The following is a 1,153,433-nucleotide window of genomic DNA, read 5'->3' as shown; positions in this document are numbered from 1 at the left end:
GAAAGAACTTTAATAAACTGTTTTGGCAAAAGTATCTCAACTTGCTTTTAGGCAGGTGGTGTCACTAGCCTTAAGTACCTTAATCATTTCTCCTTACTGGTTGTTTATACCCTTCAGTTCCATTCACACCAAAAGGGGTTTGGAGGTAACCCTCCAAAATATTAGTTGAAAGCTTCCTCAGAAAGCAAATCTTTCCCACATCCTTCCCTGCAGTTCCTCTTTAAGAGGTGTCAGCATGGCTGAAAGAATGAAGTGGCTCCACATTGTTTGCCTGAACTATTATGTGCTTAACATTTCCATAACAAAAGTGCCACTCGACTTCTCCCCGATTAATGCAGCTCGAGGGCTCTTGTCCTCCTTTAATAAAACATTGTTGAAATCATTTATTTAGAGCCCCTGGTTACTACTTGGAGAATGACCATCTTTGTGCCAAAATATAGTGTATACAGTCCACTATTTTGTAGTAGATCATTCTGTTATTTAAGAAATTGATTAAATGGATGCCTTAGAAAGTATTTATGCTAATAGGGCATTACTTATGTCATTCAGACAGTCAATGTGAGCCTTTTCAACTGTCTACCACGGCCAATGCCTCAAGTCAAATACAGTAACTTTCGACTTTGCTGCTTACAAATCATATAGCTTTCTAGATGTTTATACCCTTGAAGAGACTTGAAATCTCACGTAGGAGCACTGATCTTCCCAGTTGGAGATGTTTTGTACCGCGAGTCTACCTACTTTACATGTGTACGGCAGCAGGGCATTTCGTGATATTAGTGTGGTGTGCATGGCCAAAATGATACAGAACGGAATCTCTTTTAGCAGCACTGAAGAGGCAGGTCCTACAAGTCAGTTGAGCATGTTTTCCATGATTCAAGCTGACACTATGGTTATATGTTCCAAGTTTGTTCCTCTAAATCTTGGCTTCTTTACAATTTCCCCTCCCCCACTCAACCCAGGGTACTAAAAACAATATAAGACAAATATTGCTTGAATACCGAACTATCTTGCATTGCACCGAGATAGGTTGTTTCCTGTTCTATGCATATAAAGTTTGCATATTCTTACCACCCACGTAGTACACATTTGTTAAACGTAGGTGTAGGCAATGGATGCTCCAAAGATCGGATAAGTGTTACATAAAGCGTAGGTAGGTACATTGTAACTATAACCCTGTATGCTTTCCAATGTGAGTGTAAAAATACTCTGGCCAAAATAGATTATTTCATTTTTTATTATAAATCTTAGTTTCATCATAATTATTTACCAAGGGAAATGTTGCCTGCCTGCATACATTGGTATATATTGTTTAAAATAAACAGAGACCTTATGTTATGGCTATTGTGGTGGTGTACAAAAGCTTCGCTGTGAGCTTGGGTGACCAGTGAAGCTTGAATCTCCCTCTATTTACTGTATGGTCACTGTCAGTTCAATGAACTGCCTCCTTGTTCTCCACCATTGTCCCACACTCCCTTAAACATTTGTCACTGGAGTGCCTCCAAAGACAAATAAACTGTCACCGAGAATTCAAACCTGGTAACTGGCAATAAAAAGGGAACTGAAGCCACTGGATTATTTTACATGACATGGAAAAGAGTTCCTTCTCTTCCCGGAAGAGATCGCTAGGAATGGGCCATGACGAGGAGCATTTTCAAAAAGCTAGAAAATCCGGGCTTCTTTTCCTGTGGAAAATTCCCTCTCCGTCAGGAAAACTGACGTCCTTTCTTCTTCTAGTGATGCCAACAGCCCTCCCCTTAGAAATTCGAAAACTTCCGACTTTCATTGTCTCTGAATTTAGAATATGACAGACGTCCACTCCTGTGTAATCACGTAGCATGGGGATACAGGCTAATACACTCAGTGTAGCTGATTTCACTCTGGCAGGAGCATTCGCTCTGATAACCCAACTTATTATGATTTTTTCATAAGGCGAAGACCACAGGATGCAGCGCGTATGGCTATGCTTCGTGTACCGCTATTTAAATTAAAAAGAGCCCCTGATCAATGTACACTTTCTACAGGGAAGGAAGCATAAAGACTCGTGTCCTCCCTCCCCAGTGGTGCTCAGTGTTGATTTATTCCAGGCAGATGCTTTTGACAGGGGCCTGTAAAATCAAGTCTTGAGTTTATTGTAGCAGTTAATTATCAGTCCTTTTCTAGTGCTAATGCCTTTACTCCTTACTGAGGAAAAACAGAGGCTTTTTCTGGGACTTAATTTTTTCACTTAAAACGAGTCAAAATAGCCTGCACGGACACGGAAAGTCGATTAACTGAAAATACGTTAAAGAATATCCCTTAAAGGACTGGGGAGAATATTTAAGATCATACCTACAGGATTGCAAACTCCGCATTTTTGTAAAGAAAGCTGATTCCATTTACAAGTTTCTCCCAACTCCTCTTTGTTCTCCTCCTAAAGAAACAACGTTTTCAGCTTTGTTTTAACAATAAGTTTACTCAACCGTTCAGGTGACTTTTAAAAAAAACCCGAATTTAGCTCATAGCCACACACCATACTCAGGCTTGCTCGACATCACAACTATTTTGGAGGGTGGGTTTATTTTTTTTGGTGGTTGTTTTTTAATGCTTGTGTGTAAATATCAGTTCACTGCTTAATGAAATTACGCAAAAAAAAAGGCATCTGAACTAAAGAAATGACAAAAAACAGTTATCTAAAATAACTGATCCTAGAAACGGAGATTTATAACTGTGTTATTTGACTTAATAGACAGATGTGGGTTTATCTTCTCCCCAGATCTGTTAAGATGAAAAAGACACTATTTTGCTAATCTGTCGCCCCCTCAGTCAAAGTTTATTTGTGGTGGCTTTTAAACTTCTGTCTTGCCTTCCAATCACCGCATTTAAAACTAAAAGCTTTAAATAAACAGCATGAATAGAAGATAAACAAACTTTTTTTTTTTTGCAAGTGCCTAGCTTGGCGCCGTTCAAACTCAAATCCCCAGAGGACCAAGCTCCCTCCTTTGTGTTAATGTTTAAAAGATTTTCCAATGCCGGAGTTTATTCCTACTGCAAACATTTCTATTTACAAGGTCAAGTGTATCAGCACTCGACACAGCTTAAGAGTGTAATTATTTATCTAAGGGCGTTTGAGTGTAGATCAGTAGCTCTGGCAGAAAACCAGACTTCAGCCCAATGCAAAACAACTCCAAAGAACAGTATTACAAGTTCTGGTAATTGTTGATCACCCCAGTTTGTTTACTTTTGCACTCTTCACTGTGGAGAAAGGCGAACTGGCCTGCAAACGTTCGTGAATTTTGTTGCAAATGCCAATGATCTACTGTATATGATCTAAATATTTCTGAAAGTTGCTTGAGACACTGTATGTGTGGCAAGATATTTTACATGTATATGAGAAGTCTAGCAGCATCAGTGGGAATACCATCCTCCATTTCATAAGGAAGGAGCTGCTGGCTTGATAATTCTATACACATGTAGGAGCGGTGTCCTTGGAAAACAAACTGAGAATTGTTTTACACCGCTCTGCACTGGTACGTTACCATGCCAAAACATACAAAAATCAACCACTTGCTTTGAAGATAGTATTTTCAGAGTCCTGTTTATTACTTATGTCCAATTATTCATTAAAGTAAGGGCAAAAGTAACTGACATCTATTTAAAGTACCATAGAGCGATACTGAGTTTTTATTTATTTATTTATCCTTCCTCCCCTGTTCCCCCAAACAGGACTGATAATTCACTCAATAGCAGTGTCTCTGGACATCATCATGCATCCATATTTAAAACTCTTCCTTTAGGAATTTACACATTTAAGAAATACACGAACCCGTAGATATTTAAAACAGGATCTTTTATGCCTTCTATAAAAATACGTTAAGGCAGCTCGGAAATGCATTTATACAATTCTACAGTGTTCATAAAGTCTCTTAAAATAAGAAAGTTAACTTCAAAACTATAAAATACACTGTACATTTGATGTTCTACAGAATAGTTCATTATTGTTGCTTGTATCCCTTTATACATAAAATGAAATCTGTATCTTTCCAGAAAAGAACAGCAAATGCAATTATCTGGCAAATAGGATGTAGACTTAAAACTTTATTTTTTTAAAAAATAAATTATTCCCCAAGCATACAATTTATAAAATTCTATATACAAAGTAGAGTGACTGGTAACAAATCCCAGTTTTAAATACATTTTATATAAGATTTACCAGAGGTCAGCACCCTGATATGACTAGAGACAATATAACTTTCCAGAATATTTGTACATACAAGTTCTTGAGTTTAAAAAGTGTCTTTCGAAGATGGCAGTGCAGAGCTCTTTTAAGACAAAAGTTGCATTGTTCAGTGCAGCCAACAATTCTGAAAAATCTGCATTTTTTTCTCGTTAGGTTGAAGAAAAAGAGATGTTTTCTGGCAAACATTTGTTACGGGGACAGTGAATGTGAAGGGAGGCTGAGATCCCATCAATTTGTTCCAAACTCTCCCCCACTTCCCACCCCGCCAGTTAATTAAAGGCAATTGAAACGTAATCCTCTTTCAGGCATCATTGTGAATATTTTGAATGGTGATACGGAGAACGGTACTTGAATTCGAGTTGTTGGTCTACTTATAACCAGTAAGGCAGTTGTTTTGGCAGCAAGTTCGGGTTTCCCACCTCTCTCTCACCCTCACGTCAACTGCTAAGAACTATTAGCACCTTCCTATTCGTGTTTTGTTTTGGCGGGATGGTAATGAACCTACAGTAGCTTTGCTAACAGTTCCTCTTCTTAACTCATCGGCTCGCTGCTAACACCAAGCCGGGGTGTGGAACAAATTGCATAGTGCACGCTAAAACCAAGCCAAATCACACCGCGGTCCTGGACGCCTCCCTCCGTCCATCCCTCTCCATCTCCTTAGTTCCCGTGCAGAACAGTGGCCAATAAACTGGTATCGTCACCATCGGAATGACTGTAACTCTGGGTGTGTGAGGACCGTGCCTAAGAGAAATGTCCAGGCAGGTGCTGGCGAGAGGGTGTGCAGAGAAGTATTGCGGGAGGGGCCCTGTCTGGATAAACGACCGCGGAGATGGACGAAGGGAGCGTCCCCCGAAATGATCCCGGGGGCACGTCTGGGACCGGGGATCCCCCCCACGTGTCCCGAGCGCCGCGCGCGCGCGCGAGCCCTGAAGCAAATGGGGACTCGGTGGCTACAGCAGCAGCAGCAAAATGGAGGCCAGCGCGGTCCAGGCTGCTGGGGCGGGCGCTCGGCCGGCGCGATCGGCCGGCGCTGGGAAGCCGGGCTGGGGGCCGGGCTCGTCCCGCCCGCCCTGGCTGGGCTCGTCCTCGTACTCGTCATCGTAGTAATCCTCCGGGCCCCCGTCCGAGCCGCCGCTGCTGCCGGCGCCGTTGCCGCCCGCCTCGGCGCCGAAGCAGAGGCGGGCCATGTTCTCCTTCATTGTCTCGCAGATGGGCCGCTCCAGCCCGTCGCAGACGCAGTCGTTGAGCGGCCCGGCCTTGGGCACGGCCAGCATGTCCTCGATCACGGCCCGGCACTCCTCGGTGCAGCGCAGCCCATTGAAGAGCTTCCCGCAGGACACCATGTAGCGGCCCAGCGCCGCGCTGCAGCGGCTGTCCCAGTCGCAGCGCCGCCGGGCCTCGGTGCAGCCCATCACCCCGCCGCCTCCGCCGCCCGCCGCGCCTCCGCCCCCGGCCCCGCCGCTGGTGCGGGGCAGGCAGGGCTCGATGGCGCGCTTGGTGGCCCAGCAGGTCTCATCCTGCGCGCAGTCGCAGTCCTCCAGCGCCGGGCCCCGCCGGGTGTGGTTGAGCTGGATCAGGGCCGCGATGCAGTGGCTCGGGCACCGCCGCCGGGAGGAGGCGGCCCCGGCGCCGCCGGCCGGGTGCTGCTGCAGGAGCACCGGGGCGCACGCCTCGGCGTACTGGCTGTACGCGTAGCTGCACTCGGGCTCGCCCTGACACTGCAGCACCGCCTGCCAGCAGATCAGCCTCCGGCCGTGCGCCCGCGGGGGGGACACCGCGCCCAGCACCACCGTCAGCCACAGCCAGGCGCCCGGCATCAGCCACCGGCGGCCGCCGCCGCCTCCTCCATGCAGAGCGGGCGAGCCTACCACCATTGCGGGCGGCGGCGGCTGCAAGAGGGTCGATGAGGGGAGGAGAAGGAGCAGCTGCCCGTGGAAAAGTTTGCAAAACTCCTGCCAGCTGTGTGCATGAGGCTTCCCCTCATCAATCCATCCACGCGGCCCGTCCGAGGCTGGAACAGCGGGCTGCAGTACAGCCCCCACCCCCGAGTCCCGGGCTGCGGTTGCCGCAATAGTTCCCTTAATCAGTGCAACTGGGGGCTGGAAGGAGAGCGGCTCCTGAGTGCACTCGGGGGCTTGTAGGCTGCGCCGGGGGAGCTCATGGTGCTGGCCTGCTTCTCATGCAGATCCCTTTCTTTCCTCTTTTTGCACAAAATAAATGCCCAGCTGCTGCTGCTGCTTCCTCGGCAGCTTTCAACTCTCCGCTCTCAGCATCTCCGCACATGCCAGCCGCACAAACCGCTCCGATCCCATTCACAGTCCCTCTCCGCTCCTTCGCTTATACTGTTGCACTTTCGGGAAGAAGGGGAAAGAAATCCCCCTTTTGGCAAGAAAATAGAGAAAGGGGTGAAAATAGATGGCTCAGGGTCTCCCTTTTCTTTCTGTCTCTGCGGTTGATGCTGCTTCTGTTGTCAACAAGCTCGCAAGCTGCTCTGCTCTGCGGTGTGAAGCTTTTTTTCTTTGCAAGGCTTTAAATACAAAAGTGGCCTCCGAGCAGCAGCAACGTGCTCTGATGAAGCCTCATTATGCATGCATGGAAAAGCAAACAAACAAAACAATTAGCAACGCTTCTTCCCCTTTTACACATGCCCCCAGCCTGCGCTCTCTCTCGCTAGTCGCTCTCTTTCTCCTTTTCTCCACTTTTCTCCCTTTGCTCGGCCCCCTTTCCCTGCTTTTCGACTTACTATTGGTCCAGCCTGTTGTTGAAACTTTTTTTTTCTTTACGATCTACGGGAGAAAGGGGGGCTGGTGGGCAGCTCACATTCAAAGCTTGAAAGGAAAGGCTTAACGAGATTGACAGCAGCCCCCAAGGAGCCCCTCCTACTGTTAAGGAGGCTCCCACAGTTACTACTACACAACAACACAGCTTTTCAAGAGGAAACTTTGCAGCTGTTTGCATCAGGCAAAGCTTTGCACCCATCTCTGTTTTCCAGCGGTCACAAAGCAGCGTTTGGTTTATAGAAGTTGCCTGAGATGTAACATCATGGCATACGTTTTTAAAAGATGCTGTACAATAAATTTCATTATAAATTTTACTGATAGAAGTCCAAACAATTATAAATTTATTATATATCAAATATGCCATTATATACCAATATGCAAACAGAAAGGGCTCTTGCATCATTTGCTGATCTCGTTCTCCCCCTCGCAAATTCTTCCTGCGGGGAATGTAAGCTCGGTCTCATACGGAATCAAACTTTTTGAGATTTGTGCAATGCTACTGACTTCAATGGGAGTGCATCTATATACTGAAAACAGAATTTGGTCTATTAATTGCAGTACTTAAGCATGACCACTTGTCATTTAACCGTTTTGCACTTCTTTTGCCTGTAAGCAAATTCAAATTATATATTTGCATGAAGATTTTCTCTGGGGAGTCAATGCACGGAACTACCAGGATTTAGAAAAAAAACAACCTATCCTCTTATATACATTATTTATAACAATAGATTTTGCAAATAGAACACTGAAATATGTTTCCCAATGTCTGAAATGGTTATTTGAATTCTTTATTGGGATCTACTAGCTATTAAAAGTTGCCTGAAATTTATTAACTGAGATAAAAGACTGGTCGTGGATGCATTAAAATTTTCATTACATTCTTAATTCTTCCTTGATTAAAAGAAAATATAAGATTAAAATAACAAATATAATATAAAATGTTCAGAACAGCATAAGCTGTACATTGCGGAGTTGGTGATAGTGCATTTGTAGGTGTTTCTTTTAATTTTAGTGCTACCTTAATTCCAGAGCAACATGGGCTTTGACCGCAAGAGGCATCAGTGTCTGCTGCCTGTCAAAAACTGGCGCTTTTTTCATCGGGAGACTATCAGCTCCATCTGTCACAAAAATTAGAACTAAATCTACTTTCCAGAACCAAAGGGAGCTTGGGTTTCTTTCCTACGTGGATTGCTGTCTTTCTGAAATTCTGTGCAAGGCGTAATAGAAGTGTCATACAATTAGAAATCATATTGATTGTGTTGCAAAATATTCATCAACATTTGTTCCATTGTGATCAGTTTTACGCTTGGTTTGTGTTTCTCCAGTGCAGCAGTGCTCATTCTATTGCTGCTATACAAGCAGAACTCATGGTTGCTTGCTTGCTTTTTAAAGTAATGAGAATATAAAGCTAAAAATTTGCTGTCAACCAAACTTAGTTATCAAATGAAATTGCTGTTCTTTGTATTTGTTTTAAACATCCCTTTAATGGTGGTGGTGTTCTGGTTAATTCCCTCTGGTGTTTGCCCCTCCGCAGCAGTGAACATACCATACACTGGGCAGGTCTAGTCTATGCATTTCTTCACTATTGAACTTCATCCACTCATAGAGAGCCTCTGCAAGGCCCGTTATGCCAAAAACCTAGAGGTATTCCTGAATAAAGGTGAGTGGGGCAGATCACATATTGAGCTGCCGAGCCAGGGGTTTCTTTACCACTTGTCTGCCAAGGAGGTACATTCACGTCTGCCCCAAATATACTATTGCAGAGGGAGGTATGGGAATGTGAGAGTTTCAGGCCCACGGCCATGAGCTGAGCCCTGAACTACACTACAGACTTATGTTGTTATAACTGCATCTCTCAGGGATGTGGATTTTCCACCCTCCTTTGCAACATAGTTTTACCAACCAAACTCCTAGTGTAGACAGCACTATGTCAATGGGAGGTCTTCTCCCACTGACATAGCTACCACCTCTTGGGGAGCTGGAATATGTCCACCAAAGGGAGAAGCTCTACTGTCGGTGCACGTTACCTTTGCTGGCTGTATAAGTTGAAAAATAAAGGCCAAATAGTTTAAAAAATTTGGAAGTCTGGTATGTTTTCTGTGTATTGCCCTTTTCTGGAACGACAGTTTATGCAATTCTTTACACCCGTTTTCTATACGGGCATCACTGCAAGATCATCTTGGCTGTGAGGAAGGCCAGTATATTATAGCTATGTATTGACAATAAACACTCATGTGCAGGTTTTTATTTTCTTTAGTCTTGCTGTCTTTTACTATCTATCCTTGTAGATCTCTTTTCTAACTCTTTTCTCATCCTTACATTTTCGTCACCTTTTCTCAGAGAGCTATTTTATACTTTGGGTGTGTTCAGATAATAAAAAAATCACACACACAAAGGAGACAACATTACAATTCAGCAGTTCACATTCACATGTAATCGAAAAATACATGTATATCTGGTTAATGCCTCTCAAGTAATTCCTAGGCAAATTTGGATTATATTAGTGGATTATATTGTCTTTTCTGCATTTCAGCAGATTTAAAACTGCCATTGTAAAATAGCTGGGATGAACACTGCAAATAAATTAGCTAAGTTTACTGTTCTGAAGCCCAATAATATTAATGAAATCTGTATTTGGCTGCACGTGATCATAGAATCACAGAAATGTACGGCTGGAAGGGACCTCAAGAGGTCATCTAGTCCAGTGTTTCTCAACAACCAATCAGTGGACTGGCGCCGGTCCCTGAGACCTGACACAGTTTAGGAAGGCAGCAAGCTGGTCCCTGGTATCAAAAAGGTTGAGAAACTCTGATCTAGTCCATTCCTCCTTCCCGATCATCCCTGACATGTTTGTCTAACCTCTTAAAAACTTCCAGTGATAGGGATTCCAAAACCTCCCCAGGTAACTTATTCCAGTGCTTAGCTGTCTCTCCATCCTGTGCTGAAAGGAGGCTCAAACATCTTGTGGCAGTGAATTCTGCCTTCCCCAACACCCAGTAAAAAAGATCTCTATGGATGTTGGTGCTGTGATGGCAGGGGTTGAATGGGGATGGGGGGGTGGGAGAGAAGTGGGAAGTTAGTGGTAGTTTTCAACACTCCAGCGAGAGACTGAGGCCCACCCACTTGAGATGCCTAAATCAGATGCCACTTACAGTAGCTTGGGCAGATGTTCATAAATATGGCAATGCATACTCAGCTGGCCTCATTGGATTTGGCTGCCCCTCAGTGTGGCATTGATAATCTCTGGATTCTTCATCTGAGTGGGATTCAGATAGTCTGCTGAGCTCCACAGACTTAGCTCAATGAGACTCTGATGCCTAGTTTGACCCTGCTGGGCCTCCAGTTACTGAGGATCAGATTATCTGGACTTCTCCGTCTTGGCTGTCCCTTAGTGGGTCTCAGGTGCTCTGCTAGGCTCCTGGGATTTTGCTTCTCTTCAGCGGGGCTCAGATACCTGTGCAAACTCTGCTTCTTGCCTTTGGCTTGTTGGCTTCCCAGGTTACATTGGAGGATTGGGGGCGGGGAAGAGGAGTTGAAATTCTCCCAAGTGCCACCTATTCATGGCAACAAAATGATCTGTTACTCTCAGTAGAATGTGCAGATCCTCATACTATAATCCTGTCTCTTCTTTCCTTTGGTCAGCAGAGAAATAGTTAAAAATGCTGACATTTAAACAATCATATTTGTGAATGAACACCCCACTGAGTGAAAGCTCATGCCTCTTAGAGCTATGGTTTTAGGCTCTGCAGACTCAGTCAGACATCACTGTATTAGTTACACTTGCTTCATATTTTTAAAAGTATCCTTGCAAAGAGAGGATTAGATTTGTGGGAGGCCACAGTTATTTGTTTGTGTGGGGTTGGGGGGTGGGTGCTCTGGGGCCCCAGCACCCACCCCTTGTTACTCGTCAGCAGTACTACCAGGTTTCCTCAGTTGCTCCTAGGGGAATCCTATACAAGGTAGAGGGCTTCTTCAGGATGCTTTGAGACTTGAGTTATGCTGGAGTACTGACCCGGTACACAGCTGTCTCAGAATCAAGGCAGCAAAAGGCCACCTTTCTTCCTGAGGTGTTTTGTGAATTCCTTGGCAGTACTTGAGGAGTTGAGACCATTCATTTTTTCATCCCTGTTATCATGACAAAGGGTGAGCAGGTAAAAATTTTTTGGTGCACAGATCGGTCCATTTTTATGACATTTTTGCAAGGCTTTTTAAATAAAGTTTAAAATATATTACATGCAAATAGTAAATAATGATTTTTTCTCTTATAAGTGGATCCATCAATTTTAAAAATTGATTAACAATTTCTAAGCTAAATAATGTTCCAGTATATGCATTCATCAGTCAATATATGTCAAACTGGTATACTAAGGCACAGCGAAGGGGTGTATATAATCATGTACAAACTGCAATGCGTTAACTCTTAGGAAACTGGCTGATTCCCAATGATATGATTTCTGGGAACTGTCTGTTTCTAAAAGATTTAAGGGTTGGGACTTTTGACTTTGCCGTGCCTTTCCCATCTCACAGAAAGTTCCCCTCCCCATCCTCCAAGTGGTGTTCCCAATGCACCCTAACTCCCCTGCTATTGATTTCCAACTCCCCTGGGAATCAGTAGTGAGGCCAATTGCATCAGCATCTCAAAGGGCTGGCAGGACACCATTCAGCAGGGGGGGAAGTAGGTGGGCTAGCAGAGCACCATGCAAAAATAGGGGAAAGTAGTGAATCAGCCATTAGGAGGTGATCACATTCTGTTGCTTGAAGTATTGGGGTGATCAAGAAGAGAAATTGAGCAGCTCTTATCTTGAGAGGGAGCAGAAAGGATCAGGAGCGTGGGGAGTGGTACTGTTTGGTTTGGAGGAGTTGGAAGCGGGAGGTGATTGTTACTAAGTTTCTCATTGGAGAACGTTAAGAATAAGATTCCTGAAAATGCGGTGATGTAAGGGTTAACTGTGTACAAAAAATGTCTTAAAAAGCTGCTTCATTTTAAGGCTCTCTTTTAGATTTTCCTTCTTAATTTACAATATTTACTTAGAAATTAATTGGCACCCTTATAAAATTGGAGATTGTTATTTATATATGAAATAGTAAGTATTTTTGAGGGTATTTGCCCAATGCATCCAGTACAGTAAACATGGAAATATTGCACAATGCTACTTGGACCTCTGCTTTATTGAACTCTCTTCCAATCTAAACCACAAACTAGACCACACATGTTGTTAAAAAAAGTTTAAAAAGAGAGTCTGAATTAAAGCCCTTTTTTGGTGTTGACAAGGGTGAAAATAACTGTTGAAGTACATTTCTGGTCACCTGTTCAGCCACTTAGAAAAAAGATGTTACAAAACTATATATTACAAAGATTAAGTTAAGCCATACCCATTGTCTATATGTAAAAACAATTTCAAACCTCACAGTATTAGGGGAGTTATTTGTTAGACATGTCAATATATACACACACAAAAACAGCTGGCTGGTTTTTAGGCTGTTCTGATTAGCAGATTATCTAAAAATTTACAGGAGCAAACTCCCTAAAACGGCCACTAAATTTTATGTTTAATTTTCTGTATGTGCCTATTTAAAGCCAGTATAACAGAAGTTGGAAGAAATGGGAAAGTCTTGAGTTTCTCAACCTGATGAGTCCTGGGAAGCAAGTATCTTTGTAGATAAAGCAAAGAATTCCCTTTTGCAGAACCACTGTCTCCAGGACAAAAATAGAAGTTGCAGTTTCATTTCTATCGCTTCAGCCAACACTAAGTCTACCACAATAACTGCTTCAATGTATTTATGGCCTCAACTGGGGAGGGTTCTTAACTAATGTGGTCTCCCATTGCTCTGTTCCCTGAAAAATCAACTCTTAGAATAGTAATTTAAGATAGCTATAATGAAAGGTACCACCCAGAAGCATATCCAAAGTCTATTGAGCTTGGTATCCTTGCTTCATCACATAACAGTAAACACAGAAAAGTTGTACTAGTTTAACTCAAATTGGCTTTTAAATTAATGTAAACCCAATCACAGGCCTTGTGTTCTCCTGAGGCACACGCCTTTCCATCTCCCCCAAAGGGGAAGAGAGTGTGTCAGGATATGCAAAACTAAGCTACTTGGATGCAACGGAGAACGTATGCTACACTACATGCTGGAACAAGGTGATTAGTAGCAGCTGCATTTCTGCATTTTCCAGAACTCCAAAAGATAGGTGCTTGCTACAGACACAATGCCATTGGGGTGGTGTAGCTCCATCCAGGGCTGTGCTTTAATGGCATAACCAAGAAATCAGAGCTGGAGAAGACCTATTTGGTCACCTCCTCCATTCCCAGTACAGGATTATTCCTTGCAATATGTTTTCTAGTGCTTTGTCCAGCCTATTTTTAATATCCTAAATGAAAAGAGATGGGATTTCATTCCACCACTTACCTGGGGAGACCATTCTATAGTCCAGTGGATCTCACTGTTAGGAAGCATTCCTGATAGCTCAAATTTTACCTATATTAATTTTGCCTCATTATCCCCAGATATATTTCATTGTTTCACCTTAAATGATTCCTTAGCAATGCCAATGCCTGTGCTATTCTGCTAGACACACACATATCCTTCAGTGTTAGATCGTACGACAGTGTTCAAGACCAAGCAGATTGTGATGGGGTCCCTGGGATACAACCTGGAACTGTGAAACTGTTGTGCCCTGCCACAGAGGGTAATCCTATTGGCTCCAGCTGTTAGGCTGCATGGCTCTTCCCAGAAGGGTAGCCCTAGCGACTTGGACTCTCATCAAAGGACTGCTGCAATGAGCCCAACTATTAGGCCTAGGAGCCAGGGCTGCTGTGGTTGCTGGGGAGACCAGGCCACTTGGGCTGCCCCAGTTCTACTTCAATTCCCCCACCACCTGGATGGAGTGGACCTACCCCACGACAGAATGGCAAAAAGGGTGTTCAGTTCTGTTTGAATAAGTGCCCTCATAGTCCCTTGAGTTGTGTGTGTGCAACTCCCTTTGAAGTCAATGAGGGTAGTGTGTGCACAGTTGATGGACTAGCTGGGACCGAGTAGTACTGCCTTCACACACTATAAAAGCAGCAACATTTTTACCACCTCTGTTTTATAATGTCTCTACCAATACCACAACTCTATAATATGGCTCTGTCTTGGTAGTTCTGCCAGTGCAGATGTGACTGGGCAGGGTTTCCTTAGCCACTGTTCTGGCAAATATAGTCGACGTTCCACCTATATTTCTAGACCTATGTATGGGGCTCCTTATGCATTTTTTGGCTACCATCATGTACTGCACATTGGTGTTCAGTCTAAGACAAGTTTCCTAGCCATTTATCTACAAGGCACAACATAGACAAGAAATGCAGCAGAGCTTAATATTATATGAGAAAATAAAATTTCTGAGTTATCTGATGCCCCTTTGCACAAGAATCCCCGATTTAGCTAGAAAAGGTAGACAATTCCCTAGTGGCTACACATCTAAGGAGGCTCAAGTCTGCCTTGCTTTTTAGAGCAAAGGTCTACTATAAGCTATGCTCAAGAAATTTTTTCATATGGAGAGGAAAACTTTATGGAATGTGAGATTTTGCAACACTCTCAAGCTGTTTCTTTTTGGGGTTGCAAACTAGTTCATTTTGAGAACGTTTTTTTCCCCATACAGACGTAACAAACTTTTTTGCAATAGCATTTCTGATTTTTTGGGAGCATTTTTTTTCTATATAAAGAGACAGAGGCTCAAAAAGTTAAACTAGCACAAACGAGTGGCCTGGAAACAGGCTGTGTGTATGTGTGTATACACACATGCTGTAGTCATTTTTCATTAATATTTCTTCTTTATTCCATCTCTGTTACCTTTACCCCAGTCTCTATATTTATCACTCTGTCTACTCTCTATTCCACTCCCCACCCCATTTATGTTCTCTGCCACCTTCTTGCTCTCTCTCCTTTTTTTTTTTTGGTAGTTTCTTCCAAAACTTGAGAGAGACTATTTTTTTTGCAGTATTTGTTTCCATGTCATAAATTAGCTTTGATTCTCTTGTGACCCCTTTTATTTGCTTTTCAAAGATGTTCATTGGATTGAAATTTTGTTCACAGAGATGTTTGCAGAAAGAAAAGTATTGCAAATCCCTGTGATGGGTTAGACCCCATGGGATGTCATCTGGTGGGCTGGGATGCCGCTGAGTCAGACTATTCTGCCAGCCTCGGCCCCCTTTTACCTGGTCTTGCTGGACTAAGCTCCCCAGCCTTTTCCAGCCAAGTACACAGGCAGGGCCACACCCAGCTTCACAGAGAGACAGAAATCCACTCTGGGAAGACTCAGCTTAAGGGACTTGCTCCAGCACTCAGATGTCCACCTCCCTCAGAGTGCAGACCCAAAGATATATTATGAAATTCGCCCCCTCCCTCAATGTGGAGAGAGGTGTGCACACTTCTCCCCTCCTACCTCCAATTAGAAATTACAGAAATTGTGTTTAATAATAAACAAAACAAATTTTATTAACTATAAAATGCAGATCTTAAGTGGTAAAAGGGGTAACAAACAGAACAAAGCAGATTACTAAGCAAATGAAATCAAACATGCAAACTAAGCTAGTTTCACTAAAGAAATTGGATACAAATAGTATTTCTCACCCTAGATATTGTTGCAGGCAGTTTGCAAAGCTTCTGTGGTTCAGAGTTCCAGTTATATTCCTTTTCAGACTAGACCCCTATCTCAGTCTGGACTTCCCCCTTGCCTTTCCTTTTGCAGACAGGCCATGGAAACAAGGAGTCCTGTTTGCCTTCCTCCCCACCCTTAAATGGGATTTACATAAGGCGGGAATCCTTTGTTTCCCAAACTTGATCCCTCACCCCCTTCCCCTTACAGTGGAAAGTTACAAGAAGTCCCAGGTAATGTTTTAGTATCAGGTGACAAGACCATCTGACTCTGTAGGATCACAGCATCCATGAGTCACTGGCAGTATAGAGCATCCACAGGAAGGCCAAGCTTTTCACAGTCTATTGTCCTCGCTGATGGGCCATCCGCCCTGTCTGGCTTTTCCATCGCTGTACCTGAAGTGTTAGCAGTAAATCATAATATCTTACATGAGCTATCTTGCATAAAGTATATCTCAGTCATGTTATATTTGTATCATATGCATATTTTCATAAAGAATATGGAATGACACATCACAATCCCCATACCAGTATGTGAATATTTGCATGAGTATTTGTACCAGCACTGTTCAAAGCAGCCATCTTGAAAGCTGTTTGTGAATTTGGGAGTCATCCAAACAGGGAGCAGAAACAGCACCATGTGAACAATTGCGACATAAATAGCAAATTACAATTAGTAAACGCTGAGAAACCCTGATGTAGGGAACATATGGCAAGATATTGGTCAGTAAAAGAAGCCAGGAGGAAGATGGGAAAGCAAAGAAAGAATAGTGTTGAGGATGCTGGGTGGAGTAATTGCTCTTTTATCTCGTCTCCTTCTATCTCGGTTGTTTAATAGTAAAACTAGTAGTAAAAGATAATTTAAACTATTTCATAGGTTTTTTTAACCATAAATAAACTTCTGTCTTTTGAATGTTCTGATTATGGAGATAAACAAAATAAGAAGATGTGTCTTGCAGAGATCAAAATAATTTTTTCTAATATTTATGTTAAATGCTGAAAACACTTATTGGTTTCGTACAAGCATGATTTTTGGATCCAGCATTGTCCAAGGAGTGTTCAAATCCACAGGATAGTTGTGAGAGTAAGAGAATGAATTTGGAGCTCTGTATTAACTCTAAAATATTTATATATTCAGGCAACTCCTAACTTGCTACACATCTGAATGGTCTCAAGAAGAGCACAAGTTATTCCTTCTGAAGCCAATAGTTATTTATGGTCACCAAGAGTGCAATTCACTCCTGTGCAGAGAGGCAGCCTGCGTGTGTTTAAATCAGTCTTTAGTAGTGCATAGGCCTTGTGGAATAGGTGTGCACCGCAGCTGGGAGGTTTGATTCCCAGCGTGGGTAGAAAGACTTGTGCTAGCTCTACTCAAACCAGTGGGCTAAAAATAGCAGCATGGATGTTGCAGAATGGGTGATGGCTCAGAGTAGCCACCCAAGTCTGAGCTCGCCCATCCCCCTAGATCTGAACTTGGGTGACTAGCCTGAGCATCTGCCCAAGCAACAGCCACACTGATACTTTAAGAGAACTGGCTGGAGCGGAGCTAGCACAAGTCTATCACCCATACTGGGAATCAAACCTCCCAGCTGTAGTGCCACAAGGCCTATGCACTACTGAAGTCCAATTTAATCACCCCAAATTGGGCTTCAGTGAACCTGACATGATTCATGGCCTTTGTGATGGGCCTATGCACTGGGGTGAATAGTCACTCAAGGGGCAGATCTTGGTCCCTGACCAAAGCTCTGTGCATGGAACCTACAGAGGGACATTGAGAAAGCAGATTCTTCCTCCTCAACTTGGGGCAGCAGAGTGAAAGCCTCAGTACAGCTGTTCTGTGGCTGCTGAAACCTATGTGTTATGTGAGTTATGGCCGGTGGACCCCCATAGTTGTAGAGCCATTGCTCATGCCCCTGCAACTTCCTTGGGCTGCTCTACCCAATACCCTCTTGTTCTGCCATTGTGTGTGCCAATCTGTGCCAAACTCCATATCAGTTTCCCCAGGGCCGGCTCTGGGATTTTCGCCGCCACAAGCAAAAAATATTTTGGCTGCCCCCCCTTTTTTCATGCCCCCCTGCCCCTGCCCCAACTCCACCCCTTCCAAACCCCTTCCCCAAATCCCCAGCCTCGTCTCCTCCCCTAGGCGTGCTGCATTCCCCCCCCCATTGCTTCCTAGGGGCCTCCCGTGACCTCCTGCCCTAGCTCACCTCTGCTCCGCCTGCTCCCCTGGGTGTGCCGCTGCTCTGCTTCTCCCCACTCCCTCTCAGGTGAGGGAGGGTGGGGAAGCAGAGCAGCGGCGTGTTCAGGGGAGCAGGCAGAGCGGAGGTGAGCTAGGGAGGTGGGGCGCAGAAAGTAACGGGGGTAGAGAAACCACTCTCCACTCCAGCTCACCTCCACTCCATCACCGCCTCCTCCCGCAAGTGCCCCACCGCTCGGCTTTTCCTCCCTCCCAGACTTGCTGCACCAAACAGCTGTTTCGCGTGCAGCAAGCCTGGGAGGGAAGGGGGAGAAGCGAAGCGGCGGTGGCACACTCAGGGGAGCAGGTGGAGGCGGAGCAGAGGCGAGCTGGGGCGGCGAGCTGAGGTGGCAGGGGCACTTTTTCCCCATGCCCTGGAGTCAGAACCTATGATGGCCGGCGCCGGAATGGTGCCTCTAGAAATGTGCCACCCTAAGCACCTGCTTGTTTTGCTGGTGCCTGGAGCCGGCCCTGAGTTTCCCTCAGAACTCCTAGTAAGTGGTCGAGTTAAGGAAGTATTGATTACTGAAGCTGATCTTTATTTTGCAATAAAGCACAAATCAATAAGGCTTTCTTTCTCCCAAGCAAACTGATCAGAACATTTAATTGTTTATGATTCAAAAGCTAATTTATGTAATAAATATTTTAGTGCACAAGATAATTATATAATTGGAAATAGGAATATGTACGGTATCTTGCTATGTCCTGTTTTGTAATGATAAAAATTGAAATATCTGAAAGGAATATATAGGTACATAATAGATGTGTGTTTTGTCTAATGAGCTGAGGAGACCTTGGAAGAAACAGTTCTTTCCCTCTCCCCTCCTTGCTACCATCTACTATTGGCCCTGACTAGTAATAGATTATTATGTCCACCATAATCTGGTCATATCTTAAAAACAAATTCTTGGCTTGGATAATATAGAATTAGTGCAAATATTTGGGGCCAGATTTTGATCTCATTCTGTTGCAATTCAGGCATAACTCTTCTGATTTTCACTGAGATTCTCCAGTCATCTTATTATGATTTTTAATATCACACAGTCTTTAATCCTTGTTTGAGGTTATAAAGACGTCTCCACATCAGGTTCTACTGCAGAACATTCAGGTATTTACACTGTTTCTTTCTCATTTTATGCTTTTTATAATGATAACAGAATAACACGCTTGGGGCACCTTTCATTTTTGTCATGCAAGACGCTAATAAACCATTACGGGTATTTTTTTACAACATGGTGAGTGTTATTTTGCAATGTTTCATTAGCCGCAAATCCACAAGTCACTTTCAAGAATTCCAGATGCCCGATTGAGGGTATTTTTGCAGCTGTTCTGTGGGAAATCATGAAAGCATTACTCCCTTCAAGGGAGAAAAAAAAAAAACTTTGGATATATCAGTCCTTTCTACAGTATTTTATAGCAGCAGCAAAGAAGAGTCATCTCAGATACAGCAGTATTCTGTATCTGTACATATGCCTGTAGATAATTCAAATATCATATCGCTTGTAAAATACTTTGGCTGCAGCATTGAAGGAAGTCAGCTCCTTTGAATAGGATATAATATGCTCCAAGGTAAAATACTTTGAACGGCTGTTCACTTAATAAAATCATGCCTAAAGCAATGCTATCTTCTGACGATTATACTGCATTTCTCGAGTTGACTTTTAAATTGAATTCACTGCCATCTTTATGTACCGGGGAACATCTTGAAAAAATCAAGCTACAAATAATGACTGTTTTCTAAAGGTCAAAGAAATTGAAGGGGAGGGGATGGAGTCTGTTTTGAAAAAAATACTCAGGAAGCCCTGAATATTTATATACTGATATCATCTATAGACCTCCAGGGTGTTTCAGAGCATAGACAGCTACAGCTTTTAATAAAAATCCAAACTGGATTTCATTTCTCATTTCTGATGGGAAAAAAAATCATAATCTGCAGTCTTCATTGCCTGACTCTTATTCCCTTGTTTGAATTTTAACAGTTAATATTTGGTCTTTTTCCAGAAGGACATTCTGTCCTTTGTGTTTTCAGTCCATTGTAAAAGCACTAGGATTTGGGAAGTAGAACTGCCAAGATCTGTTTGTCAGAAGCTCTCATACACTACATTGGTATACCATGTGCAACCCTAAGAGAGCTAAGAATGTTTAGCTTGGTACAGTGATAACCAAGTGGGGGCGGAGGAAGGGGACAAAATAATTGTCTGCAAATATTGGAAAGGTCAGATCCCCAGTTGATGCAAATCAGTGTAACTCCACTGACTTAATCCTCAGTTGGTATAAATCAGCATAACTATTTACTTCAATGGTTTAACACAGGGGTAGGCAACCTATGGCACGGGTGCTGAAGGCGGCACGTGAGCTGATTTTCAGCGGCACTCACACTGCCTGGGTCCTGGCCACCAGTCTGGGGGGCTCTGCATTTTAATTTAATTTTAAATGAAAACTTCTTAAACATTTTAAAAACCTTATTTACTTTACATACAAAAATAGTTTAGTTATATATTACAGACTTATAGAAAGAGACCTTCTAAAAACATTCAAATGTATTACTGGCACGCGAAACCTTAAATCAGAGTGAATAAACGAAGACTCGGCACACCACCGCTGAAAGGTTGCCGACCCCTGGTTTAACCCCAGCTGAGGATCTGGCCCAATGCTTATAAACACCAAGAAGGGAGAATAAATATTTAGGTTAGTACACAGGAGTATAATTAAGAGCAATGGGATGAAATTAAGAAAGGGAAAATTTCCTGAGACTGGGATATATCAGACAGTGAAAGGGAAGTGGTGAAAGCCCCATCACTTCTAGCTATTAACACCAGACTGGACAAAACACAAGAGAATACAGTGTAGAAAATAATCCTGCATTTGCAAAGATATGGGTTCTATGATTTTATAAACTGTTTCAATTTCTAACTACTGTGGGCCATATTATGGCTTTAAACCATGGCCAATGGAAGGGCTGTGCAGAGGCTCTCTTTTTTGGGATCCTTGGAGTAATCTTTGGCAAACTCAGCCAGAATTCATCCTGGAGTGCCACACATTAAAGTGACAGGTCCACCATGCTTTAAAAGGGCACATAACTCATACTCCTTTATGCAAATATTAGTTCTTTCTTCCACATATATTAGTGAACTCCACTGTGAGAGGTAAGGATCATTATAACCATACTACAGGTGATTAAATTGTAGCACAGAGCCCAAAGTCACACAGCAAGTCTATAAGGAGAACTCTTAACATAATCCATGAATCCTGTTCCCAGTGTCTGCTGTGACCACTGGACCACGTTTATTTAAGCCTGGGATGGTTCAGTCATCTTGTCAGACAGTCCTGTTGCAGTAGGAAGCAAGAGAGAGAGCAGCGCAGCTGTTGTGTTTGTGTTGTTTGTTTTAGCAATTCATAGAGATTTCTCTCTGTTGGCTACTGTGAGTGAGTTCCTTGCCACTGGACTGTTCCTCAACTTGGAGGTTTTTAAAAAATCAAAAGTCAAGCTCTTATCCACTGTGTCATATTTTTCTGAGCTTCTGTAGCTCAACTGAGAAGTTGGTTTGGGAAAAAAAATGGTAAAAGAAGGATTTAATTTATGGAAGCATCCCAAATGCTGTCTGCTAGACTCTGGGGGAAGAAAATTCCCTCTGGCCAACACCTGAAATAACTGGACTCTGTAGGGAGCTACACCCAGGATTCCCTGGCAATAGGAAGGTTCACTGCAACATGGTGTCCTTCACAAGGCAGTGAGGAAGCTGCAATGTGAAGAAACATGGAACTGCCCATCTCAAGCAAAGGGCCAATGTGAACTAACGAGTTCTGTTACTAGCTGAAAAACCTTGGATGTTGCCAGCTTTTACTCTGATCAAGTAGGGTTTGGCTGTAGCATTCCAACTCCTTGTACAGACTTGGCAGATAAAATCTCAGCATAATTTGTGACTCTTGAAAACAAATTAATGAAGGCAATAAAATTTTATATTCTCTGCCAGAGAGAGAGAGAGAGAGAGAGAGAGAGAGGTGTTGGGAAAAGCAGAAGTTTGGCTATAATTTAGTTTGCCAATCCACACTTCCCCAGCCCATTGTCTCTCATCTTCTCTTCCTCCTTCCTTTTCTCTGCCTTATAATCAACATAAGCCCCTACAATTTCCCTTCCCATCCACATCCAGCCCACACAACCTCTTTCCCTCCCACCAAAAACAAAAAAATCAGTTACTACAATGCACACGTTAACAAACAAGCAAAAAAACTTCAGGACACATGCCAAAGCCAACTCACGATCTTACATTTGTAATCCTGGCCCCTGTTTCCTACCCATCCTCTAGGTCTTTGTGTTCTCCTGTCATGTCTATTTGGTTTATAAGCTGCCAGGGCAGGGACTTTTTATTTTATTATTGCTTGGGTATGCTTTGTAGTAAAGTGTCTAGCACAGTTTTGGATGCTGTATAAATAAATAAAAAATAATAGATTGCAATAATGAACTCTTCTTTAAAGGCTGGATTAGGATCACACTTTGGCTAAAGTTTGAATCTGCTGTTCTATTTTAGACCCATTTCACATTCAACCTTATATAATACAGGCAGAGCTATGCCTCTAGGTATGGTTCCCACTATAAGCCCCTGCTTTTAGTTGCTTGTAATTTTGCCAAATTTTAACTGTTCAGCCTGAAATTTTCTATACTATGTTTCTACTTAAAGCTGAATTTTGGGGGAAAGTTTCAGCTAAAAGGATTCAGCTGCCTCTGAGAATGATATTAAGGAAAAAATAGATTGTTTTGCTCATGTTAAAACTAATTGTATTGCTACTTCACTGAGAAGTACTAGTGCACCCATACTTTGAAGCAAAGACTTGACATTTGTAAGGGGGGTTGCCCTGATGTCAGTGATGTGTCATTTGTGGTCCATGTGAAAGAATACCCACATCTGGCCAAGTTATAAGTCTTTGAAATATCTCGGTTCACACATTCTTAGTAAGGACTTGTTAGAGTTTAGGAGATAAAGTCCCCAAAGTTACCCTCTGCACAGGGAAGCAGGGACTGAGCAGTAGTTTCCCTACAATTGTTCCTCCTGCCTGCTGTGTGCCTCTATGAGGCTGAGCCCAGGAACTGAGGGAAGGAAGACTGGCTCTCCTGTACTCTTGACGCTTCCTCTGCTAAGCCCAGGCAGAGGCGAGGGAGGGAGAAGCAGCAGTGGAATGCAAAGGAGTGACGAATGGCTGCGGAGGGGAGTGTTGAAGGAGCCGCAGGGTTGGGAGGTGTAGAGGGAGCCGCAGTGGGGGAGGATATATGTGGAGATGAGCCAGGTGATGGTGGGTTGGATAGAAGCAAAGGGAGAGGAAGAGAGGAGCTGGCGTGTGTGTTGGGTGTAGTGAGATAGGAGTAGAAGTGGAGGAGGGAAAGAGCCAGTCCCTGTGTGATAGATTGGATAGGAGTGCAGGGTGTTGTAGTGAGATCTGGGTGGGGATTGGATAGCCCCGTCTCTGCTGATGCCACAACACCACACTCCTATTTTTCGTGCACTAGCTCAAGCCAAGCTAGAGCAAGTCTCTCTACCCAGGCTGAGAGGCGTGCTTCCAACTGCAGTGTAGCCGTACCGACTGCTACTGTGGTGAGAGCACCACAAAAACACCCAGGAGGAAATTAATAATTTTGTACTCAGTGCAGGTTTTGGATGATGTATGTTAAATAGGCCTGGGACCACACATTGAATGTGAAGAAAAAAAATAAACATTGACTAACTCTACTCACTGAATGAGGCAGGGATCCTGTGGGGAAAAATAGTGTGATCATGTAAATAAATGTCAATTAAAAAGTCTTGTCAACTGTTGAGAATTGCCTACAGTACTTCCAACTTAAATTGAACTGGCTGGTTAACACTGACCCCCCGCTTGGTAAGGCAACTCCCATCTTTTCATGTGCTGTGTATTTATATCTCCCTACTGTATGTTCCACTCCATACATCTGATGAAGTGGGCTGTAGCCCACGAAAGCTTATGCTCAGATAAATTTGTTAGTCTCTAAAGTGCCACAAGGACTCCTTGTTGTTTTTTCACGTAATTAAAGACTGTATCATAATGTATATTCACAAGGGGGCCAAATCAAGGTTGCACAAGACCCTTTAAGTCTGGTGTGTCCTAACTTTTGAGTGCTTGAGTTTGCAACTTTAACATTCTTTTAACACAGGGTTGTGCTGGGTTTTTTTTTTGGGGGGTTGTTTATATATGAAACACTGACCATGGTATGCAGGGGCGGCTCCAGGCCCCAGCAAGCCAAGCGCGTGCTTGGGGCGGCAAGCCATGGGGGGTGCTCTGCCGGCGCTGCGAGGGCGGCAGGCAGGCTGCCTCCAGCGGCTTGCATGCAGAGGGTCCACTGGTCTCGCAGCTTCGGTGGACCCTCCGCAGGCAAACCGCCGGAGGCAGCCTGCCTGCCGTGCTTGGGGCGGCAAAATCCCTAGAGCCGCCCCTGATGGTATGGCTTAATGGTTTTATGAGCGTGAATTTGGGATGGTTGTATTATGCCACATATGAGTTTACGTCATCATCCCAAACAAGTGTCATTAAAACTTTTGCACCAAAGCACATGTTCTGTGTTGTATATGCCACATATATTACATACAAACTCTTTAAGAATGTTTTAGAGCTTTTAAAAAAAAGCATCTTAGAAGGACTATTTCTTGTATCCCTTGGCCTGTAAAGCCAGGACCTTTAATTACCATGAGGGAAAGGAAAATTAAAAATAATAAATGTAAAACACCTCTAAAAATAACCGTAAAGTATTTTTTCCATATAAAAGAATGTCACAGTTCTAAAGTCCAATCTAAGGCCCTTTAAGTTTCAGGCCTGAAAAGTGAGTGCTGGCTGTCTGCTATTGGGAAGCTGCTAAGAATCTCCCACTTCCAATCGGATAGTGATCCTTTTTGAAGACCTGCAGCACCATGAGATATTGGATTTTAAAGATACGATATTTTTATGTCTGGAAAAACATTGACTCTTGTCTGTCATGGACCTCTGGCAGGTCTAAATTGTCAGGAAATTCCACTTTTTTTGGTGGGGGGAGGAGGAAATATTCTCTGGCAGGTGGATTTAAAAAATAAATGGTGCTGTCTGAAGTAGCTCAGGAGTTTGGAATGTTATAATGAGTCCTGGGAGACAGATTAATGGGCAGGTGATACAATCATAGGTTTTTGATAAATTGCTCAGATATTTATTTATCACATGCCTTTGCAATGTAATATATCACTTGGATATCACATCTACATATATGGTCCACACAAACACACACCTTTGGGCCAGGACTGATGTAAACTGGTTTAACTCCACTGCAGTTGACTGTAGTCAATGGAGCTATGCCATTTTACACCAGCTAAAGTTCTGGCTCTATGTCTTCTCTGTCTACACACCTCACTCTAAGCTTTAAATTACACTCATGATTATTCACATTATTAAGTGTAGCAGGTTCCTGGCTCTTTTTTGCTAATGAAAAAAACTTCCTAACATAAAACTGGGCTTTGATCCCAGTTTTCAGTCATAGTCTCCATTATGAGATGAAGGATGTGGCATACATCAACTGAAAATAATAAATCAAGTAGTAATAGTGCTATTGTTTTCCAGAAGAACTCAAATGCATTCCCATCTCCTCGTCCATCTAATCTGGTGTATTGAGTCAGTTGCATTAAGACTGAGAAATCCATAAAAAGGATACAACATACACAATAGTTACAGTCACTGATGTAATACTGGCGCCAGTAAGCTTTATTTTATTTAAGAAAATACCGCTTTCCATGTACTTCAAAATAGTATAGACATAAAACATTTTAAAAGAACCAGAAGCTCTGTGTGTGTAATTTGATGCAGAGCCTTAGCAAAACAGGCAAAGATTCAAATATTTTCCCCTGCTCAAATGATTTAAAATATATTTCCAAGGGTGATTTGGCTAGAGAGGCTGTCGCTTGGGAATTACAAGCTGAAAAGTTTTATTTTTTGTGAAGATCTGCATTTCTGTGAAAAAACACAACTGCTTTTGGGGCTGGCCACGAGCCAGAAATAAGGTATTCTTAAAAATATTCCTTCAAATGAAATCTCATTAATAAAGTCAAAAGGAGAAAAATCACAATTTAAAATTTCAAACAAGGTCTGTAAGATAAGTCAATTACAAGTACAATAACTTGGCCTTTGATTAATCTATGTGTAGCCCCAATCCTGTAAAGACTTACACACATGCTTAACTTTCTGCAGCATCCCACTTAAGGAGTAGTCCATGGGTAAGGCCTGGTCTACACTAGAAAATTAGGTCAGTTTAACTATGTAGTCAGGAGTGTGAAAAATCCACACCTCTGAGAGGAGTAGTTAAACTGATTTAAGTCCCCATGTAGACAGTACTAGGTCAATGGAAGAATCTCTCCTGTCTACACTGAGGCCTGGTCTACACTAAGCGTTTAAACCGGTTTTAGGAGCGTAAAACCGATTTAACGCCACACCCGTCCACACTGAGAGGCCCTTTATATCGATATAAAGGGCTCTTTAAATCGATTTCTGTACTCCTCCCTAACGAGAGGAGTAGCACTAGTATCAGAATTACCATATCGGATTAGGGTTAGTGTGGCCGCAGATCGACGGTATTGGCCTCTGGGTGGTATCCCACAGTGCACCACTGACCGCTCTGGACAGCAATCTGAACTCGGATGCAGTGGCCAAGTAGACAGGAAAAGCCCCGCGAACTTTTGAATATTTCCTGTTTGCCCAGCGTGGAGCTCCGATCAGCACAGGTGGCGATGCAGTTAAAAATCAAAATAAAGAAAGCGCTCCAGCATGGACCATGCGGATGTGATTGCTGTAAGGGCAGCCAAATCTGTTCTATCACGCTCCATTACAGAAGACGAAATTCAAAATCATTTTTAAAAAATCTCCAGACAGACGCCATAGCAGGGACTCAGCGCACTGCTGCGTGACAAGCGTAACGGAAAGCCAAGGAATCAAATGGACGCTCATGGACTGGAGGACTCAAGCTATCCCACAGTTCCTGCAGTCTCCGAAAAGCATTTGCATTCTTGACTGAGCTCCAAATGCTTCTAGGGTCAAACACAGTGTCCGCAGTGGGTCAGGGCATAGCTCGGCAATTTACGCACCCCCCCCCCCACCCCCAGAAGTGAAAGGGAAAAAAATCCTCTCTTGACTCTTTTACATGTCACCCTATCTTTACTGAATGCTGCAGATAGATGCGATGCTGCAGCACTCAACACCAACATCTTTGCTCCCCCCCCCCCGCCATGGGTGGCTGATGGTACAATATGGCTGATATCCATCATCATCATCAGCCTATTGGCACATGGGGCAGTGCAAAAGGACTGGTAACCATGCCGACTAGCATCAGTGAGGTCAATCAAGGGCGCCTGCTCCTAATTTTTCCTGGTAGATGGTGCAGTATGGCTGGTAACCATCTTCATCATAGCAACAGGGGGCTGAGCTCCATCAGCCCCCACCCTTCATGTGTAAAGAAAAGATTCAATTGCCCCTGGACTAGCAGCGGGATGCTGGGCTCCTCTCCTCCACACTGCTTAATGTCCTGTCTGGACTATCATAGCAGCTGGAGGCTGCCTTCCACTCATTTCTCACTAACAAGTCACTGTGTCTTATTCCTGCATTCTTTATTACTTCATCACACAAGTGGGGGGACAATGCTACGGTAGCCCAAGAAGGCTGGGGGAAGAACGGAATCAACAGGTGGGGTTGTTGCAGGAGCACCCCCTGTGAATAGCATACAGCTCATAATTTCTGCAGGATCTGACACAGAGCAGCTGTGCTCTCTGGTTCTATGATACAGTGGTTCTCTAGTACACTTGCCCATATTCTAGGCAGGACTGATTCTATTTTTGATACCAAAAAGGAGGGATTGACTCAGGGAGTCATTCCCAATTTTGTAAAAGCAGCAAAGAATCCTGTGGCACCTTATAGACTAACAGACGTTTTGCAGCATGAGCTTTCGTGGGTGAATGCCCACTTCATCGGATGCAAGACGACGAAGTGGGCATTCACCCACGAAAGCTCATGCTGCAAAACGTCTGTTAGTCTATAAGGTGCCACAGGATTCTTTGCTGCTTTTACAGAACCAGACTAACACAGCTACCTCTCTGATACTTGATTCCCAATTTTGGCTTTTGCGCCCCTGGCTGATCTCAGCCAGGGGCACTTATGACAGCAGCAAATGGTGCAGTGCAAAAGGACTGGTAACCATGATCATCTTATTACCAATTTATGGTATGGTAGATGGTACAGTATGGCTGGTAATCATCTCTGCTGTCATGCAAAAGCAAAAGCATGCTGCTGTGTAGCGCTGCTGAATCGCCTCTGTCAGCGGCATCTAGTACACATACGGTGACAGTCACAAAAGGCAAAACAGGCTCCATGATTGCCATGCTATGGCATCTGCCAGGGCAATCCAGGGAAAAAAGGCGCGAAATGCTTGTCTGCCGTTGCTTTCCCAGAGGAAGGAGTGCCCATCAGGCACTGGGATCTCAACCCGGAAATTCCAAGGGGCGGGGGAGGCTGCGGGAACTATGGGATAGCTACGGAATAGCTACCCACAGTGCAATGCTCCAGAAATCGACGCTAGCCTCGGACCGTGGACGCACACCACCGATTTAATGTGTTTAGTGTGGCCGCGCGCACTCGATTTTATACAATCTGTTTTGCTAAAGAGAGTTTGTAAAGAGAAAGTTTGGTTCATACCCTCTAAACCCCAATTCTAGACCTAGACCAAACTATTATCAGTAAAGATTTAGTCTTCAGTTAACAATGAGTTATTGCCTGGTAAAAATGGCAGGGATTATTACAGGCATTGGGCCTCAGGGGAATGCATATGCAACTATTGCTGTACTTTGATCATAAAGTCCTTAAGGGTCTTGGTATGTGCACCAACTTTTCTGATTATATTTTACAACTTTCTCTGCTCTTTCCTGTGTCTAGTTCCTCTATGAAGTGAATATAAATGTCTTTTAGCAGAGCAAGGAATGCTTAGCACCTCAGTGCAGAACTGAGAGTCTTTGCACAAGGTGACCTGCCTCTATTACAATTCCTGCTCTGCTGGAAAATCTGGGATTTATCTGCAGCTCAAACATGAAATATTTTTATGTGGAATCAGTGGGCCAAGCCCTGTTGATTCTCTGGGAACTCAAACCTTCAAGAACCACACCCCTGGGCATCCCAGCTCCCTCCTCCCATCGGTCCTTGAGACCCATGCAAACCTCACCTTCTTGTCTTGAGAAACAGTGACAGCAGGGGTTCTCAAACTGGGGGTCGGGACCCCTCAGGGGCTCACGAGGTTATTACGGGGGGGCGAGGGGGTGTGTTGCAAGCTATCAGCCTCCACTCCAAACCCCACTTTGCCTCCAGCATTTATAATGATGTTAAATATATTAAAAAGTGTTTTTAATTTGTAAGGGGGGTGTCACACTCAGAGGCTTGCTGTGTGAAAGGGGTCACCGGTACAAAAGTCTGAGAACCACTGAGTTACAGAGTCCTTCTGACTGGTGATGAAGTAAGAGCTGAGAGAGCACAGCCTGGCTTTCAGATCACATGTTACATTTGAGGAGCTAGCAGCTCCTGATATTTCCATCTCCCCAATATTTCAGCCATTTCTTTCAGTTATTTTCTTTGCATCCTCAAAATTTCACAAGTCAGCTCATAAAATTCACTTCTCATTTGAAATGGTGAGCTTTCAAATCCTCACCTGAATACAGTGTGGCAGCCATCTTTAGCAATTTTGCACTTATGATTCTATTTCTTTATTAGGTATTTTTAACTACATATATTATTCTTTCCAGTCAGCTATAAGGCCATCATAGGCAATGAGAATCCCGAGAAAACCTTGTTTTAAACATTCCACTTTCTTTTGTCGTGCACAGTGTAGGAGATGAAATATTTCAACAAGTCAGGTGCAATCATCATCAGAATTTGTTTTCCTTTTCATCAAGGCAAAGTACTGTAGGCCGCAGACAGTTCTCTAGGGGATGAAGGGTGAATCTGTATTTTGCCTGAATGTACAATAAAAATAAATGGTTTCAGTTGTGGAATCTGTAAGAAAACTGCTGCTGCCAGACTGCATTAGAAGGAAAAAATACTTTAAAACTTCAAAGTGCTGGGTTAAGTTCCATTTGCCTCCTTTCCTCCCCATTTTCTACCCCAGGAAATCTGGTAACTGGGTCTGTTTTATTCATTACTGATTGGGTAAGAAGCTTATCATGCCATGGGGTGTTTCAGGAGAGATGGGAACATTAGGGAGACCCACAAGTATGTCCATGCTAGAGCAGCTACAGGCAGGAGGAACTTTTAAAATGGAATAAGACTTATAAAGCCTAAAATAAGGAGAAAAAATATTAATAAACATTAAAGAAAAGACATATCTGTTTTACTAAATTTGCATTTTTTTATAGTTTATTTGCAGAACGTGGGCCCATTTTTTCTCCCCTTACATTTGGAAGGAGTCCCGTTGACTTCAGTGGCAGCACAGACAAATAAATGTCACCAAACTGAGCTCTATATCTTTGTGAACCATTTTGTGTGGCCTAAGAATATTTTTTTAAAAAAATAAAAAAATATATATGAATAATTGTATAAGTTTATTAAAAAAAACCTAGAATGCCCACTGCAGTCACAACAAGACACGTTATACCATGTGGGATTTCTAAATATGGTGGAATTTTCAAAAGTACCTAGGCCAGTTACACAATGGGGCCCTGCTGAACAATGGAATTCATAGCCCTGTGTTATGTCCCCAGCTCCCTGTACAACACATGGGGAGAGTTAGGAATCAAAGAGGGGACTCCTCAAAAACCAGCATGATGAGCAGGGAGCTGCCTAAGCTAGCCAGGAACAAAATACAGAGGAAAGTAGCAGGCCTGATAGGTGCCTCCCTTCACGTGCGATCCGTAGCCATGAACCCTTTTCTCGAGTTAGGCACCTAAGCTAGGCCAGCTCCTTAGATAGTCTATGCTCTAGCTGAAATCCATTTGGAAGAAACTAATCTTTTGACAATCTTGTTTGCAAGTTTTGTGGAAAAACTAGAGCAAGAGAGTGCCTCCAAAATACCCAGTAGCCTGGTGGTTAGGATGCTCCCCTAGTAGGAGGAAGACTTGGGTTTAAATCCCTGCTCTGCCTGTTTCAGATGAGACACTGGAACCCACAGTTCAGGTGAGTGTCCTAATCACTGACTATTGGATACACTGGGGTGGGTTTCTCAATCTCTCCTGTTGGAGCTGTTCCACTTGGAAATAAAAATTATTAATTGGATCAGGCACTTGGATCCATATTTCCCACATCCTAGATGTGTACCTTAACTAGCAGGGGACATACACAAATTTCTGCCCTGTTTGCACCAACTGTCTTTGTGAGAGGTCTTATGTGTTCTCAGACCACACATATGGGATTGGGCCCTGCTGGCATGATAGACATTCCCATTCCCCTGCCTAGTTTGACAATCCTGCTGCCACACCTTGCTTGAGCATGGAGGTCTAAGTAGCTTGTTAGCTGTGGGGGAGCACTAGCACTTAGGCAGCTTTGCAAATGCCAACCAGAAGAAATGTAGGTACATAGGGGACTAGCTAAGCAGCAGTTTTGAGAATGTCAGTGACCCTAAAGGGTGGACTGAAGTGCTTAAAGAGACAGGCAGGTGCCTAAATACTTTTGTGGATATTGTCTAGGTTATTTCGGAGCCTAAGTCCCATTTTTGAAAAGTGGCTTAGGTAGGGAGGACCAGATTTTCAAAGGTATTTAGGTACCTAGCAGGATTTTTCAAAGCACTTAAGTAGGTTAGACACCTAAGGCAACATTTTCAAAGGCACCTCCGTGACTTAGGAGTAGGAGTTTAAGTTTAACTTGAAACTAGTGGAAAGTAGGCTTCTAGGGCCAGATTTGTAAAGGTATTTAGGCACCTGAACTGCAGATAGGCACCTAATGTGATATTCAAAAGTATCTAAGCACCCAACTCCCACTGAAGTCATATGAAATTTCATATGAATTGTAATTCATATACAATTAAATGCACTTCATTGTACATTAAAAAGAAACCATCATACTGCAGGTAGTAAGAACCAAGTCTCAGATGTATTTGCAGAGGATCAGTTGGAATCTCTCAACAGATAACAAGATAGCGTGAGAGGCCCATGATAGCATAGATGCAGAAAACAGCAAATGCATGTTCTTCGGAATTTCCAGCCTAATTTCTTTTGCATTTTTAAGAGATTCAGACAGTTTGAAAAAGCTACAGTTACACCTCCACGCTTCTTGGTGCTTATTCAAACTCAGACCTCTTAAGGCTTGCTCATCACTGGTTAATTTAGATTACAAGCTAACGGAAAATCATACTTTTTTGTTTCTCATTCAAATTCTTGAATAAAATCTTAGTATAGGCAGGGCAGGCATGTTGATAAATGACAGTGCACTTTTATTAGATTAACAATGTGTTAGTTTTGACATCAGCTGTAATATGATCTGGTATTGCAAAATGCACTTTTGGATCCTGACACATTAATTGTTGTGTTTGGCTTTTTTGCTGGCATATCTTTTTACTTAGAGCTGAACGCAAATGGTTATGAGCTAGAATTTTTAGAAAAGTGATAGCATGCAAGCTTGCACTTGAAAGTGCTCTAGCACCAACAGAGGTAACAAAAATACTAGAAGGGGTAGAAGAAAGTCAGAATACAGAAGGGCTTGTGTCCTAAGATGTTGGTTGGGAATTTACCTTTACGTCAACCTCTTGGTCTACTCCGAAAACAATGTACTGAATGTCAGTCATGGATGGGCAAGCAAAGGGTATTGCTGGTCTCTTGACATTGCACTATTTGGATATGATGGATGTGAAGAAATCTAATCCTTCCAGAGGGAGTCAGGTGGCACTGTGAGGACAAAGAGTGCAAACAATTTTGTACTGGGAAAGAACTTTCCGTTTTGGTCCTCTTGTGCCAAAAATGTTACAGTATCCAGCTGTTCTATGTTAAACACTAAATCTACTAGAGAAAAAAAATCCCCCAAAAGAGGTTAAACTTCCAGTAAGAGTTTCTATTGGTTGGATCATGGTTAGCTCATACAAAACATGTTAAAAATCACTTCACAGGCATTGTAAAACCATCTGCTTTCTGGATTAGAAAGCTAGACATTCAAATCCAAGTTAGGAAAAAAGGATAGCCAAAAGCTGTTTTGTTTAGAGGCCCTTTGCTGCAAACAAGTGAATTGAGTGTTTGTGATATCTTTCTATTATCCCAGGAGTGAGTATGAGCGGAAAGTAATACAGCAGATGTCCCCTGGACTGTGACATTGCAAGCTGAATAATGCTTTCAGAAGCCTTACAAAAATGATGATTTAATTCTGTTTTTCCCTTTCTCCTCACTGCAGATAAGCATAGTGTTTTTTTCTTTGACCTATGGAATGAGGAAAGACCAATTTAAGTGGCAGGCTTCTTCTAAGTTTCTGTGAACTGAATTTTCAAAACCACTCACCATTTCCCCATGAATCCACGGAGTCATAGCAATATTTATATTTTCTGGATTGCATGACAGTTTTGCCACTGTTAGTTTATTGGATTTTTTTTACTGTAACATCTGATTCTGATCCAAGACATCAGGCTGCTTAAAACTAGAAAAGTTCTCAAGGTCTGTGAACCCCTGGTGAGCAACAGAGCATTTGCTGATGGCAGTGTTGCCACCTCTCCTGATTTTAGCCCAAGTTTTGTAATATTTAGTGTCTTTTCGTAAAGCCTCAGCTCCTGGAGTCATGTTATTACATGAAAATTTCAGCTTTCATTAAAAAGATTACGTATTTACTTCACATGGCTGCAAAGAAAATCTTGGAAATGTTAATAGAAAAAGCAAAAGATCATTTAAAAAATCTCAGGAGTTTTAAGTTTATCTCATGTGTTTTGGGGGACTGACTCATAATTTTTGAATGCATGGGATTGGCAATACTGCCAACTGCAGAAAGCTGAATGGTTACATAGGGCTGGCTCTCCTCCTTATCTTCAGCTGCTAACTTGCATTAAAGACAGATGAAAATACATTATGGCCCAAAATTTCAGAAGCGCTCACTGACTTGGAGTTGAACTTGTGACTAGAGCTGGTTGAAAATTTTCTATCTAAACCTTTTTTCAACAAAAATATTGGGTTTTGACTAAATGACAAATTTTGCCAAACATATCTCCTTTCCTTTAAAATTTTCAGTTTTTCATCAGAAAACCACAAACTTGAAAATCAAAAAGTTTTCAGGTTTTCGATTAAAAAGATTTCCAGACTGAGGCATATATTAGTCTGATCAACCAGGTAACCTTGAATTGAAGTCCTTCTATTTAAATGATTAGTAGGAATCCAAAGAATTATCTTCTAGTTTTCAGGAGCTTTATGATTAATTAAAAAAACTCTTTATATAATAATTTTATCTTCTCTAATCAAGCACTTTATAGGAAAATTAGGACATATTATAGGAAATATTGAACATAAGAACAGCCATGCTGGATCAGACCAAAGGTCCATCTAGCCCAGTATCCTGTCTTCTGACAGTGGCCAATGCCAAGTGCCCCAGAGGGTATGAACAGAACAGGTAATCATCAAGTGATCCATCCCGTCGCCAATTCCCAGCTTCTGGCAAACAGAGGCTAGAGACACCATCCCTGCTGTTGGGATTTTGTGGTTCCCAATGAGTCAGATGCTGGGCAGAATCAAGAGTCTTTGATTCAATTCAATTCAACAAGGCTTTAGTCAATGTGCACAAAGGGAGAGCCCCTGGTACAAAAATCAGCCAGAGTCCCTCCAGCAAGGAACCCCTCCCATTGTTATTTTATAGCACATGGCAGTTACATAACAAGTTACATAACACAAACCTCTAACCAATCATATTTAACCTTTCCATATATGGATTTGTTCATTACATGCTTATACTTCTCTGCTCCACATGTTGAGCTTACCCCCCTCCCCATGGCCTTTTCTAGAATGTTCCTAGGGTTGAGCCACAGCATGCTTCTTTATGCATAAGTACCTTGTAAATCACATTTTGTTTAAAATGAACACAAGCATACCCTTCACTGCCCATCCTTGCTAATAGCCATATCTAGTTCTTTTTTTATCTTGTTATAGTCTTGTCCTTCACAACATCCTCTGGCAAAGGTTGACTGTGCATTGTGTAAAGAAATACTTCCTTTTGTTTGTTTTAAACTTTCTGAAAGTTTGTTCTGTATGTTAGGTGCTTTATCTTCCATTTTGGAAAAATACATATTTTGAAACTGAAAAGGAATAGGAAATTATATTTGACAGTGTAACCCCAGACACTGTGAGTGAGCCTGTGAATATTGCCTGAAAGTTCCTACACCTTTTGTTATTATTATACTTTCCCAACCCACTGAATCTATCTAGATTAGGACAGAGAAACACTGGAAATATACAGAAATCCAGGTAGAGGGAGACTGAGGGCTTGTACACACTAGAGCTTACTTCAGTGTAACTTATGTTGCTCAGGGGGAGTGGCTTTTTCACACCCCTGAGCGATTTAAGTTACATTGACCTAAGCGCTGGAGTGGACAGTGCTATGTCAGCAGGAGAAGCTCTCCTACCAACACAGCTACTGCCGCTTGGGGAGGTGGAGTAATTATGCTGATGGGAGCACTCTCTCTCATCAGCACAGACCATCTACACTAGCAGCACTACAGTGGTGCAAGTACATCAGTACACCTGTGCCGCTGCAACAATTCTAACATAGACTAGCCCTGAAAAGTTGTTGGTTTTGTGTAAGGTCCTAGCTACATTGTGACTACCAGGTTGGGGTACCCAATTATATACAATACGACACTTCTCCAGCACAGTTAAAACATGGCTTGGTCTTGCATAGTAGAGGGGACCACTGAACCATGGTTTAGATGTGAACTGTACAGCCGTAGACTTTAGCAGGGCTGTGATACAGGCCATGAACATGCTTAAAACATAGTTCTGTCCCATCTACACTACATTCTGAAGCATGTTTTACTGGGAGACTGATGACCTGTTGTAACTGTGTCCTGCAACACAGTCATTTTTACAGTATAGAAGGGACCAAAATCTTTGGCCCTGTCCACACTAGTACTTGCAACGTTCTTAAAACCATTTTCAAACATTATTATGCCCAAACATGGCTGGAATTTTGTTTGCATAGGCACTCCTGGTTATAAGCTGCATTGTGATAACCACGTTCAGCACCCATGTTAGAATACGTGTAAGGGTCCAGTTATGGACATAATATGGTTAACATGATTGCTCGCATTGCAACACAGTTGTGTAAGGTCAGGATGGAGTCTCCAAATTCTATTAGCAAAACTGTGTTACTGTCCTCATTTCTCTTGAGTTCTAAACACTACTGTTCTGAACAGTGTTGAGTGTGGACTCTCACCATTCTCGCTAATAAGTTTGGCGCCCTATGTTCACAGGCCCTAAAACTTAAGCATTGTTTGCATGGAAAATTACCGTGCTCAGCAAAGCCTGGGTAAAGTTTATAGTATTTTGTGCCTTTGAGATACTGGAATCTGCAGTAATGCTTGATAACATCACAGAGTCTGGGGAAGTAACACACAAGATTTTCTAAAGTAAAAATAAGTTGATCATCACTCTATATGTAGGACAAAGGAGGCCATGCACAGTCTCTCATGAAGTTTTCTGGAGACAGGAGGTGTGTTTTAGCATCTAAAAAGGATCTTGGTAGATGCTTAATGAATTAAGATAGCTTATGATTTTCACAAAGCAAAGTATTAGAACTATAGTTGATAGCTTGTCCCATATTGCTGTTAACCCTCTTCTCTTGTTGCTGTTGACCCTTTTCTCTTGTTTTCCCTCATTATCTCTTTTCCCCTCCCTTTATTTTGCCCCCTATCACCTTCTATTCTCTTCCTCTTTTTACCTTTTTTTCTCCCTCTTCTGCAGCCCTATGAATAGCTCATTGGTGGTGAAGGGAGGGTTACCTCAGAAGTTAGTCAGCCTACCTTCATCATTGTCTTCTCCTCACCTTTCCCACCTTACCTTAGCTCTCCTACCATTCTGGCTAACTTCTATTGACTAAAATGCCTTTTTATCCTTTAATCTTATTTTGAGAAATAAAACCCAATCCTGAATCCAAACTTTTTTTTTATTTAAAAGCATTTCTATGATGCTCTTCACTGTAGTATTTTAGTTCCTCACAAACAAAAAATTAAACTTTAAAGCACTTGTATCTCCTTTTACAGATAGAGAAAATGAGACACAGAGAAGTTGAGTGACTTGCTCAAGGTCACACAGGAAATCTATGGCTGACAAAGGAATAAAACCTAGATTTCTTGACTCCCACACCTGTGTCTTAACCATCAAACCACCTTTTTATCCTGTTTAGTGGTATGTACATAAGCGGAATACTGAGTCAAATGACTTCACATTTGTCCACTTCAAAAGAAAGCTCTGGATGAAATTTGCAGCACATAGGAAGCATTAGCATCGAAAGAATACAAATTTTTTTAAGGAAAATTATTGGAAATAGAAGTGGTCAAATGATGCATTTTGAATATTATTAGCTGCAGATTTAATTTTTTTTGTGTGAATTATCCTTGAACTCATCTTCATATCTGTGAACGTATTTGATATGAATATGTATTCACTGAATAGTTTTACCAAGCTTTTTTTCAGCCTACGGTTGTTCTTAAACTGTTCAATTTGAATATTTGGTGTTTATTATTTGTGGTGTTTGATTGATACCTTGTCATGTGATGTTGTTTCTGTTCCGTGACTGGACAATTAAAACTTTTAAAACAAGACAATAGCAAATAATGAATGTGTTTTCTTGTTCATAAACAAATACCTTTGTTCAAATACAAATACAGTATGTGTATAAAATAGTTTTGGACTGCAAAGCCTCATGCTTCAAACCTTAAGCCAATATCTAACCATTAGGGGCTAGGAAGAAACTTTCCTGGGGGCAGATTATCCCACATTTGCCTAATGTGGGGTTTCTTGAACATCTGCTGAATCAGCTGGTGCTGCCCACTGTTGGAGACAGGACACTGAACAGCTGGCCCATGGAGTTGGTCCAATTTGGTAATTCCTGTATGATAGCCATTTCCCAAACTCTTCAGAGGAAAAACAACTCATCAGAATGTTTGTGAATAGTTATAGCAATAGGTCACGAACATGGTTGAATTTAATTCAAAAGACTGTTTGGAAATAGTATTTTGTAGTGTTCAGCTAACTGTAGTTAGAAATGTGTTATTGCTCAGGGGGACGAAACTGGAAGGCTGAATCCAAATTGGTGCTTTGTTGAGGAAGATTAAAATCCAGACCCAAATCTAGATCTTATATTTTGTAATTAGGATTTATAATAGGCTGAACTGGAATGTTAGATTTGGAGTCTCCCAAACTTCTGAGGTAGGTTCAAATCTAGATCTTAACCCAAAGCCAAATATATTTGAGGTGCCTTTCTTTTTACAACAAGATGTTTCTGAGCTATGGCCATTGACCACAACCAAGAACTGACATAACATGAAATGTAAATCTTCAGAATTGAAACCACCTGGTTTTCTGAATTCATCTTCAGGGCTGTTAGATGTTATTTGAAAAAAAAAAGATTAAAAGTTATAGACAGAGAGCTTTTTTCTAAGTCCAAGATGTTACTTGCTGAAAACATATATCAATTGGTTAAAAATTGTACAGGTGGCTTGAGTTAAAGAATAGATTTTAAAGACACATATATCCTAATATTTTTTATACTGTAACCTGTTCTAGATAATAACATTTAAATGCAAAGTATAAGATCAAAAGCATCATGCATACCATCTGATCATCTGTAAAATCTTCTGAGGTGTATTCCCCTTTTATACACGTGTCTAACTATTATTAGTGTTAATAGCAGTTGCATGCAAGCCCTGAGGGGACACTATCCCTCTTAGTTATTTTAGCACTGTTAAAAAGGGTAAACAGTTGAGTTTAAAGGTCAGAAATAACAGGTGAGAAAGTTGTATATTGAATTGACTGGTGTCTGATTGTATGTGTATAACTGTTACATCAACCAGACAATCACTACGCTCTTGAATTAACTCACATAGGGTGTTTCTGTCTTTTATCATTTTCCTGTCATGTATGGGTGAACACTTTTCACAAAGTGACAGGTTTCAGAGGGGTAGCCGTGTTAGTCTATATCAGTAAAACAACGAGGAGTCCTTGTGGCACCTTAGAGACTAACAAATTATTTGGGCATAAGGAAGTGGGTTATATCCCACTTAAATCTTAAAAGAGAGAGTGGTTCCGGAGCATGAGGCCGATGGCAACTGGGATAGATTACAGCATGGATTTACGAAAGGTAGATCGTGCCAAACCAACCTGATCTCCTTCTTTGAGAAAGTAACAGATTTTTTAGACAAGGAAAATGCGGAGGATCTAATATATCTGGATTTCAGTAAGGCGTTTGATACGGTACCGCATGAAGAATTACTGGTTAAATTGGAAAAGATGGGGATCGAAATGAAAATCCAGAGGTGGATAAGGAGCTGGTTAAAGGGGAGACTTCAGAGGGTAGTATTGAAGGGGGAACTGTCAGGTTGGAGGGGGGTTACCAGTGGAGTTCCTCAAGGTTCGGTTTTGGGTCCGATTTTATTTAATCTATTTATTGCTGACCTGGGAACCAAGAGTAGGAGTGGGCTGATAAAGTTTGCGGATGACACCAAGTTGGGAGGTATTGCCAATTTGGAAAAGGATCGGGATATCCTCCAGGGAGATTTGGATGACCTTGTAAACTGGAGTATTAGTAACAGGATGAAATTCAATAGTGAGAAGTGTAAGGTTATGCATTTAGGGATGACTAACAAGAATTTTAGTTATAAGCTGGGGACGCACCAGTTGGAAGTAACGGAGGAGGAGAAGGACCTAGAAGTCCTGGTTGATCGTAGGATGACTATGAGTAGGCAATGTGATGTGGCCGTTAAAAAAGCTAATGCGGTCTTGGGATGCATTAGGCGAGGTATTTCTAGTAGGGATAAGGAGGTGCTAGTCCCGTTATATAAGGCGTTGGTGAGACCTCATTTGGAGTATTGTGTGCAGTTTTGGTCTCCCATGTTTAAGAAGGATGAATTCAAACTGGAACGGGTACAAAGAAGGGCCACTAGAATGATCCGAGGAATGGAAGGCCTGTCGTATGAAAGGAGACTTGAGGAGCTCGGTTTGTTTTCCTTAACCAAAAGAAGGATAAGAGGAGATATGATTGCACTCTTTAAATATATCAGAGGATAAATACCAGGAAGGAGAGGAATTATTTCAGCTCAGTGCTAATGTGGACACGAGGACAAATGGATATAAATTGTCAGTCAGGAAATTCAGGCTTGAAATTAGACGAAGGTTTCTAACCATCAGGGGAGTGCAATACTGGAACAGCCTACCGAGGGAAACAGTGGGGGCTAAGGACCTCCATGACTTTAAGATTAAGCTAGATAAGTTTATGGAGGAGATGGTATGATAGGATAACGGGCTTAGTCAATAGGTCAATTAAGTGCCACACTGAAGTAAATAGTCCAATGGGTCAATGATATGATATAACCTTTTTCAAGAGGGTATGGCTGGAGAGTCTTGTCCGCATGCTCGGGGTTCAGCTGACCGCCATATTTGGGGTCGGGAAGGAATTTTCCTCCAGGGAAGATTGGCAGTGGCCCTGGAGGTTTTTTGCCTTCCTCCGAAGCATGGGGCAGGGGTCGCTTGCTAAAGGAGTGGGTGGATCGGCTTATGTGGCCTGCATCTAGCAGGAGGTCAGACTAGATGATCATAATGGTCCCTTCTGATCTTGAATTCTATGATTCTATGATGATATCCCACGAAAGCTTTTGCCCAAATAAATTTGTTAGTCTCTAAGGTGCCACAGGGACTCCTCATTGTTTTTACTTTTCACAAAGTGATCACTCTATGTCTGACATTTCAGTCCTCATCTTCAAAGGAAACCTGCACAACATTTTCAAAAGATGAGACTATCACCTTAAATTCATAAATCTGCTAAACATTAAAAATCATGGACTGAGCAGAGACACTGGATTTATGACTTATTACAACAATCTGTAACCCACTAACCCCCCTTTTTGTCCTATGACTGCAGAGGTGTTGAATGGTCTCATAGAATATGTGGTAACTACTTATGCTAAAACAATCTGTTCCACCTTGTATTTAGCTGTGCCTGTGATGCTCCGAGTACCCTTCCTAGACCTGAAGAAGAGCTCTGTGTTTCATGAAAGTCTGTCTGTCTCACCAACAGAAGGTCCAATAAAAAATATTACTTCACATACTTTGTCTGTCTGTTATAGCAATACATTCATTGTATATCCAAGATAATCTCATCTTTATTCTTCTCTAGATACTATTTTCTTTTTGTATTAAATTATTTGATGGACAATTTTAGTAATTATAATAATATAAACATTTCTGATCCATTAGTAGGTATCAATGAAAATACAAATATTTTTACAAAGTGATGATTATGATATATGAATCACCCTTGAAAAGGTACATTTGCAAATCCAGCAGCTCTCAGTAGTTGCCAGTCAGTATTGTCCTCCGCTCAGGATATGTTCAGCCAATGAGTGTTCTGTTGATATAATGCTACTCTTTTTTGAGTCATTGAAAGTTTAGTAACTCAGGGTAAATCTACACTACAGTACTACATTGTTGCAGCTGCATCGGTGCAGCTGTGCCTCTGTAGTGTGTCTCGTGAAGACACAATATTGTGACAGGAGAGTGCTCTCCCACTGGCATAATTACTCCATCTCGGTAAGAAGCAGAAACGATGTAGGTGGGAGAGCGTCTCTTGCAGACCGGTGTGGACAGCACGAAACTTGCATCGCTCAGGCGGGGAGCTTTTTCACACCTCTGAGTGACATAAGCTATATCGACTTAGGCTGTAGTGTAGATTTGCCCATAGTATCCATCTGGGAAGTTGTGTGGATGGAGTCCTGGAATAAACCAGAACTTTTCTTCATTTTGCTGTGTAGTTGGATTTAGCAATTAATTATCTTATTTTTATATTTCTTTATGTTCGCTTAGTTTTATATTTCTAAGCCACCTCCAGACTTAAGCATCTTGGGTGACTCAAATTTGGGCACCAACAGTAGTGGGCACTTTGAAAATTCTGTCGATCACCTTTTGAATTCAAGTAGCCTCTTGGACTTATTGAAATATACACATTGTTCCTGAGGAGCACTCCTTTTGTTGAACAGTTTCCCAATCACACTAAACACACCCTGAAAAGCCTCAGCAGAGGTGGTGGCATCAGCATGATAATGATGATTAATGAATCCTCCTAATGAGAGAATTAGGGCTAGTCTACACTGGCAACATTAAAGCGCTGCCATGGCAGCGCTTTAACATGGCTTGTGTAGTTGCGGTGCTCCCAGCGCTCTAAAACAACCACCTTCATGAGGAGCGTAGCTACCAGCGCTGGGAGCACGGCCCCCAGCACTGTTGCACTGTCTATACTGGCGCCTTACAGCGCTGAAACTTGCTATGCTCTGGGGGGTGTTTTTTCAGTAAGTAAGTAGGTAATGCTACTTCCATTGTACAGATAAGAAAAAAGTTTGCTCTCACTCCCAGTAAATTAATGGAAAAACTTCCACTCACTTCAAGGAATTGGATTGACTGTGAAATGAGACAATAGTAATATCAGTGTAAATGCAGGGGCAGCAGAAGAGTGAGAGGTAAAATAAGAGGAGCCTTTTCAGAACCATGCGCTAATAGTTGTGACTTTGTAATTTTTAGCTAGTGTATAATCAGAGGAGAAATAAAAAAAAAGTTCTGTGCTAAATAGTTACTCTAAAGTTTACTGACACCACTATTAAACCAAGTCAAAAAAACTCTGGGTCACAGTCTGAGCTTTGGTGAGCAACAGCTTGTACAGTATTGACTTCAACAGGAGCAGAATGCACATCTGAGGACAACTTTAACGCTGCAAATAATTGTAGTCCTTTGCATTAAAAAATGAGAACGTGTACACTGGTCATTATGAGGAGGATATGGCTTGCCTCTTCAACATCAGTTGCACAATCATGCCTCAGTTTTATCTCTTTCATGCCTCACTTTCCCACTGATGATGTTTAGTTTAGTGATTTGGACCTATGTCCAACTCAAAAGTCCAAATACAAAACAAGCAGGCCTTCCACAAACAAGCCCTTCAGCCCTCGACTACAGAGCCTCAATAGTCTTTAGCCTACCTGGGATAACAGTCTTTTACCCTCCAGCACAAGGGTCTCTACCACACTTCTCTAGGTGGCACCAGTGAGAGGCCCATGCCCACCATCCCCTACTATGGATCCCTAGACTTAACACTGTGAAGGGGTGCCTACTCTCAACCCAGACCCCCATGTTTTATTGTTTCCTGTGGTCTCTACCTATGTTGTCCCTCTCTTTTCTAGACTTTTCCTGGGGGGGTTCTTCACTAGCGTTTTCCAGCACAGCCCTCCCGGGCTCCTTCCTAGAGTCCCCCCTCTGCAGAGAACCAGAATCATCCAGAACTCAAACTGAGGGCGTTCCCCAACTCTCTCCCCCCATAAAATCCCCCTACCAGCCAACTACTACTCCTTTCCAGATTTATCTCTGACTGAGCAGAAGGCAGTTGATTTCATAGTACTGTTCCTTTTCCCACTAGACCTTGCCACAACATGTGCTCACATGTACTCTCATGTACAAACCACAGAATTCCCATGGCTTGAGAGGAAGCTAGGCACAGATCATAGCAGAGACTCAAACCTCTCTTAGAGGGCCAGATCACCATGTGACATCAGCATATCATATTACAGCATCCTTCATAAGTTTTCATGTGTTCTACTAATATTTACTGCAGCATATATTGTATAAAATGCACATGCATTCATAGACTATAAAGTTAAGGTGAATGTCCCTGGAACCAAAGAAATATTCCATTGTGTGGACAAATGTTGAAAGTTTTAAAAACTCATTCATACATGTAGAATTCAAGATTTTTCCCATGATGACAAGATTTTTTCCTAGTTGTTAGACTTGTATTACATATTTTAAATTGGGGGGAGGGATGGGCAATATCTAAGCCAGTAGCTTTATAGGCAGCAAACATAAGCTGGAGCTATTCCAATCCACTTTAACCCCTGGACATAGTGTTTACCCACTAGACGATGGAACACCAGCTGTTATAACACACATAGCTTTGCTCCAGCACACAACATAAGTAGGTATATTTATACAGGCCCGAGGGGTTACTTGCAGACAAATAACACACCTACAATGATGCCAATAGACATTTAAACTACGGGTAGCAAAACAAGTAAACCGATTCATATTCAAAAGAAGTCTAGCACTTCGAAAATAAAATCTGCAGACAAATTTCCAATCTGCTCTTGAACTGGGCTGATCACAGGATAACCATGAGCCCCCAATGTGATGCGGCTGTGAAAAAGGCAAATGCGATCCTCGGATGTATTGGGTGAAGCATTTCCAGTAGAGCTAGGGGAGTATTAATGCCATTGTACAAGGCAGTGATAAGACTTCATTTGGAATATTGTGTCCAATTCTGATCACCCAGGTTCAAGAAAAATGAATTTAACCTGGAACATCTGCAGATAATTGCTGCTAGGATGATCAGGCAAACGGCAGGCCTATCATATCAGAGGAGACTAAAAGAGCTTGGATTGTTCAGTCTAGCAAAACGAAGGCTGAGAGGGGAGATGATTGCTGTCTCAGTAAATACATTAGGAGTAAATAATACTTGACTGTTGTAGCTCTTCCTGGGGTCACTCTTTGTAACACCCCGGCCTGGGTTTCTTGCCCTCTTTCTTCTGGTCGACTTTTTCCAGGGCTTCATGAGCCCTCATTTCTTTTTCTACTTCTGGCATCACCTCCTTGCTCCTGGATCTCTGCTCTAGTCTCCTCTTGCTGCTTCAACCCTTACATCCCCCTCCTCACTGCTACTCCTGGAAAATGGGAGGGATCAGCAAAGAAACCTACCTTATTGAGGTCAGATGGTGTAGGGAAGCAGTGAGAAAGGCAAAGAGCCGGGTGGAGATGGACCTAGCAAAGGGGATTAAAACCAATAGCAAAAGGTTTTTTAGCCATATAAATAGGAAGAAAACCAAGAAGGAAGAAGTGGGACAGCTTAAAACTTTAAACGGAGTGGAGATTAGGGATAATCTTGGAATGGCACAATATCTGAACGAATATTTTGCCTCGGTCTTTAATGAGGCTAATGAAGGGCTAAGGAATAGTGATAGAGGGACTGATGGGAATGAAGATATGGGGGAGACATTACGGTATCTGAGGTAGAAGCCAAACTTGAACAGCTAAACGGAAGTAAATCGGGGGGCCCAGATAATCTACATCCTAGAATATTAAGGGAATTGGCGAGTGAAATTGCAAGCCCATTAGCGATGATTTTAATAAATCTCTAAACTCGGGGGTTTTACCGTTTGACTGGAGATTAGCTAATATAGTTCCTATATTCAAGAAGGGGAAAAAACGTGACCCGGGTAACTACAGGCCTGTTAGTTTAACATCTGTAGTATGCAAAGTCATGGAAAAATTTTTAAAGGAGAGAGTGGTTACGGAGCATGAGGCCGATGGCAACTGGGACAAATTACAGCATGGATTTATGAAAGGTAGATCGTGCCAAACCAACCTGATCTCCTTCTTTGAGAAAGTAACAGATTTTTTAGACAAGGGAAATGCGGTGGATCTAATATATCTTGATTTCAGTAAGGCGTTTGATACGGTACCGCATGAGGAATTACTGGTTAAATTGGAAAAGATGGGGATCGAAATGAAAATCCAGAGGTGGATAAGGAGCTGGTTAAAGGGGAGACTGCAGAGGGTCGTATTGAAGGGGGAACTGTCGGGTTGGAGGGGGGTTACCAGTGGAGTTCCTCAAGGTTCGGTTTTGGGTCCGATTTTATTCAATCTATTTATCGCTGACCTGGGAACCAAGAGTAGGAGTGGGCTGATAAAGTTTGTGGATGACACCAAGTTGGGAGGTATTGCAAATTCGGAAAAGGATCGGGATATCCTCCAGGGAGATTTGGATGACCTTGTAAACTGGAGTATTAGTAACAGGATGAAATTCAATAGTGAGAAGTGTAAGGTTATGCATTTAGGGATGACTAACAAGAACTTTAGTTATAAGCTGGGGACGCACCAGTTGGAAGTAACGGAGGAGGAGAAGGACCTAGAAGTCCTGGTTGATCGTAGGATGACTATGAGTAGGCAATGTGATGTGGCCGTTAAAAAAGCTAATGCAGTCTTGGGATGCATTAGGCGAGGTATTTCTAGTAGGGATAAGGAGGTGCTAGTCCCGTTATATAAGGCGTTGGTAAGACCTCAATTGGAGTATTGTGTGCAGTTTTGGTCTCCCATGTTTAAGAAGGATGAATTCAAACTGGAACGGGTACAAAGAAGGGCCACTAGAATGATCCGAGGAATGGAAAGCCTGTTGTATGAAAGTATCAGAGGGGTAGCCGTGTTAGTCTGGATCTGTAAAAGCAACAAAGAATCCTGTGGCACCTTATAGACTAACAGACGTCTGTTAGTCTATAAGGTGCCACAGGATTCTTTGTTGTTGTATGAAAGGAGACTTGAGGAGCTCGGTTTGTTTTCCTTAACCAAAAGAAGGATAAGAGGAGATATGATTGCACTCTTTAAATATATCAGAGGGATAAATACCAGGGAAGGAGAGGAATTATTTCAGCTCAGTGCTAATGTGGACACGAGGACAAACGGATATAAATTGTCAGTCAGGAAATTTAGGCTTGAAATTAGACGAAGGTTTCTAACCATCAGAGGAGTGCAATTCTGGAACAGCCTTCCGAAGGAAACAGTGGGGGCGAAGGACCTCCATGACTTTAAGATTAAGCTAGATAAGTTTATGGAGGAGATAGTATGATAGGATAACGGGCTTAGTCAATAGGTCAATTAAGTGCCACACTGGTAATTAGTACAATGGGTCAATGATAGGATATTGTTAGCCTTTTTCCAGAGGGTATGGCTGGAGAGTCTTGCCCGCATGCTCGGGGTTCAGCTGACCGCCATATTTGGGGTCGGGAAGGAATTTTCCTCCAGGGTAGATTGGCAGTGGCCCTGGAGGTTTTTTGCCTTCCTCCGAAGCATGGGGCAGAGGTCGCTTGCTTAAGGAGTGGGTGGATCGGCTTATGTGGCCTGCATCTTGCAGGAGGTCAGACTAGATGATCATAATGGTCCCTTCTGATCTTGAATTCTATGATTCTATGATTCTATGACTCCTAACCTCACTGCTCTCTCTGCATCCAGACGCTGCTTTTTGAGTTCCTTCCTAATGCCAATACTTAGCCACATAATCTTCCTGCTCCTTCACTGCTGGCATCCTTAGCAGGCTACAGTGATTTATGGTGGTAGGTAATGAGTTTAGATCAATAGACTTCACTAAACCCTTAAAGGAACCACATTCACAAAGCCCTTCAAAAGGTTTGGTTCTGTGATTAATCTCGGAACTATGTATTCTTTTTCTCCCAGACCTAATTTAGTTATTAAAGTTGCAGTTTATGACATTTTCCTATTAAATGTGTAGTTTTCCAAAGGACGGTTGAAATCTCTAAACACTTGGAAAGAAAGAAACATAAAACTTCTGGCAAACATATGGTATCCAGGTTATACTAGTAGAAAATATTCTGGATCATTTACATTGTGCCAGAGGAATGATTTCAGGCTGAAAAAGGATTTCCACGGTGGGGAAAATGTTAGAATACTACAAAGCATGTTTATACAGTCTTTGATTTCATTTTCACACCTTTCATAATTTTTTTTGGTGACATTTGCTGATTATCAAATATGTTTTCAGTGATTCTGTTTAGGGTCGAAGCAAAGGACTAGGAGATTGGCTCTTTTGGGTTCCAGTCCCAACTCTGGACTGACTCTGGGTCTGACAATTCTAGTCATACCTTAGTTTCTTCCTCTCTGAAATGGGGTTATAAACACACCTCGCCTACTTCACAGACACATTGTGAGGATCAATGTTTTTAAATATTTTTGAATCAGAAAAGTGCTAACCAAATATTACCTAAGAGTTAGTCTAACTAAATTTATGAAGTCAAACTTATTTCCATGGTCATTTTCTGTGATTTCATAAACATCATTACTTAATTACTGGATCAAGGCAAAGTGGAAGTAAGACTATGAAGGAGAAACCCCTTAATCAAACATGAATATTTTCAATAATAGCGGGGAGCGGGGGCAATAGAAATAGAGCAATACAAATAAAGTCAAATAGTTTTAGAAAAGTCCATTTATCCAAAGTCTGTCTTCATTTAAAAACAGAGAGTACATCTCATATACACCCCACTAACATCAATGGTATTACACAGGGCATAAATCAGGGCAGAATTGGGCCCTACCTCATTGGTGACCTTTGCTAGCCATAAGTCTGAAACCTCTCTGTTCCTTTCCAAGTGGAGGCTGCATAGTCTGTCCCCAAGCAACAGCAGCCAGACATTTTGTAAGAGTGACAATTCTTTGCGTTTCTCCGGAGAAGATTTTTATGCATCTGTCTCTGACGAAGGATAAAATTTGTGATGAAAAATAATGGCAAAAAGTTACCATTAATCTTAAATATTTCTTTACAAAAGCTACCCACTGCACCAGATCTACTCAGCAATGGAGGTGGAAGGAGAAAATTAGAGGGGTGTTTGTGGGAAGAGAAATAGAAAAGACATGGAAAGTATGATATGAGTGTGCATGCAAAAGTGAATATGCAGTGCACGAGAGAAGAAACTGGGGCGAGGGGGCGCTTTACAGGAAAAGAGAGGTTCAGAAGAGAGGAGGAAACTGGTGCATGTATCTGTGTGTGCAAGGAAAAGCGTTGAGTGTGTGTGCAGGGGAATACAGGTAGGTGCAAGAAGCAGGAGGGATCTGGAGAACAGGAGATAGGAGGAAACTGGTCTACCTGCCATCTGCTTTGTGCTGGTGATGCAAAGCAGCTGTAAATCTAGTTTAACTGGCCAGTAAACTCTGTATGGTTTGTTCTGCACAAAAGTGGAGTAAACCAGCCAGAGTGTACTGGTGAATCTGGCCATAAATGTTAACATAAAAAAAGGTTGATACTGTATCTCAAACCCAAGTATTATAAACCCAGGAAGTTCAGAGTTAAGGTTAAACTTTAAAGAAATCCAAACATATTAAGGTATAAAAATGCACAGTTAGGGCACCCAAACAATTGTAACTCTTGCCCTATAGAGAAATCATGAGAAAATACAAAGAAAAATCTAATGTGTGTTCAAAAATCAGTTTAATCTAATCCGATACCACAAACTCCAAAATGCCTTAATCGTGTGGTTATTGCCTGGTGTCTCTACAGGGGAGTATTGTATATTAGAGGGCTAGGGTAGTAAGGGCACAGGCATATTCCAGCCCTATGAGTTCTGGCAGGACTGGAAAGCGTGTGGAACCCTCCCCTCAGAAATAGTGCTTCTAAGGGAATAGAGTCACTGAGTTCTCATTCTAAAAAAACTAAAAGTAAAGGGGAGTTTTCTCACAGAATAGTGCTTTGGTGATGGTAAACACATAGCTTCCCTGCAACAGTGCTGCTACGGGGGAGGGGAGAAAAGGGAAGGGCTAAACATTCTTCCTCAAGAAGACATCTGCAAGTGGGAGAGACTGCCCACGCAACCATGGAGCATGCTGCTGCTGCCACCAGGGCAGAGAGAAGCCTCATCATAAAAATGGTTAGAGGGCCAGGGAAGGGTGGGGTCATGGGAAGGGGGCATTAAAAGATTTGTTCCTTTGGATGAAGAGACAAACTTTTGAATGCCTATCCAGACAGAATCTCCTGAGGCTCACCCAAAACTAAATTGACCTACTTACCTGATGAGTCAAACATTGAAATAAGTATTATAAGCCTTTTATACGGTGCTATAAATACATATCAAACATGTTATCTCTGTCAGCGTGAGAACATCACCAACAAGTTATTCTCATATTTTGCTGAAAGCCTCCTGATTGACTGAAACCAACAAAAACTCCGTAACTGTTCTCGGTGTTTCTCAATCTTGTTGACCCTTTATTCCAAGTCATTTAGCACAAACGTTTGCAGACTGTGGGGCATGCCTTCCTAGGGGACACACCCCACAGCTGGAAAATCATTGCCTCCTGCCAGGAGCCAGTGGATTGGATGCTGGTGAGAGTTGCCTGGCCCACTTGGGCCCCAGGCTCTGCACATTGTGGAAGTCAGGGTGCTGTCTGGCTACCTGGCAACCCTCCTACCCTACTCCCCAAGCCAGGCTGCCTTTGCACACAAGGGCCCTCCCCAGGCAGGGCAGGTGGCACCACTCTGCACTGCAGCCTTGATGCGTTCTTGCCTCTCCCCCGAAAGAGCCTGGCACCAGCTGGCGATGCCCCTCTGGAGCCAGCCCCTGCCTGCGGAGCCCAACTGCCATGAGATATTCCCCGAGGCACTCGCTGGCTCTCCTGGCTCTGCTGCTGCTCCTCCAGAGGCGATGCATGGGGTGTTCACGTGACCCCCCCCCCCGAATCTTTAAATTGTGCCCCCAATTATCAACATTGTCTCTGTTGCACATGTAAAATTACAGTGTATAATACAGCTTTAAACAAACAGGGTCTATTTGTCTCTTTAATGTAAGAACAGAAGTATTTCCTCTTACTGCAAGAACAGAAGCTAAGATGCTAGTAACAGGTAGAAAATCATATATTCTCTTTGCATGTCACATTATTGACTAACTCTTTTAAACAGCTTACCTGACACATTTACACATAGAAGTATCACAGATATTAACACATAAACTGGACTACACATAAACAGTAGATATGTGTTGCCAAGGATATTTCACTAAATAGACTTTAGATCAACCTGTAAGATAAACTTTGAGAAAGAGTGAAAAATAGTCCTTTTGAAGCGGAAAAGTATAGGTAACTATAGGTAAATCAATCTGGTGCCCATATGCTATGTTAATATTGGCAGCCAGCCAGGGAACAGATCTCAGTTAACCAGATTAAGCCAAAGAAAGCACCAATACAGAATTTAGGCAAATTACCAAAAATTGCTCTCATTCAAACATACCATTTATTTGATGTCGAGGTATGAATTATACAGAAATATCAAAATGACATTTGAAGATAGCAAGGCCTTCGCAAGCTTGCGTATTATTTGATACATGCTAAGATGCAGGCACAGTACTTAGTCACTTCACCGGAACACAGTCTCTATGTGTTTGAAATTCATCATGTCGAAACCAGCACTTGCTTTGCAGACCCCGTTAGAATAACCAAATGATACAATAGTTTCTTTCTAAACAAACAGGGCAAATAGGCTGCTAAGGCTCTTTCCAAATATTCAGGCTCAGATCTGATCAGCTGCCTCCAGGCCCAGACAGACTGCCTTCTGTGCTGGCTGGCGGGAAGGAGATGTTATCTGTCTTCTGCTTAGTCCCCCATAATTGCATCTCATTCCTGACTCCTGCAAAATAACGAATGTATCCTCCCATGGTTTGCAGAACACATGCAGAGGAAATAGCAGCACTGCAAGCTAACTGACACAAAAATTCTAACCAGCTGATGGAAAAAATCTTTTTGTCAAACTAAGAGCACTTTGAAAGATTTTATTCCTATAAGTACTGCACATAATCTAATAAACAGCCTCCCCTGGATTTGATTGACCCTATCTTGAAAGGGTATTACTTGTTATTTCAGTACCATCTTGCCAAGCTCTCTGCTTTAACATACACAAAAAAGATTTGAATTTTTTTTGGCAAGAGTATAAAGACTCTTTTTTTTAAAAAAAGAAAGAGCCATAAATGACACTATTGAAAAAATACCTCATAAAACAGCATTTTGGTCTCCACATTATTAAACAAAAAAAGTGATTAAAAATACTTCCATAAACCTAATATTTATTTTCTGGAGGTTTTCCTTGGAATGATGACATTTTCACCCTATGTCCCTGGAAAGTTTAGTTCAGATTCTTCAGAAGTGGCCTACATCACTCAATACTTTTAAAAGTTATTACTAGTCTTGCTTTTCAGGTAATGCATCAGCTAATCAATAACAACTAGAAGCAAGCCACAATACCAGCCTTTCCAGCTTCCAGACCCTCAGAAGCCTTGTTAACACACTCACTTTCAGTGATCAGAACTTATTTATCCACATTACTTCCACATATATTGCTGGCAAAACTGAGTACAATGATTTTCTCATATGCTAAGATGAAAACATGGGGCCAGATCTTCAGCTGGTGTAATCAGCTTAGCTTTATTGAAGACACACATTGCTTTATACCAGCTGAGGATCTGGCCCATGATTTAAAGCTCTAGAAAAATTTTCATAGCATGTTCAGTGTTGCCAACCCCAAACATTCAGAAAATCAGGAATCAGGTGCTACAAAATCATGAGACTGTTTTAAAAACCATATGATTTTCTATATATATATAGACATATGGTTCATTTTATTTGCCTCCTGGATTTTGAGCTTTTACCTTTTAGAATACCTTAGGATTACATTTTCAAGCTTTTATCCACAAACATGAGGACTACAGAGTTCCTTTTATTTAAAATGAAATTTGAGATTCTCACATAACTGCATGAATCTGGGCACTGGGGGCTTTAAGAAAAATATCAATTATCAGAAGGCTACCAATAAAACCATGATAGTTGGCAGCACATTTATATAATGTATTATCTTTTTCAAAATTTCTCTAATGACCACTCCTGATACCTGTACTTACCCAAGTAGTCTGTGAGCATGTCTACACTTCAATAAAATACCCGTGGTTGGCCAGGGTCACTTGACTCAGGCTTGGGCTGGAGGGCTATAAAACTGCAGTATAGATGCCCACCCTGGGCTGGAGCCTGGGATCTGGAACATCCTGAGAGGGAAGGGTCCAGCTGCAATGAGTTTTATTGCAGTGTAGACATACCTTGTATTGTTGCACTTGTGTGCAAAGGTTGCAGGATCAGATCCTAAAGTGATATGGAATTTGTCTAACTTTTTGGCAACCAAACTTAAAAGCAAGCAGCTTTAGATGTTTTAGGCCCAGGTGAAGGGTGTTACACTAGTCTTCCTCTGCAATATGTATATATACACACATATAAAAGATAGCTTTTTTAAAAAAACAGATCGTGTTTGACGTCATCTCTGGGTGAAATCAGTTGTAAGCACAAGTGTAATTAAGGTTTGTCACTAACTCTACCTGCAAACTGCTGTCAAACATGCCTGGCCTTCCCAGACTGCTGTCAAACACTACATTCATTCATCCCTCTATTCTGCAAAAATCATTGACATCCACGTCTTCTTCTACTTGTGTAACTGATATCCATATATTGGCAAAAGTTGGCATCTGGATTATACCACATTTTAAAAGTATACTTAGTGCAAAAACCTTCCTTTACTGTTTGGATTCACTTGAGAGGGAGAGAGGAGGCATCCTGTGATGCAGAGTGGGATGGTACTAAGAGATGAGAGCATAGGCCTATACGATAGGTGATATGGCAGGGCTACGTGATCATTAAAAAATGATCAGTGTAAGCCCCAAACTATCAACTATAGTCCATATGCTATATTAATGTTCTCAAGAAGTCACTACCTAGGAGCACGTCAAACACATTGCTTCTATGTACTCTGTGGCAAGGGTCATGTGACAGATGAAGTAACCCTTTGAAACCCTGAGCTGTATCAGGTGACTAGATCCCAGGAATAACAATCAGTCTTGATACTACTCCTGTGTGTCACATCTGTACTATCATTCCAACCCTCCAGAACCTGCTCAGCAGACCATGATGGATGGCAGGGGCAGTATCCAATTTCTCAACTAAACATTCTTTTGAGCACTAAGGTAAAATTCTGCCCCAGTTCTACACAGAGCTTCCTTGCACCCTGTTCTTTCATTTGCATATCTGGAAATCCCAAGGCAAAGTTTTCAATTCCATTTAAGCCCACTATAACCTTCCCTCTATGTAAAAATAAAATTTTATTATCCTCCAAATGACTACATCTAATAAATGATACATATTTCTTATTCTAATCTGAAAGGACGATATCTGTTCTGTGTTTCAAAGATGCTTCAGCAGTGATAACTTTGGGTCCATTTATATGAGCAAGAAGAGTGACCAGAACAAAACTGACTCAAGACACAGTTGTTTTAATGAGTAGAAATCCTTGTGAAGTATATGGTTTTAGAGGAGTAAATGACAAAGGCAGTAACATATGGCAAAGTGTTGGAAGTGATTCAGGCATTTATTTCATCCTCTGTATTGTGGTCAAATTTTTCAAAAGTGTCCATTAATTTTGGGTGCCTCAATTTTTTGGAGCTCAGTTTGAGCTTAATTGTCAGAGGTACTGAGCACCCACAACTTCAAATGAAGTCATTGGGAAAGTGAATGCTCAGAACCTGTGAAAACCAAGGCTACGTCTACACTACCCGCCGTATCGGCGGGTAGCGATCGATTTTTCAGGGATCGATATATCGCGTCTCATCTAGACGCGATATATCGATCCCCGAACGCGCTTCTATCGATTCCGGAACTCCACCGCCACGAACGGCGGTGGCGGCGTCGACATGGAGAGCCCCGGACATCGATCCCGCGCCGTGAGGACGGGTAAGTTATCGATATAAGATACTTCGACTTCAGCTACGTTATTCACGTAGCTGAAGTTGCGTATCTTATATCGATTTTTCCCCTTAGTGTAGACCAGCCCCAAGATATAAATACAGCGGGCTAAGAGCAATGGGTTAATCACACAACTATGTATTATCATACACCTTCACCTACTTATTCTCCACAGTGTAAGGCTTTGCAAAGCTCCACAGAAACAACGTGTATTGTCAGCCACGTGTGCAAGGAACGTTTTGTGTTAAGTGGATAGTCACATCAGCTGACATTTGATTTCCATCGTTTGGAATTTTGCCAAGGCCTGTTTTTCTAAGTTTGTTTTTCTTTGATTTTGAGTATAAAAACCTGTTTTGTTTCCATTATTCCAACACTTAACTGCCTGTTGCCAAGGAGGGAGGGGGCGGATTCCCACCTTTTTCCATTTTCTACTCTTCTGTCTTATAGATGATAATGTTCCTTTGTGCTTGGTGATTCACTATTAAAGCCTCTCCTTTTCTTGATGATTCTATTGAGTTAACTATCTATTCTTGAGAGAGCCTATAATTGTTGTGAGGATTTGGGGACTCTCAATATACAGTAACTGACTGGCAAAGTTTTTTTTGGGTCATTTACATCCCGGATTGTTTTTATTTTCTTGCTTCCTTTGCCCTTTTTCATTCTATATCACCTGGGGGGGGGTATTTATGTTGTTTTTGCTTTAGTCCATCAGAATGCTAGTAGTGGAGGAGTTACAGTTAAACCGGGGACCTTCCTTAAAAAATATCCACCTAGGCCCATAAATGTTTCTCATCCCCATAGTACCTGATTGCCTCACAATCATTTTTGCCTCACACACTCCTGTAAGGCAGGAGAATATTATCCCAATTTTCCAGATGAGAAACGAAGGCACAGGATAGATTAAATGACTTGTTCAGGGTCACACAGGAAGCCCATAGCATATCCAGGAATTGAACGCAGGTATCCAGAGTGCCAATGTGGTGACAACTATTACACTGTAACTTCCTCAGTGGATTATATATGTCTAAATCCTCATGACTGTCTTGGATAGTTCAGCCTACATGTTAAATATTATCCTTCTAATTTTTCAAGGTCATCTTAATGGACACTTGAGTGAAAGCATCGGTTTGGCAGACAAAGCCAAAGGGTGATACAGGTACTATAAAGGGGATTTTCATCTCTCATTTGAGGTACCAGAATCTCTCTAAAAATTCTAAGGCCAAGCCTGATTTTAATAGTATTTTTTGTTCCTTTGTTTAAGGCTTAACTTCATAATTTGAGAAGAATTTTCCTTGTTTTGGCATTTATCCATGACTTTTTAAATTAAAACTTTGGCACCATTTTCTGTTTTTATTCCAGCAACCAGGTGTCCAGCCTTCTTTATTATTCTTTATTTTTTGTTTGGATTATTTTTAACTCAGTGACTTTTGGCAGATGTTGACCTTAAACTGTACAGCTGTCTGAAATGATACTGCAGAGTTTGAAAGGTTGCCATATATTTATATTTTGAAGCTCTCCTTTCTGATATCAGATAATACATGAACTCCCTGTTCACTGTGTCTTATGGATTTCTTGAATAATATGCTGAGTGCTCTTTTTAGAAAAGCATTCCTTTACCACAGTATGTTTTTTCGAATATATTATTTTCCTGGAAATCTTTGTTGGGTTTGTTTAGAATATTCCTTCACTCCCCATTCATCTTCTGACTTTTCTGAATAAATACTGTAAAATGTTAACTCTCTGTTACCCTGTCTTTGTCTGCAGCTAAATCACCTGCTCTGGTCATCTCTTAAAAACTAAGTAGGGTCAGCACTTGGATGGGAGATCTCCAAGTAAAACGCAGATATTGTGCAACTTAGTGATGGTGACTCTGTAGCTATCTCTCTTTCCCTGTGAGTCACCACTTAACAAGTAGTCCAGTGGAGAGGTAGGGAGTGCTGTGATGCTAAAAGTGCTGTTTCTTGGCTAGGATATAATACTGAGGCCTTCATGCTTGTGGTCATTAAAGATAGTATGGTTTGTTTCATAAGACCAACCCTAGAACTCTGTCCAAATGTCCAGTTCCGCTGCTACATTTTCTCTGTCTAAATATTCCCTGTAGTTTTAGTTTGATCTGAATTATGCACTATTGAAAAGCTGCTGCCTTCCAACTCAGAGGTGGTTGCATTTCAGTTGCTGGTAAAGACCCTATATGTACAGATTGTAGCGTGCCTTGGGAACTTTAGAAGAAATGTGCTATGTAAATACTAGTTGGTATTATCATTAGTATCGTATACTTCATATTCTCTTCTGTGCACAAGCTTACACCCAGAGTTGGACTTCTTTAGGCTGTATAACATATCCCAGAACCCTTACAACTCAGTCTGCAGGTGCAAGAGCATATTCTATATAAGAACCAGTCTGCCCTCTTATTGGCTACCCATACCATATTTTGCAGGTGTACTTGACCCTTACATCATACACCACCTACGTTAATTTCTATTTGTTTATTCTGGATATTACTTAGTTTTTTACATAGATTTTACCTCTTGACACCTTAGGCCACCTGCCACAATACTCTCTGCTGGGGTGTTCGTGCATATGTCCGTTAGTGAGTGGTGTAAATAATTATGCCACCTGCTCTGTTGTGACTGAGTCAGGCCCCTAGAGTATTAGATTATGGTTCCCATCCCCCTATCAATGAAAGATTATGTTTACAATAGATTCTCTAGTCCTTCATGAAATCTAATTTTAAATAACTCAATAAAAAGTTTTTTCCCACACTTCTCTGAGGAGTCTATTTCATGGCGTTGGGAAATTTTTCCTCCAAGTGGCCCTAAATTTTCTTTTTCTTAATTTCATTCAGTTGCAGTTACAATAACTTTTCTCATTTTTTTTCTTTCCCTTTTTAAAAATCCTCTGGGTTCTTCATTACTGCAGCCCTGAACAGTGCAAGTATGAAGTGTGGGTGAGAAAGGTCTCAGAGCTTTCCTAACATCTATGGTCTTTATTCTTAAAGGCCTAATTGTGCTGTCAGTTACACTAGTGTAAATCCAGAGTAACACCACTGACTCTAGTGGAGTTACTCTAGATTGATATTGGGGCAATTGACAGCAAGATTCAGCTCTAAATACTTAGAGAATCTCTGAACCTGGATCCTTCATTGCCAAAACAAATACAATAGTCTATTTTTAACAAGCTACGTGCATTTCACACAGGTCTTCTGTTCAAATACTCCCTGTCCCTAGGAAATCTGTTATTGTCTGCGGCCAGTCAAGCAAGATACAGACAGATGTTGGTAATGTTGCAATAGCAATAAAAGTCCTGGAAGGTCAACCAACTTTTTAAATATTGTTTTTCATAAACAGTCTAACTGAGGCCTCAGAAGGGAAATGAAAAAATATTTTTGATAGTTTAACTTTCATTTGCATTTAGTATGGGGGTAAGGTTTATTATAAGGTTAATATTGGCTTTGGGGTTTGTTTTTTGTTTTGGCTATAAGGACAAGCTCCTTGAAGCTCATCCTGACATTCTTATTCACTCAGGCAAGCTGCCACTGAAGGAAATTATGTTCATTATTTGTGTTATGGTAGCACCTAAAGCATAACCAAGATCAGGGCCCCTTTATGCTAGAGACAGTCCCTACCCCAAAGAGGAGTGGCAATGTGTTGGCTTGAGTAAGGACTGAGTAAACATTGAGGGTTATAGTCTCGCTCTTTTGCTCATGTTGGGTATATAACTTACTCAATGATTAATATAGTATAGATTATAATGTAATATATAATACATTTGAATTGTCTTTTTCAAGGGTATGTTATACTGGTTTGCAATCAAAATAAGAAAACAGCAAAAATAAAATAAATAACTTTTTGGTTCTAGATGGGTGATACTACATCAGCCACAGAATATATACAAAAGAAAATATTACAATGTTCTAATAGAGACAAATCAGTGAAAGGAAAAATTCACTGCTATCAGTATTGGGTTAGATGTGTCCACTGATGGCATGGTGTCTCTGTGTTGAGTGACAGCGATAGGAGATGGATCGAGTTAAAGTCAGAAGATGTTTCTAGTCTTTATTTCTCTCTTCCTGCCTCTGAGATGAATTGTTACCCGATAATATGTCATGCTGGTTCCTAGTGTATTTATGTGTTCCAAAGGGCAAGCAATGTGCTTCTTTTCCAGCAAATAATATCCTCTCCTCTCCCCTCTCCTCCCTCCTCCTGACACACACAGCCTAAAGGATCCAGCCCTCAATGTTGAAACTAACTACAGTATGGTGTCATACAAGATTCAGCCATTCAGTAAAACTGAATCTGTTTAAAGTCTGCCGAATGCTAGGACATTCCTGTCTGACAGTGATATAGGTTTGACTGACATGGTCCTGTCCCTGCAAGTTCAGCTACTTGAAGCCACAATGGATAGAATTTTCAGAAATGCTCAGCAGCCACAATGGAGTCAGGTTTTCAGAAGAGCTCAGTCTATTGGGTACACATTAGGTGCTGAGCTCCAAGGAAATCTGGTGTCACTCAGGTGTCACACTCTCAGCAGCTAGATGCTGAGCATTTCAGAAAATGTGTCCAAAACCATATGAATCAGTAACACTGATACCATTAGACTCAGAAACACTGACTCACTCATTTATCATTTAAAGTTAAACCAAGAAAGCGGCTGACCAACAGCAGATACATTCACATCTGTTACAATGAGACATGAGAGTGACAACTTCCTGTATTCTCCTTTCTTGGGAAGCTTCCAGTCTACTCTACATTTCTGTAAATCTCACTACTGCATTCCTGTACTTGACCCAAAGTTCTTCAATTTATCTTCCACCTTTCTTTGCTAGAAGCAATTGAGGCATTTACATTGGTCTCTCCATTGGTTCTGTGCACCAGCCTTTCCATACCATCTATTCTTTCCATGACTGGCACAATTTATTGCCACTTTCAGGCTCTTTATTACTTTGGTTTGCAGTCAGTGTCTTCTCCTGTCCCTTCATGCATACATCTTTCCTCTGTGATATCTTATATTAAAGTATTTTTTAATGTCCTCTCCCATCGGCACTGCAGTTCTTTTCTCAACAGTGACGATCTCTAGGACATGTTTTGCTTGACTTATGGAGACTTGTTAAGGAGTTGAGCTGAGTGAACAATTGATTTTTCAGTTAGGAGGTTGAACTGAAAAACCTGAAAAAAAAATTAAGTTCAAGTTGATCTGAAGCAGAATTTTTTTTTCTTGACAAAATAGAAAAACAAACCAACTTTCAGGTTGAACAAAATGTTTCATAACCCTTTTCTTCCCCATTCTTTTGTTTCATTTCATTTTTTTTATTTTTGGGGTTTTTTTAAATTAAATCTAGCTAAATTTCCAAACAAATCTTCAAAAAAAAATTTTTCACCTTGAAAATGTTGAAATTAAATGTTTCATGACTTTTGATTTTTTTTTCATGTTTTACAACCCAAACTATTAGCTGAATTTGATCCATATTTGCAAATAGTTTTGGTCCTCCAAAACTAATTTTTTCAGCAAATAAACTGCAAAAACTTTTAAATGCTCTACCAGGAGACACCTGGTTTTAGCTGCTTTTTGGACTGTTCTTGCTTAGGAGCTTAAATCTCTTGATTTGAAGAGCTTAAATTGCACCGTTTGGTTTGGGCCACTTTAGGTAGGATTTCTATGCTAATCCTAACCATAGAGATGTTGCCTAGAGCCTAGTTTTCAGCCAGGGACCTATGAGCAGTAATCTGGGAGTAGCAGATGACCTAGAATCAGAGGCTTATAATAGAGCTGGTTGAAAAATGGGGAATTTTTCATGAAAATTTTCATGAAAAATATGTTCCCATTTTTTTCTTGAAAACTATTGAAATAATAATTATTGCTAGATTAACCTCCACAGCTAGTGAGCAGCCAGAATCTCTTCACCCCCCGCTCCTCCCGCAACCCTTCTCCTGGGAGCCAGGGGCAGTCAGATCTAAGCATACAGCTAGGGGAGCTATCAGAGTCACGCAAGAGCATAGCAATTCCTATGTTCTTAAACCTCATTCCATGCAGCAGCTTTGTCCATCTTAACTTCTAATGATTAGGACATATGTGGACATTTATGTAAATAAAGTGATACCAATTCATCAAATGAGGCCATTATGTTACTTGCATAAAACTTCGGGATTTCTGGATCTTCAGCCTAGAAAGAAAAAACTTGGTTCTATCTCCGCCCCCCCAATGCATGGGCCAGTGAAGATGAGCTGGTGTGAAGGAGGGAATGTGCTACAACTTGTCAGGAGCAAATTTCTCCCCCCAGAAGCAAGTTAGAAGCGGAGGGGAACTGAGTCACAATTTCTCCCGGAGCTTCTCTTATGGCTATGAAGCCACATGGAGTGTGCCAGCTATAGCAATTTTATCACAAGATTTGCTAGATTTGGAGTTTTTCTTAAAACCCCAGATGCTGGAGTCAAGTGATTACATGAGAACTCTGTTGGGAAAAAATGGTAAGTTTCTATCCCTTCATGGCTGCAGAAGAAACCTTGAAATGTGAAACAAGTGCACTTGAGAGGCTCAGAAACCAGAGTGCAAATAAAAGAACCCCCAGTTCATTTATTTTAAAAATCTCTCTAATTTTTGGCCTTAACCCTAATTATATCAGAATCCTGCCCCCTCACTCTATGTACTTTCTGAGTCTGATGCAATCTAAATGAATGAGTAAAATAAAATGATGGAAAAGACTGTCTAAACACAAACATACAGATTTCTATTGTTTTCATGGCCTGACTGGACTTGCTTTTGTACAATCATAGAAAAAGATATTTCCTGGAAATGTTCATAGCTGAGATCAGCCAGGTTGGAGCCAACCTGAATAGTACTAGCTGGCATTCCAACGCTTCAGAATAACCAGAGGAATCCAGTATCATGGGGATTTAAAAAGCTAAAAAGTGTTTGCCAACAGTCATTGGATTTGGCAGTCCTTAAATCCAATATGAAACAATTTGTTATCAATTATTTGATGTTCTTGTGTCACTTTCACTTGTTTAAATAGTAATGCCACTGTCATTAAAAGACCTGACATAACAGTTCAATTTTTCAAGTTAGACTCACTTCAAAAGACTTGCCAGGAGATGATGAAAGGATGAGGCAAATTACTAGGAGTCAGTCCCTGTATTACTTGTTCACATAAAACAGTAATTGCCTCTGCAGATCTGTGTGCATGGACTGTTTGTGCCCAAGCTCTATGAGTTCATACCGTCTAGAAAAGCAATGTCTCAGGGGGTCCCTTCATAGAGCTGAAGGTTCTGAAAGGGAGCAGCATCTGGTCTCAGTTCCTTTGCTGTGGCAAGATGCTGGTTTCTCTCTCTGATTTTTGATGATCATTGTTTTATTTCTTCATAGTTTTGATTGTGATAATTTCTGACAAATGGGTCAAATTATGTGAAGTTAAATCTTCAGCTGTAATTTCTATGGATTGGAGGCCATTTAAGGATCTAGGATCAGATGAATCTGGATCAACCGAAAAGATATTTGGTAATCCTGCATGGAATTGCTGTCTGAGAGCCAAGATCTTGTTGAATCTGAGACCTTCTGTATATGTGGTAGAATCAATGCAATATTGTGAAAATGGTAATAGCAATTCTGACTCATTTCTGACTCCTCCTAATAAAGCAAGTCCAGTTTCCTCTGGACTTTAGCTCCAATTTTTTCTTTCCTCAAGAAGAGAAAGAGGCACTCAAGTTTGAAAATTATGGACTATTTTGTTTGGGAGCAACTTCAGAGATCTATCCCTTTCCCCCTGAAACTTCAGGGTATCAAGGGGCATTTCTCGACTACAAAATTAAGTCAACCTAATTTACATCAGCATACAGCCAGTGCAATAATTACATTGCTTGTGCATGTCTTCACTTTCATCCTTGTGTCGGCAGTGCGTATCCTCACCAGAGACGCTTGCACCAATTGAACTGTCAGTGTGGGGCATTGTGTGATGGCTTGTGAAAGCCAGCAACAGTCGATGTAAGCAACACACTGCATCGACCTAACTACATCTACATTGATTCTATGCCTCAGTTATTAAGCTGGTGTAGCGGGTGAGTTATGTTGAGTCCAGGTCTAGACTCCATATGCTTATATCACCCTACACATTCACCTATGAATGAGACCTCTGCAACACTTGCTCAGCACAGCTGATGGAATTTCTGGCAGATTAATTTACTCATAAATGTGTTGGCGCTGTGATCAATACAATGGGCTCTCAAGTTTTTCTTCTATGAGAAGTTTTATAGTATAGGTGCTGACTGGCAATTCCACAGCCTCGGAGTCATTTAAGCAATAAACAAACAGCCACTATGTCTGGAAGTGATAGTTCTGGGGGAGTGGTGTATCATGTTAATTAGATTACCCTTCATCTGAAAGGGAAAGAAAATACATTTGCAGACAACCTCAGTCACAGACATCAGCATCAGTGTAAATAGTCTCTGAAGAATTTGTGCAGTTCCTTTTTAAAAGGAACTTGCATCCTTGCGTCTGTTTTTTACCCAAAGCAAACTCGAAGAGTGGGAAAAGATCACTGACCGCCTTCCTGTTGGCTTTTCCTCCACTTCCTCTTCTGCTTTTCACCAGGAAAATAAGGCAAGACAGAGTATTTATATAGTATTCCTCACAGCTTCTGCGTGAGCTCACTTTTTCTGGTGCTTCTCCTACTCAGACACTTGGGTAGAAATAAGGGTTGAGATTTTTCAAAGGCATCTGGAGGATTTCAGTGGAAGAAAAGTGTACAAATTTCCTGGAATACTTTAAAAATTTCAACCAAGAAGCTTAGGTGTTAGAAGCTGTTACAAATTACATCTTGCAGTCTCATGTTTTCTCCACTCCCTCTGACTAACAAATGGATAGGTTTACACTTCAGAGTTTAAGTCCTTGTATCACTGAACCAACACTTAGACACATTCAACTATAAAAACATTAAAATAGAGTTGATTGCATTATCCATCCTAAATTGGTCATTTATGCCAGGGGGAAGGCAATGACCATTGTTTCTTCATAAACACAACCAGTTCCACCAAAGGTAGTGAAGTGCTGAAGCATAAGTGCTTCAGCACTTGTTTGTTTAACAAATGTTTCCCAGCCATCTCTTCAGCTCTTCATCCCCCAGGCAGCACCACCAATCCTCAGTTAGTTCTCTCCTCTTAACACCACGTCAATCCCACTTCCCATTTCCAGCCTCCAGGACTTCCCTGCTTCCAAACCAGGCTGCCCAGTCTAGCTTCCCAACCTGCCTCCTTGGCTCCTCTGTAAGAGGCTCAGCCAACCCCTCACTTCAGCTACATCCTGATATACCTTAATCCATGCACCCTCTCCAGTTTCTCACAGATGTGCTCAGGCCCATTATACTGGGCTCCACTCCGGCAAACCTTAGGACGGCCGTCAGATATAGATGATTCCTCCCTTGCCTCCCCAAAGTAGAAATGAATAAAGAGCTCAGTTCCATTTCAACAGCCTGAGGCTGGGGGAGGGGATCATTAGAGCCTTCCCCCTGCTAAACGCACCCATTTGTCATGTAAAATGAGTCAGTTAAGTTGGGCTGGGTCTCAAAGAATCATCTTATTAAACCTATCCAAAATCCTTAGGCCAGACCTGTACGTAATGATGTGACAAAGGTGGAAAGAAATCAGTTATGCTTAAGAAGTTGGCCATGAAAATTTGCTTCCTAGGTCCTTTCAAAAATGTTAAGGTAGGCTTTGTCAGAACTTCTGCAAGAAGCTTTAATGACAATAAATTATACAGGGGAACCCTGGCAGAAATATTTTTTTCACAGCATATCTTCACAGTGTCCAGGAATGTAATTTGCACATTCTTCATTGAAACAATTCAGGACTTTTGTTCTATCTCTTTGTAGCTTGAGCTTCATCATGTGAAGAGTTCACTATTGGAAGGTTTTGTTGACAAAAGACTTCAATATTCAATACTGTAAGTCCTATATTCAGAGAGGTTTTGACTTCCATTGCATTGCTTTTCAAATTCTATGGTCTGTTTCAATAGATGAACAAAATTGCTGCGTTCCCCTTTGTTGTGTGATGAATTCACCATAAAATCATGAAATTCCATTCCAGAGAACAAAAAAGTAGCCTGTTTCCCACTGATCCAAATAGTTGTTTTAGCACCTGTAAATATGTTTTGCATTTAATGGAAACCTTTATTCTGTGCTGATAACAGGATCAGAAAATGGGCTTTGACAGCATGTTGTGATTTTACAGTATCCAGGGGTAAAACACGAGCTAATTACAAGCACATGGCTTTTAAGAGTCATACTTTTATATTTAACTCCATAAATCTTGCTAACTGCAGTCCAAACCTATGTCTACAGCATTTGCTAATCATTAGGATATTAATTGTTTTTGCTCCTTTACTCATGCACGATGGGGTGTTTTTTATTTTGTTTCTAAAGAAATAGGGGCAAAAACTAGAAAGTACCCTCTTTTCCCCCCTATAACTTAACAGGAGGTGTTTCTGCTGAACTTATGAAACTAAAAAACTTGTTGGAATCCTAAACAAAAGCCCCTGTGCTAGTGTTTTCTGCAATGCAAGTTAAATGGTGTCTAGTTTCAGCCCAGAATACTAAGGTCATAATTTTAGGCCATCGATGGCTCTCCCAGATGTCTTTGGTCAAGTTAATCACAGTTTGCCTGAAGGTTGCACTTACAGGTAATCCATCAAGGCATAATTGTAAATCAAGACCTCCTTCCAGCCCAATAAGTAGCATATTTTTAACTCATGTGAAGGTTGGCATTGGAAAATAACTTAAACTGAATATTAGGCAATATTACTGATTATTTTTATTAGTCAATAGGTTTACTTTTAATTACACTTTGAAAGCCCACGATCCTCTAAGGAAATTTTACAAAATCCTGTTTTGTAACTTAAATATAAACTGTTGTGCTCCCTTTTAAGCCTGACTTTGAAGAGTGTTTGTTTATACTGCAGTTTAGAACCACATGAAATTTCACTTGAGTTTGAACTTACAATTTAAAATACAAATTTTGCATCTTGATAATGATGGTCTTGCACTGAGTCCTTTATCCTGATGGATCCCAAAGCTCCCTACCCATTTTGATTTGCTAATTGAGTGTAGAAGCAATATGGGGCCAAATCCTGATGTAGGGTGGGATCATGTCTCACAGGGGGAGGTCTGCATGGATGTGGGGAGTCGGCTGCCTCCACAAACTGTCCCCACGTCTCTGTGTCCACGGGCCATGTAGGGGGAGAATGTTGAGACTGGGTGGGCTGAAGGCAGAAGTAGACAGGCTAGGGGTGGTGCAGGGGATGCATATTACTCCTCTTCTGGCTTCCACAGGTATTAGCTGAAAAAAATGATACAGTCTAGAGCTGTATTATCTTTTTGGCATAGCCCCTCCCATCTGCAGGATAGCCACAAACAGAGGGAAGACCAGGGGGCATTCCTGGTGTTGTGGTTCCCGTGGATATGCACTGCCAGGGACAGGGGGCTTGTTGGAGGCTAGAGATGCTGTGATGGAAGCACGGCACCTCCTTATGGATGTATCTGATCCCCACTAGGGGAGCCTGGTGGAAAAATGTTCCCTTTACTCCCTTTCTACGTTTTTTGCCCATGAGAAGGGTGGTCTTGTCCTCAGTTTTTATCTACATTTTGACTCTATCCTTACTTGGCCCTTCTGAGGACTGAGTAACGTCCCTAGGACTTGGCCTGTAAAGTAGAAATCACTTTGTCTGCACCTGAAATCAGTCACCACAGGAGTGAAATGCACCAACTGTGTAATAACGTGCAGCAACATCACAACAGTCGAGGACAGGAAGTGAAGAATACTGTGTCTAGCTGAAACTACAGGGAGACATTTAAGTAGACAGACCGTAATTACACAAGATGGCATTTGGCCAGGACACTGGGGCCCACAGTCTTGTGAAAAGTGCTATGGGTTCTTTAATGCCCACATGTGGTCAAGACCTTGGTTTTATGTGACATCCAAAAGAGAAACAGTATGTCCCATAACACTGACAACTGGCATTAGTATAATACTGTGTGAGAAAGAAGAGTCAGTCTTAATTGACTTTGTTAGTCTGTAGGTACATTCTTGGCCAGCTTTAGCAAATCAGTATAACAAACATAAAGAGAACTACAGCTTTAGGACTTCAAGTTCACGCTAAACTATATCCACAGTATGTACAGTCAACAATTTTCCTCCCAAAGCCATAAATGTCTCAGCATGGTAGACTAAATACACCTGGTAAAAAAAGTATCTGAATCTCCCTATTCTTCAGAAATATAGTGTGCCAGACTTTCATGTTGTGTAAATCAGTGTAGCGCCAATGGAATCTATGGAGCTACCTAATTTACACCAGGTGATGATCTGGCCCCAAGTAGAGAAAACATTCAAGGGTAGAAGAGAAAAGGGTACCCTGTTAAAACATTTTCTGAGATCTGTTGTGAATTAGAGATATCGTGTAGGGAAGGTAGCTTCCATCTGATGCCAAGACATTAACGCCTGAGATTAAAGTGACATTTTTTTTAAAACCTGGGAGATACAGAAATGCAAACTTTGGATAAATGAAATAACTCCCTTTTAGACTAATTAATGCCAACGTTTGTTTAATCATGAAATTCCATCACATGCTGTAGGAGTGCTGCTCTTTTATAGACTGGTGCAGAGCAAAACACATTCCATGTCCAAGAAAATCTTGCCAAAATTCCTGGCACAATATCTTTTTTTTTTTCCTAATCCTTGTTTTGCTCTTGGTGCTCATGGTAACAGTAACAGCTGTCGAACATGGCTTCAGGCTGTCTGACTCCCTTGGGAGAATTTATGTGTTTTTCTACTTCCTTTCCTTATTAGGAGTCAGGAATCTGCGACACCTATTAGAACAAGTATGCATAAAGGGTAATGACTATGCAATTTATTAGTGGTCTGTTCTTCTTCAAGCAAGCCATCAACCATAAGCACGCAGTGTGTGCCAGTGACTATGTCTGAATACAATCTCACAGTGCAGCAGGTGGGCAATAGTAAGACTCAAATGGAGGGGGAAGCATGGGGGTCAGACATAGATCCTCTAATTAAATAAACTCATTAATTGAATATATATGAAGAGAGGACAGGAGAGATGGGGAGTTGCCCTTGTTAAATATTTAACATTCAAGCCCCCCGGCAATGGAGGTTAATATCTGAGAGCCTGATTCTGCAACTGTTATGCTGAGTATCATTTGCTCACACCAGTAATCCCATTGATTTTCATGGAACTGCTCATATGAGTAAGAGCTACTCAATGGGAGTAAGTTTGTAGAATCTTGTCCAGAGTAAGAAAGTAAGTAACATAAATAAAAAGAGTGCCAGAATGTTCTGATCAGCAATATAGTCATTCCTAGGTAGCAGATATTTATTCAAAGATATTTTTAAAGTTTTGACTACCAGTATTTTCTTTTTCAAAAATAGGAGTCCAAAGATCCTTTGCCCATAGTTAACCACTTGAATAGGTGACCTGATTTTTAAAAGTATTGGATATTCAGGAACACCTTCTGAAGTCACCAACTTTAGCCATGCATTTTTGAAAATGTGAGCCTTTGTTTGTTTGTTCATTTGTTTGTTAAATAAAGATGGACCTGAGCTGCAAAGTTTGGGAGTGTTCAGATCTGGCATTTTGGCTTTGGCCCATCTCTAATGTTTACTTGCTACATCTGGCCATTGTTTAGTAGCAGATCACTTCCCGTTCAAGTAGAATGGTCAAATACTTTAGTCTTAAAAGAGTGAAAATTCTGGTTTTCATTTAAAAAAGATATAGTTTTGATATTTATAAAAGTACTTTATTCCTTTACACAAATGGGCCCTTTTTATTGGATATACCCCAAATAGTGAATGGGGTATATCCATTCCCCGCCCCCACGCACATATGTTATTTCACAGAACAATGGGAGCAGGAAGGAAAGAAGTAAGAGAGAGCTGAATTCTAAAGAACTGAAAGAGCAGCTTTAGGCTTGGTCTTCACTACCCACTTATGTGGGTATAACTACGTTGCTCAGGGGTGTGGAAAACCCACACTCCTAAGCCATGTAGTTATACTGACCTAACCCTCAATGTAGATAGTAGATAGATAGATGTAGACAGATTATTGGGAGGGCTTCTCCCATCGACATACTAATACCTCTCAGGGAGTGGAGTATCTATGCTGACAGGAGAAGCTCTCCTAATGGTGTAGGTAGCATTTTCTCCAGGGACTGAGCTACGCTAAAGCTGTAAGTCGAACTAAGTTACGCTACTTCAGTTACGTAAGTTATGTAACTGGAGTTGACATAGCTTAGGTCGACTTACTGAGGTGTCTACACTGCACTGTGTCGATGGGAGACACTCTTTTGCCAACTTACCTTCTGCCTCTCAGAGAGCTGGAGTACAGAAGTCGACGGGAGAGTGTTCTGCCATTGACTTACCAGGTCTTCACCAGATCACAGATCACAGCAGTGCCAATTTAACTGTAAGTAGAGACATACCCCAAGTGGTGTAGCTTCACCGCTCCAGCGCTGTACGTGTAGATAAGCCCTGAAAGTGCATGCAGTATGGAACAAATAGTGTCCAGCCCAGCAGCCCTCATCCATGGAAGTAGTCCCATGGTTCCAGATTGTCATTTTACACCACTGTACCACGGATAACAATAGAATTATCCTGGTTTGCATAGGTGTAAGTAAGAATTACTCCTGTTTGACATCAATGGGCATAGTCCCATGAGTAAAGCCTACAGAATTGGGCCCATGATTTATTGTGGTTACAATATTTTACTAGAAAATATTTATTAATTAAAACAATAATTAATCCCTGTAACCATTATTGCTTCACATGGTTTGCCTGTTTAATAATTCTGCTCATAACAGTTAACTGGGAAAACTGACAATCATGTGACAAACATTCTGCTTAACAGCAGGGGCAATCATGAAGTCCTTACATAGGCAAAACTCCCACTGGAGTCTGTGACACTTTCTTGTGGTGCCCAGGACTGTGAGGTCACCATGTTACCTCCCCTGCCTCAGCAAGAGAGAGACTTGCTGGTGTTAAACTGAGTGTCAGCTCCCTGACACTGCCAGTCTGTTGGTCTCCCAAACACTCTACTCAGGGCTCTGCCAATCCTTACTTTGCCTTTTAGGTTAACAACTGGTGTGGTGGTGTAGCCCAGTTTCTGAGTTCCTCTGAAGTGTCCCCCGCTCACTGGACACACACAGTAATTACCATGTGTGCTATGGAAGATGAGACTATATGTCATATTTTCTGTTCTTTTAACCAAGTGCATGTGATCTTATGAAGTGTGTGTTTTTTTCCTATTGTGCTTAGACTAGAATGGGACTAGAATGCAGGTCTGCAGCACCTGCATCACTACTAGGACGCTACTTAGCTCCCCATCCAAGGAGCACTATAGGGATTAGGCACTGCAGTACGTCCTGCCCAAGAAGTCTAGAGCGACGTACTGTGGCCTTCTGATTAGCCCATGCTCACTATTTAACCCTGGAGGGTGACCCAGGAAGTTCTCTGGGGAATCATGCAGATATCTGGCTTTCTGTGACTTAAGGCCTCAGCCTGCTTTCTGATCTCTGGCCCCTGACTCTTGCCTCCTGATTCCAGCCTGGTAACTGCCTCTGATCTCTGGTGCCTGACTCCAACTTTGGCTCTTGTCTATTGATCCCAGCTGTAGCAATTATTCTGATCCTTGCTTGCTCACTACCATTGCATGGCCATCCTTGATTTGTGGAAACCAGCCCAGCCATGACTGGTAGGCCAGACCAACAATGCCCCAGTCCCTGACACTAGCACGCTTCAGGGTGCAATATGGTTGCCTTTCATCTGTCATTCTGTATGATAAGAATGATGAGTGTGACAACTTAATCCACAAAGAACACCAAGAGAAGCATTATGAAGATAATGCATGTAGATAAGATCATATTTCCGTAATGAAGTTAATTTAGTGCTCATAAAAGACACCATAATGACAGCCCTCGAGACATAAGTCTCTGTTTATCCACAGAACAGGCTCAGCACTAATATAATGTGGTGTTTTACTTACAGGGGTCTATCTTATAGGCCGCAGCTACACTTAATGATTCTCCATGGAGAGATTCATGCATAACAGGCTTTATTGGTCATATGCATGGCATCTAAAAAGAACTATGCTGCAGAGGACATTCAGTATTTCTTCAAGATCTAACTTCTGTATATTCAGGTAAACAGAAATAGCAAAAGCACCTGCAGTAGAACCACAGGATAACTCCCAATAATGCTACAGCACAGGTACAGGCAGCACAGGATTACCTTATACTGTCCTATCTATGTGCCTCAACCGCACCTGGAGGGGCTAACCGTAGAAGTGATAAAGTAATTCAATCTCCATACCTTTAAGGCTTAGCCTCTCTGCTCAGACTGCTACTGCCCATGTAAAAATACATTGGTATCTGTCTTATAACAAATTATGTATACATACAAGATATACAAAAGTAAAACGTGTTTACATAAAATATTACATTTTACATTGATATTTATATTCTGGCAAGCACAATTTTAAATATAAAGAATACACGTGTACAGTATGTGTATAGTACATTGACAAGATTTATGTAAACATTATACTGCAGGATAAATGTACAGATGTTTCCAGTTGTATATAAAAAAGATTCTAGGATTAGCAGGCAAACAGTATCATCATCATTTGACTTAGATGATGAAAGGTATAAAAATTTGAGTTAATAACACTCCACAGTTATAGTATGTGACACAGTGGATCTAGAGTCAAAGAAAGGCCCTCATGAATGAATAAATCTACTTCCTTCTAAGTCTGTGAGAAATTCAAACATCAAAGTAGGGTCATGCCACATATCTGGTTTGAGTATCTTATTTAGGGCTGCATTTTGCCCTCAGGTGTGTGTGCATGGCTTCCATTAACTATTCAATGAGACCCCTCTATACATGTATCCAAGGAAAGAATGTGACCCCTTAGGGATAAATTTTCAAAGGCGTCTCAAAATGCATTCGAAATCTGGCCCACCATTTGCATGCACAAATAACTGCACACCAGTTCAAATGTGCCCATGCAAATGGCAATTGTGAATGCAAACTCAGTTGCTATAGGTCTAGCTATCCATTTTGTAAGCGCAGAGTAGAATGCACAAAACTCAGGCTCAAATTCAGATGCTATTCTGAAAAATTTGGCCCATAGTCTATATCAGGGATAGGCAACCTATGGCACGTGTGCCAAAGGCAGCACACAAGCTGATTTTTAGTGGCACTCACACTGCCCAGGTCCTGGCCACCGGTCTGGGGGATTTTGCATTTAAATTTAATTTTAAATGATGCTTCTTAAACATTTAAAAAACCTTATTTACTTTATATACAACAATAGTTTAGTTATATATTATAGACTTGTAGAAAGAGACCTTCTAAAAACGTTAAAATGTATTACTGGCACGCAAAACCTTAAATTAGAATGAATAAATGAAGGTTCGGCACACCACTTCTGAAAGGTTGCCGACCCCTGGTCTATATATTCTTTAAGCCCAGTGATCCTGTTCAGCTAATCTCCTGAACTAAGAACTGGATAAATTCATGGTCAATAGGTCCAACAATGGCTATTAGCCAGGATGAGCAGGGATGCAAAACCATGCTCTGAAGTGTCCCTAGCCTCTGTTTGCCAGAAGCTGGGAATGGGCTACCGGGGATGGATCACTTGATGATTGCCTGTTCTGTTCATTCCCTCTGGGGCACCTGGCATTGGCCACTGTCAGAAGACAGGATACTGGGCTAGATGGACCATTGGTTTGATCCAGTATGGCCGTTCTTATGTTCTTAAGTATTAGACCATGTTTTTATTTGAGCTCATATATGTTAGGTATATTTTGTTTTAATATTCACTTTAATGGATTTTATAAAACAAGGAGGTATTTGGATTAAGGGCTCTTTTATGCTTACATAAAGACTCTGGTGCCTACTTCTAACATGCCAACTATCTGGGGGCATGTAGCAGAAGATCCATGCAGCTGTGAATCCTCCATCCAACCACCTCCCCCAACCTGCCTCTGCCCCCCACCCCATGCACTGGTGCATAGGAGATTTCTTTGGAGCTGAGCCCCAAACTAAGAATCCTTCCCCCAGGTTATTTGCACAGTGGCAATCCCACTGGCAGGGGAGATTGCATGGCAACAGTGGAGGGGTCAGGAGTTGTGTCTGAATGAATGTCAGTGAAGATGCATTTTTATTTTGTGGAAATCCCTTGCTACTGAAAACCCTTGTGAACTCAGAGAAACCTGGAGAAGTAAGCCTGTGAGATGCGCGTTCCAGAAGACAGTTTTATTTTCCTTTTGTAACTAAATGCAATGACAACACATACATCCTCTTCCCCAGAACAATCACTTCTTCCTGTAACTAAAACCCTTCTCAGCTCATTTGGCAGCCCTCACATTAGCCAGAAAGATGCATAAATACTGTCTCAAGTATTAACAAGCCAATGCTGTAAGCCAAAGCTCTTTGTGATTTGAGAGGGTTCCCAATTTTCATGTTTGCTTGTTTCTTTTTATACACAGTGAAAATGCAAGTGCTAAAACGAGATTGATTTCCCTGCTATTATCCTCCTGCATGTCTCACTTAATGTCTACTTTGATAATTGTGCAGGTGTTCCTTAGGAAAGATAACTGCAGCAGTATTCCGTGCTCCACCCATTTCTCTTTCAGCAGCAGGGTATGTGGGATGGGAAAGATCCAGATTGTGGTAGAATTTCACTAAGGTAAAGATGAAGAAGGTTGTTGCAATGGCACCAAGCCACTTGCTGTAATATTTCCTTTTGCTGTGGGTGCTTTTAGAAAACAATTCTCATTCAAAAAAAGAACAGGAGTACTTGTGGCACCTTAGAGACTAACAAATTTATTTCAGCATGAGCTTTCGTGAGCTACAGCTCACTTCTTTGGATGCATAGAATGGAATATCATATAATGATATCTCCAGTAGCAAAGAAGATTATATGTGAGTAATTGGGATGGGATTTTCAATGTTGGCTTAACTCTGCTTTCACTAATGTCAATGAAAGCTTTACTAACGATTTCAGTAGCAGCAGAGTGAATCCAATGCTGAGCACTTTTGATAATCCCACTTTTAACTTCTTCAGCCCTGATCCTACAATTGAGCACATGCTGGTCTCCATATGGACACAGATGAAGGAATGGGGCATTGGTTTGTAGATGAAGATGCTTTCTGTAGATATATTTATTCTTACTAAAAATAACTTTGAATAACAAATAGCTTTATTGAATGCAAATAATCTTGTATTTTATAAATAGGAAAGGAGGACTATAGCTTGAAAAGGAGGGACCTACTATTTGTTATCATTTGATTATCTTGATTAGTTTTTAGTATTTGTGGCTGGTAATATCCACCAAGTGACAGATAATTTCCAAAGATAAAATAGGGCACGGTCCTTTCCCTGAGGAAGCAGAGTCTAAAATATAGACAAACAGACAATAGGTAGAAGAAAGATAACATATATAAAGAGTTCAATGTCGCAATTGGTCTCATGAGGCAATAGAATATTTTTATGAACACAATGGTTATATTTTGCCTTATTCTAATTTATGCTAAGGCCCCGTTACAGCACAGTAGCAGTGTGAAGAGGCCTTGAAGTGGGCACACATTTAATTTACACACACTTTGCCAGCGGGGTGCAAAGGGTTTTAGTATTAATGAGAATCAGATTATTCTCATTAATTATTTCCAAATACTCACCACCTAGCCATTATCAACCAGATGGTTTCTTGTAGGTATCATGGTAGAAGCGGTTCTTTAGGAGTGATTTGAATACAACTACATATAGCTATTTTAGAAAGCTTGACAAAGGCCCTGGAGGGGGAAAAATGTTGGATCTCTTTCTTTATTCTCTGTTAAGAAACAATACTGCAATGTGTATAATACATTGTAACTAAAAGTCAGTGCTGTGCTCTGGATAACTTTCCTTTTTCTTTAAATATATATATATATGGCTATGAGACTAGATAATTGTTATTTTTATTATCATCATTATTATTGCTTATTAATAAATTGCATGTAGTATTCATTAAAGTGACAAGCTGAAGGACCTCAGGAGGATAATCTCTTTTTCCTCCAGACAATAGGTATGTGGAGAGTGAGAATTCACACTTTTCCTCACCACCTTGTCACACTGCTGCATCCCTGGAGAGTGTACACCCAGGTGAGGGAAGAATTCAGTTGCCATAGTCCGTTCCATCCTTGCCTTCTCTGCTGAGAAGACCAATAAGGGGGTCCACTTGGAAATGGATCAAGCACACCAGTGTATTACACATAGTTTACACAGAGATTTCATCTTTAAAGCTTGTCTAGAAATGATTAATTTCCCCCTCCCCACTCCCCATGGAAAAGTTGCAATGCAAACAAACTTTCTTCAAAATTTTCCAGGTTTTATTGTTTATAAACCAAATGTTTTTGGTTTGCAGTTACTGAAAGCCAAAAAAAAAGGGGGGGCTATTAAAATGGAAATTTTTCCATGAAAATTTCTGTTGAATCAAAAAGTGTATTTTCTATCCAAGGCAGAGGTTCTCAAACTGTGGTCTGTGGACCACCAGTGGTCTGCGAGCTCCATTCAGATGGTCCGCAGATAGTTCCCTCTAAGGTGCGCGCCTGGATGGCTACACACGAGAGAATGAAGGTGTGCAGCCACGCAGGTGTGGCTCCACTAATTAGGGGCCTGGACCCTGGAGAAGATGCACATGTAAGGTGAGATGGTGGCCTTGGAGGAGGTGGAAGTGGGATGAGAAGAGGGGGTGGGGGAAATTTGGGACATGTAGGGCTGCAGTGGCCAGAGAAAGAGGCGACTTTCCCCATCTCCAGGGCTGCAACTGCTGAGGAGAGTCGGCCCTCCTTCCCAGCCTCAGCTCTGTGGCAGGGGAGAGACCCCCCTCCTTCCCAGCTCTACCTTGGGGGCTGCTACAGCTGGGGGAGAGAAGGCACATCCATCGCATTAGAAAGGTAAGACTACTGATATTAAAAAGGAGTTGTGTGTTTTTATTAGGGGGAGGGATAGTTCAGGGTTTGAGCATTGGCCTCCTAAACCCAGGATTGTGAGTTCAATCCTTGAGGGAGCCACTTAGGGATCTGGGAAAAAAAATCAGTACTTGGTCCTGCTAGTGAAGGCAGGGGGCTGGACTCAATGACCTTGCAGGGTCCCTTCCAATTCTATGAGATAGATATATCTTCATATATTTGTAGAACAAAATAATGTTAATTGTTATTAATTTATCCAAAGTGCTTTACAATAGTTAGCTAACAGTACAAACAACATTTGGAAAGATCATTAAGTGGTCTTCCAAGACCCTCAGCAATTTTCAAGTGGGCCACAAAAAAAAAAAGTTTGAGAACCACTGATCTAAGTCATTTTAATAGAAATTTTTTTACCAGCTCCATTGACATAGTGCATAGCTTTAAAATATTTACTGCATCAAGATGCTTTTCTGGAATCATGGATTTCAAAATGGACTTCACTTTAAAATATGAAACTTCTTAGATAATTAGTAATGCAGATGCTTTTAGAAAAATATTGTCAACTACTTATGGAAAGTCAGTTTTTGCAAACATTTCCTCCTAAATACTTTAAATACACATAGGACACAGCCTAATTACTTTCAGCATGTACTCATTAGAAGGAAATGACTCTGAAGGAGCTGTCTACTGCCTTGAGAAAAGTATAGCATTTTAAAAATACATAGGAATATATAAAGTATTTAATCCTTTAGTACTGTTGCCTAAATGCTATTTTCAAGGTTTAAAAGTTCTTCTAAAAAAAGAACCCAAAGAAAACACTGGGTTAGATTACAATCTCATTTACACTTAAATCAAGCATAACTCCATTTTAGGCAGTAGTTAGTAGAAACCTGGAGTAAGGGAGTTCAGAGGTCCAGATCATCTCCTCTAGACCCATGTACTAAAGGGACCTTCTGTGAACTGGTCTTCTCCATTCTGCATGGTAGGTAGCTCAGCTGCTCCACATCCCTGTATATTTTCCTACTGGAGGCATCTCTATGTTGTCCAGCCTCTGCACTGGGATAATGAAGTGGAGAGTGTATTGCACACTGGGAGAAGTGGGCAGGCTGGAGGCATAGCTGGGGAGAGTCGCTGTAAATGCAGTGCTTGCAGTAGCTGTGTAAGCAACATGGCTTCTGATCCTATCAGTCGTGCTGGAACAAAGTGTATAGTGGGGGTGCTGAGAGCCATTGAACCAAACTTTAAATTCTGTATATGAAGGAAACCACTTCAAGCCAGGTGGTGCGGCAACACCCCCCCTACGCCTACTTCCCGCACCTATGGATCCTATAGTTCTTTCTCAAGCTCAACTCAACTTGAGTCCAGTGGAAGTTGAACCTGAATAGGACTGCAAAATTGGGCCATAGAGGACGAGCATTAAAATCAGATGCACTTAGAAATATGAATCTCCTAAAATAATGCAATCAAAAATATTTCTGGGCAAATGTTATGGATTTCCCTTCAGAATCTGCAATGATTATTACAAAAAAAGAATTAGGGCTCTTTTGGTCTTGTGTTATCAGAGACGGACTGTAGTTAGCCATCAGGGGTGGCTCTATGTTTTTTCCGCCCCAGGCATGGCAGTCAGGCGGCCTTCGGCAGCACGCCTGTGGGTGGTCTGCTGGTCACATGAATTTGGTGGCGTTTCTGCGGGTGATCTGCCGGTCCCGCACCTTCAGCCGAATTGCTGCCAAAGCCGTGGGACTGGCGGACCTCCTGCAGGCATGCTGCCCTCACAGCGACTGGCACACCACCCCCCGTGGCTTGCCACCCCAGGCACACGCTTGCTGCACTGGTGCCTGGAGCCGCCCTTGGTAGCCATACAAATAGCTGAATCTTTGCATCTCTTTTCACTGAAAATTAGAATTAATATTTACAGGTTAAATAGAATCTATTGTGGAGTGATAAGGCTTGGAAATATCTTCCTGCTTCTTCTCCCAGAGATTGAAGAAATATATCAGTAGAGCTACTCCTACAGAGATAAGATAAGTTGGAATGCCAGAGATGATCTGGAGCACTTTATCTTAGATTAAATAGCTGGCTAGTATCAAACAGTAGTCCAGTAGCACATCAATCAATGTTTAGTTGCCAGAGATACACTAGGGAATGTTTACTATGAACACTTATTGAAACACTGACATGTATTTAAAGAAACCTACTATTCCTAATCATGTACTACATTATGTATTTTGTTATCCATAGATTATCCATAGATTATCATTTAGTGCTGCTATTCATTTACACTTCATAGTTTTTACAGCTCAAAAAGGCTCTGTCTTAAGGAAAACCTGCAGCTGTCCCTTGTCTATCTGCCTCATGATCATCATGGACAGATGTGCCAGCCTTGTTAGACGTTCAAAAAATCTCTGCCTCAGCCTTGATCATAAGGCACCTTTATCAAAGGCCTTCATCTCTTCTCTTATGTTGCTGAGAAGTTTTTTCTGATTATGGTTAGCAGAGATGGAAGAACTGGATAAAATGAAAGCAAGTCCCACCAGAAACTTTTTCAAAAGTTTCAAAACGTTGCTGCCTTTCCCCTCCCTAGCCCCAGCACTGGACCTGTAATGTGCCACAGTTCTTGCCCCTTGGTTTGGGCTGTAATGCTGCAAGGAAAGCTAGTTTCATGCTATTTCACCTTTGCTGAAGCCACAAAGGAATGGAACAGAGCCTGTTCTCATGAGATTCTCAGCTTGGTTTTCTACTTAGTTTGTTCTGCAAGCTTTCATTTTTGGAAAGGCAAGGAGAACAACATTTGTTCTGAGTGGTGCGGGCATCCTTTAGTATAGTGTTATAATAGCTTTGCATGGGTCTCATGCAGATTCAGCGTTATTTGATTTGAGACCCAGGTCCACACTTCAGAGTATTCAGCAGAATACAGCATCTTTGATTAAAACCAGGCTGCTTTGCTTACTTGCTGCTGCTGCTACTGCCTCCTGGATGAGTGTGTTCGCCTTGAGTCCTGCAGCTTTCATTCAAACCTGGTGGATACACGTAGGCTATGGCTACACTAGAGAGCTTACAGCAGCACAGCTGCATCGCTACAAGATCTCTAGTGAAGCCACTCTAAACTGACAGGAGAGAGCTCTCCCATCAACTTAATTAATCCACTCCCAATGAGAGGTGGTAGCTATGTTGGTGGGAGAAGCTCTCCTGCTAGCATAGTGATGTCCATATTGGTGGTTAGGTCGGTGTAACTTAAGTTTCTCAGGGTTGTGGCCCTGAGCGACATAAATTATACTGATACAAGTAAGTAATCTCTCTCCTCTCCTCTACTTGCAGGGAGACAATAGGCCCTAGCCATCTGTTTTGATCATGACGTCCTCACATTTGACATCTTCAGCATTGGTTACCACTGTGATTAAAGATAGCTTTGACACAGCTAGAGCCCACGCCTCCAGATTTATTTTCGAAAAGGAATTATTGCCCCTCAGGGAAAAGTCCTACAAAACTGAATGGGGAAAAACATCAGTAAGGTTCTACAAAAATTGCATAGTGTTCTGTAAACATGACTCTGCAAACCCTTAGAATGATATCCTTTCTATAGGACTTCTAAGCCTTTGTACAGAATTCTGCAGAAGGGATATATTTCTCAACTAGACTATGTAGAATTGGCCAAATAACCTGTGGAAAAGTTTTTATTTTCTATTAAAATTGATAGGATTTTTCTTTAATGGATGGGTTGGCTACAATACAGCATAGTACGGACCTGCTCCTGTTCCCCTTGAAGTTCATGGCAAACATCTGAATCCCTTCAATGGGAGCTAGATCATTGAACCCCTTACATAGCTACTTCTCTGAGCTGGTAGAAAGGGTCCTTTTTTATGTGCTGCTTCACAAAGAGTGCGGTCCCTGTAGAGAACAATATGAGCTGTTTATCCTTCATCTGGTGCTCCATCTAATGTTATCTAATGCAATAGCCAAGTAACTCACTTACCTTATAAGTGGCAAATTGTTCAGTGAAAAAAATATCTCCAGTTGCATGCAAGATTTGTTTTTCTGCAGAATGTAAAGATTTTCCCTGTCTAACTTTAGTTTTCTTTGTCAGATTCTACAGACCCAAGTTCCACAGAGCAGTTTTCCATATATAAAATACAACATGTAATAAGGGTTTAATTCAGCTTGATCTTTTTTTTATTAAGCAAAGAAAAAGAAAAGATAATGTCCCCATTGTCTGTATGGGGACTAGAAAGGTTTCACTTCCCCATAATAACACAGGATTGGAGTGATCCAAAGGTTCCATTGATATGCACAATGGAACTGTTCTTATAGTACTTTTCATGGCAGCTAAGTAAGTCAGCTATTAATCAGTGTGATGAAAGGGCCAAAGATGGGAAATGGAGAATCTGCAGTATCATGAATAAAACCCTTCACTGTTAGGAAACTAAGATCATGGAGTCATAATCAGTGAGGGACAGGCTGGACTGTCAGGAGCAGAAATATTTAAATCCTAATGACAGGCAAGATATAAGCTGTGTGAGTTCATGTTTCAAGCACCTGTCAAGGAAGAACGGTTTTGTTTTATGAAAGGAACGATTTGAGTGAGTGGGGGAGGCGAGGAGGCAGCATTTTAACTATTAATTATCAGGCATCTACACAAACTCCTTTGTTTAAAAAATGAAGCCTGTTTTGATATATGGCATCTGAGTGACTGTCTTCCTACAGCTTGCATCAGATTCATCTGTGGTCACATGTTCTTTTTCGGAGTAACCTCTGTCCTTTACACTCCCTACAACCCCACTGCCTGTGATTAGCTCTGACTAAAAACACAAATACAAGTTCTGCCACATTAGTTGACAGGTGTGTGTTAATCTGGGGGATTCAGTGTACTCAGATAGTCTCCAGCTGGAAAAGCAATACTAGTTAAAACTCCCTTAACACTTTTGTGTAAATCCAGACCAGCTCCACTGAAGTTAATGGAGTTACTCTGGATTTACACCAGTGTAACTGATATCAGCATTTGCCCCAAGGTTTCTATTCTTTACCTAGGACTGTACTACTGTTACTTTTGTTCTTGCTCTTCATCTTTCATTCATTGAACCAAATCCATGAGCTCTTTCCTTTTTGACAGTATCTTCAGACACTGTCAGTAGCGCTTTTCTGAACACAGAGGTTTCCGATGAGATAGACTCTGCCTCTTTGCCCTGTAAAATTTTTCATTGCCCTCTACTGAGAAGAATGGAAAAGGTAGCTGTGGAGGTGGGCAGTGGGTGTCATTGCTTTCCTCCTAGTGTCAAGCTTGCAGTAAGAAACTCTTGCCAGGTAATTATTTCAAGAACATCTAAGACAAATTCTTTGTGGGTCAAGTAACCCAGGAGAAATTAATCATTTTTTTAAATGCATAGGACCATGTTTTTCAAAAATGACCTCTTAATCTGCATCTGCAATTTTATCCCACGTAAAAACCTGAATTTGTGTACGCAAACTGAGCATATTAGTGCATATTTAGAGCCTGGGTGGAGGAGCTTTTGAAAACTTGGCCCATCCAGCCTTTGTTCATGATTTTTGGTGCAATTTGAGTATATCTTTATTTTCACCATGTGCTGTGCCAAACACACTGATGTTTAATAGTAATAAATAACCATGCAGTACTGGTGAGTAGACACAGGCAACAGGAAGTTCTTTATTTTGAGAGAGATTGTGCTCTGCAGTCCTGATCACTTTAGTTATGTAGCCAAGAATGGACAATCCAGAATGGAAGCAAAATAAAAGCCAGAGCAACATCTTTTAAAATGAATATCCTCAACAACACTTCCCTGATTATGAACAGGATCCTACAGTTGTAAATCCAAGAAAGAGATATGTTATGTACCTCTCCCAGTTACTTTTATGGCAGAAAAACTGTGTTCACCATGCAAACTATCATTATTTATCATGTTTATTATGGAATTTCCCAGGGGCCCACTGAGAACAGGGTCTCGTTGTACTAGGCACTGTAGAAACATAGAATGAAAGAAAGTCCCTGCCCCTAAGAGTGTACTGTCTAAATAGGCATGGCAGACAAGGGAAAGGGATATAACATACCAGAAGAGTGAACAGGGAGGGAGAATGCAATGGTTCTCAAACTTCATTGCACTGCGACCCCCTTCTGACAACAAAAATTACTACATGATCCCAAGAGGGAGGACCAAAGACTGAGCCTGCTCGGGCCCTGCTGCCCCAGGTGGGTGGAAGGGGGGACCCAAAGCCCGAGCCCCATTGCCCCGGACAGGGGGCCTATAACCTGAGCTCTGCTGCACAGGTCTGAAGCCAAAGCCTGAGCCCCGCCACCCAGGACTGAAGCCCTCAGACTTTGGCTTTGGCCCTGGGCGGTAGGACTTGGGCTTCGGCCCCAGGCCCCAGCAAGTCTAATGCCGGTAAAATATAAATAATGGTGTTCAGAAGATCCACAAGGCAGGTGGCTTGGGTTGGGGATCTTTATCTGTAATTCCACCTGAATAGAGCTGGAGTGAATCAATGTAACATTTGTTGGAGAAGGAGCTTGAGGAAGGATAATGAATGACGATGGAGAGCTATTAGATTCTGGGAGTTATTTAAAATAAAAATATAAATAACATTTATAAATGCATAAAAGTCTACTTTTGTCCGACTCCGTGCTTCAGGATAAAGACAAAGAGGATGGAATTCTTTCTGATGCCAGATGCTCCAAGAACATTCCTTAAGGAGACTAAATCTCCTTAGGGTGTGTGAAGATGGCAAACTGGGTCAGGTTTTAAAAGGGGTCTGAAAATGTCAAATGCTTAGAAGTATTCCTTTCTAACCCTCTAACAAGGGTTACTGCTGGAGTGGAGGCACAATCATTTTGAAGCTCAGTGACAGAATAGCTGTTTTGATTCTTTCTACTAACTAAATTTACCTTCAGCATAAGCAAGTGCAATGAAGTACCGGTAAATGGAGTTGTGCTCATTTACACTAGCAGTGAACGTGACCCCTGGATCTCAAGGACATATCAAAAGGCACCTTCTTTCAAGATTTGATTGACAGAAAGATCAAAGGAGATTGAACAATCACATACACACACAGAGTCCCTAGTTAGCAACACACACAAAACATATAGGGGGCAGGGGGAGAAGGAAGGGAGGCTATAAAGGGGGAAAAGTGATAGCATCCATTACAAGCAGTGACAAGCACTGGTACAATGGATATGTAGGTAAATAGGCAGGCCCCTGTGTATAATAAAAGGATAACTGTCCTTTTGGAATTTTCTATACAATTGTGCTCCAGAACTTAGGCTTTCATTTTAACAAAGGAAAGGCTAGACTCAGCCACTCTTACTCATGCTGAGTAGCATCTTATCCTGCAAGTTGTCCTATTGAAATCAATTAAACTAATGATGGAGTTAGGTGCTACTCTTTGTGGGCATAGAGGACAAATCTGAGTCTAGCTCTTTAGTCCTTATGGTAGTGAATTAAATCTTCAGACTGTACACCAAGAGTAAAACTGATTTCTCTGTGGATTTACAGACAGCTTGCAATAAAAGCTCTGAGAAGTGTGGATTGTCCCTTCCATCTCAGCATGGCATTAAATCTGAACCCGAATACTAAGTGCCAACATTGCTAACTATTTCACTGGTGATCACTGTAGCAGAAATACCAAGCTAATGTACTTCTTTGTGATTGTTGGATGCAGTGGCAAATATTAGAATGGGGGATAGTGTTGTGACGGACTCTGAGATATAATGAGACAGATACTTGATGTCAGTGTTTGCTGGGTGAGAATGAGGAATTCAATTCCTCTTCCCAGGGCTACTAAAATGGTGCAGTTTGTGTGCTCAGGGCTGAACCTAAAGCCTCCAGCCAAGAGAGAATAAGACTCTATAAAGTGAGACTCCCAGAGAGAAGAGTGTGTTAGAATAAGAAACAGCTGAGAGAGATGGGCTGATTGAAAATAGGATGGAGAGTCATAGAGAAGCAGAGTATGTGTATATGAGAGTTTTAATTAAGGTGTCAGAAGCCGTATGGCAGCAAATAACCTTGACATGTGTGTTTCATTTAAAGAAATCACACCTGCCATCAGGGAAAATAATACAGAACAGCTGCAGAATTAAATGTATGTTAACCATTTACATGTTGTTCTTTACTTAGGTCTTGTCTACACTAGAAAGTTGTACCACTTTAACTATACTGATTAGAGTGGTATCCCTAGTGTGGACACAGGTATGTCAGTATAGTTGTGTTTTAGACTGGTATACCTGTTCTGATATTGAAATGGAAATAACTTTACTAGTATAAATCATTTTATACCAGAACAATAGCTTTTACCAGCTATTTCAGTAAAAAAAAATCATCCCTCCAACCAATATAGTTATATCAGTACAACTTTCAAGTGTATACAGATCTGGGTTGCAAAAGAAACTTAACTAAGAACCCAGCTTCATCTTCAAATGTCACTCCTCCTTGTGCATATATTTTCCATATGCAATTCTGTCCTAAAACAGGGCCATGCAATCTGGTAACAAGCAGGGAACATACAAGGATGTGATAAGTCATAAATTCTTACTTCATTCAAACATGTATCCAAACACAAAAATATTTGCATTCAGCCCACACTAAGCAAAGAACGAACACACACACACAGACACAGAGATACATACATATAGAACTGACACATTGTCTTTTACTGGTACGACACTAATAGTGAACCAGATCTCTGTAGGAAGTTATTGCATTTGAAAGATAAAAACAATATAAACAAGAAGGGACAGGGACAATTGAGAATGAGGACAGTGACTGGAGATGGAGGAGCTGGCAGGCAATAGTGGCCACAGGCCACTGCACAGACCACTCTGTCCCTGTAGCCAGTCATCTGGCCATACCTTCTGGTCACTTACGGACTGCAAGTGCTTCTTCTTGCCTTTTGTCCCCAAGTTCCCTTAAGGAAGGCCAGCAGGTGCTTTTCCATGTCCCAAGGCCGAGATCACCCTTGGGGAACCATGGATGGTTCTCATCACCCCTTACTCTCTAATGTCTATACAACCCACAGAAGCAAGCTGCCCAGCCCAGGTCAGCAAACTTGGGCTAATGCTCTAAAAATAGCTGTGTAGACAGCACTTTGAAGTGTGGCTCATAGTGGACCTTAGGCTCTGAAGCCCAGCTCACTCCCTCGGTTTCAGAGCCCAAGTTCCATACTGAGCTGCAACTTCAAAGTGCTATCTATACAGGTATTCTTAGTGAGCTAGCACCAGCTCCACTAGCCCAAGTCTGTCCATGCAGCTGGGATTCTCGCTCCTGCGGGCTGTGTAGACATACCCTAAAAGCCATGGGGAGCTGTGTGTCCAGCTTCCTGATTTCTTTAGACAGGGGTTTCTTCCTGGCCCTCAGATGTTTCTAGGCTGGGCACAGATATTTTTTATCATTCCACCCCCTCTGGCTCTGGTCCTGGCTCTTCTGTTTGAAGCAACAGCACCCTGTTTTCAGTCTTCAGCAGCAGGTGCTGCCTCCCACTTGCTGGCGATGCAGTAAGCGTAACCGCAGAAGGACAAAACTAGATAGGAGGAGTGGGCAGGTAGTGGTGGCCCAAAACCAGCTAAAATTAACTGACTTCTCTTTACGCAACCAAGATTAGTCCATAACTCAGTGTAACCTTCACATCGTTGGAAAAGGAGGTGTTAGAATGAATTCTATCAACTACCTTTCTAAGGAGATTTCAAATCAATAAGGGCCCAATTCTTGCCACCCATATTTATTATTTTATTCATTTAAATCAATAGAGCTACTCATAGAGTAAGGCACTGCTCAACAAGAGTAATAGTGGCAGATTGGCCCTAACAAGATAGTTCATGAATAAAAGCATAATACCAAAGACAAGTGTATTTTACATTGACCAGATGTGAGTGAGCATATGGAACATTTTATTCTGCTCCATTAGTGTAGAAATCGGATGCTTAATTTTCATTTTTATCTAATCACCTCACATCTAACTGTTTCCTTCTACATGCCACTGTTTCCTTGTTTTTTAGACCTGCACAGAGGGTCTGATTTGCTCACGCCAGTAGGAAAGGTCTAGAAATCACAATGGTTGACATACTAGTGGCTGCTGGTGCCTTATCTACACTAGTGCTCCTTTCCTTGCTTTTTTGGTAGCAATACTGGAAATGTTTAGGCTGGGGGGAATGAATAGTGTAGACAACACCACAATATTGGCCTCACTCACACAATATTACTTATTCTCTGCAAAATCCTCTTCATCCATGTGCAAAACAGCCCTTCTGACTAGACTCTTTGTTAGCCAGAGATTTGGACTCTTCCTTTTTGTCCTGTCTATGAATCAGAGTGGGGAAGGGGAGTTAGAGAATGTCCAGAGCACAGAAAGATGATCTCTGTCAGCTGTGATGCTGCCTTTCCCTCAGGAAATACCTGCTTTGGGAAGACAGGATGCCGAGAGGGCTGGGAACAGAATAGGCATTGTTTGTGAAAGTAGTTCATTGGAACATTGTGACAGAAGGAGAAATGCTTACAAAGCAGATAGAGATCTCTCCTCCAGGTAATGCGGCTACATTCCAGAGCTTCAGCTAGCACTTACAGGGCTCAGAACAACACATACAGTAGAGGCAACCCCCTAATAGACAGGAAAAGGGTCAGAGGAAGCAATAGGTTTTGATGACACTAGAAAGCACATATGTAAAACGGACATGTAATGGTATGCTCTGAGTGTATTGCAGTGAGTGAAGATTATATTGTGAGACTAAGTGTCAGAAGGTGTTTGCACCCTGGCAATCTTTTTAATTATTATTATTATTATTATTATTGATTAAAATCCTACAAAACGGGGGGGGGGAGGGAGGGGAGAACCTTAAGGATTTTAGATACTTAGAACAAAATTCTGCTTTGACTGCTGCCCTGTGCAACCTTATTGATTGTAAGAGGGTTGCTTGAGGCAGAGGCCAGGTCAATTTGGCACTTAGACATTTAAACCATGCAAACAAAGGGTCAAGTTCTGCTCTTAGTTACACCATTGACCTCAGGGGTGTGCACAAGGGTGGGAAGAAGCAGAGGCACCCCCGCCCCCAATAATTGGCAGGGGCACAGAACTCCTCTGGCCTTGGGGAGGGGAGAGTGAACTCCTTTGGCCCCAGGGGGAGAGCAACCTCCTCCAGCTGCAGGGCCGTGGGGGTGGGGGTGACGGGTTCAGTCACAGAGACCCCTTTGGGACTGTCATCTGTTGTGCTGAAATTATCCCTGAGCCCGTTTTCCCTGCCAGCTTGAGACTTCCAGAACCCTGCCTTGTTTAGCCAGACACACTAGCCTGCTGCAACACAGACTCAGATTCTGTGCCATGCCCCCAAAGCTGCAGACTTTAACCAAAAACAGCTCAGCAGGTTACCTCCCCAGCACCCAGACACCCAGTTCCCAATGGGATCCAAACCCCAAATAGATCCGTTTTACTCTATATAAAGCTTATACAGGATAAATTCATAAATTGTCCACCCTCTATAACACCGATAGGGAGAGATGCACAGCTGTTTGCTCCCCCACTTACCCTGAGTTTATTAATAAACAAAAGTGATTTTGTTAAGTATAAAAAGTAGGATTTAAGTGGTTTCAAGTAATAACAGACAGAACAAAGTAAGTCACCAAGCAAAATAAAGCAAAAGCACGCAAGTCTAAGCCTAATACATTAAGAAACTGATTACAGATAATATCTTATCCTCAGAGATGTTCCAATAAGCTTCTTTCACAGACTAGACTCCTTCCTAGTCTGGGCCCAATCCTTTCCCCGATACAGTCCTGGTTAGTTCCAGCAGACATCTTAGGTGGTAAGCAGGGGTTTTCTCATGACTGGCAGACCCCTTTGTCCTGCTTCATTCCCTTTTATAGCTTTGGCACAGGCAGGAATCTTTTGTCTGTGCTTGGCCCTCACCGCTCCCTCTAAATGGAAAAGTACAAGATTTAAGATGGATTTCAGTATCAGGTGACATGGTCACATGTCCATGAGACCTCATTCTTCATTACACATGGGATGGCCCACACATACACAGGAAGGCTTTTTATAACCAAGTGTCCTAGTCAGGGGGTGCCATCAAGATTCTAAACCACCATTAATGGCCCACACTTTGCATAATTACAATAGGACCTCAGAGTAATACTTCATATTTTTAGCTTCAGATACAAGAATGATACATGCATACAAATAGGAGGAATACATTCAGTAGGTTATAACCTTTGTTATGATACCTTACAAGAGACCTTTTGCATAAAGCATATTCCAGTTACATCATATTCACACTCATAAGCATATTTCCATAAAACATATGGAATGCAACATCACAGGGGGGGCACAGAACATGCCCCTCCAAAAGCATCACATTTTTGTTCCTGTGCACACTCCTGATTGACTTTGACATTGCTGCACTGGTAATATGAGAAGAGAGTTTGTCCTGTTTATGGTAGAAAAATCTATTCCTGCAATAACCTTTGTTGATGTGTCTTCCTCACTCATGCACATAATCCTGTTGACTTCAGTTTTTATCAGGCATGTGTGCACACATCTAAATGAATAAAATGGACTATTCATATTGTTAAAGAGTGCTGGTTCGGTTCCTAAGGTTTGGTTCCCTGATTCAGCAAACCATCCCTGTTCAACACAGCAGTTCACACATGCTTCATATTAAGCACATTTAAGCCCCATTAAGCGTGTGCTTACACCCATTGACTTTAAAGTTAGATGCATGCATAATTGCTGTGCTGAACAGAGATGGACTTAAGCACATGCATAAGTGCTTTGCTGAATTGGGACCTAACCAATTATAACTTGCTTCAAAATAGCAGGAAATCCCACTTAAATAGATAGCAGGGACACTATACTGTTTATGAAAATGCCAACAATAAAAGCACTTTATTATATACACATGGGTAGCTGTCCCCAGTATCCTTCCCTGAACCTCAAACATTGAAAGTCCTTCCCCACCCTCCTTTGAGATAAGTTTAAAAATGAACAGATGCTGCTCAGTATCATGCCAGATGAGTCTGTCTCATAGCATTTCCTGCCATGCATAAAATTTAATTAAAGTGTATTTGTCTGTAGTTTCCTAGGGTGTAGATATTTGTACGCATGGTAGATACAGTCTATTAACATTTCTATTATATCATCCTATTTTGACTCATTTATATAAGATAAACAAATAAAATATTGCTAACTCTCTTTTTTATTTCTCCTCTCTTTCTTCCTTCACTCCATATTTTTTGATTTTCTTTTCCGTCTCCTTCTGTCTTTATTCCATGTTGGGTTTACCTTCATTTAAATCTCATTTTCTCCACTCTCTAAATAGTGTTGTTGTCTCCATATATCTCCATTCTCTCTTTATATACATTTCTTACTCCCTCTTCTCTCTTTACATACATTACCACTTTCTTTCTCTTTCCATCCATCATCCCTGGGTGATGCAATAGATCAGACTAGATGATCATAATGATCTCTCTGGCCTTAGAATCTATGTAGTCTATAAATCCCCCCTCACTCTTTGCTCCTTTCCCCCTCTTTTCTGCTTCCATCTCCCATATGGGTCTATGTGCCTGCTTATTTCTCCTTTGCTTTCCTATTTTCTCTCCCCTGCTCTTCCTTGCATATCTTTTGTGCCTCTCAGTCACTTTGTGTCACCTTGCTCTCCACTTGTCTCCTACTGAGACCAAGAATGGGATTTTCAGAAGTGCTTAGGGGTATTAGGAGCACAAGTCCCTTTGAAAGTCAATGGGACTAGTGAGCTTCTCTCCCTCAGGTACTTTTGAAATCCCACCCCAAGTCTTTACTCCCTTAGATCTAGTTATGTTTTGCTCATCCTCACCACAGTGCTGAGAGCATATGAAAACTCTTACTTTCCTGGTCAGGGCCTGAATAAAGGTTACATTTTGCTAACAATAAGTCCCAGCTCCGACTGCTTAGCTGGGTGGGACTTGACTTTCAGTCATGCTAGTCAGCTACCTATGCAGCAGGAATAAAGGCGTATGGAAGTGATGCCAAGCAGCTACAAAACATTGTCACTACTTAGGTCTTCACAAGGACTGTTGGATCAACCCACTCTTGATGAGTGCAGACTGATGGGCTAAGATCATAGACCTGAGTACACACTCGTTATATCCTAGCAGAATGCTAGACTATAAGAGCTGCCATTCAGCTGTAGAAGAAAAAAAAACCATCTGTCTTACAGTAGTGAACCCATAGTGCTGGAGGATGGGGGTGGGTTTGAGGTATAATTATAACTTTCCTGTGCCAAAGAGGGGTCATTATGTGGTGTAAGAACCTGAATATAATATGATTCTCTGAGGGAGATCTACCCAGCTGGAAGGCAGTCAGAGTTAGAATCATAGAATCTCAGGGTTGGAAGGGACCTCACTCAGGAGGTCATCTAGTCCAACCCCCTGCTCAAAGCAGGACCAATCCCCAACTAAATTCTAAGTTCTGCCAGCATAGTGCCACTTTCTGTTTAGGAGCCCCAGTGGCAGAAACTGCAGCAATGAGCTGTTTAATCAGTACACCCCAGGCTACCTGTGATGGGGTATCTACCCCCACACAAGGCCTGAACCGGTGAAATAGAAATTAATCTTATAGGCTGCACCTGGAGTAGAGCCGGGGCCTGATAAGGCCTAAAGCTGATTAAGCCCAGCTGGGGAAGGAGCAGGGATAGGCTTATAAAGAGCGGTAGGGGAACAGGAGAAAGGAGCCAAAGGTACAAGTGCTTCACTCACTCCTCAGGGAGAACGGGTATTAGTTAGATCTGAGGCGGTGTTCTAGAGGGGAAGTAGGTCCTGGGATCCTGACTTAGTCTACAGATGCTAGCAAGAAGCTGAGAGGGGAGAAGGTGTTATGGGGAGTGGAGGAAGCTCCAGAACATAGAGAAGAGAGGTAGGAAAGAGCCCAGGGAAACATCAACAAGGTCAGATCTTGAGCAGACTGTGGCTGATGGGCATAAGGTCTTTATGCTAGAACCCAGAGTCCTGGATGGGCCTGGATTCCCTTACAGGTCACCAGGAAAATGGCACAGACTTGGAAGTGGATCAGGAGACTTCAGATACAGTGTGTCCAGTGGGCCTTGGATATCCTAGAAAGGGAGGGCTGAGCCTAGAGAGATAATGGGGTGAGCAACCCAAGGAAAGGATGCCCAGAGAATGCTAATTCACAGATGTAGCCACAAGGAGGCATCCTAGTGGTGAGTAAACTGTTACAATACCCTAGGCTGGGTTGGGGGTCACCGTTCCTGGCCACTGCACTTGTATTCCCCCTCTGTAGTGCAGCAAGGTCACCCACTCTAGGTTTCCAGCTCCCCTGCCATTGCCTCGCTTGGGTGAAGATGTCCGTGTCTCCCTTCTGAGTAGAGTGGTTCCAGGCTGAACAGTTCCCTGCCTATACTGTAATCTTACCAGTGAATGACAGACTACCTAAGCAGGCTTGCTCCACTTCTCTCCTCTGAGCTGGTATATAGCATAATGATCACACAGCCCTTTCTAAACAACATGTTTATTCTGAAAGCATTACAGAGAAAATGTATTAAAACAATACAAGAACCTTCATGCACACTTAGCAGGAACACCCCTCCCCCCTACTCCAATGGCTCTAGTCAGTGATTAGTCCTTCAAACACCACATAGGGGGGGTTTCTGTTGTCATCAGTTCATAACTGCTTTCACTCAGAACTAGCTCCTAAGTCTCATGGGGCCACAGTGGGCCAAAGACCTTCCAACCCTTCCCTAAGAAAGGGGGGTGGGGTGGGGTGGGGGAGGCTTAGATCAGGAGTTCTGTACACTTCCTGGATCAGAAAGAAGGCCCTGAGTCAGTTTTAACTGAGGCTATTTAACCAAAAATCCTTTCTGACACACACTCTGGTCTTAGTTCCTGGAGGACTGTGGTCCCCTTCCCTCATTTAAATTCATACAATCCCTCAATAGTACATAGACACTTGCATTTTTAATACAATGGATTCTTAAAATACTTAATTCCGTAAGGTTTGTCAAGGTTATGGTCATATCTGTCACACTGGTCGCTTACAGACACCTTGGTATAGAAAGTATACAGTAACGCCCCATTTAACGTTGTAGTTATGTTCCTGAAAAATGCGACTTTAAGAAAAACGTTGTTAAGTGAATCCAATTTCCCCATAAGAATGAATGTAAATAACGGGGGGTTAGGTTCCAGGGAATTTTTTTTCACCAGACAAAAGACTACACACACACATACAGAGTATAAGTTTTAAACATACAATTTAATACTGGTACGTGATGATTGTGAAGCTTGGTTGAGGTGGAGGAGTCAAAGGGTGGGATATTTCCCTTACTGCTAAATGATGAACTAGCAATTGGCTGAGCCCTCAGTGGTTAACTCTCTCACTCTACAAGGCAGCAGGAATGGAGGGAGATATGTGCATTTCCCCTTTAAGTACACTGCCTTGTTAATTAGATTAGCTTGCTGAGACCGCAGCTGCTGCAAGCTCCCTCCGTCTTGAGCCCTGGTGTGTCCCCTTTGCTCTATGGAACATGGGGTAAGTGGGGTGCAGAAGCAGGGGGAAGGGGGACACCCTGACATTAGCCCCCTCTTCTTTCTCTCCCCACACAGCAAGCAGGAGTCTCGGGGAGCAGTTCCAAGGCAGAGGGCAGGAGTAGCACATAGCAGTGTGTGGGAGGGACAACTGCAATTGCTAGCCTGCTGGGCAGCTGCACAGGGAACTTAGGGGGGCTGCCGGTCTACCCTGGTTCCAAGCCCCCACCGGCTAGCTGAAAGGGGCTGCTCTTCCTGAAAGCAGTAGACAAAGCAGACGGCTGCCAAAGATGTTAGAAGGGAGCATTACACAACTTTAAACAAGGATGTTCCCTAATTGATCAGCAATGAAACAACATTAACTGGGACAACTTTAAGTGAGGAGTTACTGTATTGGTGCCCACTTTCTGCTGCTGCAATGTCCCTTTCTGATAGACTTTGTGCCACTGGGAGGAGAAGCCCAAGTAGGTGTGGAAATGAATCTGTGGACTCTGTAGGTTGTATGTCTTATTCTGTTGCAGCCCCGTGGCTGACATTCTGACCACCTCACAATGAAAGAATTCTGGCCTGAAATTTTTTATGCTTATGCAGTTCTCAAATGAAATATTTTGGAAAGTTTTCAGAAAACCTAGCAAGCTGATTTTTGAGGTCTGGGTGAAAAAGCTTACATTTAAAAATAAAATGGATCTCACCTTTATTGTCCACTCATAATTCAGAAGTCTCTGAAACAGAACCAGTGACTTTAGTTTTGCAAAACCAAAACCTGGCTTGTCCAGTGACACAACTTCCCTCCTGGGCATTGAAGAAGTATGTTTATGTAGTGTTTTGCCTGTTCTTTTAGGACCAAGTTGTGTTCCCTTGGGAATTTGTAGAAGTCCTGCCATTAATTTCAATGGGAACAGGGGGGCCTTACATTACAAACTCTGATTTAGGGATTGTATCTTCATCTTTATTTTTTTACAGTGCTGAGCATCGTGTCACTACTAAGTAGTAACAACAATTGTATCCAAATATGCACTAGACTGTTGGCTTGGGTACATGGACACTGGGTGCAAAGCACTCCTGATTTCAATATTTGCATGGAAATCTCCCTCCATCTTGTATGTCTTTGGTTCATGACAATGTACTGAATCATTCTTTGTAGTTTGCCTCATAGGTGGTGGGTGTTTTTCCTTGACAAGTGAACTTTCGATCCTGAAGAAATAATGTGATAATTCTAGTCTTTTCACTGAGAGGTGAAAGAGTTTCGTGCCTAGTGATTCATAGGGTATGTTTACAGATGTCCCAAGACTTCAACCTATAATCTTCTAAATATTTTGCAAGTGTGTGGGGGGAAATCAGAGGAAAAGAGGAACCAGTGCTTAACATGTTTGTTTTAAAAATGTTTCCTTAGATAGTGTTTGCCACTGGAATGTTAGTACTAGTTTATAAACAAATAATGTTACTTTCCTCTCCACCTTTAATCACAGGGCTCAAGATCCATTCAGATCCATCCAGGCTATTAAAACATTCATTGTGGGGGAGAAATGAATGGGACTGAAACCTCTGAGTAAATGTTAGGTTAGAGGGAATGCTGCATGACATTCTTGGCTGAGGCAAATGTATCCAGAAGACACCAGTACAGAGATTTCATTTTCCCCATCAAGACTTAATAGAGAGTTGTGAGGAGGGGAGGAATGCAAGTCCCTACATTATGAAAAAGTGCCACAAATCAGTCCTCTTTATTTTATTCATATTGATGAGGCCCCAGTGTAGTGATCTGGGCTTTCTACAAGGGGATTCTAAATGGTATAGTTCTGTAGCTCAAAAGACCACGCTTCCCTGCCCCCACACCTTGGCATAATAAATGAGATGTTCATATTTGATATCCCAATTCCCAGCAATATATATCCCATCGCAGCATCCGGAGTCATCAGCCCCTCAATCAAGACACCTGCTCATCCCTTTGTCATTCATCCCTCCCTCCAGGGAATGCCTGGGAAAAGAGGTGAGATTTTCTGCATGGCCTCCTAGTAAAACCAAAAGCTGAACCAGCCTTTCCAGAATTGTAGTGGCAAGTGTTAATGCTTTTTGGAGTTGGGTGACAATGGGTGGGATTCATATAATTCATTCATGATAGTTTGAGAGTGGGTCTATAAAGTCAATGAGGGCAGGGCTTGTGTGGGAAAGGAGTAATGTGAGTGGATTTAAAAGGAGGACTAGTCTTGTAGTTAAGGCACTATTAAGTTTTAGTTGAAAACTTTTCTACTGCAATTCATCCTTTAAGTCAACACTGCTACAATGCAATACTTGACGACAAACCACAAATTGAAAATGTTTGCTTCCCCTACTAAAATGTATCCCCTCAAAGAACAGTGGGCTTTCTACACACTGGACTATAGTATGTGTTACAACTAACCTCCTGGTAACACCATTGTTTCCCAAATTGTCTTTACATAGAACATCTCAGTGACCTATTTCCACTAAACCTCAAATCTTCCTTCCCCCAACCCCAAGTCGAAGCTCCCTAAAACTGATGTAAAATAGGGATAGTTCCTCTGAAGTCACCAGTAAAACCAAGGTACATGAAATCAGTATCAGGCCTCATTCCCTCTCTGCTCCAAGTTTTGGTCGTGTCTTTCCTATTCCTCCAGCATCTGATGTAGGGCCTCCATTGCCCCCTTTCAGTCTCCCATCTTTTTCCCAGATCTCACTGGATTTGCTCCTTGACTGTAGACGACCTACCACTACTAATGATGGCCAAACTTTCATAGGTTCCAAAGTCCCAATAACCTTAGCTATACTGCTTTGGGATCAGGAAACTGGGCTGACTTTTGTGAGAAAAGACTTTCTATCAAGTTTTCCAGTACCTACTAATGGGGTCTTGTGGTGGTGAGAAATACATAACCCTTCTTAGGACGTTTTGGTGCTTTTGATGAAAACTTACTTGATATCAAACTACAAAAAAGACTTGTTTGCACAGATTTGGAGAGAGAGTTTGCATTGACTCATAAATTATCCAAACTGGTTTTCCATGACAAGTCACTATTACCATCCTCACTTAACTTCATGAATTATGTTAACTTCAAAGCAGCTGCTTCATCATCAAACCACCATATGCACATAAAATATAGCTAGTTTTTTATTTATGTCTTCCTATTATTGCTACTCCCTTCCCCCTCCCTATTCCTTCTTAATGTTTGTTAAACTCCTTGGTTGAGTTGTGCTGTAAGTTAGACCCTATTCCAATAAGCTGACCATGTGGATGGATCCTTGTGTCCACAATGCATTCCATGGAAGTCAATTAAGCTATGTGTGGACACAAGGTACATCCTTGCACAGCCGCTTCCAGGATTGGGTCTGTGGTTTGGAAGTTCTTGAGTGGCAGGGTGTGCCTGTAACCTGTACTTTATCCCAAGGTGTGTCACTTGTTTTAGCCCCAAATTCACCAAATTCATTTTAGCTCCCCTGCAAGAATATTTTTGTGTCACCCTAACTTTGAGTTTGTCACGCATCTCATCCCACATTTGGGCGCTGGCAGGTTGAGAGCCATGTGCTGGGGACCATGTTTTTGTATAGCCCTGGCATTTATGCTCACTTTATTTTACTCCTCTAACTCCCTTTGTGACCTTGGGAAAGTCACTTCACTTAACTGCCTCAGAGTCCCAATCTGTAAAATGAGGATAATCTTACTTACCTCACAGAAGTGTTAGATGCTTCATGAGTTAAATTTTGTGGAACCTCTTTGAGGATGAAAACCACGAAGTGTGCTAAGTATCATTATTCCGCCTCCTCCTCCTCCTGGAATTACTTGGTCCCTAGGTAGGCTGGCCCTAGACCAAATGGTGCCCCAGACGAGGACCATCTTCGGTCGTCCCCCCGCTTTTGCTAAACTTTTGAATACCTTATTTTTTATTGCATTTGTAGCTCATTTCATGACTTTGATTCACGATTTTCATGCATGCTGTATCCCTGTCATATAAAACAATATGTTGCTCTAATGAAGTCTTTGTGCAACTGCAGCATATGTTTCCCCCACTTTTTGTTGGTAAAGTGATATTCACCACATCAGCAGAACAAGCAGTGCAGGAAATATTCCACCCTGTTAAGAAAATTTCTCAGTTATAATATGTCATTATCATATCTGAGCAAAGAATGAATAAAGCTACATTTAAACTAGTTCCAGTATTGTGGTTTTACAGGGTATATAAATCTCTTCTATTTTATAGTGCAATAGTATTTAAAAAAATTGTCGAAGTCACAGGCTGTAATCTAAATATTGTTTTTGTTGTTTTTGCAAATGGAACAATCTAGTTCTTAGTCTAAGTAACCAAATATCGACATTTCAGTTGACCCATATTAGCTAAAGGAAGATGTGGCAAGTTATTTTATTTGTATATGTTGATGAATGTTTTATGTGACTTTTAAAATTACATGTGAAATGAGAATACAAGGATTCAAGCTTTATCCTTGACAGAGATTGGTAATATAAAGCATTTGAATTGAAATGTGGCCTGTACAATCCTTAGCTGGTGTAAATCCACATAGTTCATTTAAGTCATAGAAGACCAATGGTGGGAGAACTCCTTGAAATTCCCATTGTAGATACAGCCCAGTAAACCGAATTGTTTTAAGTTTAATGCAAACCAGGAACCAGAGCCTATATTTGGTGACCTTCAGGTTAAGCTGCAAGCATTACTAGTTTTCTGAAACCCTTCCTAGCTGGATGGGAGTGCTGATTTGGGGACTGGATGGAAGTACATGGAATGGAGGCCATTTCAGGTTTGGGCAGGCTGTCTGGCAATTCTGCTTTTGTTTATTTTAATATTCAGATTGTATTTTTAGTGCCCCTAGAACTGAAGATCAGCACAAGTGTAAAGCAATTGAAATAAATAGTGGCCATGCCTGGGTACATTAAAGGTTCCCTCTCCTATTTAAAAAAGCCCATCTCTCTCCCCCATGCACACTAGTTCCTGATACAGTCTCTATTCACACCTCTGTGTATTCACTAGGGAAATAAGCCCAGTTCCCCAGAATGGAATGGCATAGAAAGCCACACAGTGAACTTTGAGTTTTGTAACAAGAGTACATCAAGGGCCTGATCCAAATCCCAAATGAAGTCAGTGGGATTCTTTCAACTGACTTCAATCAGTTTTGCATCAGTCCCTATCTGAATAACTTTGCTTTTTAAAAAGAGTTGGACAACAGTAGGACTAACTTTGCAGGGTCTCCATTTTGCTTGACTGCTAGTCTCTGTGTGTACGAGCTTGTCTACACCATGCAGCTTTTAGCGACAAGACTGTGTCAACACAGCCTTGTCTCTAAATGTCAGCATGTGTAAACGCTCTTTGTTGGCACTTTTGCTGACAAAATACTTCCAGCCCCGCGAGGGGCATTAGCTTTGTCGGCAGGAGAATGCTCCTGCCGACAAAGCCGCGTTCATATTGCCACTTGCGTCAGCAAAACTTTTGTCTTTCACGGGGAGGCTTTTTTAAGTACCCATGAAAGACAAAAGTTTTGTCTACAACTTCGCAGTGTAGACATACCCTAAGTGAAAGGACAAAGGGATGCTCACACTTTGCTAGACTTTCCTTCTACCACTAAATATGTAAGCAAACTTCCGAAGGCTCTCAAATTTTGAAAACAGCCCCCACTGCCATCATAAATATGTGAGCAAGTTAAGATCTTTGTGGTTTTGGCCAGTCTTAGCCATATTTAGTCATAAGTTATCCCAATCACTAGCTACCTTTTTAAAATAACATTCTGTGGTTTTAAAACATCTTTAGTTAATCCTTGCTTAGTTTGGAAAGGAATTATATTTGGAAGGATGCACATGTCTATGTGGCTTTGATGGATACTCCCCTTACTGCTCCCAACCACCATAAATTTTCTTGATGTATTGTATATAATTCTACAACTTCAGACCTGTCTGATATTGGACACTTGAACTGCATGGAGTTTTTCAGGAGGACCTAGATCATGCAGTAAACAAAAAAGAAATTCTTGAAAATAGGCCAAATGGATATATTTGGATCTTCTCCAGGATTGAGTTCAGAGGCGTCAGTGCTACTCTTATTTACAGCACAAGAAGCTAAGAAAGAACCAGCAAGACATTTTTAACATTTTGAAGGTTTTTCCACAGAATAAAGAAAAATCCCTAACAAATGCCTCTGGAAAAGCCCTGACATTTAGACATGTAGCTGTTTTTAAGAACCAGAAACTTGGCCTTAATTAATGCATGTAAGGAAACATTTGAGAGACAATGTTTTCAGTCCACTGGTAATTGAAAGAAAGCCTTTTATATGGTTCATTTCGGGACACTTTCTGCACTCTGTGTTCTCCAGTGCAAAATTACTTTTTATTTCTTTCCCCTCTCAAATTAGAGCAGTGTGGGGAAATGCCTTAAGTCTAGGAAAAATCTGGTGTTAATTCTCCTCTTATTTTGATTAAAGCAAACATTTTTCTTTCTGCTGCATCTTTTATGTTCCAGGCAGATATTCTTCACTGCGCTCATTATTCTAGAACATCAGATTCTTCAATATGGTCTTTATCTATGAAAGGAGAAAATAACCCTTGTGCAGATGACCAACACAAGGCCTATACATGACGGATGTTCCCCTTTAGACCTTAAAATAGACTTAAATAATACGTAGACACTGAACATGCTTTCTGGAAAGGGACACATTTCACCTACAAGGGAAAAAATAGGTTAACAAACATATCAGTTTAGTCCAGTAGAGAGTCATCTTATTCTCCCATATGTGAAATCAGTGTATACTATAGCTCTGGTTCTGGGCCTCTCTCTGTAGCGTACATTTCTCATAAAAGGCATTGTGGCCAGTATGCACTAAACGTTACGGACCCATTTTCAAAAACAAGTGTCCCAAAACTCTTAATTTTGTACCTACGAATTTTTCTTGGAAATGTTTTATATATATAGCTTTTGCCCCAAAACCGAGGCTTGTGCATTCAACCTGCATTTGTGAGAATCAGATTGTTTAGCAACTGCTCTCTGACTGTCAGTGCAAATGTAGCTTACATGTACACATCTGAATATTTGCATGTATTACAACTGAAGTGTTGAAAATGGGTATGCAAATGTGGGTATGCAAACTCAGGAGTGCAATTTTAGAAGCCTGATTAAAACCACTTTAGAAAAGGAAGTCTCATAGCATTTAGAGCCAAATTTTTGAAACCTGTTTTTAAAGACAAAAAATAGAGGGGCCTAGAGTTGCGCAAACAGGCATAAAATGCAAAGAATACAAAACAAATTCCTCACTGTGCTGTGCAAGTTTAAACAACTACATATTAAATTCCGGAACACATCCAATTACAGAAAACATGAAAACCTCTTAAAAAGTGGAGGATTGCTCTGATTAGTTCTGGTTTATGACTCAATTTCCATTTCTCTTTTGTATCCACGGACAACAAAGTCAAAGAGCAATAAAACTCTGTAAATTCCACACAAAGGAATGTTTAGAGTTTTCTTTGCTAATATACAACAACCTGAAACCCATCTCCCCTCTTCTCCCCCACAGTGATTTCAGTAACTTTCAAAAGCATTTGCAGTTTCTTGTATTCCTCCAGCCGGATAATTTAGTGGAATCATCCCTGAGAATGACTGTAATAAATGGAATGTAGTGATCATTGTACTGCAATAGAAATATGTAAGCAGTGTGACATTACATGCCTGGATTACATGATTCCACAAAACACCAATGTCACGTCCCACCTTGTATACCACCACCAGCTACTCCAGCAGCATTGAAACCAACCACTAGAGAGGTAGGAGAGCTAAAAAAGCTGTGCTGGAATAGTAGCTGAAGTGGGTTTTGGTAGAAGGAGGCGGTCCAGCAGCAATGGATGAAGGAGGAGATTTGGCACTAATGCATGTAAATGTGTGTCTACACAGGGATAAAAGATGCACAGCATGGCTGGCCCTGGTCAGCTGACTCTGGCGCATGGGACTAAATGTTGTTGTGTAGACATTCTGATTCTGGTTGCAGCCTGAATTCCGGGACTCTCCACCTTCATAGGGTCCCAGAGCTCAAGGTCCAGCCTGAGCCAAAATGTTTACACAGCAATTTTTTAGCCATGGAGCCTGAGCGTGGCAAGCACAAGTCTGCTGACCTGGGCCAACCGTGGGTTTTTTATCCCTGTGTAGACATATCCTTAGAGGCTTGCAAGACATGGATCATGGACTTGGGCTGATGTATCGTAGAATTGTAGGACTGGAAGGAACCTCAAGAAGTCATTCAATCCAGTCCCCTAGATATGTACTACAATATTTAACGTGAAAATCACAGATTTTAATTATTGTTTGGGCTTTGCTAGTGCTTTGTGACATACCAGAGTCCTTCAGTGGAATTATAGCTTCATAATTCCCATCTGTAAATATATCTTATTACTGTAGCACCTAGAAGTCCCAGTCATGGACCAGGATCTCAGGGCTAGGTGCTGTACAACCACAGAACAGAAAAACAGTCCCTGCCCCCAAGGAGCTTACAATGTGTGTTTCTTTTCTTTAATATACAATAATGCAATTACTCAATTAGAGCTGAATCACATAATCTTACCGAGGCACAGCACAAAATTTACAGCCCAGGCAAGAGCTATGGAAGCTTTAAACCACCTTTTCCAAGGCTGCTCCCAGGGCTAGAGAGGCCCTCGGTATAACTTAGGGTATGTCTACACAACAGCTGGGCAATGTAACTCCAAGCTCACTAGACGTAAATGTGCTGGTTCCACTTGAGCTAGCAGCTAAAAATACTGCAGTGTGGCCGTGGTGGCACAGGCTATCCACCTTAGTATATAGCCAGGAATCAGGAAGGATTGTACTCAGGTGGATAGCCTGAACCACCCATGCTACCATGGCCAAACTACTATTCTTAGGGGCTAGCTTGAGCAGAACTAGCGACTGTGTGTTCCCAAGCTGGCAACTGCTCCTCCCAGTTGTTGTGTAGACATACTCTTAGAGAGCCCTGGAGGCTTGCCTAAATTACGGCAGTATCCCCAACCTGCTCTATGGGGTGCAGCGCTGCCTGGAATCGCAGCAGCACCCTGCCCTAATACACCCCTCCTGCCCCTACTATGCCCCCTAAACCAGGGCTTGCAAGGGGGTCCTTGGAAGGCAGGCTTAGAGCTACCCGCCTCAGTGACTGTGCTGGGGGACTCATCCCCCAGCTAAATGAGGTGCTTTGGGGCCCTTTATACCACTCTGATATTCTTACCCAGTGTGAAGGGCCAGGGCAGGGTGAGGCTCTCACCTTTGGAGTATACTTCTGACATTTGCTTTAGTACCAGTCAATGGGGGTATTCAAGGAGTAGGGTGCTACTCAACGTGTGTAAGGGTAGCAGAATCTGGCCCAAAGTGAGCAAATATGTATGGTTCTTTTCAATCTTAAGGGTGTGCAGGAGATAGGTAGGATTTAGTTGAGGATTTTCATCCTTAAAACGTGCACTTCCCTGTGCTGTAAACGAAGCTGTCACAGTGAATCAGAGGGATACAGAGCTCTTTTATTTCCAAAAATTGGCAAATCATTTAATCTCATCCACCAGCCTTCTTAATGTCAGTATCTGACTATCTCTACAAGTCAAATGGTTTCTCACAGCAGGGCTCATGCCATAATTTTCTCCAAAGAATCTGCCAGTATTTTCTCTTGTTGAGAGCTATTGATCTTTACATTTATAATTCCCCAGACAGAAGACTGTGTTTAGAAAACATCTGCAGCCAGAACACTGTTATAGGGATAGAACCTGTATATTTTTCATATTTGTATTCTGTTTAACAAATGATTAAAGATACAAGGTAAACAGTGAGATTCACTGATCTTCTCTCTCTTAGGCAAATGGGATCTGAGAAAACAGTGATGCTTTTAACGTGATGTCCCTCCAGTTACGTGCGGAACTCCCATTTTTGTTAACAGGACTTGTGTACACAACTCGAAACAAACTGTGCCAAAACATGCCTCTGAATTTTGACATTGGAACACAATGTTTCCACTTAGCTAGTGACGTGCAGTGTTTTAGAAGGAAGAGACACCTTCAGTTCTAGGGCATGGTATAAAACTGAGGTGTATTGTTTTCTCTGTGAAAGAAAGAAAATCTTATCTGGCCCAGAAATATGCACTCTTCGTGCATTAACTAAAACACAGCAGCATCATGAATGTGTTAGAGAACGGATTATCTTGAGAAAACCACATTTCTGAGACATTGCAAAGCATGAGAAATTACCAGGTAGCCAGTTTAGGATTTTGATCATTTTATTTTTCCCCATTAGAATATTAACTTGGCCCACACAATGCATTCTCAGTTTTAGAAGGTGGGCCATAAAAGACTAGCAATCATTAAGACTGTAAATATATGTATTAAGTAGCTGTCATTATTTTACTTCAATGGAATGAAAGGCATTTCATTCAGCAGACAAATATTTCAGAGGGGAGGGTAGCTTCACTGAAAAGTTTTAAAAAACTTTTTTTTTTGGTTGGTTAGTTGTTTCAGATTTATGAATGAAATGAGAACTCCAAGCAGTTTACTAACAGGACTGAGAGGTCACACAGTCCCACTACAAGTGCATTAGTTCCTTTTGTTTAGCTGTGTATGGGTGAAATTCACACCTGTGCAACAGGCTAGCACTAGCACTGTGCATCACTTATAGGCCACATAAGCACTATTTTCTGTCTGGCCCTGACAGTAGTGTCAACATCAATTTTGGCTCCCTCTGGCATTCTCTTATATGTTTCATAAAGGTGCATCTCCAGATTCTTATTTTGTGCACATATGTTGAAAGAATGCCACAAAAAAGAGTATGATCTATAAAAAGTGTGTGGGATCACAAAAACTGTAAACTTTCAATGATGATAGTATATGGAGAGTTGGGCAGAAAAGTTTTTTTTGACAGAAAATGCAGACTTGTCAAAACTGAAACTTTTTGCAGAAATGTATTGTTTCAATGAAACTTTCATTGGGAAGGTTTCTCAGGCACAGGTTAGAACTTTTGGTCAGAATGAGGGAAACTCACTCCAGAATGGCCAGATCCAGGTTCCAGTTCCTGCTCTGAATCAGGCACAGTAGCCACTTGAAAGGGGGTCTCCCACATACCAACTGAGTGCCCTGACCACTGGGCTTTTGGCTGTTCTGGGGTGGAGTTCATTTTTGTTTCATTAGAAGTTTTGAACGGTCTGGGTTTCGTTATGCATTGGATTGGAAACAAATGTCAAAACCTCAAAACTTTTCATGGAAACCTCAAAACTTTTTCAGCCAGCCACATATATATAAATGCCAATCATAAAACATGTACAAAAGAAGTCCAAAATAAAATCTGTATGTACAATACTAAGCCATCAAATTACTGTCTGATAACTGTAGACTGAGAGGGAAAAAAGTTGAATGTAAGTTAATGCTAAGCCTAGTGGGAATAACTTGTGCTCTTCAGCTTCCACAGCTGTGCAGTCCCTAGATACTGCTGTGACTTGATGAATCTCTCAGCTGATTCAAAGATTCACATGCAAAACGTAGCTCTTTGGGATGTTATGTAGAATTGTGACACTCTCTGGTAGACTTTGGGTCCATATTAAACAAATGAATGGATCATTCCATTCGATTCCACACCCCAACTTTGCCTCTTCTTGGCCCGCAGACACAGAGCATCTCCTCTAGGGTTGCCCTTCCTAATCCACCTTAAACACCTGGAGAGGAGCCCACTAGCTCACTGGGCTAGGTCTTTGAAATCCCTTGGAGGGATTCATTTTCCTGTTCACTGCAAAAAGAGCAGTAGCAGTACAGTAGGGAGAGCAGGACCTGTCAGGGTTCACATGCTCATTCATGTCTCTACACATTGAGACGTCAGCTCCCCTGAGATCTCCATCCACCCAACCTCCCTCCAAATGTGTTGGTGAGGTCCCAGGACTTCTTCCAGAGGAGCTCAGCATGAGGGCAAGAGTAGAAGAAACTAAGGTGAGGAGTGAGCGCTGAGAGTGGAGATTATTGAGATGGACAGATTAGGGGAGTCAGGGAGGAAAGAGCTCAAAGGTTGAAGAGAGGGTACAGAGGAGTCTAATACGAAAGGGGGGAGTGGGACTAAGAGCAGCAGAGAAGTCAGAGAGATTGCTGAATTGAAAATCACAGAAGGAGTGAGTGACTAGGGAAGAAAGGAAGTCTCTACTTCTTTCTTCTTTGTTTCATTGTTAAGTGGCCCTACTATTCAGATCCATTTGTACCTTTTAAAATTGTAAAGTGAAACAATAGCCCTACCATTTATGAAATTCCCTGTAAAGAAATTAGAAGTTACATGCCGATAAGTGGGTGTGAGTCTGAGCCTAATGGAGTTTAAAGAAGTTTAACAGAGTCAAATTCATATAATTTATATATTGAGAGAAGCCAGAGGAAGGTGTAAATTACACCAGTTTAGGCTCCCTTAGACTGCTGTGTGAATTTGATTCTTTGTATCTAGTTCACTAACATACTCAATCCAAGAACTGTAAAAATAAGCTTGTGTGTTTGTGCTTAGTTAGCTTGTACGCTGTATAGTACTCGCTATGTACATGTTGTATACATATAAAATGTGTTCATGCTGAGTACAGTAAGGTGTATATATGTAGATCAATCCTAAACAGGGCCAGAAGGGGCAAGGAGCCTCTAGGGATTATACCTGTTTGTACGGGGATATAAATGTTTCTTTCCCAACTTACTTTACAGAGTCTGTCCACAGATTCCCATTGAGAATGTGTTCATGATTTTATATCCTAACCACAAAATTGTCGTTCTTTTAGCATGCTTTTGGAAAAGAATCAAAATGACACTGGGGGGAGTGGAGGGGAAGAGAGGGAAAAGGATACATCAAAACCATTCCAGCTTTCCTGCTGCACCACCACTTTCCAGCATACCCATATAACCTTTCTCCTACTTAGTACTTTTGTAAATGAAAACCAAAAATGTTACATTAGGAAGCTGTGTGCTTTTCAGTTTTGAATAGGTGTTTCTTTCTTGGCTGACGTTTGCTCACAAGAATGTTATATTAAGAAGAAAGATATTTGCTGAAGTCAATATCATAATACATACTGTACATTCTGAAAAGTAGATGTATTAAGATCCTGGGGTGATTATGAATATTGATGAGGTGAGCTTTTAAGAGAAAGATTTGAGAGTTGCCTCATAAAAGGCCTATAACGTCTGGGGGCCAGCCACCCTCCCTGCCCTCCGCTCACTCCCCAAACTTTAAAAGAACTGGCCACAGAGAATCCTTCACACATAGGTGTATTATATGACACATTCATGTATGAGACTCGTATGGTATGGACTATATGAAAGTCACCACTTTTCCATCAGTATATAGATTAGAACTTATTTATTCATATAAATCCAACAGGTAAAACATAAACATATGTTAGTCATGTATTACACATGTTTTATTCCACATGAACAGGTTTTACTCTAAGCTCATTGCCTTCTGGAACAAATTTCTGAGGTGAATTAGTTCTGTATGGATTCTCATGCTCTGCTTGATCCTGCCTCCCTTATTCACACTGAGTAGTGTCCTGTTCCACAAATACTCCCATTGATTTGGCAAATCAGGTGCACAGCACAGGCATAATCAGTAAACATCATAAATTATGCTCCTCACTACTGAGTCTCAATAATTTTCTTTAAACAGTCCCTCGGAACCCTATTCCTGCTTGCACAGAATTACCTCAATCAGATTATGAGTATATAATTATAGATCGGTGGCTGACAAGATTTGTAGCTCTACTGAATAGCCATGCAGGTAAATTTAGGTATATTATTGGTGTGAAATAACTATCCATGCTTTCCTTGCAATCAGTAACACCCTGTGCTTCCACAAGAAAATAATTTCAGATTAAAGAAGTGGCAAACATATGCGGTCTCCCCTCATCCCTATCATTATCCACAGCCACAGAGCCTGGCCAAAATATATAGTTTCAACAAGCTGCCAACCACAAAGGTGCTTGGGCCTAGAGTTTAGCCTTTTGTGATACCCCCATCTCCTGCCATGTATCAAAATCTGCCAGAAGACGGAGTCATATTGTTTACAAATATTGAAAATATGAAAAAAATACAAAACTTTCAGGTGGACCTTGTGTCCTCTAAGTGGCTTTTTTGACCATCTCAGGATCCTTGTCTATTAGTGATTCTGCTCCCTTTCTAGTGTAGCCAATTGTCCATATATTTCACATAACTTCTCACATCACAACTTTCATAATGCATACTGTACGTTCTGAAAAGTAGATATATTCAGATCCTTGGGTGAGTATGAATATTGATGAGCTGAGCTTTGTGAGAGATATTTAAGAGTTGTTTTGTTTCACAACTCTCTACAAGAGCATGATTTTATTTTTGTTACCTTAAAAATAGAAAGTTTTCCTAATGTAGTTTGCCACAAAAATACCCTTTTCATAGACTTATATCACAACTGACTTAATGGCCAAACACTGCTTGTCCCATTCAGACAAAATTCCTACTTATAACATTGATAGAAATTTTGCACAATTAAAGTTTGGCTCTATACAATTAATTCACTATGCACATACAGCACTGTACAGTTCATATCACATGGCAAGATATCAACTATCACAGGCTATAAAATCCTTTAAAAATCCATAAAACTATTTTAGGTGATGCCATAACTGGCAGTTTTTATATTTAATTGCCACATAGTTATGTAGGTATGAAAGTGTGATGGCTCGTGCTGATGCTCTGACAGCTCATTTACCATAATAAGATATCTAAGCACTTTACACTTGTTACACATTTTCTTAGATTTAGATACACTTCTTTGAATCCATCATGTTTCCCGATTAATTTTGTGGGTGTTCTATTTCTGCAATATATTTTGTCAGTGTTTTAAGCCACTATAATATTGTATACAACCAAGGATACATTTAGGGTGACCAGATAGCAAGTGTAAAAAATCAGGACTGTCCCTATAAAATCGGGACATCTGGTCACCCTAGATACACTCTAGCATGCTTACTTTTAGCAGTTTCTTACCGTATATAGTATGGATAATTCAGGATGAAAGTGTAACATCCTTTTTTTTTTTTGCTTGAGAACATTCTTCCACTGGGAGATATAAGTGCCCAGCACCTCTCAGGATTACACTTTATTAGGGGGACTTTATTAGGAATTTATTAAATTTATTAAAATTAAAATTCCTTTAATTTGGTGAAACACATTTTTGGATCTCTAAAGTTGTGAGTTTGATTAATTAGAGGGGAACAATCTGAAACAGGCCCTATAATTTGCCAACTTTACAGTTTAGCAAACATTATCCTTGGCTGACTTACACTGAAAAGAAGAAAAACAAGCCTGGACTGCATATCTCATTGTGTGACAGACATTTTTAAAAAGCAGTTCTTTTCAGGGAGATGGAGTTCTTTCCAAACATCCACCCATTTTAAATGTCTAATGTTACTGAGTGTTGAGTAATCCTCTGAGGATGGTTGGTATGCTGGCCTTTTGAACCGTTGTAAGTGTCACTGGATATCTGTCATGGAACAGAATGTCATTAATGTAAATCTAACCGTAGCTGAACCAGCAGATTCACGGCCTGATTCAAAACCCATTGAAATGAATGGAAAGACTCCTACTGATTTCAATGGACTTTAGATCAGGTCCTTAGAGCCCAGGCTGATTACAGCAAAATCCACCATCATACTATTCTAGAGATTGCTGCAGGTGAGTGGAAAGGAGTTTATATATTTGTGACGGTTCTCTTGGTACCTAGGACTGTGAGTCAACTTGTTACCCCCCTGCAACCAGCAAGAGGGAGACTTGCTTGTGCTTAATTGGGTGCCAGCTCCCGTCACCGCCAGCCAGCTAGCCACCCAAGCAATCTCTTCTGGACTATGCCAGCCCTTACTTTGCCTTGCAGGTTAGCAGTAGGTGCACTCCAGCCCCTGAGCCCCTTGGAAGTTTTTCACTGTACTGTCTAGCCTCATATCCACTGAACACTCTCAGAAATACCAGGTTTGCTATTCACAAGGGGACAGTGTACACAGCATCTTCCTTGATTCAACTTAGGATCAGCTACTTATATAACACCAGAGACTGAGATATATTTATAGTGAAAACAATTGTAAGTTTATTATCTAGGATCAAGATATAAGAGACAGTGTGTAAGAATAATAGAAACAAAAGAGTTACATATAAAACAAAATCATAACACAATTCCTAGAGACTAAACTTAAGAGGCTAACCTTCTGTCTAAATAAGTTTCTCACTCCAAATATCCTTTGCATCATTTCAGCCAAGCCGGGTTGAGATCCTGTTGTCATTAAGGTAATCACACTGCCTGAATATTTCTTATGTTCAGGATAAAGGGGTGCCTCCTACATATACCCCCTCCCCCCCAAAAGTTCATCTTTGCACAAGGCCAGGCTAACCCCCATGGCTTGTTTTTAACCTGTGCTCTCCTATTCCATTGACTCCATATGTAAATGGGGCTTCCATTGTGTTACAATGCTTAACTTACATTGCAATAGAGAGATACACATCTTATCTCCTGTCTGGAAGAAACCTGTCTTCTTCTTGGAGACAGACTTATAAACTTATTTTAACTATGTATACACAACTCCTTAAATGTCATCTCTGCATACATCTTGCAATGATTATGAGGATCAGTGTGACATAAGCGTTTTTTTAGAGACCTCACGTGATGCTCTTTGGTGAACTGTAATGTACATGCCAGACTTGAGATACCTGTATCCTCTATGCACCCTCTCGCATTAAGTGGTTCTCGGGTCACAGTATTATACACCAAACCCTTCTACCACTGCTATATTTTCTAATTGGACATAGTTTCAGCAGAAACCACGCACACACACACACTTTTTTCCTTTTTTATTAAACTAAGGAACACTGGATTTTTCTTCATTTTTAAAACTATAGATACAATCTTTGGTAATAAAAAAGGCATAAGTGGGCTTAGTTGGATATATTAGGTCAAATTAATCTCTGGTGTAACATGAATCATGTGTTTATTGTCATATGTAATGTGTTGTCTTTCCTGACTCTGGAACAGTCATGAAAATAAGGTATTGCCTTCTACTATTCCATGAGGATAAAGTGTGTGTGCCCCATCATTTTAGTTGTGACTCCTTTATAATGAAATATTTGTGACAAAGTAGGGTGACCAGATGTCCTGTTTTTAAAGGGATGGTCCTGTAATTAAGCCCTCCTGCAGGTGTCCCGACTTTTTCTTAAAAATGAGCAAATTGTCCCATATTTTCTGTCTCCCCCACATCAGAACTGGCGGGTCCTGCTGCTGGCCAGATCCCTGCTTGCCAGCCACCCGCTCACCAGTGGTGACGGGGGGTGCACTGGCCGATGATGGGAGTGGGTGAACAAGGCAGCGTGCAGGGTTGGCTGCTCCCCCTGCTGGTCCATCTCTCGGCCACCAGGGTCCTGTGTGCCGGCTCTCGGCCACCAGGTTCCCACCCCCCATCCTGTTTCTGGCCAGTGCTGGCTGCAAGCTGCGAGCTACAGAGGCTGGTGTGTTGCCTCTGCTGCCCACCCATCAGCCCTTTAAGTGCTCCCCTTCTTGCTGTCCTCTCCCTGCTTTGCTCCTTTGCCCCCTCATCCCCGCTGCTCCTCCATATCCCCCCCAGTGGGGCACGTCCAGCTCCCAGCGCTGTGCAAAGAACCAACCCCTGGTCAGAGTGCTCAGCTCACCAACAGCCTGGCTGGCTGGCTTGTTCCTTCGCCCACTGCCTCTGGCTGGGCCAGTGCCCCTGGAAACCCAACACCCTCCGGGCTGGGGTGCTGGCCAGGAGCCGAGCCCCACACAGCGCTGGCACGGGGCAGCCTCTCCGCCACTCAGCTAAGCTCTGGAGTAGTGGGGAGGGGAAAGTGATTTCCAGCCTGTTCACGCCCCAACACTGCAGGCTCCACAGCATCCCCCCTGGAAGGGGCTTAGCTCCCTCTTCACCCGTTCCCCCTGCCCTGGGTCCTGCCCCCAGGGAACGCGAGGCTGCTCCATCCTCTAGGCACCCTCCTCTGCTAAGCCACTCCTCTGGCTGGGTTCACTGAAGCCCCTGCAGTCAGGTTCCCTGGGTCCTGGTGCACAATGCATCCTTAGGGCTTAACCCCTTCCTGGCCACAATGTAGCTGGGGGACAAGCGGTGGCTGGGTTATGTCAGTGGCCAGCAGCAGCCTGGAGGTTTTAGCTGCCTTTCAACACTGTGCGGACATGAAGGGATCAGCTGCTTCCAGCCATAGGAGAGGGGGGAGAAGAGATGAGCTCTGCAAAGACATGGGCCAGGTCATTCCTCCTCCCCTGTGACTGGACTTCCCTTCCCTTCCCTCCCACACAGTGCTGAAAGGCTGCTGCTGGCCATGTTCTGGTGTGAACCCTGGCAGAAATCGGGAGGAGGGAGCATGTGACCCCATGTGCCTCACCCCCCACATTGCCTCGGGAAGACATGGCGCCAGGTACCAGGAGAGGTGAGTCCCTCCTTGGGGCCCAGCCAGGCATGGAAGGCAGAGAGCTCTGGGCAGGGAGGGTCGGGTTGGTCGGTGACCCCCTCCCCCCATGTGAGAGAGGGGTATGGGAGTGTGTACATGTAACCTCTCCCTGAGGGTGGGGGAGGGTAGAAGTGTGTGTCACCCCTCCCTGTGTGAACCCTAAAGCCTTAAAGATAAGAAAGTAAATAAAAAGAATCCAACTATGCAGTATTTCTTTTTAACAGGGGCTCAGTCAACTTGATGTTAATTTGAATATTTGTCCTGCATAGTTCTGATTGATTGCCATTGAACTTGTGTGAATATGAGCAATTTTACCAGGTGTCCCACTTCCGTATTCAGCATAGGGAAATATGGTCACCCTATGGCAAAGGAAAGGGTGTACAGCTCTTAACCCATGTGGCAATGGGCTTGAGCACACTCTGGCCCTTTATACACAGAAATAAATTCATAATGTTCATGTTCCACCTTCAACAACTTCTTAAAGTCTTCTGAATACACCAGATGTAATGTCAATATACCCTCTTAACATCTAGTTGACTGTATGTCCATGGTCTGCTTTTTACTATTTTGGGGGAAATACAGGTTCTGACCTTTCTGAGGTCTAAATTCACTCACAGGAGAAGGATTTTTTGGAAGGGGACCAAATAGTACTTTTCTCAGGCTCTGAGAAATGAAGGATCTATAAGGCCTGTTACAAGGTCAGGAAATGTGTATCATCTCCTGAAAGACTGGTCACCAGGCATCATACCAGGAGATTTGTGCTCACTTTGAAGAAAGATATCAGCCCAAAAAGAACAGATTGCAAGGCTGGAAGTGCTTTTTCCTGAGAGTAAAATTAAAAAATGCTGATGAACTGTCACAGTGGGATGGATACATCTATCAGGTCCACCAGAAATGGGACGAGTAAGAGGGGAAGAACCCATAGAAATGAAGACATCCTTAGGCAATAGCCCTGTAAATTGAATTGTTGAGATGATGCAAGTCTAGGATCAAGTTGGTGAAAACTAGTATGTTACCTTCAGCTTCAAGACACGTAATTGTCCACAGTTCTGAACCCCTCTGTACCAAATAATTGTAGACAATTATGGTATCAATAAAGAGCATTTTTAGGCAGGATTTTGAATGGCTTCCTTAGTTCATCAATACTGAAATTCTGCTCACTTACATGTAGTACAAGACGATCCTACAAGCAGATATCTCATTTCTCAAGCTGAAGATTCAGGCAACTATTTGGGGCTATCAGTGCTGCTGTGTTGCTAGTTTGTGATTTATCTTCTGTGAAATGACTGAGCAAATAAAAAAAAAGCACATAAAAGAGTAATGGGAGATTTTAACTACTAGTCATTGACTGGAGTATATTAAGTGGAGGAAATAAGGCTGGCGCTTGGTTGAGGGCTGGTTTTTAACTCAGTACAGAATATGAACGCAGTGTAAATCAGGGAACAATTCCTGCCCTAGTGACAAGGGAGAACAGAGACTGGGGAAAGCAATCTGACTGGGAATGTGAAGATAAGGGAGGTCTTTTTCAATCTCTGATTTCTAGAATTCCTGCTATACATACATACACACACACTATGAAGCAGCTGCCTAATGTAAAAACAAATGCAAAACAAAAGAGGCAGAGGATCTGGAATATCATTGCAACTCTGTGTTCTGGAAAAACCTTCTCCCTCCGTCCCCTGAAAAATAAGGGTGTGCTTTTCACCTTGGCCAGATTACAGTACCTATTGCTCTTCAGTTGTCTTTGCCTGTCTAGATCTGGTTGTTAGACACTATCAAGAGAAAGGCACAGAACAGAGAGAGATTTGCAGAAGACTCCATTAAAGCACTGATGTATTCATTGGAAGCCAGATTGCCTATATCATTACCCTGCTCCTAAGAGGATGACAGAACAACTAGAAATACTGATTCAGATAGAGTAACTGTATAAGTGTGGATGGATCAGTGGTGGGGACTGTGCTGCTGAGTCTCACAGATCAGCAAAGAGGAGGGATGCGATTCAGTCTTCTAAAAAAAGCAAGATTCAGCTTGAAAGCATTGATAAAGTGACAGTGTGTCATTCATGCAAATCACTGGAGGAACAATAATACCACATTTAAGAATGAGATATCGTAATATATATGTCAATAAGTAAAAGCATGCATAAATCCAACCATTTAACAACCACAGTACATCTACATAAAGAAGATTCAAGTATCCCAGAGTCATCTAGTAATTAGAGCTTGGTACTAGCAGTCAAAAAGTCATGGGTTCCATTCCAAACTTTTGTAACTATCTTACTTTGTAACTTGGGTAAAGTCACTTAACAGTTCTGTGCCTCATTTTACCTGTCTCTGAAAGGGGTCTATAATTCAACCTCACCTTGTGACTATATTTTTCACTGTCAAGTAAAATACTATTGGTGGAATGGTGTTTTTGTCTGTTTGCTCATTTGCTTGCTTCTTTTCTTCATCATTGTGTGCCTGGATTGATACATTGTGTGGCAAGTTTACAAGGCTTGTAAACAATTCTTATAATACCAGTTGTACAGTACTCAGATGTACAATGCTTCCCATAAACATGACGGCTGACACATACCTGCTGAAAGAATCCTGAATAAGATTTACACACTTTAAATAGAAATCTGGAGTAAGACTAATACTGATTTTTAAAAAAAAAATAATTGCAATAAAGTGTTTTCCTTGGGCTATAAAAATCACAGTACCTCCAACTTGGTAGCCTCAGTCACTTTTCTAGTAGATTTCTACCACATGTGATGTGGACACCAGTCATCATAACACATAAGTATGAAAGGAATGGGCATGAAGTCAAATTTTCTTATCAACCCTCATCAGCTCCTTCTTCAGAGCAGGACCGAAGTTCATTGCTGGGAGATGCCTCTTGCTAATACCAGTGTGTTTTAAAGCATACAATTAAAAATATATAAGAATGGCCATACTGGGTCAGACCAATGATCCATCTACCCAGTATCCTGTCTTCCACCAGTGGCTGATAACAGCTGCTTCAGAGGGAATGAAAAGAACAGAGGAATTATCAAGCAATCCATTCCCTCTCATCCAGTTCCAGGTTCTCGCAGTCAGAGGTTTAGGGACACCCAGAGCATGGGGTTGCATCCCTGACCATTTTGGCTAATAGCCATTAATGGACGTATCCTCCATGAACTTGCCTAATTCTTTTTTTAATCCAGTCATACTTTTGGCCTTCACAACATCCCCTGGCAACAAATTACACAGGTTAACTGAGTGTTGTATGAAGAACTACCTCCTTATGTTTGTTTTAAACCTGTGGCCTAATAATTCATTGAGTTATCCCTGGTTCTTGTGTTATGTGAAGGGCTAAAGAATACTTCCTTAGTCCTTTCTCCACACCATTCATGATTTTATAGACTTCTATCATATTCCCCCTCAGTTGTCTCTTTTCCAGGCTGAACAGTCCCAGTTTTCTTAATCTATCCTCATATGGAAGCTATTCCATCTCCCTAATCTTTTTTGCTACCTTTATCGGTACCTTTTCCAATTCTCATATATCTTTTTTGAGATGGGGTGACCAGAACTGCACACAGTATTCAAGGTGTGGGCATACCATGGATTTATATAGTGGAATTATATTTTCTGTCTTATTATCCATCACTTTTCTAATGGTTCCTAACATTCTGTTCGGTTTTTTTGACAGCCACTGCACATTGAGCGGATGTTTTCAGGGAACTAGCCACAATGGCTCCAAGATCTCTTTCTTGAGTGGTAATAGCTAATTTAGACCCCATCATTTTGTACATATAGTTGTGATTATTTTTCCTAGTGTGCATTACTTTGCATTTATCAACACTGAATTTCATCTACCATTTTCTTGCCCACTAGCCCCGTTTTGTGAGAGCCCTTTGTAACTCTTCACAGTCAGCTTTGGACTTAATTAATTTTGTATTGTCTGCAAATTTTGCCACCTCACTATTTACTCCCTTTTCCAGATTATTTATTAATATGTTGAGCAGCACTGGTTTTAGTACAGATCCTTGGGGAGACCCCCCCTATTTACCTCTTTCCACTGTGAAACCCGACCATTTATTCCTACGCTTTGTTTCATACTTTTAGCCATTTACTGATCTATGAAAGGACCTTCCCTCTTATCCCATGTCTGCTTACTTTGCTTAAGAGTCTTTGGGGAGGGACCTTGTCAAAGGCTTTTTGAAAGTCCAAGTACACTATAGCCACTGGATCCCCCTTGTCCACATGCTTGTCGACCCCCTCAAAGAATTCTAATGCTAGCCCTCATTTCCATAAGCCCTCCTAGGCTCCTGCCAACTGAAGGAGCTACCAGTCAGCTGGGCTGATGAAATTCTTCACTGACTGGCTGAGCGCACGCACTCCTCTAATGCTTCCTTACATCATTAGGCACATCACATCCTGACACCCCATCATTCTAATGAGTTCTTCTGCCCCACCCCTTCCTCTCAAGCCCTTGAGTCAGTCCTGTCCACACCTAGTGTCCAACACACAGGGAAGGGGAGGGAGGTGTAGATGCCTTTTTCTCTTCCACCCCACGCATCCACACCTCTTCAACCCCAATACACACTCAAACCCACCTCACATGCCCAGCAATCAGGAGCCACTCCCAACAGTCACTGTTAATGCCAGGGGCATTAAGGAAAGAAAGTAGTTCAGAGCATCTGGGGATAACAGGGTCCTTACAAATAAAACTGTCTTTGAGAAAACACATTTGCCCTTCTGAACCTCATCAGCAGAAGGGACAGATCTTGCCTTCAAATACAGGTGTGATGTTGATCACTTTAAGGCAGTGGTCCCCAACATGGTGCCCGCAGGCACCATGGCGCCTGCTGGGGCATTTATGTGCACCCACCTAGTGCCCAGCAGGAGAGAGAAGCCACGGCCCCGGACCTGACGGGGTCATAGAACTCAGGCTGCGAGCGCCGATGTTCTCTGTTCCCAGCAGGTGCGGGGCCCGCCTAGTGCCCAGCAGGGGAGACAAGCCGCTGCCCTGTGCCTGATGGGGACAGAGAACTCCGGGGCTGCAGGCTGTGGGCGCCGGTGTTCTCTGTCCTTGCAGCTTCTCTCCGGCTTCTCACTTCTCTCTGGATTAATATATTATGTTATATTAAATATGATGTTTTTCATATTATTTAATGTACAAATACAAAATAAGCCTTGAAAAATTGTTGGCGCCCGCCACACTCTTCTGAAAACGTGAATGTGCTACTGGCCACAAAAAGGTTGGGGACCACTGCTTTAAGGTTTGGAAGTAGTATGTCAGAGATATCCTTCACCCACCTTTGCATGGAAGGCAAAAGAAACATGATTTTGTATTTGTGCAATATCTTCAGAAACCCTACCTTGACCAAGAAGTAGTATATTCTATGAGTTGGATACTACAGTGATGAGTGCCAAGACAGACAGATGTCATTTGTGTATGTGTAGAAGCTTCCAATGCTGTAATCTCTGGCGTATACATTCAATCGTGAACTAGAGGGCTTCAGTCACCAGGGCTCTAGCATCTTTCACTAAGAGCAAATTTACAGAATATAAAATTAAAATAATATAGTTATCTCATTTGTGGAATTAAGCTTCTAGATGAGTAAAAATCACTATCTCAGCAACTTTTCTATCGACTGAGCCTGATGTTTTAGCTATCATCTCAAATCCAGGCACTATATGTCTGTATGTAAATAATAGAAATGAAGTGCCAAAGAAGTTGCTTTTTCACATATTGAACAGCAGAACTCTCTGGCATTCTGTCTAGTGTGTGACACACTGCACCTTACTGTACTTTCACCCCTGTGGGTGAGGCCTCCAAGGCACATAAAATTTGTGATTTGGCTGGAGAGCTTGTTTGAAACACTGATTTGAACAGCTTATACCTGGAGACCAAGTGACTCACTGGTGTTACTCTTTCTTTCTTTTTCGTGCTAGAGACTATCTCCAACTAAATCCCTGAATCAAAGGTGTCCCAAGTGGCTGTTGTAAAGAACTCTGTTTCTTTCTCTCACTCTCTCTTTTTTCAAACATGTTTTCTTCCATACTCTCTGTGTTTTTAAAAATAAGCATTTTTGAAACTGGGACCAATACTAGTTATTTTCATATTGGTAAACGATCCTTTGAGTCACTGTACTCAATAATGAATTGACCATATTTTCTTATGTTGGTCAAGTATGCAATTGCACTGTTAGCAGATATTAAACATCAGTGTTAATCATTTAAAATTTCATCCAGAAACTAAATCCAGCCCATGTGGGTGACATCTTGTACTGGACTGTATTTTATAGCTTTTCCCTGGAGAGCTTTCAGGTTAGGCCAAAAATGCTACTGCTTGATGTTTAATAGCCTGGTCATTATTATGGTGCCTTTAAAACCTCACTCCTGCTGTTATGTGGGTTCTTCACTAACTGTAAAATCAGCATGTTATGGCTACAGAATGTTTTCCTCAGTCAAGGGAGCTGTAATCTATAATGAGTGTAGAACAAATCTTAGGAAGGACATTTGTATACATATGTACAATAGTGTCATTTCAGCAATAAAATGTCTTTTATTGGGGTCTTTGGGGCTGACTACCTACAGTGCTGCATATAAATATAGGGAAAATCTGGGCTTCCAATAGGTGCACTCAATTTAACTGATTTAAAACAATTTGGTACTTTTATGATTCAGATCCAAATGATCATCAAATGAAACTCATTTCAGTGTCATCTTTGGGCCTGCAGTGTTTACACTACTGCTATATTCTGAAGGCCCAATTCTGCGCTCCCACTTATAAAGCCCTACTCAAATCAATGGGGTTGCGTGGGTTTGAAGGCAGAATAAGGCCCTGAAATTTGTAAAAAAGTTGCAACATGGTTGACTTCAAGCATAGCTCATGTCCATTCACAATGATTCACAAATGGATAGTAAGCATGGGAATGCTCCATGTTTCAGTCGTACTTGTGAGCAAGGCAGCATAGAGTTCTAATATGGTTCTTCTGCTGTATAAAAGAGCCTGCCTAGCTAATGTATGTCTATGTAACTGGGTTAGTCAGTCCTACCTCACAAATCTCTGTACAAGAGGACTTGCCAAAGTGCATTGCACCTTGTGAAAAATATCCAGAATCCTCTGTCCCTGGCACCAGCAGCTGAGGCACAATGGGACAGATGATCACATTGTCCCAGAATGCCCAGTTGCAGACACAGCTGGGTATTGTGGTAGGTGTGTACAAGGATGTGCCAGGAAATATACTGCTGTATGGATGTATTGCACTAAGTTAACTTTAACTGTGTCTGTAGAGCATGTCAGAGCCAAGTATACTCAACATAGTTCAGTCTGTACCATAGAAGGCGGCCTAAGACAGGAAACCAAGCAATCACTCTGTAATGTAAGCAAGCTGGATTTACAGACTACTCTGTCCACATCGTGGTGAAACCATGCTGGCAGCAACCATATTTAAATAATTGTACTGCAAACATGTTCTAGCAGTTCTTTAAATAGGGGAAACCTCTCTCTAAAGCCACTGTGTGTCTCTTTGCTTCACTGTAGAGCTTCAGTCTAGAAACAATCTCAGCCCCTATCCTGCCTTTTACAGGCCATCTTGGTCACTTCAGGACCTCAGTTTTACATCTCTCTGAAAACCAGTGTCTGCAGCTGCACATTGCCTTCTAGCATTGGATCAACCATGACTCAGGGGGACCTTCCCATCTACTTGGAACTGCTCTTATATTTGAGTACAGTGTGTCTTTGTGAGACACAAAGAGATCATTCACCGAATAGCTGTTAATTTATTAAACTAAACTACCTTTACTACTGTTGGGCCAAGCTTTATAGAAAACCCACACACAAGATGCTTCAATAACATACAGGATCCAGCAAAACACCACCATGGGTGTCCAGCAGTTCTCACCTTATGGCATCGTAAACGATCGCATTTACTCTAATTCTTAAAGGAGAGCAGCAGAGGTCTCAATGATCTAAATAAGTAGAAAATATTTGATTGTTCCAAATTTGCAGCCTATGAAATATACACTCAACTACATGGATTGTTAGTATGTAATGGTATGTCCAGCCACAGAGGACAAAGCACTAAGATGTCTCAGATAGCCATCAGCAATGGAAAGGGTTAGTAATATTGGCAAATAAGTAGTTAAAATTAGGGTTCAAAGTTAACCCGTTTTGAACTCTCAGCTATGCAGATTATTCCCCTGTCTCCTCACAGAGACCTGTCCCTTGATATCACACCAGCCAGCTGGAGGCGCTGAGCTAGCAACTCCAGATTTGCTGAGCTGATTTCAAGACACAGGCCTCGCTGATGAATTGCACTGCTGAGCTATTCACCCCAGAGACACTTGTGCCTTCACCTTATCCCAGCAAGGTAGAGGTGCTGAGCCAGGGTATTCAAAGAAGCCTGTGCCTTGATAGTATCATGGCAAGGTAGAGATATTCATCCAGTGTTCTCAAAGGGGATATCTACCCTGCAATTAAAATCTTGCGGCTGGCCCAAAGCAGCTGACTTGGGCTAAGGGGCTTGGGCTAACAGGCTGTTTTAATTGCAGTGTAGGCATTTGGGCTCAGGCTGGACCCCAAGCTCTAGGACCCTGCAAGATGGGAGGGTCCCAGAGCTCCCAAGCCAAATGTCTACAGCACAATTAAACAGACCCTTAGCCCAAGCCCAGCGAGCCTTAGTCAGCTGGCATGGGCCTGCCGTGGGTGTCTAATTGTAGTGTAGACATTCCCCAAGAGGCCTGTGGCTTTACATCAGCATAGCAATCTAGAGATGCTAAGCAAGTGAACTCACGGGTCTGTACTCAGCATCTGTCCAGCAAGCCAGAGATACTGCAATCAAGACAATGACTTGGCATCAGCTCTACAAGCTAGAATATGTTTTAAAGTAAATGTAGCCCCTCCTCTTCTGCTAAAATCAGATAGACAGTTCCCCCTCCCCTTTCTCACAAGCTTGGGGAAACGCAGGAGCTGGCTCTCCTGCCTCTTCCCTGGCTCGTGTAATAAGGACTCATCAGGTGAGAGAACCTAAAGTGGGGGCACCAAGGGGAGCTGGTGCCTGAGTTTGAGGCTTCATGCCTGTAAATGAAGAAGCACTGGCTGCTGATGGGGGAAGAATTGTTCAATGGGGAGTCCCCAATCTACCTCTTTGCTTTTACAGGAAGAGCTGTTCCCCCTCATCTCCAGGAGAAACGGACAGGAAAAGGGGGAAGAGCCTTTCACCTCAGCTTTTGGGTTCTCTATATCACTTCTGTTGAGCAGATTGTCTTAGCCCTAGACTGCAAATCTGGGGTAAGGGGGAGAGAGGTATCAAAGTACTAGGACTCAGCAGACATCATGGCAAAACCATCAATCCTGGTGTAAATAAAGCCTGATTTACAAACACAAACGTATTCTGTACCAGCCTGATGGGTACTAATAAAGCGATATGTGTCCATAGTCATAGTTAACTGTCTTCTTTTCAAGAATCATATTCAGCCTTTTTGCTAAATTCCTGCATGGCTGCAGATATAGTCAGCCTCATACAATACGTCATGTATGGATTAATACTAACTGCATGAAAAACAAATGTATACAAGAAAAGTAGCATTGTTAGCAACCCACTGTCATTGCTAGGTAGATCAGACAGATCAAATAGTGAGAATTGCTAAAATAAAATAGATAAAAAATAAAATCCAAACTTTCCAAGATTTGTGGAGTAGAATATAAACTTTCTTGTACTAGAGAATGTAAACATTCCTTTAAAACATAAGCAGCTAACCCTTAGGTTTGAGGATAACTTTCCAGATTTGAACCAGAAAAAAATCAGTGCTTTGATATCTGCCTTAGTCTACAGAAGTAATAGCTCCAAGAAAGATGAGAACTGCCTCTTTCATCACAATGAAATATTAACTCTGGAGCCTAATGATAAATGTACACATCAAGCAATGTTAATTATTTCCCTGTTGAGCAAAGCATACAAGAAAGGAGAGGGGGAATCATAACTTGAAGATCTGCACAATCTCCTGTGAGTGGTGTCACCTGATAGCATCTCAAGTGGTGCGGTTGCTGAGAGTACACTTTTTCTTTCCCCAATTCAACCCTCATTCTGGGGTATTTGGACCTAGTGTTTTGGTGTGATGCATTATCAAGACGATTGCAAGCTGTGAAAATCAGATCTCAGTCTGGATCTCAGAGCTGGAAGTTTCTCCAACTTTGGGGTTGTTTAGAGCCAGGGTTTAGGTTTGGGTTTATCTTTAACAATCATCTCTTCACTTGCATTATTTCTGTTTAGTACCTTCTATATAGGTACCTATATGCCCCTCATCACCATAGTGTCTGAGTTTATACATAATACACAGAAAATGGTCATTAAGGGTAAAATCCTATCCCCATTGAAGTCAATGGTAGCTTTCACCCTAGGTATTCAATTTTGTGTCAATATTACTCCAGTCTCATTTTGTCATTTGGTGGGATGACATGTTTGTTCCTAAGAAGCTAGAATCTGTTGAGGATACTGAACATTAAAACTAAAAAGCAAGAAAGCAGGTGAGGTGATTTGTGTTCACGATAAAAGCAATTTTCAAAAGTAATACAGCATGAGGTCAGCCATTACCACTTTATGCCTCCAGCCAGATTATTACAGTTATACCAGCCTGCATTACTGTTTCATAGTTATGAAGTCATGACAGCTGTGATTGCTGGCATGTAGAAAAAAAATCGGTGGAAAGAGGCTGGATGGCTTCACACTGCACACCAGCCAAAAATACGTTAGTTGGAATTAACACCGCAAAGGAAAAAGTTTGAGGGTGGAGGGGGGAAATAATGACATTTTAGGTTTAGCTGGGAGGGAAAACAGATTGACACACAATTACAGTGAGCCAAGTTCTGTCCTTGTTCACAGCCCTGCAACACTGCTGGAACTAATGGGGTTGCATGGATGTAATAGAATTTGGTCCCTCATGTCTGACTTCATGTAAATTGGAACTTTGCATTTCCTGTTCCCCCTGAGAGGCTCAAGTCATTTGAAATGAATTTACTCCCAGCTTAACAATAACTGCCCAAACACACCACCTCAGCCCTTGCACCTGAGGAAATATTTTAAATGATCTATAAACTTACAATGGCCCACTTGAAAATGGGAAGCAGGTGCTATTCAGTGTTGTGCTGCCAACATTTTAACTAGGGACTCACACAAAAATGTCTGCCCTTAGCTGTGACAATCTCCACTGTACCAGAGGTGCATATGTTTGCAGAGCAGAGGGGTGAGAAAATGGAGAATCAATTCCTTTTTTTTGTTTCTGTTTGCACCAAAACTCTTTCTTGTATTCATACCCAAGAAGAGAGGCAGCACTGCTTTGCACACAAACATAGATGTGATTGTCATTGGAAATGTTTACACTTTGTTCCCGGAAAACATTGTGTGTGTGTGTGTGTGTACACACCTTAGAGTACAGATTAGCAGTATTCTGCCCAAGGATTTCTTAAAAATACCTGATACTCGGTGCAATACTGTAAAGGCAAAATATGTGCTCTTCAGGGTTATTTTTAGGAGCTTCGGGGATACGTGATTTCTGGCTGAGATGGTATCCCAGTATACAGAGACAGGGTAACCTGTAAGAGGCAGGGAAATCACCTCAACCCTTCCTACCACAGAGTTTTCAAGAACCACTAAGATTTCCCTCCAGCACATCAGTGACATCAATAGATGGATACTTTGTAGTAGGAAATCAACAGAACTACTCACATACTTAAAGTTAAGCACATGCTTAAGATAAATGTTTTCTTAAAACTGGGCCTTATTTATCTAGACATTATTGTCATATTCAAAGAACCAAACTACTTGTGGCTGTTACTTATGGTACATCTACATTTACATGAAGTCAGACATGTTGGACCAAATTTTATTACACCTGTGCAACCCCATTAGTTCCAACAGTGTTGCAGGGCTGTGAACAATTCCCAGCTCACACAGATGTACCCAAGTTAAGGCTGCTCAATCTAGCCCCTAAAAATAGCAGCATGGCCATGACAGCATGGGTGGCAGCTTGAGCAAGCCACCCTGAGTACAACCCTGCCTGATCCTCTGGGTACATACTCAGGCAGCTAGCCCGAGCCATCACCTGTGCCACTACAGACCCACTGCTAATTTTAGGTGCTAGATCAAGTGAAGCTAATGTGGGTATGTTGATGCAATCACACCTCCCAGTTCCAATATAGATGTAACCTGAGGCCCATGGTAATTGCCAGTAATAGCTTCCTCTCCCTCAGCATCATCAGTTTTTAATTAAGTGCAATGGGAAACTGGATTATAAATTGATGGCGGGGGGGTGGGGGGAGGGATAGCTCAGTGGTTTGAGCATTGGCCTGCTAAACCCAGGGTTGTAAATTCATTCCTTGAGGGGCCATTTAGGGATCTGGGGCAAAATCTGTCTGGGGCTTGATCCTGCTTTGAGCAGGGGGTTGGACTAGATGACCTCCTGAGGTCCCTTCCAACCCTGATATTCTATGATTCTATATACACCTTGTGCCATGCACAAAGCACATGATGCATCAAATGGAGATACACAGAACACAACAGTTCAAAACAGAGAAGAGATCAAGCTGCAGTCATTCTCTTTCTGATACTGGGGCAGTAGCTAGTCTGACCTCCTCTGACAAGAGAGAAAATACCTGCCCCATTCATCCAAAGAAACATCAGAGACCATGCAATGAGATTCATTTAAAAAGCTACTGAGATATATTTGTTTCCCCCGAGTTTTACTAGCAAAAATGTGCGATGTATTTGAAAACGGTGTTAAAATGACAGGTTTCAGAGTAGCAGCCGTGTTAGTCTGTATCAGCAAAAAGAACAGGAGTACTTGTGGCACCTTAGAGACTAACAGATTTATTTGAGCATAAGCTTTTGTGGGTTACAGCCCACTTCATCAGATGCAAGCTACAGCCCACTTCATCAGATGCAAGCTGATGAAGTGGGCTGTAGCCCAGGAAAGCTTATGCTCAAATAAATTTGTTAGTCTCTCAGGTGCCACAAGGACTCCTGTTCTTTTTGTGTTAAAATGGTAAGTCATCGCCTGAAATTGCAGCAGTCAGTTTGTAAGGAGCCAGCCTGCAACAAGGTGGATTGAGTTATGCCTCTCTGCCTTAGGGAATAGGCATCTCCCTCTCTCTCTGTTTTTGGACTCTTGTGTGTTATCATTCTGAGGCAGTGTTTTGTTGCAACCTCCCAAAAAGAGTATTTTTGGTTTTTATCTGCTTTCTCTGTGTGTATGCCATGAACATAGCAGGGTATAACAGACAAGAATGGAGCAAGGGACTCACTTTGCATTGATCTATACATATAGAGACTGATCCAAAGCCCAATGAAGTCAAAGGCAAATCCAGCTGATTTCAGTGGGCCTATGCACACAATGTCCTTTTACAACACCCCTTATCCAAGTACAGGCATTAATTCAGTACAAAATCAATCCCCTTGCACAACAAAAATGTCAGATAACCCAATATACTAATAAAAGCTTCTAGTGCAAGAAAAAGAAACCAATCATAATAATGAAAAACCCAAATAAATAATATTTAATTAATATATTTCATCAATAACAATGTTTAATGGCTTCAAGGATGGATTTGGCCCTATATTTAGCTTCATATCCAATATTCACTGTTTTAGCTTACAGGCTGCATAGCTCTTATATATGAGTGTCTACTCTCCCCTTGATCTATGTACATAATGTGTGCGTTAGCTGTGATAGAACACTCTTGCTTAGTAGCTTTAGATAAGAGGTGAAATCTTGGCCCCATTGAAGTCAATGACAAAACTCCCATTGACTTCAGTTAGATGAGGATTTCACCCTGAGTTCATATAATTGATTTATTTCATATGAAGATGGTGGATTGCTGCTTAGCCATTTGCAGGAGTAGAATACTATCCTCTGGGAGAAGAGCAGTAATTACATTTTGTCATTCATCCATGGTAAACATGTTTGTCTTAAAGAGATTGGAGGAAAGGTCTATTTCCTATTCCTAGTTATGAAGATATGGGGAAAAGAGCTTTGGTAAATTCTCACAATACACATTATCTTCCTGCTGTTCATAAATGAGTGATGATGTGATGTCAGTGACCTACTGTCCTTCCATTGCTGAGAAGCTGTCCTTTGTCTCAGAGACACAGCTGGGTTGTGATGAAGTTCCCTAGTACACATCAGTGACAGCAACAGTAACCTTTCCCCCCCCTCCCCCCAACTCATGGTAAGAACTAGTTTTTACCTTATTTAGAAATAAACTTTTTATTATGAAACTGGCCAATATGTTAACACAAAGGGAGACAGAGGGAGACTCAGAATGTTTGACTTTCTAATCTTTGTTTATGATTTTAAAATAATTTAAAGCCAGAAACAAAATAAGATTAGAAAATCAAACACTGCGAAAGCCATATACAAAGGAAGATTAGAGACACAAACATTCTCGCTCTGTCTCTTTCAACTCAACAATCATCCTGTTTCATAAAAACCTTCTTCATGCAATGGCAGTGGCTATCAGAAAAGCAGAATACTTCTGAAAATCCTATTGAAAGATGATGAAACAGACAGCCCAATATAAAGCTCAAAGTACACCTTAAAAGCTTCTTTCTCCATAACTTTGAACAGTCAGGACTCCAGGAAAGACATCAAATACCTTCTTTGAAAATTGGGTTGTAAGTCATTGCTTTCCTTCTAGATAAAACCCTGGAAATCAAGACTAGACATATGAATGACCCAATATGTTCCTCTGCTATAGCTAGTTGACCCTCTTGATTAATAAGGCAGAATGAGTGTGATGACAGAATTTGACCTATTTCATCCACTAGGGATTATAAATTCTAGAGATGAAGGAAAACTTCCCTAAATTAAAAATTGGCAGAAAGTTCTAGTTCCACACCCATCATGTAAACAGCACATTAAATACTCATATTTTTACTTTCCCCCTCCCAGCCTCGTCCCCCTCTCTTTTTTTGTTTGGATTTGGTCTCTCCTCTTCAGGCTGAGACACAAGTTTACATGTGACCAGTGCAGTGGTGCCAAAGACTGCAGGCTTGACAAGGAGGTAGGATCTTTTCCAGCATAGAGCGGAACCATTTACTAGTACTAAGGACTTCTGTACACTACAGATTTGCCCTGATTCCGGTATTTGATGGTAAGCCACTGGTGTAACTGCACCACTGCAAACCCCAAGAATGGACAAGAGGAGCTGTGATTTCAACCAATGCAGTTTACCAGGTTTCAAGCCAGGGCAAGCTCCCCACTGCAAACTGTGGCTTTTCTTGTCTACTCCAGGGGGTTGCACTGGCACACTACACCAGTAGTGAAATCAGGGCAGATACCTAATGTATACAAGGCTATATTTACAGATAAGGACCTAAGCATAGAAGAGTGGGATAAGAAACTAGGGACAGCATTCAGTTTTGCTTGTTAGCAAATACATTGCCTTGGGTGTGTAGCAGCTAAGACTGAAAATGTTTGGTTTTGTAGTTAGTCTGATTCTCTGTAGACTAGACTAGAGCTAGTAGAAAGCTGGAATGTCACTTCCTTCGCTGCCAAGGCTACACCATCATCCTGTTAATCACAGAGGTTTGTCCTTGGAACATTTTTCATTAAAAGAGTAAATCAATATAATGAATGTTCTTTGATTTGCATTAGCCTTTTAATCCTCTGTTTTTATTCCTGCAGGATGAGGTTGTGTAGAAGAGACCAACTTATTTTTCCTTTAGGCAGAGGAAAGGGGGTGGAGGTGGAAAAGAAGACAAGAAAGGCTGATTCCTCAGTGCTTGCTAAGCCTGAAGTGTGGGACTTTGTTTTTTCCTGTCTCAGGTGTTTAGTTTTGTTCTGTATCATGACTGTTCACCACTTCTGGGACTGGGGTTTGTAGAAATTATTTCCCGCACACACAATAAATAGATGTCAGTGTGATCGCTTTCTATATTTAACAAGACCAGGTTGCAGTTGCTTAAATTAGAAGATGTCATAGTGCTTTTCCTCCCTTCTTGTTTTCCATTGATCTTACTTTTGTCAGGGCACATGTATTGTGTTTACTCTGCACTACACATCTGCCAGAGTTCTTAACTTGAGGCTGACACATATGGCCTAGCTGGTCAGTGTGTTTCTTCCCATGGTTTGATTCTGGTGAGGATTTGATTTAAGATAGGTGATTTTAACAGCCCGAACAACCAAAACCATCAGAATGATAAAAAAATATATATAACTAAACCCCGATGTCCTTTCCCTCCTTGTCATTTTCTCGCCATATGTAAAGAACATGAGGTTTTCTGGTTTGCTGCTGTATATATTTCCTTTAATGGAACTGAGATCTGTGGTGAATGTAAACGGTAATGTAGTAAGGATTGCCATTAAGCAGGATAGTACAAGCGAGACAAGAGTATATTGTCTCAAACATTCGAAGATGCATCCAAAGAAGTGAGCTGTAGCCCACGAAAGCTTATGCTGAAATAAATTTGTTAGTCTCTAAGGTGCCACAAGTACTCCTGTTCTTTTTGCGGATACAGACTAACACGGCTACCACTCTGAAACCTGTCTCAAACAGAAATTCTCATAGATTCCTATCAGGCTTCCAATGAAATCAGAATCCTGTGAAAACCCATTGAATTAAGGGCAAAAATTCTGTAATTTATTGTATTTGCTAACTGTGTCTCACATAAATAAATAAATAAGCAATTTCTACTCCCTATCCATTAAAATGCACCTCCAAAACAATTCTGGGCTCAATTTTGATGCTAATAAGGTGCTCATTCTTACTTGTTTTGGGAAATAGTAGGCAACTTCTGCCCTCACTTACAGCTATGCAGCCCCACTGGATTTTATGGGACGTTCTGAATCTGGCCCAGTTTGTTTTGACTGGTAAGTCATATGTCTTTTCCCTGAGGGAAAAAATGACAAATAAATAGAAAAACTGAATGCTGATGACACCTGCAAATCTCAGTAGTATGTTCTGTTTCTGTTAGCTAGTATGAGGTACACAGGTTCAGATAAAATTACACCTTATCCAAAGTTCAACCCCAAAATTATTGCAGGCCTGAAAATGTTCCAATAACAATAATAATAATTATTCAATATTGCCTACCTAGGCACTTCCCGATTAGACCCAACAGGAAGCAGAGAATACCAGAAATCTTCCAAGGGTATGCCTACACTACAGCCAGAGGTGTAATTTCCTGCATGGGGAGATGTGCTAGCACACTCAAAATAGCAGTGTGTCCACAGAGGTGTGAGCAGCAGCATGGACTAGCCACCCAAATGTGATCCCATCCGAGACCCTAGGTAAGTATTTGGGTTACGAGCCCACAGTGCCATCTGTGCTGCTGCAGCTATAATTCTCTTTTTAACGCATTAGCTCTTTCAAAGCTGGAGCATATACGTCTCCCCAAGCTGGAAATTACTCCTTCAGCTATAGTGTAGATGTATCATAAGAGTCTATTTTCACAAGATTTCAAGCCTAGTTTTGTAAACCCAAGTAGTTCTGATAAATATCAAAACTTTTGATATTTATCAAAAGTTTGATATCCAAATCAATCCACAGAATATTTTGTACTCTGCCCATCACTAGTTCCAAACTGGCATGGTTGTATCTTATCTGATACACACTTCCTTTAAGTGAAGTAATCTTCATTTCAATTCTTTGCAATGGGGCCTTGTTTTCTAGGGATAAAATCATGACCTCACCCCATGGCAAAACCCCCAGAGGACCAGGATTTCAGCTTGGATAGATAATGTGACCTTTTAAGTGAGCCCTTGATTTTTGTTCACCTTTACTTGTATTATTGAAGAAGAAGAAGAAGAAGAAGAAGAAGAAGGAACACCTTGAACTGTTTGAGGAAGGACAATACTCCTTGTGGGTTTTCATTTTCAGATCCTTAATTCATAAAGACTCAAATGTCCTGTATAGTAAGAATTCTTTACATTTTATACAGCAAATCATCTGGGGATATCAAAGCACTTTGCAATCAATATTAATGCCTCAAAACACTCATTGAAGTAGGTAAGTAATATCAGTGGGGGGAGGGATAGCCTGCTAAACCCAGGGTTGTGAGTTCAATCATGGAGTAGGGCCATTTAGGAATCTGGGGCAAAAATCTGTCTGGGGATTGGTCCTGCTTTGAGCAGGGGGTCAGACTACATGAGGTCCTTTCCAACCCTGATATTCTATTATTCATCCCTTGGCCTGACTGGTTAGTTAATACTGGGGCCTTACAAGATTGTTTCCATCCTATCAATCAGGTATTTCTTTTGGTGCAATCATGTTTCTTTACAAAGAATGTACATAAAGCCCCATTTCCCTGAACACAGTAGGAACAAACAGCAGGAGCCAGTTTCCTTTCTACCAAAGCCAAACCTGCTTTCCAGTCAGTTCTGTGCCCAAAATAAGCTCTGTCTCTTGCTTTCTTTCCAGGGTCACACGCACCAGTGATCTGTCTTTCTGGTCTTGTCTGCTGGCTTCCGTTTGGCTTTTTTGCTCTATCTCTGACACACACAGAGTTCCACCAGTCAGTGCTCCAGCCCCTATGTTTGCAATCAGTCTCAGGGAAACACCTCTTATCCTCCCTGAGTTAGAGTTTGGTCAGGACTTCCCATGCAGCCCAGCACCTTGGACAATGGCTTCTATTGTTTCAGCTATCACTAAACAAAGAGGCATTTAATTGCTCCCTGATTTAGCCAGTATGAGAGGTGGGTAGCATGCCCATCAACTTCAGCAAGGTCTGTGATTACCCATAGATCAAAGACATCCTCCAGCATAACAGTATTATTATCCAAATGAGGAAACAGAGGAACAGAGAATTCAGTTTATTAAGGTTGCAGTGTAGGAAGTAGCAGTGCCATTAACAAAACAGTAAATGCTTGACTCTCAGTTCAGTGCTCTGTCTACTAGGTGATCTCCCTTCCTAGATCATGCTTTCTCTGTGTACCACTAGTATACTGAATAGGGACTACACCCCTTCTCTCTAAAACTACCAGGCTTTCCCCTTCCCCATTCTGTTATCACCTCAGGATACTGACCTTGAAGCTTTATGATTGGCAGGAGGCTTCCTGAATATCATATTTTGAATGTTCTTTGCCTGTTTTCGTACATGTTGATTCATGTTACTAAATGGGAAAAATGACTTCTGTTTAATACAGAACAAAAGATTTACAGTCTTCTTATTTCAACAGGAATATAGTACTAAAAAGAGTGATTTTTTTGTCTTTGAGAAAAAAATAAGTTGTTTCTCTCTCTCATTATCTGGATTATTATTATTTTTCCACATATTTATAATTATGCAGTATTAATATCCCAATGACGCCTTCCCTGATCCCTGTGCAGATGGCTCCCTCCATGCATACATCATCCTCACCCCAGTAGACCTGTATAGATCAGGAAGGAAAAGTCAATAGATACAGAAGTTATATTAACTAGGAGCAGTGGAACCAGGTGAATGGGGTGTTTAGCACCCCTGCAATGGAAATGTTGTAATGGCTGATGTATATTTCCACCCTCCACAATGTTTTCCACCCCCACAATATCTTGCAGAGGCAAAAGCACAGCCCAGCTATGTTTCTGTCCCCGTGTGCATGCACTGGAGGGTAGAGGAGAGCCGTGATGCACAAGATTGGGCCGACTGCTGGGGAGTAGATAGGAACAGCTCTCCTCTCCCCACCTTCCAGCCAGGGCCAGCTCCAGACCCCAGCGTGCCAAGCGCGCGCTTGGGGCGGCATTTTGTCGGCAGGGCGGCAGGCGGCTCCGGCGGACCTCCCGCAGGCATGACTGCGGAGGGTTCGCTGGTCCCGCAGCTCGGGTGGACCTCCCGCAGGCATGCCTGTGGAAGCTCCACCGGAGCCACGGGACCAGCGGTCCCTCCGCAGGCACGTCTGCAAGAGGTCCCCTGGAGCCGCGGGACCAGCGACTGGCAGCGTGCCCCCTGCGGCATGCTGCCCTGCTTGGGGCGGCCAGATTCCTAGAGCTGCCCCTGCTTCCAGCCATAGTGGTCTCGGCAGAGACACCTGGCCAGGGTAAGGGCAGGGTCAGAGGCATGAGCACATGTACCAACTGCAGGAGTGGGGTGGGGACAGGGCGCACTGGCATGTAGGTGGAGTGTAGGGCATTGGCCCACAGGGTGCCAGTTGCTGAGGGTGAGGAGGAGCACACATCACCAGGCACCAAGGAACAGGAGTAAGAACTGCCAGGATGCCCTTCCTACTCTGGAACTGGCTGCCCCGCAAACCCAAGTCTCAGTATCTCACTCACTCCCCCTCCTATCCCTCTGCCCCCACCATTCACAGCGAGCTCCTCCCCTCCCCCCAGTATTTCTTTTCCTGCAGAGGTTCTTTGGCAGTGGGGAACCATATGCCCCATAATGGAATGCCACCTGGGGAACTTCATGGAGGTTTCTCCCCTCTTGGCCCCGTCTTTTTAATTTTCTCATTGTGGGGCCGGCCTCAATGAAATCAATGGTGAAACTTCCATGGACTTCAGAGGGTCAGGATTTCACCCACAGTGATTTACATCTTCATAGAATCATAGAATCATAGAATCTCAGGGTTGGAAGGGACCTCAGGAGGTCATCTAGTCCAACCCCCTGCTCAGAGCAGGACCAAACCCACATTCCGGGGTGCAATCCAGACCAGTGAGGGGTGCTTCACAATGCTTTGCTGCTGTAGCTCCCAACCTGGGCTCCTGACAAACAGCATACAGGTTACACCCTGAGGGTCTGTGTATCGTCACAGCCCTGGTCCAGCAACTCTGACCCCAGCAGCCTGGCAGCAAACACCAGCCACACTCTGACTTCCTGCAGCCTTGTTACTACCAGCGGGGTGACTCCAAAGCATCCTCAGTCCTGAATTTTTCTGAAAAACCCTGTGTTCTGCTCTGTCCAGCCCTCTCCTGAGCAGTCCAGATATATTAAGTCTGTTGTCCCTCTTAAGGGGATCAATATACAACATTTTGCTACCATAAATGGAGTTACCCACACAGTTCAAAGATAACACCGGATTAGTTTTAATTAAAGAATAAAACATGTTTATTTAGATAGGTTTTAAGTGAGTACAAGTATGAGACATTAAAGTCACAAATGTTTACAAGAGAAATAATGAGAAAATGCTTTCTAAACTTAACTAACTAGACTTCGTTCATGGTGAAATTCTTACCACAGGTTCCCAGTAACATTACTGATCAAACTCTCAGGCCAGGATTTGCTCTCACTCTCCAATGGTTGTTTCATTTGTCATCTTAGGTGAAAAGAGAGAGAGAGAGACAGGGAGCAATAACTTGGGGTGTTCTGCCCATCACTTTTATAGCTCAGTCACCCTTTGAAATGCATTCTCCTGGGGGTTACCCCTAGATAAAGTTCCTTCCAGCTGTGAGGATGGAGACAGGGGGTCTCATTGTGAAAGAGGTTTCATGCTATTGTTTGCTAAAATGCAAATTTGCCTTGTCTCCCTCTTGCAGTTTCAAGGATCTTGTTACTTTACTTATTTGTAAATTGAGGTAAACATATTTTTTTTACCTGTAGACCACTCCTGCCTAATCATGGCTATGAACATGTGCTACCAACATCATTCGGGGGAATTCATAACTTTACACATAATATTGCTACACACATTTCATCATATTATTGATCAGTGAATTATTAGGTTTCTGAGGCATATTTTGTACAAAGATTACAATGGTGTGTAGGGGGAGAATACAGGAGTGCATTCAATCACAATGGTGCTTTGCATAAAATAAGTACTTAAACCAGTGGTTCCCAAACTTGTTCCACCGCTTGTGCAGGGAAAGCCTCTGGTGGGCCGGGCCGGTTTGTTTATCTGCCTCGTCCGCAGGTTCGGCCGATTGCGGCTCTCAGTGGCCGCGGTTCGCTGCTCCAGGACAATGGGGGCTCTGGGAAGTGGTGGCCAGTACGTCCCTCGGCCCGCGCCACTTCCAGCAGCTCCCATTGGCCTGGAGCAGCGAACCATGGCCACTGGGAGCCGCGATTGGCCAAACCTGTGGACTCAGCAGGTACATAAACTGGGCCAGCCCACCAGGGGCTTTCTCTGCACAAGCGGTGGAACAAGTTTGGGAACCACTGACTTAAACCTTAATTAATACAGCTCCTCTGTGAGGCAGGTAAATATTATTATCTCTATTTTACAGTTGAGGATTAAGGCAAAGAGAGGGTTAAATGCCAAGGTAACACAACAAGCCAGTAGCAGAGGCAGAATTAACATGTAATCATTCTTGGCTCCCAGTCCTGTGCTCAGACCACTGGACAATACTGTCTCTTAAATGAAGTGTGTACTAGATAGCAGTGGGTGAACTGCTAAAGGTACATCGTTTCGGTTCTGTTCATGCTAGATGCCTAACCTAACCACTCTATTCTAAGCATCTGGTGGAAATCTCAAGAGAACAAGCTTTCAGATGAGGCCTTCAGGAATTTCTCATTTTACCTAGGTCAGAATCAGAAATAAATGGGCCCATCACTGAGGCTTCATCTATACTGCAATACAAAACCCACAGCATTGAGTCTCAGAGCCCGGGTCAATTGGCTCAGGCTGTGGGGGTAAAAGCTGCAGTATAGATGTTCAGATTCAGGCTGGATCATGGGTTCTACAACTCTCCCCCTCACAAGGTCTCAGAGCCTGGGCTCCAGTCTGAGCCCAAAGAGCTACAATACAATTTTAGCCCCAGCCTGAGCCTGAGTCAGCTGATCTGAGCCAGCCATGCATCTTTTATTGTAGGGTAGACATACCCTGAGACATCCTGAGCACCTACAACTCCCATTGACTTCAATGGGAGTTGCAAAGGTTCAATAGATGAAAAAGCTTTCAGGATTTGGCCTCCTCTGAGCAGCCTTTCTAATTCAGTATTTCCACTGCAAGTCTTGGCCAAACCCAAGAAACCAAAAGCATGTAAAAAATAAGTTATCCAGGTCCTACTCACCTCAAAATATAGTCTGGATTTGAACTGGAGATTTGGGCAAAGGTTTAGGGTGGAACTGACTTATCAATATTGGATTTACCTATCTCTGCTTTTAAACCAGTGAAATTCCCCACTGTGGAGAGAAAGGGCTGCTGAGTGGGACTTTAGTGGTGCACATGCTTTATGCTGGCCCTCTGCACAGGGGTGAATTTCACCTAGCAATGAATAAAATGTTTAACAACAAAGGGTCACTGTTTCTATTGTTTCTGGTATATGGTGGATGTGTGTGTGTGTTCCAGATTAATCTCACTGCATGCAACATTGCTCTATTGTAAGAAATTATTGTGCAGTACCATAAACAAATGGTGAGATATGTCACATACCTGCCACCATTTGAAAGCTATAAAGAGGTATGTTTGAGGAGGAAAATGGGGACATGTATGGAAATATATTGGAAATGGAGAACTTTCTGGAGAGAGCAACTGGAGAAATGCTAAATATATTGCTAAAAAAGCTAGGGACTGTTGCTGCTAAAAAGGAACAGCTGGCATATGCATATCATATGAAACCAGTAATTTTGTTATTATCTTAGTATTCCCAGAAATGATATTAAAATAAAATACCATTGAAGCTACAAATATATGCCAGGGCCTTCCTATGCTGAACAATAAGTCAGCTTTATTACAGTGATTATTGGTAATATGAGGGTTGTGCTGGTATTTAGTCATAACTACATAAAATTATTGTTTTTCTGCTGTAATCATTGGCTATGCAGTTACAAGGGACCAATAACAAGTTTGTCAGTAATTAGTGACAAAGATTTCTATTGTGCTTAAATGGAGTGAAAGCCTCGGGGTAATCTTACCAGCATGTTCATATGATATCACTTCCTGAAAATACATGAAAGTTTTTTAAAAGTATGCACACAAAAACGAGGCGTAGTAGTCATACTGAATAAATAGCCTCCAGAAATATGCTTTTTTTTTTTTTAACAAGGGGAAATTTGCCTAGGGGGTTGTTAAGTCCATGGTAATACTCTCTGAAATTCACTTTGGGTTCTTTTTCTAGTCTCATTTTACATGAATTTGCACCCATTGGGCTAAAATTCTGCTCTAAATTACATCAGTATAAACCTAGAGTGACTTTATAAACTTCATTCGCATTGCTTTGAATTTACTCCAGCTTAATTGAAAGCAGAATTTGGTCAAAGCTTTTCTTTGAACAAAATCAAAAACTAAGGGCTTGTTGTCTTTCTGTACAGTGCTACAGAGGTGAACCTGCACCAATGCAGCTGTAGCACATTAGTGAAGATGCTCCTGTGCCAACAGGAGAACTTCTCCCATCAGCGTAGTTAATCCCCTCCCCGAGAAGTGATAGCTCTCCCATCAACATAGCGCTGTTTATGCAAGTGGTTAGGTCGGTATAACTAAGTTGCTCAGGGTGTGGATTTTTCACACCCCAGGAGCCACGTAGTTATATCAATATAGATCTGTAGTGTAGACCTGGCATAAGAGTTTGTCTATTCTAGAAATATGTGTACCCATATTCCAGCAATGACCAACAACAGCACAGCTGCATTGATCCTAAGCCACTAGTATAAACAGGGACCAGATGTTTATTAACCACTCTCTTGAAAACCTGCTCTAAGCGGACTGTAAAAACACTTATACTCTTGCTACCACAGGTGCTGTTGTACCATTGTTACCAGTTTATGGAATACAGGTATTACGTTTTCTTATGGATATAAGGCCTATATATAAAACTCATCTGAATCCAGCCCAAGTTTCAGCCTGATTTCTGGTTGCAACTGGGGAAAATTGCTGAGTTTCCTATGATTTCCTCCTGAAACCATAACTTCCTCTGGTTCGCACAAAACTTACCCCATGTTTGCCTCAAATTCACCACAAGTTTACTGAAGGATTCATGACTCTCAGCTGAGTTTTGGGTTCATAAACTAACAGAAAACCCTGCAAGTTTAATGTAGTTTTGAATTTTCTAAAAAAAGCTTCCCATGTCTCTCTACAGTTTGCTTAGCATATTGGTTCAAAACTTCACTATACACCTTTTTTCGCAGTAAAGCTGATCCTGTTCTTGTGTCTTGCTGTGGAATTGCATCATACTGAATGGTAATTCTTGGTAGGACTGAGTGAGTTGATCCAGAAGAAAATAGGAACCAGAACAAATCCAACCCCAAGTCAAACTGACTCTTAAAAAAAAAATTGAGGTTGGACACAGTTCAATTAACTGATTTTTTTAAAATTTCCATTTTCTCTGAACTACAGTACTTGGGTTTGGACAGAAGCGGAAATATCTAAATACCACAAGGAACACCAAAGAAATTTGGATAACTTTATATGAACTTATTCTTAGCAGATCATCTGCACACAAAACCCATCCTTGATTCCTAGCAGAATTCTTGCATAGGCCTAAGATCTTCAAGTGGATGCTGCTGGATAATATAAATCAGAGACCAAAGGAATAGTGATTAGCACTCTTTAAATGTGACTTACCATTAGTTCCTGTGACCATGTGTTATGCCAACATGCATGTTATAAAAAGTTTTAAGACAAAAAATGCTCATATACATGGAGTCACAACATCAGCAAGGATAATAGCACCTGGCATTGATACTGTTTTTTCTGATGACTCAAATGTTAGCAAAAAGTGTAATGGGCCTGATTTTCATTTACAGTAAAGAGGCCTCTTTACGCTGCTAGTCATGTAAAGGGGCCTAAAAGTGTAAATTAGTCAGATCCTAATACATTGAAGGCCTAACTTTGAAGCTTTGACTTATATGGTAGCTTTATGTTGGCAAATTGTCTGGGGCCATGCAATGCAAATATCGGATCACTTTGGGATTTCTCAATATGAAGAGTCAATACAATAATACATCCAATCAATTCTTCTGGGAAAATAAAACTAACTGGGTCCATAGCCTTGGTTTTACTCATATCTGATGTCCATAAGTGACACCATGAGTGATAACAGAAATACAGACTATATTCTCGAGTAGACATAACTGCTTGTCTCAGAAGCACTCTATCCCAGGGTAGTTAGTCCCTGGGGATAGACTAAGACCAGTGCCCCTGGGCCAGAGCAGGTGAGCCCAATCCAGCCACTTAAAGAGGGCTGGGCTACACCTGGGCCTATAAAGGGCTGCTAATGGGCAGTTGGGCGAGGGAGTGAGATAGGTTGTGCCCTGGGAATGGAAAGTCTGTAATGGAGTAGAGCGAGTCCCTGTGGTAGAGCCCTGGAACAAGGGGTTTAGGGGTTCTGGGAAGCAGCTCTGAAGCTGTTGTCCCAAGAAGGGAGTAGAAGTTACTGAGACTGGAAAGCTGCTAGGAGCTGGACTCTAGAGAGCCCTGGGAGGGGTGGCTCTGAAGTCTGGGGCAAAGGACTGAGTTAAAAGACTGTTTTCTGTTATTAGCTAGCCTCTATTAATGAAATAAACCTCAATTCAAAAGATTGGGCATGACAGCACATGCTTTGGAGCTGGGGAGAAGCTTTGCTGGGTAACGCTCTCATAAGACACTTTGACCATTGGCTAATATAAACACAGATGTAAACAAGTGGTATAGGAGGCTATTATAGACTAAAAAAATACTTTTGTATATTTATCACAAAAGGGAAATTTTCCTGCTCTCTTGCAGATATTGATGATTGTAATGTGGTGTGGGACATGCAGATAGTTGAATGATCACAAACTCTATCATGTTTTTGACTGTTTCTATTTTTTCAGTCCACAGCAAGTCTGAATTTTAAAATAAAGGGAAATTAAATATTCACCTGTACCCCTTGCTTTCCCATATATTTAATTAGACTTTATACAATGGGAAAAACAAGGTCTCCTGTGAATTTGCAAATAAATGATAACTTTTTCATTAACATTCCAAAAGGCTGATAGATAGAACATGTGAGCACATCAGCCTCAACCAACTGGCTATGGTTCAGCTGGAAAGTACTTTCTTATGTTGAAAAACAGAATGTAAAAGGGCACTGCTTTAAAAACAAAGCATCACTCTCTGAGTATATCCTAGTTTGGAAAATGCCCATGATTTAAACTATGTGGTATCCCAGATTTCTTTAAAGCCTTGGTCTTTACACTTCAGTTGTAGAATTCTGTAGTAAGCATTTGTCTGTTTAATACACCATCTGAGCCACAACCTCTGACATCTTTAACTAGAATAGCAAAGACCTGGGAATGGGATCATGCTGGAGTATTAGCAGCCACAAGACAGCTGGGTTGGAATGCCTGCAAAGACCACAAATTGGTACACAGAACTTGTGTTTTTCATTATGGTCTCAGCAGGTCTCTAACATTCCAGTGGAGATTCAGACCTATATTAAATTAAACAGAAAAAACAACAACATTTAAATAACTTTAAGGGTCAGAGTGAAACCAACAAAAGCTGGGAAATATGAAGTTAAAGCTAATACACACTGTTCTTCACTCATACTATTGGAAAAGAACAGATACAAAATTAGGATGAAGTGAAAGTTAAAGATGGAGTGCTAGCCTCAGTTCTGAAGTCTGACACTGCTGCTTTATGTCAAACCCTTGACTTCATTACAGGGTAGTGTGCTTGTCTGTCCGTTGTTTTTATTGGATATTTTATTTATTTAAAAGAAGGAAAATGGGCATTAGGAGCCATACTCTTCTCTCAGATAACTATTGAGTATAATTTAAAAAGTTATTTTTACTGTAGCAGATCACAGTGACTCTATTAGAATGTTCCAACCTATCAGTGAAATATCTTCTTGGGGCAATGGCAGTTGCTTCATAGTTAGAATTTGCAATCGAGTTTCCATTTTAAGTTCATTTTTGCTACTACCTCTAAAATCAACAAAAAAAAAAGTCACATCAGCCTTGTAATTGGTGGATTAGATCAGAGACCACGTTAGAATTTTTCTGCCAATTTTGAAATGGCTCAGACAGGGGCTCCTGAAATATGATACCCTAAAACTAAAACTGTTGGACACAACTTTAAATTCTTGTAACTCTTTTTGATACTCTAGTAAGAAAAGTGAAAGGAGAGCGAGAAAACAAATGTTACTGGAGACCCCTAGCCTACCTAGTGCTGAAGACCAGCATTTAGTTGATTAATGTGAAATTACAGAAGGTAATTAATATTTACTGTTGCTAAGGAACATGAGCTTCAGAGAACTTAGTATCCCTGCTGAGTTAGTGCCTGAGATCTAGGCTTTCATTTAAATAAATAAATGAAGTCTAAACCCTTTTGCTTCCAGAGATAAAGTTCAAAGTGTAATGCCATAACTAGGAAGGCTTCTCCATGGAAAAGAACACCGTGCTTGTGCCAGAGTTAGTCTGCCTTCCCAGTTGAAGGGAATGAATCTAGGAGCATGTGATTAGAACCAGGCCTGCTGGGAGACCTGAGATCAGGTACAGACTCAAAAGGGTTTATGGGTTGTGGTTTATCCAGAGATATTCTTAGTGCCCAGACAGAAGGCCTGAGGGATGCAAGCCAGCAGGGCTAGCTAGGAAGGCAGGAGTGTAGGGACTAGGCCTGTTGGAGGAAAACCTCAACAGACCTGGAACTAAGAACTCTGCACCAAGGGTTCTGAGCTGGGTGGAAGTTTGTGTGGTTTTGAACTTTACATTAATGTACCAGGTCCCCAAAAGGGGAGAGTTAGTGAAAAATTACCTCGGTTATGAAGTTTTATTAACTAAGAAAGAAGGAAAAAATGAGGTAGTTGTTTGGAGCCTGATTGAATAATCTTGCTATATCCCCCCTAACTTCATCCCCCTGCATGGCTGGGTCTTACCCATTCTACTGCTCTTCCTGTAGACCTTCTAAGGTCTTCTCTGGCTCATAGTAGCAGAACTCCCCATTGAGAAATTCTATTTCAAGACAAAGTGTGAAATGAGTTATAGGAGAAATTCAGGAAGGCAGAATGTATAATAATCATCCATTTTGTAATTGTCAGTCAGGAAGTCAGTGCTGATGCTGCCAATGCAGCTGTATATAACCCTGCTAGTGACATTTTTCTAGTACTGGCACTTACCTGGTATATTAATATTTAGATGGGTAGAATGTAAACTGAATTTCAAAACAAAGAAGACACGACTGAAGTCACACTGCTAGAAAACTCAGCTGTCTTCTGACTCCAGAAACCATGGGATATTTGAAAGGGAAGAGTAAGAGTTGGAAACCTCATTTGATCCATGTCTCATTTCTATGATTTACACTAGACTTACTCCTGATACTGAAGGTTTCTGGAAAGATTATTTCCATGACCAGCATTCAGAACATCACAGCAAAATTATTATCTCCATATTTCATGTGCAGGCTAAGTATGAGTCAGGGAACTGAATGTCTTCTAAGCTCAGAGAGTGGAAAAGAAACTCAGAGTGGATGGACTGATATCACTGATGCTATTATAGACAAGCAATGCACCTTTACCATCTCTGAGTGCTGTAGAACATGCATTTATAATTTGGGCCTTGTCTCATCAGCCCACAATGTGGCAGGAATATTCAGTCAAAATCAATGCATGAGAGAATATTTAAATGATAAAAGGTCTACACAAATAGTGAGGAAAAAATTTGCAATGTAATTGGAACTAAAATGTTAGCTTAATGCAGCATCCACAGAAACTATAATTGCCTACTTAAGAAGCTATGTATCAATACACTGACAGAACACTTCTAGGCTGCTACTGGCATTAAGGATTAAAGGACCCGCTTAATGTAGTCATTACCAAGTGCCTTACATTTGTAAACAGAAATATTGAAAACGTCCCAGTTCATTTCTCTCTCTAATTTATATGTCAGAGGATGAGAGTGATGAAGGAGGCAGTGCAGAGGGATACATTCACTCAGAGCAAAGATGCTACTTTCACCCTTTTTGTGAAACATGTGTGCCATATATTCATTGCTGTATGTGAGCCACTGCAGAACATCACAAACACCTACAGCTTCACTTGGGGAGCTTCAGAATGGTGATCTAGCATAGGCTAAAACTTGTGTGAGCTGACTTGGACTTGTGGGGCTTAGGTTAAGGGACTGTTTACTTATGGTGCAGACATTCAGGCTTAGGCTGCAGCCCAAGCTCTGGGCCCCTCCCATGCTCCTAGAGCCCAGGCTGCAGCCTGAGCCTGAACATCTATATCGCAACTAAACAGCCCCTTAGCCAGAGGCCTGGAAGCTCAGGTCAGCTTGCATGGGCCAGACCCAGGTTTTCAATTGCAAGTGTAGATATAACCTCAGAGTCAAATACTGCGCCCATTGAAGTCAATGGGAGTTTTGCCATGAACTTCATTGTGACCAGGATTTGGCACTTTTTGAGTATTAATGGATATAATTGTACAGTTCAGCAGCCATTCATACACTTGACCTAAATCCTAATTTCTTCCTTTCCACAAAAGAACACCGCTTTTCACAATGGCAGAATGGTGAACTTTCACTACTTTAGCCCAAGTGAACATGTTTTGCAGTGACAATTTGCCATTTTGTGACTCCATCGTAGCTAACAGAAGGGGACTGATAATTATATGTGCCAGAAGTGTGGAACTCAAAGTGGACATTATATTGTTTGGTCATGTCCACCAATTCAATTAAATCATATACACCATATAGTAATAAATCATATACATAGTAAATTATATTAAAAAGTCAACCTTTGTTAAAATAAACTGCAAACACTGCCTTTTTTCACAAAATATTAACTACAAGAAGGTGGAACAGTCATTGAGTCCCAGCAATAGAAGACTTGGAAATAGAACTGCTTGAAATAAGTTCCTACGAAATCTTTGTTTATAAAGTTAATCAGAAAATGCAGGGTTACAATTCTCTATTTAATAATTGTACCTCTTTAAAAGTAAATGCAGATAAATACATGAGAAATGCAATATCAGAAAGGCAGGTAGTACAGAGCATTGGGGCTGTAGAATAGGTTTTTTGGGCAGGGAGGAAGAGTTTACATCTCACTACTGTCTTCTTCCTCCTCCTCCTCTATTTTGTGATTTGTGTCGGAACATACCTGGCATCCAGGCTTACTATGGTAGACTTTTGTCTTAGCTTCCTCCTTTTGAAACATTGGCCAGGCTGTAGTAAGACACTGAATTGTGTTTCATGAAGACTACCTCTGTTTTATTATTTTCATTTGTGGAGCATAATGTGGATGTGGGTATCTGTATAAGGAAGTACAGAGGGGAATTGATGCCCTTTTATCAGTGTGAGAATCCTAATGAGTGCTGGCGAGATAATACTTGGTCTAGATCTCAGTAGTAATTTTGGATAATTTCTTTGGGTATCAAAGAATCATCTAAAAATTATTCAGTTCATTAATTCACTTGAATGATAGTAAAGAACCTGAACTGCTCACTGAAAAAGACTTTGGCATTATGCTTTACAATGCCGAGCTTCTCCAGAAGTGCATAGGGGAAGCAACCCCTGCATTCATTTCTGATAGGACCTTCTGCTGGCTCTCTGCATGCTATTCCCACTCCTCTGTGTCAGGGTCTGTCACAATCTGGCCCACAATGCATAATGAAAAATAACACACACAGCAGTCACCAGTCCTAGATGTGTTACCAGATTGTGTTGCCTAGTGGATGGAGTGCTAGACTGAGACCTGGGTTCTGTTCCTGTTTTTTCCATTGGCCTGCTGGGTGACCTGGGCAAGTCACTGCCCCTTTCTGTGCCTCAGTTTCCCTATCTATAAAATGAGGATAATGATACTTCTCACTTGTAAAATGCTTAGATAGAGCGTGCTTTTCACCAGTAGATCTCTATCTATATTTTCATTACTACCAAGTGTAAGTCCCTTGATATCATGAGAATTTGGCATTTTGATTATTTTTTCCCAATTAGTATTGATTGTCTGATATAATAAACAATGTTGAGCAATGCGCTTATTAAGGCTAACATTACCGAACATACACGCCATAGTCCATGTGGAAAGTTATACGTCTGTGTTTTGGGTATATGTATATCATGTTTGTATGGTACATATATGATGACAAATACATGCCACAATATCTATAACAAAGATTAGATAACTAATGAAATATTTTTCACATCTAGACAACTAGTCCAAATTGTAATATACTGTATTTATTTTACATGTGGTCAGGTGTATATGTGAGACACAAATACATATTGTCACATTGTATAGTGTATTCTTAGGAATAGGAATTCTGAAGCAAAATTGACTTCTTAGCAGGTAGTTACACCAGTCTTCTGGCTCATACATATGGCCTAATAATGCTATGAGCTTTAAGAACAAACTGAAAAGTCTGGGGATACCTTTGGATACACTCAGTAATTTTCAAAAATAATCTGCTTGGTAGAGCTGGGAGGAAGGAGTATGTTTGCAGGAAATTCTGGTTAATTTGTCCAATTTATGGCATTTGGAGTCCAATTCCAAAACTGTGTGGTTTCTACTACTATGAATTTCATCCCAGGCTCAAACATTTAGAAATGTATTTATCACTGATCCTCACTGCTGCCATTAACTTATACGTGAATATATATTCTTCATTACTGACTTCACAAAAACCACAGCTCAGCTGATGACAGAATGCAGGAGCTGGGTTTTCTGCTCTCGGGGAATAAAACAAGCACTAAGAACAATGTAGATACTTTCAGACAGAAAATTCCAAGTGCCTACCTGAGCAAATACAGAAGGCAATCCACCCCAGTGGGCCTATGCAAATACCTGGATCTTATATTGTGCGTTTCATTAGTAGATGCAAATCATTTCATAAGGGAGGTCAGTATCATTTGAGGTTAAGGGATTTTAGGAGGAATAGAACTTAACATGGGTCTTCTGCACTGTGGCGCACCCACATATATACGTGGAAAGGCTGTGATTAATATCTATTTTCCACCTGATTCACTTTGTAATTGGTCTACTGGTAGTTTTCCATTTATATCTGGTGAGCCAACAGGACCTGGGGCTCATTCCTACAAGGGGATGAGCAACCTTGCCTTGATCTAGCAACTTGCAGACATTGTTCCGATGAAGCCTGGTGAGAATCAGATGCTTTTAAATTGAAAAAAAATTGACATCACATAAACTTGTGCACACGTGGCTTCTTTTTTAAGTGTTGCAGGCTCGGTGCTTTTTTTGTTTTAATTACGTGAATGTATGTAAAGAGTGGTCCAAAAATACAGGGCTTCTCCAAGGGATTCTGACCCAGTTGCTAAGACTGAGAGAGAGGATATAGCTTTTTATAGCTTAATCATCCACAGCCGGATCTAACTGGTGAAACTAGTAAAGGATCAGCCTTCACCAGTGACTCCCCTCTCCCCACAGATAGTAAAGGGAAATACCCCAGTTATTTGGAGGACCATCAAGAGGAAGGTGGAGGGGAAGTGCATACAGCATGTCTTCTCACAGTCACTTAGCCAGCTTCCAGAGCTTCCATCTTTTCCTCACTCTATCAGGTCTCTTGGGCTGCTATCCACTATGTGTCTGCCTGCCTCTTAACAAACTCAAGCTGTGGTTTTCAGGCTGATAAATAATTATGCTAATTAACAGGTTGGGGGAAAAATGTGATGTTATTTCTGTGGAATGTTCTGAGAAGCTGGAAACACTTAACTGCAAAAACTACATGTGGTGAAATAACCAATAATTTGCTTAAGAAACCCACATCTGGTTTGCCTGCTAGAAACAGGGGTTAATAGTCTGTCAGGGGCAGGCAGTGGCAGTGAGTAGCCCTAGGATAAACAAAAAAGCCTTAACGGCAGGAAATGGGCTTGTTCTCGTAGCGTAAGCATTTACATTGGCTGCTAACCAGAAAGAGACGTAAAAGGAGTTGTTTAGTTTACATTAAAAAAAAATGATGGAAACAAACAGCCTTTTGCATTATGTATATTTGTGTGTTGGGCAGGGGGAAACAAAACCCATCAAGTGTAACTAAAAATGGTAATAAAATCCATGCTCCATACTCTGGGAAGAATAAGCAGACACAACATGAGATTACAGTGATAAAAAGGAGAAAGGATTACTTAACTATATTCATGTATTATTGCAATAACTGTGAGACAATTATATGCATGACTTTTCCACTCATTGCCCATGCAGAAGACATGCAGGCACAGCCAAAGGCAGACAGTAGAGGAACCTTGAGTAATGGGTTATGATAGATATACAGTCTCTCAGCTCCGTATATAAAGCCAGATTCTGATCTCCACTACACGGGTGAAAATCAGAATGACTCCTCAGAAGTTGACAGAATTACCCCAAATTTAACCAAAAAGCAGAGGATGAGGGGGAGGGAGTTGGAAGGGTTTCACCCTAGTATATTATTACTGAAAAATCTACAGAAGAAAAAGGCACACACCAAATTTAAGATGGATATAATGTAAATTATGTATTCATTTGATGAGATTCAGATGAAGTGCTCTGTGTGTGGCAAGAAGAATTCTGTATTTATAGCAGTTAAAGAAACACCCAAGAAACCCTGGATACACTAAAGAACATGAATAATACATTGTTAGTTTCTAATTTTCATTTTAAATAAACGGAAGATGATCTACTGAAGGTGTTATTATGAACTAGAGTGATGCTAGCCTTACAAAGCTAGCTGCAAAATCTGGTTCATATTTTTCATATGAGGCAACGAGACACCTTAACAAATGCTGAGACCACTAGCTTTCTATTCCACACTAGAGTATTTGACATTGCACTTCTAAACAGACTACATTTTCTCTCATACTCACTGTCAGAAATGTGTATTATTTCCTGTCAAAATAAAGAGTTGCGGTCTTTCTCCAGCTCAGAAATACAGTAAGTGCATATTATCACCATAACATGTTAGCTATTGTCTCTGTCCTTCCAATATGTAAGTGCATATTATAGCCTTAGAAACTACACTTTCACAGCCTTGTGTTTTAGTGTCATGGCTCAGTTTATATAATGATTCGATATATTCAGTATATACTGAGCACAGCACCATTGTGATCTTGCTGCTTCCTGAGATTTTCCATGGTGCAGAGAGCACCGGGGGACTCCTTTGAGCAATGGAATTTCTTGGGGAGCAGATGCAGGAAGCAGCAGCAAAATGTGCCAGAGATTCACGTATCAGCAAATTGGAGGAGGTAGTATTTAAGGAAGAGGAGAACAGATAAAAGGTGCTCGAATATTATAGTGATGACTGACAAGATGCCTACACTACTGGACTTGTTCAGGTCCAGGCCACACTCCTACCTGCTGTGAACCCACAACACACTTGGACATGGTGAAGTTCTGTTAACATCCATTCTCCCTTGCCCTGTTAGGTACCAGCAAAAAGGGCGATTGCCTTCAGAACACATGAAATGCCAAGTGGATTCCATCTCTACCTTCTGTGGGCCAGTTATTCCACACCTTGTGAATATGACACACATGCTGGACTTTATTAATATATTCATGTTTCCTTTGGTACTAGATGGTTCTCGTGTGAGCAGGATGACACCAGGACTACAAGGTTCCAGTTAGGACCAGAAAGGTAAATCCTGAAATATAATGGGAAAGCCCATCTCTCTATGTTTAAATGTTGGTCTTCTCTATATTCTTGGTTCAGTTGTGTGGACAGAAGAGTTTACCCCGCTTCCAATTAATTAGAGTGGACAGGTTTTTTTCCATGAGATTTCAGGGGACAGATGCTCAGTTGGTATACATTTTTGTTCTGTATTTCCTATAGCCCCTACACAGTGGGTTTATGGTCCACAACTAGACTCCTAAGTGCTACAACAATACTAATTGTTAATAACAATAGCTCCAGTGAAGTCAATGGTGCTATGACAATCTACACCTGCTGAGGATCTGCCCCCAGAATTCATTTCCAGCCAATAACTGTAACCAGGAAAATAGAAGGCAGCAAAAATTAACCACAATTACATGAAAGTTAACTGAAGTCTTGGAACCTCAGTAATGATTGGTTTTGGTTTTAGTTTGACTTGTGGATGAAGGCTCAATTCAGACTTTTATCTGTACATGTATGCACATTTCTAGTCAAGGTATATTGTACCATTTCATTCTCTAAAAATAATTCCTTACTATAGACAGGGTAGAATAAAACAAAGTAACATAATCTTCAATATGACAGCACAGATCAGGATGAAAAGATATTTAAAAATTGTAGGGCTAGCTGAATATTGCTTATTGAACACATTATTCAAGGAATGCTGCTGAATAATTAATTCACCAAATAGCTGTATATTTATCTCCATCTATGGTACATCTGTTTTCATAATGCTTCCTTCAACATAGCAAATCACATTTCAGCCCCCCACAATGTTCATATAAGCATTCAAACTTTGGGTGATCTGAAGGAAATCTACAAACCTGTTGAGGATCTGCCACCATTGATCTTGACCCTATAAAATGGAAAACAGGATCAAATCCTGCATTTCTTACTTAGGCTAAACTCCCATTGAAGTCATTCGGGGTTATGCAAAATATACTACAGGTATGTTGAGGTTAATAAATATGCTGGTATTTGTTCAGCCAAAGGAAAGTTCTACAAGAATCTACCTGGACTATAACAAATATTTATATCTGATTCCAAACACAGTTTGCCTCCATCTATCTGGCTCACCCAGAATTTTGAAGACATTTAAAGATTCCCCAAATGAACGAAGAAGCTTACCCCCTGATGATTGCTAGACTTCTTAACTGTTTCATTCCCCTTGTTATTAAATAAACAGAAACAGTACTTTAGTTAAGCCTCCTATAGGTTACTCTAAGTAGGTTGCATCTTTTATGATCACCATTATACTAAAAGATTGTGCTTATAAAATATTCTTTACATTTCCCCATAGGCATTCTCTTTCCCTCAGCATGGGAACTTCCATTTAGACAGGAAAAACATCAGGAAAAACATCACAATGGGAACGGCCAGGGGCAGCTATTTTCATATAAGAACAGCTATGTCGTCTTTGGATACAATGTGGAAAACAAGGTCAAAATGTGATTGACTACATAGGGGTTCATGTGAAGTTTGTCTTCATAATCCCTGATTTTACAGTTGGATTCATGCACATCCCCACTGACGTCAGTGAAACTCTGTCTGGGCACAAGAGCTTGCCCTTGTGGAGCTGACTGCAGGATCAGGGCGTACAAGTTTGCTTCAAAGTCCAGTGAAGCCAGTGGGAGGCTTTCCTTTAATTTCAGTGAGGTTTGGATCAGGCCCTAGGAGAACAAGCAAAGACAAGAACATACATTTTTTTTAAAATACTCACTTTTCTAAGTTTTGGGGTGTCTTGAACTGAGTATATCAAGCTGTATACGGGCAGCAGGAACTGCTTAAAAGGTTTGCTTTTGTTTATATTTCCTTAAGTTTTCATCAATTGTTTCTATTAAATCAGATTCTTTTTAGACATGTATCCAGTTCCCTTAGAGCACCCATTCCTAGTAGTGGTGGGAATCTCTGAGGAACAATGAAGGATATTCCTTCTCTCCCTGCAAATGAACTATAGTCACAGAACACCTTTTACTGTTTGATTTTTTTTCCTATGCATTTTATAAATGGGTTCTTAGGAACATGACTGATAAGAAGGAAGAACAACTGGATACAAACAAAAAGAACAGGAGTACTTGTGGCACCTTAGAGACTAACAAATTTATTTGAGCATAAGCTTTCATGGGCTAAAAGCCACCTCATCAGATACATGCAGTGGAAAATACAGTAGGAAGATATATATACACAGAGAACATGAAAAAATGGGTGTTGCCATACCAACTGTAACAAGTGTAATCAATTAAGGTGGGCTATTATCAGTAGGAGAAAAAAAACTTTTGTAGTGATAATCAGAATGGCCCATTTCCAACAGTTGACAAAAAGGTGTGAGTAACAGTAGGGGAAAAAATTAGCAAGGGGAAATAGTTTTTAGTTTGTATAATGACCCATCCACTCCCAGTCTTTATTCAAGCCTAATTTAATGATGTCCAGTTTGCAAATTAATTCCAATTCTGCAGTTTCGTGTTGGAGTCTGTTTTTGAAGATTTTTTGTTGGAGTATTGCAACTTTGAGGTCTGTAATTGAGTGACCAAGGAGATTGAAGTGTTCTCCGACTGGTTTTTTAATGTTATAAATACTCCTCGATTGTTTTGCTGATACAGACTAACACAGCTACCACTCTGAAACCTGGATATAGACAATTTCAAAGAATAACTTAGGAACATAGGAATGGTCAGAGTGGATCAGATTCAGACCCAGGGTCCAGTAGCCTGTCTCTGACGGTGGCCAAATGCTTCAGAGGAAGTTTTAGAAGCCCTGCAGTAAGCAGATCTGAGATTATCTGACCCCACATAGCTCACCCTGTTCACTAATAGTTGGACATTGACTGAAGCCCTGAAACACAAGTTTTAATACCCCTTCCAATATTTTTATTATCATTAACCATTGAAAACTCTGGATACTATTATCCATATGAATGTCCAATCCTTTTTTTAATCTTGCTAAATTCTTGGCCTCAGCGTCTTCTTGTGGCACCTTTTAATATCATTGAATGTCCCTTTGTTCTTGTGCTTTAAACTGGTCATTTATACCAATAGCAGTCCATGTGTACATATGTGAGGGTATGAGTGGAAATGTGCATGAGGGAATGTGCATGGGGATGCATGAGAGGGGAGTGATTGGGTATATATACAGGTGAGTAAATGAATGCATCTACATGTGGCTCAGTGAGTGCTAGCGTGTGCAGATGAGCACTAAGTGTGCAGGAAAGTATTTGTGCATGAGTGCACCTGTGAAGATATGTGCAAAAGTGAAAATGAGGGCATGTAAGTGTGTGGAAGCAAGCACATGTGTGCATGCACGCATACTTCCATGAGTACTTAGAGTACCTGAGTTGGTTTATTTGTTAGTGAGTGCCTGTCTGAGCAAACGTGATTGTGTTTGTTTAACAAGAGACACCATTGTTACCTTAAGAATTATGCTGTGTATGCCTGTATTTTACATTTTGTAGACAGAACTTTATACTGGTATTTTAACTATTATGATTATATAATATTTGCATTTCAATAGATCTCAGAGTTCCCATTCAGGATCGGAGCCTGAATGTGCTATGCCCTATCCACATCAGACACTACATTTCTTCCAGTGCTGCTCAATTTCAATATTACTGAAGAAAGGCAGTTTAATCTGGTCCTTTCTTTTTTTCTCATTTTCAAGCCAACATTTAAAACATACATTATTAACATTAATGTGAGTTGCTCCCATGCATTGTTGGGTGTAAAGGACTCCGTTAACTGTATTTGCAGTTTAAACATTATGCAAAATGCACATTGTTCAATTGGATATTTAAATGGCTAATATTTTAAATACTTTGTTTTCAAAGGGCTAATTTCATTAAAATCAGGTCATGTAATACAACACTTTCCAAATTGGGTATTAATATGAATCTTTTCAGACATGCAAATTGTTGGAACAGTTCTAAAAACACTTTGTCGAGCACAGTGGTTCCCAAACTGGGGTTCATGAACCCCTAGGGGTTCACGAAATGTTACATGGGGTTCTCGGGAAAAAATTCCCTAATGGTGGACAGAGCTGTCCATAGGGACCCCATGCAGCATGCAGGGGCGGCTCTACAAAGTAGGCTGCCCCAAGCAGCGCGGAGCGCTGCGCCGCCCTTCCCCAGTCCCGCGGCGGGTCCCCTCTTCCCGCGGCTCCGGCATCCTGGGGAGGGCGGCATTTGGCTCCGGTGGAGCTCCCGCCGGCATGCCTGCGGCAGGTCCACCGGAGCCCGGGACGAGCGGACCTCCCGCAGTCATGCCTGCGGGAGCTCAACCGGAGCCGCGGGAAGACGGGACCCGCCGCAGTCATGCCTGCGGCAGGTCCGCTGGTCCCGGGCTCCGGTGGACCTGCCGCAGGCATGCCGGCGGGAGCTCCACCGGAGCCAAATGCCGCCCTCCCCAGGATGCCGCCCCAAGCGGGCGCTTGGCCCGCTGGTGCCTAGAGCCGCCCCTGGCAGCATGGGGCCAGCAGCCCAAAGCCTTGGGGACTTCCAAGAGCTAAGCAGATCAAAGCAAGCATATCTATCACACTGAGGAGATTTAAACTTTAAGACTCCTTATACAAAATAGAAAGGGAGGTGGATATCTTTTGCTGTTTTTAAAATTAAATAGGCTGCTAGTGTTGTTTTTAATTACTATGAATAACAAGTTTAAGCTTTGTTGTAACATGCGTTGTTTGCCTGGACTGCTCAAGACCTGAATGCTTGTGTAGGAGGAACTCTTTGAGTTGGCATCTTAAATATCTTCCTGCTGTTTCACATCTGATACTCCTTGATGAAACATAGGAGCCAGAGGTGCCAGTATGCTGAGGGGCGGGGGACACAAGGGTCACGTGCTGCCCCCGCGGGTCCCTCCCCTTTTTCCCGGCAGCTCTTGCGGGCCCCCCCACTTTTCCAGTGGTGCCCCCCCTGGCCCCAGGGCACGCAGGGGCTTTTCCCCCACAGCCCTTTTTTCTATTGGTGCCTCTGATAGGAGCTTTGTCTTATAACTGGCTTAATCAAAAGTGATACAAGCTACAAAAGTGAGATCTTGGAAGAGTGTTGCCATTTTCATAATGTAATAAAAATACTGTAATGATACATAATTAATAAATAGTGTGTAATAAGCATGTCATACATACAAATTTTATATTTCCAAGATCACTGCTTTTATAATTTATGCTGAGGTAAGGGAGAAAATCCTTGGAAATATTCATTTTTAGGATGGGGTTCACGAGACTTGACATTTTAGTGAAAGGGGTTCACAGGTTGTTAAAGTTTGGAAACCACTGGTCTAGCACATTTCTCTCAGTAAGTCTGTTTATAAAAGTTAAATGGGTGGCATGCTGTTATATTTTTGTGCATGTTTCAGTTAATGCAGTTCCGGTGAAAGGGACCAGACAGCTAATCTTGCAAAGTGAAGCTCTTTATTCACCAATCCAACAGATTCAGCACAGGCATAATAATCATAATAATAACTTGGCTTCATCATGCGATCCTGACAATGTGACTCAACACTGCTCAGAAGGGGCCACCTCTGTGGTAGAGTGAGGTTTAATCTTCTGCCCATTCAGTCCCTAGTCTTTTTGCACCGCAACTACCAACAACAATGCCAATTAGTAAAAGCATGGTGGGAACAATTCTGTTCTTGGAAGTGGACTGAGTCACAAACCTCTTTCACATAGATCACTAATGAGCCATCATATCATTGCTCAAGCTGGAAAATATATGCTGGCATGCTCTCTACTGCCTGTTTTCCACACAATTTCCTGGACCTCAGAAAGTTTCTCCCTTTCTGTACCTTATCTTTCCAATTTAGGTTCAGCCTTTTATGGGAGCATTACCTACTTTGCTCTGGTGGTGGCTGGCTCTTTAAATCTGGAACAGAAAACTGGCATGAGCCCAAAGAGGAACCTTGGCATTTGACTTCTGCGGGCTGTACCTCCCTCCTTGCTGGGTGGTAAATGATTTTAGCTCCAGTTATGTTTGCTCCTGTTTTTCTTCTCATTCCTGATAAGTGTGCACAACTTCACAATCTTCAAGTCTTACCTAGCAAACTTTGCCATTCCTTGAAAGATACTGGGTCTTGCATAACTTTCCTGTCTTCACTGCAGTAAGTCCTGTCAATGCCCAGTAAAGTTTTCAGCCAAACAGAGAGAGTGCTTTTCCCCCTGGAATTCCTAAATCCATAAAAAATGCTGAATTTTGGGGTGCAATTCTCAGACAGCCCTAATCTCTTTCTTAGCCCCTTGAAGCACAGAATCCGAGCAGCTGTTGAAAAGTGTTTTTTTCAGATGCAATTAAGTATTGTCAAATACCAACTCCTATCATCAAGATGTCAATTAAATGTAATTTCTTTCCGCTCTGCATGCATGCACAGAGGGAGCTTAAGCCCTCTCTCATTTGGTTTCTTCATCCTTAAAAGAAACAAAACAAAACAAAAAAACCACACTGTACAGTATTTTCTAATTTGATAATATCTTTATAGGATTTTAATATCCTCCATTTTGCCAGCTATAAGCCAGTCCAGGAGCAACTGAAGATAGAGTTATGAGCTGCTCAGGGCCTGTAAAGCTCAACTTACAGTAGGAAATGTTTTGAAATATTTCCCATCATTGCTATCACTGGTCAAGTTTCCCTGGCATGAGCAAAAGTGGGAAATTCAGTCCAAAAAGTATTTGTTGTTGTTTAAATGAGAGACTAGGCAGGCATAGGTAGCAGGGGAGTTCTTTTCGGGGCCTTTTTAGTGAACAAGTTTCAAGCCTGTTCCTGCCTCTGAAGTCAATGAGAATTTTGCCACTAATTTCAGTGGGATCAGGACTGAGCCTATAGAGCAGAACTTAAAGGATTCAGCCAAGTCTTTTTCTGTATCATTTGCAATGTATTTACTTACATTTCCTGACAGTATTGAACTCTGGACACTTTATATAGCATCAAAATAAGTTAACACAAACATACCCTCTCAGGTTGACCCTCCTGTTATGTCATTATCACAAGCCTGCTAAATCATTTAGTAACCCCTCTATTCCAGCTCATCCTTCCTGGAAAAAAAAAGTGAGTATTACAGCATCCTCAAAAGGTGAACAAATCTGTAGATGAAGAAAGGTGATACATGCAGAAAGACCTCTATAAAGACCTGGATTTAAAAATAATGCAATCGGTGTGAAGCTTGGAGTTATCTTGTGGATGGTTTTCCTCTTGACTATGGGTATTAAGCTTCCATAGAACACTGTCACCCTGTATTCATGTGAAGTCTATACCCAACTTACCCAGCTAGTTAGGAATGCTAGCGGAGGGGTAGCAGCTGTGGCTGGAACATATATGTAGATGTAAGGAGATGCACAGGTTTCCGCTGCTTACCTGGATAGATAAAAAGTTTAGCAACGTTTGAGGGTTATATATAACTATTTAGAGGATTTGGTTATACAGTGACCCTTTGTACTAGGATCAGGGTATCTGGCAGTTATTTATCCTGCCAACCTGTAGTTGCTATAGTGCTGCTGTATTTACAAGATACACCAAAATCAGTGGAAAGTGCCATTCTGAGCAACTCAGAGCACAGCATCACCAGGACAGCTCTCTGTTATGTTCATGGCATACAAAATGAGATGTTAGATAAAAACATAAATTACTTTCTGGAAGGTTGCAGCCTAACACTATTTTGTAAAATCCAGAACCTTAACACACAAGAACTAAAAACAGAGAGAGTGGAACAGGAAGAAGGCAAAGAGGCACCACATCACTTTAGGCTGGCTCTCTGTGGGCTGATTGCTGAAAGACCCACATTGCATGCTTCCCTGTAAAGCCCCCTAGGCTGCAAGCAGGACCAGGAAAACCTCTGCAGATGTAAAGTGATAGCTTAAAATTTTAACACAGTTTTCAATACACCACAATCTCCCTCCACTTCTTGATAATATCCAGTAATCCTGACTCCAAAATCTTTGTCTTATGATGGTTTTCTCATCAGGATGGAGTAAGTTAAAAGGATTCAGATAACTCGGGTAACAAAAGGCAATTTTCAATGTGAGAATGAAGATGCATCAGAATGCATAACGCTTCCTTAAATCTACAACATTTTCCTTAAAAGGTAATCTCTTACTGCCCAAAGGGAGTTCAGTGAAATTTGCTGCCTTCATACTAAAACTGAAATTTGTGAATTAATTTTAATTCCATAATAGAGCTCTGTGGTTGCTGTCAGACATGAAGGAGAGGATTATAGAAGCAAAAATATGTCATTCTGTAAACCAAACCTCTCCATCAGTACTATTAGACGTAATGTGTTTGTCAAACTAGCTTTTTCTGCCTAGAGGTTCAGAGTTAAACCTCATTTAATTCTCTTTTAAACTTATTTGGCTCAGTACCTTCATTCACAATAGCTTTACTAAATGCTTGGTTTCACACTACAAACTATTCCTTTTTTCTGTCTTTAAATATTCTTTCCTCAGCCACTGCTGTACACATTAGACAGAGCAAATCAGTATAGGAAAACAGGATGGAAGACAGCTGTATGAAAATGTATTGAGAAAGCTGCTGAATTTTAAGGGCCTCTCTGTATTAGGCAAAAAGGTGCTGGAGTAAATGCTTGGATAAGTACATGCTGAATTTGCAATGCTTGTACAATACACATCACAGCCATCCCACTTATTTTGCAAATATTAGTGTTATCAGTTGCTCAAAATGTGTACGGTGAACCTTCAGCTCAGATCCATTGAACTCATATAACCTACAACGATTTCTCCATGGTATGGATGGAAAGCAACAAGTATCTCAGCTGCACTGGTTGAGACAGTGCCCTGAATCAGGCAGACATATCTCCTATCCCTCCCTTTTTTGCACAACTCTACCATGTGCCTCGGAAACAGGCTGTCGTTCTACCTTCTCAGTGCCCTTCACCTCAGAATTTCAGCTTCTTGTCACGTGTCTACACCTTAGGGCCTCAAGCCACATATCACAAATCCAACCATTGCACAATGCTTTGGCATCTGTCCAAGGCTTTCAGCCTTCTGTCCCCCTCTGTGCTTAGCCTGCTGGCTCTTGTTGCATCATCACAGCTAGGCAGAGTGGTGATTATGTGCTTATACATAGAGTTCAATGTTTTTTCATCAAAAATCAACCTTTTTATGAAAAAATATTAACAGATCGATATTTTCTATTTTTGCTACATTTTCTGCAATTTTTAATACACTTTTATCAAAATTTGTCTGAAAACCATTTTTGAAAGTATTAGGGACATTTTTTTGCTTACCAAAAACCACTTTTTTTTTGGCAAACATAATTTATGGTCAACAATATTCTTCAACATGCCTGTAAAAAACCTCCCAGAAAATGTCATGAATGAATAGAAAATGGGTCCCATTTGGAGCCCTGTGAAATGAAAACAACTTAAATATTTCAATATTTTGTTTCCCCTTTTCCAGCCAGCTCTACTTAAACCCTTCGCTGAAGTCTTCCACATACTTCTAATTTTGTATCAGATTCACATGTGGAGAGACTTTTCCTTCATGACTGGACTCCTATTCTACCCCACTCGGGGCTTATCCAGTCAGCCCACACCACTACCACCAAAGCAGCATCAGTGAACACTGTGCTGAGAATGCCTAGGAGCTGCCTGAGCAGCTGTAGTGGGAACAAGTTATAGGGGGTTGAGGGCTAGGCTGGTCTCCCCCGGTGACCTCCCAGACAAACACATGGCCCCAGCAGCCCAACCCACCGTCTGGGCACACCACATGCAGCAGGAACTCCCTCCATCTACTGCAGAGGAAGACAGTATGGTTGCCAACCCTCCATGATTGGCCTGGAGTCTCCAGGAATTAAAGATTATCATATCATGCAAATATACCTCCAGGAATGAATCCAACCAAAATTGGCAACCCTAGAAGAGAGAGAGGTGGGTCAGGTTCTTGCCTGACTAACCCACCAGACCAAGGAACTGGCCCCACGAGCCTATTTTTCTCCCTTCTGAGCTAAAAGCCTTCTCCTGATGCCTGTTAATGTGTTGAGTCCTCCACTCAGGTAGTAGATATCTATGCTGCAGTGCTGAAGGTTCAGGATTTCACCTGAACTGCTGATGCTATGTGATGGAGCAATTGTTCATGACAGAATTTGTTTTTACCTTTTTCCTTAACCAAAAAAAAAACAAAAAACCTGTAGGCCAGTGGTTCTCAAAGCTGGTTTGCAGCTTGTTCAGGGAAACTGGTTCGTTTACAGTTTTCAGTGATGAGCTGCCAAAATATTAACAACAGGTTCCCTCCTCCTCAGCTCACCCCCCCTGGGGGGTGGTGCCCCATCCAACCCAACATGTTCCTTGACCCCCCCCCGGGGACCTCTGACCCCTTCCCTGTCCCCTGACTGCCCCCTGCTGCCCCATCCAACCCCTCCTCTCATTCTTGATGGCCCTCCGGGACCCCTGCCCCATCCAACCCCCTTCTCTCTGTCCCTTACTTGCCCCCACCACCTCATCCAACCCCTGCTCCTTCCTGACTGCCCCCTGGGACCCTTCCCCCTATTCAATTCCCCTGTTCCCTGCCCTCTGACCGCCCTGACTCCTATCCACCTCCCCACAAGTCACTGAACACCCCCTCCCTGCTCCCTTCCCCCTTACCACACTTCCTGGGGCCGGGACCGGGTCCGCTCGGCCGGCACTGGGACCGGCGCCGCGGGGCCCGACTCCCCGGGCCAGGCCAGGCCGGAGCTGCTCGACCGGCACCGGGACCAGCGCCGCGGGGCCCGACTTGCCGGGATGGGCCGAAGCCACTCAGCTGGCTCCGGCGCCATGGGGCCCAACTCCCCTGGCCGAGACCGGGCTGGGGCGCTCGGCCAGCACCAGCACTGGCGCCACGGGTGCTTGGCCGGGACCGGGCTGGGGCGCTCGGCCAGCACCGGCACCGGCGCCGTGGGTGCTTGGCCAGGACCGGGCTGTGGCGCTCCGCCGGGGCAAGGGGGAGCCGCTCAGGTGGAGCCGGACTGGGCCACACGCGCCATCCCCCCCCACCCGGCTTTCCTGCCTGCTGCTTGTTTCAGGCTTCCTGCGAACATTTGATTCGTGGGAAGCAGGGGAGGGGGAGGAGAAGGAGGGCAGAGAGTTCATGGGAGAGGGGGAGGTGAGCTGGGGCTGGGGCCGGGTGGACAGCTGCCTGAGCCTTTGTTAAATTTAAAAACTTTTTTAGAACTGGTTGTCCTGGAACAACCAGTTCTAAAAAGGCTTCTAAATTTAACAACCGGTTCCTGCGAACTGGTGCGAACCGGCTGGAGCTCACCACTGCATGTTTTCCACAGGACCATTGCCTTATTCAGTGCACTAGTTGGATGCACCGGGGTCACATGAACAACTGGACATTTCCTAACTTTCAAGAGCTTGACTTTGTAAACTAACTAATGTTCTTTTTAATGTACATTTAAAAAAAATCTATACAAGAGATCTCTTTAATAGTCAGTAGCTAGTTCTAGTACATTGGTGATCATTCCTTATACAGAGGTTGCACTACTGGTTTATTTAATGCTGGTCTAATACTATGAGTATGTCTACACTGAACTCAGTGTGACTGTAGCTCATGGAGCTGTACCTGAGCTAGCTTGATTCTAGTTAGCAGGAGTACCAACAGCAGCGACTGCATAGGTTTAGACACAGGCTGTACAACCCCACCTGGGACCTTCGGTACCTACTTGAATGACTAGCCCATGCTGAAGTCCATGCTGCCACATCTTCACTAGCTCAGTGGCAGGTGCGGCCCATCAGGGTAATCTGCTGGCGGGCTGCAAGACAGTTTGTTTACATTGCTCGTCCGCACGCACGGCTGCCCACAGCTCCCAGTGGGTGCAGTTTGCCGTTCCCAGCCAATGGGAGCTGAAGGTGGCCATGCTTGCGGATGGGAACTGCAGTGTAGACATATTCTTAGGGCTTGTCTACACAGAGGGGTAATGCACACTACAGGGGTATGATTTCTAAAGCTCATTAATGTGTTGTACATTAATTGGTTCATATAGACCCTGCTGGTGTGCACTAAAGGCTCCCTAGTGCACTTTAATGTAATGCTGTGTACTACCTTAAAACACACTAGGGAATCATTAGTGAGCACCAGCAGGATGAATTAATGTACAGCACAGTGCTCTTTAGAAATCATACCCCGGTAGTGCGCATTACCTCACTCTGTAGACAAGCCCTTAGATTAGAAACATGGTTCCTTATTAGTTTTTATTATGGCAATAGCAACCATCCATGCTCCATTTTCTTTTCGAGTTCCCCTTCCTTTCTCCCTGTTTGAGTCCTTCATGCTGATCACCTTGCTGATTCAAAATCATATGAAATCCCACAAAATCCGTCTGTTCTCATTGTCTTCCCAGTAAACACTCTCCACTTCATCTGTATAAGCCTGAAAGTAAGAGCATTTGAACTCAAAACAGTAGGGGAACTAAAGTCACTACATCCAAAGCACTAAATCGCAGTGATTGTTCAGATTTGGCTTATTTACAAACAAATCTTCCAGGATTCAAGATTCAAAGAGCTTGCTTCATCGTCCAATTGGAGTCCTTTGATTGAGTTTAATAGGAGTTGGAGTGGGCCCTAAATAAAAATGACCCTATATTTCAGTCTCTTGAATGGCTGTAATAACATTATAGCAAGATGTACTGTTTTGACCTATGCATGAAGAATTCTGTAGTATTAGGTACATTAGGCAGATAAGAATCATTTTCCCATCCCTATTGCCAATTAACAGAATTTATATGACATTTAAAGTATTTCTTTTAGTAATTATTATCTGTTATTAATCTTGCACACTCTGGAAAGTTATGCACATTTCATGCCAGGATGTTTTTTGGAGGAGACCGTTTTTCTATTATTTATGTATAATGTAAGTTGAGAAGAAATAGAACATAATGAAGCTGGACTATGGTCTTTTTAATGCCTGATAAAGCAGAGTTAGGAAATCTTTCGATCTAAGACCAGCAGTTACAGTTTTCCCTGGGTCAGAAGGAAAGTAACTGATGCTAAAACTCAAAGATAGAGAGATATTTACAGCAGATACATGGAGTACTCTCAGATTAGCCTTTTATGCACAAACAGACTCACACTTTTATATTTCTGATCACAGAGACAACCTCACATCACTAGTTATAATCTGCACTATTGCCTGCAAAAAACCAGGAAATTGATCATCAAAAGACATCAGCAAATTGCCACAAGTATTCAGAAATATTGTGTTTTCAAAAGCCAATGTAGCACAAACATTCTCTTTCAGAGAAACTGGGATATCAATTTTTAAATATAGAATCATAGAATCATAGACTTTAAGATCAGAAGGGACCATTATGATTGTCTAGTCTTATCACCTGCACAACACAGGCCACAAAATCTCACCCACCCACTCCTGTATCAAACCCCTAACCTATGTCTGAGCTTTTGAAGTCCTTAAATTGTGGTTTAAAGACTTCAAGGTGCAGAGAATCCTCCAGCAAGTGAACCGTGCCCCCACGCTGCAGAGGAAGGCAAAAAACCCTTCCAAAGAACCACTAAGGTTTAATGCCAAAATAAGAACAGTAAAGAAAACAAATTCTGCCTTCTATTCTCAATGACTTCAATGGCTGTACCCGAGGAAAGAATTTTGCCATTATGTCTATAGTTTGCTCGTTATGCAGTTATGCAGGTTATGAAGCAGAACTCCAGCTGTCACTGTGAAGGTGCCTCCAGTGTTCATTGTTTTAGTCAATGGGAGGGGCAAAGAGAGGGAAACCCAGATATTTGACTAAACTTTGACAGTGAGTTACGATGATGTGTGGATTTTAAATCAGTGCAATGATTCAAGCTGTTCAGAGCATTAACTCAGGGGATACTGCTCTTATTCAAAACTTAATTGGAAAAAATAATAATAAAAGCTTTAGCCTGGCCAGTGGTATTAGCCAACACATTTTATTCTTGTAAACGTGTTCTAGGTTAAAGTTGACTCCCTATCAGATAGTTATGATATGCACTAATGAAAACAGATAACGCTTTGCTGCTACAGAGCAGGGAGAAAAGGAGATCACAATTTCCTGCTGTTGAATCTAGAAAGGAAATTATCACATTCCAAGACCACTCAGAACACTCCCCGTCTTCTGTCACATCCCTGCTTCATCATCACGACATCTCGTCTTACTGTCTGCCAGAGCATACTGCATAAATTTGAAATCCACCACAAAAAAGGACATACCTGTGGTCGCATAAACACATAAACACTTTCACTCACAGTTGTGCTCTCATTATCTGGCCATCTGAGACAGCTAACAGTGAGACAGGAGAGACGTTATTGAATCCTGTCTGCCTATTATGTTGATGGTCCACTCTAGCAGGGAATGCATTCCAGATGTTGGAGTGCTGTAAATATGCCTCCAGCCTGTAGCCTGACCCTCTAGCAATTACACTGGACAATGCTGGCATGAAGTGGTGGGGAAATTACACTAATGCAGTCTTGTGATTTTCATTGATTTCAGCAGAAAAAGAACCTGGCTCTCCTGGGATGATTGATTTTGGAAATGTCCTATTTCTGTTAGAGAAAAAATATTTCATATAATAAAAATAAATAACCAGAAACCCTCACCAAAATCCCACATGGAGATTAAAATAGCATCCTTAAATCCATGACATGAAATCTACCGTAAATCAGTGGCATTTAGAATGAGTCTGTTGTTAGATTACCTGTGAAGGAAAATAAATGTGTTCGGGTCCCTTTTTGGTTGCTTGCTTCTATATGACTTAATGTTATAAAGAACATCTGGGAGGGGCAAAAGGCTGCAAAAGGTTTGGGTTTTTTTTGTTTAAAACAGGCATATTTCAGGTCAGTTTCAGGCCTGGTCTACAATAAAAAGTTATATCAACATAGCTATATCAGTTAAGAGTGAGAATAAACCACACCCCTGACCGACATAGCTATGCCAACATAACCCCCAGCGGAGACACAGTTATGTCAATGGAAGAGAGCTTCAATCAGTATAGCTAACTTCATGCAAGGATGTGGTGTTCCTACACTAACAGACGAATCCCTTCTTGGCGTAGGTTGCAGCTACACTATGGGGCTTTGTGGGTATAGTCTCTGTAGTGTAGACATACCCTAAGGGTATGTTTTCACTACCGGCCGGATCGGCGGGCAGCGATCAATCCAGCGGGGATCGATTTATCGTGTCTAGTCTAGATGCAATAAACTGACCCGAGTGCTCTCCCGTCAACTCCTGTACTCCAGCTTGGCGAGAGGTGCAGGCAGAATCAATGGGGCAGGAACAGCAGTTGACTCATTGTAGTGAAGACACCGCAGTAAGTAGATCTAAGTACGTCGACTTCAGCTATGTTATTCACGTAGCTGAAGTTGCATAACTTAGATCGATCTCCCCCTCTCTCCCCCAGTGTAGACCAGGCCTAAGTCCATTAGGAACAAGTTTAAACTAAACCAAAATAAAACACTGTTAAACTCAAATAAGAGTGTCCACAGTGCCTTCAAACCTATTTCAGTAAGCCAGTGCGGTTCTGTGTATCAATAACCCCCATTTAAAACTTTTTGGATTTTGTTTGTTTTTGCTAATACCTGTTTAGCACAAACTCCTAGCAAACAAGACTTGAGAGAAAAGTTTTCTTTGTGAAAGATTCCACCCTTTCAACTGAATGGTCAGACTTTCTTCACACACAAATGTTGTGGTCTCTTATTTCAGTTTAAGGGCTTGTCTTCACCTACAGCACAGCAGCGCAGCTGCACTCCGTAGCACTTCAGTGAAGATGTTCCTATGCTGATGGGAGAGCTTCTCCCATCAGCCCAGTTAAGCCACCTCCTCGAGAGGCAGAAGCTTCTCCCACCGACATAGCACTGTCTACATGGGGAATTAGGTCAGTTTAACTTCATCGCTGAGGGGTGTGGAATTTTCACATACCTAAGTGACATAGTCAGGGACGTAACCTGGACAAGGCAAGTGGGGCAGCCACTGAGGGCACAAAGCCACAGGGGCAGAAAAATGGGGTGGAAAAATAATGAAAAATATGGTAGGAGTGCAACTATAAATATGCTTGCTTGCCCCAAATGCTAAAATGCCTAGTTATATCTGTGGACATATAGTTATACTGATATAGGTCTGTAGTGTAGACCCGGCCTAAGAGTTGCCTTATATCAGTTTAACTGAAGGATTTCCATACATGAAGGTTGCATCTATTCAACTACATCAATTTCTATACTAATGTCATTAAATTTGTGCAATTTTCTCACATAGGCAAGGCCTCAGAAAGCTTCCACTCCTGTTACCTTGCTCTTCAAATTGTCCTCCAGTAAAAACAGGAAGACAAGACTTGTTTTTACTCATATTTTTAAATAAAAATCCTTTTCCCTAAAAAACTAAAACAAAAGACTAAAGACATCTTCCCAGCCTTAAGAAAAAAGAATATAACTTCCTTTCTCCCCATCCCCATTGAGAGGTTACTCTTAATTCATCCCCATTGTGTCTCCGTAACTGCAGAGCTACGAGTGTAGGCTATGATACATCACACATGCTGCAATACCCAGGTTATACAAAAGGGTATGTGTTAAGGACAGAGTGTAAGCCAGAGATGCCTAGACTCCAAATTTCCTGAGGTTTATGGGTTTATTCAGACCCTTAATATTACTTTAGCAGCTTTTGTATAATAGTTTAATTTCCTTTTTCTTTATTAAAAAACTTTTTAAAAAAAAGATATTTCCTGGATTTTTTAAATGAACAGAAACTTAGATTCTGAGATGTACCAGAATAGAAAATGAGATGTGAAAAGTGAGATGCCTCCAAGTATTTCTGTAAGGATGGAGAGAATTGTAGTCTGTAAAAGTATTGACTGTAGTGAATTTTGTTCAGTTGTCCAGATCCACACAATGGAGACTCAAGAAGATCTGACAACCATTGGGTGACAATGGAGCGCACTGCTCCCTTTCCAACAAAATATAAAATCAGATATAGAGTAACATTTTTAAAAGTACCTATGTGACTTAGATGCTTAAGTGCCATTGACCTTCTGCGGGACTTAAGCACCTGAGTCACTTGGATGCTTTTGAAAATGTTACCCTCATAATATCAATTTAAAATTGGATATATGCTCTCTCAGGGAACTCTACCCTGCCTTTGCAACAGATGGATTTGATGATCTAGTGGTTCTTTTTAATCTATTACTACTTTGGCTCTCTGGTCTTAATGGACTCCCTGTAACAAGATGGAGAAAAAATGGGATGAGGACTCAGCAGCCCTGCAATATTTTAACAAACATACTTAACATGGAATGCTTGCTGCAGTAACTAACTAATGGAGATTTTAGAGTAGTCATGGCGATTTTTAAACAGCTAGGAAACTTGTTTTGGTTTTGGTTTTACTTTTATTGATATACTAGTACAAAACCTTCAGTTTTAAAGGTAATAATTGGAGATATACCAATCTCCTAGAACTGGAAGGGACCTTGAAAGGTCATCAAGTCCAGCCCCCTGCCTTCACTAGTAGGACCAATTTTTGCCCTAAATGGCCTCCTCAAAGATTGAACTCATAACCTTGGGTTTAGCAGGCCAATGCTCAAACCACTGAGCTATCCTTCCTTGTTAACATTCAGAATGCAGCTTTTTAAAAAAAATTGCACGTCAATGCTGTGATTCAGCAAGGTGCTTGATCACACATCCACCTTCAATGCATCTCAGTGACACCACTCTCAGGCTTAAAATCAGACCCAGACTCCCTGAATTAGAGCCCAAATGAATGTGAAGGAAGATATGTGTGTGTGTGTGTGTGTGCGTGCATATATACTCTCAAAGGGGTCAAACTCTTCATTAGAAATTAGATTAATTAAGACACACATTTTAAAAAGTATTTAGATGTTTAAAGATACAGATAGGTGTCTAGTGAGATTTTCAAAAGTGTCTAAATACCTAACTCCCCACTAGATGGCCGACTGCATCTTTAAACACTGGAATACCTTTAAAAATCTGGCCTTTAGCTTCTCTTGTGGTTAGCAAGCCACTCACAAACCAGTCCTATTTTTCTCTGACTTTGTTACTTGTTAGTATGCACTAAATAATTAGAAGGAATCATTTTTATGCTGTGGGCTATTTGCAAAATGTTTGTTTCATCTGTTCACTGTTGTTCACAAGTGTGGTTAGTCACCTAAGTTACATAGCATTGTTTCTGCTTCCTGATTGGATGACTGACACCTTTTAAACAGGGGAATAGAATTTAAATAGAATCACAGAATCATAGAAGATTAGAGTTGGAAGAGACCTCAGGAGGTCATCTAGTCCAATCCCCTGCTCAAAGCAGGACCAATCCCCAACTAAATCATCCCAGCCAGGGCTTTGTCAAGCCGGGCCTTAAAAACCTCTATGGATGGAGATTCCAATATCTCCCTAGGTAACCCATTCCAGTGCTTCACCACCTGCCTAGTGAAATAGTGTTTCCTAGTATCCAACCTAGACCTACCCCACTGCAACTTGAGACCGTTGCTCATTGTTCTGTCATCTGCCACCATTGAGAATAGCCTAGCTCTATCCTCTTTGGAACCCCCCTTCAGGTAGTTGAAGGCGGCTATCAAATCCCCCCCACACACACTCTTCTCCTCTGCAGACTAAATAAGTCCAGTTCCCTCAGCCTCTCCTCATAAGTCATATGCCCCAGCCCCTAATAATTTTCATTGCCCTCCGCTGGACTTGCTCCAGTTTGTCCACATCCTTTCTGTAGTGGGGGGCACCAAAACTGGACACAGTATTCCAGATGTGGCCTCACCAGTGCCAAATAGAGGGGAATAATCACTTCCCTCGATCTGCTGGCAATGCTCCTACTAATGCAGCCCAATATGCCATTAGCCTTCTTGGCAACAAGGGCACACTGTTGACTCATATCCAGCTTATCATCCACGGTAATCCCCAGCTCCTTTTCTGAAGAACTGCTGCTTAGCCAGTCAATCCCCAGCCTGTAGCGGTGCATGGGATTCCTCCATCCTAAGTGTAGGATTCTGCATTTGTCCTTGTTGAACCTTATCAGATTTCCTTTGGCTCAATCCTCCAATTTGTCTAAGTCACTCTGGATCCTATCCCTACCCTCCAGCATATCTACCTCTCCCCCCATGGGGCACTCCGCTTGATATCTGCTGCTAAGTAGACATTGAGCCATTGAGCACTACCCATTGAGCCCAACGATCTAGCCAGTTTTCTATCCACTTTATAGTCCATTCATCCAATCCATACTTTTTTAACTTGCTGGCAAGAATACTGTGGGAGACCATATCAAAAGCTTTGCTAAAATCAAGGTATATCACATCCACCGCTTTCCCCATATCCACAGAGCCAGTTATCTCATCATAGAAGGCAATCAGGTTTGTCAGGCATGACTTGCTCTTGGTGAATCCATGTTGACTGTTTCTGATCACCTTCCTGTCCTCCAAGTGATTCAAAATGGATTCCTTGAGGACCTGCTTCATGATTTTTCCAGGGACTGAGGTGAGGCTGTAGTCCCCCGGATTCTCCTTCTTCCCTTTTTTTAAAGACGGGCACTATATTTGCCTTTTTCCAATCATCTAGGACCTCCCCCGATTGCCACGAGTTTGCAAAGATAATGGCCAATGGCTCTGCAATCACATCAGCCAATTTCCTCAGCATTGTCGGATGCATGTCCAGCTTTTCTAAATAGTCCTTAACCTGTTCTTTCACCACTGAGGTCTGCTTACCTCCTCCCCATACTGTGCTGCCCAGTGCAGCAGTCTGGGAGCTGACCTTGTCTGTGAAGACTGAGGCAAAAAAAACGATGAATTTTAGGACAAATAATTATTCCTGTTAAAGTTCATTAAACTTCTGGAATTCACAAACACTTTCACTATACCCAGCAGTTATCCAAATCAATTAATGCACACTAAGCCCCTACAAATTATAGTGAACCAATCTCATTTTATTTACAAAGGTACTTACAAGTTTTTGCTGTTGTTTTGTTATTTGTACATTTATACTAGAGCTTGTCAAAGAGTTCTGTTTGCTAACGTGGGTGCCTAAGACTAGGTGTCTTAACATGTATTTAGGAATCTAAAATGAGTATTTATATTTCTATGTGCCTATTTGGGGATCTAATTACGGATGTAAATGCTGATCCATAGTACAACTTTGAAAATGTGGCTCTGTGTGTGTGTGTACATGCAGAATCCAAATGCTAAAGACTTATTTATTCTTTATTACCTGGCTCACAATCTTTATGTCTGTTGACTTTCATAATAAAAAGTGACCAAGCTAATAAAACACAAACATCCTGGTAGAAACCATGCCTAAACCACTACTGATCCTTTGTGGCAAGAAAAGCAAACATTTGACCCACAAAACACCTGCCAGACAGTGACAATTATTGTACATATATGTGATTTCAGTGAAATCTGAGTAAGCCTATAAGTAACTCATTGAAATACAGAGCAACAGACTCTTTCTTCCCAAGAGGATGTCAAAAACAGCATTCAAACAAATTCCAAAGCAGTAAGGCTTGGCATACATGTGAGGTTTTCATCAATACAGTAGCATTTTATTTTACAGAATACAAATTGTACACAAGAGCTTAAAATACATTGTCTCAGTCTACCTAATCGGGAAGATTAGCATATATATATTTGGCTATTCTGTGGTTTTTAGAAGACTAGGTCTCTTTTTATAAAATGTTCCAGGCTTAATGCGCCATTAGGTTAATGCATGTGTCCAGATTCCCCTGCCTCCTGCAACATGATGTATCACTGCAAAACAACACAACTTCTCATTCCTTTGACAGCTCAAGTGGAATGCACCTGGAAAAAGAAGCAGTGGGATGTTCTTGTGACAGTAGGTCTCTTTAATCCCTGGAAAGGATTTCAATTCCTTCTGTTTTATTTACTCTTCCTGGCTACCCACAGTTCTTTCTTTATCTCCCAGTGGGATCTCTCCTGGGAAGGAATTCCTGTATTTGAGTGGATGGGTTTCACAAGATGAAGCAAACATAGATTATTCTTTAGACACGCCATTTACAATTGCCATGGGGAACATAACAGTTTCATTGTGACTGGACATAACAAAATCACCTACAGTGAAAGATGAGGACATCAGTGTGGAGATATAGGCAAATCCCCTAGAGGAACTGGAAGTTCAGGGGAATTTCACCTCTTCATGCCCTTGTTTCATGTTTAATATTTTTATCCTAAATTACTAGGTAAAGCGGCTCAGCAGATTGTCAGCTCAGGAACTCAGTGCAAACTGGATTCTTGCTGACCACAGTGAGGAAACCTCACCTCAATCCTAGCTCAACAGTTGAAGGTTTGGCAAGTTCTGTCTCAGCCCATTTGCCAAGGAACTGTGATCCTCATCAAATAAAGCACCACCACTTTGGCAGCACATGCACATCCCTGCTTAGTCAAAAGGTACAGATGAAGAGAACAGAGTCTAGGATGTATTTTTAAACCAACCAAGAATGGCCAGGCAAGAAGTAGAGAAGTGGAGGAGTATGGCTCTCCTTTCATTGCAGCTGCTCCTGCTGTGGCTTGTGGACTAAAAGCGGGCTTCAGGATCTCATTCTCTCCAGCTCTAATTTTACCACTAGATAAGTGTAGGAAACATTTTAATGGCGCTATAGTGCTTTTGCGGTTACAGCAGAAAGAAAAAAAATCAAAATCCTCCTAATATGTGTGTCAGCAAAACTTGGCATCTCTTTGTACTGTTAAAAGCTATCACTCTATTGGCTCTTCCACCCCATCATGACCCAACCACTTTTCGTCCCACCACAACTTGTCCCACCACAACTCAGCTCAGGGCAGGTGATTCAAGAGGTGCCAGGTCCAGGAAGGGAGTGGATGCCACGTGGAGGAGGGCCCTGCCTGCACACTGTGGCAAGAGCCAATGGCCTGGAGTAGAGAGCAATGCCAGCCCCATGGGATAGGAGCAGCTGTGGGGTGAGTGTAGGGCAGGGTTGCTATGCAACCCCTCCTGGGGGCAGGAGCAGCCCCCACCATAGGGCACTTTAAATGGCATGCTTCATGCCCTGCCTGGTAACATACAGCCACTCTGCACAGGTGTAAATAATATCACAAAAAGCAAGGCAGTGGAGAGTCAGGCCCACAGTGTATGTATACACTGGTATGGTTTGCTTTCCCAGACATTTCCTTTACCTGCTTCAGTTCCAGTGCTATGGTCTCTAAGTACAGCTTTGGCCGCTGAGTTCCTTCACAGAGCTATTTGTTCCAAAACAACAATTTATTTCCCTTAAATTTCATCTAAAGTGACGTGGGAGAAGGGAAGAGGAGTAAGAGGGGAGGGGGCTCTTCATAAAAGGTTCTTCACCTTCCAAATTCTCCAAGAGTTGTGGGGTGTATTAAAATATAGTGTTACTGAGGGAAGTGGGAGTTAGAAATCCACCTTCAATAAGAACGTCTTTCCCCCGGCCACCAACAATTGTCTCTTTCTTTTCCCTTTTCTTGGGCAGGTCTACACTACGGGGCTAAGTCGACCTAAGTTACACAACTCCAGCTACATGAATAACATAGCTGGAGTCAACGTACCTTCGGTCGACTTCTTGCGGTATCTACAGTGCACTGGGTTGATGGGGGAAACTCTCCCATCGATTTACATTACGTTTCTCATTCCGGTGAAGTACCAGAGTCGACAGGAGAGCAATTGGCAGTCGATTTAGCAGGTCTTCAGTAGAACCGCTAAATCGACCCCCAATGGATCGATCACCACCCCGGTAAGTGGAGACAAGCAAATGGGGATTCTGAAGGATCCTCAGGTGGGCAGTGGGTGGGGTGAAGAGAAGTCAGCAGTTTTTTCCCCAAAAGCAGGGCTGGGGGAGGGGTAGCTGGTTAGAGCAACCTAGAAGAGTGGTTTCAGAGGAAGCTTGGCATGAGGTAGTATGATTCTGTGAAATTACTCACAAATTAGACACAGCCTGGAATGGAGGAAAGCAAGCCAGCTAGCTTCTTTCAGACCTGAGCAATGGGAGCAGTGGGCTCCTAGGGGCTTTTCTTCCCCTGTCTCTAACCATTTGGGACAAGAGTTCTTGCAAATGGTCAATAAAATGCCTCAGCACCCCTTCCAAAGACAGATTCAATCAGGGGCAAGAGCAGGAGAGGCAGGTTGAGATCAAGCTCACTAGCGCCTGCCTGCCACCACCTTCCAGTGGTAGCCTATAGATTCAATCTGTTTATTTGAACAAAGAGAAGGTTCAGAGGTTACTTCATTACAGTTTAAAAGTGCCTACATGGGGAAGGGAAATTTGATAACAAATGCCTCTTTAAGCTGGCAGATAAAGGCATAACAAAACCTAATGGCTGAAAGTTGAAACTAGATAAATCCAGACTAGAAATAAGGTGCAGATTTTTAACAGTGAGGTTAATTAACCACTGGAACAATTTACCAAGGGTTGTGGTGGATTCTCCATCACTGGATACTTTTAAATCAAGATTGAATATTTTTCCAAAGGATATGCTGTAGCGGAAACAGGAATTAATTCAGAGAAGTTCTATGGCCCGTGTTATATGGAAGGTCAAATGATATATGATCACAATGATCTCTTCTGGCCTTATAACCAATGAATCTATATGAAATCCCAGCTCCTGTAGGAAGGAAGGGGCAAGTGAGCAAATATACACTTCTTCTCCCACTGCCATTTTTATACTACCAATAAGACAAGCCCAGAAGGGTAGCCCTAGAGGAAGACCTAGAAATCACTTGAGTATTTATAATGTCCTTGCACTATGGTCATCTGAACATCTTTTCTTTCTGTTTCACATACATTCATATTGTACCCATCTATGAGATACAATCTTTATTTGCACACTGCTTTATCTCCACGCTGTGGACAGAACACATGCAATGTCAATGTCTTCAAACCCATTTCCCAATATGCACAGGAAAAAATATCCCCCCAAAATGTTCTAAGTCACTTCCGTCAGTACAAACACTGATATTCATTATATTAAGCATCAGAGCTTCTAACTGATGACAGCCAGTAAACCATAAGCTGCTTTGAGGCTTGTCTTCCTATCAGTTCATGCAGCTGGATGGTGTTGGTTTGAAACTATTAGGTTGCTGTAGTTGTTTGGTTTCAGCTTACCATAATTGCTGCCATTTCCACGGATGATTTGGGCTATGTTTGAAACTGATGTATGACATGAAGTGTGCTGCACATGTTGCTTCTCTGTAAGTGTCAAGAAATTAGAGAAGGAGAGTGTGTGTATATCTGAGTGTGTATATATAAACATCTGCCATGAAACTGTCTTCTACTTACTCCGGCCTCTGAGCGTTTACTCTAACCAAAAGCAACTGATGTCTTAAATACTTCCTCAGTGATAATCATTCAGGTTGCTGCTACTGGGCAAATTAATTTTCGTCAAATAAGGGCAAGAACAAGGCAAGAAAAATGTAGACGAATGGCATAGAGAATATTTCATAGTTTCTGAAACAAAGAATCAAAAACAAATAGTTACAAGCTATTGGCCAGGAAGCGCTTGAAACAGGCAGCCACGTGGAAAATCAAGGCTGTTGGGGCTCATCATTTATAGACCCCAAGCTCTGATCCCTCTGAGGTATTATTATCTTATCCAAGGACAGTGGAATCAGGAGTGTCAGGGCAAGTGGGATGGGGGGCGGGGAAGTTCCCTTGCAATGGATATTCTGGTTTCTGCCTCCCTCTCCAATATTTTCCACCCCAACCACTCTCGTGGAGGTGAGACTGGGACCCAGCTATATTCCTCCTGCCCATATGCACGGGTGGGGGAAGAGAGGGACATAGGGCAGAGACAAGAGCAGGATCTGAAGGAGGGGCTAGAGCAACCCACCACGGTGCTTGACATCAGCTCAGCAGCCTTCCAGCCACCATGGGTCCTGATGGAGACACTCAGTCCAGGGGAGAGGCCAGAGCATGCGTGCTGGCCATCAGGGCAATGGGAGACAGAACAGAGCACCAGTACCTGGGGGCAGAGATGCGTTAGCACACAGGACACCAGCCGCCGGGGGTGAGAGAGAGGGCACTGGGCACCAGCTGCCCAGAAACTGCCATAGGAACAGCAGGAGATCTACCAGAACACACCTTCCCAGCCTAGAGCCAGCTGCCCCTCAAGTCCCAGTTCTCTTTGCTCGCTTTCCTATCCCTCCACTCCCCCATTCACAGGGAGAGTCATTCCCACTTCCTCCAGCCCCAACATCTTATCTCAGCTACAGCATCAGAAGTGCTGAGACCTACACTGATTTGACAGAAACCCTGAGACAGGAAAAGAAACAAGGGGTGATCATACAGTGAGAGGAAGGGTGCTCTTGTGGTGAAGGCACTGGCCTGGGACTCAGGACAGCTGAGTTAAATTCCTTTCTCTGCCACAGCCTTCTTGTGTAGCCTCAGGCAAGTCACTTAATCTCTCTGTGCCTCAGTTCTCCAACTGTAAAAGAGGGATAATGATGGTTCCTTTCTCCCCTTCGTGCCTGTCTTGCCGATTTATATTGTAAGCCCTTTAGGGCAGGGACTGTCTCATGCTATGTGTAAATACAGTACCTAGCATGATGGGGCCTTTGTCTTGGTTGGGGCTTTGGGATCAAGTGTAATATAAATAATAATAATGAGTACCATGTGTATGGGGTATGTTTTGATCCATAAAAGTATAGGATAAAGGAATGGAATAATAATAAATGATTGCAGATTCTTAAATTTTCCTTTAATAATATGTTTAGGGTGCCTTTCTCTGGGTCTGCATTCCTTATGTTGGCTTACGGGAGATGAGAATCGGGCCCTTCAAATCTCCAGGGATGTTACTGAGTTCAGGGAGGGGAGAGTTAGCATGTGGAAGGAGTGGTGGGAAATGGGAGTATGCCTCCTTTTCCTGTTTCCATATCCCATCCTGTTTCATATCCCATATTCCTGTTTGTGTATTCCAGCCAGCAGCTGTTACACTACTGGCAGGCACAGTGTCATATCATTCCAGCTGGGATAAATGTAAACACAAGAAGGTGATGAGGTGAGAGAAAAGGGCTTGAAATGTATATTAAATATGATGTCTAGGGACTGCTTTAGCCAGATGGGTACAGAGTAACATTGTTCCCCCCACACACCTGAAGTTTCTGTCAAGTATAGTAAAGGGATATAGATTACAGTTAATGTTCTGTTGTCCTGTTCCAAGTTATATTAGTATTTGTACTTCATTAAGGATCTGGATGATGGGATGGACTGCACCCTCAGCAAGTTTGAGGTTGACATTAAGCTGGGAGAAGAGGTAGATATGCTGAAGGGTAGGGATAGGGTAGGGATAGGGTCCAGAGTGACCTAGACAAATTGGATTGGGCTAAAAGAAATCTGATGAAGTTCAAGAAGGACAAGTGCAGAGTCCTACACTTAGGATGGAAGAATCCCATGCACCGCTACAGGCTGGGGATCGACTGGCTAAGTGGCAGTTCTGCAGAAAAGGAGTTGGGGATTACAGTGGACGAGAAGCTGGATACGAGTCAACAGTGTGCCCTTGTTGCCAAGAAGGCTAATGGCATAGTGGGCTGCATTAATAGGAGCATTGCCAACAGATCGAGGGAAATGATTACTCCCCTCTATTCAGCACTGGTGAGAACACATCTGGAGTATTGCATCCAGTTTTGGACCCCCCCGCTACAGAAAGAATGTGGACAAACTGGATCAAATCCAACAGAGGGCAACTGAAATGATTAGGGGGCTGGGGCATATGACTCACGAGGAGAGGCTGAGGGAACTGGGCTTATTTAGTCTGCAGAAGAGTGAGGGGTGATTTGATAGCAGCCTTCAACTATCTGAAGGGGGGTTCCAAAGAGGATGGAGCTCGGCTGTTCTCAGTGGTAGCAGATGATAGAACAAGGAGTAGTGGTATCAAGTTGCAGTGGGGGAGGTCTAGGTTACATATTAGGAAACACTATTTCACTAGGAGGGTGGTGAAGCACTGGAATGGGTTACCTAGCGAGGTGTTGGAATCTCCATCCGTAGAGGTTTTTAAGGCCCAGCTTGACAAAGCCCTGGCTGGAATGATTTATTTGGTGTTGGTCCTGCTTTGAGCAGGGGGTTGGACTAGTTGACCTTGTGAGGTCTCTTCCAACCCTAATCTTCTATGATTCTATGACCTAATGACAATGACTAAAGCTCTACTCCTCTCACGGAGGTGGAGATATTAAATCAGTGTAGTGGGCGAATTACATCGGTTGGAGCTGCATTTTAGTGTAGACACCTACAGAATTAGGTCAATGTAAGCTGCCTTATGTCGACCTAACTCTGATGTGTAGACGAGGACTGTGTGTTTGGGTCTTTGAGTGCTATGGCAAGAAAAATAATAAACAGTGGTGCATGTATAGTGGGGCAGTTGCCCCAATGTGGCAGAGGAGGGGTTAATAGCAGCCCTTGCAGCGTCTGCGCAGAACTCAGCTAATCAGAGAATGGCAGAAAGGCAGCCATTCAGGGCCAGGCTGGGCCCTATATAAAGGCTGCAAAGCAGAGGAGACAGGAGTCTCTCCCTGACAAGCAAGGGAGGAGGACTGGCTCCCAGGGATAGCACCTTAGATAGAGCAGCACTGAGCAGGCTCAGGAGAATAGAGGGAAAGCTCCAGCCTGTTACCTGCCAGGCTGAGGCCCCTGAAAGAAAGGGCTGAGAAGGTGCAAGGGCCAAAGGGGAAGTGGCCCAGGGAGCTTGAGCAGTAGAAGGGAGAGAAGAAGGGCAGGACATGGCTGCCGCCAGAGGGTCCCTGGGCTGGAACCCAGAGTAGTGGGTGGCCCTGGATCCCCCTGTCCCCCCTTACACTGCACCTGGCCATGGAGGAGCATGGCCAGATACAGACTGTGGCTTGCCCCTGAGGCTAAGGACTAGAATTTGAAGCTGCAGTTGGCCACAAAGGCAGGGGCAGATGGAAGACTGTGAATACCCCCCAGAAGGGAAGAGAACCAAGTGAGGCACAACCAGAGGGCTGTGTCTAGAAGAAGACGCTGCAAGCCAGGGAGCAACACAGGTCCCAAACAAACAACAGAGCAGACAACAGGTGGGACACCACTCACAGAGAGCGTTCCATGGCTAGGACAGAGCTAATTCCCGGAGCAACCAGCGGGAGGTGCCATGGTGGTGATTCGGCAACCTGTTACAGTATGTCATACCCTCTTTTGTTACCATTCAAAGAATTGATGGCTACAGCATCGAGTGATGCACCAGTGGAAACCCTTACTGTAGTTTAGTCTAGTTGATTCATGCAGTCTTTTTTATCCCTTATTAATAAAAGACATATTTGAAAGTGAAATATAGCATACACAGTGAAAGGAAGGGATTCAATGCCTTGCTGCTAGCAGCCTTTGTGGCACTGAATGAAATAGAAGGTTGCAACAGTCTTTTCTTTTTCAGACCAGTATTCAGACCCCGCATTTTTGACCCATTAGTCCTCCATCCATGCTAACACATTTTTGGAAACGCTACACAGATACTGCAAACAGTGTATTTGCTGACACCAACTGTAATCAGAAGCATTTCACAGGGATGATTGCTGGCAGCAGCAGTGCTGACTGTGGGGAAAAAAAACAGTGAATGAAAAGGAGTTAAAGTAACAAAAGCCAAACTAAAACAAAGTAAAATCTCTCACATTCACAATAGTTTTATAGTTTATATAAAGAGTTCTGCTATCTGCATCCCTCCTACTCCTGGTTATCTTGTTGGTCCTACTCCTGGTCCCTCATAGGTCCATGAAACCTCACTTCTTGGGGCCAGATTCTCAGCTGGTGTGTAGGCTCCACAATAATGGATGTGCAGACAAACAGAACCTGAACTGAAATTAAAGAAGATGGGGGAATGCTGCCATCTTAGGATTCAAAAAAACATTCTCCAAGCCATTGAGAAAGAGAGCCTGCCCCAGCTGGGAGGCTGTGGAGCTGTACTCTTGAGATTTCTAGTGGCTGTTATTCTAATAATACCTAGATTTTATAAAGCACTTTTTATTTTCAATGTGTCTGAAAGTGCAGCAAGTATCATTTATCCCCATTTTGAAGCTGGAAAACTGAGGCACAGAGATGAAGTGACTTACCCAAGGCCATCCAACAGGCCAGAGGCAATGCTTGGAAGACAATCCAGGTCTCTAAGTCCCTATCTGGTGCTCTATACTCTTAACCAAACTATATGGTGTCCGCCATCATCACCAAATAGAGTGAACAGCTTCTTACTCAATCTACAGCACAGCGGATGGTTTATGATAGCCATGACAGGAGCATGTAGCACGGCAGCTAGACTGTGAGGGGCAGAGTTCTCCTATTTTCTTGCAAACATTCAAAGCTTTTATTTTACTAAAGGAGTAGAAAGATCTCTCTCCCTTCACAGATAGTGATTGCAAAAAAATGAAGAAAAATACAGCTAAACCTGAGAGGACTGATTCCTTCAAACCACAAATGCTGGACCAATTCAGAAAGCACCAGCACCATTTTGTTATATGAGTACAGAGAACAAGGAAGGCAACTCCTGAAATGAAATTATTTCACCTTTATATGTCAAATTTGATGTTTTTTCAAAAATCCCTGTCATCTGTGGAAGAAAAAGTGAAATCAATATCAAGAAAATTGACCATTTCTGATTCTTAAATGACTAGGGCTAAACTTGTGGAGAATAAGATTCAAACCCTGAAAGACTGCAGGACAAACCTTTAACCTTGTACAATTCCTTGTCCAAAATACACCAACTTGAGCAACACAAAAAAAGATGTGTTTTTATAGCAAATGGAGACAAGGCGCAGATATTTGCCTGGGGATTACCTCAACCACCTACACTGAGGTAAAAATTACCTGTGATAAAAACTATACTGAGGTTAGAAACTAGCTGTGTCTTGTCTCCCCTAGCATTACAGTGAGTTAGCTAATTTGCATTAGGTATCTCACTGTAAAAACACACCTTTTGGGGCATAGCCTAAGACTCGCACATTGATAAAAGAGTGTATGTAGGCCATAAATAAAGGTAACGCCGTCAGAAGCTGCATCTTAGCAATTAGGAGGGAGCCTAGATTTACCTCAACATGTTAAAATTATAACTGTTTTGTCTCTGCTATGATTTTACTTTGCATTTGTTATTACGTGTTAGCTAGTGCATTGTAAAAACACCCTTTTTAGTGCATTGAAGACAAAGTTGGAGTTTAAGGAAGCCTAAATTAGTATCATGGTATCTAACTTACCCTGTTTTACACATCACCTACCAATTTGACCCAAAGGGTACATAGACACTGCAAAAGAAAAAGATCACAAAACACAAAAGCAATCTGCAAAAATTTCTAATGAATTCCCATAGAGCAGCATAAAAAGTAGTTCCTTACAAATGTTGTAGCAATAAGCACCAGAAACTATATGATTATATTCAACCAATGGTTAAAAATGAATACATTAAAATATAAGGTTGATCTAAGATTCCACTAACAGCTCCCCTTCCAATTCAAGTAAGGACAAATCACTTGCATTTACATCAGATTTCATGTTCTGTTTTGAATAAAGTCCACCAGTCAGACTGAATTGTAAAACAAATATGTATTTTTATTTTGAACAACCTAACATGAATATGGCTTAGGGAGTCTGAATTCTGCATAAATCCACTGAAGACTGAGAACTAATGATAAATCCTCCTTCTCCAATGTCAGGTGGATTGAGTAATGTCTGGAAAAACTAAAATTTTAAAAACATCTGGACATGTCAGGACAGCTTAAATTTCCAGTCTGTGGCAAAAATGAAATTAACAATGAGATTGATTTGAAATGTAGTTTCATACCGCAATGTAGATGTTAATTAAATCACCATGACCCTTTCCTTTTTTTAAAAATAAGTTCTCTCCACTGTTGCAAATGGAAAGATTTGTTTAATAAAACAATACTTTGTGGGAGGAAATAGAGAATGAATATGCACCAACTTACATTCCACCAGAAAAACAGGTGACTAACTTCTGATTTTAAGATCACAAAGTCAGAATGCCTTCCTTCTTGTTTTGCATTAGCCAACTGTGGGAGCAGTTAGCTGTGGGAGCAGCAGTACTTGATGTTGCGTGGCTTAGTAGATGTTGAACAGCTAATGTGATTTTTTTTTCAGTGAGAACCCTTCTTTGGAACACATCTAAGATACCTTTGATCAAAGCACAGAGTATATAGGATTAGAAACACTGGAAAAAAATATATACTGAGCTTCGTTGACACATAAGTAAAAATGGCAATGGGAAAAGCACCAATTACAGGCCTCTAGGAGCATAATCATTAAGTACCTTGGTTTCAGATTTCTTTGGCCATAATCTGATTCCAGCAGCTTTAAAGGATTAATATAGGCTCTTCCATCATAACAGCAAATCACAAGTATTGGCATATGTATGGTGGCCTAAGAGTCTACCAAAATATATAGATTTTGGAACAGAAGTACTGTTACACTGGCTCATTATAAGTAGAACAGGACTGCACCCTCAGCAAGTTTGCTGATGACACTAAACTGGGAGGAGTGGTAGATACACTGGAGGGTAGGGATAGGATACAGAGGGACCTAGACAAATTAGAGGATTGAGCCAAAAGAAATCTGATAAGGTTCAACAAGGACAAGTCCCTGCTCTTGGGACGGAAGAATCCCATGCACTGCTACAGACTAGGGACCAAGCGACTGGGCAGCAGTTCTGCAGAAAAGGACCTAGGGGTTACAGTGGACGAGAAGCTGGATATGAGTCAGCAGTGTGCCCTTGATACCAAGAAGGCTAACATCATTTTGGGCTGTATAAATAGGGGCATTGCCAGCAGATCGAAGGATTGTTATTCAACATTGGTGAGGCCTCATCTGGAATCAGGGGCGGCTCTAGGCACCAGCGGGCCAAGCGCCCGCTTGGGGCGGCTTCCTGGGGAGGGCGGCATTTGGCCCCGGTGGAGCTCCCGCCGGCATGCCTGCGGCAGGTCCACCGGAGCCCGGGATGAGCGGACCTGCCGCAGTCATGCCTGCGGCGGGTCCCGTCTTCCCGCGGCTCCGGTTGAGCTCCCGCAGGCATGACTGCGGCAGGTCCGCTCGTCCCGGCTCCGTGGACCTGCCGCAGGCATGCCGGGCGGAGTTCCACGGAGCCAAATGCCGCCTCCCAGGATGCCGGAGCCGCGGGAAGAGGGGACCCGCCGCGGGACTGGGGAAGGGCGGCGCAGCGCTCCGCGCTGCTTGGGGCAGCGTGATTTGTAGAGCCGCCCCTGTCTGGAATACTGTGTCCAGTTTCGGGCCCCACACTACAAAAAGGATGTGGAAAAATTGGAGAGTCCAGCGGAGGGAAACAAAAATGATTAGGGGGCTGGAGCACATGACTTATGAGGAGAGGCTGAGGGAACTGGGATTGTTTAGTCTGCAGAAGAGAAGAATGAGGGGGGATTTGACAGCTGCTTTCAACTACCTAAAAGGGGGTTCCAAAGAGGATGGATCTAGACAGTTCTCAGTGGTACCAGATGACAGAACAAGGAGCAATGGTCTCAAGTTGCAGTGGGGGAGGTCTAAGTTGGATATTAGGAAAAACTTTTTCACTAGGAGGGTGGTGAAGCACTGGAATGGGTTACCTAGGGAGGTGGTGGAATCTCCATCCTTAGAGGTTTTTAAGGCCCAGCTTGACAAAGCCCTGGCTGGGATGATTTAGTTGGGAATTGGTCCTGCTTTGAGCAGGGGTTTGGACTAGATGACCTCCTGAGGTCCCTTCCAACCCTGATATTCTATGATTCTATGAATTATTAATATAAATGACTAATAAGAATATTGATAGTTGTGAATAATATTTTGTTGCACACTTAACCTATTCAATTTGTGAATCCTGTGTTAACAGCCTGATTTTTATTGGTCTTTTTGCATAATTATTCAAATAACTGTTTATGTATATTATTTATAACTGTGGCTATTTATAACTATAAGCTGTTCATGCATAGCTCAAATTGACTATTTTAATCATATCCCTAACCAGGTTCGGTGTTTGATTGCACAAGGCACTGTACACAGTCTTAGGCAGTCCCCGTCCCAAAGAGCTTACAATGTAAAGAAACATGGCAGGCAAACAATAATGGACAAACAACTTAAAATCAAACTGTTAAATGGTAAAAAAAAACTTGGTAGTTACTCAGCAGCCAGGGGCAGCTCTAGGATTTGCACTGCCCCAAGCACGGCGGCACGCCGCTGGGGACGCTCTGGCGGTCGCCGGTCCCGCGGCTCCGGCGGACCCTCTGCAGGCATGCCTGCGGGAGGTCCACCCGGAGCCGCCTGCCGCCCTCCCGTGGGACGCCGCGCCAAGCGCGCGCTTGGCGCGCTGGGGTCTGGAGCCGGCTCTGTCAGCAGCTATGTGGTTGCTGAGTTACATTTAGTGATTTCCCCAAACCATTCCTCTATCCATCTGCTGCCAACCTGCCCCATTACTGCTGTCTAAAAGAGACCTCCTTTCAGTGTTAGAAGTTTTTAAAGTTTATTGTTTCTGCCCCCTGGTTGGATGAGTGAAAAATCTTTAAACAAGAGAATAGTGAATATTATTTAGACACGTGAATAGCTTTGCTCACCTGTGAGTATGGGCATTGACCGAAAACCAGCCATCTCCAAATATGAGAATGTTTATAAATATAGTATAAACAAAGAGCATAAATATGGTTGAAGTATGTAGCTGTTCAGAAATCAAACAAAGGTTTGTGTTTTGCAGTATTTGAACAGAATTAATTTTAAGTATGTTCGTAAGTTTCTGGTCCATTGTCTATTTTGGTCCCAACAAAGCTATTTTCTGGAAGGAATCAAACCCAAAGAAATCTTTTTTCAACCCAAGGGAGAAATAAGTATTAAAGTTTAACTATGTGTGACTGTGACTAGTTCACAAAGAGGCCAGTTTTCGACTTCTACGCCCTTCAGTTGTAATCTTACACAAGTGGTATCTTGACTACATCTGTTGGACCAAACCTGATAATGGAAATAAAAATGAGCAAAGCACTTCTTGCTCAGCTCTCTCATCTGCAGATTTTTTAAATATACTGCAGATTTTTAAAAGCACAGGAGGTGCAATGCTATCATTTCATTCATATATCGTACTCTTTTCAGTTATGTTTTAAATTAAGGTTCCCAAATAAGGAATAATTGTTAATCTATAAGTATTTAGTATTTATCAAGGTTTATTCACCATGATATTATGTTAAAATGCACAGAAAAAATACATTTATTTTACATACTAAATATTTTTTTCTAATAAAGGTTTTTAAACTATTTACAGTAACAGTCTTTTTAAATTCAACATTTTAGAGATTTCATAAGACAAATCTCTGTCCAATACTAATTGTTAAAAAATTAGAGACCTGTCTTCATCTGGTGTATCTTGACATGCTCTGTTAACTTCAGAGGAGTTATGCTGATTTACAGCAGCTGAGGATTATTGGAGATATAATAAATATTTAAGTCTTTAAGATAAGATTAGATATTTTATATAAAACTATAATTTTAGTATCAACGCACTTACATGTACTTTAATAACTGCTTTTAACAATCAAATATTTGAGTACCATACTGTAGCTGCCTTATTGAATTTAATTTAAATATACATTTGAGAACCTTAATCACAAGTATTCTCTTCTCTAGTGAAATACGATATGTGGCTGTTTCAAAAGGAAAAGTTTAGATATTTCCCTGTATAGCAATATTCGAAGGCCTCCAGATAAGGCAAAGGTATTAAACTACTTTAGTCATATGATGTCTTCCCCTGAAACCAGCCATGAAGCAATGTTACAAATTATTAAAATGCTGAATTAGCCAGTGCTGTGACCTTCTCAGAGTACTGCATTTGTGGATGCTACTTCCTGAAATACCATTCAAGTGAGATACCCATAACAAGTTGGCAGTTAATTTACCATTCCTTTATTCTGCTTAAGTTATCAGCTCCTTAGGGCATAGATTGTCTTTTTATTTAATGTATTTACAACACCTAAAACAATGGTGCCCTGACTGGGCCTTTAAGTGCTATCACAGCCTCAATTATTATTGATTACGATGATAGTATTTCCAAAACTATATTTCAATAACTTATTTACTAGTAATAATATGATAATAAAATTCAATGCTTATTTACTAATCTTTTTAAAACACTCACTTTTTCATTTCATTATTTTGAAATGTAAATGACACATGTATTTATGTATAAAAGAAATAAACACATTTCATGTGCTCAAAGTTCAATGAGATTCTTCAGCAGTCCTACAGATCAAGAGTGAAACATTCCTTAGAACAATTGCTAAAACCATCAATTACTTTAAATGGAAAATAAAGATGTTCCATATTGTCCCTCTGACATATAGTAAAGAGATGATTAACATTTTGTGGTCAAAGAGGCAAAAGGTGAGATGTGAGATGCCTGGGAGCCCAAGAGATCATACAGCAATGTTGGGAATCTAAAAAATGTCCTCCGAGATATGGTGTGGGCTGCATATGTACAAAAACAAACAGTTAAAAAGTAATGACAATGCTTAACAACCGTGTGCAACCAGCAAAAGCCGGAACACTATCTGAGCAGCTGTGGACATAGACTGTTATTTAATGAATGCTGTGAACTTATAGGGGAATGGGTGGCTTGGGGGATTAGTAAGGAAATATGGACCCTTTCACCTCTAGTTTACTGGCTCAGTTCCATCAATTCCAGGCAAGTTTGGTAGTGACTGAAAGCTGTTACCTGCTGTCAGCCAGTCAGTGCGCTATGTAAAAATAATCGATGGTCTCAATGGCTAGAGAAAAGACAGGTGTCCATCCCATAAAACCCTCCACCACCAGTGGCACTTATTAGCACATTTTTTAGCAGACTCTGTGAAGAAGCCAAAGACTGAAAGTGCCATGAAATATTTCTGTCACCTAGATGTGGCCACATCTGAGCTGGCACATTGGTAGGTCTGCCCAGGGAAGCTTGCTGCTGCCTAGGCTGTCTCTGTTCTATGGTTAAAGAAAGAGCTTCAAGCCTCAAGGACATCAATTTGGCACCTTTCATGAGCATTTCATTCGAGAAAGAAATATACAACTTTTAATAAATGTTTTACCTGTGTGACCAGTAACAGTTTTGATTATTTAAATACATGGGCTATTTTAAAGAGCCTTTACTTTTCATAATATATACTGTATCTTTTGGTTCTGTATTTCACACTCTTTAGACAATGCAACAGAACAATTTCACTTTTGTTTTTCATCAGTTTTGTTTTGTCATTTTCATGCAAAACTACAATATTGTCAATTGGCTTTTCCAGCACTGCAGGGGAGTATTTAAATTTAAAGAAACCGTGGCCAGCTAAAAGTGTTAATGAAAACATATGGTCGTTTTATCATATTTTTCTTTTCTTTTGCAGAGGTGTGCTTTAAAAAGAGTAACTTTGTACTGGGCAAAAACTAGCTGATGGTGTCCCTTTAAGACATCCTGCTTTGCAGGGTCACTATACTTGAGACAAAGAACATACATATCCTTTACACAAGAATCATTTATAGCCTAGTGTTTTTTCCTGCCTCCCGAAACATGGGCTACAGGGCACATATCTTGTTACTCAGTGTTACATGAGGGCAAACTGTGTATTTCCTCTCCAAGCACATGGAAGCTGGCCAGCCCAGCAGAGTTCCGCTGAAATCAACTGGGGAAATGCCAAACAAACCAATTAGGACAGGCAATAATAACGAGGAAGCCCATGTCCATCATTGTTAATTTTGTTTTCAGAAGAGGAAATGTTGTGAGTTGTACAAAGAGAAACGAGGCACCACAGACAGCTGGCAAGGCCCAATCCTCATCCCACGCCTGCAGAGAGGAGAGCAGCAGGACAGGACAGCAGAGGACATACAGTGTGGGGAAGTACTGCCTGCCTCTCACATAAAGTAGGTGTAGTGAGTCAATGTTAGTACTGTTGTTATTTCATATGTCTAGTATGATAGCACCCGTTGCAGTAGGTGTTGTACGGGCACAGAGATACCTGTCTCCAAGAACTTACAATCTAACATGACAAGCAACATACCATGAGGGAGAGAAAGAGGGGGAGACAGGGTTTGTATACATACATATTATGTGCTTTCTACATATTTTTGTAGCTTTGCAATTAAAGAAATAAATACAAGGCAGACATTGTACCTTGACAAAGTTACAGACAAAGTAAGGCACCCCTTTGCTCCTTGTATGAGCTGCCTGTGTCCCGGGTAGTAAAATGGGTAAGGAGCAGACGCCACAGGGCTGCCTCTTGCACAGGTGGTCAGCAAGTGAGTGGGGAGATGGAATCGGGCACTGCAAGGCTCCCTCTGCCCTCCCCCAGTGTACGGGGATGATCCAGCTCAGTCAGTGCAGAGGGAAAAAGAATCTGCACTAGGTAGCAGGCTCAGGCTGACACGTTTACCAGCAAGGGGGAAAATATGGACCATATGGTGACTACTTGAGTCACAGTCTGGCACCTCAGCTGCTTCTGGGACAGGGCAAGTATTCTCTGCCCCCTCATCAGGGCTTGCAGGGCTGCTCAGGGCAGGGCAGTTTTCCTCAGGTCCCCTGTTTGAGAGGGCCCCCAAACTCAGTGGCACTGCAACCCAGACCAAGCCTGAGTGGTACTACAAGCTTGTGGATCAGGTCTCCATGCCCAGAGAGGGGAGCCAGATCCAGGAGTTGTTGCTGTAGAGTGAGTGTGGGTCGAGCTGGCTCTCCAACATCTCCCCCCTCTCTGCAGGGCCTTCCCTCTGTGTTTTGCATCCTTAATTTTGGATGAGTAGGGGGAAACTCAGTTTCAGAGTTTGTCCCCCCAAATCCTCTGTGTGGCCCTGAGGGCTTGTGGTACTATTGTGCCCACAATAAGAATGATTTTTTTTCTGCTTTACTGTAACCGTGTTTCTAGGGGGAGGGGTGTCTTTCTTTTTTACTATAAGCAACATTTCCTGCTTTAAAAATTCATGAAATGATCTTGTTACCTTGGTAGCCACACTTTAAGGAAAGTACTTTAGTTCTCTCAAGCTGCCCTGTCATTACCTTGAAATGTCCAATAATCCCTGCTTAAAGATCTCCTTTCCTTTCTCCCCTGGGCCCTGACCTAAAGTGAAGTCAACACAAAATAAACTTTAGGGTACTTTTTAAAAAGGTGTTCATTACATATGCTGGGGATCAGCTTCAGGAGGCTTTTATACTCCCCTTACTTTTCTCTCTTCCTTTTCAAGAGAAGTTTTTAAAACAGTAAATGGAAGGATTCCAAGTATTATGTTACTGCCAAAAAATAATTTAATAAACAAAAAGAGAAAGTCTGTGAGTTGAAAAGAGTAGAAGTGGGAAGCGTATTGGGAAGCAGCTTTCCCTCCGCATTTGGGAGCTTAGACTTTTGGAAGAATAACTGGTTCCATTTACCTTGAAAATGGAGGCCTCAACAAGACCCAGGACTGCCCTGCTTCTGTGCTGCAACTCAGTACGTTTGTAAAAGGCCTGTAAGGCCTTGTAGACTGAACTCATTACCATTTGCTATGGGAGAAGAGACGGACATTTCACACAGTTCAACTTCAGATCACCAGTTTTAGGGAAGGTCTATAATATAGTATAAAAGCTGGTGCACACACTCCTTTTAGACTCAAAGTATCATTTTTTTTACCATACTAGGACTAAGGTTGAGAAAGAAGGTTACAAAGTGCCTGCTCACTTAAGAAGATCCTAGGAAGAAAGTGGATGTGTTTACAAGAGGGGGTGCTGTGCTGCTCTGTAGTGGAGTGGATGTTTTCAACAAAGATACTTCTTTGTTTATTTAGACTCACTCATGCATCCACTGAAAAAGGAGAACCTAGACCTTCCCCTAGGCACTCCCTCATCAATCTTATATTGACAGGAAATAGACTACTCCTGTAGCCTCACTTTCATTTCAACCAATAAAAACATAGCAGTAAAAATTAATAATAATTATTAGTAGTAAGATCTCCTTCTAGAGCCTTCCATTTCCTCACAGTTAGAGGAAACAAATGGGCCTTCCAGCATGCCCTGAATATCAATAAATTAGGGTTTTTGTAAGCCAAGGGTGGGAACAAGTTCCCAAGCTGAGGAGAGCCTTACAGAGAGTTCCTGTCCAGCTTCCCCCTCTCTCTTATCCAGGTCAGGCTCCAGTTCAGGAATAGCCTCTCATCTCTGCTCTGTCATCATGACACAGAGATGTGGTCTTTTTTCAGAGAAATAGGTCGCAGGTCTACTTTGGGGCTTTACAGGTCAAAACCAACCACTCAGGTTCTCCCCGGTAATTAATAAGTAGCCAGTGCAGATCCAAAAGCACTGACTTCATCAGTTCCTGGCAAGATGTGCCCTGTAAAAAAAGCAGGCTGCAACATTCTGCACCAGCATCAGTTTCCAGATAAATCCAAGATGTACCCTCACAAAGTCTAATCTACTGCAGTAGTCTAATCTGCTGCTGATAGTTGCAAGGTCTTCAACAGAAAAGATTAGTTGCAACCCCTTAGCCATAAGTAGATGGAAAACAGCTGGCCTGGCCATAAGTGCTACCTGATTTTCTGGTGCCTCTTTTGTCAACATACAGCAGGTAGACCCCCTCAATCAGAGTTTAATGACACTACTCACATAAATAAGGGATGCAGAATCAAGCCCTGAGGGTTTGAATTTATTAGTATTATTATTTACTGTTGGCATTATGGTAGCATGTATGGACTGGAGATCAGGGCCCCTCTGTGCTAAGTGATGTGCAAACAGAATAAGAGGCAGTCCCTGCCCTGAAGAATTTGGGTGTTTGTTTTTCCTTATTATGGAAATGAAGCAACCCTGCATGTCTGAAGTTAGTTTGTATAAGTTTTTTTTGTATTTCTTCTTGATTTGCCAGAAGTCTCTTCCCTGTGATAATATTTCACTTTCCAGTTTTCTTTCAAGATATTACAATTCAAAACCTTTTAGATGTGTTTTGATTTTTAGACAAAAGGTTTTCCTTTAGTGTTCTGATGTTCAAATTAAATCCACATTATTAATAAAAGCCCTTCACATCAATTATATTTCTTAAGGTCAAGGCATACGACACAACAATTTAACTCATCAGTAATACACTCAGATTCTCATTTATTTAAGCAATGCCGTAGTGTATTCACATTCAACTGTAATATGCAATAGCCCAACTTTCTAAGGACTATTTATTCAAATAGCAACAAGTCCAACATGTAAGTAGTTTGCTCCCTATATGGTGAAAGCCTGGCACCGCTGAAGACAAATAGATTCTTATAGCTGCATTTATCACCATAGTGTCTGACTGCCTTCCAAGGTTAATAACCCAAATTGCAATAGGCCAACGGTATAAGGTCAAGATTTTCAAAAATGTGTACTCCAGCTTAAGTTTTGAGTATATAACATCATTCAGGTGCGCTAGGTGCTCAGCACTTTTGAAAAACAGACCACTTATTTAGGTGCTTAAATACAAACTAGGAGCCTACATTTAGGTACTTTTTTTTTTAATCTTGGCATAATTGTCCAACTTTCTTCCCTACTTCTCTGAGGTAATCAGCACTTTAATTTTAAATTTTCTTCCTTCCACCTCTCTCTCTCCCTTTCTGCTTCTACCTCTTCCTCCTCCTCCTCCCTCCATCTTCACTGTTTTGAGTTGTGTCTGTGAGTATACTAGGTTGAAGTTGTGAGTTTCAAGCCTTGTTCCAAAGGCTGCGAGTGGTGTGACCGTTCTACTGTGCTCTGAAAGGAGTCCCAGAATTCTGACCCTGTTGTCAAGAAAGCCCTGTCTCTCACTCTTCCTGTATGAGCTTCACCTCTGAGGTTGACAACTTCATCATGCCTGAGGAAAGCAGCCGTCACTGGGAGGTCACTGTCACAATAAGAGACACACTCTGTGGTATCGGACCAAGTCTACTGAGGGCGTTGAAGATAAACATTGAGACCTTGATTTTGACTTAGTATTTCATTGGGCGCTAGTGTATGAGTTGCACTCCAGATTGATGTGCTTTTGGCAAGTGGTGTTTCTGAGGAGAAGAGCAGTAGCATCCTTGACTAACCGAAGCATTTTTCATGCCGTACTGTTCATTTCTAGGGATAATGCATTGCACTAGGTCAGCCTGCAGGTGGTGGCCAGGTCTGTGCTGGGTAAGATAGGGCATAGTCTTTTGATAAGTCATAAATGGAGGAAAGTTTGGAGAGAGAGAGAGAGAGAGGTGTTTTCCCCTGCTTGCTGTTATCTGTGAGTCCAGCAGCAGTGAGGAGGCTGCAGATCATTCTGACAATCTGGGGGCAAAAGGAGGGCTAGGTGCTAGTTGTTGTTAGGTCTTCAAGATGGTTCCCTCTTTCCACCAATTTCTTGACCAGGTTTAGCCATCTGCCTTTCACCTAGGTGCTGCTGATTTCGGCTGGGATAGTTGGGAAATGGTGCATTTGCTATGAACCTGATCAGCAGGACTTGTCAAGACATTTTCTATATGTAATTTGAATAGAGAACACTATTATTTTAGCTGTTCCTCTGAATCTTAAGGCATAGTCTGGGCTCCATTCTCCCCTATGGGTCAAATCCTGGTTACCATAGAAGCCATTTCTGACAGACATTTATTGTACACAGCTCTAATTTCACAAAGCAATGACTACTGGAAAGGATTTTTCCCTTGTGAATTCTTTGCGATTCCTCCCTCCAAGAAGCAACAGGCCTGATTCTTCATAGTCACGCTGGTGAAACAGGGGGGGAAATCAAGCTCAATGTGGAGTAAATGCAGTTTTCTCCTTAACATTTCTGTCTGTGGTGTCCACTCTACATAAACATAACATGGAACACTGCAAAGTATAAAGGAGAGGCACTCACAGGACCCAAAACTAGATCTCATAAATCTGTATGATTCTCCATTGAAACAGAGGTCTTCTGTAATCTGCTGTCTTCCCACAAATCTCCCTGCTACTGATCAACCAGTGGCCCTTCATAAATTCACAAAGTAGGGAGGACAGGTAGATATGTACACAAAGAAGCAAGGTAGGTCTTATACAATTACTAATACCACCCATGGCCACATCTAAGGAATAGCAAAATGGCTGGAAATAACTCCAAAGAGAAAATCCAATCCAATTTTGTTTTCCAAACTGTAGTGGAATGTACAGTATCCTCAGGAGTAAGTAAGGGGGAAACTAAAACAGGAGTTAAGGGCACTGACTACCAGCTGGAGGAGAGAAACATACATTAGTCAGTTCAAAATAGCCACACCAGGGCTGTTCTGCCTGGGGGAATAGTTCCTGTAAGAGGGCAGAGAGAGTTAGTAATGGAGCAGGCAGTCACAGGCACCTACCTGGGGAAGGGACAACTGCCATGTGTTTCATATTGGACTTCTTTTCCCACTGTATGCCAAAAAGCTTTACAGATTATGGGCTGGATTCACCACAGGGATGAATTTTCACTTAAAACGGAGGAGGGCTGAGGAGATGGGACAAGCCACCTTCCTGCTGCCCCAAACCTAAAATGACAGGGGGCTGAATCTACCCCCAGTATAAGTTAGAGCAGCATAGGGGCTGCAGTGGCTCTGTTGGCCCAGAATCAGCAGCATGTTGTGTATTCCATGCTACCCCTAACACACCCCATTTTCAGATGAGAGGTATAAGAGGAGAGCTAGTGACAAAGGCTGTTCCAGATGGCAGGATCTGTAGGGGATAAGGTTTCCTTGCACCAACAGTGGGCAGACTGAGGAGGGACAGAGGGGTAGGCAGTGATAGATAAGCTGGGATTGGAGTAGAGAGAGAAAAGTACAAGGTTTGATTCCCGTACTGTGCTCTGCTACACATTCCAGACTTCTCTGCAAAGGTTACTATTAGCACAATGTCTTTTAATTCAATCAGCAACTAGTTTATTCTGACAACTGTTTGCTCTCACTTCAAATAAAAAATTATATGAATGCTAAACTCAGGATTTCCTCCTGTTAGTTTTCTGACTGATGCAGCCAGCATCTCCTGCTTGTCTTTAATATAAGTGGGTAGGAATAGCACTGAAGTACAATATAGCTGTTAAAAAGCTTTCTGGTTACATGGTGGTTTATTTTCCTCTAGTACTGTCAAGCAAGTGTCAAAAAGGGTGGATAAAAAACTATGTTCTCAGAATAAATGGCACATTCCTCCCTGCTTTATTACAAATACTGTTGAAGGGAATGATAAAGCTCAGCTGACCTGCCCTGCCATCTTTCTTCAGCAAAGGCAGACTTGAAAACAAAACCTGGAGTAATTTCAGCACTTTCACTGAGTGCAAGTGTAACCTAAACAAGGGCAGGAAGCAAAACACAAAGACATCCCTATTTGGTGTTTGTGGGAAAGAGCCTTTGCATATCTATTCCAACCTCCTCCTAAGACCTGTACATAGTTACCAAGCATTGCATTCCACAGCATGTTAGAAGTCAGACTGCCTAGGTAGTCACTGTATCATGCACTCATATTGCTATGTCTGTGGAAAAGTTACTTTCTTCTCAGTTGCTATAGCTGGGCAACAGGTTTGAAAGATGGGCTGGATCCTCAGCTGGTGTAAATCAATGTAGCTTCATTGAGGTCAATGGCACGATGGGGCTTTACACCAGCAGAGGATCTAGACTACAACAACAACATGCGTGGGATGTCAATACTCACACTCTGTCTCACCCACCCACACACACACACACAGAGCAGGGTCAGGTCACTGGGTACATGTGACACCCCCATAGTGTTGTGCTGTGGAATAAAAGCAGAAACACAACCCAGCCTGTGGCAGTGTTATCTTTTTGCTGGACCTGTCTGCCATATGGATCTCTCTTTAAGAAGACCTCCGATGCATCTGCTGGCAGTGGGAGCCCTGGCACTGTACCTCCATTACACCCACACTACCACAAATTGGGGGGGGGGGAGTTACCATTGAAACAGAGCTGGTGTGGAGACCTGTGCCGTCATGCAGATGATCATGGCCTCCCACTGATACCTTGTAATTCACAGGGGTGGTGAGTCAGCCTTGCAGCCTGTTCCATTCATTTCTCCACCCCTGATGGAACAACTAGGCAGAAATCTCCAGGAAGGAAAACCTCCCCTGTGGCACCCACCCAGAGGTTTTCCCATTACAAGAGGAACTTAGGTCCTGAATAAGGACCACGGGATTTAGCTCTATGTTAATATGTTTGGCTCTGTGGAAGGTACTATACCTTGAAAGCCAAGCCATGCTGAGAATATAATAGAGTAAGGTTTGTTTCTTATATGTAATGCTATTTTTAAATCAAACAGAGTGCAATTTTGACAATTTCACAGAGCAGAAACTACTGGGGATTGTAAGAGATCTCTTTTTAAAGGGCCCAAAAAATGGATTCTTGTGTATGTGCAGGTGCCCCCACTTATTTCACAATATCTCTATTTGCCCACACACATCAGCGGATTGCATACATAAATACTGGGTACACAAATGACCATCTATGCATGTGGATTTTGCACTTGCAAATGGCTACTCATGCAAAAGTAGCTTTTGAAATTCTACCCCGCACCCATCCAGTGTCTAGTGTTACGAGACTGTCGCCCTCCTCTCAAAAAACAAACAAAAATCAGGCCAGGTCATCTCTATCTGCATAAAACCACTTAAAAGGTTGCTGTAGTTCATTATAAAGGTAACAGAGTAGTCCCTTTTGGGAGCCCAGGGGTTGGGAAGGTTGGTTAAAGAGAAATGACCTTCCTTAAGCAATATATTTGTCTCAGGTTTGTTAGGTTTTCTTTTGTATACTTGTATGCACTAAGTATATGTCCTCACTCCAGGTTATATTAATCATTCCAGTTGAATATGCCAAAGATGAATGCTCATCTTTATCAAGCGGTTCTTATGATTAAAGTCTTCATGCATGTTAACTCTTCCCTTCAAAGCTGGTCAGTCGTCATGAGTACAATAAAAATAATACCTAGGTTCTGGACCTAGCAATGTGCTGCTGTAGGCAAAGTGTACTCCAGTGTAATATTGCTTTTACCATTTCAGATCTGTAGGCTTATTAGCAAAAATATTTGATGAATTCAATAGATTACCACACAAAGCAAGAGATTCTGTGCCTTAGATCCCTGTTCAGCAAAGTGCTTAAGCAGATACTTCACGTGCCTAATCGCTTTGCTGAATAGAGATGGACTTATGCATATGCCCCATTGCTAGTTTGTTAAATATAATGCAGGAAGCCAGACAGCAGGTGTACTGGGGGAGGTTCTATACAGAAACTGTACAGCCTCTACAGTGAGACAGAGAAAGAGAGAAGCTTGAGGGACAATTGGAGTTATGTACAATACCAGGCCACACTATGTACAAGCCAGCCATACTTGCAGACTCATCATGACTGAGTTCTTTTTTACTGTTGAGTTCTCAATATACCTATTACAGCTGACATTACCATTCTGAATTTTGTAACAAAATTAAAAAACAAAGTTGTTTCCTTTTTGCAGAGTTTAAAATGGACCCATTTTCATCAATCTTCAGCAACTTTTTTATTGAAAATATTATCAAACTGTTATTGAAGTGGTTCTCGAACTTGTCATTTACCAAATAGGGTTTTAATAACTGGAATATTTCTATAATCATTTCCCTAACGTTTATGATTTAAAATGTTATGTTATGAGAAAACAAAAAAAAATGAGGCAATAGTTTTTCAAGAATTGTTTGTTGTTCAAAAAAAGACTTTTTTTTAAAAAACGAAAATGTTATGTCCAGGGCTCTGGGCAGATTTCCAAACCCCATACATTTGGATGGCAAAGAGAAGGTTTCTCAGATGGCTCCGGTTGGGGCAACTGCAACTGTAAGTAGACACTATAAAGATATTCCACTGGCAACTGTGGCTAAACTATTGAATGGCATCTATTCTGTTTAACCTATATATATAAACCAGCACACAAACACACAGAAACCAAATGAAAATGTTAAGTGGTGCATTTCAAAGATTTCCTACTCCAGTTCCCTGCATAGTCAAGTGTAACCAGACACTGCCTACTGCATTTGTAAAACAAAATGGACCACAAGTGATAAATGGGGAGAGATCTATAATTTTATTGAATTGCACTCAACAGTACTCAGAGTACATAACAGTAATTCTATACCTTTTAATTCTGACATCCATGTTTTCTTCATTAGCGGCACTGAGCACAGACTCAAATGGAAGGCTCTGTTATGTCAAATTATTCCTGACTTTGGGCAATATAATGAACTGTAACTATTACACTAAAATTATAGCCACTTGCATGTGAATTCTGCTGCTTCATCTTTTAATTCCAGGGGTGAGGGGGAGCTTAGACCAGTGGACACATTCTTGTAAACTGCACACCCAAAACAAATTACACAGTAAAGATTGCAGAGGGGCATAATTTGTTTCACAAATAAACAAACAAACAACATTTGGTTCTTTCTGTGGCTACTGCAGTTATAATGAAAGTCTAAAAACAACAGTAATGCTTTTGACTATAAAATTAGAAGGGAAGAAAATGGATTTAGATAACTGCAAGAGCCTTAATTGCCTGTTTGTAAACTTACAGACAAGACTTTTATTCAAATATAGCTTTGACTCAAATACCATGGCACATGCAAAGCCCACATTCCCTCCCCCTCCCATCTCCTTCCATTTGTCCCATCAGACAGTCCATACTTGCCAAGAGGGATTAAACAAATGGTGATTTTTTGCAAAGTCATCATTTCACAGTGGATGTGAAAAAGAACGAATACTATATTAAGGATGTACCTCAATTAAAGTATGGGGATTTCATTCCAAATTTATTCTCATTACCATATCCAGATTCCAACTAACAAGTCATTTGGGAGCTTTCCTCAAGGTGTGCTCCTTACCAGACAATGCTGGGTATGTTTTAGACCAAAAATAACTGATGCTGGAGAAATAAAGGATTTGATCCATGAGTCTAATAAGATTGTGTTTAAATTTAACTGGTTTAACAAAGCTGATCAAAGTATTTAGAAATAGTTTGCTACATTTCAAACTGTGGCAAGAGCAACCACCATAGCAGAGCCCTGTAATTTAACTGAAGCAGAAGAAAACTCTCTATATTGATCTTATCTGCTAGGGAATGTGTTGTCAGTGTCTAAGTGCTTTTAAAGGTATCCCTGATCTCTGTCTGAGCCGGCAGACAAACATCCTGTCAATTCTATCGGTGTATTTTTCAAATGGTCTGTAATGTCCTGATTTGAAACACAGGGGTAATTTTTGTTTTACACCTCATGTTCTGGGGGAATTAGGTTGCTGTTAGAGGGGCTTTTTTCCTGGCACAGCCTATATTGGATTGATGTGCCTCCACCTGTGTCCACCCACTAGTTTAAAAACAGACCTCTCTGACAGAAATGAGTTTGTTCCAAAGCGGTGCGAACAGATCTAATGATAGAAAACTGTGTCGACTGACAGATGCTATAGGTCTAAACAACCTTCAGTATTTTCTGTTTCCTGCAGATGAGCTGAAGAGAGCCTTAATTTCCTCCCATAATTCAAAGAAAAAATTGGGCCAAACCCTGCTGTCAGTGAAATCAATGGTAATACTCCCATAAATTTCAGTGGAACCTGGAGTTGGCTTTAATGTTTGTAGAGCACTTGAAGACATTTGTCTAGGTGGCACTTGGTTCATTTACTTACAAGTACTTACATCTTGGTGCCTAGACAGTAGTAAAGTGATGAGAATTTTTTACTCCTAAAGATTTGTATTTATATTTTCATAGTCAGGCAACAAATTAACAGAAAAAGCAGCATGGATACAGTCTAAAGAAGTTTCATTCAATATGAGCAAACAATTGGTAGAAAACTTTAACAGACAACATTTCAAGGTTTAGATTGGTTCAAGATGTTTGTCATTATTTAGACAAAAATAGAAAGTATTGAAACAGAAATAAGAGAAAGTGGGGGCAACCAGCAGGTTAACAATATTCAGTGAGCACCTTATCCATCTATGGAAGGAAAACTGAGGAGAAGAAAGAAGATAATGGGTCACAGAAAGGAAAGAGGGGGAGACAGAGCTGAGGAAGGAATACCACAAGAGAACCTATGCGCTTGTGCAGAGCACTTATAATAATATGTGACCATAAAGAGACTTGTGTGACGTTGCACCCCATAATGTTTTATGGAAATATGCTTATGACTAAATATGACATAAGTGGAATATGTTTTATGCTACATATGCCATGTAACATCTCTCTGTAAAGGTTATGTTCTACTGAACATATTCATCCTATTTGTATGCATGTATCATTTTTGTATTCGAAGTTATGAACATTGGCTATGTACTTGTTTAATTTTAAGTAGCCTCAGTGAAGCAGTTGGTCAGCTTCCTGAGAAAAGACTATTCTCAGTAAGTGCCCAGTCAAGAAACACTTAAGCTAACAATGAACATAGAGATACCAATCCACACCTGAGCTTTCCCAGGAATGTGGCCTGACTGCAGCAGCGGCTCCAGGCACCAGCACTCCCCAAGCGTATGCCTGGGGCAGCAAGCCAAGGGGGGTGCCCTGCTGGTCCCTGCGAGAGCGGCAGTCAGGCTGCCTTCGGCGGCTTGCCTGCAGGAGGTCTGCCAGTCCTGCAGATTCGGTGGCAATTCGGCTGTGGGTATGCCACTCGCTTCTCAACTGTCAGGGCAGGTCTCATCTTGGTATTCCTGCACTTCAAGGTGAGGGAAAGTAACTCAAAGTTCCATTAAAGTGCCTTACGCATGCAAAAGTTTTGCAGCCACTGGGAACCATCCCATACCTGCAACTCTATGTGGGCCCACCAGTCTGTGCTTGTTTGCCGGGCCCAGAATCAGCGTTCCACTGTATCAACCTGCCCCTCTGCCACCATGATGTCCCAATTGCCACATAACGGGCTTTCAGGAACGTCTGTGTCCATGTCCTCCTCATGCTGGCAGCGCCTATGCAGGCTCTGCACATACTGCAGGATAATGTGCGAGGTGTTTACAACAGCAGCACTGAGCTGAGCGGGCTCCATGCTTGCCATGCTATGGCGTCTGCACAGGTAACCCAGGAAAAAAAGAGCAAAATGATTGTTTGCCATTGCTTTCATCAGGCATTGGGAGCTTAACCCAGAATTCCAATGGGCAGCAGGGACTGTGGGATAGCTACCCACAGTGCACTACTCTGTGAGTCGATGCTAACCATGGTACTGAGGACGCACTCCACCGACCTACTGCACTTAGTGGGGACATACACGATCAACTGTATAAAATCGCTTTCCAAAGATTGACTTCTATAAAATCGACCTAATTTCATAGTGTAGACATACCCTATGTAAAACTCTTGCATATAAGGTGAGAGTTGGTATGGTAGGACAGACATCAAAGCTAAGCTGGCAGAGGGGGGTAAGTTTAGTGCTTCTGACATGTGATTGCAAATGATTGCTCATATAGAAGCACTCATGCTCCAGAACCATAGGATCTGTAATAGTGAGGCATGTGAAAGGCTGCATCTCCAGCAGTTAGCAGATTCTGTGAAGTTTGCAACCTGTAATCTGGGTCACAGTCAGTAGAATCTGTTCAATGTTTTGGCTTTGAGTTACGTTTGTATGAAGGCTAAATGCATTTTTACATTGCATCAGATTCATTTCCAAGTTTCATCCCCCAGAAAGACTATGAGTTATTCACTCATTTTGTCCTGGATTAGGGGGAAGGATAAACATCACCAGTTCATACACATTTGGCCACCTGTAATATGGACCAGCAGAGTGTGGAAGTCCACAACACCCTTATGGCAATTGAAAAAGGCTCAATTTGATGACTGCTCAAGGTTTTTACCTTTCTAATAACTGCTAATAATAATAAAAATAATGGTCAAACGTCCAAAGATCAGAAATTTGGTTAGATCAGCTAAGCACACAAATCTCTGCATGTTTATTCAGAATATATGAACTAATTGAACCTGTAGGGTCTGGAATGGAAATCTCATGAGGTTCCCGCAAAAACTGTTCATTTTGGGTCTGCTTTGAGTTTTTGGCAAAGTCTGGGTCACACATCCCTAATTCTAAAGCACTAAGGGCTATCCCGCTATTCAAAGGACTCATCTGACTGAACATTGTTCCTAAGAGAGATGACTCTGAGCTACAAAATCCTGATCCAGAGCCAGCTTCAAAATTCCCCAAGGTTTGGAAGTGTTCGGATAAAGTGCTTTGGTTCAGTCTTTTAGGCAGAAAGGGGCAGCTATGAAATATAAATCTGGATCCAAGCTTCTTTTCTCACTTGCACAGACACCTCTGTCATTTGTAGTCACCCGCCCCCCCCCCACCTACACACATGTGCATGTATACATGTGTAAGGGAGATCACTGTGGCACAGTTGTGCAAAGCATCCCTGCAGCACACTCAGAGTCTAATTCCAGCATTTTCAATACAATCTAAAACTTCTGAACTGACCACTGAAGTTTTGGATCCTTATTTCCCCCAAAGAGGGAGCCACTTTAACTGGGAGGATGAGGCATGAAAATAGGTCGCCACAAGGACAGGGTTTTGCTCTTTAAAAAACAATTAGACCTCCCTGAATGTGTGTTTTGTTGCCCAATCAGTGACAACCTCTGGCGTAGTGATGGAAGGGTGATGGATTTGTGAGACTGAACCATGAGAGAGAAGCTGAGGGTATCTGCCTAAACACTACAGTCAGCAGCCATTACAGGCAAGGTCCCCTCAGAGGGATGTACAAATTATTTCAAATAAAGAAAAATAAACACCAGAAGAATCAGCTGCACTGAGCAGCTCATGTAAAATATGAATGTGGGCAAGATTTGAGTCCAGGGGGAATCCAGCTTTGTGAGCTTACCACACAAAAATGCAAGCCCCAGCTCAGAGCGCCAATGAAAGTGCTGAAACTAAAGAGCAAAGGCCTTTCTGAACATACCAAGAGAACTGTATAAATGATTGCAGCTCACAGCTTGTCAGGCAACCCTCCCATACCAAGGCAATTTATTAATGGTTACCTAGGTTGTGATGCCCTCTTTATGTGTCTGGCACAGGCAGAAGAGAAGACAGGATAACTAAAATATGTTCCTTATCAAATGCTGTGGTGAGACTGGTACGAGGAAAATAAATCTCTCCTGATGTTTTGTTTGGCAGAGATTATTTCAGCAGACTGTTACAGTCTCATACATTTGCAAAGCTCAGACTCCAGCTCCATATATTATTAAAACTTAATGGCTAATCACTTTCCACATTGCAGTTTTCCACACTGCAGCATTGCTAGTGCTGGGAGAACATAGGCAAAACCAAAAAAAAAAAAAAGAGTCCAGAATATTTCTCTGAATACACCAGGCTTATTGGCCTGGAGTGAATTGAGCTAACATCGATGGGAAGAAAACAAGGCTCTTCTGGATGATATTATGGGGCTTTAAATGTTTGAGTTTAAATGCTATGAGAACAAGAAATTGAGCACCCAAAACAAGAACATTGCCTCTTCTACATGGTTTCTACTCAGCTTCCCTGCAGTGCTTCCCCTCAGCTGCAGACTCCACCCAAGAGCTTCCAACTGCCATGGCAGGGCCTGATTTGGGATCCACAATGAAGATAATTTTTAAGTGCTATGAAATTTGGTCATATTATATCCTTGCACAGCAAAACCGATGGGAAAAGAGGACAGTCTGAGCCTTTAACCTCACTGACTTGTCTCCTAATTCTCCCCTGAGAGGAAGTAGCTTTGTGCGGAATGCAGGAAGCCTGGACCTATAAAATCCTTGTATCCATGAGGAATGCTGCTTCCAACTCTGTGGATTCTGGAGCCTTCACAGGGAGGCTTACTCCTTCATGGTGAGCTACAAGCCTTCCTCCAACCAGCAGCACGATCCTGGAAGAACTGTTGAAAAGTGTCACCATGGCCAGGGTTAACGGGGTTACCCAGCGTATGTGGGAATGGAGTCATGCTCCACCCTTTCCACTTCCACTTCCCCCCTCCCCCTTTACCCGTATGCTCAGTTTGTTGTAATGCAGTTGAATAAAGCATCAAGTTCCTCAGCGTGCAGTCTTATGAGGAAAATGTTTTTGTTGCACTAAGCAATCCCTTACAAAAATGTTGCTTCTCCTCATTGCCAGGAAAGGGGCTCTGTGAGATTCAGTGCTGTTTGGAGTAGCACTAACTCTCTGTAACAGGATGGCAGGGTTGTTTTGTTGACCCACCCTGTTCACAAATGGCAGAATCTTGATGAGAAATGCTGCTGGATTCCTATTGACTCACTGCAGCAGGTGGGGCTCCTTAACTTTAGCCTAGACATAATGGAAGGCAGAATGGCTGTTTGAGTACGGAGGAGTCTAGGTAAAAAATGTGTGTTCATACTCACACGTGGATAGCCCTGGGCTTTGGAGGGCACATGCTAGAGTGAGTGACTGCTCTTCAGCTCCTTCCCTTCCTCCCTAAAATCAAAATTTCCTGACCCACAGATTGCAGACAAACTGTGAGGTGGGGCAGATAGGCCTCCATGGAATCAAAGGCAGGGGAAAGTATGTAGCAGAACTACTGCTTCCCACTTCCATTCCTGCATAGATCTACCTGATCTTCAGCAAAATGAGTAGAGGAGAACTAGATCATCACCACCATTATGTATTGCACTTTAAATAAACCCTTGAGAGATCAAGTATCCCACAGAAAGGATCTGCTCTTACATGGCAAGTGACATGACCTTTCATTTCTGGCGTCTTGCGTCCCAATTTTGTCCAGGTAAGAAATAAGAATAAGTTTAGTGATCTCAGTCTAGTTCCACCTTGTAGTTATCTTTCCATGTCAAAAAAGCAGTGACAGTCTTGCCCAACTCAGTACGATTTGAAGCAAATGACAAAGAAGCCAAATACATAGATAATAGGTGTGTTAATGCAGGCCAGAGGTGTAAGTTTTGGAGGTAGGGTATGCACCCTAGATAATGCCATTGTTTCTCTCATGCACCTTAATTTTAAAAAAGAAGTAAAAGCCAAGAGTGACCAATCACCTCTATGAAAATATTATATGAAAAGTTATTAGACCTCATGAAAATACCTGCCCTATATTTCTTCTATATTTTAGTGCAATAACAGAGTTTCCACATAAATCCAGCAATAAAATGGTTTCTAATTATCCATATCCAAAAAAGTAGAAACACTTTTCCTAAAGAGTACAGCAATATTAAATATAAAACCAGACAGCTTTTTAGCAGGTGCATAGGAATTTGTTTATACTCGTACAGCTCTCCTGAATTTAAACAATAATACACAAATATTTATAAAGCGCTATGAATCATTTTCATTTTCTAATGGGTCTCCTCAGCTCCTCTTATCTCAGAAAAAATAGTTCTCGCTGGAAAGACAAAAGGTGATCTCTTCTTTCTCATCTACTTCTTTATTCGAAAATTTCATATAAATTATCTTGCAATTACGTTTGCACCAACTCACACTGTTTCAGTTGAGCATTACATGAATATTTGCAAAGGGTTATAAGCCATGCAGATGTGCTCTGGACTCTGGTATGGCATACGGGGTTTTTACAAATTTAAAATAAAAACAGTTTCATGGTTTTAAAATTACAAGAGAGCAAAAGAAAGTAAAGGTGAAGCGTTTCATCTCATATTTATTTTTTTAATAAGTATTTTAAACAGATCTCATATTTTACAGTGAAATTGTTCAGGACAAAATATGGCTGAACATGTTGGGTTATTTTCATAATATAATTGAATAACCAGGTTGGAGGAATGTGAAGTTCTCTATCTTAAAATGAAACCAGGTCAAGTCCAAGTTTTTGTGTGGTGTTTTTGGTTGGTTTGTTTGTTTGTTTTTCGGGGTGGAGGTGTTGCACAGAAGAAGCAAACTGAAAAAGCTTGGCCACTAATCTGTCTTTTTGGGTAGTTGTTGATTGTTATAAGTACCTAAGTTTCAGAACTGCAAATGAAGGAAACAATTTACATGAGTTTAATAACAAGCCCTGTGGTTATATGGGACTTTAATAATGGGATAGCCTATGCCACTGTGAATTAGAAGTGTGAATAAAATCACAAGGGCAAAATGTTTCCCTCTGAGCCACACAGCTCATTTTGATTAATATTTTGCTCTTTTTAGAGTCCCACTGATGTGTGCCTATGTCTGCTGTGCAAGTCTGAAAGCAGAATTGTGCCCTAAATGTTTACATTTGTTCCAGGAGTTACCACTGGGGTGGTCTAAGGAAGGGTCATCCCATCAGTGTTTCCAAGTGGGGCCCAAAAATTCCTAGCCAGGACTCTGATAAACTATCCTATTAAAAGTGGCTAGATACCAGGGTGGGCCAGAAGATAGGGCATAAGACTGGGAATGAGAAGGCATGGATTCTTCCATCCCAGCTCTCTCACTGACCTATTGTGACTTTGGGTAGGTTATTTCACGTCTTTGTGCCTCAATTTCCTCCCTCTTTTTGAAGAGTAAGGATAATGGGCCTGATCCTCAAAGATACGTTGGTACCTAACTCATTAATTTCAGCGCAAGTTAAGAGCCCAAATACCTCTGAGGATCTGGGCTAATGACTTTTATCTTTCTTTGTAAAACACTGATAAATCACACTATATTGGATCTTAGTGTGCCTATGGAATTTGAGGTAATATTACACTCAGACTGTATGAATGAAATCTTGGCCCCACTGAAGCCAATGGCAAAACTCCCATTAATTTCAATGGGGCCAGGATTTCACCATTCATCTATGTATTTATATGTAGAGCTGGGCAAAATCGGAAGGGAGTTGAATAGCAAATTCACTGAAAAGTGAAGTTTTGGGATGGTTGAAACTATTCGTGAATACAGGTTGAATTTCACAAACAGTTTTTTGGTTTGGTTAAGATTTTGGTTTCAAAAATCTTAACTTCATTGGAACCAATTCAAAATGAAATGTTTTGACTGTCCATTTTGAACTGTTTAGCTATATTTAGTTTTTAAAAAAATCAAAAAAGGTAGAAAACACCCAAGAATAAAGTAACTCCCCCCTCCCCAAAAAATGTTTCTTTCTCCCCACCTCTCCCCCATTTTGGATGGGTTTTGGTCTGAAACAAATCTTTTCTTTCATTATTTTTCATTTTGGCAAGAAAAAACAAAAAATTCAGTTTCGGTTGAAACAAACAGAATTTTTTGTGGTTCATCTCTACTTCAATGGCTCTCAAAAAGTATTTGAGTGCATAAACTTCTATGTACACAGTGATTTTCATGTGACAGTATCTGGCTAATTGAGTGAAATCTGTGCTGTCTGTGGAAAGGGGCCATGCCCCTGAAACATCCATCTTTTCATATCAGCTCCCTCATTTTAGTCCCAAACTTCCTGAATTTCCATAAAAAAATTGTTTCCCTTCACTTTTACTGTTGAAAATAACTAACATCACAAGTAAAGAATCATGAAACTGAGATTATAGAAAGTGTAATTACCCTGAAGGGAGGAATCCCACTGCATCTTAACTCCCTTGTGGGAATAATATTTTGTGTCCCTTATTTTGAGAATCTTTGTCACAAATTGCAACCTACATTTGGGCATTGACAGTCTGCACTGCATAGCCAGAGGTTGTCCTCTTTTTTTAAGTGGAAGAATTTTTATTGCTATTGTGTGGTCAGCTCTATGACTGCTTTAATTTAACACATTTCTGTCCTCCATTGAACAGCAGCTCTGTCATTTACAATCTCCAATCAAAGGAAATAATACTTTGTAGAAAACAAATAGGTCACACTTTATATTAAAGTTCCAGTTATGAATGGTTTATCATCAATGGTTTAATAAATGATTAATAGCTGTTATAATCATGTTACAGATATGAATAATGTGTTGCTTAGAGTTATAAAACACATCAGTAGAAAGTATTATATATGCTTTTAACCATGGCTTTTAAGTCACTTATTGACCTGTTGAACTCACTCTATGACAAACGTAAAACAATCAACTGTTTATTGAACTACCTATCAATCTATTGACCCTTTACCAACTATTTATAAATATTGTAGTACCTTCACCTAAAGTATGACCTCAAAAGAGCTAGGTTGCCTCACTCAGAAAAGCAGTTATTGTTCACTCACAAAAACTGCTTCTATTCAAAATCCACAGAGCTGCTTTCCATGCAAGGATGAGCTGATTCCAGGTTAATGAAGTATGCACTAGCAACTTGTAGTGTCAGCTATCCCCCCACCCCACCCCATCTGTCTATGCAGCAAGGCATCAAGGTGCACCACTGAAATAACCATACACAGTTGCAGCTGCAGTGTTAGATACATCAACTAACATAGCAGCTCCTCTCAGTGAATGTATTCTCGCCATCCCAACTGGTGTCTCATACTATTAGGATGTGCACACAGGCACCTTGAGATTTGCTATCACACTGTGGAGAAACATGCGTTTAACCTTGTTTGCAGAAATCCATAGACTGCACTTGTTCTGGAACACAACAACCTTAGTGCCCTGCACTTGCTGGACCAAGCCCTGCATGCTCTACTAATAGCCAGGCCCAGCATGAGATAAGGCTGAAATCAGCAAAATTCCTAATTCTGAATTTCACTGCTTGTGTCAGTCTAAGTTAAGCCTTAATATTACTTAAATGTATTTTTCCATTGTAAGCTAATTGTTTAAAACCAAAGACCTCTGCAACTGGGGGGAAAAAACTGCCTTCTTATCTGTCATTAGTAACAAGAACAGACTTCCTTTCAAAACAGATTTCTTCACCCTATAAAGCTCTGTGCATGTCACCTGATTAATCATATCAGAAATCAGCATGTGAAGTCTCCCAAAGTATAATCCCTACTGCACAACTGGAGCTCCCTGCTGGTTCTGTCTCCTTATTGATAGTCATGCTGACCAGAACTTTTTCATTTGGAGGAAATAATGAACCTCAAGAGAAAAGAAAAGGAGCTGATCCTACTTAGTGGTCTGGTTGCCATCTGAGGTCTAAAATATGTCTGGAAGGGGAAGAAAACTTAAAAAATAAAAAGGTAAAGGATGAAGATGCAGAGAAAGAGTCTAAAAAGTTTATTCTATTTTATTACACCTTGTAAGAATCTTTCCTAGAGGATGATTTCCATGAAATTCACAGGGAAAGGGGAACCCTATTAAGAAGAGCAAGAAAATTCAACCAAACAACTATATCCAGATATATTTCTTGTGTCTTCTGTGCAAAGTAAAATATAAAATTCTACTAGTTATATATATAGCAAGTATATATATAGCTTCCATATATAACAAATGGAAGAAAGAAGAAGTTGATCACAATTAATATAAATTAGAAGGGAGGAACTGTAAAAAATTGATAAGGGAAACAAAAGGATGCAAGGAGCACTCTATGGCCAACAGAGTTAAGAACAAGAAGAAGAAGGGGTTTTCAACTATATTCGGAACAAAAGAAATCCTAACAATGGGGTTGGTCCACTACTAGATGGAAATAAATTATTATAATAAATAACTAAATAAATATTTCTAGTCTGTATTTGGGGGGAAAGACAGATAAGGTATTCATATCAAATGATGATAATGAAATACTTCCCTTTCCAACAGGGATTCAGGAGCATACTCAGCCACTAAAGCTAAACATTAAGTCAGGAGGTCCAGATAACTTGCATCAGAAAGTTTTAAAAGAGCTGGCAGAGAAGCTCCCTAGACAGTTAATGTTGATTTTTAATAAGTCTTGAAACACAGGGGAAGTTTCAGAAGACTGGAAGAAAGCTAATGTTGTGACAATATTTAAAAAAGGGTAAATGGCATGACCTGGGTAATTATAGTCTTGTCAGACTGACATCAATCCTGGGCAAAATATTGGAACAGGCTAATATGGGACTCAATTAATAAAAAATTTAAGGAGGGTAAAATATAATTAATGCCAATTGCCATGGGTTTATGAAAAAATAGATCTTGTCAAACTAACTTGCTTTTTTTTTTTATAAGATTACAAGTTTGGTTGATAAAGGTAATATGGTTAATTAAATAGACTTTTGGAAGGCATTTGACTTTGCACAGGACAACATTTTAATTAAGAAATTATAATGATACAAAATCAATATGGAACACATTAAATGGATTAAAAACTGGCTACTGGATAGGTCTTAAAATGTAAATGGGGAATAGTCATTGAGATCTCACGTTTCTAGTGGGGTCCTGAAGGAATCAGGTCTTGGCCCTATGCTCTTTAACGTTTGTATCAATGACCCAGGACAAAGCATTAAATAATTACTAATCAAGTTTGCTGATGACACAAAGTCTGGGGGAGTGGTCAATAATGAAAAGGGAAGTCAGTGATACAGAGCCATCTGACTTGCTTGGTAAACTGGAGGCAAGCAAACAATATGTGCTTCAAAATGACCAAATGTAAAGTTATACATCTAAGAACAAAGACGGTAGGTCATACTTACAGGAGGGAAGCAGTGGCTCTGAAAAAGATCTGGGAGTTGTGGTGGATAATCAGCTTAACATGAGTTTTCAGTGTGACACTGAGGCAAGAGGACTATTTAGTACTATCCTTTAGATGCATAAACAGAGGAATATCAAGCAGGAGTATAGCGGTTATACTACCTCAGTATTTGGGACTGGTGCAACCAATATTGCAATACTATGTCCAGTACTGGTGTCCACAGTTTAAGAAGGCTGAGATTAGAGAAGGTTCAGAGAAAAGCCACAAGACTGTTTAAAGCATTAGAAGACATACCTTACAGTGAAAGACTCAAAGAGCTCAAGCTATTTAGCTTATCAAAGAAGGTTAAGATCACAGTCTATAATACCTACATATGGAACAGAAAGCTGATAATAGAGGGCTATCAGTCTAGCAGACAAAAATATAACAAGATCCAGTTGCTGTAAGTTGAAGCTATACAACTTCAGAACCGAAATAAGACTCAAATTTTTAACAGTGAGGTAATTAACCATTGGAACCATTTACCAAGGAGGGAGTCTCCATCACTAGAAATTGTTAAATCAAGACTGGATGGTTTTCTAAAAGATATGCTGTAGATAGGCATTCATTCAGGGAAATCCTGTGGCCTATGTTATGCGGGAGGTCAGACTAGATCATTACCATGGTCCCTTCTGGCCTAATAATTTATGAATCTGCAATGTCCATATGCAGTGCCCAGTCCTCCTTTCTCTGCACACTCTAAAGTCCCATTGAATTCAATGGGAGTTTTGGGTACATAAGGAATGTAGGCTCATGTTCCTATTTTTTAAGACTATTCAAAACATATATCCACATTTGCAGCTTCTGTTCATCATAGTTCCATCAGTGCAGTTGTTTTTTGTACCATTTTGCATCAGATGAAGTTCTGGTCTCTGTTTTCCAGTGCAGCAGTCTTTCCATATGCCAGAATGTTATTCACTAATTGGTGGGAGCTCAGAAAAGACCAAAACGAAAGGTCAGGATGAAAGGGTTGACTTAGAATGGAAGTTTAAAAGAATTAAATATGAATTGCTTGCCTACGAGATGACAGAGACATAGCAATCTATAAATATTTGATGAGTGTAAACACCAGTAATGCAGAGGAATTAGTTTGTGTGATGGATGGCAGAGTAATGAGATGAAACTTACAAAAGTGAAAAATTAGGCTAAATATGAGAAAAAACTTCCAGACAGTGAAATGCGTTAGACTGAGGTATACTCTATCAAGTGGAAGTACTTCAGATTTCAACCAATAGAAAATATATCGTAGGGAACAATACAACACTGGAAACGAGATAAACAGGATACTCAAATAGATCTTTCCTATCTCTAACTTATATGAGCCTATAAATAATTTGCCTGAACGTAAATGGGAATTGTATGTACAGAGGGAATAGAATAGGAACACAAAGATAGGACCATCTTCTTTACAGGAAACATATGTTTATTATAATTACAAACATGTACTTTCCTGGGGAGAATGGGATTCTGCACAGAATATAACCTAGGACTGAGCAAGACAACATGAACTGGAAAAGCCTCCTCCTATACTAAGCAAACTTTAGAAATTAAGCTGCAGTTATCAGCTAAAGAGAACATGAGGAGCCAGTAGAGAGGTCAAATACATAATGTGTGCCATTCCCATCCAAGATAAGGAAGTAAAATAATAAGTGAGGAGATAAGAAGAGTATGTAAACATCACATGATAATCAGTTTTGCTGACTCCAGTCTTCTAGATAGACATTATGCAACCTGCAGGTCAGGATACAGTAGAAACAGAAGAGATAGATTTAATTAATGATTACAGATCTCAGAGAATGGAGATAATCTGCTATGGGGAGCACCAGACCCTCCACCTGCCCTGGGCAGGAGGCCAGGGGGCCTGAGAGTAGCCCCTGGCCTGTGTCCCTGCCCCCTGGGGCACACCATCTAGGGCAAGTGGAAGGTCTGGGACTCACCACAGCAGCCTGTGCCCCCTGGGAGGCTCTGACCAATGCCTGGCTCTGGCTCTGGCTCTGGCTCTGGCTTCTGGCCTGGCTAAGAGGCAGGACCTCAGAGGGAAAGAGGAGGAGCAGGGGGTGGGGCCCAGTGGCAAGCAAGGCTAAGGCCCACATAACCTCCCCCCCCCAGCCCCGAGGAAGAGGCTGGTGCCATGAGCAGGGCCTGGCCCCCCTAATATTCCACCCTGGGTTCCAGCACCCCAGGCCCCCAGAATGTGGGTGACCCAAATGTTCTTTGTGCCCAGAGCCCCAATAAATCTGAATCTGCCTCTGACCAAAGGTTAGGTCATCTTAACTACAGTGTTCATGGTGTGAATTTTTCTGATAGCTAAATTTTAAGTGTAGACCACCGCCCAAAATCTCCATAGCTCTGCATGCTTAGCCCTGCCCCCACACACCTTTTCCATATCTCACACACTCCATACTCACGGGCTTGTGAGGAGGACCTTGGGAAGCAGCCTTGCAGTGCCAACACCAAAAGAATTCTCCTCTGGCTGGATACAGGGTTCTTTTCATAGAATATCAGGGTTGGAAGGGTCCACAGGAGGTCATCTAGTTTAACCCCCTGCTCAAAGCAGGACTAATCCTCAGACAGTTTTTTTGCCCCAGATCCCTAAATGGTCCCCTCAAGGATTGAACTCAGAGTTTAGCAGGCTAATGATCAAATCACTGATCTATCCCTCCCCTCTCAGTAAAGGGGCAAGAGCAGGGGTGATGATCTCACCCATAAAGGCAAGGTTGGGGTAGTCTCCATAAAGGAGAGAAGGGCTGGAGTTCTCATCGCTCTGTGAAGGTGTATAGCCTATGCAAAAATCTAGTCCTAAAAATATGTTAATTCACCCATAGCGTCAGGTTTCCTAGGCCCATTGAAGTTTATGGGACTTTTACCATTTCAGTAGAGCCAGGTTTTCATTCTGCAGTTTTAAAATTCTCTGCTCTAATTTTCACTAGTAGAAAATGACTAGCAAAAAATAACCAGCTCCCTGCCAAAGATACTTAAAGGGTAAAAGGAAGCAAAACTCAAGCAGTACAGAGCTGCCTGAATTATGAGAATATTGACCAAATTCTCTGCTCATGTAACTAGTTGAAACCCCATTGCAATTAATGTAGCTGCATACAATTATGGCAGCAGAGAATCGGGGTCAATGTCTTCTGAATAGGTTTGGCAGCATACATATAAACTAGCACTGTCCAATCATGCAAATACTTGCAAAAATCATTTTAAGGGTGGGGGTTTCAAAAGCAGATCTAACTTTGCTCCCATTGAAGTCAATAGACATTCTTCTAATTCTACAGACCTCGAAGATCCACTTCCTTATATTTTTTTTTAAAATGTATCTATTTATAAATTAGTAGGTAATGTAAAGAAAGAGAATATATTCTGCACAAAGAATGGTGTTGGCACCCATGGGGGCGCAATCACTGCTGACAAATGCTGTGAGCAGGTCAAATCAGGTCCAAATATCCTCCCACAAAACTCACAGTGGTCCTATTTCTCCACTTCAGACTGTGTAGCCATCTACATCTGTGCAAAATGGGTGTAAAATTGTACCATTCATAGCAGTTAAGGCCAGAAGTTACCATTATGATCATCTGACCTGATCTGCATAATACAGGAAAAAGACCCTCACCCAATAATTCCTGCATCTATCATTCTGATTTTGACAAAAGGCAGGAAGAATCAGTGCCCAGCAGATCAGGCTGATTCCAGATACCCACCCAGGACAGGAAACACCTAGTTATTAATGGTAAATATGCAAGGATAATATAAAATGGATAATAAATATGCAAGGATAATGTGATCATAATATAAATGTTTCTGGCATGACCTCGAAACTGAGCTACTTAATGTCAAACAAAAATGTACAAGTTCATGAAGGCTCCCTGAAAGTAACTGATGACTGACTATATATAGCTAGCATATTCTGTAACAATGAGAGATGCCCTACTTACAGGAAAATCCAAGATGTTTAAAAAATGATGCTGAATGTGCAGAATATTATTCCAAAATAATATCCAGAGTAATGTGGCGCCACCACAGAATGGTCAGAATTGGCTAACAAATTAATGGTTTTGTATAAAGTTTGCAAAGAAACAGAAAGCAATACACACTGGGACTAAAACAGAATGACAAACAAGGACTTTGTGGAAGCTGAAGGGTAGAAAAAATGTCCATGATTATCAGAACCAAAAATCAAAGAAGGAAATTAGAATACTGGGATGGAATGAAGTGAAATGTCAGAGAAAACAGACCATCCAAAGCATTGTATAGAGAATACCTCAAGATATTTACAAGGCAAAATAGCATTAGTCCTCATCATAAAAGGTATTATGTCCAGAATCCCAGATAAATTCAAGATCAAGCTGCAGGAGTAGACCACCTTATAAGAATACTCTTACCACAATGCAGAATATTATGGAGTAGATCAACTAATGTGAATTTTCATAGCTTCAAATGGGGTTATGACAATTTACCAAGCTGAGGGTCTGACCCTATGCATTTAGTGAAAGATTGCTCCCCACTCCAAAAAATAATTTTGCACAGATTTAATGTTATTCAGCAAAGCAGAAGCATCACTCATAAATGTTAAACAGCTGTTTACTGTAGATTTTTAATAGAGAGCAAGTCAGAAACTGGCAGAGCAAAACAAATACCAGTGTAGAACTTACTACATTAATTGTGGACAGTTGAAGAGTTATACATACCACAGTTCTCCCTATCTCTTTAGACTAGCATTTACAGAAGGACAAAAGCAAGAGACATGTCAGCTGTTCAACATCAGGTGAAAAACTTGTATTTACAAAGTAACAAATGTTACCCAAAGGGATAGTTAAAAGCACAAGGGAGGAGTTTGCCTTCCAATGGTCCTCCAAAGCAAAATATACTGGAAATCTTTATTGCCTTGTCACACACACAAATGATTCTTTTAGCTGATTTGTTCCTGGAGCACACATTAATTTAAAAGGGCCTCATTGTTTTACTTGGTTTTGGAACACAGAAAATGTATCTCTTAAACAGATCTGTTCCTCTTTTATTCAACCCTTGATGGAATTTTGGCACTGAAAAAGTAGTGATCGGTCTGTTATGGAGAGACATTAGCCTCTCCATAGTTAAGGCAGTGATTCTAATTATTCTTTATAAGCTCCATTTTTGACAAATGTAATTCTCGTCTCAGCCAATAAGTCTGAAATTTCTTGTGTGTGCTCACTGTGCCAGAGAAGAACCCTTTGTGTGTGTGTGTATAGAAAGTTTAGGGGAAATTGGATTCTATGGGAAAGGCACACCTCCGTTATTTCACTGTGCTGCTCTGTGTTCTTTAACTTTGTGAGCTGCTGTGGAAAGGCAGGAGAGGATCAAGTCATAGCTATAGAGTCAGCCTCACTGGTCACCACCATAATCTTTGTTAAAATTCTGAGGAAGTGATCACAAGTGAGGATATGAAAAGCCCTGTATTTCTCACTCCCATTGACAAGAGGGTGAGTGACAGTAGTTTGGGGTTGCGGAGACTGAAGAGCAGAGAAAATACAATAATCCCAGTCATCTCCACCGAAAAGACACTCAGTCACCATTTGGGAGAACCAGAGTCCTAATATTAAACTGAAGTTTATTGCCTCCATCACTTATTCTTAGGTTGCCCCTTGAGACTTTTATAAACTTTTAATTACTTTTTTTAATCAACATGTCAGGCATACCCAAAAAGACTCCATCACGGAGATTTTTCTTTCTGTCTCAGGCCAGCACTTGAATATATTCTCCTAAATTAATGGAACATATCCTTGCAAGTAATCTAGCAGCCTTTTATTAATCAGCTCTTTGCCATAAGCAATCCAATCAAACTTTCTCTAGGTTGTAATCTCATGTAAATTCCAAACAACAAGAGTACAGGAAAAGAGACAGGGCTGGCCCAGAGTTCAGTGAGGCACCTTTAGAAAGTAGAGTTCTTCTTTCAGCTTTGATTCCTGACTCTAGCTTGCCCATGGCTCTGGTAATTGGCACTTGACTCTGGTGCTGATCGTTGGCTTCATTCCCCAACCTGGATGTATGCTCTGCCCACTAGACCTGACTCCTGCGTGTGAATTAGTACAGCCAAGGCTAAGGTAGAGTAATACTGATTCTCCTGCAGACAGCATGAAGGCTAGTTATGTTCACTCACATCTCTGATGGGGTGAATCCTAACCCTGAAACCCAGGGATACACAACTAGAGTTTCTTCTCCCTAAAGCTCCAGCCTAGGGCCTAATTAATCTTCCTGATGGGTTTGAGAATGGAAATGTGGTAATATAGTCAAGCCTAGGAGACTATTCATATTGATTTTCAAGAAAATCTGTTTTGATGATCATCTGTGGCATAGGACCATGCTGAAAATATTATCCACATCAGACTACAAAGTAGTCATTAAAACTAGAAATAGCATATTCAAAGCAGTCCAATTTGCTGATGATACAGAATTGTGTTGTGTGCAGTAGGGAAGCTAACACGGGCAGCAGCAATTTAAAAAAAAAAGGATTTAGGTTTGTTTTTGTAAATGGGGCTTGACATATAGCAAATCATAGTCCCATGCTGACAAATGGGAAACCGTTTGCATTGAGCTCACAGATAGGGCTGACCTGTCTACCTCCTACCAACACCTTCCTCAAGACTCTCTATCCAGCCAAGATTACTCATCTCTATTCATGAGCCCAGCTGAATATAAGTAACTCTGCAATGCTCTTTGACAAGGTTGGCAATGGTACACATACAGCAGTACACATCTGGCACATATGTGAGTTGTTGTTTTTTTGGCAACTGTCTACAGAAAGATTTGGGGAAGGGATAGAGTCCCATAAAGTTCCCTAGCACTACCTATCCTCCACAAAAGAACGAGTTGGAGGCACTGCTCAAGCCCCCATGCCTTCAATTCTGAGCATTTAGCAAGTTTGTTACCCTTTTCCCCCAAGAAGATGCCAGATTCTTTTGGCTAGAAATGGATGAGCAATATACACTAAATAGACATGTGCAAAATGTTTTGTGCCAGATCTTCTGATCCCTAAATATTGTCATAAACAGAAAAACAACTTTAACAATAGCACTTTCTTGTGCTTGAACTCTATGTGTATCCTTGTCATATCTGTTGTTCTGTTCATACGTACATACATTTTTACTCCGTCACTGTTGCAACCCCATTACAACAATGGGAGAGTAAGTTGGAGTCAATTCTGCAGCAGCAGAATTCTCCTCTAATTTCCAATTCCTGAATTTTTATGACTGGCAATGATGCTAGAGGCAGAAAGAATACAGCATGATTTCTGGCCCTGGAGTGGAGTTTGCAGGACTGCCAGTTACATAAAAATATCTTTTGACTCAAACATTGAGCCGATTCAGTACCAAATCATTGCTAGAGAATTATAATATTGACCCCCAACATAATTCTTAGGGTAAATCTAGACACCTGTGGCTGGCCCATGCCAGCCAACTCAGGCTCATGGGGGTTGGGCTGTGGGGCTGTTTGATTGCTTTGTAGACTTCCAGGGTGGGCCTGGAGCCCAGACCCTAGAACTTTGCAAGGTGGAAAAGTCCCAGATCTCAGGCTCCAGCCTGAGCTCAGAAGTCTACACAGCAATGAATCTGTCCTGCAGCTGGAGCCCCGTGAGCCTAAGTTGGCTAGCACAGTCCAGCCACAGGTGTCTAGTTGCTGTGTAGACATCCAGTTTCAAAAATGCTCTGATTGTTGTTGTAGTCAATCTTCTCTATATCACCAATACAGAAATAAACCTGAGCTTCAAAGCTCTGATTCAGGTTCACTGGGCATGTTCATATCCAGGGCTCTGGGGTTGAGCCCATCAGTACTTGAATACAGTGGTGTCTGATTCACAGGCAGAAAGACAAACTAAAATAGCTGCCAAGATGTCAAGGAGAAACAAAGTAGCAATAAGTCTGTCAGGAGAAAAACTCATCTACTTAGTTCCCCATTGTGATAAATCTTGTCCCTGGCTCAGTTACGCACACAGTAGCCCACAAGATTTAGCATGGGATGATTAAAAAACAGTTTTCCATATTTCATATAAAAACTTCTAAACGCCTCCTTTGCAGCAGATGAAAACATTTGCTTGATTAATCTCAATGTTAAGGTGTATATTTTCCAGAGGGCCTGACCCAAGCCCTCTTTGTGTGTTCACAAAATTGCATGTATACATTCATGCATCCACTCTTGGTAGGTGTAAATTTATGTGCACACTCCAAACATTCTAAAACCTGCATGCACCTTATCAACAGGATGCACACAAGTGACTGCCAGGCATCAGGCAATTGCAAGTGCATGCATAGGTCTTAGCACATGCATGGAGGCAGCCTTTGTGAGCTTATCCTACATGTAACCTTACAAAAAAGAAAACTGGTTTCACACTTGATGAAAGAAGGGTTTTCTTTTTAAAAAATTCATAAAAGCCTGGGACAGATTCTGAGATCAGACTCACAAGGCTTAGGGATCAGTCCTTAGTCCTAAGTGCATTTGTGATGTGGAGCCCATGGGAGATGTGCAGCCCAGCCAAATTCTACAGCCACAAAAGTCTAACCATAGCCCACTTATAAACCCTCCATCAGTATGGATAATGTAATATATACATATATCGCCTGATCCTTCCCTGGGGTGTAGTACTTGACTCCAGCTCACCTGGATATTGGGGGATAATGTTGATGAGTCATTCATTGTGCATCTATCACCCAGAAATCTGGGTTTCCTTGCACCAAAGATCCCTCTCCACCATGACAACTAGGAAAAAGACACAACCCTCTAGTGATCTTCCTCCTATCCCACCATACACACACACTAGGGTGACCAGATGTCCCAAATTTATAGGGACAATCACTATTTTTGGGTCTTATTCTTATATAGGCTCCTATTACCCCCCATCCCCTGTCCCAATTTTTCACACTTGCTGTCTGGTCATCCTAACACATACACACACACACAACCACTAAACTATGCTTTTTTTCTAACCTCACAGATTGCCTTGCATTTAACCCCAGTTACTCTCTGACTCCTTTCCTTACCAGACTGAGTCTTCCTTAGGTTTGGTGGGACAGCTTACGAGTCAGTTTATGCAGCATTAAGTGAGGATATGAGCTGTGATGTAATCTGATTAAAATGGGACCATATAGATCATTGTTGCAACCACTGTTACATATTTGCAGCAAATATTGTACAAAGATTGTTAAGTAAGGTGTCTATGAAAAGGTTATGATTTGCTGGTTATGATTATGCTATCTGTATGCATGTATCATTTTTGTATGTGAAGTTATGAGTATTGGCTCTATACTTGGATTTCAAATGTTTGCTCCTGGGGTACCTCCCACAAAGTAATTAGCCAGCACATCTTGGAGGGACTATTCAAATTGAATGGCCCATTGAAAGAACATTTAACTGACAATGGACCATGGGAGACGTCCATCTACACTTAATGGAATGACCTGCTGTGACTAGGTGAAATACATAGACATGGGACTTGCCCATGTGACTCCAAACTCCATCTTGTTGCTCTAATTTTCCACAGTAAGAACAATGGGATGCCCTCCACATGGCAAAAGCTATAAAAGGCCCTGGAAACACCTCCATTTTGTCTTCAGTCCTTGTAGCAGGGTGGACCCCTGCTCCAGCCCTGAAGGGGTTAAAAACTCCGCTGGGAAGGGCCAAAGGCTCGAGAAAGCAGCTTAAAAGCTGGGCTGATTGGGGAAGTGGCCGCAGCTGGGCCACACCCAATCAGGCCCAGCTGGCCCCTATAAAAAGAGGCTGTAAGCCAGAAGCCAGACAGTCTTCCTCTGCCTGAAGAGGAAGAAGGGCCTGGCTGCAGGGACTGAGACAAGGTACTTAGGGTGAAGCAGGGCTGGGGAAAGGCTGAGGAGCTGGGGAGCTCCAGCCTAGAAAGCCCCAGGCTGCGGCCTAGCGAAGGGCCAACAGGTACTGGGGGTTGCAGAGGGCAGCCCAGGGGTAGGCCAAGGCAGCAGGTCCAAACCCCTTTGCCTCTGATGAGTAGGCTGATACTGCAGTCTGCCCCAGAGTGTGGGGCTAGACAATGACTGGCAGTAGCCAATACTGAGGCAAGGTGGGGATAGAGGGTGAGGGTTCCCTGAGGAGGGGAGACCCAGAGAGAAAGGGGTTACTGCTAGGGGGCAGCACCCATGTAAAAGGGCACCGGGTCCAGGGACGGACACGGGGGCCTGAGGACAGGTGGATCACCAGCCTGCAGAGGGCGCTCCGAACACTGGACTGAGCTAATTCCCAGAAGCTCCAGCAGGAGGCGCCGCAGGGGTGAGTCCAACCCGTCTACAGTCCTGCTTCTTACCTCTGGAGGAACTTTGCTACAAACTGAAGCTCTCAACAATGGACTGAATGACCCATCCAAGCTATGGATGTACTCCAGAGACTTGACTTAGGTCAGCACTTTATTCCATCACTGCTACAAGCCTAAACCAAGAACTTTGCCACTACTGTATGTAATTGATTCCTTTAAACATTTTTAACTCACCTTTCTTTTTATGAATAAACCTTTAGATTTTAGATACTAAAGGATTGGCACCAGCATGATTTTTGGGTAAGATCTAAGTTATATATTGATCTGGGTGTGTGGCTGATCCTTTGGGATCAGAAGAACCTATTATTTGATGAGATTGGTTGTAAAGAACCACTCATCTCCGAATCCAGTGTTTTTGGTGGTGATATAAGAACTGGAATGCCTGAGGAAACTGCCTTTATATTTTCTTGTTAGCCAATGTGGTGAAACAGGAGTTTAATTTTGTGGCTGGTTTGATATATCTTATAAAAGAATAACCATCAGTTTTGGGTTGTGTTTGCCCTATTTCTCAGCAGTTCATCCTGAATTTGGCATTCTCAGTTATGACCCACTAAGGCATGGTTACAGGTTTGGTGGGACAATTTAAGAGTCAGTTTATTCAGCATGAAGTGAGGATATGAACCCCTTATGCCTGAGTAAATAGGACCCAGAATGCGTCCCTTAAACAGTCTGGGTTGTTCAACTAACAAGTGGCTCACATTCTGAAGGTGCGCACACACACATACACACACACATGCAAACACGCACATACGCACAGTTAAGAGCCTTGGTGTAGGCATACAGTATATTCAAGACTCCAGGTTGGTTTAGTCCAGTAAGATTTCAATTTTGGATTTTGCCTGTGTGGGATAAAGAGATAAATGCTTCACCAGACATCATTTCTGTCATCAATCCACTGTTAGTCAGAGGCTGAATCCCAAACATCATCTGAACTGAAAGCATGTGATTGCATGTCCACTTGGTTACACTTTCTTGACTTTTGCTATCCAGCATATAGCAACTGAAGTAATAACGGATTGTGAAGTGCAACTGCTGTATGAATTCCAAGAGATATTCTTTTAGCTCATCTTTTAGGCCTTTGACTGTTGGACTAGAAATTCCCAAACATGAATGTCGGTGACTCTTCTATCCACAATGACAAATTTATCATAATATTTGTCACCAATACAGTGCTTTTTTAGTCTCACCAAAAATAATTTACATAGTACCATAAATTTACATGGTGATTCACAAACACAGAATAAGACATGTTACCTGCCCTTGAAATCTTAGAGTTGAAGTTGCACAAGACAAAACACAAAACAAGACGCTGGCCATTAATGGCTGCATTTTCAAAGTGCTCCACAAATATAAACTAAATAATCCTTTTAACACCTCGCTAAAATATCTGCCCAAGGCCACAGAGGGAATTCATTTCTGAAGGCGGATTAGAAATCAAGAGTTCTTGTATGCCGGGCTTGTGTTCAGACCCATAGGCCACACCTTTCCCTATGGCTGAATGTTGCTGTATTTTAGGCCAGGAATATTAATTGTTGTTTTTCAAAGTGGGTCTGAGATGGACAAAAAAAACTTCAATAACATTAATTAAGAATAACATTTGGGTCTTTATTCTATATGCATATTTGAAACAGACAACCTTACTCAACATGGCAGCTAGAAGCACTGTTCTGTGTATTAGCTTAGTTGCCATTTTAGTACATCAGTCAATAGCCACCTATGCTTCAATAACTATGGCCTTGATTATTCATTTTCCCTTTATCATAAAATAAACTCTGTCTCACTTGAGGACATTCTCTCCTATGCACTGGACCTACCAGATTCATCCTTAAACTTTCCTTCAGATTTTGTTTAAGATGCAATTTGTCTTACACTCTACCTGCTAGTATTACAAAATAAACTTTAAGCCAAAGGACAAATATTCAGGTTTTCAGTGGTATTAATGCTTTACTGGTAACCTTGAGGATTTAAGATCTGACTGATTTTGATTTAGAACATATATTCTGCAGGGCTATGAAATGCTAGCCAAATCTAAGCAATACGAATGGTATTTAATTGGCAGAGAATTCATTACTGACAAACGCACAACACACTGGGTATATTGTAATTGTACCAGCTGGGAGACCAAATGGCGCAAGGAAATAAGCACAAACAGGTGTTAATGTTAGTCCCTTAAGGGTCATTAATGAAGTATAGCAACTGACAAACACTGAAAGAGCCCACACACAAATCCTGGCAATGAGGTGGTGAGAGTCCAGTGACCAGAAGAACTTATTTACACTACACAAAACTCTACACAACCCTGTTGCTAATTGTGTCTTCGCTCTGCATTCATTCTTGTCCCTTCACTATACCAAGTCCTTCACCCTAACGGTTTTTCAGAGCACTTCTCCTGCTCTTGTCTGTGTCTCTTTTCCTATGCCACTCGTCATGCATTGAACTCCCTTACCTACCAGAATGCCAGGCATACATCCTCAAAACCCAATTCTTCCACAAAGCCTATCAGTTTTAACCAAGAAGTGTTTCCCCATATAGTCCTCTAAAAATAAATCCTGCATCTATGTGGGATGAGTCCATAGTCAGGTTACCCAATGCATTATGGGTCAGAATGATATCTGATATCTGTAAGTTCCTTGGGGCAGGATCCAATTCTTCCTATGCCAAGAGTAAATGACACTGACCTGGACAGGAGTATGATTAGAAGATCTCTTAAATCAGTGTATCCCTTAATCTCCACTAACAGGTTCCTATGGCGCTCCCTTTGAAACTCAAACCTGCTTTCCTGTCCCAGAAGGAAACTTTGCGGAAGGGCTGGTGATAGCAGTACCACCTGCCTTTCCATGTGGTTAACTCCCCAACCCCCACGCCCAGAGCACAGAGGGTCCAGGGAGACACAGGGAAGTGCAGTATACATTGCCCTGCAGTATCAAAGCTGATTCTAGCCTGACACATAACAAGTCCAATTCTCTTTATCTGATCAGTGCTGACCATAACCTAGATTGCTTGTTTCCTGACAGAAGGTCACTGAACATGTCGACTCAGTTACAAAACAAATGTGTTGATATTTAACCAGCTAATGTACTCCGAGAGAAAATAACAAATTGTGATAAATTGTTAAACTATTTACTTGACTGATTTTTGCTCCCGTCCTTCCCAGGAAGGTTTGTCTTGGTGGGCACAGTCTAAAACTCCCTGGGATCCTGTTTCCGAAAGAAATGTACCTATTGCACTCATATGCCACAGTGACAGGGGCCTCAGAGAAACCTGAGAGAGCGAGACCCTGGGGTCCTTTTCCCCCAGAAAGGGGATGCTGAGTTCTAAGTCATGCACCCCAGGGATGCAGACTCTCTCTAACTTAGGCCATTGTATGAATAACAGTAATGGCACAAATATAAATGTAGCGGTTCACTAATCCCAAAACCTAATTGCTGAATGGATTCAAAGATACTCTGAGAATTAGGGATTGGGAGGTAAGAGCACTTCTAAAAGGCAAGAATTAGGTCTTTTCCCAGTGCTGTGTGCCTTAGTTAAAATCCTGCTCATAATGTAATCCATGACATTTGGCCTAGGGGTGACCCTAATAATAACAATAATAATCAGAATAAATAATTACCATTTCCATAGAACTCTCCATCCTGTTGACCACTTTTTACCTTGCACATTTACACACAGCGCTCCTCACCTCCACAGTGCAGGGCTAACCCCAGTATGTTTCAGAGCTTCAGAGCAATACCAAATTCCATTTGTAAAAGGCAAGCAGGAAAAGAAAAAAAGTTGGATATATTTGGCCATTTGACTTATTGTCTGACTTATTCTCTGAAGTTAACAGAGTGGTGCCAGCAGAGAAGTTGGTCCCATGTGTCTGTATCTTGTTCAGTGCCGAGCTCCCTCTTGGCACTTAAACAACAGCCATATACTTCTTTGCACTTGGAATCCTATAAGTAATTAACTTACAGCAAAACCTTTGCAGTTCACTTTTAAGTACCTCAAGTAAACCAGAACTGAAAGAAAAATATACAAGCAATCAAAGAAAAATCACAGGCAGGAACTGTATTTTAACCCCTGAGCAGGAAGCTCTGAGGCCTGCTTGATTTATGCCACTGGGTACATGTGATTTTTCTCCTATTTGTGTTTTTTCTTCATATGAGACCTATGACCTATTCCAGCCAAACACCTATGTTAAAAGGACATTAAGATTGCAAAGTCCAGCACTCAAAGGCAAGGAAATGCAAGAATTAAGGCTTCCTGTGCATGTTCAGTTCAGCCCATTTGTGCAAAGGCATTATGACACCATCTTTCATTACATGATCACAGACTATTTTTTGCCACAAACTGAGAAAACAGAAATTCAGTCATGTGGAGCCATATTGAGCCCCCAACTTGGCTCATCAGCAGGGTTCAGATTTTCAGATCCACAGCACAGACCTCTGCCACTTGAACTATATGAATAAGTGGTAGCAGTACTAGATTGTGAACTTCTATGTGAGAGACATACTTTGCCAAAAAGATTCACAGCTATTTCCTGACAGCTGAGGAATATAGAGACTCAAGACTTCTAAGTTCAACTCCAGGTTCTAGAGATGAGTGTACTATAATGGTTATAGATCATTCTGCCCCTGTGCCCACAGCCTGTCTTTGTCCCCACTCTGTTCTATCTACACACCACTCCCTTTGCTCATATCTACCTTCAACCTCCAAGCTCTGAATTCTTCCCCTCTGCTCCTACCCTACCTAGTCCCCTCCTTTTGCCCTCTGCTTCTGTCCCCCTCCTCCTTTGCTCTTCTGTGCTCTCTGGCTCCTGCAATACACTCTCCCACCCCCTCCATGACTCATGCCTTTGCTCCTCCTCTCTGGTCTTCATCCCCTTCACCTTTCTGCATTCAGACTGCTCCTCCTCCTCCAGGCTGCCTGGCCTCTAGCAGAAGGAGCACGGAGAGACAATCTCCCAGCTCTCAGTTCTGATGCTTTGCACTACAGTGGCCCAAGAACCAACAGGAGCAATTGCAAAGAAAATTCTGCTTAGCCTCTGCCATTCATGGATGGAGCATTCTCAGTTGCTGTGGGGGCTTGGTGCATGTGTAGTCCAGTCAACACATAAAAGCTGTTAGATATAGACAATGCTAGGTACAGACAGACTCTTCAAAGAATTTAGCTGCCAAATGCTAACAAGTCAATATTCAAATTGAGATGTCTCAGAGTCTTATAACTTAGCTAAATTTGGGCAAATTTTCATGGGGTTAGGAAAACCACATCCCTGACATGAAGGCAATTGTCTTGCCAGATTATAAACCCTTGAGCCCAAGCATACAGATACTATCTTCTCAACAAAATGGTAGCAAGAATGTTTTTAACATGGTTAAAAAAAACCTTATTTTTCCCTAAATTCATTCTCAGAAATGGCTAGACTATTAGCTTAAACTTGAAATGGAAAAAAAAATCAACCTGAGGCAGATGCTCAACATGGAAAATTTCAGCCCAAAGAGTTAAACTTTGGCAAAGTTATAAGAAACTGAAAACAGGGTCTTATAATGAAAAGTGTCAGGCAAGCCTAACTACAGGCAGCACAATCAGCTTCACCTACAATGAAACTAATGTTGTGCACTTATAATTCAGCTAATGTTGTGTGAATATTTATAAAGGGAAAACGGGATGACCCAGGTAATTATAGGCTTGTCAGCCTGACATCAATCGTTGCCAAGACAGTGGAGCTGCTGATATGAGACTCCATTAATAAACAATTAAAGGTAATATATTTAGTGCTAATCAACATGTGTTTCTGGAAAATAAATCCCATCAAACTAACTTGATATCTTTTTTTATGAGATTACAAGTTTGGTTCATGACGGAAATAATGTTGATGTAATATATTTAGACTTCTGTAAGGCATTTGACTTGGTATCATGTACCATTTTGATTAAAAACTAGAATGATACAAAATTAACATCACATCTTAAATAGATTTAAATCTGGCTAACTGGTAGGTCTCAAAATGTGATTGTAAAGGGAGAATCATCATCAAGAGGTCTGTTTCTAGTGGGATCCAACAGGAATCAGTTCTTGGCCCAACACTATTTAACATTTTTTATAAATGACCTGGAAGAAAACATAAAATCATCACAGATAAAGGTCACAGATAACACAAAAACTGGGGGAATGGTAAATAATTAAGAGGACAGGTCACTTATCCAGAGCGATCAGAATCGCTTGTCAAACTCGGTGAAAGCAAACAATAAATGTAAGAGTCCATGTAGGAACAAAGACTATAGGCATTACTTATAAGATGGGAGACTCCATCCTAGGAAGCAGTGACTCTGAAAAAGATTTGAGGGTCATGGTGAGTAATCAGCTCAACATGAGCTCCCAGTGTAACATTGTGGCTAAAAGGGTTGATGTGAGCTTTGGATGCATAAATCAGTAAATCTCACATAGATGCAGATTTTGCCCCTCTTTTTGGCACAAATGCTACTGAAATATTGTGTCCAGTTCTGGTGTTCACAATTCAAGAAATATGTTGATAAAGTGGAGAGGGTTTAGAAAAGAGAATGATTAAAGGATTAGAAAACATGCCTTATGGGGTAAACTCAAGGAACTCAATCTATTTAGCTTAACAAAGCGAAGGTTAAGGGCTGACTTAATTATAGTCTATAAGCACCTACATGGGGAATAACTATTTGATCACGGTCTCTTCAGTCTAGCAGACAAAAGTATAACAGAATCTAGTGGCTGGAAGCTGATGCTAGACAAATTCAGATTCCAAATAAGGCACAAATCTTTAATAGTGAGGATAGTTAATCAGTGGAACAACTTACCAAAGGCTGTAGAGGAGTCGCCATCACTGGACATTTTAAAATCAAGATATTTTTCTAACAGATATGCTCTAGTTCAAATAGGAATTGGGGAAGTTCTATGGCCATGTTGTGTCGGAGGTCAAACTAGAGGATCACAACGGTCTCTTCTGGCCTTGGAATCTATTAATCTATGAAACAGACAAAAACTGCTGTTCAAAATACCAACTCTGAAATGTCTTGTTTTTTTAATTTATACATATTACATTTTACAATTGGTGTAATTTTTGATATGTATAATTTAGTGAAACCTACTTTTCAAAACATATAAAATAGCCATGAATTGGAGAAAAGAGTGAATATTAAATACAAGTTAAAATAGAGAAAGAGAAAATGACAAAGCTAGAGTATTTAGAGAGGTACATGCTAGATGTGCCAAACACGGAGTCAGAAATCACAAGATCCATCTTATACATTAACAAGAAATTCCACTGGCAGTGTTCTTTATTCTCTTCATCAGATTTTTAGTTGTGCCTTGGACATTTTTAACCTATAACTTGTTCTCGTGCAGAGGTAACTGAAGGTGTTTCTACATCATCTGTACAGCAGGGAACGCTATCTCTGAAGTATTTATTCTTGATTTCTATAATGGGCACAATCTATTCTCTTTCGGAACATGTATACTGATTTCTTTTTGCACTGTGTGTAGACGCATTAGAGGACAGTAAAGTAATTAGAATTACAAACCTATCATCCAAGTACATTCATTATCACAGGCAATATTCGTACATGAAATACATTTCCACATTGCACAGTCACTTCATTTTATATTTTATAGGTTTTTTTTATTTCAGTTTGTTAACCATTATAAACCTAGGGGTGTTAGAAGAGCAATGGTTGGAATACTAGGAAAGAATGATTCAGGAGTCTCATGAAATTACATATAGGATTGATCATACCAGCTGAAACCTCTAGTCCATCCTGTCTGGAATCCTGCCTTACATGTTCATGATTGAGACTTGATCACCCTATTTTAGAATGCTCCAGTAACTCATGTTTGGGGGAATAAAAGTTATTTTCCTCATCCTGGCATGTCACTCAAAGAGCCAGAGTTGACTAATCAGAGAGCGTGCAGAGAAGAGCAACTGGAGCCAGAAGGAACTGACTTATTAGGAAAGTTTAAAAGAGCTTGACTTTTCCAACCTATAGCTGGCTAAGTAATGCTCAAGGGTATGATAACAGTCAACAAATCTATGAATGAAGAGGAACTATTTAGGCTCTATAAAGAGTCCTTAAAGTGGAAGTAAATGTAACTTGTAAAATGGCTCAGTGTAAATGAGAATCCATCCCTTTAAAACTGGACTACGCTTTAAAACTGGGCAAAATTGAGAAGCTATTTTTCAGAGGGTAATTATGAAAGGGAGATTTTTTCCTTCTCTGATCCACACCACAAACATCACCATTGCATTTGGCAATCCCTTTTGGGCAGTATCAGCAGGAAGGTCAAGGATTTCTGGGCACAGAAACTAACTACATTTTTGTCCCTAAAGGGTTAGGCTTAAAGTACTGTATATGACAAGACAGCGTGGGGCTGAGGAAGCTTGACCTGCTGTTGCCCATGCTGTTTCTGCTCAGTGGCCAAAGAGAGGCCATCAATCTCCAGAAGATCTCTGTCCCAATTTAGGAACACTAAAATGAATGTAAAAACAGCAACACCAAAACAACCAGTTCAGTTGACAAACCTATCTTGATACACAGAAAACCAAGCACAGATACATAAACACACAACCACAAATGAGCCCTTATTGTTCAGAGGCACTGAGTGGGTAGAAAAGAAGCTTGTGTTAAATGGTTTTGGTTTTTGGGTTTTTTAAAGGGCAGTCCTTAGTCACAATGCCACCTGGACAATAGTTTAGCTAAGTTAGACTGAAGAAACATCTGCATCCTACTGGGATACATCCAGAATGTGCTAGTAGCACCACTCTGTGGATCAATGGAGCACGACTGCTTTGCAATATTAGCCCACTCTGCAGGACAGAGAACTCAGGAAAGGGCTGCTTGCCCAAGTCTAGATCAATGGTGCTGAAGTTACAGGAAAAATGTGAATAAGCAGCCATACTTCACATTGTTAAATTAGAGTAAATGGGTTGCATCCAATTCTCAGTTTTGCTAGTGTAAATCCAGAGACACTTGAAGTTAATGGAGTACTCCAGATTTACACTAGTATTATAAATGAGACTACAATTTGGGTCACTCAGTTCACATGTGTAGGCTATTCTCCACTCAGTTCACATACGTAATTCACATGAAGGTCTGAAGAAAAACAGAATTTCAAATGCTTGTTTCAACCCTTTACTGAACTTCTTGTGTCTGCAAAACAAGACTAGAAAGAACAGGCTTTCTACTGAGACTTCCTGTGTCTGGTCAGGCCAGAAATCAGGGCTTAAAGTTGGATATGAAACTGCGGGAAGTGAGCAGCTTTAAATTTTTCCCTGCTGATTGACTGTCCCCTAGGTAGGACACTTCTGCCTGGCAGCCAGCGGGCTGGACTGAGTTTTGACTGGGGGCTTCAGTACTTATCCTGTGGGAACTCTAGGGGATGTGAACAGCAAGTTCTGCTTCCCATTCTCTTACTACCGTAAGTCCAACCAGCAATTCCACATGAAAGGAGTGTGGTGTTGTGTACTGACATACTGTATTGATACCTATAAAAAGACTAGGCCACCTTGACTTGTATCTTATGTGGCAAATTGCCAGCACTATTATGAAGGGGCCTGTGCTTTCTCCTCTTGTGGGGGTTCAGGGCACTGTTTCTCACCCCTGAACTGGAGTATCAACTGTCCCACTAGTGTCCCAGAAAAGGGGAGTGAAGAGGGTCATGCTGTATCACACTTAACAATAAGGAATGGCAGTAGTATAAGGTGTATCCCTGCAGAAAAAAAATGAATAAAATGTGTGTTATGCAAACCTGCAGCTGAGTGTCATTTATTTATACAAAAGGCTAGTTTCAAATCTGGGGTTCAGTTGTGCCTCTTAGGCCCACAGCTACACATGGGGCAGGGTAAAGCAAAACATCTTTAGTGAGGAACACTGGGAGATATCTTGCCTCAGGAGGTCCCAGACACACAGGAGCAGCATGCCTGCTGCTGCACCTCTGTGTGGTGTTGTTATGTCCCTGCTACAAGGCCAGTCAACATTGGGGAGTGTTGGCACAATGGCCCCATACACTCTCCCTTTTAGAGGTACTGTGCATCCCTTGTTGGAGCTGACAGAGAGCAGTCTGTGCAATCCCCTGAATAGCCTGCTCTTCCTGGTCCTTATGTGTGTTGTGAAAGGGTAGGGAAGGTGCCCTATGCTATTCCCTCTCAGTCCTCACTGGAAGGCGAGGACTAGGTAGAATCTAGCCCTTAATCAGGGGGAGTTACCATGTAGAGTGTGACACTCTCTTCTTCCTTCCAAGAAGGAGATGACTTCACTTTCTTCCCACCACCTCATCCTGCAGGAAAAGAGAGAATCATTCTGCTGCTGGTTATCAGAGGGCAGAGAGCAGCTTGGACCAACATCCTCCCCAGTGTTGTCACAGAAAGGCCATCCTGACACCTGCATTGGAGAAGACACCAATAGGGAATAGAGGACCGGTAATACTCACAACGTGAGAGAAGAGGAACATTGGAAAGAGGAAATAGGGAATGTACAAAGAAAGCAACAATGATGTTGGGGGGCACTTGACATAGCCAGATGTCCCTAAAAACCAGAAACATTTCCATTTTCAAAACTTCCCCAGCATCCAGTCTTTTAGACAAAGATCATTGTTCTGGTTTTTAGTAATATGCAGCAGGCTCTTTTGTAAACCCACACTGGCCAGCTGCGCAGGTAAAACTGACAGCAGGCCGGCTGAGCACAAAGACCACAACTCATTGGACAAAGAAAGGGAGGTAAGAGGGAGACGGCACTTGAGCATGGGGGAAAGAAAGGAGAGGGAACAAAATGGGGAGGTAGAGCTGAGAACAGACAAAAGGAGCTGAGACAAATAAATCCAGAGGATAGATTAGGGGAGAGAGATATAGAGAAAAGAAAAATAGAAACAAATAGCAATTTAGTTTGAGAAACAGACTTATTGAGATGACAGATGGTCTTAAGGTTAAGGCACAGTGTGGGAATCAAGAAACCTATGTTCAATTCCCATATTTTCCACAGACTTCCTGTATGACCTTGGGCAAGTCACTTTATCTCTCTGTGCCTCGGTGGGGATAGTTCCTTTCCATCCTGTGTATGTCTTGCCTATTTTGATTGCAAGTTCTTTGGGGCAGGGTTTGTCTCTTACTATGTATACATACAGTGCCTAGCACACTGGGCCTTTAGGTTCTAGTACGAGACAACTAATAATAATAGAACCTCTCCCTAACAATTGTTGAAGCCCCTTAATTGGAAACATCATCTGAGAGGAAATTTATACACATCCACTGAGACAAAAATGGAGCTAAAGCCATGGAAATACCATGAGAGCATTCAATAATATTTTGTCTCTTTAGCTTTCACTTCCAAGAAGATCAGAGGTGTGAGAAAATGGCAGGGGAAGTGAGGAGGTAACCAAAAAAAATGTGGTTCTCGATTCATTCAAATTCTGGATGAAGGTTCAGGTCGTTTCCTATTTTATCCCAACTAGTTCAACATCCCTTGATAGCATAACAAAATTTACATGACTCTTCCTGTCCTATAAGCCCATCTGAGCAAAGCAATATGCAAGGTTTGCAAGCCAAAAAAATCCCTGCTTTGGACGTGAATCAGCTTCTTCCTTGTGGAAGAACTATATATAGCTTGGACAGCTTTCACCAAGGTTCCTATTTGATCTAATTCTCACACAAATAATATATTCAGGGTGAGTGGGCAAATTTTGCCAACTTTCTTTCTGCACACAACCAAAAAGAAAAACAAAAGCAATGGAAAATAAACCTATTTGGAAAGGAACGAAATACAATATAATTACAAAAGAACTCAAAAATACCACCTTTTTTCCATCAGGAAGGTTGGGGTGTTTAATGAATGTATTCATCAATTTAAGTTCTAATAATGTACCTGAAATTATTAATAAAACAAACTGGTTACAAATGTTGTTTAAGTTTCACAATTCCTAGCTGCCCAGGGCCGGATCCAAAGCATAGTGAAACCAACAGATGTCACTGACTTGAGTGAGCTCTGGACCAGGTCCATATTTATGACTAGCACTTGCCCCACTGCCTATTTATTTAGTTCTGCATTCAGCTAAATTGTAATGCTTATCCTGATGCTGTTGGGTTGTGGAACCAAAGGAAAAGCCCAGAGTGTCATGTCCTAACTAGATTATATTGGACCTCTGATGGCTTGGACAGGATGCATTACTGATCAGAGGAACTTTATATCCTTGACTGAGATGCGTGTGAAACAAGAATCTATAATTTTGTTGTGGCTGAGGGGAAGAGGAAGTTAGAACATAATAGAACAAAGATCGCCGTGCAGTCAGTTATCACAGTGATGGGGCTAGGTCAATTAAATACATATTAGTGACACCTGGTATAATTTGATTTACATTTCAGCAAGACAATAGCCTTTCAATCACATCTACTTTAGTAATAAAAATGCCTATCGCATCTCTTTGAAGCTCTAAAAGTGTTTCTGGCATTGTGTGGAACCCATGATTGCTACAACAGGAGGTTCTATGGGCTAATGGTTTAGAGCAAAGGATTTCTGGGCTCAAATCCCAGCTGTGTCACTGGTTCAATGTGTTACCTTGTGTAAATCAGAATGTCCTTGTGCCGCCACTAGCCAAAGTTTTAGACTTTATGTTGCCCTGGCAGGAGTTGTCTTTATCTATTTGTCTTATTCAATGCTGAACGTCTTGGTGCAAAATATTAATTAAATAAGCAATAACAAATGTGAAACTGAATATAAAGCAGGATCTTTCTAAAAATCAGGTGCTGCATTTGAGTTGGTTAAATAATAATAAAATAATAATAATTAATAAACATTTTGCATTTGTGATTATATATAACTCCTTTCATGCCAAAGGATCCCAAAGTGTTTTCAAACTATGAGCCTAATTCTGCAACACTTACTCCTTTGTGTGGTCCTTATCCATGTAAGTGGTTTCAAGGACTCCAATGGGGCTAGTTTTATGGTAGCTCAAGATCTACCCGGTAAGTGAAGGCTATAGATTTTGTCCCCCCATACCCACTGCTTTACCACTGAACCACACCTGCCTCTGGGGTGAAAGGCAATAGTTAAATGGACTACTGGTACAAAGCACACTGACAGGCAAGGGGGGGCGAAAATGTGGCAATAGACATTGGAACGACCATTTCCAAAAAATGTCATACAATCATTAGTGTCCATATTAAGCAGACAGGACCTCATATATTAAGGTTTTAGCCAATAAAAGCCCACACATTAAACTATGGAGTACTCAAAATATCTATTTAAATTATATGGATGAAGGCTTATACTTGGCTTGCATCCGAAGAAGTGGGTATTCACCCACGAAAGCTCATGCTGCAAAACGTCTGTTAGTCTATAAGGTGCCACAGGATTCTTTGCTGCTTCTACAGAACCAGACTAACACGGCTACCCCTCTGATGGCTTATACTGACTCTCCCAGGGTTTAAATCTGCAGTTCTAGGGAGTCTATATATTGCAAAAATCAGATGTTTAGACACCTAAGTGATGCCCTCTGAAACACTGTAAGATACAGAAAAGCTTCAGAAAGTGCTAGAGTGCACTAGTTGTTCGTAGGATCATACATACTATGCAACTAGGTTTGCAGTGTTACTGCCAGCAACTAGATTACAGTCAATCGGCGTGATAGAGAAGTATTATACTGCCATCTGGAGGTCCTTAGATGAGTGACATTAAGTATTCCATGCTGTATTGTAGCCATGGGGTCCCAGGATATTAGAGGGAGAAGGCGAGTGAGGTAATGTTAGGTATTCAGTCCAGATTCTACAGCCTTATCCTGATTGTATTATCATAATGTTTGCATCCAGTACAGGTATAGTAAAATAAGGAGCTACGGTATAATTCTTCTTATTGAAATGGAATACTGACGAATATGTATATGATTGAGTTTATGATTTATTGTATAGAATCATAGGTCTTTTCTATACATACCTTGTATTAGGCCATCTAGTCTCCCTCTGCTAATGCAGGATTGTGCCCTACTGTACATAGTTTTAGTATTTTGTCCAGGTTGGTTTTAAATGTCACAAGTGATGAGGCTTTTACACTGCTCTTGGAATGCTATTTCACAGCCTGATAGACCTCGCCATCAGAAATGTTTTTCTGACAATCAGCTAAAATATTCCCTTGTTTAATTACACCCTCTTAGTGCTAGTTAAAACTCTTAGTATGACCCAAAATAATTGCCACATAAGTACAGCCATACTGGATCAAACTATGGTCCTTCTTGCGTAGTATCCTGTCTTGGACAGTGGCCCATACCAGAACTTCTGGGAGAGTGTTCAGAACAGGGCAATCAAGGAGTGATCCACCCCTGTCTTTCACTCCCCACGAATGGGGCTGCACTCCTGACCATCTTGGTGTGTAGTCATTGATGGACCTATCTTTCATGAACTTATCCAGTTCTTTTTTGAACCCAGTTCCAACTTTTGGTCATCACAGCATCCCATGGCAGCAAGCTCCACAGATTAGTTGTGAATTGTGTGAAAAAGTACTACCTCTTGTTTGTATTAAACCTTCTATCTATTCATTTCATTGGCTGACCCCTGGTTTTTGTATTGTGTGAAAGGGTAAATAACACTTCTCTCTTCACTTTCTCCACGCCATTCGTGATTTTATAGACCTCAACCATATTCCCCCTTTAGTCATCTCTTTTCCAATCGGAACAGTCCCAGTCTTTTTAATCTCTCCTCATATGGAAACTGTTCCATACCTCTATTCATTTTTGTTGCCCTTCTCTGTGCCTTTTCCATTTCTAATCTATCTTTTTCGAGATGGGACAACCAGAACTGAACGCAGTATTCAAGGTGTGGGCGTACCATGGCTTTATGTAGTGGCATTATGATATTTACTGTCTTATTATCTATCACTTTCCTAATGGTCCCTAACATTCTATTAGCTTTTTTGACTGCTGCTGCACATTGAGCAGATGTTTTCAGAGAACTACCCACAATGACTCCAAGATCTTTTCTTGAGTGGTAACAGCTACTTTAGAACCCATCATTTTGTATGTATAATTGAGAGTATGTTTTCCAATGTTCATAACTTTGCATTTATCAACATTGAATTTCATCTGCCATTTTCTTGCCCAGTCATCAAGGTTAGTGAGAATCCTTTTGTAACTCTACGCAGTCTGCTTTGCACTTAAGTATCTTGAGTAGTTTTGTATCATCTGCAAACTTTGCCACCTCGCTGTTTACTCCCTTTTCCAGATCATTTATGAATGCAAAAGCCACTTGGTGATAATTACACCTCATGTACAAGCATAATCATATACACCTATATTCTATACACAACAGCAACACAGTTATAAGAACTGGCCAAAATACTCACAACAGAGTCAGGTCTGGGAGGTACCTTCCCATCACAGTGTGACTCCAGAGGGTTAAGGAAAAGCTCTAACAAAGTACACTGAGGAAACTTTGTTTTTTTATACATTATAACAAGCAAGTGATGCCACTGCTGGTTATTGAAAACTCATGGCGATTGGGGAAGTTCCCAGATGACTGGAAAAAGGCTAATGTAGTGCCCATCTTTAAAAAAGGGAAGAAGGAGGACCCAGGGAACTACAGGCCAGTCAGCCTCACCTCAGTCCCTGGAAAAATCATGGAGCAGGTCCTCAAGGAATCAATTCTGAAGCATTTAGAGGAGAGGAAAGTGATCAGGAACAGTCAGCATGGATTCACCAAGGACAAGTCACGCCTGACTAACCTAATTGCCTTCTATGATGAGATAACTGGGTCTGTGGATGAGGGGAAAGCAGTGGACATGTTATTCCTTGACTTTAGCAAAGCTTTTGATACGGTCTCCCACAATATTCTTGCCAGCAAGTTAAAGAAGTATGGCCCAAATGAATGGACTGTAAAGTGGAAAGAAAGCTGGCTAGATCATTGGGCTCAAAGGGTAGTGATCAATGGCTCCATGTCTACTTGGCAGCCAGTATCAAGTGGAGTGCCCCAAGGGTCAGTCCTGGGGCTGGTTTCGTTCAATATCTTTATTAATGATCTGGAGGATGGCATGGACTGCACTCTCAGCAAGTTTGCAGATGACACTAAACTGGGAGGAGTGGTAGATACGCTGGAGGATAGGAATAGGATACAGAGGGATCTGGACAAATTGGAGGATTGGGCCAAAAGAAATCTGATGAGGTTCAATAAGGACAAGTGCAGAGTCCTGCACTTAGGACAGAAGAATTCCATGCACTGCTGCAGACTAGGGACCGAGTGGCTAGGCAGCAGTTCTGCAGAAAAGGACCTAGGGGTTACAGTGGACAAGAAGCTGGATATGAGTCAACACTGTGCCCTCATTGCCAAGAAGGATAATGGCATTTTGGGCTGTATAAGTAGGGGCATTTCCAGCAGATTGAGGGACGTGATCATTCCCCTCTATTTGGCATTGGTGAGGCCTCATCTGGAGTACTGTGTCCAGTTTTGGGCCCCACACTACAAGAAGGATGTGGAAATATTGGAAAGAGTCCAGCAGAGGGCAACAAAAATGATTAGGGGGCTGGAGCACATGACTTACGAGGAGAGGCTGAGGGAACTGGGATTGTTTAGTCTGCAGAAGAGAAGAATGAGGGGGGATTTGATAGCTGCTTTCAACTACCTGAAAGGAGGTTCCAAAGAGGATGGATCTAGACTGTTCTCAGTGGTAGCAGATGACAGAACAAGAAGTAATGGTCTCAAGTTGCAGTGGGGGAGATTTAGGTTGGATATTAGGAAAAACTTTTTCACTAGGAGGGTGGTGAAGCACTGGAATGGGTTAGCTAGGGAGGTGGTGGAATCGCCTTCCTTAGAGGTTTTTATGGTCAGACTTAAAGCCCTGGCTGGGATGATTTAGTTGGGGATTGGTCCTGCTTTGAGCAGGGGGTTGGACTAGATGACCTCCTGAGGTCCCTTCCAATCCTGATATTCTATGATAGAATCTAAAGCTGAATGAGGAATTTTAGGGCTGAATCCTGACCCTGGCTCAGTTAAGACAAGATTCATGGCTGGGCCCCTTCCTTCTCATGGTTTCCTTCTTATCTCATTTTGCTGTATTTCTTTCTAATGACTGAACTATGCATTTCTTTATAATAAACTAAACAAACCAATTATCTACTGCACCTGTTGCCCAATTAACGATGTTTTCTTTATTTCTATTACCTCCACCCAAACCTTAAATGAGAAAACACTGATATTTCCAGGGTCACTACAAGTTTGACACAAACAATTCCTCTTTCTCATGACCTCATTCTTTTTAGTCACATGCTTTGGACCTTTCACTCATGTTACAATCCAAATTCAATTTAAAACCATAGTTCATCCAGGTCTAATTGTATACACCTACAATGTATACCTGCAATGCCCCTGGGTGGTCATGAAAACAAGATTGTCATCTCGTGAGATTACCCTGGAGATGCCATAGCTTCTCTGCTGAGCACATATCCTGACCATTTCTCAGGCCTTGTCTACACTACAAGACTATTTCGAATCAACTTAGTTCGAATTTGTGGATTCGACCTTATGAAGTCGAATTTGTGTATCCATACTAAATACACTAATTCGAATTTCTGAGTCCACATTCATGGGGCCAGCGTCGACTTTGGAAGCGGTGCACTGTGGGAAGCTATCCCACAGTTCCCGCAGTCCCCGCTGCCCATTGGAATGCTGGGTAGAGCCCCCAATGCCTGCTGGGGGGAGAAATGTGTCGAGGGTGGTTTTGGGTAAGTGTCGTCATTGAACCGTCAATCACAACCTCCCTCCCTCCCTCCTTGAAAGCGCCTGCGGGCAATCTGTTCGTGCACTTTTCTGGTCAGTGACAGCGCAGACGCCACAGCACTGCAAGCATGGAGCCCGCTGCGATCATCGCCGTTTTCTCCTCCTCGCACTTTATCGTCCACCTCTTCCACAGTCAGCTGCTGAGAAATTGGGCTACTTTTCAATGGTGCTGCAAGCACTGGGGGACCATAGGGGACGTTTTACAAACATCAACGTCGGGTGGCCGGGCAAGGTTCATGATGCGTGTGTTTTCAGGAACTGTGGGCTGCTCAGACGCCTGCAGGAAGGTAGTTTCTTCCCGGACCACGAAATAACTGTTGTGGATGTGCATTTGCCTATAGTCATCCTCGGGGACCCAGCCTGCCCGCTAATGCACTTGCTCATGAAGCCCTATACAGGCACCTGGGACAGCGACAAGGAACTCTTCAAATACCAGCGAGCAGCGTGACCTGTGACTGTTCAGTTTCTTTACAGAGAAGCTGAACCTGCCCCTGTTTCTTTACCCAGTTACTGTTGACTCTCCTCTTCGGTTACATACCCCGTTCACCCCGTTACCCCCACTTCCAGCACACATGTAAAAATAAAATACATGTCCCATTATTACTTAACAAAGGTTTCTTTATTCATGACTTTTCGTGAAAGGGTTGAAACTGGGACGCAGGCTGTGCTGGGTAGAGTGTGCAGTGATGTAAAGACCACCTCTAAACTCAAGGAATGACAGGCTCCTGCTCCTAGAGCGGTCCGCAGTGCCGGAATGCTTCTTTCAACGGAGCTTGCCATCCCTCTTTATGGAATTCTGTGTGCGGACGGATATGTGACCTTGTGGTGGAGGAGGACGGATACAGATTCCTCAGCTGCGTGACTCAGCGGTCCAGGACAAGGACCGCTGTATAAGATCTGTAACCGCCCTCCCCCGCTGCAAAGTCACATCTCCCCCGCCCACACAGATCCTGGAAACCACCTCCAAAAACCGACCAGGGTGCCTACTGACTGCACCGTGTGTGTGACCCGCTGCTGATCCTGCCCCCGTGTCTGTACCCTGGGAAAGGTGACTGTCCTATGCAATTAACCACCCCCTTCCCCACGCCCCCCATTCAAACACAGTCTTCTTTGAAAAAACATAACGGAAACAGTAATTAACAGCAAAGCATTTTTATTAATTAAGTAGACATGTAGGGGATGGGACTGGGATTGGGACTACTGTGAGTCTGGAAGTGAAGGACTTCGGCAAATGTAGGGTATGAGAGCTTTTGGGTACTTGAGCACTGTGCTGTGGTGCAGTGACAGTATTCACGTCCCCGGCCGCCCCTCCTCCTGATTATTTTCAGTGAGGGGGGTATGGGACTTTGTGGCAGGGGAGTGCGGTTGCAGATACACTGCAGGGTGTCTCTGTCCTCCTGCGGTCCTGCAGAACATCCACAAGGCGCCTGAGCGTGTCCGTTTGCTCCCTCACTAGTCCAAGCAGCGTTTCAGTCGCCTGCTTGTCTTCCTCACGCCACCTCTCCTCCCGTTCGCTGTGTGAGCGCTGGCACAGAGAGACGGTCTCCCTCCACTGGCTCTGCTGGTCCGCCTCTGCTAGGTAGCAGCCCATACGTTCCTCGAACATCTTGTCCCTTGTCGTTTTCTTTCGCCGCATCTTTCTTTCTCTTTCTTTCGTCCCATCGTCAGAGTCCACGGTCACTGGTGGGGCAGTGGTGGCAGGCTCCGTAGCGTCCGTTTGCCGCTTTGATTTTTTGGTAGCCTTGTCTGGGGTCCTTGATTTTCACGCAGCGCTGTGTTGCATCCCACCTGTATCCTCTGTCTCTCATGGCTTTGGAGACCTTCTCGTAGGTCTTTGCATTCCCTGTTTTGGAGCGCAGCTCCGAAAGCACAGACTCCTCGCCCCACACACCAATCAGATCGAAGAGTTCCCAGTCAGTCTATGCTGGGTCCCTCTTTCTATTCACAGATAACATGAACTCCTCTGCTGGAGAGCTCTGCATCGTTGCAGGTGCTGCGGAGCTCGCCCCGATGTCCAGCCAGGACGTCAGATTCAAAGTGCCCAGACAGGAAAATGAATTCAAATTTTCCCAGGTCGTTTCCTCTGTGGCTGGTCAGAGAATCCAAGCTCGGACTGCTGTCCAGAGCGTCAACAGAGTGGTGCACTGTGGGATAGCTCCCGGAGCTACTAAGTTCGATTTGCATCCACACCTAGCCTAATTTGAGCTAGCCATGTCGAATTTAGCGTTACTCCACCTGCCGGGGTGGAGTACCAAATTCGAACTAAAGAGCCCTCTAGTTCGAATTAAATGGCTTCCTGGTGTGGACGGTTGAGCGGTTAGTTCGAATTAACGCTGCTAAATTCGAATTAAAGTCCTAGTGTAGACCAGGCCTCAGAATTTTCCTGTACCTGAATTTACATTATCCTGCATAGGCCTTGCTCCATTGTTCACATCAGCTTAGTTCCTAATATGGGATTCCTCTGCTTATAACAATCATACAGGACTGCACCACTCATTGTTCACAAAGGCAATCAGAACAGTATTATCTTTCAGTAAATCTCCAGGTTTACATGGCTTTTTCAAAATTTGTACTGGCTGTCAAACAGCATCATTTTAGGCTTACTGTAATTGCATTTTATAATTATTTTACTCTCCTTAGCTGTAGTTGTAGGTCTGCAACTCAGACAGAAGTGGATACGTTTAATTATTTGTTGATTTTTTGTGCCAAATTCTGCTGCCTGTTACAGCCCTGTGAATCCTCCTTTGATTTCAATGGTTATTCTCGAGATATACTGGAGTAACAGAGCACAAACTGACCCAGACATTTTATCATTGTTTTCATCTGCATATAAATGATCATACAAAGAAGAAACCTCATTTATATGCAGTGTAAATGAATATGGATTTCTATGGGCTCCCTTTAGGAACTGCAATGGACAACTTATTTTACTTTCAAACACAAGCTAATCCTTGTTTTACACATCAGAGAGAGATTTTTACACAAGCAACTGCTGGTGAAATAAGCTGAGTGCAAGAAAGTGCGCTATACAGGGATTTCATAGACCAGATGAATCAGAAAGATTGTCAGTGGGATAAATGGAGACTAGTTCACTTTTTGAACATACATAAAAATATCATTTATTTCTTACTCTACCTTTAAATAGATATGAGCCCAGAATGCTGACCTGGATCCTAACTTCTCCAAAGCTCTCACATGCTCAGATCTGAGTTTTGTTTTGAGCCCATCTGCATTTTTAAAGTTTTAATTTAAAATTTTTTAAGGATATTGATGAAGTTAACTGTTTTAATTTGCAGAAAACTTCACAAATACCAAATTGGCTAATAGCTGATTTACATACATGCACTAAATAGTGAATTTCTATCATTTTCACTGGAGCTATTGGATAAAATTCAAAAGGGGATGAAAAAACAAACAAGAAACTAATGACTCTCAACAATAGATCTGTGTGAATAATGCAAAATAATTAATCATTCACATTTTCATGTTAATTTGCATTGACTTTGCTTTCCTGCATTCGCTTTCCTCAAATCTAGTGAAAGAAACTGCAGACAGAAATGATCATGGAGACAGTGAATTTTAGGTGAACATTGGAGAATATTTTAGAGAAGAATTTTAAATCCAGAAACATAAGTATTCACACCTGACTTTGTCCACAATTCTATACCATTCAAGTCAATAGAGATTTTGTCATTGGATTCAATGGGAGCAAGAGCAGGCCCTTAAAGAATCAAAGAATCATGCTCATCTAATCAAGAAACAAAAACATGTCCTGTGTGTCCAATCAAAAGTAACCAACACACCCAGTATTCCACATATTGAATAGTCACAACACACTGATTATGAACAATGTGATTCTCAGAAATGATCCTGAAAATAAATTTCCACAAGAAATAAATGAGAGAAGATCATGAGCCGTTGACAGACAATTTGACACTAGAGACCGTCTTCAGCTATCTCTGCTTGTTGCACTCTCAACATGCCACCCAGCTTGACCATATCCCTGCAATTGTAGTGTTGGCTGGGAAAGGGAATGGTTGTGAGAACATGGCGACTGGGGGAAGTCCTGGTGACAAGTGAGAACCAGATGGGACCCTGAACATCTTACTTCACACAGAGCTTTGTAAAACCTCAAGCAAGATACAGTTGGCTTGCTTGCTCACGGTACCAGTTCAGCAAAGAATTTAAGCACATCCCAAACTTAAAGCACATGAGTTGTCCCATTGACTTCAAAGGGATACTCATGTGCTCAGAGTTATGCATATTCTAACGTACCTTGCTGAATTGGAGCCTATTACTTTGAGGAATCCAGTACCAAGAAATCAAAGACCTTGGAAAGTCCTGCACATGAGGAAAAATCCTGCACCCTGCTTTGCAGATGCAAGAGCCCCTGCAGTGGAGGAGTTCATAAAGTTTCCCTCTATGCCCAGTATACATAGGGGAGGGGGGTCACAGCATAGGTAGACCAGGGTCAGATAATAGATACAACTCCTGCCATGTTTTTCCAATACAAAAATGGCATCTGACGGCCAAGTGGCACCGTTAAGTAGTTTTGCCGCCATTCCATGGCCTGTGGGTGAGGATTCCTTCCTCTCTGGGCCCCCATGAAGCTATCAAGCACTTGACTCAGCCTAATATTGAAGATGCATGTTGCTAGAAAGGTTGTTGCTTACAGTGAACCTGTTATGTGCAGTAGGAGAGATATCATTGTATACACTAATTAAGATAGTGTTAGAGCACTGTGTGCTGAACAAAAGCCTGCTTATAAGGCCTCCAGTAACACCAGGTGGATGTAAGCATGCTGTAGGTTGGTTTTGTGTCAAAGGACCTAAATCTTTTGATAAGGACAGAAATAGCAGCCATGAGGCAGGCCTAATGATCTTCCAAGGCATGTCACACTTTCGCAGAGCGATTTCTTGAACTATTCTCCTGTTTCCAAGCAACCTAGCTAGGGAGGAAGATAAATTAAACATTGTGTTAACAGATTGACATATCACTTCAACCCCTATTTTTAACAAATGTAAATCTAAATTACTGCACCCAACAGCTTCATTCAAATGCAGTGGTCTTGGGCAGCATAATACCTCTAATGAATGTCTTCTCACTTTTCTATCAAATATTGCAGTCCCACCCAAAGCCATTCAATACTATTATTATTTACACAGTGCTGTGGGCATACATGGTACTTTACAGACAGATAAAAGTGACAGTTCCTTCCACAAAGAGCTGACAATTTGAAGTGTAAATATAAAAATTACTGTCTATGTGCAGAGGGTACAGGGAAACAATGCATCCCAGCTTGAAGGGCATAGAAGTGCAGAGATCCAGCTCCATGGCATTGTTCCTCCCTTCCTCCACAAATTCTACAGATAGGCTCCACAAAGTTCAGATTCTGTGCATGGCAAAGTGGCAGGCCTGGGCAGAGCCTGGGGTACAGGTGCTGGCTTTCTCTGGGCCCCAAGGGGTAACCTTGCAGTGACTAGTGCATTTATATCAGTCTAGGACAATTTCAGTCTAGACAATTTCTTAAACCTATCAGTGTCTTTAAAAGCCCACTGAGCATACATCAATTTTTTTACTGAATTCACATCAGTTTTCTTTCAGTGACTTGATGGGATTTCAAAACTTATCTACAAGTGCACTTAACCACCTAAATGTTCCACATCGGTGAGTCTTGCTTCCTGCTTCTGTAAAGCTTCCCTATAATCTTTTTCTGCTCTTTTTCAGTTAAGTAAGAAGACACTGGATTAGATGCTGCACTTCCCTGCACCTTGTGCAGTCATTTACATCACTGCAAAATGAATTCAGAGTACTCATTGTGCAGCTGTGGTAAAAAGAAAATCAAATAAAATGTTGGAATACATAAAGAATGTGATGAAGAATAACAGGGAGGATATTATACTGCCTTTATCAATGGTGTGGCCTCATCGGGCACACTGTTTGAAATGTTAGTCACCCCATCACAAAAAAGATACTGCAGAGTTAGAGAGGGTTCAGAGAAGAGCAACAGGAATAATGAAGGGCTGGAAAAACTCATGCAAAGAGAGATTGAAAAGGTTGGGATTGTGAACCTTCAAAAAGAGACAAAGAGGAGACATAATAAAAGTCTATACAATAATGAAAGGTCTAGAGAAGAAGGTATGCTCCAGGTCTTAAGCCAGGTTCCATTAGAGACAAAGATGAGATCTAATGTGCAGGGAAGATGATTCCATATCTGCCTACTGTAGGGTTCTTACACCTTTCTCTGAAGTCTCTGGTACCGGCCACTGTCAGAGACGAGATAGTAGACTAGATAGATCTCAGGTCTGATCCAGTCTGGCAGGTCTTATGTTCCTACGGGTGTAAAATGCTACTAAATCAGCCTGGTAACAATTCACACTCACTTTGCACTGGTGTAAATGATTACACAAGCTGCAAGGCAATGGAGAATTAGAACAACAGCTTTTTCTTACTTGTTGTTCTCTGACCTGAGAGGATCATCTTCATGAAGCAGTGGGAGGTCAGGCCTGATCCTGTAACATTAAAGCAATAGGATTTCACTGGGCATAGGATCAATCCCTGAATGCAGAAGGAAGTCTGTTTTTTGTTGTTGTGGTGGTTTGGTTTGGTGTTTTGTTGTTGTTCTTTTGTATGTATTTATTGTTGCTCCCAACTCCAGGTGCAGAACTTCTTGCACCTGAGGAATATCAGCTCCTTTCAATAATTAAAAATTAAATAGTGTGGAAAATCACTTAATGCACAGTAATGTTACAGGGGTTCCTGAAGGAGCAGAGAAGCATGGACCCTCTTGTACTGTTAGAAAATGTCACCCAGCTGGACGTTTGCAGAGATGATTTTGTTGAATAGTTGATCAAAAAAGGTCAGCGAATAAATTATTTTGCACACCAGTGCGGTGTGTTTTCTCTCCGCAGCCATTTACATGCAGACCACTGGTACGAGGTGCCTGATCCTGCTCCCTCAGAAAGCAGTGGAAAAACTCCCATGGACTTCAATAGAAGCAAGAATAGGCCCTAGGTGAGTTAATTAGCATCTGATGAAATTCAGTCTCTGCTCCAGTCTGATTTACATAACTTCCAACTGCAGCTAAAGAAGGGGAAAATAATTACTGAATGCAAATGAGTTTATAAGGATGCTGTCTGGGAGAAGATACTAATGAAGCTAAACCCATAAGTCTATACTTTTCAGTTTATAACAAGGTCACAGTTGGGTATTGTTTTATTTGTTTGTTCCAGGAAAATCCCTGGAGATACTAAGGATTTGAGCTCCCAGATATTTACCAAAATTGAACACAGCAGGTGATATATTACAGTTGTCATCCATAAAAGCTTACCAATTTTTCCATATACTCTATGGCATTATTTGGCAGGCATTATATGCAGTATTCCCGATACATACCCTGTAGTAGACAATCCTACAAATACCAAGTTAACCACATTTCCCTAAGGCAGTAGTTCTCAAACTTTTGTACTGGTGACCCCTTTCACACTGCAAGCCTCTGAGTGTGATCCCCTCGTATAAATTTAAAAAATGTTTTTATATATTTAACACCATTGTAAATGCTGGATGCAAAGCGGAGCTTGGGTGGAGGCTGACAGCTCGTGACTCCCCATGTAATAGCCTCAGGAACCCCTGAGGGGTCCCGAGCCCCAGTTTGAGAACCTCTGCCCTAAGGGCTGGGTTGTGACCTGCCCTTATACATAGGCTGTACACCATCTGACAATCCTGTGCATATCTTCCTCCCCCTTGTGTGGCCTATAGAATCATAGAATCACAGAACTGGAAGGGACCTCGAGAGGTCATCTAGTCCAGTCCCCTGCACTCATGGCAGGACTCAGTATTACCTAGACAGGGGGTGGTCAGACTGCAGCTTGTGAGCCACATGCAGCTCACAATCGCAGACCCTACTCTCTAGAGCTGGTGTCCCAAATGCTTTCCTCAGGGAACAACTCTATATACATAAAAGCAGCTTCCACAAAGTAGAAGGCAACAGATGAAAAGGCCAGATCCTGAGCTCGTGTAAATCAGCATAGCTCCATTGGCTCCATTTGTGTTCATTATGTTCATAATGTTCATTACCTGAGGACCTGCCCCAAAAGTTTTTATAGGTCCTATTCTTGTAACCTTACAAATAGCCCCTTCATAGTGGTAGATTCTGTGACAGGATTTTGACCTTTTTTATATTTCCTCTTACCTTGTGGAGATTGCTTGAATGTGAACACTTCTAAGTAATATAATGAATGGGATGGAGTCTAATATGACCCTCTTCAAAAGAAATATGCTATTCATTATTCAAAGAGAGAACCACAAAGACAACCATTAGCCCTGGAGGATTTAAACCACTTAAAATAAGGGTCAATTGGGTGACTATGGAAACTGTAATTATTTTACCCTCTGATAAAAAAAGGTGCACCAAACTGCACAGTGCAGCCAACTGAGTGGATACAAACCACAGGTCATCACAGTCTTCTAATGAAATCAGAAGTGTACTGAATAAATTTGTGGATAGATACTTTGTGGTAGTCTTTTAAAAGTGCAGCTTGCCCAGTAAGGGTGCTCTTCTTACAAGATTCACGGTAATAATAAAATAATAATGGCAATATTATTTGGCACTATTTTATAGTAGCCTTCATCTAAGGATCAGAAAGTCTTTACACAGGGGTTTTTCAGAAATTAGAGAGATTGTTCGCTCAAGTGGTAGAGATCTATGCTGTAGGGTAAAAGTTCAAATCCTGCTGCTGGTATACAATGGACTTTTTTAGAGTTACACATAATAGAATTTGTTTTCAAGGGTAGATGCTCTGAAAGATATGTTTTAATTTAAATATAGGAAAGAGGAGATGGAGGTCAGGCTATATAATCACAATATTTCCTTCTGGCCTGAAGATTTGTAGATCTATGGATTCCTTTCAATTCTCTTTTCTCCTGAAAAGGATTTTTAAAGGAAGAAGAAGAAGTATATGTACTTTCCAAACAGTTGTTAGAGCACAGGGCAAGGCAAACCCCAATTTCTTCTCATGATGGCCCTAACTACTGTATTTTCTTGCAATTTTCCCTAAAATCATCCCAAAATCTCATATTAATCCTGCAGAAAGATTAGGTACCTATCGCTGAAAAAAATGTCCAAAGGTTAGACACTTAAATCTGTAGTTAGGCACCTAAATAAGTGGCCTGATTTTCAGAGGCGCTGAGCGTCCATAACTCCCTTTAATATCAATGCCAAGCACAGATGCTCAGCCCTCTAAGAGATCAAGCCACTCATTTAGATGTCTAAACATGACCTCTGAAAATGTTGGCTCGTATGTCTGACTAAGATGAAGAAAGGGTGACAGATGCTGTTGTAGTCATTGTAACCAAGGATGCTAGTGTCCAGTGCTACATGATCACTGTATTACTTCCAACTGTTCCTCAAGTAAAATTTAGCTTTCCTCAAAGGTGTAGCTTAGGCAACCACCACCAGTCTGAGTGCTCCTCCTGGAATCTTGCATTTTATCTAAGACATGGATATCCTAAAATTATATAAATCTTGGCTTTTATCATCAGTCTCTTGTCACTGTTTTACAGTATGCTACTGCTAGGCATCACCTAGCAACATACTGTAGTCTTGTGCTCTGCTGCTTTCCCTTTGCACTTCACATTTGCAGTTTTCAGACAGTTTTGTTCATGACCCTTCAAACAGTATCTGAAGTGCTATGGTGCTTGGTGCCATTTTTGAATTTTTACAGGCAGAGGAAGTTCATGCTACTGGTTGTTCCAGATCATGCAAACGGTGTCAGCTGTGGAATTCTGCAGTAAATCGAATATGAGGCCCATACAACATAAGAACATAAGAACAGCCATACCGGGTCAGACCAAAGGTCCATCTAGCCCAGTATCTGTCTACTGACAGTGGCCAATGCCAGGTGCCCCAAAGGGAGTGAACCTAACAGGCAATGATCAAGTGATCTCTCTCCTGCCATCCATCTCCATCCTCTGACAAACAGAGGCTAGGGACACCATTCTTACCCATCCTGGCTAATAGCCGTTTATGGACTTAGCCGCCATGAATTTATCCATTTATTTTATATACAAAATATAAGCATGGTGCTACTGGCACAGTTTTTCTTTCAAAAGACAAAGAGTCAACTGCACAGGGAAAGAAAGGACTCTTTATTGGTACTGTACCCACAATATTCTTATCTGAGCAACCTAGAGATCATACAGTTATTAATACTTAGGACCAGTGATAAGATTATAAATACTTTAGACCTTATTGTCAGCTGAGCATATGCAACTTTAGCATTTCCATCTCATTCCTTTCCTCTTTTTAATCTACACTGGGGTGGGAAAACTATGGCCCGTGGGCCATTTTAAGCCAGCCCACGAGCTCCCCCAACCAGAGCCCTCACACTCTCCCGCACCCCAACCCTAATTTTGTGAGCATTCATGGCCCGCCATGCAATTTCTATTCCCCAATGTGGCCCTCAGACCAAAAAGTTTGCCCACCCCTTATCTACACACTGTATGCTAAAACCATGTTTAATTTGATAGAAAGATACCTCTATTGCATCTTTTTCCATATAACCGCTTTTATTTACATAGAAAGACAATAGCATTCCCAAATGATGCAATTTATAGAAAGTGTATATAAACTAACCAGAGATGACAATGTAGAATGCCAGAGTACACAGTCAAAGGGAATACCTGAGAACTGGAGTAAATAGTCACACCCTGGAGAAGTGTACAAGATATGGAGGTCATTGCAGATGTAAACAAAAATTACAAGCAGGTTTTCCTCAGGGAAGAAGTAATCCCAAATTCACATCTGCAGTTTAAGTAAGGCCTTATTCAATACAGTTGTAATACCATGGAAACTTATGAAGATCTGAACAGCTCCCATATCCAGCACACTATCTTCTCGTTGCACTATCATGCACCTGCCCTCATGTGGTTCTTTACCCTTTAACTATTGAAAAGAACCTAGGAAACTGATGCCAATAAGCATTAATAGCTAAATCCAGTTATCTGTACTGATGCAAGTAATCCCACTGATTTGAATGAGGCTACTTCTATGAGTCATGTAGGATTTTTGACCCTTCCTGTACACAAGAATGTTTACTGGAAAGTGTTTTCCTCCTTCAACATTACTTCCTGATGCATTTATGTGGTGTGGGAAAGCCTCTACATTTTATTAAATAACAGACAAAATAGTCTGATAGAATCATACTCAGGAAGGTTTAACTGGAGATTGTTCTTTGAATGCACATAACAGCCTGAAGCACTGTACAGAGTAATAGGTTTGAGATACTTGTGCTGGTGGAAATGCACCCAGCAATACTACAAATAAATATAAGGCACCTAAACTGGGAAGCAAGTCCTGTTAGGAAGGAAAGGAGGTGATTTAGGAATGAAGGGTGCTAGGATACCATGAGACTTATTCCCCCACTTCCTTGTTGCTAAAACCCAACTTTCTTCCCTGCCAGAGCACCATGACTGATCATATCCATATGGAAATTTGCCAGATCACATGTGATGGTCTGCTTAGATGTAAATAAATACTAATTGCAATACTTAGGTCCAGGACACTGATTATCCCCTACTCCTTTCCAAAAGTGTCTTGGGATCATTAACTTCTACGTGGAAAGCTACCAGAAATGGCAAAAGGGACTCTGTTTAATGTTTCATGAAAAAAATGACACCTTTACCCTTGCAGTGATTCCTATAGCATATGGAATATAGTAATGCCTATGGAAAGCATTCCCAAACAACACTGCCCAGGTGCAAGCAGAAGCTGGTACAGAAATTCCATTTGTCAAGATAAATCAGCCGCTGGCTTTTAAACCTGCCTTGCTAAGCAATTTCTATAACCCTCATATAAATGGCTTTTATGCAAGGTTTGTATTTCAAGGTTACCAGAAGTTTTTCAGGCGAGACATTTCTTTCCCTATTGTAATTGCTAGACCACATTGGCTAGACAGTAAGCAATGCAGAGAGAAATCCACTTACGACGGTATCATCAGAGGGTAAAATATTCACATGTTCTTAGAAAGCATCTGAGCTTTGGACATATCTGTGCTATGCATTTAGATCAGGCTATAGTGGGGATTTCCAATCTCCTTGATCTGCTTCTCAAAAATTCATCTTGAGATTTAGATTTTTTTTCCTGAAAAGAAGCAGGCTCTCTCCAAGAAGCAAATGAACATCATGTTTCAGAAAGAAGCCAGTAAAAAAAAATTTTTTTAAGTATTATAGCCTAGAAATAAGAGACCATAAACAATTTTTTCAAAAGAAGTTAACATGTCTGAGAGTATACTCTGGACCATATGAACTTGTCAGATGCCAAGATCTAGAAAAGGAAATGACTCAGCTCAGTGATCATTCCTACAATGGTGAATCCATGGGCCATCCTGAGCAATTAATTATCAATTAAATGTTAAAGGAATAGTTTAAAAAACGCTCTTTGATTCCTTTGCCTCAGTAGCGTTCTCTCTCTGTCACTCTGAATGACAAATCAAATGCAGTAAGCCATAGCTGACTTGCTAAAGAAGCCCAAGGGAAGCAGGGTGGTAGATCAACAGCTGATTTTGTCTGTTTGTTTGTTTTTATAACAGCTGGGAACCCCAAGATCCTGCTGCACAGTAGAAAAGGGACAGCAGTTATCAAATGAGCTGAATATCATCAGCTGAGAATGTCTAGACAGTATTAGGTCCTGCCATGAGGGCAGGGGACTGGACTCGATGACCTCTCGAGGTCCCTTCCAGTCCTAGAATCTATGAATCTATGGGGAATTGTACCTTTAAGAGGCTCTGGCTGAAGCAATGCTGATCAGTTAGAAGTTAGAACTTAGACACGTGAATGAACCAGACCTCTGTCAGACTTCTTGGCTTGGAGTGATCACTGAACACCACATGGTACCAGCTTTGGTGTTCAGTGTCACTCAATGCTTACAGTGCTTTCCAGTGGAAGAGCTCTGCTTTATTCTGTGTCTGGTTCCAACTGGCTGTTCACAACATCAAGAGCTGCACAGCACCTCGCCCAGACTCTGTCTTGGAAGCTCAGCCCTTAAAGGCACATCACTTAGTACCACACCAAGGGTAAAAAGGAACTAAGAAATACCTTGAGTGTAAGAATGGCAGGGCTGCCCAGAGGGGGGGGCAAGTGGGGCAATTTGCCCCAGGCCCCGCAGAGGCCCCCACGAGAGTTTTTCAGGGCCCCTGGAGCGGGGTCCTTCACTCACTCCGGGAACCCCGGAAAACTCTCGTGGGGCCCGGGCCCCCGGAGCTTCTTCCGCTCCAGGTCTTTGGCGGTGGGGGGTCCTTCCACCCCGGGACCCGCCACCAAAGTGCTCCGAAGACCCGCAGCAGGGGGTCCTTCCACCCCGGGACCTGCCACCGAAGTGCCGGGTCTTCGGTGGTAATTCGGCTGCAGAAGGTCCTTCCACTCCGGGACCCGCCGCCGAAGTGCCCCGAAGACCCGCAGCGGGGGATTCTTCTGCCCCAGGACCCGCCGCTGAAGTGCCGGGTCTTCTGCGGCAATTCGGTGGCGGGGGCCCCCACTGCCGAAGACCCCCAGGCCCCCTGAATCCTCTTGGCGGCCCTGAAGAATGGAGCAGATATTCAAAATGACTGATTTACTGAGGAGAGCAGGCCTGCCAAGAAATATCTACCCATAAGATCTGGTCCCCTCCAATACTCTAATGGGTTAAAAAATTACTAACATAACATTAACAAAGATTACAAATAACCATAACAATATGTTCCCTTGACATATCAGGTGTCCATTATCATTATGGTTCTGCCTTTTGGATGCACAATGGGGATTCAGTATAATATGGAACCAAAAGATAACACCACTTGCACATGCATAGCATTTCACATCTTCTGAGTGCTGTACAAATATTCGTTAATTAACCCTTACATCACTCTTTTGAGGTAAGTAATTGAGTTGTATTATTTCCATTTAAAGAACGAGTTGCCTAGGATTAAAACTCTCTGCTAAGAGGCAGAGTGATTAGGGTCTGATTTTCAGAATGGCACATATGTGTTTGTACACCTAGTTTGCTCAGGCAATTACTATGATTGCATGTAGAAACACAATAACTGCATACCCTAATTGGCTGTTGTGCTGAAAACTGCAGCACTCTGTGACTTGCTGTAGGTCACAGTGATTCAGTGGCGGAGTCAGGATTAGAACTCAGAAATTCCTGACTCCCAGCGCTATGTATGTTCCTCTACATTCCTTTGTGCATTCCACTACCTTTCTAATATATTATATATTTTGACCTATATTTTGTGAACTGAAGAAAACCCCTGTATTTTTGTGGCAGAATGTGCCCTACACAGTATTCACACCCTACACAGTATTGTAATAATCTTTTTACAACATATGCCTTGTAAGCTATCATTTGAAAACTAGTAACTTGCTGATCAGTAATATTATGGGGAAATGTTTGTAACAAAATTATATGTAAAGTTATGAAAATAAGCTGAAATCATGATTGATGTGTGTTTATCAGACAATTCTGTGGATGGGTTCTCAAAAAAAAAAAAAAAGGACAAGTTGATGCCTCTACTTAGGTGTCATCAAAGCTGATGGGTCATGACGTATCAAGTGGCCATTCTTTGACAAGGAAAGGGGACAGGAACAAACAGATCTTCATCTTAGCAAACAACAGCATGAAATCTTTCTCCTATCAGACTCCATGTCTCCTTGCTCTCAGTTGGAAAGAACTCCATCTAGGGATACTCTCAGGAAAATGAATTTCAAAGGATGACTGAACTATAACTATGACTGAAGAGGGCCTCATCCTCCCTGATTGAACTAACCTCGTTATCTCTAGCCTGCTTCTTGCTTGCTTATATATACCTGCCCCTGGAAATTTCCACTACATGCATCCGACAAAGTGGGTATTCACCCACGAAAGCTCATGCTCCAATACGTCTGTTAGTCTATAAGGTGCCACAAGACTCTTTGCTGCTTGAACTATAAAAGTGAGGGGCAAAAACACCCCAAGTTCTCTCCTCCTATCCATCTCTCTCTTTTCCACCTAAAAAGACAAAAGAAATGGTCATTGGACTTTGGGAACAGATCCTGATCTGAAATTTAGTCAGCAACGTTACTGAAAACCTTGGTGAGAACTTTACCTTATACCAAGTCCAGTTTGTTACGTTTAGAAAGTGTTTTATCTTTATTTTTCTTGTGACCATTTCTGATTTTAATGCCTCATTTCTTGTACTCAGTTAAAATCTCTTTAATTAAAACTAATCCAGTGTTGTAAATTGTTTGGGTAATTCAATTTAAGGGAGCAGACTTTTGTATGTTGATCCCTGTGGAGGGGCAACAGACCTAACATATCTGGACTGCCCAGGAGAGGGCTGGACAATGCAGAACACATGTTGGGGGAGGGGGAAATCTGGGATTGGGATTGGGATTGTGAGGGGGTCACCTTGCAAGTAGAAACCAGGCTGCTGGAAGACAAGCATGTGGATGATGTTTGCTGACAGGCTGCTGGAGTTAGAGCTGCTGGAACAGATCTATAGCTATACAGGGCCAGTGCAACCATTTAGGCGACCTAGGCAGTCACCTAGGGCGCTGGGATTTGGGGGGCACCATTTTCTTCGGCAGCGACCGCAGCAGCTGGATCTTCGGCCGCCCCGGTCGCCGCTGGCATTTAGGCAGAGGGAGCTAGGGCAGGGGAGAGCAGGGAGGGCCGCCTGCAGCAAGTAAGGTGGGGGCGGCACACAGGGGAACTCCCTTCCCCAGCTCACCCCTGCCCCGCCTCCTCCCCGAGCACGCCATGGCTGCCTCACTTCTCCTGCCTCTAGGCTTGCGGCGCCTAAGCTGATTGGCACCTCAAGCCTGGGAGGCGGGAGAAGTGAAGCAGCAACGGCAAGCTCAGAGTGCTCGTGCGCGGAGCAGGGGTGAGCTGGGGCGGGAGGCGTGCCTCAGGGCGGAGGGTGGGGGGCTGGGAGCTGCCACAAGGGGGGGCGCCTCAGGGCAGGGAGGGTAGCTACCACGGGGAGGGGTGGCGCCTCAGGGCGGGGGTGCAAGGTGGAAGTTTTGCCTAGGGCGCGAAACATCCTTGCACTGGCCCTGTAGCTATACACAGACAGGGTGTGACTGGCATGCTGTTTGTCAGTGGCCCAGGTGGGAGCGACAGCAGTAAAGCATTGTGAGGCAGCCCCTCATTGGTCTGGATGGCACCCTGGAATATCATAATTTTCTAATACAGAAAATGCCACAGATGAATAGTTTAACATATCTGTAAGGGAAAAAAAATTCTGATGCAAATAGTTAAAAATACCCTTTACTTTCAGATGTATTCCTGACTTTCCATTTCTAGCAGCAGTAAACAAGCATGCTTTGAACCTTCTCTGTGCTCTAGTCTGACAAGACAACATAATTTGAATAGAGGTCTTCACCCTCTCGGAGAGGCTTTACCCATTGAGCTATGGGGTATTCTGAGGGGGCGGGAGGCTCCCTCAATCTTTGCACTATATATAAATAATGAGTGATTGGAGCAGGGGGGCTAGAGACAGGGTCCCCTCCCCCCCACCATGAGTGCCCTAGCCGCTGGACTGCACAGTCTCTCTATTGCACCCAGTGACTGTTGCGTTGTGGACTATCCTACTAGAAGGTGGTAGATCCAAGTCCAATCCCCCTACTCCAATATTTCATTATTTATCCACAGTGGAACAGCTTCAACAGGAGAGATTGAGGGAGCCCTACATGAGAATATCCCATAGCTCAGGGGTAACACACTCTCCTTTCTTCCCTTTAGCAGAGACCGCGGAATTAAACTTGGGTTTGCCATATCCCAGGCAAATGCTCTAACAAGTGACCTAAAAGGGACAAGGTGGGTGTGACCAAATGAACCCATCTTCACACCCCACACACCATTGTAATATTTGTACAAAATATGCCTTGTGAAGTATCATTTGACAACTAATAACTTGCTGGTCCATTATAGCATGGTGAAGTGTGCATAGCAATATGGTGTAAAGTAATGAAATCTCCCTGTGTGATATTGGTACATATTCAAAAATCATAGAGCCTTGCCTGGGGAAAAGTTAAGCACGTTTGTCCTAAATAAAGGAATGTATTTACCTCAATTTACATGTATGTTGTAAAGAGGGTCCTCAGACGGGGGAAGACAGGAGACAAGAAAAATGTGCATTTCAGCAAACAGAGGTGAGAAGATACAATATGCAGTCTTCTTCACCAGACATCAAGTTGCCTTCTTTACTGTTGGAATGAACTTTAACTAGGGGTAAACCTCAGGAAAATGCGTTTCAAAGAGTGACTGAACTATAGAGTGAGGGGGTAAAACCATCCTAACCTATCTCTCTCTCTATCTCTCACCCAGCTCAAGGTAAAACAAAACCTGTGTGTTAGACCTCTCCTCAGACAGAGGAAAGCTCTCTCCCTCCAGAGTTGCAGGAACTTTCTGCTCAGTTTGCCTCTTTATAGCCACTCCTAATGACTAGGTCCAGCTGTCCCTGCTTCTATCCCCAGGACCACCTGAAGGAACTACTCATGTCCTAGCATCCCACTCATTTGGCAGGCAATGGCCACTTACATAAAGGAATAGAGATGTGGGGGAACTCTGACCCTTACGGGACCTGTCACAGGGTGCTTCCTCAGCTACCTAGCACGCCCCACTGTCTCACCTGTTTTTGTCATTTCATGGTCATAAACACTCCCACACTGTTTTCCTTCCACCACACATACCTTGTATTCCTTCACTCTTTTACACATGGAACATAATGCTGGCCTCTTGCAGCAAGTGCTTTCCATACAACCTCTCAGAACAGCTCATGTTTAGAGCTTCCCCCTTTGCTTCCTATTCCTTCTACTTATATCCTCCCAGTTACTTCATTAGCCAAGTAATTACCACCCATGATGTACTCATAATCCCCCAACAGAACGTATTTAATGGCTCAGAGCTGAGTTTGCAGCCTTCTTTATGCTGTAGTACAGTCAGTGATCAGGGGGCTGCTGCTATCATTCTATCACACTCCTCTTTTGGGCTTCAAAGCATTTGCATCACCCATCACAGTCCCCGTCTCCTTAAGTGGATGCATAGCAGAGGAAAATCATGCAAAGTTTTCCTGGTATTTTGGCCCCCATTCATTGATCTCTTTGCAGGTGGAAGTTATCTGGCCCCATGTAATTTAGTTTGGCTGTTACCATAATGTACTAGATGTGCCATTACACTTCCATACACAACCCTTCAATTCTGAATTGTGGGAGCATCAATTTCTATCTGAGAAATGGTGTTTGTGATATTCATTCCCTCATAGCCCCATAATTTGGAGCATCAATATCAAATGAACTGTATAAAAGCTGTTTTTTGAGATTGGGACTCTCAGAATTTATTCCCATTTAGATAATTGATTTTCCCTCTTCGGAGTTAATTATTCATCCTTTTAAAGAGGAACATTTGAATAAGAATGAATGCTACAGCCAGGAACTTCCCCCATGTTGTTTCTACACTCATGTATTATGGGCTGTACACTCGCTGCCAATATTCCATTAAAATGAATTGACTGCTTTGATTTAGGCATTTTGATTATGTCAATAGTAACAGAGTATAATCTGAACTACTATTCAAGCATACTTGAACCTATGTGTAATCCATAAGGAGATTATAGACCCCTAAATTCTCAACTGAGTGCCGCAAAGGTTATAGCTTTTCAAAAACAAATGGTAGGGGATATTTTAAATAGGTTAGAAATACCGTTATCTGATATTTGGCTATACTGTTTGATAGTACAATGTTAGGTGTTTGAGACACATCATTATACTAAAGTAACTGAAGATGTGAGACTGTTTTATCAATATAGAATATATGGAGATATACCTATCTCCTAGAACTGGAAGGGACCCTGAAAGGTCATCGAGTCCAGCCCTTTGCCTTCACTAGTCATGAAGCTAATTTACCTTCATTTTTAGTCTCCTGCTCTTGTCTGACACCCCCAAGGCATTGCTTTTTATGCTGAACATACCTTTTCACACTTTTAACATCCAAGTAACACTCATTTTTCATATCCAATGAATCTCAGATTGGTGTATTTTGCAACTTGCATCTTTAGCTCTCTATGTTTTGCATTTTGTAGACATCTTTCTCAGTGTAATCTCTTCAGGGCAGGGCCGTGGCTTCATGTCACTTTATACAATGGGGCTCTCATCCTGACTGAGGCCACTGGGAGAGAAATCCTCTCCAGGGCCATCTTACCAGATCCTTCTTTGCTTGGAGCACCAAGAAAGACTCTACAGACTGCTGGTGGGTATGGACCTCAAGTAGAGAGTGACTGACTTTAACCAAAACACATACATTTCTTGGAGGGCTTACATCCCTTTTGTAGTTTATATCACTGTCTACAATTATATCACCACTCAATTTGATCCATGAGGTCTCTTCACTTCATTGTGGCCGTGATCTGCATAGAATAAACCTTGTTTTGGTACTTTGGAGCAAACCTGAAAATAAATTAAATTTTATTAAGCTTTGACCCAGTTGCTGATGGTCTGTTCACCTGCTATGGATTATGGTGGCTCTTTTAAAAGTACTGGTATGTATTAGATACACGGTGAAGCCACTGCAGACCATTTTGTCTCCTGCACCTCATATGTTAGGCAGCAGCGATATGGTAAAAATTGTCATTCATGCATAGCCAGTGTAGGCATTTATATTTCTCAGCCTTTTTAGCTCTGTAGTCTCCTACCCTCTTCTAGTGAATTTGTTTTGCAAGTAGACAGTAGAACAGCTGTTTTATTTCAAAAATGCAAATGTGAGAGAAGCTGCCAGGGAGAACCATACCTGTACTACCAATCATTTGTGCCAGCTAAACATTAAAGCTTTGTTCAAACCATTTTTTGCAGCTTGCAAAAGGCACTGAAGCTGTTTTTCATGTTACTATGATATATATATTTAAAATATTTAATATATACACACACACAAAATATTCCAGTCTGGCTTGCCAACAGCCTTCAGGCACCTTACAGCAAATTTCTTGAAACATAATATAAAAGGATCTTTTGTTTATTTAAAATTATGTAGCACAGGGTTGAATCTGGGTCTCCCACAACCCCGCTGAATACTCTAACCACGGGCTTAAAAGTTATAAGGTGGGCACTTCTTCTTCAAGATGGGTTATGAATGGGCCCCAGTCTGGTAAGCATGCTCAGAGGCTGCCTACTTTATTGGCCCCTGCATGCAAGACAGGTGGGCAAATACCTACCCTCCCCCAGATCATTCATCCCTCTGGGACTTGCATGGGAGATAAGTGTCTAGATGCCTGGGGGGGGGGCACCAGTGTGCCTGCCTGAAAAGTCACTGAGTGAGTTTAGGCTCCTACAGGGTTCGGTGGAAATCTTGTGGAGCCAAATCTGGATCTTAGGTGCCTAAGTACCTTTTGTGGATCCCACCCTGAGTGACCTAACCAAGATTATGTAGAAATAACCTCAGATTTCCTTGGTGCTAAGCCAGCACCCTAACCATTGAACTGTCTTCCCCTTCATGTTATCTGCTAGATTGCTCCTCTATAGTGCTCCATAGCAGCTATGGAAAGGGATCTAGAGCAGTTAGCACAGGGGTTCTCAAACTGGGGGTCAGGACCTCTCAGGAGGTCATGAGGTCATTATATGGGGGGGTCGCAAGCTGTCAACCTCCACCCCAAGCCTGGCTTGCCTCCAGCATTTATAATGGTGTTAAATATATTAAACAGTGTGTTTAACTTATTAGGGGGGTTGCACTCAGAGGCTTGTGATGTGAAAGGGGTCTCCAGTAAAAAAAAAGTTTGAGACCCACTGAGTTAGCATAACTCTGAACTGTAACTCTCTTCTTAATGGGAACATGAGAGCTGAACTGGTTTAAGTGCCACAGAAAGTAGCTGGTACCTGGGTTGGGTATTGGAAGAATAGACCCTACACTGCCACTCTCCAACCCCAGAAAAGACCTTCTGAGGCACTAGGAGAGGGGTATCCAAAGCATTGGAATTGGGGAATAGACAATACTCCAGGTATGGCCCTTCCTGTTCCTGTGCCAGCAAGGGGAATATCTGAGGCTGGAAGATCTTCTCCATGTACATAGTCTTTAAGTCAAGGTTTTCTACCAGTGAAAGAATGGTCCAAGTTCAGCTGTCATCTACATTATAGATATAGTAAAGGAGTGGAAACATTGCATTAACCGACTGAGTTTGAGTAACACTTTGTGGTATTATGAGGAAAGAGATTTCATCAGTTTTAGGATACTGATGGTAACAGATGCAGTTTGCAACACTTCCTGCTCTAGCTAAAATCTTTGCTGCAAAGGTAAAAAATGGATTCATGATGTTTTTCTCTGTTTACCACAAAAATATGGCATCTTGTCTTAATATTGGTTAATTGTTCTATATCATGTTAAGAAAAATCACTGGGTTTTCAGTACAAAATACTCAAGAATCTTGTATCTAGGGCTATTTGAACTCATAGGAAGGCACACAGATAATTGGATGCTAGTTTGGGGGAGGGGTTTACTGTCTGCCCAGTCCATTACTTAAAGGCAATGGAAAAATTGACTCTCCTTCCACACTGGAATGAGTTCAAGAGGCTTGGAACCTTGCAACGTTCTACAAATCTACAGAGTTATAGTCACATAATATGGCTTTGTCTGAATGTGTGCCTTTTCTTTTATGGATTACTTGGGGGAGGGGGAGACAAAATCATATCAACTTGTGTCTTTGCTATAGAGAGATCCAATGGTGACATTTGTTCTACTTTTGCACTTATTTTTCTTTTAGTTCCCCCTCCATCTTTCCACCACCCCCACCCATTTCCTTCTTGTCTAAATATTTTGTAACATTGAGTGGATTTAAAGTATTGATGTTCTGTCTGTTTTAAAAACAAATGCTGTATTACATATCACATTTGTTTATGAAAACAAACCCTTTCACTGTGTATGTTGCACTTTACCATTGTGAGTCAGAGTACCCATCCACAGCAATAAAAGTACAATAAAGAGAAGGAGTCAAATATTCATTAGTTACAGAAGGTCCCAGATAAAACCCCTCTCCCAGCTTGTCAATAAGATCAGCCCCATTAGATTCAGCTGAGGTGAGACCCTCCCTTCATGTGGTGGATTTAGCCAGCTGCATTAAATCAATACCCCTCTCCAGACCTCAGAGATTAGATGGGTCCTGGTCCTCTGCAGGAGACTGAACAGACCAGGCTACATCATCTGCTCCTCCCGCTGCCTTCCAGGCAGGGGCGGCTCTAGGCACCAGCAAAACAAGCTGGTGCCTAGGGCGGCAAAATCTAGGGGGCGTCCCCTGCCGCCGGGGGGGGCGGGAGGCTGGGCCGGCGGACCTGCCGCAGTCATGCCTGCGGGAGGTCCACCGGAGTCCCGGGACGACCGGACCTGCCGCAGGCATGACTGCGGAGGGGGGCTCGTCCCGCGGCTCGGCTGGACCTCCCGCGAGCCGAGCCACGCGGGACCAGCGGTCCCTCTGCAGTCATGCCCGCGGGAGGTCCGCTGCTCCCGCGGCTCCGGGGCGCCTCCCGCGCATGACTGCTTGGGGCGGCCAAAAACGTAGAGCCGCCCCTGCTTCCAGGGGCAGCCTTAACCACAGGTAGGCTCTAGTAACATTGCTCCAATAGAAATGCCCACTAACAGCCAAACTGCTGCAGAAACACAGGGCCTCTGTATGGATGGCCTATGCCTCCCTTGTGTAGCTAGGTATCAACCATATTTTGTTTGATTCCTGCCTCCTGTTCTTCTGGGGCAAGCCCCACCCCACTATGTACTGATCAGGCAAAAGTTCTGCCCGGGCTCTCCTCTGAGACTTCATCTCCCTCTACCAGGGATTGCCATAGAACGTGATCCACCCCCAATAAACTAACAAACCAAAGATGAAATCCTGAAGTCCCTCTTCAAACACAACTCCCAGTGACTTCAATGAGAGCTTTAGTGAAGTGAAGACTGGATCTGGACCACAGAGTTTAATCTGAGAAACTAAATGGGATTTGGATAAAGTTTTCAAATGTTGTAAGAGGTCTAGTAAAGACAAAACTCCTTTTATCAAAACATGGCAACTGTATGGCAAAAATCCAACTCTTAGTAAAGAACAAACTTGTGTAGATAAGGCTATGAATGTCCAAATATGAATGTCTTCATTGCCTCTCTAAAACAAATGAGTACTGTATTTCTTCCATATCTAATTTAGTATGGCCCCAATTCAGTAAAGAAATCCAGCATGTGCTTAACAATCTTAGATCCCTTTGACTTCAAGTTAGGCATGAGTTTAAGTGCTTTTCTGAATCAGTGCCTCAGTGCTGAGTACTGAAGTATTTGTTAGTCTAAAGGAGAACTAAACAATGTATAGCAGTCTAATATTAATATGCATATACAGAGCACCTATCATCCACAGATCTCAAAGTGCTTCATCTATAAATCCTTCCCCTGTCACCTCTGGACCGAAGTGTTGTACCCATTTTAATTCAAAAGCCCTGATTTTAAGTAACTTCTGGAGTTTATTTTCAACCCAAATTTCTATCTGATTCCCCTAAACTTGCTTTGGATTGTTCAGATATTCACTTTGAAATGATAACAAACAGGAAATAGACAAAACAAATCCATTATCTTGATAAAGAGTGTAATGGTTAAAATGAAGCTTCTCAGTCAAAGCTTCTCAGTCAAAGTTAACTAACTTCTCAGTCAAAGTTAACTAACAAAGATACTGTGTATTACAGTGGTTCTCAAACTTTTGTATGGGTGACCCCTTTCACATAGCAAGCCTCTTGAGTGCGCCCCCGCCCCCGCCCTTATAAATTAAAAACACTTTTTAAAATATATTTAATACCATTATAAATGCTGAAGGCAAAGCAGGGTTTGGAGTGGAGGCTGACAGCTCGTGAACCCCCATGTAATAACCTTGCAACCCCCCCGAGGGGTCCTGACCCCCAGTTTGAGAACCCCTCATGTACTAGAACACTGTAGCCATGAATAAGAAAATACACAAATTCTACTGTCAGGGAGATTTTTTTTTTTTTAATTTAACCTTTGATTTGCAGTGGCTCTCTAGTGCTAGCAGGCCAATACAAACTCCACTCTCTCTCAAACATACACAGTCAGCTGGGGAAGTTTAAATTTCTAAACTTCCAAATACATCATAATTCAAGATCATGTAGCACCTGTGTTGGGCTATGTGTAAGTGTGGTTTTTTTGTTCAAATTGCTTCGAATTGTATCTGCCAAACATTGAATGGGTGCCCTTATTTCATTACCTAACATTTGGCTGATCGTTTTCCTAACTTACAACAGTATTTTCTGAACATTTTTACATTTTCTTTAAAGACATAACAATCTGGAAAATTATTCTACAATCCTGGACAATACGTCCCAGTCTATCCCCTCCTGCAAAAAACGCATCATATCATGATTTTCCCAAGACTACTCTGACTCCTTTTTGACCTAACTACTACTTTGGGGCTGGGCTTCATCTGAAATATGGGAATGCATGTTGGAAGTACAGTGGAAACACAAAGAGCAAACTTAATACAGTAGACCTCATTAACTCACTTTTTACTTAACAGTGTAGATCTACTAGCAGAGTTCTGCCTTAAGTGATCAGCTGTATAGGAATTTGCAAAAAGAACAAATAGTCTACTTTCATCTAGGCACCAAGCTGCCAGAAAAAGAACCCATGCAGAGAGAATTTTTCTGAACAATTTTTTTCATAGAAGTGCTGTTGTATGTCAGAGGATCTTAGAAAATAAGTGAGCAGTTTCTTACAAGTAGACAGGTAGCAATAAACACATTTAGCATGGCATTTACATTTTTTCAGACTTCTACAATTACAGTAGTGTTTTCTTATCAAAGGAAGTACAGATTTACTATCAGGTTTTATGGTATGGGCTCCTGATCACCGAACAAAATTATGGAAATTCATCCCTGAAATGTGCTGCAAATTGTAATGTAAAAAATTTCTAGGGAACAAAATGTGTTTTTAATACTTGAGCCTTCTCCTACTGGAAACCAGAGTTCAAATCTTGCCTTTTACGTCACAAGTGAAAATGAGTTTGGTCAGATCATAGTCCTCATTTGAATATATCAAACTCCCATACACAATATCATGAATTGCAGTCTATGGGCTTCCGTCTCTCAGAGAGGTGGAGTACAGATGTCAACAGGACAGCGCTCCTCCATTGACTGAGCGTATCTGCACCAGACCCGCTAAATCAACACTGCTGTATCAATCATAGCAGTGCCAATTTAGCCAGTAGTGTAGATATGGCTTATGTTTAGAAGTGACCTGAGCTTGGAATAGAAAGGGTGTTTTTAAAGGGGAAGAAGGAGGTACAGTGGCGATGGAAGGAGGAGGGGAATGGATGGGAACTTACAAAATAATAGTTCACTTGCTGCCTACTTCTAACACATGTCCATTACCCTCATGAAGATCAATATTCATAGCACTTTTCTTTTTAATCCTTCAATCAACACATAAGTCTGAACAATCTGTTCAAATGGAAAATACTGCAAAGTGTTTCAGATTACAGACATTACAGTGAATTTCCTTTCTAATTCTGCCTGGTAACACTTAGCTACTGAAAACATGTCGTGATCTTTCTGCATCTGGACCTCTAAAACAGTCTTGTCAGGGATTTTCCTGAGAGCATCAGTTTTTGCCTTCAGTCATGGAATATCCTAGAATTAGGATACATGTTCTGGCAATGCAGAAGCCTCTCTGTGCAGCAAACTAATCAGCTCACCACCTCACACTTTCACTGTATAAATATTCACAGCCATGGAAAAGAGAACATAAGAAATACATCTGCTAGTGCCTAGGATTCCCTCTCCACCCCCTTTCTTTATTCCTTGTTTTCCTTAATGTGATGTCAGTCATCTGGATTTAAAACACACTTTTGCTCTTAATGTATGGAAAACATAGAACCAGGAAGCCCCGTAAGGCTATGGAGCTGGACTCTGGGAGGAAGTAATCAGGAAAGTGGCATTTGATGGGAAGATCTTGGGGAAGAAAAACATACCATTTGGACTATAAAATAATGATACAATTTCTAAATTATTAGCAGATGGCATTCCCACCCTGTTTCTATCAACAAGACAGCTTCTTATACTCGTGTTGAATAGCACCTCACATTCAAGTAACTCCATTGACTTCAATTACACATTTTGCAACTTAAGGTGCAACTCGATGTAAATATGTGAATTAGACTTTTGAGCAAGTTCTATCAACATAAGGTTCATCTTGCCCACCTCCCTGGAGTTTCCTTTATTGCTAAATAAATAACAGGAAAACTTAAATCTCAGCTACAGCTTTCTCTGCATCATAGGAATTACTAAGTGTGATGGGGTGTATACCCACATGGGTAATGAAAGAGTTAACGGGAGCTGGAGAGCTCCATTAAGGTAGCGGAAGGTGGGACAAGCCACAGTAAAGATTAGTCCCAGCTGGGGAAGGAGCTGGGTGGTTAGTATAAAAGAGAAAGCCCAGCGTAGAAGGGGGGCTGCTGCAGGGACAGGGAAAATATTGCAATCTCTGTTGGTATTAGGGAGTGGAAAGAGCAGCGGGGGCAAGGAGGAAGCCCAGCTCTAAAGCTGATCTTGAGATTGTCTCCTGAAAATCTGGGAAGTGGCCTGGAGAGACATGGAGCAGCCACTGGGGTGGAGCAGGCTCTGAGTGTGAGCCCTGATAACTGCAGGCTCTGAACTTCTCGGGGTGTTCAGTGCAGGAACAGGGCAGGGAAAACTGAATAGGGATGAAAGTTCCTGCCTCAGGAAGGCAGAAGTTTACCTTTGTGCTTTTGGTTGGAGATTTATTGGCGGATTCTATGGAAGAGCCCTGTGACTCCTTGCCCCAGAACAAGGGTGAACTTAAAGAGTCTGTAGGGAGAAGGCCTGAAAAGGCGCCTGTAGGAAAAAGTCCAGGAAGTTGGCAGCAAGAAGCCTGAGAACACTGGCCTTGTCTGCTGGTTAGAGCCCCTGAACTGGAACCCAGGGTAGTGGGAGGGCCTGGGTTCCTCTACCAGTTATTAGGGAAGGTGGTATGAGGCCCCTGAGAAGGAAATAAGGATGACTGAAAGCTCTGAATGAAGAGGCATAGGGATGGTGGGGCCAGAGCAGGGGCTGGGGACCAGATATAAAGACATTGGACTACTGTTTGTTGGACTTTCTTATGCCAGAAGGGGGTGAAACTAAAATGTGACCTGGCTGAAGTGACAACTCACAGAAGAAAGTCACTCAGGCACTGTGTTGCTCTATTGGCATGGGGTGCTACAGAAGGATAGCCTGCTATGCCTGCCCAGGGAGTCAGCAGTGAGTCCACTTGGCCACATAAGGTTTTTCTCTGAAAGCCTTCTGTCTTTGTCTCTCATATGCCTCTGGTTGTTTTACACACCAATGTAAAGCATAAATACCTTTAATAGAAATGCAGGAATTCATGCTTGACATCAAGATGAGGAGTCATACATTTTATGCAAGGTCCTAGAAACAATAACTTGTCAACAGTACCCCTTTCTTTAAAGAGGAAAAAACCTACCACACATCTAATGACCCCTCCCCATGGGCCAACTGCAAAGTGTATACCGGACAGACTGATCACATGGTGTCAACAAGAGTTGATGGAAAGCTCAAGAATTTATAGGAAGCTTTTTTTTCATCAGTTTCCAGAACCCACGTTAGCAGAATTTCAACAGCAAGACAACATGGTGGCATAGAAAATAACACCCACGTGTGAAAAATCCTTCTGCTTTTGCAATGAACAAAGCCTCTTGGCTATTTATAATCCTTGCTATGTAAGAACTTTGGGACACCCAAAGTATGACAGTCTATAAACTCAAAGATTATTTTGCTCTCATCATTTCCTGTTTTTAGCAAAAACATCTTTATATATAAAGAGAAAAAGAACATGCAAGAATTTTAGCAGTAGGGAGGAGTTTTTCTGTATTGAGGGAGGATGTTTGTTTGGTTAGGTCCAGATTCTGCCCAGCCCACCCCCTCCTACTGAGTAATACCTTACTTTACCAACAGTCCCATTTTCTTCTGTTCGAAAATGCCACTAATATAAATTTGGCAGAGATGAACAACAAAGCAGTCATTTCAGCTCCCACAGCTGTCACAATATAAGAACTTAAATTCTACATCACGACAGGCAATATTCAGCAAGTTGTCCATCACCAGTGCTCTAGCTCAAAGGTTCTCAAACTGATCTGTGAACAACTGGCTGGTTGTATGTTGCTGGCTTTTCTCCTTGTTTCCAACCAGTAAGTTGCATTAATAGATGGAATTAAATATATTTTTAGCTTTTCTATTTAAATTTCCAGGTAAATAATCAGTGTTGTTTTCACAGAGATGTGATGCAATTATGAAGACCAGGGATCAGGAAGTATATGATCTCTAGTAAGATATTGTCTACAACATGAAATAGTTTGAGAGCTCCTGCTCTACTTTCCTCCCCTGCTACTTCACCCGCTGTCAGTCATCTGTATACCTAATTGACCTGCAAGGACAATATAGACAGAAGGCACATCTTGTGTTGATGGCCAGTGGTGAAGACTGAAAATGATCATGGTGTCCAGCAGCTCAACAGAATTTTCCTTCAAAGAGTTCTGACACTGAGTGGGATCCACCAGTCTGAAGATGTGCCAATGCAATAGGTTCCTATTTCTACAGGAGATAGGGTCAGCGTTGACTGTAGTCCAAAGAATGACCATGATATAAGTGAAATTGCCACACCTTTTATATTCAGTGATCCCATGACAAAGACAGAGTATGCTCTAGTGAAGATCTAGTCAACAGCTGCTTGGGATAGCTTTGTGGTTGTAATGGATACCAAGCCAATAATCAGTAATTGTCAGCATGGAATTTCATATCACATGGTACATTTTCAGTTTGAATCTCTTCTTCAGTTGATAACAAATACTTAACAATTTATTGAGTTACTGAACTTATATAATACCTTAGTCAGATACAGAGAAGCGGCGTCCAGTGATACTCTGATATAAATAGGGGACTGAATAAACCTCTCAGATAAAGCAGACATTTTCCATTACCACCTAGTTCCTCATAAGGTTATTTTTATTTTATGAGCCCCCTCCATTGCACGCAATTATCTGTTACACACCCAGCTGATACATAGCTGCTAGCGGGCTCCCCATCCCATGCTAACTACACGTATAGGGGGCAGCATACTAATTAGAAGGGATTCAGAAACAGACACTCTGTGACACACACACACACTCACATCAGAAAATAGCTTATAATATGCTACATAGTCTTGAATGTTAATATCAGCATTCCCTTAAGATGATTGTCTCTTTGGATTTCCCTTATGTAGAGCTATGCTGCAGCTCTGTTGCAAAAGAGGTCTTCTAACATCCTTGTTCTTGGTACCTGTTTATAGATATGTGGGTCTAATATAGGGCACACTGCAGTGTTTTTGATTATGGAGGGATGTTGGACCCACATCCAGTTTGTCAACATACTTTACAACTATAATGAAGACAGCAGATTCTTTTCAAGAGACAGGCATTGTCAGAAATCCATGCCCTACACAGGAGATTTGCCTCCTTTGGTAATTTTTTTTTTCTTACCATCTTTCCTGATGTCACATACTTTTTCCATATTGAAATATTTCACAGCTTTCCAATGCTGTCCACTTAGCAAATGATGAACATGAATGGAGAACTTGATATCCTCAACATCATCATCTTCATGTTGTTGGTTTATATAACAGTCAACATGGATTCACCAAGGGCAAGTTATGCCTGACCAACCTAATTGCCTTCTATGATGAGATAACCGTGTCTGTGAATATGGGGAAAGCAGTGGATGTAATATACCTTGACTTTAGCAAAGCTTTTTATATGGTCTCCCAGAGTATTCTTGCCAGCAAATTAAAGTAGTATGGATTGGATGAATGGACTATAAGATGGATAGAAAGTTAGCTAGATCATCAGGCCCAAGGAGTCGTGATCAACAGCTTGATGTCTAGTTGGTAGCTGGTATCAAGTGGAGTGCCCCAGAGATTGGTCTTGGGGCCAGTTTTGTTCAACATCTTCATTAATGATCTGGATGATGGAATGGATTGCACCCTCAGCAAGTTCACAGATGACACTAAGATGGGGGGAAGGTAGATACACTGGGGGGTAGGAATAGGGTCCAGAGTGACCTAGACAAATTGGAGGATTGGGACAAAAGAAATCTGATGAGGTTCAACAAAGACAAGTGCAGAGTCCTGCACTTAGGATGGAAGAATCCCATGCACTGCTACAGGCTGGGGACTGACTGGCTAAGCAGCAGTTCTGCAGAAAAAGACCTGGGTATTACAGTGGACAAGAAGCTGGATATGAGTCAGCAGTGTGCCCTTGTTGCCAAGAAGGCTAACGGCATATTGGGCTGCATTAGTAGGAACATTGCCAGCAAATCGCCGGAAGTGATTATTCCCCTCTATTCATCACTGGTGAGGCCACATGTGGAGTATTGGGTCCACTTTTGGGGGACCCCCACTACAGAAAGGATGTGGACAAACTGGAGAGAGTCCAGCAGAGGGCAATGAAAATGATTAGGGGGCTAGGGCACATGACTTATGAGGAGAGGCTGAGGGAACTGGGCTTATTTAGTCTGCAGAAGAGAAGAGTGTGGGGCGGGATTTGATAGCAGCCTTCAACTACCTGAAGGGGAGTTCCAAAGAGGAAGGAGCTAAGCAATTCTCGGTGGTGGCAGATGACAGAACAAGAAGCAATGGTCTCAAGTTGCAGTGTGGGAGGTTTAGGTTGGATGTTAGGAAATACTATTTCACTAGGAGGGTGGTAAAGCACTGGAATGGGTTACCTAGGGACATGGTGGAATCTCCATCCTTAGAGGTTTTTAAAGCCCTGGCTGGGATGATTTAGTTGTTATTGGTCATTCTTTGAGCGGGGTATTGGACTAGATGACCTCCTGAGGCCTCTTTCAACCCTAATCTTCTATGATTCTATGACTTTCAGTTATCCGTTGACAATGGTGTTCTTGTGTCTGTAATAGGGACATCTCTGGTTCAAAATGGAACAGCTGTTACAATGTGTCCTCAAGGACACAGGCCTCACAAAAGGTAAATAGGTTTGCCAGAACTGTAAACTGATTACATCTTCAGAATAACTGTTAAATGACTAGCGAAAAGGGACGGTCAGGTGGTTGCTTCTGCCAAGGAAAATAAGATCACTCTAATGAGCACTGTGAGCTGAGGAAACAGAAGATCAGGAATTCATCATGCTTTCTGGAAATAATGACTGGAATAGGAGAAGAGAAATAGCAAAGTGCACTTAACGCTCTCTCATGCAGAGGAATCAGACTGAGCAGCAGAGCATTCTCTCTGTCTCAGACTGTGACTCCGATGTCTGCTGAAAAAATTATTAGCCCTCTGTCAATTTGACCAGTCAGAATCCCAAGCCATTGCAGCCATTATGGGCTAGATTCTGATACCCTTAATCATGCTGGTTTCGGTAGAGTTATGCTAATTGATACAAACTGAGGATCTGGCCCAGTGGAGGCAAACACTGGCATTGTATCCAGATGCAGTGCTGCCTTCTCCACTGCAGATGGCACTACAGCTAACCTAGCCCTGTAAGCTTGGAAGGCACCTGCATGGGTTGAACTAGCAGAGGGGAAAGAGACTGGAGCGCCATACTTTTGTGCCAGTGCTCTTTGTTCTGCAGGAGGATCCTCCTTTTACTGTCCCGCCACTCCTGCATTTTTTGATTTTCATTACTTGAATGCTGCATTACTTCATGCAACGTCTTCCTTGCTTCTACGTGGCCTCTTTCTGATTCTTTGGAGTCTTTCGGCAGGTGATAACACGGATGGCTGAGATCTCAAAGTTGCATCTGTAAAGGCAAAATGCAACACTTAACAGAGGCGGCATTGTTTGCACTAGCCAGAGCAATGATTCCTCCGTACTTAAGGGCAAGTACAGTCTACACAATAGCATAATTTGCCCGTCCCAAAGAGTGCACATAAACCCATGGGAGCCCCAAAATGGTGAGTAAGCACAGGGTCAAGTGTGACTGATTGTTTCACGGCTGTACTGTCCTCTGGGTTTCTGTGCCATGAGGAGAGCCAACAGCAGAAGGGGTCCCCTATACTGAACAGTGTCCCCACATTTTCCACAGGAGTTCATCCGGAAGATATCTCACTGTTGAGGGTGACCTGGGAAGCAAGGGAGGGTCTTCTACTGCAATGCGGCTTCCACCCTGGCCCATATACAGCTTGCCTGTGTGCAGCAATGGTCCCCCCGCCCCGCACACCATGGTACAGTGGCATGGACAAGTTAGCCTTACTGGGACAAGGATCACAAGGCTCTCCTGAGAAACCTGCGCAAGCGCATTGTCCAAGTTCTGGATGAGACCTTTGAAGAGATCACTGAGGCCGATTACCACTATGTGAGAGAGCACATCAATGCCCCATCTACGCATGCATGCAGCCCCAATCCTTCTTGCCCCAAGAGCCCCCACCAAATAACTTCCTTCCCAAAATAAAAGCCGCTTACTGGGAACCTCCTCTGGTGTTTGTCCTTCCCCAAGCACTGGCCGCCGTGACTCGCTACCTTCCTCCTGACTTGAACAGCTCCTGGCTGCAGGCATCTAGGGATTCTGGGGTGCCTTCCCTCCACCCAGGGCCGGCTTTAGGGCAATTCCACCAATTCCTGGAAATCGGGCCCTGCACCTAAGAGGGGCCCCGCAGTGTCCAGAAGAGGGGCCCTGCACCCTCCGCTGAAGTGCCACCAGAAACAGTGGCAACCGATTGAGCTGTCACCGACTTGCCGTCACTATCTTCTGCGGCAGCTCAATCGCTGCCGCTCTGTTCGGCGGCATTTCGGCGGTGGCTCTTTCGAATCTGTGCCCCGCACGTCCTAAAACCGGCCCTGCCTCCACCTCAGCACACTCGGTCCCGCTTTGTTGTTGCTGCTCCTACTCCTCCTCCTCCTCCTCCTGCCTTGTTGAACTGGGGTCTGAAGTGTCCATGGTGGTACTCAGAGTGGAGGTGGGGTTGTCCCCAAGTATCGCATCCAGCTCTTTGTAGAAACAGCAGGTCGCAGGGGCAGCACCGGAGTAGTTGTTTGCCTCGTGGGCTTTCCGGTAGGCATTCCACAGCTCTTTCACTTTAACCCTGCACTGCAGAGCATCCCGGTCATGGCCCCTTTCCATCATGTCCCTTGATATCTGCCAGAAGGTACCATAATTCCTACAGCTGAAGCGCAGCTGGGGCTGGACAGCTTCCTTCCCCCCAAACACTGAGGTCCAGCACCTCGCCATTGCTCCATACTGAGGATTGCCTGGTGCATGGAGGCATGGTCATCTGGAAAGATTCGCTGAGAGCACTCCACGGCTGGCTGAGCAAACAGGAAGGGGATTTTCAAAATTCCCAGAGAATGTAAAGGGCGGGTCTCATGACTTGGTCACTTGAGGGCAGGGCAGTAGAGTTCAAAGTGGTGACCAGAGTGGCTAGAACAAGCATTGTGGGGCACTTCTGTAGGCTGATCCGAGCGCATTAACAGGACAGGTTGTCCACACTGGTGCCGTGGCGCTCCAGCGGGGGCACAGCAAATGTTATTCCACTCATCAAGGTGGAGTACCAGCAGCGCTGTAGCCATGGAGTCAGAGCGCTCTATGTGCCTTGCCAGTGTGGACAGGGAGTGAGCTAGGGCATATCACTGTAACTTGCAAGTGTAGCCAAGCCCAAAGCCAATTAAATATCAAATTGGGAAGATAGATGATGCCATAGTTGCCATTATGGAGGATAATGCTATGACAGGAACTTTTCACGGCAGAACAGGGGCAGAGGGAAATGGAATCACCAGAAACATATGTAACTTCAAATTTCTGTGTGGCTTAGTGTTGTGGCATGACATACTGTTTGAAATAAATGTTGTAAGCAAGAGACTCCGAAGTGTTGACCTTGATATATCTAGAGCAATGGAACAACTGGACAAAGCAATGTCATACCTACAGTCTTACCGGTCAGATGAGGGATTTCAAAACATTCTGAAGAATGCACAGAAGTTGACAGAGGAATTTCACACTGAAGCTATTTTCCCACCTATTCAAGAATACAAGAGTCACTGAGGAAGAAGACATTTTGATTACAAGGCCATAATCCCATAAGAGACCCCAAACAACAATTCAAAGTTGAATTCTTTAACCAGGTGCTAGATTGCGCAATACAGTCAGTTGAATGTTTTCATGCAGCTCAGGGAACACAGCAGTATATTTGGGATGTTGTATGATATTCCAAAACTCCTCACTATATCTGAAGAAGACCTACACCAGCAATGCAAGGCACTAGAGACAGTGACACATGATGACATGCGCGATATTGATTCAAGTGATTTAGGTGATGAGCTGAAAGCCCTTTCAAGATACATTTCAGCAGGATCAACTCCAAACGCTGTTCTGGAATATATGTGCATAAATAAGATGACCACACTTTCCAAATGCTTTTGTTGCTCTGCGCATACTTCTAACACTTCCTGTAACAGTTGCCAGTGGAGAACGCAGCTTCTCCAAGCTGAAGTTAATAAAAACACATCTACGCTCCACAATGACACAGGAGAAGCTGGTCAGTCTTGCAACCATCTCAATAAAGCATGAGCTGGCCCAGACTATGGGCCTTCAGCAGGAAGCAGTTCAAATCTTTGCAACCAAGGCACGGAAAGCACCACTTTGATTATTCAAACAGATAAAAATGCCAGTGTTTACTATGCAGACAAAGAAAAGTTAAGTGTTACTTAAAATGCTTTGTTCAAAAAATTTAAGTTGTTAGTTTTCCTTTGTTGGGTAGGTAGCTGAGAAGTACCATGAGAGGAGTAGAACAGGAAGAAGGCAGAATTGAGACCTTTCAAAGTTTTGGCCCAAGCCAGAGGGCATGGGGGTGTCATTTGAGCTCCCATACCCCCTAAGTGCCAACATGTTGTGGTCCGGCCCTGGGGAACAGGAGGGGATCGAAGACAGTACACATTGAATGGGGAGGGAGAGGAGAAAGAGAAGAATGTAGAAGGGAGAGGGAATAAAGAGAGAAAAAGAATAAAGCAGAGTTGGAAGTTCCACTCCTAAGACAGAGGAAATAGTTTGATCTGTGTGCCATTCAATCCTTTGCCTCTCTGACACTACTACACAGGAATGTGTCAACTTTGAGGGTGGTTTTTATTCTAAATCAGGTGCAGTACTTATGTTTACCTGCTCAATGGGGACTAAGCTGCCTTAAAGCCCTGTAAGGCTACTACACCCTCACACACACATTGAGTGTATATACGCCATGCTACCAGAATATAGAGGGGATTCATTCTCACAGCTCCAGCGGGATCTATTTACATTTCTTTTCAGAATGTTGTACGTTTTATCTGTTTTTTTTCCCCTAAAACCTTCGTTTGTCTGATCTTAATCTCTATATTCAGTTCTGACTACTCATGCTTTAGGTCTATATTATGCCTTACCAAATTTAAATGATTGTCAAGAAGCTACATCATGTATCAAGAGTGCAAATGTTCAAGTTACCAGTTATCCCAAAATACGCCTCTATGGGGGTTGGCTGTAAATAGCTGAGGATATTTGTCAGCTAGCCACAGTACCTCTTGTCCAGTCAGATTATAAACTGTGAAGTTAGCACCAACTTTGTATCTTTTCTGAATAGCAAGAGTATCTGCATTGTCATATATTAGATTCAATAACTTAAGTAAAAAATGCTCCATTGGCTTATAAAATTATATTAGATGCTAAATATAAAATTCAGGACAGTCATTCATCCACATTATTTTATAAAAACAAAAAGTGTTTGACAGTCATTCATAGGACCTTCACAAGCTTCATGGATGCTCTTTCCTTGCAGGCTGGTAGTGTAATCTAGCTACAGTGACTTTCAAACTAGTTATTTCCTTTTTTGTTTTGTTTCAGACACATAGAAAAACATAAACTCTTGAGCAATAGTCAACATGGTTTCTGTAAAGGGAAATCGTGTCTTACTAATCTGTTAGAGTTCTTTGAAGGGGTCAACAAACATGTGGACAAGGGGGATCCGGTGGACATAGTGTACTTAGATTTCCAGAAAGCCTTTGACAAGGTCCCTCACCAAAGGCTCTTATGTAAATTAAGCTGTCATGGGATAAAAAGGAGGGTCCTTTCATGGATTGAGAACTGGTTAAAGGACAGGGAACAAAGGGTAGGAATTAATGGTAAATTCTCAGAATGGAGAGGGGTAACTAGTGGTGTTCCCCAAGGGTCAGTCCTCGGACCAATCCTATTCAATTTATTCATAAATGATCTGGAGAAAGGGGTAAACAGTGAGGTGGCAAAGTTTGCAGATGATACTAAACTACTCAAGATAGTTAAGACCAAAGCAGATTGTGAAGAACTTCAAAAAGATCTCACAAAACTAAGTGATTGGGCAACAAAATGGCAAATGAAATTTAATGTGGATAAATGTAAAGTAATGCACGTTGGAAAAAATAACCCCAACTATACATACAACATGATGGGGGCTAATTTAGCGACAATGAGTAAGGAAAAAGATCTTGGAGTCATCGTGGATAGTTCTCTGAAGATGTCCACGCAGTGTGCAGAGGCGGTCAAAAAAGCAAACAGGATGTTAGGAATCATTAAAAAGGGGATAGAAAATAAGACTGAGAATATATTATTGCCCTTATATAAATCCATGGTATGCCCACATCTCGAATACTGTGTACAGATGTGGTCTCCTCACCTCAAAAAAGATATTCTAGCACTAGAAAAGGTTCAGAAAAGGGCAACTAAAATGATTAGGGGTTTGGAGAGGGTCCCATACGAGGAAAGATTAAAGAGGCTAGGACTCTTCAGCTTGGAAAAGAGAAGACTAAGGGGGAATATGATAGAGGTATATAAAATCATGAGTGATGTTGAGAAAATGGATAAGGAAAAGTTATTTACTTATTCCCATAATACAAGAACTAGGGGTCACCAAATGAAATTAATAGGCAGCAGGTTTAAAACAAATAAAAGGAAGTTCTTCTTCACGCAGCGCACAGTCAACTTGTGGAACTCCTTACCTGAGGAGGTTGTGAAGGCTAGGACTATAACAATGTTTAAAAGGGGACTGGATAAATTCATGGTGGCTAAGTCCATAAATGGCTACTAGCCAGGATGGGTAAGAATGGTGTCCCTAGCCTCTGTTCGTCAGAGGATGGAGATGGATGGCAGGAGAGAGATCACTTGATCATTGCCTGTTAGGTTCACTCCCTCCGGGGCACCTGGCATTGGCCACTGTCGGTAGACAGATACTGGGCTAGATGGACCTTTGGTCTGACCTGGTACGGCCTTTCTTATGTTCTTATGTTATGTTCTTAAATGGGGGAGTCCATGCCAATGACAAGAGAGAAAATGAGATTAGCAGAAATTTGACTAGCTAATCTTGTTCAGTTTGGTCACAGTGATGACTCCTGTTGAGCACCCAGCAGTGTACTGGATTATCTTTCTTTTAGGAAGACCATTATTGAGAACAGTTTCCCTGATACAGAAGTTCCAGAGGCCAAACAGGTGCAATAACTCTAAACTACAAATATAACGACTTAATTTCTTGGACATTGTTGTTGACTTTTTTTTTTTTTTTTAGTTTTTATTTAGGGCCAAATTCTGTCATCCTCACTCACAATGGGCTGCACTGTGTTTCTTTCTTCATCTGAGTAGGGTTGTAATAACCCCTTCACAATCACTTTGTTCAGCTATCTGGATCTTGGGTCTGGTATGGAGTCCAGATTCTGACCTCCAGATACTTCGGTTGCAAACAGTGGAGTGGGCAGGAAGCAGAGATGGGCAGGGAGTGGATGGAGCCTTGGTTTCATCACTCTACTTACTGGCTAAAGTAGCTGGCCCTATACAAAGGCAACAGTAAAGTGCACCCAGTCAAGGACTCTAGTAAGTTACTTTCTCCTGAGCCACCCCTTTCTCATAGCTTAGCCCAAGCACTCACTTTTGTCCTCTGAGTGCAATCAATGGGGCTAGTCACATAGTAGGATACTGTTTACTGGAAGTAATGGTGGCAGAATCTAGCCATTAGTGTATTGTTTTACTTTTAAAAACTAAAAAAAAATTGGGAAGATGTTCATTTGTCTTTAATTTTTTAACTCAAAACCCTCTAATTTTCTTTGCTAGTTTAAAAAAAATGTTTTCATTTAAAATATACAAAATATATTATCAGGACCCAATTTTGTGAGACCCAGTACAAAAGAGGGACAGTCCCTGCTCTGAAACGCTTACGTTATAATGTCCCAGTTCTACCACCATTATTCACACTGAAGTCAGTGGGGTTACTTCAGTAGTAAGGTTCTGCTCACTCTAAGGGTGAAAGAATCGGGACCCTAAATTAACAATATTGTTTTTTAAAGTAAACCAGGTATTTCTATGCTACATGATAATAGTAAAACCATTGTCCTTGACAGGAACTCCAGACATGAATGTATGATAAGATTCCATACTGCAGACAGAAATAATTCAATAATTATCTAATATGTAGCAAGCACAAATTCCAATCTACAATAAATTAATCTGTCAGCTTCTTAACTGTACATAATATTGCAGCAATGTTATACCATACACTATGATGCCATTGTTAATTAGTTTGCAGAATGTTTCTTCCAGTTGAGTAAAGAGGATTTTTTTACAGAAAATATTAAGAATGCAGGGCCATATTCTCTTCTCATTTTTACCTGTGTAAAACTGGAGTACCTCCATTAAATTAACTGGCATTATTCTATTTACACTGGTATAGCTGAGAGCAGATTTTGGCCTGAACAGTGTGCCTCAAAGGAATGACAGGTATGTAAGGAAGATAAAGTTTAATAGATCAACAAATGGATTGTAAATACCTAAAAGGCCTTTGAGCCTGCTTCTTCAAGTGCAAGTACAGTAGTTTAAAAGCAACCCTTATGGTAAATTCCTATAGAATTTAATACAGAATGATTATCTTTCCCTGGAATGTTTAAAACAACCTACAGAATGTTATAGCGGGGATATAATTTTCTATACAACCTACCGGTTTTTTAAATTATTGTTATGGTTTCCTCACTATTAAATTCTAAAAGGATTTTTCAGAAGAGAAAACTGTGAAGGTGATGGGTTGCATTGCCCCCTGTACAGGATACAGTACAAGGAAAGATTTGCACTGTATGAGAGGATATAAAATTACTATTTCACCTTTCCTTTCTGCTATGTACAACAGAATTGTAGGTCACCGTTTTGTTCCTTAAATAGCCTTTGATATGATTTGTTAATACTCTGTCATACAGCAAAAATCCAGTCACAGTAAACATAGCATATTTTACATAAAGTATCCTTTCCTGTGTGTATATATATTTGCATTGAAGTAAAGAAAATGCAACTGGGCTAGCAGCGAACCTGGGGACTACTCCACAATATTCTCACAGACACAGAGAATGGGTATTTTCAGTAAATACCCATCTTTAAGAACAGGATTTTATAGACCATCAAGCACTACATTAATCACCAGTATAACATCATTGCTTTCAGTAGAGTTACACCAAGGAGGAATGTGGCCCCTAGTGACTGCTTCCAAAAAATACTAGGAAAAAATAATCACTGTGAAATTATTGGCCAAGCAAACAGAAAGCCATGTTCCTTTCAAGCTCCATTAGCAATACAAGGAGGGTGAAGGGAAAACAGAGTGACATCCTGGCCCCACTAAATACAATGGCAAAGCTCTAACTTCAGCATGGCCAGGATTTCATTCTGAGTGTCTGCCCTACAGAAATTAGAAAACTTTTCTTGAGGGGGATTAGACATAAAAAAGTATCTAAGACACTTGAGGTTGCCTTAATAGAGAATTGTATTGCTCCTACGAAACCCATTAGATATATGCTCTTTAGATAATTTCTGCAAAACCCTATGAAATTCCTATGGAATCCTATTGGTTTCATACTTATTAAATCCTGTAGGACTTTTCCATAAGGGAAGAGTTCGACAAGAGCTTTATTTTAATGACATTTTGACAACCAAAAAAATAAGAGACATATACTAAAGAGTGCAAAAGAATGAGGGCAAAAAAGCATTTGCAACTGTACACCTACCTTTGCATGTGCATTCATGACAGCTGTCCACACAAATCGCTAATCAGGTGCCATTTATATGGGCAATAACCCAATTTGCACACAGTCCCAGTAATTGTACATAGATTTTTAGCCTTCATTTTGAAAAAATTTGGCCCTTCTGTAAATTTACAATCTAAGGACTTTGTCAAGAAGACCACTATCTGCAACAGCCCCTTAGGGACCATTCTGCCAACCTGCGGCTGCCATAGCTCAAAGTATTCCAGGTATGGCCCTCTCTGACACAGTCCTTTACATCCCCAGAACACCCACGACATGCAAAGTTAGGCCTCAAGTTTGTTTGTCAGCCAGGATATGGAGTGGGTGGCATAGAGCTGTCTGCACCAGCCTTATGCCGCCCAGAGATTTCCTCTGGGCAAGGGAATGCCTTAGCTAGCTGTTGAAACCAGCATGGCAGTTTTTCATCCCTTTTACACCCACAGAATAACATAAAGAGAACAGAGTGGCGCTGAGAATCTGGCACTCCAATTCCACATGCATGCAAATTAATCGCAGCTCAGTGGGGAAAAAATGTAATTATCAACTCTTCATCAGCCATAGGATGATTCATTAGGCTTCCAAGATGCCCTCTTTCCAGAGTGGAGTCTTTGACCCCTTACAGTTGTGTGGCTATGGCTGAAGTAGAAATGCTTTTGGAATTCCCTCTTCCTGGATAGTCATCCCTACCATTCCTTTAAGCAAGACTACAGGTCTCTTCTGGCTTTCACTGTTTTTGTTATTTTAATTTTGAGTTTGGTTTGTTTGTTTGTTTTTTATTGCCATGTGAATTGTAGATATGAGGGCAGGAAGGGTGTTTTGTTTAATTCTCTGGTCCTTGCTCTGGGCATTTTGGCTTTCTCTTCTAAATGTATAAGTTGCTCATCAATTATATTGAAGTTCCCAGAGGCTTTGGGCATGGAGCACAAAAGTTCACACCAGCGAGAACAATGATTTTCTCTAGCACAATCTGTGTCTGGATCATGACAATATGCAACCACCCATTTCTGAAAAATGATAACCCAAGCAAAACAAAACAACAAAATTAGTCCCAAGAAATCTTGAAGCCAGGGGCAGCTCTAGGAATTTTGCCGCCCCAAGCAGGGCAGGCAGGCTGCCTTCCGCGGCTTGCCTGCGGACGGTCCGCTGGTCCCGCAGCTTCGGCAGACCTCCTGCAGGCAAGCTGCGGAGGGCAGCCTGCCTGCTGCCCTCGCGGCGCCAGCAGAGCGCCCCCCGTGGCTTGCTGCCCCAAGCACGCGCTTGGCGTGCTGGGGCCTGGAGCTGCCCCTGCTTGAAGTATAGTTAAGTAGGGAAAAATGCCCAATTCATTGTGCCTTTGTGGAGTTGAAATAATATTAATGCTAGTGCAAATATGTGATTGTAAAATACAATAGTATTTCTCCTCTATCTTTCTGCCTATAGTAGGTTCTCATGTGGTGCCCACTACCGTGGTATCTAAGAACATCCCAACATTATAAAGTTTATCCATATCTTTCTCTTTACCTCTTTCCTGCAGTAATCAGGGACTGACATTTATTTTGTGTGTGTTACTGTACTGATGGTGTGGGAAGGTTGGTCAAAGCGATGAGGTTTGCCTTTTGCTCTGAAAGTACTGAAGTTTCAGCTGTTGTTATGGGAGTTAGTTCCAAATTTGTGGGCTAGTTGCTGATAAAGTTTTGCTTCCTGCATGCATGAAGTTTAATTAGACAGGAATCAACTCCACTCACTTTACTTATTTTTTATTTATTTATTTATTTTTAAAGACCTAGGCTAAAATCCTGACTCTATTAAAGTCATAGCAAAACTCTCAGACTCCAATGGGACCATGATTGCACCCCAAATGTTTTAAAAGCATGATCCTTATGGCACATGTTGATGGCTAGTTAGCTGCCTAAACAATCATTTGCACAAAATCAAAAGATGCTACCTCCAATCCTTCCATCAGCCACATGGCAAAAATCCATGCCAGCCACTATAAACCATCTCTCCCCTTACAAACCTAGGCCCCAGTACTGCAGTTAAGAGCACTCAGGTGGAACAGTACCCACACATGGAGCACTGCTGATGTCCTCATGGGCCTTCATGAAGGCAGATTACAGAATCAGGACCTTCTGTACCTGGTCTGGATAATTGTATTGAACATAGAATATCAGGGTTGGAAGGGACCTCAGGAGGTCATCTAAGCCAACCTGCTGCTCAAAGCAGGACCAACCCCCAGACAGATTTTTACCCCACTTCCCTAAATGGTTCCCTCAAGGATTGAACTTACAACTCTAGGTTGAGCAGGCCAATGCTCAAACCACTGAGCTATCCCTCCATAAAGTATGGTATGTTAATTAAGACTATTTCACCTTTCCTATCAACTGCCAGTCTTACTCATTTATGTCTTTAAGCACATAAAAATGTTTTGGATTATTTTTATATTTTTAAAAACTTCTACACTTTCCCCTAGCTATGTTTTATAATCCCTTATCCACCTCAATGACCATATTTTAATTTTAAATTGCTCTCTCCAAGCCTCTTCTCTCCTCCCACTAAATGGAATTTGTCATTTAATTACCCTGATGTGACCCTAAAGAAATTAGAACTTGAAGAATTTCTTCGGCTAAATGAGCTTGGGCGTATGTGAGTATGTTAGTGCTATTGGGAATAAATATGATGCACATTCTAGCTTTGTGTTCATTACCCACACGGGGGGAAGGTTAAACAGCAAAATAATTAGTTATTAGGAAGGTGGAAGAAATAACACTAGAACATATGGCCTAAAACAATTGACTAACAAGTGTGTATCACATAAACAGTATTTATGTACTTTCAAGTATTCTCCCTTTGTTTCTGGCTCCTGGAATAAAGGGATTTTCTTCTCCTACTGGCTCTTGGGGCTACCTCTTCCCCTCTGTGGTTCTCTGGAACAGGTCCTCACTGAAGATCTGCCCTTGTGTGTTTCTTCTCTCTTGTTTTATACCATTTTCCATTTGAGGGACCTCAAGATGTACGGAATATGGGCATTGTTTCAGTATTTGCCACTCTATTATGTTTTGTTTAAATCTCACCACCTTCTGGCTGCTTTCTACTCCCAGAGGCGACCATTGATTTTTCTGATTTTTTGCCACATGTTAAATCCTGAAATCTTTACCATCCCCCATCACACAAATCAGCACGACATGGTAACTTCATGATTTGAGCAATGAAAATATTACCACACTGAAAGCTTTTATAAAGAAGAGTCTTGGGATAAGAGGGGAAGTATACAAAGGGTGATATTTTGAAAAAATCAAAGAACTGACTAATCTGGTCTGTAATCCATTCAACTGGTAACTCAGTGAGGGGACAGCTCACAACTTTGGGTTATAGAGGATTTTTTATGTAATAAGCCTTCATTCCTTCTGTAGCTAAAATACCATTGAAACCAGTGATGAGCAAGGTGCACAAGAAAGGCAAGATCTGGTCCTAAATTGTATGTATAGATGGCCGCTGATAGAATCAGACTCATGATGCAGAAGGCTAGTTGTTTAGAATAGGTCACACATTTATTTGGCGTCTGGATTTCTATTTGACCTTCTGTCAAAAGGCCACATTTTCCTGTGGGAGGGGTTGATTATTGTTGTTTGATTTTATTGCAGATCTTAAATCCTTCCTCCTTCTTGTGCAGAAAATGTAGGTGACTGCTCCCTCTCCATCACCCCTACACCCTCCCCATTATCCCCACAGCTCTACCCACTATAGCAGGGGTGGCGAACCTGACCCTGAGAAGAAGCCAGAATTTACCAGTGTACATTGCCAAAGAGCCACAGTAATATGTCAGCAGCCCCCCATCAGCTCCCCACCACCACTCCCAGAGCCTCCCACCCACTGGCAGCCCAGCCAATCAGTGCCCCTCCCCAGACTTCCCGATCACCTGTTTTGTGGTGTGCAGGAGGCTATGGGGAGGAGGGGGAGGAGTGAAGACACTGCAGGCTCAGGGGAGGGGGCGGGAAGGGGTGGAGTGGGAGCAGGGCCTGTGGCAGAGCCAGGGGTTGAGCAGTGAGCACCCCCCGGCACATTGGAAAGTTGGCACCTGTAGCTCCAACCCCGGAGTTGGTGCCTCTCCAAGAAGCCACATATTAACTTCTGAAGAGTCACATGTGGCTCTGGAGCCACAGGTTGGCCACCCCTGAACTATAGTAATAACAATGAAATGTTGCAAGCACAACATCTCTCTTAATGGTATTTACATACTGCTTTGTTCTCTTTAAAGAACAGAAGTGTTAGGCATTTGTTCATTATTTCTTATTAAATGGCACAATAGATAGCTATTGGCCAAATTCTGCTCTCCATTACATCAGTGTAAATCTGGAGTAACTCTCTAGTAATTTAACTCCAAGTAGACTGTGTTGTCTTATAGTATATAAATTGAGGCTATCAGAAGCATTTTCTTGCTGTTTCATCACATCAGATATAAAAAAAGAGCTTTTATTTTTTTAAAGATATGTACTTTGGCACCAATTTCTTATTTTTGATAATGTGGGTCAATAAACATTTCAAGTAAATATTTAAATAAAATATAAGCTAAATGAGGAGAGGTTGTTTTTTATATAAGCATCTTTCTGCTTTTATGATACTTTTATATTGAACCTTATTTTTCAAAAAATCTGTTTTGTTGCCATAGCAATAGATTCCCAGGGTGAAATTATATCATACTGGCTTTCTTTCAGGTTTCTGCAATGTGCAATCACCACCCACTCCTCCTTCATACTGTCAATAACCCACAACCCCCTTCCCCCTAGCCTCTTATACCTTAGCATCCTTAAATTGTTTTGGGAGAGGTAAGATGTAGAATGCTGATTAGCAGGGGGAAGGAAAAAGTGATTTCTTGAATTGTTTAGAGAGAGAGACTGGTACATGGTGCAAAACATCTCTCATCCAATTGGCCTCAAATAATATCCATGAACGTACTTCCATCCAGAGTCCTATAACTGTCTCTCTTCTGAGTACATACTAACTGCCAGTGTCAGTTGTGCCAGAATGTGTAGTGATTTGGCGATGGGGGAGGGAGCAAACATCTATATTAGATTGACACTGCCAAAGCAATTTCAGATTTAAAGTTGAACCTCAGTCTCCTGAGGTGAAATGCTATTACATTAACACAGTGTGCCACCTCACCCTTGCATCACAGCAATTTGATATATGTTGTAATTTTGAACTCTACAGGCTGAGCAGAACTTCTCCCACACATGGCATATTAGAACAGAATATAGTTTAATTCAAAATAATTGCATTAGCAAAAAATTACATGTCTCTATTTTATTTTTAAATGTTGTATAAAGCTGCCATTTCAGCATGAATTATGAGCCTCTATAGCTAGCTGTAGTGATATTTCTGTAGGACTCGGTTCTGACAGCTTTTCTCACATAGAGTAGTACCTTACTCTGTGCTTGATCCCATTGATTCTAAGGCAACTACTCTTGGAGTAAGGTGCTACTCACTGTGAACTAGGGGGAGCAGAATGGGGCCTTGAGTGATCGTATGAATTCTGGTGAGAGTCACAGCAAACTGAGCACATTTCTCTCCTCTGAGAATCCAGCCAAGTGCTTAAGTTAAACTGTTGACTTATATATCTAATAAAAGCAAAACATAAAGGGTCAGATCCTCAGTCACTTCAATGGGGGTACACTGATTTACATGAGCTGAAGATCTGGTTCAAAATATTTTTCTAATGTGTATTATTGAAAGTTTGTTTCTTTATATTTTCATTAATTGGCTGAAGCATTATGTACTATTTAATTAATAATAAGTTGTTTATATAATATATAATCTTTGGTAGATCATTATTGTTGCTTTTTAACATGCCCTGACCAACTTTGAATAGATCTTGTACTGCATCTAAACCTTTTATTTATATTATGCTTTTGTTTTGTGTAACAGAAATGGTAACACATTGCTGATCTAATGAAAAATAAATGTCTGTACTTGAATAAACTATAATATTTCATTGCATGCTTGTCCTGGCAATACAGTATTATATATTAGCTCTTTTTGCAACCACACAAAATCCTAAAGTCAAGAGATATAAGAACCATAGCACAGACCTGCTTTCCATTGCTTGTCAGTTTAAATTAGCTATTAAACAGAGTTCCAGGTACAAGACAATCAATGTTAATGTATGTCTTTCTTAATTTAGCAATATTTAAAGCTAACAAGCTGTTTTGATCTTTCCAATGTCCATTTAGATTCCATTACAACCATAAAAAGTTACTATCTAAACAATATTCATGTAAATAATGTATCATGGATGTAATTATCAGAAAATGTCTATACATTTATGCTGAGAATAACAAAAAGGCACTCCTTTTCTATTTTAATACTCTAAAGGGAAACAAAAAATATTGAGAAATAGTGTATCCAGAACCTCCCAGCCTATCCTTTCAGCTAGAATACAATTATGTTCTAAGAAAAAGATCAACTTGCATCATGCTACTCTCAATGCAACTAGTCAGCCCTGGTGTCAATAGGTGGTCATAACTCTGCCTACTCCCCAGGAACTGAAGTCTGTAAGAGTTACTGGGTGCTCAGCAGTTTTGAAAATCATCCCACTTATTTAAGAATCTCAGTAAGAATTTAGGGGCTGAATCCTGCAAGGTGCTGAGCACTCTGGTCCCACTCCAGCAAAGCACATAAGCACATGCTTTAATTATGAGGCAAGTGCTTTACTGAGATGGGTTCAGAGGGCTCAGTCCATTGCAGGATCAAGCCCTAGAAGCCCAACTTTAGGAATCTGTCAGGGCTGGGTCATAGGTGACCTGTGGGCATGGGGTGAGCTGCTCAGTATCAGGGCTGAAGAGTCAAAGATCACTTTCAAGGCCAGGCCAAGTCAAAACCATAAGTCAGAGTCCTCTGCCAAATTGAGAATGTGAGGTGACAATCAGGATTAGGTCAGGCCAGGGTCTTGAACTAGGATCAGCAACAGTCCAAAGACACAAACCAAGATAAAGATGAGAGCCAGGTGAGTCACAGTGAGGGCAGCAAGGCAGGGTCTAGGGCAAAAGCACACCAACAATCCATGTTGCTCAGGCAATGCCCAGAGATGGCCTCCTGGTTTATATGGAGAAGGTCAGCCAATCAAGGACTCTGGGTTGTCACTTATGTCCCTCAGGTCAGGACTTCCTGCAAGGCTTAGCCTCTCCATACTTCTTGGTGGCAACCCTGCTTGGGGCACCACTGGCAATGAGGAAGTGGTGCTTACCTCAGACCCACACTCTTAGAGGGATCTATTTTTGAAAATCTTGGCCAAAGTTTTGTGTAGGCATTTTCCATTCCAGTGAGCAACTTTAGACAACCATTGACTAAGAACTTGTTTTTCTTGTGACAATAAATGACAGAAGAATGCCACTTGTCTCACATGTTATATCTGCAGCTGACAAGCTTTTTCTAGGGTGTCTAGAGAAAGAAAGCCTTTAAAAGGCTCGGGATGTAAAATCCTACACAGTCAGCTGGGTGCATATGTACACAGCAGCTATTATGTTGCACAGCACATAGGTACACAACAGCTATTCTGTTTCAGAAATTTCACAGGAACAAAACAACTCTTTAACTCTCTGAAATACAGATGATGATCCATTATTATTAGTCCTTTTAGATGAATCTATAAGGTAAAGTACCTGCTCAGCCTCACATATGACCCCACCCAATGATAAATCAAGTGAAGATGTGTTTGGAAATGGATATATTGGTTCAAATTCTCTGCTGCACCATTTCCTTTTGGCAGAGCAGGGAGGAGCCATCAGGGAACCTCTTGTGGCTCCCTGATTCTGATGGCAATCTGAGTCCACTCTAGGGTTAGCTGGGGCAGACTCTGGGCCACTGTAACCTAAGCCATCTGGCAATGATGCCAAAAGGACTGTATGCCTGATGGGGATAACCAGAGCTCAACACACAACTGCCATGCCCCCAATACAGCCCACCCAAACTTCTAATTTGAGTGGGCCTGATATGCCAGCTTTGTACCAGCTGACAGCTCTCTCACACCAGGGCAATTCTCAGCTGGCCAGACCTGACTACTTTCTTCCACCAGAGCACTGCAAAGGATCCAGAGTGCAGTGGAGAATGAAGCCATCATATCTATGATATTGAGCAGCATGCAGTATCCCATAATCATCCAACAGAAGCTCTCTTACAAACACACATGAAAAAATGTCTGTGCGCTTGCTAAGTGCAAATGGTTAGCAGGGCACCTATCTCTCTGCATGTATAAATACACTGTCTGGTTTGGGTGTGCTATTGCAGTGACTGGGTAAAGAATTTACATGCAAACAAAAGTGAGGGCAAACATCATGTCTCCCTTTTATTTTATCTGCTCTGTCCATGCAGGCAAGAGGAGTATATGTGAATGAAACATACCAAACATGACTACAGTATCTCCTGAACATCTAGATGACATCTTTATACAGACACATTGACTGTGCATTTATATTTAGGGGTGTTTACTTTATTAGTGCCCAAAAGTACAGTGAGCAAATACTGCAAAACACAGTCACTATCACCATATTTTATAAATGTTATTTCCATGTAAGAAGCATTTAACTAACATCTGCACAGTGCACATCTTTGAACATTTCCTGAATTGCTGAATAGGATGCTTGGTTGCTGAATACTTGGTCACTTACCATGATTTTCAAAGTGCTATCCTTAGCTCCTCAGTACTTTGAAACTAGGGCAATATTTTAGATGCCTACAGCAGCATTCCTCTATCACACTCTAATAGGGCAAAATCACCACTCACTATTTTTCTCTTCAACTGTAGCTTGCTGTATCTCTTTTCTATTTAACACTCATCAAATCATGTTTTATGGGTGAGCTAATCTGTCACAAAAACTGAGATATGCACATTCAAGCACCACCATGGAGACACAGTTACTAAGTACAGTACCACAGTTTATGGATTTCAGGCTTCCCTTGGTAAATGTTCTGTTAGGATAGGCTATGTGATCTTGGCAAGACACATATATAAAATATTACTAATCCCAATTTAATGTAAAATCAAAATCAGAAACAGTTATCAATCCCACCAGGATTACGGCGATACTAAAGATTTGGGACAACTGTTAGAAATATAAATGATCTTAATGCCAAATTTTTGTGCAGGAAAGCTCTAGGGGCACATGGTCATCAGCCAGGCACTCTGACTCACAGAACTGATGGAGGTAGTTTCATCTAGTGGGTAGAGCAAGGAATTTAGAGTCAACTTCTTTCTTGCCCTAGCCACTGACTTGCAGTGTGACCTTCCCCAAGTCAAACTAATCCTGCAAACACTTCTCCATGTGAGTCATTTTAGTCATATGAATAGTTCCATTGAGCTTAATGAAATTACTCATGGGAGGAAAGCTCCTTATGTGCATCTTTTCAGAATAAGGCCCTTATCCTGTCTGCAATTTATTTTCTACCTCTGTAAAATGGATGCGTTAAATAATAGCCAGCATCTGTTTTCAAAGATGGTATGGTGACCACTGTGCTACTATCACATTATCCAAATGGGATTTGAACCCACCCATAAGTTGTCAGCAATCCAAAGACAGCTTCCACCAAGTTTGGTGGGGGTGTTCTTACTCCACAATGGTTCCTTCCTGGAATGACAGGAAGGCTCATGCAAGTAGGGGAGATGAAGTGAGAGTGTGGGCTAACTTTGGCCCCAACTTGAACACATGGAACCCTGCTAACTTCAATGGGACTCTGTGCAGATATAAGGGTCTGCATGAATGGATCCCTTTGCATGGTCAGGGCTTATGTTATAGCCAAACACAGTGAGTGAGTGTTGCTATCGCACATCATCTGCAAAAATAATTGCCTCCAAAATAAATCTTACATACTACCTCACAGAGATATGGGGAAGCATAATTAAATTAACTGATGTTTGCAAAATACTTTGGGATTCTTCAATGATAGGCACAATATAAATGGGAATCACTCTTATTAACTTAACTGCAAAATGGTGATAGCTGCATTTTTTTCATTAAGCTGTAGAGTTTCTCTTTGTCCCAGGCCCCTTTCTTAGAAGTGTAAAAAGAAGAGGCATAGAGATAGCATAGCGCAAGTTCATGCTGACATGTATTACCCATGGAAGCATCCTGATCTGAGTAAACTTTTTTCCATGGTATGGTATGTTACTGATAATATTGAGCTGCCTGCCTTTCTGAGTAGTGCATTAGTGGAGTTGAGCTAGAGTTCTAGGGCATGTTATATGAACAATTTGTGCAACACGTATTGTATGATGGTAAATAGTTGTTAATAATTATTATTAATAAATATTTATACCATAATGACTAGGTGACAACTAGGTTGGGGGGCGTCCTAGTCTACTAGGTGTTGTACAAACAGTTGGTATTAGGCATTCCTAACCCAAATAGGACCTTCCATTTTCCCCTAGAGCCTGTGTGTTTGTCAATAATCAGGCAGGAATAAAAAAACAAAATTTTGATCTTTATAGAAAACCATAAAAACTACCAGGGTTTCCTCTTTGTTTTGCAGGTTTAAAGTATATTTTGTTTGGTCTTACTCAGGAAATCTTGCCCAGTGTTTTCTTGTAGTGAATCAAACTGTTTGAGTCCAGATTCCCACTAGCAATCAGAGGACTTTTTGGTATTTTATAGTACATTTTTTTGTCTCGACTTGCTTCTAACATATTACAGCAGATCCTCAGTTGCGTAAATCAGCATATTCCATTATTCTTTAAGAGCATGATTAATCGTGCACTGACTGCAGTGCTTCCGAAACTAGTCTGACTTACGCCAGCTGAAGATCTGGTTCTAAATGGTGTTTCTCAAAATACATTAAAAATAAACATTCTGCTGGTGTCCAAACATCACAGTGGTTCAGGAATCCAACTGTGTATCTTCAATTAATAAGTCAGCTCACAAGAAATCAGCAGAGCTACACACATTTGCATCAACTGAGAATCTGTCTCAGTCTTTAATTATTGCCTGTCAATTGTGCTAGGTTTTATAAGGTCATACATCCCCAAGGTATCTGAGCACCATTAGAAGTTAACACACAAATATTTCTCTCTTCCAGCCATGCTTTTTGGGTTTGGGGGGATTGTGTTTGGGATTTTGTTAGTTGGTTCCACTGGAAATTCTGACATTTTAAAGCTTGTTTCCATTCCTCATCAGAATGAAAAGTCTAATGTGAAATTTACTGTAGAATGAAAATTCCAAAAAATTTCAATTTTGAAATATTGAAACATTTAATTTTGACAATGTAGAATCACTTGTTGACAATATCACATTTCATTTCAATAAGGTAAATGTTTCATTTTGATAATGTTGAAACATTAAACATAGTATGAAATATATATATAAATACAATATAAAATATTTTAATATAATATAAAAATCTAAATGAAACATGCTTACCTTATCAAAGTAAAAAAAAATTGACATTGAAAATTTCATCACAATATCTTGATTCTGATTAAACTGCATTTTTTGACAGAAAAATGTACTTTCAAAAAATTTTGACCCACTCTACTTAGGGTTATTTTTCTTAATAAATATATAAAGTGCTGATGTGTTTGAGAGGTGTATTACCCAAAGAGATGCATTTTGGATTGAGTTCTGAATGTAATTATTGCTGTAGTTGGTCTCATTTCACCTGACAGTGAGTTTCATCGTCTTTGTCCAGCTCCAGTGAAAGATCTGACTCCTGAAGATACAAATCTTCCCCTGTGTTTGTTTAGAGCTTCATTTTTCCAGTGGAGCAAAGCTGTCTTGGGAGGTCATCATCATATGAGACAAGATCCCTTGAGTAGCTAGGGCCAATGCCATGCAGGCTTTTGAAAATCAGTACAGCAACCTGGAATTGGACTCTGTGTCCAAGTCCTGATTCAGCAATGTACTTAAGCACATGCCTAATTTTAAACACATGAGTAGTCCCTCTGACTTCAGTAAGACTATTCACATGCTTAGAGTTAGGTACATGCTTAATTACCCTGCTGAATATGGGCCTCAATGGGGAGCCACTGTCAGACCTGCAAATCAGAGTGATGTATACCCAGTAACCTGTATTGGTAAGTAGATGAGTGGCTACATTCTGAACTAGCTGTGGCTTCTTCAGGGCACTGAGCCACATTCCTATGTATGAGGAATTGACATCATCTTGAGAGGTCACATCTTGCTACTGACTTTAATAATTATGACATGGCTGACAGGTGGTAGGTGAGATAAATAAAAAGATAGATGTTTATAAACTTTGCATAAATCTTTAAAGTTAGCCATTTTCTATTGCCTTGCCTTATTTATAGCCATCTCAGTATAACGACCAAATGCTTTTTTTTAAAACCAGCATTTTAGGTTGATTATTGAATAAAATACTGGGATCTGGATTCTCCAGTCTGCCACTTTCATTCTGCATCACTTACATGAGTCCAACTCCAGTGAAAAGACTTAGCACAGATACAATAAAAGTAAGGCATCAAGCAATTAATAATGGAATACCATTTATTTAAATATTTTTGGATGTTTTCTACATTTTCAAATACATTTATTTCAATTACATCACAGAATACAAAGTGTCCAGTGCTCACTTTATATTATTTTTATTACAAATATTTTCACAGTAAAAAACAAAAGAAATAGTATTTTTCAGTTCATCTAAACAAGTACTGTAGTGCAATCTCTTTATCATGAAAGCTGAACTTACAAATGTAGAATTATGTATAAAAATATAACTCTATTCAAATATAAAACAATGTAAAACTTTAGAGCCTACCAGTCTACTCAATCCTACTTCAGCCAATTGCTTAGACAAACAAGTTTGGTTACAATTTGCAGGAGATAATGCTGCCCGCTTCTTGTTTACAATGTCATCTGAAAGTGAGAACAGGCATTTGCATGGCACGGTTGTAGCCAGCATCACAAGATATTTACATGCCAGATGCACTAAAGATTCATATGTCCCTTCATGCTTCAACCACCATTCCAGAGGACATGCATCCATGCTGATGATGGGTTTTGCTCAATAACGATCCAAAGCAAAGTGGACTGACATATGTTTATTTTCACCATCTGAGTCAGATGCCACCAGCAGGCTTTTTTTTTTTTCCAGTGGTTTGGGTTCTGTAATTTCCGCATCTGAAGGTTGCTCCTTTAAGACTTCTGAAAGCAAGCTCCACACCCTGTCCCGATCAGATTTTGGAAGACACTTCAGATTCTTAAACTTTGGGTTGAGTGCTGTAGCTATTTTTAGAAATCTCATTTTGGTACCTTCTTTGCGTTTTGTAAAATCTGCTGTGAAAGTGTTCTTAAAATGAACAACATGTGTTGGGTCATCATCCGAGACTGCTATAACATGAAATATATGGTAGAATGTAGGTAAAACAGATACACAATTTTCCCCCAAGGAGTTCAGTCACAAATGTAATTAACACACTATTTTTTTAAAGACCATCATCAGCATAGAAGCATATCCTCTGGAATGGTAGCTGAAGCATGAAGGGGCATACAGATGTTTAGCATATCTGGCACGTAAACACCTTGCAATGCCAGCTACAAAAGTGTCACGTGAATGTCTGTTCTCACTTTCAGGTGACATTAAGCAAGCAGCAGTATCTCCCGTAAATGTAAACAAACTTGTCTTAGCGATTGGCTGAACAAGAAGTAGGACTGAGTGGACTTGTAGGCTCTAAAGTTTTATATTGTTTTATTTTTGAGTGCAGATATGTAACAAAAAAAATCCACATTTGTAAGTTACACTTTCACAATAGATTGCACTACAGTACATATATGAGGTGAATTGAAAAATACTATTTCTTTTGTTTATCATTTTTACAGTGCAAATATTTTTAATAAAAAATAATATAGTGAGCACTGTACACTTTGTATTCTGTGGTTGTAATAGAAATCAATATATTTGAAAATGTAGAAAGACATCCAAATATATTTAATACATTTCAATTGGTATTCTATTGTTTAACAGTGTGATTAATCACGATTAATTTTTTTGAGTTAAACGCGTAAGTTAACTGCAACTAATCGACAGCCCTAAATAAAAGATCTGTCTTCTGAAGATACAGATCTTCTCCTCTTTGTCAGCAGCTTCATTTTCCCCTTCTCTGGCCTGTGTGATGTACTCAGTATAGTTCCTGATAGAGAGGTGTCCTGATCACAAAAGCCATCAGCACAACTGGATTCCTTGTGTCTCAGCAGAAATGCTATGGTTTGAATGGATATGGATGATAAATGAGTTTCTGGATGTTAGAAGCAGGCCCTTCAGGTCAGAGTTGCCAATGCTGTACATGTTGCATGGACAGATAGATAACTTCATTCTAGCATCTTTGAGAAGCACTACGTTCGTTTCTTAAATAATAAACAGTCATGAAAAGTCTCTGAATCAGCAAGAAGAGCCTGATTAAACTCCCATTAAAGTTAATGATTTCTGATTACTTCAATTAGAGCAAGATCAGGCGGTGAGAAAATAAAAGTGGACTGTACATAATGGGGAAATATTTTTAAGATTATGTTAACCATAAACGCCAATCTATAAAAAATGTTGAATAATGTTTTATATAGTAAAATGCACTCATGAGAAAAAATTAGTCTAACTAATAATCTTTCCATTAATTAACAAGAAATGAATATTGTTTACAATCATAATTAAGGAAGGAAGACATTCTAACTGGATGACAGACAGTCAGAAGGGTAAGCTTGAAGAGATTTATTCAGTAACAGTAAAATGTATGTGCCTATTTTATGCGGAACTGTGTGTGTAAATTGTGCATAAATGTTACTGAAGATGGCTATAAATCACTTGAGAGGTTGAGATAATGGAACTTTTATGTCACCAAACAATGCCAGAAGATATAGAGACTTTAACTGAGATTGAATTCTCTGTAATATTTAAGCAAAAGAATACTAACCCCTCCTTCTAGCAAATAAATTTCTGAACCACCTGACATGGTGAACAGATACAAATCAGTATAAAATATTTTGTTACAGACATTGGGCCAGCATCTCCTCTCACTTACACCAGTGTAAAACTGGTGTAATTCCATTGATTTCACTATAATTACTTCAGATTTAACCCGTGTAAGTGAGAGGATAATCAGGCCCACATGTGTTACTACACCAGGTGTAATGGAATAAACAAAAAATATACATTGAGGTGAAATTCTGGCCCCATGGAAGTTTTTGCTATTGCCTTTGCTGGTACCAGAATTTCACCCTATGTGATATTAAATCAATTGGGAAGCAAAAACCAACCAGTATAGTAATTATTGACTCGATTAACCTTGCATAATTTAAATGTGTATTTCTGACAAATTATATGTGCAGTCCAATCCTAGTCTCACTGAAATCAATGGGCGCTTCTGTAGTATGGTGATAGGGTCACATGATTATCTAGGAAGACTATCTCTCTGTAGCAGTTTGTCAATGGAAGCACGATTTACCCCTCAAATGCAACTATTATTTGTTATGAAATGGGGAAAGTTTTTGATATTTCACTCTTCTGTTTCTCATATGGTTCCAGATATTGACCTGAAGAAATGCTGTAGCTCCCAGTGCATCTCTGCTCTTATTCAAGTCAATTGCAAACTTATATTGGTTATGTTTCAGCAGTGACATTGCTTTGAATCTGCACCTCTATCAGAGGCAGATCTATGGTTGTATATTTATTCAGGGACTTATTTGCCATTCTGAGTACAAAGATCCCACCAGAATAGATCCTGTCAGCTGAGTCTCTTCCACACACACTACTTAGATATGTTTACAGTAAAAACAAGAATTTTATTTAACAAAAAGAGATTTGAGAAGAAGTAAGTAGAGTTAATGAAAACAAACAGTTACAGTTAAAATAAAATCGGAATACACTTCTGGAGCCTAAATGAGACAAGACAGTCCCCTGTCTCATAATGGTTAGATCACCCAAGGTTTATCTTCCAGCATCAAAGTGCCAGAACAGCTGTGATTCTCCATTCATAAGACAAGTCAGTGGGCAGCTTGTCCCCTCGGTGAAGAGTGCAAGGTGAGTCCCTGTACCTATGTTCAAAAATCCATTGTCTTCACTTGCAAACAGGGTCCCTCCTGCTGGTTTATTTCTTCTTGTAAATGTCCTCTCTTGAAGATTCCATAATCTCTCATTAGCATTCGGCTCAGACTGTCCATTGTGAATCATACAATACTGAATTAGCATATAGCTAGACAGGTAGATAAGCAAGTTTCTTGCAGACCGGAGACACTAATCACCTTCTAGTTACCAATCCTAAATCACACACCTTAATATAGTTTTAGGATATACACATAATTCCTTACATCTTATCTGTACATACATTTTGCAATGATTATGAGGACCAGGGTGACACAGGCTTTCAGTAGAGACTTTACATGACATTCATTGGCGAACAATATGTAGATACCAGACTAAGGAGATCCCTGTCCCCTTATGCACTCGTGCCCTCTACCAGTTGGCAGCAAGAGGTCCCTGTAACATATACAAAGAACAGGATTTCCATAAAAACATATGTATCACAGGAATTATTGTTTACCTTAATGCACAGGTACTTCAAGCAAGCAGCCTTCCTCTCTCACCCTAATGCCAATGTCTTGACTCTTCCCACTTATGTTGGTGTAAGTCAGGAATAATTCAATTGAAATCAAGAGTCACAAGCCCTGATTCTCATTCCCTACATCTTGCGGAGTCATTCATTTACAACAAAGCAAACTGGTCTTAAATCGCTACTAGACAAGAATGTTAGCATTTCACACCCCCTTTTTACAGGTGTAAATATCTACACCAGGAACACAGCAATGGACAGTCAGACCATAGTGCTGTTTAACTGGTATAAGTTACAAAAGAAATGGGCCTTATACATTTAGAGTAGTGCTTCTATCTGCATGCTGTTAAGAAGTTGCATGCTTCACCCCAGAAGTAATTACATTTCAGTGGTGGTTTCAGTCATCCTTTCAGCTAGTTTATATTTGTGAAATGTGTTGGGATCCTTTGGGATGAAGGGCACCATTATAAAGGTATTATTGTTTGTATCAATTTATTTATTGTTCTATGCTGTTCTTTTCTAGGCCTGTGTAGCAGCAGAAATTAAACTTTTGTTGCCATATTACCATACAAGACTGGGCCAATAGCAGAGTTCTTTGGTTAAATCAGTGTTGCTGGCTGGACCAACTGGTTTTTTTAAGCAATTCTGAAGCTTTCACCTGTAAACAAAGATGATCCCTCCAATTACCATAATAATTCCTCATCTGGCAATCCATTAAAAATACTTAGCAGAACTCAATCAACTTAAAAAACACAATTCTCTCTCCAAATCTTTTACCTAGCATTGTTACAATAAACACCTAAGGTTACCATAACTGAGAGATTATGGTGGGGAGGGGAGGGTGTTTTCTTTTTTTCAGTTTGTTTGTTTTGAGTATTTGATAACATTTTGCATAGTCAATGTCACTGATCCTAAGGCCCTGATTCAGCAAAGTACTTAAGCACACTGAGCATCAAAGGAATTACTCATGTTTTGCTGAATCAGGGCCTTATTCCATTTCTGTTTTTGGTGTACGCCTTTCACATAGCAAAAAAGGAGAAAAAAATCAAGAAAATGAGATTGTAAACCACATTGACAGGAGTATTATATGACAAGTGTAGTACCCATAACTACTTTTAAATGTTTGTCATTTAACTGACTAAATTTCAAGTTGATGTTGTCCCTTTTTACCAAATACATCCCAAACAAGTACAAATGGGGTTTTATAACAGAAAAAAAAAAGGTTCAGGATTAATACTTGCAATAATTCATACAAAATACCGTTTTTACTTTTTGTATGTATCTTTCTATTAGCTCAGGACCACATTTGTCTGCTGTGGAAAAAAATGCAGAAGAAGCAGAAACATATGTTTAATTATTTTTTCATAAGTGTTGTGGGTTGGGTGTGCTTTAAAAGTACATTCCAGTTCTAGAGATATTGCTGGTTCTAATGATATTCCCCATTTTAAGCATCAAGAATATCTCTAAAACAGTAATGAACTTTTTAAAAGTTTGACTGTATGTACTAAACCATAGGATCCACGGGGGGAGGGGAGGTGCAGCAAAACAGAGAAGTCAAGAGTTTGAATAATCATTACAGAGAGATGAAAGCCATCAATGATGTGCTGGAGATTAAGTGCAGTACTGTGCTCCTTCACAGTTGGTTACAAATACATTAGGAATCCTCAGCATACATTTCTGAGCTCTTTTCTGTCTGAAAAGTCCACACCCTTCCACTCTTTGGCAAGGGGCCCTGTATGATTTGAAACTGAGGGATCCATTCAATTATATTATCTCCATTTGGACAGTGAGGTCAGTTGTGGCACAGAAAGTTTAAATACTTGCCCAAAGTCACACAGTAACTCACTGGTAAAGTCGAAATCCAGGTTTCCTACTCTCAACACCCATTTATAGTATAAGTAGGCCAGGTTGCCTCAGGTGCTAAATTAAGTATGTGTACAGGCACATGACTGTACTGAACTTTTCTTCACCTTTGATGAGCACTTCTTTTTCTGAGAGTTCTGATAGTTCAGAGGGAAGTTACAAGCTGTTACTCAGGGTCATATGTTCCCTAGGGGTTGTACACCAGGGGTTGTGCAGGAAATGGTAGCAATTTGTACTGAAGAATTTGACTCAAAAGTTTCAGCCGTAGGTAAACTTCTTGCCTGGCATGATGCCATGCCAATTTACTACTGAAAAATAGACACCAACATTTCCAAAAAAGAAAACTTGGCAATTGTGTGTGTAAATATGGGGACAGTTGAGAAAAATCAAATATAGTATGTGAGGCCCTGCAAACCCACTTAAATATATTACAGGAAAAAAATGCTAGTTACGACTGCATGATGGTCACATACTTTCAGCAGACATCCACACCACTGAGCCAAAATAATACTTACCCATCTTTCAAATTGGTGGATGCAGTAAAGGCATCGGAAGATGGACACTGTGTGTTCCACTTGGTGCCAATGCTGTACAATTTTTACTACTGATGCATTGGCTCTGAGCATTTTGGACACAGCCCTGCAGAAAGGGTGCTGTAGAGGCACACCACTACTGCAGGTACAATTTACAAAGAGAGATTGTGCCTCAGGAACACCGTTAGTTGGGTGTACCAGCCCCATTCTGTGGGGTGGTGCAGGGGAGAGTCCTGCATGGCTCTGCCTCATCACCATCTCCTTTGGGGTGATAACTTTTACAGGGACAGCACATGGTGAGCAATCCTTGTAGACAGGCTGCTGTTTTGACTAGCCATTGTGTGGACCATGCAAAGGGGTGGGGGGTGGGGATAGGAGGAGAAGACTCCTTAGGTCCCCGCTCCCTCGTTGTGCCCATGCAAAGGCTGCTCATAACCTGGATCTTAGGAGGGTCAACAACTTGCCCTGCCATCCTGGTCACTCCACAGTGGGCAGTCCCATACACCTTGTGGCTTAGGCCATAGGGTGAACTGCTTTGAGGACTAAGGGGGGAAGGGGGTTTCTGGGGCTGGGAGGAAGGCAGGTGGATCTGCCAGAGGTTTTCTCTCCCAGTGGGCCAGAGAAGGCAGGAGACAGGGAGACCTTCTCTATGGGGTTTCTGCACCTGCCCCATAGAAGCTGATCCCGAAGGGCAGCCCCGCCACTGAGTTAGAGAGGAGGGTTAACAGCCACCCCCGAGCACGGGGAGCCGACTCTCGCTTCAATCGCCCCGAGACTCCACGGTGCCCTCGGGGGCTCCCTTCTGCTCCACAGTCCCACCCGTAGCTCATCCCAGCGGGCTCCGCCGCAAGGAACCTGCTCGGCCGCGCTATCGCCTCCGGGAGCCGGCGCCTCCCGCACCTTGGCCGTGCACCTGTGAGCGAGCAGCAGTCCCGCCCCACAGCCGGGGCAGGCCGCGGCCAGAAGGGGAGGAGAAGGCGGCGGAAGGGGGGTGGCGGGCGGCTTCTCATTGGCCGCGCGGCGGAGCCCCGCTCCCCAGCCCTGCGCTGCTGCCTTGCGCGCTGCTCCAACGAGCGCCGGGCAGCGGGGAGGTTGGCGCCGCGTCCCAGTTCCTGCCAGCGAGCCCCCGGCGGCGGCAGTGAGTGGCGCTGGGGGGGCGCGGGCGGGCGGGTTCTCCCGGCGCTGCGGGCTCTGCGGCCGCGTCCCCTCCCCCTGCCGCACCACGAGTGGGGTGGGAGGGGGGCTCCCCCTCGGGCAGCGCTGCCGGCTGGGCGCTGTGCAAAGGCCGAGGCTCCTGCCGCTAGACGCAAGCGGCGGCGGCGTCCCCCGCCCGGGAATCAGGTGCGTTGGAGGCTCGCGGGGATGCCCGGAGTCCCCGCCGCCTGGGCGGGTTCGCCCCTCGCCTTTGCTAGCCTGGCGCGTACGGAGGCGCGGGAGCCCCGGCGGCTCCGCCTGGCAGCACGTCCTCGTTGGCCGGGTAACGGAGGGGGAGTCACTGAGGAATGTGGCGGCGGTGCGGCGGGGAAGTGCTGGCCCGGGAGCAGCTGGGTGCCGCGGCTCAGGGGAGGAAGGAGCGGGGAGAAGCAGCGGGCAGAGCCGAGGAGCTGCCGGCGGCTTTTCTCCTCCTGGCTCCTGCCCATGTGTCTGCCGCACAGCCGGGGCTTGGGAGGCGCGGTTCGTAGGTTTCCTTCCTCAGCTCCGCCCGGGGGGAGTGCGGGAGAGGACGCGGGGCTTGGCCCCTTCTGGTTTGCGCGGAGCAGAGCGAGGGATTCAGGGCTACAGGCGCTTTGCGATTAATCCCTTAAATCCCCGTGGGGATTTCTGTGTAAGCTTAGCTGGGAGATTTGCTACTGTCAGTCTGCGTGTGTGATATGCACCACCCCACACAGCCCTCTTACAAACCCAGGCGCTCACCTACCTCTCCTCTCTCCAGGGCGCACAGTAGTGTACGAAGTGTCATTGGCTACTACAGAGATGCGGTGATGAGCTGGAAGGAAAAGGTGCTGAAGTCGGCTGGGTTTTTCTGAAGGGTGACAGCTATCATGACTGTCTTCAGGCAGGAGAACCTGGATGATTATTATGAGACTGGAGAAGAACTTGGCAGGTACAGTAGGCGCTGAAAGAATGTACAGTGTGTTTGTGAATGACTATCAAGCTGGCCAATAACAATCAGAAATTGTGAAAGGAATCTCCCAATTGATAGCCCTATTAATAGTATTATAATATTGGGGGGGGGGGACTTGTGTATGAGGCTTGGTCCAAGCTTTTTAGTTACATCACTCAGGCTGTGAAAACATTTGCACCTTGTGCAATGTACCGGTAGTTAGGTCAGCCTACCCCCCTATATAGACTTGACTAGATCAACGGAAGAATTTTTCCATTTACCTAGCTTGTGCTTTCAGAGAGATAGTTTACCCACAATGACAGAAAAACCCCTTCCATCAATGTGGGAAGTGTCTACACTATGGCGCTACAGTGGCACAGCTGCAGAGCCATAGGTGTGCCAGTGTAGTGGCTGTAGGGTAGACATACCCTGAGTGTGAATACAGTAAAATGAGGTGATCATACAACACAGGTTAAGGGACTCCAAATGGTACTGGTAGTACTTCCATGTCATATAGAAATTCATTATTATGGACTAAAGCAAAATGTATTGACCTAGGTCTAGAGAATGCATGCAGATTTAATTTCTTGTTCCTATACATAGTCATGTTGTCCCATCTTATTTCCTTTTAAGATACAGTGTGTTCTAGTAGGTATAATTCAAATAAGGAATGTGACTTTAAACAATCATATGTTGCTGTCTTAAATAATTCAAACGAATAGGAATTTAGAACTTGATAATTGCTAATTTAATAACTTCTAACTTCATATTTATATATCTAACAGTCTGTATGTATATGTGTGAGATTTTAAATAGGGATCTCAAATAATTTTGTGTTGTGCTTTGACTTATGTTAGTCAAACAGGTAACTTCAATTGCAATATATTGTTTGTATATAGAGAGAAATACACTTAGCATTTTAGAAGCTCTGTATATCTTTAATTATTTTACTAAAATCAAAATGGCACTCTGCATATAAAGATATGAGAGAATCCATCTAATTTTTTTAACAGTTCTCTGTTTAATGAAAGTGGGGAAAAAAGTCAGATCAGGAGACTTATAGTAGTTAAGAGCTGTAGGTTTAACACTATCCATATAAAGCCTATTTGTTGAAAGCTACTAAATGCACGACTTCTGCCACAGCTTTTCGATAGCAAACCCAAACCATTGGCTAGTGTTTGTAGTGTTCTTTGGCTTTTAAGAGCCTTCAGCTTAATGTTAAATGAAGTCAGTTATGTGTGGGTTCTTTTTGTGTTTTTGTCTTTTGTGAACTGCAGGATTTATTTTTTTAAACTGTTTGTTGTTAATGGCCCAGTGAATCTGGAGTAAATATTGTCTAATTTTAGTGTAAAAATATTAACAACTTAAATGTTAAATTTTGCAAGGGACATAACTTAACCTGGTTATGTCAATGTGAATACACATGTACTCTGTATGCACAAACAAAAATGTTCAGTTAGGTAGTGCTAACAATTTTTGAAAAGTATATTGAACCTCATGCTGCAGGATTTAAACCAATCTCTAACTATTAGGGACCAGGATGAAACCTAATCTGGGACAGAAATGATCCCACAGCTGCTTACTGGGGGGATACACCTTCCTCAGAAGCATCTAATGCTGGCCACTAGATTGGTAACTGAACTAGATTAGACCTTGGGTCTGATCCAGGCTGGCAATTCTCGGGTTCTTAACATCAGCCTTTTTCTTATGGCACTGCGGTAGAAAATACAGTGAACTCCTTTTAAGTTAACTTTTAGCTAGATCATCTTATCTAGTTTAAAACCTTGCTGAATTGTTACAGACAGCAGAGACACATTAATTCAATTTTTGCATAAAATTCTTTGTAGCAAGTTTTTTTTCGTGTGTATATATATAAAATAAGCAAATTTTTAAAAAGAACAAATCTGTTTAATTCATTCTATTGTATGCACGAGAGCTTGGCCATATTATGTTAATAGAAATACCTTTTATGTTAAAAGGCATAAAAATGTTCTCTTATGTGAGGCTAAACCATGCACTTTTGATAAGTTAAGTGTGTGTGGTCTAGATATTATGTGTGGCCTGAATTAAGTCACTTGACTTGATTCCTGTGGTTTTTGGCAAGAACATGTGAACTATTCTGGCATTGAGCTGTAACCATCAGGGCTAGTAAAAATAAGACATTAATTCAATGGGTGTAGCATGGACTAGTTTAATTTATAAACTTCACATACTGGAATTTACATAGTCACAGTAAATATTAAACACCACAATAAAACCTCTTAGAACTCTTAGATTTCTATCAGGTTTTTGTTGAAAAGGTTTTTCAGGGACAAAGCAAGGTCTAACTGCCAATCAAGGGAAGTTTTATGGTCCAGGTAAATATGCAGTTCTCCTTGCATTTACTTTAAAGGGAGACTCTGAGCATAAAATCTGGTCCCAAATACAGATTATTTTGTACAAAATTTAAGACCAAGATAATATTTCTAGGACTTTTTTTAATTCCCAGGGAAATTATTATACACCTCTACCTCGATATAACGCTGTCCTTGAGTGCCAAAAAATCTTACTGGGTCATAGGTGAAACCGTGTTGTATTGAACTTGCTTTGATTCATCGAGGTGCGCAGCCTTGCCCTGCCAGAGCACTGCTTTACCATGTTATATCCAAATTCTTGTTATATCGGGTGGCGTTATATCGAGGTAGCGGTGTATTTTAAAATAAACTTTCCTTACAGTACTTGGAAACCAAACATTGCAGCTTGAGTATCCAGAAGTGAAACTAATTTTCTTTCTTTTTTGTTCAAGCAGAGAGAAATGCAAAATGTTAATAGCATAAATAGTTTTTAAAAAAGCAGTTATTAAGATGCTACTAATTAGGTACTTTAATTTGTTTACAAAATAAATTGGACATTGTCCATTTTTATTTACTTTTCAGCTATGTATTGCATACTGCCACCAGCTTTTCTGTATGTAAATGATTAGCATTCAGTCTACCTGCATTCATACTTTAAGAATTAGAGGTTTACATTTTTAAAAATTAATTTGAGAGTAACATAAACTAAATGCAATAAAACAGGATTGGTTGAAGGAACATCATCAGATGTTAGGACTTCTGTGCAAAAACTTCAACTATATTTGTTTACATTAAAACATACTTATGGTCAAACTAGACTAGAAGGTTTTGTGGTAGAGGATATAAAAGCACTGCAGCACTTTTGTTTAATAAGAAAATACATTTATTATTTAGATGGGCCAAAACAAGAATTGATTGTCTAATACTTTGTCATCACCATCACCTCCTAGATACCCAGACCTATACTACTTTCAGTGTTGCCAACTCTTCTATCTTTTTAATCATGAGTCTCTAGATTGTTGGTATTTCTGCTTATAACGCTGGTTTCTGGAGTTATGTGAGAAGCTCAGCTTTTTTTTTTTTTTTTTTTTTTTTTTTTAAATAAGATTTCTGCCCTCATGGTTGCAAATAAAAACTTGCAAATGTGAATTCTAAAGGCTCAAAAAACAGAAGGCAAATACAAACGATCCCATTTTTATTATTTTTAAACCAATATGACTGGGGCCTGACTCATAGTTTAACACTGGGGGTTGGCAGTGCTGGAGGCTGTAGTCTTGCAAAGCCACCCCGTTTCTCCACTTATTTAGAGGTAGTGTGTGTGGCAGTCACAAATAAGGTAGGTGAATGAATGCACTAATTTTAATAGTTCAAGTGGAATATGGTGTGCTTATTTGTATGGATCATAAACTACCTCTAACACCTTTTGAGAAGGCACTGTACAGACGCCCTCGGGTTCATTGAATGAGTTTCAAATTAAGGACTCTTTCAGTGTTCTATTTTTACTTGTAAAATACTTTGATTCTTCCTTTTTATCATATAGTTATTGTCAGAAGTATTACAAAATAAAAATTGTGTTACTATTTTAATGAAGAAGATCCATTAAAAATGTATTGCTAAATGCATTGCATAGGTTAAACCTCCTTTATTAGTTTCAATTTAAAACCATCTTGGCTTGTCATAAAATCCATAGATGTTTTAAGCTAATGTAAGGAATAGCAATATGCCCTGGTGGAAGAAACACTTCTTAGTTTGTTTATTACTGACCACAGTGCCTTTACCCAAGAATAGTAAACTTGCTTCATCATCCTACTGGTGTATTTTTATCTGGGGGGGGGGGGAAATCAAATAAAGGACCCCAGAAGTATTGATACTTATGGGATCCCCTGTAATTGTCTCAGTTGTATATGTTTTATTCCTGTGCGTGTTGGCTAATCTGGTATTATCCTAAGCGTGTGTACATGTGTACAACAATCTTGGGAGACGTCCAGATCAAATATTATTTTTATCAGAAACTTCTGTTAAAAAAACTCTGCTCTCAGTTGTTGCAAATATTGCATTACTTATACAAAAGTTTTTTCTCTAATACAAATTTAAGAAGCTTGCTTATGACATCTGTATAAGGGATAAGCAACATAGTAATCAATCATCTAACCATGACATTTCATAAGGCTGATGCAGATTCAGTTCTGGCCAGGATGCAGATTATTGTGAAAGAGCAACAAATTTACTGAAGCTTTTCTGTTTGTTTAAATTCTGCCTGCAGTTGCAAGCTGTGTGACCATGCATTTTAAATACTCTTCTATAGTGTCTTTACTTTTATCCAGTTCCAATGCTTTTGTTGGTGTATGAGTTGGCCACATTATTGCGTGCTTACTATGAGATTATTTTTTTTAGTACTGCTGATCAAACTTTAATAATGGACTTATCAAAATGTGTTTGCCTCCATAAAAATAGGCTTGTCTTTGCTGATGGAAGTTGTTTCAATACCAGAGGTATTGCTTAATTAATTATAGTGACAATTTACCAAAACAAGAGTACAGCTATAGCTACATCCCTATTTACCTAAATTGGGTGTGATTTGGTGCATTGTCCTATAATGACTTTTTCTGCAGCTTGTTTTTATTATTTTTGTGAAATCCCCAAAAAAGCTACACTATGTCTGCACTACAGCTTATGTTGGCATAATTTATGTCACTCAGGTGTGACCACCCTCCACCGAGCAACATAAGTTACATCGATATAAGTGCCAGTGTGGACAGCGCTGTGTCAGCGGGAGAGCTTCTCCCGCTGACATATTTACTGCCTCTCTCAGAGGTGGTTTTATTATGCCAGTGGGAGAGCTCTCTCCTGTCATTATAGAGCATCTTCACCACATGCACTCTGCAGTGCTGTATGTGTAGACAAGCCCTTAGATTGTTACAATGTCACTTCTTTTTCTAGATTAGAGAGAAACTGCATTGGTATTGCGATATGTTAAAAAAAAACTGACTAAGATTTATTTCATAAGACTTCATAGTTGTCAACACGAATTTGTGAATACTACTTGTGCATGAAGGTTTTTTTATCCCAATCATTTTTAAAATAAAACAAAATTTTTAAAAAGTAATAGGATTAAAGTTATAAAGTGACAGGTGCTTAATAAGCATCTACAAGGAAATGCCCCTCCTCCCCGGTAAGGTAAATAAAATATACTTTTAAATAAAGTAACTGCCTATTACATTTAGGGAGAAAAAGACTGGAGAAAAACAGTGTATCATTCTAATAATTAATGTACAAACCAAGAATTCTTGGCTGGTCAGAAAAAAGAAATAGTTTAGATTTAAAGCTCCCAAGAAGGTATGGGTGTGATTCAGATATGTGCTGAGTGTCTGCCCGTCTCATTGACGTCAGTTAGAGTTGTCTGTCCGTGATGTGTCTGAAAATCAGGCTATATGTGCTCATTGGCTCGTGAAATGAGGAGGAATTGCCACTGACAGTTGCTAGTTTTAATTTATCCAAGATGTCTGATAAACTTCACTATAGTCACTGATGAATTATCTATATCCTTATCTTCAGTCTGCTACATGATGAAAGAGAGAACAAGTAATTGTCTATTTATCGTGGTGTTTTGTTTGCACATCTGGACCTTGTCTACACTAGAACTTACTTCAGTATAACCACATCCCTATGTGAATAATCCACACCCCTGAGTGATATAAATTATACCGAGCTAAGCAGTGGTGTAGACAGCACTCTCCCATCGACATAGCTACTGCCTCTCGTGGAGTAATTAAACCAACAGCTTAGAGCATCGTAGCTAGACGCGCTACAGTGGTGCAGCTGCATCAGTGCAGAGTGCCACTGTAGCACTATTAGTGTAGAGGTAGCCTAAGAAGACACTATTTTATCTCTTTGTATTCAGTAATGTGAGCAAATAGTCTTTCTGGAGACAGTGTGAAAACAAATTTTTGCTGTGATGTTAGTTTGCTTGTTACAAGTAGGCAAATATCTCCTTTAGTGATACATATTTTGTGCAAATCTTCAAAAATATTCCTCTCTAAAAATGCAAAGAATGTCCATCTCCTGAGTATCAGTTTATTGTAACTACACCGCTACCCCCAATATAACACGGTCGTGGGGAGCCAAAAATCCCTATCGTGTTGTAAGTGCAATGCCGTTATATCGGGGTAGTGGCAACAGGGCTCCAGCGGTGATTTAAAGGGCCCTGGCTCCCCGCAGCAGCCGGAGCCCTGGACCCTTTAAAACGCCGCCGGAGCCCCACAGCTACCGTGCTATATGCAAACCCATGTTATATCGGGTCGTGTTATAGCGGGTTAGCGGTGTATATTGCATTCTCTTATTCGGAATATGGTCAATGGATATTTGAACAGATTAAGCTTTGCTAGTAAATAGAGTTTGACCTTCAGTGATGGTTTTGAGAACTGGAAACTTACATTCTTCTTAACAGGTTGATGTACTGAAACTGTGCAGGCAATGTCATTTATTTTCCCTCTAGAAATTTGTAACATCTGATATTCCTTTGAGAAATTTGCTTCTTCCCTTCAAAGCTGTCAGGCTTATCTTAATTGCATAGTAATAGTACTAGCTCAAAATTTTTGTGCCAAAGGGATTTTTTTTTAATATTTAGTTATAATGTAACTGTGATCTAGATTAAAAGAGAGTTTGAAAAAACACTAAGTTAATTTAGACATAAAAAGGAGAAATGTGAGAGATGATGTAGGAAGGCTACAAAATAACATTATATATAAAGTCTTAAATTTTTAGCTATGAGTAATTACCCTTCTGAGTTCTCCTGCAGTGTAATCTTTTTGTAGCCTCTCTGGTTACGTATTAAGTGATACATAAGTATGTACCAACCTTAAAAATATCTATGTGGCCAAAATGGTTAAATCCAGAAGTCACAGAATATGTCTATATGTGCAAGTAATAGTAAGCATCTTAGTAGTACTTGCATAACTTAAACATCAGTAGAATGCTCTATTTCTGTGGGATAATTCTTGTAGTAATACAACTGTTGTCTGCTAGTATTGTTGTATTACCATAAATTGAATGATATCTGGGAATTCTAAGAAAGAAGTCTATAAATACTTCAGCAATGAAATAGGTGTTAATTATAGTAAGAGGTTTTAGCTTTTCTTTAATGCGTTTTAAGGTTCTAAACTCAAGTTACAGCATAGAACCTTTCAGATGCTTTTGTATACAAATATTGTTCACATAATCAACCTTCTGAGAAGGTGTCATCACTCAGAAGAAATGGCTGAGCAAGGGAAAGACCCGCTCCTCCTGCTATCGATTGGGCCCTGTAGTTGTGGGAGTGGGGGGGGAAATCTCTGTATAATCTTGAGATCATGGTGGCAAGGGAAAAGGGAATGGAAGAGTCCTTTGTGTGTTACCGTCCCCATCCCTCTGAGCTGTGTCTTGAAATGCATTCTTCTTTAAAAGTGAATAATAAACTGTGTAGTAGATGTGAGCTGTTGATATCTGAATTAGACTGTCAACATACAGTACTACTGGTTGATGATCTGTTGCCTTATAAAATGTGTTGAAGTATAGCTATGGGGGAGGGATAGCTCAGTGGTTTGAGCATTGGCCTGCTAAACCCAGCATTGTGAGTTCAGTCCTTGAGGGGGCCATTTAGGGGATTGGTCCTGCTTTGAGCAGGGGGTTGGACTAGATGATCTCTTGAGGTCCCTTCCAACCCTAATAATCTATGATTCTATGAAAGGCACAAGAGGTGCAGAGCATTTTCAGAAATAATTGCTTGGTGGTGCTGTTTAGTTTATTTCTCACAGAAAAAAAAACTGCTTTATTGGTCTGTTATTACGCAGTGTAATTAAAACCACAGCATACTGCTTATTCTACCACTTCATTTTAAATATGTGAACCTTTGCAAATATAAACTTTTCAGGGAGCGGATAACAATGTCTTTGAATTATTTTTCTTGGTTTGGCTCCATGAAGTACAATCAGTGCAGGAACTGGTGTGTTAGTAACGCACTGGCACTTTCATTAATTTGTATTTTTAAGGATCCATATCTCTCCTTGCAGATGCTCAAGGATGTAATTTCTTTTGCTTATGCAGCACATACTGAACAGATTTTTTTCTGGCTTGGTTAGGCATCCAAGCAAACTTGCAAAAACTGTGTATGCTACCAGTGAGGGATGTGAACTCAGGCAGTTCTTCTCTTACGAGGGAAGGGGAAACTGGAAACAGTTACATGGAAACTCTCTCAAATTGCAATCAGAATTAGATTATGGGTTTGCCATATGGTGCAATATGTTAGCTTTTACTTAACACCTGTTTATAAGTGGGGGAGGGCTAAGAAGAGGGTGGCAGAAGAAATATAAATATTACAGTCTTAAGGCCAGTTGTGTTCTTTTGCTTATCTTCATTGTGCATGTAGATCCATTGATTTCCCTGGGGCTGTTTATGTGAATAAGGCGAGCAGAATTTAGTCTTTGCAGTGCAGGTTTTATTGCACGCTAGAATCTGCAGCCTGGCCCTGCACCCCACCATCAATAGGGACTCCATGGAAGGGAGGAGGATGCTGTTCTTCAACAGACAGAGCCTCCAATCCCATAGCAGCCAAATGGACTGGCTTTGTTTTTTGTTTTGTTGGCTGGCTGAATTAACTTGTTACCTGTGTGTGGTTTTTTGTTTTTCCCCCTCCCTCCCCCTCTTGTTGGTCAACGTTATGTAGTTGGGAGCCTAATTAATTGTTAAGGTGCCTAGAGCTCTTGTGTGCATGTTTATTGTTTAAATCTAAATACATATTTTCTAAAGTGTGCTAAACATGGTTCAAACATGTAGGAAGGGGAAGTCTTTACCCTGAAGAGCTTACAGTCTAAAGGCTAGGACCTGAAATGCTTAGGCCTGTGGGTAATGTGACTTGTGTAGAGGCACTGAACTCAAAGAACAACTGTTTGCAGGAGAAAGGCCTTAGAAGGAAAATGTTTGCTTCAGGCAATAATATTCAATTGTGAGAGCAACAAGAATTGCTAATTTAGCCTTTAACTAAAAAATATACTGTAAAATGACAGGATAAAACCCAGTTCTTAAATTTAAGACTGTCCTGGGTTTCATTTAATCAGTGCATAAGGTCTGTTTGTACACCTCCCTTGCTTAGTCAAATAGGGTTTGTGACACAGGGATAGTTTCTTTTAAGGAACTTAATTTTGCTATTACCTCAATAGGATAATATCCCATTCTGTTTTGACGTCAGTTGCAGCCATTTTATTTCACCCAATTTAGTGAAGTTGTTGTGTCTGACTTCATTCTGACTTCATACTGACTTCATCACTGGAGATGAGTTCTTGTTTTTTGTTTTTTTTTCCTAATTGCTATGGTGATGGAGTCTAATACCAAATCCTAAGTGTGAAACCATTTTTTTTAAAATAGCTATTTTAATGCTTGTCAAAAGCACTTAATTTGAGCGTTGTGACACCTGCTGGAGGCCCAGGGATGTGTGGCTGCCAAATCGCCACTGCACCATATCCCCTCCTCACTTTTTTACACAAGCACACACACAGTGGACATGTTGGAATGGCGGTTAATACTGCTTCTTGGAGCCTTAACTCCCATAGTATGGCAGTATATCCCTGGACATGTCTTGCATTTCATCCCTCCCTGGGAGTTAGGCCATCCGTACAGATTTTTATGGGGATGGAATGGGGCTTCCTGCAGGCTCCCAGGAACAAGAGAGCATACCAAGGGAAGGCAACTCTCTGTTGCTGCTTTCTGGGCTTTTCTCTGCTGTTCTTCTGTGTTTCTCTCCATGCATCACAGCAGATGGAGGTATAGGGAGCTGGATCATTATACTATTTCTTTATGCATGTAGTCAGTGCACTAGTTGTTGTGTTAACAAAGTAGCTAAACCATTCCAAAACAGCATGTATAAAGATGTTTTTCTTCCTCCTCGTTCCTGTCCCTTTAGAAGTGTAGTATTCACGTCGCTTTCCGTGCCAATGATGAGTAAGTTGGTGTTAACTCCTGGCCAAAGCTACCATGTCTGCCTGCTGTCCTAAGTAAATTGTGTGAATGTTTTGGTGGTTGTGGCCAATTAGAGACCGTATAAAAGAAGTGTTCTGAAATGACAGTGTGGGGTTAGCTCTGGATACTCAGAGCCATGACTGAACAGTCTGAGTATGTTTTCCAGGTCAGAGCAGCTGGAGGATAGCTAGACAAGGATTCCTTCATATGGGGATTGGGGAGTAATTAAGGATAAACAAAAAAAATCCCAAACTGGTCATATTCATCTGTCAATGAGCATTCTGTAAATAAAGACCTAATGAGTGGAAGAGCCAGACAATTAGTTGGCTGTAATTAACGGCTCATAAATACATAACTTATGCAGGAAAGTTGCTAATATAGTAGGCATTCTGTGTGGGATTTGTGACAAATTAACTATGCCTTGTTTACAATTTTTTTTATATTCCATATAGGTGATTTCTTTAAACCAAGAACAAAATATCTCTGACAGCAAAAATTTTCTGTTTCTTACAGTAGATTTTTTATGGGCCATTGTATTGTAAATTGTGTTGGTTGGTCAATTTGTTCTTGCATTTAGCATCATTACTAAGTGTTTGGAAAAAATACATTTACCGACTGATTACTTAGCAAGAGAGAAGTTTTCCATGGAGGAAAAAATGGGCCTAAGCCATCATTTTCTGCTCAGTATAAAAAAACGTACTGTGGATCATAGTTTTCAGTGCTGCCCACAGGGTTGTGAATAGCAGATACGTCTTGTTCATTCTGCAAGTAGTGCAAAACTATCATCAGTTTCACTCTGTTACTGTTTGGGAAAGCTATGAGCGGTAGGCACACAAACCCCTGCACACCCATCTTTCACATCTACCTCTGGCTGGCGGGTCTAGTCCTCTGGCTAGTAAGTGACTGGTAAATTATTCAAGCTCTGTCATAAGTATTCATTCATTTTCCAGAGTTATTGAAGATTGACATAAAAATTTCTTAGAGAGTAATCTTAAGAAGACTCATCTTTAACCAAATTATTGTAACTTTTAATGGAGTCTCCTGACAGTATTAATGTGCAACAGAAATAAAATTCAAACCTGGTATAAACTGCACTTGTATTCTTGGTGTCTGTCCCCATGAAATGTGGAAACCCCAAAAGTGCTGTATAATCATTACAAGTATATTTATTACCATCCAACCAACCAGTAGATCCCAGGCTATCTCTCTATCTTTTTTTTTTTTATAAAGGTTGGAGGGGGTGTGATTTGGAGGGGGTGGAATAAGAGAAAAGCTGCTCATTGTCCTGAAGTAGTGGGCAGTGCGAAAGTTATATAATAAGTGACCTGGTGCCCTAAATAGAATCCTCCTCCCCAGGTCATGGATCAAACAGCCATTCCAGAACTGATCCACTTCTGGACCCATTGTTATAAAAGTGACTTCTTGAGGGAGATTCTTACTGTGCCATTGCTTCCCTTTTCCAAAAACAAAACATCTTAAAAAGGGTGTAACAAATCTTCACCACAAGTTCCTGGTTGTGCCACTGTCTTCTGTTTTGAGTCAGATATGCTTCATGTGCACCACCACCCCCACACACACTTTTTTGTTAACATGACACTTAGAAATATTTCCCTTTTTGAATTTTTATGGGATGTGAAGGGCTTATTTCTTTAATTCTGAATAATACAGAATACACACTTAGTAGATTGATGTGAACAAAGCACTCGTTGAATAACAGTGTAAAGATTAAGGTTCAAAAATACCACCTTATCTTTCTCTTTGCATGGTGCATTGCTTTCTTTATGTGATGACGTACTATAGCCCTGATCCTGCAAACACTTACACACATGCTTCATTTTACTACTCTGAGTAGTAGTAATAATAGTGCCTAGCTGTTACATAGTGCTTTTAATTTTGGGACTGCACATGGTAGTAAAGTGGAGCATGTGTGTAAGCGTTTGCAGATTTGGGGCCCATTTCCCTAATATACATTTTTTCCTACACCCATAATGTTGTAAGAATGACATATTACATACTTACATTAAATTCATTATCAGAATGGTATCTAGAAGACAGAACTTCTCATACAAGGTTATAATACAGCATGTACTGCTTTTTTAATTTTTTCATCATGTATTTACTAAGGGCCAGATCCAAAGCTCTTTGAAATTGATGGAACAGCTAAGCAGGATGTTTTCTCTTTTTTACACCAAGATGGTACATCTCTTAAAGACAACTTATGGTATTTCAATATGTTAGAAACGTTTCTTGAGGAAATAACTATAGAATGTTAACAGTGTAGGTAGTCTGATATTTCACGTTATTTTTTGTTGTATATGTGTAAATCTTATTTCTGTTTCATGTGAGCTATCCCGAAACTGTATTAATAAAGTTTTAACATTACTCGTGCCAATTATTGGATGTATTTACTTTACAGTATTTTTAACTTCCCAAGTTAAGCCTCTTAAATTGCTTTTTTCAATATACTGACATACAAATGTAGCTTTTGGTCAGTTTTAATTGTATTGCATTATAATAACCTTATTGTAAAATAGTAGGAGTGGAATTGGACCTGATGATAGTTATGTAAACTGCTGAAACAGTTCACTTATGCAAGACTATATCCTTACTTGGCTCATGAAAGCCACAAATGAAGAAAGGGTTGAAAACCACTGGGCTAAGCTCTTTTCCCTCATTGTTATAAAAGTGACTTCTTGAGGGAGATTCTTACTGTGCCATGCTCAAGCAAGGAAGTTCTTTAGCTGGTGAAGAGCATAAACTATAGATCCTTGCTAGAACGTTGTATCCATGTTAACCTATCTTGTTTACTTTAGAGGGGGAAAAGGCGCTACCATGTTTTGTGTTGGCTGAATAGACTATAGTTGCATTATTACACCCATGATACTAAAATCCTCATAGATTGTTTCATAGATCTTAACAAGGACTAAACATCAAGCTAAGTTTGAAAAAAATCAATATAGTAGTTATAAAGTTATCAGGAGTAATAAAATGGCATGTTTATACTGAAGGTGTGATTGCTAACTGAAACAAGAAGAAATTTTTCTACTGGGCAGGGTCACTGGCAAATATTTAAAGTCTTTTTTTAAGATTTCAAAAAAAGTCAAATAGCCTTCACAACTCACTAGTGACTGGCTAATTTTGATTGGAAGTTTAACCATTTTTAAATGATCTTCCCTCTTGGAGTGGGATGGGAAGCATGACCCTCGCATTATTAGTATTTATATTACTGTAGTGCCATGAGGCCCTAGGCACAGACCAGGACCCCATTATGCTAGGCAGTGTACAAAAGCAGAACAAAAAATGCTATTTGCCTCAAGGAGCTCACAATATAAGTATAAAACAAGAGACAACAGACAGATGGAGAAGTACAAGTAAACAATATTGACCGGCATGTAAGGCAATGGTATCAGCACACCAGTGGCTAGCGGCTACTTGGGTTTTGCTCAAACGTTTTAAAAACAAAACAAAAATCTTATTAGGCGCAGAGCTCAAGAATGAAAAACTTGAGTTTGAAAAATGAGGTTAAAGTGTACCATCTCCTATGTGGGGGTTGACACACCTATTTGGAGTTGTATATGACTGGCTTGATTGGGCACATGAGTTTGTGAACATTTGGACCTCAGTGTTTTCAGAAAGAGGAGTGACCTGACTATGTTTATAATAGAAATATAGTTGAATGGTTATTTATTTATAAGGGGTCATATATGCCTTTTAATTGCTTATGCAGCTAATAGAAGTAGTCGGTCTGGTTCAGTTTGTTTACTGTGGCCCAGAAGTGTGTGTGTGTTGTGTGTGTAGACTTGTTCCACTGATGTATCATGTCTCCTCTTTCTTCTCCCTGACTTCCACATACTATGTATTTGATAAATTCACTTACACAATAGGGTTCTGATATATTCCTCTTCCTTTCTCTTCCTCTTCCCCCGCTATTAAAATTTCAGAAGGCTTTGTTTTGCATTAGTTGGATGCTTATTAAGTTCTGTGGCACAGTGACTTTTGACACATGTATGAAGCAATAATAGCAGTTAGTAATTCAGGTTTGTTTTTAACACTATTTCACTAAGAGAATGGTGAAGCACTGGAATGGGTTATCTAGGGAGGTGGTGGAATCTCCACCATCTCTCCAAATCCTCTTAGAGGTTTTTAAGGCCCGGCTTGACAAAGCCCTGGCTGGGTTGATTTAGTTGGTGTTGGTCCTGCTTTGAGCAGGAGGTTGGACTAAATGACCTCCTGAGGTCTCTTCCAACCCTAATCTTCTATGGTTCTATGAAAGGACAAGGAGTAGGAAACCAGTGGCCCTTCATTTGTGATTCATTAACTGCAGTTTTTCCTGGGATAGATTTGCTGGTCAATAATTGATAAAATATTTAATCACACATTGCCTCTGTCTTAGATGAAGCTAGAAGAATGATTGCACAACTAAATAAATCCCTTTTTTAGTAGCAATAAGGAAATTGAACAAAATTGGTTAATCCTTCCGGCAACAATATGTTGTAAGTTCTTATATTTTGACTTTCCTCTTTTCTAAAATGTCATATTTATGTGCTTTTAAAGAGACATGGCCCAACTTGAAAGATCATGTATCTAGAGAGTGGAGAGATGAGAAGGAGAGAAAACTGCCTCTATTTCCTCTGTGCATTTGACAGCCCTTGTGTGTATCTAGTTCCACTATGATGTTGATGATCACTTGCACTTCCCATCTCATGTTCTGGTATGGTGACAGTACTCATGCCTAGAGTTCCTCAACCTCTGCAAGAGAGCCTTATACTCATAGTTGCAGTAGCAGATCTAAAACTGCAGGCAAGGCAGGTGTGTGGGGAGGAAGGAAAGCGTGGGCACCAGCATGTTTGGTGTTTCTCTTGGGGCCCACCGACTCTACCCTGATGGAAAGACATTTATAAGCCTCAGAAGGGGAGCAGAAACCCATTTTTAAAAAATAGGTACACAAAGCATGCTCTATCTTATCAGACTATTTAATTTAATTAGTTTCATAAAATCAAGTTGTCCGTATCCCTTTGGTTTTGTTTTTCTGCTCTAAGCAGGGAAAAAAGCAAGTAGAAAATCTTACATCAGAACTATCCCCTCGGCGGGTCTCCATTAAAAGGAGCTCTCATTTGCATTAAGTATATATATATATTTTTTTTTGGTTAACAGAACATACTGTATATTTATCAGAACTATTTATTATCTCCAGTGCACTAAGCAATGCAATATACAGTAAAATGAAAACAGTGGCAGTGAATGTGAGAGCTCCACTTTTTCTATAAAAGTGTCTTATGCTTCAGTAAAATATTTGTTCAATTCATACACAGTTCATACTTTAATGTTAATTTTACATGAATGCCAGTTTCCTTGTGACACAAACATTTCTTTTTATCCAGAATGGTCTAGCAACAGTATAATTTTTCCTGATGGCAAAGGATTTTGTGTCTGAGAGTGAAAATAAATCCCTCTGTTACCCTTTCCCTCTATCCTGGTGCACACATCTTATTTCTTGGCCTTCATCTGTCTTTAGCTAATTTTAAAGAGCATGATTTGTCCTAATTGTTTAGTAGAATCTGATCACGAAAAGATCTTGTATATATTTTTAGCTAAGCCTCTGGTCATCATTTCTTTAACAAGTCATGTGGTCTATTTGAAGAAAAAAAAACTATTGTCTATTGAAAGACTACATTTGATAGGAGATCTGTGTGCAGCTACTGTCTATTAAGGGTCCAGTAGCTGTTAGACCCCTCTCATTCTCTTGCACTTGCTGGGAATATCATTGTCAACACTTACCTCTCTGGACAGCATGTCTTTACACCACAGGACACTTTTTAAAAACCTTGGATCAGCAACTCAGTAAATGATTAGCATCTACTTCATTTTCCTTTGTGGTCACAATAAAAATTCCTGGAGGAGTTTCAATACAATATCCCTTAAAATACTTTAGTATAAGGAGAGGAAAGATGGTGTCTGCTGTGAAATGCTCCACTGGACTTAAAAAATAAAAACAATCAAGCAAGGACTTAGTACAAGGCTCAAGTAATAGTAAATGGTTTCAAAAGGAAGGAAGTAAATGAAAAGCAGCATCTCTTGGTACTATGGACCCCTGCATCTTGTCTGACTATTCGATCTTGTCTGTAGTACTGATAGACACCCTGTACATATTAATAACCTGGAAGATCAAGGCGTACAGATTTTTCAGCTCACATGTTAATTCTTCTAGTTTTATTTCAGCTCAGATAAACCTAGGACAATCAACAAGGAGAAAGAGGAAAGTGAGCCCAGAGTGAGGGGAAGATGATGGCAAGCATCGCTGAAAAGTATTGGCCATGTTGTTTAGAAAACCCTTCAGTATGTGGGGGAGGGAAGAATTAATGGGCAATAATAAATATATAAGCAGGGTATCCTTCTGTGTGTGTGTGTGTGTGTGTGCGCGCGTGCGCGCATACACACGTTTGTAAATGGAGAAGCTGGAAAATGCGTTGCTCCCTTCAAAGGCTTGGGTACGCTGGCTGGTGTAGGATCAGCAGTGATCCTACTTTCCATTTATTGATAAGGAGTTTTTTCATACTTATCTTTAAAAATATATGAAGTCAAAGACTTATTTGGAGCAGATTCCACATACATTACACCTTGTGTTCTTTGTTGCAATGAATGAGGGGCAAAGCTATGGAAATTGCTGAGGGTCTAATTACATTTTGAGCTGTATATTAGTAGCATCCGTGTAAGTCAAATCAAGAATTCTCTTTTCTGCTGTGGGAGGCAGATTGAAATAATTTGCTGTGTAAAGTTGTGTGTTTGGATACCTGTGCCAGGCACAAGCCTCAGTGAGTGAGGGTTGGTTTTTCAGTTGGTTTACAAAAGAGATTGGCACTATGCAAATCCATTCATTACTAGAAGTGGCATTCTTCAAGTGTGACACATTTAAGAGTTATTAACATTGTGGAGAATAAATTGTAGCAAGAAAGATCATTAACTGTTGCTAGCTTGTGGCAGGCTTATTACATAAATAAATAAATGGGGAGCCAATGATTTTTCCTAGAGTATTGATTGAATATCCACAGTGACAGACTATTTTTACCACCAAGCAGCCCCTGCTGAGTTTAAAGCTGTATTGTGGTGGCACCTGTTAGTACTGCTGTAGCTGTGGGGGTTAGGCCTTGTTTGTCCTCCCCATTTTGGGGGGGGAAGGAGGGAGAGGGAAGGTATGTTCTGTCATTTCAAATCTTGACCCAGAGAAAATTAGAATGCAAGCTGCCAAACTAAATTATTAATTTCATATTAATGAACTATTTATATTCCTTTTTATGTTGGGTGGCAATTATTTAATAGTTAGCTATAACTTCTTTTAAATGGATTTGATACTGCCAGTTTGGGGTGGAGAGTTTGTTATCAATATTTCTGCATTTAAACAAAATACATGCTATGCCTGTGCAGCAGGTAAATTTTTCTTTGTGTGTTCTCCCCTCTTCCCCCCCCCCCCCCCAAATGTACCTACATTTCATAGTGTGAATTAACAGGCACAACAGAAGAAAGATAAGGCTAACTCTACACATCCTGATCTTGGAATGTCCTTGCTTAAGTTACATGTATATTGTAAAGCTCACCTCCCTTCTGACTTTTTTTTAAATGAATTCAATGGACTCTGTGAGCACTCCGGCCATTAATGCCAGATTTACATAGTGTGTTTCTTGTTTAATTTTTGGGAAAAGGTTGAGACTTCCATCCCTGTCAGATTAAGTAATGCAGAGTCCTCCTTTTTATTGTCTGATTTCCTTTTGGGGGCAACTCCTCAGCAGATCATTGAAATAAGTGGTCGGTTATTCAGGCAGTTCAACTCCATAAACTCTTCTTTACTGAATTTGTAATTAATTTTTTAAGAGCTGTAGCAAAAAGAATGGGTATGAAGGGAGAATCTGATAGGATTAAAGGCGTTGGCTGCTGTACAGCTCAGCCACCAAGGTCTTTCTTTTTCTTCTTCTTCTTTTTACATCAAGGAAGAATAAAGGTAATTGGAGGCAGGGTTGGGGGTTAAACCAGTGTTAGTCTCTCCTTTCTCTTTTCAGCGCACACACACACTCTCTCTCTCTCTCTCTCCCTCCCCCCCCACCCCCTCTGGCAGAGCCCAAATGTAGTGTTCAACAAAGGTTGCACTACTACCACCTCTTGCTTAATCTTAAACCCAAATACCCCAAGAGCAGAGTACAAGGGATGCTGTCTATGTGAAATGTAGTTAAGCCTGTCTGTAAGGCCATTACCTTTTCATCCTTCATACTCCTCCTTGAGACCCACTGTACTGAGATGCTTACAAGTAACTTAGCCAGCCATTAATGTCCAAGTAAAGGTGCAGCTGGGTATTGAGTGTATATATGCATGCATACTCATTTATATAATTGCTGCAAAAAATGCAGCTAACAAGATGGGGCGGGGGGGTGGTAATGAGAAGGGGAGAGAACTGAAGTGGACCATATAAGATTCATGTTAATTGTCTGGATTACTCTGCTTGTTTATATCCTTCTCCCCCACCTGTAGTTGGTTAATGTTTTATATAGCATTTTGGATTCTGCTGTAATGTCAGTTTCATAGGATGAGTTAAATGTAGCTTCTGCCTCTGGGCCAACTACCAATTTTTATATAGTTAACAAGGATTAACTATAACCATATAGCACACTTTCAAACACATCTGCCCTCTGTCTCTACTAGGTGGTACATTTACATTTCAGTGTTTGTTTCAACTTTCTCTAACACAAGGCATTGTTAGTGTTGCACCGAATCCCACCTCAAATGTAGCATTTCTTATAACAGAAATGTGGCATCTTTGTCTCAAGCAGCAAGGACTAAATCTTGCTCTTTTTTTTTTTTAGGAGATTTGATCATAATCGTAATTCGGAGTTGCTGAGATTTTCTGAATTTTCATACTTTTTAAAATAAGAACTTAATTCAACCATTTACTGGGGGAGGAAGAATGCCATTTTCTAATCATCATGATGGAAGCAAATGGAATGGAGCTGTGAGTGACTGGTGCTGCCTGAAGTGCTGCTACTTGCCTTATCTGTAAGGACTGCAGCTCCTCTGTGTTCCATGCTTGCACAAGGAGCACTTGGTAGTCATTGTAAATGCCAAACCCAGTTTCTAAGCAAATTCGACATCTTTTGCTGATACACTTTAGTGTATTAGATCTCCTGTTATCCTCCCCTGACATTGACTGACCCTGATTTGTTTCCTGTGGAAAAGGCATGACATAACAGGGTGAGTATAAGAAGCTGTCATAGTACATCCCAAAAACTGAACCAGGGACCAAATGATGTATGGCCTGGAGACTCCTAATATGGGTGGACAGAGGACTCTTGTCATTTTCCATTTTGAGACAACTATGGTGACCTCTCAGGCTTCCTTGGTATACATAGCACTCCTCTCTAATCCAGCCAAAGTGATCTTTCTTGACAGTTTCAGACCACATTACTCCACTGATTTCCCCTTGCCCAATGTATCAAGTTTAAACTGCTTGTATGTGCCTTCAAAAGTCCTGCACAATTCCTACGTCTTTCTTTTCTCTTCGCATTTGTCCCTCCTTTTGTACTTTACCAGCTATATCTATATCTATCTACACATACCATTCTTTTCCTACTCTCCGTTACTTTCTTCTTTCCTCATCCATGTAGCCTCTTGTGTGAAAGTGCACCACCCTCCTCAATCACAACTTTCCTAATGCCCCATTTGGTCTACGAGACTCACAAACTATAAAAGGTGAAGATGGGGGGGGGGGGAAAGTGTCTCAAATATTTGTAACCTAAAGTGACTCCTTCCTCTTGGTCTCGTGATATGTCTCGTCTTTGTCAGCACCTGGATTATAAGATCTCTTTGGGCAGGAACTGTCATGAAATGTGCATTTTGTGGAGTGCCAAGCTCATTTTGGTGTTTAACACATAGTTAGTAATAGACTGTTCAATATTTTTAGTTTTATGAAGCTGATGATGCAGAGCTGTTTTCTCTGAGAGCTGGTGGACTGCTGTTATCTCGCTACACAAGGTGATCATACTGTGACTATAAACTTTGGACCATTAGGGTAAAAGGACACATTACAGTGAATGACTGTATCAATATTTAAATTACTGTTTCCAGCAATGTTAATTGTCTTAGATATGTAAATGAAACAATGATAGGCAAATTCACTTATTACATAATGGTTAGTCATTTGATTTTTTTTTTATTATTATTATTTTTTTTACTGTTATGAAGGAGCATTGTTGCATTTAACAGGCAAAATGAGATGCTGTTAAGAAAATTACAGTAGATCTTTAGTGGAGAAAAGCATAATAAGTATAAGTAATGCATATCTTTTTACTTCTGGGATGCCTCTAAAGATCAGTTCACTATTCTCTTAGAGGTTTCACAGTAATTGCATTGTTAAGAGGTTTTCTCTTAGGACTACAGGGCAGAAAAGATCTTTGCATATTTTGGGCGGGGAGGGTATTGAAAGGGGATTTCTGAGCTGGGGGTGGAGGGGGGTCTAACTTCACAGAGATGAGAATGCAGCCGGGCATCTAGTATCTGGATTTAATAAAGCGGCAATTTTAATATCTTTTTTACACGATTCAGAAGGCTGGTCTCTAATGCAACCCCAGCAATAATATAAACCTTCCTGGCAGAAATACTTGTGTCATAAAGTAGCACACCCAGTCCACGCACTACCCTTTTTTAAGAGCAGGGGAAGGAAAGACTAAATATAACAATTACAGGTAGTTATGTAATTAACGACTGTATAAAAATGCACAGAGCTGAATTAGGGTTACATGGGCAACCTTAATATTTGGTATTTCCTATCTTTTGAGTGCTTGCCTCTACATTCTTTTCAGTTTTTCTTCTTACACAGAATGCAGGAAGGAAGTAATCCTGATATGGATGAGACAGGAGAAAAAGTCTCTGAACTATTTTGCTTTCTATGACTCCATTAACTCAACCACAGAAGGATTATTTTTCATTTTAGATAATCCATTTACTGCCATGGTCTCAAGTATCAAAATCAAATTCTAAGGCTCCCTGTACAGTTCCCAAAATGATGAAGTGCATCCACTAGAGCTAATTCAGTTTAAATTAATGTAACTTTTGTATCTTAAAACACAAAAAATAATCTGATTTTTTTCCATACTTAGAAGTGCCTGGGCGTGGCACAAATATAATAGAATTTTTTTGACAAGAGATCTTGTGTTTATGGTGAAAGACCTCTTCTTGGATACACCACAAATGTTATCTTCCTCTTTCATGTCCAGCTGGAGTGGCTTATACTCAGAAAATTATTACACTGAATAATTGTACTAGCTGTTGACAAGCAAAAACTAGTGATTTTCCTTAAAGTAGCTTCCTGTTTGTTTTCCCCAAATAGTTCTTTAGTGATTAGCATGTGCTTGATTGGTCCTCAGAAAAATGAGATTTTTTTTTTCTAGCATTGATTGAATGCTAGAAAACGTGAGCAGCATTTTGAGTCCTATTTTTTTCTTGTTGTCAAGTAGCTTATACTCAAAAATACAACCATCTGTTTATTCATGCTCTGTATATCTGTAGGAAAGTATTGCTAACTTTTAAATGGATGAATACATACTGAAACTTTGACAAGTAGTGAAAGCATATCTGCATTGAGGTCTTCCTGCTTATTATTGCTATCTTCACAATTCCATCTACCTTATACAGCTGTAGATGGCTATGCTGACCACATCCAGTTTGAGTATTGTGCATTTTGCCTGTTCTTTGTTGTCTGTAATTGCATATTTACACTGGCTAATTGAGGCCTGGAGGTGCTCAAAAGTGTATAGTATATCAGGATCCCTGTCAGAGCATAGACGATATTAGGAATGATGGGTAGCATTTCTTACTTTACTATACAGACTTACTGCTGTAACACAATTCTTCAGTAATTGCAGGCCTAAATTATACATCTTTAGGCAAACTTCCATATTAATGTTAACTTGAGGCATATGAAAGAAATAGTACTTGAGAAGGACTGTACAATGAGAAGCCACACATTGAAAACACATTGTATATAGAATTATGTTCCATTCTTTTTGCTACCACTATGTTTAATCGTCTTCCTGTGTATGCTTTCTCTTGATTCTGTTTTGCCCTTACTTAATATTCATATACAGTCTATGTGGGCTCCCCAGGTGCTGGGTTCTACCTGTAGGTTTTGAGCCCTTACCACTCTTCTCGGATCAGGGGGATTCTGATTTTGAGTTCAAGTTTGGGACACTTAGCATGGCTAAACTACTGAAATTTGGTACTTTATTTCCATATGGAGAGAAAAAAGGAGCTTAGATTCTATGGTGGTAAACTCGATAGGTAGATCTGAAAAGGAAATACACTTAGAGAAAAGAGACATGTTGTTTGGGTTTTTAAGAGTCTTCTAGTATCTGCATGGTTGCTTAAGATCTGTTGTTATTTTTTATAACTGCCTTTAGAGAAGCCTGTGTCTTTTTATTATGTTAATTATAACCCTGTTATCTATTTTACTAAGAGCTTATCTACATTTGAAATGCTATAGCATTCTTCCATGACTTAGCGGTGTCTACACCGGGGCTAGGCTGGCTTAACCTATGGGATTTTTTCATCCTCTTGAGCAATGTATCTGGGTCTCCCTGACTTTTTAGTGTAGACAAGGCCTTAGTTGAACAAAACAGAGTTAATCTTTAAGCATAATACACCATGAAGCAGTCTTCTATAAGTTCAACTGACTCAACCCTGTTGGATCTCTATACTGTACTGCACTGCAGAGGTCTTACATAGTTGTCATTTCACGTCACAATGAATCCATTTCATCTCAGCTGTAGGTGTCCTTATCTATAAGCACCTATCCTTTCTCTTTAGCACCACTATGAAGTGTTGAAATAAACAAGATGATTGAGTTGTGCAGTGTGTTTTTTTTTTTTTAAACTTAAAACTGAACTGTATCAACAAACTACTACTTCCCCTTTCTCACTTCTCCCTTTTGTGGTATTCTAGATATGGTTCTGTGGTGAGTTAGTAAGAAAAGTCCTGAACTGATACAGGTGAAAAGTCATAGCATAAGACAGACTCTGAGCTATAAGCTAAATTATCAACTTCCAAGTTAAAATTTGCTGTCACTCAGGCTCACTTTGCAATTCTGTTGTATGTGCTGTGGAGGGATATTAAAAGTTTCAAAAAGTGGCTGCTTTAGAACAACAAATCCTGAATTGTGACAAAAGATTATAAAAGTATCTGTGATGGAGGGGTAACTGAAAACTCCAGAGCTGCTCTTGTAACAACCTAATATCCATAGTTGCTATCTACAGGGGCGGTTCTAGACCCCAGCGCGCCAAGCAGGCGCTTGGGGCGGCCGTTTCCCGGGGGGGCGGCATTTGGCTCCGGTTGAGCTCCCGCCGGCATGCCTGCGGCAGGTCCACCGGAGCCCGGGACGAACGGACCTGCCGCAGGCATGACTGCGGCGGGTCCCGTCTTCCCGCGGCTCCGGTTGAGCTCCCGCAGGCATGTCTGCGGCAGGTCCGCTCGTTCCGGGCTCCGGTGGACCTGCCGCAGGCATGCCGGCAGGAGCTCAACCGGAGCCGCGGGAAGAGGGGACCCGCCGCGGGACCGGGGAAGGGCGGCGCAGCGCTCCGCGCTGCTTGGGGCAGCATCATTTCTAGAGCCGCCCCTGGCTATCTAGTAGAGTTGTGAAGCTGTACTTCGATCAGTATTTCTGCACAGAGCCCATTGAAGTCAATGCAAAGTAATAGCAAAATTGGGGCTTTAGACTCTAAATGATTTGGGACAGGGATTGTCATTAATGTCTTACAGATTCCAGTGCAGTGGGGTCCCCAATCCTGATCTGGGCCTTCTGGTACCATTGCCATACAAGTAATAATAGTGACTGTTAAGTCTACTTTGGAGACAGTCAGTTGTCTGTCTTTGGGATATACATAGCACCTAATTCTCTAAGCAGCCTTTAAGATAGTCTGTACATGGGCTCTCTGCTTGGAGTTCTGCTCAGCACCCAGTCTAGCTGCTAATAAAATGGGAACATTCTAATTGGGTTACTGGACTGGTAGTTGTGGTCTTTTGCTCAGCAGTACATGTTCTTCAGGGATTTTATCTTCTCCTGGCATCAAACACCAAAGCAGGCCATTTATATCTTCTGAAGGTAATTTCTGGTCTGGAATGGGTAGACAGACACAAAAAAGGCCACGGAAATTTTGGGAAGACATTGAGTGACCTGTGAGCTTTCAAATGGCCTGTAGTTGCATCCACACAGCAATACTCATGTATCAGCAGCACTTGATCTTCACTCTATATCCCCTGACGGGTCAGCTAGCTTGAGGTTCAAGCACCACTACACTCAAGCTAGAGATGTTTGTGTGTGAATGGGAGTCAAGTTAGGAGAAACATTTTAGTTATGACTGTGCAGTGAAGACCTGCCCTAAAGCAATGTCTACTAGAGGAAGGAGCAAAGGGTTGAAAGTAGGGAGGTGTGGAGTTCTTATCCTGACTCTGCTGCTGATTCCCTGTGTTGTCTCAGGCAAGTTGTTTTGTCTCAGTTTCCCCATCTGTAAAATGGGGATAAGAACTCTCTTCTCACAGTGGAATTAATCTCATTAATGTTTGATGTTATGGTGATGAGCACCCTACATAAGACATAAGGAAATGAATAATTTCATGGTCAGTGGAGAGTTTTGATGATGTACACTAATGGCAGAGGCACACTCAGGTGAGAATAAAAAGAAATATTGAACAGCTGCTGTAGTTTCCTATACCATCTGTCTTCTCTTAGGTAGTTAGAGCCCCCATTATTGTAGTATCTGAACACTTCAAAATCTTAAATATATGTTGCCTTTCAATACCCCTGTGAGAGGTAGGGAAGTACCATTACCCCCATTTTTTCAGATAAAACCCACTTCATCAGATGCATGGAGTGGAAAATATAGGAGCAGGTATAAATACATGAAAAGATGGGAGTTGCCTTTAAATACATCTTTTCATGTATTTATACCTCATGCATCTGATGATGATGAAGTGCGTTCTAGCCCACGAAAGCTTATGCTCAAATACATTTGTTAGTCGCTAAGGTGCCATAAGGACTCCTTATCCCCTCTGATAAGGACTCCTTGTTGTTTTTGCTGATACAGACTAACACGGCTACTACTCTGAAATTTTTCAGATGGTCTCTCTCTGCTTCAGTTCCTTGAATGACTTGCCTAGCATCACACAGGAAGTTTGTGATGGAGCAGGGAATTGAACCTGTGTCTCCCAAGCTACCACCTTAAACACTACATTTTGAGGATTTCCTGAGGACCATGTGTGATCAATACAATTAACGAATATCAAAATGCATACCTACAAGGGGGATGAATTAAGGTTGCATAGACAACCTAAATTCTGGCAGGATTTTGCAGCTTTGACTGCACTTCTGACAACTGAATATGCATTGTTGGCTTTTTAGGGGTGAAAGGGACCCCGTGATGTAAGTGTCCACAAGCAGAAAATATGTTAGATAGGCAAGAGGAAATGAATATTGTTTTATGAGTTCTCTGCAAAGGAAAACAGATATAGGAAAGCTCAGTTGAAAGGTTCAGGATCCAGAAAGCCTCAACAACCAATTGGAAGGGAGATTGGGGTTCTTAACGACACAATTCAGGGATAAAAAAATCAAGCTCTGCAAAAAGAAGCTAATGTATTTCTTGTCTTCAGCAATTAATCTGACTTTTTTCAGGATTCACTAATGTTTTTTTCGCTATTTTTGGATTCAGCTAATGAGCTCCAAAAACCAGACCAATTTTTCCTTCACTAATCCCAAGATAACCTTTCTTGGCAGTATGTCCAGTCACATCATTCTTGTTCTGTGCAGGCCACTCCTTCGTAATAATTCACTTTAGCCCTGACCCACATGGTTATTCATCCCAGCCATACTCCCAGTATGACATCTCTGTAAATTCTGTGAAAGCAGCAGTACCACACTTTTTAAAATACTGACAAAGGAATAAATATTATTTCTTTAATCAGGAAAAATAGCTTGCTCTGGCAGTGTAGGTTGGAATATATGCCTTTTGCAGATACTAGTGTTTATTACTGATAAAGTATTACGTACTAAACCCCGGGGTAAACCGGATATTACTGTTGCCATAACTGACTTGCCTGATAATAAGGAGCAGTGAGCTTTCTGCTTCCTTATTCATTGCTTTCAATGAGAATCTTTGCCTGAGTAAAGACAACCGCATCAGATGACTGAGTTCTGGTTGTAGAACTGTAGCTCTCTTCTAACAGCACTTTGGTGTCTATGGCTGATAGGCAGGTTTCATTGCCTTTAGTGAAGGGGAGAGAAGCTATTTCAAAGCATAAAATTGCAGATTGTCTTAGTAGGACTCAAAGCTTGAACTAGTGCTATTGTGGGCTTCTGTGAAAATAGTTGGGTAGAATAAGGGGCTTATGTGTATGAAAGAGGGAACAGGTCCAGTCAGTTTGTAAAGAATGCCAGAAATCCATATCATTTTTTCCTTTCTCAGACAGTCAAACCTGCTCTGTTGGTTTTGGTGTGGCAGGAAAGACGTATATAACCTGTGTCTCTCTTCACATACGCACTTCCAAAATGATATAGATGTAAACTAGTGTTGAGTTTCACTGATCCATATAAGGTTGAAAACCTCTGTTTCAGGATAGGTTATGCCCCAGGTCTTACCGGCATTCTTAAAATAATAAAATCCAAAATTGTGTTAACATTTTTCTGGAGAACTTAAATGGAATTTAATTAGAGAAACCTGGAGATCCATATGTAGTCTCTTAAACACAGAATTCCTGGAAACTCCTTGGCAAATATATGAACTTTGACAGTTGTACTTTGTCACTATTTTAAATGGAGGCAATTTCTTATTGCACTTAAAGGGGGCTGAACTTGGCACAGAGGCAGATGAATAACGTAAAAGTCACAGAAACGCCTGCCAAAATCCTGCTGCACAAAGAACATAAAGCAGGAGGAGGATGTGAAAAAGAGAACAGAGAGAGTTTCTATCAATGCTAGCTATGCAGCAACCCCAGCTGATTTAATCCTTTTGCCAGTGCCACAGATTGCTGGTGTATCATGTGGTCACCCATCTGCCACTCAGCAGTTAGGTTAAATTTAATTTTGTTTGTTTGTTTTTAAAAATACATTTCAAGTCCTCTTCAGCTATCTATATACAGGGCACACAACAGCATCTATAACAGTTGAATTGTGTATATTTCACTCTTTGAGTAAGTATAGTTTTTGTCATTTTTAATGGTAAAAACTAGATATTAATTTAGACTTTAACTACCCTGTTCCAGAACAAATGCTTTGTTTCAGTTTGTGCTTTTAACCTTTACGTGCTATGAACCAACTTGCTCATAACACCCATAGTCACAAGGGTAATTTTTCTGTTTAATTGTGCTAGTCCCCTAACTTCTTTCTACGCGTTTGGGGCTTTCTTGTTTAATACAATATACTGTGTAGGTATACATGCCAATGCGCTGATTATTTAGGATCAAAATGTATATGTCACTCTGTAACTAGTGATACTTTGACCATGCTGTTCCTTTAAGTGAATTTGGTGCATGTTAAGGGAAGGCATCAGGAAGTTGAAATGTTGCTTAATTCCAGAATTGATACATCAATGCCAAAGTTTTTTCCTCACACAGCACCTTGATGATGTGCCTGACCCTTTCCCTGAAGGGACAGTCTTGGCAAGTGAAAGAATAATTTAGTTCCAGTCCAGACGTTAATATCTACAGCACTGCACATAATGGGAAGAGAAGATTTGGAGATAGGCGTCAAAGGTTCAGAAGAAATCCAGTTGAGAATGTAGGTTCATGATTCAGATCCAGTATTAGTAATGTACTTAAGAACATGCCTAACTTGAAGACTTTAATGGGATAATTTAATTGCTTAAAATTGAGCATGTGTTCATCTGTCAGGAAGGACTAAAAAAGGAACAGAACAGAGCTGATAGAGGGTAGAATGAATTTGCAGTGGTGTGGACTCTGGAATTTCTCTAGGAGATACTGTGGCCTAGATGCAAGGTTCAAAGAAGCAGATGTGAGGGCTAAGCCAAAGGATTCTTGATAAAAGGGTGAAGTTGAAAACCACAGAGCTCTCAGAGAGGATGGTGCTTCATGAGAGAAGTGGCCAAGAGGGAAAAGTCATTGATTTCAGTATATCGGAAATGACTAAAAGAATTCAATACAAGGCCTTTTCCATTTATTGAAGACTGAAGAAAGAAGAGGGCAGCAGATGGAGAGAGTGAGCATGATACAACAGAACTTCAGAGTTACGAACACCTCGGGAATGGAGGTTGTTCGTAACTCTGAAATGTTCGTAACTGAACAAAACGTTACAGTGGTTCTTAAAAGTTAACAACTGAACATTGACTTAGTACAGCTTCAAAACTTTACTATACAGAAGAAAAATGTTTTTAACCAACTTAATTTAAAAGAAACAAGCACAGACACAGTTTCCTTACTTTGTTCAATCTTTTTTTTAAACTTCCATTTATTTTTTTAGTTATTTACGTTTAACATAGTACTATATAGTATTTGCTATTTTTTTTCTTTGCTGCTGCCTGATTGCATATGGTACTTCCGGTTCCAGATGAGTTGTGTGGTTGACTGGTTAGTTCAAAACTCTGGTGTTCATAACTCTGAGGTTCTGTGTGTGTACAGTTTTTATAGTCCCGGGATCTCTGTCACAAAAGTTTTAAAAACCAGCTCTTGAAGAAAGATGAAAAAGCAACAATCTGCTCAGAATACTAGTTTTCTGTTGCTCCAATTCACCTGTTACACTGTTGTTTTTTAAAAAAACAATATGCTAGGTGCCTTAGATTACAAATATAAAAGACAAGCTCCCTGGCCTAAAGAGCCTACTGTTGTACTCTTGACCTTGCTTGTAGTCTCTCTGTGGGCAACCTTTCAAGTGATAGGCCCACACTGGAAGTCTAAAGTGGAAATCTGCCATTCACCAACTTTTAACTGGATCACCGAGTTAGAGCGCTATTTGTTTCCCAGCTGTATTGCCTCCAGCAGGTCAAAATGGGTTTGGCCCCTGCTTCAGGATCCTCTCTGGGGGCTGTGACCAGCTGGTAAATGGAGTGACAGAGAACAGCTTGTTGAAAACAGAATGATCTGTTTATCCATAGGAATGCCACAGGCAGAGAGAAAAGGGTTATAAGTAACAAAAACCTAAACCCGTGTATCTCACCAAACCATTATCCGTTCCTTTTCTGTTTTAGGTGTGATCCATTTGAACAGTAACCCCTTCTGAGTTTGAGGTTCAGCCTGCATCTCTGCAGACAGTGCTTTTGTCTGTCTGAGATTATGAGCAAAGTTCCTTTGTCTGATCTGGGACCCTGAACCTGGTCTTCCAGCAATGGATTCCTGTTGTCTATTTGTGCACCAGGCAGCTAAGGATGTGTACAGTCATCAACTTGGTTCTTCAAACCCAAAGATAACTAAGACTGACTTAACCATTAATAAGGACAAAATCCATCAAATCCACAGAGAGATCTCCTAATATGTATTATATATAAATTTATAAAATTAATACAGAAATTTCCCATATTCTTCACACTTATCTAAATAAACATGCATTCAAGACAACAGCTATTAATATGACACTTTTAGGGGGCTGAAGACTCTTGTCTTGACTTAAAATCAGTCCAAAATCTGCCTCATTCCAGTTGGCTTTTTTAGTTTCTCCTTTTTCTTTTCTTAGTTCATTGGTATTATAGTAGCACCAACAGGCCCTAAGCAAGACTGGGGTCCCAGTTACCTGCACAGGAAGAGATGGTACCTGCCCAGAACAGCTTGCGCTCTAAATAGACCAACCAGGCAATTGGTGGGAGGGGAAACAGAGACAGAGATGTGAAGTGACTCACCTGAGGTCACACAGCAAATTAGTGTCAGAGCTGAATGGTCTCACTTTCCTATCTTTTACTTATCTGGTTCCTGATAGGTTTTTTTTCCCCCAGCTGTGGAAAAGTATCTCCCATGCCTCATTTGCAGAGTGGGGGATAGAAAAAGGTGGAGGAAGTGTAAGAGTTTGAGGCATAATTAGGGTGACCAGATGTCCCATTTTTGGGGACTTTTTCTTATATAGGCAGCTATTACCCCCATCCCCTGTCCCGTTTTTTCACAGTTGCTATCTAGTCACCCTAGGCATAATGCCTTAAAATTTCTGTTGGTCTTGTTGGCCTTTGCCATCCCCGTGAGCAAGGAGGTGGGATAACCCATCAGTCTGATGCAGCTGAATTATTTGTTTTTTGAATCAGTTCTATAGCAATAAATCATTTTACACAATGTAGTACTGTTGTTAATACGACCACTTGTACTGCTGTGTTTTGCCACAGGTGACAGGTGTCTATAATTCCCAGCATACTTCAAATGTGCCATAGAGCAATCACATTAAATCAGTGTCTAAAAAAGAAAAATATTCCCCAGAGAATTAGCTGAAGGAGTTTAGTCTGAATGCCTTCATCTTCTAAAGTAATTAGATCAGTATTACATACTATAAGTGTATATAACGTATTATATAAGCTTCTAGAGTTTTGTGCCACTTTCTGAATGTGAGGTAATCCATTTATTTATTTTATTTTATTTTATTTTACTGTGCAGCTGTGTTTTTGTTGGGTTTTTTTTAGTTAAAGTTTGTCTGAAATACATAGGTGCCTTAAACAAATTTAGTTTGGCAGATCACAGGAGAGGTTGATGTTTAGGTAATGTGTCACTTAAATTAAACATAAGCATATAAAGTGGTTGTCTCACTTATAGAAGAAAAAATTGGATAAAATGTAGATAAAACTAACTGTAGAACTAGATAACAAAATATAAAAACACACAGGTTCCAATTTTAGGCTTGAGGAAAACTTATTCACAAAAGGTGAGCAAAGCTACTCAAGTTTTGGGTAGAACAGTTCAGCAAGAATACATCACACACATACTCTACCAGCTGTCTGGTTTACAAATCTGATTCCAGAACTGTATGTTTCTAGGTCCTTAGCATTAAATTGGGACCTACAATCTCAGTAACTGTCTCTGCACCCTACCACATCAGTACCTTTCAGGGATACACTGTCTTGTGTAGTCCAGTTTTGAAACGTGGACAAGACACACTCTCCGAGGGGCCTAGGTTTCAGGATTTACTGCTGTTTGGAGATTGGGTTGAGCCTGAACCAAGCAATCTAGGGAGCTGAATTTAATTTCTTTTTGTGCAAATCTTTGCCTCACAACTGAGGCATGGTGCTTCCTTGGTCTCGTTATTGTAGAAGGCCTACATTGGCTTTGATCCCTCGGAACTAAACCTCTCTAGTAGAGAATAGGGCGGAGTGGACAGGTTTATTTTATTACAAAACTCTTTTTTTTCCTTTAGTTATGTGAGGGGTACCTAGATACCATGCTGATGAGCTCATGAGAAATGCTTGCCTATTTGCACTTGTGCTCAGTAGTCCGCACGGGGTTTCAAGTTTCAAAATGCAATTCAAGGTGTTAGTCGGTAAAAACTGATTTGTATGTTTTGGGTCTTGTCTACTGTAGAAATTACCATTCTGTCCTCATTTCTTATCCTGAAAGTTGAGATCAGCTGTAGTGCTTGAGCTAACAAAGTGTCTAGATTCAAATGTCTGAGTGCTGGCTATAAGGTGTTCTCGGATGAGGGGCTTTGGGCTCTGGAACTTGCTTCCATTGTTGATCCAAAAGACTGAGTGCATTGACTTCATGCAATCCTGCAAGGCGCTTAAAGAAAACAAAGCGAAAACACCTTTGCCAAAGGAGGTGGTTTTGGGAGGGGGGTAGGGTTGAGTTGGAATCTTTCAGCTGGTATTGTGTTATTTTGTACTAGTTTTGATTTGTGTAGGTGCATCCATTTAAAATCATCAAGGTGCATTTCATTATCTAAAGTTGTTAATTTAATAGTGAAATGATGGAAAGCCTTGTAAGCCTTATATGTGGCTCACTGAGATACTATCTGAAATGGTTCACGTTAAACAACGAAATCCTTGCTGAACTAAGAACTTTTGTGTCTACTATACTTTCTGTGTGCAAATTGCCATACTGGGTTATAATTCAGTATTTTTTTTCTGCGTTATGCTCAGACTAAACCCTGGCGCACCAAATATTTGAATAAAATAAACTTGTGTTTAGTGCTGTCTATTCAGTCAATTTACTTTTTCATTAAATTGTTTACATTAAGCCATAAGCATGAAAAGCATATTAAATATTTGCTTGTATTTTCCAGAGTAAAGGAAAAAATAAGTGATTATACAATTTTTCTTGATTACTTTTTCTTATATAGAAAATAAATGTTGTTAAACAATTGTTTCAAATATCTAAAATGCACAAAAATGACATCCACTCAAAGTTATGAAGTACATTTTTAGTAGGGTTGCCAGGTGTCTGGTTTTCGACTGGAATGCCCGTTCAAAAACAGGCCCTGGCAGTGCTGACCGGGCTGTTTAAAAGTCCGGTGAGTGTCACAACAGGTCTAAGATGTGCTCCCTGCCTGCTGTGCCTCCACGTGGCTCCCAGAAGCAGCGGCATGTCCCCCTTCTGGCTCCTACTTGTAGGGGCATCCAAGGGGCTCTGCATGCTGTCCCCGCCGCAAGAGCTGGTTCTGCAGCTCGCATTGGCCAGGAACCGTGGCCGATGGGAACTGCGGGGGTGGTGCCTGCGGATGGGGCAGTGAAAAGCTGTTTTGGCCACACCGCCGCATAGAAGCTGGAAGGGAGACATGCTGCTGTTTCCAGGAGTTGCCTGAAGTAAGCGCCACCTGGAGCCTGCACCCTGATCCCCTCCCACACACCAACCCCCTGCCCAGCCCTGATCCCCCTTCCACCCTCTGAACCCCTTGGTCCCAGCCCAGAGCACCCTCCTGCATCCCAAACCCCTCATCCCCAGCCCCACCCCAGAGCCCACACCCCTGCACCCCAACCCCCTGCCCCAGCCTGGAGCTCCCTCCTGCACCCTGAACCTCTCATTTCTGGCCCCACCCTGGAACCCGCAGCCCAGAACCCATACCCCCTCCCACACCGCAACCCCCTGCCTCATCCTGGAGCCCCCTTCTGCACCCCAAGCCCCTGGGCTCCACCCCTCAGCCTGGAGTACTGTCCTATACCCCAAACCCCTCATCCCTGGCCTCACCCCAGAACCGCACACCCTGACGGAGCCCTCACCCCCACTTGTACTTCCTGAGCCAGTCCGGTGAAAATGAGCAAATGAGTGAGTGTGGGGAGAGTGAGCGACAGAGGGAGGGGAGATGGAGTGAGCGGGGGCAGGGTCTCAGAAGGGTTGTGGCAGGGTCGGGGCCTCGGAGGAGGGGCAGGGACAGGGTGTTAGGTTTTGTGCGAGTAGAAAGTTGGCAACTCTAATTTTTAGTCACATTTAGCAGAAAAGCAAATAGGTGGATAACATAAGGAAGTTATAAATAGTCTCCATCTTAAACAAAATCGTGCTAAGGACTTTTTTACACAACTTTTTCCTCTTTCAGATTTGTTTTTATGACAATTTTCTTGTTTTGTACAGTGAAGCTTCTGTAGATCAGCTTAAAGCACCATACACTGAGGCCAAATAACTTTTCAGCATTAAATAGACATACTTTACAGGAGAGATCTCGTCTTATCCATGCTGAACACATTTTGTACGCTGAACTCTGCAGTGGTCAGTGTTGAGCTATGATCTGGAACAAAGCTTTCCTCAAAGGGAAACATTACAGGCTTCCGCCTTACATAAAACAAAGAGGGCTGCACTCTTAATTTTCTTACATAGCAGCCGTGGTTGGCAAGTGCTGCGTGTTAACCTTCAGGCAAAGAAGGCCAGGGAGGTGCAACTGCTGCAGGTTTTTCCACTTCTTGAGTTTTTATTTATGTGCTGCATTCTTCGTGAGAAATAACCTTTTGAAAGAAAAGATAATCTGGTTCTTGTTCATAAAAACTAGAATATACCATATATATGTATACATATAGCATATCTATGTAGATTTCTATATGTGTGTAGCTTGTGGGTGTGAGCATGTGTAGAGTATACATATTTTGCCTATAAATAGAAGTAAGAAAGGGGTTTGCTCAGATCTATTAATTTCTTAAACTCATTCTCACATTCTGTAAAATAAGGCATGTTCACCTAAAACTTCAGTTTCTTAGGAATTTAATGTTTTTGAATATGAACATTTCTTTAGTCATCGCACATATGCAATTGTAATCTGCAGTCGCATTATTGGTGCCAAGAATCAGTTCTTTTCCTTTTGCATAATGGGCAGCACTAGTTAATGAATGTTGTTCAGACTGGCAAAAGTATGTGTAGGTGTGTGCGTGCATGCATTCTTCCAACAACATTTAACTTGTATTGTAGGAGCTGTACTGTGGAATCTTCATGTGTAGTCCTGTGGGTAGAATAAGTAAACCCATATGAAAGTGATCAGGCACTATTCTTTGCATTGTAAAGACGAAATAATTCTGGTTTTCTTTTAATATGTGGCCACAGTATACTAAAACATAAAGTGCAGGTTTAGCTTTATTTCTGGATCCCATTACTAATCCCCTGAGCCGGCCAGTCCCCTGAACTGAATCTACTCGTGCGTATTATTCCATGTGGCTGAGTTCAATGTTCTTTTGTTGTTCAAGGAAATATGATCTTGATTTGAATCTATACATGCATAACACTTTGATACATTGGAATTTGGCAGCACCAGTCACCTCCTTGGTACCAATTCTAAACGTTAACATGCCAGGAAAGTTTGGCTTGGCTTTGTTATGCAGCCAGCATACTTGATCAAATACATTTGTGATACTCTCCTCAAGGAACCCAGAAACATAAGCCACTGTTACTCCACTGTCTCAGCAAGGGAGAACTTTGCTGGGGCTTAAAGTGTGTGTCAGTGTCTTGCCACATCAGTTTATCTGCCTCCCCTGCAAACTCCTTGAGACTCTGACAGTCTGAACCTAGCCTTGCAGGTAACAGTGAACCCCAGTTTGCAAGTTCCGCAGAAGTATTACTCTGCAGTATCCAGTCCCTCTCACTGTACACACTCAGAAATTGTTTGATGCCTCCAAAGAGACAACACGCACCAGACTGTTAAGTCAGTTGAGGACTCCCATTTTAATTCAGAGTAACAGCACTGAGATGGCTTATAGTAAAACTAAGAATAAGTTTGTTAACAAAGAACAGAGAGATAAATGGTTACAAACAAAATAAAAACATACTTTCTAGTGCCTAAAACTTAATTCTAACAAGTTATGTCTTTGTCTAAACAGCTTTCTCAGTTAGAGTATCTCCAGCCCTTCCTGATAGGAGGATCCAGCGTTCACAGAATCAGAGGATGCTGTGCCCTTGGTTCGCAAAGTGATGGATAACTAAAATATCTTTTTACTCCCCTATATTTCCCATTATCTTTGTCTCAAGCCAGGAAGTCTTCCTGGGGGTGCAAACTCTGTCCCCTTAAGCTGCTGCTTGTTAGCTTGATTGCTTTATTTACCTTGAGGGTAAATGTACTTTCATTGTCTTCTGCCTGTAATCAAGTCTACCTGTAATACAGGGAAACCCACATTTCTTTATCTAGTGCTGACTCAATTTATACACCGCCTCCAAAACACGTTAATAACATATTTCCAGCACACATGCATACCTTTATACACAGCTCGTACATACATCATGCAATAATGTTCATGACTAGCATGTCACCAGTTTTTATACTATACTATAGAAGTGTGTCATGTAAAGTACAATAATATTGTATACAGTCAGTTGATTCAGTTGCTTATTCTTTGGGATTCGGACCCTGATTGTCACATTACAAACAAAAAGCATTACTTATTGATTTTCATATAAGAATGGAAAGAATAGAAAATATTCGGTAGGCAGAGTGACTGGAAAACATCTATTCCATTTCTGTTTCTCTTTCCTTCAGAATCTCATGTGTCTGTTCCTCTTGAAATATTTTCATATGCAGCAATACCCAATTTAAAGACTTTTTTTTGGAAAGCTACATATACACCACCTCTATCTTAATGATAAGCCCCTGAAAATTGTTATATATTCTCTCCCTGTCTCTCTCTAACAAAGAGTTTTATATGCTATAAGTCCTAACCTAGGCTTCTCTGGGTTTCTGGGAAAATATGAAAATAAGAGATTGAAAAAATCACTTTTTGAGCAAGCTCAATAAACATCTACTGAGATTCTGTAGCGGCCTAATTAAATCACAGAAAGTAGAACACAGGCCTTCTTCCCAGCTTGATATGCACAAGGAGTACTGCTCTAAGGTTGGTCCTGGGAAAGTTTGCATGAGGGATTATAAATATTTAATTGAAACACACAATATAATGCTTTTATAACTATTTAAACAAAGAAACCCTGACCTCACTAGGTGTAGGAGAAAATCACAGTCTAAGAAAAAGCTCAGCCCCACAATTTGGAGTTTCACCAGTTTTTGTTGCATTCTGCAATCTTGACTTCAAATGGAATTGCATCTGCTTATGCCAGCAGGCAGTTTTGCCTATAGATGCTCTTACAGTGTTCTCAGTCACTCTGCCTGTTGTCTTCTATTGTTTTCTTTCTTATATGTAAGTCTATATTAGGAATGTATTTTGTTCTTAATGTATTCTATCAAATATACTGGCCGTGTAACAAAATCAAGTTCACTGGGTGTGAACTTCGCTGGAACATTAGCATTTGGAATTGAGTGCCTTGGAAACTAGGATTGATTTTGTTTTCATATTAAAACATTCAAGTACTTCAAGTAGGAGCAAGATGGAGAATTCTAGATAACTTCTGTTTAAAATGGAAAGGAAGTGGAGGATGAACATATCTCTTAAAGAGAATCTGGGAAATAGAACAAAACCAAAAATGCTTGTTATTTGGTAAAACCTTTTAGTTTGAGAGTCATAAATTTTCTGTCTGTACTTTAGCTATTTTTAAGATATTAGCTGGTCATTTAAAATGAAATATTGGGTAAATTTCTATAACAAAATAACAAATATTTTAAATAGTCTGATGCATTGGAGTTTGTTCAAATCAGTCCTGAAAACAAAAAGTACTAGGGGTGGGGGAGGATTCTATTTTGCCTCGTACTGTAGAAAGAAGGTGAAAGTTATTGGGTCAGGGCTTTCTTCTTTCAGTAACTAATCGTGCACATACACAAAATAAAGTACCTGAAAAGTTTATATCCCAGTGTAAAATGCCCTTAAATTGTTGCCTCTGCATGCAACCCAAAATTGCATCTTTGTGTTTTGATTTGTATTGCTACCATCTTGCACTGCAAGCTATCTAATTTTCCTTTCCATCTGCCCTTAGGTTTTTTGTGGCCTTGCTCCTTTTCCAAGAAACTATTTCCTGCTGATATCTGCTTTTCTGACTATTCCTCCTCCTCCCCCCCCCCCAAAAAATGTATTAGATTGCATTTTTCAGATTAAATCTAATTGTATTTCCTGTATATATTTCTAAAATCTCAAGATAATTTCTCTGGCTTTACTGATGCTTGCCACTCCTTCTAATTTAGTATGGTGTTCAGATTTAATTAAATCTCTATTTACTTGCTCTTTTAGATTATTAATGAAGAGATTGACTAAATCCAGTCCTAACCGTGTCTGTGGCACCTTCCCTACCACCTGCCCCACATCCCCATTCAGAATGATACATTAACATTTATTGCTTTTTTTTGTGAATACCCTTCACACAGCTTTCAATACTTATGAAATATCAAAGTAAATTTCTATTTCTCTCTCTAGGTTTCGTGATGCCACTCTTCACTATAGTATTGGAGTATTAATTTAAAAAAATGGTCAAGAAATAATTGCTATCACGAAACATCATATCCTAAAAAAATACAGTATCATGTGTAACCCTAATAGTTTTTTTTTTTGTACTCCTCTGCCCGGCCTCTCTCTCACTTATTTCTGTCATGCTATGGAGGTAGGCTTTGTTAGCCATCTATGTATACGTGCAACCCTAATTTTTTTTCTCCCTGTATTCAGATGCTTGCAGCTCCTTTCCTACTCTTGCGTTTCCTAGTGAATAGGCACTGTTGCTGTAGTTCAGAGAGTAGCCAAGTCAATGTTTTGCAACCATTCTGATCACTCTGCTTGGAGTGGCTGCAGATTGTTAAAATATACTCCTAACCATGTATACAGAATTTCCATTATATGCTCCATCTATTTCAGCACTTGAAGTGTGAACCCAGTTCTTGCACTGACGACTGTTTTTGTTTTGGCTGAAACATCAGTGATTACAAATTTTAAAAAATTGGTCCTTACTACCCAAGATACAATCCAATATCTTTCAGATCCTGGTGCCCAAAAACATTCCTTTTCAGTTTCTTTACCCTCTCCTTTCAAAATTCTCTGATACACTGAGAACTTGAAATTTAAAAAGGCCTATTGACATTCTCTTGATGGCTGTGCCATTGAATCAAACAGTAGAGAGAGAGCATGCAAGCTCAAAAATGTTAAGGACTGTTACCGGCACTTCTTGCAATTGCCTCATAGAGACTGAACAAATAGAATATGAGATTATCATTCTTGTGTTGTGTTAATTCTGTGTCCAGTCGTATATTTTAGTTGGTTACAGAGTTTAAAACAGGCTGGGTTTTCATTTACTACTGTCTGTTTTTTCCCCTGAAATGTCCTCTGGAAAAGGATTTATTTGCATATGCAAGCATAGATAAAGTGGTCTTCTGACAACACAGCAAGTCCTGATACCTTTCTACTTGTTTCCCCTTCTATCAGGGTTTGCGTAGGTTTTGTTTTTTTCCTTCACAGGCAAATGCTAGCAGTATTAAAGCTGCTTCTCAGTTAAAAGGGATTAACTATTAAATAAATTAATAAATTTAAACAATTCTGGGGCAGAGGTGTGATTTTTTTTTTTTTTTTTTTTTAGTCTTTTGAATATGGTACTGAGTATCTGATACTCCATTGCCACCAGTTAATGCTCAAATAGCATGGCAAGATAGTACCCTATTCATTATAGTTTACCAGCCCTAACCATATTGATAGCGGCTCATCCTGTTTCCAACAAAATGGGGTGAGGGTGGGAATTCGTATAAATAATAGCACAACTACATTAATGCAAGTGACACATGTCACACTTCAGGGCAACTCCACCTGTATTTCCCCTTAGCAGTCCAGCAAGAGCACCCACTCTTGGCTCCCAGCTCCTCAGCCATCACTTTTTGGCTTGAGACTCGCGTCTTTCTCCCTCCCAGATGGGTTTTTTTCCAGGCTGCACAATTCCCTTCCTGCACTGTGAGTTCCCAAGCAAGTCAGACTGCTTAAACTTTGCTTTCTCCTCAGCGGCTAATAAACAGTGTAATTGCCCAGTTAGAAGTTACCACATAGCCCTTTCTAAGCAAGCACATTTATTAAGGTGAAAGCATTACAGAAAAAAAAATTAAAACAATAAAAGAACCTACACACATGCTAATGAGCTTACCAAAGATCATCCCCAACTCCAGTTAGGCTTCTGGCAGGTGATCAGTCTTTCAAGCCCCATCAAGGGGCTTATCTGCGGTTACAAATTTATAATAGTTGTAAACTCGGAACAAGCACACCCGTGAATCTTTGAGTTCCTCCTTTATATAGTTTGGACCTTTGATCTAGGGACCCTAAGAACCAGTAATCAGGAAACAATCATCTTCTCCTCAGGGTATAGCTTCAAAAGGGCTGGGTTTTTGCCTAACCAGAGGCAAGAGGTGCACAGATTTGCATTCACCTCCCCCCAGATATTTCCCAGAAATATTGTATTGTCCCAAAAGTTCATTCTTGTCTGCCACATTGTTCAATATAGTCCTTTGATTATCCAGGCCCACAATAATACACAACTTTTGCATTTAGTACGATGGACTCCAAAGATATTGCAGGAAATTGCTATGTCTGTCACAACATATGCACAAGATACTCACATAGTATACTGTATATTTTGCAAGACCTGTGAATGCATGTGATAGCCCAACAGTGTGTGCAAAGCACAACCCTAAAAAGAACAGTGCACGAGCCTTACGGTAAAGCAGGAGAAAGACATTATTGTTATATCCACGTTGGCACTATTGCTGGCACTGTAAATGAAGGATGGGGAGGGGAGGGATGAATGCATGCTGAGCCCACAATCCTTTACAGTTTCTGCAGAAACCTTGTCTGTCTTTTGGAAAGACTCATGTTTTCCCGAATTCTGACTGTATGCTGACCCCAAACCAGAACGTTATGGTTCTAAATGTCTAAAGAAACTCTGACATCTTTCATGCCAAGAAGCCAGAATGGATGGTGATAGTGGTAATTGATGGAGCTAACTGACAGTGAGATTTTTATAAGAGCTAGAGGTGGCTTTGATTCCTTTACCTTTCATAGAAAGATAGTACTAACTATTTTATCCCAGGACTTTTTTGTTCCATCCTCTTGCTCTTTCACCTCCCCCATATATCTCCTTTCCTACAGGAGACTAGGAAATTTTCAAGTTGATAGAGCAGACACAATTACAAATGTCAGCTATATTTGAAAAAATTTGTCTTGGAGCTTGTGCTCAAGAGAGTGACAGGATGTTTAAATTCAGAGGAAGAGACTTGGGTTTCTGTATGTTTTAGATCAGTGGTTCCCAAACTGTAGTACACATACCGTTGAGGGTATTAATGAGATATTTCTGAGGGGGTACACGGGAGAAATTATGTAATGGTGGATTTTATTTATTTATTTTATTTATTGCATTTTCATAATAGGCTACTCAGACAAAGCTTTAAACGTCTGTGGGGAATTTGTTATATAAAATACAGTAGTTAATTTACTTCAAGATGCACCAATGAACACAGATACACAGAGACGCTGATGTACAGAGCCCTTGCTTCCAATCACTGTACAGTTTGGGTTCAGTTGGCTAGCAACTGTCCAGTCTAACTGAGCTCAGGACTTTGGGTGTTTTTGAAGGTGTTGTATATGTCACGCTATAACTACACCTCTACCTCGATATAACGCTGTCCTCGGGAGCCAAAAAATCTTACCACGTGGTATCCAATTTGATTTGATCCACCAGAGCACGCAGCCCCGCCCCCCCGGACTGCTGCTTTACCATGTTATATCCGAATTCGTGTTATATCGGGTGGCGTTATAACGGAGTAGAGGTGTATATCTGTATATAACAATCAAATATGGACAGATGGCTAAAGACTGGTAGTATTGAGAAGAATACACAAAGTATCAGTGATGAGAAGGGTAGGGGTTACGCAGGCAGCTGATTGATCTGGAAGTGGGTACACAATAAGTAATGTTTTTGAGAACCTTTGTTTTAGACCAAACAGATTCATTCAGAGATGGAAGTATGAAATAAAGAGGTCTATTTTAGCAGCAAACATGTTTGTTCTGCTGGATGATTGGCAGATAACTGCTTTAATTTAATTACATTATGAAGCAATAAACCATTTTTTGCATAGATCTGCTATCTGATGTTTTTAAAACCCACATCCTCTCAGTATGGAAACTTTCTGCATAGGGAACAGTATGCTCCAAAAGTATTCATAAGTGTGTGGTGCTAATTGCACAGCACATAACTTCTCAGGCTTGAGGGATGTATGTGCTTGCATTTCATAAGGGATCTCAGATTATACATAGCCAATTGAAAACCCAGGGAAACTTCTGTGATGTTACTATAGATTATAAAGGCATAATTAAATACAGATTCTGGCCCCAAGTAGTGGTGTTGAGACACTGAAGTTAAAATAATCTGTAGTTTGAGGGCATCCTCTTACAAAATCAGTCTCTCAAGAAGTAAATCCAATATGAATTATTTGGTATTGTTTGAATTTTTTTTAAAGAAAAGGAATCATTAGAAGATGAGCAGACAGACACTTACAGAAAACAAATAATGGAAAATCACCTCACCTCAGCCCTTTTCCTGAATTTAATTTTCCCTAGCAAAAGAAATGCAAGACAAAATAGTAAAAGTTCTTGACAGTAAAATAAGAACATAATGGCCATCCTAGGTCTGACCAATGGTCTGTCTAGCCCAGTATCCTTGTCAGTGCTAGATGCTTCAGAGGGAATGAACAGAACAGGCAATTATCAAGTGATCCATCTCTGTCATCCAGGCCCAGCTGCTGCCAGTCAAAGGCTAGGGACACCCAGAGCAGTTACATTCCTGGCCATCTTGGCTAACAGCCATTGATGGACCTATTCTCTATGAACTTATCTAATTCTTCTTTAAACCCAGTTCTACTCTTGGTCTTCATAACATCCATCAGGAACAAGTTCCACAGGTTGACCGTCTATTGTGTGAAGAAGTACTTCCTTATGTTTGTTTTAAACCTGTTGCCTATTCATTTCATTGGGTTATCCCTGGTTCTTGTGTTATGTGAAGGAGTAAATAACATTTCCTTATTCACTTTCTCCACACCATTCATGATTGTGTAGACCAGGGATTGGCATTCCTTGGCACGCGGCCCACCAGGGTAAGCCCCCTAGCAGGCTGGACCGATTTGTTTACCTGCCGCATCTGCAGGTTCGGCTGATCGCGGCTCCCACTGGCCGCGATTCACCACACCAGGCCCATGGGGACTGCGGGAAGCGGCGGCCAACACATCCCTTGGCCCGCGCTGCTTCCCGCAGCCCCTATTGGCTTGGTGTGGCGAACCACAGCCAGTGGGAGCCACGATTGGCCAAACCTGTGGATGCAGCAGGTAAACACACCAGCCCAGCCCGCCATGGGGCTTACCCTGGCAGGCCGCGGGCCAAAGGCTGCCGATCCCTGGTGTAGACCTCTGTCATATCCTCCCTTTAGTTGTCTCTTTTCCAAGTTGAAAAAATCTGTTCCATACCTCTAATAATTTTTGTTGCCCTTCTCTGTACCTTTTCTAATTCTAATATATCTTTTTTGATTTGGGATGAGCAGAACTGCATGCAGTATTCAAGGTGTAGATGTACGTTATTAAACCTTATTGGATCGCATCTTTCAAGTAAAATAGTGACGCCCTACAACTTGAGACATCTTAAGACTAGTCTGGACAAAGCATTTGAAAATATATTGTAGAGAATAATCCTGCCCTGGCTGGGGGGGATTGGATTAGAATAGCTAATAAGTCTCTCCCATCTTTAATCACTGTGATTCTGATAGTCCTTTTAAAAAAGCAGCAAAGAGTCCTGTGGCACCTTATAGACTAGCAGACATTTTGGAGCATGAGCTTTCATGGGTGAATACTCGCTTCGTCGGATGCATGTCACCCATGAAAGCTCATGCTCCAAAACGTCTGTTAGTCTATAAGATGCCACAGAACTCTTTGCTGTTTTTACAGATCCAGACTAACACGGCTATCCCTCTGATACTTTTGAAAAAGGACCAACTTCAGCTGTGGTACCTTCTTGTAAGGAAATTGGATTTTGTGGTTATGGTTCTAAAATGTCTGTGACTGCTGTTGCAACTGTCCATATTTCTGCTAATTAATAGTTGTGTTGTGAGCATGCTAAAGAAGAATTGAAGCCAAAAAAAGAGCACTGGGATTTAGAGTGCTTTAGTGTCAATTGTCACTTGATCATATCATTTTTGCACACTGGATTATAAGAGGCAGCATATGACTTTTTAAGGGATGAAAATTCTGAAACAAAAAAAATTGGTTTTCAGTTAATAGGATAACTGGTCAAAAACAGGCTGCTGTGTTTTTTGTATGTTGTTTTTTTTTTAAATCATTGTACTGTAGATAGAAGCATTGGAAGCATGATGCCAAGTGCCCTGAAAGGAGCGGATTTAGAGTAGTAATTAACTACTGGTTCAATAGGAATTACAAGATCACAAAACAAATTACTGTTATTAAGGAAAGTATTTGTTCTCACATCAACCAGTCTTCGTATTTCACTGTCTAACTTGATCTAGCCCTGTGTTGTTGTTTTTTTTAAATAAATTTTAAAAAAGCTGCTATAAGCTAGTTATATTTTCAATAGAATATTGTATGTGCATGTTTCTGTGACTTACCTCTTATTTCAGTTTAGCTGTCTCTAAAATGACACTAATTCATGTGATCCTTGCTGTAAACAACAAAAACTACATAACATCTGAGTGGCTTGCTACTTTATAGAAGGTAGCAAACGTATGTTGCAGTAAGAACAAAGGTGAGCAATGAGAGAAAATCATTGGAAGGAACTGAGCCAGTTATCGTATAGCTGACTTTAGTTTGCATGCAGCAGTCCTAATAGTTATTATTTAGTAAAATGGCATCAGTTTGTTTGTTTTTCCTACACTTTAAAAAGGGAAGGGGGATGGGGGGGAGACACAAAATGGCTTGGCTTTGAAATCACAGCCATGAAATAGCCCTTTGAATACGTTGTAAAGATGATCTGCAGATACAGTACTTAACCCAACAGTTAATTGTTTGTTATTATGTACTGAATACCACAAATAGGAAGGCTAAGAAGGCTATTCAACATGTAAGTAGAATTTTTTTTTTACCGTCTTCATTTCAGACACTCCAGACTCTAAGAACTACACTTCTACCTCGATATAACGCTGTCTTCAGGAGCCAAAAAATCTTACTGTGTTATAGGTGAAACCGCGTTATATCGAACTTGATTTGATCCGCCGGAGCGCGCAACCCCGCCCCCACCCCCCGGAGCACTGCTTTACCACGTTATCTTCGAGTTTGTGTTATAACGGGGTAGAGGTGTATGTTAGAGAATTGTGCAATCATAGAACTCCACTAGAGCATGGTTGCAACCAATCCATATCAAGTGAATGGCATTTGTTTTTAAATGATGTGGGGTAGTTTTGGAACACCTTTCAGTAGATTTAGGTAATATAACCTTTAGGGTATAGAGAAATAAAATCTTTGCAAAAACAGTGCCATATGTTTAAGAAAACTACTTTTCTTACCTGGACTCCCATCCTGTGTCGCCAGTAGGTCAGCTTCATGCTCTAACAGGTTGGCTGGGAAATCACTCTAGAGGGTAGCCAAAGTGTGGAGTAGGTGTGGGAAAAGGCATGTTTTTTAATACTACTTAGGCCATGTCTACACAACAAACTTTGGATGATGCAAATTACCTCAGCGTAAAGCTGCCGATTAGTATATTGCTCATGAGCGTGCATACTTGTCTCCTTGCATCAGTGCTGCACATACTCACCAGGAGTGCTTGTGTGACTGCACAGTGCGGTGCACCATAGGTAGGTATCCCAGTGTGCAACTAACCACCGTCTGGTGCACTGTTTTGTGGTAATGCATGGTGGGGTAGAAATGAGTTGTGTAGGGGTGACTGGGAGCCAGGTTCCCATCATGCAACTTTCTCCATCCCATAGTGCCATCCTTATCCTATAATTTTCACACTTCTTTTTAAAATCCCACAAGCCCATACGGCACTTCACGCTGTCCATTTCTGACAGAAGCATGGAGTTCACACAGCAGCTCATGAGCTATAGTCATGAGCATTGCAAACAAAGGACAAACAATCCTCTGGTATTTGTAGAGTGGCAGGAAGAACTGCAGCAGAAGGGGACATGAGAGTTTCATGCAAGTCAGATTGCTGTGGGAAAACCAATTAAAGGTTGTCAATGGTGTTCGCGGAGCAAACGGCAGGCGGTGGCGCACCACTTCTGGGCCGTAGAAATGAGCACTGACTGGTAAGGTCACATCTTAATGCAGTTTGGGGAAAACAAGAAGTAGCTGCAGAACTTTCAGATGCGCACAAGGCCACGTTCCTGGATCTGTATGCCAAGTTTGCCCAGCCATCTAGTGCAGAATGAGAGCTGCGCAGACAGTTGAAAAGTGAGTGGTGCTCGTTCTGTGGAATTTGCAACTCTGGATTGCTACTGGTCAGTGGGAAATGATTGTGAGCTGGAAAATCCACCCTAGAGGCCATTGTCATGCAAAATATGCGGCGCCATTAATGGTCTTCTGCTATGCAGGACTGTGACTTTCGGTAATGTGCAGGATATAGTGGATGGATTTGCAGCAATGGGGTTCCCAAACTGAGGTGGGGTGATAGCACGCATATTCCTATTTTGGCACCAGCCCACTTTCCCACAGAGCACTTCAACAGAAAAGGCTACTTTTCTGTGATTATGAAAGTGTTGCTGGATCTCTGGTGACACTTCATCCACATCTTTGAGAACACAGGACTGTTCAGGAAGCTACAAGAGGGGACATTCTTTCCTGAACAGTGGATTACCATTGGCAATGTTTTAAATGCCAATCGTGATCTTGGGGAATCCAGTCTACTCCTGTCTCATGAAGCTGAACACCAGCCACCTCGACAGCATCAAGGAAAGATTGAAGTACTGGCTCAGGAGGTTCCCAATGACAGTTGAATGTGCTTCTGGTCATGTGCAGAGATGCTGGTAATGGCATTGTTTACTCAAAGACTGGATCTCAGTGAGAAAAATATCCCAATGGCTATAGCAGCTTGATGTGCCCTGCATAATATCTGTGGGGCAAAGAGAGAGAAGTTGCTGCCGTGGTGGAGAGCAGTGGAGGAGGAGCGGCTGCCTGCTGAGTTTGAACATCCAAACACAAGTGGAATTAGAAGAGCTCAGTGCAGAGCTATGCTGCTGAGAGAAGTCTTAAAAGAGCAATTTAACAGTCAACCTCAGTAATGTGTTGTGTTGGATTGTGCTGTACCTGGCCCTGAAGTTTTGGGGGCTGTAAGGGATTGTACGGTGCTTGGTATACTTTTATGAATATAACACTGTCTGTTAATGCACCTATTAATTTTGTGGTGCTTGCTGTGCATTTATAATTATTACACTGTCACTGATCCTATGAGTTCTGTTGCCCTGTACTGTAACAGGTGGTGGGTGCTTTCAGTAGTGCATATTCTGCAGCATGTGTTGCAAGGTAATAAAGATTAATTATTTAGCAAAAAAAAAAGTGCTGTAAAAATGACAATAAAAACTTCTGAAATCCTTTAACAAAATAGCACTTAAAGGAAAAGAACATTCATGTCCATTTCAGTTCATTTTGGCTACATATACAGGAGCCATGGTGCTCCTAGGTCAGTGTAAGTGAATCTGTGGTTCTCCTTATGTCACCCAGTGTGAAGTGTAAGGCTATGGATATGGGCTCTGATGCCATGCGGAATATTGGGGGTATAGGGAGCTGCTGAAATGTAGTTCTCCATCAGCTGCAAATGGAGGCGAGCCCGTGATTGTTGAACTTATAGGTCAGTAAGAGTCTGCAGCATTCGTTTGCTGACAGAGAAGCCCCATTGTGTCCTGGTGCATCTCCCTCTCTGAATCCTGCACCTTTCTCCTGTTTGTTCTTTCCCTCTCCATATTGTCTGCAGTATTCAACCGCCCAGCCTTCTCTTCATGATCTGATACTACAAGCCAATGCTGCATCTCACTGAAAATATTGCCTCATGTCCTCTTCTTTCTCCTCCTTATCTGAATCGGGTGTTCCATGGCTGTGGGGGGGACCCTCAAAGGTGCAATGGCAGCCGCTATAGTAAAACAGCATCATTGTCAATGTAGTGAGACAGGGTTGGGACAGATGGCTACAGGAGAGTGATAGAAGGCAGATACATTCCCCTTAGATTAAACAGATTCCTTTTCCCTGGGTAAGGTAACGGGTAGTTCCAGAACAATCAGGAACTTGCTGGAACCAATTAAGGCAGGCAGGCTAATTAGGAGCCAATTAACCTGGAGCCAGTTAAGAAGCTGCTAGAATTCATTAAGGCAGGCAGGCTAATCAGGGCACCTGCTTTTTAAAAAGGACCTCACTTCAGTCAGTGAGGGGGCACGCAAGGAGCTGAGAGTGAGAGGGGGTGCTGCTGGAGGACTGAGGAGTACAAACGCTATCTGGCATCAGGAGGAAGGTCCTGTGGTGAGGATAAAGAAGGTGTTGGGAGGAGACCATGGGGGAAGTAGCCCAGGGAGTTGTAGCTGTCACACAGGTGTTACATGAAACACTGTAGACAGCTGTGATCCACAGGGCCCTGGGCTGGAACCCAGAGCAGAGGGCAGGCCCGGGTTCCCCTCATCATTCCCCCCTCCCAACTCCTTATTGGATACAGGAGAAATTGACCTGGACTGTAGGTCCCACCAGAGGGGAAGGTGCCTGGCCTATCCCCCGACCCACTAGGTGGATCAGCAGAGACTGCGGGGATTGTTCTCCTCCCTTTCCCCATGCTGGCCAGTGATGAGGTTAGCTGAGTGAATGGCAGGTTTGAGCCACTAGCAAAAGTGGCCAAGCTGAGGGCTGCCATGAATCTCGACGCCGAGCAAATCCGCCAATAAGCGCAGGACCCGCCAAGGCAGAGGAGGAACTTTGTCACAGTAGTTACAATGGAAAGCAAAAGTTAATTTTCAGATCTCCCTTCCTGTACTCCCCTGAAATTTTAAACAAATAACGTGCTTATTGACACTTGTGCCTGTGCGCACAGCACCACTCTCCAGCCCCAGCCATGGCAAGTGTGGCACAGTAGGGACGAGTGGCGGGGAGAGTGCGGAGGGAATTGTTTGGTAGCATGAAATAATAAAATTTCAGCCCCCAATTCCATGGACATGAGTTTTGCACATGCAGTGGTAATTGTAGCTGATACCTTGCTCCTGAGGGTAACAAAGCTGCGGCTGGCGTCCCAGGGCTGTATGTCGCTAGCCTGTTTACTGCAATGGTGCCTGCCAAAGTCGTTGCAGGCAGGCGTGGGCAAGTGTCCTGCTGCAGAGGAAGAAATAAGGCTGCCATCCCTAGAAACTTTTGAGAGAGGATCGTAGAGCATCTCCATGAAAGTTTCATTGAGGCCTCTTGAGAGGAGTCAGTGGACATCTCTGTGTATATAAACTGCTCTGCATGGTCTCTTCCAGCTAGTTCTACAGGGGAATGAAAAGCGAATAACACTACCTCTTCGTTGTACCGCTACCTCTTCTAGTATGAGTAAATTAATGAAAAGTCTGTACCTGTGTCATCCTATGTTGGGGTTGGACATTATCTGTACACTTAAACGTGGTAATGGGAAATGCAATCACACATTTACACGAGGTTCTTTCCCCTGCATTGAGCTCGCCCGTGCTCGGTTGGTGGAACTGACTGGACTGTGGTGGAGTATCAAACAGGTCCTGGCTCACGGTATAGCTGGACCTCCTGCTCGCATGTCCCCTCTCCTCCTCCTCCTCCCTCCTGGCCCTTGCTCTTCATGACAGAGGCATGTGACTTGGGCTCCTCAGCGGTATCCACAGTGGTGTGTGGTGTAGTGGCAGGATCTTCACCAAGTATGGCATGCAGCTCTTTGTAGATGGGGGGGCAGGTCTGCAGCTTGGCACCAGATCAACTATTGGCCTCCCTGGCCTCCTGGTATGCCTGCCACAGTTCCTTTGTTTTCACATGGCACTGCTTCTGATCCCTGTCGTATCCCTTCTCCTGCTTTCCTCATGCAATCTGATTGTATATGTCCATGTTTCTACAGATAGTCTACAGCAGCACAGTACACTGTCTTCTCCCGACAGGCCCAGGAGATCCAATAACTTCTGTTTACTCCAGGTGGAAGTATGTCTGGAGCATGCAGCTGGCATGGTTGGTTGGGCAGGTGCACACAACAAGAGAGAGCTGCAAAGTGTACTTGCTAAGCTAGGCAATCGGGAAAACGCTCTTCAAAAATAAGCTGGATTTTTAAAGGGGATGAGGAGAAAGGCTTCTGGTCTCCATGAACCCTGGGCAGTGAACTTCACAATTGTGAGCAGAGCTGTCAGGCATTATGGGACAGCTGCTGGGGGACTGTTAGGGTCATCATAGGTTACGTGGAGTCTACAGTCGCACTGCATCGCCCACAGTATATCAACTATGGTTCAGCATTGTTTTGGAGGAGGTGTTACTGTGTCGCTGTAACAGGGTGCTTTTATTGGCGTGAGACAAATTTCAGTGCAGAGATATGCACAATTAAATTGACACAAGGCAACTTACATCGATCTAACTGTGTAGCGTAGACCAGGCCTTAAGTTGTAAAGTGCCAAGGGGTGGCAGGAATGCGACTGCATCCCCTGGCTTGAAATGGTTTCAGTCATGTACAGGGTTACAGTTTTGTTCAATGGCTTTCAGCATCCTTACTGTAAAAATTGTTCCCATGTTACTGTGGGTGCCTCCTTTCTTCAGCATAGAACTCTACAATTAATGCAAGGACTAAAGATCATAAATCAAGAGCAAGGCTCTTCAGAAGATTAACTGCATATGTTGAACTGACAAAACAGTCATTAGTAAAGCTACTGGATTTTGTACTCAAATCCCTGATTTGATTGGATTTCGGAATACATTGTATATCCACATACTAAAATGATGTTGGTTTTTCAAGACTAGCCTCTATTAAATTCCCAGGTTCATATTGGATCTGTTTTTGCTATCTAAATCAAACAGTGGCTGAAGCGTGTGTGTGTGTGTGGTTAGCCCTTAGTAGATTTTTGGTGGAAAATTGTGACCTATGCGTTTAGTTCTTTATACTGTGTAATAGTTGCTTAATTGTTCTTTGCTGTAAGGGTGGCTTTCACATCCCCACAGAAGCATGTACAGTTGGAGATAACAGGGTAGCTTTTTACATGTACACAGTGGATTGTGAGCTCTTGGGTGCTGTAAAGCACTAGAGGTGCTGTAAATAAGTCTTTCAGCTGTTTTACATTAAGAATGCATCTATAACTGCAAATTTGTGCAGAAAGTACAGTATGTGATGACTTAAAAGGTTGGTAATAGACAGAACAGAGGCAATTATGTCCATGTGATATTTGCCTTTTTTGTTCATTTCACTTTAAATAAAGGAAAAGGTCTGCATAAGGTTAAATTTTAGTCCTCATTGTGCAGGGAAACATTTCTATAGTTCCAGTCTCTCCTCTTTATTGCTATGTCTTAGATCCGGGCTTCTCCTTTGGAAGGAGTCTGTGAAGAGGTCAGTGGTTTCCATTCCCCTCCTTCCCTCACTCTCAGCCTTGCTCTTCTAGTTTAGCCTCAAGTCTCTTGTTCTCCCTCCATAGGGTGTTTTTCTCACCAGCCTTTTTAAGTGCTGGGAAATTACATAGTGGTAAAATCTGTGGTAGAATGTTGTTAAATCCTCCATGTGTTTAACATTGCATCAGCTGCTTGTGGTTAAACCAACAGTTTTTGTCCATTCTGATGGAAATCTTGTTTTATGCTGTGTGATCACATGTTCTAATATGCTCTGTTTACCATTGCACACAGTGCCATAGGGTGCTGCGTATGATTCAGAACCCAGCCTCAGTGCTGTTACAGACCTAACCATATAAAGGCAAATTGTTACCATTTAACAGGTAACTTGCTTTCAACAGTGTAGACTTCCACCCTGCAAGACTTCACAAGATACTGTCTCACCACTTTAGTTGGGAAAATACAGTAGGGTTTCAGACTTGAAGGAATCAAGTTGGAGAAGCAGGAGGGAACCCTAGAGGAAAAAGGTTGTAATCTTGCCTGTCAGAGAAACATAGAAGTCTGTGCATTCTCAGTCAAGTCATAGAATGCAAATCAGCTAAGAAAGTGTGAAGACATCTTGCCACTTGATGATTTCAACTCATTCAGGAGTTCCCCTACTAAGCTGACATACCTGTTTTCTGACTGATGTTTCTGAGCTATGCTGATCATAGAACCATAGAATATCAGGGTTGGAAGGGACCTCAGGAGGTCATCTAGTCCAACCTCCTGCTCAAAGCAGGACCAATTACCAACTAAATCATCCCAGCCAGGGCTTTGTCAAGCCTGACCTTAAAAACCTCTAAGGAAGGAGGACAGCTGGCTCTGTCATTTGGTGGTGACATTTTCCAAAGTAGCAGACTGCTTTTTCAAGTACAGCTGAACCTTGGTTTTCTGTTTTTCATGGTCTTGTGCAGATGTGTGGACAACCCCACAGCTTCTCCAGTCCCTTCCAACAGAAGGAGAAAAATGCCAGGAAATGAATTTGTGCTCTGGTGTATGAGTGCAGAGCACTGTCATGCCAATCCAAGGCCCTACTCCAGTCACTTATCACTAGGGCTGTGAGTCTGTCACGGAAGTCATGGATTCCATGAGTTTCTGTGACTTCTGCAGCCACTGGCGCTGGCTCAGGAGCTGCCCAAGCTGGCCAGCAGCAGCAGTTTGGGTGTATGGGAGGGAGTAGGGGGCTGGGAGGGGGGTGCTTACCTACGGGTGGGGGGCTACCCAGCTCCCACGGCCCTGCAGCTCCTAGGTGGCGAAGGGGCTGGGGGGGAAGCGCCGTGCCGCACACTGCTTGTGTCCGCAGGCCCTGCCCCCTCAGCTCCCATTGGCTATGGTTCCCAGCCAATGGGAGTTGCGGCAGAGCTGGTGCTTGTGGTGGGAGCAGCCTGCCAAGCCCCACCAACCTTCCCTCCAGCACCAACAGGGGTCCCAGGCCACACACCGTGGCCTGGCTCGCCCCCAGCACCAGCGGGGGCGCCCCCAGACTGCCTCCCCCCCCCAGCACTCGCAGACCCCCACCCAAGTTTTAGTCATGGGTATTTTTAGTGGAAGTCATGGACAGGTCACGGGCCGTGAATTTTTGTTTACTGCCTGTGACCTGTCCCTGACTTTTACTAAAAATACCTCTGACTAAAACGTAGCCTTAGTTATCACTTCTTCATCAGTGCAAAGTGGATCCTAAAGCTAGACAATCTGACCCTAGAGAATTTCCCCCCATGTAAGGAGATGAGTTACAGTGGCTCTATGCTACCCCTCTCCCTGTGTAATTGAAGTGACTTAGAAAAGAGGATGTGGCTAGGACACAGCCCCTTTGGATCTATGTCAGCTAGCACAGCTTAAAGCAGTCTTCAAACTGCTCTAGTTTTTACTGATAATCGGCCTGCTAGTGCAGAGTGCCCCCTATGTTGGAAAGCAAAAAGGGAATCTTTGTCCTTGTGTTCTGTAGATGTCCTGAATGCTGAGGATCTGCTCCGTTGCCTACTGAGAATACAGAACTATCAAGTGTTTCCCTTTTTAAAAATAAACTCTAAAGATTACATTGTCATCTGTATTTTAAAATGGCTATTTAAGGCCAGACACTTTTTTACATTTTTTTAATACACCATGATACGATATTCTCAGAAGCCAATATGTTAAATAAATATGTTGCATATGGGATAAATATGTTGCATAACATTATTAAACTTGGTGGGACTTATAATCTGTGATTTATGCAGATTATAAAGGAGACAAATATATAAATCCTTTTCTAAACCTTTTTTATTTTTTTTAAACTACTTGTCAATAAACACTTTTGGTATGGATCACATGTTAATTTTTTTCTGAAAGAACCTGCTCAGTTATAGCTGTGGAATCTTCAGCAACTCAGTTGTTAAAGTTTTTATCGGACATGATTCTTATTTTCACGCAGAAGCAGTATATACATTTGAACTTTGTTTTTCAGATATCATTATGTCCAGAAGATGGGTTGCTTAGTTTAAATTTGAAAAGTACATATTTTTTAATTGAGGCAAAATGCCATAAGTGTTTTAAAAGCTTTATACAGCTATCTACGGTATGCCTTGATTTTAATTTAGTTTTACTAGAAAATATAGAAGAACAAACCTGCTCTGGCCAAAGGGAGGAACTATCTGTCTTCAAAGGATTTTCCTGGTTCCAATTTCTGTCATTGTAATTCTGTAAATGCTCAATATAGTAACATGGACAGTCGTCCTAGAGAATTCTCATCTAGATAGTATGCGGTTTTAAAACCATATAATCAGAAAATCCCAAAATGTTACAAATGCTATTCATTTAGAGCAGCAAATAAATTCTCGAGGTATTTTGCTCTGAATCACTGTTTTAAGGTCCAACAAAAGCCTTGTAACCCAACAACAAGACAGTGGGGTCAACAAATGTATTTGATTCACACACCCTATAAATCAGTGTTCGTTTTTCATTTTTAAGGGTGTTATGGTCTTGTCTTCCTGAATACCAAGTTATTTTTTTTCCTCTTGAAAACTTTTCTAGTGGACGAGTTGATACAATATCAAGAAGTATGCTTACGTTTCTCTGTGTTCAAAAAAGAAATAAAGCCAAACCATCCTTCATTTAAAACAAAATATGCAGGGCAGGGATAAGTGAGTATGGATGGTATTGGATTCCACTTCGAAGACATTAAAAGTTATTTGTCTGAGGGTAAATAATTAATAAACATACTTATTTTAGAGAACGGAGAGGCCTGGAAAGCAGAAAAAAAAAATTTTCAATGACAACTGCATAATTCTGGGATAATCGGTCACAGCTCTAATTTTTTGCCACTGTGGACAATGAATCTATTGCCTGTAGAGAAATGTACACCAAACTGAAGTGGGGTGGGTGGGTGGGTAAGGTTCTGTGCAGAAGGCCAGACTAGATCAGTGGTCTCCAACCATTTCATGCATAAGATCACTCTTTTTTTTAATTTAAGTGCAACCCAGGATCTACCCCGCCCCTTCCCGAGGCCCCACCCAGTCCTCCCCCCCGTCACTCGCTCTCCCCCACCCTCACTCAGGCCTGGTCTAAACTACGCGTTTAAACCGAATTTAGCAGCGTTAAACCGATTTAACCCTGCACCCATCCACACAATGAGGCCCTTTATATCGATATAAAGGGCTCTTTAAACCGATTTCTATACTCCTCCTCAACGAGAGGAGAGCGCTGAAATCGGTATTGCAAGGTTGGATTAGGGTTAGTGTGGCCGCAAATCGACGGTATTGGCCTCCGGGCGGTATCCCACAGTGCTTCATTGTGACCACTCTGGAAAGCAATCTGAACTCGGATGCACTGGCCAGGTAGACAGGAAAAGCCCCGCGAACCTTTGAATTTCATTTCCTGTTTGCCCAGCGTGGAGCTCTGATCAGCACGGGTGACAATGCAGTCCCAAATCCAAAAAGAGCTCCAGCATGGATCGTACGGGAAATACTGGATCTGATCGCTGTATGGGGAGACAAATCTGTTGTATCAGAGCTCCATTACAGAAGACGAAATGACAAAGCATTTGAAAAAATCTCCAGGCTATATAGCCACAGCAGGGACTCAGCACAGTGCTACATGAGAAGCGTAACGGAAAGCCAAAGAATCAAATGGACGCTCATGGAGGGAGGGAGGGGGTACTGAGGACCCCAACTATCCCACAGTCCCCGAAAAGCATTTGCATTCTTGGCTGAGCTCCAAATGCCTGAAGGGTCAAAAACATTTTCCCGGGTGTTTCAGGGTGTATGTCGTCAATTTACACCCTTCCCCCCCCCCCCGAAAGAAAAGGGAAAAAAATCATTTCTCGCCTTTTTTCAATGTCACCCTATGTCTACTGCATGCTGCTGGTAGACGGGGTGCTGCAGTGCTGAACACCAGCATCCCCTTCCCAGTGCTCCTGGCTGGCCTCAGTGAGGTTGGCCGGGGGGCGCCTGGGTAAAAATGAGTCTGACTCCCGGTCATTCCCGGCAGACGGTACAGAAGGCTTGGTAACCGTGCTCATCATAGCAACTGGGGGCTGAGCTCCATCAGCCCCCCCTCCCCCCTTTCATGTCTAAAAAGATTCTGTACTGCCTGGACTATCATAGCAGCGGGAGGCTGCCTCCCCCTCATTTTATCTCACTAAAAGTCAGTGTTTCTTATTCCTGCATTCTTTATTACTTCATCACACAAATGGGGGGACACTGCCATGGTAGCCCAGGAGGATTGGGGGAGGAGGGAAGCAACCGGTGGGATTGTTGCAGGGGCACCCCCTAGAATGGCATGCAGCTCATCATTTCTGCGGGATCTCTGGGGCTCTGACACGGAGCAGCTGTGCTCTCTGGTTCTCTAGTACACTTGCCCCATATTCTAGGCAGGACTGACTCTATTTTTAGACAAAACATAAAGAAGGGAATGACCCAGGGAGTCATTCCCATTTTTGTCCATGCGCCCCCGGCCAACCTCAGCGAGGCCAGCCAGGAGCACCCATGACAGCAGCAGACGGTACAAAAGGATTGATAACCGTCATCGCCAATTTCCAAATGCAAACGGTGCAAAATGACTGATAACCATCATCCCATCACCAATTTACAATGGCAGATGGTGCAATAGGGATGGTAATCGTCTCTGCTACCTTGCAAAGGCAAATGAATGCTCCTGTGTAGCACTGCAGTACCGCCTCTGTCAGCAGCATCCAGTACACATACGGTGACAGTGACAAAAGGCAAAACAGGCTCCATGGTTGCCATGCTATGGCGTCTGCCAGGGCAATCCAGGTGAAAAAGGGCACAAAATGATTGTCTGCCGTTGCTTTCACGGAGGAAGGATTGAGTGACGACATTTACCCAGAATCACCCACGACACTGTTTTTGCCCCATCATGCATTGGGATCTCAACCGAGAATTCCAATGGGTGGGGGAGACTGCGGGAACTATGGGATAGCTACGGGATAGCTACCCACAGTGCAACGCTCCGGAAATCGACGCTAGCCTCGGTACATGGATGCACACCGCCAAATTAATGTGCTTAGTGTGGCCACATGCACTCAACTTTATACAATCTGTTTTAAAAACCCGGTTTCTGTAAAATCGGAATAATCCCGTAGTGTAGACATACCCACTGTTTCACCTGACTTAAAGAAGGAGGTTGGGGTTCGGGAGGGGGTGCGGGCTCTGGGCTGGGGCTGAGGGGTTTGGAGTGGGAGGAGCAGCCCCGGGCTTAGCCTGAGGCAGGGGGTTGGGGTGCAGGAGAGGGTGAGAGGTGCGGACTCTGGGAGGGAGTTTGGGTGCAGGAGGGGACTCTGGGCTGGGGCAGAGTTTTGGGGTGCAGGAAGGGTTTTGGGGTGCAGGAGGAGGTATGGGGTGCTGGCTCTGGGATGGGGTTCAGGGCTGGGGGTTGGGATGTGGGAGGGGTTTCGGGGTGAATGAGGGGGTATGGGAGTGCTGGCTCTGGGAGGGGGCACAGGGCTTTGGGGTGCAGGAAGGGGCATGGGGTGCTGGCTCCGGGAGGGGGCTCAGGGCTAGGGAGCCTGCCTTAGCCCCACTGCGCCCCTGGACTTTTAGCAGCCAGAGTTTACAATCGACTGTCAGAGGCTCCAGAATCAACCAGTTGATTGTGATCTTACCATTTGGTGACCCGTGGACTAGATGATCATTATGTTCCCTTCTGACCTTAGTCTATGAGTCTGTATGTGAGATGTCAGAAATATTTTAACACCTCCTTCCTGTAGCTTTGTTTATGTGTTGTGCTAGATTGTGAAAAAAGCAATGATGCATTTTTGCTGACTTATTAGTTCAGAGCAACAATAATTTCCTCCAGCAGTAGTAAATATAAACTGTCCCTAATTTTACAATTCCTAGAATCAGATTTTTCCCCCTTCTCTTCCTGCTTCTTTTAGTGGGCAGTTTGCTGTAGTGAAAAAATGTCGTGAGAAGAGCACTGGTCTACAGTATGCTGCAAAATTCATCAAGAAACGGAGAACAAAATCCAGCCGACGGGGAGTGAGTAGAGAAGACATTGAGCGAGAAGTTAACATACTGAAAGAGATTCAGCACCCTAATGTGATCACACTGCATGATGTTTATGAGAACAAAACAGATGTTATTCTTATTCTGGAACTGTAAGTAGCTCTTGAGGGGCTTGGGGCATGGTGGAGATTGTCTTTATATTTGGGAAGGAGGGGCTTTCCGTGAGAGTGGTAATGACTTAATGAACTTCCTGTATAAATGCAGGCGAGTCTTGGTGTTTTGAGAGCTCTTTATTTCAGGTTAGACTTGCAACTCATAGTAGTTCATTCCTGGTGAAATAGACCGCCCAGAATCCAGAGGTAGAGTCATAGTTCAATAGATCCAGTGTAGGTCTTTCCACTTGGTACTTTAGTCACTGTGATTATGGTGGTATCCAAAGGTAACATTCAGACCGCATATCTCCAGTTAAAACTGCTCTGAGTGTACAATGGGGAATTAGGTGAGGGACATAGATATATAGATTTTAAGAACCAAATTAGATGGAGATTTGATTCATAATTATTATAGTGAGCCAGTCTTTGTTCTGCATTATATTGGTGTAAATTCAGAGTAACACTATTGGACACCTTTTTACATCTGTATAACTAAACAGAATTTACCCAATGTATGTTGCTATTCTGCAGTGTTGAAACTCAAACTGAGTTTTTATATTCCTGCATTTGTCTTTGCTATGCTTCTTACCTTGTATGCAAGGCTAGTATTAATAGTATTACATTTGTAAGAAATGGTTTTGGATAGTTCCTTTCAGTTCTTAAAATTCCTTCAGAAACTTCAGGTTTTAGAGGATAAACACAGAGATCGCTTTTAAGGGAAGGTTCCAAAAGTGCTTTTTGGCAGCGGCAAGCACATTCTTTGTAAGCTTTTGATGTCCTATGCTGCTGCAGGATTGGTCAGACTCAGTTTAGAATCACCATTTACTCAGAACAAGAAGCCAGAACTAGTTGGGACAAATGAAGCTCTAGGTCACACCCATGAAGCACAGCATAGAACTTGTGTGTGTGTGTGTGTGCGTGCACATCTTGCTTTACTGAAGCATTGGAGAATGGGGGGGGTTCTAGCCAAAATTCAATTTCATGCTAAATATTATTATTAAAAACAAGGTTATGGCATTATTTAAAGTTGATCAATATGACAGGTTTAATTGCGGGCCTGTACACCAATCTTCCACTTATGTTTCAAAGGCTTAAAGGCTGAAATTTGGGTTGTCCCTGGAGAAATAGTAGTGGAAACTCCAGCAACCACTCTCAATTTGAAACTGACACCAGAATCTTGGCCAGGGTTCTGTTTTGTCACTCTGTTGGTTTTTCTTTTCCTTTTGTGCTGATTGTTTTTTCTCTGCTTACTAGTTTGTACACTTAAAACTGTCCCTTTCCCTTCTTTCATATTTTTATACTTTAGGATATTGTGTGTGTACAGTGCTTTTTTCCCCCCATTAGCCTACACAGAAGTTAACAACAGGAATTTAGGAAGGAAGCAAAGTTAGAGAAGATCAGAATTCCCATGGATATTTCTCATGATTTATACATACTATAAATCCTAGTAAACTTTTTGAAACCTATCTACAGCTGTCCTACATGTGATTGTTTACCATGCCTCTACTTATCTGTCTGGTATTTATTATCTTAGCTGCTTTAATTTGTGCTGCCTGTCTACGCTGCATTGATAATTAAGGAGGAAAAGAGTGAAAAAATTTAAGATCTTCGTTTCTACAAATATTTTGCATGATAAAACTTCTTGAAAATTTATAATTAGCATTGGAAGATCTACCAATCCATCCCTTCTTCCAGAACCCCTTAAATGCTGCATCAGTGCAGAGTGAATGTACTGTGACTTATTTTTCCTGACTCGTTATTTCCAGGACTGTCATTTATCACTTCCTCTAGCTATTTTAACACCTGGGTTGTGACACAAAATTCAATCCCAAGGATGTTTCAAAGGGTGGCTCCTGCAGCTCTGGTCCCATGGGGCTGGCTGTGTTTGGCTCCCTGCTATGGGTATTGTGACCCGTCTGGTGCATGGGGTCACAGCACTTGGGGTCAGATTTGGCCCAGCCACCCGTCCATGATAGTGCGGAGCCAGCCGGGCCAAATTTGAATGAGTGATGCTGCAACCCCATGCATCAGGTGCAACGCTGTTCTCACAAATTTGGCCCCCAACCCCCCATCAGAGGGCCAAGGCCAAAACTGAGCAGCACTGCAACGCCATACACCATGTTGCAACACCCGAGCCAAGTCAGCCTCGTGGAACAGGAGCCACCACTACAGGGTAAGTGTGGGGTGGACTTTGTTATCTCCCCTCCAGGGTCTTCCCCTCTCTGGGTCCTCTCAACCCCCTCCATAGCCTATTTCTTGAGCCATGACAGGCCACCAATATGTACAAAAGGTTGGAAACTAGTGGTTTGTGCAGTTAAATAGGCCAAGGATGAAAGACCTACTGGAGTATAAATGTGTCCAGTATTCCATTGAGCAGTGTTAATTGATGCTAAAGTCCTCTTCTCACATGTCTGAGCAACATGCTGAACAAAAGGACTTTAGCATTAACTAAGGCCACTCACTTCCATATCATTATACTTTATACCCTTTGGAATTTATGACAACTTTGATTCCTCTCCCTAGTTATTGTTAAGCTCTACTCAATATAAATAGTTTGACAGATTCATTTGTTAACACTTGGAGTTTAAATGTCCAATCTGCTAGTGCAAGACCTAAGGCTCCCAAGTGTGTGTGCAAAATCTAGTTGGTTTTACTTCTCCCAATTCCTAAGATATTTTCAACGTGGAGTCATTTGGTTTTTATATATAGTACCTAGCCATTACAAATCCTTCTTTTATTAATAGGATTATAACAGACTGTATAAGGCTCAAAATCCAGTATTGCTTTTGTTTATAGTTTCTTAAATTTTTATATTAATACACTTAAGTAATATTTCAGGAAACTCGTGTAATTACATAAAAAGTTAACATTAGATCTAGAAGGATAATTTTTCTATCGATATAATATATATGTAATATAACCTTAATTATCCTTAAAATTACCTTCTTCCATATTTTGATCTCGTTCAGTCTTGTAGTCTAAGCAGGGTGAGGTCAGATTAGTACTTGGATTGCAGGCCTCTGAGCAATACCTGGGTGATGGAGGAGATAATGGGGGTGGTGAGCTTGCAGGAAGCACTCTTACTACTTAGTCAGGAAAAAAAACTATAACGCTGTCCTTGGGAGCCAAAAAATCTTACCACGTTAGTAGGTGAAACTGTGTTATATTGAACTTGCTTTGATCCACCGCAGCGCACAGCCCTGCCTCCCCAGAGCACTGTTTTACCATGTTATATCTGAATTCGTGTTATATCAGGTCCTGTTATATTGGGGTAGAGGTGTACTGACCACTCAGAAGAATATGTCATAAGATTGATAGTGTTGAACTCAGGGAACTAGCCAGCCCTCAACTAAGTTACCAGTAGTTAGTTAATATTTTGCTTACCTAGAAAACCCCTTATTGTTTCATTCAGGGACGTTTTTTCACTTCCCTCGTTAGAAATTACTATTTCGCCTTGATGGTTCAGAAAGCTGTCTGACATTGAATTCATTGTGATATCACAAAGTTCATATAATTATTTAATTACAGGAATAAAATTGAGAAGATGAAGTGATAGCAATCCCTTTAATAATTGAATAGAGTAATTGCTGTGAGAGCAAGATTTAGTAATTAGCCATATCACTACCATATTATGAAAAGCAATTGATAAAGTAAATAGATGGAAGTTTTTAATGTCATTCTGGGAAGACTTTTAAATACCGCATAATTCCAGTTAGTCGAAAATCCTAGTTATCCAAATCCATATTGTTTACCTGTGATGGGATGAACCCCCATCACCTGCAGAAGAAGCGGAGGAAAAACCCCAATTAGAGAGATGCTCTACCTGTGGGGTGATTGACTGATTCCTTTCTGGCCAGAAGGGGTGGAGGTAAATGATGAGCCATATCTCCTGAGGGAACTCCATTGTGGGGAGAGACTGCAGAGAAGGCAGGATTCTCCTGCAAAGAGAAAAACCACAGCGAGCAAGACAGCCTTTTGTGAGGGAAGTCCTGGAGAAGGAGATAAGCTCTTGTGGAAGAAGTCCTGTGGGAGAACTGAGGGCAGAGTTGGTGATTTCATTGGATACTTGGTACCCTGGAAAGGGACAAGACTGGACAAGTGTCTTGACCAGAGGACTAAGTCACAGAACACAAAGACAAAGGATAAGTCAATGCAGCATAATGGAAGCAGCAAAAGGGAGCACTGGGGGTGCAGATCAGTGCAGTGCCAACTCTAAAAGCAGGATGCGCTCTGACTCTGAGTAAAGGCAGTTATAGTCCCACATGTAGCCCTATATTAATAGCATGTCTGTTTATCTGAACACCCAGTTGTCTGAAAGATTTGGATAAATGGGAGTATACTCTTATATGTAAATACATCTTTAATGTTCTGATATTCCTATTCTTAGGGACAGACTCCTTTAACATTGTTTATGCTTAAACTAGTCCAGTAACAAAACTGAAATGGCTGTTATCAAAGAACTTGCCTTCTGTCCTATCTCTGTCCATCCTAAGGTAACTTCTACCCGTTAGTAGGCAGTTTGACTATGTTTTCTCTCTGCATCTAATCCACCTTCCAGAAACCATTCTTTTCCTTTTACACAGATATTCAGCTATTGCTATGGGATGAGCCAGAATACTGTATATCTGGTGTAATCTCACAAAAACTATTTAATGTCTGTATTGACACCGTAAAGTTACATTTGTTGCCAACGTTTTTAAAGTGATCTTCTGTTTTTACTTTTAACGCAGATAATTTCTTAATCAAAAAAGAAGCCACAAAACACTGCCCATATCTTCTGCAGAATTTTTTGTTTAGTTGCGATCTCTTAATAGCTGGAACATTAATTCAAATTAGTAAGCAAATATTGTATCATCACTGCACTTCAACAAATCAGTATTTCTGATTTGTATTCTTTATGTAACTTGGGTATACACTGGAGGCATGTCAGTACAGACATCTTTTTAGTTGCTGTCAATAACTGTTAATATGCATTCTCAAGGAGGCCTTTCTGATGCCTATTAACTTTGATTTTCACCTCATGGTTCAGCTAATGGATTGCAATATTGCATGCAAGCTCCTTTATAAATAAGATGTACCCTTTTAAAATAATTCTTGTGCACTGTACATCAGCTATTTCTTTAACATAGGCAATAGACTGTAGAGGGGCTAATTCCAGCATTCCATCCCCTCATTACAGTTGTATGTCAGCTAAAGGATTAAATAAAATACTTATGTTCATGATAGTGCTGTATTTTCTAGAGAGAAATTTATGGGCATTGTCCTCCCAAAACATTGTTTTGAACATACATTTCTGTCAGCCTTGGGTAGACTATTCTTAATTTTCATATCATGAAGCTGACCTGGATAAAAATTCCAAGATAGTATTGCAGAAACCTTCTGAAGCAAATGATTTTCAGTATAAGATTCGGTTCTTATTCACTGACAGGGTGCTGGAACAATTTGTATAGTGGGGTTGCTGAGAGACATTGAACCAAACTGTAAATCCTGAATATAATGGAAACCACTTCAAGCCAGGGGGTGCTGCAGCACCCCCTGCACTCCTAGTTCCAGCACCTATGTTCACCACCATCAGAAATCTGTTTGAGGATCTTCCAATCTGCAATGTTTCGTTTCATTCTGTCATCCTGTTTAATTTTTTTAAAACTTTTGGATCAATTTTCATGATTGACTGCAAATGTTTTCTCAAGTGGGAACTAAAATTTCTGGTCTCTAGCCCCCATCATCCGTTAATCTTGCAAGAAATACCTGTGTTTGACGTATGAACTGAAACTGTCCTCCTCCTCCTCTAATCTAATGTTAACTGTCTGCTCTTCTTTCCCTGTCACTCAGGAAGCTAAGCCAGTTTCTGTTCAGAGTTTTGTGTCCAGTTCTCTTCCTCCCCAGCTGCTACACCTCAATTGCCAGGGCACTGGATACCTGGACACCTCTCCACTGACCTTGGATGCATCACTTTGTTTCTCGGTGCCTCTGTTTTCCTTCCCACGCTCTGATTTCTCTATTTAGATTGGAAGCTCTTTGGGGGCAAGGACTCTTTCACTGCAAAGTTAGGGATAAAATAATGCATTCCTGCCTCTTTTCCTGCAGAAATGTTTTGCCCTCTGATGTTGGAGAGAGCATATCTTAGATGGTTTCCAAGTTAAAAATATTAAGTTAGCCCCAAGATGTTTTTATAGCAAATTTCAAACTTGAATAGGATGAAATGAAAAATCTGAAGTATGAACATTTATTTTACAGACAAGAGAAATAATTTCTTATGGTGGTCTTCTGTGGGACATCTGAATTTGGATAACTGAAATTTGAAAAGTTGGGGAATCAGATGACTTTAGTGACGTAGCTACTTTTTTCATATACATGCACTTCTGATTTCATATAAAACTCTTCCTCTTGAACTGAGAGAAAGTTGTCACCTCCTTACCATTATTTCGGTTACTTATCCTAAAAAGTGCAGAATCAAAAATGCAATGTTCAGGATTGCTGATGATTTCACTAACTGCTTACTTGAGGAGTTAGCAGTCTCAACTAGTAGTGGACCCATTATATTCCTGTTTCACTAATCATGAGAGGTAAGGAATTAACTTACAGCCAGCAGCCTGAAGTTCACCTAGCTCATCCAGTTCATCAGACAGACAACCTCCTGGTACTGGTCTTGTCTTGGCCTTAGATGAAGCTTTAAAAAAAGTCATGAGGTTTTTATTAAGGCAGAGTGCACTTTTGAGTGGCTTTGTATCTAACTTTGAAAGAATTAAAACGGTAGTGATGAACTCCTCTCCCCTGAGAACTCTTGCATCCCTATTGTGAGTTAATGTTTGTAGGTTGTGGGAAGCATCTGGAATTGTTGACTTGCATTTATGTTAGTACACCTGATCTTAGGGAGTGTGACATCTGCGATTGGTAACACAAGTGTGCAGTTCAGGAGTGTTTTTTGGAACCTGGGCTGTTTGGTTGTGTATGTAGTTGCTGTTAAGTAGCAACTTTATTAGCTGGAGTGTGTGTATGTGTGTAAATAAATATTTGTAGGACACAACTAGTTGAGCACACTTAATCGCTGTTGTGAGCTGAACACAAGAACAGTAGGGACCAGTGCTACTTTATAATGGAATTGCTGTGTTACTTAACAAAAACAATGAATTCCTATTTTGTTTCTTCAAAATGCTGTTTAAACTGTAACCTTTTTACTTTCTGATCCATCACTAATCTCTGTCTCATCAAAGGAAGGGGCTTTTTGTCTTGACAGCAGCACAACACAAGAAAGTTGCTCTGAAATAGTCAATGTAGGAATCTAGAAGGTACAATAAAGCAGAGGTAGAGATATTTTGTCATAGTGTTGGGATGAAGATTTCTATTCTAAAATGAAGCAAGGAGTTACCTGAGACTTCTCCAACTATAGACAGCATAGAGGAAACATTCATGCCGTCAGACAGGCTGACAGAACAAACTAAAGGAAATCTGTTGGGTCAGAACTCCTTTTCTAACACTGACGTATTTCCAGATTGATACGATTCCAGAAAAATTATCAAATTGAGTCTCCTGAACAAATGCCCCAACCAACTTAAGAATTTTTTCTAACTTTCGTGATTCACTCCCCATCTCCAATTCAAGCAGCTTTGATTGTTTTTAAAGCTCTAGGCTTAAAATTAAAGTTTCTTCAAATACATTTATTTTTCATCATACCAAAAATCCTCAGATGATCCTTTTAATTATGTAATTCATTTTTGAGTATGAGCAGCATGGCACATGGCTTAGACATTAGGAGTTGATACCACTAGTTTTGAAAGTTAATTGGTTCTAAGCTCCATAATGATATCCTGTGAGAGCTGGTGATTAGTCCCATGTCATAGTTAAGGAGGCCTGATAACTTGTAAAAACATTTTCCATAGTTATTGGTTCTCCAGAGATGTAATACAATTCCTTTCCCACAGGGAGAACATGCCTGATGTAAACACATCTGTATAGTTCACTTTTAATATTCTGTTGGAAGGTCAGGCGGTGCTTGCACTAATAAATGTTTATAGAAATATCTTTTATAATAGCCCAGTTACTGTTAACTAATCTTATTCACACAAATCATGGGAAAACAAAAAAGGAAGAAGCAGATGTTGACTTTGCTATGAACATGTGAAAATGGTTGCACAAAACATTCTAGAATGCAGGGTTAATATAAAAATGGTATGGTGCTTGGATATAATATAATACCAAACCACGAAACACTGCATTACAGGAATGCATAGAAATACATAACTGCACCTAATGTGTTCTGCTTTCATAATATGCTCTGCGTATTCTTGTATTATGTGTAAACTGAAAGGTTTTACGTAGGAATGAGGAAAGGTATAGTGCTTCAAGGAAAGTCATTGTGTTAGGGCAACTATAAAGGTGAGAAGATTTTGTAGTTTATTTTAACAGTAATGTAATTTAGATATGCCTTGAATTTAATTTAGTTACCCTGTTAATCTGAATGGTCATTGTGTAGAGTCTGCTGGATAGTGGTCACTCTCATACTGCTAATCAGAGTTGTTAGCTCACAAATGATCAACACTGAATTTATCCAGTAACTTCAATCAGCAGCTAGAAAAAAAGAGAAAATGAGCAGAGAATATATTCAGGCATGTGTAAATACCGTGTACAGAAGCTCTGAGAGTCTGTATAAAAAAGACAGAATACAGTGCCTGATAACCAGATTATCTGTACTACCTTCAGGAAGCAATTTTTATCCAGTCATTGGTTATTGTCATACTGCTGAGCTCTAGTTTCATGAACTCCTGTGAATACTTACAGCAATTCTTCTTACTTAAAGGTGCACTAAAAATAAAATCTCAAATTTCCATCTGCTTGAGCAAAATGTGCTAAATGGTCCAGTTTAGTGAGCTAATAGGGACATTAATCATATGGCAACTTCAAAGCAAACCCTTTTTATTTACCTTTCAGTTCTTCTAAATCACGTCAACTGGCTTCAGCTCAACATGGTGCATGGTAGGGCATCCTAATGAAGCTAAAACCAACCAGCTTGATTTGTAAAGAATCTGGAAGAGGAAGTGGGGAGGTCAGTTTTAGGTGATGGTGTGCTGTGTTGCCCTCCACCTCCTGACTTCATTGTGACTACTCACATGCTTGAAGTTAAGCATATATTTAAGTGCTTTACTGGGTTGGGGCCATGTGCTGAAGAATTGCAATGGGAATTTTGACACTGTTTAGTTTCACCTTTAAAGTTGAGCATAGGCTAGAATGTACTTGATTTATTTAGCATACCACTACAGTTCCTATACAGATGTATCTGATGAGCTATTATTGTGTGGTTCAAGCACAGTACTAGCAGTCAGAATTTTACTAATAGGATGAATGAGACACAGATTCTGACTAATGCGGGAGACATTGTGGTCTAGTGCAGTAGTGCCCAACCTTATTACACAGGAGAGCCACATAAACGTAAACACAACCTCATGTGGACCAAACAGATTCTACATATTTTCATAAGATTTCAAGTCACCTGTATTGATTTGTATTATAAGTTCAGCTTGTTTCATATGTATTTAGACAGGTTGTCTCTATTTACAGTGTAGTCTATTTACACACTTGTATAAACTAAAATGAGGTAAACATGATGACAAAACGCTAATGAAATGGCCATTTGTATATTGTGTTGAAGCAGGCTGCAGGCCTTATGAAATACTCTGGTGGGCTGTGTATGGTAGGCTGGGCACCCCGGTCTAGTGAATTAGGTATGGAACTGGGAGTGGAGCTGTGAAGGACGTGGGGTTGATTTGTAATTTGAGTATGTGTGTGAGACCTGGTTGGGAATAGTTACTGTATAGTTATATTGGGTTATTGGCATGCACTCTAGGCTTTTTTGTGCTTTAGTATAATAATAAGGCTGTTAGGAAGCTAGCAGAAAGGCAACACAGTGACCCTAGATGAGTACGTTCCTGGTAAACATTTCAAGGGGGCTAAGAACCAATGCTGAGCTATTCAGCTGTGAAGATGCTACTTTCCAGCTAGAGTCAAAGTTACACAGCTGTTTTGCAAAGGTTGAGTGTCTAAAAGATCAGAAAGATGTTAACAGTTAAAAAGTCACTCTTAAGAGTGTTAGAGACTGTTTGGGAGGACCAGGCTGACCGAGGTCCTGCAGAAGGGGGTATGAAGCAGTTGGGCCTTACTAAGCTTTCATGGGGAGGTCTTAAGTTAGGTAGATGAGCATATAGATGGTTTTGTTTTACTGTATTAACTGGTAGGTGCAGCTCCTGTTGGGAAGTCTGGCAGGTGCAAAGTCCAGTTGGATCTGCTGAGAAATCATGGTTGATACCTAGGGGTCTGTAGACCAAGAACAAGTCTAGGAGAGGGAGAATTGAAGGTTTACACCCCAGGACAGATGTAGGCAAAAGGCCTAACAACTGAGAGTGCACTCAGAGAGACCAGAAAGAGGTCAGAGGTATAGCTAGCCCTGTTACCATGATTCAGGCAGCCTGAGATTTAATCCTCATTCTGACACCGCTTTGTAGTGGGGCTGGCTAAATCCTTTAGGGCCAGTTTTGTAAAGGTGATTAGGCACGTAGAGAAGCAGATCGGCACCTAGTGGGATTTTTGAAAGCACTTAAGTGCTTGGCTCACCTATTTCAGTGTGGGTCAGGAACCTATGCAATTTAGGAATTCCCATTAGGCACCTATCTGCATCTCTAGGCACCTAAATACCTTTAAAAATCTGGCCTTTAACCTCTGTAGACCTCAGTTTCCAGAGTGGTATAAAAATAGGGGAAAATTGTATTTAACTCAAGTTGGTGTTGAGAGGTTTACTGAAATAATTAATTATATAAAAAATATTGCTGAAGCTAGTCATTGGCAGATAGGTGAGACTAGCACTCAGCAGTTCCTGGTTTCCAGTCCTCTTCTCAATCAACTAAACCATGCTACCTCTCCAGGATAGGCCCGCCACCCTGTGGCTACCTCCTGCAATTAACAGTTCACAATAATATTTCTGGTAAGTATGGCTTTTTTCACATGCTGCAGTCCCCTAAAGACAACCCAGTCTCCTGAAATTTCAGAGTCTAAAGTTTGGGGATGTGAAATTGCACAATGGCAAAACATTTGGCCATGAAATTTTGTAGTTTTTTCAGTTTCACTCAGCTCTAGTTATAAAGCCCATACATATCTGGAATCTTGAACAGAAGTACACTTTTGGATGGCATCTTATGTTACCTGTTGCCCCGAATGAAACTGTGAAATTGATAAGTTTCACAGTCGTCTATAGGAATAGCAGTAAGTTATGCAGCTATAGGTATCATTAAAATACCAGTAGAAATAAGTAGGAAGTATGTGATTGCAAAGGAGGGTTGTTTTTCTTGTGTTGTCAGTGGGAGTAAGATGAGACTGTAGAGTAGACCAAGTGGTACTCCAATGCAAGCAAACATTGGTGGAAGCTGTTAGAGTGTTCCTGAATATTTCCCTCATATTTATGACAGAAGACTATGGGTACATCTCCACTACAGCTGGGAGGGCACTTCTTAGCGTGAGTAGACAGACATTACTAGCTGTGCTTAAGCTAGCACACTAAAAATAGCAGTATGGCTGCAGTACCACACGCAGCGGCTCAGGCTAGCCACCTGACTCTACCCAGGGGGTTGGAGTAGGATTGTACTCAAGTAGCTAGTGAGCCGTGTTTAATTCGTAGGTATTTCATTTTTATACTACTGTACTAACAAAAGGAGTTAAACTTTTCCCTCATAGTCTCTAATTTTTGTATTTAATTATTATAGTTACCTTTATTATTATAATTGTTATTGGGAAGAAAATATCACTTAAAAAACGTTTTTTCCACCCATCTTGATGTAAGCAGTAAGAATTCATTAAAATACACTTTATATGAAATTTACATTACAATGCTGAAAGTTGTCTCATAAAAATAGACCTAATAGAACAAGTCAAATGTATTTTCAAAAACTTACACTGATTATAAAGCTGCTGTTGTATATTAATCCTATTTTTAATTATCAAAACTTCAAATCATGATCAAATTTTAAGCTAGCGCTAGTGGACAGAATTAATAGCTGTAATTTTGAATTTCAGACTGTTGAAAATCACTATATGAAGGAGTGAAAAATAAAGGAACTGTTGAGGGTTCCAGTATACTTCTAGTTAATGACATGATTTTTAAGATTCAGGAGGTGACCAAATAAACCAGTGTTCTCAGTTTTAATCCCCAAAGTGAGAGAAATTTGGAAACTTTTAAAATGGTGTTCAGATACGTTAGTAGGTAAAAAACAGAATTCAAGTCCCTATCTTGCCTCCCCCTTCTCAGTCACTGAGCACATCACCATTGATCCATGTTGATCAGGCTCTTACCTCAAATGACTAAGGAGTTGAAGATAATCCCTTTCTTTCCCTCTTCCCTCAATTCCAAGCTGTGTCCAGATCTTGCTCCTGTTTCCTACACATCCTTTCTGACCTTTTGTCTTCTTTCTGCCCACATACCTAAACACTCACTTCAGATGGTATGCCCTTGAGGACAGGAACTGTCTCTTCCTCTGTAGAAAGCACTTGGCATGTTTTGAGTGCAGTTTTAATATGAATGATTAAGGCACTAGATTAAATCAAGGATTGGAATGTGTTTTGAAATGCTCTGAGCACAAATAAAGCATGCTGGGGCTGCTGCTAACTGCAGATTGAATAAATCCTGATCTTGATACCTTCTAATCCTAAAAATCATCTTATTCTCCCTAGCATTTTGCTGCTAGTGTATGCTAAAACATACTTTAGTTTTCTATCTATTCCAGCAGTTATCTGTGTTCAAGTACACCTCTACCCCAATATAACGCTGTCCTCGGGAGCCAAAAAATCTTACCGCGTTATAGGTGAAACTGCGTTATATCGAACTTGCTTTGATCCGCTGGCGCACACAGCATGGCTCCCCTGGAGCACTGCTTTACTGCGTTGTATCCGAATTCGTGTTTATATTGGGTCGCGTTATATGGGATAGAGGAGTATATTTTCGTCACTTAACATTGAATTTTAACTTCTGTGAAAATGCGTACACATGTATGGGGTATTTTAATTTAAGCTATATAAACCAGCACAGTTCATGTTAAAATCTATCCACTGTATTCTCAGGAGGAGGGAAAAAAGTCTTACTGATTTTATAGGTATTAAATTATGCAAATTGTCATGTTCTGTTTTGATATGAATGTCATTAAGAGCTGTCAGATGCTTTATAAGAAGGCTGTGGGAACAGTTAAGCTACAAAAATCAATAAGTTAAAATGTTCTTGCCAATAACCCCCTAACCTCTTCTCTCAGTGTTGCAGGTGGGGAGCTCTTTGATTTTTTAGCTGAAAAGGAATCTCTGACTGAGGAGGAGGCCACAGAATTTCTCAAACAAATCCTTAATGGTGTTTACTATCTTCACACTCTGCAAATTGCCCATTTTGATCTCAAGGTATGTTGGACAGATAAAAATTTGGGGTACTGTAAGCAACCCCTTTAAAGTCCCGATTATGCTAGTAAAAACAATCTCCAGTTGTAACACAGATCACATCTTGAAAATGTGATTGCCAGCCTGTATAGATAAGGGAGAATGCAGCTGGAAAGTAATTGTTTCCAATCGTCTTTTATTTAAAAAGCAAAAAATGCTTTCCCCCTGTTTACATAGACTGGCAGTTACCAACAAAACTATGGTCCTGGAAACAGTTTTCAAGAATGATCTTGAAACCTATGTCAGGTTAGGAATTGTATGTAGTGTTGTGGCCTTGATTTTAGAGCTGTGCAAATAATCAATTTTTCAATTCCCTGGCAATTCTGAAAAATCAGAACAATAAATCATTTGAGGTCAAAAAAAAATCTCATTTAAATTTCAAGCAATTTTTTTTACTATTTTAAAATAAAATGTAAGGAAATTTCAAAATAAAAGGTCATTTCAAATAAATAAAAAAAAAGTTGACACAATGTTTTGACTTTTTTTTCCCCAAAAATTGTTTTTTTATACATGAACAATTGGGCAAAACTGACACGCATTTGCAAAACATTTTTATGTCAAATTTGCATTTTTGCTAATAATAATAATAATAATAATAATAAAAAAAAGTTTCCGACAGATTTTTCCCTACTCTAATTTTGATGCAACATTCTGAACTGGAAAATTCTTCTGGCTGTGTTTCCATTCCATGCATCTAATACTTTCACTCAAAAGATCTGCATTTCTTTAAACCGAAACAAGACAACAAAATTGTTTACTGTCAAGGATGGTTGTGAAGCAGGTAGCAATTTCCAAAAAGTGAAAAGATAGTTTCAGATCAATCTGTCAGTGAAAAGAGAAAAGTAATATTATGTGAGAAATGTATATGTATTTTTGCATATGTGAACTCCATTAATATTTTGAATTCTTTTTTAATATCATTTTACTATTTTTCTCTTTTCATAGCCATCAATGTTTTCATGTGTTGAGCATTTCGATATTTCTTCTTGATTTTTGGGTTGTGGAGGCTCCAAATCAGGAAGGCATCTCAATTCAAGGAAGGTATTTAAAGAAGTGCTGAAGTCCTCCTGAAGATAATGGCCATGTCTACACTATGGAAACAAAGATGAATTTTTAACATGTGCTAGCTAACACATGTTAAAATCCTAGTATATCAAAGGAAGTTGTAACATGTTAGCCGTCCCAGGTAGAGGAGAGCCCAGGGTTTACCTCAACTAGCTAACACTCGTTGAACCTACAACTGCAGTGTCTGCACTAAAGGTAAAATCCTGTCACCACAGAAATCAATGAGCTTTGTGCCATTGACTTCAATGGAGCCAGGATTTCACTTTAGAATTTTAACATAGATTAGCATGTTTTAGCTAATGTGGCTTCTCTAGGGAACATGTGTATTTTTAAGACAAGGCCAAGAGACTAAAACACATGCTTAAGTGCCTTTTCCTTGTAGCCTGTGCAAATTATGAAATCTTTTTTGTTTGTTGGTTTTTGTTTTGAAAGCCTGAAAACATAATGCTGCTGGATAGAAATGTACCAAAGCCCCGCATTAAGATTATTGACTTTGGCTTAGCACACAAAATTGACTTTGGAAATGAGTTTAAAAATATCTTTGGAACACCAGAGTTTGTTGGTGAGTACAGGTTATGCCTTATATATCGTTTTCTTTTCCTTAAATCTATGAAACCGTGCATATGGCATGTCTCAACTTAGCTATGATTTACTGCATACAAATTCTGTAAATGACATTTTGAGATTTTTGTAAAGTACACCAAGTTCCTCTTCAGTAACTTGGTTGTATCATTGTAAACAATTTTCTGTTATAATGCATTGCAGGTTATAAATCAGTTTTTTAAGGTGTCAGAATTAAATAAAACTGCTCTTTGCTTCTTTGTTTGCTTATGTACTTCACATACTATTCATTCTCTCTTAGCTCCTGAAATAGTAAACTATGAACCCCTTGGTCTTGAGGCAGATATGTGGTAAGTTAATGAACCATTCTGAGGTGGTAGCTGTCATTATTATATATTATATTACTGTTCTGAATCTTTCCCTCTTTCTCTCTCTCTCTCTCCAGGAGCATCGGTGTAATAACTTACATTCTGTAAGTATCAAAATCCATAAATAGTTCTTTGGGAACATTTTTTTTAACATTATATTCTGATTCTGTCCTTTTGGCTTTCAGTTGTGTGGTGTATTTTTTTTATGTCAATAAGACGTACGCATAGCATATGACCACTTAACTAAAGTGCATTGATTATACATGATTTTCACCAAATTGGAGTTGAATAATCAAAGCTATAGCATAATTGTTAAAATAATAGCTAAGAGTCAATGCTGAGATAGTGGAATGGAAGCCTTGCTTAGATGATTAGGCAGTGTTCCAAAGTGGTGATAATCTTAATTCTCTGAAGTTAAATCACAGCTTTCGTCTTTGTAAGATCAGGTCATCTTTAAGATATGTCTGAACTCTAAAAGCAGAAAGCCTCTTTTTTTTGCACTTCCTTGTCAGATCTTGCAGGGATGAAATGGCATGTAGCATATAATATGTACTGTGTCCAATCTTACTTTTAACAGCCTAAGTGGTGCATCACCATTTCTTGGAGAAACAAAACAAGAAACATTAGCAAATGTATCTGCTGTGAATTATGACTTTGAGGAAGAATTCTTCAGTAATACCAGTGCCCTAGCTAAAGATTTTATAAGAAGACTTCTAGTTAAGGATCCAAAGTGAGTTACTTCTCTTCCTGTGTTTGTGCTGTGGCATCCTGAATTACATATCATGGTTCAATTTGAATTCTGTGTTTGTGCTAGTCTGCTAGAGTCAACAAAGTAAAAGGAGTATTTTTTTTCTCCCATTTAAAGGAAGAGAATGACAATTCTAGATAGCTTGCAGCATCCCTGGATCAAGGTTAGTGTATAAGGAATTCACTTTATATTCGCTTTTGTTTATCAATCTGTGGTATGTATACTTGTGCTTATTCAACTACTTCATGAAAACTAGAAGGCATAAAGTGGTGTTCCCACTTAATAAATATTGCAAAGCTAATTTGAAGGCTGCTGCATACTGGCTATAGACTTAATTAAGTTATGTTCTGTACATGGTAGTGATGGGCAAGTACTGTAGCCCATTATTCAGACGACACTTATGCTTGGTCAGAGAGAGACAAATGTTCAGGAAAGAGTGTACCAACAAAGATACATTTTCTGAATCAAATCCAGTTTCCCCCTCTTCCTAACCTTCTTTTCAAATCCCTATTTGAGTGTGGCTAAATGATGACTGAGCTAAGGTGGGCCATGTCTCTTCCTTGCCCCCTAATTGGGCTGAGAAGGGAACTGCTGGGACTGATCCACTTCTTTCCCAATTAATATTTGGCTTGAGTAGGGTTTTCTAAGATATGGTGTCATCTTTTCCACAGGGGAGAGGGATAGCTAGGTCATAAGTGGGAGAATAGGGCCTCTGGCCTTTTTTGATAATACAGGTCACTTGGTGCAATATGGCCCATTTCTAAGAGTGTGGTTTTGAAAAATTAAAATAAAATTGTTCCTTCCTTGTCATCTCTGGAAGACTTGATTTAGCACAATCCAGAAAGGACCTAACTCCATCAATCATCCCCCAACATTCACTTCCATTTAATGGTAACATAATTTCAACAAGGAGCTCTTGGGAGCCTCATCCAGCACACTGCTGTATAATAATCTGTTAGGTCTTATTAAAATGCAGTTGTGCTCTGAAGGATGAGTAAAAATTGCACTTTGTTCACTAGATCTGTTCCCTGCATAAGTTCCGTCCTGTCTGCTTCCTTTTGTGAACTAAATAAAGAGGGACAAAATATGTGCATACTGCTCTAAGCCCTGCAGAGCCAGCACTCCTAATTGGAAGTGAGCTGAATTCTGTTCCTCCTTATGCACAATATATAGAATAATGCTTTAAGTTCCAGTCAGTTTATACCTATGCAAAGTCAGTAAAAGCAGTGGAGTGATGGAAATGTCACTAAGAACATATTCTGGCTTGCAGAACTTTTATTATGGGTCATGATGATGTACAAGACGCAGCTTGGCTGTCAAGTTACTTGGTTGAGTTTGCAAGGCTGGTAGTTAGGGGAGGGGGAAAAAATCTCTGCTTGTTCACTATATGCATTTCATCTGGAAATCATTGAACCAGAATCATGGAACTTCTCTGAGATGTTCTTACAAAGTCTCTTCAGAGTATAACTACACTTCAACAGTTGGTTTAGTACCGATTTTTTGCACTAGAGTTAGAGCTGTGCAAATAACCATTTTTTTCACGTCTCTGGCAATTTCAAAACAAAATAGTTTGGGATTGAACAAAACGTTTTGTTCAACCTGAAACTAAACATTTTGTTTCCATTTTGGGCATTTGACCCCTTTAATTTAATAAAGAAAAGGAATTTTGGCAATTAAGGGCTAGATTCACAAAGGGGCATTCACAAACGCAAGGTAGTGGTGTTGCCTCCTTTATACGTAGGATGTGGAAGATGCAGGTTTGAATCCCCACTCTGGTGCAGGGACTTGAATTCCGGTCTCACCCATCCCAGGTGAGTGCCCTAATCACTAAAGTATTAACTGTTGGGGGGAAGGGTGTGTCTCAGTGTCTCCTATTAAGATATTCTACTTTGTATAAATTAAGTATTCATTGGAGCAGGGACTGGAATGTGGGTGTCTCCCAGCTGAGTGTCCTAACTACCAGACTGAGACATTCTCTCCCCATGCCCCAAAGAAATATGTAATTATTTATTTAATGTGAAACAGCTTCAACAGGAGAGATTGTGTGACAGACACCCCAGAATACCCTATAGTTCAGGGAGTCCTGAGTTCAAATCCCTGCTTCAGAGTGGGGATTCAAACCTGAATCTCCCAAAAAGCCGGTGAGTGCTCCAACCACTGGGATGTTGGGTATAATACCACCACAGTTCTGTGAGTGGCAGTTAAGTCTCTTTGTGACTATAACCCAAAAAACGGAAACATTTCATTTTGAGATCTCTGAAAAAGTTTTGACTAAAACAGCCAAAATCAATATGAATTTGCAAAATGGCTTTGTCAACCCAAATCTGCATTTTTTTGGTGAAAAACTGCTGAAAATTTTCACCCTGTTTTAGGTAGAGTAACTAAATCAGTTTAGTTACACTAGTATGAACTCTAAAAATACACACACTTAAACTGGTTTAAATTGTACTTAAGCAGTTTTATATTAATGTAGTTACTCTGGTTCAAGTTTTCCAGCTCCAGGCACAAGAGTAGTAGTTAGTCTGATAGCCTGAACACCCTGATTTTCTAGATATCTCATTTTCCTGCCACCATTTGCCCCCTGTTTAAAAAAATAACAATTTAGCACCCCAGTTCCATATGTTAATCTAGATCGTACACTGGCATTTGGGGCCTTCCTAATCACAGAGCGTGCCAGGTTACTTAACACACGCATGTACTCATCTGAGGGTTGGTGCTCAGTGTTAGTTCTGAGAGCTTATCTATATGGAGTGCATAACTCAAGTGTAAATCTGGCCAGTGGACCCTGCTGCCACACACTAAAAGTTCTATAGTACAGGTTTACCTAAAGCACACTCTGAAACTTCTAGTTCATGGCAGCAGGGTCTACGCTGCCACTTCATGCGCTGCCAGCAAGAGGGCTGTAGATTCACACACCAGCTTGATGCACATTAAATCATCATATAGGTAAGCCTTGAGAAGTGGCATGCAGCACTGGAGCCCATCACAATTGTAGCTGGGACTTGATTTGTAAACTAGTGAAATGACCTGGGAGATGTTGGATACCAAATTGATTATACTGAAAGCAGAACAAAACCTGGGCTGCATTTATAATCAACCAGGAAATCCTTACAGAAAACAGATCTTTGCTGGTACACCAGGATGCGGGAGGGGTCTCTGCCTGACAGAGAGAAGTCCTAGGTTAAGGATTTAAAAAAAAAAAATCAAAAGGTTTACAAAACATTTAACTTTCTTTTGAAACTTGGTACCTTATTACTCTGGAAAGATCTTTCAAATTAATAGAGCAGTCAACTACTCTGACTAAGCTCATTAGCTGGATGTTTCTGCTAAGGCAGTCAGCAGCAAAATAGTTAACTATACTGATACTTGTAATTAATGTTTAGAGGTGACAATTTAATGCCTCTCTGATATGAATAAGGTGGTACAATTTTTTGTCTATGCCTCTAGTCAGCACTATATTCATAAACTGTCTTTAGGACACAATGAGATGGAACTTAGGGTTTGGGGTTTTGTATTTTAAACTACAACTTAAGGAAAAAAGAGGGATGATATATGTGCTTAGAGACCCTAACTCTTTGGAACACATGACATTTCCACAGGTGTGGCTTCCTGGAGTGCCTGCTGCTTTCTTCAAGGATAGTGACTGCACACTCTGCTAGGTCTTGCATATTAGAATGGTGCCTTTTTGTATGCTTTACTGCAATGCTGCGGACTTCACTGTCTTTGCAACCACAGATCATTGTTTAGTAGGTGTTAAGATTGTACAGCAGGAAAATGATTTTGTGAAAGCAGTGGCATAATTGGGGGATATTTAAAAATATCCTTTTGTGCCTCTTTTCCTCATAGCCTAAGGATACCCAACAAGCACTTAGCAGAAAAGCATCTGCAGTAAATATGGAGAAATTCAAAAAGTTTGCAGCACGAAGAAAATGGAAAGTAAGTTATTTAGCAAGTCTTCATAAAACTGGTGATGAATGTAATGGCATTCTCTTCTCGGGATAAACACAAGTGAAATATTGTTAATTTTATTGCTTTTTTGCTCAAATGAAGCTTACTATTTGAAGCTTCATTAAAAATAGAAAATACATTTTAGTAACAAATCAAAGTCTTCGCAGTAGGGGGGAAGAGGAAGGAAAAACCTCTTCTTGTGTTGACTTGGTGTACATTTGTAGGTGCTCAGATACTGTGGTTGTGGGGTTGTAGCATAAAAAGCTAAAGAGAAATTCTGTTCATTACTGAACTGAGTATGAATACATAAATTATTGTTGGGCACTGAGCTGTATTCAATTTATATAAACTGTTTTTATATAGTATCAAGACAGTCAAAGAACAAGAGTGCATATTTACAATTTGAAAAGCATTTATATTTTATTATATTTATTTTTTATGCCTCTAATGTCATGTCAAATGTTATAGATGTTCATGGCAGTGTAAATATGCAAGGAAGCTAGTCTAAAAACAATGAAAAGGAAACAACTGGAGTTGGTCAAAAGTGGGGGGGGGGATTTGGTTCCTGCCCCACAGAGATTACAGTCTACGGCTCTGCGCCTTGAAAGACTCAGAAACTAGGCTCACATAAACTGAAACTGGGCATGGAATTGACAGAGTATAGGTAGATGTAAGGAGTAGAATCAGCAAAGGAGAGAACTTCACTACTTCACCACACATACTGCAAGACCTGCACTGAAGCAAGGGAAGGAAGGGATGTGGCATAAGAAATCTATGTACAATGATACCAGAGTTAAGCAAGAGCCAGCAATGGGATGCATAAATTATAAAAGAGAAGTTCCTTCTTTGGAATAGAGGTAAAGAAATAGGATTTTTCTCTCTGGCTTAAGCACTAGAAAAAAAAATACTACATGTCTGCCCTCAGAAATCTGTTTGCCAAGATTCAGTGTCTGGTTTAGGTGGTATCAACTGTGCTTGTAAAGCTTAAGTTGCATGAGAAATGTCAGTCTTCTCTGGTGTCCAAGAAGAAGCAGTGTGTAGACATCTTCATCCTTTTGTATAATGTAACATTTAAAGGAACACTATCAGATAATTTAGGTCCAAATTAAACTGTGTATGTGTGCACATTTTAAAATGAGAAACCCTGTTCATAGAAGTATTTTCATTAAATATATGGCCTGAGCAAGGGGAATTTAGCACAAGTAATTTTTTTTGTTTACATAGAAAAATGTTTAAATCCAATGCTTGCTACCCATTGTTGTTCTACTGAAACAGACAAGTCTGTTTTTATTCCCAGTACAGATGAAACCCAATGAGTAAACAGCATAAACAGTGAAAAACCTGATTTATCAAAAATTCTTTCCACTTGAATGTGTTTAAAACCACAAATTTCCTTTTCTGTGGTGATAAAGTTTGTTTTAAAAGAACTATCTTCCTATCACAAATGTTGTATTTGGTATTTTAAGTAAAAATAGCTTTTCTTTTCTTATTTTTAAAAAGCAATCAGTACGCTTAATTTCATTGTGCCAAAGATTATCAAGATCCTTCTTATCCAGAAGTAACATGAGTGTTGCTAGGAGCGATGATACTCTGGTAAGCATATGTTTTTATTGGTTTAATGCTTTAAATACTTTCTGACATATACCAACATGAATACTGAAATATTTTAAAATGGATATTATTTCCAATGTGGCAAGAATAGATTCAGGAAGTTTTAGGCCAGAAGGGTCCATTATAATCATTTATTCTGACCTCCTGCATAACAGACTATAGAATTATATTCACTAACTTCTGCATTGAGTCCAATAACTTGTGGTTCAAATTTATTTATCATGTTATTGTAGGTTGATTCATGAGAAACTTTCACACCATAGTAATGATAAAATAACCTGCAAATGATCAATACATCTCAGTTGATCAGAGTACTGTATGATATAAACCATTATTTTTTAGCAAAAAAGCTTAGAATATTTAAAATGAATAAAAATGTAGGTGCTGCTACAATGTAAATGTTTCAGGAAAACATGTGAGGGAAAGGAAATAATTATGAGCAAGCAGTAGCCAAATTTGAATAAGTAAAGCAGTCAGATGTAAAAGTGGAGGCAAGCTGACTTGAGATGGGTGTTAAGGAGTCGCGCACCCGAGGGCTCACCACAGTAAAGGCACAATTGCTTAGCATGCTTTAGATTTAGGAGATCTGTATGTCTCAGTCAGGAAACCATAGAAGTCTGTAGAGTTCCTTAGTTTTCAAGGTGTAAGAAGGAATTGTCCCTTGTACTGACACAGTTATGGAATGCCCTTTGTGTTATGGCAGATAGAATGGAAAATGTATGACACACACATTCTAGAGCAGGGCTGGGCAAACTTTTTGGTCCAAGGGCACATCTGGGTATGGAAATTGTATGGCGGGCCATGAATGCTCATGAAATTGGGGTTGGAGTGCAGGAGGGGGTGAGGGCTCCAGCTGGAGGTGTGGGCTCTGGGGTGGGACCAAGTGGTTCAGAGGGCAGGGGGGGGATCAGGGGGTTGGGGCATGGAGTGGGGGTGAGGGCTCAGGGTGGGGGTGCGGGGTCTGGGATGGGGCAAGAAATGAGGAGTTCAGTGCAGGAGGGGGCTCCGGGCTGGGGCGGGGGGTTGGGGGTTGGGGGTGGGAGGGCGAGGGCTCTGGCTGGTGGTGCAGGCTCTGGGGTGGGGCTGGGGATGAGGGGTTGGGGATGCAGGAGGGTGCTCTGGGCTGGGACTGGGGGGTGCAGGAGGGGGCTCCGGGCTGGGACAAGGGATTGGAGCATGGGAGGGGCTCGGGGGTACAGGATCCGGGTGGCAGTTACCTCAAGCAGCTCCTGGAAGCAGCCGCATGGCTCCTCTCTGGCCCCTATGTGGAGGCGTGGCCAGGTGGCTCTGCGCATTGCCCCGTCTGCAGGCGCCGCCCCTGCAGCTCCCATTGGCCGTGGTTCCCAGCCAATGGGAGCTGCAGGGGCAGTGTGCAGACCCCTCCTGACTGCCCCTAAACAGAGCGCAGAGCGGCCCCCAACCCCACTCCCAGCTGGAGTGCAGGAACAGGGCAAGCCCCAGACCCTGCTCCTGAGCAGGAGCTCAAGGGCCGGATTAAATCGGCTGGAGAGCCGGATGTGGCCTGTGGGCTGTAGTTTGCCCACCCCTGCTCTAGAGCTTCAAATCGTACCACAGCTGTTCATTGGCAGGGTTAGGAAAAAAAAATTCTGTGCACCTGTTTGTGTATTATTAATTAGATAGGGCCAAGAGGCTCCAATTAGAGTTAGCATAATGGGGCTATGCAGGGTGTAACTTCACAGTAAGATAGCAAAAGCAACCAGTAGAAATATGCCCCTTCATTCATCCAAGGTAGATGTGTTGAGTTCTACTCTGTCAATACCTTTTTTTGAATCACAACTTGTTTGCTGTGTGTCATGTCTATCTTCTGGCTTTGACTGAAGCCACTGGAGGGCAATTCTGAGTATTCTGGAATGGCATAGAGGAGAGGAGAGGCTTGCCCTAGAGTCCTTTCACAAAATTACCCTTTCTACTTACTGTCGTGTTTAGTTGTGCTACCTGATTCCTGCATTCCAACTTCAGATGTAGCTAGCAGCTGCATATCAGCGGTGTGTCTGTATAACTTGTGGAGAGAGTTCAAGATGACAGACGCTATTGAAATGCAAAAAACGTGCTTATGATTCTCTAATGAGGTGTTTGCAACATCCTGATTTATTACCATAGCAACTGTTCCTCCCTTTCTCCCCTGGACTGGTCTACTTGACCTTCTGAATTAGTCAAGAAGAACAGGATGATTCAGAAAGGGCAAACTTTTAGTTGCACCCAAGTTCTATGGTTGACAGCAATGTCAATAAGTGAAATGCAGACAGAAGGGCATTTTTAATTAATTTTTTTATACTCTTTCTGAATGTAAGAGGGATTTTTAAAGACCTAAAGGTCAATCTGCAAGTGTAAGTCTGGATATGTCTACATTGAAATCAGGAGTTGTGATTGCAGCACATGTAGACATACTTGATCTAGCTAGCCCAGGCCACCACCCCTGTTGCTGCAGTTATAGTGCTGTTGGTTCTTGAACTAGCTAGCTAGATCAAAGCTAGCTCTGGTATCTCTGCACAAGCTGCAATCACACCTTCCAGTTTCAATGTTTACGTACCTTGAGAGATGTTGAGCACCCTCCTCTCCCACTGACCTTGCAGGATGGGCCCAGAGAGTATATTAGACCCTATGCCAAACAAACTTCCTTTCAGTTTATGCAGATGTATGCCTTTTCAGTTTAAGCCCTTGGGAGTATAGTTAGAAACTTGTAAATCCGGAAGCTTTCTCTTTTTAGCTTGCTCTTCAGGTTTTAATGCAGTCTTTAGGAAATATCCTGTGATCAGCAAAGCTTAAACATTAATGCATTAGAATGAAGTAAACATACTTTTTTCTGAGCATTAATAGTCTTAAAAATCAAAAATTCTGCAGAGACTTCATTACCCATTTTATCCTCCCATTATCCCTCCTGTGCAAGTCATGTTCTCACTTCCACTTTCCTTTTCTTATCGTGATATTTGTTCTATCACCCATACTACTCTTGTTCCTATTGCTATACTTTTTAACACTGAATCACCATTGAAGATATGTCACACCAACTCTTTAGCAGGCAAGTGCTAGTGTTTAAAACATTAATAAACTCAGGATAAGGAAGATTAGAGTGATTCAAAAATCAGGCTACATGATTTTCTTTTCTGTGAATTTTTTGCTGACTTACCCATGGAGAACACAGATCACCCCTGGGAAGTACAAGGTTTGTACCTGCATCTTATCTTGTTGTTTTAGATACATTTTTTTAAACAAGTTCCTATCATAACTTGCATCTTCAGCTTTACTTTATACAACTCTCCATTTAGATGATACATGGAAAATTCCAGTAAGGAAACAATGTGGGAGAAAGACTTCTCTGGAATCTCATGCAGTAAATAATGTGTACAGATGTGGAAAAAAATGCACATCTTATTAGGGTAAATTTTCCAAGTAGTGTTCCTACATTTTAGCCACGTGACTCCTGTGAATACGTTTTCCAGTCTTGCAGCTAAATGGCTGTACAGTGCTTTGAAAATGTAATTTTCTTTCCTTATCCTGACAGGTGCTGGGGGATTTTTTTTTTTTTACTATTATTATTTTGAAAGCTAATGATGATTTTTTTTCTATTTCCTTGTTAACTTTGAGGATGAGGAGGATTCATTTGTGATGAAAGCCATCATTCATGCCATCAATGATGACAATGTTCCTGGACTACAGCATCTCCTGGGATCGCTGACTAATTACGATGTCAATCAAGCCAACAAGGTATGGTGGTAGGTCTGTGCTGTGACAAGTGTGTGTGTGAGGGGGGCAGATATCTGTTTGTTCTTATATAGAGTGATGTGGCTATAAAATAGAAATGTAATATTTGAAATAAGACTAACAGTCAAATGGCTTTAAGCTGTCCTAGGAAAAGTTATGTTAGGAGTTCGTTGTTCATTCCTCTCAAACTGTCTGGATATGGAAGCCATAATATTTTTTTTCTAGGCCTCTGAAATGTAAAGGAGTACTGTTGCTTGAAAAGAAGCACAAAATTTAAGTTTTGGTAATAAAAAGAAAAATCCCTAAGACTTGCAATTAAATATAACCACAGATATTTTAAATCATGATGGAAATTGGTAGGGTGGGGGTGGATTCAGGGAAAGGAGTGTTGTTTACTTCATTTTCCAGTCAAAACCTTCCCCCTTTCCATACCAACATCACAGGAGAACATGCAGGTGTGCATGAACCTGTGTGCAGGACATTGGCAGGAGCCTGCCCTTTGTGAGTGCAATGGGCTACAGGGTGGGAGAAAAACTCCTGCTGTACTTTTTTCAATGGATATGTGTGTGTTTGCAGCACTTGCTGTAGCTATGCATGCTATGCTATCTCACACTGGCTTAACCAGGAGATCATCAATGATCTGAAACTGAAAAAAAGTGTCCTACAAAAAGTGAGAACTAGATCAAGTTACAAGGGATGAATATAAAAAAAACCACGTGCATGTAGGGACAAAATTAGAAAAGCCAAGCCAAAAAATTAGATTAAACTAGCTAGGGACATAAAGGGTAACAAGAAAGCATTTTACAAATACATGAGAAGCAAGACAAAGACCAAGGACAGGCTGATTACTCAATGAGGAGGGAAAGACAGTAACAGAAAACATAGCAAAGGCCAAAGTGTTAAATGCTTTTTTTATGTTTTCACCAAAAAAGTTAACAATGATCGGATGACTAACATAGCAAACATCAGTGTAAATAGGATAAGATCTGAAGCTAAAATAGGAAAAGAACAAGTTCAGAATTACTTAGACAAGTTAGATATCTTAAAGTCAGCAGGGCCTGATGAAATACATCCTAGAATACTTAAGGAACTAGCTGAAGAGCAATCTGAGCCATTAATGATTATCTTTAAGAATTTGTAGAGGACAGGAGAGATACCAGAGGAATGAAAAAAGGTACTGTATTTGCCCATCTATGAAAAGAGGAATAAGGACAACCACCCAGGGAATTACTGACCAGTCAGCTTAACTTCAATATCCAGAAAGATAATGAAGCAAGTAATCAGTTTGTAAACACCTAGAAGATAATAAGCTGATAAGTAATGGCAGGGATTTGTCAGGAACAAGCCATGACAAACCAACCTAATATCCTTCTTTTACAGGGTAGAAAGCCTTGTGCATATGGGGGAAACAGTAAATATATTCATAAATGGTTTGGATAATGGTATGGAGAGTACACTTACAAAGTTTGCAAACTGGAAGGAGTTGCAAGTGCTTTGGAGGATATGATTAGAATTCAAAATGATCTTGACAAACTGGTGAAATGGTCTGAATTAAATAAGATGAAATTCTATGAAGACAAATGTAAACTACTATACTTAGGAAAGAATACAAATACTTTCCTATTTGTATAGGAAATAGTATATAAGAAGAATATAAGAAGCAGTGCTGCAGAAAAGGAACTGGAGGCTATAGTGGATCACATTAAATATGAGTCAACAATGTAATACAATTGCAAAAAAGTGAACATCGTTCTGGGATGTATTATAGGAGTGTTGCCAGAAAGACACAAGAAGTAATTATCCTACTCTCCTGAGCACTGATAAGGCTTCAGCGGGGTGTACTGTGTCCAGTTTTGGGCACCACGCTTCAGGAAAGATGTGAACAAATTGGAAAAAGTCCAAAGAAGAGCAACAAAAAAGATTAAATATCTAGAAAACATGACCTATGAGAAATTGCAGAAGGGAGGTTTAGGTTGGACATTAGGAAAAACTTTGTAACTGTCAGGGTAGTTAAGCACTGGAACCAATTACCTAGGGAGAGGTTCTGGAGTATCCATCATTGGAGGTTTTTAAGAACAGGTTAGACAAACGTCTGTCAGGGATGTCAGGCACTACATAGTCTTGCCTCAATGCTAGGGGCAGGGCCAGCTCCAGGCACCAGCCCAGCAAGCAGGTGCTTGGGGCAGCCACAACAGAGAGGGGCGGCATGTCTGGGTCTTTGGCGGCGGGTCCCTCGCTCCCTCTTGGAGCGAAGGACCTGCCATGAAATTGCCGCCGAGGAATGAAGTGGCAGCGGTAGGGCTGCCGCTGAACTGCCACAGATCCAGGGGCGGCTCTAGGCACCAGCGGGCCAAGCGCCCGCTTGGGGCGGCATCCTGGGGAGGGTGGGCATGGGCTCCGTGGAGCGCCGGCGCCGGCGGCGGCAGGTCCCACCCCCTGGGGGGCGGGGACGCGCCTGCGTGCCGCGCGGCGGGCGGTCCCGGGCTTCCCGCTGCCCGGCGCTGCTCCTGCGAGCGGCGCAGCCGCAGGTCCGTCCGTCGGCCGGCGTCGGACCCGCCGCCGCATGCCCGGAGCCACGAGCCTCCCCGCCCTCCCCCCCCCCCCCGCGCCGGAGCCGGCGAGAAGAGGTGACTCCGGGGGAAGGGCGGCGCGGCGCTCGCAGGGCTGGGGCAGCAGCCTACTGCAGAGCCGCCCCTGCACAGATCACAATAATTTTTTTGGCTGCTGCTTGGGGCGGCAAAAACCCTGGAGCCGGCCCTAGCCAGGGGACTGGACTAGATCACCTATAGAAGTCCCTTCCAGTCCTACATTTCAGTGATTTGATAGAGAAGGTGGGGTGGGGTGGGACATGTATCCTTGGTGTAGTGTGAGCAGGAAAGGAGACAGCCTGGATACCAGTGGCTTTAATGTATGTGTTGGTGTGAAGGGAATGTGTTTGAAGGGAAAGGGGAGTGAATATTAGTTAGGAGCATGCAAGCGAATTTGTGAGGTGGTTGAAATCCAACTGTCAAACTGGTAACTTTCTTTCTTTCTTTCTTTAAGACTACGGTAAAGGATTGCAGGATTGGGAGCAAGATTAAAGATGGTTTAGTGCATATCCAAATAAATACACAAGAAAACTTTTGTAACTGTATTTTTAACAGCCATATAATGATGATGTAATATATTTACTCACATTCATGTTTCCAATGCACAGCTTGGAGCAGTTGCTCTCCTAAAACGTGTTATTCTTGGAATCAACCTTTGCTTTTGCTAGGAACTGTTTCTTAATGCAGGTGAACATACCTGCATTTAAAATGTTCCCTTTGAATCCCAGATTCAGGGCATCAGAGGTGGCTCTTTGAACAGCCTTTTTAAAATTGAGTATATTTGGATAATTCACTTGCCAAAATTGGATTTGTAAGACTATTTTTTTTAAAAAAGGTAATAGCCCAGGCTACAGAAATAAGAAACAGAAAATATGATATAGGTAGTAGGGTTGTCGAGCGATTAAAATTAATTGTGATTAATTGCAATGTTAAGCAGTAATAGAATACCATTTATTTAAATATTTTGGTTATTTTCTACATTTTTGAATGTATTGATTTCAGTTATAATGCAGAATACAAAGTGTACAATGCTCACTTTATATTTTTTATTACAAATATTTGCATTGTAAAAAACAAAAGAAATAGTATTTTTCAGTTCCCCTAATACAAGTACTGTACTGCAATGAATTTATCATGAAGGTGAACTTACAAATATAGAATTATGTACTAAAAATACATTCAAAAATAAAACAATGTAAAACTTTAGAGCCTACAAGTCCACTTTTGGCAAGATATTTACATGCCAGATGCACTAAAGATTCATATGTCCCATCATGCTTCAACCACCATTCCAAAGGACATGCGTCCATGCTGATGACGGGTTCTGCTCAATAACAATCCAAAGTAGTGAGTCCACACCTCATCCCTCTCAGATTTTGGAAGGCACTTCAGATTCTTAAACCTTGGGTCAAGTTCTGTAGCTATCTTTAGACATCTCACATTGGTACCACCTTTGCATTTTGTCAGATCTGCAGCAAAATTGTTCTTAAAATGAACATGTGCTGAGTCATCATCTGAGACTACTATAACATGAAATATATGGCAGAATGCGGGTGAAACAGGGCCGGAGACATACAATTCTACCCTGAGGAGTTCAGTCACAAATTTAATTAATGCATTATTTTTTAACGAGCGTCGTCAGCATGGAAGCATGTCCTCTGGAATGGTGGCTAAAGCTTGAAGGGGTATACAAATGTTTAACACATCTGGCATGTAAATACCTTGCAGTGCCATGTGAACGCCTGGTCTCGCTTTCTGGTGACATTGTAATTAAGAAGTGGGCAGCACTGTCTCCTATAAATGTAAACAAACTTGTTTGTCTTGGCAATTGGCTGAACAAGAAGGAGGACTGAATAGACTTGTAGGCTCTAAAGTTTTGCATTGTTTTGGTTTTGAGTGCAGTTATGTAACCAAAAAAAAATAATCTACATTTGTAAATTGCACTTTCCTGATAGAGATTGCACTACAGTACTTGTTTGAGGTGAATTGAAAAATACTATTTTTTTTTGTTTATGGTTTTTACAGTGCAAATATTTGTAATAAAAATAATATAAAGTGAGCAGTGTACACTTTGTATTCTGTGTTGTAATTTTAAATCAATATATTTGAAAATGTAGAAAAACATCCAAAAATATTTAATAAATTTCAATTGGTATTCTACTGTTTAATAATGCGATTAAAACTGAGATTAATTTTAATTTTTATTTTTTTTTTTAGTTAATGGTATGAGCTAACTGCAATTAACCGACAGCCCTAATAGGTAGTGTTAGATGACGTGTATTGTTCAGCTGTTTTCTGAGATGGGATGATTTTTACATGATGTCATTAGCAAAAAAATCTTGAAGATCTCTGTGGTCTGTTTTCGTGGTGCAGTCACATGAAATTGCCAGATAAGGCAGGAAGAAAGATGGCACGAATCTCTAAAATAATGTACCCACTGCTTATATTCAGACTTCTAAAACCTTATTTAGGAGCTTAACTAGAGGAGAACTTCAGGTGCCCAACTCATTTGAAAATGAGGTTGTGTTTATTTAGGTCATAAATATAGATGTAGAACCTAATTGTAGACACCCTAATTTGAAAACGCTGGCCCATGTTTGTAGATTGTTCCCTGTAGACCATTTATTTAAATGTGACTTTCTCTCAATAACATGGAAAATCAGTAGTTCCTTTGTAAATTTGTAAGTCCAAATTGCTATTTCAGCACTCTTCCCCTCCACATCCAAATCTCTCAAAAGACATAATTGTTCCATTTTTTATTCTTTGTTTTCAGCATGGAACACCTCCACTGCTAATTGCTGCTGGCTGTGGAAACATTCAGATGCTTCAGTTACTCATAAAGCGAGGATCCCGTATTGATATTCAGGATAAGGTCAGGATTCTATTTTGTCGTAATTAATTATTTAAGTGCTCTTTAGTTCCAGTACATTTTAGCAGGAGACAAGCAGGTCATGACAAATCTTTTACGGAAATAAAGAAAGAAGAAACTATTAGCAAATACAGTTATCCAGTTTCTGCTATAGCAAAAAGACAAAAATAAATTTTCTCCTTTTGTTAACAACTTTAGTTGCTACTAGCGAGTTTTCTGTCATATTAGTGGGTTTTATTTCAGCTAATGTAGTAAATTATTTCAAGTTATTAATCTTAAAAGGTTGTTTCTACTTTAGAAACTGTCTTCATTGGATTAGTTTCATATTTCTCTTACACCAAATTAGCCAGAGTGCTTTTAAGAAACCGCTACAGAATGATAAATGTACTGTTTAATTACTTGAACTGTCATTCCTATTAAAACGCAAAGGCTATAATGGAGATTCTTTGTGAAAAACATTTATGCTTTTTAAAAAAAATGTTATGTGGTGGCTTTGGCTGAAATAATGTAAGTTGCCTGAGCCACTAACTTGTTAAATCACTATATATTGACTTAAAATATTTGAGAGAGTATTTTTTTCCCATGAAATATTGTTTGGTGGTTCTTCCTTCCACCCCCAGCAGCTTGGCAAACTATCTTTTAAGAGAATACAGGGATGTTAAGATAATTTGATATTAACTCTTGTTCAACAGACATGAAATACCAAAACGTCAAGGTTCGATGAAATCTCTAATGCTGCCTGTTCTGGAAAACTTGTGGAAATTTTCTTGGTTTTGTTGTTTCATTGGCTTATTTTGCCTGTGGATGAGCCTACTGTTGTTCAGCACACACGTCGGTGTGTGTGTGTGTGTGCACGCACAAAGTTATAGCCTAGTGAATATCCTGAAATGTAATGTTTTTGTTCATTACCTTTATAATCAAATATTTTGAACAGGCTGGATCTAATGCAGTCTACTGGGCTTCTCGACATGGTCATGTACAAACTCTGAAATTTCTCTGTGAGAGTAAATGCCCTTTGGATGTTAAGGATAAGGTAAGGAAAAAGCTCTTTTCATTGTCAACTTAAATGCTGAGAGTATATTTTTATAAATAATTAACTGTATTTTAGGGTATTACCGGCAGCTTACTGTTATTTTTAGCCATGCTAGCCAGATTACCTCCTACAACCCTAATCCTAGCTGTGGAAGACCTAACTCATAGAAACTTCCCTTAGTCCGGGGAAGCCTACCTCCCGCAACCCTTGCCTGGGGAGGCACGCCCTCTGCACCCTTAGCCCTAACCTGGAAAATAAACCTATCTTGATGAGCACTTAGTGCTAGATCCCTAACCCTCGCCTGGGGCAGCCTGCCTCTTAGAACCCTAACCCTTGCCTGGGGCAGGTTTACCTCCTGCAACCCTAATCCTGGGAGGCCTTAGTACTCGAACCCTAAGTCAAATGAGGCCTACCCCCTGGAACTATAATCCTAACCCGGGGAGAAATACCTCCTGGAAACCTAACCCTTACCTGGGGAGTCCCACTGCCTCAAACCCTATCCCTAGCCTGGCGATGTCTACTTCTTCGAAACCTAAACATACCCTGCAGAGTGCTTAGTGCTAGAAACCTAACCCTAGCCCGGGCCGGCCGACCTCCTGCAGCCCTAACCCTAGCCCGGGCCGGCGGACCTCATGCAACCCTAGCCCAGGCCCAGGGAAACCTTTTTCTTTCTATCATAACCCTAGACCAGGAAGGCCTAGGTCCTAGAAACCTAACCTTTGTCTGTGAAAGAACCACATCTTACAGTGCTACACCTACAACAGGGAGTCCTACCGTCTAGAGCCCCTAATGTTAACTCATGGAGGCCTACCTTCTACAACCCTACCCTTAGCTGAGAGAGGCTTACCTTTCAGAACCCTAACCCTATCCTGGGGAAGCCTACCTCCTAGAACCTAAACCCTGACTTGTGGACACCTACCTCCTAGAAGCTTGACCTTAGCCTCGGGAGACCTAGCTCCTAGAACATTAACCCTGTGGCAAGGAAACTAACCTACTTCAACCCTAACCCTAGCCCAGGCAGGCCTACTTCCTAGCCCTGGATATCTGAGCTGCAATCACACCTTTGATTGCAGTATAGATAAATTCTTCATCAGTGAGACAGATCTAGTTGTTGAGGAAGAAGTCCTCAGCTATGCCATGTATCAAAGGCTGTCTTTGTAAGTCAAGTTACAATAATAATATAGCTAGTTTGGTAGTCTTGTAGTGATGGTCCTTTTTACTGGGAAAATAAACCCATGCATATGAGTGTGATAAGTATATACGTGCATTTCCCACGCTCTTTAATGAAAATGCTTCCGTTTCTCATAAAGAGGATCCCCCACTGATGTCCAGGATAATATCAGGATTCTGTTTTCATTTATCCTGAATGAAAATAATTTTGTCTTGAAATTGAATGTAGCAAAGTTCAGTGCAATTCAGAGGTAATGAAAAATTACCTTATCTCCACTAATGTTACTAAGGATAGGTCAACACTAGAAAATTTTGCCATTGTAATAAGGTCAGTTAGAGATTTGATTAACATTTTTATGCCGACAAGAGTCCTCATATAGACACAGTTGTACCAGCATAAAAGTGCTTTTGCCAGTTTAGCTTATTTTGCTCAGAGTACTGGTACAAGCTGTACTGGCAAAAACATTACTTTGGCTGGATAAGCTGTATCAGGTTTGTATTGGGCAGCCTGTTTCTAGTGTAGGCCTGGCCTAAATAAACATTTATTTTGCTTTATGGAAGATGTTAATACCTGAATAAAAATTCTATTCTATGCTCTAGGAGCCGTTACAACATTTAAAAACTGTATATTATCTTTTTAGTGTCGTATGACAACATAATAAGCTTCTCATCAAGCTTCAGATAATTACAGCACCTTCGCCTCCAGTAGCCCAGGCAAAAATTCTATCCCCTTAGACATACATCCCTCCCCAAGTACCAGGGAGAAAAGATGGATCATAGAGTATGTCGACGGATCAGATCTCTGACAAACAGTGGGGAAATAAATTCCAGAAAAGAAAGGCCTTCACAGATAACTGCCAGTTGCTCCCCCCATTTATAACAAGGGAGCTGTAGCTTGAATGTCTACACTGACTGCATTTGTGGCAGTATGGCATGGGAAGAGGTGGTCTCTCAGGTAATTGGGCCAAAAACCATCTAGAGCATTAAATGTTAAAACCTACACTTCATATTCCACCCAGAAACTCCCAGGCAGTGAGTGGAACTCACAGAGCACTGATGTTCCATTCATGGGAGTGTGACATATGAAATAACACTTGAATGTGCTTGCTCTATAATTGCAGTCTGGAGAGACAGCGCTCCATGTGGCAGCTCGGTATGGTCATGTAGATGTGGTTCAATATCTCTGCAGCATTGGGTCCAATCCCAATTTCCAAGACAAGGTGGGTACTATCAGTTCTTCCTCCTACAGAAACATGAGTTCATTCAGCATAAGTAACCATAACTTCTGGTCTTGCCTTATAGTCCCCTACCATGTTTCAAATAAAAACTACTTTGGTGTTTTACCTCGTAATAAATGGAGACTGTTCATAAACTGTGTACATGAGATATCTTGGTGTTCTATAAGGATAAAAGTAGCTATGTTGAAATGAATTACAGAAGCTTAAGGATGGAGAGAACTGCACCTCTGTTTACACAGCAGAAGTGCAAGTTGTGTGCAACCCTCATGGATTCAGCTAGCACCTGGACTGGCCATTGACTCAGCTATTGAGCAGATCCTTCCAAAATTCTCTGAGACTGATAAAAATGATGAGCCAAAGTGATAAACTCCTTATTTTTATATATATATAAAATATAAAATAAGGAGTTTATCAATTATATAGATATAATTTTGATAACTTATTAAACTCAGAGAAGAAACATGCATTTCTTTAAAGAAGACATGTTTAACATATTTCAGCTATTAATTGGAGCCCATTTAGGGGAGGTGAAAAGGGAAATGTATCGTCCAAAAAACCCAATTTCCAAGCTTGAGTGTCTCTCAGTCCTTGGGAGTTCCTTGTCCCTACAGACAGGCTCAAGTCTTTCAAAATACTGTCTGCAATGGGAGAATCTGGAACAGACTCGGGCAGTCACAGAAACAGGGCATCAGGTGAAAATTGCAAAACCAACCCTTTCTCAGTCTGTCAGCTGAGGGCATCCCCATATACGCATGTCTAAAGGCTTCACATGACTGACTATTATTCCTCCAGTTACCATGGAAAGCTTGAGTCCTCTCTACTGAGTAAGATCACCTGTAGTATGAGCTTTGAGTATCTGCCAGGTCCCTTACCTTATAGCTCAATGGAGGGGTGAGGTGGTTACATCTACAGTCCCGTTGCCCTTGTATTTTGGCAGAAGGACCCTTCTTCCCTTTTAATCTTAACTGCTTTGTTGTTGTTATAACCCGTTGCACTTACAACTGCATCTTTTGTAGAACATTTGGATGTCTCTGATAAACCTTAAGTTAGAGCTTAAAGATAAATATTTTAACACATCTTAGGTTCCTTAGTCACTTTTGAAAATGGGGCTTATGCTTTTAAGTCACTTAGGTATGCTTTAAAATCTTTAACCTTAAATAACTTGTGGAAGGCAAATCACACTCAGATCTGGAAATTGAATACTGGAGTTCTCACTCCAAATTTTTTGTTTCAACAACTTGCCTAATCCCTACATAAGTGAAATAGTTCCATATGAATGAGGACATGTTTTCAAATGAGAGAACCTAGGTAAATAATTAGCTTCAGTTGCATGGAAACAGCAAGACGGTGCCAGTATTGAGTTATCACAATCATTTTGTGTGTCAGGGTGAAGTACACCCACATTGAGAAAGTTATCTTAATAAATTATAATGATGCTAAATAATTTTATAGGATTTAACTTTAATAGACAGATTTCTTTTCTTTCCCCTTCTTCTGGTTTTACAGTGCAAGCTGAGGAATGGGCACTGCTAACACATCATTTCAGCTGTTTTTTATTTTGATTTGTCAATATTGATAGGAAGAAGAAACTCCTTTGCACTGTGCTGCTTGGCATGGCTACTACTCTGTTGCCAAAGCACTTTGTGAGGCAGGTTGTAATGTGAACATTAAAAACAAAGAAGGGGAAACTCCACTCCTGACAGCATCAGCTAGAGGTTACCATGATATTGTGGAATGCTTGGCAGAACACGGAGCTGACCTTGATGCAACAGACAAGGTTAGTTACGGGTGAATGAGTCACATTTAGTCAGGAATTATATGCAGAGGATGTGAGTGATACAGGACTATTTATACCTCTAAATTACTTTCTTTAAAATACTTTATTTGACTGCTTCAAGCCATCATTCTTTTTTAAAATATAAGATCTCTAATGGATTATAAAGAGAAAATTGGCTGCTTCTAAAAGTTGATGACTGATTTGTTCAATCATATTGGAAATAACCATTCCATTATTATGTCTGTATTCATGTAATACCACCTTACTAAATCTGTTTATCTGTCCATCACACTTTATGGCTGACACACATTCTTTATACAGAAAATAACTGAAATATTGACTCTTGTAACTGGCAATAAGCTATTCATTTTTAAAGGACAAAAGGCAACGGATTTATCACTTGCCTTCAATACCTGTGTGTCAGATAAAGAGAATAAATCATTTGTTTTCCAACGGTCTAAACTACAGCTTTTTAACAATTGCACTAATTCAGAATTATTTTTACCTCTCATGACTGGTATTGAAGAAACCTTGAGTTTCATTGTTTACATTAACATACTGGTCATGGTAGTTATTACTGTTATTTCTGGAGTTTCTATTGCATTTAAACAGTGTTGATCTCAAAGGTCTGCTGCATGCCACTGATAAAACATTTTGCTTATAAGAGAATTAAATGGAATCACTTTTGAGTCCTGCTACCCTCCCACTCCAAAGTTGTTTCAGATACAGAAGGAGCTGCACCACTCAGAAGCTACCATTCTCTAAGCAGATTGCGTGACTTTTGCATTGGCCACCTTCTGGCAACAAACACTTCCACTAGTATGTCTTAGCCACCGTACCACTTTCAGAAAAAACTGTTGATTTGTTCTGAAATAGACTTGTTGTTCTGGGAAAATATAATTGTTATGGCTTGTGATCCAAAAGGCAGGACGATACACACTACCACCATTACATTACCACACATCTGTGGAAAAATACTTGAATTTGTATAAATCACTTCATAATGGTGGGATTTTTTTTTAATGTGACTGAACAGTTGTCTTGTGATTTCAGGATGGACACATAGCCCTGCATCTTGCAGTGAGAAGATGTCAAATGGAAGTAGTTAAAACTCTCATCGGTCAGGGATGTTTTGTAGATTTCCAAGACAGACATGGTAACACACCTATGCATGTGGCCTGCAAAGATGGGAATGTCCCTATTGTGATAGCACTCTGTGAAGCAAGTTGTAATTTGGACGTTACAAATAAGGTAAACAAAAAACAGTGCTGGTACAGAACTTCTCTGTTAAATATCTTACCTTTTTGGGTGGCTGAGCTTCTCTTAATTTATAACAATTATTGTATAAAAATCCTTTTATTTTTCAAAGTGCAAATAGAAAACATTTTCAAGAACTTAAAAAGGTAGAGCTGTGGTTAACTTTAGAGCAGTTGAGATAATTGAAAATCCATGCAGAAAGAGACAAACCAATTTAGTTGCATCAACAAACTTTTCTGTTCTGTCCTAATGTTAATATATGTGCCAACATGTTTGGTAGTATGGCTTTATTTCTTGCAGAAGATGATTAGGCAACAGGGAGTGGATGGAATGCTGTATACTTCATTTTCTGTTGGTAGTCTAAAGGAGTATTAAATTAAATAATAAAGATGATTATTAATAATTATGATTTACTTATAGAACTGATAACAAGTACTTCTATATATTAAAAAACCCTCCTTTTGAATTATGAGGAAAGATTCTCATATACAGCTATTAAGTGATTTAAATCAACTTCAGATTCCACCACCAATTAAAGACAAGTTTTGTGTTAGTGCAGGGGTAGGCAACCTTCAGCACGTGGCCCATCAGGGTAATCCGCTGGTGGGCTGCGAGATATTTTGGTTACGTTGACTGTCCGCAGGCATGGCCCCCTGCGGCTCCCAGTGGCCGCAGTTCACTGTTCCTGGCCAATGAGAGCTGCGGGAAGCGGCAGACTGCAGGAACATGCTGGACACCACTTCCTGCAGCTCTGATTGGCTGGGAATGGCAAACCGTGGCCATTGGGAGCTGTGGGGCGCCATGCCTGCAGACAGTCAACATAAACAAAATGTCTCGCAGCCCACCAGTGGATTACCCTGCCAGGCCGCGTGCCTAAGATTGCTGAACCCTGTGTTAATGGATTCATGTGACGTTCATGTTTTAAGCCAATTTTTATGAAGTTAAACATCAGTGATACTTTAAATCAGTTAATAAAAATGTTGTTGACCATATTAGCGTTTTCCAGAGTTGAGGACACTAGACCAAGTACTGTACCCTTTCACCAACTTTTTTGTTTCACGTAAGAACTACACTTAATCACAGAACTGGTTAGTAAATTATACCCCTCTAAAACAACATTTATTCCACTGTTTATTACAGGATTATTGTTAATCGAAGGTGAAAAATTTTCATAAAGTTGTAGAAAACCCTTTCTGGTGTGACATTTAGTAGCCTGTGTCTCAGATAGTCAAGTTACTAGTGCTTTGTTGGCCCCTCTCGTTCTGATAGAGCTGAACGGGGTGTATGAAAAGCAAATACAATACTTAACAGGTTTAATATTTTAGCTTTCTGCCTAGAATCATTCAATAAGGGTAACCCGCTTCTGGAATTTTTCCTGTTGCTAGTTTGTAAAGCTTTAATGTCAGCCATTAGACTTTGCTGACATACTGTGTGGCTAGTGCTTGGTATTTTGCTTTGAATGTCTAATTATGTCTAAAGATGGGAGAATACTGCAATATCATGCAGTTTTTATATCCCACTAAGTTTAAAACAATTAATTGTAGAGGTCTTTGTGCTGTTCTTTGTGACTCATTTATTTTAAAAGGTGTGTTAGTTCTTAGAAAAACATAAAAGTATTCTTGTAATGCAATATTACTAATTGTTTCCATTCATTACAAAAGCTCTGTGATCTTCTGTGCTACACAAAGCTATGGAAGGTGGTGGATTTTTGGCTTAAAAGTCTGGCCCAGTGCAATCAATATTTTTTTTAAATCTAAAGATCAGCAGCTGCCAAGTGGAAAGCATATTATAATGAGCTCTCCACCCCCTAGTGTTAGCTTAAGCGTGACTGATCAGGCAATTAAATGCAGATCCATGGTTGAGAACACACTTTTGGGAAGGTGGGTTAATACAGCCAAAGGCTGGATTAGCACCTCTTTTCATGACTGAGAATCTTTGGCTGGCCTCAAAGAAGTAGGGTGGAAAAAAATAAACACCTAAAATTAAATGGACCAGGAAGCCTTCCACATATGGTTAAGGATTTTTGTCTTGTTACTCTTTAAGGCTGTAGTAGACTGTGTGAGTGGAATGGACTTTGGATTCCAGGTCTTTAGAAGAGAAGAGCTCTCTTCATATAGCATACGGAGATAGTGCCATTATCTTGGAAAAACAAGCCCTACTGTGTGAACCAGTTAACTTAATGAAGCATTTATCTTGTGTTCACAAATGACATCTACCAGTATAAATGCAAGATGCTGACTTGACATGTGCCCTAGAGCTTAATATTGATATATTTGTGGGGGGAAGGAGATCTTTCCAGTTAATATTTTTTACTATGTAGAGACTTTAAAAGTAATAATCCTGGAATCCTATTACTACAATAAGAGAAAAATTGTTTATTTCTGAGAAGGAAGCATTTAGGGTCACAGCAGAGAAATTATAGAAGAGAGAAAGAAGATGAGACACAAGTTGATGCAGAGAGGAGATACAAACAGAAAATGTTCCAAAGACAGGTCTATTGATATGAACAGAAGAGAGGTAGGAAGTGGATGATACGAGGACCATTGCATTAGTGAGAGAATCAGGAACAACTAAGATATGGGAGTGTGAGACTCTTACAAAATAATAATTTAATACTGTAGAAGGTAAAGATGAGAGAAGACAAGCTAGCAGACTGCTGTGGTCAGGAGGACAATGATTTCTGAATGACAACAGGCTGGTACCACTTTTATTGGTAAATCCCATATTTCTATATTCTTAAAGATCGTCCCTGTATATTCTAGATCCCAAATTACTATCTAGACTCTCTTGATTCCATGTCCTTACCTCGTCCATTCATTTTCTAATTTTCAAACTCTCTGCTGTCTTCCACTTCCACCACCCATCTGCTTTAGTCTTTTTTAGTGTTTTCAGAAAAGTTTTGGTTCACGGTGCTCCTCAGCGTACTCTGCTCTCTTGCAGGTTTACAAATACTGTTACCCTATTCCTTGATATTCTTGCCTGTAGACATTTCTGTCACTGGCATTCTCAGGAAGCGGTGACCTTTTGGGCTTGCAGAGCAGGCATCTCCTTAACTCCCCTCCTCTTTTGTTCACTTTGATCAATATGTGACTGTGGAGGAGAATCCACAGCTGCCAAGCTTATGAAGCCAATGTTGCAGGAACAGGCATATTTACCTATTCAAACTTCTGTTTAATGTTTCTGGAAGTCAGAGAGAAATCCTCACTCACCAGTGAAAATTTTAGGGCATTTCACATAAATGTTATAGATCTGACTTATTTAATTAAGTGTCCCATATTCAAATCTTATTTTTGATTAAATCAGACTTTAAATTAGTTGTGCTCAAATTTTAAACTTCGAGTATAAAATTAATCAAATGAACCTTATTTTTTTCCAGTCCTTAATTGTGTAGGTACATGTATACAGTAGCCAGGTGGTATGTCTCTAGCATAGAATAAACATATCTGAAAGTCAGGCTCTCTGCACATCATCAACAGAAAGTTAACCTATTTTTTCTCCCTCTCTTAGTATGGACGAACACCTTTACATCTGGCAGCAAATAATGGAATCCTTGATGTTGTCAGGTACCTCTGTCTCACTGGTGCCAACGTAGAAGCTTTAACCTCTGTAAGTATAACAAATGTTATGTTGCTTACTTGGTTTGCTTACAGTAATAGACCATCACTTTTGTTTTAAATTGTTTCCTATTACAATTGTATTTTGGAACAGTAAAAATTTTATTAGACTACAGTACATCACTCTGGCTTGACAAATATTCTAAGTTGCCCATGGACAGATGCAGCCTACCCTGATAAATAATAAATTTAAAACAAATTAAGATACAGAATCCTATACACTTATCCACAGGCCCTTAGCTGAGAGTTATTTGTGCTGCTCTATTTTCATTGAAGCACAATTTTAGCCATTTTCCCTGCAAGTCATATACCTGTATAAACACATTTTTAAATCTTTTTAAGAGATTTTTTTTCAAAAGGTTTTCATCTTACTGCAGTGAAAAGAATATTTCATGGCATATATGCGTGGGTGAGTGAATGGGTGAGCTAGCATTCAGATATACTTGTAAAACAATTACTGTCTGTCATGTTGATCTGCACCACTGCTTCCATCAGCACCACCTAAGGTATTTTTCATTCTCAGAAGGGTTGAGAAGTGTTCCCTTGATTAGCATATCCAGGGGAGTGATGAAGAACAACAAGCTATCACATAACATTGCCCATATATTTAACAAACAAATACCATTTGTCTGCAAAAGAAATACAGCTGGATCATCCTAAAATACCATGTGACCTATTCAGCATATCTTATTCAGGCTAAACTCCTGCTGAAGTCCATATTGGTGAAAGTCAAGTCATAATTTGTGTAGCCAGGAGCCCAATATTTTTCAAAGCTCCCCTCTTATAGAAATTACACCGGAGATTGTGATAAATGAGATTAAAGAAAAAAATGTATCTACTTGTTTATTTTGACAGCACTTGGCATAGTAGTCCAGTTTCAACTGTTTCCCTCTATATTCAGCTGGCTTGTTGATATCTCCAGTTTGTAGTGACACAGGAGAGAGAAACATTTAAAAGAGAGAGGGTGAATGCAGTTGTGCCTATTTTTATAGTTTTACAGGGCCTCAGACATATTTAATACCTGAAAATACATTTTTTTATATTAACTATATTTTAAGTTTCCAGTTTCCTTTATTTTTTCCTGGATTCGTTATTTCTAATTACCAAAATAAGTGCATAAACTGAAGCTGTTTCGTTTCAGTTTATCCTCATTCTCCTATTTTATGGAGTACTTGATTCAGTATTTGTAACATCAGCATTAAACACCGTGGAAGTGATTGTGATGTAACAAATGTTTATCTACCTGTAGAAAATTACCAGTGGAACTATACCATTATAGTTATATTGGTATAACTACACCTCTACCCCGCTATAACGCAACCCAATATAATACGGTTCGCATATAGCGCGGTAGCAGCAGGGCTCTGGCAGCGCTTTAAAGGGCCCGGGGCTCCGGCTGCTGCGGGGGGGCCCGGGGCTCCGGCTGCTGCGGGTGGGCCCGGGGCTCCGGCTGCTGCGGGGCGGGGGCCGGGCCCGGCTGCTGCGGGGGGGCCCGGGGCTCCGGCTGCTGCGGGGGGGCCCGGGGCCCTTTAAAGCACCGCTGGAGCCCTGCCGCCCTTTAAAGCACCGCTGGAGCCCTGCCGCCCCTACCCCGGGGCTGTGGCAGCAGGGCTCCACTGGCGATTTAAAGGGCCTAGGGCTCCCCGCAGCGGCTGGAGCCCAGAGCTCTTTAAATCACGGCTGGAGCCCTGCCACCCCTACCCCGATATAACGGGGTTTCAGCTATAACAGGGCAGGGATTTTTGGCTCCCCACGACCGCGTTATAGCGGGGTAGAGGTGTATCTGTGTGGACTGGACGTGCTCCTTCCAGAAGAGGTGTTCCTTTTTCCAGTTAGCTTAGATCTCTTTGAAAGTGATGACAAAGTGAATTGTGATGACACTAAGGTATGTCTATGCTTAAAACACTACAGCAGTGCTGTTGTTACACTTCTGTGTAGAGCCTGTCTACACTGATGGTAGGAAATGCATCTCCCCAAGAGGTAGTAGCTAAGTCAACAGAAGAATTCTTCCATCGACCTTGTGCCATGTACACTGGGGGTTAGTTCAGTCTAGCTAATCTCTCGGGTGTGGATGTAAAATCCTAATGTAGACCTGGCCTAAGACTGGCAGGAGAAGCTGACTGATTAAACAGGAGAAACTGCTGTTTGTGCACAATTGTTGCATGTTGGTGGAAAGAGGGAAGTGGAGAGAGTATGTGATGATTTAGTGATGTTTCTATTTATTTATTTTTTTAATTTACTGGAGTCTGATATTAAATTTATGTGCAAGTTCCTAATGGTGGTTCTCTGTGAAGCTTTTAGTTAAATTCTTTTCTGAGCACCATTTTTCAGGATTCCTTAATGCCTAAAACATTAACTTAGGGCTGGAGCTTGGTAATTTTTGCAAATTTTTATTTAATTTTGAAATTTGAGTGTATAAATGTTTTTAGTAGTTTTGAGAAAATCACTCTCAACCAGGGCTGACTCCAGGGTTTTTACCACCCCAAGCAGCAAAAAGGGAAGGGGGGGGGGGGAAAAGCCGCGATCATGATCTGCAGCTCTACCGCCGCCGCTTCAATCTTCAGCGGCAATTCGGTGGCCGGTCCTTCGCGCTCCAAGAAGGAGTGAGGGACGCGCTGCTGAAGACCCAGACATGCCGCCCCTCACCGTTGGCCGCCCCAAGCAGCTGCTTGCTGGGCTGGTGCCTGTTCATGCTCCTGGAAAATGCAATCTGTTCAGATGTTTAAAAACAATAATAATAATAAAAAAGTGTGCTGCATGCACACATGGAGTTTGGCATCTCATTGTTCCTCACATTATCTGGTATCTTCTGGAATTTTAAATGCCCAAAGTGTTTAATTTGAATAATGTGTGTGCAAACATGTAACTAGCTGTTTGCATGTACAATTACCAAGTTTGCATCAAAGTTTTCAGTAATCGTGCCTAAGGGTATGTCTATACTGGCAAGTTTCTGCTCCACAAGTTATACCGCTTTTACTGAAACTCTGGAATTAAACCACTGTTGTGTGTCCACACTGTGCTCCTTTTGATGTTGGTAGCTATCCTACTGTGCAACTAACCACAGGGTACTTTGGGAAGAGTTTGCAATGCCTCATGGGGCTGGCACAGCATCAGATGATGCAGGTTTTCCAATCCCATTGTTCCATGGGCATCCTACTACATTGCCAGTGCTTTTCACGAGTGTGTGACAGGGTGTGTGTATGTGTGTCTGAAGTAGGGGAGAGAGTGAGTATGTTTGGGGGGGAACAGAGAGTGTGTCAGCATGCTGTCTTGTAAGTTCAGAGAGACAGGAAGAAACCAGTCCTGAGACACGGGGAGGGGGAAACCCCAACATCAGGCCCCACCTCCCGTCCTGGGCGCTCTGCATAGCGTGCATACATACGCTCACGCACACCTGTCTCTGTTCAACAGCAGGAGCATTCCACGTTAATGGTTTGCTTTGTGTCCTGGACCAGATCAGCATGCAAGGGCTGTCAGAAACAGTGTTTTGAAAGAGGAGGGGGTGCATGTCTCCAGGGAACAAAACAATGAGCAGAGCAGTCACTTGAGGCATTACGGGACAGTTCCGGAGGCCAATTACAGCACAGAAAGCAATCAAGTGTCTACACTGGCAATAGAACACTGGAGCCTCTGCGCAAATAGCCTTACGACTCTCATCGAGGTGGGTTTTTTGCAGCGCTGCAACTGAGGAGTTTCTGCACACAAATTGGCCTGGCAGTGTGTACACTTCAGCACAGGGCCGGCTTTAGGACATGCGGGGCCCGATTCGAAAGAGCTGCTGCCGAAATGCTGCTGAAGACGGCAGCAGTGATTGAGCTGCCGCTGAAGATAGTGGTGGCAATTCAGCAGCAGCTCAATCGGTTGCCGCTGTTTCTAGCGGCACTTCGGCGGAGGGTCCTTCCTTGGCAGCAATTGTCTTCCGGGGCCTTACCTTGTGGGGTCCCTCCTCCGGACACTGTGGGGCCCTCTTAGGCACGGAGCCCGATTCACAGGAATTGGGGGAATCGGTCTAAAGCTGACCCTGTATCTGCAGTTTTGAGTGCAGAAAGCTGCTTTACTGCACAGAAACTTGCCAGTGTAGAAGAGCCCTATTCTGCATGCACATATTAAATACTTGTTCACACTTGGGAAAATTAGGCCCTTTTTTCAATGCCAATTTGCTTAGCCACTGCTCTTCCAGTATCTAGCTCCCTACTTTGTAAAGCATTTGTAAAGTTAGCTTGAGTAGGACAGCCATTTATCAAAAAACATTCTATTTCTGCTGCATGTGTGTATTTTCAAATACATGTAGTATACAAATACATGCTGTACTTCACAGCCAGAAAATGATTGACGTAAGGGAAGGGTAATGTTGTTCCTTATATTTCCCCTCCATTGGATTAGATGCCTCCTTCAGCCAGTAATGCCTAACCCACAAATGGCATATTCTCTGCTAATTAAACCTCAATTGCTCATAATAATCCTTCCTATGACAATGCAGATTTGGCATGAAAAATTGGATGTGATGGGAATAAGGAGTGAAACCCCAAAAGATTTAATTTACCAACAATTTTTTATAAACTTGGCAAAGTTATTGACTTGTGGGGGTTTTTTTAAAGACAAGTTAAATCGAATCATAAATAAAAAATTGTTTTGCCATCAAACACAGCACAAAAGCAGTACCACTAATATAGTCTTAAGAGAGTAAAGAAAGTAAGCAATTTTTCTTACAACTCAGTTCATATTAAACTGCTGACCTATGAAACATGGGTAATTAAATGTCTTCAGCATTCTGCTCTTGACAGCTTTGCTTCTCCTTTAAAACTTGCTGAAGCTGTTTAAATCACAAGCCTCATACACTGTTTGTTTTTTGAAAACCTAGATCCAGTAGCTAATTCACCACTGTCAATGCTTACGTGTTAATAAACATAATTTACCTGCTTTACATAGTAAAAAAATGCTGATGCATGTCCTTCTGGTGGCCTTTGAAAATTGTATGTGGTATGTAATATGTATATAGATATTTCTGCTATCCACTAACATCATGTATATTTAAATGGGAGAATGAAGAATGATCATTCAGAGGGGAGTACAGGCACTGCTCTAAGCCTCTGAATCCAAAGCATCCTGTTACTGTAATGTCAAGATACCACTTTGCAAAAGAAAGGCGGTTGTTTGGGATTTTCTTATCTTTTATTGGATGATTAAACAAACTAGGGGAATTACAGTTTAGGGGTTAATCCTGGCTGTTTTTTCTAATCCATTTGCTTCTGACAGCGATTTTATTCTGCTACTGCCATGAGCAGAACTGAGCTACACTGCACATGTTTTTCTGTTGCAAACAAAAGGAAGTGATTGCACTTAATAACTTGTCTTTAACAGGATGGGAAAACAGCAGAAGACCTTGCTAGAACAGAGCAGCATGAACATGTAGCCAGTCTTCTTGCAAGGCTCAAAAAGGTGAGAATGCATGGATATCTATTTGGATGCATGGGGGTTTGGGGTTTTTTTTGTGGGCGGGGGGGAAGGTTGACTGATGATCTTGGTATTTTAAAGTTTGGGATAGCATTTTGAATACAAATGATGAGAAAATAAAACCTCCATCAAAAGCATTAGTCAGAAAGCTTTACAAAACCGCTCAGTGAAATAATTAGGTAAAAAATATCAATTTGGCTGACGCGCAATATAGCTATGACGTTATATAGAGAGAGTATGTAAGGGGTTTTTGTTTTTGTTTTTCTCATAGATTGCACACAAAAATAAAGGGATCATATCTCATGATTGTCCGAGGGTCGTATCTCCCAGAGATTTCCCATGGGTGGGTGCTCAGAATCTCATGAGATAGGACTCTAAATCTGCAGTCTAGCAATCATATTTAATGAATAGCTGCCAGACTAAGAGGAACAAAATTAGATGTAATACTTCTGTTGAGGTTCTCATCTGAGACACTGCTTCTAGTATTAATTTTCTTTTTCTTAAAGATACAGACATCTTTTTAATTGCTCAGCCTACATAGTCACTGAAGCATGGGTGTAACTGTGAGGATGTGTCTCCCTGACTTCCAGTGGGAGTAGGAGAGGGAGGAAAACAGTTCCTTTCTCACTCCACCTTTCTGCATTTCTCTCTCTACTCCCCTAAATGGCCTTGTTTGGATGGGGAAGGCTCAGCTGCTCCCTGTTGACTCTCCTGTGCTCAGCTGTTAAGTGGGAGCAGTGCAAGGGTAAGAGCTGCACTCAGACTGTAGGAAAAGCTGCATAGCAGCTTTGTCTGAGTTGCCCCTTGCTGCCAGCTGGGAAGAAGAGGACAAATTAGTTGGCCCCAGCTCCTGTAGCTAGCAGGAGGAAGAAGGAAAAGGGTTATGGTGGTTCTCCCTCCTCCCCCACCAGCATGGCTCTTTAACAGCCTAGGAATGGAGATATATCGGGTAATGGGTAAGTTAGTCCCTGTAACGCAGACATGGCCTACAGCAGCATAGCCCCCTAGTAGAGATGCTGTGTACAGTGATGGAAGGTAGCTAGATCTATGGAAGCTGTTGGGTGTGTGAGTGGGAGGAGACAGAGAGCACTGTAGGTGGTGATTGTTGAGAGTAAGAGTTCCCAATTGGGGAGGAGGAACTGGATGCACGGTGGTCAGAGCTTGCCCAGGGAGGAAGACGACCCCCATGTCTTCCAGGGAGGAGAAGCAGATATTGAAATATGTGCAGGGGTGAGAGGAGAGAGGGAGCCAAGAATGAAGGCTTTCTAGGGAGGGAGGGGAAGAAAAGAATGAGCATAAATGGGATTTGAGATGTTTTGAAAGTGGGGGGAGGAAGGAAAACGGGAAAGAAATGAGGGTACTGAAAGAAAAAAGGGAAAAGAGGAATGCAAAATGAGAGAGAAAAGAACTGTCTTGGGGAAATAATACTTATACACACAATTGTATTGTATTGCAAATATATATACTTAAAGGGTCTCTGCAGGTCACAATACTATTACCAAGCCTTGTGGGTGAAGAATCAAGGACACTGTCTCTATGCTGCAAAAAAGAAAAATAATAATAAAAAACCTGTGGCATCAAGTCTTAACCCTGTTCTGCAGACTCAGGCTTGTGCTACAGCACTAAAAATAGCAGTGTAGATGTTCCCTCTAAGGCCCATTCCCCTCTCCAGGTTTCAGAGTCTGAGCTCCAGCCTAACTGGGAACATCTACACTACTAGTTTTAGTGCCCTAGTGTGAGCCCAGATCTGTAGATCCAGGCTCTGAATCTCACTGTTGTGGGAGGTTTTTTGCTGTGTAGATGTACCCACTGAGGCTTGATCTACATATAAAATTCAGGTCAACGTAGCTCTGGCATCACGGATGTGAAAAATCCACACTCTTGAGTGCCACAGCTCTGCCAGCCTAAGCCCCCATGTAGAGGGAGCTAGGTCAACGGAAGAATGCTCCATCGCTTGGGGAGGCGGTGTGCTTACAGCAATGGCTATAGGCTGTCTGCACCACAGGATTATGCCAGCATAGCTACAGCACGGTAGCTGTGCCGCTATCGTCCCCGTAGTGTAGACGTGGACTGTGGTTCTTAGTTTCCCCTCTACCCTTCCTCTCAATATTTGGGGCAAAATGATTCCACTGCAGTGATGTTGCACCAAAAACTATAGATATAATTAGGGCTTATTGGAATCTATTCTCTTCTGAACAGTTCTAGGGCTCATTTTTTTAGTTTCGTCTCTTCATGTAATAGCTAAGCCACATTTTACTGCCGGTTCCTGGGATTTATTTTGATACAGCAGGAACAAAGTGCAGTGTTTCACCTCCCTGCCTTTCTTTGCCTCCTACTGCCCCCTAACTTTATAACAAAATAACAGAGTATCTTTTTTTATAACTCCCTTTGCAAAAAAAAAAAGTGGGTAATGAAGTTTCAAGAGAATGAGGTTCTTTAAAACTTGCTTCTGTCCCCAGAAAGTAGCACAGTACTTTACACTGCTGTTCCATATTAACAATGCTATCTGAATTATGTGACTTAAATAAAAACTTTCAAGTGCCTTTCACCCAGTTTTATTTGAATTAAATTGCTGCAAGTTTGTATTTTTCAGTAATGCTCAAAAATAATTCTGCTTGTTCTAGAACAGCTGAAGTTAGTGCTGATCAAGCATGTTGGGTCTCTTCTATTCATGTCATAGAATCATAGATTATTAGGGTTGGAAGGGACCTCAAGAGATCATCTAGTCCAACCCCCTGCTCGAAGCAGGACCAATCCCCAATACCCTAAATGGCCCCCCCAAGGATAGAACTCACAACCCTGGGTTTAGTAGGCCAATGCTCAAACCACTGAGCTATCCCTCCCCCCGTTTTAAGGATAGCAAATAAATTGATTCAGAACATAAAGAGGAACATTGCTAAATCCCTCCAATACACTTTGTTCAGGACAATGTATCCCAGAGTATTTTCAAACTGTGCTTAAACTGAAAATACAGCTTTTAGGCTTCTTACTGGGATATTTTTCTGCATGGTAGTAGATCTAATTTCTGCATTTTGTTTGATTTAGGATACACATAGAGGACTTTTTATCCAACAGCTTAGACCTACTCAAAACCCACAGCCAAGAATAAAACTTAAGCTGTTTGGACACTCAGGATCTGGAAAAACTACTCTAGTGGAATCTCTCAAGTGTGGTCTAATAAGGAGCTTTTTTAGAAGACGAAGACCAAGGCTTTCCTCCACAAACTCAACTAGATTCCCACCTTCACCCTTGTCTACCAAACCATCAGGTATCACTTTAAGGCTTCTGGTTTTATAGCATTTAAAGTAAGCAAATAATTATTTCTATCTTAGTGTTTATAACATATGTGAAGCACTGTTGGCTTGATCTCTAAAAGTAAAGATTAGGAGACTGGGTCTTAGGAAACCAAAGCAGAGAAATGGTTTTTAATGTTGGTGCCTGCGCAGAAGGGTGTGAAAGATACAAGATTAGCCAGAGAAACTTTTATTGCATCAGTAGAGGACCTGACCACTTGTCACAACTATTTTGCAAAAAAATTCCCGATGTAAAGGTGTTTAAATCTGTGTCGTGACCAAATTTTATATTTTGGCAACATGTAATTGGTCATCTCTGGCCAACAAACAGTATCATATTTCACTGAAAATATCTACTTCCAGTCCTAAACTGTTTGTGTGATATTCAACAACTGCTGCATTCTACCCTAGAAGTGGCTGTACTAAAGTAATAAGTGAATTAATCCCTGTTTCTCTCTCATCTAACAAAGAGGTATTGCGTGTGGGAGGTTGTTGGGGGTTAAAAGCTTTTTGAGGTTCTTGGATGAAAGGATGCTGTAGAAGTGTTATTTTATCTATTAGATAAGCTTTGTTTTTAAGTTGGTTCATAATTAATTGCATAATCATAAATAATTATGTGTTTATCACTTATTATAATTTTTAGGTAATACCTGAACATATTAGGTAAAAGTACCGGTATATAGTAACAGCTTTCATCTTTGCTCAACCTTCAGTCAATTTATTCCAAGGATAGGAACTCTGGTGAAAGAACAGACCAAAAGGTTTCTGGCACAAAGATATAATATATGGATGGTCAATGAATCACTGAAAGAGGCTTTCACATATTACACAGGAATTACTTAATGAGAGTGGAACGGAAATAGATAAGAAATTCTCTGTTCCATTCATCTCAATTTATAGGCCCTTGCACAAGGAGATTAAACTATGTATCAAGAAATACAGGCGTGTATCTACTGGAGCTAGCACAGGAAGAAGGGGGTTGGGTTTTTGTTTTTCCTTTTTTTTTAAATGTTAGAAACCAGTGGGAATAAGTTTTCAAGATCAGACACGGTCATATGAACAAGAGAAATACGGGCCTAGGATTTTTTGAACATATCACCACAGGCTACTGCATACAAAAACTCAGTCCCATGTAACCATATGAAGTAAGGAAAAATCTTTTTAATTTTTTTTTTTAACTACCCCAGTTCTGGAAGAAATTGCTTCATTTTATATACCGTACTATGTACTCAGTATTGCCTTAAGTAAAAACCTAAGAATGACCTTACTGGGTCAAACCTAGCCTAGTATCTAGCCTAGTATTCTATCTTCTGACAGTGGACAGTGCCAGGTGCCTCAGAGGGAAAGAACAGAATAGGGCTATCATCGAGTGATCCATCCCCTCTCATCCAGTCCCAGCTTCTGGCAGTCAGAGGCAGACAGCGTGTGGGGTTCCATCCACAACCATTTTAGCTAATAGCCATTGCTGGTCCTATCTTACGTGAACTTATCGAATTCTTTTTTGAACCCAGTTCTACTTTTGGCCTTCACAGCATCCCCTGACAACAAGTCCCACAGGTGGACTGTGTGTTACATGAAGAAGCACTTCCTTATGTTTGTTTTAAACCAGCATATTGACCCCTAGTTCTCTTGTTATGTGAAGGGGTGAGTAACACTTCCCCCACACCATTCATGATTTTATAGACCCTTAGTCATCTCTTTTTTGAGCTAAACAGTCCCAGTCTTTTTAATCTCGCCTCATATGGAAACTGTTCCATACCCCAATCATTTTTGTTGCCCTTCTCTGTACTTTTTCCAATTCTAATCTATCTTTTTGAAATGGGGCAATCTGAACTGCATGCAGTACTTAAGGGGTGGGCATACCATGGATTATGTAGTGGCATTATGATGTTTTTGGGTTTATTATCTATCCCTTCCCTAATGTTCCTAATGGTCTGTTAGCAATGTGAGGTTTTTGGGGGTTTTTTTGATTGCCACTGCACCTTGAGTGGATGTTTTCAGAGAATGATACACAGTAAGTCCAAAATCTTTCTTGAGTGATAACAATTCATTTAGATCCCATCATTTCTGTATGTATAGTTGGGATTATGTTTTCCAATGTACATTACTTTTCACTTATCAACACTGAATTTCATTTACTATTTTGTTGCCCACTCACTCAGTTTTGTGAGATTCCTTTGTAACTCTTTACAGTCAGCTTTGGACTTAACTATCTTCAAACTTTGCCACCTCACTGTTCACCACCTTTTCCAGATCATTTATGAATATGTTGAACAGCACAGGTCACAGTACCGATTTGGGGGGAGGGCACTATTTATCTTCCTCCACTGTGAAAACTGACCATTTATTCCACTTGTTTCCTATCTTTTTAAGCAGTTACTGATCCATGAGATACCTTCCCTCTTATGCCATGACTGCTTACTTTTCAGCCTTGGTGTGGGACTTTGTCAAAGGGTCTCTGAAAGTCCAAGTACATTGTATCAAATGGATCACCCTTGTCCACATGCTTGTTGACCCCCTCAAAGAATTCTAGTAGATTTCCCCTTACAAAAGCTATGTTGATACTTCCCAAACATATAGTGTTCATCCATGTGTCTGATAATTCTATAGTTTCAACAAGTTTGCCTGGTACTAAAATTAGGCTTACTGGTATGTAATTGCCAGGATTGCCTCTGGAGCTGTTTTTTTTTTTTAAATAAGGTGTTATGTTAGTTACCCTTTAGTCATATGGTACTGAGGCTGCTTTAAGTGATAGGTTACATACCACAGTTAGTAGTTCTGTAATTTCAAGTGTGTGTTCCTCAGAACTCTTGAGTGAATACCATCTGGTCCTGGTGACTTATTACTATTTAATTTATCAATTTATTCCAAAACCTCCTCTATTGATATCTCCATCTGGGACAGTTCCTCAGATTTGTCACCTAAAAAGAATGGCTCAGGTTTGGGAATCTCCCTCACCACCTCTGCAGTGAAGACCAATGCAAAGAATTAATTTAGCTTTTCTGCAATGGCCTTATCATCCTTGTGTGCTCCTTTAGCACCTCAGTCATCTAGTGGCCTCACTGATTGTTTGGCAGGCTTTCTGCTTCTGATGTATTTTAAAACATGTTTGCTTTAGTTTTTTGTAGTGTCTTTTGCTAGTTGCTCTTCAAATTCTTTTTTGGTTTACGTAATTATACTAGATTTGCCAGCGTTTGTGCTCCTTTCAATTTTCCTCAGTAGGATTTGACTTCCAGATTTTGAAGGATGTCTTTGTGCTTCTAATCACCTCTTTTACTTTGCTATATAGCCGTGGTGGCTCTTTTTTTTTTTCTTCTTTTTTCATTTGGAGGTATACATTTAGTTTGTCTGTATTATGGTGTTTTTAAATAGTTTCCATGCAGCTTGCAGGCATTTCACTATTGTGACTGTTCCTTTTAATTTCCATGTAATTAGCTTCCTTATTTTTATGTAGTTCTACTTTTTGAAGTTAAATGCTACTGTGGCAGGTTTCTTTGGTATTTTCCCTTCTACAAGAATGTTCAATTTAATTACATTATGGTCACTTTTAGCATTAATTACATTAAGTGCTGCTCATTAGATGCCTAATACATTTTGTGTGTGTATAATATATACACATGCACATGCTGTATGAGGCATCAGATGAGCACCACTTAAAGCAATACATAATACTGTATGCAAAAAGAAGTAAGCTTATAATTACTGTAAAAAAAAAATGAATTTCCTGACTTTATACACAAAAAATATACAACCGTAATGTTGGGCTAACATTGTTTCATTTTAATCTGTGCTCAGTCTTCTAAGCACTTTTAGAGTCCTGGGGTTTTTTGGTTTGGTTTGGGTTTTTTTGGTTGAAAAGTATTAAATAAATGTACATTGTTGTTACCACTAATATTTGAGGTAGGAAAAAAGCCTCATGAACTGATGGATGCTTAAAGTAGTTTAACACTATAATGTGCATCTGATTATGTGTTTTGTTATATAACTCATTAAAAGCTTGTGTTTATCAAGTATTTACATGAACACTCTGAAAATCTATATATAAGTGGCAAATGTATAGTGATTCTTATACGGCTGAGTTGTCACACACACACACACACAACTTGTTTCCATATTAAAATCTGTATATCATAATGGTAACTTCAGTATCTGGTGAAGGGATGAAGAATTTTTGATATGTCTAATAGAGGGGGATGGCTGATGATAAAGACTACTCTGTGATTGCTTTTCTCTTTCTGGGCTGATCTTTCAGAATCTAACTTGCTTTACACAGAGATTTTGTACCCCTATAACTAGGGGAGGAGGGTGATTTTTTTAAAAATCAAAATAATTAAGCCATACAACCCCCACTGTAGATGCCGTTATATCAGTATAAACGTATACAGGTATAGCTTATAGCTGTACAGGAATAGCTATACCAATATAAAGCACCTTTTATACAGCTATAAATATGGCCACATGAGGGAGTTGTAGTGCTTTAATAATGCCAAATTAAAGCAATACAACTTTTGTGTATAGACAAGCTCTAACAGATGAACCCTCATTTTCACAAACTGTTCTGTCACTTCCATTATTTTGACCCCACCTGTGTGTCTTTTAGGGGCTAACAGTGCTATAAGGGGAACCTAGAATTTGCCCTTTCACACCATTAAACCTTACCTCTAGCACATCATTACTTTTATCATTGGGTAATATAGAAACTAAAATACTTGCCCAACCTGTCGGTATTCTTAAGACCAAGCACATTAGAAATTGTCTAATAGTTATTGAAAACCTGAACATATCTCTAACTTGGGGAAAAATCTCAGCACAGAGAGAAACTGGGGAAGGTCTCTTGAACGATGTGAATCAGACACATTATACTTTACCGCTGTTCTCTTGTTTTTTGTCTTCCTTATTCCCACCTCTTTGTGTGCTTGCTTTCTTACACTTCCATGGTTCTCAATATCTTCCTCTTCCTTTTCTCTCCTCTCTCTCATCCCCTTCTTTTAAAGCCTATTATGCATAATTCAATCTCTCAGAAAGAGCCATTTTGCCAAGACACGGTATTCTAAGGTACCGAATCAGCTCGAATGAGAGATATTTTCTGGTTCTGAATCTTGGGCACAAACATTTTTCACAGCTACCTGGGTACCTCAGATATCCTGGGTGAAGAACAGATCTTTTTAAATCAAATTTTATGCCCAGCATGTTATTTTGAAATAATCTGTTTATAAACTCTTCATGGTTTGTAATATTCTTTTTCATGACTCAGTTTCAGTGAGCATTACAAATCTTTACCCTGGCTGTGAAAATGTTAGCGTGAGAAGTCGAAGCATGATGTTTGAGCCAGGCCTTACCAAAGGGGTGCTAGAAGTATTCGTATCACCATCTCACCATTCTCACTGCTCTGCAGATGACCAGTCTACGAAGGCCATCGACATTCAAAATGCCTACTTGAATGGTAATGAATTAATTGAATTAATGTGTGTTGATTCTATGTGACTGACATTGGCTTTACTTGTTTTAAATATTTGAATTTGAAATCTACTTTAAGCATTACCCTGAACACATCCACTAGTTCAATGTGCATATCTTTTTAAAACAGAGATTAAACCTACATAAAGCCCTGTGAATTTAAATACATTATAAAGGCACCACATACATTGACGAGGTTGTGTATCATTTATAGGTACTTTTTTTTTTAACCACTGATCACAAAGGGTCTTGGACCAGGAGTGACCCTTTATTACTTGTATGTGCATGGTGCTTTGTGGGTGCATAGTCATTAGACCTGGTCCTTGCCACAAAGACCTTGCATGTGCAACTCTGTTTTTATTCGTCATCTTGTCCTATTGTAGATGACCTGATCTTCCCTCAAGTGAAACTCAAAACAGGGCTAATGTTTTGCCTACCATATCAATTGTTCCAGGGTCAAATGGGGCTTAAGCTTTTAATCTTGGGTCGGGGAATATATTTATAAATGCAACTTGACACATAATCAACACTTGTTATTAGTGCAGTTATTTTCTTTCAGCACAATCATGTAACAGATTTAGAGCTGTACTGCAGACTGTCAGTAGAAACTATTCCATTGTAAAGATTCACAGCATAGTTGATGCTTCCAATTTTTTATTTTTTCTAGAGTATTTATAAAATCATTTTATTACTTTATAAAATAATTACTAAGTAAAGATGGTACAAGTGAATATGCTTTCAGACAGATTAAGAGAAACACTGTGAGAAGCTAACACATCTTTCATCGACAACAAAAATAGATGACAGAAAACAGCACACCATGGCTAGTGTTCTTAAGTGGTAATTAGGATTAAGAGGTGATTCTTAAAGCCCACTCTGATTTGGCAGTAGTTTTTCAGTTTTACAAACCAAATTGGACTGTTTTCTGAATAACCTTTTATCTTAAGTTTTTGATACCAGATACTATACGTCACAAAGAAGTAACTGGAGAAATGTTTAGTTGCGTTTTCCGGGGCAAGAGAAGGAATGGCAGCTGTTATTTCTGTAATGTTGTCTAGTGCTCTGTTTTGTTTTCTGAAGGATTTAATATCCATCATTTCTGTAGAAAGCCAGGGCTCATTTAATCTGTAATGCACAGTGTCTATGACTCCTGGACACTTACATTTGGTTTCCAGATGTCAGCCCTGGAAAAACTTTGCCTCCAATATTAAAATAACAGAGCTCTTTAAAGAAGTTTGACCTGTTTATCACTCTGTCCCCTTTTACAGGAATTGGTGATTTCAGCGTGTGGGAATTCTCTGGGAATCCTGTATATTTCTGCTGTTACGATTATTTTGCTGCAAATGATCCCACCACAATTCATATCGTGCTTTTCAGTCTTGAAGAACCTTATGAAATCCAGTTAAACCAAGTGACCTTTTGGCTTAATTTCCTGAAATCACTGGTCCCAGTTGAGGAACCCATAGGTATGCCATGCTGTGTGTCTATATGCCTTCTGTGGAGGAAAGAAAAAACTTTGTGTTTCCCTGTAACTTTGTTGAGTCCTGTTGTGTGTTCATCTTATTGAAATCAGCTTTAAACAAAGTTCAGTACAGAGGTTCACAGCAGAGGGTCTAAACAGGGCCATAAGTACTTAACCCTACTAAAATTGTTTAGGTTGTGCTTAAATAGCGTTGAGAGCCTTTCGTGGTTCCTGAATTTCTCCCTAACCCCTTAAACTGAAGTTTTCATATCAAAGAACTACTTTGACATTCTTGTGTACTGTCTGTCTACATACAGGCTCCAAGTACACTGGGTCTTTAAAGCAAGTTTGGAAACATTGCTTAAATTCTGTTTAAACCCAACCCCAGCTAAATTGGTTTCCAGCACTAGCTGGGTTGGCCAGTGTGGATGGGTCTAAATCATGTTAGAATTGTGTTTTAAAACTCTGCTGACTTTCTGCATGTGCTGCTCAGACTTGTTTAGCTGGAACTATATTTAGACTTTAAATGAGTTTAACTCCTTTTAAGTGTTGGTGTGGATGGAGTCCAATATTTGTAGTGAATTTTGCTTGACGTCTGCTAAGGCTTTGTTCGGTTTTTAAATGAGATCTCTGGTTTTAATACTCTAGCTGGTTATGCTGTTTGGAATTGCTTGCAAGTCAAACCAATTGATTTAATCACTATATTTTTTTAAAAGATTAAGGTCACCTATTCTTGGTTTATACCAATTTATTTAGCTTTTATTGCAGTGGAGCATTCATTCACGCACCCTGACAGTTTGATGGAAGAACCAAGTCCATGGATCTGTCTTGGCTTCATCAACCAAAACTCTGGTCAAGCCAGTGGATACGATTAGACATGTATGGAAAAAGAAAACCCGTGAAGTGATTAAATCACTGTGTAATCGCCTGGCAGGCATATCAAAATATTTATTTAGAGCTGAATGTTTCCTGCATCCTACTGATATTTTGGCTAATATTAAATGCATTATATCAGAGCCCAGGTGATATTCTATATTCCTTATTTATGAACTCAGTACAGGTCTATGTTAGTTTGACTTCCTCCAGTTCAGACACACACATGCCTTTCAGTTTAATTTTGAGTTTTAAAAAAAAAAAAAAAGTTAAAAATAAGCATGTCCAGATCCAGCTGGTATGCAAGTAGTTGTGTAATAGAGAAAATAATGACTCAGGAGCTTGCCAAAAATTAATACTGAAGCTTTGTTATTTTATTTAATATTTCTGCAGTTGCTAGAATCCAAATTTGATTCAGCCAAATATAGAACTGAACTTTGTCAGTTCTTCTTGCAAAATGATTAGCAATATTTAAATAGTTATGTCAGTTCAACTATAGTAAAGTAACTAATAAAGTTGTTCAACTTGACCTTACTGCTAATAGTTTATAAGAAATCCTTACACTTTGTTAGGATAGTTGATTAGTATACTATCCTAACAAAGTATGTTAACAGACATCTTAAAGCTTTGGAATAGTTTCCTAGCCAATTCCACTAGGTCCTTCATAAAAAGCCAGAAAACAGAGTGCTGGCTGCATAGTAGTACACTGCTTCGCAGGCCACAGAACACTAATTTTGAATCACTAGACATATAAAAGGGTATTTTTTGTGTGGCTTAAACATAATGGATCAAATTCTGGAGACTTTATTCAGTCTTCACTCAGGCAAAACTGTTGAAGTTAGTTGAGGCTTTGAAGTAAAGACCACAGAATATGACACATTTTGTAAAACTTGACCAACAGTCTATTCTTTTCTGGATAGTATATTAGAGAGCAGGCTGTATAAATGTGTGTTACGTACTATCACCTCATTCATATGCCGTTTGTATCTTTCTCTTTTTCTCATTCTTTTCATGGTATCTCCCAGGCTTTCCTACTTAACTCTCTCACCTAAATGAGAGTTCATTGTGTGTGTAAGTACTGTACAATTGCATTCATACCACAGTATGAATGTTGTAGATCATTTGTGTTCTGCTTACAGTCATCTAACTCGCATCCTGTAGTACTAAAGACCATCCAAAGAATTACCAAGAATCTTTGCAAGTAGTTGCTATTACTGACTTAAATGTCATTCCCAAAATGGTTTCATAGTTTGTAGCTGATTTGTTAGTGTTGTTAGTGATAGTTATCACGTTAAAAGAAAAGAAATAAAGCCATATAGTATTAGTATTTTTAACATTATTTGAAAGGGCAAGCCATCCATATTTATGGGCTATAAACAAAATCACATCAACAAAACAGTCCTTAAATTACACACACAAGTGTGTAGATTATTTTTTTAAGATGGCAAGTGTACTCACACAAGCGACCAGAATGTCAGGAACATAAAATTCATCTTTGCCTTATGGTACAGTAAAAGCACTTTTCCTGAAATTGTTGTACTCTGGGTGTGTATTTTTCTTTCTCATGAAGCATTTGGTGGAAGGCTGAAAAATCCATTGCATGTTGTCCTGGTGGCCACCCATGCTGACATTGTGAACCTTCCTCGCCCTGTTGGAGGAGAATTTGGATATGACAAAGACATGTCATTGCTGAAAGAAATCAGAAACAGGTGAGAAGAGGAGCAATGCATTTTTCTAAAATTTATATACAGTATTAAAACGTGGAAATGCCAAAGCTGGTGGTTGATTTGAGGTGTTCAATATTATTTACAAAATAACATTCATTGATCTCTGTGGGAGCAAAGAAAATCCAGTACTTTGCTTTGGTTGCTGCTTTATATTGAAAATGGTCTTGCAATATAGTTTTTGTGCAAAAATGGTAAACACTTGATGGTTTTAAAATGAGTAGGTTGCCTCACACCTTTATGTTTAAGTATTGTAGGTGACTTTATTTATCAATGCTCCAATACCGACACAATGGAGTTTCATCCTTTAAATTATTATTAAGATATCTAGTATACAAAAATCACACAGATGTATTGTATATACAGTTTTCTAAAGAGCTGCATGGCAATATGAACGAAAAAGAAAATGAACCAACAAGTGTCTCTAGATGTTGGAAAGTCCTAATGCCAACCACTATGAATTGCAGAGAGAATAGCACTGGTTTTCAGAATTAGCTATTTTCACAGACTAGTCTTCCAAGACCAACTATACACAATTCACAGCAATACCATGGTATGGGGAACCATTCAGGTCTTCTGAGTAGAGGATGCAAGGAAAGAGTCTAGGGCTATATTCCCCAGATTTCTAGTATTACTGTGTTAGGGCAATATCCTGATGTACTGAAATTGAACAATAAATACCTGTGTATAATCCTTGGAGTTTCAGTCAATAAACACATCTCATTGCTATGCTTGTAAAAGCAAATATAAATGTGGAAGTATTTCAGATAAGAACCACCAAGTGAGCTGAACTCATTAAAAACAAAGAATTCCTGTAACTTTTATAGCAGTACATATAGCCAGTATGTCTACTTGACTTTGCTGTAATTCCCTTTATATAATGTGTGTGGAGGCCTTTTTTCCAGTGCTTACATGAAAGAGTAACTTTTACTTTCAACAATTCTGTTTATCTTGAATAAAATATTAGTTACTAATATACTATGTTTTGCTTTTAGTATTGTGCATCATATTCAGTATTTAACTTTTTACTATTCTTGTTCACTCCATTTGTCATGATTCCCTTAAAGCGAAAGAAAAAATTGTTACACAATTTAAAACAAATTTACAGTTGGGTAAATTAAAATAAAATTTGGTGTGGGCCTAGAAATTAATAAATAAGTACTGTCTGTTTCTCTCCTAGGTTTGGAAATGATCTCCAAATTTTGGACAAGTTATTTGTTTTGGATGCCGGAGCATCTGGCTCTAAAGATATGAAGCTTCTTCGAAATCACCTACAGGAATTAAGAAGCCAGATCATTTCTGTGAGTAGTTCACTGAAGGCCTAGGCTGGGCTAACTCTATGTGAAATTCTGGTTTTGCAGGAAACTTGCATGGGGATGTTATTACAAGCCTCTTGCTTCTTAGGCGTCAGAGGCTGGGCACATACATCATGGAGTTCAGGAAGAATAGGTGCAGTTTCTTTATTTGAACACTCTCTGGTGGCTTAATTCAGAGGCACTTTCAGTTGATAATGAGCCTAGAAACACTCGGGTTTGAAGGAAATAGGAAGAAAGCATTTTTTCTTGTCTTCAAAGGGACACTGTTAGGTCAAACTCGGCTGAAAATTAAGTTTGTAAAAATCAGTTTTTATAAAAACTATGTCCATGATTTTTTTTTAACTCCAATGGAAAAGCTTTTGCTTTTTTTTAAAACATGCCCCTGTTGTATTGCAACCCAAACATTGCAGTGTCATATCAGTGCATGTGAATCAGACAGTCTAATTGGCTAGAAATTATTGATTCTATTCTTATTGTCCAGTATGAGAGAAATGCAGAAATTCACCAAGCAATATAAATAGCAGAGAGTAAATTATATCTTTGTTTTTTATGATCAGAGGTGGGGTTTGTAAGTTGGAAGGATATTTTGTTTTTTAAATATTTTAATTTGTGTGGCTTTAAAAGGTACTTTGGACTCAATCCTGCATTGAGTAGCACAGGGGCTTATTATAATTATTAAAGTTCTTTAACCCTCTGAGTTTTTTTAATGGTTACATTTCTTTATTAACCACAGGTTTCTGATAAGCTTCACAGTCTTTACATTACCTCAGTCCTAACAGCTCAGTGCCATGTTTTCTTATTTGATAATGTCTTTAAAGCTTGCAATTCAATTACAGAACAGTTTTGCAGCCCCTTGTCCCTGAAATAAGTTGGTCTTTGTCTACACAGAGGATTTTGCTAAAGAATTCCCATTATTGCTAACACCAATTCAGTTGAATTAGTGTTAGCTTTAGTAGATGCTCTAGAGTAGGCAAGTCTCTGGAGGCTGGACCTATTTTACCAGTGTGTCAGATTTGCGTTGTACAGCAGGTTTAACAGACATGGTGATGAAAAAAGGTCCAGTTACCAGATTCCCAGTAGTGTTCGCACCAGTTCAGTTTAACCAAAGGGAAAATAATCTTAAATATCCCCAGTATAGATATGGAGAGATATAGATATGGATTCTCAGCTCCTGCTGTTACTAATGTGTGTTCCATGGGCTCCAAGAGACCCTGACCCACCAATTCCAAGTAGTGAACCATGAAGCAGTAAGCTGTACATTTTCTCAGATAATGACTGATGATTTTTAGTTACTTTGATACATTATTGTGTGTGTGATATCACAGCTGGGACAGCTGCACAAATTTGAATGATAATGGGCCAACAATTCCTTATGAAAAGCTTGTGTCCTGAATAAAGACCCTAGAGAGGTGTCATAGGAGACAGAGGATGATCTACCATAAACCACCTCCCACATTTAAAATGGTCAATCAGTGATTCCGAGTCTGTATTGATGCTTTTTTTGGTGGAGGGGAGGGGGAATAAAATGGAAGAAAATATTTGAGACTTTCAGTTTAAAGCTGTGATTTCAGTTGATAATTGACCAGCTTTATGACTTCAGTGACTCCATTTCTCTTAAAATAAATTACAGAATAATGTTATGGACACTTCCAATATTTTGCTATGCAAGTAGATTGTGTGTTACTTAAAGAACGCCAGGGCAGAACTGTTATCTGAACCAATGGAAATGTAACTTCAGAAATATGTTAATCAGATATATATTGATAATTTTCCTAGAGTCATACTCTGAAAAATATATTCACAGTTTCTAGCTAGGTAAAGGGGCAGTAGCCAAGGGATCACGTACCCAGTGGTAAACTGACCTAAATTCTACAGCAGTGTTCCCTTAGGCCTGATCTGCGCTTAAAATTTAGGCCCACATAACTACAGCACTCAGGGATATGAAAACTCCACAACCCTGAGCTGTGCCAACCTAGCTCTTGGGGTAGATACAGCTAGGTTGACAAAATAATGCTGGGGGACATGGTGTTGCTCCAGCGATGGAAAACCTCTTCTGTTGGTGAAGGCTGCATCTACACTCCAGGGTTAAACTGGCATAGCTATGGCACCGTATCTGTGCTGTTGATAATCTCTGTAGTGTAGACATGGTCTTAGTTTTGGTGGCATTCTGTTACAACAGGCTTGTAATTCCTCAACCACTTAATTTGCATTTAAAAAATTAGTTTTATTATTAATTAAATATGAACCTGTAAAATACAGTCGGCATTGTAGCATGGGTGTTATTTATTTTGATATTAAATTCAGTCTGTTTGATGCTTGCCCTAATCTCTTAGTTTTCAATTAACTACCGTTTTTTGTACTTACAACACACAACTGCATTGTAGAAGCTGGGGGGGGATGAGGCGCTATTAGTACTTCTAACACATGGGAGGTGGTTTGGGATTTCATGATAAACTCCTTAGTGGTATGTTTCTGCTAAAAGGATCAGCAGTGAAATAATTAACTGTTGATATTTTAAACGATTTTTTGGTTTCACAGTTAATCCCCAGATGAGTGGGGCAGTTGATACCACTCAAAACCATTGTTTCAGGTTGTGTGCAGATTAGGCAAGAAAGCATTTAATTGGTTCACATTAAGATTGTCTTTGTAATCATGGTGGCTAGAAATTGGTATTTAAATGAACATTTAGATTCTGGAGTACAATTTTTCATCCAGGATAGATTCTGTGGCAAATTCTGCAGCTGTCTTTGGTGGTAGCTCTTTTTAAACAATTTAACCCAGTTTTTATCAGCATAGTAGAGGTAGAACAACAAATTGACGTCCATTGTACTTTTGTTAGATTTGTCCACCTATGACTCACCTTTGTGAGAAAATGATCTCCACCCTCCCTTCTTGGAGAAAAATCAATGGACCCAACCAGCTGATGTCATTGCAGCAGTTTGTATATGATGTACAGGATCAGCTTAATCCATTAGCAAGTGAAGATGATCTACGGCATATAGCCCAGCAGCTGCACAGCATAGGAGAAGTAAGTAATTTTTATTCAAACTGCATAACTATGTAGTGACTTTACTTACATTCTGTCTTTAACATAAACAAACTCAGATTGTTGATTCTACACAGTATCCAACTGAGTTTCACCTATCTGGAGCAAAGTGTATTCTCTGCACCTTTTTAATTACTTTTTTTCTCTAATTCAGTGAAAAAATGAAGAAAATCCTAATTAGCTAGAGTGCATGAACTGTGAGTAGTTTCCAGTATAGGGATGCTGAATGGAAAATGCATCAAGCTTCTTGGAGGAATTGGTGGGTGGAGCGTGAAAGGAAATCTTGTGGAGGAGAGGAAAAAAATTTTAACCAGCACACCCAGTCTAGAAAGCCAAAGTGATTCAGCAAAATCAGAAAAAGGCACTCTTTTATTATGAAATAAAAGTGTCTGCAAAGGGAGCTATTGCAGAATAGCTATTGCAGTTTGAATTCACACCATATCTAATTCTGGAATAACTTCCTTATGTGGACAAGTCCTTAGTTGTTCATCCAGAGTGCAACTTCAATCTGAAATGTGAGTTAAAATGGCTGAATAAATTGTTTTCAGATTTGGTTAAAGAAAAGCCTTCTCTGAAGCCATCTATGCCAAATGTGTACAGACAGATACTCCTCGGATAAAAGGAGGTTGTAATAAGTGTTGGACCAGCTTTCACAGCAGCGTAGAGAAGCAATGACTGCACCATCCTGGTATCAGATTTTGTTTTTAAAATTAGAAATCTGAATCAGCAGGTTATTTCTAGCTCACATTGTTGTTTATTTAAATGAATTAAGCAGCAGAAAAAATGTCGCACAAAAATATGAAACCTGAGATTTCCAGGTAGTTCAGAATGTTCTGTTTTGACAGAATCTTGCTGTGTTCTCAGCAAAATTCCTTAATTATTCTTTCCTCAACTTCCCATTCCAAGACAACATACTCAATGCAAATCAATCCATACAGACTTCGGTTATCTTTTGTCTTATGGCTCCTGTGCTTTTCTTTAAAAGAGGAAGAGTTCTATGTTAGACTATACTCATGATAAAAGCAAATAAAATAAATATTCAGGAAAGGGATTAAATAAAATGCTGACCTTCAAATGAGATAATATCTAAAACAATTACTCATAGGCTTACTTTGCTGTAGCTACATTATTATATGTAGTGATATGGCAAAGCATTCAGTTGCTCATACTTGCATACCTGTTAGAGGCTTGTGATGCTTTCCTTGCTTGTAATGTCATTTCCTATTAATTTCAGCTATACCTCCTAACTTACATTTCTATTCTCTGTGGCTAGATTTTTGTTTTCTACCAACATTAAATTCTGTGTAATCAAATGAGTAATGCAGATAGATGCAGGTATGAACTTTGAATGTGACATCCTGGCTCTTACATATCTGGTGGCTTAAGAGTTGAATGTGAGAAACTCTGAAACCATGCCAAAAATGCTGTTCCTTTTTCAGCTGCTATCAGGGCAAATGAGGAAAAACTGCATTTTAGGCCAGAATATTTTCTATATCCATTGAAAATTGTTGGAAGTGCAGAAGATTTCTGCTAAAATAGTTTGGAAAAAATCTCAGTGAGCCATGTGTTCTGATGGCTTTATCAATAAAACAAGTCAAGAGCTGGATCCTGATTTTGTTTTAGTGCATTTCCTTCCTCTCATATTCCTATTATCTTGCTATAGTCATGAATCAATGGTGTGACTGGTGAGTCAGTAAGCCATAAGAGCAGCTCTACTGTCAACTTGTACTTCACAAAATATAATTTGTAATTTTCCTCTTTCTGAGCAGATAAACATCATGCAGAGTGAAACTGTCCAAGATGTTGTGCTCCTGGATCCTCGTTGGCTCTGTTCTAATGTCCTGGGGAAAATCCTGTCAGTGGAGAATCCCAAAGCCCTACATCATTACAGAGGTCGGTATACCATAGAGGACATCCAGCGCTTGGTATCAGACAGTGATGTGGAAGAACTGATACAGATTTTGGATGCCATGGATATCTGTGCTAGAGACCTTAGCAGTGGAGCAATGGTGGATATTCCAGCGCTGATCAAGACTGACAATCTTCACAGGTCTTGGACAGATGAGGAGGATGAGGTTCTGATTTATGGTGGTGTTAGAATTGTTCCTGTGGAACACCTTACCCCATTCCCTTGTGGAATTTTCCATAAAGTTCAAGTGAATCTGTGTCGGTGGATTCACCAACAGAATGCAGAGGGAGATGCAGATATACGTCTCTGGGTAAATGGATCAAAGATTGTGAATCGTGGGGCTGAGCTTTTAGTGTTGCTGGTCAACCATGGTCAGGGTATTGAGGTTCAAGTTAGAGGACTGGAAACAGAGAAGATCAAGTGCTGCTTGCTTCTGGATTCTGTTTGTAGTACCATTGATAACTTAATGGCCACAACATTACCAGGCCTGCTGACTGTGAAACATTATCTTAGTCCTCAGCAGCTGAGGGAACATCATGAACCAGTAATGGTCTACCAGCCTAGAGACTTCTTCCGGGCACAAAGCCAAAAGGAGACATCATTGACTAATACTATGGGTGGTTATAAAGAAAGCTTCAGCAGTATATTGTGCTTTGGATGTCTGGACATCTACTCACAGGGAGGTCTAGGAATGGATATTCATGCTTCGGATCTGAATCTTCTTACAAGGAGGAAACTTAGTCGACTTTTGGATCCACCTGATCCTATGGGAAAGGACTGGTGCCTTCTGGCTATGAACCTGGGCCTTCCTGATCTTGTTGCAAAATATAATACAAACAATGGAACTCAAAATGATTTTCTCCCAAGCCCAGTCCATGCCCTTTTGCAGGAATGGAGCAATGGCCCTGAGAGCACTGTAGGTATCCTAATGTCTAAACTGAGGGAATTAGGCCGCAGAGATGCAGCAGACTTTTTATTGAAGGCATCATCTGTATTCAAAATGAATTTAGATGCTAATGGCCAAGAGGCCTATGCTTCAAGTTGTAACAGTGGGACATCTTATAATTCAATTAGCTCAGTAGTGTCACGGTAAGAACAGAAGTTTTGCATGGACAGTATCTTTTCAAACCGCAGAAAGTATAAAAGGTACAATATGAGGTTCTAGACATACTAATTTATAAGCTTCTATATTGAAGGGTCTTTATCCTTCCCTATCACCACCTTTTATGTGAATAATCTTTCTACTTTTAACTGTGAACTGTTGCTTTTTATTTTAGCTATTAAAAGGCTGGTGTAATTCTGGTGTTTTACAATTCTATTCTGATATACAATGTGCTGCTTAATTGCCATTTTAACTGGGAAGTCTGACTTTTGGGTGATGTACTATAATGTGTTTTTTTCTTTTTTTAAAGAAATTCAGTTTTCCTAAAAGGAAAAAAAGTTGTACATTCATCCAAAATGTGTTTCTTATGCCCTGTTTCGTCTTTTCGTCGTATTTTTTGCTTAACTTTTTTACATTTGTAGGGGGAAAACAACATTTATGGTCAATTTGCTGGAAATTAACACCATATTATTTATAAATGAAAAAAGTGAGTGCCTTTTGCAGAAGAGAGTGTGGTTGAATTGAGTGATTCTGCTGAAGTTATAGGAAAATGCTACCTCTGTTTCACTGTCTGCATGCTGATCATTGCAGGTGGTGCTTGCCTTTTTTGTTTCACCTGCAGCTTTAAGACATTTGGAAAATGAGAAATTCATTATTTTACAAAGAGGTCTCGTGTTGATACTATGTGTACAAATGCATAATACTCAATCAGCTTTGATTTCAATTGAACCATAATGTGAAAAAATCTGTTAAGCCTACCGTCACGCTTCATTATGTCCACACATCTCAGGTAAAACTTCAGAGTTGTAGAATTCGCCAAGACACGCATAAAATGTTCAGTACTGCAGAATAATAATTGTAATAGCTGTCAGTTGTCATTTGTGCATAACAAATAGTTTTCCACTTTTAGATCCTGGTTTGCTTATTTCTTGTACTTGAAGATTTAAAAAAAGGAAGCATGATTTATTGCAATCAGAAATTTAAAATTGATGTGAGGGAACATGACCCATTCTGTTCTGAAAAGCATGTAATTTTAATAGTACAATATATGTGTATATACATATATACTGTGTGTATATATATTTATAGTATTATTTTTTCCTTAATCTTTAAGACGTAGTAAAATTTTAAAGGATTTTTTTTTTTTTTACAAATAAACTGTTGCCTATTGCATCCTTTTCATTTTTTATTTCCTGGGTGCATGCATATTTTTTAACCCACAAGTTGTCAAAAAAAATTATTATTTAAGGGCTTAATCCTACAGGAGCTGTGCCCCTCCTGTGAGATTCTGGGCACCTTCAACTTGATTTCAATGGGAGCTGGGGGCTTTCAGCATCTTCCAAGATCATGTCTTAAAATGCCAGAACTCTGGGAGGGGGAAAAAAAAATGTCATGCCACTTCTGTGCAATAGATTAGGTCCACTTTTCTTTTGAAAAACAACAAACAAAGCAATTTTTCCTTTTGTCTCCTTCTGTTTGCACAATGGAGACTAAAATGGGAAGTACAAGTTGTCATAAAGAAGAATCCCAGTCTTATTTATTATCGTCCGTTTGGCATGTAGGGGGGAACAACCACTGGTTAACTTTCCTTGCTATTAACAAGAGCAGTTCTTTCTAAATCCAGTTTGCATCATTGGGTGAATTAGAGAGCTCCAGGACTTTAAAAATACGTAAATGTTTGTATTTTGTCTCTGTCTTTGCAATATAGAATTATTTAATGAAGTTCTGCATTATCCACGATGACAGAGTTTGGAAGCTGAATGTTGTGTATAAAGGTGTTTAACACAGGTGTTTAATTTACTACCCGGGTATAGAACACTCCTGGGGCTAGGTGATACAGTAGGGTAGTGCACTAGTCTTCTCTCTGGAGACATGAGTGCAGCTCTCGAATTGTCACAGGTAAATTATTGTTGAACTCATCTTCAGCCTTGTCGCTGTCACTGAAAAGGGTTTGCAAGTATAGATATATCAGCAGAGTTATACCAGCAATCTCTACCATCCGTATCCCTGGAGAGACAGCTTATACTGGCAAAAGGACTTTTTTTTTCCCCCAGTATAATTGCATCTACACTAGGGTTTTGCTGGCATAGCCAGTTAAGGGTGTGATATTTTTCCACACTTCTGACTGACATATACCGCAAAAGTTTTAAATGTAAACCAAGCCTTAGTAGAGGCTTTTCCATATCTCAAAACCACTGTTAACCTCAGCACAGCCATAAGCAATATTGCAAGTAAGGAGAGAGGTGCATTCATGTAGGAGAGCTGCCTGCATTATTATGCCTGATCATTTGCCTGTGATATTAGTCCTTCATACTAATGATCTCTTGGTGTTTCCCTTGCAAACCCCTTATTTTAGAAGTTTAATATTCAACCATACCAGTTTGTTGTATGCTGAAAATGAACTTGGATGGTGCCAGATTCAGAGGTGATGTAAGAGAGTCTACCCTGGGGTAACTTACACATAAGCAGCCCAGCCTGAGCATATATAGAGAAAGGTCCTCTAACTTACAGCTTTGTACAATTTCCTATTAGTTGCTTTTCCTGATGTATTGCTATTTCTTAGAGTCCTTCAACATATTTAAGTTATATACATGTTTAAACTTCCTTGCAGCAGTGTAAATATGTGTAACTTACACAGTCTTTACACACCACCTATAAGTATGGCTCAACATTTCAGGCTTTTTAGAATTTATTTGGAGAATCTGAAGAAAAACATTTAGCTCCTTTTAGAGTTGAAGTACAAAATCAAAACTAAAATTATTTCCCCTAAAATAATAGAGTTCTTGGGACTCAAAATCATATTTGCTTGTTGCAAATTTCATTATTGCCATTAATATCTGTTGTGTACTAGCTACTTTGCCTCCTTAGGAAAAATAAACTGAGTTAATTCATTAAGCAATGTACATGCACCCGTGACCACGTTAGCAATACTATTTCCGTTCATCTGCAGAAGAAGAGAAAATTTGTACATGGAAGAAACTACACCACCTCTCTCCACTAAAAAAAATTATGGTTAAGATCTTAAAAAAACAGTCCCCAGAGTTAGGCTCCTTATTCCATAAGTCTACACTTTAATGTCACCTTCCTAATTATCCTCCTTTGTCAAGCTTCATGTTGTCCCTTGTCTCCTTCACGCCGCCAGTGCTCCCGTTCTCATCCATCCATTTATCAGAGTCTCATACAATTGCTTCCATTCCCTCCTCCATGCAATCCCTCTGCATGGCACAACCTCCCTGGCCTCGTTTGCAAGGCCTGTCCTGCCTGCATCGGACCCACTTCTGCTGTGTTAGGAATCAAGTTGACTTGTATATAAATTGCCTGTTGTTGTTGTTCCCCTGGCCTCACGCTCTACTTGTTTGTCCATAAATTGTTTGCTCCTTGGGAAGGAATCCTTTTTCTCAAATGTTTTGAAAGTGTCTAGCATATAGGCACTACTAATAATAAATAATAATATTTAGACTCCGAAAAGTTCTGATTTTTCAGAAGTACTGAACACACAAGGACTTCAGTATTTGCTGCTGGCTGTTCAATACTGACAGTTATTGAAGTGCCTAAAAATAGATTTAGAAACCTAACTTGGGGCACAACATTTTTTAAAAATGTAACCTATATTTCTATTAGCACCATCATTCCTTGTCGTGTGTGTGTGTGTGTGTATAGTCACACATGGGAATTATGGCAGATTGAAGTAGCATATGGGGAAATGTCCTCCTCACTCTATTATTAGAGTTGATTATTTACATATTGTTATGCTGTGTTAATTTCATCCTCTAGTTTTCCTAGTATGACTTCTTTATCTCTATCGTTCAAGCCCTGATCCTGGGACTCCAGGAAGTCAATAGGCGTCCACATGGGAGCAGAGGTTTGCCTACTAACTCAGTTGCAGGATTGGGGCCTGAGGCTGTTTTTACCCAATGGAAAATATACTGGCATAGCTATGTTGGCATAACCCTGTAGTGTAGGCAAAGCCTGTGACACAGATGGGCTTTTTCTGTCAATGTAGGAACACCACCTCCCCGAATGGGGTTAACTACATTAATGGAAAAGCATTCTTCAGTAGACATAGCTGAGCCTACACAATCCTGATCAACGTACATATGCCAGCCTAATTTTTAAGTGTAGACTCTATGAAGGGGCAAGGAGTTGTCTGACTTGTTGTCATGGGTAGTGCCAAGCTGATGTGGTGAACAGTTAATCATAGTATTAGGCCTAACCCTACAAGGTACTGAGCACCATCATCTCCCAATTCTTTGTTGCGAGATGGGGATGCGCATTCTGCATCTTGTAGAATCAGGGCTTTAGCGGGCTGCTGGTAATATGAGGGAGATTTTTTGTGTATCTATTGGCTAGTGTTGGGTAGAGTTTGAAGGAAAGCTAATCTTGCATAAAAGGATGGCTCTTTCCATCACTAGATTTCAGATCCAAAAAACAAATGTTTTTATGGGCTTATACTTTATCTTGCTGAACCAGCCAGCTTTGTGCAGACAGGATATTTTTCTTTATTTCAGCAAGCCCTTAGGTTCTGGCAATGATGTGTTTCCATTTCCTGTGAACATAGCTCTGGGAGCATGCATCCATGGCCATTGAATCTCTGGAGTTTGCTTATTGCATCATCCCTAGTGCAAAAGTTGGTAGTTAGAAGTGAATCACGGTCATCAGATAGCATTGGTCTGAGTTACTTTCTGTAAATCATGTGCCGTATTAGTAATGTTCAAAAAAGGTATTGCTTCATAGTACATTGTCCTGGAACTGCATTTTTTGACAGATTTGCTTAGTAAAGCAGTGCCAATGGATTGTATCTTCTCCACTTCTTCACTTACTATTTTATTTCATTGCCATTGATTTTTCTTTTTCAAGTCATCTCTGATTTTATAATACTAAAAATAATCTTTAAATTTGCAGCTCATAACCATTAATACGTGTTGGATTTAATTTAAACATTAAACCATTACTTTGTTCTAAGTCATGTTGCCATAGTTACTATAACTTGCAACCATCTTCTTTGTAAATGTTTGATCAACTTGTTCCTTACAATTTTTTTTTTAATACCTGAGTTCCTCATTTTATATATTTATTAGGGAAAACGATTCCCCAAAGCAAAATCCATTTCTGTACAAGTCTGGCAAGTGTTCCTGCTCTGTAAATGACACATAATTTCAACTAATTTTATTAACCAGATTCATATTTCGAATCATTGAAATCTAAAGCCTGATATTTACACATAGAGGAGAAGCTGGATGGTCTTGCTCAGTTTTAAGACATGAGAATAAAGAAGTGAAGATGTGTAGACACAATCTCATGAGTACACGTCTACACACAAAAATATGGTGTAGTTTACAGTCTCTAACTGTTCTATGAGTATTTTTAATCAAAAGAAAAAATGCTTCTATTAATAGAAACACTGCTTCATTCATACGAAGAAAGCAGAGCTGTCCTGTCTTCCACTTTTTTTTTGGTTTTACCAAGTTACCACAATGGGTATTTTAAGTTTACAAATCGCTCCAAGATTTGCTTTTATTGGATTCAGAGAGTGCCTTGCTCACATTTTGGATAGTGAGAGGTGGTTTCCAAAGCTTATAGCCCCATGTTAGAACTCCTGAAGAAAGATTTAAATTCCAGTAGAAGTAGCTTCAGAATAGTTTATAATCTTTCATGAGGAAAGTGCTTTGAAGGATTTTCTGAACTGCACTGAAGTGGGCTGTATGCTGTATGGATGTGCAGTCAGTCGGAGAAGGATCAGAATTCTTCTCTTTCACTACACCACTATAAATTCAGAGTACTCCATTGAACTCAGTGATTTTGCAACAGAGGGCAGAACTTTTAGCTCATAATTTTTACAATGGAAAAATTGCACCAACTCTGAATCACTCATTTAGAATATTTAAAAGTGCAGCTTTAGTTTTAAGATATGTATTGTATGATTCACAGTAAATAACCCAACTCTATATAGTTGAATCCTGCTAATGAAATACCTGAAGATGGATATTGAAGGACCGCAAAAGAGTACTTTATACCTCATAATCCGTTGTAATCAAGGAACAGATATGTTGTGTTTGTAAAGCACAACATTAATGTAAGGCTGGCAAAGATCTTTATTCATCCCACTAGCCCAATTTTCATTTTACTTTCAAAATAAATAATCCAAGCAACAAATCGAATTTACAAGACAGTTATTCCAGGCCAAGACATGTTCCAGACATTCTTGCTGTTATAAATGTTCCTGTTTAATGAGTGCATGAGACTTTAGATACTGAAGTATCTCACTGAGCATGTAGATATGCAAGAAAGCAAGCATTTCAGGCATAATCATTTTCTCTATGTAATCAACTTTTTGGAGACATTGCTTTTGGGCCATACAGCACTGCTTTGCACAGGGAGCTACACAAGAAGCTCTGGTTAGTACTTCTGGTCACTTGCTAACCAAGCCAACCCACTGCCTTAAGTGTACAGAGTCTCCACTCTTATTGTTCCTGATCTTACTCCCTATGGGAGTTTTGCTTAGTTTTGAAAGAAGTCCTATTAATCCTCTTCAGTACCTGCAAAATATGCCCTCAAGTAATTGTGAGGACTGGAGAAAAATCAGGAGCATCCAGAAGGTTACCAAAAGCAGGTCACTTTGGATGGAGGTAAGAAAAGACTTTTCTACTTGAGCTAGGGCAGTTTTAAATAATCAGCTGATACAACCCCACAAACTGAAAGCAGCCACATGTTTTAGACTCCTTGTAACTCTGATGATTTAAAGAGAATTGTGAAATACTTTTTTAAAAGTGTATTTTGCACATTTAAAATACATCAGATTAGCAGCAAAGGTACCAAAACAGTTTACCCTAAGGTCCAGCCTAGTATGGGCAGTGACAGCATTTGCTTCCACACAGGAACATACCTCAAAGCCAACCGGGAGTTGGAAATGTCTTCCCTACATTGGTATAGAGCAGTCTGGAAGTGTGTGGTGGTGTAGGTAGGCATGGCAATGAGTTCCAACTGCCTCATGTTAAGGGAAATTCATGCAGATATTTAGGCCTTCCACATCATTTGTCATGTTGCATTTCGAGCATCTCAGTAAATACAGATTTTAAGAATAAGTTGCATTTACTGTTTAAAACAGCAAAGAGTCTTGTGGCACCTTATAGACTAACAGACGTTTGAAACGTTAACGTTAAAACAGTTAACACACTTATCTCTGAGCCCTGTGTGAGGCTGCAAAGGTGAAACTCATGAAGGGGAAGTCGCCCTGCATTTTTGTGCATGACAAAAGGAGTCTCTTTTCTGGCTCCAAATAGGCCCAATTGAGGGTCTTGTTGAGAGGAACAGACATGAAAGTGCAGCAGTCCCTATTGCAGGCACAGAAAAACTGAGTTCCACGGGCTGGGAGTGTGAATTCTATGGCTCCTACTCATTGGTTCCCCTCACACAGTTCAAGCAGAAAGAGGTGAATTACTCACCTGCTGCCATTAGTTCAGGGAGTCAGGTTAGTTAGTTTCTCTAAAGATAACATTTTCTGTTGTAAATAGTAAAATGAACTTGTTCTTAAAATCTGTTATCTACTGAGATACTCAAAATGCAACATGTCTGCACTATCAAAGTAAAACTGCATGTATTTCTAATGATACTGTGATTACAAAGAACATGACACTTCCATGGTTACACTTGGTAATTACTTATGACAATAGCTTTTAAATATTTTTCTATGTAAAAGTACACACTGGATGCTTAAAATGACTCTACATTCAATAAATGTCTTTGACAAATACACCAAAAGAACCCACCGTGTTCTGATCCTGTATATCAGACACACAGGGCAAAACATACTTTGATACAAATGGCCATTCTGTCTCTGATTGAGCCACGCAGCAGAAGCTGTTTAGGGCCACCACTGTAACACATCAGTGCATTTATAATAAACAGGATTAAACACCAGAATGTTTTATGTGCTGCTACTTTCCAATTTGCTGCTGAGCAAAGTGTAATGATAGTTTTTTAAAAGGATCCATTGAACAGTTCATTACAACTTAGCTTTGGATAGGAAGCATTAAATATAAGCACATATGAGAGGTGAGTGACATTTCACAATGTATGAAACACACTGTATAGACCAGCCTTGTGTGTTCTTTGTGGATAATTGTGAGATTGCCTGCTGAACCATACTTATACATGAGAAGTGGGAACCAGAAGATCTATCTGGGGAGAAGACTCCTTCCTCTGTCACAGGCTGGTAATGTGACTTTTGGAAAGTCAGATTTTTAGAAGAGACCCTGCCCAGCTGCCTCTTCTTATGGGAGCAGTTAGTAAAATCTTCCCACTTGGATGGCTATGTATCCAATATGCAGGAGCTGTCATGTACTTAGCCACCCAAGTGTAGTATCTTTTTATGGGTTCACATTGTATCTGCAAAAAAGAGGCTGCCTTTTGAAAATCTTGAGTGACATCCTCACCTCACATTAGTCAATTAGAGTTTTGCCACTGGACAAGATTTTACTCTTGGGTCTTAATCCTTCTGGGTCTCAATCCCTCTGGGTCTCATTACTCCTTAACTGGAAAATCCAGTTAACAATAATTCAGAGGTTTAAAAAGTCTTAATTCCTGGCTGTTTGTAAAGCCCTCAGAGATCCTGTATTGTAGAATTGCAAAGTATCTTTTCCAAGTCCCTACCTCTCTAAGAGGTTGTGTAGTGCTCTAGTACCACATTTTAACCCAGAGGTGGCGATACTTCCATAGTGGATGAAGTTATTATTGTTTGTAAAGTTCTTTGGGACCTTTCACAAGGAAAGGTGCTATATCATTAGTTAACTCATCTCTAATCAGTTCACTGTTGTTGATTTGTCAGAACTACGCTTATGAGTTGGACAAGAGTTGGGAGGATACGGAAGGATATTTAATAGGCACAGATGTGAAAAGTGGTGTTTTTAAGGGGTCTGAATTTCCTTTGATAACTAGGGGCAAATTTTCAAAGGGACCTCAGTCCAGCCTCTAATTTTGCACCTGCAAGCATTGGGGCAACCAAAAGTCAGATTTGCATGTGCATTAATTGATTTGCACCTACAAATGCCTCCTGCACTGGAAAGCAGTGTTGGGCTGTGCCCTAAATCTTAAACCTGCACATTCTTCAAAATCTGACACCACAATTAAGCCAGTTAGCGTATGCCTTAGAGCCACAGCCATACACTGGGGGGGCAGAGCTATGCCACCCGAGTAAGAGCCCTGGGGAGCACTACCACTGTTCCACTCTGTGCAAAGTATTTCTCTCCAAACACAACCAGTAGAGTTGGCAGGGCCCATGTTACTGTCTCTTCCTTAAATCTCTTAATGTCCTTTTGGGGTAGCTTGAGGCCCTAGCCAGGAGTAATCTTTGACCTGTGCTCCCCGACACACACACACACTGTAAAAGGGAATTAGGAGGCGAGCAGCCTGGTGAACGTGTTCCCTACCCACCCATGCACCACACAACACCCAGTGCAATCTGATCCAAATAGCAGTTTAGACCATATGTGTAGTGAGAATATTTTCCTATATTTTTTCTGCACATCAGTGATCTAGGTGGGTCAAGTTACTCTGCTAAAGTTACCTTCACAGGATTTGCAGTAGAGTAAATGATTAGAGTAAACGATGGCCTGCCACGAGACAGAGGCACATGACTGAAGTGAATGAGTTTAAATGTTTGCTTTGCAAAGCTGTTCTCCGAGAAATGTGAATATCTCCAGTAATTGTGCTGATGCTGTTAAAGCGACATGTATGTGATGTCCTCTGAGTCACTGTGTGTTGTCACTTTTGACTGCTTGTTACTAAGCATAGCATTGCAAAACAGCCTCTGTACTCTGATCACAGCAATGAATATTTCCATCATTATTATTTCTGTTGCAGTAGCTCCTGAGGACCCCAGAAATGGATCAGGACCCCATTGTGCTAAGCACTGGACAAACAAATAACCCCAGATTGCTCACAAGCTAAAACTTAGAAAATGGGGTGTGAAGAGAAGAGAAGGTAACAAGACAGGTGCATTTCTTGAAATTATTAGTCCATAGTGATGTATAATCAGGGAACTGGCAATTTTCACAGTCGAGAAACAAATTCACAGCTTCCTGGAGTATAAGGCCAGAAGGGTGTATTAGGTCATCTAGTCTGACCTCCTGTATATCACAAGCCATTACATTTCATCCAGTTATCTCTGTATTGAGCCCAATAATTTGTTTGGCTAAAGCCTATCTTCCAGAAAGGCATCCAGGCTTGATCTGAAATCATCAAAAGGTAGCAATCCCACCACTTCCCTCAGTAGTTTGTTCCCATGGTTAATCACCTTCACTATTAAAAACGTGTCCTTAATTTCTAATTTGAATTTGTCTGATTTCAGCTTCTAGCCCTTAGTTCTTGTTCGCCTTTCTCCACTGGATTAAAGAGCCCTTTAGTGCCTGCAGTCATGTCACCTCAATCTTCTTTTTGATACACTAAATAGATTGAGCTCTTTAAGACTCTCAGGCCTTGGCTACACTGGCGCTTTACACCGCTGCAAGTTTCTTGCTCAGGGGTGTGAAACCCTTGCAGAGCTAGTCATAGAGAAAAAGCTATGGGTTTTCTATGAAAAAAACACCCCCCTGAGCGCTGCAAGTTACAGCGCTGTAAAGCGCCAGTGTAAACAGTGCCGCAGCGCTGGGAGCACGGCTCCCAGCGCTGCAAGCTAATCCCCACGGAGAGGTGGAGTACCTGGAGCACTGGGAGAGCTCTCCCAGCGCTGGTGCTGCGACCACACTCACACTTCAAAGCGCTGCCGCGGCAGCGCTCCGAAGTTTCGAGTGTAGCCAAGCCCTGACTGCAAGACATTTTCTTAAGATGTGGATACAAGAACTGTACACAGTATTCCAGCATTGGTCTACATATAGAGGTAAAATCACCTTCCTAGTCACTATTCCCTTCCACACTTCCAAGGACAGCGTTAGCCTTTTTTGCCACAGCTTTACACTGGGAGCTCCTGTTGAACTGCTTGTCCACTATGAGCCCTAAATCCTTTTCAGAGCAATTGATTTTCAGAATACAATACCTCATTCTTTAGGTGTGCCCGGCATTCCTTATTCCTAGGTAAATAACTTTGCATTGACGATAAAAACACATTTTGTTTGAATGTTTCAGCTTACCAAGTGCTCCAGATCACTCTATAGGACTTGCCCTGTCCTCCTCGTTATTTACCTCTCCACCAATCATTGTGTCAAATGCAAATATGTATCAGCCGTGATTTTTATATATGCTTCCAGATCATTGATGAAAGTGCTGAATAACATTGGGCCTAGTATCAATCCCTAAAGAATGTCATAGAAACACTCCCATTCAGTGATGAGTCCCTATTGACAACTGCTTTTTGAGGTTATTTGGTTAGCCAGTTCTTAATTTACCAAGTGCACTACTGATATCTGTATAGTGCTCATTTTTTAATCAGAATATCTTGCAGTACTTAGTCAAAGTCCCACCATCTGAGCCGCAAATAGACTGGAGACAGTGCATATGGAACTGATCATTTCCTAATGTGGTGGTGATATTTTGTCCACGTCTACAACCATATAGAAGTGTTGTAAGCATGACTGTCTGATAGACATTTTGCTTAGTGCTTATTTGACGCCCCTATCATTCCATAGGCAGTGTAACAGCATTCCAAGTGCAGAGCTGGTGTTGACTGTGTGATAGGTAACCTCATCATCAGTTGTGGCATTCTGTGACAGCATACTCCTAGGTAGCAAAACTTCTCTATGGACTTAAAAATACATAGTTGATCTTCATGAGTAGACATGTGAATCCCTGGCACAGGTTGAGACAGTATTTCAGTTTTCTTTAGGCTGGTTGTAAAATCAGAATGATTAACTACACAAGTGAAATGATCAGTTATAAATTGAATGTCCTCAATCAGTGCATGGTCATCTGCAAATAAAAGCTACTTCATGAGTAAATCTGCCACTTTTGTGTCATCATGGAAGCATTGCAGATTGAACAACTTCCCATCAGTGCAGAACTGGATGAATACTCCTCTGTCATTGTCATGAATAGCCATAAGAATACCAAAAAAAGGATGGAAAAGAGTGTGTGAGCCAGCACATAACCATCATTTGTGCCACTGGTGACCAGAAAAAGGTCCTCTATCTCACCATTTTCCACCACTCTGGCCATCGTCCTATCAGAGAAGGACTGAATGACAGAAATAAACCTTGCAGGTCATCCAAAGGTGAACAAAAGTTTGCAGAGTCCCTGACAATTTACAGAGTCAAAAGCTTTAGTAAGTCAACAAATACCACATAAAGACCACGGTTTTTGCTTGCAGCACTTTTCCCGAAGCTGATAGACTGTGAAGCTCATGTCTATAGTACCCTGTCCTGACCAAAATCCACACTGAGACTTGGAGTATGAATTCCACAAGACAGGTGTTGAATCTATTCTATTTTCCCAGCAACAGACAGTCGGGAAATGCCACAGTGATTATCATAGTTTGTTCTCTCACCCTTATATTTACAGAGTGTACAACATTGGCATCCTTGAAATCCTGTGGCACCAACTCTAGAACCCAGATAATGCAGAAGAGCCATGTGAGGTGCCTTGCAGTGTAATAGCCGTGTGCTTTTCTCTGCTGGAATGCCATCCGGACCTGGTGCTTTCCCTCCCTTGTGACACCTACTTGATTGCTGGGCGTGACACTAGGTTAACAGCAGACTGTCCTGGCCTCCTAGACTTCTGTTGACTCATGTTTAATTGTGAGGATGTCCTTCCTCTTGTGAATGTTTGTTTGAATCAATATTGAATCAAATTGACCTGCATGAGTAGTTGGTGAGGTTTGTTTTCAAAATCATGTTACTGTTAAAATGGTCCATGTAGTTGTACTCTACCTAGTGGCAGTCCATGTTCAATTTCTCATCATGTTCTCACTCTATTGGCAGTAATGGCTAGTAACAACGCTGACCTTGCTCTCTGGCTGATAAAGGAGTGGTGGTGGCTATCTGGATCCCAGGGACTATTCTGTCCTGCTGAAGCAGGAGGGATAGTGGCCACAACACAGCATCTTGGAGGTGGGTATGTAAAATAGTTTAAGGGACACCAGGAAAACTCCCTAAAAAAACTGAATACAAAGTATCAAAAAATAGAAAAGGGGGTGAAAACAGAAAAGAAAAAGGAGAAAAAACAGTAAATGTGTTTCTCTGTTTTGCAGAACAGTTTATACAACTATTACTGCTAGCTAAAGAAGCACTATACCGATACTGAGGAGGAATCAAAGGTTAAACAGGGTGCTGGTTTGAGGTCTTGCTAGAAAACTGATTCCATGAACTGTCTGGTATCTGATTGTCTCTACTCCAGAGCTGAAAATAGCCCTTCCTTCCAGTTTCTTAATCCAATCTGGAACCAAACCTGTAGGAGCAGATACAGATCAGGGGAGTCAAATCTAAACCTCTCCATCTCTATCCCCTGACATTCAAATGAGTTTGGGACCCATCACTAGCCCATTTCACTCTGATGGTATCAAAGTGCTGTTGGGAGGGGTGGAGGAGAGGATGGTCGGGTAGTGAAATACCCAAATTAGCTCCAGAGAAGTGAGAACCCCAATGTTGTGCAATTCAAAATGCCCATATCCAGGTAGAATGTCTATTTCTTTATCCTCGTTACAACACCCTTTTTTAGGAGACAAATATTTGAAATGTTCATCAAGTTAACTACTGTTTAGCAGGGAATCTAATATAGCTGAGAAATAAGATTAATCAGATTTATACCCCCAGATGATGTTCTAACAGGGAACCCTGTTCCACGATGCACTGAGTGACCTCCATTTCCATTGACCATAATGGAAGATGAGGATGGCTCAGCACCTCCAATTGTGAGAGAGACTGCTTGGGGAGAAACAACCAACACAGATAACTTGGCAAGAGGAGTTGCTGCAATATTATTGCCATTTCTTTCCAACAAGTGTAAGCATGGTGTCGGGCTTGACATAAATTCTGTGCACAGTAGGGATTACTGGCAAAAAGGTGGGCTAAGCAAGATTACACAAAAGCAAGATGAATTCATTTGACAGCCACCATAACTGGGGCAGTCATGGGCAGAGAGAAGGGAACAGGTTGCTGCCACCTGGTAGGATTTCAGCTACCTTAGCCCATGTTTTTCAGTCTGGAGATGGTTGGCAGTTGAACATCAGATTTGACCTATTCAGACATTTCTTTCTTGCAGAGAGGTGTATTTGTAGAACTCAATTCAGCAGTGCTGATTGGATGATGACAAATCTGTTTCATGGCAACTTCTGAGGTTTCAGAATTTGTTTTTGTTCCACATTAAAATGAAAACAGAACCTTAGGAATGTTTTTGGTAGATTAGAATTGCGTGGGTGTTTGTTTTCTACAGCCAGGTCCTTAGGGCATTGGCTTGGGACATGGGAGACCGAAGTTCAAGTCCCTGTTCTGCACCAGAGTAGAGTTTTTCCTCCCATGCCAGAGCCCTAAGCACCAGGCTCTAAAGAGTGTGAGTAGATCAGCTTCCTCTTCTGTACAGTGAGATAGGGAAGTGTTATCTCTAAGGGATGTTGTGAGACTGAATGTAATTAATGGTTGTAAAGCTTATTGAGCTCTTAGAATGGCAGGTGTCGCATTAGTGCCATTATCATTTACTATCATAATTCTGCTTCTTCCTCTGCGTTGAATCCGAAGTGCTGTACGGGATGTACAGCTTCACCTAGAGTCCTACAGCATTGTGGAAAAGATGCGCAGAAACTGTACAGTGTGTGACACTAAGGGCCTGGCCTCTAGGAGCTACTGCAATAAGAGTAACAATGAGAGAGGGGCCACCATGAGATTTGGATGGGGCAATTTACAGAGCGACAAGAGAATGAAAAGAAGAGAATTGCTGCTATTTGCCTTATTAAATGTTTCTAGGAATGACTTGCATATAGGACTTAGACAGTTGTATCTCTTTAAAACTACTCTGATCTGAGACATTCTTCCAACCAGATGTTTCTAGGCTAACACCATTTGGATTTGTTGCTTTGTTTCCAGCTAGTGAAGAAAAGAGTCTAATTTTGCTGATTATCCAGCAGCTGTGCAGGTGCTGCTTTTTAATCACTGTAAAGAGCAAACCATAAAAATCCAACCCCCTTTACAAACCAAGGACCCAATCCTGCATTTCTTGCACACCAAACATGCCAATTGGCTTCATGACTATTCTCTGGAATGCTTACATAAATTTATTTTCTGAAAATCACTGAATTAAAAATTATATTAATGCTGATCATTCTGTAACTGAACTGGAAAATGCTTTATCCAGTACAACAACTAAGCTTCTTAATTGAAAGGACATTCTCTGGTCCCAATCCTCACCCTCAGAGCCCTAGGCCAACAGAATTTAATTGAGGTTAAATTTGTGTCTTTATGCCAGAAGCAACAAACACAGGGAGTGCCATGCCAGAACAGGTCCGTGCAGAGATCTATCTTCTAAGCAGGATGAGATGAGGAAGAAAGTGTGTTACACCAGTGCTTTGAGACCTACACTGGTTCCCCAGTTCAAGTTTCTGGTGCTGATCTGCCGCTATCTCAGACACAGCCTTTCCCTCTGTAATTCACCACAAGAAGCTACTGCCGTCATGTACTTTTACATCTAACAGCCCTCTGGCAGAGGGATGAGCTTTTCACTAGCAGCCCCAAGTCTCTGGAACACCCTCCCAAAGGAGATCAGAAAGAGTCCAACCCACCCCATTTTCGGGTTATGCTACAAGACCTCAGTAAAGCATCCACAAAGAACCAGAGCAAAAGAGGACTTGGCAGTGTGCCCACTAATCAGTAGCTAAAACAAAGGCTGGGGATCAGGCTGTTCAGATACCAATGTTTTGCTCTTGTACAGCAATTAAATACCAGGTACAGGCACATCAGGTATCATCTGAGCTGGAGAGACAGACTGAGCTCTGTTTATGGTGAACTTTTTTTGACATGACACACTTGATTATTGGAAGAAACTACAGCACCTCGCCTTTTCTTCCAGCAATAGGAAATGAGTGGGTGAATTTTTGTGTAATGATAATTATACACCCATGATGTAGCCTCCTCGTGGCTTTAGTTACTAATATGACTATTGTTATTGCACTGTCTGTTGCCAGGCTTCTGAAATAAGGGTGTGTGTGTGTGTGTGTCTTGCTCACTTGTTCAACACATGAAGTCATCTCAACTTTAAATGTTCATAATATAGCAAATATAATAATACAAAAAGAGGGAAAGTGATTTAATGTTTACTTCTAGGTACTTGGACTCTACCATGCATGGTAAAATCAACAACAGAGGGCTTTTCTGCTATTTTATACCCCCTAGATGTCATTAGAGGTAGAGAGAACCAACCAGAATTTGAAGTCAGAGCACCCAGGAAGTGAAGCTTTTTAATCCTATACAAATACTGTCTCTTAACCAGATTGCTCCTTTTGAGAAGGATTCTGCTTATTTAGTTTATACTACTTTGTACAGGGTCTAGAAAGTATAACATCCTGGACAGTTTTGGATTAGATGATCATAGGGTGACCAGACAGCAAAAATCGGGACGGGGGTGAGGGTTATAGGTGCCTATATAAGAAAAAGCCCCAAAGATTGGGACTGTCCCTATACAATCGGGACATATGGTCACCCCAGATCATCACCACAAGTCTGCACTTCAGTTCTACCTTTTTAAAGCATCTCTGGGCATGCTAGAACGCCTGTCTAGTCAGATACAACAGAAAAGCACTACCCATGTAGAGATGGGGATTGGTGGGGCTGTGTTGTGGGGAAAGGCAGCTATGTGGTATGTTCTCCACCTACCATAAACCTGTTCAGCCCCTCCATTAATTCTATACAGCACCTGGGTTCTATGGAGCTGGAGAGAGGTTGTGTGGCCTGTCACAAAGTGGGAATGTTCTTAATGTTTTCTCTGAATAGTGTGTGGGTGCCTCAGTTTCCCCTATGCATTTCTCAAGTGTCTAGGGGTGTGTGATTGTTGTAGAGACCTAGGGGGCCAGTGTGATCCTGTCTGCACAAAGAATGGCTGACACCTGTCTTCTGGCAACTGATGGCCTGAGCCGCTCCCCTGCAAAGTTGCCAACTAAAGGTGTTGAAGAACAAAGAGATCAGGTGACCTCCTGGCCCGGGAAAGAGACAAAGGGAGAGGAGGGGCTGGAGAGTTTTCCATTTGGAGCTGGCTGGGAAAATGGAGGGGAGGCCAGGCCTGGCCTCCCCTGGGCCCCCCAAGATGGACCTGACTAAGGGGGTCCTGTGGTCTGTACCTGCAAGACCTGTCTTGGACTATGTTCCTGTTGTCTAAATAAACCTTCTGTTTTACTGGCTGGCTGAGAGTCATGGTGAATCACAGGAAGCCGGGGGTGCAGGGCCTTATCTCCCCCAACTCCGTGTCATGGCCTAAGGACAATGCTGTATTGGTGTGTAGCCTCTCTGTACAGCATGTTCCCAAGGAAAAGCATCAGAACTACTGGTGCAACTTCCACCGGTGAACTGAGCAGTAACTCCTTCTCCAGGCTGGCCACGCTCCCAGAATGGAGTATTGGTGAGTGCCAGGCAGGGTCCCTCCATTGGCTGCTCTAGATCTATGCAGATGATGATGTCAGTGCTGAGGGGAAGCCAAGAACAGCACAAAGGCAACTGGGAACCCCAAGTACAATGTGAAATTGGGAGGGTTTTTTCTATGCATCTTAGGCTAAATCTCCCACCCCTACTCACACATCCACTGGCCCATCCCTCCCCAGGGAATGCTGTGATGTACAGGTGACTCTACAACAACCCTTCAGGGTCTCTATGGCATTACACATGGAAGGGATTATATGGCTCTGTTATAGGATTAATTCACTCATAAGCTTCCCACTGCAGTAGGGAGAAGGGGAAACAAGCCCTCTAACCCTCTCTAATTCCCTCTACCTACTATCAATGAACTACACAGGCCTGCTGCATCTTTTGAATTTCACTGTTTATGTATTGACTACATTTCTTGAGTACCTCAAATTCTCATTATCCTCAGGGATCACATGCTTAGTGAAAGTCTGGCACATTTCTGGTTAATGTGGTTTCCAGAAAGAGCCTACAGTTACCATGAATTGCAAGCTCCAGCTAAGGCGAATGACAAAATATTTAGTTACCCCTGCAATTACAGCCAACTGCCAAAAAAAGATGGTAAATTTTAAATGACCAAGATACAGGGATCAAGTGATCTGTCTCCACCCATTCTTTGTAAAGCAAAGGTCAGAGAAGGACACACCCACCCTCCCCGAACTGAAATTCATTCACAACTTGAAGCACCTGTGATGTTGTTTAAGAAAAACTGCTAGGGACTCAGCAAGACAATGGAACCTACCCGTATTTGAAAGAAAGTGAAGAACTCAACAATCTGAATACAGAGAGTTCTTAAATTCTCATGCTCTCAAATGGGAGATGACAGCTACCTTATAGAAATAAATGTTTTTTATTTCTGCAATGGGAAAGGAGAAATTTCTGTCTATAAAGGGAGATGTATTTCTTGCATTATTTGTAAATTAAAAAAAATACTTTTGCACAGGGCTTGGAGTGCATATTTCCAATGGGTTTGCCAATACTTGCATTTTTTCATGTTACTTAGGGGGAATAAAATAGTTTTTAATGGGTGATGGGTGTATAATATAGTATGGTTTTTAAAAATCCATTATTTTTAATTGTAAGCTATTTTTTTTTACAGCCCATATTTTCAAATAGGCATGTACTCAAGTTTACTTTAGGCATACAGAGCCCCCAATACATGCACACATGGTGAGTTTGCATGTACCCACATTAGAGTACATGCACAGGTATGTGGTTGCCTAGACTCCAACTGGCATCCACTTATTGAGGTGTTTGTGCACCTATGTCAGGTGTCTCTCACCTTTGCTTTGCAAAGACTGTTTGCAGACTGTTGGGGTAGGTGCTGTTCAAATACATAAGAAGACATACGCTCTACCCTGAGGGGGTGGGGGAAAGAAGAGATAAAGGTATCACTACAGCTTAGGAAAAAATTAAAGATAAACTAGAGGAGTAGAATAGAATATCAGCATGGAGCTTTTAAATAAGAAATATTGTATATTCTCCCAGGCTTCTGGAAAGGTATCTCTGCATCTGAGTAGCTCTCTCTCTTAAAAATCCATAGTGAAGACCAATATTTGTTCACCCTACTTAAAGCTAGTTCAGTGGCTGGATACAGTACAAACCCAACAGCAGAACATGTGTATTAGTTAAGTGAATGAGTCATCCAACAAGGCTGTGTAAAGATTTCTTACACTGCACTTATAAAACTGTCCCAGCTATTTTAGAACACTTGTATGAGAAAAATGATTTAAGGCAGTAGATCAGAGACTGAAATGAGAAGCCCATACATTAAGGACTGCACTGGGAAGCAAAGATCTGCTCGGAGCAGTCTATCACGCTACATTTTTTCTTTCTTTTTGAACTGGCCAAGAAAGAAAGCAGCATATACTTTTTCATTAATTAAATGTTTAAAGGAGACAGCAGCATAGTTCATAGTCTGAGCACAGGGCTGGGAGCATGGATCACCTGAGTGCCACTAATGCTGACTTACTGCGGGTGGGCAAGTCTGCATCAGTTTGTCCATCTGTAAAATTGAGAAAACAACATACCCACCACTCAACATTCTTGTAAGGATTATTTCTTGAGCCCCAATTCTGTGCTTGTAGCCATACTGGACATGTAAGAAGACAGTCCCTGTCCCAAGGAAGTTACGCTGCAGAATAGACATAGATAAGACAGCTCCGACTTGTCTGTCAGGTTCCAAAAGGAGTTTGAGGTGGAGTATGAGACTTTCAGAGGTCATCTTTGTGGCTTTAGTGTTTGCACTGTGGTATGAAGCGCTGCATGAGTTTATTGTAATTCTGATTGCTACATTAAAGAGAAAAGAGAGCAAGTCAATACTGTGGTGTATACAGCTATGTAAACTCATATTTGCTACAATTCAGTTTTATGTGTACTACAGCTTTAAGTGGAAGGAATTTCCCAGCCAACCTGCTGGGAAGCAGTGCTGCAAGCCAGTTCAGTATGGCTGCTACAGCGTACACCCTGTCTCAGGGGTGTGCGTTCTCTCACTCATAGGGAGGTTATGTTTGTTGTTTTCTTTACTCTGAAATAAAAGCCACCCATATTAAAAGGGCAGGTGTTGCAATTTGCTATGGGAGGTATAAATATCAGAGCCATAGCTAGTTGTTGCAACCAGGTTTATTTCAACATGACCACTGCACCACTTCTCATTGACTTAGACATCGCTATTTTACACTCCTGTCAACACACCTGCATTTGGATGGTGAGAGAGACAGCTCAATTTTGTCCCCTACTACCCATCTGTGACTCTAATAACTAGTATGTACGCTCTCATCTGACTTGCTTACAAGACACATGGTTGTGGTGTATTCACCCAGATGCTTTTTCATAACACAACCATCTGTCAATTATGTTTGTGCATCCACACCTACCATATGGTCTCTGTTTGTATTCTGGGAAAATTGGGGTGGTTGTCCCTTAGGGTATGTCTACACTACAGCCAGGACCATGCTTCCCAATATGGGTAGACAGACACTTGCTAGCTGTGCTTTCAAATGCAGACCTGCCCCAACACAGGCTGCCCCAGCTGGAACCTCTACTTCTGTTACCCCTATAAGTCATTGCAGGGGTGCAAAGCCACCAGGACACAGATCTCTTCTAGTCATGCCCCTTTCTCCCACCACTCCATCTCCTCTGCCACAGCTAGACACTATCCCTGTACCCTAGGGCTGGTGCGGAAGTGGTGCAGACCTGGTGGAGCTGGCACTGTTGTGCTGGGGCTATTCTCCATGAAAGGATTTAGATCTGTCCTAATGTCCCTTTGCACCAGCCTAGTCCTGGGACAGCAATCAGTCAGGCCCAGAATCCCTGGAAGACAGGAGCACACAACAAAATAAAAAGTTAGGATCTAGTTACAGGAAGATGACCTGTGTCAGCCTAAAACCATTGGCAAAACGTGGTCAGTTGCCGTAGTTGCTAGCCAAAGATAAAATATGTCATGTGTAGACACAAACCATGTTTAGCATCAACTCCCATTGATTTTGCTAAATACCTTTGAGGATCTTGGCCTGTGTCTCCTGTTCAGCAAAGTACTAAAGCACCTGCAAAAGTGCTTTGCTGAATAGGAATGGACTTAGCTGTTTCCAGCTACAACAAGTGGAATCTCAAAATAGTCCCGGCTTTCAAAGGAGAGGGATGAGATGCCTTCCTTTGTCCAGCCCTCTAGGTGCCACAGAGCACCCTTCCCTCCCACCTCCCCTTCAGTTATAGAGGAATTTGGCAGTAGATCATCATTTTATGCTTTGTAATGTTATTTTAATCATTCCATGCTATTTACAGAGTTCAGTTTCAGAGCTTCTATATAGGGGAAACAACCCGAAAAAAACAGGAGAGGTAGAAATGGTGGTGTTATTTAATGGTGGTGTAATAGAACCAAGATACTTATGCCAGATTGACAAACCAGATCAATTTTCAGCTGGTAATCCAAAGATCTGCAGACACTGAGGGGCAGAGACTGTATGAAGCAGGGCCCAAAAACAAATGAATCAACAGTTAGTAAGCTCCGAAACCTGCACAGTAAAGGAGTACTGGAAAGACAAACTGCTCTATTTCCTGGCCCCAGTCATCTGACATGGGCGTGTGTGTAACTTTGTATAGGCAGCATGAATGGCTCCTCTTCTCTGCTGTGAAGAAGGGTGTATAGCACTCATAGGAGCTGTGGGTGGACTAGCCCAACCCCTTATTATTTTGCCCACCAATTAGGCCTAATGCCCAACCTACTGATTTTGGCTCATTAAGTTCCTGCTCGTCATCTCTCATTTTTAACAAGCCAAATTTCAACACTATCCTTGAATCTTATCAATTTGGCCTTTCTATTTAGACTAACTGTTCTATCTTTATCTTTTCCCACCAGCATTTGTTATTCTAGGTTATTTGTAACATCTTATAAACTTTTATATACTTTTTACAGTTGAACTCACACTTTGGGTAAATGTATAGGTCCAATTGTCATAACAGAGCTGAGCCGTAGAATGTAAACTCATTATGGCAGGAATCTGTCTGCCTACATGTCTGTAAAATGCCTGGCATAATCGTGAGCACAAAGTAAGAAATAATCCTATATAATAAATGTATGGACTAATAGAAAAATAAAAATACAGTAAGTGATGTCTTATCTGATTAGCATGAGCCCTGCAAGAGTGGATCCTCAAGTAACTTTTCTTCTCCTCTCTGTGGTTTGAATCTGCGGTACTTACTTAGGCAAAACTCTCTTTAAGCCAATTAAAGCTTTTCCTGGGTACAGACAGAAAGATCAGGCCTTGTGTGTGCTTAATCCAAATTTCCTTCAGTTCTAGATCTTGTTTAATTTTCTCTTGTGTCAGTAACATAGCAAAAAGGGAGAAATTATCTGCTGTGATGAGTTCCTGCGTGGGGAAAAAAGCACTAGTACTCTGTTTACGGGAAATTACTGCTTTGTGGTCTTTTCTGCTGTAAAGCAATTTACCAAGAAGAAAAGCAGCATGTCCTGTAAGACACTCACGTAAGCAATTTCAAAAAAGCTGTGACTGAGTGAGGTAATGCATAGTTGTAATGGAGCTGCTCTCCTAATGAGTGGGAGGGACGCAACTGAAATGCAGAGGAAAGTCAGACAAATCACCAGTATATAACAGGTGAAGGAAAATACTGGCGTAGGACAACACCTTGCGCTTATCAAAAGTGCCACGAGACCTTTAATAGCCATGCTGAAAAGACTGCAGACTCATTTTCCAAAGTCTAAGCAGAAAAACTCCCACACAATCTATCTAGATTTTTATACGTTCATCCTCTACCACAGTATCCGAGTGCCCATAAACAGCATGCCACTACATTTATCCATCTCAGAAAGCTAAAACAGAGGCAGCCCTGTCAAGATATTAGCCTACAGCTCCAGGGAGGGCAGACATTTAAAACTGTTTCTTAGCCATCAAAGCAAGGTAATGGACTATCACTGATCCAGTAGTGAAGAGGGAAACAACGTTCAGTTCTATGTAGCTTAATAACATACTGCTCTAATAAGGCCTTTCTGAAGAAAACACTCATCTTCTATGCACCAGGATCAAGTCATGCTATTTGCACTGTCCTTATCCTCTTTTAAATCCCTCCTTAAAACTCTCTCTGCCACAATACCTAAAAATTATAGCTGTTTGGCACCAGGGTGACTGGAAACCACCTGGAACTGCTGAGATAGTTCTGCTAATGTGCACAGTCACATCTGTCTCTGCAACTTTGTCCTCTCAGTCAGTAGTGAATTAATGATGTAGTGTGATGCTAGAGCAGTGGTTTTCAAACTTTTAGTATTGGTGACTCCTTTCACACAGCAAGCCTGAGTGTGACCTCCCTTATACATTAAAAACAGGGGGATTTAATTTAATGAGGTCTGAGAGCTGTCAGTCCCATGGAGCTGATAGCTCGCAACCACCTTGCAACTTCCTGAGAGCTCATGACCCTCAGTTCGAGAACCCCTGTGCTAGAAGGCATTGCATCACTGGTGATGGTGGTGCCACCTTCAAATGAACTGCAAAGCAGCTGTCTTGTGGTCATTAAAGTATTTTACATAAAACAAAGGGGACTGAGCTTCCTGAACGTGGTATCTCACTGACTCCAACAGGGCTTTGCAGATGGTGGCTTTGCCTATGTGGAATTTTTTTCAGGATTGATGCCTCAGTCCCTATCTTCCCTCATTCACACAGATGTGGGTCCTAATTAATAAAGCACTGTGAGAGCCTTGCAAAAAAGGTGCTCTATCAGGGTAACAGATTCTTGTATTATAATAATTATATAATTACAGCAAGGAGGTGTTATATTAGCTCTATTTCCCGCCAGCAAGAAAGTTTTAAATCAGGATTTAACTGAAAACGTGATGTTTCTTAGTACAGCCTCTAGCTCACCTGTCCTACTCTACTTCTTTCATAGGTTAACACTCAGACTGGGCTACAGTCCTTTGAAGAATTTCGGGGTGGGGAGTAGTAAGATCTTTACAGGGATGGGGGACAAAAATAATTTTTTTCTTGTATTCTTTTTAGAAGGGATTTAGAGAATTTAACAGGTTTCTTAAGAGACGGGGAGGAAGACGAGAACACAATCCAATGGGTTAGCAAAGAAGGAAAACCGTGCTTTGGTGTCCAGAATGAAATGGTAAGAAGTTCTAGTTGCACAAGTGTGGCTGGTTACTAGTTGCTTCTGGCAACTGTTAAGTGTTCTTTTTATTATTACTTTATTTTCACGCTGATGATGGGTTTACAGCCCCCAAGCTCGGTCCCAGATCAGTTCATACGAAAATTATGCAAAGGCTGTAAACTTCAGCCTTTGTGAGGGTCAAGAAAATGAGCACTGGGGAAGGAAGACAGAGGCTCAGAAAATGGACTTTCAGCTGGTTAAGTCTGTAGCAATGTGAGTAAACAAATATCCCAATATGCGGTGACACTGAGTTCATTTAGACAGTGCAGAAAACTTCAGAAGAGCCCCAGTGAAAAGGGGCAAAATGCAACCAGAACTACTATCTATCAACCTTCCTACGTTAGCCAGTCTGCTGTGTTTCTTAAACACATTTAAACAAGATTCTTGTTTTAAAAACTGGTACTGTGTATGCCCTCAGCTGGGCCCAAGCTGTAGCAACTATTTTTTAAACCTGATGAACTTTGGCTTGAACTTTATTTTTAAGAATAGCTTTAACGCTGCTTAGCCCCATTCAGACTGGCCAGTCAAACAGTTTTTATATACCAGTTTAGCAAGATGAATGTTTAAATATGATTCTTAAATGTAGCCCAATGGCTAGTATAGAAAGGTGTGTACCTAGTCTGGGCTGTATTTTGCCTTTTGCATTTGGGCTGTTTTACTAACCAAGTTTACCCCAGGGGAAAAAATCCTATCTGCATTGTAAACATTCCAAATAAAATTTAAGCACCAGAAGAGAGAATGCAGAGAAGTAGCAGAACAGTGACATGTCTAAGATTCCATATTTAGATTGGGAAATAATGTGCCTAAATAAAGTTTGGACTTGTCCTAGTCACCCTCCTGAACTAATGATGATGTAATTTGATTCTAGTATTTCTTGGCAAACAATTTCCTGCAGGTCTGAGTTCATTGGCTTGTGGGGAAAACTATCATTACAATACAAAGGGTTAGGAACATTTTTAACAGAAGGTTAAATTCTCTACCAAACATCACAAAAATAAATAAATGTGCAGAAGATGCCTAATTAAAGATTTTTTTTAACTTTTCCTTGGCCTATTTATTCTTTCTAAATTATTATGTATAAATATTAACAGAGTACTAAGCAGAGTAAATATATGTATTTTCATTCTATTACTGCTGCTATGAAACCACCAATCTTGTGATATCTGAGCTGTGGTGAGAATTGTTTCAAGGGGGTAAATATCTCCCATGCAAAAATGGTTAAAGCACTCCTGTCTGAAATTTAAATTGGAAAAGCATGCACGCCAAGGGATACACATTTCATAAGGTAGGACTCTGTGCTTAGAACACAAAACCTATTTTCTGTTCAAGTCCCATCCTTCCCCCACACACACTTCCCATACACTTAATTGTTTTAAGGATGAAGTTTTAAAGACATCTAGCCCTGGATTTAAATTTTAGGACTGAGAGACTATTTTAAGATACATGGGGGGTCTTTAGGACTAGATTTGTGTGACTGAAAACTTAAACTGCCTAAAGTTGTTGCAGCAAATGAACTCGGGACCAGAAATTCAACCACCCATTGATAATTAGCTTCAGAATCTCATTCTTGTTTATACAGGGAGATTACGAACTAAAGCAGGAGGGGATCATAAAGACAACAAGTAAAGTCACATGCTTTCATTGTATTGCATCAGAAAAAGTTGAAAACAGCCAAGAGATGCAATGAAGCAGCTCAGTTAAAGTAAATACAACTCAGGTTTTGGATAATTAATTATATTTAATCAGTTTGAATCAGACACACATTTCTCCAAGAGCAGGGGAAAAGTTAAGTGCAGGGGGGTAATTGGAGGTGCTGTTTTAAGTTGTCTGTGTTCCATGTTGCTGTTTGTTTTTCCTTAGCACCTGGGACCACAATCATGGACCAGCATCCCACTGTGCTGGGTGTTCTGGAAACACAGAACCAAAAGACAGTTGAGTGCAATAGCCAAGTGTGCGGTTCTAGTGTGTGATTATGTTGTAACCTTCGTGCCTGTATTCTCTGACTCTGCTCTACTGCCAGCCTACTGGTAATGTGCAACCCCATATATGAATGAAAGGAACGAGAGATACAGAATTTATTTGAGGAGACAGCATCAATCAGTGGATAGAGCAGGAGTCTAGAAGTCAGGAGACCAGTGCGCTACTTTCAATTCTGCCACTATTTTCCTGTGGTCTTTTCTATACAAGAAACATTAGTGTAGTATTTTCACTGACTGTTCCACACTAGCTATGCTGAATCATTAACATCTGCAGTTTCACCCTGCATCCATCAGTGCTTTGCGGCACCATTTGACCCACAGTGACATCTGAGACCATATCCAAGGGTTCCTGCTCCATTTGCATTGCATCTTGAAAATTTTCAATAGGAGACTTCCATGGTGCCAGGGGACTTTGGGAATGAGGGTCAAAATTAAGCTCTGTACTGGTGGGTGGCTTTCAGCTAAGTTGGTTCCTGGGGCATGGAGAGCAGAAGCCTGGACAATTACTGAACCCACTTCATGTACATGTGGTGTATTTGCTTCCCCCTCATGTGATGCAATAATTTGCCACGGTAAGTCTTTCCAGTGAAGAGGCTTATGTGACCTTAGAAAAGTCCCTTCACCCTTTTGTGGCACAGTTTCCCCATTTGGCAGATGGGGATAGTAACAGGATTTGGATAAGAGCTCTACTGTGACACCATACAGTGGCTCTCCAAAGTCAATGCCTCCCATTTTTTTTCTCTACTTGACTTTCATGAAAACTAACAAAAAAAAAACAACCCACCACCTTGATGCCATTTTACCTGGGTTACTTCTCTGTCAGGCAGCTTCTTTTGTTTACCCTCCCTCATGTGCTCTGTTACTTAAGTTAGTGGTTTGGCTTTTATTAACTTAAAAACAATACCTTTCCACCACCACCCATAATTACTAGCCTCATTCTCAGAATTGCTTTCCAGCATGTCAGAGTGCCCTTAATTACTGCTGCTGCCCCAAGAATAACAGGACACAGACAAACAGGATTTTTTCTCCCACTGCAGCTGCCTACAACTGCTTGCTTAAGCTAAGAGCAAGACTCATGAGTGTTTTGTGTATTTGAGATTGTTTGTTTTTCTGCCCTCCTGTTTTAATTTTCATAAGCAAACTGTTGGGGTTGGTTTTCCTTGTTTAAATCCAAACAAGGATACCAATATTGTTTGTTATACCATACTGTTCTGAGAGATTTGTCAGAACACTGTAAAATGCTTTAACAATAATCTATAGTTAATTCCACACGTGGTCTTGATCTGAGAAGGTTTATGGATAACTCAGATCTGTGACCATAAAAATAAATGTTAATGCAACGAAGTGAAGGGATGCTAAGGTTACTGGAAGAAAACCATTCTCTTTAGCATAAGGAAACCTGCACTTAATATTTTTAATTTTGAAAATTTCAGCATTGTGTTCATTTTCTTATTCCAAATCCATGAATTTCTGGGGCAGCGCAGCTGTTTACCATGATGTTTTCACCAACAGAGTTTCTCCACTTTCCTAATGTTACCACAATGTGTATTATGCTAATAATTATATGGTCATAAATATTGCAGTATTTGAAAGTGATTAGATATCAGAGGTAAATCAAAAGGGCAGGATGCACATATGTGTAACTCCAAGTATGTGAGTAGTCCCAGGATCAGTGCCTAAAAAAGACACTGGTTGAGAGTGACTCAGAAATTTAGCCTTTTATGTAAAAAAACCCCAGTTTTATTTAAAACAAAATAAAATCCCTATCCCCTTCACCCTGGGAAAAAAAGTATCATCACTTCCACCAAAACAATAGTACCCCATTAACACAGGTCTCTCCTAGGAAACACTAAAACAGTAGTTCTCAATCTTTCCTGACTACTGTCCCCCTTTCAGAAGTCTGCAGACCAAGCCCTGACACCTGGGGCTGAAGCATGCACCTTGGCCCTGCTTGCCACACCCCTAACAATGGCCCTGCATGTGGGATCTTCTCTACAGCCCTCCTGTGACACACGCCTCTCCCCCAGGTGGGTTGCAATTGCCAGGTTGAGAAACACTGATTTTAGATGAGTTGTACTCTTTGGAATACCTCTGCATACCCCCAGGAGTACATGTACCCCTGATTAAGAATCACTGCCCTAAAACACCACACCACACCAGAATGCTAGGTTTCCTATGTGTGCCTGCAATGCAAGCATTCCATTACATCATTCCTCAGCTGGTCTCAAATCTCATGAAAAGAAAAGGTATTGAGATGTAAAAGCAGCACACTCTGGCCTATTCGAGAAATTGGAATGTGGTCCCTTTTCTCTCTCACTTAGGGGAGGGGAAAGATGAATGATGGGTCTTCAGAGATCACAAGGCTATTCTAACAAGTCAGTAATATTATCCACTTCTCACTGTTATCAGCTATGATGATGTCTCTTTAGCCAATGCTTAAAACCATATCTGATTTTTTTTTTTAAATTCAGATGCTGCTTTAATTCTCCAACCCAATGAGGATGCAGCTAATTTAATTATTGGTGCCCCATCTGAAAATCAATTCCAGAAGCTAATTAGTTATGTTACCAGGAAGGTAATCAAATAAAGAAACTTACTAGTGGGTGCTGATAGTGTCCCTTTAACTTTTGCAATTGCTATCAACTTTAAAAAAAAAAATTCAATTTACTATTAATGAGACAGTTTTCCTGGTTTATGGGGGTCTTTCATATGGAAATAAGGGAGAGGAAAATCAACTATTGTTGTTGTTTAAAAATTAAGAACATGTTCTCTGAAACTACTTCTAACTCTTCTGAAATTAGCAACAAAAAGTCCTGTGGCACCTTATAGACTAACAGATGTATTGGAGCATGAGCTTTCGTGGTGAATACCCACTTTGTCAGACGCATGTAATGGAAATTTCCAGAGGCAGGTATAAATATGCAGGCCAGAATCAGTCTGGAGATAACAAGGTTAGTTCAATCAGGGAGGATGAGGCCCTCTTCTAAGCAGTTGAGGTGTGAACACCAAGGGAGGAGAAACTGCTTAATGTATTTTCCCCATGCTTATTCCCCCCCACACACACACAGACACACACAGTTCCTCACATCTTCTTGTCAGTAGCTGGAAATGGGCCATTTTCATTACCACTACAAACAATTCTTTTTCTCTCCTGCTGATAATAGCTCACCTTAACTAATCACTCTCCTTATGAAAAAAATGAGTGTTACCATACACACTATATGCTCTCTCTGTGTGTATATATATATCTTCCTACTTGTACTTTCACGTGCATCAGATGAAGTGGGCTGTAGCCCACGAAAGTTTATGCTCAAATAAATTTGTTAGTTTCTAAGGTGCCAGAAGTACTAAAAGTTCTTTTTGTAGTTGGCTAGCCATTCACAGGGCTTGGCTACACTTACAAATTTGCAGCGCTGCAGCAGGGTGTGAAAACACACCCTCTGCAGCGCTGCAAATTGCGGCGCTACAAAGCGCCAGTGTAGTCAAAGCCCCAACGCTGGGAGCCGCGCTCCCAGCGCTGTCCGTTATTCCCCACAGGGAGGTGGAGTACGGACAGCGCTGGGAGAGTTTTCTCCCAGCGCTGGCGCTTTGACTACACTTAGCGCTTCAAAGCGCTGCCGCGGCAGCGCTTTGAAGTTTAAGTGTAGCCATAGCCAGAGTCTTTGTTTAATCCTGAGCTGATGGTGTCAAATTTGCAAATGAAGCTGAAGCTCAACAGTTTCTCTTTGAAGTCTGGTCCTGAAGTGTGTTTTGCTGTAGGATGGCCACCTTAAAATCTGCTGTTGTGTGGCCAGGAAGGTTGAAGTGTTCTCCTACAGGTTTTTGTATATTGCCATTCCTAATATCTGATTTGTGTCCATTTATCCTTTTACGTAGGGACTGTCCAGTTTGGTCAATGTACATAGCAGAGGGGCATTGCTGGCATATATAACATTGGTGGACATGCAGGTGAATGAACCGGTGATGTTGTAGCTGATCTGGTTAGGTCCTGTGATGGTGTTGCTGGTGTAGATATGTGGGCAGAGTTGGCATTGAGGTTTGTTGCATGGATTGGTTCCTAAATTAGAGTTACTATGGTGCGGTGTGGTTGCTGGTGAGAATATGCTTAAGGTTGGTGGGTTGTCTGGGCAAGGACTGGCCTGCCTCCCAAGGCCTGTGAAAGCGAGGGATCATTGTCCAGGATGGGTTGCAGATCACTGATGTGCTGGAGAGGCTTAAGCTGAGGACAGTAGGTGATGGACAGTGAAGTTCTGTTGGTTTCTTTCTTGGGCTTGTCTTACAGCAGGAGGCTTCTGGGTACATGTCTGGCTCTGTTGATCTGTTTCCTTATTTCCTTGTGTGGGGATCGTAGTTTTGAGAATGCTTGGTGAAGCTTCTGAAATTGGCTTTTTAAAATTTCAAGTTGAGGTGCAAATGTTTCCATTCTGTTAACCCCTCCCTTCTCATATGCTTGTAACTTTCTCAAACATTCATCTTTTGGGGCTGAAATTTTCCATGCTAGCTTTCTCTCTAAAGGAAAATTAAGCAAAATCCTTTCGAACGCTTTTGTGTTGTGTGCCAAAAAATTACTTTACCCACTTAAAATCAAAATAAAACATTACCACTTTTTTCCTACACAAAAACCTTAAACAAATTTGTTAGACATTTTAAACTTAATGTGTAAGGTGCCCTTTAAAAAGGAGTGTATGCTTTGCTTAGTTCAAACAAAAATTGGATGAATAGTAGTTTCCAGTGATTGGAAAAACCACTTCTCAGCTTTTTCAGTAGCATCAAATGAGGTCTAGACTACAAATAAACTTGCATTGAATTAATGAAACCAATTAGTCATTTTATTCATGTTTGTGTGTAGACACTCTTGTATCAGAATAAAATTTGCTAAGATTGATTTAGGAGAGTTTGTACGTCATAAGTAAAAATGATATAAGCCAAGTTTAAAAAACAGAAGTGTCCAACAGAGGTTTGCACCTGCCTAACTAACTTGGTTTAAAAACACACCTTTAAACAGTGCAGCTTTGTTTGTAATCCAGACCTAAGGTTCTGAATTTAGCCACTTTCTATTGTGAAATAAATGTTCACCTACCAACTTGCACTGAAATAAGTAAATTGGTTTTAGAGTAGCAGCCGTGTTAGTCTGTATCCGCAAAAAGAACAGGAGTACTTGTGGCACCTTAGAGAATTTGTTATGGTGCCACAAGTACTCCTGTTCTTTTAAAATTGGTTTTAATACACTCCTTTTGTGAATTCAGTGCAAGTTTCTGAGTAGACTAGTTCACACTTGTCATCTAATAGAAATATTTAGCATTGTTTGCACAAATATTTTGGGGAAGTCTTGTGGTAGAGCAATGACAGGAGATTTCCCTCCCAAAAAATGCTGGTGTAGATGCTACTTCCAACATCTCAATGTGCTTTCTGTTGGCTCAAGGCCCAACTGCTCTAGAGACTGCGGCTGGGATAATTGGTATAAAGAGGATTGTGAATGTGTTAATGAAACAAATAGTTAAAATCCTCCCTTAAGTACTGCCTCATCAGGGAAAAGGGAGGATCACATATGATCTCTGCAATTTTTGCTGCATTGTGCAACATCATATCAATCCTAGGCTTTCATTTAAAAAAAAAATCCATTCTCAAGATCAATGGCTTTGCCTGTACTGATGTTTATATGGAAAAAAATTGCACCTTTTCTTACTGCTCTTTTAATGCTAAAGGAGATCCTCCCACCCCAAGGTTGCATGTGCACAAGTACTTTTGGAAATCCAGAATCTCCCTCAGTTTCTGTAGTGCAGGTGGAGCAGCTTCTCCATCAGTGTTAGTACTAATGGCAACTCTATTAGGCTGGAATTTTTACCACCACATGCAGGATTAGAGCACAATATGGTAAAAATGTGTCCATCTACAGTAGAATCATAGATTATTAGGGTACCACTATTGCTATCATTAGGGGAGGAGCTGCACTATAGAGGGACAAAAACTTCAGTGTTGATGCAGCCAAAAAGTCTAAAACAGTAATGTCAGCCTATGACTAGTTAGGGTTAGTAGATCTAGTGAGGGGAACTTCCAGTCATATAATGGGACAAACAAAAGTGTGCCCTCCCCACCCTATTTGTCTTGTGTAGTGTGAACTGCTAAACATAATAGGAACTGTTGCATTCAATGGGACTACTCACCAGCTGGGTTGATCTGATCAGGGATAATTAATGGGTCTGTTTTCTCATTTTAAAAGACTGTCAGTGCCACCCAGATCAATTAATGGAAACTTTCTATAGTTTATAAAAAATCATAAACCAAACTCATACATAAGAGTCTGCAGGATTGAGAGTACTAAACTTACACTCTTTTATTCTTAATTACAAGGGTTTTAACTATTGGGACATCTAGCATCCAATAATTGCTAAATATTTGTATTTTTCTAAACAGTTCTATGTTTCACAGTAGAAAACCTATTTATTTTATTTTAGAGAGACAATGTAGGTGAGATAGTATCTTGTATTGGACCAGCTTTCATTGGTGAAAGAGACGAGCTTTTGAGCTCTTCTTATTTTAGGAAATGTGTATACACCTATGTGACACTTCATTTTGGTACCTACTCAATCTTGTATGATTCAGAGTTTCTTGGGGTCCTAATAACCTAAACAAGTCAATGTCATAACATTTTTATGTGTACTGTCCAATTGTTGCTCTATAATTCATTATTAAAAGTGAGTCAGTCTTGTTTGCTTAATGTATGCTTTTGTTTTTATGGTTTCAAAGCATTTTTTTAAATGCTATATTTTAAGAACCTTCTAGACATTGTTTTCATTGTGTGAATGTACTTCATTGTTGTATCATTCCCCTGCAATATTTATAGGACGAAGTCTGGTTGGTTTATTTATGTAGTGTGAATGGCACATGGTACCAGAATAATGCTCTGGGAGTTCAATACTGATGCTGTAGAAGGAGCTGTCAATGAGAACCCCAGTGATGCATAAATGGCTTCCAATAACCCTGCCCCCCACCCCAATGCACCCAATACTATAGCATGGCAGATCAGATTCTAATTACTGTAACAATCAGTTTATCTACTAAAGCGTGAGGACCTAACGTTATCCTAGTTACTGTAAGAACAAGTGCTATTCTTCATGTACTTTTTCACAAATTTAAAACATTTTATGAAAGCTGTTAAAAAATTATATATTACACAGGTTAAGGAAAGTGTCTGTACAGCTGGATGTAGTGTTTAGATTATCCACAATTAATGTTTGCTTTAAAAGTCATCAGATACATAATCAGCAATAACCCAAAGTTAGGTGAATAAATTTAACGATACAGCTTAGATATTAACATCCAAGTATTCGGGATGAAAAATTGTACAGAGTTATGGAAAGCCTCTGTACCAATGAGTGAATATTGTCCCTCAGTAAGTGAGCATTGAGGAGGGGTTGTCCTATAGTAGCTATAATCCTATTCCTAAGCAATTTTTTCTGGCAGTTGGGGGGAGAATCTAAAGCAATTCCCCCCCCCACCCCCTTACAACTTGCTGTTTAATTTCTTTTGATACTCCCCTAAGCATAAAGCAGAAGGTATAGGGGAAGGTCCCTATTTGCTTCAGCATTGGAAGTGAGGAGTTGTCCTTCTGCATGTAGTGCAGGGGTCCCCAATGCGGTGCCCGTGGGCGCCATGGTGCCTGCTGGGGCATCTAAGTGTGGCAGTGTACTGGCTGGCGGACGAGCATCTGCTGAAATGCCGCCAACAAGCAGCATCATCCAGAGGCATCACAGCTGAAATGCCACCGATTTTTGCATTTCGGCAGCAGCGCCTCTGGATGACCCTGTTTGTCAGCCCCATTTCTGCAGCGACACCTATTGATGTTGCCGCTTCTCGGCGACATTTCGGTGGATGCTCATCTGCCGCCACAGTCCTCCATGGCCCGTCGTCACGTCCACCAGATGAAAAAGGTTGGGGACGTGTGTGTATTTGAAAAGCTTGCCCTAATTTATAACGTAGATGAGTGTAGAGTTATGGTCTTTCCAGCAAGTACTAGCTGCCACTTTATTTTTTTATTTCATTAGTCTCTATTTCTGCTAACGGGGCTTCCTCTTTGTACTCCTCACAGTCCACTCCAGAGTCCAGGTCTAATAAATTATACGTGCGTCCTAAGCAAACTTTGCCTCTTTCAGTGGAGTCATACGACTGTGGGGTCAATAATGATCACGAAGGCCCTTGCAGTGAGCTCTTGTGTTTGACAGCCTGAAACAATCGAAGCAAAACTCCTGGCAGGTGTGCACCGCCCAGCGCGTGGCTACGAAGTTTCTGCCAGGAGCCGCGCTTGTGAGGGTCCAGGCGGTCACTCAGTGTCACGGGATGCCGGGTGCGCGGCCCGCTCCCCCTCCCCCCCGAATCCACGTTGCAAAGCCGCTCAGTCAGCAGCAGGAAAGCTGGGTTGGGTCCTTGCCCAGATCCCCCCCGCCCTCAATCCGCAACACTTGCGCGGTCCCGCCGCCTCGCTCTGCAAGCGGAGGGCCGCACTGGGCACGCGTGACACAGCGCCCCACGGGACCGGGAGTCCTCAACCTTGCAGGGGCCTCCCCAGCCGTAGCCCGGCCCAACCCTGTCGCAACCAATGGGAGCGCCGGGGCGGGCGCAGCTGGGCTGACTATAGCCGGGGCCCGGGCGCAGGGGCCAGTGCTGCTGATGCTAATGCCCAGGCGGGGAGAACTTGGCAGGGTCCCGCTCAGGTGAGAGCCGCCAGCCCCGGGTATGCGGGAGTCCCGCAGGGGGCCGCTTTGCAGCCGGCTGGGAGGCTCGAACGCCCCGCTAGTCCTGCCGGGGTGCATGGCCCTGGGCTGTCCGGGGCGGGGGGCTGCGGGTGAGTCCGAAGCACCATCCCAGCCTCCTGCGGGCGGGGGCGGCAGAGGCTCTGGGTTGTTTGCGCGCTGCGGCGGGGTCCCTGGCGCTGCCCGCGCCTGGCGGGGCGGGGGATCGCTTGGGCCAGTTGTGAGGGGAGAGGAGCTGCCTGCCCCTGACTGATGGGCCAGGGAGAGCGAGCGGGACTTGCCTGCCACATCCCGCCTGGGGCTAGGGAGCGAGCTGATCAGGAGATCCCCGGGCTGGGGGTGTCGGGGGGCCGGGGATCTAGGGGTGTCTGGGCCCCCCGGGCTGGGGAGGGGGCCGGGGATCTAGGGGTGTCTGGGCCCCCTAGGCTGGGGAGGGGGCCGGGGATCTAGGGGTGTCTGGGCCCCCTAGGCGGTGTCGGGGAGGGGACGGGGATCTAGGGGTGGCTGGGCCCCCTAGGCGGTGTCGGGGAGGGGGCCGGATCTAGGGGTGTCTGGGCCCCTTCGTGCCGACTGGGACGGCGGGCACTGGAGGTGCCTGGGCACTGGCTAGCTGCAGTGTTCGGCTCATGCCCATCGCAAGGCCCCTGTCTTGGCTCGGTAACGCCCCGCGGTGACTGTAATTGGGACCCGCTCTTCCCGGCACTGCCTGGCTTATTCATCCTCCAGCACCGCAGGCCGCCTAGGAGCCGGGCGCTGTGATTTCTGCTCCCCGCGCTGTCCCTGGAAGCCGCTGTGGGCTCTGGCAGAGCTTGTTTGGCTGAGCCCGGAGCACGATGCAGCTCTGCAGCTGCGGGCCTGGGGCTCCCTATTGCCCTCTCCCCGACAGGCCCCAGCGGCGCCGCCCCGGACATGTTTACACAGAAGTGGCCTTCCCGAGCAGAATCCTTCCCTCCCCTGCGTTGGGTTTGGGACCGGTCTCCCGGGTCAGCGCTCATGTGAGTGGTCTCACGTGATGGATCAGTGGGGCCGCCCTTCCCAGCTGCTAGGGCGGCTGCCTCCTGAAAATCGCCCCCCGCCCCGAGAACGAGAGAGTCTGGCCCCTGCGGAGCCTCTAGGCGAGTAAGAGGCATGGGGTGGGGGAGATGGGCGCACGGGGGTGGCCCTTAGGAAGGGACCCTCACCCTGGCCTCAGCTCACATTCCACAGTCTTATGATTTCGTAACTAGTTTCTGTGAGGAGAGCGGAAATGATTCCAGGAAAAGACTCTGAGTCAACTGTGCAGACCGGCTTCCCAGAGGCAGAAGCTTTCTATTTACTTTCCGAAAATGTTCTTCTCTTCCCACTATCCTGCAGTACCATACAAAGCTCCCTATAAAGAGTGCAGTCACTGTTACATGTACTTAAAAGAACTGGTGTGGAAAACATAATGGGGAAACCAAATTACAATGTGGTGTGAATCCTTTTCTCTTGCAGATAAAGGATGGGCATCCTATTGAAATGCAGTGTTTGTCAGTTAACACCCTATTGATTGGATTTGGGGGAGAAAGACAAAGAGGGAAGGGCAGAACTAATTGAAAGTGCTGTGAAGTGGACCTGCAATTTAATAGAATTTTTATGTGTGAAAATGTCCTGCAGCATTTAGGATTGGTGGACCAAGTCTAGGCACCTCTCCATGAGTTCATACATCTCTAGTGCCCCATTATAAGAAGAGAAGTCAGTTCTTTTTCACATGCCATGGGTTAAGGAAGAAGTGGTTCTCTCTTCTTACATAACTGATAATGGCTTCAGCTTTGTGATATACCCTCCAAATAGGTCGTTTTGAGTGATGTCCCCTCCTCCCCCCATTTGTCTCTGTATGTTACTAAGCAAACTTTCTACATAGAAACTTCTGATAAACAGAATCTTACATGTGAGAAATGGCTTAACTGGTCTTGTTAACTTTTGGTAGACTTTCCATCATGAATATATATCTGGGCATATTTTCCCTGTGCTTGGGAATATCATTTGCTGCTCCAAGAATAGATCCTGTTTTGGATAACCACTGGAACCTGTGGAAGTCATGGCACACTAAGACCTACCATGAGGTGAGTATTTTGCAGAGGCAGACCCCACAGTATAGACATTTGCTTAGTACAGCAAATAGTAGGGACACTAAAATGTAACCTAAAAGTTAGCATTTGGAACTGAGTAACTATTCCCAGCTCTGCCATTAGCTCTCTAACCGTGGGAAAGTTACTCTGTTTTCCCTGTCTGTAAAATGGAGGTGTTTACTTATCTGAGGGTGGTACTTCTACACTACAATAAAAGACCCACGACAGCCCAGGCCAGCTAATTCAGGCTTGTGGTGCTAAAGATTGCAGTGTAGACATTCAGGCTGGGGCTGAAATCTTGCAAGGAGAGTGGAAAGTGCTTAATTTGTAATGAAAGAGAGGTGCTGGGGATCAAGCCATTTTTTTTACGTTCATAACTGATGCACCAAGTCCAGAGGTGCTGGGGCTCAGCCTTGGCAAGCCGTGGCACAAATTAAGCACTGAGAGTGGGTCTCAGTATCTGGGTTCCAGCCCAAGCGTGAATGTCTACACTGCAATTTTTAGCTCTGCAGGCCAAGTCAATTGACCCAGCCTCTGAGACTCATTGCTACGGGTTTTTTATTTCAATGTGGACATAGCCTAACAGGTGTTAATGTTAAGAACTTTGCCATCCTTGTATGAAAGACAGCATAATAAGTAAAAGAAGAACACGTAAACTATGTCTGCACTAGCACTTTTGTCAGTATAACTTATATCGCTCAGGGGTGTGAAAAAAAACAGCCCTCTGAGCTACCTAAGTTACACTGACAGAAAGGCCAGTGTGGCCAGCACTATGTCGGTGGGAGACTCTCTCCCGCTGACATAGCTACCGCCACTCATTGGAGGTAGTATAATTATGTCAACGGGAGAGCTCTCCTGTTGGCATAGAGCAGCTAGCTATACAAGTGATCTTACAGCGGCACAGCTGCATTGGTACAGCTGTGCTGCTGTAAGCTCGCTTGTGTAGACATAGCTTCAGTTATTCAGACTGTTGCGAGCAATCTGCACCTTCCAGATTACTTTGGACAAGAAAAAGCTTAAAAATTGGTATATTACTGTTTTCATTTGTTCTTTTACTCACGGAGAGAGGCCAAATTCCATTATCCATATCACTTGTTCTCTGTCCTTTAGAGGGAAGAAGGCTGGAGGAGAATGGTATGGGAGAAAAACTTGAAAATGATTGAACTACATAATCTGGATCACACAATGGGAAAACATAGCTACAGAATGGGAATGAATCAATTCGGTGACATGGTATGTATAAGGAAAGCCACAAAACTTGTTTTGTTTGTAGTGATATATAACAGAAGACAAGCACACTTATTTTTCTTCCTTCAGACTAATGAAGAGTTTAAGCAGCTGATGAATGGGTTCCAATATAAAAAATCAGAAAGGAAGTACAGAGGATCGCAGTTCCTTGAACCCAACTTCCTGGAGGCACCAAAATCTGTAGACTGGAGGGAAAAGGGATATGTAACTCCAGTTAAAGACCAGGTATGTTTTCTTGTGTGTATCAACAAATAGAATGTGCATGTCTGTATGTTATGAGCACTGGAAGAATTTTGGTATTGTCACAAAGACTGAAGTCTGTAATGAGCATGAATGAAGTGTGACTTGGATAATGGTATACTCATAACATTTAGACTGCTGTGGTAACATGGACTAGTACATTGCCTGTGCTAATGAGCAATTTTTCCTTTTCAACTTCAGGGTCAGTGTGGATCTTGTTGGGCATTTAGCACAACTGGTGCTCTTGAAGGGCAGCACTTCAGAAAAACTGGCAAGCTTGTCTCACTAAGTGAACAAAACCTTGTAGACTGCTCTCGTCCTGAAGGAAATCAAGGATGCAATGGCGGTCTCATGGATCAAGCTTTCCAGTATGTACAGGACAATGGAGGAATTGATTCAGAGGAATCCTACCCGTACATTGCAAAGGTAAATGTAACTAGCTCCAGGCTAATCTGTTGTTTTATCTGTACAGTGTGTCTTAAGTATAGAAACACAAGTTAAATGTACAGGATGAAATTTGGGGAAGAAAATATATTGACAGCCTTTAGAACAGATCTGTTCTTCCCTTCATAGTTATCCCCCAAGCAAACTAGATACCTGCCCACCAGTCCCAAAATCAGTCAGAAGTATAAGAAAAGTGACCTCAAAGATTTAGGCAAAAACCAAAGGCTCAGCAGAACAGTTTTAAGAAGTGACTAGCAAAGCAAAGGGCCTTCCACTGATGATGCTCTGCTATCACTTATATCACCAGAAATGTTAACTCCAGTTAATCTCAGATGCCACAACGATATGCATGACAGAAGCAGTCTGTCACATAACCAGGACCCAAACAAGGTAGCTTTTATATCAGAGCTGACTCTTCTGGGTCCATTTCATTTGCAGAAGATCTGATGCAGTACATTTCCTTGCAGTTAATACTGGTAAAGGGGCAATATCTGCATTCCAAGTGGTCTGCAACAGTATCCCCATGTAGAGAGCACTATAGTAATCCAGTCTAGAAGTCAAAGGCATTCAGAGATGTCTGGCAAACTTCAGAAATAGCTTTAAATTGCCTAGCCAATTGTAGATGTTAGGTGCATAGCTTGTGAGCACTACATAAAAAGAAAAATGGGAGCAAGGAGACTTCTTGCTGCCAGCCACAACCTGGGATTCTGGAATATTGGATCATATGTAGAATGCATATTGGGTTTTTAATTTAGGAAGAAGATTTTATGCTTACAGTTTCACTTGAATCATAAACTCCTTTGCTTGTTAAACATGTCTCCAATTTTTGGTCTCATCTACACAAAGTAGAGAATGAATGAACTACATGACCCTTTTTCAATTAGATTAAAACTTTTTTTCCACATCTCCTCCTCAATTCCTAATTTGTCAAATGTGTCTCTTAAAACACTTGTTCCTTCAAAAGCGTTATCGCTAATGGGTCTTGTGAAGTTTCTCACACACCTGCTTTATTCTTTACAAAATAAGAAAACTTTACCCCCCCAAAAAGGTTCAGGGGCCTGCGTTCCTTACTGTGCATTTGGTGATCGTGATGTTGCAAACCAAATGTTAACTTGAGTCTTGCCATGTAAGTAATGCAGGAGCCCTCTTCAGCTGTTCACTATAGCTCAGTGGTTTGAGCATTGGCTTGCTAAACTCAGGGTTGTGAGTTCAATCCTTGAGGGGGACATGTAGGGATCTGGGGCAAAAATCTGGGGATTGGTCCTGCATTGAGCAGGGGGTTGTGGACTAGATGACCTCCTGAGGTCCCTTCCAACCCTGACATTCTATGATTCTATGACCTGACTTTCATACTGGCCATTCATTTCATAAGGTAAAGTTTTGTGCCCACAATTCATCATGCTTATCCTGGCGGTTCATGCTTTATTCTGACAGTTATTGTAGGCACAAAAATTGATACCTTGTTGAAGAGTAGGTGCAAAATGTGTAAGTCTACAAGTATTATATGTTAACTGCTTGAGGAAAATAAGAGACATCTAATGCTCATATTTTCAAATCAATTTTGACAGCCAACACTCTGTAGTTAATTCTGGCTACTTATAAATTAGCTGAGTGGGTTTTTCATGGTGTTTCTCTGAATGAATCTTGGTCAAAAGATCTGCATGAGACAACTGGGTCTCTTTCAGTCTCTTATTCTTACCTACTTAAGACTTGCATTGCTTAGTTGTTTTTTGTTAAAGAAATGTACCGGGATTGGTTGGCAGACAGTTTCAACATACCCAGCTAGATAAACTAAGCACAGAGTAGCTGGCAATACCTGTATCTCTCTGCTAATGTAAACTAGAGAAATATGTAGTAACTCAAATTTCCTTTTTTTGTCAAGGATGATGAAGACTGTATGTATAAGTCAGAGTACAATGCTGCTAATGATACTGGCTTTGTGGACATCCCAAAAGGACGTGAAAAAGCACTCATGAAAGCAGTGGCGTCTGTGGGTCCAGTCTCTGTGGCTATTGATGCAGGCCATTCATCATTTCAGTTTTATGAATCAGGTAGTGATTTGCTCTCAGTTTTTGAGATGACTTCATGTACTGTATCTAATGTTGCCGTCTGTACTTAATTACTGATGCAAAAAAGTTTGATCTGGAATTCAGGTGCTCTGGGGTCAGTCTCCATCTCTTATGCAGATTTCCTTTGTGATCTTGGGCAAGTAATGTAACCTGTCCTTTGGTCCCCTCTTCTGTGAAATGGGGAATAACACTGAAATACCTTGCAGAAGAGATGTTTGGCTGATTGTAAAACACACCATTAAGATCTAAAGACAGAAAGTGGTCTAGAAATGCGTTTTTTTTGTGTGTGTGTGTGGTTTTTTTGTTTGTTTGTTTTTTTAAGTCTTGAGTCCTTATTTGAACTTGTATTTTCTAGGTATCTATTATGAGCCAGAGTGTAGCAGTGAGGACCTGGATCATGGCGTTCTGGTTGTAGGCTATGGCTTTGAGGGAGCAGACGAAGATGGGAAGAAGTACTGGATTGTTAAGAACAGGTGCAAAACTTCTGGGTTTTTTTCTTTTTATACAACACTCTTCAACCTCAGTCCATGGTTTATAAAGTTGGGGTTACAAATGGTTTGATTACATATTCAAGTGAATCAGTGTGAAAGGTGCTATGATGCAGGGTGGGGGAAGTCCTGCAAATTTGGCAAAACTCCATAACCCCCTTTATAAAACAGTGTCTCAGTTCTTACATAGGGGAAAGAAGTTATACCTTTTGGATTCTTAAACTTGGCTTTAAGCAGCAAGTTCATTCTAATGCATTTTGGACTGTTTAGATCATGATCTAAACTGGGACTGAAAACTAGCATAAAGTTGGGATGCCCTTAAGTGTGGAGGAGACACACTCAGAAGGTTTCATATTTCGTGCAGATGTAAAAGGACTGAGGACTGGCCTCTTGTCCTAGGACAGGAGGCAAAAATCTGACAGGTGAAAGACAGCGAGATCGCAAAATCTTGGTGGCTGGTCTTCTGCGTCCTCCGTCAGAGTACCCTCCCCATAGTTGTCTGCAGTCTTTTGGTGTATTACTTTCTGGGAGGTCAGTTGGTGAAGTCAGTTACACACTCCACCACAGAATCAGAAGTGTTGCCTTGCTAGTTCTGTCCTGGGGCAGTGCTGCCCACCCATATCCACTCCAGCCACATTGCTACTGGAAAGAGAGTCAAAGGGTTGCATTACAAGGTTCTAGTCTGCACTCTGGATATCCTTAGCATATCATGCATCTTACCAATGGAGACAGTTTGTTACTTGGGCTTTTTCACAAAGGTGGAAATTGCCATTCTAATCCGTGGGACAAATGTAGATCTCAGTGTTAAACTCTCTTGCCTTACTGTTAAGGCTAACCATAGTTTTTTGTTTTGTTTTCCAGCTGGGGTGAGAAGTGGGGTGACAAAGGATATATCTACATGGCTAAAGACAGGAAGAACCACTGTGGAATAGCTACAGCAGCTAGCTATCCGCTAGTATAACTTACTGAGGGGGGACTAAGTGTTTCATTGCAAGAGTGGTTTTAAACTGATTGACAAACCCATGTTAATACATGTGGTAAGAGTTGTATCTTCCAAGATCCGACTTGCGAGTTTTACATGCTGGTGACAAGCCACTTGTTTAAATTAATGTAAATGTTAGTATGTAAACAAGCTTGTAATATTGCTGGCTTGCAGACTGCTTGATTGATTGGATTCTTTTTTGAATTTCCTTTTTTAACTGTAATGTGCACAAAGGTTTACTTTTTAAATAAACACACCAATTCCAATGTGTAAAGGTGACTTTTTGTTTCATTTATGTATATAAATTGATGACAATCTTAACCAAACCATGTACCCATCACTTTCATCATCCACTAAAATGTAGCAATTATTCAAATGGAGTACAGTATGGTACACAGGACAGGAATATAATTAAAAAAATACTGTATCTGTTTGAAGTACACCTGATGTAGTGGGAGTGACCAAAACTTGGTATTTCGTGTGGGACTCTGAATTTCTGTTTGAGAGTCATGCAGGAGTTTTCATTACACTCAGACATATTGAACAATTAATATGGCATATCAGTCATATGATCCAAGAGGAACAAATAATTAGGCTTATTGTACCTATCACTAAATGTTTTTGATATTGTAGTGCCAAAATAGTTTTGGATTCACTTATGTATGCAAGCAGCATCCTGTTCTGCTGCTGTAATTTAAGTGACCCATGAAGGAGCTCTTAAAAATCTGGACTTATGCCTTTCCCCTTGTCCCCGCCCTTTGTTTTTTGTGTGTTATGCTTCTTGTGGTATGTTAAAGTCCCTGAAAGGCTTTAAAAACGAACTTCAATTTCTTTACTCACATCGAGATTGTCGAATCTGATCTTCCCTGAGTTTGCTGAAAACCCCTTGGTGCTCTTGCACCTTAACTGAAAGGACACAGCTGTTGAAATAATAAACCATCCTTCTCCAAAATGTTTTTCTTTGGAGTTTTTAGGCTTTTCAGTGGCACTTACTGTAGCACTTCCCAACCACGCAGGGCTTTATCCTTGCTGCCCATATAAAGTAAGGAAGTATCTTACATTTTATAGATGAGAACTTGAGCACAGAGAGTGACTTGCCAAGCTTACACAAGAAATATAGCAGGAGTGCGAGTAGAATGTAGATTTCCTCAATACTTGCGATAACCACAAGATCATCCTTTCTGGTGACTGAATTCTCATTATGGGTCATACTAATTTGCATTTAAATCCTGGTATAGGTTTGTGCTGGGGTGAAATATCAACAAGATTTCTGCTGTCCTAAAATCCATTTTTCAGAGAATGCAATAGTTAGGAATCTCTGATACATGTTTACATTCTAACACGTGGAGGATGTATGTGAGTTTGCTGCTTCCTTGTGGCAAAATTCCGATCTACTCTGCACTGACTAAGCCTCAACTAGAGTAGTGCGTTCCGTTCTGGGTGCCACATTTCAGGAAAAATGTGGACAAATTTGCAGAAAGTCCAGAGAAGAGCAACAAAAATGATTAAGAGTCTAGAAAACGTGACCTATGAGAGAAGATTGAAAAAACTGAGTTAGTTTAGTCTGGAGAAGAGGACTGACGGGGGATATGATAACCGTTTTCAAGCACGTAAAAGGTTTCAAGGAGGAGGGAGAAAAATTGTTCTTAACCTCTGAGGATAGGACAAGAAGCAATGGGCTTAAATTGCAGCAAGAGCAGTTTAGGTTAGACATTAGGAAAAACTTCCTACTGTCAGAGTGGTTAAGCACTGGAATAAATTGCCTAGGGATTTTGTGGAATCTCCATCATTGGGGATTTTTAAGAACAGGTTGGACAAACACCTGCCAGGGATGGTCTAGATAATACTTAGTCCTGCCTTGAGTGCAGTGGACTGGACTAGATGACCTCTCAAGGTCCCTTCCAATTCTATGAAACAGGGAAATGGCTTACTATGTAGTATATAATAAAAATATACCTTTTAACTTTTAAACTTAATTTTGAGTTCTAGGACTCAAATATATTAAAAAATTATTCAATAAAAGATACCATTTTGACAAAACTTTAGATACATTTCCATATCCAAGCTTCAAAATTTACAACATGAAAATATAAGCTGGTTGAGAGCTGGATGTGCATTGAGGTTCTCAGTGGCTGAGAGATAAAGATCAGTATGCTTTCTAGTAATAGGAAAAACCAAGAACCTTTTGGTTCTTAATGGAATAATTGTATTGGAAACAAAATGTGAAATCTTAATGCTTCTCCGATTAGGGCTTCCCCTTTCTCTTCAAGTTAGTTCTGTATTGCTGACATAAGTGATGTCACTAGTATGTATTGTGGTTTGCAGTGTTGGTGACACATTTCAGGTGTGTTGCCTGGATCTCGTATAATTAAAAGTAAAATCTAGACTGCTGCAAAGCAGCTGAGGTTAATAATTGTAAAATGTATATAATGGAAAATTTAGTTCTTTTTCTTGTCTACAGGGGCTCTCTGTCTACTGGTTCAAACCTTTAGTGCAGTTGCATTTTGCACTAGGCAGGGTAAGCTCCCGCAAGCCCTCTCCCCCCAGTTTTTTTAAGGAAAAGTCTGAGACAGGTCACAGCTCCTGTGAATTTTTGTTTAGTTCCTGTGACCTGTCCGTAACACTTACTAAACATAACTGTGACAATCTTAACCTTACTAATAGCTAAATATGCTTGCTGAGAAGACTAAGCTTTAGATAAAGTCCATAAACAAGTACAAATTCCTTTGTTTACCAACTAATATGTCACAGTGCTCAGATCTCTAATGAAAGAAGCCCACACATAATGGAGCAGAGATAAAGTTGCTGTTGGGAACCCTCAACTCTGAATTTCTTGACTCTCTAGACAAAATCAGTCTTAACATATTAACAGTTCATTTTTATTTCCTGGGGGGATTGGGAGTGGGGGTCTTAAATTGCAGGAATTGCAGTTCTATCAGAATCGATGTTGGAAAAAGGATGAGCAAGGAAAAATCACAGACGTTTGTTCATATTTCAAAAATCTTCATGGGTGGAGAGCAGAGGACCAAAAAAAAGAGGTCAAGTCTGGGAAAACTTGTATGTGTGGTACATATAAGAAAGAAGTATGTACTATTTGATAGTACATACTTCTTTCTCTAGTATTGCTAGACACCTCTTTGACTGTCCCACACTTAAACAGGTGAATTGCTTCAATTCAGATTTACTAAAATAATTTTCTAGGAGAAAAGCCAGGAACAATATCAGTCCAAAGGCCTTTTTTTAAATAAACTATTGAAACAGATTAAAAAGAAGATCTTGGTCATATTTAATAAATCAGCTGCTTTGTAAGAAATAATTCTTTTTTGGGGAGAGGGGGAGAAGAAACATCAGAAACAAATTATGATACAAGTAAAGATCTCAAACAAAAGCCTTTATTTGAGGAAAATTCCATTCTATTAGGAGATGGTGGTGGTCTCTGTTTTCAAACTCAGGAGGGAGAAAGATTTCAAAATTAAAGTGAAGATCAAGATACTACCTACGAAGCTGAAGAGGAGGTTGGAGCTTCTGCCAGCTAGGATTACCACACATACGAGTTTTCCCAGACTTGACCTCTTTTTTTTGGTCCTCTGCTCTCCACCCATGAAGATTTTTGAAATATGAACAAACGTCTGTGATTTTTCCTTGCTCATCCTTTTTCCAACATCGATTCTGATAGAACTGCAATTCCTGGCATGCCCCAATAGCAGCAGGCATATTTACTGGTTTGCCCCCCTTCTTTGCTGCTGCTGGCAATGGCACTGCCTTCAGAGCTGGGCAGCCGGAGAGTGGTGGTTGCGGGCCGGGCACCCAGCTCTGAAGGCAGCGCCGCCACCACCAGCAGCTCAGAAGTAAGGGTGGTAGTAGAAAGAAACTGTACCACCCCTCTCCCCAGCAGTGTCTTCTATTTGGGAACTTGAAATATGGGTAACCCTACTGCCAACACCTCCAGTAGGCCATGCTGGCCCAGAGCTGGGAATGGACCGAGTCTCACAGAGTCATTGCACAGGACCTTTGTACAGATGTCCCTAATCTCCAGTGGATTTCTCAAAATCAGCTGGTTCTGGAGACTGAACATCCTGTTTATGCCAGTCAGAAAGGACCCTCCCCACCTCAGTCTGGTGAAATTACTGAGCTCCCTTCCAGGTGATTTCCCTTTGGAGATGGCAGTTTGTCGCTTTGTGAGAAAAGGGAGGCCAACCTATTTGCGTAAGCCTCTTTAACAGTGGTGCCAGCTCTTGTGATTTTTTTTTTATCACATCTCATGATATTTGTTGGTTAAGTGCTAGCACCAGGAGTCATATGATTATGTGAGAATCTCAGCTTTCATTTAAAAAAACCTGAATGGCTGGCCCTTTCAGTTGTAGAAAATGTGAGCCCTACAGGCTCAAAACCCAGAAGACAAAAAGGCCCCCTAACTTTTTGAAAATTCCAAAAGTTTTAACACAGTCTTAATAGTTTTTTGGGGAATGGGGGCTGACATAATTTCTGTACAGTTGAAGCTGGCAATGCTGTGAGTTTAATTATGTCTAGAGTCTTCCCAGTCTGAGAGTGTACCAGATCATGCAACACAGAAGTTGGGAGACAATCTGGATTTACAACTGAAGGGAGAGGATATGCCTTGATTCAGTGCACTGGGAGCCCACCACAAAGGCAACTGGGACTTGAATTGCTGTAAAATGTTGTGGGAGAGGAAGAGGTTTGTTGAGCAGAAACACCAGGATTAATATAAACAGACAAGTTTCAAAACCAAGATTTCACTCTGGTCAGAAGGAAGGAAACCATTTCTTCAGAAGAGAGAGTGAGTGTGGGGAGGAGGAGGGGAGAGGAGGAAGAAAAGGTGCTCAGAATTGATAATCCAGGTTTTTATACATTTAAAATTGCACTCTCTAATCCAGTGAGACATCCTTATATATGGATGGAATACCACCGTGTCAGGAATATGGCCAGCCAAGTGCATAATTCTAACCATTGAAATAAACATGTCCAATAACGACTTCAGCAGTGTGTCTTAATTTTAGCATTTAAACTATATCACGTATGTGTAATTTGTATTTAAACATGCTGATAGAGATTTAATAACAGTTATACAGCTGCTAAACATCAGTAAGATCTGGTCTATATTATAGACCTATATCAGTGTAACTACATCGCTCAGGGGGCGAGAAAAATCCATACCCCTGAGCAATGTAGTTATACCAACCTAACCCCCCACATGTACACAACACTATGTCGGCGGGACAGCTTCTCCCACTGACATAGCTACCACCTCTCATGGAGGTGGATTAACTAATCTGCCGGCAGAGGTCTCACCTGTAGGCTTAGACCAGGGGTAGGCAACCTATGGCATGCGTGCTGCAGGCGGCACGCAAGCTGATTTTCAGTAGCACTCACACTGCCCAGGTCCTGGCCACCGGTCCAGGGGGGGCTCTGCATTTTAATTTAGTTTTAAATGAAGCTTCTTAAACATTTTAAAAACCTTATTTACTTTACATACAACAATAGTTTAGTTATATATTATAGAATAGAAAGAGACCTTATAAAAACGTTAACATGTATTACTGGCACGCAAAACCTTAAAAATTAGCGTGAATAAATGAAGACTCAGCACATCACTTCTGAAAGGTTGACGACCCCTGGCTTCAACCTTAGACCATCTTCATTACAGTGCTACACCACTGCGCTGATGCAGCGTTTTAAGGACTTGTGTACGTTACCACTTCTGTTGGCGTAACTTATGTCGCTCAGGGGTGTGAAAAAACATCCCCTGAGCGACAAACGTTACATCGACAGAAGCGCTGGTGTGGACAGCGCTATGTTAGCAGGAGAGCTTCTCGCGCCAACATAGCTACCGCTGCTTGAGTATGTGGTTTTATTATGTTGACAGGAGAGCTCTCTCTTGTCAGCATACAGTGGCTACATGAGCAATTTTACTGCAGCGCAGCTGCATCAGTATAGCTGTGCTACTGTAAGCTCACTAGTGTAGACATGGCCTAAGTGTAGGTGTGCCCTAAGTGTGTTAAATCCCATAATATGATTCCCTTACAATCCCTATAATTTATAAAGCCAATGAAAAGACTCTTCGTAAGCACTCGTTTAAAGTGTTAACTATGATCTCTTGTGTGGGAACTGTTCAGTCTCATCACTTGTCCCCTGCTGGATTGAGCAAACAAGTATTTTATGCAAAAAAAACCCTCCTGATGCGTTTCTTGTTTATGTGTAACTAAAAGCTTTAGTCACAAGACACATTTTGAAATATTTCAGTGTTAGTCAACATTTTTTTGTAGCTCCATATTGCTAATGAGAGTTGATTTGTTGTATTTGTTATGTGTTGTATTATTTTTAAGTAATGGTAAAGTTTCTTCAACTAGAGAGTCCTGTAGTCCACAAGCAAAATATCTTGTCCAGGTCCTGTCTCCACAGTTGCAACCAGAGTGCTAGAGACACAATTATACCACTTAAATATATGGTTTGGCCATAAAATGTAGACAGGCCTGAATCATGCCACAGCCTTGCAGAAGGGCAATGTGCAATGTTTCAGGAATGCATTCTTGGCTCAGTTCCATCTATGTTGCCAGAATGAACTGTTTTAATTTTAATTGGAGGATAATTTATATTGCACCTGGCTTCTCAGAATTCTGGTAGTTACTGTGTAGGTAGGACCTTTATTCTAAAGATCTCCCAAGAATACCACTTTCTGTGATCTACTCTGTGAATGACTATTTTTTTTTTTTTTTTTTGGTGGCTAGTGATCACATGACCTATTGTATATGTTCTGTGGATAGGCAAGATCATAAAAACAATTTAGTGCTTCCATTCTCATGCATGAAGCAGCCTTTCAAAACTCCAATAACCAATGTATCTAAAAATCCTAACTATTCCCTCTCTCTTTAAAAATAAATGCAGTCCATGTTTGCTCATCCTTTCTGTGCATGCTAAATACAGTGTGACCAATTCTTACTTTTATGAACTGAGTTTAGTGCTCTTTCTTTGCTAATGCTGACCAGTTCATCACTTGACATTGACAAACTGATAAACAAGCTTATTTTCCCCCTCCTGGATGAAATTAGGTGGTCACTGAACTTTGTCTTTCAAAAAGAACAGGAGTACTTGTGGCACTTTAAAGACTAACAAATTTATTTTAGCATGAGCTTTCGTGAGCTGCAGCTCACTTCTTCGGATGCATAGAATGGAACACACAGACAGGAGATATTTATACATACAGAGAACATGAAAAGGTGGAAGTAGCCATACCAACTGTAAGAGGCCAATCAATTGAGATGAGCTATCATCAGCAGGAGGAAAAAAAACTTTTTGAAGTGATAATAAAGATGGCCCATAGAGGGTGTCATCTTTATTATCACTTCAAAAAGTTTTTTTTCCTCCTGCTGATGATAGCTCATCTCAATTGATTAGACTCTTCCTGTTGGTATGCATACTTCCACCTTTTCATGTTCTCTGTATGTATAAATATCTCCTGTCTGTGTGTTCCATTCTATGCATCCGAAGAAGTGAGCTGCAGCTCACGAAAGCTCATGCTAAAATAAATTTGTTAGTCTTTAAGGTGCCACAAGTACTCCTGTTCTTTTTGCAGATATAGACTAACACGGCTGCTACTCTGAAATTTGTCTTTCAAAGCATTCCAAGGAAACCCAAGTGCTATCATGACAAAATACTTGCTATCCAGTTTTGTCATGAACCTTAACCTCTAAACCCTGATTTGGGACAAGTTGTCTTACAAAAGCCCTTTTTGATGTTGCACAGTTTTCTAGTGAGTAATTAACCAGTGGTTCGCATAAGTAAAATGTTTCCTTATTAATTATTTTCTAGTGAATAAATGGATTGAGGGAGTCTCAAGCAAACATGGCCTGAGACAGAGACACACAGCAAATCAGAAGATGGTAGTTGTGTAATCGCATTAGAAAAGGACGGTGGCAATACTCCTGCTTGAGGATATAAGTAACATTGTTTGCTGTTTCCAATAATTTAGTAACTGTCCCCATAATAAATTCATAGTTATTCATCCTTATTATGCATATTTATATTAAGTATAACACTGATGATCATATTTGTAAATATTAATACTTATGGTGATTTCTGGATATTAACAGATCAAACCAGCTGTAGTAATCATGTCACTATGCTTACATTTTACTTCCTGGTTACCACTGCACTTTACTGATGCCTTGAACAGCCTGAAAGCTCACTATGGACCTTTTCATCCCTGAATAAAAATTGAACTTAATGTCCCTCACTCATTCTCTCCCTTTCTGGGGAATAGCAATGCATGCTACAAGCTGTTTTAAGGCATTGGCACTTACTGCTTTTGCAAGAAGCAACTTGGGGTACCTAAAATACCTCGATGAAAGGACAGCATTACACACAATTAAAGCAAGCAGTTATAGGTGAGACCTGCACCACATATTTCTTAGTTGGTTGCAATTAATGAATGAATGGTAATATGAATGAATGTGAGTGGAAAGATTTGCTTAAAGGCCTGAATATGAAGTTTGCAAAAGTCCTCTCCAAACAGGGGGCTAATGTAATGCTGCAGGTGGAGAGACTGATCTGAATAGATTTTGGAAACTAGGGCCTAGCTTTCTTTTACACAGCCAATTTTGTTTTTCAGTGAATACATTAATCGCTCATGTAGGGACATGCCCTTATTTTTTTGTTCTGTCCTCCTGCCTCCTTGGAAGAGAACAAGCTCCAGGTGTATCTAGTAGGGTTCATGAGATGTGTGCCATGCACCAATTCTGGACCAGGGCATAGCCTAGGAAATTCGCTTCGGGCACTAGTGATAAGGAGTCCTTATCTGCAGCCTGGCAGTAGCGAGCTGCTCTGTGCAAACTCAGGGCTGTAGTAAACCCTGCAGTGTATGAATAACTGCTTTGTGGTGGTGAATAGCCAGTAGATGAGCAAAATAGTGGATCTACTATTCCTGCCCATTCTTCTCAACCCCACTGCCAAAGTCCCTGTAAGCCCAGCTCATGGCTCAGCAGAACTACACTGGTTTCCCTGCTGTGAGAGTCTTCCATGGCCTAAAGTAAGATTTGCTCTCATACTTATAAAAGGAGACTATCAAATGTGTATGAAGTGCACCAGAGAGCCACACTGTTCCAGTTTTTCCTTCAATTACACTAAGCTTCAGTAAAGTCTGAATGTGGCCCCTTAGCCTGTGTGGGGAAATCTTTGGTCACTCAAAAATAAATGTTTTATCCTCTCCTCTTCAGCAGGGATTTATTTAGGAAATAGCTAACAAGGGAAGTAGATTAGCTACACAATGTTCTCAAAACTGCAGACTGAGGCTTGTGGTGTGTGATAAGCCGAGTTTAGGCAAAATAGCTTCCTAAACCAGAAGATGCTTGATACTTGCCTTTTCTTTAGATTGAGCAGTGTCCATGAACCAGTTTTCATGCACATTTATTTCTGTCAAATGTGACCAAAAATGTTACTGTGTGATGGTAAATATTTTCAATCTTTTCCTGGAGTATTAAAATTTCACTTTCAGTCTGGGATTGGTCAAATGATGGAAATCACACGGTATTTCCTCTGGCTCACTGATTGGTGTACCACATCACATGAGTTCAGAAATGCCAGTAGAAGCCATTTGAAACTTTTTTTCATAGTAATAGTGACTATCTTTTATTTGTTCTTTCTGTATCAAATAGGGTGAAAAAAGATCTCTAACTTTTCTAAGGGTCATAAACCTTTGTTTCCTTGGTAACTATGTAGAGTGTGTGGGGAATGAGTGCTTTAACAGTATTGCCAGCCCTCAAAAGTCACGCCCTAAAAAATCATGAGCCTGGCTTAAAAGTAGATTATAAAAAATAACAAACACTGGGTTCTTCTCATTTGCTTTGCTGGTTTTGAGCGTTTGGGATTCATATTTTCAAGCTTTTCCTGGCAGCTATGAAGTCTAGAAACCTGCTTTAAAAAAAAAATGAAAACAGATTCTTAATTAATTAAATGGCTGCAGGAGCTGGGCCTTTAAGAACACCACCGAGTATTGTGAGGATTAGCTACACAGGACTTACAGCTGCCCTCTGCTCCACACACCATTCTGAACTGGGAAGTAGTGGTCACAAATGTTGGTGAGTGTTAATCTATTGGCCATGAGAGATGAAGAGGGAGAGCTCCCTCTCCTCCCCCCTTCTTAGAAGATATCTCTAGGTAAGACTGATTGGGGGAATGGGTGTTGGAAGGAAGGTCTATCTCTGGGCCTATTTGTGGGAGGAGAGTTATGTGGGAGGGGTGGGTCCCCAGCTCTGTTGGTGGGTAGTTCTTTTTCCTTATGGCTAATTCAGATAAGCTTCTAGGCTTCCAGAAGCTTATCTGAAATGAACTGTATGTCTTGGGGATCTCCATCACTAGATTTCTATGCTATTTCCAGTGAGGAGGCTGGTTCACTGTGTTCTCTTACACAAAGTCCCGCTGTGGTAAGAGTGGTTCCACACAGTGAGCTTTGGAGCCATTATGATTGTTGTTGTTGTTTTATGTATCATGGTGGCTGGAGTGACTGTCTAAGGAGCAGTAGAGAAAGTCTTTTGTGTATGTTGTGGTTTTAACATTCATACTGTGTGTTTTCAAATGGAGGGGTAGTGGAACAAATAAAACATTTTTGAATAAACACAGTGGCTCTGAACACTGATAATTACCACAGCCTGAGGCCTTCTCTGGGTAATTAATGCTGAAATGGGGCATTAGCTCTTCTCCTTGCAGCTGGTCATTAATCCTAGAACTTCCCTGGGCTGTGTTTGTTGTTTAAAGTCCATAAGCTAAATGTAATGCAGGTGGCCTCAGAATGACAGGTCAGGTGCTGCTGAGTCATGAATGATTGTTAAATTACACAAGGCAGATTTCTAAATGCAGCTGCTTCACTCCCTGGTGTGAATTCATATTCTGTCAGTTTTAGTCACAAGATTGAAAGCAAATTGACACAGCTAGATGATGAACTCTTTAAATCTTTGCCTTAGTGATAAGGCATTTCTGAAATGGGGGGGAAAAAAGCCTTTCAATGGGGATAGCTTTTAGAATGATACTGCATTGGAATAACTCCTGGGACGCACAGGTAAATAGTTCTACCAAAATTTATTACAGAAATGCAGTTGTTATAACTACGGGTCCTGTTTGAGTTCCCTTTATGCATTCCTGCTGTTCCTATGTTGAATTGTTTCAGACTGTGCTAAAGTAACATCACAAACTGCTCTACTAACTCAAGTGCACAATGTTGGTTGAGAGGTGCTCTCGGAACAGGTGGTAAGTCTTCCAAGCTATGGATATGATAGTGCTACTAATTTTGCAGGAGATAATCTATTGATAATTTGCTCTCTATTGTTCTTTGCATCTTGAAAACAATTTGTATACGTTAATTAGAGCTCATAACAACAGGCAACATAGCTAAAAAGGGCAAACTGAATCAGAGAAGTCAAGTGATTTCCCCTTGATCCTACAGAAAATCAGGGCTTGTCTACACTTAAAATGGTACAGTGGCACAGTTGTGTGGCTGCAGTGCTTCAGTGGAGGTGCTACCTGTGCTGTTGGGAGGAATTCTCCTATTGGCATAGGTGATCCACCTTCCCAAGAGCAGTAGCTAAGTAGACTGACTGAAGAATACTTCTGTCCACCTAGTGCTGTCTACACAGGGATTTAGGTAGGCTTAACTACACTGCTTAGGGGGTGCAGATTTTTCACACCCCTCACCAACATAGTCAAGCTGATCTAATTTTCTAGAGTAGCCAATGCCTGAGGGAACCTTTGGTTCCTGCCTCTTGAGTTGTGTTTATAGACCACACTTCCCATGAGCTGTAGCACTGTATTTCAAAAGAAGCCCTGATTGTTCCCTGAGGTGCAGACAGACAACTCTTAAGCATTTTAGTGGGAGTTATAATTTAGCATTTGTCTCAGCTGAGGTCAGGTCCCCATTATGCTAGGCACTGTACAAACGGAAGAGAGTAACTGCATTGGAGTCTGCTATCAAAACAGACAAGCCAGACAATGGGAGGAGGAGGAACAGGCACACAGATGTAAAGCTATTCCCTGAAGGTCACACAGCAGGGTCCTAGGTTCTTTTAAAAGTATCACGTTAATGGCATTTTTTTAGGTAAAATCTAACTTCCTCTCTTCTGCTAGTTTAAATTTTATGTAAAGTCTAGTTTGTAAAGTGGCCTATTTCCTTTCATTTAACATTTCTGCTGTATTTTCGTTTTAGCAACTCTCTCTCTTATGTTGAGATGGCAGGTTAGAAGGCAAAGGAAACAGTCAAGGCAGGAACAAAACAGGAAACCAAAGAATCAAAAGGGCAAAATGTTGATAGAATGACTCTAAACTAGGTGCGCAAGGCGAATGGAGCATGTTTGTGTTCATCCTGGAGTTAGGTTTTTTTAAAAACGTGACACAGAGCAACCAGGATCTCTGTTTTAGTATGAGGTAAACTGACTTCTCTTTTTCCAGGGCATGAGCTGACAGTTCATTTCAGTTTAACTCTGAATCAGTGAGACACAAACAATCCTGCCCTGGGCTAGGATTAGGCCTGCTCAGTGCATTCTTCCCCACACCAGCACATAGCTGAATGAGTAATTGAGTGGGTATTTTATCTCCACCAAGGAGCCTTCTGTTCAAGTGATAAACTGTTCCAGTGGTGAGCTGCAAAGGAGCTGACAAGAACATTTAGGTTTAGCTTCACTTAATATTGCATAGACTTGACTTTTCATGAACTCCATCTAGTTTGAGCCTGTTCTCTCACTCATTATGTTTATTAATCATTTTGACAAATGGTACTGAATGGGCAGAGCTAGCAGCAAGAGTTTCAGGAAACACTCTTGCCTCAAAAGAAATGTGAAACAAAACTTTGCTAAATTTGGCCCAGATCATCCCCTTCTCTGGGAGAAGTCCTATAGCAGGGGGTCTTGGAGGGAGGAAACCGCCCTGGGCCTCTCTACAGGACTATAACATACATATGGTTTAAGGTAGCCTGATCTCTTTTTACTGAAACCAGGCTTTCTTAAAACAGGTAACCATTATGGGTTTAATTGGTTTAGCTGAACAAGTTTTGAAACCAGTTAGAAAATTTTCCCAAAGTAGATGTGCCTTGTGCAGATCCCGTTCATTATCTGGTAAGGGGGCAGGAGTTGTCCCCATCCTGTGGAAAATGCTATGGATCTTGCCCTGAAATCTGGCAAATTCTTGGGGCTCTGTGGGAGGCCAGAATTATATGCATGGAGATCCTGTGGTTCTGTTTTAGCTATGGCCTCTGGCATGTCTACACTGTACACTAAACAAGGTTCTGACTCAGGTTTGAGCCCAAGCCCCACTTCCAACCACACACACATCAGGGCTTGTCTACACTGGCAATTTACAGCAGTTTCTGAGCGCAGCAAGTTTCAGTGATTTAAAGCGCCAATGTAAACAGTGCACCAGCGCTGGGAGCTATGCCTCTCATGGAGGTGGGTTTTTTGTTTGTTTGGTTTGTTTGTTTGTTTTAAGTGACCACACAAGCCACGTTAAAGCACTGCCGTGGCAGCGCTTTAACATAGCCAGTGTAGACTAGCCCTTAGTCTGACTCGGATCAGCAAGCACACTAGACCTGGACCTTAGGATAGTGCAGTATGGATGTGTTAGCGCAGCTTTGAAACCCCAGTAATCATATACCCTGTATTGTAAACCTGGGTCTATGTTTACAAGTGCAGGCTTGTAAGCACTGAGTCCACAAGCCTAGGTCCCACAGACATGTCTAGATTGCATTATAAACCCACACCGGGGAGTCCATTGCTGGCTCTCTGGCCATGGCTATCCTCAGGGAAATCAATGGAAAATATAACACAGCCCAGGGCTTCAGTGGGATTGCACCAAGGCATATTTCTAAACCCAATGTTCTGAAATGTGCCTCCACTTCAATTTTTTTCTTCAAATCCTAACACTATTACATTTGACTAATAGTGTCAGCATTTAAATGCTTCCAACTAGGCGTTGGCTTTAACGGCTCACTGAAATGAATGGGTTGATAGACAACAGCAGTAGCATAGAACAAACAATACTAACTGAAGACAGTTTTCTGCAGAGCTGGGATAAACAGGGCAGCAGTGTGTGAATAGACTGTGAAGGTTTCTGGCAACAAAAATGTCTGAGAATCTCATGTTTCTCAAAGAGAACCCACATCTTCTGATTCCTAGTCCTGTGATTTAGCCACAAGACAATCCTCCCCTTGCTGGAGATGTATTATCCACTCAGAGAAACTTGCTCTCTTTTGCTTAACCAGGGGTATTTTCAGATATTGAAGGGTTCCAGTAGTTTCCTTGTTTTACTCCTGAAATAGGTTCTAACATGTATTGAAATTCTCTTAGAATTAAGTTTGACAACAGTAAAAAAGCAGCTTTAAAAAAAAATCATCAGATCCCAGCTACAATATAACCAATCTAGATTTCTGCATGTTGTTCCCAAAACCATAGCAAATATTTGTAGCAGCTGGACTCTGTTTTCTAAATATGTTAAATTTAAAAGGACAAAGAAATATAGCAATAGGGATAAATGTACAAGTGCATCTTCAAGTATATGTCTTAACTGTAGACATTTGCAGAGTTTGTTACCTGTAGCTGATAATTGCAAGTGTCAAAGCTTTACCTATTGTGTCATGTTGATAGTTGGCTGAGCTGGAATACAATGCTTCTGTTTGATGAAAAAGCTTGATCTCATGACAGTGCCAAATGGACAGAGCTAACAAATATGATCAGCAAAAAAAGTGTTTACTGTATATAACACATGCCCCCAGGGTTCCCAGCTTCTCCTGGCAGCCTTGAATAATGCTGCATGTCCCTATTTGATTGGGTTTCAGTTGCTAAATGTAGTCTCTCTGACGCTTTATTTATAAAGACCATGTCTGATTTTCTTCAGCTGTCTGCCTGCACTCTCACATCCTGGCAACCAGCCATGGATAAGAGGTTGTGGCCCAGTGATATCAGGATTCTTGTGGAGTTAAATGCAACACAGACTACCTGCGTTCTCAGACCTGATCTACACTTAAGATTTAAACTGATGTACCTAAATTGCTCAGGGATGTGAGAAATTCACCCCCTGTGTGATGTAGTTAAGCTGACCTAACCTCTGGTGTAGACACTGCGAGGTCAACAAAAGAGTTCTTCTGACCTAGATACCACCACTTGGAGACTTGTATTTACTACATTAATGGAAAAACACTTATCAATGTAGAAAGCGTCTACAATATGGCTCTACAGCAGCACAACTGCAGCACTGTAGACATAGCCTCAGCCAGAGTGCATGGTTTGTGTTCTCTCAGAATAACTCTGAGGATGAGGTCTGAATTTGTATTTTGTTAGAAAGGATATTTTCAATTCAAAATCAAATTTGACATGTTGTTGTTGATTTACATATCCAGTGGTTTAAGAAGGATCTTGTCTCCCAGCCCATGGGTTAGAGGAGATTCCTGTGAGAGTAAAGAATGGATCCATGTGGCCACTCCTCCTTCCATCCTGTCCCCTGCAGCAGTGAGGACACGGTATGGCCATTCCCCTTGGCTTATCCCTAGGTGCCCCTATTCAGTCACTGATAACTTTATTGAAGAGAAGAAATGGACATGCCTCCTCTTTCTCTGTGCCACTGCTTCAAAAATAGCCTGTTATTTACAAGTCCTTTAGTTTACTATCTCTGGGATCTAGGCATGTGGCCTAACCTAATCGGCCAGTATTTTTTACTTTTTGAATCTACCTCAGAACAATTTCACCAGTTGAAGCTTTGTCTGCACTGGGATTCTGCCCTGATTCCAGTAACTGATGGCCAGTCACCAATGTAGAGGAAGGAGAGTTCAGTAATAAGGGTGCTAACAACTAGCCTCCAAGACTTAGTTTCTAACTTTTTTAATCTAAGGGCATGGCTACACTTGCAGATGTAGAGAGCTGTGAGTTAAACCCGCCTTCCGAGAGTGCAGTAGGGAAAGCGCTGCAGTCTGTCCACACTGACAGCTGCTTGCGCATTGGCGTGGCCACATTTGCGGCACTTGCAGCGGCATTGGGAGCGGTGCATTATGGGCAGGTATCCCAGCATGCAAGTGATTGCAACATGCTTTTAAAGTGGGGGTGGGGTGGAGTGTGATGGAGTGTGTTGTGTGTATGTGGGAGGGGAGAGAGTGAGGTTTTGGGGGGCTGAGAGCATGTCAGCATGCTGTCTTGTAAGTTCAGACAGCAGCAGACCTCCCGTCCCCCTGCCTCTTTCTCTCTCACACACAGCATTCCACACTAATGGCTTGCATGCCTGCTGTCAGAAATGGAGTTTTGAAAGGGCATTTCCGCATTCCTAGAGAAGTTCAAAACAATGCCAAGAGTGGCCACTTGACTTAAGGGGATTATGGGAAGTTTCTGGAGGCCGATCAGAGCGCAGTAACCCAACACCTCATTCACACTGACACCCGTGCATTGTAGCCAAGGCACAGCAAATGTTATTCCTCTCACCGAGGTGGAGTACCTACAGTGCTGTACTGATAGCGGAGACAGAGCGCTCCACGTGCCTTGCCAGTGTGGACGGGGAGTGAGCTAGAGCCCACGGGGCTCCTTTATTGTGGTGTAACTCACAAGTGTAGCCAAGCCCTAAGTTCCCCATCTGTACAATAGGGATCATAACACTTCCCTATCTATCGGGATGTTGTGATGATAGACCTATTAAAGACTGTGAAGTGCTAAGGTACTAGAGTAACAAGGGCCATATAAAAATGTGAGAGAGAGAGTAGCTGCACCAGTTCAAATCCCAAATGTAGACAAGGAAAGCCAGAATTTACACCAGTGAAGATCAGAGGGTTTTTTATCTACACATGGGATTTGCATTAGTGCAGCTACCCAGTTGCTGAATTGGGGCAAATCCCAAATACAGACAAGGTCTTAATCTTGGTCAGTTACCAATTAAACAATCCACAAATTGTGGACTTTATTGCCTAATAATTGCTACAAGACTGGAAGTTAAGAGCTTATAAGGTACATTGTCCAGCACTGGGTCCTCCAGTGGAAGAGGCTGGTAGCATGAATATGGAATGTGGCAAAGAATTTAGAGAAGTTAAGATGTGATCTACACAGTTTTTGTAAAAAAAATTAACTATATTGGTAAATCAGTGCAACCCCAAGTATGAATTCAGTTATACTGGTATGAAGGTGCTTATATCAGTAGAGTTTATTTGGGTATATCAATACAAGCACCTGTATACTGGTATAATTGAATCTGCACTAGCAGGCTGTACTGTGATATTATATTGGTTTCTAAGCCAATATTGTTAAATTGGTACAAAAACTGCGTGTAAATTAGCCCTTTGTTTTTGTTTGTCTTTTGTTTAATTTTATTTTTTAAAACTGCAAGAGAATAATTCAGCTGGCGAAGAAGACAGTTAGATGTTCCAATGCAATGACTGAATAGAGCTTTTTACATAAATCAGTGCCTACTGGAAATGGAAGCTAATTTGTCTGGTGAGATTTCAGAGTATTCCAGTGAATAACAATGTTTTAAATTAGTGTATAATTACATTATAAATCTAATATGCTTCACTTTAAGGCCATCTTGGTTATAACCTTAATGCCGTCATGGTGATTTCTCAGTTCTCTCTGGCTACTTGCCCCTCTTGTATCTCATAGAATTAAACACTGCTTCGGTTGCTCCAGGGTTGGTGGTGAGGAGGGGGAAGGCAGATAAGGAAGGGAAGCTGGAGCAACCAAGTACATGATATAGATGTTGAGCGAAGGCTGTTTCCACTGCAATACTAGAAGACTCAATGGCATTTAAAAAAAAAGGGGGGGGGGAGGGGCGGGGCAGAGTGGAGTGCTTTGTTTTAAAATGCAGCCTTCAGCTGCGGCAGTAACAAGGTAACAGTCCTGAAATGTGGTAAGACTAGCAATGTGCATGTCTGTTTGCTACAGACCCTTTCTCTCCTCTACTTTTGATGTGTAGAGTACAGGTCTGGCTCATCTTACGCTGGGGTTCCGTTCCGTGGTCAGCGCGTAAAGAGAAAACCGCGTATAGTCAAAATTACATTGAGTGTAATGGTGGGCGGAATCACCTGCACTACAGGAACAGTATTTAAATTGTTTTTTCTCTTTTTTTGTTTTTGTTTTTGCAGACCACGTAAAGCTGAATTTGCGCATGTTAAATGCGCGTAAGATGTGACAGACCTGTATAGCTCTCAAGGTTACACTTCTAAAGAGGATCAATTGCACTTCTAGTTGAAGTGACAGTGGCTTATGTAATTAAAGTGGTTTAAACATTTCAATTCTAAATCTCATTTTTCAAGTCCTAGACCAGGGGTAGGCAACCTATGGCATGCGTGCCAAAGGCAGCACGCGAGCTGATTTTTTTTTTTTCAGTGGCACTCACACTGCTGGGTCCTGGCCACCGGTGGTGGTGGGGGCTCTGCATTTTAATTTTAAATGAAGCTTCTTAAACATTCTAAAAACTTTATTTACTTTACATACAACAATAATTTAGTTATAGATTATAGACTTATAGAAAGAGACCGTCTAAAAACGTTAAAATGTATTCCTGGCGCACACAACCTTAAATTAGAGTGAATAAATGAAGACTCGGCACACCACTTCTGAAAGGTTGCCGACCCCTGCCCTAGACTCTAGCCAAAGGGAAATTGTTCATAGTTCCAGGATAAATGATTAAGCCACCTCTGAGAGAAAAAAAGGCCAGAGCCAAAATAATACTTTTCCCATTAGAAAACATTTTTGTAACTTTTTTCGAACAGGTCCAGTGCTGAAGTGTGTGGCAATAGAAAATTCAAATTTGGCATTGAAATGGTCCATAAGATGGAGAGAGACCTTTCAATGTCCTGATGAAAATCCCTTTTGATTTGGCTGAGATCTGAGGATCTGAAAATTGCAGTTCATAGCGGCATAATAGCTCCATCAAACAATCACAGGCAGTTTTAATAACCGTCTCCCTTCATTTTGAATAGAAGATCTCCACTGCACATATAGCTTGTTTAGGACTGAGGCAAAATGGATGAATCCTGCCTCAGTAACTGTTCTCATCTGGAATGCAGGGGGGAGGCATCTATAGCTGCTCTCCTCTGGATTTTTGTGTTGTAGGGTGATCCTGCACCTTAAAGTAATTGAGCAGTAGATGAGGTAGGGCTGATAGCTGTTTATTAGTTGAGTCTGTGAACCAAACATACGCATGAGAAGTAGGGGTGTGGGGAGTGCTGTAGCACCCCCAGGTTTCACACCCGGGGTCCCAGTCACTGGCCCCGCGATCCTGCTGCTCGGGGTCCCAGCTGCCAGCCCCACTACTGTCTGGGGGCTCCGCTGATGGCCCTGAGTCCTGCTTGGCCGTCGGCCCTGCTCAGCCGCTGGCACTGTGCCCAGGGGCTCGCTGCCAGTCCAGGGTCTGACTCAGCTGCAGAGTCCTGGCAACCAGCCCTGTGTGGGGGGTTCTGGCCACCGGGGGCTTGGAGGCCTCCGCTGACAGCCCCAGGGTCCCACCCAGCCGTTGGCCCCGCATGCGGGATCTCAGCCGCCACGTCTCCCACCCCGCTCCCGGAGTGAGGGGCATGGACAGGGGTAAGGGGGTGCAGCTCAGCACCCCAATCCAAAAAGTGTTGCCGCACCACTGGAACTAAATCCATGTTCGGTCCACAAAGTAGCTCCATCCGCTATGAAAAACGTTACTGTATGTAAGTAGAGCTCTGCAAATCTGCGGCTATCTGCTTTATATCCACAGATTGTTTTTGTGGATCACAGATCAGATATAGATACCAATCTTGTATCCATGCAGGTCTCCATATACAAGAGTAATGTGGTGGTTTGAATAGCCCATGCCATTTTACAAATGGATGTATTACAAGTGCATGAGTACAGTAAATGTAAGTGAATTCACTTGTTGAGTATAACTCTCAACTTGTAATGGTCTAAATGTGGACAAAAAATCAAAATGAGGAAGGAGAAGAAAAAAGTAGATGAAGTGTAATACTGTTAGTGTCATGATGATGTGTTTGCAAGGCAATAACTTACGTTAATACACGAGACAGGCACCTGGATATCAAGGTGATGGATGTACTAGAATTAGCTGGGATAGATAAAGAGGAGAGTAAGGGAGGCTATGATAGAGGTGTATATAAAATCATGAGTGGTGTGGAGAAATTGTATAAGGAAAAGTTATTTACTTGTTCCCATAATATAAGAACTAGGGGCCACCAAATGAAATTAATGGGCAGCAGGTTTAAAACAAATAAAAGGAAGCTCTTCTTCACACAGCGCACAGTCAACTTGTGGAACTCCTTGCCAGAGGAGGTTGTGAAGGCTAGGACTATAACAGGGTTTAAAAGAGAACTAGATAAATTCATGGAGGTCAAGTCCATTAACAGCTATTAGCCAGGATGGGTAAGGAATGGTATCCCTATCCTCTGTTTGTCAGAGGGTGGAGAGAGATGGCAGGAGAGAGATCACTTGGTCATTGTCTGTTAGGTTCACTACCTCTGGGGCACCTGGCATTGGCCACTGTTGGTAGACCGGATGCTAGGCTGGATGGAGCTTTGGTCTGACCCAGTATGGCTGTTCTTATGTTCTTAGGTAAAGACCACACCAGGTATGGCTGGAGGGGTATAAGTAAATATAAATCTGACATGAGAAATCCTTCATTAAGAAGGAGAGTTGAGATGTGGCAGTTGCTGTGTGGTAATAGCTTGTGTGAAATTACATGGGACTCTGGACAGAAGGGAAGTGGGAATGATTTCAAGCACCGTATCAAGTATTTTTCCATTCCCATGGAAAGGTAATTCAATTTTAATATTTATTACCCAAGGCAAATAGTATTTGGAACATACTCCAATCACAAGACTAGTGGTAGTAGGAGGGCTGACAAAATAATTGCCCACAACAAAACCTCCAACAGAAAATACAGAGTCTCTAAATGAAGTCTTGAATGTTGACATAAAAATGCTTTGTCTCAAAGAATGTGAGCTACTGTATTATCAGACACCTAGCTTCAGATCAAATAGAGTGTAACCCAAACAATTCACTTCCTTTTTTAGTATTAAGCAAGTAGATACTGTTAGTATTAAAATTAGGACTTTGCTTTTACTCTTGTATTGCAGAAACTGAGACTAAAGAATTTTTGCACTTGTATTCAAGGGGAATTAAAACCTTTAGGAACAGTCTTCACTATTTCTGTTGTCAGTGAAAGGGGGAACCAGTCTTCTGATTGCTGCTCTTTCTGGAAAGTGATGTAGCAGGTGTGGAAGGAACATCTGGTGTGTGAATGCCACTAGCTGCTTTTCTGGTGTTTCTGCACACAAGCGAGGTATTCCTGCACGTCATCGGGGGAACCAAGAATCAATGGGACTCTCTGGTGAATAGAGTCAGGCTTCACATCCAGCACTGGCTCAGTCCCTGTAGTAGCCATCCCACCAGCCTGCTCAATGATGAAAGCCATTGGGTTGCACTCATAAAGGAGACGGAGCTGTAAGAAAAGGCAAAACACAGGACTGTTTGGGGGGGAAATAACAACAAAGCACTTCTCAGAACTTAAGTGTTGACCTTTCCTTTATGACCTTGGCAAGCTTCTGCAAATCTCCACTAGAGAAGCGACCACAGTTCCACTGGTGTTAGCAATGATGGGAGCTCTGGTATAGACCATCTGCCAGTGTTTTAACCACTGTGTTCTTTAACTCTGTCTCTTTTACAGCCTCTCTTTATTCAACCTTCTTTCAGGGTTTCTTTAACAATAACATCCCCACCATAAGCATCCTATTGTGTCATGTTCCCATCTCCCATTGTGAGATTTTTAAAACGTTCTCTTCTGGCTTCCACTGCAGCTTCTGTAGAAGAAAGCAGTGACATTGCAGAGAAGTATCAATATTCCAGTGGAATTTTAGCATTCCAGAGCTGATGTACACAGTAGGTGGGACAGCACTGGCAATAGGTTTAGCCTGACTAACCAGGTTCTTGAGATTGCATGCAGCAGTGAAGTGGTTAAACTAGCAAAGGTGACACCTTCCCACAGGCCTTATTTGTTATCTTGAAGCTTGGACAGTTGTGTTTGCTCAGGATATTTTGGAGTCTGAAACTTGATGCTGACATTCTCAAGTGTCAGGAGTTGATTGCAGCACTGCACAACTGTGGCTAAACCTGTTACAGTGAGCTAAGTTCATGCAGATAGTAACTTTTAAGTAACTATGGTTATTTTAGAAATGTATTTTCAGTTTAGTGTGAAGGAAATTAGGCACCCCAATACCTATTAACGTTAACAGAAATTTCAGACATCGTCATAAAAATGTTCCAGTTTGAAAGCAAGTACATTTGGGTCATATGTCAAAAAACTCCAGGGTCCTGGAACTAGGGGTCTAGGAATGTGGCAGTACCCCTTGGCTTGAAGTGATTTCCATCATATACAGGGTTTACAGTTTGGTTCAATGGCACTCAGCACCCCCACTATAAAAATTGTTCCAATGCCACTAGGGTGACCAGATGAGAGGAAGAAAATATTTGGGGGCGGGACAGGGATCACCAGCAGAGCAAAAAAAAAAAAAGAGTACCGTGAAATATTGGGACAAATTGTGTCCCGACCAAAGATCGGTCAGGATGCGGGACAAATACCTAAATATCGGGATGGTCCTGATTTTATAGGGACGTCTGGTCACCCTAAATGCCACTGAAAATACTACAGTATGTAAAGGGGAATGAAAGGCTGGTGGTTTAAGAAGGTTCGTTAATGGACTTGGTTTTGGGAGGTATTGAGATACAATGTGTGGCACAGAAAAGCCTATACAAATGTAAAGCACCTACCCAAAAACAGAATGTGCTTTGGGGAAATGAAACTATGTAATGGAGTGCAACCAACCCTGTAATAATTTCAGTGATCACACTATTTGCAATAAAACCAGGGATTTCATATGCTTAAGCAATGTACATAGCATTAACTTTATTTCTTACTTATCTTTAAAGTTTGTTTCAATGCCACTCTAAGTAAGGACACAATGTCCAGGTAACATGGGGCAATGGACTTCGTATTGTCTTTATGGCATGGTAAATTCGAAAAAGAAAACCTGCCACAAAACAGCAGTGGTGTCACTGCAGAATCATCTGGGGTTTGTCACTGCTTTGGTGTGACTGTAAACCTTAAGAATACCATTCATCTACCTCAGGGGTTGGCAACCTTTCAGAAGTGGTGTGCCGAGTCTTCATTTATTCACGCTAATTTAAGGTTTTGTGTGCCAGTAATGCATGTTAACATGTTTTTGAAGGTCTCTTTCTATAAGTCTATAATATATAACTAAACTATTGTATGTAAAGTAAATAAGGTTTTTAAAATGTTTATGAAGCTTCCTTTAAAATTAAATTAAAATGCAGAGCCCCCCGGACCGGTGGCCAGGACCCAAGCAGTGAGAGTGCCACTGAAAATCAGCTCGCGTGCCGCAGGTTGCCTACCCCGATGTACTTCAACAGCTGGAAAGCTAGATGGGACCAGCAATGATTGTGATAGAACCAGTAGAAAGGGGAAGTAGAACAGGCACTAGCTGGGGGGATGCAGGGGTGCCCCTCCCCCTTCCAGAGTCTCTATTCATTAGCCAACCAGAGGAGGAAGGGAACTGACTGTTCCTTTGCTCTCCCCTTTCATTAATTTTAAATCCCAGGCCAGGCCAGGCCAGGCCTTGAGGAGCCTCTCTTTGCTGTATTTCAGCAATCCCTGTCACCCCCACCCCCTGGAACCATAGTTTAGGAGCTGTGTCTTACAGATGCTGCAGGTCTGACCCATTGCCCGTTTTGGGGTAAAAAATAATCTTTTTTTTTTTTTTTTCCCCTTCCAATTGTGGCCAGATTGGCATAGTCCTGTTTTGGGGGTTTTGTTTATGTTTTGCCTTCCTCACAGCATCCTGGAGGCACAGTTAGGCTAAATAGGAATAGGATTTAATAATTTGTGGTAGTATTTGGTAGGGATGTTAGTTTATTGCAACTTGTGGCTGGTTTCCAGTCTAATTAAAAGGAATGGCTCTGGGAATTTGCTGATGGGCCTTGTGCTCATGGGATAGACCAGGACCTTGTGTCCTACATAGGCTGAAGTCCTCCCATTTTGGTAGCCTCTGTCACCCTTACAAGGGGATGGGGGTGGTGGGTGGTAGGATTCAGAAGAGGAAGCTGAGTGTTGGGTTATATGGTAGAGGCCTTTAACCCCACCCTGGAACTACATAGAGGCAGTTAAGTAAGCGTCTGGATGACAGGGCAGGTAGTGCCCCTCTGCTGTGATGGGTTTAATAAAGTTGTGGGCCTGCTGCTTAAAATCCCTCCCCGCATCTGTCCTCATTCACCACCATGTCCAGGTCAAAAGCATACTTCTTGACTTTGTTCAAAAAGCTGACCGCATCCAAGCCTCCCTCCTTTAAATGTATTAACATTTTGTAATTCATTAGAGCATTCTGAACATCAGATCCACAAAAATGATTTGGTTAACATTTCCAGTTTAAAAACAGCATCTGCAAATAGGCTGATACTGTTTGTTTCAATATGAGACACAAAGATTAACTCTCATTGTATATATTGAGCACTTGAGACTCTTGTTTTTATCTTGACCTGTAGGGAGTGGCCTTTATGCTATACTAGCTTGTTCATTTAGTATGCTCATCATGCGCTTCAGCTCCAAAATCCATGGGCAAATCCATCCCAGCTATAACTCCATATATTTGCTCTCTCAGCACTCTGCCTATGTACTGGGGATGTTCACAGGGTAAAGGAGGATGACTGGTAACAGTCGCCATGGTACTGTCTTTCAAACCGGAACAGCCGTGACTTTGGATGAATTGGTCTTTATGGACAAACCTACTACATGCGGCAGACAACACAGGTCTAGAAAAAGTGGTGGTGATACTTTACCACAAGCCCTTTTCACTCTTAACTGAAAGTGACAGCCCCTTATTTTGTTTGTAGAATAGCCATTAAAAGCAACCTCCCCTGTACCCAATATTAAAAACCAAATTCTTGAAAAAACAGTGCCTCCAAAATTCTCCTTCCAGCACCTAAATATATCACCTTCACAGTACACCCAGGCTTCCTCCAATGAAAGTCTTGAGCTAACTGTCACCCTCCCTCTCCTCCATGGCAACACAATCCAAGTCTGCCATTAGCTACTAGAGGCTAATTTACATGTGTAAACCCTTTTATTCCGTATTTGTTCCTTGCTTTCGCTAAAGCTGTGAAATGAAATCACCTTGAAACGGCTATTGCCTTCAAAAAAGGAGCACAAAGTAAAGTTTTAGCGTATTTTTGTATAGTATCTGGCACAGCTGTTCACGTAAAACGAAGATCCCATGTACACATACCCTTTGCCAAGAGGTTTAGAGCACAGTATGTATTTCACAATGTATGGTATATGCCTGCCAGTACCTTCAGGATTTCCCTTTTTTCCTGTCTCTTATCTCATTCACTTCACGGCTGCTTTATATAATTTCCAAATATAAAGACTACCTGAAAAAGAAAATCTGTAAAGCTGGTTCTCTCTCACACAACCACCCCACAAATTCTGTAATAAAGGCCTTCTGGAAGGGACTGGCCATTTAACACTCAAACATTCTGAGCAAATATGCCCCAGAAGCCATTCCTGGTAACATGGTTCAAAAACCAATCTTGAAAATCATTGCATAATGAGGGGATTCCTGCAGTGGCAACATGGTGTGAATCCAGCTATTTCCCTACTTTCATCAATTTCTCTCTTTCAACAAGGACTTATTGATTGGCCTCTTCAGATGAGTTTTTAGTCCCCTGTCCCAAGGTGGTTTGTGTAGTTGGACAGATTGGCTAGTTCTGTGGGACAAAATATCTTTGTCCACACTGGTCAAGGAAACAGTGCTTGCTAGCTCAGCTGTATTTAAACATGATTTCTTGTAGCAGAGTGTCCTTCAGTGAGGACTAGGCCACAGTCAGTACAGCAGACCCAATCTGTGTACCGCGAGACTCGGGCCTTGTCTATAGGGTGGTGTAATGTGCTTTATGAGGGTGATATATCTAAAACGCACTAATGTGTTACACATTAACTGGTCTGTGTAGACATTGGTGCACACTAAAGATTCCCTAGTGCTTTTTAATGTAGTACTGTTTCAAATAGCACTACATGAAAGTGAATCAGCAGAATCTATATGGACCAATTAATGTACAAGAGGTTAGTGTTCTTTAAAAATCATACCCCTGCCATTACTCTACCTCATAGACAAGTCCTACACTATTTTGAATATTTTCCCAGAGGAGCCATTGTGATATTTCACTCTAGTAGTTGGCTCCAGTTACTATAACTGCTTGATCCTCAGAACCAAGTAAAAACAAACAAACAATTTTTAGGTCAAATGGTAGAGGCCTGCGTGTTCTGTGCTGGAGATTCCAGGTTCAATCCCCACTGGAGACTGTGAATCAAAAGATGGCTCCACTGAAGGATGCGTGCATAGCCTGTAATACAATGATTGGTTTAAAAACACAAAAATAAATGGGATGACGCTGAAAGGTCAGAAGTATGTTAGATGGGACCACTGTTGAGTTGGGCCAAATCTAATTTGTAAAAACTTTGACCTTAGTGTCCTTTAATATACTCCCCAAACCAGCTCAAGAAAAGCTATATTTAAGCCATTATGCATAAATTATAACCATTCTATCACACACTGGAAAAGCAGTGGTATTGGGTACAGTAAGTTCAGAAGACAAACAGTTTACCTTTCCCTTAGGACTCTTCTGGTTAGCTGGGTACATGAATATCCCACCATACATCAGGGTGCGATGAACATCCGCCACCATCGAGCCCACATATCTAGAGCCATAGGGAGCACTGCCATCCTGTAAAACAGATGGAGACCTTGAAGCTGAAGCTGTTATATCTGTGGATACCAGTCAGCTCTGTGTTCTTGGGGAACCAGGGTGCAGTATCTAGCCCAGGGGTAGGCAACCTATGGCACGCGTTGTGATTTTCAGTAGCACTTACACTGCCTGGGTTCTGGCCACCGGTCCTGGGTGCTCTGCATTTTAATTTAATTTTAAGTGAAGCTTCTTAAACATTTTAAAAACCTTATTTACTTTACTTATAACAATAGTTTAGTTATATATTATAGATTTATAGAGACCTTGTTAAAATGTATTACTGGCACGCAAAACCTTAAATTAGAGTGAATAAATGAAGACTCGGCACACCACTTCTGAAAGGTTGCTGACCCCTGATCTAGCCTGTCTGACTCATGAAAGACACTTCCGCGCCCCCCCCCCACCAGACGCTGCTTGAACCAAAACCAATCAGAGAAAAGGCTTGCAGAGAGCTGTGAAGGGTATTGGGAGACACACCAAGACCCCTCCTGACAAGGGTGACGATTAAAACATCTTTATTTGCATACAGAATGGAGAGCAGACAAAACTCCCCTAGCCTCATATGCATGGAAGATGGGACAGGGATTAGCATGCAGAATGAAGAACAGAGAACGCCACTGAACTCTGGGACCAGAAAAGCAGGGAAGCACTGCATCATGGGAATCTCTGCTCCAGATGTCAATGAACCTGTGCCTGCCCACACCCAGCTCAGCAGTTATCAGACCAATTCTAGTAATGAATACTTGATTGATATCCAAAATACAGAAGCAGTCTAGTGGCATTGTGAGCTCCCTGGAAGAAAACACCACCCATAACCAAGAGAAGTTCAGCTCCTATTATCTAGCCCAAAGAAAACCCTTGTCCTCAGTTTACCAATAAACAAAACTAGTGTTCTCCCTTGAACCATTGTTGTTTCTCTACAAAAAACCCTACCTAAGTTCAAGTGTTCTGATTCTTAGATCCAAACTATGCATCAGTTCCACTGTGACTCCATCTTCTCCTGACTGATCGTGCTGGGGGCTCTGCCTGTCTCCAGTACTCAGGACCCTGAGCTACCATCATCACCAGTTCAAGCCTCATGGAGTGGGTGAAATCCCCCCCCCCTGAGGTATTAACCTTTAATGTAGGTTATGTTGGTTTAGCCTCCTTGTGTCGTTATCACTATTATTCAATACATAACTTTTATGGTTAAGTTGGTTGCTTCTCTCTCTCTTGCTGAACTTTACTCTTTTGTGTTTGTTTGTTTTTAGCTTCCCCCCATTTACTCTACAGCATAGTTCTTTTACCTAAGCTTAAGATCCCTGTGGTGCCCAAAATACTGTGGGGTTTGCTCATCACGTAGGTTACTACCAGTACAATTGTGATGTGCAAGTGGGGATAGGGACATGGACACATAAGGGTGGCAGCTTGAAAGTGCTGCTTGACCCGGTCCACTCAGACTTGCTCTGTTAATGTATGTGTGGGTATGTTCATCCAGTTCTGGGGCTGGAGGAACCCAGCCCTAGGAAACCTAGGTCCTGCAGGATAGCTCCATTGGGAGGGGACTTGCGTAAGGGAGAAGTAGAGCTCCATATGAAAACACACACGACACAAGCAGTAAATTGATAGAATTACAGAACCTCCCCTCCCCCCAGAAGAGTAACCTGAATAAACGAGCATACCCCAAAGTAAGGGGCAAATCTGGTAATGCTGCCAGGCTGGGTAGCTGGCAAAACTGTAATGTATCATTGCACTCTTCATTTTGTTACAAGTCAGAAATCAAAGCTTGCTTAAATTCCTGACCATTTATGGGACACTCTAAATGTTGGCAGACCTATAGTTCAACACACCCTTTCTCAAAAGGATAGTGTCTCTTATAAAATGTAGTAATGTCCATGCAACCCCAAAGTAGTGGCAGCAGTTTTTAAACTCTCCCTGGGCAGTATGAGCCACTCATTGTAACTTTGGCATCAGGTGTGCAATTTGAGTACATGAGAACCTGATACCATCTTTCCACTTTCCCTGCTTGCTCGATCTTGAAAGCCAACATGGACCGAGACTGCTGATAACCTTGCTTCCTAATGTGATCAGAAAAATGGGTGTAGACAGGTGCTTCCAGGGATGGAGATGCAGGAAGAGCAGAGCAAGGGGGATCTATCCTTGTGCTACTCTCTGAGGATTCTTGTTGTTTTGCTCCCAAATGGGTGTTGTGATTTTAGGATTGTTGAAGACTTATTTTGGAGATTAGTTGAGGGACTGAAGATTATTTGAGAGTATGGGTTTGTTTGCTTTGAGCTTTTTGGAAGGCAGTTTAGTACAGAAAATGTCATTTTTTTGGGAGAGCAGTAAGAAAATGTATGTCTATCAAACTTGACAGTGTCCATTTAAAATCTGGGGGACATGTGCTCCCTGCATGCATCACCTCTGATCCTCTGCCTCTATCTGTATACACCTTCCAACTTCTGCAACAAAAGAGGCAGGGGTTTTACAGACAAATCGCCTTCATTGCACAATCCTTATTCATCCCCAGAGCCAGGTCCAACCTGTGCACTGAATGGGGTAAGGGGTCCTGTTGTTAAAAATAGTATGTGATCAAGTAATTTAAAGACTATATCACAATCCATAAGCACAAGGGAGCCAAATTCTGCACAGGCAGCCTTAAAAGAATAGGAAATGCCAGGATTCTGTTCTAACTTTTGAGTGCTTGACTTTGCGACCTTAATAATGTCCTTTTAAGAAAAAAAAAGGTGTGTATTTTGACATAGAGGACCACATTCCACTAGTGTGTTTTGAGTTGTCTGCATCATGTGATGATCATAAGTACAGTATATGGGAATGGGAAGGACAGCTGGTAATCCTGCTTCCTCTATCAGGATTTCATTGTTTCTTAGCATAATAGAAACATAACTGATACAGACACAGCTGAATGCATGATCATGCTACAAATAATAGAAAATAGAAACTGCTTCATTTTAGTGCAGTTGTCACCTGCACCACAAGGACCTGGCAAACAGACAAAAGCAAACCTTTTACTTCCCTTTAGGAACAAGACACTAGCAGGTGTACATTCAGTATTCCCTTTAGTTTTCAAGTTTTACTTCTTGTTTGATCCCTTATGATACAGTCTGGCATTCTCACAGCTGCAACTGAATATCTCATATGTTTCTCTTTCAGATGAGAAAGCTAATGTATGCTGCATGATGGCTGGAACAATGCCCAGATTTCCCCCTCAGACAAAGATAACAGACATGAATGCCAGTGAAATAATTTTTTCCCTCTGATTAGACTCTCGGAAATGCCTAATTTGTATGTGCATCTGGAGAGCATTTTGATATTGGCTCAGTGGGTCCAAATGAGAGAGATTTCCAAGATCCCTGCAGCATATGTGTGGCCACTGAGTACCATCACCCCCAGAACCGCTGCGATATTTTCAACCGTGGGGTGGTGGAAGCAGGCATCCGTGCATGCCAGTATCATGCTCCATGCAACTCAATGTGTGTTCCAAGGGGCAGGTGTGCGGGCTACTGTGCCTCACATAAAACTGGATGCCAAGTCTCTCTTCTCTCTCCCCCTCCCCCAATCACTCTCACAGATGCCCACTTCTGCCTCCCCGCTGTTGGAAAAATTGTGGTATTAGCTAATTTTGCTATTTCCAAGCAGTCTGTGAAATCACAATTTTTCACAGGGTCCTATTTACAAGTCTCTTATGCTTAAACCAAATGGATTTAAATGGTTCAAAACATGAAAGTCGTGTAATGTTTTCCCAGAGTATTACATCAGCTTTCTCCTCAACCCATGCACATCTACTCATCTGTGTGGCACCTGTTTTCTTTTACAGAGTTAGTGTTAGATGCATGGCTAGAAAGAAGATCTCCTGTGAAGGGGAACGTAGCTCTGGCTTAAAGTAAAATTTGATTTCCCTAGCTATCTTATTTACAGAACTCGTTTCCTCGATAACCCTGCCCATAGTGGAGTGCATGTTGGAATCAGCATACTCCTTTACATACACTACAGGAAGCTCTTCAGGTGGCAGCTGCTATTCAAGCTTGAGCAGCTGACCAGAGGTTTTGTGATGGTTAACAAAAGATTTAGGTTTACTCTGGACTCTTTCCCCTCCCACCATCCCTGTGCCATTGCCATGGTGAGTAGTCACATTCCAGAAGAGAGGGATTGGTCTAGGGCCTTTGCATTTGACTTTGAAGCAAGAAGCATGCCCTTCTAAACGAAGGTGAGATGCTGTGGTGGAACTGATAAGAGGAAAAGGGGTAATAGAGATCAATGAATATAAGGGACAGGAAAATGAAAGGTAATTGAAATAATTAGTTAACTAACTTAGTTACTAATATGGCCTAGCAAAGAATAAGAACATGCACAGAGGCAAATATAAAGTGCTTTTTAAAGCAAGGTTCTATGTTTCATTTAGGAATCTTTGAGGAAAAAGTGGGGAATTTTCCTTCAGCCTCCTCCCCTGCCTCCAAACTTGGAATTGCCCAGGAAGTTCATTTTTTATCTTGGTCTTTGATTTTGTATCTGCAAATAACCATGGGTGCATTTTTTGGCATCTAGCTGTCTAATAACCTGATTTGCAGGCTCGTTCAAGTAGCAAGATGTCTAAAAGCCTTTGACTTTATGCCTGAGAAATTGCACCTACAATTATTTGCTGGTGCAAAATTGCAGGCTGCTTTTTCTGAATTAGGCCCTACATCTTGTTTGCTTCAACTTCAAACTAATGCAGCCCAAAAAGATTGTACGGGCAGAAGCTGCTTGTTTTTTCCCTTGTGGTATTGGGTTTTTTTTGTTTGGTTGGTTGGTTTTTTTTGGAGGCTCTCTGGAGCCCAAACCACCATGCAGCAGGGATGAAGAAAGCCCTTTCTTTGAGTGGAAGTGATGGCACCATAATGGCTTGTCCTTTCCTGAGGAACTGTTGGTCATGCTGAACTGCCCCTAGATTTTCTGATGTGGACTAAATATTCAATAATGACTGGGCTGAAATCTTTTATAGGACCTTCCCCAGAAGATGTGAGTAGTGACTGCATTAACACAGTATTACCTTTTTAAAGTTTAAAAGAAAACCCTGCTACTAACTAGCTGTTTTAGTTCCGAGATACTTCCAACAGCCAGTTTACAACAATAGCACAGAGCAAGGTCTAAACAATATGTTTTTGTCAATGAGGTTTGAACTCCCGCAGGATTTATTGAGTCGTTTTGATAGAACAGTGTGACAAGTTACAGATACTCCACAAAAGTATTGACAGAGTTCTGGTAAAATGTCATTGGATTGCACTGTTTGATGTTTTTCTCTCACCCTTTGAAATTTAAATGTATGAAACATAATGATACATGGCATTTCCTGTTTTTCCTCTTGGCTAACTCTGCTACTTGAACAAACAGTTTACACTTTTTTCAACAGTCAGGTGGCTTTATAAAAAGTAGATTACGTTCTGATATGGGGGACTAAAGGATTCATATAAATAGAAGCAGTTTCAGGAAGCAAGAAGGCTGTAAACTGCGTTCCAGTTCCCTCAAAACTAGACTAAACTCCTCACTTCTCGGTTTCAAATAAAACCTCATAAGCAGATGCACAGCTTTCTAGTACTACATATCTCATAGTAACAACTTAGAGCAATAAAGCAGAGTTCTTGGGCAGCCGCAGAGCAAAACTGTACCCATTTTGTTCAGTGTAGCAAGATGTAAGTTTACAGCCTACCAAGAAGCCTTCACAGAAATATGACCTGCAACCTTATCTAAAGATGTGATCCCATCAGACTTGACAAACTAAGCAGCATCAGTTTGCGCCAGTACTTGGACAGGCACTCTCCAAGCAAAACACATGGTGGTACAAGAAGTAACTAGCAAGTAGACTCTTGTGCTACTGTGCCATTACTGAACCAGTGCCTCATTATAGTGCTCTGGGGAAGTTTGCTACTGGATGCACTGTCTTTTAGGTGAAACATAGATATGTGTGGGGTTTTTTTTATTTTTTTATTATTTATGTATTTATTTTGTTGCAGGAGTAGGGTTAATTCTCTCATCCTAATGAAATTCAAACTTGAGTAATTATAGTCTACCACATTTTGAAGTGACTTGTTGGGCATACACAGTCACATTTTCAAAGAACTTTTCAAAACTGCACAGGCAAAATGTGTCCAGGTACCTGTTCATACTCACAAAGGGCTCAGTCATGCCTTATTAGGCACTGATCCATGCTGAAGGCATTGTAGATGCGGCGTTCCAGGCGGCAGCAGAATGTAGAGGGTAGTGTGTCCTCAGCTATACCTGTTCAGGTGGTACAATGTACGCCCCCTATGGGGGAAGGGTGCATGGGCATGAATCCAGCTCTTTGCCTTTGGGGTTGTATTGTGCCCCATGAGATGTTAAGAGGGAGCAGTCATTGCACTTTGGGAAGCATGGGATTTGCAGCTGTACCCTGCTGCTGCACAAGGGTGCAACTGGGGGGGAGGATTTTTACGTCCCGCCCTTCAATGCAACCTACTGAGCAGTAGTGAGAAGTCTAGCCCAAAATGAATAATTGTGCATGTTGTTAATTGAGGTACATATTCAAATATATTTGAAAGTAGGTGCATGTCCAAATTTTGCATACATAATTTCAGCAGTTCTTTAAAACTCTGGCTCTTATTATCTAGCACATCTTCCTCCAAACTATTACAGAATGCCAATGAGTTTGGCTACCATAAAAGTTGAAGTTATAAAGGATTTTCAGAGTAGTGGAAGCCAAGCTACTTTAGCCATGTAGCCAGAATGTACCAGGTTGTAGATAACATTGACAAGGAGTTTAATTCAGCAAAACAATCAAACCTATCCTCCTCTTTGAGCTGTACTTTGCTCAAAGCAGCATGAGCCCTTGCTGCATTAGCTGATTACAAAGCTGCTATTTTCTCACCTCAGGAAATTTCTTCCTTTGTAAATATTCTGTCATCACAGGATCAAAGTACTTGGCATAACCCTCATTGATACTGTAGATCTTCCCTTTCTTCTTGATTTTCACATCTTTATCTACCAGAACAAATTCACCAAGGGCCTACAGAAGAATGAGGTGCACCAATTACTAGCAGGCAGCGGAATACCATGCTAAAGGAAAGTTTGAAAGACTTTAGCACAACATGGTCCTTTAATCAACATTCATTTATACGACTTGTCATTGTTTCACACAGATCACAAGCTGGAAAGCTGCTTTAGGTACAGGAAGATTTGCCATATCTTCAATGTGAACAAAAATAATCTCAGAAATAATGGTAATAAAATGAATACCAGTCCAGTATTGTGAACCCCAAATGTTAAAAAATGAGTCAGACCTGAAAACGTCATGAGACTGGCATCAAAATCATGAGATTTTTTTTAATTGATTTTTGGGGTTGTCTTTTGATTTTTTTTTTTTTGAACTGCCCCTGCGCACGCCCTGTGTGTGCGTGTGTGTCAACTAGAGTGTTGCTAACATCCCAAATATATTGAGTAAGTGGATCTTGGCCACTGCTGCATGAGATCTCCCTGGCTGCCTGATGATTTGGGGCTTCCAGCTTCTCCCCAAACCTGAAAATTCTAATTAATTTAGTGTCCTCTCTCAGCCCTCACATCAATTCTGTCCCCAGTCTGTCTGCTTGGTGTAATCTCTTCAGTAAATTACTTTTAGAGCTTAGGTATATTGGCCTTCACTGAAGTCAATTCACTAAGATCATGGAGACAAGATTTTCACCCACTGATTAAATAAAACCTTTATATTGTTACCTATCTTGTGCTGACTTTCCAAATGAGCCATCTCCTTTCTCCTTCTCAAGCTCCCTGGACAATGCTGTCTGGGCTTCTGGTGTCTGATTTTGAGAAGCAGTCTGCGGTTTTATGGGCACATCTTTTTATTTGCAATATTTGAGTATGCAAGTCAAAGCACTTAAAGTAAAGCTACCTAACCTGCAGATGCAGTCAGGCAGTTAGGGGTATAAGTGTGTGTGAATTATGCCCATAATTAATATTTGCATTTGCTGAATTAAAAGCTAAACTAAGGACTTTAAAAAAAAAAAAAAAGTGGGCCCCTTAATTGGGGGCAAAGGCACTGATGAGTTTTCTTAAACATTTCCCAGTATAGGGCTGTGATGTAGTCTTAAGATGAATGCACAAGGGCAAGGTCTCAATTTCTTCCCTTCCATGAATGGGATTGTGGTACTGCAGCTAACATGGTTTTGTATTACCAAGTACCAGTAGGACAAGGATGGATTAAAACAGGACCTGGTCAAAAGGGAGAATGCCACAAATAATATTCTCTAGACCAGATTGGAATGAGAAAATAAGTAAAGCCTAGCCTATGAAATACTAAAAAGCAAAAAGAATGTATATAGTAATTAACATCTTGTATATACCGGATCTAGCATGAAGCAGTCCACTCCTTGCCCGGTAGAAAGAGCCACCAGTGTGGCACTGCCATACAAGGCATAGCCTGCTGCAACAATATTTCGTCCTGGCTGCAAGGCATCCTTTTCAGAGGGCTCATCTTCTGTTGTCTGAGGAAAGAATTATCACAATATTGAAGGTTGAGATCTTAATGGAAAACAATAAAAGCAGAACTCAAATTTTAATGAAAAATTGTTAAAATAATGTCCTCTAGGGTTGCCAGGCGTCCAGTTTTCGACCAGAACACCCAGTTGAAAAGGGACCCTGGCCGCTCCGGTCAGCACCACTGATTGGGCCGTTAAAAGTCAGGTCTGTGACACAGCAGGGACCTGGGGCTAAGGCAGGCTCCCTAGTTCTTCCAGGAGCTGCGTGGCAGTTGCCAATTTCCCTAGTACGCACCTCTCCACAACAGCAAGCTTTGTTGTTTATCATTGGTTTGGCTTGCTGTGGTTTTTAAATCCATTTCCATTCCTCTAAGACTTATTTATAAACCACCATACACATTTACGGCATTATGTAAATAACAGTGTGAGTGTTCCTATTCAAGCCATATAAAATGCTTTACTGTTTTTACAAACATTAATATTAAGCACCCTATTTACTCTTCTTTAGAGTAACATCTTTAGAGATCTGTAAGCAACATGTGAGTTAAATTCATAGATGATAATCTGGCAGGAACTGCAAATGTCCCATGAGGACAGAGACCTAATTCAAAAGGACCTAAAAAGAGAGCAGAAAAAAATGCAAGATATATCAAGCTGGGCAATGACTATTCAAATGTTCTTATTCAATGAAAAGGAGAAACTTGAGAAGCCATAATCTTGAAAAAGACCTAAGGGTGATAGGGAACAACAAATTAGCATGAATTCATTATGCCATGTGACAGCAAGATAGACCAGTAAAATTCTGGGCTGTATTTGCAGAAATGTCATCATGTGGAGAAGAGAGGGGGTGTTGACATAGTCCTTTTCCGTAAGACTGTATGTAAAATTGCATTTATCTCTAGGTACCACATTGACTGAAATATATTTACAGGCTAGAGGGAGTTCAGAGAAAAGCAACAAAAGTTATCAGGGGCTGGAGGGCCTGACTTAAGAGAAAAGACTGAAAGAGAGAAATATTTACAGCTTGGCTAGGAAATGACAGAGGTAGGGACATAAGTCTCTGAATGTTCTGAAGGGTGTTCAAATGGATACAAAAGCAGTAATTGTATTAAATTATTAAAGGGAAAATTTGCACTAAACGCTAGAAAAACGTCTTGATAGACTTTGGATTAGTCTTCCTAGGGAAGTGATGGAGGCCCCATTGCTTGGGAGATTTAAAAGTACACTGGACAAAACTTTACAAGCTATACTTTAGTAGGACACACCAGTATTCTGGCAGGGAGGCAGAGTAGCTGATATAATAATTTTTCCCCAGTCTCTGACATCTACCTTTTCAGACTCTGTGATAAATTCTGAGAATTGTTATTCTCTATGCTCATTCAGGGTGAAATAGTGCCGTTGACTTCACTGGGGCCAGGGTTTCACCCTTGATTTTTTGGCCTGTTTGCCAAAAAAGTTTGTCAATTGTGGTGGCTTTTTTTGGTGATGACACCTGTTTAGTAGGAACTTGAATGAGACTTTTAGTCACAGTCCTGAGGTCCCTGTTTAGTTTTTACTCGTTTGACTCAGGCAAACAAACTCCCATGGATTGGAATGGGATTTCATTAGTTTGAGTAGAAGCTGAATAACAACTTGAGGATTTCGCCCTTGCTAGGGTTGGTCAAAAATTTACTATTAAAATAGTTTTTCAATGGAAAATAGGGTTTTTGACTGTAACAGGGCCACCTGTCCCTTTTAAGGACTGGGAAGCCTTGGGCCAGTTAGCCCAGCCCTATCTGTGCAGGGTGTCAGACTTAAAAGGAGGAAGAGGAAGTAGGGAGTGAGTTCCCTGAGGAAGGCTGCCAGAAGTCCATGGAGAGGGGGAAGCAGGATGGATGGATGGCTAGACGAGCTGAGGACAAGTGTGGGTGGTAGTGGGGTGTCTCCTGTGGCTAGCCAGACAGGCTGCTTCAGTGTGGGGGGGAAAGGAGCTGAGCTTAAGCTAGGAAGAGCCACAAGAATGATTAAAGGATTAGTAAGCATGCCTTGCAGTGATGGACTTGAGCTCAGTCTATTTATTTTAACAAAGAGAAGGGTAAGGGGTGACTTTTTCTCTGTGTAGATACTTATAGACTGATCAAATATTTGTTAATGGGCTCTTCAGTCTCGCAGAGAAAGGAATTGCATGCTCCAATGGCTGGAAGTTGAAGTTTAGACAAACTCAGATTGGAAATAAGGTGCAAATTTTTAATGGTGAGAGTAATTAAGCACTTGGACAATTTACTGAGGGTCATGGTGGATTCTCCATCACTGACAATTTTAAAATCAAGATTGGATGTTTTTCTAAAAGATCTGCTGTACAACTCATTTTAGGGAAGTTCTATGGCCTATGCTATGCCAGAGGTCAGACTAGATGATCAGAGTGGTCCCTTCTGGCTTAGGGCTACAGTCTGCCAGAGGGCCTTGGTAGGAGGATAGATCTCACCTGGACAACTGGGTTGACTGGGGCCCAAGAGCAGGCAGTTGTCACTGGGGAGCCTACCAGTAAGGAAAGAGGGTGAAGGCCCAGAGGAGCTGGAGACTCTTTTGTTTTGATGATATTTTTGGAGTTAGGGACTCTGTTACCCTGGAAGAAATCAAATACTGTATAGTGGGTTGGCTGGAAGGCCGACCTGCTTCTACAGTAGGAGTAGACGGCAGATCATTTTTGGGAAACTGAGGCAGAAGTGCCTCAACATCAGGTCTTACCGAAGGGGCATTCCGGGATAGTGAGTCTGCTTTCTATGGAAATTTTGGACTTTGTTGAAAAACCAAGCACCCCAAACCTGAAAAGCTTGTGCCCTATGATGCACTGTGGTGGCTGAACAAGAGGGGAGACCACTGTGCATCAGAGGCAATGTAGTTTATCCAGGGAGCCCAACCAATAGCAAAGAAAGGAGGCATGAAGCACTCAAACGACAACTCTCACGAGAACCAGGACAGTATTTTCCAATCAGAATTTTTGGTTTTCAGCTAAAAGATTTTGACCAAAAACTTTTGGATTTTGGCTGAAAGTCTTCAGGGTTTTTTTGTCTTTGCCATTCCCTGCACTGCCCCATTTTCTAACCAGTTCTACACTGGTGAATTATATAGCAACTGTTTAACAATATGTAGCAAGATGACAACTATTTATAGAAAGAAATTAAATCCCCTTAATTGTATGTGTTTGTGTGGTTTTTTTGGGGGGAGGTGAATTGTTCTTAAATAAGAACAGACAGAATTAGCTATGTGGCATATTATTCTCAATACCAAGACACAGCCCCTTAATGGCTCCTGAGGACCTAAGACATTGTGTATGTTGTAATCTCCTATGACTGCATTCACATGTAGTCACATATTATGGATCCATGATAAAGAATTCATTTATCCCATTTGGTATGGTATAACTAATTATGATTCAGTGCAGAGCAGCTCATTCAGAAAGGTTACAGTGTACATAATGAATGCAAATTAATAAGAGTGCAAATTTTTAGATCCTTAATACTGACTATATGCTGCTAACTCTCTCCTAAAGAATCTTTTTCAAAAGCAGCTAGCTTGCCATGAACAGCATGTATTTTTATGCTTTCATACATTAAAACCTTCTGTTCTAAAATTGTATGCCTATGGTGTGCACACATCTCAACATCAAAGCAATAATTGTCCACTATAGACTACTTACTTGCAAAATTAAATCTTAAAAAAATACACATGTGCAGATTGCAAACAATATTGTGAATGCCTAGCTTTTCTGTACTCTCCCCCTGCCCCTCCCTAAAAATGGCCAGGTGTGTGTGTGTTTGACCCCAAAAAAAGGCTTCTCATTCAGACCTTATTAGACCCTGGTGTTTATGTAACACAAATGTAAATAGATCTTGTATAGAAGGCTGTTTTCAAATACAGTATATTTATCTGAGATGACTGTTGCAGACTCATCACTAATGAATGCTTCCTCTCCCCCACACCCCCTAATATTCCTGGATGAGAAACTGAACAATGATGGGCTATTCTGAGAAAGCAAAGGAACTTCTCCCTAAGGAAATGGACGCTGGCCAGAATTCAGCTTGTTTTTCAATTATTGTTCATGTCTGTGCTCTGAACAACCAAAGGGGAAAAGAAAGTTCAGCGTCAAACAAACTTCCACAAAGAAATGCAGATCTGTTCAAAGGTAAAAATAAAACACTGGAAATGATTAGGTTATTTTATTGGCTTTTTAAGTCTGGGTACGTCTTCACTACCCGCCGTATCGGTGGGTAGCAATCAATTTCTCGGGGATCGATATATCGCGTCTCATCTAGACGCGATATATCTATCCCCGAATGTGCTCATGTCGATTCCGTAACTCCACCAACGCGAACGGCGGTAGCGGAGTCGACATGGGGAGCCGCGGACGTCGATCTCGTGCCGCGAGGACGGTAAGTCATTCGATATCAGATACTTCGACTTCAGCTACGTTATTCATGTAGCTGAAGCTGTGTATCTTATATCGATTTTCCCCCATAGTGTAGACCTGCCCTCTGTGGAATAGTTCTGCCCTAGTGAAGTATAATAAAAAGTGAACCAGTGAATTAAAACAGACAGCAGAAGCCTGATAACAACCTTTTGAGTATTTTCCTTCAACAATATTTTGGCTATGGTATAGGGGATGTCTTAGCATAGGCTTCACAATATCTGACTTCATAGAATCAAAGGTTTCAACTTTGCAAAAATCAGTTCAGCACTTCATTGTTGCAAGGTAGATGAAATCAGTTCAAACTGAGTTTGAAATTTTTGTCGTAAGTGACTTGCCCAAAGCCCTCGAGAGGGGGGTTATTATAAGAGCTGGTATTGGATCTTGAAGAATCCTGGTTCCCAATCTTGCATTCAGACCACTAAACTATGCCTCCCTTAGTAAAGATCAATAATTAGCATCTGTTGCCCTTCCCCCTCCTCTCCTTACTTCTCATGTACTGGGGGGAAATGACATGCACTGTTAAACTGATGGATAGTGAGAGAACTTGTCTGGAGATCTTGACAATATTACAAAAGAGGCAGTGGAATGTCACAGGACAGCTGTGGGGTGTAGACTCATGCAGGCTCAGTGTGCGTGGGGAGGGGGAGGGGAAAGAAGAGCTTAATTAGGCTGCTATGTTTTCCCCAAAATAATAACTGAAAATTATGTTAAAAAGTGGGTTAAGCCACCACACTCCCAGGAGTTCACGTATTACAATAGCATCAGTTATTATCTCTTAACAAACACACTGCTTAACCAACACAACATCTCAACAGGATCTGACAGTTAAGGCCCTGGAAGTCAGTTTTAATGGCACCTGATCTTTTGACTTAAGCCAGATGGTTCATCCACCTATCCGTGCTTTGCTTCCTTAAAGCTTTTTTGTTTTTGTTTCTTTTGGTGGAGTTTTAGAAACAATCCTGTTGGTGAAAGGAGATTCAAGGGGAAGCAAGAGGATAGCAACATTATCCATTCATGAAGAGAAAAGAATGCAAGCAAAACCAAGAAGAAAAATAGAGTAAACAAATAGAAGCAGCAAAGAATCCTGTGGCACCTTATAGACTAACAGAAGTTAGTCTATAAGGTGCCACAGGATTCTTTGCTGCTTCTACAGAACCAGACTAACACGGCTACCCCTCTGATAGTAAACAAATAACGTTTCTTCGAGAGACTGCAGTACTGCATTTCTGCCACCGAGTGGGGCTGTGTAAGACTATAAATTAGGAGCGGTGTGCTGTCCTAGACTTATTTACAAGACTCAAGGTGGTATCTTCCAGCACTAAGTAGGCAGGCACTGTTAGTTTCCTCTGTTTCCTTGGATTCAAAAGAGATCCACAGTGAGCAATGGGGGTCCCTTTTTGACCAGGTGTTCCGGTCAAAAACCGGACACCTGGCAACCCTAAATGGTAGTGGTCATTCTGTCTTTATCTTCAAGAAAGAAGTACTTCTTTAAAGAGAGTGCTCAAGATTCTAATGACTAGTGTTGGTAGGAGAATCTGACTCAGCCTGAGAAGAAACAAATGGTAATCTCTTCCTTGCATCACTATATCAGATTTTAGGGACAGGAAATGAAAAAATCAGTGTATCGATCTGGCTCAAACCATTCAGAAGGCCCCGTACATACCTTAAGGCCTTCTCTTAGCAGTGAATTGTTATATCAAATGGAGTTGCCTCCAGCTCTTGAAATATACGGAGGAACCTTTTAAAAGACTACTTTTTAAATATAGCCCTGCATCCAGAAATATCAAATACCAAATCAACACTGCAGTTATTTTTACATAACCTGAACAACTATAGTTAAACTCCAATGATATCTGAATTCTGGAGATTAAGTCCCTCTTGTCAATGTGTAGGGAGCATGTTCATCCTTGTTGTGTGCTTGTACAGAACACTATTCGTAAGGGGGAAAGATGTGGTCCAAGACTGGACTAGAAGCCTGGAGCTCTAATTCCAGCTCTGACACTCGCTTTCTTTGTGGCCTTGGCACATTACTTAGCCTATTTGATGGTTCATTGGTCGAAAGATGCTGTCTCAGTCTATTAAAGTTCTAACTAGCTTTATAGCTTCTTTCCTAAAAGGAAGTCACTTCACAGAAACGTTTGAACACTGGAGTGCCTTTGGGATCCAGGTTCAGGCAGTGACATGATGAGAAAATCATTCATATGCACTATCATATAATCAGAAGGGACCCCATAAGTGTGGTAGCAGTTATGAATGGTCTTTTTAAGCTGACCTGATTTACTTCAAAGTCCTTTCCATGGGGAAGATTTAAAGTTGTTTAAACTATTTTCTTTCCTAGATAGATTTTCAGTCACTTGGGAGAGCATTTCATCTTTTTTTCTTTCATAAATGTCTGTTGCTGTAGAATTGCAAACATGTTTTATTACTTGGTTATTTTGATTTAGCTAATGGCTTTGAAGAAGGGCATGTTGGTAAAAAAAAAAAAAAAACCATTTAAAATCCTCCCATCTGCATATTTAGCTAATTTATCCTGCTAAACTAGCACCTTAGTGGAAAGGAAGATGCTAAATAAAAAACGCTGTCTGTGCATAAATGGCCTGTCTAGTACCTGTGTGTACAGCATAGTTTTTTTTACTTTCAAGTGGGATTTGTTAAATTGTTCATGTAACTAAAATAAGTGCACTTGATCCTGTAGCTGGAATCTTTATCCTTTCGTTACATCTAATCTTTTGAGGGACTGAAGTAATTTTGTATTGCACATTGTAGGTTGGTCTTCATTAAGTATTAATGTTTGCCCCTACATAGACTTTAATTCTAAAATGAGATGTCAGAAGGCACTCAGGTTTGCTTTTGTTGGTTTGTTTGTTTGAGAAAGCGAGGAAAAAATTGTAGAAAACGAATTGAAAACCTTATTGGTAAGTGGTTTTGAAAGGCCTTGCCATTACTGGTTTGGGGGGGGAGGGGGGGGAAGGTGTGTTCTTAACTCCAGTTAGCCATCTTGAGGTAAAATCCTAAGGAAGACAAGGCAGTTTGTAGTTTTCACACAAATTAGCAGCTGGAGTTATATATAAGAGGGAGCTTATTCTTGAACTCAACTTGTTAATTTGTGAAGACTACAGGCTTCCTTGTCTTCATTAGGATTTTACCTCAAGATGGCTAAGCCTTTAGGATTCATATTTTTAAGCATTTCTTTGCAAACATGAGAGCTGTAATCTTAAAAAAGAAAACTGAGTGTCTCGTGTTATCATATGATTGTGAGCTAGGGCTTTCATAAAAGCCACAAATATTGCGAGACTTGCAGTAAAATTGTGAGAACTGACATCATTCTAACTGTTGGCAAATGCTGGTGGTTAAATGACTACCACTCTGTTGATACTCAGACCTTCTTTTCAACTGTTGGGAATGGGTGACATCCACGCTGATTGAATTGGCCTTGTTAGCACTGACCTCCCATCTTTTCATGTGCTATAATATATATATATACACCTCTACCTCGATATAACACAAATTTGGATACAACGCAGTAAAGCAGCGCTCCGGGGGGGGGGGGGGGCAGGGCTGCGCGCTCTGGCGGATCAAATCAAGTTTGATATAACATGGTAAGTTTTTTATTTTTTTTTATTTTTTTGGCTCCTGAGGACAGTGTTGTATCGAGGTAGAGGTGTACCTGCCTACTGTATTTTTCACTCCATGCATCCGATGAAGTGGGTTTTAGCCAACGAAAGCTTATATCCAAATAAATTTGTTAGTCTCCTTAAGGTGCCACAAGGATTCCTGGTTGTTTTTGCTGATACAGACTAACACTGCTACCACTCTGAAACCTGGCACTCTATGTAGCTCCCTAGTGGGCAAACAAACATTGTAAGTTGTAGAGATGGACAGGAACTAATATTCCAGACCTGAACATTCCTCAACTTTAAGTAAGTTTGGTTCTGCACCTTGACACTGGAGCTCTGGCCCATCTCTACGTCCTGTCCCCACCCCACCTCACCCTACCCCCAGCACTCACTGAAGTGAGTAAATAGGATGGATGTAGCTAACCAATTGCCTTATAATTAGAAGCCACTTTTGTTTTAATTACTCTGTGCGATGCAGAAGGAAGTCCTGTAGCCCAAGAATTTCATGTGGACAAATAAGTGTGCTTCTTCCTAAAAATTGAGCCCATTATTTGATATAAATATATATTCATTGTATATCTATATCACTGTCTCTTTAAAGCTCTTTTTATTTAAAAGACAGTGGAAAAGAAAATGAAGTGAGCTGAGATAGAGAGAGAGATTAGAGATAGGAAATGTTTTGTTCTTACTGAGTGAATCATATTGTGTGTGTTGTTCATCAACGTACCTTCTTGTAGATAGCAAATATCGTTCCTATTGATGCTAAGCAATCTATATTGGAAGAACCATCTAGTGGATCAAAGCACACCACATATTTACCCTAAAAGAGGAGAGAAGAGGAGTATTAAATATGTTGACCTGCTGTATCTTTTTCCTTTGTTTGGTAAACACCATCTTTTTCTTACAACATTTAGATAACCAAATGCCCTTGACAAATCCAGACCAAATGTACGGTTGTATTCTGTATAGCACATCACCAAAATGCAGAGGGAGAGAGGGGGCTTGCCCAAACAGCTGACAATGTAACTACACAAAAGATCCGGGGTGAGGAAAGGGCATAGTGTGAAAGCAAAGGAACTGAGTGGTTTTGTTCCAGTGTGTCTTGGTTTATTGAACAAATTTTGTTTAAATTGTATTGTGAGCTGAATGAATGGATTTCTGAAGCGAGGCTTGAGGGTAGAGAGGCAGGGATGGCTGGCTTTTGGTGGAGTGCTAATCGAAAACACTAATTCACAGTTCAGGCTTTCTTGGGACTTCATGTTAAATTGATGGAGGGGGTATCATAATAGAAGATCATTTCCATACATCTGGAAATCCCAGAAGTAGCCATTTGTTCTCTTAGGGCAGTTAATTTAGAGCCCAGTTCTGCCAGCCTTGCTCAATCTGAGTAGCACTTTAATCCTTATAGTCCTGGCTAAATATTCATGCAAACAAAAACAGGTCACACCAATGTTCAAAAAAGGATCCAAACATGGTAGGATTCAGTTAGGATCCCAGTTTCAATTGGGATCCAGCTCACAAATAATTATTCCCCCAGTTTTAATTATGAATCCTTTGCAAGGACTTCCTTACTTACTGAAAACTGCTCACCCACTGTAACTAATCATTTAAGCAGTAGAATAATATGCAGAGTCTCTGCTATTGCTTAGGAACTTTGTCTTTTTGCTTTCTTACAGGTAACATAGTCCCTAATCTCTTTTTCAATACTCAGAATAACAGCACCATCTGCTGCTAAATGAGAGAACAGACATCTATACAGACCCTCTTATCTTGTGGCGTGATAATGGCATCTTTATTCTCCTCTGAGACTAGGACACAGGTGCCATAGGAAGACTGTAGCATGTTAATAACCAGAGAATTGGATAGCACATCCAGCTTCTTCACTTCATCACCAGTCACATTCACAGTTCCTGCTATTCCATACCTAAAGAAAAGATGATGTGTACATGGCAGCGAAAACACTAAGAAACCTCAAAGCAACAAGACAGGCCTGAATTTTGACAGGAACATAATGTTCATGAACATTAAGACTTCAGAAAAGTGATGACCGTGGCTTTTCCCTGCCAATCTCTCACCCTCCGCACCTCCCACATACACCCAAGTCTTTAAAATACCTCTGTAGTTATCCATTCCTGGTGGTAAATGAAAATCTGCCCAAGGGAGGGAAAGATTGTGGCTTCATTTCTGGGCTGTGCTGTGATCTCTTCATGGCAGTTCAGCTGCTATAAAGTCACCTTAACTGACCTCTGAGGAATACCCCAGGCACCAGAATGGCCCTCCTCTATCCTCCATTTCCCCACCCCCCCATGAGGCTCCTGCTGTGAGTGAGTGCTGGGGGAGGTGGCCAAAGGATGGAGGCTTGTTTGAGGAAGGGGAGTGTGTGGCCAGAGCCTGTTCTCTGCCTCAGAGCAGCCCATAGGGAGCCATTCAGCATCTCCATAAATTAAACCAGCCTGTAAGGAGTCTTTAACTTGCATGTGGGGCCAGACAGATCACTGTCCAGGCCCCAAATTCAGAGCCTTACAGACCTCGTTGAGCTACCTCTCTCTCTCTCGCCTCTCTGAACTGCACCTCAGAATGAAGCTCTATGTATTAGACAGTGATGGCATTTCCATGATAAACCCCTATTTTCAGAGGTTTAGTTTAAAAAAAATAATTCTAAGGCAAAACTCTCAGAAAATAAAATTGTGATTTACTTTATCTTATTCAGTCACTGTTGAGACTGAGGGAAGCAAATAAGAGATGCTGTGACAAAATTTTTATTACTCTCCTATAAAGCAAATACTTTTTAAATTTTTATTTTATAAAGGAGCAGGTGGTGAGTTCTCAAATGGACTATTGGGGGTTTTGTTTTGTTTTTTGGTTTGATTTTTTTTTTTTAAGAAAAGAGAAGTTTTAAAACTCTGGGTTTTTTTTTTGTTTTTTGTTCCCCCGCCCCCCCGTTGGAGCCCTCGTTGGGGGAACTGTGCTCCCCCTCCCTCTCCAACTCCCTCAGGACAGCATGATGAGTGCTGTTTTTTAAATACAGACCAAGATTTTCAAAATTAAGTAGTGTTCTTGGGGTTCTTCAGTTTTTGGGTGCCCAGCTTGCCACCTGAAGGTGCCTCAAGTAGGGCCCCCCCCCCAAAAAAGATGCCTAAAATCACTAGTTGCTCTCAAAAATTCTGGCCACTTAGCTTAAAAATATGTCTGTCTGGGAGCCTCACTATTGACCATGGCCCTTAAACATAAGCAAGACTGCAGGGCACACTGTTATAGCTTCCCAAGGGAAGATAAATGGTTATATTCCTTGTGCATGCAAAGCTGATGAAAGTAACTAGGATGTGGAAAGAATACAGCATCAAGCCCAGAATATTTATTAAGAATTCTTCACTTGCTGTCCAAGTGATTTGATCTTGCTCTCATCGCTGAAGTCAGTAGGGTTTGACCAAATGTGCTGCATACTTTGCTTTTTAAAATCAGAATGAGTGCATGTTGCAGTTGGTTTAGATTTCCTTTATAGAAAACAGAAATAGGCTTAATGTCAAATTTTATATCAGACCCTAGCCATAATTTTAAAGACATCCCAAATGGCACACAAATTAATCCATTTGGTAATATGCCTTACTAATGTTTTCCACATGCAAGTGCTTCTACTTCATGTAATGACCCATACATACCACCAGATGGCTCAATTTTGCAGTGACTGCACTTCAGAAAGAGTTGTTGATTCCTCATGGAAAACTTATAGTTTGACGATTTTCAAAATTTATTTCCCCTTGTTGTTAGGGAAATTTTGCTTGAAAGCAGGAGTTTTGTTTGTTAAATATCCTTCTGTTCCTGCTGCTTATTTTGCTACCACAATAATGTTTGTGATGGCTTCAGTGGTTGCTGTGGAAATTACATCTGGGGCTGGGAGGGGGATAAGGGCAGGGGGGACACGGATTATTTCACTCATCACAGAAATGCATCAACCCCGAGATGGAATGGAGCAGCTGTTTTAATGCATAGAGTATTGGGATGGGAAGTGATTCCATCAACTCTGTCCTTCCTTGGGTCTCCTTTGCCTCTTTTTCTTTTTTCCCAAGAATATGAGGGCCTGCTGCTGTCACCTTCACTGCCCCAAAGTCCATCACTTTCTCCCTGATGGGTTCTTTTCCTTGCACTGATGCCCTCAAGGAGTGTACTAGAGCCGCACTGGGGCATCTACCATTGCACAGCAGCCACACCTGGCAATGGAACTGCAGCTATAACAATAAAAGTATAACAGGATAGGGAATGAGCAGACCCCCTGAGCTCACAGCATAGGATTGGAAGCTATGATATCACAATGCATTGTTAGTGCCACGCTGAAGATTTCTGTGGAATTAGTTCAGCTCTCGGTTGGAGGGAAGATTGCCACCAACAGAATCCACAGTGGGACTTCCTGCTGCACCTGGAAATAGTCAGATTTTACAAAGGACTGACATTAGTCAGGGAACAAGGGGTTGGAGCAGATAAATTCTTGTGAAACAAAGGTCATGTTTTCATGTGTTGGCCAACAGATGGCCAGACGCTAAAGCTAATAAGCAGAGTACCCTATCTGATTGCTTCACTCTTTGCTTACGTACATGTTACCACAGCTGTCGCTCTAAAGCACTTTGTCACTCTCAGCAGCTCTGTCTGTTGAGGGGGGAAATGTTGGAGACTCCCCAGCTGAGGGAAGGGAAATGACCCATGAAATATAAGTACAATGATTTCTAAATAGGATATTTTTAAGTCTTTCACAGTGACATTTCACTGTTAAGATTGTTGGGGCATGCTACAATGTGCTGCTATTCACAGTATGTGGTTTTATTAAATGATTATATATGACATACAGATTCAACTTATTTAGTTGATATAAAGAGTGCAGCTCAGTAGGCTCACAATTAGTTGCAGAGCCCAACAAATGACTTCAGCTATGTATCCGCTCCAAGATAATCTGCTCATATTACATATGTAATGTATAAGTATTTTATTTTCAAAGAAACAAATGGCATTTGCCTCCTAACTGCCCTCTGTGTCTTTCAAAATCTTCTCCTTTGTTGGTGAATAGAAAACTTTCAAAAAGTCAGTGTTAACTTTTTAAATATTAAAGAAGCCACGCCATACCCTCTTATTTGGGAGAATTAGAAATGGCAAGCCTATTTAACTTTATCTGTCATTTAAAAAAAATAAAAAATTCTAGCCCTTTTTCATGTGAAGATAGCATTGAAAATATAAACTGATGTCAATCCTAGTGATTTACAATTGGTCATTGAAATTTCCTGAAGATCATGGTTGGTTGTATGACATGACTGATGATATCAGTGGGATGTATGATTGCTGGATTATTTCCTGAAACTTTTGTTGTTCAAAGAGAGGCCTTTCTTCCTCAATATAATGGATGCTTCTGTTCTGAGGGAGCAATTGTAATGTTGAAACATTAGTCATGTCTTTTTAGGTTAAGAATAAATTCTGTTTCTTATCTATATAATATTCACTATGTATTTTAGGGTTTTAAAAATTGGAATGCTTTTGTCATGTCAGTGAAAACAGTTTGGCTTCAGTTAATATCAACAAAAGAAAGAGAGAGGGGGAAATGGTCTAGTGGTTATAGCACTGGAGAGGTTCAACAAGGACAAGTGGAGAGTCCTGCACTTAGGATGGAAAAATCCCATGCACTGCTACAGACTAGGGACCGAATGGCTAGGCAGCAGTTCTGCAGAGAAGGATCTAGGGGTTACACTGAACGAGAAGCTGGATATGAGTCAACAGTGTGCCCTTGTTGCTAAGAAGGCTAACAGCATTTTGGGCTGTATAAGTAGGGGCATTGCCAGCAGATCGAGGGACGTGATCATTCCCCTCTATTCTACATTGGTGAGGCCTCATCTGGAGTGTCCAGTTTTGGGCCCCACACTCACAAGAAGAATGTGGAAATATTGGAAAGAGTCCAGCGGAAGGCAACAAAAATGATTAGGGGGCTGGAGCACATGTCTTATGAGGAGAGGCTGAGGGAACTGGGATTGTTTAGTCTGCAGAAGAGAAGAATGAGGGGGGATTTGATAGCTGCTTTCAACTACCTGAAAGGAGGTCCAGAGAGGATGGATCTAGTCTGTTCTCAGTGGTAGCAGATGACAGAACAAGGAGTAATGGTCTCAAGTTGCAGTGGGGGAGGTTTAGGTTGGATATTAGGAAAAATGTTTGCACTAGGAGGGTGGTGAAGCACTATCTGGAATGGGTTACCTAGGGAGGTGGTGGAATCGCCTTCCTTAGAGATTTTGAAGGTCAGGCTTGACAAAGCCCTGACTGGGATGATTTAGTTGGGGATTGGTCCTGCTTTGAGCAGGAGGTTGAACTAGATGACCTCCTGAGGTCCCTTCCAACTCTGATACTCTGAGAGTCAAGATCTATTTCTGGGTCTGCCACTGACTCACTGTGAGACCGTGGGCAAATCACCTAACTGCTCTATGAATTATATTTCCCATCTGTAAAATGAGGATAATGATACCTTGCTCACATGGTGCTGTGATGTTAATTCAGTTTGTAAAGGATGAGGACGTATGAGGATGCTGTAGAAATGCAAAGTACTAAGTATTAGAGATTCCTCTGCCATAGAGTATAGAGGAATAAACTGCTTAATGGAGTATTCTGCCATCATTATACACATATAGCCACATCACTAATCCTTGGAATTAAGCATACAAACCTTGCACATATACAAGAATATATTTAAATTATACAGTTTTATCAGATTTCTCTTCCTGCCCCCAGCCTCTATTGAGACATTGCTTCTGAAGGACCAGCATCAGTGTCTATTTTGAGCCAATGCATGAAAAACAGGTCAGTTCATTTCAGACGGTTTCAAGGCAATCCTCAGTTCCCATCTTCTAATAGACCAGAAGCCAGACAAGCTGGTTGTGCTTGCCCTTCACATAGGGCCAGACACCACTTTTGGGTGACCTTGACACCCAGGGGAGTGGGATACACACAAGGAAGACAGTATATGGCCTTCTCTTAGCGCTGCTGAATCATAATATTGTTAGTACTGTAGTCATGGATATGGACATCAGCATTCCCAAGGTAAATCCTGATTTTCCACCGTTCAGACACTAGCTGTGACAATCTGTTTGGACGTTAGCAGAAGGTATCTAAGTGTGATAGTCTGCAAATTTTCTAAGACTTAAAAATACACCAGTTTCACCATTTAAAAAAGATAAGATGAATAGGACAGGAAATAATGGCACTAGGTTTTTGTTTTGCTTTCATTTGACTGTTTTTAAATGAAAGTTTGCAGAACCACAGCTAGTCTCAGGGAACATTTCAGGAACAATTTAAAAATGCTCCATAAACACACACTCACCCTTCTGGCATATGCATCATTTCCAACCCCTGCTAGATTTGGGGCTCAGAATTCACACCTTCAGTTATGTGCTTTAAAAGAGGCATATTGAATTTAAAGTGGGTGAATTTTTGAAAAAATTCACAAAACTCTTGCCCTTTCCTCAGTCTTCATGTGGAGGCAAATCCCTCTCCCTCTCCTCCTCCTCCTCCCCCTTTCCCCCATATGTCTAAATAGGACTCACATGTGGGCAAGGCCTGCCTTTCTGACTGCAGAGGAAATGGCCTTCACCGCAGTCAGCATTGAGTTGAGCAGCTGTGTCAGCTCCCCTGTAGCGCCTTTAACGCGTCGTCCCTTTTCCATAACGTATCGGGTAAGAGTTAACATATCTGTTTCGAAGGGACTTCTGTCTGACATCTTTTCTGGCAAATAAAGTTATCTTTTTAGTTAAAACCAGTTGCTTTCCTGCAACGTTGCTTCTCCTCAGTAGCTGTTGTATTTTAAGGAGACGCTGTTGGCTCGTGTGCTAGACACAGTTTATTAAAATGTTCTTGAGCCCATGTGATTTAAATGCTTGAAATAGCTGTGCAGTCTGCCTGTTCTGTAGCTCTCCCAGGATGCATAAAAGCAGCTTGGGAAAGAGACAACTATTGAAAAACTATCCTCCTCCCCATTCTCCTCCACATATTTAATCTAGTGATTTGCAGACCTAATACTAATCCTGTTGCGTGGAGAGCAGTGAAAGGTTATTAGTATAGATGTCTTGCTAGCAAGTCAACTAAGTGCCATTCAGCAGATAGGTAGGGGAACTCTCTGTAACAAAGACAAACTAGAATTAAATTTTGCTCTAGCTGACAGTCTGAAAGATAAATCAGTTCACTTATTTGACACCCCTTGACAAATTACAAATGGAGAAAATATGCAACAGCGTTGTTGATACGCTGCTAGTTCCTTATGCAATCGATTCTGCTGCACATCACACTGAGCACTCTGAGTTCGGTACACCAGTAATCTCTCTTTCAGTACAACATAGACTAGGCAATTTAGCTGTGGGGTGGATAGCCAAGTTTATCAGTTTTTGAACTGGACATTTTGCCCACAATGTTGAGGGGCTGGGCAGCAAAGATTAGTGCCATGAGGCACCTGGTATTTGCCGGCTGTTCCACTTTGGTCTGCTTCTTCAGCTCCCTGGTCAACAGAGGGCCTAGCTTTCAAAGGCATTTAGAGTCATAGTGCTAAAGGCCAGAAGAGGCCACCAAACCATGTAGTCTGACATGTATATCACACGCCGCCACTACCATTCAGCACTTGCACAATTCCCAGTGAAGTCAGTGGAAGTTGCATGGCCTCTCCCTGGCCGCAGGAGGGCTGCAGAGTGCTACACCTCTGGAAAAAAATCACATCTTAAACGTGTCACTGTTAAAAAGGGGTTAGTACCTAAAGTACCTACCTCATGGGTAGTGTGTAGCTTAGTTCGTTGTCTCATGGAAACTGTTCTGGCATGTTAAATTATATAACTAGACACTAGCATGCTTAGCATCTACACGTCGATTTGCTACAAATTTTCTCTAAAGGTGTCTTATTCCTTGTTAGCCTGCTGGGATCATGTTCAACTATCATTCTTTCTTAGTCCATGCTAACTTGTAATATTACAGTGCTGGTGTAGGTGAAAAGCACTGGAGAATTAAGGCCTGATATATGCCTAATTAGTTATTCAATAACTTACAAGAGCAAGTTAAACTTTAAGCATTTCTATACACCACAAGTTTGCAGCAATGTCGCTAGATTGATTTTTAAATCAATGTTATTACACTCGTGCAACTTTTCTAATATAACTTGCAACTGCATTACACTCTCAGCATGCTTGGACAGCCTTATGATTGTGAAGCGCTTTAAGATCTGATGAAAAAACACGATAAGAGCCAAGCAGTATTATTATTTGTTAGAATACTGCTATGTGTGGACAGAAAAATGCAAGTGAAATAGGACTGATAGCACAAATGCTCTGTAACCTGACAATTACACACGAGCTGATATTAACATTTTAATTACACATGGTACAGTATAGTTTCTCAGTACAGATAAGACAGTAAGGACACTGAGTGTAGATGCAAAAAGGACATGGTATGAAAATGTTAGCCCCAATTGTGAACTTTAGTTACATTTCCTTACTTTTGTTAAGAAGAGCTACAATACTAGATAATGACTTGCAACTGTAATCCCTTTCATTTTTTTTCCAATCTGTAGCATTTTAAGTTCCTGTTCACTTGATCAACTATCAGTACATAAATTAGGGATCTTTAAGCAGCTTTAAATTGTTCAATATCATCCTTTAAAAATCAAAAGCTGACAATGCTACGTGACACCAAGGGGCAACGGATAGGTGCATGCTGTATGTGGTAGACTTCAGCTCTTGGGATCTTTGTCATATCTCTAAGGAAGGCGCATATGGAGTGGCAAATGGAGTTACTCAGATGGATCTCCACAAGGTTTGAGTGCTAGCTATCAACTCTGTTACCGCTGTCCTACAAGATGCTGATAATTTCCAGAATATTTTCTTCTATCTTTCATCTAACACTATCATGATTTACTTCAAAGCACATGAATCAAAGTATGAGTAACTGTGATATTTTGAGAGGTTTCAGAGTGGTAGCTGTGTTAGTCTGTATCAGCAAAAATGAGGAGTCCTTGTGGCATCTTAGAGACTAGCAAATTTATTTGGCCATAAGCTTTCGTGGGCTAGAATCCACTTCATCAGATGCATGGAGTGGAAAATACAGTAGCAGGTGTGTGTGAATATATACACACATAGTACATGAAAAGATGGGAGTTGCCTTACCCAGTGAGGGGTCAGTCTAACAAGACAATTCAATTAACAGTAGAATACCAAGGGAGGAAAAATCACTTTTGTAGTGGTAATGAGGGTGGCCCATTTCAAACAGTTGACAAGAAGGTGTGAGTAACAGTAGGGGAAAATTAGGTTTTCTAATGACCCATCCACTCTGTCTTTATTCAGGCCTAGTTTGATGGTGTCCAGTTTGCAAATTAATTCCAGTTCTGCAGTTTCACGTTGGAGTTTTTTGTTGTTGAAGAATTGCCACTTGTCAATCTCCCTGGTCATTCAACAACAGATTTAAGTGTTCTCCTACTGATTTTTGAATGTTCTAATTCCTGATGTCAGACTTGTGTCCATTTATTCTTTTGCGTAGAGACTGTCCGGTTTGGCCAATGTACGTGGCAGAGGGCCATTGCTGGCACATGGTGGCATATATCACATTGGTAGATGTGTAGGTGAACGAGCCCCTGATGGTGTGGTTGATGTGGTTAGGTCCTATGATGATGTCCCTTGACTAGATATGTGGACAGAGTTGGCACCGGGGTTTGTTGCAGGGTTTGGTTCCTGGGTTAGTGTTTTTGTTGTGTAGTTGCTGGTGAGTATTTGTTTCAGGCTGGGGGCCTGTCTCCCAAGGTCTGAGAGAGTGAGGGATCGTCCTTCAGGATAGGTTGTAGATCCTTGATGGTGCGCTGGAGAGGTTTCTGTTGGGGGCTGTAGGTGACGGCTAGTGGCATTCTGTAATTTTCTTTGTTGGGCCTGTCTTGTAGTAGGTGACTTCTGGGTACCCTTCTGGCTCTGTCAGTCTGTTTCTTCACTTCACCAGGTGGGTATTGTAGTTTTAAGAACGCTTGATAAAGATCCTGTAGCGGTGTGTGTCTGTCTGAGGGATTAGAGCAAATGCAGCTGTATCTTAGAGCTTGGCTGCACACAATGGATTGTGTGATCTGGTCTGGATGAAAGCTGGAGGCATGTAAGTATGTATAGTGGTCAGTAGATTTTCGGTATAGGGTGGTGTTTGTGACCATCGCTTATTAGCACTGTAGTGTCTAGGAAGTGGATCTCATGTGGACTGGTCCAGGCTGAGGTTGATGGTGGGGTGGAAATTGTTGAAATCCTAGTGGAATTCCTCAAGGGCTTCTTTTCTGTGGGTCCAGATGATGATGATGTCATCAATATAGTGTAAGTAGAGTAGGGGCGTTAGGGGATGAGAGCTGAGGAAGTGGTGTTCTAAGTCAGCCATAAAAATGTTGGCATACTATGGGGCCATGCAGGTACCCATAGCGGTGCTGCTGACTGTGATATTTTGGAGCATCTTTTGCCAGGTTATACGACTTTCTTTCTTTTGAAGAGGCTCTATATGAAGAGAAAAACCTAAAGTATTTTGTTTACTCAGGAAGAGCATGATTAAACTACTATACTGCATACTCACAAGGGGACAGAGTTAAAGTTGTACATGCAGCCTTAAGCAGTGATTCTCAACCATTTCCATATTGGAACCCTTCTAACCCTAAACCTCTCCTGTCTAGCCAGAATCTTGCTGGGCCTATCCAACCGCAGCCCATTTAGCAACACAGGAATGGCAGGATGGTTATGATCCACTTCACCTATTCCACTTATCCCAGGTTCAGAATCCATGTATGTATCTGTCCACTGGATGGGGATAAAGTTTGGTAAACAATTCTAATAATAATTTTGTTTTAGTTGGTTCAAAGGGTATTGTTGAAGCTAATAGAACCATTATTTGATCTTTGCACCTCAATGAAAAGTCTTAAATCAGGTAATAAATGTCAGTATGCTTTGCATTTATTTATAATATGAAAGGCAATAAACCAGCACTCCTACAACACTGCGTTAATTTCCACGATTCTACTTGCAAACTTTGAGATTTATTGTAGACAAGTGGTGGGTTCAGAGTGGAAACAAAGAGGAAGGATCAACTGGTGTTTAAGACACAAGACCGGGGATCAGGAAATCTGAGTCCGATTCCTGGTTCTGCCAAAGATTCACAAAGGTCACATAGAACAAGGTATTCAAGCTGTTTTGGTGGACAAAATGTGTTTATTGATCATTCACAGTATTACTGTTTAGTGTGAGGGAGGGGAATAAAACCTCAGGTGTGCAATTTATGTTCCTAAAAATGCTTGAGTGGCCCTTAAGATAGGTGCTATAGAAATGTAAAGTAATTTTAAAATATACATAAAGCCTTGTCAAGATCCAGTTTGATAAGATTCTTCTCTTGACTTGCTTGACAATCACTACAAAAGTGGTAATGATTCACATTTCTATTAGGATGCGGGGCTAGAGCTGCTTCTTAAACATGACACCCCTGGACCTTCTCCTCCCCCCCCTCCAAATTTTAAATGTTAGTAGTTTGAGTTACATATATAGGCTGTAATCAGAGCTGATGACCTTTCACCAAATGCCAAAGTTCTTCAGCGTCTTAGCAGAAGAATGCCAAAATGGCAACTGCATCCAAAGATTTACACTCTGGTGAGAGTAATCTTTTCACTTCCATTCAGTATGAATGGCTAATTCTGCCAATGGATTTATAAGCATCTCTTGCAGATTTTTATGTAAATGGTTGCAACAAATTTAAAAAGCAGTCAAGGTCATGTGAGCTTTCATACTAGCCCTGTATACCTTACAGCTACCCCTTAACGTTCAACACTAACTTGTTCAAATGACAGTCTTTCCCCCTCAAACAAAACCCTACTACCTAATCTAAAAACTGAACTATTATTAGGCAGTACTGTCCTTCATTCTATAACCTTTGCCTTCTGCCAGGGTGTAGTCTTCAAAAATAGATATGCCCAGCTAGGAATTCCTGATGTAGTTCAGCATAAGACATAGCTAAGGAAATACTAACAGGTACAGTACCCTGTCTACCTGTTTCATGTGCATGGATTGGCTAGCCACTCTAATGCAAATTTTAAATATAAAAACCCAGGAGACACTTCTAAGTTGTAGGTACTCTCGGGAGTGTGCTGGTAGGAGCTATGTCCTCAGCCTCTTTAGATTTAAAAACAAAAATATGCTTACCCAAGGCTTTAGAGCCCCAACATTAATAATGCAGTGAAGTCTCAGCAGCATTAAGGGGTTATTTCAACAGGAACTCAGCGAGACACATACAGAAATTCTTTTTGCACATCCACTTTTATCATGCTGGGAAGCATACTCTTAGTCTTTTCCAAAAACCGTATCAAACATCTTGCCATGTACTTGGAGGCCACCAAATTCAGACTATTTCAGACCAAGGGGGTAGAGAGAGCAAGTTTCAATGAGTCTGAGTCCTCAGAATGCCCTGCCAATTGCTTCCTCTTATTGGGGGTGGGGAGGGAGGGCCCCTCTTGTGTCCCTGTGCCACTGCTGTGGTCAGCAGGAAGAGGCGCTTCCCTCAGGTAGGCTGGTCCCAGGCCGTTTAGGGCTTTATTGGTCATAACACACACTTTACATTCTATCCAGAGACTGATGGACAGACAGTGGGGATTTTGAAGCACTCATAGGAGTTCGCCAATTAGCAGGTTAGCATGTGGTTCGGGAAGGTCTTAGTGGACATATGGCTGCTTGGGGGGGGGCACAAAAGTGCCTTTCTGTGGCTTCACTAACAAACCATGCATTGCTGTACACCTGTTATGACCCATGCTTTCATGGACCTCTAGGAACAATAACTGGGGCTGAACATGCAGCAGCCTGCTTTTGATCAAAGAGCTAAGCACAGCAGAGCTATACCCTCTGAACATACTCTCCAAATCCAGATTATCTTCAAAAGCCTCATCTAGACTAGAGTTGATTGCCAGTCAGCTAACCATCGTAAATGCTAATCTAGATGCACCACAAATATTTGTTGCTGATCAGAATGACCATAGGTTGACCATAATCAGGAACAAACATCTGTGTCTTGGAACAAGTGTTTGTGGAATATCTAGATTAGCATTTACAAATGTTGCAACAGGACTGAAGATTCTAGTATTTACAAGGCCCAATAAGTCGGTCTATAAGGAAACTGCAGCCAGCCATCTGCAGGGAGAAATCTTTCAGAAAAGTCTGGTGTTCCCTGTAGAAGGCCCTCTGCTGTGGCATTCCTTAGCATTGGAGGGAAATGCGATGTGTGGGGGGGTGGGGTCTGTAAATGGCCACTTTACCTACAACGCAAAACTTTTTTTAATCAAATATGGTGGATTTTGTGTAGTTATGAGGTAAGAGAGGAGGCACATTATTCCCTTAAAGTTTTGCTTTTAATGCCACAGTGGAAAAAATGCATTTGTGTTGCACATATTAACAGTTTACTTTTTGGTAAACAATGAAAATATGGTTCTCTTGCTTTCCTACAATAGCTTAAGTCAGTAGTACTTCACAGTATCTTTGGTCCAATTGTAAGGCACTTCTTTGTACTGCAGCAAGACTACTTCACTTGGCTGAATGCTTCTTGACCATGTCAATGTATTCCTGCACATCATCAGGCGATCCCAGAGCAATAGGTGCTCTCTGGTGGATATCTTCAGGCACTATATCCAGCACTGCTTCATTCCCTGTAGTAGCAATTCCCCCAGCCTTCTCAATTACAAAGGCCATTGGGTTACATTCATAGAGAAGCCTCAGCTGGAAGAGAGAAGCCAAAATTATAGTGATCAGTAGAGTACATTATCGCAGGATATTTTGTATAAAAATGTATAAAAGTTTAGTATTAATCATACTAAGAAATCAGCAGTAAATATTTCAAATTTAAATGACCTCTTGACGCAAAGATCAAGCTTATATGGTGTCTTTTTTTCCTAGTATAGACAGTGAGGTTTTGGCTGTATTTGTACCCATCTGCCACACGGTGAACATTGTGTTGCCACGTGCTCTCTATGGAGATTGTTCACTTTCCTGTTGACTGCAGGCATAGTGCAGCACTTGAGTGAATGCTGAGTACTGTGGAGAAGTGGTTCTTGACTGGGGGGCGTGGGTACCCTTGGAGTATGCAGAGATCTTTCAGGGGGTACAATAACTCATCTAAATATTTGCTAGTGCTTTTTATGTAGCCTGTTAAATTATGCAAAGTCAGTACAAACTAGACTTCATACAGACCAAAATGAGAAAGTAAGCAATTTTTCAGTAATAGTGTGCTATGACACTTGTATTTATGTCTGATTTTGTAAGCAATAGTTAAAGTGAGGTGAAACTTAGGGGTATGCAAGACACAGCCTCCTGAAAGGGGTACAGTAGTCTGGAAAGGTGGTGAATCACTGCTGTAAAGTGAGTGATGGTGTGCACAACACTTATTAATGAATAGTTAAGTTTAAAAACAAACTACAGGTCACTGAAGTTTGCATTGAGAAACTGATTGTGTCATTGTTTGTGTAATGAATAACTGGCTTATCTAGAAGCTGAAGCAATAATTCACCCAGAAGTTTTCAAAACAGATTAAAGTTTTGCTGAATAAACAGTTGCCCTCCCCTATTCTTGGGAGGAGAAAAGGGGAAAGCAGATTGAGCCCTACCAATTCTGTAAGGATGGGAGGGTGGAGTACGAATGCAAGTGCCTAGAATCACACCACTTTCTCACAGACCACCACTCTCTGGTGGTCGAGAGTAGAGGAACAAGAAGTAGAGTGATCTGCAAGCAATAGCTCCCTTAAAGGCAGTGGTTGTCAACATCTCCAGACTATTGTTCCCCTTTCAGGAGTTGTTTTGTGTACCCTCAAGTTTCACCTCACTTAAACTACTTGCTTACAAAATCAGACATAAAAATTCAAGTGTCACAACACACTATTACTGAAAACTTGCTTACTTATTTTGACCATTTAATTATAAAAATCAATTGGAATACAAATATTGTACTTACATTTCGGTGTATAGTATACAGGGCAGTATAAACCATTGTCTATGAAACTTTTGAATGTAGTGACTTCGCTAGTGCTTTTTATGTAGCCTACTGTAAAACTAGGCAAATATCTAGATGAGTTGATGTACCCCCTGGAGGGTACACAGACCTTCCAGTGGGTACGTGTACCCCTGGTTGAGAACCACTGCTTTAAGGCATCTCCAGGAGATCTTTATTTTAACAGCTGGAAGTTGAAGCTAGCCAATTTCAAACTGGAAATAGTGTACATTTAACAGTGAGTAATTTAATTTAACCAATTGAACAAGTTTACCAATTGCTGGCAATCTTTAAATCAAGATTGGATGTTTTCTAAAAGATCTGCTTTAGAAATTAGTTTGGGGAAATTCTGTGGCCTGTGTTATTATACAGGAGGTGAGATGAGATGATCACAATAGTCCCTTCTGACCTTGAAAAGTATGAATCTATGAAAATGGCCAGGGGATTGGGAGAGATTAGGGGGGTGGGAACCCCTGGGCCTCTGGCACAACCAGGAGAGCAGCAGAGAAATCCTACCATGATATGGTGAGAGGGCAGAACTGACTGGCTTATTGGGAGAGCACCCAGTTCTTAATGTGTTTGCAGGGTTTTTAAAGTAGCATTTAGTGTCAAGCCATGGCAGTAGATATATTCTTGCAATTTGTGCACCATAAAACATTTCAAAACTGGCTGTTCATTTGTAAAAATCTTAGAATAGTTTAGACAACACTGACTCCATCAGACTACATACTTTCTAAAATTAGGTTAATTCATTTTTACCTTTCCTTTGGGGCTTTTGGAGTTGGCTGGATATAAAAAGATTCCTCCATACACTAGGGTACGATGTACATCAGCTACCATAGAACCTATATACCTCGCACCATATGGAGAGCTGCCATCCTGTATAAAGACATTTGATAAACAACCTTTGATTGAATCTTGTTAGCTTGTTAGCTTTTTGGCTCTTGCATAGTGTGTTTTATCCACAGAACTCAAAGTAATTTACAAAGCTTAATTATCATCCTCATTTTACAGATGGGAAAACAGAGGGACTGGGCAAGTCATTTTGCATCCAAGTCATACAAAAGATCAGTGGCAGAGACAAATGTCACAGGACTCCAGATTCCCATTCCAGAGCCTTAAGCATGCTACCTTCTTAGTACACCTCTACCCCGATACAACGATGTCCTCAGGAGCAAAAAAAAAAAAAACTTACCACGTTCTAGGTGAAACCGCGTTATATTGAACTTGCTTTGATCTGCCGGAGCACTGCTTTACCGCATTGTATCTGAATTCGTGTTATATCGGGTCATGTTATATTGAGGTAGAGGTGTACTGACAAGACAACGTTAGAAACTAGAGTTGCCATCTTCCATTGGGTGGGGGGACCCAGGGCTGTCTCTAGCTCCTCTCCATCAAGTTGTGTCCACCAGATCACACCACTTCAGAGTTATAAGTTAAATCAGATCTATAGCAGAACCCCTTTTCATGAATTAATGGGGGGGGGGGGAATCAAATTCATAACTTGCAACATCTCAAAACTGCAGTAGGTACCAGTGCATAAGCTGCAGTATGGTGCATTGCATCATCACTTTCTTCTTGTCCTTCAAACACTGCAAAGCAATTTCCAATGCACTGGAAGCTGAAGGGCTGTTGACATTTGAGGTCACTATTAATAATTATTCTTAGTAGTATTGGTACTTCCATCCCCCCCCCCCCACTCCCTCTGGTCAGGAAAAAGGCTCATAACTGATTGTTCAGAAGGCTAGTGTTTTGTCAATAGAGGTTTTATTGTATTTTGCTCTATGGCAGTGGTCTCCAACCTCTTTAAATTCAAAAAGTGATGTTGAGTGTAAAGGGCAACCCAAGATCTACCCCACCCCTTCCCCGAGACCCTGCCCACTCCACCCCCACCCCTCCAGCCTCACTCACTTTCACCAGGCTGGGGCAGGAGACTGGGAGGGGGTGCAGGCTCTGGGCTGGGGCTGAGGGGTTTGCAGTGTGGGAGGAGGTTCTGGGCTATGCCTGGGACAGGGAGTTGGAGGGCATGGGTGGGGGGTGCGCGCGCAAGCTCTGGGAGGGATTTTGGGTGCAGGAGGGGGCTCTGGGCTGGGACAGAGTGAGGTGCACGAGGGGATGTGGGCTCTGGGAGGGGGTAAGGGTTGGGGCAGGGGGTTGGGGTGCAGTAGAGGGTGTGGGGCTCTGGGAGGGGGCACTTACCTTGGGTGGTTCCCAGTTGGTGGCCCAGTGGGGCTTGGCTCCACTCAAGCACATCAGCACCTCCTCCCTATCCTGAGCTAGGCCGGGCCACTCCACCCCCAAAATCTGCCAGACAGTAGTGCACCACATGGCTATGCTGCTCCCAGAAGGGAGCAACGTGCCTCTGCTGCCCCTGGGAGAGGCATGTGGCGCTGCAGGCTGCCTCTCTCTGCAAGGATATCCACATGCTGTGCCTGCAAACACCCCCCCGCTTCTTCCCTGGACGCTTGCTGGCCACTTCAGGGAATGGTGTGGGGCTGCAGCAGGCAGGGAGCCTGCCTTAGTGGCAGGCAACCCCACTGCGCTGCCGCGGCCAGAGATTGATCGACTGGGAGAGTCTCCAGGATTGACCAGTTGATCGCAATCGACAGGTTGGTGACCATTGCTCTATGGGTTCTGCAGAGGGCGGCAGGTGGGGCCGGGGGCCAGGACACCTAGCCCCAAATATTGGTGGAGCTGGGCTCTGAATATTGCTGGTGCCCAGGCACCATGTGGGAATACAACTTGCTGCACAGTCCCAGCTGCAGTGTAGATGTATCTTCAGAGATGGTTTTCTGGCTCAGACAGTGGGCAGTATGGGGAAGCTTGAATTTCAGATATCCTACTCTAATGTGTATGTCTCCAAAGCTTTCAAGTGAGAACTACATTTATTTTACAACCCTATAAAAATCCACTCGAAAATATGCCTGTCTTTGAGATGGCATGTTGTATTGTAAATTATGCCCTATTATAGTTGTGCTGATAGCAAAGGAAGATCATTGCATAGAACACTGCTACAGATAAGACATCTTTCATGTCTGCAATAGCTGACTTTACCTCAGTCTGATTTTTTGAAGTCAGCTCAGATCTAACTCCAAAGAGCTCCTTAAACTGACTCTGAGAATCTTGATTAAAATGATCAAATCAAGGTCCTGCTAGCTCTGACACAAGTTAACAAAAAACCCCTAAGGTTTTATTTAAACTTAAGGCAGGGGTGGCCAACCCGTGGCTCTTCAGAAAATATGCAGCTCCTTGCACAGGCGCCAACTCTGGAGCTGGACCTAGAGGCACCAACCTTCCAACGTGCTGGGTGTATGTGTGTGCGCTCACTGCTTAACTCCTGGCTCTGCCCTCTCCACCACTTCTCCCAAGGCCCATGCTCCTTCTTACCCCCTCCCTTGCTACACCCTGGCTGCTCCCTAGAGCCTCCTGCACATAGTGAAACAGCTGATTGCAGTTGGGATGGGAGGAGGTCCAGGGAGGTTCTGATCCATGGGGCTGCTGGCAGGCAGGATGCGCTGGGGGTGGGAGGAGGCAGAGCTGATGGGGGCTGCTGCTGGCATATTACTGTGGCTCTTTGGCAATGTACATTTAGTAAATTCTGGCTCCTCCTCAGGCTCACATTAGCCACCCCTGACTTAAGGTATTCATCAGGTATTACTCAGCCAGTGCAATTAGCACTGGACATAGATAAGCTGTAAAGCCACCTGTTGTCACTAGGGTTCCCATGTGGGTTTTCTAACAGTGGGTGGTAGCCCTGGGAACCTGGACAGACTCTCTGTAATTAAAAAGGGAGGAAGTTAAACAGCCAGCACCTATCAAATTCTGGGCTCTTCATTCATGACAGGTATTCAGAAAAAAACAGAAACAGACATTTGAGTCCTTAATCCTTGAGGATAGTTAGTCATCATATCAGTCCAGCAGCCAGCAGCACAAAGCACTTGTTTTACACCCCACCAGTACTCCAGATTCACCATCAGATGGACCTGTGTTGTAGGTAGGGTGGGTGGGGCTGGTGCGCGCCCTAAGCAGGCGGCGCGGCGGGAGGAGGGAGGATTTTCTTTTTTCTTTTTTTCGGCGGTGACTGCGGCGGGCGGTCGGGCGTCACCACATCGCCAGAGGCTGGGGCATGGGCAGGGGGGGAGGGGGGGGGGAGGCAGGGGGCAGGGGGCATGAGCATGGGGGAACCCCTCCCCCTGCCTCCTCCTGCTGTCCTCCTCCCTGCTTCTCTTCTCCTCACCTCTGCGCTTGCCTGGGCGCCGATTCAAGCCTGGTAGGTGGGAGAAGTGAAGCAGCGACGACGTGCTCGGGGGTGAGCTGGGGGGGGGGGGCGCCTCAGGGCGGCGCAAAACATCCTTGCACCAGCCCTGGTTGTGGGAGAGAAGGAGCAGATCCCTCACTTCCTCCTAAGTGCTGCTCCTACAGCACTGGATGAGAGTTCCTCTCCACTCAGCCACCATAGAGCATGGCCTCAAACCCCCAACTCCTTTCTAGACCCAGCACTGGCTACAGCAGCAAGGGAAACAGAATGAAAAAAATACAAGTGCTTTATCGAAAAAGGGGGAGGGGGTTATATGGTTATCACCATTAACTGGACTAGCTGCTGAAACTTTTGAATCAGCCACTCTGAGTGTGGTATGGTGCTCCTTACCCCACCAAAATGAAGTTAACACAAAATGCTGGCGGACTTGAAGTATATGAGAGAGGAAAAACAAGCTCTGTAACTTTGTATAAACAAATAGTCAGCTATGGGTGCTTACTGATCCATAAAATGACTTCAGAGATTACCAATTTAAACAGCCTAAGGAATAGTTGGTACACTTGTACACTATTAGGGTTCAGTCTTGCCTAACTTTGGCGTTTGACACCCTACACGTATGCATGACAGCCGAGTTTAAAGTTTGAGGCACTGAACATTTGCTTATCTTAGAAAAATTTCTCTAGAAAGTGAACATTTACCTGAGGGAATTTCTTCTTTTGAAGATACTCAGTGACTGCAGGATCAAAATATGCAGCATAGCCCTCATTGAGACTGTAGATATTTCCTCTCTTTTTGATTTTCACATTCTTATCAACCAAAATGAATTCCCCAATTGCCTGACAATAATGAGAAAGCAGGTCAGTAACTGTACATGTGTGTTCTTTGCAAGACTAAAAGCAAGTTAGTGCTACATACAATTTAGTGAAAACCTACTGCAGTTTCCATTTTCTTTTTACAATTCAGTACGGGGGGAGTACAGCTCTGTAGTCTTGGACCAAAAGTCTTGCTTACCCATATAAGATACCCCAAAAGCCCTGAATCATGCAAATTTCTTCACATGATCACTCCCCATCTCCAAAATAATTATCCTGTGTCAAGAGTAGTTTGATGCAAGTCCACTCAGTTCTTTTTCTTTTTACAACTGATGGCCCAGGTGCAGTTGTGGGCAGTTCCAGGGATTGCGAACACCTATTCATTAGGAGCTGGACTGAGATTTCTAACTCAATTTGACTAGCCATGAGATGGTAACAAGGTTGACACTCTTAGTCTGATCAGAATGAAAACGGTAATGTAGTGATAAAAGTATATAGTTACCAAATGTTTAAGGTATCTAGTCTCTACTGCAGTAAGTTCACATTTGTAGGAGAGAGGAAAAGAAATTGTAAAGTGTCCTAGTTTCTAAACTAACTAAAAAGTTGGTAATACATGCAGACATTTAAACCATTACTATATAGAAAACAAAATTCTACTTCCTTGAAACTACTGCCATGGCACATTCCAAACACGACTTACTATTGGTAAAAGTAAGTGGCAAAACCTGATTTACAATATAATGGCTTTAAATTAAACTGAATCACTGCAGACAACAGCACTGGGTGATTTGAAATAAAGTATGTTTAACAAGTCAGATGGCCAATAGCTTCTAGGATGTCAAACACATGCACACGCCATACTTACTCTTTTAAACAATCAGGATGTGATCTGTAAGCGTAAGAGAATATTAAATGTATTTCTGCATCTCTAGCCTACTAAAAAATGAAAGGTACTAGAGTTAAGGAATATACTAAACTACAAGAGACAGTCAAGGGAAATTCTGCAAATGCAAAAAATACTTAAATATTCATCACATCAGGTGGCACATGATGTATACTTTATTCTGACTAAACTATCAATTTTGAGTGAGATTGACCACTGTCTCCAGCAGAGGGGAAGAATGCCAGAAGCCTTTGGGGGTTTATCTATTCTATTTTTATAGGCATATCAACTCCCACTGGTTCTCTTAAGAGTACTGCATCTTCAGATGTTAAGATTTAGTTTGGAAGCAGCTCTGTATATTGATCCACTTAGGAAACATTTGTTCTGGAATTTTATCTCTACAAGAGCAAGCTATTCATACCAGATGTATGCTTCCTTACCGGGTCAAGCATAAAACAGTTGACACCAGATTCGATGGCTAACACCAGCATTGTGGCACTCCCATAGAGGGCATAACCAGCTGCCACAAGATTACGTCCAGGCTGTAAAGCATCTTTCTCAGAAGGTTCCTCAGGAGAAGACTGAAATAGGAAGGAAGGGTGTCAAGATTTTTTTTTTAAATTAAATTCCCATGAGTCATCTATTTTATAAGCTTCATTTATTTACAGTAATGGACCCACAACAGCATATGCTGCTATAACAAGCTACTAGTGCATGCCTTTGGAAAACCAGGCCTAAGTCAGCATGCCTTCAACTGCTGAAAAGCAGCAATAACTTAAGATACCTGTTTTAGCTTATTGCTAGAGTATGGTCACCTATTAAAGAAAAAAAAATCAGAAGTCTCTCCTTAAGACTCTGCTGTTCTGTAATGCTGACAAAAACTTCACAGCTATTAGGCTGCTAGTGTGGTGATTACAATATTGGTCAATGTGATAGACATTGATCTCATTGTTTCCTTGTTAATTTCCATCCCCCCCTCCCCCCAAGTCATCTTTTCTCTGGTCATATACTAGACTAAGCTCTTTAAGGTAGTGACCATTTTTGTTCTGTTTGCACAGTGCCTACTATATTGGGGTCCTGGTCCATGACTAGGCTCCTAGACACTATGGTTATACAAATAATTCATGATGAAAGCACTAGAAACAAGCCCTGATCTGGCAAAGCTCTTCTATATATGATTAACTTTAAAGTCAACTGGGCTGCTCACATGTTTACATTTAAAGTACATTCGTAAGAGCTTTGCTGGATCAGGGCCAAAGTGAGAAGTCAAATGCTAGGGTGGAATGCAGGAAGTAGAAGATGGGGTAGAGAGATGTAGTGTCTTGAAAGTGATAATAAGTAAGGCTGAGAGTTTGTCACAGATTTCATGACTTTCTGTGAACTCAGTGACTTCTGCAGTGTCCACTGCACCTGGCTCTGGGGCAGCTCGGGCAGCCCCTGCACCAGCTGGAGTCTCAGGCCACCGCAACCCTCCTGCCCCCCAGCAGAATTTGGGTGTGGAAGGGAGCAGGGGTTTGGGGCACAGGACAGGGTGAGGCAGGCTCTGGCTGGTGCTTACCAGGGAGCCCCTCCCAGGAAGTGGCACCACCCCCCTTGCTCAAATGTTGGCAGAGACATGGCCAGGCAGCTCTGCGGGGTGCCTCTGCCCAGAGTGCTGGCTTTGCATCTCCCATTGGCCAGGAACCGCGGTGCCTGCTGCTGACGGGGGTGAGGTGTGCAGCCAGGTGTGGAGCCAGGTAGGGAGCCTGCTGGCCCCACCAACCCTCCTTTTCCCTGCACCAGCAGGGGTCCCAGGCTGTGTGCTCCCCGCCCCCCCCCCCCAAAAAAAACAGCCAGGCCACCCTCTCCCAGGCAGTCCTGCCCACCCCCATGTTTTATTCACTGGTATTTTTAGTAAAATGTCTGACTTACTAAAAACTAACTAAAACATCACCTTAATAATGAGTACCTTCAATTTGATGCAGAAATCTGAGGCAGAATTTAAAAAACAAAGTGGAACTTTAGTCGTAATGTTTACAATTGATTAGTGCCAAGAACTTGTTTTCCTTTGCTCCTGGGGGAAGTGAGCCCAAAGAAGTTACTTTCAGGTGCATCAAAACCTGGGTCAGGGTAGTTAAAGATGGACAGTGTGTCTTGTCTGAAATCACAGTAGTTTCCATGCCTGAGACATGTTAATCCTGTATTTCATATGCCTGCAAATGAGACTTCCATCTTTCAGAATGAATTAGGCATGTTAAATTTACAAGCAGTGTTTAAAACTGAATCTCCTCTTGGAAGCCTGTCCTCAGGCTGATAGGACTATCTGTACAAGATGGGAGAACCAGTTTAATTGAAGAATGCACATAACTCAGGTAGATTAGATTAGTATTTTGTTTGGTCTCAAGTTGTATGAGTAATTATGAAGCATTTAACTCCTATTATCCTTTTCATTGTTAGAGGAATCTAACTGGCTAATTGATATTCAATCAGGATTGCATGTATGTAGGTCTATTAACCAAGTGTTGTGTATCACTCAAAGGTATTGTGTAACTAAGCATTTGTAGATTTAGTTGGATTTCATTAAATCTTCGGATCCAACTTTATTCCATCATGAGCTGCTTAAGTGTGAAGAACTACTGCTTCCCTCTCTCCACCCCCGCACAACAGCATCCCACTTTACCTTTCTGTAGATGGCAAAGATAGTTCCAATTGAAACAAGGCAGTCAATGTTAGAAGAGCCATCAAGAGGATCCATGCAGACTATATATTTACCCTGGAAAATAAAAACAGAGGAACTGGATTTAGTTATTTGCCTATCTACTCCAAATAAATGTTTTGCCACCTAATCTACTCAGGCTAATTTCTAGCCAAGAACAGTTTAAGGTTATGTCTACACTAGAAACCTCAAAGCAGTGCTTTGAAGTGTGAGCGTGGTCACGTGCGAGCGCTGGGACTGCTTGGTAATCCACTTCCATAAGGGGACTAGTGCCGAGTGCTGCACTTTAAAGCGCTCAAACTTGCTGAGCTCAGGGGGTGACTTTTCACCGCCCTGAGCCAGCAAGTTAGAGCGCTATAAAATGTAAATGTAGACAAGCCCTAAGGGAATGTTTATGTAGCTATATTCTCAAGAAGTGGAATACTATTTTGATGACTTATTTTTGGCTAAGTTTTCACCACTGTCTAATTGCTTGAGCGTCTGTATGAACAGAATTTGGGAAATGTTTAGCTGAAAGCAGATGATGCCACTGTTCTTGTAATGGCACATGCAGTGCAGTAAAGTCTTGCTACAGCCACAAAGAAAAATACTGAAGCTAAAAAGGTCATCCTTAGCTCATCAACGTATGCTTAGTTATTACTTCACTTACAGTAAGCAGCAACTGATAGGGAGGCCCTGCAACACCTAGCACCCTAGCTGTTTTTTACCTTTTCATCTTTTATAAAAATAAATTGTGCCTTTAATTTACACAGTAGTATGATATAAATTGAGATCAGTTTTTGTTTAGGCTCATAATTTGAGCCATTTAAAAAAACCCAAGAACAACCTACCTGGTCAAGAGTAACACCTAACTCCTGAATAATGTACAGTGTACTTCAAAGAAACACCAAGCTGAGATTTGTTACACCTGCTCTCACATCCCACTGCCAATTTGTGGCTTTACCATGCTGTTTTCCTAATTTACAAAAAAAAGTTCCTCCTGCTGCTGCATGAAAGACTCAGACAAGGGATACCAACAAAGGGAAATTTCTCTAATCCTTTACTTAAGTTACTTGTAGTTCATAAGAGTAAAAAAAAAAAAAGTGTTTAAGTGAATTGGTATCCCTTTAATCATCATGATCCCTGTAGCTGATTTAAGTTCAGCAATCCTTAGTAGCATTGCTGGCTCTTTAACAGGGGCAGTACTTCTGCTTTAGCTAAAGCATGTTAGCTCAGATTCAGCAGCAAAATGCTTTAACACGGAGTCTCAAAGTTTAAAAAAAAAATAAGTTAAGGTGCTCCAGCATTGAGTCTTGTTAGCCTTTTCAACTGGAGGTTGTGTTTAATTGGGACAAAAGGCACCAAAGTGTTCCAACAAAACATTCTATTATACTTTGATATTTCTTTAGGAAAAAATTAGAAAACCACCACCACGATTGTGGCATGGTCACATCAAAATGAGTCAGGAGCAATTCACTAATACTTCTCACAAGTGTATACCTTCCTGCAAATACATATAAATAATGCAGCTGCGTAGGCCATGTAGTAAATTCATAAACTTGTTTTTATTGGTTATTTAATTTTTGAAGAGGCAGGAGAATACTAGTAGAAATTTAATATTTCTAGGAGACTACAAAACAGTGTAAAAAAACCAAAACCCCACACTTATACTACAATTCAATGACACTGTCAATTCTTTAAGTCAGTCCTGAAGTCCTTACTCAGATTTTGCTGAGTCATACTCCTATTGACTTCAGTGGGAAGTTTGCCTGAGGAAGGACCTTTATGGATTGAGCCATAAAAATTTATTTGGTGATTTACTAAAAATGCTATAGGAAGAGCCTGCCTGAGAACCATGGGGGAGGGAGGAAGAACACACAGGAAGTACAAACAATACAGAATTTAGGACCAAAGGGGGAAGAAAAGCTCAAAAGATGTGGGAGCAGAACTGGAGGAAAGAAACCAAGTAGGAGTGAATGGAAAATGTAACTGACAATTTTCCTGTATCCAGAAAAACACGTCTCTTGGCTAAGTGCCTTTGAAATCTTTAACTCCAGTTCAATTTTTACATATTTGAAGAAAAGGATTTGTAAAAGTTAACTTGAATCCAAGTATTGACAAGTTTTGTAAGTTACTAACCCTTTTTTCAGCATCTACTATTATAGCATTTTTGTTTTCTTCGGACACAATAACACACGTAGTGAACGATGACTTGAGCATGTTAATCACCAGGTCATTGGAAAGGACATCCAACTTCTTTACTTGGTCTCCTGTCACATTGGTGGAACCAGCTATTCCATAGCTAAAGCAATGGAAAGAGATTCTCATGAGGAACAAAAAATACAGTAGAACCTCAGTTACGAACACCCTGGGAATGGAGGTTGTTTGTAATTCTGAACAAAACGTTATGGTTCTTTCAAGTTTACAACTGAACATTGACTTAATACAGCTTTGAAACTTTACTATGCAGAAGTAAAATGCTGCTTTCCCTGTATTTTTTAGCAGTTTGTTTAACACTATATTTGCTTTTTTAGTCTGATTATGTACTTCCAATCCAAACAAGGCGTTTGGTTGACTGGTCTGTTCGTAACTCTGGTGTTCATAACTCTGAGGCTCTATTGTATGACATTTTGTAAGATTAGGAGCACTGTTTCTGGCCCTTCCAATGTCGGAGAGTTTACTTTATGCCATCATAGACCTCCATCTTCTATTATAACTTTTTTGGATGAGACTGCAATTCCATTCAATTGTTTTGATCTAGTGGCCAGTGAACTGCCCGATTTCCTCTTCCTCCCCCTATCCTGAAGATAGAGGATCCTTCATTCTGAGATTTCCAAACAGCCACTATTGTCTCAAGTCTATTGTATCAAGTCTACAAGATACTCACAATTTAAGAAAAATACAAAAAGTAGCATTTAAACATAATTAGTCAAGCTCTGCTGGAATAGGTTAAGACCTACCATATATACTTGTTCATTAGCCCGTTCGTTTATAAGCCGGTCCCCCAAGATGGTTAGGTAAAAATAGCAAAAACTATATGACCCTTTCATAAGCTGACCCTATATTTCAGGGGTTGGCAAACTTTGGCTCCTGGCCCGTCAGGGTAAGCTGCTGGCGGATCAGGCGCGCCACTTCCCGCAGCTCCCATTGGCTGGGAACGGTCAACCGCGGCCACTGGGAGCTGAAAGGCTCCATCCCTGCAGACGCTCCAGGTAAACAAAACAATGTATTAGATATTCAATTCAATGATTCCATAGAGTTTAAAATCAATTTTGGTATAGAGCCATTTATAAGCTGACCCCCGCTCTTTGATGCGTCACTTTATTACCAAAAATATTTGGCTTATGAACGAGTATATACAGTAATTAAAAGGACTAAAAATTGGTAGCCATGAATCCAGGACCTTCAAGATAATAGCTATGACTTGAGATTGTGTGACTGCTTGTTATTTCCTCCTGCAGCATCTCTAAAAATCCTTGCTCTTAGCTTCAGCCAGCCTCATTCATGAGGCTTGTCTTTTGTGACCTCATTAGAAAGCTCATGCATTAGAGGTTAGTCAACTTATTGATGTTCAGGGCTTTTGAACTACATCCACATCACCACTGCATCCTGTGGAATGTCCACAGCTGCCTCCCAGCAGCTCCATCACAGGAGGGCAGCTTTATTTTTAGCTTAGGATGCATCAATTCTGCTAGTGGAAGCTTGCAGGAAACTTCCACTGAAGCTGCTCATCTTCCCCCCCTCAGCTGTCTCCACCCATCTTCTGGTCTGCACAGAGCAGCTCCAAGACCACAATGACACACACACACACGGCAGGCACCATGCACCACTGAAACAAGCACTTGTGCTCTTCTATGCCAAACTTTCTCCAATGAGATGGCAGGTGTTTTATTCCCATCAGCAAGAGCTGGGAATGGACACACTAGTACTGGCTATTTCTTAAATCTTGAAGGCAAATTACCATAGTTTTGTCCAGTCTGCACATTATTTAAAGTCAGTATGGCTTGAAGTTCAATTCTGCAATTTCCTTCTAACGAGCATGGTTTAACGGAGCATTTCACAATATTTCCTTCCATCCCCCACTGCTTCAAAAGTAAAAGGCATGTGATATTATTTCTTACCCATCTATACATGACTTGAACACAAACCTCAGTGGAAGATAATTTCCTGCCCAGACCAAGGCCAAGAGGAAAAGGAAAGTGCTGCTGCCTCAGTCTCGAAACAAATTACATAGATACTGTATTGAGTAAAACTTGTGGAGCAGTTTTTAAATGGTCAGATAAAGCCATCTGTGTCAGACAAGAACCATCCATAATTCAAATGGGTACAGTTCACATCTGTACATAAACGTTTATTACAAAAACAAGAACATGGGAAAGTTTGATACACAGAAATTCTTCGTGCTGGCTCACACACAGTTTTCAGCTGGCATGGAAGTGCTGCAGTTGATCCCTGAGAGGCAGCAAGTAGGCTGAGGGGAAGAATTCTTCTGTCAATCCAGCATTTTCTACAGTTGTTACACTGACAGAGCTACATCTCTCAGAATGTGGATTTTTATCCAAGAGATGTAGCTATGCCTGTGTAAGGTTCCAGTGTTGATCAGCCCTATATTTTAAGTCAAGATAGCTAGTCCAGTCATTTGTAAGTCCATTGAGAAGTTTTACTTCCATTTTACAGCAACTTTTTCACAACACAAGAAGTTGTGTCAATTCTCTAGTGCTAACATTCATTTCTAAATTATAAAAAGGCTACTCTGTGTTGCTGGAGGCCTTTTGGGTGACATGTTTTGTCACTTGCTGTAAGCGGTCAAATTAGTAGAGTTTCCATTAAGTTTCTCACTAATAGAACAGGTCATTATTGTAGGTATTTCTAGAGACCTGCTAAGTACAGATCTGGTGAGTGATAAATATGCAAAATAATTAGAAGTAGGTTACAGTGCATTAACTTCAGTTTATATTCATCGGTACAAGAAAATAAGCACTAGCTTTTTTTCAATGCTACTATTAAGCACTTCACTGTAGTACTAGCTCTGATTGCCTAGATACTGACAAATCCCAGCTCCCCACAAGGACTGACTCAGTCTTATTCTTTCACAACTTCATGTAAAACTCATTTCCTCCCCCACACTGCATTGTAAAAAAAGGTTTTAATCAAACTGATTAGAGTAAAGTGGTTCTAGCATAAATCAGACTGCAGTTGATAATTCAGCCATAAGTCATCAAGATGTCTTCCCATTCAAAAACTGGAAGTTGCTGAAAAAAGTTTAATTGCACAAAGATTTTATCATCAACTGCAGGTTCCTTTGAAGGCCACTTCATATCTTAGTTTCTACCATATCAGTTATAGCAGAGCACCAGCTCTGCTGTGGTTAAGGTTAAAACCAGCTCTCTTTAAAGCCCAACTCTGACTGCTCTAAAATCCACAGTTACTCTGCCTGTATTGAAATTGTCGTGTTCTTGTCTTAAGAGTCAACACTATTGCATCTACCTTCAGTAAATACTCACTAGAGAGGAGGAACAATAGAGAGGGTTTTACAAAATTAGAAAAAAGCAGAGAGCTTGTCTACATGGGGTGTGTGTGCGCGCTCACCAGCTGGAGTGTAAATTCTAGTGCACACCAGCATGCAGATACTTGCTGTCTGTGTGGACCCTGCTGGTGTGCACTAAAAGCTCCTTAGTGCATATTGACTTAAGCATTAAGAAACTTAAGTGCATACCAGCCCGGGGGTGGGCGGTGGGAAGGGGGTGTACATGTAGACAGCAAGTGTGTGACATGCTAGTGTGTATTAGAATTTACTCCCCACCTCGGATGCACTAATACCCCATGTAGACATGTCTTTAGATGGAGTTTTGGAACTTCTAATCATTTGGTTTACCTGCCAAGCTAATATAAAATTTGAAAAGGTCATTTTTTAGTTTTTTTACCATTTAGGAGTCTAAATCTGAGGTTTTTTTTAAAGTAAGGTAACAAGTGATACTGATAGAGCACTGAGTACAAAAAAGTTTTTCCACTCCTTTAAGGTAGCTTTTTTGTGCTACATGACAAAATGCACTAATTATTTCCACGGAAGCATGAGCTGAACTGAGAGCCCAAGACAGAGAGTTTAACATCCCTTTAGCATGTGAAAGAATGTACTAATCCAAACAATATTTGCATTTATAAAACTTCTGATTGGCGGTTAGTCAGAACCCATAAAGGTAGTAACAAGAAGAGTGAGTGCAATTGCAGATCATCTCTTGTCCTTGATCTGTGTGCAGCTCTGCTAATGCCAAGAGTTGCTTACTGTTTAACAGAACTCTTAAATGCACCAATATCCACAGTCAATGGGAATTTCACCTAAAGAAAGGAGGTCAGGATATCTATAGTTATAAATAGGCATGGGAGAATTTGATTAATGTAATTGGACTAGTATCAAATTAAAAATGCTTATCTATAAATTCACAGTTGTGCTAAGCTTTTATGTTTACAGATTTAAATTTTCATAACTGCAGGAAATTGGGATGGAGGGGGCGCCCAGACAGTTATTTGCTAGCAAATGCTGAGATTCAAAAAGTTACAGCTTTAAGCATTGGCAAGTTGTCGTCATGTCAAAATATACAAAGTAAACATCTTAAATCAAACTCTAAAATTCTTAGGCAAAGTAAGAAATGCTGTTCATCTGTAAATCTGAATCATCAGTGGAAGTTTTGTTGGTTTGTGTGTACAATGAAATCAAGGTTTATCAACACTTATCAATTTAAAAATCTAATCTTTCCAAGTCTGGTTAAGTGTCTCCTATATAAGCCTACTTTTTCCACTATGCACACGATTGTCTCTTGCATCAGGACTTCTAAGATCACACCACTTTTTTTAGCTGACTTATTTAAAAACTACCGGCAAAGATGTTTGACAGATTTAAAAAAAAAATCCCAAAAATGCTAGAACCTGCTTGGACACAAATAAAAGGCTATTGAAAATTGTAGCCACACTAAAGTGAGCAACAGATAAAATGGCTTAAAGTTTAGAATTGCAGCATTAATAGTTGGCTAGTATTTCAGCTTTAAAGGGCAATAGGACTATTTTTCATTCACTATCCAATCCCTTTGGAAGCTACACATTGAAACATGCCCTTTCTTCTGAGTGCACTAGTTTGGATTAGATTGCTTAAATCATTTAAAAACCAGAATTGAAGCTTCTGTTCATTAAGCTATAAAGGTTATATGGGCTTTGTAGACAAGGACAGTAGGCAAACAGGGAAATGTGAAAAGTCTCTTTTAAAGTCATGATAAAGACTGAAGTTAGCAAGAAAATTCATAGGTGAGATTGAGCCAAGCACTCTTTATGCAATAAGATTTCCCTGAACTATAAATACCCACCATTTGAAGCAACTGCCACAACAGTAGGCTAGAGAACAAAGGTTCAAACTTAATTCTGAATTTAAACATTTACTTTTTTTTTTTAAACATGACACTAGTATTTAAGTACTAATGCAGTGCAGTTGTGTTGTCTCAAACATATAAATATTGAGCAATATATAGGCAGGTAATAAGCTTAAGAGTATTAGCCAGAAAGAGAGGGCAAGAATACTCAGCTAGGCAAGGTGTTGCCTAATTAACAGATAACTAAGATTAAGCATTATATGTAAGTGTTACAATGTATCCATGGGGGGAGGGATCATTCAGTGGTTTGAACAGTGGCCTGCTAAAGCCAAGGTTGTGAGCTTAATCCTTAAAGGGGGGCATTTAAAGATCTGGAGCAAAAAAAATCTGTCTGGGGATGGGTCCTGCTTTGAGCAGGGGGTTGGACTAGATGACCTCCTGAGGTCCCTTCCAACCCTGACAGTATATGATGCTGCAGCCTGTCAACACTGGGTTTGCCATACCTGGCTGGCTATTAAGTAGTACACATCTTCCTTCCTATGTTGTTTACACAGAGTCAAACAATGTCATCTTAACGGCCAATGTAAGCTTCCTCCACCTTGTCCAGTCCTTACAAGGCAACTTTAGTCTGATAAGCAGAAACTGAGATTTGTCTTCCAAGGGCACCTTTGGGCCACGCTTCAGAGGACGGGAGTCTTGGTTTTTAGCGGGGTAGAAATCTTATTCCCAATAACCTCTGTTAGCCTGGGATTGCAATTAATGTGTGCAGGGCTTCAGAACGCCGCATCGTGCTTTAGTTACCTAAACTACCGTCCCTGCGCTGAGGGGCTACGGGGGAGGCCCCACTTCTGCAAAGCCCCACCGAGCGGAGCTCTGCGCCAGGGCCCCCGGAACCGGGGGCCCAGGGCCCCATCAGGTTACTGGCCATAGCGGCGGGGACGTACCGAGCAGGGGGCGGGGTTTGGGGGGAAGAGGCGGTGCAGGGGCGGGGTCTCGGTTGCGGCGCCGGTGCGCCCCCCCCGCACTTTTAGGGAGCTTCCGCCGCTCCTGGCTGTGCGGGGCCCAGCCCGGGTAAGGGCAGTTTCGCTCCCAGACCCCCCCGGAAGCCCTTCCCCTGCCGAGGTGGCGGATTCCCGCCTCTGAGGTGCAACCCTGGCTGGGCTGGGGCGAGGGGCCCGGCAGGGCGGCTCTGCCCCACGCTGGGGCCCGGCTGGGGCGAGGGGCTGGCGACTCACAGGTGGGCGATGCCCGCCTTGCGCACGGCGGTGGAGATGGCCTTGACGGCGGTGCAGACCGCGTTGAGCAGCTGGGTGAGCTCCCCGGTGCCCTGGGCCCGCCTCCCCTCCTCCATCACGAAGCGGGTCAGGGTGACGACGTTGGTGTCGAAGGGGGACTGGTCCGTCATGGTGGCGGCAGCTGCGGGGGTCGGGCTGGGAGACTGGCCGCAGCGAGACCCACACGCCGGCCCCTCCGCTGCTGCCCGGGAACTTCACCAGCCGCGGGGAGAGGGAGTGTCCCGGCCCGGACCTATCGGCAGGCGGGGCGGGGAGCAGCCGGCCCCCGGGATCCGCCCCCAAACCCGGGCTGCTTCCCCGTCACCCCTTCCCCACATCCTTCTCTCGGCCCCGCCCCCTCCACCCCCAAACCCGGGCTGCTTCCTCGTCGCCCTCTGCCCCAGGGCCCTCCCTCTTCTCAGCCCCGCCCATCTCGCTTCCCTTCTTCCCTCTTTATCCCCGACACGTGCCCCAGCTCCCCCCTGTGCTGGGCCCGTGTCACCTCCCGCGTCATCCACTCCCCCCACAACATCTCCACCTCCTTCCTGTCCCCGGGCCTTTGCTCTGCTCTGCGCTCCTCAAAGCTCCGAGTCCCTGCTCAGGGCCCAGGAGCCCCGAGAGAGAGTGGGTTAAATATATTGGAGATAAACTAAAACCCACTCACCTTCCCCAGCACACAGACATATGCATGGCTGGATCTGTGGGAAAACAATTGGTTAGTATATTCAAGCTGAAACCCTTTTATAGGGGCGACGGGGTATGTGATAGGTTGTTACTTCATCTTCCCCCTACAGAAAACCACCAGTAAAGTAGGAAAGGCAGTTCAAATGCACTTGGTAGCATAGTTTGAAGCACCGTTTTTGGGAGGGGGGAGGGACTCTTCTGCATCCTTCCATTACTTGGCCCTGAGCTGCCAATTATATCATTATAGAGAACTAACTGCACCCCCCCAAAAATACAAAAAAAAAACAAAAAAAACCCAGAACCAGAGCATGTGTCACAAGACCCCCAATTCAGCATCTGGTTCCAACCAAATTTTTGCCCCACCCCCCCTAAATTCTGTTGCGTAAGATCAGAAAGCCAGTTTTGGCACTTGAATCCAGCCACATTCATAATTGTTTTTGGCTATCACCTTTAACTTTAATGGCATTAATAGAGAACAAGTGGAGATGCTTCTACTACACCAAAAAAATCTAGATACTGCACATGACCACTGCAAAATCCCAAGTCTGGCACATGGATCCTGCTGGATCTTGGCAGTTTTTAGCCCCAAACTGAAAATTGTGCAATCTAAACAGAAAACAAATGTAGCCACTCTTACTTCACTAGAAAAGTACACTACATTAAATAAAATTTATCTGAAACATGCTGATTTCTTTCTCTAGACCTGAAGAAGAGTGAAAGCTCGAAAGCTTGTAACTTGCACCAGCAGAAGTTGGTTCAATAAAAGGTATTACCTCCTCTACCTTGTCTTTCTTAAAATTAAGAACATATTTAAGTGCTTTGCTGAATATGGATCTAATTAAGCATATGTTTAAATGCTGAATGGGAGCCATCGTCTGTGCTGCACACACCTTTCATCTTCAAGATGTGGGAGCTGACATTCATTCACTAGGACAGGCAGGGAAATTCAGAATCATATAGTATGGAAAAAAGGAATGATATTCACTGATGGGTTGGGTTTAGGGTGTTTTTTCCTAATGGCAGTGGAAGCAATGAAAGGGATTAAGTGGGGGAGCAAAGACTGATTAGGCAGGTGTCAGGTTTGGCTTCCTTTCCTACATAGATGGCAGCTAAGATGAACTACACTGCTACCTTGATATAACGTCACCCGATATAACATGAATTTGGATATAACGCGGTAAAGCAGTGCTGGGGGGGGCTGCGCACTGCGGTGGATCAAAGCAAGTTCAATATAACACGGTTTCACCTATAACGCGGTAAGATTTTTTGGCTCCCAAGGACAGCGTTATATCAAGGTAGAGGTGTACTTTGACCTGAATAGAAAACACGCTGTTTTTTCCTCCTGGCTGGTCTTTAAGGTAAACTGGGAAACCATGCAGGTCACTAGCATTTTGGACTAGCAACATTTTCTGAGAGATCAACCTTTGCCATCAGCTGGACAGCTGGTTCACTCAGTTACTTTTATCCCCATTGCTCCATTCCAAGGACGACTTGAACTTTCATGTTTAAGGGCTATCTGAAATGATTTCAGTATAGCTTGAGAGCTAAAAGCCTCAACAGTTGTAGAGCTGAGTAAAGACAGCTGTATGGAAATGAAATCATAAAGAAATATGAAGAGTAGATGGGGAGTGGAAGAGACAGGAAGAATGTATGACAAAAATCATGAGGGTGAAGAAAGAGGCTTGTAGATAGCCACTTTTGGGGTGCCAGTATAGTTCAATGAATTATTTTTTGATTTACTTCTTTGGAAACAACAAAGCAGGTCTCCCATATGTTTGTTGGCCTGGAATCTCTTTCCATTCCTCTTTCCTTTGTCCTAGTTTCCTTCTTCTCCCCCTGAATGGAGTGAAATCTGTCTTCTGGCCAGCCACTGTTCCCTGGAACCTGTGCTTTGGGGATGGGACCTAGAGAATGGGTTCTTCATGCCAGATGGCTTCTTTGAGTAGTATAACACCTTTCAGAGTTGCAGAACTCCATGAAATGTAATGCCTGAGTTGGCTACCCGTCTAACTTACTTTTAATACCATCTCTGGTTTGTTTGAGCTGCAAGGCCTGATATTTGATTGCTGAATATGGTTCTTGATCATAGCCAGAATAAGTTGATCTGGTGAATGCTTAATGATTGGCCACAGTTCTGAAAAGAGGGGTCTTAAAAATATTGCCTTGTTGACGGTATAACTTAAGAGAACCACCACATGCACTAGAGCTGCATCTGCAACTCTTATAGATGTAGCTCAGAGAATAATACTTCCGGCCCGATTAAGAGACTAGTTGGTTCAGTACCTGAAACAAGCTTCATTCCCCAAATAAACTGCAAAACTAACCTACCGAAATACCATTATTGAAGGTACTCCTGTGCCATCAGATGTCAAATTACTACACAAATTGCTGATACCCAGTAAAAAGGAAAAGGTAAGAAATTAAACAGTTTAAGGCTATGTCTGCACTAGCACTTTTGTCAGTCAGGAGTGTGAACCCCTCCTCCCCCTGACTGACAAAAGTTTCATCGACAAAAGTGCTGGTGTGAACAGCACTGTATCATGGGAGTGTGTCTTTCACTGCCATAGAGCAGCTACACAGGAGACCTTACAGCGGCACAGCTGCAGCAGTACAGGTCCCTTAAATAATGGGTGATATGTGTATATAGACACCTATCAGCCCTATCAAAGGAGAAATTTTGTATATAGTCATGGTTGACACTATTAACAGTTTTTTTTAAAATATCAATAATGCCACCTTAAGATGAATCTGGCACTTTATTATTTATATTGACGGTCTAGAAAGTACTGAAGTGATATGATTCCACTAGTTCAAGACCATGAGTAAAAATATGCTACTGCATTCCAAACAAACTGCAAATTATAGAGGAGCTCTGTTGAAAGCCATACTCCAAGGGGAATGGAATGATAATAAGCTAAACTCATCATCAGGAGGGCAAGTGTTGCTGTGGTAAGGTTGTCATCGGATAAACAAGGGCTGAACCTACTCAAGTTGCATAACTAGAAAAAAAAATTTTTTGAACCACATCCAACATGCTTTTTGTGCCATTGAAAAGGCGTAGTGAGAAGTAATACCAACATTTGTAACCTGACTCATTACCTCCAAACAAATCCCTGCAGTAATCAACAACATGATGCAAAAGAGAGCCTCTTCATAACAAGTCTCTACACAGCAGCAAGATTTCTGGGTTCTATAAGGTTCACAGTGACTCAGCAAGTTGGTACTTTTCATGGGGACTGCATATTGTGTATCCGACTAAACTTTTGTTGAGCAAAAATAAGTCTCTAGGCCTTATGATTGCAGAGAAAACCCCCCAAATTTAAACCAAGATAGTAATATCTATCTGAGTATGCAGCCAGGCTGAAACATTAATTGCAAGAGAGGTGTGAACTGTCCTACCAAGTAGCAAGACCTATCATTCAAAGGAGTTAATTATGAACCCCGGTGATGACATTTTAAATGTCAACATGAGCTATTTCACTGCTAATCAAAGTGCTCAAGAAACATGCTCATATAATACAGAACTGCACAATCTTATTTTTGCATCTCAGGTGGGTGTTGTTTGGGATACTACTTTTCCCCCTCAAGTCTGATCCCTGTTCATATATATATTTAATTAACAAAGTGAGAGAGGGAGAGAGAAATCTCTGAGAAATGCTGCAGTTGGTCACTTCATAGTGATGACAATTGTTCATTAACACCAACTAACTGGTATCTAAGGTTTAATGTGAACCACACTGAAGGGCAATTCCAGACACATCAGCAACATCCTTTTGTCACCAGACCAGCAATCTATGGTCAGTTGTATGAAAAGCTGCTGTGAGAACCAGCATGACCTAAATTACCTATTGATCTTGATATAAAACCCTCACGGAATATCATTCACCACATGGCCAAGCACAGGCTCAAGTCCAAATGCGCAAATATCAGACTGGATTCTCTGCAGGATGCCATTGGTGTCAAGTGCATGTAGAATTGAGGGTAAAAATCTTCAAAAGTGGGCGCACGTTTGTGCGTGCAAAGGCTTCATGTACAAACTTCCACTGGTAAGTGCATGTGGGAGTCTTTGAATGCCTAATTTGGGCATAGTCAGAGTGCACATACACTTGCAAAGTTTGGTCTTTTTATAGCCATTGTCTTGATCTCCAGAATGGGATATTTGAAACACTGGTAATCAGTCAGCATTCTAGTATCAAAAGAAGATTCCTGAAAATAAGGGTGGATCTCAATGTGTTTATAAGTGATTGGTAGTCTCCATTTGCTAAGGGGTTGATTAAAGCCTTGTATAATGTATGGCAGTCACACTACTTGCTTTAAACAACAAAGAAGGTTAGACTTATAATTATGAATATCAAGGATCCCAGACAAGCATGAATATCCTCCTCAAAATTGATTAGAACCAACTCAGGAGGAACATTCTGGGAAACAGTGAGTCTCAGTAAAAAGGTTCAGAGAATCTCCCCCCCATGCCAATGCAAATGCACCTTATGTGAACCATAGAATATCAGGGTTGGAAGGGACCTCAGGAGGTCATCTAGTCTAACCCCCTGCTCAAAGCAGGGCCAATCCCCAGACAGATTTTTGCCCCAGATCCCTAAATGGCCCCCTCAAGGATTAAACTCACAACCCTGGGTTTAGCAGGCTAGTGCACAAACCCCTGAGCTGTCCTTCTCCCCCCACCCCTTCATGAATATAACATGCTTCAATAAGCAGCTGAAGGCACTATCACCAGTGTGATGCAGTCTGGATTAATCAGACTGTGCATTATCCAGAAAAGTTCAGACACCAGTACTATGGCTTAGGATAAGTACTGGTAACTTCTTTTGACCTCATTGATAGCACTCTGTGTATCCTCCTAAACTCTGAGTGAAATTGCGGCCCCATTGAAGTCAATGGCAAAACTCCCATTACTTCAGTGGAGCCCAGATTTCATCACCTGTACATAAGGACATACTGCAGGTAGCTCTCCATGTGTCTAACGTCCAACAGTTTTAACTCCCACAGCTTATTAGGACAACATAGAAAGAGGGAAGGAAGAGGGGCAGGAAAATTAGCAGTAATACTAAATAAAATGCTTGTCTGTTCTCTTCCAAACTGTCGACATGATGGGTGTGCATCCATCTGGCTTTTCATGTTTCACTTAGATTGTTATTGAACAATATCTTACATATGCATATACTAAAGTAAAAGAACTCCCAAGTTTATAAGTGTTATGGGATTAAGTGGTTCCTCCGACAGTATCTATACATATCCTGATCAAGAGAATGAGAAACAGATAGGTCAGTGGTCATCAACTGGTCGATAGCGATTGACTGTTCGATCCTGGAGACTCTCCTGGTCAATCGTGATCTCTGGTTGTGGCAGGGCTGTCGCTAGGGCAGGCTTTCTGCCTGCCCCGGCCCCATGCCACTCCCGGAAGCACCCAGCATGCCCCTGCCACCCTGGGGAAGGGGAGGGACAGGGGTCTCCGCACACTGCTCCTGCCTGCAAGCACAGCCCCAGCAGTTCCCATTGACTAGGAATGGGGAACTGCAGCCAGTGGGAGCTGCAGGGGCGGTGCCTGCAGAGAGGAGCAGCGCACGGAGCCACATGCCCCTCCCCCCAGGGCACATTGGCCCCTTCCAGGAGCGGCGTGGGGCTGGAGCAGGAAGGGAGTGTGCCTTAGCCCTGCTGCACCGCCAACTGGGAGCTGCTCATGGTAAGTGCTGCTCGGCAGGAGCCCGCACCCCAGCCCTGAGCCCCCTCCTGGAGCCAGCACCCCAACCCCCCTCCTCCACCCCAAACCTGCTCAGCACCCCAACCCCCCTCCTGAACCTCCTCCAGCACCCCAAACCTCCTCCTGCATCCCAACACTCTGCCACAACCTGGAGCTCCCTCCTGCATCCAAACTCCATCCCAGAGCTTGCACCCCCTCCTGCACCCCAACACTGCCCCAGGCTCAGCCTGGAGCTCCCTCCCACACTGCAAACCCCTTGGTCCCAGACCGGTGAAAGTGAGTGAGGGTAGAGGAGAAAGAGAGACGGAGAGAGGGGGGATGGAGTGAGCAGGGCGGGGCCTCGAGGAAGGGGTAGGGTAGATCCTGGGTTGCACTTAAATCAAAAAGTGATCTTGTGTGTAAAAAGGTTGGAGACCACTGAGATAGGTGAAGTGGAATAACAAAGGAAACATTTGGAGTCTACTGCAGAGGTGTATGCACTGACCAAAGTGTCACAAGATTTTCAAAATACAAGACAAGCTTTTTATTCTAATCTTTATAAATCAGGCATATAACTATATTGAAGACATGGAGTTACACCACTATAAAACCAGTGTAAATGAGATCACAACTGGGCTTTGTGTGTTATGAAGAATTCTCTTCAGAAATCAGTAAGTTAAACATTTATTGAAAACAAGCTGTGTTGTTGGGCGAGAGAGGTCAGTTCTGATTGATTAAACATTACTGAATGAGTGCACTTCTATATTAAAAAACCCTCACAATGTCATTTGGGAACAGATGGTGGTTCAGCCAACTGTGGTCATTAGGAAGAGTTATACCTTTACTATCATATACATTTTGACAGGTTTTAATGCCTTCTCTTTTCTTTATGTCCTGCCCCAACGTCTCATTTTTGGACATGTGCATTTTTGGCGCCATTTGGGGGGGGGGAATTATTTCGTACATTAGACTTAAATGAATCAATATAGTTTTCATGCTTTTCCTGATTTTTAGAGGCAAATGTGCTTTTTACACATCTAGTGTTATTCTAAGTAAAGTCTAGTAAACAGGTGTACAAAGTCTGAATGACAGAAGAATAAAGTGTTACATGCATTTTTAGAGAGGAACATTTTTATGGAGTTAATACTTTGCTAAATAAAGGCATTAAATAATTTACGAAATCTTAGTAACAGCAGAATAAAGAAGTGGCAATACATATGTTAATATGAATTTTTAGAGGAAAATATTTTATTTGCAGTTAGTACTTTTTTTCCCTTAATAAAGCTGATTAAACAGTTGCACAAAGGTCAGGAAGTATTAGTGACAGAGAGAGAAACTATAACTATAGAGTTAGTTTCATATGGCAAGGGACAGTCACCTTTTAAAACCGCAAGAACGGGGGAAAAAAGGCAGGGAGAAGAGTAAAGCTCTCACTTCACAGACTGATACTGGCCAAATGACATAATCTCCTGTTCTGGGAGCTTGCAACAAACTGTGCCCTCTTAGTTGAACCAAACAGAAGGTATTAACCACAGGATCTCTTGGGGAATCGCACATCATAGAATATTAAAAGGCATCACATTTTCCTGTGTCATTCTGAATGGTTTTATCCATTGATATTTAATTTCCCATATTTTCCCGAGTCACTGAACACAGCACACTTTCCCCGAGTCGCAGAGAACACTGCACTTTTTTCATTGCAGCATATTAAAATGTAAATTAGAGCTAAAATATCAAACAAAAAGAGCATGCATTTCTTTATTAGGCTTTTGATAAACCCTATGTAAATTTAGCAGACAGCTAAATTCTGTACTAGGAATCAAACTCCTCTTTTTACATAACTTTAGCATTTGTCTTTTAAAAAAAATGGTAGGCAGACCCTTATGAAAGGCATGCCTAACCTTTATACCAATTTTCCTTATTCCATTTACTTAAAGTTATGTATTTCTTCATAACTTTTTATATTTCTTGGAAATTTAGCACCTATTGACTTCAGCTGCAAGGAGGCCTCTTAATTCAAACCCTGTACTACCAGTTTACAGGATATGATTTGAAAAGTAATTTTTTGGGATCAGTATATTATCACCATCATTTGGCTTTACAATGAGAAAATAAAAGTTTAAAAAGACTTTTTATAACTGTGTGAAGGAGAGAGATAAAGACTGTCCCCACAAACACTGTTATCTGAAGAAACATGTCTTCTGCAAAATTCCCCTCCCCCCCTTTTTTTTTTGCAGTGGGTTCAGCAAAATAATTTTTTAATCACAGGATAAAAAATAAATTAAAATGAAAATGGAAATAAAATGTTTTACATTGGAGCTATACATTACACCTTTGAAAGAGAAGAACAGGAAATTGGTAAATTTACATAAGTTGCCTACTTATCATTCTGCAATAGAGAGACAGGTCTTTGTTACACCTCAAATTTAGCAAAGATTTGCCTAAACGAAGTGCATAGCATGCAAAATCCCCTCTAAAAATAGTTTTCACAGATATAGTTTGTAATTTGTTTTTGATCCGAATCGGAACACAATGTTTCAATTTTTTCAGCAAAATGGAATTTACAACATTTTTTTGATTGAGCAGGACATTCTATTTTGATAAATATTGGAATGTTTCATTCCTACTTTGACTTTTAAAATGTTTTTAAAATTTGAAATAGTCAGTTTGAAATGAAAATTCAAAATGTTCTGTTCCAATACTGTAAAAATGGAATGCTTCATTTTGTTTTTTTCCTAAATAAAATTTCATTACGATCAACATGGTTCTCTTTAGACTTCCAAAAAACCCAGCATTTTCAAACAGAAAAATCATAGAATCATAAAAAGTATGTGTGGAAGAGATCAGTCCATCCGCTGTGCTGAATCAAGACCAAATATACCTATAACATCCCTGACAAGTGTTTGTCCCAGTGGTTTGAGCATTGGCCTGCTAAACCCAGGGTTGTGAATTCAATTCTTGAGGGGGCCACTTAGGGATCTGGGGTAAAAATCAGTACTTGGTCCTGCTAGTGAAGGCAAAAGGCTGGACTATGATGACCTTTCAAGGTCCTTTCCAGTTCTAGGAGATAGGTATATCTCCTATTATTATTCTTAAAAATCTCCAATGATGGGGATTCCACAGCCTTCCTTGGAAGCCTATTCCAGAATTTAGAAAGTTTTTCCTAGTAGCCAACAAATCTCCCTTGCTACAGATTAAGCTGATTACATCTTGTCCTATCGTTGGTGAACACAGAGAACAATTGATCACTGTCCTCTTCGTAACAACCCTTAAAATAGTTGAAGTTTTATCAGGTCCTCGCCCCTCAATCTTTTTTTCTCAAGACTAAACAAGCACAGTTATTTTAACCTTTCATCATAGATCAGGTTTTCTAAACCTTTCATAATTGTTGTTTTCCTCCTGTAGATTTTCTCAAATTTGTCATAAGAACACAAGAATGGCAATACTGGGTCAGACCAAAGGTCCATCTAGCCCAGTATCCTGTCTTCCAACAATGGCTAATTCCAGGTGCCCCAGAGGGAATGAACAAGTGATCCATTTCCTGTCGCCTGTTCCCAGCTTCTGGCAAACAGAGGCTAGGGACACCATCCCTGCCCATCCTGGCTAATAGCTATTGATGGACCTATCCTCCATGAACTTATCTAGTTCTTTTTTGAACCCTGTTATAGTCTTGGCCTTCACAACATCCTCTGGCAAAGCATTCCACAGATTGACTATGTGTTGTGTGAATAAATATTTCCTTTTGTTTGTTTTTAACCTGCTGCCTATTAATTTCATTTGGTGACCACTAGTTCTTGTGTTATGAGAAGGAGTAAATAACACTTCCTTATTTACTTTCTCCGCACCAGTCATGATTTTATAGATCTCAATCATATCCCCTCTTAGCTGTCTCTCTTCCAAGCTGAAAAGTCCCCGTCCCAGTCTTAATCTCTCCTGGTAAAGATTTGGACACAGGACTCTACCTGAGGCCTCACCAGTGCCGAGTGAAGCAGGAGAGTTACCTCCCTTTGTGTTATGTACAACAATCCTGTTAATACAGCTCACAATGATACTAGCCTTTTTGGCAACTGCATCACATTGTTGGCTTCTATTCAATTAATGATTCATTATAACCCCCAGATCCTTTTCAGCAGTACTACTGCCTAGTTGATTATTGTCAGTGACTGGGACATGGGTCATGCGCAGTGGTCAGAACAGGAGTCAGAGGCCAAAGCCCAGGGTTTGAGGCAGAGCCGGAGTTTTGAGCCAGGAGTCAGAGCCCAGGGTCAGAACCAGAGTCAAATGCCAGAGCCAAAGGTCGGAGCAGGGTTACCTGGAGTGGGACAAGGCAGGAGCGGGGCTTGGAACAAAGCAGGAGCTATTGCAATCATGGGCAAATGCTTTTGAGTAGCCATTGAACTGCTGCTAGTGGGGTTAAGAGCTGGTCTGCAGGCTCATCCAGCCAGTCAGGCAGTGTTACAAATTAGGCAGCCCTCTTTCAAGTCAGCCCAATGCATTAGGTTGCCCGGAGACCAGCTCTACTCCTGGCTCTTCTTTCTGACAATTATTCCTGTTTTGTATTTGTGCGTTGGATTTTTCCTTCCTAAGTGTAGTACTTTGCACTTGTCATTATTGAACTTCATTTTGTTGATTTCAGACCAATTCTCCAATTTATCAAGGACATTTTTAATTCTAATCCTGTCCTCCACAGTGTTTGCAACCCCTCACAGCTTTGTGTCATCTGCCACTTTTATAAATATACTCTCTGCTTTGTTATCCAAGTCTAAGGAAAATATTGAATAGTACTAGACCCAGGACAGACCCCTATATGACCCCAGTAGATAAATCTGCCCAGATTGACAGCAAATCATTGAAAAAACATACTCAAAGAGTAATTATCAATCAGTAGTTTACCCATCAATAATTTCATCCATACCACATTTTGGTAGTTTGCTTGTGAGAATGTCATATGGGACAGTGTCAAAAGCCTTACTAAAATCAAGATACATCAAGGCTGCTGCTTCCCCACTCGCTATCCATTAGGCCAGTAATCTTGTCAAAGAAGGAAATTAGGTTGACTGGCATGTAGCTATGCTGGCTATTATTTATCACCCTGTTATCCTCTAGGTGTTTACAATCGGTTGTTTAATAATTAATGTTCTGTTGGAAAATTTTGACTAGTTCTAATATCTCATTGCAAAATCAGAATCACAATTGGCACTAACTGGCACCCTGTCAAGCAATTTTTGTAGAGAAGCTATGTTCGACTGGGTATTGTCTACACTAAATCATATAGGATTGGCATTTTGGAGAATTGTTGACAAACTGTGGTAACTTCAAGGTTCTGATTTGATGAGAGCTGCATTGTGTATGACTCCTTAGGCTGAGGTAGCCAACCAGTTTTGAAGAGACAGACCTATTTATATGCAAATAACTATTTTAATAGTTATTTGAAAGCCAAAAGGATATGAGCACCATCATTGCCAGGAGGCATTGGAGATGGATTGGCGATGTGCTTTGGATGGAAACTGATTCCATCACCAGAGTGGCAATAAGATGGACACCTGAAGGCAAATGAAAATGAGGCCGCCTGAAAACAACATAGCAAAGAGCTGTGGAAGCCGAGCTGAAAAACATGGGGCACAGCTAGGGAACCATTGAAAGACTTGCTAGAAACAGAGAAGAGTGGAGGAGCTTTGTCGCTATCCTAAATGCCAGAGGCATAATGGAAACATGATGATGATGATCACCCATCTTAACTCAAAGGGGCCTTTGAAGTGATATATGTTAACTGACAGGAGATTAAAAACAGTATATTCAGGGAAGCTAATTTCCATTCAGTATTGAATAAAACTGAATGTACAGTGGCAGAGGGGATGTCTATCTCAAGATTCATTGTAAAATTTCTCTTTGATTAGAATCAGTAGGTAATAAAGGTTGTTAACATCTAAACACCAGAGGGAGATATAGAGGAGCTGGGTTCTTCTCACTGTAGGAAAGAAATAGAAATGCTTAGACAAAAGCCTGAGAGTTTGACAGATTTCTGAACTCATAAAGGTAAGGATGTGATTCAGTGATGTAAGGCATTATGTTGTAACTACAGTGTCTAACCTATTTCGCTAGGCTGTTATCTAGATAAGGTTACCGGTTTTGGTTAGACATATTCCTGGAGGTTTCATCCCATGACATAATCTTTAATTAAAGATTCATCTTTAATTTCTGGAGACTCCAGGACAATTCTGGAGGGTTGGCAATCCTAATCCAGACTCAAGGCTTGACATAGATTAATAGTTTTATCTGCTTTGCTTTCTCTCTTATTTTTAAAAAGTAAGCATTGCTTTCTTTAAGACACTTCGACACTGCAGTTCATTCTTGAGGAAAATTAATTTTTGAATGTTGGTGAGACGGAGAAGGTGACTGACACAGGATATTCAAACAAATATGTGGGCCAGAATGGTACAAATACCATAAGATGCTGCCAGACAATGGCCGCTGTCAGGGGCAATGGAACCACGAGGATTGATGGAAATAAATAGCCTGGATAATAAACTACCCTCATAACCATTCGGAGAGAATCCCTCCTATATAGAGTTAAAGCAATTTCGTGGGGAATCTTGCACTGCCATTGTGTTCTGTGAGTGAACAGAGGTTTTCACTCCTATCTGTCTGTCTGTCAACTTTCATTATTAATAAATTAGCATGATTTTTTTTTTAAATTTAGGAAAAACTGAAAATCCTATGTGGAGCATTGGTTAGTCTGTTCACCCCTAGGGAAATCAGGGCTTGGGTATAAAACAGCTGCTGAACTGCTGACAGTGACTTACAAAAGAGAATTTAAACTGCTTTTCATTATTGTAGTAAACTAACTTTAGAAATAGTCTAGTCCATTTGGATCTGTGAGTGGCTCATCTCCCCACATATGCTATTCTTTAATGAGCAAAATCCAAGAGTTGTTTAAACTTGATTCTGCCTTAAACAGTGGAAATTAGCTGTTTCCCTATACTAAAGTATGAATTTGGTGGTAGATTATATCTTTATCTTTGTTATGCTGTTCAGTGGCTGTTCATCTCACTTGTCCACAGTATATATTGTACCCAAGGTTGGATCAAAGTACTCTGGGGCCCTGGACACATCTCACACTGTTGCTTCTCCCCTCTTTGTTGTGACAGGGGACGTCCATACAAGAGTTGTATCTGAGTGGACTGCTACTGCTTTTCTATGGGCATGTTGGGAATACTATCATTTCCTGTTTTCATGCAGGCTGCGTGGTCTGTCTTGGAGGAGGGGGGGCTTATTCCCCACAACCAGCAGAGAACTCTGGTGGGGGTCAGCAGACCTGTGATGGAGTGGTGCTGGTGGAAATACGGCCACATAGCTGAGACCCAACATCACCTCAAACATTTTATTACTAAGATATATTGTAATCAGAAGTGCTCCTCCAGAAAAGTTAACTTCAGAGAAATTTTTTGTTATGTTAAAGAAAATTGATTCCCCATTGTTTCTTACTCCGTCCTCTATCATTGCTTACCAGGCCCCAAGCAATAGATCTTTGCTGCACACTGTCCCTGACAACTGGAAACAGGAAGGGTTAGAACTATGAAGTATAGGAAAGTCTTAGTCTGAAAACACTTTTGTACCTAATAATTAGGTATATTCTTGACAGCAAGTCCTGGTTCAAGCTTCTTTCTCCAGAGTACCACTAACTGGTATTTGGCTTATCTGTTCTACTCATAAGTAGCTTGGAAACTGAGCACCTACAAGCCCACTTCTTCTGAAGAGCAGGAAACCTTCTGTTGATTCTTGGCATATTTAATATATACCCCATACAAAGTATATGACTAAAGATATTTAGATTCTTAGGCTGATTCTGATACATTTTTGATTAAGCAAAAATGTATACTAGTCTCAATAAATAGATTTATAATTTCATTAACCTTAATGGCAAGGTTTTTTTTATGTAGTGACTGATATCTTTATAAAATTGCTGGAAAAACTGGTTGTAAATCCAGCTTGTTGACTGCCTGTTCAGCAGCCATCTTCATATGCTATCCTCTGTATGACCTTTGGCCTGTTCAGAAGGTCCAGTATATGATCTGCTGCTACTGATGTAGTACCATGTTAATGACAGAAGAAATTATTTGGAAGAGCACAACACACTAAACTGGAGACGCATTTTTTTTGATATATGGAAATATATTGCCACACCATTAAAAACTCTATTCTGCCAACATGTGGCACAGTCTCTTCCCCCATCCCCTCCTTTCTTTCTTTAACATAATTTGTTACATGGCTCCTTTCGATAAATCACAGAAAGATTGTATTCTGCTCTCCTAAAGAGAGAGGCATCATTGACAGCTTATCGGGTGAGGGGCACATCTCACAAGTGAAAAGAGAAACATGCATAATGAGGAACAATTCACCACACCGAGTAATATAGTGACCACAATCTAGTGCTCTCACACTTCAGTGAAGGTACTCAGATACTGCAATGAGGAGCATGGGCATAGATACACAGGTAAGGCACAAGATTTGGAGTCAAGAGATGTGGGTACTATTCTCACTTCTGTCACACACTTGCTGCCAGATCATGAAAAATTACTTAGAACAGGAAGCCAGGGTTTCAATTTCTCCATCTGTAGTGTAAAAAAAAAAAAAAAAAAAAAAAGTAAATTAATGAAATATTTCATCTAATGGCTATCACAACGGCTGGACACATTGAATAAGCCAACATCAGATATCCAGCACATATAGTGGTTGTTATATGTAGATCTTAAAGCTATTCTCTCACTTATAAAGTTATCATTATGAAGACTGTTGGCCAAATTCTGACCTTAGTTACACCCTGTGCTGCTCTGTGGAATAGGATTGCATGGGGTGTGCTTCAGGGCAAACTTTGCTCTGAAGTATCTGTAAAACTCAGCATGTTTCCCTGATGATACACACACCTCTTTAAAAAAGAGGAGTCTGCTGATCATGTAGATTTTCTCCTGCTCCTCCAGCTCCACTCAGGGCTAGTATGAAGTTCTTCCCATCAAAGAACAGGACACAGTTTCACAAAGGATTGTGATAAAATCATTTTAAAACTATAATGTATGAAAATTAAATTTGGTATTTAGTTATAGGCATTTCCATTTAAACAAAATCTCTTCAATTTAAAGTCCTGATTTTCCATTCAATTATAGAATCGCTTGGTTGCACAAGTTTACCACTAGGTGGCAATGCTCATTTGTTCCAAGTATCCCATAACAGTATACCAGGCAGACCAGTATGCCAGGCAGACCAGATGTTCCAAGCAGCCACATTTTTCTTTTTCCTCTGTGCACTGGAGACCTCTTTAATACATGATGGTTCAAGTAAGTGGAAGAGTGAACATTATTATTATTATTATTATTATTTATTTGTATTACTGTAATTCCTAGAATCCCTATTTGTGGATCTTGTAGCCCTGTAAAATGTTCGTTCCCTTATGAACATTTAATTTAGAGACAGGAGTAACAATTCAAGCATATCAGTGACATAAATTGATACATGGCAGATTCCTTCCTTTAGTAGATGTACTAATCTGAAAACATGTGAATGACATGTGCCTGTTCAGTACAGAGAAATGTTTTTTAAACTGTTATTGTTGAAATGGAACCATTTGTACTTCCAAATAAGAACATTCTATTCATTGTACTCACTCTTCTGTTCCCTCTTCTTCCTTTATCGGATTCTTATTATGCTCCCACAGTTTGCAAAAGATGGTAATGTAGTGGCATTAATCTTTCCACTTTAGCTTTCTCTGAAACAGCCTAAAACAATGGCTCTTAGGCTCTTAGTGTGTTTAAAACTTGTGTTAGTCAACATGTGTTTGCAGAAAATGGTGATGAAGTGTCATTAATCCTTCCACTTCGGCACACATTGTGAGTAAGTGGGTTTTACTCAGGGATTTTCTTTGGCTTTCAGGCCAGGGTCTCCAAAGCAGTGGTAACCCAGCACATCTGCACCTTTACTGCAGTTATGGGCAATAGCTTCAATAGTCACTGTGCCCCGCCTATACAGGGAGTTAGAGATGTATGGATCCATGTAGTATTGCATCCAGTTTTGGTCCCCCCACTACAGAAGGGATGTGGACAAATTGGAAAGAGTCCAGCGGAGGGCAACAAAAATGATTAGAAGGCTGGGGCACATGACTTACGAGGAGAGGCTGAGGGAACTGGGGTTATTTAGTCTTCAGAAGAGAAGAGTGAGGGGGGATTTGATAGCAGCCTTCAACTACCTGAAGGGGGTTCCAGAGAGGATGGAGCGAGGCTGTTCTCAGTGGTGGCAGATGACAGAACAAGAAACAATGGTCTCAAGTTGCAGTGGGGGAGTTCTAGGTTGGATATTAGGAAACACTATTTCACCAGGAGGGTGATGAAGAACTGGAATGGGTTACCTAGGGAGGTGGTGGAATCTCCATCCTTAGAGGTTTTTAAGGCCCATCTTGACAAAGTCTTGGCTGGGATGATTTAGTTGGTGTTGGTCCTGCATTGAGCAGGGGATTAGATTAGATGACCTCCCAACCCTAATCTCTTCCTAGGAGAGACACCGGGATATAACTACAGAGGGATACCTCCCCCTCCTCTTTCCCTGAGAATCCACCCAAAGAAAGATCAACCAAGTCCTTAATAGAAAATAATTTATTAAAGAATAAAAAGAAAAGTCACTGTCTCTGTAACCAAGGTGGAACAATATACAGGGTCTAAACTTATCAATCTCTGGAGGGAATCCCCCCTCCCCCTTTCTTTCTCAGTAAAAGCAAAGTAACAGCAAACAGGAATAAAGAATTTCCTTCAGCCAACACACAATTGCAAATGTAGAAATCAAATTATAAGACTAGTTCGCCTTTCTAATTAATACTCACTATTGAATAGTAGAAACTACTCCAGGAGAACTTGGAGACATGACTGGCCTCTTTTAGATCCAAAAAAGAGAACTCAGAGCCAACAAGGAACACAGACAAAGGCTTCCCTCCACAGAGATTTTAAATTATCCTGTCCCTTGATTGATCCTCTGGTCAGGTGTTTCTCAGGTTACTGAGCTGGTTAACCTTTTCCAGGGAAAAGAGACCTTAACCCTGATCTGTTTATTTATGACAAATGCAAATTGGAAAACATAATCCCAACTATATATATAAAATGATGGGGTCTAAATTAGCTGTTACCACTCAAGAAAGAGATTTAGGAATCATTACGGATATTTCTCTGAAAATATCCATTCAATGTGCAGCATCAGTCAAAAAAAGCAAACAATGTTGGGAATCATTAAGAAAGAGACAGATAAGACAGAAAATACCATATTGCATCTATATAAATCCATGGTACACCCACATGTTGAATACTGCGTGCAGATTTGGTCACCCCATCTCAAAAAAGATGTATTGAAATCGAAATGGTTCAGAAAATGATTAGGGGTATGGAACAGCTTCCATATGAGGAGCTATTAATAAGAGTGAGACTTTTCAGCTTGGAAAAGAGACAACTAGGGGGATATAATAGAGGTCTATAAAATAATGACTGGTGTGGAGAAAGTAAATAAGGAAGTGTTATTTATTCCTTTTCATAACTCAAGAACCAGAGGTCACCCAATGAAATTAATAGGCAGCAAATTTAAAACAAACAAAACTATTTTTTTCACACAACACACAGTCAACCTGTTGAACTCCTTGCCAGAGGATGTTGTGAAGGCCAAGACTATAACAGGGTTCAAAAAAGAGCTAGGTAAGTTCATGGAGGATAGGTCCATTAATGGCTATTAGCCAGCATGGGCAGGGATGGTGTCTCTAGCCGCTGTTTGCCAGAAGCTGGGAATGGGTGACAGAAGATGGATGACTTGATGATTACCTGTTCTGTTCATTCCCTCTGGGGTGCCTGACATTGGCTACTGTCAGAAGACACGATACTGGGCTAGATGGACCTTTGGTCTGACCCAAGATGGCCATTCTTTTGTTCTAGTATAGACAGGGCCTAATTCATATTTGAGGCTAGAAAGGAATAAAAAGAATAAGTGGCTGATAAGGGGAATGGTAGGAAATCAAGAAGTTTAAGGACAAAAACTGCAAACAAGCCACCGGCTGCAGAAGGGATGGAAAGCTCCTCTGAGTGCTTCTTTGGATACTTGCCATTCTGTGAATACTTAATTATACAGGTATATTTAAAGCAAAACAAAAATTTTTGTCTCATATTTTTCTCATTTTTCCCCCCCACGAATATGGTCTTTTCTTGTCTACAATCTAAAGCCAGTTGTTTTGGCATCAGGAAAGGTCTCTGCTGCTTCATGTTCTTATTTCACCAGTAATCTCTTCATTTTCTACTAATGGCATGCATTTAAATCCCTTTAAATATTAACAGTGGTGCCAGAGAATACAAGTTCAGCACATAAAGGCCTGTCTGAATTAGTACAGAATTTCTGAATAGGTGTGGGCTGTGGTTATTTTACTTTAAGTAAATGAACTTTGCTGCAGTAATATCCCATTACTACAGATTATATGTACTGCTGGAAAATAAATCCGCTCGTCAGCAAATCTGGGTGTCCTGACTTTACATACATTATACAAATATTTAACATGTGTGCCATTGCTCTCCACTGTACTACTCTTGCTTGAATGGATTTTATACTAATCTAGCTATCTAAAGTACTGCAAAGTGGCATGAGGAAAAGGGTGACACTTTAAGCCTTTTCATTCAGAGCGAGAGAGTCTGAGGATAGGACTGGGAGCCAGGCAGTCTCCAATATTAATGCTGTCTGTGACACTGATTCCATGGAAGGCCCGTTTTATGGGTTGGTTTGGTGGTCACTCGATGGTGCCATGGCAGGAGCAGGGAGGGTTTCTGGTGCTTGGAGGATTGGCCAGCTCAGGACTCTTGTCTAGAGCAAATCCTAACCTAGCTCCAATTCTCTTCCCTCCAGGAATACTACTACTCCTTTCCCACCCTGTACTCCCACTATGAACCGTGTCTTTCCATTGCAGGTCCCAGCTTCTCTTTCATGCTGTGAACCAAGCAGTAGAGAGAGTCGACCACAGAACCTAAACAACCAGGTACTTGAATTCAGGAACTGTGTCTGTAGATAGGCGGAGTGGCCTCCCTCTGACGCTGACAGGAACCACTACCTGCCCTCTGGTGGACGGAGCCAAGCCAGGCTCAACCTTTGCGCCAGAAGCAGAGGCATGGAACAGGAAGTATAAGATGTGGGGCCTCCAGCTCAGTTGAGGGAGAGCCAGGGAAGGAGTTGGATTCCTCTGCCTTACTGCTGACCCTTGAGCCAGAGACTTAGCTGTACCAACCCCTGCCCCTGAGGAGCTGCCGAATACCCTGAGGAGCCTGAGGGCCCGTGAGCGACGAAGCCCTTCGAACAGGTAGGAATAGGAAGTAGCCGAGAGAAACCAGACATTAGTCTGATTGTGTTGCTGAATCCAGAGTCAGTGTGTTTCGGGAGGATCACTGCTGACCCAGTACCAGGATTACTCACCATTGTTAGGGCTTTGGACTGGGACTTGGTGGAGTAGGTTGGGCCTGGGTCCTCCTACCCCCTGCTGCCAGCCCCATTCCTGAGGTGGCAGCCTACCCACTTTAGGCCAGATGGCCTCCATTTGTTTGCTTTTTGCCCCACCAGGGAGCTGGGTCATAGACTGCAGTTGCTCTGCCCTGCCCAGGGAGCTTGAGCCTGACTCCGTCTGCCCCAAAGACACAGCTGGGTTGAAGACTGATCATCTATCTGATCTGCCCCATTGGCACATACCATGCTAATTCCTTGTCAATTGGCCGATAGGTGGCATAGAGAGGTGGAGTGGCCTCCCTCCAAGGCTGACAGGGAGGAATCACTCCACGCTACTACAGTGTTCAAGAAGGGACAAGGTCTTTGGTTGTCTGATATTAGGGTAATATGAGATGGGAAGGAATAGGAAGGCCCCACAGACATGGTACAAGGAAGGCACTCTCTCAAGGCAGAGAAGAGTGTATTTTGCATATTATTAGTATGCAAATAGATAACCTCTCTAAAATTATTAGAATATTGGAACTTCCACAGCAGACTTCAGGCTCCATTTTCAGTAGTGGCCCCGTGTGTAAATCCCTGCATATGGATTTAGGTTCTTAACTGTAGGCATTCAAGTTTGAAAACTTAAGTCTTTGTTTTGTGGATCTGAGTTTTGGTAACTATCAAAACTATAATGGTAATAGTAGGACAGTACTCACTCAATGTGTTACTAGTCAAATCGTAGGACTGGAAGGGACCTTGAGAGGTCATCTAGTCCAGTTCATGGTACTCATGGCAGGACTATGTAATAACTAGACCATCCCTGACCGGTGTTGTCTAACCTGCTCTTAAAAATCTCCAGTGATTAAGATTCCACAACCTACCTAGGCAATTTATTCCAGCGCTTAACCACCCTGACAGGTAGGAAGTTTTTCCTAATGTCCAGCCTAAACTGCCCTTGCTGCAATTTAAGCCTGCTGCTTCTTATCCTATCCTCAGATGTTCATGAAAACACATTTTCTCCCTCCTGCTTGCAACAACCTTTTATGTACTTGAAAACTGTTATCGCGTCCTCTCTCGGACTTTTTTTCTCCAGACTAACCAAATCCAGTTTTTTCAATCTTCCCTCATAGGTCATGTTTTTAGACCTTCAGTCATTTTTGTTGCTTCTTCTCTGGACTTTCTCCAATTTGTCCACATCTTTCCTGAAATGTCACACCCAGAACTGGACACAATACTCTAGTTGAGGTCTAATCAGCACAGAGTAGAGTGCAGGAATTACTTCTCGTGTCTTGCTTACAACACGCTTGCTAATACATCCCAGAATGATGTTCCTTTTTTTTTGTTGTCCCCCCCCCACCAAATTAAGCTTGTGATCCACTATGACCCCAGATCCCTTTCTGCAGAACTCCTTCATATATGTGTAACTGATTGTTCCTTGCTAAGTGGAATACTTTGCATTTGTCCTTATTGAATTTCATCCTGTTTACTTCAGACCATTTCTCGAGTTTGTTCAGATCATTTTGAATTTTAATCCTAACCTCCATAACACCTGGAACCCCTCCGAGCTTGGTATCATTTGCAAACTTTATATGTACACTCTCTATGCCATTATCTAATCATCAATGAAGATATTGAACAGAACCACGGGACCACATTCAATATGCCTTTCTAGCTTGACAGTGAACCACTGATAACTACTCTCTGGGAACAGTTTTCCAACCAGTTATGGACACACTTTATAGTAGCTCCATCTATGTTGTATTTCCCTAGTTTGTTTATGAGGCGGTTATGTAAGACAGTGTTAAAAGCCTTACTAAAGTCAAGATATATCACATGTACCACTTCCCCACCCCACCCATCCACAAGGCTTGTTACCCTGTCAAAGAAAGCTATTAGGTTGGTTTGATAAGATTTGTTCTTGACAAATCTATGATGACTGTTATTTATCACCTTATTATTTTCTAGGTGTTTGCAAATTGCTGAATTATTTTCTCCGTTATCTTCCCAGGTACTGAAGGTAAGCTGACTGGTCTGTAATTCCCTGGGTTTTCCTTATTTCCCTTTTTACAGATGAGCACTATAATTGCCCTCTTCCAGTCCCCTGGAATCTCTCCTGTCTTCCATGACTCTTCAGAGATAATCGCTAATGGCTCATATCTCCTCAGTCAGCACCTTGAATATTCTAGGATGTATTTCATCAGGTTCTCGTGACTTGAAGATGTCTAACGTGTCTAAGTAATTTTCAATTTGTCCTTTCCCTATTTTAGCCTCTGATCCTACCTAATTTTCACTGGCATTCACTATGTTAGACATCCAATCACCACCAAACTCCTTGGTGGAAACCGAAACAAAAAAATCATTTAGCACTTCTGCCATTTCCTCATTTTCTGTTATTTTTTTCCTGCCTCATTGAGTAATGGGCATACCCTATCCTTGGTCTTTCTCTTGCTGCTAATGTATTTGTAGAATGTTTTCTTGTTACTCTTTATATCTCTAGATAGTTTAATCTCATTTTGTGCCTTGGCCTTTCTAATTTTATCCCTATATACTTGTGTTACTTGTTTATATTCATCCTTTGTAATTTGACCTAGTTTCCACTTTTTTGTAGGACTCTTTTTTTGAGTTTCAGATCATTGAAGATCTCCTGGTTAAGCCAGAGTGGTCTCGTGCCATACTTCCTGTCTTTCCTACACAGTGGGATTGTTGGCTCTTGTGCCCTTAATAACGTCTCTTTGAAAAACTGCCAACTCTCTTGAACTATTTTTCCCCTTAGACTTGTTTCCCATGGGATCTTACTTACCAGCTCCCCAAGTTTGCTAGGGTCTGCCTTCTTGAAATCCATTGACTTTATTGTTCTGCATTCCCTCCTACCATTCCTTAGGATCATAAACTCTACCATTTCATGATCACTTTCACCTCAGCTGCCTTCCACTTTCAAATTCTCAACCAGTTCCTCCCTGTTTGTCAAAATCAAATCTAAAACAGCCTTTCCCCTAGTAGTTTTCACCACCTTCTGAAATAAAAAAAAATGTCAAAAATACATTCCAAGAACTTGTTGGATAATATGTGCTCTGATGTATTATTTCCCCAGCAGATGTCTGGGTAGTTGAAGTCCCCCATCACCACTAAGTCCTGTGCTTTGGATGATTTTGTTGCTTAAAAAAAGCCTCACCCACCTCTTCTTCCTGGTTAGGGGGTCTGTAGTAGACCCCTACTATGACATCACCCTTGTTTTTACCCCATTTATTCTTACTCAGAGACTTTCAACAAGTCGGTCTCCTGTTTTCATCTCAGCCTCAATCCAAGTGTATACAATTTTAATATATAAGGCACACCAACACCTCCTCCCTTTTTTCCCTGCCTCTCCATCCTGAGTAAGCTGTACCAGTCTATACTAATATTCCAGTCATTCATATTATCCCTCCAAGTCATAGTTGTGTTTATTAACTAGCATTTCAAGTTTGTTCTGCTTATTCTCCATACTTCTTGCATTAGTATACAGACATCTAAGATACTGATTTGATTTCCCCTCTATGTTCTCTCTTGTCTCTCCCTTATCCCTGCTATAATGGCCCATGCTCCCCCCAGATTCCGACCCTTCTCCCAGGTCTCCATGTTTTTGACTTTCCTGTGGGATTTTGTCCTCCTCACAAGGTTAGCCAGTCTGTATCCAAATATGCTCTTCCCCTTCCTTGATAGGTGGGCCCCATCTCTGCTTAGCAGTCCTTCCTGGAACAGTATCCCATGGTCAAGGAGGCCAAAGCCCTCCTGGCGACACCATCCTTGCATCTTGGAGATGAATGCCTGGCTGTATCTGTCTGTCTGTCTGGGCCCCTACCTGTGACTGGAAGGATCGAAGAGAACACCACTTGCACCACAAACTCCTTCACCCTTGCTCTGAGAGCCCTGTAGTCACTTCTAATCTGCTCAAAGTCATACCTTGCAGTATCATTAGTGTCCCATGGATGAATAGCATAGGGTAGCAGTCAGAGGGCTGGATGATCCTTGACAATCTCTCCATAACATCTTGGATATGGGCACTGGCAGGCAGCATACCTCGCGAGATGCCATGTCAGGCTGACAGATGGGTGCCTCTGTCCCCCTCAGAAGCGAGTCACTAATGACCACTACCCTATGTTTCTTCCTGGGAGTAGTGGTTGTGATCATCCCAGCCTTGGGGGTATGTAGCTTCACCTCCTCCACCTTGGGAGGCGATTCCTCATCGCTTGTTGCCAGGATAGTACAACGGTTGTTCATCACTATGGTGGGTGGGTCGGCAGTAGGGGTGGAGCACTGCCTGCTGCCAGAAGTAACCAGCAGCCATTGTCCTCCCTGTGACAGAGCCATATCCTCCTCCCTCGGTGGCATGACAGCAGTCCTCTCTAGATGGATAGTTTCCTCAGCCTTGGACGTCTCTATATAAATACTGTCAATAAATTCCTGATGGGCACAGATGCTCCTCAGCCTAGCCACCTCCTCCTGTAGCTCTGCTGCCTGCTTCCTCAGAGATTCCACCAGCAGACACCTTTCACAATGGATAGTCCCCTCAGTCTGGCTTTCTGAATGGGAAATGCAGGCCACAGTCTCTGCAAATCTACCACGGGATCTGGGTAGGGTATCCATGGTCAAGTTCATGGTCTGGATGCAGGTGGAGGAGACAGGAGCAGTGTGGGTACTGGCAATGTAGCCCTTTATAACCATAGCAATTATATTACTACTGTCTCTTACAAACTCCCCTGTTTGCGGTCCCCTGTTCGCACAGTCCCCTTGGTGGCTTAGCCTCTGGCTTTTAAGGCCTTTTCTCCTAGGTCGGTCCTATCCTCTCGTTCAGTCACACAGAGGGAGGGTGATCACAAGGCTGATTGAGGCTGATCAAGGATGATCCAGGGAACAAAGGCTCAAGCAGTCGCAAACACACAATCCCAACTGACCCTGTAACTTTAAATAACCTCAAAGAGAAAGAAAAACAAAAACAGCCAAACAAACTCACTCACCCCAAGATTATTACTTGCATCTTGTTTGTTCAGCAGGGGGGATCTCATTCTCCCCATCGCAAACTTCCCTGTTTGCAGTCCCCTGTTCACTAGCTTGCATGTGCATGCACCTTAGCATGCACAAGTAGGCCCTTTTTAATATGCAAATGAGAAATTAAGTGCATAAATGTCAGTTTGCACATGTTGTCTATTCTTATGTGTAAATGCAGGTTCTTGCAGAAGCAGAGGCTATACACATTTTTGCAAGCATAATGTTCCCTCCTTGGAAAAATTTGCCCTTAACTGCTACTTATGAGCTAGCTTATGCTTTAACAGTCTGCCTTCTGTAATGAGTGGTGCATAGCTTCACTGCTCCAGGAGCAGAAGAGGAAGATTCCTCAGAGAGAGACAATGTCGGGAATAAGTAACCTGATGTGTGCCATCTCAGCAGTGCAGGCTGGCATGGTGAGGGGTGGAGTCTTCGTCCCAACCACTCCTTGCCCACTTGCTTGGATGGGAAGTAGTGAGCACGCAGCACCTGCTTACTCCTTTCAGGGAGGCTGCACAGTAATGTTAGGTGGGAGAATTACTTTATAGGCTGGGTCACAATATGGTTCTGTGTCTCCAGTTTCCCTGCAGACTGGAATGAAAGAATTGTGCCTGAGAGGAGGTCTTCAAGGAGTAGGAAAATAAAGCACAGAGACAAAAGGAAAATGCATAAATAGTAGGAACGCTTTCTATTCAGCCAACCTACATGGCTGGTGCTCTCTTGTGACTCAGAGAACTGCAGAGCACTTTTAGACAAAGTTGGAGAGGCAAGTGGTTTGTGGAAAAAATACCTAATTTATGCCCTTTAATGATATCCAACTTCTCCATGCTATTTGGGTGGCCTACCCGCCTTCTATCTACCCCCCAAATATCCATTAGTGGAATTGTTTATTAATTGCAGCCTTGCTACTGACATGCCATGACTTTGATTGATGATTAAAGAGCTGTTCTGTTAAATGTACCAGGCAACATAAGCCTGAAATTACAGCTGTACTCTGAAAAGTAACACAGCATTTAAAAAAAAAGCATTCTGGGTTTCCAGTTTTCTCTTGATTCTGTTTCAAAAATATTGATTCTGTTTCAAAAAATATTTTTAAACTATCTGCCCTGGAATCTAAAGGTCCGGCTGGGTTCTTTTTAATTCTGGATCATCACCAATGATCAAGATTCCACAACTGGAACTTAGTTAACAATTCTGTGAATTGTACATGCCAAAAAAGATGCCAGCTCATTTGCCCAGAGCAGAATTGTGTGCAGTGCTAAGAATAAAAAGCAGTGAAAACTCATTTTACTTAGAAAAGTAAGCAAATAGACTGTGCATAGAAACAGGGAGTAGAACTCTGGAGGATTAAGAGATGTTATTTTAACATCTTCATTTTTCTTGAACTTTTAATTGTCCATTGATTTAAACGAAACAAAATGAAGTGAAATGTTAGTTGGTTTTCCCTGCACCTGTGCTGAAGAACCAACTAGGAAAGGGTTAACATCTGATGTTTCTATGCTTGTTAATTACATAAAAAGGACAAAGACTACATGGAGATAGCAGCTAGCATTATCTGTGACAGATTAATGTGTAGTTTACAAATCCAGAATATTATGTTTGAAGATCTTCTATAGACGCTGCAATTTTTTTCTTATGTGCAAATGTTAACACTTCTCCTCCCCCCCCCCCCCAAATCAGGAGCATATAACACTGAAGGTTTCAAAATCACTTACTTTTGAAATTTCTGTATTAGAGTGCAGTGGTTTATGGGTACCACAGTTATGGGATTGGTATAAGAACCCAAATACCAGAGTAGAATGATTAGTAACGGAACAGTTATAGACTTTAAAAAAAAATTGGTGGGGGGAGGCTTAGATTTTGTTTGTTTAACTTTACATTCCTACATGAAAGTCAGGACAGTAAATTAGTGGCAAAAAGCTCTATCCACATTCTCTAGTAACAGAAAATCTATAGTTCATAGCATGATTGACCATATCCCTGAGCAGCCAGTTTCACATTTAATCTTTCAGTGAAATTAAAAAGGAAGAATAATGGAGGCAACAATTATTGCACATGTTATTGTGCAAATGCCAGTTTTCTTTATTCTTCTACAATTATGAAAGTCAAAAGGTCAGGATATGAAATGCTAAGAACATCCCCATAGCTGATCAGTTAATCCTGGGAATGCATAACAAGGACTGCATAGTCAGTCATAAAATTTTAAAGAGCTACGGTAAATCTCTGTGCAAATATTGCCTTCATTTTTACAGTAAAGCAGTTAAGTGATATTCAGAATGATCACTTATCTCTGTTCTGTAACCTATTTAACCCCTAGTAGTGCACCTTGTTTTATACTCGTATTCCCTCCGCAATGGTCTTTATGTAAGAGTGAAGTAGAAGGGTTAACAATTAAGATCATATCCATTAAACTCAAGTTTACTTCACATCAGCATTGCTCACCACAGGATGAGTAATTGAATCATTCTCTAGTGAAAACATTTATTTGCAGCCCTCTTGTGCAGCTGCTTAACATGCCAGTTTGACATTGTTCAGAGCTCTGTCTCCAAGACCCCATTCCGTTCTTGCTGCAGTTGATCAGAAATAATAAGCATGTGCCAAGCAAGAAGTGCACTTCCTATAAGCAGTGAAACAAGAAAATGAAAGCTAAGAGAGACCAATTCATCATTACTTCTTTGAATTATAATTGGCATTCAGACATTCCTTATTCAAACTGTGTCTGCCAATTACATCTCCAGGAATGGGCAAAAGACTAAATTTTTTTCAGAAATCCTTTTCAAAATCCATTGCAACTCTCTCAGGTAAGCTTTCCGGACAGTTTTATTAACCAAATCTCCCAAAGTGTGTACTTTTTCTATATTCCTTTCCCTGTCATTAGCAATTAAAAGAACAAAAACAAAATAAATAAATGATAGAGCCAGATGAAAAATAGACTACAGGGTCAATAAGAGAAAGGAAGTTCAAAGGCACAAAAATAAGGTCATATGATTAAATGTGTAAAAACAAAATCAGTGGCATATAAATAACTGCGATATAAGCCACAATGCTTCCTTCACATCGGTGGAAGATAGCTATAATATATAAAAAAGAGAGCTGAATGGGGGCAAAACAAAGGGAGTGGCAGCTTTGCAAGATGCACCTCTCTATTGACCAGGCTGTGAACCCTTTATTCCCAATAGTGAGCAGCTACTTGCAGGAATAATCCCATTGACATCAATACAAACAACTCACTAGTGGGAATAAGGGGTTCACAATATGGCATCACATGCGTATGTTAGGGGGTTCAGTGAGTAAATGCAGGTATCCAGGGGCGGCTCCAGGCCCCAGCACGCCAAGCGCGTGCTTGGGGCAGCATGCCACAAGGGGCGCTCTGCCGGTCGCTGGGAGGGCGGGAGGCAGGGTGCCTTCAGCGGCATGCCTACGGAGGGTCTGCTGGTCCCGCGGCTCCACCAAAGCCACGGGACCAGCGGGCCCTCTGCAGGCCCGCCTGTGGGAGGTCTACCGGAGCCACGGGACCAGCGGACCCTCCACAGGCACGCCTGCAGGAGGTCCACCGGAGCCGCGGGACCGGCGAGCAGCAGAGCGCCCCCCCGCGGCATGATGCTGTGCTTGGGGCGGCGAAATGTCTAGAGCCGCCCCTGCCTCAGGTATCTAGTGTACAAGCAGCCAGTCTATACCGCATGCTCCCTGCGAAGGTATCTAAAGTCCACTATGACATAATGATCTGCATTAATTAACTGGAGAAGTTAATGTGGTGCAGACTAGCATTAATTCTCCATGCAAAGGATAGTATTGGGGGGCACAGTAGCTAACTATGCCACCAGATGTGTTGGGGGGAGCATCTGGAAAGAAAACTGCTTTGTAGGTCTGGTTGAAGAACCATAACATGACACAGGTCTGTGCTTCCTGGCTGTCCTCAACTGATGCAGCCTCACCATTTCCCCTGCCAGGAAATCTCCATCCCTGTGAAACTGATGGGAAAATGTGACCAAAAAAAAAAAAAAAAAAAAGTGCCGCAGCTTTTTTCAGTAACTTTTCCTCTCTCATGAGTGTCATTCCATATGAGGAAAAGATGGGGCATGCAAAGCCTAGATTTTGATGCTCCCCAAATCAGATATGATGAGCAATTAGAGAGGAGACAGATATCTTCTGTTTACACAGAAACACCTTGCAACTCATCAATAATGACAGGAAAGGAAATACAGAAGAAAGTATGTGACAGGTTAATGGAGTTATAGGGGGGTAACAGTTTTTAACCCTGTGCTTCTTTATCCTCCAGAGGCTCTGCTTACATTCACATCAGCAATGTCATAGATTAATGAAGGAGTTGTTTCATTCCATCTACAGTGCTTATTTTGGAGAAGTTTAATTTACATGAAAAAGGAAAATAATGAACTTATCACAATTTCATTGCTCATAGGAAAAAACAGATGAATAAGAGAGTACACATTACAGCAGGTGGACACCATCAACCCTTCGGCTTAGTATTATGACATTTATTTTTTGTATATCATAAAAGTTAATACACGTGGTATTGGGAGCTTTGAATGACTATGCGTCAAACTGGTTCTTAGGATCGTACAGGGGTATTTTCAGCTGAAAACTCAATACTATGACGGCTACAAGACCAGATTCAGACTGGGTGTAAGCAGATATTTGGAGCTTTCAACTGACGTCAGTGGGAGTTGCATCTGATTACACGAGGACTGAATTTGATCCATATTATTGATTTAAGCATGTGATGATAACCTGTTTTACCAGAATTCAAACCTGAACCCTAGCCTAACCTTATTCTGAGATGTCCTGCTCCTCTGACAGTTCTTCCACTACTGAGCTAGGAGGCTGGTCTTTTATAATCCCACTTCCTGTCCCACCACTCTGCTTCCGGCTGGGTGGCCACACATGGCCTGGTTCTGCCCACCAGGGGGTGATTTTGGGTCTCTCCCCTTCTGACAGGGTGGGAGGCCATGCCTCCTCACTACACATATATACAAGTGATATGATTGTGTGTCTCTCTCCCCCAGATGATGTTGTATATCACTTGTCTTTATGGCAAGATCTTTGGATCAAAGACTTTGTCTTTGTATTGTTTGTAGAGCACCTAGCAAAATGGGGCTCAGATCCTTTATGTGCTATTGCAGTATCAATATGTAGAAATTAATGCAATGCTATGACAGCTATTGCCCTTTTCCAGCAGCTCAAGTGATACTAAAAGGGGTCTGTGATTACTACATGTGTACCCTGTTGTGATGAGGTATACAAACCCCACAGCAAGCAGTTGAACTGCTTTGGGCTCAGCTAGCTTGGCCCCACCACACTTTCAAAAGATGCACAGACTGGAAGAGGAGTTGAAAAGAAGCAGAAGAGCATCCTTATGAACAGACCAGGGAAGAGAAAAGACTTCTAGCTTGCAGCTCCTGTGTTTTGTTTATGGACTATCCTGGAAGGGGAGAGACTTGGGACTGACCTGGCCAGAGGGCCAAGACACAAGAGGAGGCACCTGCCTCCCCGAGAGAGAGAGAGCTACTGTACCTTGCCTGGCTGCGAAGAGATGCTAAGCGGTGAACTGACCCCCTTCACAGCCTCCTTGGGTAGACTATGAACTTTGGACAACAGCTGAGTGGTAGGAAGTGGCCCAGGAAAGGCAGCCTTAATGTGCTCCTGGGTGTCAGACCCTTGTGTCACCTTCATGGGGCCCAATGCAATGAGAGGCCCCAAAAAACCCCTCTGCAGGTTGAAGGGCCTAAGCCCTGACTGCTAGGCAATGCTTCCCATGAGCAAAGACTATCACACTTGTACACCATATTTGCCATGCATTTATCTAGACTAGGAATAAAAGTATGATGTTAGTACTTGACTAGTTTAGTACATGTTAAAGGTAGGGTGCCTTGTCTAGACTAGACTTTTAAAACATGTTAGTTAGCAAGTGGCAGCTAATGTGTGGTAACATGACAACTTAAAGTCTAATTTAGGAAAGGACCACACCATGCAAAGCACTGGAATTAAAGTAGCAGGATTCAGTTACAATCCAACATAGAGTGGAAAAATACTGACAAATCTAATACTTCTGAAGAATTTTCATATTCAAATATAGTAAATTAGACTCCTACTGCACTACGTCTAATAATTTGAAGTCATGTTAGATAGTAATTTGGGGCTTTGAATCTTTTAGATATGTAGTTCTGTAGATTTCATTTATTTGACTGTTTACATTTGCCTGAACTAAATATTTAAAATAGCCTTAAAGTGTGTGTATGTTTGCTGAGGTGAGGCGAATGTTAGTTTGGTATATAAAAGTTAGAAGGAGAACTAAACTTTGAAATAGGAAAGATGAGAACCTTATTTACCAAAAGTTACAGTATAATAGTGAAAGAGAGTGAAGGCCAGAAAACTTACAACTGGTAAATGGGAATGGAACAGTAAGCAACTTGTACAGTCATCCTCAATGAATGAAATAAACAGTTTTCACCACTCTGCGCTATAGCCTGTTTTATTTGTATTACATAAAATCTTTCCTTTTTCCTTTTTTATTGATTTCTTTCTGATACTGGAACAGCTCAGTATCATAAATTGCAAAGCTGTTTGATGACTATGCTAGGTTCAACTCAAAATGTTAGTCCTTACTTTTATTTGTGAGTGGAATTGTGTCATGTTAGCATTTGTTATGGTTGACTGCACTACAGAGGGGAAAAGTGTTGTAAATTTTGATGCAGTGCAGCTGTACAAACCGTTATGTAAGTGTCAGTTTTTAATTGGCTGGCTGTGTGCTTTTTTTCTCTAGATCTATCTGAATGTTAGTAAATCATGTTGTGGTGGCATATGGTACAGTGAGGATAAATTGTGAGTGTATATATAAACACCCATATGGTAAATTTATATCTATCAATATTGTTCTTAGTTACAGTATATATCTTTATATTGTAAATAAGATAGTACAATGGGTCAACAGGTTTTATCACATGCATACTTAGTGTATAATATATACCAAATCACCTCAAGACATGTCACTTTTTGGTGTCTAGATGTCACAATGGATTATTTACTGGTCTTTCATCTCTGTAGATCTAGGACCAAGTACAGCTCTGAACTGGTTAAATTGGAAAAGATGGGGATCGAAATGAAAATCCAGAGGATAAAGAAGAGCTTAAGGGAAGACTTTCAGAGGAGTATTGAAGGGGGGGGGGTCACTGGGGAGGTTAGGTTACCAGTTCCTTCAGTTCGGTTTTTTTTCGGTTTTTTTTTATTCAATTTATTGCTGACCTGGGGGAACCAAGAGAGAGTAGAGTGGATAAAAGTTGTGGATGACACCAAGTTGGGAGGTATTGCCAATTCGAAAAGGGAGATATCCTCCCAGGGATTGGATGAGTATTGGTAAGGAGGATAAGTATTAGTAATGAGAAATTCAATAGTGTGAAGTGTGTAAGGTGCATTTAGGGATTATAAGAAATTTTTAGTATTTTAGTTATAAGCTTGGAAGTTGGAGAGGGAGGAGGGAGAGGGGAGACCTGGTTGACCTGGGGGATGACTAGATGACTATGAGAGATGTGATGTGAAAGCAAAAAAAAAAAGCTGGGGCATGGGATGCATATATTTCTAGTAGGTAGGAGGAGGGGCTAGTAGGGATATATATAAGCTATTAGAGGTATAGAGTTTTGTTTTGTTTTGGTGTTTTTGGTGCAGGTTTTTAAGAAGTGAAGGATGTATTCAAACTGGAAGAAGAGAAAAAGAAGGAGGGCCACTAAAATGAAGGAAGGAAGGGAAGGCCTGTGAGATGGGAGGAGACTTGAGGAGTGTTTTTAGAAGGATAAAGAGAGATAAGAGATAATAGGATAGAATATATAAATATATATAAGAGAGATATAGGGGGAAGAGAGGAGGAGGAGAGAGGAAAGCTGACAAACAATGTGACGACAAGATATAATAAATAATTGAGTCAAAAATCAGTCATCAGGCAGGCAGATTAGGCATCAGGGGAACACCATCAGGAACAGCAGACCGAAGAAAGCAGGGAGGAGGAAACAGGAGAAAGAGAATCCATGACATTAAGTTAAGATAAGGATGAGATGATGAGATAGGAGAATGATTAGTCAATAGGTCAATATAGTTCAATTAAGCCACACATGTAATGATGAAATAGTGTGATATATGATATTTTATATGAGTTAGAGTAGAGGAGGAGGTGGGAGCTGCCGCCGCCAGCTGCCCGGTTTGGGTGGGGAAGGAATTTTGGGAAGGGGGGCAGGGGAAGATTGGTTTTCGAGGCAGGCAGTTCTCCTGAGAGGGGGGGGCAGGGGGGGGGGGGGGTGGTGGATCGGTGGATGTGGGCCTGGATCTGCAGGTGGGAGACTAGATGATCATAATGGTCCTTCTGATGATGAATTCCTTCTTTCTGATTCTGAATTTCTATGAACTGGGTAGAAATCCAATGAAAGATTGTGTTTAGTGCAGGATTGAATTTGTCCCATAATCTCAAATTTTGTTTTTGTTAGCTCATAAGTGAAGATTAGCTTGATGGTCTCCTCACTGTCTCCGGTGGGTCTTTGTCTGCATCATACATGAGGCAAGAAAGCAATGTGGCCATAGTTTCTCATTTGATCTCAAATGCAAGAAGAGTCCCAGCTTGAAAATTAAGTCATCTGAATGTACAGTCCTAATATGTGAATCCAGGGATGAAATAAACACAATAATATCCTTGATGTACGAATAATCTGGTGAGAAATCCAATGAAGGCCAGTGAGATTTCTGGAAGAAATAACAGAGCTCCTATTTAACATCATAATGGACTTCTCAAGAGTCATTGTCCTGAGAGATCTGAACATCCACATAGACAATATATCTAACAACATAGTTAGCTATTTCCTACTTACCATAGATTTTTCTCAAGTTGTCTTCAGCATCACTCACAAAACTGAACACACACTAGAGCTCATCTTTGGCATTGGGTCAGGTAGAGTGGACAACAATCTGTCCTCTTGCAGAGACCATCACCTTCTCATGATAAAGATTAAATGAATCAATCATTTCCACTTCAGTGAATGAAGCTTCTAGAAAATGTCCGGAAGGAGTTGACAAACTAGCAGAACACTACAACCAACTACTGACTGAAGCCATTGATTGCTCCCCAAAGCCCCTTCCCTCATACCATCTCTGTAAATTACTGTGATTTTTCTGATGAACTCTACCTAGTGAAGCAAAAAACCAGTTGAGTGAAGTGCATATGGGGCAAGACCCACTTGGCAACCCATGAAATTCTCCAGATGCAACTTCATATTGTGGCAACATAACTCTTTCATCATAGCAAAACTTAGCATTTCTCCCCTCTGGTGTTGGGACCTGGAGAAAATCAGTCCTATAAGGAGGTTTAATTTTTGATGTTGCCTTATTTACAGAGCAGGCCCTAGGGTTGGACTCGAGGTTTATTTAAACAAACAGACAAATTTCCTAAGTCCCATTGGAGTACTTCCTCTTATGCTGCTACCAATCACCAGCAACACTGTCTAACCCACACTGTGTTGGGAACTCAGGTCTCCTCTCCAAACAGAAATAAATACAAGGTTTCCCTTGTAGAAAAAAACAACTCTTTACGTGGGAGGAGCCCTTTCCCCTTGTTGCACACAGCTCTTTTGCAGCTTGCTTCTCATCCCTCCTCTCCCCTCTCTCTCCTAACTGGGATCAGTTTTTTAGAGATCACGTGTTCGACTCTGGTGACCATAATTAACCTGAGGTAACTTCTTTCCGTTTATAGGAAAAGGGCTTTAAGACTGATATACCTGCCTTCAACCACCCTTTTAGATTTGTCAGGTCTGACTTTGTCACAATATATACTCAGCAGCCATAAAGAAAGCTAAAAGGACATATGACACAACTGAATCCTTTGTGTCCCTCTCAAATACAACTGCACCAGCTTGCTAAAGGTGAGCAGAAGTGTTTCATGCATCTCTAAAACTGACCCCCCTGTCCTTCATGAGAAGTGAAGTCCAGTGAGAAACACCTAGTCCCCCCTTGATAACTGAGATAACCCGTGCCTCCCTCAAAAAGGCAAACTATCAGTTATCCTAATGAATGCAGTACTCAGACTTTGGAGAAGCCAACCCTTAAAACAGCCTCACTGAATGCCACCCACTCTCCAATCTCAATTTCTTTGGTAAAGTTATTGAGACCCCAAGCTCCAGCAATATCTGTCAAAATCCTAGATATATATCACAGTCATGTTTCAGACCTGGCAGTGATACCAAAATGGCCCTGAGGAACACTGCCTGTTGTTCATGGCACTAAGGGACTACCTTCTTCTGCTCTTAAGCAACAAATCAGATTCTTTGTTGATATTGCTAGATCTCTCTGCATCCTTCAAAACCATGGATCATATATGGTACTGATGACAAACAAACAAGATCTTATCTGAGAATGGCTTAGCACTGTGTAGGCTGTACTTGTTCCTTTTATATAAGTTCCAGAGAGTCATGATGGGCACCTGTTCCTTGTCAAAATTCTTAAATAGACAAATTAGTACCATCATGCACTTCTGCATAACTGACAGTCCCTTCTGAGAAGCCCAGGACTGGAACAGATGAGATGATGTGAATTACAAATGAGCCACATTGCCAAAGCTGCTGTTGGCTCGAACAGACTGTGTAGTATCTGCTGGCACTGTACCCAACTCATGCCATGTTCTAAATCACTCTCATTAACTAAAACTCACCCACACAAACTTTAGCAAGAATACACATGATTTGTAAAATACATACAGATGACTATTCATGCTAATAGATTTATTGTTGACATAAATTTCTTCCTTTGACACCTTTTTAAATTGTTACAGTCACACAGTATATAATTTAGGATAAATCTTTAAAGCCCATATACAATAATCCATCAGTGCTATGGCCTTTTAAAATGTGTAACGAATAAAAAATGTTAAAATTATTTATGAATGGAGCGACTGGTAAAGATTTGGGAAGGTTACTTCATAAATAATCTGATAAATCATGGAAACAATGAATTACATTTGTACCAAGTCAGAAGTGAACTACCTAGGTTAGACTTAATATAATAATGTTGTTTCTTTTCTTTCAGATGGATATAATTAAATATACAGATAGAAGTATGGGAATGGACGACAGCATTACTTTATACTGTCGGTGGAACCCTTTGACTGAAGAAAAGAAATATTCAGTATAAATAGATAAAGGTTAGAAATCAAACAGTTACACTTAATTGATGTAATTCTTGTAAATTTAATGTAATTCTAGGAAAGCTTCACAAGAAGCACATTTGTACACTTGTTTGCATGTATATTACCTCTGTGGAGATAATTAACACATTGTAAGAGTTTAAGGTATTAGGACAAAACCTAGACCTTGTTGTAAATTCAAGAACAATTATCTTTAAGCATTTTCAGCATCTAATAATTTAGGGATTACAGTCTGTTAATTCATTCAGAATCCCCAGATTTTATGTATATTATATAATATGCCTTTTTTGTTGTTCCTGTCAACACCTTTGAAAAAAATTATATTTTTGGTAGTGTGACTTTTATCAGTAAATAGTGAATAATTTGAATCCCCATTGAGAAGTCTTTTCTGAGATGTTAAGGTTCCACATGATGGAATTTCTATTTTTGATATTCCATGTGTTATGAAGGAGATCAGACTAGATTATCATAATAATCCTTTCTGGGCTTAAAAATCTATGATTCCACAAGATACACGTCTACCTCGATATAACACTGTCCTCGGGAGCCAAAAAATCTTACTGCACTGTAGGTGAAACTGTGTTATATTGAACTTGCTTTGATCTGCTGGAGCACGCCCCCCCCCTCCCCCCCCCGAGCACTGCTTTACCGTGTTATATCCGAATTTGTGTTATATCAGATCATGTTATATCGGGATAGAGGTGTATATGCTAAATCAGGGCATTACACACTATTAAACCTAGTGAAAGAAATGTTACATTTTGGAGGCTTTTTTTTTTTTAACTAACTTTAGATGTTCTTATTCTTTTAAATCTCTTTACCCACCCCTTTTGTTGTTCGTTTATCACCCTCCTGATTACTCTAGGCAGCCTGTCGCCAAGGAGAATGGTTCCCATTCTACTGTGGTGGAGGGAGGCCATCCATACTATACAGCCCCCTCTCTCCATAGAATGTTCCACCAAATCGAAATCCTCCACCCTACACCACTTATCCAGCTAGGGGTTCACTTGCAGCACCTTCTGACTTCTATCTTCCTTTGCTCATGGGATAGGAAGGATCTCAGGGAATCTGGAAGTGTGCTGAAGTCATCTATTATCTGTGAGATATCCAGTGATGCAGTGTCATTATTGTCATTATGAACCATCTCCAATGGATTCTTGCCTGTCAACTTTAGGATGCTTATCTGATCTTAGAGTGAAGACTCATGTCTTGGCTCTGGGAAGGCAGCACACCATCCTGTTGACAGCCTGTTCCTTGCAGAAGGGTTTAGGACACATCCCTGTCCTTGGCATCTCTCATTGACGAGCTTACGTGGCTCACCACCTAGCACATGTGGTTTTGTGGATTGCATCATAAGGAGTGTCTAACTCGGGCTTTGTGGATTGCAGTGTTGTTCCTGTGATTTTTCTGGGTGCCTAAAATTAGGCATCACAACGTTCAGCATCACAATACCTAAGTTCCTTTGTGGAGCTGGGTTGACAGAACTAATGAAAATCAACAACTTGCCAATTAGAAGCATCCCTAGGCAGCTGAGAGTGAAGTGATAACTCCGGAAACGAACGAAAGTGCATTGCAATGAAGAGATGGGATATGTATGCCAGCAGATAATGAGTGATTGTTTGCTCCAAGGGTTTTCATTGGTTGTCAAAGTGAGTGAGTGAATGAAACATTCAATTAATGATTTGGAGAGGTTTTTATTTTTTCTATCCTACCCTTGTTTCAGTGAGTTTTGGCTATCTCACATAGCAACATTAGGGCCCTGTCTTGATGGGCAAAAAGGAAGGTGTGTTTCTCCATCCTGTTATCTTAACGTGATTGAAAAGGCTCATCAGAACAGAGCCTGGTAGTGATAGATTAATTATTCTCAAACTCCAGATGACCATGAGTTGTTCCTGTTCATTTTGTTTGTCTGCAGACTCCCATTGGAGGGGATTTAATTAGCCATTTACAATCAGTCCTCTGATGCCCGATGTGCCCCATCACCCAATGTGATAGGTCCTGCAGCATTTCCTTTGGAACTCTGTGGGAATCCATGTCACCTGCTGAAGTGCTATGGGTTTGAAGGAAAGGATTCTGGAGACCATCTGGGAAAAATTAATTCCAAATGACTGAACTTGAGGTCATTTAGTTAGAACAGCATCCTCTCAGGGTGAAATGTAAACACTGTAGGAAGGACTAGTGTGCAGAACTGTTAAGTGTACATTGTTGACCATATTTTCACCTGGTGTGAATTGGCACAGCTCCACTGAAGTTGACAGAGCTTCACCAGTTTCCATCAGTAGAAAATTTGGCCTTAGGACTTTCTGTGAATGCCAACGAGGCAGCACAGACTTCAAAAAAGATTTCAGCATGATGTGAAGGCCACCTTAATTTTTTTCAGTAGCTGAGCTATAAAGAGCAGTAAGCTGCATGAAGTGCAGCTGTGGGAAGCCCTACTGAAGTACACACACTGTAGATGCACACAGTGCAGTAGCTGTCATTTAACTGGAATGGTTCCTGAGAATGTAAAGCAGTGATATTTTTGAGAGATCTCATGATAGCTGCTTGGATTTTTCAGTACATGCATTTTTGTTTTCTAACCATTTTCAGAACAAAACCTTTGGTATGTAAGGTATGGAGTGTTGTTTGCAGTTAGGACTCCTAACTCTAAGGCCAATGTTCTGATGCTGGTTTTGAGCATCAATTTTTGGGCAGATCACTAAACTTTTCTTTGCCTCATTTTCCCCATTTAATAATTTTACATAACAAAACACTTCTATGAGGTTAGTAATAAGGCTAAATAAATTAATGATTGTAGATGACAGGTTAGACTGTAGATTGACTGAAGTTAAAAGCTGAAGGAGAATTGGTATGGGGCCGAGATGGGGCTTAGTAGATGATTAATGGAGAGATAAGAGAGGTCCCTGATTCTTATTTATTTATGGCCACACATTAAATGTAGTCATAATTATATTAACTGGTTTTGTACTCTGACTCAACAGACGTAAATCTCATTGTTCCTTTTTCGTTTTACAGTTTAGCCTCTTTTCAAATCCCACCCTCTGCTTATAAACAACTATAGACAGTAAGAAGAAAAACAAAATGTCAGAAATGTGATAAATCATTCCACTAGCTGCTAATCTGATTGCTAAGAAGCGCACATAAAAAAAAGTTGTTTACCTATATTCTCACTCCTTTCCCCACTTGCTATTTCTCCAGGTCTTTGCTGGCTAATCAGTGCTAGCGGTGGGAAAAAAAATTGTGATTTGCATTTGTTCTCTAAAGAATGCAATTCCCTTAATTTCTAATGAATCACATGTAGGATATAAAATGGAATGATATTTTAACTTATTAAAAAAATCCTTAGTGACAACCACAGTTACATTTCAGGGAAATAAAGGTAATCTGGATTTCAAACTACTAACAATGATGCTAGGAAAGTAGAGGACAAAGATTGTTTAGAAGGGAAAGCACCATGTTGTTTTTTCCTGGTCCAATACCATTAACACCTATCAGGGATTTGCCTAACTGTCCGTGCTCCAGCCCCACAGTAGTGTCCATATTATCACTTGCCATGGAAGTTGAGTTGGTTGCATCCTTAAAATGTGTCCTAAATACGTCCATTGTCTTACTATATTTGATGCTTTAGATTGTTTGCTCTACTTAGAATTTCTGATGTTGCAAGAAACACTTTCCAATGGAGTCTTAAGATCTTCTAAAGGCATTTATTTTGGAATGAGTGGCTCTTCTTATCAATTTCTGTTGTAAATTTCTGACTCTGCTCCATAAATGGGGATAGACATGATGCCACTGTTAAAATTTTGTATTTTTGTCAGTGCTAATCATATTACGGTACTTTTTCAAATTTTTTCCAGTTTATGAAACTTGTTTGGTTCTTTGACATCTAGCATGGTGTTGCCTTCATGGCACATCTCACTGCCTAGATAGATAAAATAGCTTACTTCGTCTAGTGCTTTTCATCCACTCTAATGTCCACTTCTGGGGACATTGATAGCCATGTATTTTTGTCTTCCCTTGCTGTAGCTGTATTTGCCAGAAGCTGGGTCTTTTCTTCCATTAAGCCGTGTGTTGAACTAAGCAGGACAGTGTCATCAGCAAAATCAAGATAATCCTTATTGTGCTTTATCTTTTGACCGTAACAGTCCTTCTGCAGTTACTTTCCTCATGACATAGTCTTTGACCAGTGCAACAATAGTGGGGACATAATACACCCTTGCCTTACTCCAATTGCCACTAGAAACCACTGGCTGATGTTATCACTGTCTCTGAATGCACATTTGGCATTATATAGATCCTTGATTATTTTAATAATTTTTGCTGGTATTCCATAGTATACCATAATTTTCCAAAGACCATTTCTGTGTATGCTGTCAAAAGTCTTCTAGAAAGCTATAAAATATATCACAAGAGATGCTTTCCATTCCACACTTTGTTCTCACAGATATGGAACAACAGTATGGTCTGCACATGATCTCTGTTTAAAACTTGCTTGATTCTCTCTAAGCTGAAGGTCTGTTTGCTTTTTGATACAGTCCAGCATAAGTGCCGAAACTAGGGGTGCTGGGGATGCTGCTGCACCCTCTGGCTTGAAGTGGTTTCCATCATATACAAGATTTACAGCTTGGTTCAATGGCTCTCAGTACCCCCCACTATAAAATTTGTTACAGCACCCCTACCTTCCAGGATGATGATGCACATGAGTAATATGATTCCTCCCCAGTTATTGCAGTTGGTGAGGTCACCCTTCTTTGGCAATTTTACTATATGCTCTGTCTTCCATTGAGTTGGATTCTATTCTTCATTCCAATTTGTATCCCAAAACACAAGGAAAGTCTGCAGGACTGTTTCATCACTTGCTTTAAGCATCTCTCCAGTAACGTTATCCTCTCCAGCGGCATTCCCATATTTCAGTTTACTGATTTTTTTTGACTTCTACAATTGTAATATCTTCTAAATCAATATCAAGGTTTAGTAGTAGGTCTTTGTCACATATTTCTAATAGTTCACATGTGCTTGGTCAGTTTAAAACAGCCTGAAAATGTTCTGCCCATCTTTTCTGTTATTCTTCTGTTCTAAGTCTTTCCATCTGCATCTGTAGCAGGGCCTCCAGTACTATTAACTGTTTGTCTTATACAAGGTTGTAATATCACCTTTTTAGCTAGCATCTTCAGCATCTTGACATTTTCTATATGCCCTTTTATCTCTTCTAGTACTTCTTTTTCCTCTCTAACTAGATCTCTATTTTTGCCATTTGCTTTTCGTTATGTGTCTTAGCATTCATGAATTTTTGCTTTACACTTTTTTTTCTGCAGATGCCTAAGTAACATTGCTAATCCATTCTTCCTTTTTTTGATTTTGTTGTTGTTAGAAAGCAGTTTTCCCACCCATCTTTTGTTTTCTTCAGTTACGTACATTAGAACACTGAACCTGTTCTTCAGTTTAAACTGAAAAGGGCTTTTTATATTTGGGTCATTTAATTGTGCCTGTTGATGCATGGTCTTTGTTTTAACCTTCTTGATCTTCAGTTTAGTGATACAAAGGTTCTGATTGCTGCTGACCTCTGCTCCCCTGTATAAATACACATCTGCCAGTGAGCTGGGAAACTTTCTTGAAATGCAGAAGTGATCTGTCTGGTTCTCTGTAGTACCATGGGAAAGGGGAGAGTTCCATGTTGCTTTATGAATTTCTTTGAGGAAATAATTCCACCCATCAGTAGATTGTTTCCTGCACATTTCTACTAATCATTCACTATTTTGGTTCATGTCCAAACCATTCTGCATTTGTCTATAACTTTATCCAATCTATCATTGTTACTTGCACCTTTGTGTTAAAATCACCCCTGATCACTGTATCATTTTTGGGGATCTTGATTAACACATCTTGTAACAAATAATAAAAATCCCGCAAGAGACTCGTGCATATTAGGGTTTCTGCAGCTTTCTTCTACCAGGGTGTATTTTTTGGAGGGGACAGGGTTTGCAGAATTCTTTTTTCGAATGGAACAGTAGAAGTACCACTTGTTTCTATTTTAATGCACATTTTCTGGATTTGAGGTAGGATTACAAGAACCAAATACTAGACCTAAGATTTTCAGTACTCTTGCACTGGAATATATTGGTTTCTGGATTTTCAAGATGTAGTAGATGAGGCAAAACAATTTCTTTTTAAATAGTGGAATTCGGGTGCTAGGGATTAAAACTTGGCTGATTCCAGCAAGACGCAAGTGCTAAAGCTGGAGTCTTTTTGTGGCATTGTCATGCCAGCACGTAATGGGATCCAGACATTTTTGGTGCGATTGGAGCTGTTTCACTTGTTCTTGATTTAGGTAATGCAATGTGTGAGGTGGATCCTGCTCTAGGGAGGTCCTGGGTCAGAGATTCTGTGTCATTGTACATACACTTGTTCTCTTTTAGGCATCAGAACTTGGGGGAGCAGGAGCCAAATATTGGCTGAGTGGGGGCTGTACCCTGTTAGAGTGTTATTGGTGCAGTAAGAGCAGTGGTGAGCTGGAGCCGGTTCCCACAGGTTCCCTAGAACCGGCTAAAATTAGACCTCTGTGGAGAACCGGTTGTTAAAGGGCCAGGGAGTGGGCAAAGAACTCCGGTCTGCGGGCCGGACCATCCTGTTGCTCCCAGGATTCCTAGCTGGGGAGGCTGAGGCTCCCCCGGCCCTTCCCCCGCTTCCCCCCAGCTGCAGCATGGCCAGCCGCCGGCATCAGCTGGGCAGCTCAGCTGAGCTCCGTAGTCATCCTGCTGCTTTGAGCTGCCGGCAAGGTGAGGGGGCTGCAAGCTCTAGGGCTGCCGGGGGGGGGGCAAGTGGGGCAATTTTCCCCAGGCCCTGCAGGGGCCCCTGGCCCCACGAGTATGTCTCCCCCGGCCCCTCCCCCGCTCCTCCCCTTAAATCAGAACTTTTTATAGGGAACTGGTTGTTAAGATTTTGGCAGCTCATCACTGAGTAAAAGTAGCTCCACATGTCTTCCATTTACACAGAGGAAGCTGAAGAACTGAGGCAAGAAAGTTGCAGGGTCTGGAGGAACCCTCAGCCTGTCCCTGCCATGGCTGCCCTCTTGGCAGTGGGATAAGATGTGCCACATTGCAACAATCATGCTCTACTGCAGTGGTTTTCAAACTGAGGATCGGAACCCCAAAGTGGCTCATGACCCCATTTTAATGGGGTCACCAGGGCTGGCTTAGACTTGCTGGGATCCAGGACCAAAGCCCGAACCCATCTGCCCACGGCTGAAGCCCAAGCCTCAGGGTTTTAGTGCTGGGCAGTGGGGCTCAGGTTATAGGCCCCCTATCTGCAGCAGAAGCCCTTGGTCATTGACTTTGGCATCCCCAGGGAGGCAGAGCTCGCGTGGGCTCAAGCTTCAGTCCCCGCTTCTGGAGTCACGTAGCAATTTTTGTTGTCAGAAGGGGGTCACGGTGCAGTGAAGTTTGAGAACCCCTGCGTGAGCTACAAACATCCAGCTCCCTGCATCTGGTCTGAGGTCCCTCCCCACCCAGCAGGGATACTAGCAAAACAAACTCCACCCACCACTCACAGCACAGGCCCAGACAGCTGTGGGGATGGGGCTAAACCTGAATAGGACAGAATTTGGGGGAGGGATGTGATCATGCCTGTGGGTGGGGCTCTGTGGAGCACTCTTTGGCGGGTTGATGAGGTCATCAAGAGGCGCCCACATGGCTGGCTTGAGCAGGTAGGAAGCAGCTGCTAGCATCAGGTAAACAAGCACAGCGGCTCTGCTTTTGGGGCTTCCGATGAGTGTGTCCCAGTCCTGCCTGCAGCGAGAGGCCCCAGGGTGGAAAGCAGGAGGTATGGGCAAAGACACCGCTGCCCTCTGCCCCCAGCCAGCACCTGCTGCTCGCTCCTCTGTGTGCCCCAGCCTGGCTCACTTCCCCTTCCCTGTGTGGTCTCTCCCCCGCCCAGCTCACCCCCAGCCTGTCTCCCTTCTCTGTGCACCCTCCAGCCTGGCTTGTTTCTCCCTGCCCCTTCCTGGTGCCCTCCTCCAGTCCTACCCCAGTGCACACTTCCTTGCCCCATCTGGTCCCTGTGCCCCCAGTCCCACTGCCCTGCCCCACCCCTCTCCTGTGCCCCATCCTGAGCAGCTCCTCCGCCCGTTTTCTCTGTCCCCTGCCCAGTCCAGGCTCCCCCCAGCACCTCCGCCTTGCCCTTGCCGTTCCAGCCCGGCTCCATGTTGGGCTCCTGTGCCCCCCAGTCCTGCTTCTCCTGGCCATCCCCACCTACGACTTGTGCTCCTGCCTGCTCCACCCCCTAGTTCAGTGGTCCCCAAACTTTTCACAGTTGTGCTCCCCCTTACTCCTGTCTGTGCCCCCCCCCCGGGAGTTAGGGCCAGGAGCGGGGCCTTGGCTCCTGGGGGGAAAGAGGGTCACGGACAGGGGTAAGGAACCTAAGGTAGGGGCCGAGTCTGGGGCCAGGAGCCATCACCAGGGGCTGCAGCTAGGGGTGAGGGTTATGCTGGGTGTGGGGGCAAGGCTGGGGCCAGAGCCAGGAGCAGAGCTGTGGCCAGTAGCTGAGACTGGGTGTGAGACTGGGGCTGCAGCTGGGGGTGGGGCTGGAACAGAGCTGGGGCCATAGTGGGGCTTGGTGGTGCTCTCTCCCTGCCCCTTGTGGGGGCTGGCCTGGGACCCCCAGTGCCCTCTCAAATGTTTCTCCATGTCCTCTACAGCTTGAAGATCACCGCTCTAGTGCATAAAATGGTCAACTTGCTCCTAATATGGTGGCTTTTATACATGTAATATTTATGAGGCAGAAATGAGATTTATTTATTTTTTTTCCTAAATTGTCATGTACAACATTTTGGATCAAATGAAATGTGCAGTTGCTTCGGTGCTACTTTTAGGCACCTAAAGTCAAAGTATTTTTAATTAAGTTGCTTTAAATTCTTTAAAAAGGTGTTACTGGTTTGTGTATTGTAAATGCCATATGCTTTCCAAAGCAAGATCACTTGGGAGGATTACATTTTTTATTAAAATAGCAGTACATTGGAAACGTCTGTGCTTTTGAATCCTATTAATTCTTGCTTTATTACTTTCTATTTTGTACTTGGAAAACACATCCTTTATATTGCTCTGAAAGGATATATTGATACCATCAATAATTATGCTCTGATGAGAGTCTATGGAGAAATAAGAAATATGCTTTGGTTTGGAAGGATTTTGTATAATCTTTGTCTTGCCTTCTATATCGGTTGAGATAGTTTGTTTAAACAACAGTGACAAGTGTCTCTTCTTGCTTGTACATGTGACTTTAGCTGGTATAATCCAAAGTGGATTTGGTTTTCCTATGGCATTTGCCCACACAAAGAAGAACATATTAGTTCCCCAAAAATGTGATCCATCTGAGGGAAACTATTGCTGGCACAGGATATATATCAGTATCTGCACCAGAAAACAATAATAAAAGATTGCCAGGCATGAGGGATTCTTATAATGTACAATACTGACAAATATTTTAGGAGAGATTCACAAAAGCTGTTGAATAATAAAGGTTTAAATATGTATACATATCCATGTAGTTAAAATTTACATACATTTTAACTCAGATCCTTTTGTTCTGGTTGTATATAAAAATAATTGTGAATTTCTAGGAAATTGTCTTTCTTATCTAGATTAGTGAATAAAAGACCACATCCTTTTAAAAAGTATAAGTTGTCACTTCTTTCTTTTAACGCCTTGCTAAAGAAAATGCTTACTAAAATAAATTCAGGCAGGTTTTTGGATTTCTGGTTTCTGAAGTGTAAATTTTTATGGGATAAGAAGCTTCAAAAAACTTGGTATCTCAATTTAAGGCAATATTCTCCCTTTCTAGTCCACATTGTAGACCTTTACTGTGAATTCTATGTATAAAATGAGTACAGAACTCCCACTGTATTACTGGAATTTTGTGTAATATGAGTTTGGGAAATTCAGCAGAGATCCCTAGTGTGATTTGGGGAGATTTTGCACTTGGATTGGTTGTTGGTATCTAGTAAACATAACAGGTGGTTTCTTCATCTGTAGTTCAAAGACCTATTTCTAAGTTATCCTGTGTGTTCCTTTGGCTTCACTAGTCCTCATTTTAGAGCTTTTTACAATAATTAGAATGGATAAGCCAACCACAGGGTTAGCCACACAAACTCCATTAACGTCAGAGGGAGTTGTGTGTCTAAATTCCTGATAGGCTTTGAAAATCTCAACCATGTAGTTCACGAAACATGTTTATGAATTAACTTAGAATCATAAAAACATCCATACAGACAATATTTTCCTCTAATCATACAGATAGCAAATAAACATCTAGAGATCTTCTTAGATATGAACTGTTATAATTTTCAATTGGTCAAGGTAGCTGCCAGGTAGAAAATGTCATTAAAGGCTGCTTTATTCACTAAAACTCCCACAATATTTTTATTATTGTCACTTTTTTGGGGAGGGCGGGATATTACTATTTAATATCATAGCTAGGAAATATACATTGAAACTAAAGACTGTATAAAAATTAACAACTTCAAACTAAATCTGAATACTTCAAGCATCTTGCTGATCTAGGTACTTATGTTGCCATTATCACTATGGAATCTGAGTTAATTTCTGTAACTCAAATGTAGTGGCCTAAAGGTAGAAAGTATTTGTATGTATTATACAAAACCAGTGGTTTTCAAACTTTTTTTCTGGGGACCCAGTTGAAGAAAATTGTTGATGCCTGCCAGCCAACAGAGCTGGGGATGAGGGGCTCAGGGCTGGGGCAGGGGTTTGGGGTGCGGGAGGGGATCAGGGCTCTGGACTGGGGGTGCAGGCTCTGGGATGGAGCCAGGGGTGAGGGGTTTGGGGTTCAGGAAGGGGTTCTGGCTTTCGGGGGGAGTGGGTTCGGGGCTGGGGCAGGGGATTGGGGTGCGGACTTATCTCCAGTGGCTCCCGGTCAGCAGACCAGCTGGGTTGCAGAGGGAGGTTTCCTGCCTGTCCTGGCATCACAGACTGCGCTGCGCACCAGAAGTGGCCAGCAGCAGGTCCGGCTCCTAGGTGGAGGCGTGCAAGTGGCTTCACGCGACTCTCGCCTGCAGGCACCGCATTTCACCTCCCCCAGTTTCGATTGGCTGGATCCCGGCCAATGGGAGTGTGGAGCCAGTGCTCGGGAGGGGGCAGCGCATGGAGTACTGTGGCCCCCCTGCGTAGAAGCCAGACCTGCTGCTGGCCACTTCCCGGGTGCAGCACAGTGTTGGAAAAGGTAGGCACTAGCCTGCCTTAGCTGAGCAGCACTGCCAACGGGACTTTTAACGTTCCGGTTGGTGGTGCTGACCAGAGCAAGGTGACCCAGTGCCTTACATGCAGCGACCCAGTAGTGGGTCGCAACTCACGGTTTGAAAAACACTGTTATACACTATAATGCAGTGGTCCCCAACGCGGTGCCCGCGGGTGCCGCGGTGCCCGCGGAGGCATCTTAATGCACCCGCTGAAATGCCACCGAATTTCAGTGGCATTTCAGTGGGGACGCCTCTCGATGACGACGCTTGTCGGCGACAAGTGATGTCATCAAGAGGCGTCGCCCCCAAATTTCGGCGGGGACGCCTCTCGATGACGACGCTTGCCATCGACAAGTGACGTCATCGAGAGGCGTCGCTTCCGAATTTAGGCGGGGACGCCGCTCGATGATGTTGCTTGTTGACGGCAAGCGGCGTCATCGAGAGGCGTCACCGCCGAAATTCGGCAGCATTTCGGCGGGTGCTCCACCGCCGCAGTGGTCCTTCGGCTGGCGCCCGCTAGCCAAAAAGGTTGGGGACCACTACTATAATGGATCAAATCTTAATTGCTTTAGTAAGTCTATGCATTTGAAATGTGGCATTACTCTTGCAATTAATGACCAAAATTGAGTTTAAAGACTAAGATTCTGTGATCTTGGTAAAACAATTGGGTAGATTCCTTCCCCGCCCCCCAAACAAGGTCGCCTTGTCTGTAATTATGTACACAAGTGATTTTTTTCAACATTTTTAGAAACAAAAATATCAAAGGACGTAAAGGTGAAGGAAGTGTTTCTTGTGTTTGCCTTCCCTGACCGTCCCCCCAACCATAGCACTTGAAGCAGCAGTACACTCTTGCCTCTGTTGCTCCTGCACTGTATGAAGATGATCTCAACATGCACCCTTGTAACTTCATGTATATATCTTTTCACTAGAGCCATAAAAGACAGCAGCTAATGATTTTTTTGCCCCTTTCATGAGGCTTTGAGGTGATGGTGTGGGCCAGCTGGTCCAGCAACAAAAGTCTTTCAGTAGCATTTTTTTCTCCCCAAAGGTTTTATTGTTGAAATCAAGAGTGAACCACTTGTAACAAAGGAAACAAAAAGGTTTTATTAGCCCAGGCTACAACCCAGGCCTTTGTATGGCAGAGGAGCTCTGCCTCCTCAGAAACCTCTTGTCTAACAGGGAGCTATTTTTTGGTGAGGGAGGGTGAGAGAGAGTGGTTATAGCAACTGCTATTATGAAGGCTACATGTGTTTCTCTTCTTAACCCCATGCTTTCAGTTGCTTAATATGTTCTAAAACTACATTTGTGGCTTGGTTCATTTTCCCCAAGTGAATTACTCTTTATAAATTTCAGAGTGGTAGCCATGTTAGTCTGTATCAGCAAAAACAATGAGGAGTCCTTGTGGCATCTTAGAGACTAACCAATTTATTTGGGCATAAACTTTTATGGGCTAAAACCCACTTCATCAGGTGCATGGAGTGAAAAATACAGTAAGCAGTATAAATATTACAGCACATGAAAAGATGGGAGTTGCCATACTAAGTGGGGAGTCAGTGCTAACAAGGCCAATTCAGTTAAGGTGGAAGTGGCCTATTCTCAACAGTTGACAAGAGGGGGTGAATATCAAGAGAGGGAAAAGTACAAAAAGTAAAAAACTTCAAAAACAGACTTCAACAAGAAACTGCAGAACTGGAATTAATTTGCAAACTGGATACCATCAAATTAGGCCTGAATAAAGACTGGGAGTGGATGATTCACTACAAAAAGTAATTTTCCATCTTTTGATATTCACCCCTTCTTGTCAACTGTTGAGAATAGGCCACTTCCACCTTAATTGAATTGGCCTCATTTGCACTGACCCCCCACTTGGTAAGGCAACTCCCATCTTTCCTATGCTGTAATATTTATACTGCTTACTGTATCTTTCACTCCAGGCATCTGATGAAGTGGCTTTTAGCCCATGGAAGCTTATGCCCAAATAAATTGGTTAGTCTCTAAGGTGCCACAAGGACACCTCATCGTTTTTTCTTTATAAACTGGAACAATAAATGGATAAGTCACTTATCTTTAAAGAGGGCAGATGGGATGGAATTGAGTTTTCCCCTATATATAATATAGTATGTGTGTATGTATCCCCCCTCCAAATAAAAAAAAACTGAAAAAAACCTGTAAACCAACAACAAAGCCCCCAAAGTTCATGTAATCCTGTGGAAAGGGATTTGGGGCTTATTGGATCACAGGCTAAATATGAGTCAACAGTGTAACACTGTTGCGGAAAAAAAAAGGCAAACATCATTCTGGGATGTATTAGCAGAAATGTTGTAAGCAAGACACAAGAAGTAATTCTTCCACTCTACTCTGCACTGATAAGGCTGCAACTGGAGTACGGTGTCCTGTTCTGGGTGCCACATTTCAGGAAAGATGTGGACAACTTGGAGAAAGTCCAGAGGAGAGCAACAAAAATGATTAAAGGTCTAGAAAACATGACCTACGAGGAAAAATTGAAAAAATTGGGTTTGTTTAGTCTGGAGAGGAGAAGAAAAGACTGGTGGGGTGGGGGGGACCATAACAGTTTTCAAGTCCTTAAAGTTCGTTACAAGGCAGAGGGAGAAAAATTGTTCTCATTAACCTCTGAGGACAGGACAAGAAGCAATGGGCTTAAATCGCAGCAAGGACGATTTAGGTTGGACATTTAGAAAAACTTCTTAACTGGCAGCGTAGTTAAGCACTCACCCCCAGTCATGGCTCTCCTCCTGGCTCTGGCTCCAGCTCCACACATGGCCATGGCTCTGCTCCTGAACCCACCCCCAGCCTTGGCTCCCGGCCCTAGATGTACCCCCCAGCCTTGACCCCTTTTCCTCTGTCTGTGCCTCCCCCTGGGAGCCACAACTCCCGGCCCTGGCTCCAGTTGGGGGAGGAGGGCAACTGTGGGGATCACTGCGTTATAGGAACACTTAACAAAACTACTGCTGTTATGGGGCTTCGTATTCCAGGACTCTAGTGTTTGTCCAAGAGGAGCAGCTAATGAAGGCTGAGGCATGTTTCTACAAGCACCTACATAGTTTGTTGTTTTCCTTTTATTGGACGAATGTCCTGCCAAGATGACGACTAAAAAAAATATCCCTATCAAAAGAATATCTAGTGAAAATGGAGAACTATTTGAAACAACAAATACATACTGCATACATAGACCATCCATATACAGTTTAAATACTTACAACACCATCTTCATTTTATGTTTAAATGTTGTTAAAATGCACTATGGCACAAAGAGCGACCATTGCTTAGGGGTTAGAGAGTTATTGGTTCTGCTGTTGACTTTCTGTATGATCTTCAGCAAGTTGCTTCATCTCTCTGTGCCTCACTTTTTCAGTGGTCTAATACTTTTCAGCAGTGGTTCTCAAACATGGTACTAAGAGTACTTCCAAGTGGTCCACAGGCTGCTTCTGTGAGAACTTCAGGGTGTGATGTTTCTGGGAGCTGTATCTGAGCACTAGATTCCGTGGATTTCCAAAAGGCTTTTGACCAACAAAACTTAAATGCAAACGTAAAACAATCACCACATTTCCGCACCCGCAAGAAGACTGCTTTAAAATTGCAGAATGACAGAGCGATAAGGGGAAATTTGGCAATGATAAATGTAAAGTTCCTACATCCAGGGAAAGGAAATGACCAACCAAAATGAGTGGGAAGGGGTATAACAAAGCAGTCATAGCCATCACACTAAAGCCAGTTTAATTTTCATTTTGTCTCCCTAATACTGTCCATTTTCATGAAGTGAATGCTATAGTGGTCAGAGGGAAAGGTATTGAATTGGACTTTAGTGAGGAAGTGGTGGACCACAAGAGCTTGTCTTTTTTTTTTTAAGAGTGGTCTACAATAAAAAAAATATTTCAGATCTATTGCTTTAGAGTACCTACCTCATAGCCATCTGTGTGGCTTAATTAGGAATTCTAGAGCTTCTATTTTTACAAATTTTCAGTGTTTACTTTTGGCTATCTTTGAATTGTACTTGTGCAGATATAAGCAAAAAAAAGTTGTTTAGAAATTAAATAAACCAAAAGATAAAAACATGCTTATTTTTTTACAAAAAAATTTCACATGCTGCGTACCCAAACAAAACCACTTACAACTTGCTTTGTGCATGCCCAAGAAGTGAACCACAGAGAACGTGAAATGAAAGTGATTATAGACTAATTTGTAGCAAATAGTGAGAATTGGATCTGGGTTCTGTTGAAAGTCTGGCTTGTTTGTTTTTTTGTGGTGGTGTAGCATCTAGGAACTTACAATCTAAGTAGGGTTTTTAAATAAATTTTACTACTTTGTGGTTGCTTGCTTGTTTTCCCTCTTCCCAGTGTTTGCCTGTTAAATTCAAATCTTGGAAAATTACATTGTGTTGATCATGGGTTTTCTGTTTAGCTAGAAACCAGGCATGAAATTCTGGCCCACTTGAAATTAATGCCAAAACTCCCACTGAATTTATAGGGCCAGAATTTCACTTCAGATTTCTGATAATTGATGACTGGCAAGTGCTGGAGCAGCCCTTATGAAGATTGGTATAGAAACATAATGCATTATAAATTATTTGTCCTCTGTTATACAATGCATCAGTGCCTTCTCTGTAATTAATACATCTAAATTCTCAGGCTTTTGCTCTTATTACCAGGCCACAGAATGTCTTTATACAGCATGCTATAATCTCATCTTGACATATGTATTCTCTGTATATACATATTGTTTACACAAGTGTAGTTTATTGTATGTCACTGTGTAAAATTTGGGCTGTTACAGGAAATAACAAAGCTGAGGCAAAACATTAGTTCCATTTCTCCTTGACTGTTTATGATGAACCAAACCATAAGTGACAATGTTTTGCTTTTTATACCACTCAGATTTGTTGTAACCACAGGTATTATGTAGCTCTCTTGTATTGATCCTGCTCATAAACATTTTATATAGTTTCCACATCAATTTTAACTTTATTACATAATTCTCTGTGGGTGTCCAATGGACAAAACTTTACGGAAGTTATTGTAGCGGTGCCTGTTTCCGTAAGCAGAAAATTTGGCCCTGTACCTGAAATATTATTTACACATATCTAAGACCTATGAACTAAGTACTATAGAACAAAATCATCTGTGTTCAGACAGTCTCTCAGGATACCAGGAACTGTAAAATCCATATAGGTACAATAACACAATACATTTCTTGCCTGAGTCTTTCCATTCTTGTATCTGGAAATTCTAGAGGCACTGTAAGAAAATCTAGCCTCTGCCTGTTAGTGATCCAGGTCCCCCTTAACATGTGAAAAAGTATCCAGAGCAACAGGGATCTTCTAGGAACTAAGGTCATCAGAACCTCGTAGGTGAGGAGGAAAATCTACCATGAATGTGTGCCATATTGTGGCCAATACCTGAGAAACCATTCCCCCACGTGGCTAATATCTCCAAATACTGACTGGTCTCAAACTTCCCATTTCTGAGCAATTTAACTGAGAAGCTTGCTGAAGCTTGACTCTAACTCCACCTATATACAGTTAATGTTCTGGACTCCTCCCATTTAAGCTCCAGGCCAGTACATTGGTGCTGTTGGTATTGGATGATCCTTTCATGAATGGACAAGAAGCAGATACTCCTATTTATATTGCTGGACCTCTCTGCTGTATTTGATATTATCAAACATGGAATTCTGTGGTCAGTTTTCAGAGTTGTCCAGTGGTTAGCAGAACTATGCTGATGTGGCTTCATTCATTCTTCTCAGTCTTCACCTAGAGAGTTATGATGGACACCTTGTCCTCCACCTCCAGAAGTGTTACCTGTGGAATCCTACTAGGATAAATTCCCTTCCCTGTCTTTCTTGTGTGCATGCCCTCTCTCCTGCTTTTTCTTTCTCTCTCTGAAGCACCCAAGGCATGTTGAGACAATATGGACTGAAATGCCAGCAATATGCTGATGGCATACAGCTTTGTATCACTTTCATATCAGATACAGAGAGTATCACCCTGCACCTGTCTGATGGCTGATAGCAGCAGGTGGTTGAAATGAGCTGCTGTTCCATCCTCTCAGCTCTTTGTAATTACTTGGATCCTCTGAGGGAAAAGGCCTTGTGTGTTAACTTTGGGTTCCATGGCATGATAAAAGGTCTGTGTTAAAGGGGATCATGAGACATGCAATCAGGGCTTCCACTTGCTCTAACTGTCCCCCAAACGCCCCTTGGCCATGGGAGAAGGCCCAATGCTATGATACCTTGTTTTCTGGGTAATCTTCCTGGTGGTAGTGTGGGGCGCAATGTAGTCCCTTCTTGGCCTTCCCCTTCCCCTTGGGATACCAATCTAACAGAGAGAGTACTCCATGGGCTCCCACAAAAGAGGGAAGGAGTAATAGAGGAATCTGATCCTGACCGCTATTTTGCACAGACTGTGGGAGATCCACATACAAATCTCTTTGAGATGTTTTAGTGAGATATATACGGCTGTGAAACAATATCCCAAGGGATGCCTCAAGACTTCAGATATATAAAATAAACTAGACAGATGTTATTGAGAACATTCCTACATTGGTAGAGAATGGGCTAGTTGTCCTAATGATTCTCCACCTTCTCTAATTTCTAATTCCCAAAATATTTTATTTATTTAATTCAATTTTTTAAAAGACTGAGTAATAGAGATGTAAAGTAGTAATCTTTGATATGAAAACAAAGCTAACCACCAAATAAATTTTGACAAATAAGACTAGAATGCTCACAAATGCAAAGCTCATTCTGAGCAAGCCTACCCTAGAGAAGCTGCACTAAGAGTTTGAGCTGAGGTTTTCAATTTCTTGTCTCTAAGGTTTATTACTATATATTCAATAAATGGACAGAAATAGAACATGCTAGAAAATATTCAGTTACAACAAAGAAAACATCAGTGAGCTAAATGATTTTGTAGAATTTGAATGTTGTCTCAATCACTATATTGTAAAAACAAAGTATGTATTGGTTCAAAACTTGCATGAAGAACTTCTGTCTTTTGTTGCTACAGATGTTGATGCATTTTATGTTTTTCTTCCTTGTATTGGTATTTGCATATTTTCCAGTGAGAAGACCTTTTGTTTGCCATAAGAAGGCTATTATCCAGAATGTTAATGGATTTCCAGCTATTAAGATGTAATGATATACCTTGAGTATCTAACTATACATTTGAAAAATCTCCATGAGCAATCTCAAAGGAATACTTAGAATGCACTCCTGGTAAATTGGCTCATTTTCTTGTAATTTACTAGAAGTGCTGATATGCAAGCGGTTGTAATATAAAAAGTACATTAATCCCTGGAGTTACATTGTATATATTAAATTATTACTCTCAAAGTATAAAACATACGAGGCCATTTAGCCTTCTTTCATACTTGTTACTTAAAATCACAGTAGAAAAACAATCGCCGTCATTTGAGGCAAGAAATTATAAATGATATGTTTAGCATCTTAAAAACAAGATATGCTGTAATAAAGTAAGTTTTATCTTGCATAAAAACTTATATTTTTCAAAGGGTTGCCAGTGAAAAGAAAGTGCTGTTAAGGAAGCTGTATCATTAAAGCTCATTTATTTTAGTTAACAAACTAATATTTTGAGAAATCTGTTCACTTGGACATCTTCTGTGATTGTCATATAGATTAGACTGCCTGCTGTTCTAGCTGCCAGATCTTGAAATCTTTTCTTAAGGAATATGCTCACTACCTCGGTATAAACAAAGGAATTCATTATTTGACCATAGAAATTCTAATAACTACAGCACAGTTATTTGTACTAACTTCTAGATACATCCATTTCAGAACACTTGTTTAAAATGTTCTTTGATTGTTTTCCCTTCTACAGAGTAAGAGAGAAATGGTGGAACTGTAACTCACTACACTAACTTTTATGTGAACCAACTGTTATTTATGCCACTGGGAGGCTGAAAGTCCTGGAAACATGTTGTGTAAGAAATGACAGAAAATTTGCAAAGCTGTTGCCTAGCAAATTGGAACATGGAGATGAAGCTAGATCCTGCTAAGGATGACCTACCCCTAATGGCCAACACACGCCACATGCTCGTAAAGCATTATGTATTGGACTTAGATGTGGATTTTAAAAGCCAAGTTATTGAAGGCACCGTAGTTCTCTTTTTTGAGCCTGGGAGCAGATGCAAAAAAGGAGGCAGTGCTGGGGAAGGAGCCTGCCTTTCACAGTCATATGAAACATGCAAAATTAGGGCATCTGAACCTTGTCACAGTCCTGTGAGAAATGTAAGTGCCCGCTCATCTAAAACAGGATATAATGATTTTGCAGTCTGTGCTAAAGGTGAAAAAGATACTTCTGATAAAAATGGTAACCATAGCAACGGGGAACAGGCTTCTGGGATTTCTAGTTCAAAGAACTGCTGTGACATAGAGAATCATGGGAGTGAAGATTTTTTGCTGGTATTGGACTGCTGTGATTTATCTGTGTTAAAGGTCGAGGAGGTAGATGTTGCTGCTGTGTCAGGTATTGAAAAATTTACAAGGTCTGCCAAGCTAACTGATGCTGAAGAGCTGAGAAATCGTAGGAATCAGATTGTACATGAACTTGTGACTTTACCTGCGGATCATTGGAGGGAACAGCTATACTATTACACCCGCTGCAGCCAGGCGCCTGGTTGTGGAGAGCTTCTGTTTTCCACTGGCCCTTGGAGCTTGATGATAAGGAAAGCAGAGGTTCAAGCACCAAGAGACTTCCCTCATGCAATAAGGATATGGTACAAAACAAAGCCAGAGGGAAGATCAGTTACATGGACCACAGACCAGAGTAGCAGGTATGTAACTATTGGCTCTACAGCTGTACACATGTTCATTTTATACGCGGAGAGAGAAGAATTCAGAGTGATGCATTAAATGGGAGTAACTATGCAAAGAAGATAAACATTCATTTTCACTGCTTTCTTTTCATCCTTAGTCTGAATTTTACTGGATTACAGTAAAGCAGGTAAACTGAAGGACAGACAAAATCCGAACAAGATTACATTCCTTAATCCTAGATCAAATGATTGCCTTTATTTAGTTTGCATGTTCAGGGCTGGATTGGGTTGCATGTCGGGTAAGGTGTATGTGTCGGGGGGGGGGGGAGGGGTAGAAGGTGGGATGAGGTAGTTGTGGGGGAAGAGAATGTATAAATGAAAGATACTTTCGCTTTAGTATTCTGGTTGTTTTTCCTTCCTAGCATAAGAAACTGATCATATAATATAACAATTGGTATTTGTAATAATGACTAGAATACCTCACAAACTAGCCTTTTGTCATTTACTAATTCTGTACTGAGTTTATAGTTAGAATCTTTTCCTGTTTAGTCTCTCTTAACCAACTTTTAAAATCTCCTTTGTGCATAAAATAAAATCCATTGCTGATGGCAAGTAAATTGTGAGTTGCAATTTGAGTGGAGGTTTGATTATTATATAGCATTGTAAATATATATGATGCTGTACAGAGCACTTAAAGTTAGGTTTACAATCACATGAACTGTAACTGCATTGGGCCATGATATTTAAATTGGATTTCAATAGCTTATTGGATTCCTCAGTGGAGATAGTTGAGAAATAACAACAAATCTACTGTGCCATCACATTTGACAGTGGTAGGGAACCAGGTTCCCGTAAACTCTTGTCACTCTTCCACAAAACAGAAACTGAGCTGTCATTCAGTCTCAGCCACACTAGTGGAAATTGAGTCACTTCACTGAAGTCAGAATTTGGCCCTCTAATTGTGCATAAAGCACTTGGACAATTTTAATACTGAACCTCTACTCAAGCTTTAAGCAGAGAGTGTTGTTTGCTCATGTTCATTACTAATCAGTAGATATTTCTGGTCCTGAAGGAATATTCATTTGACGTGGGATTTTTTTATTCAGTGAGGGCATGCATTTTTTACCATTGCATTGAGTGAAGCACAAGGAGGTTGAGTTGCCTGTAATCATATGAGTATGTCAGTGGCTCTCTATCCTTCATTTTAGTTTTTATAACTTTCTGGACACCAGCTGACATCAGACTTTTTACAAGGTGTTTTTTGGTGGTTATTCCAGGTTAATGTTTTGAACATTTGGGAAATTTTTATAGATTAAATCACTAAGTGCTCTTAGTTTTAAATCTTTTTTCCCCATTTGATTCCTAGGGATAGTACTGATGTTTTTGCTGCTTATATTAGAAGCAGCCCATGGGAGTTGCACAGAAGTGTGCAGGCTTTTATGCTTCTGTAGAGTGGAAAAGACAAAACTATGTGGTGATCATTATATCAGAAAGTTTGATGGAAACAGTCTGTTGTAGCTTTGTTATCTGTCTCTTGTAAGTTGATTTTTTAATTGCTGTATTCCAGAAACTATTTCCTATCACAAGTTTTCAGATCACAGACAGGTACTAGAATCCTTATTTTCAGAGGTTGTGAAATGAGATTTACAGAGTATACATCTATAAACATAGGGATTAACTCCTTTCCACACCATACAGAAATTTTGTCATTATTTTTTAAATTAAAACAGAAAGAAAAAAATAAATAAAATCAATTAATAGTATATGGGGGTTGGGGGAGTGATGTTATAGTGTTTTATTGCTTCTACAATGCCACATATGTGCATGATGCTGTATAGGCAGACACAATGTCAATCTTTTCTCCAAAGTGTTTACAGTCTTGGGTTCCAATCTTCCAAAAAATTGCTCAAATGAATATGAAGGAACAGACATTCTGTAGTCATTTCAAATGCATTATCTTCTAGTTTGTTTGTACAATGCTTTGAAGATGTAGTATTCAATAAATATTATATCACATTTTTATTTTATTTTTGTAGATACTTCTGTTTCTGTCATGATTCACAAAAATCTATTTAAGCAGTGTGATTACGATTAGTGGGCTGGATTCAGATGAGTATATGCGTAAGGAAATTAAATACGGGCATAATGGGTTGCATTCCTTTTTTCCAAAGCAAGGCCTGAACACATGGAATTTCAGTGATTCACTGTTTAACCCTTTGATACTAGAAAATGCATTAATGCTCACAGTAGGCGCTTCCATCCAGCCCCAGGACATTGGGTTTATATGTTAAAAACAGATGCCTTTTCGAGGCTTCCTACAAGAGCAATAAATTATGGGGCAAAAAAGAGAAGCAGGCTTGCCTTTTTTTGTTCTGCCTTTTCCCAGAAGTCTGCAACAGTATCCTTATTAAGATAAAAGTATGTATAGAACAAAAAATCACTTGAAGTGTGGGAAAGTGACAAGGGTCCCAATTCATTGAGGTCTCCCAAACTTTGAGGATGAGTAGCCCCGCTGAAGTCAGTGAGACTACTCACGCACTTAACGTTATGCCCAAGTATTTTGTAGATTTAGGACCTATCAAAATGTCATTTTAGGATTCCAGGCTTATTATTTAAGTAAATTATTCCATATTAAATATACTCAGTTTATGATTTTCACAACTGCCAGCTTTGCAAATTAAACTTGGAGTGTGAAAGTCCACACAGGTTCCTTCTGCCTTTACTCATCATCCACTCTAATAAAGAAATTGCAGCTGGAATTTATTTTACAATTTGGTTGACATATACCTACAACAGAATTCACCTTACTTTCTCAGAGCTGTTCTAGCAATAACAGAACCTTACTTTTCATAATAAAGGAGCAAACAGGACTCTGAATACATACAAGTAACATATTTGCTGAGTCAAATGATAGCATTTTAGTCAGTTTTCTGACTATAATGACCTTTTAAAATAAAACAAGGATATTCAGCATAATCTCTAGAACAGGGGTTCTCAAACTGTGGGTCGCAACCCCATTTTAATGGGGTCGCCAGCACTGGCTTAGACTTGCTGGGGCCTGGGGCTAACACCAAAGCCCGAGCCCCACTGCCTGGGACGGAAGCCCAAGCCCTGAGCGGCAGGCTCAGGTTACAGGCCCCCTGCCTGGGGCTGAAGCCCTTGGGCTTTGCCTTTGCTCTGTCATCCCGCCAGGGGCAGTGGGATTCGGGCTTTGGGCCCCCCTGCCCAGGGCGGTGGGGCTTGGGTGGGATCAGGCTTCGTTCCCATCTCCTGGGGCTGTAATAATTTTTGTTGTCAGAAGGGGGGGTCACGGTGCAATGAAGTTTGAGAACCCCTGCTCTAGAACCAAGGAGTTCAAAAAGTTCAAAGTATCTGGATTTATTTGAACCAAATTTCTGGATCTTTTGAGATCACTTACAGCTAATTTTTATGAAAAGTATTTGACAAAATGTTTTAAAAGCATTCTACCCCTTTTTGTCTTTGTGCAAGCTGCAAAGCTTGCCACTTTCAGCATAAATCTCTTATTTTAATAATAATTATTAATAAATAATTCAGCTGAGGCTCTTGAGTGCATTATAAATATGAATTGATTCACACAGTTCCTGCTTTGATGTATATAAATTAGTGTTTTCCCTAATTTACAGGTAAGTAAACTGATGTAGAGGGAGATTAAGCGAGTACCTTGAGGTCACAGAAGACGTCAGTGGCAGAGCTGGGGATACCTAAGAGTCCTGTTTCCCAGTTCTCTGCTCACATTGTTAGACCGCAGTGCCTCTACTGTAATAAGAGCCAAAGAATTAGTAGAAAAGTGCTTCAGAACCTTTTCAGAACTGAGCATCTTGCCAGGAGCCTGAGGGCTGCATCTAATTTACAAATGGATGTGCATGTTACTTTAAGCAGAGATAAATGCATACCGTTTATGTTTACAGAGCACAGTAAATGTACATAGTACTCTACAAAATGTGTAGAGAGGAAAAATGTGTTTAAGTTACGAAGGAATGTTAAAAGGGAAGAGTAGAACTGCTTCTTTGCAACAGAAGGCTTTAAAGATACAAAGATTATGCGATGCAGGTAGATTGTAAGGTTGGTTGTTGCAGTTGTTCAGATTCATAACGGAAAAGAACTGCTGGCTGGTATTTCCAAAGAGAATGTTTCCAAATAGCAGCCCTCTTATGTAACTGTGATATCTGTTGTTTGTCAAGCATACTGGCACATAAAGAAATTCAGTAAGCTTCTCTCAAGAAATATGCATTGGAACATTGTGAGTCCATCAATTCTAGATAAATCTTGTCCATCTCGTCTTTTGGGTTCAGCTTGTGATGTGTTTGCAAACATATTTCTGTCCCTTTGAAAGTGTCTAAAGTTCATTTGATGAAAGGTTCAAAGTCTGTCTGGATTTTTCAGCATAGGGATAACTAAAGCACTTGGGTTTCTTGAACATTTATTAGGAAATCTAAAAACAGAAAAGACCTTCTGTTTCTTTTCATGACTGCAGCCAAGACCTCTGGCCCATGACTAGCTTCTGCTCTCCTGGCATTTGCAGCCAAAGGTCTCTGCTCCACTCCTAATTTTAATATTTTAGATACTTGTAAGTAACATATTCCAGCAATTATTATTTTTATTCTTAAATAGTCAAGAAGTAGTTTCTGACTGATTAGACATGTGACATTATCATCAGGGTTCCAAGTTAAAACATTATTGAAATATATGCATACCTCCTAACATTTAAAGTTAATACAGTTGGGGGAAAAGGGGGGCCCCAGAGTTTTGGTTTCAAAGTGAGCCTGCCCTGCACTTACCCCACAGAGGCAGCGTTGTGGCTCCTGTCCCACGGGGCTGACGGGGCTTGGCCCCTGGTGCGGCGGTCGTAATGCCACTCAGGTTTGGCCCAGTCCCCCTGATGTGGGGGAGAGGTGGGTTGCCAAGCCAGATTTGAGTGAGTAGAGCTGCAACTGTATGTGTCAGGGCCCAGGTTTCAAGTCCTGTGTTGGGGAGCTGAGCCCAGTCAGGCCTGCAGGACAGGAGTGGCTTCAACTGGGTCAGGGTATTTTGTAGGTCAAAGCGAGTCGGTCCCACAGAACCCAGGACTGTTGAGAGGTCTTTATATGGAGGCAGTATGCACTCAGAACTATAAGCTGTGTTTTGGGGCAGTCTGTCTGTAGAATCAAGCAGACAATATTTTATTGGTTTACCTTTACAGCCAGAAAAGAGGATAGAAATTTAATCATTATTAAAAAAGAAAACTCAAATTCTGAAGAAACTGAGAGGCTACCATATGGCTGCAGGAATCACTTTGTGGGTTGTGCACCAAATAAAAAAATAGCTATTTTCCATCATTCAGTTAGACATTGTCATGGTTATAGGCCAGGTGTGGAACAACACTCTGAGTAGAGTTAAAAAATCCAAGAAAGGATATACTGATTTAGATAAAATGAGAGCCAACCCAAACCATGAACCAAAACATTTTGAAAGTTTGGATTGGTTCTGTAAGATATTCCTCCCTACTGGGTCCAAAGTCTGGTTTGTGTCTAATGTGCCCCGGGCTTTTGATGATAGCCCTCAAAATCCAATATGAGGTGCAGCACATCTGGCAGTCACTTATTGGGTAGGTTGCTGTCTTAAAATCTGTCTAATCTAGCCAAGTGTTCATTGTCTGGATCTGCCCATTATGGATTTTCTGAAAAGAGAGAAGCGTTCAGCCACTCAGCTGTTTGTTCCCAAAGAAAGAAGGGGAGGGGAAGGGGAAGAGGAAGAGATAAGATAGTGTTGGGGAGAGGAAGAAGGAACAAATTAGATTAGAAAGTTCTCTAATATAATTTTACTTGCTCTGATGCTATCCTGAGGGTTTTAGGAATTCACAGTATTTTTGATAATGTTTTCTATGCAAATATTGGGGACATAAAAATATTTTGAAACGGACCCATTTTTCATTTTTTAAACACTTTGAAACTAAAACAACGTCAGATGGTTATTTAACATAGACACCATGTGACATATCCTGTGTAGACAGAAGTTCCCTGATGCTGTAAGGGACGTGCAGAACCATCATTTCAGGTCAAAATTCTGTATTTCTGGTCCACTCATCTGCTGGAATTGAGCAGCCCTGACCTAAAGTGAGGAATACTGCCAACTACAAGATACTCTGTAATTGTGTAGCACCATCACACTGCTGACATTTTAACATATCTCTAATGTATATTAAGTATGGAAAAATAAATAGCAAAGAAAGTAAAATGTGATTCAGAGGAATAGAAGGAACCCAGTAATGTTTGTTTTTGTTTTTCAAAAAATGTGGACAAAACAGGTTAAAAATTTCATTGAAAGAAGAAAAAATATTTTTGAGTAAATCATGGTAGAGTTTTCCTTTTTGCAGATCTTCTAAACTCTTCCCTCTCTGACAGAATGAGACAGTTCAGTGTTCGTTGACACCTCAGCCAGTGCCAACCTGTCAATCAGCTAATCTCCAGGCAATCGTGCCATGAATATATGAATATCTAACTAGAAGCTGATGTAACTGTTGTTCTGACGTTCCCACTCAAACTTTAATAGGGTTCTGTATGATCTGTTGCTATTTTCATGGCAAACTTTGACATATTTGAAGAAATTTGGTTTAGGAATGCTAAGTTAATCAGTATATCCTGGGCCATCCATAGAGTGGTGTGGGGCCCGGGACAAATCAGCCTCCCCGCTAGTCTCCTCGCCATCCGTCCAGCGTGCGCCCCCTGTCTGCCCGACCACTGCTCTCCTCCTCGCCATTCACCCGCCTGCCTGCCTCCTCACCCCACTCCTACCCACCTGCCTACCTCTTGCCTCCCCATTCGCCTCCTCACCCCACTCGCCTCCCACCTCACCTCGCCACCCACCTCCTCACCTGAATATTGGGACAAATCACGTCCCGATCATACATCAGCCGGGACGCGGGACAAAGGGCTAAATATCGGGATAGTCCCAATTTTATCAAAGTGCAGGGCATCCCAAAGTGCAGGGCCTGAGGTGGTAGCCCCAAGTCGCCCTACCCAAGGGACAGCTCTGAGTATATCTGAACAAAAATAGCATAAAAACAGCTATTGAAAAAATGGAAACCCTGGATTTACCAAATATTATAACCATTCTCCAACTTTTTGACTTTCCTTTGGATGTGGGATTTAATTGTATGTAATTATCACTATATTTATGTGCCAATTTAATATATAAAATACTTTAAAAATGAAAGTAAAGGTATTTGAAAATTAGAAACTGCACATGCACAATATGCTATTTTGTATTTATTTTCCATATTAGTAGCACAGGACTGGAAGCCTGGAGATTAGGTTCTATTCCCAGTTCCCACTGACTTTCTGTTTGACTTGTACAAGCCACTTTATTTCTCTGTACCTCTATTTTTTTCTCCCATCCTTTGTTTGTTTTGTGTATTTAGATTATAAGCTCTTTGGGGCAGAGACTGACTCTTACTATGTGTTTTTACCATGCCTAGCACAATGGGACCCCAAATTTGGTTGGGATCTCTGAGCACCAACCTAGTTAGTTAGTTGTTAATAATAATAATAATTAATAATAATGTATATGTACCAAATTACAGAGCTCCGTATATTAACGAGTAGAGAATAGGCTGATATTCAGATGATACTGGAATTCAGATGTCCTAATATCTGTGTGACATTTGGAATATGAGTAAAGGGCCAGATCCTGGGGTCTGAGCTTTGTGTTCTCAGTACAGCCTATGTGTATGTGTGGGTGTGGCACAAAAGTGGGGTTTAGATCCCAGGCTTTAAGCTGCTGGGTACCAGTCTGGTACCCCAGCATAAAGGATAGTAGCTTTCAACTGCTGTATGTTATGCCAACTGCCTGTGGGCCCAAGGGGTTTTTCAGCAGATGGGGTTCACCAGCATATAGGAACACATATGTTATGCTGACTACCTGTGGGTCTAAGCGGCTGTTTTGACAGCTGGGATTTGCCAGCAGGTAGACACCCCCTGACCTTTTTGCCAGAGGGTGAGAGTGTGGGTTTGCAGGGAAGCCACTACAGTGGTGCTATACCACTCAAGGAGTTCCTCATGCTGGGAAATCCTCCAAGGGCCTCTTAGGCCAGGTTTGAGGCTGGTTTAGACCATTGGAGCAGAGCAAAACAATCTTAGCAGGGCCAAGGCTCTGGCTAAAAATCTGAATATCAGCATCACCTTTCTCATAGGAATTCTTTCCTGGAGTACCTGGGCTCTCCTCCTGCAATCCTGTGGTTTTTGTGTGGTTTCCATGTACCTGGAACCATCCTCTACTCCTTCTCTTTCCCCTTTGCCCACAGATGCTATAGCTCAGGGGTAGGCAACCTATGGCACGTGTGCCGAAGGCGGCACGCGAGCTGATTTTCAGTGGCACTCACACTGCCTGGGTCCTGGCCACCGGTCCGGGAGACTCTGCATTTTAATTTTAAATTAAGCTTCATAAACATTTTAAAAACCTTATTTACTTTACATACAACAATAGTTTAGTTATATATTATAGACTTATAGAAAGAGACCTTCTAAAAATGTTAACATGTATTACTGGCACGTGAAACCTTAAATTAGCGTGAATAAATGAAGACTCGGCATACCACTTCTGAAAGGTTGCCAACCCCCCGCTATAGCTAGTCTTCTGTTTCCTTCCTAGATTTTTGGGGGTGCAAAGGGTATCTTCTAGGGAGTAAGTGACCTGCCTACTTTCCCCCCGCACCTCTCTTTCTCATCTAAAACATTTTTGCTCCCATTGTTGTGCACTGTTCCTTTTTCTGTGGCAGAGACCCATTGTTTTCCTATGCATGCCTGATTACCAAGGGATGTAACCTTCAGCGATTCACCCCAGAGTGATGTGAATTTATGAGGAAGTTTGTAAAGCCTACTTGCCTTTCACCCTCATGTGCTCCTGATGTTTCTGGAGGGTGATTGTGGATTAGGGGATTAGGGCTAGTGACTGTGCCCCCTAGAAATGCAGGACAAAGAGTGGGCCTGCTGCTGCCCCAAACGTTAGAAGAAAATGAGAGTAAAAGGCCAGTAGGCTGTAAAAACTTCCTGAATAATTCACTTTGGGGTTTGTTCCCTAAGGTTAGATTCCTTAGTAACTCAGGATCTAGTAGGCTTTATGTCCTTCAAAACTAAACATGACATATTTGACAAAAAGACTAGTGGTATCCTCAGAAAATCTTTCATCTATACTACCACACAGCTGACAGCTTCTGTTCACTCCCTCTGTGCAGTAAGGGCTTGGCTTTTGGGAAGGAATTCAATTAATGAAATTCAGTGTATTGAGGTACTACAGTGGCCGCTGCAAAAGATGCTGCCTCCTTGCAAACTAACAACCACCTTCCTACAGGATTTGGTCACTTTTCAAATTATGACATAAATAGCTGACTCCGATATTGCCAGTCTCAAGCATTCAAAAATTATGTGTTAAGACTCCAGAGCTTTGAGATTTGCTTAAAAATCATGAGATTTAAAAACATGATTTTTTATTTCTATTTAGTTAAGGGCACACTTCGATCACATTTTCAAGCTTTTCTCTGCAATTATGAGGTTTGTAAATGTACTTTTTTTTTTTGGTAGTTGAAAACTGAGATTGTCACATAGTTACTTGATTCTAGTAGTTGGTGCTTAAAGAAAAACACCAGGGATTGTGAGACTCATGATGATATAGCGAGAGTTGGCAACAGTGTATTCATTCTAAAATACCGATATTGGTCACTTGGGTTCACAATTCCTGGTGGCTGGAAAATTATTGCCTGAGGTCCAAAGGTCATGGCATGAACAAGGGAGCAGAAAGGATGGGAATATCTATGCCATTTTTTTCTCTGCTGTCTCTTACTTATCCATCCTAACAGATTAATTTATAACAGCAAAACATCAAGGTTTGGTATCTTGGTTGGTTCATATAATGTTAGGTTGAAACCAGCGCTTTGGAGCAGAGCACGGAGCTGGAGCACGGAGCAGCTCCGGAGCAGTAGAGCTGCAGGTTTTTGCCTGGAGCTGGAGTGGAGCCGGAGCACAGCTCCAAAGCCCTGGTTGAAACCCATAATGAGATGTTGTAACCAGTAAGTAAGTTTGAATTTCTTTTTATAATGGTAAGTTCTACTCAACCTTCACTATTTCATGTTTTAGAGTAACAATGATATCACTCTTGTTTTTATCTTTTTCCCCTCCCTATAGGCCATGTGTTTATACAATGGGGTCTCCAATAAACAACAGGGCCCTTTTTCCATGTCAGGAGCCACCGGTTGCCATGTCAACATGGCAAACCACAGTCCGAACAGCTTCTTGCTTTGTTGTCTTAATGAGTGGTGAAAATTCAGCAGAACCAGTACAACTTCAAGAAGGTGCAGTATATATATTCTTAATCATGTGTTGTACAAAATGATGCTAGCAAAGTGCCAGAAAGTAGTTTACAAAGATGGGTGCACATTATTATCTCCATTTTACAGAGAGGGAAATTAAGGTACAGGGAGGCCAAGTGACCTGCCATGCAGCTGGTGTGAGTACTTAGGTTTTCTAACTTCTCATCTGGTACCTCATCCACTGGAATATACTGGCATCTGGTTTTTTCAGGTATAAACTTCACACAGCTCACTAACTGGCTTAGTTTCAATCAATCTACAGCTAAATATTTGGCAGATCAGCCCACAGACTGCTGAAGGCATTGATAACAGAATATAGACTTTTGGTTTGAGGTTGCCAGTTCAATTTAGGAAGGCTGGTAGTGACTGAGGATTGTTACCCATATCATAGCTGCTTGGTGAACAATGTGAAATGAGCTGATGATCTCAGTTTGGTGCCAACTGTCCATGAAAGATCTTTATTTCCACTTCGTCTGGGACCAGTGCAGTGGCTCCCAGTGCTCACTACTGCCTGCCTGCTTAGTCGTGCAAGAGTATGGTCTGAGTGCTATCTTCCCTTCGTTTTTTGCTGCACTTCTTCATCACAGCCTCTGTGCACGGCATGAAGGGAAAAGCAAATGTATGGTGGTGCCATGCATAACTGCACCAAGCTCATTTCCCAGGGTTAGTTCTGAGCTCTCTTTGCAGATGCCAACAGTCAGCATTTTCAAATTAATCGCGATTAATCGTGTGATTAAAAAAGTAATCACAATTAATTGTGCTGTTAATAATAGAATACCATTTATTTAAATATTTTTGTATTTTTCTACATTTCTAAATTTATTGATTTCAGTTACAACAGAGTACAAAGTGTACAGTGCTTACTTTATATTTATTTTTATTAAAATATTTGCGCTGTAAAAAACAAAAGAAATAGTATTTTTCAATTCACCTAATACAAGTACCATAGTGCAATCTCTTTATCATGAAAGTTGAACTTACAAATGTAGAATTATGTACAAAAAATAACTGCATTCAAAAATAAAAATGTAAAACTGTAGAACCTACAAGTCCACTCAGTTCTACTTCAGCCGATCAATCTACTTCACCGGACAAACAAGTTTGGTTACAATTTGCAGGAGATAATACTGCTCGCCTCTTGTTTACAATGTCACCTGAAATTGAGAACAGGAGATTGCATGGCATGTTGTAGCCGGCATCGCAAGATATTTACATGCCAGATGCGCTAAAGTTTCATATGTCCCTTCATGCTTCAACCACCATTCCAGAGGACGTGTGTCCATGCTGTTGATGGGTTCTGCTTCTGCTTCTGTTCTTTTTCATCATCTGTGTCAGATGCCACAAACAGAAGGTTGATTTTTCTTTTTTGGTGGTTCGGATTCTGTAGTTTCCGTTTCTGTAGTGTTGCTCTTTTAAGACTTCTGAAAGCATGTTCCACGCCTTGTCCCGCTCAGATTTTGGACAGCACTTCAGATTCTTAAACTTTGGGTCAAGTGCTGTAGCTATTTTTAGAAATCTCACATTGGTACCTTCTTTGCGTTTTGTCAATTCAACTGTGAAAGTATTCTTAAAACAAACATGCACTGTATCATTATCCGAGCCTGCTATAACATGAAAAATATGGCAAGTCAAACAGAACTGGAGACATACAATTCTCCCCCAAGGAGTTCAGTCACAGATTTAATTAACACATTATTTTTTTAACGATCATCATCAGCATGGAAGCATGTCGTCTGGAATGGTGGCTGAAGTTTGAAGGGGCATACAAATGGTTAGCATATCTGTCACGTAAATACCTTTCAATGCCGGCTACAGAAGTCCCATGCGAATGCCTTTCTCACTTTCAGGTGACGTTGTAAGTAAGAAGCAGGCAGCAGTATCTGTTGTAAATGTAAACAAACTTGTTTGTCTTAGTGACTGGCTGAACAAGAAGTAGGACTGAGAGGACTTGTAGGCTCTAAAGTTTTGCATTGTTCTATTTTTGAGTGCAGTTATGTAACAAAAAAATTACATTCATAAGTTACCCTTTCACGATAAAGAGATTGCACTAAAGTACAAGTGTGTGAGGTGAATTGAAAAATACTATTTCTTTTGTTTATCATTTTTACAGTGCAAATCTTTGTAACAGAAATAATAATATAAAGTGAGCTGTGTACACTTTGTATTTTGTGTTTAATTGAAATCAATATATTTGAAAATGTAGAAAAACATCCAGAAATAGTTAATAAATTTCAACTGGCATTCTGTTTTGTTTTTTTTAAATATATGGAGATATACCTATCTCATAGAACTGGAAGGGACCCTGAAAGGTCATCAAGTCAAGCCTCCTGCCTTCACTAGCAGGACCAAGTACTGATTTTGCCCCAGATCCAATGCTCAAATCACTGAGCTATCCCATTGCCTGCATGCCTGCCGGCCTGCCTTGGACTGCCCTTTAACAGTGCGATTCATCGCAGTTAACTCATGCGATTAACTGAAAAAAATTCATCAACAGCCCTAGTAAATACCACTTATAGGACTGAAGAAGCATTGTCTATATGCAAATCAAAATCTAAAATTTTTAATAGCCATTGAATTTAGCTGGATATACTTTCTTTTTAAAAAAATGGTTAAGTTTAAATGAATAACAGACAACAAGAAAAGCAACTGACATAATATAGCCACATTTTTTAAAGGAAGACCTGTGCTCTCAGGTGCATGTGCAATGTTCATGGTTACATACAGAGGCTAGCTGATTGTGTATGTAAATAGATAGTTTCCTGAGTAGCAGTTTTGGAAACTGCTTATGCAAAAGCGTGCACACAGCTGAACACACATTTTTTGCAGGCCTCCTTTTTGAAAAATATGGCCCATAGTATTATCATTTAGAAATACAGATGGGACAGTTCAGTTTATCAAACAACAATAATCATAAATCTCCCAATATGTTGCACATTCAGGCACACATACATATTGAGGTATTTGAATAAGGTGTGAAAGTGTTTTTGAAAATGGTAATACACCTCTACCCCGATAGAACGCGACCCAATATAACTTAAATCCATACAGAAAAAATTTAATTCAACATTAGTGTTACTACTGAGAACAAATATGACCATGGAGAAACACCTACTTTCCCCTTCATAGCCTGCAACCACAGCAGCTTGTTCTGCATTCAAGTCAGATTTCACAAGCTAAGTAGGGTTAGGTCAGTTCAGTATTTGAGTTGGAGATCTCCAACATGCATCTGATACAAGTGCTGCAGCCAGTGCTGTTGCTGATTCATCAGTGTAACTGAGTATTGACCTAATACTCCAGCACTCTGATGCTTGGGGGTACTCTGCTACACTGTCTTCCAAATGAGATGTGAAATCAAGGTGCTGGCCACTAGAAGTCACTAAAGATGTCTTAGAACTTTTCTGATGGGCAAGGCTCTTAATCCTAATTTCCCAGACAAATAATAGTTTGGATAATTACATTTTGTTTTGCTGTAGCTTTGCATCTATGCTATTTTTCACTTTCTTTCTGAAAGTGTTGTGTAATGGTTTTATGCATTACTAAACATAATAGTGTTTCCCATCAGAGGTGGCTGAATTTCAGCGGTGGATGAAGTAATCGTGTGTGTGTGTGTGTGTGTGTGTGTAAAACATGTATCTCAGTTTGTATTTAAAACACTAACGAATTATTTGAGGTGAAAAGTACTATATAAATATAAGAAAATAAAACTTCTTATTAGGTCAGACGATAAGATATACTGATGTGTTTATTTTAGTTATAATGTACGCATTGGTACTCAGAATTGTTTTTATAACCATTTCAAAGACAATTAATATGCATGAAGAAACTTAGTCATTATCTCATCGTTGTTGTTTGAAATACAAAAAATAAATTGCTTTTAAAAATTTTATTTTCCCACACTTACAAATAGATTGCACTTTTCCAGCCGTTTTTAACTGAGTCCTAAATAGATAACACGTGAATTAGAAAATATCCAGTTTTATTTAATAGGTGCTGTTCCTCCATTTTCTGCAAGAAACACCAGCTATTTCCCTTGTCCTGCCAATGAGCCCTCACATAGCACAGAAATGTTTCAGTGATGTGGAGTGTTACTTGCACTATAAGGAGGAGCCCTATGCTGAGTTCATATGCATTACTTTCCCTTTCCCTATAGGTGGTGCTGTTTCCAAGAGAGTCACATGAAGGCACTGGAGTTAGAGAGAGGAGAGCAACAAAAGGAATCAGGAGAAGGGGAAACACTGAGGATAAGGGAGGCGAGGAAAGATAAGGGATAAGAAGAAAGCAAGTGAAGGGAAAAGAGGGGAGACAGAGGACAGAGGAATTGGGAGGGACAAAAAGAAAAACAAATTAGAACAGGTGCAAGACATTCAAAAAGAGGAAGAAAATGGGAAAGTGTGGGTGGGTGAGGGAGACAGAGAAAACATGAGAAACAAATGATCTCTCCTACCAGTAACAGCTGCTCATGTTGGTTACTGAAAGGAAGCACTACCTGCATAAAGGCCAGTTCAGTCATCAGGAAACGTCAGGAACCACAATGGTGAAACCTCATTCACCTCACAGTATGCTCTGAGACTTCTTGTCAATTCAGTGTATTCTGGGCTGCAAGGACATGAGACCCGTGACAGCCTTGTGAACAGTGGACTGGGGTTCAGCAGCATCTATAAGCACAATAGGAGCCTCAGGGTGTAGTGATGGGGATGTCCAGTGCATGCATGGTCTCTACAAAACCTGCACAAAGAAAGGGCATGTGGGATAAGGGAGAAGAAGGTGTTGAATTTTGTAAATATGAATCTATAGGTATTTGAAAGCTCATGTGAAGAGAGAAACAAGTTTATTTCTGCCCTTCAGTCCCATTTTGGTGATTGTTTTGAAGGCCCCTGCCCTCTTTCAGGACTTGCTGATAATCTTCTAGCTCTGTGAAGTTTGTTGGCCCTCAGATTGTGTGACCTGCTGTGCGATCCCCTCTTGATGTGGAGGGTGGTAGAATAAAACTACAAAAGTTAAAGCTTTTGAGACTCCAGCATATGCAGAATACTGCTACCCATCTCCTCTCACGTAAGAAGCAACATAAACATATCACCACCACATTAGATTGCTAAGCTCTCTCCCCTTTCATTTCAGTATTCTGTTTAAATTGCCTTCTTCTTTTAAAAACACTTCACAGTCTTGCTTACTCCAGTCCACCTCACTGAATTTCTCTCTCACTATGCTCCTCTGCCTCCCTCTGTTTTGTCTAGCACTGGCCTTCTCTCTTTCCTGTTAGGAAATCTCACTGTTGTGAGAGCCTTCTCCTTTATAGGAGAAGGAGCCTTCACCTCCTGCCATCTGGAACAGTTTTCTGTCTCCCCGCCTCATTGACTCTCAGTCTTGTTTCAAAACTCAGCTGAAAACACATCACTTTCTCCCATTCCTGTCCTTCGTAGTTTTTCTTCCTTTGCTGTTGTTTGACCCGGAAGTTGCACTCATGTTCATGTGAACATTTTGGAATATTGTTTATGTGACAGATGCTACTCACAATGAAGTATTGTTATGCTGCGTCTGGGTCTGCTCTTGTTCCCGTTGAAGTCCATGACAAAAGTTCCCATTGGTTTCATTGTGGGCAGGCTGGACCTTCGGTATAGTTTACATTACTGGAGCTCTCAACATCAGCCTTTTGAAATAATAAAATAAATGGTACTTCCCTGGATGGCCTCTTCCTTTACATGGGCTTGTGCCTGCCATGGCTGGTTTTCAGCTTCCACAGGCTGGGATTTCAAAACATTTTTCTTTTGGCAATAATAATTTATTTCCTCTTTGTTTCTAATTATGTTATAGTGAACATGGCAGTCTCTGTTCACATGTAATCTGTGAGGTCAGCAAAGCTCTGTGAATGTTATATGTTTAACCTGTGATTCAGAGCCAACAAGAGCGGCTCATGGCTTTTTCTGTGGTGGGGACCCCCAATCTGGCATTTTGAGTGTGCATGCATTTAGGGTCAAATCATGTCTTTTCCTCTGTGGAGGCTCCATTTGCAGTGGGACTGGTGGTGTTCTACTGCACAAGCAGGTGGGGGCAAACTTCCCAGTGGTCATGCAGGGAAGTGCTCATCTGCCTTGTGACATGAAGCCCAGTGGTGGCCTTGCACCACCATACAAGGCCCAGAGATACACTATAGCACACTATTTCATCCCTCACCTCCTCTGTACAGACATGGGGTTGAGATACTATTATTCATATTTATTACGGCAGTGTCCCTGGGCCAAGTGAGAATGGGACCCCATTGTGCTAGGCACTGTACAGACACAGAGTAGTAAACGGTTCCTGTCCTGAAGTGCTTTCAATCTAAATAGACAAGACAGACAGACAGGGTGAAGGAAGGGGTAGGATGCACAAACAGAATGAAAATGTGATGGTGGCAAATGTCATATTAGTTCCACATTATTTATTTATTTAGGGTGGGTTTACTTAGAAAGGGGATGGAAAGAAAAGGAAAGGTTGGGGAGAAAAGGCTAAGAGGGGTAGGTGTGGAGTGAAGCTGAGGTGAAGAGACTGAGGGAGGGGGAGGGCTAGAACAAACAGCCAGTCAGCATAGGCCAGAGAAAGTCGAGACAAAAGTAGAAAGTTCTCTGAAAATTCAGTGGTCCCTGCTTTGGCTGCTTCTGATCTTATAAATGGAGTCTCTGCAATTACCCTCTCCCACTTCCCCAGGCCACAAGGGAGAGGGCATCACTCCTAGTGCTCCCAGCGTGTGTGTATGGGTTTCCAAGCACAGTTCTGGGTCCAGGAGGGTGCTGTGGAGAGGGGTGGCCCTGGCCGTCCCTACTCCCCACTTCTCGTTGCCCATTCCTTCCCCCCCCCCCCCCCCGATTTGGCTGCTAGTGCTTCTGCTTCTATTGGCTGGAGTCTCTATGCCTTGAGGAGGAGAATTGCCTCTTGTATTTGCTAGTACCTGGCCTGGCTACTAGGACTAGGCAATGGCAGATTATTTCCCCTTAGTTAGGGTTTTTTACTTTTCTTTAAAAAAATAGTAGGATTCCATACTTGTAACTCAAACAGCGGCGGCTCCCAGGCACCAGCGCTCCAAGCGCATGCCTGGGGCGGCAAGCCACGAGGGACGCCCTGCCGGTCTCTGTGAGGGTGGCAGTCAGGTAGCCTTCGGTGGCAACCTGCGGGAGGTGCGCCGGTCCCGCAGATTCGGCGGCAATTCGGCGGTGGGTATGCCGAAGCCATGGGACCGGCAGACCTCCCGCAGGCAAGCCTGCCGTGCTTGGGGCAGCAAAAAAGCTAGCGCCACCCCTGAATCCAAAGACTAATTTAAAAAAACAAAAAGGCTCGAGGTAGGCATGCAACTGCATGCCAACCATGTTTGCATTCAAAATTACCATGACTGCTCTACTCACAAATCAGATACACATACAGGTATCTAATTAGACTGCTGCATATGCAATCGCCCAATTTGTGTATGCAGCTGTGGTAACTGTATTTGTAAATGTAGGTGAGTTCTTGCATGTGTGCCTAAGGTGCCTTTAACAGCAACAGAAAAATAGCTGGGCAAAAGGAAAAAAAAAGACCCTGTATGTAGGTTTGATCAATAAAAACTTCATGGCTCCCCAAAACAACTTTCTCCCACTTCTCTAAATGGACTCTGCTTAATTGTCCCCCTATACTAAGCAGATCTTCCTCTGGTAGACTCACTTATCTTTTCCATCCCCTCAGCTCCCAGATGGTCCCATAGGGCCAAATTCAGCACTCACGCCAAAACTGAATCTGATTCTTGACTTCTCATTGACGTGCTGATGCATTGTGCCATTTCAGATTGCCAGACAGAGATCATAAGTGTTGTTGTTTTTTTTATTAGACTTCAACAGTTTGTTCAGTGCTGTGCAGAACATACTGAAACATGGTCCTTCCCCTAAGGAGTTTGCAATTTGAAATAAACAAACCATACTGTTAAGACAAAAACAGCATTATTAAGGCTATTGTTAAAGGACTGAAATCGATTTTTTTTTAAGTTAAAAAATGTCCTTTCTTAGAGGACTTAAGGATCCTGTTTGACTCCACCCATGATGGTAAGATTCAGTATTTTGGACCATTGATGTAGAATGTTTTCATGAGGTTTGCAGTCATAATGTTACAATGCTGGATTTAATGTTTTGTAGATGCCTAGAATCTGAGGATAGCAGTGTGAATGTAAGTTTTTAGGTCTAAACTATTTGCTAATGTCCCTTTCAATCTCCAAGGTAAGTAAGATATAACTATCATATAGTAAACAATGTGACTGAATAAAAACAAGTTGTTTCCTTCTTGAACAACAATAACAACAACAAAAAACAGTGTGGAGGTGGGAGGAGAGGTTTGGCTCAAAAGCTCAAGTGCATTGAAATTCAAAGTGCTGATTCTGGGAAATTGTTCTCTAACCTAGAAGGTAATTTGCTGAATGGTGCTTTTTTTTTTTACTCATAGGTCTTTTAAGTTGGTACTATTATGTGACCATGCCCATGCCAGCATCCACCTTTACTATTGCTATTGGGTGTTGGACAGAAGTTAAACAGGAATCCCACACAGCTGACGTCCGGACAAATAACGAGTTTTCCTCTCTATTTTCAAGGGCCGATCTCAGGTTGGTGATTAGGATATTACAAAAAAAAACAACATTTGCATGAACATTCCATTTATTCTGTGAACCATGAAAGTGAATCGTCTTAGCAGAGGGACCACAGCAGAACATGTCTAATCAGAGCAGAAAGAAATCTTAGAGAAGTCAGTCCAGGGGCAAAGGATTGGCAAGGGTGTGTTGCTTATGTAGAAAAAATTAGGTTAATGGAACATGACAATTAGTTTCTACCTGTGTTCAGCCTAGTTAACAGAATTTTTAAACTCTGCACTTTATCTTCTCATCTATAACCATCTGCTTTGCAAAATCCTTAAATCCTTTCTGTTTTTATTCAATTAGGAACTGAATAAAAAGTTTCTTGCCTGTTAGATTGCTTTGTAGGTCACTTAAGCTGTTTTGGTTCCAATTACTTCTGTTTCCATATGGATTGTGAATATGTCACTGCTTAAATACAGTTAATCAGACTCTGCATGTTGAGGATAAAAGAGTGCTCTTAGGTTAAGCATTCCTGCTGAGTCAGTGCTCTGGTAATTCTAATAGCACTTCCTAGTGAAACTTTAGAGATGGAACCTTTCTCTTTTTTTTGGAAAAGTGAGATATGAAAGATACAGTTTGAAACTTTGAAATTTTATGCATTTAGATAAGTTTTAGGAATCATTGGATGTTTACCTATTTGTAATATGATATGTTGTATATTGCCTCTACAGAAATGCATATGCTGTAATTATATTACATTGTATATTCTGTTTTAATATATAATGCTTTAGGGTCTGTAACTGTTGCTGATTTGTGGCAATAAATACCTTATTAGTTGTTGTGACAAAGAAAAACATTTAGTTATTCAGGTACCTTTAAATATTATGATTTTTTTGTTTGTTTGTTTTTCCTTTTTGATCCAGGGATTTCATAGCATTAGAGACAGCCCAGTGTGATAGGTAAACATTACTATCACCATTTTACAGATGGGTAGTCTGAGGCACAGAGAATTTAAGTTATGTGCCCAAGGTCACATAGTTAGTGGTAAGGGAAGGAATAGATCAGAGGACTCTGGATGCTTTAAGGACTCCATGAAGATTTTCTTCTCAGTAAAGAGTTTTGTGTGCAATAATCTGCAAGAGCAAGTTTTTTCCATTTGTAGTTTGATTTTTTTTTTAACTCTTCCCCCATGGGAGTTCAGTGTTTGTTCTGTCAGTTGGAGGCTGAATCACAGCAATTTAGAAACAAGCAAATTGTATATGAGTGCTAGAGAAGTTTCTTCACTAATAAAAAATCTTCTGGGGCCTATGTTTTATTTTCTTTATAAAAGTAAGCTTCTCTGAGAATGTTCAGTTCTGGGCGCCACATTTCAGGAAGGATGTGGACAAATTGGAGAGAGTCCAGAGAAGAGCGACAAAACTGATTATAGGTCTAGAAAACATGACCTATGAGGAAGACTGAAAAAATTGGATTTGTTTAGTCTGGAAAAGAGAAGACTGAGAGGGGACATGATAATAGTTTTCAAGTATGTAAAAGTTTGTTACTGGGAGGAGGAGGAAGATTTGTTTTTCTTAACCTCTGAGGATCGGAGAAGAAGCAATGGGCATAAATTTGCAGCAAGAGAGATTTAGGTTGGACATTAGTAAAAACTTCCTAACTGTCAGAGTGGTTAAGCACTGGAATAAAGTGCCTAAGGAGGTTAGGGAATTTCCATCATTGGAGATTTTTAAGAGCAGGTTAGACAAACACTTGTCAGGAATGGTCTAGATCAGGGGTTGGCAGTCTTTCAGAAGTGGTGTGCTGAGTCTTCATTTATTCGCTCAAATTTGAGGTTTCGCGTGCCAGAAATACATTTTAATGTTTTTAGAAGGTCTCTTTCTATAAGTCTATAATATATAACCAGTTTAACAACGGGTTCCTCCTCCTCAAAAAAATTTTTAACAACGGTTTCCCGTTGGATGGGCCCCATCCCCTCCTGTCCCCTGACTAACCCTTGCCCCCCACCCCCCTCCTGTTCTCTGCCCTCTGATCCCCCCCACCCCCAAACTCCCCTCTCTCCTCTCACCCCCCCCCCCGCTGCCTGACAGGAGCCGCGCGCCGGGCCCGGAGGATGCGGAGGGAGCCCGCGCTGGAGCCGGGCAGCGGGGCCGCCCCGCCCCAGACCAGCTGCGGGCGGGCCCCCCCATGGCAAACAGAGGTGGGGGCCGTGTCAGAGCGGGCATCCTGGTAGGTGGGGCACGGGCAGACTGGGGGTGCGGCGGAGCTGGCGGGCGGGGGGGTGGGGGGGGGGTGGGGGGGGGGGGGGGCCCGGGCCGGGCGCGCCGAGTCGCCGGGGGGCGGCGGGGGGGGGGGGGTGGGGGGGGGGGGGGCGGGGACGGGGGGGGGTGGGCGGGCGGGGGGGGGGGGGGGGGGGGGGGGGGGGGGGGCGGGGGGGGGGGGGGGGGCGGGGGGTGGGGGGGGGGGGGGGGGGGGGGGGTGAGGCCGTGGGGGGGGGGGGGGGGGGGGGGGGGGGGGGCGGGGCCGGGGGCCCAGGGGGGGGGGGGGGGGGGGGGCGTGGGGGGTGGGTGGTGGGGGGGGGGGGGGGGGGGTGGGGGGGGGGGCGGGGGCGGGGGGGGTGGTGGCGGCGGGGGGGCGGGGGGGGGGGGGGGGGGGGGGGGGGGGGGGGGGGGGGGGGGGGCGGGGGGGGGGCGGGGGGGCGGGGGGGGGGGGGGGGGGGGGGGGGCGGGGGGGCGGGGGGGGGGGGGGGGGGGGGGGGGGCCGGGGGGGGGGCGGGGGGGAGGGGCGGGGGGGCGCGCGGGGGGGGGGGGGGGGGGGGCCCGGGGGGGGGGGCGGGGGGGGGGGGGGGGGGGGGGGGGGGCGCGGGGGGGGGTCGGGGGGTGGGGGGGTGGGGGGGGGCGGCAGGGGTCGGCCCCCTGGTGCCCCCCCTCTGCCTGCCTTTCTTGGGGTCTCTTCCCCCCCCTCTGCCTCCTCTGCCAGGCTCGTGGGGGAGGGAGAGAACAGAGAGCCTGGGGGGAGGCCAGAGAGGAGATTATATAACTAAACTATTGTTGTATGTAAAGTAAATAAGATTTTTAAAATGTTTAAGGAGCTTCAATTAAAATTAAATCAAAATGCAGGTCCCTCCAGACTGGTGGCCAGGACCTGGGCAGTGTGAGTGCCACTGAAAATCAGCTCACGTGCCGCCTTTGGCACATGTGCCATAGGTTGCCTACCGCTGGTCTAGATAATACTTAGTCCTTCCACAAGTGCAGGGGACTGGACTAGATGACCCCTCAAGGTCCCTTCCAGTTCTGTGATTCTATGAATGTTCTGTGTACCTCCAAACAGTGTCTCATTCCTCTCATGGTACATTTGACATTGCTGAGAATAATATTAGATGTGTTTATCCTATGTCTCCACTGCTCCACCAGTGCCCCCCCCACCCCACCCCCCTTGATATGCTGTCTGCTTCTCTCACAGCTATCTTCTTGCCACTCTGTCCTCCTTGAACTAGCCCACAGTGTAACTATCCCTCTTTGCACTCGGTTTCCTCCTAGAATCCCCACTTTTACTGTGAAACAAGAAACTAACTGGCTAGTTATGGGGCATTTAGGGGTAGTCTATATATCTTATTAATATAAATCCAGTTACATTATTAAAACGTATATTATCAGGATGTAGCCAACCACCTCCTGACTTGCATGTTGTATACCTTTTCCCTACCATCTGTATCACCTTGTCTTTTTTGTGTTTGTACAGCACCTAGCACAAAGCGGGAGCTATCAGACACAAATAATAATTATGATAATGCTGTCCCTATATGTGATGGAACATCAGCTGGCTATTTAGTCGATTACACTGGCTCTCAATAAAAAAGGGGAAAAGAGACATAAATATGGCTCCTGTTATTTACAAGCAACTTTATAATCTACTTCCTTCTCATCCAAGTCATTAGCCCCCTCTGGAGGAATTAATTTGCTGCTTCTTAATGTGAAAACTAAAACTGTTCATAACTTTTCTTTCCACTTATTGCTTCACCATTTCAAAAATCTTTATAAAGTTTGATAGAAAAAATATTAAAGTGATGTTATTTTAAGGTATTTTGTTTGTAGGTGGCATAAAGTGAGTATCTAAAAAATAACTGGATACAAATGTAAGTTCCAGTTCAGATACCTGCACTTGAAGGAGTTGTATGTATGTATTTATTATTTGCTTTGCAAATGATAGAAAGACACAAGGGGAGGGATAGCTCAGTGGTTTGAGCATTGGTCTGCTAAACCCAGTTCCCCCCTTGAAGGGGCCAGTTAGGGATCTGGGGCAAAATCAGTACTTGGTCCTACTAGTGAAGGCAGAGGGCTGGACTTAATGAGCTTTCAGGGTCCCTTCCAGTTCTATGAGATAGGTCTATCTCCATATTTAAGTAGATTTAAAAGAATGTCATTCTGTATTCCCCTTTGAAAAATGTTATATAACTTTGCTTGCACTGATTAATATGTATTGCATTCTGCGCTAGAGATGTTTCTATTTCAGTGGTGGGTGAGGTTTCTTTGTGTAGATAATCTTTGAAATAGTTTAAGGTCCATTTCTTTCAGGTAAAAGGCCTTATGTAAAGGTAAGGTGGTGTTATTTCATTGTTATTAACTCAGCTAGCTACGTGCCATCAATTCAGCAAAAGTAATCATAGCCTACAGAAAAGTACTAGTTTGGAGCCTGATCCTGCAAATACTACTGGTTCTAGAGCTTACAATAAATCAGCCCCCAAAGTTGCAACTTGAAACCAAAGAGAGGGGTTGTGTTGTACAGAATAGGAATTATCAGATAAAAAAAAAATGAAGTTGATTTCTCTTTGATGTGAATTCCTCTTAAAAATGTGTGACTCAATGTTTAGGAAATGTAGTTTTTCTCCCTAACCCCACCTTTCAGGGAAAGCACCCTTCAGAGGTAATGCAGGTCTACATGATATGTAGTCATGATATGATTCCTTCAAATGTTTGCAGTGCTATGACTGAATTGAAATCTGCTATTTTGTGTAATAGGAACAATTTTTTACAGTTTGTCCTGAAGAATTTTTAATTTAAAAAATTTAACTTTGATTTTAATATAAATCATATCTCTGTTTTCTTTGACAAAAGTAAATCCTGTCTTTGTAACTTGGTTAAATATTTAAGTGTTTCACAAATATTTAACTTAGGAACTCTCTGAATCTTTCCTTTAGTTTGAGCTGTATTGTTTTTTCTTGTCCATTTAGTTTTTTCTGTATTTATTTTTTCTAAAATGCAAACAGACACAAACATACACATAGTTTTGTCTTGAATAATGACTGCATTTTGAACGCGTGGTCTTTTGATGTCTGCCTGTCAGTAAAACAAGATGTTACCACTTTCATTTATTTTAGATTGGAGTGGTCAAATCAGTTCTATCCAAGCATATCGATAATAATTTAGCCTTCGGGTTTTCACTGCTGCATTGACATGAACAGTGTGAGAATACAAAGGAGCCAGCTTTGCATGTGACCCCTTGGTAGCTTTATCTCCTTGATATCTGCAGAAGTTCCTCACCTCCTGCACACATATTTAACTACATGTATTTGTAATGTCAAACTAAACCATTGTATTTTGTGGTGGTCGCAGGTTGATCGAAGAGAGCTGTGGTCATGTGGCGTATCCTTGCCGTTTCCAAAATCCTGCTGCTAGTTCTCAGCTAGTCATTCCTCATCGAGTCTTTGCTCCATGGTGCCTTAAGGATCGCTGTGCAGAGATCCTTCTTGAGCTGATTCCTCAGTGCCTCTCGGCTGCTCATGCTACACTTGGAACCCACCCCTTTTCCAGGCTTGATGTGTTGATAGTCCCTTCCAACTTTTCCAGTCTGGGAATGGCCAGGTATAGAAACTTCTCTAATATAATTATTTTGTTTTTTCTGTGTATAACTTTCTTATTTTGCTGCATCATTTCACTTTGTATACTGCACCTTGGTCTCTCTACCAATCAGACAGGGCAAGTTGGGGTATATCCGTGCAGCCCTTGGAACAGTCAGTACTTTGAGGTTCCCTGGCCTTCACAGCCCAGGCTCCAGCCCAAGCCACAACTTCAAAGCACTGTCTAGACAGCTATTTTTAAAGCTCTAGAGTCTGTCAGCCCAGGCTAGGGGGATTCGCTTCTGTGGGCTGTGTAGATATACCCTTCATGGCCACATGTGCATTGTCATCTGTGCTGTTCCTCAGATGGCATGGGCAAAGAACTCACCCTTAGTCATGAACCAGCTGCTCCCCTTTTAGACACTGAAGGATACTCCTCTGGTGTGGTCAGTCTGTAATGGTTTGAAAATTGAAAGCTTCCTTGTATATTTTGTAGGGTATTGATAACAAGCCTTTATTTGTTCTTGCTTGCGCTGGGGGAGTTAGTGTAAATAGCAGCAGCTGGACTCCTTTTATCTAGTAGCTAACAATGCGAGCCTCCCATCAGTACTAGCTTGCTGCACTATTCTCACTGAACTGATGTTATAGATATAATTTTGCTTCATGTGGTGACAGTTTATTTGCATCTCTTGTTATGATCTTCCGCTTTAATAAGGCATGGGAAGGGAAATATAAGGTCATTGAGCATTTGCCTCTGAGTTTTTCCCCATTATCCAAATTAAAGTTCATTTCTATCCTTTGATGCTTTTGTCATTTTAGGTGTTTTCTTCTGGTAATGTCTTTCCCATTATTTCTCAGCAAAACAAGGGCATATTAGAAAACTGACTCATAAGCTTTATGTGATTTGTGTTTATCTGGCCAAAACTACGAATCCTGAAAACAGAATAAGGGCAAACGGTGAAAACAGATATAAGCTAGTATTTATGGAGTTCATGGATATTTAAAAATTAATTATTTTGATTATATCTACAATATAATTTCAAATGATGTAACTATATGAAGTGTTTAGCTGTAGAACAAACAAGGGAATACCCAGCAATTCAAGTACGTCTTTTACCTTTACGTTTTCTAAAGTCTGCTTAAATCAGTAAAGAGGCAATATTTGCAAACAGCAGAAGAGCAAATGGTGCTACTATTTTTATAGTGATGACTGTATCTTAGATGCTTTTAGACCAATATAAAGACAAAGCACATAAGGATAGATATAAAGGGGCGTGGCCTGGAGCAGCAGGTATCCAGGTTACTGTAGTGCTCCAGCAATCCCCACCAACCAGTGAGACCCATAGGGGCTATTGTTGGCGAGGTGTCAGGTGTCAGTTAGAACAGCTCTCAACCAGTCTCCGGACAGCCTCAGAAGATTCTGCTCCTGAAGTTCATCTCCCTACCCCATATAGGTTTTTAATTTTTATTTCATTTTTTAATTTACCGTAGGAAAGCTTAGTTAAGTAGTGAATCTTGCATTTTGTTCTGTATTTTGCTGAATGAATATCTTATTTATATTTACAGTTCATGTGTGAAAAAGGAAGACAATGTTTGTTTAATTTTGACCTCACTGTCTGGGGGAAGAGAGGAGAGAGAAATTTAGCTTGCATATAATATTATATAGCTCATGGTATAGATTTGCTCTCTGTTTTATAAACATATTTTTAAAAAATGGAAAGTAAAGTTTAAGAATTAAATTATTTCTATTTGTTCTGTCAAATGTTATCTCTTTGGAGGCGTGGTTTTATTGAACTTGTTACTGTTTATTTACTTTGATAGCCCTGGTGTGTCCTGTTGCCCGTTGTGGGGTGCCTGCTAGAAAATAATTCTTGACATCTGGTGGATAGCGCCATATATTTGACGCAGATTCAGGAGTGATGATATTACATTTACTACTTAGACCAGGATGGGCAACTTTAAGATAGTAGAGGGCTGCAAAGTCCACTGAAACTTCTTTGGCAGTCCAGGGGTGTGACACTCAGGGGATGAGGCCTTGAGAGATTTGGAGAGTGAGCCTGTTCTGCATGTACCCCACAGCGGCGTATCTTGTCTCGTGGGACTGGGCCCAGCTCCCCTCTTCAGCCCATTGGCTCTCACTACAGTATCAAATAAAATGATCTGGGGGGCCAGATGTGGCCTCGGGGCTGCCAGTTGCCCATCCCTGCCTTAGACCATATAAATCTAAAAGAGTCGGTAGGTGTTGCTCTTGGTTTCCAAAAGGTGGTATTTGCAGCTTGCAATAGGGTGATGTTGGATCATCACTATATCCATAGATGAGACTACCGTCCTGCTTAGCTGTATGACAAGAACAATGATCATTGGTACTATAGGGCAGTAGTTTTCAACCTGTGGATCCACCCCTTGGGTCCACAGACTATGTCGAAGGGATCTGCAAAAGGTGACTATGAAAATTAAGTTTCAGATCCCAGAAAAGGCATTCCGTTTTTCTGATCAATCAAAAGTATGTGAATACCCCCACCTACAGGTCAAAACCCAGAAGTGTTGTTGTTACCATAGAAGCCTACAGTTAGCACTCTTTCTCATGCTGTGTCAAATGCCGTGCCAAATGTGTGGAACATTTATAGTTGAATACTGTTCAGTCAGTTTTCAGACTTGTATGGTAGGGATCTGCGGACCACAAGTTGAATTTCCTAAGGGGTCCACACCTCCATTCAACATTTTTTAGGGGTCCGCAAATGAAAAAAGTCTGAAAACCACTGCTGGAGGGGAAAGGATGCACTATATAAAATGAAGGAAGGAAAGGAGAGAGAGGGGTAGCCCAAAAGGAAGGAACGCTATAGATGAAAGCTATATGATGCTCTTGTGGACCTGATAATATCCTTGGGGAAGTCAGAGACTCCAATGCCATATATCCCTTCCGTAGGGAAAAGATGCCCTTGGGCTAGTCTGTTGCAAAACCGTCTGTGCTTATTTGGGTTATGTTTGGTGTATTCAAAATATAGCTGTAATCGTTCCCTCTTTGTGAGGGAGATGAGAAAATTTGTGCTAATAAGTCCTTATGCTTATTCTATTTAATGGTTGTCAACGCCAAGTGATCCATAACCCTGATACAAGTAAATGATGAAAGAAAGGCCATGTGCATTTCCTGACACTTTTCATTCAAGGGTTTGTCAAGCAAAGGACATTAATATTTTTTTAAAGAAATAGTTTTCAGTTATTTAAATTTCAGGCTATATTTGCACAGCAAAAGAAATGATAAAGGGGCCCATAATAGATTGCTTGTTCTTGTTCTGTGTGATTGTGAAAACCGAGGCCTCTGTACAGTGCAAGTTGCTTTAATGGTTAATTCCTGCCCATTGCAATCATAATTACCTAAATAACTTCAGTTTAGGAGTAAAAGAAGTGCAAACCCATACGCAGAACCTCATAACAAGTTTGACCATTATCTTGAGTTAGAAAGGGTGCTGTACTATTAATTTTTTATCTTCTAGCATATCTGTAGTAGTATAAACATGACATAGCTTGCCAGCACAAAGAAACTGTTGTTTTGAGAATTCTAATTGTACTCCTGTCTGCCAGGGAAGGAAACAGTCATAAATTTCAGTCATTATCTTAAGTATCTGGGTTTTACAGCATTTGGCATTTTTCTTTGTCTGTTCCTCATTGGCTTATAGTTACTGGGGTTTTCTACCCAAAGTACTTTATTTAACTTGAGGGGGATGTTACCCTACATTCCAGAATGGTATGAAATTATAACAATTCTTGCACAGAATGGCTTAATTTGGAGCCTTACGTTGTTCTCTTTCGGCAGCCATGGTGCAAATTCAGAAGTATTTTCCATAAAGACCTGCTGATGTCTTATGGGAAAAATTCCAGCTGAAAGACCATTTATTTTGCTCATATTTTCTGTTCATGTCTTACCATATTTTTAATTTACTATGGAGTTTTGTGTGGAAACAGGGTTTTGATTGCTTAGAATAATATTCACAATAAGTGATTCAGTGGCATTTCTCCTGATTTTTATACCAGTATGAGAGGTGAATCTGGCCCAGATTCCCTCATTAGTAACATCATGTTAATCCCTGTGGAAAAAATTATGACAAACAAAGATTTACTGGCCAGATCTTTATAGGTATTTATAGGTATTTAAAAGCTTAAAAATGATTTCAGTGGGAGCTATGCGCTTTTAAAAATCCCACTAGGTGTCCATCTGCATCTTTAGCAGCCATGTCTGCAGATTCAGCTGCATTTTTCTGAAAGAATTGCTGATACCTGATAGGAAGTTGAAGTACCATTCATTCTGCTTAAAGACTATTCTGTCTAAGGGTATGTCTACACTACCCGCCGGATCAGCGGGTTGCGATCGGTTTATCGGGGATCGATATATCGCGTCTCATCTAGATGCGATATATCGATCCCCGAACGCACTCCCGTCGACTCCGGAACTCCACCAGAGCGAGCGGATTAAATACGAGAGGGATTAAATATGACCCTTCATTTGAGTAATGACTCTTCTATTAAGTATTTTGGAGGTTTCTGTAAGTCCTGCACACTCCTTTGCAATATAGCAGAGCCAGCTCCAAATAATATGTCTAAAAGACCTAGATTTGGTGAGAGGGCTCTCTGGACTTGCTTGATGGTCGGAGGCAGAAAGATGATCACTAGATCTGGGGCATTTGAGGGAGTTTGGTATCTATTTAAAGCATTCATTTTTTCCCTAGAGGAATTGGTCAGTCTGGAGTTCATGACACTCAGAGCTGCCCATTATCTACGCAGGGAGCTTTTAATTCTATAGGGTTGTCTCCCAGCCACAAGAAACTTAGGTCATGATCTTTTCCTTCTCTCACCTTTTCTATCTGAACCCATTTCTGAATGTGTCGTCATTCTAGGAATTTGGATCCAGTTTTCAGTGTATATGATTTAGTGCTCTTTTAAATGAAGCTAATATTTGGCTATTTATGGGGTTAAAGCATATTATAAACACCCTTATGCATTAATTCACCTTTGCTCTCCAGCTCCATGGTCTCTTCACTCTTGGGTATGCCAAGATAACAAAATGATCCAACAACTGTCTACAATGAAGCCACAGCAATGATGATAATAATTCAAAGTGTATGTCTACATGCCGGCTTCCTCCGGGCTACTAGGGTGCTCAACCTCCCTGCTCTGTCTCAGGCCCCGCCCCCACCTGACCCCTTTCACCAAACCTCCACCCCTGCTCCGCCTCGTCTCACCCCCACTCCACCTTTGCCCCGCCCTTTCTCCCATGTCCCCATCCCTGGTCCACCTTGCCCTGCCTCTTCCCACCCAGCCTGGCACTCTCCCCTAGTGTGCCCCATCCCTGCTCCTCTCTATATCCCCCAGCGCCTCCTGCATGCCGCAGAACAGCTGATCGTGGTGAGCAGGAGGTACTGGGAGGGAGGGAGGGGGGAGGAGATGATCGGTGGGGCCGCCGGTGGATGAGAGGCATTGCGGGGAGGGAGAGCAGCTTGGGCTGCTGGTGGGTGCTAAGCACCGGCTAATTCTTTTCTGTGGGTGCTCCAGCCCTGGAGCACCCACGGAGTCGATGTCCATATCTGCATCCCATATGTGTATAAACTCAGTGGTACTTAGGCACTGAGACTGTTGACCTGGAATGGTGTGTTACCCAAACTTTTATCAAGCTACTTGCAACCATATTGTGTGCATTCAGCCACCATGAATTAATAAAATAGAACACCACCTAAAGACGGTTAATTTGAACAAGCAGGGCTTCTGGAGGCAAGGTCAAATGCTAGCTGCAAGCTTGCAGCCTCTGCTAATCTAAATGAAAAAAAAATTGGCAAATTAAGACTATAAATAAATAAAGACCTTGAGTTTTGGCCCCTTTAATATAAAAGCTTTTTATAATTAAAATTGTTTAAAATGTTTTGTTAATAAGTAGTTTATTACTTTTTTTTAAAGTAATGACCCAGTAGGGGTCACTATGAGCTGTTTGTTTTGTAAAAGTTAGTTATAAAAAGAGTGAATAATAAAGTTTACTTTCAAGCCATTCTCTGAAGCTATCTTGAAAGACTTTGTTCTGACACCACCTGAAGTAAAACTGTTAAGTTACCACTGCTTTTGGTTCTGAAAACCCTGGGTAACAAGAACACTTTCTGTCTCTAAGCTGGCGCTTGGAGTGAAATTTGCTACCACGCAATCACTGTTCTCCTCCCACTTGTCAGTTTGGGATCAAAACAGGATTTGGTGTACATCAGGCACAAGATATATCCTTACTAATATGCTGAGCTCGTTTGTTAGTCCATAAAGGTTTAACAGATGTCTCTTGAGCACAACCCCGAAATAGGTTGGAGGATGCAACAATCACCTTTTGGTGCAACTAAAACATTGTTTGCTTGTTGATAGTATGGGAGTGAAATTGTGATATTTGAATTTGATGGTAGGGGAGTATAGTGTTTGTTTTAAACTGAAGAAAAGAAAGATTAAAATATTCCAAACAGCATTTCAGGATTTTTAAAAAAGAATGATATACATATTACTTACCTCTTTTTAGCTCTTGTATAATTTCTTTTTAGGCTCTTGAAAATACAACTGATTTCCGTATGGTAAACATTTTTTTTCACTCAGCAAAAATGTTTTCCTGTGTTTTGAATGGCACTGAAATTAAAATAGCTATTTCTGTTTAAGAAACATTTCAAATTTTATATAAAATACTTTCCTAAATCAAATTTTAATTTTTGTTTTTGTTCCACCATCTTCAGTGACATTAATTATGGTATTTTTACTAGTGCAGAAAAGACAGGAGAGGCGGCACTTGGAAACTCCAATGACTTGAGCCAGCAATCTGGTCATTATTAATTGTAATTAGGTTCTCCTGGATAAGGCCTAATTGGACACAGATATATTGATTACCAGGCCAGACTGGGGCTAGTGAGTCAATGAGCCAATAAACCCATTAACAAGGAAGCTGTATAGAAGGGTACTGGAAGGAGTGCTTAGGAGGGAAGAGAAGGAGAGAAAAAGAAAGACAGAAGGGTAGGAGAGCATGACAAATAGAGTTTTCTGAGTAGAGACATGTCCCTCTCCACCTCCCTTTTGGAGAAGGGGTTAGAAAGTTCAGATACAGTGTGTAAAGGTGTAGAGACACTGCTGTGTATTGGTGGAGGGATTAAACAACTGTAAATAAAATACACTGGGGTGTTTATAAGCAAGAAGGTCTCAGAGCAGTGTGTGTTTGTGGATGAGATGAGTGTGGCACATCGCCCTCTCACAGGGCCATATAAGTTGACAGTCACAAAATTAGCCTGAATTTTCAGATGGAACTAGTGATTTTTGGGTGCTTAAGTTCATGTGTTCCCTATGTGAGACATCTTAAGGTCTGAATTTCTTGAATGTGCTGGGCACCTCTCTCTGAAATTCAGGCTACTTTAAGCTATCTCACCCAAAAATCACTAGTCACTTCTGAAAATGTAGGCTGCTATATTTTTCCTTTAGACTGGGACAGACCCAGGCAATTTTTTATTAACTATATTTTATCTATATATAAGATGAGTTTACAAATGTTTGACTGTTTTCCCCATACATCCTTCTTACCATAAATGCAATTAATATAACTGTGGTATACTTTGTTCCTAACGAAGGATTGATTCTGCAAAGATTTAACCTTGTAACTTTACTCATGTCAGATGTCCCTTTTACTTCCCAAAGACCGAGCATATCTTCACAGTACTTGGAAAGAAGATCTCTAGGTAATTATATCTAGTCCAGTGCAATCAGCAATCTATTATCTTGCATGGGTCCAAAACAGATAGCCACCATGACTTCAGCTTCATCCTGAATAATGCAAGATCTGTGGCCAATTAATCCATCATCCATGATTTTACTGCTGTTGAGTTGCCTGACCTGGGTTGCATCACACAGACACATGATCGGGGTTAAGTCTGCAGTCCCAAACTGGATCACCTTGTTCCCCTGGATATTCCATTTGCCACAGATCCACATCCAGGAAGGACTTATCTGGATGTGGAATAACCATTCTGTTCTCTTCCAGACTCAAATGCAGGAAGAATTCACGCCAAACAAAATATTTTGAGTGCATCCACTTTCCCTCTGATCCAGAGACAAGACTAATTTGGGCACCTTGCTAATCTATTAGCTGTCAGAAAACAAAGGATTATCACAAGAGTTGGCAGAAGCAGTCTGACATGCTGATAAAGGTCAAGACTCATTGTCTTGGAGACTTCATATTGAAGCTGATGATATTTCTGATGAAGTACCCCAAACTTCCTATCTTAATTCTTCTCCTCAGATTTCCCACAGACAATCTCTGGACCCGCACACAATAGCTGAACCCTTGCACTGGAGATAGGAATAAGAAATGGAACCAATACTGTACCCTGGTAAGATCTGTTCCTTTTCTAGGCAGTAATAAGAACACTCTCCCTCGCAAGGGAAAAAGAACCATCCCCATGTTCTGTCCTGATAACTCTTGAACTCTGCTAAATTCCAAAACTTGTTTTCAGAGTAGAAGAATTGGTGAAACACTTCAACCAATCCATGACTACTCTTCTAGACATGCTAGTACCAAAGTGCTGGCTCCCATCCCAACATCCACACACATGACCTGCAGCAGAGAAAGTGGGAAGAAAATTTGAGCATTGTTATCAGAAAACGTATTCTGATGAAGACAGACTCAGACACAAAGAATTTCTGCAAATGTATGCCTCTGCCTGAAGGAGGCAAAGAGAGCTTACTTCTCCTGTGACATAGACTGAGAAAAGTCGCACCCCACTAAGTTGACTGTTTTGTCACCTTATTATCTTCTAGGTATTTGCAAATTGATTTCTTAATTATTTGATCCAGTATCTTTCCGGGTACTAAAGTTAAGATGACTGTTCTGTAATTCCTCAGGTTGTCCTTATTTCCCTTTTTATAGATTGGCACTATATTTGCCCTTTTCCAGTCCTCTGGAATCTCTCCCATCTTCCATGACTTTTCAGAGATAATTGCTAATGTCTCAGATATCTCCTCCATCAGCTCCTTGAGTATTCTAAGATGTATTTCATCAGGTCCTGGTGACTTGAAGACATCTATCTTGTCAACTTTCCCCCTATTTAGCCCCTGATTCTACCTCATTTTCACCGGCATTCACTATGTTAGACATCTCACCGCTGATAATCTTTTTGGGGAAAACTATCTTAGATATGATGAGTTTCACAATGAAGCTTGGACAAGTGACAAATGCTTAGATCACTGTGACCAGACTTATGTCCAATAGGATGGAATGTGATATTCTGACCAGGAAGATTTAAGAGGAGATATATATATATATATATATATTTAACAATGTGTGACTATTTTGACATCCAAGATCAGTAAGGATTCTAACAGGATCCCATGGCTGCAAAACAATTTAACAATCTGGCAGCCGAGGTTCTTCATTATGGGAGGAAGGGGGCAGGGTGGTACAGAGATATAGTTCTTCAACATGCTACCTTCTTTCGCCCATCACTACTTGTTTTTCCTTGGATCAGCTTTGGCCAGCTGCTCTTCATCCAGGTGTTGATTTTGGTTACACTTTAAAAATACTGGAATGTTTGATGTCAAGGATATGTAGGGTTGGGTTTTGTGTACATTTTGCTGGTACTTCAGCCTGTTGCAAATAGCTTGCCAAATATGAGAGAAGACTAATATTTATAGGATTTTGAAGGTGGAAGTGCAGTTGCCCATAATTATTCTGCTCTATTCGGATCTGGTGAGTCCTCAGCTGGAGTTCTGTGTCCAGTTGTGGGTGCCACACGTTAAGAAAGATGTGGACAAATTAGAGAGAGTCCAGAGGGAGGGCAACAAAAATGGTAATAGGTGTAACCTCTGAAGAAAGGTTAAAATACTGGACAATGTTTTGTCTTGAGAAAAGAAGACTCCGGGGGACCTGATAACAGTCTTCAAATATCGTAAGGGCTTTTATAAAGAGGACAATGATCAATTGTTCTTCATGTCCCTGAAGGCAGAACAAGAAGTAATTGGCTTAATCTGCAGCAAGGGAGATTTAGGGAAATCTTGCTAACTGTAAGGATAGTTAAGTACTGGAATAGGTTACCAAGGGAGGGTTTGGAATCCCAATCACTGGAGATTTTTAAGAAAAAAGTTAGACAAACTCCTGTCAGGGATGGTCTTGGTATACTTGGTCCTTTCTCAGCACAGGGGAATGGACTAGATAACTTCTCAAGGTCCCTTTCTCCCTACATATCTATAATTTGATAGTGACCTACAGCAGGGGTAGGCAACCTATGGCACGCGTGCTGAAGGTGGCATGTGAGCTGATTTTCAGTGGCACTCACACTGCCTGGGGCCTGGCTACCAGTCCGGGGGGCTCTGCATTTTAATTTAATTTTAAATGAAGCTTCTTAAACATTTTAAAAACCTTATTTACTTTACATACAACAATAGTTTAGTTATATATTATAGACTTATAGAAAGAGACTTTCTAAAAACGTTAAAATGTATGACTGGCACATGAAACCTTAAATCAGAGTGAATAAATGAAGACTCAGCACACCACTTCTGAAAGGTTGCTGACCCCTGACCTACAGGATTCAGTCTGAGCGGAATGACCTCAACCATGTCAGGGCATTTCCATTCTTCCTTGTAGCTTCTTGGAGGCAGGAAAGGAGTATTTGGTGATCAGTTGGTATCAAATACCACAGAAGGGTCTTGCACAATAAATATGGATATACTTCCCTTGTATATGGATAGCTGGAGGTCATCCACCAGAGCAATAGGCGCTGTCTCTCATGTACCAGGCCTAAGGTCCGCAGCCTGACTGAGAGGGATCCGGGATACTTATAGCCAAGAGGTGGCCCTGAAGAGGCTTTAGCTAGCTGCTTCATGATAACTTGATTGAAAAAGTAAATTTATACAGAGGTTGTAATTGTAAAGTCTCAACTGTTCAGAGATGGCTTCTTAAGTACTGGTCAGATGATCATAGAGTGACCAGATAGGAAGTGTAAAAAATTGGGACGGGGGTGGGGGGCAATAGGTGCCTATATAAGAAAAATCCCCCAAAATCAGGACTGTCGCTATCAAATCAGGACATCTGGTCACCCTAGATGATCATATATCTTAGGGCAAATAGGATTTTCCCTTCAAAGGAGATGCAGATAGTCTCTTTTAGTAGGGGTCTCAGGTGTTCTCTGCTCTCTTTTACCATCCTAGAAGGGCAAGGTTCAGAGTCAGAGGTGGATTGCCATTACTTCTATGGGTATGGCTACACTTACAAATCTGCAGCGCTGGTAGTTGCAGCGCTGGTCGTCCTGCTGTGCAGGGCCAGCGCTGGTGTGTGGCCACATTTGCAGCATTTGCAGCACTGTTGGGAGTGATGCATTATGGGCAGCTATCCCAGCGTTCAAGTGGCAGCAACGTGCTTTTCAAAAGAGGGGGGTGGGGTGGGGCGTAGTGTGACAGGGAGCGGGTGAGAGAGAGAGAGTGGATTTTTGGAGCCAACACTGTGTGTTACCTTCCTGCCTTGAAAAATCAGAACATGTTCCCGATCCCTTACCCTTAACTCTTAACTGCAAACAGCCTGCAGCCAACGGACTCCCTCTCTCCCCTCTGCCCCGTTTCTGTCAAGCAAACACTCACTCCCTGCCTGCCTCATTATCTCATTTGATTGTTCACAGATTGATCACAGCAAACAGGAGCTGTGTTTGTAGATAAGCAGCTCCGGGATCAACGGATCAACGGAGCTATGGAGTTCACAACAAAACAAAGAGAGGCTGCATAACAAAACAAAGAGAGTAATTTATAAAAGCATTCTGGGATATCTGCTTGTACCCTGGAGGCCAATAACAGCGCTGGTGTGTGGCCACACTTGATGACCAGCGCTGCAATCTTTATTCCCCATGCTGAGCCAGGTGTACGGCCAGCGCTGCAGCCAGGGAGTTGCAGCGCTGGATGTGCCCTGCAGGTGTGGACACTTACTGATTGCAGCGCTGGAAAGCCTCCACCAGCGCTGCAACTCGCAAGTGTAGCCATACCCTATGATTACTACTTGTGAATATGGCATTCAGAGAGCAACTTGCCACAGTGGACTGTCGGTATTGGGCTAGAGAAACAAGTACTGACTAGTGAGATCGCATTATGATGCATGTATGGGATGATGAGCAGTGGCTGCAGAACTTTCGGATGCACAAGACAAATCCACCTTCATGGAACTGTGTGCGGAGCTCGCCCCAGCATTGTGGTGCAAGGACACCAGAATGAGAGCTGCCCTCACTGTGCAAAAGCAAGTGGCAATTGCTGTATGGAAGCTGGTAACTGCTACTGGGCAGTCACAAATCAGTTTGGGATTGGAAAGTCCACCATGGGGATTGTAGTGATGCAAATTTGCGGGGCCATTAATTGCCTCCTGCTACTAAGGACTGTGACTCTTGGTAATGTGCAAGAAATAATTGATGGCTTTGAGGCAATGGATTCACTAACTGCAGCAGGGTGATAGATGGAATGCGTATCCCAATTTTGGCCCCTGATCATCTTGCGACAGAGTACCTCAATCAAAAGGTCTACTTCTCCATGGTCTGGCAGGGTCTGGTGGGGCCATTTCACTGACATCAGTGCAGGGTGGTCAGAGGAGGGACATGATGCACACATCTTTCGGAACACTGGACCGTATAGAAAGCTTCATGCTGGGACATTATTTCCAGACCAGAAGATTCCAATGGGGGATGTGCAAATGCCCATGAACCGAGACAGTATGATGAGTGCACTCACAGCCGTGAATCACAAAAGATACACAAACCTCTTTCTCACTGTGCCTGGGCTACCACACAGGTTGGGGTGAGTTCCATATATAGTGAGTTGGGGGGGGGTTGGGGAGCATGGCAAGGAGGAAAGGGCAAGAGAAGACAAAGGTGGTTTGTGAAGAGGGTTACTACAAGTGGCTAGGGAGACTATTCTGAATATTGGTACCCTTTTCCACAGACTAGGGTAATCTAACCTAATATCTCACTCTTAAGGGTAACCCAGGGTGCAAGGGTGCTTCTCCTGCATGCGTGTGCCTTCTGACCAGCTCGATGTGCGGCTCGCCTGTGTGCTACTCTCAAATAAGATCACATAACCAAGCGCAGTGTCTACACTGATGCTGCGTCACTCTAAGTATGCTGCAGAAAGTTCTATGCTGCTCATCGAGGTGGTTTTATTATGTTGGCATAGCAAAGGAGTTTCATCGGTGGGAAGAGCATTTCAATGCGTACACCACTGTTTTGTTGACAAAAGCTGATTTTGGTCAACAAAACTTTGGAGGCTTTAGTAAGGCTTTTGATACTGTCTTGCATGGCCATCTCATAAACTAGGGAAATACAACCTAGATGGAGCTATGATAAGGTGGGTACATAACTGGTTAGAAAACTGTTCCCAGAGAGTAATTATCAGTGATTCACAGTCAAGCTGGAAGGGCATATCAAGTGGGGTCTCTCAGGGATCAGTTCTGTGTCTGGTTCTGTTCAATATCTTCATCACTGGTTTAGATAATGGCACAGAGAGTACACTTATAATGTTTGCAGATGGTACCACGCTGGATGGCTTGCAACTGCTTTGGAGGATAGGATTAAAATTCAAAATGATCTGGACAAACTGGAGAAATGGTCTGAAGTAAATAAGATGAAATTCAATAAGGACAAATGCAAAGTACTCCACTTAGCAAGAAACAATCAGTTGCACACTTACAAAATGGGAAATGACTGCCTAGGAAGGAGTACTGCAGAAAGGGGTCTGGGGGTCACAATGGATCACAAGCTACATATGATTCAACAGTCTAACACTGTGGCAAAAAAAAAGTGAACATCGTTCTGGGATGTATTAGTAGGAGAGTTGTAAGCAAGACATGAGAAGTAAGTATTCCGCTTTACTCCATGTTGATTATGCCTCAACTGGAGTATTGTGTCCAGTTCTGGGTGCCACATTTCAGGAAAAATGTTGAGAAATTGGAGAAAGTCTGTAGAAGAGCCACAAAAATGCTTAAAGGTCTAGAAAACATGACCTATGAGGGAAGATTGAAAAAATTTGGTTTGTTTAGTCCAGAGAAGAGAAGACTGTGAGGGGATATAACAGTTTTAAAGTACATAAAAGTTTGCTGCAAGGAGGAGGGAGAAAAATTGTTCTCCTTAATCTCTGAGGACAGTAAAAGAAGTAATGGGATTAAATTGCAGCAAGGGCAGTTTAAGTTGGACATTAGGAAAAACGTCCTACCTGTCAGGATGGTTAAGCAGTCAAATAAATTGCCTAGGGACGTTGTGGAATCTCAATCATTGGAGATTTTTAAGAGCAGGTTAGACAAACACCTGTTAGGGATGGTCTAGTTATTACATAGTCCTGCCATGAGTGCCATGGACTGGACTAGATGACCTCTTGAGCCCCCTTCCAGTCCTACGAGTTTATGATTCTATGATGGAATCCACATGCCCTTGAAAAGCTCCACCTGGGGCTCAAATGATATAATAAATGGGGTCCATATAAGTACCTAGTAGAATTTTATTTGTGTTCCAGATATCTGTGTTTAATAGCATTTTTGAGTGTTTTTTCACTGTTTTTTTTTAATGCTTCTGGAAGTCATTTATGGGGTCAAAATGATGCAAGATTTGATCACCTAGTGGTAGTTTCTTTCCTGAATGATAGAATAAGATCATGAGAACACCAAAATTCACAGTGTTTCAGACACATAAATGTGAGTGGTGGGGGAGCCCATTAAAAACATTTGAATTTATTGGTGCTGCCATAGACCCTAAATACACAAGCTTTGTAATTTTATGAGATGAATAAGGAATCATTCACCCCTTTTAATGTAGGACACCTGTATTGTTGAAAGGAATCTTGGCTGGAGGTATTAGTTTCTGATATTTCTAAAGAGGTAAGACCCTACATTGCAATTAGAACCACACTCAAGAAAATACACATCTTTATTTATTAAACAAACATTCTTTAATTGGCTCTTGTACAGAAATTCACTTATTTTAAATGAGTGAAATAAACAGTGCATTGTATGGAATGGACCTCCAAATATGTCCTGCTAGTTTAAAGTAAAGTTTTAAGTTGGAACATGAAGTGTTCTTTTTTCCCTTGGCTTGAGTTATAGAAAATGTTATTTCTTCATTTAGTAATTGGATAGTTAATAGGGTTCTTTGTGATACTACTGTTAAATAGTGGCTGCATTTTATTAAATTCTGAGACTGGAATTATGGCGGCGCCCGCTAGTGCCATTATAGTTAAGGGTGGCTCAGCATTTCCAATATAAACTCGTATTTCAGTGGTTTATAACTTGGCAATAAAAAATTTGTTTCCAGCTTAAACTTGGCATAAACCATTATAGCTGCAGAGAAAATTATATATAACATATATAGATACAAAAATAATTGAAATTGATAATTTAAAAAAATCTTTGGCTTTGTATGTGTCACGGAAGGATTAAAAAGCAAAAACAATATCTTTAAAGAATAAATAAAAATAACGAAACCAGCAATTGCCAGCAGTGAGGATTAGCTAACATTTTGTATTGTCTGGAGAAAGAAGGATCAAGGTTGACATGGTGAGACTGAAACTAATTTGAAGAGTGAATTTTCATGCAATATAGATATGTAATATGATAAAAATGCTTTGTTATGGTTCAGTGGTGAAACTATCCCATGCTATTGTTAATATGTATTCCCAGCATACAGTTTAACTCACTCTCTGAATCACAATACGAGACTCTTTTTACTAAAATGAGTTGTTATAGCATATGCCATAAATGGATAATAAGAATAATATATGAAACATTAAAATGATTGGACATAATAAAAATTTCGTTTGAGAGGGAAAAAAGAAATGCTCAAAGAAGCCTTATGCAGTTCCTGTCTTGCAGTTGTGTCCTATGATATCCTTCCACTTGGTAGTCCCACCCTGGAAGCATCTTAACTAAATAGCAGACTACTGCCTTTACTCACTTAGGCCTGGTCTACACTACGCGTTTAAACCGGTTTAAGGAGCGTAAAACCGATTTAACGCCACACCCGTCCACACTAAGAGGCCCTTTATATCGATATATATTAGTGTGGCCGCAGATCGACGGTATTGGCTTCCGGGTGCTATCCCACAGTGCACCACTGACCGCTCTGGACAGCAATCTGAACTCGGATGCAGTGGCCAGGTAGACAGGAAAAGCCCCGCGAACTTTTGAATATTTCCTGTTTGCCCAGCGTGGAGCTCCGATCAGCACGGGTGGCGATGCAGTCCGAAATCAAAATAAAAAAAGAGCTCCAGCATGGACCATGCGGATGTGATCGCAGTAAGGGCAGGCAAATCTGTTCTATCAGTGCTCCGTTACAGAAGACGAAATTCAAAATCATTTTTAAAAAATCTCCACACAGACGCCATAGCAGGGACTCTGCGCACTGCTGCGTGACAAGCATAACGGAAAGCCAAAGAATCAAATGGACGCTCATGGAGGGGGGGACTGGAGCGGGGACAGGAGGACTCAAGCTATCCCACAGTGCCTGCAGTCTCCGAAAAGCATTTGCATTCTTGGCTGAGCTCCAAATGCTTCTAGGGTCAAACACAGTGTCCGCGGTGGTTCAGGGCATAGCTTGGCAATTTACGCACCCCCCCCACAGAAGTGAAAGGGAAAACAATCCTCTCTTGACTCTTTTACATGTCACCCTATCTTTACTGAATGCTGCAGATAGACGCGATGCTGCAGCAGTCAACACCAACATCCTCACCCCCATCCCCCGCCCGCCCGCCATGGGTGGCTGATGGTACAATATGGCTGATATCCATCGTCCTCATCAGCCTATTGGCACATGGGGCAGTGCAAAAGGACTGATAACCATGCCGACTAGCATTCAGTGAGGTCAATCATGGGTGCCTGTATAAAAAGCTCCTGATTTTTCCTGGTAGATGGTGCAGTATGGCTGGTAACCGTCTTCATCATAGCAACAGGGGGCTGAGCTCCATCAGCCCCCACCCTTCATGTGTAAAGAAAAGATTCAATTGTCCCTAGACTAGCAGCGGGATGCTGGGCTCCTCTCCTCCACACTGCTTAATGTCCTGTCTGGACTTATCATAGCAGCTGGAGGCTGCCTTCCACTCATTTCTCACTAACAAGTCACTGTGTCTTATTCCTGCATTCTTTATTACTTCATCACACAAGTGGGGGGACACGGCTACGGTAGCCCAGGAAGGCTGGGGGAGAACAGAATCAACAGGTGGGGTTGTTGCAGGAGCACCCCCTGTGAATAGCATACAGCTCATAATTTCTGCAGGATCTGACACAGAGCAGCTGTGCTCTCTGGTTCTATGATACAGTGGTTCTCTAGTACACTTGCCCATATTCTAGGCAGGAGTGATTCTATTTTTAGATACCAAAAAGGAGGGATTGACTCAGGGAGTCATTCCCAATTTTGGCTTTTGCATCCCTGGCTGATCTCAGGCAGGGGCACTTATGACAGCAGCAAATGGTGCAGTGCAAAAGGACTGGTAACCATGATCATCTTATTACCAAGTTATGGTATGGTAGATGGTACAGTATGGCTGGTAACCATCTCTGCTGTCATGCAAAAACAAAAGCATGCTGCTGTGTAGCGCTGCTGAATCGCCTCTGTCAGCGGCATCTAGTACACATAAGGTGACAGTCACAAAAGGCAAAACAGGCTCCATGATTGCCATGCTATGGCATCTGCCAGGGCAATCCAGGGAAAAAAGGCGCGAAATGCGTGTCTGCCATTGCTTTCCCAGAGGAAGGAGTGACTGACGACATTTACCCAGAACCACCCGCGACAGGCACTGGGATCTCAACCCGGAAATTCCAAGGGGCAGGGGAGGCTGCGGGAACTATGGGATAGCTACGGAATAGCTACCCACAGTGCAACGCTCCAGAAGTCGACGCTAGCCTCGGACAGTGGACGCACACCACCGATTTAATGTGTTTAGTGTAGCCGCGCACACTCGATTTTATACAATCTGTTTTGCTAAACCGGTTTATGTAAAATCGGAATAATCCCGTAGTGTAGACGTACCCTTAGTGAAGTCTGCATGATAAATGGTGCTTGCAGAAACAGCATGCCACATAGAGTAACATTATGCACCTGCATAGTGCTTTACCGTGGTGTTAGCTGTCATCTAATCACAATCTCTTTCACTTTGCAGCCATCCTCTCAGGTTAAAAAACTGTGCATGTGCACAGTGCTACTCTCTAATTATTGTTAGTTTTGCTTTGCTATCCATTTTCCTAAAATAAAAGGAAAAGGTCATAATATGAGAACAAAAGAAGTAGAACAGAAGAGAGACAGATTCAGAGAAAAGGAAGATAGTGTAGAATCAAAATTGTGGTCCCAGTACAGATGTTCCATATAATTTATCCACTGATTGAAGTTATATAGGGATCGTGATCCTGAAACCCCTAGCCTTCCTTTGCTTGTGTAGATGGGACGTGAGTGCTTGCTGAAGACATAGGTAGAGCTAGGAGAACTGCAATCAAGTGTACAGCTCCCATTCACACAGGCAAAATAATCAGATCACTAAGCAGCAGCTCCCAGAACTCCTTTCTCCAGTCTCCATAGAGAGGTGTGTGCCTCTGAACAATGGATTATTGTGTATGCTGTTTGTGTGTGTTTGGTTTGTCTTAAATTAAGGTGCAATTGAAAAAAAAAGGGGGAGGGGCTGTGAAACTCCACGAAGCTAAAAAATATTTTGAACTTTTGTTTGGGGAGATGCTAATATCCACTGTCCACTCTCCACTCACATTAGACACTATAACCTTCTTATTTTCTTTCTGAATATTTGGTAGCTATGACATACGAGTCATGTGGAACCACAGGACCTATTTACTGTATGTAGATCACACTGTCCAACCAACTTGTGCTCCTCTGAAGATATGGGGACTGTTATTCAGAGATCTGTTTTAAGTTGTTCAAAGTGGGTGAAAAATAATCAAAGTTTAGCTTGACCTGTTACAGACAGGGCCGGCTCCAGGCACCAGCTTAGCAAGCAGGTGCTTGGGGCGGCCACTCCGGAGAGGGGCAGCAGGTCCAGCTATTCAGCAGCAATTCGGCGGAGGGTCCCTCGCTCCTGGTCGGAGCGAAGGACCTCCCGCTGAATTGTTGCAGTTTTTTTTTTTTGGCTGCTTGGGGCGGCAAAATCCCTGGAGCTGGCCCTTGTTATATAAAACTATAAAATAAGCAAAGGTTGAGAGCAGAAAGACTGGTAGAAATAGGGTGTGTTTAAGTTAAAAGCACTGATTGGGGTCCCCAAGAAAACACAACTGTATCAGGTCAAGATGATGCTAGAAATGGAAGGAATGATGCTAGAAATGCCATAATTACTGTAACCGAATAAGTATTCTGACTGGATAATTTTCATGGGAAGAGGTTGCCACCCCTTTCTGGACATGGCTTTTTTGAGGTTACTTGACAACTTGTTTTGGAGCTTGCAGACTAAATAGCTTGAAGGAGATGGAGAGAGGTAGACCATCATAACCTCCACTACCATCAGTGTTGTGTATTTGGTTGTCGTGGTAATAGAATCTTGTGTTGCTATGGCAACTGAGTTAGATTATTAGGGGATAGCCCAGCCAGTTTTGGCTGGCTGTTGGTTAGTTCTGTGAGTGGCAATAAAATGGCTGCTTCAGGGTTTATAGCTCTCTGTCTCTCCAGTGATTTCTTCCCAAAACTCTTGCCCCCAAGGATATAACAACGTGGCAACGAGGATGGGATCTCTGTGCTGCCCCAGCAACAGAAGGAAGTAGAAGTTAAGGTACCACCCCCCCCCACCTTTTTTGCTGCTGGAAGGGGCTGAGAACTGGCTTATTTGCACTGACTGTGCAAACTGAAACTAAAATCATGGCTATATTTACAGGGCCACTGGAACCTTTTGAGGAGACTATAGTGCAATGGCATGTATATACTGAGCGTTTTGAGCTTTTTGTTATTGCATTACAGAAGAGAAGAAGGTGCCAATATTCTTAAGTGTTGTAGGGGCTAAGACCTACTCCCTGCTACGCAGCTTACTACACCCTGTTAAGCCAGAGACTAAATCTTACAGTGACATTGTAGAAATCCTGGGGTCCCATTTTTCTCCAAAACTACTAGTAATTGCTGAAAGAGATAGGTTCCACAAAAGAGACCAGAAAGTAGACAAAACAGTTGTACAATTTGTAGCAACTTTGAGAAAGCTTGCAGAACACTGTGAATTTAAGGAGATGTTAAATGATGCCCTACGTGACAGGTTAGTGTGGCCTGCACAGTGAAGCTATACGGAAGCGCCTATTGACAGAGGCTCAGCTTACCTTACAGCCATTGATATTGCTGTCTCCATGGAACTGGTTACAAAGGAGGCACAATCCATCGGTGCATCCCCTAGGGTGCATAAGGTGTCACAAGAACCTACCCACAAAACTGTGGGGAGTCAGGAATGTTACCGCTGTGGTAATCCGGGTCACCATGCATCAGAATGCTGGTGTAAGGACCTGGTATGTCGACACTGTGGCAAAAAGGGACACATTGCGTGTGCCTGTAAACAAAAGAAAAAGAGGCCTGTGGTCTAGCCGGCCAAAAAGGGAAATCTGCATACCCTAGAGCAGACCCAGGAAGACTAAGGAGATACCTCTTCACAAGAAGAAGAGCCAGTCCACATTTTGTCTTTGGCAGTGGGCTCACATGAATACTGGGTAGCCCCGTTGTTGGACGGCAAACCTATACGCATTGAACTGGACACCAGTGCAGCTGTTTCGCTGGTCTCAGAGACTGTGTATAAAGAAAAGCATCTTCCACTTAAAGCAGCAAAAACAGTGCTGAAGACATATACGGGAGAAACTGTGCCTATGTTGGGCACTACTGATGTTAAGGTGGAGCTCAATGGACAGGCTGCTAAATTGCCACTGTTTGTGGTGAGAGGTAATTATCCAGCCTTAATGGGTAGGTCTTGACTTAAGAATATTCAGCTGAATTGGGCGGAAGTGCACCGAGAAACCAGTCTGACCACTATACTAAGGAAACATGCTGTTGTTTTTGGAAAGGATCTGGGAAGTATGAAGGGAATCACTGTGACATTGAACATTAAACCTGACAGTCAACCAAAATATCTGAAAGCCAGAACTGTGCCATATGCCATCAGGCCGAAGGTTGAAGCAGACCTGGAGCGCCTGGTCACAAATGGAGTCCTAATCAGGGCCGCCCAGAGGATTCCGGGGGCCCGGGGTCTTCGGCGGCGGGGGGCCCCCTTCCGTTCCGGGACCCGCCGCCAAAGTGCCCCGAAGACCCGCGGCGGGAGCCCCCCGCCGCCGAATTACCGCCGAAGCGGGACCCGCCGCCGAAGCGCAGCCCGGTCTTCGGCGGTAATTCGGTGGCGGGGGGGGTCCCCGCCGCGGGCCTTCGGGGCACTTCGGCGGCGGGTCCCGGAACAGAAGGGGCCCCCCGCCGCCGAAGACCGGGCTGCGCTTCGGCGGCGGGTCCCGCTTCCCCCGCCCCGGCCCCAGCCTCAGCCTCAGCCTCTTACCTGAGCGCGTCTCCGGCGGGGCCTGGGCTCCGTCCCGCTCAGAGCCGCGTGGCGAGGGGGCGGGGCTGTGAGCTCCGGGCCGAGCGGAGGCAGCTGCCCCGCCCCCTCCCCACGCCGCTCTGAGCGGGGCGGGGCTCAGGCCCCGTTGGAGCTCCCAGCCCCGCCCCCTCACCACGCGGCTCTGAGCGGGGCGGGGCTCAGGGGCTCGGCCGGAGACTCGGCGCTTGATGTGCTAAGGCTCCAGGAGAGGGACGGAGGCGGGAGCCTCCGCTCTTCTCTTGGGGGCCCCTGCGGAGCCCGGGGCCCGGGGCAAATTGCCCCCTTTGCCCCCCCCTCTGGGCGGCCCTGGTCCTAATACCAGTTACCCATAGCCCATGGGCCACTCCTGTCATTCCAATAGTGAAGAAGGATGGCTCCCTCTGGATTTGCGGTGATTTTAAAGTCACTGTCAACCCAGTGTTGTGTGCAGAGCAATACCCGCTTCCCTACATCGATAACTTCTTTGCAGGAAAGTCATTTTTTTTTTGCTACTTAGGGGGGTACACTATAACTATATACATTTACTTAAGCAATTATAAAACTTAAAACTATAAAACTCCGGCCTGGCTGGGGGACAAAAGTTCAGTAAGATTGATCTGAGTCAAGCGTATTTACAGATGCATGTTGATGAAAAGTCCCAAGAGCTGTTGACTATTATGCTGACGCATAAGGGGCTTTATCGATACTGTCGCCTACCCTTCGGAATAACATATGTTCCCGCCCTGTTCCAGAGGGCTATGGACCAGATCTTGTGTGGCTTGCCAGGAGTCCAGTGCTATCTGGATGACATCCTGGTCACCAGAAAGAATGAGGATCACCTAAAGAATTTAGAGGCTACCCTACAAAGACTGGAAGAGTATGGACTGCGAGTCCACAAAGACAAGTGTGAATTCTTCCAGCCCTCTGTTGAATATTTGGGACACATCATTGATGCTACAGGTCTTTGTAAGGCCCCTGCCAAAGTTAAGCCTATTGTGGAGGCTTCCCATCCTTGAAATGTTAGCCAGCTTTGCTCATTTCTAGGACTATCGAACTATTATGGAAAGTTCATCTCACAGTTAGCCACACTGCTAAAACCACTTCACAATCTCCTTGGGCAGAACAAGGCCTGGAAGTGGACTGAAGCCTGTGATGTTGCATTTAACAAAGCTAAGGATGCATTGCTAAATTCTGAAGTTCTGACACACTTTGATCCATCCTTACCCCCTACAGTTGGCCTGTGATGCATCCCCTTATGGAGTGGGAGCAGTCGTGTCACACATTATGCCTTCGGGAGAAGAGAGACCTATTGCTTTGACTTCACGCACTCTAAGCAAAGCAGAAACTAACTATGCCCAAATTGAACGTGAGGCATTGGGAATCATTTTCAGAATTCAGAAGTTTTCATCAGTACCTGTTTGGACGGAAGTTTACTCTTTTCACAGACCATCGGCTCCTGACTTCAATTTTTGGATCCACACAGGCATTCCTCCGTTAACCGCTAGTCATATGTAACGGTGGGCATTGTTGCTTTCCGCGCACTCATATGAAATCAAATATTGGAAATCCACTCTGCATGGCAATGCGGATGGTCTCTCAAGGCTGCCTTTGCCAGTCAACTGTTGAGATATTGCCCAGAAGGAAATCTTTTACTTTGAACAGGTAGAGAATACACCCATCACCACTACTCAGGTAAAGAAGGCAACTCAAGTTGACCCAGTATTGTCCCAAGTTATGGACCTGGTGATGCATGGAACATCTTGACGAACCTCTCTGGTCTCACCCGACCTTGTTACCTACATGTCCAGGAGGACGGAGTTATCAATCCAATCTGGTTGTTTGTTGTGGGGGAGATGTGTCATCCCCCCCACCACTGAGATCACAGATGTTAGAACAGCTCCATTCCGGTCACTGTGGAATAGTGCACATGAAGGAAATTGCACAAAGCTATTTTTGGTGGCCTGGATTGGACAGTGCTATTGAAGAGAAGGCAAGAGCTTGTATATCATGTCAGGGTGTGAGGAATGCACCTCAGTGGGCACCCCATACATCCATGAGACTGTCCTGAAAACCTGTGGCAACATATTCACGTTGACTTTGCTGGCCCCCTTGAAGGAAGCATGTTCTTGGTGGTGGTAGATGGCCTAAATGGCCAGAAGTCTCTATAATGCAGTCCACTACTGCAGAGAGTACTATCCAAAAACTATGAGGACTCTTTAGTCATTTCGGTCTGCCAGAACAACTTGTGAGTGACAACGGACCGCAGTTCATCTCTCAGGAGTTTCAAAAGTTTATGAAGGCAAATGGGATACACCACATCACTTCAGCACCATATCATCCATCCACCAATGGATTAGCTGAAAGTTTTGTGCAGACAATGAAACAAGCTTTGAAATCAGCAAGGGGACAATTATCCATTCAAAAGCGTCCAGACACCTTCTTACTATCCTACAGAAACACACCTCATGCTATGACCAAGGCATCCCCGGCCTTTCTAGTGATGGGACGACAGCTGCGCACTTGCTTTGATCTGCTGAAACCTTCTGAACCCCGATAAATTGTGCAACGTCAGCAGCAAGATCAAGTCATCAGGCATGCACCCAGAGCAAAAGACCGAACCTTTAGCCCGGGACAGCCGGGCTCGGAATTATACTTCTGGAGCTAAATGGGTCCCTGCCACTGTCATCACTCAAAAGAGACCTGTTTCCTACACAGTCGGGACTGCAGAGGATCTCACCTGGCGGCGACATGTAGATCAGCTGTTGCCAGGCCATACCAGTCCTCAGGACACATCTTCAGTTGAGTTGCCTGACTTCACCACCTTCGGTGAGACACCGAATCAAGAGTCACCTGTTCCTGACTTTTCCCCTCCATTACTGCCAGCGGCAGAGATACCTCTCTGCCCGGCACGAGCTGATACCTTATCCTCACCCATTCGCCGTATAAACCCTGAGCCCATTGTCAGGCCCGCGCCCAAGAGACTTTCGGGTGCAACAACACCAGAAGTCTGCCGTAATCCACCTAGAGACAGAAAGCCTCCTTATCGGCTGGATCTTTAGCTAGGGCGAACCCATGGTTACGGGGCAAAATAATCCCCGGGGTTTAGCCGGGAATGGAGGCAGTCTACCCTCCTTCTCTAGTTTAGTGTTCGTTTTATTTAGGGAACATTCTTATTAAGGGGGGAGGAATATGTTGTGTATTTGGTTGTCGTGATAATAGAATCTTGTGTTGCTATGGCAACTGAGTTAGATTATTAGGGGATAGCCCAGCCAATTTTTGGCTGGCTGTTGGTTAGTTCTGTGTGTGGCAATAAATGGCTGCTTCAAGGTTTACAACTCTCTGTGTCTCTAGTGATTTCTTCCTAAAACTGTTGCCCCCAAGGATATAACAATCAGGAACTACTATCTGACTATTGGGCATTCGTTTTTCTTGATCCCGAAAGTTGCCCTCACCAGGCAAGGCCAGAGACAGAGAACAGATGACATTACCACTTCCATAAGGTTTGGCTGAATTCTGAACACCACCTATGATGTGAACTAGAGATCCTGCTAACGTCCTCTCCCTATTGTGTCATTTTCCTTCCCCACTTTATTTATTCTCTTTCATATCATCCTTGTTTTGTCTCCTGTCTAATAAGAGTCATGTTTAGCGGGCCAAGGCAAATCTAACTTTTGAAGAACTGCTTTAATGAAAAAGGCAAGGTAAACACATTGTCTTAACATACTGGTAATAGTTTGCCAGGTTTTGGAGAGGGTGATAAAATCATGTGCTGTTCCTGTGATTTTTTTCCCCCCAGAAGCTGGGTTGCAAATGAAAAAGACACAGACGGATTCTATTTTTTCCATCTCTTCTCTGTGTCTGTCTGTCTTGTTTTGTCTTAAAAAGAAACACGATTGATTTCAATAGCCACTAATAGCTAAAGACCATCTACCTAACCTTCTATTTTCTCCTACAAGAATATTTAATACTATCTAAGGGTTTCCCTGCATGGTGACACTCAGGAAAATTAATCTGAATTAACAAAAATTGTGAATTTAAAGTGGATCAGTTAAACTGCATCAAACTCTTGTGTGGACACTCTCATTCAGAATTAAAGTGGCCTTAATTCAGTTTAGAGTAATTCACATTAAGGCCACTTTAATTTTGAATGAGTGTCTCCACATAGATGTTTAATTCAGTTTAACAAATCAGCTTTAAATTCACATCTTTACTTAACTCAGATTAATTTTCCTGAGTGTCCCCATGTAGACAAGCCCTAAGGATTTCCCTCCATAAAACTTCATACGACTAAAGGAGCATGGAATAAAGACAATTATTAAAGTGAAGTTTTACTAAGTTTTAAGTTTCAAATACTTTAATTGGTTTCCCCTTGTTCTGTGTATTTAATGCATAATGCAGTAAGGGGTGCCTTTTACTCCATGTGCAATTTACCTAAAGAGGCTATGTCTCAAACAGACTGACTCAAATTGTACGTGTTACAGATTTCCTGTGAATGAGACAGGGATCCTGCTTCCTTCAAAATGCGATCAAATGGTTTGTCATACGGTTCAGCAAATATTTTAACAGGACATAAAATTGCACATACATGCATACTCACTATATTCCCTTTTGCTTTAGAATGTTAAAATTAGCTTGTTGTTAAAAAGATCCAAAACATTCATAAAATGATTTCTTAACTCAGATGACTTGCCCAAATTAAAACTGATTTTCACCAGGACATCTTATTTGTATAGGTACTCACAAATTCACAGATTCATAGATTATAAAACCAGATTCATAGATTATAAAACCAGAAGGACCCATTACGATCATCTAATCTGACTTCTTGTATGACACAGGCCACAAAACAGGGGCAATCAATTATTTCTTGGTCAAGGTATAGTGAAGGTCCAGACTCAAAAATAACAACAATAATGATAATAAGTAAATTAAAAGATTTCACAGAACATTCAAAAGCATCTGGTGGTCTGGATTTGGCCTATGGTCTGCCCATTGACTACCCCTGCCATAGGACTTGCTTGAATGAATTCCTGTTTAAACTAGAGCATATCTTTTTGAAAAACATCCAATCTTGATTTAAAAACATCCAGTGATGGAGATATACCACAACCCTTTGTAAGTTGTTCCAAGGATTAATTACCTTCACCCTTAAAAATTTATACCTTATTTCAAGCCTGAATTTGTCCAGGTTCAACTTCCAGCCATTAGTTCTTGTTATACCAAGTCAACCCTTATCCTTCTATTTGTTAAGATAAACAGATTGAGCTCCTTGAATCTTTCACTATACAGTATGTTATCCAATCCTTTAATCATTTTTGAAACTCTTCTCTGAATGCTCTCAATTTATCAACATCCTTCTTGAATTGTGGACACCAGAACTGGACACATTATTCTAATAGTGGTCACACTACTGCCAAATACAACGGTAATATAACCTTCCTACTCACTGTTCCACTGTTTATACATTTAAGGATTGAATTAGCTCATTAGTATCTGACTGGGAATTTGTTAAACTGATTATCCATCATGACTTCCAAGTCTTTTTCAGAGTCCTGGCTTCCCAGGATAAAACTCTGCATCTGGGGGCTTATGGCCTTTATTCTTTGTTCCTAGATGTATGGCCTTACATTTGGCCATATTACAATGCATATTGTTTGTTTTCTCACCACCTATCAAGTGATCCAGATCTCTTGGTACCAGTGCCCTTTTCTCTTCATTATTTACCATTTCCCCAGTCTTTGTGTCATATGCAAACTTTATCTTTAGCAGCCAAACTTACGATTTCATCAAAATAAAATATCAAATCTATTTTTCATAGATCTATAAATCCATTTTGATTGACATTAATTATATTATTTTTCTTCAATTCTTTATTAATCGAGTCCCATATCAGCCATTCCATTATTTTTCCTGAGATTGATGTCAGGTTGACAGGCTTATAATTGCTTGGATTGTCCCATTTACTCTCTTCCAATATTGTGAGAATGTTTACTTTCTTCCAGTACTCTGGAACTTCCACAGCATTCCACAGCTTCTTAAAAAACAACATTAATGTTCCAGAGAGCTCCCCAACAAGCTCTTGTAAAACTCTTGGATGTCTGTTATCTGGACCTCCTGATATAAAAATGTCTACCTTTAGTAGCTACTGTTTAATGTCTTTCTGAGTTACTGTTGGAATAGAATGGAAGGTATTTCCATCATAATCTTATGATATGAACACATTCTTTTGCTTTTTCCCAAGCACTTATTATGGACAGTTCTATCATTTCCATCTAGTAATGGACCAGTACCATTGTTAGGATTCCTTTTGTTCCTAATATACTTAAAAAAACATTCTTATTGTCCTTAATTCTGCTGGCCATAGAGTTGTCCTTGTGTCCTTTTGCTTCCTTTATCAATTGACTATAATTCATAGCTTCTGATTTATATTCATTATTATCAACTTCCTCTTTCTTATGCTTTTTTTTTATTTTTTAGAGCAGCTTTCACTTCCCCTCTAAGCCCCTTTTTTTAAAAATAGTGTGGCCTTCTTCCTTGATTATGGGATTGTGGCTTTTTTGATATCTAGTAAAAAGTTCACAAACAGTTCCCAATTATTCACATCTTTCTGTTTAGATTCATTCTCCCATAATTGTTTTAAGCTTTGTGAAACTGGTCTTTTTAAAGCACCAAGTATAAATTACCTATTTGGACTTTATTCTGTTTGCACATAACAAACATTATCAAGTCACGATCACTTGTACCTGAACTATGCTAACTTTTAGTTCTGTGATCAATTCCTCATTATCTGTCAAGCTGAGATCTAATACAGAATTTCCCAGTACCTACAAGCCTCATCACCATGGCACCTGTGCACCTTACAATCATTAATAGATTTTATTCTCACAACACTCTTGTTAAGTAGGGCTCTATGTTATTACTATTTTACAGATGCGAAAGTGGGGGTCAGGATGGATTAAGATCAGTATATTCAAAGACACAAAGGAGAGATACTAACTCTCCCAAGTTACTTGTCCAAGGTCACACACACAGTCTGTGGCTGAGCCAGGAATTGAATGCAGGTCTTCAGTGCCTTATCTATTGGACAGACATTTCTGCTCTCTCCTTATCTTTGATCTAAGGGGCTATTGCCCTGCCAAGCTTTGAATTTGTACTCACAATTTCTGGCCTGCTACTAGTGTGTTCTCTCTCTCAAAAATACATATTTTTTACTCTCCTTATTCTCAAAAACATCAGAACTGTTTTCACTCAAGTTTTTTAAAAAATCACCTCTAGTCTTGGAAGATTTCTTTCCCACAGCTGGAAGTTTGGGGAAATTATAAACAACAGAAAAATGTTTTCAGAATGAAAATGCTTGGGCAACCTTAGTCTATAGAGGGCATAACAGGTATACCCGGAAAATGCATGTAATTGCCCGTGTTATCACATTTCTGTGGCATTTTCTGCAGTAAGAAATTCTTCTGCCTCTTTTTGGGAACTTGTTTAAAAATGTGGTTAGGTTTATGGAAAAATGTCTGATTTTATCCCATTCAGCCCGTATTGTAACATAAATAGTTTTAGTTCAGTCCAAGAAGACATTGTTAATTACCACCCAACTTCAATAGAATATTTTTTCTGGCTGGAGCCAATGGTGCCAGAAGCACTTTCTTATTTAGCAGTGTTAAGTCATGTATCTGGCTGTCTGGTTTGGTTCAATGAAAGCAGCTGAGGTGGGTTCCTTAGTTTGTTTTTCACTTCCCCGCTCAGCTAGGAACTCATTTAGTCCACTGAGATTAAAGTGACGGACACTTTAGTATTGTGTGCTTGTAACTGTATCTGTCATGACCACTTTTCTAAGTATTTGTTTTTAAAGTTAAGGTTGGAATATAAACTGAGATCATACTGACAGCAGCAGTGCTAGCATTTGGCAAGAAAGAATTTGACACGCTCCAAAAAATAATTGCTTGGAGATAAATATTAATCTACAGCTCTTGTAGAGCTCTTGGGTTTTGACCACCTTGGTTCATGGCCAGCTCTGCATCCTATTGTGTTTAGCTATTGCAGGCTGTTCTACAAGCATCTGATTTTCAGTTCACAAGAGTAGCTCTAGTGGTTTATGTAGGTTCAGAACGGTGCCCATCACTAAGGTACATAAATGCTTCCCCCAAATGAAGTGGACATATATATATATTTCTCTCTCCCCTGCAATCTGTGGGATTAGACTTGTTTTTCACAAAAAGAACAGGAGTACTTGTGGCACCTTAGAGACTAACAAATTTATTTCAGCATAAGCTTTCGTGGGCTACAGCTCACTTCTTCGGATGCATAGACTGGAACACACAGACAGAAGATATTTATACATACAGAGAACATGAAAAGGTGGAAGTACCCATACCAACTCTAAGAGGCAAGCTCTCTAACCACTCAGTGACAGACTTGAAGGTGGCAATTTTACAACAAAAAAACTTCAAAAACAGACTCCAAAGAGAGACTGCAGAACTTGAATTAATATGCAAATTAGATACAATTAACTTAGGTTTGAACAGAGACTGGGAATGGTTATACTAATTGACTCTATTTCCCCATGTTAAGTATCCTCACACCTTCTATGGGTCATCTCGATTATCACTTCAAAAGTTTTTTTTCTCCTGCTGATTGGCCTCTTACAGTTGCTAGGGCTACTTCCACCTTTTCATGTTCTCTGTATGTATAAATATCTTCTGTCTGTGTGTTCCAGTCTATGCATCCGAAGAAGTGAGCTGTAGCCCATGAAAGCTTATGCTGAAATAAATTTGTTAGTCTCTAAGGTGCCACAAGTACTCCTGTTCTTTTTGTGGATACAGATTAACACGGCTGCTACTCTGAAACTTGTTTTTCAAGCATTCAAATTAAAGCTGAGGTAGAACATTTGCCTTTCTCTGAATTTCTTTTCTTTGCTTTGCTTAGCTTTACATCAGACTCTTTATAAAAAGAAACACATGTGCTGCACTTCTAAGTAGGGCTGTCAAGCAATAAAAAAAATTAATCGTGATTAATCGTGTGATTTAAAAAAATTAATTGCAGTGTTAATAGAATACCATTTATTCAAATATTTTTGGATGTTTTCTACATTTTAAAATATATTGATTTCAATTACAACACAGAATACAAAGTGTACAATGCTCATTTTATATTTACTTTTTATGACAAATATTTGCACGGTAAAAAAACAAAAGAAATAGTATTTTTCAATTCACCTAATGCAAGTACTGTAGTGCAATCTTTTTATCATGAAAGTTGAACTTACAAATGTAGAATTCTGTGGGAAAAAAAACCTGCATTCAAAAATAAAACAATGTAAAGCTTTAGAGCCTGCAAGTCAAACAGAATCCAAAGAGAGACTGCAGAACTTGAATTAATATGCAAATTAGATACAATTAACTTAGGTTTGAACAGAGACTGGGAATGGTTATACTAATTGACTCTATTTCCCCATGTTAAGTATCCTCACACCTTCTATGGGTCATCTCGATTATCACTTCAAAAGTTTTTTTTCTCCTGCTGATTGGCCTCTTACAGTTGCTAGGGCTACTTCCACCTTTTCATGTTCTCTGTATGTATAAATATCTTCTGTCTGTGTGTTCCAGTCTATGCATCCGAAGAAGTGAGCTGTAGCCCATGAAAGCTTATGCTGAAATAAATTTGTTAGTCTCTAAGGTGCCACAAGTACTCCTGTTCTTTTTGTGGATACAGATTAACACGGCTGCTACTCTGAAACTTGTTTTTCAAGCATTCAAATTAAAGCTGAGGTAGAACATTTGCCTTTCTCTGAATTTCTTTGCATTTGTAGCTTTACATCAGACTCTTTATAAAAAGAAACACATGTGCTGTACTTCTAAGTAGGGCTGTCAAGCAATAAAAAAAATTAATCGTGATTAATTGTGTGATTTAAAAAAATTAATTGCAGTGTTAATAGAATACCATTTATTCAAATATTTTTGGATGTTTTCTACATTTTAAAATATATTGATTTCAATTACAACACAGAATACAAAGTGTACAGTGCTCATTTTATATTTACTTTTTATGACAAATATTTGCACGGTAAAAAAACAAAAGAAATAGTATTTTTCAATTCACCTAATGCAAGTACTGTAGTGCAATCTTTTTATCATGAAAGTTGAACTTACAAATGTAGAATTCTGTGGGAAAAAAAACCTGCATTCAAAAATAAAACAATGTAAAGCTTTAGAGCCTGCAAGTCCACTCAGTCCTACTGCTTGTTCAGCCAATCGCTCAAACAAGTTTGTTTACATTTGCAGGAGATCATTCTGCCCCCTTTTTGTTTACAATGTCACCTGAAAGTGAGAACAGGCATTCTCATGGCACTGTTGTAGCTGGCATCGCAACCAGGGCCGTCTCTAGCTATTTTTGTGCCCTACGCAGCCCCCCCCGGGGGGGTCTGTGTGAGGCCCCAGGCCTCCGTGGGGGGGGGCTATCCCCAAGCCTCCGCAGTGGGGCTGTGTGGGGCTCGCCCCAGGCTTCCATGGGAGGGGAGGGCTGGCCCCAGGCCTCTGTGGAGGATGGGGAGGAGGGGGGCTTGCCACTTTCTGTGGGAAGTGGTGTGACTCAGCCCCAGCCTGCTCTGCTCCCCTGGTTCCCAGGCTTGGGGGGAGGGGGGAACCGCCCCCCATCACTCGCTGTTCTCACTTTCTGGTGACATTGTAAATAAGAAGAGGGCAGCATTATCTCTTGTAAATGTAAACAAACTTGTTTGTCTTAACGATTGGCTTAACAAGAAGTAGGACTCAGTGGACTTGTAGGTTCTAAAGTTTTACATTGTTTTGTTTTTGAGTGCAGTTATGTAACAAAAAAAAATCTACATTTTTAAGTTGCACTTTTACGATGAAGAGATCACACTACAGTTCTTGTATAAGGTGAATTGAAAAATACAATTTCTTTTATCATTTTTAGAGTGCAAATATTTGTAATAAAAATAATATGAAGTGAGCACTGTACACTTTGTATTCTGTGTTTAGTAACTGAAATCAATATATTTGAAAATGTATAAAAAATCCAAAATATTTAATACATTTTAATTGGTATGCTATTCTTTAACATTGCAATTAAAACTGTGATTAATCACAATTAATTTTTTTAACCGTGATAAAAGTTTTTAAGTTAATTGTGTGAGTTAACTGCAATTAATCGGCAGCCCTAATCAGAACCCCATTGTGGGAGATGCTACAGAACTCCATAGGAATATGTGGCCTTTCCCTACAGATTATCATATTGCAGTATTTTGGAGTCTGGACTTGCAAGATGAAGGCAGCTGAACTACTGTATTTCTAACATTTATAAATTTTAGGATTACATTCTGTCATGGGATATGCGTGCAGTTTCTGTTGACTTGCAGGTGAACTGGCTACACGTAGATCAAAAGCATTTCTTGGACTTTACTAGTAACTGTTTGCACATTGCAGTCTTGGGTGGTTTTGAGAGCTTCCCACTGAAGTGAACGGGATGTGAGGAAGCTTAGCACCTTGCAAGCCTATTGTCATAATCCTGATGCTGCGTTGAGGGCAAAATGTTGATTGCAGCCAATTTCCTGCTGTTTCTTTATACTTTAAGATTATTTGAATAGCGTACAGAAGGCCTGTGGATCTTTAAAAGAAGTCTGCATGAAAATACTGAAATGTCTTTCAACTTAAAAAACAAACCCTAATACCATAAACATTTTACTTCAACCTGTGAGGTAAACTTGAAATCCTCATGAGAATACGCATCATGCCATCACTTCATTTGTAGTTCTTTTCATTTTTCCTTGCATCTGGCTTGTTTGAATGGATTCATAGGACTATTGCTTGGTTTCAAAAGCACCTGTATATTTCTAATATTGGTCCCTTTCCAACCCCATCCTTTCACTCCCTTGTAACAAAGTAACATTCAAAACAAAAAACTGATGTGAGCAAATTCAGGTCTATGATGCAGAAGATTGTCAAGTGGATGCAAGGAGCGTGAAATGTTTACAAGCAAAAGAAAGAGCTCAGATAAGGTTTATACCTCTCCTGTCTGGATTTGGTTGAGCTCTTTCGGCTGATTGTGTTCCTTCTCCTCCCACCCCCTGACCCCCCACCCCAATTAAGTGCAGTTGCCAGGGGTAACTTAAGTGTATAACAGACATGGCCTTTACATCTAGCAAAATATAGAGATGAATCATTGACCACGGCGCAAGGATTTGAAACACTTGCCCCCGCCCAAAAGTACATGAACAGAGCCAAATAGAAAAGGAAAGAAAATGGAAATTAATGTAGGCTGGCTATTATGCAAGTAGAGCATTTAGAACACAGACTGAGAAGTGATGAACAATAGTTCATTCACTGCAATGAATTGTTTTTGTTATAGCTATCCATTTTTGCTATATATATATCTATAGGCCAGTTTATAATAACAGCATTCATACTGACACATTCTTTGGCAGAAGAAAGACCATGGTATCACAGCCATCTTCCATGTACAACGGAACCATTTTTCTGTTGGTCATTAGAATAACCCCTCCCCCATCACCATTACTACCACCACCACAACTTCCTATGCCACCATCATGTCTTGATAACATTTTTATATAGAGTGGTTAGTAGTTCGGCATATGTTATTTGGTACTTTCCTCATTAAACTCCCATGCAATGATAATTTGGATCTCATAGAATTTTACACTTTAGAACCAGCTTATATTTCAAAGAATATGAAAATCCTGCAGCAAATTCTTAGTCAGTTCTGCTGAAGAAGTGTTTGTTTGATGCAAACAAAATCTGCTGTTAGGGCCTTGGCTTTTCACAACTCAGTAGGTATAAGGACCTCTAGTCATAGAATTTCACCCTTTTGGAACGTTTAGACTGACTTTCCTTAGGTGCTTAATGATTTGCTCATTGCCTCTGATCATGGATCCTTCATCCTGCTTGACCTTAGTGTAGCTTTTGATCTTGTTGATCACTGTATCCTCTTTGAAAACCTTTAGCAAGAGGCCTGTATTTCTAGCACTTTTCTGTCCCCTTTCAAATTCTGCCTCTGCTTAATTTTTTACATCATCCCTTTCCTCTTATCCCTTGACTGTGGTCTCTCTTCTCCACATACTCTATAATCCATTGTTGGGTTTGATCTCTGAGAATCAGTTTTTCTCTCAGCACACAGTCCCTCTGTTTTCTATCTATTTTCCACTCTTGACTTTGTCATTTTTTTTGGTATCATAACTTTCTGCTAGGCACTGGTGATTTGATTTCTTGAAGTCCTAATGACAGATATTTCACAGAGTTCAGAAATTCCTGCAGGATTTTAACACAATAGTGCTGGGGCTCTCCACAGTTGAAGGACCCCATAATAGGAGGCCTCCAAGATAGAGGAAATGGGAGTTGTTGGAAAGTTTGTGGGAGAGGTGAGAGCATTGGCTGTGTTGGGAGTCAGTGGTGGAGACGTGAACAATCCTGAGAAAAGCGTTTGGGGATGGATAGAACTTTGGGCATAGGAGGGGATTTGTATTTTTAGTTTAGTTTTAATTTTTCTTTGATAGGTGTTGTATTGAGAGCTTTGGAGAACGAAGTCTCATTTTTATAGAAGTGTTAGGATATGGAGAGTGCAAGCTTTCATACATTGTCTTGCCAGTATGCCTCAAACTGTGACCTGGAGGATCTACTCTGAGGGTAAAGAAGGTATTAATTACGGTCAGTTGTGATAACTTTTATCATTTGGAAACTTCACGGAGACCACCAAACTTATTTCACAAAAGTCACTAAATAGTTGTCAGATGGTAACTATTGACCTAGGCTGGATTTAAAGCAGAGACCTAGAAATAAAATTATTCTCAGCATCCTACTACCACTCCCATGAGTCATCCAGTCCTCTTCTTCCCACTGACCATAAACTTTGTACTAGTTCTTATTTTTTTTTCCAAACTGATTTCACATATCACAAAATGTAATAATTTGAACACTGCCTAATAACCTTATACATGGAGCAAAATGTGTCCTGTGCTACTGCAACTGGAAGCATTACAACATTCACCAGGGGGTAAAGGGAAGCAACAGAGGGATTAGCATTCCTGAACATGGTTGCTGCATGCAAGTACTCACTGAATTTGATCAACACACAATGACTAATCATGCTACCTCCATTGGGCCAGTTCAGTGCCTACTAAACTCCATTGGCTCATAAGAACATAAGAACGGCCATATGGGGTCAAACCAAAGGTCTCTCTAGCCCAGTATCCTGTCTTCCAACAGTGGCCAATGCCAAGTGCTTCAGAAGGAATGAACAGAACAGGTAATTATCAAGTGATCCATCCCCTGTCGCCCATTCCCAGCTTCTGGCAAACAGCTGCTAGGGACATCATCCCTGCCCATCCTGGCTAATAGCCATTGATGGATCTTTCCTCCATGAATTTGCCTAGTTGTTTTTTGAACCCTGTTATTATCTTGGCTTTCACAACATTCTCTGGCAAGGAGTTCCACAGGTTGACTGTGCGTTGTGTGGAAAAAATACTTTCTTTTGTTTGCTTTGAACCTGCTGCCTATTAATTTAATTTGATGACCCCTGGTTCTTGTGTTATGAGAAGGAGTAGATAACACTTCCTTATTTACTTTCTCCACTCCAGTCATGAAGTTATACTAGGGATTAATCTGGCTGAGTTTCTCTGTGCAGGAGATTTAAAATATAAACACACTAGGAATAATTGAAGTAAAAATAAATGCTGCTCTAATTACTTCTAAAATTGGTCTGTATATAAGTGGGTTATGGTTATGAGGAAAAGAAAACTTCTTTGAGTGGTTACAGAGGTATACTCCACTCAGATGTGTGTGCGCCCCGCACTCTGAAGCTGGAAAACTTTGCTTAGCAATACCCATGAGGGCAGTGCTAGTGCACTCTGTCTCCCATAGCCCTTCCTGTTGCTATTAAGGGTGGCGCCACCTTGACTCCCCTCAGTTCCTTCTCAACACCTACGGCTTGAGTCAGAGCATTTGCGTGGTATTTGCAGAATGCTTTTGTTATCTCAGATAGTTTTCTATTTTATTTGTTTATAGTTAGTTATAGTTAGTATCCTTAATATTAGATTGGTTAGTAGTTTAATAGTTTGTTTTTTTCTGGTGCAACGTCTTTACTGGATTGAAGAACACTCTTGTGCGGGGTAGCCCTTCACAATAGAGATCCACATACTCAGTGCTTATTGTGCCTGGGAGAGGAGCATATTAAGAAGAAGTGCTCCATGCAGAAGTCCTTCAAAAAGAAGACACAGGTGGTTAGGGACTTACCTTGAAGCAGTACCTTATGAAGCAAGCCATGGACCCTGCTTTGGTGCTAGGGTTATATCGTCCAGCCCCTCAGAGGGCTTTGGTGCAGCTGCAAGATTCTGACTGTTATCCGAAGAGATGTCCTTTTTCTCTCCTCCCCCAATAAAGAAGATTCATAAAGCTGACTGTAGTCATGCTAAGGCTAGGGGAGATTCTTTATCTTCTTAGAAGAGGAGTACGAGTCAGCACTGGGGTTCCTCAGGATAGAGCAGGGCTGTCTACCTGCTCTTCGGTACCAAGGCACATAGTTCCGGCAGTGAACTGTCAACTCCAATTCTGTCAGTGGGGCGGCTGTTGAGTTCGGTACTGACAACACTGGTCTAGGCACCAATCATATCGATCTGACAAGCAGGGCCGGCTCCAGACCCCAGCGTGCCAAGCGCGCGCTTGGGGCGGCATTTTGCCGGCAGGGCGGCAGGCGGCTCCGGGGGATCTCCCACAGGCATGACTGCGGAGGGTCCGCTGGTCCCGTGGCTCCAGGGGACCTCCCGCAGGCATGACTGCGGAGGGTTCGCTGGTCCCGCGGCTCGGGTGGACCTCCCGCAGGCATGCCAGCAGATGCTCCACCAGAGCCGCGGGACCAGCGCACCCTCCGCAGGCACGTCTGCAAGAGGTCCCGCGGGACCAGCAACCGGCAGCGCGCCCCCTGCGGCATGCCGCCGTGCTTGGGGCGGCCAAATTCCTAGAGCCGCCCCTGCCGACAAGCTTATTAAGCAGCCACAGATTTATTGTGCCTCTCTGTGTCAGAGTTGCCTGTGATACTAGAGTCCTCACCTGTGGTGGTGTTTTCTGCAATCCCTGGACAATCTGGGTTGATTGCCTCAGAATACAGGTGTTTCAGGAGTTGTCACCAGCACCGCTTAAAAAACAGGCTGCAGAGACAAGATCACTCTCCCTATCAGCACCAAGGGATCTGCTGTCCGTGCCAATTCCATCTTCGTCCCCGGAGACAAGATCAACTTCTGCAGGTCTGGTATGGGCTGGAGCTATGGATGTATACTGGCCTCTACCAATATCTTTTCCTGTAGCAAGGGCTGCATCAATGATATTGCTAGTACTCAAGGCACTGACTGCTCTGCCTTCTTCGGTACCGCTGCTGCGTACTGAGTTTCTGGTGAGTGGCTCCACCAGAGGTGGTTCCTCTGTTCCCTTCAAACAGTTTGGACAGTTCCTTATGTTCAAGTTCAGAGTCATCTTCTGCTTCTCCTTTTTCATTCAGATAGCGAGCTTGAAAGTCTTTGAGACCTCTGAGGGCTCACTATTAGTTCCAGGATTGGTACCATTCTTGCAGTAGAGAGAGGGGATCTTGGTCTGATTCCTACTGGTCAACAATGCCATGTCCCTTTCCTCAGTGGCATTCATGGAACTATTGGGACATCATTTGATCTTTGGGGTTTCATTCCATAGCTCATTCCAGGGCAAGGTCTATGAATTCTCCTGCTGTCTCGAGTCCTGACCCAACTAGGCTCGAGATGTGTACTGAGGTTGTTCCTTCTGAGCTGGTTCAGTCTGAGCCTTTTTTTTTTGCAGGAGCAAGTAGGGTCTCAGCAGATCCCTTTGGCCCTGTTTCCCTCTTCATCTTCTTCACATATGTTGCCGGGGAAGATGTATATTCATGACCCACCCTCCATCCCCTCTATAGTCTTAGATTGCATGCAAAGGAACTGAGAGGGGTTGGGTTGGAGCTTCCCTTAAACAGCCATGGGAAGGGCTTCTAGTACCTTGATGGGTACTGCTAAGCAAAGTTTTTTCCCGCTTCTGTGCACTGGGCGCATGCATACCTGAACGGAATACATGTTGCACCCACATCTTGAATAACAACAGTTACAGTACAAGTAGATAACCGTTTTTTTTCTTGACCCACCCCTTCATTTGTTAGAGAGATTGCATTGAAGTATGGGTAAAACTTGAAGGTTATATCTGAGAATCCATTGTCCTTTCAACTTCCTGTTAGCTCACAACTACCAATGCCTGAATGAAAGAGATAATGTGAGGCAACCTGGTTGACTGGTCAGTCCGTAACTTTGGTGTTCATATCTTTGAGGTTCTACTGTATATTAACATAAAAAACTCAAAAAGATAGATTACCTAACTATCTGAGCTTTCTTCTGCCTCATAATCAGCTGGTCTCTATGAGACTGTGCTTCTTTCTTCTCTGCATCTTTATGTTCTTCTTTACTTTTCTTCTCCTTAACATTAATTTCCCCCTCCTTGATTTGAACTATGGATTTTTCTCCTCTTTGACTTTTATTTGTTTGACTCCCCCTCCCCACCCCTTGATTTCCACATTCACTAGTTTCTCAGATGGGCTGGCTCAGAGTTTCTTGATCAGAGTGATCAGCCAAACCATCTCTTCAGTGTCATTATTAGCAGGGGTGGCTCTAGGAATCCCGCCGCCCCAAGCAGGGTGGCGTGCCGCGGGGCGCGCTCTGGCGGTCGCCGGTCCCGCAGCTCCGGGGGACCTCTTGCAGACATGCCTGCGGAGGTTCCGCTGGTCCCATGGCTCCGGTGGAGCATCCGCTGGCACGCCTGCGGGAGGTCCACCCGAGCCGCGGGACCAGCGGACCCTCCGCAGTCATGCCTGGGAGGTCCACTGGTCCCGCGGCTCCGGTGGACCTCCTGCAGGCATGACTGTGGAAGGTCCGCCGGAGCCAGCTGCTGCCCTGCTGGCAAAATGCCGCCCCAAGCGCACGCTTGGCGCGCTGGGGTCTGGAGCCGGCCCTGATTATTAGTTCTCCAAGTGCAGCTCTGAAGCTCTCATTACTGCTGTGGTGACATGCCATGTTGAGAACTGGCTCTATGGAAAGAAAGTTCAATCTCTTGACCTCAGCAGCAACGGTTTGTAAACTCTCTAAAGAGCTGGCCTCTTTAGAACTCAGACTAGGACTAAAATCTTTGGGAGACTCCAATTTGTGTCCAAAGGTAATGAGCTAACACTGCTTTCATTTGCCACAAGTTCTTTGCTCTTTGAGGCTTTCAGAATAATTGCTTCAGGCTGCTTGCCTGTAAGCTGTAACCATCAGTAAACTGCCACTGCTCATTAGCGGAGGATGCAGAATTCATTTCTCAGCACTGCTGTCATTGGACATTGGCAGCTCTGTACCCATTTTGCCCAGGCACGTCATTTCCCCCCCTCCCATTCTTTTACACAATTTACCACTTCCAACTACTTTGAAAATCTACATAATACTATATAATGTTCCTTTCTTTACTGTTATATAGCCTTCATCTTCTTGGGTTGGGCAGGAGTGTTGAGGTGTCTTCGCACCTTCCACAGGTAGTTTTCCATTCTTTGTTAGTTGTTCCCAGAGGTTTCTGTTAGAGTTGCTCAGGAGTGGTTTTTTGTGTGTGTTTCTTTTTGAGTTGTATTGAGTCTCACTGCATTGAAATTTGCTTCATCATATTGCCCTGTTATTCTCTGGATTTTTTTTCAAGTTTCTTAGTGAAATGAGCATAAAAAAATGTGTGTTTTTATACATGTTTCTGGTCTGGACATCAAGAAGGCCTAATGTATTATTACATCATCTTTCTTATCTCCCAGGGCATAGCTGAGAAAATCTAGTAGATATCCACTTGTCACTCTTATTGACAAGCTCTGATAGATACAAAACTGCCAGGTCACACTGGCTCATCAGTATAATAAAAACATTTTGGAAAGAATATAGGAAGCTACTTGATTCAGTGTCCTTGAATATAGAACTTCTGATCCTTTAGAGATTGTATAATTAAAAAAAAAACTGGGCTTCTGCTTTGCCTGTAAGGACGTGGTCCCTTCCTTTGCTGCTGTTGTTGGATAGGTACAGATTTTCTGTTGTGGTTTGGGTTTCAGCCCAGTAAGTTACAGGCGTTGAAGAAGTCATGTCATGGATGTCTGTGTTAGTGAGTTCACAGGAATTTGTCCCCGACACCAGCTAAGCTAGATAAAGGTGTTGAGCAAGTTACATCCCTGAGGCTTGTACACTGACATCGCATGTGCAAACTAAATGTATTAAGCCAGGGACTCATAAAGACGTGCCAAGCTAGTGATGTCCCAGAGACTTGCCTCTTGATCTGAGACCAGCATGCTAGAGTTGCTGAGCCAGTAACTTCACAAAGGCTGGTGGGCTCACAGATAGTTCTTAGTTTTCTTGCAAAAGGCATACAGAGAAAAAGAGAGACAATCCAGTGAAAATTTGCCCCAAACTCTTGTAAGAACTCTTATTACTTTCTGTGCATCAATTCATTTTTCATGAAACCACCATGAAAAATTCAAACAGTGCTCAAAGTTTATATTTTGTGCTTTAGTTTTTGCCATTTGAATGAGATTTGTAGAAAAAAGATTTAGAGGTCCTGTTAAACTGAAAACTTTGGACTCAACCTTAACTATGGAGTTATGACCAGCGCCCTCCATAGTAAGGTAAAGGTGCTGAGCCAATACCATGTCAAGTCCTGTGCTTTCATATCACTCCAGAAAGCTAGAGATACTGAGTTAGACTCACAGAACCTCTGCCTTGAAATCAGCTCATCTGAGGTCTGACTGTTCATGTAAATCAGTGGAGCTCCACCAATTTACGGAGTTGAAGATTTTAGCCTTCTATGTATAGACAAAACCCTAATCTGAAAAAAGGGTATGTTTAGTTTTATTTTTGTTCCTCTGCTAAAGAACTCAAATTACTGGGGTCAAATTCCACTGCTAGTTACAGTAGTATAAATATATATTAACTCTACTTAACTCAATCAGATTTATACAGGTATAACAGAATAAAATTTGTCCCATAAAATTACTTTGCAGACTTGTTCACACAGCTGTTTTATTTAGATTGGAAGGTTTTAAGATTACTTTCCAAAAGCTTTGTTTTTATATATTTATATTAATTAAAGCAGCTGATTTCAATCATGGGTTTTTGTTTATACATTGTTAATGTATATTATCAGAAGCAATTAATTTAAACATGTAAAGGCCATTAAGGGAAAGTTTTCAGGGATGATGAGTATAACAGTATGTCTTCATTAAAGAAACATAATTTATAAAACAGAGAATGTTAATGTTTTATAACTTTTTTTTTAACCTAGGAATTTTTATTTCTCCAATCTGTTTTTAATTCTTACTGTTCAAATTATGTGAATACATTTTTGTTCTACTAACTACCGTATTTTCCGGCATATAAGGCGACTGGGCGTATAAGACGACCCCCTAATTTTATAGTTAAAACATAGGTTTTGGCCTATACTCGCCGTATAAGATGACCCCCCCCTTCCGAGGGGGGGGAGCCCAGAGCCTTTTAAATCCCAGCAGCGGCGGGGAGTCAGAGGGCTCTGGGCTGCCCGCTGTGGCGGGGAGCCCAGAGCCTTTTAAATCCCAGCCGCAGCCGGGAATCAGAGGGCTCTGGGCTGCCCGCTGCGGCGGGGAGCCCAGAGCCTTTTAAATCCCAGCCGCGGCGGGGAATCAGAGGGCTCTGGGCTGCCCGCTGCGGCGGGGAGCACAGAGCCTTTTAAATCCCAGCCGCGGCGGGAAGTCAGAGGGCTCTGGGCTGCCCGCTGTTTATACCCGGCGTATAAGATGACCCCTGATTTTTGGGGGTTGTTTTTTAGTATAGAAAGTCGTCTTATATGCCGGAAAATACGGTATTTGCATTATTCTACTAACTGTTTTTTTACAGTTATTGTGTGTTTGATTAGCTTTTCTTTCATGATCAATTGATGCTTATTATGCTGAAAGTGTTATGTTTTCAATGCTTCATTAACCTTCATTTGAGTAATGCTGCAGTGTCTGTTCTGACAGTTCGATACAGGGCTTATCATCTCTTGTATAACAGGGCATAAAATAACCACAAGTGATTTCACATTTTATAAAAAATCCATTAATGTAACAGAACCAAATAGAAAATTTTAAAAAGGGACTTTTTTGGAGAATCTTGTTATTTTGTCATAGTTAATTGCATAATGTAAACTCAAAATGCAAAAGTTAGTCAAGAAGCAGTGCATCGGTGCAATGGTTGTGGTTTTTGTTACGCATTTATGTATCAGGAAATTTGTATTAGTAATTGGCAACTGGTAAAAATGAACATTTGCAGTAATATTAATAAAGCACAACCTATTATAGTTATCTTTCTGTGCACCTTAAAATGATTTTGTTTTAAAAATATTTGTTGAACGTAACTGAAATGGGGGAAGCTAAGTGGCAACATTTCAAAGAATGTGGGTTAATAAATGTACCAAACAATTTTTCAGTGTCTACAGTGTAACTTCTTGTTAAACAAACCTAGACTGATTTTTTTTAATCCTTTCCATATGTTTGACGTTAAGGGTGGGTTGTAATTTTTATGCAGCATTCAGCTAAGTACTTTAGACTTCTAAAGATCTGGCATCTCATAACAGAGGAACTTTTTAATTAAGGTACTCTGTGTAACTGAACTGAAACATTGTATTTAATCTCTTCTTTTTGTATTATAAATTGCTAATGAATATGGTGCTTAAACAGTTTCAAAGCAAAAACTTAATTATTTTTCTGCATTTTAAAGATAAGAGCTGCATTTTATTGCCATTTCTTCTCTTCATATTTAAGACACAAAATATAGGACTGATCTCCTCTTATCAGAGTGATGGAAGGGTTTGTTCTCTTTTAATTTGTGGCAGCTGCATTTGTTTATAGGCTCCTATTTGTAGGCTTTTGCAGTAATTTGACCTAAAATGGACAGATGTGGTAACTCCTATATAAAAACTCATTCCAAACAGTCTAGCCTACTGCCAGACAGGAATGCCAAACATGTCAAAGCGCAATTTTTTCTCAACAATAACCACCTTGAAAGCAGGGGAAGAAACAGGCCTCCCAGTACTATGAGATGATCCAGAAAAAGTTATCAAGTTTTTGGCATTTTTATTTCAGGTTTCCTGTACTTGAAATTAAGTTATTGTATGAATCAAATTATCATGACATTTATGCATTAAAAACTATGCAAACCATGAAAATATATATTTAATATTCTCTGATTTTTTATTTCTTGTGAATTCGAGCATAGTTTTCTTGTGAGTGAAGCAGAGATTACTTAAAATACAGATGGCATGAAAACCTGGGGGGAAAAAAAACTTTGTTAATGATGAAAACTACTGGTATCCTTTTAGCTCAGTGTATTGATATTGCGTACTCTCTTTTCCTCTCTGCTTTTCTAATCCACATGCAGAGTTATGGATAATAATATATCTGTCTCATAAAGGACAAAAAGTTTTTATTCTTGATGTAACATGATTGATATTTGATTATTGTTGTTGATAAATTCCATGGAAGTTGATGTGTCTGAAAGCAGGATTTAGAAATCAGTTTTTAAAAATATTGTTACCTAATTGTTTCTGCCAAGGCTTGATCTTATTGTTTTGCTTAATAGTCTAAGCTTCCATTAGCTTTAGCAGGAGTCAAATGTGCTCAGAATTTTGCAGGAGGTGCTCAGCACTCCTCAAATACCTATCTTGAGTTTGTGGCAAACTAGGAAATTTGATGAACCATGACCAGCTTGGGAAGCTTTGATTATTGAGGTGCCTGTTCTGCTCTCTTGCACTCTATTGACATTAATCGGCATCACATATTCACAGAGAAGAAAAAGTATTCAGTTGTCCGTGATTTAGACCAGTGGTTCTCAATCAGGAGTACTCCTGGGGGTACGCAGAGATCTTCTGGGGGTACATCATCTCATCTAGATATTTGCCTATATAAAAAACAGGCGCATAAAAAGCACTAGCAAAGTCAGTACAAACTAAAATTTCATAGACAATGATTTGTTTATACTGCTCTGTATACTATACACTGAAATGTAAGTATAATATTTATATTCCAGTTGATTTATTTTATAATTATATGGCAAAATGAGAAAGTAAGCAATTTTTCAATAATAATGTGCTGTGACACTTTTGTATTTTTATGTCTGATTTTGTATGTTTTTAAGTGAGGTGAACTCTTGAAAGGGGTCCAGTAGTGTGGAAAGGTTGAGAGCCATTAATTTAGACAAGCCCAGTGATATTATTTTTAAAACCTTTAGGGTTGTATTCTGGCTTCAGATTTTCTTCAGAGGTTCCCATTGACATCAGTGAGAGGTACACTTTCATTCCTGTAAAACCACAGACCTTCGTTTTTACCTATATTACATATGGAATAATGCTTAGATTACCAAGGTTATAGGAGCCACAAAAATACTTAAAAAAGAGACAGATGAATTTCCTAAAAATATAAGGGGCTTTATGTAACAGTAATTTTTACCACCATGTGACTCAAATTGCAAGGAATTTTGAGGATGCTGATTTTGTTTCTTAATAAGGTGACAGACGTAGTTAGTTGCTGATTAAGTTTGTAAATTCAGTTTTATTTGGATTAAAAAAACCAAAAACTTTAAATTTAAAAGTCTCAACAGATGGATGACTGTGCTAGAAAGCTTGCCTTGTGCTCTATACCTTTTGCATACCCAGACATAATCAAGCACAAATTATCCAGATCTGAATGTAATACTGTTGTGCTATAATCTTGTTGTGAAGGTAATGACATAATATCGCATTAGAAAAATGGCTGTATTACATTAGGGTTTTTTCAGTCTGCTGGTTGGTTTCTTTTCATTCTGATTAGATTTTGCTTCTACCATTCAAAGTTGATAAAAGAATAAGTCCTTCCTGTTTTTAAAGTCTTGCCATACAGATTTTTTTCCTAGCTATATATTTGAATTGGTTAAAAATGTCAGATGTTTTAAAAATTGTATTCAAGAATATTCTCAATCCATATTAACCTTTTATTTGTCTCTTGTTTTTTTCACATATTTGCAGTACAGTGCCTTGTAATTTAGAACAGTCAACTTTATGCAGTTTTATGCTTGGTCTGGAATGAGCTTAAATTTCGGGCTACATAACTGGTGTGTGTTTGGGGTTTTTTTGGAAGGGAACATCAGTGTTATATCTGCCAAACTGTATATAGTGTATGTTGCATGTACAATAAAAGCTACAAATAATATGTAATGACTAAGTTGACCACTTTGTCAATTGTCTGAGAGCGTAGAGCAGTTTTGCCAGTGGCTAGTGATTTGCAGGGGGATAGACTTTGGGGACTTGGGCCTTTCTATCCATGTTGTGATAGGCATTGTAGAAAAATTCTAAGCATCAGCCTAGGTATTTAAATGCCTCTATGCTATCGGGGTCATGCCAAGAAGGGACAGAAACTCTCTGGATGAATTTGTAAAGTCTTGCCTATTGGGATTCTGGAAGTCCTTGAAGAGCAGCCACCTACAAACTGTGAGATGGACCCATGTCCTGTGAAAGCCAATGCAAATGGTGCTGGACCCAGTACTGACAAGATTATCATAGTAATTCACATTGTTAGTGTTAACCAGGTCCTAGACTGTGTAGGGCTTTATAGATTATTTTACAGACCGCTTCTCCCTCTGTGTACCCATTTACAACACTTCAGAAACACTCAGATTAACAATCCTTATATTACATCTACTAGCCTAGTGGCCTTGTCTCTGGAACTCTCTCCATTGGTTGTCTGCCAGAGTCCAAATGCACAGAGCACAGTGCAAAGTCCATTTGTTTGCCCAGGCCTTTGCCCAAGAGAGTTTTTGGACAAGAGTTTCTTCTTTGAGTGCTTCATGCATCCATTACGTTGTAGGTGGGTGCGTGCCTTGTGTACCAATGGCTGAGATACCAGTTTTCCTTAATGATAGCCATAGGGGCAGCCCCGCACATCCCTCATCTCCTCTTGCTGGAAAGCAGAGTGTAAAGGGCGGAATTGCCCCAACCCTCCCTCCATTTCTTCTCACCACCCAGGATCAGAGCATTAGTATTCCTTGTGAACTATTTACCTAGTGGTACTCTTTCATCCATGGACATCAAAAACGTATTTTTGTTTTCTCGTTTTATTATTTTCATTGTGTTTAATTGTCTCTTATTTTATTTTAGTTCTGCTTTGAGTTTTGCTTAGCCTGGCATCCAGGCCCCCCACCCCTATTACCAGGAGGGCCTAGACCAAGACTGAAGCCATGCATGGGCTGCAGAAGGCCTGTGCCCATTAGTGACCCTCGTTTGTGATATCTCAGGTGCTTGGGTGAGGGTCAAGTTAGGGATAGATACTCCATTCATTGTGGTTTCAAGACCAGGACAAAGAAACTAAGGAAGGAGCACCTCTGTTACATCCTCATGTGGGCTGCCATGAGACTGGCATCGGAACCACCTTGATCATTGAAGGGAAGTTCCTCAGAGATGCCTTCTCAAAGTGCTCCCCCAGCCTTATCAGCAAAGCCGAGCTAGAGGAGTTCCCCATCACTGGGTCTGTCATCTTTGAAGTGTAGGCCTTCGAAACAGTCCCAGCCTCAGAAACATAAGAAAAAATTGGTACCCGATTCCTTGAAGTCCAGAGTTTGGGACTCCTCCACAAAAGGTAAGTCTGGTACTGATGGTAGAGTGTGTCCTTCAGATCACTGCTTCCTGATACTGGTTTATACAGACAGGCCCAACTCGTCAACTCTGGTGCCCTCACAGGAACCACTGAGACTGGTGTCGGCTGCAACAGAGCAGTTGACCTTGGGTTTATGTCCAGACCTGTTTGTGACTCATCAGAACAGCGAGTGTTCCTATTTTTGCTCCAGGACTGGTCACAGCCCGGGATCAGTATCAGATGCTTTCCTGTTTTCATGGAACAAAGAGCTCCTGTATGCATACCTGGCAGTAGCCCTGATTCCCGGGGTCATCCTCAAGCTCAAGCAAGATTATGGCAGGATCATCCTTATAGCTCCAGCCTGGCCAAGACAGGTTGGTATTCGTATCTCCATAAACTGTGCACTCGAGACCTACTGTTGTTACCAGTAACCAGAGACCTAATGTCACAGAACCATGGCTGTGTGCTGCACCCAAACCCACAAGAGCTGCACCTCACAGCATGGTTCATCCATAGCTGAATGCAGAGGACACACACTGCTCAGCTGCAATCCAGAATGTGCTCCTTAATATCAGGAAACCTTCCATGAGAGCTATTTACCTGAGTAAGTGGAAACATTTTTCCCCCTGGTCAGCCTCCCATGATGTGTGTCTGACTTGGACAAAAATTCAAATGACTCTGGACTGTCTTCTGAAACTCAAGGAGTTAGGTTTCGCTGTTAGCTCCATTAGGATGCATCTAGTGGCCATCTCAGCATGATTTTTGCTTACCCCATCATGACCAGATTCCAGAGACACAAAACTTCTGGGGCTGTAAACTTGGTGTTGTCTGCCTTTATGGACCCTCCCTGTGAGCTGTTGGCATCAAGCTTGTTTTTACGCCAGTCAATGAAGATAGCCTTTTTGGTGGTCATCGCCTCTACCAGGTGAACTGAATGCACTGGTCACTGATTCATTGGATATGGTTTTCTACAAGGACACCAGGCAGCTGAGACTACACCCCAAGTGCCTCTTGAAAGTGGTTTCTGACTTCCTCCTGACTCTCTTTATCTACCTGTCAGCATTCTTCCTGAAACCTCATTTGCACAGGGATGAGTGAAGGCTCCACACCCTAGACATTCATCGAGCATTAGCATTTTACCTAGATAGGACTAAGCCCTTTTGAGTTTCATCCCAGCTCTCTGTCTCATATGCAGAATGTGTGAGGAGTCACATCACTAAGATTCTCAAAATGGATCATGAGTTGCATTACAATGTGTTACTCTGCCAAAGGGATAATACCTCTTGACAGACTCACATTGCACTTGACCAGAGCTCAGTTGACCTCAGCAGCATTCATGTCCCAATTATGGACATCTGCAGATCAGCAATGTGGTCCTTGATCCACTTTCACCTGACATTACACACTCTTTGCACAATCAAGAGAGGATCGAAATGTAGACATGGTAGTCTTGCAGTCCCTCTTCCGGTACGACTCTGAGCCCCACTGCCTGGGGTAACAGCTTGGGAGTCACTTACTGTGTAATGAACGTATGCAAGCTCTCAAAGAATTAAAAACAGTTACTTACCTTTTCTATAACTGTTGTTCCTCAAGATGTGTTGCATATGTCTATTATACAACCCAGCTTCCTTGCCCGATGCATTAGACTCTACCATTGGATTCTGATGTGAAGAAACTGAAGGAGGGGTGTGGCAACTCTGCCCTTTATATCCTTTCTTCGCAGCATGAGCAGTTCCGGGATGGGTGGGGCTGCCTCATGGATTCTGCTGGGAAATCTCTCTGGCACCAATACACAAGGTATCCACACACATATGGTATATGGACATATGCAACATATCTGAAAGAACAACAGCTACAGAAAGGCAAGTAACCATTTTTAACTTGTGTCTAAATAGCTAGTTGGGGATGGTGGTAATTCATGGTCTAAGACCTGATCTAGCTCTCTTTAAGTCTAAGTCAATGGAAAGATTCCCATTCATGTCAGTTGGAGTTAGATAAACCCTTATTCAGGGGATTATATGCGAAGTGCCGTTCATTACCTGTCAGTGCCCCTCTGCCATACACATTGGCCAAACCGGACAGTCTCTATGCAAAAGAATAAATGGACACAAATCTGACATCAGGAATCATAACATTCAAAAACCAGTGGGAGAACACTTCAGCCTCTCTGACGACTCAGTGACAGACTTGAAGGTGGCAATTTTACAACAAAAAAACTTCCTAAAACAGACTCCAAAGAGAGAGACTGCTGAACTTGAATTAATATGCAAATTAGATACAATTAACTTAGGTTTGAACAGAGACTGGGAATGGTTGGGCCATTACACTAATTGAATCTATTTCCCCATGTTAAGTATCCTCACACCTTCTATGGGTCATCTCGATTATCACTTCAAAAGTTTTTTTTTCTCTTGATGATGATAGCTCATCTCAATTGATTGGCCTCTTACTTCCACCTTTTCATATTCTCTGTATGTATAAATATTTTCTTGCTGTATGTTCCAGTCTATGCATCCAATGAAGTGGGCTGTAACCCACGAAAGCTTATGCTCAAATAAATTTGTTAGTCTCTAAGGTGCCACAAGTACTCCTGTTCTTTTTGCGGATACAGACTAACACGGCTGCTACTCTGAAACCTGTCATTACCTGTCAGTTACTCTAGAATCTTTTTTTAATTGTAAATTTGCCCAGAAGTTTATGTGATAATTGTTTTATGCATGCATATATTATAATAAAAAAAATTCTGGTCTCTTATGCATGCACATGTCCCATTGAAACAAGAAGAGCCACATGCATGCATCTGAGGGCAGAATTTGCCTCTAAGCAATTTTTCAAGCTAATATACTGTATGAATTTAATTTTCTATTGTTTTCCAGCACGGGTTTTGACAAACTACACCTTGTATTCTGGGAATATAGATGTTTCCCAGTAAGTTTTCCAGCTCTCTTTCCTCCTCCTTATTCACGTTCCACCTTTGCAGCCAAACCAGCAAAATGCATCACTGTCATGAGACGATAGTTAATCAAGCATAGTGGTATGATCAACACCTTATGGCTTACAAACAAAATCATCACACCTGTGATACATCTAGTCTCCATAGCTCTAATGAGCAGGAATCAATTGGCATCTTAACCTATGTCTCCTGCATAACCGCACGTTTGCCTTTTTGCTGCTTTGCTAACAGAGCCAGCTTGAAATTCATTCTAACTATGTCAAATTACTGAATACCACTACAGCATCACATTTAAAGTAAGAGAAGTTGGACAGTAACATGTTTATAATTTAAACCCTTCCTGTTTTTCAGTCTTAGAGCTGCTGGCATATTTTCATTTTGCCAGTCAAATGAATGCGTTCAAGGTATGCTGCTGATGTGCGCACCAACCAAAGGATTATTTTTTTTATTTGGTGTTTGTTAGGGAAAAGCCAGCTAAACAAATAAACAAGTCTCGTCAGTTTTGGGGGACAGATGGTGGAGAGTTCAAGTTCTGGCTTTGCTGCTGATTTGGTGTTTGTCCTTGAACAGCAGCTTCATTTAACCTCTTTTCACATCAGTTTACTCAGCTGTAGATTGGATAGAGGATATGTGTGTTTGCATGTGCTTGGCAATCCTCAGATTAAAAAAATACTACTTCATGGATCAGCAAATTAATAAAAATAATCACCTCCACTGGAAAAAGCAATGCTGCATGACATTCTGAATAAATAGTTTTGCAGAATTGATTAGGACTTCACCTTTTTATTGACATCTTAAGCCCAAATCCTGTCTTCAAATGCACACATGGCTTTCATTGATTTCAGTAGGAGATGTATCTGAGAGAAGATTATGACCCGTGGGGTACGTCTACACTACAAGACTATTTCGAATCTACTTAACTCGAATTTGTGGAATCGACCTTATGAAGTCGAATTTGTGTATCCACACTAAGGACACTAATTCGACTTTGTGAGTCCACACTAACGGGGCCAGCATCGACTTTGGAAGCATTGCACTGTGGGAAGCTATCCCACAGTTCCCGCAGTCCCCGCTGCCCATTGGAATGCTGGGTAGAGCCCCCAATGCCTGCTGGGGAAAAAAATGTGTCGAGGGTGGTTTTGGGTAACTGTCATCATTGAACCGTCAATCACATCCTCCCTCCCTGAAAGCGCCGGCGGGAAATCTGTTCGCGCCCTTCTCTGGTCGGTTACAGTGCGGACGCCACAGCACTGCGAGCATGGAGCCCGCTGCGATCATCGCTGCACTTATGGCCGTTGTCAACTCCTCGCACCTTATCGTCCACCTCTTCCACAGTCAGCTGCTGAGAAATCGGGCGAGGAGGCTCCGTCAGCGCGGTGAGGAGAGTGGCGCAGACCTCTCACAAAGCAGGGTACGCCGCGCAGTGGAGATCATGGTGGCAATGGGTCAAGTTCATGGTGTGGAACGGCGATTCTGGGCCCGGGAAACAAGCACGGACTGGTGGGACCGCATAGTGCTGCAGGTCTGGGATGAATCACAGTGGCTGCGAAACTTCAGGATGCGTAAGGGCACTTTCCTTGAACTCTGTGACTTGCTGGCCCCTGCCCTGAAGCACCAGGACACCCGGATGCGAGCAGCCCTGACTGTGCAGAAGCGAGTGGCCATAGCCCTCTGGAAACTTGCAACTCCAGACAGCTACCGGTCAGTAGCGAACCACTTTGGCGTGGGCAAATCTACCATAGGGCTTGCTGTGATTCAAGTAGCCCACGCAATCGTTGAGCAACTGCTCTCAAAGGTAGTGACTCTAGGAAACGTCGAGGTCGTCAGAGATGGCTTCGCCGCGATGGGATTCCCAAACTGCGGTGGGGCTATAGATGGGACTCACATCCCTATCCTGGGACCAGCCCACCAGGCCAGCCAGTACATTAATCGAAAGGGCTACTTTTCTATGGTGCTGCAAGCACTGGTGGACCATAGGGGACGTTTTACCAACATCTATGTCGGGTGGCCGGGCAAGGTTCATGACGCGCGTGTGTTCAGGAACTCTGGTCTGTTTAGACGCCTCCAGGCAGGTAGTTTCTTCCCGGACCACAAAATAACGGTTGGGGATGTGCAGATGCCTACAGTGATCCTCGGGGACCCAGCCTACCCGCTAATGCCCTGGCTCATGAAGCCCTATACAGGCGCCTTGGACAGTGAGAAGGAACTCTTCAACTACCGGCTGAGCAAGTGCAGAATGGTGGTGGAGTGTGCTTTCGGACGTCTCAAGGGGAGATGGCGGAGTTTACTCACTCGCTCGGACCTCAGCGAAAAAAATATCCCCGTTGTTATTGCAGCTTGCTGTGTGCTCCACAATCTCTGTGAGAGCAAGGGGGAGACCTTTATGGCGGGATGGGAGGTTGAGGCAAATCTCCTGGCTGCTGATTACGCTCAGCCAGACAGCCGTGCCGATAGAAGATCCCAGCGGGAAGCGCTGTGCATCCGGGAGGCTTTGAAAGCTAGGTTCCTCAGAGAGCAGGGTAACCTATGACTGTCCAGTCTCTTTACAGAGAAGCTGAACCTGAGCCTGTTTCAGTGACTGTTGACTTCGATCTGCGGTTACATACCCCGTTCTCCAGGTTTCCCCCCTTCCAACACACGTTTTAAAATAAAGTTAATGGAACACTGATTATTAACAAAGTTTTCTTTAATTATGAATTCCTGTTCTAGGGTTGAAACATGGACGCAGACTGTGGTGGGTACGGTGTGCACTGATGTACAGACCGCTTCTACACTAGAGGAATGACAGGCTCCTGCTCCTACAGCGGTCTCTGGGGGGAGGACGGTTGCGGGTGGGTGTGCAGGAAGGGGTGGGTTTGCAGGAAGGGGTGAGGGGTGCCGTCTTTGGGACGGAGTTTGGATGCAGGCTCTGGGCTGGGGGTTGGGGCATAGGAAGGGGTGAGGGGTGTGTGGGAAGGGTGAGTATGTGTCCGTGGATGAGGGCTCTTGCTGGGGCTCAGGGCATCGGAGAGGCTCGTGGCTAGGGTGGAAGGGCATGGTAAGGGCAGCCTGCCTTGCCATTTGTGGATGGCAGGCGCTAGGACCCTGGGGCAGCATACACCTCACAGACTGACCCGGGGCAGCATACACCTCACAGACTGACCCTGGTGCCTAGTGACTGCAGTCTGTGTGTGTCCTGCTGTTGATCCTGCCCCCAAGTCTGTACCCTGGTAATGGAGGCTGTCCTATGCAATTAAAAAACCCCTCCCCCCCTTCACACAAAGTCTTCTGAGAAGAAAAACGGGACGGAAACAGTGAATAACAACAAACTACTTTTAATACTCAACTACACAGTGGGGGGATGAAACTTGGATTTGGGACTGGGTGATCCAGGAAGGGAAGCACTTCTCAAAATTTATGGCATCAGAGCTGTGTGGTACATGAGCGCTCTGCTGGGGTGCAGTGACAGTTTTCACGGCCCCTAGCGCCCCTCCTTCTTGTTATTTTGGGTGAGGGGGGGACAGGACTTTGTGGCGGGGGATTGCGGTTGCAGATACAGTGCAGGGGGGCTCTCTCCTCCTGCCTGCGGTCCTGCAGAACATCTACAAGGCGCCGGAGCGTGTCCGTTTGCTCCCTCATTAGCCCAAGCAGCGTTTGAGTCGCCTGCTGGTCTTCCTGCCGCCACCTGTCCTCCCGTTCGATGTGTGAGCGCTGGTGCTGACATAGGGTCTCCCTCCACTGTCTCTGCTCGGCCGCCTCGGCTCTGGAGCAGGCCATCAGTTCCGAGAACATGTCGTCCCTAGTCTTTTTCTTTCGCCACCTAATCTGCGCCAGCCTCTGTGAGGGGGATGGCGGGGCAGTTCGTGAAAGAGCCGCAGCTGTGTGATGGGAAAAAGGAAGTGATTTCCTTGAAAAGCTACATGTTTGCGAACACTGAACACAGTCTACTCAGTTTCTGTGAACAAGACCATACAGGGAACCTAGTCTCACGAGCTCTCAGGACAAGTTCGAGATTTCGGAATACGCTTTCAGTGGCTGCGGTCTTGCACCGGAGATCGGACAAGCGGGGCGGTACAGCTGAATCCGTTTATCAGCCAGGCCTGGTAAGCCCTACACTATAGGCTGCTTAACAGTTAATGGGTAGCTGTGCCCTCCCGCAGAAGGCAATCTGGAAAGCATAAAGTCTGACCCTGTTCCAGCCCCTCGCGGCTGTGCCTGGGAAAGATCACTGTATGCTTTTCCTCTGCAGCCTCCAACACGTGCCTGTTGAACGAAGGTCTTTGCTATGCAAAGTAAAAGTCAAGCATTCACAATAGTAACAGTACACTAATTGCCCTACTTAGATGCAGCAGTCGCCGAACGACATTACCCTGAGGCGGGTCACTCGGAGAGAGAGAGAGAGGATGCTGCAGGAATCCCTGCACAGACCAGGACCGTATGCAGCCATGCTGGTGGAGGCAATGATTCCGCTTTACGTGAGGATGGCCTGGCGCGGAAGAGTGTGCTTCCATGGAGCACCAAATAAGGCACCTCTCCCCAGGAACCTCCTGCGGAGGCTTTTCGAGTACCTCTACGAGAGCTTCGTGGAAGTGTCCCAAGAGGATTTCTCTTCCATCCCTATATGTGTGGACCTTCTTTTTATATAGTTTTATATGGACAACTTTTTAGCTAGTTTTTATATAGTATATATTCCTGTTTTTTAAGAAATAAATGTTTCCATGTTTATAACACTTACCGACTGATCCTTCCCCTGATTCTGAGTCCGTGTTAACGGCCGGGGAGGGTTGGTAGGGGATCTCTGTGAGGGTGATGAAGAGATCCTGGCTGTCGGGGAAAGCGGTATTGTAAGCGCTGTCGCCTGCGTCGTCCTCCACAAACCCTTCCTCATCTTCCCCATCGGCGAACATCGCCGAGGAACTGCCCCTCGACACTATCCCATCCTCAGAGTCCACGGTCACTGGTGGGGCAGTGGTGGCAGACCCACCTAGAATGGCATGCAGTGCCTCGTAGAAGCGGCATGTCTGGGGCTGGGCTCCGGAGCGTCCGTTTGCCGCTCTGACTTTTTGGTAGCCTTGTCTCAGGTCCTTGATTTTCACGCGGCACTGCGTTGTATCCCGGCTGTATCCTCTGAGTGCCATGGCTTTGGAGACCTTCTCGTAGGTCTTTGCATTCCGTTTGTTGGAGCGCAGCTCCGAAAGCACAGACTCATCGCCCCACACAGCGATCAGATCCAGGACTTCACGGTCTGTCCATGCTGGGGACCTCTTTCTATTCTGGGATTGCATGGACTCCTCTGCTGGAGAGCTCTGCATCGTTGCAGGTGCTGCTGAGCTCGCCCCGATGTCCAACCAGGACATCAGATTCAAAGTGCCCAGACAGGAAAAGGAATTCAAATTTTCCCGGGTCGTTTCCTGTGTGGCTGGTCAGAGAATCCAAGCTTGGACTGCTGTCCAGAGCGTCAACAGAGTGGTGCACTGTGGGATAGCTCCCAGAGCTACTAAGTTCGATTTGCATCCACACCTAGCCTAATTCGAGATAGCCATGTCGAATTTAGCGCTAATCCCCTCGTCGGGGTGGAGTACCGAATTCGAACTAAAGAGCCCTCTAGGTCGAATTAAACGGCTTCCTGGTGTGGACGGTTGAGCGGTTAATTCGAATTAACGCTGCTAAATTCGATTTAAAGTCCTAGTGTAGACCAGGCCTTAGTAAAGTTTAATATTGATAGTTCTTGACCTCACTCTTTGTGTGCGTCCCTGTGCATCTATACTTAAACATGGTGCTGTATATAGTTTGTTTTGTTTTACAGTAGATTAGCACCTGACATTTCCCAGAGTGTTTTGCTTGATAATCTTCCTTGTGAGTATCAGAACTACATGAAAAAGGAAACTGTTAACATCTTTTTTTATGGCTTGATTATAGGAGCATCACACTGGTGACCCGATCTACACCAGCGTGTGCACTGGAAGTCCCAAGGCAATTCTCAGATCTTGACCTTTAACATAACAAATGTATGAAAATAGTAATAAATGCAAACACAGAAACTCGTATTGCACTCTGCTCATATACAGCCAACTAGCACCTGTTCTTAGATACAGGATCAAGCTGTACAAAAGAAGAGAGTTGAAGGAGGCAATTGGTAGTTCAGAATCATGTTGCAGATGAAGAGCCAGTTCCTTTGTGTAACTGCTGTTTTTGCATTGGCTCCCATTTAGCGCTAAGATAAGTGAAAGATGGAAGAAGCACAGAACTGAAGGTCAGTAAGGCTATGTCTGTGCTACCCTGCAGTTTGAACTATGGGAGTGTGAATAGCAGTGCACACCAAAATGCTGCACTGTAACTCCCTTGTGTAGACATGAGCGTGAACAAAAAGGTTCCTGGTTTGTATTAAAATTATCCTGTTTGAAGAGGATTACATTGACGTGAACTGGGAAGCTTTTAGTTCACTCCTGAAGCACTCACACAGTGGAGTTATAGCAGAGCGCTTTGGTACGTACTGCTATTCACTCCCATAGCCTGAATTGCAGGGCATTGTAGACAAGCCCAAAGTCTTTTCCAAATCTGGGTGCTCTTAGGCAGGGGACTGGGCAACAGTCCACTGAAATATTAACTATTGTTCAGTGTCAGATCTTACATGTTTCTCCCACTTGGCATCAAGTGTACTTACTCTGCTGTCTAATTTGAAGCTGTTCAACAACTCTGGGTTGAGGTTCTAACCCTGAAACATTGTTTGGTATCAAAATCCTGTGCTAGGCCTCTTTGACAGCACTTTGTGGTAACTGTTAGGAACTGGCAGATTTGATTTTTCTTTTACTTGCAGTAGTTATCGTTGCTTTAAAATAATGCAGTATTATTCCTGCTGCACAGGAATATGTTGATAACATCCTGAAAATCTCACTGTAAAAAAGAGTTCCTTCTCTACCTCGCCACCCTACTCAGGGAAATAAATGACTGTGCTCCGTATTTACCCATTAAACTTGAAAGCACTTTGAGAACATAAAGACACCTGTGCTGACACCATAATTCTAGCTATATGTCAGTGAGCTGGCTCACTTCTGCTAATATGGTAGTTTCATACGACCTTGGTTCATCTTGCTATCTTTAGCTTTGCTATCTTAAGCTGTGGGCAAAGATGTCATACTGCTATTGTAATAAATTTGAGCCTGATCCTACTCCCATTGAACTCAATAGGGATGATGGCATTGACTTCAATGAGAGCAGAATCAGTTTCTTAATATGTAATTCTTTTGACGTTTTTCAGTCTTTGTTTTAAACCTGTCCTTTTATTTATCATCCACCTAGAAACCATTTTTTCTTGATAACATAATTTTCAAACTTCTTAACATAAGAAACATAAGAATGGCCATACTGGTTCAGATGAAAGGTCCATCTAGCCCAGCATCCTGTCTTTTGACAGTGACCAATGGCCAGGTGCCCCAGAGGGAATGAACAGAACAGGTAATCACCAAGTGATCTATCCCCTGTCGCTCATTTCCAGCTTCTGGCAAACAGAGGCTAGGGACACCATCCCTGCCCATCCTGGCTAACAGCCATTGGGTATCCTCCATTAACTTATCTAGTTCTTTTTTGAACCCTGTTTTAGTTTTGGCCTTTATAACATCCTCTGGCAAGGAGTTCCACAGGTTGACTGCATTGTGTGGAAAAAATACTTCCTTTGTTTTAAACCTGCTGCCTATTAATTTCATTTGGTGACCCCTAGTTCTTGTGTTATGAGAAGAAGTAAATAACACTTCCTTATTTACTTTCTCCACAGCAGTCATGATTTTATAGACCTCTATCATATCCCTCCTTAGTTGTCTCTTTTCTAAGCTGAAAAGTCCCAGTCTTATTAATCTCTCCTCATATGGCAGCCGTTCCATATCCCTAATCATTTTTGTTGCCCTTTTCTGAACCTTTTCAAATTCCAATATATCTTTTTTGAGATGGGCCGACCACATCTGCATGCACTATTCAAGATGTGGGTGTACTATGGATTTATATCAAGATTCTTGATATCTGAATGTGATGCATACACATAGTTCTTAGTGGTGAGGGATTTTAATCTTCACAGTGACAATAAATCTGACACATACCTCAGGCAGTGACATCCACTTCTTGATATTTTGATCCCTTCTTATTCATTGCAGAGATTGCTTGATTTAAGAATGTAGAGCTGGTGTCTTTTGTTATCACTAATGCTCAAATGTCAAGCCAGAATTCTGATAAACTTTGCCATTCCCTTTCAGCTAATCTTCATAGTCTGCTTATTCAGGCTTTAACCAGTTTTTGGCCTCCTTGGCAATAGATCATCTCTCTTCCATGTTACACTGAAAACTATTCAGATTTTCATTATTTTTCCCTTTGATGAATAAGTATAAAGAGAGAAGACTATTTGGAGTTGACTGACTTGCAATGCACTAACATGTCCGTGATGTGACCAACATTTAGCTGCTTGTTAGCATACATGAAGAATATTCATTATACATTTGACTAAAGAATGTGTTAGAGAGGGAAAAAAAAACTTTAAAAGGTTCAAGGGTAAGCTTTGTTGGCTAGTAGCTACACTACTGTCATGGTGAAGCTTTTGGTTTGATTCCCTCGTTTGGACTCACTTTTGCTGTAGAGGCAGTAATAAAGCGGATAAAATGGGAGGGATTCATAGGTTTTTACCAGGCCTTAGAGAAACTTCTTTCCTATTTAAAAAAAAAAATAGCATGTGGCTATTTTCTTTTCCACTGCTAATTTTTGTTGAGGTTTTTATTCTACAGAGTACGATCCTCTGGTGAACCAGGTACTTCCAGATCATCTTCTATCCTTTTATGTCTATTCATCAGGGATGGGGATGGTGGAGGGAAATAATTAAATACTGAATCCTGTGGCTTTAGAGAGATCACTTAACCTTAAAATAAAGGTGGTAATACTTCCCTCCCAAACCAGATTAATTCATATTTGTAGAGCAATTTGGAGATAAAAGGGGCTATTTGCAATAATGATTGTTTTTTGGTTTTTGTTTGTTTGTTTAGCAAAGAAAGTTTTTTAATGTCTGAAAGAAATAAACAGTTATTTATAACTTTCTTCATGTATATTCATAGTACGGTAACATTTATTTAGAAGAGCGGATATATTGCACATTTGTAAAACACCCTTCATGATGTCTTAACTTCCAATAAAATTAAAAATACCTCAGTTACCCTCTAAAAAGAACCCTCCTTCACCTGAACTCCCATTGTGTTTGAATTCTTCTACTTTAGTGTGATTTTGCTGTATTTTTATACTTATTATTTTCCTATATTATTCTATTGCAATTAGGGCTGTCCATTAATTGCAGTTAACTCATGCGATTAACTAAAAAAAATGAATCGTGATTAAAAATTAATCACAATTAATTGCACTGTTAAACAATAGAATACCAATTGAAATTTATTAAATATTTTTAATGTTTTTCTACATTTTGAAATGTATCAATTTCAGTTACAACACAGACTACAAAATGTACAGTGCTCACTTAATATTATTTTTTATTACAAATATTTGCACTATAAAAATGGCAAACAAAAGTATTTTTCTATTCACCTCATACAAGTACTGTAGTGCAATCTCTTTATCCTGAAAGTGCAACTTACAAATGTAGTTTTTTTGTTACATAACTGCACTAAAAAACAAAACAATGTACAACTATAGAGTCTACAAGTCCACTCAGTCCTACTTCTTGTTCAGCCAATCACTAAGAGAAACAAGTTTGTTTACATTTACAGGAGATAATGCTGCCCACTTCTTAATTACAGTGTCACCTGAAAGTGAGAACAGGGGTTCGCATGGCACTGTTGTAGCTGGCATCACAAGATATTTACATGCCAGATGTGCTAAAGATTCATATGCTTCTTCATGCTTCGGCCATCTTTCCAGAGGACATGTTTCCATGCTGATGACACTTGTTAAAAAAATCAATGCGTTAATTAAATTTGTGACTGAACTCCTTGGGGGAGCATAGTCTGTCTCCTGCTCTGTTTTACCTGTATTCTGCCATACATTTCATATTATAGAAGTCCTGGATGATGACCCAGCACATATTGTTTGTTTTAAGAACATTCACTGCAAATTTGACAAAATGCAAAGAAGATACCAATGTGAAATTTCTAAAGATAGCTATAGCACTTGACCCAAGATTTAAAAATCTGAAGTGCCTTCTAAAATCTGAGAGGGATGAGGTGTGGAGCATGCTTTCAGAAGTCTTAAAAGGGCAACACTCTGACTACATCTACCCTACAGCCGGGATCAAGGCTCTCAGATCGATCTACCGGCTGTTGATTTAGTGGGTCTAGTGAAGACCCGCCAAATTGACAGCAGATCACTCTCTAGTCAATCCCTGTACTTTATCTCCGATGAGAAGAGTGAGGTAAGTCGATGGGAGAGTTTATCCTGTCAACCCCCCTGTGGTGTAGACCCTGCTGTTACTTGACCTAAGGTCCGTCGACTCCAGCTACGTTATTCGCGTAGCATAGGTTGACTTACCGTGTTAGTGTAGACATAGCCTCTGATGCGGGAACTACAGAACCCAAACCACCAAAAAAGAAAATCGACCTTCTGCTGGTGGCATCTAACTCAGATAGTGAAAATGAACAAGGGACATATGAATCTTTAGCGCATCTGGCATGTAAATATCTTGCGACACCCACTACAACAGTGCCATGAAAACTCTTCTTCTCACTTTCAGGTGATATTATAAACAAGAAGCAGGCAGCATTATCTTCTGCAAACGTAAACAAACTTGTTTGTCTGAGCAATTGGCTGAACAAGAAGTAGGACTGCTTGGACTTGTAGGCTCTAAAGTTCTACATTGTTTTATTTGTGAATGCAGGTTTTTTTGTATATAATTCTACATTTGTAAATTCAACTTTCATGATAAAGAGGTTGCACTACAGTACTTGTATTAGGTGAATTGAAAAATGCTATTTGTTCTTTTACAGTGCAAATATTTGTAATAAAAAATATAGTGAGCATTGTATAGTTTGTATTCTGTGTTGTAATTGAAATCAATGTATTTGAAAATGTAGAAAACATTCAAAAATATTTAAATACGGTATAAAACATTGTTCATTTTTGCAAATATTGGTGCAAGATACATTGCTGTCTGAGTTTACTCATGGATGTTCTCTTTCTCTCCATTTATGGTGGTGGTTGTTTTTAATAGAATATGCTCATTGGGCATAATTTGGATCTGATCTACACCCTTTAGATCAGGAGTTTTACTCTAATGAAATCATCGGCATTATACCTGTGTAAAAGTGGCAGATCCTTTAAAAGCCCAGAAGCAGCCGAGATAATGTTTCGGAGAACAGTTTCTGCTGTTTCAGAATAGTCTAAAAATGTTAAGTGCCTTATCGGGAGTCTTTCCACTAATTTCAGTGGATTGAGCTCAAAGAAGATGTAGAAGATGAACCTGAAATTGAATTCTTGCCCAAGAAGTCTTTGAACAGTTCTTACTTGAAACCTTTTAGCTCTGACTGTATGTTACATTCATTTGTTAGCTGTTAGGTATTTTCTTTTTCCAGATTTCAGTTCCTTCACTTGGTAAAAAACACTGCTAGTTTTATAGGTTCGTTTCCTAGTCCACATTATGAAACTGTTTCAAGTGTCTTTGGTCTTGCATGGATGTAATTAGCAGTTTCGGCTCAGAATAGTCCCAAGGCTATATTCAGAGAAATGTTGAAACTTTGGCAGAGAAATTTAGGGAACTCGCTACAATTTCCTTTCTTACTTGCAGCGTGCATAACTTTTTGGGGGAGGGGGATGGTTAATTAGTTTAATACATACTACAGTATCAGGAGTATGTCTTTGGTATGAGTATCAACTTGGGAGTAGTGGGTACGATGCATTGACATTATATCTGTGACATAATTCTGAATAGTTCTGCTGTTTCTAGTATAGATAAGATGATGTCTTGATCCATGAAATATATCTAATCTCTGAATTATATAGTAAGGTATTACAAATCATTTAACTATCTACTTAATGTATTTAAGCTATATCTTCACTGCATTTACCCTATCTATTATTAACCTGCCCTCATTTTACCTACTGTGCTTTTATATGGTTTTGTAGGGAAAACATATAGTGGAACTATTCAGCCATCAGGAAAACTAACCTCCTTAGTTATCAGGTCTCCCTAATTCTCAAAGGTTAGCACAAAATTGTACTTAGCAAAATAAGAGAATTTCAGGTGAATGACTCATTCATGAAAAAAGACATTTTCTGTGAAAGCATAAAGAATTTCCCCAAATTCTTCTTTCTGGGATTAGAAAGTTCTATCATGAGTTTTTTGAGTGGAACAGAGTAACATGCACTGGAGGTGAGTGGTTCTTAGAAGTGCTCAAGCAGCTCACAAGATCGCTTTATTAATCCTGAAAGAGAAAATGGTTGGCTGCCCCACTTTGTATGAGAACTGTGATTCACTTTTTCTGCCTCTACTACATGTAGCAGGAGGGCTTACAATCTGTTATAGAAAATTAAAAGCCCCTTATTTGTCCTTCTAGGTATAGAGGAGTAAAATCAAGAATGGTGAGAGATTGTGAGCTATGATGGAAAAGCTTGATTGCTGTAAAATGGAGATGGAGGGGGGAAAGTGTCAGGAAAATGCAGCGGGGGAAAAGTGTCAGGAAAATGCAGCAGCTTGACGAGAACAGAAGATAGACCAGAGGGGGACTACAGAGCATTCAGAGCAACCTTAATGCCTGATCCTGCAAATGTTTATTCCAGGTGTAGTGTGTAGTACTGTGATTAGAAGCTCATTGTAGTAAGCACCACATCTTGTAGAATTGACAGTTGGGCCCCTAATTTATATAACTTGTGTTAACATCTTTCTTAAAAAGAACTGGTTTTATTGCCATTTAATATGGACATAACAATTTGTAAACAGGAAAGATTGGTCATCAGATAAAGTTTTGATTTATATTTTCATTTTGTTGTTATGTAGCCACTTGAGCAACTCAAGTGCTCTATAAAAGTCTATTGTTCTGGCCTTATTTTTTTAGAATTTATCATTATTATTGTTTTTAAAATATTAGCATGTAGCATACATCAAAATTATGTAATATTTTATGCTGTATATTTTACTGTTATTAGCTATTTTAACTTTTCATAATCTCAGTGGATGGTCAAAACACAAATAAATCCAGTAGCTATAAACATTTGAGGTAAAAGTAATTGACATTGATGCAAAAGGTGTTAGTTATGGTCTGAATTTGGCTGTGACTCAGCAGTAGGTAGAAGATGATGGAAGAAAAATGGGCACCCAAAGATCAGACTGAAAAAATAGCTGCCTTACATTTGATCAAAACTTTAAATCCAGGTTGAAGTCTCTTGATAACGTTTTGTGGAGACTAAATACAGTGATAGCAGCATCTTTGCTGCTTATTAGAAATATGAAAAGTTATTTGTAAAAGTACAATTTGGGAAGAGGAAATAAGTGATCATATGGGCAAAATCTTCCATAAGCCATAAGGATAAATAGAACAGTTATATTTCTCGCATACATACTTACTGTAGGAGAAATGTAAATAGTGGAAAGTGCCTGGCAGAAATATGCATACTCTTGCATGTAGCTATTTCTACTAGTTGTGTATACTCTGCTTTAAAATATTCAGGGCTGTTAATTTGCCTGTGGCTGGACAATGACATTTTTCACACATGCTAGGAGTGGATGTAAAGAGCTGAAAAAGGAAGCCAGGTGCAATGCGCCAGAAGTTTTCTTTTGGTCATCAATGGATTGATCACCCCAGGATAATTAGTAAGAACTTGTCTGAAGCTGCCAGCCCACGTGGCTTCCAGCAACCTATGTGTCTCATGTCCCAGACTTCACCTGTGTTGCAAGCAAAGGTGGTTAAAGTCTGTGTATCAGCCAAGCAAACATCATCTGGACATGCTAGTATACATTCTACCATAGGTCCTGTCATCATTAAAGCAGTGGATGACCTAATGAAAATCTGCTAGGGGGTTCCATTCTCCCCTCCATTTCCATCAAAGACTCTGGTGACAAATACCTTCATGTTAAGATGAGGAGCCCTGAACTCCTCAAGAGGCATAAAAATGTCCTCTTACTAAGATCTATTTGGTGATGGTGCATAGTTTTCCTTCTTGTCCTCAAAGGCTTAACAATACTAGTCATGGTGGACAACACTATAGCTATGTTTTATATGAATAAACAAGGAGACGCACAACTAACTTGGTTATGTAAAAAGGTCTTTGGAACTTCTGCATTTGTCACAAAATCATGCTGAGGGCAGTTCAGCTGCTAGGAATATAGTACATGTTGGTGGATTGCCTCAGCAGGCAATTTGTAGATGACCCCATGTAGTCCATCAATGAAAAGATGTGAATCAAATGATATTTTTCAAGTGAGGTCTTCCTGTTTTCTTTATTGGCAAAAAGGTTTATGGGAGGAAGTGTCATCATTTTTGTTCCAAAAAGGCTCAGGATCCATTCTGTATTCAGTCCTGATTCCATGGTTCTCTGGCCTTCTCCATACATACCGTCTGATTCCATTACTGCTCAGAATTCTTAGGAATCTCAAGCAGGATTCTACCAAGGCAATCATGGTAGCCCTAGCCTGGGTGAGGCAACTTTGGTGCCCAGAACCCAAAAATCTCTCTATCCAGTCTCTGTTACACTTACATCTGTGACCAGACCTGACATCTCAGAATTGTGGCCAAGTCCTTCATCTCATGGTGTGGATGTTAGTTGGCGGGCCTACTCAGAGATAACATGTTTGTCAGAGGTTCAAAACATCCCTTTCTATAATAGGAAAGACTTAACCGTACACACTTATTCTGCTAAGTGGAAGAACAGTCTGGGCTCAACAGTGCCAATTTTCACCTTCTCAAACACAGATTCCAGACATTTTAGATTATCCTCTGAAACAAAAGAACTGTGGACCATCAGTGAACTGAGAGTTCATCTAGAAGCTATGTTGGTGGTTCATTCTCCAGTTCACAGATATTCAACATGCTCTCACCCCACAGTGGCTAGATTATTAGAGGAATTTTGAGGGTTTACCCTTCAGTTACAAACCCTATTCATCCCTCTGATCTAAATATTGTTTGAGCAGGGATGATAGGACCACTATATGAATCTTTGGTCACATGCTCCCAGTTTCACCTTTCCATTAAAATAGCCTTCTTGGTAGCAATACTGTGAGCCAGAAGTTTGGGGGAGTTAAAAGCTTTGATTGTAGGTCCCTGGTATACAATTTTTCATAAGGACAGAGTGTCCATTGAGACACCACCCAAAAAGTCAATGGAAGATAGTCTGTGATATCCATTTAAATCAGATTATTTACCTTTCAATATTCTTTCCAAAAGCACATTTGAACAAAGATGTATATAGAAAACTATACAGAATTCAGAGCATTCTCCAGACTATTCATAGCCAATGGAGACAGGCCGGGACAAAACAGAGACTCTCTAACTGGATGTTGGCCAATATTAAATATTGCTTCAAGTTGGCTAATATAATCCCACCATAAAAGGTCACAACTCACTCCACTAGAGCGCAAGTAACCTCTGTTGCTTCTCTGAGAAATGTACCAATCATAGATACTTGTAGGGCAGCTGCATGGTCTTCAGTACACGCGCACCTAGCACTATCCTACTGTAGAGTCATCCAGATCAGTCGTAAACTTAGGCATAGCTGACCTACAGTCATTATTCAGGTACACTACTAGTACCCACTCCCTGCAAGTAAATCATTGCTTGGGAGTTACCAACAATGGAGTATACATATGGGCAAGCACTCAAAAGTTATGTCTACTCTACAAGCTAGGGGTATATTTCCCAACTTGTGCAGACATACTGTACTCATGCTAGCTCTCATCTGAGCTAGCATGCTGAAAATAGTAGAGTAGCCATGGTAGTTTGGGCGACAGCAGCAGCAGCGGCCTACACTAGCAGTACTGAATAGAAACTCACCTGAATCTCATGGGTATGTACTTGAGGGTGCTAACATAAGCTTCCGCTGCCCATACTACCATGGCTACACTACTATTTTTATCATACGGGGTCAGATGAAAGTTAGCATGAGTATGTGTACACAAGCTGAGAATTGCACTCCTACTTCATAGTGTAGATGCAGCCACAGAAGAAGAAATGGTTACTTATCCTATAGTAGCTGTGGCTCTTTGAGATGTGTTTTGTCTATGTTCTACAACCTGCTTCTCATCCCTTCTACTATTGAGTCATCAAGATTCAGTAGTGAAGGACCTGAGGGGCAGTTGGGGTGGCTGTGCCTGTTATGTGCTTAGTTGGGGGCATGAGGTCACATGGAGGGCATAGATATGACACTGCTGACCAAATAATCCATATTGAGTATAGTGGGTGTATGCACACTATTAGTGGAATATCTGCCAACCTGTTCTTAGAGGGACAGCTACTATTAACCAAAATACAAATACTGAAAATACAACAGAAAAACATATTAAAATATCAGCAATCTCCATTATAGTGAGTTGGATTTTTATGTTAATCATTTTTTGTCATACCTATAGACTTGAGTTTTGCCAAGCTGACTATGTGCTCATGTGGTTTTAAAAGTGAGCTGCCAGGATTTTGTGTATTTTTTAAAAAAGTTTCGGATCATGAATCATTCAAGAGAAAAATCCTTCCCTTGTCTCTGTGTTATTTAGGATCCTCAGCCAGTAGAACTGTGTTGTTACTCTTCCAAAGGTAGGCACAGTATTCTGTGCATCTGCAGATAAGTTACGCACCTCGCAATGCAGATTGGATCTCAGCTAAACTCTACAGAGAGCCTAGCATGACAGAGGAAAAAAAAGGCAGGGCACGTGAGTGCAGCACCTCCATGTGGATGGAACATGTTGAGTCCAAAGAGGCTACTGTAGCAACCCTGTGGCCTGGCCTAGGAAAGATTAATGCTCTCCACTGCCTTGTAGAACCAGTAATGCATAGTACTCTTGACTGGTGTTGCTGTTCATGTATTTGATTTAACAGAATTTATGTGTAATCTTAAAAATAGCACATACATTTTACATTTATAACAAAATATTTACAGAGAAGCAGTTCCTCTATTCAGCAGCCAAGAGCTGAGTTCAGAATTCGGTGTTTCCATTGTAACTCATGAAGACATTATAGTTACCCTAAAATAGTGCAGGAAGGGCTGCTTAATTTAGTTACAATGTCAACACTGTACTGTAAGTCTGTTGTGTTACATATTGCATTATTTTCCGATGAGGGGGGCCATAGGCATTGAAGACAGGATTCTCAACAAAATTATGTTTATGCACTGAGCAGTTATTCCATTGGAGAAAAAAAAAGCATACTAGATGCGGAACAATTGTTAATTCAAGTGTTTTAAATCATAGACCAAACAACAGAATCAATTGTTACTACTTATATTTGCTGTTGACTGTTTCCTTACAGTGTTCTAAGAATGGGTTTTAAATTTGGTACAAGTCCTGTAGTTGTCTGTCTTCATAATAACAAAATATTTCCAGTGGTGCCAGATTGCAGATATTTGTTACTTTGAAAGGCAAATAAGTCTCAACCTGAGGCATGTAGTATATCTCTCTGGTGCTAATAAAGCCAAGAGCATTAGATTTACACCAGTGTAACTGAGGGATGAATATGACTCCACAATACATATGTATTCTGTCAATGATTTGAAAACATAAACGCTTACTTAAAAAAAAAAAACACTCACCAATGAAATCACCACAAAAATACATCTTCTATCTTCAAGGCCACTCATCCAAATGTGATATAAATGTGTATGCAGTCACTGAGAGTTTAAATAGCTTCATATTATAAATGTTCAAAATATGAGTAGTGGAGAAACAAAATGTCAGGGTTTAATCAAAATGAGATCCAATGTAATGATTTATTTTCTGGATGGAAAATATGCAACAGATTTTACCAGTTAGCCAGTATTTACCTCCCCCTATTAGCAGTTGACGATGCTTCTGGAAAATATTGAATATGTTTTTCTAATGAACTCTTACAAGTGGTTCTTAATCCTACATAGCTATAAGGGATTTAGGAATGGCGAGAGAGAGAGAGAAGATCTAGGGTGTGGACTGAGCAGTCCTCAGAAAGGAACGTTGGGAGAGGTCAAATGTGGGGAGATGGCTTGGGTTGATTTTTTTTTTATTGTTTTATTTTGAATTCTTTGAATAAAACCAAACTACAGAAAGTGGTAACAATTCCTCTCCTGAAATTAGTAGAATATGTGTTAATACAATCTTTATTCTAATCTCTCATTTGCCAGATATAGAATATGACATTTAAAAAAACTACTTATCAACTTCAAAATTCTTCTCTACTGTCATAGTTTTATTATATAGATTCACAGAACACTAGATAACAGAATGCTGTTTGAAAACCAACAAAAGATTTGACAGAGGCAACAGACAGTATTTTAGTACAGTGGGATTTACTTCTATTTGAAACAGCTGAAAAATGCAGGTAAATGTAGTCTGCATTAATATACTATAAAGCAGGTAAAGGAATTGATCAGTCACTAAGTGATTGATACAGGTTTGAAGATGCTTGCAAAACTAAATTAGATTAAAAAATGAAACAAAATAAACTAATAGCAATTGGCACTCACTATTACTAGAAAGACAGGTTAACAGTTTCGTTAGACATCTACTGCCTTAGACATCTGCAGTTTAACTGCTCTTAGTGGTATAATCAGAGAATGGTGGCTAGACCTCTTGTACGATACATACAGTAATTCACATGCACACAGCCACTTTGCTTTCACTGGTTATAACTCATAATGTCGTTTAATCTTATTTTTCCACCAACATAATAAATAAAACTCTGTTCCAAATAGAATCTTCATTTCTATTTATTTTCTTTTTTTATTTTGAAAGAAATCTTCCTAAAAAGAGGAAAAATGACTACATTGCAAGGAATTTAATGTTCCAAAACACTTTGTTTACAATTTTGTTGAACTATTAAGCATTTCTGCTATGGAGAGTATATTGTTCTAGCTTTAGTCTTTATAATACTGTTCTGTTTAATATTGTATGATCTGTGGGCTGCCATAAAGTTGTTACAAATTGGAAGGCTGATATAACATGAAATGAGGCACCTCTTCTGAATGTTGCTTTTGTTCTGTATTTAACAAATTAGTATGTTGACATTTATCACTGATGGATTTCATTATTTGCTGAAAGGGTTTTAGGAGGTTTGACACCATGAATGGTTTCTCCTACAGACTTTTGAGAATTGATAAAGACATCTTTGTTCTTTGTGCAAAAAGCACAACAGATATCTTATTGACTGATATACACAAAAAAGGAAGGCTTGTATGGCTGCTGCACAAAATAAACTAAGAAAATAATTTTGGGGCCATTACTTATTCTTCTATGTTGTTCTCTCTCTTTTTTGTTGTACCTCATTAATCAAAATAATAAGTAGCAGTGGATGCTTATTTAGTAAATTGAAAGCATCCATTTCACACCATATGCAGTTCACATATTGTTTATAGAAGTTGATAAAAATAAGAAAAACAAATAGTGCATGTTACTAGGATTGCTTTGTTACAAAAATAGGCTTTGGCAATAGAGATCTAAGATAAGAAATATAGTGTGTTGTGAAATCTGTAACTACATGCAAAGGGTAAAAGTCTAACAGAATTAGTGTATAATGAATGGTGTATTGAATGTCAAAATGGATTTAGACAGCATTGAAGTCAGGCCCTTTGTGATTTCCTTTATGTGGAAGAAGAGGACTAAAAAGCAGATTCCTGATTGAGTCTTGAAAGCCTGAAGTTGTGGGTGCTATTACATATGAACAAAAATGTATACATTATATGTGATAGTTAGACAGTTTCATCCCACCATTTGGGTCCACAATTATTTGTGTTTGTTTTATTTAAAAATATTAGGAATGTAAAGCCATGTTTTTCCTTTTATTGTTGGATGGCTTCTTGGATGATGCAAAGTATTTTTGGAGCTTTTTCAGTCCTCAGTTGAGATGACGATGATACGACAATGAGAGTTTTTCTACCAAACTTTTAATTAAATAAGTATTAACACAAACAAATAATTTGAAACGGTTGGAATAAAAATTACTTCCTCCTTCAACCAAGTTTCACTTCTTTGCCTCTTATGATGTAATAATTCTAGAAGTTCTCCAGGCAACCATGCGATCTTTAAGGGTAAAAAACAAGCAGAATCCTTCCTCTTGGCTCTTTTTGTGTTGGTGTATTGGTGGGGAATGGAGGGGGAGAAGCTTTCAGACTTTTTCTTCTATGTCATAAAGAAGCAAAGAATGGCACAAGTTCCATTTTTTTCCCCTTGTGCAGGTCATCTTTGAGATCCCTTTCAAAATCAGGCCTCCTTGAATAAATTTTCACTGAAAATGGAGAAGCAGATACATTTTGCCCCTGTTGTCTGGCTATTTATCTTACTAACTTATTCACACTTTGGCTCCCAACTCAGTTAATATTTGTCAGAAGCTCCACAATGTAACCAGGAAATCCAGGGATTCCAGTAACAGCCATGCTGGAAAGCTACAAATAATGAAATCCATCCACGATCAAATAACATCCATCAATGACAAACATCAGCATTCAGACTGGAAATGAGAAACATCACTAGAGACTGTTCATCATATTTATCATTTTAGCAAGAGTACAAAGAATAGTTTGAAGACTCTGTGAAGGGGACAAGTGCAATGTGCGCGTTTCAAATATAAGGTTTCTAGTTTGTGCAGAGCTAGTGCATGTCTGTCCATCCAGTCTGGGAAGTACGTTTGCAGCTGAAGTGTAGACATACTCTTAAGAAGTGATCTTTGTCTTTACTTTGATACGACTAAATTTACAAGTTACGTAAATGAATGAGAAGGAATATTAATGGATAATATTAACTGAGAATTTCCAAACTGTTAATTTTGCAGCTTGAATGTTCTTTACCAGCTATGTGTGGAATAATGTAGCAATCTACACCCTTTTTTGGTTTGGAAATAATGTTAACTTAATGTCAGCAATATGTATGGCAATCATTCCACATAAAATCTGGGAGAAAGCTCTATCCTCAAGAGTCTGGACCTAATTTTGCCCTTAGATGTGTGCATACAACTCACACTGAAGTAAGTGGGAACATTATACATCCATCTCAGGGAAGAATTTGCCCCTGCTCCTCAGGTGGGACACTTCTGCCTCTGAAGACCCTTAATGCTACTTCTTGTGTCAGCCAGAGCAGAGGTGTTTCAAATTCAGTCATACTTTGCATCAGTTACCTTCCCTGTAAACAAAGAAAATAGGACAACAAAATATTACATAGATGCAGTGGATCTGAGATAATATTGGCAGACAAATCTTAACTTTGGGAATATTCTGACATTTTAGTGCTTATTTCTCAGCCTTATCATTGCAGTAAGCAGTAGATTTTGCATTCAATTTCCCTGTTTGTTTCTTTAAGAAAGAACATTGGGCACTTGTAAGTTCCTTGCTTGGAAGTACTTGGCTTGTGGTGAAATTTAGTGGTATTTCCTACTGTGAATACTCAGTACAGGAACATTAGTGACATTGATTCAAAACCAATTATTTTCAGATTTAGCAAAATGGGTAGTCCTCGCTGAGGGCTAGTCGCATGCTGATTGTGAAGCTTAAAAGTTGTACCTTTTTTTAGTCATTTGTATGAGCAAAATGTAGAAAGATTATTTTACAGTGAGACAGGTGTATTTATTTAAGAAGTCATTCCAAAAAGACTCAAGGGATTTCCCTTACACTTCCCAAAAATAATTTCAGTAACATGACCCTGTCCTTCCACACATTCTGCCAGACCAAGCATAGAAAGCTTTAGCCTTTAAAATATTTTTCTTTAGAAAGTTGGTACATATGTTTTTACTGTAAACCATTTTACAGGACTGTGCTGCACTCAGTTACTATTTCATTTGCCTCTCTCCACTCACAGGGCCATCCATTTGCTGCCCTCAATAGATCCTGTGAGCACAGAGTGCCTTTAAATGCTGTGGTACTACTATACTTACACTGAAGGGGGAATATTAAGCAAGAAAAGTCCTTTGTGCTACGTAGCTTTCCTCTGTGATGCATATTTGTAAAAACATGGAGAGGGGCTGGCATCACTATATGGTTCCACATGCTTAAACCCACAGAGAGGCCTCATCTGTCCATACAGCCTTTCTGTGACAAGTGTTAGGGTTTGAAGGATGATTTCTATTTCTGGACCCCATTCGTAGTCAGGCTTTACTGTTGGCTAGGTGGAAAGGAAGTGGCATTTGGCGCCTATATCTCATATTGAAATGGTCACAAGATGAGGTGGTTTGTTCACAACCAACACCTGAATCACAGGGACCATGCTGAACCAGAAACCTAAAATATGGTGTCATTTCATCCTGCTCTTAACTTGACTCATGTTTTGAATAAGAGCATTTCCAAAGATATAGTTTACCACCATGTTGGATATTATTGAATGGTCTTTGACAGCATAACATCAATAAGTAAGTTATAATGTACTATGATTATAATAAAACTTACAGAAAGCTTTTTTTCTGGTACCATCAATATGTGGGAGGAAGAGCTTTTGAAAGAAATGAGTAGCCCTATTATGGGTCCAATTGTTCTAGGATGATGATCTTGTCTAAGGCACACAAGGTCAGGGGCCTAAGAGTGGCCTGAAAAAAACTTCTGTGTGAAAGAATTTTGAGAGTTCCTGCCTTGCTATTGTACGTTGTCCAGACAGTAGGAGAAGCCAGAACTGATCCTTGAAAGGAGGGTGGAGCATCAGAACTGAATACATATTTAAGAAGAAGAAGGGAAAAATGTTTCATTTCTGGTAAGACTGGTGCATGACTTAAATGCCCTAGGATTTTGCTACGTGTAGTTTATGTGTAGTTTACTTGGCTATTTAAAGACAGCTCCTGTTTTAGTTACTATAACAGTACTTTTTACACTTGCAGTCTTGAGATAAAGGACCCTATTTTCAAATATGGACTCCTTACCTAGACAATTCAGTCCTGTATATGAGATTGAATGTCCTATTAAGGTGCACGTCTCTGTTAATAGAGACCATCATCCATGATACAGCAGGATTTCCTGATACAGTGTAAGAAGGAAAAATACATTTCTCAAGTTTTTTGTTGTTGTTTGGTTGTTTGGTTTGTTTTTTTTTGGTGTGTGTAACTAGGCTAGAAGTCTAATTTTTAAAAGCTTAGGGCTAAATTTTCAAAGTGTTGGGTAGGCTTTTAACCGTGTTGATTTCCTTTATCTTTAAAGTGAATCATGTGTCTGAAATAACGGCCAGAATTTTGCACGTATATCCTTTATGAAGTGCACTTTGTTAGTCTTTCATTCGTGTTTGGAAAAAAAGGAGTGTTAAATGAAGCAAGGGATGTTAAATTCAGGGGGACTAGCTTGATGGTATGGGATATTTCAGTTCTCTTTTGTGCATCTATTTTATTGCTCTTCTGGGAATGCATCAAAATTTATCAAATGAGGCTTTGTGTCCATTTCAGCTAAAGCTAATCTGATTAATCCTTCTATGGGCATTAGAAGAGCTATCCTGGCATATGAAAATTATAGTTTGTCAGCTCTCATAAATGTTTCCAATATGGCTTAGTTTATTACTGTTAATCAAGGGGTTCCTGAGTTACCCCCATTCCTGAAGAAGATTTCTCTGTATAAACAATGTTTGTAAGAATCAAACCCATGGCTGATTTGTAAAACCAAAGACGTTTTAAACTCAGACTAAAAGCTATTCAAGTTATATATACAGCAACTGCTTGCTGTATGAATATAGAGTCACACAAACAGTGACTTCTCCTTTTGAGCAAGGATTTACCTTTAGTCTGTTCATTGAGTATCCAAGGAAAATGGATAATCTGGATGTTAGCGAAAGGGAATAACCAGAGACCTCCTGCAAACACTGCTGATTTTCATGTCTTACTCTCTGAATTTAGGTTCACATCTCTTTTTCCTCTCCATTTGTTCATCTTCTACAAAGCTTCAAGCCAAATAGATAATTTATACCGTATTTAGCAATAAGAAAGGCAGCCTGTTTTGAGTAAGATTACCCATACCTGTATAAAAGCTCAAATAATCTGATTTTGTGCAGGGAACTAAGTGGGGATGGAATTCACACTTGACAGTCTTTGGGCAGGCTGCCCCTCTCTGGTTTGGGGTTTGAATGTTGGATCCATTTAGTCATGGAGCCTGTGGCCATACTGCCAGCCTATAATGAACTGAAGCAGAGCACACACTCTTGGCATGCAAGGGTCGCAGAGACCGTTCTTTCGTCTAGTATTGCCTTGCTCTGCCCTTGCACAGCACTACAATGTGGTTTATGTGGTGCATAGAGATGTGTCAGCTGGCTGCACCAGGGTGACTGTCACCCATAAAATGAGTGACTTGTTGGTTCGATGGTTTGAATTTCTGGAAAGAAACCTGTTTCTGTGTAGACAGCTTTTATTTATATTCTCAGTCTGATGTTTCTAATGCTCTAAAAGCCACCGCCTGCCTCCACAACATCTCATTTGACATCACTATATATCCTTACGTTTTGGGCAAACGGGTGGAGTACAGTGTAAATGCCTGCAGCTCAAGATGTGGAGAATTGTTCTCATCAGTAGTTGTTTAACACACAGAGTAAAATGTACAGACAACACAGGACATTATAGGTACTAGTAAGGTACCATGTTACTCTATGATACTAGAAAGGTGGATCACAACAGCAAACTGACAGTCAAAGACAGACTTGAATAAAAATAATACTGGAAGAAGATTGTTCCCTGCTTCACTTACCTGGGAAATTGTAGGTTAGATACAGTGATATTCAAAAACTAATGAGAAGTTGGATTTTCTTACAGATTACATTTAAAGAGATGCTGTCACTTTGAATTTCTAATTGACTAATTTTTACAAATTCCAGTTTCTGGTAGAGCAATTTAAAAAAGCACATTCTGATGATTTTTTTAAAACATTCCTTTAAAAATATTTTAACAGGATTAATTTTATTCCTCTGCTGATTTTTAATAAGGGTTTTCCATAAAAGGATAAACTAACTAGTTCGTTAAATAGGAGAGAGTAAAACTGACTGTACCGGAGGTACTGAACAAAATTTTTATTCTTTAACTTCTTTCAGTTATAGTGATCGTGAATGTTTATTTTAACTATAGAAAGTGCAAAATTTTCAAGTAGAAATGTTATTTTCCAGTTGATGGGATTGGAGGGTCTCCTTTAAGGATCTCTTCTGTTATCTTGATAAATAAGTGAGGAGTTATATCTATAACTCTGTATATTACATGAGAATGTTTCTCTTAATCCCATCTATTCAAGCTTCAAAAGAGGTCGGACAAGTTTGTTAGAAATGTGCTTTGCACACTGTCAGATCACTAACTAAAGAGCTACTAATTAAGTGTACACATGTGCAGTAAGCTAGAGTCTATATGTCTGCTCTTTTCCTGTTGACTAAAAATTACATGAGAATAGTCAGCGATGGCACATTTCTGCAGCTATGTTCTAATGGGCACCTGTATATAATTAGTCTGGAGACAAAGTTGTACAGAATTGCTGCCAGAGAGATGGCTTCTCAGCTAGTTAGACTACTGTTCTGATCTCTGCCCCTCTTGGAAACCTTTTATTTATTCGTTACGGAAATCCAAGTGGGCGAATTTTGATTGTCCTTGTTGTGTACTGAAGTAATCAAGTCTAATGAAAAAAGTGTATCTCTGCTGCTCAGACCAAATGAAAAATAATTCTTCCCCTTTGGGGCCCAATTCTCCATTCCTATGTGTTATACTCGTCTCTTCATACCATATTTTTGTGTTCATATTTCACATACTGTAGCTTAGTTGGGAGAGGCACTTTAGACCTCATTCAATCAAATTATGTGGCAATCAAACTTCTGAGGGTTATGATTTTGGTCAGAATAAAGCCCTTTTTGTTTGAAAACTGTACCCAAGTATGTACTTGTTGAAAGCATTTTTCTGTAATGGGCATTAGGAACCACTCCAACTTTCTGGGAAGATTGCTGTATTTTTTGTTTGCTGGGCGTGGCTTTCAGTGCTCCTTACCACACCCTTGCAACCTGTTCTGGCCTGCTGGCAGAAGTTATTTGCAAATTGGGCCAGCAAGTTTTCAAGTGAAACTTGAAAAGACAGCACCTTCAGGCTCTGTATAGGTTGCACAGAGTGGGTCAGGCCTTAATGTAATTGCAGAAGTAAATTAACTGTTCACATCCCAAACTCAGATCAAGTTCTACTTTTCCACATAAGGGAAGAGAAGGTTAAATTCCTGTAACTTTGGATGGCGAGGAATGGCCATGACTTTTTCTTCTCTGTTAAATACATATTTTAGATTGACATATGACAGTACAACGATGTATGTTGCAGACTCCAGCTCAGGAGCCAGTTAGAAAACCCATTCTTAGACCAGGGCTTGTGTCTGATGGTATCAGGATTCTGGCCCCTAAAGACCAGAGACAGTAATAGTTTGAGAGGATTCATTATCCTACTCCAGGTGTCTGGGGAAAGTGGAAGAAATAACCAAAACAGATAGTGGATAAGAGGAAGATGGGCCTAGGCAATAGTTAGTGTCTAGGAGGGGGAGGAGTAGAAAAGGCCTGGCCTATATTCCTTTAGGGGCCCAAGACCAAGAGCCTTGTACAGTGGGTGGGGCTCCCCTCTCTCCCAGCCAGGCCAGACTGGTGTTTGGGGTAGTTAGACTCATGTGGGAAATTTCAAGAAGAGAATGATCAGATGACTGGGTGACTCAAAGAGGAGACTTCAAGCCCAATGAGAGAGAGAGTTCACAGGCCAGGAAGGCCAAGACTTAAAGGGAGACAGCCCCAGAAGGAAGGCTGTGGAAATTTAACCTTGGACTAAAGGGGAGAGGCTAGGGAGGGCAGGACTGGAACCTCACAGTCCCATGAAGGAGGGCTTTGGACCTTCAACTTAGGGATGGACAAAAAGGTGACTGAAAAGCAGGGCACAAAAGGAAATGCATAGGCTCCGGGTGGTTCTCTGCCCAATGCTAATTGTAGGAGGCACAGGTGCTGACTTTCCAAAGTGCCAGGGGGTGCTCGAACCCCGGCTCTGCCCCAGGCCCACTCCACCCCTTCCCCCCAGACCACACCCCCGCCCAGCCTCTTCCTGCCCAGTTCCACCCCCTCCCCCAAGCACGCCACATCCCTGTTCCTTCCCCTTCTCTCCTCAGCCTCCTGCCCACCGCAAAAACAGCTTGTTGAGGTGGGCAGGAGGGAGAGGGAGGCACTGACATGTGGGGCCTGCCAGCGGGTAGGAGGCATTGGTTGGGTAGAGGAGAGCTGATAGGAGGGCTGCCGGTGAGTGCTCAGGACCCACCGTTTTTTCCCTGTGGGTATTCCAGTCCTGGAGCACCCATGGAGTTGGAACCTGTGGTAGGAGTGGGGCAGTTTCTAAGCATGCCCCCTTGCTGCGTGGAGTGCCACTGCTGTTCCCCCTCTTTTGGAGTCTAATTTATTAAACATAATCCAGCTCCCAAAAGAGAATCTTTTTGCCAACCCCTAGGCTGAGGACCCCAAAGCCCTCTTTCCTGGGACTGTGTGGTTTCAGGCCTGACCACTCTGACCTGTGTACTCTCTCTGACTGGGGTTGGTGCCTTCTTCCTAAGTCACCCACCCTGTCATCTGTCTCCCTTGATGTTCCCAGTGGCTCTAATTACCCCAAACTCTAGTCTGGGCTGGCTGGAAGAAAGGGAAGCCTTGTCCCACTCACTCAGAAAGGATCCTGGTCCCAGGCCCTAAAGGAACAGCAACCTGGGCTTTCATACTCTCACCTCACCCCACCCCCCCAGACACTAACTATTGCCCGGGACTATCTTCCTCTCACTTAGTGTCCATTTTAATTTTACTTTAATTTTAATTACTGCGTTGGGCCTTCTCTGGACACCTGGAACAGGATAGCTTTCCTCTTAAGCAGCCTCCTCTGGTCTTAAATGGCTAGCACCCCATTACATTGACATGTCTTGTAGTCTGGTTATAAATAAGAAGCTTTATTTTCATTCTTACTGACAACACAAGAATATGTATGTAGTGTAGATCTAGCTGTGTCGATCTCATAATATTAGAGAGACAAAGAGGGTGAGGAGCTCTGTGTGGCTCAAAGGCTTGTCTCTCTCACCAACAAAAGTCAGTCCAATAAAAGATATTACCTCACCCCCCTTGTCTCTCTAACATGAAACCATGTCCTCCATCCTTTGAGAGAAAAGGAGAAAAGCTGACAGCACAGGGATCAGAAGGCTGAGAAAGTGCAGCCACCTATTTGAATGATTTTGGGACTCTGGTTTGGAGAAAAAAAAATCTTACATGTGTTAGCTGTTCCACTGTGTTAAACCAATGTAACATCTTTAAAATATGACAACAGCTGAAGGCAGCCAACTACATATTGACAAATTTTGTAAGTGTTTATATACAATTGCTAAAAGTATAATAAGGGTGAACTTGAGTGCTTGGTATTAAATGGGGATATTGATATCATAGGCATCCCAAAAACATGGTGGAATGACGATAATCAAGGGGACATGGTAATACGAGGGTACAAAATATATAGAAACAACAGAGTATGTAGAGCTGGTAAGGGAGTGGCACTATATGTGAAAGAAAGCATAGTCAAATATAGGAAAAATCTAAATTAAATAAATCCAACTGTGCCATAGAATCTCTGCAGATAAAAATTCTATGCTTGAATAATGAGAGTATAGCAGTAGAATATACTACCGACCAACCTGACCAGGATGGTGACAGTGATTGTGAAATGCTCAGGGAGATTGTAGAGAGGCTACAAAACCAGAAAACCCAATGATAATGGGGGAATTCAACTATCCTCACATTGACTGGGTACATGTTACCTTAGGGCAGGATGCAGAGATAAAATTTCTAGACACCATTGATGATGGCTTCTTGGAGCAACTAGTCCTGGAACCCACATAGGGAGAGGCAATTCTTGATTTAGTCCTAAACTGAGCACAAGATCTGGTCCAAGACATGAATATAACTGAACCGCACGGTAGTAGTGACCATAATGTAATAACATTTAACCTCCTTGTACAGGGGAAAATACCAAAGAAACCCACCACAGTAGCATTTAACTTCACAAAGGGGAATTATGCAAAAAATGAGGAAGCTAGTTAAACAGAACCAAACAGGAACAGTCACAATAGTAAAATGTCTGCAAGCTGCATGGAAATTTTTTTAAAACACCATAATAGAGTCTCAAACTAAATGTATGTCCCAAAAGACAAAATAAAACAGAGGATCAAAAAATGCCACCACGGATAAACAACAGAGTAAAAGAGATAGTTAGAGGCAAAAAGACACCCTTTTAAAAATTGGAAGTCAAATTCTACTGAGGAAAATAGAAAGGAGCAAAAACTCTGGCAAGTCATGTGTAAAAGTATAATTAGGCAGACCGAAAAAGATTTTGAAGAGCAAGTAGCAAAAGACACAAAAACTAAGAGCAAAAAAAATTGTAAATACATCAGAAGCAGGAAGCCTGCCAATTAGTCATGAGGGGCCACTGGATGATCAAGATGGTAAAGGAACTTTCGAGGTAGAAAAGGCCATTGCGGAGAAGCTAAATGTACTTCTTTGCATAGATCTTCACTGCAGAGGATGTGAGGGAGATTTCCATACCTGAGCCATTCTTTTCAGGTGACAAATCTGAGGAACTGTCCCTGATTGAGTTGTCAATAGAGGAGGTTCTGGAACAAATCAATACATTAAACAGTAATTAGTCACCAGGACTAGATGGTATTCACCCAAGAGATCTGAAGGAGCTCAGATATGAAATTGTAGAACTACTATCTGTAGTATGTAATGTATCACTTAAATCAGCCTCTGTACCAGATAACTGGAGAATAGCTAATGTAACGCTTTTATTTTATTTTTAAATGCTCCAGAGGTGATCCGGACAATGACAGGTCAGTAAGCCTAACTTCAGGCCCAGAGAAACTGGTTGAAATGAAAAGAACAGAATTAGCAGATACATAGATGAACACAGTATGTTGGGGAAGAGTCAAGACAGCTTTGTAAAGGCAAATCATGTCTTACCAATTGATTAGAATTCTTTGAGGGTGTCCACAAGCATGTAGACAAGGGTGATCCAGTTGATAGTGTATTTGGACTTTCAGAGAGCCTTTGACAAGGTCCCACTCCAAAGACTCCTATGCCAAGTAAGCAGTCATGGGATAAGAGGGAAGGTCCTCTCAGGGATCACTAACTGCTTAAAAGATAGGAAACAAAGGGTAGGAATAAATGGTCAGTTTTAACAGTGGAGAGAGGTTAATAGCAGGATTCCCCAAGGATCTATACTGTGACCAGTAAATGACCTGGAAAAGGGGGTGAACAGTGAGATGGCAAAGTTTTCAGATGACACAAAGTTACTCAAGATAGTTTAGTCCAAAGCAGACTGTGAAGAGTTACAAAGAGATTTCCCTGAACTTGATGACTGGGCAACAAAATGGCAGATGAAATTCAATGTTGATAAATGCAAAGTAGTGCACTTGGAAAACATAATGCCAACTATACATACAAAATGATGAGGTCTAAGTTACCTGTTACCACTCAAGAAAGAGATCTTGGAGTCATCGTAGATAATTCTTTGAAAACATCTGCTCAATGTACAGCAGAATGTTAGGAATCATTGGGACAGGGTAAATAAAAAACAGAAAATATCATAATTTCACTGTATTAATCCCTGGTACGCCCACACCTAGAATACTACATGCAGTTTTGGTTGCCCCATCTCAAAAAAGACATACTGGAATTGGAAAAGGTACCAAGAAAGGCAACCAAAATGATTAGGAATATGGAACAGCTTCCATACAAGGAGGGATTAGAAAGACTGGGACTGTTCAGCTGAGAAAAGAAATGACTAAGGGGGAATGTGATAGAGATCTATAAACTCATGAATGATGTGGAGAAAGTGAATAGGGAAATGTTATTTACTCCTTCATATAACACAAGAACCAGGGATCACTCAATGAAATTAATAGGCAGAAGGTTTAAAGGAAACATAAAGAAGTACTTCTTCTTCATACAACGCACAGTCAATCTTTGGAACTCATTGCCAAGGGATGTTGTGAAGGCCAAGAATATAACTGTGTTAAAAAAATTGGATAAATTCATGGAGGATAGGACCATCAATGGGTATTATTGTAAATGGTCAGGAACATAACCCCATGCTCTGGGTGTCCCTAAACGTCTGACTGCCAGGAGCTGGGACTTGATGAGAGGGCATGGATCACTTGAAAATTGCCCTGTTCTGTTCATTCCCTCTGGCACGGGTCACTGCTGGAAGCCAGGATCCTGGACTAGATGGACCACTGGTCTCACCCAGTATGGCTATTCTAAGACATTTTTTTTAAATATTTATTTTCTCTTTATCTTACTGGTTATTCTATTTCATGTTTTAGCTGTATGCACCAAACCCTATGGTAGTCCCTATTGTGTTAGTTTAGAGCTTTGCCTGAATGCCTGAAAAGAAACTGCAGAATTTGGGCCAATCAGAGTTTAAATATTTTCATTTTGAAAATATCATTGATAGAGAAAGTCCATTGTTCTAAGTAACAGCACAGGTCAGGAATAATATATATCTCCTTTATTCAACACATTTCCTGAAAGAAAAACAACTGAGTTGGAGATAGTTAATTGTCTGAAGGCTGACTGCCCTTACTTACAGCATGATAGTAGTTAAGATGACACGATGTTGGTGCTGGAATATGTCAGGTGATGTAGTCCAGCATATTAGTACAAACCTTAGGAATTGGTGTCAAATGTGAAGATCGCACTCATTTGGGAATGTAGTGTTCAGACACATTTGCACCTCATGGGTTAAAATGCTGGATTGTATCCTAAAATGTAGACATCAAGAGTTCCTGACAACAGGTACTAAACCTTGAGCTTAGTATCAGTAAATCATGTTGATGACAAGGGCACAACATTCATATCCTTGATGGAAAATTCTGTTGGTCTACTAGATGTTACAACTATGTCATCATCCCTGTTATCCTAGGCTTCACGTGGAGCATTGTTGTATTTATCAAGCCCTTCGGGAATGATACAGGTAGTAAAAAATGTAGATAATGTTGACGAGTATAGCTGACATCCCACATAATCTGACAGAACGTAGTGTCTTGTGAGAATAAGGGGGCCTAAATATATGGTCTTCAAATATATGCTGGAAAGTTAGAATTTCTGTAAAGTAAATACATGGGACTATAGTTGAAGACTCAAACTTCTTCCTGGATCAGTAGGAAATGGACGTTCTGTGGAGGCCACATGTTCAGCCTTTAGAAAAGGTGAGGTTAGGATAAACAAGCACCCTACATTGCTCTTTGGTGGCACCTCTGGCAGTCTCAGGAGTGGGGTTGATAAGCTGTAGAGGGGAATTATGTGATGCCCTAAACTGGAGGAACATCCTGCATGATGACAGCGAGCAAAATAAAGGGGATCACTTGAGGTATTCTCAGAGCAAGGGGGGCAACGTGAGCACAAATTCTCTAAAATGAAATTTTGCTCCTACACACCTTTATTTTCCATTCATTTCGAAAGCTTCACATTTTCATTTTGGACTGAATGTGCCTTGAATATATTTCCACGTAAAAAAATAAATAAATTATTTTTTCCACAAAAGATGCATATTGCCAAAGTGTGACCTTCCTGTTATTTAAATAACTTAGAATAGAAACTGTGACACTGGGAATACAAACTCTACCTTTATTTCCCTATATATGTTTAGTAGATACTTAAAATGCATACCCTAATCTGAGCCTGAAGTTACCCTTGTTTTGTTTAGCCAAATGGTCGAAACGCTGCCAACAGTATGTCTGGAATGTTATTTATTTGATACATTTCTGTGTTTTTTATTTGTAGGACTGCACATGCCACAGCTAGGGGTCATTTACTTAAAAATGACCAAAGTAATACCCCCAAGTTGCAGTTATTCTTCTCAACAGGGGGTTGGTAATCAAATGGAATGTCTCATCATGTTCAGCGGCTTCTGTGCTTTTTTCCTCTCCCTTTTTTGTTGTTGTTCTTGATAATCTGAGTTGATTTTTGTAGAGATTTGGAGAAGTGCTATTTATTCTTGCTCTTTGTTCTCTGTAACTTGATTCCTTTACTAGTGCTTCAGCTTTTTGCGATGTGTGTTGTGATATAGCTGATTTAAGTGCATTTAACCTGCTTTTCTGAACTATTATTATTTTATAAGAAGATGGTTATTGTACAGGTTTTTTGTTATTGTTGTTTGTTTAACCACAAGCCACGATGTTTTAAGTTAAGATGTCAGATTAATAGAATCTGCGTCTTGGAAATATCATAAGGCCATGTGGCCCATGTTCAGAAGGTGAGACTTGCCTCTAAAACTTGCTGTTCTTTACCATTATGCTGCATCACCTCGGACTGTGTGGATCTTGGAAAACATTTGGGATATGGATTAAGTGGAGGCAGAGGATACCTGAGATTAGAAAGGAAATACTAGATGTTAATCCATATACATAGGGTTGCCAACCCTCCCGGTTTTGCCAGGAGTCTCTCGAAATTGGGCTCTATCTCCCGGAGGCCACTGAAGCCAAACTGGGAGATTTTACGCTGCTAAAAGTCTGGCTGCACAGCAGGGCTAAGGCAGGCTTCCTACCTGACCTGGTCCTACGCCGTTCCCGAAAGCGGCCAGCACAACCCTGCGGCCCCTGGTGGGCAGGGTCAAGATGCTCTTTGCGCTGCCCCTGGCCACAGTTACTGCCCCCAGAGCTTCCATTGGCCGCGGTTCCCATTGCTGTGGAGTCAGTGCTCGGGGCATGGGCAGCATGCAGAGAACCCTGCCCCCCCACCAGGGGCCACAGGGACATGCTGACCACTTCCAGGAGTGGCGTGGGGCCAGGGCAGGCAGGGAGCCTACCTTAGCTCCACTGCACCGCCAACCAGGAGCTACCTGAGGTAACTGCCACCAGGTCAGAGCCCTCACCCCCTCCTACGCCCCTGCCCTAGCCCTGAGCCCCCTCCTGCACCCAGTGAGCCTCCCAGAGCCCGCACCCGTCCCGCACCCCAATCCCCTGTCTCAGTCCTGAGCCCCCTTGCTGAGCCTATACTTGCACCCCAATCCCCTCCCCCAGCCCTGAGCCCCTCCAGCACCCAAACTCCCTCCCAGAGCTTGCACCCCACACCTCCTCCTGCATCCCAACTCCCTGCCCCAGGCTCAGCCTGGAGCCCCCTCTCACCCTCCAAACCCCTGCCCCAGCCTGGTGACAGTGATTGAGGGTGGGTGAGAGCAAGTGATGGAGGGGTGGTGGGGCCACAGAAAAGGGGCAGGGCAGGGGCCGGGCAAGGGTGTTTGGGTTTGTGTGATTACTGTTGGCAACCCTACATATGTATGAAAGGAGCCTAGCTCTGTCCCTTTTCCAGTCCCATTTGTGGCACTGGCAGCACTGGGCTGGTAATGCTCCTTTAATCCCTTGGATAGTAACTACCTAGAACCAAATTCTGCCATCCTTACTCGCACCAAGAAGCACCTTATTACAAGAGTAGTTAAGTAACTTTACTGGAGCATTGAATTTCCACTTTACTAAGTGTAGACGAAGCTGTCTCAGAAAGCAGAGCACGGCAGCCATAATTTGCAATGCAATTTAAGCATTTTCCTTAGTGAATTATACCACATATAGCATTTTCCCCAACTCCTCCCCCATCAGACCAGACCTTCCCTTAGTACAGGGTTCTGTTATATTCATTTAGATGTGGTGGTGACTATGCAGAGTGGGGAAGAACACACCATGTATCCACATTTCCCCTCTGCCTTCTCCCGACTATATCAATGTGGTAAAGGGCTTTCTGCTTCCCTGTGCACCTCATAGTGATTGAAGCATATGGCTCTTAGACTGTATCATGTTTGTTAACTTGTCTGGATTCTAACAAATCAAATATGGCTTGTGTGTGTGTGTGCTTTATCCTATGTGCTTTTTTGTTGCCTTTGGATAGAAACTTGTTTTCTTTTGAAACCATTTTTGCTGTATTTATTTCCTACTTTGATCATTTTACTGATAAATACCTCCTGCCTGTATTCACACCTGCTCTTCTTTTATTATCCTAGCTTAAATATAAATGGTTCCACTGAAATAAATCAGCCTTGTAATTTGAAAAATGTAAAACTTTGGTTTAAGTTACTTATTGAAGGTAATATATGTTTGATGGTTGAATATGAAAAAACTACTTGGCAGAATTTTAGCTTGAATCTCTGCCAGACAACAATAAAGTGCAACCTAATTCCTAAAAACGCCCAAGCTATAAACTACTTGTCATGACCTAACATGCATATAGTAATAACAGGCTGACAAGGCTAATAAAGTCTACATATTACTATAACCACGCAATGCATGCTGTAACAGGACTATAATGTGTTTTGTCCTTCATATTATGCAGCCCACACATCATCTTCCTGTCACAGAGCGTATTAACTGGAGGGAGCCATCTCTGTGGAACACGTCTGTGCCATGAAATTGCTCATGCTTGGTTTGGATTGGCCATTGGTGCTCGTGACTGGACTGAAGAATGGATAAGTGAAGGGTTTGCTACTTACTTGGAAGATGTATTTTGGGCAGTAGCACAACAGGTATGAAGACAGATCACCATTCTGTTTTATATTTAGAAATTAAAATGCTCTCTAACTGAATGCCTTAATATTAAATTGAAAGAAATTACTATAAATCTATATTTAAATGTAGTACATTCTGAGGCTACATCTGTTAGAATGCAGATTCCAGTAGCATTATAAATTGGTTTAAAATCCTTACTTCCACACCTATCCACACTGAACATGAACCTTTTCAAAGGTATAGGTCATTGCATATAAGAACTCAAATATATTGTCTCAATGATCATCCACCCAAAGACCCACTACTCAAAATTGCCCCATTTCTCCCAATCCATTGCTCTTTTTTGTCCTTTCCACCCATCTAATCATCTTTCCCATATCTGAGCACCACTGAAGTCAACAGCACCATGTGGGCACAGGAGTCCATCTGTGTCCAAGAACTCTTCTGGGCTGGGACTCTATTTTTGTTTGTTTTGTAAAGTACCAGGCACATATATGGCACTATATAAAATCATTACCACCACCACATCCAGATTTCTGGAGAGAGAGAAAAAGATGCAGCCCTTGCCTAACTGCCTTCCCTTCCCATCCTCTGACTCTTCTCTGATCCCCATCTTTACTATCACTCCTCTGTTACAAGCTGCTTCTATTCATTGCCTCTACTCTATTTTGAGCCAGCTGAAAGCATTTGCTCTGTAGCAAATCTTGCAGAACTGGCAAGGAATGGCCAACAAAAATCACAACTGGATGATTTTATTCCTATTAATTTACAAGGCTATAAAAAGTATTTATTTTTTAATTGTTGGGTAATTTTGTTGCTGTATATTAATCAGGTTATAAATATACTCTGTATTATATCATAGTAACTGCAGCTCAGACTGAAATAGTAGTGTAGTTCAAGGGAATGCCAAATTTTATTTCCATAAGGAGAAATCAGAAGTTAGTTCATTTATACCCAACAAATTGGCATATATTTCATTAGCAACCATCACTGTAAATATGCTTTTGGTAGGGGGGAAATACAACAGGGAGCTTACACCAGCATAACAGAAATAGTAGGAAAGATGAGTGAAATCAGGACACAAAACAGCTTTCTACTTTCAAGGCTGGGAAGAATAAAGATGCAGCCAGAACTGATATGCCAGGTATCTGTACTGTATGTCCAGTTCACTTATTGCCAATCTCTGAGGGAAAAACAACCTGCCTATCTCCCTTCTCAGGCAGAAATATTTAACTGACTATTGATTTGATGCTCCCAGCGAGGCTCCTGTTTTCCCTGTGCTGGTCTTAACTCTTTGTAAAGCTTGCATTTTTCAACAAGGGTGCAGATGTTTGTGCCATCCTCTGCTCCTCCTACATGTTAAAGAGAAACAAAACAAGTCTTTCCATCAGAAAATTATTGACCATTGGGGAAAACAACAAACAATGAACTACGTATTTGTATACTAAGCAGCTGCCACATGATGAAGCAAGAGAGCAGCAGGAGTTGAAAGCTTTGCTGCGCTGGCGACGGCTCAGAGACGAGGTGCAGAACTCTGAAGAAGAGCTGCAAGTATTAAGGTAAAAATACAATGGCATATTCTTTTCCTTTGCACGCATGTTCTCTCTCTCCCTCCTGCCCATTTCCCCCCCTGAATCCATCCATTTACCTCCAAAGGAAATACATCCAAATCATCTGATTACATCTACTGCATTTCCTTATTTTCTTCTGAAGAAAAAAGATACCCTAATTAAATTGAACTAGGTTACTCATCTTCTGCATTATGTGAATTTTTTCTAAAGGCTTCAAAAATGTGGGTTTGTGTTTGATATAAAATGTTTCTAAACATTTTATAAGTGCTTCTGTTCAGGAAAATAGCAAGAGGCCATTTCCTGAACAAAGTTCCTTGTTTGAAGCCATAATAGTTGCTTTATATTTTGGTTGAAGACAACCACAAAGACGAGGTATGGTATCTAACTCAGTGGTTTTCAAACTTTTTTTCTTGTGACCCAGTTGAAGAAAATTATTGATGCCTGCGACCCAACGGAGCTGGGGATTAGGGGTTTGAGTGTGGGAGGGGCTCAGGACTGAGGCAGAGGGTTGGGGTGTGGGGGTGAGGGCTGCAGGGTGGAGCTGGGAATGAGGGGTTCAGGGTGTGGGAGGGGGCTCTGGGCTGGGGCAGAGGGTTGGCTGCGGGAGGGGGTCAGGGCTCTGGTCTGGGGATGCAGGCTCTGGGCTGGGATGAGGAGTTTGGGGTGCAGGAAGGGGCTCAGGGCTGGAGCAGGGGATTGGGGCACGGCTTACCTCGGGCGTCTCCTGGTCAGCTGCGCAGCGGGGGTGCAGAGGCAGGTTTCCTGCCTGTCCTGGCCCTGCGGACTCCGCTGCGCCCTGGAAGTGGCAAGCAGCACATCCGGCTCCTAGGTGGAAGCGCGCAAGCGGCTCTATGCAGCTCTCGCCTGCAGGCACCGCCCCCCACAGCTCCCGTTGGCTGGGAACTGTGTGTGCGGAACTGGTGCTTCGCTTTGCAGTGCAACGGCGGCGTGTGCCCCCCCCCTCCCTCCGGGAGCTGGAGCTGCTGCTGCGCTGCTGCTGCCGGCACAGCGTGGTGTCGGAACAGGTTGGGACTAGCCTGTCTTAGCCAGGCAGCACCACTGATGGGACTTTTGACATCCTGTTCGGCGGTGCTGACCAGAGCCGTCGCAACCCAGTGCCTGGGTCGCGACCCACGGTTTGAAAACCACTGATCTAACACAGGATGAATAAAGTCTTAAAAAACAAAGGACAGTGCTATCTATCTATCTATCTATCTATCTATCTATCTATCTATCTATCTATCTATCTATCTATCCATCCTTTGCATAGTACTAACTGAGATTTTGCGGGGGGTTGTCCCAGGCATTGAAGCTAACAACAGACATGTCAAAGAAAGGGGCTCTTGCCTCACTAATAATGGCACAAAAACGGTGGGGTTGTTGCAATGGGTTTCTTGGGGGTTTGCGATGTTCTTTTCCCTTGGGAGAACTGGAGGAGGTGTCTAACTTTTCCACAGTGCGCAGCTTTTCTCACCACATCCTGTACCCAAGAAAATAAGGCTTGCCAGTTCCACCTCCAATTAGCCCTATTCTACCCCACATATAAGCTTGTAGGATATGATTCAGAATATTGTAAACAACACACCTTTTCACTAGGGCCTGAAAGGTTTTCCCTCTTGGACTCCTGCAGTTCACAAGAAGCAGATAAAGTTCTACCTTATGAACTCATGTTGTCCCAGTCAGTGTTATGCTCCAGCTCTGCATAACTCTACTCTTTTTAGTAGCTGCTTTGCTGCTTATTGATGAATTGTACATCGGACTTGTAAGCAGGGTCAGACAAGTTACAAGTATGCAGTTTGATGATAGGTACAAACACAAAAGCAAGCCTTATCACTAGCTACCATACATCTGCTACCAACACAACTGCTGATTACCAGTTTATATTTTTAGACTAGGAACCTGGCTTCTGGTGATAGGTGGCTTATCTGGACATTTGCTTTCCTTTGTTTCAGTGTTGAGGAATCATGTTTGCCTTGTTTGACATTAATTATACAATTGTTGCTTTTTAAAAACGTGTGTGTGGGCGTACATGTGTAGTGTAACCAACCAATTTTTTTTTGTAGGGCCAAAATGCTGTCTCCCATTTGACACTGAGAAGAGTTTATTTGTCTTCTAATTTTGCCCTCTGCTCCCCTTCCCCCCTCCGGATATCCCGATCTCTCTATATCTTCCATTCTGCTTGCCTTTCGCACAGTGGTATTCCCATATAATTGTGAAACAATCATTAATCATTTCTCATCACAGACTCTGTCACTATTACATGTTACAGAGTAGGTGCCATAAAGGCAACTCATTGTCTGGTGATCATTCCTGTCTCTTTGATTTCTATGGCTCATTTTAACTGCTGTCAAGGACATTTAAAAAAAAAACAAAAACGAGGAGTCCTTGTGGCACAAATTTATTTGGGCATAAGCTTTTGTGGGCTAGAACCCACTTCATTTTAGTGGACACAGCAGGATTTAAATGTTTGCTGCTGCTTACTGTATAGCCTGCAGAAGGTCTCCATTGTTTTTTTTATTGTTTATTCTGTATTGTCCCTTTCTTTAAGTATGTCTGTGTAGATCCCACTGTAAGTGGGCATGTGACTTATGCATGCAAGATCAGAGTCTTTTGACACTTGCATGTGCCCTGTGCTTCCTCATGCTCCTGTGTGAGGACATAACAGGGAGTGACTGCAACCCCCCAGTTCCCTCTTGCTGCCCATGATATTGAGATGAAATCCAGCAGTATCCAACCTGCTGCTCTTTTGCGTTAGCTGGCCTTACCATGAGGCGAACTGAGGCGGCCACCTCATGTGCAAGACTATGGTCGGGGCGCCACTAGGACCTAGAGTGTATAAAATTGTGTCTGCTGCTGGTGCATATGTATTCTCTCTGCTCTAGATGCACAGAGTTGGTGGAGTGCTGTGCTGGAGGAGGAAGGACACAAGAGACATAACAGGCAGGCAGGAGAAAAGGTGAGAGGGAATAACAGAAAGCAGCAGGAGCTGCAGGGAGAGAGAGGAGGAGGAGCCTCTTATGTACCTCTCTAGCACCCCCAGGAGCCTGGACTGATTAACACCAGCTTCTCAGGGAGCTTCCTGTTTCCTGCTGCTTCCCTGAACCCACTTGAGGAGAACAGGCAGTCAACTGAAGTAGTAGGAGCCAGTTAGGCCCTTAAGATGCTGATATCTTCCCTCACTCAGGCCCTGCTACCAAACTGCTTATTTGTCCCCTTCAACTGAGTGTTGAGAGTCACTATAGCTGGCACAGAACAGCAGTCATGATTGACAGAAGAAAACACCCCTCTGGGGCAGCATTCAGAAAAAGAAAGGAAGCAAAGGAAGCTTTTCTATCTAAGCAGGAAGGAGCTCTCCTGAGATACATAGACACAAATGTTCACAGTGAGCCTTCCAGCCCCAGTGAGGATGTGAGTGGTGAGGAGATGCCTGATCTTCCAGTTAGTCAGAGTGCAGGTGACTTGGCAGCTACTGCAGCATACATCTCTCCATCTCAAATGGATGTAACCATGCACCTTCCTGAATAAAAGTGTAGATCAGAGAATAGTGTAGTAGAGGCACAAGAAACAGCTGTTGCTGAGTTTAATTCCTTAAGTCTAGATGATCCAGGACTGTGGACCCACTTGAGGGACTTTCTTGTGCTGCATGGGCCACAGCAAGTGAAAAACGTCATGTTCCCCAAAGGCAATGAAAATGGTGACAAAGTGGAGAGGCCATGGCTTATGTACTCAAAAACCCAGAATGCTGCATACTGTTTTTATTGCAAACTCTTCCAGTCTAATGTTCCAGTCCCATTGGGTTCTACAGGAACAAAGGACTGAAAAATCTGTCTAGAAATCTGGCATGCCATGAGAAGGAAGCAAATCACCAGAGAGCATTCCATAGGTGGAAAGGACTTGAGTTGAGACTAAGGTTAAAGGCCATCAGAGATGATCAGCATCAAGAGAAGATTGCATCAGAGTCTCTTTACTGGCAAAATGTTCTGAAAAGGCTCACTGCCATTGTGAGAATGCTTGCTACCCAAAACCTAGCACTGCGTGGCACTTCAGATCATCTGTACATGCCAAACAGTGGAAACTTCCTTAAAATTGTGGAGCTGATGGCTGAATTTGATGCTGTACTCCAGGAGCATCTAAGAAGAGTCACCACCCAAGAATGTACACACACCACTATCTTGGAAGAACAATTCAAAATGAGACCATACAGTTCCTGGCAACAAAAGTCAAACAGAAGATTGTGGCAAATCTGAAGTCAGCAAAATATTATTCTGTTATTCTGGACTGCACACCTGACATCAGCCATATGGAACAAATGACTCTAATGGTGTGTTTTGTAACAACAACAGAACCTAGTGAAAATGTCCCTGCAATGGTGACTGTTAGAGAGCATTTTCTAAAATTTATTGACATTGATGATAGTACAGGAGCTGGTATGACAAATGTGCTTCTTAAAAAGCTGGAAGATATGGGAATTACGATAGCTGACATGAGAGGTCAGGGATATGACAATGGTGCCAACGTGAGAGGAAAGAACAGAGGAGTGCAGATATGGATCCGAGAGTTAAACCCTCAAGCTTTTTTTTTTCCCCATGCAGTTCTCATTCATTGAACTTGGTGATCAGTGATGCAGCATCAGCTGCTAGTGAGGCTGCTGAATTTTTTAATGTAATTCAAATAATCTATATATTTTTCTCTGCATCAACTCATCGATGGCAAATTTTGAAGCAACATCTGGGAACGTCCTCTCTGACACTGAAACCACTGAGTGCCACATGATGGGAAAGTCGAGTGGAGGCGATAAAGCCTATCAAACACCAGTGGTCATTATGGAGGATAATGCTATGACAGGAACTGTTCATGGGAGAACAGTGGCAGAGGGAAATGCAATCACCAGAAACATAAATAACTTCAAATTTCTGCGTGGCTTAGTGTTGTGGCATGACATACTGTTTGAAATAAATGTTGTAAGCAAGAGACTCCAAGGTATTGACCTTGATATATCTGGAGCAATGGAACAATTGGACAAAGCAAAGTCATACCTACAGTTTTACTGGTCAGATGAGGGATTTCAAAACGTTCTGAAGAATGCACAGAAGTTGGCAGAGGAACTTCACACTGAAGCTATTTTCTCACCCATTCAAGAATACAAGAGTCACCGAAGAAGACATTTTGATTACGAGGCACGGGATAATCCCATAAGAGACCCCAAACAATAATTTGAAGTTGAATTCTTTAACCAGGTGCTAGATTTGTGCAATACAGTCAGTTGAAGAACGTTTAATGCAGCTCAAGGAACACAGCAGTATATTTGGGATGTTGTATGATATTCCAAAACTCCTCACTATACATGAAGAAGACCTACACCAGCAACGCAGAGCACTAGAGACAGTGTTGACAGTGATGACATGAGCAATATTGATGCGAGTGATTTAGGTGATGAACTGAAAGCCCTTTCCAGATACATTTCAGCAGGATCAACTTCAAAGGTTGTTCTGGAACAAATAATATGTGCACAAATAATATGACACCCGCTTTCCAAATATTTTCGTTGCTCTGCGCATACTTCTAACACTTCTGGTACCAGTTGCCAGTGGAGAATGCCGCTTCTCCAAGCTGAAGTTAATACAAACATATCTACACTCCACAATGACACAGGAGAGGCTGGTCGGCCTTGAAACCATCTCAATAGAGCATGAGCTAGCCCAGACTGTGGACCTTCAGGAAGCAGTTCAAATCTTTGCAACCAAGAAGTCATGGAAAGCACCACTTTGATTATTCAAACGGATAAAAATGCCAGTGTTTACTATGCAGACAAGAAAAATTACATTTGCTGTTCAGGCATTTGAAAGTCAAGTGTGACTTAACATTTTTGAACAGGGCGTTTTAAGTTGTTAGTTCTCCTTTATTGGGGTAGATAGCAGCAGGGGCGGCTCCAGGCACAAGCGCTCCAAGCGCGTGCCTGGGGCGGCAAGCCGAAGGGGGTGCTCTGCCGGCGCCAGGAGGGCAGCAGGCAGGCTGCCTTCGGCGGCTTGCCTGCCAAGGGTCCGCTGGTCCTGGGACCAGTGGACCCTCCGTGCTTGGGGCGGCAAAATGTCTAGAGCCGCCCCTGGATAGCAGAGCAATACCATGAGAGGGGTAGAACAGGAAGAAGGCAGAATTGAGACCTTTCAAAGTTTTGGCCCAAGCGAGGGGGCATGGGGCATCATTTGAGCTCCCCGCCTCAGGTGCCAAAATGTTGTGGGCCGGCCCTGAGCAGATTTTTCTACTGGATTGTCATCTGCCTCACTGATTTTGCTTCAAAACCTCTAATGTGATTAATTTGAAGTCACTCCTACCCTAGAAAACATACATTCCCCACGTACTTACCCACCTGTACCACGTGGTTAAGTGTTTGGCACTCCCTTCTGATATGCAGGCTTCAAGCCCTGTCCATCATGCAAAGCCTGATCCTGCTAACTGACTACCACACCAGATGCTGGTTCTGTCTGGGCAAAAGCCACATGCCAGACTGATGCATGATATGTCTCTCCTTTTAATCAAAGATGCCCATCAGAAGTTCTACTTGCTGGAGCAGCTGATAAAGGTCTCTTCGAACTCTGACTAAGCAAATATTGAGACTGATCAGGTACCCAAGAAATCAATGTCCATGAATGCCCCCTCCTTCAGGCATGTGACACTGAAAGCTGGTGCTGACAGACCCTCAATGTTGAGAAAAGAACTGGGGATCTGTACCCCAGCCCCATACTGGGAACACTGACACCCATGGCAATGAAGTTCAGTGCTGATAGGGGATATTCTGAGGATAGGAGCGGAGACTGTAGGCACAGCATGGTGTCATCCCTCAAAGAGAGGCCAAAGCAAACCTTCAAGAATAAGCCCACTATGCGCAATATAAAAATAAGAGCTAGTGAAGTGGAATTGGTTATACTTGCAGGATTTGGCGAAACATGCTTCAGGAACCGACTCCATGAGCAATGATGACCATGCAGAAACTGATTGAACTCCATTAGAGTCATTCATGGTATTGGCAGACACCCTATTGGAGGAACCACATATACCCAAATGATGAACCTGGCACTGAGACCACTGCCAGCACTGGAACAGAACCCAATACTGAGAACACCATATGCCTTGGTACTAACTTGGGAGAACGTGTATTCCTCTTTCCTGTCACCAGGTCACATTTTCTGACCATCATCAAGCAGAAATCCATCTCCCTCAAGGTTATCAGAGACCCAGTGGAAAGACCTGGAATCTCTTCTTTCAGGGCTCTGTCACAGCTTTACTTTGGCTGGCAATGGACTGGCCACCACCATGCAAGCCAACCATACCTTTACAGCTTGTCACCATGGCCCTATTGAAGGCATATTGAAAACTGTCATCTCAGGCTTCCAGGAAGTTGATCCCCTTCTCACTCCACACATTCTCACGTTCTCCAGCAGCAACCCTAGACAGACCACTGACATTGGGCAAGGAGGAATGTGGGCATCATCAGACATAGTATTGGGACAGCAATACCAACCCCTTAGCCTCCCAAAAACTTCACTTCACTGTTGCCAGATGAAGCAGTAATTAGCTTTCCAAGAGCTGTTAATGAGGATAGCAGACATTTGAACGTTCAGTCTTCAGTGATACAGGAGAAGTCCCATAAATTATTTGATATCCTGACTGCATTGGATCCTGATGGAATTGCTCTCCCAATAAAAAGGGGATACTCAACCCTGCTAAAGCCTTCTTGGCAGACACCTACCACCATTCCTGCCACATCGAAAAGGTTTTGTAAAATGGTACCAAGTCCCACAGAAAGGATTTGAACATTTTTATGTTCAACCCAGCCTGGGCTTGTGAGTTGACTCTGCAGTGCAGGAGAAATCTAGCTCCAACAAGAGCAACCCAAGGGAGAAAGAAAAAAAATAAAATTGACCTTTCTGGAAGGAAAGCTTACTCCTCCACGTCCCTGGAACTCTGTATAAGTACAACTTTTTAACATGGGGCAGGACATAATCAGTGAGGACCATTTAGTAGCTAAAACTGCTCTGCAGGTGGCCATGGACACCTCAGATACTAGTCAGGTGCATTGCTAGAGCTATAACAATGCAAAGAGCCTCATGGCTAGCAGGGTCAGGCATCCCCAAGGAGATGCAAGCTGCAATACAAGCTGCAATACCTGCCCTTCAAAATAATTGAATATTTAGCAAATACTCTACATTCCATTAAAGATTTGAGGGCCACCCTGTGCTCCTTGGGGATTTGCATACCAGACCCATATTGTAAGTCTTACAAGTATCAGCTTTATAAAGTATCCTGGTCTTCCTCCTTCTCAGTATCACACTCCCCACCTGCTGCAAGACAGCAGATTTGATGGGATTGTTGGGAGCCATACCCAAGTCAGTCTAGGACAGAATATATTCTTTGGAAATCACCTTGTCCACTTCCACCAGGCTTGGTCTTCCATCACATCTGACAGATGGATGTTAGAGATCATCGTTCATAGCTATCCCGTCCAATTCCAATCCTTGCCCCCCAACCATCCCTTTTCAGGAATACTTTTCTACAAACTGAATTTGCCTTGTTGCTTCATCTAGAAGCCACAGATGAGGTACTGCAAGATTAGAGGGGAAGAGGCTTCTGGTCCTGATATTTCCATATTCTGAAGAAGAAAGAGGGTCTTCATCCTATCATAGACCTAGGAAGACTGAACAAATGTATATGCTGTCTCAGATTCAGGATGGTAATCCTTGCCTCCATTATTCCATCCCTTCAGGCTCAGGACTGATTCCTAGCTCTTGCCTAATAGGATGTGTATTTTCATTCACTCAACCCACAGGAAATACCAGAGGTTCACAGTAGGGCCCAACCATTACCAGTACAATGTACTGTCATTCAGATTCTCCACAGAATGGTGAGATAAAATGGCATACCTAAGGAGGAGAGGCATCCACAACATTTGTATCTAGGCAACTGGCTGATCAGAGGCAGGAGACCACTACACCCCTGAAATACATCCTCTCCATGTTTGCCCAGCTGGCCCTCTTGGTGAGCTATAAGAAGTCATCTTTCACTCCATGAGAGAGAATAGAATTAATAAGAGCCATGATCAACTCCTGGCCAGTAGAAGTATAGCTGCTTGAGGACAGATCCCTGTCCCTGCAATCAATACTGAACTAAATAATACCAGATCCAACCATGGCAGTATGGACTTGCCTCGGAATCCTAGGTCACATGTCAACATGCACAAATGTGACATCACTTGCCAGACTTCATTCATGGCCTCTGTAACACTGGCTGAGTTCAGTCTATTCCACATCAAGACATGAGATGAATAATAAAGTCATAGTCCCACCATATGTCATCTTGGAACTGAACTGGTAGCTAGACCCCAAGAATGTATGAAGAGGAATACCATTCTCTGCCCCTCCTCCCACAATGACATTGATCATGGATGCATTAGTAACCAGTTGGGGAACCCATCTGCACCATCTCCAGATGCAAGGGACTTAGTTACAGAATGACATGAAATTTGACACAACCATCTTGGAGCTCAGAGCTCTCAGGCTTCCATGCATGACATTTATCTTTGTTCTATGAAATTTCACAATGCAGATCTTGACAGAAAATACATCTAAAATGTACTATATTAACAAGCAAGGAGAAACCTGATCATTACCCCATGTGCCAAGAAGCTATCAAGCTATGGATGTGGTGTCACTAGCATGGAATAACCCAATGGCTCTTCATCTTCCAGGAGTCAGCAACAACCTGGTGGATTTCTTACAGACAATCAATCATTAACCATGAATCCACACTGACTGCAACATTTTGAAGAACCACAGTTATAAAATAAGTAACCATTCTTTCCCTTTTCTTTTCCTCTCGTTGTTAAAGTGGAACTTTCACACTGAAAAACTTCTAAAACATAGAACATCAGTGGACATTTCAGAGATAAAACTGGAACCAGGATCAGGATATAAATTTTACAGGTTGTCACTATCTCTATAATTGGCCAAAACAAAATCCTCAGTCTGATTACCTGCCAATTAATTTGGAGAAGGGAATTAAAAATTAAAAAATTGATTGAGAACTTTGCAACATGGTCTTTAGATCCCTTAAAACAGCTGTGGTCCCATTTGTGGTTGTTGCAGAATCTTAATGTGCAGTAGCTTGGCCATTGTGGCATGCCACCCTTGGCAGTATTCCTAAAACTGGAATTTAATCATTAGCCAAATATAGATTACTGTTCTCTTGCACCTTCAAGCATAAGATCTTAGTACGCTTACCTCTAACTTGTATAGCTACAAAATAATAATAGTAGTCATGCAATTATTCTGTCCTTTATTATATCCAGACATAGAATTAGTCTGGATAACCTCCTGCATCATCAAATTCCCCTGGTAAGCTACACAGTGTGTGAGAAGTATTTAATTTCATTGGTTCTAAAAGTGCTGCTTTACAGGTTCAGGTTTCTTCTTAATCTTGATGTATAAAACAGGGTAAAAGGAGGAACTAATCAGATTTAATATTGCCAACCTACCAGCATAAATTGGATACCTTAGTGAAGTCCCCACTGACTTATTTTTGTATTAATAATTCTAGCTTTTGCAATTATAGCTCATTATATGTAAGTCCTACAATGCCTATAGCTTTTTATCTTCAGATCTTTTCAGTCTTCACTACATATTTCTTAAATTGTGATGACCAAACTTAGACCCATTAGGTATAGACTGAGATAATCTAAGCACCCTATTTGCCTTTTTGGCTGCAGATGTGTACCAGGCAAGCATTTTCATTGACTTATCCATGATAACAGAGAGTATGTTGGAGCTGTCAGTGTTGAATGGGCAGAAGAGGAAAGGGAGATCAGAAGTTATGTTTTTCATCATGTTGAGTTTAAGCTGGCAGTAAGACATCAAAGAAGAGATGTCATTCAAAGGCAGTCAAAGATGCAAGTCTGACCAAAGGGGGAGAATTCAGGGTCAGAGAGGCAGATCTGTGCATCACCTGCATAGAGGGGGATGTTAGTGAAAATTGCTTTGAAAATCTAATTAAGTTCCATCCAATTGTCACTTTTGTCTGTTTTTAATAATATTTTCAAAATGCTAAAAGTGATGAGACCTTTATATTCACACAAGTCCTTTCTCAATTGTATTTCATCTCCTCTTACTTGATTCATCAGTAGTCTACAGAATTGTGATATTGCAACCATTTCCATGACTGCAGACCAAAATGGCATTATGTGGGGGTTTTATGTGTGTTTGAAGAATCAATCAGAATGAAATCCCGAGTTGTGTGTGTGAAAGAGAACTCTTATTCAAGTATGATTACAGTACCTGCAAATGTAGCAAGGAGGCTGCTGAAAATTTCATTTATAGTCTGTGGTTTTTAGTATACATGTCCACTTTTCAAGGCTATGAATATGAATAATATGAAAATCTACACTTTAAACCCACAGCAGATGGTTGCGGAAGTTTGCCACTCATGGCAACATGATGGGGTGGTTATTGCAGGGATCCCTGGGCAGTAATAAACTGAGTTAATTTTGACCACCTATCTAGTAGTAGCCATTGGATAGTCTAATCTATTTAAGTTATTTTACCACACACATGTCTGTGTTGGCGATCCCACGAGGTCAAGGATGATCTCTTTCACAGGTGTTTATTTTTTATGGGTCCTTCAATGACTGAGGAGTCTGATCCTTGAGCCACAGACTCATTGTCAGACATTGCAGGTGGTGTTGGAAGTCAGGGTTGGGCCGCAATTGCTGCATGACAGTTATCTGTCTTTTCTGGCGTTTTTCTGCAACCAGGGCAAGGCGATTTTCCTCAAAAACGAATGTTCCCTCTCTGACAAGTCTTTGCCAGTCATCCCTGTCCCGGGCTACTGTCTCCCAGTGTGTGGTGTCAATGCCACATCTCTTGATGTTTATCTTGAGGATGTCTTTAAAGCGTTTCTTTTAGTCTCCCTGTTTCCTTTCTCCTTTGGTGAATTGGGCTTACAGCAGTTATTTTGGTAAGCATACATCAGGCGTGTGCATACCGTGCCTGCTCCACTTCAGCTGGTACTGGATAATCGGGGCCTCAACACTGAAGATAATTGCCTCTGTGAGGACACTGGCATTAGTGCGGCGAACTTTATGTTGAGGATCCTCCAAAGAAAGTGCTGGTGCTGATGTTCGAGGTTTTTCAGGTGTTTTGTGTAGGTCACCCGAGTCTCACAGCTGTAGAAGAGAGTTGGGATTACCACGGCTTTATAAACTAAAAATCAAGTATGTGTTTTGATGTTGTGATGTTGAACACCCGTTGAGACAGTCTGCCAAAGGCAAAGCTGGCGCAGCGGATTCTGTGCTGATTCTTGACATCTATGTCTGCCCTCTGTGAGAGATGGCTGCCAAGATAGGCAAAGTATTCTGTTTTCTATTTCTTCTCTGTCAATGTAGATCTTTCTTGCTGGAGCTGATGCTTAACTGGGAGCTGGCTGGTGGAGAACTTCTGTTTTGCTGATGTTCAGAGTTAGCCCTAGGCTTTTGTAAACTTCAGAGAAGCAATTAAGGGCTGTTTGTAGATCCTCTTTTGAGTGTGCAACTACAGCTCGATCATCTGCATATTGGAGTTTGGTTATTGTTGCCGATATTACTTTAGTTCTGGCACGGAGACGGGAAAGGTTGAAGAGGTTGCTATTAGTGTGATATTGGATACCAATGCCATGTGGCAAATAGTCTTGGGTTAACATTTTCATATCTGCTAAGAAAATGGAGAAAAGGGTGGGTACCAGTTTTACCCAGTTTGGACGACAAAGGGCTCTGAGGTAGAGCCATTGCACAGAATGGAGGCAGTCATCTGGTAATGGTGGAATCTTACAGTGGTGATAAATTTGCTTGGACAGCCGAACTTCAACATGATTTTCCACAAAGCCTCATGGTTGACAGTCAAAGGCTTTGGCCAGATTAATAAAGGCCATATACAGCTCCTGGTGTTGTTCTTGACATTTTTCCTGGATCTGCCCGACTGATCCGAAGGTGCCTCGTGATGGTCTGAAGCCATACTGGGACTCTGGAAGTACTTCCTCTGCAAGAGGGAGCAGGTGATTCAGTAAGAATCTAGCAAGAATCTTCCCAGCAATGGAGAGGAGGGCAATGCCTTGATAGTTGCCACAGTCGGCCCTATGTCCCTTTTTGAAAATGGTGATGATGTTTGCATTACATAAGTCAGCGGGGATTTCTTCGGGGTGCCAGATTTTGAGGAGCAGCAAATGAAGCTTGTTAGTCAGTGTTTCTCCCCCTACTTTCAGTACTTCAGCTGGTATGCCATTAGGACCTGCTACTTTATTGTTCTTCATTTGTTTAATTGCTTTGCGGACCTCCTCAGGTGTTTGTGGGTTGGCAAGAGTTTCCTAGATGGGGTGTTGTGGATGGAGTCGATGGTGTCGTCAATCACAGTCATTTGACCACATGTATCACTCTAGTAAATGAGTGTCTTATAATAATAATTGGAGATATACCTATCTCCTAGAACTGGAAGGGACCTTGAAAGGTCATTGAGTCCAGGCCGCTGCCGTCACTAGCATGACCAAGTACTGATTTTTGCCCCAGATCCTTAGGTGGCCTCCTCAAGGATTGAACTCACAACCCTGGGTTTAGCAGGCCAATGCTCAAACCACTGAGCTATCCCTCCCCAGCATAGCCGCTGATTCCACGGGTGCTCATGGAAAAAAAAATTAGCATGTGCTTAGCACCCACTGGCAGCCAAGCTCCCCCTCTCTCCCCAGCGCCTCCCGCCCACCAGCAGCCCCTGCCAATCAACTCCTCCCCCTCCCTCCCAGCACTTTCTGCATGCCACGATCAGCTGTTCAGCAGCATGCAGGAGGCTCTGGGAGAGAGGGGACCAGGCGTCCTCCAGGCAGGGGGTGGGAAGAACCAGAATGGGGATGTGAGCTTGGGGGAAGGGGTGGAGTGCGGTGGGACCAGGGGCAGAGTGGGGGCTTAGAGGAAGGGGTGGAGTTGGGATGGGCCTAGGGCGAAGTGGGAGGGTCGTGTAACCACAGGTAGAGAGGAAGTTAGCACCTATGCATTCCAGTAATATATTATTACAGAAAAAATGCTTACTTTTTCATTTTACCATATAATTATAAAATAGATCAATAGGAATATAAATATTGTATTTGTATTTCAGTGTATAGCATATAGAGCAGTATAAATAAGTCATTGTCTGTATGAAATTTTAGTTTGTACTGACTTTGCTAGTGCTCTTTATGTAGCCTGTTGTAAAACTAGGCAAAATCTAGATGAGTTGATGTACCCCCTGGAAGACCTCTGTGTACCCCAGGGGTACACAAGCCCTGGATTGAGAATCACTGTCCTAGCCAAGCGGAGATGATAAAGTGTTACTCATGATTATGGTAAAGATTCTGTCATGGATATTTTTAGTAAAAGTCAGGCACAGGTCGTGGGCAATAAACAAACATTCACGGAAGCCCGCAACGTGTCCCAGACTGTTACTGATAATCCCAGGGCAGGAGGGGAGGGACGACAAATAGAGCACTTCTGGGGACTTGCAGCTGCTCCAGTCTCGCTGCTCCTGTGGCAGGGGCTGACTGCTGCTGCTCCAGCCCCAGGGGGGCTGATCCAACCCCAGTCACTGCTCCAGCAGGCCCAGGGCCGCTGTTCCATTGGGCCTGGGGCCAACTACTGGTCAGCTGTTCCAGCGGGTCTGGGGCTGACTACCTGTCAACTAATGTTCCCTCTATTTTTTTATCTCCATGTGCGGAATGAATTTTATGTGCACCAATATAGAGATGATGAATGGCGGGGATGGGGCCAAGGGGTTCGGAGTGTAGGAGGGGGCTCAGGCCTGGGGCAGAGGGTTGGGGTGCAGGGGGGTGAGGGCTCCAGCTGGGGGTGCTCTGTGGTGGGGCCAGGGATGAGAGGTTTGAGGTGCAGGCTGCCCCAGGGCTGTGATGGGGAGAGAGGACTCACCCCAGCCCTCTCCCGCCACAGTAGCCCAGGGCTGGTGGAGAGCGCCTCTCCCCAGCTGCAGCAGCTCTGGGGCCGGGGAAGAGGCGCCTCTCCCCGCCGCGGTCCTGCACACCCCCTATCTCTTCCTATCCAGTCCAGGCCCCTGTGGCTACGAGCCTGCATGGCTATTGATAGCCTGCTGCACAGCCACGCAGCTTAGAGGGAACTTAGCTATCAGCTGATCCAGCCCCATGGGTGTTGACCCAACTGCGCCAGCCCTTCCCCAGAAGAAGTCACAGAAGTCTTGGAAAGTCACAGAATCTGTGACCTCTGTGAAAGAATCGGATCCTTACTCAAGATACAGCTATGTGAAAGCTTAGCATCAGTGAAAAGTCCTGGAGCATTCCTTAAGCTACAGACTGAATTGACCAATTGTGGGTGTGTACCTTCAACCAAAGGAGACCGCACCATGACTGTAAACAATTCAGAATGCTTTCCTCTGTCCACCACTATCACCTCTGTCTTGCCCAGGTTTAGCTTCAACCAGGTCTTCTTCATCCATGACCTGATCTGATCCAAGCACTTGGCTATCTCGGTGGTAGTGGTATGATTGTATGTGGGGAAGAATGGGTAGAGTTGTGCGTCATCTACATATTTCTGGTCCTTGAGTCCAGGTCATCTGACCAGTTCACCTAGTGGCTGTATGTAGATGTTGAATAGGACCAGACTGAAAATTGATCCTTGTGAGACCCATGAATTTTCGGATGAAATGGGGTTTCATTAGAAAATGCCAATTAATCAAACCTGAAATGTGTCACAAAAACATATTGGGTTTGATGAACTTCTGCTGAACCACAGGCATGTTTCTGTTAGAAAATGGGGACTGTCTTTTCTAGTTCTGTATGAAATGTAATGCTCTGAATACTTGCATATTAAAAATGATTTTGGATTAGATGGACCACTGGTTCCCAAACTTTACTGGATCATGTACTACCTGCTTGAAAAATTGATGTTTGAAGTACCACATGTTTATTTCTCCTTTTTGTGCATTTTTATTTTAGGCATTAATAGGCTTACCTTAAGTACTTATGGACTCTCTAGTAAAATATATACCTGAAGAAGCTTAAAATGTTTGATTATAACTAGGGCTATCCAAAAAACAAGAATACAGTTCAGTGAAAAATTGTGAGGCTTTGATATTTGTTTTCTTTCTGATGTGGAGTGAAACCAAAAATAAAATAAAATAGAAAGCAAGATAGAGACCTCCCCAAAATAGCCCATGATTACCTTGGATATAAGAGACCCAGGTTGAAGTCCTGCTCAGGATCAGGTAGAGCAAGGACTTCAGCCTCAGTCTCCCACATCCCAGGTGAATGTCCTAACCCAGTGATTCTCAAGCAGGGATCTGCTGCAAACCATTTCAGGGGGCCTGCCAAGCAGGAAGCCCGAAGCCTAGGTGTCCCATGGGACTGAAGCTCTGAGGCTCAGGGCTCTGAGTCCTGGCAGAAGCCGCTCCATGTGGCTGAAGCCCCAAGCCCCGCAACCCCATGGAGCTAAAGCTCCAAGACACCCCTCGCCCCAAGGGGCTAAAGCTCTGAGCCTCCCGCTGAAATTTTTTGGTATGTCACTGAAGTACATTCAGTCGGTTGATCTTTTTTTATTTATTTTTTTTACTTGTCTAATTTAAGTTTGAAGTTCTTGCTAATTCTTATCTTGATTACTGTTGAATTTGAGCCAAATTTCAGTCTGGTTCTCTTTTTACAAAAGTTAAATCAAGAAAAATACAAAGCATTTTGGGTAGTTCTCGTAGAAAACAAAAAAAGTGCCATTAGTGAGAAGGGTGTGTGTGTGTAAAATGGAAGGCAGCTCAGAGAGGGGAAGAGGTAGAGCAGGGGTAGGTAACCTATGGCACGTGTGCCGAAGGCGGCACGCGAGCTGATTTTCAGTGGCACTCACGCTGCCTGGGTCCTGGCCACCGGTCCGGGGGGCTCTGCATTTTAATTTAATTTTAAATGAAGCTTCTTAAACATTTTAAAAACCTTATTTACTTTACACACAACAATAGTTTAGTTATATATTGTAGACTTATAGAATGAGACCTTCTAAAAACGTTAACATGTATTACTGGCATGTGAAACGTTAAATGATAGTGAATAAATGAAGACTCGGCACAGCACTTCTGAAAGGTGGCCGACCCCTGAGATAGAGAGTTGGGTGCATCTTGGCTGGAAGTGAGAGTATCAGGCACTTTCAGCTCCATGAAGCCTTTTTGCTTCTCTGCCCGTCGGACTCCCAATGAAGCAGGGCCCTGCCTCCTAGATGCAGGGGCGGCTCTAGTAATTTCGCCGCCCCAAGCACGGCGGCATGCTGCGGGGGGTGCTCTGGCGGTCGCCGGTCCCGCATCTCCGGTGGACCTCCTGCAGACGTGCCTGCGGAGGGTCCGCTGGTCCCGCGGCTCCGGTGGAGCATCCGCAGGCATGCCTGCTGGAGGTCCACCGGAGCCGCGGACCAAGCCAGACCTCCCGCAGGCACGCCTGCGAGGTCCACCACGGCCTGCCTGCGCCTCGGTGACAGGCAGATCACCCCCCTCCCCGGCATGCCGCCCCAAGCACGCACTTGGCGCGCTGGGATCTGGAGCCGGCCCTGCCTAGATGCTTGCAGTGTTGGGGAAATTGCACAGGGTTTCATCCTCCTTGGTGAAGACTCCAGCTGCAGCAGACCAGCTGCTTTGCTGCTGAAGAGCCAGCCCTGTATCTAGGCTTTTATTCACCAGACCAACCAATCACCCCCATCTCCAACTTCCCTGCAGGGACAGGAGAGAATTCCCTATGTGCCCCCTGCCTCGCAGCCTAGCAGGGGCCAGGCTGCAGCCTCTGTTAGGCACAGGTTACAGACGCAGCATGCTCTGCAGCAGCGTCCTGTAGTATGCCCTTTAAGTCTTGGGTGTCCTTGCAGCTGCAAGTTTTGCCTACACTGTGAACTAGCACTATATGCATGTTCTTTTTCAGAAAAAAGGAGCTCCGGTGATGTGGCATAGGGCTTTGCAAGTTTTCCTCATGGCTTGAGTTGTGCAATGTGGCACAAGCTGAAGGCTAAGCTCAGTAGAAATCCAGCTCATCAGATGAGAGCACAGTGCCCATCTGCACAGCCACAGTGCACAGCACACCACTAATAAAACTATTGTGCTGGCATTGTTCGTGAATGTGTTCACCATTATGGCTAAAATCGTCCACGCACATGCATTTTGTTTCAAAACCACTTTCTGGCAAGCTGCAGCTCATGCAACCACTGTTGATTTGAAACTGAACAATTTATTTTTAAGAGTGTCTGACATACCATTTACAACATTCTCATGTACCACAGTTTGGGAATCACTGAGATAGGTTGTACTAAGTGAATTATGGAATGTGGATTAAGTTCTGTTTGTTTAATTGTTCTTTAATACAGATGCACACACTTTACAGAAGGGGATGGCTCAGAGGACTAGTAACGAGATATGTCCCTTTCATCTTTAGGTGAATAATGACTGGTTATTAGTAACCAAAAATATTTGTTGTCTCTTCATTGGATTAAGTAAAATTAGCTGCTTGTATCAGTCTTTGTTAGCAATCAAAGCAGAGACCAAGGTTTAAATGGGTATCGAGACTTGACTCTTAGAGTTGGTCCCTCAGAGACATATTAATGGTGTTTAAAAGGAAGCCTGGACTGCTGCTACCTGTGCTGTCCCTATTTTGTGGAGGGAAAAAATAGGGCTTAAGTTTCCAGAATTGCTAGTTTGCCACCTTTCACTCATACTAAAACTATATTTAAAGTCTCCAGAATTGTTTTCAGTCATGTTGATAGACTCCTAAAGAAGTGCTGTCAAGTCCTCCTTAGCCACCCAGTGGCCTCAGTGTGAGACCTCTTGGAAAGAAGTTTGAAGACAAGAAAGAATTAGTACTTCAGTACTGTGGCTGTGGTATGGAAGACCCCATTTACAGACAAGGGGGGAAATTTTGCATAATTTGTCTTTAGTTTTTCTTCTCTGTGATTAAACTTATAGGACTGCTAGGCACTAATAACTAGTATGGGCTTCCATCATGCCTATTGAGGCTTGGCAATCTGAAGACCCAATACTGAAGAGTTAACATAGTTTGAATTTGTTCTGGATTTAACTGTCTGTCTGACTGAGAATCCCCAAGGCTCTGTGTGGCAGGCTCTCTCTTTCAAAGCTTTGGTTGTTTTTTGCTGACATGCACACAAAATGACAAACCAAAGAAGAAAAAGAATGGAAGGCTTATACTTTTCTGTAGTGTATTAAATGTAGATGAAAGAGGCTATTCATTCTTGCAGGTGTAGTCTTGTGAGCTGTTAAGCTCTGTTCAGGTATGAAAAGTGAAATATGTAGCCGGATGTAATGAGTTCAATATCCTTCCTTCCCATATACCTCCATCTCATATATCTCTGCCTTTTTTTGTCTGCCTTTGTTCATAATGTAACACTACTGTCTACGTAGTATCTCTTAATGAAATGCCATGCAATATGATGTCGCGTCTGGGAGGGAAGAGCAAGTACTATATACCAGCTTAGTGTTGGCTTTCAGTTTAACCTCAGCTGTTTGTGCAGCCACACACAAAATTACATTAGAAGGATACATTTCTTGTTATTTCTACTTCTTTTCATATTAGCTAAGCTATTTCAGGGATTCTCAACCTTTTTCTTTCAAAGCCCCCCTCCCCCAACATGCAATAAAAACTCCAGAGCTTGGGGGGTGGGGGTTGGAGGCTCCAGGCTTCAGCCTCAGGGGGATGCTTCTGTCCTGCAGGGAGTGGGGCTCAGGAGCCCTGTGGGATGGAAGGCTTGAGGGTTTTGCCCCACAGGGTGGGGTCTCAGAGCTTTAGCACCTTGGGGCTTTAGCTCTGTGGGGACGGCTTAGGGCTTCAGTCCCGTGGGGCAGCTTCTGTCAAGGCTCAGGGCACCAGAGCTCAGGGCTTCAGTCCTGTGGGGTGCCTGGGCTCAGGGCTTGAGCCCCATGGGGCATGTGGGCTCAGGGCTTTCACCCTGCAGGGCACCAGAACTCCAAGCTTCAGGCCCAGGGCTCCAAGTGGCCCTGCTTGGCGGACCCCCTGAAATGGCTTGCAGTCCCCCAGCGGGCTGTGGACCCCCAGCTGAGAACTGCTAAGCTATTTAGCACAAATTCAGATCCAAAGTAGAACAGAGACTAATATACTAGTGAGTAGTGTCTGAAGATACCAACCTATTATAATCATTTTGGGCAATGAAAGTTTGTAATTCATTAGTTCTTTACTCACTTGTCAACAATTTAATTGATTTGCAATCATTTTAGGCCAAACAAAGAGAACACAGGAGAAGTGAGTGAGTCTGGAACATGCATAATCAAACACGGTCTTAATGCAGAAAAAGTCTTCATGCAGGTTCATTACTTGAAGGTAAGAATGCGAAACTGATGTAACTGAAGCTGATGTTACCAACACATTTATAAACACTTATTTTTGTGTATCCTTTAATTAATAGCATCATCTTTGTCTTTGGCACTGATTTCTTCCAGGGCTATTTCCTTCTGCAATCTCTAGCCAAGAGAATTGGAGAGGCTACATATTTTGAATTTTTAAGAAAGTTTGTGCAGAAGTTTCATGGACAACTGATCCTTTCTCAGGTACTCTGCTGGTGCTTGTTTCCCAGTTTGTTGAAAATAAGTGACTTTTATTTTAATCACTGGTGTTGGAAATTTAAAATGTGGATAGGGCATAGGACACTGAGTCAGGAAACATGGATTCTGTTTTAAGCTCCAGCATGAACTCCGTTTTTCCTAAAGCAAGTCACACTTCACTTCTGTGCCTTATTTTCCCTATCTGTAAAATGGAGATGATATTTATTGTCCTTTATAAAGCACTTGGAACCTTGCATAAAAAGTGCTCTACAAGTGATATGTATGTATGTATTATTATTCAACACTTCATGGCAACAAGGGGTATAAATTGAGATCATCCTGCTCCAGAAGTACAGACCTCTGTCACTTGAACTAAATATAAATTCCTATTAGCTGTTAGCAGTAAAAACTAAATAATATGTATATAGTGGAAGGATGCAATCCTACTCCCTTGAGCTCAGTTTCAAATATTCCATTGAAATCAATGGAAACAGAAATCGGTTCTTAGTGTAATTGATATGAGATACTGTATCTGATCTTATAATAGTATATACTCTATTGTGCAGTCATCACTGTGGTGTTGTCTGAGTGTCTTGAAGTTGCATTGCTGTCAGACTGACTCATGTGCACCCATTTATTCAGGTACGAGTACCTGTATCAGACTTTGATCGGATAAAGATAATTTCATCTAAATACATTGAAGGTGGCATGGAAACAGAACCTGCATTTATATTTGTTGCATTGGACTTTCAAGATTCTGGACTTGTATGTGTATTTGGAACATTGGAAGCAGTTATGTGCCAAATTAAACTGGGTAATCAGCAAGTGCAGGAAAAATAGTGACTGCTAAAGGTGGCTTTAAGATCCACTCTGAAAGGAGATGATTCTTTTTAAAGCCAGGCTGAAGACATTCAGGGAAGAGACTTGCTGCCTAACTGCTAACTATTTCTGTGCAGAGTTACCTAGTCTCATATTGTACCTTGCTGCAACCAAAGAAGAAAGCTGGGAAAAGCTATTCCATGACTCTATCTGCTCCAGTAAAAGAAGCTAGTAGTACTTATACCCATTCTTAAAGTTTAGTCTTGTGTACACAAGGTGCAGCTCTACCACTTGAGGGAACATTGGGCACCCTAAGGTAGAGAAGGTTCCCACTGCTTGCAGCTGTTTTGAATATCAGGTCAGTTAGACTTCCTTGGAGTTTTAATTGTCACAGAGTAAAAAAACCCAATCACTGTCGAAGACTTGTCTACACTAAAGCCTGGTCTACACTACGCGTTTAAACCAGTTTTAGGAGCGTAAAACCGATTTAACGCCACAACCGTCCACACTAAGAGGCCCTTTATATCGGTATAAAGGGCTCTTTAAACCGGTTTCTGTACTCCTCCCTAACGAGAGGAGTAGGGCTAATATCGGTATTACCATATCGGATTGGGGTTAGTGTGGCCGCAGATCGACGGAATTGGCCTCCGGGCGGTATCCCACAGTGCACCACTGACCGCTTTGGACAGCAATCTGAACTCGGATGCAGTGGCCAGGTAGACAGGAAAATCCCCGCGAACTTTTGAATATATCCTGTTTGCCCAGCGTGGAGCTCTGATCAGCATGGGTAGTGATGCAGTTAAAAATCAAAATAAAGAAAGAGCTCCCACATGGACGATGCGGACGTGATCGCTGTAAGGGCAGGCAAATATGTTCTATCAGCGCTCCATTACAGAAGACGAAATTCAAAATCATTTTTTAAATATCTCCAGACAGATGCCATAGCAGGGACTCAGCGCACTGCTGCGTGACAAGCGTAACGGAAAGCCAAAGAATCAAATGGACGCTCATGGACTGGAGGACTCAAGCTATCCCACAGTTCCTGCAGTCTCTGAAAAGCATTTACATTCTTGGCTGAGCTCCAAATGCTTCTAGGGTCAAAAACAGTGTCCGCGGTGGGTCAGGGCATAGCTCGGCAATTTACGCACCCCCCCCCACCCACCCCCAGAAGTGAAAGGGAAAACAATCCTCTCTTGACTCTTTTACATGTCACCCTATCTTTACTGAATGCTGCAGATAGACGCGATGCTGTAGCACTCAACACCAACATCCTTGCTCCCCCCACGCTATGGCTGGCTGATGGTACAATACGACTGGTATCTGTCCTCGTCATCAGCCTATTGGCACATGGGGCAGTGCAAAAGGACTGGTAACCATGATGACCAGCATCTGTTAGGTCGATCAAGGCGCCTGGTCCTAATTTTTCCTGGTAGATGGTGCAGTATGGCTGATAACCATCGTCGTCATAGCAACAGGGGGCTGAGCTCCATCAGCCCCCACCCTTCATGTGTAAAGAAAAGATTCAAGTGCCCCTGAACTAGCAGAGGGATGCTGGGCTCCTCTCCTACACACTCCTTACTGTCCTGTCTGGACTATCATAGCAGCTGGAGGCTGCCTTCCACTCATATCTCACTAACAAGTCACTGTGTCTTATTCCTGCATTCTTTATTACTTCATCACACAAGTGGGGGGACAATGCTACGGTAGCCCAGGAAGGCTGAGGGAAGAACGGAATCAACAGGTGGGGTTGTTGCAGGAGCACCCAATGTGAATAGAATACAGCTCAGGATCTGACACAGAGCAGCTGTGCTCTCTGGTTCTCTGATACAGTGGTTCTCTAGTACACTTGCCCATATTCTAGGCAGGACTGATTCTATTTTTAGATACCAAAAAGGAGGGATTGACTCAGGGATTCATTCCCTATTTTGACTTTGCGCCCCTGGCTAAGAGCAGCCAGGGGCACTTATGACAGCAGCAAATGGAACAGTGCAAAAGGACTGGTAGCCACAATCATCTTATTACCAATTTATGGATTGGTAGATGGTACAGTATGGCTGATAACCATCTCTGCTGTCATGCAAAAGCAAAAGCATGCTGCTGTGTAGCGCTGCTGAATCGCCTCTGTCAGCGGCATCTAGTACGCATACGGTGACAGTCACAAAAGGCAAAACAGGCTCCATGATTGCCATGCTATGGCATCTGCCAGGGCAATCCAGGGAAAAAAGGCGCGAAATGCTTGTCTGCCGTTGCTTTCCCAGAGGAAGGAGTGACTGATGACATTTACCCAGAACCACCCGCGACAATGATTATTGCCCCATCAGGCACTGGGATCTCAACCCGGAAATTCCAAGGGGCGGGGGAGGCTGCGGGAACTATGGGATAGCTACGGAATAGCTACCCACAGTGCAACGCTCCAGAAGTCGATGCTAGCCTCGGACCGTGGACGCACACCACCGATTTAATGTGTTTAGTGTGGCCGCGCGCACTCGATTTTATACAATCTGTTTTACAAAACCGGTTTATGCAAATTCGGAATAGTCCCGTAGTGTAGACGTACCCTAAGGTTCCCAAGTTGTGAACACCAGTGCTTTAGTGTTTAACACCAGCTGGAAACTTTTTTGAAAATTATTGCAAGAAAGCAAGAAACTGGCAAATGCCCTTAATTTGACTGCAGGAAAAGTATTAGATTGAGGTAGAAAAAGTCAGCTTGTTGCAGTTAGATCTACTGGCCTGACAGGAAATCAATTAAGTTAGTGGATTACATAAATATTGCAAAATGTTGGAAGGTCCCAACACATTAAGCTATTAGGTCATCCTAGCCAGATCATATTGCACTGGTACTACTAATCTACTAATAATCTTCCCTCTCACTCCAATGCTCTGCTGTAAAGTGTGAATTTGTAGTGTATCCAGCTGTTCTTTCACAAGCTGAAACATTTCATGCTTGTTCTCATCCCAGAAGCAAGTATTCATAGTAGTTTGATAAAAATTTGTTGAGCCATTTTTGAGTTGAGAGTGAATATATGACATTTTTCATCTAAGATTTCTCAAGACTCATTTTTTGAATATAATTAACTCAAAGAAGACTTTGTTTTAAAACTTCAAACTTGGCCGTGCGATTAGTCAAGATTGAGAAATGTGTGCTTTCCTTTGTTTGAAGATATTTGATTTTGAAATAGTAAAGTTATGGATGTTTTCTTAAAAATGCATCAATCATAGTGTATTTTCTTACACCAGAAAGCCACACTAAAGTTTGATGCTTTGAACAGTCATAAGTGTCTATGTTTGGGAATCAGAGGTGGCTGGAATGAGTCACAATGCCATTGCAACACTTCTGGTACTTTTTCAGCACTTCATTGGAGGCCAAATCCAAAGTTACTGGAAAGACTGAATAGGAGTTTGATCTTACTGTTAGGTAGCAATTGGTGTACATTTCTAGACACACATAAGTAGCATTTTCTATTGGTCCATCTTTGTTGTATAACTATGTAATAAAAATGCAAGGAGGCAGAGTTATGGTTAATTCTGAATTTCTTGTCTCTGTGTATTGAAAATCTCAACTTTAATGTTGCATTTGTTTAGGTATTTGGCATTTAATTGTAGCTAGGCATACATAATATCAGAAGTAATTACTGTATTTAAAACTTTCTACCAACTTTTCTTATTCAGGTTCTTTCTTGAAAAGTACAGTATTCTGTCACCACTGAAGCAATAAGAGGTTTAAAATAAAGGCACAAGTGGTAAATTTAAATATGGTCTTATACTTTTGCCTTGTCCAAAACAATTGTAAGCGTTCCCAGCATTAAGAGTTCTGAGGAAGAGAGAAAGTAAAAACTCACAGTGCAAATAATTATCTACTTTCTGAATACAAGTCTTGTTTTCAGTGATATTTGTAGTATTTTTCCTAGATGAGAGCTGCAGGTGCAAGGAAATGACTTCAGATGTGAAACATTAATCAGTTTGCTTTTTTTCCTTCATTTTGATTGCCAGTGCTTAGTATGTTTCTAATCGTAGTTTTTGTTTATTTTACTTGAAGTAGCAACAGATGAGTAAAGCAAGTCTGGAATCTTTTAGCAGGATTTAAAAATAAATCTTCTGTTTTACTTTCTATGAGAGAATTCATTTAGTAACTGCTTTGAATTAAAATTTTATAATGAATGTAGTGATATAGAAATAAATGAGTACAAGTTCCTGATTTCACTGCTGCAGTTAATTCTACTGTTTAATTTGATGGTGGAAAAAGAACACACTAGGAATCAAGTTGTTGTCAAAGTTTCATTTTCATAGACTTCCATCTGCTATAATAATACCCGGGACCTGAACTGCTCCTGCATTCTGCTTAGGTTCTAATCTGGTGTGGCATAGAAACAGCCTTGCTTAAAAACAAACAAACAACACTTTTTAAATCCCAGATTTTGTTATGACAAAGTTTTAAAAGGCAAACTTTCAGTGAATAGAGGCCGAGGTGTACGTATATACATATATACACACACATGCACACTTACGTATACTCAAGCTATTACCATAATTTTGTATGATAAATGGGTATCTACACCTGCAAATTAATAGTTATGTGTTTGTCTTGCTCATTTGCTCATACAAATATGGCAGTTGGAGGTGGAAATGTAGACATGCCGGTGTCTGAGCATTTTTGTGCATAGACACTTCTGGATTGCTTTTTAAAGAACCCAGAGTCTGAAATATATTTATACCCTTTGGCCCCAGTCCTGGAAGCTTTTCCGTGTTTGAAGACCCTGAGCTTGAGTGAATACCCATTGATGTCAATGGGGCTCAACGTAGGCTCAGAAGACTCCCTGTCCAGAGCAGATTACAGGATTGGAGCTTTTGTTTGCTTTTGCACTTAACTGAGGTTGGAACACAAAAATAGATTTCAGTTTCACTTCAGTCCAGTTAGTTTCACATTCTGATTCTCATATTCACTAACACTGGGATCAGCAACCTTTGGCCTGTGGCCCGCCAGGTTAAGCACTCTGGTGGGCCGGACTGGTTTGTTTACCTGCCGCGTCCGCAGGTTCAGCCAACGGTGGCTCCCATTGGCCGTGGTTTGCCGCTCCAGGCCAATGGGGGCTGCAGGAAGCCGCAGCCAGCACATCCCTCAGCCCGCGCCGCTTCCCGCAGCCCCCCGCGGCCAGTGGGAGCCACCATCGGCCGAACCTGTGGACATGGCAGGTAAACAAACCAGCCCGGCCCTCCAGGGTGTTTACCCTGGTGGGCCACGTGCCAAAGATTGCCGATCCCTGCACTAACACATTGTTGCCATTTTTGATTGCTAATACTGTGAAGGGAATGTTTATATTAAAGCACAATCTATTGAAATTAAAACTTAATGAAATTAACGAAAAAAGTCTATTAAAATCAAGTTTTATCAAAGTCCTTTCTAAAGCAAAACCTACATTTTAGTTTTAAAATATGTGAGCGCCATTTTAAATCTAATTAATCAAGTTATGCTATGCTCGTAGACTCTTTGATTATCTACAGGTGCATTGCTTTTTAAAGACTTCGTTCTCTGCATATATGCTTGCTATAAACTCTGTGAACATTCACTTTATTTATAATCATACACACAAAAACTATGTTAAAAAAACATTATTAAGATTGCAAAGTCAAGCACTCAAAGGTTAGGAAAAGCAAGAATTAAGCTTGTCTGTATCATTTCCTAACTATTGAGTGCTTGACTTTGCAACCCTAATAATGTTGTTTTAACTTAATGTTTTTGTGTCTAATTTTCTACATTTTAAAAAACAAGATGAAAAAACATAAATTCAATTGTATGGCATCATCTTGACATCCACATGAGTAATCAGCATGGTAGGAACCTTTGGACTCATCAGCCAGATCGCTGCTACTTGAGTTAATAGAGTAACTAATAGCAGTAATAGACTGCAATTCTCTGTGTGGACTGGCACTAGGGGAGGATGAGATACACTTTGCTAGTGAGTTTCACAGATATTTGCAGTCAGCAGAGGAATGGTGCATGAATCTTGGGTGCCATTCCAGGTGCTCTAGTGATTACAGACTCTTCTGTCCTCTACTTCCAACTTGTCCCTTTCCCTGTCCTGTCTCTTCTCCACCTCTGGCACCTCATTCCAGTCCTATTCTCTTTACCTGTCCTTACTTCTTATCTCAGTCTGACTCCTTAAACATCAGTCCCAGTTATCCACCAGAAACCTGGCTCCTCAGCAGATCCATCTTCTTTATACACTACCACCTTCACCCAGCTCCACTGGTACCCAATCTCCTTGCCCAGCCAGTTCTATCCTTCCTCTTGGCTCCTCATCCAATCTTAGTCTTCCCTCACTTACTGGCTCGCACTCCCCCCTCCACCTGATTCCCTCTCTGGCTCCTAGTACCAGTTTACCACACCCCCTAAGAAATGGGTGGTGCCTCTATCACTACCTACTGTAGAATATGGTGTAGATGCTAATTTGTGGTTACCCTTCTTTGGAGTAATGTAATGCCAATATTTAAAAAAAGCTCTGGAGGTGATCCTGGCAATTACAGACAGGTAAGTCTAACATCAGTACCGGGCAAATTAGTTGAAACAATAGTAAAGAATAAAATTGTCAGACACATAGAAGAACCTAAATTGTTGGGCAAAAGTCAACACGGTTTCTGTAAAGGGAAATCATGTCTTACGAATCTATTAGAGTTCTTTGAAGGGGTCAATAAATATGTGGTCAAGGGGGATCCGGTCGACATAGTGTACTTTAGGTTTCCAGAAAGCCTTTGACAAGGTCCTTCACCGAAGGCTCTTACATAAATTAAGTTGTAATGGGATAAGAGGGAAGATCCTTTCATAGATTGAGAACTGGTTAAGAGACAGGGAATAAAGGGTAGGGTTAAATGGTAAATTTTCAGAATGGAGAGGGGTAACTAGTGGTGTTCCCCAAGGGTCAGTCCTAGGACCAATCCTATTCAACTTATTCATAAATGATCTGGAGAAAGGGGTAAACAGTGAGGTGGCAAAATTTGCAGATGATACTAAACTGCTCAAGATAGTTAAGACCAAAGCAGACTGTGAAGAACTTCAAAAAGATCTCACAAAACTAAGTGATTGGACAACAACATGGCAAATGAAATTTAATGTGGATAAATGTAAAGTAATGCATACTGGAAAAAATAACCCCAACTATACATACAATATGTTGAGGGCTAATTTAGCCACAACTAATCAGGAAAGAGATCTTGGAGTCATTGTGGATAGTTCTCTGAAGACATCCACGCAGGGAGCAGCGGCAGTCAGTAAAGCAAACAGGATGTTAGGAATCATTAAAAAAGGGATAGAGACTAAGACGGAGAATATCTGATTGCCCTTATATAAATCCATGGTACGCCCACATCTTGAACACTGCATACAGATGTGGTCGCCTCATCTTAAAAAAGATATACTGGCATTAGAAACAGTTCAGAGAAGGGCAACTAAAATGATTAGGGGTTTGGAACGGGTCCCATATGAGGAGAGATTAAAGAGGCTAGGACTTTTCAGCTTGGAAAAGAGGAGACTAAGGGGGGATATGACAGAGGTATACAAAATCATGAGTGGTTTGGAGAAAGTGAATAAGGAAAAGTTATTTACTTGTTCCCATAATATAAGAACTAGGGGCCACCAAATGAAATTAATGGGCAGCATGTTTAAAACAAATAAAAGGAAGAAGTTCTTCACACAGCGCACAGTCAACCTGTGGAACTCCTTGCCTGAGGAGGTTGTGAAGGCTAGGGCTATAACTGGGTTTAAAAGAGAACTAGATAAATTCATGGAGGTTAAGTCTATTAATGGCAATTAGCCAGGATGGGTAAGGAATGGTGTCCCTATCCTCTGTTTGTCAGAGGGTAGAGATGGATGGCAGGAGAGAGATCACTTGATCATTACCTGTTAGGTTCACTCCCTCTGGGACAGCTGGCATTGGTCAATGTCGGTAGACAGAATACTGGGCTGGATGGACCTTTGGTCTGACCCAGTATGGCCATTCTTATGTTCCTAGTACTAAATACCTATCTTTAGAACCCTGAAATACATTCATTATAAACTTTGATAAACAATAGGAGCATCCTAATTTCAAGGAAAATTGTAAAATGATAGCTATTGTTAATAGATGTATATGAATTGTCTTTCTTCTTCTTAATTTCCTCTCATTATCTTCTTGGAAAACAAAGAAGAGCCTGAATCAAAAAGTAGAGATTTTGTCTCACAGTAACTGAGACTATAATACATACAATGTGAAAATACTAGTAGGACAAGAGATATCTGCTAATAATAGATTATAAAACACTGATGAGATAGCAGATCAAGGAATCTGGCTAGATTAACATTTGAAGTTTCTGTATAAATGGCATTGAGTATGAATACTTTCAGTCAGATTTATATCATCCCTGTCACAGCTGTAATGATGCCAACAAATGGTAAAATCTTTTGGACAACAGTACTGACCTGGCCTGAATTTGACCTGACTTAAAGTGGAAAGGTTTATTCCATTACTGACACTTTGAACTAGGTACTCCCTCTCCTTTAACAATGTATTATAGAATATCAGGAGGTCATCTAGTCCAACCCCCTGCTCAAAGCAGGACCAATCCCCAGACAGTTTTTTACCCCAGTTCCCTAAATGGCTCCCTCAAGGATTGAGCTCACACCCCTGGATTTAGTAGGTCAATGCGCAAACCACTGAGCTATTGCTCCTCCCGAATAATGTATGGAGATATACCTAGCTCATAGAACTGGAAGGGACCCTGAAAGGTCATTGAGTTCAGCCCCCTGCCTTCACTAACAGGACCAATTACTGATTTTGCCCCAGATCCCTGAGTGGCCCCCTCAAGGACTGAACTCAGAATCCTGGGTTTAGCAGGACAGTGCTCAAACCACGTATTCAGCAAAACAGGGTACACCCATTCCCTAGGAATCAAACTTGCTGCCTTCAATACAACACTCTTTGCCAAGGGAGCAAGAGCTCACTTTCAGGAATCATACTAAGCAATCTGTGCTACCGTGCACAGCATCACTAGGCTAAAAGACCTGTCCCGAGTAAGATACTTTTAATATTAACAAACTTGATTTACTGCTAGTTAAAAATAGGCGGTAAAAATGGAGAGTTATTTTTAATAATGCTTCTCTCCTGAAAACTGCTTGTGGGACCCTGCATAGTTAGTGTGTTGTATCAAAGTGATTGTTATAAAGAATGAGATTATGTTTAAAGTGATGAGTGCCAGAATACTTCTGGTATGCCAGGGGTAACTTTATAAAGAGAATGAACTGTATTATTCTAGGCTGGGCTGGTTGCGCCACTTATTATTAAGGTTGCCTGACACTTTGAGAATGTGCCTTTTGGGGGGGAAAAGTATGTGATTGTGTAATTAAAGACTGTATCATTATGCAGACACATCAGGAGGCCAAAGTAAGGTTGCACAGGCAGCCTTAATTTCAGCATTTCTTAACTTTTCCTAAGTTTTGGGTGCTAGAATTTGCAACCTTAATTAAAGTTCTTTTAATGTAATTTTATTGTTGTGTGTAATAGATTCAGTAAAGACAGAATGTAGAATTGTGTTAAAACAGTGAGCAGTGTTTTCAGGTTCTTTTTCTTTTAACTTGTAACACCTTTCAGCTTGACTGGGTTGGAAAACTGACAGACAAAATATATGTTATCTATACAATTGAACAAAGTAATAATATAGATGAGACATAAATTTCTTTATCAGTCTCCTATCTGAAGCTGTTTAAATTCTTTTGCTAGTGACATAGACACAGTGAATCTTTTGATAGAGATATTAATTGTAGTGCTTTTGTTCCTTTTCCAGGATTTTCTTTACATGCTGCTGGAGGACATCCCAGAACAAAAAGGGTATGTGAGAATCAGGTTAGAAAAGATAAAGAAGGGAGTAGAAATCAGCTCTAAATATGAGTTATGCCAATGAGAGATGTCCGTAGGGGGGTTCTAATATTACACACACACACACACACACACACACTCCTACCTCTGACAGGAAAGGTAAGCATAAAGATATTTTAATAGTACTGTTAATACTGAGGATACATCACACTGATGTAGCACCTAAACATTAAATAATTAGGTGCCTGACTGTCTGTCTTATGCACCCTTGAACATTTTTCCCCAAGTGACTTGCCCAAGGTTACACAAGGAAGTCTGTAGTAGAGTTTGAATAACCCCTGTTCTGTACTTTAGCTACAAAATCACCCATCTCTAAAACCATACAACTGCCAGTGTACAAATACTGGGTCAAATTTTTCTATCCTTATTGAAGTACAAGTACAGTTTATTCCACAAGTAATCCCCATTGTCTCCTCCATGAATCATCCCATTGTCTCCAGTGGGATGTCTTGAGGAATAAGGTGTGTGTAAGGGGATCAGAATCTGGCTCATTGTTATATAATGGATAACAGCAGTTCAGCCTACAAGAAACAAAAAATGGATCTTGTGAAAAATAAACAGAAGATGTTGCTTGGTATTTTAGACAGCAAAAGGAAAAACAGAAATGGAAGAAATATTGTTGCCTATAGCTGATAAAGCCTATTGGCCAAGGTAGCTCTCTGAGATATTTGCACAAATCCCACTGTTCTCAGTGTAAGTTGCAGCCATGTTTCTGAACATCAGTGTCCCTTCATATGGTCAATTAATTTTTCCATTTATAAACTGCCATAACTGCTTGGTTCACTGTTTTAATCAGAAGGTTTAGAAGTCTTCATTCTAATTTCTTGCACTCTTGTTCTTGTATATTCAGCTGCTAAAAGTATCTGAGAAACTTCAGATTAATCCTGCTTCATGATGAGCAGTATGCTAGATCCAGCATCAAAATTACAAAGTCTCACAGGACTTTTATACCTTTTATACCTCATGATAGGGGGAGTAATAATTTAATAACTAATGTGTCTTTCCAACTGCCAACTCTCGACCATTGCTGAGAACACATATTAGAAATATTGCCAAGTTTTATCAAGTTTGAAGTGTTTTCTAAAAAAAAGTTTACATTTCAACCAAGAAAAATGATATTACCAAGCACCTTTTTTTTCCTTTTTGGTGTCATTGAATTTTATTTTCCACAGTCATAAATATGGAGGAGAGAGAATGATGTATTTTTGTAAAAGGGTTAATTATTACATAAGGTCCTGTAAAATATTTGGGAGCTGGTTTGACAATAAACTGCTTTGTTTTTTGCAAAGTGGTCAAAATAAAATGTGTTTGAATCATTTTACTGATCACAGTTCTGCTGTGTATTGGAAATAAAGGGCCAGTACACTTTGCAAGCTGGATGAGACATCTGACTTTATCCAGTCTGTTCCACCCTACCATATTTTCATGGCCCAGGATCATTGGAGATAATAGAGTGAGGGATGTGCTTGGGTCTCTTATTTCCTCCAATTTTTCTGTAAATTACTGTACGTATGCTAATTGCAAAAAATAATCCATTGGGACAACTTAACAGGTAGTAGTAAAAATCACTACTTGGATCTTGGATTTATCCTTTTTGGATATATGCCTAGTCATGTTACCAGAATAATTTATCTTGAAAATGGTCATGTCAAAGAATTTGTACATCCAGATGAAGAAATAAAGACATACGTGTAAAAGTATTTTCAATTGGATATGGCAGTCTTCTTACCCTCCTTTACTAAACTGTTATATATTTTTAATGTGCACTTTTAACAGCTGCAATGTTCCATCACAGAGGTGGCTGCATTTCCTTGTTAATGAAGTGATTCCTATATGTAAAGTTTGTAAAGTGCTTTGGGATGAAAGTCCGCTACTTAAAGCCTTTATATGATCATACTAATTCTGATTAATAATTGTATTACAATAGCATCTAGGGGCCTCATCTGAGATCAGGGCCTCATTGTGTTGGGGCAAGTACACATTAATAGATCATCCCTAGTTTGAGGCTCTTACAGTCTAAATTGATAGACAAAGGGTAGTTAAAAGGAAGTATTACCCCCATTTTACAGAAGGGGAACCTAGTATATGGAGATTGTGACTTTCCCAAGGTCACACAGGAATTCTGTGACAGAGCTGAGAAGTGAACCCAAGTCCCAGTCTAGTACCTTAACCACAAGACCACCCATCGTCTTTTCTTTTGTCCCAGTTCAGCAAATCACTTAAGCACGAAACTTAAATGTCTTGGTATCAATGGGTTTTAAACATGTGGTATGTGCCCTCTCTGAATAGGGATGCTTTTCTGAATTGAAGGATCTATAAATATCATGGTGTATGTGCTTCCTGTAGGGTGACCAGATGAGATGAAGAAAATATCAGGACACCGAGGGGGTGGGGGGGAGGTGTCTGCTGGCGGAGCAAAAAAAAAAAAAAAAAAGCCGAGTGCTGCCGGCCGAGTGCGAAATATCGGGGCAAATTGCGTCCCGACCAAAGATCAGTTGGGACGCGGGACAACCACCCAAATATCGGGAAGGTCTCGATTTTATCAGGACGTCTGGTCACCCTAGCTTCCTCTAAGACATGGATCTTGCTGCAGTAAGCTATGTGTAATCTGTTTTTCTGGCTTGATTCAAAGCCCGTGAAGCCAGTAGGAGTCTTTCCATTGACTTCACAGGGCTTTTTGTTAGACTCTTTGTCAACCCCAGAATGGATCTTTGCCACATGCTCTGGACAGGGGGTAACACTCGAAGACAACTTGGTTATGTCTAGTCTAGGATAAAATATGTTGTTTTTTAAGAACGTTAGCTGGAATGTCCCAGCTAATATGTTCTAAAACTATTGGAGACAAGGCATGTTCTACTTTAACATGTGCTAGCTGGATTAGTTGAAACGTGGGTGAAGCCCAAATCAAAAGGATCAGCCACTGTAGTAACCTTTAAAAATAGGGAGCATTAGAGTTTCAATACAATCTGAGCAACTTCTTAGCTTCATATTTTTCCTAGATTAGTATGGTGGCTGAATAGTGTCATAAACTCCTTTCAAAGACAGTGTTTTGAAATGTCCCGCTGCTGGCTCTGAACTCAGAGAAAGCTAAGCTAAGACTTAGGCATTGTAAAGCTGCTGCAAATGAAATGTCATTATTTTGCATTGATTTTTACTAGAAAAATCTTACCCTTATAGTATGACTGTTCTCTAAAAGCTGCTGTAAAATTGTCATCATGAGGTTCTGTGTTTATTGTCTGTTAATGAAAACCAGATCAAATTTACTCTATTTACAAGTAAGAGGTTTTTTTTCTGCTAGCTGCTAGATTTACAAATTCAGTTTAGAATCTAAAAGTCAGTTTGTACTCTTTCTGACTTTTGCAACAGCGGTAATAAAGATTCTGCAGTTGGAATGTTGTCAGTAATTCTGATGATGATGCGTGAGACATAACAGTATCCAGCTCACTTTCTTTGAATGCTGTGTTATTTCTGCAGTGTTAACAAGATTGAGAAAAAAGTAAAAAAAATAAAATAAAAAAGACAATAGATTTGACCCATAATATATATATGGAAGGCAAATCTGTTGAGTTAGAAGATACCAATTTTACAGTCACTTTTCTGATCACAACTGTACTTGGCTCATCTTTTTAGAAAAAGAAAAAAGGTAAATGTTGGGCATGAAATGAAATCAAATCAATATGTAAAATTAGAAATAACATAATAGGGAACCTTCAGCCTTCCCAATTAACCAGCCTGAAATTCAAGTAAATACTTTTATACAGTGTAATTTCTTTAATAAACTGTATTTCTTCCCACTTACTTCTATGTTCTGAATTTCTCTGTCTCAGAATAGTATTTATTATTTAATTTTTCATAATATAACCCTTTGTACTATATTGCATCCTAAATTTCTACATAATGCAACAATATAGCATCATGTGGATGTACATAATTGCAAACAATAGCTCTGATTATTGTGGATTATCCAAACCACAGGAGTTGAAGGTGAGGTCTGAATGCTGGAATCACATTAGCATCAGTGACAGACAGAAAGGGCATGCTGAGTCTAAGGGTATGTCTACACTACCCGCTGGATTGGCAGGCAGTGATCGATCCAGTGGAGGTCAATTTATCACATCTATTCTAGAGGCGATAAATCGATCCCCGAGCGCTCTCCCATCGACTCCTGTACTCCACTGCCACGAGAGGCGCAGGCAGAGTCGACGGGGGAAGCGGCAGCAGTCGACTCACTGCAGTGAAGACACCACGGTGAGTAGGTCTAAGTATGTCAACTTCAACTACGTTATTCACGTAGCTGAAGTTGTGTAACTTAGATCGTTTCCTTGCCCTCCCCTCCCCCCCAATGTAGACCAGGCCTAAGGGACCTAATAATTAAATGCTCTAAACCCAAAAAGATGTGAACAAATAGCCAGGGACCTTTAAAAGCTGGTCAAATCTGGTTTTAAATAATTAACCTAAATGTAGAATGCTACCTTGTACAAATGCAATGCCTATGTTCAATGTACTGTTGGTTATCTGTAAAAAAAAAAAATCAATTTCCATAATGATCAGACATGCCGAATTGTAATTTCCTGAAAGTTCAGGATCCCGGCTAAGTGGAAATGCTTCTGTTTGACTGCTGCGATTATTTGAACCACATGATCTGAGAAAAAAAAATCTGTTCATAGCATAGTCTGTTGTCTTATAAATTAAAAGAAAATTTTAGTACAGATAAGCAATACTCTTATTGATTTGGAGGGATTTCTTTGCCTGTGCCTGAGTTCATCCCTCTCCTTAATACTGCTAAACCATTCTGACTTGGGATGAATTTATCCCTGAACTTTTGAAGAAAAGGGTTTTTTGCCTGTGGAAGGTACCAGATTGCTCTCAGTAGCATGTATTATCAAAACATTTTCTCGGGAGTGGATGGACCTGGACTCCCACCACAAAAGGCTTCATCCCCGTTCACCATTCTGTGCAAATAACTAGAGCATTGCAGACAAGCTTTCAAATAGCATGGCATGAAACAGAAATACATCTATACTTTTTAATTCCATCCTCCTTGCTCCCTTTTCCCCTAGTTCCTTCCTTCCCATTCATTTCTACATATGATTAGCATGTTGTGATATCCCAGGTATTTGGGAATGCCCTAGCTACTGAAAGACACAAAGTGAAAAATCTGAGGAAGGATTATCTTATGGGTAAGGCATTAGGAGATCTGGATTCAATTCCTGGCTCTGCCATAGACGTCCTGTGTGATGGTGAGGACGTTTGTCAGGATCAACTTGTGAACCTCTTATTCATATTGTTGAACAGTTACATATAAAAGTAGTCCATTGACTTCCCCTTTGGGACAGAATCTGCCACCTTTAGTCACAGTGAACAGTACTTTATTCCTCAAGTAGACAAAGTGCGGTTCACACCGGTGGTTTTGATCGGTAAAACTTCTGTAGTTCATTTGTGTAGTTTTTTTTCACACCACTGAACAAGAAAAGTTTGACTGACAAAAATACAGGGAAGACAAAGCCTTAGACAAGGTGGGTGAGGTAATATATTTTATTGGACCAACTTCTGTTGGTGAGAGAAAGCCTTCGAGCTACATAGAGCTCTTCCTCAAGTTTAGCAAAGGCACTCAAGAGTGTCACAACTAAATACAAGGTCAACAGATAGTATAAGTAGTTAGGACATATTCTAAGGGACCATTCAAAGTGAATATTTGCTAACTACTTATCCTACACTATCTGTTGACCTTGTATTTCGCCTGAAAATGCACAAAAGTGCACTCCACTCTCATTCTGCAGCTATTCATCTGTAGTTGAATTCACTTTTTCTTGGGACAGTGATGTCAGGATATGGCTGCATGAGCCACGTTAGTGGCAGGTATGCAAAACTGTATGTAACCACATCTCTTCTGGGGAATAAAGCCCCTTCTTCCCCACTGTGGTACAATCCTGACCTCCTTAGTATCCTGACATCATGAACTTTTTCTGTGTGTTCAATGTTGGTGTTCATTAATCTATCCCTGTGGTCTACTAACCCTTGAAGAACGAGTACATACTAACCTTTGTGGATCACATATTCACTGGTCCCTTTTGGTGGACAAAGTATTGGGATGTGTGTTTCATTGATGGTCCCGACACAGTTCGGAAACCCCATCCTCTGAGATCCCACTATAATTTCAGAGACTTTGGTTATGGCAACTACCTGTGGGTAGATCACAGTATTGAAAGTATGTCAAACCTGTACAACCATCACCCCAACAGTTGACTTCCCATCCAAGAACTGGTTTGCAACTGACAACCAGATTGCCAGGTGTTGCCAGCTTCCAAAGGGCAATAGCCACCCACTTTTGCACTGGTATGGGTTTCTGAAAATGAGTGGTGTGGAGCTGGAGGATTGGTGCAAGATGCTCGCACAATTCTGTGAAGGTCTGCTTCCTCATTCAGATGTTCTGTAGCAAATGGTCATCTCAGGTTTCCAAGATTATGTGGTCCCACCACGCTATGCTAGTTCTGTAGGAATAGAAGCAGCACTCCTCCAGGCACATACTGTTGCAATCCCAGCATTCAACATATGTTCCATGCATCCCAGCATTCAACATATGTTCAGCATATGTTCCCAGTGGATTTCTATTTACCCTTTTGGTCAGCTGTCTTAGGCATCTCAAATTTTTCTGGGCCCATTCTGTCCAATATCTGGTACTGGATTGCATGAATATTTGTCCTACAAGCTGAAACAGAATCATACCATCAGGGATTTGCTCCATGTCTTCAATGAAGTTTGGCAGAAGGGAGAGATGACCGGAAGTTGCCGTTGACAAATGTGTGAAGGTGGCGTACAGTACCAGCTACATGTAGCAAGGCAGTTCCCAGAGAGTCTCCTGTGCAGGGGCAGCTCTAGCTTTTTTGCCACCCCAAGCACAGCAGGCAGACTGCCTTTGGCGTACCCGCTGCCGAATTGCCGTTGAATCCGCGGGACCAACGGACCTCCCACAGGAACGCTGCCGAAGGCAGCCTGCCTGCCACCCTCGCAGGGACCGGCAGGGTGCCCCCCGCGGCTTGCCACCCCAGGCTTGGGGCGCTGATGCCTGGAGCTGCCGCTGCTCCTGTGACAGAAAGGACTGTGGGATATTGTCCCTGAAATGGTAGCACTACCATCAAATATTGAAAATGGGCAGTGTGGACATGAGTATATGCCTGTGCACAGTGTACAACTGTGCCTTGCACAGCATATGTGGACGCTCAGTATGGTTACCGGGGTACGTCTGCTAGCAATACATGGACAAGTATCCAGAGAAGCAGGCAAGTGTACATATAACTTAGGATGCAAATTTAGGTCCTCCTCATGCAAGCACTTAGGTACATGAGTAACTCAGTCCTCCTGAGTTCAAATGTGACAGATTGTTTCCTTTCTTAGCAGTTATGGTTTCAGAGTGCATTGTGATTTTACCATAAATGTTATCAGGGAGAAAAGCTGACATCCAAATATATTGGATACTTACCAACTTTAAGGAGGATTTAAGTCCAGCAGTGCATTTTAAAGTCCATAAATCTAAGGCAGTTCAGACTTCATGTCAGTTTTAACTCTGGCATTTTTTCCTTTCATTTTGGTTGCTCCCTCAATAAAATACTGATTTTTGACAATCTCCAGTTAATTTTGCTCCCTTTGTTTTTTTCTTAGAAAAGAAAAACAGAAAAGCCACACAAACAGAACCATAGAGCACCTGCTCATGCTTATGTGTTTCATAAATGCAGCTTAGCTTCTTGTACTTTTTCTGTCAGCTTTCATAATCACTGAATTAATCATTTTAGTTTGAAAAACATAAAATCAGATCTGTCTTAATAGGCAAGTGTCATCTCTGGTAATGTTATTAATTAAAAAGAACAAGAACTGGATATTAAACTACTGCTTAGTCTACACGACTTTTGTTTTGTTTTTACACAACATGTTTTTCTCTAGAAAATGTACATATTTGTGTAGGTATGTTCCATGAAATAAGTTTAATTTTATTTTAAAGGTACGGGCTATCTGTTGAAAATATCATCCAGGCCTGGCTTGACACTTCTGGAATACCAAAGGTAAATGCAAAGTATCTTTTCTCAATAAATTTCAGACAATGACTTTATGTTCAAATCCCTGCCTCTATTATCGCAGGTATGGCACAAAATAAATCTCTGTTTTTGATGACATCTGCTCTGCATGCCTTTATACTGTATAGAATGGGACTCACCTTCTTATCAGTTACAGTTTTATCAGTTGCAAATAAGCAGCCAAAGGAAAATCTTTGAAACTTTATTTTATTATTAAATATTCTGATCATTGGAAAGTGTGCTGTAAGGTATTGTAATGAGGTTCACTACATGTAAGGAGCACTGTTTGACGATGTCAGTTTGTGAATTACTGTGACAGCCACACGGACAGCAGTAACATCAATACATATTAAATTTGCTGTACTTTGATATTTCATGAATGTTGAGTATTGATCACAGATCTCCCAATCTGTTACATGAATTGTGTGTTATAGAGAAATATAACTAGCAGAACTTGAATACTAGTAAATCTCCATTAGTATTACACCCATAATAAGACCTGAAGAAGAGCTCTGTGTAAGCTCAAAAGCTTGTCGCTCTCACTAACAGAAGTTGATCCAATAAAAGATATTACCTCAATGACTTTGTCTCACCCATAATAAAGTAATTCTGTGCATCCTCCAATTTGTAACCACTACTTTCAGATCTCACATGCACTTGTGTAAATCAAGAGTCTTATAACTGAGGATGTGTTGTAATGACTGGCCTATCCTTTCTGATGTGGAAGAATTACACAGAACAGCATGACTATCTTCTGGCTACAAAACAACATAATAGAGTACATGTGATGAATGTACATATTTCTGCAGTACCCACTCATTTTCTGAATAATGTTTTTCCAGAAACATACCATGGCTGTGTTAAATAAGGTCAATGTATTGCATTGTTGAATTTGCCACTTATCAGATCAAGAATCAGCAGCCTTCAGGATGTACTGAAGTTTCAGAAGTGACTCACCACAGGATTGTAGTAGCTTTTCATCCTGTGCTAGGCTAATAATGACTTAACACCCATAACTTTGGTCAATGAGTTAAGCTGACATGTAGTGGAATGAGAAGCACTCAGCAGCTCTTAGAGCTGGAAAGCACCTATAAGTCCACTCAACACCCCCCACCACCTCTGACACTACTGGATTGCTCTCTAAAGCATATTTTCTTGTGTTTTTATCTTGTCTAGTTTTAAAGCGGCACGGGTGAGGGATGTGCTGGCCGCAGCTTCCTGCCGCCCCCATTGGCCTGGAGCGGCGAACCGTGGCCAGTGGGAGCCACGATCGGCTGAACCTGCCGACGCGGCAGATAAACAAACTGGCCCGGCCCACCAGGGTACTTACCCTGGTGAGCCGCGTACCAGAGGTTGATGACCCCTGTAATAGAGTTTGTTGTCAATGAAGATTTTCCTATAGTTGTCACATTTTTTTCTTTGTAATCTGATTCCTCTACTTAGAACTTCTTATTCCTCCCTAAATAAGGAATGCTTTTAAAAATATATATAAACAGTTATCTTTACCCAGCCTCAACTCTCCTTAGCTGTTTTTTAGCCAACTAATATATAAGATGATCCCTAAACCTCTTTGCTTTGTGCACTACTCTGAATGCCCTCCAATTTGTCTACATTTTCTTCTGTCCATGTTGAAATTGAATTCTTTCTTAATATAGGAAAAATACCATTATTTATTGGCAAGATACTCTGAGTGCACTTCTAAATTGCTCTTTCACGATGAAGTGATCGTCCTCAGTGTCACATTAAATTAAAATATCTCTTTCTCAGTCAAAATATGTAGCCAATATGCTCTTTCATGACACGTTTTCCATTAGTACTTGAACTGGATATATTAAAGTGGTGATATGTGTTCCTTAAATGAAATTTGAAATATTTATGTAATCACAAGACTACGTGACCTGTGGCTGAATAATGATCAGTAGAACTAGAGGCTATGTCTACACTACAAGCACTACAGTGGCACAGCTGCAGCACTATAGCCATGCCACTGTAGCGCCGTAGTGTAGACACTTCCTACAGTGACAGAAGGAACTTTTCTGTCAATGTAGGTAATCCACCTCCCCAAGCAGTGGGTGGGTCAGTTTAACTGTGGCGGTGAGAGTGTGAATGTTTACATACGCCTGAATAACATAGTTAGCTTGATCTAAATTTTAAGTGTAGGCCTGGGCCAGAGCCAGAGGGCCCATGTTCCCTGGAGGAACTGTTATGGGTAAGACAGCAGGGGAACTGAGAAACTAATGGAGTTAGGCTAGAAGAAACACAGCTTTGTAGACAGAGCATGCACAGAATCTAATAAAATTCTACTTGTTCAGCTTATCCTGCATTCAGCTTCACTCGTTGCTAACAAAACAGTGTCCAAAACAGCAAATACCACAATCAGATTGCATGAAACTCCACCAGAGAGGTCCTTTGGGGCCATCTGCCTGTCCCAAGTCAGGGTAAAGGAGGAGGGTTGGGCGTGGGGCTAGCAACTCCACCCTGTAAAAAAAAAAAGCTACAGAAACCAGAAAAATAACAATAGAGAGACTTTTTAGCCTAAAAAAAGAAGGGTCTTCAAGATGAATGATGAAGGGTGGCAGGTGCGTGTGAGGCATGAGAAAGCCACTACACCTTCACCCAGCCAGAGGATTACCATCGAGCATTACGGAAGACCATGACCATGTACGGAACAGAAGAAGGGGGCAGGGCAGTGCAGAGATGAGGAGCAACAGAATGACCAGATCCAACTGCCAAGACACATGGCCAGCCAACCAAACAACCCAGACAGACAGGCAGAACCCCCCCCAAGGCAAGGCGGAAAAGAGGAGAAAGAAAAAGCGAAATGCGCGCCTGGCGACGATACCTAAAAAAAATGGGCAAAAGAATAAGCTAAATGAGGAAATGCCCAGGACTAAAGAGATGGGAGATCTGTGGATGGAGACATATGCCCGGTTGGGGGGGCGGGGACGGGATGGAATGGAATGGATTGCATGAGTTGACAGCATCCTTCTTCCTGTTCCCCTGCCCTCTTGCCCAGCTTGTCTCTTTCTGTTCCTGCTTAGGACTTGATTCCACATTTGCTCTACTTAATTACAGTATGCACTACTCCACATGAGCATGAGTGGCAGAGTAGGGCCACTAATTCTGAATGAACAACTGGACATAGTCTCTAGGAGGAGTTTATTAAGAGTTGTGCCATGTTTGTTTTAGTCTTTTTAAACCTTTATTTCCTTTTTCCTCTGCTGCTTTTGTTTCTTGGCTGAAAATGCTTTTCTGTAGCATTCACAATTATATGGGATTCTATGCATAATCTGTTATTTAAGCCCCATCTTCTAGTGCAATTTGTAAATGAATATACCATGTGCACACTGCTCTCCAAAGATGTAATGTCAAGAAAATTCTTCCACTAGTTGATATTCATTTATTCATGGTTGTTAAGGTTCTTGTTTATTTTCTACATGTTTTAGATTATTTCAGCAAGTGTCTGGTTTTGTATCTGGCTGGCTCTTAGACTGTCCAGTTTGATGTAGAAAGTGAATTGGATGATTAGGGTTATTGGAGATCTGAGGGCCAAACTTCATGAGCCAGTTAAACAATCCAGGAAAAATATAATTTGTGAAATTCCAAAAATCAATGTAAGAAATGTCTTTTATTGGTTTTATAAACTTTTGGGGGATGTTACAGCAACACCTTTATTTACTATGAATGATAGGTTATTACTAAGGAGAGTTCCTGGCTGTTGTCCCACTTACAAACTTTATAGATTTCCTGTTTCCTATTACTAAGAGAGAATGATGACAAAGGGGCTCTTAGGATAGATTGCATAGATGATGCATCATAAATTAGTAGCTAACAGTCAATTACTAACAAAATGACCAAATCCAAATATCATTAGAAAGGAGTGCTCCTCTTACACCTCTAGAAGATAGTTATCGTTTGTTTATCTAAGTTTTACAGTGTATATAGACAGGCATTCAGCAAAGAAGTAACTCCTTCAGGGTCAGTGTTTCCACTGAACTATGTAACTTAATCCTTGGTATTTCTTGTCATGTCTTATCGCTAAGATTTCTGTCTGAATGTGATATTTGTAAGTAGTTGATGGGGGAAAGCAACAAACAACTGAAATCCTCTCCATTTGTGCAGGTTAGGTACATGAGTAGGCATTGGCAAGATGGACTTCTGCTTAGGAGACAAAGTTTATTCAACCCCATAATTTGGCATGGGGTTTTTAGATTTTTTTTTCACTCCATGAAGATGAATAGTGATTCTGTTAGATTAATTTCAAATCTTGTGGTGAGTGCAGGTCACAAGAATAACATGCTGTTGCTTTAATGCTCAAACTTGCTGCATAACTCACCTCAAACTATTTTTTGGCCTAACAAACACAGAGACTTGTTCATGCATTTTGAAATCACTGCAGAGTATATAATTGATATTTGAGACATTATGTGGAGAAAGCTTAATTGCTAATTTATATGTGAAAAATACTTATGCTTGGTGATAGATATCGTTTGAAAAATAGATAGTTGCCCTCAAGAATAATGGTCACCTTGGGTTATTAACCTATCTGCAGAGTGGAAAAATTAAAAATGATCCTTAAAATGCTCTTAATGTATTTAAATTAGCATAGGTCAATACAATAATTGAGCTAGTTGAATCTCTAATAATAACAAAGATGAGACAAACCTTTAGAAATAAAATTCATTGGTGGTCTGTCATTTCAAAAATTAGTAGTTCTGTCAACACTCCATCTCATTTTCAACAGTCTAAATAATACTCAGGAAGATGAGATTTTGTGATGTATAGAAGTGCTCTGTAACAAATTGTAGAATATTGTAAGGTGCATAGATCCAGATGAATCATGAACAGAAACAGACCAAGATAGATTGTGCAAACAGAATGTTTCTATACACTGTTACTTTTGATCATGCCCTTTAAAGGGATATGAAGACAATAACCAAATCAATTAACTGTATGAAGAATTTGATGCAGGCAATATTATTTTATATTTGGCAAGTTATCATTCTATAAAGTGTACTATAGGTCAATGTTAATTTTGTAGGAAAGCCTTACATTGATCTGAATTAAAGATGGTTCCTCACACATCAATGTTATGAATTTCACTTACATGTTTCTACCGATTGTACTTAAGGTACTAATAGGCTAGGGTCCAGAAATTGACACAGTTTGTTTATTGAGTGGTTTAGACATAATTATAAATGATTTAAATATAAAAAATGCCCCAGACTTGAATTTTAGAGTGTTAAGATGTATGTTATATCACACACAGTTTAAAAAACTCTGGTGTGGTTTTGGAGAAATTTAAAATAGTATGCCATTTTGATTCTCTGCTGTATTCTGATCATTATTGCATATGATTTTATAATAGAAAATTATGTATGGAGGAGGGTGTGATGGGTTGGACCGGGAGTGCCACCTGATGTGCTGGGGTCCCACTGAGTCCACCTGTCCCACCAGCCTGGGTGTCCGTCCCCCCACTCATCACCCCCCACCACCACCACACACACACTCTGTGCTGCTGGGTCAGGCTTTAAAGCCCCCCTTTCCAGCACACACACAGGCAGGGACACGCCAAGCTGTATAATCACACAGAGTTTGCAATCAGCTCTGTGTGGGAGGGCTCAGCTCAGGGAATTGCCCAGCGCTCTGGTGCATACCCACTCTGGAGTATAAATCAAAAATTATATTGTCTTGTGCTGTATAGAGATCTATATAGCATACATTCATGAAATTTGCCCTCTCTCTTGGAGGAAGATATGCACAGCCTTTTGCCCCCACCCCCTGTTATGAATTGCACAAACTGGGTTTTGGAATAAACAAGAAACAAGTTTATTAACTACAAAAGGAAACTTTTAAGTGATTATAAGGGATAGCAAACAGAACAAAACAGATTACTGAGCAAAATAAACAAACATGCACCCTAGGCTTAATTCACTAAAGAAACTAGTTACAAATAGCAGTTTCTCACCCTAAATGTTGTTTTAGGCAGGTTGCAAAGTTTCTGCAGCTTAGAGTTCCAGAAATTTCTCTTCACAGGCTAGACCCCTGGGTCCTAGTCCTTTCTTCCCAGATCAGTCTTGGGTGTTTACAGCAGTCATCCTGGGTGGGGATTCAGTGAAGAACCAGTGACCTTGATTAACTCACTCTCCAGCCTTAAATAGAATTTACATAAGGCAGGAAACTTTTGTTTCCCTGTTTGATCCCCACTCCCCTTCTTCGGTGGAAAAGTACCAGCAGTGTCCAAGGTGGTGTTTTGTACCAAGTGACATCATCACATGACCTTGCAGTGTTAAAGCAACCATGAGACAAGACTTATTTGTAATGTCCACAGGAAAGAACTACAGGAAGATGGGCAATCAGCATCTTCAAAGACTCATTGTCTTTCCTAATGGCCCATCCAGGCTGATAGTTTACTGTCTGGTGGGTGTTCCCCAGGAATAATCACACTTGTAATTGTTACATAGTCAATATCCCTAACTCCAGATACAGAAATGATACACGCATACAAATTGGATAATCACATTCAGTAAATCATATCCTTTCCAATGATATCTCACAAGGCCCATCTTGCATCAAATACATCATAGTTATACCATATTCATATCATAAGCATATTTCTATAAATAATATGGGGCATAACATCAAAGAGGGACTTTTGGTTAATGCACAGAATCTAATTAAGGTTATAACACAGGCTCCCTATGTGATGTGAGCAATCACTTAGGCTAAAATGTTCAAATATTGTGGCTGAAGTTAGGCACGTAAACTCATTTAGATTAATCAATAAGTTCACCTCACCTCTAAAAATCAAATGCCTAATATAGATTTAGGTGTTCAACCTTAGGCACCATGTTTGAAAATGTTGGCCTTAACTTCTTTGTGCCTCAGTTTCCATATCCTTGATTATAAAGTGCTAGAGAAGTAAGAAGTAGTATTAGTTATTATGCCAAAAAAATTACATCCATGAATACTAAATGAGACTCCTTAGTATAAATCACTGGCTTCAGTTTAGTGACTAGCTAAAAACTTTAAGTATAATTTAATCCCTCTAACATAAATCAGAAGCAGCAAGATTCTTGTCTCTCCCTTTAGGTTTTCTTACAGTATAATACACCTCTACCCCGATATAACACTGTCCTCCGGAGCCAAAAAATCTTACCGCGTTATAGGTGAAACCGTGTTATATCGAACTTGCTTTGATCCACCAGAGTGTGCAGCCCCACCCCCCTGGAGCGCTGCTTTACCACGTTATATCCGAATTCTTGTTATATTCTCATTTAGGTCACGTTATATTGGGGTAGAGGTGTATATATCTTTGATTATTAGCAGGTAAATATGCCCAGTGGTCTGTAATGGGATGTTAGATGGGGTGGGATCTGAGTTACTACAGAGAATTCTTTCCTAGGTGCTGGCTGGTGAGTCTTGCCCACATACTCCGGGTTTAACTGATCGCCATATTTGGGGTCGGGAAGGAATTTTCCTCCAGGGCAGATTGGGAGAGGCCCTGGAGGTTTTTCGCCTTCCTCTGCAGCATGGGGCATGGGTCACTTGCTGGAGGATTCTCTGCACCTTGAGGTCTTTAAACCACAATTTGAGGACTTCAGTAACTCAGACATAGGTTAGGGGTTTGTTACAGGAGTGGGTGGTTTCGATTCTGTGGCCTGCATTGTGCAGGAGGTCAGACTAGATGATCATAATGATCCCTTCTGACCTTAAAGTCTATGAGTCTATGAGAATAGAGAACAAAAAGGTACACAAACCTGAATCAGCAATTGCAAAAGGCCTGAAGAGGAAGTTTATTTTAAATATTTTTCTCATTCCTAATATAAATGTGAACTGAATTCCTAAGGTTCGTGCATTAGAATACGTTATTTATGACAAGTTTAATAAAGCTCTAACAGCATTTTGTGGTTCCTTTTTCTATTAATTGCACTGCTGAGCACAAAAGCTGTGTTATGTGCAGAATGACTGGGTTTATCCCTAGTTATGTTTGGTATCTAAAGAACAATAAGAGTTTGCTGCCTGGCTGATCAGTACTGGATCAAATTCACATTCCCAAGTTCCCACTCTCCCACCTACATATGCAGGGGGTGGAAACATAGCAAAGAGAGGGAAGACAGGTCCTTTTTTGCAGAGATTTTGAGCTGAGGCTCTCCTAATATGGATGCAGCTGGGACTGTGTAACATTAAACATTGATTTTAACCCATTGCTTGCAAAAGCATCCTAAGAAAAACACAGAGATTAGCAGCCAATTAATTCTTTCTTTGCCCATTGTTTTCCTTGGCCAACTGAAACAATTCACAGAGGACTTAAATAGTGTGTGAGTTACCTTGAAAACAAACAGCTTTTCTTTTAGGATAATTATAGCAGTAGCCCTCCAAACATAGCCCAAATCTTTCAAGTTTAGAATAACTCAAGTGTTTCCATCTTTTTTGACATTTGTTTCAGCATATAATAAAAATCAAGAGCTGCTTTAAAAAATAATGTGCCAGCTATTTTTAGTGTAGAGGTGTAGAAGTGGTAGGTATGGAAAATAAAACACTACCTTCCCAAAGTTCTGGGCATCCATCCCCAGTGATCCAGGATATTTAAAAGGTGTGTGTTTGTGTCTATTTTTCAGGGTTTAACCCTGAGGGAAATGTCCCAATATTCCAGGTTTTTAACAAGGAATACCTGTAAGTGGAAGAAATTAAGACATAGGGGAAGGATACCTAGTGCACACACACACATATACTTATACCATGTCTCTTGTGGTGATGTCCATGGCAGCTGCTAACTGACTTGTCCATCTCAGTGGAGTGCACCACTCAGGGTATGTCTACACTACCCGCCGGATCGGTGGCAGCGATCGATCCAGCGGGGATAGATTTATCGTGTCTAGTCTAGACGCGATAAATCAATCCCCGAGCACTCTCCCGTCAACTCCTGTACTCCACCGCCACGAGAGGCAGGCGGAGTCAACTTCACATAGCTGAAGTTGCGTAACTTAGATCGGTTCTCCCCCCCCCCCCCCAGTGTAGATCAGGCCTGAGAGACCAATTGTTGAGTTCTACCTGCTACTGCATTTGGGCTTCCTGTACTTAATATGAATGGGAGAGCCAGCAATTGATCTTCTTCTTGCTGACTCATTCAGAGTTTCCAACAGAAACTGACAATCCTGGCATTGAGATCAATTAACCTGCCACTGTATTCAGAGCTCATAGACTTAAGGTCAGAAGGGACCATTATGATCATCTAGTATGACCACCTGAACAATGCAGGCCACAGAATCTACACTACCCACTCCTGTAACAAACCCCTAACCTATGTCTGAGTTATTGAAATCCTCAAATCGTGGTTTAAAGACCTCAAGGTGCAGAGAATCCCCCAGCAAGTGACCCGTGCCCCACGCTGCAGAGGAAGGCGAAAAACCTTCAGGGCCTCTGCCAATCTGCCCTGGAGGAAAATTCCTTCCCGACCCCAAATATGGCAATCAGTTAAACCCTGAGCATGTAGGCAAGACTCGCCAGCCAGCACCCAGGAAAGAATTCTCTGCAGTAACTCAGATCCCATCCCATCACAGACCACTGGGCATATTAACTTGCTAATAATCAAAGATGAATTAATTGCCAAAGTTAGGCTATCCCATCATACCATCCCCTCCATAAAGTTATCAAGCTTAGGCTTGAAGCCAGATATGTCTTTTGCCCCCACTACTCCCCTTGGAAGGCTGTTCCAGAACTTCACTCCTCTAATGGTTAGAAACCTTCATCTAATTTCAAGTCTAAACTTCCTAGTGTCCAGTTTATATCCATTTGTTCTTGTGTCCACATTGGTACTAAGCTTAAATAAGTCCTCTCCCTCCCTGATATTTATCCCTCTGATATATTTATAAAGAGCAATCATATCTCCCCTCAGCCTTCTTTTGGTTAGGCTAAACAAGCCAAGCTCTTTGAGTCTCTTTTCATAAGACAGGTTTTCCATTCCTCGGATCATCCTAGTAGCCCTTCTCTGTACCTGTTCCAGTTTGAATTCATCCTTCTTAAACATGGGAGATCAGAACTGCACACAATATTCCAGATGAGGTCTTACCAGTGCCTTGTATAACGGTACTAACACCTCCTTATCTTTACTGGAAATACCTCGCCTGATGCATCCCACGACCACATTAGCTTTTTTAACAGAGAGAGTCCCTTTTAATGCTCTGGCCACTGGAGGAGCTGCCTTGAAGTTCTCAGTGTCGGTTTTGATGTTCGGTTCACACTCTGTGCCAAGATACCTCAGAATCATGATGAAGTTGGAGTGCTGTTGTGCTGAGGGTGGTGTCTGCTTCTTGAGAGTGAACTCCTTCTGTGTATAATGCACTGGCCTTGATACTAGTCTTCTCAGTGTCCCTGATGCCAACAGTTTTGATGCAGTCAGTGTCAAGATCTTTCCAGGCTTCTCCTTAGGCACTACTTTGTATAGTGCTCTATAGTCAGGCTAGTGATTCAGGGGATGACAACTTCTATTCATAGAGAAAACATGGGGTTATTTTAATGATAAATACATCTCCACAGGAGACAGTGACTCCCTGTATGAAGGGATAGTCTCCCCAAGAGGCTGCTAGCAGTTCTCTCCCATCTCCCTCATTTTGTGGTGCCTAGAGAAAAAACAGATGTTTTGCACAGTGCTGTGTTATATTACCCTGAACTTTGTTTGCTAGATTTCATTTTGAATGCATGGCTTTACCAGCTCCTGGTAACATCTGGGCTAACAGGTCTTTGTGGCCACAGGGCTAGATGAGTTGTGGAAGGAGGCTTCTTTCTGGACCAAGTTTCTTTATGGTGACCATTGCCAGGTTTCTGAACTCTTTCAAGAGAGCATTAAGGCTTCAAGTCCCATCCTACACCAAAAAGAATCTCTTTAGTGTAGCATGTGTAGGCGTCTTTGCAGATAGTGAAAGAGATGGAGACCACTTCATATTTTTCCAGTTTGTGTCCCATCCCTTCACTGTAGAGGAAGAGGAAAGATGTTACTTTTTCTAGACGAGCTTTCAAAGCATTGATGGCTTCAGGACTGTCCAGTATCTGCTGTTCAGGTGCTCAATGCTACTCAGTGTAAGTTGAGTGGTCCTTAGCTTTTGCAGCAGGTTCCAAGAAACAGACAGATTTGAAAGTCCTAGAAAATGTTGGCCAAGCAGCCACAGTCTGTTGCCTACCAGGATCTCACTGTTGGATGGAACCACAGAGATTTTTAATTAGGACTCAAGTCACTTCAGACACATGAGCCCTAGTCTTTGTTCTCTGGGCTGCTCAATATCAGGATTCAAGTTACTTCTGGATAGTAGGATTTCAGAAGACTGCATGACCATCCTGAAATTGTGGACCTAATTTCCACAGATGGTCACATTAAAAATCACAATGGTCAGCCTGGGAATCATCTTTCTCTTCTAGAGGAAGGCAATGAGCTCTACTCGGTGTTCTACTCTCTGGGCTCTGCTAAAGGCTACTGGCACATTGGAAGACTTCCCAAACACCAGAACCCCAAATCATGGCAGAAGAACCATATTTCCAGTTTTGTTTCTTGCTGTTTTGACTGATCTCATTGAGTTTTGAAAAACTCAACCATTTGTCCTAGTTTACCACCACAAGCAAAAAGGGAATTTGTTCCCTAAATTGGCCATTTGATATATCTGTGACATCACTCTGGATATCCAGAGAACAATCTGCATCGACACCAGGGAATTGGCAGTCCCTAAGGTACATGATGAAGTATTCCAAGTCCCAGTTTGTCCCCTCTAGAGAATTACATTACACAGAAGCCCTCAGCAAGCCCTCTCCCTCTGGATGTGGAGGCTGGCACAAATGATATGTGAGAGCCAGCAGGTGTTCAGTTGGACCATGCTTTTAATGTTGGTTCTCATACCTGCAATTGCAATTGTAGCTTTGATGGTATGTTTTCACAAAAGGCTTCTTGAAAGCCCAATGAAAGCAAGGGTACAGGTCTGTCACACCACATCCAGTGGATAGACAGCACCTAGACTCATCTGGCCTGGATTCAGTCCAAGATTAACACCTAGTTAGCAAGGGATTCCAGCAACTGAGCCCACGCCTCTTACGAAAGTCACTGCAGCACAACTTCATACTCAGATAACTCATTCTCTCCAGTTACAGATCATGTGTACTGGCACCTTGAACAGTCCTGAATATACTAAGGATTCTCAGAGTCCTGGTATCCTAAAGGGAGATACTGATTCATATAGTCAACCAGGCCTTGATATTCCTGCTTCTACTTGCCTATTGGGAGGGAGCGCGATCCCAGACAAACCAAAACAACCTGTGTCAGACCTTTATGAAGAATATTTTCACTAGTGAGCAATTGATCATATTTTCTTCTGAGAGGGTAAATTAGAGTTAGGTATATTTTCCTTGCACCTGATTAGGAAGCTGATACTCTTGCCACTCATGATACGTTAACAAGGAATGCCTTTCCCATCCACTCCAGAGAAACTCCAATACGTCTATACACCTACCCTTCTGGTAGTAAGGGGACTTGATGAAGCTCAGGAGAGAAGGGTATGCAAGCATTTTATAAACTACTATTACAGGCCACATCAAGTACAGTTCTCATCTGTCTTATAGATGGCCAAGAATTTTTTTCCCCATCAGGCTATGAATCTGGTCTTGGATAATTGCTCAATAGGCAGACATGTCAATCCATGGGGGAGGGATAGCTCAGTGGTTTGAGCAGGGTTGTGAGTTTAATCCTTGAGGGGGCCATTTAGGGATTTGGGGCAAAAATATATCTGGGGATTGGTCCTGCTTTGAGCAGGGGGTTGGACTAGATGACCTCCTGAGGTCCCTTCCAACCCTGATATTCTATGATTCATCCCTACCTGGGAACCCTCTCTCAGATGGCCTGGCTACTAATAAAGTGGCTTGTAACACAGATATGGAGGGGAATTTTCAAAGGTGGTGATCTGAGTGTTCTAGAAGAGGTTTTGAAAATACATCCACAACATTGTCTGCTTTGTCAGGCTTCTGTCTTTCTTCTCAGATGAGTGCACAGGAAGGAGGATTTTCAGGAAGAGCAAGTCTGGCCTGAAAGTGGTACATGTACATAGGAATGTGCACAAGGGAGGATACTGGTCATATCATGCTAGCAGTGGGAGAGAGCAACGACAAAGAGTCTCTTGAAGGGCACAGGTGTTCATAGGGACTTAGAATATCTGAGCTCCCTGCATGGAATCTGGACAATCATATCGCCCAGAATATGGATACGCTCAAGAGCTGCTTGATCTCAAATACAGAAAACCTTTCACCACCAAAGCTTACAGGGACACTTGGAGGACATGGTATGTTTGGTGCATAAGGTCAAAGCTGAACTCCCCGAGACAGTCCACATAAAATATTCTGGATTTCCTTCGTTTTGATTTTTATAATGGTCTGAGCTGTAGTTCATTGGAAATCTCAGCCCAAGAGTATCATTCATCCCGTCCTTTCCAGTTCTAGCCTGCTGCTTCAGTCACATCTCCCAAATTCTGAAAGCAACATGGTTTCAAAGCCCCTAAATCCAATGCCCAGTGGAACACTGGAGCCTCAATTTAGTATTTGAAACTATTATTAAATCACCTTGTGAGCCATTGGGTAAGGGATCCCTTGCTTTTTCTGAATCTAAAGTTTTCTTTTGTTTTGGCTATCATGAGAGTTAGAGTAGAGAGTTAGTGAATGTTAGGCCTTTTTTCCATCAAGGAGCCTGAAGTCCACACCAGCTGGTGCTGAGGCCACAGCTTGCCTTTGTTCTTAAGAGAAATTAATCTTCCACTTTAAATTAGTCAAAATGTCTTTTGTCTTTTTTTTTGGTCTCAAATCCATTCACGCCTTGGAAAAACAATTACAGACTTGGGGTGAAATCTTGACTTCTTCTTCGAGTGATTGCTCCTATGCATTCCAGTTAGGTGTGTGCGCCGCGCGTGCACGGCTCTTCGGAAGATTTTTACCCTAGCAACTCAGGCGGGCCGGCTGGGCGCCCCCTGGAGTGGTGCCGCTATAGCGCAGGATATATACCCCAGCCGGCCCGTCCGCTCCCCATTTCCTTCTTTCCGCCCGTGACGGCCGTTGGAACAGTGGAGCACAGCTTAGCTGACCTCCACTTCCCTAGCTACTCGTAGTTTTCTCTCGTTCTGTTTATAGTTGTAGTTAACTCTGTTTGTTTGTAGAATAGTATAGTGTATTTATTTTGCAGGGGTCGGGGTTTATCCCCTTCCCCTCACCCGGTGCTGGGTCCGATGCCCGGTCTACAGCGTTTTCTAATGCTCGGCCGGCCACAAGCCGCTGCCGACAAGGGATCTTCTCCTAAGTGCCTCGAGGGATCTTACCTCACAGATAAGTGCCGCATTTGTGAGGCCCTTAATCAGTGAACAAAGGGGAGTGGGGCTTTCGTTTTAAACAGCTCCTGAGGGAGGCAGCTCTTGCTCCTCCGCTCTCGGCGCCGAGCGCTAGTTAGTTTTCACGGCGCGCTCCCTCGGCACCGGATCGCCGGTACCGCCAAGGCCTCTACGCTGCCTCAGCCCCCGGCACCGCCGGTGGGGGTTACATAGTCGATGGGCAAGCCTGCCTTGATCAAACCACCCTACCTCGGCACCGCAGAGCGGCACCGTTCAGGGTCGCGGTCCCGCAGATGTTCTCGGTCCCGTCACAGATCTAGGTCTCGGCACCGTTCTCCATGTTGGTACCAGTAGTGCTCGCGGCACCGGTCAGCATTCTGATCCCCGGTCCGGGACACTCAGTACCGATCAAGCCCCAGGCACCGGGACGCTCGTAGCCACTCCTGATCATCGAGCCTCGCACCCTCGGTCGACCGCCCGGCACAGCTTCGGTGGCAGGTCCCGTTCTCGGTACCGGTCTGTCTACCGGTACCGATCCCCGGTGCCGCATCGAGCGACGTCAGTTACAGACGGAGACTCTACCAAGAGCTTTTCAGCTCCTCCAGGGCCATCCAGCCATGCATCAGTGTCGTCCCGGGCGGACACTTCATATGCGTAGCACTCTGTTTTCCGATGTGCCCTCCACAGTCTTCCAGGAGACCTATCAGTGGTCATTCTGGACGCCTTGAGTGTACTCCCACACCAGAGGCATACCGGGGACCCCATCTCGCTCCGTTCCCTCGGAGCTCCGGGTGCCAGAGGTGACAATTAGTCATCCCCGTCCGACCAGTACAGAGCAACCCCCGGTTCGGCACCGGGCTCCCAGATCCCACCGGATCAGCGTTCGTCCAGGAGCTCGAGCCCACACAGGACCCGCTTGACCCTGGCCTTTCTTCTTCCTCCTCCCCAGATGAGGCGGGGGCAGGAACATACCCCTCCGGTCCTCCTCTAATCAAAATGCGACCAGCCCCTAAATCCAAAGAGGCTGGGCGTGTGGTCTTACTGGGCCGTAAGATGTACCCGGAGGGGGCCCTGCAACTTCGTGTAGCGAACCAGCAAGCCCTGCTTATCCGCTACTGTGGGTGGCGGTGGGTAAATTTACAGAGTCGGTTCTTCGGAACTCCCCTCAAGAGTTCGATGCCCTCCTGCAGCAAAGGACGGAGCTGGAGAGAGCTTCCCTCCAGGCTTCGTTGGACGCAGCTGACTCCGCTGCCATGACTCTGGCCTCGGGTGTTGCCACGCGGCGCGTTTCATGGCTCCAGTTGTCGAGCCTTCCCTTGCAGCTGCGGCACGCTATACAGGTCTTGCCCTTCAATGGCACAGGCCTGTTCTCTGAAAACACTGGCCCTAGGCTGCAGAACCTAAAGGGCAGCAGGGTCACTTTGCTCTCTCTCTCTCGGCATGCACACGCCGGTGATTCAGCGCTGACGTTTCCGTCCCCATCCTCCGCTCTTTCCCTGCGCCTTGACAAATGCAGGACTTGGCCAGCGGGCGTGGCTTACACGGTCGTGGCCATCAATCCGCACCCCAAAGGAGCCGGAATTAGGGTCCTTCTAACCACCAATGGGGCAAAAGCCTACCCATCCTCGCCCCTCCTGGGGACCCCTCTCACGAGCGATTCCTCTGGCAAGAGGTGCGGACACTCCTCTTCATCGGAGCTATACAGGAGGTACCTAAGGGCGAAACCTAATCCCCTAGGCGAAGGGAGGTCTCAGACCTACCCTAAACCTGCGGGAACTCAACAAGTCACGATGCAGAGTTCCGCATGGTACCCAGGGCGACCGTCATCCCATCCTGGGATCCCGGAGACTGGTACACCGCCCTCGATATGAAGGGCGTGTGTTTTCACGTCGCCATTTCTCTTCCACACAGAAGGTACCCTCGGTTTGGGGCCTACCATCGTTATTCCCAGTATACGGCCCTCCCGGTTGGCCTCTATACAGCCCAGGGGTGTTCAAAGTGCATGGCTGTAGTCGCCGCCTTTCTTCGCCACCGTCGCATACACGTTCTCTGTATCTAGACGAGTGGCTCATTCGAAGAACCACCGGGCCCAAAGTACCAGTCATGTGGGCATCGACACGAAGCTATTCCTGTGTCTAGGCCTGATGATCAATAGTAAAATCCACTCTGATACCCATTCAGGGAAGGGAATTCATTGGGGCCGTCCTGGACTCCAGACTCGCCAGAGCCTGCTTACCTCAGCCTTGGTTTCAGGCGAGGGTAACAGTTGTATAAGGTCTATGGACCTTCCCGCCAACTTGGACTCGCACTTGCCTACGTTTCCTGAGTCACGTGGCTGTCTACACGTTTGCAACCAAACATGCCAGGCTTCGCCTCTGTTCACTTCAATCGTGGCTCACCTGGGTGTGCCACCCGGGCAGAGATGCCATACTCGTGGTCGGCTCGTTCCCCCCGAGCAGCCTAGGCTCCCTCCACCGGGAGTCGGCGTCCTCCCCGGTGTATCCGGGATGCTGTTTCATTCACCCTCGGGGTTCCCTCATGACAGACAGCCCATCTCTCGGCTGGGTGCGCACCTGGCGTAGTTTCGCACTCACGGCCTTCGGTCAGCGCAAGAGCTGGCCTTACACATTAATGTCCGAGAGCTGAGAGCAGTCTGCCTTGTGTACCAGGCGATTCAGCGGGCGGATCGCTTCAGCAGATCCTTCCTGTCTCACAAGTGGTGGTTTCCTCCCGTCTTTATCTATTCCGTTTTCCAGAAGTGGGTCTTTCCCCCCATAGCCCTCCTCGCTCTCGCGAGAACGGAAAGAGAGAGAGAAATTCTCCTCGTTCCAAGGCCTCTCCCCAGGCTCGGTCTTGGAGGATTTTCCTGAGGCCGTGGATTAGCCATCTACCGTACGCTTTCCACTGTCCCCGCTGGTTCACAAGGTCCTGCTCAAACTCCGCAGGGACAGAGCGCCCCTGATCGGGATTGCTTCAGTGTAACCTGGGCTGCACTGGCACACCATGTTGCTACACCTGTCGGTAGCAACCCTCTTGGCACAGACCCCATGTCATGGAATCAAGGCAACCTTCACCACCCGCTCTTGTAATCCCTGCACCTCACAGCAGGACTCCTGCGTGGCTAAACCGATCCGAGCTACGTTGTTCGACCTCAGTTCTACGGGATTCTCCGGGGTGGTATAAAATCATCCATTCGGTTGAAGTATCTGGCCGAGTGGAAGCGTTTCTCATGCTGCTCCGAAACGCGCAAGGTTTCTCCCGCCGAGATCCCGCTCCATTCCATCTGGTTCCTCAGGGCTTGGAGCTTTTATGCACCCCCCCCCAGTGGGGCCCTGCCATAAACCTGGCTCTTCAATCTGGTTCTAACCAGTTTTATGACTGCCCTATTCAAGCCAATGTCTACATGCTCGTTGACATAACTGTCCTGCAAGACAGTTTCCTGAAGCCTTTCCTGCGGCCACACGAGTCTCCGAACTTCAGACTCTCACAATAGGCCCAAGGTATACTGTGTTCCTCAAGGACAAGGGCAGTTATTACCACGTCCGATTTGCCTCCCTAAGGAGGTGTCGGCCTTTTATATCTACCAGGATATCTTCCTTCCGATCTTCTTTCCGAAGCCACTCTCTTTGCAAGGAGAGCAACAGTTGCCCTCCTTCAACATCTGTAGGGCGTCCGCAATCTATATCTAGCGGACAGAGCCCTCTCGTAACGCCCCCAAAACCTTCATCGTACCGGCATACCGGAAGAAGGGCATACCTATCTCCTCCTAGAGGATTTCATCTTCAATGACGTTGTGCATCTGCACCTCTTCTGTTTTGGCCCATGTTCCATAGAGCCACATTGCTGCACATTCCGCCAGGGCTCACGCTTCTCAGCTGCCTTCCTGGCTCGCATTCCCTTTCGGGGGATATGTTGTACACCTATCTGGTCTTCGGTCCACACCTTTGCCTCATTGGTCCCGGAGTCCAGAGCTGTTGCAGCCTCTGGCTTAGCGGTTGCGTTCTGCAACATCTAACTCCGACCCCACCGCCTATGTAAGGCTTGGGAATCACCTAACTGGAATGCATAGGAGCAATCACTCGAAGAAGAAAAGACGGTTACTCACCTTAGTAACTGTTGTTCTTCGAGATGTGTTGCTCCTATCCATTCCAGACCCGCCCTCCTTCCCCACTGTCGGAGTAGCCGGCAAGAAGGAACTGAGGAGCGGACGGGCCGGCTGGGGTATATATCCTGCGCTATAGCGGCGCCACTCCAGGGGGCGCCCAGCCGGCCCGCCGGAGTTGCTAGGGTAAAAATCTTCCGAAGAGCCGTGCACGCGCGGCGCGCACACCTAACTGGAATGGATAGGAGCAACACATCTCGAAGAACAACAGTTACTAAGGTGAGTAACCGTCTTTCCACTGACATCAATGAAAAAACATCTATGACTTCATTGAAACCAGGATTTCACCCTTTAAATGCAGTCAGGACAGTAAAGTTCTACTTCCACAGAACTTGAGCTAAACAGGAAGTTCAATGATGTCTTGATATTATATTGTGAATCCTACAGAGGGATGCAAAATCTTGTGTTTTAGGAGGATGAAGCCAAATATCTTCCAAGCTTACAGGGCATCTCACCAAGATCCTCTTGAAAGTATAGATGCCATTGCAGAATTATGACGCTAAAACCTTTACAGCTCTTTCTGTCTCTTCTGTATATGTGCTATAGCTTTATCTATTTACCTTCTTATAACTGTATGTATAATGTACTTGTGAGCATTTGTAATGCTGATAAAGAATTGGGGTAATTGAGAGGAAAATCAGACCTCAGGTCTCCAGAGATAAGGCTGGAAGGTCGGACTCAGTGGTCCACCTGTCCCTTTCTTCCACTTTGCAGAAGATCTTCTGAAATTCATTTACAGGAAACAGTTTTACACTTCCCTCTTCAGTTCTTTTCCTCCCCACATCTTCTAGTCTCTGAAGAGTATTGACAAGTCAGAGAGCATTTAAATGGAGTTCACCTTAGATAGGATGACCTTCGTAGTTTATCAATATTGAATGTTTCTGCATCAGAGATCCTAGACAAGTGGAAGCTGGAGACAGTGTGGTTACAATATGTAAAGGGAAGTACATGCCAATGAAAGTCTTCTATTGATCCAGAAAATATCATTAGTAGCAATCACAGCTTGAACAGTTCAAAGCAAGTTCCTCCATCTCCATTTAAAGTTAAGCAAACCTCTGCAATACAGATGTATCCTATAGTGTTCTAAACCATCCTGAATGTACATTTTATGCATAGGTTCAGGCCTGGTTTTAAGCACTGGTTTTTAAGCTAAGCCACCAGCTGTCAGGAGGCTTCAGAATATTAGGGACATTTTGCACCCAGTTGGTTTAATGCTGCATCTCTACCCATGTATATCAAAATCCAATTATGCTTTCATCATACTGCTGAAAGTGCAAAGGATTCTAGCATGCTTTTAAATGGGTGGGTAATTGTGTCAAATCTTGTCATTATGTAGGACAGCTCTGCTTGGGATCTGAGAGTATTTCCTTCTAATTGAAAAATGAAACATAGGACTGGATTATCCCCTTCATTTCTGGTGGTGGAGGGGGTTCAGAACTTGCAGGTCAGGTTCGTGAGGCACAGCAAAGGGGTAGGTGGAAGTCTGCAGTATCGGTCTGTCTTTGGAGCAGGGACAGTGTTTAATTTTTGCCAGGGCTGAGCCAGGGCACCTCTAAGCTTGGCAGTTCATGGCCATGGCACCATGGGGCTTGCAGCATCAGTTATGAAAGTAAAAAAATTGCTTGAGCTCCGGGATCTAATTGCTGGAGCCCTGGTACCTCTTCCTTTTTGTACTGTGTATGTAACAGAACCTAGTTGGATCCAGGTCCATGACTGGGGCTCCTATGTGCTACCACAATAATAATAATAATTCTCTTTCTTTGGGATCTTGTGGAAGCTCCTCCACTGGAGCTACATGGGATTGTTGGGGTATGAAGGAGTAGAGCAGGTGGCAAGCTGTTCTCCACTGCACTATCTTTCACTATATCTATGGATTTCCAAGTCCGATAAGGAGTTAAATCTGTCTGAAGCACCATTAAGTCTAGTTAATGGTTGACTAGACAGCTGGTGTGCTGTGACCATTGCTTATTACTCTCATCATAATCTTCTTAGAGTTACCTTGTGCTTGTCTTTCTGTTTGTTATATTGATGTGTTGTCTCTTATCTTATGCTTAGATTGCAAGCTTGTTGGGGTAGGGGCTACTTGAGTTATGCTATGTACAGCACCTAGCACAATGGGACCCCAACTTCTTATTCGGCCCTCCAGGTGCTAGTGCAATACAAATAATAACAACAATTCCTGTTGAATTCCCCTAAATGGCTGTGCAGCCATTAGGGGGCAGAGAGGAACCATCCTGCATGACTTTGCATGTCTAGGGTTATTCCTCCTGGTGGATCTCCAGGATCTACACGTTTGGGAGATTTGTCTCCTCTGCAAATCCACTTCTTTAGAATCTCTCTCATATGGTGGGGAAGACGGTGTGATTGTTTGAACAACTTCAGTTTCTTGATGCCTGTGACACTTGTCTTCCCAGAACTTTCTCTGTGGGAGGGAATGATCTAACTCAGAAACTGATCTAAGGTTGTTGAATATTTTTAAGTGGTTGCACTTATGCCAGGAACATATTTTCCTTTGTTTACATTTATGTTTTTGATCATTCTCTTTTTGAATCACAATGTAATATTCTTTCTCCATTTGAATGCACAGGAAGCTAAAGAGTTACTTTATGGCAGCTTTCAGAGTGGCAGATCTGTTGTATTTTTACAAAACAGAAATGCTACGTCAATTCACTTTTTAAGGAGCCCTGTTGTGAGTGTGAAAAAAAGGGCTGAAATAAGATTTTCCACTGTGATATCTCTTCTAAGAAGTTCTTCTTTGTGTAATACTTCATGGCAAAGTTGCTTCTATTTAAAGTATGGAGTTTGATCTTGGCTTTGATCTGAAGCTTTTGATCTTGAAAGAAGGATGTTGTGGCAATAAAGCAAAAAGGGTAGGACAGACTTTTTTTTTTTTTTAAAGGAAAGTGATAAAGTTAAAGGGATACTGTCAAGATTTAGTAGGCACTAATTTGACCTGCCTTACTTTACTTACATCTGTTTGCAGAGTCCATCTAATTCTATATGTGGGAGGGTTTGCTAAAACAAATGCTTTGATGCTCCTTTTTCTTTTCAGAAAGCACAGATTTCTATTTCAAGCTTTCAAGGAATTGTTATACATATCACTAAGTAAAAAATATTTTTAGAAGATTGAAAATACCTTTCCAAGATCTTTTTGATTGAACCAGATGTGATTAATTTACCAATTTGCCCTTTTGTGCATGTTGTATTTAACACTGAAAATTATGAAAGCATAAACAAAATCACAACTTGTGAATTTTCAGTATTTTCTCTGGCCCAAGTTGCTTGATTTTGCCTTTCCTTAGAATTCACATTGGACTTAAAGATACCAGTTCAGCAAAGCATTTAAGCATGTGCTTAAGTCCATCCCTAATGAGTAAAGCAGCTAAATATGTGGTTAAATTCCATGCATAATTTAACTATCTGCTTGAGATCTTTGCTGAGGTAGAGATGATTTGCTGAATTGGGACCTAAATGAGGAGTTTGCTGTGCTGTGATATGACTAATACTCTGGAAGGATTGTAAGCAAAAAGGGAACTCAGATCTTGCTTTAAAAATACACTTCAGTCTCCAAGGGAGTCACCTGACATAATTTTGGATTCCTTTGCGGTCAAAGAAAACGATTGAAAAATTATCTTAAATATTTAATAGAGTCCTAATCTGTTCCTCGAGATAAGGCCATTAGAGAGTTTCTTTATCTATAAGAACAATATTTGGGGACTTTAATGTTTGACAAAGAAATTATATTTCTAAATGTTGAAATTGTGGCATACGGTGGTCAGAGGAGAAAATACCTGAAAACCTTCCTCCGGAATAGGATAGGAAGCAGTCCAAACTGAAGCACTGCATCTGAGATTCTTCCACCCCAAAAAATGTTGAGGTAGTTCAGATCTGGCTCCAAATGTTTGGGAAAATTGGTTCTGTCTCTCTAATGGGTTGAACTACAACTCCCATTCTGAATGCCAGCAGAATGCTGCCATAGTTTGGATCTGGATCCAGAAATCGTGACTCAGAGCTTGTCTTTATAATGAGCTAAACCAGATCACCCAATATCAACACCCCATATAACGTTAAGGAAGTTTGAATCTGCACTCATATGCATATACCCAGATCCATCTCTAAGATATATGATCCTTTATCCTGGAGTTTGAATCCAAAAGGTCCTGGAGATGCTTAGGACACGACAGTGAATTTAACCATTTAAATATTTTATGGAGGGAAAGGTTTCCATAGGGAACAATCAAATTGTGGTGCCATAGTGCTGGACAAATTAAGAGCTGTGCATCTCTCCACACCTTTATGTGATGGGTTAACGGCGTACTCCAGTCTCTATACCTTTAAGGCAGGCTCCTCCTCTCCGTCTCAGCTCTCGGAGGCTGGAACACGGGGAAGAGGGGCAGGGGCACCCCCTTAGGTGTTTCATTTCCTAAGGAGGTCTCTAGTGCTGCTCTGTTGAAAGAGGCAGGCAGGGCTCACACCCTCAGCCTGGGGAGCATCGCAAAGAAGAGAGGGACAATACAAAATCCATGCAAAACAGACTGGCCAGTGCTACTCACCAGACCGACAGCAGCCACAGCAAAATAACAAATGCCGGCCGCGTGTGCCGTGGGAAGCAGCAAGCGGGGGAGGGGGGGTCTGCTGAAGAGAAGTGGGATCTCAGTGCGGATCTCATATCAAGGTAAACCCACACTCTTAGCCCCACCGCCCCCCAAAATTTGAAAAGGGATTAAGACTTTTGTAAGTGTCTGGAAGGAAAAAGCCGGTGTTTTTCTGTGCAAGGGGAAATCAGAGAGATTAAAGTTTTGCATCAGATCAGGGAGGCTGTATTTGGAGGAGAGGGAGCAGGAAAAAGTGAAGCCTATTTACAAGCGGCAATCTCGAAAACCTGGATAAACATGCACTTTGTTTCCTTTTTAGCCTTTGCTGGAAGAGTGTCAGACTTGGGACCAGTGTCGATTAGTCCAGCAAGTGAATGATGAGGTGAGGAGAACGCTTTCATTTTGCTGCTCTTAATTATTCGTGTTTACTGTTTTCTCTTCTCACCTCTGTCCTTGCAAAGCTGCCTCCTGCCAGGCTTCCCACTTGATCACCTCTTCCTGTGTTACTTTTAAAATAATTAATGTTTATAAAAGGTGAATATAAACGTGTTTATAAATATCTAAGGTGTATTATTATTTATTAAATAATAACTACCTGGTCATTTAAAACATGCATTGCTGTTCAGGAACAACAGTTGAGTGGGTGGCTGAAAATAAATCTGTTGTTTGAAGCCAGGTTGTAAGAAATAGAGAGTAGAGACTTTCCTTAGGATTTTTGCACACCAATGATAACTTTCCACTTGGCATCAACCATGCTTTCTTTATGCTAAAAAACTTAAACTGAACAAAGCTTGTTTAAACAGAGAGCAAAAAGGAAAATATGCTGCATAAGATGAAGGGGAAAAAACCCATTTTGAATATGCACAAGTGTCTAACTGGATTACTTAAGAGCATGTCATTCTAGACTGGAAAAGTGGTGTAGGGTGTTTTTTTTTTTTTTTGTTTTTTTAATTTCTTTCCAATGAAGCAATGGAAAAATATGTCTTCAATCTGTTTATAGTTTCTTACTCATTCTGGGTAGCTGCACTCAGGTCGCATCTTCCTCTTTAAAAAGCACTATGGTTTTGAACTGCAGGTCATAAAATGGATTCAAGTAAACCAGAGAGCCAGAAAAAGGAGCAAAAGGAAACGAAGGCAGGATGAAGTGGCTTTCCAAAAGGTATGAGTTCCTGATGTGCATTTATGTGATGGAATAAAAGGAAGTACATCCTAAACATTTTCAAAGGACACGCTTTAAAACATTCAAAGAACCATATTCTTCTACTATGCTGACTAAACAGAAAAGAACACCATGAATTGATAAAGTTTGAACGTCTGTGTGTTTGCTATGCAGAGAAACTACATTCATATTTAATAAAGAGAGTGAAAGGCATTTTGAGGAAGAAAGATAAGAACACTTGAAAGGTTATCGACAGTTACTGTAACGTTTGTTTGCCAATGAAAAGACGTATTAAACTACAATTAACTGAAAAACATTGTTTTTCTCTCTTGAGAGCAGGTTAATAGAAAACGTAGTGGGTGTCAGTGGCAATTAGACAAATATAAGATGTACAGAAATAAATGTTATGACTACGTTGCTGACACATTTTTTTTAATGTGTGGTTTGAAAGCGTCTTCCAGTTGTAGTGGAGAGGGATTCCTGAAAATATGATTGCACAGGCTTGGCTCCTAAAAATTCTTTACAAAAGGGTGTTTTTGTTTTGTTTTGTTTTCTTAACTTAGTATGTCTAAATTAATTCCAAATATTCTTAACCCTGTGATTTTTGGGTAAAGAATTTTGCTGTAAGGGTACTATAATTTTAAACATTTAATTTACAGTGGAGATAAGTAACAAGCTGACTTTTCTATAATAGCTCTTCTTTGCTGTTTTTTTAATTGCTATCTAGAACACAAAGCAATAATGCTTAAATATTAATTTAGAAATGAGTAACCAGAACCAAGAAAAATGTTTTTTTTCTTACTTTGGATTTATTGTCTGTTTTTTTTTGTTTTAATATCATTTTAAAATCCTTGTTAGCTTTAAAGGATTAAAATAGCAGTATATTATTTTGCTTCTTCTACAATGCTTCTAGAATGTATGATGAATCATTTCTGATTCTGTAGCCAAATTCTTGTTGATAGCATGACTGCCAACTACTGGGATGTGTTGCCTTAGTATGGGCATTGCAGTATTTGACAAATGTCTGCAACGTACATTATTGTGTGTGGGTGATATACCAGCTTCATGGTGAACTAAAGGATGCAATTTGGTCATTTCAAAATGAATTGGAGAAAAATGAATACATTAATGTATTTTGTAACTGGGGATTCACTATATAGTAAAGGAATAATGTATGGATTAGTCTGTGAACCTATAATTTACAAGCTTCTGATCTAAAAGGAAATATCAGTAAGTTGTTCTACCAAATATTTAATTTCCTATCATACTGCACATTTACATGAGAGGTGTGTGTGTGTGTGTGTGTATATATAATGAAAAAATGTGCCTATTTAGAGTGGTTTTGTGTCTTCCAGGTATGATTCAGGTTTACACGATGCTAGTGACTTTTTATGAGAGTAAAAAGTTATAAAATGATATAACATGATGTGAAAGTAATAACTTGAACAAAACCATGTTTTCCAGGTAGAATTAGGCCTGGTCTATGCACAGATTTTACACTGCTATAACAATTTTGATGAGGGATGTGGGGTGTTGTTTTTTTAAACCAAAATAGTAAAACTGATACAAATCCTAGCAGGACCCAGATACATCTGTATAAATGAAACTGTACAGGAATAAGCTTTATCAGTATAAGCCATTTATATCGCTATAGTTCCATTAACACAAGAGATCTTGTCCTGCTTTAACAATACTTATGTAGTTAAGCAGTACAATATTTGTGTGTAAACAAGTCCTTAGGAATGCGAGAAGTGTTGTATAAAAATCAAGCACCATTCTAAAAATAGTAGATGTAAAAATAATCCAAAGAATTGCTAGTTTTGTTTTGTTTTTGAATGGTCATTGTAAGTAAAAGAGAATTGACATTTGAAACAAAAGTAACTGGAAATGTACTACTCTCTTCCTATGTACATAAATATTAGTGATTCCTGGTCCATCCTTCCCATGGCCAGCAGAAATTCAAAGTGCTGTAGAGTTAGCATACTCAGCCCCAAGAGAAGGAAAGAAGTGCTTTTCAGTGACCCTCTGTTTGATGCAAGAACAGCCTCCACAAGGCCTGGAGGGTGGAGTCCCATCTACTTTTCAGCCAGAAGGGTAGTGGCTGCAAGGTTGAACATTGAGATGAGGCTGGGAACTTAAAGAGGACAAAAAGGGATTCTTTGAGACTCTGGTCCCAGCTATACTATGTTAAGGAACTGAGTTTAAACTTGGTTCAAGCTAAAATAGTTTCCCACAAAATTTGGCCAAACTACATTAAAACCGTGTTCTAGACTTTTGGCTGTGTCCATGCTGGCAGGCCAAACCATATTAGAAACAGTTTCAAATGAGTTTAAGTAATATTTCCTACCATGGGAAAAAGCTCAGTGTAGAGGGTGGCAGGCCGGGTCTAGGTTTTTTGCTACCCCAAGCAAAAAAATGTTTGACTGTCCCCCTGCTGCCCCAGCCCTGGGCTCTCTTTCCCCCCCACACACACCCCCTGTCACCCCAACCCGGGGCGCCCCCCCCCGCCGCCAAACGTGACCTCCTTGTTCACCACAGCAATCTCCGTTTACACTTGCAGTGGGGATCAAACCATTTCTCCTATTTTTATTTCACTTTAGTATAAATCTCACCCCCCAACATCCCCTGCAACCCCATCTTTAGTGCTCCAAATGCACATGGAAGGCATAGGGACTAACCCTCAAACCTTGTACCCGGAAAGGGATGGGAATCTAGTAAAGAGGGTTCAGGCAGAGGAGCGGGTGTGGGGGTGCTTGGGGGCTCTACACTGGCAGAGAAGCGGGCTGTGATGTACTCGAGGAGGAGAGGGGGTATCAGGAGGGTTGCGGGAGAAGAGGTGCAGGGGAAGGGGAGGAGAGGGCTGGGGAAGGGGAGGTGCGGGAGGAGAGGGCTGGGGGAGGGGAGGTGCGGGAGGAGAGGGCTGGGGAAGGGTACAAGAGGAGAGGTGCGGGTGAAGGGAGAGTACAAGGGGAAGGGGTGCAGCGAAGGAGCGATCGGGGGAGGTACAAGTGAAGAGGCTGAGAGCAGGATGGGGGGGGTGCAAGGGCTGAGAGGGGCAGGCGCTGCCAGCTGCTTCCCCAGCCCCATGCAGGCAGAGCCGAGAGAACGGACACTGACCCCCAGGTGCCCGAGCTGCGGGGGTCCCCTGGCGGGGCAGTATCCCCAGCTGCCCCACTCAGAGCCGGGCTCTGCCTCTCCCTGCTCCGGCACAGTGGGGGCCTGGGGCAAGCAGCATGGGGCTGAGGCAGGGGAGGTGAGTGGTGGGCTGGGTCCGGGGGCAGGAGGGGGCAGCGGCAGCTCCCTGGCAGCTCAGGCTGCCCAGCCACTCGCTCCATCAGCGCACAAGCCTGGATCTGCGCCCCCTGCACAGCCTGGCGGTGCCCTGCACAGCCCACTCGGGCAGGGAATCGCTGCACCGCCCTGGGGAGACTCAGAGCAGCAGCGGTGGTGGCAGCAGGACTCCATCCTCCCTGCAATCCAGGCCCCACTTCCCTCCCTCCCCAGCTCCTCACACAGTCCGGGAGCCCCTCTCTCCGCTGCAGCCTGGGCTCGGCTCCAGCGGACAATGCTCTGGCTCTCCAGCAGCAGGGCTCTGACCAGGACCGGCTCCTGGCTTTTTGCTGCCCCAAGCAAAAAAAAAAAAAAAAGGGTGGGGGTGGGGGTGGCGGAGTGCCACCCCTTGGAAAGTGCCACCCCAAGCACATGCTTGGAGCACTGGTGCCTAGAGCTGGCCCTGGGAGGGTGGGAGCCTTGAAGAAAGAGAGGGGTGTAATGAGCCTGGAATGGAGGAAGGAAATGAGGAGAAGGGCTCTGACTACTGGCTGGTTATGTATGTATCACAAGTGTAGTTAAAACAGTTACTGAATGTATTTCACCAGAGTTTGAAAATGAAGTACATATTGATCTTGCATATCTGTCAGAGCATACAACTAAACTTTTTAATGTAACTTCTAAACTTTTAATTCTGTGCTGTCTGACTGTCCCCGTCACTTTCATTTCTTATAATTGTAATAGAATCATCACATTTCCTCTACTGGATGAGTAGCTTTATCGTTACCAACTCATATATGACACCACAAAATCAAAGCAGCTGCTTGTTCTTACAGTCTTTGTAGAATAAGGGAAAAAGAAAAGTTATAGAGTTGTTGAAAACTGGCAGTGAGTTGCAGTAATTAAGCACCAAACTGCATTTTAAAGAGCTAAGTTTTCAGGCACTGGCTATAAATATTTTTTAAATGAATGTTTGAAGATAACAAATGCTGGATATGGGCTGTAGAAACTACTGCAATTAAGTGGACTGCAAAACAGTGGGGAAGCTCGTCTAGAACTGTGGTGCTGCTCTCCACAGTGGAGCAGCTCACAGTGGATCAAGGAAACATAATGACTTACCCTAGGTGAGAGCCAGCTCCCCGAGTAATAATTGAAAGTTCTCTCTTTCCCCCTTCCCATCCGCCTTCTTGTACTATCTTAAGTATGTCTACACTGGAAACTTCAAAGTGCTGCCGTGGGAATGCTCCCACAGCAGCGCTTTGAAGTGCGAGTCTGTTTGCGCGCAAGCGCTAGGACACCTGTGCTCCTAGTAATCCACCTCCATGAGGGGATTAGCTCTAAGCGCTGGGAGCACGGCTCAGAGCCTGTCTATACTAGCACCAGGGCTGGTGCAACCCTTTAGGCGACCTAGACGGTCACCTAGGGTGCTAGGATTTGGGGGGTGCCTTTTTCTTCAGCAGCGACCGCGGCGGCCAGATCTTCGGCCGCCCCAGTCGCTGCCAGCATTTAGGCAGAGGGGGCCGGGGCAAGGGAGCACGGGGAGGACCGCCTGCAGCAAGTAAGGGGGGGGCGGCATGCAGGGGAGCTCCCTGCCCCAGCTCACCCCTGCCCTGCCTCATCCCCGAGCATGCTGTGGCCACTTCATTTCTCTCGCCTCCCAGGCTTGCAGCGCCTAAGCTGATTGGCGCCGCAAGCCTGGGAGGCGGGAGAAGTGAAGCAGCCACGGCGTGCTCGGTGAGGAGGCGGGTCGGGGTGAGCTGCTTCACTTCTCCCACCTCCCAGGCTTGCGGCGCCAATCAGCTTAGGCACCGCAAGCCTGGGAGGCGGGAGAAGTGAAGCAACGATGGCATGCTTGGAGTGCTCGTGCTCGTGTGTGGAACAGGGGTGAGCTGGGATGGGGGGCATGCCTCAGGGTGGGGGGTGGGGAGCTGCCGCAAGGGGGGCGCCTCAGGGTGGAGGGGGGGAGCTGCCGCGGGGGGGGGGCGGAGCCCCAGGGCAGGGGTGCGGTGGGGGGGTACAAGGTGGAAGTTTCGCCTAAGGCATGAAACATCCTTGCACCGGCCCTGACTAGCACTTTAAAGCGCTCAGACTTGCTGCGCTCAAGGGGGTGATTTTTCACCCCCCTGACCCAGCAAGTTAGAGCGCTATAAAATCTAAGCGTAGACAAGCCCTTAACGTTACATTTCATTGGTTTTCCTCATGCACTTCTTGCATCCTTTTTGTTTCGCTCTTGTTCTTGCTCTTCTCTTTGCTCAGAGACCCTTTTGTCTATTGTTTTACCATTTGTGCAATATTTTCACCTCCTCTAGTTCTTTTTTTATCCTCTTTATATCTTTCCTCTCATCTCTTTTCTCTTCTTCCTTTTGTGTCCTGTGCCACTTTTTATATTTTCCCATTTACTTTTGGTCCCCTTTTTTGCCTTTTTATGTCTTGTCTTGAGTTCTTTGTCTTTCCTCCCTTTCCCCCCCCCCATCAATGCTATTCCTTTGCCACTCCCCTTTGGTCCTGTGATGTCCTCCTCCTCCTTCCCCTTCAGTTTCCTCCTCCTACCTGTTCTGACACCCTTCCCCGCTTCTCTCATTAGATCTTACTATTTTGCTGTCTCTTATTTTAATCAATGGGCAGTGGAGCAGATCCAGCAGATTAGTACAGGCATGTGCACAGCAGAGCAATATTTTCATGGGAAAGTGGTGGGATGAAATAAGGAGGGTGAGACAGGACTAAAAAAAAAGTTCATAATTAGTTAATATTGTAATGTACTTTGAATGTGAAAAGTCTGATGGAAATGATAAATATTATTATTTTGGGCTGTGCCTATTTGGAGAAGAAGTCCACTACTCTTGCCAATTCTAAGTACTACACAGAAGAAAACAGCATTGAAGTCAGACTTGTAGTGTCATCATATGCATGTGATCTGCATCTACAGGGGAGATGAAAAAACCTCTTTATTAGTAGGCTAGTTAAGTTCTGCACGTATATTGCCCCTAAATTTCAGCCTCAGTGGTGCCACTGTTAGCTGGAGTTCAATATTGAAAATGAAGTATGTAAACTCCTTTTGGAAAGTGAACAGCTTATGAATAGTAGAATCAGTGCATTAAAATGGAGTAAATAAGCAGTGATTTTTGAAAGGCACTGAAATAAAAATATATACATTTACAATATATAAAGGAGGCTTAATTATCCCAATTGTCTAAGTTGAGTTTCCCTTGTTTTTTCATAGTGTTTTTAGTTTTTCTTCTGTTGAGACTGAGGGATAAGTCAACTTCTGCAAAATAATTTCAGCTGTTTTCTGATAAATCCTTGTTTTCATCTGTGTAAAGTAATTGCTGCTGGTTACTAAATACGTTACAATCTTTTATTTTTTTGTTATTTTTATTTTATTGATCTTTCATTCTCTTTTTGCTGTAATAATGATCAGCAACATTTCAAGCCCTGATAATAATCTGAGCAAAACTGACTATGTTGAAACAGTTGGTTATGTTTCTAATAAAAGCAAAACCTGAATATGTGCCGATGGTGATAACTGTTGTAGCTTTCTCATCCTTTACTCAATTTTGCATTTATTGTTAATGGCTGAAAGAGAAGAAATGAGTCCCTTAACTGTTTTAATATGAGAGTTTTTAAGTGCAAAAGGGTTACAAAACCTCACAAATAAAACAAAAATGTGTTGAAAGAGGCACATATCACTAAAGCATTTACTAAGGATGACATGTATTTATGTGTCTCTCATATTCTCTCTCAACACACACACAAATATATATAAAATCCTCATTATTAAATAGTGTATGTGTATATCTCTATATATAAAGTGTTTAATGTTAAGGATCTTAATTGAATCCACAAAACTAAGTTCAGAATTAAGGCTGAAATTCTGCTCTGAACTTGGATACCCATACAGTCCTGTTAACCCCCTTCCCGCATCCCCCTGAAAAAGTTTGTAAAGAACTTACACAGTGGACTCCACAGAATTCTCAGTGTATCAGTTCAGAAGAAATGACATCATACCAAATTATGCCATTATTACAGAACCCTACAGGATCTGCAAAGACTAGCAGGCTTTCACTGATTACGTACAATATTTCATTCCCTAGCCAAACAGAGAGAGATAACTCAGTTGTGAGATTTCTGCAATATCTCATACTCATTAATTGTGTTACAGTGAATGCTGTGAAGATGCTTTTACGTATCAGTTTTCCAGCATAGTCATAACCTAATGTATAACTCTATATATCTCTGTACTACACATGCATGGATGTAATTACTGCACATTAAAATTGAATATTTTGGCATTTCACTTCCCAGCTTGCTAAAAAGTACTAATTTTAATGGACTTGTTTGCAAAATTTAATTTTAAAAAATAACATTTTTTTGGAATTATAATAAAGAGAATATCAAAATAGCCTTCTGCTTCTTTACAGTGACTCTAATAGCATCAAAATGGGCAAGAAGATACCATGTGGTTATATACATATTTTTTAATTTGAATAAAACTATTGATGAAGCCATAACAAAAAGTGAGCCTGATTCTGACCTCAGTTGCCCTCACGTGGAATAGTGTTGATATCAGAAGGTATTAGTTTCTTTTTTAATAGTGGACCTTGTTAATGTCTAAGCATGATCACATAGGATAAACCAGGTGTCACATTAATTTTCATAGACATCTTAATTATTATTGATGATGTCAGAGAGTGAATAATTCCCACTAGCCCCATTTTTGGAGCATGGAAAACAATTCTTCACTGTGCGCATGATGCAGTAGTTTCCCTTCCCAGTCTGAGATGACCATTACTAAATTAGGAGAACACAGGCCAGCATGGCCATGTGTTGAAATAGTTTACAGATAATTACATTCCTGGTAATTACAGCAATTCATTGCCAGCAGTCATCCTTCCTGTGCAGTGAAAGATTAAGGTCACTATAATGTAAAACACAAGGTTTATTTAGTTAAAAAAGAAAAGAAAAGAAAAAAGCTGTTTTAGAGGTTATTTTTCATTTATAGAAGAAATTATTTGCACTTTTGTGGCAGAACACTTTATTTGGCAATAATTCTCATTGGAGGCATTTTAATGAGCTAATATTTATGTACATTATCATATGATACTAATAGGATGGATTATTTTAGTAGCACCCACTAATGCCACTGTAGCTTGAGATCTGTCATTATTTCTGTTTATAAATCCTTGTTTTAGGTGACTGATACTTGGCAATCTACATATTAGCCCAGCCTTTATTTTTTATGAAATGTGGAAGGAGAAAATGTGGAAGAAACATTTGTTCTTTCCAAAATGTAGAAGAAGAAAAAGCATTTGACTGCTTTCAGTGCCTTTCAAGCAGGGTGGATTTAATTTAAATCAAATTGATTTAAATCATGATTTAAATCACTAGTCAGGAAGGCTCGATTTACTCATGGATTTCTACATAAAAGTACATTCTTGTTGGTTGTTATAACCTTAATACATATTCTTCATAACTCAGAGATAGATGTAAGTTTCATTTTTAGAAGATACACACTATACATTTTTAAAATGATTTATTTTGAAAACTTTTCAGATTAGTTTTACAGCTATATCAGAAAATGAATGATTGTTTAGTTATTTCATTTACCAAAGGTAATTGAAACAGATATTTATGAAGTCACTGGGAGGTGAACTGTCTCCAATTCAGCAGGTTAATCATTAATATTTGGAGGATTTTCTTGCCATGCTGTATTAGGAGGAGAACATCACCAGACAGACATTTAAATTGTTTTATTTAACTAAAACAGCAACGTGTGTATTCTGTTTTTTTGTCTTCAACAGCAAACATATAATTTTTAACAAAACAAGCATATGAATTTTTGAATTTAGTTTAATATTCAAGAAGTTAAAATTGTTTTTAACTAAAATAGTTGAATGAAATATTTAAAAAACAAACAAAAATTAAATCGACTGTCAGCCAGGTCAACATGAGAAACTTAAAATATTGGCTTCTGCAACTAACTCGGTTGTCTTCACCTTCATTTTCCTGTTTGTTCATAATCTGGAAAAGAAAAACAAGCTTTCCTGCTTTTTCAGGTCCCAAACAGCTTCTCAATTTGGAATGAATTAGTCCAAAGGAAGAAAATATTCTTTCTGCACTGGAAGAAGAAGCTATTGCTGTTAAAAGTGAGATTATCACTTCAACAGTTTCTGAATCCAAGTGCTTAAGTGACTTCCACCAGTTCACTGGTTTGACTTTCTTTAAAACATCATCAGCAAACCTATATTTCTTGAAAGGTTCACCCTTAGCTCTGAAGTTTATTATAGCTGGCATTATGGAAGGATAATTGCTGGATGTCCATGTTATTGCCAACTCCTCTTCTTCAGCAGTTAAGGTTTGACCCTGGTACCGAGTATCAAGAATATTTGCAAGAACATGAGCTGGAGATAGTGCTTGTCCCGTTCATTTTTTGAATGCCTGTAATTTACCTTTGTCATTGCATATTTCTCTTTTTAAGATCTCACTCAGTTCCTTCCAAATTTCAACAGCTATTTCTCTGCATTTTGTTCAAGGCTACAGAAATAGGCTTCAGGGTACTCAGCATGTGTTCAACATTTCTCTTATGCCCAATGTTGGGAACTTCGGCTGTGACAGTGCCATCTATTTTTTTCATGACTTTGTTCACAAACCGTCATCAGATTAGGCCAGTTCTTGATATAGTGCTCAAAACAGTCCATTACTGAGTTCCATTGCATGTCTTGTGCTTGGTTCCTCCCACCTTTTTCAGAGCAGCTGCTGCAAAGTGGTTGTTACGGAAGTATTTTGCAATTTCAACAACATTAGCCTTTATTTCTGGAACACTGAAGTCTTTGGCTAGGAGGTGGATCAAAAGAGCACTGCAACCATATGTTATTAGCATTAGAGACTCTTCCAAATTTGTTCTCATCTTGGATACATTTGCAGCATGGTCTGTGACCAAGCTGTGTACTAGACATTTATATTTTTTTTCCACAGTTTGTTACAGCTTTTACTGTTACTTCTTTAAGTATTCTGCTGTGTATGCATTTCCTGATGTATGAATTGTTTCTGTAATGAAGACATTCCCTTCTTCTGTTGTCACACAAGCACATACAACAGGATCATTGTGGACATTGCTCCACCCATCAAGACTCAGGTTAACAATTTCACCCTCTAGACCTTTTGCACACTGCTCAATTTCTCTTTCATACACTTTATCCAGCAATTTGCCTACGACATCTGCTCTGTTGGGTGGACTGTATCCTGGTCTTAATGACGGAATCATATTAATGAAGTTTGGGTTCTCACTCATATGGAAAGGAGAGTTGTTGCATAAAGAAACTGGGCAATTTTTTCATCAATTACCTCTATTTGTGATCTGCTGGTTCTTATCACAAACTTATCTATAGTTGTTTCTGGATGATGGAGATTTTTTTTTTTTTTTTTTTTTGCTACAGGTCATATACTGTGACTATGTGACACACATGATGTGACTGAAACACTATCATTGGCAGATAACTCCAAAACTATAGAAAATGATGGTGATCTTGAAGGTGGATAGTCTTCAGAATCCTGTATGTTGAGGATGGATTCTCCTAAACAAAATAAGTCAATGCAGTTATTTAATTATTATTACCATACTGGTCATTTAGTATTACTCATTGCATTCATTGACACTCAGTACTACTTTAAAGGTGAAATTGTAAAAGGAAGATCTGTCTATTTCAGCTATTTATTTTTTATCACAACTGCATCCAAAATGATAGTACCATAGAGTAACAACTATATTTTTTGCTCAAACATGAGAAGTCAAGAATAGGCCAGAAGGAAGACAGGCAGTCCTTAAGGGCTAGTCTACACTTACGAGCCGGGTCGACGCGGTGAGTTCGACTTCTCGGAGTTCGAACTATCGCGTCTAATTGATTTTTATCCACCCTGCTTTAAGTGTCTCCTTTCCCTCTAGTATTTATATAATTAATTCTGAGCAGAAATTTAGTGAGCCTGGGCTCTAGAAGGAAAACTGTTACTTTTGGTGCATTTTAGAAACTAGAATGACATACTTATTACGTTTAGGAAGCATTTGGTGAGCTGCATTCTCACACTCCAAATTTTTCTTCCCCCAAAACTTCATAAGTTTTAGAATGCAGACTCATGCATGGCAGTTGAATAATCCACATGATTTAAATGTCCCTGGGTTCTTATTCATGTGATTGACTGTAATGACTCCAAAGGAGTCTTAGTGGTCTGCTGGCTCAAAAAATATGCTTTATTTCAGTATTATATTTAATACGTATTGTCAGAAATAGGCTTAACCTTTTTATGATTGTTTTTAGCTGTTGCCCTCATTCTCTGTTTCTCATCCGTTTATATTCTGTTCACATATTGTAAAAATACATGTATAATAGTTTGGAAGGATGGATATTATTTTAAATGTATGAGCACAGAAGGCAGAGTACAAAGCTTTTAATAAAGACACTCAAAAGATTTTGGAAGTTCTTAAATCTGCCTTTTGATGGTTATACTCTTAGGAATAGACCATTATACCAAACACAACATGACAAAATATCATGGCCAAATACAAACCTGTAAAAAAAAAAATACTAGAGGAGAAGAGGAGGAATTAATTGTAAAACAGATTAAAATAGTGCTCTTTGTTAGTGTATGCTGTGTATTAAACACACTGGGTCAAATTCTCAAATGTGGGTACCTAATTTTGCAATTTGTGCATATACTTTCCTCCAGATACCTTGCTTTTGTTGATGCAGATTGTAGGATTGCTCAGATAGTCACTAGTTGCACCCACAATTATCCAGACTCTACATGTATATGAGCTGCTCACAAATTTTGTGTGCCTAGTAAAGGTTTCTGCATTTTAAAATTGAACACCAGGTATCTCAAAATTGTGCATAGAAAGCTGCAAATCTATCGGGGGGAGGTTTTATCTTGATATTGTCAGGGTTCGAGAGCAACAATATCAATGAGTTTTTTTGAACTAAAATTGTGATGTCACCAGAGTACAACACAGCTGCCTTATGTGGGTTTTCTTTTACATTTTACTGTTAAGCAAAGTTAAGCAAAGTCTTGATCCTGCAAAGAGCTCCTCCCAGATAGACTTGATATCCTTACAGAACTCCTTTACAAGAGCAGGACCTAAAATATGTTTTCGTTCTCTGCTTTTGATGGGGAAAGCCACTGGAAATGGTAATATTGTACCTCCTGATAAAAAGGTACAAGAATTAGTTTTTACTTGTGCTCACTGTACTTCTGGATATGACATAATATACTCTTAAATCTCTTATTTAGTGGTGTTCCAGTTTACAACACTTGGAATTTTCATAGAAAGTGTTTTAAATTATATATATTTTTTATTTATGAATTGTCCTTCCATATGGCTCAGAGCACATATGCAAAATATGGTAAACACACACAAACTCATACAGTGCCATGCCTTTCAGTTGTGGACATAAAAAAACCTTTCATTACAATCAGTTCCTCCCACTCTTCTTAGACAAACATCTGGGAAAAGAGAGGGGCTTTGCACTGAGCCCAGAAGGCCAGTGAACTTGTTGCTCATGCTTTCTCATCCATATTGCAAAAGGAAATGAAGTCAAGCTACAGAGTTTTAAACATTTCCATGTTTGAGATCCTGTTTGTTTTCAAAGAAATGGTGACTAACTCGTTTGCAATATATGTCTTTTTGTTTTTGTTAAAATTCAAGAGATTTCTCTACATTTTGCCTGGACTTCTGAGGAAGCCAGTGGAGCTACTAACCTGCTTAAAGTTAGGTATAGGTTTAAGTCTTTTGCTGAATCAGGGCCTTCATTATCTATCCTCAAGGCCCTCTTTATAAGCCACCATTTTTCTGATTAAAGATGAGATTTGGCTTCCCCTAATTACCTGGAGATGTCTCTACTGAGAGATGTGAAATGTTCTTTTATCCCATAGCACAGATAAAACCATTGGGTAGGACGAGGAGGGGCATATCTTTTTCTTCTATCTTGTTGATGTCTCCCTCATCATAGTTGCTGGACTCGTGTATTTCCACTCCTGGACCTCCCAGAAAGCTTAATATGAACAATTTTCAGTACAGCTTAGTGTACAGTAGAACCTCAGAGTTACGAACTGACCAGTCAACCACACACCTCATTTGGAACTGGAGGTACAAAATAAGGCAGGAGCAGAGACCAAAAAAAAAAAAAGAGGGGGGGGAATACAGCACAGCAGAGTGTTAAATATAAACTAATAAAAAATAAAAATAAAGGGAAAGAAGCATTTTTCTTCTGCATAGTAAAGTTTCAAAGCTGTATTAAGTCAATGTTCAGTTGTAAACTTTTGAAAGAACAACCATAACATTTTGTTCAGAGTTACAAACATTTCAGAGTTGTGAACAACCTCCATTCCCAAGCTGTTTGTAACTCTGAGGTTCTACTGTAAATAATTTGCAGCTAATAATTATTAACAGATTTAGCCTTTTTTGCTCATGGAATGTCTGTGAAATCACATTTTCCTTGAACATGTTAGTTATTCTAACTAACATGACAATTTTGTTCCATTTTTATTAAACTTTACGGACTGATTATGAACAGTGTTTGATACTCAGCTATTGAAAAATCAAGCTTTGTTGGTTAGTTGTACTTGGTTACGTAAGTCACATGCCATTGTTTCTGTTTCCTGATTGGATGAGTATAACTGCCTTATATAACTAAAAGGAAGACATCAGGAAGCCACTTGGGCTTTGACTCTCAGTGAGTCAAATGTGAATTTTAGAATGTTTGAATTCTCTTCCTTTCTGGACCAGAGAAATTTTGCACAGGGCATAATTCCTAGGAAAATTAGTCTTCTAGGTACAGAGTTCCATATAAAATATACCACTTCCAGTACAAATACTCAAATTCATGAGCTTAACATTCATTTTCTGCAAGAATTCATGCATATAAAACTTGAATGTTCACAGACAGCAGAGCAGTGAGTTTGGCTGAAGTGAATTTGTCTTTAAATGTGAACAAATACAGAAAGTGTATTTTGCTGTAATTGCTCAACTCAAGTATTTATTATACCATACTCTTGTTGTAATACAGAATGTTCTCTTACTTGATGGTATCTATTATAAAGTTGCTCAGGGAATTATAACGTTTAATCTGCTTCTAAAGCAAAATTTATTCCTCACCCATTGATCAATGGTGGGGAAGAACCAATGGATCATGACAAAATGCATTTCCATATCAAGTGTGCTGCTTCTAGTTTTATGTCAACAGTGACCATCATCAAATTATTAAAATAAATCAAGAATCTTCCTGACTTTTCAGTATGTGTGTGTGTGTGTGTATATGTATCTATATAAGGTACTTACATGGCCTACATTAGTATCTGAGTGTCTTACAATCATTTAACATACTTTTCCTCACAACACCCTTGAAAATAGGGAATTACTATTATCCTAGTTTTACAGAAGGGGAACTGAGGCACAGAGAGATTAAGGGTAGACTACACTGGAATGTCAGCCCAGGGTTAGTAGAACTCAGGTTAGCAGACCTTGGCTTCAGCATCTACACTCATTTGTAACCTCGGGTTAGGAATTGTTGAATCCTGAGTCCCAGCCTGGGAGTCTAGCATCTACACTGCATTATGTGAGCCTGAGTCCAGTCAGCCATATTCCAGACATCCTAGCACCCTCCCAAAATGTGGCTGCTCTAGCCTTTTGTTTGTGGTACAGTGTAGTAAAATTTGACTGTCCACCTAACTTGCCTGTCCACGTGACAAAGAAAGTCAGCCCATGGTATTGTGGGATACTTTTGACAGACTTCCAGAACATAAATCCAGTGTGACTGTGTCATGGAGTCACTGGGGTGATGCTCTGGAACTACTCCATACAAAGCCAGGAAGGACTCTGGGGGAGCCTCCTCTCTCTGAGCGTACTGTCACCAGGGCAAGAAGCTTACACAGCTTCGACCTTCTTGGGTCTGCCCTTGGAGCATTCAGCATCCCCTTCCACACCGTGCACTTCCCACAGCAAGTCCGCCCAGGTGGGGCTTGTGGGGAAGCCAGAGGACCCTGCACCCCAGCTCCGCAGTCAGCAGTGACTCTCAGTGAGCCAGTAAAGCAGTAGGTTTATTAGTCAACAAGAACACAGAACTTGTTAGCACAGAAATCAGTGACTTTCAGCCAAGTGCATCTTTGGGAGTCCTGGGCCACATGCCCTGGACTCCTCCTCTTCCAGTCCCTCCAAGCAGATGCCCAGCTTCCAGTGACCTGACCACAGACACCCCTGTTGCTCCTCCTCCTTGTTGTCTTTGTCTTGCTTCCCAGGCAAAGAGTCACCTGGTCGTCACCTGGTTGCATCCCCCTCCTGGGTCTCAGGTTATGAAGGGCACCATCCATAGCATATGTGCAGGCAGCTGGAGCAGCCTCATCTGCCCCAGAGGTTTCAGCCAAAGTCACACACCCCTGTTCCCACCACCGAGGTATTGGCGCAGCACACAGGGAAACTGAGGCACACAGAGTATTCATGCAAAACAGTAAGACTCACATAGGCTCACGTAAAACATAACAAGGGAAAATCCCCACTTCGTCACAGGCTGCATCTGCACTGCAAAGCAAAAGGTCTTGAATCCTAGGTCCCGGCTTGACTCAGGCTCAAGCCCTCCACTCCATGGGGTTCTGATACCCTGGGTCCAAGCCCTGGGTAAATGCAATTCCTGTGTAGATGGAAGAAGAGTTAGGTTTGAGCCTGAGTTCGAACTCTGGGCTTATACTGGTGTAGACATACCCTAAGTGACTTACCCATAGTCACATAGGAAGCCTGTTGTAGAGCAAGGAATTGAATCCAGGTCTCTCAAGTCTGAGGCAAGTGACCTAACGGCAGGATCATGCTTTCTCTCCTATTTTGTTTCAGACATTAATGAATTAAGCTACAGAATGCCCCTGTGAGGTAGGTAATGATTATGAATTCAGCTTTACAGCTGGAGACACTGAGGCACAGAGTGATAGAATGATTTGCCCAAAGTCACACAGTGAGTCTGTTGCAAATCCAGGAATAGAAGCCAGATGCCTTGGCCCCCAGTCCTGTGATCATCCTTTCCCTTCAGTAGAATGTACTATGCAATAAAATGCACATGGTATAGCATAGTAGTTGACAAACCTGTCTTGGGGGGAGGGAAATGGTCAGTACTTATGCTACAGTGATAATATAATAAAACATATTTGCCTTTTATTTATTGTTTGGTAATTTTGGCTATAAGGGTTGAAGATAGGCTGTTGTATTTTTAGGGATTATAATTTATTTTTGTCCAAAGTATCTAAAGGACTGGATGGGCACTTATATTACTTGTAGTAGAAACTGAAATAAATAATACATGATCAAATGTAGTAAATAGTTTTAAGATTAAAATTGCCAGGTGTAGTGGAGTTTGGTGTTGGGGATGGGAATGAGTCTGAAAAGAACCAGAAATATCTAAGTGCATATGAATGGATAAGGGCTGGGTATAGAAGGGAGATTTAAGAGGAAGAGTCATGACATACCAAATAAGGCGAAGCTAAGGGAGGGAAGGATAGATATATTTTAATAATCCTGTACTATATAAAAATCATATACTTCTCCCAAGTAATGGCTTGTGTCTTACAAATACATAAAATAGAAATATACATGTTGGGATTTTGGTAATGTGAATGTCTTGTGATTTTATGCAACTCCTTCCTCAGTTGATCTTGCAGCCTACAGTAAGTTAGAGGCACATATTATTCCTTTTTTAAATCATCAGAGGGTTAAAAATCATCATAAGTAGTTGGTCAGGCTATTAGACTTTCATTAAGTTTCCTCTACAGTTTGTTAGGGACATAGAGAGGGCTGAAAATAAGCGATTTGTTTTTTGTTTTTTTTTCCTTCCAGGGTGTCTTTTTCATATCTTTCACTTGTTTTCAATCAGTTATAGCCTGTGAGCATCCTGTATAGGAATTTGTTTGAAGTATGTTTTTTAAAAGGGAGGTTGTATAATACCACTGACCTAGATGGCATGTAGGCTGTAAGTCTTTTCGTTTGTTTTCTCTTGTCCAAAGCATTGAGACAGGAAGCATTCTTAGAATTATTTTTAGATTTTTAAAAAGTCAACCTTGATTTCCTCACGTAACAGTAATCCTTTGGTCAGCCCTAAAAGAAATAGTATTTACTTGGATTGCTCTTTGTATGGTGTACTATGCGTATATTTTTAGCTGTATGGGGGAAAGGAGGCGGTTTGTCGTTTGAGTAGTTATTGTATTACTTTATTTCAGTCCTGTCACATTTCAGCTGGTATGGTATCAATCATCTTTCTCGTCCCGGGTCTAAATCAAACACAATATATGGTTTGGACCATTGTAATCCAGTGGAGTGATTATTGTTAAAGCCCCACATCATTTGCTTGCCCTGTAATCAAATATCATCTTCCCTGGAAACTGCACCTTGACACTGTGTGAAGAAATGTGTGTTCCAATGACCACAAGAGTTATGCCAGTTTGAGTTTTAATTGCTGCTAGGGCCAGAGAGGTAAAAGGTAGGGACCAGACAAAAAGCAGTCCACTGGTCTTCCAGGTTGGGGTTGAGCGATAGGTAAATTACCTATTCTCATAAAAAATAATAATAAAAAAATTTGTATAGATACCTTACAAGGTAGCCATTCCTGCAAACAGCATGATAGCCAGGAATGGGGGAGACTTCTTTGTTCCCTAATTGATGTGTGATGGTGCAGAAAGGATTCAGATTCAGAATACTTCTCTGTATTTGTTACTTCACTTTTATTGTGGAGAAAGGATGGCCTAGAACAGGGGTGGGCAAACTTTTTGGCCTGAGGGCCGCATCGGGTTCAGAGGGCCAGTTAGGGGAGGCTGTGCCTCCACAAATAGCCAGGCATGGCCCAGCCCCCTGACCCCCCTCCCCGCTTCTTGCCCCCTGACACCCCTCCCGGGGACTCCTGCCCCATCCAATCCCCCTGTTCACTCACGGCCCCCCAGGACCCTTGCCCCATTCACTGTCCCACTCCCTGTCCCCTGACCGACCCCGGAACCCCTGCCCCTGACTGCTCCCCATTGCCCCATCCAACCCCTCCTCTCCTTCCTGACTGCTCCCCCAGGAGCCCTGCCCCCATTCAACCCCCCTGTTACCCGCCCTCTGACCACCCCGACCCCTATTCACACCACCGCTCCCTGACCACCACCCCGAAATCCCCAGCCCTCTATCCAACCCCCCCTCTCCGTGCCCCCTTACGGTGCTGCCTGGAGCACTGGTGGCTGGTGGCCATTCTGGAGCCAGCCACGCCACCACACAGCATAGAGCACCGGGTCAGGCCGCGACTCTGCAGCTGTGCTGCCCAGGAGCTCGCAGCCCATCCGCCCAGAGCGTTGCGCCAGTGGCTCAGTGAGCTGAAGCTACGGGCAGGGGGAACAGCAGGGGAGGGGCCGGGGGCTAGCCTCATGGGCCAGGAACTCAGGGGCCAGGCAGGAGGATCCCGCGGGCTGGATGTGGCCTCTGGTGGGCTGTAGTTTGCCCACCTCTGGCCTAGAAGGTTGAAGCACAGGACGGGGAGTTCCAAATTCTATTCTTGGCTTTTGCCACTTAATTTCCTTTGTAACATTGGGCAAATGTGATCCCAGAATGCCGCCTGAGTCAGTGAACCATGTGAAGGTGTACTGTGGGGACTGAACTGCATTTTATACAGAGGCAGTATAGCTGCAGCTGCTTTAGCTGATGTGTCCCACCCCTTCAACCCCTTGATGGATCTGTTGTGCTCTGTAGCCTTCTTCCCCCAAATCCATCCCTTGCATTGTAGCACTGTGAGCCTTCACAGACATGTACTCTGATGTTCACAGAGTGTAGACCAGAGGTAGGCAACCTATGGCATATGTGCCAAAGGCGGCAGGCGAGCTGATTTTCAGCAGCACTCACACTGCCTGGATCCTGGCCACCAGTCCAGGGGGTTCTGCATTTTAATTTAATTTTAAATGAAGTTTCTTAAACATTTTAAAACCTTATTTATTTTACATACAACAATAGTTTAGTTATATATTATAGACTTATAGAAAGAGACCTTCTAAAAACGTTAAAATGTATTACTAGCACACGAAACCTTAAATTAGAGTGAATAAATGAAGACTCGGCACACCACTTCTGAAAGGTTGCCGACCCCTGCTATAGACTAACTGGATTAGGTTCTTCTTTCTTCTCTATCCCATGTAGCAGAACCAAACCGGGCTCTCAGAGGGAGGAGCAGAGTTTGCTTTTTGTGCTTCAGTTTCTGCCTTTTTAAAATTAGAATAATAGTTAACTACCTGTGAAGCCAAATGCATGGCAAAATTGATGGATTGAAAGAGCTGTATGAGTCCGGAGCGTTGCTTTTTGCTCAAAAAGATGACAAGTGGTTAGGGGGTACAGGAAAACATTACTTGATTGTAGTCCCAAACTCCATTATTTTAATAGTTCATTCAAATTGTTCTGCAGTGCAATCAGTTATTTCCAAATCATGCATTAACCAATGTTTGATTGCATCTCCTAGCAGCATTGCACGCTACAGTGTGTCAACTCCCCTTCTCCCAAATCATCTGAAAGCCTATTTATCTGAAGATTTTTTTTAATATTCTTGAATAAACTGGGGTTATACCATATTTGATTGAGTGACAAAAAGTGAGCACTAGTCCACAGAGTCTGCCATGAAAAGCGTTGCTTTTGGAGAGTATTTTGTGTACTGAGTTTTAATTTCCCATAACACTTTGAGTGCATCTGTGAAATGTTTATGAAAACCTGATTGTGGACATAGCAATGTGAACTCTGGGTTGTTCATCTGCAGGTTAAAAAATAAAATAGTTCAGCATTCATGGAATAAAGAAAGAACTGGAAAACTAAGAGAGATTGGACAAAGGTATTGTAGCATTGATTATTATATTTACACATACACTAGTTTGTTGGGAAAATACAGGTAAGTGACAAAATGGAGAGTGCCTAACCCAATGGTTTTCAACCTGTAGTTCACGGACCCTGAAGGGTCCCACAGACTATGTCTAAGATTTCCAAAGGAATCTGCACCTCCATTTGAAATTTTTTTAGGGGTCCGCACGTGAAAAAAGGTTGAAAACGACTGGCGTAAACAATTAAACCATCACCAGCACAAATAACTTATTTAACAACACTTGCTAATCCATTCAGTGTCTTGGCTAAGAAAGAGAGAAGAGGAGGTGAGTGGGGGAAAGGAATTGCAAAAAAGGAAAGTCGAAGGGGTTTGTTTTTGGTCAGATGCCTGCCTATTCCACTGGGAAGGCTTCTGTTCTCGTCTGGGAGTATTACAACTGGCCCTGTTGGCCTGCTGAATGCTCCAAAGTAGGTCATAAAAGTAAACTAGCTTTGAGTTACAGGTAAGAAGAATTTGGCAGCTTAATTAAGTTATGTTTGTTGTTAATGCTAAGCGATTGGGTGTGGGGAGAGGGTAAAGAGAAAATATGTAAAGCTGAAGATGCCCTTACAAGGATAGCCTTGGTATCTTATAAACTAGTACAGTGCAAATGGCTTTTTTCCAGATTTTGAATTTATTACCATCTTGGCTTAGTTAAGACTATGGGAGTGGACTGGGTGGTTTGTTGCAGCCCTGACTCTTTCCAAACTACTGGCAAAGATTTAACAGCCATCCAGCTGAGTGCCCCCAAGGGTTTGAGCTGAAATTCTGACTTTCATATTAAATTAGGCACGGTTACAAGACAAGAATTATTTGAAGTTTTTATGAAGCATGTGACTGACAGAACAAGCAGCTGGGATTCAAAACATTCTCATGTATGTTTTCTTTGTTGGGTCCAAAATGTAGCCAGGCTACAGAAAGTTTTATTTGTAGAATGAGTTGAAGGGGCTCTGCCAAGATATTGTTCCACTTTTTTTTTAAAGGCAGCCTCTTATTTTCTTCATAATTATTTGCAGCTCTCTCTCACACACACACACTCTCACAGACACACACCTACCTACCTACCGCTGATGTGCTATATACCTGGGTCATTTTTTGTGTGGACTCGCTGGCTACTGAATTTTAAAATGCTATGGCCAATTTCTTCCTTTGTGGCATTGGGGGTGGCCCTCTCATATTATATGAGCAAAAATGGAGTTGGCATTTTTGTTGTCTTGGTCTGTTCACTTTGTATATCATGAAAATTGTGTTACTGTGTTGTGGAGTCTTTTCTGCCAACATGGTAGGTTCCACGGGGTTTTCTGCATCACTGTGTTAATGAAACTCTGGGGCGAAATGGTACTTCTGCTGTACATTGGGCACAACATTAGATTAAATTTGGAAATGATCCATTATCTTACTACTGCTCTTTTTTATTATTCATTCATTTATTTATTTTTATTTATTTTATTTAGCACCAAAAATATGCTACCCATTAGAGGTGGTTAGATGAGACAGTGGTTGACATTAGATAACACGAGGTTGTTAGAAAATACAGTGGTAAAAATGCCGACAGCCACTAGCACAGAATTTACATTAGTGCTACGGCCACCAGAGGGGCTCCACCAGTGTTAGCCAGAGTCAGTAACTTTGGGGATTGAAAGCTGATATGTACACAACCCATTTACTCTCAGCCTACTCACTGTGCTGCACCAGTGTTAGCAGTAGTAGGTAATTCTGGGGAATGAGACCTAACCTTTAAGCCTATCCATTGCACGGCACTGCTCATCAAGTTCAGTTGTCTTGTCCTTGCATTCAAGCCTGTACATCACACATCCCCTGCCGGCATTTCTGACTTGGTCTCCTTCCATATTTCCCTCCCTCCTTCCCTCACCTTCTCTGCCCTGTCTCAATACCCTGTGTGTGTCCTTCTCTCAGAAAGGGGTCATGGGAGGGTGGAAAAAATCCAGTATTGATTGGGAAGTGCTCAGATTTAAAAATTTTATTAAAGCTAATACTAAAAGTATATAATACACAGGTTAAGGAAAGAGTGTCTATACATCTGGGTAAAGTGCTTAGATTATCCACAAATACAAAGTTTGGCTTAAAAGTAAAAAGATACACGTACTACATAATTTGCAATAATTCAAATTTAGGTGAATAAATTTAACAATACTATTTAGATATTAGCATCCAAGTATTCAGGTACATCACTCACAAAAAGTTATGCAGAAAATTGGATGTGGAAAGCACATATATCTCAATGAGTGAAGACTGTCCCTCAATAATTGAGAATTTAGGATAGGTTGTCCGTTTGAAAATACAATCCATCAGGGAAGTATTTCAGTTACTTTCCGACTACAGTGCTGAAGGCCATGTAATTAACATACAGTTAAGCTATGTCCCTTGCCTGATTCATCTGTCTTCCAAGCACGCAATTCTACTGTCTTGTATCTGAGAAGAGACGGAGGAGTAAAGAGATTGGTTGGTTTGTTTATTTGTTGTATAGGACTATCAGGGTGTAGATATGTCTTTCTCGGCTGAATAACTATGTGCTGTTATTGGTGTAACCCATGTCGTCCTCCTTCTTTTCCCTCCCTCTGACCTTATTCCTGTCTGGTTTTGACCCACAATTGTCATGTAATGTCAGATCTAGAAAGTTTCCATCCATCAGTAGCAACCCTAGTCACTAGTCAGTCACGTCAGATGCCAAAGGGTCTGTCAAATTATCTTTTGCTGAGGATAAGTGGCCTTAAAATTGGACCTCTTCTAAGTGAAATAAAAGATGGGGCAAGGCATAAACTGTGATGGATCTTTCAGAATGGCTTGTGTAGTGCAGAGGACCCCACTGGAGAAAGAGCTGCTCTCTTGAATGTAATCTGTTCCTTTCTAAATATTTTCAGAGTATGCTAGCAGTTCTGATAACAGGACTGAATGGCTGAAAGGAATGATATTACAAAAGCCTTTCATCTCTTGGTTTGAAAACAGTCAAGACTGGTAATGGCCAAAAGTAATTGCATCTGATAGCTGTTCATCTGTGTGAAATAAGTCTCTTGTCTTCATCCAGTTCTTAGTAGACAGGAGACCATGTTACAAAAAGTCACAATCATAGATGGTATTAATTGGAATCCTTGTTGGCTGTTTCAACAAAGACCAACAATGGGATAGATATGAAGATACCTGAATGTGACCTCCTGTTTCAGGGTCAGGTTGTGTGTTGGTACCTGGTATGTAGATATTGTTGTTCTGTAGATAAAAGATCTAGGTCTTTTTGTGAGCATTACATTCACTCCCATTGAAAAGAAAAAAGTTATAATAATTTCTCTGCTTTTTTAAATTTAGTTTTTACTCTCCTTCTGGAACTAGAAATCTGCATTTCAAACTGGAAGGAAAGGTACACTTTAATTGACAAAAGGTATGATGGCTGAGCACAAAGCACAGAAACCACTTCAATTTGAGTGGTGAACAGGAGAGTTGTTATCTCAAAAGTGAATCCAATGAAGAGCCATTAACATTGCGGCTGACAGACAGAAGGGGTTGTTTCACTTGGAGCAAGTGTTGAAATAATGATTTTTTAATCGAATTAAAATGTACACAAGAAAGAGAGGGAACCTAACTGATAATGAAGGTTTACAATCAACCTGAGAGGTAGCTAAGAGCTGGTGAGAGCAGCCAGCCATTACTTCAGAAAGGATGGAGGACAGGCCAGAAGAGTTTAAATAGAAAAAAACACAATGTGCTTGCTTTCTCGCTCTCTCACTCTCCCCTTCCCCCTAGCATCCAGGAGATACAGGGATTTAGTGAGAATTGAGTTGTAAGTTTTAAGAAGTAAAGTGCCTATCCTTTGTAACAAAGGTCTCGATCCTTCAGAGTCCTGAGTACTGTCCTCTCCCACTGACTTCACTTGGAGTTGGAAGAGTTCAGCACTTCTGAGGAACACTCAGCATTTACAGGGAAGAGCACCATTTCCTACTTGCATTACTAAAACCTATTAGCTAGTTTTCCATAATAACATTTCTGTATAATGCCCTTTTGTTTGCATGTCCCATCTATCACGTTTGGTCTTGTTCATAAATACTGTATCTGTAATCCTCTTTTACTGCACTGTTTGAAGGTGGTTCACTCAGGGCTCCTTTTGTAGACACATTACCCAGCCATGTTCCTTATAGTCAGATCTATTTCCCCGTCAGATAGAAGAAGCAGGAGAGCATTTGAATCTCTGACTGAGCAGCCACTGAAAATACAAAACCTTTTAAATCGCAGCAACCCCAGGATTTTTCACCAGTGGCACCACCATTAAAGTTTTCTGGCTGCATTATAAGGCAACCGGTATGGGATTTGGATGCCTTGGGGAAAGAGCGCTATGACAGTGTCAAAATCCAATTAACAAGTGCACATTTTGAAGGATTTAGTGTAATTAAGTCAAAAATCATGCTCCATTTAACAGTGGATTTGATTTAAATCAAATTGATTTAAATCACTAGTCAGGAAGACTCGATTTAATCATGGATTCCTATATAAAAGTACATTCTTTTTCGTTATAACCTCAATACATATTCTTCACAACTCAGAGATAGATGTAGATTTCATTTTTAGAAGGTACACACTATACATTTTTAAAGTGATTTGTTTTGAAAACTTTTCAGATTAGTTTTACAGCTATATCAGAAAATGAATAATTGTTTAGTTATTTAATTTACCAAAGGTAATTGAAGCAGATAGTTTACCTCCCAATGACTTCATAAATAGCTCCAATTCAACAGGTTAATCATTAATATTTGAAGGATAGTACCATAGAGCAGTGGTTCTCAAAACCGGTCCGCCGCTTGTTCAGGGACAGCCCCAGGGCGGGCCGGGCCAGTTTGTTTACCTGCCGTGTCCGCAGGTTCGGCTGATCGCGGCTCCCACTGGCTGCGGTTCGCCGCTCCAGGCCGATGGGGGCTGTGGGAAGGGCAGCGAGCACATCCCTCGGCCTGCGCCACTTCCTGGAGCGGCAAACCGCAGCCAGTGGGAGTCATGATCAGCCGAACCTGTGGATGCGGCAGAACCACTGCCATAGAGTAACAACTATATTTTTTGCTCAAACATGAGAATTCAAGAATAGTCCATAAGGAAGACAGGCAGTTCTTAAGAAAGAAGTATGAAATAAAAAAGTTTACCAACCTGAAGATCCCGCATGTGCAGACATGTTCCTTTCATCATCTTCAATTCAGCTTCCTTCTGAGAAGGAACACTTCTCGTGATGTTGTTTCATGCAGGCAACCAGGCCTTGCATTTCTTTGTTGCACTGTCTGCATTTCGCATGCATGCCTGTCTTACCCACAGGTAGAGGAACTTCATTAAAATATTCCCAAACTGGGTCTCTTTTACAGGTTTTCCCTTCTAGTGAGAGAATGGTATGGTAGATCTCAAATCAATGAAGGCTACACTCAGAAAGACCTCGACTTCTGGAATATGCTGCTCAGACAGTTTCACTTTTGTTTCTACTGCCTGTCCCTCCCTTCTCACATTTATCTCCAGACTTCTACTCCTTGTCCAGATCTATTCCGCCCCCAACAGTCTTCAATTCATTGAACTTTTTGAAACGTTTCACTTTTAGAGAGAGGTAAGGGATTAATTCTGTGTACACAAATGTGCAGAGGAGCAATAGGGTTGAGGTCTGTTATTTCTCACCTCTCTATATTATTTATTTTAAAATGTTTTTGCTGTTAACAGGCATGTTATCTCTGGAGACATGAATCCACAGTTTGAGAACTGCAAAACTAAGCATCTCTGATGGTATCTTCTAGACTGAACACTGAGTCCCATTGGGTAGATAGAAAGCTTAACCTAAATTATATATAGAAGTCCCTGGAACCCCGTAAGATTGAGTCCCTAATCCATGAACTATTGGAACTCATTTACAAAGCTTTTCTTAAACATTACATGAATATATTGTCTCATACTATAGCATTAGAATTTATAGTTCCTGTTCCATGATGAGATATCTTTGAGCTATAATGTATCTTAATTAAAACTATATTTAGATAGGTGTTTTTTCCCATATAAAGCATTTTATAAAAAAAAATCTGATTTTAAATAAAAAAAAATCCATTAAAATTTTTTTTTAATTGTTTGCCTGAGTTGCTCCAGGACTAACTAACTTACAACATAACATACAGCAAAAAGCAGACTTGATAAACTGGGAATTCCCATTATTAATATAATTAAATGGGAAAGACATTAAAAACAAACTGCACAGCCTGATTGTGACTAGACAGTTTCAGTTGCCCTGCGTTTATGTAACTGACATTCAGTTCTGAGATCACTGAACAGTTAGAAGACTCATGACTGTAAACAACAGTGCTTTTTAGTGTGATCATAGCACTATGGAAGCTTCTAGAAGGAGTTGGTTACCATTTAAGAATGAAGCAAAGAAATGAAGTAACTGTGAAATAATGCAACATGATATTTCCTTTCTGATGTGATAGATTTCAAAAGGACTTTATTTTATATGGAGGTGATTGGGACCTCCCATTATATTGTCACCAGTAGTTTTAAAAATCTTTTCTTTCATCAGACATTAAATTTGGAAGTAGTCTGCTAAATTAGCACAGTGGAATGTGTTCCAAGTTACTGAACTTGTCTTATGCCCTAAATGAATTAACAAACCAATAGTATTGGGGAACTAAAGAGGTGCTTCGGGGCCAAAATGAACCGTTAAGTGTTCAGTAAATCATAGGAATTGTGTTCTTCATTGACCATTTAAAGTAGAACTATTAAGAAAATTCCTTCTTGGAATCTGTAGAGAAGCAGACATGCCTGCCTCCTTAAGTCTGGACCAGACAGCACTGACATTTCAGCCTAGAGTACAGTTTGTGTTCACAATCCTTGTCTATTGTATGAATGCCAATGACAGTCAGATTGACTCCAAGAAGCTGGAGATTGCAGAGCCTCTCTTGGTGCCACGTGCAAGTACATTTTTGTATTCATATTGTTGTGAAATTCAGCTTGCTGTGCCAAAGGGATTTAGTTGAAATCAACCTACTCTACTATGCACTTTTTGATTCTACAATTTCCACCTCTTCAGATGAATGTAGTATCATTTTTCTCAGGTTTTAGTGAGCTAGTTGACTCCTAATGGCACAAATAAAACAGAATTTAAACAATATTTGAGACATAAATATTATATTTCAGATTTTGAAGCTTGTTTAAACTAGTTATAGTGTGGTTGCATGTAAAGAAGATTAGAGTTCCAGGACTTTTAAAAAAGATTGATTTTGACCATTGAAAAAATGACTATCCTCTTTTGGTGAAGAGAAGCTGTTACAAAGTTGTGTTTCAGTAAATAAACATTTACCCTTAATGTTTAGCTGACTTTTCTCTGAGTAATCCATTATGCATTATTAAAAACTCCTCATATACTTACAGCATATTGGGAATGCTTATGCAGTTACATGGATCAATATTTTATAAACACATTTTCCATATTAATGCATATAGGTAGATGAATAGAAGGAAATGTGTTGATATTGGTGCAAAATCTCAGAAAAAAACACTGTAGAACAACAGTTGTATATCAGCGTTAAGGTAAATGTGTTTTGAAGAATTAATCTGGCTCCTATAAATAGGTCCGAATTTTTTTAAATGGAATTGTTACTTTGTATTGAGAAGGGGCCCAATCCTAAAATCCATACTCATGTGACATTGATGTCAGAGAGACTGCTTAAGTGGGCCTTCATATTAGACTCAGCTACAAACCTTTTTAGCCAACACTATACAAACTTCAGTGTTTCCAGCTGCTGGTAGTGCCACAAGCTTTTTACTTTTTTTCCCCCCCTGTTAAAACCACAGTTGGCTTGCCAGCATCATAAATTCTGTAATATATCAGAGTGTATTAATTACATGTTTGAAATGTTTTTGAAATGCCTTTGCATATTTTTTCTTTTATTTTTTTCCTGGCCACTTGTATATTGAGCCTTTGAAAGTCATTGACGTAATTTTCAATTAACTGAAGAAATGTACACCATCCAAACTACCACACCCAATCTATTTAAGAGGACAATATTTTTTTGTGTCTACATGCCTTTCAGTATTTAGGGGAGGAAGATTTTGGGGTTGAAGTCAGTTTATAGAGGAAAAAAATACAAGTCTGAGGCTTTATTGTTTGAGAAGTCAGAATGTTTATTCTAAAGCAGAATCCTAAAGGATCTATAGAAAACCTGCAAGGTAAGGAAAAGTATGAGCTTCTTAAAAGAAATAGAATTATTATTATTATTATTAATTATTTGAATTATGGGAGCTCCTAAGAGCCCCAGTCAAGAATCATGCCTCCATTGTGCCAGGTGCTGTACAGAGGAGTAATAGAGAAGAGTCCCTTACCCATAGACTGTACTGTCTAGTATAGCCCTCAAACTTAAGAGAAGCTCTCTTATTTTTGAAATTGCTGATGAGTTTCTTAATTATGGAATGAAAATTTATATAGATTGCATTTTTATGCAATAAAAATCCCAAATGAAAATGCTACATTTTGAGGCCAGTATTTTAAGAAAAAGCATATTTGTGATCTAAACATTGAAATTGTAACAATTCTTTTAACTTGTTTAAATAAAAAAATAATAATAAAAAGGAGCAGCTTTGGTGCTTTTTTTAAAATTCAGTCAAGTGTTACCATTTAAAAATGTTTTCAGAGGATTATATTTTGATGGCTGCTAAAATGTGGCATAAAGAGAGAAATGGATAGGGTTTGTGTTCCTTTATTATTGGCTGGTATTGCCTACCCTGCTTGAGTCCTTGTCTGCTGACTCTCCAGCCCATTTTCCTCCAGAGTAACTAACCCGGGGTAAGAACACACACACATCTTGGGCTTGGGGCAGTGAAGCATGCCTTCAATCCTAAACTTCCAAGAGGAACAATTTTGCCCATAATAAATTTACTTGCATGTTCCATCAGAGGACTTGCCCATTATGAGATGATTTCCTTTCCAGCCTTCTTGCCACACTACTCACAGGTGGTCACACACGAACTTCATATGACACTGAGGACATAGTGTAGACAGAGCTTTCTTTGGAGCTTGATCTTTGTTTCTCAGAAAGAATGCTAGGGGCTATTGCCACAGCAAAATGAGCTGTTCTTTGAAGAGACAAGCATCACCCCACACTCAAGCTTTGAGGGCCAAATCATCAGATGCACTGGAACAGCACGTAGCCCTCCTATGGGCAGGACATAGGTTCCTTTCTGCTATCTTTCCATCCTGTTGATCCTGAAGTCATTTGGTGTCAAACCAGTTGGGCCCACTGGATCAGGGCTTCTCTACCTTGTGCTGGTGGTGGTAGTCCCCAAGAGACCATTCCTACAACCCCGGATCACCAGAGGGCAGGGGGCCAGGAGGGTGTAGCACAGAGGAAATGTCCAGATCCTGAAGTCTTTACTCAGATTTTTATCCTTTTACTGAGGATCTGGACCAAATATATTGCTGGTTTCAATTCCCTCCTCTCCCTTTCCTGTAACTTTGGCCTTGTCTACACTACGGGGGTACGTCGACCTAAGTTACACAACTACAGCTACGTGACTAATGTAGTTGGAGTTGACGTAGCTTAGATTGACTTACTGCAGTGTCTATGCTGCGCTGCATCGATGGAGCTCTCCCATCGACTTACCTTATGCGTTTCGTTCTGGTGGAGTACCGGAGTTGACGGGAGAGCGATCTGCGGTCGATTTTAGTGGGACTTTACTAGACCTGCTAAATCGACCCCCAGTGCATCGATCACAGCAGCGTCCCAGTAAGTGTAGACATGCCCTTACAAAACAGAACCTTTCCTACGCTCTATGGTTGTATTCAGAGTAAAATGACTAATGCATACCATATTAGCAATCATATGGATTATGGATCAACAATAAAAGTGTTCAGAGAATAGGCCATTACCAGGCACTGTTACATTGAGGATTAATAGTAATGTAGTTACATTTTGATGGGTCTGTTGATCTGATTTGAACTCCTTAATACTAAATGTCAATACATTTTTTTTCTTTTTTTTATGGAAAAAAATTATCTTGAGAAAAGAGAGAGGGAAATTTAAATCATAAAACTTGATTTAAAATAATAATAGTGGACTCACTCATGACCTTCAAAGCTAAGAAATTCAGAGTTCAGGTTGGAAACTCAGTCCTTTGCTTTTACTATTTGTTATTGCAGGAGTCTCCATATAATATAGTGCATGTGGCGGAGGCTGTCACATGCTTTGTGTGTTGCAATCCATAAAAACAGTGCAGTTAGGGTAAGGACAGAGTTTCAGCCGTAACTGATGCTCCTTACTCTTGTCAGACATGTAAATTTTAAGGGCCACATTTTAGAACATGGGGGAGGGATAGCTCAGTGGTTTGAGCATTGGCCTGCTAAAGCCAGGGTTGTGAGTTCAATCCTTGAGGGGGCCACTTAGGGATCTGGGGCAAAAATTGGTCCTGCTAGTGAAGACAGGGGGCTGGACTCAATGACCTTTCAAGGTCCCTTCCAGTTCTAGGAGATTGGTATATCTCACTATAGATGTCTCCATAAAGTTGGATTTATGGACACTAAGATCCCAATCCTGCAATGAGCTCATCATGGACTCACCTTTGTGCACACAGCAAAGCCCACAGACTTCAGTTGGGTCTGTTCACATGGCGCTTACTGCAAGATCAGGTCCTAACTGTGTAATCAGTCTACAAGTTTGCTGAGTGCCATCAGCTCCCAGTGAAGTTAGTGGGAAATGCACAGTGGTTAACAGAATTTGTGTCACATATATCACATATAGCTATTAGCTCATGTAAATGCAAGTTTTTGAAAGCAAGTGGGTCCATGTTCATTTGTCTGGAGATGCAGCCACAGAACTTATGTTCGCATATTTTAAATTTTTTTTGTGGCTTACGTTTGCTTGCTTTGGAGTTAAATGTGAGGACTTCAGTGGGCTAGGTCTGTAAAATGCAGTAATGTTGTGCCATCTGTATTGTTTGAGCACTGAGCCAGGGACTTTTTGTTTCATCTGTGATTCACGTTTTGCTGCAATGATTCAGTGCTCTATAAACCATTGAAAGGTACTGCTTTGTATAAGCCAGCATATACTACTTCATGCAACAAATAGCTGCCTGTGCTGTCAGGATATCATGGCAATATGGTAGCATTAAATTTATTTAACTCAAAGTAAAAATTTTCAGAATAATCATTTTCAATTTTAAAAATATTACTTAACTACATGCTTCATAACAAACTCTAGGCTGACTTAAAATAATGCACCTCATACACTTCTGTGAGGTTGCACAGAGTTTAAATGTAGAACTTGGCCGTCTACATGTATTGATAAGGAACACTTGTCATTTTGTGATCATTTTGCTTATTATATCAATTTATGGTGCCCATAGTGTTGTATCTTGGCACAGGCAAGACAAATAATTTTCTAAATTACAAGGCCATATAACTGTCCTACACAACCGTAAACTAAGTGTACATTTAAAAAAAAAGTAATATGCTATTTTTTTCTTAGGGAAATTAGTTCAGCAAGTGAATAGCATAGAACAGGAATGTGACTGAAAGTCAGTCACCGCTGGTTCATTATTTGTGCCCTGCATAGTATAATGGCTGAATATTATATAGACGAATTATGGATTTAATGTCATTACATCACACTGAAAAGTCAAAGGAAAGGGACAGTTACTAACGCAAACGGAAGTAGTGTGTGTGACGTGACCTTATCTGAACTGATTGCGGATGACTTTATGGAAAGAGATACTGACAGTCAAAGCATAGTGGGCGATCTGGGTTCAAATTGGGCTTGGAGAAGAGTAAAATAACTTTGCCTCAAGGATAGTGAGTGTTCATCCACATCACAGAACTATCGCTTAGTTTGGCAGTATCTGTTCAGGAGAGGCTGGAACAGCATGAGGGTGATGTTAACATGGCAGATCCAGAAGTGCTTTGGCAGAGCTGTTTGATTATGCTCACTTTTTGCGGTTCTTACAGGCATTTTCAGTTCCTCACTTTCATAAAGGCAATACTGTGCAGGTCAGACCACCAGTAGAAGAGGGAAAAAGATAAAAGGCCAAGTCACCCCGTAAAACACACTCCAAAGTAAAATGAATTCTGGTATCTGGCTGGCTAACAAATACAAGATCAAACATCTGTGTGCCAGATACACAAGATTCTGTGTGCACCACTGCTGAGTTGTCTGCACAAGATGCTATTTTCTTTATTTAAGGCAGATTTAGTAGGGGATCTATTGGAGGCAGAGTCAATATTAAATTTCAGGCTCAATATTTTTCTTTTTTCACGGTGCTCTTTTTTCCACTTCCTTTCTTCTAGGGGCTTTCCCCTACTCATTATTCACTATGGTGTGGTTCTGAACTCTATGCCCTAGAGTTTGTTTAATTAGATCACTGGGCTGTCCTGGCAGACAGCACATCATCACAATTAAATAGCTTTCCCGATAGTCTTGCCGAGGCTCCCCTGGTGTTTACAGTCTTCATTGTAAACTGCAATGTTTATAAGCTCTGCAGGGGCAACTGTGGAGCTTCCAAGCTGTGTTCCTGTCTCTGCAGAGCTAAGCCCCAGGGTGACTCCTGAGCCTCAGCAAAGCAGGCAGCTTCCTCCATGGCCCTTTTTCTCCAGCAGCCCTCCTCTCCTGTGTCTGAATGAGCAATGGCTGCTCCCTGGGTCTTGAGCAAGTGTGTGAGAGGTTGGGGAAGGCAGAGAGATGGAGTTTAAAATTTCTTCAGAATCTCCAGTCCCCATGGAATTCTAAATCTCAGTGAGCTTCACTAAAACCATGCCCTACGAACCCCCTTACCTCAGGATAAGTGTCAACAGTTTTTACCTTGAAATTCCTTAGTTAGTAAAATGATTCCTTAGTATACACCCCAAATGTCACTGACCTCTCTCTACTTACCAGTTTTTGCCTTTTACTTAATTATTCCACCCATGTCCCTTCCCAATCACCCAATAATACCAGTTGCCCCCCGTTTGTTTGCTTCTCTTACATCAGTCTTCACAAGCAGCCATCCTGAACTCATCCATAAGTCCCTACTACTGCCTCCTTCAAATTCTTTCTCAAATATTCATTTTTATCATCAGCCCCACAGGAAATTAGCCTATTGTGAAACTACAGTAAAAATAGCTAGGCCACGGGCCAGTTAGGGATAGTGTGTATTTATAAAGGGGAGGGGAGTTGACTGTATGTTAAATCCCTCTTCCCCATTCCCAATTGGGACTCTTCATTTGTGGATTATCTTTTTAGGGGCAGGGATTTATTTCTTTGTGCATGGACAGTGCCTAGCATATTGTGAGTGCTTCCATGATTCCAACAATACATAAATAATAATTTATATAAAAATGTGTATGTGCAAGGAGGGGTTGATATCATTAAATGCAGGGCCGTCCTTACCCATATTCAAAGTATGCAGCTGTGTAGGGCACCAGGAAATTTGGGGCACCACATTTCCTGGTGCCCTGCGCAGCTGTGTGCTGCTCCAGCCCCTGCTCTGCCTCTTCCCCAGGGCCCCCTTATAAGAACATAAGAATGGCCGTACCGGGTCAGACCAAAGGTCCATCTAGCCCAGTATCTGTCTACCGACAGTGGCCAATGCCAGGTGCCCCTGAGGGAGTGAACCTAACAGGCAATGATCAAGTGATCTCTCTCCTGCCATCCATCTCCATCCTCTGACGAACAGAGGCTAGGGACACCATTCTTTACCCATCCTGGCTAATAGCCATTTATGGACTTAGCCACCATGAATTTATCCAGTCCCCTTTTAAACATTGTTATAGTCCTAGCCTTCACAACCTCCTCAGGTAAGGAGTTCCACAAGTTGACTGTGCGCTGCGTGAAGAAGAACTTCCTTTTATTTGTTTTAAACCTGCTGCCTATTAATTTCATTTGGTGACCCCTAGTTCTTGTATTATGGGAATAAGTAAATAACTTTTCCTTATCCACTTTCTCAACATCACTCATGATTTTATATACTTCTATCATATCCCCCCTTAGTCTTCTCTTTTCCAAACTGAAGAGTCCTAGCCTCTTTCATCTTTCCTCATATGGGACCCTCTCTAAACCCCTAATCATTTTAGTTGCTCTTTTCTGAACCTTTTCTAGTGCTAGAATATCTTTTTTGAGGTGAGGAGACCACATCTGTACACAGTATTCGAGATGTGGGCGTACCATGGATTTATATAAGGGCAATAATATATTCTCAGTCTTATTCTCTATCCCCTTTTTAATGATTCCTAACATCCTGTTTGCTTTTTTGACCGCCTCTGCACACTGCGTGGACATCTTCAGAGAACTATCCACGATAACTCCAAGATCTTTTTCCTGACTCGTTGTAGCTAAATTAGCCCCCATCATGTTGTATGTATAGTTGGGGTTATTTTTTCCAATGTGCATTACTTTACATTTAGCCACATTAAATTTCATTTGCCATTTTGTTGCCCAATCACTTAGTTTTGTGAGATCTTTTTGAAGTTCTTCACAATCTGCTTTAGTCTTAACTATCTTGAGTAGTTTAGTATCATCTGCAAACTTTGCCACCTCACTGTTTACCCCTTTCTCCAGATCATTTATGAATAAATTGAATAGGATTGGTCCTAGGACTGACCCTTGGGGAACACCACTAGTTACCCCTCTCCATTCTGAGAATTTACCATTAATTCCTACCCTTTGTTCCCTGTCCTTTAACCAGTTCTCAATCCATGAAAGGACCTTTCCTTTTATCCCATGACAGCTTAATTTACGTAAGAGCCTTTGGTGAGGGACCTTGTCAAAGGCTTTCTGGAAATCTAAGTACACTATGTCCACCGGATCCCCCTTGTCCACATGTTTGTTGACCCCTTCAAAGAACTCTAATAGATTAGTAAGACACGATTTCCCTTTACAGAAACCATGTTGACTATTGCTCAAGAGTTTATGTTTTTCTATGTGTCTGACAATTTTATTCTTTACTATTGTTTCAACTAATTTGCCCGGTACCGACGTTAGACTTACTGGTCTGTAATTGCCGGGATCACCCCTAGAGCCCTTTTTAAATATTGGCGTTACATTAGCTAACTTCCCTCACCTGCTCTGCCGCAGCCCCACCCCCACCCCACCCCTTCCCCAAAGCCCCCACCGTGCTCCGCCCCCACCCCACCTCTTCTTGCCCCTGCTCCGCCCCCACCCCACCTCTTCTCGCCCCTGAGGACTGCGGCAGGGCTGGGCCTGCACTCACCGGCAGCGGGAAGTGCAGCGACCCGGCCCCAGCTGTGCCGGTGGTGGCTGCTGGTGGGCGGTTCTCCCCTGCCACCCAAGCCAGCCCCTGGCCCCCTCAGAGGCCTGCCTCCCCCCCCCCCCGCTGGGCCGGTGGGGGCTGCCTAGGGCCCCAGAATAGCTAGGAATTGCCCTGATTAGGTGCAGGAGAAGTGAAGCCCAGTGCTTGCATTGGGGCCTGTGAATAATTGTTAATGTTCAGAAGTTGGCAGTGTCCAAATAAGGTGTTTGCGAGTTTGATGGTGACTTGTCTACATTATGGTGAGGACTTAACCAAACATTCACTACTTGATGATGTCGTTCCCTCTGTGCAGGAGCTATTATTATCTAGAGCTGAGCGGAAAATGGCTTTCCTGTCCTGTGAGAATTTTTGAGATATTGAAAAGTTTTCCCATTCTGAATCTCAAAACTTAAATGAGCCAATAAACTGGAAAAATTTTCAGATCAGGTTCATCAGTGTTTTGTTTCAGTGATTTTGAAATGTTTTATTTCAATTTCGACCTTTTAAACATTTCCCCCCCCTTTTTAGTATATGTTAACTAAAATTTCTGAAATAAGTTATTTCAAATAAAAAACCCTAACCTTTTCCTTTCTAACATGTCAAAGTGGGATGTTTCAAAATTGTCCAGTTGGGAGGGAAGGGGGCTCAATTTTTTTTTCCAAATCAGGAGATTTGTTGAAACTAACCTGTGAACAGTTTCAATTTTCATGAATTGGCATTTTCCAATGAAATTGTTTTTTGTTAGAAAATTCCAACCAGATCTTCTTTTATCCTCCCAGTACAGCTGTGAAAACTGAAGTTCAGAGAGGTGAATGACAAAGTTTTTAAATTTGGATGTCTAAAATTAGGCACCAAAATCCATATCTAGCCACTTATATAAAATTTCCAAAGGTGCTCAGCACTCCACACCTTTCATTGAAGCTAACAGGCACAGTGGGTGCTCAGCATCTCTGGATTAACGTGCCTAGAAAACTGTCTTCACTTGTGCAATTTGAGTAAGATTACAGAAAAAAATCTGAGAGAGAGCTAGGATTAGTTTCTTACTCTTAACCTGTTAGGTACTGCTACCTCTTATGCTATGCTGGCCACTCACAGAAGAGTTGGCTGGTAGGAGTTCACTATGTTGCCATCAGCAGTAGTTTAGGTGGCACTGCCCTCTATAGCTATAAACTAAATTGGTTTCTTTACAGAAAGTAAGGGATCTATGGCTATAGGATTTCTGGACCCCAGAGATCAGGCCTGCATCACTGTTAGGGAGCTGGAAATAACTTGTGATCTTTAGAAAAAAACAGTGGAAAGCTTTCAACCCTAATGATTCACATCATTTTATGGTCTCAAGGTTTTCTTTACAAAGAAAAGAACTAGAAGCTTTTCTTTTCCAGTGAAAGTTTAGGTTCTCCTTTATATTGCTTGGTCTCTCAGTTGAAGGGTGGGGTCTTAGCTGAGAGCTCTGGGCCATCTCTGCTGAAAGATCTTGTTTCCCTCTTACACATGAGATGCTTGGGAAGAAATGAGTTGCCTGTTGGGAGCAGATTTTTTTTTTCCTTAGGACCTGTCTCTAACATTTATGACATTGTGAAATTGTGTGCATGCTCTCTCTCTCACGCGCTCGCTCTCACTCTCTCTTTTGTTGCCTCCGATGTAATTTCTCTGTGGACAGGACACTGAATGTTTCGTAGATAAAAAATAAAGATTTTATGAAGATTCACAGTTGGAAAAATATTTTTGTTGTTTTATTTACACGACAATGGTGCATTAGTGCTAACATTCCAAACTTCACTGCTCTTAAAAATCAAACCATACTAACTAAATGGCATAAATGTTATGCCACTGGTATGAATTGTCTAAAATCAGCCTATGGGTAGTAGATATCCTGTGGTGATTCTTTTACTTTCAAAGGGAATTAAAACCATTTGGATTCTGTTTCTGTCTTTGTTAGTTTATAGGCTTGTGTTTGCCTTTCATTTACTCTGAAGTTATTAGCCTCTTTCTCTGGCTTTTACTGTTGTGTACAACAGCATCCCTTTTCATCCCTTGAGGGAAAAGAATACTAAACATGGGGAATAAATGAGGGGTTAGTATCCCTATAACTTCTGCTATGGATTGGCATAATGATGATTACAATGGAAATACTTTGCACATACTATTATAATTACTATTATGAAACACTTTTCAGCTTCAAAAGGATGTACAAACATCAACTAATTAATCCTTTACCTGCCATTGCCAAGATTTTCATTAGCTAAATAGTGCTGTCATTTGAAACCTCAGGTTCGTTAACCGACTTTCCTGTTTTCTGTGATTTTTTTTTTCTTCTCACAAGCTGTTGAATACTCCTTGCCTATTTATTTTCCAGGTTCCATATTTTTTTCCAGACAGCAGCGTGTTCTTTGTATACTACTAGAGTCCTGTGAACTGCAGATGTATCTTTGTAATGGGCTTACCCCTCTCAAGCTTTGTGTCATGCTGACCTTCTTTCTATAGACTTGATGCCCTTACCTTAGGACACTTCTACACATGGAACTTTCCTGACTACATCATTGACACTCTTACATGGATCTGAGAAGTCACTGTAGTGCAGGTTGCTTCCTGGGCTTACATTGCAGTGTAGACATACCCTGAGACTCGTTGCTGCAGGTTTTTTTTTTTTTATTGCAGTGCAGACATAGCCATAGAGGGCATGTCTGTGCTGCACACTAAGCCCAAGTCTGTGGGACCTGGGCTTGTAGACTCAGTGTTTCCAAGTCCACACTTGAGTGTTCACACTTCCCTCTAAACCGGGGTTTACAGTTGCTGAACCCAGGCCACTCAGCCTTGCTAACGCATCCATACTGCATTATGCGCACCTTTTGACTCAGGTCTGCCACTTCACCTGCATCCACATTGCAAAGTGACAGGGTTTGGACTCAGATCTCAGCTCTGACCCCTACTTGAGACCTAGGACCAGTGCTTGCTGATCTAAGTCAGATGGATTTGTGTGTGGAGGGAAGACGGGCTTGGACTCAAACCTGAGTCAGAGCCTGAGGTTAGTGTGCAATTCAGACATACCCAGAGTGTTTGTCTGTAATTGAGGAGAGGGGATCCATTGATCCCAGATGGAGAAAACTTTGCTTATTGAAGGGTTAGTAACTTTGTACTCCTACCATCACTGCATGATGTTTCAAAAACTGATGAGCAAGACAATCCCCTGATGACAGACTTGTTTTTTCACACCTTTACTTAGAAGAAGGTAATATGAGAAAGTAAGAGCAGCAGATGCTAACGTGTTTGTGAAAGTTTCACAAATGGTGATCAGATTCTGATCAGGGCTTTAGCTGAAGAGGAGCTCTGTGACACAGTGTTACAGTACATATAGCATGAGAGGGCAGAAGGGAAAGGACACTCAGTTCTTCCCAGCAGTTAGCATTGAGCTGCTGTTTACGAATAAAGTTATAGCAGGAGTAAGATCGGTGCCCTGTCTTGATTTGTCTATCAAGCATGGTATTCCATAATTAATAGGTTAGTCGATTCAGTTCTTTAAATTTAGGATATATTGAATCAGATACTCTGGACCTCTTTGAAAGAATTGAGAGTAAGATTCACTCTGCCCTATGTTGTCTGTTTTTTAAACTGAAAATAGTCTACAAAGTGGGATTCTGAAAGAATTTAGAAGTATGATATTTGTTTGGGAGTAATATAGAGCCAGGATTGCTTTTCAGACTGTCTTGTACTTCTATTTAAAACACAGGTGGAAATGGCAACCAGTTGGTTTGGGTACAATACTTGTCTCATAGTCTGGTAATTTGCAGTCTTCAGTTAAATGTGCTGTGTGCGCATCATTAGTTAAGATTGATTATTCTTAGTAATGAAAAGGAACCTATTCATTTAACTTTAGGTAAACGTAACAGAAAATTTTATTTTTAATTTATTTTTGCTTCATCTAATCTGCAGCTGTTATGGTTATAATGCAGTGATAAGTGTAGCATGATTTATTTAATTAAATCAGGCCAACCTATAGCTAGTTTTCTGTTTGGGAAAACTTTATGAGGCAGGGCTTTTAATACATTTTTTTACTGTATTTTAGCAGTCATCTGTTCCACTGTGTGCTCTAATATATGGAGAGGGACACAGTATGATATCTTTAGAGACTATGAACAAACTAGACATTTTTTGATGGCAGCTCATCACTGCAAGGACCTAAATGTCTGTGTCTACCAGAGGATCATTTTCAGGCCTAAGTATATATGCAATGTCTCTTCTGCTCCATTGATAACAAGTTTAGCTCAGCCAGCATGCACCATTCAAGGACAGAGGAATCTGCATTGTCTTAACTCACTTACATTAATAAATTAAATTTTAGGATTTGTTTAATGTACCAATATTCTGCCATCCCTGACATCATAGTAGAAGAGAAAATATAATCTTTCTACTATCCATCCGTCCATCCATCCAGTTATCTATCTAATGTGTTCATCAAATTAATTAAAATCTGTACCCAAACATTTTTGTTTTGATTTCACATACTTTGGGGGCAGATCTTCAGCTGGTTTTGCAGCTATAACAGTTTATACCAGCTGAGGATCTGCCCTCAATGAATTTCAGTGTTTACAATTTTTTAGAAATTGTACCAGAGCTTAGAAGCTTCGATGGCTCAAAGGATTTTTTTTTATTCTTTTATTTATTTATCTTTTTATTCTAGTGACTTACCAAAAAAAAAAAGGGGGGGGAGGAATAGAGAATAAGACAGAGAATATCTTATTGCCCTTATATAAATCCATGGTACGCCCACATCTTGAATACTGCATACAGATGTGGTCGCCTCATCTCAGAAAAGATACTGGCATTAGAAAACAAATAAAAGGAAGAAGTTCTTCACACAGCGCACAGTCAACTTGTGGAACTCCTTGCCTGAGAAGGTTGTGAAGGCTAGGACTATAACAGGGTTTAAAAGAGAACTGGATAAATTCATGGAGGTTAAGTCCATTAATGGCTATTAGCCAGGATGGGTAAGGAATGGTGTCCCTATCCTCTGTTTGTCAGAGGGTGGAGATGGAAGGCAGGAGAGAGATCACTTGATCGTTACCTGTTAGGTTCACTCCCTCTGGGACACCTGGCATTGGTGTCAGTGTTGGTGTCACTGTTGGAAGACCCGATACTGGGCGGGATGGACCTTTAGTCTGACCCAGTATGGCCATTCTTATGTTCCTAGTACTAAATACCTATCTTTAGAACCCTGAAATACATGCATTATAAACTTCAATTCTAAATCAAATATTTGTAGAATACTTACAAAACAATAAAAGCATCCTAATTTCAAGGAAAATTGTAAAATGATAGCTATTGCTTTATTGTTAATAGATGTATATGAATTGTCTTTCTTCTTCTTAAAGGAAACTCTCATTATCTTCTTGGAAAACAAAGAAGAGCCTGAATCAAAAAGTAGAGATTTTGTCTCACAGTAACTGAGACTTTAATACATACAATATGAAAATACTAGTAGAACAAGAGATATCAGCTAATAATAGGTTATAAAACACTGATGAGATAGCAGATCTAGGGATCTGGCTAGATTAACATTGGAAGTTTCTGTATAAATCGCATTGAGTATGAATACTTTCAGTCAGATTTGTATCATCCCTGTCACAGCTGTAATGATGCCAACAAATGGTAAAACCTTTTGGACGGCAGTACTGACCTGGCCTCAATGGGTATGTTCTTATGCTTCTGCGAAATGGGTATATATTTCAGAACCCAGAAGAGGCAGGAGTGGTTTGCTCAGTTTGAGCACCCTCAACTCCTATCGTTTTCATTTTGCTTGGTTACTAATCATTACTCACTATAGCTAGTCAAAACTTTTTCATCAAAACTTATTTTTTGACAAAAAATGGCTTTGTTTTAAAATGAAAAATTTCATGGAAAATTTCCATTTTGCTTGAAAATGTCCAGTTTCTCAATGAAAACCCTTCAAATAAAAAATGTTCATGCTTTTGTTGTTGGTTTAAGAAAATAAAATAAAATTTCCACGGGGCGGGGGGAGAGGAAATGTTTGGCTTTCTTTCAGAATTGCTCATGGTAAAGACCATTTTACAACCAGCTCTACAAATCCTGGCATGGCATGTTTGGACAGAAGCCTCATTTAGCCAATCATGTCAGAAGCATGCATCAGAGAGTAGCATTCAGCCCAGTAGCAACAGCAAAAGCATAAACCCTTTCCTTTTGTTCTCAGAGGATCTTATTCTCCAGGATGCTGAGCACCTTCCAAAAGAGGCTGAGAGTTCTTGACTCTTACTGACTTCACTAGAAGTGAAAAACTCTCAGTACCATGCTGAACTGGACTCAACAATTACTTAATGTTGCCTAAGATTTCCTGTCATGGAGTGATGATTTCTTAGAGAAAGCAAGAGAGCAGGGAGAACATAGATTTCTTTTGATTTATTAAATAAGAGTTTCAGCTGGCTAAAACTTAGAGTTTCTGATTCTCAAGAAATGTTGATATTTTGGAGTTTGGGTTCATTTTGATTGGACCAATTTTTTTTTTAATTCTTCATGGACTGGAAATTTATATATATATGTCATTCTTTCATTATATATATAGCTGCCCCAAATATATATAATGAAATAATGACACATGGCGTTTCCAAGATGAAATATGCTTCCCAGGACTGGCAGATGCTGACCGAAATTGACAATGGTGAAACTGACAATATTGATTTCAGTCGGTATCTGTCAGGGATCCCAGATTCTGTGGCCACCTGACTCCCAAGATGCCTGCTCAGGAGGTGGGGAGCCCAGCTGGTCTGGAAGCCCTGGAGTTCACAGCCTGGGAGAGTCTACATAGTGGAGCTGCCCCAAAGCCTACGACCCTGGGAGTTCATGTCACAACATCCTGGCTCTCTGGCTGGTAGCCTGGAAGACTGGAGAGTCCAACTCAAGTTGGAGTTCTCAGGGCTTCCAGATTCCCTGCAGCGGAGCTGGGAGCCCAGACTCGGAGAGCCCTGGCTCGAGCCAGAGATACCAGGCTTTAGGCTCCAAGGCAGGGAGCCTGGAATCCATGGCATGGTAGAGCTGCCCTGGAGTCTGAAAGCCTGGGATCCTCAGTCTTGGGGCAAGCTGCATGTCAGGGCTCCCAGAAACCACAGACCAGGACAGTCCACTTGGTGGGGCTGCCCCAGAGCCAGGGACCCTGGAAGTCTGGGGTCTCTAGCAGCCACCAGTTGAGCTGAAAGGGAACCAGACAGGGTTCCGATGGGATCCCCTGCCTTTGATTTTGCAAAAGTTCATAGGACCAGACTACCCTTTGTGGGACATTTCAGGCTCAATTAATTGGCATTTTCTGACCAGCTCAGGTTGAGGGCCATTTGTAGTAAAGAAGTTATTTTTCCCCTTTAAAAGTGCAGGGTGTGAACTAATCTGTAATCTTAATACTGATTGAATGTGCAGGGTGTTTCTGTGAGATTTTTGTCATGGCTAAACAGTATGAATCTCCAGGAATATGCTGTAGCAGTCCTTGTGAGAATACCTATCCTGAAACAAATGAAGATATATCAAGTTCAGTTGCCCTGTATGTTGAAAACCCCTGGGGCTGTTCCCCTCCCCCTATTTAAATGCTTTGGTTTGGCTAGTGTGTATTATTTCAAATTTCCCTTTGAATCATTTCTTTGTTCTGTTTTGTAGTGTTGATGTACAGTAACATTTTATGTCAGTAGCCCTAGTATCAACGATGGCTTTGAGAAACAGTTCCTGATGATTCCTTCTCCATACTCCAAACACAGTGCTAGGATCCCCATCAGTTTCTCCCTTTAGCTTGCCTCCATGATCCTTTGCAACATGATCTGTCTTCTGAGCCTTTCAGTGTGGTGTTTTACATGGGCAAATGGGAGTTTCTACTTATTGGAAGATTTCCTGGCCTGTTACACTCTTCTTCCTTAGGGAAGAGAGGCTAACTTTAGAGCTTAAACCTGAGCACCCCTAGAAAACGGGGCAAGCCACTAGAATAACAACTTGAAATTATTCTGTAACTTCTCTACTCTTTCTGTTCTGAATTGTTTTACAAAGGTGGCTGCATTTTGGAAGTAGGTAAAATGATACAATGAAACTTGTGCAAAGTGAAGCTCTACTGTATTCTTTGGGTTTATTTTAAAATCCCGTCTGAATGAAAGAGATGAATGGATCTAGATGACTGGTTAAAGTATAATGTGGAGCCTTCCATCTCTAGGTTGTTAGTTGGAAGAGAACATGGACCAAAAGTTATCATCATCTTATTGCTATTTGGTGTCTTGCGTGAAATGAGCTTTGTGGACAGGCATCCACATCTCACAAATCACCACCATAACTGGCGCCCTCGGTGGCAGTCTGTGGAGAAGCCAAGAAGTAAAGCAGTTGGATGACGTGGTGTGAGGGCTTCTTACCCTATGGTTGCCCCTGCTTCACTTTTGCTGAGGATAAGCAGTCTTCAAGGCTGTCAGTCTGGCACCTATATTTATAAGCCGATGTTGATAGTATTTTAGACTAGCTTTAAAAAAACAAACTTTCTGTTCTGGTTTTATGGTGGAGATCGCTATTTGCAAGTGACTCTGTTCACCAGCAGCGGGTTTAACCTATTACTGCTTTTAGTGAGGGAGCCTTTGATTGGACAGTAGGGAAGGAGAGAAGTCAAAAATGTATATATGGCAAGGAAGGGTGTTGCCTCTCCCTGCCGCTTCTGTTCTCTGCTGGGCAAAGGGAGATGGGCCCAGATGATTGGCTGCTGGGTGCCCCCGCCTGTTACCTATTTAAATTAAGCCTGGGTTTTTCAAAAGCCTCTTACAATATGTCTACAGCAGGGGTCGGCAACCTTTCAGAAGTGGTGTGCCGAGTCTTCATTCATTCACTCTAATTTAAGGTTTCGTGTGCCAGTAATACAGTTTAACGTTCTTAGAAGGTCTCTTTCTATAAGTCTATAATATATAACTAAACTATTGTCGTATGTAAAGTAAATAAGGTTTTTAAAATGTTTAAGAAGCTTCATTTAAAATGAAATAAAATGCAGAGCCCCCCAGACCAGTGCCCAGGACCCAGGCAGTGTGAGTGCCACTGAAAATCAGCTTGCGTGCCGCCTTGGGCACCCGTGCCTTAGGTTGCCTACCCCTGGTCTACACTGTGGGTTAAAACCACAACAGACAGTCTCAGATCCCCAGGTCTACAGACTCGGTCTTGTGGACTTGCACAACAGTGCTAAAAACAGGATGGGGGAAAGCTTCAGAGTCCAAGCTCCAGCCCAACACTGTTTTGTTAATCACCATTGAGTATTCTCCAGCTGTAATGCTGGAATCAAATCACTTTCAAATGTCAGAAGTAGCCTTCAGTATTTCCTGGATAGTTGAATTTCACAACATTGTGCTGTTTTTTTGAAGGAGGGGGACTGAGGTTGTTTGTTTGTTTGTTTGTTTGTTTGGCTTTAAGGAATATTTGTTTCCTCCTATTGCAAGGTCTGAACTGCATACATTTAAATATTTGTTTTAAGGTAAATCCATCATTTTACTTGTCTGATGCTCCATTTAGGTCTGTAGTAAATTATGCATTGAAATGAAATTCCTGATGTGCATTTAAACTGTTGCATTTAAAAGAAAAGTCAAATCAGTATTTTAATATTAATAAGTAGACCAGTACTACTATTTTTTCCTTATTAAGAAAATAAACATCTGAGTTGACCTCCACATTAGGTTAGGTAAGTACTGCCCTTTATCTAGCTCTTGCAAAGAGGGTTGAGAAAAAACAAGGTGACTCCTTTTGCTGCTGCTGTTTTGAGAATAGAAAAAAAGTGGTTTGCTCACTAGTACTGCAGCTGTTTCTGTGTGGGAGTACTCTGTGCCAAGACAGAGCTTCATTGAGTTCCAGGGGGCTCTGTGTGGCTGCAGGGGTCTGGCCGCATGGTCCTCTGTGTAGGATTGGGGCCTAAGTGAGGATTTAAATTCTGCATGCACTTGGGTCAAACTCTTTGCAAGGTCAGCTCTCCCTCTGAGAGATGACTGGAAAGAAAAAAATGGTTTTGAGTGCTGCTGACTCAGAAAAATCACTACTGCATAGTGACAGGTAGGCGAAATATACGCATGTACATTGAATTCCAGGGTAGTATTGCAGAGTGGAATCTGAGTTCATGAGGATACAGATTGGGCCAGTTGGCCAGTGGTACCTCAGCTGAGAACCAGGTGATGCTCTCTGAGCTCTCTAATATCTGCCTCTTGAACGCGCCTGTCCTTGCTGACCAATCTAATTACATATAAAAGTAAATATACATTGTCTGCATCTTATCCTGGCTTCAGCTGCGAAGAGCCAGAAGTCTGGCTTTTTATTGGGTGTTGAGCCACTCCAGCAAATAGCATTTGTCATTAGTGAAGGGACAACAAAAATAGAGCTTAGCAACAGCTAGCAGGCTTGTGGCACTGCAGAGTTTTATGGGCAGAATTTGTCTGCTAAAAAAATCTTCTATAAGACTGCCTGTCTGCCTCTTGCCCCTAACACACACAAGGAAAGACTGTTTCAGAACCTAGTTAAAGGAGGTATAAAATTATGGTAATTGTCTGAAACTGGGGGTTATTTGGAGGAGGGGAACGTTGCTGTTAGGCTATTGTAGAATGCCTAGGCCTCTTTTGGGGGTTTCTCACAGTTCTTTTGAATTTCGTGTTAAAGCAGTTGGCAAAATTGGAAATGGATAAAGTCTGCTGTTGTGTAGAAGGAGATTCTGGACATTTACAAATTCTTCTTCTAATTAGTTGGTGTTTTGTGTTCTGTTCTGTTTTTAAACTTGAAGTTAATTTTTAACCCCAGAGTGTTTACTGCTAATAAAATATGAAAAGTTGAAGCCATTTCAGTCCAGAAATCACAGAACTAGAAATGGCTGCTTTGAGGTGTGGAAGGGCCTGAAACAATGAAACTTTGTTCGAGTGGCTGTCTGCTATATACGCCCATCACACACTACTGCAGAACTCACTATAATGCGAAGTGAGATACAAGTGTCATCAGTTTCAGTATTGTTTGTACTTTATAAAAAGCAGGTAACATCCCACAGTATATTATTTAATATATTTTTTATTTGTTGAAAAATGGGAGAGAACCAAACAAAGTTGACATTCTTTTTAGATTAAAAAGGTTCCAGACACTTAACTTCTCATTCAGTAATTTCTGGCTTTACCTATTGAAAATACCATGTCTGTATTTGGTGGGGGAATATAGACTGTTGTAGTACAGTTATTGTTACAATGCTTTGATATCATATGTATGGGCCTATGGGTTCAGTGAATAATTAGATTTAAGGACTTTGGCTGCACATTTTCGCTACGTAAAGGGTTTAAACATTTGAGTTCTGTGTATTTGTCTAATAGAATCTATACTTTGTAATCGGAATCGCAAAGCACATTTTATATTTGTAGCTATTTTTTTGTTATGGTTGTCAGTTGTCTTTGGATAAATATGTAGGCCAAAATGTAGCAGTGATATCTATGGTGGTTTTAGGTTCGTTGGTGTACATTGGTCAGAAGAATAGGTGTAAGTGGTGACTGGCGCGCCTCGGTGCTACGATGATAAAAATAACAATAAAGAACTTAACTTACACACCCTGGGGAGGGAGTTGCAGGAAAAGCAACTAACATCTGGGAGTAAGATAAGGAGGGAGAGAGATGCTTTATTTTATGCTTTATTTGCTTTTTTGTTGCTAAATTATACCTCCATTTTCGTCACTGCTGAATTTGGTTCATATTGGGTATATAACTTTTAATGTTTACCTTAAATATTCTTGAGTCCTTTTCTGTTGGTAAATATGACTTTACCCACAGATTTTGTTTTCCATTTCCATTGAATAGTAAGATAGAATAATGAAAGCAATCTAGCAGGAAGTAATAAATGAGGTTTCTAGGAGATATAATATGTCTCTAATATCAACTGTGCAAACGGTAAGTACTTTAATGCCCCATTTCTTTTTTTTTGGGGGGGGGGGACCATGAATCATTTCCTTTACTGTTATTTATTTATTTATTGTGTTCCAGGAGGACCTGTGAGGATCTGGGCACTTAGAAATGTAAAAAATACAATAGTTCTTTTGAACAATCAAACAGAAAGGATTATTTGTTCCTGTTGGCCTGCTTGCTTTTATTCTATGGTTTATAGTATGGATACCTGAGTTATAAATTCAGTGCCAAATAATTTTCATGTATAGCTCATGTGAAGTGAGAGTTCCTCTCACTACTTATGCCTGAGTCCATCAATTTGCTGCCAGCCTGCCCCTCAGCAGGTTTAGCAAACTTCTGTTACCCGTTTGTGTGGCTCTGTGGCCAATGGTAACCCCCTTCCATGGATTGGGAAAGCTGGGGAGAGAAACTGAAGAGGGAGCAGTTAGAGGCTTCTGTCTCTGCCATGACCTGCTGGCACTAATATTAGACTGAGAATTGGGAGTGGTCCTCTGACTAGCGGCTCAGGTATGTACGGCTGCTTTGTGCTTCCTGTAAGGACAAGGCTCTCTGTGGTAACATAGGCTACTGCTGTGGAAAAGTGTTCCTGAGGGCGATGATCTTTAAATCCTGCAAGAACCGTATACTTCCAGAAAGAGGCTCAGTAATATGTTTCACTATTGCTTAAGGCTTGTGTAGCTCTTCTTCTTTGAACTAAAATCGTTCTTTTATGACATGAAGCAGCTTGACACTGCTTTACTCTGACCACCATTCTAAATTATCCTGGCTTGCATTCCTGAGAGGAAAACTGTTGTTTACTTCAAGTGTTACCAAGGGTGGCATAGCTTATATGTTGAGGGAAAGCCGTAGCCATGAAAGCAATAGTCTAGTTTCATAGGCACTGTGTGTAATGTCACCCGGGTGGGACTGTGCCTTTTTATAGTTCCTTTGATCTTGTTTGTCTCTTGGACTCACCACAAACATTGCATTTACAGTCATAGCTACATGAATTATCCTCAAAACGATGTGATTGTCATGGGATTAAATCACACACTGCGATTAGCAGTTTATGAATTCTGAATGCTTCTCTCACAGACAAAAGTAGTTCTTTCAAAATATGCTTGGAAGTATGAAGGGCGTGATGTTACTTCAAGTGAATGAATATGCATAGCTGTCTTAATCAGAGATCATAAAATGTTAGGGGATCATGCTAGAAGTTGCTGTAGCATGTCTTCTGTGTAAACAGGGAGCATAGTCCTGTCTTGTTAAGCATATTTTCTGCTAATTAGATGGCCCACATGAAAAATAATATTCACTTTATTTGTGGGGGAAAAAAGCAACTATCAGAAAGGTATGTGTGAAAAATATTACATAGCTATTCTGTATACTACATTATCACCATAGAAAGCAGTTTTGGTTCATCTCACTTGTAGCGTTTTCCATGAATTAATTTGTTCTATGACTTTTCAGGCATTAGGTAATAGAACCTTTTCCTGTGTTTTAATGTGTAATTTACAGGGAGACTAGATTTTTTTGTTTTGTTTTTGTTTCTAGGAGTGCATCTAGCTTCACCTTAGAATATTTCCTGAACTTGTGTTCGTTTGTTTTAATAGGAAAACTGTAAAAAGATTCTGTAATTTTATCATCCGTGGACAGCAGCAAGTTTGTATGAATAACCACGGAAATGACACTGTCAAATCACTGAGTAAAAAGCAACAAAACTTGAAAGTTCAGTGTTCTTGGGATATTTTGGGATTCCCGTAATGATGATTAGTTTTAAAGTGAAGGCAGTGCAGATAATTACACTTTTTAAAAAAATGGATGCCATTCCTTACCAGCTACCTTGTGCCTTCTTGCATAAAGACAACTGTGTACCCATGTCATGGTAGCAGTTTGTTTATATATAGGATATCTCCCCACCAGTATCCGGAGGGAGTAGCACACATCCAAGGGCGGAACTTAGCCACTGAATGGAATTCCTTACTGATCTAACTTTATTGGCATTCCCCCTTGCAATGAATTTGGCCTGCTGTGTTTTAGTTCTTTTATTTATTTATCTTTGGTTTTGAAAAGGACAATATTGGGGAGAATCCTGAAGTTAAGGACTCAGCTCTGTATAATTTAGTTGTTAGTTCTAGATAACTTGGCAGTGTCCCCTTCTAAATGAAACAGTTGCCTTTGTCCATGTGTAATAGTGGGGCAGTTTCATGTCATATTTTCATATTCTTAGTTCATGTTTAGTAATGAGAGAGAACAGTATTCAGCTACCTCTTTTTTTGGGGTGAATGTTTAGGTGTGTTTTTGTTCTCTGCCATCTGTTATCTCTGTATGTTCTTGATCAAAAGATCCTCCTCTATTTAGAGGAGTAGGTAGCACTCTGAAGTAAAAAGCAAAGCCAAGCACTCCTAAACTGAAAAAGTTTTCTGGTTTTCACCCAGTCATACGAAGAGAGCTGACAGTAACAAAACTCACTTGAAAACCAAATATCAATTAAAATTCTAATGTTGGGGTCCATCAACAGCAAGCTCTAATCAGACTGCAGCGTGGGGAACATGCCAAGGATTTTCCAGCAGCTGGTAATTTAGCGTGCATGAGGATCTGAATTCTTTCGGTGCTTTAGTTTCTAGGCAATATGAACAAATTTGAAAATTTAATGAAATGGGTAATATAATAGTATAAATTCCTTGTGTAATGGTAGCTTAAGTAAACAAATTTTCAACATAACCAGACTATGTTGCAAACCTGGTTGTTGAACCTTAAGGCCTGTAGTCGTGAGCAACCAGATACTTCATCTTTCTGTACACTGTTCAGGAACAGCTAAGTTAATTTAAGCTTCCTGAGTGGAAACAAAATCATGCTTAAATCAGATTAGGAGAAGCCTGCAATGAGAGTTCTTATTGCAAATGTTCTAGACATTTATTTTAAATTACTGTTTTCAAAAAGAGATTTTTTTTTAAAATGTATTTAGCGCTCTTGAATAGTGTCGTATTCAAAGAGCTGGAGTCTGAAGGGCTCTATCCACAGAATGGATAGATCAAGGACAGCAGCAGTGAAAGCTTCCAGCACACTCCCCCTTAGACTGATCTGTAAGGACCACCTATAGGGAGAGATGGTGGAATTCAATTTCCATGCCCATTCAATCCTGATGACCTCAAAGATGCCAATTGTGATGGCAGCTTTTGTGATATGGACACCTTTTCCTAGGAACTGGACTGAGACAACCAACTCATTTCACATAGCTAGGGTTTTTAATGTTCCATTCCTGAATCATGGAAGGATATGTAGAGAAGGGCTCTTAAGCTCCATTGTAAATGTTTAAACCTCTCCTTTCCATTTGGTAAATCTTTTTTGTATACAGAAGTATATGCCAAAAGTATACTCATGCTTTTTATAAAGTTGGAAATACATTGACACAATGGATGCACTTCCTGTAAATCAGAAGCAAAGATTTCCACAACGTACAAGTATACTGTGCACTTCTAAATCTCGCTTAGCTAATTCCAGTGAAGAATGGTGGAAAACAAGGCAATAAAGGACCCCATCCTGCCATTGCTACAGGAGAAATATTGAAGTCAATGGAGATTTGATGGAATAGAAACTTCAGAATTTTGACCAAAATTTATATGTAACTGGATAACTCATTTCATTTGTCAGTGGCACTGAATTATTGTAAAAACATATTTTGTTTTAACGTTTTGAAAAAATGTAATTTGCAAATGTTCTGTACTGTTAATCAAGGGCCTATCGGCATTCCTGCTCTAAAGCTCTGTTTTCAAGGCTCACCCATTCACATCTGGCTGTTTTAAATCACAAAAGCTGAAACATAGAGCACATATTTGCCAATCCTGCTACAAATTGTTTTTACAAAATAGCTAGAGCTGATAGCCTGGTTTCAAGTTACTAGAAACATTCTTATAATATAGCTCTTTCCATGTCAAATTTTACATAAAAAATGTTTTTAAAATAAATTCCCATAGAACATTGGTTCTTCATGTTGACTATATAGTTACCCCTTGCTACTTTCAAAAAATCTTGGCAGTTCTATTTAGGCTTAGAAAATAAACCTGTGTGTGCGGTACAAAATGTCTTTTTTATGTACCGGTATGTATTTGTAAATGTGATTCAGCATCATTTTGTACTGATCTTCACATATGCTGTGCATTGAAAATCATTTTCTGTATTTAATAGAGACTTGTAGCCTTTCTAAGTAAATACAATATCCCTAAGCAGGGACGGACCAAATGGTTTCAGCTGTCCGCAGTAATAAAAGTCATGATAAAGATGGTTTGGGTATATTCCATGTTAACTTAAATAGATTTTGAACAAGACAGTTGTTCATGGCACTTTGTTTTATGTTTATGCTCTGTAATGTTTACATGCTTGGGCTTTGCTCTGAAACTTTAAAACCAAAGGAAGAATATAAAACGTCAAAACAAATTGAAATGATCATAAAGTGTACATGTTAAAATATTTATTCATTATCAGGTACTGTGTGCCCAACCCTGTAGTCCTTATGCATACAACAATCTCATTTAAGGAATTTTGCCTGAGTGCAGACTGCAGAATCAGGCTTATTATATCTTATATATTTAATGTATAAATCTGATGTAAAGTAGTTACAATCTAGTTTAAAATAGTGGTATGTATTATTTAGACTTTATTTTTTCCAGCCAGTAACTAAATTACTAGATATTCCATTTAATGTAATGAAAAATTATAACAGCATGTCTACTAATTAGCTTACTTACTCCAAATCTTTTAGTAACAAAGAACTTGGGTTTGTCGTCCTTTTTTGTATCATTGGTTTCTATTATATATTATTGTCAGAAGGCGGGTTCTCTGAAGTTTTCTCTTAAAGATTTTAGCCTTAAATCAGTTCTATTCAGGAGATTACAGTGTTTGTAGTCTCATAATAATCTATTTAAAGGATTACTTGGAAAAAGTTGTCTTCCTTGTTCTTTTAGGGTTTAAATGTAATGGTTTTCTTTTTCTCAATAATGGCTTATCATGTTTACACCAGTTACATAAGTAATGCAAATCTATATTTCTGTTTTTTGCATTGGTCTTCACTATTTTCCTCCTTACAAAATACTTCTTTCTGAGACTTGTGAAGGGGAAATGCCAAGTACTAAGCAGAAATTGTACAGAGTAGATTGACCTAAACAATCATTTCCTTTGTTGCACTATTTTGATTATGATAATTCAAATATATAACTGTAAAAATGGACTGCCAGTTAATTTACCCCTAGATTTGCAGAGCTGTAAAATCTCATTCTCTTTAGCAATAGGAATGTTGCCTTGCTCATCAGTAGCAGCACCCTGTGGAATGTGCAAATAAGAACATAAATGTAGCCAGCCTTTCGTATGCTAAAATAAAGTTGTTCATTAGTTTTTCTAATATTATTATGTTATGCTATATAAAGAATTGAATTGTGAAAAACACACATGATGAATTAATATAGTTGTAAAATTAAACCATGGTTACCATGAGTAATAGTATTCTGTCATTGATTTGGATATGTTTTTTTCATGCTTGACCTTCCTGCTAATGTTTTTTCTTGATCCATGGTAAGGTAATTCTACATCTGTCTATCTAGTCTAATTTTATCTCTCTACAGTATCTAGGTATTTATATGCCACTTGTCCCAGTAATATCTGAGAAGGTTTGTGAAATAGTTCCTCATTGTAAAATATTTTATATATTGTTTCATAAGGGAAGTAGGAGCAAATGGATTTTTCATAGTGATGGGGTGAAGTACTACTGTTTTTATTTGTATCTATTGCTATTTAATTAGTTTAATATCTGCTGTGAATTTGAAACTTGAGAAAGATTATTAATTTCTTTAGATTCTAAAATGCGGTGCTCTGACTTGTGATTTAGACAGTGACTCAGAATGGACAGCAAGGTCTTTTCTTGATTTTGAATACTGCAGGATAGCTCTGTTTAAAATGTGACAGAGAGTCCTGTGGCACCTTATAGACTAACAGATGTATTGGAGCATGAGCTTTCGTGGGTGAATACCCACTTCGTCAGGTGCAGGGGTATTCACCCACAAAAGCTTATGCTCCAATACATCTGTTAGTCTATAAGGTGCCAGGACTCTTTGTCACTTTTTACAAATCCAGACTAACATGGCTACCCCTTTGATACTCTGTTAAAAATGTATTTTTCTTCTTGTATTACAATTATCTGAACAACAGCAAAGCGTCATTTGTGAATCAAAATCTCAATATAGCAGTTAAAAAACTTTATAGAATGCATGATGATTGTAATTTGAATTCTTAGTTACTAAACTTGTTTGTTTCAACTGCAAATAGCACAAATCAGTTTTGGGGGGTTTCTTTCTCCTGTTTCTATTTATGTCAGTTTATCCTGTACTCATTCACTTCACAGAGCATAGAATGGATTCCAGTGCAAGTGGCACAGAGAATTTGACTCCAGAATTGAAATAGAAATTTAATTTGTTGATATCTAAGTGCTAAGTGATAGTGTCTCATACAATGGGTGCGTGAGTCTAATTTGCCTATATAGTTATGTACATTCTCAAATATACACTTTGTTACTGTAATTTAGTTGCCAGTATTCAGTTCAGCTCTCCATCTCTTAAACTAACTTCCAAATGTAACTTTCTCAAGGAAGTATTCAGTTAAATTCTTATTAATGAAATAGCAAATCCAGAAAATGCAAGGAAAAGGAAAAAACTAGAAGCAAGTTTCAGCTTTAGCTACACTGAAATGTTGGGGAAAAAATACTACAGCTTTGAAATCTGGTAAAAGGGTAGAATGTGTAAAAGACTTTGTGGGCAGAAAATGTCATTTTATCAATGGGTTTTTTTCCCCCTGCAGCATTTTTTTTTGCCTTTTATTGAATTTCATACAGCACAAGAAAACTTCTTCGTTCCACTCAATCCCTTGTCAAAGTCCACTTTTTCAAGAAAACTTTATTTCAAAATAAATGTTTCATGCTTTTTTCTTTACTCTTTTTTTAAAAAAGGTCAATGTGAAATCTAGTCAACTTCAAAACATAAAATAATCTCATAAAATCAACTTTTGATTGCCCTTAACAGTAGCAAGTATGACAAAAGGGGAGATGGGGCATTCAGGAAATAATTTGCTAAAAGCCAACAGTATATTTCCCCATGATTTTCAGGACCCATCATCGAGACTCACCAGCTCTTGGTCTATGTGAACATGAAAAAAGTTTTGTTCAAATCTGTGTAATGGAGCTAAAGCTAATCCTTCTTACTGCATGTCCCCTACTGACCCGCTCCATGTTCATTCTCATATGCTTCTGTGATCTGTATGCCAATACTATTATGATACATACTGAGTGTCATGCTGAGCAGATGCTGGTGAGTTTGGACATCAGGACTTGTAAAAGAAGGGAGGAAAATGTAAGCTTTAAAACACACTCAATCTGAATTCCCCATTCTATCTAGTGCATACAGTAGAAAATAGTAGTTACTAGATTGGTTTTTTAAGCACGTACAGGTTACTATAGGGATCCAGAACTATAGACTATGGTAGCCTTGGTATATAAAGTAAGCCATTTAAATACAGTAAAGGTCACTCTTGCCCTTTTTGATTTATTTATTTAAAAATACACATCTGCATTAGCTTCTTTACTCTCCCAACCCCTCCACTCATGGAGAATTAAGAAAATAGTGAGGGATTGACTGAAAGGGGTATAGTGTGGAATGGATAAAAGGGAAAATAAATCTTTCCAGAAAGAACCAATCTCTGCCACTACATTGAACTCAAGGAGCTTTATGAAACTCAAAATGAATGATTCTGTAACACTGCATATCCCCCACACAAACCCCACTCCACCCCAGTTCTTTTTCTAGAGGCAGGTATCTAAGAGCTCTGGATCCCTGTTATTTTAGTTCATATAGGAAAATTCCAGGGCAGCGAGAAGAGCAGTCACTCTAATTATTTTTGTTTTTATTTTATTTGGGCCAATTATTTTTCTCTATGAAGATTTATTTAGAACTGTAACACTGGAAATGGAAGGGCTGGTTAGTCACATGTGCTATGTTAATGATGCAGTCTTGATTTGGTTAAAGCCTGTTGTTTTATTCACTCTTCCATGCTGACTCCCTCTGAGCAGAGATTGATACTGTGCATCAGTCTGTTGAGAAATCATGCAGACCAATGCTTCTGGTTTTAGTGTAAACACATGGGAGTTGGTACGCTGCTGGTACTCTGTCAGCATTAAATTACAAAATGCATTTCACTGGCATGCCATGTTTTTGTTTTTATTCAAATTCAAAATGGAACATAAATTCTGGCACAACAATTCAAAATTATAAAGAATATGTGCTACAATTACCAGCTCACCGCTGGTAAACTTCAGAGACTTTACAAAACATGTCAAATTTTAAAATGAAGGGTTAAATTTATCCTGTGTGTGTTTCCTTGAAGGCAGTAGAATTGCACCTGGGATGAATTTAGCTCATAATCTCCATGAATGAACAATATCTTTTTGTCACAGTGGGCATGATGGTATTGTTTCCCCTGTGAATCGTAATGTTTTAATTAAAGATTCATATGTGTTTGTGCCTCCTTTAGTGTGTTGAGCAGTGGACAAAGTCTTTACCCTTTGTTGTTATTGCCATTAGAATTGAAGAATGTGTTGAAACTAGTTTGTACACTGTTTAAACGCTGAAATTAAACCTTCTAATTAACGTAATTACTGGGTGAGAGATGACTGTCGTAAGAGAGAACTGAATATGGAGGGTGTGGAGGGGAAGGAGGGAAAGGGAGAGGTGGAATTAGATCACCAGCAGCAATCTGTAATTTCAAGGGTGGAGCAACTACAGGACTGTTTTGGAATTGGTTTTGGATTGAGAAGAAAAGCTCATACATTTAGTATGAGTAGAATATTATCAGGCACACAAGGTGTTGTCAGGTGAAAGGATTCTAAGCCAGCCAGCTGACTGGAATGCTTAGCATTAGTAAGTAAGACTTCCCCCCCCCCCAGGCTTTTGGTGGTGGTGTTTTTTAAACCCGCATGTCTACTGTATCACATACTTTACCGATACCTGCTGTTCCTTATTACAGAACCTGTTTTGAATATCAGTAAACTTCCATTCACATCCTCTTTCTTCTCTCCCACTTCCCCAAAGCAATTATTAGAAGAAAAAATTAGTTTGACTGTCTGTTGTTTGTTTCAATGGCATTTTCTTTGTGAAAGAAAACACCATCAATTTTGTGGAGTCTGAGTAATATTAAAGTAATAAGATTTAAACTTGGATATATGCTCTTCTCTCTCACCCTTTTTCCCCATTCCCAATAATTTTTAATAGGAGCAGCTTGGTTGTAAAGCCTTTGAAAGATATTTATAAACAGCTTCAAAACAGCATTGAAGTTCCTGGTACCATCTTGGGTATCCATATTGCAGTTAAGATTCATTTTGCAAATTACTTTGGGGATACATTTATATGCAACTTTCTTAAGAAGACTTTGCAGAAATTCATCTCTGGTTAACTTTTTAATGGATAACATAGCTAAATACGTATGTAAATATCCCTACATATCTAAACGGATCTCTTTCAAGGGCTGGTTAGGTCTTCTTGGCATAATCTAAGACATAGTTTCCATTTTGTTCTTCATTAAAGTGAATATCTTGTCTTATGTAGAGGTGTATTTGACCGGTATTCCAATCTATAACAAATATTCACAGACAGTGATCAAAACCGGAAATAGCATTTGACAATTGATTTAGATAGCCAATCTGAAAGAGAAGCTAATTTCCTATTAATATGCCTGCCAAAGGCAGAAAATTGGTCTGATACCAACCCAGAAGTGTTCAAAGATGTTTTGAAAACGTATAAAGCATAAAAATCTATGGTCAAAGAATGAGATTGCCAAGTGAACTGAGGAAAAGTTAGAGAACTCAGAGAACAGTGCTTCCCCCATACCATTATGGTACAGATGTTTGTAATTATTGTGGACCTATCTTTCAGAGGTATGGAGAATCTGCAGTACCCATTTACTTCTGCAAGATTTGTAAGAGCTCAGCACATTTGACAATCAGGCCCTGTGTGTATAATACAGTGCTTTGCAGGGATTTGATATTGGAGTTGAGAGCAGTGCACAAAATGGCTTCAAGCTCTAATATACTGTTATATGTATAGAAGTGGAAGTTAAGAATAGGGAGTTATAATAGACTTTGCAGTTACTGGCATTTATAATATTTTGTATCAATGTACAGAAGAGACACTGTTGTTAACTTGTACTAATTAATAAATCCAGTAAGGTTCTACAGAAATTAAGCACAGCTCTATAGAAATTACTCTAAAAATCTAATTGAATAGGAAATAATAGCCTTTCTATAACATTTTAAGCCAGTTTGTAGAGAGAATTATATCCATACTGTTACATTCTACAGCAGGAATTAATAATTTCTTATTAAATCCTGTAATTCCTTTCCAAAATGGGCACTGCAGTGGCCAATCCTGCAAACTTTTATACTCGTGTATAGTTACATTGCCTTCAGTTGAACTACTTGTACACATAAAGTTAACCATGTATAAGCATTTTCAGGATTGTGCCCATATTTTGCAGTGTCTTTGGTTTGGATCTTTTTATTATTTTTGTTTCTTTGGTTGGTTTTATTACACAAAAAAAAGTAAAAGCAGCTAATTAATTGAATGTTACCAAGAAAATGTATCCATTTTAGCTTCCTAACTTACCATGTATTTCCCAGTTTTTAAAAAAACACATAAATACGTATGTGCTAAGTACATATATTTATGATTTTTTAAAATGTTTGTTTAAATGTATTTACAATATCACTATGCATATTAAAAATGCACTGGGAAACATTGCTTTGTGAAGTAGAGTGCATGTGTCTTACCAGGATCATTTTCAAAGTCTTTATTTTTCAATATACTAAAAATAATTAGACAAATCACATAGTAATAATTTTCTAAATTTGATTCTTTGTAAATTAGATTTTTGGTTATACATGCTCAGAAAATCCATCTTAAACCAGTAAGCTTTCATGGATGTTTTCTTTTCAATAATGTTTTAAAAAATAATCACTCTGAGGCTGAGAACTTTTGTGCCAAGTTTCTTCCTGGATGGAACTTTTATAGTTGAGTCATTAACACCTGAGAATTGAGGTTTGTAATGGAAACTTCAACTCTGTTTTAACCATAGCTGCGTTGTGCAGGAGGTCAGACTCGATGATCATAATGGTCCCTTCTGACCTTAAAGTCTAAAGTCTATAAATGCATCCAAAAAGGAACTTCGGAGGCCTTCCTTCACTACTATCACTAGTCACTAAAGATATGTCAACACCACGAAAACAAACAAGCAAATAAATAAAAAACAACCCTGTGACAACAAGTCTCAGAGCCAGACTCAGGCTCAGGCTACGCTGCTAAAAATAGCAATGTAGACATTCCCACTCGGGCTGGAGCCAGTTTAGAGACGCGCTCTCTTATTTTCTTTTTGAGACATAAATCTGTTGAATGCTTTTGAGCACTCAGACTTTGGAAATAGAGAACGTGCTTGTACAGAAAATAAGGCTTTATTTCAGATGTTTGGCTTTAGGCATTATCAACGATAGGACGAGTTTAAGATGAACACGTTAATAAGTGATTGATTGGATTACATTGTTTAAACCTTTGTGTGACTGAATTCCATGCTTTGTCACTGTGCACAATGTTTTTAATTCCTTCTAAAACCTACTGTACAATCAACTTTTCCCATTAGTAGTTAAGCCTCTGAATTACCAGTGAAATACAGTACTTCATTCAGGGACTAGTTAGCCAGTAGTACACAAATAATGCTCAACTACTGTGCAATCAGCCTGCTGTTCTCTGTGTTGTCTGCTTATCTTTGAATGTTTTGTTTTTACATTTGTGTGTAAGTTGAGCATTTAGGGCCTGATCATATTACTCCTTACTTGTATAAGTTTCCCTTTGAAGTTAATGGGAGTTTTTTTTGTATAATGTGCATGGATGTGGGCTATAAATCAGCAATTTCTCCCCCCCCACACACATTCTTTCATTACGGTCAGGAAAAAAAAACATTATTTGGAGAAGTTTCGGTCATAGCAAGTGATCTTAAAAATAAATAAAATCTTCATTCAGGTTGATGGAATCTCCTGTGTTTTTTTAATATGATTTGCTAGTACTTGCTTACTTACCATGAGTTTAGAGGGGGGCCCATAGTAATTTAATGCCTCATCCTGTTCCACATAAAACTTTTCTGAGTTAAGCCGGGTATAAAATGTCTGGAATGGGATCCAAAGGTACACAGAGTAGGAATGGAATACAGAACACTGTAAACTTTACACCTATTACATCATTCTACTGAATGGAAAATAGTGTGAGGGCGTGAAGGGCAGGCAGTGAATTTAATTATTTTTGTATGCATTTTGCAGAATAAGAAACTTTAATATTAAGGTGGGGGGTTGTATGTTGTTGTTCTCAGCCAGAGTCCCATCCTGCACTTCTGTATTCAGTTTGTGGTCATTTATGATATTTTGGGCAATCAGCCCAAATACTAAAAACTCTATAACAAAGGAAGGACGTAACAGATGTTCTGGCGTTTGACTTAGAAGGCTTGGTGAGAAAACTATTGAGAGGGTGTACTTGAAACAGAATGAACTAGAACCTTAGTCCATTTCAGCTGGAAAATGTTGTTTGCCTAGATCTGGAAATGCAATTGTAAGGGTTTGTACTTGATGTAAATATACTCAAGGATAAGTGACAGAGGTGTAAATGAATGTAAGGTATATTTCTAAATAAAGGGAAAGAAAAACAATTCCGGAAAAAGATTCACCCGACAGATAAATCAGGTAGTGCTTTAAAATGAAAGCATATAGACTTTTGTCAAAAGTATTTGTGTGCGCATATGTAAGAGAGAGACTTGCAGGAATTTATTGGATATATTTTTGAAATATGAAAAATTAAACTCGTGTTTTTGTATGTTCATATGCCCATATACTAAATATGGGGAATAAATAATGACCTCTGTTTTGTAAGTACTTTAATAGACTACAGAGCTCTGTTGATATCCCAACCCTGAGAGTGAAAATACAGTAGATTTTGACATCTCAAATGGCATATGTTGTGTGGAATCTTCATGATCAAATTGATCAGTTTTTAATGTAATATAACACACTTTAAAGTGCATTTCCTGCTGCTATACCTTCTCTTCCCCTTGCTCTCAAGTCCTTTTCTGTGTTTCCTCACTTTCATTGCTACTATCACTAAAACTACCCGTCAAGTGTATGTTTCCAGAGTCACAAAAAAATATTGATTTTAAACTATTTTTCACTAAAAACAATTCAGAAGCTGATTCTGTAGTGTAATTCCATTGATGTTAATGGAGTAGCACCAGTGTAAAACTGCATTAGCAGGCAAAGAATCATGTCCATTATCAGGAGCTAAAAGTAATGGTTAAAGGCATATCTCTGTGGAGAAACTGCTATGGAAACCCATAGTCTAACCCATAAAAGGCCAACTCCTGCCCATCTTTAATATTGGAAAAATTTTCATCTGAGTCAGGTGAGCAGAACTGGGCCCAGTGTCCCATTTATATTCTGTTACTTGATACCCAGTAACGGCTATTTTTAAAACCTCCGTGTTCCAAATGTCTTACCTTTAGTACTTAAAAAATTCTCGCCCTCCCCATAGACTAACAATGTACAAAACCCAACTCAAACTGTTAAACTTCTCCTTGCACTACGGTAATTTAAAAATAGCCAGATCAAATCACAATTTGGTCTAGCAAATTTCAGCCTGGATTAAATGTTTATGGCTGAATTATTAAACCTTAAAAATAGGACTGTGTAGCAGAGATTCTGGCAGATATACCTTTGCAGTAACAATGTTAACATTAGCCACTCCCACTGTATTTAATAGCACTGGGCCCGATAAGAATATTACACAACACTTGCCTAAATGTCCTTTGATCCACCACAATGAGTAAGTACCAAATATGTTCATCTCCCATAATGGGTTTAAATCAAATCTCTTCCATTTCCCATATGTTTTAAATCATGAATAAAAAGTAATGGATATGCCTACACATACAGTATGTGATATACAGAATAATCAGTGTGAAATTTATATGTATAGAATAGACATTAAAAGTTTAGCTTATTGTCTTTGAAATGGAATTACTATGCTCAAGGGTAAAGTTATGATGAGATGTTTCTTTGTGAAAAGCAGGGCTGGGGAAAAAACGCCATATAACCTGACTGAACCTGCATTAGAAGCCACCTGGTTTCCATTTTGCTGGCTCAGCACTTTGTTAGATCACATAGGTTTAATCATTTATGACATTTCAATGCACTTAGATTAGATTGCAGATGTTGAATTTCTTCTTAAATGGATCGTCCCTCCATTAAGTAAATTATTGACAAATATTTTGTACCATGACTTAAGAAGAAGATATTTCAGCTTGCAAGCTGGTAGCAACTGCTGGCCTTTTAAAAACATTATGGGTCATGCCTAGCGACGATATCAACAAGATGTACCAAACTAGGGACTCTAGAAATGTATTTACATTGCTAATTCTAATCAGTTCAAAGTACTGGTAAGATGAAATCCTTGTGTTCTCATCTTTCTGGAGACTACAACATCCCACTATGTTCTCCTTTTTCCCCTCTGTTGCTTTAATGCTACTCTTAAAAATACTTTTTTGCAATGTTTAAGAAAAATAACTTTAATTTTTCTGATGTGAATATCGGTTGAATTTGTTTTTGGGGGTGTGGAATGGATCTTTACAATGAATTAATGTAAATTATATTACAAAAAAAATGTTAAGACCCTGATTCTGTAGCGCACATCTGCTTGTGCTTACCTTTAAGCATATGAGTAGTCCCAGTAGTTTGTTGGACTGGGGCCTAAGACATTTAAAAGATGTACAGCATTGGTTATGGAAGTGCAAACTGGTTAATCAATATAGAATTTAGGGCCAGATTTTCAAAAGAGCACAGTTCCCATTTAGGATCCTCCGTGAAATGGGCGCAATTTGAAAAGGGCTCAGCACCCAGCAGCTCCCCATTGACTTAGTAGGAGCGGTGAGTACTGATCTCTTTTGAAAATCTGGCCCTTACAGGTTGGTCTTTTTAAAATGTCAAATAATTTCCTTTAATATGGTTTCTAGGGTTACATTGCTAATAGTGTTGCACACTTGAGAGAAAATTGTAATTGAAAAAAACTTTCCAGGCACACCAGTGGCCACCATAAAATGCAACTGTATGTAAGGTTTTTGGTTGCTTGTATATTGACAATTGCACTATGTTTAACATCCAGCATACTTTATCCTCTTCATTTGAAAGGGAACATTGAAAGTCTTTGAGATCAAGATAATTATGTTTGTGTTGCATACATAATTTTGTACTATTCTTCTGGTTGCAAGCCCTTCACCCAACAAATATGTTCATATGGATAAAGAAGACAGAATAAATTATATTGAATTGTTTTGGCAGATAATACCTTTAGAACAATAAATTATGTAAGACTGTCTCCTTCAAAAAATGAAAACTTTGATGTTACAGATCTGAAAGTAATTGGAAAACTCATGCAAATGTATTCTTAGTCAAATAAATTACCTTGATGCCAAATTTGTCATATTTACTTGTAGCTAGTGATAGAAGATCTTTTTGTTGTAACAAAATTGATATTTCTAAATGTGTCATATATTGACTTTTCATGGTGTATATTTCATTATTTTCTTCAAGGAGTTTGACAGTAATTTTGGATATTAATATTTTATGGGAACAACAACATCATTTTCAGTACATTCCCCATTTTAAGAAAATTGGGGAAACACAAAAAAGCTGTTTGTTAGACAAAGGTCAAGATAGTCTGAGGAGTCTTGGGAAAGCCACCCACGTTGGGGGGACATATTCTGTCAGAGCTAGTTTACAGATAGATGAGGCTGTGCTATAGAGACAAACATTTATCATATTTCTTAATGGTAGTTAAAACATTAACAATATAGAGTATTAAAATTACTTTTTAGAGGTGGGAAGGATTGTCCAGTTATATTTTAAGATGTTCTGAATTATAAACCAAACTGATTTTTCTACATCAGGCATTTTGTAGACAGTGACCTAAACTGTGTGCTGCTTCAGTTTTGTTAGTCTCTGAAATAGGCCTTTTTTTGTTTTGTGATTCAGTTCAAAGCATTTTTTTGGTCAGCTGTAGATTTCATATATGTTTCTGTGCATTAATCCAACTGCAGACTAGCTCGCTCAGAATTAGAATTTCTTAAGTTACGTTGTACCACAACATATAGTTTAACAGCTGTTTGTGTGTGTGGAGGTTTTTATTGAATTTGCATGCTATTTGATATTGAGCATATTTTTGTCCCTGAAGGAAAATCGCCTGTTTTCATTTAAAAGAAGTGACTGCACAGACAAACAGCATTTAAGAATATTGTTTAAGGTAAACCGTGACCAAGTCTGTCTAAATTTGTTTGTTAAATAAGTAGTAGTATCTTGAATTCTCAGTCTTATTTCTTCGGGACATTGTGAGGAGGGAGAGATTTGTTTTAAGAAAGTTTTTGTTTAATTGCAGCCAGCAGAAAACAACCCTGAAGGCAAATTGTCCATACAGAGAGTTTACTACTCAAGAGTTTTGCTCTTTTTTTTTTTTTTTGGTTTGGTTGGCTGGTTCAGAGTAGAGGCTGAGAGAGGGCCTATAAATCTTTTCTGTTGGACCAGTAGCAGTGCTTTCTTATCTGCGTTTAATGAGGAAACTCCATTCACTAACAAAGCTGTGGAATGGTTTTTTTTCTTATGCAAAGGATGGGGAGGAATTCTGTTTGACTTTGGGAAATCTTTTTAAAAAAATTTTTTTTTAAAGATTTTTCTGGGACTGCCTTCAACCAAGGAAATGCTGCTGGATTCTATTGCGTTTCTGAAACGAAAAACCTTCTCCATATAATTTTCAAAGGTCAAATAGCTTTAATTCTGTTTTGGCCATGTTTGTGTTGAATTTCAGCCAGCATTCTCCAGTGTACAGTAGTGACTTTTTTCCTTTCCCCCTTGTTTTCACTCAGTATAAACAGTTCCTTGCTGTTGTAACATAGACAAATATAGCAGAGGACTCTTTTCTGGGAGAAGTGTCTCCCCATGCATTTCTTAACCATTTTTGGGAAGAATTGATCTATCTGTGTATGAGAGAGAGGGAGGCAGTAGCTGTAAATTGAAGTGACATCATATGTATTACTTCCATTGATCCGCTTTTAGACTACAGCCAGGATAAAAGGAAATGGCATCAGGGAGGAAGTATGCTCATTTAGGCTCAGATCCCAGTGTGATAATGGAGTAATAATAGAAATCACGCCACTGTCAATCGGTTGCTGCATTAGTCCGAGGCGCATTTCCCCTCCAAGGAGGCTTTCAATGACTTCATTCAAGTGTAGGCTGAAGCAAACGGGATATTCAGCATACCAGCTGTACTACTTTAGTGATTTGTATCCTGGCTTAGGGGTGCAGCGCAAGCAGTGGTGCTGTGGATGCTCAAATGCATATATCTGTGTCACGTTTCATGGCTGTGAAAGGTCAGTAGTCAAATGTTTCAATTACATTTTTCTAGTATAAATGGTGAATCTGGCATTTATTGCATTATTCTAATGGGAGAATTGACAAATAGTCTTTTTAATGTGGGTGGTCTTCTGGGATGTGGGGCCCATGACCTTAGAGCTACACTGAGAGAGCTTTGAAGAGGTAAGATTCGTTGTCGTTTTTATGGGCTATGGGTGGTTTTCAGAAAATTCATATTTTATTCCAAGATGCTTTGTGGAAACTTTCTAAAAACTATTAAAAGTTCTGAGATTTACTTGTAACACCATACCCTATTTGGAGCATTACTGAATTATAGTGTGCTGTGGATAACATAAAAGAGAGCTGTTTTCCCTTGTCCCCAGATGTTTAGTAAACATTGAATCTCAGTATTTAAAGCAGGAGTGCATTTGGAAGTTACTTCAGTGGCAACCTACAGTTGTTGTTTTGTGGACGAATATTGTCCCTTTTTTCCCTCTTTGGTCTCTTTCAAATACAAAATCAGTTTTGGTGTGCCACATCTTTTCAAAATTGTGTTTCAAAGTTAAAGGTCTAATTGTACAAACTTAAAAGCCACTGCACCAGTCTACGAACAAGAAGCAATTTCTAATACGCTCTATCTGAAAAGAAAAGAAAAGCAAAAGTATTCAGTATCTTGGTAGAGGTGGTACAGACAGCAACTTCAAAAGCAAGACAAGCAAAATAAGATTAACAGTATTGGGAAAATGACCTTCTAGCTCGGATATTGTTTAATTGTGTGGAACATTACAAAAAAGCTCCAGTGTCCTTGATCACAACATATTAATTCATTCCCTTTTTGTAGTATTTGTACAGTGAAGTACAATCAGCCAAAAAGCCCTGGGAAAGTAACTTGATTTCTAAGCGGTTTGTGGGTGGGGGGTTGGAACTAGAACTATCTGCTTTAAAATATTTGTACATGACGTTGTATCTGTCATCGCCATACTACCACTACACCAACTGGTAGCATTAGATTCACATTGTAATTAGTGTTTTAATTCTGACCACATTTTCTGGTGTAAGATTTCTCCTTTAACAGTCACCTCAAACTGAGCATTTTTGTGTGACATATATTCCCTTATTTGTCAGAGAATTTTTGCTTTTTAATACAGAAAACTGTTTTTATTTTTTCCAGGTAGAAATAGACAGTGGCACTGTAAAATTTGCCTTCTCATACTTTGTTGTTGCTATATCATATATTTCTACTAAACATTATGTACTCAACATGCAGTCAGAGAATTGGATTTCTCAAAAGTTAAAATGCTTTTCTGGTACTTAAAGTGCAATTTGTTGCTATTGTTATTTAACATTTATATTGCGTTAGCACCAAGAAGCTAGCCAGGCCAGGGTCCCATTGTTCCAGGTGCTGTACAAACATATGGAAAATGACAGTCTTTGTCCCAAAAAGCTCACAGGCTAAAACACACGACACAACAGGTGGAAGAGACAAACATTTGCGTCAGGGTTGGAGATGGGGGAGACCAGGTAACAAACAATAATAGGATGTTTGCAGTTGATTACACATCTATATATTTATTTACCAAGTTTGAGGTTTTCTTAAATTATAAAAAAAGTCTTTACAACAAAAAAGAGAGAAAATAGTTGGTTTACAAAATAATGTAATTCATACCATTCCATCTTGGAAAAACAAGGAATCTATACACAAATGGGGATTTTTGTTATAGTCTTTGCAATGAAGCTTTGTGGAGCTTTCCTCATCTTGATGCAAGCTACATGTCATGTTAGGGAGAGTCCTTTTATTAAGGGGAATGGGGAAACCTGAGGGAATAGTTTTGTGCTCCCAGCATTTAGTTAAAATGAATAAGAAAGGACAAAATGTTATAGCTGTGCCCACTTAGTGCCACTTTAGTTGGGTCTGTCAGCATTTCCTCCGTTAATGCTTCTACCTGCTGCGCCAAACACTCTCTGTTCAGTAGCTCATAACGTGGCCTTAAATTATGCTGTGAGCTGTAACCTGGCATACAGGGTTCCATCCCAAGGACTTAGAACGTTGGGAAATGAAGACGTTACAAGTTTGTTGTTTTTTTTTCTGTGTGCTCAAATGTAATATACATTTTAAATTGTAATTCTCAAAATGCAGCACAGCACCAGATACAGTGAAGAAAATTAAGGACATGATTATTGCCTTACCTCTGAATTTCATTGCTTCTGTTGGCCTAAATCAGGTTCCCCAACGTTATTTTAAATAATATCACTTTGTGTGTGAATTCATATTACGGATATGGTGAAGAACCTTGAAAAATAAAACAAAACCACAACTACCTGCAGTTTCTAAAAGCTAAGGGTAACTGTATTATCCTTCTGTTTAGCAGAGAAAGCTTTCTAAATAAGCACTTGGTGTTCTGCAGCATTTCAAATTTTATTAGCATTCAAAATAAATTCAGTTTCCAAGCAGAGCCAATTCCCAGACATCTTTCCCGTCTATCGTGTTCCCCCCACCCTTAGACCCCCCCCCCCCGCCACTTGAAGCAGCTGCTCTTGGACCAAACAATAAACATTTGAGTTGGCATTTTAGTGTGTGACTTTAAATTGAAATATTAATAATATTTATTTTCATTTATTACTATTTTTAACTTTTCAGTTTTCCTTGCAGTTGGCAGGTTTGAATGTTACTTTGAAAATGTTCTAATTAGAACAAGTGAGTAGGTTGTGGCTTTTTTCAAACCCCAAGAATACAGCTTTAATAATAAAAGAATGCATTGTAAGGAAAACAAATTGTTAAAATGCTAGTGATTTATGTCCCTTCTTATTAGCATCTGATTTATGTGCTAATGCCAAGCGATGTCAGTCGGAGAGTGAAGATAATGTCTCATTGCTTGTTTAGCTGGTGATATCTGCCAAAGCTTTACAGGTTAAGATTTGAGCAGAAAATTCTCGATTGCTTCATGGTCTTTGAGCAGAAAATTCTCGATTGCTTCTTGGTCTTGTTGCCAGAGTGCTGCTTTTTGGTATGCAAGGGGCTGTCATTAAAATAAAGAAACATTTAGGAACTCTCTGATATCCCTCCAGGGGGTCCAAAGCAAAGTGAGAGGGAACCTTTTTTCATCTCAGGTTAATTGTAAGGTAAGGGCTTGTGTAGTCCAAGCAATCAACCTTGGCTGCAGTGTCTTTCATGAGAAGAAGAAGATGAAAGTAATGTTCTTTATGTCTGCCTTTGGCTGGCACCTGGTAAGCTTAAGAAGACAGGGTGGAGTGGTGGGCCGCGCAGCAGGAGGAGAAGGCCTTAGATCAAAAGGGAGACCCTCACAGAATGTGACCTTAAATTGGGACAAAAGTAGAATTAGGGTGGAAGCAGTATGATTTTGTTCTTTACTAATTTGCAAAATGGTAGAACCAAGTAATGCTGGGTTTGAATTGTGCATGCAAGAATTTAAGTTGATAATGTGGTTTGGTTTTTTTTCCTTTTGGTGTCCCAGAATGGAGAAAATGGGTGTGTGTGGGGAGGGTGGGGGGAAGCATTTGAGTGAATAAGGAACCTATGATAGGACTTTCAAAACCCTGAATTTCCAGTGTGTTTCCTGGCAGCTAGTGTGTATTCTTACTTTGTGCTTTCCGTGAATTATTTATTTGTTCATCCGATAAACCTATTAAATGAAGCACTTAAGCACTCACTACATCAGGCATCTTGTGCTTTTCTCTTCAGGCTACCAGTGGTTCATCTAAAAAATGTTAGGTTTTGGAATCAGGAACAACTGCTAAATAGATATACACAATAGGTGCATAGACATTATATCTTTCCCTTCTTTTTGGTATGAGAATGGATAACTTATGACTCTTTGCACTAGAAATGTGTTGTCACAGTCTTAATTTTGCTGCATGCCACTTATTTATATCATGTTTCTTTGTGCTTTAATGGAGGAATATACTGAAATTGTTTATATAATAAATCAACAGACCCCTGATGTAGTTAAACATTCATATGTCTGGTGGCCTCCTGAAGTGATGCAGTATAAATTATCCTTTTGTTTCTACCCCCACCAAATTCAACAAAATGAAATTACTTAGCATATGTATTCCATAAAGAACAGACCCTATTATTCCAAGATAATGTTTGAATAAGAAAACATGATTTTGATCTGATCTAAATATAGAAATGAAAAACCATGGAAAATGAGTCTTAACTAGGCCCCAGAACAGAGTCTTTCAAAATACAGACAACATGAACTCTGAGGTTTTTCCAGAATCAACTAGCGCTTCATCAACTAGGTCAACATTTCAAACACATGCTAGAATTACACAAGTATCAGGGGGTAGCCGTGTTAGTCTGTATCAACAAAAACAACAACGAGTCTGGTGGCACCTTAAAGACTAACAGATTTATTTGGGCATAAGCTTTTGTGGGTAAAAGACCCCTTCTACCCACAAAAGCTTATGCCCAAATAAATCTGTTAGTCTTTAAGGTGCCACCAGACTCGTCGTTGTTTTTGTAGAATGACACAGGTTATCCTAGCCTTGTCGTCTTTGGGCTATGTCAGTTTTATTGCTTAGTAAGCAAAGTTTTATTTTGACAATACATGTATTTTACTCTTAGCTTCTCCCGGACCAGCTGGTCTTACTTCTGGAATCTCTGTTGGAGGAGAAGACGTTATGTCTCAGAACTCTGCAGTGCTTAGAGAAAACATACCACCTTGATGAGCAGGATGCAGAGGTAATTCATTAACCATCCCACTGCAATTTTAAACAGAGTCATTGTGCTATTGACTAGGAATATTGACATTCCATTAGGATCCAGGGCTATTCAAGCTCCTTTTTCCATTAGAGAATTCTAAAATTGTGTGTATATGTACTACCGAAGAAGCAACAGGTACAGTATGCCTGCCTTACTCTGTATTTCCCTGTGTGAATGTGTGTGATATTAGCATATACTGTGTATATGCTAATATGTTTGCATACTATAGTTAGACTATCTAAAATAATTAGTACAGCCAGTTTGCATAGCCTCCATTATCTGTGTATATGTGAACAGTACACATACCTTTAAGAGATATGCACGCACACATGTTAAAACTGTTTACTTCATATATACATATTGTATACTGGAACTTGTATGGTTTTGATAAAGTGTCAGACCTCAGAATGGCACCATGCATGTTTGTTTTGGTCTAAATTTCTTGTTCCACTTGATCAGCTCATTGTTTGCCTTTAGCTAGCACTCAGGCCTGACTTATATAATATAAAATTGTGCTTTTATGAGAGAGTAAAATTATTTCTGTGTTCATGGTATATGAGTTCCAAGGAGGAACTAGATCTTTACAGCTGCATCCATTAATTGCAGTATGTGTTTAACAGTGATGGGAGAAATTATTATTTACGTGATGATATAGATGTGCTTCAAGGGCTTGCAAACTTAGGGGCCTGATCTTGCAAACACTTACTACCGGACATAGTGTTAACTGTGGGGTCAGCGATCACTTAGTGCTTAAGCTTTTTGCAAGAGCTGTGCTTTCTTCTGTGTCCAGTTTCAACTGGCTCTGCATAATAAGATGTTCACAGTGCCTCGCCCAGACACTCTGTCTGGGAACCACAGCCATTAAAGCACAATTCCCATACCATGTCTTCCCTTTTGATCTAAAACTTAATAACACTTACTACTACTGTGCAATAGTCCCAGTGACTAATCAGGCTGAGAGAATTTAAGTCAATGGGACTGCTCATGGTAGTAAGCAGTATTCACAGTAGTAAATGTTTGCAGGCTCTGGACCCCAAGTAGACAAGTGTTCAGAGAAAGGACATTTGGGAGAAGATGGAGGAAATGAAACCAACCCAAGAAATATGCATTGTATAGATGCTGGTTAGATGTTCATAAACAGAAAATGGTTAGTTATTGAGAAGAATATATTCATATTAGTATAATGAAGAAGCACTGTTAAACTTAAGAAATTTGAGTCCTATTTAATTAAAAACTACTGTGAACACCACAGATAGTCACTGTGCATGCTTTATCGTTTATAATTGAAATTTTATGTTAGTAATTAAAATGGAAGGAAAGAGTGAAATCTGGCTCATGTTTGTTACAATAAAATGGCTAGGCAGACATTGTAGTATGTTTTAGAGCCCTGTATAAATCCAAACATTAATTTAAAAACTCCAATCTAGCCTTTTTCAAAAAAACTTTGCCTGGTGACATTTCAACTGTTGCTGTTTATTTCAGCTTTTTATTTTTTGTTTATCAGAGTTTCCAAGTGCCAGACTTATTTTTAATTAGTATTCAAACAGACTTTTCTATTTATAGGAATTAGGATATATTTTAATCACAAATGAATGCCAATGAAATGTCAGGAGTTCTATAATGGGAAGAGGAATAACTAGGGAGGTAGGATCAAAGCGGGAGCTCTAGTGTTTCTATTTCATGCCAGTGAATTGTGAGCTACTAGACCTTGGGTTTAGGGTTGTTTTGTTTGTTTGTTTGTTTTTCCTCCTTAAACTACATAAATTCAAGGATTTTTTGTAGTTTTACTTAACTGCACACCAGTGATCTTTCATATTTTTTCTCTCTTTGCAACAAAATTATGACCTCAACAAAAGAAGCATAATCTCTGTTTTATTATACAAGGTGAAACCAAGGGCTTAAGAGACCTTTAAGAAGTACAACTAAGATAACATTACCATTAGAGTTTTACCAGTCAGCAGATCAGAGACATGTACAGTCCTTTAAAGGGAATGTTAGTTAACACACTGTCACATACCTAAGGACGGGACCTTTCATGTTTCAAACTACAGTAAGTGCAGAGCAGAGTTTCTTTATAAAGACACTGGGATATAGAATTGCAGGATTCCAATCCAAGCTTTTAGCTGAGCTGTTAGTGTCTAAGTTTGATTAGCTGGGACATTAATCTGTTATAGATAAACCTACATAGTTACAGGATCTCCATTACTTTTATTAACAAAACTTCAAAATGTATTAGAAATGTAAGCATTCAAAATTGAAGGCATAGAAGTAAAATGAAAGCTGTTAGTGTCACAGTTTTTATTAAGGAACTTTTTTGTATATAGAACATTGTCATTTCCTGGCTAGCAGCAGACAGTTCAGTAAAGTACACTAACTTCTTCATTATTAAGAAGTAATTATTTCCAGTTACATTAATTCTTGTGCTGGAGATTAGCCATGATCAGACCAACAGTGTGCTAAACTGGTATAATTCTTTAAAACAGGCATGGCACATGGATCCTACTATTAGCAGAAATTGTCAATGGAATATCCAGTACACTTTTCTTAGTACTGTAGGTAGCAAAGTGACCTCACTCTAGCAACAGAAGGAATATAAACATATATTAATTTCTCCTGCTAGTAAACTAAAGCCATATCTACACTTACAAGTTTACAGCAGCACAGCCGCTGTAAGAGCGCTCATGTAGCCACGTTATGCTTATGGGAGAGAGCTCTCCTGCTGACATAATAAAACCAGCTCAATGAGCACTGGTAGCTATTTCGGCAGGAGAGCATCTCCCACCGACACAGCACTGTATACACAAAGCGCTTATGCCAGTGAAATTTATATCACTCGGGCGTGTGTTTTTAGTGTGTATGTTTGTATCCATTTCAGATTTTGTATTGCTAATTTTGGGGGAGGCAAGGAGTCTAAATAATCTCACCTCAGTCAGCTGTGTGGAGAGATGGGTAAGGAGGAGAACAGAGAAGACAAAATGCCTCTGGCAGCTTTCATCACTCTGGGCAGATTGAGATAAGACACATTTTTCTCAGTCTCTCTCTCTTACTTTGGTGCTCTTTATAAAGATTGCTGCTTTGATACTTCAACACAGCAGCATCAACATAACACTGAGACCAGTACAGAAGCAGAAAGGGAATATATTGTACAATAAGGTCTCGAGTCTAGTATGTATGGAGATTGGGTGAGCATGTATTAAGCCTGTTTTGGCCCTGAACTACTCTGTAGCTCACTCACATGTATGATACAGACTTCCCTGTCATATATCTCATTGGAGATGTAAATCTCTTTTCTGAATTTCAGAAACATTGCAGGTGAACTGATTATTGCTCGGCCTTTCACCATATATGAGTACAGTGCAGATCATTCCTTCCAACTTCTGTTTCTTGAAGCCTTTATACACATTTGTGAAGCATTAACCTTTCTCCTTCCAGTTGAACATGCTTTCTGTTCCAGCCAGTGTTTCTCTTCTAAACATACCTGCACTTGCACACTGCACTGTATGGAATCAGAGAAGTGTGGGACTGGAAGGGACCTCAGTGCAGTCCAGTCCCCTGCACTCAAGGCAGGATTAAGTAATAACTTGACCACGCCTGAGAGGTGTTTCTCTAACCTATTGTTAAAAACCTCCAGTATTATGTCTAGGTATGTTCCTGTGAGATACAAACTGCTATGAAATGGGTCATTCCCTTGTGCTGTATTGTTCTCACCTCCCCACTGTGCAGCACTTGGGTGTCCAGGGTTTTCAGCCTTAGGGTCAAACATGATTTCACAAGGACCAAGGGGCCAGATTATCTGCCTTGTTCTGTTCCCTTTTGTGCCACTTGGGCAACTCAAAAGGAGCAGGTGCCACCCACAAGTCCCATACGCCAGGAATCCCCAGCAGGGAAAGTCCGCATGTGACACGGAGCTAACATAACTGGCTCCTATGTCTCCCTCCTTATAGCTTCTCAGGGGGCACATTGGGGGTAGGAAATGTCCGTGCTGGAGTGAACTGTACTTCAGTAATCTCCAGCTCGTTTATAGTCCCTAAGGGACTGTAGCTGTTTGGCAACAGCTAGAGCAAGACGTAGGCTGCACTAAACTGTGCAGGGGCAGAGTATCGAGGAAGCTGTAAGTAATTGATAGTTCTCAGCTTCTCTTCCCACCTCCACCCCCCCGCCTCCCCTCCGCCCGCATGACCAGCCAAGCTCCTGCCTTGCTCTCACTGGGCTGCCACAGCCCAGTTGGTAAGCAAGCAAGGGAGCTACCAGAGCTACACTCCTCCCTGCAGGACAGGAGGGTGCTGAGCAGCTGCAACAGGAAAGAGAAAGCAGCTGCCCAGAGTACTCCCAGCTCACAAGGAGCTATTCCAGAGGCTGCAGGGACAACAGTGGGAGGCAGCGCCCCTTACCTGCTCCACAGGAATGGGCTGATTTAAACACCAGTTAGGGAATATGTTGTCATTTCATAATCAGATATGCATAACACAATTGCCCTTGGCTGCCATTGTTGGACACTGTCTCCAGGGCCAGATGTGGGACACTGCTGGTCTAGTGGGACTATCAGTACTCACATGTCACGTTACCCTGTCTAAGACCTCACATGGTCTAGGATGCTTGCTTAACTGTACTAACAGTCTATCCCTTCTATTTGTGTAGTGCACATTTACAGTGAATAATGATTTCATTGCAATAATATTTCCATGTACAGTTTAAACATAGGGACATTTGGAGAAGGCACAGTAATCACAAACCTGTACGTTTGTTTTCCAGGTATTAAGTGGAGTAATATGAAATGTATGAAATGAACATGTAAAATACATCTTTAAAAACAATTTCAGAGAGTTGTAGTATCTTCTACATTCTAAGCTTTTTTTCATCAGCATCTTTCAGTGATTCAGCTGTCCCAATGTAGCGCCTCCTTGAAGTTACTTAGCTGAGAGCCAATTACATAGAAGAATTATTCTGCCGTCTCTCCTTCCCTCTCTTCTTGCCATGTTGCTTCCTGCAAGGTGATAAGGTAGTCCTTGGTCAGAGTACATGTCTAATGACTGCCTGTGGTGTATCAGGGGAGATGAAGTCCAGCAGGGGAGTCCAGCCCATAGAGGAGTATGGGGACATAAGGGCATGAAACTATAACTCCCATGAGGCAACCCAACAGGGGATTCAGTTTTTGACAAAAATATCAACATTTTCGACAAGAAGTAAAAGCAGCAAAGAATCCTGTGGCACCTTATAGACTAACAGACGTTTTGCAGCATGAGCTTTCGTGGGTGAATACCCACTTCGTCGGATGCAAGGGGATATACCCGAAGTGGGTATTCACCAACGAAAGCTTATGCTGCAAAACGTCTGTTAGTCTATAAGGTGCCACAGGATTCTTTGCTGCTTTTACAGATCCAGACTAACACGGCTACCCCTCTGATACTTGATACCAGAAGTAGACACTGAAAAAAAATAGCATAATGAAAAGCTCATTTTACATAGAAAAACAATTTTTCTAGGTTTTTTAAAGGCTTAGGTTAGATCCTTAGAAGTTTATGGCCAAAGTTTTTAGTAGGTCTTATTAATTCCACAGTACTTGTGGTTGCATGCTCTAGTTTGCATACACAAATGGATATCCTGGCACATACGATAGACATGATTTTACAGACCCCTGAACTGGGGGTCAGAAGCTGTTTTGTTATAAGCCCCCAAACAAGGAAATGAAGCAGCTCAGTGTGGACTGTGTAGGTGGATTGAATACAGCATCCAAGAGGCTTCCAGTATGGCCAAAATCTTTTGTTCCCTTTAGCTCTACTTATGTCGTATTCTCCTTCTGGGCTGAGGCTTCGGCTGACAGAATTATAGAGAGAGCTACCTGTGCTCCCTAGACATATATTCTAAGCATTGGTGACTTTGCAGATGAGCATTGCAGAATTTAGTTGTAGGGCACATAAAGCTGCAGTCTCCTAACCGTGCTTCAGGCTTAAGGGATATTTTGGGGACTGTTTGTTCCTTATTAGCTCCCCTAACCCAATCGTATTCCCTTTCTTTTCTCTCATAGCATTGTTAGCTTTGGTTATGTGGGGTTCCCCCTCTCCTGTTTTTGAGGAAGTTGCTATAAAGAAATCTATAGTCTGTGTTGGTAGTAACCAAACCACAGAAAAAGCAATTTTTTCTTCATTGGTTAATTGTTTCCTGCATACAATTGCCTTTTATTTGTAGTCACAGAACAATGGGCCATCACTTTATTGCTCTGTTTCTGCTTTACAAATGGCTGAAGTCTCATAATTCTTTGAGACTGTTAGCCTAATAATAAATATCATCTAGCCTGTATGCATGCATGGGCTTGCTTTTCCTTAGAGAGTATTATGTTTATGTATCAGCCATTGTGTTTAAAATTTGGGAAGAAAGGATAGATTGGCTTGAAAGGAGAGGGAAAAACAACAAACCTACTTTTGTTGTGCAGAAGCTGGGACTTTCCAGGTGCACCCACTGCCCAAGGTCAGTTAACATTTTTTAAACCCTAATAACCTTGACAGTGTCTCTATTGATATGCTTATGTAGGCTGAGAAAACCTAGTTTAGAAGTTTCACTACAAGAATTTGAATAATTTAGTCACAAGCATATTGACACTAGGATGACCAGGTGTCTGGTTTTGGACCAGAACACCTGGTCAAAAAGGGATTCTAGTAGCTCGAGTCAGCACCCGACCAAGCCATTGACTGTTCGGTTGGCAGCGCCATTGCGAGACGCAGTGGGTCTGGCAGGCTCCCTGCTAGCCACCACACCACGCAGCTCTCAGGTCAGAAGCAGTCAGCATGTCTGGTCCTAGCCTTAGGGGCTGCCAGGCGGGGTCTGCGTGCTGCCCCATCCCTCACCCAGAAGCACAGCTCCCATTGGCTGGGTCAGGGCAGGGGAGGAACTAGTGTGAGTGTGGTGCATGAGCACTCAGTGGGCAGCTGTTGAGGGGTTGTGTAGCACGCCTCTTCCGCTGCTGCCCGGCCCTCTTCTCCTCGCATGGCTGGGCTCGAGCTGCGGTGCATGCCCTGCGGAGAACGCGGACTGTTTGTTGCCCCATCACCGGCACCCAGGAGTTTGAGGTATGTTTATCTCCGTCTCCGAGTGCTGGGAATGGGGCTGCACCCCTATCCCCCTCACTGCATCCCTCCCCGTCAGTCACAGCCCCCCGCACCTCCATGGGAGTCAGTTTCTACAGATTTATTTATACAGGTATCTGGACAGGTGTGCATTTCTGTGGTTGTGCTCTATGGATTTGTATTTGGGCTTCAGGATTGGGACTTTAATTATCAGCTGTGATAATGTATGGTCCTAATTCCACACATAAAATTACAATAACTTTAATGAACAAACAACATGGAGCTGGTTACGAAAAATGGGAAGAGGGGAGGGAAAGAATCATGAAAACCTTTGCGAAATTTCATTTTTTTAAAAATTACCCTTTTTTGACTATTTTGCTGCCAGCTGTAGCATCCTATAACGAATAAAACCTGAAATTAGCATAATATATCTGTCAAAACAATAAATATGCCTGTTTGGGCCTTGTAGTTAAAATGAGCACGTGAGAGAGGGTGGGGGAGAGCAAGCGACAGAGTGAGTGGGGGGGTGGGGCCTTGGGAAGGGGCGGGGCAGGGGCATAGGCACCAACTTCTCCTGGCGCCGGAGGGTGCTTGACCCCCCTGCCCCACCCCTACCCCATTCCAACTCCTTCCCCAAAGTCCCTGCCTCTATTGGACTCCTTCCCCAAATCCGTGCCATGGCCTTGCCTCTTCTCTTCCCCTGAGTGTGCCACGTTCCCGCTTCTCTCCCCGCTCACTCCCACAGCTTGTTGCGCCGCGAAACAGCTGTTTTGTGGCAGCAAGTGCTGGGGGAGAAGCAGGGACATGGCGCACTCCAGGAAGGAGGCAGAGATGAGGTGGGCGAGGCGTGGAGCTTAGCTGCCGGTGGGTGCAGAGCACCCACCAAATATTCCCTGTGGGTGCTCCAGCCCCAGAGCACCCACAGAGTCAGCGCCTATGGGCAGGGGCATGTCCTCAGGGAAGCGGCGGAGCAAAAGTGTTTGGTTTTCTGGAATTAGAAAGTTGGCAACCCTAATTGAGACAGTAGAAAAAGCTCACAGCTGTGTGTCACAAACGCTGGTAATCAGTAATAAGCAGTCTTCTTATTAAGCTATTTCCACAATTAGCTTTCGTGGTTCGTTATTCTAGATAGGGACAGGGATGGTCTATAAAACCAAAAGACCAGAGGCCGTGGAAACAAGTCTACAGAGCAATAACAAAGGTGATGAGACAGAGAGATCTGTCTACAAAACCATTTAGGTATGCTACAGAACAGGGGGAGTGGATAGGTGGGATTCTGTCAGTTCTATTTGATGCTGAACTGATCCATCTAGAACTGTATTTTATGTCCTGGTTAATTATGGTAGACTTGGTGATACAAAAAGTGGAATTTAGATGAAACTAACAGTTTTATGCTACATTTCCCCACTACCTTCACTGGAGAGTTTGTTTTTCTGTCCTTCCTGCCTACAGAACTGGCTTACTTTTTTGTAATGTATGCTGCCTGCGTGGCAGATGGAAATTGTTTTGTTAGTTTTTCTTGCTTCAGCAAATTGGTTGAAATGCTATTCAGCTCATAACTCTTCCCCTTTATTTTGAGATCATAAGGTGGTAGATTTTGGGGAGAAGAGAGAGGGGCGAGACTGTAATTGTTTTTGCAGAAAATGTGAGTGTAATGAGTTAAGATTATAATATCATACGTCATGTGGGTGGCATATTGCCATTTTTATACAACTGCTTCACTGTACATGAAGTCTGCCTATGAAACCACGGCCATAAATTGGTGGCATCCTATTTCACTGACAGAGATCCAGTCACGCTAATATAAACCATACAAGGTGTTTGGTGCCCTAAAAATAGTGAGAATTATGTTTAGAACAAAATAATTTCAGCCCATTGGTCTTTCCTAAATCATAAAATACTGGCAGATGTAAAAGTACAGATGAACTACAACACAATATCTCTCTCTCTACTTCCTCCCGGTGATTAAGTTAAGCCCATTCTTGTGCTCTATTATCCAGCTGTCTTGAAGGTTGTCATTGAGCATTGTTAGAAAGCACTCTTATGGAATAAAGCTCTGTACAGTATATTGTAAAACTTCTTGGAGAATGGGAATTGGTCAGGAAGGGTCAGACCATGTTGCTATACTAACGAAAGAGGGAATTAGCATGCTTTCTTTTCAGAATAGTTCACCAACTAACTCTGTCTCTGAGCATGCTTGGGGCTTTGGCAAAAATGGTTCAGTAGCCCTCTGCACCATACATATGTACTTTTTAATACTATATATAAAACTTGCAGGTTTCTGTCATCAGGTTGCAAATACCTCCGCACAGCCTGCTTTAAGGACAAGAAGTCCCAGTTCCTACCTGTCTTAACTGGTCTAAGGTCATATTGGACTGCAGAGCAAAACACTGGAATGTTTTGTATTGTATCATTGCATATAACTGGGGAAATATCTATACAACACTTGTACTGAGCCAGTGTCTTCTAGAGATGAGATCCACACATTGAATTGAGGCAGAGGAGGGGAATATGCAGTTTGTACTAATGCCCATATTGCCTACATTTTCTTTCTCTTTTTAAAACGGGAGGCAAAATAAAATCTGGTGTTTAAATTTAGATCCGTTAGATTAAAGCAGTTTTCTGTTTTAGTCTGTATTTAAACATACAGGACCAAATTAATCCCTGATGTAATTCCAATTGAAATCAATGGAGTTTATGATCTTCTGGAGGCTGCAGTGAGTGGGAAAAGAAAATTGAAAGGGTGGTTTCTGATAATACACCCTTCACTTTCCAAAGATGAGGCTCAGGACATTGCAGAGCTGGGTGTGAGGCAAGAGAATTGGAACAGGATGAAGAAAAAGGCTTCCAATAATGACAATGGAAATGTCCCTTGGGTTTACTGGCTCTCGTATCTGCCACAGCGGAATTGATGTGCTGGGATGAATTTGTAAGCTTGCCCAAAGGATAATCTAACTCAACACCAGTAGCTATTATTTGGGCTTGTTTTGTTGCCGCATGAAAAATATGGGGGCTTTTCCTGCCACTTGAGAAGTACACAAAATCCTGGAATCAGCATTACCTGTCCTAGGAACATTTTTAGAGTGCAAGATTTATTGGGTGCTCAAAATAGCATTTCCCCAATCAGCAGCCCTCCCTCATTCCCTAACAGCTCAAAGAGCCAACAGCTGTGCATGTTTGTTCCAAGTGATTTCATTTGCTGCTGGGTGGCATTAGTGAAATGTTCCAGGCGCCTTATTGGCGCATTATACTATGTCATCCACTTCTCATCCACTATTTTTTTAATTGTTTTGCGCTCTTATTATGGAATTGTTTTCTATTTGTTCTTTATCTAAAGCAGCAAAGAAAGAGATGGTTGGTGCTTAGTTCCATTTTTCTAAAACCTGCCATATGAGGAGATGACTGTTTTTTTGTTTTGTTTTGTAATTAGGTGCTTTTGCTATATTTGACTGTTTATACAATGCTGTGGGGCAGTCAAGGAAGAAGTAGTGCTGTAATACAAACTGCCTGGCCTTGTCATAAATCTGAAAGGTTTGTATATATGTGATGGCCCTTACACATTTGCCAGGATGTTAAGGAGGATGTAGTGGTTAAAAACACAAACAAACAAGTGCCTTCAACAGTCTGGATTTGTGTTTCCTGATTGTTGCAGCTTAAGACTGTAGCTGTATTTGTGCTTTTAATGGAACACCCTCTTAATGCAGTAATTGACACAACTCTTTACTTGGAGCAATTTCTAAAGATAAATTTTATTCACAGTTACTATTTTTAATGCTCGATGGCTTGCTTTGTGCTTTTTCATTTCTTTAAATGTTGACTGTAGATCCTGGTTATCTCTGGACAATACCACAGAGCAGGAAACTCTGTCACACTCAAAGAACATAAGATCTAGATAGAATGAGTCAGATCAAACCCTACTCCCTATTGCTTAGTAACTGACTAACTTCCTAATATGTGGGTACAGTTTTGTCCCCACTACGGTTTTGCTACATTTCTTTCTCTGTCCAAGAGATAAAATGGTAGGGTTGTGATGCTGTATTCTACCTGGGGTAAGAGTCTTTGGAAATATCAAGTGTGAGTGAGTGAGCGATGCAAAACTGGAAACCTCTGAATAAAACCCTGTTGTTCTTACTTCAGTACAGGGTGTATGCGTCTACTGAGTTTACAGCATAAGTCATATTTCCCTTAAGGTTGATTTCCTTAAGGTGTGTGTATGTGAGAGGTGTCACATTGACATGCTTGGACACTGAAGTCCTCTGTCAACCAGACACAAACCTGGACAGTGAGAGAGCAAGCTTCTCTGTACAGTCCTACTGATATGCCTCCGCCTTAAGTCAGAGGAACCATCCCTAGCTTAGTTCAGCCTCCATAGGCCATTCACTCTGGCCACTCAGCTCAGTTGAGGTTGTCCAATTCCTAGTAGGAAAGTGCATATTAAAAAGGCACCACTGTTGGCAAACACTATCCAGCTGTGGTAATGTCAGTACAACTTGGTCCGATTCAGATCCAGTTTCTTCTGGATTTTAGAGACTAGCAAACCTTCAGGATGCCAAAATTGGTAAAGTCCACTCCTGCTCCCAAAAGGGGTTCTGAAAAAGCAATGACTAAGGCATATGGATCCCTTGTTGATGGGCATGACCAAGCAGCCTGCAGAGTGTCTGAACAGTTACAGTCAGGAGAGTGGGTTGTGTGTAGATTTTTCTTTTAAGTGGAATTGAAACATGTTTATCTTCGATGGAATATATGGTACACCTCTACCCCATTATAACGCCACCCGATATAACACAAATTTGGATATAACGCGGTAAAGCAGCGCTCCGGGGGGCGCGGGGCTGCGCGCTCCTGCGGATCAAATCAAGTTCAATATAACGTGGTTTCACCTATAACGCGGTAAGATTTTTTGGCTCCTGAGGACAGCGTTATATCGAGGTAGAGGGGTACTTACCTTTCTGAGGAGAAAATCCCTGTATAATGCATTATTTTCATACTACTGTGAGAAACAAGACTTTTCCTCCCATGATCGGCAGTTCATTCATCTGGAACACTTTCCTGTTTGATCCTTTAGGACAGTTTCCCAAACTTGGGATGCCGCTTGTATAGGGAAAGCCCCTGGTGAGCTGGGCCAGTTTGTTTACCTGCCGCATCCGCAGGTCCGGCTGATCGTGGCTCCCACTGGCCACAGTTTGCTGCTCCAGGCCAATGGGAGCTGCTGGAAGTAGCGGCCGGGCCGGTTTGTTTACCTTCCGTGTCCACAGGTCCGGCCGATCGCAGCTCCCACTGGCCGCGGTTTGCTGCTCCAGGCTAGTTTCTGGCTTTCCTTTTTTGAAGTGGAGTAGAGTATTTGATTTTTATTATTTTATTTTATTTTGTTTGGTAGGGTTATGAGATGGAAGGGGGTGACCATGTTGAGTGTGTCATTCTTGCAGTGGAAATTCTTGTGGAAGAGGAAAGTTTTGTAGCATTTCCTAAGGGTTAGACTCTGGATTCACCTGATCTCTTCTAGAGATTGTTCCATAGCCAGATCCTCATGATTGAAAAGGCTTGGTCCCCTTGGTCTCTCTGATGCTTTGTCCTGGACTTTGTGATTTACATTGTACCAGAGGAGCACAGTTGTCACGTTGGTTCATAGATCAGAATTTGATTTTTAATATAGTTGGGGCTTGATGCATTCCCTGTTTTGAAAATTAGGACTCAAGTCTTAAACTAGGAGCCAGTGGAGGGACATGAAATAGGCAGCCACATTCTTTATTGACTACAGCTTGTGCATCCTCTTCATGTTTCACTTCCAATTCAGTGAATTATAGTAATGAAGCCAGAGGTGACACATTCATGGACAAAGTTGCTTGTCTGGGAGGAAGGGACAAAGTTTCCTAGCAAAGTGGAGGTGAAAGAAGGTATTTTTAGATACTGATACTACCTAGTCATCAAACCTATACATTGGTGTAACCAAAGGGATGACGTGCTGGTCAGTTGGTACTTAAAGTTGTTTTCTCTTTATTGAATGGAACATAAAACTTCTTCTATTTGCAGTTTTTAAAAACTTGAATAATAATTAGAGAGAACATGGTGGGTAATATAATATCTTCATTGGGCCAACTTCTGTTGGTGAAAGAGACAGGCTTTCAAGCTACACATGTTCTTCAGGTCAGGGAAAGGTAGTTGTGTCACAGCTAAATACAAGGTGAAACAGAATGTTTAGCATAAAATAGTTAACACATATTCTAAGGAACCATTCAAGGTGAAGTAGCCAGTTAACACCCCTGTAGTCATAGGACAAAAAAGGGGGGCCAGTGGCTTACAGAAGCCATAAATCCAGTCTCTTTATTAAGACTATTATTTTTAGTGTCTAGCAAAATTATGAATTTAAGCTCTCAGGCTCATCTTATGAAGGTGGTGTGCAGGTTTACTTTGAGGATGAGGACTGAGAGGTCAGGTATGGAGTGATCATTTTATGAAAAGTGTTCAGCCACTGGTGATATGGTGTTTTTGTCTTATCATTTTTCTGTGTGAGTTCATTTGAGAGCATAGTGAGTGTCTGGGTTTGCCAACATAGTTGTCATTGGGGTATCTAGTGCACTAAACAATGTACACCGAATATGATAGGCATGTGTAGGACCCATAGATCTTCAAAAGTGTGTTGTGGGGGTACTGATCATTGTAGCAGTGGAAATATGTCAACAGGTTTTGCACCTGTTGTATTGGTAGGGTCTGATGCTGCTTTGAGTTGGTGGGTCTTGGTGTATGAGGAGCTTGCTTCTGATGATGAGGTTGGTGAGTTGTTTGAAGCCAGAAACGGGGAAAGATTTTTCTTTCAGGATGTGGTGCCCATCTAGTATGGGTTGTAATTGTTTAATTATACTCTGTAGGTTCTAGTGTGGGGTGGTAGGTGACAACTAGGGGTGTGCAGTTGAAGGTTTTCCCCCCCTGTATTGAAGCATATTCTCTTGGGGTATTTGGGTCACCCATTCCATGATGTGATCTACTTCTCTGGTAGAGTGTCCTATTTTGGTGAAGGCGATTTTGAGTGTGTTCAGGAGCATATTCTGTGGTATCTAAGGGCCTAGCTGTAGATAACATACTTCTTGTTACTGGATCTGTGAATATAAGTGTGGTGATCCAGGGGTTTCTTGTATATAGTTGTCTGTAGGGTTCCATTGTTGAAGCTCATTGTGGTGTCCAGGAAGTTGATGCTGGCGCAGGACTGTCCTAGAGAGAGTTTGGTGGATGGGTAATGGTCATCGAAGTTGTAGTGGAATTTGAGGTAATCTGTCGAGAGAATGAAAATATTATCGCTGTATCTCAGGTATATCACTGATTTCAGAAATTCTTCCTCAAGGTGGCCCACGAAGAAGTTGATGTATTAGGGAGCCATCCTACTACCCATGGCTGGTCCCATAATTTGGAGAAAGTGTTTGTTGTTGAAAGTAAAATTGTTATGGGTGAGGATGAAATGGATGTGTTTGCGGGGGATATCTGAATGTTGTCCATTGTCTTGTAGGTATTTGAGACAGGCAGCTATTCATCACTGTGAGGGATGTTGTTGTATAGGGAGACAAGGATGGTGTTCTGAGGGAGGTTGTTAATGTTGCAGAGTTTCTGGAGGAGGTCGGTTATGGCCTGGAGGAAGATGGCCCTTTGTGTGGTGAGTGGTTCGAGGATGGTTTCTATGAGTTCTGATATTCTTTCAGTAAGATAGTTGTGGCGTGATATGATGGGCCTGCCTGGCTCTCCTTGTTTATGTATCTTGGGAAATGTGTAGAAGATTCCTGGGGTGGCTTCTTGGGGCATGAGCTTGTATTTCGATTTGTTTGGGCAAAGATTTGATAATATCCTTAAATTCTTGAGTGAACCGCAGTGTGGGGTCGTCTTTGATTTCTTTATAGTAGGTGGTGTCAGTTGCCGATTCCACTTTGTATTTAGCTGTAATACTCTGAGTACCTTTCCTAGACCTGGAGAAGATCTCTGTGTAGCTTGAAAGCTTGTCTCTTTTGCCAACAGGGGTTGGTCAAATAAAATATATTACCTCACCCACCTTGTCTCTGTAATAGCGTGGGACCACCATGGCTACAGCAACACTTTTAAATTATTTTTTTTGGCAGTTTAAGCGTTATGGGCATTACTCCATATGCTAGAGAATTAGACAGTGTGTACCTGCTTCAGATATAATCTGTCCCACTACAGCATGCATATACTTGATTCAGATGTTGGAGACATCACATCATAGCTGATGAGTTACAGGTGATGAGTTATAGGTTCATGGTCAGACTTACTATGGCTGAGAAATTGAGCCCTGGGCAGTTTCAGCCATAGTAGTAAAATCAGAGGGGGAGATGTAGATTTTGTCATTCTCCATTGGCTAAGTGGGGCATGGTTCTTGCCCCTACTCTGCAATGTGATGTGTGGGAGCAGAGGAAGTCTTTGGTCTGCAGTGGTGCACGAAGGTAACCACTATGTAGAAGTGACTCCAAAAGCCAGTGGCACCACAGCAAAACAAGATTAAACAAATATTTCCAAAACAGCTGTAAAAGGTGGAGCGGATTACATCTTTTCAGCCATCTCCAGCCTGTTGCCACTTACACACAAACATCCTGAATGAGCAAGACTGAAAATGAGAGAGGAAGGAAAGCATTTGGTTCAAGTACATGTTGGTTCAAGTATTTGTTTTTAACTAAAGTTTATTTTTAAAAAACGTTTTTCAGTTTGCATGCTGTGTTATATCACAGGCATTGTGGTATAGAAGCCTTGCTCCATGTGAGGGAGATTATGGCACCATAAATGGAAACACAATGGGAAAAGCCTTCATGCATAGAGGGGGACTCTCTTCCCACAGTTGTTGAAGCTGCTGCACTAATCAGTGTTTGTACTGGTTTTTTGCCCCGTTCTTCTCTGAGCTTGCTATATATCACTAGCCTATCATCACTTTATCTGTGTCTAATGAAAGATGAACAAAAGCATTGCAGTCATGTCCTGTTGTATGTCAGAATTTAATGAAACGCAGAGAGAATAGGCAGACTGAAAGGACATATGGGGATTACAGAATTACATGTTTTAACTTCATCACTTACTTGCAGTGAAAGCTTTGACACCATAAGGAAGGCAAAATACACAATGACTGAAACTGCTAGGTAGTTTCCTGCTTGTACTTCTTAATGACAAACTCTGGCACATGTAGTATTCTCCAACTGCAGAATCACCGACAAAAGAATGATGAATACATTCTGTTTGCATTTAATAGGATTTTGTCTAGTAAGAATATTTTAGCACATTGCTGAGCTGATACGCTGTCAATGCAATTTTAGCGCACACATGATCCGTACATTATTATCAACACCACCTCGTTCAGAGCTGATTCAGCATCGCTGAAAACCTTACTGAGGAGTACATTTCTACTGAAATGGGATTTGCATGCTAAAAACCCCGAGTCTGAGTACCAAATACTAACGTTCATTTGAAAAACCCAAACCTTACAGCATGAAACCTAGTGAGTGGGTGCAACTACTTAATTTTAATTTAAAATACCAGCCATCTCAGATATTTTAAAATTTAAGTGAGTACAAAGAATATAGAAAAAATCAGTAAATCGTTAAAAATATTTTGTTACAATAATGGGGCAAAGTGTGGGCAGTTTTCTAAGCCAGATGTTTTCTGCCCTAACCAATGGTAAAAACTACTTTTAAATCCAAAATGTTAGTCTGCGGCACTCAGCAGTGTTCCCTAATTATAGATAGTAGAGCTGAATCCAATTTATGAGGAGCTAGGAAGAGAGAATTATGCTGAAAGGAAATAAATAATTTCAGATGGAAGAAATCTGTGATGATCTAATCAACAGGCCAGCATTCCGGGGCTCCAGAGATATTCAGCTTCCTCCTCATTAATTAAAAATAATCCATTGTTTGATTAGTTGCAAAAGTTTCTTTGTATTTCTCCTTCTGCAAGAAGACTGAAGTCTGCAAAGAATCTCTAGCTCCTGTTGTCCATTATATTTACAATGGACTTATCTGTGGTTAGTTACTGTAGTATTTATAGTTTTGATTAACTTTTCATATTACATGCATTTAGTTTCAATAGTGTAGTTGAACACATGGTTGGTAAATAACTTGGACCAAAAAGACTTAAAGATATGTTCTGTTTGGAACTTCAGTTGGACTATAATACTTACTAAGTGTACTCAGGTTTAAAAAAACCTCTATTTTCTAGGGTCTCAAAACATGTTTTTGTTCTGATATTTAGATTTGTTGTCTCCTGGAGCTTTTTTAATTGGATCCAGCTATTAGCAATATTTACTCTTTTCCCCCGAAGCTAGTCTCCATTCTGCAGACCAAAGGCTTAATACAAACTTTTTAGATTTTTTTTTGTTTTTAATAAAATGCATGGTCTAAATTACTTGCTTTCTAAATCTTATTTGCAAGCCTCAGAGGTAAAATATTTTCTGCATGTATGTTTCCTTGTTTGCATGTGTATGATGGAGGCTTTCAGTGACCTCAATCATTACAATATATTGTATAAGCTTATGTGTATTTTAACTATGCCTGTCTGGCCATTGTTTGATTTTTGTAATAATTTGGAGGGTAGGTGGGTTTCAAATACTAAAAGTGATTGCTTCACTTCAAGGACTGTTTGAGATGGTCTAAAAATGTTGTCTTCAAACTAAAGATGTCATTGGGAAGCTGCTGGGCAATCAGCATTCTTGAAAATCAGGGCACTTAAATATGGATTTACTATCCCAGCTTTAAGCATCCATTTAAAAGTTGGCTCATGTTTGTAAAAACTAATTTTCTTACTATATTTATATTAGTAATAGATTTAAGAATTTATTTTTATATTAATAAGCTATTTTTTACTTTTTTACTTTTTTATGGGTTTGAAAAGAAACTAGTGTCACTGATTTCTAGTCAGTTTTATTTTCAAGTTCATTTGTACTAGCAAAATGCTGCAGTGTTTGGGTTGTGAACAGCACTGCAGGGCATTATCCATTTGTCTACATCTTTAGAATTTTTTTTTTAAATGAACATTTTTATTGGTCTTTGTTTTTGTAAGCTCTCTCTCTCTCTCTTTTTTTTTTAAACAAAGCTTTAAATTTGGGGCTAAATGCAACCTGACAGCAGCATCCATTTAAGACTCTTGGTCTTAAGGATAGCAAAACAAAACAAAATAACCCTCCACTCTGATAACTTCCTTTGATTACTAAATTGAAATGGCATGTTTTCAAATTACATATCTGCAACAGTCCATGAACCCAAATTGTGCTGACAAAATTGTGGAATGTGTTGCAAAGTTCATATATATTTACAGGAAATTTTCAGCTATTGAATGGAAAATTGGTAGTCACTTCAGCATAATCCATAATATCAATTGGAAGGGAAGAACATTTTTAGTAGCGCAAGATGATCCATCAGGAACCTGACCTCCCACAAGACCTGCAGACAGTTCTACATCCCCCAAATCACTTTTCCTTCCTCCTCCTGAGCATCAGGCAGAGGTTGAGACAGTCAAAAGGACAACCATAAACTTAGATTCTGAGGCTGAAAAAATCAATTAGAGTCCAGAGTTTGGCTTGTAGGTCCTGCAGCTGCCAAACCCAGACCCAGTGTTTGTGCATAGTTACAGGTGTTATTTCAGAGCTGGAGTACATAAGAGCCAGACAAAGTAAAGCACAATCAACTCTGCCAGCAGCAACAGGAAGAGTTGCTATAAATTACTTTTCAGGTTCAGTTTGTGCTGAATATGATATAACTAGCCAAAAAAACATACGGTGCATCTCTCTGAGCTATGCAGAAGAGCACGGAGAAATGTGTAGAGCAAGAAGGGAGAGTCTGACATGGCTCTCACTATGAGAAAAAGAGTAGTGAATTCTTATTTTCATCCATGAGTCTTTGCTTCCCCTTTCCCTCTTTCTTTGCACCACGGAGGGATGGATACAGAAGAGTCTACACAGGATAGAGTATGGTTACTTCTGTCCCACCACAAACTACTTAGTTTTCAATATTTCCTTTTATATATGTTCATTAAAGTGCCCAGAAATATGACACATTAATTACACAGGAAAGCCGTGGTGCCTGCTTTAAGTGTTGGATGAAAAGCAAGGAACTGAAGGAGGTTTTTTTCTCTCCTTCATGTGTCCGTAAAAATCGTAATGTGAGAGCGATTAGTGCATGATATCTACTAGAAAAATTACCTGTTGCTGTGTTGATAGCATGTGTATCTGAACTGGTTTATGAATATGGCTTAGCTGCAATTGTGGTTTAGGACAAACTACATTTGGTGCCATGTCACAAAAAGACTTGATCTAGCAGCTAAACCATCTTCACCCAGCGTTCACTACATATGATGGATTAGAAAGCAGATGGGAATGATTGAAATATTGTATTTGAAAAAGCGCTAATAATGACTGGTTCTTCTGCAGTTTGTTGCACTGAAAGTGCCTTTTTCAGCTTTGTTAAAATAGGAGGTGAACATGCAATCTGAGGATATCAGACATGCTGCTTCCACCCCAATTGGTGATTCTTTGCTCCTCAGTTTTGGAAAACTGCCATAATTTCTACAGATCCTGAGAAAGAAAGAAAAAAAATATGTGCTGTCCCAATTCTCATTCAGCTAATCTCTTTTTTTCCCCCCTAAATATATTAACTGAGGCTTAGTGCCAAGAGCAAGAACCCTATGTAGGAAGCAATAGTCTAAGGAAACAGACACAATTTAATTGTTCCAGGTTTTTTTTCAGATGTGGCTGATGATCACTATCGTATATACTCGATCATAAGCCGATTCATTTATAAGCCGACCCCCCAACCCCCAGATGGATAAATAAAAATGGAAAATGTTTATGACCTGTTCATAACTCTGACCCTATAATTCAGGGGTCAGCAAACTTTGGCTCCTGGGCCATCAGGATAAGCCGCTGGTGGGTTGAGATGGTTTGTTTACCTCAAGCGTCCGCAGGCAGGGAGGTAAACCTAAGTAAACAAAGTGTCCCGGCGCAGCAGCTGCTTACCCTGACGGGCCGGGACAGCAATTGGTGGGGAAATTTTTTTTTGGGGGGGGGGGGGAGAGAAGCTGGGGGTCAGGGGAGTGACCCCTGTAACCACACCCCACATGACCCCAACTGTAGCCTGGGACTCCCACACTCTCCCCATCCCATCCCTTCCTACCTTATCTGGGGAGGGCCAGGGGAGGACGTCTCTGGCCTGGCTGGAGCTGCTCCGGCAACTGGGCAGTGTGGCGCAGCCGCAGCATGTTCCAGCGGGCTGGGCTGGGCAGGGCAGCACAGCCGCAGCGTGCTCCAGCACCTGGGGGGCGCGGCCGAGCAGCACGGCTACCGCCTGCCAGCCCCAGAGCTGCAGCTGCTTCAGAGGCTGAGGGGAGAGCAGCATGGCCAGAAGCAGAGACACTCTGGCCCCACCTCTTCCCTTCTGGCTGTGCTGCCTCTCCTTGCTCCCGCTGTAGGGGGGAGGGGCTGTGTCCCACCTCTCCCTCTCTATACCGGTTCATAATCTGACCCCCTTCTCTAGTGCTTCCCTTTTTTACTAAAAAACTTCGGCTTATGAACGAGTATATATGGTATATACTAGCAAGAGATACATCTAATATACCACATGGTTAATATAGTATGTCAAACATAAAAAATACATATCACAATAAGAACCTCTTTTCTTTCATATAGCCAGAGAGTTTGTGCTACATGTAGGATTCTAATACTTTTAGCTTGTCAGCAGTAACTTTTAAGAAACAGACTACATCCCCAGCACACAATTAGTCTTTTTATTGTTTTATATATTTATTATTACTAGTTTAATAAATGAGCCCGAACACTTACCCCCCCAACCCTGAGTTTCCTAAGTCCCTTGTTGTAGTCAGAAGTTGCATTCCAGCAATTTTATGGAAGAGGCCACACAGTGAAGAAATTAAGGACACAGGAGAATTTTTCCAAAGCCTGTGACCATTCAGCACTTAATGATTTTAATGAGACTGTCAATTCAGTTATATAAGCCTCTGAAATTCCTCCCTGTGATGTAAAGCTGATGATGGCTGACTGCTGAATCCTTAGAAGTTCAAAATTGTATCCCTTGTTGTAGTAATGGTAAAGGGTGAACAAAGAGTTGGGGGGATTGTAGGGCTTTAAGGAATAGCCTGCATCAACTTGAAATTGACTAAAGCATCCTCTTCTACCTCCAAATTGTTCACAAAAACGACCTGTTTCCAGCTTTCATTTTCCCTGGGTTTTTTATCGGTAAATCTATCTTTAAGACGTGATTTGTGCTAGATTAGTAGATAATTATATAATTTAGACTCAACCTGCCAAAAATATTGAAACTACTTACATTTTATTATTACTGCAAAAACGGATTGTTTTAAAGTGCCTCTCCCTTGAAAGGCTGTAAAAGCAAGCTGTAATACAAGTAGTTTTTAATGCACTTAACTGCTTTCTTTTTGAGCGAATGCTGTGCCAATAATAGAATATAAAATGTTTGACTGCTCATTGAGTATAACTGAAGAAGCCGTGATGCAGTGTAAAATGACACTTAAAGCCACAGAAGTGAATGGTTAAAAACAAATCAAAAAGACATCAAAATGCAAGGAAATGTAAAGCATGCCAACGCTTTGTAAAGAACCTGCATTCGAAAGCTGTAATGGCCATATTGCCCATTTTAGTAGCAATATTATTCTCTACAGTTTGCATAAGCCAATAACTGAAGTACATTCAGTACAGCAAATCAGCAACTTGAGTATGAATAGATGTTAGACACTTTCTGACAAGCTGTATTGGCAAAACTTTGGTTTGCTGAAATGTAAATTCTTTATTCCATGTTTTCTCATTTACCTTTTATCCCTTTCATCCCAGGATAGATGCAGCACTTGTCCCCCAGATACAATTTGTACAAAAATGTGTTTTAGCCTCATGCCCCCTAGGTTAGACACTTGCCTAAAGGAAATAATGCAGTTGTCTCTTACATCTGCTTCCAGAGCTTTGAAGCAATAACTTCCTCTTTTGTAAAACTAGACGAGAAAAGGAAAAAAGTATTTATTTATTCTAATGCTAAGTGTAACTTTTTAAAAGTAGTTTTGTAGAATAATTGTTATTTTGAAAATGACAGACTCACTGATTCAACAGGTTTAAGTTATGATTGGGATTGGTTTGACAGTTACAGATGCTTGTTTATCCAGATATGGTGGAGTCCAAAAATCCTACTATAGAAGCACATTTTATTTTTAGTGTGTTAGATGAGTATTAATGATCTAATGGTTTATAGAGGCACATGACTCAATGCTCTAAACAGCATCTGCCCTTAAAAATAGGAACTTCATTTGTGTCAATATTTAGGGGCACATAGATTTTTAAGCAAGATTAGCAAGTCCTACTGAAGTACTTGAAAATGTTTCACAAACTGCCATTCCTCTAAAACACTTGAAAATTTTTTTTAAACTTTTAAAAACTTAAAAAAAGTTGAGTGACATTGTATCAAGTGCGTATTTACACCAACACAGTATGCATGTTTAATATGTATTTTCCTTTTCCAAAGGTTCGACATCGGTGGTGTGAGCTTGTTGTTAAACACAAATATACAACAAGATATGCTCACATTGAGAAATTCCTCCAGGAAGATCAGGTCAGTTTAATTTATTAACATTTTCTAAATAATCACCCTGTGTTGTGTCAGAGTATAAACTGATTTTAACTTACTGTATATACTCGTTCATAAGCCGATTATTTTTGGTAAAAAAGTGACGCATCAAAGAATGGGGGTCGGCTTATAAATGGGTCTACCCCAAAATGTGATGATTTTAAACTCTATGGAATCATTGAATTGAATATCTAATACATTGTCATTTTGTTTACCTGGAGCATTCACGGGCATTGAGCTCCTCAGCTCCCATTGGATGGGAACGGCAAACCACGGCCACTGGGAGCTGAGGGGCTCCGTGCTTGTGAACGCTCCAGGTAAACAAAACATTCAGGCCCGCTAGAAGCTTACCCTAACGGGCCAGGAGCCAAAGTTTGCCAACCCCTGAAATATACAGTCAGCTTATGAAAGGGTCATACAGTTTTTTCTATTTTTACCTAACCATCTTGGGGGGGTCGGCTTATAAACAAACGGGCTAATGAACAAGTATATATGGTACTCTCTAGCTGTGATTTGTCAGACATCTGCATCTGAGACCTACACTATCAGGCTTTTATAATATTCAAAAGTAGTTTCCAAGGTCCTGTCTTTCTAGGCAAAAGATGCTGGTTTAACAATGCTGGCTAAGCAATTTAAACTCTGTTTCAGCCAAACCAAGTTAACGGGTTGACCAATGAATGTGGATGGAGCAAAACCTTGTTATAATCAAGTTAACAGTCCAGGTTATAGCTCAGGTACCGATTTAGGCTAGAACATAGTTTTATAACTAGGTTAAGCCTCAACTACATGCTTAACCATAGTTGTGAAACTCTTGCTCAGTTGTTGATGAGGTCAAAGAATCCTAACTCTTGTATATATTACATATATGCAGTAGGGCCTAAATCACGTTGTTCTGACAAGATCACTCACATTTATTTTACTCACAATTTTTAACTTAAATATGTACATGCATCACACACACACACACACACTCTCAGGGTACGTCCATACTTACGGCCGGGTCGACGGGTAGCATTCGACTTCTCGGAGTTCGAACTATCGCATCTAATCTAGACGCGATAGTTCGAACTCCGAACGCGCTCCCGTCGACTCCGGAACTCCACCACCGCGAACGGCGGTGGCGGAGTCGACGGGGGAGCCGCGGACTTCGATCCCGCGGCATCTGGACAGGTAAGAAGTTCGAACTAAGGTAGTTCGACCCCCCCACCCTAGTGTAGACCAGGCCTCACACTCACTCACTCTCTGACCTTATTGGTGCTGCTATGTTCAATATACTAAATTATAACAATTCAAACTTTACTTGCAACATATGAGATTTTTTTTAATGGCTGATCAGACAACATGCTGTATTTTTCATGACAATAGATTGCAACTTTCCGTCTTGCTACAGCAGTGCAGCTCTTATTAGTCTCCTGAACACTATCTTCTAGATCTAGATCACACTCTTAATATGCACGAGAAGCCAGAGAACTAGTCAAAAATCCACAGCAAACAATGTGTTCTGATAAACCTGTTTACATAGATTTTTTTTTAAAATATATGTTTGTGCATTATGCACATTTTAATTCTTATATAAAGGGGTGCAATTTCAGATACATGGAAGCTGTCATATCAGCCCCTGGTAGGCAAACAAAAAGCAACTGTATCCTTCAGCTCTCTATTAAAAGCCAAGTTGAACAGCAATATATTTAGAATGGTGATTATGCCAGATAAGGATCAATGTTTTTCTGCTTTGTAAGGAAAATTTTTTTGAAATCATAACTTCAGAGTTTTTAAGCTGTTATCTTTGAGAACCTTTTTTTAATTTAATCCAGCAGGGTGTACAGTTTGCGGCACAACTAAGTTCTGGAATGATTACATGTGAAATCAAAGCACTTTCTTGGCCTTACTGATCACGAAAGAACGTTGTTACTTTAAAAGTCTGCAAAAAATGCAAATGTGACTAATCCAATTTGGGATAACAGAAAACCAGTGTTTACTGCATTTTAATGTTTGAGATTTGGGTGAAATTATTACAACTGTGCAAAAAAGAGATATTTCAAAATTTGGTTTCATTCTGATTTGGAACAAAACCCAAATATTTAGCAGTTCTCTGTGAAAAGGAATGGAACTCTGCCCCCAGGATACTCTGCCTGCTAAGGAGCTGAACACAGAGAAGCTCTAGGGTCTTCAGTTCCAAGGCAAACTACACTGTCCACAAACCCTTTTTAATTTAGCCAAATTGACCAGTTCTGATGGTAAAATCCTGAGGATAATTTCTAGAGCTGGTTTGGAAAAAAAAGTTTCAAGAAATATTAAATTAAAATGTATATTTTTAGTGGTAACTTTAGTCTTCTTTCTGGCACTAGATGGTATGTTACGTTGCATGAAAACATACACCCACCACTTACTAATCAGGATTGTTCGCTTGGGCATGACCGCAAGAGTTAACTCGACATTGGTAAAAACTCTGGTCAGCATACGGGGAGTGAGTTTTCAAACCCACACTTGTATTTGCAGCCCATGTTTATGTCAGTAGACACATTGTGATCAGGTTAGGTTGCAATATCAGGACCAGCGTCAATCTAGCTCAAGTGATTTGCATCTTCAGAAAAGGATATGGTAACCAAGGGTGAAATCTTGGTTCCATTGACTTCAGTAAGGCCAAGATTGCATCCCATAATTTTCCTTCCTGATTGAGACTCTCAAAATCAGCATTAGGGAGAGCTTTGCCTTTTCCTGCTAGTCTAGAGTTGTAACTGCTGTATGTGTATCCACTTGAAGAGACCAGCCTGAAACAGAAACCCATCATTTTCAATTGATTTCAGTTAACAAAATTAAGTAGGCATCTCAGAATGGATTGTTTCAATTGATACATACCAGTGACCATTCTCCATCCCTGCATGTGGAAAGGTCCCATTTGAGAAAGAAAATCAACTAAAGACCACTCAAATTTCTGTCATCTTAGAGGAAAGGCAAATTGCCCTCTCATGAGACATTTGGAAACAGCTCAGTTGGTGGCTGAGAGAGCGAGAACATGGACTTCAACCTGAAAAGCAGGGGAAGAAACAGCAGAAAAGCATTTTCCCGACATAAGATGCTGACTCTAGCTGATTATCAATCTCTAGTGTAAATGTTCTTTTGGTAACATATTTAATGAAACACCAACAATCCTCCTCCGATTCAATAGTCTCTAAGAGAGACGGACAGACAGAGAACTGTATTTTGGAGAAAAAAATATGTACCTGTTAAAGGAAAAATAGCTTTGTACATGAAATGAGATTGGGTACTGTATGCGGTGTGTTGGGAGCTATGTGAAACAAGTTTGTCTTTAAAAAGTAGCCAGCTAGCTGTATTTGGTTACGGAATGAATGGGTGTTTTCTTCTTCTTCTTGCAGGCTATGGGTGTCTACCTGTATGGAGAATTAATGGTGAATGAAGATGCAAAACAACAGGAACTTGCCTATAAATGCTTTGCTGCAACACAAAAACAAATGGATGTGTCCTCAGCCAAAGTGGTGGCAGAGATGTTATTCTGAAGAGGTGATTTTTCTTGATTAAAGTATTTAATCCTCAACCTGCTGTGAGAGAATATGCACAGCGCAGTAAATAAACTCTGGCACAATGTAAAATTTGCTGATATTCAGCTCGAAGAATCACTCATTAAATTTCTTGCATGTTTTTTTTTTCCCCCACACCATTAGTGGAGCAATGGATCATTGATGCACAAGGGATCTAGTTGAGGAGCATGGAGAAGAGAGAGGTTTTTGTACTAAGACACATCTACATTTACAACACTTCTTAAACATGGCTGCACTCACACCTGCAAATAGAAAACGTGATATGAACTTGCTAGGGGATGGCAATTACTGGAGTTGTTTAACAAAATCTGTGTCCACATGAGGCATTGAACTCATACACTTACAAACTAGTTGTCCAGAGTGGTTCTGGCACGATTCAAATTAGTGTGGCTTACATGCTTTTGAGTATTTTGTGTGAGGAAGTTAAAATTAGTGTTGGTTATGCTAGGAAGTACCTGTTTATAAAGACACGCTAATGACTGTCACATAAAGATAAACATTTTATAGCTTTATTTTGATTTGCTTCTGGTTCTACTTGAAATTAGTGGCTAAGGGACAAAAGTAGAAGTCATCTCACTAAACTTGGGTGGAAAAAAAAGCAAAATTGCAAGTAAAGACATTATATAAACTGGCCTTTTACACCAAATACTATATAGATAGTGACATATTCCCTTCTTTCATCCTATTTGAATACCCTGAGGTTACTTCATGGTGTTTGTACATGCATGTTTACCCCATAGTCAGTTAGGTTTGGTATGAAGATCCTTTCCAGTACAGCATACCTCAGATTTTTGTGTAATGATACAAGCCATCTGACAGCCTGTTTTCCTCGGTTGTTCACATAACTTTACAGTTGATTCGTGGTAACACAATTCAGACAACGAGTTAGCAAAAACATTGCTCAGTATTTGGTATTGAACAGGACCCCTTGATTCGTCTTCCCTTCAAACCTGTACAGGTAGGCAATGCTTGAAATTAGGCTCCATTTGAGTTTGTGGCATTTATTTTATTTATATGGACTAGGAGAGTGGTTTTCAATTGGGGGTCTGTGAGCCCTTTCAGGGGGGCTGCAGTGCCCCATGGCTCAAACCTGGTGCCCTGAGCCTCAGCGCTGAAGCCGGCAACCCCTCCACCCCAGCCAGGACTGGCAGGGGGCTGAAGGCAGCAGTCCCCGTCCCAAAGCTGGAGTGGTGCAGGGCTGAAGCTGGTGTCCCCCATCCCAATGTGCCTGTTGCTGCCCCTAGCTCCCCCCTGCCTGCACACAGCCCTGAGCTATCCCCCTCCCCGCACCCTGAGCAGTTTTCAAACTTTGAATTGAGTCCCCCCCCCCCCCTTTGAGTTATTTTTTTGCTTGTGTTCCCCCACAGCCCAGACAGGCAGGGTGGTCTCCTGAGTGAGTCAGGGGGTGGAGATGGTGCACCCTCCCTGGACCCTGCTATGCGGAGCTGGCTTGAGCCCCGCCAGCCTTTGCCCCCCTAAATAGAAGTAAAACTATGTCTATGGGGAGCCCTGAGTTTCCCCTACCACCACTCCTGCTGGGCCCTGGTATATATACACTGTATATGTCCTAGTCCACAGGTTCTCAACCTTTTTCTTGCTGAGGTTCCCTTCAACATGCTATAAAAACAAGCTATTTATGAATAGCTCCATTCTTCTGGTACATAGACAGTAACTACACGCCTATGCCGGCCAGGAAAACTGTGGTGGGTTTGGAATAGGCTTAGAGTGCCAGCATAGCAGTTACAGGGGGGGTCTTGCTTTCTCAAACTGGTAGGAGACTAACTACAGAATGTTTGCATGCAGTGTCATGTTCAGATCATCTAGGCTGAGAACCACCTACCGAACCCCAAACAAAAAAACACTATTAACATCTGAGTCTATTTGTAATGGTTTCAAATGTTTTTAACAGCACCAAGGACCAGAAATATGGAGTTAGAATGGTTTGCTCTGCTGCACTATAGGGTGTTCTCTACCAAGAGGGTCTTAGATACCTAGGGGAGTTTTAGTAAGGTTAAAAAGGTTAAAATTATTATAACTCCCTTGGTGATTGCCTTTGTGTAACTTCCCTATGCTAGTTAGTGCATGTGTCCTATAAGCAGCTTGGTTCTGACATGTGAAACAGGTGATCTAAATAAAAATTTTTAATCAGCTACCTGAAGAAGATGAGATCTTAAAGATATTGTCACAGAAAGTGCTTAAGATATCAGATTTACAATCATTGTTGTTTTAAACCTCATTGTGTGATAGGAGAGAGACTACACAAGTGTCCCTTAATGTTGTGGCTGTTTGGGTTCCTGGCATGCTGATTTGTGATTTAAGATTAAAATCACATTGCCAGGGATTACCACATAACCATGACTGTGCCTCCTATTATGAGAATCCTATCTTATATATGCATTGGAATCCTCTACAAAAAAGAATCAAACAAAAGGAGAGAAAATGCACCATTGAAGACCTTCATCTGATCTTTCGTTATGCTGAGACAAAGACCTCTCTAACAAGGTGCAGAGCTTAGCTGATTGGTGAACAGTGATTGATTTCCTCTTTGTTCACAGTGGCTAAGTTCTGCACCTGAAGAGAAGGTGAGATGGGAAACTTCTTAAAAGTAAACCTACCCAGGGGCGAAGTAGTTTGCTGGCTGAGGTACACGGTGGGTTGGGGTATAGTTTTATAGTGTGTGTGAAATCTATCTTGCAGAGCATAAATGATGGTAGAGACTTGGAAAAGAACAGACTTTTCCTGTCAAGAATGTAAGAAATGCACTGTAAACGGTCAGGTTTGGCTACAAGCAAAGAAGCAGTCAATAAGTCTGAAAAATTTATACATATTGTAATGTAATCTCAATGCTTTTCTAAAAGTTGGAGACAAATATGCTGTTTGTTCTAAACCAACTTAAGTCTATAAAGCTATGCTTTATAAAGTTTTAGCCAGTGATTTCTCTATGCTTCTTGCTTAGCAATGTGTATTGTTTGCAGGAAATGGTTTTTTACAGCTGCTGCTGTTCCAGATTGTTGATGGACCCGTCCTCCGGTGCCTACTGAGCTGATATCAGTTCTGATTTTACATACTGGCTCAGTTCAGCAGGAACAGGAGTCGAGCCCTAAAGCAAAAAGATGTGCCTATGAAAAGTAACTTTTTCTGTCTGAAACCAAATCTAGTACAGATTGTGATACTGTGCTTTTGAACACACAAGGTGTTCTAAGGAAGAAAAGCTTCCTCACTATTGTGGACAGAACTCCTGGGTTTTTTCTTTTCTTTTAGTAGAACACACAAAAGGTATGTAGTTAGTATCACTATTTTCAGAAGCCTTGCTAACATTTTAAATTGGGAAGAGCTCAAGTGAAAAGAAGCTCCCCCAACAAATTATCTTTCCCCTCGGACCGATACTCTAATGGCCATAGCACCAAAGTAGGGTGAAACTGTAGGCATCTACAATGTGACTCTGCCTTATGGTAATAATAGGAGTAACTTTGCTCTTGCATTGTGGGAAGACTAGTTAACATAACACTTCTAAATTACATTGGGAAACCTGTGACAGAACACATGACAGTCACATGACTATAGTAATACATTGGAATTACTTAATAAATACCAGGTCAGATGGTGTAATTCAGCTCCCTTTAAGCATCTGGCCCTTAATTATGTTTAGGTTACGAACAGTAAGTTTTTAAAGAGGGAGCCCCCCCTTTGAAAAAAATGGGATGGTTAAGACTATATAGAGAGCTTTTACAAACATTCCTTTATGGTGACACAATTATAAATTTTACTACTGCACAGAAAAAAATCTTAATATATCTACTACTAAATCCTGGTAGTACTAGGATTTCATTGAACCTGGTAGACATCAAAGGAAGGATTATGTGCCTGCTAAAACAATCAGCTGACAAACATTTACCTTTTAGTATTTATCTATCTTTTCAAGAAGCTTTTTGCTATCAAGCAGGTAAGAAAAAAAGCACCAACTACTCCCCACCCCTTAAAAAAACAAACAGAAGACATTATTGTGGTTCTAACTAGTTACCTAGCACAAGCCACTTGCTGACCGTTATTGTTGTTAAGATATATTGTATGGTGTTATGACAATTCTGTATTGCAAATACCAGAACAACTTATGTCCACATACAAAAAAGGTGTTGAGAAGAGACCTGTTGATTTGAAGAAACACTTCAGCAAAGGGGCATCGCTGAAATTAAGCATTTCACACTAAGCACAGCAACCAATAGCAAACTGCATGAAAGTCTCTGCCATGCCAGGGCAATTAAGTGGATTTCTTGGAGGGACTTCTTTGCTGGTCTACTCTACCATCCCAAGGGAGGTTTAGATCAAGGGTGAGCGTTGTTTTGAATGTACTATTTGGTATAAAGAGCCTAATCTAAAAGACTAGAAGAAAGTCAGTTATTTTGGTCATGGAGTGGACTGGACTGAACACAATGGCCACTAGAAGCAGGATTGGTTTTCTTTACAACTAGATTTACTGAAAACTTTTTTCTCCTCATGTGATGCTTCATTTGTATCGTAGAGGCACCAAATGTAACTCCTCTCTATGCAAAGACACTCCCAAAAATCGATCTTTTCATGGAACTGGACCCTTAAAAATGGGGGGTGGAGGGGAAGGAGGAGTTGGGCAAATATTTACTCACAATTTGTTTTTAATAATTAAATAAAATAAATTGTGTGTGTTTTAATTATTTCCATTGCTTAGCGGTTAGGCACATTAGTACATTTATAGTGCTAAAATAATCTGTCTTTTACTGTAAAGGAGAAAGAGAAACTAACTTAAAAATGAGTTAGTTAATGAGTCCTGATGGAAATAAATTCAACACAGTGGGGGGATTAAAAAAAACCCTCTTTCACAAAGCCTATAAACAGTGCTCTGCTGGTAACCGATCCAGTAATGTGCTCAAACACAATAGAGCATAGCTCCTCTTTCCCCTACATTCTCTGTACCACACCAAAATTCAGAAACACATTTTTAATTACCTGGGTTATATTCAGTCAGCAATTCGGAGTCTGTCTTTTAAATGCAATAAGAATTAGGAAGCTGTCTAATAGCATGCTGAGTTACTGCACTGGCTTCTAAAATAGTTTCCCCCACAGAGGTAGTGACTAAGGGATCCTGTTCATAAAAGAGCTATGCCCCATTTCACAGGTTTTCTCAGAACAAGTACAAATACTCATTCTTAGTGCTTTCATTTGTGTAGGGGGAAATAACGCAGAGTTGAATAAGGCACTCAGAGTCCTGGAAAGTTTGTATCTAATAATAATAAAAGTAAATTGTAAACTAAAAGTGTTTGGACCCTTGCTTGGCTCTTGATATATAAGAGTTGTCTCAAGTTTTCCCTCTCAAACAACCTGTTTTTTCCTGCTTGCATTTGATACTGGAAATAACAACTTTACTTCTCTCTTTGCTGGAGGGTCTTACCCAGGTCTTAAGAGGACCTGACTGTGATGTCATATGAAATGCGGCTTTCCCTGCCACCGGCTGAGGAAAAGAGGAGACAACATAAGAATTAGTTGGGGGTGAAAGAACTGCAGCACATTTTATAGCTTCCTCTGACATTACACTTCATGTCCTCTAAACATCTCGCCCAGAACCAAGCAGGAGGTGACAACCTGTTGTTTCAAAAGCAACCCTAAATAGATAGTGTTTTAGGAAAACAAGTTAGATTATACAACAGGACAAGAACAAAACATTTTTTTCCTTTACAGTTCACCTTAGAGTGGAGCTGGCAAGCCAGTTAATGGGCCAACTATCACTGACATGAGATACACAGCAGAGGATTTGGAACAAGGGGGAAGGGTCACATTTTAGCCCATCTAGTACGAAACTGATATTCACAACAATGCTGGAGTGACTGAGGCCAAGCTACACTATCAGTAAGCGTAACAAAAAAATGCCCACAACCATGGCCTTGCAAATAAAACATATTTTCCACACACACACACACACACACACACAACTCGATAGATCTGATTGTAGACCTAATCAAATTGTGTAACAGAGTATTTACAGGACTACAACACAATTCAACAACATGATCATAATGTGGTTCAGTCTAATCTAGAATGGCAAACTCATACCTAGTGTTAACATGGGCCTACAAGATGTTCATCAACCCTGACTGAGTTGACTAGCTTGTGAGAATAGGTCTACTGCCACCTGTGCCAGAGCTAGACCAAAAATGGAAACACATGATGATTTCTGTTGAAGTACCAAATAAGCACTTACTTCTTAGCCTGGGCAACATAGTAGGGAACAGTGCTACATATGTTGGCTACAGCGGAAGCAAAGATCACGGCTTTGGGTCACATACATTGTAGCTTGATTCAGGTACAGGCGCCATAGCTTTTCCATTGGTATGTTAATTTTCTTGAGTGTGACATATACAGCGTGGTAGCATTTATTGCTGCCTTCAAACTGGAAATACAATTAATACTTGAGTGGAACAGCTGATTAACATCTTTTCATTTTTTGTTTTAAACAGAGGATTGATAGGGCTAGTGATTTTAATGTGAGAAAGTGTAAAATGCATTTTGGCTCTAACTAGCATACACTGATCCATATGTTGCTAGATGAAAAACAGAATGCAGTGAATGAAAAAATTAGATTCAGGTTAGCAGTGGCATGGGTATACTACAGTCAGACACCCAGAATTTACCCTTCTTATAGATGTGTGCTCCAGAGAGTCAGCTTTCATTACCAAAAAAAAAAGCATTAAGCCCTTTTAGTTGCACATAACCCAAGAGTAACCAGTGATCATCCAAACCAGCAAAGAGCATGAAACAATGAAAGGGGAAAGAACAGCCCTAGTCAATACTTGGGGCCCCATGGACTCTGCAATTGTGTAGCTCTTGAATTTGGCATGTTTCAGTGCTACCACAAAATTAATAATTTTTTGCTGCACAGTTTATTTTGCTGCAGCCAGATTCCTGACATTTTATTTTCTGTCTCACTGCCCTTGTGGGATGTGCCTGCAGCTCCCTCTTGCTCTACATCTTTCCCCTCAAGGGAGAATTAATTGCATGACAGTGTACGTTCTTTTCCTGGTTCTATATAATCAAGAAGAAGAGTGGGGGAGGGAGCTAGAGTCCAGTTCGCAGATAGGGAGCAAGTGGGGACAAAGATGGGGGTTAGGCAACAGACCCGTAGTTAAGTCCAAGGAAACTGAGACAATGAATGAATGAAGTTGACTACAAGCTCCCACTTTCTCTGAGCTGGCCTTCCCAGACAACAATGCAACTGCTGAAGCAAGGAGAACACAGTGAAATATTCAAGTATCAAAAATCATTCATGAATTGTACATCACTAAGTGTTTTCAGCTATGAGCCAAAGTTATGCATGCACATGTGTTAAGATGTGGCATGATTCAAATGGCAAAGAAGAGTAAGCCATGGAGATACAATAAATAGTCCCAATGTGCAGCACAGGCAGTACACAAGGCCCTGGGGGTCTGAAGACGGAAACCCACTGCTCAGTTGCAGCAAAAAGACTGATGAGATTTTAGGCACCATCAAAAAGATTACAAGGAAGACAAGACATTCTGCCTTTGTACTAGATCATGGTGAGACACCTTCTGGAGTACCTTATCCAGTTTTAGATCCTGCACCTCAATCAGGATGTGCAAATCATCAAGAGCCAGAGAATTATGGTACTTGAACACAAGTATGGAAGGTCTTAATTATAATTAAAAGTTCAAGAGTTAGGGTAGGATCCACAAAGGAACTTCAGTGTTGCAACGCTGAGCAGCATGGCACTAGAAAATCATAGGAAGACCACTGTGATCTACAAAGCCTGTTAGGCACCTAGGCTCCTATACAACAAATGGGGAGAGACAGGTGCCTAATAATATGCTCCATAAAAGCCAACATGCTAGACAGAGCCCCACCCCTCTTTCAGAGATAGGCGTCTCAGTCTGGGCTGCAGGGAGAACCTTATCTCTACTTAAGAGATCCAGATGGGACCCTCCCTCCCCCAGCTGGTGTCAGGCAGGTTGGGTGCCTAAACCACTTCTGGAGGGAATGAGTTAGGTGCCTGCTTTACTCCACATAAAATGGCCAGAGGAGAACAGGGTGGTAATGCCCCACTTATAACTTTTAGCCCAGAAGTTAGAGCACTTACTTGGAATGTGGGAGACCCAGTTCAATTCCTGCTCTAGCCACAGAGCTCTAGGAGATATTCTGATGTGGGGCCCCCTCACTCTCTCCTGCTGAAACTGTTCCACTGTAGCTAAATAATGAAAGTGTCATTGGAGCAGGGAGACTGGACTTGGAGTCTGTGCCCTCCCAGTTGTGTACCCTAACCACTGGTCCACAAAATCATTCTCTCTTACTCTGCCCAAAGACTATTTAAGTGTTTATCCACAGTGTGGAACAGACATTGGGCCAGAGAGAGAGAGAGAGAGAATGATTCTATAACCAGTGGATAGTCTACTTTGAAAATATAGGTGCCAAGTGAGTTTAGGTGTATGTGGGATTTGATGGGAATTCTGCGGATCACAATGGAGCCAAAACTGGGATTTACGTACATAAACCCAAGGTCTAGAGTCCTAAATGCTTTTGTGGATCTGGATCTTTATGTTTTACTGAATATATAAGTACATAAAAAGGAAAGAGAATTGTGGAATCTCTTTGAACTGAGCAGTAACAAGGTGCCAATCTATTGGAAATCTTAATAAAATAGATTAACATTTAGGAGACATACTCTCACCCTTAGTTCTCTTTACGGAGGGACTTCAGCAGATTAAAATAATCTCCAGCCCCTCTCTTCCTCACCCTAGCCTGAGCAAGCTCTCCCCTGCTTTCTTCTCCCGCAACAATAGTTTTCCCACTTCACAAGTCTCCCAACTAATAGACAGTGCCTGTAGCCCAACCATTGTCAGTGGGTTGGCACTAACAGTCTAGTATTGTCCACTCTGTCCTTACCACTACCCAACACCACCACATAAACACATTGTTGGCTCTATGTTCATTTCCTCCCCAACTCCATGCCATCCCCAAATTTTGGCTTGACCGTCCCAGTCAGACCTGTCTTTCCTTGATAGTTTCTTAGGAATTAAATATACATTTGGTCTTTTATCCTCAGAGAGAGATCCAGGCTGAGAATCTAGAGCTGAGCGTAGGAGCTATTTTTACCAAAATTCAAAGGTGGGAAAGAAGGAACAGGTGATTATTTGAGCACTGACAATATGTTTGTATATATAAATCGGATTACATTCCTAACTACATGCACATGATTAAATAGACTGCAAAATCAAGATTAGGCACTGATTACCACTAATTCTTCCCACTTTCTATACAGATGGACATTCTGTTGCCTAAAAGAGCCAAGGGGATGCCACTTTTCGGATGCATACACTGGTCCATTGGACAGCCCTTGTGTTCTTCCTTGCAACAAAGGAAATTAACGTAGAAACTTCAAGTAACATTAAGGTTCTCAGAGATGTAAGAAAATTCAGGATTGGGGTCTGAAACACCATCCTTAACTAGCGCTATTGTGCCTGGCTATTGCAGGGGGATATTTGAACAGTGGGTGTTGGTACATCCCATATGTGCTCAAATACTATTGTGCAATGGGAGCAAGCTAATCCTTTTGTGTCGAGAGATGTATTTTCCTGGGGTATAATATTACTGGCTGTGAATCCACCAAAGCTGCTAGTGCTAAAATAAAAAGGAATTTCCATGCTTTCAGTGGGGTTTTTTGGTATGTATGGTTTAAAAGACAGGAACAGATGTACATGAACTCGATCATGTACCTGAAACATGTATATTTTGATGTACATTAAATATATAAATATCAAATGGATTCTTACCAATAATCTCCTTTCTGCTAGCATCTCCCACAAGACATCTGGGCTGCTCCTCTCCACACTGCAGCTCTCAGAGGGGGTCCAAAGTTGCAGTGCTGCATGTGCTGGCCACCCCTCTCCCCCCAGCTTGGTGCCAGATGAGTCATTCCAATGCTGCACAGAACTCACAGAAAGATATTAGTAACTTCAGTGGGAACACAACTATGTATAACTGGCCTGTGGCCAGCAGCTCCAGACAGCTTACCCATTAAGCCAATGAAATTTGACCCAGGGAGGAGGCGAAAGGGTTAAGAAAAAGATGTGATCGCCACTGCAAGAAAAACAGCCCAGGGAACAAAAGAAACAATAGCAGCTAAACCCGCCAACTGACTGCTGCCACGGAGGCAGAGAATCTGGTGGCAAGCAGGAGCAGGAGACGTGGTCAGTGCACATAGCACTGCAACTTTGGCCCACCTCTGTGAGCTGCAGCGTGGAGCAGCCCAGATGTCTCAGAATTGTGAGAGACGCTAGACTACAGAAAATATGTCTGCTGAAGTTCTGTATTATTTACAAAATTTTAAAATTACCTCAACATGTAAGAGCTTTACATGGTCTCTAATTTAACTGTATCCCTCCCTTGGACAAAATACCGTTTCAGAGATTTTAAAGGCTAGGACTATCATTCTACCCAAACAAACGCTAACATGGAAGATATGGACTCTATTTTACTCACATACTTTCCTCTATAAATACGGTCCTTGACATTTAAAATCACATTCAATTAATATACTTTTAATGTTCAAGCATTATTTTATGAGTCCTGCAATCTCTAGCATTCATGATGGACATTGATGGAGTTCCCTACCAACAGGCAAAATTTTATATATTGATTGAGAAATTGTTTGTTTCTGGAGACCTTTAACTATTGCCCTCCACTGAGCAGCACCAATGCTGGTATAAGAAAGCGAATTAGGCCCAGACTTTTAAACTTGGTGTTGAATATAATAAAAACAAAACAGGCTACCAAAAATAATTATTGAATCATCAAAACGTTGACATGCCTAAGCTGAGTCTTGTCGAAATTTACGCCCCAGACCAGCAAAGACTTAAGCATGTGCATAAATTTACTCATGTGACTAGTCCCTATTGAAATCTATGGGACTACCTGAGTGAGTGAACTAATGCACATGCATAAGACTTTACAAGATTGGGGTCTTAAATGATAATTTTCTGGATCAAGGACCGTATCTTTTTATTAGAGATTGTCTGTATTAAAAGTTGCATAGGTTTAACTAAAGAGATGCGTCAAAATGGATTTTTTTAAACCAGCACAAACCACACAGGTTTGCACTGATTTAACTAAGCCGATTTATTAAAACTGGAGCAGTTTTTAATACAGACAAGGCTTTTGTTTCTGTAAAGTAAATACATTGAGAGTGTTGTAAAAATAATAGTAATAAATAATAATGCCATCTTGCTTGTGTAATACACATTTTTTGCCAAAGGAAAAGGTTAAGATGTCTAAGAAAAACAATGTAGTTTGAGCCATATCGGTCCCAGGATATTAGAGACAAGGTGGCTGAGGTAATATCATTTATTGGACCTTCTGTTGTCGTCTTGTCTCGCTCACCAACACGAGTTGGTCCAATAAATGATATTACCTCTCCCATTTTGTCTCTCAAAAAGATATGGGACGTTTTCACAGCAGTTTGGAGGTTAGCTATATTTATTAGAATGTCAAATTAATGTGAATAAAGCTCGATTGCATATTTTCTAGGCAAAATAATGGCCGTTATCCCAGCCTCTCATCAGCTACCAGAAAATGTGCGCCCTATTTATTGTTATGAGAATATAAAAATGTTTAAAAATTAACTCTTTGCGTGTTAATTTGAGCTGGTGGTTGCTACTGCTATAATCTTGGCTACTTCTTTTCCTAACAGTTAACTGACCAGAAAGCAGGATTTCAATTTCAACATGCCATTAGGTTTATATTGGTTGAGATTTCAGAATAAAAATATCAGTCACAACACCACTAAATAGCTAAAAGAGCAAATACTGTTCATACTCAAAATGGCTTTTTCTCCCTCACACTCATTCTCTTGGACATCATTGCAATGGAGTATTTATGAACTCCTTAGTTCTGCAGCCATGATTTTTTTCTCTCCTTGGATGTTTCTGATTCCACATATCAAACTCCTCCATCCCCTTGGTAGTAGCTCTGCCTCTGCACAAGGCCCTCTCCTCTAAGGCATCTTAAAAGGTTTCTACACAATTTCTTATGCTTGATTATATTATATCATCTTCCTTTAGCTATCATTTTTCTATACTCAGTTCTGTATATTTTGGAATTTTTAATACCCAGCCCTTTTAACCTTTTCTCTTCCTGATTTCACCAATTAAACTGTAATCTCAATTTCTTTCAACTACTTCTTAAAAAGTTATCTGAGGCAACAAAGGTAATCCTAAAACCCAATTCTTTATTTTCTCTCCTCTTTTCAACTCAGACCTTCCATTTGCCTCTGGCTACAACCTTGGCGTTATCCTTAACTCTGAACTCTCTTCTTATTCTACAGCTCCTATTTTTGTAAATCAACCTAGTTGCATTTCTACAATATTGCCCATGTAAGAGTCTATCAACTCCACCTGTGCTAAAACCATCATCTCATCACTACCTTTGCCTCCTCAGCTTGATTATTATGAGGCCCCCTTTTTATGGTCTTTCTAATTTTCAAGCTCTATAAAACGTAGGAAGGAAGTAGGATAAGATATTAGGAAACCACCATTCTTGGAAAACTATAAGAACAAATGTTATTAACCTAGTTGGCTCTTTTGCCCAGAGTGCACCACACCAACTAGTGCCGGTAATAGCTCTACAAAGAAAGTGATGCCTTGAAAAGCAATTGCTCTCCAGTGAGCAGTTGGGTTCAGTGCTGCAATCTTGAATGCAACTGACATTAAGAAGGCAATAGCATCCAATACCAGGACCACAGTATTCTAGCTGGTAAAATCACCAGCTTAATCAGGCATTCCCCCCCACCCCCTGCTGCCACTTATTATCCTGAAACACTGTCAGCACAATAATTAGTTTATCAATGAAAGGCTTTGGGCATAGTTTTCAGAGGTGCCGAGAACTCCCATTACTCCAACAGGAGTTAATGCTTAGTGCTCAGCACCTCTGAAATATCAGAGATTTGTCCTTAAGTCTAATGGTAGAAAATATGGTTGATTGATGAGAAGTGTGAAAAAGAATAGCACTACAGAAAGGATATCATGAGAAAGCCCCTTTCGTCATTTCTTCCCCCACCCCATGTCCATTACTGTATTTTGAAACAGTTGGTGGGGAGCTGGCAAATCTCCCACAAGTATAGCTCATACCTGAGTGATTTACCATTACTGGGCTGCCCTAACATTTAATCTTTAAACAGAGGGAAAGCAGTTTAGGAATAACTACTCAAATTATTTCCCTAAAACAGTGTCAGAGATTTCATAGAGATTTTTACAAGAGAGTTCATTTTTTCAGGCATCTGAGAAAATCCTGCTAGCTGAGGCTTGAAGTGAAGTTGAGTTAAGAACAGGCTGTGTGGTTGGATTTTTATGAGAGGAAAATCTGTTATGTGAAGGATCGTAATAAAAAGTTAGGCCTGAGTCTCAACCCATGTATATTTTTGCATATAAGCTCTTTGATTTTTTGCTGCAGTGTTTGTATAACTTGGTTGTATTTTATCTGTAAAATAAATGATCATATTTAATGTGACTGGTTTTATTGTTGGTGCAAACAGGCCAATCCACAGAGAAGGGTTATCAAAGGAAATCCTGTTTCTATCCCATCAGCCAGGGAGGCAGACAGAACCAGTTGTAGTAATAACCCCTAACCTAGGTTCTCAAGGACCTAAAAAATACCTGGATGGGGAATCGAGCTTGTGGGTGCAATATATTTGTATTGGGAGTGTTATTTATCAGAGTAGGGCCTAGCAGGCCCCATCATGAACCTGGACCCGGACCCCACTGCACTAAGCACCGAACAAACACATAACCAAGCAGTCCTTGACCCAAAGAGCTTGCAGTTAAGTAAATATCTGGGGCCTCCCTGTGTTAACATGGTGAGTGGAGGTGAGGATGTTGAGGAGAGACCCTGATCAAGAAATGTTTGTGACAGACTTTTAACTGTGAGCGTAATTAACTGCTAGAACAATTTACCCAGGGTTGTGGTGATTCTCCATCACTTGAAGTCTTTAAAACAAGACTGGATGTCTTTCTAAAAGATATATAACTCAATCAGAAGCCATGGGCTTCATGCAGAAATTACTGGATGAGGTTCTAAGGTCTACATTTTGGCCTTAAAATCTATGATATACTAAATATCAGCGAGCACTGATATCTCACAGAAATAGTACCTTAAAGGACAAAGGAATCACAGGCAAGGAAAGCTGAAGCTTGATGGTGTCTAACTGTTATTTTCTTTGCGTCATATTTGAACGAGAGACTTAATTGTCTCTCTGAAGACAGAGCCTATACTTTTCCCTATCTTCAGAAGAGATGATAATTTTATGACTAGCCAGAAACTTGCAATTAATGCTTAGGTTTGCCTGTGTCCAGCAGTAGTTTTCATCTTCAGCAGTAATGCCAGAGTGTATCCAAGTACCCCTTTCAGCTCTTCCTCTAATGGAATTTGATAGTAGCTTTTCCGTTCTCTGTTATCAGACAACTCATGCTAGTATAGAAGTGATGCACAATAACAGGATTAAGAATGCAAAACACTAGTAATCTCTTCAGAAACCTGTAATAAACTGTAATAAAATGTGTTAGTCTCTAAGGTGCCACAAGTACTCCTATTCTTTTTGTAATACAGACAGGAGGCTCAGATCCTTCTCTTTAGTTATAAGTTAGATTGGAATAGGAGGCAGCAGTCAGATTTTTGGCCAGTTTATAAGAGTAGAGAGTTACAGACTCATTAGCTAGAGAGCCCTGAGCCACTGCAAAAAAGAGAAACCCATTGCTCATACATGAGTCAAAATTCATTTTAAAGAACTTTTTACAGAAACTGCACAGAAGAGGCAAAAGACAAGTGTAAATGAACCTGTTTTCTTGGTTCATAGTGAACCTACAGGCTCAGAAGATAAAGGGAAAACAACATACAGTGAACAAGTTTTGAATGTATCACAGGTTGACCCATTAGGTACAAATGAGAAGTTCAGTGAAACTGTAAGCATGGTGATTTGAGAAGCAGGAGGACAACTAAACGGGGGGAAGTCATTAGGCTCAAGCACAAGGAGGGCTCAGTTTACATCAAGCTGGAAAGGTGTCTGCAAAAGCTGCCAAGCATTTTGGTGCATGAACTTATTGTCCTATCTGACGTAATATGTGAGTGTTGTGGTGGGCATTTGCAAGGAAGAGCTATCCAGATTAATTAGACAGGCACTGGACTATTCAAGGACGTAATAATATAGGATTTTTCCCACTCGTTGAGGCTGCTGCAGTTAATTGTCAATAAGAAGTTACTTTCCAGTCAGATATCAGTGCTGCGATTACAGTATATAGGCAACCAGCCAAATCTCAGGCAATAATGAAGTTACCAATTTTTTTTTTTTACTCTCTCCCAGTACATATATTATTTAAGGCAAAAACTTTCCTGGTAGGACTAACGATATTACTGAAACTTCCAATTTTTGTTTCAGAGGTTGATAGTGATCCAGTGCCTATGCCTACTTGGCTCTGGGACCTTGGCCATTAAAAGGACCAGTCACTATGAGTACACTTAAGCCCTTCAAAAGGGGTTCATGAGGTTTATTCCTTTCCTATTGTCAGAGAGATGGTTAAAGGAAGATGGCCAATGCAAGCAAGGGAAACGCCTTTCTGGCATTTGCTGTTGAACAGACCACCCCACAGCAAATTCCCAGAATAAGATACTCCCTGCTATGGCAATAATTGAAACTACAACAATGAGCTTATCTTCTGAAAGTTCAGACCAGCAGTTGAAGGAAAAAATACATCACAGTGTACAAATGCTAGCCAGATAGGTAGGTGGACTTAAACAGGCCCACATATGAATGTTGTTATGAATCATGGGCAAGATGAAGCCTCATGCACCTGGCAGCATAGCTACAGATGCTATGATTTCTTCCCCCACAAAGAAAAAAATGCTGTTTTTGTAACCCAACTAGCAATTACAGACTGCATGGAAGAGGTAAAAATGTACAGTATGCCTCTAAATTCAAAAACACAGCATTAGGCACTGTGGAGTGAGAATACTGTATTTGTACCTTATCTCTAGAGTCGCTACAAAGCACTGCAGTGCTCACAGCCTTTTACAAACCTGGGGAGCAGAAGAGGACTAAGAGTTAGGGTTTCTCATCTTGCTGCATTTTATTTGAGCCACATGAATCAATAAATGCTTGGTTCCTTATGTAGCATTATTTAGGGATCCATAGGTCATCAGCATTTTGCCTGCTCGTTTGAAAATATGCTTGTGAAATAGCGTAAAAATTGGGCTGATTTTCACAGCTTTTGTGGTAAAGTTGCCTGGTCACTTCTGCTGCTCCTAAACTTGTAAAATTCTGCAAAATTCTTTTGGCTTATAGCTAAATAAAACATCTGTCCTGAGGCAACGTTCATTCACTGCACACTCATACTATGCAGCTTTAAGCTCTAATGGACACACATTTGTTCCTATATGGTAGTTCCCTGGCTTGTCTTGAAAAAAGATGCTTTCTCTATATGTTCTGGGAACTATAACTCAAATGCTCTACTGTCTGCCCAGCTAATAAGGTCAGAACAACTCCTTATATAACAAACTAGGTATAGAACTAACGGGACACACATTAGATGGAATAAAAACTAGCTCACTGATAGGTCTCAAAATTAGTTGTTCACAGGGAGACATCCATGAGTGGGGCCATTTCTAGTGGAATTGTTTAGGGATTGGTTTTTGGTCCAAAGCTATTAATTTTTTTATCAGTGATCTACACATGATATAAAATTTTTGCTGCTAAAGTTTGCAGATGATTGGTGGGATAACAAGTTACAGTGTGACCTGAGTTATCTGTTTAAATGGTCACAATCCAACAAAATATGTTTTAATAGAGCCAAATGCAAGGTAATACACCTGGGAACAAAGAATGCAAGCTATACCTACTGGATTGGAAACCGTCTTGGAAATCAGTGATTCAGAGAAGGACTCCACAATGCAAAGTGGGCAGAGCGTGTTGCACTTTGAGATGCACTCTAGCATTGTTTGATACCTCCATCTGAGTACACTAGCATGGGCTCGATGCACATTTAAACCTATTTTTTAAGGGTTTTAAGTGTGTGGGGATTGGTGGGTGGATTGGGCAACAAACGTGGCAAGTCTGCAGTGTAGACATACCCTGCAACAGCTACATAAGCAAACAGTGTGAATGAGCAGTAAAAATACCATAACAGCCATGCTGACTAAAGCACAAGGAATGCAAGTGCAGAGGTCTCCTTTTAAAGTCACAGATGGCACTCAGGGTTTTTTTTCCCTCGCTTAATGTTTTCCAGGTCTATCTGACCGCAGCGTGCACTACACTATAAATAACAGTTTTCGTGCAAACCTGTGCTTCTTCATACATTAAGTATTCTCAAAGTAGGATGAGGTAAATCTTTCTGCACTGGTTTTATCATCCTTCCTGTTATGGTTTTTATGTAGCAAAAGAAGTCACTAAAAAGGTAATGGGATCAGTTAGACCCCTCAATGTAAGTCAATGGGAAATATGAAAGTACTACACTTGCCAGGTCTTTGGGGCTCTCTTGTACCCCAAACACATTCAAAAAAATTAAACAAAACATGATAGGCAAACCACTGCCTCTTCTTTCTTTAAGTATTCTCAATCTATGGTGATAACAACCTGTTATTACTGATTTTGTCTGCATACCTCTTGTGGTTTTAGTGTAGCAAAATAGGTTACTCAAAAATTATTGGGGCCAGTTAGACCCCAAATCTATTATGCAGGTGGACTGTTTTTATTCTGAGGAAGCAGTTATGATATGATCATATGACTCTTTCAGCATTGTTCGTAACTAAGGCTATGGTTTAGTCACAGTATTTTTTTTTAAAAAGTCATGGATAGGTCATGGACAGTAAACAAAAATTCACAGCCCGTGACCTGTCCATGACTTTTACTATACACCCCTAACTAAAACCTGGGCCGGGAGACCACAAGAGCTCTGGGGAGGCCGGCCAGGGGCACTACTGGTGCTGGGGGAGGGGGAGGCAGAGAAACACCCCCCACCCCGGTAAGGGCACCCCAACCCCATGCCCCAACCCTGAGCCCCCTCCCACACACCCAAACTGCTGCTACTGCCCAGCTCGGGCAGCCCCTTAGCCAGCACCAGCCACTGCAGAAGTCACCACAGAGGTCACAGAAAGTCATGGAAACCGTGATCTCCGTGACAGACATGCAGCCTTATTTGTAGCATCATAGTTTCAGCAGTTTTTGCTTTTCAAATAAAATGCACCAACATAGTCTTGGGGGTCTGTGAGACCGCAGATAACATTTGCCTTATGTATCATCACAATTGTCCAGCAAAGTCAGGGTTTTTTTAAGATAACACTGTCAAACTGATTTTCTGGGACGCTTACTCTTCTTAGGAAGAGTTTCTGGGGAAGCCACAATTGTCAGATACATTTTCTGGCAGCCCACACTTGACAGATGCTGTAGCTGTGGCAAAGACTCGCTGTTACTGGGACAAAGACTGGTATTGAACACGCACATTGCATGTCTGAATGCATATATTGTTTGGATTTTGTTGAATCACAAATGGTATAATAAATCTTTGCGTAAGAGACGGATGCTTCTCAGGGACCTGCGTACAGAAATAGTGAAACTACTGGTGCAGTCTTGCCTCACAGTGCTAGGGAAGCAGTGTCTAGTGTGCTGGGTACTGATCCAAAGCCTGAGAAATGGGGAAGATGTTACATCTGTTCTGGAAAAATACATAAAAAATGTGCAACGTCTAAAAACTTTTATGTTCCGAACTATGTCACCTACTTGCTCCATTCATTCAAAGTAGTAGGACATTTCCCACCTTTTGTGCTCCTTTTGTGCTCCTTTTGTGCCTTTTATATTGTTTCTGTCTCTAACTATTTTCATTTTCTAAACATGAGGTCAGTTAGACCCCCAACACAATTCAGGGCAGTGTACTTCTGAATCTAGAAAAGTTTTAACTTGTTCATTGTTTTATAGTTCCCTGGTTACAATAAAGCCAGCTTTAAAGGATTCATGTGTTTTTTTCCAATTTTGACGTAGTAAGAGTCTCCAAGACCCCAATATGGAAATAGTTGGGTGGTACTCAGTCCAATACGAGGGTTAAAAGCATCTTAAAAAACAGTAAACCTTTTTCGTAATATTTAACCATGTAACCCTTTTTAAGAAACCAATATTTGAGAATGGGAATGATTTCGCACTGCTTTCTATTCTTTCCCTGAGCCTTTACTGCAGATTACCTACCTACCTGAATCAACCTACTATTATTTGACAGGCTATTATAGGTTCCTTTAAAAAGCAATGTGGAATTATTTTAGATTTTTATATATTGCAGTGACAGAACTGTGAAAGGTGGTGTTTCACCTGCTAGCAGTTCACCTCCAGCAACCGTAGAATACCGATGAATATAATACTCTTAGTATGGACCAAGTAATTCTGAATCTAGAAAGTGAAGTAACACACCTCTTTTAGATTTGTTTTTAAAGTTTATATATATAATCCAGATTGAACCTGTGCACCTGTCATTGTGTACCTGTCTGTATACAGAAATGTGGGAATTTGCTGGTGCACCCATTATGTGGTCCTCTGAAAATTTTCCCTTTAAATTTGAAACAACTTCCCATAACCCTATCTTGTGCTTGTCCTCCTCTAACTAATATGGGGTAAAGAATTTCTTCCTGATATACAGACTCTCCAGCATTAAAGCGAGATCCATTTACAATCTGCACCAAATCCTCTCTGTGATATTCTTGACATTGCTAAAAGTTCTGTGGTACAAACTACAGAGAACATTACCTTGGAAGAACACCCTTTCTGATGAATGCCATATAGTAAATCTGAGATGAGTTTCATTTTGTAAAATCACTTATAAGAACTTAAGGAGTTGATTGGTCTTTCAATTTCATGAAACTGTATTTTATGGAAGCACATATTCAGAAGGAACCATTAAGGATCACTTGTCTGTGATCAAGCTTAGGCTCACCGAAGCAGAATTTCAGGATCAAATTGTTAAATTACTCCCCAAAAGCTGGAAATAATCGACTAGTAAATAACAATTTTTCTGAACTTTATCTCTCCCTTGTAACATTCAAACAGTAGTTTTCATTTATCAGTAATTATTTTACAGAAGGAAAGGCCTCTTCCTATTATTATAGCTTTTGTTTCCACCTCTAACAGCTGCACTTCCTGGACTAAGAATTTACAGAAAATCTAGACCACAACTAGGACATAATGTCGGCAACAATGAGGCTGTGAATAAACAGCGTTTAGATGACACATGTCCCTTGTAAAATAAAACATTACGAATAACATTTTCAACCAATTTAAAAGATTACTGCTATATTCTAAAAGAATGAGATTTTCATACATGGGGAAGGGAGAATATAAATAAAAGAAACCTGAGTTCCCTTTAACACTTTACCGTAGAAAAGATCTGATCAGCCAGTCTAGTTACTGGGTTGATCTGGACAACAATACAAAATTAATCCATAAATCTTAGTTCTTGAAGAAGTTCATTCACCAGCTTCACAACCCTTTGGTTTTTTAATCCAAGTTGGTTAAACCTGTAGGCAGTACGTATAAGAAGGCCAAAAACTTCATTGGTTGTATTGCTTGCCAGTATCACCTGAAGGAAAAACAGAATGGAGGGAGAGAGGAAATAATCTAATTTAGATCTATTACTCCAAGTGCAATAACTGTACTATATGCTACATGTTGTCTTCTAGCCGCTCCCCCCCCACCCCTTTAGTCGTAGATGTCATCTGAAAAGCAACTAAATTCCAGAAAGAAAGAAAGAAAGAAATCTCAGGACTAGATCTCAAAGTGTAACAGAAGAGCACTTAGTGCACCAGGGAGGAGTTTTATTCCACCTCTCCAGCCTGCTGATCCTTGAGGGCTGCTCCGCACTCTGCATCCCACTCTGGTTCCAACTCCTGCCTCTCATATGTCCTCAGCCTACCCTGGAAAGCCCCCTTTGCCAGGAGGCGGGGAAATGTAGGAAGGGCTGGCACAGCCTCCCCTACACTAGCTCAGGACTCCCTTGCACTAGGGGAATTCCAAGCTGTTGCCTTAACGCAATTTTAAATTCTCATTGTGCTACTAAGTTTAACAGAACCAAGGATCTTGTTTTCCATCTTTCAATAAAGGGTTGTTATAGCAGAATAAGGTGCTGCAGCCTAACTGTTAAAGGGTTTCACTGATCTATAAAGGGCAGACAGCACATAGGACTTGGAAAATAAATAGACCCAAATGGAAAGTTATGTGTGCTTCCAAACAACTTTAAAATACAACATTTTATGTTAATAATCAACAGGCATTTTCTATAAAACACCCAAGTTTTCTAACATATCCTAGCAGTCCTTAAAGAAAGTAATGTTATATTTGTTTATTCCAACTAACAACAGCTAGAGGGAATAATCAACAATAATGTTCCAGTTCCACTCACTGCAAAATGATTCTTCTCATGTGTTACAGGCCTTATAAAAGATAAAAAGGCGTACAGTACTTGGACACCAAGAGGAAGAATTTCCAGACAAAGTGCTAAAGCAAAACAATTATGTGAAGTTCCGGCCTGCTTTCATCAGAGGGTTTGGCTTTTTGCTGTAAAACATGACCTATAAATATATGTAACATATGTAGTAGCTAAATAACAATATAATAATAATAATCTAACATTTATGTAGCAAATTAATTGTAAAGGGATTCCAAAGCACTTCACAGTATATAATATGTCTGCAACTTGGTTCATCCATCAATGAAATGCAGTCACTTCTGGGGTGGAACATGACAATTATTTAACAGTTCCCAGCAAACAACAGTACGTAACAGAATAAAAAAATTAAAGAATACTGGGTTTTCTTGGTAGTCTATCGGCTGTACAATATGAGAATCAAAATAAGTCCCTTGTTGCTGGGTTAACATGGACTCAAGATGCTGTTAAGGTGTATTCAGTCCCCAGTACAAAGATAACCGGATATTACTATCTAGCAAAACTTTTAGCCTACCCCTGGGCTCCATAGAGAACTGTGTCCAGCACTCCTTGCTGAAATGAGTATTATTTAATCACAGGACTTAAGAGTTGGAGTATTTAAATATGGAATACTATAGCTGTGTTCCAAACTAACTAAAATCTGGTCTACACTGGGGGGGGGGGGGTCGATCTAAGGTACGCAACTTCAGCTACGTGAATAGCGTAGCTGAAGTCGAAGTACCTTAGCTTGAATTACTTACCCGTCCTCACGGCGCGGGATCGACGTCCGCGGCTCCCCCGTCGACTCCGCTACCGCCACTCGCTCCGGTGGAGTTCCGGAGTCGACGGGAGCGCGTTCGGGGTTCGATATATCGCGTCTAGATGAGACGCGATATATCGAACTCCGAGAAATCGATTGCTACCCGCCGATCCAGCGGGTATTGAAGACGTACCCTTAGAAAGAGATTAGTTAATAATGGGAAGGATTTATTGAATGAGATCATCTTGTCCATTCTTCTGCAAGTGTAGGATTATATAAACGCAGATCTCAGAATGGATCCTAGTGCTGGGGCACACGTTCCCCATGTGCGCAACTATCAGATTATTTTGACCACTGTATCCACTGAGGCCATGCTCATGCCCTGGATATTCTCATATGCCTTCTCCATCCAAGGGCATAAAGGCCAGAGTGGGTCCAATTGTCTCTCAGTTCCTTTGCCAATAGAGAATTCCAGAGCTATAGGACTCGATACAAATGGGGAAGGAGAGTGGGTTGTGGGAGTCATGTGGACAATACATCTCAATGAACCACAGTTAATTTAAGATAAGTAACTTGTTTTCCGCAGAACATATTGATATTTTTGTCAAAAAAATGAATGCCCAAAAGTGAAATAGTCCAATTCACAATGATGCTACAGTGTCTGTCTTACCTCTGTAAGATGAGACAGACACTGTAGCACCATTTTGAAGTGGAATAAGTAACTGTTCTTTCTTCTTCAATTATTTGTCCACATGGATCCCACTACTGTGACTAGTACCCCCTGTCTTGGAGGTGGATGGTAGGAGTCCTATTTTAATGAGGATTGCAGGAGAGCTCTACCAAAGCAAGCATCCAATATGCAAGTCTCAACTAAGAAATATTTTTGGGAGAACATGTGGACAGATCACCACGTAGTGTTCTGCACATTTCTAAGAACATAAGAAGGGTCATTACTAGGTCAGACCAATGGTGCACCTAGCTCAGAGAGCCAGATATTTCAGAGGGAATGAACAGAACAGGTAATTTTCAAGTAATCCATCTTCTGCCATCTAGTCCCAGCTTCTGGCAGTCAGAGGGTTAGGGACACCCAGAACATGGGGTTGTGTCCCTAACCATCTTTTCTAATTGCCATTGATAGACCTATCCTCCTTGAATTTATCTAATTCTTTTTTGAACACAGTTATACTTTAGGGCTTCACAACATAAGTTCCACAATGAGTTCCATGGGTTGACTGTGTGTTGTGTGAAGAAGTACTTATGTTTGTTTTAAACCTGCTGTCTATTAATTTCATTGGGTGACCTCTGGTTCTCGTGTCATGTGACACATGGTTCCTTAACACTTCCTTATTCGCTTTCGCCAAAATCAGTCATGATTTTATAGACCTCTATCATATCCCTACTTAAGTCATCTCTTTTCTAAGATGAACAGTCTAGTCTTTATAATCTCTCCTCATATGGAAGCTGTTCCAGACCCTTAATCATTTTTGTTGCCTTTCTCTGTACTTTTGCCAACTCTAATATATCTTTTTTGAGATGGGGCAACCAGAACTACATGCAGTATTCAAGGTCTGGGTGTACCGTGGATTTATATAGTGACATTACGATATTTTCTGTCTTATTAGCTATCTTTTTCCTAACGGCTCCTAACATCCTGTTAGTTTTTTGACTGCCACTGAAAATTGAGTAGATATTTTTCAAAGAACTATCCACAATGACTCCAAAATCTCTTTCTTGAGTGACAACAGCTTATTTAGACCCCCATCATTTTGTATGTATAGTTGGGATTGTGTTTTCCAATGTGCATTACTTTGTATTTATCCACATTGAATTTCATCTGCCATTTTGTTGCCCACTTACCCGGGTTTATGAGATCCCTTTGTAACTCTTCACAGTCAGTTTTGGACTTAACTATATTGAGTAATTTTGATCATACGGAAATTTTGGCACCTCACTGTTCACTCCCTTTTCCGGGTCATTTATGAATATGATGAACAACACAAGTCCCAATATAGGCCTTCGGGGGACCCTAATATTTATCTCTCTCTGGTGTGAAAACTGCCCATTTATTCCTAGGCTTTGTTTCCTATCTTTTAAGCACTTACTGAACCATGAGAGGACCCTTCCCTCTCATCCCATAACTGTTTACTTTGCTTAAGAGCCTTTGGTGTGGGACCTAGTCAAAGGCTTTCTGAAAGTCCAAGTACACTGTATCAACTGGATCACTTTTGCTGACTCCCTCAAAGAATTCTAATATACTGGTGAGGCATGATTTCCTTTTACAAAAGGGATGTAACAGGGATGCCTCTTAAGGAAGAGGCTGCCTGAGCCCAGCTGGAGTGACCTGTAATGCGCACAGGTGGAGCTAACCTGGCTAACTTGTAGCAGGACTTATCTAGTTAAATACTATAATCTTTGAAAAGTGATAGCCTCGCCCTTAAGGTGTTCCTGAAAGGTCTTTGTTTCATAAGAAGACTCCAAGTTTCTAAAATAAAAGTGGGTCTTTATCAACAGAACTATTTACAGAAGTTCTGCAACTCCAGCTAGCATTCCAGCCATAGGCACACAGATTGGCTTTCTGGTGTGTCATCAAATTCTTCCCACCTGCAACCTGTGCTCCTCCCTCTCAGTTCTAGGTAGGTTGCTACATTTTTCCTTTTAAACATTTGTTGTTGTTATATCATTTGTGCATACATTTGCTGACTTGCTAACACATAGCCCACCTTAGGAAGATGGTCTTTACCAGTCTGTTGCAGCGTTTTAGACATAATATTCCTTCAAGTGTGCTGGTTTTCTAACTACTATCCCTGTTGGTAGGGGACTTGGTTCCACACCCTGTTTCTGTCTCCTTTCTGTTGGGTGGTGTCTTATTGGTCCTCTGTGTTGCTCATTAGGCCATCTGGTATCTAGGGCTCTTTCTAAGTCCTTGTCTTGGTCTTGGCCTAATCTTGCATACACAACTCATCCCTCACATAGCAACAGGGGGGTCACCTCCTATGGCACTTGCTCCCTTCAATCTAGCCATCCCTGAACTATGAACTGTGTTACTGCCTGTGGCACCCCATACTGGTCAGTGCTTTGTTGGATTGCCTGGAACCTCCCATCAGAGATGGGAAGGTACTGTGGCATGTTGATACACTCTCTGTGTGTTGTACTCTGGACGGTATGCCCACTGCTCAGTGTACCTGCCACCAGTAGTGATTTTCCTGGGCAGACTTCATGTCATAGAGCTGGAGATCCTGTAACATGCACTGTAGCTGCTTGGGTGTGCACTCAGCTGTGGCTTCTTCATGATGCTTTCTAATAACTGATAATCAGACTGCATGTCTACCTTGTGCCAAAAAGTAACCTGAAGGAATCATTCCATTCCATAGAGCACAGCATGTAGTTCCTTTTTTATCTGAATATAGCCCCTTTTTGTGTCTGCCAGGGCTCTAAGTAGCAAAAGCTATGGGCATCGCATTAGTGTTGCTCCTAGACCTCCTTCTGAGGCATCATACTGTAGCTCTAGATTCTCCACAGTATAGGACTGAAGCATCACTTATAATTTCTTTACATTTTTAAAAATAGGTCTCTTGAACCTCTAACTATCCTCATGCTGCATCACTGGGTTTTAACTGTCTGAAAGGCTCTCACAGACTTCTGATAGGTGTGTGCAGAATCCGTAAAGACAGTTGGCCATTCCTATAAATTGCTAGATTCCCTTCAAATTCGTTGGTCTTGGCATTTCCTCAATGGCTCACTGTTCTCCAGGGTCTGGCCAGATTTCCTCAAAGGTCAACAGATGTCTGATGCAGGGGAACTCCGTTCTCCTCAGCTTCAGCTTGCCTACATTCAGCTTGATATTCCACTCCTGGCACTTGTTTAGGAGTTGTCTCAGCTTGGTATCATGGCTCTGCATTGCCTCTTCCTATCCTACCTAGACTAATATACTGACTGTTTATATGAAGGGATTTAAATCACACAGTGGGCAAGATACACTGCCAAATGTTCCATCTCGCAACCACAGGTGGTTAAGAGAAACTGAAGGACAGTTGGGCCCACTCTGCCCTTTATGCCTGGGGAGAGGGTTGGGGAGCCGAAGAGCATCCAGGACACAGACTCAAGGGACACGGCTGACCAAAAGAATTTGATCTCACATGCATTGGGACACATGTACACCAGAACTGGCACCCACATGGGCAATTACTCAAAGAGTAAAGCTCCAATTCACTTCAGCGGAGCCAGGAGTTCACCAAAGGAGTTGAGTCTTAGCCATATTATCTCTCTCCTTCCCCCATTCTCTATAGCTATTGACACCTCTATTACCCCACTCCATCACTCATGCCTGCAATTGAAGGAATATTTTTGATTCCTCCCTGTCTTCTGCCCCTCACATGCAGGTCACAGCCAGATTCTGTCACTTTTCCCTCCTCAACATCTTCAGCACACATTCTTTTCTTTCCATCCCCATAGCTAACTCTTTCATTCAAGGTCTCATTATATCTTATTTCAGCTACTAAAACATCCTCCTCTCCGGTCTCCCTAAAACCCCAATTCCCTCCACCTATTCAGTGCTAACACTAATTAATGCTACCTGTTTTACAGGAAAATGGGCAGTGGATGGTTCCATAACCACTCCAGCTGCTAAATAGAATCATAGAATCATAGAATCTTAGGGTTGGAAGAGACCTCAGGAGGTCATCTAGTCCAACTCCCTACTCAAAGCAGGACCAACACCAACTAAATCATCCCAGCCAGGGCTTTGTCAAGCCGGGTCTTAAAAACCTCTAAGGATGGAGATTCCACCAGCTCCCTAGGTAACCCATTCCAGTTCTTCACCACCCTCCTAGTAAAATAGTGTTTCCTAATATCCAACCTAGACCTCCCCACTGCAACTTGAGACCATTGCTCCTTGTTCTGTCATCTGCTACCACTGAGAACAGTCTAGCTCCATTCTCTTTGGAACCCCCTTTCAGGTAATTGAAGGCTGCTATCAAATCCCCCCTCACTCTTCTCTTCTGCAGACTAAATAACCCCAGTTCCCTCAGCCTCACCTTGTAAGTCATGTGCTCCAGTTCCCTGATCATTTTCGTTGTCCTCCACTGGACTCTCTCCAATTTGTCCACATCCCTTCTGTAGTGGGGGGACCAAAACTGGACACAATACTCCAGATGTGGCCTAACCAGTACCGAATAGAGGGGAATAATCACTTCCCTTGACCTGCTGGCAATGCTCCCACTAATACAGCCCAATATGCCGTTGGCCTTCTTGGCAACAAGGACACCCTGCTGACTCATATCCAGTTTCTCATCCACTGTAATCCCCAGGTCCTTTTCTGCAGGACTGCTGCTTAGCCAGTCAGTCCCCAGAGTGTATGGGATTCTTCCTTCCTAAGTGCAGGACTTTGCAGTTGTCCTTGTTGAACCTCATCAGATTTCTTTTGGCCCAATCTTCTAATTTGTCTAGGTCACTCTGGACCCTATCACTACCCGCCAGCATATCTACCTCTCCCCGCATCTTAGTGTAATCTGTGAACTTGCTGAGGGTGCAATTCATCCCATCATCCAGATCATTAATAAAGACGTTGAACAAAACCGGCCCCAGGACCAACCCCTGGAGCACGCCGTTTGATATCTGCTGCCAAGTAGACATTGAGCCATTGATCACTACCCATTCAGCCCGACAATCTGAACAGCTTTCTATCCACCTTATAGTCCCATTCATCCAATCCATACTACTTTAACTTGCTGGCAAGAATACTGTGGGAGACCGTATCAAAAGCTTTGCTAAAGTCAAGATATATCACATCCACTGCTTTCCCCATATCCACAGAGCCAGTTATCTCATCATAGAAGGCAATCAGGTTGGTCAGGCATGACTTGCCCTTGGTGAATCCATATTGACTGTTCCTAATCACCTGCCTCTCCTCCAAGTGCTTCAAAATGGATTCGTTGAGGACCTGCTCCATGATTTTGCTGGGGACTGAAGTGAGCTGACCGGTCTGTAGTTCTCCAGGTTCTTTCTTCCCTTTAATATGGGCACTATATTTGCCTTTTTCCAATAGTCCAGGACCTCCCCTGATTGCCACGATCTTTCAAAGATAACGGCCAATGGCTCTGCAATCACATCAGCCAACTCCCTCAGCACCCTTGGATGCAGTAGATCTGGACCCATGGACTTGTGCATGTCCAGCTTTTCTAAATAGTCCTTAACCTGTTCTTTCACCACTGAGGGCTGCTCACCTCCTCCCCATATTGTGTTACCCAGTGCAGCAGTCTGGGAGCTGACCTTATCTGTGAAGACCGAGGCAAAAAAAGCATTGAGTACTTTAGCTTTTTCCACATTATCTATTATTGGAAGTGATTGATGTCTGGGAGGCCAAAGTGTATACACACCTAGGCTATGCCTGCACTAGAGTTACAGCAGCACAGCTGAGCCGATGCAGCTGCGCCACTGTAAGATCTTTCATGTAGCTGCTCTATGCTGAAAGGTGAGAGCTCTCCTGTTGACATAATAAAACCACCCACAATGAGTGGTGGCAGCTATGTTGGTGGGAGAAGCTCTCCCGCCAACATAGTGCTATGCACACTACCACTTATGCTAGCAAAAATTATGTCACCCCGGTGTGTTTTTTCACACCCCTGAGCAACATAAATTTTGCCGACGTAAGTGGTAGTGTAGACATGGTCTAAATCTATAGAATGTAAGGTGCGAGGGAACTACATACACTCCTGTACTGTCAGCTACTACTCAAAACATTTCTGTGGCTCCATAGCTTCTCCAATGGGACCCTGTGGAAGCATCGCCAAGAAGGAGAATATTTTGGCTGTAATTCTTATTTAGGTTAGCATAATTTTCTTTAATTCTCTGTGATCAGCTTTTTTGTAAGAAGGAGAAATTTTCAACATGTGAATAATACAAAAAAAGCCTTGTTGAAAAACATGGAAACACTTACATGAGAAATAAACTCTTGGGCAATCTTGTGTCCACCAGAAGAAAAGAGCAAAAAACTAATCAGAAGATGCCTAACAAGGTGTTTGGTGCAAGGTTGCCTTTTATCTGTTTTAGTGCCAGCTGCAGCCTGCAGATCTGTGATGGAGAGGGTTGTACAGCTGAAGAGCATCATCAGACGATCATACACTGCTCGAGCTTCTACCTGTAGGGAACAATTTCAAAAGATAAAGGATCAAAGAAGAGTAAAGGTTGTGTTTATGGTGTTTTTTAATTAGATTTGTTCATTAATACACATCAGAATCCTTGGAAGAAAACCCAAAAATACATCAAGGGCTTGAATTTCAGAGGCACTGCAGAGAACAGGGAAGGAAGGGCAGTGCACATTTTGCTTACGCTGGTTCACACAAACAAATGGACAAAATGGAAAATTCTTTCCTTTCTTTGGTCTTGCAAACTAAGCAGCCAAGGCATCGAGCCAAGTTTTGACCTTTTTTGTAATGAAAGGAAATGGAGAAAATCCCTCAGTAGAATGTAGTCAGATTTTTACATTGTGGGAAAAAGAACAGAAGGCTCCTTGAAGGCACACTTCAATATTGCAGCTACAAATCAATTAAACCCCCAGGTAATCTGACCTCAACTGATAAAACATTCTGATAAGAATGACGTATTTTGGTTTCTTCCTGTATTACTTGCAACATGTTTATTTCCTCTGCCTCTTGGAGCAGCCAATATAAATGTACCATCAAAACAGAGAATGAAGATTTTGGTGTCCGCATAATAGAAGTTGTTAGTTCATCATAAGCAGCTATTAAAAAACAAATTTCATTGTAATTATAGTGTTCATTACATAAAAGACAGGAAACATAAGGACAAAAGCAAAATATACCACCTAGGACTAAGAGGAGTAGGACACCAGCCCCACCAGTCTTCGTGAGTTCATTTTAGTTTTAGCTATTTGTTTCCTTGCACTTACTGATTTTTTCACATTAACATTTCTATATATGCTAGCTTGAAAGAGTTTGCTTTACTGGAAAGGTAATTTCTCATTGAAGTCTGTTCCAGGTTGCACTAGGGATGCTACATGGCACTAATGAGATCACAATAAAAGTTTATGAGACATAATGAAATGTTATTGTTCCATTGAGATTGGATTGCCTCCAAACAAGCGCACCTGAATCTTCCCATTTCACTACACCTTCACTGATTCCCCCATTCAATCATTCCTGAGCTGAATCAATAAGGAGGAGTGGCTACAATATATCTAGACCTCTTTAATGCTAAAAATATTTTGGATTTTAAATCGTGCCTCACTACTCCATGATATTCAAAGCAGATGTTATGCTTTCAGCTTCCGTCTAGTGCTGCATATGTTAATGTATGTCTGGTTGCAGTGTTTCACTCTCTCCGACCAGGTGCTACAAAGTCCTACAGGCTCCCATACCTATCAGTCTTCACAATCTTTTCTCTCTATGTTCTCATTCCCCTGTGCTAGGACTAGAGAAAAGAGGGGGGCGGGGGAGGGGTGAGTGTGAGGGGGCAGATATTTTGACTGAGCAGTGGCAAGTTAGGAACAAGGTGGTGAAGAAACTACAACTCTAAAGTGCACTTTTGGGGAGCGATCAGGACTTTAATGAAACAGGAATAACAGTAAGAAGCACTAAGAAAGGGGGAAAGGAACAATAGACACCGGGATCCCTCCATGCATATGGAGTACTGTCCTTTCCCCACCACTCCCTGCCACAAAACAAAACCAACAAATGAGTTAAACCAATTTGTCTCAAACAGAAAGTGATTTTTTTCTATTATCAGACTGGTATTCTCAAGGGAAATACATGAAAAACTTTGCAAAGAGACAAGGTCTTCCATTGAGATCAGATGCAATATCCATATCCAAAGGACTTGCATCCTAATTCAGTATTGCTTTCATTGTGATTTACAGAGAAGCCATTATTTTTTTCTACAGAAGTGTGCCAAGTTTGATTATTAAAAAAGTTAGCACCTTCCTCCCATTTATAAGGGATTTTTTTATGCTGAAGTATAAGTCTTTAAAAACAAACATTTATAATGGAAGTATCAATTATCCTAACTATGACACTTGAGCACACCTTCTTATATTATTTAAAGTAAAATAAACACAAGTATAATAACCAGAGTTATTAGTTAAATAGTGTCTTCTGATATCCAAACAAAATGTCCAAGATCCTTTTCAGAAACACAAAGAACTTTAATTCTGTGTGATAACTTGAGGTTTTAACTAACACCAAGAAAAGACTATCTGCTCAAGACCTGATTGTGCATTGTGCTACTTCCTCTTCACATGGGTTTGGCAAAGGGCTCATATGATGCAAAATTTAAACCCTGGGGAATATCTGTGACAAAGGAGGATTCCCTGGGTTGGGTAGAACTGGGATAACAGCTGTGTACTCCAACTATTCCTGCCTGCTGCAATAGTCCCTACAGTCATAGGTAGCTAAGGGTAAATTAGTGCAGTTCTTAGGCTGCTTTAACTTACTCAGGGCATCCAATAGGTCCCATGCTGGCTCCAGAATAGGAAAGTGCAAAGCTAGCATAAGGCCCACCTTTGTCCTTCTCCCCTCTGTTCCTATGCTGAGTGGAATAGAGAATCAGACCTTTAGGCCTGGTCTATACTGGGGGGATCGATCTAAGATACGCAACTTCAGCTACGAGAATAGCATAGCTGAAGTCGACGTATCTTAGACTGACTTAGATTGACTTACTTCGTGTCCTCAGGGTGTGGGCTCGACAGCCGCCGCTCCCCTGTCGACTCCACTTCCACTTCTCGCCCTGGTGGAGTTCCGGAGTCAACGGGGAGCACGTTTGGGGATCGATGTATTGCGTCTAGACGAGATGCAATACATCGATCCCCGATAGATCGATCACTACCCGCCGATCCGGCGGGTAGTGTAGACATACCCTTAGTGTTTAAAACAAAACTAAGTAGCCATGGCACAAGTTAATATAAGGAAGACTGAATTACATCATCAGATCACTGCCTAGATTCTATGACAGGTGCAACAGAAATCAAATTAGATAGATAATGTTAGATCAGATTCACTGCTGCTGAATGTGAATGAAGAATGCTGCACTGTTATTATTATTAGTGCTCTCACTTTTAAAGCATGGCTGTCCTTCAGGACTCTACGTCATAGGAGCTCTGAAATCCTGCCACACAGATTCAAAAGGAGGAGTTATAGGTGTACCAATCAAACTGATTTGATACAGTCATATTTTTCAGAAGAAAAGTAAATAAAGGCATTCTGGCCTACAGTACACTTGACAAACCCAGTTTCTAAATGTTCACAGTTGAAAGCGCCACAAAAATTATCTTGGATCCCCTCTACTGCAGAATTTTACAATTCCAGGAGGATCCTGCAAACTCCAGCCGCTTTCCCACATAAATGCCTCAATTTTCAGGTATACAATTGGGTAAATACTCTCAGCCATGGCTACACAACCCACCAGAATTTGTGTCCTCTGCTCTTTATCACTGTGTGGATTGTAGTAAAATGCCAGCAGCCACAGAAAAGTATCTGAGGATTCATCTTCAGACTTCAGCAACTGCTCTACAGCGATATCAACCCATTCTCCAAAATGAACAAACAAAAACCAGCTCTCAAAGAGGTCAGTGTAAGATCTGCAAAAGAATCAAAATACATTTCAGTTTTGCTGGCTATACATGTTCTTGTGGGATGCAAAAAGGTTCCAAGCAGGGGTTCCCCATTGGGTGAAGATGCTGTTTAGTAAGGAATTGTGCAGTTCCCACTTGTGATCAGTGCTAAAGTGCTTGCTCAGGTTGTCCACCCATGAACTGTGAGCAGCTGAGAGCAATACTGCTGACACAGTAATGTGGCTGTGACACTTTCTTGAGGTGCCAGGACTGTAAATCACTGTGTTACCCACCTGCCTCAGTGAGAGAGTGTCTTTGTTGTGGTAGGTGGGTGACAGCTCCCTGACACCACCAACCCTTCAGCACTCAGACGCTACTTTGCTTTTCAGGTAAAACACTAGGTGTACCTCAGAACTCCTCAGAAGCATCCCTCCTGTAGCCTCCAGCCTCTGTCACTGGACACACATAGCAATTACCAGGTTCACTACTCCCAAGGGCATAGTACATATACACCAACTTGTTTGAGTCAATTGAATATCAGCTCCAATATAACACAGCATTGTAATCTATTTATAACAAAAGTTTATTAACAAATGTAGAGATTTAAGAGCTAGTGAACAAGAATAACAACAACAGGTTATAAATAAAACAAAGTATAACAGGCTTCTACTAGACCAAGACTTACTTTTAACAGGCTACAAACCTTTGCCTAAAACAGTCTCTCAGTTGAGCTTTTTCTGCAAAGCTTGCTGGTTTTCAGTCAAACCAGGATCCACAACACTCATGAATCATTCTCCCCACACTCCCTGCCCAGGTTTCTCAGTGAAATGGATAACAGATTATCCTTTTGCTTTTCCTTATATTTCCCAGAGTTCATTGTCTTTATTTCCAGCCGCTTGGGGCGCTTGGGGTCAGAATTACTCTCCTCTGTAAAGGTAGTTTCCATTGTATTGACTTACAATGTTTCATTTACAAATGAACCTAGGTAGACATTCCTTTTTCTAGGAAAAACTTGATAGTCTACCCTGCCTGGGATACAGATTCTGAAATATATTTTGCAATACATACATACATACAACTTCCTATACAAATTCTTAAATATCATCCATACATACGTCTCAATTCTTATGTGTCACCAGTTTCCATTTGATACCTTACAAGATACTATTTATGGATAAAACCATGAAAACAGCATATTAGGTGTAGTAGGTTTTTCAGGCTTAATAGAAGTTGCTGTTACAGAACAGTGAACCCTTTGCCAGTTGGCACTGAGGGTGTCTTCGGATCACAGTGGTGTTGGATGCACGAGTTCCATAAGTTAAATATTTCCATGTATAGAAGGATGGATTTAGCCCTCTCTGTTTGTTAATATAGAGCAGTGGTTCTCAAACTTTTGTACCGGTGACCCCTTTCACATAGAAAGCCTCTGAGTCTGACCCCGCCTTATAAATTAAAAGCACTTGTTTACATATTTAACAGCATTATAAATGCTGGAGGCAAAGCGGGGCTTGGGGTGGAGGCTGACAGCTCGCGACCCCCCATGTAAGAACCTTGTGACCCCTGAGGGGTCACGATCCCCAGTTTGAGAACCCCTGATAGAGCATGGTTGTTATGTTGTTGGACATTACTAGGATACGTCAGAATCATGAGTGGTATGAACGCCTTGCAGGCTTCCCAGACAGCTCTCAGTTCCAGGAGATGTATTTGCATTCTGGTCTCTCGAGGCATCCAGGTGCCTTATGCTGTGAGTCATCCAGTCCAGTTGGGAGGCATCTGTAATAGCTTTTTCTCAGGTATGGGCGCTTGGGGTCTTTCCACCACATCAAGGGAGAATAATCACTATTGTGTACATACTGTCTTCTTGGCACATACACCACACAGCTCTTGCCCTGACTGAGTCCAGAGTCGCTCCTATGAATTCTATGGTTTGTGTCAGATTTAGGGTAAACTTGTTTATACCAATTCCCAGGGCCATTAGGAGATTGACATAATTGCTGCTCCATGTCAAAACTTCTAGACAGGACCTTCCTGTCAGGAGCCAGTCATCTAGATATGGATGGCAATGGAGCCACTGCAACAGGCCTCTGCTGCTACTATTGCAAACTTCTTCGTAAATAGCCTGGGTGCTGCTAATAAGCCTAGTGGAAGAACCCGTTAGTAGTGGTTGGGACCTGCCACTAACCTAAAGAAACACACATAGGGACCTGGATGGAGGGCCAAGTCAGGAAGAGGGAGCATCCTGAGTTTCAGAGAGAGAGGGAGGGAGGGAGGGAGGGAGAGAGCAGCAACAGAGTGCGCAGCATGCAGCAGAAGGGGGCCTCAGATCTGGAAGGAGCTAATCCCCAGAGTGGCTAGGAGGAGGTGCCCTTAGCAGTGAGTGGACCCTGTCACAGGTTGCAACTATAAGGTCTGATTTCTGAAGTGCTCATTGACTTGAGCTGTGGGTGCTTGAGACCTCTGAAAATCAGGTTCATAGTTTAGAAGGCCTCCTTATATCCTAGAATATCTTATTTTCCTATCCTTAAACAGAGGTTGTATTTGGGAACTAAGAAGAAAATGGCATCTAAAGATAACTAAAAATTAATCAACCAAGATTATGAACCACATGACTTTTCACAAAGTAATAGAAGAAGAAGAAATAATGAGGGATAGTCTAACTATTTTTATTTACCTAATGCTTTTATCTTCTATTATTGCTTTAAGCATGTCAGTAATGTATTTCAGGTGCTGAGACCAGAGTGTAGCTGGCAAATCTGGAAAACAATAAGAAGAAAAGTTGAACCTAATGAAACAGATTAAAACAGAACAATATTTGGTATGGTATCAAGCTAGAACTAAAACTTGCTAGACACATGATTCAGTCTTCAATAATTGCTTCTCATTTTTAAACTTTCCCATAGTTTTCAACCACATCTATAATAAATTACTTTATATTCTTAGGACAAAAATTCATTTGCAAAAAACAGGACTAAAGTTCAGCCTATTCATCAAATTAGGCATAAGTGTGTGGGCGCACATACATACACATGGACACACACACACACATATATATATATAGTTTCTCATCAATATTAATCTAGTATCTCTCTGTTATCTCAGTTAAGTACCCCATCCTTAGCAGAAATTGACAATCATGCAGAACTGCATCACATGAAACATTAGTTTTCTGATATGCATAAATAGAGACAAGGGAGATCAAACTTATTTTCATTTTGACTTAACTGAAATCAGATTTCAGAGAGGAGAAAGGCAACACAATGCATTAACATGTCTTATTTTTGAATATGGGAGTTTTCACAATGATCATTATTGGGCTTACAAAACATGAACATTGAATACCTTTCCAGTCCTTGATAACTGTGTTTTAATTCCTAGAATCGGCTTTATTATATTGAAAATAATTTGTCTTTCTTCTATTACTCTTATTTGGTTCTGGTTTTAATTTTATTTAAATCTATGCCATTGTATATAATAGTTACACAAAAGCCTACATTAAAAGAAGATTACAAAAGTGGCAAAGTCAAGCACTCAGAATTAAGGTAACCCTTGTGCATTCTTTTTGAGGTTATATATTGTGCAGAAAAATAAATGAAAATGCAGATTCCATTAATGCTCCAAACAATTCAAGGCAGAACTTACCAAAAGGATGTTTGAGTAAGGCTATTACAAGATGATGATGATGATGAGGAAAGTAGGCCTTCAGAGGAAATTTATGCTAAAACAAAAAGTCAATATTTTAAAAGAGCTTTGTGGTCAGCTTCCGAGAACACAAAACCTAAAGATATTATAGATTCACCTAATGTAATAGCCACATACAATAACAATGCTGTCTGGCATAAAGGAACGTTTAATTAGTTTTAGACCTAACATGTAAGATTTTCTATGAAGAAGAAGGGAATAGAAAAGAGAGGGAAGGAGGCTTACAAAACCTAGTTATTTATGTTACTGGAATTATTTAACTTCAGTGAAAACAGGCTTTTGAGGATGGTGGGAGTTTAAATCTAAATGTTCCCATGCACCTAATTCCTTCAGTCCTGGCACCTCTTTCATTATAAATTAAGTGCTGAATATATGGGGTGATAACTTACGTTGGTGAAATCCTACAGCATAACAACAAATAAATTACTCCTGTTTTGCAAAAGGCATATTGGTTTTGCACCTCTGTGTTTGATGCCAGTTAAAGTGCCTCAACTATGTCTTGGCATCCATCTATAGCAGCAATGGGAGACCATTATTTGGCTCATTTTATTCTATCAGCATTCTCAAATTTAAAATTGTTCTTTTCATGCTAAATCTGATATCCTCTCATTAAAAAGTTATTAAAAAAATAGAGCTTGACTAACCTGCTTGTTATCCTTCTGGTGAGCTTGAACAAAACACTGTGTAAACACCTGTATTATGGTCATTACTTCTGGCGTTCCACCGGTTTCCATTAGTGCATTCCTGAGCATTGAAAAGTTAAATTATAAAAGGTCAGATTATTAGTCTGTTAATCACACATCTTTTAACTGGAAGAAGGTAAAGAGAAAGTGAGCATTCCTTCTGTATTGTAGCCTTGAGCTGTGTCTGAACTCATCAGGCTATAGTGCCAGCATGAAAACTGAAGAAACTAACTTCACTTTGACATTTTTTAAAGAACACACACACACCAAATTGTAGGGAAGAAAAAAAAAGGGCAAAATTAAAAAGCAGGCTGGCATAAAAAAAATGGCTTTTTAAGATTCCAATCCTGCAAAGCACTTAAGCACAAACTTAACTTTAAGCTTCAATTAAACTACTCACATACTTAAAATTTAGCACCTGCTTAAGTGCTTAGCTGGATCAGAGCCCATAAGCAGTTCCAGGGCTGGCCTATAAGGGGAAAGTCAGAAAAGTTAAATCGAACGAACTAAAGGTGTGACGTCAACATGCCTAAGGGCAGGTCTTCACTACCTGCCGGATCGGCGGGTAGTGATCGATCTATCAGGGGTCGATTTATTGCATCTAGTGTAGACGCGATAAAATCGATCCCTGATTGCGCTCCCCGTCGACTCCAGAACTCCAGCTCACGAAAGGCGGAAGCAGAGTCGACAGGGGAGCGGCAGCGTCAACTCGTCGCCATCCTCATGGCCAGGTAACTGGACCTAAGATACACCAACTTCAGCTACGCTATTCGCATAGCTGAAGTTGCGTATCTTAGGTTGACCCCCTGGCTGATGTAGACCTGGGCCAAGTTAAAGCATATTAAACCCCCACATGGATGCTCTCATTCAGGAGTAAGCGGTTTCCATCTGCTGTGACTTAATCCCTCAAATTACAGCTAAATAAATGCACTTCACTCCTAAATTAGATCATCCACATGGGTGAGGAGAAAGGTACTTTAACATGCTCTAATTTATTAGTATTGACTTCATACCTTTAGTCAATTTGCCTTAACTTTCCTGAGTGTCCCCATGTAGACATGGCCTAAAATTCAACAAGCAGAATCCACTTGGCCATGTTGCAAGGTGCAAGAATAGCATTCACATTGCCTAAAATTGTTCGTTGTTCACAGTTGCTCTCTTACTGTAGTTTCCAAGAAGAAAGTTCAACCCAATTCATATTCAGATTAGGCAATGAAAAGATTTAAAAATTTGAAAAGACCATACAAGGAGATGGAACTTTATCATTTAGTAATACAGTTACAGCTAAGTCATGAGATGTGACTGGTTAGTGATTTAGAAAAGTAAACAGCAACATGAACAGAGATGAATGTTGTACCAAAATCATATTGTACAGCTGCAGTTGGTACAGCAGTACCATAATCAGAGCCTCGTGCATTCCGTAATGATTTCAGTTGTGAAATCACAAAATCAATCCAGGCAGTCTCATATGTCAGGCAGGTGAAACACTTTAATTGTTGCTCCACCGGAGATAATCAATAAACCTGAGCAAGTGGGGCAGGCAGTTTAAAGGCAGCTAAAGCTAAGGGCAGGGAAAGCTGCCTTCCATTCCCCTCTTTGAAAGGCATGTAATGATAGAAAAAGCAGATTCTCCATTTCTCCTGGGAACAGTGTAGTAAGTTCAGGGTAAGAGGTCTAGTGGGATACCACGAGAATCAGTGTTAGTGTCTTATTTAACATTTTCCTTAATGATCTGGAAGAGGAGTACATATTATATTGCTAAAATTCAGAAATGGAAGTAGATGTGATCACCAGCAAAAACAGAGAAACACCATAAAGGAACCTCCAGAGGTTAGATACATGGGCCGAAAACAAGTAAGATTCAACTTGGAAAAAGAAAAGCTAATATGTCTGGGATAAAATAATCCAAAACACAAACTCAATGGGGAGGATGTGAGACATGGGAAGCAGTAATGCTGAAAGAGACAAAGGGGTGGACAGCAACTCAGACATGAGTTTCTAATAGAAAATGGCTTCAAAAAAGCTAATGCAATTTTGGACAGTATACATAAATAAACATGAAGAAAGGAAATAATAATCCTTCTCTAATAATATCTCTCTAAGCACTCTGGTGTGACTGAACCTGAGCTATTGTGTTCATTTCCGGGTACAACTTTACCGAAAGGATAGTAATAAACTGGAGCGACTCATGACAAGTACAACAAAAACAAACATGAGGCTGTAGGGACTGACTTATCAGAAAAGATTAGAGATAGCTAATATGTGAAGCTTAGTTTGGTAATGACTAAGAGAGCAGGGAACATACTTTTTCAAATTAAAAAACAAAACAGTTACTCACCTTCTCATAATTATTGTTCTGCAAGATGTGCTGCACATTTTCCTTAGACTGTAGGGGTGTAAGTGTCTCAAGACTGAGCTCCCACATGAGGGTGGAGTCCTGTAGTGTGGGATAAGTATTCTCTATGCCCTTGATGAAGCGTTTAGTCAGCAGGTGGACAAAGAGCAGGTGAGTAAAGAGCACCTTAGAGTGGAAGGAGGTGATGGCTGCTAGATGCACTCTGAGTGAGCTAGTAGATAGGCCCAATTATTTTAGTGACAATATGTCATCAAGGATTAGGAGTAGTGGGGCTGACTGTGGAATAATCTGCTTCTCCTGGCACCAAGTACAGAATCATTTCCACTTGTGCGTCTGTCTTTCATGGGATCAACTGCTGACGGTTCAGTAGTATATCTTGTACTTCCTTAGAACAGTGTGTCTCAAGTCCCATCATCCATGGATTGGCCAGGCTTCGAGATGGAATACTGAAATGTTGGGGTGCCGGAGGCGTCCTGTGTCAGCAGATGAAGCACAAGGGGAAGGGTTCGTGATGGTGTCACCGCCATCTGTTTCAGGTATGGAAACCATGTTTGCCATGTTGGTGCAATGATGTCGACCCTTGATTTGTCTTGCTTGATCTTGTGGAGGAATGGCTCAATAGACAGATTGGGGGGAAGGCATACAGTAGTGGGGCTTCCCATTTCATAAGGAAGGCGTCTCCCAGAGAGTCGTGCCCCAGTCTGGCCTGAGAGCAGTACTGCAGGCACTTGGCATTGTGTGCCATTGTGAAGAGATCTATCGAGGGGAATCCCCATTGTCTGAATATAGTTTTTAGTATTCCTGGATCTATCTATATTCCAGGATCTATCTCCCATTCATGGGTTTGTGAAAAGTTCCTGCTTAGGTGGTCTGCTGTTGCATTCTGGAGTCCCGGCAAGTAGGATACTATGATGTGTATGTTGTTGGAAATGTACCACAGGAAGAAGCAGCCTGCTTCTGCACAGAGGGAATGAGATCGGGCCCCATCTTGGTGATTTACATAAAACATTGTCACCAAGTTGTCTGTAAGAATCTGGACAGTCCTGTTGCGGATCAGAGGGAGAAAGTGCTGGCAGGCTTACCTCCAATAGATTTGTGTGAAGATTGGACTCTGCTGGGGACCAGCGACCTTGGATGGTATTTTCATCCAAGTGTGCCCCCCCCCATCCCATCAGAGAGGCATCTGTGGTGATTGTTACAGTTGGAGGTTTTTGTTGGAAGGGGACACCTGAGCAAACGTTAGTAAGTTGTGTCCACCACGTGAGCGAGTCTTTTACCCTGCTGGGCACTGTAAGACATCTGTTGAGTGAGTGCCTGGGTAGAATATAGACATTGTAGAGCCAGGCCTGCAGGCATCTCATGTGGAGCCTGGCATGTGTCCTAGGAGTTGTAGGCACGTTCTGGCATACTTTTGTGGGCTGTCTATTACCGTTGTAATTCACTTTGTTAAAGTAAGAAATTGTTGTTGGGGTAGTCATGCTGTTGCTGTGAGGCAGTCGAGGTGTGTCCCTATAAAGTCCAACTGTTGGATGGCTGTCAGAGTGGATTTTTGGAGGCTGATTTGTAACCTTAGGTTCATAAATAGGATATAGTGGTGTGAGTGGCGTTGATTGCTGCCTGGTGCGTGGGTGCTTTTAGAAGGCAGTTGTCTAGGTAGGGAAATATGATCAAACCTTGTCTGTGAAGGTGTGCTGCTGCAACAGCAAGAACCTTGGCAAACACTCCTGGGGCAGTGGACAGCACTCTGTACTGGTAATGCAGGTTCCCTAGAGTGAATCACAGGAACCGCTGTGTGCTGGGTGAATGGTAACATGAAAGTAAGCATCCTGTAGGTCGAGGGTCGAGAACCAATCTCCTTTCTCCAATGCTGGAATTATAGTTGCTAGAGTCACCATCTTGAAAAGTTGTCTTCTCACAAACTGTTTAGTTTTCACAAGTCGAGGATGGGCCTCCATCCACCTGTTTTCTTCTGAGTGTGAAAGTAATGTGAATAAAACCCTCCGCCCCTGTGTTGAACTGGCATGGGTTCCATGGCACCTAATTGTAGGAGATGATTTACTTCCTGCTCTAGCATGTGCATGTGAGAGGGGTCCCCAAAGAGGGACGGGGAAGGGAACTGGGTAGGTGGAATAGAGATAAAAGGGATGGAGTAGCCCTTCTGAATAATTTCCAGAACCCATTTGTCCTTGGTGATGGTTTTCCATACTGGATAGAATGGTGACAGGCGGTCTCCAAATGGGCTGGAGATTGGACGTAACTCTAGGATTGGAGAATGTGGAGTTCTCGTGTCCTCGACCAACACTTCAAAACATTTGCCTCAAAGTGGATGGTTGAGACGTAGATGACTGATCTTGTGGTTGTCAGCGTCTCGTCTGCCTCTGTTTGTGGAATTGGTTGTAGTGTCTTTGAGGCTGGGTGTATGGGGCCGTCCGAAATCGTTGATTATAGGATCTGCCTTGTTTCTTTTTCTTTTCAGGGACTTAGATTCCAAGTGTCTTTAATGTTGCCCAGGAGTCCTTCAAGGTATGCAGGGAGATGTCTGTGCTTGCTGGAAAAAAAATTTGGCATTCAAAATTTTGAATTGCTTGAAATTCCCTGGGAAACCCGGAAAGATGGTGGCAGGAAGCCCTATGCATGATTACGGACATAGCAATGGATTGTGCTACCATGTCAGCAGAATCAAGAGAAGCCTGCAGGGCCGTTCTGGCAATGAGGGAACCTTCTGCAATGTTGACCTTGTATTATTCCTTTTTGTCTTCTGGAAGATGTTCAATAAAGGTTTCCATCTGAGAAAACATGTTGTGCGTATATTTGGCTAATAAGGCCGAGTAGTTGGCTGTGCAGAATTGGAGGGTAGCTGATGAGTAGGCTTTCCTTCCAAAAAGATCTAGCCTTTTCTAGTCTTTATCGTAAGGGGTAGTTCTTGACTGAGGTTGCTTCCCCCTTTGATTAACTGATTCTACCACCAATGAGTTTGGGGTAGGGTGGATGAACAAAAGCTCAGCCCCTTTAGCCAGTACATATTACTTCTTGTCGGATCTCTTACAAGAAGGTGGAGCTGTGGCTGGTATCTGCCAGACAATTTTTTTCCAGTCCATAATGGCTGCATTAATGGGTAGTACAACCTTGGCTGATGGAGAAGCCTGGAGTATATCTGTCAGTTTATGCTGTGTCTCTGGTAGCTCTGCCAGTGATATGTCAAGAAAGTCAGCTACCTGTTTAAATAGATCTTGAAAGGATTTAAAGTCATCTCTAGATGTGGGGAATGGTGGCATTATTGTTTCGTCTGGTGACGAAGAAGAGATATGGGTAGGTGGGAGGGTATAGTCCTCAGGCGCATCCTCAGGTTCTTCTACTTCCTCCTCAAGCGTTTCTGAGGGAGCTTGGGCATGTAGTGAAGGTGATTGCTTTGTTCTAGACCAGGGTAGGTTGGAGGGCCTGATGTATAATGCCCATGGGTCCCAGTATGTCCAGTTCGATGGGAGAGCGATGGAGGTTGGCACCCATTGTGAAGCCTGCCAGCCTCTTCCATCCAGAGATGTTTGGTGCCATGAGGGTCCAGGTTTGGGTGAGGAATGGTGAGGGTGTACATCCCTGTCTCCACTTCCTCCTCCTCATCACTGGAAAAAGGAGGGACTGAGCTTGCAGGGGTAGTAGCCAAGCTTGGTCCCAGTCTGGCTGGGGTGCCATTGGTGCCAAAAAAAGCGGAATCCCCACAGTTGAAGTAATCAGGAGGTCTGCCTGTCTGATAAATTGTTGTGGTACAGGGAGGCACAGTACCAAGGACAGAGGTGGTCTCTGGCTGGAACTGAGAGGGAGGGCTGCTGGTGCTGCAAGCTTGCTGCATTGTATCAGTGCAGCAGGTGGCACCATTGTCTGTGTTTTCTTCGGCTCCACTGGTGCCGAGCTAGGAGCTACGTGCACCTCCATGAGAGCTAGACCGCATCGGGTCTTTAGCTCCACACAGCCCAGTGCTCTCAGTGCCATTGGTACTGGGGCAGATTTTGCGGTCAGAGATCTCTTGTTCTGAGGCAAATCTCGTTACGGTGAAGAGACCTCTTTTTTGTGGCTTTTTTAGGGACAGAGTCCTTAGTAGTCATTTTAGAGGAGGATCCCATGTCTGAGGCTGCTGTTGGCGACCGTTGGCCAGGAGGTATCCTGGACTCCGGTTGGAGGCTGATCTGAGGGATTTCTCCATCACCAGGAGTTTCAACTGGAGATCCCTAGCCTTCCGTGTCCTAGCTGTCAGTTTTTTGCAGTGGGGACACTTTTGAAATATATGTGTCTCCCCCAGGAAATGGGGACACTGTGCATAGCCATCGGAGACCAGTACAGACAGTCTGCAAGTGAGGCAGTGTTTGAAGCCTGGAGAACCAGGCATTTCTGAGAGCCTGTGTGGAAAGGAAGAGTGGGAATAATCCCGTTCTTATGCCTCTTCTGTCATTGGGAGTTACCTGCCTGAGGCAGGGGAAAGGGGAGGAGTAGGAAAACAAAGGTTTTTTTTAATATGGTAAAAGAAAATTAAAGGAGAAATTAAGGGAGAGAGATACTAGCTGAGAAAGAACTGAAATAACAAAAATAGCTAAAGCCGTGAGGGCGCTGCTGTCATTCTGACCGAAGCCAAAGGCGGTAGAGAAGGAACTGGGGGATGGTTGGCTGCGCACGTGGGGTAACTACTTGGAGCAATGCGAGATGGCTGCCGCACGTGTGCGGCCAACAGGGGCACTGCTACTATAAATCTCTGATTAGAAGTGCAAGGCGCAAAGACACCTAAAGTGGAGCACCCACAGGGACACTACTCGAAGAACACCACATAGTGTTACAGCTGGTAATCCATTTTGACAGTTGCTGTGCTGTAACAGGTTGACCTCTCATTTGTTCCACATAGGAAACAAATAACTGAGAAGAACTCTGAAAGGCATTTTCTTGACCAGGTAAAAAGTTAAAGCCTTATGTTCATCCAGAGTGCGCAGCCTTCATTCATCTTTATGAGCATGTGACGTTTGGAAGGAAACAGGTAAGTATATTGAATAATTCAGGTGAAAATCAGTCTCACACAGAAACTTAGAGTGAGGACTACGTTGGACCCTGTCTTTGTATAAAATGGTGCACATAACTCTCCCACTTTCCTAAAGGAGGTGACAGGCACTATGAAAGCCACCTAGATTGAGAGGTGCAGAAGTGAGCAGGAAGCTAAAGGGTGAAATGGAGGTCCCATAAGAGTAGACAACACTAAATTTAAATCCCAAGTTGGCAATGGACCCCAAATCAGTGGGAACAAACTATCTAGTCATGACAGGATTAGTAAAAACAGTTCTACCATTGATTCGCGAGTGATACACTGAGATAGCAGCCAGATGTACTCTAATGGAGCTGAGGGCTTGACCTGACTCCTTAAGATGTAAGAACTAGTCCAGAATTGTTTGAATCAAAGTTTGTGTCAGTGACACATCATGTGAGGCCCATATGAAGAAGCACTTCCAGTTACTAAGGTAAGCCACTCTTGTGGAAGATTTTCTACTATTAAGGAGAACATTCTGGACTGCTATTGAACAGTGAACCTCCTGTGTATTTAATCACTGATGAACCATGCTCTCATATGCAGCACCTGAGGATTCGGGTGTAGCACTCACCCATGATTCTGAATTAGGAGATTTGTGGTTAGTGGCATGAATAAGGGTCCCCAAGTAGATAGACTGTATAAATCAGAATACTGTGGCTGCCTCAGCCAGGCTGTAGCTATAAGGATTATTCTGCTTCAATCATTTCAGCCTGAGAAAATGACATTGGGAATCAGAGGTATTGTGGATACCACAGGAACAGAAAAGTGCCCAAAACTGACCCGGGGCCGTGACTTGCCCTGTAACAGAAATGAAGATACTTCCTGTTTTGTCAAGTCAGAAACAGATCCACCTTTGGAAACCGCATGCGATATACCACAGCTTGGATGGTTACATTGAGAGACCATTCGTTGTCCACATTGACGGATCTGTTCAAGCAATCTACCAGGCCATTTTGAACACCCAACAGGTGAGACGCCCTAAGGATGACCAAGCTCTGTATACATAAATTCAACAGCTTGATTGCCTCTTGGCACATGCTGTATGATCTGGCACCATATTGTTTGTTCAGATAAAAAAAATGCTGTGGTGTTTTCACCTGGACAGTCTTGCTTTAAAAGTGAAACAGGAACTGTTAACACGCATGGAATACTCCACGCATCTCTAGAATGTTTATGTGTAACTGGGCCTCATGGGTAGACCACAATCGTTGAGTCTGAAGATCACCCAAAGGCACTCTCCACCATAAATTGAAGCATAAATTACCAAAGTAATAGAAGGGAAGAGGAGGAGACAATGGAACTCCCTGACACACACTGTCTTGGCTCATCCACCAGTTCAGAGATGACAACACCTACCACTTTGTCCAGATGGTGAATCTGAGGGCAACAGGCTGCCCTCAGGCAAGCCTGCATTCCTCTGAGGAGGAAAAAAAGTATAGGGAATAAAACCTCCTGCCTTAATGAAGTGGAGAAACTTTTTCTATAAACCCAAAGAACATAGAGTCTGCACTTCTTGTCTTAGTACAGACTCATGAGAAGGGTCCCTGAAGAGGGACAGGGGAGGATAGAAAGCAATTGTGGAGATGATTACCTCAGTGCCACAACAGCATCCAGTAAGGCCACTGAGGAGGCTGGTCAGCCAGGCCTCCTAATCCTTAGCTCTGCTTTTCTCATTATGCCTTCTGTGGGAACAAGAATGAGACCTAGAGGAAGCCCTTAAGTGTGAAACTCAGGAACCCACTTTAGATTCTGAGGACTAATCAGAGTAGCCAGGCAGTACGGTATGGTAAAGGTTCTTGGAGACCAGGACTGTTAAATATGCTGGGAATGCAGTACCAGAGGCAGCACAGAAGGCTTTCAAGCTATCACTACTGAACAACAAGGTGGAGCTGGTACCAGATGTCTGGAGGTAGACACAGAGATCAATTAAGTGTGTGGGACTAGATCTAAAGCCAATGGGGCCACAGCAGACTGTACTGGAGCCGATGAGCACAGTACCTGTAACAGTGCTGATAGCAGTACGAACAGGCATAAATCAAAAGCAATGGCAGTACCAACAGGCATAAAAGGTCTCTCACATCCACATAGGCCTAGAGCTATGTTGAAACCGACAGAGCTGGTTGCCTCGTCATAATCAGCTACAAGTGGTCTGTTGTCATCACTGAGGAAGGCTTAAACTCTGGAGACCTTAGCGTAGGTTCCCATGGTACTGGCAAGGCCTGGCGGCCTGCCAGATCCAAAACAAAGAAAAGGGAAAAAACTCAGATAAAATGAAAATAAGACAGAAAAAACATCCCAAGGATGAAAAACAGTCCTATAGGCAAATAACTAAACTAAGTATGCACAACTTTATTCCCAAGGAACAAGACTGTGAACACAAAATGTTCCAACTGATGGTAAAAAGGAACTGAAGGAGGGGCAGGGCTTCCCTCTTTATACCTCCATGAAGAGCATGAGGAGCCTGGAATGGACAGGGCCACCCCCCCAGGTACCATTAGGGAAAACTCTCTGGCACCAGTGCATGAGACGGACACACACTTACAGCATGATGAACATATGCAAGAACTCTAAGAAGAACTGGAAGGACTGATGCCAAAAACAGATAGGAACTATTTAGTGTGATGCACAGGGATTATTAATTAGATATAATCAAATGAAACTAAAAAAAAAAAGGGACGCTGATGCCAAACAACAAGAAAAACTTCCTTACAATAGGGCCTATCAGGCTGTCTAATAGCATCCCAAGTGAAGTGGTGGACTTCTAAAATCAGATGGAGCAACATTTTAGAAAATATACTGTAGGGCACAGTCCTGCTTTGTTAGAGAGAGTGACTACATTTCCATTTCTAATGTCTGTGCTTTCCACTCTGCCAAAGAAAATCTGCATGACAGGGATATTCCTTCACTCTTACAACCCGATTGTTTTAAATACTGCTTTATACATCACAACAAACCAATAAATGTCATACATTCTGACTCCCCATAGCATGGTCACAGAGGATCCCATATGGTACACTATGGAATTTGTGCAGATCTGCACTTTTTTCATGTATACAAAATGATTTGGGGAGAGGGACTGGTAGATCTGTAAGTTCAGGGATCCAGTGGTCTTTCCTGCCTCAGCCACAAACTGGGCTACAGTAACAGCAAGGGCTACTGCAACTCTCTGGCTGTGCTAGTAGATGGAGCATAGCTCCATTGCCACTATAGATATGACTACACAGCAACTAGCTGGCATGGGCCAGCTGACTGAGCTCACGGGGTCGTTTAATTGCGATGTAAACATTCGGGCTTGGGCTGCAGCCCAGGCTCTGGGACCCTCCCACCTCGCAGCCCAAGCCTGAACATCTACACTGCAATTAAGCAGCCCCGCAAGCCCAATCCTGAGTCAGCTGGCACAGGCCAGCCGCAGATTTTTAATTGCAGTGTAGACATATGCAGTGTGGTCTAGGACAGACAATTTCTTCCCTCATTTCCTACAAAGGTCCCTGTACCAACCTTGTATGCTTGGCCTTGACAAATGGTCCAGGATTTGCCTAATTGTATACAACAGCACAAGAAGGAACAGAAGAACAGAAGAATGACCATACTGGGTGAGACCAAAGGTCCATCTAGCCCAGTATCCTGTCTTCTGACAGTGGTTGATGCCAGGTGCCCCAGAGGGAATGAACAGAACAGGTAATTATCAAGTGATCCATCCCCTGTTGTGCATTCCTAGCTTCTGGCAAACAGAGACTAGGGACACCATCCTTGCCCATCCTGGCTAATGATGGACCTATCCTCCATGAATGTATCTAGTTCTTTTTTGAACTCTGTTATAGTCTTGGCCTTCACAACATCTTCTGGCAAGGAGTTCCACAGTTCAAAATAAATTCTAAACAATCCCACTGGTTTTGCAGCATATTCACAACCAAAATCAGAAGGGAATGTATATTTAAACTTTCTTTAAGGGTTTCCTATTCCCCACCCCCATCTATTGCATGCTGTAAAAAGGAATTTAAATTTGCTGCAAAGTTTTATGCCACAGAAACTGGGACCCTTGTTGCAGAATTTAGGTCCAGTATATACACCACAGAACCCACAGGTCCCTGATTATAATTTACTATCATTCTGAGACATCAAACCTCTGAAAACTAAGCACTTCCCATATGTATATGAAATAGCATCTCAATCAGGGAACTCATCAATCAAAGATGTTCTATAACTACCACCAAGGAGATCCCTCAATATTTAAATAATTGTGAAAGAAATTTTCATTCTTCCCGAGGACAGGTCAACTTTAAGATTCTGTAATTGAAAAAAGCAAATCCTATGCCAGCAAACACCTCACGTCTGAGCTGTAAATCCAATCTAATGCAATTCCCAGGAAACAGATATATCCCTAAAAGCTGCTTTTCTTTATGAAGGAGAACATTTGATGAGCGGAGGCTCATAAATGTCTGGTCTACACTAAATATACCATCATGTTATTAAACCTGCTACTTCATCAGTGTGAAACAGGCTATTTGCCTTTTTTAAAGAATGATATAAATAAATGAGTGCAAGTGATAGTTGAGTAAAGGAAAAAAGGAAAAACTGAAAACCCACTACAAAGAATTGGAAGCCCTCATGTGGCGAATTGTGTATAATGCTTCAGGTTATTTTTAATGCACTGAAAAACTCACATTCCTTATCTACTGGTTGTTCAATACCTTACTAATATAAAGATCAGATTCAGTGTCATAGTTGAAGATAGCCAGCAGACTTGTGTGATGTCTTATCAACAGGCGCAAATATTTTAGTTAATCCTCAAGTCTTTACACTGCCAACAGTACAATAATTATTGAGTATTTACGTTTTTAATATACTGTATTTCAACCACAAGTTTTTATTGAAATATAAAACAAATTCAGTTTTGAGGGCCAAAGTATAATCTGGTCAGTTGTTCAACAATAGTTCTTGGGCCCAGATCCACAAAGGGACTTAGATGCCTAAAGCACAGATTTATGCACCTAAATCCCAATTTAAGGCATCATTGCGATCCACAAAAAGCCCACATGGCTGCCACCCAACACTGTAGGAGCCTGTACCTATTGGGTTCCGGGAAGTGGGCTGTAGGCGCCTGTACCTATTGGGTTCCGGGAAGTGGGCAGGCTTAAGGATCCCCCCCAGCCTAAGGGGAGGATCTACAGGACCTCAAAACCCAACTGATTTTGGGGGACAACTAATAAAAGAACAGGGACAGGAGTGCGGTCAGAGGGTCATAAGAAGGGAGCCTGATGGGGACACCGAGCAGAGAACCCTGGACAGCGCCCACTGCTCCTCAAAGGCGTCAAGGGAGCCAGTGGACGCTGCCCAGAGGAACTCTGCCCGGATACGTGAACGGACAGAGGATCAGACGTAGGAGCCTGTATCTATTGGGTTTCCGGGAAACTGGGTGGGCGGAAGCCTGCCCAATGCTAAAGGATCCCCCCCCCAGCCTAAGGGGAGGATCTACAGGACCTTAGAAACCCACTAATTTCGGGGGACAACTAATAACAGAACCGGGACAGGAGTGCGGTCAAAGGGTCATAAGAAGGGAGCCTGACGGGGACACCGAGCAGAGAACCCCGGAGAGCGCCCACTGCTCCTCGAAGGCGTCAAGGGAGCCAGTGGACGCCGTCCAGAGGAACTCTGCCCGGATACGTGAACGGACAGAGGATCGGACGTAGGAGCCTGTAGCGGGGTGGTTACCCGCTCCTGCCCTGAGGGGTTTAAAAAGCGGCCTGGGAGGGCTTGAAAGCTGCAGCTCTAAAAGCTGGGTTGATTGGGGAAGCGGCCACAGCTGGGCCACACCCTAATCAGGCCACATCTGGCCTGTATAAAAAGGCCAAGGAAGCCAGGAGCAAACTGTTTCTCTCTGTCTGTAGAGGGCGAAGGGCCTGGCTGCAGGGAGCTAAAGGCAGGGTACCTGAGCGGAGCAGGGCAGCAGGGCTGGGGAAGGGCAGAGGAGCTGGGGAGCTCCAGCCTGGAAAGCCCCAGGCTGTGGCCTAGCATAAGGCAACAGGTACTGGGGGTTTCAGAGGGCAGCCCAGGGGTAGGCAAAGGCAGCAGGTCCAAAACCAAACCCCTTTGCCTATGATGAGTGGCTGATACTGCAGTCTGCCTCAGTGAACAGGGGCTAGATGGGGACTGGGCAGTAGCCAAAACTGAGGCAAAGTGGGGATAGTGGGTTGGGGGTTCCCCATGGAGGGGAGACCCAGATTGGTGGGGTACTGCCAGGGGGCAGCACCCCAGTTAAAAGGGCATTGGGGTCCAGGGAGGGACATGGAGGCCAAGAGGACAGGCGGATCACCGGCCTGCAGAGGGCGCTCCTGGCTGGAAAAAGAGCTAATTCACAAGGACAACCAGCAGGAGGCGCCGCAGGGGTGAGTCCGCACGTCTACAGAGTCTAAGCTCACTCAGCACCTAAATTTCCATTATAAACATCCCCTAGGCTCCTAAATTTGTGTTTCTGGACAAGTGCACTGCTGCCTTATTCTAGACATCTGGACACCTATTTACCATCTGTGCCCCAGTGAGAATCACAAATCAGGGAAAGACAGATGGAAAAATGCCTGTCTCACTTCCAGAACCCTCTCCTCTAGCTGTACTTAGAGCATGCCTAACCAGATTGTGCCCCATTCAAAAAGTGGCGGCAGCAGGTAGTGGTCGGGGTGCCGCCACTGCCCACCTTATAACTTTTAATCCAGTTGTTAGAGCACTCACCAAGGATGTGGTCAGGTGAAAGTAAGCTGGTACGGCGAACCGGCAAGAGCCAGTACGCCATACCAGACCAGACTGGCTGGTGATTTAAAGGGCCCGGGACTCCCCGCAGCAGCCGGAGCTCTGGGCCCTTTAAATCACCTCCTGAGCCCCGCTGTCAGAGCCCTGGGGCAGCGGCGGCAAGGCTCCGGTGGTGATTTAAAGGGCCTGGGCCGCTGCAGGGAGCCCTGGGCCCTTTAAATCCGTGCCCAAGCCCTGCCACTGCTTCCCCAGGGCTCCAGCAGAGGGACTCGGGCAGCGCTTTAAAGGGCCGGGGGCTCCCCGCAGCAGCGAAACCCCGGGCCCTTTAAAGCACCACCCAAGCCCCGCTGGAGCCCCGGGGTAGTGGCGCCAGGGCTTGGGCAGGGATTTAAAAGGCCCAGAGTACCCCTGTGGTAGTGACGGGAGCCCAGGGCCCTTTAAATCGCCCCTGAGCTCCCAGCCGCCTCTGCAGCTGGGAGCTCCAGGAGTGATTTAAAGGCCTCAGGGCTCCCAGCCACAGCCAGAGCCCTGGGGCCTTTAAATCTTGATTTAAAGTGCCTGGGGAATACAAAGGCCCTGCCTCTTCTGGTTAAGACCATTCCTCCTGTTCAGGACTCCAGAGTACTGGTAAGTCCTTTAAGTTACTTTCACCCCTGGATGTGGGAGACCCTGGTTCAATTCCCCCTTCTGCCTGGTTCTGAGGAAGGATCTGAACAGGAGTCTCCCAACTCTGAGGAGAGAAGAGTCACTGGAGCAGGGAGACTGGACCCTGGGTCTCCTACCTCCCAGGTGGGTGCTCCAACCACCAGGCTAGAGAGTCATTCTCTCACTTTCTCTCTTTGACAAAATGCCTCTGTTTATACACAGTGGAACAGCTTCAGCAGGCGACTGAGGGAGACCCACGTCAGAATATCCCTTAGCCCAGTAGTTTGGGCACTCTCAGGAAAAACTTTTTCACTAGGAGGGTGGTGAAGCACTGGAATGAGTTACCTAGGGAGGTGGTAGAATCTCCTTCCTCAGAGGTTTTTAAGGTCAGGCTTGACAAAGCCCTGGCTGGGATGATTTAGTTGGGAATTGGTCCTGCTTTGAGCAGGGGTTGGACTAGATGACATCCTGAGGTCCCTTCCAACCCTGATATTCTATGATTCTATGAGAGATGGCTGTTCAAATCCACTCTCAGAATCAGGCAGAGGGGGAAATCGAACCCGAGTCTCCCACATCCTGGATGAGTGCTATAACTGCCGACTGAACTGCACCACCACCACCTTCTTCTCTTCTCTGCATCATTTTGAGTGGACTGAGGCTGGCACCTAACTCATTCTTGCAAAACACAGATTAGCCACCTAAGCCACCTGATTCTAGGAGAGGGGTTCCCGGCTGTGGAGTGCAAGCCAAGATAGAAGCCTGGGTTTAGGGTCCTGACTCTGTGAGAGGGGCAGGGCGTAGGATACACCCCTCTCCATCAGCATCTCCCATTGGCTAGTTAGGCAGCTCTCTGCCTAGTGCCCTGGCTTGTGGATCCCATTGTTGTTCCAGTGATATTCTAGGTACCTAAACATTAGGAACTGCAATGCCTGAGTCACCTGTGTGGATCTAGGCCATAATGCCTTTTATATGAGGCTCTCAAGGTGCTCCACATTCATTAGGTTTCACAATACTACACGACACAGGTATTATACTCATTTTACAAAACAGTAAACTAAGGTTCAGAGTTTATCAGAGATCACATATTTAAACAGTGTCACAGGCCCCAGAATTCCGAACTCTCAGTCCTCTATGTTTATAACCAATAAACTCTTTTTATATCAACATTCAGTCTAAAAGTAGGAAATTTAAAATCCTCACTGTAAAAGTTACCAAAACTTACTTGAAAATTTCATCAACAATTCTGAAGATGGGAGGGTGGCATGCTGCTTGTGGCTATCAAAAGAGAAATGGAAGAAAATTAGACACTAATTAAGATGCAACTCTCACACAATTAGCTTTCATTGTACAATGTACAGCATTGCCAGTGGACACTACTATGCTGCAGTTACTAAACTAGCGATCTTGGACCAAATCCTGTAAAGGGCTCAGCATCCCAGGATTAGACTCCTAAAAAACAACAAGGAAGACGTGAGACTAACAATTACACTAGGCAGACTAGACAGTTCATAAATGTATACATCTGTGATCTAGAACTGTGTATGACAAGTTTCACTAAAAAATATTAAGGGTGGCAGACAGATGAAAAAGGGTTGCTATGCATGTAACTCCTGCAGCCAAGAGAAAGGAGCAGATGAGCAAACTTTTTTTTAGTTTTCTCTGTATACTATCCCTTTTGGATGCAAATTGATGTTCTGGTTATATCAACAAAACTAATGACAAGAAATTAATTTGCCTTCTTTTCTCTACCATGGTTCAGCAACTATGGTATACACTTTGGTCTGACACATTTTTTTCATAATCCCAAACCCTTCTATGTATCTTGGCATTTCTAATATGACCTAAAACATTTACTGCATCTTAGAGCCCAAAAATATGTTTTTAAATTAGTTAAGTTTTTTCATCCTCTCTGTGCCATGATATAACAGCACACATAAGACCATCACATTTTATGGCAGTTACTATATGAGATGGTATATTAGTAAATGTAAGCCCCAAAATAAACCCATATTTTTCACCTATAAGATTTAGGCTCTTCTACAGCACTCATCACAGTGGCAACAAGATAAACACATGCATAAACCCAGATTTTAATTTTTATAAAACAAAAAAGAGTGACAGGCATAACTTTTTGCTAAGGAAAACACCTAAAGATTTGGTAAGAAAGCAAGTCCTGAAGAATAATTCAATTTTTTTTTAAAAGTGTCTAAAAAAAATGCACTTTTTAGACTTCAGGATCCAGGGATGGAATAATCTGTTTCCATGGGGTATTTACTGTCATGGCCCTTACCCAAAGTGCCTGAAGCAAAGGTCTAAATTAAAATTCTGTACATCTAGTTCAAGCTGCAAAGCACCTAGCATCTTAAAAATATATATATATATTTTTAAACAGTTTATATGGAGCGTTTACCAGACATATAAACCTTAAAAATAAAATAAAATAGCCATTAGTATAAACTGTCAAGGAAAACTCTGAAAAGGCCAGCTCCTTGTTTCTCACAGCTGTCTTTACCATACTGGAAATATTAGGTGGCACCTCATTTTCATGTTTTAACACTCATTTTTTCTGTCAGACAGCTATAGTTATGTTGTCATATTGAACGTATGCCACCTAGTGTTCAAGAGTATTCACAGCCGGCTCTTTAGGCATGTGTGAAAAGCAGCATGCAGCTTATTGCAAGGCTGAAGTCTCCAAACATCCAGTGCTTGGAAGAAAACTAGGTAGACGACTTAGGTGGATGTGATTTTTTTACAGGAAAATATTGTTATTTTAAGGTACTTTACAAAATATATTGATACCTTTTAGTTTTTTAGGGGAACCAATCAAATTGAACCATCTTTGTTTTATTTTTTTTTCAGCTACAGCATGTATATCTTTTAAAATAACATTATTTATACACTTGCTTATAAAAAGACCAACTTTTACGTAAGTTTCAGGACAAGCACCACAACATTTTTATGAAATTTTCACTTTATGATACTTTCACGTTCTATCCCATAGGTATAATTAGAGTTAATTACAATTTTTTAACATAATTTTTTAATTAAGTAACCCAAGGATTAGTGTACTGGTTGTATTATTAGTTTCCATATTTAATTCAATACAAACATCGATATTTTAATTTATTTGAAATTGACATAATAATTTCCAGCCTTCTCTACTTGAGTTCCATAGGTCTTGGGTCCCTTGCTGCAGAATTTAGGTCAGATTTAATACAGAGCTCACAGAGCCTTGACTATAGCTGTCGCTAGTGCTTTGCCTATAGTAATAAAGTGACTGTATAAGCAAATAAGCCATTTACTTGCTTGTGGCGTCAACAGTGGTTACATTGCCACTGGATACTGGAGGTTGTTTTAAAGAGGACCAAATCCTATTCTTGGAGCAAAGCTCAACTACATATGCTTTGTGCAAGGAACAGAAATTTTTCCATCCAACTCATTGGCAGGGTGCAGTGAAATAGCACAGTCAATACCAGAGCCTATGGCTTATTGTTATTTATTATTTGTATTATCGTGATCCCCAGGGACCGTAATAATGGACCAAGACCTCATTGTGCTAGGCAGCTCCTGATGGGACGCTCGAGGACGGCCCATCACTCTCCCTACCGGATCCTTCCCCGTTATTTTTCAACCACCTTTCCCATTTCTTTTCGGCGTGGTCCCAATTAACAACAGACAACTGGGTGCTTCAAACGGTCCAGTCGGGATACCGCCTGCAATTTGTTTCGCCCCCACCTTCCCACCCACCCTCCCTGTCCCTCTTCAGGGACCCCTCTCACGAGCAAGTCCTCTTACAAGAGGTTCAGACTCTGTTGAGCGTGGGTGCCATAGAAGCAGTACCTCAAGACAGGCGGGGCAGGGGATTCTATTCCCGTTATTTTCTCATCCCCAAAGCGAAAGGGGGGCTACGTCCTATCCTGGACCTCCGCGAGCTAAACAAGTACCTGCTCAAGCCCAAGTTTCGCATGGTCACCTTGGGGACCATCATTCCCTCTCTGGATCCGGGAGATTGGTTTGCCGCCCTCGACATGAAGGACGCCTACTTCCGTGTCGCAATCTATCCTCCCCATCGTCGTTACCTCCGGTTTGTGGTCAACAACGCCCACTACCAGTTTGCCGTGTTGCTGTTCGGTCTCTCCACCGCCCCGAGGGTATTTACCAAATGCATGGCGGTAGTTGCCGCAGCCCTCCGATGTCGTCAGATACACATCTACCCGTATCTCGACGACTGGCTGGTTCGAGGTCAGTCCCGACAACTTGTGATGGACCAGATGACAGAAATCCTGTCTCTCTTTCAGCGGCTCGGTCTTCTCATCAACGCCGAGAAATCCACTTTGATTCCGACACAGCGAGTGGAGTTCATCGGAGCGGTCCTCGACTCCACAGTGGCCAGGGCCTGTCTCCCTCGCACTCGACACCAGACGATGGTCTCCATCATCCGGGACCTCGTCACCTTTCCGACCACGACGGTGCGCTCCTGCCTCCGCCTCCTGGGCCACATGGCTTCATGCACGTATGTCACCGCGTACGCGCGGCTCCACCTCCGCCCGTTCCAGTCTTGGCTCGCGTCGGTGTACCGGCCGCATCGAGACCCCATCGACATGGTGGTCACGGTCACCAGGACGACCCTCGAGTCCCTCAGCTGGTGGCTCAACCCGGAGGTCGTGTGTGCCGGAGTCCCATTCCACCCTCCTCGCCCGTCCGCCACTCTGACCACGGATGCCTCAGCGCTCGGTTGGGGAGCTCACCTGGGCGATCTTCATACCTAAGGCCTGTGGTCGCCCCAGGAGCTCGCCCTGCACATCAATGTCCGCGAGCTGCGGGCGATCCGTCTGGCCTGTCGCACCTTCTGCATCCACCTGCAAGGCCGCTGTGTAACAGTGTTCACGGACAATACAACAGCAATGTTCTACGTGAACAAGCAGGGCGGGGCCCGATCCTCCCTCCTCTGCAAGGAGGCGATGCTCCTGTGGGACTTCTGCGTGACCCACTCCATTCACCTGGAAGCGTCCTTTCTTCCGCGAGTGCAGAACACGCTGGCCGACCATCTCAGCAGGTCGTTCCTCTCCCACGAGCTTTCCCTCCGTCCAGATGTCGTCCACGCAATCTTCCGGAGGTGGGGGTTTCCCCAAATAGACCTATTTGCCTCCAGGGGGAACAGGAAGTGCCACCTGTTTTGCTCATACCAGGGTCGCTCGCCAGGCTCCCTGCCGGACGCCTTCCTTTACCCCTGGACGGATCGCCTCCTCTACGCCTTCTCTCCGTTCCCGCTCGTGCACCGAGTGCTCCTGAAGCTTCGGAGGGACAGAGCCCATATCATACTCGTAGCGCCGGCCTGGCCGAGACAGCACTGGTACACCCTGCTGCTCGAGCTCTCCGTTCGGGAACCCATCCCCCTTCCATTGTGGCCGGACCTCATCACCCAGGACTTCGGCAGACTCCGCCATCCGAACCTGCAGTCCCTCCATCTTACAGCTTGGTACCTGAGTGGTTGACCCACACGGAGAGGGACTGTTCTGCAGCAGTTCAGCAAGTCCTGCTTGAGAGCAGAAAGCCTTCCACTCGCTCCACTTACCTAGCGAAATGGAAGAGATTCGCACTCTGGTGTGATCAACGAGGTCTCAATCCGTTCGTAGTCCCTATCCCTACCATCCTGGACTACCTCTGGTACCTTAGGGAGCAAGGTCTTGCGGTCTCCTCCTTGAGAGTCCACCTGGCGGCAGTGTCCGCCTTTCGTCCATCCGTGGAAGGTCGGTCCATCTTCTCGAACCAGATGGTTTCTCGCTTCCTCAAGGGCCTGGACCGCTTGTACCCGTCGGTGCGGCGTCCTGCCCCGACCTGGGATTTGAACCTCGTGCTGGCCAAGCTGATGGGCCCTCCGTTCGAGCCCTTAGCCACGTGCTCCCTGCTCTACCTCTCCTGGAAGACGGCCTTCCTCGTCGCCATTACATCAGCGAGACGAGTTTCTGAGCTCCGCGCTCTGACGGTTAGCCCGCCATACACCATCTTCCATGGGGACAAGGTGCAGCTTCGCCCTCATCCGGCCTTCCTCCCGAAGGTAGTGTCAGCTTTCCATCTCAACCAGGAGATCTTCCTCCCGGTGTTCTTCCCGAAGCCACATGCCTCGCCTCGGGAGCAACAACTGCATACCCTCGACGTCCGCAGAGCGCTCGCTTTCTACATCGAGCGGACTAAGCCCTTCCGGTGTTCGCCCCAGCTGTTCGTAGCGGTTGCTGACTGCATGAAAGGCGAGCCGATATCCTCCCAGTGGATTTCCTCCTGGGTCACCGCGTGTATCCGGACCTGCTATGAGCTTGCTCGCGAGCCGCCACGCCGCCTCACTGCACACTCGACGAGGGCGCACGCCTTGTCTGCCGCCTTCCTGGCCAATGTTCCGATCCAGGACATCTGTCGAGCGGCCACCTGGTCTTCGGTCCACACCTTCGCCTCTCACTACTGAAGCCCTGAGGATTAATCTGTTGGTCTGTATAAAATGTCTTTTTGATAAAAGTGTGTAGGCTGCATAGATTAATAGAATTTGCAATAGCTATAAATGCAAGATACCTAGAAGCTTCTAAACCAGACATCCTGGCCTATTTCCTCTGTGATGCTGAAAGCAACCTTTAAGACCCTTACTCAGAAAAGTGATACTAGGAAACAAACCTACGCAAATTGTCTAGGGACTTTCTGAATATCTGCTAACCTTTCACCTAGTTAGGGTAAAAAGGAGGGTATTTTTGACCACAAATGTAACACATACACCCGCAGATGCGTCATTTAATACGTACACAAAGGTCAGCCTATGAAAACAGGTACCCTCACCTTTCCATGGGGGAAAGACAAATTTGGGCATAAAGGGAAGGATTTTTACCTATAAAAGGTGTGATAATCCACCATTAGGGCAGGCGATACATCTCTCTGTTTCCTGGTCGTCTCAACCTGCTTCGAAGCCTTTTCCTCCTACGAACGCTGTCAATACTAAGTCATAGTATTAATTCTTTTCAAAGTTGTGAGTATGAAATAATTCTTAATTTCTACTTCACCTCTAAAGCATCTATGCTAAGAAGGGTTTAATTCATAACCAGTTTCTTTATAACTATACTTCCTCTAGCAGAGGTGTGAAATTCACTTTAGTACTATTTGCTGCAAAGTGCATTTAGAACTGTGTAATATATCATATCTCTTAAAGAACTGTGATATTTTGTCACTTTGTAATCTCATACTGCTTTTAACATTTTACATTTACTTCTTGTTTTATTGGTTTTAAATAAAAGGTCTTGTTTGACTAAACTTTGTCTCAGTGTAAATTCCTGTTAATACCCCAATCTCCTTGTGTTAAATTCTGTGAAGCCTGATTCAAGACGAACTTTTATCTTCTGATCACACATATTGGCGAGCCATACCCATATTATTAATATCTATTAATTATTACTAACATTCTTAATTAATTAGAAAATTAATTATTAAATACAACTAAATTAAGTGGATAAATTCCACTGTCCCTACTAACCCTCCCCAAATCAGGCAACACTACGCGTTGGTGCAACAGTCTCGAGACGACGCAGCCTTCGGCTCCGCGGTACTGCACTCCGCCACGTCTCACTCCGACCCCACCACCTAGGTAAGGCTTGGGATTCACCTAACTGGAATGCATAGGAGCAATCACTCGAAGAAGAAAAGACGGTTACTCACCGTAGTAACTGTTGTTCTTCGAGATGTGTTGCTCCTATCCATTCCAGACCCGCCCTCCTTCCCCACTGTCGGAGTAGCCGGCAAGAAGGAACTGAGGAGTGGACGGGCCGGCTGGGGTATATAACACGCGCCATAGCGGCGCCACTCCAGGGGGCGCCAGCCGGCCCGCCAGTGTTGCTAGGGTAAAAAAGTTCCGAGATGCCGTGCACGCACGGCGCGCACACCTAACTGGAATGGATAGGAGCAACACATCTCGAAGAACAACAGTTACTACGGTGAGTAACCGTCTTTTATCACCTAATCTTTTCAAAAGATACCATGGGATCTCACATCCCAAGTTGCCCTTGAATTTACCTTGGCAAACCATCTCTCATACATGGGAAACAGCATCAGAAAAAGCTTTGCAGAACTGGCATCATATCCATTGGACCCTCTCCCCAACAATTTCAAAATCTGCATGATCTGTAGAGCATAATTCAACATAGAATGCACAGCCAGACTAAGGATATTGGAATTGCAGGTCTGAACTAATGATTACATATTCAGGTGTATATTTCTCATACAATCAAAGACATTGGCACCTTTATTTTGTTTCCTTTTTAAAAGGAAATTAAATGCAAAAAATTGCATTGCAACATTATGGTGGAGATGCTACATGCATACACACACAAATCATGTAAAATTCAGCTACTTTTTCTATTATGATTTTTTCTGATTCACGATTGATAATAGGAATAAGAAAAAACTGATTTTAACAATAAACACAAATACATAGAGAAATAAAGGAGAACATGCATATGTGCTTATTCATATACATGTGTTAATGTATGTATAAGTAACAAACATCTGTTATGTGTTTTATTAATCAATACAGCTTAATGTGCTTTACATAAACAAGTATTATCCTCAAAAGGTATATACAGATGAAGAAACTGAAGTACAGAAGTTAAGTGACTTGCCCAAAATCACATAGCACGGGAATGGAAGAAATGGGAACAGAACTAGAGTCCTCTTGACTCCCAGTCTCATGTCCTATTCACTGGATCCAGCAGCTCTATGGCTAAATAACTCTAAGAAACTATTACACTTCTGTACTTTACCAGATTGTTTGTATTTCCAAGTTTTATTTTTTTTACTAGCACTATACAAAAATATTGCTTAATTAGTGATAAACATGTCACTCCTGAATTTTTGGTTTAACTTTAATGAGTACCAAATGCATCTTTATTCTATGTATACAAACCTATTTTAAGAGCTTTAAGTTTAGCTGACTTTTAGTCACAAGTACTTGGTGAGTTTAAAAAGGTAGGATCTACTCACATGCTTAAAGGACTCCTAACTAGGAGACAGCAAACTGTGATTTTCTTTTCAATAGCTATTAAAAAGGGAATACCATTTCATTTCTTTTATAGAATTCTTGTAGTGAAGAGCATGAGGAATTCACCAAGAGCACAAGTAAAATTAATCCACACAATTCCCAGTGTTTCAACTCAAGGATATATCCTTTTGAGGGTGGATTCTTTCATAAAATATACTGTTAAGGAAATTAATAGTATCTGTTGAACTTTACTTAGCTAGGATACTTTGCAAGGAAATTCAATTTAAAACAAAAATTGTCTTGCCTCTCCCAATTTCTCCCTTACACCTCCCCCATCTTTCTCCCTGTTCTCTGCCTCTTTCACTGACATGTTCAGCTTTGAAAGATGACTCTGGATCCAGCTAGAAGATAACTGTGTGGATCAGTCAAAGCAGGAGGGCAATGTAGGGGCACAGAAACCAGGGTACAACCCCAAACCTTAGTATCCTGTATTGCAGCATAACAGTGTGTCACCACCTCACCTAATAAGTGGCACTTTTCACTCTGCAGTGCCGAATCAAAAACAATAGCATTTGAGGGTCCACAACCTGAATTTCAGCTGGAAAGCATAACATAGTTTTGATTCTGGGCCAGACTTAGGAAAGTTGATGATGCCAGAAGAACTGCATACTTACAAAATGGCTTACAGTGTCAAGAATGACATACGTTTTAAGGGTCAGAAACTAAAGCCAAGGATTAAGGTTTTCTTGTGACCTACCTTTCAAAGGATCACAACTACATCTGCTTCCAAAGTACTAACTAAAATCTGCACAGACATTACTATTGGCCCTGATTTGCCTATATGTGCATGTAGTAAGGACTGTACAAAAAGCCTGAACTATATCTGTAAAGGAAGGTATCTAAAAAAAATTTCTAATTTGCAAGTTAAGAATTTAGTTTAATACACCACCACATAGATATTACAAACACATATATACAGACACACCTATATATTATACACTTATGTACACTTCAACCCTCAAAAATGCAAGACCTCCCAATTCCTGAGATGCCAAAGAATATTCATGTAGATTATTTCACTATATGCAATGTGTATAATGCTGATCTTTTGTTTTTATTACTTCCTAGTAACTACAGAATTTTCAATACTAATTCTAGTTTCTTCCAAGAGATGTAAACATAATTAACCACACACCATATAAAATACAAGTTACTAGACTATCACACTCTAATTACAGTTGGAATCCAAATATAACAGTATTGGATATCAAGTTTCTTTGATACTAAAGCACAGCAGTCTTCTATCCAGGACCTACAGCTCTCTAAGGGCAGGTCTATACTACCGCTTAAGTTGATTTAACTTTCATTGCTCAGGGGTGTGGGGAAAAAACCCCCGCCAGGAGCAATGCAACTTTCACACAGTCCACACCAGCACTACATCAACAGGAAATGATCTCCTGCTGACCTAGCTTTCGCTTTTCGCCGAGATGGAGTAATTATGCCGATGGGAGAGTGCTCTCCCATCAGCATAGTGCGTCTTCACCATATGCACTACAGCAGTGCAGCTGCATCAGTGTGCAGCTGCGCTGATGTAGCGCTGTAGTGTAGATCTGCCCTAAGATATTTACCTACACTTATAACAGTGCTGAGATAATTCATTGTGATAAATGACTCAGATGATGCAGCTTATTCACATAACCAATTTTTTTCTGGTTGCTTTTTTCATACTGTATTGTTTTTATTGCAAATAGGAAAAAGAGTCTAAATCAATCAGTAATTTTTGGCTCACCATTTTGTATTGTAATTATCGTAAACCATAAGGCACATAGAGGTCACATCCTGGAAATGTCATAATCAGTCAAACAAACAAAACACATATTCATGTACCTCTAAATAAATGTTCTAAATATATTTTAGACAGGATATATTAATCACACTGGTAAATCCAAAGTTTCTACTTGCTGTAATCTAAATAGCTTTTAAAATAGCATGTTATAAGGGAATTATTAGACTGACTGACCATTGCTCTGACCACATCATCCACACTACCAGCTCCTGCTACCATGCTTCACTGCAAGAAGATCAAGCTTTCGGTCATCACCCTTTCAACTGTACCCTCATATCCCTCTTCCATACTCTTGTCTCTTAATGCATTGCCTCCTACCAACAAAGCAAGGCTTGTCTGCCTATTTGTCAAATTCTCATCTTTGTGCCTTCATCCACACTACCTCTTTATACAGAATGCCCTCATCATCTTCTCTTGTGTCTCTGAGTGTCATTTGTCTTCTTCGAGTGCAAATTTCTGGGGGCAGCAGCTGAATTTTCAAGTATGTGCAACAGGAATGTGCCCAGCATAATATGGTCCCAATCCTGCTGTGGGGCTCTGGGTGTGAATGTAATATAAATATTAAATAAAAAAATAATAATATACCCAAGATTAAGACAGAGATTTTACTTTCTTTCTATACTGATCCAAATGTTTTCTGTAAGCTATGTATATTTATATATATTATGGTGAATGCTGGCTTTAGAAATGTAGAGGGATGGACAGATGGATAAAACAGTTGTATTATATAGATTATGGGAGAGATATAATCCTGTGACCACTTTACAGGTGGAAAAGAAAGAGCTGAGAATGTATACAGGCACAGAACCTTTTGTAATCTTGAATTCTGAAATGTTCAGATCCCTGATTGATGCATAAGCAGGATCAGTGTTAGCAGTTATGTAGCTTGTCAGCATGGTACACAACACCTACAGTGAGGATCTGCAGAGGCAATGAATAAGAAACAGTTACCTACCTTTCTGTAACTGTTCTTTGAGATGTGTTGCACATGTCCATTTCCCTGTAGGTGTGTGTGGGCGCCCCATACACAGTTGTCAAAGATCTTTTTCCTCTCAGCAGTACCCACTAGGGCAGTTTGAGTGCCCTCTGCCATTGCATGCCACTCTGTGCCGGCGTAAGAGGGCAGAGCCACCCCAATCCATCTCAGTTCCTCTTACTTGGACAGATTTTGATAGAGAGAGGAAATGCAATCTATTTATTGCTGACCTGGGAACCAAGAGTAGGAGTGGGCTGATAAAGTTTGCGGATGACACCAAGTTGGGGGGTATTGCCAATTCGGAAGAGGATCGGGATATTCTCCAGGGAGATTTAGATGACCTTGTAAACTGGAGTATTAGTAACAGGATGAAATTCAATAGTGAGAAGTGTAAGGTTATGCATTTAGGGATGTCTAACAAGAACTTTAGTTATAAGCTGGGGACACACCAGTTGGAAGTAACGGAGGAGGAGAAGGACCTAGGAGTCCTGGTTGATCGCAGGATGACTATGAGTAGGCAATGTGATGTGGCCGTTAAAAAAGCTAATGCGGTCTTGGGTTGCATTAGGCGAGGTATTTCTAGTAGGGATAAGGAGGTGCTAGTCCCGTTATATAAGGCGTTGGTGAGACCTCATTTGGAGTATTGTGTGCAGTTTTGGTCTCCCATGTTTAAGAAGGATGAATTCAAACTAGAACGGGTACAAAGAAGGGCCACTAGAATGATCCGTGGAATGGAAGGCCTTTCGTATGAAAGGAGACTTGAGGAGCTCGGTTTGTTTTCCTTAACCAAAAGAAGGATAAGAGGAGATATGATTACACTCTTTAAATATATCAGAGGGATAAATACCAGGGAAGGAGAAGAATTATTTCAGCTCAGTGCTAATGTGGACACGAGGACAAATGGATATAAACTGTCAGTCAGGAAATTCAGGCTTGAAATTAGACGAAGGTTTCTAACCATCAGGGGAGTGCAATACTGGAACAGCCTACCGAGGGAAACAGTGGGGGCGAAGGACCTCCATGACTTTAAGATTAAGCTAGATAAGTTTATGGAGGGGATGGTATGATAGGATAACGGGCTTAGTCAATAGGTCAATTAAGTGCCACACTGGTAAATAGTACAATGGGTCAATGGTATGATATAACCTTTTCCAGAGGGTTTGGCTGGAGAGTCTTGCCCGCATGCTCGGGGTTCAGCTGACCGCCATATTTGGGGTCGGGAAGGAATTTTCCTCCAGGGAAGATTGGCAATGGCCCTGGAGGTTTTTCGCCTTCCTCCGAAGCATGGGGCAGGGGTCGCTTGCTAAGGAGTGGGTGGATCGGCTTATGTGGCCTGCATCTTGCAGGAGGTCAGACTAGATGATCATAATGGTCCCTTCTGATCTTGAATTCTATGATTCTATGATTCTATGATTCTATGAAGAGAGGGTCATGGAATGAAAACGTGCAACACATCTCAAAGAACAACCATTAGAGACAGGTAGGCAGTTGTTTCTTCTTTGACTGATTGCACATGTCCAACAGTGGCATGGCTCCTGGACTGCTTAGCTACAGCATAATGAGAAGCTAACATGTGCACTGATGACCAAGTTGTCCAGAATAGATAGTTGCACTTGGAAAGCTGCTGATGCTGCATGCGCTCTAGTGAAATGGGCCAATACTCTAGCTCAGGGGTTGTTAAACTTTTTGGCCCGAGGGCCACATCTGGGTGGAGAAATTGCATGCAGGGCCATGACTGTAGGGCTGGGGAAGGGGACAGAGGTGTGGGAGGGAGTGCAGGTTGTGGGGGCGGGGGTGTGCAGGAAGGGGCTCAGGGTGTACAAGGGGGCTCAGGGCAGGGGGCTGGGGTGCAGGATGGGGCTGGGGTGCGGGAGGGGGCTTAGGGCAGGGGTGTAGAAGGCATGTGGCAGGGGGCTCAGGGCAGTGGGTTGGAGTGCAGGAGGGGTGCAGCAGGGGGCTCAGGGCAGAGGGTTTGGGTGCAGGGTGTGGCAGGGGGTTGGGGTGCGGGGTGCAAGAGGGGGTCGGGGTGCGGGCTCCAGCACTGCTTACCTGGTGAGGCTCTGTGGTGGCAGCAGTGAACAGGGGGCTAAGACGGGCTCCCTGCCTGCCCTGGCCCCATGCTGTTCCCAGAAGCAGCCGGCACCATGTGCCTGTGGCCCCTGGGGGAGGGAGGGCAAGGGCTCCGCATGCTGCTCTCCCCTGTGGGTACCTCTCCCAGAGCTCCCATTGGCCGCGGTTCCCTTCCAGCAGCAGCACAGGGCCCAAGGCACCATGGGGGTGGCAATCCCACGGGCCGGATCCAAATCCCTGATGGGCCAGGTCCAGCCCGCGGGCCGTAGTTTGCCCACCCTTGCTCTAGCTGGTGGCATCACATTAGCCAACTGGTAACACAAACAAATGCACAAAGAAATCCAGGGTGAAATCCTCTGAATGGAAACTGGGTGTCCTTTCATTCTATCCACAACCGCAACAAACAACTGCATTGAGGAACTGAAGAACTTAATGGGGTCCAGGTAGAAAGCTAAAGCTCTTCTAACATCTAACAATGAAGAAGCAGCAAAGAATCCTGTGGCACCTTATAAACTAACAGATGTTTTGCAGCATGAGCTTTCGTGGGTGAATACCCACTTCTTCGGATGCAAGTGGCTCTGTTAGTCTATAAGGTGCCACAGGATTCTTTGCTGCTTCTACAGAACCAGACTAACACGGCTACCCCTCTGATATCTAACAATGAAGTTTCTCCTCATCTCTATGAGTGTGAAGTTTCACAAAGAAAGTCAGCAAATAAACTGCCTGGTTAATGTTAAAACTGGAGCCCACCTTTGTTAGGAATTTTGGGTGAAGGTGGAGGTAAACATTATCCTTATGGAAAACTATTTAGGGAGGCTCTGGTACCAGGGTTCTCAACTCACCCACTTTCCTCATAAAGGTAATCACAATGAAAAAGACAACATTTATAGAGAGGTAGAGAAGGGAGCAAGTTGCAAGAGGTTCAAAAGTGGCCCCATTAATTTTGCCAACATCAAAATCAGATCCCATGGGGGAATAGGATCTTTCACCTAAGAGTGTAATCTGTCCAAACCCTTTAGCAGTCTGATGGTGATAGGATTGGGGAGAAAAAAGATCTATTATCTACCAAGGGGTGGAAAGCTGAGATAGCTTCCAGAGGTACCCTGATAGAGCTAACTGCTAGACCTTGATGTATTAGGTGTAAAAGACCATCCAATACATGACTGATAAGAGCTTATTTGGAGGGAACCTTTTTTCAGGACCAGATGGAAAAACATTTCTATTAGCCAGATAAGTACCCCTTCTTGGAGCTTTATACCATTCATAAGTACTTTCTGTATGTTCTTAGAGCAAGCCCTTTCCAATGGTGTTAACCAGGAAGCATCCACTCTGTCAAATGGAGGGCTTGCAGGTTGGGGTTCAGCAGATACCAATGGCCCTGGGAAATCATGCATAGATTCAATGGGAGAGATAATGGAGGTCTGACTGACAAGGTTGGCATGGCTGAGTACCAGTGTTGCTGAGGCGATGCTGGTGCTATAAGTATGATGTAAGCCTGGTCTTGGACAAGTCTCTGGGCAGCAATGGAATTGGAGGTAAGGCATATAGAAAGGAATTCTTCCAGGATAGCAGGAATGTGTCTGTCAACAAACCTGGACTGTAAACAGGATGGCATTTTCTGTTGGCCTTTTTTGCAAATAGGTCCACTTGGGGAGTCTCCCACAGCTGGTACATGAATCTGGCCATGTCCGGAGACAGCAAACACTGATGGTGGTCAGGGAAGAATTGCTCAGCTGATCTGCCAATGAATTCTGCACTCCTGGAAGGTAAGGAGCTCTGAAGTGAACCAAATTGGCTATGCAAAAGTCCCACAGGTCAATCACTTTCTGGCACAGCTGTGTCAAATGCATCCCTCCCTGCATGTTTACATAAAACATAGTTGCTGTGCTGTCTGTTAATACTAGCAGATTTTTTCCCCTTGATATGCAAAAGCAGGGCTGACCAGACTAGATGGACAACTCACAACTCTGACATTTATGAGAGTCTTCAGTTCTTGGGAAGACCACAGACTTCCTTGAGTCTACAGGGACCCTATATGTGCCCCACAACCAGGGATGATGCACCTGTGATTAAAGTGAGCATAGGTTGTAGGGGAATGAAGAGAACCCTGTAACAGAGACTTTGGTGGTTCCTCCCTCCCTCGGGGGTGGGGAAACCTGACCACACCCAGTTATCTACACTGGGTGGTAGCAACACCAGCCCCACTTCCCTACTATTCCCAAGGTGGGGGTTCTGTCCTTTGTGGGGCTCCTTAAGTCTCTCTGGCTGGGGCATCAATATGGAAGTCACAAACTCCCCATGCCTTCAGGAAGACTCCCTGAGGTTCCAGAAAGCAGAGGTGAAGAAGGGTGTCTATAGTGCTGCCAACAATCCAGTCCCAAGATAATGGGTTTGTGGAAATCGCTCTGTCTGGGTCTCTGTGGCAGGTTCAGCCTGTGTGTCTTACCACAGGGGGTCTGCTGTACTTTCCTCAGGGTCGGGATGAAGGTCTCCTGCCTAGGAGTTCCCTTTGCAACATCAGGCGTTGCTCCTGTGGTCTGGTGCTTAGGGTAATCTTGCTCCTTTCCCCCCTGCTTACTGCAGTTTTTTCCCTTTTAAAGCCCTCTTCCCAGTCATGAATGATTGACAGGACTGGATAGGTGGGGCTAACAACCAGGGCCTCTCTGGTCCCTTCCTCATCCATGTGGGGCCTATACTCTGTCACAGACCTTCACACAAACTTTCAGAGAGTGTATTCACCAGTCCAGAGATGACAAAACTAACACCAGTACTTGAGCTACTTAGGACATACACTGGAGCCAGCCAGCCTTGCAACTTCCTGAGTTGTAGTCTGCCGTGCTGCACTACATAGGTACATACTGCCATGTGCCCCAGGAATCTGAGGCAGCTGCGAACTGTTGTGAAAGGATTTGCTTTTAGCTCCAGAACTAACCCCTGCAGTGTTTCAAAGCTCCAGGACGGCAGTATGGGGATATCATCATTGTCTTGCCTCTTGATTACACTAGCTTCTGAGGTACCAAAAGCATAGAAGGTAATGGTACTGCATGCTCCTGAAGAGCTGGAGAAGGAACCACAAACACTGGTACTGGCTGGAAATCTTCCTGCACCACCGGAGACACCAAGAGGTTAAGCAGTTCTCTCACAGCTGCATAAACCTCTGGTGTCATCAGTGCTGGTCTTGATTCCTGACCCTGATGTTTTTCTATGGCTACTTCAGGGGCTGGCCTCAACAGACATGTCACAGGTTCTAGGGTTGAAGATCTTAGGCCTGGTCCACACTAGGACTTTAATTCGAATTTAGCAGCGTTAATTCGAATTAACCGTGCACCCGTCCACACCACGAAGCTATTTAATTCGACATAGAGGGCTCTTTAGTTCGACTTCTGTACTCCTCCCCGACGAGGGGAGTAGCGCTAAATTCGACATGGCCATGTCGAATTAGGCTAGGCGTGGACAGAAATCGACCTTAGCTCCAGGAGCTATCCCACAGTGCACCACTCTGTTGACGCTCTGGACAGCAGTCCGAGCTTGGATGCTCTGACCAGCCACACAGGAAATGCCCCAGGAGGGAGAACCTCTCTCAGTACCAGTGCTCACACAGCGAACGGGAGGACAGGTGGCGGCAGGAAGACCAGCAGGCGACTCAAACGCTGCTTGGACTAATGAGGGAGCAAACGGACACGCTCCGGCGCCTTGTGGATGTTCTGCAGGACCGCAGGCAGGAGGACAGAGCCCCCCTTCAGTGTATCTGCAACTGCCCTCCCCCGCCACAAAGTCCCATACCCCCCTCACCCAAAATAACCAGAAGGAGGGGCGCCAGGGGCCGTGAAAACTGTCACTGCACCCCAGCAGAGTGCTCAAGTACCCAAAAGCTCTCATACCCTAAATTTTGAGAAGTCCTTCCCTTCCTGACTCACCCAAGCCCAAATCCCAGTTTCATCCCCTAACTGTCTAGTTAATTATTAAAAATACTTTGCTGTTAATTACTGTTTCTGTCATGTTTTTTTTTTACAGAAGACTGTGTTTGAAGGGGGGGTGGGGAAGGGGGTTGGTAATTGCATAGGACGGTCACCTTTACCAGGGTACAGACACGGGGGCAGGATCAGCAGCAGGTCACACAGACAGTGCAGTCAGTAGGCACCCTGGTCAGTATGGGAGGTGGTTTCCAGGTTCTGTGTGGGTGGGGGGGGACGTGACTTTGTAGCGGGGGAGGGCGGTTACAGATCTTATGCAGCGGTCCTTGTCCTGGACCGCAGAGTCACGCAGCAGAGGAATCTGTATCCGTCCTCCTCTGCCACAAGGTCACATAGCCCCCGCACACAGAATCCCAAAAAGGAGGGATGGCAGGCTCCGTTGAAACAACCAGTCTGGCACTGCGGACCGCTCTAGGAGCAGGAGCCTGTAATTCCTCGAGTTTAGAGGCGGTATTTACATCACTGCACACCCTACGCAGCACAGTCTGCGTCCCAGTTTCAACCCTTTAACGCAAAGTCATTAATAAAGAAACGTTTGTTAAGTAACAATGGAAGATGTATTTTATTTTTACACATGTGTTGAAAGTGGGGGAAACAGGGTGAACAGGGTATGTAACTGCAGAGGATAGTCAACAGTAACTGGGTAAAGAAACAGGGGCAGGTTCAGCTTCTCTGTAAAGCAGTGCCCCTTTTGTAAAGCTGCTCGCTGGTACTTGAAGAGTTCCTTGTCGCTGTCCAAGGCGCCTGTATAGGGCTTCATGAGCCAGGGCATTAGCGGGTAGGCTGGGTGCCCGAGGATCACTACAGGCATCTGCACATCCCCAACAGTTATTTTGTGGTCCAGGAAGAAACTACCTTCCTGCAGGTGTCTAAACAGACCACAGTTCCTGAGAACACGCGCGTCATGAATCTTGCCTGGCCACCCGACGTTGATGTTGGTAAAACGTCCCCTATGGTCCACCAGTGCTTGCAGCACCATTGAAAAGTAGCCCGATTTCTCAGCAGCTGACTGTGGAAGAGGTGGACGATAAGGTGCGAGGAGGTGAAAACGGCCATAACTGCAGCGGGTTCCATGCTCGCAGTGCTGTGGCGTCCGCGCTGTCACTGACCAGAAAAGTGCACGAACAGATTGCCCACAGGCGCTTTCGGGGAGGGAGGGAGGGCGTGATTGACGGTTCAATGATGACAGTTACCCAAAACCACCCTCGACACATTTTTTTCCCCAGCAGGCATTGGGGGCTCTACCCAGCATTCCAATGGGCAGCGGGGACTGCGGGAACTGTGGGATAGCTTCCCACAGTGCACCGCTTCCAAAGTCGACGCTGGCCCCGTTAGTGTGGACTCACAACGTCGAATTAGTGTCCTTAGTGTGGATACACAAATTCGACTTCGTAAGGTCGATTCCACAAATTCGAATTAAGTTGAATCGAACTACTCTTGTAGTGTAGACATACCCTTAGATGAGGAGTCTTCAGAGTCTCTCCCAGAGTCCTTGCCTCTAGCTGACTTCAGTACAGACGATCTTGTCAAACAGGGTACTAAGTCTCTCGAGGGCCTGTCTCTCTTTTTTGGCACCAGAGATAGAGAGTGAGGTGCTGTAGACATCTCTGATGGGCGCGCCATACCAAAATTTCAAAAGCAATGGCTCCAATGGTGGGCCATTAGGAGACTCTTGAACCTGGCTGCTCAATCCTTCTTAGAGCTAGGCTTGAACCTCTTACAGATGTGACACTTGTCAGTAATTTGGGACTCCCCCAAGCATTTCAGACAGCTGGGGTTTGGGTCAATGACCAACATCAGCATACTACATGACAGGCAGGACTTAAACCCCAGAAAGCGAGCCATGGCTCTGATACCAGACCCGGTACCGAAATTTGAATTGGTTTAAAAAAAAAAACTTTAAAAGTGAAACTTAATACTAACACTTATCTATATTAGACTTTACCTAAATTCTAACTTCTAAGAAAAAAATAGCTATGTACAAGAAGCGAGGGAAGAACTTGCTATAGCAAACTGAAAGCGCTCCAACAACCATCACTGGGAGTAAGAAGCAACTGAGAGGGATTGGGGGCAGCAGTGCCCCTTTTGTACCTGCATGCATTGGCGCGCAAGGGTAGAGCATGCTCAAGCTGCCCCAATGGGTACCACTGAGGGAAAAAGATCAACAATTGTGCATGGTGGTGCACACACACCTACAGTGGAATGGACATGTAAAAATACACGAAGAAGACAGAAGAATTTTAAAATGTTAAAACACACATGAGAGCACACCTCCAGGTGCGTGATTATAGTATCATATATGCCACATTTCAGAGTATCCATGTCTCAGGTTCACTTTCATAATGCAAGATATGTGCACATGACATACCTATACATCCTGAAATGTATTGCTTTCATAAAGGGGTTCTGTTACTATTTCTTTGTTAGTGGAAGCCTTTAATAGGTCAAGTAACCAGGTCCCAAATCATTACAAATTTCTAAATACATTGGATGGAATTGGTGCACTATATAACACAATATTTCTAAAAAAAATCTAAAATGATTACAGGTCTGTCGCATCTTAGGCGCATTTAACATGTGCGATTTCAGCTTTACGTGGTCAGCAAAAACAAGAACAAAAACAAAAAAAGGAGAAAAATTACAATTTAAATACTGTACCTGTAGTGCGGGCAATTCCGCCCACCATTACACTCAATGTAATTTTGACTATACGAGATTTTCGCTTTACGCGCTGACTGCAGAACGTAACCCCACCGTAAGATGAGACAGACCTGTATAGTGCTCAGCACCTCTGACAATCAGGCCCCATTTCTGTTTATCTTGTGATGGTCTATGGATGAAGCTTTTGATGCCAAGATGTCATGTTCTGTGAGGTTTTTAATTTTAACGTATTTTATTAGAGTAGGAATTTGCCATGGTGTTCTACACAAAAATTTCTTCTCTTTCCACTACTGTTATTAAGCTACATGCCAGCTGACAGCTACTTCCCCCCATAGAGGTTGCTGGATTTCAGTGATGCTGTATATGAGAGAAGTATTTGGTGATCCTTCAGCATAAAAGATGTAATATATTAATTGTGGTACATACCAGTAATGACTCTTTTATGATACATGCTACCTCTTCCAGTGAACTTGTTTGAGTGGAAATCAACCTTTCAAAAAGATGCAGTGTTGCTTTTTCAAGGCTAGGCAGATGACGAAGCCACAAGCTTAGGATAGCTGATTCAGAGAGGGCAATCTTCTTCCTGAGTTAATGGGAAAATATTGTTTTCCACAAACTGAGCCATGAAGTGAATAAATATTTACAAGAATTGCATATCAATACAAAATTATCAATCCATATACACATACTTATACAATTTTAGAAGAAAGTGCATTCCTAATTATTACCTACCTTTTACAGATGGGAAAATTGAGACACTAAGAGATTAAGTGATTTCTCCCAAAGCCAAACAGCAAGTAAGTGGGAGTGCAGGAATTAGAACTAAGAAGCCACTGGCTTTTTAGTCCTCTATTCATGCTGCTTCTTAAAATGCTGCTTCTTAAAATGTGACTACAACCTTAATAGAAAAGTTGATAATTTATACTGTGTAATGGTAATTGCCTATCAACAGATTTATAGAAGTTCAGTTAAGTGAACCTCATTGGTCGCATAGCTGGAAATTCATGTAGAGCAGATATATCGCAAGTTGATACATGTCAAATGGTCATTTTAACACACATCGCAGGTAGCTGGTTAAGAATTGAGCACATATTGTGGAAAATTGTGTTTCTTGGTCCCAAAGAATAAAAAATAATGTCTTTCAGCATTATAAATCCAAAATGTGAGTATCTTTAAGCATTACTAAACCTTAGCATTATTATCGGGCTGTATAATTATGAACTTTTCTTTGTTATAACTGGTTCACATGTAATAAATAAGGTCCATAAAAGTAACAGCGTTAACGCTTAGACTACGAAAGTTATGACATCACACTCCAAGTGGGTAACTGTGAGGAAGGGGATTACTTTCCAAACAACCGGTGTTGGGTTATAACGTCGAAAAAGGTCATTTTGTTTCCGTGTAAATGCTGTAACTAACTGTTTTAATAGGTAAGTGAGTGTATGTTACTAATCATTGAATCTTTAAGCAGTGAAAAGACATGTTGGGATGGTTGCAATATGGTTTAAATCGCCAACCATGTGGTGTGTCAGCCATCCTTAATGCTATAATGCTTACAATCAGGAGCACAGTACATAACAATATTCAAATGCCCCATAGCAGAAAGAGGAAAAAGAAAACCCTCGGGAGCCGAGTATCATAAACGAAAGGCTGAGAAGGAAAAGGACCAAACAAAACAGCAGGGATCCTTCCTGAAATATCTTCTCTTTAATCCAAATAAAGATGGAAGCAGTTCACAGCATCCAGATGAAGGAATTTTACTTGGAGAGGTGGTTAGCTCACATCCGCATGGAAGCAGTTTGGAAACTCAAGATGATGGAAACTTACTTCTAGATGAAGGCAGCTCACAGCATCAGACTGATATGGAAGTGGAGAAAATTTATTCACAATCAGAGACATGCAGAAATTGAAGTAAATGAAGTAGAAGGAAGAAGGGATGAGGAAGTTACAAACAAGTTACAGTATGGGGACCCAGCTTCATGGCCCAGATGTGATGACAGTGTGCGGCAAATTCTCATGGAACATGGACCCGAACAAATTCATGAATTTCCCTTCCTTAAGGATGGAAATAAAAGAAAATTCTCTACTTAGCATTACAAGAGGAAACTCATTAATGGGGAAGAAATTCATTGAAACTGGTTATAATATTCAGTGTCGAAGGACTCTGTGTTTTGCTTTTGCTGCAAGTTGTTTAGAAATCAAGTAATTGGTACATCACTTACTGAAAATGGTTGAAAGGACTGGAAAAATCTCTTCAATTCTCTCCTCACATGAAAGAAGAACAGAACATTTGGAATGTTTTCAAAATTGAAAAGAACTTGAACTACAATTGAAAAAAGGAAAAACTATTGATGAAGAAAATTTATGTGTGATCAAGGAAAAAGAAGAATATTGGCAACAAATATTAGAGCGTCTGATTGCTTTAATGAGAGTTATCAGTGAGCAAAATTTAGCATTCCGTGGTAGAAATGAAAAATTATACACTCCAGGTAATGGAAACTTTTTAAAATTTGTTGAATATCTACCTTTGTTTGATCCAGTCATGAAGGAGCATCTATGTAAAATAATGGATCATGAAACACAGGTTCATTACTTAGGAAAAAATATGCAGAATGAACCGATTCAAATCCTAGCAAATGCCATTAAAAAGAAAATTGTAGAAGCTGCCCATTCTGCAAAATACTTTTCAGTAATACTGGACTGTACACCAGATGTGAATCATGTTGAACAAATGATGATGATCATTCGTTTTGTGGATATGGAAAAGTCTGCAAATGAAGATAATGTTGAAGTGCTCATAAAGGAACATATTTTGGGTTTCGTACCACTGAAGGAGACGACTGGAGCATTTATGACTAAAACTATTCTACAAGAGCTTGAAACAATGTCATTACCTGTTGAAAACTTACATGGCCAAGGCTATGATAATGGGAGTAATATGAAGGGTAAAGACCATGGTGTGCAAAGGAGAATGATGGAAATCAATCCTAGGGCCTTTTTCATTCCTTGCAGTGCGCATTCTCTGAATTTGGTTGTCAATGATGCTACTAGATGCTGTTTGGAGGCAAGCAGTTTCTTTGACTTGGTGCAACGTGTTTATGTTTTTCTCAGGCTCAACACGCCGTTGACAGATTCTGACTTGCCATGTGAATTCTCTAACTATGAAACCACTTAGTCAGACAAGATGGGAGAGTCGCACTGATGCTTTGAAGCCTCTTCGCTATGAACTTGGAAACATTTATGATGCCCTAACTGAAATTTCTGACGATACTACCTTTACTGGATCATGTGGCAATACGGCACATACAGATGCAGAAGCTCTTGCAAATGGTCTTTCCAAGTTCAAATTTGTGACTTCACTCAATTTGTGGTATATCCTTTTTGAGATTAACCTCACTAGTAAGCAGCTTCAGGAAAAGAACTTGAACATACATTCTGCTATTCAAAAACTGCAGCAAACTAAAAATATTCTGGAAGAATTCAGAAGCGATGAAAGGTTCGAAAGAACACTGGTAGATTCTCTTGAGCTTGCTGAAGAAATAGACTTTCCGACAGAATTTGAACCAGAGCCAGTTCACATTTGGCAAAAGAAACAGCAGTTTTCGTATGAAGGATGAGACACACACATTCAGAACCCAAAACAAAGGTTCAAAGTGAATTTCTGCTTCCCAGTCCTTGCTGCTATTCACTCGGCTGATGAAAGATTTCAATTGATGCAGCAGCTAAAGTCAGTATTTGGCTTTCTATATGATATCCACAGCTTGCAAAAGAAAACAGCAAGATTCTGTATAAAGAATTTTGTATAAAACTGGACTTGGCATTGACTCATGAAAATTCAAAAGACATTGATGCTACAGATTCGTGTAGTGAGCGTCAGGCTTTTTCAAGATGACTTAAGAAACATTCCACTCCTGAAGAAGTACTGAATTTTGTTTGTGAAAATAAACTCACAGTTTTCCAAACATTTGTATAGCTCTACGCATTCTTTTAACTTTGCCAGTTTCCGTAGCTAGTGGAGAACATAGCTTCTCAAAGTTAAAATTGATAAAAACACATCAACAATGGTGCAAGAGAGACTTGTTGGACTTGCCACAATGTCAATAGAGCATAAAATAGCTGGAAAACTGGACCTATGAGAACCAGTGACTGAATTTTCAAAACTTAAAGCAAGAAAAGAAAAGAAAAGAAAAGAAAAGAAAAGAAGCTAATTTAGCTACAATGAGTAAGGAAAAAGATCTTGGAGTCATCGTGGATAGTTCTCTGAAGATGTCCACGCAGTGTGCAGAGGCGGTCAAAAAAGCAAACAGGATGTTAGGAATCATTAAAAAGGGGATAGAGAATAAGACTGAGAATATATTATTGCCCTTATATAAATCCACGGTACGCCCACATCTCGAATACTGTGTACAGATGTAGTCTCCTCACCTCAAAAAAGATATTCTAGCACTAGAAAAGGTTCAGAAAAGGGCAACTAAAATGATTAGGGGTTTGGAGAGGGTCCCATATGAGGAAAGATTAAAGAGGCTAGGACTCTTCAGCTTGGAAAAGAGAAGACTAAGGCGGGATATGATAGAGGTATATAAAATCATGAATGATGTTGAGAAAGTGGATAAGGAAAAGTTATTTACTTATTCCCATAATACAAGAACTAGGGGTCACCAAATGAAATTAATAGGCAGCAGGTTTAAAACAAATAAAAGGAAGTTCTTCTTCACGCAGCGCACAGTCAAGTTGTGGAACTCCTTACCTGAGGAGGTTGTGAAGGCTAGGACTATAACAATGTTTAAAAGGGAACTGGATAAATTCATGATGGCTAAGTCCATAAATGGCTATTAGCCAGGATGGGTAAAGAATGGTGTCCCTTGCCTCTGTTGGTCAGAGGATGGAGATGGATGGCAGGAGAGAGATCACTTGATCATTGCCTGTTAGGTTCACTCCCTCTGGGGCACCTGGCATTGGCCACTGTCGGTAGACAGATACTGGGCTAGATGGACCTTTGGTCTGACCCGGTACGGCCTTTCTTATGTTCTTATGTTAAAAGTCATGTTTTAAGACCACAGAGTGTTTTTTATTCGGAGTGTTTTGTAAATATAGGTTAAAATTCACTGAAGAGTTTTCTTATTTCTTTCTATATTGGATGTGGTGGTAATGGCAGTTAAAGCAGGATAGCATAATGGATGATTTTGGATTTGTACTAATAAAAATTATAATTAACATTTTTAATGTATTTTTTATTTGAGATTGGACTGAAATATCATCTAGCTGTCGTGTACAAATCTATTCTGAAAATTTCATGTCTCTATTTTATTTGATCTCAGAAACATTGGATGGACGGATGGACAAACTGAATAATTAAGCCACTGTAAAAAAAAAAAAACCACCACACCTAAAAAATATTAAAAGGAAAAAAGGGGCAAAATGTTTCCCAGTTTACCAAAAACCTCAGCCTAGATCTGCCCTTGGGGCTTGGGAGTGTCAACTGTATGGTTCGCCTAGGGCGCCAGTTGCTGGTAGCTAGTCTAGGGCCGCCCCCTGCAAAGGAATACCCTCACAAGCACTTTCAGAGACCCTCAATGAATAAAGTGGCCAACAACAATACAAACTGAATTCCTTTAGCTTCTTGTGATAAACAAGCACTGGAAAAGGTTAAACACAGGTCAGAATATTTGGTTCAGAAAAATCCTCTATGACCATAGACAAACCTTCTATCACCACAGAAAATGTTCAGACTAACATTAAGGAGTGACAAAAATATTTGTAATGATTTATTGCCTGTTGACTCAAGTGATATTGACTCAGTTTGGACAGCCTAGCCAAGGGCAGTTGTCCTGGGAAAGCTTACAGAATTTTTACCAGTTTAATACAGACATACAGTATAAGGACAGGTGACAAAAAGCTTATGAGATGGACTCCTGCAAAGACTTCAGTGCATTCTGAAGGAAACACCCTTTTCACTCCAGAAAACCTAGGTGAAAGCTAATGTAATCATTCTTATGTCTAGAACTTCATATTTTAGTTGACAGACCACACTCTTAGAGCTGGGGTAGGCAACCTATGGCATGCATGCCAAAGGCAGCACGTGAGCTGATTTTCAGTGGCGCTCAGACTGTCCGGGTCCTGGCCACCAGTCTGGGGGCTCTGCATTTTAATTTAATTTTAAATGAAGATTCTTAAACATTTTAAAAACCTTATTTACTTTACATACAACAATGATTTAGTTATATATTATAGACTTAGGGTATGTCTACACTACGGGATTATTCCGATTTTACATAAACCGGTTTTGTAAAACAGATTGTATAAAGTCGAGTGCACGCGGCCACACTAAGCACATTAATTCGGCAGTGTGCGTCCATGTACCGAGGCTAGTGGCGATTTCCGGAGCGTTGCACTGTGGATAGCTATCCCATAGCTATCCCATAGTTCCCGCAGTCTCCCCCGCCCCTTGGAATTCTGGGTTGAGATCCCAGTGCATGATGGGGAAAAAAACATCGTCGCGGGTGGTTCTGGGTACAGCCTCACCCCTCCCTCCGTGAAAGCAGCAGACAACCGTTTCACGCCTTTTTTCCTGGGTGAACTGTGCAAACGCCATAGCACACCAAGCATGGACCCTGCTCAGCTCAAGACAGCAATCATGGACGTTGTAAACACCTCGCGCATTCTCGTGCAGTCTATGCTGAACCAGGAACTGCAAAACCAGGCGAGGAGGAGGCGGCTACGGCAGCACGGCAACGAGAGTGATGAGGACATGGACACAGAATTCTCTCAAACCGCGGGCCCCTGCGCTTTGGAGATCCTGATGGTAATGGGGCAGGTTCTAGCCATTGAACGCCGATTTTGGGCCCAGGAAACAAGCACAGACTGGTGGGACCGCATAGTTTTGCGGGTATGGGACGATTCCCAGTGGCTGCGAAACTTTCGCATGCGTAAGGGCACTTTCATGGAACTTTGTGACTTGCTTTCCCCTGCCCTGAAACGCCAGAATACCAAGATGAGAGCAGCCCTCACAGCTGAGAAGCGAGTGGCAATAGCCCTCTGAAAGCTTGCAACGCTAGACAGCTACCGGTCAGTCAGGAATCAATTTGGAGTGGGCAAATCTACTGTGGGGGCTGCTGTGATGCAAGTAGCCAAAGCAATCATTAAGCTGCTGCTACGAAAGGTTGTGACTCTGGGAAATGTGCAGGTCATAGTGGATGGCTTTGCTGCAATGGGATTCCCTAACTGTGGTGGGGCAATAGATGGAACCCATATCCCTATCTTGGCACTGGAGCACCAGGCCACCCAGTACGTAAACCGCAAGGGGTACTTTTCAATGGTGCTGCAAGCACTGGTGGATCACAAGGGACGTTTCACCAACATCCACGTGGGATGGCCGGGAAGGGTTCATGACGCTCACGTCTTCAGGAACACTACTCTGTTTAAACGGCTGCAGCAAGGGAATTACTTCCCAGGCCAGAAAATAATAGTTGGGGATGTTGAAATGCCTGTAATTATCCTGGGGGACCCAGCCTCCCCCTTGATGCCATGGCTCATGAAGCCATACACAGGCAGCCTGGACAGTAGTCAGGAGCTGTTCAACTACAGGCTGAGCAAGTGCAGAATGGTGGTAGGATGTGCATTTGGCTGTTTAAAGGCGCGCTGGCGCACATTACTGACTTGCTCAGACCTCAGCCAAACCAATGTCCCCATCGTTATTGCTGCTTGCTGTGTGCTCCACAATCTCTGTGAGAGTAAGGGGGAGACCTTTATGGCGGGGTGGGAGGCTGAGGCAAATCACCTGGCCGCTGATTACGCGCAGCCAGACACCAGGGCGATTAGAAGAGCACACCAGGAAGCGGTGCGCATCAGAGAAGCTTTGAAAACGAGTTTCATCACTGGCCAGGGTAGGGTGTGACTGCTGTGTTTGTTTCCCTTTGATGAACCCCGCCCCCTTGATAGACTCATTCCCTGTAAGCAACCCACCCTCCCCCTTCGATTACAGCTTGCTTAAGGAAATAAAGTCACTATAGTTTAAAAATCATGTATTCTTTATTAATTCATTATAAAAAGAGGAAGAGAACTGACAAGGTAGCCCGGGTGTGGTTTGGGAGGAGGATAGGAGGGAAGGAAAAGGCCACTAAAAAAATTTCACAATAATGACAGCCTTTTGGTTGGGCTGTCCACGGGGGTGGAGTGGGTGGGTGCACGGAGCCTCCCCCCACGTGTTCTTACACATCTGGGTGAGGAGGATGTGGAACATGGTGAGGGGTGAGGGTGATTATACAGGGGCTGCAGCGGCACTCTGTGAACCTGCTGCCATTCCTGAAGCTCCACCAGACGCCGGAGCATGTCAGTTTGATCACGCAGCAGCCCCCGAGTTGCATCCCGCCACAGCTGATCTTCCTGCCTACACCTCTGATCTTCCTGCCGCCACCTCTCATCTCGAGCGTCCCTCCTGTCCTCACGTTCACTGGCATCTTTCCTGTAATTTGATACCACGTCCTTCCACTCATTCAGATGAGCTCTTTCATTGCGGGTCACTTCCATGATTTCCGAGAACATTTCATCTCGTGTCTTTTTTTTCCGCTGCCTTATCTGAGATAGCCTTCGGGATGGAGTAGGGAGGCTTGAAAAATTTGCAGCTGCATGAGGGAGGGAAAAAAGGGAGAGAAGTATTTAAAAAGATACATTTTACAGAACAATGCTTACACTCTTTCACGGTGAACAACACGATTCACCTTACATAGCACATGTGATTTCACTACAAGGTCGCATTTCAGTACAAGGTCGCATTTTACAAGCTTCTTTCCTGTTAACATGCAGCAGCAGAACCCCCCCGCCCCATCCAATTCTCTGGGATGATCGCTTTACCTCCCCTCCCACCGCGTGGCTGGTAGCAGGGAAGATCCCTGCTAGCCAAACGCGAAAAAGCTCAGCACCAATCACCCGCCATCCCCCAGCTTGGCTACCTGCAAGGAAGGATTTCTTTTAAGCAACAGGCAAACAGCCTAGTAGGAATGCCCATCTCTGTCCCCTTAATTAAATTCCTGAATTTCAACCAGGTTACCATGAACGATATCACTCTCCTAAGGATAACACAGCGAGATAAAGAGCGGATGTTGCTTGAATGCCAGCAAATACCGGGACCATACACAGCTAGGCTTTGTCATGCAATGATACCAGATTACTTGCTACATGCATAGCGTGGTCAAGTGTCCTACCATGGAGGACGGAATAAGGCTGCCCTGCCCAGAAACCTTCTGCAAAGGCTTCTGGAGTACCTCCAGGAGAGCTTCATGGAGATGTCCCTGGAGGATTTCTGCTCCATCCCCAGACATGTTAACAGACTTTTCCAATAACTCTACTGGCCGCAAATGCATCCCAAGTCCTCAGGGCAAATTAATCATTAAAAAACGCTTGCTTTTAAACCATGTCTTATATTTACAAGGTACACTCACCAGAGGTCCCTTCCATGGCTTCATTGTCTGGGATAGTTGCTTGGGAGGGCTGGGCGGGTAATTCCGTCAGGGTGAGAAAAAGCTCCTGGCTGTTGGGGAGAACGGAGTGCTGTGTGCTCTCTGCAAGCTCGTCCTCCTCTTCCTCCTCTTCATCTTCTCCATCTGCAGAATTCTCAGCCATGGCTGCGATTACCACCCCCACCTCGGAATCCACGGACAGGGGTGGGGTAGTGGTGGCGGACCCCCCTAGAATTGCATGCAGCTCAGCGTAGAAGCGGCATGTTTTCGGCCCTGCCCTGGACCTTCCGTTTGCTTCTTTGGTTTTCTGGTAGGCTTGTCTGAGCTCTTTAACTTTCACATGGCATTTTACTGAGTCCCTGGTGTGGCCTCTCTGCATCATGGCCTTGAAAATTTTTTCAAATGTTTTTTCATTTCGTCTTTTGGAACGCAGTTCTGTTAGCACTGAATCCTCTCCCCATACAGCGATCAGATCCAGTACCTCCCGTGCAGTCCATGCTGGAGCTCTTTTTCGATTCTCAGGAGACTGCATTGTTACCTGTGCTGATGAGCTCTGTGTGGTCACCTGTGCTGATGAGCTCTCCACGCTGGCCAAACAGGAAATGAAATTCAAAAGTTCGCGGGGCTTTTCCTGTCTACCTGGCCAGTGCATCCGAGTTCAGATGGCTTTCCAGAGCGGTCACAATGGTGCACTGTGGGATAGCTCCCGGAGGCTAATTCCGTCGATTTGCGGCCACGCTAACCCTAATCCGATATGGCAATACCGATTTCAGCGCTACTTCTCTCGTTGGGGAGGAGTACAGAAACCGGTTAAAGAGCCCTTTATATCGATATAAAGGGCCTCATTGTGTGGACAGGTGCAGGGTTAAATCGGTTTAACGCTGCTAAATTCGGTTTAAACGCATAGTGTAGACCAGGCCTTAGAGAAAGAGACCTTCTAAAAACCAAATGTATTACTGGCACACGAAACCTTAAATTAGAGTGAATAAATGAAGACTCGGCACACCACTTCTGAAAGGTTGCCGACCCCTGCTCTTAGAGAATCCACCTACCATATGAACATATATCACACATATGTTGTTTCTACATATAAATTATGAGAACTCTTATTTGGGGTCACAAAGAGAGCTCTTTCTCCACTCAAAAAATTTATCAGAGGAATGATCCAAGGTATCTGGTCTCTTGAGATGCTGAAAGGAGAAAGAGCTATGAGGCAGGATTGTGAGTAGCAGCAGTTTCCCCTGCAAGACATTGTGATAATCAGAGGAATGTTCAGGGTGTGAAGAGTCAAGTGTTTTAGGTATGGGTATACTCTTCTTCAGTGGTCTACGCAAAAGGTGATCAAATACAAGTTACATTAAAATCTTAAGAAATAAGGCCCAGGGATTTCATCCCAACTATGTGGTTTAATGAAGTGGGTGAAGTATTCAAGGCCATATGTGGTCACTGTGAAAGCCCAAACTCAAAAGTTAAATCACTATGTCTCAGAGATTCTATTACATTCTATACAGGTTCTATCATCCTCATCACCAAACTATCTCAGTGCCTTCAAGGACTGCACTGAGTGATGTGACTAATATTGGTCACACAGGCATGCCAAACAGGGGTCCAGGGGGGCCCTCCCACTTTTGAACATGGACAGGGAGCCCGGAGGGCAGAGACATGGACCAGGGGCTGCTCTTGGGTCCCCCCACCCTGGGAAGGTGGAGGGGCCCAGGTTCCTCGGCCTGGCTCTGGCTTCTGCCTTGGCCAGAATGCAGGGCCTTGGGGGAGGGAGAGGAGGGCAGAGGCTGGGCCTTGTGCCCCCCTCCCCCCCCACACACACACTTTTAGGAAGTATCCGTCACTCCTGCTGTCACATATGCTTCATTTCTTTCCAGGGAGAGAAGTGGGAAACTTTTGTTAGAGTGGTTTTTTTTATTTCTTTGCATGCTTGCTTACTTTGGTAGATTATTTAAAATATGTACTCATTACTATATGTTTGTATTAGAGAAGGTGAGATTGAAGAAGGGCGCAAGTGTAAGGTGGTGAGGTTTGTGTTGGTCTTTAGTTCTTCTAGGAGTTCATTCCACAGTCTATGAATGACTCTAAGAAAACTCTGTTTCCTGTACAGATAAGTTTTACCCTTGTGATGTACAGCTCCATTGTGCCTGAGGAGCAGAGTTGTCAACCTGGACTTTTAAATGATATTTTAGATGTCCCAAACCCAGGCCACTGAGTACCTTGCAGATCAGGTTTGAGACTTTGAACTTGACTTGATATTATATGTGAAGCTAGCATAAAGAGCAGAGGACAGGTCTGATATGCTTGCAGTAGCCCACAGTGCTTAGGAAATTCGCTGCTACATTCTGTATTAGTTGGAGTTTCATAAGGGCTGATGGCTTCGTGCCCAGGTGTATTCATCATTGCTATAGTCCAGCTGGAGGGTGACAAATGCCTGTATACTTGAAACCAAGCCATTATCTGCCAAGATGGGATGGAGTTTCCTTGCTAACCAGAGATGACAGAAAGCTACTCATGGACACTGCTATGTGAGAGCTTAGCCTCTTCATTAAATCCAAAAGCATTCCTAGACTATGGATTGAATTGACCAATTATCGGCATGTACCTTCAACCAAAGGAAGCACTGTGGCTACAAACTTCCCAAAGTGCTTTTCCTCTGCTCACCATCACCTCTGTCTTGCTCAGATTCAGCTTCAATCACCTGTTCTTCTTCATCTATGAGCTAATCTCATCCAAACACTGGACCACCTTGATGGCAGAGGTATAAGCAAATCTACATATCGTTAATTGTATTCAAGTGCCTAGTTAAAAATAATCTGCTGGGCGATACAAGATTTGAAAACGTGGAGAACCAAGTTCTCAACAGAAATATGAGAACTGTCAGGCAACACGTTTTGGTATGCAAGGACACAATGTTAAAACTGGATCTCTAATAGCAGAAGTTAGGAAAGATCTAGTATATTTATGGCAAAGACAAACAAAATCTCAATGAAAGGCAAAATCCAAAAAACAATTACAGTGATGCTGTCTAACATATATCATAGGGAAAGTAAAACTGAAATAGCACATCAGAAATCTAGAATCCTTGTTTTCCTTCAACTTCAGGTCTGCTATTTAGGTAAAAAGAAAGCATTTTGTTACAATACAATAGACATTCAATGCATCCAGCATGCAAGTTCACCATATAGTAATTCCAACTGAACACAGTTAATATTCTCTTTGGTGAGGAGGAATATGTTACTTACTTTAAAAATGTCTCATTCACAGCTTCTAAAAACTCTGAGCTGAGAACCTCTTGCGATCCACCTCCATGATAGGTAAGGAGCGCTTCCAGTAGAGGAGTTACATCAGGCAAAGTGATAAGAGGGACGCAAAAAAGGGACACTACATTTACATGATCATCTGAAACTCTGGAGAAATGAAAAAAGTTTCTTATTTTAGGGAAAGAAAACACTCAAAAGTCTTACTTCTAAAGTTAAGAAAACATTTATTTATTGTAGCAAATGCTGAAGTATTCTCAAATGGAGATGCTTAAAACAATCAGAATTTCTGTATGTTGGCACTGAGGACTATGGCAAACAAACTGCAGTAGGGATCTCAAACAGTTCTAAAGTGCTGGCAGTGTTCAATAATTACGTATGCCCTGCTAGCAATGAATAGTTTGCCTTTTCTGGTTTGATAAAGAGCAAAGCAGTCCCTCAGAGGAAGATTACAGTTTCACAGCTCCCACATCGGTATTTTAGGTTCTCACAGGAGACAACCAAGCTGGCTTTGATCCCTATGGTTTCCTTGGCTTTTCTCATTCCAGCAGGAATTACTCCAGTGCACATCATAGTATAAATCCTGCTGCCTTCAAGTGCTCAGGCATAAAAATGAGTATTTGTCTTAAAGATCTACAACTGAAGGGATGCATAGTATAGTGTAGCATAGCATAGCATAGCATAGCATAGCATAGCATAGCATAGCAATTGACCCGGCCTAAAAAGATTTCACTTTTGGAAAAGATTAATGATGGTGCAATCTAAGTAGTACTAAGGTGGAGGATAATTTAATATTTAAAGCCAAATTTTAAAAAGATTGACTTATTCGCATATGCATGAAGGTGCTAACCGTGCAGCCAAAATAAGGAATTACATATGCAAAAGTAGGTATTTCCCAGTTTATGTACAAAATTCCTTTTTGGTACCCATGCATATGAACTTCAGAGGTAAAATTTAACAAGTTATATTTTGCAAATGTGGCCCTTTTTTTGATGAGAGACATCCTTCAGAAGACTCCTGGAAAAGGGGTACTGATGGAAAAAATCAATATAATTTCTAACAGTCTAACTGAGGAGGAGATTCATGAAAACTACAGTTATTCACAGTGCTCCTACTCAGCAATAAGAACTGAACGTATTGTGATTTGTTGACATGAAGAGTCCTTCTGATTACAGTGGAGAAATGCTACGTGATATATTTTCAAAGTTTCTGAAATTTCTGATTTAATATCTCCAGTTTAAAAATGGATATGGAAATAAGTGTAGACATTCAGGCTCAGGCTGAAGCCTGGGCTCTAGGATCCTGTGAGGCGGAAGGGTCCCAGAGCTACAGCCTGATCCTGAACATCTACACCTCAATTAAACAACACCTAAACCAGAGCCCCACGAGCCTGAATCAGCTGGCACAGGCCAACCACATGAGTCTAACTGCAGTGTAGACATACCCTTGGACATCCCTCCCCAAACCTTAGTGTGTGTGTGTATGCGTGTGAGTGAGTGAGAGAGAGGTGTGTGTGTGAGAGAGAGAGAGAGAAGTGTGTGTGTTTGAGAGTGAGAGAGATACATGGGTCAGAATCAGATAAGGGGTCCATGGTAGTCTAGCTCTTTGCAGGAAAGCCAAGGGTTGGGGGTAGGTTGCCCCAGAACTAATGCAAAGACTCAGGGTTTCTGTGTAGATGACCAACTCTCCTCCTGTCTCCTATTTCAGGTTTCTCTAGGACTGGACAATCAGATCCTTAACTATTCTGCTGACAATGCACAAGAAGGAATATAATCCTGCTCTTTCTCCCACCGCTATATAAGCCCTGTAGTATTAGCACAAGTAGTAAAAATCTATTTTGTTACTGAAGTGAGCACCTATCATAGAATATACACCATGTGCACCTCTGAGTAAAATGGAGCCATTTTCACACAGCCTTTTCAAGTACCAACCACACATTAATTGAATACACCTGGTATGTATCCCTCTGTTTTATTTTTGCTGACATATACTTTGATTCAGATGTAATCAAAGGCTCTGTTGGTGTATTCTGAAAAGTTTTTTTAAATGTTATAAAAAGGTTATGGTCTTCATTTCAAAAAGCCCTCAGTACCAGGTATAGTAAGGAGGGACGGACACATTCAAAGTGGTGAGGAAAGCAAAAACTAAGCAAATATAATTGTTCTTTTTACCAAAGAAAGACTGCTGCTCAGTCACCTCAAAAAGCACCTCTATCACCCTATCCCATGTATTTAAACAGTGGGTCTACTTGTGTTGAGTAATAGTTACTCTCATGGGTAATAATCTCAATGGGAGTACTGTGAGGGTCAGGACTCCTCAGCATGAGTAAGGACTACACATTTGGACTCTTGTTAACCGTGCACTAGTGGTGACATCTGCCCTTCTGACATTACATAATAAGCATACAATAATACCTGCACTGTTCACTGATATGATGAATAAGGAATGGAAATACATAATTGGTTAAGAGGGGCATGTAACAGCACTGCAGACATGCTACCCTATACCCAAGGCTATGATTATCTGGTAAGTAAAAGGTTTTCTGTGACATTCAACTTAACTGGCTTGTCCATTACCAAAGCTATACGGTAATTCTAAATATTACCATGATTCTAAATATATTTTGAAGTCTAAATACTTGTTTAAAAAATTTTGAAAAAGGACCTCACTGAACTTCAATGATCCATACTAAGACATATTGAAATGAAGTTTAGATAACACCTACCTCCCTTGAACGTTAAATCCATTAAACTGATTTCCTTTGAGTTCTGTCACTAATGATAAGACTATCTGTTAAACAAAATGAATGACATTAAAAACACATACATTATATATATATATATAGAGAGAGAGATACAGAGAGATACAGAGAGAGAGAGAGATACACACATGCACTGCAAATAGGATGACATCAGTTGTATTTTTCTGTGTGAGAGACATTTCAATTGTGGTAAGTAGCCTTCTCTGTAGACTCTCCCCCCTCTCCCGTTCTCCCCCTCCCTTCCAGTGCAAAATCAAAGTGTTCAAGACAATTACTGGTACTAAAATTGTTAAATGCCCATGATATATCATTCCCATTACACAATTAGCAAAGAAATAAGTGAAATATTAGAGATCTGCATCCCAAGAGTTAAGAGAAAACTAACTTTTAAAAAAGCATTACAATAGGTAAAAATGCCAAAATAAGTAGTAAATCTTCATTTTATGAAATATCATTCCCATGATTTTACAGGGTAAATGAAAAATCACTCATTTCCCCAAAATATAAGGTTCAACTAGCATTGTAAATACAGTGTGCACAGTCAAAAAGAAAACATAATTCAAAAAGTTACTTTCTGGCAAACAAATGCCACATAAAATATTTTCCTTATTTATTAAATTTCATGTTACAAAATATATCTTAGCTAATATTCATTTCAGAGATACATGAACGACAAGGATTTTAAAAAAAAAACCCATACACTTTGGTATAAGCCTCCCTTTTTGGTCTATTGTCGTTTGCTATTTTATCTTTCTTCCTTAAAAGGCTGTAAGAGTAACCAAGGTACAAAAAGATAACAGTCATTCAGTTCATGTTTCTTATAGCAATGACATTTTCATATACATTCCTACAGACTGGTGATTTATTATTAATAAAACCTCAATTACACAAATTACTCACATTTTTAACCAGTTTAGAATAGTAATCTGCAGACGTGTAGCCAAGAGCAGAAATAAAGGTACCAGTACCAACTTTGTTAGCTCCCCATTCAGACGAAGAAAGGAGATGGCACAGCAAACTCTTGACGAAATCAATAGCGAGGAAGAAACAACAGAATAAAACATGTTTTAGTGTCTGATATCATTGATGTTATACCAGATTGTGGGCCAGATCCTCAGATTGATTGTGACTACTTTGAACCAGACCACCAGTATACTTTGGTCACAAAAGTCAAGTGAGAGTTGCTGGGGTGAAGAGCATTCTAGAGTGGGGGTGATGCTGCAGTGGCTGACAGTGAAAACAAGGATTCAGATGTCACATGCTCTTGTTAGTGCTAGTTTAGCAAGAAAAGGGCCTGGCCAGAATGGCCCCATACTACACGGATTCTGAGCTAGCTTTTAGGCCCCTGGATGCCATTCCAGGCTGGTGTAACTTCAAGTATCCCTCAGACAGCTCTAACACTGTGCACAAGGAAAGAATTGCACAGAGCAACATCAGAGTCAGTATGGTGGCAAAGGGAATTTTACACTAGAGTTTCACACCACTCCCTCAATTATGCTTAAAGTATTTTGGATGTACTTGAGGATCTGGCCCTATTTTATTTTAGCTACCTCCACTAGGGAGTTAATGGCAGCATTTATGGTTTAATATTGACATTTACTTTTTGTTAATACTTTCACTACTAAATGCTTTACACCAAATTTCAAAACCATTAGAAAACATTATATAAAAAAATACAAATAGTTGGTATTATATTTGCTGTAAGTTGAAATCAAATGAATTTTTACAAAAGCACAGAACAATGACTGCAGGAAGTGCCATTGATGATTCTGTAGGTGGCACTCTTCCTTCTGCGTTAGTACCAAACCAACACCCCAGCATGTTAGTAAGGTACTGTGCTGCGAGATATGCTGACTTTTTGACAAACCAAGGTATCATCCACTTGAACATACCTCAGCACTTTTCATAAGAGCAGGGCTGTTCATCCTATCACAACTACATTAATATTCTGCTTATCCAAAAAATTACATCATTTCAGTTGAATATAGTTTTCTGAATTTCCAGTTGTCAACTGTTATATTCTAATAGAATATACACCTCTACCTCAATGTAACGCTGTCCTCGGGAGCCAAAAAAATCTTACCACGTTATAGGTGAAATCGCGTTATATTGAACTTGCTTTGATCCACTGGAGTGCGCAGCCCCTCCCACCCCAGCACTGCTTTACCGCGTTATATCCGAATTTGTGTTATATCGGGTCGTGTTTTATCGAGGTAGAGGTGTACTACTAGACAGTTGCCATATTCCACCTCAATGGTTCATTTCAGGTGCATGTTGAATCAGGACCTTACATGTTATAGCTACCTAAACAACTTACAAATTCAACATGATTAATCATATGAAAATGTGTATGAAAGCTAGGTTATTGTGACTGAGCAAAAGCTAGGTTATTGTGACTGAGCAAATCAGGATTAGCAGACACTGAATAAGAAGGCACTTGAAGAAGACACTTCTTCAAAATATGTATTTGGAAGGCAAATTGGGACTCAAGTCCTATAACCTCAGTGGTACTGGGAGTCTTTGATCTACTTTATTTTTTGAACGGAGAACCTCATCTAAAATTCTCAGCTAAAAAGAAAGAAGCAGTTTGTTAATTACTGCTTTCAGAACTCCAGTCCAAATATTTATATATGCTTTGTCGGATGTCTTTAATTAACTGGTTCACTGGTCCTGGAATTAAAATATGCCCCATTCAATGTACTGTATATAAGAGATAATAAACAAGTAATAGAAATGCAATAAAGTCTAAAGACAATTATGAAATATCAAGAGATGTGCATCCCAAACTCTTGTATAATTTTGTATTCTTTTCTATGGGATTATTTTACACTGCTGAAGATTTATGGTTATGCCTGGATTCTAGTATTTTTAAAAAAATTATAACTTTCAGCAAAAAAAAAAAAGCTGTTCTACCACCATCTAGTGGCAACTGTTCTAAAAACTGAAAATGAAAGGAAAATATTGTCACAATTGTTTTTATACAGCAGTTTGACAAAAGCAATTAATATACTTTTTTTAAATTTGAAAGCAGGAAAAGTCAGCATTAAAAAGGGAACGTTAATGGTGCGCAAGCTTCCAAATATAATCAAAATAGAAACTTTAATCTATTCACCTTCACATTTTCCCTCTAATTTCCCCCATAATTAAATTACTAATTACTCTGGTAATTGCTATTTGTGTTTAAATTAACTCTTAGAATACTATCAGATTTTCAGATGGACGGCACCTGGAAACTGGGAGGATTCATCAGCTGCAAGGAGACAAAGGGATTGATTGCTGGTCTGAATGCAAGTTGAAAGATTCATGGAGACGGCAAAACTGAAGACTCCCTGTCCAAGCATGGAGCTGAGGAACCAATGTGTCATTACACACGATGGGTGCTGTGTACCATTACTGTCACAGAATTTCTGCCATCATTACATACAAACTAGGAGGCCTTGTAGATGAGCTGAAGCCTTCTTAACTTTTCTGGGATTGTTTAGTAGAGAGTCAAGCACTACAATAAGGCCTTGAATCTACAAAAATCTCTTCTTGGACAGAATTTTTTCTACGTTTCTTCTAACTTTTGTTTCTCTCTCTAGAACTATTTCTATTATACATTTTTCAAGATGGGGTGAACAAAAGTGAACAGAGTATTCAAAGTGAGAGCATAAAATTGGTTTATATAGCAGTAAAGTATTTTGAGTATTGTTCTTTACCCCTTTCTTAATATAATCTAACATTATTTGCTTTGCGCTTGTCACGCACCATGAACCGTCCACAATGACACTCAGGTCTTTTTCCTCAGAATTTATAGTTAAGTTCAATCAACATGTATTACTAGTTCATATTGTTCCATCTAACATGCATTACATTGCATTTGCCATCCCTGTTCTGTAATTGGCTGGCTTTGGTAGGTCCCTGTGAAGTTCCTCAAATAGTGAATGATGGCCTTAGTATCAGGTTAAAGCATACAATGAAGAGAAAAAGCAGGGAGTCTGGGGAACATTGTAGTTGGCTCTGGAAAAAGAAGATCCTAAGCGAGTATGCTTTTTCCTACTGGGCTCAGAACAGAGATGTCTCTGGTTCTTTCCACTGGAGGGACTTAACACTTGTATAGACCTTTTCATTAGTACATCTCAAAGAGCTTTACCAAGGAGATCAATATCATCATCCCTGTCTTAAAGACTACCCCAAAATATCGCCAGATTATTAAGTGCAGTTCTACTCCATCCTTGGGGGGAGGGGGAAGCATTACATTAAATCATCTATTTTTTGTTGTTCCTTTGAAAAGTCATTAAGACATGTCTCAATCTGCTATACAGGCTCTGATAAATGAAGGGAGGGTAGCTAAGGGGTACTGGCAAGTGCTGGTAGATGACCCAGCCAAGGAAAGGTCAGCCTTCATCACCCATGTAGGGTTGTATGAATTTAATGTGCTCCCTTTCGGACTGCGAAATGCACCTGCCACCTTCCAGAGACTGGTAGATAACCTTCTGGCTGGATTTGGGGAATTTGCAGTCACCTATCTTGACGATGTGGCTATATTCTCAGAGTCATGGGCAGAACACCTGGAACACCTCCAAGCTGTCTTCTAGCGCATAAAGGAGGCAGGATTAACCGTTAAGGCCAAAAAGTGTCAAATAGGCCTAAACAGGGTAACGTACCTTGGACATCAGATGGGTCAAGGAACTATCAACCCCCTACAGTCTAAGGTAAATGCTATCCAAAATTGGTCTGTCCCTAAGTCTAAGAAGCAGGTCCAATCTTTCTTGGGCTTGGGCGGCTATTACCGATTATTTGTACCACACTACAGCCAAATTGCCACCCCACTGACAGACCTAACCAGGAAAAAATGCAGTTCAGTGGACTGAGAAGTGTCAGAAAGCCTTTAACCAGTTTAAGGCGGCCCTTACGTCTGACCCTGTACCACAGATGTGTCCAAGCATGGTGTAGGAGCAGTTTTAATGCAGGAAGGACCAGATCAACAATTCCATCCTGTTGTGTTTCTCAGCAAAAATACATTCTGAGAGGGAAAGCCACTGGTCAGTCTCAGAAAAAGAATGTTACACCATTGTGTATGCTCTGGAGAAGCTATGCCCATACATTTGGGGATGGTATTTTCACCTGCAGACTGACCATTACTGCACTGAAGTGGCTTCACTCAATCAAAGAAACTAACAAAAAACTTCTTTGATGGAGTTTAGCTCTTCAGGACTTTGATTTTGAAATACACTACATTTCAAGAGCCTCTAACAAAGTGGCTGATGCACTCTCCCAGGAAGGTTTCCCAAAATCAGCCAGGTAAAACTGTCCCTGCATTCTAAGTCATTGTAGTCCTTGAAATGTAAAAAGTACTGTTTAGTTCTTCATGTAATTATTAGTAACATTAAAGGTGCATGTATCTTATTAACTCTGTTTCCTAAACCTCCAGGAAGAAATCCCAGCTGGTGTGGACCCAACCTGAACCAGGCTGGCCAGCACGTCTGTGATGTGGGGGGGAGGGGCGGAGAAGGGGGGCCTGTGATAAATGAAGAGGGGGGAGGGGTAGCTGCCTTTTAGGGACACACAGCCAGCCAGTTAGCTATAAAGTCCCTCTTGGTGGCTGCTTGCTTTACTTGTAAAGGGTTTAAAAAGTCCCCTGGGTAAAGAAAAGGGAGTGGGCACCTGACCGAAAGAACCAATGGGAAGACTAGAATTTTTTAAACTGGGAAAAGAGCTTTCCCTTTGTGTTCTGTGTTGTTCTCAGGAGAGAGGGGAACAGAGCAAAGTCAGGGCTATGAGTGTGCTGTAAAAAGCTTTTTACCAGGTATGGAAATCATCAGATTATACCTGGAACTACCCAAATATGTAAGTAGATTAGGAAAGGTCTAGAAAGATGCAATTAGGGTTATTTCTTTTATTTTCTGTAAGGCTTGTGGACTCCTCTGCGCTAACCCCAGATGCTTTTGTTTGCTTGTAACCTTTAATCTGAATCCCCCAAGAAAGCTATTTTGGATGTTTAATTTTTGGAATTGCTCTTTTAAAATCTAGCAAAAGCCTAGTTCCAGATATATTTTCTTTCTTTTTGTTTTTAATAAAAAATTTACCTTTTTTAAGAACAGGATTGGATTTTTGGTGTCCTAAGAGGTTTGTGCATGTTGTTAAATTAGCTGGTGGCAACAGCTAATATCCTTTGTTTTCTTTCTCAGCTCTTCCCTGGAGTGGGGTGTGTGTGAAAGGGCTTGAGGGTACCCCACAGGAAGGAATTCCCAAGTGTGCCTTCCTGGGATCCAAAAAAGGGTTTGCATTTGGGTGGTGGCAGCGTTTACCAAGTCAAGGTCAGAGAAAAGCTGTAACCTTGGGAGTTTAATACAAGCCTGGAGAGGCCAGTATTAATTTTTAAAATCTTTGCGGGCCCCCACTCTCTGCACTCGGAGTGACAGAGTAGGGAATCAGCCTTGACACAGGAATTCATGGGTTACACCATATTTCCTAAAAACCAAATTCCTCCCTAGGATGCATGCTTCCATGGAAGCCTGGAACCCACATGCCAGGGCACAATTTGGCCCTTAGTTCAGACAGGCTGTTCATTATTGTGCAGACAACAATTCATCTATTAGCTTCTACAGGTTTCAGCAATGAAGGAGAAGTGTTCATTCAATCTTTTAGCATTACATGCAAATATACCATACTTCAATACCCATGTATCCATCCAGTTTTTACGCTGCTTTCCCCCCGCCCTTTGTTACAGTAAATATTATCCTGCTTAAGTCCAGTAAAATGAGTTGAATTCAAGGTGTAATTCCTCCTAAGCCAAATATGACCATAAAAAAAAACTTATTTTTTCATTATATGGCCAGGTAGTAAGTTCCAGTAAGCATTTGAAACCAGTAACTCTGTACTTATGTAGAACCTGCACTGGATCTTATAAAATAGCATCAAAGGTAACTTTGGGGGGAAAATTAAGAAACCAGAATAAACACTGATTTCTTTCTGTAAAATCCTCAGCACAATGACTTTAAAAATGCTTATGGTCCCTAAAGTCTCTAAAAGCAACCTTTAAACTTAATTGGGATAGCACATTTTGGAAAGCAGGTGGGAGAGAGCCTTTGGGATTAGTTTAACAAATGTGTAGCCAACTAGGATTTTATGGTTGTCACTATTTTGCTTATTGTAGCAACCATGAATGTCACAGTGACAGTAGGTTTAGAGCTGGTCAGAAGAAACATTCATATGAAACAATTTAGTCAGAAAACGATGTTTCATCAAACCCAACATTTCTCACAAAAAGCTTTTAGAGTCTGTGGCAGATTGCTGTGGGGCTGGGATCTCCAGGTTTCCAGGGTCTATGCCTCTGGGACAATCCTGCCACATGGACTCAGTTCCACGTTAGAACAATACCAATTTTTTAAAAAAATACTCACAAACTGGAAAACCCAACTTTTGGCCAGCTCTAAGTAGGTGCCTTTGTTTTTGGAGATGAAGTTTTAAAAATATCATTCATGGAGGTTAGCTGATAATTAAGGAGCACATGTGTTACGAATGGCATATCATTGTCGGATTTACACTTGTGTAACCCCAGACACTCAAAGGCCAGCATCATCACATTTGGGGAAGTACTGAGTAGTGTATATATATATACCATTTGCATCCTCTGGATTGAATCAGACCTCTTCAATTGCATTAAGTAAAACCAGGCAAAATAGCTGACAATTTTTTATGGATGTCTATGTAAAAAAATGTATTAATTTGTTATGCATGATTTCCCGCTCCTGAAATTTCGGCAACCACAAAATTTTGTGTTAGCTGAACTGTACACAGAGGGAAGCACTGGAAAACTAAAAAACAAACAAACACACTCCCCCATAAAATCTCGCAAAATCTTGCCATTTTCAGACAAAAATTCACATTTCTGAATTTTGAAAAAAGAGAGAAAGGAAGAGGAAATAATTATAGTCCCCCCCAAAGGACAGGTGGTCTAGTTGTTTAAGAGTAAGGCTGAAAGATAGGAGATCTAAAATTCTATTCTTACCCTTACCTTAATAATAATTTTCAATTATATAATAATTGCAAATATTATTTAGTGAAGGTGAATACATTACCTACCCCACATTTTATAAAGAGGAAGATAGACTCAGTTTAAGTGATATGCCCAAATTTTATCAGTAGCAAAGAGTGGCTGCTTTCCTGACAGTCCCTGCTGGCCTCAGGTTGCTCTGCAGGTGGCCTTTTTTGCCTCAGTTTCTCCTTTCAAGGGGCTTCTTAAATAAATTAAGCTTTCATGACTCCAATGTCAACAGCCCTCCTTCAGATCTGATTTTATTCAAATGAAGTTCACAAATAAAACACAAAAGTCTTCCACCTCAGCCTTAAGCTGAGAATAGCCCCTTCTCCCTGAGAGTTGTCTCTTTTTTCTTGCTGAGCACCTATAGAAGACACAAGGCCTGGCCTTCTCCCCAGAAAGACTTCAAGGCTTTCTCCCCAGCCACAGCTCCCAGGCTTTTCAGCTGGAGTCTCCCGTTCTCAGGGCCACTGCAGGAGACTCTCCCTTCCTGCAGCTTCTTCTCTCTTTCTTTCCCTGAGTATTCCCCCAACCAACCCGCCGCACAACTTCCTTCTACGCTTTATGGAGGAATGAGGTGATCCCCGTTGAGGTGTGTCTCCTAAGTAATCAGGGTTGGCTGGCCCCAGGTATCTAGCCCTTAAGAGGCATGCCATCATGTTACATTCAGCAAGGCAGTGTCAGAAGAAGAACTGGATCCCAGGCCATTTCCTAATTAATTGTACAGATTTACTTAGAAGGGAAATTAAATGCACAATTTTCTGAGGTATTTAAATTAATTTACGCCCGTTCTTTTTCCCTTTCAACATGTTAATCCAAAAGAAATTACTACAGATACTTTGCTGCTGTTTTTCCTTTAAAAAAAATCTTGCAGGTTTAAAATAGTTTTATATGTCCCATGCCATCTAAATGAAATGATCAACAACAAAATGCAAACTGGTCTGGTATTCTTAGAATTTTTGGTTTTTTTAAACCATGAAATAAACATTCAGAAGTCTCAAGAACTGCAGTGGTTAAGTGTGTAAATGAGACGGAAGCCTGCTCATTCATGGAATGTCTCAACACACACAGTTTATGTACCCTATTCTGTTAGTAGGATGCTGACATAACACAATTCACAGAATTTCCACACTCTGATCCAATCATAACAAAATCTCCAATTTTTAATTTTGTTTACGAGGCCTCTTGCTTGCTCACTAATAAGTTCCAGGAAAAAATATAAAACTGGTTTTCCACAAACCAAAACTGAAAGGGAGAAGAAAATAAGGTTGAACTGGATAACAATGTACACATTTAAACATAATAGAGTTTTTCAGAATACGTTTTTGCTCTGTACAATTTTGTTTTTCTAGCATTTGATCAGATCCCAGTGTTTAAATTACCTATGTAGAATTGTATCAGTATATACCCATGTTGAGAGTTGAGTTCTCAATACACAGATTCGATGCCCTGAAGGCATCTAGTCTGACCTCCTGTATAAATGTAAATCTTAACGTTTCAAACTCAACTCCAGTTTCACCTTGACTCAAGTCCTTTGCAGTATCAACCCATACATCAGTGGTTCTCAAAATTTTGTATTGGTGACCTCTTTCACATAGAAAGCCTCTGAGTGCGCCCCCCCCCCTATAAATTAAAAACACTTTTTAATATATTTAACACCATTATAAATGCTAGAGGCAAAGCGGGGTTTGGAGTGGAGGCTGACAAATCACGACCCCCCATGTAATAACTTCGCGATCCCCCCCAAGGGGTCCCGACCCCCAGTCTGAAAACCCCTACCATAGATCCTGGTCCAACAAATCATTGATGCATGTGCTTAAATTTAAGCATGTGAGTAGTCCTAGTAAAGCAAGGTCAGCAGCACATGGTTCAGTGATTTGCTTGATCAGTGTAATAGGACCCTGGCATTAGTGGGTAGTGTTCTTCCTAGAAATGGTTTCACAAGAAATGTTTTTGTTTCATCCCCTTTTCTGTATGCACATTCTTCACATTAACAGGATGGCTTGTATTATCTAAAATTCTATATCCAGTGCATCAAATAAAATTGCTGGCCCCAAATATGCACTGCAGATTTATTAAAGTTTCCTGCTTTTCTTCTCATTTACTTGGAATGGCAACCTGAAACCTGCCCATGTCCAAATTTCCATTGATAGGCATGTAAGGCAAGTTGATTGTAAATAAATTATTCTGCTAAAGAGTCCTACACAAATCAGACACTTGGCTTTCAAGAAGGTCCATTGTCTAAAATACAGAATATGGATAAATACAGATTTGCTAAAATGGATTAGGATAATTTTGTGATCAGAGTAATTCCAGGAACTATATTAATTCTTTCACTAAATTAATTTAGATATATCAACCTGTGGCATTTGTTTTCCTAATAATATGTGGAAAGTTGTATACAAACCTCAGCTACTCACTAACAGAAAAACTGACTCGATTGGTTGTTTTTATGTATTTCCACCAAGCACAAAGAGCTTGGTCCTGCAAAGTGCTGGACACTTTGGCACTTCATCACATGCTTAATTTTAAGCATATAAATGGGCTTATCCTTAGCCAATGTTTACTGTGGAAGTACTCACATGCTTAAAATTAAGTATGTGCTTAAGTGCTTTGCTAAACTGGGCCCAAACTGCATATTAAACCCCACAGACCTTAGTTTTGCTTGAGGCAATCATAATACATTGTTTAAAAACAGTGATAATGGTTACTTTAGAAATTAATGCACAATTATGGACTAAATTTATACTCCTGATATGTACAACTTATTAAACAAAGATGAGATTTGCATTTTGCCTCTCTTTCTTAAATGGAAGCAAAATATTTAATATAATTTTTTAAATCCAAAATTAACCTGATCCCAACTTTCAAATGATATACAGTAAAAAGGGAAAAAATGAGGGGAAAAGCTCATTGTTATTCTTTGACCAATTCCAGCTCAGTTAACTTCTGTGAAACTAGTATAGGAAAAACATGCTGTATTACTACTGTGGCTAAGACCACACAATTTTTCAATGGATAAGTTCCAAAGCCTGAAGTTCCATCTGCAAGTCACTAACAAAACCCTTGGAAATGGTAAGAAATAAACTATAGAATTGTAGGGCTGGCAAGCCTTGAAGTCTACACTTGGCCTCAAACAGGAAAAGCAGTTTCAAGTCTTTTCTTCCACTCCATCTTTAAAAAACACCCACCAAGAAAATCTTGTGTAACTCTTTGTGTTAAAAAGGTGAGACTTCTGATAGTGAAATAAAATGCACGTTTACACTAACTTACAAAAGGAAATGTAATAGCTTTAGCAGAATTAACAATAAAACTCTTTAGTTTTTCACTTAAATAACCTGAAGATTTAGAATATCCTTTTTTCCCCAAGTTTTAAAAACAAAGATACAAGCTGACCACTCCCTACAGAAGAAATCTTTTAATTCATTAAAAATGATAGGAAAAACCAGGATGGAAACTTCCAAATTTAGACAGACCAAACAAATCAGGGATCACTAGATTTCTAACTTCAGAGCTATGAATTCAATTATTTCTTGAAAATGACAAATAATGGCTCTTTCAAATGACATTTAGCACAGGACCATCCCTTTGTGCTGCTGACAGGCAGACTGTTCCTAAACAGTTACAATCCTTACAGAACATCAAATGATCAGTTTGGCATTCAGCTGAAGTACTTTTAATTGCACTTTCTCTGTTGTTTCCCTTTTAAACAGGAACATTCTAATTACATTAATACTAAATGCACACCGTGCAAGAGAGTACTGTGTCCAAAGCCAAGACATAACACTGCACAAAGCATTTAGTCAAAACATTTTTTCTTCAGAACTATGTTTCGTTAGCCTTATTCAGATTTACAGTTCAGTGTTTTAAAAGTGACGGTTATAAGATACAACACAGAACTGATTCATTTGTCTTTGGATTGCATGAGTATCAAATTGCTAGGAAAGTTGAAAAGGGGAAAAATATTCATGGAACTATTTAGTAAAAAGCACAAAACTCATATGAAGCAATGGCTCAGTGACTACAGGCTCACAAAATATATTCAGTTAAACAAAAATACCTAAAATCAACAGTATTTCTTTACATGCAGACTGCTTTTTCCCTGTTTGTCAGTAACAAATCATTATTCTTTGTTAGAGCCACCTGGCACAACTAAACTGCTTTGAGAAATATCAGCTGCTAGCAAATTGTGACACTTGCTGTTCAAGCTCAAGTGGTCTCCCAGGAAAGTAGAATCCTTAGTTTTAGATTTGACCCTGAAGATACTTACCCACTGTTTATTTTGATCCATAATACAAGGAAGCATTTATATTAAGTATTATTTTAGCATGGTTACCTGTCTGAAAAAGAACACAGAGCTCCATGTCTTTTTCAAATAAGTTCATAATTATATCTAATAAAATCCATTTACAATACATATTTTTAAAGTTACAGAATACAAATTTAGAACACATTCCTATTGTAAATAATAAGATCTCCTAGTAACATGCTAATTCTCAGCTGTATGGAGAGGGCTAGAGAGCAGCCTGAGAACCTGATTCATAACAGCAATAGAGAGGGCCAGGCAACAACTTGATGGGACTGAGACTTCCTCTGTTAGAATTGGGGAACCCATCTCATAATAAGGATGCTTTACCCAGAGTAATCCTTTTAAAAAAAATCTAGTAAACTTATGGTCTGAGTGATATTTTGTGGCAATGAGCTCCAAAAGTTAATTACATGTTCTGTAAAAAAAACCTCATATCCCCTGTTATAAGTTCAGTTTCCTTGCCAAACTAAACCAGACACAATCTTTTCAATCTAGCCTCATATGCAAGCCTCTTAATGCCTTCAATGATTTTCTTAGCCATTTTTAAAGACTACATATTTTGGTTAGCAGCTCTGCCACTTCACTCTTAAATTCCATCAAAACTCTTGACAACATCTCTGTCCAGGTGCATTGTTGCTCTTTAATTTATCAATCTGTTCCAGAATTTCTTCTTTCGTTATTTCAATCTGTCCCCAGTCAACAGCAGAGAGACTATATCTATGAAAACATATAGACCCCACTTTTTAATCTACAAGATGCTGAAGCCTATAGAACTTTATAGTATAGGTAAAGTAGACCCTACAAAATATGAGCCAATTATGTGCTAATTCAAACTTCTTTACTTTGATACTAATATACAGCTCTTATTTAACAACAACAAATCTACAAACTAAAAATGACACCCAAACATAGAAAAAGGGTGAAAAAAACCATATGTCTTCGATTACCTAACACGGCCCAACCATGCCTGCCTGTGCACCATAGCACAGAAAGTCCTCTAACACAGCATTCCACATTAAACATCCTGTATAGTTCTTTATAAGTATACTGTAATACACTGTACACCAAAGAGTGCACAAAACAGTTCAAAATACCAAAGAGGATTGGAGGGTATGGGGCTGAGAGCGGGGTTGATTGTTTTTTTAACATTACATTATTTTGATTCGGAGCTTGGCAAACAGCATCTCAAAAAAGGACCAAATTATGCATTTCTATAACAAAAAAGTAAATTAAGAGATATTTTACTACTTAACCAACTACCACCCATGCACACAAACAGGCAGCCCACATTTCAGCCACTTGCAATTTTAAAGGGTTGAATTACTAAACTCCAAAAATTTAACGTTTATATTTATTCAACCTTTCCTTCAACAGTATTAGTGTCCTTGCTATAACTACTAATTATACAGATGGTTTCACACAGCGGTTCTCAAACTGTGGGTCATGACCCCATTTTAATGGGGTCACCAGAGCTGGTGTTAGACTGGCTGGGGCCCAGGGCCAAAGTCCAAGCCCAAGCCCCACCACCCTGGGCAGTGGGGCTCAGGCTTCGGCTTCAGCCCTAGGTGACAGGGCTCAGGTTACAAGCCCCTCACCCAGGGCTGAAGCCCTTAGGCTTCGGCTTTATCCCCCCTGCCTGGGGCAGTGGGGCTCGGGGTTCAGCTTTGCTGCTCCCACACACCCAGGGCAGTGGTGGGACTTGGGCAGGCTCAGGCTTCGGTCCCCACTCCTGGCGTTGTGTAGTAATCTTTGTTGTCGGAAGGTGGTCGCAGTGCAATGCAGTTTGAAAACCCCTCGTTTCATATGCTCTTACTTGTTCTTATCTGTTCTATTTTACCAATACATTTTGGTGACACACTCTAGCTCTGATGGATTTTTCTGCTGATGTGTGCTAGATATGGGCTAAATACAGTCTTGTGATCACAATTACATATACAAATATTTACATTTCAAAAGAAAATTATAGAGGAAAATAATCCCAGCTCCCACTGTGAATTCCAGTATTAATACAAATCACATACAAACCTAAAACTTAAACCATATACTATTTAATAACAGTTTTCCCAAAGATTTAAGTGTAGCAATATGAGGCAGGTAGAAAATTAAATTGTAGTGGAAAAAACTCTTCATAGTATAATATACAGTGTCTCTGTTGAAATACATACCTCAGTCCGGCTAAAATGTCTATATTAATAAATTTCATGTTTGCGAAGTTCAAATATGATCAGAAAAATGTCAGCTCTTGTTTCTTAGTTTTCCTTTTTAATGGATTTAACGCTCCTAAAATGAACAATATTGACAGCCCTAGATAACAAAGTCTTTTATGCATGGAACGGGCACATCACAGATAGCAGCATGTTCCTTATACTGCCTTGTATAAATGCTTCCAGCCTGAGGGACCACCTCTAGGGATTAGAGTATAGGTCAATCTCCTGCCTATTTAATTTTTTTTTGGCCTCTTTACAGAGACTCCCAACCATGTTTCCAATTAGTATCAATTGTGACAAATGTTTAATGACGTGGATGCTCATCCACCAGGAATTGGTTACTGAGACCACCAACTTGTTTCACATATACCACTAAAGAGTCTCCATATGTTAATAACTTAAACATACTATCAATTTAGTACTAAATCATGCTATATCTACACTAGAGACCATACAGTGGCACAGCTGTACTGCTGCAGCTGTGCCACTGTAAGGTCTCCTTTCTAGTTGCTCTGTGCCAACAGGAGAGAGCTCTCTGATCAGGACAATTAAACTATTCCCAATGAGCTGTGTTCACTATGTTGCTGTGCTGTACACACCGGCGCTTCTGTAGGTGAAACTTATGTCAGTCAGAGGTGTGTTTTTTCACATCCCTGATCAAAACAAAGTTTTATTGACAAAAGAGCTAGTGTAGACATAGCCTCAGTCTCCAAAGAATAAAGTACATGTCACTGCCTCTGAAGCAGCAAGGGAGGGTTCCTTCCCTGTCTCCCCTTGTCTGGGGAGGGAGTAAACTGCATCAGGTCTATACTTACTGCAGTATACAACCCTGAACGTACTGGTGATGCTACCGCACTGGGCAAGTTGGAGGGTATGGAGTCAAAGCTCAACACCCTCTCACTCACCTATCTAGGAGGGACATAGCAACTGTATAGGGCCAGTCTCCCCCTACTATGTTGCTACCTGTGATGTGAGCCAATGGCACAAGGGAGTAAGAGACAGCTTTATAGCCATTACTCTCTCAGGATTACTTTACCACCTTAAAAAATCTGACCTTTAGGCTGGATTTTAACCAGCGATTTGAAAGTTGAAGGGCTCTCTATCACACTAAGAATCGACTAAGCCATCGAGTCACCATTAGTGATGTCTGATATTAAATATGTGTGCATATCTCTTAAGTCTTTTGTTTTCTGTTTTGATCAAGATTTGAAGATAGTGTCTCACTTTTAGCCATCAAATATCCAATCAAAAAGTAAAGACATTTTTTTCAAGACAACTTATATATATACTATATTACCTTTTCTCCTGTCATCATAGAATCATAGGACTGGAAGGGACCTTGAGATGTCACCTAGTCCACTCATGGCAGGACTAAGTATTATCTAGACCATTCCTGACAAGGGTTTGTCTAACGCGCTTTTTAAAATCTCCAATGATGGAGATTCCACAACCTCCTTAGGCAATTTAGTCCAGTGCTTAACCACCCAACAAGTTAGGAAGTTTTTCCTAATGTCCAACCTACACTTCCATTGCTTCAATTTAAGTCCATTGCTTTTTGTCCTATCTTCAGAGGTTAAGAAAAATAATTTTTCTCCTTCCTCCTTTTAACAACCTTTCATGTACTTGAAAACTGTTATCATGTCCCCTCTCAGTTTTCTCTTTTCCAGACTAAACAAACCCAATTTGTTTCATCTTCCCTCATAGATCATGTTTTCTAGAACTTAATCATTTTTGTTGCTCTTCTCTGGACTCTCTCCAATGTGTCCACATCTTTCCTGAAATGTGGTGCCCAGAACTGGACAAAATACTCCAGTTGAGGCCTAATCAGCGCAGAGTGGAGTGGAAGAATTACTTCTTGTGTCTTGCTTACAACACTCCTGCTAATACATCTCAGAATGATGTTTGCTTTTTTTGCAACAGCATTACACTGTTGACTCATATTGAGCTTGTGGTCCACTATGAACCCCAGATCCCTTTCTGCAGTACTCCTTCCCAGTCCGCCATTTCCCATTTTGTATGTGTGCAACTGATTGTTCCTTCCTAAATGGAGTACTTTGCATTTGTTCTTATTGAATTTCATCCTATTTACTTCAGACCATTTCTCCAGTTTGTCCAGATCATTTTGAATTTTAATCCTATCCTCCAAAGCACTTGCAACCCCTCCCAGCTTGGTATCATCCACAAACCTTATAAGTGTACTCTCTAGGCCATTATCTAAATCACTGATGAAGATATTGAATAGAACTGGACCCACTCATTATGTCCTTCCAGCATGACTGTGAACCACTGATAACTACTCTCTGGGAATGGTTTTCCAACCAGTTTTGCACCCACCTTATAGTAGCTCGATCTAGGTTGCATCTCCCCAGTTTGTTTACAAGGTCATGCCAGACAGTATCAAAAGCTCTACTACAGTCAAGATATATCATGTCTACCGCTTCCCCCCATCCACAAGGCTTGTTACTCAAAGAAAGCTATCAGGTTGGTTTGACACAATTTGTTCTTGACAAATACATGCTGCCTGTTACTTGTCACCTTATTATCTTCTGGATGGATTGCTTAAGAGGAATTGTATTTTAGCTTCTTGATAACCAGTAAGGTATTAGAGAAGCTATTTTGTTACTCGCTTGGTGAATGTAATTATTAGAATAAACCAATTATTCTATCTGCCCTATTATCGTCTGCCCTATTCTTTGCAGTTTGCCCTGAACATTCTCAGTGCGGTCCCTTCAGCAACCATGGTCACACTTTGCTAATGATTAAGAATGGTAGTAAAACTTTTTAGAGAAACAGTAGAACTATGCAAATCAAAGAAAACAAATTGGGAAAAAATAAGGAAAAAAGATAATGAATTGAAAAAAAAAAGATTAAAGATTAAATTACACTTACTACAATTTACTACCAGATGCTGGTTCCTACTGACAAAAAACAACCCAACAACATATTAACAGTTTTTAAACCATATGCATCTTTTTAAAGGAAAGAGCATATATTTTGAAAAATCTGTAAAGTATATTATGCGTCCGATGAAGTGGGCTGTAGCCCACGAAAGCTTATGCTCAAATAAATGTGTTAGTCTCTAAGGTGCCACAAGTACTCCTTTTCTTTTTGTGGATACAGACTAACATGGCTGCTGCTCTGAAAACTATATGCTTTGTTTACTACAGAGAACCAGTTTTGTAAAAGAGAGCACAAAAGCATGTCTTGTGTGGTTATGATTGACAAAAGCAAGCAGCTCAAATAAAGAAAGGGGAAAAAAGCAACCCAGCAGAAAAGCTTTACTTTCTCAAAATAAAACCCTGAAAAGCCTGTGGAATGCTGTTTACTTCAGTTCTGTTTTACAATCACTGTTGCATGGGGAATGCATTGACTGAAACGTCTGCAGACTGTGACCACCCACATTATGGGAAGCACTATGATTAAAGAAATTTCTGTATTCTAGTATCTGCCAGTGCAGTCTGGTCATGCTGTAATTATTATATTTGCAGTCCTCTTATAATTTGTTGCATGTGTTGTGGCAAGTTCACCTACATCGTCCAACAAGAAAAACCACTGAACATGAATAGCAAGTTATTTTTAATGTGCACAAATGGCTAGAAAAGTGGATATTTTAAATATTGCTCTTTTAAACTCAAGAAAATGTTTTTGAAATACAGAATAGCCAACACCAAAATGAAAATAGATCTTCCATCCAAACATTTGCTTTAACCCTCTTATCATAAGTAACAGCCTAGTTTAACACTCTTTACTCCCTCCCTTTTATATAATGAGTTCAGTCATTACCTTAGGTCTTTAAATTGCTGAAACTACATGAATTGTGAATTAAACATTTACCTAGAGAGCACTAAAAGACTACATCTGTCACTTTGTTAAGTGATAACACACACTGAACATTAGATGATCTCAAAGATCTGAACATAAGTCTTCCCTTTTTCCTTAAGAATTTTAAATATTGTAACAGTAATAATAACTTTAAAAAAATAAATATATTTACTCTGAGCACAAAAATAAAATATAAGTTTTTTTTACTAAAAACTTAACTTCAGACCTAGATCTTTGCCTGAAGCAATAAAGCCAGTCAATACAATGACATAGTCTGGTGCTTCAACACAATCCACTAGGCAGTACAATGCCAGTTAGTAGCACAACACACAACTACATACATAGATCAGATGTGAGAGTGACTAAAGAGATGGCACTCTTAATCTGTGCAATAATTAGGCAATCAGTGCCTCTTCTGCAATTTTGCCAAAAGCTGGCTGCATAAATGATGATGCTTTTAAAAAAGGCATATTATCTCTGCTAGCTGCAGAGATGACGTGGTATACCCCAGAGAGTGTGTGAAACTGCCTGAAGAAAAAGAAGATGAGATGAAGTGCAGGCTAAAAATCAAAGAAATGGGTGAAAGCCCACTTACCTCCACCCACACCAGCCCACTTCCTGAGGAAATGTCTTTGACTTTCTTTATTATACACGTGGGTTGGAGTCCAGGGAAACCCCATACATGGTTGCTCCAACCTCCTGTCACCAAAAAGAAACTGAAGTGGAAGAAAAACTACACAAAAATGAATAGCAAAAATATAAACAAAACAACAAAGACAGGCACACATATTTAAATTGCCACCAGTCTTTAATCTGGCAGAGAAATACCATCATATACTGCACCGTTTCACAGTGATCATAGTGCCTGAAGATTATTTGCATAGGTTAGAGGAGAAATGATGACTCCTCTTTTCCATCCATACCAAAAAAGCCATAAAATCCCTAAAACCACAAAACTGAGTCTCAGAAAGTGATTAACAAACTTTGAACTACATTGGCCTCCAGGAGACTTAACATTTTCCATTTCTCTCCTGGAAGCATGCCCCCTAGAACACATGCCTCCCTCTTCAACTGTTGCTGAGGGGGGGAAAAAGTGGGAATGATTCTCCCCTGTATCTCCCCTACACACACCCCCAATGCACATCCCCTTCTTATTATGTTGTATTTTACCTGTGGCAAAATGCTACAAAGATAAAATATGATACAGAGCCTGTTCTAGGTATAAATTAAATCCACAATTATTATGAATCAGTTTACTTTGTAGTCAAAATTTTACTTAATGAATTTTACCCCCTTAAAAGGAGGAAACAAAAGTAATAATTGTTTCAAATAATTTATTTATGTGCATTAAAATACAAATCCTATATTTTGTGACAGTTTCTCTTTTTAACTACTCAAATAACATAACAGGTAAAGTGTGTTTATGATTTAGACTCAAATACTTCAGTTTAGCTCGTAATCTCCCTCTTTTAAAAACTGTCTAGATAAGAGGGGGAAAACAACTAATTTCTTAGTATGACCTCTAGCAATTCATAAGCCTTTTAACAAACACATGTTATCCATATATGTCATTAATATATTAATGTTATCTTATCTATACATCATTTACGGTAAATTCAACACAGTTTTAATCTTTTTTTCTGGACCCTATGTCCATGGGGCCCATGTGTCCCCATATGGTTTAGTTACTAGATTAATAAAACAGCTTGACGAATAACCCTTATAACTCGGTGTATTTTATGCACTAAATATCTTCTTTCACATTACTCTAAAATTTGTGCCAAAGATATGAATACTTAACCCAACATAAAACACATTTTGAATGATCACTACAGTAACACCTACATACTCTAGTTATTACATAAAAATAAAATTCTGAGAGCCTACTCCTGCAATAACTATTCAGATAACACTCTTGCTGATATCCACAGTAGTTATATCTACATAAGGAATGCAGGATTTGGCCCTGAATTAATAACATGCTAAAACATAGGGTTTTTAAATGTCAGACAAGGTGATTCTAATACTCTGTCTATTAAACTTCCCATTGACCCACATTATCTAGACAGATCATCTCTCAACTATTAACACCAACCACCCACTATCATCATCACCACCAATTATAGACACAGACATATACACATACCCAAAGGTTTCATATATGATAAACAGAAAAAAAAATCCCTTCTAAGAACATGTCCTCCAAAACCTATAAAACAGAACTTTTGCAGTGTAGTTGTAGTCATGTTGGTCCCAGGATATTAGAGAGACAAGCTAAGTGAGGTAATATCTTTTATTGCACCAACAGTGTCTCTTTCACCAACAGAAGTTGGTCCAATAAAAGATATTACCTCACTCAACTTGTCTCTCTAATGTAAATATGCTTTGTCTTCTTCCTGGTTTCTCTTCCCCAGGGCTGATAAGGCTGTGGGGCCAAAACAGCCAGCTCATGGGTGGAATCAAACAACAGCAACATCTGCAGATGACTAAGGAATTGAATTAAGACTGCAAAGGGAGTCTGCAAAGAGGATCAGTGACCTCATACTGGCTTTCGGTTATCCAGACCACAGTTTACCCTCTGACTCTCCAATGAATACACACACTCCTTCTGCTTCAAATAACATTCCCCTTCTCATGGTCTGTTTATAAAAACATAACAGATAACCATCATGCCTCCTCTAACTGAGAGGATTAGTTCTGAAAATATGAGCCAGGTTAAAAATCTTGGCATCACTTTTGACCATGCCTTATTCAAGGAGAGCTATATCTGGACATGATTTGGAAATGGGTTTTTAGCTAGGCAATTTTGATAGGCTGTACCCTTATTTATCTTGTGACCACAGCAACGCGTGCCCTCATGACCTCCAGGATCGATTATTGTAATTCTGTCTACCGACAGGTTATCAGGGAGGCTGATCCACCATTTACAGAATGCAGCACCATGATTGCTAATAGGTTTGAGCTATCCTGATCATAATCAGTCTGCTGTGTATTCTTTGCATTAGCTGCCTATGAAGTGGCAGATTTAGTTTAAATTAGCCCTACTGGTTTATAAAGCTCTGCTTGGGACTGGCCCTGATTTTATTTCAGGCCTCATCCTTGAGCCTCCACTTGACGGGTTTATGCACTCACAAACTGACCCGTATTTAAAGGTTCCAGCATCATGCCTGAAGCCACCTGGCAATCAAGCATTTCCTGTGGCAGACCTGATGGCATGAAATTCGCTCCCTCCTGAAATCTGGCTCATTTCATCTCTCCCCATTTTTAAAAACACCTAAAAAATTATTTTAAGGTGTTTTTCAATTACTACCACTGTTGCTTGTTTTATCGCTCTATTCTTATTGTTTTTTCTTTACTCATCTTGTTTGTAATTTTGTTGAGGCTGAGGTGTTCCTTTTATTAGTTAATGAAAATGGTTTTTATTACTGTTCAACACTCCCATTTTTGTGGGGGTGGATGGGTGCTGTAGCAGGGTGGACCCTGCTCCGGCCTCTGAGGGCTTTGAAATGCAGCCTGGCAGGGCTTGAGAGCTGCAGCCGGAGGCTGCACTGATGGGGAAAGTGGCTGCAGCTGGGGCCACGCCCCAAACTGAAGCCCTGGGGATTATAAGAGGCAGGGAAGCCAGAGCCCAGACAGAGTCTCTCTCTGCCTGTAGAGAGGGATGGGCCTGGCTGCTTAGCTGGAGGCTAGATACCTGAGGGAAGCAGTGCTGGGGAATAGGCTGAGGAGCCAGGGAAGCTCTAGCCAGGACAGCCCCAGGCTGCGGCCTAGCGAAGGGCCATAGGTACTGTGGGTTGCAGAGGGCAGCCCAGGGGTAGGACGAAGCAGCAGGTCCAAACCCCCTTTGCCTGTGATGAGTGGGCTGATACTGCAGTCTGCCCCAGGGTGTGGGGCTAGACCATGACTGTCAGTAGCCACTACTGAGGCAAGGCGGGGATAGTAGCGTGGGGTTCCCCTGGGAGGGGGAGACCCAATTATAGATAGGGGGCACCGGGTCCAGGGAGGGACGCCGGGGCCAGAGAACAGGCAGGTCACCAGCCTGCCGGGGGTGCTCCAGGGCCGGACCGAGGGACATTCTGGGACCGACCAGCAGGAGGCGCGGCAGGGGTGAGTACCGCCCTGTTACAGTGCTTTATAAATTACTATTAATAGTACACCTCTACCCTGATATAATGCAGTCCTTGGGAGCCAAAAAATATTACCGTGTTATAGGTGAAACCATGTTATATTGAATTTGCTTTGGCCTTAAGCATTTCCGTTATTAATAGTCAGCAAATCATTTTTGTTAGAACTAAGGTGGTGTATGCACTAAATAAATCTGTTCTACAATGCTTAAATTGTATCTCCTTTCTTTAATTACAACAATTGTTTTATAAGCTTACTTAAAAGATACAGTGTATTAACAACACAGGTACTAAACACTGTTAAATGCAACCATGTGGGCTAGGTTTCATCATACATCAATTGTTTGATCTGCGTGCAATGCTTAGGAAAATGCAAAATTTACATAAAATATCAGAAAACGCTTTTAATTACACATCCTTACAAACTGCTGTAAAAAAGAATTTGGGTATTTTAGCAAATAGGAGCATGGGCCACTTTGTCACTTAGCTAACAACTGTATGTTATACGTAGATTGTTAAGTAATATGAACTGTTAACTATTAAATAGTTTGAAAACATTTTGGAGATGGGAGTTCTTACTTATAGAAAAGGTTAAAATGAAGCTTAAAAAGGTAAAGTAATCAAGTTTTAGAGATATTGATAAAATGGTAAATGCCTTTTTGGGGGCTACAAGATGCTTTCTTATTTAAGATGCACCCCTTAACATTTTTTATTTTTTAAAAAAAACTTGTTATACTTTGTTGTTTCATGCTACTGTGAGCCAGGTCAATTATGGATTTTAACTGCAGTATTTGCAGTCTATCCACATCCTGGCTTTCTAGCCACTTAAGACCAATCTCTAACCCTGCAACCACATCAGCAACTTTGGGCAGTGGGTCCGAGGTTCTTCGTCATTATCCTCAGGGTTAGACACATCTTCTGAGGCACCAGATGGTTGAGGGGCAACATTATGAATTATATCTACACCTGTAAGTCGTCCAAAGGGTTGGACACATAGCATCCACCTCCATCCACTCTTGAACATCAGCTATCCCACTTTGAGCCTGTAGACTCGTTCTGCCTCCATGGCCTCTTCTTCCGTAAAACCTTCAAAGTTGTTCTCATCTTCGTCTTCTTCCTCATCTTGGTTGTCGTCGCTTTCAGTGACAAAAGCATTTTTGAGACCACGATGCCAACATTCCTCTATCATTGACAGAGTGATTCCTAGCCAGGCTGTCTCGCCTAAGTTAAGTACATCCAGCAAATTCAATTACATCCGTTATGCTACTGTTGTCCTCAACAATTTTCTTTACTAAGGCTTTATGATAGTTCATTTTAAATGTGGCTATAATGCCTTGATCGAGGGGCTGTATTTTGGACATTGTGTTCTAAGGAAGGTAGCTTACCTTTATCTTCCCGTCTTTGCTGGTTAAGGTCTCAACTGGGGGGTGGGCAGAACAGTTGTCAAGAAGGAGCAATGCCTTGGGCTCCAGGTTTTGTCTGCGTAGGTGGCTCCGGACAGCTGGTACAAAATATTTCTTAAACCAGGCATTTTTTGAATAGCGATAAATGAATGAAAGCGAATCCATGTTCTTATGGTGGAAAGCCCCAGGTGACCTAGATTTGCCTATGCACAGAGGTTTAAGTTTATGTGAACTGGTTTTATTCATGCGGAAAAGTATTGTTACTCTCTCTTTTATCACCTTAAAACCTTCGGCCTTTTGTTCTTCAGTCCTAGAAGCAAGTGTTCTATTCAGCAGCATACGGTAACATAAGCCGGTTTAATCAGCGTTATAGATTTGCTCCGGAGCATAGCCACCCTCGATGATGATCTCTTGTAACTTTAGCGGGTATTCATCGCAAGCTTTTATATCTGTAGAGCGCGTCTCTCCTGAAATTGCGACTTGCCGAATGCCATGACGTTTTTTAGAACAATTAAGCCATCCACTGCTAGCTTTAAATTCGTTACCTTGATGTGCAGAAGCATCCTCGCCCGAGCGTCTAAAATCGAGATCCTTCTTCAATTTCTCCGCTTGTTTCTTTATAATGTCACCGGAAATTGGCGTGCCATCAGAGCGTTCTTGGGTAAACCACGTAAATACTGCTCTTTCTGGTTGGTTATCCTGGGCAGTTTTTAGGCGCTTCCTTTCCAAGCCTTCACTTTCATCCAGTTCAACTAGCATTGATCGTAATTCTTCCTCATCTTTAATCCACCCTCTTAATGTTGATTCCCCCACTCCTAGTTCTTCGCTTGGCTCATTCCTGATTTCAGTCTGTCCAAAGCTTCCAATTTGTCTTTGACTGTCCATGCCTTCCGTGTCCATGGCTGTGAACTACTTGCCATCACGTCAATGGTATTTTAATACTGTATTAATGCTAACAATTTTTTTAAATTATTTAGAAAATGTTTCCAAAATACAACTAGTGAGACAACTTAAGCTTAGTCTATACTGCACACAATTTAGAAACAAGATTAAAATAGGCGGGAGAGATGAGAACGTCTAATGCAGGGGTGGGCAAATTTTTTGGCCTGAGGGCCGCATCGGGGTTCAAAATTGTACAAAGGGCTGGGTAGGGAAGGCTGTGCCTCCCCAAACAGCCTGGCCCACCCCCTATCCGACCCCCACCTACTTCCCACCCCCTGACTGATCCCTCAGAACCCTATCCCCTGACTACCTCCTCCAGAGACCCTCCACCCGAATGACCCCTCCCAAGACCCCACTCCCTAGTTAAGCCCCCCTGCTCCTTGTCCCCTGACCGCCCCCTCCAGACCCCCGCATCCCTAATCACCCCCAAGACTCCCACGCCCTATCCAACACCCCTGTTCCCCATCGCCCTGTCCCCAGAATCTCCAAACCATCCAACCCCCCCGCTCCCTGTCTCCTGACTGCCCCCCAAGACCCTCTGCCCCTTATCCAATCCCTTGGCCCCGGCCCGGCAACCTAACACACCGCTCAGAGCAGCATGTCGGAACCAGACATGCTGACATGCTGATCCACCAGAGCGCGCAGCCCCGCCTCCCAGAGTGCTGCTTTACCATGTTATATCCAAATTCGTGTTCTATCGGGGTAGAGAAGTATTATCATCAACAAACTGATCCTTTAGCCCTCCAGAGCACACAGTTTCTTCCCTGGGCTGCTGAGTTTCACAATAATTCTATCAATTTTACCCTTCCAGACTTAGTTTTATCTGCTTCAGAGTGCCAGACTCTGTAGACAGCCCTCCTCTCCTCAGTGCAGTGCTGTCCATTTGCCCCCTCTGGAAGGCACAGCCAAAGAAGATGGAGAACTCTCAACATTTTCTTAGGCCTTCTCTGGTCCTCTAAAGGCTGAGCCTTTTGAAGGTTCTGCTCTAGGTGTTAACTCTGAAATCCAAGTCAGTCAATTTAAATATCAACACCGCTGACGCTTTCACTGTCCTACAGACACCTATTCCAGCCACTCTTGGTCAATTTCCTTATTAAGTAGAGAGAGAAGATTAGGTTAAAACAAAACAAAATATCTGCATAATATACGTAATCTTAAACTTTGTAAAAATGCTTTGAGATCTACTTATGAAAAGTGCTGTAAAGAGCTGAGTATTATTATCGATATATAACAAAATAATAAGACTAGTATCTAAGCCAAGAGTACTAGACCAATGTGATAACAGAAGCAACTCAACTTTACAGCTCATTTGCAATCAACTACTTATTGGCTCTAATGAGTCAGTAATGTGAGGGAGACTTTACAGATGGTGGATTTGGTCCAACTGCCACAGATCTTCAAAGGCTGATTTGCCACCTGTACAATTCAACACAACACCTACATCTAAACAAATCAACATAGACACCCACACAACTCCACAACCTGCATGCACACAACCCCAAAACACACACAGCTCCTCACAGCAGCATGCACCCCTCATTCGCCACCTGCACAAATCAATACTGACCTCCAGCTCAACCCTCCCAGATACAACTCAACACATATCTCCTGGCATAACACAAACCTACACACAAATCAACACAACCAACCACCCACCCAATAACCCCAAACTAACACAGCTCCTCACCACAGCACACACTCCTTATTCAACCCCTACAACTCAATGTCACAGCACAACACAGACATTCACCCACCCTCACTCATACTTACCACAAAACCATAAACTTAAATGGCAAACCACAAGTCACCACTAGTTATTATTATTATGCTTGGAAAAGTTAACCTAGGTGGATACAATGTGTCACTACAGTAAGGAAACAATATTCCACGTTTATGAAAAACACATCCTCACTGATCAACTTGTCCTTTTCCGCCCTCTAACTCTTTTCCCTGGGTAACCCATCAGTTAGCCTCTCCCCTTCAACACTGATTACATCCTTCCTTATTTCTTCTTAAGTCACAGCAGAGTTACACTTTTCAGGTTTCTTTAAGGTAACTAGCTTATTATCATATTAGACATGACTCAAGAACAGATTTCCCCCACCCCCAAATGTCTCTGCAAAATATCATTGGAGCCTAGAGCTGAGGCAGAATTCATAATTGGATTACATATGTATATGGATGTTGAGAACATTGAGATACATTACATGGCTAAAAAACATTTTAAGCAGTGATAAATCCTCATGCTTCAAGGCTTTAGCAAACCACAAAATGACAGGAATAAGGAAGAAACTGCCCCCAGGGACCAGTTATTCTGAAATTCTCCACTCTATGGTTTCTTGCATCTTCTTCTGAAGCATCTGGTACTAGCCACTGTCAGAAACAGGATATTGAACTAGATGGACCACTGGTTCTGATCCCACATGTTCCTTTGTTTTTCAGCAAAGTTGCTCTCACTGTAATTGCTGCACTGTACAAAATGTGTAGGTTTCAGTTTTTCTGCACATCTTTCATAACTTAAACATGTCTTTCCAAGGTCTAGCCACAATAGCTGTTTTTCAGTCCACTTTCACTTCTTGTTGTCTAATTAGGCATCCCTAAATTCTTGTTCAATTCTTGTTGTCTAATTAGGCATCCAGGGGCTGTCTGCCTTTTTTTTCTTCTTAATTGTGCTATTGTATGTTGATGGTCTGGCCTGGAGGAGTCAGGCTGATCCAACTTGGTCTTTTTTTAAAAGAGACAATGCTTATTTTTTCCTTGTTATTCTCTCTGAATTCTATATCAAACAAGAACTTTTGACAGATTAAAGGCAACCTGACACACTCTGCTAATCATCTTACTAACAAAAACACCAAACTACTCTGGGACAGTGGGTGGAACTTGGGTGACAGCTTGCTACTTTATTACCACCAATCTGATCCCTGGCAGTAACCAAATTATTCTTGCTACAAGAATGATATATAAAAGTTATGTCTGAGTGTGTGTGTGCACATGCATGCATGCGCATGTACATGTAATTAGTTAAAAAAGAGAGCCACCTACTGGCACTTAATATATAGCATCATTCATAAGTTAGGTCGATAAAGTTGCTGTGGTAATGCACTGCATATGGCTTCCTCACCTGACAAGGTGTCAGAACTAAAAGCATGATGGTTTAGTTGTGTCTGATACTGCACATGGATTCAACTGCCTACAGCAAATAAACTTTTTAACCCAGCAATAGCAGAAAAGGTGACGGAACAAATTAAGCAGTGGGAACAACAAGCCAAATAGTCCTATGACATATGCACCAAAAATTCTCTTAAGTACAGAAAGGACAGCCAGTAAAAAAGTACAAGGAGCAGTATTGATAGAGACAAGAGATGTAGGGTAGGGAGCTGTTCATTGCATATAAGGTCCTACATCATACAATTATGATTTGTATTACAACTGGAGAAGGGGGAAGTTGGCTGTTATGTGCAGGGGAAACTGGAAGCAACTGCACTGTAATTTACAAAATCTGTATTTCTGGCAAGTTTTTGTGGTTGTTGGTGGTAGTGGTCTAGATCTGTTTACTTGACCTGTCCTTGTGATTGTAAGCTCTGGTAAGCAGTGATGGTCCTCTATTCTGTGCATATACAATGCCTAATATGATGGAACCAGGAGCTAGGTAGAACCTTTAGGCTCTTCCGGAAAATAAAAAGAAGAATTAATCATCAATATAACAAGTCGAAGCCTAACTATAGCTTTACTGCTACAATAATTTCCTAAGAACAACCAAGGAACAATTATCATCACGGAAAGAAACAAATGAGTCCCACCACATGGATTCAGACAAAGGGAAAACTAGCAATAATTGTGAAATTAGTTCTCCTACTAGTGACCCTCCTGAATTGCCACAGATGATGCCAGAAAAATCTGCCAGCACAGAAACTCCTGAGAGCAAATATCAACAGAATGTAGGCACTCAAAATAATACCACACAAATAGGAGGAATAGTAAAGGTGTCTCATAATTTCAGACTATATAATTAATGGAAATTATTCCGTTTCCATTATTGGGATGAGAGATGTTACCAGAATGCTATATAAAAGAGGTATATCTGTATACATGTAGATAATATAAAGAATGCCATCTACTTACGTATAAGAATATACAACATTGTTGATAAATTAGTATATATCAATCATTGCTCACTAGTCAGCAATATAGCTGCTGTGACTTCCTGATTCCATCTCTTTACAATTTTCTCTTTTTCATATGTACTTAACATATTGTGTTATGAGAAAAACAGAATATTAATCCCTCTCCTCTCAAAATAAACTTTTTCCACATAGAAACTGAAAAACAAATGGAGAAATATAATAAATACTGAGCAGCTTATTCTTTCTATTTTCATTTCTCAGCGGCTATTTTGGACAATACATACAAAGGGGAAGTGCCCTATATTTCTTCCAAGTGGTGCTCTGTACTCTTTCTTTTATTATTTATTTGTATTACAGTAGAAGCCTAACGGTCTCAGCCCCTTTGTGCTGTCGCTGTACAAAAACAATAAAAAAAATTATCCTTGCACCAAAGAGTGCATAATCCAAGCATAATCTGAAACAGGTGGACACAACATTTTGTTTCATCCATTACATCATTTTCTTTATACCTCTTCTTTCCTATTTTCTTTCTCAGCTGCTTTTTTCTACTAATCTCCCTGCTGGGGTTCCTACCATTATCATTCTCTGTCTTATCCTCTAATTTTTCTCTTCTACTATTTTCACGGTATATTAATGTGCATGGTACATACTCATTTGTAAAGTCTCATCTGAACAAACTGGAAAATTTTAGGAACCACATCCTCTTGGATTGCAGAATTTTTTGTATATCTTCTTATCTCTGAATACTACTGTCTATGTCTAATCAAAACAGGTTTGACTGGAACAAACACTTCTTGAGAATGACAAATATACGGAAGACTGGTAAGGCAGAGCTGGACAGATTTACATTTATAAATCTAATTCAAAATGCCAATTCACAAACAAAGTAGGAACCAAAGAGGAAAAAGGACCCCCACAAAATTCAATGTTCCAATTGTTGGAGGCAACTGAACCTCTCAGTGCAGGTGCAGTAGCTATGCAGAAATACATAGCTGAGGCTCTCTTTTTTTTGTCCATCATTCAGAAACTATCTTTTCCAATGTGTGAGTTAATGCATCTTCAGAGTGGTTCAGCCAAAGACATCCTTATTGAGATAAGAATACCATTCAAATTGAATTACAGTAAGCGAGTTCTTCAGCATTATATAGAATGCTATTTGTCCACTGCATAAAAGCAAAGGCCTTAAAACTCATTTAACATAAGACTTTGGCTTGGGTGTGCTATCCAAGGTCAAAGGTCAGTGTTTCATTAACTGAGTCAATGCAATTACAATTGTAGTTTAATGAAAAAGTCAAGATGATCATTAAAAACCCAGGTCATCCGGAGAACATCACTAAAAATCTCAAACATCCTGTGCTTAATTGGCAGTAAATTTCTTGATTTGGCCTATTTGAATAGTGGCAACCTGCTCCAAAACACTCTCATGCAATTCATAGATACAATAGACAGAACTCCATCAAAGTAAGCTAAATAAACAAACATAACTTTGAGGTTACTACAAACAGGCTGGTGTATAGAACCCTGGTATCTTTCATTCTGGTGATTTAAAATGTTCTTTATACTCACTCTAGTGAGTCAAAGTGGGCTATTACTGGGGTTAGGAGAGAAATACAGGACAGCAGAAAATCTTCAAGCTTAGGTTTTAAACATTTAGGATTAAAAAGGCTTAGACAAATGTGGTTCTCAAACATTTTCTAATGAAAAGTAGGGCTGTGCAAAAAAATTCTCACTGCCATCAAAATTAGTGGTAAAACATGCTTATTTTGTTTGTTGAACTCTCAAAACATTTTGCAAAATCACCTCAATTTTTTTTGCTAGTTTCTTAAAAAATTAAGGAAGTCCCCATAGGCAGAAACTGCTATTTTCCTGCAAACATGGTACTATCTGACAAAATAGTGGTGCTGTTCCCATTGTGTGAAGTTATCATGTTTACAGTCCAAACTGGCACTCAGAAACATATTTTGAGAGCTGACGGTGTTCTCTGCTGTACAAGGGAAAGAGAGAGTCCCTTTCCAACAGAGAGTACATTCTAAACCCTTAATCTTGCAATCAGCAAATGCTTGCACTCAAAAAAGAGCCTTAATGACTTCAACACATGGAAGCCAAACTTATGCGCAGGTAAAGGATACCCATTGCAGTATCAAGCCCCAAAATTGACAGAACTGTACATGTTTGAGTTAGATAGCAGATATACTGCCCAAATTCATTTTTTATGGGATTTTAGATGATCCATAGATCTGGTTAGGAACTCTAAAATTCCTTGGACACAAACAAAATTACCTGAATCACAATTTTAACATTGAAATATGAGTCTCAAAATTGGCAACTCACATAACCTCAGATAAAAACTGACGTGGGATAACAAAGGTAACAGAAAAATGTTTCTGGGCTCTTTGGGACAACAAATATATTGGAGCCCCACACAGGTCAGAATGTATTAGTCCAGTGGTTTTCAACCTGTGGTCTGCGGACCCCTGGACTATGCCTACGATTTCCAAATGGGTTTGCCCCTCCATTCGAAATATTTTAGGGGTCCGCAAGTGAAAAAATGTTGAAAATCACTGTATTAGTAAATTGCTACAGAAATATTATTTAAATCCTTTTATCAATGTAACACCTTTAAATAAATATTGTTATGCAAGATACTACACTTACTAGGCAGTTAACAGAATGTGGCCTGTGTGTGTGTAGGTATCCAAAAGAACTGCACGTTTCCATAATAGGATGCCCAGCCATATACAAGGTCATCAAAATTAAATCTTACTGTTGATAGGCATCCCTATACTTATGTTTACTGTATCCCACTGTATCCATGCTAATCATTATAAGGAAGCAAAGCATCAAGAGAAGGTACCTTGCACAAAGAAAAAACAGGAAAGATTGATATGATTTGGGAGCTACATTGCCTATTTTTCTCCCACTGCTTTTTTCAACACAATGAATTCTTAATAAGTGCACACAGCTTTACTAAATAATACAACAAAAATTGATAACAGACTACTAATCCTTATGAATATAATAAAAAATCTGGTTTTACATTTATAAATCTAATTTATGAACCTCAATGGGAAATAAAAGCCTGCCTGGAGGAGTGAAGAGATTAACAATATGTAAGAGTATTACAAAACTGGTCTTTTGTTTCTGGAACACCAGTTCAAAACTAACCTGCAGCATGACTGAAAGGAGCCTGGTGATTCTGCTTCAGTCATACTGAGCAGCAGCCCATATTACAACATAACCACACACTGCCTGGCTCAGAAAACTCTCTCCAGAGCAGGCCAGATGTCAGCTAATGTGAAAACTAAATCGTTTTCATTCTTAGAGAGGGGTTTCACCAAGTCATTTTGATAAAATTAAGCAAAAGTCTGTAAGATCAGGGTTCTCAAACTTATTCATAGTGCAGCTTACTTTAGAGACTGTCCTATAAACACCTCCCCTCTTAGTTGTGATGTACACATCTCCTCGCCTCCCTGTCAGAATAACACAACATCCCTATAGCAAATGTGTTTATAGAAAGGTAACATTGAGAAAGTATTTGAGGATTTTTAGGATTTATTTAATGAAATCTAGCAGCTGGAAATAAAGAAGATAACTAACATCATATGACCACCAATAATAGTTTGCAGATCACTGAATACCCTCAACTATTATTTTAGATGACTAAGCAGATATTAGTCATAGAATTTCAGGGTTGAAAGGGACCTCAGGAGGTCTTCTAGTCCAATCCCCTGCTCAAAGCAGGACCAATCCCCAACTAAATCATCCCAGCCAGGGCTTTGTCAAGCCTGACCTTAAAAACCTCTAAGGAAGGAGATTCCACCATCTCCTTAGGTAACCCATTCCAGTGCTTCACCACCCTCCTAGTGAAAACATTTTTCCTAATATCCAACCTAAACCTCCCCCACTGCAACTTGAGACCATTACTCCTTGTTCTGTCATCTGCTACCACTGAGAACAGTCTAGATCCATCCTCTTTGGAACCTCTATTCAGGTAGTTGAAAGCAGCTATCAAATCCCTCCTCATTCTTCTCTTCTGCAGACTAAACAATTCCAGTTCCCTCAGCCTCTCCTCATAAGTCAAGTGCTCCAGCCCCCTAATCATTTTTGTTGCCCTCCGCTGGACTCTTTCCAATTTTTCCACATCCTTCGTGTAGTGTGGGGTCCAAAACTAGACACAGTACTCCAGATGAGGCCTCATCAATGTCGAATAGAGGGGAATGATCACATCCCTCAATCTGCTGGCAATGCCCCTACTTATACAGCCCAAAATGCTGTTAGCCTTCTTGGCAACAAGGGCACACTGTTGACTCATATCCAGCTTCTTGTCCACTGTAACCCCTAGGTTCTTTTCTGCAGAACTACTGCCTAGCCACTCGGTCCCTAGTCTGTAACAGTGCATGGGATTCTTCCGTCCTAAGTGCAGGACTCTGCACTTGTCCTTGTTGAACCTCATCAGATTTCTTTTGGCCCAATCCTCTAATTTGTCTAGGTCCCTCTGTATCCTATCCCTACCCTCCAGTGTATCTACCACTCCTCCCAGTTTAGTGTCATCTACAAACTTGCTGAGGGTAAAGTCCACGCCATCCTCCAGATCATATGTAAAAGTGACCTGCAATTAAGCTTAACAAAAATTCAGCAATTTAATATTCTATATCTATGGCTTTGTCTACACTACAGCATTAGGACAACATAAGGCAGCTTATGTCAACCTAATTACATCCGCGTACACACTACAGCCTTGCTCCCACTGATGTAAGTGCCCTACAACACTGACATAATAACTCCAACTCCACCTCCACAAGAGGCGTAGGGCTTATGTCAGTGTAATTAGGGTGGCGCAGTGTCCATCTGGACATTACGGGTTACTTATATTGGCTGTTGATTGTCATTTTTGTCAATTTAATAGCTCCATGCTAGAGCCATGAAATTGACAAGAAAGCTGGGTGAATGGGAAGCTCCAGCTAGAAGCCAGCTGCCCCCAAGCACCCACCCGGGTTGCACCCACCAGACTCCCCGCTCCAAACGGGCTGCGCCCCAGTTCCTTGCTCCCCTCTCCCAGCTGGGCAGTCACCAAGGCTCTCAGCTCCCCCACTCATAGTGTATCATACAGCAAACAGTGAACAAGACATATATAGGTAAAATTATTCATTCCCTCATCTTTATCAGCATGCTTTGATACACTTTCAAAGAAGTCAGTCTGTGCTGGTGAGTGCCTAAAATTAAAAGAACAGGAGTACTTGTGGCACCTTAGAGACTAACAAATTTAAGTACTCCTGTTCTTTTTGTGGATACAGACTAACACGGCTGCTACTCTGAAACCTAAAATTAAAAGGGTAGTGGTTTCCAGCTTCTTATTTGAGTCACTAAGAATTTCAGCGTAGAGACAATTTGGTTTTGACATTTTACTGATATTATATGTTTTCCAAGAAACAATTTACACTTTTTGCTACTCAGCGCAAAAAAAAAAAAAAAAAAAAGGTAGAAAAAACAACATTCAGGCCATATTATTTTATAGAATTCAAAAACACATGAGACAAAGTTCAAAATTACAGTTCCCATAGCAAATATATTTCAGTCTTTTTTTACATACTGTATGTATGTTTATATAGTTCTGTATCCTATTAGTATATAGTCTCAATGTGGCCAAGTTACCACTGCTGCTGGAAACAACTTCTAATGCACTATATGTGGGTTCATGTGTCCAAAAACCCCAACTGCTTCAGAATTCTTTATTTAAAAAATGTTTTAATAAAAAGCAATTTAAATAAAAATATGCCAGCTGTCACAAGCAAACCTACAGTGACAAATTGGTTTTCACATGCAATTGAGTGTGAAAATGGCTAACTAACTTCTGGTTCAAGTTTCCAAATGGGGAGTTATATGGTCCTAATTACATCACATTGATTGAAATTATGATACCATCTACAAAGGACGATGGTGGAATAAAACAATTTACCTTAACTTGGTACCTTTAGGAAAAATAGTTTAGAACATTTTAAGATGAAAGTAAGGTGCACAGTAAAGAAACAGTGAGAGAGAGAATTTAATCATTCAGGGAAATACTACTGATGCTTGAAAGGATATGGTCAGAGTAAGACTTGTAAAGTATCTTTTAATCTCAAATTTTTGTCTGAGTTTGTGCACCATGCAACCTTACTCACTAATCCCATCCCCAAAATCATTTATTTCCATTTATCTTCTTCTCACCATCCCCAAATTCTAAGATACTAAATTTTAAATCTTTTATAAATTTTAATTAACTTACAAGATGAACGTGTAACAATTAGAATATCTCACCACTAGTCAAATTCATGCCTTCCATCTTCCCACACCCACTTCATTACCCTTTTGTGATCAACCCTTGATGTTACATCTAATTTCGGGTCTGATCCAAAGCCCGTTAAAGTCAATGGAAAAGTCCCATGTGTTACAGTGGGCCTCGGATCAGGAGCATAGCCTGCAAACCTCACAGAGCAGAGAATGTTCATTTTTAATTGTCTTTAAAAAACTATGAACACAAACAGCACTGTGCAAATAAAGAAATAAGACCAAATAATAGATCACAACTTATCTCCTAGCTATAAAGTCACCTTTGGCTGATTTTACTTGATTCCTGACAACTTGCTAGGGTTGAAAATAAAATTAATGACTTGAAGCTACACATAAAGCAAATTCTCCTCTGTGCTGCAGTAAGGTTAATGGCATGTGGAAGTAACAGCACAGGATCTTACAATAGCACTATGGATCTGATCCAAACTTCAATGGGCTTTGAATCAGGCCTCAAGAAAGTACTCAAAGAATAGTTAGGATGCTGTCAGGTATGTACACTTATCTAAAAACAACATATGCAAGTGGATATGGTAGATAGACTTTTATCTCTAGCCTTCCCTTAGCAGGCTAATAGGTATGTTACAATCTGCAACAAGTGTTATGAAGCAGCATGAATTTTGCTCCTGGTCAGATCAGCAGTTAAGTGCATGCCTCCATAGCTCATTATGGAGAATCTTGCCCAAACCAACAGGAGGACTTCTACAAAGACAGAATCTCTGCATCATTTTGTTGTGGTGCCTAGGTAAAGATTTAGCCCTTAGAAACTGTGAGAGTAAAGAGGATACAGAATGAATACACACTGATTTTTTTTCCCATCACAATCCATTTACACACAGAGAACATACTTGTTTCTTTTTGTCACAAAAAATAAACTAATATCTTTTGCACAGGCACAAAACAGCAGAAAAAAATGCACACTGGCATTGATACATTATCATTTCTATGTACATTCAGTTTGTGTAGTTAAAATACATTTTCTTTCTTTATTTAGCCACCATTTTTTCCTCTTTTCATGGTTTTAAAAGAGAAGCTGCTCTGTACTAATACAATTGCTTAGTAAGGAAACTGCTTCTGATTTCCATTTGAGGAATCAGTCTACACTACTGTCCCACAGGTAGCTAAATCAAAATAAGTTGTTTTATTCCTCCGTCTATTTCGCAGATTGTCTATTAACTTCAGGCAACAGTGAATATTTATTAAAGATGGCCTGCAGAATAGACTTGTGACCTTTTGGGGTTTTAAGGTGTACAAAGAAGGCCTGAAAAAAAATAATTTCTGCTTGTTTTTTACTTTAGAAACTCAGGTCTCATGTAACCAGGAAGACTCTGTAAAGACTGGTGAACTTGTGAAATGACGACATCCCAAGAGTCAAGAGAGTGAAAGGTAAAATAAGAAGAGAAAGGATTTTTACTCAGACTGTTTTCAAATACTTTGGGCAGTTTTTTTGTGTCTTTTGTCAACAGCTCTTGAACTTGAATATCTAATTAGCATTTGGGAAAAAGGATCTCTTTGTTAAAGATTCAGCACACTCACCAAGAGTTCCTCCAGCAAAATCAGGAAAGACGAGACTTAATAATCTGATATATTTAAGGTAAAATGTACGAATAAAGCCAGCTTTTCACCTCACTCCACATATTAAAAAAAAAAATTACATTCTTTACACATCATAAAGACACAAAGAAGGACACAAGCACATTTAAAAAAATAAGTCCTTTGCAGTGCATCTTTAACTAAAACCATAGTAACTCTACAGCACAGTGAATAGCAAGCATATTGACCTTCAGGACAAGTTCTGAGGCCTATCAGTTTTTTCAGACTCCAAAGAAAGGAGTGGGATAAGAAAGGTGTTAGAGAAACCAAGAAGGGTGACTTTGGTTAACCCTGAATTATGAAGGCTAGGTCTACACTTGGAGCAGGGGGGTTGACCTAAGATACCCAACTTTAGCTACGCGAATAGAGTAGCTGAAGTCGGCGTATCGTAGGTCGATTTACCTGGCCGTGAGGACGGCAGCGAGTCGACCGCTGCCGCTCCCCTGTGGACTCCACTTCTGCCTACACTAGACGTGATAAATCGATCCCCAATAGATCGATCACTACCTGCTGATCCGGCACGTAGTGTAGACGTACCCTAAGGAGTTCATGATTTCAGCTCCATTCCAGCAAATGTTTATGCATGTGAGTGACCTTACTGATGTAGGAAGTTATTCACCTGCATACATATTTGCAGTATCAGGCCCTTATTTTTTTAAGATTAGTAATTTTTTACTATAGAATCTAGAGATGGATACATATGAATTGAAATATATAATCAACAAATGAATTGCTTTGATAAACCTCAAAAATGCTGCAACATTAGCAAAGATTTCAGCTAATAGATCAGGGGTGGGCAAACTTTTTGGCTCAAGGGCCACATCGGGGTTGCAAAACTGTATGGAGGACCGGGTAGGGAAGGCTGTGCCTCCCCAAACAACCTGGCCCCTACCCCCTATCCGACCCCCTCCCACTTCCCGCCCCCTGACTGCCCCCCTGAGAACCCCCAACCCATCCAACCTCCCCCCCTTGTCCCCAACCACCCCCTCCCAAGACCCCTGACCCTAACCACCCCCAGGACCCCACTCCCTATCCAACCCCTGCTCCCTGTCCCCTGACTGCCCCAACCCCTATCCACACCCTCGCCCCCTGACTGGCCCCCCGGGACTCCCACACCTATCAAACCCCCCTTGTTCCCCGTCCCCTGACCGTCGCCCCGCCCAGAACCTCCGCCCCATCCAAGCGCCCCCTGCCCCATCCCCTGACTGCCCCCTGGGACTCCCTGCCCCTTATCCAATCCGCCCGGCCCATTTACCATGCTGCTCAGAGCGGCATGTCTGGCAGTCGCACTGCCCGGCTGGAGCCAGACATGCTGCCGTGCTGCCCTGCAGGAGCGCACGGCGGTGTGGCTGCGGAGGAGGGGCGGGGGGCTAGCCTCCCTGCCAGGAGCTAAGGGGCCGGGCAGGACAGTCCCACGGGCCAGATCTGGCCCGTGGGCCATAGTTTGCCCACCTCTGTAATAGATTATATCAGCTCAATTACTTATTATCCTGAAGGCCTACATAACTTGTTTTAGGTGAAAGTCAATCCAATGAAATTACACTAATCTAACTAGATGTGCTTTAAGTCCTCAATTTAGCAAATCACTTAAGCACATGCCTAACTTTAAGCACTCGTAAGTTGTGCTTTTTTGGCTCAGGGAGTAAGTGCATAAAATGTGAACAACAGATGTGCCTACATTAACCCTGAATGGGGCATTAAAGTGGTTTAAGTATTCATTATTTCTTACAGCTCATTAAATATAAATCTGCACACAAGTATTTTCTTTCACTAACTGTCTCTAAAGAAAGTTTGGATACAATTAGCTTCTCCATAGGCAAGAGAGATTAAACAAAAACAAAGCAACAGAAAAGACCTAAATTACAGAGCAAATAGAAATTGTTTTCAAAACAATGGCATGTCTCCAGATTATTTTATTCTACCCTAATTGAAAGGTTCTCTTTTATAGCACTTTCTTCCTTTCTGATTTCTGGTCTTTGTTCCTGACTTGCAGTTACTAGATTTAGGGCTCCACTGTATAAAGGCCATTAAAACTACCCTAATTTGAGCACCGTATCTTTTTAACATTCAAAATGACAGGCTAGCACAGATTATGTTATAATTAGAGTGGAACATATTTCAACACAACATGTATGTAGGTTGTCTTTGGAGCGGTTTCTGAAATTACACACTGTCTCTATGCTATAGATGTAGCACCTTTAAATAATCAATTTAATTCAAAGCAGTCAAGGGGAGGATTCATTCGCTTACCAGTATCCAGCTGTTAGCCTTCAATTCCACAGGGTTCTGTGGTTCATTGCTGTACAGACAACATAAGCACCACATGAGAGTTTTCTGGCTCTCATCTGAAGAAACAAAAGCAAATAAGGATACATTTAAAAAAAAAGTAAAAATATAGACTAAACGTATATACAGCAATCTTCTATCCTTGTTAAAATATCCAACCCAAGGCCCAAATGTCAATCTTAACTTTAAAGGCATCTATTCGATCAGATTCACATCACAACCTTAATATTATTCACATGTAGTTCTTGTGTGTTCATTTCCTTCAATAGTAATTTAAAAAAACATGTAAAAGCATAGAACACAATGAACTGCAGAGATTATATTAAAAATATTGAAGCCTATACAGTATTCAGATCATATTTAAAATCATGCATAGCAGTGACTCTTTTAAATTAGTAATTACAGTTAATGTGCAGTTTAAATCTCTTTGTATTTTTCTTTAACATCATTAGCCATAATTATAAGCCATTGTTAGGCAAGATTTATTACTATTTTATCATAACCATACCTATATATACACACAAGTAAATGAACTTTATCCCTGTAAATTTCAATTATGGATTGTAAAAGTAATTCATAACATGGGTGAAAATCTTGGGGCCCTGTAGATGGATGTATTAGACACCACATGCTATGGCAATGTGACAGTTCTGCTGCATAGTGGAGCCAAGCCGCATGGCGCATAAAAGGACTCCGCGAACACCTAAACACTGCACAACCAAGCTCCATTGTGGCTTTCTTTCAGGACCACAGAAGGGTAGATTAGTGAATGGATCAAAGGAAATGAATGGATATAGCCAGTAGGTCCATGCACTACATAGTTCTACTAGCCCATAACCCATGTATGTGAGAAACAACAGGCCATGTCCGGTACTCCGCCATACACTACAAAAGAGCCCCTGTCCATGTAAACACAGACAATTAGAAAGTTGGAGCTGAGGATTCTGATTCTAATGTCTTTTGAGCAAGTCTGTGTGCCTGCATAGCCAGTTTACTCAGGCTTGTGGACTCTTTCCCAAAATTTAGTTCTGAATAGGAGTACAATTATATATTTTTTTAAATGTTTTAAATATTGCTCTTTAGCAGAGGCTACGTTTATATCTCAAATTCCAGCCCAGAGTAAAATTTTATGGTTATACTGTAAACCTACAAAAACTGGGTTTAATAGTAGAGAAGCTCTGATACAACATTAGCTTACTAAGTGCTATTATTCTTAATAATAATATAAAACACTATTACTCAAAGGGTTTTATGAATGGTAGGAGAAGAAATTATAGCATTAAAATGATCCCCTACAATGACTTTTGCTGTTCTCAATATACTTGTCATCCAGGATGTAATAAACAGTATCATTTAGAAGTACTTTGTTGGCAAAGCCTGCAGACAAGAAATACAAGCTTCATTAAGTAACTTCTGTATTTTCATCAGGTGATCAAAGATGTTACTATTGATTTAAACCAGTATTCTTCAATAAATGTCCAACAAGCCTGCAGGCCATCACTGGCCTCCCACTGACTAACATCTCTGCAAAGAAATGGTTATCAAACACACATTTAAATAACTACAGTTTTGTTGTTATGTGCATTGGGATCTTTTTAATATACATTTTTATGAGCCTACACAATTTCCTAGTTTGTTTAAGATCAATGTAAAAGAGGCATCTTGTGTATCATTCACTAGAAATTCTAAATGTCCCAGTTCTGGTTTGTGCTTTCAATGTTCACTCAATACGCACAATTAGAATTCAGCTGTTTGCACACTTTGCATTTTAACAATTTTATCATCTTCAAAAGCACCATTTCAATTAAAAAATTCCCAGTGTGAAATTATTTAGGAGAGAAATTAAACAAATAACTATTTCTTGTTCCAATCAACCCTATTACAGTCCTATACTTTTAGGAGTCAAAATTTTAAAATTTTATTAAAAACACCACTGTTACAATACATGTGATTAAAATTATCTCAAAATTACTACATCGCTAATGCAAAACCAAAAATATTTAAGTAATAAGCAGTAAAGATGCTTTATACAAACAAAAGAACACAAGTCCATACATCCTACAAAAAACAGAATCTAGTTCAACTATTTTCAAACCTGTCTGTCTTTCCCCTGCTTATGCACACACATTTACATTTACAGTATGCCATACAGAAGTTCTTAATTAAAAATATGGAATTACATAATTCACACAATCAAAACTTTATTTAGGTAGAGGAAGAAGAAAAAGCAGACGTGATAGGGGCAAAAGATTACATTGTATTTTAACTGTTTAATCAGGGACTCACAGACTATAAAGAACAGTTACTTACCCTACAGTAACTGTAGTTCTTCAAGATGTTATAGTCAGCGTGGATCAATTGTAGGTGGACATATGTCTCATGCATACAAGACTGGACTTTCTTGACTAGTAGTGTCCATTGGGGCCAAGCATGTGCTCCGTGCCTCCTTGTGCTCCAATATGAGGACATGAAGGGGGGGATGGCTGCAACCCTCTCTCAGTTCCCTTGCAATTCAAAACCTGTGTTGCTGAAGACTCCATAAGCAGGAACAGAGGACAGGTTGTGGAATTCACACTGACTACATCATCTCAAAGAACCACAATTACTGTAGGGTAGGTAACTATTCTTTCTTTGAGCATGTGTCAGTGTGGATCCCGCTCTAGGTGACTGGCAAGTAGCGTCCTCTGTGATCAGCAAGAATGAAGATTTTCAGCAGCGTCAGTCAAACAGTGATTGCAATACTGTTCTCCTGAATCTGGCATCCAACCAGACTGCCATATCAAAGGCATAATGTTTAACAAAAGTGAGTGGGTTGCTTCTCATGACTTTCTTGCAGATCTCAAAGACTGGCACATTTCTGAAGCAGGCAGAAGATGCTCTCTGTACCCTCTCAGTGGGAGAGGCTCACCAACCAACTAACAGCCGGTGGAAATACACTTTATGACCCACCGTAAAAGTCTCTCAAACAAGATGGCTTGACCTCCTGACAAGCTGATATGGCTACAGAGAGGCAGGGGGAGAGAACTTGAATGGCGTAGTCCTGTTGAGGTAGTAAAGCAAGGTCCTGGAAACATCCAAATATGAGGCATCTTTTCTCTCAGCGAAGAGAGATGCTTCAGGAAGAAGAGTGGTAAGGTGACAGATGATTCAGCTGGAATTCTTATACCACTTTGGGGATGAACTTAGGAAAAGGTCTTATTCACCAACCTGTTCCTCTAGAAGGACATGTACGGTGGGCCTGTCATAATTGTTAAGGCTGATTCCCCACTCTGGCACTTGGAGTGCAGAAGGTGGGGGCTCACAAGAATTCTAAAAATGAATACGGGCCACTCCAGGCTTCTATTTAACTACCAAGGTTATAACTTTTCTCTGATCTTGGATGGGTAGATGCTGCCAGCATCCAAGTGCAAAAACCCCTTTGAGAACTCAGGAAGGCGCACGTGGGAATTCCTTCCTATGGGGTTCCCTCAAGCCCTTTCACACACACACACACACACACACTCCCAGGGGGAAAAGCTGAGAAAGAAAACAAAGGAAATCAGCTGTTGCCACTAGCTAATTACACAACGTGCACAAACCTCTTAAGACACAAAACTCCAATCCTGTTCTTAAAAAAGGTAAACTTTATTTAAAAAAAAAAAAGAAAAGAAATACATCTAAAAACTCAGGCTATTGCTAGATTTAAAAAGAGCAAATACAAAAATTAAGCAAGAATAGCTTTCTAGAGTTCCAGCTTAAAGGTTACAAGCAAAACAAAAGCACCTGGGGTTACCACAGAGGAGTTCAAAAGCCATAAAGAAATAAGAGATAAACCTAATCGTGTCTTCATAGACATTTCCTGATCTACTTACATATCTGGGGTTCCAAATGGGTAGTTTCTAGGTATGATTCATACCTGGCCCAAGCTTTTACAGCATAGTGCCAGTACTGTCTTTGCTCTCCGGGAGAGCAACATAGACCGACAAAGGGGAAGATTTTTCCCAATTTTTAAAAGATCTAGCCTTCCTATTGGCTCTTTTGGTCAGATGCCCACTCCCTTCCTTTTACCTATGAACTTTTTAAAACTTTACAGGTAAAGCAAGTAGAAAACAGCTACTAAGAGGAATTTTATAGCTAACTGGCTGGCTGGGTGGTGTCCATAAAAGGGAACTACTCTCCCCTTCATTTGTCACATGAGTGATAACAACTAATTTATACTCCATAATTTTATATGTATAGTTGGGATTATGCTTTCCCATGTGCATTACTTTGCATTTATCAACACTAAATGTCATCTGCCATTTTGTTGCCCAGTCACCCAGTTTTGTGAGATCCCTTTGTAACTCTTCGCAGCCTGCTTTGGACTTAACTACCTTTAGTAGTTTTGTATTATCTGCAAATTTTGTCACCTCACTGTTTACCCCTTTTTCCAGATCATTTATGAATAGGTTGAACAGTACTGGTCCCAGTACAGACCCCTGAGGGATTAACCTCTCTCCATTCTGAAAACAAACCATTTATTCCTACCCTTTGTTTCCCATCTTTTATCCAGTTACCGATCCATGAGAGAACCTTCCTTCTTATCCTGTGACAGCTTACTTTGCTTAACAGCCTTTGGTGAGGGACCTTATCAAAGGCTTTCTGAAAATCTAAGTACGCAATATCCACTGGATTCCCCCTTGTCCACATGCTTATTGCACCCTCAAGGAATTCTAGTAGATAGGTTAGGCATGATTTCCTTTTACAAAAACTATGTTGACTCTTCCCCAACAAATCGTGTTCATCTATGTGTCTGATAATTCTGTTCTTTATTATAGTTTCAATCAATTTGCCTGGTACTGAAGTTATGCTTACCAGCCTGTAATTGGTGGGATCACCTCTGGAGCCTTTTTAAAAAATTGGTGTCACATTAGCTATCCTCAAGTCATCTGGAACAGAAGCTGATTTAAATGACTGGTTACATACCAGTTCGTAGTTCTGCAATTTCATATTTGAGTTCCTTCAGAACTCTTGGGTGAATACTACTTGGTACTGGTGACTTATTACTGTTTCATTTACCAATTTGTTCCAAAACCTCCTCTAATGACACCTCAATCTGAGACAGTTCCTGAGATTTGTCACCTAAAAAGAGACTCAGGTTTGGGAATCTCCCTCACATCCTCAACAATGAAAACTGATACAAAAAATTAATTTAGTTTCTCTGCAATGGCCCCACTGGTTGTTTAGCAGGTTTCCTGCTTCTGATGTACTTAAAAAATTGTTTGCTATTACTTTTTGAGTCTTTGGCTAGCTGTTCTTCACATTCTTTTTTGGCCTTCCTAATTATATTTTTACATTTCACTTGCCAGAGTTTATGCTCATCTCTATTTTCCTCAATAGAATTTAACTTCCATTTTTTAAAGGATGCCTTTTTGCCTCTAACTGCTTCTTTTACTTTGTTGTTTAGCCATGGTGGCACTTTTTTGGTCCTCTTACTATGTTTTTTAATTTGGGATATCCATTTAAATTGAGCACCTCTATTACGGTGTTTTTAAAAAGTTTCCATGCAGCTTGAAGGGATTTCAGTTTTGGCAACTGTACCTTTTAATTTTTGTTTAACTAACTTCTTCGTGTTTGTGTAGTTCCCTTTTCTGAAATTAAATGCTACCATTGTGGGCTGCTTTGGTGTTTTCTCCCCTACAGAGATGTTAAATTTTATTATGTTATGGTCACTATTACCAAGTGGTTCAACTATATTCACCTCTTAGACCAGATCTTGTGCTCCATTAAGGACAAAATAAGCACTGCCTTTCCTCTTGTGGGTTTCAGGACTAGCTGCTCCAACAAGCAGTCATTTAAGGTGTCAAGAAACTTTATCTCTGCATCCTGTCCTAAGGTGACATGTACCCAGTCAATATGGAGATAGTTGAAATCCCCCATTATTAAGACTACAATTTAGTCATGGGTATTTTTAGTAAAAGTCACAGACTGGTCATGGGCAATAAACAAAAATTAACAGCCCATGACCTGTCTATGACTTATACTATAAATACCCCTGACTCAATCTTGGGGGTGAGGGGGGGCTGCTGCTGGGGGAGAGGGCCCAGCAGCATAGGCTGCCGCGGTCCACTGAGCAGCGGTTGCTCCGGCCACCCCAGAAACTGCTGCTCAGGGCTTGAGCAGCCCTTGGATCAGCCACACAGGCCGTTGCAGAAGTCACGGAAGTTGCGGAAAGTCATGGACTCCGTGACTTCTGCGACCAGCATGACAGACACGGAGCCCTACCCGTTATTATTGAGTTTTTTATTTTTATAACCTGTCTAATCTCCCTAAGCATTTCACAGTCACTATCAACATCCTGGTCAGGTGGTCGGTAGTACATCCCTACTGCTATATTCCTGTTATTCAAGCATGGAATTACTATCCATAGAGGTTCTATGGTACAAGTTTAGTTCATCTAAGATTTTTACTTCATGTGACTCTATGATTTCTTTCACATATAGTGCCACTCCCCGACGTACAACCTATTCTATCCTTCCGATATATTCTGCACCCTGATATTACTGTGGCCCATTGATTATCCTCATTCCATCAAGTTTCTGTGATGCCTATTATATCAATATCCTCATTTAATATGAGGTACTGAAGTTCACCCATCTTAGTATTTAGACCTTTAGCATTTATATATATATATAAGCACTTACAAGATTGTCACCTTTTAGCTGTCTGCCATTATCGGATGTAATTGAATGGGACTCTTTTTCATTTGACTGTTTCTCATCTGATCCTACCCGTATTTTGTCATCTTGCATCCTCTTCTCCTTATGAGGATATAGAGAATCTCCATTAATAGATCCTCCCATAACGGATGTCTCTGTTCAAACCACAAGCTCCTCCACAACTGTCAGCTTTCATCCTTCTGAAGAGGGGAAGGGCAGTGCCAACAACATAGAGATTCTTTTACTAAGAAGAGATTTTGCATTTTCCTTGAACAAGTCTCTGGGAACAGTGGAAAGAGTTTGAGAGTTAGGCTTCCAGAAACCCTACAAAGGATTTTTAAATAACTGATGCGAGGAGAGGTGAGAGCCTCCTGATAAAATTTTACAGCCAGGAAGGATTCATTCAAGCACTTTGGGGAAGGTTCTGAGAAAAAAGAGGCAGGTAATCACTGAGACCCCTTACCTTGCAGATGTCTTGAAGAACCTCTTACTTATTCAAGGGAAGAGGAAGTGGATGGATTTTAGAACAAAGTTGAGATTATGGAACAAGTACTATAGTTTCTGATCAATAACATAATTCAAAACAAACTATCTGCAGTCTCATGTTTTTATGAACTATCAAAGTATGTGCCCAGAAATTTAAAAAATACAGTTTGAAAGGAAAATTCTAGAAACTCTTGCAGAAAGCTAGTTTCAAGTTCTTACCATATCCAACAACAAAGGGATTCCAACAAAGTCTTCCTAGTAATTGACCAATTAAAGGGAACCTCTGAACTGCAGTAGTGGAATTCTGTAAACAAAAACATAATGTACTGAACACCAAAAATATTTGATTATCATTAATTACCTAGATAACTGTAAATTACATTATTATTTTGCTAAAGGTACACATCGGGGAGCAGAAGACCTTCAGATATTTAATAAAAGCAAAGCTTTCAGGCCACAGCTGTAACTTAATACTTCATCCAGGTCAGCTAAACCTCAGCTACATTTCCCTTAGGGTAATGTTTAATTATGTTGGAAAATTAACTTCATTTTCCTTATGTGGAGTAGTCAGGAAAGGCTATAATATTTGTAAATAACACAAATTTCCAGATAGTAAAATACAATTAAAGTAGTCTGTTGATCCCTACAGTTTTCTTACATTATGCCATGGAGTTTGTGAAGAAACTAATAGAAGCTATGGCATAAAGATAAATATCTACATATTACTACTCCTGCTTACTGCATGGCAAATGACATCATAACGAGTCAGTCACAACATAAAATTTAAGACTCTGAACCTACCAAAAAAACAAGGAACATTTAACCAAATAGAAAGCAGCTTCACTATAAAAAGTAGTAGATAGTGGGGTTTACATAGACCCTTATGCAATCAGCCTATTTTTCAGTATTTGCAGCTTTACTGTCTAATAAATGAAGGCTTTAAAAATGGTAGTGTGCTGAGATAATGTGCAAGTAGCAGAAACAATAACCATCTCCTGCTGCTGCAATAAATTCCTCAGATTTGTCTCAGATTGGGGCTGGTCCTAGACTTTCTGGGGCCATATACAGAAGGTCCATTTGAGGCCAAATCTCAGAAAGTACTCACTGAAGTAGCAACATTAAAAAAAACAGATTTCATTTTTATTCTCATATAAAAATCTCTATTCTTAAAGTATACATACACACAAAAAATTCTCAACACTCAAAAATCAATTTGAAAACTGCACTTTAACTTCAGAAAAAAAATAATACTTTTCTTTTGTTAATCTTTTCATGAGGTGAAGAGCATTTTAACCTCACAACTCGATACTGTATTATTGAAAACTGCTATGCTGAATCAATGCACACAAAAGTTACAACAACAAAAAACACCACCTAAAGTTTACCTGACTTGAAAGAAAGAAAGAAAATACTCAAATTACTAACTAGAATAGTTAGTAACATTTGCCAGTGATCCGACCATAGTGCTGGAAATCACTATATGTGCCACAGCACTGGGTTTAGCATGTCAACAGACTCTTTAGGATTTAAGGGATCAGTTACAATTTTGCATGTAAAGGCCTTTAAATAATCCAATTTATGACCTGACAACAAGAATCAAATTTGTGTTTATTTTAAAGAGTTTTTAAAAGTCTCTACTCGATTGGCTAGGAAATCTCATGTGACAACATAACCAATCAAAAAAAAAAAGCTCCTTTCACAGTAAATCAGGGACACAGGAAACACATTCCTGTTTGCATTACCTGTGGCTGTTTCCCCAATTTGCCTCTTTTATCCAGCAATACATTAGGTCAATACCACAAGCCTTTCTGCTACCATTCACTTTTTGGTTTTGTCAAAACATGGGGTTCAGGTTGTTTGAGGCAGTCTTCAAAACAGTTCATTCTTCCTGCTAAATTACTTACCATATGTTTCAAGGATTCATAAATCTGCTGTAGAAACTCCTGTAACTTAGGCAACTGAAGGCAGACATCTTGCTGGGATTCCAAAGTGGTGGTTTGACCCCACTCAACAGCCTTATCCAGCCAATACTGAAAGCTCAATTTAGGGACATCAGCATGTTGGGCCATCCCCTTCCCCTAAAAAAGATTAGAACTATAATCAGACATATCTAAACATACAATGGGAAAAAAGTTTGCTAATATCTCATCTGTGAAGTGGGAGGAAATTAAGAGAATCTTTTTTCAGTCTGTAGATACTCCATAAAGCAGTAAAGTGGTTTCTATAGTTATAAGAGGGTAAAATAATGACCCCTTTATGTCAAAATAGCAGTGATGGAATAGTAATCAGTACTTTAAAATATATCACCCAGCTGGGGCTCAGATTTTTACTATCTGAATTTGTCATCACCAATATTTCATTAGAAGAGTAGTAAAATAACGTGTGGGGGTATGTATACACAAATGCAGCTGTGCTGTGTGCAATGTATTGTTTGTGAAACTTCACTACCCATCACCTGTAGTATCTTATTTTTACAAGAAGATAACATATATTCTCAAAATGACGCTTATTTAGGATTTATTTCATACCATGAGAAATCTAAAGTATATCCAGTTTTCAAATTAGTATGAAAGTTTTAAAACAGTTTGTTATCAAAAGTGAGGAAATGTTTTAAAATTTTACATCTGTTAGTATCCTTTAGCTTTTTGGGCAAGAAAAGTTATTTCCTTAAAAGTTGTCTAATGAATTTAATCCCCTATTTTTGGTCTTTTCCCCTTAATTTCTTATTAAACACAGAAAAAAAGAAAATATTATTACAATCTTATTTATAAACCTGTTTTAATTAAAACTGTACGACCCACTATATACTTGGAATTCAGTATTTCCAAGAAGCAGCATGCCTAGGGCCAGATCAGTATGACGAATGTCAAGCATTCAAAAATCATGAACTAAAACCAAATTAAAATACTTCAAAAATTAAATTGGCTTAAAATCATGATTTTTAATCACATTTTTTACCTGCTTTAAGATTTTTCTTCACCTTTTGAGGAAGCCACCTGTGAACATCACAGGGTCAGAATTGAACACCCCCCACACACACACTCTCTAGTCACTACTCAGATGACACTCGTCTTACCCTCTCCTAACCCTTGAGTTGTGGGGAGTTGCTGTCCTACCCATCTCTAATCTTCTCCCTGTCTAGACAGGATAGGCAGCTGTCTTACTCATGTACTCCCTACCTGCTCCTCCAGCCGCCTGTCTCCCATCCAGCCGCCTGTCTCCCCTCATTTACTTTCCCCCTCATATTCTCATCAGTCTGCTACCTATCTTATTCTCCCTCTCTCATCCCGGCCAGGGCTTGTCAAGCCTGACCTTAAAAACCTCTAAGGAAGGAGATTCCACCACCTCCCTAGGTAACCCATTCCAGTTCCTCACCACCCTACTAGTGAAAAAGTTTTTCCTAATGTCCAACCTAAACCTCCCCCTCTGCAACTTGAGACCATTACTCCTTGTTCTGTCATCTTCTACCACTGAGAACAGTCTAGATCCATCCTCTTTGGAACCCCCTTTCAGGTAGTTGAAAGCAGCTATCAAATCCCCCCTCATTCTTCTCTTTTGCAGGCTAAACAATCCCAGTTCCCTCAGCCTCTCCTCATAAGTCATGTGCTCCAGCCCCCTAATCATTTTTGTTGCCCTCCGTTGGACTCTCTCCAATTTATCCACATCCTTCTTGTAGTGTGGGGCCCAAAACTGGACACAGTACTCCAAATGAGTCCTCACCAATGCTGAATAGAGGGGAATGATCACATCCCTTGATCTGCTGGAAATGCCCCTACTTATACAACCCAAAATGCCATTAGCCTTCTTGGCAACAAGGGCACACTGTTGACTCATATTCAGCTTTTCGTCCACCGTAACCCCTAGGTCCTTTTCTGCAGAACTGCTGCCCAGCCATTCGGTCCCTAGTCTGTAGCAGTGCATGGGATTCTTCCGTCCTAAGTGCAGGACTCTGCACTTGTCCTTGTTGAACCTCATCATATTTCTTTTGGCCCAATCCTCTAATGTGTCTAGATGACCTATTTCAGAGGGGTTTACTTACTGTACTCATTGTAGGCATGGGCACCTGGACATCGTTTTTAGCAAAGCACCTAAACAAGTGCTTAAATCCATTCCTGTTCAAAAAGATGCTTAACCTTCAAGCATGTACTTGCATGTTTTGCTGAATCGTGATCTTGACTCTTCCAGATTGTCACCAAAGAATACATGTGAGCGGCAAATTCTCATTTGTACCTATTCTGTCCTGGGCAACCTGCCTTTTAGGATATATCTCAATGTTTGTTTTCTTCAGAGGCCTAAAACTTTCCCAGTCTAACAGCAACACTTTTGTGTACCTTTTAAACTATGGAATCTAGCCCTGCAAAGGGAAGTTTTCCTGAATTATCCTGAGTTTCTCCTTGATTTAGCCACATGAGGAGATATGCCATAGAACTGAAAAAAATAACAAATGCAAAAATACAAAGTACACACATAGAATACTGATCTGATATATCACTTTAAACTCAAAGTCCTCCATGGGGTGCCCAAACTGATTAACAAAAATACACTTGAGTAACCACTGGTCTTGTAATTATAAATAAAATAAAATAAAACAAAACCAAATATAATGACTCTGTTGAAATGAAAAAGATTGCTAACAAAATTACAGAAAGGAAACTCCTCTTGGGTAATTTGGTCTATCCCCCCAGAACAGGTTTGTTCCCCAGTTTATCTTCAGAGCCAATGGTATTTCTTCAATTAAAAGATTTGCTGTTATAGGCCAACACTCCACTTCTGCTCTAACTGCCACACTCGAAACCCGATCCTATCTTTCCATTACATTTGACGCAGATCCAGAATTTAGAAAACCGAGTAGTTCACATTTAGTATGATTCACCTCAAGTTACTCCCTCTGCCTTCTGGAAGGGAAAATAAATCCTTGCTCCTCCTGCCTCAGACCCTCCCAGTCGAACTCCTGTTGTTCTTCACTTTGAGGCAGTGAGGAGCCCTGCAGAGCTTAGGCATGGGGTATTTGTTACATCCTTCAGAGACTGCGGGCAGCATTTCTAACAAGGAATGGATTAGCTTTATTCTGTTGAGTGAGTTATCTGGATTAGTGTCTGAAATGTAACATATTTAGTCAGTAACTTTTGTTACCAGATTCTCAGGCACAGCTCCACATGTATACCAGAATGTTCCACTTTAAGTGCTAACAGACTTACTGTTAGAATACAGCTGTCACATACCATATCCAAAACATACATGTACAGACTATAATATGAAAGTCTGAATCCATGACTGGAAAAGTACATAAACACAAAATTAACTTGTCCTGGGAAGTGAAGAATATTAGTAACAGGATGAAATTCAATAGTGAGAAGTGTAAGGTTATGCATTTAGGGATGACTAACAAGAATTTTAGTTATAAGCTAGGGACGCACCAGTTGCAAGTAAAGTAAGAGAGGAGAGAGGGAGGAGGAGTCCTGGTTGAGATCGAGGATGACCATGAGCAGGCAATGTGATGTGTCAAGCAGAAAGCAAAATGCGGTATTGCATTATTTTTAGGTATTTAGTAGAGGTAGTAGGGAGTGAGTGCTATATTATATAGTATATCATTTGACGTATCATTTGTTCATTTGGTGTGTGTTTTTTGTCTAAGAAGTTTAGAAGGAAATGAAAAAAAAAAAGGAAGGGGGAGAAGAATGGGAGGAGGAATGGGAAGAATGGAAAAAAAGGAAGGAGGAGAGGAGAGGAGGAGGTTTTTGTTTTCCTTAAAAGAAGGAAGAGAGGAAAAGAGATTACACTATATTTCTTTATATATATAGGATAAATACCAGAGGGAGGGGAAGGATTTCAGCTAGTCAGCTGTGTGACAAACGACATAAAGTATAAATGTGGAAAAATAGGTTAGAAAATTAGAAATTTAAGGAAATTCTAAAGGGTAGTAAATTGCTGGGACAGCAGACCGAGGAAACAGTGGAGAGGAAACAGGAAGAATGAAGGAACTAAGCTAGATAAGAAGGAGGAAGAGATGGTATATGGATGAGATGGGATGATAGGATGGATTAATTATGCCACACTGGTATGGGTTACACAAAGGGTAAATAGTACAAGGTCAATGATTTATTCTTTCCATTTTTTTGGAGAGAGTTGTCTGAGGAGAGAGCTGCCCGCTGGGTTCAGCCAGCTGGCCATATTTTTTGGGGGGGGTTGGGGTTTTGGCTTTGGGATTGGCTGAGGTCCTGGGGCTTTTCGGGCTCTCCTTTTGGGGTGCAGGGGAGGGGAATGGGAGTGGAGAGGGAGATCAGGAGGGAGATCAGAGGCTGGGCAGTCATCATGAGGTCTATGATCTCTGATCTCCTATCAAAATCTCAAAGAAGATATCAAATTAGTTTTCTTAAAACTGGAATGGATTCTGTTTGCTGTAACCATCTCTTTTCCCCAAGCCTAAACAAAAAAAACCTTAAAACACACTGTATAAATATTATTACCTGCAGTGGGTATAGATCCATATCCTTGGGAAGCATATATATTGACATGGAACTATCTGAGTAACAGGGACTGTTGAGCCTACAAATGCCTCCCAGCAGTTCCAAATGACTGAAATGCAGACTCTGTACTACTGAAGGATGACATAACCTGTTTACTTGATCTATCAGCTAAAATAGGTGTGCAGCATCTAACCAGGATTTGTATCGTAGTTAGTTCTATGAAGGGTCTTTTATAGCTCTGACTATCTTCAGATCTGTCTTTCACCAGCTGCTGATAAAGTGGTCACTATTCACGAAAACATTATTGAAAATGAGCCAAGGTACCATACAGCAGCAAATTCAAATTGTTATTTTTTAAAGAGCAGTTTCCTTTAAAAAGTTGAGGCTTTCTTTATATATAAATAGGAAAATCTCAGATACTATTTAAGTACAACATTATTTCATATTGTAGCATCAGGGGTTTACAAATAAATTAGGTGAAACTACATTGTCTAAAATCCAACAAAAACTTTAAGGTAACCTCTCCTGCTTCTCCTACAGTGGTGACAATTAGCTCTAAACTCCAAAAGAACACTTTATTCACTTTCTATTACCCCAGTCTTTCTCAAACAACACTCTCTTATTGAGGGAAGGAAAGCCAATTATATTACAGAAGTGTCCAGAGACCTCAAATAGGATCAAGTCCTCATTGTGTTAGCTGAACATAAAAAAGACAGCCCCTGTTCCAAAGAACAGCATATCTTCAAAATCTGAAAAATGGTAATTTTTATCTATGTTTTGTTACCAGTCTGATGGGTATTAAAGGATAGCTAAGCACCACAGTATGAGGTTTCATATTATAAAGTCATTTCATAATTGCACAATATAACATTATTGGCCCCTTGTACCACAGTCCAGCTGAGGATGATTTAACAGCCATAATAATCACATTAATTTAAAACAGCAAGAGACTATATGACCCTGAAAATCACAGAGACAGTGAATTTTAATAAGAAGATCAGGCCACAAATTTAATGTCTTACAGATGACAAATGTTTTTAGCTAACACCAAAATAAAAAAATGATTCGCACAAAATACACTGTCTACTTCATTATATTGTTTCTCTATACCAAATATCCCATATCTCCTTGATTGTTTTATATTTTTCCTGCAAATAGATTTTTCCTTTCATTATGACAATTTTTCTCTCAGGTTTTTAGGGTAGGATAATATATCATGAGTTAAGAGTAGTATTTCAGGCATTCTTAATTCCACTGCTTAAAATACTTACTATTTATATTATGGAAGAACCTAGAATCATAGATTTCAAGGCCAGAAGGGATCATTGTGATCATCTAAACTTCTGTATAACACAGGTCATAAAACTTCCGCAAAATAATTCCTAGAGCAATCTTGATTTAAAAATTGGCAGTGATTGTGAATTCCCCATGACCCACTGTAAATTGTTCCAATGATTAATTACCCTCACCGTTAAAAATATATGCCTTTATCCAGTCTGAATTTGTCAAGCTCCAACTTCCAGCCATTGGATCATGTAATACTTTTCTTTCCCAGATTGAAGAGCATATTTTCAAATATTGCTCCCCATCTAGGCACTTATAGACTGTAATAAAGTTACCCCTTAGCTTTCTCTTTGTTAGCTAAGCAGATTGAGTTTTTTTACTATATCCTTTATTCATTTTCATGGCTCTTCTCTGAACCCTCTCCAATTTATCGACATTCTTCTTGAATTGTGGGCACCAGAACTGGATATCGTCAGTATTCCATCAGCAGTTGCATCCGTGCCAAATACAGAGGTAAAATAAACTCTCTATTCTTACTTGAGATTCCCCTGCTTATGTAACTGAGGAGTGCATTAGCCCTTTTGACCACTGTATTGCTCTGGGAGCACATGTTCAGCTAATTATCCATCATTACATGACTCCCAAATCCTTTCCAAAGTCCCTACTTCCTAGGATAGGATCCCCCAACCCGTAAGTATGACCTCCATTCTTTGTTCCTACATTTACCCATATTAAAACACATATTGTTTCCTTGCACCCAATTTACCAAGCAATTCAGAGTGCTCTGTATAAGTGACTAGCCCTCTTCATTAATTACCACTACCCCAATTTTTGTGTCATCTGCAAACTTTATCAGTGATGATTTTATGTTTCCTTCCAGGTCATTGACAAAAATGTTAAATACCATAGGGCCAAGAACCGACCACTGCAGAGCTCCACTAGAAACACCCCTACCCATTCAATGATGATTCCCCATTTACAACTATATTTTGAGATCCATTAGCCAGTTTTTAACCCATTTAATGTATGCCATATTAATTTTATATCATTCTAGTTTTTTAATCAAAACTGTATGTGGTACCAAGTCAAATGCCTTCTAGAAGTCTAAGTGTATTACATCAACACTATTACCTTTATCAAACTTGTAATCTCATCAAAAATATACGTAAACTAATATCCCACCTTGTGCTTAGCATACCAAGTAGCTCAGAGAAGAGTTTTAACTGTGTGGATGGATAAAAAAGGCCATTTTTAGAGACTTAGACATAGCCTGGATGTGAGGACATGGACAGAGGTCTGAGTCAGAGATGATGCCCAGGTTACAGGCAAGTTGAGGTGTTGTCCACAATAATGGAGAAAGGATTAGAGGGAAGGGTTTGAGGGAAAAGATTAATACCTCTGTTTTAGCCCTGTTTATCTTGAGCCGCAAGCTAGACATCCATAAGGAGATGTCAGAGAGACAGACCCAGATTTTAGTTGAACAAAAGGGGATAGGTGCTGGAATAGAGCAGTAGATCTGTGAGTCATCGTATGTAGAGGATAGTTGAATTTGTTTGCAGATGAGGTCGCCAAGATATAAGGTGTAGTGGGGGGAAAAACAGGGAAACCAGGACAGAACCCTGCGGGACCCCCACAGAAAGTTGGTGGAAGAAGAACATCCTCCAAAGGACACTGAATGTGTGATTAGAGAGGTAAGAGGAAAACCAAGAGAAGACAGTCACAGAAGACAAGATTTCAAGAAGAACATGGTTAAATGTGTTGAAGGCGGCTGACAGGTCAAGAAGGATGAGAATGCAGTACTAGTCCTAAGCTTTAGCTAGGAAGAGGTAATTAGACATTTTGGCAAGAACGGTTTCAGTGAAATGCAAGAGAAGGAAGCTGGATTGGAGAGGATTTAGGATGGCATTGGAGGAGAGGAACTCCAGATAGCACTTGTAGACAGTGCATTCAATGAATTTAGAGATGAAAGGGAGAAGAAAGATAGGGTGGTAATTGGGTGGGTTTTTTCCCCAAGATCGGAAAGACTAGAGAATGCTTGTATTGTGAGGGAGAAAGAGTCAGAAGAAATAGAGCAATTAAGAAGAATAAGGGAGGGGCTGAGAGTGGGCAAAAGGGAGATCAGGAGATGGGATGAGGTCATTGTGACAAGTGGAGGAGTTAGAGGAGGAAAGCAAACAAGAAATTTCTGCATCTGTGATGGATGCAAGATTTGTAGGAGGAAAGGAGAAGGCAAGTTGAGGGGACAGTGAAGGTTACGTCATATTTTGTAAATTTTCTCTTAAAAGAAATCAGAGAGAGAGAGAGAAGTGGAGGCAGAGGAGAAGAGGGTTTGAGGATAGGGTCAAAGGTAGCAAAAAAGCATATGGGATTGTGGGCATGAGATACAATTAGCTAGGAAAATGGCAGAACTGAAATAGAGAACAAATATGTAGTGAAGTCAGCCTGATCACAGGATTTCCACCAAAATCACTCCACAGTGTGAGAGCAGGAACAAAGGAAGCAGATGTTGGGGATAAGCCAGAGCTGGGGATCAGCAGGATGGATTTTGAAATGGGAGAGAGGGGCAAAAGATTGAAGGGTGGAAGAGAGTGATGGATGGAGAGAGTCAACAATCATGTCAATGGAAGAAAGAAAAGAGTAACAAAGCAATAGCACAGTATATAAAGTTCTTCTGAGAAATAGTTTCAGAAAAAATCTAGTTTAGGGAAAGAAAATGAGTAATTTTAGTAAACCTCACAAAATGAGAATTAAGTTTAAGTGGTATGATGGGGCTTATGAAAGCGATTAGAGACAAAAAGCAGGAGTCTCTGAAAGAAAATCTGTATATGGAAACAGACCACAAGTATATACAAGGGAAATGAAGTCTGGATTTAAGCAAAAGAATAGGAAAATGTATTCCTGTTTATCTGAAAATTTCCTTTCTTCAAGTAATAAGTTCTCAGATCTATTACAATGTCAGCCTGCATGCAGTGTAAAGACAGAATTAGACCCGTAAGTCACTGGCAGCAAGGGAATGCCCCAACTCCTGAATTCCCTCCAGATGAGATAACTTCCAAAGCCAGGATAATTCAGATTTACTTTCTGAAAAGTACAGATTGTTTTAAATATACTTTGAGGAAAATCACAATTTCTTCTACTGCAGAGAATGGTAATGACAACAAAACCCACATCCTTGGATGTCAGTTTCCATCATTATTCTGGATCCATTTGTCTCCAGGTGGGCCAGATCTGTGGATATTATTACTTATAGAAAGGAAATTTTCAGGTAAGCATGAGTAAATTTTCCTATTCTTCTTTGTGCTAAGCTCTACAGATCCATTACAATAAACTGTTCATAGCAATGTGCCTCTAGGGTGAGAAACAGGATCATTCTTTAATTATGGACATCCAAACTGAGGCAGATCTTATATAAATATCTCCTCCATCTTCCCTTGGGCACTAAGGCGCTTAGAAGACTTCTGCCAAAATAAAGGAAATGGCATCGGCTGAGACTGGATGACCAATATATGGAACTTGGTGAACTAATGGCTATCTAGCAAATCTGAATATGGGAGACATGACTACTCTGCCCTGAGATTGACAGTGCTCCTAAAGACTGGACTTTGGTCTTGTCTACACTTGCGGTGACATTTAGGGTACATGTAGCTAAATGCTTCAGAAAAAGGTAGGCTCTGTCCACACTGCAGTGTGTAGCTACACATGGCAGTGAAAGGCTCTGGCAGAAGGGAGGCCACAGTGAAAGGCTCCAGCAGCTGGAGCCTTTCACCACTGTCTCCCTCCTGCCAGAGCCTTTTCCTGCTGCTGGAATCTTCCACGGCAGCAGGGAAAAGCTCTGGCAGTGGGACACTACACTGCTAAAAATAGCAGTGTAGGCATGGAAGGCACTGCTTGGGGGTGTAGAGAGATGTGTACAGTATATACCCTAGGGTTCTGGTGTGTCTGTACTCTTCCCACCTATGCAGTGCCTCACTGTCTTTACACTGTTATTTATATCATGCTAAGAGTACAGTGTCTGTACTCTACACACCACCATAAGTGTAGGCCTACCCTTTGATGCTTAACCAAAGGAAGAGTATTTCTTAAGTTTATTTAGGGAATGAATGCTATGAAAGTTGTGAGAACTACCTGTCTGAATTAGAAGCACAGTACTGGGTGTTTTGAGAGAAAGCCCTCAGCTTCAAAACAACAAACTCATCTAATCAGGGTTAGTAGTTATTGGGAGGCCTACTTTAATGGACAGGAAGTATATGGACATCTCCTGCCAGGATTTAATCTTGGTAGTGCTGTAAGGAGCACACTGAAGTTCCACGGATATGCTCTATGACCTTGTGGAGTTGCAAGGAAACATTTAATGGGATCTGTACAAAGACTTCCTTTTCTTGAATGTGCTGAGAACATACTACAGAGAATTGACATTTTTTGCTTGGATACAATAAAGCTCTCCTGTGCTATGGCCATTCAAGGCTATGTTTCACTGATTAAACATGGTAGTTAAACTGTGGACTTTTTATCACCCAGTAGAATAAGTTCTATTTGTTAATTTATTTTTGGAGTACACGAGTATAATTACTTCTTCCAAATATTCGTTTTAAACTTGTCTGGTCCCAGTGGAGGACTTGTTTTGCAATAGCAGACCTCCTCTATGAGACAGAGACATCTAAATTTCCAATAATAAGTTAATCAAGTTTGAGAGCCATAGCAGTATAAACAGTATTACTGCAACTCTTTCATTCCCATCTTTTGTATTTCCCTGGGGAGCAGTGGAAATGATGGGAAAACTTATAATAAGGACCCTGCCCAGTTTTGAACAATGTCGTTCACCACCTCACATCCCAGGCCCTGATACAGAGGAACTTTATTTACTGTTTCCAAATACAAAGAAGTTGTTCACCAGACCAACAAATTGCTTTATGTTTAGTGAGATATTCCTGGGTATAGGAGCCACTCCTCTAAATGCATCTCTGCGATGTAAGGTTTAATGTTCATCTCTCCCTTGGCAGGCAGTGCACATAGAGATCAGAAACTTTGTTAGGCCCAGGACAAGAGAATTTCTCTCTGGGATAGTGCTGATAGGGTTTTCATAATAACTACAAAAAAACACAAACAGACACTGATTGTCACCAGCAGAATAGGTCTGTTACCGTGGAAGGAGCAGTACTCGGAGACCTCACTGAATCATTGTGTTCCATCTGGTAGCTACTGTGTTCTCTTTCTGGTACCCATTCCCTGAACTGAATCAGGCAAATCCTCTAAAAAAACCTGTTTCTCTTCATCCACCAATATGGGAATTCGACTGTTATACAATTGGGTCCACTATCTGCCAATGGATGAGACAGGACAAGATGGGAAGGGGATACCCAGAATTAGTGGTTTCATATCATAAGAATTCTGAATCACGGAAACATGCTTATGTATGAGATCAGAATTCCCAATAGGCTACAATAAGTATCCGATTTTTGTGACACCACTTGTTTTCCATTATGGCAATCTTCACCTTCTCTTAACATTCTTCTAATATGAGACCTTGTACTCATTCTCAGCCCAGGCTTATGATTGACTTTCCTGGTATTGTGTGCCTGTTTGTCTTGAATCCAAGATATGCCAGGAACCATTGCCTCTCCTGGAATTGACACCTCCTCATCAATTATTGGGAGTGGACTACATCCACCTTGATCAACTTGGCCCTGTCAACACTGGTTCTCCACTTGTGAGGTAACTCCCTTCTCTTCATGTGTCAGTATATAATGCCTGCATCTGTAATTTTCACTCCATGCATCCGAAGAAGTGTTTTTTTACCCACGAAAGTTTATGCCCAAATAAATCTGTTAGTCTTTAAGGTGCCCCCGGACTCCTCGTTGTTTTTGTGGATACAGACTAACACGGCTATCACCTAATTATTATCACTGTATGTTTGCTTCTGTTTTATATCTGTACAGAACCCTGATGAGAAAAATTGTCCAGGAAAAGATAAATGAATTGCCTTCTTCCCTAAAACCAATATTATTGTTACCATGATCCTAGAGAGAATCTGGGAACAAAGATCAAATGGTAATGATCAAAGTTGTGGGGGGGGGGGGAAAGGCTGCCACCCATCTGCAAAACATAAGAACTGTCTGAGGATGGTAAAATGGGAATGTTTTGAAGACAAGCCTCCACTAGGAACTTATTTAGATGTTTCAGGCAGGGCCCTGCTCCATTTGTCCCCGATTCTGAGACTAGAAATTCCTGCACTGCACCCCACTCCCTGTTCCACCTGATGTAGATGATGGATGATTTCATTTATGTTGTGCCATTAAATAGGTTGCTATCTGTTCAGCTGTTCCTGAAATTCTTGCTTATCACCACAGGGTACTCCCCTCTGGTCAATGTCCAGTAACCCAGTTGAACAAAAAGTTATTGGTAGCCCTTTTGCTCCCAATCTGAGAGAGCTTGGCTCCAGTTCAGAGTTTTCACTCTAGACACCGCTGGTTTAGAGACCTGCAGTTAGTTCTGAGGCAACAAAAGGCAACTACTGACTCAGAACTCGCATTAGCTACCACTAGCAAAGAGGTATTTTCTTCTGCCGTACTTCATGGTCTTCTTCAACTTGCCATATAATCTATATTCATTTCTATAGTGTCTGGCAGCAGTCAGGATTATAAATCAACTTTTCTGATGATTCTGAATAATCTCAGATTTCCATAAATATTCCCATTGTATCACTAAAATAAATGGGACGTGAACTGTCAGAGTGTCTGATCCCAAGGACCATAGTCCAATATGCCTGCATGAAAGATATCAAGCCCACTTTGTTTTCTTTCCAGGGAGAATCACTTACGCCATGTGGCAACCTGCATGGAACTTGGAGGAATGAGCACAATTTGCAGGAGGCAAGAGTTTAGAGGAGGCATCAGGAAAGTCAGCCAGTCTGCACATGACTGGAATGCAGTTGCAGAAACTCTGTAAATAGTTCACTTAATAAGGAGCTAGTTTAGATTTACAAGCATGGAGTACTTTTATATTATTATCCAGCACCTGGTATACATTGGCAGCAGTTAGTCTAGTGCAGTGGTTGTCAACCTGCGACCGGTGGACCGCTTGTGGCCCAATCAGCACACAGCTGTGACATCCTCAGGGCCATACAGGTAGTATTGAATGCAGTCCACAATAGTAAATAGGTTGAGAACCACTGGTCTAGTGAGACCTACAGCAAGGAAGAGAGTGTGATTAACAGGCAAACAAAGCAACACCTAGAACCAGAGCAAACAGGCAGCATAGAGGACTCAGACTATTGGAAATACTGGATTTCCAGACAAAAAACCTTGCAAAAGAATGGAAGCAAGAATTGAGTCTGTATACAGAGCTGACCATGGGGGATAACACATGATAAAACAAAGGTAAAGCTTTCTTACTATCTCACTGAGGAAAAAGCACAAGTAGTAAGTGAGACTCTGTTGCCAGGAATATTGCCCAAAACACTAAAACATCTAATAAAAGAGTTTGATGAGTACTTTGACCCCAGACATAATAAGACTGTACAGACTGGTTTTTGTTTGTTTTTACCCTAAACCAAGGAGCAGAAAACAGATAAAGTCTTTTTTCTCCTCGTTCCCTCTCATGGGACAGACAGTTCTTCAGAAGGAACAATTTGAACTTAGATAAGTGTCAGAGTTTGAGGGGGATTTTGGAGAGAGGGGGTGGTTTTTTAGAGTTTTTTTGGGGGGGGAGCAAACCAATTGATTACAGTAAGGGGAAATTACTTACCTGTAAATTTGGTTTCTCTGGAAGTATAATTTGACTGGACCAGGCCTCAGGTTTCCACCACGAGATTGGAAAAAGAGAGATCCTGCCTGAGTTTCAACCCTTTAAACCACAAGTAGGGGTGTTTTGTGCACCAATTAACCACTGGCTTGTCAGTGCCTTCCAGAATGTTCCCTTCCAGGTCTCTGATTAACAGAAAGCAAGAAACTCCTTAATTTATAAGCATAAATTATACTGAAATATAAATGACAAATAAAGCTTAGCCTTATTCTGAAAAGACGGGCAAGTATGAAACTAGATTCTGCAGAGAACCAGAGTAACAGGTAAATAATTTTCCTTTCTCTAAAAGATATATTGACTGAATTTCTACCTTGGGTATTAAATCCGGGTGGACTGATTTAAATAAGGTTATTTAAATTCCCATGTGGAAAGGCTCGATTAAAATCAACTCTTAAATTAACTCTTCCATTTGTACGCATTAATTTACTTTTAAAAAAGTGCATTTTCACTGGTTGATATAAACATTAAAACATGTTGATTTATAACTAAATAGAGCCATTACATTAGAATAGGTACATCTTAGAGTACACTATAACTAAATACATTTATGTAAGCAATTATATAGCTTAATATTTTAATACTTGTATTAATTGTACATTTTTAGTATGTTAGAAAATGGTGAATAATACATTACTTATTTACTAGATAATTATTTTTTGTGCATGATTTGTGTCAAGCTGCATTAGGATGGTAACTGGAATTCAATTAAACACACAAAACAGTATATAAGATTTATATTTATTAAACAAAACAAGACCTTAATACAGTACAGGACCTATTTTGCCACATTTATAAAGCTTGACCTTAGAAGTTAGAATCTGGGGGAAAAAAATCTCTCTATATATAGAAAAGCTGCCTTTAACTCAAGATTTTTGATAGAGGCTCACGGATTCAGCTTTTTTTAATTTAAATGTTTTAAGAGATTATAATAAAATTAGGCCTTAACATATTTTGTATTAATTCAAATGTCATTTTAAACAGGTTTATTTTTAAAACATATTTATAATAAACAACAAAATAAAAAAAACCCTATTTAAGTTAAAAGAATCCAATTATATATATATTTTTAATTCATTTGTTTCTATCCACCCTGGAAGGTAAGCTCCACAAAAACACATATTCTTCAACTCACGAAGGGGCCAAAGCCATCTGAGGTTGTTTCTTCTGTCCTGTAGAATTAAAACTTCCCCCAACTCCTCCCACCAAAAAGGAAAGGCTGGTGGTGGAAAAGCTGGTGAAAAATATGCACAACCAGTAGTATGACAATATTGTCCCTGAGATCAGAACAATAATACATGACCTGCAGTGCAGGCAAGAAAAATGAAAAGGACATGCCTTCCTTTGCATTCATACCAAGTCAACAAGTTCAATTTATACCTGTATACATTAAAATTGGCGGCAAAGGATCACTTCAAATGAGTAAAAGAACATCCTCTCCCATAACTTGGATAGGGATAGGTTCTCCAGCTATGATTTTGACCTCCACCCAGCAAGTTCAACAGCATGCATCAACTTGAGCATTGGTTTCATAGTCAAAACAATGCTCTGTTACACACTGTGAATTTAATCTAAAAGTGAAAGGATATAGTCCCTCTCTTCTAACAAGTTAGAAACACTTGGCCTTTTCCTCTCATTTGTGCTATTTTTATATCCATGTAACGCCACTGACCTCAGCTGGATTAATCCTGATTTAAACTAATGTAAGAAAGAGGAAAATCATGGCCCAAACTTTTCAGCACAAGTTGAGATAAGAAGCTGTCTTTTGATAATGAAATGTATACTCATCCCAGTACAGCACCTATGGCCTTCCAGCTTATATTAAGTCATTTCCTTCTCTCTGGAGATAAGCTCCACTCTGAAAAATATATGGAATCAAAATTTATGGGGTTTTTTTTGGTGAATTCAGATATTTTTAACAATACCTGGCTTTTATATCATGCTTTTCATTAGTACATCTCAAAGTGCTTTACAAAGGAGGTAGGTATCATCACCATGCATTTGAGGAAGCTGAGGCATAGAGAGGTGAAGTGACTTGCCCAAGGTCATCCAGGAGACCAGTAGCAGAGCTGGCAATAGAACCCCGGTCTCCCGAGTCCCAGTCTATTCACAAAACCTCCCAAGGATTTGCTCAGGGAAGAATATATCACTTAACTTCTGTATCAAGCCTGAGTTACCTGAGACTACATGCTGAATTCTAGACTTTCCGCAATATAGAAACTGATAATACAGTAGACCGGGGAAGAGATAAAACCTTTTACAGAAATTTAGGAAGGAGCCCAGAAAGTCAGTCACAATCAATCTAGGTGAAAGGGATATCTTTGTAGCAATGTCTCTACTGGCTATCGAACTATGGTGAAAAACTGGGATGGATTAATGTAATCAACATACAATGTGAGCATATTGTCAAATGAAATCATGATCCACTAGCAGCACACTGCTGTAAGAGAATCTTGCAAAGAAGTCTCAGTCCTCCCTATTCTACACATATACACAGAATAAGATCTTCTTAGTAAAGGTTCATTTAGAACACTAAATCCACCTGCAGCAAAGGTTATTTCTGCTGCAGAATAAAAAGAACATTATATGGCACCCAGAGCAACTTTTTGTTTTAAGTTTAGAATGCCATGTGTTTATTTACAAAATTTAATACCATTCCCTAGGAATTTGTAACTGTCCATTAATTCTTTTGAATTAAGACAAGATGTGTTTTTTTGGGGTTTCTTAAAAGAATGCCTTTACAGAGAAAGATTCCAGCCAGTTACACAAATTATACAGTTAAATTTACTATACTATTAGAATTTACGCAGACTATTACAATTAAATTTAGATAAGATTTTTTTACTCAGTAAGACTGGGGTCTTCATGGTAACATTCAAATTAATTTGTTAGTGATTTTAGGAGCTTTAAATTAGTTAATTACTTCCATGTATACTCTTTATATTTCCATATTTTTAAATGTACTACAATAAGTGATGTTTGTAATTAGTAAGATTTTTTGACCCTCTTCTGATCATAAAGAACTGGTGAAAAACTTAAGGAAATAAAGCTGAAAAGAACTTAACCTTTCTTCATATTCTTCCCTAAAGCATTTAAAATTTTTGTCTCAGTTGTCCTCCCTATTTCATACCATTTTCCATTCCTATTGTTTGTTCCTTCCTATTAATATAATATTTAAATATTTTACACAAAAGAACATCTTGTAAAACAGACAAACTAAAGAGCAACATTTATTGCAAGAATACTATTGTTACTAAAATGTACAGTATTCAGAGATCTGTAAATGTTTCCAGTGAATAATAATTATTTCATATGTTAATGTCCTTTCATTCCACCACATTTTTGAAGAGCTAAAACAATTTTAAGTGATCACAGAGTTTGGACTTTAGGTACTAAACTTTTACATCTGTGCTCATTGACATAGTGATTCCATCATTTTGCAAAGATAGTCAAACTTAAGTGGATCCTCAATTTTTAATTGTTTGTAATGTAGATGACACCATGACAGTAAAAAAAAAAGGAAGTCTACCACTGTAAACCTGTTCATAATGTTTGAAATAGACATTACTGGCCATCTACATCAAGAATGTTTTCATATTAATGAAAGATCCACCTAAAATTACAAATACCGAATTATTTCATCACTTTTAATTTAATATAATTTTCCTGTCACAAAAGTTGCTTATACTTTTTGGCATCATCATATACAAAAGAAAATTTGTATTCATTGGACCTTTCCACATTCTAAAACCATGTACAGTAACTTCTCAGAAAGTCGTCCTGGCTAACATTATTTCATTATTAGGTATCTGATCTATTAGAGAACATACTCGTTTAAAGTCACGCAATGTTCCTTTATAAGGTTGTTTGGTTCGCTCTGCTCTGCCCGTCCAGTGCTCCAGGGAGCGGGAGCGGGGTAAAATGGCTTGCCCCATTCCGCCCACCCGGCATTCCATCCAGCGAGCGGGCAAGCCCCCAAACCCATTCCCTGGCAGGAGCGCCGAGCAGCTGGAATGGAGCATGCCCCCACGCTCCGACCCCCGGCTGGAAAGCTGGGCAGGCAGAACAGGGCAAGCCCTCACTCCCCGACCCCGCTCTCCGGCAGGAGAGCCGGGCAGGTAAAGGGGGCAAGCCCCCACGCCCCCAACTCACTATGCCCCTGCCTCAACCAAGCTTCTTAATCATCATTGGTGAGTACACTATTACATTGTTTGTTTAAAATTATTTAAAACTTATACAGCATATGTTTATAATGTCTATTGGCTGGCAAAAAAAAATTCCCTGGAACCTAACCCCCCCCCCGCCCATTTACATTAATTCTTATGGGGAAATTGGATTCGCTTAACATCAATTTGCTTAAAAGTAGAATTTTCAACATTAAGCGAGGAGTTTGGAAGGGAATTCCTCATGAATTTAGGTCACTTGATGACAGATGAGAACTTTTGATATATTGTCTGTGAAGTATTTGCTAGTGGTATGTCTCTTACCCAGTTTTCTTGGAGCCTCTCATATGCCAATTTAGCTGTATAACATGATACATTTATCACAGTGTTTTGAATATTTCAATACAGTCACGTAGTTAATCTAGATTTGGAAAATAAACCTGTCTAGTAGCTCTTGAAGTAGGGAAGGAGGATAATTTTGCAGTTAAAGTACAGTTCAGGGAGTCAGAAGACTTGAGTCTGATTCCCAGCACAGACACAGACCTCCTGTGTGATGCTGGACAAATCATGTAATCTTCCTGTGCCTGACTTTCACCCTATCTATAAATTCAGCTACATCCATGCAACTGTACAATCTACTTAGGACTAATGTGGTTGTACAGGTGTAGCTGAGGGCATAATTTTACCTACAGAAAACATATTACTGGTGCTGATTCACAAGATGGAAAGAACACAATTTAACTGCTAAAGCCCAGGAAGAGTTTGTGAGGCTAGCAGTTGGAAAAACATCTTGTTTCTTGAAAATGGAACAAATTTGGTATGAAAACCAGTCAGACATACTGAATATGGAAGTCCATTATCAGAGATACAAACCTTGCTCTGAGACTTTTAGGAATATTTATGAAAAAAATTAGGGGAGAAATTAGGGAGGTTGCTTGGATTACTGCAGGGGTGGGAAAACTACGGCCTGAGGGCCACATCCACTAGGGAGTGGGGTCCGGGGTTTGTCCTGCTCCCGTGCTCCAGCCAGGGAGCGGGATCAGAATCCACTCCATACATGCATGCCAAGGCTACCAGAAGCAGCCGCATGTCTCCCCTCCAGCTCCTATGGGGAGGGGAGGCCAGGCGGCTCTGCGCACTGCCCCATCCGCAAGCGTCACCCCCTCAGCTCCCATTGGTTGGGAACAGAGCCCTCACCCCACCCCACCCAATCCCCTACCCAGCCCTGATCCCCCTCCTGCCCTCCGAACGCCTTGGTCCCAGCCTGGAGCACCCTCATACACCCCAAATCCCTCATCCACAGGCCCACCCCAGAGCCCGCACCTCCAGCCGGAGCCCTCCCCTTTCTCCCCACCCTTCACACCCCAACCCGGAGCCCCCTCCTGCACCCTGAACTCCTCATTTCTGGTCCCACCCCAGAGCCCGTACTACCAGCCAGAGGCACGCACATGTATGTAGGATTGCCCTCTTCACATAACCACAACCTCTCTCTGCTTCCTGCCCCATCTACTCTCCCCAGAGAAACCAGGACTTCTCTTCCCTTCTCCCCTCTGAAACTAGGACCTCTCCTGCTTCCCCTCCCCATCTATGGCTAATAGAGGAGGGCAGGCGGAGCCAGGAACCTTGGGCTCTCCCTCACTGGAGGTGAGTGTCATGGGGGCAAACAAGCAGAAGGAGAGGATTGGCCCTGGGAAAGGTGCCATCCTATATTGTCAAGGGCCCTAAATTACCTTGGCCAGTCTCGGGCCTGGACCTCCTTCCCAGGCTAATCCTCCTCCTCTCCTCGCTCCTGTCACATTCCATCTCTCCTCTTCTGCTGCTGCCACCTCCTCCTGCCCCTCCAGCTTCTCATCCTCCACAGACTGCTCAGTGAGGATCTGGTAGAAGGCAAGCACCCAAACCACAGGCTGCATGTTGCATTTTAACTGGCCTCTGGGCTGTGCTAGACTACATTAATGCGCTCTAGGCAGCTAGAGCACACCAGCAGGTCCACATGGGGAAATTTACAGCCTGTGGCTTGGGCAGTGATCCAGCACCCCAACACATTCAAAATTGCTGCACCCTGCCTATCAGTGACGCCCACTGCACAATTTATGCACATGTGCTGCAGAAGGCCCCCCCAGAAGTTTCTCTTAGGGTATGTTGGGGGTGGATCATCCTGCCCCTCTGGGAAGTAGGTCACACCAGGTCCTTCAAGCCACAGCGCCAGGGGAAGAATGGGAATTCATACCAGGTCCTTCTTGGTTTCAGAAGGGATGTCTATTTCTTCTTAGCCTCAGCCCTGGGGGGAAGTGGGACAGGAGTGTCATACTCAGTCCTCCTGGCCCTTGGCAGGGTTCAGAAAGATGAGGCACCAATAGTTGCAGGTGGCACTGGAGTGGGGGTCGGTGGTGGTAGACGTGGTGCCTTGATGTGTCCCAGATCTGGAGGCACCCAGTACTCAGCTATGTTGGGGGAGAAGGCACAGGGAACCAGCGCATCATCCTCACCACATGCTGCTGGTACTCTCAACCCAGCCCTCTACTCCCTGTAGCAGTGGTGCAGCAGCCAGTCACGTGTTCAGACCCCATGCAGGCCTGGGAAAGGCTCCTCCCTCAAGGGATCTCACCAACACAACCAACCCCTGCAAACATCCCCCTGCCAGGCCAATAAAATGGTACACACTGTGTCCAACGTAGACAGGCTGTGGGCGCTTCTGCACAGAGAGGCCAGCAGCAGAAAAGAACCCCTCAGCCACAGTGCTGTGTTGGTCAGACCCACGTAGCTAATCCTCCCAGTTTTTAGTAACTGCAAAATTTGAAAATTTATGACTCATTTAGTAATTTCATAATTACCTTTTTAAAACTGGAGGATTATGGAAAATTAGGGAGGGTTGGAATCTCAGCAATATACATTTTTACAGTGCCACTTTTCAAAGTAGAACTATGCTTTAAGTTTATCAGAGGAGCCTTAACTCAGAAATCCCTGACATCAGAAGGTTTAAATCTTAAGCAATGTTGAATTAATATAGAGGTATCTCTTTTCCACAGCTATTCCTCAGTATATTTATATAATATCTATACTGCTACTCTATTTGTATTCCTGGGGATCATTGAAGCCCAATAATGAAAAACCTCTCTTTCTTCTCCATTCACCTGCAGTACTACCTCATCACAAATATAAAATGCAAATGATATTCCCACCTTCTATATTAAACAGTCCTCTGAAGAGTTGCTTATAAAACACTCTGAAGATGAAAAGCACTATATAATTATTTCAGTATTAGGGACAGACTGTTCAACTCAAAGTAGAGATCATATACAGATTGTTGCTCATAGATATTCTAAGGTCAACATTCTCTTCATTAATAACTTAAAATTAAGTTAAAATTTCCTATAAAAGAACATCTTATTAATATTTTAAAATTTTGTAATGTACACAAATGTGATTGCAGGAATAAAATTTGGCAACGAATCTGTCTTTAATGAGAACCAAACAGTCAAAAAATGTTTTGCATTCCTATAAATCAAAAGCAGATTAACCAATTTTGGGGGAGAAAGAAGGGGGAGGGGGGTAAACGGGGACAATTTTCTACCAAGTTAAGACCAAACATGCCAGTTTTCAGGCATTTTTATTCCAAAACTATAAGTGAATGAAAATATGCATTTTAATGACACATTATCAGTCTTTATTGTAGCAACACTAATATTAACAAGAGTCACTTATGCTAACACAGGTACTGGAAAGGTTTTATTGTGAAAAACAGGTCTGGGAATACCCTCTTCAGGAAAATGTAAACTGTTTAATCTGAGATTTTACTCAATTTATTACAGCTGTTCTATTGTTTATAAAATGTAACAAGGTCTTTACAGTCTGGGATTCTTTTACACATTTTTTAAAACAGGTTGTACTGATCAACAGAAATTTGTTTGATATCTACACGACTACACGTTTTCTAAGATTAAAGACATTGGTTTTGGACTAGTATCATACAACAAATGTATCTAAAGGGGATTTTGATGTATGTGTAATCATCTTCAAGAGACTGGGACCACAAAACAAATTTAATGGATGATTCAGTGTAAGAAAAACTATTGCTACAGCTACAAATCAGACATGCCATCTTCTAAGATGAGTACTCAGCCATAAACATAACAGCGCTACAATTGTATGGAAATACTAAAAACACACTCAGGGAAAAGGAAAGATATTATAGAATAAGAGAAAACAGAGACAACATGAGAATGATGAAAAAGAACAGACGGAACAGAGATGAAACACAAAGAAAAATAGTGTGTAATAATCAGTGCCCATGTACATACAGACATAAAACATATGTGCAACATGGGAAATAGAAATCTTGATTTTCTTTTCCAAAATCACAAGATTTTGTCACTAGGAAAATCTCCATTGGGGGTAGACAGTATTAGGGTTTATATCCACTTTACAAATGAACCACTAGAGGGCAAGAATTTAAGAGATCTATTTCTATCCAAAAGACAACAACGGTGGGGAGGAATAGCTCAGTGGTTTGAGCATTGGCCTGCTAAACCCTGGGTTGTGAGTTCAATCCTTGAGGGGGCCATTTGGGAATATGGGGCAAAAATCAGTTAGATGATTTAATTAGGGATTGGCCCTGCTTTGAGCAGGGGGGTTGGACTAGATGATTTCTTGAGGTCCCTGCCAACCCTGATATTCTATGAACAAATATCAGCCCATATATTACCTAATGATGGATGGGGAGAGATAGAAAAGGAGGAAAAAAATAACCAATAAGATGAAAGGGAGGAGGAGCTTCTTGTCTATCCCAAAATTTACAAGACAATGATTTTCATAGGCCTGTCACTAATTTTAAAGTTTTAAATTTATCTGAAATATGACCTGTCACCATAATGTTGTGGCACAAACAGTGTCATCCCACAAAGATCAGAAGGTGGCAACACCAACATAAGAAAAGCAAAATGTGAGTTAAAAGGTACATAAAAAATTGATCCCCTATAAAACATCTTAACAGTCACAGGTAGGAAAGCTTTACCTTCAAAAAAATAATTCAGGCATTTTTTAAGTGGCTGGAACAATAGAGAAGGTCTGAATCATCATCAGTAAAGGAGAGGGGAAATGGCATTATATTTGCTTGCTACCTATTTTTCAAGTTTTCTGGAAGGTGGATTTTTGAAATCCCATGTACAATTGTGAATAAAAACCTCAGACAAACTTGGCTGCTTCTCCTGAAACTTCTTTTGCCTCCATTTGTATCCCTGCATTAGCTCCACTTCTCTATGTTTGTTGCAATAATCTGCTTACATTCACTTTCAATGCCCTTCACAGTCAAGCCCCACCCTACTGATCAGCTCTCATTTGCTATCGAGCTTCCAGCACTCGCCTCCCCTCAGCTCATGATGCTAGCCCACTTGTTTAGTTTTATTTGTGCTTTCTCCCACGCTATCCCTCATGCTTGGGGGGGCCTTCCGCAAAAACATCTGCATAGCTACCTCATTATCCACTTTCAAATCCCTCCTCAAAACTCTCCTTTGTCATGATGCCTGCAATATATTTGATAACAGTTAGGCTGCTGGTTTGTTATGACCACTATCTATTATGCTGACAAATAATATATCATTTTTTTCCTTATACTCCTGTCTGTCTGTTTTTTGTCTTCTACTTCAGATTGTAAACTCCTTGGGGCAGGAACCATTTGTGGATGTTCTGGTTGTACACTGCCTAATACAGTGGTATACCGTGGTCCATGACTAGGCGCAACAGTAATATAAATAATTTCAATTTGAAAAAAGATTAGCTACACTGTGGCAAAATATGCATATTGACAGTTTCTGCTCTAGAGCACAGATGTCTCAAAATGTCAGCTTACAGAGTGCAAAAGTTAGGTTCAGATTGTGCTAGACAAGGCATAACAAAGTTGCAAGTTATTTGTGCTCCTCTCATTAAATCTTTTGGATGGGTATTTGTATGCTAAAATTGTATGCTGTTGGCATGAGGCCAAAAGCCATTTGCTATAAATTGTAAAGTGACTTTATGATTTCCACTTGACACCATATCCTGAGGCTGGATGGTTAAGGCCGTTGGTAACAGATACAGAGACTTTCACCATTGTATTGTGAATTCAAATCCAGTCTTTGTTAGTAACTGACCGAAACAGACCAGTTGTTTTCTGATGATTGTGACCTATGTGAAATGAATATTTACATACATTGTCTCCATGCAGTTCCTAGTACAGTATATACATGTCAGAATCAGAAGTCACCACCAGGTTGGACAGTAATTGACAATCTTGTTAGCTCTCTCAAAAATAACCAGGGCAAACTGACTTAACTATCTTCTATCAACTGCAAAACAAGGACAAAACACAACAGCAGTGTAGCAAGGAGAGGCTAGCAATGCTTATGGCAAGCAATGTACATTAATGAATATGAATTTATGGTGAAGTACCATGACAAGAGTCACAGTGTAAACTCTTTCCATACAACTTATGCAAAACGTAACAAATACAGAACCAAACACAGCCCTGATATTGCTATAATAGTAACAGAAATGAATTTGGTCTATAACGTCTTCCCTACCTTACAGGCAAAGCGTGAGGTTTAATTCACTGACGTTTATAAAGAGCTTTGCTATGGTCAAGTGGGAGAAGCCCAAGAAATGCAATTTTTAATAGGAACTGAGTATCAGAGGGGTAGCAGTGTTAGTCTGGATCTGCAAAAGCAGCAAAGAGTCCTGTGGCACCTTATAGACTAACAGACGTATTGGAGCATGAGCTTTTGTGGGTGAATACCCACTTTGTCAGATCCTGGAAAAGTCAGCCCCCTCCCCTCCGCCCCAGGTTTTTCAAGCCTGCAAGGGGTTTAGAGCTGTGATTCGCATTGACTGTTAGGCCGTCAGCAAGCTGCTGTGTAACAATTTGAACGGGCATCATCCGCTCGTTAACCCAGTGAGTTTCACGCTAGGGAGAAGCAGCCCCAGGTGCCAGGCTTGCCGCACTCGGCGCGAGATGTGTGAGACCCTGCCCCGGCTCGGGGCTGCCACACCCGCAGGGGAAACCGGGCGGCACCAAACGCTTCTCCCCAGCGCGCAGGGACCAAGCCGGAGCAGCTGAACAACATCCTCAGGCCTGGGCGCTGCCCGCAGCCAGGTGCGGGTACCAGCGCGGGGCCCCGTCCCCAGCGCGGCGCTCGCGGCAGGCCTGGGGGGCGGCAGCAGGGCCCCGCACCGGAGCCACCGCGGAACGGGCCCGCACGGAGCGCAGGACACGGGCTCCGCGCCGCCCACCTGGCAGCCGCGGAGCAGCCTCTGACCTCGCCCCCCGCGGCGACGGGGGGACACGCTCCCCCTCGGCCCCGCCCCTTCCTCTTACCCCGTGGCCGCTGGGCTCGCGCCGCGCCGCCGGTTTGGAAATTTCGCGCGTCCTGGGACGCCTGCGCTGGGGTGACGCCACGACGCCTTTCCCCCGCCCCAGGGGGCGGAGCTAAGGGGGGAGCTGCCCTGCGCTGGGAGCTGACTCCCTGTAAGGGCGGGGCGGCGTGGAAGAGGGACGGAGATGGGCCCGGACTGGGGCCTGTAGGGGAGTAGGGCGCGTGGGGCGCGTAGGCGGGAAGGAGCCGGGCAGGACCAGCTGGATGGGACGGAACGTGCCCTAGTTAGGCAAAACATCACCATTATTTGAGAATTATCCCCCGACTGACCCCCACCCCCCGTGAGCGCCAGGCAATACTTGATCGGAGTTTGTCAGCTCTCTGGTCTGTGTGCAGCCCCTAGCGCGCGTCAGGTCGGTTCGTTTCGGCTCATGGCTGTGACACTAGTTTACCATCTCCTTAACAGTTGGGCTTAACTTGGCTGCTCCTAGGAACGAGGTATTCCAGAAACAGGTACTGCAACTTCAGCCCGAACCGGGTGGGTTTACAACAGGTCCAGGACCGGCTCTAGGGTTTTTGCTGCCCCAAGCAGTAGGAAAAAAAACCCGCAATCGGCGGCAGCTCCACCACGCCGCTTTCTTGTTCGGCAGCAATTTGGCAGCGGGTCCCTCTGAGTGGGACCAAGGGACTTGCCACCAAAGAGACTGATGTGTTGCGCCTTCCCCTTGGCCACCCCAAGCACCTGCTTGCTGAGCTGGTGCCTAGAGTCGGCCCTGAACAGGTCACACTCAATCATTTCTACTCCATAAAAATCAAGCAGTCAAAGCTGTGGTTATGTTATTTATACGTTTAAAAAACATTGCACTGCTGTGTACATGCACACACTTATGAAAGTGTTGCCATAAAGAGCCAGATCATACTCAGTGAAATAGTTTCCTTGATTTTAATGGAATTACACAGATGGGTAAAGCAAGATTTGACTCTAAATATAAACCTGAGGAAACAGGCTAGTTCATATGACTGTCAGTGGGATAAGGAAACTCATCTTTAATTGGCCTAGATTGTTAGTAAAGGTTGTGATTGATGTGCTGATGGTTATTCAGTAGCCTGTGTAAGATAATATCTAGCTCTTCTACTGCACTTTTCATCAGTAGATCTCAAAGAGATTCGCAATCTTTAATCCATTTTTCCTCACAATACTGCTGTGAGGTAGAGAAATGTTATCCCCATTTTACAGATCAGGAACTGAGGCATAAAGCAGCTAAGTAACTTACCTAAGGTCACATAGGAAATCTGTAGCATAGCAGACTTCGAGGTTAGTGCCTTAGCCACTGGACAAATCTTGGTAGTTTTAGTCCACTTCCTAAACAGGTGACCCTATCATACCACCAGCAGTTTTTCTAGTTTCTGATTCATAAAGGAAATCCTCAGCTTAATTTTTCCTCCTCCTTTCTTGCTTTTTCAATGCAGATTGGGTCAATCTAACTTTAAATGCCAATAGACCTTTTACCTTCTCACCTAAGCTACTTAGAAATGCAAAAATTATGGGTTCTTACTTTAATTTTCTGAGTTTCTATTTATGTAAAATAAGAGGTACATTTTTCCTCTGGAGACTGGAATGTTGTATTGGTACACCAATGAGAAAATATGCACTAGGACTGTCCGCTGCCCCTGCTAATTTTGTACATGTATCAGGTGAAACTTCCTGTTGAATACATAAATTATGTAAGGGCCAGATTCTGCCATTCTTATTGTTGCTCTGAGTGTTATTTTGATCCTCAAGTAATCCCACTGAAATCTCTGCCTCTGTACACCAGTTTAGTACTTAGGAGTTCAGCCCCTTCATCCTTTTCTATGCCATTCATATACTCACATTTTTTTCACTGTTTCATTCACTCTCCTAATTTCAGTCTAGTTATCCTCATTCACTGTTTCCTCTTAATTCTTCCTCGTTTTCCTCTCATTCAGTCTCCCTTACAATCATTCAATTCAAGCTCTTCTTCATCCCATCTTTCTCCCCACTGCCTTCCTCTTAACTCATCTCCCTTTATCTCTTATTCACATCCTATTCTGTCTCACCCATCTGCTCTAAACCGCTTCACACATTCATCCACTTACACACACCTGCTCAGACTCATCTAGCTATCCACTCACATCCTTGTTCCTAGCGCAACCTCAGTCAAGAATTTTTGAGCAACTTTGCACCTGTATTTCCGTCTCTCTCTAAAATGTTCCTTCCCCCATCTCCCGTTGTGAAAAAATCACTGACTATATCACTCTCTCCCTCTTTCCTCCTTAACAGAGCAGTGGCATTAAATATGTCTGATCCAAAAGTCCCTTGAAGTCAGTGGAAAAACTCCAAATGACTTCAATGAGCATTGTCTTAGGCCCTGAATTTTTTAACACTTATTTGTGTCAGGTGTTTAAGATGGCTTTACATTACAGTCTGTAATTGTAAGAATACCACTTGTAGATTAATAGTAAAAATATTACTTACCTCTTTCTCCCCTCAGAGTTTAGCTATTCTAATACTAATATCTCCACCTGTTAATGTTTCTTACACTGTTTTTATATTTTTTGTCAAATAACTATTGCCAGATGAATTTAAAAGTGTTGGATTTTTAAATTTTTAGGTGCTTTTCTGGGTAGTGGCAAATTGCTTTTCAAACAAGATTACTTTCTTAACTCACTAATACAAACTGTCTGGGATGTTTCCCACACATCCAGCACATCTGGAAAACACAAAACTGAGCTTTGGGTGTAATGCCCACATTCACACTGTGACTTCAATTCATAACTTGTGTCTTTAACTATTTCACTCTTTCTCTTTCTTGTCAAATAAAAACATAGGAGAATTTATATTTATTTTCTATCAATTGTGTTAATTTTTACTTGGATGTCAAAATTTATTAACTCTTTTACTGATGATCAATTTAGCAGATGCATCCAGCTATTCTGGTACAATGGAGGGAGTTTGAGTAGGATACCGTAACATTTTTCCATTTTGACCTTGATTGGTCTGATCTGAAGTTATATCCTATGTTTCTGTAGTATGTAGCAAAAAGCTGCCTTTATTAATCAACCTATCAATTACACTATCAATATAATCATTCTTCATGTATGCCAGTTTTTTTATTTTGGCTCTAATCCCCACACAGCCATCTAACTAAAGATCATTACAACATGTCAGAAGTTGTTAAAATATACAAGAGAGTATAGGGAGAAGAAAATCCCATATGAGAACAGTCATGGGAATGATTATATATGAAATAGGTAAAAAATAAGAAAGTATTGAAGGGAAAATGATCAGGAAAAAAATAATAATGGCAAATGTGAAATAGAATCACTAGAGTGTGTCTGTGTATATAAAATGTGCCATTCTACTGGATGGAGAAATATAGAGAGAGGTTACCTGATAGTATGATTTTGTTTTATTAACACTCATTTGGGGTGGCCACATTACAAATGATAATGTTATGAATGAATTATGTATGCCATCTCAAGTGAATGCCAACAGAACTTTTATACCACTATTTTACAGGGGAAAAAATGTGTTTTAAAAATATTATTGGTATTGTTTTTCATATCCCTGTGCTTATAACATCACACGTAGTCCAGCTGTCCAGGTCTCAAAGAGAAAATATAACCAATAAATCTTACCAAAGAGTCCTGTGGCACCTTATAGACTAACAGACGTATTGCATGTGATGTGACGAAGTGGGTATTGACCCACAAAAGCTCATGCTCCAATACGTCTGTTAGTCTATAAGGTGCCACAGGACTCTTTGCTGCTTTTACAGATCCAGACTAACGGGGCTACCCCTCTGATGCTTGACAATAAATCTTAGAATCTTCTAAAAATTATCTAAAATAACATTCCTATACATAAGAATGCCATGACTGTACGGTCTGCTATCTCAGAATAGGATTTTCCAGATCTAGATGCAAGTACTGGAAACCTGGGAATATCTCCCCTTTCCAGTGGTTTAAAAGCTCCCATGTTTAGCCCTGAAAGTTTATGAGCTAAACCAGACCTTACAATTTTCTTTGGTGCAGGACTAAATGCTCCCATCTTGGTCCTTGGTCCAGCATAATTTGGCGGGGAAAATTCACCGGGGTGGGGGGGAGAGGAAACATCTCTTTGGCAGGTTTTGAAAAAAAATCACAGCTGTTTGAAGCTGCTCAGAGGTTTGGAATGTTAGAAGAAATACAGCAGGAGTTAGATTAATGGGCCAAAGTGCAGGTGAGGCACTCACAGGTGCATGGCAAATACAATTTATCAATGCATACATGGTATAATTCATACACATTACAATCACCAGCTAAATAAAACATGCAGCGTTAAAGAGCCAGGACCTTGGGCTTAAAAAACAAAACAAAAAACACAACAGACCTCTGTCACATTAACTAATGGAGTCTCTCCAAGAGAGATCATGTGATATAGATCTGTGGTTTGTTAGGACAGTTGCTACAAGGCAATATAATCACGTGAGAAGGTCTGATTCCATCCAGAGAGGACAATGATGCATATATATTGACAAGTACATTAGTTGACTGACGTTTATACATCATTTGGTGAAGATTTAAAATGGCATAAATATGCCATTTCTAACTGCCATTTATGCCTTTGAAAATCTTCCACTTTATATAATGTATTTCTTCTATCTTGCATTAATACCTTCAAATGGGGTCCATTCTACAACTCCTTTCCTTCCAAGCATCACAGCTGTTTAATATCCAAACCCCTGACTCTTGTGAAGCGTTCACTATTTTTCTGTGGTTTGTGTGTTATTTCTGAATCACCTATACTTTATTTCTGTATTTCCTATAAAATAAACCAACAATCCCTCTCAGCAGAGAGGGGTGATTTTTCTGTCTCTGCACAAGGTTATGTTAATTTGTCTGAGTGTCTCTGAAATGGGAAAGTTCACAAGCAATCTGATTCCCAAAATCTTGATGCTGCTTCTGAGAATCATATTTCTGCAGTTTTAGTTTATTTTCAAGTTTCAGGCTTTTCTACATGCTGTGATAGTCCTGCCTAATCATCCAGGGAAACTAGGGACACTACAGTGTACTCTATGGCCAAGAGGAAAAAACGAAACTTTTTGTCTAAACAACAGAGCTGCTTGACTATGAAGATTAGTGTGTGTACGTGTGTGTGTGCGTGCACGCACATTTATTATCACTGCAGGTAGGAGAAAGCACTTTGTCTGACAAAGTTATAGCAGTGACTCAAACCAAACATAGAAAAATAACACAGCTATTACTGTCTGTGCAGGACTGAACTTGTTGGGGGGGTGTTGGGTATTGCTCTCATTATACCATAGACTGGAATGTCATTTTTATACAGCTAGACATTGGACACTAGATCCTCAGCTGGTGTAAATCAGCGTAGCTCCATTGACTTCAATGAAGCCACACCAATGGTTGTTTTTCAACAAATAAACATTGCTCTGCAGTATTTAGAACCCAAACAATTCAGCTGTAAGAGCCAGAAAATGAAAAATACTATGAGCACAAGTGAAATTAAATGTATAGCTTTTCATTACCTATGCCGAGAGATATGCAAAAATAAAAAGCATGGAGACAAGTAAATTAGATTTTTAACATTCTTTCACTTTTAATAATCTAAGCTGGTGTTAGCAAGGTAGGTAAAAGGAATTTGTTTACATCATATGGGAAGACATTTTCTGTTTCATGGCTAATAGGTGCAGCAGAAAACTCACATCCAAGGGGGCGGGGGGATTAGTTATGGCAGCTTCCCCACACTGCCCTCTGGGTTGCAGCACTGCCTGGAATCTCTGTAGTGCTCTCGTGTGTCTTCCCACCCTTGGCATGCCTCCTATGCCAGGCTTTGCCAGGAGCTCTGTGGGGGCAGACTTGCAATTGTATTCCACAATGCCTGCATGAGAGGAATCCTCTCCTGGCTGGATAAGAGGCTTTTAGGGCCCCTTTATGCCACTCGCACAAAGGGGCCAGAGCAGGGGCCTTATTTTTAAATTGACAATGTCCCTTTGCACAATTGTTTATTAAGTTGTAAAAATAATGTGTTATGGTAATTTAAACAAGATATCTTGAGGAATTAGTTTAGGACTATATTTTTCCAATATCTTCTCTAGTGATTTCTATTTCCTGCTTCCCTTTTCCCCCTATTTCTTATTGTCTACCCACTTGAAATTTTTCTTGTAACACAGAAGTATATATTTTGATAGTCATCTTATGCTATGTGACTATTACTGCAAACAACTTGTAGACATTCCAGTATTTGAGCTATAGGCCATCTCCTGTGTTATTCAGACATGTGGACATCAGTTTTTAAGATTCATCTGAACACTTTTACTAGGTCTATGAATATTTGTGTATTTTATTTTTGGAGTAAAAGTATATATGGCAAAGTCATCCTCTGTGTGGGAAAACCTCAGGGGACTGGAAACTCATGGCCAGATTTTCAACTGATGTAAATTGGTTTAGCTACATTGAAATCAGCATACTATACTAATAGTACTGATTTACTGATTTATACCAAATATGGATCTGGCTTTCAGTGAGTTTTAACTCTCAGTTTCCTTGAGGTCCTCACTGAGAGGGCATGATTTGGTACCCTTCCATCCCTACTATGGAACTAAAAGAAGACCAAAAGAAAACATGAAGCCAATGCCTCCCCTCTCTACTACTGAACACCCCCTTTCAGGGGTATGGCTAATTGTATATTGGAGGGGGGAGGGAGACACATTCTGTAAGGTAAGTTTTGTGCAGTTATTTTTTGTGGTTCAAGGGACAGTGGTCATTCCTCCTCCCCACGGAGCTCAGTAAGTGCAAGTCTCTGACAGAGGAGCTTCTGTGGGATTCTGAAGAATTTGGCCTGCAGTATTCCAGGGGTATTTGGTATTCATTACAACAGATTTCATAGTTCTCTTGTCCTTTATTCAAACTGTGTCCCAAATGTTTTGCAGTCCTTTATAACACATATGTTTACCTTTATTAAACTAGTGATTTACTTTTATATCACATCCTTACCAACTAGCCAAATGTGTGTTCAGTCCTCATTATTTGGCTGCTTGCCTATCTTTTCAATTTACTGTATATGGATTGTGAGATGAGCTGAAATATTCAGTTCAAATACTGATTATATTTCTACTATCACAAACTCCCTTGTGTAATCATACTGTGAAAATACTTCCTGTTCCTGTACCTCTCACCATTCTCAGCAGGTGCCACAGAGAAAACATGAGTGAAGTTAATCACTCCCAAGATACTGAGGAAAGCAAAAAGACATAAAAATGTTCCTTAACTCCCTGCTGCTGTTGTGGGATGGTAGTGTACGGGGAGACTTTGGCAAACCAGTAAAGTGCCTGAAACCACTATAGCTTATTGTTAAAGGCAGCCTAGTCAGCAAACTGTAAATTGGCCATTCAGCAGTCTCAGCTTGACCAAGGCGGGGAGGGGGGGCAAGTTTTGGGGTGCCACAGAAAGGGCAGCTTGACCCCGTATCCTTCCTGATAAGAATTGTGTTGAAGTTGCTGATACATGCATTTTAAAAGAGCACAATGTACCCCAGGAATGTCTATTGAGGTCTCAAGGCTGCAAACTCTGGAAAAACCCACACCTGGTTAATCAATAATCAGAAGGAACCTCTTGCTTGCCCATTGGAACTGCTTGCTTAACACATTTTCTTTAAGGGACATGTCATTCTATTACTAATGTATAAATAAGGGGGAAAAGCTTGAGATAGCTGGACTCGTTTGGGGACTCCTTTGGACTCTCCCTCTGGATACATCTTGCGGTCCCTACTGGCAGATGGAAGATTTGGCCACCAGAAGCCTGCCGCTGTTTCACTCGATAGCCACGCTCAGCATTGGTAATTATCAAGGGTTGGGGGTTTTTTACTAATCCGTTGTGGACGTGTGTAAGTGCTTGAGACTAAGTAAAGTGTAGCTTTAAGTGAAAGCACTCTTGTGTTGTCCTGTTTGTGCCAGCCAGCTATCGGTCAGATGGCCATGTCTCCCCTGATTTATGTCCTGACACTACCTCGCACAGAGTAAAAGTTACCAAGAGCTTTGGGTTGAAAGAATCCCAGGTAACAGTAGCATACTTGATCAATGTCAGCATTTTTGTAGCCTGATGCACAGGAACTGAGTGCAGCACACAGATGCAGAAAGCTGACTCTGTATGACATTCCCTTTTGCTTCTCTGTGAAAAGATTCTATGAATTGTATAAAAGGGCATAAAGTACAGAAAGCTAATCTCTTTGCCTCACATGCTCTCTCACTGAATCAGAATATCAGTTTCATATATATTAATATATTCTTCATTGTTGCACACATAAAAAATACAATGTATATTTATACATTTAAGAACGTGAAAGTCCTTAATATCATTCAAACAATAAAAAAGGAAACTGATTTAAATTGTTGGAAGCAGGAATAAAAGTAGTAAATCTGCATATAAAAAGGGGTAAAATCATGTCTGAACCAATTTTCAGTGCTTTTGTGATGTAGACAACTGTCTGCTAGGAACTAGAATGTAATTACAAAACTCATATTCATTCATGACCTAAATCATGATTTGATCTTTGGTCTCCAGATATGAAGTGATAGTGCATTTAAAACTGAAAAAAAAACTTAGAATGCCTTTATTATTACAAAAATGAAATGATTAACATACGGTAATTAAAATAAAATAATATTGTGCTTAAAGACAAATGACATCATTCTACTATGTTAGCTACTACAGTTGGCACTGAAAGTCCTAAAGCAAACACCCATTTTTCCTGTGAAATCTTGATTGTTAAGTGCAAATATTGTTGGTCTGAATTGAAATTTTAATACATTTCTTAGGATCCTTCAATACATCTTAGGATAACTACGTTTATTTTTTTATTGGGGCATTACTGATTGTTTGGAACTAAAATGTGACCTATAGTGCATACAAATTTTTACCATTTGCAACATCCTTTCCTTGTAATCCCTTACTCCATCACACCAAGACATTTTGAAAAAGTTACCAAAGCTATCCTTTTGATGTTATGAAATAATAAAAAAAAATCAAATTTTATTATCTCTTTATACTGATTTAAATCAGCTAACTGACAAATATCCCAGAGTGATGCTGCAGAACAGACAGATGAGAAAGCAAAATCCTTCCATATTGCTTCCCAGAGCACTAGACATTCAGCAAAGTATAATGGTTGTCCAATGGAGGACAACATGGAGAACTGTGGGGACGGGTGGAATGATAAGAGATATAAAGTAGATGAGTTTCTCTTATATACGTAATCTGCCATATTGAAATAATTGTATTGAAAGTGTACATAATTGCCAAAGTGTAATAATTTTGTTTAGAAAAAAAGTAAATCGTTGCAGGTTCAAAACCAATGAAATTGTTGCATGCAATTAACTATAGAGTAAGAGTGGGGAATGAAGGGCAGGTTGAGTTACCTCTGATATCACAGTGGTCTAGGACTCTTCACATGGCATGAATACATGCCTTGCTGCTGCATGACTGTGAGGAGTCTGTATGGCTGAGAACTTAAAAATTGGACAGTAAGAAGCTGTGAATCCCAATGATGATTGAACCTGGTGATATTCTGAATAAAGAGAGCTCTCAGCGATGCTTGTAGCAGTTTCCATTGCTTCACACTGACTCAACAGACATTTAGGCTTCAGAGTGTCACACAGAAGGACAGCTGTACTGGACTCAGATACTGGTAGGAGGGGGCATTGGCACAATACACCTCTACCCTGAGAGGAATACATCCTGGGATCTTATTATACACTTCTACCCCCAATATAACACGACCGGATATAACATGCATGCCTGCATGTATTCCTCTCTGGGTTGGGTGTTTTCCCCTTTTGCTTATGTGCGTCCAGAAACTCCTGACAAAAACCCTGTTACATGCAGAGGTGTGTTCCAACCATTTATATACAGTAACTCCTCGCTTATATTGTAATTATGTTCCTGAAAAATGTGACTTTAAGCAAAACGATGTTAAGCAAATCCAATTTCCCCATAAGAATTAATGTAAATAGTGGGGGGATTAGGTTCCAGGGAAATTTTTTTCACCAGACAAAATACTATATTTTATATTTATATACATACACACACACAGTATAAGTTTTAAACAAACAATTTAATACTGTACACACCAATGATGATCGTGAAACATGGTTGAGGTGGTGAAGTTAGAGGGTGGAAGAGGGTGGGATATTTCCCAGGGATGCCCTACTGCTAAATGATGAACTAGAACAGCTGAGCCCTCAAGGGTTAACACACTGTTGTTAATGTAGCCTCATCGTCTACAAGGCAGCACAAATGGAGGGAGGGGAGACAGCATGGCAGACAGAGACTCTGTGTGTGTGTGTGTGTGTGTGTGTGTGTGTGTGTGTGTGTGTGTGTGTGTGTGTGTGTGTGTGTGTGTGTGTGTGTGTGTGTGTGTGTGTGTGTGTGTGTGTAAGAGATGAGCACTGCCCCTTTAAGTACAGTGACCCAAGTATATTGCCTTTTTAAGTAGATCAGCAAGTTGAAACAACAGCTGCAGCTAGCAAGCTCCCTCTGTCCTGAGCCCTGTCTTGTCTTCCCTCCTCCCCCTGCTCTATGGAGATGGGGTAAGTGTAGGGTGACCAGATGTCCCGATTTTATAGGGACAGTCCCGATTATTGGAGCTTTTTCTTACATAGGCACCTATTACCCCCACCCCCGTCCCGATTTTTCACACTTGCTGTCTGGTCACCCTAGGTAAGCGGGGGGCAGGAGCAGGGGGAGAGAGACACCTTGACATTAGCTCCCCCTCTTCCCGACCCCTATACAGCAAGCATGAGGCTCCCCGGGAGCAGCTCCAAGGTTGAGGGCAGGAGCAGCACATGGCAGTGGGGGGGAGGGACAGCTGAACTGCCGGCAATTGATAGCCTGTGGTGCAGCTGCCGCACAGGGAACTTAGGGGACTGGGGAGCTGATAGGGGGGCTGCCGGTCCACCCTGGTTCCAAGCCCCCACCAGCTAGCTCCAACAGGCTGCTCTTCCTGCAAGCAGTGGACAAAGCAGGCGGCTGCCAAACAACGTTATAAGGGAGCATTGCACAACTTTAAACGAGCATGTTCTCTAATTGATCAGCAGCGGCGTAACAACAAAACAACGTTAACCAGGATGACTTTAAGTGAGGAGTTACTGTACATCAGAAAAAAGAACAGACCATGATATTTACACAATGCTTGGATTCCCATATACTAAGCACCATACTCTCAGCACACTGATTTTTATGGCACTTTTGACTTGGCAAGACCTACTAATGTGTATTAAGTTATTTGGAATGTGTCAGACTTCTTCCATTTAATCTTATATCCAGACAAGCGTTCAAACCTTTTGATGAGTTCTAATAATTTAGGTATCAACTTCTGTGTGTTAGAGTGTAGAACCAACCATCACATCATCCACATACAGCAGTTTATTCTATGTGATCAATCTAACTTAATCTTTAAATATTTAACCACTCAATACTATTGAGGGCAAATATTTAGTTCTAATACTTTCTAGGTTTCCAGCTAAAGCGTTCTAACATATATGATATGCATAATTGTTATTAGAGTACACGTGCACACAAAGTACATTGTTGTCAAGACATAAAAAGGAATTGGGTTTTTTAGGGCATCCTTCATGTAATTGGGTCTTAATCTACTATGGGTGGAATTTACCCCTTCCTGCACAAAGCCTGAGTCAATGGGCTTTACAGTAAATCCTTCAGGGAAGAAAGGACATAAAATTCACCCCACAATCTGTGGGCAGGCTGTAAACTGCACCCCAGTCCCCCTCCAGCGACTATTCCAATCTCAAATAGAGGGTATTCCTCTAACAAACTCCATACATGAGTGGAGGGAGGGCTTTGGTCCACAAGATCTGCAAAAGCACTGATCGATTAGACCATCCCTCTTAGCCCCAGGTATATTGCTCTGTTCAGAGATAGTGAGGAGAAAAACTGTTACCAAAAATATCTAAAGTAGTATTCAGTATGGAGTGCCCAGGCAAGGAACTCAGTTACTATGATGCAGGGCATGATTTAAGAACCTAAACAAAAGCATTTCCCAGTTTTATCACTCCTTGCATGTGCCATCTAACTGCCAACTATTACTCAAAAAGGTTCTGCGATTACGTAGCATGCAGCCCCTGGAATGTAGCATTTTGGGGCAATGCTTGTAGAGAACAAGAGGTGCCGTTAGTGAGTAACCACTTCCCCACTCACCACCACCACTTTTCTACATTAGCCATAAACCTATCTCCATTTGTTTTATGTCTCCTTTTTATTTCCCATTCCTTCACTTAGTTTATTGAACAGTGCAATATAGTGTTTCTTTGACCTCCAAAAGGAAATACTACCCCAATATTCCAGTGCCTTCGCTGTTTAAAGAAACAGTTTGTCATCCACACTCTTTTGCCTGCAATATCCATAATTGCAAATTTCTGGAATGCACTCTTTCATAAATCTCTTCTCAGTTGTTTTAGCAATCCTTCTTCCTTTATTGGTATTAACCTTTCTTTAACCTTGTCTATCTTCAGATTTAGTCCCTTCCTTATGACATCCCAGACAAAATATCAATTTGTTTTCCTATCTTTCTCTTGTTAAAATAGTGTTCTCTAGTTTTCTAAAATTCTTGCCGCCTCTACTGAATATTTACATTGGATCACCTTAAAATCCATATTTATAGTGTATTTGATTCACAACTAATAACCACTTACATCTATATAGTACCTTTTATTCCAAAGGCCTTTATAAACTAGACTTTACGTAGTTTATAAAGCCCGTTGGGATAAAAGGCATGATTTAAGTGCAAGCTATTATTAGACAGATGCACTATATATTGAAGGTTGTACTACATTTACATATAAATGTAATATTATATGCAAATATATTCCAAAACCAAAAATTATATTAAGATAGCGTTAAGGTTGAGTACGTATAAGTAACATAAAAGGATAAAGAAATATCACAGGGATGTTGTAATTATCCCAAATCCACAAATTATAAACCCAGGATATTCAGAGTTAAGATTATATATAAAATAAATCCAAATATATAGATATGCAAATGTACAATTAAATCACCAAAAGACCCTTAACTCTGCCCTGTAATAATGCCATGCAATAATCATACAATGTTGATGAAGTCATTTTACAGTTTGTGATTCCAGGTTAGTTTAAATTGGTTTTTAAAACAATAGTTTATTTCACCCCCTCCTTTATTTCACCCCCCGCCCCAAGTGTCACCACAGGGCAGACTTAAGGTTGGTCGGGTGCCTTAACTGTGCGTTTCTTTTCTTTATCATGTTTTTTCCCTTTTTCTTTTCATTTCATGGGTTTTCTTTTAAATGTAGTCTTAACTCTGAAGATCATGGGTTTGTAATGCTTGGTTTGGAGATAATTACATCACTGTAATTTTTTTTACCCTTAAGTTGCTGAAAGGTATCTTCAGTCTTAACTTCACCGTGGTGTAGGTTTAGTTTGTTTTTTTGTCTTGGAATTTTCTTTTTTTTTTTAATTTAAAATTTTATACATGAATACAAGAAACCAAAGAGAATGCTACCTTGGGATACTTATAATGATTTGGAAATGTGAGCTATCAACCATAAAAACCTTTAAAAAACAACTTTCAAGTTCAGATTCACCAGTTGTCATAACTAGAAAGGGAAGGGTAACAACCCTCCTGTAGACAATACTATAAAATTCCTCCTGGCCAGAGGCACCAAAATCCTTTTACCTATAAAGGGTTAAGAAGCTCAGGTAACCAGGCTGACACCTGACCCAAAGGACCAATAAAGGGACAAGATACTTTTAAATCTTGGGGTGGGGGAGGCTTTTGTTTGTGTGCTCATTGTTTTTGGGTGTGTTTGCTTTTGGGACTAAGAGGGACTGGACATTAATTTATGTTTTCCTAACCTTTTTGCACAAGTCTTTCATATTTTAAAGTTGTAAGTAACAGCCAGGCACAGCGTGTTAGTTTTATCTTTGTTTTTTTAACTTGTAAATGCTCCTTTTGCTAAAGACTTTACCTTTGTTTGCTGTAACTTTGCACCTAAGGCTAGAGGGGGTTGCTCTGGGCTTTTTGAATTTGATTACCTTGTAAAGTTATTTTTCATCCTGACTTTACAAAAATAAAGTTTATTTTTTCTTTTAATAAAATTCTTCTTTTAAGAACCTGATTGATTTTTTATTGTTTGTAGGTCCAAGGGTTTGGATCTGTGTTCACCAGAACTAATTGGTGAGGGGATTACCAAGCCTTCCCAGGGAAAGGGGTGTAGGAGTTTGGGGGGGATATTTCTCAAGCCTACCCAGAAAAAAGGGTGTAAGGGCTTGGGGAGATATTCTGGGGGAAGAGGAACTCCAAGTGGTCCTTTCCTTGTTTTTTGTTAAAGCACTTGGTGGTGGCGGAGTACCAGGTTTTAACATAAGCTGGTAGAAACAAGCTTAGGGGGCTTTCATGCGGGTCCCCACATCTGTCCCCTAGAGTTCAGAGTGGGGAAGGAACCTTGACACCAGTACACCACAGTAATGCAAAGCAGCCAAAGCACACTAGTCAGTTAAACTGGGGCTATAGCTGCTTTTTTATCACCAGAACAGCACAAAACAGCTGAAATGTTCTGGTGAATCTGGCCCTTAATTTGTAGCTGATTTATTGGTTTGAAGGGTTATTTTAGGAAGACTGGTGCTCTGTAAAAGGAAGTGTGTGGGAAGGCCGTCTTCATGCATCCTTATGCTTCTACACTTTATGGGCTTTCCCTATGCTCCTGTTTCAGTTCCTCTGATAGCGTTGCCTCAGTGCATAGTGCAGGCAAGGCAAGAGTGCAAAAAGCTAGTGTGCAGCCCCAGGACCTATAGAAAGCACTGATAGTGGGCTAAGTGATTCTCCAGCCATGAACAAGAATGCACAATAAGATAGTTATATTATGCTCCTTAACTTCCTCTGAAGCGTCTGTTATTAATGGCTGCCGCAGACAGATTAACTGACTTGATCATGGACTAATGGTCATGTCTTTTTTTTTCTTGCTAAAATGTAGCTCATGCAAGTCAGAGTAAACAAACTTTGCTACTATTTTCAAACCTGAATTGGATCATTTAGAAAATTGTTTATTCTCTGGTTGACTGTATATCAAAACTCTGCTATGAACAGGTTGTTTATTCTCTGGTTGACTGTATATCAAAACTCTGCTATGAACAGGTTCTCACCTCAAATGATCAAATGTTACAAATTTGTTAAACGGGTGAGCAAAATTGTGGGTAACTGAATATGAGAAGCATCCAGTCTGATCCAATCAGCAAGTAAAAGTTAGCATGCTGCTAAGGCTTAGCAGCAGTTTTAGTCCTATATAGATTTTATTGTTCTTCAGTGAATGAAATAAATTAATCACAATGCATTATATGCAGCCACACCTACAGAGCTAAACAACATTTGAGATGGTAGGGTCTTGTATTAGAGGCAAGGTGATCTAGGCCCAGATTCTCAAAGGAGCTTAGGCACCGCAACACTGAGCCATAGTGCCTAACTTGTAAGTGCCTAGAAAAATAAGGAAGAGCACTTCATTCCACATAGTCTGAATTGGCTCCCTATACAATAAATGGGGAGAGATAGATGTCTTAGAATGTGATCCACAAAAGCCAGCACAGTAGGTGGGAAGCCACCTCAGATAGCCAATAGGAGATGCTGATGAGAGGGTTATGGACTGAGCCTCGCCCTTCTCACGAAGATAGGTGCCTGTCTCTGCTTAGCAATCCACAAACAGTAACCTGGCTCCTAGAGTCAGGCAGCTTAGGTGCCTAAGTAGTCTCTTGGGGGAAATAAGTTAGGCACCTGCTTCCTCCACACAAAGTGGCCTGGAGGGTAGGTGCCCACTTTATAACTTTTAGCCCAGTCATTAAAGCACACACCTGAGATGTAGGAGACCCAGGTGCAATTCCCCCCTCTGCCAGATGGGAGAAAGGATTTGAACAGGGCTCTCCTGCTCTCAGGCAGGTGCTCTGATCATTGGGCTATAGGATATTCTGATGTTGGATTCCATCCATCTCTCCTGTTGAAGCTATTCCACACTGGATTAAATCATTAAAGAGTGAGTGGAGCAAAAGAACTGAACCCTGGGTCTTCCACCTCACAGGTGAGCACCCTAACTATCAGGCTATACTCATTCTTGTTCATGTGCTTTCTGGTCCAATGACTGTTCCACTGTGGATAAATACTTAAATAGTCATTAGGCCAGAGAGAGTGAGAACAACTCTGTAGCCTGGTGATTAAGGCACCCATCTGGGAGACACCAAGTCCAGTCTCCGTGCTCCAATTGCTCTTTCTTTATCCACAGTGGAACAGCTTCAACAGGAGAAACTGAGGGAGCCTCAACATCAGAATATCTCATAACTCAGTGGTTAGAGCAGTCTCCTAAGAGGTGGGGGAGCCCTGCTCAAATCCTTTTCTCCCCTTCAGGCAGAGCAGGGGAAAATGAACCTTGTCTCCTACATCTCAGGCAAGTGCTCTAACCACAGGACTAAAAGTTAAATGGTGGGCACTTTCTTCTCTGACAGATGGGTGTTGAATGGGACCTGATCTGATAGGCAGCGTAAGTAACCCTACTGGTTTAGGCTCTTCACAAAAAATAGGTGTTCATCCACCTGTCTCCCCTGGTTTGTGTATCACCTTGGGGCTTAGGCAGGAGAGAGGCATCTGGATGCCTAGATAGAGGCAGCAGTGCACCTGCTCAGAGCAGGAACGTAGGCACCTAGGAAACTTTTACCCTGAAAACTTAGGTGCTGAATGAGTTCAGGTTCTTATACCATTCAGGGGGAATTTTGTGGATCATACTGGAGCCTAAAATAGGCACCTAAATATCTTTGTGGATTGGGGTCCTAGTGAATAAACAGGGGACTTGGAGTTGAGACCTAATTTCTATTCCTGATTCTGTCATTAACTTAACCTTGAGCAAATTACTTAGCTTTCCTGTTCCTTGGTTCCCTCACGTGTAAAACTGAAATAATCATAATACTTACCTACTTTTGTATTTAACTTTGAGAACCTCATATTAAAGCCACTATAGATAGGTGCAAAATATTATGATGAGAAAGGCACTTGCCTAGTGTCATCTTGGGAAGAAGTGCTTTTGAATGATTTTTCCAGACATTAAGTACATTTACTGAAAACACATAAGATATAGTGGTGAAACACTTTAAATGTGATTTTTGGTGTTGCGTACAGTAGTGTGCAAAATGTTGCCAATGACTATATAATACATGTCATTAAGTAAGTTCTTTAATGTTTATTCATAACTCAGTATTCAACACAAATGTAGGCCAAGTATAGGATGCAACATGACTTTTAATCAGAAAATCCATTGCATGGCACATGAACAAGAGCAAGCTGTGGCTAAGAACAGATGGCTGGAAGAACTAAGAACTTGACCCCATCTGGAATTTTTCTCATGCTATTGTAAGGGTAAAGTAAATATTCTGAAAGGTTTGGGGGTCTTCATTGTCAGAGCTGGAATTGCAATAACATTGATATCTCCAGGATTCATGGTTTGCAAGGCATGTTGTTTGATAATGGATGTTCTGTGCCATAGAAAGAAATTATAAATGGAACTCTAATAAACGGTGCTCTTAGCTCTGCCAGTACATTAATGTAGATCTGAAAGACATGTTAAGTCTGATCTGTAACCAGGTAATGTTATGATTAGTGTTTGTGATGTAATAAAGAAAACCTAATTAAGAAACTGCAGGGGGAAAATACAAGAGGCCTGTTCTTTTAACAAAATCTGCTACCACTGAAAAGAGATTTTAAAACGTCATTTAGCTAGCTTTCACAGCACACCATTTAAAATCATAGTAAAACCTATTATTTCTTGTTCAGAGAACTTGTAATTCAATTGTCTAGTAAGCTTTGCTATCTTTAGCTACAGAAATTTCTTAAAAAGAAACAGCTATGAAAATTTTATGTGATTTCTACAAAGACCAAGCTATTTTTTGTGTGTGTCTGTGATACAACCTCAGCTATGCAAGATTTTAAAATGTTTATTATCTCTTTTTTGTAGAAAATGTTTGTAGGCCGTCTGGTGTATTTAACATGTGATCTAAAATTTAATTGTTAGTATCACTATACTTATTAAATATATTTAAAGCTAGAAAATGGTCATATTGTAGGAATTATGTATACTGTACACTGACATTTTATAAATCATTACTATGCTCTTTCACGTAGTTTCTCATTCATTCACTGTAAAAATAACTCCTTAACCAAAATATGCTGAAGATCATGGTATAGCTTCAAAGGATGGTTTAGTGGTCTGAGCATAAAGTGCATGATCCTGCACAATTTAAATCATTGGGATTTTTAAAACTGACATCAACTGGTGCAGAATCAGACTGAAGGAGTTCAATTCTGCAAGGTGCTGAACAGTGAAGCCCTGATCCAGCAACAAATGTAACGTGGTTCACTTTAAGCATCTGAGTAATCCAATTGACTTCAATGGGATTATTCCCATCATGAAGATAAGCACGTTTAGGTGCTTTGCTAGACAATTCAACACCTTGCAGGATTGAGCTGCAAATTATGGCAAGTTTGGACTTCCTTTGTGCCACATGAGCAGGACAAAGGGAGTGGAGAAGGCCAGAGGCTCCCTGAAAACACTGGTTTAACACTGGCAGGGTCAGTTCAGATCTTCATCCTTCTGGTGTTGGTAAACTGAGTTTAATGGTTCTGGGGGATGTTTCAGATGAGACCTTAAAAGGTAAGACTTTGCTCTGTTCTCTTATAATGTGACAAACACTTGCTCCTTCCCTCAGTATTCTGCAGTGTGCTGTGCATAAGTCTCATTCCAAAGGTAGTTAACTTGCAGTGGTGTTATATCTATGTAGGACTATATTCTGAGGCCACTTATATGGATCTACTTCAGCTATACAGTGGAGACAAAGTTGCACATATTCTCTGCTGTTGCACTCAGCTGCCTGTCTGCAGAGACTTGACAGGTCTCCCACAAACAGTCTCCACAAATTTGGATCCTCATGGGTAAAACCCAGTGTCAGAAGAGGATGGTGGGCTATGTGTACTACTCCTTCTCATAACCAGCAACAACCAGAAGCTGGTAGTGGGACAGCTAATGGGGTCCGAGTCCTGGGATAGATGTTGGGCATGAGGACTCCTTTCTTGAGCCCAGCCTGCTGTGTTATAGCCCATATTCACCTGAGCAAAACAGTTTTTCTTGCTCTTTCAGAATAGGACCCATAGTGTGTAAATCTCTTTGGGAGGAAAGGCACTTTACAAAATTAACAATAATCATATTTACTATGCAAAGGGCTATTTACACTCTACTTTTATCTTTCAGTTAAGCAATAAGAATCAAGGAGAAGAGCATTTCCTGGGGATTAATGACTGTCTGGGAGGAGTTTAAGGGCCAAACTCCAGCCAAAGGCCATTAACTCCAGCTTGTCATTAAAAATCCTTAGGAAATGCCTTGTGCCAAGGTCATTATTACCCTTATAACAAATGTAGGCACATGGATTTTTTTTCTTGAGGGTGTATTTTCATTTGGTATGCACAGGAGAATTTACACTCTTTTATTATTAGCCAGTTCAATTGCTGGAGTCACCTCTCAACATTCCATTCCTCATAGAGTTTTAGTTAAATATATTGTGAAAAATGGAAGCAAATCACTCTTATGTTTTTCTAACCAACATACCTGATCATAATTTCAGACTTCTTGACAGATATGGGATGTCTTTTGCCTTCCACCAAACAAAACAATGCTGCAGAGAAATTTCCCTGAAAGAAGAAAAAAGTTTATGGACCAGGTTCTCTCATGAAGATCCAGCTCCCTTCATGGTAAAGGTTAAAACTGGCCCCAGAATCAAGGAGTTGCAACCAGCTGTGCTCTCCTTTGAGCTTTGTTCAGCAGATTGAGAATGCAACTGAGAATTTAGCCCTGTATGTATGCGCATCAGAAAGTACTTCAAATCCTATTCATTATTTATTATGTATTCAGAAATGCCTGCTCTTTCACAGTACACTAGCTAGTCAGTTGGCCAAATGGAAATTTAACTTGGGCAAGATTTATATAGGTTATAACAAGTTAGAAAAGCCTATAAAAACAGTAAATAATTAAATTTAAAAATGTCTTTTAGGGCTACAGATGGGCAGTGGAAGCAGATCTCAAGAAAAAACATTTGGAATGGATTTTGGTGGAACTGAAGAGGTTAAGCTACTTTTAGTTTCTTCTCGTGATAATCTCAGTCAGTATCATAAGTAGGGATGGGAACTGGTTCAGATAAACTGATTCAAATCTTCAGCCCAAACAAATATAAAATTGAGGTTTACAAAAGGTTGGTTAACTTTCAAAACATTAATCAACACATACCTTGGCATTTTTGCAATATTTTGGTTCCAGCCAAAATTAGGATGGCACCAACATATTGCAAAAAGGATTGTCCTTGTCATATTTCTGCCACTGCTGAAATCAAGGAAGTTCTGGAAAACCCCCAAGAAAGCTTTATCTTTGACTGTCATATACTATATGTTTGTATAGTGCCTAGCAGAATGGAGCCCTGACTTGGATAAGGTCTCCAAACACTGCAGCAGTATAGTATTAAATAATAATTATCCTGCAAAACTCCAAGCTGATTTCCAGACCAAAATGTAGACTGCTCACCTGAAACTTTTGATGATGGTCAGCTATAATGGTAAGAACACAGCTTCCAAAGTAACACTACTTAAAAAAATTCAGATTTTATTTAGTCAATACTTTTTTTCCACTATTGAATTTCACAGCTCAGGTGATCACCTGATGATAGAACCTTCAGAACTCATCCTGACTAATCTTCGCTATGCTGAAGGAAAAATCCTTATACTTTTCTTCTTATCCTTCTCCAGAACATTTTCACATAACTATTCTGCTTGCCTTACCTCTGTATATTCTGACAGTTTTCATCCTGTTTCAAGATTATTTCCATTGGCACCTGTATAATTTTTGTTTCTCCATCCCAGAGGACTGAAGAAAGGCAAATATAATATCTATCTTTAAAAAAAGATAAGACCCAGTGAATTATAGATAGTCAGCCTAACTTCAATATGTGGAAGGATACTGGATCAAATTATTAAACAATCAACTTGTAAGCACCTACAGGATAATAGGGTTATAAGTAATAGCCAGCATGGACAAGAACAAATCATGTCAAGAACAAATCAACCTAATTTCCTTTTTTTGACATGGTTACTGACTAATACAGCCCAGTATGCCGTTAGCCTTCTTGGCAACAAGGGCACACTGTTGACGCATATCCAGCTTCTCATCCACTGTAATCCCCAGGTCCTTTTCTGCAGAACTGCCATTTAGCCAGTCAGTCCCCAGCCTGCAGCAGTGCACGGAAGAATCCCAGGCACTGCTACACTGCTATTTCATTAGGAGGGTGGTAAAGCACTGGAATGGGTTGGAATCTCCATCCTTCGAGGTTTTTAAGGCCCGGCTTGACAAAGCCTTGGATGGGATGATTTAGTTGGGCCTGATCCTGCTTAGAGCAAGGGGTTGGACTAGATGACCTCCTGAGGTCTCTTCCAACCCTGATCTTCTATGATTCTATGCTTGATGGAGGGAGGGGGAAGCAGTAGACATGATTTATTGCTATTTATCTTGATTTCAGTAAGGCTTTTGATACAGTCCCATATGACATTCTAATAAGCAAACTAGGGAAATGTGGTCTATATTTCCATGATTAAATCTATAATATTATTTTTAAAATACTTCAACAATCCTTCTATATGTTTACCATATGGGCTTCCTTAGACTCCAAATCAACTCCCATTGATCTCAATGGGAATTGATTCAGGTCCTAAGGCACTGATCCTGAAACCATTTATACATGTGCTTAAATTTGTACACTTCAGAGAACTAAGCACTTGCGTAATGTTTTCAGGATCAGGGCTTAAATCTTGAAAAAGGAATAGATTATAATTGATTATTGTGCATGTATTTTTTTTCCATTAAGTTCTTTCAAGCTTGTAACTGTAAATTATCTGTTTAGGATCTATGTGCTACATTTTGTCTCTTTACTCCTAGTTGCATTGCTTGTTTTTGTATCTTTTTTTCAAGGCTAAATCCATAAATAAAATAAAACTAACAACAAACAGTAGGTTCCAATACCCAAAGTTGTGTGTGTTTGTGAAAATTAAATTTCTTTTGGGCTCCCAGTGAGCTTAGTGGTGGTAGGTCCCCACCATTTTAGTGTTTCCTTTCCCTTCAGTCTCTCCTTTTGTCCATCCCCTACTCCAACTCCCTCTGCCAGGCTCTAATCATCGAAGCAGAGCCAGAGAATGCTGAGCAGTGAATCCATACTCCCAGGTTAAATTGAGGACTGTAACAAATATAAGTCCCCTTGACAAATAAGGGTACTGTCTGGTTTTAGGCTCCATTGGTTCCAAGTGCTTCCTGGGAGTTATTGGAGAGATACCTATCTCCTAGAAGGGACCCTGAAAGATCATCAAGTTCAGCCCCCTGCCTTCACTAGGCAGGACCAAGTACTGATTTTTGCCCCAGATGGCCCCCTCAAGGATTGAACTCATAACCCTGGGTTTAGCAGGCCAATGCTCAAACCACTGAGCTATGGCTTTCATACAATGTTTGGAAATTCAGTGCTTTTAGTGTAAAAGGCCAAGTATATGGGCCCAAATTATATTCTTCTCAAAGATCTTTCAAGGTGAAACATCCACCCGTAGAACATTAATAGGACAAGTTGCAGCAGTTAGAGTGAAAGGATGCCAAGACTAAACTATTTACTCAAAATGATTCCAATTTTTCCGAGCAACAAATGGTTCAAGTCTCTCAACAAGACAATTAATAAAATCACTGTCCAAAACTGCAGTGATAAAGCTAGCTTAGCAGTACCTGATTGTCCAGCATGTGGAACATGCTTTGTAACCAAATGGATAATTTCAGGGGGATGCCATTACAATACCATAGGCTACATTGAAAAATACAGTATCATGTATTGGCAAAATCTTAAAATATCTCCAGGTTTCAAACAGCGTATCAGACTGTGGCCAATCTTGAAGAAAATGTAGAAAATTCTTTTGTTTCCCTTGGGGGTCTGCCAAGTACTGAAATATTTTCTCCATATTAATCATGTTGTGCGCTGACTGTTCTTTCTTGCTGAGGATAGCTGGATGTCACTCCCTCCAGATCTTGTCAGCACTGCTCCCAAGTTGGCTATAGGAGTCACTAGAGAACAAACTTAGGCACTTCTTCCATGACCTGAGTGTGCGGCCAAATTCCAAGAACTGTATTAAGGAAAAAAGTGCCTTGCTACATGGAGACTCTACCAACACAAGGGTATGTCTCAGAGCAGGATTATGACATTCTGAGACCCTAAACTATGTCAAGTATAAGAGGCCCTATACCATAAAAAAATAAATTATGATTTTCACAGAAAGGAAATTGAATATATAAACATGAAAGCTTTATATTTGCATATATACAAAGGCGAAGTTGTAAAAATAGAATAATCTAACTAAAACACGTCTTCAATATGCCTGTTTGCATTATAAAATAGTTTCAAATTAACATTTTCATCTATGATTTCTTAATTAATAGATATGAAAACTTTGTATCTACAGCAACACAAAAGCAGTTACAGTTACATACTGCAGGATGTACTGCTTACTTAATGGAAGCAGTACATCCTGCAGTATGTCTGTCTGCACATCACATTAATTTTAACACTGAAATTTAAAACATTTTCTTTGTAATTTTTGGAGATCAAAGTCCTCTAATGATAAGCTACTGAGTTGGTCACTTTCGATGCACAGATTGCTTAGGGCAGATAGCTTTTCTTGCAGCATTTTCTAGGCAAAGCTCTCTCTTCACATTCGCTTCTCTATCCTCTGTCTCCCCCAGGACCACTAATTAATCTCAAGTAAACACCTTGGACATAGAGTGACAACAAGCTATTTGCACGAAAGAGAAAAAAAGAATTTATCAGAAAAAAGACTGGTAATCTCTACACAGGCATTGAGAAAGTGAGAAAAACTAGCCTATATTCAAGCAAATATAATGAATATTAGCGATTTTAATAGCCTATAAATCATATATGCACATAGTTTGACATAATTTGCTCACCAAGTACTCAGAATATTTTGATATATACGTATATCTTCCTTCACTTCTTTCAAAACCATCTACTTATCCTTTCATCAGCACTCTCTGATATTTACTAAGGTGCCCAAAACTGACAGAGGGAAGCCAACACAAATTTATCCTCCTCAAGATCCACTCGACCCAAGTCCATAAGATGATCACCTGCAAACTCAATCATGAGAAGCATTGATAGCGCATGAAGCAGAAAGTGGCGTGAACACTAAAATACATAATTGTACATATATACAGATCAAAAGAAGAAAGAACACCCTAATACTTAAGAAAATGAAGAAAAACAGGAGAGAAGGCACTATACCACTAAGCGTGCTGGACTGTAAACAAAAGATGGCAGCCTTCCAGCTATTACCAGCCAAGGAAATATACATGACGTCACTCCTAGGATAAGTTCCATACAAATATGAGCATAGCAGGTTTGCTTCACGACACTGCCATCTCTGACCTCACATTTTCTCCAATTTTATCAGCAGTGAGATTTATTTATTTAAATAAGTTATGAAAGCATGGTCAGAATTTTACCAGTAGCAGCTGGCCAACAAAACACTTCCTTAGGAGACTGATTGCAGACTGCACTTGTAAAATTATTTTTCTACCAGTAACTTATTTTTTTCTCAGCCCTGGCCTCCTGCCTGTCAATAATAAACAATTATTAGTGAGCGGTAAGGGCAAGGTAAGGGTATTTGTGTAGCCAGAGGTGTATATTTGTCATATTTGAACACAAATGTTCTATATTTAGAAAGGATTTGAGTATGGATGGAAAGGGAGCCAGGGTCAACATCTGAATAAGAACCTGAGTTTACTCTGCACAAAAGACATCCCCTTACAAAGAGTTTGGGAGTCCCACAATTAAATGCAGAAGTGGTTCCAGGGTGCCATATGTCAAAAAAAGGTGCAACCACTGTGGAAACTCAGAGATCATAAATTCTAGCAATCCAACTCAGCCACTTTTGAAATCAAATGAATTGGAATTGGTAGGTTTCACACAACTGTGATAATTTACCTTATAGATTAAGGTGTGCATCTATCCTAGTGTGTGACTGGGGCTCCTAGGTGCTACCACAGTACTACTGTGAATAATAACAACCAATTCAGTAGATATATTAGAGCCCAATATGGTGAAGGTGCAGTGCACCCTCAACTTCTCCTGAAGTCAATGGGAGTAGAGGGCATGCAGAACGTCACAGGAAACGTGCATCATCTCACAGGATGAGGCTCCAGGTGAGCTGATTTCAGCCTCAGGATCTTTCCCAGACCTAGCCCTTAATTCAGTTCCCTTTATGCCTGATTTCTCCTGTGATGGTTCCTGGAGTACCCAGGACTGAGAGTCAGCTTATTACCCCTTGCCTCTGGTGTTAGGGAGTTTTGCTTGTGGTAAGGGGGTGTTAGGTCCCTAGCACCACCAGCTTTTCATCCACTCAAGCACTCTACTTTGAACTATGCCAGTCCTGTTTCTGCCTTGCAGGTTAACAATAGGTGCACCAGAGTCCCCTTGAATCGTCCCCCTGTGATATCCCTGTGATGACACTGGCTACTTACAGAAATCCTAGATCCTCTACCCCCAAAGAAACAATGTAGCACAGTTTACCAGTTTTACTTTAAACTACCATTTCTTGTCTAACATACAACACTTGTAATGAAACTAAAAAGTTTATTTAAGAAAGTATAGCAATTCCACTGGAAACAAATGGTTATACAGCAAAACAAAATTATAAAATGCAAAGTAGGGTCTACTCTTTGTTAACAGTTACCTTTTCTATATAATAAAATATAGATTTTTCTCCCCAAAATTCAGTCTGTTGTAGAGCTTGCTGGCTTCACAGGAACGAGGATCCAATATTCCATGAAAAACACCCCTGCTCAACAAGATGCCTTCTTGGTGAATAGATACTGACTGCCTCCCCTCACTGTATTATAATGAAACAGTCTTTTGTCTCTATTCATAGACAGGATGACTCCCTCTCTATTGCAATATTCCCCCCTTTTTTTTTTAACTCTCCAAGTGGTTTTGATTGTTTGCAGTAGTCTTGGATAGTTTTCCATTGATAGTCTTTGGATGAAGCAAGGCTAGACAATTAAGTCTTGCATTACATTACCAGTTAACCAGGAGGGGAGACAACTCCCTCCTGCTTGAATTAAGTAATTTCAAAATTACTTTCTGTTCCACTTGGAACAAAATATTTGCAAAACAAATAATTTGAAAGATTTCAAAATGGTATAAGGGAAGAATATGTTAAGTGGGAGAGTCCGGGAGAGAGATGCTTCTTTGTGACAAGACAGTGGCTTAGCTGAGGTTTATGAAAAAGAATTACCAGTGTGCAATTTGTGATCCTTTCTGTTAATGGAAAGAGGACTGTGTTCATTCTGTAAATAAACAAATTACATTAGAAAATATCTTGACTCAGTATCACCAATTTTACTTCTAATGGGAAAATGACCTGCTGCAAAGGCCTCTAAATCTGAGAACACCTAGTTAAAAGGGGCAACAACAATACACTTACAACTAGACTAAACTGTCATTTTGTCCTGCCATTTGTGAGGATTGAACACTGGAAAAGGCAAACTAATGACATTGTAAAACACATCATATATCTGAGCTGTCACAGGTAGCACTCTATTGTATTGTTACAATTGGGTAGTCTGAATCCATTAAATATTGGTAAGTACAATGGGTGTCCATACACTATTGTTCAAGGAAGTCATTTTGAATAAAGTCAGATGGCCACTGGGATAGAGAAACAATGATGTAAGGCAGGCACTGGTTTTAGCAATGCAAGTTCTGGATATAGAAGATGGACAGATGGTAATAGCACACATATCGCAAGAGATATAGAAATTTTTACAAGTTTAAAATGTTGGTATAAAGAACAATCTTGAAATATCAGCATTATACACAAAGGACTGCTACCCAGCTTTTGGTAATATGTAGTGGGAGGATCAATTTATTTTTCTTACTTACGGGTAGCAATACATTCATCTATGTTCTTCAATAAAACTAGCAGGAGGTGATAAATATAGGGTAGTAGTTAAAATGCTGAACAAGTACCCCATTTAACCCATGATTTACCATTGTTAATTTGTTTCCAAAACCCACTTCCTTTGGAACAAATTATAGCTAAGAATATGCTCTGACAGTTAGTTCTTACTATGAGGATGGAATAAAAGAGCCAGCATCCAATGGAATAACCAGAACCAATATGGGAGCTAAGTGTTCAGCATTTTTGAAAATTAGGCCACCTGCTTAGCTGCCTAAATATGGATTTATGACTAACTTTAGGCTCCTATGGTTGAAATTTTTAGCCAAAAATGTTGAGGCAAAATGTAGAGCAAAAGAGGGGCTATTTCATGGATGACATAGAATTCTAATCCATTTTGCTGTAACCAAAACAGGAGTTTTACCATGAGCTCCAGAGGTGAAAATCTAGTTCATTAACATGCTCAGTCCTAAAAACTTGAATGTTCTTAGTTTTTTGTACTGCCAGCCATATTATAGAGAACAGAAACCTATGCACTTTCTAAAAAAGTGGAGCAGAAGCAAAGGGAGAAGTATTGAAGCATGGACAAATCGTAAGTGATATTGAATGGCTCAACACAAGAACAGCTAAATGTATTAAAGAGCAGATGAAGTCTAACAGGGTGCAGAGGCTTTGCTTGTTTTGCAGCCAGTAAACTTAGCCTCACAGAAGTACAGAGGAAGCAATAATGAGGCAGGGCTATATACTTAAGGCCCAATCATTCTCACAGCGGAGGAATAGAAAACTGTTTAAAAAAGATTGACATGATAAAAACTGACACACAAAAGAAGCAAAAGCCTTTTGGGAAGGCAGAGTTCTAAAACCTCTTTCCCACAGGGTTGGGTTGTTACCCAGATTGTCTTCTAGGTATGTAAGACTACTTTTGTTTTTCTAAAGTTTCAAGAATGAAACCTTGAAGATGATAACTTGGTGACTGAAGGCTTCATTTTAGTAGATGGTAGATGTGCATTTTCAAAAATGGAACTTCTATAATTAAAGAGATTTCTGCATTTACTGCGTATTCTTGGTAGGCGCATGCCATTGCTGACAGCCAATCAGAAAGTCCTATCTGTGTTCTAAACTTATATTTCTAATAAAAATTGCAACTGGGAATTTGAAATTTGAAAACTAATCTCCCTGTAGTGACTACTGTACAGTCCTTTTAATACTTGCTCTTTCCTCTCAGCGACTCCTTACGGGATCTGGAGAATTTTGAAAGAACTCTCTAGGATGGTGACTCCTCTTAATAGAATGTTGTTGCTTGAGGTTTTGATGCGTCCACGACAATAGGCAGTCAAATGGTCAGCACTGAAGACAGGGGTGCAGATCCTTAGTCCTCACTATCAAAAAGGAAAGGGTGATTCCAAGAAAAAATGAGAGTGAATTATTCTGACACCTCACGTGTATGTCCCCAAACCAAAGACCTCCTCCTCCATTACATTTGCATTAAATAGATCTCAGAAAATGAAAACTGCCATATTCTTTTAAAATAAGTCAAATCTCTTCAAATTTGCCTGGTACTCTCCCCAAGAGTGCAATAATATCAAAATAATTGAGGACTACGGGAAGTGATCCATAGGCTTAGGAGGGTCCAGAGGAACAGATTCTCCCCAACAGGAGCTGAAAGGACAGCTCCCAAGCCAGCAACAATGCCACCTTTTTGTATGTGCTCCTCCTTAGTTTTCTTTCAGCAGGTCTGTAGCTAGCCAAACAAAAGTGGCAAGGAAACAACATGTTAAATGAGGGCATAAGAAAATTCTGAAACACCAGGTGCACCTTCTTGCATTTTAGAACAAAAAGTGTATGCAAAAAAATAAGCCTACCTGGTATTTATCTTGGACTCTGTACTAGAATAACTTGCCAGTAGCAAATTCCACACACTGCAACCATAGTTCCTTCTACACACTTGCGTGTCCCATCATACACACACACACACAAACTGCATAGAAAAACATTCAAAAAGCCAGTATCAACATTATAAAAAAATCCCCTAAAGCAGGTTATCATCTCCCCTATTTATTGGAACACAGGGCTCTTATGCCCACCGTCCATTCACAGCCAAGTCTCCCAAGCCTCCTTGTCCTACAGGATCATGTCCCCAATGATATTTTATAGAGAAACCCAAATGTGTATTTTCAGTAATGTTTTGGCATTAAACACACTTTCTTATTAATTTGTCTCCCTCATTTTCTGTTATTTCTCTCTTTCTGCTTTACTTCCCTCCTTCTCTTTCTACTGCTTACCTGCCTGTCACTTTTTACCTCAGAGAGCCAAGGTGAGTGAAGTAATATTTTTTATTGGATCAACTTCTGTTGGTGAGAGAGACAAGCTCCACAGAGCACTTCTTTAGGTGGAGCTCGAAAGCTTGTCTCTCTCATCAACAGAAATTAGTCCAATAGAAGATATTACCTCACCCATGCTGGGTCTCTCATATCCTGGTAGCAAAACAGTTACAACTCTTTCACCTCTCTTTTTCAGTGTCCATTTTACCTGCACTTAAGGTCTGATCCAGTTCCCATGGATTTCAATGGGAGCTGGATCAGGCTCTTAACTTTTCTTTTTCAGTATTCCCTCCTAGAGCTCCCACTTTTTGTCCCTTTTCTTCCTCTCTCTTTGTTATGCTCTTGATTCCTTTGCTTTCCAACTCTTTCCCCTGACTCTCTCCCTGCTCCTTCTCTTACACTTTGCCTCTTTCTACCTAGTCACCTGCTGCTGGCTTTTCCCACTCTTTCACTCTTCTTTTTTTTTTTTTGGTCTTTTCCAGTCTCCTTCAGTGACATTACAATCTGGACCAATGAACAGCTATGTCCTGTCAGTTCTCCAACATGTGGTGCCTCTTACACTGGTTTGCTGTGAGAGCTACCACTCTTGGTCTGCTCACACACCACATGTAAGCTATTCCAAGTTATATTGTATGAATACTATAGCCAGCCACTCATGAATTATACTGCAGAGCAACAACAGCAAACTCAGTCTCAGACTTTCCCCAGAAATGTATGTCTTGTACTGCTCAGCTCTCTCCTGGACAATACAAACTCATATAAAGTCTGTCATTCTATTAATAGAAAATGATATGCACAGATCCTGTTATCCCAAATGGAATTTCCCCAAACACTTCAATCCAAACACACTGGTGTAGATAAAACAGTAAAACAAGTTTATTAACTACAGAAAGATAGGTTTTAAGTGACTACAAGTAATGAGGCATAAGAGTCAGAATTGGTTACAAGAAAATAAAAGTAAAATGCAACTGATGTCTAACTTAACTAAGTGAATTCAAAGCAAAGCTCTTTCTCACCACAGGTTTCAGCATTCTTACTGGCTGAATTTCTTTCAGTCAGGATCCCTCCCCCAGTCAAATGCTGCTTCCTTATTGTTCAGGTGTTGTTGATGCAGTGGGTAGAGAGAAAGGAAGAGATAATTTGGGGCATCTGCTGTCCCTTCTTTCTCCTCCTCGAGCATCATCTCCAGCTGAAGTTCAGGAGATAGAAAATCTGTATGGATGGGAACCCCAAGCTGTTTCTTTGTCAAGATGTAGATTTTTCACCCACACCATCTTTTCTGCCAAAGAATGGCCACTTAACCAGGTGATGGTCCATTTGATTTTGTTGACTCCTGGCTGAGGCATCAGCTAGTCTTTTGTCTCTGGGGAACTGGTTTGTGATTGCTCTCCAGACTTGGAACATGTCTTAGTAATATCATACAGTAGAATTTTATAATTTTATATACAGTGTTGCAACACATATTTTACCAGGATAATAATGATCAGCAAATTATGAGTTTTCAAATGATGCCTCACAAAGCATGCTGTGTACAAAATGTATCATAATCTTGTAAAAGGGGTGAACATAGGGGTGCAGACTGTCACACTCTATCACTCCTTTTTTGATCTTTCCAAGTCTCTCTCTACCCATTCTGGATCTATTCACTCCATTCTCTTTCTATCCCAGATGCTTCTAGTGTGTATCCTTCCTTTACTTAGGTCTGGCCTCTGTACTTGGGGGAGGGACAATGAGATGATGCTGTGAAAACTCCCCAGTGAATCTGACTCCTTTTAAAAAATGAAAGTGTGTGTGTGGATAGCGGGAGGGGCGGGTGGAAATCTCAGCCCACCACCAACTTTATGGAGTAGGGGGAGTGGAGTCCAGCTGCTACTGTTGGGTTCAGTCCATAGTTTTCAGTACAGTTGATTGAAAAATGGTAGGTTTTTTTTCAAAATATTTTTTAAAATTTAAAATAATTTTTATTCTGAAAGTTATGTAAATTATTTTGAGATTTTTCAGAGTTTTGGTTTGTAATTTCCCCCTTCTGTCATCCATTTTATTGAATTGTGGGCTTTGTAAGACTTCAAAGAAATGGAAACAGAGATAGACCAATGCTGAAGATGTAATATAGAAATTTCTGATTTAATACACATATGGTGAAATTATGCAATACTAAACAATACTGAGAAAATATGAAACAAATTATGAATGAGTTGTTGGCACAGAATGAAAATTCCCTCTTGGATACAAGAATGGTTCTCTTGGACTCCCCACCCGAAGGTGACGTGGCTTCTTCTCAGAAACAGACATTTGGCATATTGGTTTTCTTTTTGCAGTTTTATGTCTTGCATGACAATGAAAATTAGAAAGGCCCCCAACAGTAGATGACTGCGTTTGAGAAGTTTCACAGCATATCACCAATGAAAAACTAGTTTACAGGCTGAGAAATAAGACTACTGAGAAAAAATTGAAAACTTTAGCTGGACACAATGGTGTAAAAAAGACTGTTTCATTATACTCAATGGGCTGAATCGTCCACATGAATAACTTTACTCATATGAGCAGTCCTACTGAAGTCAATAGGAGTACTCACTTACTTAAAGTTAGGCATGTGCTTAAACACTTCAAGGAATCACAGCCTTAAAATCTAGGTCCCATTACATATAGCAAGAATCTCCATGATACTCCTTGTACACTCATTTCAATAAAGATTTTTTTTAAAAAAATTCCTTAATAGTTCCTTAGGAACCATAAGTGACTAACGTGTAAATCTCCTTAGTTTGTGGACTACTGATTCAATGGACTGTAATGAATACTTTGGAGCATTAAAACCTTAATGTTAGAGAACATTCTCAGAAGCTGGCTTAACTCCATGTGCTAAAATTCGTTTGGAATTTGTTTTCTAAAATAGATTAACATTTTCACAGACAAATGTGTTTTTGTCTGTGTGTGTGTAAAAAAATACCCTCGCACTTCTACACACATATTGTCCCCAAGTTACACTGAAATGCTTGGCTATAGTATGGAGACACAGTTTGAAAAAATTAAATTGACAAAATAGAACAATGTTAACGTTACTTATTTTTAAAGAAAAGTCAGAAACCATTACTTTATTTGTTTCCCATTCCTGAAACTTCAAAAGGTCTGAATAATTTTTAATAGGTCTCTAGCACAACCTCTTCATTCAATAAAATGGCCTAATTCATCCAATCTATAATTGTACTGACTTTACTAGGGTTATATCAGGGATAAATTTGACTCATTTACTCAGTTTCTGTACCACCAGAATTTTTCAGTTTTCACTATGTGACTTTCACAGGTTAACAGAGGCTAACCAGAACAAAAATAATGTTGCTATATGCCTGATCAGAAAGCTTTATAATATTTATTCAGAATAAAAATTGTTACCACGATTTAGTTCCCACCCTTATAACTAAACATAAAGACAACACTTCAAGGTGTGTGACCAGGTAAGTATGTTGTGCTTATCTGGTTATTTAAATATAAAATATTGGTTGTTTACTCTGTTAAATCAGAATCTTCCATTATTTTACAGGCAGGTCTCAAAAACTGTCACAGAAGCAAATATTCTAAACTAAAACATAGCTGTCTATTAATATGACTTATATTAGTAGGAAACAGACATAATTCATTGTCACTTTCCCCCATAAAAGGGGGAGGGCCTGGCTGGATTTTTATACCTCATTTATTTGTTATTTAGGGCCAGATTGTGAGGCCCTAATTCACATTGGTAAACTGTTACTCACACCAGTAGTTCTACTGGAGTAAAGTGCTCAGCTCCAGGCCTTAACAACTAATAAGCAATCTTTGGCTCACATTATTTGATGGCGCAAACTGTTTGGCTCACAGAGGTAAATTATATATTTATAATTATGAATGTCCTAGGAGCTTGGTAACCGGATAAGGATAACTGGATAATTTCACCTCTAGATTATTGGATTGAAGCCAGCCCAGTTTGGTGGTAACTAAAAGTCATTTGTCATCTGACATATATTTGATGACCTGTGAAAAATTAATTAATGTACTGAGTAAACAATAATTGCTGTACAAGTGTCTGTGAGGTAATGGAGCCTCCTAAGGGGGAACTAGAGACCTGATCCAAAGCTCATTCAGGCAATGGGACCCTAGCTTCCAACCCATCCCAGATTTTTTCAGTTCCTCTGTACAACGAGCTAAGAACATACACTCATGACACAAGGGGAAGAAGTTTCCAGTGGTAACATATGCCTGGGTTGAAAATGGGTAATGTAACATGTATATTGCATAGTAAATGCTTGGTTTCCTGTTTTTGTCTCCTCTTTTCTTAGAGGGCTACCCAGATACCTTTTCTTTACAAGTCTGGTGCTTCCAAAATCCAAAGTTTGAGAAGGAAATGCCAGGATTGGTCATTTGAACAATTCCTTGAGTTAAAAACCTCTTCTTTACACCCATGTTTTCAAACACAGTCTAAGTATGTTGGCTTACCTGATGGATGAATCTATTCACCTGTTGCTTGGGGAGATTCCTTCTTTTGGCCTACTTTAAAAGCTGCCTTATACAGAGTTGTGGAGGCTCAGTTGAAGGGTATCCTGGGAAATGTGTTCCTAAGATGAGTGCTAAAGCATGGGAAATAAGCAGTGGAATTCTGGGAAACTGTCTCCTCACAAGAGGCAAGGTGCTGAAGTGGGCAGTGATTGTCCATGTGCTACATTTTGTCATCTTATTTTGCTTTTACCCTATGCCTTGAGCTCTGTCTCTTCATGCTATTTGTTGCAGTAATAAAAAGTGACTTTATTTGCACTTTGGGGTCTGGTGGCAGGGCCATCGGGGGGGGGGAGTGTGGCAAGTGGGGCAATTTGCCCCAGGCCCCGAGCCCCACAGGGGCTTCCACAAGATATAGTATTCTATAGTATTGCAACTTTTTTTATGGAAGGGGCCCCCGAAATTGCTTTGCCCCAGGCCCCTGAATCCTCTGGGGAGCCCTGTCTGGTGGCACTTTCTTCATGAACCTGTTAGGTCCTGTTATCTATTGTAATTGCCCTTCAGTTAGCCCCCTTTGTTGACACTGGGCCCAGGGCCAATGCTTCCATTAGGCGACCCTAGGCGATCACCTAGGGCACCAGGATTCAGGGGGCGGCATTGTGCACGCTCCCCATGGGGCGCGTGGGAGCTTCGTGTTCCGCTCCCGTCGTGCCGCTGAAGAAGGACCCTCCGCTGACGTGCCGCGGAAAACAGCAGCAGGCAATTGAACTACCGCCGACGTTTCGGCAATGACTGCCGCTGTCGCCTGCGGCATTTTGGGGGAGGGTCTTTCTTCGGCGGTGCGACAGGAGCAGAACCAGAAGCTCCTGCACGCCTCGTGGGGAGCGCGCAAAATGCTGCCCCCTCCCACCCCCCAAATTCTGCCTAGGGCGCCAGAAACCCTGGCGCCGCTTCTGACTGGGCCAGATCCTCAAAGGACTTTAGGCACATAATAATGGGAATTAAATGCCTAAATACCTTGGAGGATTGGAGCCCATGTTACTACAGAGGCAACAGACTGAATGAGCCAGTGAGTCAGTAGCATTTTTCGAGCAAGACCCTTCTTTAAAAAATCGTTCTGAATAAGCATGTGCTCTGTCTGCATTAGCCTTTCTGGGGAATCTAGCACTGTCTCACTATGACTGGTGGAGCTGCACCAGCGGAGACAGTGGTGGAAGTGCTAGTGTGCACAGGACCCAAGGATTTTTAGCATGTATCATCTAAATCTGAGCAGAGCAGGTTTAGCTGGTACAATGATAAAAATGCCAGTGCTCTGTCCAGGGGTGAAAGTAGTAATAGGGACTGGTACGCAGCTGGGTTGGGGCCGGCTCTGGCCCCCGGAAGGGGTGGGGCCTCAGGCAGAAGGGGCGGGAATGGGGGGTCAGAGCCAGCCCCGGCCGGCCCTGTACTGGTAAGTGCCCTCCCCCTCCCCCGCCAGGGTAGTAGCGGCAGCTGGGGGCTCTGGAAGCAGTTTAAAGGGCCCAGGGCTCGGCTGCCACTACCCGCCCGGGCCCTTTAAACCACTGCCGGAGCCCCCGGCTGCCGCTGCTACTCCAGGACTCCGGCAGCAGGTCTCCCGGGGCTATATAAAGGGCTCAGAACTCCCCTGCTTCTACCACCTGGGCCCTTTAAATAGCCCCTGAAGCCCTGCTGCTGCTACCCTAGGGCTCCAGCAGCGGGGCTCTGGTGGCAATTTAAAGGCCCTGCGGCTCCAGCCGCTGCTGGGAGCCCCAAGCCCTTTAAATAGCCGCCTGGGGAAGCTGGGCCGTCCCGGTACGGTGCACTGGCTCTTGCCGGTATGCCGTACGGGGGCATACCGGCTTACTTTCACCTCTGGCTCTGTCTATACTTATGTTACCACTGATGAAGCTGCAGTGGTGGTAGTGAAATGATGTGAGATTTCCCCAAAGAAGTTACTGTAGATTGCGGCTTGATTTGAATTCAACTGTTAATAGAGCCAAAGTGTCAGCAAGCTTCCTTAACTTCTGCTATTCCCCCACTGGTTGATGGCATTTTCACTTTGATCTGTCCAAATAGGATAGTATCCTTTCAGCCTTTTGGCTTAAGAACCTGAGAGTGCATACTCCCTCTCATTTAATTTTTATTAGCTAAAATTGTAAAGTTAGAATGGGAAAGTATTTTTAAGCCACTTACTAGTTTCCTGGCATGCATCCTGGGCCAGTAAGGGGGTCCACCATGACTGCAACAAATAGGATAGGAATAATTAAATGGATTAGGGAACTAGTAATTGTTCTCAGTACTTGTGTAAGTCTTTAAAAGTAATTAAAATTTGGCAAAGGTGATTTTCAGATATAAGCAGCTGGTGTCTCAGATTCTCATTAGGGAGGTAAGTTACCAAAAATGAAACACCTGTTTATACATCAATGCTGCTGCAGTTTAGCAGCACGCAACATTCCTGGAACTGTTAAATATATGCATTATGCCAACAAAAATTCAGCCACATGTTTACTTAAGCCCTGAATAAATATGGCTGATTTCTGACAAAACTCTAAGTAAAGTTTTACCTGAGGTTAATAAGACGCAAAGTAAGAAAATGTGCCATTTATAAATATAACCATGAAGAGTAATACAAGGTAAATAGCTATATTTTTTTATGCAAAATGGGATTTTAAAAGAAAAATACTCCATTCTGACTGGAAGAAACTGTCAGCATATTAATATTTTTCCAGGTCAATGGACTGAATGATTCTCATGAATTACTGGGACTGGAAAAGCCTTGTTAGCATTAACAACTGGTCAGGATACATGATTTTACTTACCATTGACCATATTATGGGTTATAATTAGGGCTGGATGAATAACTGATTTTTTTGAGTTCAGTGGTTGAGCTGAAAAATTGAAAAAAAATTCACTTTGGATCAAACGCAAATGAACTTTTTTTTTGTTTTTCTTAATGAAATAAATCATTTCTATTTTTGTTGAAGCAAAATATTTTGTTTAACCCACAATGATTTTTTCAGTTTTTCATTTTTTTAAAACAACTTTTAAAATTGTGTTTTAAATTAAAATTTGGAAACCAAAATGTATTTTTTGAAATGAAAAGTCAAAACATTGGCCAAAAATATTCACCAAATTTGACCTGAATTCACGAATAGTTTTGGTTAACCTAAAACTGCATTTTTCAGTGAACAAAATTATTTGCACACAAAATTTCTCCTTGCTCTGGTTATAATACATTTAAGGCCTAGCCATTCAAACCTTTTCTGACTTCTTGCTCTTGCAATTAGTCTTATGGACTGCAATGGAACTATTTGTGTGAGTAATGACAGTACATGTGAGTAAGGGTTTGCAGTCCAGGTCCTTAAATTGTAACCAAATTAATAATTTACAATTCATCTTCCAGACAGTTTACAAATATCACCTTGGATAAAAAAGGAAAATAGATATTTGGCACTGAAAGACTGAATGTGAATAAACCAAGAGCCTGATCATGTCTTCCACTAGTGCGAGTGGAGAATCAAATGGTGGATGTAGTATAAGCATCTTGTAAATATGGGGTGGAATTGGGGGATTGTTGGCCTTATGGCACTTTGATTAGATCTTTGCATGCTACAAACCATGCAGGGATTCCTGGTGTGAGTGGATGCTGACCTGGTCACCATCTACACTAGTTTTCTCCAATGCACAACAATACCCTTCCCTTCCTAAACAATAGATATGGTGATTTGGGAAGCAGCATTCTGGAAGACAGGCATTGACAAAGCTCCTGCAAAACTAGTACTGGCACAGATGCCAGGAAGTTGAAGATACCCCAACCTCTTGCGCAAGTCAAGTTTCATGAATCAAACTCCTTTGACTGTTCCACAGAGTGGACAAAATCTGTCCTCTCTCTCTCCCCATACCTTGGGGAACAACCAAATATGCAGAGGCCAAATATATAATTTCTAGTCTCCTATGCAGAAATAACCTGTGTTGAAGACTATTTGACTCCAATATTTTTAAATGTTTATGCAAAACTATGTTCTGGTTGAAAAATATGCAATTAATAATCCACAGTTTCACAGGGTGCTAGATTAGCTTTGCCTAATATTACATATACAAAGGGAGGTAGGAGTAAACAGAGAGGGGGCCAAACCAAAACCTGGCATCTGTAGTTTGGATCGGAGTTTACAGCTTGGATCTGCCTCCAGAAGGGGCCAAATCTGAACAGATTCCAAATATTTTGAACACTGGAGGATCCCAGATTCAAACCCCAAGTTTGGGAGATTCGAGATCTTGGGTTTGGTTTGGCCAATTACGGAGATCTGAAATTCAGAAGGAGGATTCAGTTTTTCATGTTTGGCTCAGGCCCAACTCCGGTAATAAAAAGTAAGAACTGGTGCACTAATACTGAAGCCTTTGACTGTAGAATCTAGTAAGTTGTTCAATCATACTGCTTACACTGCCAAGAATTCTTGCTAAGGCCTTGTCTACACTACAAGACTATTTCGAATCAACTTAGTTCGAATTTGTGGATTCGACCTTATGAAGTTGAATTTGTGTATCCATTCTAAATACACTAATTCGAATTTCTGAGTCCACATTAACGGGGCCAGCGTCGACTTTGGAAGCGGTGCACTGTGGGCAGCTATCCCACAGTTCCTGCAGTCCCCGCTGCCCATTGGAATGCTGGGTAGAGCCCCCAATGCCTGCTGGGGGAAAAAATGTGTCGAGGGTGATTTTGGGTAACTGTCGTAATTGAACCGTCAATCACGCCCTCACTCCCTCCCTCCCTGAAAGCACCTGCGGGCAATCTGTTCGTGCACTTTTCTGGTCAGTGACAGCGTGGACGCCGCAGCACTGCAAGCATGGAGCCCGCTGCGATCCTCGCCGTTTTCTCCTCCTCGCACTTTATCATCCACCTCTTCCACATTCAGCTGCTGAGAAATTGGGCTACTTTTCAATGATTCTGCAAGCACTGGGGGACCATAGGGGACGTTTTACCAACATGAACGTCGGATGGCCGGGCAAGGTTCCTGATGCGTGTGTTCTCAGGAACTGTGGGCTGCTCAGACGCCTGCTGGAAGGTAGTTTCTTCCCATACCACGGAATAACTGTTGTGGATGTGCATTTGCCTATAGTGATCCTCGGTGACCCAGCCTGCCCGCTAATGTACTTGCTCATGAAGCCCTATACAGGCGCCTGGGACAGCGACAAGGAACTCTTTAAATACCAGCGAGCAGCGATCAGCGTGACCTGTGACTGTTCAGTTTCTTTACAGAGAAGCTGAACCTGCCCCTGTTTCTTTACCCAGTTACTGTTGACTCTCCTCTTCGGTTAAATACCCCGTTCTCCCCATTTCCCCCACTTCCAAGACACGTGTAAAAATAAAATACATGTCACACTGTTACTGAGGAGAGGTTTCTTTATTCATGACTTTTCGTTAAAGGGTTGAAACTGGAACACAGACTGTGGTGGGTAGGGTGTGCGCTGATGTAAAGACCGCCTCTAAACTCAAGGAATGACAGGCTCCTGCTCCTACAGCGGTCCGCATTGTCGGACTGCTTGTTTCAACGGAGCCTGCCATCCCTCCTTTTTGGGATTCTGTGTGCGGGAGGCTATGTGGCCTTGTGGCGGAGGAGGACGGATACAGATTCCTCTGCTGCGTGACTCAGCGGTCCAGGACAAGGACCACTGTATAAGATCTGTAACCGCCCTCCCCCGCTAAAAAGTCACATCCCCACCGCCCACACAGAACCTGAAAACCACCTCCCATACCGACCACGGTGCCTACTGACTGCACTGTGTGTGTTACCCGCTGCTGATCTGGCCCCCGTGTCTGTACCCTGGGAAAGGTGCCTGTCCTATGCAATTAGCAACGCACTTCCCCACGCACCCCATTCAAACACAGTCTTCAGTGAAAAAACATGACGGAAACAGTACTTAACAGCAAAGTATTTTTATTTCTTAAGTACACAGTTATGGGATGGGACTGGGATTGGGACTTGTTTGAGTCCGGAAGGGAAGGACTTATGCAAACGTAGGGTATGAGAGCTTTTGGTTACTTGAGCACTCTGCTGGGGTGCAGTGACAGTATTCACGGCCCAGGTCGGGCATCCTCCTGGTTATTTAGGCTGAGAGGGGTATGTGACTTTGTGGCGGGGGAGGGCGGTTGCAGAGATACTGCCGGGGGCTCTGTCCTGCAGCGGTCCTGCAGAACATACACAAGTCGCCGGAGCATGTCTGTTTGCTCCCTCACTAGTACAAGCACTGCTTGAGTCGCCTGCTTGTGTTCCTCACGCCACCTCTCCTCCCATTCGCTGTGTGAGCGCTGGTACAGAGAGACTTTCTCCCTCCACTGCCTCTGCTGGTCCGCCTCAGCTAGGTAGCAGCCCACATTCATCAAAAATCGTGTCCCTTGTCTTTTTCTTTCGCCGCCTAATCTTCGCCAGCCTCTGCGAGGGGGATGCTGTGGAAGGTCTGGAGACAGTGGAAGCTGTGAGATGGGAAACAGTTAGTGAATTCCTTGCAAAGATACTTTTTTGCGAACAATTAACTGAGTCTAGGCTGTCTCTGTGAATTTTTTGTTGAGACCCCTGTGACTGCTGTTGCAGAAATCATTTGCGCGGTGGATTCTGGGTAAATGTTGCCAGTCATTCCTTCCTCCGGGAAAGCAACGGCAGACAATCATTTCGAGCACGTTTTCCATGAAATGCCCTGGCACACGCCATAGCGTGGCAACAATGGACCCTATTTTGCCTTTTGTGTATGTCACCGTATGTGTACTAGATGCTGCTGACAGAGGCGGACCAGCAGCGCTACACAGCAGCATGCTTTTGCTTTTGCATGACAGCAGCGATGGTTACCAGGCATACTGTACCGTCTACCATACCATGAACTGGTAAGAAGACGGTAATAAGATGGTCATGGTTACCTGTCCTTTTGCACTGCGCCATTTGGTGCTGTCATAAGTGCCCCTGGCCGATCAGCCAGGGGCGCAAAAATTGGGAATGACTCCCCGAGTCAATCCCTCCTTTTTGGGTATCTAAAAATAGAATCAGTCCTGCCTAGAATATGGGCAACTGTACTAGAGAACCACTGTATCATAGAACCAGAGAGCACAGCTGCTCTCTGTCCAATCATGCATAAATTTTGAGCTGAATGCTATTCACAGGGTGTGCTCCTGAAACAACCCCAGCTGTTCATTCCATTCTTCCCCCAGCCTTCCTGGGTTCCAATACCATTGTCCCCCCACTTGTGTGATGAAGTAATATAGAATGCATGAATAAGACACAGGTAGTCGTTTGTGAGAAATGAGTGGAAGGAAGCCTCCAGCTGCAATGATAGTCCAGAGATGACATTAAGGGGTGTGGAGGAGGGAGCCAATCATCCCTCTGCTAGTCCAGGGGCAATTGAATCTTTTCTTTACAATGAAGGGTGGGGGCTGATGGAGCTCAGCCCCCTGTTGCAATGATGAGGACGGTTACCAGCCATACTGCACCATCTACCATGAAAAATTAGGACCAGGCGACCTTGATCGACCTGTCCCAAGCAAGTTGGTATGGTTACCAGTCCTTTTGCACTGCCCCATGTGCCAATAGGCTGATGATGAGGACGGGTAGCAGTCCTATTGTACCATCAGCCACCCATAGCGGGGTGGGAGGAAGGATGTTGTTGTTGAGTGCTGCAGCAGCGCGCCTATCTGCAGCATTCAGTACAGATACGGTAACATGTAAAAGAGTCAACAGAGGATTGTTTTCCCTTTAACTTCTGGAGGTCGGGGGGGGGGGGTGCGTAAATTGCCGAGCTATGCCCCGACCCACCGCGGACACTGTGTTTGACCCTAGAAGCATTTGGAGATCAGTCAAGAATGCAAATGCTTTTCGGAGACAGCAGGAACTGTGGGATACCTTGCGTCCTCATTCCCCCCTCCCTCCATGAGCGTCCATTTGATTCTTTGGCTTTCCGTTACGCTCGTCACGCAGCTGCGTGCTGAGTCTGTGCTATGCCGTCTGTCCGTTTATTTATTAAAAATACTTTGGACCAGGTGTAACGTAACAGTTCTTCCCCTTAGATGCAGGAGTCTCCGAGCGAGATAACCGTGAGGACAGGCACTGAAGGAGATAGAGAGCGCATGCTGCGTGAAATCTAGCACGAACCACGGACCTATGCAGCCGTGCTCTGGGAGGCAGTGCTCCCTGAATACCGCATGAAAGCCTCGCGCGGAAAAGTGTGCTATCACGGAGCACCCAATAAGGCAGCTCTCCCCAGGAACCTCCTGCTGATGCTTATCGATTAACGGCAGGAGAGCTTCGTGGAGATCTCCCAGGAGGATTTCTGTTCTATCACCATATATACAGAGACCTCCTTTTCACAAACTTCAGATTCCTGTTATATTAAGAATAAAAGTTAACATGGTTAAAGCACTTACCGACTGCTCCTACCCCTGATTCAGGATCCGGGTTCATGGCCGGGGAGGGTTGGTAGGGGATCTCCGTGACGGTGATGAAGAGATCCTGGCTGTCGGGGAAAGCAGTATTGTAAGCGCTGTCGCCTGCCTCGTCCTCCACAAACCCTTCCTCATCTTCCCCGTCCGTGAACATCGTCGAGGAACTGTCCGTCGACACTGTCCCATCATCATGGTCCATGGGCAGTGGTGGCAGGCTCCGTAGCATCCGTTGGCCGCTTTGATTTTTTGGTAGGCTTGTCTGGGGTCCTTGATTTTCACGCGGCACTGCGTTGCATGACGGCTGTATCCTCTGTCTGTATCATGGCTTTGGAGACCTTCTCGTAGGTCTTTGCATTCCGTTTGTTGGAGCGCAGCTCCGAAAGCACAGACTACTCGCCCCCCACACCGATCAGATCGAAGAGTTCCCAGTCAGTCTATGCCGGGTCCCTCTTTCTATTCAGAGATTACATGAACTCCTCTGCTGGAGAGCTCTGCATTGCTGCCGGTGCTGCTGAGCTCGCCCTGATGTCCAACCACAAAATGAGATTCTAACTGTCCAGAAAGGAAAAGGAATTCAAATTTTCCCGGGTTGTTTCCTGTGTGGCTGGTCAGAGCATCGAAGCTCGGACTGCTGTCCAGAGCGTCAACAGAGTGGTGCACTGTGGGATAGCTCCCGGAGCTACTAAGTTCAATTTCCATCCACACCTAGCCTAATTCGAACTAGCCATGTCGAATTTAGCGTTACTCCACCTGTCGGGGTGGAGTACCAAATTCAAACTAAAGAACCCTCTAGTTCGAATTAAATGGCTTCCTGGTGTGGACGGTTGAGCGGTTAGTTCGAATTAACGCTGCTAAATTCGATTTAAAGTCCTAGTGTAGACCAGGCCTAATTTTCTGTTACATAGCTTATGTACTGTAAAAAAAAAGCATTCTACAAACAACCAAATACGTAATCAATAAGTTATAATATTTTTTATTCATGTTAGAATTTCTATCAGTGTTTGAACATTAATATTTAGAGAGTTTGTACAATTGCCACTCCAGGTTTAAAATGAGAACCACACTAGATCACAAATGGTAACTAAAACACAATTCAGAATTGTATGAATATTCACACTCTCTTTCTTTCTCAACACTGTTAAACATTTTCTTTTTCCGCAATGGGGTTTAAAATGAAAAGTGTGCACTGTAATCATGTCTCAGCAATGTTCCAAAACATAATGGTATCATCATTACATATAAACTCTTTAAAAATATACTTCTGTCAAAAGACTTGATGACTATTATGTACACTACAAAAATAAATTTTCATATAAATAAATTATATGGCATACTTTTATCTTTGTAACTGAAATGACACAAACCCACTCCTGCCAAAATAGGCAGACAATGAGACCCAGTTTGAATATTTTTTTCCTTTTTACTCCTTACACTAAAACCTACAATGAGTCCTTAATGTAAATGTTATATACTCTTTCCTATTTAACATTAGTAAGCACTCTATACAAATAAAAATTCCATTAAAAGTAAAAACATAGCTGTAATAGTGTTTCCAATAGAAATAAAATCCCTGCATTTTTGTTTGTTATAAACTGGCATGACAAATACTGTAAGAAAACATTCTTATGATACAAAAATATAAATATCACCCACGATTAAAAAAAGTTAAAAAACAAACCATAAAACACAAAGTTGCCAGCCACTGAGTTCTCCCTTTGCCAATGTGACTATAGGAGAAAAGGTCTAAATTGTGCAGAAAGCAGACAGCTCACCCACACACAAACACACAGAATAAGGAATTGGGGGGCAAGGGGAGAAGAGATGAGGCATCAAAACACTTCCTTGCTCCCTCCCTCCCACCATCTACCCCCCCCCCCAAAAAAAAAGTGGGGGTGGGGGAGTGACTGACTGATACCAAAGCAATATCAGTGGGAAGCCATAGTGACCTCTGACACAGTAACACGTACACTTGGCAGTTGAAGGTAGCTTCCAATTAGTATCATACAGTTTTGTTGCAGAGTTTTTATGATCTGAGGTCACTACACTGCTAGTGCTAAATTGGGGCCTGTTGTCTTTTTGTCATTAAGAGTTTTCATGTTAGACAGTGAGCTGGACCAGTAGGCAGTTACCGGATTAACCCTTAGTGTGCATCTAAACAGTAGTTTATGTACCACCAGGACAATACCAGGCTCATCAGCTGTTCTTTTAGTGTTCACAATGGATAACTCTAAACAAGTGCCTCACGTCAAAGGCATGACAATTTGTGCATGATAGTCATACTCCTCCATTCTGCTGGGGAGGCCTGCAGGAAAGACCCTTTCAGCCACTGGAGAAGTACAAATTCCAATCAAACAATGCCTGGCCTGGAGTGGCCAATTGTATTTAGAAACACAGATCTTGTGTTTTTTCTAAACTGAATATTTGTATGTATCTGTAAACATTCAATTTTAACTTTAAAAGAAGAAAAGAAGCTAAATCAGATTAATGAAGGGCTCCCAGTACAGTTTAGCTATTTTAATTAAAAATACTAATGCAGTAAGAGTTACCTTAGAGGGAATGGGGGAAAATCACCTCAGGCCTTAGGTGTCAATCATTATAGTCCTGGATCAAGCAGATCAGTAAAATAAGAAGTGAAAATAGATGAAGAAAATAATTTTAAAAAATGTAATTTTTGTCACTTTATATTAACTTGCATTCTGTCGTTTAAATAAAGTGATGAGGGATGCCAGATTGCTTTGAACTGTGCCGTTACTGTAATAAACAACCAAATTATTCCAGTAGCACTCTGTTTTACAATATCGATATCAAAATATGGCATCAGTACATACAAAGGCATATGCTAACTGGATTTTAGCAACTTTCAATACCCAACACCCTTTGCAGTAAGGAAAATGATTATGTTTTGCACTTACATGGCACCTTTCACAAAGGATATCAAAGCACTTTCCAAACAGTAATTAAGCCTCAACACCCCTAGGAGGTAGGTAAGTATTATTATACCCATGTTACAGATGTGGAAACTGAGGCATGAGGAGGTTAAGTGACTTGCCCAAAGTCACACACAGCAAGTCAGTGGAAGATTTAGTAATAGAATCCATATGCCCTGACCTGCTGTCCTCTCTTCTATTTTAATCATTCCTTTGACAATAGCAGTTTGGAGATTCTGTTGCTAAGTGCCAAGGCATTTTTCACTGGCACTTTGCAATAGGAAAATCCTGACTCTGCCAGCATCAGAGAGTTAATGAGCCCACTAAGGGTTAACATACAGTAAAAAAAATTACACTACAGTACTCTGGGAACATACATACACACACATGCACACAGCAAAACAAAACCTGCACATAGCTAAACCTACTTAAACCACCAAGATTAACGTGCTTCTCTTCATTATCTGCTCATTTAAAAAAAAATTATCACGCATAGCGTGTTTGAAAGTTAACAGTAACATTTCATACTACCACAGGGTTGTGAAATGCAAATTTTAAAATATTTTAAACACATACCTTTACAAAAAAACCTATTACATAAGCAATATTTGCATAGAATTATACAAGTAAATTATACAATATTTAAGCAGCAGCAACATATGCTGAAATTTAGGACTAGATTAAGCTTAGTTGTGGCACAGAGATCAATGTACAATAAGTACAGAACACAAACAATATTGTCCCACTCTATTAACAAGAGTTAACTCCAGATTATACTACTTTACATTGTTCCTTTGTATATTACATATGTGTACACCTTTTAAATATTTATAAAAATATTTAACAACATAATACAATAGGTTACAGTAACAGTGAACTGTTATCCTGATGCAGCATGTCCTTTTCCATAACTTCAAGCAGTTCTCTTCAAGCAGTTCTGGAAAGAGGTGGTTTCCCCATCTTTGGCCTCTTCTTTGCTTCAGTTGTTATCCTTTACAAAAGAGAGAAAGCACAACCGTTCACTTTAAGCTTAAGAAAAATAAATAAACCAAACCAACCCAAAATGCATGTGATTATTCTTGTGATTAAGGTACAGGACCAAGAGTTAGGAAATCTGGACTCTGTTCCCATCTCTGTCACAGATGTCATGTTTTAAATGTCCACTAATGTTGAGTGCCTCCATTTTGGTGTACTGGACTCCAATTAAAGTCAATGGAAGCTGCAGGAGAATGAGGTCTTAGGCATCTCAAATTGGACACCAACTGAGGTACCCAAATTAGTGTCCACTTTTGGAAAATTTGAACCCGGCCTTCTCTTTGCCTCAGAATCCGCTTCCTTGGGACTCCACTATTTTCCATCTTCCCAGGAAAGCTGTGAGGATACATTGGTATAGAACTATAAAAATACTTCAAAATCTTTGGATAGAAGCTTTAGAAGTGCAAAGTATTTTAATTAGAACTGGTCAAATATTCCCCTTTGGAAATTTTTGATGGAAAATGTCTTTTCAACCAAAAGGAAAATTTTCATTTTGTTCAACGTTTTTTGTGTGGTGATGAAACACTTTGAAACTTTTGAAAAAAATTCATTTTGTTTCTGTGGGGAAAACACACATACTTTTTCACATCTTTTTCCAGAGGAAAAAAAGTAACAGTGAGAAAGTGACCTCCTCCAAAACTATTTTGTTTTGTTTTGGGGGATGGCGGAACCCCAAAAAAATTCACAGAAAATTTTGAATGAAATTAAACATTTTCACTTCTTTCAAAAATGCTTTCTGAAATACACTGACTTTTTTGATCATCTCTAATTTTTACATCTTTCTTTTATCACCTCAAAGCAGTTGGCAGTGGGGGAGAGTTTACCTTCATTTTCATTTTATGAGTTAAATCCTCAAGGGTCAGGAATTATCTCTGACAAACCTAAGGAGCATCCACAGAGCAACTCAGTGATGGTTACCACAGCCCAAAGGCTATAACAGTGGCAGCTGCACTCCACCCATACAGGGCGATTTGTTCAGAACCCACTGGACATGCCCACATACACAAAACTCCACTTCAGGAGACCATGGACCGAGCCCACTTAAAGCAGCACTGTGCAGGAATGTGTGTAATCTCCATACAAATACTTTCTTCAGCCTGCCTTGCACTGTGCAGCAGAACCATGGAAGTTCTGATGCGCCAGAGGATTTGGCTAAGTAGTTTATATTCTTTTTACTACATTATATTCAAGGGTCATTTTCTTTTGAATGTAAGTAACTGGTGGTTTTACTCCTTCCCAACAAACGTCATTTTGTGTGAGATTTTAGGAGGCAGCCTGTTTGAATGATCTGAGCATAGGACTGGGTACCAGGAAATCCAGGTTCTGACTCCTGTTTCATGGCCTTGGACAAGTCAAACAATGGGTATATCTATGCTGCAATTGGGAGGTGAACTGCAGTGCGTGTTGGCATAAGCAAGCTAGCTTTGAGCTAACCAGCTCATAAAAATAGCAGTGTAGCTGCTGTGGCACAGGCTAGCCCCGTCAGTACCTAACCAGCATCCTGGGCGGGATTGTACTTGGATGGCTAGCTCGTGCTGCCTGTGCCACTGTGGCTAGAATGCTATTTTTAGCAAGCTAGTTTGATCAAAGCTAGCTCAGGTATGCCTGCGTGTACTGCAATCACGCTTCCTGCTTGCACCGTAGACATATCCAATTTTCTGCTTCAGTTTCCCCACCTGAAAAATTGGGATACTACTGTTTACTTGAATACTTGTGCAGAACTCTGAAGATGTCAAGGACTAAGTATTGTTGTTTCATCCAAGCTAATTTTCTAATGCAAAATGCACCGATATTTATGTGTGGGAAATCCTGGTCATTGTTGCTCAGAGAGTAAAGCAGCTGGGAGGAAAGATACCTTAGGAAAGTCTTGTCTTTTTCCTCCCCCCCCCCATTGTCTGGGAAGGACAAAAATGTACCTTAATCTGAGCTGTTGCCATTTGTCCTTTCTTCACATTCAACATCTTGCAGTTCTATTACTTCTACTTTAGAGTTTCTCCTCTCACACCGTACATTAAAAGGCACATGGGGGTCCTCAAATGTTCCATGGTCAGTTTCATGGTATCCTTCATAAGATGGAAAGCCTCCTCCATGAGAGTTATGGCTGTGCACAGCAGGGTGTACAGCAACAGTAACTGAAGCGGATGCAGTCACAGTAGTGATAGGCTGGCAGTATGCTGGCACTGAAGTACCCATGGCAGTGAATGCTGGGCTTCTAATGTTATGAGAGCGAGCCCTGTGGCCCGAGCGGTCCCTATTACTAGGTCCAGAATGCCCTTCAGTAGAAATTTCAAAAGCGTCCCTGCGCGGCCTGTAAGGGGGCGGTCGTAGTCCTTCCCTCAGTTCTCGTCTAGGTTGCCTGTTATGATGCCATGTCTGCTGGGACCCGGCTTCTGGGTTAGACTGTAATTTTGGACTTGGCTGATGACATCTTGTCTCTGGCTGAACCACCTGGAAATGAATTGAGATATGTGGTTAAATTTCTGCCGTAAAGCATGTAAACAAAAGTTACACATGCTATAGAAATATTTTCCCTGGTACAGCCCTGAAGTGTACTGTCCTGGACTAACTCTAGAAGTGAAGCATTCTGGAGTCTTATTTGTGCCTTTTTCAAAGACAGTTCTCTCCCAAAATTGTTACAAGCTGCTGAGAAGTACAACTTTGCAGATAAACACAGGACTGTCATTGAAAGCATTATGTATACCTCCCACATACTGCTCAGTCTTTTGAAAGGGGTAAATAGCAAGCACTACAACTTAAGTGGTTCAATAACCAAAATTGCTGGGCTTTGGCAAAGACTCTCTTCCAGCTGGGGTACATACACAGGATGTTAGTGGGATGGTTTGTATAGATTGCAGGAATCTGGTTTCTGGATCTCTGTAAAAAGCGTGAAGCACAGCGGCCACATCAGTCAATAAACCGTGACCAACTTCAAATGTGGCTCTGCTTGTACCTATTTTTAGGCCTCTGCTGAACAAAAACAGATCCACATTGCAGCTCAGCGTGCAGCATCCTGGGGGGTAGGAGACGGAGCTTTTTAGTTTATCTTTGAAAGGAAAGTTATGCTGGCCCAGTGGCTTAGGGCTTGGGCACTGTGCTGACACACAGCAGACCCAAGGTTTGGAGAAACTGTGAGACACTCTTTCCCTGGTCTGCACCAGACCATATCCTCTAAAATGTATTACTGGAAGAGAAATATAGTATGAAGATAGCCCACATTGCTCTGGGTGTCTCTGGTTCACATGGCTCTGGGTGGAGCCACATTTATTCCAGAGTCCCTTCCCTTCTCTTTCACAGAGGTCATCCGGAACAGTTGTCAAAATCCTGCACTTCCAGCTCAAGTCAGTATGCTGCAAAGGCATTTACTGATGAAAATGCACTGTGCTTTGATACCATCATTTTATCTGAATTTCTTTCCTAAATGAAGGGGTGAAAAAGCCTGCGCATCCATCATCTGGAAGTACTCTTAAGTTTGGGCCAGTTGCAGCCAGAAGTACAAAGCAAAAAAAAGTCAGAGATATAAACATTGCTATACAAACTGAAAAAGATAAAGTCTCCCAAAAAGCCAAAACAAAACCAACGTGTGGGTTACTTACAGTAGATCTGGCAAAGACAGGATTCTCAGTTGCTTCCACTATTACTTGGTGGACTGGTGCACCAGAACTCTGAGTGGCCTCGTACTGATGGAGTTCCTCACTGATTCCTGACACTGTAGTCTGAGAACTGTACTCAGAATCAGATGAATCTGATCCATTATTTGTGTGTCCAGGTGGCAGTGCAAACCTCAGGATGCCAGGGGCAGGCTCAGGAGATGGAGTAGGCAATCTGTTCCGTCCGTTAGCTGGAGAAACCTAATAATGACAATTGAAACCCCTTATAATTACGAACATTCAACAAAAATGTTCTTCACCAAACTACATCTACTCTTGTCACCAAAACCATTGTTATTTATTATTTGCTACATTCTCTGCTACTGTGCACAGTGCTGTACCAAAAAGAAAGAGACACAATCCCTGTATGTGGATTTGAACATAATTACCTATATTCCTGTCAATGTCTGGGTGTGTAAGTGTGTATAATGCACATATTTCTTGGTATGTCATTAAAAGAGTAATTCCATGGCTATGTATAGTGTGTATCTATTAGAAAATAAGATTCTGTGTATGTACATAGACAGATGGATACACACATAATAGCAAGTACTCTATGTGTGTGAGTTATATATATACACACACACACGCTTCCCCATATCTATATCTCCACACACACTATACACACAGCTATAAAGTTACTCTCTTTTAATAACTCTAGAGAAAACTCAATGATCATGCCTTAGAGGGGTAACTGTGATATACCCAATGAGCTATCAAGTGGAAGTTTGAAGGCTATGAATGCTCTCGTTAGACTTGCACTGGACAGTTTAAGGCCCTGATCCTGCAAACGGATCGACCGCATGGACCCTTACAGCAGTCCAGGATCTCACTAAAGCCAACAGGATACCACGAGAGGGTGTTTGTTGATAAGGGAGGATCCTTTTGCAGACTTGTGGCCTAAGGCAGTGGTTCTCCAGCTGTGGTCTGTGGACCACCACTGGTGTGGGAAGCCCTTCCTGGTGGTCTGCTGAGTTAAATATTTTGAGAATGAAGCAATGGAGGGGCTGGAGTGCTAAGAGGAAACACAGATCTACAAAAGAAGCACTCTTTCACAAAATGGCCTGTAGAATGAAGAAGTTGAGGAAATCCCTGCTCCTAGGGCATAGCTAATACATGAAATTCTGCTTAAAAATAAAGCTAATTAAATCATGCATTTGTATCTAAATCAAAGGGACAACTTCCAACCCACTGGTTATTATATAAGACACCTTCCGATTACTAATCAAGAATATAAAATTAAGAAAAGAAACCACATTTAATATATTTTTTAAAATAAAACAAAAAAAGAGCGAGCAACAAATAAAAATCAGAATTACAAAGTGAATAATAGGTTTCTAGGAAAGAAAGAAAAAAAGGACACATTAATTTCTTCTGCTCATAAATGTAACTACTGACCTCAGGATATGGTCCAAAGAATGAAAGAAGAACTGGAAGCAGCACCAATCCATTTAAAACTCCCAGAATGGTTAAAATAGCCAAAACGGCAAAGAAATACCTGAAATATTGTTTAAAAGAGGGAGAAAAGGGCCATGAATACTGTTAGGAATACAGAAGATTGCATACTACTCCCAAAAATAATTTAACTTTTAAAAAGAAAAATATGCTAATACAAGTCTCAGAAACTTTAAAAATATTGTACAAAATCATGACTTTTTATTAATAAATGTATTAATTTATTTATTACCTTTTGGATTACAGAAGCTACATTCCACAACCCAAAGTGTTAGTTGATAAAGGAAAGAAAAAAAATGAGTTTGTTAATTTACCAAAATCTTGTGGCATGTAATGTTATTTATAAATGTGTTACACAAACACAAAAATATGGAATGTGAACTGAATGGCTGAATGGATTGAAAGCACAAATACAATGAAAAGGGGCCCCCATTAGTGAAAACCCAGCAGAAGCAAACAAATGAAGTGAAGGGTGTAGAATTTAAACAATTTAGCCTAGAAGGAAAAGAAGCCCACTTCTCCCAGCAGCTAATCCACTGTGAAATGCTTCTGCATCTAACAGCGGAATCTCTAATTAAATCTCTAGTGTATCAGGTAAGGCTTTCCCTCGCCGTTCATTAATCACAACTTTCCGCCTAGAATTCTGTGAGTTCCAGTTTTACCAAATAGCTCAAATTGCAACCTTTTTAGAACACAGGAACCAGCTTTCTGCCAAGAAAATGCTGCCCATTCTGTAGTAAGCTTCAGCATTGTACTGAGTAAGAGCACTCCACAATGGCAGAGCTGCATTGCAGGCTAATCTTTTGTTGAACAATTTAGCATCTCTGAATACTCTTGTTTTGCGTCAGCCAATTCAAACATAAAGGCTGAAGTACTATGGAGGACGAGGAAAGTGCACAAGTGGTTGTCCTTTCCCACCATTGAGGGCTAAGGTCTGGGATCCTTCATGAATACCAAGGTAAACCTGTCAGTAAAAGGGAAGCCTTACTAGTTGGTATTCGGCACAGCTGGAGTTCAGACTAAACTCAAGGCTGCGTTGTAACTAACGATTTCAAGGGCTCAGTCCTGGACAAATTTTTGGACACATTTTTGGAGGGTCAGGGTGTAGGAGGAAAAGTAGGGGCAAGTTTCCTAATAACAGCGCCACAGCTGATAACATTGTTTAGTAGGCGACAAACTTTATTGCCTATGTTTCCACATCTGATCAAATATATCAGATTCCTGTAAAACTACAAATATCCTGCTATTGTAAACATTTTGGATTTTTTGATCTGCATTAGCAAAATCAAGGAACCAATCTCCTTCACTAATATAAACTACCAGAACTTCATGCTGGGACATGTATCAACAACAGGCATTAAAACACATTTGCATCTCATCCATCTAACACTAGAATAAACAGGCTGATTACAAGTCTGGCCACTTAGCATATACAATGTCTGTTAATTTACTTAATCTTCCTAAACACACTGATGGGCTAAACTATCCCTTTCCGGAAGTTTGGAGTCTTCTTCACTCGCTGTAACAATGCTTCAGATTTGCTCGTTTATTTTACATCTGTTTTAGAAAACCAAGGGGAACTGAAGCCAGATTGTGCTAGAAAAAAAGAAACTGATGGGCAAAGACAAAGTTAAACAACAAAAGTTTAAAATATGAAAGGCTTATTTTACTTGTTAAGCAAATATCAAATTCAAATTTGGAATCAAACAAGACTACATGCTGCCATTTACTATGTCATGAAAATGTGCACACTATCTGTTGTAATACTCTACCTATTGCACACATAAGCAAACATGCTACTGTACATTTCATTCAATCTGCAGGAAAAGCCCAATCCTACAAAGTGCACAGCACGTTATAGGAGCAGGCCCTAACAGAATAGGGCCCTGCCTCATTACCTCACCACCAACAAAAACTGAGACACACAGAAGACTTGGTGGAAGTTGCATTTAAGGGCATATATGCAACTCTTGGTAGGCAAGGATATAACCTTCCTTTCCCTGTCTTCTCCAAATCTCTCTCTCTCTCTCTCTCTCTCTCGTACACACACACACACACACCCCTACCTAAAACTCAGTAGTTAGTCTCTCAGTCAAAGCCTTGACATTTTTTTTTTGTTAGATGACCTGATTTAGTTTACATCTATTTATCGAGCTCACTTCAGTCTGAGCAGTCCAGTCATCTATCAGACCATGAATGTTTGGTCCAGCACTACCCCATTCCTACTTTTTTGGGGGGCCATAGTCTGCCACAAAGAACCAGTGTTACTTCTAAGATTAGCCATTTTGCAGAGCTCCACAGGTTGTTTGGAATAGAATAGGATCCATTTCATTGCATTTCTCAAATTCCCTTCAAAAGAAAACCTTGCTCTCCTCTCATACTTGACAAATTCATATTCTTAATTAAATTCACAAGAAACAGCCTGCCTTTAGCCATAAACAGGTCCTCACGCTTTGCTTTACAAATTTTAATACAAACGTCTATGTTCACGCTTATGGTTTCCTACATCCCAAAGAGGGCTTCAATTTTGTTGTCAGTTAAAATCTGCTGCAAACTTCATACAGGGATGACAGAGGAGGGGGAGGGAAAGAGAGTGTCAGTTTCAGGATGTTTATAGTTCCTCTTGTCCCTTCCCCACAAAATGCTGTACATATGAAAAGTCTGGGTTAAAGGTCAAATCCTGCTAACCACTGGACAATACTAGGTATTTGGAGCTAACTTATTTCAGAACTATGCAAACGAGGCAATAGAGGACCCCTTTTGTTTCATTTTAGGCTGGGAGTCTAATTTTCCTGGAACTTAATCCAATGTCAGCAAAGGAAGTATTATTGCAACTAGCATGTAACAAGGAGTTAATAAAGCAGAGGTAAAGCAGGACCATGATTGTAAGCATGCACAGTAGTAAAACAGCAGATACACTGAAATGACCAAACATCAAGAGTGTACACATTTAAAAAAAAAAAAAAGAAAAAGAAAAAAAAGTCAAGAGATGCTTTACCTGACAATAAAATCAAACTCGGACCCTGCAAGCATTAACACGCCAAGCAGAGTAGATACAGCTCCATCCAATACTGGTGCAAACATGTGTTCCAATGCAAGGACAGCTCTGCGGTTCTTGTCTCCTATGGCAGTTAAAAATGCCTGTAAAAAATAAACTCCATGTCATCATTTCTTTGTACACAGCCTTTCAAAACTCTCAGCCTTTCCCAAAGCACGCACGTTTCCTCCCCCAACCCCAGCTAATTACTCCAATTTACAGTTTATTAAAATATCTTTGTGACAAGGTCTGAATCTGCAGTCATTGTACACAGCTGCTACTGAAGTCATGGGAGTGGAGTGAGGATTGATTGCAGGGTCAAGGCCACAGCAATAATTTTCTGAAACAACCCCCGGCCCACCTCATAAGGATTTTCGTTTGTTGCTCTGTTTGCCTGTTCCCACCCCCAAAGGATTTGTTTAATTTTGAAAGAACGTTTCATGTAAAAAATTGTAAGTCTACTCTTGAAGTTCTTACCTGGGCAAAACTCCCACTGATGTCATGGGAATTCTGCGGTAGCAGGGACCACATGACTTGAATTATTATTTGTTGTGGACTTGGACGTGATCCTGCCACCTTTACTCACATGCATAGGCACACTGAGTTCAGCATCCTATTAATGGGCCATATCTTTCTGATACTTTTTAAGCAGAATTCTCCACTGATGTCAGGGATCTCTCCATGTGGGCACAGGACCCCATGCTAGCAGATCTTTATGCACAATCAGCCCCTAACTAAATGAGATGAGCAGGATTTGACCTAAAGTATTCAGTGGGTCTTCTCATATAAACAAGCACTGCAGGACTGTGCTCTTCTTATTCTGTATAGTTATGTTCCATTTTATGCAAATATATTTACAATTTTTACTACTTCAAAACCAAACAACTATAAATCTGTCTCAGGGTTTTATCCTGCCGCTCATCACTATAGTATCTGAGCACTGATGTAATATATAGAGAATCTATCCTCCTTCCCATGATTCCTGAGTAAGCAACTCACAGCATATAACATAGTTCAGTACTCAAGATTTATAAGAATAGCAGTGAACCATGGAAAACTAATGTATCCAGGGTTAGCATATTTTATATATACATGCTCAGCTATGGATAACAAATGGATTTCCATATACAGCACAGGACATGAGCCGATGTGTACTGGACGACTCACATGAGTCAGGGCTGTGGGATCAGACCCATAACATAGTAACAAAATATATGCACTGCACATGGATAGGTGTGAATTTAAAGGATACATAATACAATGAGTGTAGTGTTGATGCAGAATTTATTTGGAGGAATTTAAAAAAAAAATGAGGTCACAGCTCACAATTGGCAGAGAAAAACTGAGCCACGAGTGGATTGTGAATTTGTTTTAAACAACTACAATTAAATCTTGTATCAACACTATAAGCATTGCATATTTTGTTTATACAACACTGGTGGGGTTATTTATATTCAGTTAGTTCTATGAATGCATTAGCCAGCAGTGCTGCTACAGTTTAACATCTATTAGGTGCTTTCATTGTAAAACCCATTTTTGAAGGGTTTTATTTCCAATGTCAGTGTATGGGAAAGAAGTGGTTTTAAGCTGGAGACTGAAACTTTACCCACATGTGATTTTATTTAGGTAAAAATATGACATAAATTAGTTTGGTTTCTCTCTCCACTTAGAACTGACAGCCAAGTGTTTTATAATTTTGTGTTACAATTTTTATTTATTTATTTCAAATTTGTCATTTGTTTCCCCATAACATGCACCAGGTCTCTGAAACACTCACCATCCCACCACAAGCCTTAGCAGGCTGCTTTATCTCAACAAGCCTAAATATGCTTCCAGCTGCCTGTCCCTTTCTCCTCATATTACCCCTCCATCCACAAGGACCTCTTAAATCTACTCCCTCCACCCGCCCCTGCCCCACCCCACTCCACTTAAAACTGAGGGCATCTCAGCCTGCTGCACCTCAGCCTGCTGCACCCCTAACATGCTTCTGAGTTTCCAATCCTCAAAATTCCCCTCTGGTCCCTGCTGCCTTCTCACTCCCCCAGCAATGCCCTCAGCAGTTTGCATCTCCCCAACCCAAGGTTTTCTTCTGTAGTCATGGACCACATCTAATCCCCACCTCCTCTCTCTCCAGTCTACTTCTCTCCCTCCTCTCATTCTTTGAACCTACTGGATTCTGATGGTACTTTTGAAAAACAAAAATATTAATGAATAGGTATAACCCTTCCTACAATAATTAAACTGGCCTGTTTAGACTGATCCCTTTCTATTCTCTATAGTACTGTTTCACTCCATATGGATGGCGATTCTTAAATAATCTTCCCTTGAAAAATGTATGGGAATGACCCTGTGCTAAGTGTGTAAAGAGCCCTCTCTGTCTGTAACATTGGGAGCTGTGAAAACCAACCACTGTTGAGAACGTGTGGGCCTAAAAAAAATCATCAGACACTGGGAATTAATTTAAATCACATGTAATTTTGGAAATTAGCATATAAACTTTTTTAATCCCACATTTTCCAAATTCTAAGAAAAAAAATCTCTGATGCTATTTTCAGCATTTCAATTTGCAAACAAGTTGTTTAATCAAAAGTTAGGGGTATGTGTAAGTCTACATGCAACTCTTAACAATAGAAATATCAACATTTCCATAACAAACCAAAATTTTCAAACGTGAACACCAAAAATTAGGCACTGTATTCCATATTTAAATACCTAAATAAATGGCCTGACTTTCAATGGTGCCAGCTCTCATTGGCTTAAACGGGAGCTGCAGTTGCTTAGCACTTCAGAACATCAGGCCACTAGTTTATGTGCCTAAATTTAGGAACCCAATTTGAAAATGTTTCCAACTGTGTTTATACATTCTCTCTCTCTGTGTTTTTTCTGCATGACTCTTCAGTCAATTAATGGGAACTCTGCTTACCTATGGACTGCAGGACTGGGACCATTACTAACAACTAATATGTTCTGAAAGAAAGACACCTAATGGGAGATTTCAAAGGCATGCGCGCCTAACAACGTTTGTGCCAAGGAAAATCTTCCCCAAAGTATTAAATTTGCCATAATAGGCAGCAACTAGACACAACAGGGAGTGCACAGTTATGAATTGTTATAAGCAATAACAGCACTTAGAGACAAAAGAAAGGCCCAAGATAGTGGTAGTGTCTGAACTGACACTTAGAGTGTGAAGGTCTTAAAAGACCTTAACAGTTCTGCTTAGTACACATATTGATACGGATCATAGAAATACCTACCACATATTAATTGGAGACCTGTAAAGTCATATTTAAAAGCACTTAAACGTGCATTGTTGAATCCAGTCTTATTTCATGCATCATTGACTTAACAGATGGTAAGCATTCTTTCAAATCAATTATGGTCTATCAGGCAACAATCTAACTGGCACACTAACCCTTGTGCAGTGTTTGAGCTTGGTTGTCTTTTGAGAATCAGATCACTCATTTGGATGCCTAACTATGGATTTAGGAGCCTAACTTCAGGCTACCTTTTTAAAAAATCTTGGAGAGATTTTTAAAATACTTTAAAAATTCTGCCTAATTTTACATACCAAAGCAACATGAACAGTGAATTCCACTCCTATGCCAACAGAAGCAATCAGGATGACCACAGGCACTGCACTCAGCTTTATTCCAATTAGACCCATCATTCCAAACAGCTCGACGGTCATCAGAGCCAGCACCACCACCTAAATGATTTCAAACAGCTGTTAGTAACTTCTTATACTCTATATAAATGAAGGAAAGGACTTTCAAAACAATGTGGGACTAGCAAATGCAACCCTCACAGCACTCTTTCTCTCACTTTCCAAAGGAAAGCTATTTTTCCTTATTTCATTGAGTTCAATAGCAATGACCTGAAAAGAGTCAGTTTAAATTATTCCCCCGGGATCCAGTGGGCAGAGCAACCATCAATTTTCCATTGGTTACCTCTTGTCAATACTATCTAAAACATAATTTATTATTCCTCCCTATCCCCATCCATCAGAATATAACTTTTCTGTTTTTTAACCCATTTCCCCAACAATAGTCTCAAAAATTAAAGGAAGACAGAAGTAGAAAAGCAACTTTTAAACAGCTGGTTTGGGTTCTTTCTGCAGAATTCATGGAGTAAGTGAAGATGACTCAAGGGCAGGTTTAAAGCCCGGAAGAAAGTGAATGCCATAATCAGCTGATGAGTGTCAGGTTACAGAGAGTCTCTTGGCTTTGAAGAAACTTAGAGGGATTGGCCTGGACAAAGCAAACAGTTAAATCTAAGGGAAAGCTTTTATTTTCTTTCATCTATCTTGTAAAAAAAATGTAGAGAGGTGGGGGAAATCTGTGGAGTAGACTTAAAAGTTTCTGGAGCCAACAAAAAAAAATACACATTTTTAAAAGAGATGGAGGACTCTAAAATAAACCCCCTTTTCCAAGAAAAAAATGTAAGTGCTACAATAAATGATTTTATAAGCTAATGAATCATGAATGATAACATAAATTGTTTGATTGAGTGCTATGAAAAATATTCTAGACTAAACATTTACCTTTTAACATACCTGTTGCACAAATGTACAGTACAAAAACTAGTGACTGCTCTGTGCTTTTCTACTTCTGGTATTTTATAAGCTATACAATAGTTTATGGAATTTAAACACAGGAACATCATAATTCAATTTAACATGAATGTTTATTACAAGGAATTCATGAAGGAGTATTCTGTATCATTTATAATTTTACTGCTCTCTCTCCTTAAAGACATACTTACACTCCTTTTTCAGTGTGTATTGTACAACTGTTCACCTAGCCATACTTCCTTCTTATCCTTCTGAGATTCACATCCAGAAGTTAGTACAGTAATTTACTGTTTATGGGCAAGATGTAGAAATAAGAAACTGCCATGAAAAATAATTTTGTTTGATTTAAAAAAACCTTGGGGGGTGCAGGGAATGTAGAATTTTTTAATAGCTACTTAAAAATTCCAATTTTCCTCCGTGCTTCATTTCTCATGTTCATGAGTATCTGAGCAGGGGCAAAAGTTTAGTTATGTTTATAAGAAAGGTTTAAAGCTACTAAAGCGTGGTCAAAAGATTAAGGTTATTAAGGGTTATACCTTTACCATGAACCCTACCCCCTCAAGTTGAATAAATATACCATGAATGATGCAATATACATACTCCACCAGAGGCCCAGACATAAACAAAACCTTTCTGACTGCAGCAAGAGCTAGGCTGAAAGGAATTTGCCTTTAACAAAGAACCTTATAATAAACTTACAATGATCCCAGCCGTCCAGGGGTTCAGGAGAAAGAGGGCACACACCAAAAATGTGCAAGCCAGAACCACGCTAATAGACAAGAGAAGCCAGTGACGAAGCCCAATGTACTGTTCCCAAAAAAGAAATGGGTATCCATTTGGGTAGCTGGGGACCCCAAGGCTGGTGTAGTTGTTACAGATAGCTCTCACTTTCTCAATAGCTTCCACAAAGTCAGCAGTTTCACGCAATCCATTGAGGTAGAAAGGAAACTGAGCATATTCAATGGGCTCAGCTGCTGGAACTAAGAGAAAGATGATGTTTAAATACAGATTGTAGAGGAAGAAAAAACAATATGCAGAGAAATAAATATGATTAAAGCACTTTGTTTTCTGCAGAAAAGTGTTAAATTTGAGTCAAAATTAATTACTTTGTTTAAACTTCAGAACTTCTGTGGCAACTTTAAAAACTCTAATCACAACCGATGACTATATTTCACACCTTGCAGCGTAATTCAATTATTACACAGTACATCATACTCAAGACCAGCTTGATTATATTATTTAATGTAAATGGGTATCTAATATTATATATATGAATTACTGTGGCACCTATCACTTTATTATCTGTCCATAGTACTCTGTATGTAATGTAAAATAAACAAAAGGGCAACCTTCTCAAACACTTCTCCCTATATTTTAAATATTTTATTTGAAAAAAGATTAGTTTCAAATAAAAATGTTACTTCAGTTTTATGCTGGTATAACTCCTGTGAAGTCAACATATCTTTATCTAAAATCAGTGGAATTAAACTGGTTCTAAACTAGATTTATTCAGTGGTGAATCAGGCCTTTCTATTTTGTAATTCTTCATTTGTCTATTTTAAAACCACTATCCATACAAAAGTAAAAAAAAAAAAAACCCTAACACTAATGGCTTATTGAGGAAATACATAACATTTTATCCTTTAATGATCTGACAAACTTAAATTTTCCATGCTTCTTTTTGAATGTAACGCTAAGTCTACTGTAATACCAAAAGAAAAAAAGAGTCTTCCACAACAAGCATTTAGTTACTGCCGCTGTGTGTTCCAGACCCTGCAGGGTCATTCAGTTGACTTGCTAAACATGATTTGCCCTATTATAATCTCAACTATAAATTTTCATTAAGACAAGACTTGGCTGACTGCCACAAAGCTCTAGGGTTCGGATACAGTGAAGCACAACTTGCTTGTTATCCAATCGCTTTTCTAAGAGAACCAATCCTCTCCTTCCCCATCCATCTCAGTAACCAACTAGCAATCCACCCAATAAATCCAGTGTAAAAGCAAAGAAAATCAACTCAGGATTACCATTCATAATGTAAAAAGGTGAATGGGGGCAGGTGGAAAGGAAGGATGACACTCTCTTACACCGACTTCTCCACTACCCAAACAGCTCTAGCACAATACAGGTATGGGTGGCTTATATGAATGACCTAACTTGCCAAAATTTTCTTCCACACTAGGGTGACAAATTTAGGATAAACATGATATAATTTTCAATGACGAAACTCTGGAATGGCAAAGGCAGAATGTTATGCACGCTGAAGGTTTCCCTTGCATACAAAATTAACAAGCAGTGTTAAAAAAATGTCTAATGCAAGTTTTAGAGCTTAGATATAAACTATTATACAACTAATTATTCAACATGATAAAGTCCTGCAGTGGTACCACATTATACTATATTACACAACTGCATCTGTCTCCCAAGGTTTTAAAGTAACACAATATATTGTTCTGTTTATGCTTCTGAGACCTGTACAGTGTCAAGTAACTAGAGAGTTACTGGGCCTTTAAGGAAGGAGTGAGGCACTTATATAAACTATAAGACATTAAGATTAAATGTTACTTACTTCTCAGCCTTGTTTCTGGCATATAGTCTGCCTTGTCATGGACCCATTCTGGACGGTGAGGCCGGATGTTGGCTTGAGAGGCAGCGTAGGCCACGGGGTCATTGCTAACCCAGGCTGTCAGGTAGATGTAGAAAGCATTTGGGTTAATGATTCCATCTGCATCCACCAGACGCTGTTTAGTCAACTGCAAAATGGGAAGATTAGAAGCCTTTCAGAAAGGAGTTTTGCTTTCAGAGCTCTTGCTACAAAGCTTTAAACAAAAAGACTGGAATATGCAACACACAAACAGAATCATTTTTTGTGTGTGTGACTTCACATTAAGTGACTAAACAGACTATTGTTTGAGAGTGAGCAAATATCTAAATATCTGTATTGAATTTTAGAAAAGTGTTTTGTTTTATTTTGTGAAAAGCATATAATATTTATTATAAACATTAAACCAGCAGATGGTTCCAGAATAGACTGAACCAATTAAATGTGAATTCTAAGAGACTGTCTACCGCCAAGGGGGAAAAATGACCAAGTTGGAGAAACATATTTAAAGGAGGGGGAAAAAAAAATCTGGCAAGAGTCCCTATACACGTCTGTGTGCAGTTAACCTCTGTTGTTAACACTGAAGGAAATGCCACCCAGTAAATGGAGGAGAGCTATAAAAATAAAACAACATCTGTATAAATTTTGCTAACACTTGCCTCCTATGACCTATGTATTCAGAAAATGCCAAGCGCCAAGAAAGTAGACGAGTGCACTGTGCGGCTTGGGTCATTGTGGGCAAATGTATTTGTGGGGTAAACAGCAGTGGTGTATTTCCAGGGTTTTGTAGCCAAATACTACCCAGCCAGAGGATGTCTTGGATGAAAACATTATGATTTTTTGTTTTGTTTAGTTTATTTTAAATTCTGGCTTGACTCCAGTTTCAGGTCTTTTTAATGAAATGAAAAACAACAGTGACAGCAGTTTTTTTTAAAAAAAAAAGCTGGATTCCAAAGATCTGGATTCAATTAATCCACAGGATATGCAACAACTATATGTCTTCAAGCTGTCTTTGGAATTGCACAGTACAGCTCACAGCCCCTGTGGGTGCACCACACTTTTCTCCCTCCCAGGCACAGGAAATTATATCAGCAGCTATGGTCCAATCACATTTGTTCCATGATGTACCTGGGACATACTACCAAACAAAACTACTTGGGCATCTCACTTAAGTTTCCTCTTCAATTCCCCTCTTTTGCTTAATTCCTAACTCAACCCCCTGTCCGACTTGACAGCATGCTGCATGTTGCTGCAAAGCACTGTGTTTTATACACCATAGTAACTTTGAACAATGTACTCCGTAAATCTGTCACCTTTAATGCCAACAAAAAAAGGAAGACAATAAACAGAGCAGCCGGGAAGATCATTAGAGTGACTATTTTCTGCCTGAAAGTACAGAAAGTCAGCTATAGTTCTGAGAGAAGAGAACCTAGGCTACTACTGTATTTTTTTCTGACCCGCCTTTTAAAAGTCTAATTTTAAGATAAACAGTCAAAAACACCAGGTTTTGTCTTCCAAATGAGATCAGAATAAAAATCTGCAAATACAACTGTATGCTATTATGTACCATATAAAAAGGAGCTCTGATGTGCTCAGGTTGCTTAATGAACTGAGAGTCTCAATTCTAGTACTGCCTTTACATTTAGGGTACATCTGCATTTGAGCTGGGAGGTTAATTCCCAGCTCACGTAGACGTACTCATGCTAGCTCTGCTCAAGCTAGTGCACTAAAAATAGCAGTGTATCCAAGGTAGTACAGACAGCAGCTTGGGCTAGCCACCCAAATATGTACCCAGGGAGTCAGAGTGGTCCATATTTGAGTGGCTAGCCCAGGCTCCTGTCCACGCTACTTTCTATTTTTAGCATGCTGGCTTGAGTACAGCTAGCGTGGGTATGTCTCTGTGAGCTGGGAATCACACTTCCCAGCTCAAATGTCGATGTACCCTTAACTCATGATAGTGCAGGAGTACTATAGTTGGGGTTGCCAATTTTGGTTGGATGTATTCCTGGAGGTTTTAATCACATGACATAATCTTTAATTAAAGATTACTCTTTAATTCCTGGAGACTTCCGGACAATCCTGGAGGGTTGGCAGCCCTCACTATAGTATATGATGGCTGCAATACCCTTTCATCCACCCCTCCTAAAAAATGTCTCTTAAAAATGTGCCTTTCCATTCAAATTGTTGGGAGCAAACTGAGTAGTTGGTAATCTACATTTTAAGATTTCTATTCACCAGTCAAAAAAATAAAATAGAGGACGACCGTATATGACTGATTCTTCACATACTTTGGTGTAAATCAGGTGCAACTCCACTCAAGTCAATGGAGTTCAATCTGATGTAAAATTGGAGAAGAATCAGGCCACGCAAAGCTCAATCCTGCCTTCATATACAAGGATGCAGCTCCTATTGTGTTCAACGGGAACTGAGCTCATGCATTTAAGAGCAGAACTGGGCTCAAAAAATATTAAGTATGCACCAACTAGTATTTCATAAAGATAGACGTTTGTGACGGTTGCTTCTGAATATTAAAGAATGCAGGCTCGATCCTGCAGTCTTACTCCCACGAGTAATCCCACTGAAGCAAGTGACGCTATTCGTGTGTGTGAGAACTGCAGGATCAGCTTTATAAGCTCAATAGATACCAAAAATAATAAAATAAAAAAAATAAAACCCCAACAACTAAGTATTCCCCATTCCTTCTACAACTCCCACTAGTTTGTGTATTTCCACATAAACAGGTATGGTCACAGTGACATATGGGACAGTACCTGACTGATGTCGATGGGCTTATCGCGGTTGCCTGTTTGCACCAGAAGTTTGTAGGCCAGAACAGCATCATCAGATCCATTTTTATAATTGTTATATGTGATTTTCCCAGTTTCCCAGTCACTGTCAAATGCATCTTGAAGACCTAATGAGTTGGGAAAGGGGGGGAGGGGGGAGATTAAACATGCAGATAAGAAACCACTCTTTAAACAGATTACAGTTGGGAGAAACAAAAGTAATTACTCTTTTTACATATATACCTATTTTGGGCCAGCCTGTAGCCTCTCTAATGAAGCTTCAGGATGATGTAAACCCACCCCCAGTCTCATGCTCACTGAGTGGCTGTGTTAGGGCTCTCCCCACATTATGGCTGGAGTGCAGATGCACAGAATCCAAGTTAAGGTCCGCTATAATCCCTCACCCTCTGTGAAGGGGGTGGCAAGAAGGAGCTGGCTAGCAGAGCTGAGCTAGTGAGAGACTGGGTAAGTAACCTGCACTCAGAACAGAGCTGCAGTAATCCACTGCTCCCAGGTAGGGTGACCAGATGTCCCGATTTTATAGGGATAGTCCTGATTTTTGGGTCTTTTTCTTATATAGGCTCCTATTACTCCCCACCCCTGTCCCGATTTTTCACACTTGCTGTCTGGTCACCCTACTCCCAGTAGTCAGTGGGGAGCAGGGAAGGGATTATGACTTGGGGTCACAATTCCTTCTCCTGGTGGCACAGGTCCACACTGCCCCATTCACAGGGCTAGGAGTTAGGTGACAACCTAGCACTCTGTTTGTAAATCAAAAGAAGAGGATTCACTGAGGTCTTAATAAACTACAGTTGTGCAATGCTAATATATTTTTTTAAACGTGTATCTCCATTCTTCGCAACCTCTGCCCCCACACATTACTGAAATCTCACCCTACGCTGAATGGCACCAAAACAGAAACTCCACTGACTACCATGGAGTTAAATCAGGAAGGAATTTAATCCATTATCTAAAAGAAACACACTCCCCATACTGCTCTTCCCCCCACCCCCTGCCTCCCCATGAGATGCTGGCCAAGCACATTAGCACTCTCATTAACTGTCTTGTGCTACTGCAGAGCGCTAAAGCAATAGGTTCTATGATATAACCAGAAATTCCACTGCAAGGGGGAAAATAAAACCACACTCAAACTTTCAACTTCAAACAACAACTCAGCTGCTTCTTGAGCACAGCGTGAGTGAACACGATTTTGTCAATTTGTTCCATCTGTTCAACTTGTGTAGCTAATACAAGTCGTGGGATCTGCTGCCAGCACGTGTAAAGATCACAGCCAACACCTATTCACTCTCAACTGTTATTTTCCTCTTTGCCACCCTTTGGAGGGGTGGGCGGGTGGAGAGGAAAGGGGGAATACCTCACTCCTCACAGCACAAATTTGGATCAGATTTAGAACAGGAAGCCACAATCCAATGCAAGGAGGCTCTTTGAAAACAGATGACAAACCGCATGTCCTGGGAAGGGAAGGAAAAGCAGAGGGGCAAAAAAAATAAAATAAAAAAAGCACCGACCCACCTCACAGCTGCCCTGAGAGGCTGTAATCAAAACCATCATTACAGAACTGATAGGTTAGCTACAGCTGTAAAGAGATAAGAGTGTTGGAAGAGAAAACATGACCTAAATGACACACAGCCTTAGGGCCTGAGTGCTCATTCTCCTTTACAAATGCTTACCCCTCCCCCTAGAAAGTTGCCTCCCATGAAGACCTCCATAATCATACTCCCCCCTTCCCCCACTAAAGCCAACAGGTTCAGAACAAAGCAGTAAAGCAAGCCTTCTAAACCCAGCTCAGACAGTACTCCAGCCCCTTGCCCAACAAAGGGAGACCATTTAACACCAGATACTCCAACATCATCTAAGTGACTCCAAAGCATGCAATATGAAAGGGCTGCTTGTTGGGCACTCGCAGTGGGCAAGATATAACTTAGGAAGTGGAAAAACACGAATCTCTCCTTCCTGAATACAGGTTTAGTCCATTAAAACCTCCAGTGAAATGGTTATAAGCACCAGTTGTGTTATCAGAATAGTGATGTAAAAGAGCATGTTGGGAGTTAAAGGAGGGTTGTTCAAGAAGAACACGGGAGAGGAGGCGAGACCACCAAAGAAAAGACTGAGTTCTAAGTTACGATATACATGACTTTCCTTGGTAAAGTGAGCACAAGATGCTATGCTAAACAGACAATATTTGGGGCCAGAGTTTTCAGATTAATAAATGCTTCATACAAAGGGGACAACTGGATACACAAATAACCAGAATTAGCTATTTGCATTCAAAATTACTCAACTTGTGCTTGCAAATTCAGCATACAATTGTGCATAAATTTTACATAACTAACCTGCATGAAAATCTGGTCTTTTCCCCCTCCCTTTATACTTAAAAAAAAATGAATCTTCACCACAAAATTCAAATCCATTTTGAATATTTTATGACTTAGATAGCTTATTCCCTTTATGTTATTACTGGAATAGGCACAAGTACCAGCACCAGTTTCTAATTATTGAACTGGTACATTGCTGAGATCTAGAGATGTCAGAAAGAGTACCTAAGAAATCATCTTTAGGTGTGTATAACTTCTTAATGATTTCAAAGTCGCTAAAACTTACAGACCACCAAAATTACCATGACACTTTTAAAAAATAAAAGTTGTGAATTCAAAGGAAAATAGCTACACATTAAAAGTACAACCAAAAAACTAGTATGTTTTAAAAATAATTGTGATCAGCAAAATCTTTTGGAACAGAAAAATAAAGCAACTTGGTGGTGGCCTTCCTTTGGCAAAGCTATACAAATGAAGGCAATTTTTAAAATGGTATATGCAGGAACATAAGAACATAAAATTTGTCACATGAAGCAGTAACCTATGCTTGATGCTTCACACAAAGAAGGTGAACTCCCTCCCTCCAGAGTGCATCTGGCCAATTTTGCAATACTGTACGTGAGATGTTGGGGATGAGGGAATGAATTCCTTCCTGACCCATGTGAACAGCAGGCACTGTGAAGCACAGGGTATGATTACCCTTTGGAAAACAAGTGTAATTATAAGTCAACGGGGAATATAAATTACCTCATTTACATCCAGTCACTTATATACACAAAGTTCACATTTCCAGTTCTAAATGAAATTATTAAAATGTTAATTCCTTTCCTTGATATTTTCAGATAAAAGAGAAAGTGCTTGCATTATTGAAAATCAAGGAGCAAGACAACATTTTAAAAGATTTTGTGGAAGACTGAAGCCATATAACTCCACTGAAAATAAATCAATGGGAGTCTTGTATGGCTAACGCCAAGCACAATACTTTGATAAAAAATGCTGCTGTTCACATACTATTGTTACCTACCAAATCCACCATGCAAATATTTAGGTGCCTGAGGGGCATATTCAGCCTGCAATCTGTGCACTGACTTCCTAGTGAATTCAATGGGAATTATCGCTGTACTTCAAGCACATGAAATAACCTTAGTTTGCCATTCGAAAGATCATATCATGTTCTCTAACATACAATCACATCATTCTGATACAATTCCACCGGCTCTCCATTCATTCCAGGATCCAATTTAAAACTGTCCTTCTTCCTTGTTTTTAAAAAGCTCCATGGACCTGTTCCAGCCAGCTTCACTGGCCTTTGCTCTCTTTTTACTTCCTTTCCATTCCACTCACTTAGTCTTGGGTCTAGCTAGCACAATATAAGAATTAGGTATTATTATTATTACTATCTGCTCCTTCATATAATCACATTAGTACAGGTGTGAGAGCTTTCTCTAGTATAGGTCTTAGATCCCTCTCCTTCATCAACACTCCATAATCTTAAAACATGTCTTCTCCTTTGCCTACACTGCTTAATGTTTTTCTCCTTCTATTTTAATCTACACAATATAGTTGTTTTATATTAGTCGTACAGTTCTCCCTTCTAAATGTCAAGTGACAGTCACATTTATGACCTAAAAGGAACAAGAGTTCATCAGGCCTGAGGTTTTTGTCAAATCACAAGTTTGGGGAGCCTGCTTATTCCTCCCTAGTGTTTTTTTGTTTTGCTTAAATGTGTCATGCAAGTTACATCTATTATCTCAAAAGTGTGTGAGTTACACATACATCCACCTCCTCTAAAAAGCTACCATATGATTGCAAGGGAACAAGGGAATGGTGGATAATGTGGTGCACAGGGCTTGCTCAGTTTTTGCGTGAGCTGTAGACAGGGGTGGCTCTAGCTTTTTTGCTGCCCCAACCATGGCAGGCAGGCTGCCTTTGGCGGCGCACCTGCGGGAGGTCTCCGGTCCCACAGATTCGGCGGCATGCCTGCAGGAGGTCCACCGATCCCGCAGCTTCAGCGTACCCGCTGCCGAATTGCCGCTGAAGCCATGGGACCGGCGGACCTCCAGCAGGCATGCCGCCAAAGGCAGCCTGACTGCCACCCTCACAGTGACCGGCAGGACACCCCCGCGGCTTGCCGCCCCAGGCACGCGCTTGGAGTGCTGGTGCCTGGAGCTGCCGCTGGCTGTAGAGGTAGTGGCTTTGCAAAAAGGAGGCATGGATTGGGCCAAATCCCTTGCTCAGTATCATCCTCCCAGCAGCAGAGTGAAAAAATGGAGCAAAACGAAACCACTCTTGAACATGGAACCAGAGTGGTTATTGGTGCTGGTGTGCAGTCTTCGAGAAACTCTGAGTCCCTGTGGGATGCAGCTGTGATTACTGTAAGATTCATTTGTCATATAGATGTCAGATTCACAATAAGCATATAGTGGAACCTCTAAGCTTTGGGATATGGACTGTGTGGTGTTCTGGTTTAAATAAATGTGGAGAGACAGATTTGCCTCTGAAAGAATCAGGTACCTGTAATGGGCATGATGACTGATTAGCTTACTGTGTCACTGAAAAACAAGCTGGGTTAGGTATTATCTTTTATTGGACCAACTCCTCTTGGTGAGAGAGACAAGCTTTCCAGCTACACACAGGTGTTCTTCAGACCTAGTGTTTACCACACAACACTGCCAGCAGCAATCCTGCCCTCTTTCCAGACTTACCACTAGCATTGCATGTTGAGCATCAGCACAAACTTGAAGACACAGAAATAATTTCTACAATAAACACTCTCCCCTCAAGCTAACTACTCATACGACATCTCTTTCTTCTGTGTATAGGAAACTATTTACATGTCTGTATCATTGCAAAACATGCAAAAAAGGGGACACCCCACAACTTCCTGTATTTCTTTCTGAGATTGCCTACAAATTGCTTTATGTAAAAACACAGTAACAGAAACAAATCTCAGTTGAATACCAGCATATAAGTGTATTTGGAAAAGTATATTAAAAACTATTGCCTTTTCTTCTCCTGCAACTAAATGTGCTTCTGAGCAAAATATTCCAAGCAAAACTTTCATTAAGTTAATGTAACAGACTGATGAATGAATCTCAGACCTAAAAAACAAAACAAAACTAAAGCTCCTCTCAGTCTCAATATATATTAAATACAAGAGAGAGCTTGATCATTTTTGGACTGCATGCCACTTAGTGGTTTATCATGCTGCCCCACATATTCTCAGAAGGAAAAAACAAACAAACAAAAATACTAGAACTTTTATGCACGTTTTCTGGAAACTATTGGCTACATTAGTAATCTGTAAACAGTTATAGGAAAATGTAGACTGTCTCCATAGGTCAGCACAATTTATTTTTCAATTGACTAATACTTCCTAAAAGACCTTCCAACATAAAGATAGGAGAGGGACAGGTGCATTTCTAGGCAGAATTTGATGACCCATAACTAAGAAATGTTACATTTGCTGTAATGTTACTGTTTATTTTCAGTACTAAAGAATAAATTGTTTCAGAATGAATTACTATAATAATCCTACGCACTTGGCCCCTGATCCAACAAAGCACTTAAGTAACATGCTTAACTTTCAGCATGTGAATAGTCCCAACTGAAGCCAACGGGACTGCTCATGTACTTGAAGTTAGGTCGGTGTTAAAGACACAGGCACAAAAAGACCCACCAAACCCCTCTATTAGCCATTCAGCAATATTTTTACCTTGCAGCCAGTCTCGAAAGTAGTGCAACCACATTTTGGGAAGCTGCTTATTTTCCTCCAACAACACATATGTAACATTGCTGAAACTTTTGTGAAGGTCATAAAGTAAGTGCTGGATGTTGGGGTAGTCTGCTTTCTGTGTCACTATATACATGTTGTAGAAAGAGAAGTACTTGAATTGTGCAGCAATAAAGTCATATTCTCGCGTTTCCCGTGGTACAATGTCTGTGAGATCCAGTCCATCTCTCACCCGGGTAGTACCGTAAAGACTGACACCAAGTAAACCCAGGAAAAGGAAAATAACCACAACCTGCAATAGAAAATGGAAATGCAGTAAGTCCCATGTTTCTAAAGAAAAGATGCTGCTTAGGAAACATTAGAGGAATTACTTTGAAATTTACTTTTTTAGTATCATGCTTTTAACCCCTACACACGATGCACCCTTTCTAATTCCTATTATAGTCAATGGGAGTTGGACCATGCGCTATACATTTTAAAGGGAACAAAAGTTAGAAATCTATTTTTAACTTATTTTCACTGTTTACAAACTTATATTACAGATGCCAGTGTCTCCCGTCACTCAAAATCTGTGTAATAAAAATACTGTCACTGGACACATAAGTAAACTGAAAGTCTTCAAGTCTTAAATGAGCTCTAAGATTTTAGAGCTCATTTAAGAATAAATATTCCAAAATGAATCTCTGCCTGTTGGCAGTGTAATTTACCAAGCTCTAATGTGGTAACTCATATTGCTCCAAAATACAAAAGTCCTTTCCTCTTGGTCAAGGGAGAAATATGTATTTTTGTTAAATGGATGTACATTTTGCAGGTTTTACCTTGGCTTTTGGTTTTAGCAGGAATGGAGCGTAATGCTTTTCGGCAAAAGATGAGAGCGTCCATTTAGTACAGGGTGGCTCAAGACAATGCATATTTGAGTCTGAAAACTGGGAAAGCAAATCCCTCGTCGAGCTTGTGCTTTCTGGGCTCTGGCAGCTGAGGTTATCCTGTGTCACTGTGACTGGCTGCACAGATATTTCTGAGCGGGGCTCTGCTGTGGTGTAGTACACATGGGTATGAGGGTCATATTCTGTGCGCAGCTGCACTGTAGATTGCATTGTAATCTGAGTTTCGTGTGCAAAACTGTGACTGCTGTAGGGTGGTGGAGGGCTGTAGCAAGTGTTATCATTATCTGCATATGCTTGAGGCTCAATCTGAATCACTCTGCTAGTACATGGACTGAAAGAGAAGAGACAAACATCCATTTACACTCATACATTTTCATCAGATTAGACAGGGTAGTCTTTATGCATGTACAACTCATTAAATTTTTTTATACTTTAGTTGTATATAATTTTTTGATGAAGGTTTTGTTTTGCAATTTAAGGAAACATTTTGCTAAACAGGGGTAAAGAGAAGGTGCCTACATAAATATGTGTATCTCGTGCCTGCCAAAACAAATCAAATTGCATTGGGTGTCTATATGTATAGATAAGTAGACAGGCCCAGATCCTGATCTATGTTTTGTGCCGCTTAAATGGGGAAGTAAATAGCAGCTGTGGGTGCTCGGTACTTCTGAAAATCAAACTAAAAAATGGAGGACCCAAAGTTAGTGAAAACTTTGGGAAGTTTTGATCTAAGTAACTTCCCAAACGTCACACACTGAATCTATGGCAAAGCCAGGAATAGAACCTAAGATCTGGGTTCACAGTCCTTTGCTTCAACCACTCCCTGTACCTTGAAAACAAAGCTAGAGATGACATGGCACATTCTCCTTATTATAGAAAGGTTAAATTGTGTCTGGTCCTTAGTGGGTGTGCAAAGGGGAGAGGATGCAAGGTGCCCTCTCTTCTGTGCACAAACCAACTGCAATGGGAGGGAAACTGTAGTCAGTGCTTCAGACTAGCTCCTCCAGTGACCAGGGGCACTGAAAGCCATTGAACAAAAACGTATACCCTGTAAATGATGGAGGTCATGCATTCAGTTGCTATTATTACTTCAAGGCAGGGGTGCTGATGTACCGCAAGAACCCCCAAGTTCCAGCTTCCCTGCCAGTGACTCTAGTCTTTCCATGGGCTCTGCTCCATAAGCATTTGCCACAAAGCTGGCTCAGTGCACACGGGAGGTATGGAGCGGGCAGAGTTCATGCTGCACCCATTTCCTGGATGGTGGAGCTGATGCTGCAGTCCCATCACTGAGGGCTTGTCAACACTATGAAAGTTACAGCAGCATAACTATGGTGCTGCAGCTGTGCCTTTGTCACCTCATAGTGTTAACTCTCACTGCAGCAATAGAAGGGATTCTTCCATTGCCGTAGTAACTCCAACTCCCTGAGTGACAGAAGCTAGGTTGATGGAAGAATGCTTCCGTTGACCTTGCCAAGCCTACAGCAGGGTTTTAGGTCGGCTCAGCTGTGGTGCTTAGGGATATGGATTTTGCACACCCATGAGTGACATAGCTATGTCACCCTAAGTTTTATGTGTAGACTAGGCCTAATTCTGTCCAAGTCTGTCTGCTGCGGCATGGCCCTCTTAGCACCTCTCCCAGCCCTACAAAGAGCTGTAGCCTTAAGTCACTTCCCAATTCTAAACTTTTAGAAGGTTTTTTCCCCATAATGTTTAAAGGTTTCCATGTATAACAGTAATAATTATACAGAGCTGATGATAACTTTAAGTACAAGTGATGCCTTGGGGCCCTCACGTTTTGGCCGGTCCCCGAGAGAAACACCCAAAATGGAAATAACGCTTGCCCCACCCCAACCCTCCCACCTTTCTACTTCAGCACATGGGCTCTCTTTGGGATCCTACAAAAATAATAAAAACAGTGAACTAAACACTTGTGGATATTCTCAAAGCATGAGTCCGCTACAAACTTCTAGAAAGTTATGCTCCAAAGAGTAAAATGAGTGTGTGTGGCACAGTATGTATGGAACAGAGAGAGCACTGTTTATTATTTTACATCTACCCAGTCAGAAAACCAAGATAGCAAACATGCTTCACCTGTTAGCAATAAAATCATGCTGACAACATGCTACTATGGGCCTGATCCTGCAGTCCTGAAACATGCAGAACTCCTGCTCACTGCAGTGGGAACTATTCACACAGAAGGGCTGCTGTGTTAGCCCCAAGTGTTAACTACAAGGAGATTGTTTGATACAAAGTTACACTCCCAGATAGCCTCACCTTGTAAAGCAGCAGAATATATCCAATCTCCTGTCCTCCCGACGGTAAAGGTCCATGCTTAGAATAGCAGGAAAAATTAGCAGAACCATGGCAAAGTTGAATACGACAACAACAGCAGCCTAGAAACCAAGTGGAGGTAAAGAGATGTCATCACTAAGCTTCATGCTTTTAGGACACAGGCTTAAAAAGCTTACAAACTCCTTTCAATTCCAACATGTCTATCCATTTGTCATGTCAGCTCATGAGTACATTCAGACTTTAGCCTGGGGGGCTGAGAGAGGTATTTTTACATTCCTATTTCATTGTGGTGAGTCAACTGTATTTAATTAAAGTCTGTAATATTAAATTTTATATAGTTCTTATGTACGTCCACCAAGACATGGTGATGGACATATTTTAAAACTGAAAAAAATAAATACAATACATTATATTTTTGCGAGAGAATTTGTATTATTGCAGTCTTAATAATGCAGAAAGAAAAAAAGACACCCTGGGGTTAAAACCGTAGCTATCAATTTGAAGGTTATGAAGTCATTTAGCTACCACTATAACATTACAGAATAGTGTTAAATCAATAATAGAAAAAGTTCTAATTAAACTTTAATGAAAATGCTAATTCTAGTAATGTACTACACATTTGATGTAATTAGCTAAAATCCAGCTATAAAAAACAGAGTAATATTTTAGGATTATTTATAGAACTCCCCCACTCAAGTTTAATACAGTTTGATTAATGAGCCAATTTTATTAAAATAACTATTTAAAATGGAACAAGGATATTAAATATTAATTTTAAAATGAAAATTAAATTCAAATCTCAACTGTTCCCCTATCTATTGCATATAAACACACAGGGTGCAGCACCTATTATTGTTATTAATTTGTTCTGTAGTAGTGTCCAGAAGATCTGCCATGGACCAGAATCCCATTGTATTAGGTGCAGTCCAACACAGAACAAAAAGTTGAACCCTGCCCCAAAGACCTGACAATCTACAATCATGAAATGATAAGTGACGTGAACAATGGGATTCCTTCACCTGATTAGAGGGTAAAGAGTAAAATACACATCCAAAACCATTCTCTAAAACACATATTAAATACTATGAATGACCACAAAAGATGGAAGAACAGCATGTAAAGAAAGAAGAACAGCATATAGAGAAAGAAGAAATTAACCCAGAAAACAAAACCTCATTTCAAACTCAAATGAGCAAAATGTTCAAAATTATTCTGAAAAAAAAAATCAACAAGAAACAACATTAAGCTCTTTGGGTACGGCCTAAGTTACCAACAACATATAAGAAGCATGTTACTCTACCGTGGCTCAATGTGTGTGGCTCAATTTAAGGAAACGGCATAAACAGATGGCATGTTCTTGCCTGCCTCCCTCATGTAACTTCTGAGTTGTATGCAATTTTGGCCCAAATTTTCTAAAATGGTCACTAACTAAATTTCACGGGTTTTGAGTTCCCAAATTGCTACACCTCTGGCCTGATGATTTTCAGAAGGGTGAGGACTTAATACGCCAAAAGAAGTCAATGGGTGCTCCAGGTGCTCAGCACATCTGAAAACCACACTCCATGTGTCTCAAACTGGTAACCCAGAATCTGTGGTATCCAAAATTAATATCCAGTTTTGAAAATGTAGTCCATATCATGTGGCCTTGTACAAGGAAATTTTGACTTTTTCTGTGCCTCCTCTGCAAAACCAGAGCAATAAACCTCCCAATGGTGTTATGAGGATTAGTTAGTGCTTGCACAGTATTCTGAAGTTATAAAGCACCAATTATTATTACAACTTTCTGAGAATGACAGAACCACTAGTGTAAACATTTTCTAGTTATATTAATCCAAAAATTGTAAATATACTGTACTTTAAAGCAATTTACACTTCTGCTCCTTTTTATATTAAGATCATTAGCCTGATTAAAGCAAGATTTTCATGCCACTGATCTGACTGGAGATGTCACTATTGATAGAGTTTCTTTAGCGTTAAAAAGGCTAGTTAGCATTTAACCAACACTTGAATCTTTCAGGGAAAAGATCCAAGGACCATTCCATGATTTATAAATACCCACACACAAAGGTATGTAAGGTCATAGCCAGGACTGCAAAATTAAGTGATTTCCTTTTGATCCTTTCTAGAATGGATTGAATCTGTCAGGAAAACAAACTGCTGCTTTAGCAGGGGAGGTATTTACTGAGCCTACTTTGCAGAAGTTTTTTTTTTAATTATTATTATTCTGCAAAGTCAATCACGGTTGAAGTATCTATAAAGCATGAGTTATTAATTCAGTTAAAGTAAGAGCTTCTGTCAACCTTCCTGCAAACTTTTTGAGATTTTGGTAGATCAGTCAAGCCCTGCTCCCAATTTCCCAATATAGTCCCTAATTTTTCCAGCATCCACAAAAACTTCTAACTGGGCCTCCAGCTTCATAGACACCCTCCTCCCCAACACTTCCACATACAGCCCTTACCTTATTGGATTCCACTGTGGGTACCAACAACCCTTGGGTCTCAGTTGCCTTGGGGCTCTATAGTTAAAATTGCGTTGGGATTTGTACTTAAGCAGGATTAACAGCATTCTACTTCATACTCTAATGAGTAAATTTAGTCTCCACATTAAACATAACTACTCTTCTTAGGACTACTGAAGTCTCCATAATGCAATTTTGGTCACAGATATACTGACTTTGCCAAAGAAAACATTTTTTAAACAATCCTTTTGTGAAATTTTCTTCAGAGTCTCATAGTTTTATGGACTCCTCTAGCTGAAGTATCCCAGTCCTTACAAACTCCAGACTTACTCACCCACTCACACAGACAGAATGACATCTCAGGTATAAGATAGTTTTAATTTTTAAAATGAAATACATCAAGAGTTGTTCTCCTTATCAATCTTAACTCATCATCTCATCAAAGAGAAGACAACGGACCTGATACAGCCTACCTCCCTGAATCCCCAGATCAGCTCCTAACATATACTGCTGCCTCTGGGGACCCAGGGAAGCAAAAAGAGCAGGAGACTTGTGGGGAGGGGGATGAGAATCAGGGTTAGTGGGTGGGGTCTGCAGTGAGGGGAGGGGAGATTGAGGAAGAGCAGAGTTTCTAAGCGCCGATGTATCAGGACCTCAAAGGCTCCTCTCAGTGCTACTGTTTGTTATGGAGGTTTGGTGTCTGGGTTGAGTGATGTTTGGGTATTGAACTTGGGCCTTCATTGACAATTTCCTTGATTTGTAGTGATTATGTCAACAGGAACTGCACCTTAACTCTAAGTTAATGAAGTCTGTAGTGTGGGAATATAGTGTTAGACTACAGGGAATCTGAAATCAGCAGCCACAAGACCCAGCAGAGAGAGCTGGGAGTGGGAAGAGCCTCATGCCTCCCTCTTGAAAAGTCAACAAAAGTTCTGGGATTAGTCTGAGAGGGAAGGAGCTGAGGCCTCATTTGGGGGTGTGGGATGAAGGGGCTCTCTAAAGAGTGAGCATCAAACACATTCCATGAATTTGGCTGCTTTCTCTGAACCAAACTTAAACATTTTAGTAATCTGCTGCTGTAAAATCTGGTGGCTGCTGCTGCATCTGTTAACTGAAATAAGAGAATGGAAGTCTGTGCTGGAGTCACTGAGGGAGAAGGTAAAAAGGCTGGTAGGTTGGGGCCCTGCCCAAGGTATGTGCTAGTCTTTGCCATTCCTGGTAGACCACCCAAGGAGAGTGGGTGTGCTGCACAGCCAGAGGTGATGAGCAGATGAGGAGGCCTGTCACAAAGACTTCCACCTTATTGCTGCCTCACTGCAACTCCCTTCTGATAGCATACATGACTTGGATTCTCCCCTCCCCCAGCTTTACTTCTGCTCCTTAAATCCTCATGACAGGAGCAGAGACAGTTTAAGGAGTTGGAAAAGAGGAGAGGGCAAGCCTTTTCAGTGTTATTCACAGAGTAAGATAATGAATTAATTTAACAACTTACATTCTCTCTCTCTCTCTCTCTCTCTCAATAAGGCACAGTTATCTCTTTCAGCTACACGGAGTTTGTGTATTACGAAAAAAATCCCACACATGACAACCTACTTTAATATTTAAGAAAAAGTTCATCATTCTTGCATTGAGGAAAATTGTTATTGCTACAATTTATTGGGCTAAGTTCCATGCTTGATTACTAGAACATCCAAGTAACCCCCCTACATATACAGGGCCAAATTCAGCCCTGGTGTAAGTGGGCTAAGTTCTATTGATTTTCATGGAGTTGTGACCTCTTCTGCCAGGGCTGTATTTGCCCCATGAATTCAATAGGTTTTCATAGGTAGGGCAGAATTTGTACTCAGTTTTTATATTCTTCCACTTCCTCCCTCGCTTAGAAATAAAACAAAGAGCTATTTTGAAGATGTTCTTACAGCAGATTTGGCCAAAACAATTCACAGATTTCTTTGATCGCCTACACTAATTTTAAGAATATTATACATATCTACAAATTTAGGACCCAATCTTGACAGCCCTCTAGGAGGTGAATCAATGTGAGTTTGGGGTTGCTCATAAAGCATTCAGCATCTCAAATTCTATGCCCCTGAGTTAAACAATTTATGAAAGCAATAAATGACACAAAAAAAACCCCCAACCCCCACCACGTAATAAAAGCTGTAAAGCAAAACAAACCCCCCTCAGATAATATGTTGTAGAAGCTCACTTTAAGACTGCTGATTTTCTTTTCTATATATTTGATAAAGGCTAATACATTATGTAAGATCTGCAAAAGTTGCAGAATAAATTTGAATTTAAAAGAAAAACATTAGTCAACTCTTGAGACAACGGCCCCCTATTTTGTGGGCTTTGAATTTCTTAAAGTAACTGAACAATTCAGAAGTATGGATGAGCTACATTAGCTCCCATAACAGAAGTTCAGAAAGAAGGAAGTGTTGATATGCTAGGCTGAAGGTTGTGTTCCCATTTATAGGCGCTAGTCAGGATATCATTTATTCTCCCTCAGCAGCTGGGTTATTTTACAGATCCTGGGCCTCAAAAGCCATGGAAGCTTTGACAGCTATCTTGCAATGTCTTCAGAAAAGTGAATGAAGAAAGAAATAAGGTCAAAAGCTATCCTCTTTTTAAGCCCATCTGCTAAAAGTTTGCTATCTAGATGAACAGAAATCAGCATCTACGAAAAGAAAACTGCTGTATTTCAATGCTTTCTAAGCTCCACTAGGAAAATGTCAAAGTCAGCAAGGAGTTCTTATTTAAACAAACATGAATGAGAGGGAGAGGGAGGAAGAAAATTGTAAATAAAGAAATCCACATGTAAAAACAGACCACCCACTAGAATCTTACATGGTTAACTGATTCTGAATGCTGTGATTAAATGCATCACCTGATTTTGATTACACCTGGTGAAGCAATACAGAACAAGTAATAGATGCCCCCATTTCTAACAATAAAAGGCTTCATTCTCGTATTTTTCATTTGTGTTCACAAATTTTTCAGTTACCAGCAGATCCTCAGTGCAGGTCATAGGGTGCATATTTTGCGCATTATTCCATCTGTCATATGTATAAAATGTGCTACTACAGATGAGCTGAGAAAGGTTATGGCAACATAGATGAAAAGACTGGCCAAATCAAGTACTGTTTTAGATACTGGAAGGACTGAGTAGAAGTTCCTACAGAAAGATTCTAAGATAACTGCTACTTTATAAGCAGCAAAGAGTCCTGTGGCACCTTATAGACTAACAGATGTTTTGGAGCATGAGCTTTCGTGGGTGAATACCCACTTCATCGGATGAACGCATGCATCCGACGAAGTGGGTATTCACCCACGAAAGCTCATGCTCCAAAACGTCTGTTAGTCTATAAGGTGCCACAGGACTCTTTGCTGCTTTTACAGATCCAGACTAACACGGCTACCCCTCTGATACTTGCTACTTTATAAGAGACCTTAATTCTGACATTTATCAGTCTGAGTAACTTGAACATGAAAATCATACTGGACACACTGGATGTGCTGAAACCTCATTTGGAGCATCAGACATTTGTTTTTTGAAAGCATGGTACGTCTGACAACATGTGCCTGCTACTGTGAACTACTGAGTGAATTGACAGCAAAACTATAGGTCACATAATATATCTGTCAAACAGAAGAGAGAAAAAGTGTAATATATATATGCACACATGGACTAACACAGCTGCTCTCTCTGTGGATGTCCCACTGGCAGTGGAATTGGTGTATTTCTGGTATGTGTGGTGGGGACATATTTGAGGCAGACTCTCCAGGAATTGAGCGCCCCTTAACAGCATGGAGTCCACATCTGTGAAGGCCCCCAAAACACAGGGAGTTGAGTGACTGAGGCCACAGAATCTCTCTCTGTGTGGATTCTCCAACTCTTCTTCCTATGATCAGTATATTGGGCTGAGGTAGCCTCCACGGAGCCATTCAGCAGCCACTGTGTAGCATATGAAAGGAAGGGAGAAGACAAGTTCCCAAGGACTCCCAGTGGAGATATCCAAAGCCCTTTCCACCACTTGGGCTAGGGGCTGGATTCTTGGAGTTGGGCCATGGAGTAGAAGAGATCATAATAAATAATTTCATTCCAAGAGAGTGTTTAAAAAGAAAAAGGTTACTTTCAACACATTGCATATGCTCTAACAGTGAGTGCTGAAATCTATGTTAATCACTGTGTATGTGAATAGGCGTGAATCCTGAACAAAGTCTACAACAGTTGATCTTTGCCATAAGATATTAAGTAATTCCTCTGTCAATATCCCCCATAAGAGATGAAAGTGGCTTTCAGGATTAACTGTATTACCGCCCTGCCCCCTACCCCCATCACACAACAAATGAATCACTGCTAAAGACCTGCATCCCTAATTTTAGATATCATTTGAAGACACACAATGCAGAACAGTGATGCCTGTGGTTTTCAGTATTTTCTATATTATTCACTACTAAAATGCCTATTGAGAAGAAAAATAGTAAATTATTAATGTTCATTGGTCCTCATGCAGCTGTAATCAGTAACTGCTTATCGTTTCACAGCTTAATGCAGACATGCCTGAGCCTCTGAAAACTGCAATAATTGCCACAGGTATTAAGAAAAATTGCAGCCCTCACTTCCTCTGGGTAGGTCAAGGGTCAAGTAGAATGAAAAACGATTAGAGAGCCGGGCTACAACAGAAGAAAAATTACTATTGAAAAAGTACAGTTTCTCTGCTGTGTACTAAGGTCAGACAGTGCAATAAATTGCCTATGTGTTAGAGCAGTGTCAGAGGAGAACCTCCCAGAGCTCTCTTCAAAGAGCCTTTTAGCTTTCAAGAGGAGCTTCCTTAAGTATCTCTCAATATTTAATCTCTCTGAAAATGTTTTATCACAAACATAAATACGAGAGAGAGAGAGAGAGAGAGAGAGAGAGAGAGAGAGAGCTTTCCATTCATAACATTCACACATTCTCTCAAAGTAGTTGGGCACATGAAATTATCAATATACTTTGTTCCAATACTCTGTTAAAAAGACATTGGGAATAAGGGAAGGACCTATTGCTGTGGTAATAGTTAATGTGGCAGCAGTGCTCCTTGTTGCTGTCATTGCACAAGGAATTATACTGCCAGTCAGCAATCTGGTTTTGTAGGCTAGTGTATAGCCTGCTGCTTTTAGCCGCGGAGGGGTGTGTGTGTTAAATCTCGCTTAGTTTTCTATTTTTTCTGTTTTTGTGCTCGGAGACCGTTGGATGGTCAGGGTGCTCTTTCACTCTCCTGTGGGACACCAGAGGGTCAGGATCCATTTGCAAGAACTAGGAGGAGCAGAGTAAGGGTGAAAAGAATGGGTGTTGTCACCTCCTTCTATATGTGTGGTAGACTAGGGAGCAGAAGTCAATGCACAGTGGAATGGAGAAGTACCTAGTACTGACCATGATACTATCACTGAGAGTTACTATCCTCGCCCTACCATGATATAAGCACAATCATAAAAGCCAGCGAAACCTGATATCAACTTACTTGGAGTGAAAATGCCCGTAAAGCAGGAATAGGAATTAAGGCAGCCATAAAGAAGGCAGTAACATTGCTGATAGATGTAAGGGCGACGCTTGCTCCTGTTCGCTTCAAACATTCACCTGTTCTATCCTGAAAAACATAAAACATATCTTAAGAGTCCAATGAATTGAAGAGTATGCAGCACTGGGTGTTTAAGGGTTTGATCCTGCAAATGGAGCTGTGAGGTAGCAGCGACAGATCACCACTGTAGATGTAACATGATGACAATGGCAATCTATAACAAGTCTGTACTGAAATAAAAGCACCCACGTAACATAATCTGACAATATAGCAGGCACCTCATAAAGCGCTAACAATTTTTTAGGGGGAAAAGAAGGCTTAGCATGGCTTCAAAATTCAAAGATAAAGTGATGCTGAGATCAGATATCAAATATTTCTTTTATTAACGAGGTTATGTTTTGTATCCTTTCAGTCACTTGTTTTAAATATTTTTCAGACAAAATAAGCATGCATTAAACTCATGGCTAAACTATGTATCTACAATGTCTTGGGAAGCATGTAGCAATAAACCCAGGACCACACAAAGCTTCATACTTTGTTTAAAAAAAAAATGAGAAAGGATTGTTTGTCAACCTACAGGGCTGTTTGCTGTTGGTTTAAAAGCACATGGTGGCTACAGGTAAAGGAGTCTGTGGTGCTTGTGTGCTAAGACAGATGACAAAAGAGCATGTGGAAGACAGTTTGTATACAATAAAAAAAAAAGGAAATACATGTTGCTTTTTTACACAGATTTGTAATTCTGATACGAAACTCCAAACTGAAAATAAAACCCCAGTTTAGAGGGAGAATGCTGTAAAAATTAGAGGATTTGGGATTTCACAATGCTCATATGTTAATGATGATTTAATATTTTCAATTATCACTCCTTTATAAATAAAAAGGAGTTGTGGAACATGCATAATTCAAAACAAAACAAAAAGACTTCACCTCCATTTTTTTTCTATACAACAATTAAAATGCGTGTTTGGTTTTCAAATTTACTCCCTCCTGCTCCTTTGTGCCTTAAAACTTTAACTGATGGATGCAAAAATATTTTAGCATTTTAAAGTCACAATCCTGTATTTCTTTCACCTCCAAAACATACATTTACTTGGAGTTATGGGTGTGCAGAAGAGGTAGGATTGCTTCCTAAATTATCTCTTGCATCATATTTAAATATTAAACTTTTGCTTAAATTATTTTAGCTTAGTTTTCTCCCCGCCCCCCACTCCTAAAACAGGACCATTAATCCTAGTCACATTCTGTGTCTCTGAAGCTTTTCCTTTATTTGCCCCAACTCCCCATGTTATCATTACCTCAAATGGAATTCTCTTATTCTGCCCCGTTTCACTAAATGCATGTGCCAAAAGGAAAACATCATCTACTCCAACTCCAAGAGCAAGAAAAGGCAAAACCTGTGGAAAAAAACAAGGAAGCTGTTATATTACACTTATGACCTACCATGTAGCCAGATATTAAATGGCTAATTAAACAATATTCCCGGCACACTTTAAACAGGAATCTATGGGCAGGAACAAAAAACTAAAGGATAAAGTAAGGCTAGTAACTTTCTTTCTGAAATAGTGCCAAGGGACTGATGCTGCATTCCTTATGCATGCAAAACTCCCACTGAAGTCAATGAGAGATTTGGGTAGACAAGGAATATTGGATTAGATCCCAAGTGTATTTTGTTAGAACATGGGCAGCCTGATACTTTCAGATGTAACAGCAAAATGTCTGGTCCCCTATTCTGCACCCCTGTAGAAATCAGTGCACTTGGGTCTGCCTGCGTAAAGTAAGTTGCAGGATTGGGGCCTCTCTCTTTAACACCCATCAGGAGCACTATTTTTGCAATTTCTCAAAGTGGGACATATGAAATGTGAGCTGCTGGAGGAAACAGGCACAAGTATAGAACTAAAATCTAAACTCAGCATTTTTATTTAATTTTTTCCAAAGACTGATTCTGATGGGTTTGTTTACTAACAGAGCACTTGTAATCTAATAGCAGACTAAATAGCTCCTTAATACCTGAGTTGTGGCAGCATTAAAGGAAATTCCAATCAATGAGCACAGGCCCAATCCTGCAGCCACTGAGAGTGCAACCAACAAGACTCCTGCCAGCCCCACGGCACCCTGGGACTTGGCACAGTCCCACCGCAGCATGGTTAAACAGGCATAGGCAAGCTGAAAGCAGAACAATGGAAAAAACAAAAGCAAAACATTAGAATGTGTCATATTCTAATGTTTACCTCCCCCAACCAAAAGCTTGCACACAAAATACATTTTAAAAAGAGTACACACATTAGAGATGTTACATAAACAGGTGATACTCATAAGTCAAAGATGCACAAATTGCAAACTGACAATTTCATCCTAGGCATTATGAATTTTACCATATATACCACAGGATGGAGTCAATAATGCACATGTATGTTAAAAGCAGTTAGAACACTAGAGAAATTAAATAAACAAGATGACATTTATTTTACCATTAATAAGTAGCCGCTAGCAACTCTGATAACACTGACGTCAGAAAATGATTTTAGGATGTCATCCAGAGTAGTTGTAGTAAAGGAAAGCACCTTCTGAGTAGAGTTTTGTGCAACACTTTGATGAACTACCTGTGAACAGATATTTAACAATAAGCATTACTAAACGAAGGGGATACATTATGAGCTTTCTGCACTATACATTGGAAGCCAACTTTTGTCTTAATCATTAGCATTAAAATGTATACCCTTCAGAGGAGATGTTGTTGATCCTACTTGAAATCACTAATGCATTTGGTACATATTCATTGCAAGTTACTGAAGATCAAATCAGAATGTATGTTGTGCTGAGAAGGCAATCACAGTTCATTCAGAAAAAATTTCAATATTGAAATTTAAGAAGGCTTTTCTGCTCTCTTCCTTTTCTCTCTAACTCTTGTTATATCAGTTTTGCCTCTAATCCAAAACAACAAATTCTTAAGGGTACTCCTCTCTTTCTTCATTGGCCGGCCACTTTAGGGAGGTCACAAGCAGCTCAGCAGAGGTCAATGCCTGGGAAACAAAGGCCAGATAATGTCACATGACCTCACCAATGGGACTGCAGCTGTGAGCAGATTCTATGGCTAGCTAATGTTTTCCAGACACCTTTCTCCAGTAATCACACTGACCAAGTGCTTTTAAATTCAATCTAGCACTTACATCTTCAGTTCATTTTCCGTCTCAGCAAATAAGAAAAATGTTCTCAATAACAGGAACAAAAAATAAACAGTACCTTTTCTTAGTGTTACTCATATGTGAACAGCCAAATAGTTGTTATATTCAAAAGAAGATAGAAAAGCCATATTTTAATATATTCTGTTGCAGTGAGTACATTGTTACTTTAGAACCAGGACACACCCACACATTAAGCATCTTCCTTATTGGACTACTATCATCTATAAATTTCAAAGCATGATTTCCAAGTGACTTTGTATTTTACCTCAACATACATCCTCTGCCAGGCTTCCAGAATTGCAGCTGCCTTGTCTTCATTCCAGTTGATGTGTGAAACATACTCATACCCCTTGAAGTGTTCATACATTTGCTTAGGAGTCATTAACTGAAACATGGTCTGTAAAGCCTGAGCACTGTAACAGGGAGAGGGAGAAGGAGGAAAAGGTATAAAACAAACATTTTCAGGAAGTGATTTTCATTGCATAAAGTCTTGAATGAGAGCCTTAGAGTAACTTGCAAGAATGTTTTTCTTTTATAAGGCACATTAAAATTGACTCAGAGTAATTATTCTATTTAGTTACTGGTACAGATGTATTGATATATACAGTATTTAGGGCCAGATTCTGATTCCACTTAAGACAATGGAAGCTTTGCCATGAACTTCAATAGAATTTGTTTCAGACCTAAAGGATGTAACCTTACAAATCTGTTTTTGGACAAAGACAAAAATTAAATTAATAGTCAATTTACTATCTAATTTCTAATATATGAACTAGGGAGGGCAGAGGAATAGCGAGGAATACTGCATAATGTAGCAAGTTGTCAATAGTTCTTCATCCAGGGGCTTTGGGATTTTTGCTTTCCTTGGGGAGAAATGCCAGACTGAACTCCAGACAAGCAACAAGGATTACACAAAGGATGATCGCTGTTCATCAGCAAATTTTTGCTCTCTGTTCAACATTATATAATTGTATCTAGCACACATAGCCGTCCAAGGAAAGATTGTACACATTTCACTTTAGATACATTTTTGGCTACTTCTTAAACTATGCTGCAGTTCAACTTTTCAGAGTATATTAAATTAATTAAGATAAAATAAAAAACCCTTAATAGTATAAAAACTTCAAAATCTTTATAAAAAGTTTTATTAAAATTCTGCATGCATTTTTTAACTTTTCAATGATACTTATATTGTGTCTCAGCATAAACACATCCATTTAATTTTATTTTAATATATAACCTGCATCTTAAACTTCTGCTACTCTACATATATGTAAAATGACCATATGTCCCATTATTTCCAAGGACAGTCCTGTTTCTTCATATGATGTGCTGGGGTCCCAGAAATTCTTTTGAGATACCTGCCACATTCCAGGTTTTTGTTACATCCATCACAATGTTTATTCAAGACATACTGCCATACAGAGTAGAATTCAATCTCAGGTGAGTGTCCTAACCATTATCTTATGTGATATTCTGATGTGGGGCTCCCTCAGTCTCCTGTTGAAGTACAGTACAGTGGTTAGAATGCTCACCGGAGAGGTGGCACCCCCTATTCAAATCCCTTCTCATCAGGGAGAGGGAGGACTTGAATCAGTGGTCTCCCACATCCTGGGTGAGTACACTAACCAATGAGTTAATGGTTATAAGGGAGATCTGCCACCTCTTCCTTACCCTATCCTTTGGATGTTTTGTGTAGATCTAGGCAGCTACTGGATTGGATACTGCATGCAAGTTTGGTGGAGGAGTGGCTATCTTCTCCAGGTTCATGGATTTCAAGCAGAGATACGCACCTCCCTGAAGCCTGAACTTAGGCACCTATGTTCTTGTGAATTTTTTAGGAACCTAAAAGTTAGACATTGTAACACTTAGCATCACAATGTAAGTCCCTTTGTGGATCTGGGCCTAAATCACCAGAAAAAGCCTTCCATCCGAGGAATATGTTTATGTCTGTTGGGTCAGAAGCAGGCAGCAGTGACCTCAGCACGCAGTTTGCTTCTCTCTTTTGTATGACAGTTTTGCAACATTCACTGATTTTAGGAGGCAATTGGTTTTGTACTTTTTTTTAAACTCCTAACAGTGTAAAGCTAAAGAATTTACTTTAAAACTCTGTGTGTTTACCTGACAAGTTTTCCAGTACCATTCTTGACAGTCCCACCTACAATCAACTCCTCCTGCCAGTGCATGTACTTTTTTGACAGTCCGTAGCATCCACCACTCAAAACAAGGGCCACATCAAGAGGCTAAAATAAAATTATTGATAAGTCATCCAGCTGTGTGACTTGGCAAACAAATCATATTTGACATCAACATCTAGTACATTGGAATAAAATAAAATAGAAGTCAAATGCTAAAAATGTGCTTATCAAACAGAACAGCCTTCATGATTAACTTCCAGCAAAGAGCTGGAGCTAGCCAAATATTTCTTCATGAGACTTCAAAGCTTAAACCATAATGTTTTTGTTTGGTTGGTTGTATTTATTTTTACACTGTGTAAAATACAGATTAACTATATTTTTATGACAGGAAGTTCTCACTTGTAATCCTAATACTTAGTACATGAATATGCTCAATGAATCTACTACAAAATCCACAAGGAAGCACTCCTTGCTAACACTTTTCTAGATAATTCATTTTCTCTGCCCATGTAAATATACTATTTGGAATATGCATCCTGAATATGCAAATTCAAAATAGCATTAGGAATATGATTTGTCATGTAAATGTGCAGTCTGTTCCTGAAGTTTCTTACTCGCAAAACTCTCACTGAAACCCTGGAAATGACTTGGACTGGCCAACTGACTCCCATTAACTTCAGTGAGGTGGAAGAGATCTTCAAGCACATTCAATTCCAAGTGAGACTCAACAAGTGAATTTCATTCTTTATTACAATTTTATTTCTTTTCGTGAGCTTTTGCATGTTAATATGTTTGTGTGATGAGAGAGTGGGTTGTGAAAGGACAAAAAAACACTAAGGACTGGCTTGAGTCAAGCCTTGCACCAGTATTCTACTGGGTAGAAAACACAAGGCCCTTCCTCCCCGCACGTGCTTCTACAGTGGGACCAGGCATAATCATACTTCTTATACGCCAAAAATACAACAGACCTGATTCTCCTACTTGTATGTTGATTTTACTTTTATGTAACCCCACTGACTTCAGTTTGGTTACTCTTGATTTACCAGCAACTAAAAGTAAAATCAAGCTCAGTGACTATACAACTCTGGCATCACCAGAGTTGTCACAGTGGGTTGGAGGGGGCAGGTGAAGTTGGGGCCAAGGACTTGCCAACCCTCTGCACAGGTCAGCAAAACTGGCCCAGCATGGTACACCATGTCAGTGTGTAGCAGCAGCTGCACTCCTCCTGCACTCCGGGAGACACTCTGCCTGCCTGAGGCAAATGACGACTGGTGTTCCAGATGGGACAGTGTGTCACTGTGGTACCATCTCCCATCACGTCCATGGCTGAAGAGCCAGAATCTGACTCTGAGTCACAGTATTGCCTCAGAGACTGAAGAAAGTTAGCAGCTCGTGATCAAGTCCATATAACAGGAATCAAATAATAAAGATTGCTTGGAAATATGAGACTTGTGTGGCTTTTAAAAAATTACACCCCTTTCCCTTCCCTCCTCACATACACCCACTTCCCTGAAATAGTCCACAGATGATAAGCAAGCTTACTTTGGTTGAATTTTTGTTGGGGGCTGTGTCTGGACAATCAGGATCAGTAGGATTCAGGCAAGGTCGATCCATATAACCATGACCAACCTCTGCTTTATTTAGCATCTCCTCCCAGCTCTCTACTTGATAGTTTATTTTTTTTAACTCTTCCAAGAATTCTAAGGGGTCAAAGTTTATCCACTGCAAAGGAGGTTTCCCTCTGTAAAAGAAATTAGGGGTAGAAAGATGGAAAATACATTGAAGAAAAGCCTTTAGTTTTCAAATCTGTATTTGTACAAAGACTAGAATGCTATTTTAGCTATTTTGAGCTGTAATCCACTTTTGGAACCTATTTTATCAAATGAAATGTATATTTTAATTGGATTTGTTTATATATTGTCTTCATGTAGTCCTGATGCAACCTTATTTAAAAGCCCCATAGATAAAGATCAGCCTTATCTTTTTTCTAATAAAGGGAATATTTCATTCCCTTGTTCATTACGGTAAATATACTCACATAGCCACCTTGCCCCCCACCTCCAAAGGCAGCCAACTTCTGCTTCAAAGCAATACTGCCAAAGGGGAGTGATGGGGACAGAGGGGAGAAAGAATTTCACACAGTGTCAGATTACCACTCGTTTAGTCTAATAAATGTTTTTCAAATGTAATCAATCAAAATATCTGATCTTATTACCTCTAATACTACTATGCTCCTTCCAATTCTCTGACAGCTTGGCAATCAGCAAGCAAACTCCCTGCTGCCACGGCCATCACCACTATCCCTGCCACTTGTCCTACCCCCCACTTTTGAATTTGTGATGTTGATAGACCAGAAAGGCTTTTGGCAGCCTTATTTTGTGGTTCAAACCACACTGTATCTGCTTAACCAGGCTTAAGTCATTATTCCGAATCTCCCAACCAGAAAACACAAAACCCCTTATTTCCCCATCTAAGACTGTACACTAAAGGTTAGGAGATGGCCATTGCAAATTGCTTTACAGACACATGCAAACCAGGGCAGAAACAATAACTCAAATGCTAACTCTTGCATAATTAACCAAAAATGTCTGCACAGATTAACAATTAACTCTTTGAAGGACTGAGTGCATATAATATCACAATAGTATGCTGTGGAAAACCTCTCATAAAAGATACTATTTTTGTTTCTTTAATGGTCTAATAAACAAAGGATTAGCTTTTTACTCCTTAGGAAGACTTGAGATTTTACTCCTGACAATTATCCACGTACATTTATCCACAGCTAAGCTAAACTGAATTCTCAAGCAATCAATGCCTTTGTGGTTTTCAAGGGCAAAAACAAAGTTTATTTCCAAAAAAGCAAACAACTTTAAAAGGTCATAAAAGGCTGCATTTTCTTTTGCATGTTAATGTAATGGTAAAAATAAATGAAGATTAATTTGATGCCTACAATTCAGCTTCTGAGGAAAAAGGAAAAAAAACTTTGTGGAGCTCTTTTTGTTCAATTAAAAAAATAAAATCCATATACATTTTCTGACTCATCACTAATGTTTTTATTTCTTGATTAAACCAGCATCTAAATAAACAATGGGAATGGAATGTGAAAACATGCACAGTTTTACAATTTAGAAAACCCCCACAGATTAAAAAAGAAAACAGTTCACTTACAATAGATAGGCAGTCCCTGCCTGTAACTTTGCCCCCTCCCAGAAGCAGTCCAAAGGTGTGATGATTAAACAAGGATAAAGATATTCTATAATCTGTCAAAGTTAGAAGAGAAAAAAGCACATACATTTAGGCTCGAACATATCAAAGTGCACAAGTGGAAGTTATTACGAAGAGTGGGGAAGTAAAATGTATAGAAACCAAACTCATGGTATATCTACCTGGTCCATGTACCCTGCTTCTGTGATAAGTTCTCCTGATTTAAAACATAAATGTTCCAATTTCCATTGTCTGTAAAAAATATAAAGAACAAAAATTTCTTCCACAATCAAAAGAATGCATTATATAAACACAACACACATTTTAAATTGCAATTCACATATGTAGATGCCTCACTTCTAGGTGGTAAGTACCGAGAAAGGGAGGTCTCATTTGGAGTTAGCACCCCATATCTCACAGTGCAAAGGCCTCTTTTGGTGCATCTACACCAGCAGAGTTTGTGTTAGGCATGGCAAGTAGGCATGGTATAAAAGTAATTAAAAACAATGGAGCTACTCTTGGAGCAATGTGTTATTCAATGTGAATGAAGGTGGCAGGATCTGGCTCCTGTAAGTGGGACTACTTATAGCGTAAGGCACTAATTAATGTGACTAAAGAGGGTGCAGCCAGGAGGGACAGAATCAAGCTCAGAAGGCTAGAACAATCCTAGCCCTAACTCATCTGTGCTGGAGAGTAGGAGGAGTTAAGAGTCTACCTCCCAGTTTGGCTGTGTTACAACTATCATCATCTCAGCTTCTAGCACTCAGGAAAGTATAGGAGCTATCCTGGAGATACTCCCCTAGAAACAAGTGGGCAGGAAGGGACAGGGCGTAAGCAGGACCATGGCTCTACCCATGGCTCTACCCATGCTCTGATAGATAAGCGTGTATCAGATACTTCCCCAACCACGAGGTAACCCTGGCAGGAACTGAGCCTCAGCGGGGTACCTAACTCTACTATCTAGCCCAGGGTCAACAGTGGATACTTATTGTTAAAGGTCATCCTTATTACTCGACACATTTATTCCTATTACTATGCTTAATTTTAGATAGATAATTTAATCAAGCAGACCTCAGATACAGTAAGCACCTGTACAGAGACTGAGAAACCCAAGTTTGGCATCCCTGTGTCTACACCAAATAATCAATCGGGACTCCATTCCCCATCTATTCGTATAGCCCCTGTTCCCAAAGTCTTGGAATGTCATCTGCATTAGTGTCCACAGTCATTACTTGTTTCCTTCAGGTGGCAGTGAGTGAGGGCATCTCCAACGTGGAGGGCTTCTTACTGCTCTAAATCCCACCAGTGAGGTGCTAACACCACATGCAGGTTCTGTGGTGCAGAGTCACCACTACTTTACCAAGCAATAGGTCTGATACTGCAGGACTACTCGTGTGAGTAAAGGTTTCAGGCTCTGATCCAATCGTCTTATCTTTGCTTTATTAATTGAGATCCAATCTCTCACTGTTATAAAACTTTCAAATATCTAAGTCCTGACAATCACATACAAATCAAAATGCAGTGCCAATGAAAGGTGTTCTGAATTGCTAGCCTTTCAAAAATGCATGTAAAGCAGAGAATAAGTGTATATCTACATGTTAGATCCACATAAGATCAGAAATGCCTTTGCTTCCCCACCTTACCTGTTGTACATATAAACGTGTACTCTGCTGGCTTGAAGTGCAGAGTCAAGGTGCTGTCTGAGTGCTTCTGTTGTTAGTACATTAGCACCATCTTCTTGTGGTGTCTGAATCATGAGCTGGGGATTAAACATGGCCTCTTCTCCAATCTTCTGGCGTGTGTAATTTAACTCCCGACTCACTCGTCCACCAACTGACAGACAAATATTTACAGCTTTGTATTAGCCAATAATTTACTCTAAATTCACATTATAGGAGCTCACAGGTCACCAATAAACTTCACCACAACTACGGAGTATGTGGTAGTCAGTTCTGAGTTGAAGTAATTTTAAAGCTAATATTAAATTCATTTTGCCAACAATGTAACAAAAAAGTTTTCTTCATTAAAAAAACAACCCCACTGTCTGGACTACACTAAAAGAGTGATGCATAAATTAGAGGCTGTTAGACACATGCTTTTTCTACAGTATAATCAATATTCCAAAAGTAGAAATTTAAAAAAAAATTGAGAAACCTTTTCCTTACAGACCAGACCAAATATTTCTATGCTACAATTTCTTACACTTGTATAAACAGTCTGCTCCAATAGCATATTTCAAGATAAATGGCTTCAATTTACACTCTTCTAAATAATTTGGCAATGGCAGAAGGCAAAATGTTTCTCTTCAGTAAAAAGGGAGGGAGAAGGGAAGAGTAAATAAGCATGAGTACTTCTTTCTGCCTTTCAGAAAAATTTAAAAATATTGCTAAGTTAGGTTCACATAATGAGGTGCAGTTTGAGGGCAACAGAAATAAGCACCTAAATTTGAGCGATCCACCCTAGTCATCTAATAGCCACACAATATGCTGCCATGCAGTGGATCAGAATTTGTGGACTAAGTTTGGTCCTAAGCACACATGGGCTGTATAGCCTACTCCATATCAAGAGATGGCAGACAAGAGAAAAAGGGGAAGGAGTGTAATACTGAAGGGCTCTAGAGGAAGTCATATTCAACCTTCCTTGCCAGCGAGAACTAAGCAAACGTGGGAAATGGGTGAAGGTAGTCTCCCCACTGACAGCACCAGAGCATTCAGCTAAAGAAACCATTAATATTAATTTCATGTTGGTTAGAACTTTATTCCTCAGGTAGTCTGACTAACATCAATGGGACCACTTGTGGAGAAAAGTGTTACCCAGTGTAAGCAAGGGTACCAGAATCTAGCCTTCTGTAAATAAAGATACCTCAGCTTCCTTCTGTCGAGGAGTTTACTTGGTTTCACATTCCAGGAAGTAAACAGTCTTTGGAGAAGTAAATAACTGTTTGCACAAAGTTCTTGGTTCCTTTTCTCCACCTATCATATGTGGCATTACCACCTCCACATGTTGTAATAGATACCAGATCACAATCAACATTAGCATCAGACACTTTACTTTTAACACCCCAGTTACTAGAGCACAGCACATTGTTTCACTGGGAATTTTCATTTATCACAAATGAAATCAAATAACACAAAACTGTGTATATGGAATTCTATCCAAGAAATGTACTTGCTATTTCTCCTTTTTGAGTTTTTTACATTAAGTGAAACAAAATTAAATGCAAACACAAATCAAACTGTGTAATCCAAATCAAGTTATTGATCTAGATTGAAAAGCTATTTATCACATACATCGATTTCTTAAAGGTACGGAATTGCACTTATGGCAGCTGTTAATAAAATCTTACTGCTTTCCTGATAAGGTTAATGATTAACCCTCACTTCTGTCTCCATAGGACAATGCTCTGTGTCATTCTAACAAAGTTTGACTCAGCTTGCATAGGTGCTAATGACACACTTTTTATGTGTGATAATCTATAGTTCTTACAACAAAAGTCAGTCTCTGCACTCCTTTCCAAAATCCTTTAGATGCAATCCATTCAGGACTGAAAATGCCTCTTCTCTAGGTTTCCACAGCACCCACCACAATGATGCCCCAATCTAATTAGGGCCTTTGGGTGCTACCATAGCATAACTATTTACTACCGCTACAACATGCTCTGCCATTCCACTCCTGAATACATCACTTTACTTTTGGAATCACTGGAATTTAACTCCATTTTAGCCAACAGCTCAAATCTAATGTAAGACAAAAGACATTCCCCATCTCTGCTGAAAGTGACCAACTGTTTACTATCAACAGAAATTATTGCTTCCTAATCGAGGTGCTGTCAAACTATATTAACCTCAATGAAGAAGGCAGATTGAGCTAATCAGAATTACATCACACCAGTCAGTCGACAGGAGAGAAGCTATTTTTTCTTTTACATTCACTATAGGAATAACAAAACAGTTCAAGAAAATGGGCATATTCCCCAATATGTTGAAAATGGAATGTGCAGCAGCATTCTTGTTAAACAGACATTACACCATTTATTAATTTTTTCCTAGTTCCATTTGCTATTTCACTTACCTCAATAGGATTAAAACATGGTTTATCAGACTATTTTTAAAGCATTTTAAATGATGTAAAACACATACAAACCTATTTATAAATTATATTTAAAAGGAACAATCTGACTGACCAAAGATAGATATACAATAACATATATATAGATTGGAAGCAAATAGTTACATCAGTCGCCTTTCAATACGTACAATGAAGAGAGGAAGAAGAGGCAAAAATAAGAAATATTTTCTATCCACTATTTGCTTTTATTCATGTTAAGAATTTAAAGACTCCATAATCAGCTGAGTAATCATCATCTTTACAACTGCTACAGCCTCATGTGCTCTGCCCTTGTCTTGCAAGTATCCATAACTAGTGCCGAAATGACTCTTAGAAGGCAGACACCATTAAAAAATAATGCCATTAAACTCTACCTGAAGCTCTCAGTCTTATTATGTACTCAAAGATATTCCAATACCTCACAACACATGCATACTCTGTTGTGGGTCATTCCTTACAAATATTTAACAAATATAAATATATACTGCATGTGTCAGAAAATTCCTTCTGAATAACAGGCATTGTGGAAAATCCTGTTCGTCATCAAAATGATGGTCTTTTTTGTTGTCTTTTTTCCTTTTATGTAATGCATTTTTATGTGGGAAACAAGAATACTTTTTAGTCAAATCTCTACTAAGATGTGCCTAAGTCAATGGCCTATAATAACAATCCATCTAATTTTATTTGTAAACAATGTTGCATGTAGAAATATCTTAAATGGAAGAGAGCAAAGAAAGTAAGGAAATTTCTGGTTTGATGTTTTGATAAAATCCTTGAGGGTCATGTTCATGGTTTTTGATATTTGAGCCACCTGATGGCATTCTAGTCCTGTATTACATGATTCCTTATGATTTAAGTGACTGTAGAGCTGAGCTGGTAGCATTACTGCCTCCAGGCTAGAAGAAAGATTTAAATTACAAATCAGTACTTGGGCTCATAGCCAGTGATGATACTATATTACAGTATGTGTACTACTCTCTTACAGGTGTCATCAGATTCTGGGTGGCTGTGTGGAAATAAGACTCCAACCACATCCCTTTGCAAAAATCTGGGGTAATAAAAGCAGTGTCCTCACCAACATTCCTTAATAAATCAGTTTTTAATGCTCAAGAATGTGTGTGAAAGCTAGTGCTGAATGTTGGATGACTTCTGTATTTGCATACACTCCCAGGATCTTCCTCTCCACCACACTTCAAAATAATTTTCAAATTAAATATCAGTTCTTGTGAGAAGTGCTAGACTGGCATTCCCCAAGAAGACTGAAGTCATCTATTCATGCATAGGACTGCTACAGAACAGGAAGTACCATGCAAGCTTCTCTCAGAATGACCTTGAAAGATCATCCATATTAGTACAGAGTAATTCAGTTTCCATGCTCATTAAGGGCCTGATTATGCTTCTGTTGAAGTAAATGGAAGTTCTCTACTGACTTCAGTGAGAGCCAGATCAAGTGTAAATCCTTTGCCTTTCTTGGGAGACTGTAAAAAGTGCTAATTGTGATGTGGACACTAGTCCACTAAAAACTGGACTAAGACCATCAACTTTTTTCTGAGACCAATGAACAGCTGTCAGGTGGTAACAAGTTTTAGTCTTCTTTAACCTGAGGCAGATTTGAACGAGTGACCTAGAGGTGAAAGGTACTGTATCTTATTACCAAGCCCTTGAGCCACCCTCCCAGTACCTCAGTCATCACTTTGTAAAGTGCTTTACAATACCTTAACTATGAAGAACCTTACATAAAACTAAATTCCGTTCTGCCTTATTATATAGCTCAAAATACTGACATACGTTTCCCAAACACAGTACAACACAGCAGTACCGAACTCTTTTCACTCTAACTACCGTCCTATATTTGTTTTCACGTTGGCAATTTCTAATTGCCAGTCTTCCCCTGACTTACTAATAGTCTCAAAATGATTATGCAATTCAATTCATACATTCATTTCAGTAACACTAGCTTACACTTCATTGTCTTAGTTATACCTGTCTCATAAGTAGCCTCAAGTATTTATATGCATTACATCAGTACTCATTGAAAGCATTCTGGAACCTGTTACTAGAAATTGGAATTCCCTTTGGATAAAGTAATTTTATTAACAAGCCTCTCTTCTGCTACAAACTTTGACACAGAAATCACAGAATGAGTGACAGCCAAAAGCACTGTTCATTAATTCGCTGTCCACCTTATTGTTTGAGAGCATTAAATATTTCTCTTTCAGAAAGTCATGTAGTACTCCATTTCAAATGAGTACCATTACAGTATTGGACATATTCTGGGGATTTATTTATTTTTTAAGGTAAGGCTACTTTTTTGTAGTTACTTTTCATCCAACTGTACTGTAAATGACTTTAAATTATCTAATATAAGTCTCTCCCAAAGAAGATCTCTGTAAACAAAATATACCATTGGATTTTTGCATATGGATATCTAACTGCATGTATAAAGGACAGAATTTGGACACAGAGGCCAATATTTTCAAGAGTGACTATTGTTTTTGCATGCCTCTGTTGTTGGGTGCTCAGCTTGATGCACCTAAATGGGGCTTGGTTTTTTCAGAAAGTGTTGAGTACTTGTTCTCTTAGAATCATGCCACTTGACAATGTCTCCATTTGGACACAAAAATTGAGGAACCCAAAACCAATAGTCACTTCTGAAAATCATGTCCTGAAGTTGTGAAATTTTCTTTATGTATAGGGAACATTACATTTTTCGTTTTCAGTACTATACATCTTCATTTTTAGATCATTATGGACTAATGATGCTGGTTTGCCATCTATTTTTAAATCTATTCCACCTAACATAGCACATGACACCAAGAATCTAAGTATATGTCTCCACACCCCCACACTAAAAAAGAGAGAGATTGTTCCAGTCCGGTACATCTTCACATTCAAAAAGACATGTAAAGGCAAGGCTTCCTTTCCTATTTCTTCTTACGTGTTATAGAGTGCTCTCATTTACTGTCTGGGCAATGCCAAGAGCAAGTCTGCAATACCAGTTATGACCTAAATAGTGCAGGCAACTACTTTATAATAAAAACAGGGATTGAAAAAATATATCCATGATACATTCTGGCCTGAGAACTAAACCTAAGTAACTGGACTGAAAAATAGCTGTGTGGCCACACCCACAAAATGCTATGCCGTTGCAAGTTCAAAGAACAGAACACTTGTCTACTGTACCAATTTGTCTACTCTCTGTTTAATACATTTTAAAAAGTTCAGCTCATTACATCTCTTTTGTTATACCTTCTTTTCCCTTCCCAACTTCACTTTTCCTTTTTTTCTTTTTTTTTTCCCTATAAAAAGTTTGTGGTTCATCCTTTCCAGGATCTGTTCTTTTCCTTCTCTCTGCAACCCTTCAATCTGTTTTCTACCTCCTCCCTTTTTTTTCCTGTTGCTCCTTTCTTCTCTCAAAATCAATCTCTCTCTATACATATATAAAATCTAAATACACATATACACACTACATACTTTTTTTCTAATTTAACCCATCAGTCTTTTACTCATTCTTGCCTACTCCATGCACCTCCATACACATACATGCTCCAAATTTTACCAAAGGCTTACGAGTCAGAGGACTAACCCTACTGAAGGCCATTACAAAAGATGGAAGGGTGCCCTACTACCCAGGTAAGAAGTCAATATCCTATCCAGTTGTGGAGAAAAAGGTAGGTGTTGGGATTTGTACCAGCATGTTATCTCTGGACAATTTCCAGCAGCTCTCTATCCCCCTTTACCCACTCCCCAACCTTTTCTGGCTGGAAGGAAGGAAGAGCACTTCCTCCCCCCCCACACTGTTTCCCTTTCTCGCAACTCTCTACACTCAGGCTGCTGTGAGAGTAAGAAGGAAGTGTGTCCATTACCGTACCTCTCCCAGCCTCCTATCTGTTGAAGTCGAGGAATGTACTACTCTACCCTTTGCTCAACTTTCTGATTACTGCTCAGGGGACGCTACCCCCACCTAATCTCTGTTTGAGTCCTCCCCATACATAGTCTTGGTGATGCTCAGGGCTTTTCCAAGCAGCAGCAGGGTGAAAGTGATCCAGTTTTGTAATAACTATGTGCACTGAAGCTTACTGGTAAGACAGAACAATCTTTATCTACCTGCCCTCTGTTGTATAGCATGTTTTGGGATTACACAAGTATATAGCTATCACCTGACAGGGGGCAGTATCCATCATCTCCAATGACATTTTTCTTTTTTATTATTAATCAAATGCAAATACAACATATCAATTAAAAAGATCAGCTCAAACTAATACTTTCAATTAGCATTCAAACAGAAACCTCTAGAGTGGAAGTTGGGGAGAGGAACTCCTCTGACTGATGAGAGGATTATCCTGCCTCTTACTGGCAGCTGTCAATAACTACAGTTTCTGAACCTTAATGGCTTTCTGATCAGACACTTCTTGTTCTCAAAACAGTTCCTTCTCTAGTGGCTTGTTGGGCATATGAGATGGATCCATCACCTGAAGTTTATTATTGGTGCTCATCATCTTTTCCACTGTCAGAGATTGGGTGACCATGTGTTATTTTTGTCCAAACATGGGCACTGTCAGACGTATTCTGGATGTCCACAAGATACAGAGAGTCAATGTCCTCCATGGTATTGTTTAGATGTTTTTGTTCCTTCTCTAGGACTGACATTCAGGGTGCAGATGGTATAAGTTGTTACCATGGCAGATTGCCAGCCATTTTCTGTTTGAAATCCAGTATTCGCTCCCACTCACAAAGGTGGCAACTGGCATGTTTGTTGAGTTATTTCTTCTGTTGTGTATTGTTCTTTTGTAACTACTTCAGGGTAGTCTGGCTTATGAAGAAGTTTGGACACTAAAGTCTTTGTCCTGCCCACAAATTTCTGAGCTGGTGATCCTAGTAATGCTAATGCTAATGGTATGGCAAGTAAGCTTCATTTGAATTTCCGAGCCTCACAGTGCTTCCATCCTTCCAGTTGACTTCCAACGCCTTCTTTCGTCGGGTTTCACAGATACCAAGGATATCACATCTTATCCTTTTCTTCTCCATCATCAGATGGTTTAATGTTTCCTCCCTCGCCAGCGACCTACAATTGTAAGTACACACAGCGAGGGTTGTTCTTTTCCATGTTGGCCTAGCACCTGAAATTTTTAGCAAACTCTCCTTGCTCAATTTCCACTCCACCACCGAAGAACAGTTTGATGAGAGGCAGGGAACTAAGACCCATTTACTCATGTTGTTTTAGCCATTAACTTTAAGCCAGGCGGGCAGGCATACATACCTCCTCAAGCGTAGCTATCCTTCAACCTCTAAGGAGAAGGAAAAAATTCTTTCCTCTGAGAGAGCAATCCCCTCCTTGGATTGGATAGTCCGACACCTTTGTAGCATGGTTAGACCTACCAGGGAATATGCCCCGCTACCATAGCTGTCAGATGGCTAGGGTCACCGCTGCATCATGATGATGTGCTGAGGTAGGATTCTGCAGCGGTGAATTTATCAGAGTTTTATTAAAATCCAGTTGTTTACTATTTGAACTATCTTTTCTGCTCACCCATTTGATTGTGCAAAATAAGGGCTTGATGTGGCGTACCTATACTAATCTATCAGAAAGCTTTGCTGTATTGAGTCACTTATGAATTGTGGTCTATTATCAGCTATTAACCAGAATACCGTGGTGGATCAAGCTGTGATCTGTAGTGTCATTACAGTGTCACTTGATGTATTGTGCAACAGTTCAATTGTAAAAAAAATACAAGATAATCTTTCCCATTTAATTCAAACAGATCTGTGCCAACCTCAGACTAATGGCAATCAGGGATATCATGTAGTGTCAGTGGTTCTTTTGCTTGTACTTATTGCATATCACTACACTTGAATACTCTATCTTCAATGGCAAGCAGGCTTTTGGAGAGGTCGGAGCACCTGCAATCAAGTGCTAATTTTGACAATATTAATTGAAAATGGTTTTCAGAAAAACCTGAAAATGGGAGCTATAGTTTTGGACCTGATGGCAGCATATGACACAGTCTGGCACATGAGGCTCTTAGTCCTATTGCCAAGAGCACTCCCAGCATGGGTAGTCAGCATTGTTGACCTCCTCCTCTGCAACAGAAGGAGTGCACATGGGAGACGGAGTTAGCACGTGGAAAAGACATACCAACAGTCCACCCCAAGGCTCTGTGCTGGCACCAATATTTTTCAACCTGTACACAAATGACCTTTTGCTCACCCAGTCCTGCAAGTTAACATATTCAGATGACATTTGCTTAGATATACAAGCATGATCTTTTCCAGAACTTGCAGATGCCCAGAATGTTGACTTGATTAAGATAGCAGAATATTGTAGTCTCAGTGGTATTTACAATCAAGTGTGACAACACAGTTTGGAGTGTGTTCCATCTTTACAACTCCAGAGCAGACCAAGAACTGATTATCTTTCTCAATATACATCACTTGTAACACGAATCCCACCCAGTCTACTTCAGAGTAAGCCTAGATAAATCTCTCACATCTCTAAATCACCTGAGGAAAACTGCGGCTAAAGTGAGGACATGTAACAACTTTCTAAGCAAACAGGCCGGCACTTCATGGGGAACAAATGCTCAAACTAGCCGATCATCCAGTTCAGCCCACTGTTACTCTGCAGCAGAATACTGTGCTCTGGTCTGGCTTCATTTGTCTCATGTCAAGTTGGCTGACACACAACTACACTCAACCATGTGCATCATAATGGAGATATCTGATCCACACCAGTACTGTGGCTCCCATCATTCCTCCACATACATCTGCCATGAGAATGCTACAGCCAGACTCATTGAGAAGATCAAGGCAAACAAGCCTACCACTATAAACCGAGGTTCTTTGACCACCCAAGAACATGCTTGTTGATGTGGCATGAAGAATGGTCTGCAGCCGATGTCAGAAACCATTTCTGATCTGATCTGCCACTCTGCCCATGGGCTCATCTGAATCAATTAAAATGGGCCAGGGTCAATGCTCAACCAGCCTTCATACCTGAGGCCAAAGAGAGGATCCCACATGCAGCTGTGGCCAAAGACAGACAATGTCACACATCACTGACGAATGCCCTCTGACCAGTTTTGACCGTGATCTGAGGGCTTTGCATTTCATTGATGAGGCTGCCTTGAAAGGGCATGGGAAACTCTGCTAATGATAAGAAGAATGGCAACATTCATGCCTGGCCAGAATAAGACATCCAGTGCTCTATTCTTTCACATCTCAGTATGCAGGTGAGCACTGTATACTATGTTTAACTTTTCTGACCTCATATGGTGTCACATTATGACACAAAGTTATTTCTATGGAATCCTATCACTTATAGCAATTTCATCACAACAATCCCAAAAAATTTCATACTTGGAGATGTGTGGGCTTTTTTTTTTTTTGGTCAGGTATCCATCTAGAATTACTTTTATAAGTTGATGTACGTTTAAGTCATTTTTGTGTATCTTGTTTGAGGCTCATCAAATATTATTTCAGAAACAGTTCGTAGTTCAGTCATGTTTATTTAGCAGCTTTCTGCTTCCACTATTTAGAAGTGCCCTTGAAAATATGTCTGCTATAAGATATTTATTGAGACTGATTTTGGTGTATGAATTTCCTAAGTAACATCTGATTTTACCATTCAGTCATATTCAGAATTTACTTTTATCTCACCATGCTAATGGGATTTTACATGGTACATGAATTTTTGGGAACTCACTGAGACCCATATAAATGTGTTATATTTTACCTTTTACATCTCTCTTAAGCACCCCATCAAATTATTCAAGAACATCTTTTGCATTCTGCTCTGTAGACAGTTTACACATCTGTCTGATCATTTGAAGGCTGCTCTTCTCCCTTAGCATGCTTTGCGTTAAGTTTATTGATAACAATTCTGGTCTCTGCTATATATTTACCCCTGTATCCTACTATTTAGATGCACTCCATTTCTTTCACTGCTTGCTAACACTTTAATTTGGGAAGAACAGATATCATGATCCCTTTCAATATTTACTGTTCTTTGCAAATTCAAGTCCATTTGTCACAGTTATCTTGTTTTGAACCTGGTTATCAATTATATTACACTCATTTGGTCTCTAAATAGTCTACTTGTTACTATTCACATAACTTAGCTTATCATAGTGGTCAGAAGACTCACCCGGCGTCCAGGTTCTTATAAAGAAAATAAGCTTTCTCCAGGTGACAATCAAGAATGCATTCAAATGTTGGACTGGCTTTGTCTAGCACTTTGCACTCCTCTTCATGTTCCCTGTAGTATGCACTGTAGATTTCCAATGCTATGTACAGCAGTATGGATATTTCATCCCCTCCAATTTCTCTTCAATGCTACTTGCTTCCAGGAAAGTCTGGAAGTCATGTAACCACTTCTTTCAGCTCTCAGTCAGGTTCCTTTCCAGATTGAAGGATTCAGGTGGCTTCATTTTGCTCCATTTTTTGGCAAAAGATTCAATTTTTCTTCTTTTATCGTGCAATAAAATGTCCAGCATGCAGGAATGCTGCAAAAGACTATTCTTTATTCCCTGTACTAGGATTAGGGGCCCTACCAAATTCATGGCCATGAAAAACATGTCACGGACTGTGAAATCTGGTCTCTCCCGTGAAATCTGGTCTTTTGTGTACTTTCACCCTACACAATACAGATTTCACCAGCATTTCTCAAACTGGGGATCCCAACCCAAAAGAGGGTTGCCGGGGTTGCAAGGTTTTTTTTGGGGGGGGGTCACAGTATTCCCACTGTTCTGCACTGCCTTCAGAGCTGGGTGGCTGAAGAGCAGTGGCTGCTGACCAGGCGCCCAGCTCTGAAGGCAGCGCCCAGGGGCAGCAGCGCAGAAGTAAGGATGGCGATACCATATCATGCCACCCTTACTTCGTGCGGATGCCCTCAGAGCTGGGTGGCCAGAGAATGGCAGCTGTTGGCCTTGGGCCAGCTCTGAAGGCAGCGGAGAAGTAAGGGTGGCAATATCATAACATGCCATCCTTACTTCTGCGCTGCTGCTGGAGGCAGTGCTGCCTTCAGAGCGAGGCTCTTGGCCAGCAGCCACCGCTCTCTGGCCACCCAGCTCTGAAGGCAGCGCTGCCATGGGCAGCAGCACGGAAGTAAGGGTGGCAATACTGTGACCCTCAAACAATAACCTTGTCCCAACCCCGTTTTGGGTCAGGATCCCTACAGTTACAACAGTGTGAAAATTCACATTTAAATATCTGAAATATTAAAATGTATTATTTTTTAAATCCTATGACCGTGAAATTGGCCAAAATGGACTGTGAATTTGGAAGGGCCCTACCTGTGATATAAGTTAGAGTTACAGAAGGTTATATCCCCCTCAGATGACAGGGATCGTTGTTTACTACTCCAGTGCTACTGTTACAAATTTCACCAATGCACACATAGTTATGAATAGCAACAGTGAAAACTGACAAGACTCAGGTCAGTTTTTATCCTGATGCAACTTGACAAAGTTCAAAGCAGCAACTGGGGCTGTGTGCAGATTCAAGAAAACAGCTCAACATCAGTTGCTTCAATTCATGTTTGGAAAGGTTTCTTTGCAACTTCAAGGGCTAGAAAGTTTTTAAAAAAATAAAAGCTTAGATTCTACATAAGTAGATTTATATCATTACAGATGAGTGATTTTTTAAAAAACATATTTAGAGAAAATAAACCAAAATGTTCTAAGTGTTTCTGATATTCTTTTAAGACTCTCCTAGCTTGATGCATCTCTATGATGGGAAATTAAAAAATGGCAGGAAAAACATACAAGAAACTGCAAAAAATGTTATATGAGACTGCAAACACCACAAAGGAATTTACAAGTGTCAATTGCTTTTTTTAGTGTTATTTAGATTTTCCACTTAAATGTAATATTCAGTAAGTATTTATCAAGTAGGGACACGTCCTTGGTAACAGGATATGGAGCTGTTCACCTCTGGGTCACCGTTTCTAATCCAACCAGGAACAATAGTGACCAAAAGTTGTTTACCATCTGCCAGCTGTTTGGTAGCTTATGTGAAATGAGTTGGTGGTCTCAGTCCATTTCCTAGTGGGCAGGTGTCCATATTATAAAAACCACCATCACAATTGACATCCTTGTTGAGTATCTCAACAAAGAGATTGAGGAATGAATGGACATGAAGAGTGAACTATCCTCTTTCCCAAAGAGATAGTCCCTTCAGGTCAGAGCTTAGACACACGGGTTGGATGGGGAAGCCTAAACTAACTGCTGCCCAGACTGGAAGAATTTTATAGAGAAATAAAGGATTCTAGTCTGCAATGTTTACTGCAAATTGGGGGCAGATTGTCAGCTAGTGTAAACTGTCATAGCTCCATTGACTTCATGGAGCTATGCCAATTTACACCAGCTGAAGTAATTCCCCCGGAATCCTTAATTGTAACATTTTAAGAAAATGTTCATGTGTTAGAAATAACAGGCCAAATCTTGAGGTCCGTAGTGAATCTACATTCTCAGAGAAGTTAATAGGAGTTTTGCCTGAGTAGAGAATGAGTAATGGCTTCATTGTTTGGCCTAATGATTTTAATACAGCTGAATATAATTGTTTTAACTTGACTAAGAGCTTCTGTTGGATAATAGGTTAAAAACCTATTGCTGTGTGTTGTCCCACAGCAGTCAGATTTCCTCTAGACCCAACTTTTCGTTTAACCTCTCAGTGCCCTTTCCCTGAATATGTAATTGTTTTCCTGTGTGGTTAAAAGCAGCATTTTTAAGTCTTTTCATCTGTACTCTCAGAGACCTGTCCACAAAATACCACATATTTTGAATAGATGTTTTGAAGGAGTAGAAAATCTACGCAGAACAGGATTTTCATGCAGAATGTTTTAGGGGATACAATTTCAAAAAGGGTATTTTTAGGAGACAGCAAAACTAACATATAGAAAAATGAAAGGAATGAACATATTATGAAACAGGGTACAGTTTCTTTCAAGTATTCCCTACCAGCTGCTTGCTGTACCATCTGTTGTTGCCTAAGCAGCTTCCTTTTGAATGGCTTTGCACTGAAGCAGAACTGCTCTCACTGTTGGACACAATCAGGTCAGGTCAGCACTCCCCCAGCACCGAACCTGCTGCCTGTCACAACTCCCCCCATCTCGATATTTCTTACTGGCCACCAGCTCCCAGGACAGTGCTGCATTTGTCAAGAGGCCCATTTTTCATAGTTTAGTTGCTATTCACACCAATCAGAGGACTGCACATTCTGACTTTTTGCAGGATGCAGTCAGAGTTGTTGTCAGAAATGTTGTGAGTGTGAATATATGACCCACGATTATTCCAAAATACAAAAAACTGGGAAAGAAAAAAAACTTCTCAATTTCCACTTTTTGCTAATTTGATCTTTAAGGTAATTTTTTCCTGACTGCAAAGCTTATGATGCTGCAAGAATGATCTACACTTCTTTTCTTAACTTACAATATAATTTTGCACTCTAGAAATAACAGTACAAATGTCACTGTCTTAACAGTGGAGTCTGTATTCAAACTACTGCAGATTTTATTAAACTTAAATTTTGTCCAATCAGTTAAGACCTCCTAAAATCCATATAAAAACAATGTAAGTGCTTGTAACGTACGCTCTCTATCAGTGCATTCAGACTGTTGCATAACATTAACCCCAGTTCCCTTCTCTCAGCTTCTGTGGAGCTGACATCACCTCTTAGCTCTGAACACTATTCTCACCATTATACAGCCAAGTCCTCTTTTCATTGGCTTTCCACTTGAGGCCGCATGGGGCAGAACACAATGGAAGTCCCCAGCTTCACACACAGGCTCCCCCAGCCTGTGAGGAACATCACGCTGGACTGATTTATTTCCAACACTGTTCCTTCTCTCTGCATCTGTGCAGGGAAACACACATCACTGGGAGCCACTTTCATGATTTTGTTGCGATCAGGATTAGCTGGATTAGGGGTTGATTCATAAGGACCCCCTGCGGCTGTGAGGAAGTTTCATCACAAGGTCAGTGTGGTGTGAACTATATTCTGTCAACACCACCACTCCTTATAGCCGACTACAAAATTATATATATACACACATACATACACACACACAAAAGAAAAAGTTGCAAATCTGAAATATATGAATGAACAGTTTATGGCAACAAAGATTTACATTTTTCCCAATCAGCTGTTTAAAAAGATGTGTATACTTCAACACTATGTTTCTTTAAAACAAGAAACCTGTATTAGTCATTTTTAATTTATAAAGAATTTAGTAGTTTAGGAGGTGGAAGGAACCTGGGGAATAAGTAGAGCAACCCACACATGAAACCGCAGAGGAACTTTTGGCACTTATTCTAAAACCAGTCATGCAGCTTGAAGATTGTTGCACTGTTGTGATTTTATAACATATAATGCTGTCACCTTCAAGACTGTTTAATTCCTAACTCCCTAAGTGCAATAACTAACACTGATGTAAAAAAAGAAAATAGGATTTTGAATGTAAAGAGGAGAAGCTGAATTTAGGATTTTTTAAAATTACAATTATGAAATTCTTACTCCTCCACTCAGAGATTTTCCATCTCTCCCCCAATCATAATGCTGGTTCAGCAACACATCAACACATTTGGAGACCACATGAAGCAAACCAAATCTATAAAGAAAGTAGTGAGACTTTTTTTGTTTTGTGTGCATGTGTATATATATATATTTTTAAAGAGTTGTCCCTCTTGCACAGAACTGGGCTGTTCAATCAAAGCCTTATCTGTTATATTTCTGTCTGTCTTTCTCTTCTGTTTAGTGCATTCACCATCAAGAGAAAAGGGGGTAAGCAATGGAAGCTTTGACCTGCAGCTGTAACACAATACTTTCGCACAGCCCTGTCGACCCCTGACATAAATTTTACACCGCAGCTGGCATTTACACACTTAGCATTACCATATGTATAGCCTACTCTGTGCTAATTATGCTAATCACCTGTCTAACTCTCTGCTGCGAAAAATGGTTGTATTTAGCAGTCCACTGCCTACCAATACAGCTTACTGTGTGGCTGAAATGTACATTCAGATGGCCCTGAATGGCAAGATTTTTCCACGTTGCTGGCTTCATTCAGGCCACAGAAAAATTTATTCAAGTCAACTGGTTTCGGTCCGCAACAAAAAAGTTACGAGAAAAAAGTGAGTGTGTTCCTGCCCTAACATTCTAAGTCTGCTTGCAAGCAAAATGATAAATCAATTGGTGTGGGAAACAAAAAGGAAGAGAGATTTCTTTTGCAAGCCATGTGAAACTGTAGCCTATTTAAAAAAAAAAAAAAAAAAAAAAAAGGTCATCCTATTTCCCCAAATCTCTAGAAAGAGCAGTTAATAGATATTTAGGCCTGATCACAATTCTCTCAAGTTGCTACCTTTTTACCTACTGTTGGAAACACTACTAAGCATGTTTTATTTTTATTAGGTTTTTAATCTTACTATTTCAGGGCACAGTATTGTATTTTCCACTATTTACCTTCAAAAATGGTCTCAGTGGGTAAGCAGCCAAGGACCTTTAGCACTGGTGTAAACCCAGAGGAACACCCCAGAAGTCAATGAGGTAAAACTGGAGTGAGATCAGAATTAGGGACAATCATATAGGATAAGAACACAAGAAACCTCCTGCAGGAAAAGAGGGTGGAGGAGGAGGATGTTTAAATAGTTGCCTTCTTTTCTTTTCTAGTTGTTTGTAAAAAGGCAACTTGAAAACTTAAATTTAAACTTGTAATTAGTATTTTTGCATGGTAATGCAAAAATGGTGATGGGGGGGGGGGGAAGAAGGTAAAGCAGATCCTGATTCCTTATTCCTAATGCTTATTTTCCCTAAAAACCTCTTATTGAGGTGCATAAACTGTAGTTTGCATTTGGATTACACTTCTGCAAGTATTTAGATGCAATTTATCATATACAAATAAGTTCCAATAACCCCACCACCTCCACACACCCAAGGCAGCTATGAAAACCTAGAAATTTGTCAGATAACCCAAATGTAATTCAGAGAATGGCTTCACACTTGGTAATTTCTTTCCAGATCAAGAATTTGGGATCTCGCTCCCATTTTTCCTTTCTTTAATTATTTAAAGTGTTGTTAAAATATCTAGTTAATGTGGAAAGGAGAAATGTGAGAAAAAGATTCCCATATTCTCCATCAGATCTGAAGGTGAGCACACCGGAAGGTAATCCATTATTTAATACACCCAGAAGGGTATTTAATTAAGCACCAGAACTGCTCTCTTAAATCCAGAAGGTGCAGTAACCCACCCAGACTTTCCATTACACAGCATGTGGTCATGAAGAACCCTATGCCTCTGCCTTCCCAGCTTCCCATCCTTTGTCTGCTCTGTTCCACGGTGGATGAGATTGCTGTTCACAATAAGGTAAAGTGAAAAGTTTTGAGTGCCAACAATGGCCTCCTTTAATTTTGTTTAATTTTGTACATATTACAAACTTGTTTGACTAAATTAAGCAGCCCTATCCAAGCCACATCTTGCTCTCCAGCATCTCAGTTTCAATTGCTATTCTCTGCCAGTCCAAAGTATAAATTTATCTGTGCTCTTGCAGCTCCAAAAACCTGGCTATGCAGCCAAAAACACAAATAACACTACAACTACTGTGCTCATTTCAGAGCAGAGGGATTTCCCTCCCCCCCTTTTTTTTAAATGGGAGATGGACCACCCTGCTCTCGTGGCACAGAACACTGTTTACATTGCAATACTTGACTGTGTAATACATCTGGCATTTTTGGGCAGGATTCCTGAGCTAGGGGCCAGAAGCCCTTAAGCAATGATTTAAGGGGGAAAAAAATCATACAAATTAAACAGTGCTCATTTCTAGTTTGTTGCACTTAGCTTTTGGTTATTGATGGAAAAGCACAAATGTATCTGCTCGGTAAACAAAAGAAGACTGTTTCTTTATCTTAATATTAAGGGATGAAGAATATGTTACAGTTCCAGGGCTCAATTGCAACCTCAGGTATTTGGGTGTGCACCACTGCACATGTGCCTTAAAATATCTGTTGCAAACTTCCACATGGACAATATACAGATGTTACAAATACACAATGATGACTTGTATATTTGAGATTGGAATGGAGCTCTAGTATAAATCTCTAAAACAACACCCCTGGTTCTCAGAGGGAGTCAACTTATGGTTCTCCTCATTCCTTCATCCCCAATGTATTTTACTCATGACCTGGAAGAACTACATTTTCCCAAATTACCAAACAAAAGTAAAAGTTGAAATGTTTATTTAAGATAACAAAATTAAAGTCAACCCCATCAAAATGCTCTTTTTTATATATATAAATAAAAGAGCATTTTACCACTTCCATTTGCAAAATTTAGGACAGGTAAAGCAATCAAGGTGATATTTGAAGAACATCCACATTGCCAGAAAATAATAAACATAAACTTTAGCTAAAATTTCCTAATAAAAGGTTTGTTATTTAAAAAACAAGGACTCACAAAGCCAAGAACAACAAGAAAAAATATCTTTCCCTTGATGATTTATTTAAATCTACTTCTTGTAAGTGTAACTCCTATTTCTTTAAAAACAAACACACTAAGCAATACACAATGGGCCAAATGTATCCTTGGTCTAACATTTATGGAGTCATTAGTTACACCAAAGCTAAATATAGCCTATTCTAGCTAGGTTTCTTGATTAACATTACCCTTAGAATAAAAAATATCATAGACCACATTACATACAGGTGGAGAGGAAAAAAACATTTTTCCATACTTCATGGGTCAGAAGCTATCCAGCTAGGAAGCAGCTATCTTAGTACACTATACACTTTCAATATGGACAGTTCATTTTTAATAATTCTGACTTCTTCTATCAGAGTATTGTCTAAGTAATCTTTTTTCAACAAGGCAGAGACAATTTACTCGTGGAGCCTCTATTAACAATACTGGAAGTTGTGCATCTAAATCTTTCTAAACTTTGAGGGAGAGTAAGCTCCTTAATATAGTACTGTGAGTTTGTGATTAAGGAGTTTTATTGTTTCTTCAGCTTTTCCAGACACAGTTACTAACAAACACTCATGGGGGAAAGACCTCCTGGAAAGGAAAAGGGTGGAGGGGAGGGGAAGGGAAAGGGGAGAGGGAGAGAGAGAGAGGAAAACCTATGAGATATGGGAGATAAATAAGGAAGTTTTAGAAAATGCAATCTGTACCATCATACGTATGCAGAGATAGGGTGGACATATGGTATTATTTTCCATTTAAAATAATGGACTGCTACGTAAAACTAGGCTGTTCAATTTCTGTTCTCCAAATTCAAAAAGATCAAGCTTATTTAGTAATTTATATTCCTATATTATCACCTTTAGAGGTGATATATTGTACAAGGTCAAGAAGACAAATTTTGCTGAATTTACAAGAAGAAACACCTAACAAGCAATAGTATCATAAGGTCTATCTCAAAACCAACATTTTATCAAACCAAATTTTCTCAAATTCTGCCCACTAAAGGACACAAGGAAGAGGACACTCTTATGGGCATAGTCTAATCTGAATGAATAGTAATTTAAATGCATAACTCACAGTTGTGTTAACAGGAGTCATGCACATAAGCCCATGAGTGTCAAGTTGAGAACATACCCCAATAGATACTAAAATGAAAGCTGTTGCAGACAAGTTAAAGCTAGCATCCTAGTGGACGCAGCTTCAGCAGGTCACGGAGAGGTCAGCTTTGAAGGAGAAATCCAAATGAAATATAAACATGGCATTGTGGAAACCAGACAAATCTCCCATAGCTTCGTCCAGCCAGCACTAATCTAGGCATCAGCTGTGGAGCATAATCTAAACAAACGGATCAGTCGGTTCATACATCTGGAAGCTGTCATATTTTGGAGCCTCCTAACAGTTATGTATAACTGAAACATCCAGTTGCATATGCTAGCTTTTAAACCTGTTGAAGGGTCAAAAATTGTTACATGCATACACAGTGCAGTATTACTATATTCTGGAAAGCCACCACAGACATGGTTTGATAACAGGGACTGGATTCTCTCCTGTCATTGAAAAACCCATTGAAATGGATGAAGCAGAGCAGAGGGAATGAAAACCTCACAAGGAGCTGTAGAGTTTTCCTTGAACAACCCTCTTTACTGAAAGGGACTTGGGGAGCCAGGGATTTTAGAGGCCTCTTCCTCTCCCAACCATCTGGATGAAAAGATTCATGAGGAAGGGAAAATCTGTCTGCACAGAGACAAAAGCCATCTAACAGGTATGGCTTCTGCTCCTTTCACACCCTCCTGTCTGGCACCAGAACTCCAGCAGGAGCTGTACTTCCAATAGCTAGGTTTCCCCTGTGGCTGTTCAGCAGCAGTTGCAAAGGGGACCCAAAGGAAAGCACACAGCTTTGGTCTATATTACTTTACACCTGGATTTCTGCATTGAAATCCCTGGGCTCTATAAGGAACAGTGCTGCAGAAAGTCCCCTCCCATCCTTTTCACCACCACCGGAACTCAACAAGGTACAGGAATTCACATGGAGCACAGGAGGATGGAGGGGATAAATGGTGCAACAGAGGCCACACTCCTCCCCAAACTAACACACACACATTCTAAGAGGAAATAGGGGAGATCCCCTCCCTATCAAGATCCACTAGGGACAATCTGGTCCAGAGATTAATCAGACTGTGCAATGTATGGAAATAACAATAATGAAGACATTTTCACTGACCTCAAACCAATAACATGTGCTTAAATTTTAAACAAACAAACCAAAACGGTACTAATGTTTCAGTGTATTTAGAACTCATGAGGGGTACAAATTGATTGCTCTGGAAACTGAGATCCTCTGGCATCCATAGAACAGTTACAGCACAAGCAGTGGCAATACAGTCTGTAATTATCTGGTACAATTTTGTATAAATCTTGGGTGAAATCCTGGTGCCCTGAAGTCACTGGCTGCACTTGGGTGAAATCCTGGCTGCAGTGAGAATTTTGCTATTGACTACAATGGGGCCAGGTTTCAGCCTTATCTTAGAAATGATGTAAATAGTGGCCACGTGTGGTATTTTCAATACTCCCAGACTCAAAGATAAAAAAGTAATTTAAAATTCCTCTTCCAGATTTTTTGATGTACAAGCTTCCCCACCCTGTCTCACAACTGTGCATCAGTCCTGGCCTGAAACTACCATATGTAGAGGAAGAGTGTGGTTCAGTCTCCATGTCTATCTAACCTCTGGCTGCTCTACTAAAGAGTCTAACGTGGGTTCAACTGTGTTGGTGGTGGTTTTAATGATGTGGGCACCTGTCCACCAAGAACTGGACTGAGACCAACAGTGATCTCTTATTAAACATATGAGCTTTAAGAAGAGGCTACAGACATATTTCCAATAAACAAAACCTTTTTACGCATTTTCACTTAACACTTTAATATTTTAGAACAGTTAGTTCAAATAAAAACACAGCAGGTAGTCACCCCTCATCTTAGCACTTAACATTAAATTTATATTTATATATTATGTATTAAAAATTGCTGTTGACCTTCAAACGAGAAACAAACTGAATCATTCTTCAATTTTGATGACAGTTAACTTTTAAAAGAATAAAATTCTGTTTCCATTAATGTAACAGACTAATAAATTTATATTGACTACATTCCCAATATTATTGTCCCTGGGCTAGCACATGATGCTTTTACTACTACTTCTACTTTTGCTGGACATAACAATAAAACCCCATTTATCCAAACTAAAACGGGAGATGTTTATCCCGATAAACAACAGACTTCTCAGGGTACATTATGCATGCTGCAGTAAACATCCCAATGCAAGATACTGGAAGTTTACAGATAAGTAAGCGCCTATGCTGAATTACTTCCTTTCCTGCCATCTGATCTTTACCACTCTCTATTAGACTGGTATCACTCTTTGCTACCAAACCAGTTAAATCAATTCAAATATTTCTTACAAGTTCTTGTTATAACCAATAGCTAGTTATTTATCAAACAAACAAACAAAGTGAACTACTAAAAGAGTCTTTTGTGCTCCCTTTCAGCTAAATCCTCCTTCTTCTGGGTGGAAGGGTTCAAATGGTCATAAATTGTGACTGGGGAAGATTCCTTAGGTTAGATCATGGCACTGGGGTTCGGCAATAGAGCAAGTTCCGCTCTGCCACTCATCTACCTTTTGCCAATGCAGCATTGCAAAAGTAGGCACAGCTAAGACCATGAAAGGAGGTCCCAACACTATTCAAGTCCACCCAAGACGAGGCTCTGGTACTGTGGAGAAACTTGAAGCAGAAACATACAAGTTGCAACAGTTTTGACTGGGCCAATTCATGCTGTCTTTATTCAAGCAAAACACATGGATTTGGCCCACTGAGAGGAATGTGTTCTTTAGCAGTAGCAGCCCCATGGAGGTCTACCCCATTATCACCTTCCTTTGTCCCTCCAGAAAGGGTAGTTTAAAGTTAGCTGTCCTATGCAGCATTTGAGGAAGCACCTCCATTTAGGGAAACTAGTCTGCTTCATTCACTTTGCTTCCTCCTCTTTACCCCACTCCTGAGCTGCATAGGTAGATTAATTGCCTACTACTTTACAGTATCAAAGGGTGAGGTGACCTCATTATAGAATTTACAGATAACTTATCTTGATTAATACATTTTGTTTAACGCTATAGGCAGCAGGGACCTTACCATACAAGCTACATCTATCCAGCTGCACAGAACATTTCTTCAGTTGTGGTTAGCATGTGCTTTATTTGTTCCAGGTACTGAAGATGAGCTTTCCACATGGCTGCTGAGACATCCCTCCCCCTTGCTTCCAACATGCCTGGGGAAAAAGAGTTCTGCCTATTTCACACAGTTGGTCCTCAAAGGGCTGTTGCTGCAAATAACCACTTGCCATGTGAAAGAAGAGGATCAACTGCAGCACCTCCTTTCCTGGATGGCAGGATCTCTGGCTTGGAGTCTTTACATTGAATATTGATGCCTTTTTCTTAATCTCCTGATTGGAGGATAAGAAAAAGGGGGCAAGTGATAAGAAAAAGGAAGAAAGGTGAGAATGCAGTACAAGGACGGTAGAATGAGGTGGCAGGGAGAAGCCTCTCTCCCCTTATGATCTGCAACAACCCTCACCAGTAGCTATATTACAAGTGTCATGTGTCAGACCCTTTATTTGGGGATGAACCCACACATTTGCTGTGGGATATAAAGGCCAGACCTCTGCTATCTATCTCTTCACTGATGTAGGTTTTTATGGGGGGTGCCCAATCACAGTGGTATCTGGACACCTTGTTGTGTATGAGCACATGGTGCATAGTCAATAGAGATATTTCACAATAACATGCAGTTGGATCTATGACCCTATCTATAGCCAATAGGATTCATCCACAGAGGAAATGAATGCAAAACCCTTTCTGCACTTGTGGGTGTTGTGTGCTATGTAAGGAGCAAACTGAACAATCGCCACATTTCCAGCATGCACAGCCCCAGACAGCAGGTCATGATCAGACAGATCCTCCTGCAAATAGAACTGTGTCCTTAAGATGCCATGCTATGTCTTTTGTGTACCAAACAGGATAAAATTGAGCTTTCTGTGGCCTATATAATAATAATTAATAATAATAAATCTGAGGTTGAGAATCTTTCTGATGAGGGAAACAAGGGAAAGTCCTAGTCACTGCTCAGTCTTGGAAGAACCTGAAATATTGGACTGTTGGAGAAAGGAGTTTGGGGATCAAATTGAAGGTAGTGTGACTGTGGGACATACAGGAACAATTAAAATATTCTGGACAACAGCAGCAAGGGGATGGATTAAAAAGATGTTCCTCTAAGACACTGTTGCTCCCAAGAAGTGATTCATGGGAAAGCCACTTGGTACCAGTATGCACACCAAAGGCCAAGTGTGTTGGCACAAATTGTGAAGTAAGGAGTCTAGTAAGAGAAAATTGCAAGAATGAAGAGCTTTAAGAGCTGTTTCTTTTTCTCTCTTTTCTCTCTTTTTCTTTTGAGAACTTGCCCACCAGGTGGGTTTTTGCAGCTCTTACATAAATACTTCAGTTGTAATAGCTTTAAATATACACTTTTCATCATTTATTTTGGACTCTGGATGATCTTAGAACTCAGTCAATCTTCATTCTCACTACTTATAATTAATTCTGAGTTAGGATTTTTTAGGTTCATAGTTCACTCCTACTAAGCTTCAGTGGTGTAGTACCTTCCATGTTCCTGGTATTCATTACATACAACAAATCTCTAATGTAAATACTGACAGTTCCTTGAGAGGTGATAATTTTTAAACATTTGAACAATATAAAACATTTTATTGCAACTGCAATGGAAATGTATTTTACATCATTAGCTGTGTTTAACCAATATCGCTCTGCGTATTCAAATTATCTTATTAAACAAAGTGTAAAAAGCAGAATAAAATATCTAATCTAATAAACAGATCAGTTTACAACTTGTTGTAAAGAGTTTTCTTAAAACCTTAGGATCAGAAAATTGTGCCTTCTTTTGTTTTAGTATAGTACCTAGCACACTGGGGTCTATAAACAATAGGATAGGTAGGTTAGGAATTAGGACTGCACGCCCATGCATGTGCGCACCCGCGCACACACACACAGTGAAATTGGAATTTTAGCATCACTTTCTAGCACTTATGCACAGAAGGAACATCATTCTCCAAACTACCTCTCCCCATGCTTCTCCCCACTCCAGCTCCTCACTCTGCACTCTCTTCTGTTTATACTTTTAACCACAGAAATATGCAACTGCTATTCATTTGGTTTATTTGTATAGCACCCATGTTCGTGACCAGACCATTTATACAGTCTCTATTGAGAAAACACACAATTTAGTCAAACTTTTCTATTGATGGCCTTACAATGGCAGTCTGGGAGGACTGGGAGCTAATTTAATTTAAATTAAGAATATGCTCTTTCATCTTAATTAACTACCCTTTTCTGTAATCTAAGAATGCAGAGGTTTCCAATTCAGAGTTTTAATAATATTTCACTGATATGAAAACTACACTCAATAAAAGTGAAATTAGACAGGTCAACTCTGTACAGCCAACTGTATTATGAATTAATAGAGGCTACACAAATTCTGAGGACTATTAAGTTAGTTTTTGCATTTGGGAAAATATTTTTTCCATGCACCACCACTGGCATGAAAAGAGGTCAAAGCAGTGACTAAAACAAATGGCTATTTTGAAAATCATATTTTTTCTAGAAAACCATGTTTCCATTGTTGGTCATACAGGAACTGCCAATGCAGTAATCAGGGAGTTTCTTGGTATTAAACTGACAGGAAAAACAGGTGGCATGAAATGGAACCACCATTCCTGGTAGCTGGCTATTAGTTATACCATAGTTAAGATACTAAATCACTGTATAATATTGAAAACCAACATTATCAATGAAGTTTCCATCAGGAGGCAGAAGCAAAGCAGTGAAGAGATGATTTTGAAACATTTCATTTAAAATGCCGCAAGAGAATCTTGCAGAGTTAAGAAACAAAACAATGTTGAAAAAATATTCAAACCCTATTCATGGAAGTAGTAATTAGGGTAAACAGCTCTCCTAATGGACTACATTCATATCACAGCTTCTGAATGCACATCTCTAACTTTGGACACAATCTTGCTGTGTTCCTACTCAGCATGTCGGAATAGGGATCCAGGATGGTCCCACTGTACTTAGAACTATTCTACTACTGTACAAAGACTATTCAGTTATCAACAAGTTCTTATATTAAAAACAAACAAAAAAGCTCACAAAATGCTGAATGGGTTTGCCACTGGAGTCAATGGGAATAGAATTGCCATGCTCTCCATCCATAAAGCAAGACAGACTACTCCCATGGTCTGTTGATCCCTTTCCTTTCACTCAGTACTGCTTTCTCAACACACACAGGGCCATTCAGTAATGGTTACTTATGCAGTGCTCCACATTAATTTTTATGAGTCAGATACTGCTATAAGCTGCTTTAACTTAAATCCAGAGTAACTACTGTGGTCAATGAGTTAGTTGGGATTTACACCAACATAACCGAGGGCAGAATTTGCACCTAATCTAATACTGTTTTATCAAAAAGAAAAAATATGGGCTTGATTTTCCCCTCCCCAACAATGGTGTAAATCCAGAAATCCCTTGGAGAGACATGGTGGTAAAACCCACTAAACCTGAGAGAAGACTCAGGCCCCAAGGGGCTGCAATGGAGGCTCTGGGTGCACAAGGACTGCAGGACAGGGCCCCCTTTATAGCCTATATATATATATTTTTAAATGTACTAAACCGTACAAAATGGCTTAACCTTTAGCAAGTTCATCTAGGTAGCATTTCTACCCTGCTGATTATACATGCTAGTGCAATGCAGATTAACCACCGGTGCAAAAACTCCGCTTGACTGAATTTGCTAGTCTCCTACTTAGCCCTCCCCCCCGCCCCAACAACCTGGTTTTAATCTAAAAAAAATTACCCCTCTCCCCAGCAGAGCTGGGCCCCCACCCGCTCGGGGACATTAATCTGCTTTGCAAACAATCCAACATGCGTTCCAGTCTGGGCTTCACTCTTTTTTTTTTTTAACCTTGAGACAAATGTTTTTCCCCGCAGTTGAAAGCTGTCCAAAAAAACAGGACCACACACACAGCCCCGCCGCGCAGCGCTGCTCGCGTCCCTCTGCGGCTGGGGAGGGCGCACACACTCCCAAAATGGCGGAGGGGAGGGCTGCTCTCCAGACAGACTTTCCTTTCATGCTATTACAGCCCTGGGGGGGGGGGGGGGTACCCACCTCCACTAAACAAATAAACCCAAAACAACACCCCCACCAGCACTGATCCCCCCCCTCCCCGCAGACAGACACACGCACACGGAGGTGGTACATCCCACAGTCTGTCCCTCCACCCAACACGCACGGTCCTTCTCAAAACCACCTAGCAAAACACGATCCACCAGAACAGATTACAGCACACTCTTTGTAGGTTTCACCTGGCTTCCACCCAAGCTACTAAGCAATCCACAATTCCCCTCGCTGTGAGGAAGGTGGGGAGGGGGGGGGGTTAGGTGCATACTGGTATATATCTGCATCAGTCAGTCCCTGGAAATGAAAGAAGTGGGGTGGGATAGAGGACAGAATGGGTAAAAGGAAGAAAGTCACAAGAAGAGTGATCAAGTCTTACCTTCTACCCAGAGCTCCTCCACGTTGGTTTCGAGATTAGCTGCCCTTAATCCTACAGCGAAAGCCCCAAATATCAGGAGGCCAACAACCAAAAACTTTCCGCAGTTTTTTTGAATGTAACAGCCCAGTTTAAATAATAGTCTCTGAAACTTCGCTCTTAGCCACAACGGTGCTTTTCTTCCAGTAGCCTTCCCCTGCAAGGCAAGAAAAAGTTAGCAGTTAAACGCCTGGAAATAACCACACACACCCAACGCACACACCTTTTGGGGACTGGAGGGCGACCAGAAGCAAAACAATTATTAATGCATAAAGGTAAATTGCCTCACAGTGTCCAATTGACTGGGAACAATAATACGACAGACTGTGCCATTAGAAAGACGTCTCTGCTAAAGGTTTTACTCCATGACCCTGTTGAGCATCTCACATGCACTGTACGCAGTTGTATGGACAGATGTGTATTTGCTGCTAATTCTCCTATTCATAAACCAATGCACAGTTTGGGGATTACATCACTGCTTGAGATCCGTAAAAATGATACAGACAGTGCATGCTCCCTGGTCTGAGTAACTGATCACAGCCTTCTTGTAATGAAGTCACCGCTATCAATTCAATTTGCAAAAATTCATTCATGCTAGCAAGATTTACAACACTAGGGGAGAAATAATCAATGCAGATGAATCGCAACAGGCATGCCAAGAAAAAAAAATCCCTTTCCTGTTCTTGTTACATCTCTACAGGGCTGACTGGGGGTTGCTGGTGGGGGAACGCTACTGTGTAACAATTTGTTGCAGTGTCCGATTCCCAGCTCTCGGCACCAACTCTGTAGTAAATGCATGTTCCACGTGGTTAGCAATGCTGTAAGATCATAAGCTTAATAGTAATTCATTTCCATAGAGTTTGGAGACGCTGTGTGATCTGAATTAGGAAGTAGAGCAGCCATCTGTAAGCTACGACAATATTTGTGAACGGAAGAGGGCAGACACATGGATTTTTTCCCCCTTTCCTTTTACTGCAAAGCCTAAAAATCTGCTCCCTGGAATGAAACGATCTCTGAAGAAAGGCAATGGCTCGATGTTATTTACTTTGAACATTTTTTCCCTTGCAAAAGTAACAAGCGGGATTTGTGCGTGCGTGTGTGTGCGTACGCCAGAGTCAAGTTTCTATGAAATTCCTACACTTGGAGTATTTTAATATTCAAAATAAAAGCAACGATCCAGGGGAACTCTTATCTGACTTGCACGGCAGATTTAAGGTGGCAATTTGTTTACAACTTTCATTTTTCCTCCAGCCGCTGGGGGTAAACATTACAAATTTTCTCTACTACAGGATTTCTCTCTTAAGGAAGTCACCACTCCACACTTATTGGAAAACGTAACAAAGCAAAACTTCGGCCCAAAAAACGGGGAACCATTGAAACTTTTTTCCCTGTTACAGCCTGGTGTTATAGAAGTTGAACGGCACTACAGCGGGATGGAGAGAAGCAAAGCAAAGAAAGAGGCAAGAGACTAGGGAGAGAGAGGAGTGACTCACAAGGCAAAAAAACGTGAAACTGTCCCGGGTAAGTTTAATGAGAGGAATCAAAAGCACAAACACACACCAGGGAAAGTGTGTACAAGGAGGGAAGGCGGGAGGGAAAGGGGGGCACGGGACTCACAGGAGTTGTTCCCCCTTACTTCCAGCGTTTTATTGGGGGCTGTTTCATTTTCATCTCCCCTTTCCGCCCCGGAGAAAGTACCCTCACCTCCCCCCAAAATCGGGAAAGAGATTAATGCACCTTTGAAATCTGCTCCAAGGCAAAAGCTGCATCGCAGTAGCTTGGCCGCTGCAGATACTCCAGATCCGGTGCCGCGGCGCGTCTGTTCCCTCCGGTCCTTCTCCGCCTTCTGCTACAGCTTCTCCCCGGCCGATCGAGGTCTCTGCAGCAGCCACCGCCACCAGCACGGCTGCTGCTCTCCGGCTCCGAAACGTTAACAGCCGAGGCCATGTTGCCGCCGCCGGGACGGGGCTGCTGCCTCTGCTGCTGCTGTTGTTTTGGCGACCCACGGGCTGGGTCCTCTGTGATTCCCCGCAGCGCGCTGCTGCTTTGGGGCGATCCAGGGGGACGGGAGGGTTGCTGGGCTGCTGGCGCTTCTTTCCGCAGGCTGCTGCTGACAGACCACCTCTTCATACCGCGTTTGCTGCTGCTCCTCTTGCTGCTCCGGGCGAGTCAGACCCTGCGCCTTCCATTGCAACATTTCGCGATGATCCGGAGCTTTCTGGCGCTACCGCTTCCCACATCCAGTGCGTCTGCGAGTGGAGTGAGTGATTTGCCTTCCCCCTTCGTTCCTCCGGCTTTAACTTTCTACTGCTCCTTTTGCAGCTTAAAGAAACCAGCCTCCCCCCCTTCCCCCTCTTGTCTTCCTCCGTGAAAGCAAAGCAAAGGAGGGCTGGAGCTTTTCTTGCTCTCAGTGGTGCTGCTGCTGTGGAGCTGCTGGCTGCTGCTCTGTCTCGACGCGCTGTACCATTCTGTCTCAGCGCAGAGCTGTCTCTGACTCCCGGGGCTTTCGGGACTCTCTCTCTCTGTATGTGTGTGTGTGTGTGTCTCTCCCTCTGTGTGTGTGCAGCAGCAAGCAGCAGCTCCTTGATTCAATAGATGAGATGAAGAAAAAAAGAACTCTCTCCATTTGGATAAAGAGGAGGAGGAGTGAAACGGGGGGGGGGGGAGAGAGAAAGAGAGAGGAGAGAGAAAAAGACTTGAAATCCCGCCCCTGGGGCTGTCAGATGGCTTGGGTTTCTGGGATGCGATTGGCTCAAGGAGGGCAGAAATTACTCAGCAAACATGACTATTATTAGCTGCTTAGCAACAGCTCACCAAAGTAGAGAGACCACCCAGGCAGGCAACCCTTGTGTGTGCATCTCCAGCTTCAGGGGGAGCCTTAAAGAGATCCAGCCTTCTTTGCATGCAATACTTCCATTAAGGAATGCCTTCCCCCTTTCTTCTTCCTTTTCTTTGCAAGAAAGCTTTTATTTTTGACGAGACGTTTTTAGACAAACACACACACTGAATTTCCTTGAGATCAACATTCAAAAATATATTTTGCTTTAAAAAAAAGTACTGCACGATTTCTGAAGTCCTTAAAAGAAAATCCTTTTAGAGGCACCTTGGCCTCAAGCAGCAACAAATACTGGGAGGTCCAAGTTGAATTCCCAGGCTTGCACAGATAATGACAGGGTGGTGGATACTGCGGTAGAAAGTGCCAGATTTCTCTCTTTTCTTTCTTAGCTAAAGAGAAGACTTAGTTCCTTGGTAGAAAACAACCACTTACAATAAGAAAAACACACCGAAAACTTAATACTTAAATAAGAGATTTTAAACCGTGCAGTAGCTAGCTTGCTTCAATTTAGTGTTCACTCCTTCACTGAAAGTTTAGGAAAGTCAATTTAATGCATTTTAAATGTAAAATTAATACGATATAAAACCTGGCAACTGCTAAATACTTTTTTACACTAAATGAATCGCTAGATTGTTTAATTTTTTGGCACCCGCTTTCCACGTTTCTGTTTATTTAAAACCAGCCATTCATTGATTTAAAAAAATGTTATATACGTTACATGTACTATGCCAACTCTACAGACTATATAGGCTTCGATGTTGAATTCATCGAAAACAATTGTGTTGTCTTTTGTTTATACTAATAAACCTCGTCGTTTTAGCTAATGTCAAGAGATTGGTTTCCATGTACTCGCAAGACAAAATTCGAGTATAGTAGTAGTATTGACTTAATTTCATGATGCATTTAAATGATCAACTCCTCTTGAATTGCACAGATTCAGCACTTGGTCTTTTCACTCTTTACTCACGCAGACTTCCCAGTCCCACTGAAGTTAGTGGGAGCTCTGCGTGTGTAAGGAGGACAAGATCGAGCCTTAAAGCACTTTCCCCTTGCAAGGCTACATTTAATTGTAGTTGGATAAACAACAAGCTGCTTTTGGTGGCTTCGAGTATGGCAGTAGCGGGAGTTTGTTGACTGTGAAATGAGGAGTGTTGCTTTAAGGTGCACACGGTGTGTGTTCATTGAAAAAAACAACAACTCTACTTTGAAAGGACGGGGGAGGGGCAGGGAGGCGGGCCCGAGCTTTCACGTGACAGGCGGGCCCCGGGCGCGCGGGGCTGGGCTTTCCCTCCCAGTACGGTGAGCTGCTGCTGTGTGCAGCCACAGTGCATCGAGCTGGCAGCGAATGCAAAAGCAGGTACGAGGCTATGCTGTGACGGAGCCAGTCAGGTCCGGGGGGAGATCAGCTCTTTAAGGCTGGGGAGGGGAATCAGTGCTCACCCCCTAGTTTTGAGCTGCTGCACAGAGAAATGCCAGGCAAGCCATAGTACATTCCTAAAGGAGGTCTCCCCCTTTACGTTATCCAATACCATGCCGGGCTGACTACTACTGGCCAATAGCGAGGGGAAAGGAGACCTTTCCATTCAACTCTGCACAACATCGTGGGGATAGTCACGGGCTGCCGGCAGAGACAGACCCCATTGAGTTATGCGCACAGCTCGCACACCAGAGACAAGGGGGTTCTTCAGCTGAGGGTTTCCGCTCTTGGGGGTCTGGCCTGCTGCACAGATGTTAACAGATGTGTGACAAGCTGGGCGCCCAAGCCCTCCTGCGAAATGCATGTTAAGTTTTGCAAAGAGGTGTTCACCAAGCACATGCTTGGGGACAGTATTTTAGAGTGAGAACGAACCCGGGGGAGATCTAACTGGAACATGCGCTATATTTAACTGCCTGCGAGATATAAATAAAGGAGGGGGGGGCGACATGTTTCGTGGAAAAAATACAAACAACTGAACACAGCAAAAGCAATTGAGCTAAATAAGGTGGCAACAGAACTGGCTAAACACTTACTCAATTATAAAACCGAAAGCATGCGCAGTATAAGGAAAATCTGTTATTCTAGTGAATATAGGTATTGCAGTAAAATTAAGTAATAGCATTTAGTTGACAGGGGATTCCAAGGTCCTAACAGTCATTTGGTGATGTCACCAACATTTTGTTCATAACTTTTACTAACCTATTGTTGGTGTAAGGTCTGGAGGTGCTGAGAACTTTTGAAAACCCGACCATGACTATATTACTGTACACACTAGATCGTACATCGCCCAACTTCACGGGGGCAGGGGTACATAAACTAGAAACAACCCATTTCAGCTGGAAACGGATATATCCATTATCTAGTTGATTATCTATTGCTCAGCAGTTACAGATTGAGAAAGTTAACTGTCCCCGTCTAATTAGAAATCAATAAATTGATGTATCAGTATCAGTATAGCTACCATTCAGCCTGTGTAGTTTTGATGGGGAAGAAAGTCCGGCATACAAGCATTTTAGTTTAGTTTCACTTTAAAGAATAAGATTCAGCTTGTTTAGATACATCAGACCCTCAGATTTTCTCCTCTTGCCTCCTGTTTGATAGGCTAACTTTTCAGGATTTCACACAATAGCCCCATGCTCATAAATTCTTGCTCCTGGTTCCAAATCTCAATTTGGAGACCCAAATTTAACTAGCACTATCTTAATCTGCTCTCTCTCCCTGTGGTCTGTTTTTCATACACAAGAGATGAATTACTGCAGGGATCTAATTGGCCTTGTTTCTGTAATGTTTTTTTAAAAAAGGAAGAAGTGTCAGTGTAAAAGTCTGTCTCAACTTGGGTGGTCAGAGCAGTGGCTGCCCCCAATTTGCCTCATTGCTGATGCATGCGATAATGTTGTTCCTAATCAATCTGCCCTTATTTACATTTGTAAGCATTGTTGGCTTTAATATGCATGCCCTGTGCATGTAACTGGGGCTCGACACCAGTTTTTTTTTTAACTTCCACAAATCACAAGGATCCCACAGATTTCATATGGAGCTGGCTTTATGGACGAAGGAAAGCCTGCTAAGATGTGTGTTGGGGAGGCACATCTAGCCTGAAATCCTTTACACCTTGCCTTCCCAGATGCACGTTCACTCCAGACTTGTGTGGAAGAATCTCAGGACTTTGGACATATACGAGTAACCTCCAGCTAGACCTTTCTTTCTTACAATGCTCTAAATTTTATATAATCTTCAATTCAAAGAACTGAATTTTCAATATAAGCCCTAAGATGTCAGAGCTTTACAATTTCCCAAATACATTGTGTATCAGATCTAATAGATGTTAGTAATGGGTAACAGACAATTAAATCATTTTTTGTGAGTTTTTCCAGCTTTTCAACCTTTTTGGGGCCACACCATCAAGAACGTTGCACTCACTGTAGCATCCGGTTACACAGAAACGACACAAATAAAACACCTGCACTACAGATTGTTTGTTTGGATGTTATGAGACAGCGGAGCATTGGACTGCAGCAGAATAAAACTTCGTTTTGTAGATTTTATTGGGTTTTGCCTCTCAGACACATAATCATGCTAGAGTATACGTCTGTTTCTGGTCGGAAATCTCATATATTAGTGATAGGCTGGTTCTTGCAACGACTAAGGCTACGAAGGTAACATTTTACATCACCGAGCACATATATTAATTCATTTGATAAGCCTCCCTCCCCCTTTAAATAAACTCTTGTTTTCACAGCTTCCCGTTGAACATCTTCCCATTTGTTCTTACAGGCGAGTGGTTGAAACAGATGCACTGTAAAGACTTTCTGTAGGGAGACATTCTAAAAAGTGCCAGGGCTTGGGAAAGGACCAAGCAGCATGAATCAAACGCTGCCAACCCCCATCCTCATCCCCTCCCCAGGACTGTAAGAAAGGGAACTGCTCGAGCCAACTTGTCAAAACAATGCGGCTAATTACCCCTGATCTCCTTTAATGGAAAGCTGCTCCGCACGCCACAAAGGAGCAAATGAGGGATCTACAGCATAAACCCAGGAGCGCAGGCATTTCATCCGCAGAGAGCTGCGGAGAAATGTGCCACCAGAATCCCACAGACCTCTACATTCAGCAAGATGCACAAGCAAGTTCAGCAGGGTGGGCGGCCCAAGCCCTTTGGGAGCTGGGAACCACACCGGCGGCAGTGGTAGCAACAGTCCCCTGGCTCCAAAGCCTGGAGGTAATCCCAGCTGTGGCAAACCTTGTTATCCTCTGAACCAGAGTCGTTTTCAGAACGGATTCTTATTCTGGCAAAGTGTCCTGCCACTTGCGTGACTTTAATGTGCACGGGGAGGGGGGGGGGAGGGGAGTTACACCGAACAGTTTGTAGCCATTCTGGACAGCATCAGGGCTCTGTAACTATATATTTCAAGCCTTGCATTTGGCAGAAGGCAGGCCATTCATTTTCATGATCTCTGCCATCGGGTCTTGCAGGAAAAAAGCTGAGCTACACGATCCCTTTGACCCACTGCTGGAGCAACAAATTTATTAGAGATATAGGCGTGAGAAATGAAAAGGAAGTAAAACAATTCAGGCTCATTGTGTGTCTTTCTTTCATACTGCTAATCCGGTTTACACATCACGCCTACACGTCTCAATAGGGCTTTATACACTGTGGCAAAGGCAGAAGAAAATAAAAGGTGTGTGTGTGAGAGAGAGAGGAAGAGAGAGAGAAAAAAATAAAGATAAAACAGGGAAACCAAGACATTTTAATTCAGAGTGGGCTGCCTTGTCAGTTTTCCATCTACCGGCTCTTGAAAGCAAATAGATGTTTAAAGGACCCTGCCCCTAAATGCTGACTCCTGTTCAAATATATTGTCAGATTATAATCTAGCTACACAATGACTCTAATAGCCCTAACCAGAAATTAGATACACCTATCAGGCTGGTGTTGAAATGATGTGAAAGACCCCCGATCTAGAATTGGTAAATGCTATTAGGCTAGAGGGTGGTAGATACCCACCTTAGCGCCAAACTTTATTTGTAATTATTCTGAAACACCAGACATTTTGCAGGTCATACTCAGGCAAAACCTTCTACCGATTCAATGTATTTCGAACACAGGTATATTATTGCATATACCATGTTATGTAAAATCTGCATATGTTGTGTGCAGTGGGTACTAGGGCAAAACATAAATAGTCCATTTTAGTGCTATCCTGGATTATTGTCATTATCTTTTATTATGTCAGTTACAAACTGGCACACATAGCCACAAGGAGTATGTGTTGTACTGGCATCAGAGATTGGCTCCTGGGCTCCAATTTGCCTATTTCATTGGAGCTAAAGCGATCTTGTCATAGCCTTGTTGTCGCCTTTTTGAGTGATATATTATATATACACAAGACACATAACTGGTCTCAACACTGTAATAGGGTCAATGAATCCCTATTGTATAGTCCTATTTTTCAGCAATTTATAAATCGTCTATGAAAATTTATTCCGAGCTAAATCTAAAATACAAAATCTCATGGCTATAAGTATTTCAAAAGAATCTACTTTGCCTTCATTAAGTAAAATAAATGCAAAGAAACAGGGTCTTCTTTTGGTCACAGTTATGTTATCCAATAAAGATTAGCTTCGTAGTTTACAATGCATTTTTGCATTCTGTGATGTAGACTGTTACAATAACACAAAATAGGAAAATATGCAAGAGGCTGAGATTCAGAACGGACAGACTACGCCTCTACATGAATGACTTTCCGAAAGTGTTCTTACTAACAATCTTTACTTCAAAGGAGCAGCAAGGTTAATGCACAAAAAAATGGCTAACTGAATTCCACAGACTAGATTTGACATCACAACCGCTCAAAAGGTTTGATGTGTGCTCCGAAATGTATCAAAGAGTAAAAAACCTGGAACGAGTCCACTAACAAGATATCTGACTTAAACTCCCCCAACACCTGCAAAAGAAATTTAGTGTCCTTAACTTCGCCCTTTCTGCAGTCCAATTCTGCAGTCCTCGTCCAGTCAAGACTCCCATTGGCTTTCCCCTGAGCAAGGAGTACAGGATCTGGTCACATATGAGCTGCACGCACTAGGCACTACACAGGGTGAGAGTTTCACGAGCTAGGATTTCCTTGTTCTCGTATGTTTTAAACTAGACCTTTAATATCTGATCTGAGCCTATGACAAGACTGCAGAGACATACTAGTTTATAGGAAAGCTCTTTTATTCGAACCTGGTGCCCAGCAATTATCATAGTCTCAGGAGGAAAACAATCTCTCTCTCTCTCTCTCGCCTGGATTCAGTATCCCAGAGGGGACCGATAAACGGAAGCCAGGGTGGCGACCCTTCCAAGCGTGAAAATGGGATCCGAGAGACCCCCCCCCCTCCACGTGAAATATCGCTGATCAATTCCAGCACCACCACCTGGCTCAGGGAGAGTAACAATTTGAGGGACCCTCCTATCTCGAGCATTATAACAGCCAGCTTCATAGACTCCCCTGCCACAGAGCTGCCTTCCTTCTTTTACAGAAGCCAGGTTGCTCCCTCGAGTCCCTTCCTCTTTCTGCTTCCCCTTCT

General features: G+C 41.3%; 8 protein-coding genes and 4 long non-coding RNA genes across 37 annotated transcripts; 4 read left to right on the top strand and 8 right to left on the bottom strand.

Moving 5' to 3' along the window:
• Window positions 1-3,809: 3,809 nt before the first annotated feature.
• GAS1 (growth arrest specific 1) lies at window positions 3,810-6,971 on the bottom strand. Its single transcript, XM_039545679.1, has one exon. The coding sequence runs from the start codon at window positions 6,088-6,090 to the stop codon at window positions 5,167-5,169; it is 924 nt and encodes a 307-aa protein (XP_039401613.1). The 5' UTR covers window positions 6,091-6,971; the 3' UTR covers window positions 3,810-5,166.
• Window positions 6,972-287,775: 280,804 nt separating this feature from the next.
• Window positions 287,776-291,818, bottom strand: LOC120407846. Of its 2 annotated transcripts, XR_005600278.1 has the most exons (3): window positions 290,942-291,818; window positions 289,129-289,221; window positions 287,776-288,490 (listed from the first exon to the last, which is right to left on the bottom strand). It is a non-coding gene; the product is annotated as an uncharacterized LOC120407846 (long non-coding RNA). The 2 variants fall into 2 exon arrangements; XR_005600277.1 differs by having other exon boundaries at window positions 287,776-289,221.
• A 125-nt stretch (window positions 291,819-291,943) lies between these two features.
• Window positions 291,944-417,664, top strand: DAPK1 (death associated protein kinase 1). 3 transcript variants are annotated; one of them, XM_039544075.1, is made up of 26 exons: window positions 291,944-292,097; window positions 292,893-293,063; window positions 350,584-350,805; window positions 364,089-364,227; window positions 365,761-365,890; window positions 366,191-366,239; window positions 366,335-366,361; window positions 366,835-366,987; window positions 367,123-367,168; window positions 370,852-370,941; window positions 372,454-372,546; window positions 376,171-376,290; window positions 381,649-381,747; window positions 382,679-382,777; window positions 385,069-385,167; window positions 386,765-386,962; window positions 388,016-388,213; window positions 391,727-391,825; window positions 397,195-397,272; window positions 400,333-400,555; window positions 405,835-406,023; window positions 407,306-407,503; window positions 409,943-410,081; window positions 411,277-411,397; window positions 414,252-414,440; window positions 416,228-417,664. In XM_039544075.1, the coding sequence occupies exons 2-26, from the start codon at window positions 293,002-293,004 to the stop codon at window positions 417,458-417,460; spliced, it is 4,293 nt and encodes a 1,430-aa protein (XP_039400009.1). In that variant the 5' UTR covers window positions 291,944-292,097; window positions 292,893-293,001; the 3' UTR covers window positions 417,461-417,664. The 3 variants fall into 3 exon arrangements, with proteins under 3 accessions (XP_039400009.1, XP_039400010.1, XP_039400011.1); XM_039544076.1 differs by lacking the exon at window positions 291,944-292,097 and adding an exon at window positions 292,148-292,300; XM_039544077.1 differs by lacking the exon at window positions 291,944-292,097 and adding an exon at window positions 292,495-292,633.
• A 19,378-nt stretch (window positions 417,665-437,042) lies between these two features.
• On the bottom strand, window positions 437,043-438,367 carry LOC120408655. Its single transcript, XR_005600848.1, has 2 exons — window positions 438,247-438,367; window positions 437,043-437,340 (listed from the first exon to the last, which is right to left on the bottom strand). It is a non-coding gene; the product is annotated as an uncharacterized LOC120408655 (long non-coding RNA).
• Window positions 438,368-452,254: 13,887 nt separating this feature from the next.
• CTSL (cathepsin L) lies at window positions 452,255-460,275 on the top strand. Its single transcript, XM_039545551.1, has 8 exons — window positions 452,255-452,401; window positions 454,389-454,524; window positions 455,641-455,763; window positions 455,848-456,003; window positions 456,220-456,444; window positions 458,345-458,513; window positions 458,887-459,004; window positions 459,881-460,275. Exons 1-8 carry the CDS (start codon window positions 452,358-452,360, stop codon window positions 459,978-459,980), a joined length of 1,071 nt encoding a protein of 356 aa, XP_039401485.1. The 5' UTR covers window positions 452,255-452,357; the 3' UTR covers window positions 459,981-460,275.
• Window positions 460,276-469,794: 9,519 nt separating this feature from the next.
• Window positions 469,795-885,870, top strand: LOC120407914 (aminopeptidase O (putative)). Of its 21 annotated transcripts, none has more exons than XM_039544257.1 (21): window positions 538,031-538,095; window positions 555,995-556,381; window positions 558,469-558,520; window positions 572,599-572,713; window positions 576,740-576,821; window positions 591,811-592,765; window positions 602,923-603,089; window positions 611,547-611,703; window positions 617,283-617,531; window positions 703,063-703,252; window positions 704,685-704,794; window positions 725,077-725,179; window positions 725,299-725,406; window positions 736,030-736,088; window positions 744,118-744,178; window positions 767,615-767,677; window positions 768,371-768,454; window positions 837,848-837,964; window positions 860,562-860,648; window positions 864,041-864,185; window positions 885,705-885,870. In XM_039544257.1, the coding sequence occupies exons 6-20, from the start codon at window positions 591,921-591,923 to the stop codon at window positions 864,179-864,181; spliced, it is 2,541 nt and encodes an 846-aa protein (XP_039400191.1). In that variant the 5' UTR covers window positions 538,031-538,095; window positions 555,995-556,381; window positions 558,469-558,520; window positions 572,599-572,713; window positions 576,740-576,821; window positions 591,811-591,920; the 3' UTR covers window positions 864,182-864,185; window positions 885,705-885,870. The 21 variants fall into 21 exon arrangements, with proteins under 21 accessions (XP_039400186.1, XP_039400187.1, XP_039400183.1 ...); XM_039544247.1 differs by lacking the exon at window positions 885,705-885,870 and adding an exon at window positions 571,271-571,439 and having other exon boundaries at window positions 864,041-865,492; XM_039544255.1 differs by lacking the exon at window positions 885,705-885,870 and adding an exon at window positions 864,347-865,490.
• On the bottom strand, window positions 480,766-511,313 carry LOC120407916 (fructose-1,6-bisphosphatase isozyme 2). The gene is made up of 7 exons (XM_039544270.1): window positions 510,933-511,313; window positions 505,129-505,291; window positions 504,095-504,187; window positions 495,166-495,306; window positions 493,698-493,835; window positions 486,677-486,796; window positions 480,766-481,445 (listed from the first exon to the last, which is right to left on the bottom strand). Exons 1-7 carry the CDS (start codon window positions 511,103-511,105, stop codon window positions 481,251-481,253), a joined length of 1,023 nt encoding a protein of 340 aa, XP_039400204.1. The 5' UTR covers window positions 511,106-511,313; the 3' UTR covers window positions 480,766-481,250.
• Window positions 517,741-536,818, bottom strand: FBP1 (fructose-bisphosphatase 1). Of its 2 annotated transcripts, none has more exons than XM_039544271.1 (7): window positions 536,607-536,818; window positions 530,153-530,315; window positions 527,999-528,091; window positions 525,780-525,920; window positions 524,343-524,480; window positions 520,146-520,265; window positions 517,741-518,123 (listed from the first exon to the last, which is right to left on the bottom strand). In XM_039544271.1, the coding sequence occupies exons 1-7, from the start codon at window positions 536,774-536,776 to the stop codon at window positions 517,932-517,934; spliced, it is 1,017 nt and encodes a 338-aa protein (XP_039400205.1). In that variant the 5' UTR covers window positions 536,777-536,818; the 3' UTR covers window positions 517,741-517,931. The 2 variants fall into 2 exon arrangements, with proteins under 2 accessions (XP_039400205.1, XP_039400206.1); XM_039544272.1 differs by lacking the exon at window positions 536,607-536,818 and adding an exon at window positions 530,974-531,013.
• On the bottom strand, window positions 687,004-697,345 carry LOC120407920. The gene is made up of 3 exons (XR_005600329.1): window positions 697,285-697,345; window positions 688,739-688,899; window positions 687,004-688,009 (listed from the first exon to the last, which is right to left on the bottom strand). It is a non-coding gene; the product is annotated as an uncharacterized LOC120407920 (long non-coding RNA).
• FANCC (FA complementation group C) lies at window positions 884,282-1,025,694 on the bottom strand. Of its 2 annotated transcripts, none has more exons than XM_039544268.1 (16): window positions 1,025,608-1,025,694; window positions 1,014,043-1,014,224; window positions 1,000,453-1,000,626; window positions 998,768-998,852; window positions 991,350-991,444; window positions 953,126-953,245; window positions 952,190-952,254; window positions 949,450-949,614; window positions 937,173-937,329; window positions 917,432-917,484; window positions 901,364-901,463; window positions 900,660-900,735; window positions 899,692-899,773; window positions 896,873-897,047; window positions 893,394-893,594; window positions 884,282-884,856 (listed from the first exon to the last, which is right to left on the bottom strand). In XM_039544268.1, exons 3-16 carry the CDS (start codon window positions 1,000,615-1,000,617, stop codon window positions 884,713-884,715), a joined length of 1,683 nt encoding a protein of 560 aa, XP_039400202.1. In that variant the 5' UTR covers window positions 1,000,618-1,000,626; window positions 1,014,043-1,014,224; window positions 1,025,608-1,025,694; the 3' UTR covers window positions 884,282-884,712. The 2 variants fall into 2 exon arrangements, with proteins under 2 accessions (XP_039400202.1, XP_039400203.1); XM_039544269.1 differs by lacking the exon at window positions 1,025,608-1,025,694 and adding an exon at window positions 1,024,817-1,024,923.
• On the top strand, window positions 929,491-955,832 carry LOC120407919. Its single transcript, XR_005600328.1, has 5 exons — window positions 929,491-929,521; window positions 931,753-931,877; window positions 949,472-949,521; window positions 951,172-951,418; window positions 955,433-955,832. It is a non-coding gene; the product is annotated as an uncharacterized LOC120407919 (long non-coding RNA).
• A 43,262-nt stretch (window positions 1,025,695-1,068,956) lies between the features above and the next one.
• Window positions 1,068,957-1,146,578, bottom strand: PTCH1 (patched 1). The gene is made up of 24 exons (XM_039545589.1): window positions 1,145,797-1,146,578; window positions 1,144,024-1,144,216; window positions 1,117,441-1,117,630; window positions 1,115,980-1,116,049; window positions 1,115,762-1,115,853; window positions 1,114,136-1,114,334; window positions 1,112,577-1,112,698; window positions 1,110,721-1,110,868; window positions 1,109,742-1,109,873; window positions 1,109,281-1,109,436; window positions 1,108,569-1,108,667; window positions 1,107,217-1,107,342; window positions 1,099,240-1,099,358; window positions 1,096,897-1,097,296; window positions 1,096,061-1,096,370; window positions 1,089,995-1,090,137; window positions 1,087,191-1,087,374; window positions 1,085,321-1,085,601; window positions 1,083,620-1,083,757; window positions 1,080,013-1,080,155; window positions 1,076,958-1,077,057; window positions 1,075,506-1,075,760; window positions 1,073,829-1,074,360; window positions 1,068,957-1,071,868 (listed from the first exon to the last, which is right to left on the bottom strand). The coding sequence occupies exons 1-23, from the start codon at window positions 1,146,187-1,146,189 to the stop codon at window positions 1,073,830-1,073,832; spliced, it is 4,524 nt and encodes a 1,507-aa protein (XP_039401523.1). The 5' UTR covers window positions 1,146,190-1,146,578; the 3' UTR covers window positions 1,068,957-1,071,868; window position 1,073,829.
• Between the last annotated feature and the right edge of the window lie 6,855 nt (window positions 1,146,579-1,153,433).

The sequence above is a fragment of the Mauremys reevesii genome, linkage group 6 (genome assembly GCF_016161935.1).
Source record: "Mauremys reevesii isolate NIE-2019 linkage group 6, ASM1616193v1, whole genome shotgun sequence".
Taxonomy (NCBI): domain Eukaryota; kingdom Metazoa; phylum Chordata; order Testudines; family Geoemydidae; genus Mauremys; species Mauremys reevesii.
The sequence above is the reverse complement of the archived record's forward strand: the minus strand, read 5'-3'. Positions and strand labels throughout refer to the sequence as shown.

What these genes read in the sequence shown, in the direction of transcription:
- GAS1 (XM_039545679.1), bottom strand. Translation starts at nt 6,090, where the DNA reads ATGGTGGTAGGCTCGCCCGCTCTGCATGGAGGAGGCGGCGGCGGCCGC.
- DAPK1 (XM_039544075.1), top strand. Translation starts at nt 293,002, where the DNA reads ATGACTGTCTTCAGGCAGGAGAACCTGGATGATTATTATGAGACTGGA. An exon ending in CAGCACGAAGAAAATGGAAA is followed by an intron (nt 370,942 to 372,453) that starts GTAAGTTATTTA and finishes ATTTTTAAAAAG; the next exon opens with CAATCAGTACGCTTAATTTC. An exon ending in CTTGTCTACCAAACCATCAG is followed by an intron (nt 400,556 to 405,834) that starts GTATCACTTTAA and finishes TTCATGACTCAG; the next exon opens with TTTCAGTGAGCATTACAAAT.
- CTSL (XM_039545551.1), top strand. Translation starts at nt 452,358, where the DNA reads ATGCTAATGCCCAGGCGGGGAGAACTTGGCAGGGTCCCGCTCAG. An exon ending in CTTGGCAGGGTCCCGCTCAG is followed by an intron (nt 452,402 to 454,388) that starts GTGAGAGCCGCC and finishes AACTTTTGGTAG; the next exon opens with ACTTTCCATCATGAATATAT. An exon ending in CCTACCCGTACATTGCAAAG is followed by an intron (nt 456,445 to 458,344) that starts GTAAATGTAACT and finishes TTTTTTGTCAAG; the next exon opens with GATGATGAAGACTGTATGTA.
- LOC120407916 (XM_039544270.1), bottom strand. Translation starts at nt 511,105, where the DNA reads ATGTCAGACAGAAGTCCCTTCGAAACAGATATGTTAACTCTTACCCGA. An exon ending in AAGGCAGGCCTTGCCCACAT is followed by an intron (nt 505,292 to 510,932) that starts GTGAGTCCTATT and finishes TCTTTTCTTTAG; the next exon opens with GTATGGAATAGCAGGAACTG. An exon ending in TCACGCCACAAGATAAGAGG is followed by an intron (nt 504,188 to 505,128) that starts GTCTGTATAGAT and finishes CTCCTCTTTTAG; the next exon opens with GGTAAATATGTGGTGTGCTT.
- FBP1 (XM_039544271.1), bottom strand. Translation starts at nt 536,776, where the DNA reads ATGACGGACCAGTCCCCCTTCGACACCAACGTCGTCACCCTGACCCGC. An exon ending in TAGTAGATGCTGAAAAAAGG is followed by an intron (nt 528,092 to 530,152) that starts GTTAGTAACTTA and finishes TTTATTTTCCAG; the next exon opens with GGTAAATATATAGTCTGCAT. An exon ending in ACTGTTTTATGCTTGACCCG is followed by an intron (nt 524,481 to 525,779) that starts GTAAGGAAGCAT and finishes CATTATTGTCAG; the next exon opens with GCAATTGGGGAATTCATTTT.
- LOC120407914 (XM_039544257.1), top strand. Translation starts at nt 591,921, where the DNA reads ATGACAGAAAATTTGCAAAGCTGTTGCCTAGCAAATTGGAACATGGAG. An exon ending in ACCACAGACCAGAGTAGCAG is followed by an intron (nt 592,766 to 602,922) that starts GTATGTAACTAT and finishes CCCTCCCTATAG; the next exon opens with GCCATGTGTTTATACAATGG. An exon ending in GACAACTGATCCTTTCTCAG is followed by an intron (nt 725,407 to 736,029) that starts GTACTCTGCTGG and finishes TTCCTTTTCCAG; the next exon opens with GATTTTCTTTACATGCTGCT.
- FANCC (XM_039544268.1), bottom strand. Translation starts at nt 1,000,617, where the DNA reads ATGGCCCAACATGCTGATGTCCCTAAATTGAGCTTTCAGTATTGGCTG. An exon ending in GTGAATGAGACATTTTTAAA is followed by an intron (nt 937,330 to 949,449) that starts GTAAGTAACATA and finishes CCATTAACTCAG; the next exon opens with GAAGAAGATTGCCCTCTCTG. An exon ending in ATAGAAGATAAAAGCATTAG is followed by an intron (nt 897,048 to 899,691) that starts GTAAATAAAAAT and finishes ATTCTTTTGCAG; the next exon opens with ATCTTACACTGACCTCTTTG.
- PTCH1 (XM_039545589.1), bottom strand. Translation starts at nt 1,146,189, where the DNA reads ATGAAGAGGTGGTCTGTCAGCAGCAGCCTGCGGAAAGAAGCGCCAGCA. An exon ending in TTAATGCTGCCACAACTCAG is followed by an intron (nt 1,108,668 to 1,109,280) that starts GTATTAAGGAGC and finishes TTTTTTCCACAG; the next exon opens with GTTTTGCCTTTTCTTGCTCT. An exon ending in GAGTTTGATTTTATTGTCAG is followed by an intron (nt 1,077,058 to 1,080,012) that starts GTAAAGCATCTC and finishes ACAATATTTCAG; the next exon opens with GTATTTCTTTGCCGTTTTGG.